The sequence below is a fragment of the Macaca thibetana genome, chromosome 7 (assembly GCF_024542745.1).
Source record: "Macaca thibetana thibetana isolate TM-01 chromosome 7, ASM2454274v1, whole genome shotgun sequence".
Classification (NCBI taxonomy): domain Eukaryota; kingdom Metazoa; phylum Chordata; class Mammalia; order Primates; family Cercopithecidae; genus Macaca; species Macaca thibetana.
The window spans coordinates 32,871,681-33,976,106 of NC_065584.1; the positions used below are offsets into that span (position 1 = coordinate 32,871,681).

General features: G+C 46.2%; 22 protein-coding genes, 1 non-coding gene and 2 pseudogenes across 76 annotated transcripts in view; 11 read left to right on the plus strand and 14 right to left on the minus strand.

The window, feature by feature from the left end:
- Nucleotides 1–29,878: 29,878 nt before the first annotated feature.
- On the minus strand, nucleotides 29,879–49,438 carry FCF1 (FCF1 rRNA-processing protein). Of its 3 annotated transcripts, XM_050798891.1 has the most exons (8): nucleotides 49,371–49,438; nucleotides 49,020–49,087; nucleotides 47,328–47,399; nucleotides 46,170–46,318; nucleotides 38,415–38,487; nucleotides 32,789–32,876; nucleotides 31,453–31,547; nucleotides 29,879–30,743 (listed from the first exon to the last, which is right to left on the minus strand). In XM_050798891.1, the coding sequence occupies exons 1-8, from the start codon at nucleotides 49,371–49,373 to the stop codon at nucleotides 30,695–30,697; spliced, it is 597 nt and encodes a 198-aa protein (XP_050654848.1). In that variant the 5' UTR covers nucleotides 49,374–49,438; the 3' UTR covers nucleotides 29,879–30,694. The 3 variants fall into 3 exon arrangements, with proteins under 3 accessions (XP_050654848.1, XP_050654850.1, XP_050654849.1); XM_050798893.1 differs by lacking the exon at nucleotides 47,328–47,399; XM_050798892.1 differs by having other exon boundaries at nucleotides 49,020–49,396.
- Nucleotides 49,439–49,460: 22 nt separating this feature from the next.
- On the plus strand, nucleotides 49,461–108,001 carry AREL1 (apoptosis resistant E3 ubiquitin protein ligase 1). Of its 5 annotated transcripts, XM_050798692.1 has the most exons (21): nucleotides 49,469–49,638; nucleotides 70,667–70,954; nucleotides 71,840–71,932; nucleotides 76,966–77,026; nucleotides 77,947–78,173; nucleotides 79,108–79,345; nucleotides 85,944–86,113; nucleotides 86,379–86,559; nucleotides 86,743–86,990; nucleotides 88,572–88,649; nucleotides 89,462–89,603; nucleotides 89,728–89,849; nucleotides 91,492–91,567; nucleotides 92,109–92,218; nucleotides 93,168–93,347; nucleotides 93,528–93,653; nucleotides 95,552–95,681; nucleotides 95,773–95,831; nucleotides 97,683–97,772; nucleotides 98,519–98,694; nucleotides 98,769–101,357. In XM_050798692.1, exons 4-21 carry the CDS (start codon nucleotides 77,011–77,013, stop codon nucleotides 98,869–98,871), a joined length of 2,472 nt encoding a protein of 823 aa, XP_050654649.1. In that variant the 5' UTR covers nucleotides 49,469–49,638; nucleotides 70,667–70,954; nucleotides 71,840–71,932; nucleotides 76,966–77,010; the 3' UTR covers nucleotides 98,872–101,357. The 5 variants fall into 5 exon arrangements, with proteins under 5 accessions (XP_050654652.1, XP_050654653.1, XP_050654648.1 ...); XM_050798695.1 differs by lacking the exons at nucleotides 71,840–71,932; nucleotides 98,769–101,357 and adding an exon at nucleotides 105,357–108,001 and having other exon boundaries at nucleotides 49,461–49,638; nucleotides 98,461–98,694; XM_050798696.1 differs by lacking the exons at nucleotides 71,840–71,932; nucleotides 98,769–101,357 and adding an exon at nucleotides 105,357–108,001 and having other exon boundaries at nucleotides 49,461–49,638.
- Nucleotides 108,002–150,248: 42,247 nt separating this feature from the next.
- On the plus strand, nucleotides 150,249–264,803 carry LTBP2 (latent transforming growth factor beta binding protein 2). The gene is made up of 35 exons (XM_050798074.1): nucleotides 150,249–151,385; nucleotides 158,775–158,845; nucleotides 176,572–176,854; nucleotides 207,327–207,517; nucleotides 209,973–210,143; nucleotides 210,631–210,837; nucleotides 211,992–212,278; nucleotides 213,378–213,480; nucleotides 228,174–228,248; nucleotides 231,659–231,781; nucleotides 235,065–235,229; nucleotides 235,493–235,708; nucleotides 236,835–236,854; nucleotides 238,084–238,123; nucleotides 238,974–239,075; nucleotides 241,242–241,370; nucleotides 242,130–242,258; nucleotides 247,210–247,329; nucleotides 252,769–252,888; nucleotides 253,920–254,042; nucleotides 254,282–254,407; nucleotides 254,755–254,880; nucleotides 255,166–255,288; nucleotides 255,389–255,514; nucleotides 255,978–256,100; nucleotides 256,761–256,892; nucleotides 257,233–257,358; nucleotides 257,857–258,000; nucleotides 258,865–259,056; nucleotides 259,177–259,260; nucleotides 259,999–260,127; nucleotides 260,448–260,585; nucleotides 260,668–260,835; nucleotides 261,121–261,385; nucleotides 261,929–264,803. Exons 1-35 carry the CDS (start codon nucleotides 150,892–150,894, stop codon nucleotides 262,083–262,085), a joined length of 5,328 nt encoding a protein of 1,775 aa, XP_050654031.1. The 5' UTR covers nucleotides 150,249–150,891; the 3' UTR covers nucleotides 262,086–264,803.
- A 3,495-nt stretch (nucleotides 264,804–268,298) lies between these two features.
- Nucleotides 268,299–683,645, minus strand: ISCA2 (iron-sulfur cluster assembly 2). 5 transcript variants are annotated; one of them, XM_050798910.1, is made up of 5 exons: nucleotides 683,642–683,645; nucleotides 269,818–269,914; nucleotides 269,514–269,616; nucleotides 269,277–269,392; nucleotides 268,299–268,840 (listed from the first exon to the last, which is right to left on the minus strand). In XM_050798910.1, the coding sequence occupies exons 2-5, from the start codon at nucleotides 269,886–269,888 to the stop codon at nucleotides 268,666–268,668; spliced, it is 465 nt and encodes a 154-aa protein (XP_050654867.1). In that variant the 5' UTR covers nucleotides 269,889–269,914; nucleotides 683,642–683,645; the 3' UTR covers nucleotides 268,299–268,665. The 5 variants fall into 5 exon arrangements, with proteins under 5 accessions (XP_050654867.1, XP_050654870.1, XP_050654869.1 ...); XM_050798913.1 differs by lacking the exon at nucleotides 683,642–683,645 and adding an exon at nucleotides 563,859–563,862 and having other exon boundaries at nucleotides 269,818–269,896; XM_050798912.1 differs by lacking the exon at nucleotides 683,642–683,645 and adding an exon at nucleotides 562,512–562,515 and having other exon boundaries at nucleotides 269,818–269,896.
- Nucleotides 270,073–284,570, plus strand: NPC2 (NPC intracellular cholesterol transporter 2). Of its 6 annotated transcripts, XM_050798889.1 has the most exons (6): nucleotides 270,073–270,091; nucleotides 270,383–270,487; nucleotides 277,376–277,483; nucleotides 279,545–279,717; nucleotides 283,734–283,811; nucleotides 284,225–284,570. In XM_050798889.1, the coding sequence occupies exons 2-6, from the start codon at nucleotides 270,406–270,408 to the stop codon at nucleotides 284,237–284,239; spliced, it is 456 nt and encodes a 151-aa protein (XP_050654846.1). In that variant the 5' UTR covers nucleotides 270,073–270,091; nucleotides 270,383–270,405; the 3' UTR covers nucleotides 284,240–284,570. The 6 variants fall into 6 exon arrangements, with proteins under 6 accessions (XP_050654846.1, XP_050654842.1, XP_050654843.1 ...); XM_050798885.1 differs by lacking the exon at nucleotides 284,225–284,570 and having other exon boundaries at nucleotides 283,734–283,913; XM_050798886.1 differs by lacking the exon at nucleotides 284,225–284,570 and having other exon boundaries at nucleotides 270,083–270,100; nucleotides 270,341–270,487; nucleotides 283,734–283,913.
- On the minus strand, nucleotides 280,644–281,223 carry LOC126959571 (ras-related protein Rap-1A-like; annotated as a pseudogene).
- SYNDIG1L (synapse differentiation inducing 1 like) lies at nucleotides 287,995–354,266 on the plus strand. 2 transcript variants are annotated; one of them, XM_050798873.1, is made up of 4 exons: nucleotides 287,995–290,086; nucleotides 350,383–350,857; nucleotides 352,183–352,323; nucleotides 352,480–354,266. In XM_050798873.1, the coding sequence occupies exons 2-4, from the start codon at nucleotides 350,441–350,443 to the stop codon at nucleotides 352,636–352,638; spliced, it is 717 nt and encodes a 238-aa protein (XP_050654830.1). In that variant the 5' UTR covers nucleotides 287,995–290,086; nucleotides 350,383–350,440; the 3' UTR covers nucleotides 352,639–354,266. The 2 variants fall into 2 exon arrangements, with proteins under 2 accessions (XP_050654830.1, XP_050654829.1); XM_050798872.1 differs by lacking the exon at nucleotides 287,995–290,086 and adding an exon at nucleotides 333,255–333,550.
- On the plus strand, nucleotides 382,104–382,979 carry LOC126959555 (40S ribosomal protein S2-like). Its single transcript, XM_050798867.1, has one exon. The coding sequence runs from the start codon at nucleotides 382,104–382,106 to the stop codon at nucleotides 382,977–382,979; it is 876 nt and encodes a 291-aa protein (XP_050654824.1).
- On the minus strand, nucleotides 399,884–410,564 carry VRTN (vertebrae development associated). Its single transcript, XM_050798721.1, has 2 exons — nucleotides 410,408–410,564; nucleotides 399,884–403,074 (listed from the first exon to the last, which is right to left on the minus strand). The coding sequence occupies exon 2, from the start codon at nucleotides 403,071–403,073 to the stop codon at nucleotides 400,965–400,967; it is 2,109 nt and encodes a 702-aa protein (XP_050654678.1). The 5' UTR covers nucleotide 403,074; nucleotides 410,408–410,564; the 3' UTR covers nucleotides 399,884–400,964.
- LOC126959127 (activated RNA polymerase II transcriptional coactivator p15-like) lies at nucleotides 450,949–455,539 on the minus strand (annotated as a pseudogene).
- ABCD4 (ATP binding cassette subfamily D member 4) lies at nucleotides 458,323–478,777 on the plus strand. Of its 10 annotated transcripts, none has more exons than XM_050798751.1 (19): nucleotides 458,323–458,438; nucleotides 463,581–463,699; nucleotides 464,168–464,295; nucleotides 466,113–466,252; nucleotides 467,696–467,812; nucleotides 468,152–468,277; nucleotides 468,935–468,985; nucleotides 470,894–470,988; nucleotides 471,267–471,388; nucleotides 471,496–471,587; nucleotides 471,762–471,851; nucleotides 473,966–474,174; nucleotides 474,347–474,438; nucleotides 474,944–474,980; nucleotides 475,678–475,727; nucleotides 476,476–476,579; nucleotides 476,900–476,976; nucleotides 477,941–478,056; nucleotides 478,228–478,777. In XM_050798751.1, exons 1-19 carry the CDS (start codon nucleotides 458,401–458,403, stop codon nucleotides 478,294–478,296), a joined length of 1,872 nt encoding a protein of 623 aa, XP_050654708.1. In that variant the 5' UTR covers nucleotides 458,323–458,400; the 3' UTR covers nucleotides 478,297–478,777. The 10 variants fall into 10 exon arrangements, with proteins under 10 accessions (XP_050654708.1, XP_050654709.1, XP_050654711.1 ...); XM_050798752.1 differs by having other exon boundaries at nucleotides 458,334–458,438; nucleotides 476,527–476,579; XM_050798754.1 differs by lacking the exon at nucleotides 466,113–466,252 and adding an exon at nucleotides 467,576–467,604 and having other exon boundaries at nucleotides 458,334–458,438.
- VSX2 (visual system homeobox 2) lies at nucleotides 504,428–527,779 on the minus strand. The gene is made up of 5 exons (XM_050798849.1): nucleotides 527,297–527,779; nucleotides 525,946–526,030; nucleotides 521,976–522,099; nucleotides 507,373–507,553; nucleotides 504,428–506,561 (listed from the first exon to the last, which is right to left on the minus strand). Exons 1-5 carry the CDS (start codon nucleotides 527,664–527,666, stop codon nucleotides 506,236–506,238), a joined length of 1,086 nt encoding a protein of 361 aa, XP_050654806.1. The 5' UTR covers nucleotides 527,667–527,779; the 3' UTR covers nucleotides 504,428–506,235.
- LOC126959584 (alpha-ketoglutarate dehydrogenase component 4-like) lies at nucleotides 557,194–557,963 on the minus strand. The gene has a single exon (XM_050798924.1). It carries the CDS (start codon nucleotides 557,503–557,505, stop codon nucleotides 557,194–557,196), a length of 312 nt encoding a protein of 103 aa, XP_050654881.1. The 5' UTR covers nucleotides 557,506–557,963.
- LIN52 (lin-52 DREAM MuvB core complex component) lies at nucleotides 570,218–694,180 on the minus strand. 4 transcript variants are annotated; one of them, XM_050798901.1, is made up of 6 exons: nucleotides 693,983–694,180; nucleotides 686,279–686,353; nucleotides 682,925–682,962; nucleotides 680,413–680,479; nucleotides 677,014–677,097; nucleotides 570,218–572,815 (listed from the first exon to the last, which is right to left on the minus strand). In XM_050798901.1, exons 1-6 carry the CDS (start codon nucleotides 694,107–694,109, stop codon nucleotides 572,760–572,762), a joined length of 447 nt encoding a protein of 148 aa, XP_050654858.1. In that variant the 5' UTR covers nucleotides 694,110–694,180; the 3' UTR covers nucleotides 570,218–572,759. The 4 variants fall into 4 exon arrangements, with proteins under 4 accessions (XP_050654858.1, XP_050654856.1, XP_050654855.1 ...); XM_050798899.1 differs by lacking the exon at nucleotides 570,218–572,815 and adding an exon at nucleotides 574,779–580,348 and having other exon boundaries at nucleotides 693,983–694,132; XM_050798898.1 differs by lacking the exon at nucleotides 570,218–572,815 and adding an exon at nucleotides 656,912–663,057 and having other exon boundaries at nucleotides 693,983–694,133.
- Nucleotides 694,181–694,487: 307 nt separating this feature from the next.
- Nucleotides 694,488–720,078, plus strand: ALDH6A1 (aldehyde dehydrogenase 6 family member A1). The gene is made up of 12 exons (XM_050798771.1): nucleotides 694,488–694,635; nucleotides 702,274–702,336; nucleotides 704,896–704,970; nucleotides 705,145–705,306; nucleotides 705,535–705,613; nucleotides 706,012–706,314; nucleotides 708,551–708,672; nucleotides 709,984–710,173; nucleotides 710,677–710,858; nucleotides 712,199–712,378; nucleotides 712,636–712,734; nucleotides 717,113–720,078. The coding sequence occupies exons 1-12, from the start codon at nucleotides 694,582–694,584 to the stop codon at nucleotides 717,215–717,217; spliced, it is 1,614 nt and encodes a 537-aa protein (XP_050654728.1). The 5' UTR covers nucleotides 694,488–694,581; the 3' UTR covers nucleotides 717,218–720,078.
- BBOF1 (basal body orientation factor 1) lies at nucleotides 695,858–760,634 on the minus strand. Of its 4 annotated transcripts, XR_007727549.1 has the most exons (13): nucleotides 760,350–760,634; nucleotides 756,934–757,162; nucleotides 748,487–748,552; nucleotides 743,915–744,058; nucleotides 736,832–736,912; nucleotides 731,709–731,779; nucleotides 729,817–729,961; nucleotides 727,625–728,118; nucleotides 722,041–722,142; nucleotides 720,760–720,834; nucleotides 720,478–720,592; nucleotides 698,615–698,770; nucleotides 695,858–696,184 (listed from the first exon to the last, which is right to left on the minus strand). XR_007727549.1 is itself a non-coding variant. In XM_050798769.1 (12 exons), the coding sequence occupies exons 1-12, from the start codon at nucleotides 760,403–760,405 to the stop codon at nucleotides 712,857–712,859; spliced, it is 1,590 nt and encodes a 529-aa protein (XP_050654726.1). In that variant the 5' UTR covers nucleotides 760,406–760,634; the 3' UTR covers nucleotides 711,359–712,856. The 4 variants fall into 4 exon arrangements, 3 of the variants coding, with proteins under 3 accessions (XP_050654726.1, XP_050654727.1, XP_050654725.1); XM_050798769.1 differs by lacking the exons at nucleotides 695,858–696,184; nucleotides 698,615–698,770 and adding an exon at nucleotides 711,359–712,868; XM_050798770.1 differs by lacking the exons at nucleotides 695,858–696,184; nucleotides 698,615–698,770 and adding an exon at nucleotides 759,487–759,537 and having other exon boundaries at nucleotides 719,398–720,592.
- Nucleotides 760,497–818,215, plus strand: ENTPD5 (ectonucleoside triphosphate diphosphohydrolase 5 (inactive)). 4 transcript variants are annotated; one of them, XM_050798791.1, is made up of 16 exons: nucleotides 760,497–760,634; nucleotides 763,915–764,021; nucleotides 769,852–769,915; nucleotides 793,997–794,283; nucleotides 795,555–795,634; nucleotides 798,402–798,545; nucleotides 802,697–802,772; nucleotides 803,029–803,064; nucleotides 803,687–803,775; nucleotides 804,082–804,161; nucleotides 805,109–805,170; nucleotides 806,098–806,199; nucleotides 807,045–807,185; nucleotides 808,611–808,667; nucleotides 811,047–811,162; nucleotides 814,388–818,215. In XM_050798791.1, exons 4-16 carry the CDS (start codon nucleotides 794,067–794,069, stop codon nucleotides 814,472–814,474), a joined length of 1,287 nt encoding a protein of 428 aa, XP_050654748.1. In that variant the 5' UTR covers nucleotides 760,497–760,634; nucleotides 763,915–764,021; nucleotides 769,852–769,915; nucleotides 793,997–794,066; the 3' UTR covers nucleotides 814,475–818,215. The 4 variants fall into 4 exon arrangements, with proteins under 4 accessions (XP_050654748.1, XP_050654745.1, XP_050654747.1 ...); XM_050798788.1 differs by lacking the exon at nucleotides 814,388–818,215 and adding an exon at nucleotides 813,349–814,375; XM_050798790.1 differs by lacking the exon at nucleotides 814,388–818,215 and adding an exon at nucleotides 813,349–814,375 and having other exon boundaries at nucleotides 763,915–763,997.
- COQ6 (coenzyme Q6, monooxygenase) lies at nucleotides 817,901–831,510 on the minus strand. Of its 2 annotated transcripts, none has more exons than XM_050798827.1 (12): nucleotides 831,348–831,510; nucleotides 828,271–828,405; nucleotides 826,358–826,416; nucleotides 825,944–826,067; nucleotides 823,561–823,691; nucleotides 822,752–822,859; nucleotides 822,606–822,668; nucleotides 822,309–822,416; nucleotides 820,098–820,300; nucleotides 819,903–820,018; nucleotides 819,567–819,733; nucleotides 817,901–817,960 (listed from the first exon to the last, which is right to left on the minus strand). In XM_050798827.1, exons 1-12 carry the CDS (start codon nucleotides 831,508–831,510, stop codon nucleotides 817,943–817,945), a joined length of 1,395 nt encoding a protein of 464 aa, XP_050654784.1. In that variant the 3' UTR covers nucleotides 817,901–817,942. The 2 variants fall into 2 exon arrangements, with proteins under 2 accessions (XP_050654784.1, XP_050654783.1); XM_050798826.1 differs by lacking the exon at nucleotides 817,901–817,960 and adding an exon at nucleotides 818,338–818,474.
- A 116-nt stretch (nucleotides 831,511–831,626) lies between these two features.
- Nucleotides 831,627–848,684, plus strand: FAM161B (FAM161 centrosomal protein B). The gene is made up of 9 exons (XM_050798749.1): nucleotides 831,627–831,870; nucleotides 835,253–835,572; nucleotides 837,286–837,836; nucleotides 839,448–839,794; nucleotides 841,435–841,562; nucleotides 844,369–844,533; nucleotides 845,108–845,207; nucleotides 846,694–846,830; nucleotides 848,029–848,684. Exons 1-9 carry the CDS (start codon nucleotides 831,817–831,819, stop codon nucleotides 848,165–848,167), a joined length of 1,941 nt encoding a protein of 646 aa, XP_050654706.1. The 5' UTR covers nucleotides 831,627–831,816; the 3' UTR covers nucleotides 848,168–848,684.
- Nucleotides 848,685–848,921: 237 nt separating this feature from the next.
- Nucleotides 848,922–897,054, minus strand: ZNF410 (zinc finger protein 410). Of its 5 annotated transcripts, none has more exons than XM_050798822.1 (12): nucleotides 896,323–897,054; nucleotides 890,078–890,259; nucleotides 888,410–888,545; nucleotides 885,831–886,049; nucleotides 884,101–884,292; nucleotides 877,592–877,742; nucleotides 876,621–876,802; nucleotides 872,006–872,095; nucleotides 859,617–859,742; nucleotides 858,520–858,660; nucleotides 857,206–857,333; nucleotides 850,779–851,552 (listed from the first exon to the last, which is right to left on the minus strand). In XM_050798822.1, the coding sequence occupies exons 2-12, from the start codon at nucleotides 890,108–890,110 to the stop codon at nucleotides 851,514–851,516; spliced, it is 1,437 nt and encodes a 478-aa protein (XP_050654779.1). In that variant the 5' UTR covers nucleotides 890,111–890,259; nucleotides 896,323–897,054; the 3' UTR covers nucleotides 850,779–851,513. The 5 variants fall into 5 exon arrangements, 4 of the variants coding, with proteins under 4 accessions (XP_050654782.1, XP_050654779.1, XP_050654780.1 ...); XR_007727551.1 differs by lacking the exon at nucleotides 850,779–851,552 and adding an exon at nucleotides 858,027–858,231 and having other exon boundaries at nucleotides 857,242–857,333; XM_050798823.1 differs by lacking the exon at nucleotides 885,831–886,049.
- Nucleotides 897,055–897,765: 711 nt separating this feature from the next.
- Nucleotides 897,766–932,651, minus strand: PTGR2 (prostaglandin reductase 2). 9 transcript variants are annotated; one of them, XM_050798854.1, is made up of 11 exons: nucleotides 932,362–932,527; nucleotides 931,016–931,113; nucleotides 925,167–925,250; nucleotides 923,408–923,526; nucleotides 909,988–910,179; nucleotides 906,679–906,849; nucleotides 904,224–904,433; nucleotides 903,357–903,478; nucleotides 902,167–902,254; nucleotides 901,016–901,055; nucleotides 897,766–899,117 (listed from the first exon to the last, which is right to left on the minus strand). In XM_050798854.1, the coding sequence occupies exons 3-11, from the start codon at nucleotides 925,201–925,203 to the stop codon at nucleotides 899,041–899,043; spliced, it is 1,056 nt and encodes a 351-aa protein (XP_050654811.1). In that variant the 5' UTR covers nucleotides 925,204–925,250; nucleotides 931,016–931,113; nucleotides 932,362–932,527; the 3' UTR covers nucleotides 897,766–899,040. The 9 variants fall into 9 exon arrangements, with proteins under 9 accessions (XP_050654811.1, XP_050654812.1, XP_050654813.1 ...); XM_050798855.1 differs by having other exon boundaries at nucleotides 931,016–931,138; XM_050798856.1 differs by lacking the exon at nucleotides 932,362–932,527 and adding an exon at nucleotides 932,075–932,172.
- Nucleotides 932,652–989,033: 56,382 nt separating this feature from the next.
- On the minus strand, nucleotides 989,034–989,137 carry LOC126960470 (small nucleolar RNA U13). The gene has a single exon (XR_007728013.1). It is a non-coding gene; the product is annotated as a small nucleolar RNA U13 (small nucleolar RNA).
- A 9,560-nt stretch (nucleotides 989,138–998,697) lies between these two features.
- MIDEAS (mitotic deacetylase associated SANT domain protein) lies at nucleotides 998,698–1,073,653 on the plus strand. Of its 5 annotated transcripts, none has more exons than XM_050798682.1 (13): nucleotides 998,698–999,033; nucleotides 1,048,077–1,049,778; nucleotides 1,051,633–1,051,932; nucleotides 1,058,881–1,059,226; nucleotides 1,061,346–1,061,412; nucleotides 1,061,899–1,062,041; nucleotides 1,062,152–1,062,255; nucleotides 1,062,752–1,062,827; nucleotides 1,063,500–1,063,588; nucleotides 1,066,004–1,066,153; nucleotides 1,067,269–1,067,481; nucleotides 1,069,257–1,069,453; nucleotides 1,069,745–1,073,653. In XM_050798682.1, the coding sequence occupies exons 2-13, from the start codon at nucleotides 1,048,324–1,048,326 to the stop codon at nucleotides 1,069,911–1,069,913; spliced, it is 3,309 nt and encodes a 1,102-aa protein (XP_050654639.1). In that variant the 5' UTR covers nucleotides 998,698–999,033; nucleotides 1,048,077–1,048,323; the 3' UTR covers nucleotides 1,069,914–1,073,653. The 5 variants fall into 5 exon arrangements, with proteins under 5 accessions (XP_050654639.1, XP_050654638.1, XP_050654637.1 ...); XM_050798681.1 differs by lacking the exon at nucleotides 998,698–999,033 and adding an exon at nucleotides 1,001,620–1,001,763; XM_050798680.1 differs by lacking the exon at nucleotides 998,698–999,033 and adding an exon at nucleotides 1,027,369–1,027,920.
- Nucleotides 1,073,654–1,074,955: 1,302 nt separating this feature from the next.
- PNMA1 (PNMA family member 1) lies at nucleotides 1,074,956–1,077,001 on the plus strand. The gene has a single exon (XM_050798850.1). It carries the CDS (start codon nucleotides 1,075,141–1,075,143, stop codon nucleotides 1,076,200–1,076,202), a length of 1,062 nt encoding a protein of 353 aa, XP_050654807.1. The 5' UTR covers nucleotides 1,074,956–1,075,140; the 3' UTR covers nucleotides 1,076,203–1,077,001.
- A 4,525-nt stretch (nucleotides 1,077,002–1,081,526) lies between these two features.
- DNAL1 (dynein axonemal light chain 1) overlaps nucleotides 1,081,527–1,104,426 on the minus strand; it is a 64,604-nt gene continuing 41,704 nt past the window's right edge. For all 3 annotated transcript variants that reach the window (XM_050798895.1, XM_050798897.1, XM_050798896.1), the window contains exon 8: nucleotides 1,081,527–1,087,582. In XM_050798895.1, coding sequence (XP_050654852.1) covers nucleotides 1,087,542–1,087,582 — 41 coding nt within the window. In that variant the 3' untranslated portion in view covers nucleotides 1,081,527–1,087,541. The remainder of the gene's footprint in view (nucleotides 1,087,583–1,104,426) is intronic.

Below are 1,104,426 nucleotides of genomic sequence, written 5' to 3' on the forward strand. Positions count from 1 at the left end.
AAACCAGATACAAAGATGGTCTAGCCGGGCGTGGTGGCTCATGCCTGTAATCCCAGCACTTTGGGAGGCTGAGGCGGGCGGATCACCTGAGGTCGGGAGTTCGAAACCAGCCTGACCAACATGGAGAAACCCTGTCTCTACTAAAAAAATACAAAATTAGCAGGGCATGGTGGTGCATGCCTGTAATCTCAGCTACTTGGGAGGATGAGGCAGGAGAATCGCTTGAGCTGAGGAAGCGGAGGTTGCTGTGAGCTGAGATCGCGCCATTGCACTCCAGCCTGGGCAACAAGAGTGAAACTCCGTCTCAAAAAAAAAAAAAAAAAAAAAAAAAAAAAAAAAAAAAAAAAAAAGATGGTCTAAAGACAACCTGGAAGACAATCTTCCAAAAACTCTCAACATAATACCAAACATAAACTCTTTATTTAGCTTGAGTGAATCACTGAAAACAAAGCTAATACACTGAATTCTGTTGGGTGTGTGTGTGTGGTGGGAGAACTGTGAGAAGATTGTGTCAGTGCATCACTTGAGTAACATGCAAAGAGTTGACCTTTCTTCCATCTTAGCAACCCAGATCTTCACCTCTCTCAGGAGGTGAATGTGAATGGAAAGTGGAGCAGCAAGGCATCCTTCAGAAGGAAGAGCTTCTGTTCTCAAATAGAAATGTAGTTATGTGGCCGGGCGCGGTGGCTCAAGCCTGTAATCCCAGCACTTTGGGAGGCCGAGACGGGCGGATCACGAGGTCAGGAGATCGAGACCATCCTGGCTAACACGGTGAAACCCCATCTCTACTAAAAAAAAATACAAAAAAGTAGCCGGGTGAGGTGGCGGGCGCCTGTAGTCCCAGCTACTCGGGAGGCTGAGGCAGGAGAATGGCGTAAACCTGGGAGGCGGAGCTTGCAGTGAGCTGAGATCCGGCCACTGCACCCCAGCCTGGGCGGCAGAGCAAGACTCCGTCTCAAAAAAAAAAAAAAAAAAAAAGAAATGTAGTTATGTTTCTTTTAACTTTGTATTGAAGTATAACGAATATAAAGAAAATTACACGTCAAAAGACAAAATTACAACAAATTTAATTTAAAGATCTTAATTAACTTTTACCTGCTATTCTAGAATCAGGCAACATCTCATTCTATAAAGCAGAAACAGTGTTCCAACAAGCAGAACAATCGGGATGATTTCATAGACAGAAAAGAAACGCAGAGGCCAGGCGCAGAGTGGTGGCTCACTCCTGTAATGCCAACACTTTGGGAGGCTGAGGCGGGTGGATCAGGAAGTCAGGAGATCGAGACTAGCCTGGCCAACATGGTGAAACCCCATCCCTACTAAAAAAAAATTAGCCAGGCATGGTGGCACTCACCTGTAATCCCAGCTACTCAGGAGGCTGAGGCAGGAAAATCACTTGAACCCAGGAGGCAGAGGTTACAGTGAGCTGAGATCGTGCCACTGCACTCCAGCCTGGGTGACAGAGCAAGACTCCATCTCAATTAAAAAAAAAAAAAGAAAGAGAGAGAGAAAGAGAAAACTAAAAGTAGATTGTTTGTTTCAAAGTTTCTTTTCTTATAAGGTTAAAGCAAAGAGGACTTCTTTATCATGCTGGCTAAAAATGGACTGTTTGCAGACTTGGTTATTATTTCTCTCTCTCCTGGTTTATTGAATGGGCAGATAAAGATTTTAATTTTGGCATGGTGGTGTGGAACTGCAGCATCAATAAACCCCATTTTGGTTTGTTCTGTTGGGCCCAATGCAGTTTAATCTAAACCCAAGACTTGCTATAAATTTTATTTAATACATGTCTTAAGTATACAGCACAGTAAATTTTCACAAGCCAATCACACTTGTGAAATCAGCACCCAGATCAGGAAGCCAACCCAGAAATCCTAGTTAGTTGTGTTTTTAACATTTTGGGCTAACATTATCTTTTGATAAATGTATAAATTTAGGCCGGGCATGGTGGCTCATGCCTGTAACCCCAGCACTTTGGGAGGCCAAGGCAGGCAAATCACTTGAGGTCAGGAGTTCAAGACCAGCCTGACCAACATGATGAAACCCCATCTCTACTAAAAATACAAAAATTAGCCGGGTGTGGTGGCACATGCTTGTAATCCCAGCTACTCAGGAGGCTGAGGCAGGAGAATTGCTTGAACCCGGGTGGTGGAGGTTGCAGTGAGCTGAGATCATGCTACTACACTCCAGCCTGGTCAACAGAGCAAGACTCCGTCTCAAAAACAAAGGAAAAAAAAATATATATATATATACACACACACACACACACACACGGGGTTTCACCATGTTGGCCAGGCTTGTCTTGAACTCCTGGGCTCAAGTGATCCACCCGTCTCAGCCTCTGAAAGTGCTGGGATTACAGATGTGAGCCACTGCGCCTGGCTGACATCATATTTAATGGTGAAAAGTTGTAAGTTTTCCCACTAAGATCAAGTACAGACGTCCACTATCATTGTAGCTGTTATGAGTCGAATATATTGAAGTTCTAGCACCCAGTACTACACAGTGTGAACTCATTTGGAAATCAGGTAGTTACAGATGTAATTAGTTACGATCAGGTCACGTTGGAGTAGAGTGGGCCCCAAATCCAATTTATCTGGTATCCTTAAAATAAGATGGTCATGTGAAGACACGGAGACAGAGGGAGAACACCATGTGATGATGAAGGCAGAGACTGGGATTCTGGAATTATGCTGCTACAAGACAAGGAAATCCCAAGATTGGCCACAAACCACCAGAAGCTAAGAAGAAGCTGGAAATAATTCACCTACAGGTTTCAGAGGGAGCATGACCCTACCAATATCATGATTTCAGACTTCTAGTCTCTAGGACTGTGAAGAATACATTTCTGTTGTTTTAAGGCACCCAGTTTGTGGTGCTTTGTTACAGCAGCCTTAGGAAACTAATACAATATCTATCAGCATTGTAATGCAGGCCCTACTGATGCAATGGGTATAAAAAGAAAGAAAGGAAAAGGGAAAGAGGGAGGGAAGAAGGGAGAAAGGAAGGAGGGATGGAAGGAAGGAAGGAAGGAAGGAAGGAAGGAAGGAAGGAAGTATTGGAGAGGAAGAAACAAAATCATCACTGTTTATTTATATTGTGTACATTCAAAATCCAAAATAATCTACAGGTAAATTATGGGAATTAAAAGATTGCTAGGCATAAAGCCAATATTACAAATAAACATGTACATATATAATCTATACAAAGATACCTTTCACAAAGAAACTGAGAAACTACAGAGTACAAGCAAATATTTGTGATGCATTTAACCTGCAAAAGACTCATTTAGACAATGTAGAGAAATCCCACAAATCAATTTGAAAAAGACAACTTATAGGAGAAAAATGAGACGTGAAGGTATTTCACATAAAATAAAAGCTAAATTATCAATACACATGAAAGGAATTCAACCTCAGAAACCAGGGTTATGTGAACTAAAGCCAAAATGAGATACCAGTATATATACAACACATCAACATGGCTAAATTATGAGATGTAATATTGAAAGTTGGCAAGACTGTGAAACAAATGAAATTCTCATACACTGCTGGTGGGAAAGTAAATTGGGATGATTACTCGGAAATACGGTCTGGTAGTATCTACCAAAGCCGAACAGACTCATAGCCCATGACCCAGGAATCCTACTCTAAGGCATATAACCAATAGAAATGCATAGATATGTTCACCAGGAGACATAAATAAGAATGTTCATACTGGCAGTATTTGTTCATTTTTGTTTTTGAGACGGAGTCTCGCCGTGTCACCCAGGCTGGAGTGATCACATTGTTCAACGTTTTCATGAAGAAACATTTATTAAATCATAGCATATAAAAAAGTGCACAGGCTGGGCACAGTGGCTCACTCCTGTAATCCCAGCACTTTGGGAAGCCAAGGCGGGCAGATCACTTGAGATCACCAGTTTGAGACCAGCCTGGTCAAAATGGTGAAACCCTGTCTCTACCAAAAATAGAAAAATTAGCCAGGCGTGGTGGCACACACTTGTAATCCCAGCTACTGGGGAGGCTGATGCAGAAGAATCACTTGAACCCAAGTGGCAGAGGTTGCAGTGACCTGTAAGCTGAGACAGCGCCACTGCACTCCAGCCTGGGCGACAGAGTGAGTTAACTCCATCTCAAAAAAAAAAAAAAAAAAAAAAAAAAAGGCACCAATCATAAGTGGTACAGCTTGATGAATTTTTCACAAACGGAATGCATCTATTTAACTATCACCCAGATCAAGAAAGGAAGCATAGCCAGAAGTCCCTTTTGCGCCCCTTCTAGTCACTATCCTCTCCCACTACTATCCTGAGTTCTAACAGTGCAAAAATATACTATTTATTTATTTATTTATTATTTATTTATTTATTATTATTATTTGAGATGGAGTCTCCCTCTGTCACCAGGCTGGAGTGCAGTGGCATGATCTCGGCTCACTGCAACCTCTGCCTCCCAGGTTCAAGCAATTCTGTCTCAGCCTCCTGAGTAACTGGGATTATGGGCACACACCACCACGGCCGGCTAATTTTTGTATTTTTAGCAGAGACATGGGTCAGGATGGTCTCCATCTCTTGACCTCGTGATCTGCCCACCTCAGCCTTCCTAAGTGCTGGGATTACAGGCATGAGCCACTGCATCCGGCCACAAATACACTATTTATATACAAGCAAATAGTAGCATGATCACAACTCACTGTGGCCTCAACCTCACCGGCCCAAGTGATCCTCTCGCCTCATCCTCCCAAGTAGCTGGGACTACTACTTACCGTGCACGGCAAGAAGCACAGCTAATTTTTGTATTTTTTGTAGAGGCAGAGTTTCACCATGTTGCTCAGGCTGGTCTCAAACTTCTGAACTCAGATGATCTGCCTGCCTAGGCCTCCCAATTTGCTGGGATTACAGGTGTAAGGTACTATGTCTGCCCATACTGGCAGTATTTGTAATAGTTGAAAATGGAAAAAAACAACCCAAATATCCACCCCCACTAGAATGAATTGTCTGTCAAACTGTGGTACATTTATACAATGGAATACAAAACAGCAATGAGAATGAGTTACCTACAACTATGTGCAACAATGCAGATGAACCTCACAAATAATAATGAGCAAGAAAAGCTAGAAAGAAAAGAGTTTATACTGTATATGTTCACTTATATAAGGTAAAACAATAAAACTGATTTATACTGTTAGAACTCAGGATAGTAGCTACTCTTGGGAGAGAGGGATAGTGACTAGAAAGAGGAACAAAGGGGACTTCTGACAATGCTCCATTTCTTGATCTGCATGCTAGTTACATAGATACATTCAGTTTGTGAAAAATTCGTCAAGCTGTACCACTTATGATTTGTGCATTTTTCCATGTGCTATAATTTAATAAATGTACCTTCATGAAAATGTTGAACAACAGTAGTTCAAAATAATATTTATTGTGCAATTAACTTTACATATATTTCAAAAATAAGCAAACAAATTAAAATGTTAGAAGTGAGGGTAGTAGTTGCCTTTAGGAAGAAGGGAAAGAATAGGCCTGGTAGCAAGAGACCTGAGTGGGTTTCTAGGGTGCTGACAATGTTCTATTCCTTTTTATTTTTACACTTGATCTTAGCCAAAAGGCCGAGAAGCGATCCTTTTTATTTTTATTTATTTTTTTGAAATGGAGTCTAGCACTGTCATCCAGGCTGGAGTACAGTGGCACATTCTTGACTCACTGCAACCTGCACCTCCTGGATTCAAGTGATTCTCCTGCCTCAGCCTCCTGAGTAGCTGGGATTACAGTGCCCACTACCATGTCTGGCTAATTTTTGTATTTTTAGCAGACATGGGGTTTCACCGTGTTGGCCAGGCTGGTCTTGAACTCCTGATCTCAGGTGATCCACCCACCTTGGCCTCCCAAAGTGTTGGAATTACAGGTGTGAGCCACTGCACCCAGCCGATTTCTTGAACTAAGTGGTAATTTCACAAATATTTTCTTTGTTAAAACTTATAGAGCTGTACAATTATCCCTTGTGCTTTCCTGTCTGTGTACTGTATGTTACAATTTTAAAAAACATTTTAAGCTGGGTGCAGTGGCTCACACCTGTGATCCCAGCACTTTGGGAGGCCGAGATGGGCCAATTGCTTGAGCTTACAAGTTCAAGACCAGCCTGGGCAACACGGCAAAACCCCGTCTCTACAAAAAATACAAAAATTAGCCAGCCATAGTGGTGCATGCCTGTAGTTCCCGCTATTCCGGAGGCTGAGGTGGGAGGATGGCTTGAGCCCAGGAGGCAGAAGTTGCAATGAACTGAGATTACACCACTGCACTCCAACCTGGGCAACAGAGTGAGAACCTGTATCGAGAAAAAAAAAAAAAGTTTTGAAAAAACAAGGTGGGAAATACAAAAAAAAAGTGACGGTAGTGGAAGACACAGAAAGATAAGATTAGGTGGAGGTGGGTGTAAACTCTTCTCTTTACCTTTTCCTTTCCCATCTAGCCTGATAGCTTACGGCTCTCAGGTGCTCTAACCAGATCCCTGCCCTCGACACAAAGGGTCTTTCAGCACCTAGTTGAGAGACAGCACCACTGTTTAAACAGGCCCTTTCACATTCCCGTCATTGTTTCAAGATAAAGTTAGGCATTGTGCTAGATGCCATGGGGATCCTATCCCCTAGATTCTTACTCTTTTTTTTTTTTTTTTTTTTTTTTTTTTTTTGAGACGGAGTCTAGCTCTGTCGCCCAGGCTGGAGTGCAGTGACCGGATCTCAGCTCACTGCAAGCTCCGCCTCCCGGGTTTACGCCATTCTCCTGCCTCAGCGTCTTGAGTAGCTGGGACTACAGGCGCCCACCACCTCGCCCGGCTAGTTTTTGTTTTTTGTATTTTTTAGTAGAGACGGGGTTTCACCGTGTTAGCCAGGATGGTCTCCATCTCCTGACCTCGTGATCCGCCCATCTCGGCCTCCCAAAGTGCTGGGATTACAGGCTTGAGCCACCGCGCCCGGCCCTAGATTCTTACTCTTGCGGAACTAACATATACTTCAGCCACTCAAAGCTTCTAGCCTACAAAATTATTTTTCAAAGATCGTAGTCATTTTTGTATTTTGTTTTTTGTTTTGAGACGGAGTTTTGCTCTTTTTGCCCAGGCTGGAGTGTAGTGGCGCGATCTCGGCTCACCGCAACCTCCGCCTCCCGGGTTCAAGCGATTCCCCAGCCTCAGCCTCCTGAGTAGCTGGGATTACAGGCATGTGCCACCACCCCGGCTAATTTTGTATTTTTAGTAGAGACAGGGTTTCTCTCTGTTGGTCAGGCTGGTCTTGAACTCCCGACCTCAGGTGATCCACCCGCCTCGGCCTTCCAAAGTGCTGGGATTACAGGTGTGAGCCACCGCGCCCGGCAGTCATTTTTGTTATACAGAATCCCTGTCTCCAAAAAATTTGTTCTTTTTTTTTTTTTTTGAAACGGAGTCTCCCTGTGTTGCCCAGGCTGGAGTGCAGTGGCCGGATCTCGGCTCACTACAAGCTCCGCCTCCCGAGTTCACGCCATTCTCCTGCCTCAGCCTCCCGAGTAGCTGGGACTACAGGCGCCCGCCACCTCGCCCCGCTAGTTTTTTGTATTTTTTAGTAGAGACGGGGTTTCACTGTATTAGCCAGGATGGTCTCGATCTCCTGACCTTGTGATCCGCCCGTCTCGGCCTCCCAAAGTGCTGGGATTACAGGCTTGAGCCACCGCACCCGGCCAAATGTGTTCATTTTTAATTTTTTTGTTTGTTTGTTTGAGACGGAGTCTCGCTCTGTTGCCCAGGCTGCAGTGCAGTGATGCAATCTTGGCTAACTGCAACCTCTGCCTCCTGGGTTCAAGCGATTCTCTTGCCTCAGCCTCCTGGGTAGCTAGGATTACAGGTGTGTACCACCATGCCCAGCTAATTTTTGTATTTTTAGTAGAGATGGGGTTTCACCATGTTGGCCAGGCTGGTATCAAACTCCTGACCTCAAGTGATTCACCTGTCTTGGCCTCCCAAAGTGCTGGGAGCCACTGTGCCAGGTAATTTTAAAAAATTAATTATGGCCGGGCGCGGTGGCTCAAGCCTGTAATCCCAGCACTTTGGGAGGCCGAGATGGGCGGATCACGAGGTCAGGAGATCGAGACCATCCTGGCTAACACGGTGAAACCCTGTCTCTACTAAAAAAAAATACAAAAAACTAGCCGGGCGAGGTGGCAGGCGCCTGTAGTCCCAGCTACTCGGGAGGCTGAGGCAGGAGAATGGCGTAAATTCGGGAGGCGGAGCTTGCAGTGAGCTGAGATCCGGCCACTGCACTCCAGCCTGGGCGACAGAGCGAGACTCCGTCTCAAAAAAAAAAAAAAAATTAATTATTATTATTATTATTTTTGAGATGGAGTCTCGCTCTGTTGCCCAGGTTGGAGTCCAGTGGCACGATCTCGGCTCACTGCAACCTCCGCACCCCGGGTTCAAGCGATTCTGTTGCCTCAGCATCCCGAGTAGCTGGGATTACAGGCATGAGCCACCTTGCCCAGCTAATTTTTGCTTTTTGTTTTGAAGAGTCCCACTCTGTTGCCCAAGTTGGAGTGCAGTGGCACAATCTCAGCTCACTGCAACCTCCACCTCCCGGGTTCAAGCGATTCTTCTGCCTCAGCCTCCCAAGTAGCTGGGATTACAGGCATGTGCCACCACACTCAGCTAATTTTTGTAGTTTTAGTACAGACAGGGTTTCACAATGTTGGCTGGGCTGGTCTCAAACTCCTGACCTCAGGTGATCCACCCTCCTCGGCCTCCCAAAGTGCTGGGATTACAGGCTTGAGCCACCACGCCCAACCAATTTTTGCATTTATAGTAGAGACGGGGTTTCACCCTGTTACCCAGGCTGATCACGAACTCTTGATGTCAGGTGATCAGTCTCCCAAAGTGCTGAGATTACAAGCATGAGTCACCGCACCCAACCTCCCTTTTAAATTTTTTTAGAGACAGGAGCTCACTCTGTCACCTAAGCTGGAGTACAGTGGTACAATCACAGCCACTGCAGCCTTGACCTCCTGGGCTCAAGCGATCCCACAGCCTTAGCCTCCAGAGTAGCTGGAACTACAAGCATTCGCCACTATTCCTGGCTAATTTTTTAACTTTTTACTTTTTGGTGGACATAGGGTCTTACTATTTGCCCAGACTGGTCTCAGACTCTTGGCTCCAAGGAATCCTCCTGCCTTGGCCTCCCAAATTGCTGGGATTACAGGTGTGAATGACCACATCCAGCCCAAAAAATTCTTTAAAGGAAGCCTCATTGTTGGTATAATGGTCTCCTCACGACAGCATAGTAACGTCGACTTCACATTATAAAGACCAACCTAGCCCAGTTTTCAGAGATTAATTTCACCAATTCAGAATGCAAAAAGTAAAGAACAATAAAAATATAAAGTGCTCTGACTCAGAATGGTCTAAAAGATGAGTTAAAGCACAAATACACAGAAGGATTTGTGTGGGAGACCCCAGAGAAGTCAGCTGCTAATTGTCAGCGCTGTCAAAGTCAACTACCATGAGTCTCCTCCAGACTAGGTTTATAACCCAGCTGCATTTCTTACTTGTTACATTTCATTCTTGGGGTTACTAGAGTGATTTGAATGAGGCCTCCAGGAGGACGTGACATTTTATTAGCTAGTGATTTGAGGACATATTCTGATTGGCTCGTGGTTTACATACCATTCTGTGGAATAAAACCTCTGCTAGCTCTTGTAGCTTATGCAATTGGAAACAATAGGATCTAGATGCAGATTAAATGCTATGGGGTCTATCCTTAGGCAGGCATTTCACCAGGATTCTCAATGGATTGTGTCCAGACTCAGAGTAACCTGGTCATATATAACTTTGGCAATATTCATGCTGTGCTTCTTCCCTTTCACCATCAAGGCTCTGGATGCTGGAAGAAACAAGGTTCAACTCTTTTTTTTTCTCCCTAAGCCACTCAATGCCTTTTTAGATATATGGGATGATGGTGAGAGAAAGGTTCTGAAAGAAAGAGCCTTCAGTGCTTCCCTTCAGTTTCTATAGGGAAAGGGTTGGGCACTCTGATCTAGATTCTACTACTATATTGAGGAAAATGTAACATTTCAAGAAAAAAAAAATTAGGTACTATTAGGAAGAAGGAGTGGATGTAGGCAAGCAAAAACAATAAATATTCACTACCCTGGGGAAGGGGCCTTCATTGTCAGGCAAATGTGTTCAAATACAGGGACATAAAAAGGAATTTGGAAGTATAGACCAAATACAAAAAGAACAGAATCAAAAAGATCTCGAGTTTGGGGAGCATACCTTCTAAGGAGCATACTTCCTCCTAAGGTCATGACCCAGAAGTGATGCATATTACTTTCAGCCACATCATCTTGTCTATGATTTGGTTGGGCAGGCCTAGCTGCAATCCAGGTGAAACTCATCAAATCTGTTATTAAAGGAAGAAGGGGAAAGTAGATCCTGGGACAACTGGCAGTATCTCACACTGACAATACCAAGTTCTAATGAGGCTGTGTAGAACTGAAATTCACATATAGTGTTGATGGGAGTATAAATATATACTTAGAGTAATTTAAACCGAGTGCAGTGGCTCATGCCTGTAATCCCAGCACTTTGGAAGGCTGAGGCAGGCATATTACCTAAGATCAGGAGTTGGAAACCAGTCTGGCCAACATGGTAAAATCCCACCTCTATTAAAAATACAAAAATTAGCTGGGCGTGGTGGTGCATGCCTGTAGTCACAGCTACTCGGGAGCCTGAGGCAGGAGAATCACTAGAACCTGGGAGGTGAAGGTTGCAGTGAGCCGAGATCACACCACTGCAGTCCAGTCTGGGCAATAGAGCAAGACTCCATCTCCAAAAAAAAAAAAAAAAAAAAAAAAAAAAAAAAAAAAAAAAGGCTTGAAAAAATGAGCTAAGAAAACACAGATCTGAAAAAGAACAAAACAGAACTTCTAGTAATAAAAAATCTAATTGAAATAAAAAACTGAATAAGTGAATTTAACAGTTTAGCAGCATATTAGACAAAGCTGAAGAGAGAATCAGAAAACTGAAAGATAGAATTGGGGAAAGATCCAGAATGCACACAAGAGAAGGAAATGGAAAATACGTAAAAGAGGTCAAAATATTTATAAGATTGAGGTCAGGTGTGGTAGCTCATGGCTCTAATCTCAGCACTTTGAGAGGCTGAGGTGGGCGGATCACTTGAGGCCAGGAGTTCGAGACCAGTCTGGCCAACATGGTAAAACCCCATCTCTACTGAAAATACACATTTAGCTAGGCATGGTGGTATGTACCTGTAATCCCAGCTATTCAGGAGGCTGAGGCCCAAGAATTGCTTGAACTTGGGAGGTGGAGGTTTCAGTGAGCCATGATTGCGCCACTGCACTCCAGCCTGGGTGACAGAGCGAGACTCCATCTCAGAAATAAAAAAAATATATATTACATATATATATATATATAAAATATATATTTTAAGATTGAGAAGATCTAACAAGTTTATTTTGTGCTTTTTCAGTTGTTGCACTTGTCCTGTCTTTTTCTCTTCTCTTCCTCTCTTTTAGATTGCTAGTTTCTTATTTATTTATTTATTTATTTATGTAATTTGGCTCTGTGTCCCCACCCAAATCTCATGTTGAATTGTAATTCCCAATATTGGGGGAGGGACCTGGTGGAAGGTGATTAGATCATGGAGGCGGTCTTCTCCCATGTTGTTCTCATGATAGTGAGCGAGTTCTCATGAGATCTGCTGGTTTAAAAGTGTGTGGCACTCCCCTCTTAGCTCGCTCTCTCTTTCCTGCTCTGCCATGGTAAGACGTGTTTGCCTCCCCTTCACCTTCTACCATGACTGTAAGTTTCCTGAGGCCTCCTTTCACCATGCTTCCTGTACAGCCTGCAGAACTGTGAGTCAATTAAACCTCTTTTCTTCATAAATTACCCAATCTTAGGTATTATAGATTTTTATAGCAGTGTGAGAACAGACAGATACATTTATTTTTTTTTTTCTGAGATGGAGTTTCACTCAGTCACCCAGGCTGGAGTGCAGTGGCGCAATCTCGGCTCACTGCAACTTCCACCTTCTGGGTTCAAGCAATTCTCCTGCCTCAGCCTCCTGAGTAGCTGGGATTACAGGCACCTGCCACCACGCCTGGCTAATTTTTTGTATTTTTAATGGAAACGGGGTTTAGCCATGTTGGCCAGGCTGGTCTCAAACTCCTGACCTCAGGTGATCCGCCTCGGCCTCCCAAAGTGCTGGGATTACAGGCATGAGCCATCGCGCCCGGCCATTTATTTATTTATTTATTTATTCATTTATTTGAGACAGGGTCTTACTCTGTTACCCAGGCAGGAGTGCAGTGGGAGGATTACAGCTCACTGCATCCTCAACTCAGGGGATCAAGGAATCCTCCTGCCTCAGTCTCCCAAGTAGCTAAGACTACAGGTGCATGCTACTGCTCCCAACTAATTTTTGTATTTTTTATAGAGACAGGGTCTCGCTTTGTTGCCTAGGCTGATCTCAAACTCCTGGGGCTCAAGTGATCCTCCTGTCTCATTCAGTCTCTCCTCTTCTCTCCTCTCCTATCCTCTCCTCTCCTATCCTCTCCTCTTCTCTCCTCTCCTCTCCTCTCCTTCTCTCTCTCTTTCTTTCTTGATAGAGTCTTGCTCTGTTGCCCAGGCTGGAGTGCAGCGGCGTGATCTTGGCTCACTGCAAGCTCCTCCTCCCAGGTTCACGCAATTCTGCCTCAGCCTCCCGAGTAGCTGGGACTAGAGGCACCCGCCACCACGCCTGGTTAATTTTTTGCATTTTTAGTAGAGATAGGGTTTCACCGTGTTAGCCAGGATGGTCTTGATCTCCTGAGCTCGTGGTCCGCCCACCTCGGCCTCATTACAGGCATGAGCCACCACGCCCAGCCTTACATGCTGTATTTCTTTAGCTAATTAATCCAAATTTTTTCCTCTCAATCATGTTAATTTTTTAGTAGTAGTATTAATAAATTATTACTTACAAGTACATTGATAACAGAAATTGTACTGAGAAACAAAACAGACACAGGCCAAGTTTTTTGAATTTCAAATATGTTTATATTAACATATTCTATTTTAGAAAAGCAGCGCAAAGAATATGTCTTCAGTAGTTTATGTAATAAAAAGTCATCTATGGGTCAATCCGTTATACTTATTAAAGTGTATCTCCCACTTTTAAATTTCTAGAGTGAGCGAACATATTGTGTAGTATTTGTGGTGTAACTTATAATACACAATATATAATACACACAATACACACAGTATATAATACACAATAATAATTCAGAGACTATTTAATGATGACCTATTATGAGCTTAGATACCTCAGATGAAAATTTCTAGGGCATTAACATTTTCCTTTTGAAGATGTATTTGCTGTGATAAACTACAGTGACCACTTGGAATACATAGAACTGTGTGTGTCAAGGAACACATAGCATTACATATGAAATAAAGCATAAGTATTTATACATACCTGAAACCTATGTTTTGTTTGATTGCATCATGTATTGCCCAATCTTCAAATAATATTGAAAACAGCCTTTAAAATAAAGCTTAGGGAAGGCATGGTGTCTCATGCCTGTAATCCCAGTACTTTGTGGGGCTGAGGTGGGCGATCGCTTGAGCTCAGGAGTTTGAGACCAACCTAGGCAACATGGCGAAACTCCATCTCTACAGTAAATACAAAAATTAGCTGGGTGTGGTGTCCTAGATACTTGGGAGGCTGAGGTGGAAGGATGGCTTGAGCCAAGGAGGCAGAAGTTGCAGTGAGCTGAGATCATGCCACTGCACTCCAGTCTGGGTGACAGAGCCAGACCCTGCCTCAAAAGCAAGCAAACAAACAAACAAACAAACAAAAACCAATAAAACAACCTTAAATGGATATGATGTTCAGAGCAACAGTTCCTTTGATAATTAAACTTTCATTTCCCACTCTGCATTGCTTTGATCTACATATCTATATTTACTTTTGTATTTTTTTAAAAAAGATAACATTAAATTTACCATCTGCTATGATTTGAATGTCTCTTCTCCAAAATCTACATGATGTCACTGTGATAGTATTAAGAGGTGGCATTTTTGTTTTTTATTTTGAGATAGAGTTTCACTCTTGTTGCTCAGGCTGGAGTGTAATGGTATGATCTTGGCTCACTGCAACCTCCACCTTCCAGGTTTAAGCAATTCTCCAGCCTTAACCTCCTGAGTAGCTAGGATTACAAGCATGCGCTACCACGCCCAGCTAATTTTTTTGTATTTTTAGTAGAGATGGGGTTTCACCATGTTGGCCAGGCTGGTCTCGAACTCCTGACCTCAGGTGATCCATCTGCCTTGGCCTCCCATAGTACTGGGATTACAGGCATGAGTCATGGCACCTGGCCAAGAGGTGGGATCTTTAAGAGGTAATTAGGCCCGTAGGGCTCCTCCCTCATTAACAGGATTAAGGCCCTTACAAAAGAAGCTTTATGCAGCCTTTGACTAGCTTGTCATCTGTTTTCCATGTGAGGACACAGCAAAAAGGCCCTCACCAGATGCCAGTGCCTTCATCTTGGACTTCCCTTACACTCCAGAACTGTGAAAAAATAAATTTCTGGGTTTTTTTTTTGAGACAGAGTTTTGCTCTTGTTGCCCAGGCTGGAGTGCAATGGTGCAATCTTGGCTCACTGCAACCTCCACCTCCCAGGTTCAAGCAATTCTCCTGCCTCAGCCTCCCGAGTAGCTGGGATTACAGGCATAAGCCACCACACCCGGCTAATTTTGTATTTTTAGTAGAGATGAGGTTTCAACATGTTGGTCAGGCTGGTCTCGAACTCCCGACCTCAGGTGATCCGCCCACCTTGGCCTGCAAAAGTGCTGGGATTACAGGTGTGAGCCACCAAACTCCCAGTTTATTCCAGGAATTTTATAGTTTTAGGCCTTACATTTAGGTCTTTAATCCATTTTGAGTTAATTTTTGTATATGGTATAAGGTCCAACTTCATTATTTTGCATGTGGACATCCAACTTTCTCAACATAATTTGTTAAAGAGACTGCTCTTTCCCCAGTATACCCTTGTTGAAAATCATTTGGCCAAATATCCAAGGGTTTATTTCTGGGCTCTCTATTCTGTTCCATTGGTCTACATATCTGTCTTTATGCCAGTACCATGCTTTCTTGATTACTGCTGCTTTGTAGTATGCAATCAGAAATTGTGAGACTTCCAACTTTAGTCTTCTTTTTCAAGATTTTTTTTTTTTTTTTTTTTTTTTTTTTTTTTTTTTTTTGCTATATGGGGTCTCTTGAGATTTTATATGAATTTTAGGATGGCTTTTTCTATTTCTGCAAAGAGTGTCATTGGGATTTCTTTTCTTTGTTTTTTTCTTTTTATTTTCTTTTTCTGAGATGGAGTCTTGCTATGTTGCCCAGGCTGGGGTGCAGTGGCGTGATCTTGGCTCACTGCAACCTCATCTCCCAGGTTCAAGCAATTCTCCTGCCTCAGCCTCCCAAGTAGCTGGGACTACAAGCACGCACCACCACGCCTGGGTAATTTTTGTATTTTTTAGTAGAGATGGGGTTTCACCATGTTGGTCGGGCTGGTCTTGAGCTCCTGACCTAGTGATCCGCCCACCTCGGCCTCTCAAAGTGCTGGGATTACAGGCATGAGCCACCGTGACCCGCCTGCCGTTGGAATTTTCATAGGGATTACACTGAACCTGTAGATTGCTTTGGATAGTATAGACATTTTAATGATACGAGGTCTTCTAATCCATGAGTGTGGGAGGTCTTTCTATATTTTTTATCTTTTCTAAAAAAATTCTTTTAGCAATGTTCTATAATTTTCAGTGTACAAGTCGGTTACCTCTTTGGTTAGTTTTACTCTAAGTATTTTATCCTTTTTGATGTATAGCAAATGGGATTGGTTTCTTACTTTCTTTTTCAGATCAGTCATGTGATTACTACTATATAAAATGCTACTGATTTTTGTGTGTTGATTTTGTATCCTGAAACTGTGCTGAAATCATTTATTCATTGTAACAGTGTTTTGTGAATTATTTAGGGATTTTGACATATAAGATCACATCATCTGTGAATAGAGATCATTTTACTTCCTTTCCAATTTGGATATCTTTTACTTGTTTTTCTTTTCTAACTGCTCCAACTCCAACTTTTTAACATATACTTTATCAGTTGGTATAGGCCAAGGTCATGCTGCAGTAATAAAAGCAAACAAACAACAACCCAAATATCAGTGGGGTAAAACAAGAAATGCTTACTTATCATTCACCCTAATGTTACCACCGTGAACTGGCTAAGATGTTCTGTGGGAGCCAGGCCAAGTTAAGTTCCATTTCCAGGCTTTCATGATTACCAACTCAGGGCAAAGGGGGCACAGCTAATCACACAATGACTTAAAGCTTCTGTCAAGAAATGATACGTCATCTTCACTTACATTTCATTGGCCAAAGCAAGTCAACTTGCCACACCTGACTTTAAAGGTGGTGGGGAAGAGCAATGCTACCTTGGTCCATAAAGTAGAGAGCCAGAAATACTTGGTGACCAGCACAAGCCATTGCTACACTCTACCTTTCTGTTTACCAAATGTTGAACTCACTTTCCCAATCACAGGCAACGTATACACAATTCCCTCACCCATAGAGACAATCTTAAAGTCCTGTCCAGTAATGGCATCATGCTCAAGGACCACCACATCTAGGTGATGCAGAGTAGAGGTATATGTAGGTGATGCAAGCAAGGGGTATATGTAGTAGTTTCTATATCAGGAGGTGTGGCTTCACTTGATCTAGAGACCTATGCGCCAAAAGGACAAATAATCTGCCTTCAAACATCACATATACAATGGCAGAATAGGAACAGAACATCCACAGTGAACACTCCCATTTTAAAAAAGAAAAAAATCTGGGTGTGGTGGCTCATGCCTGTAATCCCAACACTTTTGGGGGGCTGAGGCGGGAGGATCACTTGAGGTCAGGAGTTCAAGACCAGCCTAGGCAACATGGCGAAACCCTGAGCGCTAAAAAAAAATACAAAAATTAGCCAGGTGTGGTGGTGCATAACTATAGTCCCAGCTACTCCAGAGGCTGAGGCAGGAGAATCGCTTGAACCCGAGAGGCAGACTCTGCAGTGAGCCAAGATCACCCCATTGCACTCCAGCCTGGGTGACAGAGGGAGATTCCTCAAAAAAAAAAAAAAAAAAAAAAAAAAAAAAAAAAAAGAAGAAGAAGAATAAGAAGCAGCAGCCAGGCACAGTGGCTCATGCCTGTAATCCCAGCACTTGGGAAGCTGAGGCATGTGGATCAAGAGGTCAGGAGATCAAGACCATCCTGGCCAACATGGTGAAACCTCATCTCTACTAAAAATACAAAAATTAGCTGGGTGTGTTGACGCATGCCTGTAATCCCAGCTACTCGAGAGACTGAGGCAGGAGAATCCCTTGAACCTGGGAGGCAGAGGTTGCAGTGAGCTGAGATTGCACCACTGCACTCCAGCCTGGTGACAAAGTGAGACTCTGTCTCAAAAAAAAAAAAAAAGAAAAAGAAAAAGAAAACAACGGACACACAGCAGTGACTAGTCTGGAGCACCCTACTTTGGGGATAATGAATTTAGAAAAGGTAAAAATAAAAAGATGGACAAAATATATCAGGCAAATGCAATACAAAAAGAAAAATAAAAAGAAAGCAGAAGTCCTGTTCTTAATATCAGAAAAAGTAGAATTTAGGCCAAAAATCATTAAATGAGGCAAAAGGATACATTATAATGCCTGATATGGTTTGACTGTGTCCCTACCCAAATATCATCCTGAATTGTAGCTCCCATAATTCCCATGTATTGTGGGAGAGACCCGGTGAGAGTTCATTAAATCATGAGGGCAATTTCCCCCATATTGTTCTCGTGGTAGTGAGTAAGTCTCACGAGATCTGATGGTTTTTTGGTTTTTGTGGGGTTTTTTTTTGTTTGTTTGTTTTTGAGACGGAGTCTTGCTCTGCCGCTCAGGCTGGAATGTAGTGGTGCAATCTAGGCTCACTGTAAGCTCTGCCTCCTGGGTTCACGCCATTCTCCTGCCTCAGCCTCTCGAGTAGCGGGGACTACCGGCGCTCGCCACCACGCCCGGCTAATTTTTTGTATTTTCAGTAGAGACGGGGTTTCACCATGTTAGCCAGGATGGTCTTGATCTCCTGACCTCGTGATCTGCCCGCCTCAGCCTCCCAAAGTGCTGGGATTACATCTGATGGTTTTATAAGGAGTTTCCCTTTTCACTTGGCTCTCATTCTCTCCTCTGCCGCCATGTAAGACATGCCTTTCACTTTGCATCATGAGTGTGAAGCCTCCCCGGCCACATGGAACTGTGAGTCCATTAAACCTCTTTTTCTTTATAAATTACCCAGTCTCTGATATGTCTTTATCAGCAGCATGCAAATGGACTAGTACAATGCCAAAGGCTACAATTAGGAAGAACTATATCAGTTATAAGTATCCATGCACAAAACAATACAGTAGCAACTTTCATGAAATGGAAACACTAAATAGTAAAAAAAAAAAAAGACCCAAATAAACAAAAGGCCGGGTGTGGTGGCTCACACCTGTAATCCCAGCACTTTGGGAGGCTGAGGTGGGCAGATCATGAGGTCAGGAGTTCGAGACCAGCCTGGCCAACATGGTGAAACCCCGTCTCCACTAAAGATACAAAAAATTAGCCAGGCATGGTGGCGTACGCCTGTAATCCTAGCTACTTGAGAGGCTAAGGCAGGAGAATCGCTTGAACCCAGGAGGCAGAGGTTGCAGTGAGCTGAGATCGTGCCATTGTACTCCAGCCTGGGTGACAGGGCAAGACTCTGTCTCAAAAAGAAGGAAAAAAAAAAAAAAAAAAAAAAGAATGCACGAGTATTAGGACACTCTAATGTATTTTTCTGCTTTTGACTTCTGAGTCAAAAATAAAAAGTATAAGCATAGACTGGGCATGGGTGGGTAATCCCAGCACTTTGGGAGGCTGGGGCGGGTGGATCACCTGACGTCAGGGGTTCAAAACCAGCTTGGACAACATGGCAAAACCCCATCTCTACTAAAAATACAAAATTAGCCGGGCATGGTGGCGCATGCCTGTAATCCCAGCTACTTGGGAGACTGAAGCAGGAGAATCGCTTGAACCTGGGTAGTGGAGGTTGCAGTGAGCCGAAATCACGCAATCACACTCTAGCCTGGGCAATAAGAGTAAAACTCCATCTCAAAAAAAAAAAAAAAAGTATAAGCATACAGAAGACCTAAATAATTAGGTAGATCTTATGGATAAATATTAAACCTACATAACAGAGAGCGCACCTCCTTTTCAAGTGTACATTGTACTTTCATGACATTTTCCATGTGTTAGCCTACAAAGAAAACCTCAATATTTTCCATCTTGCATATTCAAACAGCATATTCTTTTTCCATTTTTTTCTTCTTTTTTTGAGACAGGGTCTCACTCTGTTGTTCAGGCAGGAGATTAGTGGCGCGATCACAGCTCACTGTAGCCTCGACCTCCTCAGCTCAAGCGATCTTTCTGCCTCAGCCTCCCTAGTAGCTGGGACTATACAATTGCACCACCACACCCAGAAAATTTTTAAATTTTTTGTAGAGACAGAGTTTCGCCATGTTGCCCAGGCTGGTCTGAAACTCCTAGGCTCAAGTGATCCGCCCACTCAGCCTCCCAAAGTGCTGGGATTATAGTAATGAGCCTGGCCTATCTTTTCTTTTGTGTGTACTTTTCCATCTTTTAATTAATGAAGTAAATTTACACACAATAAAATGCAATCATTTTGTGTGCATTTTGATTTGTTTTGACAAATCAATATATCAAGCAATCATCACAACAATCAAAATAGATAATTTTTGGAAACAATGAATTCCCCTCCCCACTTATTCCATTGTGCCTGTACCCAGCCAATACCCTACCTCCACCTCAGGTGAACAATGTTTACTTTCTTCTTTTCTTTTTCTTTTTTTTTCATGGACACCACTAATACCATAACAATGATTTACTTTTTATCATTATAGATTAGATTTGTCTTTTCTAGAGTTTCATGTAAATGGAATCATACAGTGTGTAGGTGCTTCTTGACTTATGATGGAGCTACATCCCAATAAACCTTCTTTTTATTTTATTTTTTATAGAGATGGGGTCTCCCTATGTTGCCCAGGCTGGTCTCAAACTCCTGGGCATAAGTGATCCTCCTGCCTTGGCCTCCCAAAGTGCTGGATTACAGGCATGAGCCTACCATGCCCAGCCCCAATAAATCTTGTGTAAATCAAAATACTGTAAGCTGAAAATGCATACCCTAGTAAACCCATTGTAAAGTAAAAAAATCCTAAGTCAAACCATCCTAAGTCAGGCACCATCTGTATATTTTATATCTGGCTTCTTTCGCTTGACTCGGTTTTGCGATTCATGTATGTTGTTCTATCGGTGGTTTATACCTTTTATCGCTGAACAGTATTCCATTGTGTGAATGTATCACATTTTGTTTATCCATTTATCTGGTTATACAGGGGTCCCCAACCCATGGGCCACGAATCACTAGTGGCCGGTGGCCTGTTAGGAACTGGACCACATAGCAGGAGATGAATGGTAGGCAGGCAAGTGAAGCTTCATCTGTATTTACGGCCACTACCCATCACCCACATTACCACCTGAGCTCCTGTCAGATCAGCGGCGACGTTAAGAGTTTCATAGGAGCGTGAACCTTAATGTGAACTGCACAGGTAAGGGATCTAGGATGTGTGCTCCTTATGAGAAGCTAATGCCTGATGATCTGTCCCTGCCTCCCATCAACCCCAGATGGGACTGTCTAGTTACAGGAAAACAAACTCAGGGCTCCCACTGATTCTACATTATGGTGAGTTGTATAACTATTTCATTATGTATTACAATGTAATAATAATAGAAATAAAGTGCACAATAAATGTGATGTGCTCGAATCATCCAGAAACCATGCCCCACTGCCATCTGTGGAAAAACTGTCTTCCACAGTCCCTGGTGCCAAAAACATTGGGGACCACTGTGTTTACGGTTGCTTGGTTTGTTTCCACATTTGTTTAGTACAAAGAAAAATAATATGAGCGGCTGGGTACGGTGGCTCACACTTGTAATCCCAGCACTTTGGGAGGCCGAAGTGGGCGGATCATGAGGTCAGGAGATCGAGACCATCCTGGCTAACACGGTGAAACCCCATCTCTACTAAAAATACAAAAAAATTAGCTGGGCATGGTGGCATGTGCCTGTAATTCCAGCTACTCAGGAGGCTGAGGCAGGACAATCACTTGAACCAGGGAGGCAGAGGTTGCAGTGAGCTGAGATTGCACCACTGCACTCCAGCCTGGTGACAGAGTGAGACTCTGTCTCAAAAAAATAAAATAATAAAAAAATAATAATATGAGCATTTGTGTCCAAGTCTTTGTATGGACATGTATTTTCCTCTCTCTTGGGTAGATACCTAGGAGAGGAATTGTTGAGTTGTATGGTAAGTTTATTTTTCCCTTCTCTTTATTTCCAGCTGTTCTGTGCCATTCTGTTCTAGCTATGTCTGTAAATAAAGTACAGCCACAAGATTAAAAAAAAAAAAAAATCCAACCTGAGTATCTGTCTTTTAATAAGGCTATTTAACCCAGTCACCTTCATCATGATTACCGCATGTAGTCATGTCATTATTCCCAATGTAGTCATTGTTCTTATTTTAATAAGGCTATTCAACCCAGTCACATTCATCATGACTACTGCATGTAGTCATGTCATTATTCCCACCATCTTACTTTTTTTTTTTTTTTTTTGAGACAGAGCCTCACTCTGTCGCCCAGGCTGGAGTGCAGTGGCGCAATCTCGGCTCACTGCAAGCTCCGCTTACCGGGTTTGTGCCATTCTCCTGCCTCAGCCTCCCAAGTTGCTGGGACTACGGGCACCCGCCACCATGCCCAGCTAATTTTTTTTGTATGTTTTTAGTAGAGACGGGGTTTCACCATGCTAGCTAGGATGGTCTCAATCTCCTGACCTCGTGATCCACCCGCCTCGGCCTCCCAAAGTGCTGGATGACAGGTGAGAGCCATGGCGCCCAGTGCCTATCTTCCTTTGTTTTGTATTTACCATTGCTGCTGCTTCCCTCTCCTCTTCTGCATTTCTTTTTCCTTTTAGTTTTTAAAAAATTTACACATAATGAAACATACAGTTTGTAATGGTGCAATTCCATACATTTTGACAAATTCTGCTTTTTTTAATGAGCTGAATTTCTCTTTTCTGTTGTCTCTTGGTTTAGGAGACATACATTCCATATAATTACTATAGGGTTTGGCTATGTAAAGTAAAACCCAGGTAGGCACTTCCAATGTGTTAGTAAATATGGTCTTTCAATTTTAAAGCTTATATTTAAAACTTTGAACAGTTCTCCCACAGAAAGAGCGTAACTCTCCAGTGGAAGCTCTCGTTACAACTAATTGGCTTGTCTTTGATATTCAGGTTTGAAATAATCACAATGGCAATGGGAATAAGAATATCATAATTGGCCTATCCAGGATGATTTCACCCATATTATTGGGGTGGGGGGCAGCAAGAGGAGTGAGCCACAATCCAGTCCTATAACTTTTTTTTGAGAAAGAGTCTCACTCTGTAGTCCAAGCTGGAGTGCAGTGGTGTGATCTCGGCTCACTGCAACCTCTGCCTCCCTGGCTCAAGCGATTCTCATGCCTTAGCCTCCTGAGTAGCTGGGACTACAGGTGCATGCCACCACGCGTGGCTCATTTTTTGTATTTTAGTAGAGACGGGGTTTCACCATGTTGTCCAGGGTGGTCTCAAACTCTTGAGCTCAGGCAATTCACCTGCCTCGGCCTCCCAAAGTGCTGGGATTACAGGCGTGAGCCACCACGCCCAGCCTGACGTTAATTTATTTAAGGAATTCTATACCAGTGATGAGGGAAGAGAAAGAATTATCTTCAGACCTTTTTCTTTCTTTCTATCTATTGTATATTTCTAAATAAACAATTAAATATTTTTGTCATATTAAAACTTAAAACCAATATCACACTGTACCTAACTGTTCTACAATTTACTTTCTCTTAATAATAAATAGGTCATAGTTATTTCCATTTAAGTGATATAGCTCAATCTCATTTATATTATTTATGGTAAAAGACACATAACAGAAAATTTACCATCTTAACCATTTTATTTATTTTGAGATGGAGTTCTTCTCTGTCACCTGGGCTGGAGTACAGTGGCACAATCTCGGCTGACTGCAACCTCCACCTCCCAGGTTCAAGTGATTCTCCTGCCTCAGCCTCCTGAGTAGCTGGGATTATAGGTGCGTGCTGCCACATCCAGCTAATTTTTTTGTATTTTTAGTAGATACTGGGTTTTGCCATGTTGACCAGGATGGTCTTGAACTCCTGACCTCAGGTGATCTGCCCGCCTTGGCCTCCCAAAGTGCTGGGATTGCAGGCATGAGCCACCCTGCCCAGCCATCTTACCCATTTTAAAGCATACAGTTCAATGGCTTTAGTACATTCATACTGTTGTACAACCAATCTCCAGAACTCTTTTCATCTTGCAAAACTGAAACTCCATACCCATTAAACAACTGTCTATTCCCCAATCCCCATAGCCACTGGCAACCACCACAGTACTTTCCATCTCCGTGAATTTGACTACTCTAGATACCTCATATAAACGGAATCATACAGTATGTGTCTTTTTGTGACTGGCTTATTTCACTTCGCACAATGGCTTCAAGGTTCATCGATGTTACAGCATGTGTCAGAATTTCTTTCCTTTGTAAGGGTGACTCATATTCCATTGTATGTACGGAGCACATTTTGTTGATCTATTCATCTGTTGATGGACACTTGAGTTGCTTCCACCTCTTGGCTATTGTAAATAATGCTGTGATGAATATGGGTGTGCAAATACTCTCTTTAAGATCTTTCTTTTGATTCTTCTGAATACATGTCAAGAAGTGGAATTGCCGGAATCATGTGGTAATTCCATTTTTAACGTTTTGAGGAACTGCCATATTCTTTGTGGCTATATCATTTTACATTTCCATGAACAGTGCACAAGAGTTCTAATTTGCTTCTTTTAGAGACAGTGTCTTGCTCTGTTGCCCAGGCTGGAGTGCAGTGGCACAACCATAGCTCACTGCAGCCTGGAATTCCTGGGCACAGGCCTCTCACCTCAGCCTCCAGAGTAGCTGGAACTATGGGCATGTGCAGTGCACAGCTAAGGGTTACAATTCCTACATATCCTCACAAATACTTTTCAAAACTATTGCTTCTTTCTTTTAATAGTGGCTAAGGGGTGTGAGGTAGCATCTCATTGTGGTTTTAATTTGCATTTCCCTAATGATTAGTGATATTGACCATCTTTTCGCATGTTTCTTGGCCATTTGTGTACCTTCTTTGGAGAAATGTTTAAGTCCTTTACCCATTTTAAACCTCCCTCATTTTTTGTAGATGTTCATGACATTCCATAGATAAGACCCCCCCCACCGCTTTTTTTTTTTTTTTTTTTTTTTTTTTTTTTTTTTTTTTTTTTTTTTTGAGACGGAGTCTCTCTCTGTCTTCAGGCTGGAGTGCAGTGGTGCGATCTCGGCTCACTGTAACCCGTCTCCTGGGTTCAAGCAATTCTTGTGCCTCAGCCTCCTGAGTAGCTGGGACTACAGGTGTGCACCACCACACCCGGCTAATTTTTTGTTTTTTAGTAGAGAGAGGTTTTCTCCATGTTGCCCAGGGTGGTCTTGAACTCCAGAGGTCAGGCAATCCACCTACCTCAGCCTTCCAAGGTGCTAGGATTACAGGTGTGAGTCACCATGCCTGGCTATAAGATCCTTTTGATGGACATTTAGTTTAAGTTTTTCTCTTTTATAAGCAGCAGTGCAGTAAACATCCTTCTGCCTGCTTCCTTGTACACATGTGAATGTTTCTTCACATACATATCACATTGTCCATGCAGAGGTATTTTAAAGTAAATCACCTGTATGATACTATTAAGTAACCAAAACAATAGAATTGGGCTCACAGGTATCCGCAATTTTTATTTTAGTGGATCTTGCCAACAGCTGTAAAAAATGGTCATAAATATTTGTACTTCTGTCAGCATGACGTCAGTACTCATTTCTCCAAACCCTTGTTATATGTATTGGAAAATCTGATCAGTCACTTGTTTTTTAGGGGAGGGAAGTGTCTTGCACAGAAATCTATAATTTTAATATATTCAAACTTTTCAATCTTTTTAGATTCTGCTTAAGAATTCTATCCAAAGGCGATAAACACATTTTTCTTTATATTTATTTTCCTAATGCTTCCATAGCTTAGAAATAAGTTTAGGCTGGGTGCAGTGGCTCATGCCCATAATCCCAACACTTTAGAAGGCCAAGGTGGGCAATATGGCAAAATCCCATCTCTATAAGAAACACAAAAATCCTAGCTCCTTGAGAGGCTGGGGTGGATCATTAGAGCCTGGGAAGGTCAAGGATGCAGTGAGCCGTGATTGTGCCAACGTACTGCTGCCTGGTGACAGAGTGAGAAACTGTCTCAAAAAAAAAAAAAAAAAAAAAAGTAGATCTTTGATCCACTTGGAATATTTTTATGAATCATGTGAAGTAGGAATCAATTTTTTTTTTTTTTTTTTTTTTTTTGAGACAGTGTGTCACTCTTGCCAAGGCTGGAGTGCAATGGCATGATCTCGGCTCATCGCAACCTCCATCTCTCAGGTTCAAGTGATTCTTCTACCTCAGGCTCCTGAGTAGCTGGGATTACAGGCATTCGCCACGATGCCTGCCTAATTTTTTTTGTATTTCTAGTAGAGATGGGGTTTCTCCATGTTGGTCAGGCTGGTCTCCGCCTCCCGACCTCAGGTGATCTGCCTGCCTTGGCCTCCCAAAGTGTTGGGATTACAGGTGTGAGCCACTGCGCCCAGCCTAATTTTTTTTTTCAAATGGATAGCCACCTTGCCATGGTGTAATAATCAGTAACATTTACTGAACAACACTTCCTTGGGCCAGGTACTATTCAATTTAATCTCACTTTATCAGGTTTGCTTTGAGGATTAAGCATTTTAAAGAGGAAACAAGGAAGGCAACAAATGGTTATATGGTTTGTCCAATTCATACAGATACTAACTGGTGGAATTAGTATTCTAACACTAACGGAATGACTCCAGACTATTTGCCCTTTTAAGAAAATTTCCTTTTCCCACAGAAATGAAATACCACCTTAATAGTATACCAAATTCCCACAAATACATAGGTTTTTTTTTTTGTTTGTTTTTGAGACAGTGTTTCACTCTGTCGCCCAGGCTGGAATACAGTGGTGCAATCTCAGCTCACTGCAACCTCTGCCTCCCTGGTTCAAGCGATTCGCCTGCCTCAGCCTCCCAAGTAGTTGGGACTACAGGCATGCACCACCACGCCCAGTTAATTTTGGAAATTTTTAGTAGAGATGGGGTTTACACCATGTTGGCCAGGCTGGTCTCAAACTCCTGACCTCAAGTGATCTGCCTGCCTCAGTCTCCCAAAGTGCTGGGATTTTAAAAAATTACTTATTTATTTTTTTGAGACGGAGTCTCGCTCTGTTGCCCAGGCTGGAGTGCAGTGGTGTGATCTTGGCTCACTGCAAGCTCCGCCTCCTGGGTTCACGCAATTCTGCCTCAGCTTCCTGAGTAGCTGGGACTACAGGCGCCCACCACCATGCCCGGCTAATTTTTTGTATTTTTAGTAGAGACAGGGTTTCACCGTGTTAGCCAGGATGGTCTCCATCTCCTGACCTCGTGATTCTCCCGCCTCAGCCTCTCAAAGTGCTGGGATTACAGGCTTCAGCCACAGCGCCCAGCCAGTGCTGGGATTATATATAGGTTTGCTAATGGATTTTCTGTGTTGTTTCAATGATCTATTTGTTTATTCTATTTATTTTTTATTTTTGAGACAGTTTCACTGTCGTTACCCAGGCTGGAGTGTAATGGTGTGATCTCGGCTCACCACAACCTCTGCCTCATAGGTTCAAGAAATTCTCCTGCCTCAGCCTCCTGAGTAGCTGGGATTACAGGCATGTGCCACCACACCCGGCTAATTTTGTATTTTTAGTAGAGATGGGGTTTCTTCATGTTGGTCACGCTGGTCTCCAACTCCCGACCTCAGCTGCCTGCCTCAGCCTCCCAAAGTGCTGGGATTACAGGCATGAGGCACCGCGCCCAACTATTTGTTTATTCTTACACTACCTGTGATCATTTAAAAAATCTAATCTGGGCTTCAGATTAATCTAAAGTGGCTCACGCCTGCAATCCCAGCATTCTGGGAGGCCGAGGCAGGAGGATAGCTTGAGCCCAGGAGTTCGAGACCAGCCTGGGCAACATAGGGTGAAACCCTGTCTCTACAAAAATATAAAATAATTAGCTGGGAGTAGTGGCACATGCCTATAGTCCTAGCTACTCCAGAGTGAGGCAGGAGGATGACTTGAGCCCAGGAGATTGAGGCTGCAGTGAGCTGTGATTCCATCACTGCACTCCAACCTGGGCAACAGAGACAGATCCTGTCCCTAAAAAAGAAAAAACAACAACCCCCCCCCCCCAATCTGATCATGTTATCCATTCTGCTTGAAATTTTAATAGCACCTCATTTATTTATTTATTTATTTTGAGACGGAATTTCACTCTGGTTGCCCAGGCTGGAGTGCAATGGCGTGGTCTCGGCTCACCGCAACCTCCGCCTCCCAGGTTCAAGCGATTCTCCTGCCTCAGCCTTCCAAGTAGCTGGGATTACAGGTTTCTGCCACCACGCCCGGCTAATTTTTGTATTTTTAATTGAGACGAGGTTTCACCATGTTGGCCAGGCTGGTCTCTAACTTCTGACCTCAGGTGATCGGCCCACCCCGGCCTCCCAAAGTGCTAGGATTATAGGCATGAGCCACCATGCCCGGCCAATAGCACCCTATTGACCTATGGATTAAGTCCAGACCCTTTGGCATGTCATGTAAGACCCCCTCCTTTCTCTGGAGTCTCATGTGGGTACAGAACCCTTCCCTGATGAGATTCCCTATATTCTAGTCATAAAAACCTTCTGGTAGCTATCTGAACAGGCCAAGCACATTCACTCTGAGTAACACTGTACGTCCTTGCTTTTGTTCATATTGTTTCCTATGCTTCATCTTCTATTCCTAATTTATTGGAGAAGCACCTATTCATTTTCAAGATTAGCTCAAACCACATGACCACTGGCCTTTCCTCCCTCCCTATCCCAACCAGTAGAAAAAAATCATTCCACCTTTATGTGCCCATGACATGCTTCTGAAACTTTTACCCTAACACTGCTATTTTATGGTATTTATTCATTTACATGTTTTTCTCTCCCACCATAATGAGTGTCTTGAGGGCAGGACCATATCTTATTAAGCACCTAGTATACATTTAATAAATGTTTATTGAGTAAGTCAGTATAAAACAATGACCATCAAATTATGTGAGCAATCATCAGAATATCTGATTTCTAAAAAGATGCAACAAAATTTTTTTATTGTAAATTGACAGTTTATAATTGTACAAATTTATGAGTTACAAAGTGATGTCGTAAATTGTAGATAGAGTATGGAATAGTTAAATCAAGCTAGTTAACATATCCAATACTTCAAATACATTTCTGTGATGAGAGTATCAATTTTGAAATGTATAATGCTCCATTAAGTATAATGCGCCACACTGTACAACAGAACTCAAAAAAAGTATGAAACATATTCTTCTTGTCTGAGATTTTTTTTTTTTTTTTTTTTTTTTTTTTTGTGAGACGGAGTCTCGCTGTGTCGCCCAGGCTGGAGTGCAGTGGCCGGATCTCAGCTCACTGCAAGCTCTGCCTCCCGGGTTTTTACGCCATTCTCCTGCCTCAGCCTCCCGAGTAGCCGGGACTACAGGTGCCCGCCACCTCGCCCCGCTAGTTTTTTGTATTTTTTAGTAGAGACGGGGTTTCACCGTGTTAGCCAGGATGGTCTCGAACTCCTGACCTCGTGATCCACCCGTCTCGGCCTCCCAAAGTGCTGGGATTACAGGCTTGAGCCACCGCACCCGGCTGTCTGAGATTTTATACCTTTTGATCAGCATTAATTTTTTTTTTTTTTTTTTTGAGACAGTCTCACTTTGTCACCCAGGCTGGAATGCAGTGGTGCAATCTCAGCTCACTGCAACCTCTGCCTCCTGGGTTCAAGAGGTTCTCCTGCCTCGGCCTCCCCAGTAGCTGGGATTATAGGCACATGACACCACACCCAGCTAATTTTTTTGTAGTTTTAGTAGAGATGGGGTTTTGCCATGTTTTCCAGGCTGGTCTCGAACTCCTGACCTCAGGTGATCCACCCACCTTGGCCTCCCAAAGTGCTGGGATTACAGGTGTGAGCCACCGTGCCTGGCCTAATTTTTATGAGACAAAATATCAATTTCAGAACAGCATCAGTGACCAGGCACAGTGGCTCATGCCTGTAATCCCAGCACTTTGGGAGGCTGAGGTGGGCGGATCATGAGGTCAAGAGACCAAGACCATCCTGGCCCACATGGTGAAACCCTGTCTCTACTAAAAATACAAAAATTAGCTGGGCGTGGTGGCGTGCACCTGTAGTCCCAGCTACTCCACAGGCTGAGGCATGAGAATCGCTTGAACCTGGGAGGCAGAGGTTGCGGTGAGCTGAGATCGCGCCACTGCACTCCAGCCTGGTGACAGAGCGAGACTCCGTCTCAAAACAAACAAACATACAAACAAACAACAAAAAAGCAGCATCAGAAAGTGAGCAGACAAGGCACGGTGGCTCACGCCTGTAATTCCAGCACTTTGGGAGGCTGAGGCATATTTTTCTGTATTGAAAATACGAAAGTATTTGTCTCTAATAAAAAAAAAAAAAAATTAGTTGGGCATGGTGGCACGTACTTGTAATCCCAGCTACTCAGGAGGCTGAGGCAGGAGAATCAATTGAACCTGGGAGGCAGGGGTTGCAGTGAGCCCAGATCGCGCCACTGCACTCCAGCCTGGTGACAGAGCAAAACTTCGTCTCAAGAAAAAAAAAAAAAAAAAAAAAGAGTGAGCATATCTAACTACCCTCAGCTCATAATAGGGCTAATAGGTCAACAGAATAATAATTCATGCTATCGCACTGGAAAAGGAATTAAAAGAAATTTAAAAATGTGTAAGCAGAAACTCAGTTGTATGTAAGAGAACCCAATTCCCTGAGATAAAGAGAAAGAGCTGGAGTCCTTTAAAAATTAACTGCCTGTTTTCTGTGGCTAGTGAGCCTTATCTCTCCTCCTTTCCCAGGCATTGTAAATACCGTTTCTCTAGCTGTGCGGCTGCAAGGTAACTAGACAGATAAACTCAAGTCATAAAACATGTTTTTCCTTGAAAAGAAAGAAATGATGTAATGCATGTCTCAATTAATTGTCTTTCTCACTTCTATAATATGCTTCCCCCTGCACAGATCCCGCCCCGCCGCCCCACAAAATGCTTAAAAGGTAACTTAACTCTTTGTTCAGGGCTCAGTCCTTTGGATGTTAATCCAACTGGTCCAGTGCACCTAAATAATAAATATCTTCCTGAACTCCATCGGTCTCTCTGATTCCTTAAAAATCCCGCTACATTTCGTGTAATGAACTGGCAACAAGAGAAAGCTGGTTGAAGAAAGGCAGAGGAATTGTGTCTTATAAGAATTAGAATCGAGGGGCTCCATAATCATCTGGCATCCGTTCGATGTTGTATCTGACCAGGAAAAAAAATTAACACTGGTAAGAAAGATGGGAAGAGAACCCATCTAAAAACCCAGCCTTTACAGACTGCAATACTCTCACCCCCGCTCTGAATCCTTTTTGTCAGTGGGAACAATTTAGGGGAGCATCATAATGAATGATTCACAGCAAAATGCTGACTATAATACAATATGATTATTTTTTCAAAGTCACACAAGTCAGCAAGAGGGGAACTGAGGATCTGAGATCAGTAAGTCCAACTTCTTAGTCCATAGATTTCCTACCACATTGTGCTCTCCCCAAGCTGAAAAGCTGGAAAATAAGTCTGAGGACTGACATAAAATAGCCAAGAAGGATAATAGCTTTTTTTTTTTTTTTTAAAAAAGCTTTCCATTTCTCAGATGAGGTGTTAATAAAAAAAAAATCTTTCAAAATAGGTATTTCTGGCCAAAAAGATTAGCTTGATTTAAATTACCGCTTTTGTTTAAAACAATACATATATTTCTTCCAGTAATCTTATTCTAACAATTTAAATGTTTGCCTCATTCCTTAAATCCTCTCTCTTTTGCCCTAGCTCTTGCTTTGTCTCATTTTTTCAAACATAACTATGTAAACATTTGACACAATTTCTTTCAAATCCTTTATAACCTTATCACTTGTCCTCATTTTCAATTGATATCAATTATATATTTCTATTCCCTTCCCCAAAAGAAATCTCTCACCTGTGGTTAGAAATGTACATAATAGGAACTCCAGGAATCTTACGGATTCTTCTTTTAAGGTCCCGGTCAACTGTGGCCACAATGTAACACTTATGCTGTAAGAGACATGGAGTGATGTTCACACTGAGGTCATTGAGCACGCTTAGTGACTACTGGATAATGGCACAACCACTGACTAATCTAAGAATAGTTCATTTTCACAGTAAGTAGCGAAGGGCAGGCTGTAACAATTTGTTGAGTAGCTACTATGATCTAGGAGCTCTTAATCTTGTTATATAAAATAAACAAGTTGCCTGGGCTGAATGCAGCATTAAGAATCTTGAGGAGGAGAAGGTTGAAAAGCATTCACAAGCTGCAAACTGTTTTCTGCTCATAAATGAAAGGGACTTTCACGCTTGGGGCAGACAATTCTTTAGTTTTGGGAAAATGCTCCAAGGAACTCCATGGAGATAAAAAGTGCCTTAATTTGGAGGCCATAGCTCCCTCCTTTCCCTAGATCTTGGGGCTTGGGTGTGCTCTGGGCCTACTGATGTTAGAGGTAGGCTACCCCCGAAACAGGAAGCCTAAATAGGATTTTCAGGGCCTGAAACTAGAGCCTAGCAGTTATAAAAGCAGTAACATTTAGCTGTCAGGTGAAAGCTATTTTGTAGGAAGCTTCATTTCTGTCATGTCTGACTCTCCTACTGAGTTTTATATAAAGTGGCAGAGTGGTGTCAGCTGTGCTGTGGGAAATACTGGCCCCACCTATGGGTTGAAGTGACTAAAGGGATGGCTCTGTGGTCAGCAGATGAAGATTATCATCAGCAAAGAGAGGCCCTTATAAAAGCACTCAGTAGCAGAAGTCCTTGTGGTGCTTAATGAAGGAATTAAAAACGTACTTATTCTAGGGTATGTGTGAAATAGCACCTTGGGAGATTCTCAGACATAACTAAGAAGCACTTTTGGATTAGGCATCATGAAGAGAAACAAAATTCCTACCTCAAAAGTAAATGGGTTCCACATTAACTCACTTAAAATCATTTTACAGAGATTTGTGAGATAAAGAATCAGTTAAATGTCCCAAATCACATAGCCAGTAAATGCAGGTGCTGAGATGTGAAACCCGTGTCTCCTCCCCAAGCCTGTACTCTTTCCATTATGGTTAGAGTATACATTTTCAATCCACTTTCTCAAGTAAATGAAGACACCTATACTTTTTATGAAGGAATGCTATGCCATTTTTTTTTAAAACCACAATGTATATTCCTAGATGCTTTACTGACCATGAACATTCAGGAGACAATAGTTTACATTGTTTTTTTAAAGCACAAAGTAAACAGTTATGAACTGATAATACCTGAGTTACTCTCTGTACTAAGCAGTCATCTGCATAAGTCCCTTTGTGTGTACATGGTAATCGTTCAAATCTTGGATCCTTGGCGATCCTGTAGGTGGATTAAAGAAAACGTTCAATCAACTGGATAACTTTCTGAGTTTTAATCAGTGCAATAAAAGTAACATGATCTACGCAGAGATTTTAAGGCACTACTCTCCTGAACTTTATCCTCTCACTGGAAAGACAATTCACGGGGCAGGGAATGAAGGCTTCCTGCCTGACAGCTGGTGTGCTTTCGATCATTTAATCATCACAAAATTCTGAGTTATTATATATCTATTCTACAGACGAGGAAGCAGGCTTAGAGAGATTAAATTACTTTATTCAAAGCTATACAGCTGGGAAAAGCCAGGATTCAAAAACAAAACCCATTTTAACCTAACCATTACACTTTTAAGAAGCTGTCTTACACACAAATGAACAAGAATATAGGCACAAGGATGATCCCTCAGCAGTTTACAGTAAGTGAAAAAAATCAAAATATCCATTAGAAAGGTAAAAGTTAAACATATTTTGGTGCCCTTATCCTATTAAAAAAAAATGAGGTACAGCTGTACGTACCAATGTGGAAGGACCTACGCTAAATTGTTGAATAACAAAGCAGGGCATACGCATGTGCATATATATATAAAATTTAATAAAATACAAATCCTTCTTTCCAATACTCTTTATCTAGATTTGCATTTGCACAGAAAAAGATCTGGAAAAATATATTAACCTTTCTTAGTTGTCACTCTTGGAGTATTAGAATGGACAAAGTATGAATGTAGAGGCAGACTTTTACCTTTTACTATATGTATATGCTTATATTGTTTGCCATAAATCATTCAAACATGTATTATTTCCATACATATTTGAAAAAGAAAAACCCCAACTCTGTGTGACTCTGAGAGCCATGCTCTTTCTATTAACAATGATGATGAGTTACCGAAATGAAGAAAAATACAAGACAGCACATATGTATCAAGTACAACACAAATACTCCTCCATATTGCAGTAGTTCAGTGCTAGGTCAATGTGGGTTGGGAATATTTAGAAAAAAATGACATGGGGTGAAATAAGATTAAAGAATGTGCCAAGCAATGTGAGGGTACCAAATAGGACACCAGACAACTGTAAAATGGTTTCTTGGTGTTTGGGGAAGAGTAAACACATCTTTCTGGCGGGGGGAAGAGTGTTTGTGGAGAGAAGAATGAAATGGGGCTAGAAAGAGTCTCCAGTGCTAGGCTGAGAAGTGTGATGACACAGGTAATGAGGAGTCATTAAAGATTTCTGGGGGACAAAGTGGTAAGAACAAAGCTCTGTCTTGGAAAAACTAAGCAGGCTGTGCTGGGGAGGATATGCTAGAGGGAGGATGGACTGGTTGCTGACAAACTAGGTGGGCAACAGTCTAGACTATGCTCTTTCGGTTATCTCTTTACTCCTGAAATCACTTGTCTCCTCTCTACTAGCTCTTTCCCAGACATACTAACATGCTGTCGTATATTCTGTCTTAAAAAAAGAAAAATAATATTTTTACCTATACCCCCCTCCAGCTAACACCCCATTTCTGCATCTCTTGACAGCCAAACTTAGTGTTTCCACTTGGTGCCTCTATTTTCTCCCCTCTCATTCCTTGTTTTTATTGTTTTAAAAATTGCCAGGCTGGGTGTGGAGGATCATGACTATAATCCCAGCACTCTGGGAGGCCAAAGCAGGAAGATCACTTGAGACCAGGAGTTTGAGACCAGCTGGGCAACATAGTGAGACCCTATCTCTACCAAAAAAAATTTTTTTTTCCCAGAGATGGAGTCTCACTCTGTCACCCAGACTGGAGTGCAGTGGCACGATCCTAGCTCACTGCAACCTCTGCCTCCCAGGTTCAAGCGATTCTCCCGCTTCAGCCTCCTGAGTAGCTGGGATTATGGGCATGTTAGCCAAGCTGCTCTGGAACTCCTGACCTCAGATGATCTGCCTACCTCAGCCTCCAAAGTGCTGGGATTACAGGCGTGAGCCACCATGTCCAGCCTTTTTGAGATAGAGTCTTGCTCTGTTGCCTAGGCTGGAGTGCAGTGGCATGATCTTGGCTCACTGCAGCCTCTGCCTCCTAGGCTCAAGCAATTCTCCTGCCTCAGCATCCCTAGTAGCTGGGATTATAGGTGCCTGCCACTATGCCCAGCTAATTTTTGTGTTTTTAGCAGAGATGAGGTTTCACCACATTGGTCAGGCTGGTCTTGAACTCCTAGTCTCAGGTGATCCGCCCACCACAGCCTTCCTAAGTGCCAGGATTACAGGCATGAACCACCATGCCCGGCCTCTACCAAGCAAATTTTTAAAAAATTAGCCACGCAAAAGGAAAAAAAAAAATTCAGACATGCATAGTGGTATGCACCTGTAGTCCCAGCTACTTGGGAAGCCGAAGCAGGAGGATCACTTGAGCCAGAGAGGTTAAGGCTGTAGTGAGCTGTGTGATAGCATCACTGCACTCCAGCCTGGGTGACAGAGTGAGAATGTGTTTTTAAAAAAAAAAAAAAAAAAAAAAAAAGCATATACACATATCTATAAACAATGCAGAATTGGTTTGCATGTTTTTAGACTTTAGATAAATGGTGTACTCCACATATGTTCTTGCCTTTTAAAAATTTTTTTTAAATTTTTTTAAGGGACTGCAGTCTTGTGGTCTAGGCTGGCTTGAAACTCCTAGGCTCAGGTGATCCTTCTGCCTCAGCTTCCCAAGTAACTGGAACTAGAGGTGTGTGTAACAGTGCTCAGCATTGCTCTTTTTCTTTTTTTTAAGACAGGGTCTCGCTGTCTCCCAGGCTAGAGTGCAGTGGTATGATCTCAAACCTCCCTGGCTCAAACAATCCTTCTACCTCAGCCTCCCAAGTAGCTAGGAATACAAGTACCTGCCACCATGCCTAGCTAATTTGAAAATGTTTCATAGACATTGGGTCTCACTATGTTGCCCAGGCTGGTCTCAAATTCCTGGGCTCAAAGAATCCTCCCGCTTCGGGCTCCCAATACTGCTGGGATTACAGGAGTGAGCCACAGTGCCTGACTGCTGCTTTTTTTAATATATTTTATATTGTTTTTGAGATTTATCCATATTGACACATAACTCTAGTTCACTCATCTTCACTCTTGTATAGTATTTTATTAACAAGCATTCCACAGCTTACCTATTCTTTTCTTTCTTTTTTAAAGAGACAAGGTCTCACTTTGTTTTTGGGGCTGGAGTGGAGTGGTGTGATCATAGCTCACTGCAACCTCGAACTCCTGGGCTCAAGCAATTCTCTTGGCTCAACCGCCACAGTAGCTATGACTACAGGCATATGCCACCACGCCTGGCTAATTTTTTAAAATTTGTAGAGCCAGGGTCTCATTATGTTGGCCAGGCTGGTCTTAAACTCCTGGGCTCAACCAATCCTCCCCACTTGGCCTCACAAAGTGTTGGGATTATACATCAGCCTCTGTACCCAGTCCTATTTTTTTTTTTTTTTTGAGACAGAGTCTTGCTCTGTAGCCCAGGCTGGAGTACAGTGGCACGACCTTGGCTCACTGAAACCTCCGCCTCCTGGGTTCAAATGATTCTCCTGCCTCAGCCTCCAGAGTAGCTGGGATTACAGGCGCCCGCCACCATGCCTGGCTAATTTTTGTATTTTAGTAGAGATAGGGTTTCACCATGTTCAGGATCACTCCTGATCTCAAATGATCTGCCTGCCTCGGCCTCCCAAAGTGCTGGGATTACAGGCATGAGCCACCATGCCTGGCCATCCTTTATTTTCTTAATGGCTTAAGAAAAGTCATTTCTTTTGGCTGCCTGCAATTTTTTGCTATTACATACATAAAAAGATGCCAATAGTAGGTGAACTTCTCTATAGCAATCTTTTTTTCTTTTCTTTTTTTTTACCAGAACCCATAGCATTAGATTTTATCTAGCATACAGTATGCACACATATACATATACACACATATAACAGCAAAAAAACTTTTGTGACGTAGTACCCAATTTTTTCTACATATTCATACTAATATTTTATAATTTCTTTCTTTTTTTTTTTTTTGAGACAGAGTCTCAAAGTGCAGTGGTACCATCTCAGCTCACTGCTACCTCTGCCTCCTGGGCTCAAGCAATCTTCCCACCTCAGCCTCCCGAGTAGCTGAGACTACAGGTGTGTGCCACCACGCCTGGTTAATTTTTTTACTTTTTGTAGAGACAGGGTTTCACCATGATGCCCAGGCTGGACTGGAAATCCTGGGCTCAAACAATCTGTTCGCCTCAGCCTCCCAAGGTGTTGGGATTACAGTCATGAGCCACCATGCCCAGCCTATAGTTTCTTCTATTACACTAAAAAATATACTCAGGGGTCGGGCGTGGTGGCTTATGCCTATAATCCCAGCACTTTGAGAGGCCAAGGTGGGAGGATCACTTGAGCCCACAACTTTAAGACTAGTCTGGGCAACATGGTGAGACCTCGTCTCTACCGAAATTTTAAAAAACTGGCCATGTAAGGTGTTGCATGCCTGTAGTCCCAGCTACTTGAGGGTGCTGAGGCAGGACGACTGCTTAAGCCCAGGAGGTCGAGGCTGCAGTGAGCCCTGATTGTGCCACTGCACTCCAGCCTGGGTGACAGAGCAATACTTTGCTTCAAAAACAAAACAAAACAAAAACAAAACAAAACAAACACAAAAAAACCCCCAAACCCACCATGCATCGTGATCCTTTAAACTAATATAATTACCTACAGACTGTGATCTCCAGGTTAAAAGACTGTGTTGTTAAGAGTATGAACAACCTGGATTTTACCAGATATTGTCAAATTGCTCTCCAAAGTGATGACCAATTTATTATACCCTTAGTAGTTAAGTATGAGAATTTCTATTGCTTCACGGCCTTAACTATTCTCGGCATTGTCAAGCTCATTAAAAAATTTTAGCCAATCTAATGGGCATTAAATGACAACTCATTGTGAATTTAAGAATTGTGTTTTTCTTATGGATGTGAAGTTCTTTATGCATTTTGAAAATAAGCCCTTTGTTGATTATGTATGTCTGTTTACTTTGTTAATGATAAGTTTTGCTATACACAAATATTCAATCTCATTAAGATACTCTTTTTTTTTTGAGACAGTTTTGCTCTTGTTGCCCAGGCTGGAGTGCAATGGCACAATCTAGGCTCATGCAACCTCCGCCTACTGGGTTCAAGCGATTCTCCTGCTTCAGCCTCCCCAGTAGCTGGGATTACAGGCACCCGCCACCACGACCGACTAATTTTGTATTTTTAGAAGAGATAGGGTTTCTCCATGTTGGTCGGGCTGGTCTCAAACTCCTGACCTCAGGTGATCCGCCTGCCTCGGCCTCCCAAAGTACTGGGATTACAGGCCACTGAACATGGCCAAGATATTCTCTGTATTTTCTATTAAAAGTTTAGATACTTACTCTAACTGGAACTTATTTTTGTGTGAGAGAAAGACCAAAACAACTTCCCCAAAAATGATAGTTTTACACGATTTTCACTTAAACTAACTGGCCAAGAAATCTTTAAACAGCAAACAGATGAATCTTCAGTATACCAATCTAGAACAGATCTAGTCTACCTCCTTCCTACCTTAGAGCCACTCGATACTTCTGCCCCAATTTCTCAATTTCAGCCATTACACAGTCAGTTATACAAGGGATACCTGCCAGGGAAAAAAATTCACATTAAGGACAGAACTTGTAAAGAAATTATCCCTGAATTATATCCCAGCTCAGAGTTTTAAAGACGCAGGACACGGCCGGGCGCGGTGGCTCACGCCTGTAATCCCAGCACTTCGGGAGGCCGAGGCGGGTGGATCACGAGGTCAGGAGATTGAGACCATCCTGGCTAACACGGTAAAACCCCATCTCTACTAAAAATGCAAAAAATTAGCCGGGCGTGGCGGCGGGCACCTGTAGTCCCAACTACTTGGGAGGCTGAGGCAGGAGAATGGCATGAACCCTGGAGGCGGAGCTTGCAGTGAGCCGAGATCGCGCCAGTGCACTCCAGCCTGGGCGACGGAGCGAGACTCCGTCTCAAAAAAAAAAAAAAAGAAATCCCTAAGAAACTAAGACTGTCCCAACCCCAAATCGCAGATTCCCTGTTATAAACATATCTGGGGAAAAAAAAACTAAGCTGAACTCCATCATTATTTTCATATTAATGTAAGTTTCTGATGGGAAAAAAATTATTTATTTTATTTTTTTGAGACAGAGTCTTGCTCTGTTGCCCAGGTTGGAGTGCAGTGGCACAATCTCAGCTTACTGCAGCCTCGACCTCCTGGTTTCTAGTGATCCTCCTGGGTTCTAATGATCCTCCCACCTCAGCCTCCCAAGTAGCTAGGACCACAGGTACACACCACTATGACCAGCTAATTAAAAAAAAACCTTTTTTTTTTTTTTTTTTTTGTAGAGATGGGGCTTTGCCATGTTGCCCAGGCTGTCTTGAACTCCTGGGATTAATCACTCCTCCTGTCTTGGGCTCCCAAAGTGCTGGGATTACAGGCATGAGCTACTGTGCCTGGCTTAGATGAAATCAAATTTAAGTGTGAACCACAAGAAGCCATGAAATAGCCAGATAATGTAAATCTGATCACATAAAAAGAAAGCCATATAATAAGTTAAAAAAAAATCATCATCCCTATTTTAGAAGTGAGGAACCTGAGACACAAAGAAGTTAACTAAATAGATAGCAAATGGTAAAGCCAACATTTGAACTGAGTCTGTTGGGCCAAAGACTGGGAAGAGTGGCACCTAGAAGAGTGGCAAAGATTAAACAGATGAAAATACCCAATATTGGCCAGGCATAGTGGCTCACGTCTATAATCCCAGCACTTTGGGAGGCTGAGGCAGGCAGATCACCTGAGGTCAGGAGTTCGAGACCAGCCTGGCCAACACAGTGAAACCCATCTCTACTAAAAATAAAAAATATAGCTGGGCATGGTGTTGGGCACCTGTAATCCCAGTTACTTGGGAGGCTGAGGCAGGAGAATCAGTTGAACCCAGGAGATGGAGGTTGCAATGAGCCAAGATCATGCCATTGCACTCTAGCCTGAGTGTCAAGAGCGAAACTCCATCTCAAAAAAAAAAAAAAAGAAAAGAAAAAAGAAAATACCCAATATTGAGGAAACAAGTATTCTCATGCTAAGTTTGTAGGTATATACATTAGTATAACTATTTGAGGGCAAATTTGCAATACCTATTAAAAATACACAAATCCCTTGATATATAATACAGCTTCTAGACAATGTATCCTAAAGAAATACACTCTTACGGAGACATATTCATAAGGATATTTACTATAGACTTGTTAATTGGGTAGAACCTGGAAATAATCCAAATACCTAATAAGATACTGGGTTTAAAAAATTATATATTTAAACAATAGAATAGTATGTAACTTTACACTTGATCTTAGCCAAAAGGCTGAGAAGCGATTATAGTATGTAACTTTATTCATTTTTTATTTTGTTTTGAGAGGAAGTCTCAAGTCTCGTTTTGTTGCCCAGGCTGGAGTCCAGTGGCGTGATCTCTGCCTCCCAGGTTCAAGCGATTCTCCTGCCTCAGCCTCCCGAGTAGCTGGGATTACAGGCGCCCTCCACCACACCCAATTAATTTTTGTAGTTTTAGTAGAGACGGGGTTTCACCGTGTTGGTCAGGCTGGTTTTGAACTCCTGACCTGAAGCAATCCACCTGCCTTGAACTCCCAAAATGCTGGGATTATAGGCGTGAGCCATCGTGCCCGGCCATATGTGACTCTAAAAAAGAATTCCTGGCCAACACGGCAAAACCCCATCTCTACTAAAAATATAAAAATTAGGGCTGGGCACAGTGGCTCACGTCTGTAATCCCAGCACTTTGGAAGACTGAGGCGAGCGGGTCACCTGAGGTCAGGAGTTCGAGGCCAGTCTGGTCAACATGGTGAAACCCCGTCTCTACTAAAAATACAAAATGGCGGCGCATGCCTGTAATCCCAGCTACTTGGGAAGCTGAGGCAGGAGAATCACTTGAAGCCTGGAGGCGGAGGTTGCAGTGAGCCGAGATTGCGCCACTGCACTCCAGCCCGGGTGACAGAGTGAGGCTCTGCCACAAAAAATAAATAAATAAATAAATAAATTAGGTGGGTGTGGTGGTACACACCTGCAATCCCGGCTAGTGGGAGGCTGAGGCATGAGAATTGCTTGAATCCAGGAAGCAAAGGCTGTAGTGAGCTGAGATCACACCACTGTACTCCAGCCTGGGTGACAGAGTTAAGACCCTGTCTTTAAAAAAAAACCTTGAGCAACATGATTGATACCTTGTTTCTACAAAACATAAATAAATAAAATAGCCAGGCATAAAATAGGCATAGTGGCTCTTTCCAGTCTCAGCTACTTGGGAGACTGTGGCTGGAGGATCACTTGAGACCTGGAGGTTGAGGCTGCCGTGAGCTATTGGCTCAGACCAGTGTATTCCAGCCTGGTTGACAGAGCAAGACCCCGACTCAAAATAAAAGAATGAGGCCCATTTATGTATACATGCCATGGAAAAATATTCAAAATATATAGTTCAATGTAAGCAGCAAGTAGAAATGATTAAAATGTGATCTATCCATATAGTGGAATGTTATTCAGTAATAAAAAGAAATGAAGCACTGATACAAGCTGTAATATAAATGATCCTTGAAAATAGTATGCTAAATGAAAGAGGACCAAATATTTTAAGATTCTATTTTTATTAAATGTCCAGAATAGGGAAATTTATAGCAACAGAAAGTAGATTAGTGGTTGCCTAGAAATAGAGAGAATGGTGAGGGTTGCAGGGTGATGGCTAAGGGTCTCCAGGTTTCTTCCCGGGATAATGGAAGTTCTAAAATTGACTATGGTGATGGATGATGCACAACTAGAAATCACTGAACTGTACACTTTAAAGGGATGAACTGTATAGTTGTAAAGGGAATCATTATATTTCAGTAAATCTGTTTTATAAAGAAAAAAATAATATATGATTCATTTTCTTTTTTGAGATGGAGTTTCGCTCTTGCTGCCTGGGCTGCAGTGCAATGGTACGATCTTGGCTCACTGAAATTTCTGCCTCTGGGGTTCAAGTAATTTTCCTGCATCAGCCTCCTGAGTAGCTGGAATTATAGGGGCCTGCCACCATGCCTGGCTAATTTTTTTTGGAGTAGAGAGAGAGTTTTGCCATGTTGGCCACGCTGGTCTTGAACTCCAGACCTCAGGTAGTCCGCGTGCCTCGGCCTCCCAAAGTGCTGGGATTACAGGCCATTTTCATCAATAAATAAAATTAACCCTCCCTCTCCCACAGTTATTTATGACTTTTTGTAATTGCCCCTTTGAGGAAATGCATTATAAGCAACTTTCTTCCTCCACTCCGTTTTGAGACAGGTTCTTTTTCTGTCACCCAGGCTGGAGGGCAGTGACATGGACATGGCTCAGTGCAGCCTCGACCTCCCAGGCTCAAGTGATCCTCCCACCTCAGCCTCCCAAGCAGCTGGGACCATAGACATGCTTCACCACGCTCAGCTAATTTTTGTGGTTTCTTTTGGTAGAGACAGGGTTTTGCCATGTTGCCCAGGCTGGTCTCAAACTCCTGGGCTCAAGCGATCCACCCACCTTGGCCTCCCAAAGTGGTGGGATTACAGGCATGAGCCACTATGCCTGGCCTGATAAAGTTTTTTTGTACAGATGCAATCACACCATGTTGCCTGGGCTGGTCTTGAACTCCTGAGTTCAAGCCCAGAATTCCTCCCACCTCGGCCTCCCAACCTGCAGGGACTACAGGTGTGAAGGATCTTGCCCATCCCAACTTTCTTTTCTTCTTCTTCTTTTTTTTTTTTTTTTTTTCAAAGACAGGGTCTCACTCTGTTGACTGGGCTGGAGTGTAGTGGCATAATCACAATTCACTGTAGCCTCGGCCTCCCAGGCTCAAGTGATCCTCCCACCTCAACATCTGTAGCTAGGACCACAGGTGCATGCCACCATGCCTGGCTTTCTTTTTTTTTTTTTTTTGAGACAGAGTCTCGCTCTGTCACCCAGGCTGGAGTGCAGTGGCACGATCTCAGCTCACTGAGGCCTCTGCATCCCAGGTTCCAGCAATTCTCCTACCTCAGCCTCCCAGGTAGCTGGAATTATAGGCACATGCCACTGTGCCTGGCTGATTTTTGTATTTTTAGTAGAGGTGGCGTTTCACCACTGGCCAGTCTGTTGGCCAGACTGGTCTCGAACTCCTGATCTCAGGTGATCTGCCTGCCTCGGCTTCCCAAAGTGCTAGGATTACAGGTGTGAGCCACCACACTCGGCCTCCTGGCTAATTTTTAAATTTTGTGTAGACATGGGGTCTCGCTATGTTGCCCAGGCTTCAACTTTAATTTTTTATGCTAGAATTTTTTAGAAGTACATTAATATTGGCCAGGTGTGGTGGCTCATGCCTATAATCCCTGCACTTTGGGAGGCCGAGGTGGGCAGAATGCTTGAGCTCAGGAGTTCGATACTAGCCTGGCCAACATAGAGAAACTCTGTCTCTACTTTACACAAAAATTAGCTGGGTATGGCAGCACACACCTATAATCCCAGCTACTCGGGAGGCTGAGGCAGGAGAATCACTTGAACCTGGGAGGCAGAGGTTGCAGTGAGCAGAGATCACGCCACTGTACTCCAGCCTAGGCCACAGAGTGAAACTTCGTCTCAAAATATATGTATATATTTTAATACTGAGATCATGAAAAAAGGCAATGTGTTCTTTAAGAGGACCAATTTCAGAGCCATGTAGCAGTGAAGTAAGCAAAGGCTTGCAACTGAAGTCGGGAAGCAGGCTCAGGAAAACCACTATAAGGAAAGGGAAAGTAACAGCCTCAGGATTCACAGGCAGAAGAGAAAGCTGATGGGAAACAAATTATCCTTCCTTGTTGGGACTATAAAGTGGAAATGGAAGAGACCAGGAACTATGAAAAGATCAAAAAGGCCTTTTCAAGGTAAGAGGAAGATAAAGGCCTTCCTTTAAGTATAAGGGCAAGCAAGGCCAGGCACGGTGGCTCACGCCTGCAATCCCAACACTTTGGGAGGCCAAGGTGGGTGTACCAGCCTGACCAATATGGTGAAACCCATCTCTACTAAAAATACAAAAATTAGATAGGCATGGTGGCATGTCCTAGCTACTCGGGTGGCTGAGGCAGGAGAATTGCTTGAACCTGGGAGGCAGACGTCGCAGTGAGCTGAGATCATGCCACTGCACTCCAGCCTGGGTGACAGAGTGAGACTGTCTCAAAAAAAAAAGAGTATACATATTTAAAGAAAGCCTAACCATAAGACTAAAGCGATCCTGACGAAAGCTCTAACAGTCACCATCTAGATATTACTGGTGGAGGTATAGAGTCAAGGAAGCAATTCACCAAGGAAGCAAAGGGCCATGCTTTGACCCTCTATCCGTTTCATTGATAAGTAGGTCACAGCACTCCTGGAAAAGCAGCTCAATTAGAAATACCATGGGAAATACAAAGAGACTACCAAGTTTAGTGTCTTCCCCCATACAGGGTTACCCAAGCCTCATTCTTACAGGCCTGGTAGCACCTCAACTTTAGATTATTTCTAAAAGATTTATTTAAAAAGTATATGTATATAGCTTTAAAAAATAATACAGAAAGGCCTATATGAAAAAACAATGGTCCCCTGACCATTCCTACCCAATCAATTCTGATCTGTAGAGAAGACTATTTTATTCCATTAGCTCCATTTTTTTCTCATCTGGTGGCTACCTTCACATCTTAATATATATAGCTAATAAATGTATGCAGCCATTCTCTTTTTTGTTTTTTAGACGGAGTCTCTCTCCGTCGCCAGGCTGGAGTGCAGTGGTGCGATCTCGGCTTACTGCAACCTCCACCTCCCAGGTTCTAGCAATTCTTCTGCCTCAGCCTCCCAAGTAGCTGGGACTACAGGCACGCACAACCACATCCAGCTGATATTTGTATTTTTAGGAGAGATGAGGTTTCACCTTGTTGGCCAGGATGGTCTCGATCTCGACTTCACGATCCACCTGCTTTGGCCTCCCAAAGTGCTGGCATTACAGGCGTGAGCTACCGCGAGTGCTAGGATTACAGGTGTGAGCCACTGCGCCTGGCGGGAGCCATTCTTAACTAATTTTAGGCATCTAAAGAATCTGCTTTCATACCTCCTTCACACATTCCTTACCCCCATCTTCTCACCTTGCTCATTATAATAAATCAGTAAACAACATGTACATTTCTATCACTCTGTAACTGTTGTTCATTATATAGCAGCCTTTAAAACTTAAAAAGGGAGGTACAAATTTTTCCCTTTGATTTCAATAATTTTTCCTCTACGGCAAAGTTTAAGTCTAATTTTCATTTGTACCTCTAACCGGGTGACTAAAAAATATATAAATATAAACCTGCTACAAATGGGACAGATCTTACTATGATAGGCCTCATACATGGCCTTAGTTTTCTTTTTCCTCTTCATGGTAGTGAAGGAAGATCATTTAAAGGAGGGGATATATAAATACACAAGGGAAATCTATTAATGGTAAATTACATACCTAGGTATAAACAAACTACCTCAGATCCTCTGTACTACAAATAAATACCAAACTGAATAAACTTAGGAATTGACCATCTATCTAACTTCTAGGGCTGTGATCATAAATGGCAGAATATCGTATTTAGTGTTTCAACACTGGGGCAGAAGGGACAACATATCCTTGTTAACATAAAAGAATATTTATCCAGAATTTTAAAATCTAGAATTTGAAAACAGAAAATTCCTCTATGTTCAAAATTGATGTCCATAATGATACTCGAAGCATTCTAAGTGTTTTCTGAATTGTGAAAGTTTAATTTTTTCCAGTCGAGTTTGCATTATACTTCAATTCATTAAACATGGTCATTGCTATGGTGACCACTATAAATTAAATGGCCAGCAATTCAGTTAATCAGAACCCCATCTCCCTCTTTTCTTTCTTTTTTTTTTTGAGACAGAGTCTCGCTTTGTCATCTAGGCTGGAATGCAGTGGCACAATCTCGGCTCACTGCAAGCTCCGCTTCCCGGGTTCACGCCATTCTCCTGCCTCTGCCTCCTGAGTAGCTGGGACTACAGGCGCCCGCCACCGCGCCCGGCTAATTTTTTTTGTATTTTTAGTAGAGACGGGGTTTCACCGTGTTAGCCAGGATGGTCTCAATCTCCTGACCTCGTGATCTGCCCGCCTCGGCCTCCCAAAGTGCTGGGATTACAGGCATGAGCCACCGCGCCCGGCCTCTCCCTCTTTTCATGTATTTGTATAAATATAATTATTCTGTACAAATGTCACGGAAACATAAAAGTATGATACTCACACTTGGCATACAGACAGTCCATCATTGACTGCACTAAGTCCAGTTTGGCTTTTATGGAAAAGTTGATAAAGTTGGTATCAACAAGGATGTGGTAAGGTGGGCCCAGCTGTGTATTATATTGGAAAAATAAGCAGGAAGGGTGTTGGGGACTGAAGGAAAAAGAAAACAAGAACAAAGTAAAACTTACATTGATACCCTAGTATTAACAAAAAACAAAATAGAACTCTCTGCTTGGGACTGTTTGCTGTAAACTCTTTTGTACATGTTCATTGGAAATAAATCCTAAAAAGGAAGGCAACGAAGAAAGTAACATCATTATCTTAATCTCAGCTCCCCTGGCAACTTTTGTCACCAACTTTTAAAAAGCAATTATCAAAAACAAACAAACAAAAAAAGCAATTATCCATTCCAGCTCTTCCTCCAGCAAGAGTAGAGTTGCCATGGGCACAGGGAGGTAGAATACAGGTATGATTAGAATGATACTCCAACACATTTGTCATTCTTATAGGATTCTAAAACTGTTGTTATGGAATGTGATAGAGAACAGTTTGTCTAGTGTTAGGATTATACACTACAGCAGGATCTGTATCACACCTAGCCCAAGTTGTCTGGGTTGAATATGACAGTGATTCCAAATGCTAGGCCATGGACCAGTATCTACCTGTGATGATATATCCATTACCAATCCAGGGCAAAATTAGAAAAACAAGGAAAATGTGGTAAAGTTTTCATAAAGTTAAATGTATTTACTCAAAAGGAATGAAATACCTTTATATCTTTATATAAAGGTTTTATATCTCTATATACATATCTTTATTCTGAAAATATATTTTAAATATCTTTTGGTGATACAGTCTCTCTTTTATGAAATGCTAGTGTGTTAAACAACGGCAATTATGTCTCTTAAAAGATCCCTGGCAAAGAAAAAGTTGATAATCCTCGATAATATCTCCTGGATTTTAGGGGAAATTTTACTGCTCCATAAAATCCAAAAACCTTCAAACCACTGGAATTGATACATGCTCATCAATATCACTTTCATCTACATAGTTGTGGTAGACTTACTAACAAATAAGTTAGCAAACCAGCTCAGGGAAAGCCTGGATTTCTAAGCGGTCTATGGTTTTAAAGGAGAACTTCAAATGTTTGATTACTCACACTTCTCTTTCCTTTAACGCACTGGGATCCTTCTTTTCTTTCTTTTTAGGTTTTAATCTATCCTTTTCTTTACTAGGAAGAAAAAAGTAAATTATATCCAAGGGAGAAGAAAAACCACAGCAGTTAAAATCTCAAAAATCTAAAGTTCCATTTTTTTTGGTCTACAGAAGAAATCCTACTTTGTGACTTCTTCATGTTAATATCAGCATACTCTTTCTGAGCAAATAACCAGTGCAAAGTACAGTACCTGGAAGTATCAGAATTAATCAGTAATGCCAATAACGCATAAGAATTGTTAATGAGTAAATAAAAGCTGATTATACTATATTTCTTTCTTACAATCTCTCATATCAAGGATCAAAATCCACTTCCAAGCAATGGGTAAAAGGGTGACAGTTATCTTCTGAAGATCCAGATGCTTTAACAGTAGGGGGAAAGTATTATCCCATATGCTTCTTATAAAGGGCCAAAATGTAAAAACACATATACAGAACTTAACCCCTAACTAGAAATTATTATTAATGGAGTGTCACTCCTAAAAATTACACAATACATCCACACTAAAGGCTGAGAAGAATAATTCTGAAGGTTTTAACGACCACTCTCTTATTCTGAGACTTTTTTTTGTATTTTTAGTGGAGACGGGGTTTCACCATGTTGGCCAGGCTGCTTTCGAACTCCTCACCTCAGGTAATCCATTCGCCTCAGCCGCGCAAAGTGCTGGGATTACAGGCGTGAGCCACTGCGCCTGGCTTTCTGAGACTCTTAAACTCACTGAAGATCAGTCTTTATTTAATAGCTATGCTTATTCTACACTTAAGCAGGGACACTGCTTTGATCCTCTTCATACTAGGGAATATCGCTTCACTTTCTTCTTCCACAGTGATTTGGATTCTTATATTAGTAAGACTTATAAAATGGAGATATCTTGGAGTTTTCCCATTTTCTCTGACAAAAAATATTTGAGTACCAGGCACTGGAGACACAAGACAAACACGGTCTCTAACCTTGCCATCTTTCAACAAGAAACACTCCCCCCACCCCACCCCAGGGGAATGTAGTAGTGTAATGGTAAAAACCTAAAGAGAATTATACGGACTTCACCGAACTGACATGAGGTTTAAATGCGATATGGCAGACAAAGCATATAACGGTAGAAAAAGGGAACACTTAAATGTTTAATTCTGGCCGGGCGCGGTGGCTCAAGCCTGTAATCCCAGCACTTTGGGAGGCCGAGGTGGGCGGATCACAAGGTCAGGAGATCGAGACCACAGTGAAACCCCGTCTCTACTAAAAATACAAAAAATTGGCCGGGCGCGGTGGCGGGCGCCTGTAGTCCCAGCTACTCAGGAGGCTGAGGCAGGAGAATGGCGGGAACCCGGGAGGCGGAGCTTGCAGTGAGCCGAGATCGCGCCACTGCACTCCAGCCTGGGCAACAGCGTGAGACTCCGTCTCAAAAAAAAAAAAAAAAAAAAAAAAAATTAAAAAAAAAAAAAAAGTTTAATTCCCATAGCCTTTCCCAGTGTGAGCGCTCAGCAGCTAAATTACTGTTAAACACTGGTTATCTCATGTTATATAAATCGAAGATACAATATTATAAGGAAAAAACAAAATAGTAACAAAAATTTTTACTACTTATCCTCTCTAGACTCTTATTAGACTATCCTTGGGCAGTTAATTCCAGATACTCACAGCCTCTGATCTCTGAGACTAAGCATTCGCTTCATGGTCGCATACTTCCTTGTTTTCTTTTGCTTCCCCTTGAAACAGAAATTTTAGAATTAAAAGAGTTGGAAACATATGGCATCTTTTAAAGTCTCTTCTTTTCTCTTGTCCATTGCCTTCCCTTCTTGCCTCAAATACCCAGACCCTCTTCCCCACTCTGTAAAGCATAACAGGCACCGCTCGGAGAAGTTTAAGAGCTAAGACCAGAATGAAAATATGCAAGGACAATGTGTCAGAAATTTGGCCACGGTCTGACTCCCTCCTTCTCCACCCGAAAAGTGGCCTGATAACATCCCTTCTTGGACCCTCTTCTCTCACCATGGTCACGCCACACTCCTGGTTCTTCCGTAATCACCAACGGCGCAATACTTCTACGTCATTCACATACTGCTTCCGGCAAAGGATAGCCCGGAAGCGGAAGCTCCTTGGGGAAACGGCAAACCCCCGAGCCGGTTCCCAGGCCGGGTAGAGACCAACTCTGGGGTCTCTTGGTGGGAGGGTGGAGAGCCCGTCTTCTGCTGAGTGCTGCTGCCCCCTCCCAGGAGACCAGAGCTGGAACTTCATCGCGCTGCAACCCCCGGCTCGGGTAACGTTTCTCTGCAGCCCTAGGCAGAGCCCAGAAGACCTGCCTTCACCAGAGTTCCAGAGAGAGGGAGGGAGGACAAGGGTAGGGGGGTCAGACTCCAGGTTTGCCCAGTAGTTTGGGGGAACACATTCTCCTCACCCTGCGGCGTTGGGGCATCCGGTGTCTACGGTCCAACCCTGAGGCTGTGGTTCCTACTTGGTTTTCCTAGCCGATATGGTGCTTTGTGCAGCTAGGTGGATGATACTCCTCGAGTACATACCGTGTACTCGTCTCAGTGAAAAGAGAAATGAAGCAGTGTTTGAGGGCTTAGACTTATCGCTATAGAATTGGGGCATTAGCTTGCATGTTACTGCTTACCCAAGCCAGGAAAATGGTGAGAAACAATGGACATTTATTGTGAAGCCTTGGTGTGTCATCCTTAAATAAAAAGGGAGAATTTGTGAGAACAAGGAGGAAAAAGTAGCTTTTTTCTTTGAGTACCTGCTATGTATTCCAGTGGTTCTTAACCTTTTGGAGATAACTTATTTCTTGAAAGTTTGTGGAAAGCCAGGAACAATTCTTTAAAAAATGGGCACACATACAGTTTGTAATACACTTTTTATGAGATTCGTGGACTCTGAAGCCCATCTGTGGACCCTTTGGATGTCTGTGAACTTTAGATTAAAACCGTCATCCTGTATACCGTACTTGGCACTTTATTCATATTGCCTTCTTTGACCATCTCAATAACATAAATACTCTCGTTTTTCATATGGGGAAACTGAGCCACAGACTTTATTCAGGGGTCTGAGTCTCTTGATTCCATAGTCTATACCTTTATTTATTTATTTATTTTTTACACTTTGTCTTCCATTCTCCGGCTACTGAGCAAGCTGGGAATGGAATGGGTACCTCTGTCATACTTTTCTTATTGCATGATGCTGTCCTAGAATTGGAAGTGAAAAATGTTATCAGGTTTTTTTCAAAAAAGGTGACCGTTGTATAACCCTTATGATGAAACACGGTTTGTTGTTTAACACGAACTTTGGAGTCTGACTGATGGGGTTAAAATCCTTGCTCTGCCTCATAACTTGCCATGACATTGGGTTAGTTAATCTATCTGCGTCTCAGTTTCTTTATCTGTAAAATGGAGATAATCATAATAGCACTCTTTTACTGGGATGTTTTCAGGACTTATATTTATTCATAGTAAACATGCGAGGTCCCTAGAATAGTGTAAACCAGACTACCCAGAGTGTTTTCTGTTGTTACCATTGTGTGTCTTCCAACTTGAGGATATGTGGCAGGGTTGGAACTTTATGCCTATGTTATGTTATGTTATGTTATGTTATGTTATTTTTGAGATGGAGTCTCCCTCTGCTGCCCAGGTTGGAGTGCGGTGGCGCTATCTCGGCTCACAGCAACCTCCACCTCCCAGGTTCAAGCAATTCTCCTGCCTCAGCCTCCCGAATAGCCAGGACTGCAGGCGTGTGTGTGCCACCACACCTTGCTAATTTTTGTATTTTTAGTAGAGATGGGGTTTCACCATGTTGGCCAGGCTGGTTTCAAACTCCTGACCTCAGGTGACCCACCCACCTGGGCCTCCCAAAGTGCTGGGATTACAGACGTGAGCCACCGTGCCCAGCCCCATTTTTTTTTTTTTTTTTTTTTTTTTTTGAGACGGAGTTTCGCTCTTGTTGCCCAGGCTAGAGTGCAATGGCGTGATCTCGGCTCACCACAACCTCCACCTTCCGGGTTTAAGCGATTCTCCTGCCTCAGCCTCCCGAGTAGCTGGGATTACAGATGTGTGCCAACACACCCGGCTTATTTTGTATTTTTAGTAGAGACGGGGTTTCTCCATGTTAGTCAGGCTGGTCTCAAACTCCCGACCTCAGGTGATCCGCCCACCTTGGACTCCCAAAGTGCTGGGATTACAGGCTTGAGCCACTGCACCCGGCACCAGCCCCATTTTATTTTAACATAGTTGCACTGGAACTTGAATGTGTTCATAAACCTCAAAAACCTTATTAAGTTTTCAGGTCCTGGGACGCTCAATCGCATGGTGATTTCTTCTCTTGATTTGGGCGTAAACTGTTTTTCTGCTTCTCCTTTCTCTTTCAGACACACATTCATTTAGATAGCTTGATAGTTTACATATCTGTGGGCTCGGAATTTTTGATGTAGAAATAGTAGCTACAGATACTGTATGTGCCTTCTGCTTTACCCTATTTGTGGTTACTAGAAGTTCCTAATCTTTCTGGAGCAGGTTGTCTCTGTCAAGCTGTCATTCATGTGTAGAGCTAATAGCAACCAGTTTTTTTATGTATCTCTTGGTGGTTAGACAATAAGCTTTTTATTGTCTAAAAGCTAAAATAACATGGTCAGTTATTCTTCTTAAACATTTGACTGATTAGTATTATATATAGGTTCTGAGGGAAAATTACATATCATTAAATAGTAATTTGCACTTAAATTCAGGCACTGACAGAAAAACAGTCTTCTGGTAATGTGTACTTTGAATTTTGGAATCCATGAACAATAACAACTTAAAAAAAGGCCATTTGTAATTTCTATTGTAACCTCTATTGAGAGTGTTCTGATTTCCTTGATTGTTAATACCTAACAGGGAACTAAATTAGTGTAGGAACACCATGGGGGATAAGAACATGCTTAGAAAAATTTGTTTTTGTTGCGTTGTAATTTTATTGCAATCTGAGGTTCTTATAGCTTATTGAAATGAAAGTGGTCAGATACTCTACAGCATTCTTTGATGGGGATGGAAAGTGGGGGATGGGAAGCCAGGAGGTGGTGTTGATTTGTGATGGATGGGAGCAGAAAGTAATTGCTTTTGGGCACATACTTGTGAGGAAAAGAAATGATTTTAGTCCTTCTCAGCAGTCAAGAGGGTTGTTTTGCATTTTTCTGCAGTCTTGAAGAGAAAAAATTGCCCAAGGCATTGGACACACAGTTTGAACACATAATTGGGCTTGGACTTCATTCCATTCACTAATTGGTCTAACTTACTAATTTAAGTTGGTATCAAATTTCTTTATAAAATTATTCTGGATAATGAAAGACTCCTTAAAGAATATCTTGTATTTCAATGTTAGAAAGTTATAAGTAGATTCACTTTTTTGTCCATTTTCAAGCTATAGTTTTTACATTTATTTTTCTGACCTGCATGATAGGACTTTTTTTCTCCCAACGAACATTAGTCACTGTTAATTATTTTTCAATTAACTTGCCAGCCTCTAAATATGGTAGCATGGCATACAGCATGTTCTGCTTCTGAGGTCTTGATATTGAATTGGTTTTGTAAGAATACCTCAGAGATAGATTACTGCCGCTTGCTCATTCATTCAGAAAGCATTTATTGAGGGCCCATTCTGTCCTGGGCAATCTCACCACAGTCCTGTGTTAGAGAGAGACTTGTAAACAGATAAAGTATGGTTGGTGGCTGAATAGAGATGTGGGAGTTGAAATATTTTAGAGGAATTACTCTACCTGTTCATCTTTCTGGAAGTGGTCCAGGTCAGAGTACTGTTGTGTAATGTTTATTTACTACTATCAACATATTAGTACCATGTAATAGATCAGATTTTATTACCTTAATGGACTCTAGTGTATCATTTTACCTTTTATTTATTATTTATTAGGTCTTGCTGTGTTGCCCAGGCTGATCTTGAACTCCTGGCCTCAAGCCATCCTCCCACCTCAGCTTCCTGAGTAGCTGGGACAAGAGGCATGAGCCACTGTGCCTTACCGTTTTACCTTTTAAATGATTTTAGCTATTAACTAACTTGGGTTTAAATTTCAGTTATTTTTATTTGGTTTCTTTTTCTTTGAAGTAGTGGATGGTAGTAGAGGCAGAGTTAGCTTTTAAGTATACTTCCATGTATTACATGGAAGTATAACTACGTAATTATTTACTTGTCTGTCTTCTTTACTAAGCTTTTGTATATCTAAGGGGTTGAGGATATTTTACTCATTCTGGAATCCTTGGGGTCCAACATATTGCTTGGCATGTAGTCGCTTCTGAAGCGTTCTGAATGCTTAGCCTTCACTAGTGTTCTTTCATATAGTAGTTTTCAAACTTTGGAGGTTGTTTAACCTTGTTGCAGTTTGTGTATGTGTATGTGTGTGTACACACATGCATGCCGGAGCCGTTGATATGGTGTTACAGCACCATAATGATGTTTTCCTGATGGCTTTTTTGAAAACTGTTCTACAAGATAGAGTTTATAAAGATGGGTATTCACTTAGCTTTTAGAAACTAAATAGTCATGGTAGATACATGTTTTGTCATTTAGTCTCATTGAACGGTTCCATATGATTTTATGAGTTTTTGTTACCTTGAACAGTTGAGCAATTTGCATCATGTTTTTCAGAGCAAAGGCATTTATTTCGGTGCAGCTTGTTACTGTTGAGATGCTAATAGTTAACATCTGTTAATTGATGTTCTGTATATTGTACTTTTTGGCCAGAGATTAGATAATCTATTAATATACAACATATTTTCTGTAATGTCCCCTTGCTTTTATCCAGAGACCCAGAGCATGTTATTTTAACCCCTCTCTTGTCCAGTTTGGGAAGTTCAAATTCAAGGTACTCCCGGTATATATGGTAAACATATTAGGAACGGAAAACAGTTAAAACTTCCCAAGTGTGATCTAGTTTTTCATGTCTTGGTAAAGAAGAAATCCCAGGTGGGCTGTGCAAACAGTTCATAGAAAGGGGTTAAAAAAGATACTTAAAAAGTTTTAGGCCAGCATTACCTGAATTGGGGCAATGATTAGGGAGACATGATTAGAATCCTAAGGGGGAGTGAGAATGTAAAGGGGAGCACCATATGTAATTAAATATTTTAAAATTGTGGAATAATTTTAAATTTATAAAAAAGTTGCAAAGATAGTACAGAGTATTCCTGTATACCTTTCACCCAGCTTCTCCTAATGTTAACTTCTTATATAACCATGGCACATACTGTCACATTTAAGAAATTAACATTGGTACAATACTATTACTAAACTATAGACTTTATTTGGGTTTCACAAGTTTCTCCACTGATTTCCTTTTTCTGTCCCCAAACTGAATCCAAAATACCACATTCCAGTTAGATCATGTGTAATTTCTTTTTTTTTTTTATGGAGTCCCACTCTGTCACCCAGGCTGGAGTGCAGTGGCGCGATCTCGGCTCACTGCAAGCTCCGCCTCCCAGGTTCACACAATTCTCCTGCCTCAGCCTCCCAAGTAGCTGCGATTACAGGCACCCGCCACCACGCCTGGCTAATTGTTTGTATTTTTAGTAGAGATAGGATTTCACCCTGTTGGCCAGGATGGTCTCGATCTCCTGACCTCGTGATCCACCTACCTCAGCCTCCCAAAGTGCTGGGATTACAGGCGTGAGCCACTGCGCCTGTCCTCTTTTTTTTTTTTTAAATGGAGTTTTGCTCTTGTCACCCAGGCTGGAGAGCAGTGGTGCCATTTTGGCTCACTGCCACTTCTGCCTCCTGGGTTCAAACAATTCTCCTGCCTCAGCCTCCCGAGTAGCTGGGATTACAGGTGCCCGCTACCAAGCCTGGCTAAATTTTGTATTTTTAATAGAGATGGAATTTCACCATGTTGGCCAGGCTGGTGTCGAAATCCTGACCTCAGGTGATCTGCTCGCCTCGGCCTCCCAAAGTGCTGGGATTACAGGTGTGAGCCACTGTGCCCCATCAGATCGTGTGTCATTTTGATAAATAAGTTGGTATTTCCAGTGAGTGCTTTTCCTATGCTATGTATGTGGTCCAAGAAGCCCCTCTGACCAGAGTCATTGACCCTGAGAATAAGTAATACTTCATAGGTAATGTTTTGTATTCCTTGACCCCCAACGCATTGTTAACTCTATGAAAGAGTTGACTTTGCTTCCAGGAGCGTGATGTGAACGTTCCTGAGACGCTAAGAGCTCATCTTGATTAAGGTATCCATCCATACACTCCATGCTCACCTCATAGATTTTACTACATGGAAGTATAACTACGTAATTATTTACTTGTCTGTCTTCTTTACTAAGCTTTTGTATATCTAAGGAGTTGAGGATATTTTACTCATTCTGGAATCCTTAGGGTCCAACATATTGCTTGGCATGTAGTCGCTTCTTAATATGCATTTGAAGAAATTAATAGACCTTTCTTTGGTAAAATTAATTATTAGGTCAACAGAAATTTTGTTTTGAATAGGTAAGTGTTGAGTTTCTCCTTCAAATCAAGCTATCTTAGGGTACCATATCTGTGGCTAGTTGAGTTTTTCTTCTTAGAATCTTAACTGTAAAATGCTCATTTAAATAACATTGTTTTTCCTTTCAATTATATAAATAATTTATTTTTCTTAAAAATAAGCACAGAGTTGAAAGTAGTGGATGGTAGTAGAGGCAGAGTTAGCTTTTAAGTATACATGTGACCATTCCAGTTCCACCCGACTGGGCTGCAGATCTGGCTGTGTGCCTGCCACTTCAGGCACAGTTAATGGAATAATAGCTTCCTAGACTTATTGAGGGAGACGGCTTGTCAGATTCAGAGAATTACTTTTAAAATCTTCCTGTTATAGCCAAGATTCAGTGGTCCAAGGTCACCTAAGCATAAAAGCTGCCATGAGATGGGAACATGGGGGCCTGTCCTCTGTGGCTCAGGCATAGTAGAGTCGGTTTTGTATATAGAAAACACATCAGGATAGGATGGAGTAGGAAACTGAAGCTAGTATTTTCCAGATTTAGGGTTAAGAATGGGACAGTGACATAGATGAGCCAGTTTTCTCTCTTGTTTTTCTCCCCATGAGGATACAAAATGAGCAATGAGAAATTCTCACTTCTTGTTTTCCCTGTTACACTCACATTAGCTTTGAATCCCTTTTTCCTGCTTTCTCTAAACTGTGCTGAGAACGAATGGGAAACAACTCCAGGGACAGCTGAATCTAAGCTATGCCTTTGTATATACTATACAAAAAGAAATAAGGGTCTGAAGAACTCTGGCTTATTTTAGAGAGAATGGTGCGATAGAGAGAATCCAAACTGATATAAGAAATGCAGAATTGGCCGGGTGCGGTGGCTCAAGCCTGTAATCCCAGCACTTTGGGAGGCTGAGACGGGCGGATCACGAGATCAGGAGATGGAGACCATCCTGGCTAACACAGTGAAACCCCATCTCTACTAAAAAATACAAAAAACTAGCCGGGCGAGGTGGTGGGCGCCTGTAGTCCCAGCTACTCGGGAGGCTGAGGCAGGAGAATGGCGTAAACCTGGGAGGCGGAGCTTGCAGTGAGCTGAGATCCGGCCACTGCACTCCAGCCTGGGCAACACAGCGAGACGCCGTCTCAGAAAAAAAAAAAAAAAAAAAAAAAAAAGAATTGCAGAATGACTTTTATCTTGGTTAGCTTAATCTTAATAAGCCAAAATTTTAATTTAACCAGTGAGTGATTTTTTTTTTTTTTTTTTTTTTTTTTTTTGAGGCGGAGTCTCGCTCTGTCGCCCAGGCTGGAGTGCAGTGGCGCGATCTCGGCTCACTGCAAGCTCCGCCTCCTGGGTTCCCGCCATTCTCCTGCCTCAGCCTCCCGAGTAGCTGGGACTACAGGCGCCGCCACCACGCCCGGCTAATTTTTTTTTTGTATTTTTAGTGGAGACGGGGTTTCATTGTGTTAGCCAGGATGGTCTCGATCTCCTGACCTCGTGATCCGCCCGTCTCGGCCTCCCAAAGTGCTGGGATTACAGGCTTGAGCCACCGCGCCCGGCCACCAGTGAGTGATTTATAGGACAACTTTTTCCAGTCTCATCACAGGTTAGAGTGACTCAGTAAGGTGGGAATGATCTCATAAAAGACTCTCTTTAAAGCCAGAAGGGTAACTAGTTTATTGCCCCTGGCTTAACCTCAAGGTGCATGTTCTGGGTTGTGGAATTTAGTTGTTGTTTTAAGAACCAGTATCAGGGGTGCAGAGGTCTTACGTGGATTTGGAGAGAAGTGAAGGACTAAAACCTTGGCTAAATTTAAGCATTCCATTTACTAGATTGAAGAGAAGAAAAATCTGTTAAAATATTAAAATCTTTCCAAATTCAGAAATAGACTATAACTGGGGCCGGGCGTGGTTGCTCACGCCTGTAATCCCAGCACTTAGGGAGGCTGAGGTGGGCAGATCACCTGAGGTCAGGAGTTCGAGACCAGCCTGATGGGCATGGAGAAACCCTGTCTCTACTAAAAATACAAAATTAGCCAGGCGTGGTGGTGCATGCCTGTAATCCCAACTACTCGGGAGACTGAGGCAGGAGAATCGCTTGAACCTGGGAGGCGGAGGTTGCAGTGAGCCGAGATCGTGCCATTGCACTTCAGCCTGGGCAATAAGAGCCAAACTCCGTCTCAAAAAAAAAAAAAAAAAAAAAGAAACAGACTATAGCTTAAATAGTGTATGGTAATGTGTGGCATTGAATTTGAAAGAAACAGAGGGAATAAAACTTAATAACTCTGAGATAAATGGAATGCAGGAGTTTTAAAAAGTCTTGTTAAAAAATTTGATGAGAGAATTTTCTCTTGTGAAACTTTTAGATAAACCTCTAGAAAAAAACCAGGAGAAAATCTTTGTGACCTTGAGCTAGGCGGAGTTTTAAAAAATAGAACACAAAAACCACAAACTATGAACAAAAAATGTATGTTGGCTTTCATCAAAGTTAGAAACTTTTACTCTTTAAAAAGTGTATTTTCTGTTAAGAAAATGAAGAGGCAAACCACAGAAAATATTTGCAAAATGTTTATCTAATAAAGGACTTGTATTTATGTGAAAGGAAAATAAGTCTTGGGGCCCCAGAATCACTAAGCTAAAGGGAAAAGTGAAGCTGGGAACTGCTTAGGGCAAATCTGCCTCCCATTCTATTGAAAGTTGTCCCTCTGCTCACTGAGATAGATGCATATCTGATTGCCTCCTTTGGAAGGGCTAATCAGAAACTCAAAATAATGTAATCATTTTTCTCACCTGGAAGCCCCCCTCCCTACTTCAAGTTGTCCTGCCTTTCTGGACTGAGCCAATAAACATCTTGATTGATGTCTCATGTCTCCCTAAAATGTATAAAAGCAAGCTGTGCCCCGACCACCTTGGGCACATGTCGTCAGGACCTCATGAGGCTGTGTCCTGGGTGCGCGTCTTCAACCTTGGCAAAATAAACTTTCTAAATTAACTGAGACCTGTCTCAGATATTCGGGGTTCGCATTTAGAATGTATAAAGAACTCTTACAGCTCAATAGTAAGAAGACAAACAGCTCGATTTTTAAAAAAGACAGATTTGAATAGATACTTCAAAGAAACTAATACAAATAACCAATAAACACATGAAAAAATACTCAATATTGTTAGTTCTTAGGGAAATGCAAATTAAAACCACAATGAACTATCACTTCACACCTGTTAGAATGGGTAAACTTAAAAGACGGTACCAAGTGTTGGTGGATGTAGAGCAACCCGCCTCTTGTGCATTGCTGGTGGAAATGCAAAGTGGTCCAGCCGCTTTGGTAAACAGTTTGGCAGTTTCTTGTAAGTTAAATATATACTTACCATATGACCCAGCAGTCCCATTCTTATATGTTTACCCAAGAGAAATGAAAGCATGTGTCTACCGATTTGTAGCTTAATGTTCATAGCAGCTTTATCCATGATACCACCAAACTGGATATAACCCAAATGTCCTTCATCTGGTGAATAAACAATTTGCTGTATGTCCATTTAATGGAGTACTACTCTGCAGGAAAAAGGAGTGAACTACTGAAACATGTAACAGCATGTATGAATCTAAGAACCTATGCTAAGTGAAAAAATGGTACACACGAAGGACTACATTTTGCATGTGATGCAAATGTATAAGGCATTCTGTAAAAGGCAAAACTACAGTGATAGCGTATCGGTGGTTGTGCAGGGGCTTGTGGGAGGAGGACTGACTGCAAAGAGCATAAGGGAACTTTTGGGGATGATGAAGTGTTTTGTGTCATGACTACACTTTATATAATAACCTTACACCGTTGTCAAAAGTAATTGTACATTTCAAATTGATGTTTATTTATACCTCAGTAAAACTGATTTTACTGGCGGTGCTAAAAACTTAGGAGATTTTTTGGCCAGTGATTTATACAGGATAGGCGGGGGTCCCTAATCCCTGGGCCACAGACCTTCAGCAGTCCATGGCCTGTTAGGAACAGGACTGCACAGCAGGAGGTGATGGCGGGTGAGCAAGCAAAGCTTTTTCTGTATTTACAGCCCCTCCCCATCACTTGCGTTACCACCTGAGCTCCACCTCCTGTCAGATCAGCAGCGGCATTAGATTCTCATAGGAGCATGAACCTTATTGTGAACTGTGGGTGTGAGGGATCTAGGTTGTGTGCTCCTTATGAGAATGTAATGTCTGATGATCTGAGGTGGAACAATTTCATCCTGATATCACCCTCCCACCTGCTGTCCATGCAAAAATTGTCTGCCACAAAACTGGTCCCTGGTACCAAAAAGGTTGCCGACTGCTGAGATTGACAGTGGATTCAGATTAGTTTAGATCTGAATTTGTTATAGGCATTAAAATGATTTTGAAATAATAATTAGTATTACTGAATTGAGTTGCAAAGAGTTTACTAATTATCAGCGTCAGGTCAAGTTTAGTTTAATATTCTCTTATTAATGAGATAGAAATAAGACATAAATGTATTGAAGAAGTTACTAGATCAGAAAATGAGTGTCACAGATAATTCAGGAAGAAAACTTGGGGGCTGATTTTGTGTCCCCCCTTTGGCAGAAATCTTTACTGGATCTGATATTGTTTATGACCAATTTCTAGAAATAATCACTTTCTTTTGCCTCTGATAAACTACTTTTACAATTTTTCTCCTCCTGTCCTCTTTTTCCTTCTCATTTGTTGGCTCCTTTTTTTTTTTTTTTTTTTTTTTTTTTCAAGGTTGATCCCCTCAGGGTTCTATGATTGGTTTTTTGTTTGTTTGTTGGTTGGTTGGTCTCTGCTTTTTATGGTGGTCTTTGCCATTTTCCGTGTCTTCAGGATATTGGCATCTCTCTAGCTTCATGTGCTTATTTCTATGTACCTTTTGAATATATTCACCTGGATATCCTGTAGACACTCCAAACTTAACATGTTTAATTCTCTACTCATTATCTTTTGATATGGTTTGGGTGTCCCCACCCAAATCTCACCTTGAATTTTAGCTCCCATAATTCCCATTGTTGTGGGAGGGACCTGGTGGGAGATAATTGAATCATGGGGTAGTTTCCCCCATACTGTTCTCACAGTAGTGAATAAGTCTCACAATATCTGATGATCTTATAAGGAGTTTCCCTTTTCACTTGGCTCTCATCCTCTCTTGCCTGCTGCCATGTAAGACATGACTTTTGCCTTCTGACATGATTGTGAGGCCTCCCAGCCATGTGGAACTATGAGTCCATTCAACCTTTTTTTCTTTATAAATTACCCAGTCTCTGGTATGTCTTTATCAGCAGTGTGAAAATGGACTAATACAGTAAATTGGTACTGGAAGTGAGGCGGTGCTGTAAAGATACCTGAAAATGTGGAAGCAACTTTGGAACTGGGTAACAGGCAGAGGTTAGAATAGTTTGGAGGGCTCAGAGGAAGACAGGAAAATATGGGAAAGTTTGAAACTTCTGGAGACTTGTTGAATGACTTTGAACAAAATGGTGATAATGATATGGACAATGAAATCCAGGCTGAGGTGGTCTCAGATGGAGATGAGCAACTTGTTGGGGACTGGAGCAAAGGTCACTCTTGTTATGCTTTAGCAAAGAGACTGGAAGCATTTTGCTCCTGCCTAGAACTCTGGAACTTTGGACTTGAGAGAAATGATCTGAAATTGGAACTTACGTTTAAAAGGGAAGCAGAGTGTAAAGGTTTGGAAAATTTGCAGCCTGACAGTGGTGATAGAAAAGATAAACCCATTTTTTGAGGAGAAATTCAAGCTGGCTACAGAAATTTGCATAAGTAAAGAGGAACCAAGACAATGGGGAAAATGTCACCAGGGCATGTCAGAGGTTTTCACAGCAGCCACTCCCATCACAGACCTGGAGGCCCAGGAGGAAAAAATGGTTTCGAAGGCTGGGCCCAGGTCCCCCCTGCTGTGTGCAGTGTAGGGGACTTGGTGCCCTGTGCCCCAGTTGCTCCAGCTGTGGCTAAAAGGAGCCAAGGTACAGCTTGGGCCGTCGCTTCAGAAGGTGCAAGCCCTAAGCCTTGGCAGCTTACACATGATGTTGAGCCTGTGGGTGCACAGAAGTCAAGAATTGAGGTTTGAGAACCTCCACCTGGATTTCAGAGGATGTATGGAAACTCCTGAATGTTCGGGCAGAAGTCAGCTATGGGGCAGGACCCTCATGGAGAACCTCTGCGAGGGCAATGTGGGAGGGCAATGTGGGGTTGAAGGTCCCACACAGAGTCCCTGTGGCACTGTCTTGTGGAGCTGTAAGAAGAGGGCCACCGTCTTCCAGACCCCAGAGTGGTAGATTCACTGACAGCTTGCACCATGTGCCTGGAAAAGCCTCAGACACTCAATACTAGCCCGTGAAAGCGGCTGCAGAGGAGGCTGTACCCTGCAAAGACACAGGGGTGGAGCTGCCCCAGACCATGGGAACCCACCTCTTGCATCAGCGTGACCTGGATGTGAGACATGGAGTCAAAGGAGATCATTTTGGAGCTTTGAGATTTGACTGCGCTGCTGTATTTTGGACTTGCATGGGCCCTGTAGCCCCTTTGTTTTGGCCAGTTTCTCCCATTTGGAACAGGTATATTTACCCATTGCCTGTAGTCCCATTGTATCTAGAAAGTAACTAACTTGATTTTGATTTTACAGGGTCATAGGTGGAAGGGACTTACCTTGTCTCAGATGAGACTTTGGATTGTGAACTTTGAGTTAATACTGAAATGAGTTGGAGGACTGTTGGGAAGGCATGATTGGTTTTGAAATGTGAGGACATGAGATTTGGGAGGGGCCGGGGTGGGATGATATGGTTTAGCTGTGTCCCCATCCAAATCTCATCTTGAATTATAGTTCCCATAATTCTCATGTGTTATGGGAGGGATCCAGTGGGAGATAATTGAATCACAGAGACAGTTTCCCCCATACTGTTCTTGTGGTAGTGAATAAGTCTCACAAGATCTGATGATTTTATAAGGGGTTTCTCTTTTTGCTTGGCTCTCATTCTCTCTTGCCTGCCACCATGTAAGACATGCCTTTCACCTTCCACCGTGATTGTGAGGCCTCCCCAGCCACATGGAGCTGTGGGTCCATTAAACCTCTTTTTCTTTATAAATTACCTAGTCTCTGGTATGTCTTTATCAGCAGCATGAAAATGGACTAATACATCTTTTCTTTCATGTTTGCTTTGCCTTCTTAATTCTCCTTCATTTATCCAGGCTCCCAACAATAGAAAATTTGCCTTTGTCCTTGGCTTCTTCCTCTCCTTTATCCATTTGACCTCACAGGTCTTTGATCCTGTTGCTTCTGAGAGCATAAAGCAGGAGAGCAACCCATCCAGGGTTGGTTCCCAACTTGTACCCTAGGCCCTGGCCACCCTCAACCAATGTGACTAATGAGGGTCTACGTTGGACCCTGTCTGTATTGTGGCTAGTGTGTAGCTACTCCATTGAACCAGTAGTTCATTAATGGGCCTGTCCCCCTTTCACATTGTCCCCAGAGCTTCTTCATTTAAAATGTGTGATCCTTTTTCTCTCTTGGTTAAAAAACGTCTTTTGTTTTTTGTTGCTTAAAGTCAAAATGAAGTCATATTCCTTTTTTTTTTTTTTCTGAGAAGGACCCTCGCTCTGTTGCCCAGGCTGGAGTGCAATGGCATGATCTCGGCTCACTGCAACCTCTGCCTCCTGGTTTCAACCAATTCTCCTGCCTTAGCCTCCCTAGTAGCTGGGAATACAGGTGCCCGCCACCACGCCTGGCTAATTTTTTTTTTAGTCGAGACAGGGTTTCGCCGTGTTAGCCAGGATGGTCTTGATTTCCTGAGCTCGTGATCCACCCGCCTCGGCCTCCCAAAGTGCTGGAATTACAGGTGTGAGCCACCACACCCGGCTAAAATTTCAAATTAAATATTTCTGAGCTTAATTCTTCCTATCCCAAGAATAATATATTTTTTCTGCCCTTCTGGAAGTTCTTTTTGATACATCAGTATTCCCAGTTAAGAGTAAAGAGAGAGTGTAAGCTCTGGAATCACATTGCTTGACTCCTTCACTTATAAACTGGATGGCTATAGGCAAGTTATTTTAGCTTCCTGTGCCTCTGTTTCCTATTCTGTAAAATATGGATAAAGTATGCTTTCCTCATATGGTTGATGTGAGGGTTAAATGAGATAATATAGATGAAGCACTTCAGTGCTTGGCACATAGTAAGTTCTCAATAAAGGTTGATTCTTGTTATCGTCATCTTTGAGAGAACACTGGAAAATCCATTATTTTGGATTGTTTCCATGGTTATTTCCACATGGAATCTCTCTGGAAAACCAGTGAGTCCTTCAGGTAGATTCAAGCCATCTTCTTCACTTACTGTGGGTTGGGCTGTTGTGGCCTGGCACAAACCACCCTCATAACCTGGCAACCCAGCAGCCTGGTCTGTGCATAGAGCCTTGTCCCCCAAGGCACTCCATGTCACCTGGGTGTAAAGTTTCAGTCTTAACCAATTCTCCTTGTCCTTATTCTCCAAGTCTTGTTCTCCAAGAGCAGCTGGATTCCTTCCTTTTCTCGGTGCATCTCCATTTTACATATAAGCAACTGAAGAGAAGTTTAAGTACAGCAAGTCCTCACTTGATGTCGATAGGTTCTTGGAAACTTCTACTTCAAACAAAATGATGTATATTGAAACCAGTCTTACCATAGGCTAATTGATATAAACAAGAATTAAGTTCCTATGGCATATTTCTGGTCACAAAAATATCACCAAACTATTTTAAATAAAGAGCAGAACATAATATACATATTGAAATAAATGAGAGCAGTATGTATAAGAAAGATTGATAAAATCAAGTTAGATAATTGTAACATTTACCCAATTATTCCAGTCCATGGTTGAGGGTGGCCAGGGCTTAGGGTGCAAGTTGGGAACCAACGCTGGATGGGACGCCATTCTATTGCAGGGCTCTGGCTCTCTCTTGCTCGTGTTCTCTCTCTCTCTCACACACACACACACACACACACACACACACACACACACACACCCCTCACCCTCACTTAGACTGGGACACTGTAGACATGCCAGTTAACTTTGAAGTGCACATCTTTGGGATGTGGGAGGAAATCCAAGTATCCAGAGAAAACCCACACAGAGAATGTGTGAACTCCACACATTAGTGCCTGCCAGGAGTCAATTTTTTTACTCCTCAAAATTATAAGAAAACAGTGTTGAATGAAACTGATGTTGTTTGAGGACCTGCTGTAACTTGTCTAAGATCATTCAGTAGTAAGATTCATGCTTTTAACCACTACATGGTAATCATCCTAGTTTAGCCCCAGGTGGTCTTTCTAAACACTTTGCTTTTCTTTGGAGACAGGGTCTTGCTCTTCACCTGGGCGGAAGTGTAGTGGAGCAATCAGGGCTCACTGCAGCCTCAGCCTCCTGGGCTCAAATGATCCTCCCACCTCAGTCTCCTGAGTAGCTGGGACCATAGGTGCATACCACTACACACAGCCTTTTTTTTTTTTTTTTTTTTTTTTTTTTTTTTTAGAGATGGGATCTCACTATGTTACCCAGATTAGTCTTGAACTCCTGGGCGCAAGCCATCCTCCCACCTCAGCCTCCAAAGTGCTGGGATTACAGGTATGAACCACCATGCCCAGCCTGCTTACTCATCCTTAAGTAATCAGCTCTGTTGTCTCTGCTTTTCCACATGCACATGCAGTTACCTCTCCTTCCTCTGCCCTCCATACTTTGCTTATTCCTCTTTTATGGCACTTGCAACATTGCATTGCCCTTCTCCCGTGGTGAACCAAGTTCATTGAGGTTAAGAAAGCACCCTGTCTTATTTATCCTTGTGACTTTAGCTTTTAGCACACAGCCCAACATATAGCAAATGCTCAAGAATTGTGAAATGAATGAAGAATGAACGATGCAGAGGAACCTATAGATGTTGGTAGTCTGTGAATTATAGAGTCAATTAGACTGTAACCCCATTTCATGCCTCCCAGATTTGGGCATCAGGGCATGCAAGAATGTTCTAGAAGCCAGACGATAAATGACATGTGTTCCTGCAGCAAATGATTTTAGGCAAAGAGAAAATATAGATATCCAGGATGGGGAAACATAGCAGAAAAATATCATTTAAAATGTAAGTATATGGGATGAGTGGTAATGCACAGTAGATCAGAAGTTGAGTGAGGGTTTTGGCTCAATTACCTCTAGTGGTAAAGGACATGTTAACTCCTTGGTGCTAGGAGCAGAGCCCCAAGCAGCCTTTCTGCTTCAAATTCAGAATATCCATTAATATATTCAACATACCCATGTTTTATCTTTAGAAATTCATGCAAATATTGCATTCTATTTTATTATCTATGAGTTTGATTTAGCGTGAACTTTTTTTTCTCTCCCCAGTCACTCATCCTCTAGTGAAATAGATGCCGTGGGAACATGTGTCATTTATCCTCTGGCTTCTAGCACATTCTAGCATGCCCCGATGTCCACATCTGGGAGTTATAGAATGGGGTACAGTCTAATATGGTGGCACATTAGATTTCTGTGATTTGGGGGATTGCCTACTCAGGAGTATTATGTCATAGAACTGAGGAGAGTGAGTTCATCCTGTTCTGACTAATGAGGCTGTCCCTGGAAGGCCGCAGTCATTTGGAGGCACCTCATTACTGGATTGTTGGGGACCAGCTGGAGAGAGTTCACAGAAGACCCACAGGATGATTAAGAGACTAGAGGGGCTGACGGATGAAGAAAGTATAAATGAAAACCGTATAACTTGTCTAAACCACGATAGCAGAAATAGACAACTGTATAAATATCTCAAGAGTATAAACTTGATGGAGGAGGGTAATCTTTTATGGTGGGATTTAGGGTTGGGGAGTATAAACCAAGAGTGGAATTAAGCCATAGTAAATGTAAACTAATAATCCAAAGTGTCTGATATATTCTTGGAACCTGCTTAGTTAGACCACCCTAACCTATGCGCTTTTTGATAATTGGATGATTTGTTTTTTTAAGTTCATGTCCCTGGACTCATAGCTGGTGCTTCTCTGTGGAGAATGCTGGAGATTGCATCTTACAAAGCAAACATCTTTCTTTTGTCTTGTCATTTGGTGGACATCAGTAGGTGATATCAGAACTTCTGTGTGCTGCCACTAGCTCTGTATGCACCAAAATTTTGAAATGGACTTTTATATCATGTTTTTCATGGCTCGCTTTCTCTCTCTCTGTGTGTGTGTGATCACAGCTCGTGGCAGCCTCAAACTTCTGGGCTTAGGAGATCCTTCTGCCTTAGCTTCCGAGTAGCTAGGACAACAGGGGCGTGTGTGAAAGTGTGGTCTAGGAGAACAGCAGCATCAGCATTACCTGTGAACCTGTTAGAGATACAGAATGTTGAGCCCCTTCTCATACTGACTGCTCTAGAGTCTAAACCATGTTTCTCAAACTTCAGCATGCATAGGACTCACCTGGGGATCTTGTGAAAGTAGACTCTGAAATAGCAGGGCTGAACACCATACTAGCCATGGGGAGGCAATGATATGACCTGGTCAGTGTTCCTTGGGGAGTCCACAATCTATTAGGAGGACTGCTATATAAACAAATAATTTCAATACAGACTAATAAATGCTATTACAGAAGTATCTTCAGCAGAGAAGTACCACAAAGGAGGAAGTGGTTGATTCTATCTGGTGTGGGTAGAGTCCTCAGAGAGGCCTTGGAGCAGGACCAGAGAAGGGGGAGTGCTTGAGTTGAGTTTTGAAGCTCAGTAGAGATGCTGAATCATTGGGGTGAGCATGGTAGCTCATGGTAGGGACAGTAAAGCTTACATTAGAACTAGGAGTTATTTGATTTAATAATCAAATAGCTGATTACAGGGTTGGAAACCTACTAAGATCATAGTGAATAGAAATAAAAGTTCAGGCCGGGTGTGGTGGCTCATGCCTGTAATCCTAGCACTTTGGGAAGCTGAGGTGGGCAAATCACCTGTGGTCAGGAGTTCAAGACCAGCCTGGCCAACATGGTGAAACCCTGTCTCTACCAAAAATATAAAACTAGCCGGACATAGTAGTGCGCACCTGTAGTCCCAGCTACTAGGGAGGCTGAGGCAGGAGAATAGCTTGAACCCAGGAGGTGGAGGTTGTAGTGAGGCGGTGAGCCAAGATCATGCCACTGCACTGCAGCCTGGGCAACAGAACGAGACTCTATCTCAAAAAAAAAAAAAACAAAGAAAAGTTCAGTACAATCTGTTATCTTTTTTTTTTTTTTTTTTTGAGATGGAGTCTTGCTCTGTCGCCCAGGCTGGAGTGCAGTGACCGGATCTCAGCTCACTGCAAGCTCCGCCTCCCGGGTTTACGCCATTCTCCTGCCTCAGCCTCCCGAGTAGCTGGGACTACAGGCGCCCGCCACCTCGCCCAGCTAGTTTTTTTTTTGTATTTTTTAGTAGAGACAGGGTTTCACCGTGTTAGCCAGGATGGACAATCTGTTATCTTAATTTCTTTGTACCATTTTCTTATTTCAAAAAGGATAACTTGCCCATTCTCTTGCTTATTTAAAGAAAATCAGTCCCCCTCAAAAATGTGTTCTCCAGAAATAGAAACTTTTTACATGTCCTTGCAACATTAAGAATTTGAAAAACACTGAAAGGTACAATACAGGTAGAAAATAAAAATTATTTATAATTCCATATACCAAGAAATGATCACTATTAATATTTTTCTATTTTTCCTTTCAGTCTTCTTTATGTAATGTTATATTTCTAAATGTGGGCTTGTGCTACATAAACAGTTTTGTGCCTGCTTTTTTATTTAACATTTTGTTTGTGAGCATTTCCCTATGTTGTTTATTCCCTAAAAGTGTCATTTAAAAATTCCTCATATAGTATTCTACATAGGGATCTCTTACAGCTTATGTATATAGTCTGTTGTTTGTGGATCCTTTAAGCTGGTTCCAGTTGCCAGTTGACCCAGGTTTTGGCTCTTGTACTTGGCAAGTCTGTTGGCGTTATTTATTTATTTATTTATTTTGAGACTGGGTCTGGCTCTGTTGCCCAGGCTGGAGTGCAGTGGCATGATCTCGGCTCACTACAACCTCTGCCTCCTGGGCTCAAGCCAACCCTGACCTCAGCCTGCAAGTAGCTGGGACCACAGGTGCCTGCCACCATGCCTGGCTAATTTTTGTATTTTTTGTAGAGATGGGGTTTTGTTATGTTGCCCAGGCTGGTCTTGAACTCTTGGGCTCAAGTGATCCGCCTGCCTTGGCCTCCCAAAGTGCTGGGATTACAGGCGTGAACTACCGTGCCCGGCCATGTTGCCGTATTTTAAACTAGATACATATACTTATTTATTTTTAATGATAAAAGTTTGCCAACTTAATTTCATTTGCTAGTCTTCACTCATTCTGTTCTTTTAGCATTTTGTGCTTTCTTCCTTAGTTTCCCATAGTAGAGAGGCAGTAGGGTAGTCATTAAAAGCATGGATCCTGGGTCCGGGTTGTCTGAGTTTGACTCAGCTCTACTACTCACTGTGTGTTTTCCTGGAAAAGGACTTTAACCTTTTTGTGTCCCAGTTTCCTCATCTGTAAAATAGGGATAATTGTATCTGTGTTAAAATAGGGATAATTGTATCTGTGAGTTTGTATGTATGAAGTACTGAGAACAGTTCCTGCCATATGGTAAGACTGTCTCTGCATTTACTAATTAGTAGTCTCTTCTCATTTGTCTTATGGTGGCTGTTTGTGTATGCATTGCCATAAACCCCCTTTCTGCTACATTTTTGGTTCATGAATATCTTTGAGAGTTATAAACTGACTTCACTGCACTTTATTTAGTGACTTTATTTTGAAAGTTTACAGATTTTCCCCTGACTCGTAGTAGCAGGTTTTACTGTTTTAAATATAAAATCAACTTTATTTAAGCATGTCTTGGAAATGCATATGTGGGCATGAAGGGAGCAGACTGCATAGGCTGATAGATTGGGCTTTAAAGCTCTTTGGAGGTTTCTTCTTTCCAGCTGAATATTGTCTCAATTCCTTATCATGGCATATAAGGCCCTCCGTAACCCAGTTCTGTCTGTGCTTTCATCTCACTTGTCTTTGTGGTTGCTCCAGACCCTGTGCTGCAGCCCCATTATATTCAAACTGGGTCTGTGGTTGTGCTGAAGGTTACTCTTTAAGTCTGTGGCCTAGTTTGCTTCTACTGAAGAATGGACTTACACCTGTAATCCCAGCACTTTGGGAGGCCAAGGCAGGAGGATCTCTTGAGCTCAGGAGTTAGAGACCAGCCTGAGCAACATGGCAAAACCCCGTCTCTACAAAAAATACAAATAAAAAATTAGCCAGGTGTGGTAGTGCATGCCTGTAGTCCCAGCTACTTGGGAGGCTGAGGCGGGAGGATCACTTGAGCCCAGGAGGTCAAGGCTGTAGTGAGCTGTAATCATGCCACTGCACTCCAACCTGGGTGACGGAGAAAGACCCTGTCAAAAAAACCAAAACCTGTGTCTAATTCTGAAGCTCAGTGCTCTTAACCTCTATGCTGAATCATGGAAAAGAATAAAGTCATAAGGATAGGGAAGTATTTGGGGACACTGAACTGAAAGAAGCTCTGGCACTTCTTAGCTGAAGAAATAGTTATAGACAGTGAGGTTGCCAGTTGACTTTTCTTGTGGAGTCAGAGGCCTCAAGGAAACTGTGTGGAGTTTTAATTGAGAATGCTTGGTCAGAGTTTACTAATTCTTGGTTATTTTTAGTGTCTCGATTTCCACTGCCTGTTGTACCTTCTCTTTGTTTTTTTTCTGGGGAATCTTTTTCGCAAATAAAAACCTGTTCCAACTAACCCTATTTTCTTTTTTGGACAGGATCCTGGGGCATCCTTTGGCAGCCGATTGTACCCTGCACTAGAGAGAAGTCCAGGAATGATATATTCTTGGGCTGTATTTCTCTACCCTGGAATTCATCCAGTTCATCCCAGAAACACTGACCTGGTTACTGTGACAAAGTCTGATGGATAGACCCTTTCTGTTGACCTTGCGGCGTTTTTCTTTCATGTGGAAGTTGGAAGACAAGGTGAAAGGGGCCAAAAGTGACCTGCCTTGGTGAATAGGAGTGCTCTACTTGGTTCTCAGAACATGGGCCCTCGTTTAAAGGTAAGGTAATAGACTGAGTTGAGCTTTAGTTATTGGGATGTAGAACGTGGATCCAGTGAGCAGTTCCTAAGCCTTTTCAGCAAGGGATAGCTGTTGAAGTATACAGTTGCAGTGAGAATTGACTTTGTCCCCAGCAGAGCATTTTTAAATATGAAGAAACCAGTTCTCCATTTTTGGGAAACGACTTTTTCACAACTGATATTCAATGTTAGGGCTAAAATTTAGTTGCTATTGTAATTAAAAATCTTTATGCTCCGAAAAAGCAGAGGATTTTAAAATATGTATGTTAATCAACTTTCTAACAGTCCCTTGAGACAGATATTTTCAAGTCTTTTTCCCCTTTTGTAGGTAATGTGAGCCAAAATGCTATAGTATTAAGCAACCAGACCAGGATCCTTCGTAAGCAAGTGATATTTCTGCACTAGAGAATTGGCATTGCATTCCACTTTTCTTTGTCATGCTTTATTTATATTTCAAAAGATTAAAAAAAGAGCCATAAGAGTTTATCTTTCTAATTTTAGCTTTGCTATGAGATTCCTCACAGTAAGATTGGATAGTGTTTCTCATACTTTGTTTTACCTGTTTTCGTAAATCTTTTTTTCCCCAAATACTTCACTATCCTTATGACTTTATTCTTTTTCATGATTCACTGTAGAGGTTAAGAGCATTGAGCTTCAGAGTTAGACACAGGCTTTTGCTTTTTTTTTTTTTTGGAGACTGGGTCTTTCTCTGTCTCCAGGCTGGAGTTCTGTAGCACAATCATGGCTCACTGCAGCCTTGACCTCCTGGGCTCAAGCAGTCCTCCCGCCTCAGCCTCCCAAGTAGCTGGGACTACAGGCGTGCACTATGACATCCTGACTAATTTTTTATTTGTATTTTTTGTAGAGACGGGGTTTTGCCATGTTGCTCAGGCTGGTTCCGAACTCTTGAGCTCAAGTGATCCTCCTGCCTTGGCTTCCCAAAGTGCTGGGATTACAGGTATGAGCCACCATGCCCTGTTAGGCTTTCCCAGCCAGGCTTGAATCTCAACTCTGTCACTTATCCCAATGTGAGATATTCAGCAACTTTAAGCCCAGCTTAAAAAAAAAAATCCATAAAACGAGAATGATAGTATTCATCTTACCAAGTTGTTGTGGTGACAGTTACTTAGGCTAACATATGTAAAGCACTGAAGGCAATGTTCGGCCTGTGATAAGTGACTCGATAAGCAGATAGAAAGTTGTTAATTTACTACTGTCACATTTTTCTTCTAGCTTAAAGTATCACAATATGCCATATTTATAAAGGTCAAGGACACTAAAGAGAGGAACTTGAAAACACACAAAATACTCATAACAATTGGATGAAATAGTACAGTAGAGCCTTATATACTTGTTTGTGCTGGAATTAGACTTGGGAAAGTTCCAAAATAATTTCATACAGAAAAATATGAATAGCAAAAAGTAAAGGGTGCCGTAGAAACTGCTGTAGAAAAATACCATGCATGGGAATCTGCAACCCCAGTGGTGGGCATTTGATACCTGCTCGTTGAACTGAATTAAATTCGCAACTTTTAGGTTGAGGAACTTATAAACGGCTCAAGTGAGTACACTGTTAATTAGAGAAATCCTTTCAAGCTCTGTCTACAAGGAAGATCCCATCTGGAAAATTCCTGATCCTTAGGCATTCTGGACAAAGAAAAGGACAGACATTTGATCTTATTCATATTTATTGAAGTTACTATATGCAATTATGTTGGTTTCTTTGGAGCATTTTTTTTGGAGACAGGGTCTCACTCTGTTGCCCAGGTTGGAGTGCAGTGGTGCCACCAGGGCTCACTGCAGCCTCAACCTCCTGGGCTCAAGAAATCCTCCTGCCTCAAGCCCCCTCCCTGCCTCCAGTAGCTGGATATAGGTGTGCACTAGTATGCCCAGCTAATTTGTTTTCAAATTTTAGTAGAGATGAGGTCCCACTGGTCTCAAACTCCTGAGCTCAAGTGATCTTCCCGCCTTAGCCTCCCAAAGTGCTGGGATTACAGACATGAGCCACCATGCCCAGCCTGGAGGATTTTTAAGACTACTCATAACCACTCTAAAATGAAAAAACGAGACTAAAAGAATAAAAGTGCTAGGCCGAGCATGATGGCTCACACCTGTAATCCCAGCACTTTGGGAGGCTAAGGTGGGCGGATCACCTGAGGTCAGGAGTTTGAGACCAGCCTGACCAACATGGAGAAACCCCATCTCTACTAAAAATACAAAATTAGCTGGGCGTGGTAGTGCATGCCTGTAATCCCAGGTACTTGGGAGGCTGAGGCAGGAGAATCGCTTGAACCTTGGAGGCAGAGGTTGCAGTGAGCCGAGATGGTGCCATTGCATTCCAGCCTGGGCAACAAGAGTGAAACTCCGTCCCAAAAAAAAAAAAAAAAAAAAAAAGAATAAAAGTGCTATAAGATAAATAAAAACAATGTTCTATGGAAATTCACAAGAGGAAAGGAATTTCTAAATTTAGTATTAGGGAAGATTTTGGAGAAAGTGGATTTTTCCTAGACCTTAGGATCAGGAGATGTTCCATGTGTAGGGAATAAAAGGGAAGAGGATATTCTAGGCAGAGGAGATGAGTTTTCAAAAGGAATGGAGAGGAGACATTTCAGAGCTGTATGTAAAAGTGTAAAGGATCTAATTTGGATAGATCATAGGATGAATAACGAGGTATTGTAGCAACTGAGGCCAAAGAGAATAGTGTGGGGTAGGGATAGCAGTAGATACAGGGCAGAGAGAGCCCCCGACAGGAGAACATGCTTCCAGAAAATGCTTCAGAACAGAGGTAAAATCTGGAATAAAAGTGATTTAAGTGACAAAAGTGGAGAAGCCTGGCTGGACGTGATGACTCACGCTTGTAATCCCAGCACTTTGGGAAGCCAAGGCAGGTAGATCACTTGAGGTCAGGAGTTCAAGACCAGCCTGGCTGACATGTTGAAACCCCGTCTCTACTAAAAAAAAAAAAAAATTTACAAAAAATTAGCCGAGCATGGTGGCAAGCACCTGTAATCCCAGCTACTCGGGAGGCTGAGGCAGGAGAATTGCTTGAACCCGGGAGGTGGAGGTTGCGGAGAGCCGAGATTGTTACACTGCACTCCAGCCTGGGCAACAGAGCAAGACTCTGTCTCAAAAAAAAAAAAGAAAAAAATAGAAGGGCTTTCGAGAGAATTCAGGAAGAACCAGAAAGGGGGAAAATGTAGAACGAAGGCAAATTCAGAATGTGACCATGGGTGAAACTGGGAGGTGGGTAAATACTGTGGGGGTGGGGAGTGGTTTGAGAGCCGTTGTAGAGCAGTGGGACATTTGTAAAGTTAATATCAGTGAGTGAGGAATTGATAGAGCTAACTCCCTGGTCATGAGGAGGTTTCAAGAAGAAAGTTGTTTGGGGAAAAAGTAGTAATTGGTGTGTTGAATTTTAAATGATGAAGAGAGGTGGGGCAGAAATGTAGAGTTGACTTATTGGAGAAGGTTTAGGTGATCTTGAAAATCAATAGTGATGATTTGATTGAGAAATAAGTGACAAGGGAAAAATGGCCGAGGACTCCACAAGGTAAAGCTCATTACTGCCAGCTTCATGATAACTGGACTGTGGCTCTCGTGTTCTACTTTGTTCCCCCTATACCACACATATTAAGTACTCAGTATTTGTTGGACGAATTATTTTAGGATGAGTTTTTAACCTTTTATTGTAAAATTTTTTAGTCTTATAATTAGAATAGTATAAAGAACTCCCATGCAGACTGTTTAGGGACAGTAATAGAAGCCATGCCTTTTGGAGTTCAGATGCATTTCTCTTTGAAGAAAGTGTGGGCCAGTAGAGAGGAGTTTCCTATCAGCTTTGAAGTAAAGGAGTAGTGATACTGGTGCTACTATTGATAATAATTGTAATAATCATTAAAACTTTGAGAACTCACTGTGTGCCAGGCACTACTATAGGCTGCTTGTATGTGTTAACTCATTTAATCCTCACAGCACCCTATGAGGTATATATAAGGAAACTGGCACCCCTTTACAAAGATTGAATGACTTGTCCAGGGTCACATTATGAATGGTGGGGCATAGATTTGAAGCCAGGTAACCTAACTCTAGAGTCTGTCCCCTTATCCTCTATCTTATACTATTTGTTATGCTGTTTGACTAGATCTTTGATTGCTGTGGGGAGTTGCATTGAAATCATATCATACTAAAGGGGATGATACCATGTAAATTATTAAATGTCAACTCTTTTTACAGCAGTGAGATTCTGAAGCCTAGATAGGTCACACAGTTTGCCGTCCTGGGATTGTTCTCTAGGCTTCTAAATTACTGCATGTCAGCTGTCTTTCACAGAAAGGGTTGTTATAGTTGTCAGAGATAGTAGGGGGGAATTTTTCCAGCCCTCATGACTCAAGCCATACATTTAGCACTGCTTTTATTCCTCTAAGAAGACCACAAATCTGTAACACCAGCCACATATATATACATCATTTCTTTGCTGAGTGCTGTAACTTCCCTGAGGACCAGAAGTTTCACATCTAGGGTCTGATTGAATGGCATCCTGCTGAGGAAGTATTTAAGGCAGTTAAACTGCCAGTTTTGGTCCCACCAAGTCATCTAGTGCATCCTGTAAGATGCAGACAGATGCTTTTTGAGAGATGGTAGCAGCTTTTTGAGATGATAGCTGTTGGGTCCCCAGCTAATTCACCATAGGGTCCCAAGAGATGAGATACTTGTTTGGGAAGGAGGTTCAGTAGTTATGATCCCAAATTTTGGCTCTTTATATTGTCTGTAATAGACCCTTTTGGGAGCACCTTAATCCATGTGACAATTCTCATGTTCCCGTGTGGATTTCTTTTCTAGTAGGACTTTAGATAATCACTCTAAGTAGGATTTCTATGAAACTTTTGACAGTCATTCCTCAAATTACCTATTCTCTGTGGGTTCCACTGGATATATTGTTATCAGAGGAACTAAGCGAACACAATCAGATGTAAAAACATACCCTGAAAAAAAAATTGTTTTGGTCCCTCCCAGATCTGAACCTAGAAATTTTTAGCTGTCTTGTCTCTGCATAATATTCTAGTGCTGATAAAAGGTGCTAGGTGAAGAAACATTGACAGCCTTAGTGTATACTGACTTGAAAAGAAAGAGTGAATTCAGTGCGTTGTAAAATAGAATATACAACCTGTGCTAAGGTCAGACTCAGTGATAAGATATGAACGTTAGCATACATTGCGTTTTTCCTTGGCAGTACTTTCATTGGTTCAAATGATCAAATGAGTAATTAAGATTGAAGTGTTATTCTGGAAACGAGTTTAACAACAGTGAAAGTCTTCCCTCAAACTCCTACCTTGACAGGCATGACTAAGGATGAGAAGTACAGTCTCCTTTTGTTCCTCTCCTTGGTCTTTCTGCTGAGCTCATCTTCCAGAGGGCCCATTAGTTTGCCTGATTGGTAACAGCATAAATGACTTCCCTTTCAGACCCACTGTTTATTATTGGGATGACCCAGAGTTCATTTTAATTACATAATGCCAACATGATGATAATGATACTTGCTTTAAAAAAAAAATTCTACATTTTATGTAGCTATTTCTACATAGCTGAATTACTTCCAGAAGGCAAACATAAGGGGAAAGTGACTCCATTCTCCTCTTTGCATGGGTTAATTAGCCCCACTTTGCATGAGGGAGGGAAACTGTCTTGGGAACTATGGATCTAAGAAGATGAAGGCCATGTTACTGCATTTTGAAATTAGCAATAAAGCAAGTGGCTGTTTGTGGTATTCCTAGAGTGGCCAGTAGATTGGAAGTCTCCAAGGGGAATGATGCAGTCTCTGTTTGTTTCTCTGAAATATATTATAGGGCACCTGTCAAGCTAGAAAGAGGACAGGAATAGTAAGGCTCTAGACTCGAGAGAGTTGTCTGGCTCACGCCATACACTCTATCTTACTGTGAGATAGCTACAAGGCAGAGTTGGAGAAAAAAAACTAAACAAGTTTTCTTTTAACAGCTGCAGCTGTGATCCTCGGCTGTCTGTTGGCATTGAAGGGACCTGATGTTTTACGTTATTGGTACGTTATGGAAAGAACTCTCTCTATTATATTTTTGTTAAGGTTGCTTGGGTTCTTTTTCCTTTTCTGCCTATTCCTTTCCCTTTGAAAATGGAGCTGGAAATATTTCTAGTCATGCCAGAATGTACCTTCACAGAGTTGGCATTGGAATTCATTCATTTGGGTTTATTGAGCAATTATAGTCAATGCCAGACACTGTTTACTGTGGAGTCTAAAGTTGAATAAGATGAAAATCTGCCTTCAAGGAGTACTCATTCATAACATAAAGAGAAATGGTCAAGGAGGAGGAAAGTTATACCAGATGAATGTGCAGGAGTTTAAAGGAGCCCAGAAAAGGGAACTGCTAACTCTGGTGGGGATTGGGGAACACTTTTGCCAAGCACACAAGGGAGGGGAGGGCTCCCAAATAATGCATTATTTTAAGAAAGAAATGGTGGGAACCAAAGGCACATCCTTTTTACTGCTTCTGTGGGGGGCCCAGCAAGTGCAGGAAAGTGGGGAGCAGGGCGGACATTATATGCAGCTCGTATAGAGCAAGAGTTTGCAAACTTTTTCTATAAAAGGCCAGAGAGTAAATATTTTTGGTTCCAAAGGCTCATTTCAATAACTCAACTCTGCCAGTGTGGGGCAAAAGTAGCCATAGACAACTTATAAATGATGGGTGTGGCTATATCCCAATGGAACTTTATTTACCGAAATAAGCAGTGGGTGGACTTTGGCCTGAGGACTGTAGTTGCTGACCCCTGGTGTAGAAGTTCCTTTCTTATCCACAGAGGTAGTACCCAGTGCAGTGTTTCTTTGGCAGCCTTACAGTCTCATCCTGACTTCCTTTAATTTTTGAGAAATGGTTGGCCTGTTCCTTAATGAAAAGCTGTAATGTGTAACTGGCAGGCGATTTGTGTATTCTCTCTTTTGCATAGGTGGAATCACAGTGTCTGTGGTTGCATTCTTCTTCACAATTAAGTTCCTCTTTGAGCTTGCCGCACGTGTAGTCAGCTTCCTCCAGAATGAGGACCGCGAGCGCCGAGGAGACCGGACTATTTATGACTACGTGCGAGGAAATTACCTGGATCCCCGGTCTTGCAAAGTCTCCTGGGATTGGAAGGACCCCTATGAGGTGGGCCACAGCATGGCCTTCCGAGTGCATGTAAGGGAATGTTTCTGTCTCCATACCCATTGGGGTTTCTGAGTAACTTGCTTTCCAGAGCCCAGTTCAACACTACCAGGTGCTGGCCTGGAATGTTAACATTTTCTCTTGTTTTTCAACCCCTTCCAGGAACTAGTGAATTGCTGCTATCGGAAGAGTCACAAATTTCTCTGTCATTTTGATTTAATAGGTCCTTAGCTTTGAAGAAGTATAAGCCTTAATGTTACCTTTTCAAAATAAAAATATTACAGAAAAGAATAAGTAATAGTACTTACTCTTTGGGTTAGCAAATCAGGCCCACCTTCAGTTTCTTTAAATACATTTGTCTTGGAACACAGCCACACCCATTCATCATGTATTGACTATGGCTGTTTTCACACCTGAGTAGTTATGACAGTTGAGTAGTTGTGTACAGCCCACAAAGCCAAAACATTTATTCTCTGGCACTTTACAGAAAAAATTTCCCAACTCTTGCATTGACTTCTTCACTGTAGCATTAAGCTTGGCTTGAGAGCCTGAACCCCTCCTACCTTTGTCTGGTAACGCTTTAGTTCACTCATTGCCAGTGCTGCCGGCTAACTTACCTTTAAATTTGGGTTAGCATTGATAATATAAAGGGATGGTAAGACCAAGGAGGCAGCATTGGTGGTTCAGAAGTGGCAAGTTAAAATGCACATTTTCTTGATTTCATGGTAAATTCTACCCTTGTCCTCTGAACAGGTTAAGAATTTGCTCATGACTTAATGGTTTTCTTTGGAGTATTGATGGGATTTATTTCTCTCTGTGTTTTTGTGAGCAGGACTGTGAGGAACAGGGTAGGTAATGGGATTTACCAGTGTGATCTCTGCCAGCTACTTCCTCTCTCCCCACTCACTCTACACAGGAAATGTTTTTTTCCTCTGCTTCCTAACGGGTGTCCTTCTTTCCATGGCAGTTATTCTATAAGAACGGGCAGCCTTTCCCTGCACATCGGCCTGTGGGACTAAGAGTTCACATCTCTCATGTCGAGCTAGCAGTGGAAATTCCAGTGACCCAGGAAGTCCTTCAGGAGCCCAATTCCAATGTGGTAAAAGTGGCCTTCACTGTGCGCAAGGCTGGGCGTTATGAAATCACAGTGAAGCTTGGCGGATTAAATGTGGCATACAGTCCCTACTACAAAATTTTTCAACCTGGTAGGTTCTTTTTTCCTTTCTTTTTCCCTTTGTCTCCTTCCCTCTCTCTCACTCCTTCCATCCCATCTTTCCTTTTTAAAAATAATACCTTTATTGAGATTTAATTAACATGCCATAAAATTCATCCTTTTAAAGTATACAGTTTAATGGTTCTTTAAATGGAGCCATCTTCACAGTTGATTTTAGAGTATTTTCATAACCTCAGAAAGAAACCCCATACATATTAGTAGTCACTTTCTCCCCAAATCCCCCAGACCTAGGCAGCCACTCATCTACTGTCTCTGTCGATTTGCCTACTGTGTTTGCCTGCTTTTGTCTTGCTGTAAAGAAATACCTGAGACTGGGTAATTTATAAAGAAAAGAGGTTTATTTGGCTCATGGTTCTGCAAGCTGTACAAAAAGCGTAGCACCAGCATCTGCTTCTGGTGAGGCCTTGCGAAGTGTCTACTCATGGTGGAAGGCGAAGCGGGAGCAGGAGTGTCACATGGTGAGAGAGGGAGCAAGAGAGAGAGGGAGGAGGTGCTGGGCTTTTCTAAACAAACAGATTTTGCATGAACTCAGAACAAGAGCTTATTCATTACCATGAGGAGGAGACCAAGCCATTCATGAGGGATCCTCCCCTATGACCCCATCACCTCCCACCAGGCCCCACCTCCAACATTGGGAATCACATTTCAGCAAGCAATTTGGAGGGTACAAATATCTAAACCAGTTTCAGTCATGCTGTAGCGTGAATCTGTACTTCATTTCTTTTTATTGACAAATAATATTCCGTTGTGTGTATATGCTGCATTTTATTTATCTTTTCATCGGTTGGTGGTCGAGTTGTTTCTACTTTTGGGTACTGTAGGCAATGCTGCTGTGAACATTTGTGTACAAGTTTTTGTGTTGACATGTTTTTATTACTCTGGAGTAAAATTGCTGAGTCATTAGTTTGGTTAGTTCTTAAGGGCTAAGGGCTGTGGTATCCACAGAAATAATAGGACCTGGGGTCCCTAGGTAACTTTTGAAGTGAAACCTTACTGAGTGGGGCCTTAAGATTTGTGTATCTTTGCTTAACTAGTCCTCAGTTTTCTTTCTCTGATAGCAGAGTAAGGCTCTGGGCAAAATGGCTCCCAAGCCATCTCTTTCTGCGTGTATCCTCTCCTTTGCTTAAGCGCCTCACTCAGAGACTCCTTTTCACATGAATTATCATCACCCACCTCCTTGCCACGAGTGGAGAACAGCTCATATCCTTATATGTACCAGCCCTCTTTAAAAAATTAAACTTTTTATATTTTGATAATTGTATATTCATATGCATTTGTAAGAAATAACTCAGAGATCTGGTATACCATTTTCCCGGTTTCCTGCAATGGTAACATCTTCCAAAACTACTAGTACAATATAACAGCCAGGGTATTGACATTGATACAGCCAAGGTACAGAACATTTCCATCGTCAAAAGGATCCCTCATGTTGCCCTTTTACAGCCACACCCATCCCCTCCCAACCTGTTTGTTTGTGTCTTTTTTTTTTTTTTTTTTTTTTTTTTTTTTGACGAAGTCTTGCTGTGTCACCAGGCTGGAGTGCAGTGGCGCAGTCTTGGCTCACTGCAACCTCTGATTCCCTGGTTCAACGGATTCTCCTGCCTCACCCTGAGTAGCTGGGATTACATGCACGTGCCACCACGCCCAGCTAATTTTTGTATTTTTAGTAGAGACAGGATTTCACCATGTTGGCCAGGATGGTCTCAATCTCCTGACCTCATGTACCACTCGCCTTGGCCTCCCATAGTGCTGGAATTACAAGCATGAGCCACCGTGCCTGCCCCTCTGCCTCACCCGCTGCCAACCTGTTTCTTAACCTCTGGCAACCCATGAATCTATTCCCCATTTCTATAATTTTGTCATTTGAAGAATATTATATAACTAAAATCATATAGTATATAACCTGTTGGAGTTGACTTTTCCTCACTCAGCATAATTTTCCGGAGATTCATCCAGGTTACTGAGTGTATCAGTAGTTGGTTCCTTTTTTTTTTTTTGAGATGGAGTCTCGCTATGTCGCCCAGGCTAGAGTACACTGGCCGGATCTCAGCTCACTGCAAGCTCCGCCTCCTGGGTTTTACGCCATTCTCCTGCCTCAGCCTCCTGAGTAGCTGGGACTACAGGCGCCCGCCACCTCGCCCGGCTAGTTTTTTGTATTTTTTAGTAGAGGCGGGGTTTTACCGTGTTAGCCAGGATGGTCTCAATCTCCTGACCTCGTGATTTGCCTGTCTCAGACTTCCAAAGTGCTGGGATTACAGGCTTGAGCCACTGCGCCCGGCCAGTTGGTTCCTTTTTACTGCTGAGTAGTACAGGTTGAGTATTCTTCATCCAAAATGCTTGGGACCAGAAGTGTGGTTTTGTGGTTTTTTTCTCTCCAAACATGGTATAGGAATGTTTTGTAGTTTTTGAGACAGGGCCTTGCTCTGTCACCCAGGCTGGAATGCAATGGCAGGATCATGGCTCACTGTAGCCTTGACCTGCTGGGCTCCTTCCACCTCAGCCTCCCAAGTAGCTGGGACTACGAGTGTGCACCACCGCGCTCGGTTAATTTTTTGATTTTTTGTTCTGTAGAGAGAGAGTCTCATTATGTTAACCAAGCTGGTTTCCTAACTCCTGGCCTCAAGCGATCCTCCTGCCTCGGCCTCCCACGGTGCTGGGATTACAGGAATGAGCCACTGTGCCTGCCTAGAAGTGTCTTGGATTTCAGATTTTTGGGGGTTTTGGAATATTGGCAGTATACTTATTTACCCCTTCAGCATCCCTAGTCCAAAAATCTGAAACCCTAAATGCTTCAGTGAGCATTTCCTTTGAGTATCGTGTGGGTATGCAAAATGTTTTGGATTTTGGAGCATTTTGGATTTCTGGTTTTTGGATTAGGGATACTCTACCTATAGTCTGTGGTCTGAATGTACCCCTTTGTTTAACTATTCACCTGTTAAAGGATATCTGGGTTGTTTCCATTTGGGGGCTATTGTGAATAAAGCTGCTATAAATATTCATCTACAGGTTTCATGTGAACGTAAGTTTTCATTTCTCTAGTATGCAGTAGCTGAGATGTATTGCAGTTGTATGCTTAGTTTCTTTTAAATTGCCACATTCTTTTCCAGAGTGGCTGTAGCATTTTACATTCCCACTAGCAATGTATGAATGATCCAGTTTTTTTCACATCCTTGCTAACATTTAATGCTGTCATCATTTTTTATTTTAGCCATTGTGATAAGTGTGTAGTGGTATCTCATTGTGCTTTTAATTTGCATTTCTTAAATAGTTAATGCTGTTGAACATCTTTTCGTGTGCCTGTCATCTGTGTATCCTCTTTGGTGAAACGTCTCTTCATGTCTTTTGTCCATTTTCTTTTCCTCTCCTCCCCTCCCCTCACCTCCCCTTCCCTTTCATTTCATTTCATTTCATTTCATTTCATTTCATTTCATTTCATTTCATTTCATTTCCTTCTTTTTTTTTTTTTTAAGACAGCCTTGCTCTGTTGCCCAGGCTGGAGTGCAGTGGTGCTACCTTGGCTCACTGCAGCCTCCTCTTCCTGGGTTCAGGCAATTCTCCTTTGTCAACCTCCTGGGTAGCTGGGATTACAGGCACACACCACCACTCCCGGCTAAGTTTTGTATATTTTGTAGAGACAGGGTTTTGCCATGTTGGCCAGGTGGGTCTCGAACGCCTGAGCTCAAGCGATCCACCCCCTTGGCCCTGCAAAGTGCTGGGATTACAGGCGTGAGCCACCACACTGGTCCTTTTGCCCATTATCTAATGGGATTATTATTATTTATTTATTTATTTTTCTTTTCTTTTTTTTTGAGATGGAGTCTCGTTCTGACACCCAAGCTGGAGTGCAATGGCACAATCTGAGCTCACTGCAACCTCTGCCTCCCAGGTTCAAGCAATTCTCCTGCCTCAGCCTCCCAAGTAGCTGGGATTACAGGCATCTGCTATCATGCCCGGCTAATTTTTTCTATTTTTAGTAGAGATGGGGTTTTGCCCTGTTGGCCAGGCTGGTCTCAAACTCCTGACCTCAGGTGATCCATCCGCCTTGGCCTCCCGCAGTGCTGGGATTACAGGCATGAGCCACTGTGCCTGGCCCATTTTGGTTTTTTACTGTTGACTTTTGAGAGTTCTGTATATATTCTATATGCTAGTCCTTTGTTAAATATATGGTCTGCAAATATTTTCTCCCCATTTGTAGCTTTTCTTTCTTTCTTTATGGAGACGGGATATCACTCTGTAACCCATGCTGGAGTGCAGTAGCACAGTCACGGCTCACTGCAGCCTTGACCTCTCCGGGCTTAGGTGATCTCCCACCTCAGCGTCCCAAGTTGCTGGGACTATGGCACGTGCCACCACACCTGGGTCATTTTTGTATTTTTTTGTAGAGATGGGGCTTCGCCATGTTGCCCAGGCTGAGCTTTTCTTCTTATTCCCTTAACAGAGTCATTCACAGAGCACATGTTTTCAATTTTGATGAAATCCACTTTCTAAGGTAGGAGAATCACTTGAGCCCAGGAGTTCAAGACCGGCCTGGGCAACATAGTGAGACCTCATCTCTATAAACAATTTATAAATTAGCTGGGAGTGGTGGCGTGCACCTGTAGTCCCAGCTACTGGGGAGTAGGTTGGAGCAGGGAGATGGGAGGATAGCTTAAGCCCAGGAGATTGAGGCTGCAGTGAGCTGTGATCATGCCACTACACTCCAGCCTGGTCAACAAAGTGAGACCCTATCTCAAAAAAGAAAGAAAGAAATCCAGTGTATCCATTTTTTTTCTTTTATGGTCAAACTGTTAGCGTCTAAGAAATCTTTGGTCCCAGATCCTCTCTCTCTCTCTTTTTTTTTCCCCCCAAAAGTTTTTACAGTTTGAAATTTTGTATTTAGGGTCATGATCTATTTTTAGTTAATGTTAATATGTGAGACTTGGGTCAAGGTCCTTTTTTTATTTTTTATTTTTTTGCTTATGCATGTCTATTTACTCCAGCATCATTTGTTGAAAAGGTGATCTTTCTTCTATTTACATTGCTTTCGTACCTTTATCAAAAAGCAGTTGGACATATTTGTGGGGGCTTATTTCATTAATCTATGTACCTATCCCTCCGCCAGTACCACAGAATCGTGATTACTGTAGCTCTCTCTTCTTTTTTTTTTTTTTTTGAGACAGGGTCTCACTCTGTCACCCAGGCTGAGTGCAGTGGTGCGATCATGATTCACTGCAGCCTTGGCCTCCTGGGTTCAAGCGATCCTCCCGCCTCAGCCTCCTGAGTAGCTGGAACTGCAGGCATGTACCACCACGCTTAGCTAATTTTTTATCTTTTTTGTAGAGATAGGGTCTCACTATGTTGCCCAGGGTGGTCTCAAACTCCTGGACGCAAGTGATCTCCCTGCTTTGGCCTTCCAAAGTGTTGGGATTACAGGTGTGAGCCAAGTCGCACAGCCTGATTACTGTAGCTCTTATAATAAGTCTTGAAATTGGTAAGCTGACTCCACTTTATTCTTCTTTTTCAAAATTGTTTTAGCTATTCTAGTTCCTTTGCCTTTCCATTTAAATTTTAGAATAATCTTAACTAAATCTATAAATAATCTTGCTAGAATTTTAATAAGAATTGTGTTAAAACTATGTATCAATTTGGGGAAAATTGACATCTGTACTGTGTTGGATCTTCCATAAACATGTCTCCATTTGTTTAGTTGTTTGTTGGTTTTTTTGTTTTGTTTTATTTCTTCCAAGTTTTTTTTCATTTTGCTTAGGGTTTGCAGTGGTTAAGAATTTGTAAAAATGAGCCGCCAAATTCATTTGAATTTCTCTAGTTCTGTTTTTTCCTCTTTTTTTTTTTTTTTTTAATAAGGAGACAGGGTTGCCTGGCACAGTGGCTCACGCCTGTAGTCCCAGCACTTTGGGAGGCTGAGGCAGGCAGATTACAAGGTCAGGAGTCTGAGACCAGCCTGGCCAATATTCCGAAACCCTGTCTCTACTAAAACATACAAAAATTAGCTGGGTGTGGTGGCAGGTGCCTGTAGTCCCAGCTATTCAGCCAAGGCAGGAGAATCGCTTGAACCTGATAGGCGGAGGTTGCAGTGAGCCGAGATCATGCCACTGCATTACAGCTTGGGCAACAGAGCATGACTCCGTCTCAAAAAAAAAAAAAGAGACAGGGTCTTCCTTTGTCACACAGGGGCTAGAATGCAATGGTGTGGTCACAGCTCACTGTAGCCTTTACCTCCTGGGCTAAAGTGATCCTCTTGCCTTAGCCTCCTGAGTAGCTGGGACACAGGCATGAACCAGCTACTACATGAACGCCCGGCTAATTTTTATTTTTTGTAGAGACAGTCTCGCTATGTTGCTCAGGCTGGTCTTGAACTTCTTAAGGGATCCTTAAGGGATTCTCTGGCTTTGGCCTCCCAAAGTGCTGGGATTGCAGGTGTGAGCCACTGCACCTGGCCTCTCTTCCTCTTGGTAGTGTTACTTATCCCTAGGAATTGGGAGGAAACCTAGCTTTCTAGGACCCACTGAGCAGATCTTTGTGCCCTGAAGAGCACCTTTAAATGTTAGATTCCATTATCTTTGTTCCAGGAATGGTGGTTCCTTCTAAGACCAAAATTGTGTGCCACTTTTCTACTCTTGTATTGACCTGTGGGCAGCCGCACACTCTTCAAATAGTACCCCGAGATGAGTATGATAATCCCACCAACAATTCCATGTCCTTGAGAGATGAGCACAATTACACCTTGTCCATTCATGAGGTAAGCAGCCTCCCTTCTTTATCTGTGTGCTAGAGAGAGCTGGCTGCTTTCTCTGTCATTCTCACACCTTCTAATTCACTTCCATCTCTGTTTCCTTCTCCCTGACTTCTGTGCCGTCTGTATCTTCATCTGACAATACCTGTCTCATTAGTAATTTTGTGATTTAGATTAGATCGTAGATAGGAAAGCTCTTTGTAAAGAGTAAAGTGCCTTGTAAACGGGGAAGATACTATATGTTAAGTGATGCTCTGTTGTCTTCCTATAGCTCGGCCCTCAAGAAGAAGAGAGTACTGGTGTCTCATTTGAGAAGTCAGTGACATCCAACAGGCAGACTTTCCAGGTGTTCTTGCGACTCACCCTGCATTCTCGAGGCTGCTTCCATGCCTGCATTTCATACCAAAATCAGCCAATCAATAATGGCGAATTTGACATTATTGTCCTAAGTGGTAAGTTGAAAGAAAAGTATGATTTAGTGCTGTTCTTCAGCCACTTCTTTGCCTGTCTGCACTCTTTTGTCTGACCTCACAAACATTTGATATTTGGGCCATATTTGGCTTGTCCTGTGGAGTGAAAGCCTAGTGATAGGTAATTTTTTTCTCCCCTGACTTCTACTCCCTATTATACTTCAGAGGATGAGAAGAACATCGTCGAACGCAATGTGTCCACTTCAGGTGTGAGCATTTACTTTGAGGCTTATCTTTATAATGCTACCAACTGTAGCAGCACTCCATGGCACCTGCCACCCATGCACATGACCTCTTCCCAGCGCCGGCCGTCCACTGCTGTTGACGAGGAAGATGAAGACTCGCCCTCTGAGTGCCACACCCCTGAGAAGGTGAAGAAACCGAAGAAGGTGTACTGCTATGTGTCACCAAAGGTTGGAACTTCCATTCTTGACATAAAATCCCCCTGCTTGAACCTGTGTGTAATTGGTATTTGGTAGCAGAAAACACAAAGTAACAGTCTGAGAATCAGGGCAAGATTGTTAACTAGTTGTATAGAAAGCTATTTTCAACCGTTAAAAATTTCTTGCTAGCATAAAAATTACTGTTGGCTGCTTGTGCTGTGTCAAAACAATTTGATCTTTTATTCTGTGATTCATGAAACCACAGTAAATGGATGTCACTATCAGGCTACAGGATTGGAGTAAATACATTTTGGCAGAGGAAAGAAGGTGAATTTCCCAAGCCCCTGAGCTAAGAAGCACTTTGTGTTAGTTTCTCATTCAGTCCTCATAAAAATGAGACTCTGTGCAACATCCCATTACATCTCTTTAATCTCATAACCAAAACTGAGTTATAATTCTGTTCTACTTCAGAACACTTTGCTGTGTACCATTCTTCATTTAAAAATCTAGCCTTAATTTGGACTAGGGGTGATGGTAATGAAGGAAATGGGTAAGTGAATAAATGAAACAAGATTGGCTATGAATTGATAATTGTTGAAGCAGCTGATAGTTTCATTATACTGCTTTGTCTTCTTTAGTATGTGTTTGAAATTTTCTTTAAACTTTTTTTTTTTGATCAAGAAAACAACTGACCTGCATATTCAGATAAAAGGGTTTTTTTAAGATTAAAAAATTATTGCATCATCTTTTCCTCTTTTGTATGAACTTTTTTGTGTGAGGACCTTCCCTTATACCACCAACATATTCCACTCCAGCCCACCCCATCTTCCTGTCTCCCTTCCCTGACAGATCCTTGGCACCATTCAAATAGGGATAAAGCAGTGTATGTGGGTTGCTGGTGTTTGCTGTCCAGTAACTTGGAGGAAGTCATTCTGAGCAGCATGGCGCTGAGCAGAAGGAGATTTTAATTGTTTCTAGGTGAAATACTCTGTTCTCATGAAGTGAGGACCTGATCCCAGATATTTAGAAAGACTTGAGTATTATAATTATGAAATATCTCTTTGTGAAACTGCATTGTCAGAGTGATTTTTTTGTTGTTGTTTATTTGTTTATTTTATTTTTTGAGACAGGGTCTCACTTTGTCACTCATGCTAGAGTGCCATGGTCAAATCTCACTGCACCCTCTGCCTCCCGGGTTCAAGCGATTCTCGTGCCTCAGCCTCCCAAGTACTTGGGATTATAGGCATGAGCTACCGCACCCAGCTAATTTTTTTGTATTTTTAGTAGAGACTGAGTTTTGCCATGTTGGCCAGGCTGGTCTTGAACTCCTGGCCTCAAGTGATCTGCCTCCCTCGGCCTCCCAAAGTGCTGGGATTTCAGGTGTGAGCCATTCACACTTGGTCATCAGAGTAATATTTTTAATTTGCCTTTTTAAATAGAGAGTTAATGTATTTATTTGACTTTAGTGCTCACTAAATTATTATTATTTTTGTCCATGGAGAGGAAAGGTTATGAGAAATGTAAATAGGGACTATGATATTTGAATAAGAATACCCAAATAGAGCTTTTTTATCTATCATTCACTTCATTTCCTGTCTCTTGGTCCTCCAGCAATTCTCAGTAAAGGAGTTCTACCTGAAGATCATCCCCTGGCGCCTTTATACCTTCCGAGTGTGTCCAGGAACAAAAGTAAGCTGAACCTTATGTCTGGCCACATCAAGCATGCTTCATCTCTGGACTGTCAACCTTTTATTTTTTCTCAGAAGCACTTTTAATGTTTCTGCAAGATCTCACAGTGTACACAGGATTCATTGCCAAATAAAGCATCATTATCTCCTCACTAAATGGCATGAAGAATATATAAAATCTGGAAGGACACATACCTACAGAAACAGTTATTAGCAGCAACTCAGAATACTTCAACAGTGATCCTTTGCCTTCAAGACTTAAGTTAATAGAGAAGATGTTTGTAACTCTGGCCCAAGCTTGGTCTCCCAGTGTGCTGAAGCTAATTCCTTTAGAAGCAGCTCTCTCATATATTAAAATACATTGTTTGTTTGTTTTTAACTTTTCTGGGCTTCTAGAATCTAAACTTTTGCCCAAAGACTAGAATATGCCATTTTATAAAAATAGTTTTCATCTGATCAGTTTGGAGTAGTCATTTATTGCTATTTAATGTATCCTTACTATTGCTATTTAATATATCACCCTATTACCATTTATTGCTATTTAATATATCACCCTTCCTATATTTTATGTTGGAAGGTCTGTAGTTTTGCCAGTGGTCCTGACTAAAGGCAGTCTCTGTGACTAAAATAATTTAAAATGTTGAAATGTAAATCACTGAAGGGAAAAATAATGAAATGTATTCCTGGTAGGTCCTCATTTGAAGAAAACAAGCCTAACTTCTTATTATTGGTTGGTACAGAGGGTAGAGCTGTGGAGGATTTTTACTGGGCTTGAGGGTTTTACAGATTAATTTCTTTCTTTTTCTTTACCAGTTTTCATACCTTGGTCCTGACCCTGTCCATAAGCTCCTCACACTGGTGGTGGATGATGGCATTCAACCTCCTGTGGAGCTCAGCTGTAAGGAGAGGAACATTCTGGCTGCCACTTTTATCCGCTCCCTGCATAAGAACATAGGTGAGGTTACACAGGGGTTCTATAGGGAGGGTAGTGAGCCCAGCCACATCCATGAGGGTGGAGAGGCAGGACTGCACAGATGGCTTGTAATGAGGCTCTAATGATGGATCTTGCTGCTCCCCAGGAGGCTCTGAGACCTTTCAGGACAAGGTGAACTTTTTCCAGCGAGAGCTTCGGCAGGTCCACATGAAAAGACCACATTCCAAAGTCACCCTGAAGGTCAGCAGGCATGCCTTATTGGAATCGGTAGGTAAAATTTCATCTCTGTCAGCAGATGCCAAAGTTTTCCAATTGAACATCTATATTCTGCAGGTTACCTTTTTGTTTTTTGTTTTGTTTTGTTTTGTTTTTGGAGACAGGGTCTCACTCTGTTGCCCAGGCTGGGTTGCAGTGGTGCGATCATGACTCACTGCAACCTTGATCTCCCCAGGCTGTGATACTCCCAATTCAGCCTCCCAAGTAGCTGGGACTATAGGTGTGTGTCACCATGCCTGGCTAATTTTTGTATTTTTTTGTAGAGATGGGATTTTGCCATGTTGCGCAGGCTGGTCTCTAACTTCTGGACTCAAGTGATACACCTGCCTCAGCCTCCCAAAGTGTTGGGATTACAGGCATGAGCTACCATGCCTGATCTGGTTATCTTTTTCATGAAACTTAAATTTCTCTTTTTTAAGTATATCTGTAAAAGACAAATATACTAAATTCTGAAATCTACATTTTTCTCTTTACTTATGTCTGTTCTTCTACTTGATCCTACCAAATTTGGGGCAGATTTGTTGGAGATATGTTATTGAGGGGAGAGGAGTTTACTTACTGGCCTTCAAATCTACTAATGGGTTCCTGAACAGTCCCATGGAACTCCTATGTAGGGCAGGTGTAAATAGTGATTACAGAAGAAACTTCTTGTTATTGAATCCCTGGAATAGAAGAGCTCTTGTTGAATTAAAAGGAAATGATTTTTGTTGTCACTTTGGTCTGATGGAAAAGGAACACCTGATGTGTGTCTGTCTCCACTGCACAGACACTGGCATAGTTCTTACATTCCCCAGGAATGAGAAGGCTTGGTTCCTGTCCAGAAAGTGTTTGTGATGTTTGGCTCTGGTAGGTGTGACTGGAAACCCCTTTTCTCAGCCATATTCTCCGTGTGGCATGGCTCACTGTCTGAACCTAGCCTTGTGGATAAAGATGTCTAGAGGATAGACCATGCTTTGCTGAAAACCAGGATTCCTTGGTTGTTTTGCTTACAGCTTACTGACTTGAGTCATTTTTTACTTCTTTATGCAAGAATGTTTTCATTACTAAAACAAGGATTGTTTAAAACAAAAGAAAAAGAAAAAAACAACTTCAACTTTCCAACAAAGTGATGATGTAAAGACAAATCAGATTATTTTTAAAAACTTTAAATTTGAAGTTATGTGCATAAATGTCAGGTGGTATCATTTTTTTTTTTTTTTTTTTTTTTGAGACGGAGTCTCGCTCTGTCGCCCAGGCTGGAGTGCAGTGGCGCGATCTCGGCTCACTGCAAGCTCCGCCTCCTGGGTTTACGCCATTCTCCTGCCTCAGCCTCCTGAGTAGCTGGGACTACAGGCGCCCGCCACTGCGCCCGGCTAATTTTTTGTATTTTTAGTAGAGACGGGGTTTCACCGTGGTCTCGATCTCCTGACCTTGTGATCCGCCCGCCTCGGCCTCCCAAAGTGCTGGGATTACAGGCGTGAGCCACCGCGCCCGGCAGGTGGTATCATTAAAGCTTGTTTATGAGTAACATGTCTCCTTCAGGTAGTTGTAGTTAGTCCAACAGACAATGGCAGTGCTCTTGTGTTGTTGTCTTTAACATCCAGAGGATACCAGCCAGTGTTCTGACAATTCCCTTCCTTTCACTGCTTTTCAGTCTCTGAAAGCCACTCGGAATTTCTCCATCTCAGATTGGAGCAAGAACTTTGAGGTTGTTTTCCAGGATGAAGAAGGTCAGTTTTGAAATTTTATATTCATCTTTTTGAACCCTTCTCCCCACTCCCACCTTCTCTTACTCCCTCTCCATAAAAAAAAAAAACAAAAAACAAAAAACAAAAAAAAACACCCTAGGGTTTTTTTTTGGTTTGTTCCCCCCCCCACCCCCAGGGAAAGAGAACCATGAGTCAAGAGAAAAAGGGTAGTATTTACTGGGCAGGATAGCATGGAGGAGCTTGTGGAACACACATATACAGGGACTTGGAGGGAGGGTTCTAAGAGCCTGAACCTTGGTTACCTTGAGAGAAATGTCCATTTCCTGGGATCTCCAACCTCTGGCGTTTCCATACTAGGGGGCATTTCCTTAGTGATCAGAATACCATTAATCCTACAAAAAGAGGTGGGATTTCAAAAGGACCACAGTTTAGATGAGTTGCAATGGAGAAACACCAGGGTAGTACAATAGAGGGAATGTGGAGAATATAAAATTACTCAATAAACAAAAGTGGTAAGAGGAGGTAGGGCAGAGTCATTTTTTATTTTCATTATGCTTTTCAGCTCTGGACTGGGGAGGGCCTCGCCGGGAATGGTTTGAGCTCATCTGCAAAGCGCTGTTTGATACCACCAATCAGCTCTTCACCCGGTTCAGTGACAACAACCAAGCACTAGTGAGTCGGTGACGGGTGGGTGGAAGATGTGGATTGTGTTATCATGGGTAGACTAACCGGGATTTGAAATTATGAAACCCGGCCGGGCGTGGTGGCTCAAGCCTGTAATCCCAGCACTTTGGGAGGCCGAGACGGGCGGATCACGAGGTCAGGAGATCGAGACCATCCTGGCTAATACGGTGAAACCCCGTCTCTACTAAAAAATACAAAAAACTAGCCGGGCGCGGTGGCGGGCGCCTGTAGTCCCAACTACTCGGGAGGCTGAGGCAGGAGAATGGCGTGAACCCGGGAGGCGGAGCTTGCAGTGAGCTGAGATCCGGCCACTGCACTCCAGCCTGGGCGGCAGAGCGAGACTCCGTCTCAAAAAAAAAAAAAAAAAAAAAAGAAATTATGAAACTGATCTGGGAACCTGAGAACCTGTGTCCTATTCTTTATTTTGCTGCTTAAAATATGAGCTAATCAGATTGTCTTCCTCCTCTTTGCCTTTATTATTTCATCTGTAAGATAAGCAAAAATGCAGACAGCTGAATATTTGACTAAAAAACATTATAGTACAATGTCTACTCTGCTAGTTATAATAATTAAGCCTCTTTCTCAAAACATATCTGAAGCAAATGATTCCTGTACTAGATCTTTGACTAGACAAAGGTGTCAGTAGAGAAGTACGCTTTGGCTGAAAGAAGTTCTGGTTTAGGGAAAAGGCATCACATCATCTGCTGATTAACCACAAACTTAATATAAGATTCTTAATTAAGTCCACCTTTGCCCTTTATCTTCCAGTCACTTGGAATTACTCAATGGTGGCTACCAAAAAACTAACATTTGGATGGGCTCTGATCCTCAGAGTGAAGTTCTTGTTCCTTTGGCATGGGGTTGGGGAAGAAGGGTCTTTCCAGAACTGGGCTTGAAGAAAAATGGCTCAGGACCTTTCAGACTCTTTCTTGAACAGGTGCATCCCAACCCTAATCGCCCCGCTCATCTGCGCCTGAAAATGTATGAGTTTGCCGGACGGCTCGTGGGCAAGTGTCTCTACGAGTCCTCTCTAGGAGGAGCCTACAAGCAGTTGGTTCGAGCTCGCTTCACCCGCTCTTTCCTGGCCCAAATCATAGGACTGCGTATGCATTACAAGGTAATGTCTTGGGTGTGCATTTTCTACTAATGCCCCTGGCCATTAACCCTGAAATCTCTCCTCCTGGGGTTGTAAATAATAATTTTTAAAGTTGAGAGGATAAGTGGTTTTAAGCAGTTAAAACTTTCCTTTCAGGGCAAGAGTATTCATGTTCTGTTCTGTGTCTTTCCGCCTCCTCAGTACTTTGAAACAGATGACCCAGAATTCTACAAATCTAAAGTTTGTTTTATCCTCAACAATGACATGAGTGAGATGGAGCTGGTCTTTGCAGAAGAGAAATATAATAAATCAGGTCAATTGGATAAGGTGAGAAAGAGGACCAAAGCCTCTGGGTCCCATGTTCTCCAGTTTCCTATAGAGCAGGACTGTCTAAGATGACTTTCTGCAGTGGTGGAAATGTTCCATATTTGTGTTGTCTATTACATTTGAGTGAAGCAAAAGACACATATCTCCCATCTGTCCCACCGAGTCCTATTTCTAATTGAAAAATAACTGAATGATGATGAAGTGTCACTGTGCAAGCATATTTGGAAGAGATGGCAGTATCTGTGTCAACATTCGCAGTAGTGATGTAGGTGATTTCTATTTTAACACAATGCCTGTATATTTTTAAACTTTTTGGCTGGGCGCAGTGGCTCATGGCCTGTAATTTCAACACTTTGGGAGGCTGAGGCAGGAGGATCGCTTGAGACTAGGAGTTCAAGACCAGCCTGGGCAACTTTGGCAAGACCCTGTCTTTACAAAAACTTTAAAAAATCTAGCTGGGTATGGTGGCATGTGCCTGTGGTCCTAGCTACCGGGGGAGTGTGGAAGGAAGTGGGCGCTGAAGGTGGAATATCGCTTGAGCCCAGGAGGTTAAGGCGACAGTGAGCTATGATTGCACCACTGCACTCCAGCCTGGGTGACACAGCAAAACCGTGTCTCAAAATAATAAAACCAAAACTTTTTATTAGAAAACGATGAGCCAGAGATATTTTTGATGCATGTGCTTCTATTTACATTGTGGTGTTAAACAGCATCAAATGATAATGATGAGGCTAAAGTTGCAGTAAATATAAAGTTAAAAGCAGAATAGGAATGATTGAAAAATTATGACCATTGTTACCACTATACTGATAATCAAATATCCTTCCTGAAAATTATGGGATTCCCAGCTGTCTGCCTTTGTACACATGGGATTAGACCTGACTTCCTGAGCTGGCATGATAAGGCAGCTAGAGTCAATAGGACACTGAATTAGGGTCCTCAGACCCAAGGTATTGCTCATTTTAATTGTGTTTAATATGAATACTAAATAATTTATTTCTTAGGCTCCTAGATAGAAATAAAAAAAAAAAAGATCCGGGATTGTACATACCAACAGAAAAAACATTTTAAATTTTTAGATCCATTGAGAATCCCTGCTGTGGAGTAGCGTGCTATTGCTACCATGCTGTTGTCTTAAAAGCTGATCTTATAACTTCATTCACCTGTGGAGACAGCCTTGGTCACGCTACACAAATATTCCTGGATGATGGTTTTAAGCTGTGCTTCAGGGCTCTTTCAAGGTTCCCTTAGTAGTTTATTGGGGGTTACCAATTCTATTTGAGAGTCATACAGTTTGTTCAGTGTTTTCTTTGCAGATAGGAAAATTAGGGCCAAATAATTGCCCCTAAGGTCTGGAGGGGCAATTAACCAAAGGTCTATAGCAAGCTAGCATAAGGGCTGAGATTAGAATCCAGGATCTTCAAGTATCAAACTTGGCTCGTTCTGTTGACTCAGAGATAAAAGAATGTGTGGGAACAATTGTTCCCATCTGGGAATTTCTGAGACATAAAAAGACTCCTTTACTGCTTATCCGACTTTACTCTTAGTTGCTTAGAGAAAAGGTCAGTAGTGGTTTCATTTTGGATCATAGATTAAAACACTGCTAACAAGGAGCCATAATATCTTCTATTGCATCACTACTACTTGACTGAGTCAGAGAAGACCTTACCCAGACACCCATTTCTGAAATAGTAGCTAGTATACAGCAATAGTGGTAGGAACCCTGAAGCTTAGGAACCAAATTAAACCAAGTGTGTTGGAAAGTTAAATGCACGGCAGAAACTTGTGACTGTTAGTGATGGAGGTCAGTAATTCTGTGTCTGTAAAACATACAGGCAGATGTCATCTTAAAAATTTCCATCCACAGCTTCTTGTCTGTCTTTTGCCGCCTGTTACAGGTTGTAGAACTCATGACAGGTGGAGCTCAAACTCCAGTCACCAATGCGAATAAAATCTTCTATTTAAATTTGCTGGCCCAATATCGGCTGGCCAGTCAAGTGAAAGAGGAGGTGGAACATTTCCTAAAAGGTGAGCTCCTGTATGTTCTTGGCTTTGAAGTTAAAACACCTGTATCCATAGTGTGGTTATGTATGACATTAACTTGTCTACTTTGTTTCAGGCCTGAATGAATTGGTCCCTGAGAACCTTTTGGCTATTTTTGATGAGAATGAGCTTGAGGTAAGTGCTTGCAATTCAGACTCCCATTCTTAACTTGGCATTTTTGTACCTTACAGGAATCAGCTTGGTGTACCTTCTCTTATGAGATGCAGCTGGAAAGCCATTTATGCAAGAGGTGGTTCCACTTTTGTCGCTCCTCCATTCATTGACCCTACTGCGGAAAGAGTAACGAATAAGACAAAGTTCCAGCCCTCAGGGGCTACATTCTAATGAAGTGAAGGAAACAAACCAAAAGATGTGATCATATTTCAAAAGCATTAGACTGCAACAGTATATAGTATATATTTTTATTTATATAGTAAATTCATTCCTATTTCAGATCCTGTAACAACTAAAATGATGGCTCTAAGATGGTAAATACTATTGTATAATTAGCAGAATTGAAGTCCGTATCAGGTGTGGGCAAAGAATAACATGAGTCTGTTGTGGCCCGTTGCTCACAGATGAGACCTCTGTACAAGATGGTGCGATGCAAGTTATTAGTTCTAAATTCCCATAGTTTCTGTGAGGAGTGTCTTTCTACAAACTGTTTCTTTAGGGAGGAAGGTTTTCTTTTAAAATGGGGGGAAAAAGTAGTTTTAGGTGGTCTTGCCCGATTCTTTATTAACTGAAGTGGATTTGAGAACAAGAATCAAAATCTGTAATTTTCATGTTTTATATCTTCAGATGTGAAATCCAAACAAAATGAACTCTCCACGGCTCAGCCTAAAGTTTCTGATAAACCTGTTACCTGGCACTGTTAGTTTTTGGGCTGAGGAGTAGCTACGGGCAAATTTTGTTTTATTTTGAAGCAAAGCATTTGTAACAATTTGTAGAAGTGAGTAGAAAGGAAGGACATGGTGTCTTACAGTTGTTCCACATCCTGCTCTTAGTTCCTCATCAGCTTAGCAAGTTCTCTTTGAAGGAGCCAACGCTTCTCAGGCTTAGTTTGGGTTTTTCTTGTCTCTTGGTTAAGATGTATTCTTTATAGCTATTGGATGAGTACTTGCAGTCTGCTAAGTAACATGCTGGATCCTGAACCAAATTAGGACATCAACAAGATGTTTAGGGCTCTGATGTCATTAATGTTCTCATTTTTTGGCATACTTTTAAATTTATCTGATCAAGTAGAGGCAGAGCCGAAGGGAAGGTAGTAAAAGTTCAATCCACAAAAGAATGCATCCTAAGAAAAAGGAAAGGCCATCCAACAAATTCATAAATGGGACTGGGGATTTTGGGGAAACAGCTTGCCTTTTCTCCTTGTTATTCACAGGTTAAGTTTAGACCAGACTCTCAGGAAACACTTAGTTTTTGTTTGTGTGGTTTTGTTGTCCTTTGTTTCAATTAAAAATAATCCATAGCAGCAGTTCTTAATTAGGGTATTCATCAGAAATACCTCGCCTGTAATCCCAGCTACTCAAGGAGAGGAGTACTGCTGAGGCAGGAGAATCTCTTGAACATGCAAGGTGGAGAGGTAGAGGTTGCAGTGAGCCGAGACAGAGTGAGACTCTGTCTCAAAAAAAAAAGAAGAAAGAAATACCTGGGCAATTTTTTTGCTTCCTGCATAAGCTCATAACCTGTTCCAAGAGAGTCAGATTTAGAGGTCCAAGGTAGGGCCACCAACACTTGCACAAATATATATTTTAAAAGCCATGTGATTCTTTTTTTACCCACTGGTTAGCAACTATTGCCCTATTGTATGTAACTGATTTTCCTAAAGCAGTATTCTGGCATTATGATCTCACCTTCAGTCTTTTTCCTAGTAATGTTTTCTTTATTCTACATTTTGCCTGTTAACTTAGGTAATTTTGACCTTATATTGGGTCTTTGTCTCTCTGACTGTCATAGTAACACCTTACCATCTTTTTCCAGCTTCTGATGTGTGGGACTGGAGACATCAGTGTGTCTGACTTCAAAGCTCATGCAGTAGTTGTTGGTGGCTCATGGCATTTCAGAGAAAAGGTAAATGGACCAAACTTCTTCGGTTGGATTTGTGCCATGTTATAAGGAAAAAATTTCAGAAGGAAAAAGTAGAGGAAGCCGGGTGCAGTGGCTCATGCCTGTAATCCCAGCACTTTGGGAGGCTGAGGCAGGCGGATCACAAGGTCAGGAGTTTGAGACCAGCCAGCCAGCATGGTGAAAGCCCAACTCTACTAAAAATACAAAAAAAAAAAAAAAAAAAAAATTAGCTGGGCATAGTGGCACATGCCTGTAGTCCCAGCTACTTGGGAGGCTGAGGCAGGAGAATCGCTTGAACCCAGGAGGTGGAGTGAGCTGAGATCACGCCACTGCATTGCAGCCTGGGCGACAGAGCGAGACTCTGTCTCAAAAGAAAAAGAAAAAAGAAAAAAAAGTAGAGGAGTCAAAGCAGTTGACATGTTTTCTGGGGAAAAGAAAATGATATATGGGGAAAGACAGGTGATTGTCCAGGCAGAAGGGAGCCCTGATCTCTAGGGGCTATCATGCTGACTGCCACAGGAGTAGTAAATTGGAGATGGCAAAGAAAGAGAACCAACAGTCAGTGACTACCCTCCTAATGGTGTGACAATGTAAATTCTTGAAGTGCTTGTCAAACTGTTCCTATCCTGTGTCCTCATAGAATGGTAACTGGGGCACAGCCCCACTTCAGTGTATCTTGTTCCTTCCACAGGGTTCTAACCCTAGGCTGTTTACCATGTGTGATCCCAGCCCTGTGCTCTCCCTGCCAGGTCATGAGGTGGTTTTGGACTGTGGTTTCCAGTCTGACCCAGGAGGAGCTGGCTCGGCTTCTTCAGTTCACAACAGGCTCCTCTCAGCTACCACCTGGAGGCTTTGCCGCCCTCTGTCCCTCATTTCAGATTATTGCCGCTCCGACCCATAGCACGCTGCCTACTGCACACACATGGTAGGTATCTGCCCGCCTGATGCATGTCCAGTGTTTGGTGGTATGAGTTAATCACTTCTCCCTTGCCCTTCCAGTTTTAACCAGCTGTGCCTCCCTACATATGACTCCTATGAAGAGGTGCACAGGATGCTGCAGCTGGCCATCAGCGAGGGTTGCGAGGGCTTTGGCATGCTCTGACCGCTCTCCTGTCATCCACTTGGCTCCCATGCTCTCTGGAGCTTCTGGGCACAAGTTACAGACATCATAACCACTGATCCTAACACACATAACCATCAGCCAGAAGATGCCGCATGCTCCCTTGTGTCTGGAAGATTGTGTCACCTACAAGCCTTGTCTTTACCTCACCTGCTCTCTGCCCATATCTACCACAGGCCACTTTGGTATGGTATGTAAGCTGAGCTCTTCATTCTGTCATGAGAAGAGGACCATGCTGCTGTCATTTATTTGGTCCTTTGAAGATCTCAGTAGCTGAGGGAGATGGCACACGGGGCTCAGCCCTGTTGGGAAACTAGTGTGGAGACCCTTAAATCTACACTGCTCCAAAACTCCCTCTGCTGATACTCGTTGGAGACACCCTCTTTGGCCCTCACTGCTTGACCAGACTGGTACTTGAGTCCTTCTCATGGGTGGGGTGATTGCCTCTTCTCATCAGGAGCCAGGAGAGAGGGACAGATAGGAGGTGGCCCATAGGAGCAGTCCCTCTGCACAATGGTAGGCATAGGCCATGGCACTGGACTGCCTCTAATGAGGACTCATAAAAAGAATCTCTTTTTGTGGTGTCAGAACTGGAAAAAGCACTTTCCCTTCGGGCATTTCTGGAAACGATTATTAATCCACAAAGAAGAACTCTCTAAGCTTTTTCTTGAATTGTAGCCAGTGAGAAAAGCAGATAGACTGAAGAATATGAAGGATAGCTGAGCTGTAGCCTCCAGAGTGGGGCATGCCTAGGCGTGTGGCTGGCTTGGAGACTACTGATGCTTTTCCCTGAGTTGGTTATTGGCACTGAAGTATGGCCGGCTTGGGCCACTGACTTCCCTATTATGTAGTCTGCTAAAAGCTGGGGATTCTTTAGCGTTCTACTGAAGAAAATTTTGTAGCAAAAGATTAGAACAGTAAGAATAGTATGCCAGCAATCCCTGATTCTCTGTCTGCTTGGTGTTCTCTGGCAGCACTAAGACAAAGGACCAGGGATTAGGAGTTTACGTGCTTATCACAGGTCCTTGGGGTCAGGACACTAGGGACGAACATGGAGGTGATATGTTACACAGTAAACACCTGCCAACCCCTATACTCCCCTTTGCTCCATCAGTTACAAGGAAGGAGAACTAAGGAGGGAGGAAGCTTATTAGGTTCACTGTTGAATGATGATTGAAGAGTACCTGCTGCTGTCTCTTGGAAGATGACAACATCCTTTTTCATTACTATTTGAGAACAATTTCAAGATTCAAAATCTCATTGACTTCCCAAATTTGTGTTTTTAAGAAGGCTTTGCTGCAAGCTACCATTCCCAATGGGGCAGTCAACTCAGAATATTACAAGCCATCCTTATTGCCAAAACCAGCAAGTACACAGAGTCCTGAGACAAGGCAGGACTTTGGCAATGCCTTGGCCTCCTGGAAGCATGTCTGAGCCCTCCTGTTCCCAGGGATCATGAGGAACAAGCCCTCCTGAGCTGCTACAGTTCCTGCCTGACCTCACTCTTTCGCAGTCATCATTTGTCCTTTCTTGGCACATGGGTGCTGACCTCACTCATCCTTGGGGTCCGGGATCCAGCATCAGGGTCTCTGTACCCCAGGATCCTCCATGCCACATGGTCACTGCTCTCCTCAGGGACCAGGACAAGGTGCTGCTGCTTGCCCAAATGTTTTCCCATGGGATATGTACAGGAAGGTTTATCATCACCCTGGGAAACATGATGCTGCCCCCTTGGGCCCAGAAAGGGGTTTCCAGCTGGGGGCACGTGGACTGGTTCTGCTGTTTTTGGCAGTTGCTTTTCTGAATTCTCCCCTCCGGCAGCCTTCCAGAGACTGATCCTGGAGACTGAGTTGATTGTCTTGGCTAGATCTGTCATTTTAAGCTCTAGTCATAGCACTTTTTCAGAGCATCTTAGGCACCATTGCAACCCAACCAGGGCAGCTGCATCCCTGTGGTGGTCCTTAGGCACCAGTCTTTGTTAAACAAAACCCTTTGGTACTGTTGTGGTTTTCTATTCTTCCAGTTTACTCTCTCTGTCCTAACTTTATTCAAAAGTATCTTTGCTCTCTTGGGCCTTTTCTTTTACCTTTCTTTTTCTTTTGTTTTGTTTTGTTTTTTTCTAATCCTGCTTTCATACTAGCCAGTGTGGGGAAAAGGTACAATATGTCAAAGAGATGAGAGTGTGTTATTTGTTGGGCAATTTTCTATTAGTGTTTCTTATTTTGGACAGTTATTTTATTTATGTCCTTGTGACCCAGGTACTTGGGGGGCCAGCTACCCTTCTGGCCTTTAGCGTCTTTGAAGGAGACCAGACATGAGTGAATACCTAGGAGAGTGTCAGCATGTTTCTGGAAAATTGGCAGAGACCAAGCCCCGCTGCAGATTGCTCAGGCCAGGTGAAAGGGCCAGGCAGTTGCAGCTGATGATGTAAATATTTTGTACAGTAAATAAATAAATGTTTAAAAGAACTAAGAAGTGAGTGGCTGCTTTAAATGGAGATTCATGGCTTGACTGGAAGGTGGGGAAGGAAAAGATTTGGAAATGATTTTGCATTTCCCCAGTAATTCCTCCTGAAGTGGTTGGCTTGGGGTAGAGTGTACGCCTGAAGCCCAGGCCTGCCCCACTCTTGCCCTTTCACCCTTCCCTGATTGCTGTCCATGGTGCCAGGCAGGGCCACTGTCTCAGCCATGGGGAGATGAGGACAAGTGTTTATGCTCAGCTTCTGAAGAAGGAACCAGTTAATCAGTCTTTAAACATTAATTCATTGTTGTTTTACTACCTAGAAATTCAATATAGAAAATTTGGAAATAAGAAAAAGAACAAGGGAAATAGGCAAGTTGCTATCCAGAGGCAATCACTGTTAACACTTCGATAAATAGCCTTTTGATTTTCATATTTAAGCACACATTTGTCTCCCAACATCTCCCTAACCCACAAGGGGTTTACAAAGGTAAGCTTGGAAGAGAAGAAAAAAAAACAGACCTCTGATTTGGGCCTAGAAGGAAAAGTATTAAGGACCCTGACTTTCTTGGGAAAATAATTATGATGTCTTCCCAATCTGGAAAATTAAAAAAAAAAAATCCCTTCTGAATTTAAAAACAAAACAGATTCTTGCCTCCACCCCAAACATGCATTCTCCTCTTACCTCACCAAGCTCCTGAGTGATATGAGATGTCTTAAAGGGCCAGGCACAGTGGCTCACATGTATAATCCCAGGCTGCAAGGCAGGAGAGTCACTTGAGCCCAGGAGTTCGAGGCTGCAGTCAGCTATGCCTGTGTCACTGTGCTCTAACCTGGGTGACAGAGCGAGACACTGTCTCTCTCTTTTTTTTGAAAAGATGGGGTTTTGGCATGTTTCCCAGGCTGGTCTTGAACTCCTGGGCTCAAGTGATCCACCCACCTCCAAAGTGCTGGGATTAGCATAAGCCACCGTGCCTGGCTAAGACACTCTCTCTTAAAAAAAAAAAAAAAAAGTCTTAAAATTCAGTCCTTCTAACTGTGTATTTTAAGGTTATGTACAGTCCTGAATCTTATACACTTGCTGTTGTGGCTTTGAATAGGTCACTGTGAACATTGACCATTGAGTGATTTTAGCCCATCAAGTCATTCTTATGACTCCATAAATACTAGCTTCAGCTTCTTGTACACTGTTGCCTCTGAGCCATTGTAGATAGAGCTTTGAAACCTCTCTCCAGCTCCACTTCTCTCAGGACCACAGCAAGGTTCTCCAGCAAGTAGCTTGAACCCTAAGGGCTCCTTCCCTCTACTCTGGCTTCACATAGACCTTCGAGCATAGTAAACCAGTTCCAGATAATGTGAAATAGTAAAAGTATTACAGGGTACTAAAATTCCTTTTTTCTTTTATTTAGAGATGCAATATGTATAAAAAAGGTATTAACATGTGTAAGTTATGAGTAATTATAGGAAATGCACAAATAGCCACCATCCAGGTCAAGAAATAAAACATTGCAGCACTGCACAGCACACTGTCATACCATCCCACTAAAGGTAACTACTCTCCTGACTTATGATCATTATTTACCAGGCCCCTTTTCAAACAGCCTGTCCTCACGTTAATGGTGGGGAGGGGCGGCCAGGTGCAGTGGCTCAAGCCTGTAATACCAGCACTTTGGGAGGCTGAGGTAGGTGGATCACAAGGTCAGGAGATCGAGACCATCCTGGCTAACATGGTGAAACCCCGTCTCTACTAAAAATACAAAAAAATTAGTTGGTCATGGTGGCGGGCGCCTGTAGTCCCAGCTACTCGAGAGGCTGAGGCGGGAGAATGGCATGAACCTGGGAGGCGGAACTTGCCATGAGCCAAGATCGTGCCACTGCACTCCAGCCTGGGCAACAGAGCGAGACTCCATCTCAAAAAAAAAAGGGTAGGGGGAGGGGCAAAAACAGCCCACGTGTGTCATGATAAGAAGCTAACTAACGTCCATTTCTCCATGGTAATTTCTAGACCTCATAATTGGTTTGAAAAGTCTTCTGAGACCATCATTGCCCTGTGAGAATCTAGTCTGGATTCCTGATGCTGAATCTGATTAATTATTCCAAGACTATAAGGTCTCTTATTTCTGTAAAGATTTTTCCTCCAGATACTCCAAATTGGATACTCCTTGGCTTTTATACCCTCAGCAGGTTTTGTAGGCTGGGCAGCAGGAAATTGTTGAGTATCGTATATGTGTAGTAGTATTAAAAATGACTCAGCACTAACATGTCTCAAAAATTGTGGAATAGGCCAGTATTTCTGACTCAGAATACTGACTCTGCACACCACCTAACAGAAAGCTATCCCAAAGTTATTGGTGAGCTTAGTTTTTTGTGTTTTTGTTTTTTAGCTTTTATTTGGAGTACTAGAGGATGGATTTAGAGATCTGCAGGTCATGTTGACCTTGGTTTGTATCCAATAGAGTGGTGCTGCCTAGAGTTCAGATATACCTTGTTATAAATATCCCTTTTTTCCCCTCCCAAATTAAATTCAATTTGCTTTAATTTTGCTTATATAAGGACATTTTTGTGATAGCCACAGCAGGGACCTGGTTCTCTGGAGTGAATTCAGGTGTGGTCTCTACAAGATGGGCAGTTAATTCCTGGAAGGAGATGTGGAGAACACAGTCTCTTTCCAGAAGTCAAGGAATGATACCTGTAGGTTTTTCAATATGGTATCGGAGGTGGCTTTAGCAAAGTTGTTCAGGCTATCGATATAGTCCTGGCTTGTCAATACTAGCCAGCAGTAGCAGCTTCTTAAACATGGGATAGTGACAATGTTGGTACCTCTAGGGACAGGGATCAGACACACCAGCACAGAATCATAGCATCCAGTCACCTTGCAAGAACAGAGTGGGACTCCCCATCTAGTTCCCCTTGTAGCCTCCCTTCAGGGAGATGATGAATAGTTTATCCAGATGAGGCCTGTGTTGCTATTTCCCTGGAATACCCAATAATAAGCAGGCCACCATGGCTTTTGTAGTCTGTGATGGCTGTGAATGCCTGAGACCAGGTTCATCTGGCAAACAAGGCAAATTTCCAAGTGAGGTTTTAGGAGTTATCTCTTAGGTATGACTCTAGGAAGAAGTCAGCCTTGGACTACATAAGGAGGTAGGAGAGGAGGCTTCTTTGTAAACCTCATTATGTCCTCTACCAGGTGACCATCCTGTTGACAGGAATTTACTTGTAGCCTGTGTTTCTGACTCTAGGGGCCCTGGGCCTCCAGCACTCCTTGCAGGATAGGCATCTCATTTCACTGAGTGTTTTCTCAAAGAGGATACCCCTGGACACATTTGCATCACGTGTGCAACATGGGACCCTCAAAGGATAGAAAACCATGAACTGATGGGCTTGATTTTTTTTTTTTTTTTTTTTTTTTTTTTTTTTTTGAGACAGAGTCTCACTTTGTCACCTAGGCTGGAGTGCAGTGGCGTGATCTCAGCTCACTGCAACCTTCACCTCCCAGGTTCATGCTATTCTCCTGCCTCAGCGTCCCGAGTAACAGGTGTGTGCCACCATGTCTGGCTAATTTTTGTATTTTTAGTAGAGACGGGGTCTCACCATGTTGACTAGGCTGGTCTTGAACTCCTGACCTCAGGTATTCCGCCTACGTCAGCCTCCCAAAGTGCTGGGATTACAAGCATGAGCCGCTGGGCTCAGCCAGATGTTCATATTTTTAACTCCCGTGGTTCAACTTTGGGCAAGACAACCTTCTTTCAGTATCAGTTGCCTGACCTGCAAAATGATGCTATTAACCAATTAAGAAAATTGACTAATAACATGGAGTTCTTGGGGAAAAAAATTTTTCCTATGTATAGCATATGTGTTACCATACTGACTATGACTTAGGGCCCTGGTAATTTCTGTAGCAGGAGGCTGTATGGGTCTGGGGGCAGTTGAGAGTGCTAGAGTAGATGACTGGTGTGGAAATTCCCAGGGGGCAGTGACTCTGTTTTTCACCTTGCCATGTCCAGGCGGGCCAGAGAGAATGAGTACTGAAGACACCTAGCCCAAACATTCATGAAGAAGACCCCAAGTCAGAAGAGGCTTCTTCCTCCTTTGCATGATCCTGTAAGGACGGAAGAGGTATTTGAGGGAGCTGTATCTCAAGCCTATGTCATGTGGTAGGAACCTTGACTTCCTTTAATTCACCTGATTACTCAATCATGATAATAGCTACCATTTTTTTTTAGCTCTTCCCATATGCTAGGAGCTCTAGTATTTTTTGTCTCATTCACAACAACCCTGCAAGGTATGTCTTGTTTTCTCTATTTTACACAAGACACAGTTGAGGCACACAGAGGATAAGTAATTGCCAAGGTTTCTTAGCTGGCAAGTGATAGAGCTGTATTTGAACATGGGTCTGTTTTGTGTCAAAGCCCAAACTCCACATTTCTGGTTTGTCTCTAGCAGATTAGTTTAGACTAAGAAACAGCCCAGGCACTGGGCCACTGTGCTCGCTGACTCTGCCTCGTTCACTTGGTGATGCTGTGTGTGACAGATTAACACTTTATACCTTGGCTTACCTATCAGTCACTTGGGGATTTGGGATTCATGGGAAAAGGTCCTACTCATGCAGGATAGAGAGATTTTAAGAGATACAGCTATTAATAATGGCTTTAGAATCTTTTGCATGTAGAAAGTTCCTTAGACTACCAACTAATGAGCAAAGTGACTTCCAAGTTTAAGTGAATTCTATATAAAGAATACAAGACACCCTTGAGGACGTAACTGAGGAAAAAGGCCCTGAAATTTTAATATCCCTGCTTTGGTGGAAAATCAATGGGTATCAAATGAAAGAATGAGGTCAGATATGTTACACAATACCCTGATGTTTATCTCTGGTAATTAAGTCTGCAGAAAAAGACTTATTTGAATAAATCTTTTGTCTCTAAACTCTGCTTATATGAAATAGCACCATTTGGCAAAGGCCAAATTCCTGGTGGGTATCTCACTGAGGAAGCAAACATTTTCAAGAATGCCAGAGTTAAAGGGAGATTACACACACCCTAAACAAGACTGTGAAGATACTGTGAAATTATTCTCTTGAAACTAGAAGCATAGTATCTTCTCCAGGGTGAGGGGTTTCTGTACCTCTCTTGAGTGAAGTCGCTCTTTCTGCAGACCCCCACTTCACCTGCATTATGGATTTGCACATAAAGGAATTTTTCTGAATCTTCCCGTCTTCTACAGACCAACAATGTTCCCTCTCTCCTCAGAACTCCCACTTGAAGGAGTTGCCAAGACATTCCTCTGTTTGCCCATTAGCAGAGTCAGGGATATCAGAGTATTTGCAAGCCAGCTAGAGAGCCTTTGATGGCTTTTATGTTATGTTGAAAACAAAATGTTGTGTTATTGTGCAAGAGGAAGATTATGTGTGTGTCATCGTTTTGTGCTTGGTCTCCTACGTCCAATCCTGCTCTAAGTTGTCATTTCGTTTCCTAACCTCCTCCTCTCCCCAGTCGGGTATTTCTGTTCCATCCCTGAGTTTGTAGCCTCCCTTTTTTTTTCTTGAGTTCTGTGCAGCTCTGCATTTCAGCAGACATTTCCTATGCATCAGGCACTGTGCGGGGAGCTAGGGACACACAAGATAGAATGTGATCCTGGCCTCTGAGCAGCTTACAATCTTGGGAGACAGACATAAACAATCTATTTTCCTTAGAGTTTCCTTCTCATGAAGCTTGGGCACCCAAACCCATCACCACTGCCCCCACCCCCACCCAATAGTTTCTCCTGTTTGCTTGGTGGGGAGCATTTCTTTTTATATATTTGGAGACTTTCTCTAATACAGAGTTGCTGTTGCTACAAGTGAAATTAGTCTAGTTTCCCACAGAAAGAGAGGGAAGTTACTCTCCCTGTTGATTTTCAGAGAAGAAAGAACCCTTGTAAAGATAGATTCCAAACCAAGAGACCCAAGGAGCAAGCCCATTATTGTGCCATAAATAGGCCGTCACCTGGGCAGGTCCTGGGACAGGCTGAGAAAGGGGACTTGGTGATCTAAGGGCCCACTCTTCCTTTAATCTGCTCTCCCAGACAAAGCAGACCTGAAGTGTTGACTTTGGCAATGGGGGACTGGCCAGTAGCCTACAGCTCAGTGAATGAAATTAGAATCTTGAGTGGATGGGGAGTGGGAGGTATCTCCAACACTAATGGCAATCAAAGGGTTTGTGCTATGGTTATAATCAGTATGGCAGAGGAAAGTCAAGGGAATACCATTTCCAGTAAACTCAGAGGCGTGAAAAGGCAAATCAATTTTATGAACAGCCATGAAGTTGGTTGGTTGTGACCACTATGGGTGGAGACACTGAGCTTCAGTGGAATTTCCCTTAATATTAAACCAGGAAACTACAGTCCCTGGTTATCTCTCTGTCATATACAGCAGCTGACATCTATTCCTCCCTGGGGATTGGGCAGATCTTAAAGTTGATCGCCTAAGCTTCTGACTGGGATCACAGCTGGATAGGGGTTGGGTCAGGCCATTGCCTTTAGAAAACCAGTTCTTTAGGCTCTCTTTCCTATGGGATTTCTCTGAAACCTTGTTCATGATGATGCCAACTTGTGTCTCCTTGAAAAATCACAATGGAATTAATTAATCAATGGAATTAAACTTGGGTGTTCTATAGGTCTAGCATTTTATGTCACAGTCAGGGTAGACAAACATGCTGTTGGGTCCTGGCAGGCTTGTGTGCAGCTCTGGAGATGTTCCAAAGTGGGTGCAGTCGACAGCCACCCATCTGCATACTCCACAGTGCTCTGATTTAACAATTCTGACCCATTATCCCTCTAACCCTTGAAAACTCTGTCGTCTTGGCATCCAAGCCATGTCTTCCAGTAGACTCTCACACCCAGAATCAGCAAAACCTCTTTTGTCAGACCATATCTTGAGTTTAGGCTTCAAAAATATGGCATTGTGGGTTAGCTTTGCGGGGCGGGGTAACTAAAACTCCAGTCCTGACTTTTGGGGGTATGCCTGGTCTTGGGGGCTTGGCATGGTGGGAAGAAGGGGCCAAGATAGTGGTTGGCACGAGGATATGGAGAACTTTGGAAGCAGAGCCAGAGACTCTGAGGATTGAGGCCCAGGGAAGTTTGGCATGAGTAACAGCTGGGTATTTAACCAGGAACAGTCACTCTATTTTTCTGAGCCTTGGCAGTAGGTCAGAGCAACAAGCAGCTCTAACAGGATCTACATCCTTCCTATTGTCTCCACCCCAACCTTACTCATTGTCCCAAACATCTGCTTCCAATTCGGGCCCTTGCCTTCTTGTCTGATTCCTGTACAAACCACAGGTGGCACGGGTGAGGGGCAGGTCTGCAGGTGTGGCCTGGGGAAGAAGAGGAAGGCTCTGAAAGAAGCTGCTTACAGGTTTGGTTTCAGGTCCTGATGAAGGAGTAAGGATTTGACCTATTAAAAAATTTTATATTTGTGTGTGTGTGTGTGTGTGTGTGTGTGTGTGTGTACAAAATGTAAACAGTAAGTTTTGTGTGTGTGTGTGTGTGTGTGTGTACAAAATGTAAACAGTCAGTTGTTTCACTTCCTGGGTAAAAGTAACAATCTGAGGGAGGGAATTGGGACCAGCTGGAGGAGAAGCCTCTGGGCCATCACATGGCCTGCTTTTCAAAGGCAGCACAGAGTCACTCCAGAGGGAGCAAGCCGAAGTGATCAGTGCCCACAAGGAGCAGCCGGAGGTGCTAATGAGGTATTAACACCGCTTCTCCAGCTAGCAGCTGTGGATCCTCTGAACAGACCAGTGAGTCAGAGCAGCAAAAACAGCCTGGAACTGGAGGCGGCCAGGAGAGGAGCAGCAAGGCGGTTCCCACAGTTAGCCATGGCACCCTCAGCAGGCCCACTAGGTGGAATTGAGAAGCCTCTCCAGTGTTTGCCCTAAAATCTCAATCCATTTTAAGTGACAGAAAACATCCCAGAGGAAAATACTGGGGCCTAAGGGAGTAATCTCAGAACTCTTGTAATGATAATAATAATAATAATAGCAGCCAACATCTAATGCATGCTTACTCTGTGCCAGGCCCTGTTCTAAGCACTTGGTCTGTGTTAATTCATTTAATATTCACATCATTCTATAAGCTAAAGACAATCACTATTCCCATTTTACAGATAAGGAAACCAAAGCACGGAGAAGTAAGTCGCCCAGGATTACATGTCCAGTGGATGAATATAGGTGTCAAATTGGCTCTGACACGTTTTCTCACACAAGCTCAAAGGAAGTGGTGTTAGGGTCTGGACAGACAAGTCCAGAGAACACTGGTAAGAGAGTTGCTAGTGTTCTGTTCATCCTCCAACCCAGGGAGACATTGTGTGGGTCTGTGACTTCTGGGACCCCAGGGAGCCAGTCTGGCCAGCACTTTTTTTCCAGTCCTACCGCCTGGTGCCTCCTGAGGTTTCTGTTGCCCAATCAGGATACGGGGTCATTTTCCACCTCCCTCTCCAGGCACTCTCCATCCCTCAATCCAAATAAGCTGGGGGAGATGCCTCAGGGAGTTGGCCAGGCTCCAGGCCCCTGATGGGAAGTGAAAGAAGACACTTACTAAAGGGTAAGATCTGGCCAAGACCTGTGGGCTACCAGGAGTCCCATCAAACTTCAAAGCTGAGTGCTGAGACAGATCCCATCATTTGACTGGTAACCCGGGAGCTGGTTGGACAGACCAGCTCACCATGGCGGGCCTCTGTCTTGCAGAGAAGCAACCATGTGGATAGTGACAGGCCACAGGCCTCTTCCAGCTGTTGCTTCCAGGGCTGAGCCAGAGGCCACTTTCTGTGGGCACAGCCCATTTTTACTAAGATGAAAGGTTCTAGGAGGCTTACCTGACTGGGCCAGAGGCCCAAGGACAGCAGCTGTGAAGCACCACCAGCTCTTGGTGAACGTGGTCTGAACCATCTCAGCTCGTGCCTGCCTTTGTTCCTTTACTTGTTCTGTGCACTCTGCAAGGAATGAGGTCCATCCCGTCCTTCCTCCCTGCTACCTCCCCATCCTTCAAACCTGGCTCATGCCAGAGGATGTGAGGATTAAATAAGAGAACTCATGAAAAGTGCCAGTACTGTGTCTGACACACATTAAGTGTAAAAAAAGATTCGTAGTTAGCAATAGTAAACCACTATCCACAGTTGTCTTTGGTTATGTGGTGGATTTGAATTTGGAAGATCTGGGTCCAAATTTCTGACTTGCCACTGGCTAGGTGTATACTCTGCATAAACTGCTTAGTCGCTCTTAACTTTAACTGGGAAATAGTGATTCTAACAACGTACAAAAGCATACCCCACAGAGGGCATGTAAAGCTCAAATGAGACAATGGATGTGAATACTGTTTTGTAAATCACAAAACATCCTCTCAATTCTGACATTGCCTCTCCCACGTCCACTGGTACTGACCTTGGCCTGACCTGGGTATAGCTAAATTCCTTTGCTCTTCCATTCAGCAAAGACAAACCAAGAATTTTTTCAGAAGAAACTTTGGTTTAAAAAAAGGGCTAAACTAAAGGAAAATGCAAAAGAAGAGGAGCGATTGGGCTTTCGAAATACTGATGTCTCCTGCTATTAAGTCCAACCTCAGGGGCCAAACTCACTGTCAGTTATGGTCACAGTTACCATTTGCTCTCCCTCCTCAGTCTTGCCAGGGTCTTCCTGACATGGATTCAGGGTTGAGGGGCACCAAGGAAATGAAGAGCCCAGAACAATTCTGAGCCACCCTCCTCCCTTACACACACACCCAGGATTTGGCTAAAACTTACAGACCTTAAAATATTGTGTGCCAAGTCTCACAGCAAGTCCAGCTACAAAAGGCCAGTTTCCTGAGAAGCTAATGAGGCTTACACTGGGGGTCCTTCACCTACATGAGTTCCTTCAAAGATCATATTTCTTTTTCAAAGTCATAGTATTTGCTAAGGTAAAATAATAATAATAATAATAATAACTATAGGTAGGTGTGATGGTATGCACCTATAGTCTCAGCACTTGGGAGGCTGAGGCAGGTGGATCAATTGAGCCCAGGAGTTTGAGGCAGTAGTGCACTATGATCACACCTGTGAATAGCTACCATACTCCAGCCAGGGCAACATAGCAAGACCCTGTCTCCTCCCAAAAAAATTTAACTGTAGTCGGTCTCCACCCTGATTTCTTCTCTGTCACACCTCCCTTCGTGTCAGGCTGTGGTGAGGTGGCTGTGGCATTTGGGAGTATGACTGAAGGAATTTGAGTTGGGAATATATTCAGTTGGGCCTTCTGTAATATATTCATTTGGTTATGTTGGGAAAACACTCCGTTGGGTTGTCTGTAATATGTCTATGTCATGTAATAAATTTATTGCTGGCTGTCCTGATTATAAATGGCGTGCAGAAATAATTCCACCACACACTGTGCTGATTCACCTGACACGGTGGCAGGTGCAGGATCAGCAGCTGTCACATCGGGACCAGAAGTATGAAGACAGGAGAGGAAAAACAAGAGTTGAAATATATAGAGCCAGGTGGGGTGTGGTGGCTCACGCCTGCAATCCCAGCACTTTGGGAGGCTGAGGTGGGCAGATCTCTGGAGCCCAGGAGTTCGAGACCAGCCTGGGCAACATTGTGAAACCCTGTCTTTACTAAAAATACAAAAATTAGACGGGTGTGGTGGCAGGCACCTGTAATCCCAGCTACTTATGAGGCTGAGGTGGGAGGATCACCTGAGCTTGGGAGGTCAAGGCTGCAGTGAGCCATGCTTGTGCCACTACACTCCAACCTGGGTGACAGAGTGAGGCCCTGTCTCAAAAAAAAAAAAAAAAAAAGTATGGAGCCAGAAGCTAGTCTGTGAAAAAGTCTCTCAGTCCTCAGGTGCTCAAAGCCTACTGAGGTCTTCTGTTGCCTAAAGCTTACATAATTTTGGGATCCCTTAAAAAAAAAAAAAAAGAATACAAAATTAGGTATGAAGGAAAATTTTATTTGAAATAAGAAAAAAATCACAACAAATCCTAAAACTTAAAAAGCTGGCAAATACCACAAACATCATAAAGTCTAGACAAATAATCCAGACCTGCATCTTGGATGTTCCCTGTTGGCTGCCTGTGTGTCTGCCTCACCAGTCCACCATTTCATGGGAAGAGAGACGCTAAAGAATCAGTTTCAGAATGACCACTGGGGTTTCCAGGAATAGAGAAGGATAACAATAATGAAATATGAATTTTATGCCCTTATTTTGGCCTCCCCGTGCAGGTTCTTGGAGGGAGGACACAGTCCCGAAGGCAGCAGCTCAGACAGTTTCCTGAGTTGAGAGCCGAGAACTACATGCCAGGAGCCATCCAGGGTTCCCATGGTGCTGGCCTTTGCCGTGTTCAAATACAAGGAGCACAGATTTCCTGAGTTAGAAGGCTATCTTGTTGTGACTAATTCCTTAGAAACTTGGGAGGACTTGCCTTGGCCCGAGGGCAGCTCTGCGGGAAGACAGGGTCACACAGCTTAGGGGACACCTCCTAATGTTTAGCATTTCCCAGTGTCTTAAGATGTTTTCCCCAAAAGCAGACCCGGCAAACAAGGATTTGTGTGAAAGTGGTGATTTGTTCCCAAATCTTCCCAGGAGTAGGGGAAGGGGGCTGGAAAGAGGAGGCCAAGCAAGGATATAATGTCAAGCAAAAGGCTATGAAGGGTAAGTGGCTCAGTCTGCAGGAGCTCTGGAGATGGAGGAGATATTTCTATCTCCACACTCAGAGTTACTGGTCAAGGGCCGCCTGTAGGGGCTCAGGGATGAAACCTCCCAGGCACTGGCCTGCCCTCCATACAGGTGGCCAGAGCAGGTTCTAACGGCCTGAGGGCAGCCCGCTGACAAACAGAGACAGGTGTGGGCTGTTGGGAGTGAACCATGGTTCACGGGGATCGTGAGGACATGGGGGCAGAGTGCTGACTGCGTCTGCTATCCTCCTGCCCTGTCTGCTGCTAACTGTTTTGGTTGTATGGTCCTCATTAGTGGCTTGTTATGACTAGGAGTTATCCTGTATTAATTATCTCATTGAATCCTCAAAGTAGCGCTGTTAGCACCCCCATTTTATGGGTGAAGAAACTGAAGCCCAGAGGCAGATGCTTTGACCTGCCTGAGATCTCCCTCAGTTGCAAGCTGCTCTCTTCGGTCTTCTTGAATGTTATTCCAGGTCCCAGCACCCTGTTTGTTTCTTGCACGAGCAGAGGCTCCCTGTCTGGTTTGTTCGGCATTCATACCCACTGCCTAACACAGCGTCAGGCACGTACAAAAAAGATGCGCAATGCATAAAGAAACCTAAAACCAAGATCTTAGCTTCCACACTAAATGCCAAGCCCTCTGGGACCATGCCTTACGGTATGGTGCCACAGTGATACCCCCTCAGTGCCACCCAGTGCTGGGGACCACAAGGTGCCTGTGGATCCTGGAATGAGTGCCTTCTGGGAAGAGAAAACAGTCCCTGAGCAGAGACTCGAGAGTGCCAGGGAGATGGGTCCCAGCTGCATTCCGACAGCAGCCTCCTTCACATCTGCAGGAGCATTTGTGAAATTGTCCTCTAAATGATTCCAGTCTCCTGGGAATGGCAACATTCTATTTTTGGATGGGTTTTGGTGTGTCCCTCAAGTCCCCCCCAAAAGTTGTGTAGCATTCACAGCCTGTGTACAAGTTTAGAATTAATTTGTGAGATTGCTAGTGGCCTCTGGAATGTGCCACAAATGGTCCTGAAATCCTGCCTGAGAGCTCAGAGAGCTGTGGACAGACCCAAAAAGGAAAATAAGACAACTGGATATAGAGCCCGTATCAATTGGATAAAGTATTTAGACTGTATACAAGCCAAAGAAAAAGCACATTTGCCTTTGGAGGCTGTCTGGGGCCCTGCAGGGGTTGAAAGGGAAGGGCTGCTCCTAGCTCTCTGGAGAGCAGTGGAGGATACAAAACATGCTCCGTTCTGTCCTGCCTAGCCTTCACCTGGGCCTGTGTCCTTGCGGGTAATTGTGACCATGGCACCCAGCTGTGCTGCCTCTTCCTGGTGCCTCTTTCCTGGTGCTGGAGAGGGCTGGGTCCAGGCCGGGAAGGAGAGAAAGTCACACTGAATGAAACCTAAAGCTGGGTAGAGGCTGGGGCAGAGCTGCTCTTGCAGGCTTGGGAGCTCCAGGCTGTTTGCCACCTGCCCTCCCCAACTCAGACTAAATATCCAGTCCTGCGGGTAAGTGAGAAATTCTTGGCCTCATCCTGCCCAGGCCTCTCTGGCTTGAAATCGCCTTCCTTCATGGAACTGGGGCTGCCGTCTGCCCTTGGACTGTTCTTCCTGTTCTTCACCCCAGGGGTTCAAGCTGATTGGCAGACTTATCCAAGCATGAAGGGTAGGGGCACTGGCCTTGGGCAGCAGCCAGGAAGAGGGAGGGAGGGAGAGGCACAGACCAAGGACAGACATGGAGTCAGAGAACGCCTGAGAGCAAGAGCCAGTAAGACAGGCAGTGATATGAAGACAGAGGGAGAGGGAGGCAGGGAGAAGAGGCATATCCTCCAAGAATGCAAGAGAAGGAGTGCTTCATTGCCTAGAGGGAGGGGAAGAAGGAGAAGGCGACAGCTGAGCAGACTGGGCTCTTAGCTGGGGCTCCCACAGTGTCTGAGCTGCCTTGCCCATCCGCATTTTTCAGTGGAAGGCATGTGTTCTCCAAGGTGGGCCTTAGGCACTGGAGCAGGGGCTTTCAACATCCCCACATCTGCTTCCCATCTGCATCCCCACTCATGGCGGATTTACATCCCAAGACTTTCTCGCCAGAGCCACAATCCATTCAAAACAAACCGTGGTTTTTCATTTGTAGCTGCAAATCCATGGAGTCATCTGCAGCTTTCTTGGGTTGCCTGAGGCCCCACAAGGCTCCCGGCAGTGCCAGTGTGGAATCAGGATGGAGAGTCAATGGCAGAGGAAGGAGAAGGGAGTCTGGAGGGGAAGAAAGGAGGCCCCCTGGATCTGACCTCCAGAGAACTTGAGTCCTTGCTGAAGGGCTTTGGGAGGCATCCCAAGTCCACTGGATCTCCCAGGCCCTTCCCCCGAGGCTGCACCTGGCGTGCTGTCAGCATGGCCAATTTGTCCTTCCTGGATCTGGGAAGTGGGGTGCTGAGGCAGCACTTCCACAGCCGGCCACATCATTGCAATATGTGCAATGGCCTTGAAAATGGCATTTGTATGGTTTTTAAAAAATTTTTTATTTTTAGGCCGGGCGCGGTGGCTCAAGCCTGTAATCCCAGCACTTTGGGAGGCCGAGATGGGCGGATCACGAGGTCAGGAGATCGAGACCATCCTGGCGAACACGGTGAAACCCCGTCTCTACTAAAAAGTACAAAAAAACTAGCCGGGCAAGGTGGCGGGCGCCTGTAGTCCCAGCTACCCTGGAGACTGAGTCAGGAGAATGGCATAAACCCGGGAGGCGGAGCTTGCAGTGAGCTGAGATCCGGCCAGCCTGGGCGACAGAGTGAGACTCCGTCTCAAAAAAAAAAAAAAAAAAAAAAAAAAAAAAAAAAAAAATTTATTTTTATGGTTTTTTTTTAGATTGAGTCTCGCTCTGTCACCCAGGCTGGAGTGCAGCGGCATGATCTTGGCTCACTGCAACCTCCACCTCCTGGGTTCAAGTAATTCTTCTGCCTCAGCCGGGATTACAGGCACATGCCACCATAATCGGGTAATTTTTTATATTTTTGGTAGAGATGGGGTTCTACCACGTTGGCCAAGCTGGTCTCAAACTCCTGACCTCAAGTGAGCCACCCCCCTCACCTCCCAAAGTGCTAGGATTACAGGTGTAAGCCACTGCACCCGGCTATGTGTTTTTAAAAAAAGTTTTTAAAAGCTAGTAAATGGGTTTGATAAAACAACCCAGGCCCAAACTCCAGTTTTTTATGTAAACACAAGGCTGAGAGACTTGACGACATCTGTCTCCCTCCTGCCATTCTGCCGTGGTGGCTGCCCCATCCTCCCTTCCCTGGGCTCAGGATCTATCCCCTCCAGGGATTTTTTGACCCTTCTGCCACTCCATCCTAGGCCTATTACTACCTCTCCTCATTAGTCTATTCATTTATTTATTCATTCACTTACTCTTTTCACCACCCATTCAATAATTCATTTATTCAACCACTCATTTCTTCATTCAGTGTTTATTGAGCACTGTGCTAGGCTTACGGCACATAAGAGGCAAATCTTCTAGTGAATGAAAGATAGCTTGAGGGGAGGGAACAGCACAAGCAATGTCGTGAGTCAGTGTATAATTAAGGGGCTTACACAGTGCATTCCCTAGGATTTAGGAAAAGGGAAATGGAAATCTTCCCAAAGGAAGTGGGAGTTTGGTTTCTCCCCGTCTGCTCTGAGGACATGGCTCTCTAACAGAACACAGAGGTGGGAGAACTCGAACATCCTTGAGTCTGCCCTGAAGCCGCTCAGGCCTAGAGTTACAGGAAGGCATGAGAGGCAGGAGATTAGGTAATAAAAAGGGGACCTTCCGAGATGTGAACTTTGGTGGGACTCCTGAGGTTGGGGATAGCATTCTGCTGGCCATCTGAAACCACACATGAGCCCCTCAGGCCTCTGGAGACGAGGAGGCCAGACCACAAGAGGCAAAACTGAGAGCTGGGGATTCATCCAGACTTGCCTGGAAAGAAGAGGCTTGGGCAGAAGACTATGGGAGGGAAGCCAGGTGAGCAGAAGGGAGAGGCTCCAGCTCTGTGGAGGATGGGGCAGGAATCTCCTTGAGAGGAAGTAAGGAGGTGGCTGAGATGGGCAGTGGGGTGGTGGTGGTGTGTGTGTTAGGGCAAGGCAGGAAACAGAAGTGCTAGAGCGAGACCAGGGGCTCAGGACACAGGCACAGTGGGGGACTCAGGACAGGCTCCTGCTTCCTGCTCAGGTGTCAGCTTTCTGAGGGATTGAAGTAAGCTCAGAACTCTCTCAGTAACAAGTAGTAGAAGGGAATTGACTGTCTCATGTAACTGAGAAGTCAAGCCTGGGATGAACTTCAGGCCCATTCTTGATTCAGGGGCTTGTACAACCCATCAGGACTTTCCCCTCCACTCCCGGCTCTGCCTTCAGGGGTGTTGGCTTTATTCTCAAGCCACATGCCCCAGTTCCCTGCAGCTCTTAGCTCACTGGTTTTTACCGTGAAGAGCCTCAGCTGCAAAATTCTTTCTGGCTCTGATTAGGTCATGTGTCCTTGCCTGACCAATCACTACGGCTAGGGCAATACAGTTATTTGATTGACCAACGCATGAATCACATGATACCAGGGTATGGTTCTACAGAGGAAAATGGATACTTATACCAAGAGAAGGTGAATGGTTTTGCTAGATGACAAAAATGCAGCTGTTCCCATCCCCTCTACTATCTTAAAAAGTAGTCTAGTCTGTGGCTGGGCGCGGTGGCTCACGCCTGTAATCCCAGCACTTTGGGAGGCCGAGGCGGGTGGATCATGAGGTCAGGAGATTGAGACCATCCTGGGTAACATGGTGAAACCCCATCTCTATTAAAAATACAAAAAATATTAGCTGGGCAAGGTGGCAGGCGCCTGTAGTCCCAGCTACTTGGGAGGCTGAGGCAGGAGAATGGTGTGAACCTGGGAGGCGTTGCTTGCAGTGAGCCGAGATGGTGCCATTGCACTTCAGCCTGGGCAACAGAGTGAGATTCCGTCTCAAAAAAAAAAAAAAATAGTGCAGTCTGTTATATGGTTAAATTATTTTTATTCCAGAAGAACGTATGCTCTGTGAGAGCAGTGATGTCACTTTTGTTCACTGCTGAGATCCCAGGACTCACAGCAGTGTGGACTATAACGTAGATGCTCAATAAGCAATTGCTGAATGAATTTAGCAGGATGAGCTAATTGCTGGAAATGTCAGACTCCTAACTAATGGTTATTAAATGTTTACATGTACCACGGGCTGCTCTAAGCAATCTATATATGTAAACTCAGTCGTTACACAAATCCATGGCAAGGACTGTCATCACCTGCATTTTACTGATGGGGAAACTGAGGCACAAGGTGGTTACACAGTAAGTAGCTATAAGGATTTAGACCAAGGCATCTGGCTCCAGCACACCCACTCTTAAGCACTATCTCATACTGCTTGGTAGATGTGCCAAGTCCATGAGTCGGACTTTTAGGGCAAGCCAATTTTCCAGCCTACAGTTTCCACGGATATGGTTTCCTTTGTCTTTAGGTTAAAAGTTTCTCCAGCTTTCCTTGAGGCTCACAGAACAGTGGAGGTGAGTGATTCTGTTGTTTTTTGTTTGTTTATTATTATTGTTTTTAAAATATGGAGTCTTGCTGTGTTGCCCAGGCTGGAGTACAATGGCATGATCTTGGCTCACTGCAACCTCCGCCTCCTGGGCTCAAGCGATTCTCCTGCCTCAGCCTCCTGTGTAGCTGGGACTACAGGTGCACACCACCACGCCCGGCTATTTATTTATTTGTATTTTTAGTAGAGATGGGGTTTCATCATGTTGGCAAGGCTGGTCTTGAACTCCTGACCTCAGGTGATCCGCCCACCTCGGCCTCTCAAAGTGCTGGGATTACAGGCATGAGCCACCATGCCCGGCTGGAGGTGAGTGATTCTATGGGGCATCTGAACATGCGTTCTTCCTCCCAGCTGAGAACTGAATTAAATATAGCTTCTTAGTTGGAGAATCACAGGAAGGCTGAGTTTATACATACCACCTACTTATTCATTCTCCCATTCATTTGTTCAAACCATATGGAACAAGATGAGTCGGAAACATCTTGTGGTACCAGAGAATAAGGAGGTACTCAGAAAAGGATGGGCATGTTGAAAGGACACAACAGCCAACTTGTAGGAGCTCCCAGTGGCTGGAACAGTTTAAGCAAGAACATAAAATAATGATAACATTGAATTAGAACCCCTACGGAAATAAGCAATTGAATTTAAAAAAATGGGGAAGAAGTAACAACTCTTCTTGGCAGAAGAATTTCAATTAATAAATATAGAAGAAAGGAGGGAAATACAGAATCACCACCAGGCAGACACAATAGTGATAATTACGGCCAGGAACAAAAACCAAAAACAAACAAACAAAAGTTGTTGGTAAGATCCACCAGTGATGGCCACTAAAATCAGTGGGAGAATCAGGATATTTGCACAGTCCCAAATTATCTTCCCCAGTATACTTATTAACTAAAGAGGGAAGTATAGTAGTAATTTTAGAGTGGAGAAACAGTGGAGAAATCCGGCAGATATGAGCTTAACTAAGAGATCAAGATTAACATCACCAGGAATAAGATACATTGACATTACGTACCCCCTGAGATGATGCCTTGAGGTCACAGCATCACCTCTATTCTATGTATAACCTCAATCTAATCACAAGAAGACAGCAGACATACCCAAGTTGAAAGATAGACTACAAAATAATTGAGGGGTACTCATTAAAAGAATCAAGGTCATGAAAGACAAGGATAGACTAGAGAGCTGCCATAGATTAGAGGAGATTAAGGAGAACCAACAACTAAATATCCTGAGCGATCTGAGAGCAGAAAAGGGACGTGGGAAAAATAGAGGAAATTAGAAAACGCCCTGTAGTTTGGTTAATGATACCTATGTTAATTTCCATGTTAATTTGGTAATTGTACTCTGGTTATGTAAGCTGTTAGTATTAGTGGTTCACATATATCACTGTACTATTTTTGCAACTTTCCTCTAAGTCTATAATTATTTCAAAATGAAATGTTAAAACATGTATTTATTGAGCACCTAATTACCACCAAGTATCTGGGATACAAAAGCTTAGTTGTACAAAGATCACCCTGACAAGGTTCACTCCTGCTTTCAAGTAGCAGTGTTTCTCAAATTTTAATGTGCATGCAAATCACTGGGGTTCTTGTTAATATACAGATTGTGATCTGATACGCCTGTGATGGGCCCTGAGATTCTGTGTTTCTGACAAGGTCCTGGTTGACACTGATGCTCTGGGCCCACAGACCACACTTTAAGTAACAATGGCTTGAAGTACAGTAGGAGAGCCAAACATGCACACATGGGGCCCCGATAAAAGAAAGTGAGCTGTGTGGTGACAGCTGAGAACATACGTGACAGGAGCCCCAGGCTTCTCACATGGGATCCTGAGCAGAGAGGAATCCTTCAGGCTTTGCATGCCTTCTGGCCTCAGCCTGGTTCTCGGAAGTGTTGGCCAGTTCTTTCCACGCTACCTCTGGCTGCAGACTTGATGGGCCAGGCCAGGCTGGGGCTAAGTGTAAAGGGACAGGTGCGGAGTAACTGACGCACTCAGAAATTCCACCAGTGCTTGTGAGAGCCAGGCCTGGGCTTGGGATGCACACATGTTCTCTCTCAGACCTCAGCTGGTCAACACCAGCCCAGCTTTCCCTGGAACAATCCCTCTGACCAGCTCTCAGGCAAGAAATGCTTGTGTGATGTATTGCTCCCCAGGGCTCTCTGGGATCCAAGAATGTACACAAACAGAGCCAGTCAACCCAGACAGTGCATTATTTCTACTGATAAACATATATGTTCTTACAAATATGCTCACAAAATTGCTGAACTATGCTCAGCACCCAACTAGTAGCTTCAGCTACATTCTGCCTAGTGATACCGTTTTGTTTGGATTCTCAGGCCTCCTAAGTGTGCCTGTGACATCCCTTCCGCAGCCGGTCTCAGCTTGGCAAGCTCTCATAACATCCTACCCTCATAGCATCTCAGTCCACGCAAAGTCATTCCAGACTTTAAGTCCAGGGAGGCCACACTGTGGGCCGCTGGGACCTGAACAGATAGAATCTTCTCAGTTTAACTCTGCTTCATGGAGAGGTTTGTAACGCATATTCACACAGGGGACTGTGCAGGAAGATGTGTGTGTTCACAAACAGGTAGCAGGTGGCATCTGGGAGTCTGGTTGAGAGATTTGTAATCCACAGCCAAGCAAGTGAGCTCTGAAAGATGGGTTCTGGAGAAGGGTGCTGAGCTTTTTTTTTTTTTTTTTTTTTTTTTTTGAGGCAGAGTCTTGCTCTGTCGCCCAGGCTGGAGTGCAGTGGTGTAATCTCGGCTCACTGCAACCTCCACCTCCCAAATTCAAGCGATTCTCCCACCTCAGCCTCCCAAGCGACTGGTATTACAGGCATGCACCACCACACCCAGCTAAATTTTGTATTTTTAGTAAAGATGGGGTTTCACTATGTTGGCCAGGCTGGTCTCAAACTCAGGTGACTTCAGGTGATTCACCTGCCTCGGCCTCCCAAAGTGCTGGGATTACAGGTGTGAGCTACACCGTGCCCAGCCGGTTGTTGAACCTTTAAGGGCATTTGCCACGTACCAGGCATGTCTCATTTGGCCCTCCCACACGTGTCTTTGGCAAGTGGTGGGTGGGAAGACTCTAACATGGCTGTCAGCTGGGAGCCTGCCTAGCCTGGAATTTAATTATTCCCCAACCCCCAACATTTTTGTGGCTTAAGTGAAGTTGAAGCTTCTAAGATTTCTGTGAACTCCTACAGACTTGTGGGTCCTTGAGCCCCTCTGCATCCCTACCTGCTGGGGCACCCCTGCCATGGTCACAGCAAACCAAACACAACTTCCTCTAAGCAAATCTTGTGGTCAGTATGGAGATGGCCGGGGATTGATCTAACCCTGGCCCTATCCCCAGGGCCTCCCAGGAGATCTATTGCTATCCTCCTTCTCTATTCTGATGCTAGAGACCCAGTGCAGACCCCCCAGGTTCCTGATAAGCTCTGAGTTCTTTCTTGGACTGACAAGTTGGCCAAATGACACTGCTTCAGAGGGGAAGCAATCCCTCATGTTCCAAAGATGAGAGCTCTCCTGATGTCCCATTTTTGGGTCCCATGAGACTTCAGGATCATCTTCCAGCCTAAAATTTATCTCCGTTTTGCTTCATTTATCTTGTCCTTCTTTCAGTGTCCAATAGAGCCCATTCCCTCCAGGAAGCTTTCCCTAACTCCCCCAGCACACAAGGCCATCTTCCTTCTTTGACCCCTATATCCTATTGTCAAACCCATCACGGGAGGCAGGAGAGGAAAGAGGTTACTGGTGCAAGTTCTGAACATAGCTGTCTGGGTTCAAATCCGACTCCTGCCATCTGGATGTTGAGTGACCGTAAGCAAATTATTTAATACCTCCAGGCCTTAGTTTCATTGTCTTTAAAAGAGAGATAATAAGAATAATTCCTATCTCATGGGGTTGTTATAAAGATTAAAAGAGATAATACATGTAAAGCTATATAGACTGAAACCTGGCATGTAGTAGCTGCTCAATAAATATTACTCATCAATAGCTATTGATATCAACCATTCAATTAGTACTTAATTTCATACTGCTTTACTCCAAGGTATCAGGGACGACTTGCTGATGTGAACACAGGAAGAGGTCTCTCAATGATAACTGCAGCAACAGCGCATCACATGCCAGGGCGCTGGGTTACGGGCTTCACTCACATTATCTCTGGGCTTTAAGAACCGTCAGTCAACCAATGAAATAGTATGGAAATTGTAGCATGTTATGAGGGCAATGAGGGTAGTTTGGTGTTTCTTCTGTTTTTTTTTTTTTTTTGAGACAAAGTCTCACTTTATTGCCCAGGCTGGAGTGCAGTGGTGTGATCTCAGCTCACTGCAACCTCTGCCTCCTGGGTTCAAGCAATTCTCTGCCTCAGCCTCCTGGGTAGCTGGGGTTACAGGTGCCTGTCACCAGACCTGGCTAAATTTTTTTTTGTATTTTTAGTAGAGACGGGGTTTCACCATCTTGGCCAGGCTAGTCTTGGACTCTTGACCTCGTGATCCACACGCATCGGCCTCCCAAAGTGCTGGGATTACAGGCATGAGCCACCGCGCTCGGCCATGAGGCGTGTACTTCATTTGAAATGAAGCGCAAGTGCAAATACAGGGTTTTAATTTATTGGGGTGTTTTGGGTTCTCTTTGTTTTATTTTGGCCTGTGTAAATGGGGACTAGGAGAACTGGAAGGTACAGATTTGCCAAGGTGTTTTCCAGACTTGTCCAGGAGGAAAAGTGTTCTGATTACTTCCTGAGCAAGATCTGAAAATCTATCAGATGGAAGATCAGCAGGGCCATCCTGAAAACCTTCCATTTAGGATCTAGGTTGTTTAGTCAAATCTCTCCATTAGACCTAAATGGGGCCTGGAAGCAAGAGGCCTGTCTGGTTGTCAGCTGGTTGTACTCACCATGCCTGTCTCCTTTATTTAAACTGTTAAAAGCAAAGCAAGCTTGACTCCTAGCTCTATTCCTTACAAGCTATGTGACCTGGACAAGTTGCTTAACCTCTCTGAACATCTGTTGGCTTATTTGTGAAACGAGGACAATAATGCTTGTCTAATACTTGAGTCCCCTTGAGAATTAAACAAAATAACATATATCAAAAGCATAGCACAGTATCTGATACTTGGCACACCAATAGCTATTATTATTTTCCTCATCTTGGGACATGAAAACGACCTCATAAGCTGCTCTCTTCCCAGAGTCTTTGCTTTTTATATTATTTTGTTCCATCCTCTTCTTAGTTTCCTAAATAAGCTTCTTTTGACAAATTCTGCCTTGGCTGAACTTTGGGAAAATGAGCATGTCCATCCCTAGAACGGTGAGTGGAGGCTGCCCTTTGAGCTCAGCCACCATGCTGGTAGCTGGAAATCTAGGGAAACTGAGGCGGAAAGTGATGCAAAACTGAGAACAGGGCCACTTGGGATGGTGAGAAACAGCTCAGATTTTGTTCTCTTCTCACATGGGGGTATTAACCTATGTTCTTGACTCCCCAACAAATTATAAGCCGCTGAGGCACTCTGCCTCAGTTCCTCTGCCTATAAAATAGGAATAATAATGCTATCAACTTTGTAGGGTTGTTATGGGGATTAAATGAGATAATAAACGTATATGCTTAGCACCAAAGCTTGGCAAATAGTGTGCCCAACAAATACTAGCTTTTACCATTTTACGTGTCCACGATGCCTGACATTGCTGGGCACACAGTGAGGTTCCCCGAATCCTGAACACCACCCCTGGGAGATGGTGCTCTTCTGCGCTGACTCCCTGTAGTCCACCTGAGTTCCGCCCCACCTTGTTGATTCCATCGGGAGGTGACATTGAAAGCCGCAGATGCCGTCTGTTGGAGATTCTGAATTGTTTCTGGCCCTTATCAGCAGTGTAAAGGGGGCCAAGTTACAGACAGCTTAATGAGGAAAACAGGAGCTTAGTGGCTGCCAGAGGGCAACAGCGCCAGAGCACCAACCCTTCCTCTGGAGGAGACACTGTCTGCCCAGGCTCTTGGCTGACGCGCGTCCTGAGATCTGACTTCCTCTCTCTGTTTTCTTTTCAATAGAGAATAACTTTCCCTACCTCAGGCCCTCACCACCCACTCCCTGGCCCAGCCTCTACCTTGGAAACAGGGTTGAAACATTTGGGACCTGCCCCATTAATCAAGCATCCCATTTGAATCATTCAACGGTCCCCAGTACTTCCCCACTTCCCTCTTCTCTCTCCCTTGTCCCATGAGGAGTATCCATGCAAACTCAGTAAGAACTGAGATCTTTACCTTCATTTTCTCATTCAATCATTTCTACAGTCCTATGACGTAGCTCTTATCCATCCCATTTATACAGAAGCAGGAGCAGAGTCTCAGAGGTTCAGATCTTTGCCAAAGGTCACACGGCTAGAATGGGGAGCAGCTAGACTTGAATTCAGGCCTTCTGGCACCTGCTGCCTTGTTCCTCTGTACCCGCCTTCCCTTGGGGGAGGATGGCAGGATGGCAGGTGCCCAGTGCTCACAGAGCAGTGTGCTGGATGAGGGGCAGAAGGGAGACGGGGGAAGAAGGGAGGCTGCTGTTGCACAGTTTGCCTTAGGACAGCCTTGACTGATGAAACCACCTTCCAGGCTCCAAGAGATTTCTCTCTCCATAGCTGCTCCTGATCTGGCCTAGAGACAATTGCCTCTGCCTTCTCCTTTATCTCTGAAGCCTTCCCCCCAGCCCTACCTACTTGGCCTTTGACTCCTTGCAGGGTTGCAAAGGGGCCTGCAATGCCTGCACTGCCTGTCTCCTGCTGGGGGGCTCTGGGTTCAGCTGCTTTCTCTAAGCTGGTGACTGCTTTTGGCTTCTGCTCCAGAAGCTGCAGACAGGCCAGCAGGGGGTCTCCAGAGAGGCCAGACCCTGGAGTTAGTTAAATGAGGACCAGCTGGGTTGAAGCAGGAACGTTTTAGCCTTCCTGAGGCAGACGGAGCCTCAGCCTCAGACCCCTGCCATGCAAGCCCTCCTCCCATCACCCACTCTGTATTCTACTTCTTGGGGCTGAAGTTGTTGATATATTTCAGACCCTGCCTCCCCAGACCCTTCCCCCTGCAGCCCTGCTTAGAGGGCCAGCTGACTGCTCTCCTGCCCGGCCTGTCTGCCCTGGTAGTTGCCCTTCAAGCTGGGTAGTAGCTGTAGATATCAGGGGGTGCTGCTGTTCTCCAGGGCTTGGGAAAATATCCTACACTTGACCTTTCCCCCCGGCGGGAAGAGGAATGTTGAGGCCAGAGCTGAGTGGGATCTGCTGTCCTGGCAGGCAGCCTGCCTGCGCCTCTGGATGAATGATGGGGATGGGCTAAGAGGGTCAGAGACTCTCCCAGCACAGGCAGAAAAGATTGAGGGCCCCAGACTGGGCCATCCTCTCATTTTTGGGGTCCATTCCCCATGCCAGAGCCCTGGGCTGGCTCTCGAGGCTGTCCCATCCTTCCTGAAACACTGAGCTGTGCGCAGTGTCCTCAGAGTCTGTCACAGCATCCTACTGTCTCCAGGGAGGCCAAGTTAGCTGCCCAGAGTTAACAGAGAGGGTACTGGGAGGGGGCGATTGTTGATTCTCAGTCTTCAAATCTGAAAATGGCAATAGGGCTGGATTCGTGGTTTTCAAGCTGTGTTCGGACAAGCCCCAACGTTCCTCCAAGATGCCTCAGAGGCTATAAGGCAAAGGGAAGTATGTGTGTTGGGGTGTTTGGGGAGAGGTCAGGGATGGGCCTTTTTCCAGCCACAGCAGCTCCCCGATTTCCTGTTCACATGTTGGATCTGACTCCTGAACCCCTGGCAGTCTGGTCACTGCATCCCGCACTTCTCTGCTTGCCTTGCCTGTGAGTTCCTCCAGCACAAGAGCCTTCCTACCTCCAGGATTCTTATGACATCTCCTCCTGACCATCCTCCTCCATACCTCCTTTCTGAGTTCTGTGCACCCTTCAGTTCTCAGCTCCAACATCATTCCTTTAGGGATACCTTCCCCAAATCCCCTCCCATGTCTGTATTAGGTCATCTAGTTGCATACATCCCTTTCTTAACTCTACTTCAATTGCAACTCACTGTTGATCTGCTTATCTAATTATTTTCCCAGTGTCTGTCTCCTCCACTGTACTGTATGCTCACGAGGGCTGGAATCAGGTCTGGATTGCATGCTGCTGTATCCCCTAGCACAGCACCTGGGGCAGAGTTGGCATTCAGTAAATATTTGCTAAGTGCTGAAACACTGCACGAAGGTTTTGCTGGGAAAAAACCCCAAAAAACAAAAAAACTCGAAAACCACTGGCCTAGAGGCTCTCTCAGTCCCCTTCCAATTCCATTTTTTTTTCTTTGAGACAGAGTCTTGCTCTGTTGCCCAGGCTGGAGTGCAGTGGTGCGTGGTACGATCTTGGCTCACTGCAACCTCTGCCTCACGAGTTCATGCGATTCTCCTGCCTCAGCCTCCCGAGTAGCTGGGTTTACATGCATGTGCCACCATGGCCAGTTAATTTTTGTTTTTAGTAGAGGTGGGGTTTCACCATGTTGGCCAGGCTGGTCTTGAACTTCTGGCCTCAAGACATCTACCTGCCTTGACCTCCCAAAGTGTGGGGATTACAGGCGTGAGCCATGGCGCCCGGCCCCCTTCCAGTTCTGCATCCACATCCTTAAAACTTGGATGCAATGACCTTCACCACCAAAATATTTCTGGCCCTCCTCATTAAAACCTTACCTGGCCTTTTCTTAATTTCCAGGGTGTTTAGAAGGGAGTGATGTAAACAGTAATGGGAAGAAAAATAAAGGAACTCCAAGAAAGGCAGGGTAATAGCCCCCTCCACCCAGTAGAGAAGCAGATGGGGGTGGGGAGGACAGCCATCTGCTGGAAGAAGAGGGCAGGGCCCAGCACTCAGACCTCCTCTGAGTCTCAGGGGTTTGTTTGTCTCAGGGCACACCTGCCCCACATCTATTGAGATGCCTGGCAGGGGAGGAGTGAGCTGCCACTTAGGCTCCAGTGACCATAGCTCTCAGGCCAGCTGTTTCCTTGCCTTTGAATTAGTGGCTGACCCTGTCTTGTCCCCTGCCTGTTCCAAGCAGCCTGGGAGACTTCCAAGCATGTCTTTTACAGGCCAGATGTGTGTCCACTGGCTGTGAATTCCTGTATGGAGAACAGGTGGGTGGTAATTATTCTAGCAGGAGCTGAGCGTGACTGGAAGCTAAGGAGACAATTCTATGGAGCTGTCAAGAACAGAAACAACGTTCTTTTCCTGAGCTTGCTTTTATAGTGGGAGAGGGAGATGTAATCCAGGGCTGCGGCAGGAGTCTTGGCCCCTGTGGCAGGTTCTGCAGTGTCCTGGAAATTCCCATCCCCCACCCATCCATCCCCCGCCTCTCAATTGACATCCCACGTGTAGAGAACATCTGCTGTGTGCATATGCCCAGCACTTCTTCCCTTCCTTGAGTAACAAACTCAGTTTTCCTTTGGGAAACTCAAACTCCCCAATTCCATGCATTCCTAGTAGGGCTGCCAGCCAAGGGACTCTCCCAACCCTCCATTCTCAAAGGGTGAGTGTAGACCCAAGGTCTGTCAGACTCTTTCCTGGGGGAATTTGAATCTGAGTTGGAGTCACTACCCATAATGGAAGGCAGTTGCCTTAGAATCATCCAAAGTCAGACAGCTCATGAGTTCCTGCCACCCAGACCCCCAAAGCTGCCCTGGTCCCAGCCTTCTCAGGCCTGAGTGTTGAGGGCCTCCTTCAGTACCATGTATCTTTCCAACAAATTCTCTTTCACCACTTGTGTTTGCCAGAGCCAGCGTCTGTAACTTGCAGCCAAAGCTGATGTGTATCCCATATGCTTGTATCCCAGCCTTCTTTTCCAGCCCTTTCTCTTTCTCATGTTCTACCTGAAAATCCATGTTTACTTTCCACACCCTGAAAACCTTGATGCCCCCTAACCTTTTTCCCCTGTCAGGACCTCTTAGGAAAGAGTCTATACCCATTCTTTTTTTTTTTTTTTTTTTTTTGAGAGGGAGTCTGGCTCTGTCGCCAGGCTGGAGTGCAGTGGCATGATCTTGGCTCACTGCAATCTCTGACTCCCGGGTTCAAGCAATTCTCCTGCCTCAGCCTCCCGAGTAGCTGGGATTACAGGCGCACACCACCGCGCCCAGCTAATTTTTGTATTTTTAGTAGAGACGGGGTTTCACCATGTTGGCCAGGATGGTCTTGATCTCCTGACCTCATGATTCCCCTGCCTCGGCCTCCCAAAGTGCTGGGATTACAGGTGTGAGCCACCGCGCTGGGTCTATACTTTTCTTTATACTTCAGAGTAAGTGAAAACATTCTCTTTGCTCTTCTCTGGGGTAGATGCATTTCTAAGTGCTGACCAAGTGCCTTAGCATCTTGTTTCAGAAATCAGAAGTATTCATGAAGAGGTGGGAGAGAGACTTCAGGGGACAGAGTAGGCTTTCCCTAAAACGCCCTGCCATGAACCCTGACCCGTTCTCCCCTGCACTTATCCATCACTTGGATGCAGTGGGAATTGCCTTGTCCCAGACCTGGTCTGTTAGGCAGCTGTTTCTATCGGTTCTCTGGGAATTATCCCCTGATACTTGTTACGTTTTGTTCCCACTGGAGTTACCTGTCTCAAGCTGTAAGATCATGATTCCGTGCAACTAAGCACCTCCAGTGTGTGTAAGGTTCTGAGTTAGGTGTCTGAGATATAGCCGTTGATGTTTGCAGTCTTGTTGAGCAAACAGAGCCAAACCCACCACGCGGACTACATGACGCTGACTACATGAACGCTGTGGGAAAGCTGAGCCCATGGCCCTAGGATTGCAAAGCAGGGAGGGCTGGAGTCCACCTAGCCTGTCTGTCTCAGCTGGTGTATAAATTGGAGTTCTTTTTTTTTTTTCTGAGACAGAGTCTCACTCTGTCGCCCAGGCTGGAGTGCAGTGGCACAATCTTAGCTCACTGCAACCTCTGCCTCCCAGGTTCAAGTGATTCTCCTGCCTCAGCCTCCTGAGTAGCTGGGACTACAGGTCCCCGCCACCATGCCCGGCTAATTTTTTTTTTTTTTGTATTTTTAATAAAGATGGGATTTCACCATGTTGGCCAAGCTGGTCTCAAACTCCTGATCTCAGTTGATTGCCTGCCTTGGCCTCCCAAAGTGCTGAGATTACAGGTGGGAGCCACTGTGCCCGGCTAGAGTTCTTTTCTTACAAGCAACAAGGACTCTAATTTTTATTTTTTGTTATTTATTAATTTATTTTTTGAGGCAGGGTCTTGCTCTGTCACCCAGGCTGGAGTATGTGCTGAGATCATGGCTCATGGCAGATATCACCTCCCGCAATTCTCCAGCCTCAGTTTCCCAAGTAGCTGAGACCACAGGTGTGTGCTACCACACCTGGCTAATTTTTTATTTTGTTTGTAGAGATGGGATCTCACCATCTTGCCAAGGCTGGTCTCAAACTCCTGGGCCCAGTGATCCCCCCACCTTGGCCTCCCAAAGTGCTGGGATTATAGGTGTGAGCCACTGTGCCTGGCGAGGACTCTCATTTGTACATTAAAAAAGAGTAAGGTTACCACAAAGATTTTAGGAGCAAACAGAATAGAAATAAGAACTGAACAAGTAGATAGGAAGAAAGCCAGGAATCTAGGCAGTGATGGGGCTCCCAGCCCCAGGAACTCCTTGGGCTGTATCTTTTTGGGGAGCTGCAATTGGATGGTTTAGTTATAACTGTGTCTCTGTATCAGGGTCAAATCATGAGAGAGAATCTGATTGGGCCAGTTTGGGTTGTTTGCCCCATTGCAAATATTCAACTGGCTGTTCCATCAGACAACCTAGAAAAGGGAAGAGCAGTTCCCTAAAGGAAAATGGATGCTGGTAGGAGAATAAGAGATGAAGGATGCTGGGCAGACAGAGCCCGTGATAGTCACAGGCTGGAGGGTGCCACCCTGCCTTCTGGGTGCACTATTCCCTTGTGCTGTTCCCATAGCAACCATAGGTCGAGCAAAAGGCTGGAACCAATGAAAATCACTGGGTGCAGAGAGGGCTCAGTCCTCTTGTGTTATAGGTGGATAAACCAAGGCCCCAAGAGGGGAGGCCACTTGTCTGTGGTCACAGCCTTAGGTTTTCACCTGCAGCCCGTGTTGATGCTGAACCAGGAGTGCACAGAGTCAAACTGAATCCACAGGCTCTGCTTCTGGTAGGAATTTTCTGTACCAGAGACAGGGTGGGGGTGAGGGTCCATATGGAAGCCACTGGGAGGAGCCACCCTGCCTGTGAAAGGTTAATGCAGACGCTCTGTAAATATTTATCCACCTGCACTGGGCCCACTGGAGCTGGGAGGCAGAGTCAGCACCCCGCCACTTCTAATACCGTGCCCAGGATGCAGACAGAAAGGCCACTCTCGAGTCCCTGGATGCTAGACCCTGGAGAAGAAAAACTACCTGCTGGGGTGATCTGCCCCCTACACACACACAACACAGCCCCTGCTGTCTGTCTAGAGCTGTGTCTAGCTCCCGGCTCTAGTGAGGCTCTCTGAGTGATCCTTGGGGCTCCCAAAGTGACCCTTCTCCTGTGTCTCAGGACAGTCCACTGCAGAAGTCACCAGGCTCAGGCCTCCTTCCAGCCCCTGGCTCTTCCCTGCCAGGCCTAGCCAGATCTTCCCAGTCCCAGACAAGCCCTGCCTTAGTGTTTACAGTCTGCGAATACTTGTGGCCATTTCTGCTGCCCTGACGGAGCAGGGTGGACTCGCCCATTCTGCCTGCCCTTTTAAGTCAGTCAACTGTCCAGCCTTTGGCTCAGTCCAGCTGTTCTCCTCAGGGCCGGTGCCTGCAGCTGGAACCCCCCTGGGGACTCCTCCCTCCCCAGGGTTGGCAGGATGCCTCTGTAGCCCCTTGGCTTTCTCTCCCCCATGCCACAGTCCCTTGGCATCTTTCTAATCCCCTTTCCCCCAGGAGGTCTTGTTTTAGCCTCATCTGATCAGCCCTCACCTCCCTTCTCCTGGCTGTTCCAGCCTCTAGCTTGAGATCCCAGGGGATGGGGAGGGGACAGGCCCTGTTTCCACCATGCTCGGTCTTTTCCCATCCAGCTGGCATGGGGAGGATCTTCCCTTGCTGGCCTTCACACGCTGTGCCGTTTCCGTCTGCTTCCAGCTCATTAGTGCAGGTATGATGGGAGCCAGACTTGCCTCTTGCCCAACACTGACCTCACGGCTCCTGCTCAGCGACCCCTTCCTGCGCCCCGCCCCAGCTCCCGGTGCTTCCCACCCAGTCTGGAACACTTGGATACAGCACACAGTGTGCAGCCTCCTCCCTACACCTGGCCCCTCCACAGGTTCTCTCTCTCTCTCTCTCTCTCTCTTTGGAAGATTTTCCCTGGCCTGGTTCCCTTTCAGGGTCTGGAAATGGGGAGGCCTTTCTGCCTGGGCAACCTGTGGATCTAGCCAAACCTTCCTCAGCCAACCCCAAGCCAGGGTGAAAGTCCACTGGCAGGTTTTGTTGGGGTGAGCTGAAGAGGTAATGAACCCCCAAGGCTGGACAGGACCCCCTCAAATCATCTTAGCCCTTTCACTGTCTTCTGGGAAACATTACAACCATCCCAGATTGCTGAGCATTTAACCAGTTTTATAGGACAACTGACTTCCCAACTTCCCCTATGAACATTTTTTTTTTTTTTTTTTTTGAGACATGGTCTCACTCTGTCGCCCAGGCTGGAGTGCAGCGGTGCGATCTCAGTTCACTGCAATCTCCACCTCCCGTGCTCAAGCGATCCTCCCACCTCAGCCTTCCAAATAGCTGGGACTACAGGGCATGCGCCACCATGCTTGGCTAATTTTTTGTATTTTTGGTGGAGACAGGGTCTTGCTATGTTGCAAAGGCTGGTCTTAAACTCCTGAGATCAAGTAATCCACCTGCCTCAGCCTCCCAAAGTGCTGGGATTATAGGTGTGAGTCACCGTACCTGGCCACGAACCTTTTTTAATGTATAGAATCTCTTGCTGCCCTCACTCCCTGCACATACTCACCCACCCAGCCTGTGTTGCACCGACTTATTTTCCACTGCAGTTTTTGTCAACTCCCCTTTACTTGTGCTCGGTGAATGTGAAGAATACTGCTCACTGTCCTCTATACAGGACAAACAAGCCAACGAAGAAAATGCCTTGGTATAGGTGAAGATCTGACAGAGCCTGCCCTTGGCCTCCTTTTTCTCCAGGCTGAGGGGTTTCAAGGCCGTTCTTCTGGGGACATATAAACTGCCCATCCTGCTGCTCCTTCATGCCTTGCCCTCTTGCTTTGCCCTGAGTTATCGCCATCTCTGTTAAGGACTCCAGCAGCTGAGCCTGTACTTCTAGCCCAGGTAGGCATTGAAAAGCACATGTGGGTTCTGAAATCACCATAGTGAGTCACAACCAGCATTAAAAACCAAACAGGGCCGGGTGTGGTGGCTCACGCCTGTAATCCTAGTATTTGGGGAGGCCGAGGCAGGTGGATCACCTGAGGTCAGAAGTTCAAGACCAGCCTGGCCAACATGGTGAAACCCCGTCTCTACTAAAAATACAAAAATAAGCTGGGCGTGGTGGCGGGTGCCTGTAATCCCAGCTACTAAGGAGGCTGAAGCAGGAGAATTGCTTGAACCTGGGAGGCAGAAGTTGCAGCAAGCTGAGATGGTGCCATTGCACTCTAGCCTGGGCAACAAGAGCGGAACTCTGTCTCCAAAAAAAAAAAAAAAAAAAAAAAAAAAAGTAATTAGCATGAGTTGTGGTTAAAAGGTTTGAAAGCCACTGCTCCCAGCTGACATGTGCTGCTGGTACCATTTGGTGTGGAAGTGGGGACACAGTCATCTGTGAGCCTGATGGGCCCCATTGTTTCCTTAGATTCGGGGCATGTAGAAGAAAAGACCAGAGAAGGCAAAACCTGGGACACTCTGTCTCCTGGAACCCAGGGGAGCAGTATGGGCTATGGGATGGTTGTTGGGGTAATGGAGGGTGGGGGTGGAAGGGCTGCAGGTCAGATGGTCCCCGGAGTTCCTTTTGGCTCTGAGGTTCTGCTGAGGCCCACTTCACACTACCTTTACCTTTCCCCTCCCACATGCTGGGAGAGTAACCCCAGGTCCTTTGGTTCCGACTCCTCCTGCCATGAAGTATAGTATTAGGAAGCAGTGTAGTTCTAATTCCTTGTCATGTGGGATGCCCCCTGTGACTGGGCATGCAGCAGTTCAGAGATCAAGATTGCCATCTATACAATGGGAAGCATGTACTGTTGCTGTCACCTCCTCCTTCTTCCCCAGGTGGATTTCTTGTCCAGAGACAAGAAAGAAAGATGTTTGACTTGACTTCATGAGGCAGCCTCAAAGCATGCACTTGGCTCTTCTTCCTTCAGCTGTTACCTAGCCCGGTTGGCATTTTCCTTGCAGTTTTGGGGCAGTTCCCTCGTATTGAATGAATGAACAGAATGAACAGACTGCAAACTCTGTGAAGGGGCCTGGCACATAGAAGATGCCCAAGAAATGTCGGCTGGGAGAATGGGTTGCCTCTTGTGTGTCCTTTTTGGTGACCAGGCAGCACCGTAGCTTGTCAGGCCCACTCTGGGAGTTGTCAAGAATTCCTTCCCCTTTGCCATGGGTTGAGAGTTCATGTCGGAACAAATCCAGTGGACATAGTCCTGACCATCAGCAGCTCAAGCAGTGCAGAAGCTCCACATGGCTTTCCAACTTTTTGTTTTTTAACAACAGTGTCTTGCTACGTTGACCAGTTCTCAAACTCCTGGGCTCAAGCAATCATTTCGCCTCAGCTTCCTGAGTAGCTGGGACTACAGGTGTGCACCACCATGCCTGGCTACATATTTGTGCTTTATATCCTCCTCCTCTTCCTATCTCAGGAACCCTCCACACAGTTACCATGAACTTCATCTTGTAGCCTTTCCTTCCCACGTCTTATCCCTGGGGAAATGTTGTGTGAGGGTGAGGTAGAGATACAAAGACAGTTGGTCCCACATATTTAAAAATGAGGACCAGTCCTCCCATGCCATCTCCCTGGCCCTTCAGTCTCTTTCTCCTGGTCTCCCAGGATTACTCAGTTCTCTCCACTGACTTTGGGAAAACCTGCTGTTGTGTGATCAGCAACCCCTGAGCTAGCTCATTACTCAAGGGAGCCATCAGAGGTTGAAGGACCCCTAGCCAACAGCAGCGAGGTCCCTGGGGCTTCAGGAGGCTGGGCCATTCTGCCTTCCCACAGGTCAAGCTCTCAATGCCCGAGATGAGGAGCCCAAGGCCAAGGGTGGAGAAGAGGTCTTGGGCAAAGAGAGGTCATGAAATCTTAGGAAAACCCTGGGCCTTTCACAGACTCATACTCCTTAAAGATCTTCCTTCCATGTAGAAATCCCTTCTACAATGCCTCATCCAGGCTCTCTTTGAATACTACCAGTGTTAGAGAGCTCATTCATTACTCAGCAGTGGGATCTGTCCTACTGTTGGAGAGCTCCAGGTGCTGCATTTACTAGAGCGGAAATCTGTATTTCCATGTTTTTTGCTGTTCCTAGTCCTGAATCTGAAACTCCATTGTGAACCCCACTGTGATAGGTAAAGTACTTTTTTTTTTTGAGATAGATTCTTGCTCTGTTGCCCAGGCTGGAGTACAGTGACACGATCTCGGTTCGCTGCAACCTCCACTTCCCAGGTTCAAGTGATTCTTGTGCCTCAGCCTTCCAAGTAGCTGGGATTATAGGTGTACACAACCATGCCTGGCTAATTTTTGTAATTTTAGAAGAGACGGGGTTGTGCCATGTTGCCCAGGCTGGTCTCGAACTCCTGGAGTCAAGCATCAGCCTGCCTCCACCTCCCAAAGTGCTGGGATTATAGGGCTGAGCCACCGCGCCTGGCCTGATACAGTACTATTAAGTTTCCATTTTATGTGACACCTCGGTAGCTTTGACTAGAGTTGACCATGGTTTCCTTCTATAAAACGTCTCTTTCATTGGGTTCTATGGCACTTCCCCTTTCCACTTTGGATTTTTCTTCACTATCTCCTTTGCAGGATATTCTCCTTTCCCCAACCTTGAAGTATGAATTAACTCTTTTTTTTTTTTTTTTTTTGAGATGAAGTTTCGCTCTTGTTGCCCAGGCTGGAGCGTAATGGCGTCATCTCAACTCACTGCAACCTCCGCCCCCCAGGTTCAAGCAATTCTCCTGCTTCAGCCTCCCGAGTAGCTGGGATTACAGGTGTGCACCACCAAACCTGGCTAATATTTATTTATTTATTTATTTAGTAGAGATGGGGTTTCACCATGGTGGCCAGGCTGGTCTGGAACTCTTGACCTCAGGTGATCCACCTGCCTCAGCCTCCCAAAGTGCTGAGATTACAGGCATGAGCCACCTTGCCTGGCCAAAACTCTTAACTCTTAAAAAAATATTATAGAGGCATATGTTGTGTATCATATAATCCGCCATTTTCAAGTGCATAATTCAATTTTTAGTAAATTTACCAAGTTGTACAACCATCACTGTAAATCAATATTAGAACATTTTGTCATCCCAATAAGATGTGATGCCCATTTACTGTTAACCCCCTCCCCGAACTCTCCCTAAAATACACTTTTTGTCTCTCTCTCTCTTTTTTGGAGACAGAGTCTCTCTATGTTGCTCAGGCTGGATTTGAACTCCTGGGCTCAAATGATCCTCCTGCCTCGGCTTCCTGAATAGCTGAGACTACAGGTGTGCACTACACCCAGATAATTTTTAAAATTTTTTTGTAGAAATAGAGTCTTTTTGTAGAGACAGAGTCTTGCTATGTTGCCCAGGCTGGTCTTGAACTCCGGGCCTCAAGTGATCCTCCCAGCTCAGTCTCCCAAAGTGCTGATATTACAGACATGAGCCACTGCGCCTGGCTCCTGAGCCCTGGATTCTATCCAAGATGGCACTAGACCTTTAAGGAGGTTGTATTAGTTTATTTGAACCAGTAGCTACCTAGGCTCTCCCTATTCACTGCTGAATAGTTTGCACCACTGTCTCCCCCAAATTTGGGCCATTTCACCTGAGCTGCTATCAAAGCAAGTATCTCTTTTTTTTTTTTTTTTTTTTTTTTTTCCTTTTTTGAGATGGAGTCTCTCTCTGTCGCCCAGGCTGGAGTGCAGTGGCCTGATTTTGGCTCACTGGAACCTCCACCTCCCGGTTCAAGCAATTCTCCTGCCTCACCTCCCAAGTGGCTGGGATTACAGGCACATGCCACTGTGCCTGGCTAATTTTTGTATTTTTAGTAGAGAGAGTTTCACCATGTTGGCCAGGCTGGTCTCAAACTCCTGACCTCACGTGAACCGCCTGCCTCAGCCTCCCACAGTGCTGGGATTATAGACTTGAGCCACCAAGCCCGGCCCAAAGTAAGTATCTCTTATCCTTAAGTTATTTATTAATTTCTCTGGACCAAGATGTAAGACTTTTTTACTTATCTCTATTAAATCTCTAGATAAGATCAGTTTATATTTTGCTTCTATTGTCCAGTTTTATAATTTATTCTTCCAGTTCTACATCATGTGAAATTTTGATAAAAATTATTTTTCTTTTCCTTTCTTTTTTTTTTTTTTTGAGATGGAGTTTTGCTCTTTTTGCCCAGGCTGGAGTGCAATGGCACAATCTCGGCTCACCGAAACCTCTGCCTCCTGGGTTCAGGTGATTCTCCTGCCTCAGCCTCCCAAGTAGCTGGGATTACAAGCATACACCATCACGCCTGGCTAATTTTTTTTTTTGTATTTGTAGTAGAGATGGGGTTTCTCCATGTTGGTCAGGCTGGTCTGGAACTCCCAACTTCAGGTGATCCGCCTACCTCAGCCTCCCAAAGTGCTGGGATTACAGGCGTGAGCCACTGTGCCTGGCCTAAAAATTATTTTTCTGATCTCAAATTGTGAGAGGTTATATCCCTGTCTCATGCATGTTTATAGATCTCAATGACCTCCATTCATTCATCAATATGGGGAATGGTTGTTTAAACATCTCCACATATGTCTAATTTCATTACCATGGGCACCATATTTTCTCAGCCTATCCACATTGAATATCATTTCCATTTCATTTGAATATCATTAAAAATAGGACAACATTTCTCTGGTCAGGAACCCCTTGAAAAATGAACTGGGGCCAGGTGTGGTGGCTCACGCCTGTAATCCTAGCACTTTGGGAGGCCAAGGTGGGAGGATTGATTGAGACCTGGAGTTTGAGACCAGCCCTGGGTAACATGGCAAGACCCTGTCTTTACAAAAAAAATACAATAATTAGCCGAGCTTGGTGGCGTGTGCCTGTAGTCCCAGCTGCTTGGGAGGCTGAGGTGGGAGCATCGCTTGAGCCCAGGAGACAGAGGTTGCAATGAACCGAGATCAGGCCACATCATTCTAGTAGAGCAAGACTGTCTCAAAAAGAAAAAAGAAACAGGGTTGAACGGGATGTGGCTTAGTTTGTGTGAGCCTGGCTCTGGTAATCACAGCTTTGCCTTCTCTTCCTCAGTCTCTCCATCTTCTCCTGACTGAGACATGCCCAGCCTTCTAGCCCCAACTCAGACAGCATCTTCTCTAGCACCTTCCCTGACCAATCATCCTATGCTCCCAGCCTGGATTAGGTGCCCTGTCCTTGTATTCACATTGCACCCTGATCTTATCTCACTCACAGCACTTACCATGATGTGTACCATCTGCCTTTCCTAGTATACTGGAAGCTGCTTGAGGGTAGGGACCGTCCTTAGCCTTATTCTTCTTAGCAACCCTGATGCCTGACAAAGGGATACTCAAGAAATAATGGCTGAAATGTACCAGGCACTCCTCAACTATCTGTTTGATGTCAAGCACATAAGGCTTCTCTATCTATGGAGCAAAGCTATGAGGGAGGCTGAGGAGCAGGCGGGCTTGGAGATGTATATTGTGACACCTGGGATGATATAACTTCAACATGAGTTTGTGGGATCAGAGCAGAACCTGAGGCCCAGCAAGAATGAGTGACTGGGGACAAGATCCTGACTGAGGCTGAGTCCCCAGAGGAACCGGGGGGGTCCAAAGGGAGTAGGGAATTCAGACAGGGTTTAGAAAAGTAGAGGTAGCTGGAGCAAGGAAGAGATGCAGTCCGGCTGGTGGATCATGGCGGCAGGAGCCCAGGGGCCAGGCCAGACCTGCTGCACTGGCAGCTCCTCACTTTCTAGAAAAGAGGAACCACGGGGGGATGCAGTGCTGGGAAGCAGGATGGGCATTGTTTTAAGTGTGTCAAACACCTGTCTGGCATGTATCTGGCTTTATGTTTAGATGTTTATTTTGGCCGGGCGCGGTGGCTCAAGCCTGTAATCCCAGCACTTTGGGAGGCCGAGACGGGCGGATCACAAGGTCAGGAGATCGAGACCAGCCTGGCTAATACGGTGAAACCCCGTCTCTACTAAAAAAATACAAAAAACTAGCCGGGTGAGGTGGCGGGCGCCTGTAGTCCCAGCTACTCGGGAGGCTGAGGCAGGAGAATGGCGTAGACCCAGGAGGCGGAGCTTGCAGTGAGCTGAGATGCGGCCACTGCACTCCAGCCTGGGCGACAGAGCGAGACTCTGTCTCAAAAAAAAAAAAAAAAAAAAAAAAAAGATATTTATTTTGGGGTGACTTTAGGGGGAGTTGATGAGATTAAGATCATGCTGCTTCCTCCTCACCCAAGTGACTCCTCCCTGTTGACCAACAGACATCAGTTTCAGAATTCCAGGTAATTGTCTGCCCTCTCTGGGGCCAGCTGGTGGCTTGGATATGGTAAAAAGATTCTTTTTTTTTTTCTGAGAGTGAGTTTTGCTCTTGTTTTGCCCAGGCTGGAGTGCAGTGGCATGATCTCGGCTCACTACAACCTCCGCCTCCTGGGTTCAAGCGATTCTCCTGCCTCAGCCTCCCGAGTAGCTGGGATTACAGGTGCGTGCCACCATGCTCAGCTAATTTTTTGTATTTTTAGTAGAGATGGTGTTTCGCCATGTTGGCCAGGCTGGTCTCAAACTTCTGATTCAGGTGATCCACCCGCCCTGGCCTCTCAAAGTGCTGGGATTACAGGCGTGAGCCACCATGCCTGGCCAGATTCTTTTTTCTGAGTGAAGGAGCTCATTAGAGCTAAGCTCCACATGCATTGACCCCAGCCTTCCCCTCCAACCTCCTCCCTTTCCATAACCTTATTTCTATGGAAACTTCAGCCATACAGCTTCTTGCAATCCTTCCAGTCACTCAGGCTTTGCATGTGCGCTGTCTTCGCCTTGGCACGCCCCGCCCTTCCCCATATGCTGAATTGCTTCTTAGACTTTAAGATTTAAGTCAGAGGCCGGGCACAATGACTCACATTTGTATTCCCAGCAGTTGGGATGCCGAGGCGGGTGGATCACTTGAGCTCAGGAGTTCGAGACAAGCCTGGGTAACATGGTGAAACCCCATCTCTACATAAAAGACAAAAAGTAGCCGGGCATGGTGGTGTGTGCCTGTGGTTCCAGCTACTTGGGAGGCTGAGGTGGGAGGATCACTTGCGCCCGGGAGGCAGAGGTTGCAGTGAGCAGAGATTGTGCACTCCAGCCTGGGTGAAAATAAGACCCTGTCTCCAAAAAAGAAAAAAAAAGATACAAGTCAGAGACCAGGCGTGGTGGCTCATGCCTGTAATCCTAGCACTTTGGGAGGCCGAGGACAGTGAATTACTTGAGCTCAAGAGTTCAGAATCAGCCCGGGCAACATGGCAAAACCCTGTCTCTACAAAAAGTACAAAATTTAGCTGAGTGTGCTGGTGCACGCCAGTAGTCCCAGCTACTTGGGAAGCTGAGATGGAAGGATCTCTTGAGCCTTGGAGTTTGAGGCTGCAGTGAACTATGATTGTGCCACTGCACTCCAGTCCGGATGACACAGCAAAACCCTGTCTCTAAAAAGATTTAAGTCAGAGTCAAAGTTTTCTGAGAAATGTTCCCCAACCAAGCCCCTCCTCGCACAATTAGCAGTTTTTCAGTGAGTCCAAAAGACTGTGTCAATTCCCCTATGGAAACACTTGACATCACGAAGGGAGTGAAGTTGTCCCTGTGCCTAGCACAGTGCCTGACACATATTAGGTGCTCAAAAAAATGTCTGTGGAATGGAAGGGCATCATGATCTCAGCCAAACAGGCTGAACTTGAGAAGCGGGTGCTTGGAAGCATCTCAGGCAGTGAAAGGAATTCCAGGCTCCACAAAATAATGTGGCTGAGGACACTGACACACATCCTGAGACGGAGGGTGCAGGTAGGAGATCTCAGCAGCTAGGCAGGGGTGGACAGTGTGTGTGGTGTGTGAGTTGCGGGGGGCACTCTGTGGAGCAGTGGCTTCATCAGAAATGGGGACTGTTTCCCTTCAACCATCATGGACCCTTCCCTGTTTCTTCTTGTCAGCCAGAGGAGGGAAGCTGATGACAGCTCATCTCCAATATGCCCTCCAGGACCCTCGAGCCACCCCTCTCCACCAGCAACTTTGGCACTTGCACTCACCATCAGAGATGTTCCCAAGCCCCGAGGCCCTGCCCTGACATGCATCGTGACTCTCAGCTTCCCTGGGCCAGACGGCCAGATAGCTCCCAGTTTCTTGCAGCAGCTGAAAGAGTTGAAAGGCCTGGGAGTCAGGAGGCCCTGGTTCAAGTGCGGGCCAATAACCAGTCATGTGACCTTGGGCCAGCATCTCTCCCTCTTTGGGCCTCAGTTTCCCCAGCTATAAGTTGAAGAAATGGGATGGCTGGTCTTGGGGAGTCCCCTCCGCATGCTCATTCTGTGGACCCTGCAGTTCCTTGGATCCACATGCTCTCCTTATCTGTCTGTTCCTCAAATCAAAATCTTAGGGTTGACAGGGAATTTGTAAAAATCTTCTTCATATAGATGAGGAATCTGAGGCCCAGGGAGGGGAAGGGGTGTGATCAGGAAGATGTACTAAGGGCAGATGCAGAATTCCAGCCAGAGTCTGTGCTCCCAGACATGATCTGACTTTGGTTTTAGCGACTGCTTTGAATGGAAGAATTCTTTGCGTCAAAGCTGCCCATGTGCCTAGCATAGGTTCACATAGGGTATGGCTGGTGCCTCTTCAGCCTTCTGTGGGCAATCAGTTCAGGGTCCATACCTTTCCATCCTGTAGCAGGAGCCAACCTAGACCAAGTCCTGGTGGGGAGACCTGAGCTCTGGCCTTCTCTGTGTAACTGACTAGCTGTGTGACCCTGGGCAAGTCACTCCACCTCTCTGGCTTTATTGCTTTGTGGTTATATGAGCCCCATTGGGCTCTAAGCTCTAGGGAACATGGACTTGCCTGTTCTATTTTAATCCCGGGACTTGGCTTTCAAAGTAAAGCTTCTTAGTTGAAATTTCGGAGAGAATCTCATTTGTGCAGCAGCCAATGATGTCTGTATTTAATCAGCCTGCAGAAGTCTTAGGTCACTGACTGGCCAGTGAAAGGGCTGCCCGTGGGCCAGGTGCTCATCTTTGGTTCAGTCCATTGTGGCCTGGAGTGTTACGTCACTAATAAGTACAGTTGCTTTTTCTAGGCATTGTTTAGAAAGGTATCTATTGGATCTCTGTTTTCTTGGTGAGGAAACTGGCTCAATGAGTCACTTAGCCCAGGCCACAAAACTGGTAAATGATGGTGCTGAGGTTAGAACCACAAAGCCCCGTGTTCTTCCCACTACTCTAGGACCCATAGCTATGGACTAGTCATGCAGAGCACAGGGCAGTACATTGAGGGCTATGGGGATTTGGTGGAAGCAGCAAACTTTCCAGATGGAGGGAGGTGCCCAGGAAGTCTTCATGGAAGAGGCGGCCTTTAAAATGGGAGTTTAAACAAACAGGCAGGGCTGGTGAAGAACATTCCAGATCAAGGAAATAATGTTAGCCAAGATGTTTGGGTGAGGGGATGGGTGAGAGGAAACTGGGCGGGATTCTGAGAGGGTGAGACTGTGTGGAGCGTCAGCATACATGGCTGGGAGGGTTATGAGACAAGTTGTGTATCAAACCCAATAAGAAGTTTGGGATTGATTTGTGAAGTAGTGGAGATCCATTGAAGGTTGTTGAGCAGGTGAGTGACTTGATCAGAATTGGGCTGCCAGAAAGTGTATGGTTAGTTCCCTGTAAATCTGTTCCTCCTGGGAGGCACAGGCTGTTTCACCTTTGCTGCTGTCTTCAGTCAGAGATGGGGAGGAACGGAGCAGAGCTGAGGAGATACTGCTGGCACCACCACCGTTAGGTGGAGGACTAGAGTGGGAGTAAGAAGAGAGTGGGCAGGGCCAGGCCTTCACGGCGGGTCGTGGTGGGTGAAGAGGAGGAGGAGGAGCTGGAGACGACTTTCCTTCCTCCCTTGGCCATCAGCCTTCTCTGGCCTGAGGTCTGGTCTGGTGAGGCAGAGTACAGAGCATGCCTGCGCTGTCTATGTGAGTTCCTGAGGAGTGAGATCTTTAATTTTTGTCTGCTGAGCCCCGATGGGCGAGAGGCCAGCCTGTGTTACAACCTCCTGGGGGCCCCTGGGCCAAGGCACTCAGTCCACAGTGGACGGAAACAAGGATTGAGTCATTCAGACTAGGACTAGCCGGGGCCCACTGGGATCTGCCGCACCTCGCCTGCCCTTCCAGCCTGGTGTCTGTGCCCTTTCCTGGGGATTTGCCAGGTCTGGGTCTGTTCCTGAGGGACTGGGGCCCTAGAGAGGGTATTGGGGGCACCAGGGCAAACCTCATGGAGCCCCCACTCTCCACGGATGATCCAGGGAAAATGGACTCAGGGGATGATGGCAGAAGGCATCGTCTTCCTCTCTTTGCCTTGACAATGGAGAGTGAGAGGGAGCTGGCTTGCAGGCCTCCCTGGGGAGAGCTTGTTTTAGGAAAGACCCTACTGGAGACCTTCCTCTCTGCCCCTGCAACCCTCATCCCTCAGGGTGTGAGGACTGTTACTATGACCCAGCTCAAAGCCAAGGTGGGCACAGGTTGGAAGACCCCAGCGACAGCCAAGGGAAGCTGCTTCTTGTCCTTTTTTGTCCTCCAATTCCTGCACAGCCATTCTAGAAGCCTAGATAGGCCTGCACAATCCCCCAGCCCACAGGATTTTCTTCCTGGGAATTTGGAAAGAATAATCCAGGTACATGAGCTCTGCCCATCTGGGTAACTCTCTCCACCTCCAGCAGAGCATATGAAGTCCCCTTGGTCTCACTGGGAGGAATTACAGGGAGGAGGTCTTCCAGCTGCTCATGCTGTTGTCCTGCTCAGGTCTTCAGAGACTCTGCTTGAGGAGAAGTTATGCTTCAGGCCCCCCCGGGGGTTTAGAAGATTCCTCCACCTTTCCACCCCCAGCCCGGGACTGAAGGAATTTATGCAGGTAAATAGGAAATGATGTCTCAGCTTACAGTGAAAGGCACGGAGCTTTCAGATCAGCTCACCCGTGCACCAGAGACTGGAAAGGAAGGGAAGCGAAGTGAACTAAATGATTTGGAAGAGCTGCCCATTTCCCATCATTGCAGGACACCCTCGCGTGACTGCAGTGGGCTGCAGGGAAAACTGCATGGACTTTGAAATTGTTCTGACTTTTTAGTTGAATCCTGGCTCAACTCCTAGCTGTGTGACCTTGAGCAAGCAACTTTACCCCTCTGGGCTTATGAAATGGGAATGGCAACACCTCTACCACACAGCGTAGACATTATATGTATGTCATTTTTCTTTCCCAAAGAGAAAAGCCACGAGTTGAGATGAGCTCTATTCAGCAATTGCAGACTACTTGATGGAGGTCGGGTGAGCGTGGCTGTGACTTCCTTCCTTCTCCTTTGTGGGTGCGAGTCAGATTCACCGCCCTGACTCAGAGGGGACCCCTAGCTGGTAAACAGGCCTGAGGAGAATGGGGGATGCTTAGTGGGGGCTGACCTGTGACCGCAGTCCCATGCAGCCATTATCACCCCCACCACACCACAAACAGCTGTGCATGCTTCCAGCTCTGAGAAAAATGCAGCTGTAGGTGGTCTCCCCTCCCCTGGAACCTGGCATTGGTTTAGCATCTGGGACCAGACAAACCAGGAGTGAATCCCAGCACACCCACCTACTTGCTTGTGACTGTGGATGAGTCATTCACCTCCCCGAGCCTTCATTTCCTCATCTGCTATGTGGAGAAATAATAGCACTTCTTCATCAATAGCGCTTCTCATTAAATGAGAAAGTGACTATAAGATGACTTCGCACAGTGCCTGGTACCTTTTGAGTGATCAAGAAATATCCAGGCTGGACGTGGTGGCTGTTGCCTGTAATCCCAGCACTTTAGGAGGCCGAGATGGGCAGATCACTTGAGTCCAGGAGTTCAAGACCAGCCTGGACAACATGGTGAAACCCCGTCTCTACAAAAAGTACAAATTAGCCAGGCGTGGTGGCGTGCACCTGTAGTCCCAGCTACTTGGCGGGCTGAAGCCGGAGGATTGCTTGAACCCAGGAGGTGGAGCCGAGATTGTGCCACTGTACTCCAGCCTGCGTGACAGAGTGAGACCCTGTCTCAAACAAACAAACAAGCAAACAAACAAGCAAACAATGAAATATCAGTTGGTAAATGGAGTAGTAGTAATTGACACCTGCCCCTAGCCCCATGACAGGGTAAATAGGGCTGGCTAGCTAGTTTGTCCTGAAGAGGAAATGGCAAGACAAGAGCATCATTATCTCAACTTTCAGATAAGAAAGTAGAAGCCAAGTGAAGCTCAGTACTGTGCTCCATTCACAGAAGACAGAAATGTTCCCACATGGTTGTGGGAGGCCCTTTCCAGCATGCTGTGAAATACAGGCCAGCTCACCTTACCTTTGCAGGAGCATCCAGACCATGGCCACCACCACCAGCCAGCATGTCATGCCCACTCGGAGGAGACAGGCACCGGCAGACGAGGGCAGGGTGGTTGTGAATTCTGGAAGGGATGCCAGGTCATGGCATCTAAGGTGGAATAGTTCTGGCAGCCTTTGCGGGCCTTAACAACCTCACACAGGAGGGAGTCGGCGCCTCTCTGTACGGCCTCCACCTTCCAAACTGGAGGCCGAGGCTGCACAGTGCAGGGGTCCCAGCTGCCCAGTGTCTGCAGCAGAACATCCAAGCCCATGAGCGGCTCCCATCTGGAAGGCTGGGGGCCCAATCAAACCTTCCTTCAGTGATTCTTCCCTCTGATTAACCAGGAAATGTGTTATTTGTTCTGAGCAGGGGAACGAGCTCTCCTAGGGAGAGGAATTCAGGGCTGGAGGTCCAGTTACTTCCAAGGAAGAAAAATCCCTGGAATTCTGTCAGGAGTCTGGGTCTCAGCAACAGGGGCCGAAATGCGGCCCTTATTTACCAAATTAGTTCAGGTTCTGATAGACCTCTGGCTGCCAACATTATTCCAGTGAGACATGGAAAAGCAGTGAGTTTTCCCTGGGAGTCCAGGAGACTGCTGTCCCTTGCATGGGGTATGTGTCTGGGCAAACCTTCTCCCTGCTGGAGTCTTTTTATCAACCCTTTACACTCCCTCTGCAGAGTTTTCCAGAGATGATTTTCCTCCCCAGACCCAAGAGATGGGTGAGTAGGCTTAGCAGCATTCTCATGAGGGAGAAAGCTTTGATCAGGGGGTGGGAAAGTGACACACGGCGAGTCGGGGCCGTGCTGAAAACAGCTTCCCTTCTTTCACTGGGCCAAGAGGATTGAGGGGGGCAGAAAGTTCTGATAACCCCACATCTCCAGGGAATTACACAGTGGGCTGGCAGGCAGGGAAGAGGGCATTTGGGGATATGCCCTAGAGCTCCTTTGGTGGTGATAGTGGTGGGGTGGTTGGAAAGGTCATGATTCAATTGTGAAGAGGGCTCCAGGCATACAAGCCCGGGGTGGAGGCAAGGCAGTGTAACCTTAAAAGCTTGGGCATGGGTGGAACATGATCCAGGTTTGAATCCTGCCTCTGCTGTTTATCAGCTGTGCCATCTTGGGCAAACCAGTAGCCATTGTCAGCCTCAGTTTCCTCCTTTGTATGTGTGGAAATCATAATGCCTCCTTTAGTGGGTTAAATCCACCAATTGATGTAACATGTTTAGCATGGTGTTTGGGCTACAGTAGGCTCTATCAGTTCTGGCAGGTTAAAAAAAAAAAAAAGCCAAACTCAAGTGTTTGTGGGATTGGAGATTCTGAAGAGCTGCAACCAGTCCCAGCAATTAGAGGGTAAGAGAGATTTGGGCAGTAAGTAGGTGGCTGGACAGAGTGTGGCGCTGGGATGGGGTAGAAGATGCCAGTCTTTGGAGTAGATGAACCGGGTTGTGGTCCCTCCGGCGAACAGGGTGGGAATGTCCAAGGACCACTTGTACTTACTGAGGAGTGGAAGGGACGCCTGATGGTGAGAGAATGTGTCTGCATGAGGGTTTTGGCGGAGGCGAAGGGTGAGGGATGAATGGGCGGCAGACTTCCAGAAATGCAGACGGAGGAGATGGAGCAGTAATAATGACTTGGACACACAGGAGGAAAAAATAGCTCAGGGACGAAGATGACGCCAAGGTTTCTGGCTTTGGGAGGCTCACGGGGAACTGAGGTGGGTCTTGAGGGATCTACAGGGGAGCTCCTGAAGGAACTGGGTGGGTTCCGGGGAGAGGAAGGGAGCCCAGAACTACAGAGGTGGGTGGATATCTGGGCAAGGAGAGGTGAGTGTGGACCTGGGGCTTCCACAGCTGTGAAGGAGCAGCGTCCCAAGAACAGAACCCAGCATTCTGGGAACTAAGGGGCATTCCTGGTCAAATGCAAGGGGTAGGGTTCCAGGAGACCTTTAGAGCCAGCCCCAAAGGCAGTAAGTACATGAACCTGGATCAGAAGCTGCCACCCAGTACTCAGTTCCTCTCTCTTAAAATGGGTCTAATGATACCAGCCCTCCCCATTTGATGGGATTACTGTGTCCTTCAGTTAGCCATCCATTTCACACATGTTTCTTGGCTGTTCTAGGTTCTGTAGAAACAGTGGTGAGCAATGCAGACAAGATATCTATTGCTTTAGAGCTATCATTGTGGTTTGGGAAGTCAGACAAGAAATGATTTTATAGGTTGTTGAACAGGACTTTTCCTCTGCTCTTGGAATATCTGCTGAAGCCACAAAGAACAATGAGGGCTAAATATTCTTGCATTCTGAAGAGAAGTACTAGGCACCTTACTAAAGGCAGAACAGGTTCAACAACAATCAAACCACATCCCTCAATTCCAGTCTACAAATGAAAGGGATGAAGAAAGTCACTGAAGCATAACACTGTTGCATTTGTGGGCAGGGCTGAGATTTCACCTGAGGGCATTCCCCGACGCAAACCAAATGAAGGGAGATCCCAGAGAGAACCAGTCATCTGCAAGAAGAGGAGGCTGTGTCCCTATAACTGTCCCCCAACTGATGCTGACTATGTTGCTGGATGTTGCAGGCACCTTGGTGCATTAAACTACAGCAAGATAGTTCATGGGAGAACCCAACATATGTCTTTAGGAATTGAGGACGTACATAAATGAAGAGACTTGTGTGCATTTCCTCTCTGGAGAATTCTGATCTTGGAGCCTGGCTGGAGTGGCCTGTGTGGCAAGGTAAGAAGGGGGCAGGGTGAGGAGCAGCCAACCAACCCACCATTGTTTTGCCTGGCATAGGTGGGACAGTCCTATGAGAGACAGAGGATGCAAGAGTCTGCGAGAGGTTGACCAGAGAGTGCTTTGCTATGGCAACTCAGGGTGGAGGTCCTGTAGAGAATCTCCCAAGAACCCACATATGTGCCCATGAAAAAGCCAGTGCTTGGCACCTGCCAACCAAGGGTACCTGTCACATAAGGCTTTGCTACTTTTCCTCTAACACCTCTCCCCAAACCTTGACAAAGAGGAGCCATAGCAGAAAAGGAAGGTCAGGAAAACAGACCACACCCCACTCTTGCCACTACAGGATCTCTAGCAAAGGGACGGGGGAGAGGAGGACTATTAAATAGGATGTGATATTGATTAACTTGGATGAGGTTTTGATCTGGACAGGAGCAGACTTTTTGTGCCTGAAAATGGGTCTTAATTATAGAAATAGAACAGTTCTCATGTCTGGTAGGGATGACCTCTCAAGCCAAGGACTCTGCCTGAGATGTCATTAAGGGTGGGAAAGGGAAATTTACCATAATATGGTTGGAGGTAGTAGTGGAATAGTTTCCAGTTAGTCCTCTTTAGGTTCAGCCCATTAAAAAACTCAGTTACATGAGCAAACAAATCAATAACAAGATGATGTCAACTGTTTTATGAAGATGAAACAGGGTAGTGTGTTAGAGAGTGATGACTGGGCTGCTCTAGATGGGGGTCAGAGATGGCTACTCCAGGAGCCGATATTTAATCTGAGAGGAGCAGTGATGAGGAACTATCCTCTAACATCTTGGAGAGGAACCTTCCAGTAGAGGGAAGGGGGCATTCACTTGGCTTGTTCAAGGAGAGAGAGAGGGCCAAGGCAGTGGAGTGTGGTGGGTAAGGGAGAGCAAGAGGTCAGATGAGATCAGAGCGGGGGCAGCCAGTTAGGGCTTTGTAGGCCAATACCAGGGGTCAAGGCTTTATTCCAACAGTAGGTATTACCTGGGCCCGTCCTTTGTGTAGTGTGGGAGGTTGTGAACTGGTGCCTGCCTGCCAGCTCCTTCACTCTGCCTCTCTGGAAATAGGCTGTACAAATGTGCCAGGGGCAGCCCTGTTGATCCAAGCCTTTAAGCTATAGGGAGGGGGCATGAGTGAGAATGGTGTGCTGATTACTGGGGACACGAAAACGGTGGCAATCAGCATTTCCACACCCCTGCCCACCTCACTGCCAACACAAGAAGATGTGAGTGCACATACTGGGTCAATCAGGGATCACCGAATTCCCCTCTGAGTAATTTCTGAGTGGGGGGCTGGGGTGGGATTCCAGGAATGGACTCAACCAGAGGCGGGAGGCCTGGATTCCACTCCCCTCTTTCACACGCGCTGTCTCCTTGAGTGGCTTACTCAAGAGGCTCCTTGTCTTTGCCTCTGTGAAAAAGAGGACCCCTTGGCCGGGCGAAGTGACTCACGCCTGTAATCCCAGCACTTTGGGAGGCCGAGGCGGGCGGATCACCTGAGGTTGGTCGGAAGTTCGAGACCCACCTGACCAAGATGGGGAAACCCCGTCTGTACTTAAAAAATAATAATAATACAAAATTAGTCGGGCTTGGTGGCGCATGCCTGTAATCCCAGCTACTTGGGAGGCTGAGGCAGGAGAATCGCTTGAATCCGGGAGGCAGAGGTTGTGGGGAGCCGCGATCGCACCATTGCACTCCAGCCTGGGCAACAAGAGCGAAACTCCATCTCAAAAAAAAAAGAAAGAAAGAAAAGAAAAAGAAAAAGCGGACCCCTCTTCTAGCGGCAGCCATCACCACGCCAGGCCTAGGCGTGACCCTCGTGCCACTGGAAGGGATTGAGATCCAGAGCGAAGGCGGCGGCGGCGGCGCCAGGGCTCTGCAGCCACGGAGCGCCGGGGCCGCCAGCTCCGCCAGGGGGCGCGCCCGGGACCTCCCTGCGTCCCGAGGGCCGCGCCCCGCGCCACCCCCGCTCTGTCCCGCCCTGCGGAGGGCGCCCCCAGCGGCCAGGGCGCAAGCGGAGGGGCCGGCGGCCCTGCTCCATTACGCGGACCTCGGCGCCCCTCCCGGCCTTCTTCAGATCTGCGAGGCTGCAGCCTGGGTCACCCGATCCAAAGACGGTCCCTGAGGCGAGGCGCGGGAGAACGATTCGGGGCAGATCGGCAGTTCGAACTTGCCCAGGGCTGGAGAAAGGCGGCCCGGTGTCCCGGTCGTGGCAGGCGCCATCTGCCCGACCAGCGCCCGGGTCAGCCCCGCGCCGCCCCCTGCTCCGCACGGGTTAATCCCCTTCGCCGCCCGCTCGCCGCCCGCTCGCTTCCCCGTGCCAAAGTGGGTGTTGCTGGAATTCCTCGCTCCCTCTCCCGTAATGAGGGGGCTGAGCTGTCCCTCCGAGGAGGGGGCCTGGTGTGGATAAAAGAGACGAAAAAGCCGGGGGAGGTTTCCAAAAATAAAACCGTCCGGGTCCCCTTCAGACGGCTGCAGGCACGGGGAGGAGGCGCGAAGGTGCGGCAGCAGTGAGAGCCCAGCTGGAGTAGGAGCGCTGACTCGAGGCTTGGGGCGCGCAGCCCTCGCTCCGCGGAGAACCGGGCCCCCAGTCGGCCGCTTCAGGGCCCCCTAGACTCAGAGAAGCCGGCCGCCGGGCGGGGCCCGGAGAACAGCCCGCGGGCGTCCAGCGCGCCGACCACAAAGCTCTTCGCGGTGCCCGCGCGCTCCACTCTCCAGCCGCCCCCGCGCCATGAGGCCGCGGACCAAAGCCCGCAGCCCGGGGCGCTCCCCGTGGAACCCCTGGAGAGGCTTCTTGCCGCTCACCCTGGCTTTCTTCGTGGGCGCGGGTCATGCCCAAAGGGACCCCGTAGGGAGATACGAGCCGGCTGGCGGAGACGCGAATCGACTGCGGCGTCCTGGGGGCAGCTACCCGGCAGCGGCTGCAGCCAAAGTGTACAGTCTGTTCCGGGAGCAGGACGCGTCTGTCGCGGACTTGCCGCCGGTGGAGAGGGCCCAGCTGGGCTGGGGAATCCCCAGGAGGCCCACCGAGACGGAGGCCAGGAGGCCGTCCCGCGCGCAGCAGTCGCGGCGTGTCCAACCACCTGCGCAGACCCGGAGAAGCACTCCCCTGGGCCAGCAGCAGCCGGCACCCCGGGCCCGGGCCGCGCCGGCTCTCCCACGCCTGGGGATCCCACGGCGGTCCGGGGCTGCGCCCCCAACCCCGCCGCGAGGGCGGCTCACGGGGTGAGCACGGGAGAGGGAAGTTTGGAGGGTGCAGAGGGGAGCCAGGGCTCATTTGTGGAGGGGCGTGCAGGCGAGAGGAGAGGGCGCCGGACTCATGCCCTCGTCCCTCTGTCTTTAGTACTTCGGGAAACAGCCCCGAGGTTCCAAAGTCGGGACTGGAAGATTTGATCCGCTTTCCAAGAGTTTAAGGCAAAGATAGATCCTCATCCTAATCCTTTCTTAGCAACGCGCTCGGAGCCCCGACGTTAAATCCTTTCGCAAGGCGCCTCTCCACTCGCCCGCGCTCCTCCTGCCTGCAACTAACGAGCTCTTGTAGACGCTTGCAGCGCTGCTGGGATCCGAGAGGCAGCGGGGAGAGGGCAGTGGGGTGGGCGCTCCAGGCTCTTGAGGCCCAGGGGAGGTTGAGCCGGCTCAGGGCGCGGGTGGGCGGAGGTGTCGGGGGCCCCGTGGCGAGAAGGTAGATGCGTCTCCGGGAAGGGAGCTGGCAGCGAAGCTGGTGCGTCGGGACAAGTGTGTGGATTGGGGCGTGGGTCGGCCTGCGCAGGCTGAGAGCTGGATGCGGGTGTGGGCGTGAGCTCTGGGCACTTTGGGCGGGAAGCGTGTCCCGATGAGGCTGCGACACAGTGGGCGCGTGGAGAATTGGATCAGTGTGCTCTCGTGCCTCTAGGTGTAAGCACAATTTGCGCGCGTTGCAGGGCTGAGCTACCCCACAACACTGCAATTTACTTTTTTGCTCCCCCTGGGCACCACCCCCGGCCCACTGCGGGCGCCGTCGTAGAGTGAGAAGATGCCCCAGCAATCCCCATCCCCAATCGGATTATCATGGCTGCGGGCGCTCTCCACCTTGCTGGGGGTATGACAGGTGCCTCTGGAATGGAGGGCACTGAGCCCTGGACAGTGAGGGGCTGGGCGGGGCCACCATCGAGAAGTATGGGAAGGGCTTTGGCAGCCTCTCTTTGCCTGGGCCCGATTTGCCAGTTGGGTTTAGCCCTGGGGAACAGCATGAAAGATGCTTGTACCCCGAGTCCTATTCCAAGGACCTTGCGCTTCACACCCTTGGCGCTGTTTTCCTTGGCTGGAGCGCTCTTCTCATATTTCAGCAGGATTCATGCTCTGTCTCTTTCAGATTTATGCTCAGAGTGGCCTTTGGCCACGCTTGCCCCATCCTCTTTCTCCCTTCACCCTGCTTTATGTTTTTTCATAGTACTTATTCTATCTGATATATTCTATTCCTATTTATGTGTTTATGGCCTGGCCTCCCAGCCCACACTAATGCAAGCTCTATGCAAACAGGGACTCCATTGTGTCCATTTCTGTGTCTCTTGTGCCCAGAATAGTGCCTGCACTAGTTGGTATTCTCTAGGTATCTGTTGAATGAGTGGATGAACTCCCTGCCGCCCGTGGAAGGCCCAGGTTCAAGCAGGCGGAGAGTAGATCCATGCATTGCCAAGTCGCTTACACATAGGATCATTCAACAAGTATTAGTGGAAAGCACCTGCTGTGTTTCAGCGTTTTCCTTTCCTGATCTGTGCAAGTGAATGCATGCTTCTAAGGATCCTGCATGTAGAGCATGGGAAAGGGGATGGAGGTCCAGAGTCCAAGGCATTGTTCCTGCTGAGAGAGCAACCCAATTACTTAATATCACATTGAAGAAATGAACAGATGCTTTCTAGTACTGGAAGGTTCCTGTTAAGTGCAAAGGAGTGGGGCAGCTGTAGCTGAAGAACTGAGTAGATGGGACCTGTGACCTGGGGTCCCTGGGACTCTGTGGGCAGCATGTGGGGAAGCAGAGGGGAGGTGGCAGGAGGGAGGCCTGAAGGTGAGGGTGGCATGCAGGTGTAGCACTGCCCAAGGACAAGGGCTTTTTACTGTTGGCACTGGCCCAGGGGTAGCACTGCAGCTCTGGTGTACGGGAACCCAGAGACATAGCTTGGGCTGGAGCAGGGAGGAGCTTGTACTGCAGGCATTCAGGTGCAGGTGAGGTGCGGGGGAAGGTGGGGAAGTGGAGCGTGGGGACTGGAGGGTGCACTATTAGAAGTCATGAAATGATGTGGTGATGAGCAAAGCAAATTGTCACCACAACAAGCCTGGTGCATGTGAACAGGCATGTGAAGACGTGGGCTGGGTGCCACCTGCTGTATACAGGTGCACACATCACATGACACACTGATCAGGCTCCTCCCCCAGATTGTCTTCTTCAGCTTTAATAGAGAGTGGGTTCCCTGACACTCCAGTCAGCCACTCCATGTCAGCTGGGGAGGACCTGAGTGGTCATCTTGTTTATTCTCTTCCTCCACCCTGGTCCATTCTGGTTAACGGCTTCTAGTCAGGCTGATCAGGCTGGCCATTCATTGCCTTGTGAGCTGCAGACAGCCAGGGACCAAGTGCCACCTGCTGGTGAATCTTGGAACTGCACAACTACTACTGGAGCTTCTTCATTTATTCAACAAATATTTTGGAAGGACATCTATACCCAGGCCCTATACTGGATCCTGAGGATATAGCAGTGACCAAGACAGGCAGACTCTGTCCTCATGGAACTTTCAATGTAGTGAGGATTTATTGCACATAATAAAGATTTATTAAGTTTGTGCCAGGCTTGATGCTAGGTATCTAGGATACAGCAGTGACCAGAGTGGACACCATGCCTACACTAATGAAATTTACAGTCTACAGGGTTTCTTTTTCTTTTCTTTTCTTTTCTTTTTTTTTTTTTTTTTTTTTTTTTTTTTTTTTTTTTTTTTTTTTTTTTTTGAGATAGAGTCTCTTGCTCTGTCACCCAGGCTGGAGTGCAATGGCGTAATTTCGGTTCACTGCAACCTCCATGCCCGAGGCTCAAGCGATTCTCATGCCTCACCTTCCCGAGTAACTGGGATTATGGGCACGTGCCACCACACCTGGCTAATTTTTTTGTATTTTTAGTAGAGATGGGGTTTCGCCATGTTGGCCAGGCTAGTCTCAAACTCCTGACCTTAAGCACTACATCCACCTTGGCCTCCCAAAGTGCTGGGATTACAGGTGTGAGCCACCACCCCGGCCTCTACAGGGTTTCTTGAACCAACCTCACAGTATACCACCTGTATAATATTTTTCTCTACCTTTCCCTCTTGTTCTGTTATTATTTTTCTTTAACTTTATATTCTGTTAAATGACAGGATTTTGTGTTTTATCTACTTTAAAGTATATTATGAAGTTTTACAAATGCACTAAAAGGTATTGAAAATAATATAACTTATAGTCTAGTTTTATCAAACCTTAATATTATGGCATATTTTGATTCCAGTTTTTTAGTTGAAATTTCCTCTATAAATTTGCCTCCTTCCCTCCCCAGAGTTAACCACTACCCTGAATTTAATTAATTCCAATAGATGTTTTTACAATATTACTATAGATACATGTATCCATAAAATATACAATGTTGTTCTGCATATTTTAAACTTAGATAAGTGATACCATATTTCATTATTCTTCTGCAATTTGTTTTCCCCTCCTCATTAGATTTTTGAGATGTAACCATATTAATATAATTAGCCCAAGTTTATTCATTTTAACTGCTGTATATTATTCCTTTGTCTGAATATTACCACAGTTTATTCATCCTCCTGTTTTTGGACATTTAGTTGAATTACATTTTTTTGCTATTACAGACAGTGCTTGACTCATTTTTCTCTGTAAATAAATTCATAACTGAAAGGAAACTTTGTATCATTATCATAAGTTGAAAGCAGTACCACTTGTTATAAAGAGAAGGTAATTGTAGGAAAATTGAAATGAAAACAAAATGTTCTTAAGTTCTAGTCAGACATCATTCATTATCTTAGGAAGCTCAACTCTGTGGCAAGTTCTCTCTGTTGGAAAGGGGGACTAGCATGTGTTGAGGGGAGGACCTGGCCTTTTTCACTGACATAATTAGGTTAGAAGGATCACTGAAAAGAGAATCACTTTCTCACCATGTAACTCATTGTCGAATGTTGTGATCTGTAAACCTAAAATGCCTTTCCTACCCTCAGTGTGGCTCATCCCACTTTTTGTAAAACTCCAGATTAAATGAAGCAGAGAAGTATCAATTGTATACCACGTGTTGGGTACTGTGTTAGACTCTAGAGGCACTAGGAGAAATAAGAAAGAAACCTCGAGATACCCAAGACGGAGATACAACCAATGACCTGAAACAGGCAGTACTAAATGATCCTAGCAGATGCAGATGGAGAATGAGGGAAGGCTGAGTACATGATGTCAGAGGAGGTGGGTTTTTTTTGTTTTTTTGTTTGTTTTGTGAGTTTTTTGAGACAGAGTCTTGCTCTGTGGCCAAACTGTAGTGCAGTGGCACAATCTCAGCTCACTGCAACCTCCTCCTCCTGGGTTCAAGCGATTCTTCTGCCTCAGCCTCCTGAGTAGCTGGGACTACAGGTGCGCGCCATCGCACCCAGCTAATTTTTGGTAGAGACAGGGTTTCACCATGTTGGCCAGGATGGTCTCGATTTCCTGACCTCATGGTCCACCCGCCTCAGACTCCTAAAGTGCTGGGATTACAGGTGTGAGCCACCTTGCCTGGCCCAGGGGAGGTTTTATACAAAGAAGGTAGTATCTGATCTGGAAGTCTTGGAGTATGCAAAGGATTTCCATCAGTAGATCAGAGAGGGAAGGCATTCTAGGCAGAGAGAGCAGCCCAGGCAAAGGCGTGAAAGTGAAATCCGTCAGGCAACTGGGGAGCAACAAACCTTGCATCCTTGGAAGAGCAAAGCCTTGGCTGTGGATGGTTGTGGATACAAGCTGGGGGTGGTGGGGGCAATTAGACTGCACAGGCAAGTAGGCACATGGGTGCCAGGTGACCTTGTAGAGGCTGGTGGAGAGCTGTGGGAGGTTTTTAACAAAGAGCTAGTGTGATCAGATTTGGCCCAGGTGGAATAGCAGCTCTCCCAGACTGCTAGCCAGATGTGTCCTCTACAGTGATGCTGGATACTGGACTAATGTGTGCTGAGTGGTGTCAACTGGAAGACTGAACTCAGATGATCTCTGAGAGGTACCTTCTAGGGAGCCAGAGCGATTGAATTGTATATCCCAGCTGTTTAGGCTCATTTGCTCTCTCTGCTAGCCAGAGCCCACTGAACTGACAATTCCCAGCTGGTCACCTCCCTGGGCCTGCACCCAAGACTTTAATATTGGCCTGTAGGGATCCTCAGAGTCTCTCCTTGGGGACCTGAATCTCTCCTGAGTGCCCTTCCAGCCCCAGCCTGGCTTCTCTGCCTGGCAGCCTTTGATTCTGGCCAATCCTCCCTGTGGCCGTATATCCCTTAGAGCCTACTCTGCAGGCAAAGCAGGGCTGGCCCCTGCACTCCCACAGTCAGCTGCAAAGCCATCCTGAGGGCAGCTGGGGTGACGGCTGGCTCAGCGGGCCTCCTTGGGCTGGGCTCCATGCCATGACCTCCCAGCCAGGCAGGCTCCTGCGTCCGTGCTGTCTGGGTTCCCACAGGCCCTAGTTCTTAGAAAATTCCCAGAGCACAGTATCTGTTTCCTCTCAGAGCCCTCCTAGCCCCACGAGAGGTCTTGTCACCACCACAAGGGGTAGTGACATACAAGTGGGTATGTAGCTTCCCCTTCCACTGGGGCACACCCCCAGAAACTCTGGATCTGACAAGCAGCCCTTTCCCTGACCCCAGTGACATAGGCCCTGATGCAGCCAGGAAGCTGCTAAAGGTGGTCGCCCAGAGAGGCTTTGAGGTGGCCCGAGTGGCACAACTCTTGGCTGGCGGGACATTCTGGGAGCTCCCTGGGAGGGAGGCAGTGCCCCACAACTTTGGGCCAAAGGGCCGGGAATGGGCCTCTGCTTTTTCAAGCTGCAGGAATTTATTTTGAATTCTTCATAAGACTCCAAAAACCACATAAGCTTTGGGGTCCACTCAAATGTCAAACAAACTCCTAAGTGGGACCAGATGTCGCCATGCTGGCCGCAGAGATCACAGGAGCGGCCGCCCTGCTCTGTCCTTCGCCTGTCCAGCCTCTGTACTTCTCCCTCCCCTCTCACCCTCCAGTTCCAGCGCCCAGTGACAATTTCTGGTGATAAGGATGGAAGCCAGAGCCAGGCCCAGCCTGCCAAGGAGTCGCTCCCTAGAGGGGCTTCAGGAGAAGCCCTTCTAGGGAGTCGCCCTGGTCTAGGCATGTGGGTCTTTAGCTGCAGAGTCAGGGCCGGATGGAAACTGCTGGTGCTGCTGGAGTGCACCAAACACCTGGAAGCAAAGTTTGGGGAACTGAGTGAGTGCCCCAGCACTGTACATCAGTGTCTCATGCGGGTCCCTCAGAGCCAACATCAAGGAGTAGCTGAAGGGCTGGGCACAGTAGCTCACACCTATAATCCCAGCACTTTGGGAGGCTGAGGTGGGTGGATCACCTGAGGTCAGGAGTTTGAGACCACCCTGGCCGACATGGTGAAACTCTGTCTCTATTAAACGTAATTTTAAAATTAGCATGGTGGCAGGACCAAGGTTGCCATGAACCGAGATTGTGACATTGCACTCCAGCCTGGGCCATATAGAGAGACTCAAAAAAAAAAAAAAAAAAAAAAAAAAAAAAAAGGAGTAGCTAAGGGAAGAACTCTATTTCCCTATAGAGTAATTCCTGTTTGCCTCTGAAATAAAAATTGTGCAGAGGCAGCTTAACCCACATCCCCAGCCCCATCCTCCTACCAGCTTCCCACCTCGTAAGCCCCTCTTAAGCAGGAATTCTACAGCCCCCTTCCTTCAGTGTCCACTCAGGGCTCAGCCTTCCCATGCACCAGACTGCTGGGGGCTGAGACTCCTCAGTGTGCATTTGTTGGCAGGTGACACCTCATATGACCTTAAGACTGCTTTATGTGTGTCTTCCAGCTTCCCTTGGATCGTCAGCATTTGTAGGGCAAGGACCTTGGTGTTTTGTTTGTTTGTTTGTTTTGTGAGAGGCAATGTAGAGTTGGAGCGTGGCTTAGAGTTGGGCCAACCCAGGTTTGAATCAGGCTCGGGCACTTACCTGCTGTGTGGAATTGGCAAGTCACTGAACCTCTCTGAACTGGCTTGTTTATTAGCTTTAGGATCACTGTCATTGTTGCCCCAGTGGACTGCCTTCTTTCTGTCAGATGTTAAACATTCTCACCTCATTTAACCATCGTAACAACCCAATTAAGCAGCTATTGTTATCTCCATTGTACAGATGGAGAGAGTGAGGTTTCCCAGGGACATGCAGAGAATGGCAGAGTCAGGATTCAATCTTAGATTTGCACGTAGAATGGGGACAGCCTTCCCAGCCTCTCCGTGTTCCCCCAGGCCTTTCCTGTAGAAGGTGGAACTGTGGGAAGGGCTGTGAATAGTCCCCAGCTCTGAGCATCCTTTTGTTGACTCTGTTTTGGTGACCCCACAGGAGGAACGTCTGCGGGGGACAGTGCTGCCCAGGATGGACAACAGCAAACAGCACCAACCACTGTATCAAACGTGAGTGCCTCCACCAGTAGCAGACACTCCGCTGTATCAGACGTGGAGTGCCGTTCCCCATGCTACTCCCGGGGCAGGTCAAGCTTAGGGACCCCAGAACCTGGAACAGAAGTGTCTTTCCTAGTCTGCGTCCTGGAGATGCAGCCCCTCTTTAAAGTGGAGGCAATATCCAGTGGAAGGGAGGAGGTTTAAAAATGCCTCCAGCTGGGACTGGGAGTGGTGGCTCACGCCTGTAATCCCAGTGTGGGAGGCCGAGGTGGGTGGATCACTTGAGGTTGAGAGTTGAAGACCAGCCTGGTCAAGATGGTGAAACCCTGTCTCTTCTGAAAATACAAAATTAGCCGTGCATGGTGTTGGGCGCCTGTAATCCCAACTACTTGGGAGGCTGATGCAGGAGAATCGCTTGAACCTGGGAGGCAGAGGTTGTGGTGAGCCAAGATCGTGCCACTGCACTCCAGTCTGGGTGACACAGTGAGTCTCCTTTCCAAAAAGAAAAAGAAAAAAAAAAAATGCCTCTGGCTGGACACAGCTTCTCAAATGAAATCACTTATATTTTCAAAGCTTCCTGCATTCCCTCCTGCTGCCCTACTGTGTTGGCCCCACTCACACTGCCGGCAGGGTCTCAGGAGCCCGTCCGCACCTGTGTTCTGCAGAACATGCTTGGCCCAGAGCCTCTGCATCCCACATTTCCAAGGGCACCATTCATGGGATGAGAATCCACCTCTGCCCTGGCCCCTGGCCCGATGACCCTGGCTCTGATCAGTACTCTCAGGACGGTCAGATGACACTCTCTGACCCATGCCTGGAGCCGTCTCCCCTTGGACTGCTCTGATGTCTGGCAGTCTGGCTCGAAGCAGAGAAAAGCCATCTTATTTTGTGGAAACGGAGGAGTGAGTTGGGAAGAGCCAGAGCCTCCATGCCCGAGCCTCTTCCACTGATGGTATCAAGGGCATTAACAACAACAGGAGCCAGTACCTTCACAGCACTCACTTGGTGCAGGGTGCACTTTAAACATCCTCTGTGGCGGGTGGATGAGGAACGCGAAGCACAGTTGGGTAACTTGTCCAAGGTCACATGGTCAGGAAGTGCAGAGCTAGGATTTGAATCCAGACAACCTGACTCCAGGGTCCTTCTTCTTAATACCTGTACCCTGCTGCCAGGTATCTCACCTTCATTTCTGGGCCTCACTTTCTGCATCTGTGAACTGGAGGTGATGGTACTATTGCTGTCACTGCTACTGCTACTGCTACTATTAGCTAACAACTGAGTACGTACTACTGCCCAACACTGCACTAAGCTCTTCACATGCATTATCTTAGTTTGACCTGTCAGTCATCTTATGAAGTAGGTGTATGCTTATCATCGTGGCTTACAGATGAGGAAGCTGAGGCTCGGGTTGCTTGGGAAAGACGGCCAAGCTCCGCTGCTGCAAGTGCTGAGCTTGGGCTGGACCTTGGCAGACTGACTCCAGAACTCCGGGCTCCCATCTCCTGGGCTTCATTCCCTCCCAACACCAGAGGGGGCTGGGCATTCCAGAGTGTGGAATCCCCACAGACCATAGCAGATATGGGAGTTTGAGGGATCCCCTTGGATCTATCTCCTTCCTCCCACAGGCCCCTCTTGGGTCCACATCAGCTCCCCAGGAACTCTGCCTGACTGTCCTTCAGGTGGCTGCCCCTGCCTCTGCCGGTCCCAAGCCTGGCTGCAAAGCCTCAGTCTCAACAGCTCCCTTCCTTCAAGGACCAGCCCCAGGCCCTTCTCAGTAGGAGGGCTTCACAGTTAATAGTCCAGGTGTGTGACAAAACATATGATGTTCCCAGCACGATGGATGCCCTCGTCTGGGAACGTCATATTTGGTTCTATGACGTAGGATAACGTGGTTATCCTGACACCCTACTTGACAGGATGCAGGATGCAATGGGGTTGCTCCCATTTCCACGAGGCTGGACATGCGGGTTTACCAAGCTCTTGGCTTCTGCCTCAGGCCTCATGGCCCTGACCCTCTCTGCCTGTCTGAAGATGCAGCTCAGGCAGAATCTTCGGTCCCTTCTAGGACCTCCAGATAACAGAACCAGAGCCAAAAACTCAAAAACGAACAACAAAGCAGATCTGCTTGAACACCCTTTCCTTTTCCAGGAACCTGGACGCGTGGGGGCTCTCAGAGGTCAGGCCCTCTGTGGCCAGGGGCACCGGTGGGGGAGAAACCCTTGTCCCTCACCATTTTATTTTTACTTTTAAATTTTTAAATTTATTTTTTGAAACAGAGTCTCACTCTGTTGCCCAGGCTGGAGTGGAGTGGCACAATCTCGGCTCACTGCAACCTCCGCCTCCCAGGTTCAAGTGATTCTCCTGCCTCAGCCTCCTAAGTAGCTCGTATTACAGGCACCTACCACCATGCCTGGCTAATTTTTGTGGGTTTTGTTTTTTGTTTTGTTTTGTTTGTAAAGACAAGGTTTTACTACATTGGCTCTGCTGGTCTCAGATTCCTGGCCTCAAGTGATCCTCCCACCTCAGCCTCCCAAAGTGCTGGGCTTACAGGTGTGAGCCACCACGCCCAGCCCCTCATAATTTTAAAGAAGAAGAAAGTGAGCCTCAGAGAGGTGGTGACTTGCTCAAGGCCACACAGCTCATTGGAAAAGAACCTGAGACTCAAAATCAGCTCTGAGCAACTCCTCTGGGTAGGGAAGCCAGGGATGTGGGTGGCCGGGTGGCTTTATGCTAAGCAGAAGCGCTGGGGCTGGGGTCTGGCACTGTTATTTTTTAAACAGCATCCCAGGTGATTCTAGGTGTGGCTAAAAATCACTGAGGAGAGTTGGGGGTCAGTCATAGGGAGATCTGCCTTGGGGGCGCTCCTCAAACTTGAATGTTCCCCCAGTCCTCTGGGAATCACATCGAAGAGAAGATTCTGGTTCAGCAGATCTGGGTGGGGGGCAGACATTCTGTGTTTCTAACCAGCTCCCAGGAACGCTGATGCTGCTGGCCCAGGGACCACACTTTGAGTAGCAGGGCCTTTCAGGACTCAGGAGGCCTGGGCAGGAGAGATTGGGACTTGGAGGTGGGGAAGAGGGTTGGTATGTTCGAGAGAGCGTAGCCTTTGCTGGGAGGCAGCATTGGCTGATGGAGAGTGTTGCTGAGGTTTGAGCTGAAGCTGCAGCGGGTGGCTTCATAGGGGGTGGGCTTCTCCCCAGCTGCCTGAGGGGTCTGGGCATAGGTCTCACTTGGGCCCTCCAACCCTGGAAGTTCTCGGTTTCCTAACTTGCTAGTGATGTTCCAGCGTTATTCTCTGCCAAACTGGAGTTTCAACCCTAGAAACTCAAGGTTGAGTGAGTTTGCATACTGTTACAGTACCAGCGCATGTGTGTGGGGGTATCCTCGTGCCCCAGCGGGTGCTGCGCCAGGATGCTGAGGCAGGATGCTGCCAGTACCTTCTCCCCTGGTATTTCTCTCCCTGTCCCTCTCACCCTGCTGCCCCCTGGTCACCCACCCTGACCCAGGCACAGAGGCCAGCAGCTCTCCTGGAGGGGGTTGCCAGTGGGTAACAGCTTCTCCTGCTTGAAGTTGGCTCAGCCGCAGCAGGGCTGTGTGCTTATTAACTGGTCCCTGTGCTGTTTGCTTGTTGCTATTTGGCTGCTAATAAGCCTAATGAGAACCACGCAGGCGGGCGGTGGGATGTTGGCACTGGATGGCTTCGTCCAGAGCTCCGCAGAAGGAGGGGCTCTTGGCTCCACACCCCGTCAGCTGGCTCTCCCCCACCCTTGTGGCTCTGCACCTCCCTCTCCTCTCCCAACAGCTACCCTCCTGGCTGGGGCAGAGACTGCCAATGTCGGGGAATGTTCATGATTCTGTCCTAGCAGTTTCACACATGAAGGGATGCTTTCCTGGGCCGGTGAGAGATGGGGGCCGACATCCGCCACTGCCAAGGGTAAAGTCTAGTGCCAGAACCACGGGGAGACTCAGTCTCTCCCGGATATCTGCGGGCCCAACCCACTGCCCATGCGCAGGGAGTGCTGGCTCCTGCTCAGTTGCCCTCTCTTCCCTCTAGCAGAATCCATCCCAGGTCACTGTCACACACCAGTCCGTCTCCCAGGCCTGCCCTCCTTCCGCCCTGTTCTGCAGGTGCCCATTGCTGGAAGCCCAGCCCATCCTTCCACCTTGGCGGGGGCTAGAGCTGGGCTGCCGGATCCTCCTCCAGTCTTGGTATCTGCCTTTCCTTCTGTGGCTTTGCCAGCTCTCTCTCTTGGGATTTATGTGTTTATGTATTTGTGGAGGCAGCTGACTGCGGCCTGCCGGGCCCTGCCCAGCAGAGGGGAAGAACTGGAGGGTGTGGAGTGACAGTGTCCTGTTTATAGTTGCAGCTTTTGGAAGACTGTCCATTCTTCCCAGACTGGCTCCTGCCCAACCCCACCCCAACTGGGGAAGGGGATTTGAATACTCCCTAGACTTCTCATTTTATCTCAGCCTGGACGCACAGGGGCTGGGGCTGCTTTGGGGAGGACAGAAGAGAATCCCTGCAGCTGTCGAGGAGGGGGCAGGCAAGTTACTCTCTCACGCCTGCCCCCAGCAGCAAGGCTCGATATTAAGAGCATGTACTTTGGATTCTGGCACCAGATCCCTGGAGACATGTTTGAGTCCCAGCTCTGTGTCCTGGGGCAAGTGACTGGCCCTTTTCTAGCCACAGGGCCTCATCCATAAAATGGGTATAACAATCTATATAGAATTGGTTTTGGGGATGAATGATATGAACTTGATAGCTCTTACTGTGTGCCAGGTACGATTCTAAGTACTTCATATTGTTAATTTTTAATCCTCACAACAACCCTATAAGCTACATTGGATTTTTATCCCCATTTACAAATGAGGTTGGCTTTCTGTCCGAGTTATGCTACTGAGACTCAGCAGAGCCCAGACATGAATCCAGGTAGCCTGGCTCCAGAGCGCAAGGGCTTAGCTCTGTGCTTTCTGATAAATGAGTAAATGTGTGTAGACAGCCTGGCGCAAGCTAAGTTTAGCTGGTATTTTAATGCTAGATCAGGAGACCATGCTGGACTGCCTGGATTTAAATGTCAGCTCTCGGCTCCACCACGTGGCTGAGGGGCTATGGGCAGGCTGCTTAAAGTCTTTGTGTCTTGGTTTCCTCTTCCGTAAACCAGGATCAACACTGGGCCCTGTCTCCCAGAGTTGTAAGGAACAAATGAGGTCACTTAGGTCAGATGTTTAGTTCAAGGCCCGGCATGTGTGATGCACTCTATACATGTTTGGCCTTGATTTTGAAGGCAGGGACTGTGTCTCACCACCCCCAGCAGGCAGCATGCTGGGTACAAGGTGAAGGGTCCATAAGTGTATACTGAATAATACATGGCCTCCCCCGGCCCTGTGCTGAGACAGCCCTTTCTGCTGCCCAAGTTCTATCGACCTTTCCAGAAACTCCCCACAGTGTTCAGGGGATCCTGGGGATGGACGCTGGAGTGGGTCTGAGGATTTTTCTGCGTGTATCACATGGGCAATGGAATGGCATTTCCCCAAGTCCCCATCTCAGTCCTACAAGAACCCTGTCTCTCCTGATCTGAGCTCCTCCTTGGCTTCCCTGAGAGAGCCTGTTTGCCCCGTTCATGCCAACCACATCCCAAAGTGGAAGACTGTGGCAAGGTGGCTAAGAGCCCCAGCTTCAGAGTCAGACTCCCTGAGTTCAAACCCTTGCTCCATAACTTACTAGCACGGTGATCTTGGGCAAGTTGTTGATGGTTCTGCCTCAGTTTCCCCATATGTCAGATGGGGACAAGAGTAGTACCTAGTGTAGTTATAAGAATGAGATGTTTACGTGAGGTAATAATACGTGTAAAGCGGTGAGCCCAGCACTTTGCTATGGGAAATGCTTAACAAGCCTTAGGAAAAGGGGTCAGGGCAAGGGAGGGATTTTCATCTTCACTAACTGGTTAGCACCTTCCAGAAGCCAGGAAAGTCTCATCTCCAGATGAACCATCCAGTGGGGACTCCGAAGTTGGCAGGGAGTGGTGGAGAGGAAGGTGGGAGATGGCGAAGGGGAATAATTATATGACCTCAGTGAAACGCAGCTGATATGTAGGGTGCAGTCTCATCAAGAGACCCTGTGCATTTCTTACGCCTGCATGGGGGTACCCTTCTTGGGGAGATCTTCCTGGGGAGCAGGTTACCCTGAGGCTCTTTGTCCAACGAGGTGATTAGGAGATGTCTTTGACTGGGAGCTTCCTGAAGCCAGGTGCTGTGTCCTGCTGACACTAGTGGAGTGCCTGGCCCTCTCTCCACACCTGTGTCCTTTGTACGTGCTTGGGGCCTGTTTATCAAAGAGCCGAGTGGGCAAATGATGGCATGGGTGACTGAGCTTCCTCCCTCCATCCCCAGCTGCCTCTTCTCAGTCTCCTTTGCTGGCTTCTCCCTCTCTACCTGACGTCTTAATGGTGGGCTTACCCAGGACTTTCCCCAGACCTTCCAAGTCCCTCACCCCAAAGAGGGGGGCCATAGGAGCCAAGCGGAGCATGAACCGCCCCTGTGTATTGAGTGCCGGCAGGCACTGTGCCTGACAATTGACATGCAATACTTACAGTAATGCCCGAGGCTCACTCTGCCTGGATGTGCCAAACGCTGTCATCTTCCTTCAAACCCTCATGGTGTTCTCTGTCCTGGTCCCCTCCTGTGTCCCTGGCTGCTGCTTCTCCTCTGCTCACTACTAAACTGTGGGTTTCCCAGGACTTAGTCTGGGGTCTTCTTCTTTTCTTTGTCTTTGCATCGCTCCCGGAACGATCTGCTGCCTCCTCGGGGATGTAAACATCGTCTCTGGGCCAATGACGCCCAGATTCACATGAATCCTCTGCCAGGCCTCTCGTCTGACCAGTCTTCCGCGTCTGCTGCCTGCTCAACCTCTGCGCTTGATGCCTCCCAGACATCCTCATCCCAACTTGTCTAAAACGAACTCGTGACTTCCCTTCCTCTGAGCTAACTCCCCCGTGCAGGTCTTACCCACTCTGTTAACTGGCGCCGCCATTGACCTGACTGCTCGAGCGAGACACCCAGGGGCTACTGGGACACCTTCCTCTCACTCAGGCTTTGACATCAACCCATTATCAAGCCCTGTTTGTTTTACTTCCTCAGTCCCTCATGGACCTGCCTGCTTCCCTGCTGCCTCTCTGGGCCAGGGCCCTGTCACAGCTCTCCTGGGTGACACTGCAGCCTGCTGCCCGCTCTCCCTGCCGTCCTCAGCACATCCCACCTGAACCTTCCTGCCGCGGTGTCTCTGCACTCACCCAGCTCCCCGAGTGCAGCCCGGGCCACTGGTCTCCAGGCCGGTGGACGCGCTGCTGCCTCTGTTTCTGCTCCCCCTCATCTCTCTGTGCGGCTGGCCCTCGTCATCTACCCAGTCTCTGTTTGGAGGTATCCTCCTCAGAAGGGCTGCCCTGGCCACTCTGGCTTGAGTGGCCCCCACTGGCCTTGTTCTTCTGGATCTTGGGCCCTCGACTGTCTCTTCCATCCCTCACATACCAAGTTCTGCTCCACTTCTTTGTTTTTATTTTTATTTATTTATTTATTTTTGAAACAGAGTCAGGCTCTGTTACCCAGGCTGGAGTGCAATGGCGCCATCTTGGCTCACTGTAACCTCCGCCTCCCAGCTTCAAGCAGTTCTCCCTCAGCCTCTCAAGTAGCTGGGATTACAGGTGTGTGCTATCATGCCTAACTAATTTTTTTATTTTTGTAGAGATGTTTCGACCAATGTTTGTATTTTTGTAGAGAGGTGTCATCATGTTGGCCAGACTGGTCTTGAACTCCTGACCTCAGGTGATCCACCCGCATCGGCCTCCCAAAGTGCCGGGATTATAGGCATGAGCCATCACGTCCGTCGTGCTCCACTTCTTTGTTTAGCTATTGAGTGACAGTCCCTCTGACTAAATTGGAAGCCCCCAAAGGACAGTCTCTCTTGTTTGCCATCCTGGCAAGTCATGCATTTGAATGCCTTACTATTTTCCAGAGAACAACACTGAGGCCCACAGAGGCGAGGAAACTGGCCCCAGGTGAGGTCCCACAGTCAGAACTCAAACACGGGTCTCTGACTGCAGGGCCACACTGTCCTTCACGCCCCTGCCCTGGCATCTCTGAATTGTCAGTATTTGGAGTGGTGTGCTCATCATTCCCGACCATCCCGGGCCTGGGTGTGGGGCTGGTGCTGCCGTGGGAGGGTGGCTGGATCCACTCCAGCCTAGAACTGTCTCCCCTGGAAGCCGCTTCTCTAGAAAAGACTCATCCCCAGGGACCCCTCCCAGCCCGTCTCGCCTCTGGGGCCCCTCTGGCACTGAGGCTTCCTCCCAGACAAGCCTTGGGACCGTGGGGATGGTTAGGCAACTCTTCTCTGCTTTGGGGCAGCAGCTGGAGAGGAGCCTAGGCCTCTCAGCTCTGAACTGGGCCCAGAGTCTTCCTCCTCATGCCTGCTGGAGCCAGTGGGATTGGGGCTGCTCTCTGCCCCAGCCCCTGGCCCCGCGGCTCCCCGGCCCCCACCTGGCCCAGCCTTGCAGCATTTGTTAATGCAATTAACAGGGCGGTCCATGCTGAAGGGCTGGGGGCCAAGGTCTGACTCACACCTCCCCTTCCTCCCCTCCAGCCGCCAAACGGTAGAGGCCCGCTTGGCCTGCCAGACAGCGTCTGCAGAGAGCAAGTGAGGGGCCAAGAACGGCATCTTTCTCTCATTAGGAGCTTTTATGTGAACACAACTGCTATTTTGGAGCTGGGCACTTGGCCGGCCCCGGAGCCCCAGTGCGGTTTCCAGCCGTCCTGAGCCGTGGCCCCGGCACAGCTGTATGGGAGCTGGGGAGCCCCTGAGGCCCTGACTTCTCCCACAGCCTGGGGGCTTGGGCCCTCAGTCAGGGCCTGGGAGACACAGCCCCTGGGCAGAGCTTGAGAGTGGAGAGAGCGATTCTGAGGTGGATTCCGAGGGTGGATTCCGAGGGTGCGTGTGAGCCAGACAGGGATTCCCTGGGCTAGGGGATCTCTGACATCAGGGTCCCTCCCCTGGAAACCAAAAGTCAAGGTTGCGGAGAAACAGCTCAGGGCCACAGGTGGACCCCCAGGTAAGCAGATTCCAGGAGCAAACTGAGGTCTCCAGGTGGGGGTCCAAGTCGGGTGCCCAGGGAGGTCTGAGGTAAATCCTATGGATGAGGTGCAAACTGTTCCGTCTGCGAAGGCCTCTAGCTGTGAAAGGGGGCAGGGCGCCGACCTGAGGAGGGGATCGGGTGGCTCAGCGGATAGGGTCTTAGCATCCCACTGGCACAGATTTTAGGGAAAATGGAGGTTTAACCTGGGAAGCAGCTGAGCTTCAGGAGTGGGAGAGCTGGGCCCAGAGTCTGGAGTTGAAGTTCCTCCCCCAGACCAGAGTGGGTGGCACTGGAAGCCACTGAAGAGGGAGAGGCTGGAGGGGCCCACCCTGAAGGCTCTGCCTCCTCTATCTAACGGTCATAGATGAGAAGGTGTCTCTGGGGCCCAGGAAAGAGAGCTGATGACAAACGCCTTGCCTGGGGGTAGGGTGGGGGTGGGGAGGGGCCTGGCTATATTTGACACCTGGAAAGCAGTCCCCACCCAGCCCCACAGCCCTTGGTTGTTCATCTCTGTAACCAGGGCCTGATCCCTGGAGACATGTTTGAGTCCCAGCTCTGTGTCCTGGGGCAAGTGACTGGACCTTTTCTAGCCACAGGGCCTCATCCATAAAATGGGTATAACAATCTATATAGAGTTGGTTTTGGGGATGAATGATATGAACTCGGTAGCTCTTACTGTGTGCCAGGTACGATTCTAAGCACTTCATATTGTTAATTTTTAATCCTCACAACAACCCTGTAAACTAGATTAGATTTTTATCCTGAGGGCCTGAGTTGACATTGCCCTTTCCTGGGGAAAGGGTCATAGCTGAGAAGCTCAGAGGCCCTCTTGCTTCTGGGGGAGTGATTTGTTTTGCTGTTGTTTTAAGCTTTGCTGTGCTGGCCAGTGGAACTTCCTGTGATGATGGAAATGTTCTGTATCTTGCTGTCCATTGTGGTAGCCGTGAGCCACATGTGGGTGTCAAGCACTTGAAATATGGCTTGTGAGACTGAAAGAACTGAATTTTAAATTTTATTTAATCTGTATCCATTTAAATTTAAATAACCACATACAGTTCCTGGCTACAGTGTGAGACTCTCTTGAACAGCACAGCTTTAGAGAGAACAAAGTACGCCCACATCCAGGTGCTCAGCTGAGACTCACAACAGCTCTTTGAAGCAGTAATTATCAGCCCCATATCGTGGACGAGGCCACTGACACACTGGTGGAGACATCTCAGCGAGATGACATGTGTCCAGGGTCATGCAGCTGAGATGTAGCAGAGCTGGGGTCAAACCAAACCAATCCTCCTGCCCCCCACCCCGTGTTCTTGCTACTACCCAGTAGCTAATCAACAGGGGCTCCGAGCAAATGGTAGGAGCAGCCTGCATGGGGTGGTCGGGAGGGCTGTTTCTAGAATCTCTCCCAGGCCTGCCCATTCTGAGTTTGGTCCCTTCCCAAAAGTAGGGGTTTTGTGTGGAAAATCTGAGCAAACCTTTGTTGACTGTTCTGGGGTAGAGTGAGGGGAGAAGGGGCTCAACTAGGAACATGGGGGGATTAGGGGAACAATGCCTTTTATTTCTTGCTTTTAAAGCAATTTCAGGAGTTTTCTTTTATTCCCCTCGCCTTTTGGCGTCCTGCTGCCTCCACAGAGCCGAACACCCAAAGCTGGGACTTTCCAGCCCTCTAATGCTCAGTGAGGAGCGGGTGAGGGGGTACGGAAAAGAAAGGATCCCGGAGGAACCCAAATTATGAATGGCTAAAGACCGACATTGGCAAGCGAGCGTGAGGAGGCTACGTGACAGTGTAGTCTTCCGGTTGTCCGAGGGTACTGTCCCAGGGGCTGGGGGGTATTCCGTCTTCTGCAGATCAACTCCCGGAGGCTAAATGTGGACATCACGGTATCATGCTCGATAAACAGACCAATAATCAAGTGGAGATTCATTAGAGCCACATAACCCATACTGGGTTGATTTCTCAAGTATAAGGCATGATCTTTACTCATTTAAATTTTCACTTATTTATATATATTTTTAGAGACAGGGTCTTGCTCTGTTGCCCAGGCTGGAGTGCACTGGTGCCATCATGGCTCACTGCAGCCTCAAACTCCTGAGCCCAAATGATTCCTCCCACCTTAGCCTCACAAGTAGCTAAGACTAGAGGTGGGCACCATCATACCCAGCTAAGTTTTAAGATTTCTTCTGTAGAGTTGGGATCCCACTATGTTGCCCAGGCTGGGCAACTCTTGGACTGAGGCAGTCCTCCAGCCTCAGCCTCCTAAAGTGCTGGGATTACAGGCATGAGCCATTGCACCCACCTCTAGGATCTCTACTGTTGAGGAAAAATTGGAGGCATGAAACTCGCTGGCCCACCATGGATGGAGGTTTTCTCTCTTAAAATTCCCACAGCACTGCATGGAACTGCCTCTCCTGGGACCTCAGCATTTCCTTTTTTTGTTTTAAGCAATAGCCTCTGCCACTGGAGGTTCTGAGATGGCTGATTTCCTTTTGGATATTTAAGTTTTGAAATCGTGCTCATTTGGAATAGGAATGTTTCACTTCAGCCTCCTTTAAACAAAAGGACACATGACCACGATTGCCCCTCCCTCCCAAAGGGTCACTGGACTTCATGCACCAGTAATGTTTCCAAAAATATCTGAAGTACCAACCTACAGTGGCCAGCTTTTCATTTTTCCAAGTGAAGCCATTAGGAAAAAAACAAGAAACAAAGCTAATTACCACTTGCCATCACCTTTAATTAAAAAGAACATTTTAACTCCAAAAATATAGAAAAGACATCATCGCAAAAGACACTCTTTAGATGGGAAAAATACAGCCTATGAAAAAGAAACAACCCAGGAAAGGGTTTCTTTTCCTGACTTTATGGCAGACCAGTAAAAACTGTCAGAACAGTCCCATTCATAGACAGGCACTGGAAGCCACCATCATGGACCATTTAGGGGTGACTTTCAGGGGAGTGGAGAGAGAGGACAGGAGTCTACATACTCCAGTTCCGTAACGCAAACACTCAGCTCAAAACACAATGCTTACATTTCCATGAGGAAGCCCGGTCGGCATCTTGCTGAGACTTGTGAAAACAAGAGGGGATGCGAGTGAAGCCGGCGAGAGCTGGTTCTAAACCTCCAAAAACCTGAAACTTGTTGGAGGCTCTGCCTCAGCAGATTGGGCCTCTGCACAGCATCCTACATGGTTGATTCAAAAGGGTTACCTTCCTGAGGGGGTTTTTCCCACCAACACGTCTGGCTGGTTTGGAAGCCTTTTAGAACTTGATTTACTAGGCTATTGTATATTAAATGCCATTTCCGCAGTTCCCCCCTAACCACTCATTTCCCATGAGTTGTTTGTTTATTGTACCAACCAAAGTTTGCCAGCCCTAACCCTCACTGAGGACCTAATTCCCTGCTTGGAAAATGGATTCTAGGAGTGTGGGAACCCCCACTAGCCAGGGCTTCCCCCTATGCAGGGCTCAGTCTTGTTCACCTTTCTGCCTTCGGCACCCAGTCTGATCAAAATCAGGTGCTCACTAAATGTTTTCGGAATGCATTATTAGCAAGTGAGGCAGAACCAGAGCTAAGTGAGTCGTGGCGAGCCACAGGGGCTTGGCTCACAGGGTTTGGGGTCTTGGATTTCTAGACAGTGAAAGGTATTTTTATATATATATATATGTGTGTGTGTGTGTGTGTGTATATATATATATATATTTCAATCGCTTTTGGAGAACAAATGGTTTTTGGTTACATGGATAAATTGTTTAGTGGTGAAGTCTAAGATTTTAGTGTACCCATCACCTGAGTAGTGTACATTTTACCCAATATGTAGTTTTTAATTCCACACCCCTTCCCACTCTTTCCCTTCTGAGTCTCCAAAGTCCATTATATCACTCTGTATGCCTTTTCATACCCATAGCTTAGCTCCCACTTGTAAATGATGACATGTATTTGGTTTTCCATTCCTGAGCTACTTCACTTAGAATAATGGCCTCCAGCTCCATCCAAGTTGCGGCAAAAAGTCATTATTTCATTCTTTTCAATGGCTGAGTAATATTCCATGGTGAATATATATCACATTTTCTTTTATTTATGTATTTATTTATTTATTTATTTTGAGGTGGAGTCTCACTCTGTCGCCCAGGCTGGAGTGCAGTAGCACAATCTTGGCTCACTCCTGGGTTCAGGTGATTCTCTGCCTCAGTCTCCTGAGTAGCTGGGATTACAGGCGCCCACCACCACACCTGGTTAATTTTTTGCATTTTCAGTAGAGACAGGGTTTCACCACATTTTCTTTATTCACTCATTGGTTGATGGGCACTTTAGTTGGTACCATATCTTTGCAATCGTGAATTGTGCTGCAATAAACATACACCCGCAGGTGTCTTTTTGATAGTATGACTTCTTCACCTTTACTCAGTAGTGGGATTGCTGGATTGAATAGTTGACCTATTTGGTTCTTTGAGAAATCTCCATACTGTTTTCCATAGGGGCGGCACTAATTTACATTCCCACCAGCAGTGTATAAGTGTTCCCTTTTCCCCATGTCTGTGCCAACATCAATTGTTTTGTGACTTTTTAGTAAAGAGCATTCTGGCTGGGATAAGATGGTATCTCACTGTGGTTTTAATTTGCATTTCCCTGATGATGAGTAATGTTGAACATTTTTTCGTATATTTGTTGGCCATTTGTATGAAGGATCTTATTGTTAATGTGAAGGATGGGCTGTTCTCAGGGCTCAGGAGGGGAAGGGTGGAAGCTAGACTGTTTTCCAAAGGCCATCCTCCGGGCAAGGACCACACACTCAGAGGTGGAAGCTGCATGACCTTCCTCTCACCCATGCCAGCCTTTGGGTCTCTGTGGCAGAGAGGTGTGGGTCTATGTGGGAAATCACTCAGGCCTTCCCATTCTATTCCCTCCCTAAAAAATCCCCAAGGCCGAGACCTGCCCTGGGCACATCTGCTTCCTCCACGTTCACTAGCACTGACGTGGCTGCTGGGCTGGCCCCAGCTGACCATGTTTCCTGTGGTGGTGGTGGTGACAGGGGCCTGGCAGGTGGTCAGGTGAGGACAAAGTGTGCTTGGGCAGATAGAGGGGTGGCCAGGTCAAAATCCTGCCATGGTGGCAGTTTGTGTTTGGGGAAGTGCTCTGGGTTGCAATTCTGACATGGTTCTACCTAGAGGCCTGGAGCCTGCCAGGAAGAGGTGCCTGGGCACGAGGAAAAATGCTCTGGCCTCCCAGGCCAACTTGTGGTTGGAATGCTATTAAAACCTGGTATTTCCCACACTCTCTGCTGATAGACTGGTCTTGAGTGCCCTTGGTGCACAATGTCCAATTTTTCATCCTTTGTGTCTCTGGTCAGCATCACCTCCTCCAAGAAGCCTTCCCTGACTTTCCCTACTGCCTGCCTCAGCCTGGGTTAGAGGGTCCAGCTGGCGTAGCACTTGTCCTATAACCTATGTGTTCTATTTTCCATGTCAGACAGTGTACTAGAGACAGTATCACAAGCTTCACACCCAGTGAGTGCTCTACGAATGCTCACTGGATAAACCCATGAGCTGACATACATCCTCCATCATTATTTAAAAATTCTGTGTGGGCTTTGGAAGGGTGTGGGGTCCTGGGGTCTCCACTGTCAGGGCCAATTGGGATGTGCAGTTTCTCAGGGCAGAATTCCCAAGGGTGCATTTGGTGGCTGACTTGAAGCCAACAGATCCCCTTTGTTTCCTTATCAGCTCTGGCCAAGGCTCAGAGATAGTAGAGAGGAAGAGGAAGAACCATGCCCACCCTTCAGGGAGTCAGTGGGGTGGAAAGAGCCTGGGCTTCTCAGTCACACAGAACTGGATTTGAATCCTGGCTCCACTATTAACTAGCTGGGTGACCTCAGGCAAGTCTCTTAACCTCTCTGAGCTTCAGCAGCATTATCTGTAAAATAGGAATCATAGTCACACCTGCTGCATAGGATTGTTGAGAAGCTTCAGTGAGAGCGTGTATGCAGAGCACGGTGCCAGGGCTATTGTCAGCACTCATCAGAGAGTAGCCACCATAATAAAAATAATAATAATGGTGTTATTGTTAGGCATATGTTAGGAGCTAAAGATACAACGAGGTGTAAGAGATAGTCACTACACTTCAAGGAGCTGACTATATGAGTCAGGAAATTGAGACATGTGCATAAAAAAAGCTAATGGCAGTGGCCTCGCGCGGTGGCTCATGCCTGTAATCCCAGCACTTTGGGAGGCCAAGGCAGGCAGATCACCTGAGGTTGAGAGTTTGAGACCAGCCTGACCAACATGGAGAAACCCCGTCTCTACTAAAAATACAAAATTAGCGGGGTGTGGTGGCGCATGCCTGTAATCCCAGCTACTCGGGAGACTGAGACAGGAGAATCATCCTGAACCTGGGAGGCGGAGGTTGCAGTGAGCTGAGATGGCGCCATTGCACGCCAGCGTGGGCAACAAGAGTGAAACTCCGTCTCAAAAACAAAAACCAAAAAACAAAAACCAAACAACAAAAACAATAACAACAACAAAAACTAATGGCACTATGCGGGACATGCCCAGTGAATGGCGAACACAAGTATTTTTCCTGTTAATCAAAGGAGGCAGCAGCTGCTGAGAGGTGGGTGTCCAGCATGGGGAAGTCGGTCTTGGGGGAACAGTAGGAGCCAGGTAAATGGAGAGCAAGTGGGAAACAAGAGAGGACATAGCACATGCAAAGACAGAGAGAAGACAGAGCAGAGGCTACCTGGGGCCACAGCCAGCAGGCCAGCTCGACTGGAGCAGGTTGGCTTAGAGGAATGTTAGAGTGGATGAGACCAGGACGGTCTTCAGTGCTCGTCTATGGACTTGAATCCTGAAGACACCAGGGAACCATTGAAGGTCTCTGTGACATGGGCCAGGTGGAAGTTTGGAGATGTTTATCCTGGCCAGCCCTCGGTTTGGATTCTGGTGCTCTTCTCAGAAAGGAGAGTTCAGCTCACAAAACCCAGGCATCTGGTCTGGGTAGCCATGCCTGCTAGTTTCACAGCTGCACTTAGGATTCCTGAGATGACAAGGTCTGTGTATCTGCCTCCTCTTCCTCACTGACCTTGCCTACGCCCCCTCCGCCAGCAGACCCTGGTCTCCCTGGGTCTCTGGCGACTCCTCGAGTACGCCACGTTCCTTCCAGCCTCCAGAGCCCGGTCTTTGCCTCGCCCTCTGCCTGGGAGACTGCCCGGGTCTTTGGGGGTTCACTTCCTTTGCACGCTCCCATCTCTCTCTTCAGAGAGGTGCCCTGGCCGCCCCATCTGAGTCTCCTGGTTGGGCCTGAACCCCTGCATCACCTGGGTTAATTGTCTTCACAGCCCTTGAAACTGCCTGAGGCCACATCATGCTATTGTTTTCTTGCTTCCTGTTAGTGTCCTTTACCACAAGCCCCAGGCAGAGAAGAACTTTGTCCCAGTGCCTGGCACTCACTAGGGCTCAGCAGCTATTTGTTGAATGAATGAATGAATGAATGAATGAATGAATGAATGAATGAATGAGGCGTTGGGTTTCGAGGGTGCAGTGTGAGCCAGACCATGCTTCCCGGGCTCACACATGTTCCCCAGTGGAAGTCCTGGTGGGGGAGGGGCAGGACTCCATATCCCAGTGTGTGCCTCTGCATGGGATGTTCCCTTGGCCAGTAATCACTGGATGTGACTCTGGAATTTGCAAGGGGATGAAGGATAGTGAAGAGAGGAGTCAGCCTGGGGAGCTGGTGGCTAATGCTGCACAGGGCTAACCGGGAGAAAGGCCTGGTTTCAGCTCCACCTTGCCCCTGGCTGGACCCACAGCCCAGGAGGCAGAATCCAGAGACAGCCTGAGCCCTGAACGGAGGCCCCACAGAGGAGGCGACTTACCTGGCCGGCAGTGGCTGTGATGCCGGCAGCTGTGTTCTGGCCACCGTGCTTTCTCTGGCGCAGTCGGGAGTTCTGCCTTGCTAAGGAGATGGAGAACAACGGGAAGGAGAGGAGAGACTGTCAAGCTGAATATGCCTTTGAAGGACGCATAGGGTCCTCTAACCTCCTTAGTTCACCCCTCCCATGATTTAGGAGCAAACAGAGGCTCAGTGAATTCAAGACCACACAGCTCATGAGTGACAGGAAAATCCCAGCAACTCAAACCGCTTGAATTTCAGGCCAGTGTTGGGCCCTTTCCCACCAAAGAGACTCATTCATTCATTCATTTGCTCCATATTTACTGAGAATCTACTCTGTGGCAGTCCCTATTCTAAGTTCCAGGGCCACTGTCTGTCCTCAGGGGACTTCCAGTCTGGTGGGAGTGAACATTTCAGTATAGACACAGTGTCAGGCAGTGCACTACCTCTTCAGGGTGCTCTGTGGGACGTGGTGGTGTGAGCCACTCTGCAGCTGGCCACACAGTCTTTGGTTGTCCAAAGATCAGAGGTGAACGCGTCCTGGGGGTCTGTGGATGGAGGTGGGAGAAGCATGGGTCAGGGAGCCCTCTGAGGCCAGGAGAGTGGCTTCCTGCTTGAGCGATGGGGTTGGCAGCACTCAGGAGGGTACTTCTGACAGGAGGGAGTGGGCAGCTGTGGTCTCAGCGCCCCATGGCCACTGCTGTCACCTCTCTCCCTGTGTCCTCAGCCGTGTGCCAGCCGCCGTGCCAGAACCGGGGCTCCTGCAGCCGCCCTCAGCTCTGCGTCTGCCGCTCCGGTTTCCGTGGAGCCCGCTGCGAGGAGGTCATTCCCGATGAGGAGTTTGACCCCCAGAACTCCAGGGTGGCACCTCGACGCTGGGCCGAGCGTTCACCCAACCTGCGCAGGAGCAGTGCGGCCGGAGACGGCACCTTGGCCAGGGCACAACCGCCAGCACCACAGTTGCTGTCCGCCCCACAATCACCGCCCGTACCACAGTCGCCGCCAGCTGGGTAAGTCCCCTTCTCCATGGGGCTCGGGATCTGGGGCTCAGTCTCTTTCTGGAGGGGCTTCTTCCTTCGGACCATTTGGTGAAGGCTGGTGGAGAAGACCACAGTCTTCCCTTCCCTCCTCCCCACCCTCCTTGGCTTTCCCTGGCATGGCCAGAGATATGAGCAGGAGAGTAGGTGTTGGGGCTGACTTGGGCTTTGCCAGACTGGGGTGGGAAGAGGAGGGAAGTGAAGTCTTTGCCCTCGGGTGCCTGAAATAAAGCTGAGGAGGGCATGTACCTGGGACCACGGCCTCCTGGTTCACAGTCTGGCTTTGCCATTTCCAAGGTGGGCAACCCCAGGTAAGTCACTTACCTCTCTGTGCCTCAGATTCTGTATCAGTAAGGTGGGACAATGATAATACCTGTGTTATGAATTGTCATAAAGATTAAATTAGTCAACATGAGGGAAGTGCTTAGAACAGTGACTGGCACACATGGAAGTTCTTTATACACGTTCTCCCACACCCCATCCCGACCTCCTCCTCCTCTGCCTGTGGTCCCTGTGTCCCTTCAGTTTCCTCAGCACCCAGCTTCAGCCTCTCTCCTTAGAGGGGAGAAGAAGCAGCATGTGGGAGAAGGGAGTAGAAAGGAAAGTGAACAAGGAGAGTGTTCATGGGCAGGATTCCCTGGCCTGCTTGCCAGCCAATCTGGCTAGACTTTTTCTAGCTCAGGACAGGAAATCTGAACTTTATAAACGAGTCCATTTCTAGGGGACTGTGTTTTCCTTTTAGTTTTGCAGGTTAGTTTTTCCATTCGCTTCCTACTTAAGAAGTTCTTTCTGAAATGTTGCAACCCTGCCTTGCTGAACTAAAGGGAAAGAGGATTTGCCCTTTCAGAGCCCAGGAGAACCAGGCAGAGGAGGCTGACCTTGAGGTTAGGTTCCAGCAGGAAAGATCTGGAGAGAGTGGCTGAGTTGCAGGAGGAGCAAAGAAAGGAGGTTAAGGGTGTCCAGGGACTCTGAGAGCAGGTGAGGTCAGGCAGACCAGGCTCTTGGTGAGCTGGGTTCCGGGGCCCTGGGCACCCAAGTAGATGTTTTCCAAGGGCAGCTAGGAGGAGGAAGAAAGAAAGGATGGACTCAGGTCAAGGGCCTAGGGAACTCCAAGGTCAAGAGCAAAAGAGCCAAACTCTGCAGCCAAGGCCCAAAGGTCCTGCGGCAGAAACAAGGAGCAGAGCTAAGGGGCCCCAGGTGGATAACAATGAGGGCCTGGGATTGGCAGTGAGCAGGTGGGCAGTGTGGGTACCTTGTTCTGATCGGTCCCGGCTGAGGGTCCCAGGTGGTAAGCCTGGTGTAAGGCACCTGGAGGAATACTAGAGGTGCCAACTCAAGGGCCAGCCAGGGCCAGGGTGGGCACGAAGTCCTTCCAGCGGAGCTTCGCCCATCTCTGTTGGCTTGTGGGATTCATTTATTTACGATGCACTGATCCCATGAGGGTGTGTGCTGGGAGCGGGGGTTGCTGGGCAGGGTGTGTCCTGGGAGCGGGGATTGCTGGGCAGGGTGTGTGCTGGGAGCAGGGGTTGCTGGGCACGTCACTCTGTCTCTCACACTCTTGAGTCGGAGTCATTTGAAGTCCCCCGTCACATCTTGCTGCCCGTCTGACTCCTCCCCATTCTTCAAGGTGAATCACATTCACTAGGCTCTCTGGCCCCCGCAGCACTTACTCTCTGGCACACATCCTGTGCATCTGTGCCCTGCACCTGCAGCCGCTTGTCGACCCAGTGGCCTGTGCTTTGGATTTCTCTACAGCTCCCCCAACAGTGCCTGGCCCATCAAAACTGCTCAGTCCATATTTGCTCTGACACTGGGTCCAAACTACAGAGTTAGTCTAACAAAAGGGCCCACTTGGCACTGGACCCTCAGCCCGTACCTGCAGCCAAGGGCACCACCCCATGTGTTGCTCAGAGGGCAGGAGGAGGTGAGGCCCCTGCCAGTTCCCACGGTGGGTGCTCCATCTTTCCCTAGCGCAGCACTTTTCACCCTGCCTTTAGATGGCCTGTCCATTTGCTCACTGGACCGGGAGCTACCTGGGAACTCACAGGGACTGTGTCCTGCTCATTCACCAATGTGTCCCTGGTACCTAACACCATGCCTGGTACACTTCTGTGCTCAATCAGTGTAAGTTAAATGGATAAATGAATGAGGCTAGGTGATGGGGAGAGGGGAGGCTGCGAGGCCAGGAGGATGGGCAATGTGAGCCTTCCATCCCCCAGTGAAGGTTTCCTGTGTGTGACAGGCAGTGGAGGGCAGAGGTCCTGGGTGACATCTCTGGCCCACAGCAGGGCTGTCCTCTTTGATTTTCACAGGCTCCCTGGCCAGGGGCTACTGTGATGTTCTTAATGAGCTGCAGCCTCCAAGCCAGCCTAGTCTCTCTGTGCCCTGGGGCCTCAATGCCATGAAATCTGGGAGCGCCCTGCTATTGGCCCAGCTGCTGGCCCAGCTGTGTTTTGCTTTAGGAGGCCAAATCCTGCTTGCCTGGTGGTGTCAGACATTTCCTGTGACCTTGGCCAGGTTTCCCAAGCAGTCGCTGGCCTCTCTCCTGATAGCAACTTGGACAGGCCCTGTGTGTCCAGATAGAGGTGGTGACATGATGCAGGGGGCATTCTAGGAGTTGGGGAGGCAAATGTCTGGGGAGGAGAACACTGCAGGAATTGGTGATGGCCAGAGGCCCCCTTTAGGAGGCAGGCAGAGACTGAGTGACTTGTGTCCCGGAGGAAGACCAGAGGGAGAAGCCAGGAGTGTCTCAGGCAGCAGGCAGGGTGCCCTACAGAGGGCCAGACGTGGACTGATGCTGTCCAGCTGTTGTCTGGGCTGGCTGGAGGGGTCTGGAGACTCCCTTGAGCCTCATGTCCTGGCTTCTTTCCCAAGGCTGGGCAGAGTGCCTGCCTTACCTGGAGAGCAAAAGCCAGGCGCTGGGAAGGGCCTTGAGAGATGGGGAGAGGGCTGGTTACCAGAATCTACAACCAGCAGGCTTTGGAAAGCAGTGGTTTAGACCAGCGCTTCTCAAAATGAAACCAGTAGGTGAGTCACCTGGGAACTTGTCAACATGCAGGTTCTGATTCGGCAGGTCTGGGATAAGCAACTCTAATGTGGTCCCACGGGATGCTGATGCTACTGGACCATATTTTGAGTAATGAGGGTTAGAGCCCAGGCTTTGGTGTGTTCTAATTCTGGATTTACCACTCACCAGCTGTGTGTCAATAGGCACTCACCCTAACCTCTCTGAGCCAATAGTGTCCACCTGATAGGATGACAGGAAAGATTAAATGAGACCATGTGAGTAGAACACTTAGCGTGGTACCTGATATGAGTTAGTGTTCAATACATGATTCCTGTCAGTGGGCAGGATCTCTTTGCTGTGAGGACTTGGTTGGATGGGAGGAGATGGCAAAGAGCAGAGGAAACTGGAGTGTGTGTGTGTGTGTGTGTGTGTGTGCGTGTGTGTGTGTGTGTATGCAATGTACACAGAACAGGTGTAGACCTGTTATGGGAAGAAATCAGAGTCCAGACTTAGCCTCAGGGGTCAGCAGGTCCAGTAATGGCTTTGGCTGGCTTGGGATACAGTCATTCCACCAGGACCATTGTCACCAGCCCTAGGGGAGAGGAGGTTAAGGGGAGGTGTCAAGAATGGGAGGGACCTCCGCTGGGTTTGCTCCTTGTGCAGACCTGAGGACCTAGAGGCTGAGCCCTGGAGACATCCTACACAGGCTCGAGGAGAATCACTTGAACCTCGGAGATGGAGGTTGCAGTGAGCTGAGATCGCACCATTGCACTCCAGCCAGGGTGACAAGAGTGAAACTCTGTCTCAAAAAAAAAAAAAAAAGCCTAAGCAGGCTTGGTCACAATATGGGCAACAAGGGGCCTGAAGGGCAGTGCTGAGCCCTGAGTAGGGTGGCTGGGGTGTGTCTGGGGAGCTGTGACCCCGTGATGGTGGCTCCCAGCAGGCTGCTCCTGCCTGGTCGCTCCCTCTCCTCTGGATCGCCTTCTCTCTGCACACCCCACCTCTTTATCCACTGTGTTCATTTTCTATGGCTGCCGTGACACACAATCACAAAATTAGCAGGTTCAAACGACACACATTTATTTCTCTACAGCTGTAGAGGTCACACATCTGAAACGGGTCTCACCAGGCTGAAATCGAGGTGTCAACAGGCTCCTGGGGCTCTAAGGGGGCTCAGTTTTCTTGCTCATTCAGGTTATCTGCAGAATTCAGTCCCTTGCAGTTGTAGGACTGAGGCCCCATTTCCTTGCTGGCTGTCACTCGAGGGCCGTATCAGGAGCTGCCCTCATTCCTTGGCTTGAGGCCACCTTCCTCCATCTTCAAAGCCAGCAGCAGCAGGTGGACTCTGTGTTTGGGTCTCCCCTCTGCCTGCCTCTTTGGCTGTCTCTCTCCATGATTCACTCCCTTGCCTCCCTCTACTTTTAGGGGCCCATGTCGTGACCCTGGGCCCACCAGGTAATCCAGTACCATCTCTCTATTTTAAGATCAACTGATTGGCAACCTTAATTCCATCGGAAACCCTAATTTCCTTTTGCCATTTAACATAACATATTCAAAGGTATAACCCCAGGGACGGAGATCATGGGGGCCAACCACACCCACTCACTACAGCACATTCCAGCTGGGACCCTTGTCCAAAGTGGAAAAGCTCCCTCTTATCAAGGGCTTGCCACAAGGGTGGCCCTACATGATCTGGCCCCACAGTCTTTCTGACATCCCCACTGTCCACCCTCACCACTCACAGCCCGTGTTCATCCTGCTTCTGCTCTGCCAGCTGACTGTATCTTCCTCAAACATGCTGGAGATGCTCCCACCTCAGGGCCTTGGCCCTTGCTATCCCCCTCCCTGGAGCCCTGGAATTTTTTTTTTTTTTTTTTTTTGAGACAGGGTATCATGCTGTCACCCAGGCTGGAGTGTAATGTCACAGCTCACTGCAACCTCGACCTCCTGGGCTCAAGCGATCCTCCCATCTCAGCCTCCCAAATAGCTGAGGCTACAGGTGTGCACCGCCACACCCGGCTAATTTTTGTATTTTTTTATAGATGTGGTTTCACCATGTTGCCCAGGCTGGTCTCTAACTCCTGGGTTCAAGCGATCCTCCTGGCTTGGCCTAAGTGCTGGGATTACAGGCATGAGCCACTGCACCTGGCCCCTGTGTTAGTTTTCTAAGGCTTCCATAACAAACTGAGTGGTTTAAAACAGCAGAAATTTATGCTCTTACAGCTCAGGAGCTGGAAATCCAAAAATCAAGGTGGCAGGATTGGTTCCCTCTGAGACTCTGAGGGAGAAGGTTCTATGCCTCTCTGCTAGCATATCTGGTGCAATCCTTGGCCTTCCTTGGCTTGTAGCTGCATGACCTTGACCCCGCCTCAGTCATCACATGGCCTTCTTCCTTGTGTGTGTCTGTGTGTCTCTGTGTTGTCTTCTTCTCATAAGGGTGCAGTCATTGGATTTAGGGTCCTCCCTAATCCAGTGTGACCTCATCTAAACCTAACTAATTACATCTACAAAGACTCTATTTCCAAATAAGGTCACATTCATAGGTCCGGGGTTAGGACTCATGTCTTTCCGCGAGGACACAATTCAACCCGCATCAAAACACTCTTCCCCCTACACTCCTGCGGCTGCTTCTCCCCTTTCCTTTGTGGTGGAGCCCTCTCTGTCCACCACATCTAAAACCACGCCCTCCACACCCTCCCCACCTCCCACCTGGCTATTTTTCTCGGCAACACTAATGTCTTTGGTATTTTACCTATTTATTTTAATTATTCTTCTTCTTACCCCAAGAAAGTGTCAGATGTGGGAGGACAGGGATTTTTCTCTCTTTTCTTGGTTCATCTCTCTCCAGCACCTGGAGCATGACTCAGCCCATTGTAGCATTGAGTAAATACATGCCCAGAGTAGGGTTGAGTCAATTAGCTGTCTACACCCATTTGGTTTTACGTCTACAATTGACTGTCTACACCTGTTTTGCTTTACGTCTACAATTGGCTATCTACACCCATTTTACTTAACGTCTACAATTGGCTGTCTACACTCATTTTGTTTTACATCTCACAACTCCCTGCAACAGGTGGCCAGTGTTGCCATTCTGTTGGTGAGGAGAGGCTCATAGAGGGGAGGGAGGCTGTCCCTACCCTTTCCCAGCCTGGTATCTCCAGCACCTGTCCTCTGCCTGCACTAATCTCTGAGTTTTTGTCTGTCGGGAGACAGGGAAGGGCCAGAGCACCAGGGCAGTTCTTGTTGGAGGTCCAACCTCAGGTGGTGAGTGCCAGGACTGCTGGGCACGTGTGGCAGCGTGTGCCTGCATGTGGGTTGGTCACCCAGGCAGAGGCTCCCTACCTCAGAGCAGAACCCCGCCTTGTCTCGGCCTCCACGACTCCACAGGGTCCCTGTTGGCACTTTTTGGCATGATCTTTAACCTATTACTGCTGAGAGTGAGCCCGCAGGTTTACCGTGGCAGTGCTGCCCGCCTCCACCCAAGACCTTGACTAACTTTCCTGTTGGGAGCACAGGGACTCTGCTTCCAAGTGGGTGGTCTCTCTAAGTCTGAGGGAATGGAGGGAACTATCAAAAGATTGCTGCCCCAGAGCCACTTCTGGGGAGACCCAGGCATCCGTTCCTGGGGGCAAAGGTGCGGGGAAGGTAGCACCCCCTGGTTGACAGAATGGCAAGGGGTTTTCCCTGGGACGAGGCAGAATCAGAAACTAGGTGCTGGGGCCGGGTGCAGTGGCTCATGCCTGTAATCCCAGCACTTTGGGAGGCAGAGGTGGGTGGATCACCTGAGATCAGGAGTTCGAGACCAGCCTGGCCAACATGGTGAAACCCCGTCTCTACTAAAAAAACAAAAAATTAGCCAGGCGTGGTGGCGGGCGCCTGTAATCCCAGCTACTTGGGAGGCTGAGGCAGGAGAATCGTTTGAACCTGGGAGGCGGAGGTTGCAGTGAGCTGAGATCACGACGTTGCACTCCAGCCTGGCAACAAGAACGAAACTCTGTCTCAAAACACACACACACACACACACACACACACACACACACACACACACAAAACCTAGGTGCTGGGAACAGGGTGGCTGGGAACAGACACCCAGCATGGGGACCTCAGTGTGGCAGCTTGTAAATTGTGTCCCCTTCCCCCAGTGGCAGCAGCAAAGGGCTGGGGGTCAGGGAGGACACAGGACAAGGCTCCCTACAGGGCTGCTGTGGATGGACCTCCTGATGACCCATCTCATGAACTAGGGTCTCATGAACTTAGAGGCGAGTTCAGGCTTGGCTGGCAGGAAGGAGGCCGTGTGGCACTGTGATGGGGGAGTGCAGAGTGGTTCCTGGCTGGGGCAGCGCTGGGTGCCCTGAGGATTAGAGTCTGGTGGCTGGAGGAGGGGACATGAGGAGGGTGCCTGGTGGCCCAGTGTGTGTGTCAGGGGAGCCTGGGGCAAGGGGGTTAAATTTGATGTTAGGCAGAATGTAAATCCTGATGCCCTCACAAACTTTGCAAGCTCCTTGACTTCCCTGAAACTCAATTCCTTTGACCTTGATGTGGGAAAATGAATGCCCATCTCCTAGGATGGTTGGGAGAATTTACTGAAATAATGTAGCATGATTCGCGGGGTATCTGCCACACAATCAGTCCAATAAACCTGAAATCTCTTGGCCTACCTGCCTACTCCATGTGCTTATGAAAAATCAGTGTGGAACACCTCATTTGCCAGGATGAGTTTTTCTGCACCCCACTGTCTGGGCTTATAGCTGGGGAAACTGAGGGAGGATGCAGGTTGGCCACTAGGTTGTGGGCCGGCCTGAAGGCCTGCCCTGGCCTTCTGAGCCTGCCTCCTGCTCCAGCCCCTCCCACTGCTGCCACCCTCCCCTCTGGGCTTGTGTGTGCTGCTGCGGGCCTTCTGCTTGTTCCTTTGGGCTACGCGGCCCCGTTTGTCTTTTTTCCTTCTCATTCAAGACCCTTGGACCCAAGGTGGTTCTCTGATTCAGCTGGGACATGCCAGGAGACCAACGGGTGCTCGGAGACCTTGGGAAAATCCTCTGCCCTTCCTGGGCTTGTTCCCGCATTTGTAAATCAGAGGGCTAGCGTGGATCTCCTCTAAGCTCAAGAGCTAATGGTCGGCCGGGTGTGGTGGCTCATGCCTGGAATCCCAGCACTTTGGGAGGCTGAGGCAGGCGGATCACTGGAGGTCAGGAGTGCAAGACCAGCCTGACCAACATGGAAACCCCGTTTCTACTAAAGATACAAAAATTAGCTGGGCTTGGTGGTGCGCATCTGTAATCCCAGCTACTTGGGAGGCTGAGGCAGGAGAATGACTTGAACCTAGGAGGTAGAGGTTGCAGTGAGCTGAGATCACGCCACCGTACTCCAGCATGGGCAACAGAGTGAGACTCTGTTTCAAGAAAAAAAAAAAAACAAAAAAACTAATGGTCTAGGATTCCAGCCAGCCTGGCCATTTTCCATCCCTGATGGTGAAATGTGCTCATTCTCCCCTTTGCCTGTTTCCAAGGTTGTGACAAGAACATGTGAGCCTTTCACCAGGGCAGACCTTTGCTGTCCCTGACACCTTGGCAAGCTTGCAGAGGGCTGAGCAGCCTGCATCTTCTGTGCTGTGTCACCCACTTCCTCATGGCCACTGAGTGCTGTTCTCTGCAGGGTTAACTCAACCCTACAAATTTTTGGTGGCCTCTGAGGGTTGAGCCCTTCTCTCTCTTTTTTTTTTTTTTTTTTTTTTTTTTTTTTTTTTTAGCCTTTTCTCTTTCTTTTCCCTGACCTGTTTGTATAACTCTGATTCCCAAAATTGCTCCTTGGGTTTTTCTGGAATTCCCCCAACACTTAGGACCTTGAAAACTATTTTGAATAGACTCGGAATCAGTAAACCCAGTTTTGGTCTCTTAGTTACTAACTGGCCTTGTGACCTTGAGCAAGCCACTTAGCATCACTAGGCATTAATGTCCCTATATCTGTAAAGCGAGAGGGTTAATTCTCCCCTCACTGGGATGTTGAGAAAATTAACTAAGGCGTGCGGGAAAGATTGCTTTGTGGGTTCTAACGTGCCTCGCAAATGCTTGTTATTACTTCTTAGCTGTCCTGACACTGGGCTGGGCCTTCGCTCATGCCCGGTTACATGTACAGAAGCCACTTTTAGGAAGAAGCTCCTCAATGAGGCCCTTGAGGAAATATTTTAAAGGAAATCTTTTAATTTTAAGCTTAGGGAAGGACATCCCCTGTTGTGTCCAGCTTAACACAACAACAGGGAATGTCCTTCCATCCTATCATACTCTCTGTGACAGGTACCCCAAGAGTTGTACAGTGTACAGCCTGTGCAGCTGCGTGTGGTGACCCCAGACCTGGCTTCTTCCCAAGAGGGAGATGTCTCCCATTTTTCCAGCATTTAATATTTTCAGCCCTTAACTTGAGAGTCCTTTCATCTGGCTCACTTTTTATTTCCACAGTACTTTCTATTTTCCACTTTCTAACATAGCATATAATTTACTTATTTAGTACATTTGTATATAATCCATTTTTCCCAGTTATTCTGTTCCTCAAGAGCAGAGATCTTTGTTTTGTTCACTGACACATTTCAAGCTCCTAGAATGGTGCCCAGCATATAGCAGGCCCTCACTAACTAAATATCCACTGAATGGACATCCCTGTCCTAATGCGTCTTCTATTGCTTCCTAGAGCAAAGAGATGGTCTCAGGGCCATTTCCTTCTGATCTGATGCTCAGGCCATCCCCTAGCATGTCACCGACATGGAGGGGCTCTCCTAGCCCTCCCAACGGGTGGTGCTTCCTCACCCTGTGCCCCTTGGCCCTGGGAGTCTGAAGCCAGGCAAACTGAGGGCAATGCCTCTCCCCCAAGGGCAGCGAGAGTGGGCTTGACAGACCCTCAGGAGTGCTGAGAGTCTGGACAGGGGGTTGTGGGCAGCTGTAAAAGAGTCTTCTCCTGGTTTCTTCCATCTCTTGGGCCTTAGAAGAGCCCCCAGGACTCCCCTTCCCTGGGACTGTGGGTTTGGAAGAAGGAGGGCTCGGAGGGGCTAGGAAGAAAGGAATGCTCACTGTAGGCCTCCAGCCAGATCCAATGGAAGAGATTTTATTTTCCCAAGTCTGAGGGTGTGGAAGCCCTGCTTGTGCTTTTTGAGGAGAATGGGAAGAGACCTTTGTCTCAGCCAAGAACTTCCTTCACCACCCACGCCCCGTCTCCCTGCTGTTGCAGAGGGTAAGTTCTAGAAATGTGGATGGGCCACACTAAGGTTTGTGGAGGGTCCCTTGGTACTTAACCTCTGCCAGCCCCAGTGCATCCCTGCCCAGCAGAGACTACTTGGAGTGGCCAGATGGGTCTGAAGCACTGTGTTCCAGCCAGGCAGACGAGGGAGGCCTGCTGTTCTGCATTGGACCTTTCAGCTGTTGGACACAACACCAAGGGTTGTCCTTCACATTACAGTCTCTGTGACAGGTAACCCAAGAGTTGTGCAGTGCACAGCCTGTGCAGCTATATGTGGTGATACTAGACCTGGCTTCTTTCTGGGAAGGAGAGAGATGTCTCCTATTTCCCTTACAAAGTGTGTTGCTTCAAGGCAGTCCTTTCCAGCTGGGTTTGGCTGTTGAGGTCCCTTCTAGGTTCCCCTGAAAGGGAGATGGATCTCTGGGGCTTTGTAGTGTTAACATGCATCTCTCCAACCCACACAAATACCTGAGACCCATGGAGGTCAGGCCCTGAGCAGGCCATGGCTGGCCACATTTCTATTTCATGATAAAAAGACTCTGGTTCTGGGCGGATGTAGCCCAGGGCACACGGTCTTGCTATGCTTTGATCCAGAGCCTAGAAGTCCCAGGAGAGGTTGTGAGGAAGGTGGGGGCCAGTGTGCCTTCCTTATTCTGAGTGGTAAAGCCAGTAACCTCTTCCTTTTCTCATGCTGGGCATAGAGCAGACATCTCTGGGTTGGTGAGGATGCCCAGCTCAGGCCTCTGAGTGCTCAGGGGAGGAGGCCCCTCCCGCTCCCTTCGTGGGGCACTGGGCAGATTCAAGGGAAATGGTGTCTGCTTTCTACACACTTCCTCCTACCTTCCCCCTTCTCCCATTTGAGCCTGAAGGCAGACATCTGGCCCAAGAAATCTCAAACTCTCTGATGACAACCTAATGACTCCCTTTTTTAGTATTCTCCCAGAGCTGAGGAATATATGGACTGCATCCTGGGTTTGGTTTCAGGAGAGGACTCCTCCCAGCCCAGCCCCAGGTCCAGCCCTTAACAAATCTCTGAGATATGAGCTATTCACCTTCTGTCCTCCCAGAGCCTGCAGCTTGGTGATGGGAAAAGCTGCCTCTTCCAGTTCATCATCATCATCTTCATCATCACCATCTTCATCATCAGTAGGATTTAGTGCACCCTGTTATGTTTCAGGCATTGTGCTAGATTCCTACCCTTTTCTTTTCCTCCTTGCTGTCCCCACTTTAGAGTCACCAGCTCAGTGACATGCAGGACATGGATGTTGCACAAATGTCTTTTGGTCAATTGTGTCCAAATAGTGGAGTATAAATGGCATAGCACAGGGACCAGCACCCAGGAGCAGAGGGGCGCAGAGGGTCCCCAGAGCTCATCATAGCCTTAGTGGTGTGCTTAGAATTATGGTTACCATGGTGGAAGTTTGGGTTAAGATTGACTAGCACTAAGGTTGTGGTTAGGGTGACATTCTATTTAACAGTACGGTGGTGGTTAGGGTAAGATTAGAGGAATAACTTTAGTAGTGCAGCGTTAGGGTGCGGTTTTAATCTTAGGGTTGTGGTCAGGGTTGGGTTAGGGTTATGCTAGAGTAACATTTAGGACTGTGGGTGTTTTCGATTGTATGTGTGGTTATTGTTCTAACCCACCATTGATGGAGCCTTATTGAATAAGCTGGCAGTTTGCGGGCACCACCTAATTTAATACTGGGGACAGCTCGGCACAGTGGCTAAGAGCATGGGCCATGAGTCAGACAGACCCCGGTTCCACTTGACTCAGTTACTCCCCAGCCGTGCTATCAAGTGTGTTCTTTCACTTCCCGGAGTCTCAGTGTGAAAGGCTGATGATACCAACACTGGCTACGCAAGGCTGTGGTCAGAATAACACAAGGGAAAGTGGATAAAGTGCCGGGTCAGTAGGTAAGAACTCAGTACTCGATAGCAAATACTTTGTCTTGTCTGGGTCAGTTAGAGTTCCAGCAGGAAAGAGATGGCACACTCGATGTATTTACAAAAACATCGGCAGGGTCGAGAGAAAACAAGGAAGAGTGGTGGAGTATCCCAGGGTAGCTACGTAGGCAAGCCCTTACCCTCCAGGCCTAAAGGGGCAAGGGACCAGCAGTCATAAGAACCCAGGGTAGCTCAGGCTATAGGAGAGGGCCGTGGACAGGGCTGTGGCCTTTGGTGTAGGAATGTAGCCACTGCTCACCTGCAGTACCTGTCACGAGGGAGTTGGGAGGATCTGCACCTCCACTCACCCTTCCCTGCCCTCTGACCTCCTGCCAGAGTTCCCCACTGACTGAATTGGACCAGAAGGCAGAGGGCAAAGGAACCTCCCAGGACCCAGAGTGGGATAGAGAGGGATCCAGGGGCGAGTGGAAGATCTTCAGCACATTTGCCAGTCCTTGCCATGACCCTGTGAGGAGGGTATTCCCATGACTCCCACTTTGCAATGAGGACACCGAGGGTAAGGGCGATTCCAGCCTAGCTCTGCTCGACTTTAGAACTTGTGATTATAGTCGCTGTGTGAACCAGTCTCCAGGGCATGTGAGCATAGGCAAGTGTGGTAACATCCAGCTTGGCTTGGAAACTGCAGAGTACTGGGTTAGGCAAGGTATCCAGTGTCTTTTCAGAAAACTACAGAAGTCGGTGAGAGCCTGGAGCAGCATTCAGCCTCATTAAAATGCTAATGTATGCAGTTTCCAACCCCGACTTAAAAAAGTAGCGAGAATAAACATTTCAAGCTTGTAGCTATGCTCATAGCATCTAGCCGTCTTAAATCCTGTAGGATTTTTGTTTGAAAGGAAGAGGCTGGGAGCAATGAAGCAAGAAAAGAGAGGAAAGACTGGCAAAGCTGTTTTTCAGATGGTCCAGGGAAGGTTCGCCCCAACCAGCTGCTTTTTACAGAACTGGCTGCTCGCTCAGGGAGGGTCACCTTCTGGGTGTGTGTGTGTGTATATGTGTGTGTGTGGCGGGGCGTGGGTGGAAGCTGTGGAGAGAACATGCCTCAAAAGTCATAATGGAGATATTTTCAGGCTCCGTGAATTCTCCTTTTGAGCTCAAGATTTTCAAATATGTATCAGGTTTCACCTCTTGTCCAGGATATAAAGGAAGTTTCTGATTTATGGGTCCAGTAGTTTTTCCAGTTACTCCATCTTTAAATCTGCCATCAGTTAATTAATTTGCCACTGTCAGAAAAGGCACTGTGAGCTTCCCAGGTGAAAATAACTTTAGCAAAGTATGATCACAGTTCAAAAAAGGGAGGGACTCTGAAACATACACTTGTTTCCACTTGTGAAATTAACTGAATCAGTGTCTCCGCACTCCTCCTTCTCCCCCTGTCATGGCGCATGCACACTCACACACTCTCATGCACACTCACACAAACACACACTCTCACACTCTTACACACACACACCCCACCTCTGCAGAAGAGCTGAAGGGGAAGATTTAAACCTGGCAGGATAATTTCCCAGAAAAGGATTAGAAGGGGAAAATGGATTCACTGCAAAGTCATCTGATGACTGTGTTGTACAAGGCTGCTTGGGACCCAGAGGGGTGTGTCCGTCTGTCTGTGTCTATCTGTCTGCAGATGACACAGGGAAGATTGCTAAATGATTCCCAATAATGAAATGTGAAAACACATAGTTCCTTTGCTAGCCACATAGCTGTGGTTTTGTGTCTGTGATTCATGGTGGAAGTGAGTAGCTGCGACGGGCATTCTGTGGGTTTTTTTTTTTCTCCTTATTTCTCCTAAAAAAATATTTGTGAAAGGTCTAAAAGGAAGTGGAGTACTTTTTGAAGAGAAAAAAAAATCCCCATTCCTTGCAAAACAAAGATTACAGATGAAAACTTCTGGAGCTACCACATTTCTGCTTCCAGATGTCGCCTACGCTGCATTTTCCTCCTGGAGCCTCAGCCCTGCCCACGATGTGACATGTCCACCCTCGAGTGCCCGCAGCAGAGGCCGCGTCAGGGAGTCTGCATCTGCAGGGGGCTGGCGGTATCCTCCCAAGACCCCAGCCAGGCCACGCCCTTCCAGGGGAGAACATTAATTCCACGTTTCTTTCCTTTTTAATGTTTTTGGGGCAAGGTCAGAGGCTCCGCAAAATGCAGTAGCGCATGAGGGCAGAATTGTGAGATAATTTATGTCTTAAATAAACCTGGGTTTGAATCTCAGCTCCACCACTTAGCTGTGCAGCCTAGAGCGAGTGATTTAATCTTGTGAGCCTCAGTGTTCTCATCTGTAGGCTGGGGATTATCATCACCACCTTATGGAATTGTCAGAAGGATTGACTAATCCACATAAGTGCATCTGGCACCTTTTTGGTCCTCTGTAAATGACACCACTCTTTTGGCAGGGAGGGGGATGGAGTCTCGCTCTGTCATCCAGGTTGGAGTGCCGTGGCATGACCTCGGCTCACTGCAACCTCTGCCTTCCAGGTTCAAACAATTCTCCCGCCTCAGCCTCCCAAGTAACTGGAATTACAAGTGCGTACCACAATGCCCAGCTAATTTTTGTATTTTTAGTAGAGACGAGGTTTCGCCATGTTGGCCAGGCTGGTATTGAACTCCTGACCTCAAGTGGTCCGCCCACCTCGGCCTCCCAAAGTGCTGGGATTACAGGCCTGAGCCACTGTGCCCAGTCGACACCTACTCTTACTTGTCCCCTGCCTCGGGGGTTATCTGAGCCTTTCGGAAATGCAGCAGTGGTCATCAGAAACTTTGAGAGTTTGCCCAGAGCACTTGAAGGTGCTTCCAGACCTGGCGAGGTTTCTGGTCACAGCCAAGGGTGAGCAGCAGGGTGGGGAAGGGAATCTCATCCCCCAGAGGCAGATGGAGCTCAGCCTGCATACCCTGGCCCAGCGCTTCCCTGCTGGGGATGACCCCGGGCAGGTTACCAGGCTCCCTGTGCTTCAGTTTTCTCTTCTGTAAAATGGGGACACTGGTTCCTGCATCGTAGGGTTGCTGTACTAATCAAGTAAATAAAAAAATAAAATGCCTTAGCAGAGGTCTGGCACATCATAGGTTGACAGGTTTGGGCTGCTAGATTGCTGAAGGAAAGCTTCCCAGGTTGGGGCCCTAGTTCCCATAGAAATCTCCTTTTGTTTATGGCCCCGGGGTAAATTTCCAGCCCCATGAGAGCAGAAAGGGCAGGCTGGGACTTCGGCCAGCTCCTGAAAGTGTATATTTGACCCAGGTCCCCAGCTGCCTTAGTCTACAATGGGCTTGTGGGGGCAGGCCCACGAGTGGGGTAAACACATCTGGAGTCAGGCCTGTGTTTGCTGTTTAATAAGCCAGACCTGCTAAGCTTGTGCATGTGCATGTGTGGGGGTGCATCATGGAGGGTGGAAGGGTCCCAAAGGCCATGAGCTGGGAACTCAAGGGTTTGGGAGGTGAGCATCTCATAGCCAAGTTAGTGGTGGCGAGATGTCTGTATACCAGGTTTGCTGTGGCTTTGGGAAAGGGTCCTAGCTCAATCCCCTCAGTCTAGATGTCTCTCCTCCCCTTCCTCCAGCCCCTCCTCCAGTCTCCTGTAGCACTTGCCAGGTCCTTAGGCCCTGCCTTGCATTTTCATTCCCTTTTCACGGCGGCAGCTCTCCAGCCACTTCTGGTTTTCATACACTTCTTTGTAGATCATGCAGTATCACCATGGCAGCTTGTGGAGGGAGTTTGGCTGCAGTGATGGGAGGGGTGAGATGAGCTTTAGAACCTGGCAGTCCTGAGCTTTAGGATTGTGGGTTTTGCCATTCATGAGATACATGAGATTGGGCCAGCTACCTTCCTCCTCCATGCCGCAAATTTCTCATAGGTAATAATAGGGCAGAGACACCTATGTCTTAGGTTTTCATTAGGGGACCTTTATAAGGTCATGTGTGTTTGGTGCCTAGTGCTCAGACCGTGTTTAGTAAGTATAGCAATTATTTCATCAAGGCAGATTGTGTGGGGAGGACTCTGACCCCCAGCAGATACCCAAAGGGGGAGACACCAGTGGACAAATCTCATTACAGTCTGATCTCTGCCCCTCAGCACAGCTGGCTTCTGTCGTTGGACCTGGGAGGAGTAACCCCCTTTTGGCATGAGCAGATGCCCTGTTCTAATAGCCAGGGGAGACCCAGGCCTTGATCTGGACTCCAGCAGTATGTCTGTACAAAACTTTAGTCTTTTGGTTCAACATTCCCGGTGTCTGCCCACCCAAGGAACCTGTGCTAAGAGGGGGTCTCCTGCAATTAGATCCCATAACACATTCCAAGTAGTAAGTCAGGAATAAATAACCTTCTCCTGTGTGAATCTCATACTCCCTATTAATTGTTCTTCCATTCATTCTATGTGTCCTGGATGGATTTTTCAGGCCAGTTGGAAGAAAGGATGCTCAAGACAGGGATATTCTCTGAGTCAAGCAACTGACAAGGATTTTGTTAGGACTCAGCTGGCCTTCCTTCCTTCCTTCTCTCCTTCTCTCCTTCTCTCTTTCCCTCTATCTCTATCTTCATTCCAGGCACAAGGAGTACTAGATGACTTGGACCCATGCCTTGCCTCTAAGAGCTCACATCCAGCGGTTTGACATGCTCAAGCAGCTAAAGCACACCCAGCCCCTGGGAAGGCTTTTGCTTGTGCTCTAGGAGACAGGGAGGGGAGCATCCCTGGGCAGTGTAGGTAATAGGGATAGGTAGGGGGCCTCCAGGGGGAGTTTTTGATGACCATTTTTAACCTTGTTACTTTCTGGTGAAAACATTTTTTTCAAGGCTTCCTTTTCATGCGTGAGGTTCATAGGATGAGGCCCAGACTGTTGGACTTCTATACTCAGTCCCGAAGTACAGTACTCAAGCAGCAATATGGTGCAGAGGTTTGTGATATAGGCTCCGGAGCTAGAATATCTGCAGAATGCCTGTGTTTGATTCCTAGTCATTGACTATGTGACCTTAGGTAAGTTACCTCGCTTCTTTATGCTTCATCCGGAAAAAGGGGATAATAATAATACCTACTTCCTAATTGTAATGGTGGTTAACTGAATTAATAGATATAAAAGTGCTTAGCACAGTGCCTGGCATGTGATTAGCACTATGTAACTTCGGCTATTATTCTTCTCACCCTTGACTCTTCCTATTTCTCTTTAATCAGACAGGCCTGGTTATCCCCAAACACCATGCCAGCACATTCCTGAATATGTCCCTTTATGCTTGTGGCTCTCTCTGCGCTCCCCACCCCTTCCTCTGGCTCATGTCTCCCGCCCTCTGGAAAGCCTTCCCCAGTATGCCAGCCCCACGGCCGTGCTAGAACATGCTGGCTGGACAGCTTACCTGGCCATAAGACTCGTGGCTCCTGCCCATCTCCTCCTTCTCTGCTCTTGGATTGTTATGAAATGATCACGTGTAGGGGCTTGGCCCGGGGCTACTGCATATAGTGTGCCTGCTGTGTCCTGCACAAGGGTGCCAGCCAGGAGATGGACCCTGGTGCCAAAATCTAGCCTGTGTTCTGCTCACCCAGCACCGGGACCATGCTACATCAGCCTGAAGGAAGTAGGGCAACTTCTGTAAACTGGCTGCCCAGAGAGGCCTCTTGTGATTTGTACGAAGGCACCAGGTATGCTAGGCCTCTCCCTACCCCCTGCCTCCCAGTCTGGGTGATAAGCTCTTGGTGGGCAGGATGCCCTTTGCATAGTGCCTGATGGGACTGTGCACCTTGGCAGTGGTTGAATGACGAATTCATGAAATCCAGGTTCACTGTGTGCTGACAAGCCTTCCCGAGGGAACTCGGAGCCAGAAGCCTCAGACTGCCTGCTGGCCCTGGCTGGCTGAGGAATGGGGCCCAGCTAGGGCTGGGGAGATGGTTCCAGTGAGGCAGGAGGACTGGGAGAAGCCATGGAGAAGTCTGAAGTTGAGTGTGACAAATATTTTCAGGGCAGCAGCTGTATGCCCAGAGCTGTGACTCCATGGAAGATATGAAGAGGGTAAGGCCCAGTCCCTTCCCTCCTGGGGGTCTGTGTCCCCCGCCGAGCTGCAACCCTTTGGGTGGCCCAGCTGGGCCCAGAAGGAGGCAGGGAAGCACTTAGAGGGGCTCTTTTTCCTGGTGGGAAGAAGAGGGCTATTGCCCCAGCAGCTGGACACATGGGCAAGCTAGAGACAAAATGAGGGGCATTTCCTGGAGCTCTGAGAACCCCTCGGGGCCACCCACACCCCACCTCTGCCCCTGAGGTGGCCCGGGTGTGAGCCCATTGCCCAGGCAGCCTGCTCTGGCTCTCTTGCCCGGCTCCCTTACCCTGCCAGGAGGGAACAAAGGCCACACAGGATCTCGAGGGGCCAGGGCCTGGCAGCCTAAAGGCTGGCTGCTCCATGGACAAGGGTTCACAGTGGGACCAACACATGAGGGGCTGGAGGGTGGAGGGCGGGGTGTGGCTCCAGGAGTCTCTGGACCCTTTAGAAACTGAGGTGGCATCTACTTCAGGGCTGCCCTTGAGGTGGGGACAGGCCGCAGGCAAGGGCTGGGTGCCCCTCCCTGACATTCCCCCGGACACACAGAGCTCACACCTCCCTCCATCTCCCTGCCTGAAACAGGAATGCTGTGTTCCCTTGAGCTGGCTGGGAAGCAGGGCAAGGTGCAGTCTGGGCAGGAGAGACTGCCCCAGGGCTCTACCTCCTCTCCATCCACAGCCTGGCAGGGGCATCCCCTGGAGTCTATGTGCTGGGGGATCCAGTCCTTTCAGACCTAGGTGTGGCTGTAGGAAGAGCTAGAGGCCCAGAGCCTCAGAGCAGTGGGGATGTGACTCATGGCAGCCAGGTGGGGTGAGTGGGGTGCCTGAAGCTGACTGGTGAGGGCAAAGAGGTTGGGTGGGTGGGCCCAGCAGACACAGCAGCAGGAGTGATCTTGAGACACCTCGGGGATACCGGGGAAAGGGCTGGCTCTCGACCCTTTAGAATAGGCACCAGGGAATGTTGACGATGCTCTATCAGCGTGCCAGGCAACAGGAAGGTACAGATTCCCATCTAGGCACTGGGCCTGTTGAACGTGCTGTCCCTACTTGTCTCTCTATCTTAGGTCCCTGGGGGTTCGGCAGCCAAGGGCTTGCCTGGCCAGCCAGGAGGAGAAAGGAGCAGAGCTCTGCGAGGTCTTTCCCCTGCCTTGCCAGCACCCGAATCCTCAGGGGAGACCGAGCCACCAGGGAAACACAGGACATGTTAAGCTGCAGTGAGCTGCACCTGCAGCCGCAGGAAGGAGCAGCCTCTGTGCTTTGGCTGGCAGCAGAGAGAGTTCTGGGAACGCCTTCCTCTCTTGGAGATTTCTCCTCCATCCTTCCTCCTCCTCTGGTTGCTCCAGATGCCTTCAGAGCCTCTCCCTCCATCTGCCCCTAAAGCGTTGGTGTTCCCTATCCCTCTGCCCTTCTTTGTTCTCTCTTTCCTCTTACATTTCTCAAACTGTTTAGGTGTCAGAACACCTGGAAGTCATAAGGAATACCATGAAATATCAATACACTTAATTCCATGATTAGAGCTGGGAACAGTTTTATTAGCAGAAACTATGACGATCGTCTATGTATGGGAAAAAAAAAAAAAAAAAAAACCCGCTATAGGCACACACATGTGTCCGTGAAAAGAGCAAACTGTGGGATGAAGTATGATAAGCTGTTGCCACATTTTTCCGTTAATATTAATTTACGGCTTGTTCGTTTGTTTAATCGTTTGCTAGCAGACAAGTGGTAGCAGGCGCCAGAGGTTGGAGAAGAATTTATGGGAGCAAGACTTAGAACTGAGACCATTCTGTTCACTAATACATTTTTCCCTTTTAAATTGGAAAACGTTGGCAGAGCTAACACCCCAGTCAGGCAGTGGCACTCTGAAGCATGGTTTGTTCTGCCTGCTTTCCTCGAATATCATCCTTCCCTCTTAACTCTACAGCCACCACCTCTACTCTTACAACCTCCTCCCAGCCCCAACTGTGTCTACAGCCCCAGAACTCTCTCCCAAGTTCTGCCTCCTGGGTGTTTCCATCTCGAGATCCATCTCGAGGTACCAAGCACTCATTATATCCAAAACGGAGGCCATCATTCACTTCTTGGATTTCTCATGTTGAGATCTTGGCTCTTGGAACTCCCTCCACCCATTTGTCCAAGCCATAGGTGGGAATTATCTGTCTCTATATCTGAAATAGCCCTTGCATCCATGCCTTCTTCTTGGTTCTTTCCTCGGCCACTGATAGTCTAGACCACAGCCAAAGCCTTCCAGCTGGCCTCCAGCCCTCCTCTCTTTAGTCCATTCTCTACCGGGTGGTCTTTCACCGCAATAATCATCATTTAAAAATGCCCATCTCAACATGTCCTAGGCCTGCTTGAAGACCATGAGTGACTTGAGGCTAACATGTGGCTTCTCCTGTGCCCCCTCACTTTTGCTAGGGTGCTAAAGACTTCACCCAAGGTTGGAGTCTTTGCCATCCCTGGGGTCAGTGCATGGCCTGTACCAGGCACTCAGTACTTGCCCTTTGAATGAGTGAAAAAGTGTAGCTGTTCTTTGGACCAGGTCATTTCCCTGCTTCAAAATCTCAGGGCACTCCCCTTCACCCACTCAGTGCAGCCCAGACACCTCCCCCAATATTTCAAGACCTCCACCATAAGGGCACAGACCTATTCTTTAATCCCTCAAAGCCTCAATGTCCTCATTTGTCAAATGGCGATAAAGAAACGATTAATGGTGGGTGGATTTAGGGTGAAGTTACTTGGTTTGGTAACCTGGCCTCAGCACTTAGGGGTTCAGCCACTTTCTGCAAGGCATAGAACCCCCATAGCTTCTGTTTTCTTGACGATAAAATGGGGATAATGAGTATCTAACTCTTGGGTTATGGAGAGGCCTATGTGAGAGGGTGCACGTGATGGGCATTATTGCCACGTTCTGTGCCAATTATTGGCAGAGAAAGTGTCATTAAATTATAGCACCAGTTGGCCGGGCCTGGTGGCTTACACCTGTAATCCCAGCACTTTGGGAGGCCGAGGTGGGCGGATCACGAGGTCAGGAGTTCGAGACCAGCCTGGCCAATATGGTGAAACCCTTCTCTACTAAAAATACCAAAAAAAAAAAAAAAAAAAAAAATTAACCGGGCATGGTGTTGAGTGCCTGTAGTCCCAGCTACTCAGGAGGCTGAGGCAGAAGAATTGCTTGAACCTGGGAGGCAGAGGTTACAGTGAGCTGAGACTGCATCACTGCACTCCAGCCTGGGCAACAGAGCGAGACAACTCCAGATGGGTAACTCCAGCCTGGGCAACCGTCTCAATAAAAAAAAAAAAAAAAAAAAATATATATATATATATATATATATGTATATATATAGCACCAGTTTATTCCCTACCCACCCACTTCCCACTCCCTGCTCTCCACCCTGCCACATACATAGGTAACCACTGTTATTAATATTCCAGGATATCCTTCCAATGTTGCTTTATGAATATGCAAATAACTGCAACATATATCCTTATTTTCTGTATGTTACACAGAAGTTCACATGCCCTACACCAGGAGCCAGTACACTTCCATAAATGGCCAGACAGTAAATATTTTAGATTTTCTATGACATATGGTTTCTGCAACTACTCAGCAGTGCCATTGGAGAGCAAAACCAGTCACAGACAAGGAGGGCAGCTGTGTTCCAGTAAAACTTTACAGATGCTTAAATTTGAATTTCATATCGTTTTCTCATGTCTTGAGGTATTATTCTTCTTTTGATTTTTTTCAGCCATTTAAACATGTGAAAACCATTGTTAGGTCATAGTCTGTACAAAAACAGTCAGTGGTGGGATTGGGCTGTTGTGTTTTAACTTTTCAGTATACCTTGGAAAGCTTAACTTATTGATGTAAAGGAGTTGCCGCTGTGTTTCCAGGGCCTATTACCCCATTCTGCGGGCAGATCCTTGTTTGTTTAACCAGTCCCCTACTGAAGGACACTTAAGTTGTTTTGATTCTGTACAAACTATTTTGCTATTACAAAATGGTGCTTCTATAAATAGTCTTGTTCATATATCATTTTGGGCATTTACAAGTGTCTTAGGTCGGGTCCCCTAGAGGTGGAATTCGGGTGTGTGTGATTTTGTCGGGTGGGGGAGGGGGGGAGATGAGAAAGGAGAGAAGAAAGCAGTGTGGGAAAGGGGAGAGAGCCAAGTAAAGATGTGGTCCCAGGTAAGTCAAGCTTTGGCCTGATTGAGGATAGAGCTTACAAAGTTGTTTCTCCTTGAGGCCTGGTGGCCCAGGCTTTTGAACTTCCCTTTCAGGCAGTCATTGGCTGTGTGGTCCTGGTGGTGGGAGGAGCTTCTCAGGTGGTTCCCATCAGCCAAGAGCATGACTCAGAAGAAATCACAGGTGTAAGCCTTTAGCCACTACACTTGCAGATACACGAGCCAGAAAGGGGACCTGGGCAGGGCAGCAACACCTACCACAGAAAGTTTATCTGCCGGATAGTCTTGGAGGTGGAGTGGCAGGGTCAAAGCGCGGATGCAATGGGATGTGGATAGACATTGCCAAATTGCTTTCCAGAAGGGTCCTATCAATTTACATTCCTGCCAGCAGCATCTGAGAGTGTCTGTTTCTGCATAGTCTCACAAATGAGTATGTTATTAAACTTTTGGGGTTTTTTTTCTAATTTGGTGGATTAAAAAATGCTACCTCAGCATAGTTTTCATTTGCACATCCCTTACAAGGAGAAAGGTTAAGCATATTTTTCTGGGTTCAAGAAATGTTTGTATTCTTTTTTTTCTGTGACCTGTTCATATTCTTTGCTGATTTTTCTTTTAAGACTGTTGGTCTCTGTCATTTCTGTTTCTAGTTTCTAGGTACGGAGATTCGTCTTTTCTCTATGATACGAGTTGCACATATTTTTCCCACCATGTCATTTGTCGTTTTACTGTAAGGTGGTTTAGGCCAAGCAGGGGTTTTTGATCATAGAATTGTTTGGACAAGTAAATGATATATTAGCTAAAACACTTAGCATGATACCTGCCACCTGATAGGCATTGAATGGAAATGATTTCCCGTCCCCGCTCTCCCCTGTAATCTGTGCTTTATCCAAATGGTGCTCCTTATTCTTCAAACATGGCTTGTGCTTCCCACCTCCATGCATTTCTTATGTTATTTTTCTTTCTTTCTTTTTTTTTTTTTGAAATGGAGTCCCACTCTTGTCGCCCAGGCTGGAGTGCAGTGGTGCGATCTCGGTTCACTGCAACCTCCACCTCCCAGGTTCAAGTAATTCTCCTGCCTCAGCCTCCCAAATAGCTGGGATTACAGGTGCCCCGCCATCGTGCCCAGCTAATTTTTGTATTTTTAGTAGAGACAGCATTTCAGCATGTTGGCCAGGCTGGTCTCAAACTCCTGACCTCAGGTGATCCACCCGCCTCGGCCTCCCAAAGTGCTGAGATTACAGGCGTGAGCCACCGCGACTGGCTCTTTGTTGTTTTTCTAATCTGGAATGTCTGCCTCCTCATTTTGGGGCTGTTAAAATCCTACCTATCCCTGAAGTTCCCTGGATCCTTCTCCTAGATCTGGTCTGTATTCTGTCTGAACTCCTGTACCTCTGCTCGCTAACACAGTCCATCGTGGCTCCTAGTTATGTGGACACGTTTACCATGCTTTTTCTGAGCCTCAGTTTCCTTATCTATAAAATGATGTTGTGGGAAGGATAGAGATTTATTTTGATTACAAAACAAATACATATTTATTCCATGTGATGCATATTTATTGTAAAAATTTCAAAAATATAGAAATTATAAAGTTTAAAATGGGAGGTACACACAGACACTCTCATTCCTTTTTTTTTTTTCAGAGTTGGAAATTAACATTTACTTTGTGTCTATTTCGTGCCAGACTTTACACATCGAAGATTTACATTATTTCAGGTTATGATCACAACAGGAACAGCAGTTTTATTCCTCCATCATTTGATAAATAATAATTCAGACTTGAAAGGTATCTTTCTCATTGATTCCCAAATAATAAATGGTAAAGCCAGGATTAAATTTAGATCTATTTGATTCCAAAGTTCATGGTTTTTTGCAAACTTTAGGAAAAACTGATTTTGTGTGTTTTTTAATGCATAAAAAGTAAAGAAAGCTGTCGTTGTCGGGTATCAACCCCAGAATTTGCAAGCAAATTTTTCCTTTTTTTTTTTTAATTATACTTTATGTTCTAGGATACATGTGCACAACGTGCAGGTTTGTTACATAAGTATACATGTGCCATGTTGGTGTGCTGCACCCATTAACTCGTCATTTACATTAGGTATATCTCCTAATGCTATCCCTCCCCCATCCCCCCAACACTCTCATTCTTAAAGAGTAGCCACTATTTACAGATCTTCTGGTCCTTTCCTATGCTTACATAAACATCTGTAGGGGAAGAGAGAGAGAAAAGTTTCTTAAAACACAAAACTGGAAGCAGACTATCTGTATATTCTGCAACTTAGTTTTTTTATTCACTAAAATAACATAGATAAGATGATGTATATAAAATGCCTGGCTTCATGTTCATAATGATAATTACAACTATTCTATGTATCTTTTTTTTTTTTTTTTTTTTTTTTTGAGAGGGGGTCTTGCTCTGTCGCCCAGGCTGGAGTACAATGGCAAGATCTCGGCTCACTGCAACCTCCGCCTCCCAGGTTCAAGTGATTCTTCTGCCTTACCCTCCCGAGTAGCTGAGACTACAGGTGCCCACCAACACGCCTGGCTAATTTTTGTATTTTTAGTAGAGATGGGGTTTCACCATGTTGGCCAGACTGATCTCGAACTCCTGACCTCAAGTGATCCGCCTGTCTCAGCATCCTAAAGTACTGGAATTACAGGCATATTCTCTGCATCTTTAACAACACTCTTAAACTTTCTTTTAGCAGCAAGACCCTTTCCAAACAATAATACAGTCATCCCTCAGTATCCACAGGGGATTTGTTCCAGGACCCCCGTGAATACCAAAATTCATGGATGTTAAAGTCCCTGATATAAAATGACATAATGTTTGCATATAACCTACACACATGCTCCCATGTACTTTAAATCATCTCTAGATTACTTGTAATACCTAATACAGTGCAAATGCTAAGTAAATAGTTGTCATATCATTTTTATTTATATTATTTTTCATTGTTGATTGCTATTTTTGGGGTTTTTATCCCCCAAATATTTTCCATTCACAGTTGGTTGAATCTGCAGATGCAGAACCCATGGATATGAAGGGCCAACTATTTTTGGAAGCCCAGTTTATGAAGTAAATAGAGGAGAGCTGCCAGGCTAGGGTGAGGGTGAATGGGGTGGAGGGCACAGAGCTCCTCGCCCACTTGTCTTCCCATCGCTATTTGGAAACCTTAGTGTGTCGGGCAGGGTGTGGGCATACCTTGCACATTTAAATAAGTGGCATCATTATGGGCACAAACTGCCCAGGCAACTTTCATGTGGGCCTGAAAACCCCACCCACTGGGATGATAATTTTTCCTCATCTTGGTTGAAAAGCCCAGAGTCCACAGGTGAGAGCAGACTGTGGTGGAACTGGTGGCTGTCTCTTGGCTCTGTGGTGGCCTGTGATGGGGATTTCATGGTCCACAAACAAATGAAGAAAATAAAGTCATTTGGTGAGATTTCCATGAAGTTAGGCTTATTCAAACATTTCTCTTTTGGCTCTGAAATGTCTTTTCTTTCATGAAATTATGGTGGTAATGATTGACAGTTTTGTGTGTGTGTGTCTGAAAGTCTTAGCAACCTAAATAAAAAGTTAGCAACTTTATGTTGTTCCCCCAAATTTGTTCCAAAATTTTACGGATTCATGAAATCCTGAAGTCTAGAGATGACTATTTTGGTCCATTGTGGAGGCTTGGCCAGGACTTCCCTGGAACAATCCCAGAAAGACAGCAAGTTCCATTCTTGTGCTGGTGAGTTTGGAAACCTCTGTCCTTTGATGAAATTGCAGCGGTTCTTCCAAGGCTGTTAGTAGATGGAGCCTCTCCTGGGGGCTGTGGTCACCTTCTCATTGAGACTCTTGTGATGTTCTGTTATCAAATCTCTACTGTCCTTAACTGGGGGAATACTGCTTCTTTGGACCAGCCTGGGGCAAACATGGCACCACACCGTTCTCTTGATGTCCTACAACCTGAGACTAGGGAGGAACTTGCAAACAGGATTTGGCTAAAGGCTTGCAATTTGCTTAAAGGAAATGAGTGCAAAGATAATATAAGGCTAGACAGTGGGGCTTACAAACTCCGCAGCTCACAGTCTCCACTCCATCCTAGCTGCCTGTGCCCTTCTACGTGGCGATGGCAGTGACAACCGGCTGGAGACCACCAGGGAGCCAGAGCTGAGCCAAGAACCTGCAGCCCTCCACACAGTGACAGCCTCTCTCGCTTCTCACCTCTGAGGATTAGGCTGGGACTTATAAAGGGAGATATCAACCTCCTTATATGGATGCTTTAGGAATAAGAGGCAGGACCTATAAAAAAAAAACAAAAAAACCAAAAAAAAAAAAAACTGGGAGCATCCTCCTTTACTCCACTATGAGCCTCACAGAATGCAGGACTTTTTGATTTCTGTCATTTAACCCCCAATCCCCATTAACAGCAGTAGGTGACAATGAATTGGGCTCACAGGACTCCGGTTGTTAAAAATGTGTTGACACCAGGTTAGACACTTGGCCCTGTTTATCTATAAGGACACTTGGACAGCAATCACATTTTTTTCTGGAGTCTATTTCCCTTAAAGAAGAATTTTAAGTGGTGCAGTCACATTTTCTTATTTGCTTGGGGAGATGTGTTTAGTCCAAACTGTAGCTAACTCCTTTTTTCTTCCTTGTTCCTGCAATTTAAAAATTCTGGCATATGTTCCTACTTTGACCATTCACTTGTATTTGTGAAATAATTGCACAGTCTCACTTCTCTTCATCTTCACACCAACGCTATGAGGTGAGTATTGCTATTCTGTTTCAGTGATGAGGATTCTGAGGCTCAGGGGAGCTCAGTGCTGCTAGGAAGAGGCAGAACTGACATCTGTCTGGCCCAGTCCCAACCCCTCTCCTCTGTACAGCCAGGTCCTGTCTGTGATTAGGGAATGCATGGTTTGTTTATTTGGTTTTCTTCTCTGCAAAACTACCCCACTGGCCCTTACGGGATTTGAACCCTGGGATCTTGGTGCCATGAGCTATGAGCACCAATTAGAGAAAAAAACTGACAGCAGCAATAACATAACAATGATAACAAACCACCAAGAAAGAACACTTGGAGTGTCCATCCTGACCAGACTGGAGAGCTCTTTGTCAGGGTCAAGTTCAGAAAAGTGGCAGTGGTCTGGGTAGAACATGAGCTACTCTTTTCACCTCTCTGGGATGCTCTGTGGCACTGCCACTAACCTGAGCATGGCACCAGCCTGGTACCCAGGACAAGGCTCCCAGTGAGCCAGCAGCTCAGCCGCCTCTCTCTCCCCGGTGCTTTCTTGGAAGCCCTTGGAGGGAGTTTGCTTTCTTTTTTGTTTTTTGTTTTTTCTTTTTTTTTTTTTTTTTTTTTTTTTTTTTTTGAGATTGAGTCTCACTCTATCGCCCAGGCTGGAGTACAGTGGGGTGATCTTGGCTCACTGCAACCTCCACCTCCCGGGTTCAAGCGATTCTCGTGCCTCGGCCTCCCCAGTAGCTGGGACTACAGGCATGTGCCACCAAGCCCGGCTAATCTTTATATTTTTTGATGGGGTTTCTCTCTGTTGGTCAGGCCGGTCTCAAACTCCTGACCTCAGGTAATCCACCTGTCTCAGCCTCCCAAAGTGCTGGGATTATAGGTGTGAACCACTGCGCCAGGCCAGTCCTAGTTTGCCTTCTGCCAGGAAAGCATAAGGAGTTTGCTCATGGCCTGGGCACCGAGGGCTGACAGAACTGGGGTGGAGATGGGGGAGGGAGAGAATCCCAGGGCCTTATCCCACTTGGGCAAGGAAACCAGTGGGGAGGCTTGGCATGGGACCTACTGGGGGAAGGGATGCCCCCGAGGCCTGAGCAGAGGCTTCCAGGCTGAGCTCCCCCTGGAGTCTGGGCTGGTTGTCGGGTGGCACAGGACACAGGCTGTGGATCAGGCCCTGGGTTGGCATCCTGGTGTCCCGATTTAGCTCTTGTATAACCTTGGGCAAGGACTGAGCCTCTCTCAGCTTTGAAGTCTGCAATATACTTACACCCACCACAGTCCAGACACTGTCGTATACACAGTGGTTCATAGACATTGTGACAATGACAGAGTATTTACAACAGAGGCTGCCTTTTAGAACAGGCTGCCCAATAATAAACATCAAGAGAATGTGTCCAAATGTATGAGACAATTCAAGCAGTTAAGATGTCAAAGGATGTGAGCGGAGGATTTTCACAAGTGGTAAATAAATACCTGAAATATTTCAACCTCAAAAATAATTTTTTAAAAGAGGGGGGAGGTGAAAAGAACGTTGAAGTACCACTTTGTGCGTATTCAAAGCTAGCAAAGTATTAAAAATTAATAATATGCTGTGCTGGCAAGGTTGTGCTCTAAGTGGTTCATTTATATATTTGGATGCAACCCTTTCAGAAAGCAATACACCACTGTGTGCCTACAGACATAAATGTTTGTAACCTTTGATACAGTCATTCTAGCCCCAGGAATTCATCCTAAAGTTTTTGTTTTGTTTTGTTTTGCTTTTTCGAGACAGAGTCTCACTCTGTTGCCCAGGCTGGAGTGCGGTGGCACGATCTTGGCTCACTGCATCCTCCACTTCCTAGGTTCAAACGATTCTTAGCCTCAGCCTCCCAAGTACCTGGGACTGCAGGCATGCACTACCACACCCAGCTAATTTTTGTATTTTTAGTAGAGATGGTGTTTCACCGTGTTGACCAGGCTGATCTCGAACTCCTGGCCTCAAGTGATCCACCTGCCTCGACCTCCCGAAGTGCTGGGATTACAGGCGTGAGCCACCATGCCCAGCCTCATCCTAAAGTTTTAATCCTTCAAAATGTTTCCTATAACATTTTTTCAAACATACAAAATAGAACAGTACAACAAATCCCCCTGTACTAAAGGAATATTTTAACAGAAGACAAAGTCATATAGGTAAGGATGTACATATTTAAAACTTAAAAACAGGCCAGGTGCAGTGGCTCACGCCTGTAATCCCAACACTTTGGGAGGCCAAGGTGGGTGGATCACCTGAGGCCAGGAGTTCGAGATGAGCCTGGCCAACATGGCAAAACCTTGTCTCTACTAAAAATACAAAAAATTAACCGGGAGTGGTGGCGGGCTCCTGTAATCCCAGCTACTGGCGAGGCTGAGGCAGGAGAATTGCTTGAACCCAGGAGGCAGAGGCTGCAGTGAGCTGAGATCGCGCCATTGCACTCTAGCCTGGGCAACGAGAGCAAAACTCGGTCTCAAAAACAAAAACAAACAAACAAAAAACTTCTTAAAAAATCTAAATATGCAACAGGTAAATGTCTGAATAAGTTGTGATTCATCTTTAGCTGGACTATCATGTAGCGATGAACGTGACAAATATGACAAATTGAATTGTGTAAACTGTGATCTAATGTTAAGTGAAAAACGGAATTTAAAATTGTATCTCTAGGTTATGACAATAGTGTAAAATCATATATGTGAGCGAAGGTTGAAAGAAAATATGCAAAAGTATTTGCTGGGTCAGGATGGGAGATGATGAATTCGTGTTTTTCTCTTTGAATATTGTTGTTATATTATTCTTACAATAAAAATAAATGAGAGGGAGATTCTAGGCTCTGCTCTGAATCAATCTGTGAAGGTGTGTTTGTTGGGCACCTCTTCTACAGGTAATTCATATTAAGGGATATATTAAGAAGTGGTAGGGAGTATGTACAGGACTTGGTTTCAGGGCAGGGGCTGGTCCGTAGTGGGTTCTCAAAGACCCCCGGAATGTCAGAGCTCCATGAGGACATCTAACACCCCCATTTTGCAGTTAAGGGTCCTGGGGCCCAGAGGGGCTGAGTGATTTGCCTGGAATAACCCACCAAAAGCCTGGTGATTCCACATAGGGGTTGGTATTTCTACAAAACTAGCCGGCAGGCCTTTGGATCAGTCCTTCTGCCTCGGGGCACGTTCATGTCCGGGAGTCAGCCATACATGGGTGAGAAGGCAGCCAGAGAGCATTGTTCTTGTGCAAAGGCAGGGAGTGGGTGGCTGGATGAGGAGTGGCACAGACACACTGTTCCCAGGGTGCAAACCCCCATGCCGCGGTTGTCTCCACAGGACCCTGAGTGACCTCAGCCAGACCCACCCTTCCCAGCAGCACGTGGGGTTGTCCCGCACCGTCCGACTTCACCCGACTGCCACGGTCAGTAGCCAGCTCTCTTCCAACGCCCTGCCCCCGGGACCAGGCCTTGAGCAGAGAGATGGCACCCAGCAGGCGGTACCTCTGGAGCACCCCTCATCCCCCTGGGGTAAGGATGCCCTGTCTTGGGTCCTAGAAGAGCAGGGCCTCTAGAACTCTCTTCTCCCACCTCAGCTTTCCCCCTCTGCTCTCACAGAGGGGCTGAGTTGTCACCTTGTCCTCATTCTTTCAGCCAACCAACAAACGCTTCTTCATCTCCTGCTTTGTGCCGAGCTCCAGGGGTCCCAAACCAGTGGACCTGGACTTCACCCCTGTTGCAACCCTTAGACCTAGACTGCTCTATTTCTGCCCAATCTATCATCCCCTCCTGCCTTTGCTTCCCTCGTATCCCACTGTGATCCTCAACTCCCTGGTCCCTGTCCTTCCACCTCATCCCTCCTGCAAACCCCAACCCTCCTGGATCAACCCAACCAGTTGTTTCCTCAGCACCTACAGCTGCGCCTCTGCTTCCCACAGGAGGAAACAGAATCTCTGTGGATTCACGCCATGGCACACTCTTATTGTTGCCTGACGACCCCTCCCTGTGTGCCTGGACATTTTCTCCCTCCATTTCTCAGAGCAGCTACTCCAGGCTTCCCCTCCCCTCCCCTCCTTTCCCAGGGCCCCATCTGTCAGCCCACGGACATGCCCCCACCTCCCAGAGAGCTCCTCAACTTCCTGCCCGTCACACACACCACTCCCGTGTCTACATCTGTGCCTGAGCTCACCTCCTTCCTTTATTTCCATTTTAAAAATCGAAGTGGAATTCACATAACATAAAATTAACCATTTTAAAGGCTACACTTTAGTGGCTTTTAGTATATTTATAATTGTGTGCAACCATCACCACTATTTCATTCCACAACATTTTTATTACTCCAAATAGAAACCTTGTACCCATTAAGCAGCAGTCGCTCTTTATCTCCCCTCCTGTCCCTGGCAACCACTCACCTACTTCCCGTCTCTATAGATTTGCATACTCTCGACATTTCACATGAATGGAGTCATACAATGTGCCATGTTTTGTGTCTGGCTTCTTTCACTTAGCATTACATTTTCTTTTCTTTTCTTTTTCTTTTTTAAGAGACAGAGTCTTGCTCTGTTGCCCAGTCTCGAGTGTGGTGACATGATCACAACTCACTATAAGCTGGAACTCCTGAGCTCAAGTGATCCTCCCACCTCAGCCTCCAGAGTAGCTGGGATTACAGGCATGCACCGCCATGCCTGGGTAATTTTTAAATGTTTTGTAGAGATGGGGTCTTGCCATGTTGCCCAGGCTGGTCTCGAACTCCTGGCCTCAAGTGATCCTCCTGCCTCGGCTTCCCAAAGTACTGGGATTGCAGGCGTGAGTTCCCGTGCCTGGCTTAGCATAACGTTTCTGAGGTTTATCCATGTGGCAGCGTGTATCAGTGCTTCATTCCTTTTCATGGTTGATGATTCCTTTCATGCCATCTTGAGAGGGAGGTGTCCCTCTTATCTAAGGCACACTCTGGCACCCTTTCTCATTTCCTCTGGAATGCTGACATCACTTGTCCCCCGACTTCTGTATCTTCACCCTGTCCCTCCCTCTCAGCCCTTTCCCCTCAGCATGTACAATTGCTTACAGCTCTCTCATTCACACACACACACACACACACACACACACACACACACACATTTGTTTCTCCGCTTCCTTCCTATCTCTTCCCTTCACAGTCAAGCTTCTCAAACCCATGATCAACACATATTTTTTCAACTTCCTCCCCTCCCATTTCTCCCTCAACCTTCTGCCTCTGGCTTCTGTTCCCAGGCTGCCCATACTGAATTAATACCCCAATTCCATTGCCACCGCTCTTGGTAAATGAAGCAACCTCAGCTTGCACTGCTGCCATGACTTCCCCAGTGCTCGCCCCGCCTCTGGAGCCCCCTGCACATCACAGCCAGCATGATGTCTTGCTTAAAAGTCTTCTGTGGCTTCCCCCACCACCCACCAAATAAAGTGCCTGATCCTTGTTCTGGTAATCAGGTCCCCTCCAAAACCTGACTCTAATCCTTTCAGGCTTCATCTTCTTCTCTTCTCTTAGAAAACTCTCCTTTCTGGCAAGCCTGAGCCGCATTCTGTTCCCTGCCCTTGGGTTCAAAGCCCAGCTGCATCACTTGCTAGCTGCGTCACCTGGGCACCCAAACTTCTCTGGGCCTCAGTTTTCTTAGCTGTAAAATGGACATAGTAGGTTGGATGTATGAAAAATACCAACACTCAGCCATTAGGAACCTACAAAAATGGCAATTTCTAATAGTTCAACCTAACATACTACCCACTCAAGAGGGTTGATGTGCGTGAAGTGTGAGCTTGGTGGCTGGCACATCTGCGAGCTTCTCAAAGGTATCACCCTGCCCCTACGATGGGACCCTGCATCCAGTAGGTACTCAGCAAATGCCCCTGAGATGAATGCAGCCCTAGTCCCATGGGGCTTTCTAACCAGACTCTGGAGGTCACAGCTGTGCCTCTCAGCCCTGCCCCCTGGACCCAAGCCCTCTCTCTGCAGGGCTGAACCTCACGGAGAAAATCAAGAAGATCAAGATCGTCTTCACTCCCACCATCTGCAAGCAGACCTGTGCCCGTGGACACTGTGCCAACAGCTGTGAGAGGGGCGACACCACCACCCTGTACAGCCAGGGCGGCCATGGGCACGATCCCAAGTCTGGCTTCCGCATCTGTGAGTCCCTTTCCCGTTCAGATGGTTCCTAGCTGGCCCCGGAGGGTGAATAGCCAGAGAGCCAGGTCTGCCTTGGACGGGAGCCCGCTGCTCCCAAACTGTGGCTCCACAAGTGTCCCAAATCACATGGGGAGCTGAGTCCTCACTTGGCAGCCTAGCTGTGTGACTCTAGGAGTCACATAACCTCTCTGAGTCCAAGTTTCCTCAACAGAGAAGAGACAGTTCATGATAATGCCACCTCCCAGGTTATTGTGGGGTACAGGGAAAGGCCTAAACGGGCTTTTTAGGAAGGCAGGGACTGGTTATTATCCACCCTTCTTCACTCTACATGAATGCAGTGGAAAGTCCCTACATTTCAGGGGGCTCCAGGCTACAGGAGCCATCTAGGGTCAGGGTTCTGCCGCCCGTTTCTCTGTGGTAGTCACCAGCCACAGAACAGGTGCTACTGTTCTTCCACCGCTGCTTACCTTGACGGTTGATGTTGCAGATTTCTGCCAGATCCCCTGCCTGAACGGAGGCCGCTGCATCGGCAGGGACGAGTGCTGGTGCCCCGCCAACTCCACCGGGAAGTTCTGCCACCTGCCTATCCCGCAGCCGGACAGGGAGCCTCCAGGGAGGGGGTCCCGCTCCAGAGCCCTGCTGGAAGCCCCCCTGAGGCAGTCCACTTTCACACTGCCACTCTCTAACCAGCTGGGTGAGTGCCAGCACAGCTGGGCCTGCGGGACCCTGGGAGGAGTACCAGTTGGGTGGAGGCTGTCACCATTGCTGTGACAGGGACAGGGAAGCTGCCTATAGTCCTTCCTTTTTTTTTTTTTTTTTTTTTTTTTTTTTGAGACGGAGTCTCGCTCTGTCGCCCAGGCTGGAGTGCAGTGGCCAGATCTCAGCTCACTGCAAGCTCCGCCTCCCGGGTTCACACCATTCTCCTGCCTCAGCCTCCCGAGTAGCTGGGACTACAGGCGCCTGCCACCTCGCCCGGCTAGTTTTTTGTATTTTTTAGTAGAGACAGGGTTTCACCGTGTTAGCCAGGATGGTCTTGATCTCCTGACCTCATGATCTGCCCGTCTCGGCCTCCCAAAGTGCTGGGATTACAGGCTTGAGCCACTGCGCCCGGCCTAGTCCTTCCTTTACCATCAAACCTCCCTCTTTCTCCTGGCCCTCAGTGCTGAGTTTCATTCCCTCAACTTCTCGGCCCCCTCCCATCGGAATTCATCCACTTGTTTTTGCCCTTTCCCTGTGTTGGGTACCTTGGGGAAGACAAAACAGTATAAGGGCAGGGTGCTGCCCTCAAGGAACCCATGGACCTGGGTAATAGAGGGAGAATGGATGGGAAATAGAATATCAGCATAAAACATTTCATTTTCCCTGCCTTCCATTATTAGGTACCAAAAAAATGCAGAATGCTTTAGGGGATCAGGGGATGGAGAGGCGCCTAAGCCCAGAGTGCTCTGGCACAGCTGCATGGAGGGGATGGACTGCAGTTAGGCCTGAAACAATGGGTAGCATCTGGTTAAGCAGAGGGACTGGCATGAGCAAAGGCACGGAGGTGGGGCCATGCAGGAGCCAGGGGGCTGGAGCTCCAGGGTTGGCCAGGGTCATGGGGGAGGTGGAATCAGGAAGGTAGCTTAGAACATGATAATGAGGCTCCTTCAGTGACAGAGTTTGCACTTCATCCCGTCCCAAGGGATCATTCTGGGATTCTAACTTGGGAGCAAGGAAATGGAAGGAGAGTTTTAGGGTGACACATAGCCAGTGGCCTGCCTGGCCCAGGGGTGGTGGATACCCTTCAGAGGGTTGAAAATGAGGGTGGGGCCCTGCTTCCCTGGCTCTGACCCCAGCCCCTGTGCCCAGCCTCCGTGAACCCCTCCTTGGTGAAGGTGCACATTCACCACCCGCCCGAGGCCTCAGTGCAGATCCACCAGGTGGCCCGGGTGCGGGGCGGGGTGGAGGAGGCCCTAGAGGAGAACAGCGTGGAGACCAGACCCCCGCCCTGGCTGCCTGCCAGCCCTGGCCACAGCCTCTGGGACAGCAACAACATCCCGGCTCAGTCTGGAGAGCCCCCTCGGCCACTGCCCCCAGCAGCACCCAGGCCTCGAGGACTGCTGGGCCGGTGTTACCTGAACACTGTGAACGGACAGGTGAGAACACAGCTCTAGCCTCAGCCCTGGATGCTTCCAGGACAGCAATTGTCCCCAGTCTGCCCTTCTCCTCCTCTCTGTCCTCTTTGTTCTTATGGAATGTGAGTGTCTGCAGAGTCTCCCATTTCCCAGATGGGAAAACCCAAGGCATGAAATTGCCCATGTATGGAGAGGCTGGGCCTCCTTCCTGGACTCTAGTTGGTGCTTGTCAATACCAGGCACACAGAAGAGGACCCAAGGAAGTTCCCCTCTGGAGGAGCTGTCACCAGCATCCTCAGGTGAAGGCAGCCTCGAGTTGCTGATCCTATGACCCCTGGCGCATGGACCACTAGGGCTGTTAGCATCTGGCCAGGAGTTTTGTATCTAGTTGAGGCTACAGTTGGGGTCACAGAGGTGTGGAATTAACAAATGGAGGTTAACCCAAAAACCCTGGTGGTACAAAGATGAGAGATACCCTATTGCCCCCTGGGGCCATCCTCAGCTCATAATGGGAAATCAGGGAAGCTTTTCTGACGCCAGGCACCCAAGAATAGGGGTTAGACCAGGCCCAGTATGGTTTTTCTTGGGGTTGCCAGGAAACTGCTTAGTTTCCAGAAACTAAGGTATTTCCAGAAACCCCATTTGAGGTTAGGGAACTGGAGGAAGTGGGACAGCCAAGGGGTAAACACCCTGAATTTCCAGATAGTCCCTGGCCTCTCAGCTTGGGGTATTCCTGAACCTGGGGCAGTGCTCACAAGGAAGGCCCACACTGTGGGGGACCCTGCGGCTCCCTGGAGGTAGGCAGAGGAAGCTCTTCCTTTAGGACCCTTTGTCTGTGGCTAGGGCCATGGAGGGTGGTGGTTTGCAGCCCCGCACAGGGCGGATGTTGTGTCTGCGGTGTCCCATCCACACACAAGGTTAGGGGCTCGGAGAGTGCACAGCAGGTTTCTCTGCTGCCTTCTGGGATATGGCTGACTTGTTTCTCCCCTTCTTTGGCTGGGGACCTCCTCTGGCAGAATGTGGGGAGTGAGCTCTGTGTCCTAGGCTTTCCCGGGACATCTCTGTGCACAGCCTGGGAGGGAAGAGGGGTGGTCACAGGTGTCCATGACCTCTCTTCCAGTGTGCCAACCCTCTGCTGGAGCTGACCACCCAAGAGGACTGCTGTGGCAGTGTGGGAGCCTTCTGGGGGGTGACTTTGTGTGCCCCGTGCCCACCCAGACCCGGTGAGTGCTGGAGTCCAAGGTTAAGAGTGGCGGGGGAAGCCCTCCCCGTGCCTGCCCTCTCCTGCCAGGGTTTCCCCTCCAGGGTGTCAGAGGCCAGGCAGGTAGAACAGGCTGGTAAACTGCAGACTTCCCAGACCTGCTTTGAAGGTGTTTCTGGCCAGCACTGAGGCTCCTGGCAGCCCTCTGCTGGTGCAGTCTGGCCTGCCTGCTCCATTTGGTTGCCTGCAAGGGCCTGCCCCCTCTTGCAGAGATTCTTGATCAGATTTTAGGGATTTTATTCAGTGCTCCCCTGTACACCCCTGTCTAGATGCCAGGGGTCCAGGGGTCTTGATTTGATTCAGTGTTTTCTTTATTCTCTCACTGGTGGGGCTCCCAGGCCTCCTCTTCTATCTCCTTACCTCCTGTTCCAGCCTCCCTGACTTTTAATTAGGGTTGAATGTCTGTCCTAGATGTCCTCATCCTTGGGGTATGGGAACCCTAATTCCTTGCCTTCTTTTGGAGGATAGGAAAAACCTAACATGTGTTCATTCATTCATTCAGCAAATACTCACTGGGTGTCTTGTATGTGCCAAGGACCGTGATTTCAGGAGTGAGCAAGATGCCTGTTCACGATGCTCTCCCCAGTCTTAGTTGCACAGTTGGGAGGTGGGTGACCAGATGCCTGTCCCTGAGTGTGGCTTCTGCCCACTTGGTCTGTCTTCTCCCTTCAGGCCTCCTTCCTGGGCCTGGGCGTGAGCCTGGTGTGTATTTCCTTTGCCTGTCAGCAGTCAGCTTGGTCAATCAGCTTTGTCAGGAGTCTGGACAGGAGCCCAAAGGTGGGAGGGGCAGGGCCGTTCCTCACATCAGACTCAGCTGTGGAGCAGTGACTATATTTTCCAAACTTAAAATAAGTGTAGACGGTTTTACAATGTGATAGAATTTTTGGCAAAGTAGCAAAAGGTAGTATTTAGCTCCCAGGCTTAAACGTCTAACACATACTAGGTACCAGTCCCAGCTCCTCCTGATCACCTCTCTCTGCGTCAGTCTCCTGATCTGTAAAATGGAGAGAGTAATAGTGCCAGCCTCATGGGCTGCTGTAGAGATTAAATGAAATGATGCACCTGCTTAGTATTAGGTCAATAAACCTGGCTGTTATTGTCATTATCATTATTGTTATTAGAAAGTATCCCTCAAGAAAGCGAGAAAGGAATGGACCCACTACCCTACTAGGAAATGTACCTCAAACTGCCCAGGTCTCCCCTGTAGGCCAGAGATGTTTTTGCCACTTTTCTTCTTTCCTTGTTTTCTTTTCTCTTTCCCATCAGGCGTTGATCCCTTGAAACTTCGATATCCCACATTCTAATCAGTTGACAAATATTTACATTGACCAAACCACTATTTGAAAAGGCCATAGTGTGCAGGCCCTGGACAGAGAGTAGAGAAGGTGGTAAAAACTGTGCCTTCCTCTCCAAGCTCACAATTTAGCAGGGAGTCGTAGGTGGCTGGTGGGCATCAGAAATGAAGAGGTTTGAGCAGTGTCTGGTCAAGTGCCGAGGCAGTGGAACCCAGGCCCCTCATAGGTCCAGTAGCACCTTTGTGCAAATTAGAAAAACCTGCCCTTCCATTTGTTCAGGATCATCTTCATAAATATGCCAATCTAGAATGCCAATGATTCCCTTAGAGATGGTGTTTTTGTGCAGCACACAACCTGCACATCTGTAAACTACAGGATGGGGGCCCTACGGGCTAAAGCCAGTGGATCAAGGAAAGCTCAGAGGAGATGACTTCCAGGATGAGATTTGAAGAATAACTAGGGTAGAACAGTTAAAGAGTGGGGAAGAGTTTAATAACCCAAGGAAATTGCATATGCAAGTAAGACCAAGAGAGTTAGCAACATTTTCTGGAGCACAGTGTGTCTCTTGCTGAGCCCTGCTCAGCCCTGGCTCTCCTGTAGAAAGGCAGGCATGTCAGAAGGGTTAGGTGGGGCCAGGGCTCCCATGTCCCTGCTCTGGGCAGGTTCTGGTTCCCAAGAGCTGGCTCATTCAGACAAGTGGGTGGGAGTCTCTCCCCATTTACCCCATCAGCCCTCTGAGGGGCGTGCAGTACCTGCTGCGCTGACCAAGGTGCTGACCTACCCTGGGACCTCCTGACCCAGTAGGGCTGTCCTAGGAGGGAGCTGGCTTTTCTAGGTGGTGGAAACAGTGAGATTTCATCCAAGTGGCAATTCGGGGGCAGACTTAGAAGTTTCCCTTCCTTGTCTCAGGGCTCATGAGCTGTCACACTGTTGCCTCTAGAGTCTGAGAAATAATGAAGGGGAAGAGTGGGCTCAGCTGCCAGCAGCATGGGTATAAAGGAGTGGAGTGGTGCAGCTGAGAAACAGGCTTCCAGAAGGGCCTTCCCCAGAATCCCGCTTCACTGCTGGGATTCTCCTCCCAGCTGAGGTTTGTGCCCTTCACGGAACCTTCCTCTGGGCAAGTCTTCAGGCCTTAAGGTGTGCTTGATTTGGGTACCAAGCATAATCCTGAGCTCTTGAGATGCAGCCCTCTGGGTGGGGTGTCAGCAGTCAGGACCCCACAGGGTCCTTGGGTCAGTACCTCCTCTCTAATTCACTAAGCCAATCTGACAGTGATGTTAGTAGCCACATATCAGGTGACATTAGTGAAAATGAAAATAGAGCCACTCTGGATTCTTCACTTATATGTCACATCTGCCGCTTGTAAGATTGGAGTGGAGAGTGGGAGTACAGGGCCTGCCTGTCCCAAGCTCTGGAGCCCATCAGGGATGCAGAGAGGCAGGCTGTGAGGTCCATGCCAGGGCTGGCTGCTGCCAGTGGAGGATTCTAGGCCTGTTCCCCTCAACCAGGGCTGACAGGCACAGTGACCACATCCCCAGATCTTGAAAGCACTTCTGAGAGTGGGGGAGCCCTCCACTGGAAGGGTGGGGAGCAGGAGAAAAAAGCCAGAGTCTGTACTGAAGTGGCTACCTGCTCGCCCACTTGCTCCACTCCTGGTTCCACCTGTGTGCCAGCCTTGAGAGCTCAGCCCACCTGATGCCCAAGAACCCTGCTCCAAATACAGCCGGTGAGCTCGGTTCAGGCAGGGCTGGAGCCCAGTGGCGGTGGGCATGGGAGCAGAGCTCTGTGGATCAGGTGCATGCAGAACGCCAATTGTACCCCTCCCCCAACACACCCAACGCTCAGCCCTTGCCCTCGCTCCGCCCCATCCCAGACGGTGGCCTCCCCCACTGTGTCCAGCACATCTCAGCATGCTGGGCACCAGGGTACAGACCCTGGAATGTCAAGCATCCCAGCACACTGAGCAAGAAATAACAAAGACCAGGGCAACATAAACATCAAAAACACATGAAAGTGCAGCTGGGCATTGTATAGAGAAGGGGCAAGATGTTGGGGAGCCTTGTTTGTGTTGACAGAGTGCCAGGCACCTCACTTCATGCCTGAGCCTGGGGCTGGGGTGGGCACATTTCTTTAAGTGGGGATGACAAAGAAGCTTCTGTACAAGAAGCAGAGGAAGAAAAGGCAAGCTGTCAGGGCAGGTTTGGGGAAGGTTGGCAAGACAGACAAGACTTCTGGATCCCAGATCATCCCTGGCCCTGGTGGCTTTGCCTCTCTGAGCCCCTATTTCTCCTCTGATAAAATAGGGTTATGCTTCTTTGGGGGAAGCCTTTGTCATCCCCAGTGAGGTGTTCTAGCAAATCAGGTGGCAGTGGGAGTGATAGGGCGAGCAGCCTGGGAGTGGCTTCCCTTCAGTCACATTTTGGCTTTGAGGCTCTGTGCTGGACTGTTGAAGAAGGTCCCACCAGAATGCCACTATTCCTGACATGGAAAAGGACTGCCTTGAAGTCTTAATTACATGGCATAGGTGAATCCCTTTTTTTCCGGAATGCCACAGAACTTGCGTGGAGAGCTGGCCCGGGAGTCAGTCTAGACCAGCCCACAGTTCGCCTCTGCTCCCTTCACTCTGAGTGGTAGAGGTAATGTGTACTCAGCTGAACTCCCAGGACCTAGCCTGAGCCGGGTCTTCCTGACCCCTTGAGATTTATCAAAGGATCCCGACTCATAGGCCTCTTCAATCCTCCTGTCAGAGTCTGGAGAACACACGGCTCTCAAAAGCCACTTTGATTGAGGCCACATTTTTGAGTTTTCATCTGAGAAAGACAGACATCTGGGCTGACTGGAAAGTTGGCCACTGCCCCATCTGGCTTGGCACTGGCTGTGTCAACCCCAAGGCCCCTTTGCTGGGACAGGCAGGGCTGGCACATGGCTCGGGGCCTGCAGTGGTGGGCTCCAGCTGTTTGCCATGAGATCGTCTTGCCATTTGCCTGGGGTGGGTTGAGTTCACCTCTGAACCCAGGGCACCCTGTATCTCCAGGGAGAACAGATTTTCTTGCTCTGCCCTTTCAAGGAACTCTGCACCTTTCTCTCTTAGACCAAGGCTAGCTGCCGGTTCCTGAACTTTCACATTATGCCGAGCCCTTTACCTGTTTTGTCTCACTGAATTTGTACAGCCACCTGCAAGCCCAGGATTTTTAACCCCATGTGATGGATGAGGAAAATAGAGCTCCGAGAAGGCTGAGGAACTTGTCCGAGGTCACACGTCTAGGGCAGGTAGAGCCAGGATTCCAACCACAGTATGTCTGACTCTCAGCTGAGCAAGATCTCCCTAATCATTCTGGGGAGACCTGAGCCTCCCTGAAGCAAACAAAGATCAGGATGCTAGACTGGAATGCTGCAGCCAAGAGGATGCGCATCAAGATCGGGTTTTGTGAGTTCCTTGTGCTATATCCGTCAAGAAGATTCAGGTTGGATAGACAGGCAGGTTATCAACATGTAGCCCCGGCCTGCGTCAAGAGAAATAATTGCCCTAGGGAGAAGGGTGTAGGCTTTCCCCACGCAGTTCTAGAGAGAACTATCCGATGTGTGGTGTTTCTGGTAACCAGAGCTCGACTTGAAACTGATCGCAAGGGACAACTTATTAAAAACTGCAGGTGCCCAGCAATAAACTAAAAGTAGTGGGCTCCAGATCACCGGGAGAATGCCTACCAAGAACAGGTTTTTCAGAGGAGATGACAAAGAAAATTGATTTTTGAGGAAATGGGGGTTTTTAGAAATGTTTGAAAATGTATTTGAAACCCCCAACAGAAAGAAGGCTTTGCTTTGGTCCTGACCCTTGCCCCTGACGAGAGTTATAGGTGTAGCTCTGTGATGCCAGCCCCTGGGGAGGGTGGGTATGTGAGGGTGCTGGGAGCATGAGGGGCAGAGAGCCTTAGGGCAGGCCACAGCAGCAGCACCATTATTATCACCCTCGTCGTCATTCGCAACCATTTATTCAGAGCGCTTGTAAGTGCCAGGCACGGTGCTAAGTGCTTTCTTATTTTCTTGCATCCTAACAATATTTCTAGATGTTGGGTGCTATTATCCCAATTTTACAGAAGAGAAAATTGAGCCTGACACCCCAGGCCTATCTGACTCCAGACACCTGCTTCCAGCCACTCTGTAAGTGGCCCCTCTGCGCCACTTCTTGTACCAGGCACAAGCGTTTACTGAACTAGAGGACCCTGGCTTGGAGAACAGCTGTGCTGGGGTGGGGCTTCTGTTCTCTGGGATTCTGGATGAGATGCCCAGTCCCTTACTCTAAGGAAATGGGATTTTCAGAATTCCAGTTGTCAGCTGAAAAGGCAGTGTCTCTTTGGCTCAGAGATGTTCGAGAGCTTCTTCCAAGGGACTTGAAGCCTGCTGGGAAAGAATTGTGCCTCAGGCTTAAGTGAGCACCCTCCCTACCCAGCAGGGTGGGTGTCACTGACATGTGGCACCTCTAGCCTGGAGAGCGGAGGAAGGGCTGGGGCGGGGGTGGCTAGGTGGCACCTGCCTGAGCCAGGGGTCTGACCAGACTCTTTTTTCGATTTCTCTCTTTGTGGTGACTGGTTCTATCTTGCTCTGAGGAGGCAGTCAGAGGCCATCTTTGGGCAGAATGTCCACAATCACTGGGGGACCCCACTGGTCTTTCACCAAGGAGGGAAATCTGAATAATGGACATTACAAGAATTCCTAAAATGGGGCAAGTATTGTGCTCAGAGTTGTACATGCTTATTTCGTGTTCATAATAACCCCATGAAGAGGGAGTTGTCATCTCCTGTTTACTGATAAGAAAACCCAGGCTCAGAGAGGTTGTGTAACCTGCCCAAATTCACCCAGATAGTGAGGGACAGTGGGCCAGCATGCCAACTTTGAGACTGTGTGGAAGGAAGGAAGGAAGGGAGGAAGGGAGGAAGGGAGGAAGGGAGGAAGGGAGGAAAGGAGGAAGGGGAGCGGAGGGGAGGGGAGGAAGGAAGGAAAGAAAAAGGGAAGGTGGGAAGGCAGGAAGGCAAGGAAAGCAGGAAGGCAGGCAGGCAGGCAGGCAGGAAGGAAAAAGGGAAAGCAGGAAGAAAGGAAGGAAGGAAGGAGGGAAAGAAGGAAGGAAGGAAAGAAGGAAGGAAGGAAGGAAAGAAGGAAGGAAGGAAGGAAAGAAAGAAGGAAGGAAAGAAGGAAGGAAGGAAAGAAGGAAGGCAGGAAGGCAGGAAGGCAGGAAGGCAGGAAGGAAGGAAGGAAGGAAGGAAGGAAGGAAGGAAGGAAGGAAGGAAGGAAGGCAGGCAGGCAGGCTGGCTCTATAGGGATTGTGCCATGCATCTGTGAGGTTCAGTCTGATATTCATTGTTTCAGCAAAGCTAATCCTCACAATGACTCCACAAGCTGAGTTTTTGTCCCCACTTTTTTTTTTTTTGAGATGGAGTCTCGCTCTGTCGCCCAGGCTGGAGTGCAGTGGTGTGATCTCGGCTCGCTGCAAGCTCCGCCTCCCAGGTCCATGACATTCTCCTGCCTCAACCTCCCAAGTAGCTGGGACTACAGGCACCCGCCACCACACCCGGCTAATTTTTTGTATTTTTAGGAGAGACGGAGTTTCACCGTGTTAGCCAGGATGGTCTCGATCTCCTGACCTCGTGATCTGCCCGCCTCAGCCTCCCAAAGTGCTGGGATTACAGACGTGAGCCACTGCACCCAGCCCAGTCCCCACTTCTACGGATGAAAAAATTCAACCAGGCACGGTGGCTCACACCTGCAATCCAGCACTTTGGGAGACCAAGATGGGCAGATCACGAGGTCAGGAGTTTGAGACTGTCCTGGCCAACATGGTGAAACCCTGTCTCTACTGAAAATACAAAAATTAGCTGGGTGTGGCAGCGCATGCCTGTAATCCTGTTTACTTGGGAGGCTGAGGCAGGAGAATTGCTTGAACCCAGGAGGCAGAGGTTGCAGTGAGCCGAGATTGCGCCCCTGCACTCCAGCCTGGCGACAGAGCTAGACTCAGTCTCAAAAAAAATAAAATAAAATAAAACAAACAAACAAACAAAAAAATTCAGTCTGAGAGGTTAAGAAATGTGCCCCAGGTCACATAGCTAGTCATAGTGGAGCCAGGGGTTAGATGTGGGTCTGGCTGCCCCAGTGCCTGCACTCCTTCTACTAGGGGAGTAGAATTTTCTCTCCAGCTTGCCCATCTGAGGTTTGCAAATCAAAGGGCAAGGCGCCAGCCAGCTCACGCATCCCTGAGGCACTGAGCTTGGCCTCACCAGGTGTGCATGTGTCTGTCCCTGGGCAGAGAGGCTGTGTGGTGGGGACCTTTCACATCTCCCTGCTGCAGGCACCTGTCATCGCAGTCTGAGATTGGCACAGCCTGTAAACAGCCCTGTGGCCAGATAAGTCTTCACCTTCTCATCCACAGCTCTACTCATGCAGTCAATGCCAAAACTGTCTTGAGAAATTAGTTTGCCTTTACTGAGGCCTCCCTGGGAGTCCCAGGGGCTGAGGGGGAGAGTTAGGAGGGCAGGGGCAGGCTGCAGCCAGGGACCCCTCTGCTTCTTTCTTCAGTTTGTGAGCAACCGAGACACAGCAGAGGGTGGACAGGGCCGAGGCCAGGGAGTCAGAAGACCATATGTCCCGATGTCCTTACCAAGAAGGTTCCCCACATCCACCCTGCATGCTTCATGGGCATTTGTGATGTGAACCCTTTGGAGTTCAGGTCAGTCTCCACTGACCCTGGGCAGCTGCTTTGGCTCTCGCAAGTCTAAGAGTCCCAAAGGCAAGGACACTGCAGCCCTGCAAGGCCTCCTTGAGGCATTCGTGAAAGTCACAGCTTAGCCACTCTCTCTCTCCAGGTCTCACAGATTCTCTTCTTTCTACTCTCTGACCCCTTACCCCTTGTGATAACCTTGATCTGACTGAGGAGCCACAAGGGGTAGGACGGGTTCTACGCCATTTCCTTTGTCAGTTCTGCCCGACACTTTGGTTATGCACATCGTGGAGCCCTTATCAGGCATCTGATCAGTTCTTCTGACCTCCTTCTGAGTATCCCTACTTTTTTTTTTTTTTTTTTTTTATTCTCTCTCCTGATCCCTCATTTAAAAACAGGGTAGAGGTTTCCTAGGAAGGGTGCTAGGTTTTCTACTGGGCAGGTGCCTCCATTGTGCCCTAGGGTTGTCTGCCTAGGCACCCCTAAGGCTTTTTACGAATCTATTTATTTGGAGGCAGTGGGGAGAATGGTTCAGAATTTCTCCTCTCGAGCTAGACTGCCTGAGTTCATAATCCCAGCTCTGTCCACCAACAGGGCAACCTTTGGTTTGTTTCATAACCTCATCCATTTTATGGATGAACCTCAGTTTGCTCATCCATAAAATGGGAATAATGTTAGTAAGACTCTCCAAGGCCTCTTATGAGCATTAACTAAGTTAATTAGTGTGAAGCCTTTATAATAGGGCCTGGCCCATAGTAAATGCCATTTGAGTGTTTGCTCTTCTTATTTGTTCCTATTTTGACTGAGTGCCCACACAGCTCTAGGTGTCATGCTTGGGACATGGCACTGGAGACATAACAGTGATGAAGAAGACAAGATCCTTGTCCTCACGTAGCTTATACTTTGTGGAAGGATGGAAGAGTGAGCAGGCAGCCACGGCACACCAAGAACTGAGTTTTTCAGCTGAAAAGCTAGTGCTGTGATTTGGGAAGTCTATATGTGTGGGGAGCATGCAAGAGGGACACCTGGTGTGGGTGGCAGGGACAGTGACAGGTGTCACCTGCCTTCACCTGTCACAAAGCTCACTGGCTGCCGAATTCTCACCCTGGGCCACCTGGCCACCTAAACTTCCACTTTCTCCCAAGGAGATTTAACCTGAATTATTCATATGTATGTGTGTGTGTGTGTGTGTGTGTGTGTGTGTGTATGTATATATACACACATACATTGTTATTGTTTTTGTTTTTGTTTTTGTTTTTTTTGAGGCGGAGTCTCGCTCTGCCACCCAGGCTGGGGTGCAGTGGCTGGATCTCAGCTCACTGCAAGCTCCGCCTCCCGGGTTCACGCCATTCTCCTGCCTCAGCCTCCCGAGTAGCTGGGACTACAGGCGCCGCCACCGCGCCCGGCTAGTTTTTTTGTATTTTTTTAGTAGAGACGGGGTTTCACCGTGTTAGTCAGGATGGTCTCGATCTCCTGACCTCGTGATCCACCCATCTCGGCCTCCCAAAGTGCTGGGATTACAGGCTTGAGCCACCGCGCCCGGCCTTTGTTTTTTTTTTTTTTTTGTGAGACAGAGTCTCACTCTGTCACCCAGGCTGGAGTGCAATGGCACAATCTCTGCTCACTGCAAGCTCCACCTCCCGGGTTTACGCCATTATCCTGCCTCAGCCTCCCAAGTAGCTGGGACTACAGGCACCTGCCACCACGCCCGGCTAATTTTTTGTATTTTTAGTAGAGACAGGGTTTCACCGTGTTAGCCAGGATGGTCTTAATCTCCTGACCTCATGATCATCCCGCCTCAGCCTCCCAAAGTGCTGGGATTACAGGCATGAGCCACCACGCCCGGCCTTATTTATTTATTTTTAAGACATAGTCTCACTCTGTTGCTCAGCATGGAGTACAGAGGCATGATCTTGACTCACGGCAACCTCTACCTCCCAGGCTCAAAGAATTCTCCCACCTCAACCTCCTGAGTAGCAAGCACCACAGGCTCATGCCACCACGCCCGCTGACTTTTTGTATTTTTGGTAGAGACAGGGTTTTGCCATGTTGCCCAGGCTGGTCTTGAGTTCCAGAGCTCAGGTGATTCACTTGCCTCAGCCTCTGAAAGTGCCAGGATTACAGGCATGAGCCACCGTGCCTGGCCTTAAACTGATCTTTCAGATTCCATGCTGTACTTGGTCTTACAGAAGCTAGGAACTAGCCCCTTATAGACTGCCTCTGGGAGGTGCGAGGAGGGGTGCTGAGGGCCCTGGTTTCAGGGTGGAGGTTGTTGGCAAAAATGGGAGTTTCCCCAGAGACAGTGGCTTGGCATTTATTTCCCTCTAGAAGCCCGCCTTCACGAAGAATTGCCCACGACACACACTCCCTTCAGGCCAGCGGCAGGGGGGCAGGTTCCCCACATTAAGGAGGAGACCACTTTATATAAAAAGCACATACATGGGCCGGGCGCGGTGGCTCAAGCCTGTAATCCCAGCACTTTGGGAGGCCGAGACGGGCGGATCACAAGGTCAGGAGATCGAGACCATCCTGGCTAACACGGCGAAACCCCGTCTCTACTAAAAACACAAAAAAATTAGCCGGGCGAGGTGGCGGCGCCTGTGGTCCCAGCTACTCGGGAGGCTGAGGCAGGAGAATGGCGTGAACCCGGGAGGCGGAGCTTGCAGTGAGCTGAGATCTGGCCACTGCACTCCAGCCTGGGCGACAGAGCGAGACTCCGTCTCAAAAAAAAAAAAAAAAAAAAAAAAAAATCCAGACTAATGGGTGGACCCAGCTCCTCTCAGCTTCACCCATTCCTTGGGTTCTCACAGTTTTCCACAGGTGCCAGCAGCTGTTTCCACTCTTGCTTCCTGCTCTAATCCAAGCTCTCTGCTGCTCCCCTTCTGATCACTAAAGAAGCAGGGGCCTCTGCTTCCTCCCTCTCCCGCTCCCTCTCCCTCTCCGTCTCTGTGTCCATCTCCGTCTGTTGCCCAGGCGGGAGTGTAGTAGCATTATCACAGCTCACTGCAGCCTTGACCTGCCAGGCTCAAGTGATCTTCCTGCCTCAGCTGGGACCACAGGCGCGAACCACCATGCCCAGTTTATCTTTGTATTTTTTTTGTAGAGACGGGGTTTCTCCATGTTGCCCAGGCTGGTCTTGAATTCCTGGGCTCAAGTGATGCTCCTGCCTTGGCCTCCCAAAATGTTGGGATTACAGGTGTGAGCCACCATGCCCAGCATCATTTCTCCCTCTTGACATCTAGAGAGTTGATATCATCCTGGCCTGCTGGCTCCCCAGCTCTTCCTGATCTCTCTCTCTCTTAGAGAAGCACAGTAGAAGGTAGGAGAAAGGATGTGGCCTTCACAGCTAGAGGCCCAATTTCAACCCTGCCTCTGCTCCAGCAACTTTGTTACCTGGGTCAGTTACTTACCCCTCACTGAGCCTTGCTTTCCTAATCTGTAAATTGGGGATGATGGTCCCTGCCTTAGGGTATAATTGTTGTGAGAAACAGACAGGACCATGTGCACCCATGGCCTTGCAACTCTGAAGCACTGGACAAATGTGCACTTGGTCTCTTTCCTCGGCCCTCTGGCAGCAGCCTTGCATCATTCTTTCCTACCTTCTGCTCCTCATAGTGTTCACGGGCTGCATCTAATCAGCCTGCCTTCTGAGTTTCTCCAAATGACTTCTCTTTCTTCCCTCCTCTCTGTCCTCAGTTTATACCACCAGGCCCCGAGCCAGGGACATGCATATTTCCCAGCCTCACTCCCATCTTTCCATCTCCTTCTCAGCGTTTTCAGAATCCCTGTGTGTCTCCACAAGAGCGGCCTTCTAGGCTGGACCCTGGTCCCTACGTGGAACGTGCAAACCCGGAGCGGGCCAGTCCTGGCAGGAAAACATTTTTGAACTTCAGTTTACATTTTTTAATCTTAAAAAAGTTAAGTGTTACTAATTTATGTCCTCACTTGGTCTGTCCCTATGTCAGGCTGTCACATGTCATGCTTGGCACACAGTGTGTCCTCAGGGAAGAGTGGGGCTTCCAAGAAAATGTGGCACCTCCTTCTATTTGTCTTTGGCATATTACAACGCAGTGCAGTTCACAGTGCTGTGATTACTGGATTTTTTAGTTATGTGTTCTGGTGTTAACTAAACTAACCCACACCAAATGGAGAGGTGGCTCTGAAAAGCTCCTGCAAAGAAACCGTGGATGCAAAATAATACTAGTCCCATAATCATAAGCAATCATTAAAAAACGCAATGCTGACCCTTCTCAGGGGGTCTTATACCATGTCATCAGCCATATTACAATGTAAAAATCGTGACAACCTATCAGATGTGACCCCCAAGTACCCCAGGATCCAAATGATCAAGAAGACCATATGAAATACAGATTGATATAGGCCATTACTAATAACAAACCTTGCACTAAGTGTGTAAGTGCCCAGAGACAGCAGCTAATGGTGAAATAAAAGCTATCTTGATTAGAAAAACATTTTAAACCACAAAGACACTCAACTTTGCTGTACAATTGGACAAAAGTATAGATATCTCTAACGTGCCTCTTGGTATTTGCAATAACTCATTTCAACAATAAAAATACATGAAAGGCTGGGTGCGGTGGTTCATGCCTATAATCCCAGCACTTTGGGAGGCCGAGGCAGGCGGATCACCTGAGGTCAGGAGTTCGAAACCAACCTGGCCAACATGGCAAAACCCTGTCTCTACTAAACATACAAAAGTTAGCCGGGCATGGTGGTGCATGCCTGTAATCCCAGCTACTCAGGAGGCTGGAGCAGGAGAATAGCTAGAATCCAGGAGGTGGAGGTTGCAGTGAGCCGAGATCACACCACTGCATTCCAGCCTGTGTGACAGAGCAAGACTCCATCTTAAAAAAGAAGAAGAAGAAGAAAAAAAAAAAATATATATATATATATGTGAAGACCTCTCTTTTTGTAAATCACTAAAGGATGAACCAGTGAACATATATTCTCAACAGTAAATGACTTCCTGGATGACAAGAAGCTTTAGCAAACAACTCTGAAAGTGTAGCTGCTGATGTTACGACTGGGAGAAAAAGGAATTGGGATAAGGTGACAGAGATGGAGGGTGCAGCATTCAGAGACAAGCTATTGCCACAAAGGAGTCGAAGCTAGAAGAAGGCAAATTGCTACAGGAAGCCACCATGCAGCTAGCTTTATAGAGCAAGACCTTTGAAACCTCATAGTGTCTTTCTGGAAATTTGTATGGAATAAGGTCTGTGGCAATTGCTCGCGCCTGCTTAGAATTGCTGGCTAGCTATAGGCAAAAGAATTGTCAAACTTATAGCTGAGTTCTCTTTTTGTTCCACAAAATATAGTATTCCCCTGCCTTTTCCTGTGAAGACAGGTGGTGATCAGAAGTATGCCCCCTGCTAGAGCTTTTCAAGAGGGTTGGCACACTAGTCTGTTCCCCCAAAGTAATGGAGATTTTTTTCCCCTGTTTTTATTTAATGTCAACTGTCTGAGGTTTTTTTTTTTTTCTCTGTAAAGTAAGGGGGAATGTTGTGATATCAAGGCAGGATGTGTATCAGCATAAAAATACTGAGAATCATTTCCTTGTTGGTCAATCTGCAATCAGACATCTGTGTATCTTTAGTATTTCAAAATAAAAAGCAAAAAGTTATAACAATAAAACCCATGTTATATATATGACATGCACATAGTATAGTATATACTATATATAATGTTATAACTATATATGTGAAGTATATAATACAATTTTTAGGATTAAAAATTTAATTGACAAATAAAAATTGTATATATTTGTGATGCACCACTGTTTTGTTTGATTTGAGATGGAGTCTCACTCTGTCACCCAGGCTGGAGGGCAGTGGTACAACCTTGGCTCACTGCAACCTCCCCCTCCTGGTTTCAAGCGAGTCTCCTGCCTCAGCCTCCTGAGTAGCTGGGATTATAGGCATGTGCTGCCATGCCCAGCTAATTTTCATATTTTTCATAGAGATGGGGTTTCACCATGTTACCTAGGCTGATCTCGAACCCCTGACCTGAGGTGATCCACCTGCCTTGGCCTCCCAAAGCACTGGGATTATATGTGTGAGCCACTGCGCCTGGACGGTGCACAACTGTTGTTCTGAAATAGGTATACATTGTAAGGTGGCTAAATTGCACCCATTAATATGTGTATTACCTCACATATTTATTTTTTGTGGTGAGAACACTTAAAATCTACTCTCTTAGCAATTTTCAAGAATACGAGACACTGTTATTAACCATAGTCACTATGTTGTACAACAGATCTTTTGAACTTACTCCTCCTATATCTGACTGAAATGTTGTACCCTTTGATCACTGTCTCCCCTCTCCCCAGGCCCTGGTAACCACCATTCTACTCTACTCTGTTTGTTTTTCTTAGGTCCCATATATCAGTGAGATCTGTGATATTTGTCTTTCTGTGCCTGGCTTATTTCACTTAGTACTGCTTTTAATAAAAGCAAGGTAGGCCGAGAGGAGTCTGGTGAGAACCAGGAAGCACAGCTGCCCAGGACGATGGCTTCAGGGGCTGGGGCTCACTGCTGCTGGGTGGGCTGGACATCCAGACTGCACCCCTTCCCAGCATGGGTGACAGAGGAGCCTAGGGGCCCTCCAGTGAGACCTGTTTGTATCTCCACTCTTCAGCCTCCCCGGTGATTGAGAATGGCCAGCTGGAGTGTCCTCAGGGATACAAGAGACTGAACCTCACTCACTGCCAAGGTAGGACCCCTAGGGCCAGGGCTGGGCTCAGGGATGCTGGGACACACTCCTAGCACCAGACAGGAGGAGTGTCTGTCATTGGTCGAGTGGTCTCCACTGAGTCCCTCTAAGCCCCAGCTTGGGGGAGTGGTGGGAGGCTGCTGATTCCAGGGGCCTAAGGAAATCCAGGGACTTGCTTGAGAGTGACAGAGGAAGCCAAGGGGGCCGACACCTGCCCTCCTCCCCATCTCCACCCACCCCCACCTGGAACACAGGCTAGGGTCTCTAGGCCATGCGGGGCTGTGTCCGAAGGGGCCGCCGCAGTCCCTGCCCTTCTGCTTTCCTCCTGAGCTGGTCTCCCTGGAATGGGAAGAATTTCAGCTCCAGGGTGGGAAATCAAGTCAGCCTGAGTTGTTGGGGCCTCTGTGGGCCTTTCCCAACTAAAAACCCTTAGCTATTCAGGCCTCCCTCCCACTTGCTTCAACCCACAGCCAGGAAGGGGGGCAGGGAGCATGGGGGCTTCCTGCCAGGGACAGGCTCCTGGGGCTGGCAGAGGCCAGTGGGGAACAAGGTGGCCTCCCTGTGAGGAGCTTGGACAACTGGACAAATAGTTGTCTGTATGGTTTGCTTTGGATGGAGCTGGGTCAGAGACAGGGGATTGACCCAGGTGGCCTCCACGGTGCCCTCCCTCTGGAGGTTGCTTCCGAGAGAGGAGTCTGGGGAAGCTCTGTGTGACTGGGCTGTCTCCCTCGGGGGTGCCAGGCTGCAGAAGTGATTCCTAGCCTGTGGATAAGCAAAGGTGCTGGGGCCGAGCAAAGGGGCAGATCTCTGGCCCAGCCTAGTCCAGGGTCAGACTCCCTCAGGAGCCAGTGGTTTGAGGGCCAAGCAGACAGTGGCTCTAGGGAGAAATACGTATTTTTGCCCTTGGAGGGAAATCGGGGCTGTTCATATCTAAACGGTTGCCAGTTGCTTTTCCTCCTGGTGGGTTTCCCAGTCTGAAGCTTTAAGGTTATTCTCAGGATCTCAAATGGGTTCTTTGCCCTCCCTCCACTGAGCCCCAAGATTCAGGACACCAAAGGACCTTCCCTCAGGAGGCCCTGCCCCTGAAACCTCCCTTTCCCACGTGTGTGGCTGTGGTCTCCGTGTCTGCGAAGGGACCTGCTCACCTCTGCACCTGCACACGTCATCTCTCCTCTCTCTCTCCATCCTTCCCTCCTACTTCCACAAACTATTGGAGGGGAGATTACTATGGGCTACATACACTGTGCTAGGTGTTGAGTACACAGTGATGGAGAAGACACAGTCCTGCCCCAGGTGCAGATAGACCCCTGAACAATCACATCTAATGAGCAGAGTGTTCTTGAGAGAAAGCAGCGGTCACTGAGTGCTACAGGATCCCATGGTGGGGGCCCCTTCCCAGACTGGGAGGATCAGGGAAGGCTTCCTGGAAGAGGTGATACCCAAGCCAAGACTTTAAAAATGAGTACAAGTTGGCCAACTAAGAGGATGCAAGCTCTCCAGGCAATGTGAACACCATCAGCAAAAGAACATTTTGCACTGTCTGGAGTGTCCCAGAAAGTACTATGTACATGGCCTGTGTACACACGGGAGATGCCACAGGTCTGCCAGTGTCTCATCAGAGCCACCTGTTTACCCACAGGCTTTAGGGACACGGTGGAGGACCTTGGATACCATGTTAGGGTTTAGGGCCTCCCTCTAAGAAGTGATGGGGAACCCAGAAGCTTCTTAAGCAGAGGGAAGCAAGTCAGACTTGGGTTTGGAGGTCCACATCCCACTGTGGCCACAGTCTGGACGCATATGGATCACTGCCCTTTCCCATTTCTCAGTAGCACCTTTCCAGCTCTTACTGGCACCCTGTCACAATGGCGCATCCTATCAAGGAGTAGTGCCCCTTGGTGCTCAGGCTGGGTCACCTTTCAGTCCCTCGTTCCTGTGCCCAGTGCCAATTTCCCCAAACCAGTGGGTGACCTGGCTCTGCAGACACAGGGCTGCCTATGTTATCGCCTGGCCTGGAGGTAGGTGCCCCTCACAAGCAATTCATGCACATCATCTCTGCTGCCATCACCATCATCAACAGAAGTGCCATCATCAAGATGGCCTCCGACTCCTCATAGCTCAGATTTCGGGGGCTGAGACCTCCCCTTGGCAGGGAGAAGTTTGCAGCAGGAAAAGGGGGTTTCCTCTTTGAGGTCACAGAGGAAACCAGTGCACCTCCCTTATTTGAAGAACAGCATTAGCCTCCACGGGTCTTTGGGGGGATATGTGCAGCCTGCACAAGGAAGGGCGTTCAGGAGGACCCGGAGATGTGCCCTTCTAACCCTCAGCCTCTGCGCACCCTTGCTATCCCCTTCCCCTTCAGTGCCTTCCTCCAGCCTCTGCCTCCTTTTCCTTACCAGGGTCCCCCCTCCTCCAGCTCACTGCAGTCATGCTCCCAGGGTCTTGAGCCCCGCAGAGGTGCTTCAGGGACCTCTGGAGGAAGGCTGAATAGGAGGGACTTGGCTGCTCCTTCTCCACCTTCCAACCCAAACAGTCCCCTCAATCTGTTTCCTGTCTGCATGTCAACATGCCACTCTCCAGCTAAGTGACTCTGTGCCCAGTGCCAATTTCCCCAAACCAGTGGGTGACCTGGTTATTCCCGAGACCTCAGTTTCTTCTCCGGTAAAATGAGGACGTGTGGGCCTATTTGATAAAATGGTTTGTGAGAATTAAATGGGGTATTGTATGTTAATACCCAGCAGAGTATGTAGCATGTAATAGGTGCTCAATAAATACTAGTGCTTGAGGCCTGATGAGGTGGCTCATGCTTATAATCCCAGCACTTTGGGAGACCAAGGCAGTTGGACTGCTTGAGGCCAGGAGTTTGAGACCAGCCATGGGCGACACGGTGAAAACACATCTCTACAACAAATACAAAACAAAAATTAGCTGGATGTGGTGGTACGCGCCTGTCGTTCCAGCTACTCGGGAGGCTGGGGCATGAGAATTGCTTAAACCTGGGAGGCGGAGGCTGCAGTGAGCTGAAATCACACCCCTGCACTCCAGCCTGGGTGACAGAGTGAGACTGTCTCTCAAAAAACAAACAAACAAACAAACATTAGCTCTTAATATTATGATCATTGTTACATGCCAGTTACTGAACTAAGTGGTTTGCAGTTTGATCTTATTTTATCCATCTAACACCGTCTGGTTGTTACTATCATTATCCTCATTTTACAAGTGAGGAAACTGAGGCCCAGGTAGAGGAATCCCACTGAATACATAGCAGCTCTTTTGTTGTTGTTTTGTCTGGAGAGGGTATTTGAGGATCTCCACCCCGCCCCTCCCCTCCATCAGGCCCCCTGTGGGCTGTGTCTGTCCAGAGCCAACTCCAGGGCAGGGGCATGAGCTGGTCATCTCCTCCAACTCTGCAGATATCAATGAGTGCTTGACCCTGGGCCTGTGCAAGGACGCGGAGTGTGTGAACACCAGGGGCAGCTACCTGTGCACATGCAGACCTGGCCTCATGCTGGATCCATCGCGGAGCCGCTGTGTGTGTGAGTGCTGGTAGGGACGGGGTTGGGGAGGACACTGGGAGGCAAGATGGGACCCTTCAGGTCCACAGGCCAGCCCAGGGCAGTAATTTTCCCAAGACCTGATCATGCCATGCTCAGGGCCTGTGTCTGCTACTCAACCTGGAGTTGGGCCCAGTGTGAAAACCTGATCAGCCCATCCTGCTGGAACTGAGATGGTTACTACTTCCCTTTTTACACTAGGCATTTCTTCCAGGCCTTTGCAGTTTAGAATTCATCTTTTCTATTTCTCTTTTTTTTTCCTTTCTAATCATTTCTGTTCCATGCGTAGCCTCGTTTTCTTTGGCGGCGGGGGTGGTGGGGGTGGCCTCTGCTGTGATGTCTGGCCGAGCCTTGGCTGCTGAGTGACCTTTCCAGAAGGATTATCCATAGCATTCATGGAGCTACTGCCCGACCTGAGGGCCTTTCCGCAATCCTGTGGCCCCTGTGGTTCTGAAGTTTCTCCTCATCCATGAACACATAGTGGGCATTAGCATTGTGTCCAGGTATGTGCCTGCATGTATGCCAGGCAGCCCTGTTTCCAGAGACCTCTGTGGTTTCCAGGGGGAGTGGCCCAGGCTATCAGTAACCCCCAGTGGCAGAACTGACACCACAGCCCAGATGGGGCTTTCCCTGGGCCAGAAGGCCCGACCAGAGCTAAAATAAAACCAGTCCCAACTGGCCTCTGGGAGGCAGCAGCCCAGGTTGGATGGGCCGCTCTCAGCTCAGCAGGGCTCCCTGCAACCGGCCAAGCCCTCAGTCTGCAAACTTTCTGGTACTGGGTTTGGGAGGGCCATGGGGTTGAACAAGACTCCAGTGCCACCCAGAGACTGAACCCAGTGGCTCTAGGGAGATAAGACAGCAAGAGCTATAGGAAGGGGGTGCCCAGAGAGTGAGGGGTCCAGCGTGGGGAGAACATGTCAGGCCGCTCTCAAGAAACTTCCATGGTGGCAGTGGCAGGTGATCAAGGCCTTGAGAGGCTTACAACCCTACCTTCTACTCCACATCACTTAAGATCCCTTTACCAGACAGGTGTGTTTGACATCCAAGGTGACTTATTTATGAGTACCAGAAAAAGATCCTTAATGCAGGGAAGCAGAGATGTCCCTCTAGTGTCCTTTTCCCTCTGTCCCTGGTGTTACTCCCCCAAGCCTCCCACGGCGATTCACCTCCCTGCAAGTGGGATGGGCAGTGCGAAGTTTCTCTTCCCTTTGTTTCTGGGTTCTGCCTCCCTCCCTCCCTGCCACCTGACCAGGTCCAGTGGAGCAGTCGGCAGGGCTGCCCCAGCCTCCTGATATTCCCACCCGGGTCATCTCCACCCTGGGGTTCAAAGAGACGGAGCCCTTCCTTACAGTGTCCCAAGGGAAGTGGCTGCTAGAAGCCGAAATTGCACCTGGAGATCCAGGGCTCACAGACGGGCTGGTGATTTACCTGTGGCAGGCACATGACTTTTGGCAAGCTGCTCTCACACACCTCACTCTATTTAATCTCCATGGCGAAGTTTATTAATCAGGAGTCCTTGGATTGCAAGTGACAGAAACCAAACTCAAACTGCCTTAAGCAAAAAAGAATTCGCTGGGGCTGGGCCCAGCGGCTCACACCTGTAATGCAAGCACTTTGGGAGGCTGAAGCAGGCGGATCACTTGAGCTCAGGAGTTCAAAACCAGCCTAGGCAACATGGTGAGACCCTGTCTTTACAAAAAATTAAAAATTAGCCAGGCACGGTGGTGCACACCTGTAGTCCCAGCTACTAGGGAGGCTGAAGCGGAAGGATGGCTTGAGCCCCAGAGGCAAAGGTTGCAGTGAGCCGAGATCATGCCACTGCACTGCAGCCTGGGTAACAGAGCGAGACTCTTCTCAAAAAAAAAAAAAACAAAAGCATTGGTTCACACAACTAGGAAGTGCAGGCGTGGTGTGGCCTCAGGCTGGCTGATCAGTCAGCCACAGTGTCTGCAGGGGGGGTCCTGCTCTTTCCTCTGTGTCAGTTTCATGGTTCCTTCGAAGGCGGTCACCAGATGCTCTAGGCCTACACCCTCTCAGCCTTGCAAACTCAATAAAAAATGAGCCCCTTTTCCCCCATCACCCAGGAATAGTCTTGAAGCTGATTATCACTGGGCCTCCTTGGTGAAGTGCCCATCCCTGACCCAGTCACTGGAACCAGGGGTATGGACCACAAGCCTTCAGCCAGAAAGGCGCCAGCCTCCACTCCAGTCACATGGACCAAGGGTGGGAAAGGGGTGGTTCCCGTAGGAGAAACAGGGTGATTATACCAGAATATGGCACATAGACTCTGGGCAGGCAGAAATACAGGTGTCCCCTGCCATGGAATGATCATTCTCATCTTCATTTTACATGTGAAGAAGCTAAGGCCCAAGGAGGTCCTGTACTTCATGGTGGAGCAGGGATTCGAACTTGGTCTGCTGCGTCCTGGGCCTGACCAGGACTTCCCCAGAATCATTCATTCCTAAACTTTGATTGATGTCCTCTTCACCCCACCTCTCCTCCTCTTAGAATCCAGTCAGCCCTCTACAGATTCCAGACTCTTCCAACCTGGCATGGCCTCCTCGTCTTCCATTGAGATAACATACAGAAACTGTTCTTTAATATTTATTATCAAAGTACAAGAAAGGAGATAAGGGTGGTGGCATTGCTATGACCTAAGCCCAGTGTAGCTCAAACGCACAGTGACCCTCAGTATTTTGATTGGCTTGTTGATTCCATGTTTGATTGGCTCATTGGCCTAGCCATCCATGCATAGATTCAACAAGCATTACTAAGCATTTGCATGCACCAGACACTATGGAAGGTGCCTGGGTGACAGAGATGACCCAATATAGGGTCCCTGTCCTCTGAGCTCCCCATCGGGCCTTAGCTTGCCTCATCTTCCCACAGAGGCCGTGGTCCTTAGGACATACTGCTCCCTGCTCAACCCTAGGGACACGTGGGGCCTTCAGCAAACACTTCTAAACTCAGCACTGGAGACAAGGAGCTGCATCCTCAGTTCCTGCTCTCAGGTTCTCCACATGCAGGTGGGGAGTCACGGGTCTCATCAGGCACATGACAAGGGGAGGTACTGAAACATTCCACTACACCTCTTCCTTCTAAAGTTCTTGTGAGCATTTGCAGGGCTCCAAATTTCCCGACTGAGATATGGGCCAGGCCAGTCTGAGTGCATGTGGCCAGCCACACCTCCATCCACTGCCCTCCCAGCTGTGTGTTCCCCTCCCACTGGCCACCTGCCCACCTCCACGTGCTGTGTCTGTTGCAGCGGACAAGGCCATCTCCATGCTGCAGGGACTGTGCTACCGGTCGCTTGGGCCTGACACCTGCACCCTGCCTTTGGCCCAGCGAATCACCAAGCAGATATGCTGCTGCAGCCGTGTGGGCAAAGCATGGGGCAGCGAGTGTGAGAAATGCCCTCTGCCTGGCACAGGTAACCCCCTGTCCCCATCCCAGCTTTCACTGCCCAGGGGCTTCCTCAAGGCTAGTGACCATGTTGCCGGGCCTGGGTAGATCTCCCTCAATCTGGAAGACTAAAGTAGTCTTCCCTGCCTGTTCATGTGTTTATCCCAACCTGGGGCTCCCTCCCTCCTTGCTGCCATAATTGCCGTGTCTCCCAAAGGGAGGGAAAGGAGGGCCCTGGTTTCCTGCAGGAACAGCACCTCTCAGCTTGTCCTCCGGCTGTTGGCTTTGCAGAGGCCTTCAGAGAGATCTGCCCTGCCGGCCACGGCTACACCTATGCCAGCTCCGACATTCGCCTGTCCATGAGGAAAGCCGAGGAGGAGGAACTGGCAAGGCCCCCAAGAGAGCAAGGGCAGAGGAGCAGCGGGGCACTGCCTGGGCCAGCAGACAGACAGCCACTCCGGGTCATCACAGACACCTGGCTCGAGGCCGGGACCGTCCCTGACAAGGGTATCTGAGCTGGGGGAGACGCCTGAGGGATTCCCCTTTCCCCTAAGTTTCTAGCACCTCAGAGAAGTGTGGGTGTCCATCCTGGGTGCCTGGGCATCCCATCTCTGTGGCATTAGAAAAGGGAGCTTGGAGCGGCAGCACCCAACCCTGGCAGCCTTCTCTCATGGCCTGTTACAACAGCAAGGCCCCACCCACTTCCTCTTCCATATGGGGTCAAGAGGTGCCCACGCCCTAGGGAGTAGCTTGTGGAGGTGGGAAAGGTCAGCCGCAGCCCCCACCCCAGCGATCAGGCCTCTCCATCTCCTGCCCTCTGGCCATGCAGCTTCTGGGGCTGGTGCTTGCTACAGGCTTGAATAGCTGGCAGGCGGGTCCTGAGGACCTGCATGCCAGACCCCTGGCCCAGCCTTAGAGTCAGAGTGCTAACTCCAGCTCAATGGCCTTGGACCCCAGAGGGACGGAGCTGGAGGGCGGCTGGGTATGAGGCTCTCCTTGCAAGTGCCCTGAAAACCGTGGAGAAGTCATGCCCAGGTGACTGGTAACACTGAGTGCAGGAGGCCTGGAACATCATAGGGCCAACAAGCTATATGATTGGTCAGGTTGCTCCAGGAATCTGGAAGAGACAGGGAAGTGAGGACAGAGCCCCAGTTGTGGACACAGGACACCGGCCAAGCCTGGAGCAACTCCACTCCTTCCTCAAACTGTTCCCCTGGCCCAAAGCCCAGGGCAGGGGGCTGAGTGACCCAGCCTGGTTGGGAGGTGTGGGAGGGAGGAGGTAGCAGTGCAAGGAGGTGGCTCCAGGATGGATGGGGTGGACAGGCCCGGGAGCCAGTGGGACTCCTGTCACCCGAGGCCTTACAGGAAAGCAGGGGTTTCCACTTACCAAGAGAGAGGCTGCACTGAGCTATCTTCAGGCTCTCCAGACCTGGGGTCCTGGAATTGTGTGGTGGCCAGTCCCTACAGGGGTGAAGGGGCAGAGGCAGGTAAGAAGAGTCCAAGCTTTCTGTGCTGCCGGCCCTGCTGGGGACGTGGTCTGGGGCGCAGACTGTGAAGGCGCCCAGGTGGTGGTGAGGGAAGACGGCAGCCGGACCCTCCTCCCTGAGCTCACGCTGTCACCTTTCCCTTCCAGGTGACTCTCAGGCTGGCCAGGTGAGTGCGTCCTCCCATTAGGGGGCCGGGCAAGCATGGCAGAGAGCAGGACCTGGTAGCAGCTCAGGCCCCAGGGCAGTGTCTCATGACAGAGGAGAGGGAGAAAGATGGAACATCTGTTGGATTTTACTTGAAGAGATGACCAAGTGCGAGGATTGATCCAAAGACCGTTTTACCCTAAAGGAAGTGATAACAACAGCTCCTGTTTACGGAGCAGTCATTGTGCAAGCATTTTCCCATTTGGGGTGGGCCGGGGCCCCTTCAGAAAGGAAGTAGGAACATGTCCTGTTAGGTCCGGCTGTCACTCAAGCTTTAAGCACTGCAGATGAGGTGTGGAGCTGCTTGCAGTTCATTCTGGGTCTGGCACTTTCTGCGCTGGTTTAGTTGAACCTCCAGGTATCCTCTGGGAGTGGTGTACGGGGAAGTGCGGGCACAGCTGTGAACAGCCTCAAACCACCTCACTGAGAAAGGCGCATCCAACTCCCTTCCCTGTGCCCAAGATTCCCCTGGGAAAAACTGAGTGTCATCCCAGGAAAACATTCCAGAAGAGGAGATCTGCTTCTTCCCTCATCAGCCTCTCAGTCCCTACTCTATCCCCTGCCCCTCCACCCTGCATAGCTGACTGTCCCCAAATACAGTTTCTTCGAGGGGGCTTGTTCTCTCCCTGGGCTACTATATGACATCCTCCCAGGCCAAAGCTCTAACTCCAGTCCCCATAGACACAGCCAGCCTCCAGGGCCTTTTCCACCCTCTGCCTGCTCTTCTGTTATGTCCCCCCTCTCAGCAACCTCTGTCCACTGGCTGTGTTGAGGGACACCAGGTGTAACCTGCAGTCTGGCTTTCCCACACTGGCCCTGTGGCTCCAGGCACTCTAGTGAGCCTCCAGAGCTTCGGTTACTGTGTTGAGATGCGAGGGTTATAGCTGACACCAAACTTGCTGATTTTCTACTATGTACCTGACACCAAGCTGGCATAGTGTGTACATCAGCTCATTTAATCATGTCAATCTCCCATCATAAGATAGTTGAGAAAGTTAATGAAGTGAGTGGGTATAAAGTGTCTGGCAGAATGCCCAGCATAGAGTAAGAACTCATCAATACCTGGAATGAATGAAAACGTGAATGAGCTAGCTGGTAGGAAGCCTGGAGATGGGGGTGAGTGTGATGGAAGGTGGCACATCACAGGGACGACAGAGGAGCCAAAAGCGACCTTCTCCTGTTTCTGTGCAGGTCACAACCAGTGTCACCCATACACCTGCCTGGGTCACAGGTGAGTCCCTCTTCCTGGCGGCTCCCAGGCAAAAGAGAAGGGAAGGAAAGAGGCCTTAATCAGGAGTGGAGTTACTGTGTGTGAGCTGGTCCACGCTCACACACATCAGAGGAGGGTGAGAAGGACGTGGCCTGTGAGTGCTGTTTCTGGGAGCTCTCTATACACCTAAGGTGCTGTGAGGTCAGCAAGAGACCCCATGACACTTCACAGATAGTTTTCTAGCCACAGAACTCTTTGCAAAGTTCATGGCACCACTTGGCACATAAATCAGAACAAAGAGACAGCACTAGCTGAAATAGGTGGTTAGTTGGGTCGCTAGACTCTTTCCCCCAGGAGGCCTTGTCCTGAAACCACTAATTGCCTGTCACTGGTGTTGGGTTCAGACATTGGAAGGCTGAGCTCATGCTTCTTATAAAATGGTAGAAGACACTGAAGCCTGTCTTGTGGCTTCTCAAGGCAAATAAGATGTTGGTATTTGTGGCAGAGCTCTGTAAGCTGTGAAACACTTTGTAAGCAGAAGGGAAAGAATGTTGAAGTGGGAATTAGGAAACCCAGGTGTCAGCTGTGCCTCCAACAAGCTGGCTGGCCTTGGACAAGTGGCCATTTCTACAAGCCTCAGTCTCCTGGCCCTGAAATAAAAGAGCATTAGACTGGATGTGCTCCAACGCCTGTTAGAGCTCTCAGATTCTCTAGGTGGGGCCAGATCAACTTTCAGGAGACTGGAAGGTATGGGAGTGACCCACCCCAGGCTTCACCCTTCGTTCTTGGAAGTCTGAGCACCAGGGAAAAGGGAGCGGCCACCGCCGGCCAAAGGACTGTGACCCCACCTCTTCCCCTCTCTCCTCCGCAGGGAATGCCACAACCCCACCAATGCCTGAACAGGGGATTCCAGAGATACAGGAAGAACAAGTGACCCCCTCCACCGATGTGCTGGTGACCCTGAGCACCCCAGGTAGCTGCAGCCAGACCTTTGGGGCTCCTTGCACCCTGCCCTGTGAGCTGTGTCTGTCCAGAGCCAACTCCAGGGCAGGGGCATGAGTGGAATGCCCCCTCGCATTTCCAATTAGGTAAAGTCTCCAGCAGGCTCCCAGCTGGGCTCTGCACCCCTGGCCTCATCTTACAAAGAGCACAGGGTCCCTCTTGTGAAAATAAGAGCCCAGTCTGGAGCACTGCCCAAGCCCAGAACGGGGAAGAGAAGGGACACCATGGGAGAGGGAAGCCAGGGGTCTTCCAGGAGAATCTGGGGGTCCCTCTCAAGGAAGGGGAGCATGGGGAGTGAGGGCCGCTGGGGTCCTGGTTCTTCCAGGCTGCTCCCCTGAGTCAGCAGAGTGCCCTGGCAGCGAGCAACTGCCTGCCCATGGGGAGGGCTGATTTTCGGGAAGGAACATGGTTCTATTTCTCAAGGTTGTTTAACCAAGTCTGCATTCCTCTCCCTCTGGTCAGCTATAGTGATGGGGGCGAGGGGCAGGCGTGGGGGTGATCCTGGCAAATCCACCTTGCTCTGGAATGTGCCCTCCTTAAAGGCTCATTGTCTGGGGACTTGGTGCAGGAGAAGCAAGGCGGGTGTTGTAGCCGCTGCCCACTGTACACGTGTGTGCCGCTCCCCGGGCTCCTGCTCTCTTAACCTCACCACTGGGTCCAGAGACCCAGTCACCTTGTGTTGGGGGTGAGGGCGATGGTGGGATTCTGGATTTCCTCCAGCAAAGAGAAAGCCCCTGCAGCCTGGTGGAACAGCCCAGAGAGTGGGGAGAGGGGGTCCAGCCTTCCCAGGTGCACCCCACTGACCTCTCCCGGGACCTGTCTCTTCTGGCTGAAAGCGCTGCGCCAGGGAGCGTCCCCTCTGGCCTCTGCTCCGCAGGCAGAGTGTGCAGAGTGCTGAATTTCTGATGAGGAAAGTGAGCCTGGAGGAAGGGATGGGAAGCAGGGGGCAGGGGCCAGGCCAAGCTCAGCAGTAGCTCTTGGCATGTGCATGAGTGTCCCCACTGCCACCACCAGCCTCGGCCTTTTGCCCTATCCCCCTTCTCTGCCATTTCTGTAACCTCACCCCTCTGGGCAGACATTTAGGACCCAGCTGAGGGCCCCCACAACCCCCAGGGGTTGGAGCCAGGCCCAGGGAGAGGGTAGCCTTGGGTGTACATTCAATTCAGTACAATCTGGCAGACTGTATACCCACATACAGACCACTTCCCAACCCATTCTCTTGGGTCTTCAGCTTCTCCCGAGCTATGGGGGCAGGGCAGGGACCCCTGAGCATGTGGGCTCCAGGCAAAGACTTCAGGGTGGACACAACGGCAAAAGCATCATTTGTTCATTCATTTGGCATGTTCTAAGTGCCCGGTACTTTTCTAGTATTGGGGATACCATTCAGACAGCTACAGTCTCTGCTGTCTACACAGCCTCAGCCCTGAGTCCCAGTGAGTCTGCCTCCAAACTGTTTCTCAGTTCTGCAGCTGTCTCCCCACTTTTCACCCCATCACCACCACCCATGGCAGACTCTCATTTACATTATTTCAACAGGTTTTAAGGACCCACCATACCTCCCATACCAGTTCATCCATCATCTCGTTGCCCGAGTGGCCTTTCCAGGACTGCTCTGACCCACCCCCACCTTTCACAAACTCCCTGTTACAGGCCAGTCTCAATGTGGCTTTCAAGGCTCTGCTCAGTTGACCCCAGCTCACCTCTCCCATTTTCCCCTGGCAGTTTTCCCCAAGCACCTTACTCACCAGGTCTCTCTGTCTGTCCAGGGAAAACTGGACAGGAGTTGCAGGGAGGGATGGCACTGGGCACTGGGTAGGAGTCGGGCTCATTTTCAGGGTGGGGTTAGGATGGAGGAGTTTTGCTGCAAATTTGCTGGAAATATGGGTGACCTATTAGATCTTGGTGGGGGTGATGCCCTACTGTGACCTCCATCCTGGGTAGGGCTCGGGGTGCTGGGCAGAGGTCCCCTAGGGTCTTATGCAAGGCCAAGCTGTGCATGGGTATGGGAGGGAGGGCCTGGCTAAGGTTGGCCTTCTGAGGCCCCTAGACCCTGGCCACTCATTGTCCCCACCCTGCTCCACTGCCTTTGTCCAGCACCCACCCTGCCATAACCTCTGCTTTGCTCTGGCTCCCACAGGCATTGATAGATGTGCTGCTGGAGCCACCAACATCTGTGGCCCTGGAACCTGTGTGAACCTCCCAGATGGATACAGATGTGTCTGTAGCCCCGGCTACCAGCTGCACCCCAGCCAGGCCTACTGCACGGGTATTCACTTGGGTGCCCTGGGCTTACTTGGCGGCTGGGGTAGATGGGAGCAGGGGCTAGGAGGCCGAGTTGAGAGTCCAGGAAGAAGCAGAAGGTCCAAGCAGTGCTGGGTGGTTGATGAGTTTAGGAGGAGCGCAGTCCCTGTGGACAAAGCTAACTTTAACCCTCAGGGGAAGACTAGTCTCGGTGAGTCCCATCCGATGAGTCTCCAGGACTCCAGGAGCATGGAAGCCAGCCCACTGCATGCATCTTGACCTGTGCCTGGCAGCCCTCTGCTCTGAGATCAGCCCACCCATCAAACTGACCATTTTGTTGCCTGGAGGTGGACCAAGGTCTGCCCCAGTTGCAAATGTCTCCAGCAGGGTCATCCCTGGGGGGAGGTCTGAGGCTAAGATAAATCACCAAGTGTGGACCTCATTCCTCCTCCCCCCAGTATTTTCAAATAAGGGAGAAATATCCACTGTGGTTTCAAAGGAGAAAGGAATGATGAGGCTACTGGGGGAAGGAGTCGAGTGGCAGAGAGGAGGGGCTGGCAGTCACCCCAGGCTTTTGGTGCCTGAGTGGGCCCGCTGGGCTGACTTTATGGCTTCCAGCCTTAGAGATTTTCATCTTCGCAGCCTCCTCCACTCCCTCACCCCTTCCTTGCCACAGAGCACCATCCCCCCTGCCCAGCCCCCAGTGTGGGCAGGTTGCTGGTAGTTGCCCAAAGAACAGCACTGCTGGCCTCCCTGACCTCCCTCCCTGCCTCCTTCTGGTCAGATGACAATGAGTGTCTGAGGGACCCCTGCAGGGGAAAAGGGCGCTGCATCAACCGTGTGGGGTCCTACTCCTGCTTCTGCTACCCTGGCTACACGCTGGCCACCTCGGAGGCCACACAGGAGTGTCAAGGTAAGCCAAGTCCACCCTTGCCCTTGGCCAGGCCCCACAGTCTCAAGGGGGTGGAAGAGGAACCAGGGGTTCACACCCCCATACACCGTGCTGCAGAAAGGGGAGTGAGCAGCTGAGGGAGGAGAGACCAAAACTCTGGCCTGGATCTGGGAGGAGGCTGACCCTATGCCGGTGGCAAGGAGGGGTAGAAATCCAAAAGCCAGCAATCTCTGCAAAGGCCCTAAGGAATTGTGGGTGGAACCAAGAGTGTCACAGGGTCAGGAGACATGGCTGGAGATGAGGACTATATACCAGGCCCCCAAACTCCGAGTGACAAGGAGCTGGTTTCATTTTAGGGAAGGAGGGAGACCCATGAGGACACCAGGCTGGGACTATTGGCAGACCAGGGAGTAGTGTGCCTTTGAACGAGGAGCACGGGTTCCCAGCAGCTTGGAGACACTTGTAGGGCTTTGAACTTCCCTGGGAAGATGTGGCCCACTGCCAGGGGACCCTTGATAAATACGCTTCCAACTCAAACCCTTTAATGATGCAAAACACCCCACATACATTTTTTTCCACATACATTTTTATGATTAAGTTCACAAATAATATAAGGAGCACTTTCTAAGCAACACCTTAAGATTCATAATCCAGTTGTAAATCCTTCACCTCAAGAGGGGCCCTGCCTGTGCTTGGGGCTCACATGGCTGGTTCTGGCCAGACCCCCAAGGAGGCCAGGGAAGCTGTGTATCCTCCTGCTGCCAGGATCCCCTCGGGTTCTAATCCTCCAAGGGTCCAGTCTACAGAAACCAAAGCCATCCAGGTCCAATCACTTGATTATGGAGGGAAGGGAAGTAGAAGGGGCAGACCTCCTAACTTAACGGAGGAGCGGGAGAATCACGGGCGGTGTTCACTGCGCTCTCATGCGTTGGCACCACCGATGTGCCAGGCAGTGTGCCAAGCTCTGACGATGCTGAGATGAGTGAGGTGTGAATGGTGACACTGTAGGGTTCAGATGAGGAAGCAAGTTCTGTATGAGATTATTTGGGTGCTGGAGCTGGAGCAGATAAAAATAACTACCATCTATTTACTTAGTTACTTACTAACTAACTTACTTACTTATTTATTTATGACAGAGTCTTGCTCTGTCGCCCAGGCTGGAGTGCAGCGGCACAATGTTGGCTCACTGTAACCTCTGCCTCCTGGGTTCATGCCATTCTCCTGCCTCAGCCTCCTGAGTAGCTGGGACTATGGGTGCCCGCCACCACACCAGGCTAATTTTTGTATTTTTAGTAGAGATGGGGTTTTACCATATTGGCCAAGCTGGTCTCGAACTCCTGACCTTGTGAGCCACCTGCCTCGGCCTCCCAAAGTGCTGGGATTACAGGTGTGAGCCACCGCACCTGACCAAGAATAGCTACCATTTAATGAGCACTTACTATATGCTGGCACTGTCCCACGCATTTTGTTATATGAAGCTCATCATCCCAAATCCATGTTGTGGAAATCCTTTGCCCCATTTAATAGGTTAGCAAACTGAGGCTCAGAGGTGAATTGAAATACCCAGGGGCCTCATACCTAGTGGTGACAGAGCTAGAAACAGAATCAAATCACTCTAGCTCCGAAGCATGGTTTGCTTCCAAAGACACACTCCCCTTACACACAGGGTGTTGGACACCACCATGGAGCATGAATAGGAATGGAGGGAGCAGAGAGTACTCCAGGTAGAGGGAAGCGTCTTTGCAGAGACTTAAATAGTGAACATTGCCTGGCATGCTCTGGGAATAATGATGAATGCAGTGTGACTGGAGCAGGGCTACCTGGAGGAAGAGGCCAGTGTGGGAAATGTCTTGAGTGCCAGGCTGAAGCATTTGGACACTGTCTCACAGGCAGGGGCTGCCAGTAGAAGTCTGTGAGCAGAACGGTGGTGACTGGGTCAGCTGCCTTCCGGGGAGCTGACTCAAGGGGCAGGGCTCAGAACAGGCTGGGGGAGTCAGGAGAGAGGCTAAGGGAAGGGGGCTTCTCTGGGCTCCAGTGGTCTAGGTGGGTGTTGTGGGCCAGAGGCACTGCTCTTTGCAGACCCAGCCTGGGGAGCTGGCCTGGGATAAGCAGCAGCTGCTGCAGGGAATGGTGTCACCAGGACCGGTGCAGACACGGGTTTCTGCTACGTGCCAGCCCAGATGTCCCAGATGTCTCTGCCAGCCCCAACAGCTGGGAGACAGGAGTTGGGGCTCAAGGCTGGCTCTAAGTGCTTCTCCCAGTGGGGCTTGGCTGCCACTGGAAGAGGCCTTGTCCAGAATAACACCCACCTTCTGAAGTTTCCCAGTCTCATAAAGTAATATCTCATTACTTCAATGATTTGATACTTATACTGATTTATGGATTATTTAAATAATGTATATAATTAATATGTCATTATAATTTATATTATCAATAAGATAAATTGTTTACATATTAAATATCTAAGTAAATGTTTACCAAAACATGTAAGGCTCTCTTCATACATTAGCCTGTGGGTTTCCTCATCTGTAAACTGCTGGCTCCCATTTTTGCTCAGTTTTCCAATAGTGGTTGCTGCTTCTTCCTGGGGCTCTTTAGGAGTCCATTATATATTCTAGATTCTTGGCTGGGTTTAGAAATTGCAACGCTCCCGTTTTGTCCTCTATCCTTTAAGCTTATCCGCATTTCTTGGAACAGAAATCTTTAATTTTGATGTACTGAAATTCACCATTTTGCCTTATTTGTGTGTGTTTTGGGGGCTTTGTTTAAGAAATCCTTCCATATCCTGAAGTCACAAAGATATTCTCCTGTACCTTAATTGAGTTCTAGTTCTCCCTTTTATGGTATGCTTTGATTCATCTGGAGTCCATCTTTGTATGGCTGTTAAGAACCTGGTCTTTCTCTATTCACGTCTCCATTTTTCTCCATGGAGCGAGGGAGTTTTCCAGCACCATGTATCAGACGGTCGTCCTGGCCTCAGGGGATAATGGTTCCCACACATGACTCTGTCTATAAGTTCCCTTCTCTCTTTCATTGGGATTACGGCTTCTCACAGTGAACACCACTTATTCCAGAATTGCCTGAAGAGTTATAACAACGTTAGTTCCTGGGCCCACCAGTAGAGTAGGATCAGAATCTCTGGCTGTGGACCTAGGAGTGTGCATTTCCCACCTTCTGGCGGAGACTTTGCTGTGCACTGGAGTTTTATGAAGTATTGCTCAAATGAAGACCCTGTCCTTGAACAAATGATTATTATTCGATTCCTTCAGTAAGCACTTACTGGGGTTCTGTGCTGGGCACTGGAGATGCTGAGATAGTAAGGCATGTTCCCATTAGGGAAGAAGCAAGTAAATGAACAGGTACACTGAGAGCTGGGCCCTCAGGGGACGCTGGGTTGGAGATGACTGGGAGGCAGTCACGCTGGTGTGTAGGAAGCTGTTCCAGGCAAGGGGACAGTGCGGGCAGAGGCTCAGGAACAGGTCCTGAGGTTAGGCAAGGGTAGGAGAGGTGTGGGCAGCAGGAAACAGATGAGAAGCAGGCTGGGGCCGGTCATGCAAGATCTCACATGCCAGGCTGAGGAGCTGGGATTTTATGGGGTTTAACATTAGGATAATAATAGCTAACATTTCTGCAGTGCTTACCTTATGCCAGGCGGGCGCAGTGCTTAACCCTTCACCTGGATTATTGTATTTAATCTGCACAAGGACTCTGTAAAGTGTTTGTGTCAGTCCCAGTTTAAGGGGGAGAGTGGGAAGGTGAGGCCTTGATTAATTTGACTGTGGGGACAGGGGATGGGAACCCAAAGGACCAAGAGGTGATGCTTTAAACCAGTCCTTGAAATGGGGGCAGGGATTTGCTGGCCATCGTGAGGAAAGAGACTCCAGGTGGAAGCATTTGTGTGAACAAAGGCTTGGAGGTTGGACCACTGAAATCCGCAATAGCTGAGGCTATACCAAGGGACTTGTGTGAATTAGCAAATACAGCAGAGCTGGGCCAGGTGGCAAAGGCCTTGTGAGCCAGGCTGCAAGCAGAACTAGAGGTAGCAGGGGTCTCTGGTAGGAGTATAAGCAGGGGAGGGGTGTAAGCTGGGTTGGGCTTTAGAGCCATGGTGGGACACCAACATACTTTGGAAAAATGACAGAAACCACACCCTACAGATCCATGGTTACCTAAAATGCAATCCCTCACTGGCTGCTTGGTTCCTAACCTTTAAGAAGGTCCTTAGGAAGGACTCTAGGAGTCCAGGCACAGTGGTTCATGCCTATAATCCCAGCACTTTGGGATGCTGAGGAGGGTGGATCACTTGAGGTCAGGAGTTCAAGACCAGCCTGGTCAACATAGTGAAACCTCATCTCTACTAAAAATACAAAAAATTAGCTGAGTGTGGTGGCAGGCACTTGTAATCCCAGCTACTCAGGAGGCTGAGGCAGGAGAATAGCTTGAACCAGTGAGGTGGAGGTTGCAGTGAGCCAGAGGTTGCAGAGAGTCAAGATTGCGCCATTGCACTCCAGCCTGGGCAACAAGAGCGAAACTCTGTCTCAATCAATCAATCAATCGATGAAGGAAGGAAGGACAGACTCCAGGAGCATACCCAAAGGGGATATAGTGGGGCCAGGAGCAGGGTGGGAGTCCTTTTGGCCTCCGAAGGTATACCATATGGACTGCTACCCCACCTCCAGACCAGCCCTTGCATGAGGGTGAGGAAACAGCTGTAAGGATCCCCATGGGTCCCCAGAGTAGCCTCCCCTGAGAGAAAGGAACTCAGGGTTATCAGGGGCCTGAGCTAGTTAATTTCAGACTGGGCCCAGGAGCCCCTCCAGCCAATTGTGGCTGCAGCAAGCATGCCTTCCCTGCCCAGGCCTCAGCATGGCATCCTTTGTCCTTGGCCTCTAGAAGGAATGCTCCAGGACCCCGCCCCCTCCACCATCCTCCAGGGCTGGCTGTGACTCAGGGCTTTTCTGTGTGTTCACAGATATCAATGAGTGTGAGCAGCCAGGGGTGTGCAGCGGGGGGCAGTGCACCAACACCGAGGGCTCATACCACTGCGAGTGTGATCAGGGCTACATCATGGTCAGAAAAGGACACTGCCAAGGTAAGGACGGGAAGGAGGGAGGCGCCCTGCCACCCCACTACCCACCTCTCCCTCCCCAAACACTGCCCACCACCAATGCGCCTTCTAGCTTGTCCCTGCCCCGGCCCCTTGATGCTGAGCCCACGCCTATGGACAGAGACACGTATGGGAATTTCTGAGCCCTTCCATCCCCTCAGTGCTATTCTGGCATCCTGTCTGCCAGCTGCAGCAGGGGAGCATGAACAGCTTTATCCACATGACACCTTAGGAACATCTCTGTAACCTCTGCCCTCTTGCCTTGAAAAATGTGCTCTCCTCATGGGGCAGAGGAAGAGTCGGTGTGTCTGGGAGTATCAGCCTTCTTGTTAAGCTTGTTAGATTGTGAGCTCCTGAGGGCTGGGCCATATCTTTAGATGGCCCATGCATGGACACCTGATAAGTACCCAACAAATGCTAAAGGGAGGAAGGAAGGAAGAAAGGGAGGAAAGGAGGGAGGGAGGAAGGGACCCCAGATCCTTCTCTTTCCCAGACCCAGCCAAAAGGTGCTGTGACACTGCTAACTGGACTCCTCACAGACCCGCGCCTATCTCACGCCAGCTCTGAAGACCCCTGGCAGCTCTGCTGCCACCACGTCCCTGTCAGGCTGGGGTGTCACAGGCTTGTAGGACGCCCAGGGTATATGCTCTCGAGACTGGCTGGGACAGGAAGAAATGAGGGTAAATCCATCCAGGCACAGTCCAAGAAGAACACGGCCCTGGGTCCAAGCTTAGGCTGAGACTCCTCCCAGCCTCTAGGTTTCCCTGGTTGGGACTTGCCTGCTTTCAGAAGGGCCTGGAAGTCAGAGTAAGAGCTTGTGTACTTTGTGAAAGGGCAGCCTCCCTTCCCAATGCCACTACCATGGAAGCAAAGTCCAGAGAAGCAAAGGAGAGAGGTGGCAGCAGGTGTAGGACAGACAGCTCTGCCTTCAGCCCCAGTGTGTCACCTCCCAATGACTCCTTCTTGGTCTTCCCGCTTTAAAACTCAGGCCTACCCATGACCAAAGCCAGAACCCACCTGCCTTGTCCTCCTTAGCACGATGGAGATAAGACAGCCTGGCATCTTCAGGAGAACAGAAAGTGATGGCACCCACCACTGACAGGTGCCTCCTGTGTCCCAGGTGGCTGGGTTAGGTCCTCGATAGATTACCTCATTTAAGCATCACAATGACGCTGTGAATTTGACATTAGACTTTATCAAAAAGAAAAGTAAAATGAGAGGAAATGAACCAAGAGAATACCAGAACATTAAAAACATCAGGTTTAGGCTGGGTGTGGTGGCTCACACCTGTAATTAATCCCAGCACTTTGGGAGGCCGAGGCAGGTGGGTCACCGGAGGTCAGGAGTTCAAGACCAGCCTGGCCAACATGGTGAAACCCCGTCTCTACTAAAAATACAAAAATTAGCCAGGCGTGATGGCACATGCCTGTAATCCTACCTACTTGGGAGGCTGAGGCAGGAGAATCACTTGAACCCAGGATGTGGAGGTTGCAGTGAGCCGAGATCGCACCACTGCACTCCAACCTGGGCAATAGAGTGAGACTCTGTCTCAAAAAAACAAACAAACAAACAAAATCAGATTTATATTAACCAGTCTGTGTTAAGGGCACAGGCTCTGGTGCAGACAGGCTTGGGTTTGGCTTTTGACGCATGTCTGGAAATGGAACTGTAATGCCCATCTCAGAGATGTTTGTGAGCGCTGGATAAGCTAATGTATACAAAGTGCTAGGCACTGTCTGGCACATACAGACCCTGAGTAAGTAGGGGAAACGTTACCGTCAGAGGGTAGTTCTTTTTCATGTCCAGGCTCCCCCATACCCCAGCCCTCTCCTTCCCTTCCCAAGGAAAGGTTCTAGACACACACCTCATCTGGGAGGTCAGGCAGAGTTCCTGGCCCAGGGCAGACACTCTGAGTCTGTTGAAAGAAAGAATGATGTAGCTCGCACACTTCTCCAGGTTTCCATCGGTAACCACAAACCCGGTCCATCACCCTGGGAGCCCAGTCAATTTCCTCTCCCTCTTTCTTCTTCCTCCAACTCAGAAACCACTCTCTCCACTGAAACTGAAAGTCTCTGGTGAAAGGCTGAGTGGTCTGGACAGAGGCCCGTCCAGCAGTCTCAATGGCATTTCCGTCGTACCGGGACTCCAGGTTCCCACGGACAGGGGATAGACTTCCCTGCAGACCGCCAGGGCCTTTCATGTCGCCCAGCCATAACCAAGGTCACCTGAGCTTCTGGCCCCTGCCTGAGTGCCTTCCCCACCCCCACCCCATGCTCTCACAAGCAGCAGAGGTGAATGTCTGTACATTTCCTCATCCAAAGGCTGATCTGTGGTTAGAGAAGCTCCAGGATTCTCCCAGCAAACCGACAGCAGCTTGGCAAGCTGGTCTCTGGAGTGATTGTTTCCATGGGCCCTTTGGGGTCTCTTCAGCAGCCTTATACCAAAAAGACGAAGGGTGAGGTCTGAGGCGTACTCTCCCACTCTTTGGTCAGCAAACGTTTGTTGAGCACCAGCTGTGTCGGCCTTGGGCTGGGAACACAGGAAGAAAACAGATGGCTCCAGGCTTCAAAGACAGAGTATTAAAACCCTCCAAAACACACCATAATCTCAGATTAACATTCACACCCTAGGCCAGGCAGAAAAACTGGAATATTTCTGCATCCAGTGACTGGTTCCAGTCCAGGCACCAAGATGCTGGTGGGATAGCCTCAGGGTAGCTGGTGATAGAAGCTGCTTCATTCAGAGTCTTCCTTTGGCTCCTTTGAATTGGCTTGGCTAATGGTTCAGTTATATTCACTTCCATCCAGGAGAGCCCTTCCCTGGCTCAGGTGGAGTCTGAGGGGCTGCTTTCATCTTCTGCCCTCCCCTTCCCGTTCACATGTGATCATCACTGGCTGGGGCTCTGGTCTGAGGAAGGGAACCAGCAGCGGCCTGCCAAGATAGACAAGGTTATGCTGCATTAACAAACAGCACCTATCTTATTGACATAGCAGCCAAGTTTGTTTGTTTGTTTCTTTGTTTGTTTTGAGACAGAGTCTCTTGGCTCATTGCAACCTCCTCCCCAACTGGGTTTAAGCGATTCTCCTGCCTCAGCCTCCTGAGTAGCTGGGACTACAGGTGCCCACCACCATACCCGGCTAATTTTTGTATTTTTAGTAGAGATGGGGTTTCACCATTTTGGCCAGGCTGGTCTTGAACGCCTGAGCTCAGGTGATCCGCCCATCTTGGCCTGCCAAAGTGCTGGGATTACAGGCATGAGCCACCACACCCAGCAGCAGCCAAGCTTCTATCTCATCAGTGCCACATGTCCATTAGGGTCAGCTGGAGGCTCTGCCCCGTGTTTCCTCATTGGAGATGTAGGCTAAAGGAATAGCCAGTCTCTGTGGAAGAATAAAAGAGCACTCTGGAGCGTTGCACAAATTAAATGGTTTGGTCCATAAAATATCCATATCATACCCACTCACAGTTCATTGGCCCTCACTAGTCTCATGGCCCCACCCAACCACAAGGGACTAGGAGGCACCAGCTTACCATGGTGCAGAAAGTGGAGAGCTGGAATGCCACATGCATCCTAAATGCCCAGCATTAAGACACTACACACACCACCTCCAAGAGATGTGCCCAGCATGTTTGGGGCAGGACAGACTTCAGAGCCCTTTGTTCCTGGCAAACCTTGTCTCCTTCCCACGTTGCCTGATCCCTGCAGGAAAGGTCTGAAGACTTCATTTTTCCTGGCATGGATTTAGGAGGAGCTTTGCCTCAATCTCGTTCTCTTCATCCTGGAAGAGGTCATCCAGCATCCCTGAAACAGGGATTGCTGCTTATTCTCAGTGGCTTTGTCCATCCTCCTTCAAGTACCTCGGCCAAGGCCAACAGGTCATGGCACTGGCCTCTGTCTCTTGGGTGGCCAAAGTTACTCATCTTAGATCCTTTATTTTCTCCATCTCTGTCTTTACAGAAGCCCTTAGAATAGTTAAGATGATATCACCACAACTCAAATAGGGGCTGGGGCACCTACTTGTGGCTGCCCTCTTGCCAGAGATGAGCCTTATCTCAGTGTCCCCAAGATTATATGGGAATTGTGGGACTCTCAATGCAGAGACCCACCTGAAAAACTACCTGTCCTGTGGCGATGTCCCTGTCTTCTGGACCCTCAGGCAGAAACTTTAGGCTTGAGAGGGTCCCAGTCCTCTGGGACAGAGGGCTTTGATGTGTCCTGACTTCTGGAAACCAAACAACCTCGGCGAGTACTCACTTTCACCCTCCCCTTTAGGGTCCATGTCCTCTCCTGCAGTGACAGCTGCTGGCTTTAGTCCCTCTGCAGAAAGCCTGTTTTCGGACCCTAGGCCTGCCTCCCACACTTCCTCCATGGGTGCTGAGTAGGTCTTCCTCTCGGGCAGTAGGACCTCTAAATCTGCATAAGCTGGTGTACTTCCTCTAGGAGATGTCATGGGTAATGACAATTACCCATTCAGGAAGAAGAACCCCTCCTCTTTTCTTGGCCAATGGACCTGTTGTGAAGAGTGAGCCAGAGCCTTGATACCGGGCCAGAGGGGCATAATGTCCTCCGGCAGTGCTGACTCAGAGTTCAGACCCTGTGACAGGACCTCCCTCACTCAGTCCAGGTCCCCTGGGTGCCTTGATGATGAAGCCCATGATATGCCAGGTTACATGGGGAAGAGCCCTCTCCACGGCTCCGGGGAGAACTAGTTCCCTCCCCTTCCTGTTGCCACTCTCCCTTCCTGGGTCCCCTCATCCCCTGGGTGTCCAGTTGGTGTCCAGGCTTACCCCTTCTGGCTGACTTTCCTGGATCTCACCAGAGTGGGTGCCAGGATCCCTACGTGATTCCTGGCTGGAAGAAATGTCTGACAACTCTGCAGCAGAGAAGCTTTGCCAGCTCTACCCTGCAGTCTGCACTCAGCCTCAGGGCTGGTCTTGGCCATATCTAAGATTGGGGCTTCCTCCATGGTCCTCGTTTCCTGGTGCAAGGAAGCCCAAGTTGCCTTCGCTGCCCCTCTGATGATCTATTCTGGAGCCTCTGGCAATCCAGTGAGCTGCTGTGCCAAGCACGTCCCAGTAATGGTCACTGCTTCTAAAGGATTAGGAATTCGCCAGGGGATAGATGAAAGCCCATCCCAAACAGTGGATCCTCTGACCCTCCCACAGCTGGTGGTAACCACAGCCTACTGCACCCACCCAGGGAGTCTCCCTTTCTAATTTTTAAGTTATTCCATCTCCCTCTTTTGTCCCGGACAGTGGGTGAGAGGTGGAGTTGGGAACACAGGGCAGCTGTCATTCTTTCCTAGTTTTTGTCTGTCCATCCCTCTCCCCGACCAAGGGCAGGGACAAGGATTTGCTGTGTCACAGACCTACCCATGTGCTATGTTCCCAGGGATGACCAAGGGAGGGGCTGCTGTTTTGCAGATATCAACGAATGCCGTCACCCCGGTACCTGCCCTGATGGGAGATGCGTCAATTCCCCCGGCTCCTACACTTGTCTGGCCTGTGAGGAGGGCTACCGGGGCCAGAGTGGGAGCTGTGTAGGTGAGGGCTGCTGGCCAAGGCACTGAGCAGGCCATTCGGCCTTGGGACCTCTGGTTGAGCCCACACACAGAGAGGGAAAGAGGTGGGCAGAGGGAGGTGGCTTGGAGGCTGTTGTCCTCCATGATCTAGCTGGGTTCCCAGATGACGCTGGGCACAAGTCACCAGGGCTCTGCCCTCTGAATCAGCTAGGGTGGGGCCCTTTTCTGCTCATTGGCCATATTCATTCTGGAGTGACTGCCCAAAGTCCCAGCAGCTTCTGTAGCTGGATGCTGTGGTGGAGCGAGGAGCCTAAGGGTCTTAGAATGGGGCCAGGCCCCTCTGCAGTTCCCAGGGAGGAGGGGTCTCCTGCTCTTCTGCACCTCTAAAGCAGCGTCTAAACAGCCCGCCCACCGCACAACGGGGTGCTCCTCCCTCAGAAGGGCAGCAGGTCTGCAGTAGGAGGCGTGTGCTCTTTTCCTGCAGCCCCCTCAGGAAGAAAGGCTCGGGTTCAGAATGCTGGGAGGGACGGAGTGTTGAATAGACGCTTTGAGGCTCTGGAGAGGGCAGACGTTTCCCAGGCCCTTGAGGCTGCCACTCAGCCACCTCGGCATGACTGGCCTCTCTCCACACTGCCCGCCCACCCTCTGAAGCTGCTTGTTGGGTTGGGATCGTGGGTTGTTGGGTTGGCAGGTAGGAGGTCATGTAGGGTTCCTGGCACACACAGTGAGGGGAGTCAAGGGTCTTGGACACATCCTTCCAAGTATCCTCAGATGAGCCAAACCAGTCCCAGGGCTGGGGGACCTGGCCCCCTGCGTGGGTACATGCAGAGTGCTCTGAGTTACTAGATAGGGCTGAAGTGAGCCCGGGGGATAGGACGCCCTGCCCTGCCTAGGTGGGAGGAGGGAACATGGCCTCATGGCCTCCCCCGGGTGGCCTGCGGCCCCTCTGAAGGCTGGTTTCCCGGCCTCATAACTGAGATGCTTGGAGCTTGCCAGCGGGGGCTGCAGCACGGGGAGGAGGCCAGCCCACCATCTAGGACCTCTCTCCCACAGATGTGAATGAGTGTCTGACCCCCGGGGTCTGTGCCCATGGAAAGTGCACCAACCTAGAAGGCTCCTTCAGATGCTCTTGTGAGCAGGGCTATGAGGTCACCTCAGATGAGAAGGGCTGCCAAGGTACAGAGATGCTGAAGTACCCCTTCTCCACAGGCCAATCCAGCTTGTGGCTCCCTCCCCTTTGCACACCACGCTTGGCGCCCTGAATCCACCCCTCGCCTTGCATCCCTATCCACACTGACCTAACACATCCCTGCCCAGACCTGTCCTTCCCCCACCCCTGCCTACCCACCAGTCTCTGGCTGTCCTGGCCTGTCTGTCCTGCAGAGTCCCACACAGAATGCAATGCCCTGTTTCAGATGTGGACGAGTGTGCCAACCGGGCCTCATGCCCCACAGGCCTCTGCCTCAACACAGAGGGCTCCTTCACCTGCTCTGCCTGCGAGAGTGGGTACTGGGTGAATGAAGACGGCACTACCTGTGAAGGTAACCCTGGGGAGGCAGTGGTGGAAGGGGACAGAATATAGGCAGTCTTACCTCCCGAAGAACACTTCATTTGTCCCCAGTTTGGGGCTGATGTCGAGGGGCTCCAGGCTAGGCTAGAGGACCCCATACATGGACTTGGCCCCAACAAGAGCTTATATTATCATAATCCCCAAGTTCAGAGTGAGGACAGGAGGAAAATCCAGTCACAGAGATAAGAGAGAAGCTGAGGGCAGGGCTGTCCCGGGAGTGTTCCAGGGGCTCAGAAAGGGAGGCCACGGTGAGGTTCCTGCATTGCCCGGGGAGTGGGAGCCCTCCTAGGTCCCTGGGTGAGCACTGTCTGTCTGCAGACCTAGATGAGTGTGCCTTCCCGGGAGTCTGCCCCTCAGGAGTCTGCACCAACACGGCTGGCTCCTTCTCCTGCAAGGACTGTGATGGGGGCTACCGGCCCAGCCCCCTGGGTGACTCCTGTGAAGGTATGAACCTCCATGTGGGAGAGGACACAAATGGGATGCCCCTCTGTCAGGGCCATGGTGAAGCCCAGCAGGTGGGGGGCTGCTGGGGCTGGAGGAGCTGCCATCATCCTGCTCCCAAAGAGTCGCTCATGAGCTTCTCCCAGCTGTGCTGCCTCACGAGGGGATGGTGCCCCTGTGGGTCCAGCTCTGCAGGCAGGTGACAGGTCCTCTGGAAACCTCCCCCTTGGCTCCTGTCCTTGGGAGGTGCTGCCATCGGCTGTCTTCCTCCCCTGTGTGGCCCTGCAGATGTGGATGAGTGTGAAGACCCCCAGGGCAGCTGCCTGGGAGGGGAATGCAAGAACACCGCAGGCTCCTACCAGTGCCTCTGTCCCCAGGGCTTCCAGCTGGCCAATGGCACCCTGTGTGAGGGTGAGTGACCCAGGTCACCCTACTGGGGTTGGGGGGCATGAGTGTGTAGGGAGGCAGGCACATCCCCAGCAGACACCCACTCCCCATCTTTTCCCTGCAGATGTGAACGAATGCATGGGGGAGGAGCACTGCGCACCCCACGGCGAGTGCCTCAACAGCCACGGGTCTTTCTTCTGTCTGTGCGCACCCGGCTTCGTCAGCGCAGAGGGGGGTACCAGCTGCCTGGGTGAGAAGCCAGCACAGCTACCTCTACCGGCCAGGAGCATGGGCGCTAGAGGCTAAGACTAGAGTAGTGTCCCTTTTAATACCAGTACGGAAAGCAAGTGCTCACGGCCCTGCCCAGGGAGGAGAAGATGGGAGCGAGGAGTGATGTGAGGGAGCCTGGTGCTCAGCGAGGGAGGGACTCAGTCTCTCACCAGGGCCTCCTCACGACGTTGACAGCAGGCAACTCCAAACTCCGAGTGTCACTTCTCCCCTTTACAGAGCTTCAGTTCCAGGAGCCCCTCCTCACCCCCCACCCCCACCCCGGCGCCCACCTCCCACAGCCTGGCCTCTGGCTTCCAGCCCTTTCCTACATAAGCCACTCCCTGCCTCTCCTATGGGCTCCTCAGGGCCCAGAGGAAGGTACACAGGACCCTAACAGGGAAGGGACCCATGGCTGGGTCTGCTGACAGCCATCTCTACTGTAGATGTGGACGAGTGTGCCGCCACAGACCCGTGTCTGGGAGGGCACTGTGTCAACACCGAGGGCTCCTTCAACTGTCTGTGTGAGACTGGCTTCCAGCCCTCCCCGGAGAGTGGAGAGTGTGTGGGTAAGGGCTCTGGGGGGAGGGGACAGGGCTCTGCCCATGTCTGCCCAGCTCTACCCTGCCTGGTCCTCAGCTCCCGTGGAGCAGAGCACTTTCCACAGATGCAGTGTCCAACAAATAGTGCATGTATTGAGACTCAGGGCTCAGGGGCTGTCCAAGGATGACAAAATGAAGACAACCAGCATCTTCGTGCCGGCACACAATCTAGTTTTAAAGGCCAAATTGATTCAATAGACATTAAACACCTGCTATGCTCAATGTCTTTTGCTAGGACAAATAGACAGTTAAGGACGATCTTGAAATTGAGCAAGGGAGACAGATATGAAAACAGCTCTCTGTAATACACTATGCTGAAGGCTTCGTGTAAAGAGAAGTACAGTGCTGTGCTGGTAGGGATCGGAGACAGATGGGGTGGCAGAGGAAAGGGAGTGTCACAGAAGGCTAGGAGCTCACTGCTTCCTAAGTAGCATACGGTTCTCTTCCCAGATGCTCAGCCCTGCAGGGGCAGGGGAAATTGTCCTGACCTTGATGTGCTGGGGTTGGGATAAGAACAGTCATTTGGAAAAGATCAAGAACCCTGGAGGTTGTGGGGCTTGACCCTGTGGGACCAGAGCAATGACCTGGCCATCTCTGTCCTCTCTCATGGCATGGCTCTGGGGACAGATATCGACGAGTGTGAGGACTACGGAGACCCGGTGTGTGGCGCCTGGAAGTGTGAAAACAGCCCTGGCTCCTACCGCTGTGTTCTGGGCTGCCAGCCTGGCTTCCACATGGCCCCGAACGGAGACTGCATTGGTGAGTAGGGAGGGAGGAGAGAGAAGAGAGAGGGCTGAGAAAACCTATTTTTCATATATTGAGCGAGACATGATTTTCTCCTGAGGACACGATTTTTTGCAGCTGATTGTAGTTTGTATGTTTTCCATCCAGCAGAGCTTACGAAAAATGCCACAGGACTGTGAATGTTAGGGTTTTCTTATCCCTAACAGGGTTGAGAGGCTGCTTTTCACAGGTCTTGGTGCCAATAAGCCGAATAAGTATTTTCAGCAGAGAACGAGAGAGTGTGCGTGTGTGTGAGAGAGTGCACACGCACACGCACACGCACACACCCTCTACCGTGGTTCCAACTGTCCCGCAGACATAGACGAGTGCACCAACGACACCATGTGTGGCAGCCATGGCTTCTGTGACAACACTGACGGCTCCTTCCGCTGCCTCTGTGACCAGGGTTTCGAGATCTCTCCCTCAGGCTGGGACTGTGTGGGTGAGGAGCCTGTGGGCTACCCACGGTCTGGGCCAGGGAAGGGAAGGCCCTGGGGTACTCCTCCTGAACTGGTCCTGGTCACGTGGCTCCATCATGGGTCCTCAGAGCATGGGCAAGGGAGGCTTCAAAGAAGAGAGAGACTTCAACTCCCCGCCCAGGGGCATGTGGGCCGGGCGGGTAAGGGGAAGCACAGCCGCACTCTGCCAGCAGGACAGCAGGTGTCCTCAAGCCTCAGGGCCTCAGGAGGCAGGAGGTTTGGAGAATGTGCACTGAGGGGTAACCCTTCCTCTTTGCGCACTTCTGTGACCGTTTGCTGCCACTCCTCTCTTCCTTCCCATGCCCTCTGTCCATCAGTTCCTCCTCCCCGCAGATCTATACTCACTCTTGCTTCTTCCCCAAGGCCTAGCCTGCTTCTTTTGGGGACAGTGGGCCGGAGTCGGGGGCAAGGGGCACGGGCTGCCTCTTTTCTGCCCATGAGCCTGTTCTCACACCTGGCAGACGTGAACGAGTGTGAGCTTATGCTGGCGGTGTGTGGGGCCGCACTCTGTGAGAATGTGGAGGGCTCCTTCCTGTGCCTCTGCGCCAGTGACCTGGAGGAGTACGATGCCCAGGAGGGGCACTGCCGCCCGCGGGGGGCTGGAGGTGAGGCCTGGGAGATGCATTATCCATGGCGACTCAGAGGTTTACAGAGAACGTGTCCCTCTGCATCCCTCTTCTAGCCTCTAGCCACTGAGGGGGACACTGGGCCAGGGCCTGGGGCAGCATAGGGAGGTACAGGTGGGGCCTGGTGCATGGAGGGGTGAGGAGGCTGAGGGCCACAGGCAGTGAAACCAGGATGATCCTAGAGGAGGCTCAGGAAACCCTGATGCTGACTTAGGATGACCCCAGGGACCACAGATTGAGCCTTGGAGGGACCCTGAATCCATCTAATCCCTGGGAACCTTCTGGATGAGAGAAGACTTGAAGCTGAGCTAAACTGGGCTCTCCCTTTCCCACTTCCCACCCCACCCGAGAGCTACTGGGTTCAGCCTCTCACGCCAGGCTGGACTAGGACTCAGCTGGCTTTCACTGCCTTGGGGGGAAAGTGAGGGAGACAAGGAAGGGTGGAAGGGGCTGGGGTACCTGTGAAGCAGAATGGACCACAGGGCTGCCCATATGGCATGCCAGCGACTGGGGGCAGCCCATCACAGGAGACAGGCGGGGTGGTGTACCGCAAAGAGCAGGGGCTTCGGTGAGGAGGAACTGGGGTCAGATCCCTGCCACACTGCTTAATAGTTTAATCACACAGTGGAGGTGAGACCCCAAGCCTCTCTAAGCCTCAATTTCTTGAGATGATAATTAGGCCACTTCTTAGGGTTGTCGAGAGCATCGGTGAGGTAATACAGGTAACAGCATTTTTTCCACTGTAAAGTGCTACACAAATGTTAAATTTAAGAAATAAAGTGAAGGACTATTGACCCCTCAGAGGGTCATGAACAGACAGTAATAAGCATCTGTCACGCACAGGTCAGAGTATCCCTGAGGCCCCAACGGGGGACCATGCCCCGGCCCCCACCCGCATGGACTGCTACTCTGGGCAGAATGGCCACGCGCCCTGCTCCAGCGTCCTGGGCCAGAACACCACGCAGGCCGAATGCTGCTGCACCCAGGGCGCTAGCTGGGGAGAAGCCTGTGACCTCTGCCCGTCTGAGGACTCAGGTAAGGCCCAAGAGTTCCAGATCCTCGAAGGGTCAGCTCTGCAAGGTGACACGGAAAGAAGGGCAGAGAGGAAGGGGGCAAGGCCCTCCCCGCTCTGAGCTGAAGCACCTCTCTACATAGCTGAATTCAGCGAGATCTGCCCGAGTGGAAAAGGCTACATTCCTGTGGAAGGAGCCTGGACGTTTGGACAGACCATGTACACAGGTAACCTGCTCCATCCTCTGCCCCAAACTCCATTCACCTCAATGGGCCCTAGCCTGCTCCTCCACAGGGTTCCTGGGGAAGTTCTGCATCCAACCCTGGCCTCCCAGGTTGCCTCCACCTTTTCTGTCCCAGGGCTGACTCCCTGCAGAATGTTAGCTGGAAGTTCTGACCCAAGCTGCTCTTGGAGTGTCCACATGAGCCTCACCTCAGTTTCCCTACTCTCCCAAGTTTGTTTCTCCAGAAACAAACTATGATATCTTGACTAACTGTCACCCCCAGCCACATGTGGGCACAGGGACAGAGTGGAGAGCACTGCTCTGGAGGCCAGAGGCTGCGCTCATCTCCCTGGCCGCACTGATGAGGCCGGACACTCTGGGGAACCCACACTCACAGTAGGATGGTCCAGGTACTGCGCCCCTCAGCATCCTAGTCCTGAAGTAGTCCTGAGAAGGAAATGATGGAGACAGAGATCGCCTTCCTTGGGTGCTGGCTACGCGCTATGCACTTTTTTGAGCACCTCACACATATTAACACCTTTTCATCCTTATTACAACTCTAAGAGGTTAAGGAGCATGTAGGAACCAGAGGCAAGGCAAACTTAAGCAACTTGCTCAAAGCCACCCAGCTAGTAAGTGGCAGAGCTGGGATTCAAACCCAGCCTGGCTTTGGATTCCCTGCTCTAGGTACCCCTCATACTGCCTCTCACCTTCTTCTCACCTCAGCTCTGCCCTTCCACAGATGCGGATGAGTGTGTGATATTCGGGCCTGGCCTCTGCCCGAACGGCCGGTGCCTCAACACTGTGCCTGGCTATGTCTGCCTGTGCAATCCCGGCTTCCACTACGATGCTTCCCACAGGAAGTGTGAGGGTGAGGACACACATGATCCCTGCCCCACCCCAGGCCCACAGCTGAATAATGGCCCACCCAGCCCCTGCCAGCCAGTCCCATTATTGCTGAGAGTCTCCCTTCCTAGGGAGGCTGCCCACTGCAGCAGGCTGGTCCCAGGTGAAGGACCTCTGGGCTGTCAGAGATTGTCCCCAGGGAGGGGCCTTCCAGGCTGGGCTGGGTTGAGGGGAGGGAGGCAGGGCACTAACTCTTCATTATCAGTGATAGGAAAACCCCCTTCCCTGAGGGTGGCCGGTGGACAGGCCACTTTGGCATCGCCCCACCCTTTCCTGCCTCCCCAGATCATGATGAGTGCCAGGACCTGGCCTGTGAGAATGGCGAGTGCGTCAACACGGAGGGCTCCTTCCACTGCTTCTGCAGCCCCCCGCTCACCCTGGACCTCAGCCAGCAGCGCTGCATGAACAGCACCAGCAGCACGGGTGAGTGGGCCTGAGCGTGGGGCAGCAGGAGAAGGGGACCTGGGCTGGGGGGCTCATGTGCCTCCGTGCCCTGTGCCACCAGAGGACCTCCCTGATCACGACATCCACATGGACGTCTGCTGGAAAAAAGTCACCAATGATGTATGCAGTGAACCCCTGCGTGGGCACCGCACCACCTACACGGAATGCTGCTGCCAGGACGGCGAGGCCTGGAGCCAGCAGTGTGCTCTGTGTCCCCCCAGGAGCTCTGGTGAGGGGGAGCAAAGGGGAGACCTTGCAGGGCTGGGCCAGGCTCCAGGGAGGGGGATGCCCTCACCTTGGAAGGGGGATCTAGAAAGAAGTAGCAGAGCAATCAGGCCCTGTCTTCCATCCCTGCTGTTTGGGGACAAAGTAGGGCAGTGGAGAGGTGGGGAGAGGATTGCTGCCAGGATCTCCCAGAGGGTACCAGTCCTTGCATGCTCCCAGAGACAAAGCCAACCAGGCTTCAGCTGGCAGGAGCTGGAACCCGGCTCCCTCTCTCCCTCCTCCCTGACAGAGGTCTATGCTCAGCTGTGCAAAGCCAGAGGTCCCCGTTCACAGCTCGCTCAAGACAAGTACATACGCCCAGGTCCGACCCTAACAACTCTCATAAACAGCACAGGAAACAAAAAGTTCGACTGCCCCTATCCCAACCAACCCTCCTTCCTGTGGGCCACCTACAGGTTCGCTGCTGCAGAAGAACCTGCTCTAAGGACACCCAGCATTCACACTTCTGACCTGAAATGTGGATTAAGGTTTTCTAAGGACTTTAAAGGCCTACTGTGATGACTCGGTTTGTGAATGGTGCGATCCAAACACTCAGGCCTTGGAGTCTAATGAGGAAGTCAGGCCTAGCACTGTGCAATGCACACAGTATCCACCACAGGCAAAGCTATCACATCAAACTAAGACCACACCGCTGGGCAGGGTGGGGCATTTTCCATGGGGTGAAGGGGTGCTTAGAGAGTGAAGAGGGTTAGGGAGATCTGGTCGACTTTTTGCTTTGTGTTGAGCGAGACCCCTCTGCTACCAATGGTTCCCCACTCCCAAAAACAGTGTGAAGATTTAAACAAAACACCTCACCCCATCCCCACGTCCAAACCCAAAAACTATGTAACAACACACTCCCCCACCCACCGAATCCCAGCAGGAGCCAGGCATTGTGGAAGCAGCAAGTCTCGGCCTCCCTGGAGCCCTCATTTAAAGCCCAGAGCACCTCTCCCCATCTAAAGTGACACACACTTTTTTTTTTCCCAAGAGTACTGCCTTTTGTTCTAGCATCTTTCCATGAGATTTTATTATCCTTTCTGCCCCCACCCTCAAAGTTCCACAGGGGCATCCTTTGAGTGTGATGACTTGAACGGGCCTGCTGTGCTCTGTGTCCACGGTTACTGCGAGAACACAGAGGGCTCCTACCGCTGCCACTGCTCCCCGGGATATGTGGCCGAGGCAGGACCCCCCCACTGCACTGCCAAGGAGTAGCAGTCAGTGGTCAGTGTGGCAACTACTTGGAAATGGCCTCCAGTCACAGGCAGGGGCCTTGAGGATGATTTCCTAGCTGGGAAGACACTGCGACATCAGGCCAGAGGTTCCCAATCAGCCTTGCCTGCTTTCATCTCTCCCAGCTTAGCCTCTGGCTGTAAGCTTCGGTCACTGCCTCCATGCCCTTGCTTGGCTCAAGCACCACCAATCACTTTAATGCTTCAGCCACCGCATGAGGCCTTGTCCACCACCTTTCCTGGCCTTGCTATTGGATGTTTAACAAAGGATGGCCGTCATTCACCCTCCCAAGCTGTGCAAGCATGCAAGGCCCTGTGGCCTCACACTGCAGACACCGCTTTCCAGCCACAATCCACCATCATCCTGATGATCCCACAACTGGGACAGAGGCTACATCTGCCCTAGGGAGGTCCTTCAAAATCTGTGGAGCAAGAAAGGATTTGGGGAAGCTTGGGGACTGACTCCAGCGCCTCCCAAGAACCATCACCACCACTCAGCCAATCTGTTCTGGGCCCTGATTTTGCCACACCTCCAACCTGTAGCCCATTCTCTGACCCCAAGGAGTGGCAGAAGATCCCTTCACTCAGAGAAGCAAGACTGATATTAGCTTGTTGAGTGTAAGAGACACAAATGAAGAACAAAGACCTGGCGAAAGCAGCAAGAGGACATTATGAAAAATATGTGGAGTTGATAAGAAAGGGGAGCCAAGGCTTTATATGTCTAAAGAAAATATTCAGTAGCTGTAAACATTCAAAATCCGCCCAGTGATAGCCCTTGTGCACCAGCAGCAAGGGCTGCCACGGGATAGAGTACCCATCTACAAAGACCTCTGTTACATAAACACTGCTTCTTACAGGAAACAAACCTCTTCTGGGCTCTCCTTTTGTGAAAACCAGTTTGATGTGCTAAAAGTAAAAAGTCTATTTTCTAGTGTGGTCTTGTTCAGAAGAAGCCAGATTTCCAATATTGTTTTTCCCCTCTACTCAGAAGCCCCTGCCCCTTCCCTTCAGAAAATGATGGCAGGCATTCCTCTGAGTTTACAAGCAGAGACTCACACCAACCCAAACTAGCTGGGAGTTCAGAACCATGGTGGAATAAAGAAATGTACATCTGGTCTCTTCTGGTTCTTGTTTTTATTTCATATCAAATCAAATTTCTTTACCATGTTGGCTAAGTCTAAATATTAGAGATGAGGCTGTGCCTACTCCCTGGCCAGCTCTGCTGATAGCCTATGATAGATTCCAATGGGAAATTACTCTTTACTATTAAAAGACAAGGAAAGCTCTGACTTTGCACTTCTCTGATGAATGGCAATGTAAATGAACAAGGCTCCATGTGACTGGAGCATGGAAGTGAATGCTGCTTTCTTAATTTAATCTGCCCTAGCCTACCTGCTCCTCTGATTATTAGCCATCACATAACTTATTGAATGCTTGCCATGTGCCAGGCACTGTGCTGAGTGCCATACATACATTTCATTTAATTATCCAATAATCCTACTTACTATTGTTTATTCTCAATTTACAGGTGAGGAAACTGAGACACAGAAAGCTTAAAGAATTTGCTCTATGTCCCTATACTAATTGAGATGTTTTCAGCAGACAAAACTAAATCACTCTTACGCATGTAAAAATATTCTTTCACTCATAATAAAAGAAATGCAACTTAAAATCATACTGAGATCCTTTTTAAAACTGTCAGATTGGCAAATATCAAAAAGCTTGTTAAGACTCCTAGCTGGCAAGCATGTGGGAAATAGGCACTCTCATAATAGCTGCCAGAAGTACATATTGAAGAGGACAATATGGCAATGCCCTTCAAAATTATAAAAGCACTAATTCTTTGATCCAATAATTTCCACTTCTAGGAACTTAACCTTCAGATATATTTTCACCAGATAAAAAATGACATGTAAGAAGTTATTACTGCATCATTTGTAATAGCAAAAGATTAGAAACAATTGCTATGGAACCCTTAAAAAAGGTGGCTGTAAATTCCTTAAGAAAGATATCCAAAACAAATTAAGGGAAAAAGGGGGTTGCATAACAGCGTGTAACATAACACTGTCTGTCTAAAGAATGGGGAAAGAGAAGCGGTTGTCTGTTCACCTCATCCTTGCCACTTCGCCTTATACCTCACCATTCAGAGAACTTCTTACCATCCCCCAAATATATCCTGCTGGCACTACACCTTCATAACTGCTGTTCCCACTGCCCCCACAACACTCCAATCTTCGCCTTCCTGCCCAACCTTGAGATATTGCATGCATATGTACATATTTCCTTTGTTTAAAACACAAATAACATACTATGCATGCTGTTCTGCACTTTGCTTTTTTTTTTTTTTGCTTTATACTTGCAAGTAGAGCTGCCTCATTTCATTTTATAGCTGTATACTATTCCATTGAATGGATAAACCATTAATTTATTTAATCAGTCCCTTACTGACAGACATTTCCATTGTTTTCTGTCTTTTGCTATAAATAATGCTGTAATGAATATTCTTGTGCATATTTCACATTAATTTATGGGATTATATCTGCAGGATAAATTCTTAGAAACAATGGTGGTTTGTGGGAAGGGTGACAGGGTGGATAGGTACAGGATTGGGAGACTTTTCACTGTATCTCCTTTTGTATTCTTTTGAATTTTGTACCATATGTATCACCTATTCAAAAAAAATAAAATATTTTTAAATACAGTTGCTGGCCACAGATTGCTTAAATGCTCCCTCTCTTTATATATTTATCTGACTATAATTTACAACTAAAGCCAGGTGCTAATTATGTCAAAATTCCATAACACAAATTTCTGTTAGGCAGCCCTGTGGCATTTTTATGAAGAATGGCAGATATGGATTTTAAAAGAGCAATCATAAACATCAGTGCTAGATATGAAGAAAAATAGAAGAGATTCCTTCCTTTCAGACAAACATGCAGTGAACAGTGTTAGGCCCTGCCCAAAGCCGGCTGCACAACATTAGCTTCTGTACCATCATAATCAGCGCTGCCCACTTCCCTATACCAGGTTGATCCTGCCAAATGCCACCCCTGCACTCTAATGCTTTATAACAAATGACAAAAGGACAGAGCTCGATTCTCAGAAGTTATAGAAAGAAGAGTCTTCCTGAACACCTACTTTAGTAGTCCTTCCTAATCTTTTACTTCCCAACTTCTTTTCTCCTACTCCTTATAATCAGTCAACATTCTCATACCAAGAAACTATGGGTGGGCCAGGCAGGGTGGCTTGCACCTGCAATACTGGCACTTTGGGAGGCTGAGGCAGGAGGATTGCTTGAGCCCAGGAGTTCGAGACTCCTGTGCAACATGGTGAAACCCCATCTCTACAAAAAATACAAAAAGTAGCTGGGCTTGGTGGTATGGCCTGTAGTCCTAGCTACTTGCAGGGGCTGAGGTGGGAGGATTGTTTGAGCCTGGGAGGTAAAGGCTGCACCTCTGCACTCCAGCCTAGGAGACAGATTGAGACCCTGCCTCAAAAAAAAAAAAAAAAAAAGAAAAAAGAAAAAAGAAACTAAGGCCGGGCACGGTGGCTCAAGCCTGTAATCCCAGCACTTTGGGAGGCCGAGACGGGCGGATCACGAGTTCAGGAGATCGAGACCATCCTGGCTAACACGGTGAAACCCCGTCTCTACTAAAATACAAAAAAAATTAGCCGGGCGAGGTGGCGGGCGCCTGTACTCCCAGCTACTCGGGAGGCTGAGGCAGGAGAATGGCGTGAACCCGGGAGGCGGGGCTTGCAGTGAGCTGAGATCCGGCCACTGCACTCCAGCCTGGGCAACAGAGCTAGACTCCGTCTCAAAAAAAAAAAAAAAAAAAAAAAAGAAACTAAGAGTGGATGGGACACATAATTTACATACCACTGGTCACTGTCATCACATAACTGAAGTATGGTACCACAATAAGATCTGGGCATTGACCAAGAGACCTTCTCTTTGAAAAACAACATTAAGTTCATTCACAATATAAAGCAGATTTAGAGCTCCCTTGACTTTGGTTCTTACCTGATGCCCCAGCACTGGCTTGCATAAAAGTTAATGCCAATTCTGCAACAAATAGGCCTTGACAACTCCCCTCCAAAGAATGGGAAGGCATAAGATCTTCCAACTGAACCTGGAAGAGTACAAAGTTTTCCTAAATGAATGTGCAGTGAGCAAAATTTGTGAAAATGACCACTGGCTTTTACGGGCCACCAAGAAGACACATCTGGTCAGAAAAGGCCTGCAGAAGATCCTAAACCCATTTTACCATGTGTACTGTTTATTCTCAACAAACTGCCCAGTGGCCCCGATGCTATCATTCCCCCATGCTCTGTGTTCTTAAGTCACCACCCTCCAATGGAGACTTATTGCTGCCACTTCTGGTTTCCCCATGAAGCTTTCTCAGAGTGAAGTAACATGATTTTTCCCAAATCCGCCTTTTTTGTTTGTTTGAGATGGAGTCTCACTCTGCCGTCCAGGCTGGAGTCCAGTGGTGCAATCTTGGCTCACTGCAACCTCTGCCTCCCGGGTTCAAGTGATTCTCCTACCTCAGTCTCCCGAGTAGCTGGGATTACAGGTATCTGCCACCTAGTTAAATTTTGTATCTTTAGTAGAGATGGGGTTTCACCATGTTGCCCAGGCTGGTCTCAAACTCCTGACCTCAGGTGATCCGCCTGCCTTGGCCTCCCAAAGTGCTGGGATTACAGGCGTGAGCCACCATGCCCAGCCCCATATCTGCCTTTTTCTAAACATAAAATTCCAATTCTCCCATTAACAGTAGATACTCACATATAAGCTTCTGCATTCTAAGGGACTCTGTTTCTGCCTAGTGGACCACTGTAACTTAATCGATTGATTTAGAAACAAAAGCTGTTCTGCTTGTGCTCAAGAATTTTAAAAACCACCAGATCAATAAATAACCCACAAAAATATTCTTAAAGAATAGATTCTAATGTTTAAAATGTAGCAAAATCTTTTTGAGGAGGATGAACGGACAGGTAGTCCGAACTGAAACCCTATCAGAGGCAGGTACTGGCAGCACTGTCTTGGTCATGTGTGCACACAGATGCTCCTATGGTATGCTGCTTTCTGCCTCCTTCCATCAGCTCTAAGAAACGTACTCAGGTTTCTGAGTGTCCCGTCTCTCCTCTAACTGCATGATAGGTTTGTTTTCTCTAACTCCTAGGTTTTGCCATGTTGGAAATGTATCTAAGTTTCTGTCTCAGATATTTTCTAAACTCTATTTCCATTTTTTTAAACAGTAAATTCTGACTAAATGACCTTAATTCCAATCCAGTGCAGAAATGCAAGTCTTTGCTGTAACAAACTTCGAGGCTCCCAAGCAAAAGATGGATTTAACCAGTAACTCTTCCAGAATCAACTTGTAGTTTCTCCAACATCAGTATTAATAAATCATTCGGTGCAGTGATGGTGATGGATGGTTTTTCTTTCACTGTCTGTCCACATAGCTCCGCAGCACTGTAATAGGATTATTTCAAGTTCCAAAGCCTATTTAAGTGCGACACCTACACAAGTACTTTAATTCACTAGAATTTGTGATTTCAAAAGCTGTTTGGTGACCCTAGAGTTGCCAAGGTCAGCAAATAAAAATATAGGATGCCTAATTTTGAATTTCAAATAGTAATTTTTAGTATATGCAATATTTGAGACATAGGCACTCTAAAAAATTAATTATCTGAAATCCAAATTTAACTGGGCATCCTACATTTCATCTGGCAATCCAATCTAAAAAAAGGTTCCTAAGAATCTATTACCTATAACGATAAAGAGATCACTTCCTGCTGTGCATGAGACCAGAGCCATTTTACAACAGAAGACAGGTGAAGCAACATATCCTAAAAAAGATTCAGTCATTAAATTGTCACAGAATCTTAAAATGTCTCTATGAGTAGGGAGGCTATTTTTGAAACAATTCAGTATCAGTGAGGGTTTGGTCCAAGTTTTCTGGGCAATGGGCTCTTGGTTTTATGACTCCTAGCAGATCCACGAGTATGAGAGTAAAATGTATCTGTCCCATCAAATAGGAAGTGGCGAATGGGCTGCATAGACAATAAAGAAAAATAGCACATACTGGCAGGGTAAAATGAAAAAGAGAACATTTCATTTACTTTTCTCATCCTCTAATAACGGTGTCCAAGCTACCCAACCTGTGATCCTGATCCACAACACAATAAGAACTTTCTTTAAAATGAAGCTTTTATACATAGCTATCCACATATATACAAGCAGCTCTTAAGGCCAGATAATTTAATTCCAAATTTTAGAGCCATGGAAGCTCTACAGATTATACGGAGTTCCAACCAGTGATTAAATCTGAGGTAACAGCATCTGGAGGCTCAGCCTTAGCACTGAGGGGAGTTGGAGGGAAAAATTAAGCCAAAATCTTCACGTTCTGAAAATAATAGTGGCAAAACACAACACTCCTGGACTGTGGGAAATAAAATTGAGAGGGACATGATTAGAAGGAAACCTCTAGAATTCTACTAATTCCAGGTTCTTCAAATTGGTACAACTGGTGACAATCTCAGAGTCACCAGTCATCGCATCAAAGTTTGATAGAGAAGGAAGACCCACAGGAGCAGCCTTGCTGTGCTTGAGGATTGTTCAACACTTGAAATGAGCTTCGGATCAGTTCTTGGCTGAAGTCCACCTGGGCCCCTTTCACGAAGGCCAAGCTATCAGAGTCAACCACCACTCTTGCCCCACCCTGTTCAAATACCCTGAAAAGACAGGAGGAAAGCATTAACGAGTATCACAAACACAAAAAAGACACCCCCTGAGCCCAGAGGTGCACACCGTCTGTTTTCTAAAGTACAGAGGGAGCTTCCCGATTACCTTTAACACGTGCTGATTTTCTTTTAGGCAAAAATGATTCAATGGAATAAATACTGCGAAAAGTGTAGGGACTTAAGCCTGGAATCTAATCCGGCCTGACTTTCTACCGACTACCCAATGGACCTGGGCAGGCCAATTTTGCTCCTATAACTTAGTTATTTTGATTCAGGACAACAAACCTTCACGGCATCCTCACTGTGAGACGGGCGGTGTTAACCATCCCAAGTAAACCCTTTAAATTTGGAATAAAAGTGCACCTTAAACTATACACACTTTTATCCCTCCTGTACCTCCTTTGGGAACCCATCCCTTCCTCCTTGCCTGTCGTCGGGGTTGATAACTGTATCCAGTGAAAATTTGTATTGGAATCCGGAGCATCCACCTCCTTCCACCTGCAGCCTGAGGAACTCTGACCCCTCGGTGATTTCCAGAAGCCTCTGAAATGCAGGAAGGGGATCAGGAATAGCGGGCAACGGGAGTTAAAGGGCTGAGTGAAGAGCACTTCCCGCTGCTCCCGCCAATCGCCTGGGTACCGCCGCCCCGCGACCGGCCTTCTACCTGGACGCAGCTGTCCGTGAGGCGGATCTGCCCTTCGCCGGCCTCGGGGCTGGAGGACGACGCTTCCCGACGCGCCTGGAGTCCCAGGGAGGCCGCGAGGAGCCTGCGCGCAAGGGAGGGTAAGCCCGGGGGCAGAAGGGGCACCTGACAACCCTTGACCTGGAGCGCCTCACGCTAAACCTGGTGACCCCCACCTGGACGGCCTCCCACCAAACCCTCACCTCCCCCACAGGCCTTGGTTTCCCATTTGTCCTAGAGGCGCAGAACCAAACACCCTTTCCAGGTGCCTTTCTAGTCTTGATACCTGCCCCTCGGCCAGGGAGTGACCGCTCTCTGCGTCGCGGCCGTTAGGGACAACCCCCGGGCGGCAGCCATCTTCCTCCACAAGCTCCGCCCCGCGCGTCTCCCCCGTTTCTCACCCGGAGCCTCGGGAGGCGGGGAGAACGAACAGGAGGCCGGGCCCTCACGGAGGCCCCGCCCCCAACATACCTATTGGGTAGTGAGGGAGGAGAAGGTGCCTGATTGGCTAGAAATGCTCCCGACGGCAGCCGCGGGGACGCACCCAGGAAGCCGGGGAGGTGCTCTAAAGGGAAGGAACGGGGCGAGGAGGAGTGAGGTGGGGCGAGGAGGAGTGAGGTGGGGCGGGGCGGAGGTGGGTCTGGGCGGGTCAGGCCTCTGAGGGGACGGCATGGGCGGAGACTGCAGGCTTCTGGGCCCGAGAGGGCTGGAGTTGGCTCCCGGGGCCGGGGGCGGGGCGCGGGCGGGCCTCGGCCGTGGTTACTGGTGACAGGTCGCCTGACTGGGCTCCTCCCCGGGCCCGCCCCCACAGGTTTGTCTTGTGACCGCGGGCGGCCGCCGCTTCTTTCCAGAGATCGGAACTTCGTTATCCGCGATGCGTTTCCTGGCCGCTACATTCCTGCTCCTGGCGCTCAGCACCGCCGCCCAGGCCGAACCCGTGCAGTTCAAGGACTGCGGTGAGCCCCAGGCCCGCCCAAGGTTCCCGCGTCCTCTGCGGAAGCCCCCGCCGGATCCCCGCGCTGAGACCCCCGGGGCTGGGCTGGGCGGATCCCTCGGGCGGCCAGGCTGAGCCTTGGACCCTAACTGGAGTGGTCTGGGTCGGGGAGAAGGCGCCGGCCTCCAGGAAACCCGATCGCACACAACTTTGTCTTTTTCTTAGAACGCATGTTTTGGGGTTCCTGGGAACTCCAGGAGGTGGGCCTTTTACTGAAGTTTCCTAAAGTTTGTAGGGCTGACAATAGAAGGGCTGTATCCAGCGCTGGTGGAGGGGTGGAGCACAGAACTTCTTTTTTTTTATGCTTTGTATCTTGGAATCCCGCCCTCCCCCTTCCAGCTCCCTTTGCTTTTCTTTTAATTTCCTTTTTGCTGACAAGTCAAAAGTCAATTCCCCTTTTTCATCATTTATTGTTACAAATAGGACTTCCTTTGGGCTTTGGTATCTTGTGATTCTTAATCAGTTTTTTCTTGTATAAATCTCACTGTGTCTCTAACCACAGCTTGTGACACATAACTCCCTCTCGCCGCTGTGGTTGCAATCTTTGTTGGAAAATACAACAGGTGGTGGAAATTCTGAGTGCCTTCATTGAGTCGAGTCTATAGAATTGTCGGAACAGAACTCGAGCAAATTTGTTCAGAGGTGGAGGTAGAGGGCTACAACTGTCAATGAAAGAGGCATGAAACTGATTTTGTAAGATCTGTGAGTGGAAAGGAAGCACGGAGATCGTATAATCAATCATTGAATTCCAGGGATGTTGGGTAGCCTACCTAAAATCACGCAGCAGAATGGGGAACTAGAGTTAAGTGTAACCGCCCAATGGGTTCACCTTGCCCACTGCCTAGACAGAGCGGATTTATCAAGATGGGATTTGCAATGGCGAAAAGAGTATTTCACGCAGAGCTGGCTGTGCGGGAGACCGGGCTTTTATTGTTACTCAAATCAGTCTCCCAGCATTCAGATCTGGGTTTTATTGTTACTCAAATCGGTCTCCAGCACTCGGGGATCAGAGTTTTTAAGGATAATTTGGCTGGTATGGGCTCGGAAAGTGGGGAGTGCTGACTGGTCAGATTGAAGATAAAATCATAGGGGGTCGAAGTGAGTTCTTGCTGACCTCTGGGTGGTGTCATTTGCTGCATCGGAATGCAGGATCTGCAGAATATCTCAAGCTACTGACCTTAGGTTTTACAATAGTGATATTATTACCATGAGCAATTTGGGGAGGTTCAGACTCTTGCAGCCAGAGGCTGCGTGGCCCCTAAACTGTGATATCTAAACTCGTAGCTGATTTGTTAGTCCTACAAAGGCAGACTGCTCCCCAGGCAAGAAGGGGTTTTTCAGGAAAGGGCTATTATCCATTTCGTTTCAGAGTTTCAGAACTGTAAATTCCTCTCCAAGACTAGTTCAGCCTACACCCAGGAATGAACAGTTTAGAGGTTAGAAGGAAGATGGGATAGGTGAGTTCTCATCTCTTTCACTGACGTAATTGCCTAAGGATTTTTGCAAGGGTGGTTTCATAAGTGTGCTGCTTTACATCCGTGACCAGGTAATAGTAACTGCTCAATGAAATGTGTTGAAAACATAGATGGAATACTTTTTCCCCTATGTCATAAAAATTCATGTTGACAAAAGCAAAGTTGAGGATTAGGGGACAGGATTGATTAAGGATTAGACTGCTGGCTGATTAACACTTAAATGCTATTCCATTGATTTAGGAGACTGGCACTTGAAAGCTATTATTGCTTCAAATTACTGCCTTTCCCTCCATTAAACTTAGTAGCCTGCGTTTGGATGAAGACACTATTAATTTTAATAATTCATTCCAGCCAGGCATGGTGGCTCACGCCTGTAATCCCAGCACTTTGGGAGGCCGAGGCGGACGGATCATGAGGTCAAGAGATCGAGACCATCCTGGCCAACATGATGAAACCCCATCTCTACTAAAAATACAAAAATTAGCTGGGTGTGGTAGCGTGCACCTGTAGTCCCAGCTACTCGGGAGGCTGAGGCAGGAGAATCGCTTGAACCCGGGAAGTGGAGGTTCCAGTGAGCCAAGATGATGCCACTGCACTCCAGCCTGGCGACAGAGCGAGACTCTGTCTCAATAAAATAAAATAAAATAACTCATTCCATCCTCACAAGCTGTCTTACAGATGAGGAAAGTTAAGCACATAGAGTAACTTGCCCAAGATCTCACACCCAGTAAGTGGTAGGAAACAGTGGGTCTTTGTGAGCCACTTTGGGTTTCCAAAAAAAAGAAGGGAAATAAATCCAGAAATTATTCTACTCATTTGAAAAAGCAGGAGTATGTGGGGAAAAGAAAGATATCAGACCGTTACTGTGTCTATATAAAAAGAAGTAGACATAAGAGACTCCATCTTGTTTTGTATTTGAGATGCTGTTAATCTGTGACCCTACCCCCAACCTTGTCCTTGCAAGAGACATGTGCTGTGGTGACTCAAGGTTTAAAGAATTTTGGGCTGTGCAGGGTGTGGTTTGTTAAAAAGGTGCCTGAAGGCAGCTTGCTGGTTAAAAGTTATCACCATTCTCTTAATCTCAAGTACCCAGGGACACGTACACTGCCAAAGGTCGCAGGGACCTCTGCCTAGGAAAGCTAGGTATTGTCCAAGGTTTCTCCTCATGTGATAGTCTGAAATATGGCCTCATGGGAAGGGAAAGACCTGATCGTCCCCTAGCCTGACACTCGTGAAGGGTCTGTGCTGAGGAGGACTAGTATAAGAGGAAAGAAGGCCTCTTTTTTTTTTTTTTTTTTTTTTTTTTTTTTTGAGACGGAGTCTCGCTCTGTCACCCAGGCTGGAGTGCGGTGGCCGGATCTCAGCTCACTGCAAGCTCCGCCTCCCGGGTTCACGCCATTCTCCTGCCTCAGCCTCCCGAGTAGCTGGGACTATAGGCGCCCGCCACCTCGCCCGGCTAGTTTTTTGTATTTTTTAGTAGAGACGGGGTTTCACCGTGTTAGCCAGGATGGTCTCGATCTCCTGACCTCGTGATCCGCCCGTCTCGGCCTCCCAAAGTGCTGGGATTACAGGCGTGAGCCACCGCGCCCGGCCGGAAAGAAGGCCTCTTGGCAGTTGAGATAGAGAAAAGCATCTGTCTCCTGCCCGTCCCTGGGCAATGGAACATCTCGGTGTAAAATCCACGTTCTGTTTAGTGAGAAAGGAGAAAACCGCCTTAGGGCGAAAGGTGGGGCTTGCTAGCGCAATGCTGCTCTTTATGCACTAAAAAGGTTTATAGAGATGTTTACATATGCATATCAAGGCACAGCACTTTTCCTTAAACTTATGTCACAGAGATCTTTATTCACATGTCTTACTGCTGACCTTCACCGTGTCTCATTTCTTTTCTCAAGTCTCTTTCCACCTAACAAGAAACGCCCACAGGTGTAGAGTGGCAGGCCACCCCTTCAGGAGTACACCTATGGGAAGAAGTTTTTAAAGGGAAGAAGGGTTTCAGTTACAGATTTTTAATTTACTTTTGAATTGGGAAATATCATATAAAGACTTCAGTGCCCACATCAAAAGGTTTGTGTTCCACTCTACACCCACCTTGCCTGGCGTGGAATTTCCTCAAGTGAGAAAGGGGGCCAAGCAAACTAGTTTTGTAATGTTTGCTGGTTAGAACTGAGGAGTTTCTTCTATTGATACTGGACGTCTGAGAACCTCTTGTCATCAGAAAACTGGATGAAAGAGCTATAAGTACTACCCTTTACTTACTTCCTACTAGATTATGTGACTCAGCCTTGAAAGAAGCAGGTGGAAGCTGGACACTGAAAGTCGTAACATTAACATTGATTTTCAATAGACTGTTGATTGAAGTTCAGGATTTTTTTTCCCCCTATTCACCGAAAATGGGTTGGAGTGGAAGAGAGTGCTTCTCAAACTGCTTCGGATACTTAACAATGTGTGCAGTTTGAGAACTTGGCTATGATGGAGAAGCAAGCTGAGGGGTAAAGGACTGCAAGGTACTATTTACCAACCTAACTGGAGCAGTGTTGGTCAATGTGATGATAGAGTTAAAGAGACTGTTCCACCCAAGGGCAGGTACAGGCAGCAAAGAACATCTACTTAGATTTCTCAGTTCATATCATACTTTTATAGTATTGAGCTAATCTGGTGACTGACTGCATAGCAGATAATGTACTCTCAACCTGCAGTTTGCCTCTGTCTTCATGCATTCTACTTTTGAGACAGAAAGAGTCCATCCTATTGGCTAGAAACATAATTTCTATCCATGAAGTATATTTGAGGTGAGAGGCCCAGCTTTTCTGTCAGAAGGGAACTTGCTAACATACCCAGGAGCAGCTATTCTAGATTAAACTCATGAACTAAATCCAGATATGATAATAATAGTAAATATATGTATCACTATGTTCCAAACACTTACCTAAGATCTGTATTTGTGTTAGCTTAGCTACTCTATTATCCCTAGAGAGGTTAAGTATCTTGCCTTGAGGCTATACAGTGAGTAGCAGAGATAGTGAGATTTCAAACCCAGGCATCAGAGTCTGCCTCTCAGCAATGATGGCTGAATGGCAGAACTTAACTTACCCTGTTACAGGCACCATTACCAGGCAGTTCACTTGCATGCCCTCCCATTCAACTGCCAAGTCTCTGGGGCAGGAGGAAATGCAATTTTTAAAGACTTTATTTAAACCTTTTTTTGGTCAAGCATTTATTGTATACAAGTACTTTTGTCCTTGGTTAGACTGAGATTAAAATACACACACACACACACACACACATACATTCTTATTTTAAGAACACAGGTTCCCAAAATTGAGTATACATCTGTAGATTGCAGATGTGTGCTTAAAATCAGTTTTTGAAACTACTTAGAAACAACATGGGCAAGTCAGATGCATCCTATTTCTTTTTTTAAACTTTTTAATTTTGAAAAACTTCTATTTGTTTTGAGGATTTCCAGGGATAAATCCTATATCTGACTCTTTCTATTACCTTCTTATGTCTCACCCTTATGTTTTCAACATATGCAGTATTTGCAAGTGTATCATTCCCAGCAGCTATATAGACCTAGGCCAAGTTAATATTTCAGAGGAAATGAAACCCAGACTCAGGTAGCAGTATTCTTCTTTAATGCAGCTGGCACTTCTGCCATCTTGGCTGTGTGAGTCAGTGCTATTTGGAGTTAAGTTTAACTTGTGCCTAAGCTTGTATTGAAACTATAAAGACCTTAACCTCTGTACTCCTCTTCATCCCCTTGATTCTTGGAAAAAATCCAGATCTTAACAACCTTAGTCAAGATTTAAGGTACTTCATGTTGTTTTTGGAGCCAAAATATTTCATAACTCATAAGTGGGCCTTAAAGAACAGGACTAAATCATTGAAGAAACTGCAGAAGTGCAGTGAAAATGGTACAGTTCCCAATTCAGAAGTGGGAGGTGGTTCCTCTCTTAAGGGTCATTCCTAGTTCAGAGATGGTAGGTGGTTCTTCTGTTTAGGGTCACTCCTCTGTTCAGTGTTAAGTAGTAGTTCCTCTTAAATTCCATAGTCCGCTTACTTGGAAGTGAGTAGGCTTCTGGAATCAGTCTTATTTTATTTTATTTTTTGAGATGGAGTCTTGCTCTGTCACCCAGGCTGGAGTGCAATGGCACAATCTCGACTCACTGCAACCTCCGCCTCCCAGGTTCAAGCGATTCTCCTGCCTCAGCCTCCTGAGTAGCTGGGACTACAGGGGCACACCACCACACCTGGTTAATTTTTGTATTTTTATTAGAGATGAGGTTTCACTGTTGGTCAGGCTGGTCTCGAACTCCTAACCTTGTGATCCTCCTGCCTCGGCCTCCCAAAGTGCTGGGATTACAGGCATGAGCCACCATGCCCAGCCTTGAATTAGCCTAATTTTAAAAGTCAAGACTGATATTCTGATACTTTTTAATGTTTTACCTATACCTTTAATAGTACTGCTTGTTTCTCTAGGAAGTCAAGTTGGGGTGAAAGAATGAAGGGATTCCAAGAAGACAAAATACTGGGCAAAGGATTTACCAGGAGTTTAGGAGAAAGGGTACAAAATGTGGATAGAAGGTACTTCATCACTGAAAATCACATAGGATATAGGGGTTGAACCTCTACGATAGAAAGAGAATCATGGTGAGGGGCAAAGAGGTGATGCTGAATTAAGAAACCTGAAAAGTTGAGTTTGAGCTGGACCTTCATCCAGAGTCCTCAAGTAGTTATCAGATGCGAATTTCCTTGGGGTGTCCTTCCCGAGGGGCAGAGGGTACAGTGAGCTGAGATTGTGCCACTGCATTCCAGTCTGGTGACAGAGCAAGACTCCATCTCAAAAAAAAGAAAAAAAATGCAGTTTTTCCTGTAGTGAACAACTTTCATCAAATGTACTTGCTAATCTATATGCTAGAAAAAGAAAGGGAAAATAAGAATATTTTAATCCAAAGGAAGGTTGAAGCAAACGTCTTCAAGGTTTAAGTTTAAACTGTGACCCTTACCATTCTGAATGCAAGACAAGACTCTAGGAAAGTTTGGAATTTCGCTGATTGAAGTTTAATCCCTTTGCTATGATCATTTATGGATATGGTCTTGATATTATTTAGTTTGACAAATATTAACTTTCTCTTGGTCAAAAAACCAACTAGTTTCTTATCATCTGAATTAGAGGCTATGATTTTATCTGCAAGGTGAATCAAGATTCTGACTTCTAACTGGGCATTATTCTTAAAGATTCCATCCTGGGAAACAGTCCGAGGAGAATGAGTTGACCCTAAATGGGAGAGCAGAGCACCTTCCCATTAGGTGGTGGGCAGCCTAACTGGCTTATTTCTCCTCTTCTCCTATTCCAATTCATTTTTCTTTTGCAGGTTCTGTGGATGGAGTTATAAAGGAAGTGAATGTGAGCCCGTGCCCCACCCAGCCCTGCCAACTGAGCAAAGGACAGTCTTACAGCGTCAATGTCACCTTTACCAGCAGTGCGTAAAAGTGGCTCTTACCTCAAATTTATGTTAAAGCATAACGTAAATATCAGGTGTTGGAATGAGCATGGGAATGGAGGGGAGGGAATTGGCAGTCATGAATTTTATGACTCCTTTTGCACCTTGTGCAAAGCTAGGGTTCACTGTGCCCTTGGACACCCTTCTCATGCAAGGTCCATGGCTCCTAGACTCCCTTTAAGCAAACAGGGAGATGTCCATGTGTTCACAGGTTAGAGAAGACAGCTTGACTTTTCTTGTCCTGTCTTGGCCCATATTGCATCGCAGGCTTTGATGGGAATGTCAGCTGTGTTTAGCTACAGACTGCAGAGTATTAGTATGGACCCCAATTCTTCAAGCTTCGGAACTCCTCCAAAGTGTTATTTTAAGCAGTAATGCCTTTCAGCTATTAAGTCTACATCCCACCTGAAAATAAAGGTGCAACTAATACTTAACAGCCTCCTTAAGATTTAGGGAACCCACTGGGAACCCAAGAAACAGCCAAGAAATCTGAGCTTTCTTCTCCAATAATATTCCAGAAATGTCATTGGAACTTGTTGCTTTCTTATACCACATCACATTGAGATTTTTAAGAATCTAGACAAATTAAAATCTTTTATTGCTAAGCAGGGCATGTTCCTTGAATCCCTTCCTCATTTTCTATCCTGTGAAGCTAGACTAGACAGTCTAATAAGTAACCTCAAAGTTCCTGTCATCTTTTGTTCATAAGCCTGAAGACAGCTCTAAGTACTAGCTCCCTGTCTCCTCTCTGGACTATACCCTGGCCTCTCTATTGCTCCAAACCTAAAAAAAAAAAGCCTTCTGAACAAGTCGTCCCCAACCCAGACAGAAATAAACAGAACCAATTTTCTGGGTCTCCAAAATACCGTAATAACTCATAAGTCTGATTGCCCTAATTTTGTAATAACTTTATTCCTCCTGACTAGCTTGTGATGTGGAGGGTAAAGTTTATCAAGAAATGCATGTCTGGCCGGGCGCGGTGGCTCAAGCCTGTAATCCCAGCACTTTGGGAGGCCGAGATGGGCGGATCACGAGGTCAGGAGTTCGAGACCATCCTGGCTAACACGGTGAAACCCCGTCTCTACTAAAAAATACAAAAAACTAGCCGGGCGAGGTGGCGGGCGCCTGTAGTCCCGGCTACTCGGGAGGCTGAGGCAGGAGAATGGCGTAAAAACCCGGGAGGCAGAGCTTGCAGTGAGCTGAGATCCGGCCACTGCACTCCAGCCTGGGCGACACAGCGAGACTCCGTCTCAAAAAAAAAAAAAAAAAAAAAAAAAAAAAAAAAAAAAAAAAAAGAAATGCATGTCTTTCTAATCTTACCCAATTTCTTTCCCTTTTTTTTTTTTTAGACAGAGTCTTGCTCTGTCACCCAGGCTGGAGTGCAGTGGTGCGATCTTGGCGCACTGCAACCTCCGCCTCCTGGGCTCAAGCGATTCTCCTGCCTCAGCCTCCTGAGTAGCTGGGAGGACAGGTGTGCGCCACCACGCCCGGCTAATTTTTGTATTTTTAGTAGAGACAGGGTTTCTCCATGTTGGCCAGGCTGGTCTCAAACTCCTGACCTCAGATGATCCACCTGCCTCAGCCTCCCAAAGTGCTGGGATTACAGGTGTGAGCTACCGTGATCCAGCCTAATCTTACCCCACTAAAGGGTTACCTCTTTCACTGTTGTTACAGACCATGACATTTAAGACACACAATATACTTGGACAGAAGCTGATATAAATAGCAAACAGAAAGTTTACTGCCAAAAATCAGTTGCCTCGTTAGATAAGGTTATTTATCTAGGTATCTCTGATTCTCCTAAGAAACTATGAAGGGCCATGAAGAGCGAGGTTAAGAGCAAAGAAAACTTCTGCTGATTGCTTTTGTTTTGCATAATTATGTTTGGAGTGAATGCTTGCACCATGCTAGTACCAAGCACCACTGCCAAGAGAAATAGACCCTAGGAATGCTGTTACTTGGGATTATTTCTGAATTTTTGATTTAGAGTTTGAAAATAGGTTGTTTTCTTCACCATCTGATTCTCTTTTTTCCTCTTAGATATTCAGTCTAAAAGCAGCAAGGCCGTGGTGCATGGCATCCTGATGGGCGTCCCAGTTCCCTTTCCCATTCCTGAGCCTGATGGTTGTAAAAGTGGAATTAACTGTCCCATCCAAAAAGACAAGACCTATAGCTACCTGAATAAACTACCAGTGAAAAGCGAATATCCCTCTGTAAGTGATACCATTATTGAGGACATGGGAGGCCTTGAGACTGGATTAGAGTTCTGAGAGCAGCGGGCAAGAAGCAGAGACGCGGGTAAAGGGCCCTTTATCTCTATGATGAAGAAGCGGAAGCCTGAGGGAAAGGAGATAGGTGGGAGTGTTAGGCATCAGGAGGTAGGGCAAATCTTTTTCTCTGTGTCTCTTCATTCTTTCACTATGACCTGATGGTTAGTCTGGACCTAATGATGCCATTTGTTTTTTAATGTACTAAAATTTAATCATACATAAAAGCTGTAATTTAATCTGACAGTAAAACACAAGAAGCAATATTAAAGTTGGTTTAGTACATTGTATATTTTAGCTTTGAAAGCCATAGAAATCAGTTATCCCAGTGTTTTTCCTATAAAAGACCCATTTTTTTCCAAAGCATTATGTACAATTTTAATTAGAATATAATGACAGAGGATATTCCATAATTTTTAAAATACAAAATGAAGTCAATGACTCAAAAAGTTATCTACTGCAATGAGGTAAAAGGGACATTTCATAATCAATATCATTACAAAGTATGATGGTTCAACTTTTTAGTGCTTCATAGGGAGGAATCATGATAAAAAGGTCAATATGAAATCATTTGATTATAGTAGCAATATCTAACATTTGAAATGCATCCATGGTCTTTTGTATAATCATATTGGAGTCAAGTATATTTTCACATCTGTTATGTCTTATTTTCCAAGAGATATACACAGAGTAATTTTTTTCTCCAGGGAACTTGTGCAAACCAATATAAGATCTAAATTCTTCACATAATGTATAAAACAGGAGAAGCCTTTTCAGATTTATTTTTTGAAGTCTGGAATGCTGGCACTTTCCAATTAGGCAATAGTTCTTCATTCTTGTAACCTAGCTAAGAGCTGCTGCTGACTATGGGCCTAGAGCAGCAGGCATGATTTCTTTTTAGGCCTTTTCTTTTCCAATGGTGTTTTTCTATTTATCTGTCTGACCAGGTCATAAAGTATTTCATTAACATTGACCTTTGACTTTGCAGAATATTCTAAAATGGCACAGTTCCATCACTGTCATGCTCAATTCTGTCCCTGTTCTTTGCCAACTACTCACTCATCTTCCAGATCACATTTATTGCCAACCAAAATCATTGGAACATCTTCTGTGTCCTTAACCAGTAAAATCTGTTCCCTCAGGTCCTGTAAGTCAAATGTGGACTGAATATACTAGTGCAAAACCTTGGCCATTCTTCATATACAAATCCCTCATTGCTGTAAATTGCCCTATCCCTGCAGTATCTAGGATTTTAAGCATACACTGTTGGCAATCAACTTCAACTTGCTTTCTGTAGGAATCTTCTATCATTGGGTCATATTTTTCAACAAAAATTCCCTGAACAAACTGAACCATCAGAGCAGACTTCCCAACACCTCCTGAACCAAGGACCACTAACTTGTACTCACCCATGATGTGATCTGTTTAAATACTGACGACTCCCCTGGTCCAGCACCTTGTCCTCCCTCCTCCCTCCTCCCTCCTCCCTCCTCCCAGCTGTGGCTCCTGCTGCAGCTCCACATGGCAATGGCTGATGCCATTTTTATATACAATATTTCACTTGGTTCTCATGACCATCCTATGTAGAGGTGATCTTATCTCTATTTTACAGCTGAAGAAATTTGAGCCTCTGAAGTTATGCAATATGAACAGAGTTCACTCCACTAAGAAGTAGTACAGCCCAGGTTTCTAGCTGGGTCTTATAACTCCAAAGCCTGTGCAATATTAAAAGATTTTAGCCAGGTACCAAATAGTTAAAGATCCAAGTTGTCTTAACATTGTCATGAGAAAATCCTGCTTTATCCATTAATCTCTTAACAAAACAAGAGAGTAGTAGTTTGTTAGCTTCATAGCAGAGAGGTAGCTTTTTCCACTCTCCTTTCTCCCCTCCAATCCCCCCCTTCACCTCCGACCCATCCCTGCTGCACCTACCTCTTTTTCTACCAAGCACTCGTAAGGTAGATCCTGCTGCAGTGGACTTGCATTAAAGATCTGTATCTTGATAAGAATGGAGGAAATGGAGGGATGGCCTTTTTCCATGAAGAAAAAGAGCCGCATTTCTTGAAAGGAAATCAAGTAGAACTCAGGAGCAATATCTGGCCATTTATTTTCTAGGAAAGGTAAGTAATTAAAGAACATTCTAAAGAGACTCAAATATAGGTTGTCTGTGCTTAAGGGCTATTGGAGACCCTAGAGGTCAGGGACAGATTAGTAGATGAATTTGCAGAGTATCCATATAACCATGGGCATGTTTGAACCTCAGTTACGTATGCAGTGACTAGTCAGAGCCTGATACATAGTAGGTACTTAATATATGGTAGTTATTGTCTGTTAAATGAGTTACATTTAATTTGAAAAATAGCTCAAACTGTTTAAGCACTAAATGAAGCAGTAGTTAATGTATACTAGTCTGGAAAAACTCACAAAGCAAGTTTCAAGAACCTAAATATCATTTCCACTCACATGTTCCATTGCAAAGAAACATTAGAGTACAAAAGAGAGGTAGTAACAAGTGACAAGTAAGCCAATGTCCATATAAGAAAGGACCTGCAAAGTGTGAGTGAGTTATTAAGAATTGGAAGGGACTGCTCACATGATATGAGTGTAACAAGTCAAGGCAGGGATTTCTGATGAAGTACATTATTAGAAAGCAGATTAAGGGCGTTAACTGAAAGTATATTGCTACAAAAGGTTGTCATCCTTGAAATTATTCATACAGCTACAGACTTCTCTGGGCCATCCTTTGCACTTTGACATTTCCATTTCTAGCTAACAAGAATGTTTCCTTATACTTAAGAATCTAAATTTTTTTTTACTCTCTGCTCTTCATGGTTACATTGAGAAAAAGCTGGATCAGATTGCCAAATACATGAGAAATTGCTTAAATGTGAAATTATTCATGTAAGCCTTCATGTGTTAGTCCATTTGCATTGTTATAAAGGAATACCTAAGACTGGGTAACTTGAAAAGAGGTTTGATCAGCTCACGGTTCGGCAAGCTGTACATGAAGCATAGTGCCCGCACCTGCTTCTGATGAGGCTTCAGGAAGCTTACTGTTATGACAGAAGGCAAAGGGGAGCCAGCGTGTCACATGGCCAGCACAGGAGCAAGAAAGAGAAGGGGGAGGTCCCAGATTCTGTTAAACAGCCAGATCTCGTGTGAAATCAGTGAGAACTCACTCATCACCAAGGGGATGGTGCTAAGCCATTCATGAGGGATCTTTCTCCATGATCTAATACCTCTACTAGGCCCACCTCCAACATTGGAGGTCACATTTCAACATGAAATTTCAAAGGGACAAATAACCAAACCATATCACTTCATTTATGTGCCATTGATCTAAGAGAGAAAAGAATGCTTTAGAAATTACATTTGATAAATTAACCAAGTTAGTATGTGGTGCTGCTAGCATCAAATCACAAGTATAACTTAGTTCACTCTCTTAAGGCCATAAACTGTGCCCACATGCTAAGCAGCCCTCGTGATTTAAGAAAAAAAGTAAAAAAGGATGAGTTCGAGTCCTTTGTAGGGACATGGATGCAGCTGGAAACCATCATTCTCAGCAAACTATCGCAAGAACAGGAAACCAAATACCTCATGTTCTCACTCATAGGTGGGAATTGAACAATGAGATCACTTGGACACAAGAAGGGGAGCATCACACACTGGGTCCTATTGTGGGGAGGGGGTGGGGGGAGGGATAGCATTAGAGATATACCTAATGTAAATGACGAGTTAATGGGTGCAGCACACCAACATGGCACATGTATACATATGTAACAAACCTGCATGTTGTGCACATGTACCCTAGAACTTAAAGTATAATAAAAGAAGAAAAAAAAGAAAAAAGTATGAGGAGTTAGGAAGTTTGCTACTGTACCTCCAGGATTCATAGTTAAGCCAATTATGGATAGAGGTCAGGTCCTATTTCGTTTTTCTCAGTTATTTTTCTCTTTCTCCAGATAAAATTGGTGGTGGAGTGGCAACTTCAAGATGACAAAAACCAAAGTCTCTTCTGCTGGGAAATCCCAGTACAGATCGTAAGTCTATTTGGGGGTGAGAGGGCATGGGTGGAGGGAAGAAAGAAGTGGAGGAGAAATCAGACTGAAACTAAATCAGTGCCATAAGATAAAAGGAATTTCAAGACTGCTGTTTTATGCCTCTCAACCTCTAAAAGCATCTAAGGACCTATTTCCTGAGAACTCAGAACTCTTGCCTTTGTAATATCCTTTGTAAAAAAAAGGTCGAAGGAAAGGAGAGAGAGTGAGACTGTAGGGACTGATTTAACTATCTTCATTGGTTTTTTTTTCTGTTGGAATAAGGAAGGTCCAGCCAGACAGGACCTGAAGGAGGTTGCTTAGGAATGTCTGATAACTTGCCCTAGGGTTATTGCCCTCACAGTGGACGAAAGGTTCCAAACCACTTCCACTGAGCTGGGACATTACATCCACAGGTTTCTCATCTCTAAGTGCCTCATTGAGTTCGGTGCATCTGGCCAACGAGTCTGCTGACTCTTGACAGCGCCTCCAGCTCTGCTGCTTCAACAACAGTGACTTGCTCTCCAATGGTATCCAGTGATTCGTTGAAGAGGAGGTGCTCTGTGGCAGAAACTCAGCTCCGGGTGGCTGGTTCTCAGTGGTTGTCTCATGTCTCTTTTTCTTTCTTAGGCGGTTTTCATTAAATGCAGACTTGGTTAGCAGAGGTTTAATTTTTTTTTAGCAATATTAACTTGTGGCCTCTTTCTACACCTGGAAATGTACCCTTGAATAAATAAAAACTCGTTTGTCTTGTCTTCTGCATGTGGGCTGTGGTCTCCTCCTGCTCCTTTCAGAGTACGTTCTGCTAAAACCATGGCAGGCAGACCCCCAGTTCCATGGTCCCAGAGTGCGCTGAAGACATGACTTTTTCAGAAACTCTTTTTCCTCCTTTTTGTCCAGTAAGACCATATCTATTTTATATAAAATGCCTTTGTTTTGCTTTGTTTGACACAATCTTATACCACCAAGCATGCTTGAAAGAAGCAGTGAAAGTAGAAATCACCTAGTTGAATAATAATGCCTGAAAGGTTGAAGGAACTGAATTTGGTGGGGAGGGCAGGTAGGGGTTAGGGATTACAGGTTAGGATGAGGCATGGTGATCTTTTGGGAACCCTCTGCCGTGAAGAAAGCCTAGAAACTTAAAAATGAAATGTGAAGTTGTAGCAAGTAGTGGCGAAATTAATTAGATCTTGGAGTTTCCTACTCTTAAAGTACAAGTATAATCATGGGCATATATTTTGCCACCTGCCACCTATTTTGAGTCAGTATACTAGCAGTCAGCTCTTAGGTGGCACAGGGATTACAACCCCATTCACAGTTGAGTTGAGTAACATGGACCTCAGGTCATCCATTGTTAGGGCAAAAGGAGGGAACATTCATACCAAGTGCTTGTGGGCAAGTAATTGATTTGATCCAGTTCTTTTCATCCCACTAATTTCACTAGACCCTTGGATTTCTTTGGCCTGTGAGTTTCCCAGGAAAACCACCAGGGGACAGTGATGGATCAGGAATACAGTTATCAACAGCCAAGCTTTCCTAGTTAATGCCAGGAGCCTGTCAACCAGTGTACTTTTTACCTAAGATCTTTTGTGTATCCTGTCACATTGAGTCTAGAGCAACAGTCCACCCTGTCTCCCATACCAGACTCTAGATGTATCAGAATTGTGTGAATTCCTGAGGCCATTAACTGTTGTGCGGGTCTCTGGCTTCAGACTGCCTATGGTTGAATCCTGGTACCACCAATTAACGGGACTACCAGTGTGATCTTGAAATCACTTCATCACTCTGTGTATCAGTTTCCTTATCTGTTAAATAGGACTAATAATAACAGGGCTGTGAAGACTAAATGAGATGAGGCATGTAAAACACTTAGAGTGACCCTGGCTATAGTATATACTCTCTAAATGTTAACTGTCACTCTAGGAAACAGACTTTGTTCTTTGTCTAGAAATAGCAGGAGAATCAGGTTCAGTCTGAGATGTGATGATGTCTCCTCAGAAGGACGAGGCAAAGCTCAATTCTCATGTGTCTACTGTCTCCCTATTCCCGGAAGATTTCTCATGCCATTTAGCTCCTTTGAAGCTAACAACTACCTGCCCTGCATACTCCTCTGCCCTTGTGTTAAAAGAAGACAGGACTCACAATAGCGTGCAAAATGAGTACTTGCCTCTAGCTAGGAACAGTGCCTACTTCAGGGAGAATTGATTTTGATACAGCTGACTAGTTGAGTGTTAAACTATTTTGGAAATAATTTACATATCTAAGTCCTAAAATATTTTTTTCTTTCCTCCACTTATTCTTCAAATTTGAAACAATGTTTTAATACTGTATATCTTTCATTGTTTATACCTTGCATTCTTTGTGAAAATTTGTTCTTAGGGACAAAAAAAAAATCTTATTCTTTTTATGTGTAAAGCAGGAATAGAGAGATAATACATAAACAGATACATATTATAATCTGTGGTATTAAAATTTGATGAGGTGTTCAATTAGGATTAAAAGGTCCACTAAAGCTCCTGTAAGGAGTGATAATGAAAAGGGTGGGGAAGCACTAAAGACAAAGAGTATAAGTAGATATTTCGGAAATCAAAATTAAAAAGTATTTTGGTTAGTTTATACCCTTCCATCAGAGCAAAAGGGGAATACAACAGCTTGTGACTGTTTGCCAGCCATCGCAAGGCTACATGAAGCCTGCAGCCGTGAGCTAGGTAAGGCTCCCGTGGGGGGATTAGTTTGAAAGGTCGTCTTCTACAGACAGTTCACAGACGCCCCCCTGAGTCATTAAAACATTGAGAAGCACTGAATCTGCGGTATATCAAAAAGGTCATCCTCTTTCCAATGACAGTTTCATGCTTTTCTAGTCCACGGAGCAGGCCTTGGAGGCTCAGACCCAGCTCTTACATGAATTCCAGGACAGATAAATCCCAGATTCTAATTGTTAAAATAATAATGAGGGGCACCCCTGCTTATAGAAGAAAGGGAACCCAACACCTCATATCTGCAGTTTGGGAGAAGGTTAAATGTGAAGACTGGTATTCAAATCGTCATACTAATAAAAAGCAACAAGCATGGAGTAATTTTAAATCCTGCATGTTTGGTTTTTAAATCTTAGTTGACTTTTTTTTAAAAGGAACAGAGTGATTTTTTTTTTTTTTTTTTAACACAAAAACTTTCAGAAAAGAAACAGAGTGATCTTGATTATGCTTTGGAAAGGTTGATAAAAACAGCTTGTTCTCTGAGAACACCCTCCAGACATAGGAAGAGTGGCTTGAAATAGGTGAGGTCAACTAAGAGAAAATGATCTGCGATCAGCCATTCACTTCAGATAATCCAAAAAGCAATGGTTAAATAGGTTGGTACAAGGACAGGGTCACAGTACATAAGAAAAGCATTAGCACAGAAAAAGGAGTTGTGTAAGAAAGTGGCCAAGGTGAGAGTCACATTAAACAAGTGTTTTTCCCAAGGAAGAGACAGAACAGTAAACAGAGGTTGGCGTATGCCTTATTTAAAGGCCTGGGACACTCAGGTGAGGGTGTGTGTGTGTTGGGAATGGGGTTGTGGGGAGACAGGGTTGAGTGACCCAAAGTAGAAAGTGGCTCTGGATCTCCACAGATGTTGCCTGAAAGTCTTTGAGGGATTTGAGTCATTTTGGGTGGTTGTGTCTTTTTCTCTGAAGAGAATTCCTCAGCCTATCCCTAGATTCTAAACTGAATCCGATTCACTTACAGCTGTCAGTTGACTAGCAACTAAATGGTCTGGGTGTTGGTTGCCATGGAAACAGCTAAAAGGCCCATTGCTATGGGAACCTACCAGGCTCTCCAAACCAGGGGTTTGGTTCCTAAAAAGGAGTGGAGGGGAGAGTGGAGTCCAGGAGATGGCCTGCATAGGTGGCTCGAGGGTCCTGGAAGAGGGTGGCAATATGGGTGGTGGATCCAGCCGGCTCCTCTCGACTGGGGCAGAAGAACAGTGACCTCTTCTACTTTCTGCAGGTGTTCCCTTGCCTGTTCTCTGCTCGCTGCCCAATGCTAGCCACAGAGCACAGGTGTTTGCAGTTCCAAATGGAGACTAAGAGCCTGAGATTCTGGAGCAGACGTGGCATGTCAGTGCGAGTCCCCTCACCTGCAGGGGCTTGGAGAAGGACAGCTCCCTTCTGGCAGGCCCTCCTCCACAAATCATATGTCCCAGATAAGCAGCCAGCAGGCAGAAAGATCAGCTTAACTCTGACTGCCAGTGGGTAAGGCCAAGAAGGAGCCTGGCAGACAAATGGATGGCTGCTGGCCTTGAACATGGCAGAGCCGCTGGGTGTGCCAGATCAAAAAGCAGAGAGCAGGCCAGCAGCAGCAGACTGTTCTCAGTGCTGGAGAAATGCATTGCTCTGCTCACTACACCCTCAACCACCCATATGCCTCTGCCACAAAGGGGGGTACTGCAAATGGATCAACATAGGAAAGATGAGGTTTGATGGAGATTCTCAGTGTATACACACAATGGTTGTAAGATTCTTTTCTGTTTTGCAATCAAAGTAACTCTCACATTAGTGGTAAGATGATTTTTTTACTAAAACAAAGAGAAAGCATCCCAGAAGCTCTTCCATTAACCACTGTTAATGTGTAATGTACAAATTGAAGGGATTGGACTAATCGCTAAAGCCTCTGTCAGGGCTAACAGCTTATGATGCATTGAGACACCGGAAGGAAGTTAAAGAACCACTGGCAAATGGACACAGACTAATCGCTTTCTAGTTACTCATATTGTGAGGGCAGGGAAGGTCTCTGAACTCCAGAGGGTCTTAGGATGGAGACTAAGGCCAAGACTTTTACTTTAGAGACCATTTCAGATATGTTTGGCCCAGGAGACTTTCACTTGGTTCTCCAGAATTCTGAGATGTGTGATGCTGATTTTGTGTTTTTCTCCTAATCTTGCCCTTTTCCTGCCTGGAGTTGTTAGTCTCAGACACCCCCAGGAACCTCAGAGTCTAAGAGCCTGGCACCAGAGAAAGAGAGAGAGAGAGAAAGATGCCACCAGAACTTGGACTGCTCCACAGGACAATTGAGCACTTCCCCAGAATCTGTGGGGAGGTTTTCACTTTTGGAAGCAGTAGTTGTTTATAGATTTCTATAACATTTAAAATTTTAAATACAAGCTGGGTTTATAGCTCACCTCCAACTTTTTCCAGCTGCTTGACTTTGGATGAGTTCCTTAACCTCTTAGGGCCTTAATTTCCTCAGCTGTAAAATAGCATGATAAGAATATACCCACCTCGGGTGGTTCTAATGATGACATGAGGTGGGGGATGCAAAGTGCTCAGTGCGGTACTTGATGCATAATAAGTACCTGAGAAAGGTCGTTAGTATTATTATTATCATCCTAGATAAAAAAAGGAAGGTTGCAGCCATGGAAACTGCTCAGTGGCCTAGAATCATAGGCATTTGCCATGCATTTGTCTTCCAAATTTAATTCCAGGTGCCTTTCAAGACTGGTGGCCTCTCTGATGCCACCCTCTGGTTTGCCTTCATTAAGCCAGATTCTAACCCTCTCTTTTTAAAACACTTAACCACATTCTTTTTCATGTATGATTTTTGTGTGTCCGCTTACCTTCCTACTAGACTGTAAACATCTTGAGAATAGAGACTACCCTCTCATCTTTCAATAAATGCCTAGAACTCAGCAATTGTTTAATGAATTTTTTTTCATAGGGAAGAATGTCTTTTTACTGCAGGTTTTGGATCAGGCCATTTAACCCTATAGCAGCCTTGTCTCCAAAGCGTAGAAAAGAGTAACAGTGGGCTAGGCTTCATTCTCCTGAAGAATGGAACGGCATTGCCCCATCCTGAGTGGGCAGCTCCAGAGCAGGGCCAGGGCTTACATCTTCTAGAAGCCAGCTGTCATCTGTCTCTAGGACTCATTGACACCAGCTTGTCTCCAGCCTGAAGGCTCCCTGGCCCTGGGCTCAGGCGGAAATGGCTCCTCCTCCCCTCCTGGCTGCTGTCTGTCTTCAGTTCAGCCTGCCTCTCCCTCCTGATTGCTCTGGCCGAAGCAAGAAGCCATGAAGATGGCTCTGTAGCTGCAAGTTGCATCAGGTTGCCTCTGGGAGAAAGAGAGAAAGCAGACCCGGCTTATGCAACTCTCTCTCCCCTACACTGAATCTCTGCAGTCCCTGGCCGACCCCCTCAGCTTCCCACCAGAGCGTGCCAAGGCCTGGCTCGGCAGGAACAAGCCCAAAGAGCCACACAGAGCATCTCCCAGACCGTGGCCTCTGAGAACCATCTCCTTTCAAGGTGGGTAACACAGAAAGTTCTGGGGTAGGGAGTAAGGCAGGGGAATGTAGGAGAAAAAGCCTCCAGGTCTGATTGACTTGCCATGGGACCATGGATCAACCATTTAACCTCTTTCAGCTAAATACCTCGTAGAGGTGTTATATAGACAAAAGGAAACAATGGATGTGCATGTGTAGCTTGGAAATACAAAGGCTATTCATACTGGGAGTATTAACATCATAGGCTAGTGCAAAGGACTAGCAGTTAATCCATTGGATTTTCCTACTTAGATCCCATTGGCTTGATGAGCTGTCTGGGCACACCCACAGAAAACCTCACAAGGAAAGCAAGGTCCCTGATTTGGTCACCAGAAGAACAAGGTTGAGACTGACCTAGTGAATGCCTTTCTTTGACTACAAAACAGGCCTGTAATGCAGTTGGCTCTCCTGAAATGTTGGCTGCTAGTTCTGAGGGTTTAGGAGGCCTAGGCAGCTGAACACTTTTATCATCCTGATCATCATGAAGTCTAGTGGAATTTATACAGACAGGACAGTATGCATTCCTTCAACCAATGCTTACTGAGCACCTATTATGTGCCAGGCACTGTGCTGGGCACTGAGAATGAAAAAATGAGTAAGCCATGGTCCTTGCCTTCAAGGAGCTTAGAGTCTAATGAGAGAAGCTAGCAGCAAACCATCACTGCAATCCAGTGGGACAAAGCCATGACAGTCACATGTACAGAAATGTGCCATGGCAACAAAAAGGGAGAGTACTGAGGTGATTTGCTCTAGAAGAGGCAGAGACAGGTCAGGCTTCTACTTAGGAAGGTGGCTGGAAATGGAGACACATAATCATGTACTAGGTCTTTATTTATCCATCATTCATTCAGCCAACATATCTTCTGAGATTTTTTGGAGAATTTATTTATTTGTTTATTTATTTTTGAGACGGAGTCTCACTCTGTCGCCCAGGCTAGAGTGCAGTGGCATGATCTCAGCTCACTGCAACCTCCGCCTTCCGAGTTCGAGTGATTCTCCTGCCTTAGCCTTACTAGTAGCTAGGATTACAGGCGCCTACCACCATGCCCAGCTAATTTTTGCATTTCAGTAGAGACGGGGGTATCACTATATTGGCCAGGCTAGTCTCCAACTCCTGACCTCAAGTGATCCACCCATTTTGGGTTCCCAAAGTGCTGAGATTACAAGCATGAGCCACCACGCCCAGCCTGGAGTATTTTTTATGGTGAATTTACCTCCTCCTGAATTACTGGTCTTGGTTAATTTGGTTTTATTTAAAGTTCCTCCTACTTAATTTACTCTGGAACTGAGTAAGCATACTTGGTGATGTCCTGACCCTAGTGTATAGCCAGCTATCATGTTCTATTTGGATTTTAGAATTCCGCCTCCCTCCTCTGACTCTCCAACCCACGTTACAGCACTTCTTTCTCTGTCTGTGCTCTAGCCGCGTCAGTCTCCTTTCAATTCCTCAAATTGACTGTACTTCCTTCCTCCAGCCACAGGACTCTTATGCATGCTGCTCCGCTGCCTGAAATGCTGCCCCATAACCCCTTTTCATTTAGTTAACTCCTACTCATCCTCATTTCTCCTGCAATGCCTCTTCCTCCAGGAAGCCTTCCCTGACCACCTCCCCCAGATCAGATCAAACACTTTGCTATACATTTTCATAGCACTCTGTTCTTTCTCTTCATGGCACAATTCAACACTATATACTGGTATAATTATTTGATCAATGTCTGGCTTTCCCAGTCCCTTGAAGGCCTCATTGGGATAGACAACATTTCTATTTTGCTCATCACTGTACTCCCACTGTCCAGCACAGCTATTAGTCCAAGGAGCAGATGACCTATATGTGGTTTGTGAGAGAATTAATTAATGGAATGATTAATTATCTTTTTTGGGTCACCATTTGCCTTGGGCCTAAATGGTTCTGTGTTCAAACTAAAACAATGCCAAATGCAAAAACAAGGACCAGAACCAAACAGGGAGCCCCTCTGAGAAACGTGCAGAAAGAGTCAGGCGCGGTGGCTCTTGCCTGTAATCCCAGCACTTTGGGAGACCAAGGTGGGCGGATCACGAGGTCAGGAGATCGAGACCATCCTGGCCAACACGGTGAAACCCCGTCTCTACTAAAAATACAAAAAGTTAGCCTGGTATGGTGGCGGGCACCTGTAGTCCCAGCTACTTGGGAGACTGAGGCAGGAGAATGGCATGAACCCAGGAGGCGGAGCTTGCAGTGAGCCAAGATTGCGCCACTGCACTCCAGCCTGGGTGACAGAGCGAGACTCCATCTCAAAAAAAAAAAAAAAAAAGAAATGTGGAGAAAGAAGGTAAGCCAGGGGAGGAGTGTCCCAGACAAGAAGGCTTAAAGGAGCAGAGGGTAAAGGTAGGAAATATGAAGAGGGAGAGAGGGAGAATTCCAGCGCCCTGGTGTCTTACACCTCTCTGGGTTTTGAAATCAATAAATAGGTATTGAGTATCTATAACTCTGATTCTCAGGGGTACTTGTGTGCCTTTGGTATAAGATAGTATGCCAGGGACACAAGAGATGGGATACAATTAGTCCATTTTCCTGCTGCTTCAGTGTTATGAGTAGAACTTGAGGAGTATGAGGTTGGGGAAAAGGAGGATCATTTTATATCAAAACCAATACCAATATAGAGTAGATAATAAATTTCATATGATTACAAAAAGCCATCTGAGATTTTAAAGATGTTAATGCTATGACTTCAGTGGTAGTTCAGGAAGAGAGTCAGAGAACCATGAGTACCTCCAAAGGATCCTGTATGAATTAAAGTTCTGGAAATCAAATAATATTGGAAATGCATGGAGGACACACTCTTTAGAGACAGAACTTCTCTTGCTCATTTTTGTGCAACCCACCACTCCTGCTAAGACTTAGCACAATGTTCTGGGTGCACCATAGTTGCACATTAAATGTTAAATTGAATCTATAGCAAACAACTCACGCTTAGTTTGGTCTGTAAATTGTGAGGGTTGTTTTGTTTTGTTTTTGTTTTCGTGAGATAGGGTCTCACGTTGTCACTCAGGCTGGAGTGCAGTGGTGCGAACACAGCTCACTGCAGCCTCAACCTCCCAGGCTCAAGCGATCCTCCAAGCCTCAGTCCCCCAAGTAGCTGAGACTTCAGGCGTGCACCACCACACCTGGCTAATTTTTGTATTTTTTTGTAGAAACGGAGTTTTGCTATGTTGCTCAGGCTGATCTCGCACTTCTGGGCTCAAGTGATCCACCCACTTCAGCCTCCCAAAGTGTTGGATTACAGGTATGAGCCACCATGCCTGGCCTGTTAATTAGACTTTATTATCAAGATTCCTCTGCCAGCCACTCCTCCAGAGAGAGCTGGAGTTACTTCCGTGTCTCTCTGTAGAGGATCAAGAAGATCAAGCTCTGCAGGGTGTTGTGTCTAAACTACTCCAGGATGGAATCGTGAGGGAGGTGATGGGGAGGTACCAAGAGTAAGATGAAAGCAGAAAGTACAAGAACATTTAGCTTCCAGTGATTGCGTAAAGGAAATTATTATCTAGTTTCTCTGCAGGTTTCCATTGTTATCTGTGTTTATCTTGACTCCAGGAGCAACTGTGAGCTCCTTGAAGATGGGGCTGTGTATGTTTTTAACACTAGGCACCTTGAAACCATGCACAACAAATACTTGCTCACTGTCCGGCCCAGGGAACCCCTGAGATCAGAGCAGATAAAGTCTTGGGAAAGATAAGTATCCAAATTGCAAAGCCCTAAACAGTGAAGTTCTCAGAGGCAGGCAGTAGAAGCAGGATGTTGGAAAAGCAGGCGTCTGAGGAAGACTAGTGGGTCCTTTCTCTTCTCTCCTAATCTACCTAACAAGCTATTGCACTGAGCCTTGAAGAGCAGCAGTGGTGATAGGAGTAGTGATTACAAGGATTGATTTTCAGCAGGGGCTGAGATGGAGGAGACAATGTTCTCAGACTTAATCACTGCTTTTAACTCCCCCAACATAATCTCTAATGGTCCCTGACTGGTGCCACTCAGAGCCTCCACCCCCAAACCTGTGCCACTCTTCCTACCTGAGCAAATCCTTCCAGGTTCTCAGCAAGTCTGTGTCTCAGCTCTATGCCTACCCCCTTCATTTCCAATGCATCGTGTCCCTATTCATTCAGCATCCAGGGAAGGAGAAGGAGTGAGGCTGCTTCTGCAGTTTGGATGTTGTTTCTAGAGTGTATCCAGTCAACCACCCCAGAAGCAGCTCTTAGATGAAGGGACCAGACCCACAGGCAAAATGTAGCAAGCCAAGGGTTCTGGGTGACAAATGCTTTTGAGATGCCATCAGGCAGGGATGTGGCTTAGAAGCAGGGGCCAGGCTGCACCCATGTCAGGAAAGGGCTGGAAATAAGTCAAACAGAACAGGGTGAAAAAACAAGAATCATTGACAATTAAAGAAAAAAAAAAAAACAGGGAAGGTAGAAGGCCAAGGGCACAGAAACTTGTTGCCAGAGAAGTTACAGATGAGTGCAAGAACTCCTAGACAATGCCTTTCTCCATTTCCTCCTGACTGCGTTTTCTCCTTTTCTCATAACCTTCTCGATAAATCACCTGCAGGTTGTAACCATGTTGGCTGCACCCACTTGAAATTGCAATCTGGCAGCCCTAAGATTGGCATTCTGGAACTGTCTTTGTCACGAAAAGCAGAAATCCTGTTTATTTCTGTAAATTAATTGCTGGCAGAGAGGGTTTTCATTTTCCACCCAGAACAATAAGCAAAGAAATTCCAGGGTTGGAAAGCACCTAAAGGTTACTGTGGGTTAAATTGCCAGACTTAGCAGCAAAAACACAGTGTTCTTGGCATCTCTGAATTTGAAGCCACGAAATAGGTCAGGACTGTGTGCTGAGCCCAGTCTGACAGCATAAGTAGCCCCTGAGCCTTTATCCTTTAGCAATGAGCAGGGAACACAAACAATCCAAACCACCCTTCGGGCGACAGGTGACGATGTCTGTACCTCATCTACAATTTCAGGTGATGCGTGCTGCAGTCTAGGGTTAGAGGAGAAAGTCATGCGGCCACATTTTCTTTTTTTTTTTTTTATTATTATACTTTGAGTTCTAGGGTACATGTGCGCAATGTGCACGTTTTGTTACATATGTATACATGTGCCATGTTGGTGTGCTGCACCCATTAACTCGTCATTTACATTAGGTATATCTCCTAATGCTATCCCTCCCCGCTCCTCCTACCCCACGACAGGCCCCGGTGTGTGATGTTCCCCGTCCTGTGTCCAAGTGTTCTCATTGTTCAGTTCCCACCTATGAGTGAGAACATGTGGTGTTTGGTTTTCTGTCCTTGCAATAGTTTGCTTAGAATTATGGTTTCCAGCTTCATCTATGTCCCTACAAAGGACATGAAAAGGCTCTGGGACGTGTCACTGTCATAAAGGTTACTACAGCCTCTGCACTGGGGACTGTCCTGCCATCTTCTAGACACCAAACCTGACCTGGTCCTCTTCCTACACAATGAGGCTGCAGTCAGTCTGCAGCCCATATAGCCTCACCATGGGGAGCCAGTGGGTATGGCCCCTTTGGAAAGGATGACCCCCAAGGGCCTTGACAGGATGCACAGACACACACTTCACACTGTAGAGATACCAATCCTGTCATAGGCTAGAAGGTGTCCAAGTGAAGGGAAGACAAGATACAGTGAGGTTATTTGGGGAAGGTTTCCTGGAGGGGAGGAGATAGACAATTTCTCAAAGGCTATTTACTTGATTGAGCAGAGATAAAGGGTAGGACATTGAGGGTGGTGGGAGAGGCAATGGTTTGGAAGCAGGAGGAGGTAGAAAGCTGACTATCTACAGAAAGGCATGTCCTATAAGGCTGGTGCGTGGGGTGGTTGGGTCAGTGGGAGGTGAGTGGGCCCACGCAAGTCCTCAATGAGTAACTCAGGCACAATGTGGGACGCACACCTGAGCACACAGCAGCAGGTTTCCAAGCAGGGGGATCGTGATCCCACTGCAGTGTGTGTAGGGGAAGAGCTGGGCCTAAGATGGAGCACAGGGTTCACGCAGGAACATATGCCTTATTGGGAGTTCATTGCCAGAGGGTGGCTGGGATAAAGATTGAGGAAAAAAAGGAATGGGAGGAGAATGTCCCTGAGATAGAAGGTAGGAAGGTAAAGGGAAGGTCAAATGAGGGAGAGACAGAGGCCCTGGCCTTCCCAGGTGCAAATCCGTAAGAGCAGGAAGAAGAGAGCCCAAAAGTAGCAGAGAGCTGGCCACTAGACCCCAGCCTTCTGGCCACGAGTAATGCCTGTGAAGCAGTTCTATTTCAAAAGAAAAACCTTCACGTCTGTCATCAGATTGGAATAGAACATCTTTGTGTTGGAGGCAAAGTCAAGGGTTGGCTCTTTGTGATGGAGGTAGAGTCTCCATCTAACAAGGGAGGAAATGGAGGCACAGGGGGCTAAAGTAACTTGCCCAAGGTCCAGTCACACCCCATTCCTTTCACAGGTCAGGCCAAGAGAAAGAACGAGGAGTTTGGTGGGCCCAGCTTCCCTCTCCACAGAGTGCCTTCCTGCCTTGCCAATGGCCTCTTTCCCTGGGCTCCATGGATCTGCACTCTAAGCTGCATCCAGATCTGCAGGATGCTAGGCCACTAGATCCCCCTCAACCTTGGAACCTCAGAGGCCTGCTGTGCTGTGGGGTCTCACCACCTTAGGATGGACAGGGGATGGATGAATCTGACTCTACTTCCCTCTCCTGGCACCTTTCTCTGAACTGTGTCTGCCCGGAGTCTCCTCTCCAGCTCAACGTCAGTTCCACTCACTTCTCCCCCGGGCCAGGCTGGGCGTTTGGGTCACACCCCCCATCAGCTCCTTTCAATCCATGCTCCTAGTGCCCTGCCAGGGCTTCCTCCCAGTCCCTCCTCATCCTTTCTTGGGCACTTCACTTTCTCTTCTTGGAAAAATTATTTGGCTGGATGGGAGTTTGCCAGTGTTTTATTGTTCAGATAAGGGATTTTGGTATCAGTCCTGATGAGAAGCAATTGATGGACTGGTCTTGCCACCTCCTGCAAAAGGCAATTTCATTTGACCAAGTCTGAATGCACTTGGGAAACTGAGCTGCTCTGGGGGTGGAGGGGAATTAACAACTTCATAATCTGAGCCCCCTGCCCCCTCTCCTGGGGCTGAAAAGGTACTGAGCTTCTGCCTAAGGTAGGTGGGAGCACAGCTGACTTGGACATTGCCCCTTCTCAGCCCTCGTTTGAGGACGTGACTCCTCACTCCACCCCCAACCAGGACCCTTATACTGGAGAGGACAGGGTGGGCGACACTCAAGCTTCTGAAAGGAAATAACAGGCTGGGCGCAGTGGATCACACCTGTAATCCCAGCACTTTGGGAGGCCAAGGTAGGAGGATCGCTTGAGCCAAGGAGTTTAAGACCAGCCTGGGCAATATGGCAAGACCCCGTCTCTATTAAAAATTTAAATTAAAAAAAAAAATTTTAAAGGAAGCAACAGGGTGACCCATTAATGAGAAAAGTGTGAGAAAACTGTATTTACACAGAATTCCACCTCTCCACCCAAAGCCAGTAACCTGGAAACATTCTGCAGTCAACATGGCCCCAGGAATTCCCCCTTATGAAGTGTGAGGGATTTCTGAGGGAGAGGAAAGAGGGGTAAAATCCGGGGGTCTTCATTATTCCTGTCTCCAGGAAAACTTGTGTTAATTCTGGTGTCCCCCTGGAGCCATCCATAGCAACCCAAACATTTCCAATGTGTGATTGAGCAATGGCTTCCAAGGGGCTCCAGACGTCAGAAGAAACCTTTAAGGTTGTTTAACCCAGTGATTATCACACTCTTTAGCCACCGGCCCTTTTGTCTAACAGAATTTTTTCCAGGAAGCTCAGTGTTCAGGATTGATACCAACGAGCAGCCGTGTTGGAAGTGGGAGGAGAGCCCTGTAGAGCCATCACTTCCCGTCCTCCCAGCTCAAGCCCAGCAGCAGCCCCTTGTTCATGAAGGGGGAGGGTGGGGAGGAGATGTGGTGGTGGAGGCAGTGGTGATGGCCCGTGGAGGCAGCCTGAAAACCACTTCTCTCGTCCCCTCTTACAAATGAAGAAACTGAGGCCAAGAGGGGAAGTCATTTGCCTAATATCATGCAGAGTTCCTTCAGGGTCCATGCCTTGGTCAATGGACCAATTGGCCCCATTCTCATCCTTTCCCTGGGGCCTCTGCTCCATCTATGCATGGCTGCATCCATTTATCCATCCATCCATCCACCCACCCAACCAGTATCCGTGGAGTTCTGTGCTTTCCACTGCACTGACCACAGATGATTCTGTGATTATGACATGGGCCCTGCTCCTTGCAATAAATGCCACCTTCTCAGCAAACCTGGTAGCTGCAAATTGTTCCCACCCCCAGCACAAGCCCCCACCCTGCCTGTCACTCAGGCTCCCAGCAGCCAGAGCTAAAGATAGAATTGAGGGCAGCATTTTAAGTCAGCAGCGCACGGACCTGGCTGGCCAAATGGGAAGCGGGAGCGAAGACGAGTTAGGAGACTTCCTCAAAGCAGTCAGGCTGTGTTTCTCTGATAATGGACCATTCCTATGAAACTGGCAGGCCGGGCGCGGTGGCTCAAGCCTGTAATCCCAGCACTTTGGGAGGCCGAGACGGGCGGATCACGAGGTCAGGAGTTCAAGACCATCCTGGCTAACACGGTGAAACCCCGTCTCTACTAAAAAATACAAAAAACTAGCCGGGCGAGGTGGTGGGCGCCTGTAGTCCCAGCTACTCGGGAGGCTGAGGCAGGAGAATGGCGTAAAAACCCGGGAGGCGGAACTTGCAATGAGCTGAGATCCGGCCACTGCACTCCAGCCTGGGCGACACAGCGAGACTCCGTCTCAAAAAAAAAAAAAAAGAAAGAAAGAAACTGGCAGTAGCTGCTGCTGGCCTTCCTCCTGTGGAGAGATCCTTGGACCGGGCTGGTGGAGCTTTGGTCTGACATCTCACTCCAGGCGCCAGCCTTCCCTGACCTGCAGATAGATTCTGCTGGCTTTTTAAGATTCTGCTGGCTTTTTCCCTTCTGTACCCACTGCTCTGCTGACCCTAGGGCTTTGATTATTCCCAAAGCCAGTGAAGACCCCACTTCTACGAATCTGTTCGGCCCTCATGCTGATGTTCACAGGTTAGGGTGAGGGCCAGGGGGAACTGAAAGGTGAGGCCCAGGGTTGGGGAGGTCAGGCCCTCCACTGGGAGTCCTGGGGCTTATACCCTGGGGGATTCTGCTGGCTGTCGGAACCTGGATGTTGCATCCAGGACTTTATGGAAGATGGGGTCACCCATCACCCACCCACCTATCTGATTTTCTCCTCCTTTCTCTGGGATACTTCTGTCTCGCTGCTGCTCCCTGGGGTGTGCCAACTGATGTTCACAAGCATCACACTCGAATGGCAAGGAAGTGAGAGGAGAAACACCTGGATCTGTTCCTACTCCTGCCCCACGCTCTCCACTCTCCAGGCAATGGTGAGGTCATTGGAAGAAAAGAGGGAGGAGAGGTAGGATGAGCTGACTTGAGCTGCTTACTTAGAAATGCGCAATAGGCATTAAAGCTGCTTCCTTTTGTGCCTGGGCCTAAGTGAACTCCGAATCAAGTGGGTCTGAAGAAGGTGGATCAGAAGTCGCCAGGAAGACAGCTTGCCCCAGGATTTAACCCAAGTGATGAGACTTGTCCTGACCACTCTAGGGGCTCCCCTCTGCACCTCACCAGCACCACTACTCCACCAAATGAAGTGACAGAGACAGACGCTACCCAAAGCCCTCCAGATGGGTGGTGGGCCAGAGTCAGCCATGCTTCCTGAATCACAGGGTTTGGGGAGAGTGCCCAGGGAGGAGCAGGCTAGAGAGCAGGTCTGCCCGGCATTCACCCTCTTCCCCATGTGGGGACGATCCCTCCAAGAACCTGCTTTCCAGGTACAGAAATAGTATAGAAGGGTGGGCTGCGGGGGCTGGGGCTGCCACATGCTGCTTTGCCATGGGCATTCTGGGTAAGAATAATAATGAGGCTATTAATAACTCCTTACCTCTGTATAAGTCTTAAAGACCTTTTTCAAGATGTTTTCACTGCCTGCACACCCATGATCTCATTCCATTTTCAAGACAACCCTGCGAATCTGTGGGACCACGGCCCCCATTTGGTAGAGGAGGAAACCGAGGCACAGGGAGGGGATTGTTACGTGCTAACCAGGCCATACTGCTAATAAGTGGCTGAGTAGGGACCGGAGCCCAGATTTCCGGGGGTCATCTCTTCGGTTGTCCCATTGAAATGTGTGGTTCTAGAGAGCCGGAGCTTTCTGCTGGGTTATTCTGAAGCTGCTTCTGGGGACAATGTAGTACAGTCTCGCAGGGCAATGCAGCAATGCATTTGTTCCCTAGGTCAATTAGTTAAGACCCATTTACCCAGCACTTCCACAACCTATACCCTGTGCCATCAACGAAACATAGTTCTTGCCATCAAAGAGCTCACGGTTTGGTGAGGAGAGACTGAAATCCTTAGATTATCTCAATACCATAGGATTCCTTTAGGAACCAAGGTAGCACAGGGGTGTGGGAGCACAGAGGAGGGGCCCTAAGCCAGCATGAGCGCATCAGGGAGGGCTTCCTGAAGGAGGTGATGTACCAACCAGCTCCTGAGCCAAGGTTATTCCCCCTGATTGTGCCACTCTTCTAAATACCAACCTACACCCTTTTTCATTCCCTACCCACAACCCTACCCTCTGGCCTCTTTCAGGGCAGGTATAACCAAGCAGGAGTAGCTAGACTGCTTTGACCCTACAGACCAGAACAAACCCATTCTGCAGCCCAAGGGTTGCCACGGTCAGACCCCACTGCTGGAAATGGACAAGGAATTGGTCTCTGAGCCCAGCTCTACCTCAAACTTGCTGCTTATGCAGCAGTGTACATCCCGAGGCTTGGTGAGTTGCCCAGTTCACCAGCCTACCCTTAGTTCAGTCTACCCAGCAATCATCTCAGATGTGCAGAAACCTAGCCTACTTTTTAAGGCAGGCTGATCAGATTGCACGTTGCTCTAGCTAATTCCTGGCATTTAATGCTTCTCTTCCCTAACCTGGATCTGTCATTTCTGTCATGACTAAAACTTAACCTTTTTCTATTTTGTCTTTAAAGGAGACAGATTAATATTTCTTAAGGCAAAGGGCCCCCTTAGGCTTGAAAAACATAATCAAATTGCCCCTTAGCCTTCTCCATCTGAGGTTGATGGATCTCAGTTGCTCTCTTCATTAATTACAGCTGTATCCTTACTTCCTCTTAAGGCCCCTCCCCTCGTCTTTTAGCTGAGGAATCCAAGACTGGACAAAGAGTAGCCTCAAAGTACCGATCTGAACTGATGATAGTGGGAAGAGGGCAGGAACCATGGGACAGTCTATGGGGTTGGCATGGAGAGTTTGGTGTGCAGGAGTGGCAGAAGACAAGGTTAACGGAGGCCAGATCATGCCAGCTTCATCCACCATGGGCAAAGAAGGGACACTGCAGAACCCTGAGCTGCTCCAACCCTTCAGGGATAGACAGATAGTAAAGAGAAGCTTGTGACTACAGCCACGGAGGGGCAAAAGGCAAAGGAACTCCGGAGCCTGTGAGGGCACACAAGCCAAGGAAGAAGTGTTTAGCTAAGGAGGAAGTGCCCAATGTGGAGTGTTGCAGGGAAGCCACATACAATAAGGACTGAGAAGTGGCCACTGGATTTCAAAACAAGGAAGTTATTGGAGACCCAGAAAGAGTAGTCTGAATGAAGAGAGCAAAATGTGGAGGCAGGCAACGTGCACGACTCTCTCAGGAAGTCTGGCTTTGAAGGAAAGCGTAGTTGCCAGCCTCCAAATGCCCCCTGTGATCCGACATCTTGGTATCCTCAGCCTTGTTAATTCCCTCCCACATTGTATTGGAGTTGGTCTGCGTACCCAACAGAAAACAGCAGAAGGGATGGACTGTCACTTCCAAGATTCAAGTACTGTTGCTCCTTGACTCATGAGGGAATTACATTCCAATAAACCCATCATAAGTGGAAAATATCATAAGTCAAAAATGCATTTAGGCTAGGAATAATGGCTCATACCTGTAATCCCAGCACTTTGGGAGGCTGAGGTGGGAGGACTGCTTGAGTTCAGGAGTTTGAGACCAGTCTGGGCAACATAGTAAAACCCTGTCTCTATAAAAAATACAAAAATTAGCCAGGCATGGTGGCACACACCTATAGTCCCATCTACTTGGGAAGCTGAGGCAGGAAGATCACTGGAACCCAGGAGTTCAGGGCTGCAGTGAGCCATGCTCATGCCACTGCACTCCAGCCTGGGCATTTAATACACCTAACCTACTAAACTCATAGCTTGGCCTAGCCTATTTTTTTTTTCTTTTTTGAGATGGAGTCTCATTCTGTCATTCAGGCTGGAGTGCAGTGGTGTGATCACAACTCACTGCAAACTTCACCTCCCGGGTTCAAGTGATTCTCCTGCCTCAGCCTCCCAAGTAGCTGGGACTACAGGCGTGCACCACCATGCCTGGCTAATTTTTGTATTTTTAGTAGAGACAGCATTTCACTATGTTGGCTAGGCTGGTCTCAAACTCCTGACCTCAGGTGATCTGCCCACCTCAGCCTCCCAAAGTGCCAGGATTACAGGAGTGAGCCATCACGCCTGGCCAACCTAGCCTACATTAAGCGTGCTCAGAACACTTATGTTAACCTACAGTTAGGCAAAGTCATCCTGCAACACAGCACACCACAGAGTATTGATTGTTTTTTGTTTTGTTTTGTTTTTGAGATACAGTCTCACTCTGTCACCCAGGCTGGAATACAGCAGTATGAACTCGGCTTACTGCAACCTCTGCCTCCCCAGGTTCAAGCAATTCTAGTACCTCAGCCACCCGAGCAGCTGGGATTACAGGCATGTGCCACCATGCCTGGCTGCTTTTTGTATTTTTAGTAGAGACAGGGTTCTCCATGCTGCTCAGGCTGTTCTCGAACTTCTGGCCTCAAGTGATCCACCCACCTCGGCCTCCCAAAGTTCAGGGATTACAGGTGTGAGCCACTGCGTCTGGTCAAGTATTGGCTGTATACCCTTGATTGCATGGCTGACTAGGACCTAGCACTTACTACTACTATCCAGCATCACAAAAGAGTATCACACTGAATACTGCCAGCCTAGGAAAAGATCAAAATTCAAAATTCGAAGTGTGGTTTCTACTTAATGTATATTATTTTTGCACCATTGTAAAGTTGAAAATCTTAAGTGGAACCATTGTAAGTCAGGGATCATCTGTATAAAATACATTGTAGCTTCCATTTTAGCCTCTTTCTGTCTGATCAGTCCCCCTGCAGGAAGCTTGCTGCATGTGATAAGGCCCACATGGTGAGGAATTGAGGCTTCTTGCCAATAGCCACATGAGTGAACCATGTTGGAAACAGATCTTCCAGCCCCAGTCAAACCTTCAGGAAACTGCAGCTCCCTCTCGACTGCAGCCTCATTAAAGAGACCTGAGCCACCTTGCCTAGCTACTTCCTGATGCCTGACCCTCAGAATTTTTTTTTTTTTCTTTTGAGACATGGTCGCACTCTGTCACCCAGGTTGGAGTGCAGTGGTGTGACCATGGCTCACTGCAGCCTTGATCTTCCAGGCTCAAGCAATCCTCCTGCCTCAGTCTTCCAAGTAGCTAGGACTACAGGCTTGTGCCACCAAGACCGGCTAAATTTTTTTGTATTTTTTGTTGAGATAAGGTTTCGACATGGTGCCCAGGCTGGCCTCGAACTCCTGACCTCAAGCAATCTTGCCCACTTCAGCCTCCCAAAGTGCTGGGATTACAGACATGAGCCACTGCACCCGGCCTTGTTTATTGTTTTATGTTTGTTGTTTTAAGCTGCTAAATTTTGGGGTAATATGTTACACAAGCAAAGAGAATGAAGGCAGGGGGACTGAGATGAGGATATGAGGACAAGGGAAAGGATTTTTGTTTTGTTTTTAAAGAGTGAATCTCAAACATGTTTAAATGCTAATGAGAAGAAGCCAGTAGACAGGGGAAAGTGGAAAATTAGAGAGAAGGGCATGGAAAATCAATTGAATGAGGTTTTCGGGCAGGTGGAAAGAGAGAGGGCCTAATGTATTTGAAGGCGTTAGCCTAAGTTTCTAGGAAGGACACCTCCCATTGTCCTCTCCCAATGGATCCTCTCCCATTGTGACCAGAGATCAAAGGAGGAAAGGACAAAATCTGTTTGGCGGCAGGATATTGATGGAATTTCTGCCCAATGTCTTATTTTTTCGTGACGTTATCCACTGAGAATATGGAGGAAGATGTTGGGGAAGGTGCTGTATTGAAAAAAGTGGAGAAGTCCGAAAGAGCTAATGGTGAGCTCTAGAGAGAGAGAGCTAAGGAAAGAGAAAATTCTGGGCCATGGTGAAAACTTAGTGTGGGCCGGGCGCGGTGGTCATGCCTGTAATCCCAGCACTTAGGGAGGCCGAGGCAGGTGGATCACAAGGTCAGGAGATCGAGACCATCCTGGCTAACACGGTGAAACCCTGTCTCTACTAAAAATACAAAAAGTTAGCCGGGCACGGTGGCAGGCGCCTGTAGTCCCAGCTACTCAGGCTGAGGCAGGAGAATGGCGTGAACCTGGGAGGCGGAGCTTGTAGTGAGCCGAGATCACGCCACTGCACTCCAACCTGGGCGACAGAGCGAGACTCCGTCTCAAAAAAAAAAAGAAAAGAAAAGAAAAGAAAACTTGGTGTGATAGAGACCATAATTGTCTAGTCCCCTCGGTCTCTGCAGCTGTGTGATCTCTCTCCAGTGGTGCCCAGAATGCTAGATACGGGTGCAGAAAAGGCAAATAATTGAATTACCTTTATGCCAAAGGGGAGTCATGAAAAGACAAGGGGGCCACGGAGATGAAGCTGTTCGTATAAGAGCGATTAAAAGAGGTCAGTCACAGTGGCTCACTCCTGTAATCCCAGCACTTTGGGACACCGAGGCGGGCAGATCACTTTGATCTCAGGAGTTCAAGACCAGCCTGGCCAACATGGTAAAACCCCATCTCTAATAAAAATACAAAAATTAGCTGGGCATCGTTGGCTGGCACCTGTAATCCCAGCTATAGCTATTAATACACGGGAGGCTGAGGTGGGAGAATCACTTGAACCCAGGAGGCAGAGGTTGCAGTGAGCCGAGACCACACCACTGCACTCCAGCCTGGGCGACAAAGCAAGAGTGATTAGAAGAAATGGAACACGGACTCAGGCTGACCCAGGATGGAAGGGAAAACAGGAAGGGCCAATACGAAGAGAAAAGAAAAAGCCAATGGTTTCTCAGTGGACCAGCGCTGTCACAAGGCAGTTGTAGTTTGAAAGGCTGGGGAGAGCAGGAAGCGCGTGGGGTTGTAGCCTGCCCGCAGGAAATTTGGATCTAACATTCCAGAGGTGGGGCAGCTCGAAATGAGCAGGTTCAGGGGGTGGCTGTGGAATAGGGGCCTACAATAGAGCGTGCAATCAAGCTATTGGGAGGGTGGGGTCCCTGGGGATGTGACATCATCCCAGATGATGATGACATTTATGTTTGCAGCTGTTAAAAGGGAGAGCGAGGTCTTCTGTGAACAAGACGGATCCGTGGCAGCACCGAGAAGAACAGAGTGTAGAGTAGGTGGCAGGAGCCCCACTGGAACAGGGCTGAGACAGTGAGACAGGGCAGGGCTTAATGGCTTGCTGATCCGGAGGCTGCCATCTGCTTCCTGAGCTTAAAGCCTGAGAGGAAAGGGCAGCTTCCACTTGAGAAGGCACAAAGGGAAGCCATGTCCTTAGGGGAGAGCCAGGCCATCAGACCACAGAGATGAGGGGGAAGAAGAGCTGGGGGTCCCCGGAGGTCCAGGGGCAATTTTGAATGGACGGGGAGCCATGGAAGGAGGGAAGGAATCCTAGAAGCATCTGGGAGGAGAACAGAAGCCTGGCTAGCAGAAGGGACTATTTCCTGGGGACAGTAGATTTGGCTGGCTGCAATTTTTAAAGAAATCCATCTCGGCAGTGAGTTATTGGGGCCTCTCTGAAGGAGTCAGCAACAGCCCTGGACCACGTGCACAGGCTGGTGCCATGACTCAGCCTGGGTTTGAATTAGCAGTGGCCTCTGGTGGCTGGTGGCGGTAATGGGGGACTTTGGCCAACTGATGTAGAGGTAGCCAGGGCCTGGATGTTACAGCCCTGGAAGGGGCTGCATATTCCCCCACAGGCTCCTGGACCAGAGTCTGGCCCTGTGTCCTGAAGATGCAGGGTATCAAGCATGGTTTGGAAAGTGATCTGTTTGGCCTGAGCTTAGCAGCAAGTAAGAACAAGTCCTCAGAACCTCAGTCACATGATTCCCGAGACCTGTTCTGTTTTGTTTTGAGACAGGGTCTCACACTGTCGCCCAGGCTGGAGTGCAGTGGCATAATCTGGGCTCACTGCAACCCCCGCCTCCCAATCTCAAGGGATCCTCCCACCTCAGACTCCCGAGTAGCTGGGACTGCAGGCTTGCCCCACCACGTTCAGCTAGTATCTTGTATTTTTTATAGAGATGGGATTTTGCCACTTTACTCGAAGTCCTGGGCCCAAGCAATCCACCTGCCTTGGCCTCCCAGAGTGCTGGGATTACAGGTGTGAGCCACCACGCCCAGCCACCTGTTGTTATGCATCCCCGTTTCCTGCTGTTTTTTGAGGCACAGCCAGCTTGCCAACACAATGACCCGTGGACTTTCCCCACCATGCCCTCTCTCCTCCAGAGACAGAGACAGTGCTGCTTGCTCCCTCTGGCCTGCTGGGTGCATGCTGCTGCTCTCAGAGCTCCAAGCTGCCTGCTCTAGATAACTTCTCCACGCGGCGTCTCATCCCAACCTCCAAAATCCTGCACGGGTCCACAGGCTCTCATACACATTGCCCACGCCCCCAACACCATCACACGAAACGGCACACTTCCCTGTCCACTGCAGACGGTGGATGGCAGGGAGTTCCAGAGGGTGCAGGGAAAAGTGGAGACAGCAGACAGAGTTCTGCAGACCCAGGGCTTGGTCTCCTTCCCCACAGAATGGGGTTAATCACATCTGCCTGACTCCTTCACAGCAGTCCTGTCAAGGTGTGTATAAAATGTTTGCTGACAAAACTGTTCAAAAGTGCCCATTTAATTATTTTCTAGGTACAAAAAAATATTTTCTGGGCGATGCTATAATAGCTCTCTGGACTTGTCTGTAATAACTAGCATTTGCACAGCACTTTTTTTTTTTTTTTTTTTTTTTTTTTTTTTTGAGATGGAGTCTCGCTCTGTCGCCCAGGCTGGAGTGCAGTGGTGTGAGCTCACTGCAAGCTCTGCCTCCTGGGTTCAAGTGATTCTCCTGCCTCAGCCTCCCGAGTAGCTGGGATTACAGGCACCTGCCACCACGCCTGGCTAATTTTTGTATTTTTGCAGTAGAGACAGGGTTTCCACCATGTTGGCCAGGCTGGTTTTGAACTCCTGAGCTCAGGTGATCTACCCGCCTCGGCCTCCCAGAGTGCTGAGATTACAGGCCAAAGTGCTGGGATTATAGGTGTGAGCCACAGCGCCTGCCCTGCACAGCACTTTCTAACCTGCAAAGCACATTCACAAACTTGCTTAGGGGCAATCATATTTGAAAGGGCCTAGCATAGAGCCTGACGTACCCACTACACTCAGTAAATGAGTTATTATTTTCTCACTCAGTCCTCACAGCTCCATTTTATAAATGAAAAAACTGAGGTTTAAAAGGGTTAATAGACTTACCCAAGTTTCTCTCAGAAATTGTTCCAAGCCGGGAGCAGTGGCTCTCCTGTAATCCCAGCACTTTGGGAGGTTGAGGCGGGAGGATCACTTGAGCCCAGGAGTTCGAGAGCAACCTGGGCAACATAGTGAGACTTCATCTCTACAAAAAAAAATTAAAAAATTTAAAAATTAGCTAGGCATGGTGGCGTATGGCTGTAGTCCCAGCTACTCAGGAGGCTGGGGTGGGAGGATCACTTGAGCTCAGAAGATTGAGGCTGCAGTGAGTTGTGACTGCACCACTGCAGCTCCAAAACTGAAGGCTTCTAATTCCAAATCTCAAGCCCTTTAAATTGCATCACCTGCCTCTGTGGGAAACAGGGACCCCTTTTCAATGATCCTAATAAGCTTTGGAGAGAGGCAAGAGTCCCCTGGGAAGGAGAAATGGAGCGTATGGCTTCGGGCCTCTTTGCTGCCACCCTTCTGTAGGACAATCCTGAGAAGCAACCTACAGAAATCCTGCATCCAGGAACAAGTGGAGAAAAAGGGAGTAGGAAGCAGAGAGAGGAAGAAAATAAACAACCAAGCTGAAGACAGCCAGAGAAAGTAAATGTGACCAGCGAGGCAGAGAGCTGATGGATGGCAGCGTCTCTGGAGGCGGAAACGTGGCCCCAGAGGATGGAGGGAGGGTGCGGGAGGCCCAGGGAAGTGGGGCGGGAGAGTGGTTCTTGGTGAATCAGGCGTGCAAGAGGCTGTTGTTTCTCCTCGGTGCAGGATATTGATGACTTATTGACCCAAAGCATGGGAGAGGGCAGCTGCTAGGGGAGAAGGAGCTCAGCCCACGGCTGGCTGGGGGAATGGGGAGGCAGGGGCTGTAGGAAAGGAGGCCTGGGAGCAAGGACCAATGTGAGGGAGGAAGAGGGATAGAGGAGGCAGGTGGGGTGATTCTTTGTGGAGCAGGAGAGGTTATCGACCCAGAACCTGACCTGGTTTTCTGAGGTCACCCGGGGTCCCTTAAGTGCTAGAAATCACTAGCTACTTTGCCCAGCCTTCCCGGCTGTCAAATCTCTTGGAAGGCCTTGGGCATGCTGGCCGCAGATGCTTAGCATGCATCGGATAACACTCAGACGGTTGCGACAAAATTAGCCAATTTCCAAAACCCATTAAGTACGCCTCCTGATAGCATCTCTCTCAGGGCCATTTGCAAAAGCATGAACTGCCTGGGAAGGCTTCACCATGACTAGTTCTAGGCTGCCTTCTCCTCCCATGTGGCCTGACTCCGTGAACTGAGTGACTTCCCTCCGTGGCTCCTGCAGGGATATAGCTGTTGCTCCTAGAATCCTGCCACCGAGACCCAAGGTGGCCCTACTAGGAAGTCCCATTGCATACGTCCAGCCCCGACTGATGGACAACATACCAGGCTCCTGGACTGTGGTTTCCAGCTCCAGCTTGACAGGAAATAGTCTGCATAACCCCCACCCCCAGCTCCAGTGACCCCTCTTTTATAAGATGGAAGCAAAATGCTTTTATACCTCATTGGGAAAAGGAAATGGAAATTTAAAAGTCAGAGAATTGAAAATGATCTTTTATTTTATTTTATTATTTTATTTTGTGGGTTTTTGTTTTGTTTTGAGATGGAATTTTGCTCTTGTTGCCCAGGCTGGAGTGCAATGGTGCAATCTCAGCTCACCGCAACCTCCCCCTCCCAGGTTCAAGCAATTCTCCTTCCTCAGCCTCCTGAATAGCTGGGATTACAGGCATGCGCCACCAGGCCCGGCTAATTTTTTCTATTTAGTAGAGACGGGGTTTCACCATGTTAGTCAGGCTGGTCTCAAACTCCTGACCTCAGGTGATCCACCTGCCTCGGCCTCCCGAAGTGCTGGGATTACAGGCATGAGCTGAGCCACTGCGCCCAGCAAAGGATCTTTAATATGACCTACCTACCTCCTTCACTTTATATGTAAGAAAACCACCCAGAGAGGGGATGAGACCATCTAGTGGCACACAGCTGCTGGCAGCAAGGGCAGGACAAGAAGCCAGGCCCTCATTCTTCCCTTGGCTCAATCTGGTGAAGACAGCTGAGTGATATAACCATCAGACTCCTACAGAAATCACTGGATTTGGAGTCTAAAGACCTGGGTTCAAATCCTGACTTTGTCCCTTAATACCTGAATAACCTTAGGCAAGTTATTTCACCTTGTTTGCTTCAGTTTCCACATCTATCTAATGGGGACAATAGTGCCTCTCATATGAGGTGTTGTGATCCAATTAGAAGATGGTATCTTGCCCAGTACATAATAGGTATTAATAATAGTAGGGGCCAGGCACAGTGGCTCATGCCTGTAATCCCAATACTTTGGGAAGCTGGGGCAGGTGGATCACTTGAGGCCAGGAGCTCAAGACCAGCATGGCCAACATAGCGAAACTCCATCTCTACAAAAAGTGCAAGAATTACCCAGGTGTGACGGTGGCGCACCCCTGTAGTCCCAGCTACTTGGGAGCCTGAGGCACAAGAATCACTTGAACCCAGGAAGCAGAGGTTGCCAGTGAGCCAAGATCACACCACTGCACTCCAGCCTAGGCAACAGAGCAGCAATACTCCATCTCAAAAAAAAAAAAAGAAAAAAAAAAAAAACCTGGGATTATTTTTCCTACTCTACTCTTGCCCTCCTGCCTCCTCAGTTTTGTAAGAAATTCAGCATTTTATTTGATTAGACATTCCTTGGGGTAAAGAACTATACTTTATTTGCCTTTGTAATTCCAGTGTCTTGCACATAGCAGGGCCTCAAGAGAAGATTCTGAGACACTGGGAGAGCAACACAGACCAGTCCTTTGTCCCCATAGCAATTACCACAGTTTTCTCATAAGGGATTTTCTCAGGTGGTGCAGAGGGAAGAGAAGAGGGGACCCAGCCTGTATTGTACGGTGTGAGGCTGTCCCCTGGCATCAATGTCCTCAGTCCCCTCTCTTCTGGCAGGCTAAAGTCCTTGACACCCACAGTGATAAACAGAGCCCAGATCCTAGCAAGAGATGGACATCTGGAGAGCAAGCGTGGGGCTGGGGGCATCCAGGGGGTCCACTGAAAGGAGTCTCATCTCTCTCCCAAGAAAGAGGAACACCATTCAGCCACCAACCCTGGAGGGAGAACAGCACAGTTAGAGGGAGGAACACCCAGAAGCAGGGTCAGAACCGCAGGTAAAGAAGGCTTTGGGAGTCTGGAAGGGAGAGGATGGGAGGCTGAAGAGTGAGCAGGAAGGCTTAGAAGCCAGGTCAGATCAGGTGAGGAGCTGGGCATGGTGGCTCACACCTGTAATCCCAGCCTTTAGGAGGCCAAGGGAGGCAGATCACCTGAGGTCAGGAGTCTGAGAGCACCCTGGCCAACATGGCAAAATCCTGTCTCTACTAAAAATACAAAAATTAGCCAGGCATAATGGCAGGCACCTGTAATCCCAGCTACTCAGGAGACTGAGGCAGGAGAATCACTTGAACTGGGGAGGCAAGAATCGCTTGAACTTGGGAGGAGGAGGTTGCAGTGAGCCAAGATTATGTCACTGCACTCCAGCCTGGGCAACAGGGCAAGACTCTGTCTCAAAAAAAAAAAAAAAAAAAAAGATTGGGGAAGAAGGAAGGGTACTGGCATCTTCTGCTCCAGCCAGGCGCGGCTCCAGACGAGAGTGGAGCCAGGTGAGGCATGCAGGACTCCAGGGTGGTGCAGGGACATAAATGGTGTTCTCGGCCAGGCTGGCCTCCCCTGGTTCTTTCAGCCCCTTCTAGGCAGAACACAAGGAATAATGAGAATGGAAAGAGATTTATTTCAAGGAATTGGTTCAGGCAGTTGTGAAGGCTGCAAGTCTGAAATCTCCAGGACAGGCCTGCAGGCTGGAAACTCTCAGGCAGGAGCTGACACTGCAGTCTTGAGGCAGAATTTCTTCTTTCTCAGGGAAACCTCAGTTTTGCTTTGAAGGCCTTCCAGTTGATTGGATGAGGCTCACCAACATTATCAAGAATAATCTCCTTCACTGAAAGGCAACTGTAGACTTACAGTCACAGACAACTGCTAACCACATCTATAAAATACCTTCATGGCAACACCTCAATTAGTGTTTGATTGAGTAACTATAACCTAGCCAGGTTGACACATACAATTAATTAACCCTCACAATGGGTGAATTTGTTTTCTGTGGGGGATTGATCAGAATGGTGGGAAAAACTATAGGCAAAGGATGTAAGCCTTCTGAAAGGTTGGAAGGTTCTGCAGAGCTGTGGGGGAGAATAGCTGAAGGCAGCTGTTCTATAACCCTGAGGCAGAGGGCAAGGAGCAGGTACAGGGGAGCATGGGAGAATTTATCTTAAACAGGCTTGTTTACTTATGTTGACCAGGAACTGACCCACGTTCCCTGAAAGGGGAACATAAATGTTAATTACCTACAGGTTGTGTTGGCTCCAGGTTTTCGGCATTGTGCCTACACTGAATAAAAGGAAGCAGCTTCAGTTTCTCAGGGCTGCTCTCTGGCTACTAGAGCCAGGCAGTCACCTAGCTGCTCTTACACTGCATACCTGTGTCTGAGTACTCATTTCATCTGTCAGCCAGGGTCTGTGGGACAGACCTGGCAGTTTTCCATTGAATTGATATGTACTTATTTCCAAATGTGTGTTAGGAACATTCTAACTGCTTATCAAAACCTTGATTTCACAGCTGTTATTGCCTAAGATGAGGTTAAGTTTTAAAAGTGAGCTAATTTAAATAAAAATATGAAGTAAACAATAGTAGGTAGTACTTGAGAGGACAAAAATCATGAAGGTGGTAATACCTCACAACTGAAATTTGGAAAACGGTGAAGATGTTTAACTTCTGTAAAGAACATAGGCTTTGGAGTCAGAAAAATCTGAATTTGGGCCAGTTCTGCCATTCTCCAACTGTGTGACTTTGGACAATCTACTTAATTTGTTTCATTAACTTCTGCTGTCTTGATCTTTCTTATTTCCTTCTTTCTTTGTATTTTTATTCAGTTTTGGGTTTTTGTGTGTGTGTGTGTGGCGGTGTTTTTTTTTTGTTTTTTTTTTTTTTGGAGACAGAATCTAATTCTGTTCTCCAGGCTGGAGTGCAGTAGCACGATCTCGGCTCACGGCAACCTCCGCCTCCCCAGGTTCAAGCAATTCTCCTCCTCAGCCTCCCAAGTAACTGGGATTACAGGTGTGCACCACCACGCCTGGCTAATTTTTGTTTTGTTTTGTTTTGTTTTTTGTAGAGACGGGGTTTCACCATGTTAGCCAGGCTGGTCTCGAACTCCTGACCTCAAGTGATCCGCCCACCTTGGCTTCCCAAAGTTTTAGGATTACAGGTGTGAGCCACCATGCCTGGCCTGTGTTTATATTCAGGCCTTTTTTTTTCTAACTTCTTTTTTAAAAAACAGCTTTATTGAGGTATCATTGACATACAATAAGTGTCATATATTTAAGGTGTATGATGTGCTAAGTTTTGACTTATGTATGTATATACCCCACTCATCATTCCCCAAAATTTCCTCATGCTCCTTTGTAAAAACTCCTTCCTATTCCCCTGTTCCTCACATTACTCCTCCTCTCCCTGCCCAAACAACAACTGATCTTCTTTTTTTTTTTTTTTTTTTTTTTTTTTGAGACGGAGTCTCATTCTGTTGCCCAGGCTGGAGTGCAATGGTGTGATCTTGGCTTACTGCAACTTCTGCCTCCTGGGTTCAAGTGATTCTCCTACCTCAGCCTCCCAAGTAGCTGGGATTACAGGCAGGCGCCACCACGCCTGGCTAAGTTTTGTATTTTCAGTAGAGATGGGATTTCTCCATGTTGGTCAGGCTGGTCTTGAACTCCTTACCTTAGGTGATCCAGCTGCCTCGGCCTCCCAAAGTGCTGGGATTACAGGCATGAGCCACTGCACCTGGCCAACAATGGATCTTCTTTGTGTCACTATAGATTAGTTGCATTCTCTAGAATTTTATAGAAATAGAGTAATACTGTATGTACACTTTTCTGGTCTGGCTCGTTAACTCTGTGTAATTATTCTGAAATTCATCCATGTTATGTGTATCAATACTTCATTCTATTTTGTTTCTGAGTAGTATTCCATTCTATGGATATATCATATTTTATTCACCCATCCATCAGTTGATGAATATTTGGGTTGTTTCTAGTTTTTGGCTATGAGAAATAGAGCTGCTTTGAACATTCATGTACAAGTCTTTGTACAGACTTATGCTTTCTTCTCCCATGGGTAAATACTTAAGAATGTAATGGCTAGATTATGTAGCGAGTTTATATTTAACTTTTGAGAAATGGACAAACTGTTTTCTAAAGTGTTTGTCCCACTGTATTAGTCTGTTTTCATGCTGCAGATAAAGACATACCCGAGACTGGGCAATTTACAAAAGAAAGAGGTTTAATGGACTTACAGTTCCACAAGGCTGGGGAGGCCTCACAATCATGGTGGAAGGCAAGAAGGAGCAATTCACATCTTACATGGATGTCAGCAAAGAGAGAGAACTTGTGCAGGGGAACTCCTCTTCATAAAACCATCAGATCTCATGAGAACTCATATACTATCACGCAGGAAAGACTCACCCCCATAATTCAATCATCTTCCACCAGGTTCCTCCCATGACATGTGGAAATTGTGGGAGTTACAATTCAAGATGAGATTTGGGTGGGGACACAGCCAAACCATATCAGCCACTTTATAGTCCCACCAATAGTGTATGAGGTTTCAGTTCATCCATGTCGTTGTCAATACTTGGTATGATCAATCTTTATAATTTTAATCATTTTAGGAGGAACATAGTGGTATCTCATTGTAGTTTCAATTTGTGCTTCCCTAATGACTAATGATGTTAAATATCTTTTCATGTGTTTACTTGCCATTTCTATATCTTCTTTGGTAAAGTGTTAAACGTCTTTTGCCCATTTAAAAAATATGAGTTGTTTGTTTTCTTATTATTTGGTTACAGGGTTTTTTTTTTTTTTTTTTTTTTTTTTTTTTTGAGACAAAGTCTCTCTCTGTCACCCAGGCTGGAGTGCAATAGTGCAGTCTCAGCTCACCACAACCTCCACCTCCTGGGTTCAAGTGATTCTCCCACTTCAACCTCCCGAGTAGCTGAGACTACAAACACGTGCCACCACACCCAGCTAATTTTTGTATTTTTAGTAGAGACAGGGTTTCGCTGTGTTGGCCAGGCTGGTCTCGAACTCCTGACCTCGTGATCCACCCTCCTCAGCCTCCCAAAGTGCTGGGATTAGAGGCGTGAGCCACCGTGCCTGGACTACAGAAGTTATTTATATTGCATATAGAAGTACTTTATCAGATGTGATTTGACAATATTTTCTCCCAAACAATGGCTTGTATTTTTGTTCTCTTTAAAATGTCTTTCAAAGAGCAAAAGGTTTACTTTTGATGAAGTAAATTTATCCATTTTTCTTCTATGGATTGTGTTTTGGTGTTCTATCTGATAAATCTTTGCCTAGCACAAATTACAAAGATGTTTTTCTAATGTCATCTTCTACAAGTTTTACAGTTTCAGGTTTTATAAATTAGCTCCATGATCCACTTTGAATTAATTTTTGTATAAAGTATAAGGTATGGATTGAACATTTGTATGTCTTTAGTTTCCAAATGGACATCCAATTGTTTCAGCACTGTTTCTTGAAAAGGCTATTCTTGCTCCACTTAATTGCTTTTGCACCTTTGTCAAAAACCAGCTGTTCATATATGTTATTTATTAACTCTGAATTCTGGTTAACTGACCATTTTTCTCTCTTGATGCCAACACCTCACTGTCTTGATTATTGTAGCTTTTTAAGTTTTGAAACAGGTAGTGTCAGCCATCTAAATTTGTTCATTTTTTTCAAAGTTGTTTTGGCTATTCTATGCCTTTTGTATTTTCATATGAATTTTAGAAATTTGTCCACGTCTTTCAAAAAAGCCTGCTGGAGTTTTCACTGGAATTACAATGAATCCATAGATCAATCTGGGGGAAACTGACATCCAAACAATGAGTTCCCTGACCCATGAACAAGGTATAGCTTTCCACTCTTTAATTTCTTTCAGTAACATTTGATAGTTTTCTATTACAAGTTTGCTGGGAATATGTTTTCATGTGTTTACTTGTCATTTCTATACCTTATTTGGCAAAGTGTTACAAATATTTTGCCAATTTAAATAACATGAGTTGTTTGTTTTCTTGTTATTGAATTACAAGAGTTCTTTATATTGCATGTACAAGTACTTTATCAGATATATGATTTGAAAATATTTTCTCTCGGGCCGGGCGCGGTGGCTCAAGCCTGTAATCCCAGCACTTTGGGAGGCCGAGACGGGCGGATCACGAGGTCAGGAGATCGAGACCATCCTGGCTAACACGGTGAAACCCCGTCTCTACTAAAAAATACAAAAAACTAGCCGGGCGAGGTGGCGGGCGCCTGTAATCCCAACTACTCGGGAGGCTGAGGCAGGAGAATGGCACAGACCCGGGAGGGGGAGCTTGCAGTGAGCTGAGATCCGGCCACTGCACTCCAGCCTGGGCGACAGAGCGAGACTCCGTCTCAAAAAAAAAAAAAAAAAAAAAAAAAAAAATATTTTCTCCCAAACAATGGCTTGTCTTTTCATTGTCTTTACAATGAATGTCTGGAATTGTTATGTTCTCTTGAGATCTTTAGCTCCCTCTCCCCCTTGTCTCCTTTTCAGGTTCATTCTTCTCAACCAGCAATTAAATGTTGTATTTCTGGGAGGTTGAGACTCAAGCCCTGCCCCTTCTTTACACTATGCTTAATTCCTGGGGCATCTCATGCATATGTATAGTGTTGATTCTGTCTGTGCTAATTTTCCCCAAATTTGTATTTCCAGTTTCTAATCCACAATCTAGCTGCCTGTCGTACTACTCAGCTTGAATGTCTCAGAGGCACCATAAGCCAACAGGTCCAAAGTCACTCAGGCTCATTCCCCCATACCTGCTGCCCCTCTGGGAGTCCCTCTTTTAGCAAACGGTGCCATCAGCCATTCAATTACTCAAACCAGAAACCCAGGCATCATTCAAGACAAATTCCTCTCTTACTATCTCCCACTCCAACCCATCTAATCTCTTACAAAGTCCTGTCAGTTTTATCTCCTAATCTGTCCACTTCTAACTTCCTCCATTCCTAACCCATTCTAGGCTACCATATTATTTCACTTGAACCATAGTAGTGGCCTCCTAGCTATTGTGCCTAAACTCATTTTACCACCCTCCCCAAAATCTATTGTTAGCTAGAGATCTCTTCTAAAAGCAAATCTGATAATATCAGCCTCCTGCTTAAACCTCAGTGGCCTCCTGCTGATTTTAGAATAAAAACAAAACATGGCCTAGACCTTGTTTATCTCTCCACCCTTGCTTTGTGACATGTTTTATTTTATTCTCTTCCCACCTCACTGGCCTTCTTTCTTATCTTTCACTACAGAACTTTCGTACATCCTGTTTCTCCTTTTATCTAGTTAGTTATCCTCATTCTTCAGTGCTCAGTGCAAGTATCACCTTCCCAGGAAAACCTTAGCACATCAGGTCCCTCCAAAATAGTTTCTCATAAGGCCATATTGCCATTGGTGGTAGCACTTGTCACAGTTACCATCTTAATTTTGTTGATATTATTATTCAGGTATTGTTTTGTTCTGTGCTAGGCTGCTAAGTTTCATTTGTTTTTCTCATAATTGTATGACAATGTCTAGCACAGTGCCTGGCTCACGATGAACATTCAACAAATATTTGTAGAATGAATGGATCCAAAAAAAAGTACTATTTTAAAGAAAGGTACTATTATTAACCCCATGTTACATCATGAAGAAATTAAGGTTCAGAGAGGTTGTCATGTACCCAGCATAGAAGTGGCTGAGTCAAAATCTGAACCTGCTTTTCTGATTCTAGACCCTGCAATGCTTAAGCAGCATTCTGCTTTTCCAAGTGGACCAAACACCAAAACCAGACCTACCTGCAGCTTTCTAAGGACACCAGTTCCCTGCAGCTACATCTGCATAGTCTTGGAATTTTTTTTTTTTTTTTTTTTAAGCAGAATCTTGAAAATCAGAACAAAACCCTAGAATCAGCCAGGTACAGTGGCGCAAGCCTGTAATCACAGCACTTTGGGAGGCCGAGGTGGGAGGATTACTTAAGGCCAGCAGTTCAAGACCAGTCTGAGAAATATACTGAGACTCTGTCTCTACAAAAAAAAAAAAAGTTTAAAAAATAATTAGCCGAGCATGGTGGCACTCACCTGTAGTCCTAGGTACTTGGGAGCCTGAGGTGGGAGGATCACTTGAGCCCAGGAATTTGAGGCTACAGTGAGCTAAAAAGGTGCCACTGCACTGCAGCCTGGGCAACAGAGCAAAGCCCTGCCTCTAATATATATATAAAAACAAAATTTAATTTTAAAAGTCTAGAATACTGAATCTATCCAAGTCACCCAGCAAGGTGGTAACAGATTTAGGGTTAGAACTTCTAGCTCCAAACTCAATGCTTTGCACCCTGAGTTCTATATACCCACTCTACCTCCACTCCCAGGGCAGGAGCTCAGTGTCCGAGGTACAAAGTTAAATCTGCCAAGAGCAGTGCTTCCAAACTTGTTTGAATGTAGTTAATTTGTAATTGGTGAAGTAGGGTGGGTAGGAGAGCAAGAGATCCCTGGATCCACCTATTCCAACTTTCCAGGATTAAAAACAAAACAAAACAAAACTCAGTGTTATCAACTAAGGGCTAACCTAAAGCAAATTTAGGAGGACTCTTATATATCTGTTCTAGCAGTAGGAGCGTGGCTGCTTCCTATTTGAACCATAATAATTTGCTTTGTGCCCGGCAGGCGGCAGGCATGGTACTAAACCCATTCACTGCCTTATCTTTTCTTGTGTATATAGTTCCATGATTAGTCCCACTTTACAGATTAAAAAAAAAAAAAAAAAAAAAAAAACTGAGGTTCAGAGAGACTTAAGATTTACCCAAAATTACAAGGTCCATAAGGGACAGACTGGGGACTTATCTCCAAATGCTCTATGCTCTTAACCACTGTGTTGTGCTTCCTCAAAAACAAACAGCTGTATCTACCTGCCTTAAAGCCTAGTAATTAGAAATGTATCCCTTTCACTGCTGTTTGCCTGGTACATTTATCATGTCTTTTAAAAAATTAATATAATAAAAACAAACATGAGGTATTCTGTATGTTTAGATATGGAGAGATACTTTTTTTTTTTGAGATGGAGTCTTGCTCTGTCCCCAAGGCTGGAGTTCAGTGGCGCCATCGCGGCTCACTGCAAGCTCCACCTCCCGGGTTCACGGCCATTCTCCTGCCTCAGCCTCCCGAGTAGTTGGGACTACAGGTGCCCGCCACCGTGCCTGGCTAACTTTTTGTATTTTTAGTAGAGATGAGATTTCACTATGTTAGCCAGGATGGTCTCAATCTCCTGACCTTGTGATCTGCCCACCTCGGTCTTCCAAAGTGCTGGGATTACAGGCGTGAGCCACCGTGCCCGGCCGAGATACATTATTAAGGCCAAAAATAATGCCATGGTGGATTATGTATAATCTCCTATTGTACTGAAAAGTACACATGAACTTCTGGAAGGATATACAATGCATAGTTGATTAGTTGGGAGTGGGCTTGGGGAGGCCATAGGCAGGGAGCACCCTTATACCGTTGACTTCTCCACTTCATAAGCAATTATTACTTGTATGTGTGTATATATATATATATATATATTTTTTTTTTTTTTTTTTTTTTTTTTTTGATGGAGTTTCGCTCTTGTTGCCCAGGCTAGAGTGTAATGGCGCGATCTTCGCTCACTGCAACCTCTGCCTCCCGAGTTCAAGCGATTCTACTGCATCAGCCTCCCCACTTGCTGAGAGTACAGGCATGCACCACCATGCCCAGCTAATTTTGTGTTTTTAGTAGAGACAGGGTTTCTCCAGTTGGTCAGGCTGGTCTCGAACTCCCGACTTCATGTGATCTGCCCCGCCTCAGCCTCCCAAAGTGCTGGGATTACAGGCATGAGCCACCATGCCTGGCCTACTTGTATAATTTTTTTTAAGTTGAACAATATATTGTAAATGTAAATATACATCATTTCACAGCATAGTTAACTAAAAACCCACCACAGAGTACACTGATCCAAGACTAGCAGCAATTTAATTCTCTGTTCACACTCAAGCCAAGACCCATGGCAGTGAGACTGTGAAGGCAAGAGAGAAGCAGTGCAGGCATTGAAGTCAGACTGATCAGGATTCAAATCCCCATTTCCACCATTTACTGGCTTTATGAGTTAAGGTGTATTGTTTAACCTCTGAACCTCAGTTTCCTAACCTGCAAAATGGGAGGATAACACTGCCTTACAACTGTGTTAAGGCAGTGATAAGGATAAGAGAGCTAATGCGTGTCAAGCAGTTTGTACAGAATGTGGCAGGTAGCGAGCAGTCACTAGGGCTAGTAGCCATTTTTAGGCACTGATAACAGAACATTCTTCCCCCATTACAGGAATTCCAACTATGCTCATGGTTGGGTGTTAGGAAATGTAAGATTACCCAGGGTCAAGGGACAATCAGTCTTCTGAGTAGTAAAAAAGTGCTAATGGCCTTTTAATTTTTCAGTCTGTGTGTCACCCATGAGGCTTCCAGGATCTGTAGCTATTCCTCAGTAATTATTTGCTATTTGACTTGAGGAGAAAGTTCTATGCCTGTGATCCTTTGAGGGTGCGGTCAGTTTGAGAAATAGATGGTCCAAGCTTTAGTTTCATTCCCACCCATCCCCTGCCTCCAACTCCCTGCCAGGACATTTAGAAGCTTAGAAAGTGTGATCAATCGCAGGAATTTTTACAGGTCAGTTTACCTGAAGTGGAGTTGGAACTGCTGTGAGCTCACAATTCCTTAACCCAAATTCTGAAATCCAAAACACTCTGAAACCAAAAGTTTTTTTGTAAGCCTAAAGAGAACTCATTCGGAGGAAGACCCTGACCTGAACCACCATAAGATTATTCAACATCTTTATTGATCACCCTCAGGATGACTAGTCATACATTTTACTGAAGAGATATTGATGTGGTTGGTTATGTGGTGCTGCCTCAGACCTCACTAAGGATTTTGTATAACATACGGTAGGTGCACCATCTTTCCTTGTTAAAATCTGAAAAAAATCTGAATTCTGGAAAACATCTGGCACCAAGGGTTTCAGAAAATAGTCTGACTGTGAACCTATATTTCTAGATAGGACTTCAGGTTTGCCTCGTCCACATCCCAGCTTCTTTCTATCATTCATCACAGGGTCGTCTGCGGCGGCAGAAGAACCTGGTCAAAGACTCAGAGGTTTGGGAGCCCTATAGGGCTGTCAGCACCATGGATAGCAAAACAGCCCCTGAGTGGCTGCCAAACAAATTTGCTGACATCTTGGACTCAGTTTTTCCTGCTTAAGAGAGATTGACACAATGAAGCTTGCCTGAGAAATGCGACCAATTGTTTTCTAATAGTAAAACACAAGGTATAGGGGTGGGAGTGGGAGGATAGTCGATGTGGTCCAGGCAGAGGAAATAAATGTGTTTCTTATCTTTTTCCTCCAGCTGGTTCCAGGCTCTTCTCCTCTGACATTATTAAAAGCCTGGCAGGTACTTTGAATGTTTGTTTCCATCACGTTTCCTTGCCATTCTAATCTGCAAATACTCTTAGCTAGTTTCCTTTCTTGCATATTCTGTGTTGTCTAGTCACTGAATTTTCCCAGCCTCACCTGCCTGGCAACCAGGTACATGAGTAAGACCTTGTTAGAAGTGGACAGCAAGTTTCTGCTGGACTTCTTCCAGCCCCAGTCAGTCTAACAAAAGAGATGTGAAGTAAGCCACAAGTCCCCACTGTTGTTCATGATCGATTTATCATTAGGTACTTGAGGAGGAAAACAGGGGCTACATTGAGGTGGTTTCCTTTACTACTAAGTGAAGTCATGCCTTGCCTCAATGAATTGAGTCCTCTGTCACTGAAATCCATGCTTCAAACAGCAAGAATGAGGTCCCAGGACATCAGAGCTGCAAGGGGCTTAGAGCTTGTATACTGGAGGCAGTAGAGGCAGAATGGTTGCTTTTCTTTATTCAGCAAACATCTATTACATGTTTACTTACGTCAGGCATAAGCTAGGTACAAGGGATAGAAATACAGACCCAACCTCCTCCCGGAAACTCAGAGTCAAGTGAAGGAGAGACAAGTAAGATGTAAAAGTACAATGCTCTGAGTGCTATGGGAGGGAAAATACGAGCTATTACAGGAAACCAGAAAGGGGACATCCAGCCCAGGTGGAAGAGTCTGGGAGAAGACACCAAGGAGGAAGCCCCTGAGCTGAGCTTTTTTTTTTTTTTTTTCCAGAGTATGGCTCTTGTTTCCCAAGCTGAAATGCAATGGTGCAATCTCGGCTCTGCAACCTCCGCCTCCCTGATTCAAGCGATTTTCCTGCCTCAGCCTACCAAGTACTGGGATTACAGGCGTGCGCCACCACGCCCGACTAATTTTTTGTATTTTTAGTAGAAACGGGGTTTCACTGTGTTGGCCAGGCTGGTCTTGAATGCCTGACCTCAGATGATCCGCCTGCCTCAGCCTCCTAAATTGCTGGGATTACAGGTGTGAGCAACTGTGTCTGGCCGAGCTGAGCTTTTAATGATGGGTGGGTTGGCTAGATGTGATGGCTTACATCTGTAATCCCAGCACTTTGGGAGGCTGAGGCAGGAGGATCACTTGAAGCCAGGAGTTCGAGACCAGCCTGAGAAACAAAATGAGACCCTGTCCCTACAAAAAATAAATAATAAATAAATAAATTAGCCAGGTATGGTGGCACGCGCCTATAATTTCAGCACTTTGGGAGGCTAAGGCAGGAGGATTGCTTGAGCCCAGGAGGTCAATTGCAGTGAGCTATGATCACGCCTCTGCACTCCAGCCTGGGTAACAGAACAAGACACCATCTCTATTTAAAAAAAAAAAAAAAAGGCCGGGCGCGGTGGCTCAAGCCTGTAATCCCAGCACTTTGGGAGGCCGAGACGGGTGGATCACAAGGTCAGGAGATCGAGACCATCCTGGCTAACCCGGTGAAACCCCGTCTCTACTAAAAAATACAAAAAACTAGCCGGGCGAGGTGGCGGGCGCCTGTAGTCCCAGCTACTCGGGAGGCTGAGGCAGGAGAATGGCGTGAACCCGGGAGGCGGAGCTTGCAGTGAGCTGAGATCCGGCCACTGCACTCCAGCCTGGGTGACAGAGCGAGACCCGGTCTCAAAAAAAAAAAAAAAAAAAAAGAGTGCGGTAAGGGATTTCAAAGAAGCGGTATGGTACATGCAAAGGGAGTACACTGTGGAGAACCCAGACTTGTTATCTCTTTGTACATGTAGGTATGTGTCCTTATTCCACAGCTAAAATCATCCTGTCTTTGCTAACCAGAGCAATATCTCATATCTCTTTGTATCCCCAGAACCTACCCTGTTTTCTATATGTAGTAAATGCTTTCTCAATGGTTCTCAGTGATCATGGGTTTGAGGCCTCACATTATCAAAACTGTAGCCAAGTAGAGGATTTTAAAGCAGAAACCAGAAAATTATGATAAAAACTTGGACACACTCACTATATGCCTCTAACACTTGCTGTGCTGCACCAAGAAGAAACTTTGACCCGAAGGCTCCAGCAAACTGCAGAAATCAAAACTGCTCCTCACTTTCCATGACTGAAAGTTCCTCTGGAGAGTGTGTGGCCTCGCAAAAAGCCCCCCATACATGTTCCCAAGAAGATTTAGTGTGAGCCCCAGTTCCAGCAGTTGTCAGCTCAGTGATGCTGGGAGAATATTCCATGAGCTGTCTGAGCTGCTGATTTTCTACCTACAAAAATAGAACTTATTACTGGGTTACCTACCCCAATGCATATTATGAAGGTAAAAAGAGTAGTCAGATTCACACCAAGCACTTTGAAAACACAAAACATCACTCCTATCAGAAGCTATCATTCTACTGGGTAAGGAATCACAAAGCCCAACCAGCTGTTGGCCCTGGCCAACTCTTCTCTGTGGGCCTCATTTCTTTCCCTGTGGTTGAATTCTACAGATGATTCTTGAAGATCTTACATTGTTCCATGATTTGGTTTGCAAACCGGAAGCTTTAAGCAGCCTTTGTACACTGTGCTCTGAAACAGCTGAGCTTTAATCCTGTGTTTATGTCCTAATTCTTGTCCATTGGTACCAAAACTCCCAGTATTGGCTGATTGGATTGAAGCAGGGATAGGCCTCGTTGTCCCTCGAACACTGTAATGGCTACAGTCCAAAGAGGTACTCTTGGCTGGAGCCTTGAGGATGGTGGGGAAGGCCAGGCAGGGAGAGAGATTCAAGTTGCAAACCCAGGAAAAGGCTTCCCCTAGATTTTCAGCATTTAACTGAAGAAAATGGTTTCTGTAACACTGGAGAAAAACGTTGCAGCTTAGCAGAGTGCAATGAATTATATCCCTTACCAGTTTGCTGTGTAGACTCTCTCCCCCTCTCTCTCTCTCTCTCTCTCTCTCTCTCTCTCTCTCTGTCTCATCTGCCCTCTCTTTATCATGCCTCATCACTCATTCACTTTCCCCTCCCGGTTTCCTGACCCTTCTGGATGTTCCAGGTTTCCTTGATCTCTTCCCCTTTCCTCCCCAAGTCATCTCCTCCGCCACCTCTTTCTCCCCTGCCATTGTGTTTCCCACTCCCTGCATCCTCCCTGCTGCTTTTTATTTGCCTTCCTTTTTTCTGTGAGGATCACTAGGGCTGTAAGGAGAACATAATCCTTTAGAAATGTGACCTCATTTACTATTATTCTTCCACCGAGGCAGGCCGGGGTAGAGGTCACTCCCCAATCCCACCACTGTTCCTGCTGGGAATAAAGATTTTGAGAGAGAGGATGAGTCTTCAAAGGGTATCCAATGCAGCAATCATTCACTCAGTGGATATTTATTTTTATTTAAGCTTTAAAATAATTTTAAGGTAGTGCATGTATATTGCAGACAGTTAGAAAATACAAAAGCAGAATAAAGTGGAATGTTTAAATGAACCATAGTTATCTCCATCAAGGGACAACCCTTAATAGCATTTTGTTTTAATTCCTCCTAAGATTTTTATGGGCTCTTTGGCATACTTGCGGTTATATTATATGTGCAATTTTGTAACCTGCTTTTTTCCACTTCATTTTATAACATAAGCATTTCTCCCATGATATTGCAAACTCTTAAAATATCATTTAAATTTGTTTACCCATTGCCCTATTTTTTGGACATTTATATATGTTCCAATTTTTCTGTAATGAAAATTAATACTGTGATGGCTAGTTTTGTATGCAAAGCTTACACAGTTAGTATGGTATTAAGGTTAAGAGTGAGGCCTTGAAGCCAGACTGCCTGAGTTGGAATCTGGGCTCTGTCCTTACAAGCCATTGGGTAAATTATATGTCCCAGTTTTCACATCTGCATAATAGAGATGATAATAATACCTACCTTGTGGGGTTCTTAGAATTAAATCAGATTGCCAGGCATGGTGGCTCACGCCTGTAATCCCAGCATTTTGAGAGGCCAAGGTGGGCAGATCACCTGAGTTCAGGAGTTCAAGACCGCCCTGGGCAACATGGTAAAACCCCGTCTCTACTAAAATACAAAAATTAGCCAGGCATGGTGGGTGCGTGCCTATAATCTCAGCTACTTGAGAGGCTGAGGCATGAGAATCACTTGAGCCCAGGAGACGGAGGTTGCAGCGGGCCAAGATTGCACAACTGCACTCCAGCCTGGGTGACAGAGCAACTCTGTCTCAAAAAAAAAAAAGGAATTAAATCAGATTATTTATCTAAACCAGTGCCTGGCATGTAGTAGTTACTCAAAAATTGTTACCTATTAATATTGCCTTAGGATGGCTTCCCAGTAGTGAACTTACTCTGTCCCTTGATACATGGTACCAAATTGCCTTCCAAAAAAGAGCAAACATGTATTGGCAAACCTACCATGATGTGAACCTAGGTGTGCCTGATGAAAAGAATCCTGCTCATTCCACCAGCCTGCCACAGCATCTCCTCAGGCAGGGGTTAGAGATCACTGCAATGATTGTTCTCCTAGCACCAAAGAAATGAAGTATTGTTAAGACAAAATGAAACAGTGTATATAGCATCCGCACAAGACCTGGCATCTGTTACATTATTTAAGAATCAGTACAAATTATATTTTATAGTAAATGTTTACATCATAGATTTAATAGATAATTCATTGAGATAGTACATTTTTTACAACTCCTAACACAGTTCCTGGCACATGGCAGGAGCTCAAAAAAAGTCTACCATCCATCCATCTCTCCTTCTGTCTGTTTTTTTTGTTGTTTGTTTGTTTGTTTGTTTGGTGTTTTTTTTTTGTTTTTTTAGATAGAATCTCCCTCTGTCACCCAGGCTGGAGTGCAGTGGTGTAATCTCGACTCACTGCAACCTCCACCTCCTGGCTTCAAGCAATTCTCCTGCCTCAACCTCCTGAGTAGCTGGGACTACAGGCATGCCACCAAGACCAGCTAACTTTTGTATTTTTAGTAGAATCAGGATTTCACCATGTTGGCCAGGCTGGTCTCGAACTCCTGACCTCAAGCAATCCACCTGCCTTGGCCTCCCAAAGTGCTGGGATTACAGGCATGAGCCACCTCACCGAGCCTTCTCCTTCTATCTCCACTGTACCTCTCTCTCAATAGCTCTCCAGTGCCCAACCTGGCTCAGTGTGCCTTCGCTACTCTAGTTAACATTCTCATTGACATGGCAGAGCCCTGCCATCACAGTATAGTTAGGGCCCACAGCTTGTGCTGGAATAACAGGCTTGGGAGCCAGAGGGAGAGGATTATATACCAGGGTGTGGAGGAGAGATGGGATGAAGGCTTCAGTGAAACCAAGTATGTGCTTGCTGTAATGTATAGCCTTACATGCGTGCCCCAAGCACTGCTTGCTTCTGGGATCATGGGCGACCAGGGATCAAGAAGCTGATAACTGCAAGTAGCATGGCCTCACTGGCTTATCCCTTCTTCTCCCTCTCTCTCTCTCTCTCTCTCTCTCACACACACACACACACACACACACACACACACACACACATATCTTCCAAGGCACAAGAAGAGGAGAATCCTTGGGAGTGGGTGTTCTGGCAAAAGGGAAACAGTAGCCTGAGTGTCTCCCCTTCTCCCTGGACATTTTTTCACTTTCCCCTCTGCTTGCAGACCGTGCTAGCCCCCAGGGTGGTGCTCCCAGTGCTCCTCCCTCCCTCACCTATTCACTCTTGGGTTCCCTTAACCCAGTTGAATTAGGCTGCAATCTTCAAAAGGAACATCAGAAAAATTAAGATAAAACAAAAGAGAAAAGAACAGAACATAACGAAAAGCTCAGCCTTTGAGTTCAGCAAGTCCACGTTCCTGATCTAGCAGAGAATTTGGGGCCTTGCATACTCACATTCCACCTGAGCAGGGGTGCATGTCCAGAGACTCTCTGTACATTTTGAAGTCATTTCCTCTTGTTTCTCTTTCTGCTCCCTCATTAAATATCACAATTCCTTGGACAATGATGCAGATGAGTAAGGTTGCTGGGGCAGAGAGTGGGGGAAAAAAATCAGCTTTGGCATCACACAGACCTGGCTTCAAATCTTGCCCAGTCATTTGCTGAGTGTATGAATCTAGTATATTAATTTAACTTCCATGAGCCTTGATTAAAAACAACCTTACTGAATAATTTTGAGGATTAAAAGATAAAACTGTCTAATACAGAGTAGGAACTCAAAACGGACTCTCTTTCATGTCCTGGACCGAAGAGTATAACAAGTTCTCCAACTTCTCCAGGGATGTTTTCTTAGTACCAATAACCTTTTGCCTTCCAGTGCCCTGCCTCCCCAGGCCCTCAGGAAGGCATAAGGAAAGTTCTTTCCTTTACACAGAGGGAGAAAGGCTCACTTTCCTAGCTCAGAAAGCCATTCATGGGGCAAACACACCCTACCTTACATAAACACACACACACACACACACACACACAAATACACACATGCACAAAGATGGGAGCAGTACTAGGTCCTGGTCTCAGCTCTTTAAAGGGCTCCAGTCGAGGATTTATAGGAGCTTGGGTCCACTCTGCATTGTCCCAGTTCAGGGTGAAGGCAAAGAAGGCCTCCTTCTGCAGCTCCTCCAGGCCCATCACACTGACTCTGGCTTCAAGGGCGGGAAGAAGGCAGGATTATGCATCAGTTTCATTTTTTCTTTTGGCTTGTTATTGATCCCTGACTATTTTTTCCAAGTTGGAAGTTACTTAGCTTCTCTGGTTACTTAGCTTCTAGTTTTCCTCATCTGTAAACTGGGAATTATACATGTTTATAAGAATGAAATGAGATAATGGCAAAGCAGATGCCTCAAAAATTGTTGTGTGTTGAGCCATGATTGCAACACTGCACTCCAGCCTGGGTGACATATTAAGACCCTGTCTCAAAAAAAAAAAAATTGTAGTGTGCAAGCAAATATAAAGAATGCTAGGCTGGGCACAGTGGCTTATGCCTGCAATCCCAACACTTTGGGAGGCCGAGGCGGGTGGATCACCTGAGGTCAGGAGTTCAAGGCCAGCCTGGCCAACACGGTGAACCCCATCTCTACTAAAAATACAAAAATTAGCTAGGTATGGTAGCACATGCCTGTAATCCCAGCTACTTGGGAGGCTGAGGCAGGAGAATTGCTTGAACCTGGGAGGCGGAGGTTGTAGTAAGCCAAGATCATGCCATTGCACCCTAGCCTGGGTGACAGAGTGAGACTCTGTCTCAAAAAAAAAAAAAAAGTGTATTCTTCCGCTCATTTTCATTTTGTCACCATATCAGGTGAAAGAACCCTGCCATCTGCTTGCCAGTGTTGATAAGCCCTACCCTGGCAGCCCCAACCTCTCACACATATACGCTCACTCATCCTTGCTCCAGCAAAGTGGGAAAGTGCAAGAGTGCAGGTTTCTCTGCCAGGGTGCAAATGCTCACATGCCCCGAGCAGCCTGTGGATGCCAGAGTTAGTGCTGGAGTTTAGAGCTGTGCAGTCTCCGGCGGCTGGGTTCCTCCATTTTATGCTCTGATTCTGCCTCTCAAATTTGCAGTAACTCATCCACTCTGCTCCCCAGGCTTGAGTGAGTGTGTGCCTGGCAGGAATCAGGGAATCGGGCGGGACTGGTGCTAAGAACTCTCCTCATCTTCTTTCCTGGGCATGAATCAGTGTGTTTCTAGAGAAATGGCTTCATCTTCAGTTTTGCAGTCTCCTATGGAGAGAAGAAGTGTGTGGCTGTGGTAATGTACTTCCAAAGCCCCCCAAATGAGAAGTTTAAAAGACAGACGACTCTAGACTTCATTGTTGGGGGTCTGCCTCGAACCAAAGGGTCTGACTCAGAAGTAATGAGGGGCTCCAGGGTTCTCTGTTGCATTAAGAGTCAAAAATTTGTTCCCGGCCTGGCGCGGTGGCTCAAGCCTGTAATCCCAGCACTTTGGGAGGCCGAGACGGGCGGATCACGAGGTCAGGAGATCGAGACCATCCTGGCTAACACGGTGAAACCCCGTCTCTACTAAAAAATACAAAAAACTAGCCAGTCGAGGTGGCGGGCGCCTGTAGTCCCAGCTACTCGGGAGGCTGAGGCAGGAGAATGGCATAAACCCGGGAGGCGGAGCTTGCAGTGAGCTGAGATCCAGCCACTGCACTCCAGCCTGGGCAACAGAGCGAGACTCCGTCTCAAAAAAAAAAAAAATTTGTTCCCACTATTTGCTTACAGCCACATATGCACCCTTCCTTGGAACTGTGTCATTCTGGAGCCATATCCATGAGTGCAGGATTTGGCTGATAGGCAGTCCAAAGGCCCACCTGTCCCTATCCTCTGTCAGACAATCCCTCCTTTAGCCAGGGCTTTGTGGGTCACAGCCATATGGCCTTGGCCGTGAGCTCAACTCCGAGGTAGAGGGCTCACTAGGCCAGGGGTGGGGTTCGTCTGTCCTCTTAAGGGAAGCATCTCTTCCAATGTGTGGCCTATTGAAGTAGTAGTGGGACAGATCTCTCTATGCTTGGTGCTGATTTACATTCCCTAGGGAACACTTGTAAGGCAATCAACCACTTGTAAAAAGAACTAAGAGTTTATGCATGAAAAAGCTTACCAAGGGAAGTCCCCAGGTGGGATGAGATTAGCAGCTGGAGCTGACTCCAACTAAAACAGAACCCTCTAGGGCTGGATTTCACTTAAGGAATGTCAGAGAGGTGGGAGGGGAAGAGGACAAGAGGGCACCCCCTCCCAGGTTTTCAGCCAGTGCCTACTCTGTCCCTTACCTGTGGGCCTCACCCTGGTCCCAGTGAGGATGCCTGCTGCCTCCAGGTGAGCTTCCAGGGCTGCTCTGCCCCAGTCAGCTCACCTGGCCCGAGCCTGGGCCTTTCCCTTTTCCATTCAGATAATTAAGATAAGATGGGAGGAGCCTTTTTGGCTTAAGAAAATTTTCTAGGAGCCAAAGGGGAAATAAAATTAAAAGAAAAAAAAGAGAGAGTGCCTAGAAACTGAGGGGCTGTGGCACTCAGCAGCATTACCCAGGGTAAGCAGTTTGCTCCCCTCCTGATGCCCTCTAGTAAATAACATTAGCTTCCCAGCAACAGGAGCCCCCAGCGTTATCCTTGAGGCCTTGCTCCCTTCCCCACAACCAATCTCTCCTCTTTGTTTTCACCTAGAAGTGTCTTAAATCCCTTCCCTGCTCCCATCCTGTTGACTCTGCCTTGCTCAAGTTCTCACCACCTCTTTCCTGGGCTCGGTGGAGCTGCCTCATCAGTCCTTCAGGCTCATCTGTTCACTCCGGCCTTCCTACCAACAATCCCCTCCTCCCATGGCCTGCCTGGTGACTGTCTCATCCTTTAATAAAACTCAGACCTTCTCCAGGAAGCCTCCTGGGACTTCACCAGGCAGAGTGAGTTGTTTTCTTCTCTGGCACTCTTCACTTACTCCGTGACAGCATTTATCACAATGTGTTGGAACTGCTGGTCAACATGTCTATCGACCGCATCCCCTTCTCTGCAGCTCCTTCAAAGGCCTGGACAATGGTTTATACTTTCCATTCTTGGTTTCTAACAGAGGGGTTGATTTTCATTACATGGCAGGAAATGCTTGATGGAAAAAGGAAGGGAGGGATAAAGAGAGGGAATGGAAAAAGAATGGAAACTTTGCATGGTTATAGATTCTTCAGTCCCTAAGCCACCCTCATACCTTGTGAGAGGTAAAGGTTAGTTTCCCGAGAAGAAATTCTTATCACTGCATTACCCACTATTCTCTGTCACAAGCATCATACATTGCTGATTGCACTTATAGTTTCTTCAAAGCTACTGAATTATAAGAATGCAAAGGCCCAGGAAGATTAGGCGACTGCCTAAGGTCGCACAGCCAATTAATGACAAAGGCAAGACTAGAACCTGGGTCTCCTGGCACCAGGCCAGGGCCCTTGATACAACACCAACAGCCTCTCTTTGAGTTTTCCCTCCAGGCAGCAGCATATAATTATCAACATTAGTATTTAGAATTTATATGCGGCTTTTGCTTCACTGGCTTTTTTATTATCCTTTCAATTAGTATTTCAGTATGCAGCCGAGGCATGGAGCAAAGCCAGGGTAGGGAGGGGAGTAGCACAGGGAGGCCAAGGCCAAGTAGGGGGCCATGAGCCCCTGTGAGAGGAAGGCCAGAGAAAGCAAAGGTGCAGGAGGGTGGCCTGACATCAGAGACAATGTCTTGTGTGTGTGTGTGTCTGTGTGTGTCTATGAGTGTCTGTATTGTGTGTGTGTCTGTATGTCTGTGTTTTAAGGAGGAGGGTGTCTGTGAAGACGATGTATGGGCCTCAGATGAGTGATCCAAGAGCCTCGATAGCCCCAGGGGGCTTATCACTGCATTATCCACTAATAGGGCAGAGACAGGAAGAACAATAATATATTTAGCACCCAACAAGTTAAACACCAATACCAGCCCTGAGACAGACCCCAGGATATGGGAGTTCTCTGTCCTGCCTTAAAGGGAAGAAGACCCAAGCCCCATGATGTGGACTTGCTCCTGGCTCCTACTGTGCACTCTAGGAGCTACGTTGAACTGTGCCAGATGCCCATATTCTGTGGGAGTGAGAGAATCCTGGAGCCCACCATGCCATGTGCTATAGCATCCTCAGCTGGATGCTAGGAGACTGTGGATGCTAGTGGAATCCCACTGCCAGACCCTGGTTCCTTGTGTCTTCCAGCCCCAGCTGCAGCCTGCTCTGGGGTTTACTTTGCAAACCTACACTTACCTTCAGAAAATGAGAATACTCTCTCCTCCTGACCTCCTCAGACTTTGGTGAGACTCAAGACCTTGTGAAGGCACTCGAAGAATAGGTTCATCCACTAGTAACACTCAAGATAGGGCATCCCCATGCAAAAAAAAAAAAAAAAAAAAAAAAAAAGGAAACTGAGGCGGAGGTGGATAAAGAACAGCACAGGGTGGAGACAAAGCAGCCAAAGGCCTGCATTCGGATCTCAGGGCTCTTGCTGGGAAAAGTCAGGGGGACGCTCACTCACTGCGGGCCTATTGAGTGCCAATGTGTCACACATGTCATCTCATTTTGTCGTCATATGACCCCTCACTTTGTCCATGAGAAACCTGAGGCTTTAAGAGGTTAGGTAACTTGCTCCAGGTTATACAGCAAGTGGGACCCTAGGACCAAAACTTAGGTCCATGAGCTTTAAAACCTGTGCCCTTCCCAGCACAGCACTGAATGTCCCAATCATGCGATTTCATCCCTGTGAGCCCAGAGTCCTCCTCTGCAAAATTGGAGGGGGGGGAGGGGGAGGGGGGGGGGGGGGGAGGGGGAGGGGGGGGGAGGGGGAGGGGGAGGGGGGGGGGAGGGGAGGGGACTATATTGCCTCATAGAGTTGTTAAGAAAATTAAACTAGCTTATGTTGATTAAATACATTATCGGGCTTGGTGTCTGGTATATAGTAGGTGCTCAATAAATGCTTTCTGTTTGTTTTTCTTTTTAGGGCAGATCAATGTTAAAAACTCAGGGCTGGCTTGGGAGCCCAGGAGCTCCAAAATGCTTCAAGAAGCCCAAGGGCCTCCCATCGCTCTGGGGTGCGCGGGAGGAGGGGAGAGAAGGGCTGGGAAAGAGGGCTCGGCTCCAGGAAGCGGGTACGCGGGTTCCAGCTGCGCGCCCCTCGCTTCGCCGCCTCCTTTAGGCTCTCCGACTTCCCGCCCCTCCCCGCCCCGGAGCCGGGTCCGGAGTGCCTGGTGGGCTGATTCCGGAGCGTGGAAGGGAGCACGGAGCACGGAAGCGACAGGGAGGCGGCGGCGGCGGCGGGAGGCGGGGAGGAGGGGGACCCTCCTCGCTGCTCTCCCAAGTCGGCGCGGAGCCGCCTCGGGCCGGGCCGAGGGCTGCGCGGCGGCGGCGGCGGGCCCCGGCCAGGATGCGGGGCTCCCGGGACCGCGCGGGGAGGGGCGGGCGGCGGCGGCGGGCGGCGGGCGGGAGCTGTCCGCGGTGCTGAAGCGGCGGCGGCTCAGGGACGCGGGGCCGGGAGCAGGGGAGCCCTCCTGGGAGTTCCACCGCGACCGCGAGGCGGGGGAGCCGTCGTTCACCGGCCCATGCCGAGCCCCCGAGCCCCGCGGAGGAGGCGGGACCGTCCGCGGCGGGACAGGTAAGGGGCGGTCTGGGGGCGCCGCGGGAGCGCAGAGCTAGGCGCGGAGTCGGGAGTGAGCTTGGGAGGGCACGGGAGCCCTCTCGGGGCTGGGGGCTCTGACTCCCTGCTTGGCCGCACCTTGCGCTCCTCCAAGGCTTGCACTTCGTCCCTCCCTACCCCTCACCCTGCAGGCTGGGGGTGCTGGAGGGGGCTCAGGAACTGGGGTCAAGACACCACAACCTCGCAACACGAGGCCTTGACCCTGACCTCAGGCAGCTCCTAGACATCCTGCCTACTGACGGCAAGAAATACTGGTTAGAGCCTCAGACTCCCTGATACCCCAATCCCTACCAACGTTTTGCGACACTAGCAAAATCTGAGCAGGCTTCACTAAGCTCCCCTCTTCTCGCACCCAAACCTGTTCACAGGGGTGACGGAGGTGGCTGTGGTACTCCCTGCTCTGAGATTTCTCTGCCCTGGAAATGGCTCTTGGGCCAAGGGATGGGCTGTTGGGCCGAGGCCCCTTAGGATGTGCATTAACCCATTTCTTCAGGGAAGGAACGAGGTCCTGGAAGATACCTCTTTTTTTTTTTTTTTTTTTTTTCCTATGACACTCTTGATGCTCACAGAAGCAGGCAGGATTTGCGTCACATCTCTTGGCGCATGAGGGCAAAGAGTCAGGGAACCTGGGTCCTGTTTTCTCTTATGTGCTGGTGACCCTAGACAGAGCCTCCATTTGGAGTTCTCTCTCTCTCTGGCAAGAGTGCGCTGAATGAGCTCATTCAGGCCTGCAAAGTGCTTCTAGTTCTTCAGAGCAGAGTTCTCTATGACTGGCAGAATGTAGCGATCAAAATAAAACTGCGTGGAGGAAGACTTGGCCTATCCTTGTGGCTGACCGCTTCTTTCTACTGCTTTATCCCCACCCTCCAACCCAACCCAACTTCCCCACTCCCAGAGGTAGAAAGAGCACTAGAGTACGAGTTCCTGGCTGGGTGCTGGCATTTACTGGCTTTAGCTAGTTCCCTAAGCTCTCTCAACCTCATCCTCCTCACCCCTAGAGTGGGGATAAGGTCAATGCTCTGCTCACCTCAGGGAACTGCCTTGGGATCCAATGAAAAACAATGCACCTGATTGGAGGCTTGCCACCTGTACATCTCCATACCAGTGTGAGCTGCTGTCACTGTTCCTAACCCCTAACCAGGCCTGCTGGCAGTGACCTGATTATTATCACGCCTACTCCCTCTTCTCCCAGCGTGGCCATGTCTCTCCCTTTGTCCTTGGCCACCCTGGGGTCTCAGAATCAGTGAAGCCAAACTTATAAATCTTAAGGAGAAAAAAGTGTGTCCTCTCTTCTTCTCCTCTTCCATCATCACCTATAGGAGATAATATAAGGTGAGAGTCTGACTCATAGGTTTTTATTTTTTCTCCCTAAGAACCACAGATCTAAGGAAACAGCTCCCTGAAGGCAGGAATTGCATTGTTTTCATCTCTTTGCCTCCCTTCATGACCCCCTCCCCAACAGCACCTGGAAGATAGTAAGGACTCGGTAATCGGGTGTAAAATGAGGGAATGAGAAGTTAAAATGTATCAAAATAAAAGCATTTAACTGGGAGTCAGAAGCCCTGTGTTCTGGTCACAGATCTGCCACTGTCTCAGGCAGGTCCATTCCCCTCTGGGGGTTCATTTTTCTCATCTGTAAAAGAAGAGAGTTGGGCTAGATGAGTTAAGATTTCAAGCCCTGATATTCTGTAGGGCTTTCTTGAGGCCCATAAACCCCTCAGTTCTGCTTGAATACAGGATGCCAGCTTTATCAACCTGGTTTGACAACTAAGTTAATGACCTTTTAGTAATGAACTGGATTTTATGAATGGAGTGAAAGAGAGCAATAGGAACCAGAAAAAGCCATTTATATTTCTGATGTTTTAAGAACCCCCTCTCTTTCTTATTTCTCTGGGAAAGCCATGAGTATGACTCAGAGTGACTGAACTGAGAGGGGCTCCTGCCTCCAAGCCCAAAGGCCAGGAAACACCACCCCATCATCCCTGCCGCCAACACCACCACCATCTCTTGGGAGTAACAAAGGGCCAGGGACCCCACCCTTGGCCATCTCCTACCAGGGACCCTGCCTGGCTGTGATCTCCCTCCTAGGAAGACCAGAGGAGGGGACAGGCAGGAAAAATCCATCCCTACAGAGAATTTATATGTGTGAGAGAGAGATATATATATATATACACACACACACACACACAAAGTGAGTTTCTCTGATAATAATTTCCCTCAACTGTGGCAGACCCAGCCAATGCTCAGAAAAACCTTAGCTAATTGACATTTTGGTAGAGCTGAGTAAGCCATGCCAGTGACCTCGCCGAATTACACTGTGAGTGCCCAGCCAGGGTGGGGGACCAGTCTCCCCCTCCTCATGTCATTGCTTTCTGGCTCCCAGCTGTTGGTGCAGCACTGGCAAAAATCAGCTCTCTGGAGTTAATGGACAGTCACTAACCCTCATAACAAAGTGGCGGCGGCAGCAGCAGCAACAGCAAGCTAGCGAGGTGCTTTCTTTTCTGCAAGGCTGGTCTGCAGGGGAGCTGGCCTGCTACTGGGGTGAGGACAATACACTAGCCTTCCTTCTGCAGCTGTTTGGGTGGACACCCCACTCCCAGAGCTGTCAGGGTGCAGGGCATCTCTGGCCACCCAGGCAGATGACATCTGGCTCCTCTCCTGACCAGGGAAAACTACCCATTGGCTGCTTCCTGTGTTCCCCTCTTGTTCCCTCCTTGCTGAGGCTTTTATTCTGGGCCCTTCTACAAGGCCTCAAAGGGAAGAAAGGAGTCAACCCTGGCACATTGCTCATGATTGGGTGATCTTAGGGGCAGGGATTGGGGGGAGCTGAGAAAGAGGAAGAATAAATGCAACGTGGTCATTAAGAAATTGTGTGGCCAGGAGCAGTGGCTCACGTCTGTAATCCCAGCACTTTAGGAGGCCGAGGCGGGCAGATCACTTGAGGTCAGGAGTTCGAGACCAGCCTGGCCAACATGACGAAACCCCATCTCTACTAAAAATACAAAAAGTAGCCAGGCATGTAATTCCAGCTACTTGGGAGGCTGAGGCACGAATCGCTTCAGCCTGGGAGGTGCAGGCTGCAGTGAGCCGAGATCGTGCCATTGCACTCCAGCCTGGGCGACAGAGGGAGACCCTGTCTTAAAAAAGAAAGAAAGGAAAAAAAAAAAAAAAAGAAATTGTGTGTGTGTGTGTGTGTGTATGTGTGAAGAGAGAGATTAAAACATTGAAATACACACATGCAGATCCCTTCCCCTGCGTGATGCACACAAAATGGCAGAGGCAGAGAATATCCAGAGATATCTGCACATCATTGGTTACCTTCAAGTCCAAAAGCCAATTCATCTGTGAATCCTAGAGGGGCTTCCAGCTCCGAAGTACACCAGGGAGACAGAAGCAGGAGGAACAGCCTTCAGCCTGGGAGAAGGAACATCCCAGTTCTCTAAACCTTCTGTGTTTTCCAGCCCCTTTCCCTTCTCCGGGACTCAGCTAGCATCCTGTATGGGGCAAGGTCCCCTCTGCTGCAAGCCAGGGGACACTAAAGACTGATCTTCACCCCCGCCCTTTATATCAAGCCCTCATTTCTCTTACCTCTCCTCTTATTCTGTCTTCTTCCTCCCTGCAGCTGCTCCCACCCCCATCACCCAGCAAGCAAACCAAGCAGGGAGTGGGGCCGGATGCTGAAACTCTCCATTAGGTGTGTTATCTTCCGCCATTAGATGTGCTGTTTGCTTCTAAGTGGTTGGGAATGAGCTGCTTCAGCAGAGAGACAGGTTGTTTCAGTAAGAAAAAAGATTTGATTTCCACCTGAAAATGGACTAATTTGAGTAGCGGAGCCACCATCCCAATCCTGTCAGCAATTTTCACCCCTGTCAGCCACAGGCCCATCTCCCAGGCAGGTGGATTATGCTTTAAAGGAGAGGCCAGTCTGGCCCATAGGAGCCCAGGGTGGCAGGGGGTGGAAAGGGGGCAATTGATTCTCCCTGGAAGACAGTGACTAAGAAACCTCCCGTGGGAGCCAAGAAGTGTTCCACCTGTATAATCTGTCTTTCCTGAGTTCCCCCATGAGCTTTCTCCTCTCCTTTTCTGTTCTCTCTTCTGCCCTTCTCTTCTCTCTCTCCAAAGGTCCTTCGATGATTCTCAAATCTCTTTCCGGCCCTGAACACTACCTAGGGCTTTGACTCCATACATCCAGCTGCCAGGCAGAGTTTCTACTCTTTAACACACTTTAAAACAAAACTCTTCCACTTCTCCCCATCCTGCTCTTCTGTGTGTGTGTTTGTGTGCCTCATTTTTCCAGCTTGGTACTTAGTGGGCCTTTTAATCTAAATATTCTTTTTTTTTTTTTTTTTTTTTGAGTTCAGGAAACACTTGATGCTTCTGCTTCTTTAATTATTATTTTTCTCCTCTACTTCTGTTGTGTCTTTCTGAAACTCCTATTAGGTTGATGTTGGACCTCCTGGGGCTCTCCTGCTTGTCCCTTACCTTTCTTTTACCTTTTCCATCTTTCTGTCTTTTTGCTCTATGTCTTAGATAATTTTATTAACTTTTTTTTTTTTTACATTGAAAGGTCTTCTAACTTTATCTATGCCTATTCTATTATCCAGTCTTTTCATTGAATTTTTGAAAATTTCAGCGATTATTTTTAATTTCCAAAATGCTCATGTTCTTGAATTGCTCCTTTTTCATAGTAACCTGTTATTCTTTCATAGATGCAGTGTTCTCTTACATCTGCCTGAGGATATGAATTCAAAAAAATTTTTTTCAAAGTTTTTTTCTGTAACTTGAATGATCTTATTGGGTCATTTGTTGTATTTGTTTATTTAATCCTTCTCTTTTATTTTCCTGTAGTTGTTTTTTATTATCTTTTGTTGTCCATTTATACTTAGGAATGAAGGACAGCATTGACTAGAACAGGCAGCTAATGTGAATTTCCTCTGAAGTTGGCTAAGTTTGTTTCCACAGCTGGCCTCTCTTCTGAACGGGAGTTGTTCTTACCTCCAGTGTTTGGGCCTACAAGATTCTCTACACTGATTTCCTCACCAAGGAATCTCATCTGCTCTTTATCTCCAGGAATTTCTGGCCCGCTGATATAATTCTTTTTTTGTTTTCCACATTTATTATGATTTTATTCTTGTAAAAGATATACATCCTGTCATTTTCATAGAAACTTAAGAAGGAAAAGAGGTGGTGGTTTGTGCTCAGGCTACCCTCTTGAACCGGCAGCCTCCCCCTAGGCTTTCTGTCTCAAGTGGTTGCATGGCCTTCTATTTGGTTGACAAAGCCAGAAACCTGGGAGTCACTTTTGCCATCTTCCTCTTCCTCACTTCTAGTGACCCACAGATTCCTGTTCATTTAGGTTTCTGAGTGCTCCTTAGATCTGACTCTTCCTCTTTTTCAATTCTGCCACAGATCAGTTTCAGGTCCTCATCCTCTTTTGCTTGCTTTTTTTTTTTTTTTTTTTTTTTTTTTTTTTTTTTTTTTATGGAGTCTCACTCTGTCACACAGGCTGGAGTGCAGTGGCATGATTTTGGCTCACTGCAACCTTCGCCTCCTGGGTTCAAGCGATTCTCCTCCCTCAGCCTCGCGAGTAGCTGGGATTACAGGTGCGCACCACCACACCTGGTTAATTTTGTATTTTTACTAGAGATGGGGTTTCACTATGTTGGCCAGGCTGGTCTCAAACTCCTAATCTCAAGTGATCCACCTGCCTTGACCTCCCAAAGTGCTGGGATTGCAGGCATGAGCCACCGCTCCTGGCCTTCTGCCTGCATTCCTACAGTAGTTTCTTAACAGGACTCCTAGCCTCCATTCTCACCCACCTTAAATCCTTTCTATCCCCTGCTGCCCATCAGAGTGCTCTGTCTAAAACATAGGCATGACTATAGAACTTCCCTGCTACACCCATCACTGGCTCCCCAAGGCTCCTCTGCATGGCATGGGAGGCCTTCCCACCTCTCCTGCCTCATTCCATCACTACCAAACACCCTGACTTCCCCTCCATACCACTACCCAATGCCTTTGTGCTATAACTTCTGCTGGAAATGCCCTTCTCTCATTTGCTCACCTAGATGATTCCTATTACTTTTTCCTTCAAGACTGAGTTCAGAAGTCACCAGCTCTGAGAAGCCTCTTCCTAGCTCTCACCATCACCTTTGCTGCCATCTCACGATAGGGGTCCCTTATCAATGCACCCATAGCATTCTGTGTGCTGCTAACACAACTTACTCCATCTGTTGAAACTTTGTATTTGCTAGTCTGTGTTTCCTACCCTTCCTCACAGCAGGTGCCACTTCTGGTTTATTTTTGCAACCCAATAACTGGCCTGAAGTAATTGTTCAAGAAATGTTTATTGTGCAGAACCAAATGTGCCTCAGCCAGATGTGTTCCATCCACCCCAAATCCTGGAAAGTGCTTTCTTCCCAGAGAATCTCAGTATACCTAGCTCACCCATTCACTAATTAACTCATCCATTCATGAGATGCACTGTCTATTGAGTGCCTAGTATACGCCACCCAAGGGGATGCAGGGAGGAGCAAGACAGACCGTTACCACCCGCTGGAGCTCACAGTCTGGTGAAGGAGAAAGACACTAATGAATGCATCACACATATATAAATAGAGACTGTGATAAGCACTTTGAGGCAAGGAGCATGGAGCCGCGAAGAGCAGATAACCAGGGAGGCGAAATCTAGACTGAGGAATTAGGGATGGCCTCTCTAAGGAAGTGACCTTTGAGCTGAGAGCTAGAGCATCCCAATGTGAGCAGAACTTCTGACAAACAAGGATGGGAAGTGAAGAGAGGGGGACAGGAGCTGAAAGGGGGAATGGCACTGGGGAATTATGTGCCAGTAATCTGTTGCTGCCTAACTACCCCAAAACCTAGTGGCTTAAAACAACAGACATTTTATTACATTTCACGACTTCGGAGGGTCAGAAATGCTGGCAGGGTTTAGCTATGTGATCATTCCACTCTGTATGGCATTAACAGAGGTCACTTGGTGACAGATAGACTGGTTGGAAGAACCCAAAATGGCTTCACTCACAATGTCTGGCATCTTGGGGATGATGAGGAGGCTGGGCTCAGCAGTTTCCATCGATGGGAGCATCTATACACACATGTCCAGCATGGTGGCCTCAGAATCATCCAACTACTTACAGAATGGCTCAAGATTCCAAGAGCGAGTGTTCCAATGAGCAAGGTGAAAGATGGCTTTTTATGGCTTGGCCTCAGAAGTCACATAGCATCACTTTTGCTGTGCTCTGTGGTTGAAGCAGTTGTAAGCCCACTCAGATTAGGGAGGAAGGGCATAGATTCCCTAAATCTTCCTAGAAAGAGTGTCAAATTATTTGCAGCCAGATTTTACAATCATCACAATGATTTTATTTTTTAAGTGAGGGAGACTACAATATGTTTAAGTGCCATTAGGAAGGATCAGGAATTAGGAACAGTTGGAGACAGACGGAGAGAAAGGATAATCAATTGTGTTAGGCTTGCTGAGAAGGCAAACTGAAACAAAGAAAGCTCAGTTCCCCATTTTCTTTGACTCTGCCAACCTCACCCCCCTTGCCACCCCTGGCTCTTTCTCCCTTTATTCTCAAATGCAGCAAGCTGCAGCTAATGACTCCAAGCTGGCTTGGTGGCTCTCTCGCTTATCACCAGCCAGAAATCTTCAAACCCAGCGCCAAGCCATCAACAAACAGCCACTAGAGTCACAACACTTCACAGTTTACAGAACAGTTTATACATGATCTGATTAGAGGATGGTCTAGCGCCTGTTCTTAAAGATTTCACCTTTTCCCTGGATTTTAATCATTTACATTTAATCTTCTGCCCGATTAGGAAGTTCTGGTTTTTATCTCTCAGTTTAAAAGCAATCTCTCTTGTTGCACTGAGAGATAGTGGTCAGTATCTCAACTTCTTCACAAAGCCTCGGTATTTATTTGAATCCAGACCTTGGGGTTATCTATGCAGCCACCCCTGGGCTGCTAAATCACCCTAAATCTCTTAATCTTTTTTTAACGCTCCCATTTCTCATTCCTGTCACTGAGGACTCTGGTTTTAACCCATTCAAAACCAACTCCTCACCATTCTCACCCCTACCACTTATCACAACCCTCCACATACAAGTATGCCCTGCTAAATCACCCTAAATCTCTTAATCTTCTTTTAACACTCCAATTTCTCATTCCTGGCACTTAGGACTCTAGTTTTAACTCATTGAAGATCAACTCCTCACCACTCTCACCCCTACCACATATCACAACCCTCCATATCCACTTATCGCATAGCTCCATACAGTTATGCCCTGAAAGGAGTGGGAAGTCAGAGCCCAGGCTTTGGACTAAATCAAACCTGGGTCAAATCCAGTCTCTGTCACTATTTAATCTTGGGCAAGTTCAGAGCCTCGGTTTCCTCATCTAAACAATGGGGAATAATAATAACCGGCTTCATTTGTTGTTGTAAAGTTTTGAGATAAAGCACATGGAACACTTCATGGGAGGATGCAATAAATAGCAGCCGTTACGATTTTACAGGGTTCTGATAAAGGCTGACCCCATCCCAGGGTGTGAGCCAACTCCTGGTCACACACATCACACTGTCCTTTTGGCCTCTCTTTAACAGTGTTCACGATGCCTCCTCCCATTCAGGTCAGAGCCCACCAGGCAGTGCACACAGCAACCCTCCTCAAGGCGTCAGCCCTACAGCAAATCCTGGAGAACATGGTCCTGTTCAGGCCAGCCCTTTTATCTCATTTGCCAGGACCTCTGTTCTCCCATCCCTCCATCTGTTTAGTGGCTAAAAGCATGCACTCTGGTCAGACAGACTTGGGTCAAATAGAGCTCTGCCACTCTCTAGCTGTGTGATCTCAGAAAATCAATTTAATTTCTCTAAGCCCCAGTTTCCCCACACATTAAAGAGGATGGATTAAATGAGATAACCCATTTGAAGCACTTGGCATGGCATTCAGAACAAAACAAGCACCCAATAATGGTAGCTGATACATAGTGGCATTTGGGTACCATGACTCTGACGTCAGACTTCCAAGGTTCATGTACAGCTCCCCACTCACCAGCTGTGTGCTGTGGGCACCTACAATTTCCTTATGCCTCAGTGTCTTTTGCTGTAAAATGGAGATGATGATGACATGGACTTGACAGGGCTAGTGTAAGGATTAAATGAGATGATATATAGCATTTAGAACAGTGTTTGGAACACAGTAAGAACTTAGTAAGCACGGGGTGTCATTATTATTCCATCCTTTTACTCTTAACCTTTTTGGAGTTTCACATTTAAGTTTCATTGCTTAGTTGCAGCATATTTTTTTAAGTTCAATCTATCTTTTTTGTTTGTTTGTTTGGTTGGTTGGTTGGTTTCGTTTTTGAGACAAAGTCTTGCTCTGTCGCCCAGGCTGGAGTGCAGTGACGCAATCATGGCTCACTGCAGCCTTGACCTCCTGGCCTCAAGCAATCCTCCCACCTCAGCCTCCCAAGTAGCTGAGACTACAGGTGTGCACCACCACACCTGACTGATTTTTTTATTTTTTGTAGAGATGGGGTTTCATTATATTGTCAAGGCTTATCTTGAACTCCTAGGCTCAAGTGATCCACCCACCTCAGCCTCCCAAAATGCTAGGATTACAGATGTGAGCTACCATGCCTAGCCTCTTTGTCCTTTTTAAGTCATCTTTGAAGTATAATACAAATGACAAAATTCATTAATTTTAAGTGTACGATTCAATTTGTTTTGTGAAATATATGCAGTCCTATAATCACGACCACGACCAAGAGATGGAATATTAGAACATGTGGAAAAAGGAAATATAAAGGAAACAATAAATTTAAAATTATAAAACAAAACAAAAAGAAACATTTTAAAAAGAGAGAGAGAATAGTTCTGACATTCCTTAAAGTCCTCAGGCCCCTTTCCAATCAATTCCCTCTTCTCCCCCCAGCCCTGAGCAACTACCCATCTGCTTTCTGTCACTGTGGTTTTGCCTCTCCTAGACTTTTATATAAGTGGAATAAAACACTATATGACTATCTTTGTCTTTTTATGGGCAATTTTATTCCATTTACATTCATTGTCATTACTGATATAGTTGGTTATAGGCCTAACATCTTAACTATTTACTTTCTATTTGTCTCACCTATTCTATATTCCTTTTAATATTTTTTCTTGCCTCCTTTTGGATAGTACTTTGGAAGGCCAAGGTGGGAGGGTCACTTGAGCCCAGGAGTTTGAGAACAGCCTGGGAAACATGGCAAAACCCTGTCTCTACAAAAAATACAAAAAATTAGCTGGGCATGGTGGTACATGCCTATAGTCCCAGCTACCTGGTAGGTTGAGATAGGAGAATCACTTGAGCCCAGGCAGTCGAGGCTGCAGTGAGCGGGAATCAGGCCACTGCACTCCAGTCTGGGACACAGAGCAAGACCCTGTATCAAAAAAAAAAAAAAAAAAAAAAAAAAAGTATTTTTATTAGTTCATATTCCCCATAGCGGTTATACATTTTTTTACTCTTTTTTCAGTGACTATCAGAGCAGTGGTTCTTAAAGTGTGGTCCCTCGACCAGCAGCATCAACACTACCTGGGAACTTGTTAGAAATGCAAATTCCCAAGCTCCACCCCAGAATCGTAAACTGTAAAGGTAAAATCCGGCAATCCAGGTTTAACAGATCCTCCCTGTGATGTTGATGCATGCTGAAGTTTGAGAACCCCTGCCCTGAGACAACTTTCGCTTCTGGCAGGCAGCTGGGCTGTGTGCATATCGCCTTCATCCTACAAGGGGTGGAGCTGATTCAAAGCCTGGTTTCAGTGCTGTGAGGGCTGGTTTGTTTCTGGGTTGCTCCTACTTCCAGCATGTAGCCCTAAAGTGGTCCCAATTGAAAACCAGGGTGTTTACTGAGGGTCCTCCTCCTTAACAGGCCCTGACCTCCAATTTTTCACCCCCAGCCCTGAGGCTTCTGGAAAAGCAGCCTCTAAGCTGCCCCTTAGGAATCAGGAAAGACCTCAAAGGAAAATGCAGTGCCAAGTGTCAGGCTCGCCTCTGTGTTTCTCTTTCCTCTGGGATCTTGGCATTCTGACCCTCCAGTTCTTGATCCCTTGAAGCCTTCATATTTCCCACCCACCACACACCACTTTTCTAGCTGTTATCGGCGGTTTGGCGTGACATGACTTAGTCTGACCCGGCTGAAAAAGGAAGCCCTCTATCCTGTTGTTATTCTCCCACTGGGAATCTAGAGTCAAAGTGAGCGTTTAGAACAGTTCCCGGCACATGGTCAAAAACTCAGTAAGTGTAAGTTATTCTTCTTCTCCCAATAAAATCCTAGAGTCCTATTGAGCTGCAGTGTTAAAAATCAACTCCTCCTAAATCTCTCATACTTTTGACAGATAAGCAAACCAATGTCACACTGTATGATTGAACTCCAGTGCAATTGGACTCAGCAGGAGGCTGTAATTGGACTCCAGTGGATTCCTGAATGGTTTCCTGCCCCTGGTCTAGAAGGTGGCAGTGTGCTCTCCATCCCTAAATCAGGGAGTGGGAAACCTCGGGCCCAGCTAAGTTCTCAGCTCAGAAAAAGACAACCTGGGTGCTGTGGCCTCAGAACCACCTTCTCTCCCTCTCCCATTGTGGGACGCAGACCCACAGCCCTAGCTGCACAATTTGGAGTAATATTAGCTTCAGAATTCCAGATCCTCTCATATCTTTCCTCTGAAGCAGAGTACACACACGCATGTGTACACACACACACGCACTCATGCATAAACACGCGCGCGCGTGGGCACACTCACCCACAGGTCCTCAGGTCACCACACAGGATCTGGAAGGCACACACTGTCCAGGGAAGACAAAGCCACAATGGTGGTGATGATAATTGTTCTGCTCTGAATGCTGGTCCCTTACTCCAGTGAACAGGGACAGGCAGACGCAAGGAATGGGCTGAAATGCCAGGCCAAGCCTAGAGCAGGAAGACTGTGTCTGGGGACCTGCCACCCTCTCCTTCTGGTCAGGACTCTGTGCTGGGTCTCCAGGATCAGGTCCGCGAACTCCCCATGTGGCCCTAGTAAGATATGGGGTGAGTATGAGCTGTATAGAGAACCATGACCCTTGGCTGGACTGTGAGCAGATGCAGCTGCTGCTAACTCGGATTGCTTCATGGAAGCAGAGGTGTGTGTGGGTGTGAGTGTGTGTGTCTGTGTGTGTGCGTGTGTGTATGTAGGGGCAGGCTTTAATGCTGTGCTCAGCTGCCAAACCTAGAAAGAACCCCTCAGCCTAAGGAGGTTTTAAACTGATTTTAGATAATTTGGCTCAGAAGAAATCTATGCACTTAATTTTTTTCTGGTTTAAAAGTAGTACATGTTCATTGTAAAAAATAATAATAATAATAATAATAAATATGGAAAACGGAAAAACCAGAGTGTGAAAAAGAAAATGAAAAGCACCTGTGCTCCCACCTCTGGAGATAATCACTCTTGACATTTTGGTGGAGTTGAGATTACATGCACTTACCATTTTCTTTTCTTCTTTCTCACTGAATCTGCAATGAGTATTTTCTCATGTCATTACTCCCTGTAAACCTGTTTGAAGGCCTCGTACCACCGTATTGTGCACAGTAATTTATTTAACTTGTTCCCAATTGCTGGACATTTAGGTGGCTTCCAGTTTTTCATATTGTGTAAAGCCAGGACCATATGTCTTTGTGCTGAGCCCTGCTTAAAGGCACCATCAGAGTGCAAGGGAGGAGGAAAGCCGGGAAAGGCTAAGTGTGGCTGGGATTGCAGAGGCTCAGCTGGGTGTACTTTGACCAAGAAAGTCTGACAGGAGCAGTGATGGGGGAATAAGGGGATGAACTGGGATTCAGCTGCCCCTGCCTGCTTTGAACAAGCAATCTTCAAATTCCCCTATGGTCTTCAGGAATCTTTCCGTCCCTCCTGGAGAGATCAGACAGGAGGGCAGTCCTCCTGGTGCGGCAGAGTGTAGGACAGGGTGAGTCAAATGCAATAATCTGCTCTGTGGGCCCTGGGGCTGCCCACTCCCACCCCAAGGCCCCTGCATACCTCAGCCCCCATGGATGGTGACAGCACAGTGTACCTGACTCGAGGCTGCAGGTTGAAGGGACATACATTATGGCCAGCTGGGGGAGAGGCTGAGGACCTTTGGGGGCCATGTCCTCCATTCCCAGAGGGTGGGCAAGATGGGCAGGGGTGGAGGGGCAGGGCTGCGACTGGGGCAGTACAGGGGCAGTCAGGAAGCTGGAGATGAATCCATGGCTCTGTTGCCATTCTGGAAAACTGACGCCTTGCTTTCCTTTGCCTTCCTCAACCTGATCAAGGGGCTCTGGTAGGGAAGGGGATGACTGTGCCCCTCACTAGGCTCTGCATGTGTTCGCTTACCACCGACCCTCAAAAGGGGGCAGAGGACAAGAAGACTTAACTTCTGTGGGGCTCCTTAGGGGCACAGCATCATGGAATGTTAGTGCTACAGTTGATTGATATCAGTGGCCATTTCATGCAATCACTCATTGGGGAAACTGAGGGGCCACATCAAAAAACTAATAAGGGAGCCGGGCGCGGTGGCTCACGCCTATAATCCCAGCACTTTGGGAGGCTGAGACGGGTGGATCACGAGGTCAGGAGATCGAGACCATCCTGGCTAACACGGTGAAACCCCGTCTCTACTAAAAAAATACAAAAAACTAGCCGGGCGTGGTGGCGGCGCCTGTAGTCCCAGCTACTCGGGAGGCTGAGGGAGGAGAATGGCGGGAACCCGGGAGGCGGAGCTGGCAGTGAGCTGAGATCCGGCCACCGCACTCCAGCCTGGGTGGCAGAGCAAGACTCCATCTCAAAAAAAAAAAAAAAAACTAATAAGGGGTGAACCAGGCATGGAATCCCAGTGTACCTGACTCCCAACTCCATACGGCTTACAGTGCTCACATGCCCTCAACCCCACACCTGTGGTCACATCTGCTGGGAGAAGGGAGACCATGGCAGGGGCTCCAAAGCTGCCCTTGGAGGGCAGAAGAGACCAGTCCTCCTGGAAATCTGCCCAGAGGAGCCCAGCCCAGCAAGGCCTCTGCTTTGGGCACTCCGTGCTCCCCACCTGCTGGAACATGCCCTCCACATCGCTATAATCCAAGGGGTTCCCTGTATTTTTGACCCCCAGAGAGGAAGGAGGAGGCCCTGCGTTTGTGAGCACTGAAGAGCTATGATGCAAGCCTGCATGACCTGCCCAAGCCTGTGTGCCCCATCTCTGCCTGTGGAGAGGCGTCTGCCACAGCTGCGTGACACCCTATATGGAACTCACCTCTTGTTTTTTTTTTTTTTTTTTTGAGACTGAGTCTGGCTCTGTCACCCAGGCTGGAGTGCAGTGGCCGGATCTCAGCTCACTGCAAGCTCCGCCTCCCGGGTTTACGCCATTCTCCTGCCTCAGCCTCCGGAGTAGCTGGGACCACAGGCGCCCGCCACCTCGCCCGGCTAGTTTTTTGTATTTTTTAGTAGAGACGGGGTTTCACCGTGTTAGCCAGGATGGTCTCGATCTCCTGACCTCGTGATCCACCTGTCTCAGCCTCCCAAAGTGCTGGGATTACAGGCTTGAGCCACCGTGCCCGGCTCACCTCTTGTTAATGTACCAGCAGGGCCCTGAGGCCCATGGCAGCCCAGCGTCTCCAGACCATCTATGCCCTCCCTGGTGGAGGAGCTGGTGCTTGGGCCACATCCCCTTCTCTGAGTCCCCCCGTGATTGCTTGGTAGACGTTCTTGGAGCCCAGCTTAGAGGCAGCCGCCCTTGGGTTCACAGCTGAGAGCCATGGGCAGTGTCTTCTTGCCCCTTTGCCCTCATATGGCCAACAACCCCCACCCCACTTCCTAGGAAGTCAGCCAGAGGATCCTGACCCCTCATGGACACACCCTCAGTGTCTTCGTCCAGGCCTGCCTGGCCCCACTCCTCCCTTGCTCTGTCCCAATACCTGGGCATTGTTCCTGGAGCCACGCTCTGTCTTCGGGTTTCTCAGGAGCCAGCTTCCTAGCATCCAGGCATTTCTCTTGGGGCAGAAGCAGAAACTGCTCTTTTCCAGGATTTGGCTGTGGATTCTCATGGGGGCTGGGACTGGAAAGGAGACTAGATAATCACAGCCCTGGGAGCGGCAGGGTCTCCCTGCACTTTGCCCTTCACCCTTAGCAGAGACCTGCTAGAAGGCCAGACATGGCCCCAGGTGGGTGACGCCAAAGTCTGAAGCCCAGAAGTCAGGGCGGCAGCAATCCCCTCTCTCAAAATCTACCACATATTCTCATCCCAGCCATCTCTTTGGCTCCACAAAACAACTTTGTGGGGATGTATGGATGGTAATCCCTATCACCTTCCACACCTTACAGATAAGAAAACAGAGGGCACAAAGATCTGCCCAAGGCCTCAAGGCCAGGACTGAATCCCCGATCTTCAGATTAGAAATCCAGGGCAAGACACAGCCCCATCACCCTCCAGCTTTGCGATGGGCCAAGGAGGGGGACAGCAGGAGGTCCCCGGAGCCCCTAGACTGCCCCTCCCCTCTCTGCATACCCCACTTGCACCTGCCACAGCCCAATGTGTGTGGGGGGATTGTGGCTTCCCAGGTGCTCAGTAGGTACTCAGAGCAGCTGAAGGAGGAAGGGAAGCCCTGGGTGTCTCCATACTTCCAGCTGGGATATGCAGGTCCAGACCTCGGCACCCAGGATGCCCCACCTTAGATCCTGCAGGAACTTCTGAAAGTCTCAATTTGCCTTAGGGAGGAAGTTACTAAGGTGTATCCCTCTAAGACCATTGCTAGGGGCAAGCATCCTCACTCAGTAAGAGCTGACAGCTGTGAGCACACACCATGTGCCAAGCTCTGGGCTCAGCGCACTCCCATTCGACCCTAGAATGAATTCTCTCTCAACCCCAAATCCCACCTGCCACTGAGTCCTGTCAGTATCTCCCAGGATCAGTTCCCTTTCCTCCATCTGTACCACCACTGAACCCTAGTTATCTTCACTTGCCTGCAGCCATAGCAAAGGCCCCTTAATGGGGTCAGTCAGTCCAGCCCTCTCCAGTCCACTCCCTACACACAGCCATGGGGAAGGCTTCAGGACCCAGATCCCACCCTAGCACCTACTCTTAGACTCCAGCAGGGCTGCACAGTCTGGCTCCCACACCCCATCTCACACCTCCATCTGTGCCCTGCACACCTGCCTTCTCCTGTATCCAGCCACGGGGACTTTCCACACATTCTTCCTTCTGCATGAAACGTGTTCCCCATCCTCTTCACCTCGTTGACCCGCACACACTCTTCCTTCAGATCTCAGCTTTACGGCCTTCCCTGGGTCTCTGTGTCAGCTCCATCCATTGTGTGTGCTTACATGCACCTGCTGTACTTCTTCGGGGCAGAGATGTGATTTTACACTTGTCTTCTCCATCAGACTGGAAGTTTTATGAAGACAAAGCATGCATCTGCTCCCTCTCCCTACTTCTCATCTTTCTCACCGTGGTACCCCAAGCATCCGGTACAGTGCCTGGCATATAGCTGATGCTCAATAAATATGTGTTGAATGGACAAATGACTAAGCCAACTCTGTGGGGTAAGCACTACTGCCAGCCCCAATCCACAAAGAAACGGAGGCCCTGAGAAGTGAAGTAGCCAGTTCCAGGTCCCGCATCTTGCAAAGGACAAAGGCAGGGTTTGAGCTGAGTCAGACTGCAGAACCCATGCTCTTCACCACTTTGGGTCCTGCCTCCAGTACCCTGGCCTCAGTGCTTGTCTGTCTTGCTCTTCTGACAGGCTCTGAGGACTGCTCGGCTGGCCCAGGCTCCCCTCCCCAGCAGCTGCCCCCAGAACCATGGAAAGTCTGAGTGAACTACAGAACCCGCTGCTGCCCAGGAGCCCCTCCCACCTCCACGGCCCCTATCCCTACCCTGAGGCCCCACCCAGCTGGTCCTACCAGGAAAAGCTCTACTCCTACCTCCTAGGCAGCGCTGGGCCTGCTGGAGCTCACCAGCTCCTGGACCCAGGGTCCCTGCAGCTGGCCGTAGAGGCCTGGTACCGGCCCAGCTGCCTCCTGGGGAGAGACAAGGTCAAGGAGCCCAGGGCAGGCAGCTGTGAGACCAGCTTCACAGAGGACAGGGAGCCCCAGGAGGGGCCCCCAGAGCAGCCCACAGGACCTGGTCAAGCTGCAGAGAATGTCACCATCCAGACTGTGTCCTACGGGGTACAAGAGGAGCTTCGGGACCAGGAGGACGACCAGGAGGAAGAGGAGGTGAGTGAATGAGGTTTAAATGCAGATTCCAACCTGAGCAACACAAGGAGACCCTGACTCTACAAAAAAGTTAAAAATTAGCCTGGCATGGTGGCGTATGCCTGTGGTCCCAGTTACTCAGGAGGCTGAAGAGGGAGGATTGCTTGAGCCCAAGAGGTTGAGGCTGCAGTGAGCTGTGATTGCGCCACTGCACTCCAGCTTGGGTGATAGAGCAAGACCCTGACTCAAAAAAATGTAAATAAATAAATAAGTAAATAAATAAAATGCAAGTTCTCAGAGCCTCATCACCAGATATTGAGATCTAATAGGCCTAGACTTGGGCCCAGGAATCTGTATACTACCAAAGAAAAGGACTTGGGACACAGGTACAGCCCATGCTTTGAGAAACACGAGTTTGGAGTGCCTATTTCATTGTTCAGTAGCACTTGTTCTTGTTTTCTTAATTATATAAATAATTTAAACTCAGCGCACTCAAAGATAACATTTTGGTGAATGATTGTGTAAGTCTCTTATTCACATTTTACCCCAGCCCACTCCCCAGAAGAGATCTTGCTGTACATAGTTTTATAATCTGATTGTATTTCTCTAAGCAACATATTTGAGTATTGCTCCACGTAATTTAATGTATTCCTGAGAGGTGATTGTTAATGGTTACATGGTCTTCCATTGCAAGTTCTTCCATCATTTATTAACACAGTCTCCTGGTCACTGGTCATTGAGATTGTTTCTTTTTTTTTTTTTTTTTTTTTTTTTTTGAGACAGAGTCTCACTCTGTTACACAGGCTGGAGTGCAATGGCACGATCTCAGCTCACTGCAACCTCTGCCTCCCAGGTTCAGGCGATTCTCCTGCCTCAGCCTCCCAAGTAGCTGGGATTATAGGCACCTGCCACCACACCCAGCTATTTTTGTATTTTTAGTAGAGAGGGAGTTTCATCATGTTGGCCAGGCTGGCCTCAAACTCCTGACCTCAGGTGATCCACCCACCTCAGCCTCCCAAAGTGCTATGATTACAGGTGTGAGCCGCTGTGACCAGCCCATTGAGAGTGTTTCTCTTCTTTCACAATTGCTATCCTATGATGAACAACCCTCATGTAGGTATTTGCCTTCTTTCCTCGTGATAAATTCCTAAAAGTGGAATCATTGTGCCATTGTTAAGGCTTTGGTAGAAAGTGCCAAGGCCAGCCTACACCCCCACCTGTGGCAGAAGAGACTGCCTGTTGCTCCATGTCACTGGCCACTGGGCATTGCCTTTTTAAAAACCTCTTCCAGCCTGCTGGGGCGGGGCTGATCCTGGGCCTGGTCACTAAACCCCACTGTTTTGCAGAGCGATGCCACTTCAACGGAGAGCGAAAGTGAAGACAACTTCCTCACGCTGCCTCCCAGGGACCACCTGGGCCTTACTCTCTTCTCCATGCTCTGCTGCTTCTGGCCACTGGGCATTGCTGCCTTCTACTTCTCCCAGGGGGTGAGAGCACCTGGGGCCCAGGGGCTCTTCCCTGGCCCATCCCTCTACTTGAGGGCTTGGCATCGCGTCTACAGGATGGGGTCAGGGGCCTGGCAGGCTGGGCTGTTTTGCTGGGTGTGGGGACACTCCTGTTCATCAGCATGTCTCTCTCCCTAGACCAGCAAGGCCATCTCCAAAGGGGACTTCCGCCTGGCCAGCACCACCTCCCGCCGGGCCCTCTTCCTAGCCACACTCGCCATCGCCGTGGGGGCCGGTCTCTACGTGGCCGTGGTGGTGGCTCTGGCAGCTTACATGTCCCAGAACGGCCATGGCTAGTAGCCAGTAGGGCCTGCATCCTGACTCCCCTGCCCACCTGAGGAAGCAGTGGGGTTTGGGGTTGCAGACGCTATGGAAAGGCCCAGCCCCTGAAGATGATCCCGGGAGAGTGGCTTGCTGAGGGGGAGACCCCCATTCCGCAGCCTGCAGAGCTCAGCCTTCACTTCTGCTTGCCCGCTGCTCCCAGCCCCAGAGCAGGGCCCGGGGCCCCACTCTCTAACCCAGGCTACAGACGGGAAGCAGAAGGCAGGGCTGCCCACCAGGCCATCCCAGCGGGGCCTAGCTCAGTCCATTCTGCCCATTCCCTAGAAGATCTCCTGCCCTACAGCCAGCCCACCACCTACCCTGCCAACCTCCCCACAGAGAAAGAGCAGGAGGTTACAGGGAGGAAAGGGGGTGCCCAGGGCACAAGGGGACCTGTCCCAATCCTTTCAGCCCACAGGGATCTTCACCTGGGGACAGCCTGAGCTTCCCCCAACTCCACTCTGGCCCCATCATGCCCAGACCTCAGCAGGCCAAGAAGGAAATATGTGGAGACAAGGCGGCCTCTTGCTGTCTCTGATTCTACGGGGTGCTTATCTCCCCACGGGCTTGTGAGGCACTGTAGATTCTAGATAGGGAAGAGGAACCTCGGTATGTAAACTCTGAACCAAGGGCAGGTTCTTGGAGCTTCTTTATGTGGGTGCAAAAGGCAGTTGCAATGACAGAGAGTCCTGAAATATTGCTGGACTACATGAGTCTTCCTACTCTCCCCCAACTCCCTGCCCCCATCATCCTTTTCTGGGCTTTGCCTGGGAGTCCATGAGCTGGTGCCATCACAAATAGACTAGACCCAGAGAGTGCCCTCAGCTCACCAGCCACTGAGTGCAGGGCCCTAGGTCCAGCCCTGCAGAAAATGCAACAAGGAGAGACCCTAGGGAGTAGTATAGATGAGGGAAGGGACTCATGGAAGGAATGGCCTGCTGAGTAGTCAGCAGTGCTTAGGAAGGCTTCCTGGAGGAGGTGTCCCTTGAGCAAGGCCTAGGATGAATAGAATTCATCTAAGGGATTTGGTCACATAATTCTTTGTATTTGTAGGCTGGGGTGTAGCAGGAGCCTTCCATGGGAAGCTTCCAGGCTGTTTGGATTCTGCCTGGAACATCCGGGCTGGAGTCAAACTACAGCCATTCCTAAGGGTTCCACCAACTCAAGGAGGAACATCAGGCCTGTCTCTCAAAGACCAATGATGTTTTCCCATCTCTGAATGCTAGGGGGTCAGTGGTGGGTACCTGGTTACCCCTGGGGCATCTTCACTGATACCTCTGCTCAGGGCCGCTCTCAACACCCTCAGCCACTAGGGCACATCCAGAATTTTAGAGACATCCAGGTAGGCAAGGGGGGAGCACTAATGTGAGCAGGCCTGTCTGGACTCAAGCTACAGGCCCCTGCTGTGCATGATGTGGGAACCTGGTCATTCCCATGCCCCATATAGAACCCAGGGCTGTGGCTCCCCCACTGAGCATCCCTTGTCCCACTGTCCTCCCCTGCCTTGGGCACTGCCCAGCCCTCCACTCCTGCATCACAGCAGTTTTAAGATCCCATTATTGTACTGATTTATCCTTGTAATAAACGTTTCTGTAACACCTGGTGCCCTCTAGGTCTCTTGCTGTGCCACCTACCCCGCCTTTGCGTGAATCTCATTCTATTGCTATGTCTGCTGCTCTGACCCCTGGCAGCCTCCGGAGAGGACAAGCCCATGATGTATGGGCCTTAGGAGAAGCTGTGGCCAGAATGTCTGCACCATCTCAGGACTTATCTGCTTGGAGTAGTCTGGCTGTAGGGTGATGGCCTGCATTTGGCTTGCTCTAGGCAAGCCAAAGCAAGATCCATGCCTGAAATAAAAGCCCTTCTAGGCTCAAGAGCCTTGGAGGACAGGAAGGAAGGGATGTGAGCCAGGGTGACCGAGGCTCCACGGAGCTGCCTAGGGCTACCAAGGTTGGATACAGGGTGTGAGGGGGCCAAGGAGTCCATGCCCCTGCCTCCTGCTCTCGGGTTCACCATCTCTTCTATCCCAGGAGCTGCTCCTGGGCAATGTGGAGAGGAAGGCATCTCTGCCTGCCTCAGGCCCCAGCTCAGCACCAAATCTCCAATATCCTCTCAGACCTGAGCCCTCAGGAGCCTGCCTGGGCCAGCACAGGGACTGGCCTGGCCTCTAGGTCACTTGGATGGAGGGCCCTGGGGTGGCAGGTTATGCACATCCCATATCCGTGTGTGCACCTACTTGTAAGACACAGCTATGCATGTATGCACACACACATGCTGCATGGATTGCAAACCCCAGAAACAGAGATTAGCCTGTGGGGTGGATATGAGGGGCTGTTGTTGGGATAACATTTGTAGAAGCGTGGAGAAGGAGGCAGATCTGGGCAGACGGAGAGGTCAGGCTGCAATGCAGTCCTGAATGACAGGCTGGGCCAACCCACAGAGGAGCCAGAGTTGACCCAAATTGGGGTGAAGAGCCAGGTCTTTCTACTCCCTCTTGACCAGTCATTAGATGTGGGCCACCCAGAAAGAGGGTGTGACCTCAGGCAAGGCAATGGTCTTCAGCTGTGACAACCCGAAAAGATTTGCCCTGAAGACTGTTTGCTGCCAGGACCTGCAACAGCTGGAAAGCTGTCAATCCTTCCTGAAGGGGCCCTAAGTGGCATATCACCACTTTCACCACACCCACCCACCCAGCAGCAGATGCGCTGGTGCCCACCTAGATCCCCTCTGCATTCACCTCTTCACTCCGAAGGCTGCTTCGGTCGTGTTCTACACAGGTTCCCTGGGCTCCCCGGTGGGACTGAGCTCAGTTGCCTGCAGCAGCATTCTGCTTGACACATGCCCTTCACTGGCTGACTGCCTCTCCCTGCCTCCTTCCCTACTCCCCAGCTGTGCTTCCTGGGATCATCTCCTAATAAACCGCCTACAGTTGAACCCTTGTCTCAGGATTGGCTTCTGGGAGAAGCCAAACCCTGGCACAGAGCATGCACGTTCACACGCACATGCACATGTTCCACATATATGCGCACACTTGCATATACATGTACCCACACACATGCATACACATACACATAGGCACAGCCACGCACCACGCAAACCTTTGTGCACACACATGCACATGTACACAGGCACAGCCCACACATGCACAAAAGTTGTATGCACACACATGCACCCATACATGCACCACGTGCACATATAAGAGGTGAAGAAGGAGGCTCGCACCTGTAATCCCAGCACTTTGGGAGGCTGAGACAGGAGGATTGCTTGAGCCCAGGAGTTCAAGACCTGCCTGGGCAACATAGTGAGACCCCATCTCCACAAAAAAATTTGAAAACTAGCTGGTCGTGATGGATGATGGTGCATGCCTGTGGTCCCACCACTATATGGGAGGCTGAGGCAGGAGGATCGTTTGAACCTGGGAGGTTGAGGCTGCAGTGAGCCATGACCACACTACTGCACTCCTGCCTAGGTGACAGAGTGAGACCCTGTCAAAAAAAAAAAAAAAAAAAGAGAGAGAGAGATTATTTTTTAAAAAGGAAGAAGAGAAGGGGGTATGGTGGCTGAGGAGTCTCACCTGGCCCTGCCTGCGCTGTGGTCCCACCCATCACCAGCCTGGCTGAGGCACTGGAAAGGGCACACGGCAGCATGTACCCTGGTCCAGGCCTTGCTTGGACTGGGCAGGCAGTCTCACAGTCCACAATTCCCACCTCCTTCCCAGCCCTCTGAAATGCTATTCCAGGCTTTGAGAGGCGGAAAGAGAAGCCAAACAATTATCTACCTTCTTTTTTTTTTTTTTTAGATGGAGTTTCACTCTTGTCGCCCAGGCTGGAGTGCAATGGTGCAATCTCAGCTCACTGCAACCTCTGCCTCCCAGGTTAATGCGATTCTCCTGCCTCAGCCTCCCGAGTAGCTGGGATTACAGGCATGCGGCACCATGCCCCGCTAATTTCGTGTTTTTAGTAGAGATGGGATTTCAGTTGGTCAGGCTGGCCTGGAACTCCTGACCTCAGGTGATCCACCCACCTCAGCCTCCTAAAGTGCTGGGATTACAGGTGTGAGCCACAGCGCCTGGCCACAATTTTCTATTTTCAACCTTGGACCTGCCCCTCTCCTTTTCACCCCATCCCTATCCTCAGCTGCAAATTCAGGCTCTGTAGAAGAAAATGGAATCAGAAACGAAGCCCTGGGGACCTCCCTCATGCAGCCCCTAGAAAGGACCCATCTGTGGATCCCAGCGTTGTCCTGATCAGACGCCCACCCACCCTCTTCCCCTGGCATGCCTGGGGCACTTGAGGCTCCTGCTTCCCAGCTCCGCCTGCGTCTGGCTGCCTGAGGCCCCTGGGAGGCATAGGGGCTTCAGCTACTCCCGTTCAGGCTGGCTCCTCAGGCTGGCAGAGACAGGCTGGGGGCAGGGAGGGTCCCCTGGGTAAAGGTGCCCGTGACAAGCTGCAATGCCAGCACATCTGTGCAAATATTACCAATTATTTTCCTCACTATAAACACCCAGCAGGAAGGCAGAGAAGCAACCAACCCAAACTGTTCAAAATAGAAACTGAAATTGCTGCACAGGGAAGTTGGGGCAGCCGGCAGAGTGGGGGCCCTGCACCAAGAACCCATTCCCTGTCCCCGCATGTTGGACCTGATGTTGGACCTGCTCTGGCCGCCCCCACCCTTCAACCCCATCTCAACTTTCTCCCCTACAGGCCAGGCTGGAATGGGATGGAAAAGGGCCTCACCTAGGGGACGTGGGATATAAGGGAGGGTGGCCAAATGGGCCCTGTGCGGGGGTGGTCTGATGGCAGAGGGGGCAGCCACACAGGAGCCAGGAACTGAGGCTATCTGGCCTGTGGTCCAGAGCAGCTGCTGGGCAAGTGGAGCCACAGGGACTGTGGGCAAAGGAGTGGAAAGAGAGCCTCCCTTCACTGTTCTCCAGTCCCAGGGAAAAAGGGGTGTCCTAAGGGTGGCAGGCCAGGAACCCTGGGCGATGGACCAAGGGGCAACAGTGACCTGGCCCCACTCTGAGTGACAGGAATTTTTCTGATGGTGGGAAGGACTAGAAACCCACTCCCAGAACCCCGGCAGCCTTCTCCATCTCTCCCTCTCCATGAATAGGGCTGATAGCAGGTCCATGGACACAGCTGCAGGGATTGTCAGAACAGTGAAATACTTCCACAGTAGTTGATAAACAGGCCAAGCCCTAAATCCTCCCAGTGTTCCCTCTCCTGCCTCCCTGGCCCCTCCCCAGAACTCCAGACCTCTCTGCTCCAGGAACTTAAGTGTTAACAGCTGACACAGTGGGCCCCTCCCCCAAACGCACCTGTCCATGCCTGACTGCCCTGGTGATTAAACGGCCCTGATGTTGCCCCTGGGCACCTGCACCACTCATCAGTGTGCCCCTGCGCCCTGCTGCTTCCCAGAGACATGCTCAGCACAGTCCCTGAGCCCTAGGCCTGAGCCCCACTCAGAAGGTGGGGCAGGGGTCAGTGGCCAAAGGTGTGAGTCCCGGAACGCTGCAGGAGGAAGGAACCCGGGAGGTGATCTAGTCACCATCCCTCGTGCTACAGATGAGACAATAGAGACCCAGAGAGGGTTTCCGGTTGCCCAATGTCACCCAGCAAGTCACGAGCCAAGCCCAGGCCTTGCCTCACAGGCCCTGGAGTTGCTGAGCTAGGCTGGTGATGTCTGCTTGCCTTGGAAACAGAAAACCCAGGGACAACTGCTGCTGCCGCCCATTGAATATTAACAAACTTGCTTCTCTCAGCCTTCCTTCCCCGGCTGTTTCCAGCTTCAAAGGCTTCCCCAACTGGCCCCTCCCTGGGACTGACATCTTGGCCCTTCTATTTTTGGTGGCTTGGTAGGGGTGGGACAGGAGAGCGACCGCCTTGCTTTTGCCTGCCCTGAGCTCATGGCAGCCCCCGGGTGCTCTCTCATCCTCCCTGCCTTTCGGGGAGGCGCTACTCTGGGCGGGGGAGTCCCCACGGGGAGACTCAGATGTTCTGAACAAAAATAAAAGGTGCTCGTGCGGCCCATCTGCATTTCCAAATACTTCCAACCCACATCCCTTGAACTGCTTTTACCTCTCTCCCACTAAAGAGCCAGGCAGGTTTCAAAGCGGGTTCTAGCTCCTCCAGGAAATGACAGAGAAAGAAATTCCCAGGGGGCAGGATCCCTCAGAGGCAGCCGGAAGGGGACAAAGGGGACAATGAGTGTGCTTGCACCAGTGGGCAGGGCTGGGGTGAGGCAGCTGGGCCAGGCTACATTGACAGAGCACCCTGGGTGCACAAAAGACCTTCACACCACTCTCTCTACCACTGAGGCAGGTGTTCTTGTCCCCATTTCACAGACAGGAAGACGGAGGACCGCGAGGCCTTTCCCAGTTCCACAGATCGGTGAATGGTGCCTCAGCCTCTGGGAGCCTGCCGTGGCTCCACCTTCACCCACTGCCTCCCTCCCTGAAGCCAACTCCTGGCCATTTTCTCTCCTTAACCTCCTCCAGCCCTGTCCCTAACACTTGCACTCAGAGCTGGCTGGCCCAGAGCACAGCCCAGTGGTTAAGAGCAGAGAAGATCAGCCAGGCACGGTGGCTCATGCCTGTAATCCCAGCACTTTGGTAGGCCGAGGCGGGTGGATCACGAGGTCAGGAGATAGAGACCATCCTGGCTAACACGGTGAAACCCTGTCTCTACTAAAAATACAAAAAATTAGCTGGGCATGGTGGCGGGTGCCTGTAGTCCCAGCTACTCGCAAGGCTGAGGCAGGAGAATGGCGTGAACCCAGGAGGTGGAGGTTGCAGTGAGCCAAGACCACACCACTGTACTCCAGCCTGGGTGACAAAGTGAGACTCCATCTCAAAAAAAAAAGAGCAGAGAAGAGGGGAGCCCACCACCCAGTTCAAATCCCATCCCCAGCCTGTGTGCAACTTCGGGTAAGATGTTGCTTGGTGTTTTAGCATCTGGAAAACAGGGATCCAACCAAACCAAGTCCTGTGACTCTACCACCCCTCAACCTCCCTGTTATTTCCTGCCATCTCCATCTCCAAGCCCTAGTCCAAGCCCCCATCAGCTCTTACTCAGACTCCTGCAGAACCTCCTAAATGACCTGTCACATGATGCAACATGGATGAACTCTGAGGACATCATGCTAAGTGAAATAAGCCAGTCCCCAAAGAACAAATACTGGATGATACCATTTATGTGAGGTACCTTGAGTAGTCACATTCCTAGAAAGAGAAAGAAGAATGGTGATTGCCAGGAGCTGGGGGAGGGGAAAACTGGGATTTGTTTAATGGGCATAGAGTTTGTTTTACAAATTGAAAAAATTCTGGAGATCTGTTGCAAAACAACATACATGTACTTAATTGTACTGAACCGTACACTTAAAATGGGTAAGATGGTAAATTTTATGCTACATGTTTGTTTTGTTTTGTTTTGAGACATAATCGTGCTCTGTCTCTCAGGCTGGAGTATAGTGGCACAATCTCCGCTCACTGCAACCTCTGCCTCCCAGGTTCAAGTGACTCTCATGCCTCAGCCTCCCAAGCAGCTAGGACTAAAGGTACCTGCCACCACACTCAACTAATTTTTGTATATTTTCAGTAGAGACGGGGTTTCACCATGTTGGTTAGGCTGGTCTTGAATTCCTAACCTCAAGTGATCTGCCCACCTTGGCCTCCCAAAGTCCCGACGTGCTGGAATTACAGGCGTGAGCCACCGCACCTGGCAAGACATTTTAAAAACAGTTTATCTGTTTCCTTGTAAGTACCTTAGAGCAAGCTTGTCCAACCTGTAGCCTGTGCAGCCCAGGACGGTTGAATGCTGCCTGACACAAATTCATAAACTTTCTTGAAACATTATGAAGTGTGTGTGCGTGTGTATGTGTGTGTGTTTAACTCATCAGCTATAGTTATTATTAGTGTATTTCATGTGTGGCCCAAGGCAATTCTTCTTCTAGCATGGCCCAGGGAAGTCAAAACATTGGACACCCCTGCCTTAGAGTAGGGGAGCACCGTAATCGACACATCTCTTATTTGAGAAGTAGTGTCTGTTGCCCTCATCAGGTTTAATTACAAAATTTGATCATGATCATATTGTAGCCTCTCAAAGTGCTCTAGAAATTGTCCATGGTATACATGAAGCAGCCGTGGTGTCTGGAGCACTCTGAAACGCTATCAAAGTTGTATGTATTTTCAAACATTTTTAAAATGAAGAGGCACTCTTGTGTTCTCATTCTGTGCACTTTGCTGTTGGAGTGACAAGGCATTTAAAGATGTTTCTGGCTTTTTTTTTTTTTAATAAGATGGTGTTAATTATCTGGTTATTGACCAGAAATCCTGAGTTATCGATTGCATATATGTGTGGTTTGTAAAAAGAATAAAACAACCGAGGCAGACTCTTGACAGCTCCTTGCTTGGCATTGAGGCTGTAGGGGAAGACGCCTTTTGGAGGGGCTGTAGCTCAGGGCATGCACTGTGAGGCTGGACCTGTGGACTCTGCAGAGCATCCATTTAGCTTCAGGTTGTCTTGTTTCTGCATATAATGACAGAGCATTCTGCTGCCATTCTTAGCTGTGGACAAAGAGAGGTCAGCCAGCATGAGAAGTGTTTGGGGGAGGGTTGTTTGTTTGTTTTAGTTAAGTGTGGTTTTTTTTTTTTAATTTTTTTTTTTTTTTTTTTGAGACAGAGTCTCGCTCTGTCACCCAGGCTGGAGTGCAGTGGCCAGATCTCAGCTCACTGCAAGCTCCGCCTCCCAGGTTCCCACCATTCTCCTGCCTCAGCCTCCCGAGTAGCTGGGACTACAGGTGCCCGCCACCTCGCCCGGCTAGATTTTTTGTATTTTTTAGTAGAGACGGGGTTTCACCGTGTTAGCCAGGATGGTCTCGATCTCCTGACCTCGCGATCCGCCCGTCTCGGCCTCCCAAAGTGCTGGGATTACAGGCTTGAGCCACCGCGCCCGGCCAAGTGTGGTCATTTTTAAACTTTTTTTTTTTTTTGAGACAGGGTCTCACTCTGTCGCCCAGACTGGAGTGCAGTGGCATGACCTCAGCTCACTGCAGCCTCAACCCCCTGGTCTCAGGTGATCCTTCCACCTCAGCCTCCTGAGTAGCTGGGACTACAGGCACCTGCACCATGCCAGGCTAACTTTTGTATTTTTTTTATAGAGACAGCGTATCGTCATGTTGCCCAGGCTGGTCTCGAACTCCTGGACTCAAGCGATCCGCCCACTGTGCCCACTTCAGCCTCTCAGAGTGCTAGGATTACAGGCATGAGCCACCACGCCCAGCAGAAAACTGTTTTTAAACAAACTGTAGAAGTCTTCATTATCAGCAAAGCAAGAGACATCACATCGATGAAAATTCAAGAACTGTCTGTATTTAAACACGATTTGTAATGTTCTGTTATTTTCTGTATGTTGAGAATGCTGAAATGTGTTTGAAGTTAAAAAAAAGTATTACATTTTTAAAATATTCCAATACTATTGTAAATCTGTCCAGTCTCTTTTCAAAGATGATTTTAATGCAGGGAGAAAAAAAAAACAAGCCTCTGAAATGTCCTCCCTGGCCTCTTTTTAGCTAAATTGAACTTTCCTGAAGGCGAATTTGGTCAAGTCATCCTCCTTTAGTTAAAGCTTTCAAAGGACATCTATTTCTCTTAGATAAAAAACAAACTCTTTAACCTGCTTATGACCCCATGTCACTTCACACCACACCCCAATCTCTCTGCACCCCACCATGTCTGCCTTCCTCAGCCCTTCACACTTGCAGGGTCTTTGTATATGCAACTTCTTCTGCCTGAAATACTTTTCCTTTCCTTCTTGTACTAATTAGCCCTATTCATCCTTCCTGCCTTGGTTCTAAAGCCAATTCCTCTGGGAAGCCCTCTTCTCCCCAGCCTGGCCAGGTCTATTCTGACAATTGAGCATCTCTGAGTCCCATGTTCTCCTTCTTCAAAGCCCAGGTTCCAGCTGCAGTTGTGTGTTTATTTCTCTGAGTATCAGATTAATGACAGATGCTAGGCAGTTTTGCTGGACTTCTTTGGGTTGCAGGGAGCATCTGGGAAGCCAGCCCGTGGATGGTGACAACCAGGAATAGGCTTTGGTCTTCTACTGAGTGACCGCTGATTGCTGAAGAGGACAGACCCATAGGAACCCACAGCCCATAGGGACCCAGAACAGACACCTAGAGAGGGAGCAGGAATCCTGGGAAATAGGACCACCAGGACCTGGGGAGGGGGTTGGTCACTGCATTGGGGATGACAGCCAGTATGCAGCCAGAGACGTGGGAAGCCTGTGTCAGTGGCATGAGTGCAGGTCCTGGCTGCTGTACCCTTGCCACTGTGCAGTCCCATGCCCAAGAGACAGGCCACCTGCCACCCTGTCCATGCAGGGGACCTGTGTGTTGCTCAGGGTAGCTGGGAGGGATGTGCTGGGGCCAGAGTTTCCCCATGGATAGCTGCCTGCTTACGTCAGGTAAACCACGAGCAGGCAATGAAAGGAGACTTCGGAGTTTTAGACTTGGATTCTAAAGTGCCACCATATGCCAGCTACTATGCTTATTCTTTTTTGAATTAGCCCACATTTTATAGACCATAAAACTGAGGCTCGGAGAGGTAAGTTAAATTGCCCGACTAGCAAGGAAGTGGGGAGCCTTAGAATTCATTGCAAGGCCTTCAATCTCCAGATTAACCCTCTGCTCCTCAAACCCCATCTTCCAGCAAGGAAGAGTCTGAAAGTGGGGGAAAAAACTCAGGTGCAGGGATCAGCTTCCACTCCTACCTGAAATAATTCTTCACTTTCTTCTTTACCTCAACCTGGGCAAGTGCTGTGTCTGGTTATGTGAGCAGGGAAACATCTCATTACTCACGAGCCCTCTGCCCAACACAGCTGGCCCCTTTAACTCAAAGCCCCTCCAGTCCTCCTACCAGCTCCAAATCCCCTCTTTTCACACTCCCGCAGCCTGCAGGTAGAGGGGTGATGAGCAGCCTTCTCCAGCTGCACCATCTCCCAGGGGCGGGATGTGGAGGATTCCACACTCCAAGAAGCCAATTAAGGATCCTCATCCTGGCAGAGCTGCTGGACCTGGTGCTGCTTGAACACTCCCTGCCCGCCTCGCCCCTGCTCCCAGGAGTCTACCTGGGATGCCTCAGAGCTCCCCAGCCCAGGCCCAGTAGGATGGGGAGCTGCCCTCTCCCCTTCCACCAGCCAGCTCCAGTCCCTGCCCAGGCTCTGCCCAGATTCCCAACTTCATTCCATGTTTAAGCATCAATTAAATATTGACTGAGCATCTGGTAAGCATAAAACAGTCTACTATGTTCTCCGCAGCAGAAAGCGTCTCTTTTCTGCAGAAGTGAGGCCAGTGGGGACGGCCTCCGTGCCGGTCCTTGTGCACAGCAAGCATGCCCCTGCCTGGGCTTTTCCGCTGGCCGGTCCTGGTCCTTCCTCCAGAAACAGGCTTCTCTCAGTGTCTGCCATATCTGCATTGCTCACTCCAACATCACCTCTTCCAGGCCATCCCAGACAGGCCTGTCTTAAGTAACCGCCCTGCTCCTATCCCCTGACCTGCTTCATTTTTCTTCATAGCTCCCTACCTTCTTGACATTTGCTTACGGGTCTGTTGGTCAGCCTTCCTCTGTTTGGAATGCAAACTCCACGAGAAAGAGACTCCTAGGTCTTATTCATGACCGACTTGTTGGGGCCTAGAACAGGGATGGGCCCATGGGTTCCCAGTAAAGATCTCTTCAATGAATGAGACCCAGCTGGAACCAGCTCTGTGACCCCCTGCAGAGCCCCTCCATCCTCCTCCCAGGGCTTTGGTCTCCCACTCATAATGTGAAAGGATTGGTGTTTTCTAACTGGGGTCTTAATCAGGATCCCTAAGGGTGATCAAAAGGAGAATGGGGGCAGGGGGTTCCATGAACTATGTTTTTTTATTGAAGTAAAATTCTCATAACATAAAATGAATAATTCCGTGACGTTTAGTTCATGCACAGTACAGTGCAACCACCACCTCCATCTAGTTTCAAAACACTGTCATTACCCCAAAAGGAAACCTGCACTCAGCAAGCAGGTGCTCCCCATTCCCACGCATGCCCAAGCCCTTGGAAACCACCAATCTGAGTCCTGTCTCTATGGATTTACCTATTATGAATATTTCATATAATGAAAAAATACAGGCCGGGCGCGGTGGCTCAAGCCTGTAATCCCAGCACTTTGGGAGGCCGAGACGGGCGGATCAGGAGGTCAGGAGATCGAGACCATCCTGGCTAACATGGTGAAACCCCGTCTCTACTAAAAAATACAAAAAACTAGCCGGGCGAGGTGGCGGGCGCCTGTAGTCCCAGCTACTCGGGAGGCTGAGGCAGGAGAATGGCGGGAACCCGGGAGGTGGAGCTTGCAGTGAGCTGAGATCCGGCCACAGCACTCCAGCCTGGGCGACAGAGCGAGACTCTGTCTCAAAAAAAAAAAAAAAAAAAAAAAAAAAAAAAATACAATACATGGCCTTTTATGTCTGGCTTCTTTCCCTTTGCATAATGTTTCTGAGGTTCGTCCACATTATAGCATGCATCAGCACTTCATTCCTTTTTATGGCTGAACAATATTCCATTGGCTGGATAGATCACTACTTGTTTATCCATTCATCCATAAATGCTGTGAGCTATTTTTACAAGCGTTTCCCAAATCTGTGATAAGACCATAAAATTTATTTTGGCTAAACAAATTTGAAAAATTTGCTTTGACTATGCCCTATGTTTTCATCTAAAATCTGACTACATTTTGTTTGGCTAAGATGTGTTTCGTGCCAGGCACGGTGGCTCACGCCTATAATCCCAGCACTTTGGGAGGCTGAGGCGGGCAGATCACGAGGTCAGGGGTTCGAGACCAGCCTGAACAACATGGTGAAACCCTGTCTTTACTAATACAAAAATTAGCCAGGCATGGTGGGCACACCTGTAATTCCAGCTATTCAGGAGGCTGAGGCAGGAGAATGGCTTGAACCCGGGAGGCAGAGGTTCCAGTGAGCCGAGATTGCACCACTGCACTCCAGCCTGGGTGACACAGCAAGACTCCATCTCAAAAAAAAAAAAAATGTGTTTGGTAGAGAAGAGCTTATAAAATAGGGATCATAGAAGCAGAGAAGTGCTTGTAGGTCTCAGGACTTGATACTATGGCTCTGTGTGAAGTAACGTGGCCACAGCCCCACCAGCACAGCCTCCTCTGTGGGCGGGTCAGAGTGGGCCACCATTCTCAGCCTTGTGTACACTTTGTCTTTCCTCCTCACCCTCAGGCTCTCTGAAACAGGGACTGTCATGACCATTCTGTAGATGTGGCAGCTGCTCGAGGTCACACAGTGAATAGTGGTGGATTTGGCAATTGAGCCCAGACTGGGATTCAGAGGACAAACCCATAACCACCCGGTGCTCAGCTGGTGTCTTGGTCACACTTTGTCAAGCAGCCCTGATGAGCAGGGGCCAGGTGAGCGGAGCAGACGAAAGCCCTGAGGAGAGGCAGTAGAGCTCAGTGGTTGGCGAAGGCGGGGTATGCACTGATTCAGGTGATAACAGCCTGCTTCACGGGGTTGTTGGGGCACTTAAATGAGACCAGGTGAAAATGCAAATTTCAGTGCCTGTGACATCACCATAACTACTGTATACTGACTGCAGGAGAAAGGGAGCTCAGGCTTACGAAGGATGTAAAACAGATGGGATAGAACCTAACTTTCAGAAAGTCTAGCTGGGCGTAGTCACTCACACCTGTAATCCCAGCATTTTGGGAAGCTGAGGCAGGAAGATCGCTTGAGCCTAGGAGTTCAGGACCAGCCTGGACAATGTGGTGAAATCTTGTCTCTACAAAAAATTTTAAAACAGCCAGTTGTGGTGGCATGTGCCTGGAGTTCCAGCTACTTGGGAGGCTGAGGTGGGAGGATCCCTTGAGATGAGGAGGTTGAGGCTGCAGTATGTTGTGACTGTGCCACTGCACTCCAGCCTGGTGAAAGAGCAAGACCGTCTCAAAAAAAAAAAAAAAAAAAAAAAGCCTAAAAGTTGATATTCTAAAGGGGGAGAGAGCCACACTAGTGATCACACAGTAGTCACATTGGCATATGGGCTTTGGTTTCATTGTCTATAAAATGTCCCTACTATGCTTCACATATACCCTCATTAAAGTACCTACTGATTTCAATCATTTGTTTGCATGCCTGTCTCCTTATTCCACCGTGAGCTCCTCGAAGGCAGAATCCCATCTGTTCACCCATGAACCCCTGTGCCTAGCATATGCCCATGGGAGTTTAGACAATATTTGAGAAATAAACAACTGTGAACTCTGAGGACCTTTCCAGCTCAGAACTTCTCCAAGTCTGAGTTCTTAGTTCAACAAATAATCCGTGGTGCACTGGCCTGGGCACTGCAGGCTTGGAATAAGCCTTCGACAGTATTCCAAGAACAGGTATTTGTGATGAATCAATTTTTAGGAAGTCATACTACAGATACCCTTGTCCACCTGCCCAAAGATGTAGGCTCAAGGATTCTCACTGAAGCCTTTTGTTATGGTAGCATTAAAAGATTGGAAACAGGCCTGGCGAGATGGTGCATGTCTGTAATCCCAGCATTTTAGGAGGCCAAGGGGGAAGGATCACTTGAACTTAGGAGTTCAAGACCAGCCTGGGCAACACAGCGAGACCCCATCTCTACAACAAATACAAAAATCAGCCGGGCATGGCGGCATGTGCCTGTAGTCCCAGCTACTCAGGAGGATGAAATGGGAGGATCACGTGAGCCCGGGAGGTCAAGGTTGCAGTGAACCAAGATCACACTACTGCACTCCAGCCTGGGTGACAGAGCCAGACCCTGTTTCAAAAAAAAAAAAAAAAAAAAAAAGATTGGAAACAACCTAAATGCCCATCAGTAGAGGGCTGGCTACATAAATGCTGGTATAGTCATCTAATGGAATGCTATGTAGACATTAAAAAGAATGAAGCAGGCTTAAATATGCAAAACACGATGCAATCTCTGAGACAGATGATTGAGTGCAAAAAGAAATTTACAGGAGTCTGTGTACTATCCTATTTGTGTGGTTTTTGCCCAAGGAATACATACATACATACACAAACAAATGCAAAGACTAGCTCTAGAACAGTGATGTCCAATAAAATCATAATGTAAGCCATGTATGTAATTATGTAATTTTAAAATGCAAGCCATGTATGTAATTATGTAATTTTAAAATTTCCAGTATTCTCATTAAAGGATAAAACAAAATAGGAGAAATTAATATTAATATATTTTACTTAACTCAATATAGCCAAAATATTATTGTTTGAACATTTAATCAATATATATATATATATATATTTTTTTTTTTTTTTGAGACGGAGTCTTGCTGTGTCGCCCAGGCTGGAGTGCAGTGGCCGGATCTCAGCTCATTGCAAGCTCCGCCTCCCGGGTTTTTACGCCATTCTCCTGCCTCAGCCTCCCGAGTAGCTGGGACTACAGGCGCCCACCACCTCGCCCGGCTAGTTTTTTGTATTTTTTAGTAGAGATGGGGTTTCACCGTGTTAGCCAGGATGGTCTCGAACTCCTGACGTCGTGATCCGCCCGTCTCGGCCTCCCAAAGTGCTGGGATTACAGGCTTGAGCCACCGCGCCCGGCCAATATTTTTAAATTACTAATATTGTATCTATATTTTGTACCAAGTATTTGAAATCTGTATACACTTACGACACATCTCAATTCAAACTGCCACATTTCAAGTGCTCCATAGTCACATGCCACCATATTGGACAGGACAGTTCTGGAAGGACTTCAGAGGATGGTAACAACAGTGGCCCACCCCTGGGCAGAGATTTCAGGGAACTGAAAATCAGGAAAGGGGCTGGGGGCAGTGGCTCATGCCTGTAATCCCAGCGCTCTGGGAGGCCGAGCAGGGTAGATCACCTGAGGTCAGAAGTTCGAGACCAGCCTGGCCAACATGGCAAAACCCCATCTCTACTAAAAATAGAAAAATTAGCTGGGTGTGGTGGCACACGTCTATAATTCCAGCCACTCAGGAGGCTGAGGCAGGAGAATCGCTTGAACCCGGGAGGCGGAGATTGCAGTGAGCCAAGATCACACTACTGCACTCCAGCCTGGGTGACAGAGCAAGATTCCATCTCAAAAGAAAAAAAAGAAAAAGAAAGAAAGAAAGGAAGAAAATCAGGAAAGGAAGAAGAAGTAGCTTTCAGTAGATGCTCTTTTCAGATGCTCTTTTGTTTTGTTTGACCTTTTTTTCCCCATGTGCATGCATTACCTATTTTTTAAAACTCACCATTTGAAAGGAAAGGAAAAGCACAGAAAAGCTAGAAAGAGAAACAGAAAAGCAGGGATGTTGGTCGGAGATTCCAGATATGCAGGTGCAATGTCATGGGGGTCAAGAGAGGAGAGCTTTTCAGAAAATGAGGAGGAGGTAGAGGAGGTACCCTGAAGTGACTTCAGATTTGGCACCTGGGACATTGTTCATCACTCATCGGTGACATCTGATCACTGCTTCAGGAGAAGGGAGGGGTGGAATAAGACTGCAGCCAGTTAGGAGAGGGAGGCCATCCTTGTGGTCCTCCATGGAGAGGAGAACCACAGAATCTCACAAGGGAGCTAAACAACCCATGACCGATGCGGAGGTGGCCCAGGTGGTAAGGGCTGCGGGGCGGCTCCTGGAAGCCCTGGGCAGGGAGCATAGGATAAAGGCAGGTGGAGAACAGGCGGCTCAGGGAGCAAACGTGACCTGGAACCAGCACGATGCTGAGGAGCAGAGCTGAGTCTCCCTGGAACTGAGTGGTGAAGAGGAGGGGAACCCAGGGCGCCAGGACAGAGCAGCAATAACCAGCTCGGCTAACCACGGACCTCTCACCCTCTTGGGGCCCCGGATCCCTTTGAGAATTTGACAGCAGCTGAGGACCCTCCCTGAGGAAAATGCACCCCTGCACACACAATTTTATACACAACTTCGGGACTGGTCAGAATCCCTGAGGGCCACCCCAGGTTACACCTACCACACTGTTGACTGTGGCCTACAGGATGTGGCCGAAATTCCTCGCCTGCCTTCACAGTCAGGCCCCACCACCCGCTCTGGCCTCATCCTCTGCCCGCTCACCCCTGTTTCCCAAGAGCCAATTCTCTCCTTCCCTTTGTTCTGGGCGTTTTTGACTCTAAGCTGGCCTTTCCCTCTCAGGAATTCTTCCTCCTCGTCTTCATCATTCAGAAGCTGCCTCCCTCCTCCAGGCACTGTTAATTATGCCTTCCACTTAGTACAGACATCCAAGTCAAACGTTGCATATTATTATAGTTTGTTTGTGTTTCAGTTGTTCCCATCTCCTCTCCCACCAAGATTTTACTTAACCTGAGAGCCTGGACCTTATCTGTTGCATAGGAGGTATCTAATAAATAAATGAGGAGCCCAGGCTCAGTTGTTCATGCCTGTAACCCTAGCATTTTGAGAGGCTGAGACAGGAGAATTACTTGAGCCCAGGAGTCGGAGACCAGCCTGGGCAACATAGCGAGACCCCCACTCTATAAAAATTAAAAAATTAGCCAGACATGGTGCCACGTGCCTGTAGTCTCAGCTACTCAGGAGGCTGAGGTAAGAGAACTGCTTAAGCCCGGGAGGTCGAGGCCGCTGTGAGCCATGCTTGTGCCACTGCACTCCAGCCTGGGTGACAGAGCAAGACCCTGTCTCAAAATAAATAAATAAATAAATAAATAAATAAATAAATAAATAAAATATCATCGAATTAGGGAAGAGACTCTGGGTGGTCCTGTTTCCAGCAGTCCCTGAGGACCCAGAGAAGGGCTGGTAGGCACTGTAGTTGAATGTTTGGCCATGCTCACACCTAACAGGAATGTTATCTTTTGCTTAGGAAGTGAGCATGGACTCTTACTCCGTAGTTCCAAGGTAGAAGTCCCAGATTGTGGACTGGGGAGAATGAAGCCTAGGGCTGGGGAGGAGCCCTGTGGGTGTGGCTGCCAGATGGTTTGTTTGTTTGTTTGTTTTGAGACAAAGTCTCGCTCTGTCACCCAGGCTGGAGTGCAGTGGCACAATCTCAGCTCACTGCAGCCACAACCTCCCGGGTTCAAGTGATTCTCCTCCCTCAGCCTCCCAAGTAGCTGGGATTACAGGTGCCTGCCACCACACCCAGCTAATTTTTGTATTTTTAGTAGAGACGTGATTTCACCATGTTGGCCAGGCTGATCTCAACTCCTGACCTAGTGATCCGCCCACCTTGGCCTCCCAAAGTGCTGGGATTACAGGCATGAGCCACCGCGCCCAGCCTAGCCAGATGTATTTTTTAATTGAGGTGGAATTCACATAACATACAATTGACCATTTTAATTCAGTGGTATTTTGTGCATTCACAGTGTTGTGCAATCACTGCCTCTTCTTAGTTCCAAAACTTTTTCATCACCCTAAAACACCCCAGTCATAAAGCAATCGCTCCCCATTTCCCCCTCTTCTCCTTCCTCAGCAATGATCAAAGTTGCTGAGTTGCAAGAGTCCTTAGTCTGAATATTAAACTCCTTTACTTTGCAAATCTTTTCTCCCTTTTGTAGATATCTAAGGACGACCTTAGATGTGCAAAACTTTTTAATTTTTATGAAGTCCGGTGAACCTATTTTTGTTATTGTTGCTCATGCTTCTGGTGTCAAATCTAAGACTTCTTTGCCAAATCTAAAGTCATAAAGATGTACTGCTATGTTTTCTGCTTATAGTTTCAGCATTTATATTTAGATTGTTGATCCATTTTTAGTTACTTTGTACATGTGGAGTAAGGTAGGGGTCCACTCCATTCTTTGGCATGTGGTTATCCAGTTGTACCAACATCATTTGTCAAAGAGTTTATTCCTTCCCCTTTGAATGGTCTTGCAACCCTTGTCAAAAATCAACTGGCCATAGACATTCTAGGTCTATTTCTGGAATCTCAATTCTATTTCATCGGTCTGTATGTCACATTTATCCCAGTACCACATCATTTTGATCACTGTAGTTTTGAAGTAAATTTTGAAATTGGGGAGTGTGAGTTATCTAGTGTTGTTTTTCCTTGTCAATATTGTGACTCTTCAGGGTCCCTTGCACTTCCATATGAATTTGAGGATAAGCTTTTCCATTTCTGACAAAAAGAAAAAAAAAAAAAAGCTACTTGGATTTTGATGGGGATTGCATTGAATTTGTAGCTCACTTTAGGGAGTATTGTCATCTTAACTACACTAAGTCTTCCAATCAATAACATGGAATGTCCTTCCATTTATTTCAGTCTTCTTTAATTTATTTCAGCAACGTTTTGTAGTTTTCAATGTGCAAGCCTTTCACTCCTTGGTTAAATTTATTTATAGGTATTTTATCTTTTGGATGCTACTGTAAACGGAATTGTTTTCTTAATTTCCTTTTCAGATTGTTCATTGCTGGTATATGCAAACACAACTGATTTTTGTGTATTGATCTTGTACCCTATAACTTTGCTGAATTTGTTTGTTAGCTCTAGTAGGGTTTTTAGGGGGAGATTCTTTGGCATTTTCTAGATACAGAATCATGTGATCTACAAATACAGATAGTTTTATCCTCCCTTTCCAATATGGATGCCTTTGTTTCTTTTTCTTGCCTAATTACCCTAGTTAGGACTTCCAGTACATTCTCAAATAGCAATAATAAGGTTGCCAAATTTAGCAAACAAAAATACAGGACACACATTTGGACAGGACAGGATTTGGGACACACTTACACTAAAAATGTTACTGTTGTTATTCTGAAATTTAAATTATCTGGATTTAAATTTATCTGTATTTTATCTGGAAGATCCCAGGAAATGGCCCCACAAGTGCCACGCTGCCAACCAATCCTTCTTTACCCTCCCCATGATTCCTCTCAGGCTCTTGCCATTCTGGCCCTGCCCTTCTGGAAACTTGGACACCAGAAACAGCTTTGTCTAAGCCTCAACTCTGTGATCCCCACTATGCCAGACACTAAGAAAGTGGCTCAAAATAATTGCTTCCTTTCCTCTCCTGCTCTCAACAAGCAGAGGTGAGGGTCAGGTTTGGGGAGAAGCTAAAAAGACAAAGCCTATGCCACCATCACCCTGTAGCCAGATGCTGAGGCCCTGCAGAGAAAGGGGTTTAACCAAGGTCCAGAAGTTTAGGTGGGGCGGGAAGGGTTTTGAGGACAGGGTGAATGCCTAGGACTTCCCACCTCCGTAAAGACGTTTCCACAAGTTTTTCTATTTGATCTTCTCAGCAATCCCTAAGGAAAGCCTGGCAGTTATGATCGCCCCTAGTTCATGAGTGGTGGAAGTCAGCACCAGAGAGCTGAAATGACCGCCCAAAGCCATGCAGCTGACAAATCCTCTACAGAGCAGGGTCTACACCAGGCTCTCTGAGTTCCACCAAGCTCAGTGCTGTCCAGAATGGAAGGCCAGTGGAACTTTGACTCCTCATCCAAGCATAATGACCACAGGACTTCAGGAAGACCAGTCCCTCAACTCACTCTAGACTATTTCAACCCTTTTCTCATCACCAGGCTTGTTAGGTCTTCCTGTGGCACCCCATCCACCTCTCCACCCTCAGCCCTAGGGATTCTAGGGAGACAGAATAGAGCCCACTTGCATCTAACCAAAAAATGAGACTTACTGCCTCTCATGTCCCCACCTTTAATCCTGTTAATCTGCCTTTCACCCCAATACCTCTCTTCTTGCCTCCTTCCCCATCCCAAAACTTAGTTGAACACTAGTGATACCTATTTTATTGTTTTTAATTGTTATATTGTTAGCATCATTATTATTCATGGCCAAAATTTATAAATTTATATTCACCCACTCCTTGGACTGTTCAGCTATCCATTTAATTTATATTTGCTGTATTTTTTGAGCACCTACTATGTGCCACAGACTATGTTGGGCCCTGCATAGGGCCAAAATTCATACATTTATATTCACCCACTCCTTGGACTGTTCAACTATCCATTTAATTCGTATTTGCTATATTTTTTGAGCACCTAATATGTGCCACAGACTATGTTGGGCCCTGCAACTAAGCCAAAACCTTGGCAGCGGTTCTCAACCCTTGAGGAAACACTAAATGTGGAAAGGAACAACTGGTACCAGCCACTTCAAAAACATCCCAAATTGTGAAGACCATTGATGCTAGGAAGAAACTGCATCAACTAATGAGCAAAATAACCAGCTAACATCATAATGACAGGATCAAATTCACACATAACTATTAACCTTAAATGTAAATGGGCTAAATGCTCCCATTAAAAGACACAGACTGGCAAATTGGATAAAGAGTGAAGACCCATCAGTGTGCTGTATTCAGGAGACCCATCTCACATGCAGAGACACACATAGGCTCAAAATAAAGGGATGGAGGAAGAGCTACCAAGCAAATGGAAAACAAAAAAAAAAGGAGGGGTTGCAATCCTAGTCTCTGATAAAACAGACTTTAAACCAACAAAGATCAGAAGAGATAAAGAAGGCTATTACATAATGCTAAAGGGACCAATTCAACAAGAAGAGCTAACTATCCTAAATATATATGCACCCAATACAGGAGCACCCAGATTCATAAAGCAAGTCCTTAGAGACCTACTAAGAGACTTAGACTCCCACACAATAATAACGGGAGACTTTAACACCCCACTGTCAACATTAGACAGATCCACGAGTCAGAAAGTTAACAAGGATATCCAGGAATTGAACTCAGCTCTGCACCAAGCGGACCTAATAGACATCTACAGAACTCTCCACCTCAAATCAACAGAATATACATTCTTCTCAGCACCACGTTGCACTTATTCCAAAATTGACCACATAGTTGGAAGTAAAGCACTCCTCAGCAAATGTAAAACAACAGAAATTATAACAAACTGTCTCTCAGGCCACAGTGCAATCAAACTAGAACTCCGGATTAAGAAACTCACTCAAAACTGCTCAACTACATGGAAACTGAACAACCTGCTCCTGAATGACTACTGGGTACATAACAAAATGAAGTCAGAAATAAAAATGTTCTTTGAAACCAATGAGAACAAAAACATAACAAACCAGAATCTCTGGGATGCTTTTAAAGCAGTGTGTAGAGGGAAATTTATAGCACTAAATGCCCACAAGAGAAAGCAGGAAAGATCTAAAATTGACACCCTAACATCACAATTAGAAGAACTAGAGAAGCAAGAGCAAACACATTCAAAAGCTAGCAGAAGGCAAGAAATAACTAAGATCAGAGCAGAGCTGAAGGAGATAGAGACACAAAAAACGCTTCAAACAATCAATGAATCCAGGAGGTGATTTTTTTGAAAAGATCAACAAAACTGATAGACCTCTAGCAAGACTAATAAATAAGAAAAAAGAGAAGAATAAAATAGACACAATAAAAAATGATAAAGGGGATATCATCACTGATCCCACAGAGATACAAACTACCATCAGAGAATACTATAAACACCTCTATGCAAATAAACTAGAAAATCTAAAAGAAATGGATAAATTTCTGGACACATACACCCTCCCAAGACGAAACCAGGAAGAAGTTGAATCCCTGAAAACACCACAAACAGGCTCTGAAACTGAGGCAGTAATTAAGAGCCTACCAACCAAAAAAAGTTTAGGACCAGATGGATTCATAGCCGAATTCTACCAGAGGTACAAAGAGGAGCTGGTACCATTCCTTCTGAAACTATTCCAATCAATAGAAAAAGAGGGAATCCTCTCTAACTCACTTTATGAGGCCAGCATCATCCTGATACCAAAGCCTGGCAGAGACACAACAAAAAAAGAGAATTTTAGACCAATATCTCTGATGAACATTGATGCAAAAATCCTCAATAAAATACTGGCAAACCAAATCCAGCAGCACATCAAAAAGCTTATCCACCATGATCAAGTGGGCTTCATCCCTGAGATGCAAGGCTGGTTCAACACACACAAATCAATAAACATAATCCATCATATAAACAGAACCAAAGACAAAAACTACATGATTATCTCAATAGATGCAGAAAAGGCCTTTGACAAAATTCAACAGCCCTTCCTGCTAAAAACTCTCAATAAATTAGGTATTGATGGGATGTATCTCAAAATAATAAGAGCTATTTATGACAAACCCACAGCCAATATCATACTGAATGGGCAAAAACTGGAAGCATTCCCTTTGAAAACTGGCACAAGACAGGGATGCCCTCTCTCACCACTCCTATTCAACATAGTGTTGGAAGTTCTGGCCAGGGTTATCAGGCAAGAGAAAGAAATAAAGGGTATTCAATTAGGAAAACAGGAAGTCAAATTGTCCCTGTTTGCAGATGACATGATTGTATATTTAGAAAACCCCAACGTCTCAGCCCAAAATCTCCTTAAGCTGATAAGCAACTTCAGCAAAGTCTCAGGATACAAAGTCAATGTGCAAAAATCACAAGCATTCCTATACACCAATAACAGACAAACAGAAAGCCAAATCATGAGGGAACTCCCATTCACAATTGCTTCAAAGAGAATAAAATACCTAGGAATCCAACTTACAAGGGATGTGAAGGACCTCTTCAAGGAGAATTACAAACCACTGCTCAACGAAATCAAAGAGGACACAAACAAATGGAAGAACATTCCATGCTCATGGATAGGAAGAATCAATATCATGAAAATGGCCATACTACCCAAGGTAATTTATAGATTCAATGCCATCCCCATAAGCTACCAATGACTTTCTTCACAGAATTGGAAAAAACTACTTTAAAGTTCATATGGAACCAAAAAAGAGCCCGCATTGCCTGACAATCCTAAGCCAAAAGAACAAAGCTGGAGGCATCATGCTACCTGACTTCGAACTATACTACAAGGCTGCAGTAACCAAAACAGCATGGTACCAAAACAGAGATATAGACCAATGGAACAGAACAGAGCCCTCAGAAATAGTACCACACATCTACAACCATCTGATCTTTGACAAACCTGATAAAAACCAGAAATGGGGAAAGGATTCCCTATTTAATAAATGGTGCTGGGAAAACTGGCTAGCCATATGTAGAAAGCTGAAACTGGATCCCTTCCTTACACCTTATACAAAAATTAATTAAAGATGGACTAAAGACAAATGTCAGACCTAAAACCATAAAAACCCTAGAAGAAAGCCTAAGCAATACCATTCAGGACATAGGCATGGGCAAAGACTTCATGTCTAAAACACCAAAAGCAATGGCAACAAAGGCCAAAATTGAGAAATGGGATCTAATTAAACTAAAGAGCTTCTGCACAGCAAAAGAAACTACCACCAGAGTGAACAGGCAACCTACAGAATGGAAGAAAATTTTTGCAATCTACCCATCTGACAAAGGGCTAATATCCAGAATCTACAAAGAACTTAAACAAATTTACAAGAAAAAATCAAACAACCCCATCAAAAAGTGGGCAAAGGATATGAACAGACACTTCTCAAAAGAAGACATTTATGCAGCCAATAGACACATGAGAAAATGCTCATCATCACTGGCCATCAGAGAAATGCAAATCAAAACCACAATGAGATATCATCTCACACCAGTTAGAATGGCGATCATTAAAAAGTCAGGAAACAACAGGTGCTGGAGAGGATGTGGAGAAATAGGAACACTTTTACACTGTTGGTGGGACTGTAAACTAGTTCAACCATTGTGGAAGACAGTGTGGCAATTCCTCAAGGATCTAGAACTAGAAATACCATTTGACCCAGCCATCCCATTACTGGGTATATACCCAAAGGATTATAAGTCATGCTGCTATAAAGACACATGCATACGTATGTTTATTGCGGCACTATTCACAACAGCAAAGACTTGGAACCAACCCAAATGTCCATTAATGACAGACTGGATTAAGAAAATATGGCACATATACACCATGGAATACAATGCAGCCATAAAAAAGGATGAGTTTGAGTCCTTTGTAGGGACATGGATGCAGCTGGAAACCATCATTCTCAGCAAACTATCGCAAGAACAGAAAACCAAACACCACATGTTCTCACTGATAGATGGGAACTGAACAATGAGAACACCACACACCAGAGCCTGTCATGTGGTGGGAGGAGGGGGAGGGATAGCATTAGGAGATATACCTAATGTAAATGACAAGTTAATGGGTGCAGCATACCAACATGGCACATGTACACATATGTAACAAACCTGCATGTTGCACACGTGTACCCTAGAACTTAAAGTATAATTAAAAAAAAAAAAAGACTGCCTAGGGAAGTTTAAAAATTCCCAGACACACTCTAGATCAATGATCAAAATTTTGGGGGTAAGACTTAGGCACTGATTTTTTTTAATTGGCTGATCTATTTTATGTCACTTATTTCCTATTTATTAAGTATAGACTATGACATCTTTAGCTGGCAGGGTTAGATAGGACAGACTGATAATCTCCTTTGATATTTAAACATCATCTTTGACATTAAATGTTTAAAAGTGGCATATTTTAAGCAGGACTTAATACTTCTTGGGAGAGACTTCATTAAAACACTCATTTTTCTCTACATTTTATAATAAAAATAACTTTAAGCATGCAGCAAAGGTGAAATAATTTTGTAATGAACACCTACCTAGATTATCTCAGTGACATTATTGCTCTATCCATCTATCATCTTTCCTCCATCTATCATTCCATCCTCATTTTTAAAATGTATTTCAAAGTAAATGACAGACATCTATCCACTCTCCCTAAATATTTCATCATGCGTATTACCAACTAGAGTTCAATATTTGGTTATAGTTTTGTTTTCTTTTCTTTTTTTCCTTTGAGATGCAGTCTCTCTGTTGCCCAGGATGGAGTGCAGTGGTGCAATCACAGCTTACTGCAACCTCCACCTCCCAGGTTCAAGTGATTCTCCAGCCTCAGCCTCCCAAATAGCTGGGAGCTGGGATTACAGGTGCCTGCCAAGACGCCCGGCTAATTTTTTTGTATTTTTAGTAGAGACAGAGTTTCATCATGTTGGCCAGGCTGGTCCCAAACTCCTGACCTCAGGTGATCGGCCCACCTTGGTCTCCCAAAGTGCTGGGATTACAGGCCTGAGCCACCGCGCCCAGCCTGTTTTCCTTTCAATATAAAATTTACATTATAATGAATTGTAAAATGTACATTTGCTTAAGTGTACATTTGCTGAGTTTTGACAATTGCATACACCTGTGGAAATCAAATCCCTATCAAAATATGAAACATCACCGTAACTCCAGAAGGTTCTCTTTTGCTCATTTCCTGTCAATCTCTTCCTTATTCCTTCAAGAGGCAATCACTTTTTCTGGTTTTTATTTTCTACCATAGATTAGATTTGCCTATTCCAGATCTTTATAGAAATGGAATTATGTAGTACAAACTGCTTCATGTTAGGCTTCTTTCGCTCAGCATAGTGTTTTATTCATGTTACATGTATCAGTAGTTTACTTCTTTTTATTAATGAATAGTGTCCTTCATATAGATAAAAACAGTTAGTGTTTTAGCATTTTCTTACTGATAAACATTTGAGTTGTTTCCAGTTTGGAGTTATTAGGAATAAAACTTCCATGGGCCGGGTGCAGTGGCTCACACCTGTAATCCCAGCACTTTGGGATGCCAAGGTGGTGGATCACTTGAGTTCAGGAGTTTGAAACCAGCCCAGCCAACGTGGTGAAACCCCATCTACTAAAAATACAAAAATTAGCCAAGAGTGGTGGTGCATGCCTGTAATCCCAGCTACTCCAGAGGGTGAGGCAGAAGAATCATTTGAACCCCGAAGGGGAAGGTTGCAGTGAGCCGAGATCATGCCAGCCTGGGCAACAAGAATAAAAAACTCTGTCTTAGAGAAAGAAAAAAAAGAAAGCTTCTGTGAACATTCTTATACAAATCTTTTTTGTGGACATATATTTTCTTTTCTCTCTCAGGTAAATACCTAGAGGTGAAAATGGTGAGTCAGACGGTAAGCATATATTTAGTTTTTTTAAGAAACTCCCAAGCCTTTCCCATCAACAATGTATGAGAGTTCCAGTTGCTCCATATCATCACCAATATTTAGTGTTACCAGTCTTTCTTAAGTTTAGCTGTGGGCCAGGTGTGGTGGTTCATGCCTGTAATCCCAGCACTTCAGGAGGCTGAGGTGAGAGGACTGCCTCGAACCAAGGAGCTCAAGACCAGCCTGGACAATATAGTGAGACCTTATCTCTACAAAAAATTAGTCCCAGTTACTTGGGGGACTGAGGTGGGAGACTCACTTGAGCCCAGGAGGTTGAGGCTGCAGTGACCCATGATTGTGTCACTGCACTTCAGTCTGGGTGACAGAGCAAGACACTGTCCCCAAAAAAAAAAGTTTAGCCAGCCATGGGTGGGTAGTACTATCTCATTGTGGGTTTTTTGTTTGTTTGTTTGTTTTTGTAGAGGCAGGGGGGTCTCACTGTTTTGCCCAGGCTGGTGTCAAACTCCTGGCCTCCAGTGATCCTCCCACCTCAGACTCCCAAAGTGAGGGGATTACAGATGTGGGCCACCGCTCCTGGCCCTCATTGTGATTTTAATTTTCATTTCCCTTGTGTCTTACAATTTTGAGCAAAATTTCATGTACTTATTGACCACGTGTATATCTTTTTTGGTGAAATGTCCGTTCATGTTTCTTGTCAATTTTGCTGTAATTGAGTCATTTGTCTTTATTAAGTTGCAGAAATTTCTTATATCCGCCAGGCATGGTGGCTCACCCCTGTAATCCCAGCACTTTGGGAGGCCAAGGTGGACGGATCACAAGGTCAGGAGATCGAGACCATCCTGGCTAACACGGTGAAACCCCATCTCTACTAAAATACAAAAAATTAGCCAGGCGTGGTGGTGGGCACCTGTAATCCCGCCACTTGGGAGGCTGAGGCAGGAGAATGGTGTGAACCCAGGAGGCGGAGCTTGCAATGAGCCGAGATCGCGCCACTGCACTCCAGTCTGGGTGACAGAGTGAGACTCCATCTTAAAAAACTAAAAAAAGAAAGAAAGAAATTACCTTATATCCTGTCTACCAGTTCTTTGTCAGATATGTTTTATGAATATTTTTTCCCAATTTGTAGCTTGCCTATTTTTTTTCTTAATGGCATTTCTCAACCCAGGAATCTGGGTTTGTTTGTTTTTTTAACTTTTTATTGAAATATACATAAAATACACAAACACAAGTATACAGCTTGGCAAATTCTCACAAACTGAACACACCTATGTACTATAATTTGGTTTAAGAAGCAGCATGCCTGTTTGCTGTTTCTTAAACCAAATTATAGTACACGCCTATAATCCCAGTTACTTGGGAGGCTGACGGGAGGATCACTTGAGCCCCAGGAGTTCAGGGCTCCAGTGAGCTCTGACAGAGTGAGATCTGTCTCTAAAAAAAAAAATACAGAGCATGGCCAGCCGCGGTGGCTCACGCCTGTAATCCCAGCACTTTGGGAGGCTGAGGTGGGAGGATCACCTAAGGTCAGGAGTTTGAAACCAGCCTGGCCAACATAGTGAAACCCCGTCTCTACTAAAAATACAAAAATTATCCAGGCATAGTGGCGTGCTCCTGTAATCCCAGCTACTCGAGAGGCTGAGGCAGGAGAATCGCTTGAACCCAGGAGGTGGAGACTGCAGTGAGCCGAGATCGTGCCATTGCATTCCAACCTGGGCAACAGAGCAAGACTCTGTCTCAAAATAAAAAAAAAAAAACAAAAAAAAAAAAAAAAAAAACGGTGCATTTCCAACACCCCGTAAGTGGCCCCTCCTACTTCCTTCCAGAGAGGATTGCTTAAGCCTGGGAACTTGAGGCTGCAGTGAGCCTTGATCACGCCACTGTACTCCAGCCTGGTTAATAGAGTGAGATCTTGTCTCAAATAAATTTATTTATCTTAAAAAGGTACAGTAAAACCATGATATAAAAGATTTTTTTTTAATTACACATCTGTATAGGGCACTTACTATGAAAGGAGCTTGCAGGACTGGAAGTTGCTCTGGTTGAGTGAGTGAGTGGTGAGTGACTATAAAGGCCTAGGGCATGACTGTGCTCTACTCCAGATAGTATAAACGCTGTATATTTAGGCTACACTAAATTTTCTTCCTGTTTAAAATTATTTTTGGGGCTGGGCACAGTGGCTCACGCCTGTAATCCCAGCACTTTGGGAGGCCGAGGCAGATTGATCACTTGAGGCCAGGAGTTCGAGACCAACCTGGCCAACACAGTAAAACCCCATCTCTACTAAAAATACAAAAATTAGCTGGGCCTGTAGTCCCAGCTACTCGGGAGGCTGAGGCAGGAGAATGGTGTGAACCCGGGAGGTGGAGCTTGCAGTGAGCCGAGATCAGGCCACTGCACTCTAGCCAGGGCAACAGAGAGAGACTCCATCTCAAAAATAAATAAATAAACAAACAAACATTTTATATTTTAAACTTTTTTTGTTAAAAACAGACACATACCTTCTTCTCTGAGAAAACACCAAATGGCGGATGACGCCGGTGCAGCAGGGGAGCCCGGAGGCCCTGGGGGCCCTGGGATGGGGAACTGCGGTGGCTTCCACGGAGGCTTCGGCAGTGGCATCAGGGGCCAGGGTCGCGGCAGTGGACGGGGCCGGGGCCAAGGCCGCGGAGCTCGCAGAGGCAAGGCGGAGGATAAGGAGTGGATGTCCGTCACCAAGCTGGGCCGCTTGGTCAAGGACATGAAGTCCCTGGAGGAGATCTATGTATTCTCCCTGCCCATTAAGGAATCTGAGATCATTGACTTTTTCCTAGGGGCCTCTCTCAAGGACGAGGTTTTGAAGATTATACCCGTCCAGAAGCAGACCCATGCCGGCCAGCGCACCAGGTTCAAGGCATTTGTTGCCATCGGGGACTACAATGGACGCGGCGGTCTGGGTGTTAAGTGCTCCAAGGAGGTGGCCACTGCCATCCGTGGGGCCATCATCCTGGCCAAGCTCTCCATCGTCCCCATGCGCAGAGGCTGCTGGGGGAACAAGATTGGCAAGTCCCACACCGTCCCTTGCAAGGTGACAGGCCGCTGCGGCTCCGTGCTGGTGCACCTCATCTCTGCACCCACGGGCACTGGCATCGTCTCGGCGCTTGTGCTCAAGAAGCTGCTCATGATGGCTGGTATAGATGACTGCTACACCTCAGCCCGGGGCTGCACTGCCACCCTGGGCAACTTCGCCAAGGCCACCTTTGATGCCATCTCTAAGACCTACAGCTACCTGACCCCCGACCTCTGGAAGGAGACTGTGTTCACTAAGTCTCCCTATCAGGAATTCACTGACCACCTCGTCACGACCCACACCAGAGTCTCGCTGCAGCCAACCCAGACTCCAGCTGTGGCTACAACATAGGGTTTTTATACAAGAAAAATACAGTGAATTAAGCCTGAAAAAAAAAAAAAAAAAAAAGACACAAATATACACATTAGCCTAGGCCTACACGGGGTCAAGATCATCAATATCACTGTCTCCCACCTTCCACCATCACATCTCATCCCACTGGAAGGTCTCTAGGGGCAGTAACACATCTGGGGCTGTCATCTCCTGTAATAACAATGCCTTATTCTGGAATGCTTCCTAAAGGACCTGCCTGAGGCTCTTCTTGAGGAGGTATCACTCTGATGAAATACATGGTGGTTTGCTCGGTTTGTTTCTTTTTCCTTTTCTTTTTTTCTTTTTTCTTTTCTTTTTTCTTTTTTTTTTTTTTTTGGACACAGATTCTCAGTCTGTCACCCAGGCTGGAGTGCAGTGGCACAATCACAGCTCACTGCAGCCTCAACCTCCTGGGCTCAAGTGATCCTCCCATCTCAACCTCCCAAGTAACTGAAGCTATAGGCATGTGCCACCTTGTTGTAGAGATAGGATCTCACTCTGTTGTCCAGGTTCTTGAACTCCTGGGCTCAAGCAATCCTCCTGCCTCGGCCTCTCAAAGTGCTGGGATCACAGGTGTGAGCCACTGCACCTGGACCTGTTTCTTTTTTCATCATAGATTTTCTTGTCAGAAAATACTGCACCATAAACATTCCTCTCTATTAAGGAAAACCTTTCATTGTCGGGGGGGTCCATGTTTCCAAGCTTTTTAAGGAGCTGGTTGAGGTCTGTAAAAGCTTCTACTAAGCCCTTCACTGTGAATTTTCTTGGAAGTTCTTTTTCTTCTGCAGTTTCCTTTTCTCTTGCCTGTTCTTCAGCTATGTGTTCCTGTTCCAGTTCCAAGAATCCCTCATTCATCGGTTTCTTAGGAACCACCTCTAGGACCTCCTCAATGGCATCCTCATCCACACCGAGGTTAAACTTGTTTGCCAATTCCAACCACAGCTATGTTGATTTTTGCAACCTTCTTATCCTTGACAAATCCTTTGAAGTCATGAACAAACCTATTCAGTTTCTTCTTCCAGATGCCATGCAGACATGCCTTGATAACATTGCCCCAGTCTCAAGCAAGGTCCTTGATGCAGTCATAAACATTGTAATCCTTCTAGAATTACACCAGTGTCTTCTTAGTGTCTCTCTCAGTTGCAGTAATAGCCTGGGTAAAGGTCTTCCTTGGGTAGTGGATATGGTTTGGCTGTGTCTCCACCCAAATCTCATCTTGAATTGTAGCTCCCATAATTCCCATGTGTTGTGGGAGGAACCCGGTGGGAGATAATTGAATCATGGGGACAGTTTCCCCCATACTGTTCTCACAATAGTGAATAAATCTCACAAAATCTGATGGGGCTGAGCACGGTGGCTCATGCCTGTAATTCCAGTCTTGCTTGAGAGCAATGTGGCAGGTTACAAACTGAAACCCTTTGTGATCTGGAACAGGGAAAACTCCAGAGCCTTCCAGCTGATCAATAAATACATGTTGAAGCCTGGCATGGTGGTCCACACCTGTAATCCCAGTACTTTGGGAGGCCGAGGCAGGAGGATCTCTTGAGCCCAGGCGTTCAAGGCTGTAGTGAGCAATGATCATACCACTGCATTCCAGCCTGGATGACAGAGTGAGATCCTGTCTTTTAAAAAACAAACAACAAAAAACAAGCATATGCTGCCAGTGTACTTCAGGAGCAATGAAACGTCATGGATGACCCAGCTCCGCTTCCAAGGTGCACTCCTGAATTGCTATGCCAGTACAGGGAGAAGTATTGTTTGGGGAAGAACATACCTTCCAAGATTTTGCTTATTGTTGATAATGCTCCCACACGTCTGCCTTTTACTGGTGATCTTCATCCCGGTATCAGAGTGGTGACTCTGCCTTCAAAAACCACCCCTTTGATCCAACCAATGGATCAAGGAGCTGTAGCAGCTTTTAAGCTACTACTACTTTCTACTACTGTATTAGTCCGTTTTCGCGCTGCTGATAACGACATACCCCAGGCTGGGTAATTTATAAAGAAAGAGAGGTTTAATGGACTGACAGTTCCACGTGGCTGGGGAGGCCTCACAATCATGGTGGAAGATGCAAGTCGTATTTTACATGGCGGGAGACAAGAGAGAATGAGAACCAGGTGAAAGGGCTTTCCTCCTATAAAACCATCAGATCTTTTTTTTCTTTTTGAGACCAAGTCTCGCTCTGTTGTCCAGGCTGGAGTGCAGTGGTGTGATCTCGGCTCACTGCAACCCCCACCTCCTGGGTTCAAGCAATTCTCCTGCCTCAGCCTCCCTAGTAGCTGAGACTACAGGTGTCCACCACCACACCCAGTTAAGTTTTGTATTTTTAGTAGAGATCGGGTTTCACCATGTTGGTCAGGCTGGTCTCAAATTCCTGACCTCACGTGATCTGCCTCCCAAAGTGCTGGGATTACAGGTGTGGGCCACCATGCCAGGCCTCAACATGCATTTGTTGATAAGCTGGAAGACCCTGGAGCTCTCCCTGTTCCAGATCACAAAGGGTTTCAGTTTGTAACCTGCCACATTGCTCTCAAGCAAGACTGTCCTTAAAAGCCGTGAAACCTGGCATTAACTTGGCCTCTTTATAAATGAAAGTATTTTCAGGCATCCATTTTCAGAAGAGGAGGTTTCATCCATATTAAAGATTTGCTCCTGCAAGTAATTTTCCTCACAATCAGCTTATCTAGAGTTTCCAAAAATTCTTCAGCTGCCTTCACATCAGCACTTACAGACTCACCACTCACTTTCATATTATGTAACGAATAACGATTCTTGAATAGTTTCAGCCACCCAGAGCTAGCAGTAAATTCCACACTGTAGTTGGATCCAGTCTTGCCTTTCAACATCACAAACAAACTTTGCTTTGTCAGTGATTGTCATGTGGCTGAGAGGGATATGCTTCTGTGTCTGGTCTTCAATCCAGGTCATTAGAAATGTATCCAGATCAGATTTAGGCCCTTCTCTCATTTTTGTTCATTTCATTGCCTTCAATGAAGCAGATCCTTTAACAGCTTCCATCATTTTGTTCTTGTTCTTCAAAATCATAGCTATGGTGGAATGGACCTGCCTGCCTGGTGAGCAATAACCATTGTGGATTTGCCACCTTTGTAGTCCTTAATCACTTTTAATTTTGCTTCCAGGTCAACCACTCGATGCGGCCTCTCCCTGGTGACATTAGCCATGAATTTTTTATGTGTAGGGGCCATAAAACAAAATGACCCAAGATGAAATCAAACACAGAAAAAGTGGTGCAGTCAAGAGATGCAGTAAATGCAAGATGTATGTAGGAGTGTACTCTAAAATAACAGGAAGGCTGAGGCAGGAGGACCACTTGAGCACAGGAGTTCGAGGCTGCAGCGAGCTATGATTGCACCACTGTGCTCCAGCCTGGGAGACAAAGCAAGACCTTGTCTCTAAAAATAAAAATCAGGCCGAGCGCAGTGGCTCACGCCTGTAACCCCAACACTTTGGGAGACCGAGATGGGCGGATTGCTTTCACTCAGGAGTTCGAGACCAGCCTGGGCAAAATGGTGAAACCCCATCTCTACCAAAAATACAAAAATTAGGTAGGTGTAGTGCCTGTAATCCCACCTACTCGGGAGCGGGAGGCTGAGGCAGGAGAACCACTTGAACCTGGGAGGTGGAGGCTGCAGTGAGACGAGATTGCACCACTGCACTCCACCCTGGGCAACAAAGTGAGACTGTCTCAAAAAAAAAAAATAGATAAAAAATAAAAATGAATTAATTAAAAACATGCATTTTTCTAAAACAAATAAATAAATAAAATAACAATTTAAAAGTGCAGCATAGGCCAGGTGCAGTGGCTCATACCTATAATCCCAGCACTTTGGGAGGCCAAGGTAGGAGGATTGCTTGAAGCCTGGAGTACAAAACCAGCCTGGCAACAAAGTGAGACCCTTGTCTCTACAAAATAAAATAAAAATTCAAAGTAAGTACAGTAAATACATAACCCAGTAATATAGTTGCTAATTATCAAGTATTACGTACTACACATAATTGTGTGTGCTATATACTTTTATATGACTGGCAGCACAGATTTGTTTATACCAGCATTACCACAAACACATGAGTAATGCATTGCACTACAATGACTTTATTTTTCTTTTTTTTTTAAATTATTTATTTATTTATTTATTTATTTATTTATTTATTTTGAGGCAAAGTCTCTCTCTGTTGCCCAGGCTGGAGTGCAATGGCATGATCTCGGCTCACTGCAAGCTCCACCTCCCGGGTTCATGCCATTCTCCTGCCTCAGCCTCCCGAGTAGCTGGGACTACAGGCACCCACCACCACACTCGGCTAATTTTTTTGTATTTTTAGTAGAGACAGGGTTTCACCATGTTAGCCAGGCTGGTCTGGATCTCCTGACCTCGTGATCCACCTGCCTCGGCCTCCCAAAGTGCTGGGATTACAGGCATGAGCCACCGCACCAGGTTCTTTTTTTTTGAGACGGAGTTTCACTCTTGTTGCCTAGGCTGGAATGCAATGGCACAATTTTGGCTTACTGCAACCTCTGCCTCCTGAGTTCAAGTGATTCTCCTGCCTCAGCCTTCCAAATACTTGGGATTATAGGCACCCACCACCATGCCTGGCTATTTTTTTTTTTTTTTTTTTTTTTTTTTTTTTTTTTTTTTTTTGACGGAGTCTGGCTCTGTCGCCCAGGCTGGAGTGCAGTGGCGCGATCTCGGCTCACTGCAAGCTCCGCCTCCCGGGTTCACGCCATTCTCCTGCCTCAGCCTCCCGAGTAGCTGGGACTACAGGCGCCCGCCACCGCGCCCGGCTAATTTTTTGTATTTTTAGTAGAGACGGGGTTTCACCGTGGTCTCGATCTCCTGACCTTGTGATCCGCCCGCCTCGGCCTCCCAAAGTGCTGGGATTACAGGCGTGAGCCACCGCGCCCGGCCTTTTTTTTTTTTTTTTTTTTAAAGAGAGACAGGGTTTTGCCATGTTGGTCAGGCTGGTCTTGAACTCCTGACCTCCAGTGACCCACCCACCTCGGCCTCCCAAAGTGCTGGGATTACAGGTGTGAGCCAATTGACATTAAAGTCAATGACTTTAAGACTTCTACCACGTCACCAGAAGATAGGAATTTTCTTTTTTTTTTTTTTTTTTTTTTTTTTTTGAGACGGAGTCTCGCTCTGTAGCCCAGGCTGGAGTGCAGTGGCCGGATCTCAGCTCACTGCAAGCTCCGCCTCCCGGGTTCACGCCATTCTCCGGCCTCAGCCTCCCGAGTAGCTGGGACTACAGGCGCCCGCCACCTCGCCCGGCTATTTTTTTGTATTTCTTAGTAGAGACGGGGTTTCACCATGTTAGCCAGGATGGTCTCGATCTCCTGACCTCGTGATCCGCCCATCTCGGCCTAAGATAGGAATTTTCAGCTCAATTATGTTATGAGACCGCTGTTTGTAAGTGAACTGTCATTGACAGAAACAACATTATGTGGCACGTAACTGTATTTAGGAGTAGAATTCCTAGGTCATAGAGGATGTATATATTCATCTACTAAACTATCTTTAATAGATATTGCCAGACCATTTTCCAACGTGGGAGTACCAATTCACCCTCCCATCTGAGGCACCAGAGGTTTTTAACATCCTGCAGGTGATTCTAATATTCAGCCAAGGCTAAGAACCACTGCCTTACAGTGTTGATGATAACTTCAGGGAGGGCTCTGATGGAGAGCTATGAGAACCTGTAATGATGAGGCTTGATCCAGGAAGGAAAGAAGGAAGAGGTCCCAGGAGGGATGCTTGGTCGATCTCTGAGGGTTCACTCTAAGAGGCCAGACGGTAAGGAAGGCTAGTAAGCTGCAGCACAGGGGGAGTGGTTGCAGACTGTGGGGCAGAGAGGCAGGCAGGGGCTAGAAAAGGCCAGGCCTACAAGGCCATGTCAAAGATTATCTTTTTATCTTTTTATTTGGAAATAAGGCTGGGTGTGGTGGCTTACGCCTGTAATCCCAGCACTTAGGGAGGCTGAGGCGGGTGGATCACTTGAGGTCAGGAGTTAAGAGACCAGCCTGATCAATATGGGGAAACCCCATCTCTATTAAAAATACAAAAAAAAAAAAAAAAAAAAAAAAAAAAAAGCCAGGCACGGTGGCTCACACCTGTAATCCCAGCACGCTGGGAGTCCGAGGCAGGTGGATCACCTGAGGTCAGGAGTTCGAGACCAGCCTGGCCAACATGGTGAAACCCTGTCACTACTAAAAATACAAAAAAATTAGTTGGGCATGGTGGCACACGCCTGTAATCCCAGCTGCTCAGGAGGCTGAAGCAGGAGAATCACTGGAATCTGGCAGGCTGAGGTTATAGCTAACTGAGATCACATCACTACATTCCAGCCTGGGCAACAGAGCAAGACTCCATCTCAAAAAATAAATAAATAAAATCATTTTGAAATAATTTTAAGCCAATAGAAAAGTTGTAAAAATAATAGAGAAGTCCCATGTATCCTTTACACAACTTCCCCTTATGTTAAAACTCACATAAGTATCATAAAATGATCAGAACCAGGAAAATAGCAGTACAATATTACTAACCAAACTATAGTGCTTAATCACATTTCACCAGTTTTCCCCCAATGTCTTTTTCCTGTTTCAGGATCCAATCTAGGGTCCACGTTGCATTTAGTTGCTGTCTCCCTCGTCTCCTCCAACATATGTCATTTCCTCAGGTTTGCCTCATAACCTTGACATATTTTAAGAGTACTGGTCAGTTAGGATGTAGAGTGTCTTGCAATTTTGGCTTGTCTGACATTTTCTCAGGATTAGATCAAGGTTATAAATTTCTGGCAAGAATTCCACAGAAGTTATCTTAGTACTGGCACTGTTAACCTCAATCACTTCGTTTCCTTGGCGTCTTCCAGGTTTTCCCTTTGCAAAGTGACTGTTTTGACATTTTTACTGAGAAAAAAGGGATGGCATTGAAGGATTTGAAGCAAGGGAAGTAACTTTAGATTTATGTTTTAAAAATCCCGTGCCAGTTGCAACATGAAGAACAGATTAGAAGGGGCTAGAATGTATGTGGAGAAGATTGGTTGGGAGTATACTGCAGTCTAATAGGTGATGGTGGAAGTGGAGAGAAGTAGGTAGATTCTAGAGATGTTTAGAAGGATGCTGGCCATGGCCGGGCGCAGTGGCTCAAGCCTGTAATCCCAGCACTTTGGGAGGCCGAGGCGGGCGGATCACAAGGTCAGGAGATCGAGACCATCCTGGCGAACACGGTGAAACCCCGTCTCTACTAAAAAAAAATACAAAAAAAAATAGCTGGGCGAGGTGGCGGACGCCTGTAATCCCAGCTACTCCTGAGGCTGAGGCAGGAGAATGGCGTGAACCCGGGAGGCGGAGCTTGCAGTGAGCCGAGATCCTGCCACTGCACTCCAGCCCGGGCGGCAGAGCGAGACTCCGTCTCAAAAAAAAAAAGAAAAAAAAAAAAAGAAGAAGTATGCTGGCCGTGTGTGGTGGCTTATGCCTGTAATCCCAGCACTTTGGGAGGCTGGAAAGCAGGAGGATTACTTGAGTCCAAGAGTTCAAGACCATGTTGGGCAACATATTGAGACTCTACAAAAAAATTTTTTTTAATTAGCTGGGCATGGCTGGGCACAGTGGCTCACCCTTCTAATCCCAGCACTTTGGGAGGCTGAAGCGGGTAGATCACCTGAGGTCAGGAATTCAAGATCAGCCAGGCCAACATGGTGAAACCCCGTCTCTACTGAAAATACAAAAAATAAGCTGGGCGTGGTGGCAGGCACTTGTAATCCCAGCTACTCAGGAGGCTGAGGCAGGAGAATCGCTTGAACCCAGGAGGCAGGGGTTGCAGTGAGCCAAGATCACAACATTGCACTCCAGCCTATGTAACAACAGCAAAACTGTCTCTCAAAAAAAAAAAAAAAAAAAAAATTACCTGGGTGTGGTGGTGCACACCTGTGGTCCCAGCTACTCAGGAGGCTGAGGTGGGAGGATCACTTCAGCCCAGGAGGTTGAGGCTGCTCCAGCCAGGGAGACAGAGTGAGACTCTGTCTCATAAAAAAGAGTATCTAGAGATATTTAAAACCAGAGGGTAGGCCGGGCGCGGTGGCTCACGTCTGTAATCCCAGCACTTTGGGAGGCCGAGGCGGGTGGATCACGAGGTCAGGAGATCGAGACCATCCTGGTTAACACGGTGAAACTCCGTCTCTACTAAAAAATACAAAACAAAATTAGCCGGGCGTGGTAGCGGGTGCCTGTAGTCCCAGCTACTCGGGAGGCTGAGGCAGGAGAATGGCATGAACCTGGGAGGCGGAGCTTGTAGTAATCATGCCACTGCACTCCAACCTGGGTGACAGAGCAAGACTTCGTCTCAAAAATAAATAAATAAATAAATAAATAAATAAATAAATAAATATAAAATAAAAATAAAAATAAAAACCAAAGTCTTGCCAGGCACAATGACTCATGCCAGTGATCCCAGCACTTTGGGAGGCCAAGGTGGACAGATCACCTGAGGTCAGGAAATCGAGACCATCCTAACACGGTGAAACCCGTCTTTGCTGAAAACACAAATAATTAGCCAGGTGTGGTGACACACACCTGTAATCCCAACTTCTCAGGAGGCTGAGACAGGAGAATCACTTGAACCCGGGAGGCGGTGGTTGCAGTGAGCCAAGATCACGCCGTTGCACTCCAGCCTGGGCAACAACAGCAAAACTCTGTATCAAAAAGAAGAAAAAAAAACCAAAGTCTTATTGCATATGTGTCTTTCAATGGCAAAGTGTCATTGTAAAAGGGTTCTGTCTTTATCTCCAATAAAGTGAAATATGATTGTCACCTAAAATTCTGAATGAGGACATAAAATTACAAACTACACTTACTGGACCCTAAGAATCCTTGAACTTAGGATTAAGAACCAGTTATGTAGTCAAATGTTTATAAACAATTCCAGGGGGCCTAGGTCTTACCAAGCTTTGTAACCTTCCTCTCCCTCACCCTCAGACCTCAACAAATGTGGATGGAATGAATGAAATACCAAACATGTCAAAGAGTCCGGGCATGGTGGCTCATGCCTGTAATCTCAGCACTTTGGGAGGCTGAGGCGGAAGGATTGCTTGGGCCCAGGGGTTTGAGATGAGCATGGACAACATAGGGAGGCTGCCTTCCTATCTCTGCCCTCCCCTGCCAGCTCTCTCTGCATGACTCTATTTAAAAAAACAAACAGGCTGGGCATGGTGGCTCACGCCTGTAATCCCAGCACTTTGGGAGGCCAAGGCAGACAGATCACGAGGTCAAGAGATCGAGACCATCCTGGCTAACACGGTGAAACCCCGTCGCTACTAAAAATACAAAACCTTAGCCAGGCGTGGTGGTGTGCACCTGTAGTCCCAGCTACTTGGGAGGCTGAGGCAGGAGAATTGTTTGAACCCAGGAGGCGGAGGTTGCAGTGAGCTGAGATTGTGCCACTGCACTCCAGCCTGGGTGACAGTGTCTCAGAGACTCTGTTTCAAAAAGAAGCAAAACAAAGAAAACACAAGTCAAAGACACTTGGTTCCCTCCTATTTCCATGAAGATGAGCTCTGAGGATCAGTGGACGTTGCGGCCATCAGTCTTTGTCCTGGATACTGCCATGCAACCCAGTTATGCCCTCCTTGTTGTGCACCAGTTCTATTTTTTGTCTTTTTTTTGGGGTGTGTGTGTGTGTGTGTGTGTGTGTGTGTGTGTGTGTGTTGTTTGGTATTAGATTCAAGTTTTTTTTTTTTTTTTTTTTTTTTTTAGACAGAGTCTCACTCTGTCACCAGGCTGGGGTGCAGTGGCACAATCTCAGCTCTCTGCAACCTCCGCCTCCCAGGTTCAAGCGATTCTTCTGCCTCAGCCTCCCGAGTAGCTGGGATTACAGGCATGCGCCACCATGCCCAGCTAATTTTTGTATTTTTAGTAGAGACGGGGTTTTACCATATTGGCCAGTCTGGTCTCAAACTCCTGACCTCGTGATCTGCCTGCCTCGGCCTCCCAAAGTGCTGGGATTACAGGCATGAGCCACTGTGCCTGGCTTTTTTTTTTTTTTTTTTTTTTTTTTAGACAGGGTCTCACTCTCCCAGACTGGAGAACAGTGGTACAATCTCGGCTCACAGCAACCTCTGCCTCCTGGGTTCAAGCGATTCTCATGCCTCAGCCTCCCAAGTAGCTGGGATTACAGGCATGCACCACCATGCCTGGCTCATTTTTTTGTATTTTTAGTAGAGACTGGGTTTCACCATGTTGGCCAAGCTGGTCTCAAACTCCTGACCTCAAATGATCCACCACTTCAGCCTCCCGAAGTGCTGGGATTACAGGTGTGAGCCACCACGCCTGGCCTTTTTTTTTCTCTTATTTTTAGACACAAGATCTCACTCTGTAACCCCAGCTAGAGTGCAGTGGCTCAATCATAGCTCACTGCAGCCTTGAACTCCTGGCCTCAAGTGATCTTCCGGCCTCAGCCTCCCAAAGCACTAAGATTACAAGCATGCACCACTGTGCCCCAATTTTGTTTTTGGTTTTTGTTGTTGTTGTTGTTTTGAGATGGAGTCTCACTCTGTTACCCAGGCTGGAGTACAGTGGTACGATCTCAGCTCACTGCAACCTCCACCTCTCAGGTTCAAGCGATTCTCCTGACTCAGCCTCCCAAGTAGCTAGGATTTCAGGCACCTGCCACCACACCCAGCTAATTTTTGTATTTTTAGTAGAGACAGGCTGGTCTCAAACTCCTGACCTCAGGTGATCTGCCTGCCTCAGACTCCTAGCGTGTTGGGATTACAGGTGTGAGCCACCGTGCCCGGCCCACCCTCCCAATTCTAACTTAAGTGACAACAGATAACTCTGCCCAGTTAAGGCATCCAGAAACTGATCTCAACTGTCAATACCTGCAGGCTGCCACACTGCAGAGGCCCCTGTCTGAGCCAGGATGGGCTGCGGCGGGGCAGGGAGGCAGGTGAAGGAAAGGGAACCAAAAGCCACTCAGCCTGGATGCTCCCCAAATACCTCCCTGATCCCACAGCCTGCACTTCTCCTCCTCCTGGCCCTGGGGGCTGCAGTATGGAGTGGGGTGAGGCATTGGCGAGGACCCGCTGTGGTCTTCCTGCCTTCTGCCAACCCAGTGGTCTCTGCAGGCAAAGGGTGATACGCGAGCAGCTGCTTGCAAGTCTCCTGCTGGCTGCCCTCCTATCTCTGTTCCCCCAGCTCTCTCTGCCTGGCACAGAAGACCTCCTAGAGTTAAGTGGATTTCATGCTATTTTCAAAGTCATTTTTCATGGAATTATTATTTATTTATTTTTTTTTTTGACAGAGTCTCGCTCTGTCACCCAGGCTGGAGTACAGTGGTGCGATCTCGGCTCACTGCAACCTCCACTCCTGGGTTCAAGCGATTCTCCTGCCTCAGTCTCCCGAGTAGCTGGGATTACAGGTGCCTACTACCATACCTGGCTAATTTTTGTATTTTCAGTAGAGATGGGGTTTCGCCATATTGGCCAGGCTGGTCTCAAACTCTTGACCTTGCGATCCACCCGCCTCGGCTTCCCAAAGTGCTGGGATTACAGGGGAGAGCCACCGCACCTGGCCACATGGAAAAATTTTTATACCATTAAACCTACTTTCTGCTGCTTCTCATCTAAAACCTTCCCTCCTCCTCTTCCATGAGATAAACTAGCAATGGGAACACTTAGGAACCCACTAGTGACACCCTACAGGTAACCTGGGTGTCACTGGCTGGGGCTGGGGAGAAGCAATAACACTAGGAGAAGGTTCTGGTGAGATATCAGGCCAGTGAAAGTGGACAGCCACTGGGCGGGAGCAGGCTCCCCTGCACACACTCTCCGGGCTTTGCTTCTCAGCCTTCCAGCCTCATCCTGACAACTGCCTTGTGGCAAGAGCCCTGTCCCCTAGCTTCCCATCCTCCTGTGACAGCCACCAAACTGGAATGAGTCTTTTACAACCAGTGACTAGGGTCACCTGAGGGGCAATTGAGGCATTTCCCAGAGACTCCCAGGCAGCCAACACTCAAAGAGCTGGCTCATTCTCGGAAAATAGGCCACAAGGTACCAGACACAGATCAGCCAGAATAGCCTTCCTGTGAGCCTGCTGCACCTTTTGCCCATTCCATATGGAAGCCTCTATCACACTGTGTCACACCACAGCTGCTGCAAACTGAGGCCTTTGTGAGGACAAGAGTTGAATACAAACGGCTCTGTCTCCTCAGCTCACAGCACAGAACTCAGCCTCTCAGAGGCTGCTAGATAGGAACCTATTACATCTGCCAGATCCCTCATGAGCAGGGCCGACACAGCCCTTGGCCAAGACTTGGGCTGTCTAGTAGCCTCAGGTGTGACCTGTTATGAAAGCTGTGCTCAGGGGAAAGGATGGGACAGGGATGGGCTAGACCAGTGGAATTCTCTTCCCTGTGATTACCCAGCAGTGTGCAACCTTGTGAAACCTGACTTTGAAAATAGCGTGAAATCCACTCAACTCTCCCTAGGGTCCTGCTGGGATGGAGGTATGGGAACGAGAACGTTCTAGGACGACTCTCAGCTTTCTGGCCAGTTCAACTAAGAACCTGATGCTGCAGAAACCAGGATGAAAAATACTCAGAGAAGTGTGTCCGAGGGGGAATGGGGGGATGAGCCCAGATTGGCAGGCAGTGAGATTGAGGCAATGGTGGGACATCCAGGAGCAGCAGTTGGGATATGAGGTGGCTGCTCAGGACCCAGAAGCCACCAGCAATGCCCTGGGGCCTGAGTGCTGGACTCCAGAGAAACATTTGGGGAGCAGTTTATGTTGACCTCTTCCTGCAGAGGATAAAATTTTTTTTTTAATTTTTTAAAAATTATTCAGTGTTTCACTGGATTTTTTAGGGGGGTGAAGCTTTATATTTAAGATTGTTAAATCTTAACATCATCTGAGTTCAGGAGTTCAAGACCAGCCTGACCAACATGGTGAAAACCTGTCTGTACTAAAAATACAAAATCAGCCAGGCATGGTGGCACACGCCTGTAATTCCAGCTACTCAGGAGGCTGAAGCAGGAGAATTGCTTGAACCCAGGTTGCAGTGAGCCAAGATCGTGCCACTGCACTCCAGCCCGGGCAACAAGAGTAAAACTCTGTCTCAAAAAAAAAAAAAAAAAAATCGTTAGAAGCACTTGTTACATTACAACTGCACAGAATGTTAGAAGAAGATGCAAAGTTAACCTCACACTTTTTTCCTCCTTTATTCACACACTGTTCATTTCACTGGACTTTCTTTCTACACTGCATCAGAGACAGAAAATGAAGAAAAATACAAATAAGTTCAACAGATGTTGATTTCAAAAATCAGCATGAAGTATTCTTAGCAAATACAGTCAGCACTTGGTATCCCTGCCTTTCTAAGCATATTAGAAAGAAAACAGCTTTTCTACATAATAATAATGTATCCATACTTATGAAATCTTTTCCAAATCAATCAATACTGATATACCATTTTTTATCTTAATTTCTATCAACAGAAGCTAACATTTCTGCCTGTGAGTTCAGGGCTCAGTGCTAGTCTCTGGAAAAAAACACCTTTCAGTCCTGGGACAGGAGTGTCTTTAACCTGGAGGGTAACCTTGAGCAAGAGTATCCATGGGTATTGACTTCCTCCTAGAATACAGGAGTCAGACTCCCAGGGGTTCTCAAACTGGGCTCACCTAGCACTGTGTGCAGGGTATTATCCTATAGGCATTACTGTAATCCCATCTTACAGATGGGAAAAGTGAGGCACAGCAAAGTTATGTCAGTCATCCGTGTGCATATACTGCCTCTCCAATGTCTAAGGTTGGAGTCAGCAGGTGTGAATGGGGCCCTGGAATCCACACTCCTAATAAGCTCCCGCGGAGACTGCGATCCAGGTAGTTTTTAGACCCCACTGTGATACACTGCTCCAGGCATCAGAGGATTTGCTCTGGTTTGAGAGTGCAGGCAAAAGAGGAAACAGGAGAATCCAGAACCCCAATAAGGGTAGTTCTCAGGAAGTTGCTACCACCCTCTGATGGCCAAAGCAGTAAGGCAGGTACACAGCTGGTTGGGAAATCGGAGCCGGGTGCCTATTGGGAACCCAGACAGAGATTTTGTCTGTTGCTGCACCCGATTGCCATCTGCTGGCTATACATGGCTACTGCAGGCCAGATGGGCACATCCCCAGTCCAACTAGTCCATCAAATGTTAAATAGTTACATGGTGGTGGGGGTTCAGTGAAGACTCCAGGGCTCAGTCCAGAGTCTCAACAATGCCATTTGTGGGAGGGAGAAAAGCATGCAAGGGAAAAGGTCAGTCTGAATGAGGGGCTGGTGGGGAGAAATAAGCCGGAGAGGAAAGTAGGGGCCAGAATCAGGTGGGCCTCAATACAGAGTTAGGATCTTGTGCTGAGGACTATGGGAAATCCAGCAGTTAGACTTTCAGTAGGATCATCCTGGCCTGTCAGGAAGAACTAGGATAGTTTGAGTGGAGACAGAGTCAGTTTGAAAACTGTTCCAGTATCAAAGATGAGAAACAGATGCTGGTATAGATTAGGGGGTAGCTGTGGGGATGCAGAAAAATGGTCCATAAGAAATATGGAGGAATTGGGGTTGATTAGGTCTGATAAAACCAAATTCCAAAGGAAAACAGCAGGAAAGGGATAGAGACCCCATTTCACTTATTCCTTCTTTCAACACATTTTAGCACCTATGATGCCAGGAACAAATCTACCTGCTGGGAACACAGTGGTGTGAGCAAGTCAGGGAAAAACCCAGATTTTCATGGAGCTTGTGTTCTGCTGGGGAGGTGGGCAATAATCAAATAAGCAAATAAACAAGAGAAACATCAGATGGGAGTAAACACCCTGAGAATGAAAATGGTGGTGCGATGGTGACCCTCAGAGATCTGAACGGTGAGAAGTCTGCCATGTAAATATGACAGGGAAAAGCATTCTAGACCATAGGAGCAAATGCAAGGGCCTTTAGAGCAGAAACAACTGTTCAAGACCAGGGGCAGCTGGTTTGGCTGTAGCATGGTGGGTTGCGGCCAGCATGGAGCAAGGAGCAGAGAGTCAGGGGCAGATTATCTGGGCTTTGTAAAGCAGCACAAGGAATTCTAGGAGCAAAGGGAAGCCACAGACACATTTTAGGCAGGAAAGTGATAAATCCGATTTCTCTGGCTGCTCTATGGAGAATGGGTTGTATAGGGGCCAGGCATGGCGGCTCATGTCTATAATCCCAGCACTTTGAGAAGCTGAGGCAGGCAGATCTCTTGAGGTCAGGAGTTCGAGACCAGCCTGGCCAACATAGTGAAACCACCTCTCTTCTACAAAGACTAAAATTAGCCAGGCATGGTTGCACATGCCTGTAATCCCACCTACACGGGTGGCTGAGGCATGAGAATTGCTTGAACTCAGGAGGTGGAGGATGCAGTGAGCTGAGATTGTGCCACTGCATTCCAGCCTAGGTGACAGAGCAAGACTCTGACTCAAAAAAAAATAAAAATAATGGTGGCCAGGCGCGGTGGCTCACGCCTGTAATCCCAGCACTTTGGGAGGCCGAGGCGGGCGGATCACAAGGTCAGGAGATCGAGACCACGGTGAAACCCCATCTCTACTAAAAATACAAAAAATTAGCAGGACGCGGTGGCGGGCGCCTGTAGTCCCAGCTACTCAGGAGGCTGAGGCAGGAGAATGGCGTGAACCCAGGAGGCGGAGTTTGCAGTGAGCCGAGATCGCGCCACTGCACTCCAGCCTGGGGAACAGAGCGAGACTCCATCTCAAAAATAAAAATAAAAATAAAAATAATGGGTTGCAGCACTTTGGGAGGCCGAGGTGGGTGAATCACAAGATCAGGAGTCCAAGACCAGCCTGGCCAAGGTGGTGAAACCTCATCTCTACCAAAAATACAAAAATTAGCCGGGCATAATGGTGGGTGCCTATAGTCCCAGCTACTCAGGAGGATGAGGCAGAGAACTGCTTGAACCCGGGAGGTGGAGGTTGCAGTGAGCCAAGATCACGCCACTGCACTACAGCCTGGGCAACAGAGTGAGACTGTTTCAAAAAACAATAAAAATAATGGGTTGTATAGGGGTATAGGGGCAAGAGTGGAAGCAGGGAAGCAGGGAGATGGGGTAGGAAGCTCCGATGTGCGCCAGCAGAGACAATGGCAGCAGATGGAGAGAGGGTTCTGGGTATCATTTGGAGTCAGCATCAATAGGACTTGCTGATGGATTGGATGTGGGGTGAATAAAAAGCAGAGGCGAGAATGACTCCCCAGGAGTACAAGGATGCCAACCACTGCAGGAAACCTAGACAGGAGGAGAAGGGCCTAAGGGAACTTCTTCCCTAATGATTCCTCCCTCACCAAACAGGCAAAGGCCTGGGCTTAACGCTCCCATTACATCCCTGCCTTCACCCTTGTCCCACCAGGCAGAGGGAGCATGCAAATTAGCCACTGTAAGGCTGTGTCCTTATCTGTGACTGGGCCTACCTGCCTGAGAACATTGCAAGGACCAAATAGAATGCCTGGCACAGATTTGACTCCAGGTGCTGGCCTGGCCTCCATGGCCCAGGGCCAGCCTCACAGTGGGCCCCTTTCAAGCCAGCCTGTGGTGGCAGCAGCCCCTTCCCCACTGGGAAGGCCAGGTTTCTCCCATGGGAGGGAGGGCATTTCCAGGTAGCCAGAGCCCCACCCTTCAGCTGGAAAAGCACCCAAGGTCACTTCTAGATCCAATTCAGAGTCCCCAGAATAACTCTTTTCATCCCCCAAGCCCTAGACCTGAGTGTGTCCCATCAAGAGACAGAGGTCACTCTTGTCCCCTTAAACCAAAGGGGAGCAAGGGAATGGGCAATCACATCCTGGCAAAACAAATACCAGAGACCAAGCACTGTGGGCACCACATCACTTTATTTCTTCGGTTTTCAAACTTTAATCTCGGACAAGGCAAACTCAGTCTCCCACCTGCCTGGCCGCTTTGTGATCCCTCACTGAAGATGGGCCTCCAGCTCCAAGGAGACGCTCAGCAGAAAGATGGAATCCCCAACAGCCAGCCAGGCTGGCAGAGGACTGCAGGGTCCCAGCAGGTGGATCAAGCACCCGCAAGCAGAGACTCTGGGCTATAACCCCCAGAGCCTGCATCTCCTCCCAGCCTTGCCCCACCTGGTACCACGCTCCTTGCAGGGGACAGGCCAGCCCCTCAGTGATCTCTGGCGCCTCAATGCCAGCTGTGGTTCTTCCTATACATCCCTGCTGCTACTCATGCTGAACCTGGCACTTTCTCCCTTGGGGATGCCAGGCACAAGCTGCTGATCAGCTCCACGTTTGTTTTTTTTTTTTTTTTTTTCCTCCAAGAGAGGGGGTCTCACTACATTGCCGAGGCTGGTCTCTAACTCCTGGCCTCAAGTGATCCTCCTGCCTTGGCCTCCCAAAGTGCTAGGATTACAGGCATAAGCCACCACATCTGGCCCCCATATTTGAGCCTAATGTTCGGGAAACAACTGAGTAAAGAGGATGCCAACCCCCAAAAGAAACTGAAGATCTATGTTCTGCCCAGTGGGACCGATAACCATGCTATGATGCTCCTTTTGTCCCCAGGAAAAGCTGAAAGCAGCTCTAGCTAAGCAACCCCCCTCTAAACCCCCTGACATACATACGGTTTCCAACTCCAGCAAGGGGGCCAGCCAACCCACTCAAATCAAAACCAAAAACTAAATCATAACAGTAAAAATGTGACCAGCAAACAACCAAAGAGAACATCTCTGGTCCCACAGCTTCCTACAGGAGACCAGAGGGCTGATTTCTGGCACTCTGTCCTGGAGCCAGAAAATAACACAAATATACCCTCGGACTTAGGGTAGACACTGTGGGACCCAGAGCAAAGGACATCCTGGCCAAGCCTGGGGTCAGCTCCGGTCCCTGACCTTCTCCAAACTGGTCCCCCTTCCTCCCAGCCCCTTTTGTACCTCCCTGTCAGCCATCTACCAGGGTGAGGCCATCATAGAGGGCTCGCTTCCACATGTAGTATGTGGAGCGGGCAGTGAGGGGGAAGAGGGCACTGAACTCCTTGTAGGAGGGGAAGCTCTTGGACTGGAAGCGCTTCTGCAAGAACAGCTTGGCCTGGGCCTTAAACTTCGTGGTAGCGATCATGTCCATTACCAGCATCCGGCCATCCCTCCCACCCGCTGCTGCCACCACAGGTTGGCTCAGCAGGGGCCCACTGTGGGGCTGGCCCTGGGCTGTGGCCCCCTCTTGCAGGGCCCCCTCTCTGGAAGGCCCTCCCTCTGCATCTTCTGAAGAAGCCCTCACAGGTGGGGCCATCACAGTTGTCACATCCCTGCCAGCCTCCTCCTCCTGCTTCTCCTCAGCCTCCTGACCTCCTTTGCCCAAGGTGGGGGCTGGCACCTGGAGTTTGGACAGGCCTCTGGGCCAACCCCGAGCAAGACTCTTCCAGACCCAAAAGGCAGAAGGTGACAGGCTGGGGTAGCGGAGGCGGAAGCGGCAAAAAGGGAGATGCCCACTCAACACCTGCCTGCGGGCAGCCCTGCGCAGACGCCTCTGCCAACGGGACAGGGGCATCCTTAGTGGCAGGAGCTCCTGGGGGGTGGGAGGCTCCTCATCCGTGGCCTTCCCTGCCCCCTCTTCTGCTTCACTCTTCCAAGGAATTACAGCCCCTTCCCCAACAGATGCTGGCTGGGGAGTCCCAGGAGCAGAGAGGGCTGGTGCTGGCTTGAAGCTGGGGTTCCTCCGGAGGGCCTTTCGCCGCCAATTGTAATAGGTGGACCGTGAGATGCCAGGGAACCTACGTTTGAAGCAGCGATAGGGTACCAGTGTGTTCAGGGAAATGCAATGCTCCAGGTACAACTTGGCCCGCTGCATTAAGACCATTCCAGGGCTGGACACCGCCAGTGCTGAGCACTCCAGCTCCTCCTCAGCCACCTGCTCCTCTGGCAGCTTCTCTAGCTCCTCCATGCCCAGCACCTCCTTGGGGGGCAGGGCCGGGCAGGTGCCAGAGCCCAGCAGCTCATGCTTCCAGGCGTAGTAGGTTGAGCGGGAGATCTCGGGGAACCGCTGGAGGAACTGCTGAAGCGGCACGACGCCCCCCCGGTGGAAGCTATCCTGCAGGAAGTGCTTGGCGGAGAAGCGGGCAGCCACCCTCTGCCGGTGCTCCTGGGACTGCCGCCGCCAGCGGTAGAAGGTGCTCTTGGTGACGCTGTAGCGCTCACACAGGTGAGAGTAGCTGAGGCCAGGTTCGCGGTTGAGCAGCTCCAGGGTCTTGGCCGGCGATGACAGTGGGGCCAGGGTTGGAAGAGCTGGGGCCATGCCAGGAGCACCTTCAGCCTCCACCTCTTCCAGCCCCACCACAGGGGCAAAGTACTGGTGGCGGAAGAAGTGGCTGGTGAGGGGCTGACCAGCCCACATGATGTGCAGCGTGGAGGGCATGTGGTCGCAGCGGCGGGGCCGGATGACACGGTTGAAATAGGGCCGGATCTTGAGGTTGCGCATGGGGTAGATGGAGTAGATGTTCCGCCGGAGCACAGAGGCGAGAGCATACAAGTGCCACACGTTGGAGAAGCTGCTGGGGAAGCAGGAGGCCTTGACGTCAGCATCGAAGATGGCCTCCAGCGTGGCGGGGGGCAAGCTGGTCATCTCAGGGGACTCCTCAGAGCACAGGGAGTAGCGCACGGCCTGCAGCATCACTTTGGAGTCGATCATGCCCTGGAGGTAGTAGTGTCTGTGCAGCAGCATTTCCACCACTGTGCGGGCCCGCAGCTCCAGGCTGAGGCCCGCGTCACCCCACAGCAGCATGCTGGCCGCCTCGAACAGCAGGCTGCCCTCGCCCTTGCACACCAGCGGCAGCATGTTCCGTGGAGCATCGTCGGGATACAGGCTCAGGGCCACCGAGTCCACTTCCAGCACCTGGAGGCCAGGGCCTCCCTCCCGGCAGGTGGGAAGAGTGAAGGAAGACAGGACCTGCTTGGCCTCTAGGGCAGCACCTACAAGACCCTCCAGGCCTTCGCACTCCACTGCCTCCTGCAGCTCCTGCAGCACCCGCTGCACCAACTGATTCCGAGAAGTCATCCTGCCAGGGCAAAAGATAGAGGGGCAGTGGTCAGGTCGAAGTGCCCAGATGATGACTAACAAAGGTGCCCTGTCCACTCCTGCACTTTCTGGTAAAAGGTAATGTCTATCTGCTCCTATCCTCCCAGAACAGACGGGATTGGTTCATCACTGAATGGTATTGAGGAAAAGTGTGGTCTCTGGAACGTGGCTTTGAATCCTGGCTCTGACATAAGCTTGGTCACCTTGGGTCACTTAACCTGTCTATGCTTCTGTTCATTTTCTATAAAATGGGAATGGGGTTTTAAAATCTGCATTATAGGCCAGGCACGGTGGCTCACACCTGTAATCCTAGCACTTTGGGAGGCCAAGGCAAGTGAATCACTTGAGGTCAGAAGTTTGAGACCAGCCTGGCCAACATGGTGAAACTCCGTCTCTACTGAAAATACAGAAATTTGCCAGGCATGGTGACGGGAGCCTGTAATCCCAGCTACTCTGAAGGCTAGGGCAGGAGAATGACTTAAATCCAGGACGCAGAGGTTGCAGTGAGCTGAGATCAAGCCACTACACTCCAGCCTGCACGACAAAGTGAGACTGCCTCCAAAAGGGGAAAAAAAATTAATAGAATGTGCTTGATTGAGTTGTTCCGGGCATAAATGAGACAATAAAGGGATGTTGGCTGGGCGTGGTGGCTCATGCCTGTAATCTCAGCACTTTGGGAGGCTGAGGTGGGTGGACTGCTTGAGTCCAGGAGTTCGAAACCAGCCTGAGCAACATGGCAAAATGCCATCTCTACAAAAAATACAAAAATTAGCCGGGCATGGTGGCATGTGCCTATAGTCCCAGCTACTTGGGAGGCTGAGGCAGGAAGATCATCTGAGTCTGGGAATCCGAGGCTGCAGTGAGCAATGCTCGCACCACTGCACTCCAGCCTGGGTGACAGGAGTGAGACCTTGTCTCAAAAAAAAAAGAGAGGCCAGGTGCGGTGGCTCATGCGCTTTGGGAGACTGAGGCAGGCGGATCACTTAAGGTCAAGAGTTCGAGACCAGCCTGGCCAACATGGTGAAACCCCATCGCTACTAAAAATACAAAAAAAAGAAAAAGTTAGCCAGGCATTGTGGCACGCGCCTGTAATCTCAGCTACTCAGGAGGCTGAGGCACGAGAATTACTTGAAGTTGGGAGGTGGAGGCCGCAGTGAGTAGGGATCGTGCCACTGTGCTCAAGCCTGGGTGACAGACCGAGACTCTGTCTCAAATAAATAAATATAAACGATGCTATTTTTTAAAAAAAGTAAAGAAAGAAAACCATGATCCTTAAGTACATGTCTTTTTCAATACTGGGTGTAATCAAATGGGTCATACTCATAACACGCTTGCTGCAACCCCAGGTACGATGAATGTCTCCACTGGATGATTGTTCTGCTTTTCTGATAAATTAGCTCCCTTTAGCATGATGTAAAATTTTTACTTGAAAGAAAGTCTAATAAACACTGGTCATTCAGATTCGGATATATTTGGCAGATATTTTCTCAAAAATGAATGAAATGAACCTGTCATTTCAAGGGAAACAACTATTTGCTACCAATAAAAAATTATGAGCTTCCATTTGAAAATTCCAATTTTGGGAAACCTATATCCATTACAGTGATCTTAATAGCTTCCTAATATCCAAAGATTTTTCTAATGAGATCAGTGGTGACATAAACAAATGTTTTGTTTTGTTTTGTCTGTTTTTGAGACTGAGTCTCGTTCTGTCGCCCAGGCTGGAGTGCGGTGGTACAATCTCAACTGGCTGCAACCTCTACCTCCCCGGTTCAAGCAATTTGCTTGCCTCAGCTGCCCGAGTAGCTGGGATTACAGGTGCATGCCACCATGCCCAGCTAATTTTTGTATTTTTAGTAGAAGCAAGGTTTCACCATGTTGGCCAGGCTGGTCTCAAACTCCTGACCTCAAGTGATCTGCCCGCCTCAGCTTCCCAAAGTGCTTGGGATTACAGGCGTGAGCCATCATGCCAGCCCTAACAAATATAATTTTTTATGCTGTATAATGAATTGTCAATTGTTTCCACTAAAGATCTACATCACTCAGTGAACATTTCCCAAATAGCCAATGGGTGCTGTTACAAAGTCATGCACTTGTAGAAGAATCATTCAAAGTACAAAAGAAACCCATGGGGCTGGACGCAGTGGCTCACGCCTGTAATCCCAGCACTTTTGGCGGTCAAGGTGGGTGGATCACGAGGTCAGGAGATCGAGACCATCCTGGCCAACGTGGTGAAACCCCATCTCTACTAAAAATACAAAAATTAGCCGGGCATGGTGGCGGGTGCTTGTAGTCCCAGCTACTCAGGAGGCTGAGGCAGGAGAACTGCTTGAACCCAGGAGGCAGAGGCTGCAACGAGCCAAGATGGCACCACTGCACTCCAGCCTGGCGACAGAGTGAGACTCCATCTCAAAATAAAAAAAAAAAAAAAAAATAGGTAGTTTTTTTTGCTCTGGAAATGTCACTTTTCATAAAAATGATTATTTGTTACTGTATAACAGGTTTTTTTATTTATTTCTCAGTTTTGATTTTATATACAATATACATTGGTAGATATAAGCTACATAAACAAAAGGTTTTCAGGGTCTTCAGACTGTACAGGAGTCCTGAAACCAAAAAGTTTGAGAAGTGCTGCCCTAGAACAAAAACAGCCTTTTCAAAGGAACAGCAACAATCTATTCACTGCACCAAGATCTAATAACTATGATTCACCAAGCATTTACTATTTGCCATGCACTGTCCTAATCCTGACACTGATACTTTAAGTACTACCATTACCCTCAATTTACAGGTGAGGAAACTGAGGCAATTGAAGTTAACTTGATTTGCCCAAGGTCACAATACAAGCTAGTTGAAACCAAACGCTTTTTCTTTTTTTTTTTAATTATACTTTAAGTTCTAGGGTACATGTGCACAACCTGTTTTTTGTTTTTTTTTTGAGACAGAATCTCACTCTGTCACCCAGGTTGGGGTACAGTAGCACATTCTTCGCTCACTACAACCTCCGCCCCCAGGGTTCAAGCCATTCTCCTGCCTCAGCCTCCTGAGTCATTATTCCTCTGTGGTGGCAGGCACATGCCACCATGCCCAGCTTATTTTTGTATTTTTAGTAGAGATGGGGTTTCACCATGTCGGCCAGGGTGGTCTCACAGTCTCAAACTCCTGACCTCAGGTGATCCACCCACCTTGGCCTCCCAAAGTGCTGAGACTACAGATGTTGGCCACTATGCCTGGCCCCAAATGCTCTTTAGGGTCTGTTATTCATCTCCTGTTTAAACCATTAACCACCTTTCAACACAAAACTAATCATATCGATTACGGGTATGTTTTTATTGTTCAGTTGCAAAGCAGAGTGGTATTCCTTCATAGACATTGTTTTTAAATTAGAAGAGGGAACATTATCCTTTCTGGTTTCTCAGACCGGGTTCTCAGATTAAACTTGTTCTCAGAGTTCAATAAATTGTTCTAGGTGAATGAGCCTTAGGTTTAAAAACGGTGTTTGTGTATATACATTTTTCAGCTCATCAAACTGTATACTTAAGGCCAGGTGTGGTGGCACACGCCTATAATCCCAGCACTTTGGGAGGCTGAGGCAGGAAGATCACTTGAGCATAGTTTGAGATTGCAGTGAGCTATGATCATGCCACTGCACTTGAGCCTGAGCAATAGAGTAGACTGTCCCCAAAAAAGCAAAACAAAACAAAACAGCTACATTTGAAAGGAATGTATGAATGCAAATTGTAATTTAGTATAAAATTTTTTTAAAAAATTAAAAGTACTGAGGCCAGGCGTGGTGGTGGCTCAACCCAGAACTTTGGGAGGCCGAGGCAGACGGATCACGAGGTCAAGAGATCAAGACCACCCTGGCCAATATGGTGAAACCCCGTGTCTACTAAAAATACAAAAAAAAAAAAAAAATTAGCTGGGCATGGTGGCCTGTGCCTGTAGTCCCAGCTACTTGGGAGGCTAAGGCAGGAGAATCGCTTGAACCCAAAAGACGGAGGTTGCAGTGAGCCGAGATCGCACCACTGTACTCTAGCCTGGCGACAGAGCGAGACTCTGTCTCAAAAATAAAAATTAAAAAGTACTGAGGGAACACCCACCAGAATTTTACTTGATAATCAAAGAAGGAAAGTTGTTTAAAAATTGTTCATCAGCCCATGTGCAGTGGCTCACGCCAGTAATCCCAGAACTTTGGGAGGCTGAAGTGGGCGGATAGCTTGAGCCCTAGAAGTTTGAGACCAGCCTGGGCAACATAACATAACCCCATTTCTATGAAAAAAAAAATTGCCTGGCACAGTAGCACGTGCCTGTAGTCTCAGCTACTCAGGACACTGAGGTGGATAACCTGAGCCTCAGGGGGCTAAGACTATGCCACTGCACTCCAGCCCGGTGTCAGAGTGAGACTCTGTCTCAAAAAAAAAAACCAACAACAACAGAAAAAACACAAAATAAAAATGAAAAAAACAAACATTGGTAATCAGAATCACCTTTGGATAAAATTTCTAGGCTGTAGATTTCTTTAAAATGTGTATAACAAATCTGGTATAACCTCTCACCTTATTTCTATTTGTACCATATGATTTAACTCTAGAAGCTGGTTTTTATTAATCTGTCAACTTTTATGCCTTTTATATTTACTTTAAAAAGAAAACTATTACTTTTCTTTGGATTCAGGAAATAAACCATATCAGTCCTGAGTAAAGACAGCACTTACATTATACAATTTTTTAAAAATGAACCCTGAAGAACAAACCGTGTACACCTAGACAAGCTTTTTCATTTTGGCAGACAATCATGTCAACAAGCAAGATGTTGGGTTTTTGTTTCTCTTGCATGATGTCACTTGTTGAATGCTATTTTACAGCTGCATACAAATGAGCGTTTGGCTAGATACTTTGTAAACAAAATTAGGAAAATAGCCACCATTTACTGACTGCTTCCTATGTGCATTTAACTAGGTAATTCAACCAAAATCTCAGGAAAAACAAGACGGAACAATATATTGAAGCTGTGTGGATGATTTTTTACACCCTTACACGCAATTAGCCGATTTCCTGAGCAGAGCATGATGTTCCCCCGAGTGTTAACAAGTATCTGCCAGCTTTTCACCCTTAAGCATTTGGAGTTCAGGGTTTTCAGAGGTAATTTTGTTTATATGTGGTTCTCACCTTCCTTCCATGTGAACTACAATCTATCACACCTACACTATCTACAGGATCCTTAGTCTGAGTTCACACCTGGAGTCTCCGAGTTTACATTAAGTAGCTTTCCCAAGACCACACAGCTTTTAAAAGCTACAAAGTCTAAGCAGCCTGACCCTCAAGCTCCCCTTCTAACCACTATAATTCCATCACCCAAAATTCTCCTCATGCAACGGATCCACAAACATACGGATTTTTAGGACTTTGAGACAAAGTTGGCCATTTTACAGATAAGGAAATTGAGGTCCAGAAAGGTAAAGTCGACTTGCCTGAATTCATGCAGCAGTGTCCAGATACCTTCCAACACAACGTCCAGATATGCCACACTTCCTCTTGCACAGTCCCCACCCTTCCCCACCCTCCTCGTCCCACCCTATCTACTCTTTCCGGGCCCAGTTCCACCCGGCTCCACCCAATCTCATTCCTTCCTCTTCCCCAAAGAGGTACGAGGTACAAGTATGTGATACCCCACTTCTGGCTTCCTCAAAAGCTTAAGGAAAATCAGCTCCACACTCACCCCCAACCCACAGATGGATTGGCCCACCAGAGAATAGGGCCGTGTGGAAAGGGTAGGGGCTGCACGGGGAAGCCTATCACGCTTAAGTAGACAATTGATGATGGGGTTCAGGTGCAACAGTCTTTTTGGCAATGGCTCTCTTCCTAGAAGTGCAATGCAAAGCAGACAGGCCGGTTGCCAGGTGCATTCAGGGAAGGAGGTGCAAAAAGTGATAGCTAATCTATGGACTTTGCCCAGCTGGCCTGCCCTGGCCCCCACAACTCTTAGAAGTGATCTAAAAAGGTATGAAACCAAGGAGGCAAGGCGCCCTTGGATTGCACAGGCTCTCCCCTCCTCTTGCTTGAGATTAGAAGGGAGGGGGTAAAGGCAGGACATCCAGAGGCATCCAGCCAGGATCTTAGCACCAGTAAAGCCAAGGAATGAATGAATGGCCACAGGCTACTCTGCAGGGCACTCACAGCCTCGCCTTCACCAAGGTCAGCCTCCCCGCTCTCCCATTCTTTATTTCAAGCAGATGGGGTCTCAGAACCCAGGTCTGGCCTCTTGTCCCCTGCGTCTTAGCAGTGAGCCAGGGATCTGGGTGGGCCAAGGGATGGAGGGGCAAGAGATCTGCTGTTATGGGGCTGGCCTGGTCTTTAGAACAAACTCCTTCCCCACCAGCCTCATCCTGGGCTCTAGCTTACCATGGATCCCGTGTTCTCAGCCCTCCCTTTTCTTCCTCTCCCTCCCAAAGCAGGCGCTGTGTTCTCTATCGTCAACCCGCACATGGCCCACACAGGTCTCAGTAAGGTTGTGGGTTTGATTCTCCCCTGGATGGCTGACTCCTCACCCAGCCTTGCTCCGTGCCTCTCTGCCCTGCCCTCCCTGGCCTGGCCACACTAGCCCGACTGCACAGGCTGCACCCTGCCAGGGCCTAAGGGAGCGCCAGCCATCTTGGCTCCCTCCCCGGTGGCCCTGGAGGCCCAGCCAGGCAAGAGCAGCTGCCAGGGTTGGCTGGTGGCAGCCAAGCCTTTGGGCTGCGACTTCCCAAGGAAATTCCCACCACCAAGGGTAGTGGCTGCACCTTGGGTCACAAGGGTGGGCCTGAGGCCACCAAGTCAATCCAGCCCAGTTCAGTTGCTCTACTGGACCACGTGTTTGGAAGGGAGGGAGAGTGCAGCCCACAAGGGGAAGCAGCACAGGATCCTGGTTGCCCCTTAAGGTGCCAGGAGGCAATGAGTGGCAAAAGAGGGAGCTGGCAGGTCTGGGGCTGCAGGGACAAGGGATCCAGCCTGAGAAGCTCCGGGAACCTGGGGAGGGACCGAGGCCAGACCATTGTGGAGGGTGGGGAAGGGAGATAGGCAGACGGGTGGGGGTGGGGACAGGGCTGGAGGTGGAGGTGGGGGTGGGGAGAAAGAGAACTTGAAACAATGCGTCCTCTCCCTCTACATACACACCCAGACACACACACACCACATAGCATCTTCACGTGGTCAGTCCTTGACCTGGGCCCCGTAGGGTCCCGAGATCATCCCTGACCCCGCTGGAGCCTCCAAACTGTACAGGGCACCCCCACCCTTCCTAGTTTTGAGGAAACTCGCTGGTTTACTGACCTGGAGGGTGACCCAGAGCCCTGGGGGCATCCACTTCTCGCTCCACCTTCCAGCCTGGAACATTTAAGTCACCCTGTGGGGAAAGGCCTTCTCAGACAGCGTCCCCAGACGAGCTCGTCTCACTCCAGAACCAGTTTCATATCTGTAGAGGACCATTGAGCATGGACCGTCTACAGCCAACTGGCCGGTGGGGAAGCGGCTTAAGCCACTCCCCCCAGGAAATCGCCCACCCTCAAGTGCTCTGTACCAAGATGAAAGAAGTGCAAATTCGGGGGTCACTTCCAATGGTAAAGTGATAGCAGCTATTGTCATCCACTCTCCCCAGCTGGGGGTGTTAAAGCGCCCTGACCCAGCTCTGAAACAAACCCCAAACTGCCCAGAGAAAACTTGAAAGAAAGTTGAAAGATTTCCAAAGAGTTTGGGGGGAGGGGAGTGAAGGGGAGGAGAAGGTTCAGATCGAAAGACCTAGGGGAAGAAAGTCTGTGGCCAGGCTTGCAGGGGAGGTGGAAGAGAGCAAAGCTGGGGCCCAGAAACTAGCTATGGATGATTGCTTAAGAGAAATACCTTGAGGCTCTCTGAACCCTCAAAATGCATCTCTTTGTGAGGCAGCTCTCACCGACCCTGGTCCTGTAAGACAGGGAGAACCAGGCAGACTGAAGAGCTACTCACCGCCCCATCATGGTGCAGGCTCCTTTCCCATCCAGGAAGTCCCCACTTTCTCTAAAGGCTGCATCTCCACCATTCTCCATTATCTGAGCATCCCCCAGGCTTGAGGCTCAACACCTCTCATTCCCAAAGCAAGCCTGGGCCAGAACTGCATCTGTCAGGAGCCAGGGGGCCTATCCTAGGGCACCTAACTTACTGAGCCCAACTGGAAGGTGGGGGCATGCAGTACCTGCAGCTTCGGTCCCTCCCCCATGGCTCACCTAGGGCCCAGGGGCCTCAAATAATCCCAGGAGGAACCAGTCCAGCCCCTGCTGATGGGGGAGGTGAAGGCCTCAGGATTGCAGCCTTGGTGGCAGCTTCCCCCCTACCCCCCAGGGGCTTTCCAGCCTGGCTTTAACCCTTTGGAGTACTGTAGCTAGCTGCTTCTTTCCAATTCCACCCATCACTCCTCCGTGCTGTCTTTCCCCTGGCAACCACTGTAAAATGCCCTCAAGTATCCGTTATGCTCCAGCTCCACTATTATCATTTTCTCCTCTCTCAATCACAGCTCCACACTTATCACCAAAAGCAAAAAGTCCTTCACTAAACACCCTTTCCCAGGGGCACTGGAAGAAGGGCTGTCAGACTTGAACTCAAGTCCAGTTCCTGCAACATAATCACACCCGCCCCACCCACCATGATGGCAGTGGCCTGAGGCTGTGGCTTAGCGGATGTCTTGGACTTGGGTTTGAATGCCAATCCTACCCCTTACTAGAGTGTGGCTTTAGGCAAATTGTTCAACCCCTCCCAGCCTGACTTTGTGGTTAATGGGGTATAACATCTACCCCAGAGAGTCATTGGGTAAATTCCTGAGATGATAAATTTAAAACATTTAGAACTCCGCTTGGTACAAAGAAAGTGTATTCCAGTTCTCAGCCTTTCCAGTTAATTTGAAATTATTTTTAAACTCTTAATATAAATATGCTGTATTTTTAAAGTTTTAGAGAATAGTGGTTATCTCATAGAAGGAGATGGAATTACGAAATACCTTTTCTTTCCACACTGTGTTCTTTCTGTGCTGTTTGACAGTTTATAAAAACATCTACATTACTTGCTATCATTTTAAAAAGCAATGAAGATAATTTAAAAATTTTTTAAAGGCTAATGGAATCTTTCGAAGTGTTTTTAAAAAAGAAAGTAGCAAAAAAACAAAAAGGTTTGTTGGCTTTTCCATTACAAAAGTAAGAGTGTTATTTATAGAATAATTGGGAAATTTTTTGAAAGTAAAGTAAAAGGTAGAAAAATTACCTATAATCCCATTATCTAAAGACAGCTATTGTTAACATCTCAGTATATTTTTTTCTAATCCAGTCCATTTTTCTCAGAATTACACAAGTTAAGCATTCTCTTTATGAAAGATTCAAATAATACAGAATAAAATGGCCAGGTGTGGTAGTGCATGCCTATAGTCCCAGCTACTCGGAAGGCTGGGGCCAGAGGATTGCTTGAGTCCAGAAGGTAGAAGCTGCAGTGAGCTATGATGGCACCGCTGCACCACTACACTCCAGCCTGGGTGAAAGAGTGAGATCCTGTCTCAAAAACAAAGGAAAAAAAAAAGAGTAGGTAAGCAAGCCCTTTTTCCATACCCAACACATTCCCCCCACTATGCCCATCTGCCAGTCCTTTTGCTATGCATTTTCATCTTTTTTTTTTCTTTTCTTTTCTTTTTTTGACACAGGGTTTCACTCTGTTGCTGCTGGGGTGAAATGGTGAGATCATAGCTCATATGCAACCTCAAACTCCGAGCTCAAGTGATCCTGCCACCTCAGCCTCCCGAGGAGCTGGGACAACAGGCACACGCCACCACGCCCAGATAATATATATATATATTTTAAGTAGAAACAGGGTCTCCCTATGTTGTCCAGACTGGTCTCGAACTCCTGGGCTCAAATCCTCCTGCCTTGGCCTCCCAAATTGCTGGGATTACAGGTGCGAGCCACCATGCCCAACCCATTTTCATCTTTTTATGTGCATATATACGTGTTTATTTTTCTAGCTTCTCTTTTGTTTTTTCTTTGTTTTTTTCTCTTTTTTTTAATTCTTTTTCCTTTTCTTTTCTTTTCTTTTCCTTTTTCTTTTTTTTTTTTTTTTTTTTTTTTGGAGATGGAGTTTTGCTCTTGTTGCCTAGGTTGGAATGCAGTGGCACAATCTCAGCTCACTACAACCTCCAACTCCCAGGTTCAAGCGATTCTCCTGCCTCAGCCTCCACGGTAGTTGGGATTACAGGCCCCTGCCACCACGCCCAGCTAATTTTTGTATTTTTAGTACAGACAGGGTTTCGCCATGTTGGCCAGGGTGGTCTCGAACTCCTGATCTCAGGTGATCCACCCACTTCGGCCTCCCAAAGTGCTGGGATTACAGGTGTGAGCGACCGTGCCTGGCCAAGGATATTTTCATTTTATGTTAAACAATTTTAAAAACATTTTTGACTAAATAATAATAGGCAGGGTGCAGATTGGGTGTTTCACCAACATGGTGAAACCCTGTCTCTACTAAAGATATAAAAATTAGCCAGGCATGGTGGCAGGTGTCCATAATCCCAGCTACTCTGGAGGCTGAGGCAGGAGAATTGCTTGTACCTGGGAGGCGGAGGTTGCAGTGAGCTGAGATTGTGCCACTGCACTTCAACCTGGGAGACAGAGTGAAACTCCATCTCAAAAAAAAAAAAAAAAAAAGGCAGGTACAGTGGCTCATGTCTGTAATCCCAGCACTTTGGGAGGCCAAGGCAGAAGGATCGGTTGAGCCCAGGAATTTGATACCAGCCTGGGCAAACACAAGAAGCTCCCATCTCTACAAAAATTTTAAAATTAGCCAGGTATGGTGGTATGCACCTGTGATCCTAGTTACTCAGAGGCTGAGGCAGGAGGATCGATTAAGCCCAGGAGGTGAAGGCTGCAGTGAGCCAAGATTGTGCCATTGCACTTCAGCTTGGGCAACAGAGCAACAGCCTGTCTCAAAAAATAAATGAAAAATAAACAAGGCGGGCGCAGTGGCTCAAGCCTGTAATCCCAGCACTTTGGGAGGCCGAGACGGGCAGATCACGAGGTCAGGAAATCGAGACCATCCTGGCTAACATGGTGAAACCCCGTTTCTACTAAAAAAATACAAAAAACTAGCCGGGCGAGCTGGCGGGGGCCTGTAGTCCCAGCTACTCGGGAGGCTGAGGCAGGAGAATGGCGTGAACCCAGGAGGCGGAGCTTGCAGTGAGCTGAGATCTGGCCACTGCACTCCAGCCTGGGCGACAGAGTGAGACTCCGTCTCAACAAAAAAAAAAAAAAAGAAAGAAAAATAAACAAAAATAAAAATTTTACAAAAGGATCAGGATTCAAATTTCAGCTGTGTTCTCTACCTACAGTTTCTGTCTCCAGAAGCAGCCAATATTGGCCGGGCGCGGTGGCTCAAGCCTGTAATCCCAGCACTTTGGGAGGCCGAGACGGGCGGATCACGAGGTCAGGAGTTCGAGACCATCCTGGCTAACACGGTGAAACCCCGTCTCTACTAAAAAAAATACAAAAAACTAGCCGGGCGACGTGGTGGGCACCTGTAGTCCCAGCTACTCGGGAGGCTGAGGCAGGAGAATGGCGTAAAAAACCCGGGAGGCGGAGCTTGCAGTGAGCTGAGATCCGGCCACTGCACTCCAGCCTGGGCGACAGAGCCAGACTCCGTCTCAAAAAAAAAAAAAAAAAAAAGAAGCAGCCAATATTGTTTCTAGTGTATCACTCCAGAGATAGGTTCTGTATAAACAAGCAAGTCTCAGATAACTTTTTTCCTTTCTTTAAAGCACAAATGGTAGTCTACTAAACACTCTTATGAACGGTTTTTCACTTTATTTTTTTATCCAGAACCATGACTGTCCAATGAAATTTAAAGAGGGTTACGCACATATTTTTACATTTTTCTTTTTTTTAGACAGTGTCTCCCTCTCATGCCCAGGCTGGAGTGCAGTGCCACGATCTCAGCTCACTGCAACCTCTGCTTCCCAGGTTCAAGCGATTCTCCGGCCTCAGCCTCCTGAGTAGCTGAGGTTACAGGTGCCCACCACCATGCCCCCGGTAGTTTTTTGTATTTTTAGTAGAGATGGGGTTTTACCATGTTGGCCAGGCTGGTTTTGAACGCCTGACTTCAAGTGATCTACCCACCTCAGCCTCCCAAAGTGCTAGGATTACAGGTGTGAGCCACTGTGCCCAGCCACTTTTACATTTTCTAGTGAACACTTTTTTTTTTTTTTTTTTTTTTTAAATATAGTCTTGCTCTGTCAAGGCTGCAGTGCAGTGGCATGATCATGGCTCACTGCAGCCTTGACCTTGATCAAGCAATCCTCCCATCTCAACTTCTCCAACTGGCTGGGACCACAGGTGGGCACCACCACACCTGGCTAATTTTTTTTTTATTTTTTGTAGAAACCAGAGTCTTGCTATGCTGTCCAGGCTGGTTTTGAACTCCTGGGTTCAAGTGATCCTCCTCCTTTGGCCTCCCCAAATGCTAGGATTCTAGGCATGAGCTACCACGCCCAGCCAGTAAACACATTTTTTAAAGTTAAAAGGAGGCCGAGTATGGTGGCTCACGCCTGCAATCCTAGCACTTTGGGAGGCTGAGGTGGGTGGATTGCTTGAGGTCAGGAGTTCAAGACCAGCCTGGCCAACATGTGAAACCCCGCATCTACAAAAATACAAAAAAAAAAAAAGAAGCCAGGCGTGGTGGCACACACCTGTAATCCCAGCTACTGGGGAGGCTGAGACTGGAGAATCACTTGAACCCAGGAGGCAGAGGTTGCAGTGAGTCGAGATCGTGCCATTGCACCCCAGCCTGGGCAACAGAGCAAGACTTCATCTAAAAAAAAAAAAAGGTTAAAAGGAAAAGGTGAAGTTAGTGTGTCTTTGTTGTTAAGAGTGTCTTACTCTGTCATCCAGGCTGGAGTGCAGTGGCTTCAACACAGTTCCCTGCAGCCTCAACTTCTGGGGCTTAAGTTATCCTCCTTCCCCAGCTTCCTAGGTGGCTGGGACCACAAGGTGCACACCACCTTGCCTGGCTAATTTTTTAATTTTTTCTAGGGATGAGATCTTCCTATATTGCTGAGGCTAGTTTCAAACTCCTGGATTTACGTGATCCTCCCGCCTCAGCCTCCCAAAGTACTGGAATTACAAGCATGAGCCAAGGTATTGGCAATGAATTAACAATACATTTTCTTTTAAAACAATATACCATTTTGACAGGAATTCAATATCGAAATATCATTTTGCCAGGCGCAGTGGTTAACACCTGTAATCCTCACACTTTGGGAGGCTGAGGTGGTGGATCACTTGAGGTCAGGAGTTCAAGACCAGTCTGGCCAACATGGTGAAACCCCAACTCTACCAAAATTACAAAAATTAGCCAGGCGTGGTGGCGCATGCCTGTAATCCCAGCTACTCGGGAGGCTGAGGCAGGAGAATCACTTGAACCTGGGAGGCAGATGTTGCAGTGAGCCGAGGTCATGCCATGACACTCCAGCTTGGGCAATAAGAGTGAAACTCCATCTCAAAAAAAAAAAAAAAAAAAATTGGCTGGATGCAGTGGCTCACGCCTGTAATCGCCACACTTTGGGAGACTGAGGCGGGTGGATCACCTGAGGTTAGGAATTCGAGACCAGCTTGGCCAACATAGTGAAACCCTGTCTCTACTAAAAATACAAAATTAGCCAGGCATGGTGGCACGCACCAGTAATCCCAGCTACTCAGGAGGCTGAGGCAGGAGAATCACTTGAACCTGGGAGGCGGAGGTTGCAGTGAGCCAAGATCATGCCACTGTACTCCAACCTGGTGACAGAGTGAGAATCCATCTTTAAAACAAAAAAAAAAATTATTGAGATGTTTTACATTCCTTTTTTATACCAAGTCTTCAAAATCTGGCGTGCATTTTACACTTAAAGCACATCTCAATTGGGATTAGCCACATTTCAAATACTGCACAGCCACATGTGGCTGGTGGCTTCTATTTTAGCAGAGATAGCATGAACTCCATGTAATGCATGGGTGTGCTTTATGGATCCAGTCTTCTGATGAACATGAAGGTCATTTCCATCTTGTGCTGATTAAACCCCGCTACGGTGGGTAAGCTTGTACATGCATAATTTTCCACATGTACAAGTATAGCTGTACCTTCAAATTGTATGTGTAATAGTAATTTGTATAGATCTTGCAAATTTCCCCACTTAGAAGTTATACCAGGCCAGCCAGGCATGGTGGTTCACACCTCTAATCCCAGTACTTTGGGAGGCTGAGGCGGATGGATCACCTGAGGTAAGGAGTTTGAGATCAGCCTGGCCAACATGGTGAAACTCTGTCTCTACAAAAATTACAAAAATTAGCTGGGTATGGTGGCATATGCCTGTAATCCCAGCCACTCGGGCTATTGAGGCAGGGGAATCGCTTGAACCTGGAAGGTAGAGTTTGCAGTTAGCCAAGATCGCACCACTGCACTCCAGCATGACTCCAGAGCAAGATTCTGTCTCAAAAAAAAAAAGTTGGCCGGGCGCGGTGGCTCAAGCCTGTAATCCCAGCACTTTGGGAGGCCGAGACGGGCGGATCATGAGGTCAGGAGATCGAGACCATCCTGGATAACCCAGTGAAACCCCGTCTCTACTAAAAAATACAAAAAAAAAAATTAGCCGGGCGAGGTGGCGGGCGCCTGTAGTGCCAGCTACGCGGGAGGCTGAGGCAGGAGAATGGCGTGAACCCGGGAGGCGGAGCTTGCAGTGAGCTGAGATCCGGCCACTGTACTCCAGCCTGGGCGACAGAGCCAGACTCCGTCTCAAAAAAAAAAAAAAAAAAAAGTTATACCAAATTTCTTTCCCAAAAACAGTATGAGAGTACAATTTCCCCACCCTGTCAGTATAATGTGTTATCAAAGTGTTTTATAATCTTTGCCAATCTAATAAGTGAAAAATTATTCCCTCAGTATAGCTTTTTGTTGTTGTTGTTTTTCTCAGTATAGTTTTAATTTACATTTTTTAATTATGATAAAAGAGCATTTTTCATATATGTAAGAGCCTTTTAGACTGGTGTGGTGGCTCACACCTGTAATCCCAGAACTTTGGGATGTCAAGGCAGGAGGACTTGAGCCCAGGAGTTCAACACCAGCCTGAGCAAGACAGTGAGACCCTGTCTCCACAAAAGTAAAAAAGAAACAATTAGCCAGGTGTAGTGGCATGTACCTGTGGTCCCAAATACTTGGGAGGCTGAGGAGTTCAAGGTTGTAGTGAGCTATGATTACACCACTGCAATCCAGTCTGCGTGACAGAGTGAGACCCTGTCTCAAGGAAAAAAAAAAAAGCCATTTATGTTTTTTCTTTTGAATATCCTAGGCCCATTTTGCTATTGGATTATAGCCCTTTTTCTTATTGATTTGTCAGAGCTTTGTACAGTGTGTGTATATATGTACACATATATGCACACACATACACAAATACATTCACATGTGTATGCACGTATACACACGTATACATATATACACATTTGTATATGTATGTGTGTGTGTGCATATGTATGTACATATACATGTACATACACATACATACATAGTTTTATTTTGCACAAGCCCTCAGAAATAAATGTAGGATATATTAAGACAGTCCTTGGTTGATGACAGGAATTAGAAATATTTTTTCTGAATTTGTGGTTCCTAGTTGGACTTTGAACCACAGTCCAAACAGATATGGTACAAATCTGTCTTGTCTTTTTTTTTTTTTTTCTGAAGCAAGGTCTTGCTCTGTCACCCAGGCTGGAGTGCACTAGTGTAATCACAGCTCATTGCAGCCTCAAACTCCTGAGTTCAAGGGATTCTTCTGCCTCTGCCTCTGCCTCCTGAGGAGCAGGAGCATACCACACCCAGGCTGATCTCAAACTCCTAGACTGACATATCTGTCTTTTCTTTAATGGATTTTGGATTTGGGAAATTTTAATTTCCTTTTATTTAAACTGTCAAGATGAGATGTCACAAAATTAAGGGCCTGGTTATTAAGGTGTTCAAACACCAAAATCCCAGTTTCCCAGCAATAACTAAACCAGCTTCCACAAGTAGACATCTTTAGTTAATATGTACCTTGCTTTGAACCAAATTCAGATTTCAGAAGCAGAGGAGTTGGGGGTAATCCTTCACTTATAAAGAGACATGCGGCCAGGTGTGGTGGCTCACGCCTGTAATCCCAGCACTTTGGGAGGCCAAGGCATGTGGATCACCTGAGGTCAGGAGTTCGAGACCAGCCTGGCCAACATGGTGAAAGCCCATCTCTACTAAAAATACAAAAACTAGCTGGGCATGATGCTGGGCGCCCGTAATCCCAGCTAGCCTGGAGGCTGAGGCAGGAGAATCACTTGAACCCGGGAAGCGGAGGGTACAGTGAACCAAGAAGGTGCCATTGTACTCCAGCCTGGGCAACAAGAGCAAAACTCTGTCTCAAAATAAATAAATAAATAAATAAATAAAGAGATACGCAATAGAAAAGCTTCCTTTAAATAATGAGAGAAGTAATTAACCATGTTTATGTTTAAATGGACAGCTTTGGCCGGGCGCGGTGGCTCAAGCCTGTAATCCCAGCACTTCGGGAGGCCGAGGCGGGCGGATCACAAGGTCAGGAGATCGAGACCACAGTGAAACCCCGTCTCTACTAAAAATACAAAAAATTAGCCGGGCGCGGTGGCGGGCGCCTGTAGTCCCAGCTACTCGGGAGGCTGAGGCAGGAGAATGGCGTGAACCCAGGAGGCGGAGCTTGCAGTGAGCCGAGATCGCGCCACTGCACTCCAGCCTGGGCAACAGCATGAGACTCCGTCTCAAAAAAAAAAAAAGAGATAGGGTCTTGCTCTATTGCCCAGGCTGGAATGCAGTAGTGCAATCATAGCTCACTGCAGCCTCAAAATCCTGGGCTCAATCGATCCTCCCACCTCAGCCTCCCAAGTAGCTGGGACTACAGGCATGTGCCACCATGCCCAGTGAATTTTTTTCTTATGTTTTGTAGAGATGGTGTCTCACTATTTTTCCCAGGCTGGTCTAGAACTCTTGGGCTCAAGTGATCCTCCCACCATCTTGGCCCCCAAAGTGTTGGGATTACAGACATGAGCCACCATGCCCAAGCTGGTTTCTTTTTCTTTTTCTTTTCTTTTTTTTTTTTTTTTTTGAGACGGAGTCTCGCTCTGTCGCCCAGGCTGGGGTGCAGTGGCTGGATCTCAGCTTACTGCAAGCTCCGCCTCCCAGGTTTATACCATTCTCCTGCCTCAGCCTCCTGAGTAGCTGGGACTACAGGCGCCCACCACCTCGCCTGGCTAGTTTTTTGTATTTTTTAGTAGAGACGGGGTTTCACCATGTTAGCCAGGTTGGTCTCGATCTCCTGACCTCGTGATCTGCCCGTCTCGGCCTCCCAAAGTGCTGGGATTACAGGCTTGAGCCACCGCGCCCGGCCCTGGTTTCTTTTTCTTTTGTTCTTTCTTTCTCCTTCCTTTTTTTCTCCCCCTCCTCCACCCTTCTCCTTTACCCTCTCTTTGCCTCTAACCAGGACTGAGGCCTTTACTCCCCGACCAGAGTCCCTTGGTGATTACCAAGAGATGGGTGACCTCTCAGACTCTGGAGTCAGAGCAACCAGAATTGAATCTCAGCTCCCCTACTTCCTAGTTATGGAACTTTAAACGAGCCTGACCCTCAGTTTCCTCATCTGTGAAATGGGGCAAGTGATATCTACTTTACAGGGTCAATGAAATGATCTGATAAAACAGCCATATCACTACTTGTCCCTGCGGAAATAAAACCAGGGAAATATGATTGTCGATTCAAACTACAATTAGTGGTTCACACCTGTAATCCTAGCTACTGAAGCTAGGAGGATCTGAAGCAAGAGGAACATTTGAGGCCCAGGGTTCAAAGTCAACCTGGGCACCCTAGTAAGACCCTGTCTCAAAAAAAAAAGAAAAGAAACAAATGGCTGGGCACAGTGGCTCACTCTTGTAATCCCAGCACTTTGGGAGTCCAAGTCAGACAGATCACCTGAGGTCAGGAGTTCGAGAGCAACCTGGCCAACATGGTGAAACCTCATCTCTACTGAAAATCTAAAAATTAGCCAGGCATGGTGGCTCATACCTGTAGTCCCAGCTACTCAGGAGGCTGAAGCATAAGAATTGCTTGAACCCAGGAGGCGGAGGTTGCACTGAGCTGACATCATGCCACTGCACTCCAGCCTGGGCAACAGAGTGAGACTCGATCTCAAAAATAAAAATAAAAAAATAAAAATAATTAGCTGAATGTGATGGCATGCAACTATAGTCCGAGCTACTCAGGAGGCTGAAGCGGGAGGATCACTAGAGCCTAGGAGTTTGAGGCTTCAGTGAGCTGTGATTGTGCCACTCCACTCCAGTCTGGGCAACAGAGCAAGATTCTATCTCTAAAACAAAAAACAGATTACAATTTGTTAAACATCTACTCTGTGTAGGCATTATACTCAGCTCTGTGGAAGACACACAAAGAGTGGAGCAGTCTTCCAGACAGCACAGAAAGGTGCATAGCAAGTTCTCAATGGTAAGAGCTCATAATGAGAGCTACCATGACTTGCTATTACTGTGGAAAGGAAGAAGTATTTCTTGAGCCCCTCACGCTTGGGTACTGGCGGTTCTCAGAGATCTGTGCTAAGAGGGCTGTCAGGCTGATGCTGGCTTCTCTGGTCATTTGCAACTCCAATCTAACATTATTCATGGCTGTAAGTCATTTCACTTAGGGGTAAGTGTGAGTATAGATTGGATATTAGAGTATAAGAAGCAATTAATGTGAAATTTGTTAGGAGTGAGAACAGTATGATGGTTACATATGAAAATGTTCTAACCTTTTAGATATACATTTGAGAATTTAGGAATAAAATGTCAGGGATTTGATTTTTTTTATCAGGAATAAAAAGAATATATATGGCACAATGTGATACTTTTTGGATCAGGCGTTCATTATACTGTTCATTCTGAGTGGTTCATTATACCATTTTTCATTTTGGGTGTGTTTAATAACTTTTACAATAAAAAGATGAAATATTTTCTTTGAGGAGTGAAGTATCACTTTAAAGGAGCAAGGGGGAAGGACACTTACCTGCAAGCCAGGCTCCCACTTCGGGGAAAAGCAGGCAGCCCAGGTACCCGGGATGGACAATGTCATCGGTCATCTGGATTACCATCTGCTTGTTTGCAGGGTCTTTGATAGGTGCCCTTGGGGCAATGGGCTTCACAGAGCAGCTGTCCTCAGGAAACTTGCCTGGCAAGGGAAGAAGGTTTGTCAATAACTCAGCCCTTCTCCCACTCCAAGGAAACAGGCACAGGTACCCACTAGGGGAACAGCTGGCCCTGAAGCAGTTTCAAGGGCTTGTGGTCCTCCCCCTCCAAGTTTGTTGCATTTCTTCAGCCCTCTCTATTTCACCCATGAAGAGGAAACAAGACCCCAAGGCCAAACTCAGGATCTCCCAATCACCCTGCTCTTCCTCTCAGGCCTGGTATCTTTGGGCTTAGTTTACTCCCAACTCCTTTCATCCCCCATTACCACACACAGGCAACCACCTTTATTAGTTTCCTTCCAGAGTTTCTTTCTTTTTTTTTTTTTTTTCTTTTTTTGAGACAGCGTCTCACTCTGCCACCCAGCTAGACTAAAGTGGCACGATCTCAGCTCATTACAACCTCCGCCTCCCTCCCAGGTTCAAGCAATTCTCCTGCCTCAGCCTCCCAAGTAGCTGGGACTACAGTCATGTGCCACCATGCCCAGCTAATTTTTGTATTTTTAGTAGAGACGGGGTCTCACCATGTTTACTGACTAGTCTCAAACTCCTGACCTCAAGTAATCCACCCACCTCAGTCTCTTAAAGTGCTGGGATGAGAGGCATCGCACCTGGCCCAGAGTTTCTTTTCATCAGTACAAGCAAATACAAAAATACATGCCTCAAGGACAGTATGTTCTGAATAGGCATAAACCCAACTCAAAGTAAATTCAAAATACAGAAGATTACAAAATGTTCAGGTAAGAGTGAAATAAGTGTGGGAGTTGTTAACATCTAGATAAGATCTAAAGCCAAAGGGGTAAGAAGAGAGGAGAAAAAGAGGAGAGAAAGAAAAAGAACAATCCTCTAGAGTCACCTAGAGGAAAACAGTGAAAAGAATTACCAAGAGGAAACTTTTTTTTTTGAGATGGAGTTTCGCTCTCGCTGCCCACATTGGAGTGCAATGGCGCGATCTCGGCTCACCGCAACCTCTGCCTCCCGGGTTCAAGTGATTCACCAGAAGGGAACATTTTAAGTCAATTATATTACCCACTACTGATGTGTGAATAGATCTATGGGAACTAACCCAGAAATATAGCCAAATTAAAGTGGGATTTCAGAGTTAAATAAATCTTATGAATCCACTTTTGCAAAAATCTATCTACTATATACGTGTGTGTGTGTGTGTGTATTTAGTGAGTAGAAAGAAGTCTGGAAGACTATAAATGGAGCAAACTAATGGAAAACCCTGGAGAAGAGGTTTGTGGAAAGAGGCTTTTTTTTTTTTTTTTTTTTTTGGAGACAGAGTTTCACCCTTGTTGCCCAGGCTGGAGTGCAATGGTGGAATCTCAGCTAACCGCAACCTCTGCCTCCCAGGTTCAAGCAATTCTCCTGCCTCAGCCTCATGAGTAGCTGGGATTACAGGCATGCACCACCATGCCCAGCTAATTTTGTATTTTTAATAGAGACGGGGTTTCACCATGTTCACCAGACTGGTCTCAAACTCCCGACCTCAGGTGATCCGCCTGCCTCTGCCTCCCAAAGTGCTGGGATTACAGGTGTGAGCCACCGCACCTGGCCAGCTTTTTTACCTTGCACACTTCAGTTTTGTTTGCATTTTTGCCATAATAATGCATTCTTTTTGTAAATAAAGAAGATCTGAGACTGGGTGCAGTGGCTCACGCCTGTAATACCAGCACTTTGGGAAGCTGAGGCAGGCAGATCGCTTGAGGTCAGAAGTTTGAGACCAGCCTGGCCAACATAGTGAAACCCCATCTCTACTAAAGATACAAAAATTAGCTGGGCCTGGTGGTTCGTGTCTGTAATCCTAGCTACTTGGGGAGCTATGGCAGGAGAATTGCTTGAACCTAGGAGGTGGAGGTTGCAGTAAGCCAAGTCCACACCACTGCACTCCAGCCTGGGCAACAGAGCAAGACCCTGTCTCACAAAAAAAAAAATAGAACATCTGCAAAAGGGGAGAAACTGCTTAAGGCCACCTATATTGAAAATTTCTGAGCCTGTATAGAATGGCAATGAAAATCACTGGCTTTAGAGTTGAATAAACATGGGTTTAAATACCAGCTGTACTGCATGAACCAGTTAACCTCTCTGAGCCTTAATTTCCTCATCTGTAAAATGTTGATAGAATAATATAAGTTCTTTATAGGACTGTGATAAGGATTAAATGAAGAAATACAAGTCAGGGCCGGGCGCGGTGGCTCAAGCCTGTAATCCCAGCACTTTGGGAGGCCGAGACGGGTGGATCACGAGGTCAGGAGATCGAGACCATCCTGGCTAACATGGTGAAACCCCGTCTCTACTAAAAAAAATACAAAAAACTAGCCGGGCGAGGTGGCGGGCGCCTGTAGTCCCAGCTACTCGGGAGGCTGAGGCAGGAGAATGGCGTAAACCCGGGAGGCGGAGCTTGCAGTGAGCTGAGATCCAGCCACTGCACTCCAGCCTGGGCGACAGAGCGAGACTCCGTCTCAAAAAAAAAAAAAAAAAAAAAGAAATACAAGTCAGGCATTTAGTACAGTGACTATCATACCCAAAACGCTCAATTAATATTAGTCATATTTTAAAATAGTGATTAGATCAAACTAGCCAATCAGAGGTACGCACTTGGACCACATTTATGTTAACACCTCTAGACCTACTGTCACTGAATTGCTTTTTCTGTGTCATGCTTTGGATCTCCACTGAGGGTTATTGGACACATTGGTTACATGGTTTCCCATATTCTATTATCCAGTTATGGTTGTTCTTTCTTGCTCTGTCACCCAGACCGGAGTGCAGTGGCATGATGTCAGTTCACTGCACCCTCCGCCTCCCAGGTTCAAGTAATTCTCCTGTCTCAGCCTCCCTAGTAGCTGGGATTACAGGCATGCACCACCACACCCGGCTAATTTTGTATTTTTAGTAGAGACAAGGTTTCACCATGTTGACCAGGCTGGTCTCAAACTTCTGACCTCAAGTGATCCACCTTCCTCGGCCTCCCAAAATGCTGGGATTACAGGTGTGAGCCACTGCGCCTGGCCTTTGTGTTATGGTTATTTGGATGCAGGTCTCCACTACTAGATTTCTTTGAAGGCAGGAATCATATTCTTTGTCTTTGTATTCTTCAAGTTATTCAATGGTGATGTGAAGACTGCTACTATTGTCTACTGCCAGAATCCAATCCACAGACCCACCCTCTGTACCAAGGAGCTCAGAGGTGGGCTGCATGTACCTGGGAGTATGCAAGATGATCCTCAGAAGAACTTCCGTGTAGATTATATATTTTCTTTCATTCTTTTCCATTTCTACATTTGTGTTTTACAAGGCACATAATATATTAGTGCATACATATCATTTATAAAGAAATACCCCTATAAGGCCAGGAGCAGTGGCTCACACCTGTAATCCCAGCACTTTGGGAGACCAAGGCAGGCGGATCACGAGGTCAGGAGATCGAGACCATGGTGAAATCCCATCTCTACTAAAAATACAAAAAATTAGCCGGGTGCAGTGGCGGGCGCCTGTAGTCCCAGCTACTCAGGATGCTGAGGCAGGAGAATGGTGTGAACCCGGGAGGCGGAGCTTGCAGTGAGCAGAGATCGCGCCACTGCACTCCAGCCTGGGCAACAGAGCGAGACTCCGTCTCAAAAAAAAAAAAAAAAATACACCTAAATTGGGAAGTTTAACCATTTTGCTCATGGAATGTTAACCTATAAAATTTGGAAAACAGTATCTTCTTTATGAGTTATCTCAGACTCAAGGTCACAAATAGCTGTTTCTCCCCAGCAATTGGTTTATTGTTTGTTTGAGATGGAGTCTTGCTCTGTCACCCAGGCTGGAGTGCAGTGGTGCAATCTCAGCTCACTGCAACCTCTGCCTCCTGGGCTCAATTGATTCTCCCACCTCAGCCTCCCTAGTAGCTGGGACTACAGGCACCCACCACCATGACTGGGTAATTTTTTGTGTTTTTGTTAGAGATGAGGTTTCACCATGTTGCCCAGGCTAGTCTTGAACTCATGAGCTCAAGCAATCCGCCCGCCTCAGCCTCTCAAAGTACTGGTATTACAGGCGTGAGCCACTGTGCCCAGCCTAGGTTTATTGTTTTTAATGAACTTCTATCATTAATACCTTTCCTTCTTGACTTTGGCTTCCAGGAACCTCAGAGCCAAACCACAAACCAGATGTGCGCATAGAATGCCTAATATTCACATTCTGAGGGCTTTGGTAATGAGCATAGCTTCTGGAACCACATTGCCTGGGTGAGCCACTTAGTGCTTGTGTGACCTTGGGCAAGTTGCTTAACCTCTCTGTGCCTCAGTTCCCTCATCTGTGAAATGGTGATTATAACTGTAGTAACCTCATAGAATCATTATGAAGATTAAATAAAATGGTGCATGTAAAGCAACTAAAACAATGCAGTGGCCGGGCGCAGTGGCTCAAGCCTGTAATCCCAGCACTTTGGGAAGCCGAGACGGGTGGATCACGAGGTCAGGAGATCGAGACCATCCTGGCTAACACGGTGAAACCCCGTCTCTACTGAAAAATACAAAAAACTAGCCGGGCGAGGTGGTGGGCACCTGTAGTCCCAGTTACTCGGGAGGCTGAGGCAGGAGAATGGTGTAAGCCCGGGAGGTGGAGCTTGCAGTGAGCTGAGATCCGGCCACTGTGCTCCAGCCTGGGCGACAGAGCAAGACTTCGTCTCAAAAATAAATAAATAAATAAATAAATAAATAAATAAATAAATAAAACAATGTAGTGAACATGTAGTGAACACTCAAATGTTGTTTATGTTGTTTATTTATTTTTGAGACAGTCTTGCTCTGTCGCCCAGTGGAGTGCAACAGTGCAATCTTGGCTCACTGCAACCTCCACCTCTTGGGTTCAAGTGACTCTCCTACCTCAGCCTCATGAGTAGCTAGAATTACAGGCATGTGCCACCATGCCTGGCTAATTTTTGTGTTTTTAGTAGAGACGGGGTTTTACCATGTTGGTCAGGCTGGTCTTGAACCCCTGACCTCAGGCCTGCCTCGGGCTCCCAAAGTGCTGGGATTACAGGTGTAAGCCACCAGGCCCGTCCTATTGTTTTATTGTTATTCACTCTTACTCAATGATTTCCTTACCTTTGCTTTTCTTTTTTCCTTTTTTGAGACAGGGTCTCACTTTGTCCCAGGGTGGAGTACAATGGCATGATCTTGGTTCACTGCAGCCTTGATCTCCTGGGTTCAAGTGATCCTCCCACCTCTTTTTTTTGAGACAGAGTCTCGCTCTGTCGCCCAGGCTGGAATGCAATGGTGTGATCTCGGCTCACTGCAACCTCCACCTCTTGGGTTCAAGCAGTTCTCTTGCCTCAGCCTCCTAAGTAACTGGGATCACAGGCGCATGCCACCACACCCAGTTAATTTTTGTATTTTTAGTAGAGAGAGTTTCACCATGTTGGTCAGGTTGGTCTCGAACCCCTGACCTCAAGTAATCCACCCGCCTTGGCCTCCCAAAGTGCTGGGATTACAGGCGTGAGCCACCACACCCGGCTTCTCTTTTTTTGTGGAGACAGGGTCTCACTATGTTTCCCAGGCCAGTCTCCAACTCCTGGGTCCAAGTGATCTTCCTGCCTCAGTCTCCCTAAGCACTGGAGTTACAAGTGTGCCTGGCCTCCTTACCCTTGTTTTTCTTCAGCCCTGTTTCTGCTATTCTTTACGTATTTTTAGTAAGGTACTTCAAATTCTTTTCTGGAAAGTATAAACAAACAGTTATAGACATTTGTATTTATTTATTTATTTATTTATTTATTTATTTGTTGAAGCAGAGTCTCACTCTGTCGCCCAGGATGGAGTGCAGTGGCGCTATCTCAGCTCACTGCAACCTCTGTCTCCTTGGTTCAAGCAATTCTTGTGCCTCAGCCTCCAGAGTGGCTGGGATTACAGGTGCCCATGACCGTGCCCAGCTAATTTTTCTATTTTTTTTTAGTACAAATGAGGTTTCACCATGTTGGCCAGGCTGGTCGCTTACTCTTGGCCTCAAGTGATGTGCCAGCCTCAGCCTCCCAAAGTGCTGGGATTACAGGCGTGAGCCACTGCACCCAGTCAGCTATAAATATATATGTGTGTGTATGTGTATGTGTGTGTGTGTGTGTGTGTGTGTGTGTGTGTATATATATATATATATTTTTTTTTTTTTTTTTTTTTTTTTGAGACGGAGTTTTGCTCTTGTTGCCCAGGCTGGAGTGCAATGGCATGATCTCAGCTCACTGCAACCTCTGCCTCCTGGGTTCAAGTGATTCTCCTGCCTTAGTCTCCTGAGTAGCTGGGATTACAGGCATGTGCCACCATGCCCGGCTAATTTTATATTTTTAGTAGAGACGGGGTTTCTCCATGTTGGTCAGGCTGGTCTGGAACTCCCGACCTCAGATAATCCACCCGCCTTGGCCTCCCAAAGCGCTGAGATTACAGGCATGAGCCACCATGCCCGGCCTATAAACAGTTTTTTGATGTGCCAGGCACTGTGTTAGGCATTTGAAGAATACAAAGACAAAGAATGTGATTTCTCCCTTCAAAGAAATCTAGCTGGAGAAACACGCATCCAAATAACCACAACCCAAGAATAGAATATGGGAAGCTGCGTAACAGACGCGTCTGAATGCCATGAGGACACTGAGGATCTGAGACCCAGGAAAGTTTCCAGAAGAAGGTGGCATGGGAGATCAAATATTTCAAGAGGAGGAAGCAATGGAAGATGCATGACAGTCTCTGTAGGATTGATGTGCCACTCACACTGCTGGGTCCGAGTGGGTGCTCAAGAAATCCCTGTTTGTGAATGTTCGATTCAAGCAATGTGAAAAGGGGTAAAAAGAGTTGACAGGACAATGCCCAAGGGCACTGGTTGTTAAAGGAAGTAAAGAAGAAGAAGAAAAAAAAAAAAAAACAGATTAGGAGGCCAGGCATGGTATCAGGCCTGTAATCCCAGCACTTTGGGAGGCCGAGAAGGGCAGATCACCTGAGGTCGGGAGTTCCAGACCAGCCTGACCAACACAGAGAAACCCGTCTCTACCAAAAATACAAAAATATTAGCTGAGTATGGTGGCACATACCTGTAATCCCAGCTGCTCAGGAGGCTGAGGCAGGAGAATTGCTTGAACCTGGGAGGTGGAGGTTGCAGTGAGCCGAGATCGCGCCATTGCACTCCAGCCTGGGCAACAAGAGAGAAACTCCGTCTCAAAAAAAAAAAAAAAACAGAGTAGGAGTCAATCCTCCAGAGGGGGAAAGGTAAACTTGCCCTGCCAGGCCAGAAAACACAGGTGTGAAAGCCAGGTAAGCAGTAGTTGCTTTGAGGGAGGAGGAAATGGAAGCTTTGGGGTTGGGAGTGGGTAGGTTTGAGAGGGGTCCTCTGTGCAAATCTATCTACAATACAGAACAAAGATCCAAAACCCCTAACATTTCCCCTTGGGGCTCAGAGAGGGAACCTTCCTTTTTTTTTTCCCCGGGGTGTGGCTTCAACTTCAGGCCCTTCCAGAACTACATATGGGCATATAGTCTTTTAAGGTGTCCTATCATCTCTAAGCAAAGTAATCCCAGGTAACTTCAGCCACATGCTCCCTTCCTTTGGAGGCATATGTAGGGTAAGCCTGAAAATGAGGGACCTAATCACAGTTAATTTCCCACCCCAAGTGTCCCTAAGAAGTGACAGAGTGTGGTGAACAAAGTACAGAATTTGGAATTGAACAAAACTGGGCTTTTACTTCTAGCTTCTGACATGATACTAACCTAGTTAAATTAATCTGTAAAATAAGGATGTCAATGTCTGCATGAAAGGCATGTTGTGAAGATTTCACGTCTCACACAATGTAATGTGTGCACATCTAGTATTCTGCAGGCACTAAGATTACCTCTAAGCTCCCTCCATTCCTGAAATGAATAAGCTAGAACTTATTGAGGACTTCTACTGTATCAGGCACTGTGCAGACGTGTGTTTTCTTTTTTGTTTACACATATGTTTCTTTCTGTTTTAGATGGACTTTTGCTCTTGTTGCCCAGGCTGGAGTGCAATGGTGCAATCTTGGCTCACTGCAACCTCTGCCTCCTGGGTTCAAGCAATTCTCCTACCTCAGCCTCCCGAGTAGCTGGGATTATAGGCGCCTGCTACCATGCCTGGCTAATTTTTTCTGTTTTTAGTAGAGATGGAGTTTCACCATGTTGTCTGGGCTGGTCTGGAACTCCTGACCTCAGGTGGGCCACCCTCCTCTGCCTCCCAAAGTGCTGGGATTACAGGCATGAGCCACCGCACCCGGGCCAGACTTGTGGTTGGTTGGTTGGTTGGTTTGTTTTTGAGACAGAGTCTCACCGTGTCCTCCAGTCTGGCTAATTTTTCTTGTATTTTTTTTAGTAGAGACGGGGGTTTCACCGTATTAGCCAGGATGGTCTCGATCTCCTAACCTCGTGATCCACCCACCTCGGCCTCCCAAAGCGTTGGGATTACAAGTGCAAGCCACTGCACCCAGCGCAGATTTGTGTTTTATTCATGCTCCTGTTTTACCAATGAGGAGGTGGTTCTTGCCCTTCAGAATGAGGCAACAACATGGGTTCTTTCCCTTCTTTCTGCTCTTGCAGACTTGATCTGCTAAAGTCAAGTAGTCAACTTCTAGAATGCCTCAAGTGTATTCAGAAAGTCTGATACTGCTGCCGGGTGCGGTGGCTCACGCCTGTAATCCCAGCACTTTGGGAGGCCGAGGCGGGGGGATCACCTGAGGTTGGGAGTTGGAAACCAGTCTGACCAACATGGAGAAACCCCATCTCTACCAAAAATACAAAATTAGCCAGGCGTGGTGGCACATGACTGTAATCCCAGCTACTAGGGAGGCTGAGGCAGGAGTATCACTTGAACCTGGGAGGTGGAGGTTGCAGTAAGCCGAGATCGCACCATTGCATGCCAGCCTGGGCAACAAGAGCGAAACTCTGTCTCGAAAAGAAAAAAAGTTTGATACTGCTAAAGGCTATACTTCAACTAACTCAGTGCTTACGTAAGTCTAGTAGTACTTCAAGGCCACCCTGGGCCCTTTAACTTTTTTTCCCCAGAAAGAGCAGGGCAAGTAGTATCTGTTTAGTTTTCACATAGAACAAACTGAGTATCATCTCACTTTCCTTTCCAAATCAACCTTTCCTTCCTTCTGTTTCTTTAGAAGTGTTTCTCAACTTGGCTGCCCACGGGAAACACCTGGGGAGATTTAAAAAATGCCTTCCAGGCCCGGCACAGTAGCTCACACCTGTAATCCTAGCACTTGGGAGGCCGAGGCAGGCAGATCACTTGAGGTCAAGAGTTCAAGACTAGTCTGGCATAGTGAAACCCCGTCTCTACTAAAAAATACAAAATAATTAGCTGGGCATGGTAACACGTGCCTGTAATCCCAGCTACTCAGGAGACTGAGATAGGAGAATCGTTTGAACCTGGGAGGCGGAGATTGCAATGAGCTGAGATCATGCCACCGCTCCGTCTCAAAAAAAAAACAAAACAAAACAAAACAAAAAACCCCGAGCGCGATGGCTCACGCCTGTAATCCCAGCACTTTGGGAGGCCGAGGTGGGTAGATCACTTGAAGTCAGGAGTTCGAAACCAGCTTGGCCAACATGGTGAAACTCCATCTCTATTAAAAATACAAAAATTAGCCGGGCGTGGTAGTGCACACCTGTAGTCCCAGCTACTCGGGAGTCTGAGGCAGGAGAATTGCTTGAACCCAGGAGGCAGAGGTTGTAGTGAGCCAAGATCACGCCACTGCACTCCAGCCTGGGTGACAGAGCGAGACTCCGTCTCAAAAAAAAAAAAAAAAAAAGCTTCCATAGGCCAGGCACTATGGCTCACACCTAGAATCCCAGCACTTTGGGGGCCCAAAGTTGGACAATTCTTTTTTTATTTTTTTAATTTTTTTTAATTTATTTATTTTTTGAGATGGAGTCTCCCTCTGTTGCCCAGGCTGGAGTGCAGTGGCACAGTCTCGGCTCACTGCAAGCTCAGCCTCCCGGGTTCACGCCATTCTCCCTCAGCCTCCCCAGCAACTGGGACTACTTTAGGAGGCTGACTGGGACCACAGGGGCCCACCACCAAGCCCAGCTAATTTTTGTATTTTTAGTAGAGACGGGGTTTCACCTTGTTAGCCAGGATGGTCTCGATCTCCTGACCTCATGATCCGCCCACCTCAGCCTCCTAAAGTGCTGGGATTACAGGTGCGAGCCACCACACCCGGCCAAGGTGGACCAATTCTTGAGCCCAGGAGTTCAAGACCAGCCAGGGCAACATAGCAAAACCTCATGTCTACAAAAAAAAAAAAAAAATTAGCTATTCGTGGTGGCACGCGCCTGTAGTCCCAGCTACTTGGGAAGCTGAGCTAGGAGGATCACCGGAGCCCTGGAAGGTGTCACTGCAGGCCAGCCTGGGTGACAGAGACCCTGTTTCTTATTTTTTTTATTTTTTTTATTTTTGAGACGGAGTTTTGCTCTGTCACCCAGGCTGGAGTGCAGTGGCATGATCTTGGCTCACTGCAACCTTCGCCTCCCGGGTTCAAGAGATTCTCCTGCCTCAGCCTCCCGAGTAGCTGGGATTACAAGCATGTGCCACCACACCCAGCTAATTTGTTTTTTTTTGTTTTGTTTTGTTTTGTTTTTTTTTAGTAGAGACAGGGTTTCTCCATGTTGGTCAGGCTGGTCTGGAACTCCCAACCTCAGGTGATCCACCCTCCTCGGTCTCCCAAAGTGCTGGGATGACAGACATGAGCCACAGCACCTGGCCAATAACTTACTCTTTTTAACCATGCAGCATGTCATGGATCTCTTTCCTTGTCAGTATAAAATTACCTCGTTTTTTTTTAACAGCTGTAGAATATTTTATTGTAGGGAGGTATTATAATTTATTTAAGCAATCCTTTGCAACTGAATCTTTGACTTTTTCCAGTTTTTCACTATTAGAAACAGTGTTGCATTAAACAAATGTGTGTATGTTGTGCAAATGTTCCTTCCTGTAAGACTCACCAAGTAGAATTGCTTGGTCAAAAAAACAATCTGTAGACACATCTATATGTATATATTTTTATTTTCGGGTAATTGAAGGCAGCACTTCGTGATATCATTCATTGGGTACATATATGGGATTATTGTTGTGGCTGAACTTGGTTCTGAGCCCTTCAAGGGACTACAGAAATCCACTGGGCTCTCGAGACAGAGCTCTGGCTGGGCTGATGGAAACCATGGCCACCTCTGACAGCTCTACCATGGCTTCTCTGAGGCAGGAGGTGGCCAGGGCACAGGGTCTTCCGTCCTCACCCTGCAGGGTACCTTTTGATATATTGGCCCATAACCCAGGAAGTTGGAGGTACTTCGGGAGGCTCTCAGAAGAGGTGGAATATACCAATTAAAATCAACCAGTGCTAGCCGGATGTGGTGGCTCACGCCTTCCCTTCTCCCCAATCTCTTCCAGGACAAGATCACCACAAGGGCCAGGTGCAGTGGCTCATGCCTGTAATCCCAGCACTTTGGGACGCTGAGACGGGTGGATCATCTGACGTCAGGGGCTTGAGACCAACCCAGTCAACATGGTAAAACCCTGTCTCTACTAAAAAGACAAAAATTAACCAGGCTTGGTGGTGGGAACCTGTAGTCCCAGCTACTCGGGAGGTTGAGGCAAGAGAATTACTTGAACCCAGGAGGCGTAGGTTGCAGTGAGCTGAGATCGCACCATTCACTGCACTCCTGCCTGGGCAACAGAGTGAGACTCCATCTCAAATAATAATAATAATAATAATAATAAAATCAACCAGTGCTCATGTTTTCTGAAACTAGGCCCAGTCCAGAAGGGCAAGGCTTTCAAAAGAGGAAGGAGGAATCGCAGAGCAGCAAACCAAAGCCAGGCCTGTGTCTTGAGAGGGCCTCTCACCAAGGGAAGGTATAACTGCCCCTTTTCCTGGCCTGTCCTGCTCTACAGGCATTTGAAACAAAATGTGGACTTTAGGAGGCTGCCTGGGAGGAAGGGGAGCCTGGGTGGGGCCATCCCTGCGGATCAGGAAAGGGCAGGATCATAGGATGGCTCCTGTAATTTGCGAGAGTCCTAAACAGCGCAGACTGTGCAAGAGAGTTTGAGGGAAGAGTTACCCAGTTGGTCCTCAGATTCCTACTCAAGGTGGCAGGTGGGGAAGATCTGGATTCACATCCTGTCACTACTGTGGACCAGCTGACCCGAGGAGCCTTGGGGCGAGCCTCTGGGTCCATATATATTTCACCTTGGGCTGTGGTAAGGATTAAATGAGGAAACAGATGCATTGCACCTACCATTGTTCCGAGCACACAATAGGTGCTCAATAAATAGTGAGCACCTATCAGTGGATAAAACCACTAGGTGGATACCTAATCCAAGGTGATAGGGAACCACCTAGGAAAGAGGATCCCAAATCCTACAGGACAGCCACCTGTGGCGCCTCAAATCAGGAGCACAAAGTGACAGGCAAGGAGCTTCCCATTGCTGCTGCTTGGTGGGTGGGATAGATTGTCCTAGACAAAGGATCTACACCTTTAGCCCTGGATTCTAGGATGTGAACCACACACCCATATCCTGCTGCCCCGCCTATCTGTGTCACGGCAACTCCCCAGGGAACCAGGAGGAGTGTCCTGGGGTCCAGTGGGCCTGTGGCCATGGCCATGAGTGGGGAGAGAGGAGCATGGGGTGGGAAGGCTGTAAAAGATGTAAATGGTGTGGTGTGGAGCACGGCTCCAGCTGTCTAGCACTCCCTGGAGCTGGCAGGAGTCCAGGGAAGGGGCCCCAGACTCAGGGCGCCTTTTGTTCCAGGGCTTGGCTATGTAAAAGGTGGGGGAAGGGGCAAGAATTTCACGGAACTTGTCCATTCATTGGAGCCCCCGCTGCCAGCAGGTGCGAGAAGGAGGGAGGGAATGAGGGACTTGGGGCTGGAAGGTTTAGATATGAGAATGGCAGCTCAGCATGCAGTGGATGACAAACAGATTCCTCAGCTTCCATCCTCCAGGGCTGTGAACATTCAAGCCAGCCAGACCCCAGCCTGCTTAGAATGTGCCACGAACTGTTTCCTCTAGCCCCCAATTGGCGTTCCAAACCCCCATCTCTCTTATCCCCAAATTCCCATTTTCTATGCTCTGCCAAAACACCCTGCTTCCCCAGGACCACTTCCATTGCTGTCTGATTTTCTGAGGTTTTCTTTCTTTCTTTCTGTCTTTCTTTCTTTCTTTCTTTCGTTCTTTCTTTCTTTCTTTCTTTCTTTCTTTCTTTCTTTCTTTCTTTCTTTCTTTCTTTCTTTCTTTCTTTCTTTTCTGTTCCTCTTTGGCTGCTTGGGGCTCACAGCTTCCAGGGCCTTCTCCAAAGCACTATATTCCAGCACTAGATGCTGCTTGGACATATCAATTGAGATCCCAGATAAATCAGCACGGGGAGAAGGACTTGGAATCACACAAACGTGGGTCCGAACCCTGCTTGCCCTTCCCAGCTGGACAAACTCCAGGCAAGTTACTAACCTTTCAGAGCCGCATTCTTTAGGTAAAATGAGGATAATGTTTGTTCCCACTTCTCAAGAGTTTTTGTACACATTAATGCTGAGTTGATGTCTAGAAAGCTCTTTGCACAATGCCTGGCACAGAACAAGCACTCAATGGACAATAAGCATAGGAAAATAAGGCAGAAAGCCCCTGCAGTGTTTTCATTTGTATTTCCTTGTTGCTAAAGAGATTAATCTTTTTAATGTATGTTTATTAGGTATTTATATTTCTTTCCTCTTTTTTCTTTTTTTTTTTTTCTTTTTTTATTTTGAAACAGGGTCTCACTCTGTTGCCCAGGCTGGAGTACAGTGGTGCAATCATGGGTCACTGTAGCTTCCAACTCCTGGGATCAAGCAATCCTCCTGCCTCAGCCTCCTGAGTAGCTGGGACTCCTGAGTAGACAGGGGTCCCACTATGTTGCCCAGGTGTTCTCAAACTTTTGGGCTCAAGAGATCCTCCTGCCTTGGCCTCCCAAAGTGCTGGGGTAACAATCGTGAGCCACCATGCCCAGCCTATTTATAGTTCTTATTTCTTACATAAATTACCTGTGTTCATCTCTTGGTGGGACAGCTTTATACATTTTGTAATTCTCTGTCATATACAATTTGCAATTTTTCTCTCTTGGTTTGTCACTTGCTTTTGACTTTTTGGTATCTTTCAACATACAAAATCTCTTTTTCCTTCTATATACCATATTCCCAAATCTGCATTAGTTTCTCATTTTCCACAACATCCTCTCACAGATGGACCACAGGCGCTGTTCCTGTATAGGCTGATTTTCTCAGCATTTTGGGGTCCACACTGACCCTCGCCTTGACCAGTGCACTACCCAAGACTTTATTTATTAGGCCTTCCATTGTTCCCCAGATGTGGAAAACCTGCAGCCAGGGCTGTTTGAATCCTGTAGTATTTTAGTTTTATCCCAAAATGCACACACTCCCCCTACTGGTTTCTGGAAGGATCACACTCTTTTTTTTTTTTTTTTTTTTTCCCCAACTGGTTTATTTGGGGAAACTCTAAAATCTGATTAAGAAATCAGTGTCTAGGCCGGGCGCAGTGGCTCACGCCTGTAATCCCAGCACTTTGGGAGGCCGAGACGGGCGGATCACAAGGTCAGGAGATCGAGACCATCCTGGCTAACACGGTGAAACCCCGTCTCTACTAAAAAATACAAAAAACTAGCCGGGCGAGGTGGCGGGCGCCTATAGTCCCAGCTACTCGGGAGGCTGAGGCAGGAGAATGGCGTGAACCTGGGAGGCGGAGCTTGCAGTGAGCCGAGATCCGGCCACTGCACTCCAGCCTGGGTGACAGAGCGAGACTCCGTCTCAAAAAAAAAAAAAAAAAGAAATCAGTGTCTGAATGAGAATGTATTTATTTATTGTATTTATTATTAGTTTTTTGAGATGGGGTCTCACTCTGTCTCCCAGGCTGGAGTGCAGTGGCAAGATCTCAACTCACTGCAACCTCCACCTCCCAGGCTCAAGCCATCCTCCTGCCTCAGCCTCCTGAGTAGCTGGGACCATAGGCATGCGCCACCACGCCCGGCTAATTTTTGTGTTTTTGGTAGAGACAGGGTCTCGCCATGTTATGTACGCTGGCCTCAAACTACCGGGCTCAAGTGAGCATCCTGTCTTGGCCTCCCAAAGTGCTGGGATTACAGGCGTGAGCTACCACACCCGGCCTGAATGAGAATTTAAATGTCCCCCATTAACCCTCACTTTGGGGCCCAGGACTGCCTCAGGCTGTCCATATCTTAACATCTCAGCCAGCTGCCAGACAGACTGGCCGTAAGATGCATTTCTGAGAAGTATATGTAAATCTTACTTGATGAATTCCATTTTAATGCTGTAAGAGAGATTAAAATTAAAATAAATGTCTTTAATTCTTTTTTTTTTTTTTTTTTTTTTTTGAGGTGGAGTCTCACTCCGTCACCCAGGCTGGAGTGCAGTGGTGCCATCTCAGCTCACTGCAACCTCTGCCTCCCAGGTTCAAGTGATTCTCCTGCCTCAGCCTCCCGAGTAGCTGAGACTACAAGCGCCTGCCACCACGCCCGGCTAATTTTTTGTATTTTTAGTAGAGATGAGGTTTCACCATACTGGTCAGGCTGGTCTCGAACTCCTGACCTCATGATCCACCTGCCTTGGCCTCCCAAAGTGCTGGGATTACAGGTGTGAGCCGCCGCACCTGGCCTCTTATAGCTCATTTACGGGGTACTTACCATGTGCCATTCACTGCAGTTAAGCACTTTACATGAAGCTCTCAATCCTCAGGACCATAAGGAAAGATCAAATTTCTCCATTTTATAGATAAGTAGACTGAAGCTCTAGGAAGTTATGCAGCTTGGCTGAGGTCACCCAGCTGGAAGGTTGCCAGATTCAGCAAACAGGCATATAGGAAGCCCAGTTAAATTTGCATTTCATATAAACAATCAATACTTTTTTAGTATTGCATGTCCCAAATATTGCATGCCTTATTTTATCTGGCAACCCTTCCCAGATGATAAGTAGTAGAATGTGGCCTAGAATCCAGGTCTCCTGATTCCCTGACCTTCCAGTGGGAGGACTGGGGAGTACTGCATGGAATTCTTTAGAAAGGAATGTACTAACTCTTGGACTCCACCTCAGACATATGGAACAGAATCTCTGGGGGTCAAGCCTAGGAATCTGCACTGGTTTTCTTTTAGTTTGTTTTTTGTTTTTTTTTTAAGATGGAATTTCGCTCTGTCACCCAGCCTGGAGTGCAGTGGGGCAATCTTGGCTCACTGCAGCCTCCACCTCTCGGGTTCAAGCAATTCTCCTGCCTCAGCCTCCTGAGTAGCTAGGATTACAGGTGCCCACCACCACACCCGGCTAATTTTTGTGCTTTTAGTAGAGATGGGGTTTCACCACGTTGGCCAGGCTGGTCTCGAACCTCAGGTGATTCGCCCGCCTCAGCCTCCCAAAGTGCTGGGATTACAGGCATGAGCCACCGCACCCAGCCGGAAGCTGCACTTTTTAACAAGTATCCTCACCTTCAAACCCCTACTCCCCAAGGATTTTTCTTGAACTTTGAATTTTGAGAGTACTTTTGTCTCTATGCAGCTTGTAGGTGGAGAAGTCCATATTCAGCTGTCCTGTGGCTTCTAATATTCCTAGTATGCTTTTATTTTTTCGAGACAGAGTCTCACTCTGTCGCCCAGGCTGGAGTGCAGTGGCACGATCTCAGATCACTGCAGCCTCCACCTCCCAGGTTCAAGTGATTCTCCTGCCTCAGCCTCCCGAGTAGCTAGGATTACAGGCGCATGTCACCACACCTGGCTAATTTTTGTATTTTTGTAGAGACAGGGTTTCACCATGCTGGCCACGCTGGTTTCAAACTCCTGACCTCAGGTGATCTGCCCGCCTTGGCCTCCCAAGGTGCTGGGATTATAGGTGTGAGCCACCATGCCCAGCCCCTAGTATCCTTTTTACATTCATTCAGTCATCCATCCATAAAACTCCTTGACAGATATTTATTGTTTGAAAGCTTGTCCTGCCAGCCAGGGATAGAAAGGAGAATTGGAGGCAACCGGAGCCCTTGAGGAGCTTCTGTTCCACTGCAGGACACTGACAAGAAAACACACACAATAGGAATACAGGGGGTGTTGGGTTGGACAGCCCCATAGGGGCTATGACAGGATTTGCTTCAGAAGCAGAGGGGGCAGAGTGGGAGCGGTCAGTTGCAAATTTTAGGGGATTTGCTTCTGTGGAGTCTTGAAAGGCCAATAATTGTGTTTTCCTACCAAGGGGAGAACAAATGATAATAGATATAAATTTTAGACAGTGGTTACAATTTGCAATAAGAAATGAACTTAAATGGGCCAGGTGCAGTGGCTCATGCCTGTAATCCCAACACTTTGGGAGGCTGAGGAGGGAAGATCACTTGAGCCCAAGAGTTCAAGATCTGTCTGAGCAACACAGTGAGACCCCATCTCTACAAAAAATATAAAAATTAGCTGGACGTGATGGTGCATTCCTGTGGTCCCAGCTACTCAAGAGGCTGAGGTGGGAGGATTGCTTGAGCTCTGGGAGGCAAGAGGTTACAGTGAGCCATGATTGTGCACTCCAGCCTGGGCAACAGAGTGAGACCCTGTCTCAAAAAATAAAAAATAAAAATACGGGGGGCCGGGCGCAGTGGCTCACACCCGTAATCCCGGCACTTTGGGAGGCCAAGGCAGGTGGATCATGAGGTCAAGAGATCGAGACCATTCTGGCCAACATGGTGAAACCCCATCTCTACTAAAAAAAAAATACAAAAAATTAGCTGGGCGTGGTGGCACATGCCTGTAGTCTCAGCTACTCAGTAGGCTGAGGCAGGAAAATTGCTTGAACCTGGGAGGTGGAGGTTGCAGTGAGCTGAGATCGCACCACTGCACTCCAGCCTGGGGGACAAGAGCAAGACTCCGTCTCAAAAAAATAAATAAATACATAAGTAAATAATGAAATAAACATACATTTAAAAAATGCCAATGAAAAGCTGGGCATGGTGGCTCATGCCTGTAATCCCAACACTTTGGGAGGCTGAGGCAGGTGAATCACCTGAGGTCAGGAGTTTCAGACCAGCCTGGCTAACATGGGGAAACCCCACCTCTACTAAAAATACAAAATTTAGTGGGACGTGGTGGTGCAGGCCTGTAATCCCAGCTACTCTGGAGGTTAAGGCAGGAGAATCGCTTGAACCCAGGAGGCGGCAGTTGCAGTGAGCCAAGACCACGCCACTGCACTCTAGCCTGAGCAACAGAGCAAGACTCTGTCTCAAAAAAAAAAAAAAAAAAAAAGTAAATGAAAGAGAGTGAGCATGTAGGCTCTGGAGCCAGACATCTGGTTACATCCAAGTTCCCCCACTTACTAGCCCTATGACCATGTCCATGTACCCCACCTCCATCCTTTCTATGCCTCAGTTTTGTCTTCTGTGAAACCGGGATGATCATATTCTCCTCCTCATTGGTTGGGTGTGCAGGTTAAAGGAAATAATCTATATAAAATGCCTCATGCAGCTCCTACTTAGTAAGTATTCAATAGAGGTTAACATTAACAAGTTTCTTCTCTTTACTACACCTTCCCTGCAGCCTACAAATGTGTTGTAACAACTTTCCATCCTTGATCCTGGATCCTCCTCTTATTACTGACACATTACCTGTCCCCATTTGGGGCACAACTCTTTGAAAGAATTGTCTGTTGGCCGGGCGCGGTGGCTCAAGCCTGTAATCCCAGCACTTTGGGAGGCCAAGACGGGCGGATCACGAGGACAGGAGATCGAGACCATCCTGGCTAATACGGTGAAACCCCGTCTCTACTAAAAAATACAAAAAACTAGCCGGGCGAGGTGGCGGGCGCCTGTAGTCCCAGCTACTTGGGAGGCTGAGGCAGGAGAATGGCGTAAACCTGGGAGGCGGAGCTTGCAGTGAGCTGAGATCCGGCCACTGCACTCCAGCCTGGGCGACAGAGCGAGACTCCGTCTCAAACAAAACAAAACAAAACAAAACAAAACAAAAAAAAGAATTGTCTGTGATTCCCATTTCTACTTTCTCACCTCCCTGTTTCTCCTGAACCCACTCCATGGAACCTGCTCTTGTCAAGGCCACTGATAAACTTCATATTCATTTCCAGTGGGCAATCCCACAGCCTTTCAGGAATATTTGACACAGCTGATCCACCCTTGCTTCATCTTCTTCTTCTTCTTCTTTTTTTTTTCCAATTTAAGAGACGGGATCTGGCCAGGCGCGATGGCTCACACCTGTAATCCCAGCGCTTTGGGAGGCCAAGGCGGGTGGATCACGAGGTCAGGAGTTCCAGAACAGCCTGGCCAGCATGGTGAAACCCCATCTCTACTGAAAATACATAAATTAGCCGGGCGTGGTGGCGCATGTCTGTAATCCCAGCTATTCAGAAGGCTGAGACAGGAGAATCCCTTGAACCCGGGAGGCAGAGGTGGCAGTGAGCTGAGATCGCACCATTGCACTCCAGCCTGGGTGACAGGAGTAAAACTCCGTCTAAAAAGAATACATCTCTAATACTTTTCACTTCCTTTATTGCAAGTACTAAGGTCTTTCAACCTTAGGACTATTGTCTTTTTTTAAATTTTATTTTTGAGACAGGTTCTTACCCTGTTGCCCAGGATGGAGTGCAGTGGCACAATCATAGCTCACTGCAGCCTCCAACTCCCAGGCTCAAGCGATCCTCTTGCCTCAGCCTCCCTAATAGCCTGGACTACAGTTGCTTGCTACCAGGCTCAACTAATTTAAAAAAAGAGATGAGGTCTTGCTTTGTAGCCCAGGCTGGTATAATGCTCCCGGCTTCAAGCAATCCTCCACGTTGGCCTCCAAAAGTGCTGGGATTACAGGCATGAATCACTGTGCCCAGCCACCACTGACATTTTGGTTTTTGGTTTTGGTTTTTTTTGGAGACAGAGTCTCACTGTATCCTCCAGGCTGGAGTATAGTGGCATGAACTCTGTTCACGGCCACCTCCGCCTCCCAGGTTCAAGTGATTCTCATGCCTCAGCCTCCCAAGTAGCTGGGATTACAGGCACCTGCCACCAAGCCCAGCTACTTTTTGTATATTTAGTAGAGATAGGGTTTCACCATGTTGGCCAGGCTAGTCTTGAACTCCTGAGCTCAGGTGACTTGCTCTCCTTGGCCTCCCAAAGTTCTGGTATTACAGGCGTGAGCCACTGAGCCTGGCCCACTATTGACATTTTGAACCAAGTAATTCTTTGTCATGGGGAGTTGTCCTGTGCATTATTGTAGGATACTTTGCAGCACCCACTAGAAGCCAATAGCATCCCCGATTTATGACAACTGAAAATGTTCAGATATTGAACAAATGTCCTTGGTTGGTAGGGAGAGTTGGGGAGAGGTATGTGGAGAAGCTAGAGCAAAGTCACCCTGGTTGAGAGACACTTCTCTACAGCTCTGTACCACTCTATAGTACACCAACCTGTCCCTTTCTATAGTCCCAACCATGACCCTCTCTTACCTGAAATACCAGAATAGTTTCCTATCTGGTTTCCCTACCTCCATTCTAGCTCTCCATACAGCAGCATCCAGGGTGAGCCTTTTAAATCATCAACCAAATTTTGTCACTCTTCTGTTTTTAACCCTCAATGGCTTCCTGTAACAATAAAGATTCAAATTTTTATGATAGTGTGCAAGACTCTACATGACCTGGCGCTTGTGCATTTCCTATCACTCTCCCCTTGTTCATTGCACTCCGGTCATGCTGGTTTCTTTGCTCTTCCTTGAACATCTCAAAAATAATCCCTCCTTTGGACATTTGCATTTGCTGTTCCCTTTGTTTAGAATGCTCTTCCCTCAGAATCTGCATGGCTCCTTCCTTCATTTCACTCAGGTTGTTTGTTCGTGTGTTTGTTTGTTTGAGATGGAGTCTCACTTTGTTGCCCAGGCTGGAATGCAGTGGTGCGATGTCGGCTCACCACAGCCTCTGCCTCCCAGGTTCAAGCCATTCTCCTGCCTCAGCCTCCCAAGTAGCTGGGACTAGAGGCGCTCACCACACCTGGCTAATTTGTATATTTTTAGTAAAGAAAGGGTTTCCCCATGTTGGCCAGGCTGGTCTTGAACTCCTGACCTCATGATCCGCCCACCTCGGCCTCCCAAAGTGCTGGGATTACAGGTGTAAACCACCGCACCGGGCCTCATTTAGGTTAAAACCTCCTCGGAGAGTCCTTCCCTGACCACCCTATCCCAAGAAGCACCTCCACCATCATCCTCTCTCCCCATATGTTGGGTGATGGACATGTTGACCCACAGCCCAGATTCCCTTTCAAGGCAGGACTTGTTGCCCCAGCAGCTGGGAGTGCCATAAGCAGACAGCCTTCAGCTATCAGCTCCTTTGAGAATTGCCTCAGCTACAAGAGAGAATGTGCCCAAGGTTACACCCTTTGCAAGATATCCCCCGCCCAGTGACTGATTGGGGTGGAGTAGAAAGGAGGGCCACTGTGGCCCAACAGGAAGTAACTGAGATGGGCCATGTCCACTCTGGTGCTCCCCATGGGGTCGGCTGAGGCTGTAGTAGGGCCTGCCTCTCAGCTTGATTCCTCCCTCTGCCCAATCATGCTTCCTTCATCTCCCTACCAAGATGCAATCTCTATAGTCATTGAGCCTGATAAGCATTGTCTCAGGGTGTGGGTCCAGTGGACCCTACCTGTGACACCCACTGTACTTTTCTTAGCACTATTAATATCGTTTTGTATCTGCCTAAGGTCTGTGAAGGCAGATACTTTGTCTTGAAACTGCTATATCTCCAGCACTGATGCCTGGCACATACAGAGTAGTTGCTCACTAAATACTTTTTGTTTGCTTTTTTGTTGTTTTGTTTTTTTGTTTGTTTGTTTGTTTGTTTTTGAGACGGAGTCTTGCTCTGTGCCCCAGGCTGGAGTGCAGTGGCGCAATCTCGGCTCACTGCAAGCTCCGCCCCCCCGGGTTCACGCCATTCTCCTGCCTCAACCTCCCGAGTAGCTGGGACTACAGGCGTCCGCCACCTTGCCCGGCTAATTTTCTTGTATTTTTAGTAGAGACGGGGTTTCACCGTGTTAGCCAGGATGGTCTCGATCTCCTGACCTCGTGATCCGCCCATCTCGGCCTCCCAAAGTGCTGGGATTACAGGCTTGAGCCACCGCGCCCGGCCTGTTGTTTTGTTTTGTAGAGACAGGGTCTTGCTATGTTGCCCAGGCTGATCTCAAACTCTTGGCCTCAAGCAGTCCTCCCGCCTTGGCCTTCCAAAGCACTGGGATTATAGGCGTGGCTACCACACCCAGCCAGGTCAATAATTACTGAATGTTGAATGAATCATCACTGTTCCTGGTCGAGGTGGCTCATACCTGTAATCCCAGCACTTTGGGAGGCTGAGGCAGTCGGGTCACATGAGGTCAGGAGTTCTAGACCAGCCTGGTGAACATGGCGGAACCCCATCTCCACTAAAAATACAAAAAAATTAGCCAGGCATGGTGGCACATGCCTGTTATCTCAACTACTTGGGAGGCTGAGGCACAAGAATCGCATGAACCTGGGAGGTGGAGGTTGCAGTGAGCCAAGATCGCACAGCTACACTCCAGCCTGGGCGACAGAGCAAGACTCCGTCTCAATTAAAAAAAAAAAAAGAATTATCACTGTCATTTCCTTACTATTGTTGGGGCTCAGAAAATAATACCCCAAAGTAAGGCACTTTGGCATGCTGATACTTTGAACTGAAAGATATTGGAAGGACCTCAAAAGCAAAGTCTCTTTCTTCTCTTCTCCTGTACTTTTTTCTTCTGCTTCCCTTCCTCTCCCAAGGCAGGCCATAGAAACTAGAACCCTTCTTCTCCAAAGCCAGCCATAAAACCTAGAAATAGGACTTTAACCTTCCTCCATCCTTGTGTGTAGGATCTGGCCATAAAATTATCTGACCTACCTTGTCTGAAAATAGATCATAAGACCTTCATTTCAGAAGGGGCCCTGCCCTAAACCCAGGAGAAAGGAATGCCACACAAACAGGCCAAGAAGAATCTGAACACAGGCCTTGCTGGGTTTCCCCACTCAGTCTGTTACTGTTAGATCATTCCCTTTCTGTCTAATCATGTTTCAACACAGCTGTCATGCTTCATTGAATCTAAGCATAAAAACGAACAGTTTTTGGCTGGACACGGTGGCTCATGCCTGTAATCCCAGCACTTTGGGAGGCCAAGGCATGCGGATCATGAGGTCAGGAGATCAAGACCATCCTGGCTAACACGATGAAACCCCGTCTCTACTAAAAATACAAAAAAATAAAAATTTAGCCAGGTGTGGTGGTGTGCACCTGTAGTCCCAGCAACTCAGGAGGCTGACGCAGAAGAATTGCTTGAACCAGGGAGGTGAAGGTTGCAGTGAGCCAGATCGTGCCACTGCACTCTAGCCTGGGCCACAGTGCGACACTTTGTCTCAAAAAAAAAAAAAAAAAAGAACAGTTTTTTTTCTTGAGTCTTTGGGTCTTCATTTCTGAAGGCTCCCATGTCACATACAATTTTGATTAGATAAATCTGATATGCTTTTAGATGGACATGGTGGTGTGTGCCTGCAATCCCAGCTACTGGGAAGGCTAAAGCGGGAAGATGGCTTGAGCCCAGAAGTTCAAGGCTGCAATGAGCCATGATCACGCCACTGTACTCCAGCCTAGACAACAGAGCAAGACCTTGTCTCTAAAACAAAAAATTAAAAGAGAAAGTTATAAATTTCTTGTGCTTTTCTCTTGTTAACCAGTCTTTTGTTATAGGAGTGGTGGCCATGACCCTTCTGATAGGGAGGAAAGTTATTATACCTTTCTACCCTTCAATACTCCAAGATTACTCTATGGTTGGGGAGTCCTTGGGTTATATCTAATATAAAGGCTCCAACTGTTTTTTTGTTTTTGTTTTTGAGACAGGGTCTCGCTCTGTTGCCCAGGTTGGAGTGCAGTGGCATGATCTCAGCTTCCCAAGAAACTGAGACTACATGCTTGCACCACCACACCCAGCTAATTTTTGTTTTTCTTTTGTAGCAATGAGGTCTTGCCATGTTGCCTAGGCTGGTCTCCAACTCCTGAGTTCAAGGAATCCTCCTGTCTCAGCCTATCAAAGTGCTGGAATTACAGGCATGAGCCACCACGCCCAGCCAAGGCTCCAACTTTTTAAGACTTGCAGGGGCCATAATCTTTCCAAAATGATTCCAGTGTGGAAACAGGCCAAGACGGTTTCAGATCTAGAGGACTTGACAGCAGGGCTCTGCTCAGCTGACAACTCTGTCCCTCTTGCTCACAAATTTAATAGGCTGTTTTCACTTGGGGAAGATGCCACCGTCCTTTGAACTAGCTACACCACAGGCATTTTGACCTGGTCAGCCCACAGGATAAATTTTAGATTAAGCAGCTATTCTTGAGTAGTTTTACACACTTTCATGTTTTTTAAGAACATTCACATTGCTCAGGAATTTCTTCTTTTCTTTTGCTCAGGAATTTCTTAGGATGGCCATTAGATGTGGGTCACTTTATCATTCTAATTTTATATACAGGGAAACCTAGGTCAGAGGAGTAGCTTCATTCATCCCAGAAGTGTTTAGTGAACACCTTCTATGTGCCAGGCACTGGGCTGGTTATTGGAGGTTGACTAGGCAAGCTCCTTGGCTAGCAAGGGGAACAGACAGGTCCCACTCTGTCTATAACTGAGGTGTGAACCAAGAGCTTGGAGAACCGGAATATAAAATGATTGCTTCTCTTTTAGAGTATAACCTCTGAAAAAATTTTATCGTATAGGTAACATTTTAAAAAACAAAACACAGGCCAGGCACGGTGGCGCATGCCTGTAATCCCAGCACTTTGGGAGGCTGAGGCAGGCAGATCATGAGGTCAGGAGTTCGAGACCAGCCTGACCAACATAGTGAAACCTTGTCTCTACTAAAAATACAAAACTTAGCCGGGTGTGGTGGAGTGAGCCTGTAATCCCAGCTACTCAGGAGGCTAAGACAGGAGAATCACTTGAACCTGGGAGGCGGAGGTTGCAGTGAGCCAAGATCCCGCCATTGCACTCCAGCCTGGGCGCCAGATTGAGACTCTGCCTCAAAAAACAAAAACAAAAACAAAAACAAAACACAGGCCAGGTGCAGTGGTGCATGCTGGTAATCCCAGCACTTAGGGAGAGTGAAGAAGGCAGATCGCTTCAGCCCAGGACTTTGAGACTAGCCCGGGCAACAAGGTGAAACCCCATCACTACAAAAAATACAAAAATCAGCTGGGTGCGGTGGCATGTGCCTGTAGTCTCAGCTACTCTGGAGGCTGAGGTGGAAGGATTGCTTGAGCCTGGCAGGTCGAGGCTGCAGTGAACAAAAACTACATCACTGCACTCCAGCCTGGACTACAGAGTGAGACCTCATCTCGAAAAAAAAGAGAGATTAAAAAACAAAACACTTAAACATACAGGCTCTTTGGTCAAACTGCCTTTTGCTGTCTCCATTCCTTGCATTCTGAATTCCTATAGATTGCAATCATCTTCAGTGGGTGCACACTTATGCACACACAAACATGCTTTTAAAAAACAAAATATGGAGCCTATCTTCTTTTAAACTTAGCCATATTTGGGATATATCCAAAGATGTTAATTGCAGCATTATATGTAATAGCAAGAGACTATAACCCACTAAAATATCTGTCAATAGGAAACTAGATATATAGTTCCTCTGCAGAGACAGTCCCTGACTTATGATGGTCCAGTTTGACAATGGGTTTGTCACGAACTTAACAGTGGAAAAAAGTAATTACTTAAATCTGTGTATGCTGGCTGGGTGCGGTGGCTCATGCCCACAATCCCAGCACTTTAGGAGGCCAAGGTGGGTGGATCACCTGAGGTCAGGAGTTCAAGAGCAGCCAGGCCAACATGGTGAAACCCCATCTCTACTAAAAATACAAAAAATTATCCAGGTATGGTGGTGGACGCCTGTAATCCCAGCTACTCAGGAGGTTGAGGCAGAATTGCTTGAATCAGGAAGGAAGAGGTGACAGTGAACGAAGATCACGCCACTGCGCTCCAGCCTGGGTGACAAGAGCGAAACTCCATCTCAAAAAATAAAAAAAGTCTGTATATGCTGATATGGAACAACTTCCAAGATATACTACAAAGTGTAAAAAGCAAGCTGCGGCCTGGAGCGGTGGCTCACCCCTGTAATCCCAGCACTTTGGGAGGCCGAGGCAGGCAGATCACCTGAGATCAGGAGTTCAAGACCAGCCTGGCCAACAGGGCGAAACCCCGTCTCTACTAAAAATACAAAAATTAGCCGGGCATGGTGGAGCACGCCTGTAATCCCAGCTACTTGGGAGGGAGTAGCTTGACCCCAGGAGGCAGAGGTTGCAGTGAGCCAAGATCACGCCAATGCACTTCAGCCTGGACAACAGAATGAGAGTCCGTCTGAAAAAACAAACAAACAAACAAAAAAACGCAAGCTGTAAAACAGAGTGTTTAAAAGGAAAAGGAGGATTTGTGTTTGAGTGTGGGTATGTGTGAAATATATTAACACATATAAGTTTGCATATATATAAAACATTTCTGGAAAGATTCCTAAGAAGCTATGAACAGCTTGGCTCTGGGGTGGAAGACAAACTCATTTTTCATTATATGCCCTATCATCTTTTGTGAAATTTTTTTTAACCACATGCTTTTCAATTTTTCAATTAAAAAACTAGTTAATTAAATGAAACAATAGGGCATAGACATTTTTCAATGTTTAATATTAATGTCACATTTAGCTCTTATTATTGCCAGGTAATGTTTAAGTCTTAATATCTATTAACTTGTTTATTCCCCACAACAACCCTCTGATGTGGAAACTATTATTACCCTCATTTACAGTTTTAAAAAACTGAGGCTGGGTGCAGTGGCTCATGCCTGTAATCTCAGCACTTTTGGAGGTCAAGACAGGAGGACCACTTGAGGCCAGGAGTTCAACAGCCTAGGCAACATAGTGAGGACCTGTCTCTACCCCCTCAAATTTTTTTTTAAAGAACATTTTAAAAACCTCGCCGGGTGCAGGGGCTCACGCCTGTAATCCTACCACTTTGGGAGGCCAAGGTGGGCGGATCACTTCAGGTCAGGAGTTTGAGACTAGCTTGGCCAAGATGGTGAAACCCCATCTCTGCTAAAAATACAAAATTTAGCTGAGTGTGGTGGCACATGTCTGTGATCCCTGCTACTTGGGAGGCTGAGGCAGGAGAATCACTTGAACCCGGGAGGCGGAGGCTGCAGTGAGCCGGGATCACGCCACTGCACTACAGCCTGGGTGACTGAGCAAGACTCTGTCTTAAAATAAATAAATAAATAAATAAATAAATAAATAAATAAATAACAGAGGCAGCATGCCCCCAAGGTCACACAAATACCAAGTGATAGAGTGGGATTTGAACCCACGCAATCTGGCTCTGAAGCCCATATTCTGAATCACTATGGCAATGCTACTGCTCCTTTTCTTTTTTTTTTTTTTTTTTTTGAGACAGAGTTTTGCTTTTGTTGCCCAGGCTGGAGTGCAATGGCATGATCTTGGCTCACCACAAACTCCGCCTCCCGGGTTCAAGCGATTCTCCTGCCTCAGTCTCCCGAGTAGCTGGGATTACAGGTATGCGCCACCATGCCCGGCTAATTTTGTATTTTTAGTAGAGACGGGGTTTCTCCATGTTGGTCAGGCTGGTCTCGAACTCCCAACCTCAGGTTATCTGCCTGCCTCAGCCTCCCAAAGTGCTGGGATTACAGGCGTGAGCCATGGCACCCGGCCATCTCCTTCTTATTAATAGCTGCAAAATATATTCTACAAAGTGAGGGTGTCATATTTTGTTTAACTGCTCCTCCTTTGATAAGCATTCTGGTTGCTTCTAGGATTTTGCTATTACCTTCTATGCTGTAGAAACATCCTTGTGATTGACCCTTTGTCCTTTGTGCTTTTGGGTAAAGATATTTATAAGAGAATTCCTGGAAATAAAACTACTGCATCATCTAAAATTTGATAGTTATTACCAAATTATTTTCCTTTTTTTAAAAAAACATCAATTTGTCTTCCCTTTATCTATGTATAAGAGTGAGGAAGTAGCACAGGACTCTAGTAGCTGAAATAAGAGAAGTTCGGTCCCATTAGAAAACAGTATAAGCAGAGACAGTGACCTGTGGGTTTTTAAATTTTATTTATTTACTTTTAGAAACAAGGTCTTGCTGCATTGCCCAGGCTGGAGTGCAGTTGTATGATCATAGTTCAATGCAGCCTGGAACTCCTGGGCTCAAGCAATCCTCCTGCCTTAGCCTCCGTTGTGGAGGCTACAGTGAGCCTTAGCCTCACTGTGTGTTTTTTGAGGTTAGGGATTGTCTTGTTTATCTTTGTTCAACAAATAGCACAAGAATCACTTAAGGACTTTAAGTGGTCTGTTGATCTAGTTTACATTTGCACACATTTCTCTGGCTGCTTTGTAAAAACTGGATTAGAGCAGGGGGAAATTCCAGTATAGAAACCCAGTTAGAAGGTTTTGCAAATATTTGTTAAACAAATAGCTATTGTGCTGTTACGAGTGCTTCTGGAAAATGGGGACAGAGAAGGTGTGAACACAACAGACATGATCCCTGCCCTCCTGGGGTGGAGCGAGAGAGGCATGAATGAAGTAAATGCACAAAATGAAAATATAACCAGCTGCAATAAATGCTAGAAGCAGGGAAAAGTGAGGTGCTGTGGGAGGAAACAATGAAGGGTGGTTAGGAAAAGACTCTCTGGGGAAGGAACATTCACAGTGGGGATGGAAGGAAGAATAAAAATTAACAGAAGAGTAGAGGAAAACAAGGTTGGTTTTCTAGCCCCTAAAGAGGTTCAAACAGAAATTAGCTGGGCGTGGTGGCATAAGCCTGTAATCCCACCTACTTGGGAGGATGAGGCACAAGAATCACTTTAACCCGGGAGGCAGAGGTTGCAGTGAGCTGAGATTATACCACAGCATTCCAGCCTGGGCAACAGAGCAAGACTCTGTCTCAAAAAAAAAAACAGAAGTTGGAGCAATGGGCAAGGCCAGGGCATAAGAAGCCTTGAAGAGCAGGGCACAGTGGCGCGCGCCTGTAATCTCAGCACTTTGGGAGGCTGAGGCCGGCAGATCACTTGAAGTCAGGTGTTCGAGACCAGCTTGACCAAAATGGCAAAACCCCATCTCTACTAAAAATACAAAAATTAGCTGGGCGTGGTGGCAGGCACCAGTAATCCCAGCTACTCAGGAGGCTGAGGCAGGAGAATCTCTGGAACCCAGGAGGCAGAGGTTGCAGTGGGCCAAGATCACACCACCGCACTCCAGCCTGAACAACAAGAGCGAAACTCTGTCTCAAAAAAAAAAGCCTTGAAGGGCTTTAAATGGACTGTTGATCTGGTTTCCATTTGTTCAGATTTCTCTGGCTGCTTTGTAGAAACTGGATTAGAGCAGGAGGAAATTCAAGTATAGAAACCCAGTTTCGCAGAAGGACATGAAAATGAGATAATAGTAGCTGGCCTAAAGGGGTAGAAGAGGAACCTATAAGCTAAAAGAATGTTAAATGACATATGATCAATTGCAATTTGTAGACCTTATTTGGATCCCGAATTTTTTTTTTCTTTTTTTTTTTTGTAGAGATGGGGGTCTAGCTATGTTGCCCAGGCTGGTCTTGAACTCCTGGGCTCAAGCAAACCTCTGGCCTTGACCTCCCAAAGTTCTGAGACCACAGGTGTGAGCCACTGTGCCCAAGTAGATTGTGAATTTTTTTTTTTTTTTTTTTTTTTTTTTTTTTTTTTTGAGACGGAGTCTCGCTCTGCCGCCCATGTTGGAGTACAGGGGCCGGATCTCAGCTCACTGCAAGCTCTGCCTCCCAGGTTTACGCCATTCTCCTGCCTCAGTCTCCCGAGTAGCTGGGACTACAGGCGCCCGCCACCTCGCCCGGCTAGTTTTTTGTATTTTTAGTAGAGACGAGGTTTCACCGTATTAACCAGGATGGTCTCGATCTCCTGACCTCGTGATTCGCCCGTCTCGGCCTCCCAAAGTGCTGGGATTACAGGCTTGAGCCATCGCGCCCGGCCAGATTGTGAATTTTTTTAAAACCTAGAAAAGAAAAAAATAAAATAAAAAGAAAATATCGATCACAGTTATGAGCTAATTAGAAATTTGAACTAATTTTAAGTTGGCCCTAAACCTGGTGGCTCACACCTGTAATCCCAGCACTTTGGGAGGCTGAGGCGGGCGGATCACAAGGTCAGGAGTTCGAGACCAGCCTGGCGAATATGGTGAAACCCCGTCTCTACTAAAAAAACAAAAATTAGCCAGGCGTGGTGGTGGACGCCTGTAGTCCCAGCTGCTTGGGAGGCTGAGGCAAGAGAATTGCTTGAACCCAGGAGGCAGAGGTTGCAGTGAGCCAAGATCGCGCCATTGCACTCTGCCTGGGCAACAGAGCGAGACTCCGTCTCAAAAAAAAGAAAAAAAAAATTGGATCTTATCCAAAAGATAACTCTGAAATATAAACTCAAATATTAACAACCAATATGATATATGGCCTTTTGCTATGCTTCATTATGATTTTTTCTATACAGATATTTACATCTATATTTTCATAGTTGAGATCACACTTTACATCAAGTTTAGTATTGGTGTAATACTTTTTTTGTTCAATGCAATACAATCTGTTTTATTGTGAAAGCTGAATTAAAATTAAAAGATCTATAAAAAACTGTCATTTTTGGCTTTCAAAAGCACCAACTTTCATGATCAAAAAAGGCCACAACAGGGCCAGGCACAGTGGCTCATGTCTGTAATCTCAACACTTGGGGAGGTGGAGGCAGGTGGATCAACTGAGGTCAGGAGTTCAAGACCAGCCTGGCCAACATGGTGAAACCCCATCTCTACCAAAAATACAAAAAATTAGCCAGGAGTGGTGGCGGGTGCCTGTAATCCAACTACCCAGGAGGCTGAGGCAGGAGAATCACTTGAACTTGGGAGGCAGGGGTTGCAGTGAGCTGAGATCCAGCCTGGGCAATAAGAGTGAAACTCTGTCTCAACAACAACAACAACAAAAAAGGCCACAACAGTTAAGATTGTATTACTTGATTTTATTGTATACTAAGTGGTGGGCACAGAGCAATTCTCCTTATAAAGTACACAATTACTCAGAACATTTTAAATAATGCACATTAAAGCAAGTATTCATTTTACAAGTTGTTCTGCAATCTAAACATACAATAGCTTGGAGAACAACAGTTAGAAAACAAAAGCCAATGTAAAAAGACAGATTAAAACAACTAGAGGCCAGGAGCGGTGGCTCTCCCCGGAAATCCTAACACTTTGGGAGGCTGAGGCAGAAGCATCGCTTGAGCTCAGGAGTTCTAGACCAGCCTGGGCAACATAGTGAGACCTCATCTCTACTGAAAAAAAAAACTTAAAAATTATCTAGGCATGTTGGCACACACCTGTAGCCCCAGCTACTCAGGAGATTGAGGTGGGAGGAGTTGGAGACTGCAGTGAGCCATGATTATTATCCCACTGCACTCTACCTGGACCACAGAGCAAGAACCTGTCAAAACACACACATACACACACACACACACACACACCAAGTACAATTAGAACAGTATAGGTTTTATACGGCTTGGATTTCACAGTTTTCTTAACTGCATCATCAGTGTCAGAAATCTGTTCCTGGCCAGGTGCAGTGGCTCACACCCATAATCCCAGCACTTAGGGAGGCAAAGGTGGATTACTTGAGCCTAGGATTCAAGACTAGCCTGAACAACACAGTGAGACACCTCCCCCCACATTTGCCTTCTCTACAAAGAAAATTTTTTTTTTTTTTTTTTTTTGAGACAGAGTCTCGCTCTGTCGCCCAAGCTGGAGTACAGTGGCTGGATCTCAGCTCACTGCAAGCTCCGCCTGCCGGGTTTATGCCATTCTCCTGCCTCAGCCTCCCAAGTAGCTGGGACTACAGACGCCCGCCACCACGCCCGGCTAATTTTTTGTATTTTTTTTAGTAGAGACGGGGTTTCACCATGTTAGCCAGGATGGTCTCGATCTCCTGACCTCGTGATCCGCCCATCTCGGCCTCCCAAAGTGCTGGGATTACAGGCTTGAGCCACCGCACCCGGCCAAAAAAAATTTTTTTTAATTAGCTGTGTGTGATGCCAGCAAGCACCTATAGTCCCAGCTACTAGGGAGGCTGAGGTGGATCACTTGAGCCCAGGAGATGGAGGCTACAGTGAGCTGTGATCCCACCACTGCACTCCAGCCTGGGTAACAGAGCAAGACTCTGTCTCAAAATAAAAATAAAAAAAAATGTGTGCGTATATATATATGTGTGGTGTGTGTGTGTATATATATATATATATAATCTTTAAATTTAAATTTTAAAAAATCTTAAATTTAAATTTAAATTTTAAAAAATCTGTTCCTTCAGCTGGCTCCTTTGCTCCAGATTCAAGGAAATACCTTCTCTTCCTGGTTTCATTTCACCTTCTGGATCCATCCAATTATCTAATATCAATTCCCCTTTAAAATCCCAAACACTGGCGCGGCATGGTGGCTCACACCTGTAATCCTAGCACTTTGGGAGGTCAAGGCAGGCAGATCAGTTGAGGTCAGGAGTTCGAGACCAGCCTGGCCAACATGGTGAAACCCTGTCTCAACATAAAAGACAGAAATTAGCCAGGCATGGTGGTGAGTGCATGCAGTCCCAGCTACTTGGGAGGCTGAGGCAGGAGAATCACTTGAACCCCGGAGGCAGAGGTTGCAGTGAGCCAAGATCGTGCCATTGCACTCCAGCCTTGGGGGACAAGTCTAAAAAAAAAAAAAAAAAAATCCCACACACTAATGTACTTCATTTTCCTAACCTGAAACATCAGGTTTTCATCTGTGCTGCTGCTGCTATTCTCTTTGGAAGATGACAGAGCTCTTCAAGTTTCACCAGTCTTTTGCTTCTTTACAGGTCTTTCTGGAGCAACCTGCTTTTTCCTCTTTAACTTTTTGTCAACATCACTGTCAGAACCACTGCTAGAAGAGCTTGAAGAAGCAAGTTCCTTTGATTTGCGCATTGCTGTCCTCCACTGCACTCCAGTAGCCAAACACCCTCCTGCTTGCTCACTGGCAACGCTGGTGTATTACTTCTTCTTCTTCTTTTTCTTCTTCTTCTTTTTTTTTTTTGAAATAGAGTCTCACTCTGTCACCCAGGCTGGAGTGCAATGGCACAATCTCAGCTCACTGCAACCTCCACCTCCCGGGTTCAAGCAATTCTCCTGCCTCAGCCTCCCAAGTGGATGGGATTACATGTGCCGCCACCACACCTGGCTAATTTTTGTATTTATAGTAAAGATGGGATTTCACCATGTTGGCCAGGCTGGTCTTGAACTCCTTACCTCAGGTTATTTGCCCGCCTCAGCCTCCCAAAGTGCTGGGATTACAAGCGTGAGCCGCCGTGCCCGGCCTGCTACTTCTTTTTTTTTTTTTTTTTTTGAGACGGAGTCTCGCTCTGTCGCCCAGGCTGGAGTGCAGTGGCCGGATCTCAGCTCACTGCAAGCTCCGCCTCCCGGGTTTATGCCATTCTCCTGCCTCAGCCTCCCGAGTAGCTGGGACTACAGGCGCCCACCACCTCGCCCGGCTAGTTTTTTGTATTTTTTAGTAGAGAGGGGGTTTCACCGTGTTAGCCAGGATGGTCTCGATCTCCTGACCTTGTGATCCACCCGTCTCGGCCTCCCAAAGTGCTGGGATTACAGGCTTGAGCCACCGCGCCCGGCCTGGCCTGCTACTTCTTAAAAGTTTATAGTAATAGATAATGCTGAGGCACCCTGGGACAGTAATGCCACTGAATACCAAACTAGGACTTTTTTTTTTTTTTTTTTGAGACAGAGTCTCGCTGTGTTGCCCAGGCTGGAGTGCAGTGGCCAGATCTCAGCTCACTGCAAGCTCCGCCTCCCGGGTTTACGCCATTCTCCTGCCTCAGCCTCCCGAGTAGCTGGGACTACAGGCGCCCGCCACCTCGCCCAGCTAGTTTTTTGTATTTTTTAGTAGAGACGGGGTTTCACGGGGTTAGCCAGGATGGTCTCGATCTCCTGACCTCATGATCCGCCCATCTCGGCCTCCCAAAGTGCTGGGATTACAGGCTTGAGCCACTGCGCCCAGCCCAAACTAGGATATTTTTTAGAGTGAAAGGGGACAAGATCTGTAAACCTAAATTACCCTAGAGAGGTGAGGTTGCTTGCTTTAATACTTTGGTTGCCTTATTAATTTTTCAAAAATTGTATCCTACTTTTTTGGTTTTCAAAATAAGAAAGACATACTTGAATAAAGTTATTTCCTCTTCAAAGTCTTCCTAGATTCCACTTTTCCCCATGCTGAGTTAAATGCCTCTCTTTGGTTCTGGGGCAGTGATTCTCAATGCTAGGGGGTGGAGTAAAGTTCCATTCCAGTAAAGCTGGAATTTTGGTCCTTTCTCCCCAAGGGACATTTGGCAATGTTTAGAGACATTTTGGGATGCCTGGGTCACAGGGAATGCTACTGGCATCTAGTGGGTAGAGGCCTGGGATACAGCTAAACATTCTACATTGCAGAGGAAAGCCTACTCAACAAAGAACAATCAGGCCCCAAAACTTAATGGCGCCAAGGCTGAGAACCCCTGCTGTAAGATATGTTTGTCACAGCACTTCATAAAGACAGCTGTAGGCCAGGCGCGGTGATTGACACCTGTAATCCCAGCACTTTGAGAGGCCGAGGTGGGCGGATCAACTGAGGTCGGGAGTTCGAGACCAGCCTGACCAACATGGAGAAACCCCGTCTCTACTAAAAATACAAAATTAGCAGGGCATGGTTGCACATGCCTGTAGTCCTAGCTACTCGGGAGGCTGAGGTAGGAGAATCGCTTGAACCCGGGAGGCTGAGGTTGCAGTGAGCCGATATCACGCCATTGCACTCCAGACGGGTCAACAAGAGCAAGACTCAGTCTCAAAAAAAAAAAAAAGACAGCTGTAATTGTCAACTGGTTGACCTACCCAGCTAGACTGCAACTTCCATAAAGACAAGTGATACATGTATGTTGTGGAGTGTTTGGCATGCTGTTGAAACTTAATAAGGATTGAAGGAAAGTGAGAAGATACATCCAGATTCAAATTTAGGGACCTGTGAGATCATGCGGGGTTTGTTTGTTTGTTTGTTTGTTTTTTGAGCCATTTCCCACCTCCCTTTGGGTACTAATCAGTCAACTGATAAGCATTTCATTCATTCAACTATCTATCTTATCCATCGATCATCATCATCTATTTATTTATTTTTGAGACAGGGTCTCTCTCTGTCACCCAGGCTGGAGTGCAGTGGCACAATCACGGCTCACTGCAGCCTTGACCTTCCGAGCCCAAGTGATTCTCCTGCCTCAGCCTCCAGAGTAGCTCGGACCACAGGCGCTCGCCACCATCCCCGGCTAATGTTTTTATCTTTTATCTTTTGTAAAGGCGGGGTCTTGCCATGTTGCCCAGGCTGGTCTCGAACTCTTGGGCTCAAGCGATCCTCCCGCCTTGGCCTCCCAAAGTGCTGGGATTGCAGGAGTGAGCCACCGCGCCCAGCTGGAAGCCTAATTTATACTTTTTTAAAGATCATGCTGGCTCCTCTGGGAGAATATATAAAACATCTATTATACTCAGAATCTAAAATACTTGCCATAAGGTAGTTACACTCTCGGCGACCTATTGTCAAAAGGGAAGCCTCCCAGAAAAGATGGGGGCGCTGTAGCCGCCGGGTCAGACGAGTCCACTCTCTGGTACGTTTAGAGACGTCGGTCGCTTCCGGGAGAGGCCGCGTCTCCCGCGCCTTCCTCTCTATCCGCCGCCGTCTCTGTGGTCCCCGCCCCCGCCGCCCTCCCCTCCCTCCGCCGCCCTCCCCCCCCCCCGCCGCCCTCCCCGCCCCCCTCGCCCCGTTTCCCCGGACTCTGCCCAGTGCTGAACTCGGGGCCGCCGGGTTCCAGAGTCCCTCGGGTCTCAGGTCATGGCGGTCCCGGGGCCAGCGCCCGGAGCTGGCTCCAGGTAAGCAGGGCGGTCGGGGAGGAGGTTTGGGATCAGGAGACCGGGGCTGTGGGGAATGGGCTCTCCTGCCCACCGTGCGTCGTCCGACGCCCTGGCGCCTCCGTCTCGCACCCACGACTTCTGAGAGAAAGAGGAGCTCTTGAAGGGGCGTCCGCCCTCCCGCGGCTCGAGGCCGTTCCGCACCGGCCGCGGCCCCCTCGGTTCTTGGCTGGACTTGTGCCATCTCCTGCACCCGGTGTGGGACCCTCTCTCTCGCAACTGGCTTTCTTTTTTTGAAAAAAGAACCTCAGGTGCACAAAATTGAGTTAATCCTTCTCAGTTCTTGACACCCTGTGGGCCAATGCAAGGCTCCTTGTTTATTTTATCACTTCCTCTCTTCGTTCCTATTCCCAGACCCCTTTCACTCCCCTTTTCAGACAGCCACTCTGGTGTGTTATATAAGTGGCTTTACGGTCCAACTTGTGTAAATTTGTGCACGTGTTACTTTGAAATCTATATAGTGGTTTCGAATTCCTAGATAATATGCTGTGATTTTTCTTTAAACCTTTTTTCCCAACGTTGTGTTTTTGAGTCCATCCATGCTAGTCATCTCGTTTTCACTTCTGAGTGCTGCTATGTGCATAGACTTATTCCCCTAGTGGTGGATACCTAGATTTTTTTCTTTTTTTTTTTTTTTTTTTTTTTTTGAGAGACGGAGTCTCGCTCTGTCGCCCAGGCTGGAGTGCAGTGGCCGGATCTCAGCTCACTGCAAGCTCCGCCTCCCGGGTTTACGCTATTCTCCTGCCTCAGCCTCCTGAGTAGCTGGGACTACAGGCGCCCGCCACCTCGCCCGGCTAGTTTTTTTGTATTTTTTTAGTAGAGACGGGGTTTCACCGTGTTAGCCGGGCTGGTTTCTCGATCTCCTGACCTCGTGATCCGCCCGTCTTGGCCTCCCAAAGTGCTGGGATTACAGGCTTGAGCCATCGCGCCCGGCCAGGTTTTGTAATGTTTATCAGTCTGGTGGGTGTAAGGTGGTATCCCATCGTGTACATTTTCCTTCCTTCCTTCCTTCCTTCCTTCCTTCCTTCCTTCCTTCCTTCCTTCCTTCCTTCCTTCCTTCCTTCCTTCCTTCCTTCCTCCGTCCTTCCTTCCGTCCTTCCGTCCGTCCTTCCTTCCGTCCTTCCTTCCGTCCTTCCTTCCTTCCTTCCGTTTTGCTCTTGTTGCCTGGGCTGGAGTACAGTGGCACGATCTCGGCTCACTGCAACCTCCGCCTCTCGGGTTCAAGCGATTCTTCTGCCTCAGCCTCCTGAGTAGCTGGGATTACAGGCGTGCGCCACTATACCCAGCTAATTTTTTGTATTTTAGTAAAGACGGGGGGTTGACCAGTCTGGTCTCGAACTCCGGACCTCAGGTGATCCACCCGTCTCGGCCTCCCAAAGTGCAGGGATTACAGACGTGAGCCACTGCGCCCGGCCTGCATTTTCATGTGTTTATTAAACATGTGGGTTTTCCCTTTTTTGAATCGCCTGTTTATATCCTTTCCCACTTCTCTATGGATTTCCTATGTTCCTGGCTTGCAGGAATTCTTGTAGGCTCTAGATATTACATCCTGGCCATGCCCGGTGGCTCACACCTGTCATTCTAGCACTTTGGGAGGCTGAGGTGGTTGCACCACTGGAGTCCAGGAGTTCCAGACCAGTCTGGGCAACATGGTGAAACCCCATCTCTACCAAAAATACAAAAATTAGCTGAGCGTGTTGACGCACGTCCGTACTCCCAGCCACTAAAGAGGCTGAGGTGGGAGAATCGCTTGAACCCGGGAGGCAGAGGTTGCCCCGAGCTGAGATTGCACCACTGCAGCCTGGGCAACAGAGCAAGACCTTGTCTCAAAAAAAAAAAAAAAAAAAAAAAAAAAAAAAGATTTTAGGCCAGGCGCTGTGGCTCGCGCCTGTAATCCCAGCACTTTGGGAGGCCGAGGCAGGCAGATCACCTGAGGTCAGGAGTTCGAGACCAGCCTGACCAATATGATGAAACCCTGTCTCTACTAAAAATACAAAAATAGCCGGGTGTAGAGACATGCGCCTGTAATCGCAGCTTGTCAGGAGGCTGAGACAGGAGAATCTCTTGAACCGGGGAGGTGGAGGTTGCAGTGAGCCGAGATCGCGCCATTGCACTCCAGTCTGGGCAATGAGCAAAACTCCGTCTCAAAAAAAAAAAAAAGAGATTTAAAGTCCTTGTTGGTTTTGCACTCTGCAGATACCACCTCCAAGTCTTTTAACTTAATCTATGGCACTGTGTTGAATAAAAACATTTAACTCTAATGAAGTTAAATTCATCAATTTCCCTTGTATAGGTTTTTAAGGTACCTTCATTAAGATATTTTTCTACATTTCTTTCTACTAACATAATAGTGTTACTTTTCACATTTAGATTTTTAATCCATTTGTAGTTTTTTAAGGTTTTTTTTTTTTCTTTTGGGGACGGAGTTTCGCTCTTGTTGCCCAGGTTCTTGTTGCAATGGCACAGTCTCGGCTCACTGCAACTTCTGCCTCCCGAGTTCAAGCAGTTCTCCTGCCTCAGCCTCCCAAGTAGCTGGGATTACAGGCATGTGCCACCAGGCCTGGCTAATTTTGTATTTTTAGTAGAGATGGGGTTTCACCATGTTGGTCAGACTGGTCTCAAACTCCTGACCTCAGGTGATCCGCCCACCTCGGCCTCCCAGAGTGTTGGGATTACAAGCATGAGCCATTGCTCCAGGCCTTAAGTTTATTTTTGTAAATGGTTTGAGATAATGACCTAAGATTTTTTCCACTGTTTTCGATTACCACCACACCTGACCCAATTAATAACTAATTAATTAGTTAAAAATTAGAGAAGCTGTATAGCATAGTCAAGAGTGCAGATTCTTGGAGCAGGTTGACTGTGTTCAAGCTCTAAGGCTGCCACTCACCAGGTGGGTGACACAAGACAAGTTACTTCACCCCTTTTTGCCTCCGTTCCTCATCCATAATATAAGATATAGTCCCTATTTCCTAGGGTCATGGCCATTAAATGAATTACACATGTAAAACATTTAGAATAGGGCACATAGTGCATGCTTCATAAGTGCTGGCAGTTATTAGTATTAATGTGTCCTTTCTTGTGTTGTAACCTCTATTGTGTGCCTATGTGAACATAGGTGTTTGTTCTGTGGGTTTTTTGTGCGTGGTTTTTGTAGGTTTTTTTTTGTCTGTCCTGTTGGTCTTTTTGTTCTTGTGTTAATACTGTAGTATTATTCTAGCGCTGTAATTTGATATGTCTTAATAACCTGATGGTTTGGGTCTCTTCCTCCTCCTCTCCTGTTTTTCATAATTGCCCTAAGCTAGGGACCTTTTATATTTCCATACAAAGTTCCTCAGAGAAGTCCTGCTTTTGATTGGTATTACAATGAATTTATAGATTGCTTTTGTTTTTTGCTTTTTTTGAGACAGGGTCTTGCTCTATCACCCAGGCTGGAGTGCAGTGGCAAGATTTCTGTTCACTGCAGCCTTGACTTCCTGGGCTCAAGCAATCCTCTTGCCTCAGCCCTCTGAGTAGCTGGGACTATAGGTGTGCGCCACCATGCCCGACTAATTCTTGTATTTTTTGTAGAGACAGGGTTTTGCCATGATGCCCAGGGTGGTCTCAAACTCCTGGGCTCAAGTGATCCGCCTCTCTGGGCCTCCCAAAGTACTGGGATTACAGACGTAAGTCACCACGCCCGACCTATAGACTGCTTTTGTTAGAACTGAGGTCTTTGGGCTGGACGCGGTGGGTCATGCCTGTAATCCCAGTGCTTTGGGAGGCTGAGGCGGGCAGATCATGAGTTTGAGACCAGCCTGGCCAACATGGTGAAACCCTGTCTCTACTAAAAATATAAAAAATTAGCCAGGGGTGGTGGCAGGCACCTGTAATCCCAGCTACTTGGGAGGCTGAGGCAGGAGAATCGCTTGAACCTGGGAGGAGGAGGGTGCAGTGACCTGAGACCACACCACTGCACTCCAGCCTAGGCAACAGAGGGAGACTCCATCTCAAAAAAAGAAAAGAAAGAAAGAACTGAGGTCTTCATAATGTTGGGTCAAGCCAGGCCTGTCTTTCTAGGTCTTCTTTCATGTCCTACAATAGAGCTTTTCATTTTCCCTCTAAAATGTCTAATATGTTATTTTATTTATTTGTTTTTTTAAGAGACGGAGTCTCGCTTTGTCACCCAGGCTGGAGTGCAGTGGTGCCATCTCAGCTCACTGAAACCTCTGCCTCAAGGGTTCTAGCAATTCTCCTGTCTCAGCCTCCGGAGTAGCTGGGACTACAGGCGCATGCTGCCACGCCCGGCTAATTTTTTGTATTTTAGTAGAGATGGGATTTCACTATGTTGCCCAGGGAGGTCTCGGACTCCTGAGCTCAGGTAGTCCACCCGCCTCAGCCTCCCAAAGTGCTGGGATTACAGGCGTGAGACACTGCACCCGGCCAATATGTAAAAGTTAACTCCTGGATATTTGATAGTTTTTCTGTAGGTTTTTTACTTATTTTCTTTATATTTTATAATTGATTATTGCTGGTATAGAAGAACACTATTGATATTTGTATATCTAATGACATTGGTAAACTCTTTATTTTCAACAGTTTGTCTGTCAATTTGCTTGTTTCCTGTGTAAATGATCACATCATCTGCCAGTACCAGTTTTGTTTTTTGAGATGGAGTCTCCCTCTGTTGCCCAGGCTAAAGTGCAGTGGCATGATCTCAGCTCACTTCAACTTCTGCCTCTTGGGTTCATGCGATTCTCCTGCCTCAGCCTCCCAAATAGCTGGGATTACAGGCGTGTGCCACCATGCCCAACTGATTTTGTGTTTTTAGTAGAGATGGGGTTTCACCATGTTGGCCAGGCTGGTCTCAAACTCCTGGCCTCAAGCAATCCTCTTGCCTCGGCCTCCCAAAGTGCTTGGATTACAGGCATGAGCCACCATGCTTGGCCAAAGAATTTCCTTTGTATCCATGGTCTGTTCCCAGCCTACCATCTTCAGCATTTGGAAACCATTCTTTCTGCATGGCCTGGACCCTTTGCAGAACAATGTGGATACGCTTAATAACTACTTCCTAAGGCTTAATTACATCTTGGGCTTTTCTCTGCCTCCCCACCTTCTCTTCAGGCCGAGGTTGGATCTGCAATTTCTCCAGCGGTTCCTGCAGATACTGAAGGTTTTGTTTCCTTCTTGGTCATCACAGAATGCCTTGATGTTCCTGACCCTTTTGTGCCTGACCCTACTGGGTGAGCAAGTGAGCCCAGACTAGAGGAGAGAGGGGAGCTCTTGTTTGGGGTCCCTTTCCATCTTTTTTTTTTTTTTTCTGAGACAGAATTTCTCTCTCGTTGCCCCAGGCTGGAGTGCAGTGGCACGATCTCAGCTCACTGCAACCTCTGCCTTCTTGGTTCAAGCGATTCTCCTGCCTCAGCTTCCAGAGTAGCTGGGATTACAAGCACCCATCACCACACCCGGCTAATCTTTGTATTTTTTAGTAGAGACAGGGTTTCACCATCTTGGCCAGGCTGATCTCGAACTCCTGACCTCAGGTGATACACCCTCCTCAGCCTCCCAAAGTGGTGGGATTACAGGCGTGAGCCACCGTGCCCAGCCCCTTTTCATCTCTTTGGGGTGCTGGTGAGGCAGGGACTCAGGAAGAAGCCTCACTTCTTTTTAACCCCTCATCACTGATTTCTTACTCCTCTCCCTCCTTTCAGAACAATTGGTGATCTACCAAGTTGGCTTGATCCCCAGTCAGTACTATGGTGTCCTGGGAAACAAGGACTTGGAAGGGTTTAAGGCTCTGACATTCCTGGCTGTCATGCTCATTGTTCTGAACTCCACGGTAAGATCTTTCCCTCACTCTGTGTCTCTCTTCCTCTCCAGTCCAGTGTGATTGTAATGCCTAGTGGGACTTAGCCTCCAGGAAGCAGGAAGCAAGCTATAGGGGTGTGTTTCCTCCCTTTTCTGGGAACTAAAGGCATAGTTGCCCTTATTAAGCACATTGATCTTGCTACTGGCCCACGTGGAATTGATTCCTCAGATGTTTCAACTCCTGGGCCCAGGCCACAGGTTCTGGTTTAAATCAGCATTTAGCAGAACTGATCATTGCCCCTTTCCTTCCTAGAACTCTTGTTTCCGGCAGCTCATTAAAACTGGGCTCGGCAGCCAGAGCTGCTGCTCCTCCTCTGTGGGACCGAGGCTGTGACTTATCCTGGCACCATGTCACACCTCCCAGCCTTTGAACTGGTGCTTTCTTGCACAATGGCCCCCTCCCCTACCCCTCATTCAGTAGGGGGCTACCGCCTGCTCACTTTTCTTTTCTTTTTTTTTTTTTTGAGACGGAGTCTCGCTGTGTCGCCCGGGCTGGAGTGCAGTGGCCGGATCTCAGCTCACTGCAAGCTCCGCCTCCGGGGTTTACGCCATTCTCCTGCCTCATCCTCCCGAGTAGCTGGGACTACAGGCGCCCGCCATCTCGCCCGGCTAGTTTTTTGTATTTTTTAGTAGAGACGGGGTTTCACCGTGTTAGCCAGGATGGTCTCGATCTCCTGACCTTGTGATCCACCCGTCTCGGCCTCCCAAAGTGCTGGGATTACAGGCTTGAGCCACCGCGCCCGGCCCGCCTGCTCACTTTTCATCATCCCTCCGTTGTCACCTCTTTCAGGTCTTCCTCAGCTTTCTCCTTTGTGTCGCCTCCACCAAACTCTACCCTTTTTCTGTACTTAACTAATTCCTTGAGTTTACCTCTGTTGTAACACTCCTTACACCCTTGTAATTGTTTTCTGGCTAAACTGTGAGTTCATGATGTCCCTAGTGCTTAGCACATAGTTGCTCTGGAAGTGGTAAATGAGTCTGGCAGACTCAAGGCTCTGCCAGAACTCAAGCCTAATGCTCTCTGCCAGGCTGTACCACCTGTTTTTTTGGGGGAAGCCACTTCTCGTCATACCGTGGCCACTTTTGTTGGGTCTTCGTTCAGTAAGCACCTATGCATACAAATCTCTGTCCCAAGCTTGGGGGACAAAGGAGTAAGAACTAAATGGAATCGACAATATGGTCTCCAGTTTTCAGAAGCTCATCTACTCTCAAAATAACACAGTGTAGAAAGAGGCTTGAGGGTCTTGCCTCTGGTAAGCCCTTTAATGTTTGGTGAAGGAGGCCGGGCGTGGTGGCTCACGCCTGTAATCCCAGCACTTTGGGAGGCCGAGGCGGGCAGATCACCTGAGGTCAGGAATTCCAGACCAGCCTGACCAACATGGAGAAACCCCGTCTCTACGAAAAATACAAAATTAGCTGGGCATGGTGGCACCTGCCTGTAATCCCAGCTACTCAGGAGGGTGAGGCAGGAGAATCGCTTGAAACTGGGAGGCGGAGGTTGTGGTGAGCCAAGATCACACCATTGCACTCCAGCCTGGGCAACAAGAGTAAAACTCCGTCTCAAAAAAAAAGAAAACTTTGGTGCAGGAATGAACATGTGAGTCAGTGAGTGAGGAAGGGAAGGTCTCATGACTTGATGATTTAAACAAGAAAAGAGCTGAGTGGACAGAGTAATCAGAGTCAGAGTAGGCTGGGATGGGTCAGTGGAGGCTCTTGCCAGCCATGAGCTTTGAGCTGAGATTTTCAGGAAGCCATCTCTCCCTTCCGCTTGCTTCCCCCACTGCACAGCTGAAGAGCTTTGATCAGTTCACCTGCAACCTGCTGTATGTGAGCTGGAGGAAGGACCTCACTGAGCACCTCCACTGCCTCTACTTCCGGGGCCGTGTGTACTACACCCTCAATGTGCTGCGGGATGACATCGATAACCCGTAGGTGCCCCAACTCAGTCCTTTCTATACTCTGTGTGGTCCTTTCCATCTGGCCTAGCCCTGGAGACTCCTGGCGGCAGACCCCATGGAGATGTCTATAGTTGTTTTCAAATGCTGCTGCCCAGAGTCATGGGGGAGGGTGCCCTGCAGAGGACCCCTGGAGAAGCTGCAGGCTGCTAAAAAGGAGCCTGCCAGGTGCAGTGGCATGCACCTGTAGTCCCAACAACTTAGGAGGCTGAGGCAGGAGGATCACTTGAGTCCAGCAGTAGCACACCGTGAGCACGCTTGGGAATAGCCACTGTACTCTAGCCTAGGCAGCATAGCAGAAACCCCCACCTCTTAAAAAAAAATGTCAGGAGCAGCTTCCTTTTGTCCTTTCATTTTTTATATCTTAGTCTTCCAGTAAGGCACCCTTTAAAGAAAATGTCCTCGCTAGAAAAACTAGCTCTTAGATTTTCATCAGTAAAAAAAATACCGCTATCCAGGACTCAGTCTAGGATTCAAATCCCATTCTATCACCACTCAGCTTATAGCTCTTAAAGTCACCAAGCCCCAGGTTCCCCTTCTGTTAAATGAGGATGATAATAGTTCCTATCTCAAAGGATGTAGTGAGGATGAAATGATATCATTCATGTAATGCACATGTACAGTGCCTGACACATAGCAAGTGTTCCACTGTAAGTTAGCTATTGTTATTTTACAGATGAGGAAGCTGAAGCCCAGAGATTGCAGGTGACTTGCCCAAGGTCACGTCGCTCATTGGAAATAGGAAGCAGTATAGCCCTAGTGGTGAGATGAGACATATGGGGTCTCCTTCACACCCATCCCCTCACTTACCGCCTTCCTAGCAAGCACTTTGTTGCCTGGGGTGCCTCTCAGCTCAAGCTGAGCTTTGGTGCAAAGATGCCTGGGAGGCTGCTGCTGCTACCTAACTTCTAGGCCCCTTTCTGATGGCTATGGCTTCCATCCTGCCTTTGCCCTCGGAGTAGCTGGTACTACAGGTGTGCCTCACAGCCTGGAGCTTTCACAGCCAGATAACTACAGGGGCCAGGGTAGGGTTTATATAAGAGAAATTTGGGAAGATTGAGATAAAGGGGATAGTTTTCTTCATCATCCAAAAAAAGCAGCTCATCTACCTTCAAGTTTTTCTTTGGCTCTGCTCAGAGCTGGCTCAGACCCCTGGGTGCTGGACCTTTCAGTTCCCGCTTTTTCAGGGGATTAACTGAGGCACCGTAAGGTGCAACTCTCTAAAACCCTGTTTAAAGGCCCCAGGATTTAGTTGCCCCTAGGCAACCAGCCTTGTCTGGTTCCCTCTTCCCACAGGGTCAGTGCTCACAGTACTGCGAGGCAAGGTCAGGAGCAGAGGTGATGTGAAAGTGTCTTGCTCTCTCCACCTTTGGGCCCATCTCCCTGGGTCCAGCTACTCTGTGTCGTTGGCTCCAGGGACCAGCGCATCAGCCAGGATGTGGAGCGATTCTGCCGGCAGCTCAGCAGCATGGCCAGCAAGCTGATCGTCTCCCCATTCATCCTCGTCTACTATACTTACCAGTGCTTCCAAAGGTGAAGCCTCCCTCCTCCCCAGCCTGGTGTTTCCAGAGAGTCCTCAGCTCTCCCAGGTCAAGGTCCAAGAGAAGCTTATTTCCCTTCTCTCCCACCTAAACCTTAGGGAGTCTTCCCATCCCCTGTGCTCAGGCCCCTGCCCTTCCTTTGGCCCTGTGTTGTTGCAGTGTCACAGGTATCCTGGCTCTGACAGCTCATGCCAGATGCTCCCACATAGGAGCAGACGGCCCAGTGGGCTACTCAGATTGACAGGGGCTACCCAAGAGGGTACAGGAATAAGGGCTGAGGCCTGTGGGGATAGGTGGCACCCCACACCCTCTCTCCCTCTCTCTATTTCAGCACAGGCTGGCTCGGGCCTGTGAGCATCTTTGGGTATTTCATCCTGGGGACCATGGTGAACAAAACTTTGATGGGCCCCATTGTGACGAAGCTGGTGCATCAGGAGAAGCTGGAGGGAGATTTTAGGTGTGTCTCCCTCACCTGAGGTTTCTGGGCTGGGGCATAATGGTTAAAGAAGGGGATGTGGAGTAAGACTGCCTAAGTTCAAATCCTAGCTGTGCCAGTTACTAGCTGTGTGATCTTGGAGAGGTCTTTAACCTCTCCAGGCTTCAATGTTCTTGTCTCCAAAGTGGAAATGGTACCGTTGCCTACCAAGAGGATTGGGAGGATTAATGAGATCATACCTGAGAAGGACTGAGAACCGTGTCTGGCTGGCCATCACCATCATCATTGTCATCTCTTAGCCTTCTCACTGCCCTGGCGTAACCACCCTGTCTTGGATCAGTTGGGCGTAGCAGCCGATGGATCCAGCGCCTACCCTGTGCTTCTTGTCCCCCTCCTTCAGGCCAGGCCCTGGGAGGAGGAGATGCTGTGAGCAGGAATACCCCCGTCCTCTCTGCAGAAAGCTGAGGGGCAGCCCTGTCTCTGCAGAGCTCCTGCCACACCACCTAGCCCCGGGGTTTTCTACCCAGTAACAGTCCAGGAAAGGGTCAGACTGAGGCAGCCACAGTTTTCAGGCAGAGCTGGGCTCCACTTGGCGGGGGTCTTCTTGATCCAGGACTCCAACAGGAGTGGGGCCAGTACTCCCTGTGGTCAGCACACATTTCCCTTTGGTCCGCCCAGGTTCAAGCACATGCAGATTCGGGTGAATGCGGAGCCTGCCGCTTTCTACAGGTGAGTCTGGAGAGATGGTTCCCCTTCTGCCTTGCCAGAGCTGAGAGTGGAGAAGGAAAGATGAATCCTACAACTCTCCCACCACCACCGAGCTCAGGGGCTGAGTGTTGTCACACTTGGCTGTGACCCTCTCCCTCTACCTCCCCCTGCCCTTGTCTGCCTCGTCCTAAGGTACAGGGGTTTGCTTCTGAAGTTGGTGGTTCCTTATTGTGGCCAGCTTTAGTCTTAGTGGCCTAGCATAGGGCCTGAAATTGTCAAATGAATGAATGCCTCGTCCTCTTGCTGGTGACTGTAAGACATCCCTCTGCCTCTGCTCTTCTGTCTGTTAAGAAGCTTTCTTGCCAGTCTGAGGTCCGGGCCTGATCCTTTGTCTCTGTAGTGTGGGATGGAACGAGAGCTTCTCAGAAAACCAGGAGACCTCCTCACAATGCTGTCTAATGGAGCCAAGCGTCTGGTCTCCTGACAGCAGTAGCAGGAGCAGCAGCAGCATGAAATCCCATCCCTTCCCTCCGGGGCCAGCGCCAGTCCCTGTGCTCTGCCTTAGTGAGGCCTCTGAAATCAGCATTAGGATTGATAGTGTAGGCGGAGGTTTGCGTTTAAGTGGAAGCTACTCCTCGGCTCACCTGTAGTTGGGGTGGATCTGATAGCCCTGGGACCTTTGCTCCTCAGTCTCTGCTGCAGTTTGCAACTCCACCACTTGAGGGCACCAAGAATACTGCGACTCTGCACTGGGGTGGGATTGTGAGGTGGGCAGGGCTGGGTGTGTAAAAAAAATTGCTTTTGGAGGCTGGGCATGGTGGCTCACGCCTATAATCCCAGCGCTTTGGGAGACTGAGGCAGGTGGATTGCCTGAAGTCAAGAGTTCGAGACCAGCCTGGCCAACATAGTGAAACCCTATCTCTACTAAAAATACAAAAAATTAGCTGGGCGTAGTGGTGGGCACCTGTAATCCCAGCTACTTGGGAGGCTGAGGCAGGAGAATCGCATGAACCCGGGAGGTTGAGGTTGCAGTAAGCGGAGGTCCTGCCATTGCACTCCAGCCTGGGTAACAGAGCAAGACTCCATCCCAAAAAAAAAAAGAAAAGAAAAGTTGCTTTTGGATTCTGTAACCTCTGCTCATGAAGCTCTGGGAAGGCAGGTTAGTTCTTAGAGTTTCAGATGAATTCTTCTGTGGCCTCTGTGCAAAATCTGAAAGGCCCCCTCTCTCCTCCCTCCACCTTTTCTGCCTTAGCGAATTTCTTCCCATCCTTGAAACCCCGATCACCTCCTCTGGAGAGCCTTCCCAGACTCCCTTAATGGCTAAGCCCATCTGCTGCCATGGCCCTGAGGGCACACTTAGTACTCCTGATTCCAAATGAAGAATGCAGTGTGCCTGCCTGCACTCTGGACTGAGAGCTTCTCAAAGACAGAGATAATTTTCTCATCTCTTTATTGCACTAGCTAACTAGTGCAGTGCCTGATACACCTAGTGACTGCTTTGTGTATGTTTATTTAACAATAGTTTTTATTTATTGAGGGCCCCTTATATTTATTGAGGGCTTGGCATTTTATATTTAGAAACTTTTAATTTTTACTCTAACTTATTACATAGGTATTAGTGGCTCTATTTTATAGATGAAAAAACTGAGGCTTGGAGGCTTAAGTAGCCTGCCTGTGTCACCCAGCTAGTAACTGGCCAGAGCCAGGATTTGAACCAGGTCTGCCCAACTCTAGAGTTTATGTTCTTCACACAGACAATACTATAAGGCATGACTGAAGCCGTGAATGGGTGCTAGTGGTAGACAGAGCTTGAGACCAAGACCATTTGGATGGCCTTGGTTTCTAAAGGAGGGTGTGATATGGGACAGGGGCCCCCCAACCTGGCAGAACCTCTCCAGCCCTGTGGACATCCCAGCCTTTCCTTGTCAGAGCTGGGCATGTGGAGCACATGAGGACAGACCGCAGGCTGCAGATACTCCTTCAGACCCAGAGGGAGCTGATGTCCAAGGAGCTCTGGCTGTACAGTAGGCGAGGGGGCCCAGGGAAGTGGGAACCATGGGGTTGGACTGGTCTGCTTCCCTTCCCACACCTGTCTACCTCCTGTCTGCAAGGATAAATATGCCGTGATGAAGGAATTCACCGGGGGCCGGGGGTTGTTGCCTTTCTGTGAGTATCCTCAAGAGAATGAGGATCCAGGGAAGGCATGTGGCCCTATTTGGCGTGCTGCCTCCCGTCTTAGGGTTGTGTCCCCTGCAGGGCATGTGGATGGTTCCTGGGTGTCTCACGCATCTGTCTTCTACAGTCGGCATCAACACCTTTGACTATCTGGGCAGCATCCTGAGTTACGTTGTCATCGCAATCCCCATTTTCAGCGGGGTCTATGGAGACCTGAGTCCTGCAGAGCTTAGCACCCTGGTCAGCAAGGTGAGACTCCCTTTTGGTGACCCCTCATGCTGTCCCCCCTCCGTCCTTTGGTCCAGTGCCTGTGGGCTGGAGTCGAGACCTGCTTGACCACTCCCCATCCTGTCCAGAATGCCTTTGTGTGCATCTACCTCATCAGCTGCTTCACCCAGCTCATCGACCTGTCCACGACGCTCTCGGATGTGGCTGGCTACACGCACAGGTGAGGCTGGGTCCCACCCCTCTGGCTCCTGAGCAGAGTGTGTGCTGCTGGAATAAGTGGCTGAGTGAAAAAAGGAACAGAGACATACCATGTACTCGTGGGTGTGAGATAGGAAAAGGAATTCGCCTTCACCTGGCCCCCAGACCCTGCCTCAGATTTTCTTTTCTTGCTTAGGATTGGGCAACTTCGGGAGACGCTGCTGGACATGTCCCTGAAGTCGCAGGACTGTGAGATCCTAGGCGAGAGCGAGTGGGGCTTGGACAAGTGAGTAGTGGGCTGGCAGAGCAGTAGTTGAGGCTGCAGGCTCTGGCATTACCTGGCTTGGGTTACCCTGGAGCCCTGCCCTTTCCCAGAGTTTTCCCAGGGCAGCAGAGTTGTGAGGAGTAGATGGAAATGGAATGCCAGGCACATGTAAGTTCACAGTCGATGTTGCTGTTCCGGCATCTGTTGTGTTAATTTACACCATTCCCCCAGCTAATGGAAGCAAAGTACACACACCTTCTGCCTGAGATAACAGGAATCTGCAGTGTCCTCCTCTTCCTGTGCTTCCTCCTCCCACTGAGTCCTTTCCCTGCCCCTTTCCTTGGGGCATATCTGTCTTTGTTCTCCCACCTCACTTAGCCCCAGAGATGTCTGTATTCGTGTATCTGTGTGGATCTGTAATGTTTCTGTGCATTCAGGATTTGTTTGCTCTCCACACTTTCCTTGGGCAGATTACCTAACTGTTCTGTTTCCTTTTTTTTTTTTTGAGACGGAGTCTCGCTCTGTCGCCCAGGCTGGAGTGCAGTGGCCGGATCTCAGCTCACTACAAGCTCCGCCTCCCGGGTCTGTGCCATTCTCCTGCCTCAGCCTCATGAGTAGCTGGGACTACAGGCGCCCGCCACCTCGCCCGGCTAGTTTTTTGTATTTTTTTAGTAGAGACGGGGTTTCACCGTGTTAGCCAGGCTAGTCTCGATCTCCTGACCTCGTGATCCGCCCATCTCGGCCTCCCAAAGTCCTGGGATTACAGGCTTGAGCCACCGCGCCCGGCCCCCAACTGTTCTGTTTCTTCATGTCTGAAAAGGAGGTCATAATGGAACCTTCCTTCACTTGTTGTAAGGATTAGATATCATCATCTCTGGAAAGTGCTTGGACAGTGGCCACATCATAAGCTTTCAAAAATCAATCTGAATTCCAGGGCCTACACTCAACTTGCTTTTCTTAGGAGTTGATGCCTTAACTCTTGCTTCTGTTCCAAATGAAAGCTTCATGCAACCATGAGTTCAGAGGCTAGGCATAAAGGAGGGTCTGTAGGAAACTGGAATTGCTGTTCTGTGGGTTGCCAGGCATCCATGCAGAGCCTGAAACTCCAGAACCGTTTAGCTTTAACCACTCCCATTCTTGTTATTAGTACTCTGGTCATACTGTGACACCATGAAGACCCACCAGCATTAGAATTAGATGACCTCTAATTCTACCGCTCTGTGACCTGGGCAGTTACTTAGCCACCTGACTCTTAGTGTCCTCATCTGTGATGATATTTGAGATTCATGGGCGTTAGACTGATTAAGATCAGTCCCATAAGGGGCTTTGTCCACCCAGGCACAGAGTAGAAGTTCCACCCCTACCCCTGTATTAATGTGCTCAGGCTGCCGTGACAGAATACCCCAAGCCGGGTAGCTTAAACACTAGAAATTAATTTTTTCACAATTCCGGATGCTTAATGGTCCACGATCAAGTTGTCAGCAGGGTTGGTTTCTTCTGAGGCCACTCCTTGGCTTGTAGATGGCCACCTTGTTGCTGTGTCGTCATGTGGCCTTTCCTCTGTGTATGCATGTCCCTGCCACCTCTGTCTTCAAAGGACACCAGTCATAGTGGATTAGGGTCCCGCCCTAACAGCTTCATGTTAACATCATCTCTTTAAAGACCCTGCCTCCAGCCGGGCACAGAAGCTTCCACCTATAATCCCACCACTTTGGGAGGCTGAGGTGGGCGGATCACCTGAAGTCACAAGTTCAAGACCAGACTGGCCAACATAGCGAAACCCTGTGTCTACTAAAAATATGGACGCAGTGGTGGGCACCTGTAATCCAGCTACTCAGGAAGCTGGGACAGGAAAATCACTTGAACCCAGGAGGCGAAGGTTGCAGTGAGCCGAGATTGCACCACTGCACTCAAGCCTGGGTGACAAGAGCAAGAGTTTCTCTCAAAAAAAAAAAAAAAAAAAAGACCCTGCCTCCAAATGTGGTTACATTCTGAGGCACTGGGGGCTGGGATTTTGGGAGGATGCAAGTCAGCCCATAACAATCCACAGGTGGTGGCTCTCGGGAGAAGTGCCTCCCCCACAGCAATACTGACCCTGCCCATCTTCCTCACGTCCCCTCTCTTCTCTGACACAGAGCCTCAGGGTGGCCAGCGGCAGAGCCAGCAGACACAGCATTTCTCCTTGAGCGGGTCTCCATCTCTGCCCCCTCCTCTGACAAACCCCTAATCAAGGATCTGAGCCTAAAGATCTCCGAGGGACAGAGCCTGCTCATCACAGGCAACACGGGCACTGGCAAGACCTCCTTGCTCCGGGTTCTGGGCGGCCTCTGGACAAGTACACGGGGTGAGAGCCAGGCCCTCCCTCCCTCTGACCCAGCCTGGGCCCTAGGGGTGGAGTGAGGGTGGAGACAGTGTAGTAGAATCCATTCTTTTCTGTTGGGGAACAAGGAAGAGAGGAGACAGGCAGTTGCCTCTTCTGGGAGATCTCACAATGAAGGTTTCTGTGGGCTCTGCAGGCTCAGTGCAGATGCTGACGGACTTTGGGCCCCATGGGGTGCTATTCCTGCCACAAAAGCCATTCTTCACTGACGGGACCCTTCGGGAGCAGGTCAGCCTAGTTCAGGGGGCCCACTCCTCCCTCCTCAGCCCCACCCGCCCACAGCTGGGACCTTTGGCACTGTGACAGGTCTCAGGCCCTAGAGTCAGGGCAAAAGGTGAGGTAGTAAAGTGGCCCGAGCCTGGGACCTGCTGGCTCTAAGAACCTTGTATTCACATCCATGGATTGGGCCCACTACTCAGAGCAGCTCCTGAGGCAGGTAAATGGGGCAAGGACTCACGCCAGATATCACACGCATAAACACCCAAGGTGGGTTTGTGGGGCCCCTGCCCTCAGGAGGCTGTTCCACTCTTCCCACTAAACACACTTCTGAAGGTTGTAGGGACCTTGCCCTGCTGTCTGCGGGCCAGAGCCTCTCCCATCTGACCCGGGCCAGGCTTTCCCACCTCTCCTCCTTGGGAGGTTCCAGTGGGTTCTGGAGGGAGGGTGGGCTGTGTGCAGCTCCATCTCTTGCTCTCCCTCCTCCTAGGCTGGTGTGGTTTTTTTCTTTTCTCAGGTGATATATCCCCTGAAGGAGGTCTACCCCGACTCAGGTGAGCTGGTCCTCCTCAGGTCATGTCCTCTCCTTCTGTCACGGTTGTCCCTGCTCTACCTGACTGTGACCTCACCTGTGCCCTTTGGGAGAAGCCCCAGCCAGGCCACTGATTGAAGGAAGAGGGACTCCTGTCTTCCTTTGACTGTTCGGGGGTCTGCACCCAGATCTCATCTCATTCTGTCTTTCCGTCCTTAAGGAGAGACGCCCATTGGGACAAGGGAAGTGATGCCTTCCTTCACCCACCCCTTCCCTTACCAAGGGCTGCAACCTGTGACTTCAGAGGCTTCACCCAGCATTCTGGGGCCCCCACCCCTGCCATGTGCCCTGTCTATTCTTTTTTTTATTTTTTGAGATGCAGTTTCACTCTGTCACCCAGACTGGAGTGCAGTGGTGTGATCTCAGCTCACTGCAACCTCCACCTCCTGGGTTCAAGCAATTCTCCTGCCTCAGCCTCTTAAGTAGCTGGGACTACAGGCGCATGCCACCATGCCTGCCTAATTTTTGTATATTTAATAGAGACAGGGTTTCACCATGTTGGCCAGGGTGGTCTCCATCTCCTGACCTTGTGATCCACCCACCTCGGCCTTCCAAAGTGCTGGGATTACAGGCGTAAGCCACTGTGCCCAGCCTTGCCCTGTCTGTTTTGACCAGCCAGGAAGCTCTGGCTTTTTGCAGAAGGCTTCTCTGTTGTGCAGGTTCTGCTGATGATGAGAGGATCTTGAGGTTCTTGGAATTGGCAGGCCTGGTAAGTGGGGGCAGGGACCCTCAGGACCCAAGCCCACCTGGGAGCACCAGCTACAGGTAGGCAGGTGCTGGCCCTGCTGTGCCTGGGCCCAGGACTGGAAGTCTGAACCTGGGGTGGAGAATGGGAGTATCAATTGACAGTGTGTGCTGTTGGCCAGGTTTAGGCAGGAAGCGGGTAGTGCTCTCACTGGAGAATTTTTTTTTTTTTTTTTTTTTTTTTTTTTTTTTTTTTTGAGACGGAGTCTCGCTCTGTCGCCGGGGCTGGAGTGCAGTGGCGCGATCTCGGCTCACTGCAAGCTCCACCTCCCGGGTTCCCGCCATTCTCCTCCCTCAGCCTCCCGAGTAGCTGGGACTACAGGCGCCCGCCACCTCGCCCGGCTAATTTTTTTGTATTTTTTTAGTAGAGACGGGGTTTCACCGTGTTAGCCAGGATGGTCTCGATCTCCTGACCTCGTGATCCACCCGTCTCGGCCTCCCAAAGTGCTGGGATTACAGGCTTGAGCCACCGCGCCCGGCCTTCTCACTGGAGAATTTTAAAACAAGAATAGGACTGACAAAGGCAGTTTGCTTTTTTGTTATCACCATACTCCAGCAAGTCTAAACAGTGTCATTGGTAGAATATATTCCTCTCTGGCTGGGGCAGACTGTCCCACAGCCCCCCACCTTGGTATGCCACTGGGGCATATGTTTGTCTTAGAGATGTGTGTGTGCGCGTGCTGGGGAGTGAGGGAGGTTCCCCATGATGGCAGGTAGCAGGGCTGGCCATTTCATGGACATCGTGCCCTCTGGGTCTGTTACAGTCCAACTTGGTGGCAAGGACAGAGGGTCTGGACCAGCAGGTGGACTGGAACTGGTAAGAACAGAGCTTGGGTGCTTCAGAGATAGCTCCACCATAAAGACCATTGGTTTCAGGGTCCCTGTCAAGGAATGGAACGGCTCCTGACCCCAAAGTCCAGATGTTTGGCTGGTCAATCGGGTGCAAGTTTATGTCCTTGGGAACAGAGTTTTGCCTCACTCTGTGAGGGCTGTAGGCCTATGGTTGAAAGGGGAGGGGCTTCTATCTCCTGGGGCTCACCTCTCTACAGAGAAACCTCTTCCCACCCAGACCATTCTAGGTAAAAGCTAAGCTATATCCTTCCTCTTCCAGCAGACCTCTCCCCTCCCTTTCCTCAGGTATGATGTTCTGTCCCCAGGGGAGATGCAACGGCTCTCCTTTGCCCGACTCTTCTACCTGCAACCGAAGTACGCAGGTGAGGTCTGCCTTGTGGCTGCACATGCATGTGTTGTCTGCACTCAGGGGTGTAGCAGCATGTGTTCACGGGCACCCAGGCACAACTGTGCATGACTGGGCTTCTCCAAGTTCCCTGCTGGAGAGGACAGCAGGCCCTGCCCTTGTAAACAGTGCTTGGCATCTTCAGAGTAACACTGAATATGCTGTACTGCCTGCTCATAAGCTTTCTTTTCTCTTTTTTTTTTTTTGAGACAGAGTCTCACTCTGTCACCCAGGCTGGAGTACAGTGGCACAGTCATGGCTCAGTGCAGCCTGGAAATCCCAGGCTTGAGTGATCCTCCCACCTCAGCCTCCTGAGTAGCTGAGACTACAGGCATGTGCCACCACACCCTGCTAATTTTTTTATTTTTAGTTTTGTAGAGACAGGGTCATGCTGTGTTTCCCAGACTGGTCTGGAGCTCCTGGACTCAGGCCATCCTCCCGCATTGGCCTCCCAAATTGCTGGGATTACAGGCATGAACCACCATGCCCAGCTCATAAGCTTTTTGCCTGGCAGCAGCTGGAGCCAAGAGCCAACCTTGAAGGGTTGTAATTTTATGCTCTTCTGGCTCCACCATCAAATGAATGGGCACCCATCCTCCTCTCCTGCCAAGCTGTGCCTGGCAGGGAGATGGGTGTGGACTTTTCCAAAGACTGACCTTCTTGCGGGGAACTGGGATTCCCTGGATTGAGTGGTCCCAGGAAGCGGCTGATGCTTATCTGTAGAAGCTGAGAGATTTCATGCAGCTGCTTACAGGCGATTCCCTCACAGAGTCTGGCCCTCTGCTCCTCTGACCCATCCTTCTCCCTGAGGCAGGGCTTCTGGAAGCCAGAGCAGCTTTCAGCCTCCCCCGGGTCCCAGCCGGGGTTGAGTGTGGGTGGGAGGAGAAGCAGCAGCAGCAGAGGGCAGGGCTTTGATCTCTTCCTCTGTGCTCTGCCCTCAGTGCTTGATGAAGCCACCAGTGCCCTGACAGAGGAGGTGGAGAACGAGCTCTATCGCATCGGCCAGCAGCTGGGGATGACGTTCATCAGTGTGGGACATCGGCAGAGCCTTGAGAAGGTACCTGTGCTCACAAGGATGGCCTAAGGAGGAGAGAGAACCCAAAGGCTGAGCCTGGCCAGAGCCAGAGGCTCCTCAAAACAGGGAGTAGCAGTAGCAGAGAGAACTGAGTGGCCTCCTGTGCCAGTGGCCAGGGCAACCTGATCTCCGTGTGGTGGTGGTCTCTTGTAGTTTCATTCCTTCGCTCTGAAACTCTGTGGAGGAGGAAGATGGGAGCTGATGAGAATCAAAGTGGAATGAAGCTCCAGCTTTTAGAAGGAGAGCCACACTCTGGAGGGTCGGCAGCCCTCAGGAGTGACCAGGAGGACTGGCGGGGAAGATCGAGCTCAGGTTCGCCACATAGGTCCTGTGCAGGAGCCCTGGCGGTGTTGGGCTGAGCCCGGGTCTGGATTTCTGTGGGGGACACTGAGTCTCCCAGTGTTCAGTCTCCCAGGACTCTGCTGCCTCAGCCAGAGCCTCCATATGCTTAAAGTGTTGATTACCTACAAATGATTTCAGATCGTGTTTGCTAAAGAGAAATCTGGAAGTGTGAGATCTATAAGAAATGAAAGGTCAGGGTGGAAAGAGATCTCTTGGAGTCAAGAGATCTGGAAATCTTTTAATCAGTTATATTGTGCAGCAATAGATTTTTAACTTTAACTGACCATTTAAGTTTTTTTAATAAGTTTTTTACAAAGAAAAGTTAAACATTAAAAAGAGTTACAGCTTTCTGTCTTCTCTATCATGGAATGATCTTTTTTATTGAATCTCCAGACTTGTATTTGAGAGCTTGGTGGGAAGGGAAGCATGCTCTGCTGTTGCCCAGGGTTTTTCACTTCTCCCTACATCTACCTTTCCATTCATCAGTGTTGTGTGGTTAGAACCTGAACCACTAACCTCTAGGGACCTTTAGTCTGTCCTGTCTTCACCCAAATGAAAGTAAATCCCTTTCCCCTTAGCCAAAATAAGGTTGGGTTTTTAAAAAAAAAAAAGTTTATATTGGGGAAAAACAACAACAAATTAAACAGACAAAACCCAGAAAGCACAAAGCATGAGGTGGAGTTACTGTGCCCAAAGTCCTCACTCAGACCAGTGCCCCTCCAGTTCAGTTGTCTACGTATTACCTCCCTCACTTTCATGATTTTTGCCAGGCTTCTGTACTTCTTGTACTTAATTTTTTGTTTGTTTGTTTTGAGACGGAGTCTTGCTCTGTCGCCCAGGCTGGAGTGCAGTGGCGCGATCTCGGCTCACTGCAAGCTCCGCCTCCCGGGTTCATGCCATTCTCCTGGCTCAGTCTCCTGAGTAGCTGGGACTACAGGCGCCCGCCACCATGCAATTTTTTGTATTTTTAGTAGAGATGGGGTTTCACCGTGTTAGCCAGGATGGTCTTGATCTCCTGACCTCGTGATCCACCCACCTCAGCCTCCCAAAGTGCTGGGATTATAGGCGTGAGCCACCGCACCCGGCAAGTTACTTAATATTTTTAAAAACAAACTCACCTTTTAAGTTTAAATGGATTTTTAACTGAAATTTTACACTTCACATAAATGGAAAGTAACTAAAAATAAATACAAGAAAAACCACCAGTGTTATTAAATTACAGCTAGATGCTGTTGCCTGCATAGACTCTGGGCCTGAGGCTTGTTCTTTTTGTAAAAAAGGGAGGTGAGGAGTTAGATGGACCGGCACTCAACTGAGATTTTTCTCCTTAATAAAATTAGAAAGATGGAGCAAGAATTGTATTTTCTCACTGTAAAATTTAAGATTATTTAACGCCTTCTTGGTACCACCTAAAAATGGCTTTATTACCGACTTCTTCAACTCCTAAGCCTTTTTCACAGGTGCTGCTGATGCTGCCAGGCTATTTTGTTTATTTTTATTATGTATTTATTTATTTATTTTTGAGACAGTGTCTCACATCTCACTCTATAGCCCAGGCTGCAGTCTAGTGGCACAATCATAGCTCATTGCAGCCTTGACTTCCTGGGCTCCCGTGATCCTCCCACCACAGCCTCCCAAGTAGCTGGGACCACAGGCAGGAGCTCCCATGCGCCGTGTCCAGATTATTTTGGAGACCAATTCATTCCTAACTCAGGGTCTTTGCATTTGCTGCTTCCTCTGCCTCTAACTGGTTCCCAGTGCTGTTCTGTTCTTTACTCTCAGCCTTCTCCCTCACAGAAACTGCCCAAGAAAGCTACTCCTAGGGGCACACTCCTCCTAGGGGCACACTCCGCACCTGCTTCCCTCCCTTATGTCAGAGATAGAGACTACTCAGCGTTGTAGATGTGTCGATACAAAAGTGCATGGAAGAAAATCGGGTCTTGGGTCCTTCATAGTACATTATGAACAAAATATTTGTTTTAAATGTGTCGTACGTTAGCCAGGCAAATAGTTTCCCAAACTTAAGGCCCATTTTGGCCACCCAGGAATCTACAGTGACCCATGTGGATGAGACATAAAGATAGCCGTAGGTTTCCCATCACTCTTCTGGAGGCTCCTGGGCTGCGGGACAGGCAGAAAAGCCATCTTTTGTCATCTCTATTCACTGTCAGCTTACCATGTCAATGTGTGTCTAGTAAAGGCACCTCAAACCCAGCGTGTCCCAAAATGAACTTAAGAGCTTCCCCTGGCTGGGTATGGTGTCTCATGCCTGTAATCCCAGCACTTTGGGAGGCCGAGGCGGGTGGATCACAAGGTCAGGAGATTGAAACCATCCTGGCCAACATGGTGAAACCCCATCTCTACTAAAAATGCAAAAATTAGCTGGGTGTGGTGGCACATGCCTGTAATCCCAGGTACTTGGGAGGCTGACGCTAGAAAATCGCTTGAACCCAGGAGGCGGGGGTTGCAGTGAGCTGAGATCATGCCACTGCACTCCAGCCTGGTGCCAGAGCAAGACTGTCTCAAAAAAAGAGCTTTCCTCACTCACGCCTGTAATCCCAGCACTTTGGGAGGCCAAGACGGGCAGATCACAAGGTCAGGAGTTCAAGACCAGCCTGGCCAATATGGTGAAACCCCATCTTTACTAAAAATAAAAAAGTTAGCCAGGTGTGGTGACAGCCATCTGTAATCCCAGCTACTGGGGAGGCTGAGGCAGGAGAATCACTTGAACCCTGGAGGCGGAGGTTGCAGTAAGCAGAGATTGTTCACGGCACTCCAGCCTGAGCAATAGAGCGAGACTCCGTCTCAAAATAAAAAAAGCTTTCCTCAGAGCCTTTTCTAGCATCTCCTCTGATGGCAAGTGGCGCCACTCACTGTCCATCTGGATACATGAGTCAAAACTTTAGACCTAGCCTTGGTGCACTAGGTCTAAAGTACACCCTTGTCTAGTGCATCACCGGGTACCGTCGATCTGACCACATAAGTCAATCTTCCAGCCATTCACTTCTCTCACCTGCTTGAATCCTAGCTAGAAGCAGCTCAGAGGGAGCCAGAAAAATGAGAAAAACCACAAGGAGAATCGAGAAACAGGAGCCTGGACGGCAGCTGGACTCTGAAAAAAAGAAGTATCAGGAGGCAGCCTGAGCCTGCCACGTAGGGAATGTTAGTAACTGGTGGCACAGCCATTCTGTAGGCTATGGGGCAGCTCTTGAAAGTGAGGGCACTTTGATTTGCTGCACACCAGCCATGTCTGAGGCACCATTCTCAGTTCCAGGGTTACAGTGGGGAGCAAGATGGACCTAGCACCTCTGCTGGAGCTCGTGTGTTCCATGTGGTACATGGTGGGTCTGAAGACAGAAAACTGCAGGAAAACGCTTTGGGCTCAACTACAAGTGGAAAACATTTACAAATTCCTATGTCTATTGTGATACTCTAGCAGGTCTTCTTGAGCTGCCTCTAGAACTCAAGCATTCTAGCATTCCCCAAAACATCAAGTCAAATACAAAACCATGGAACACTATTACAGAATGTTACCAGATGGTTCATGAGTGTGTAGGGAGTCCTAGTTTCTGCTGCAAAGCAGGCCACCTTTTTTTTTTTTTCTTCTTTGAGACAGTTTCACTCTTGTTGCCCAGACTGGAGTGCTATGGCGCAATCTCGGCTCACTGCAATCTCCGCCTCCCAGGTTCAAGCGATTCTCCCACCTGGGCCTCCCTAGTAGCTGGGATTACAGGCATGTGCCACCATGCCCAGGTAATCTTTTGTTGTTGTTTTTTTTTTTTTTTTTTTTTTTGAGATGGAGTCGCTCTGTCCCCTAGGTTGGAGTGCGGTGGCGCAATCTCGGCTCACTGCAAGCTCCGCCTCCCGAGTTCACGCCATTCTCCTGCCTCAGCCTCCCGAGTAGCTGGGACTACAGGCATCCACCACCACACCCAGCTAATTTTTTGTATTTTTAGCAGAGACGGGGTTTCACCATGTTAGCCAGGATGGTCTCGATCTCCTAACGTGATTCGCCCACCTTGGCCTCCCAAAGTGCTGGGATTACAGGCATGAGTCACCACACCCGGCCTTTGTTTTTTTTTCAGTAGAGACAGGGTTTCACCATGTTGGCCAGGCTGGTGTCGAACTCCTGAACTCAGGCAATCCAACTGCCTTGGCCTCCCAAAGTGCTGGGATTACCAGCGTGAGCCACCGTGGCCTGCAAACCATCTTTAACATCCCCATTATCCTTCCCTCGGTTTCACTTTTTATGCAGCGGCCTGTGTCTTCTCCCTCTCCTGTCTGTCCCCTGCAATCCCTTTAACCCCTCCGAAAGAATTGGGTACTGGAGGGGACAACTTGGATTCCGGGACAGATTATCTCAGGAAAGACCAGAGAGGATGGAAGTGATCTTAGCTTTTGAACAAAAATTCATGAATGCGACATCTGTGGGGCAGGCACTGCGAACAGAAGTCCTCATACACAGCTGCCGCACGTCCCCCACATCCAGCATTTTCCAGACATTTTTTCATTTATGTATATGTGTATGTATGAGTGATGGGGTCTTTCTCTGTCATCCAAGCTGGAGTGTAGTAGCACAATCATAGCTCACTGCAGCCTCGACTTCCTGGGCTGAAGCAATTCTGCCTCAGCCTCCTAAGTAGCTGGAACTATAGGTGTGCACTACCATGCCCAGCTAAATTTTTTGTTTTTGGAGATGGGGTTTCACCACGTTGCCCACACTGGTCTTGAACTCCTGGGCTCAAGCAGTCCTTTTGCCTCGGCCTCCCGAAGTGCTGGGATTACAGGCGTGAACCACTGTGCCCTGCCCATTTTTTCATTTAGTTGTCACCACAGACCTGGCAGCGAGGAAGGCTGCAGGGCCTGGGATATCACTGATGGCCAGTTGAGAAGGAAGCAGAGTGGGAAACGCTCCGGGCAGAGGAAGGAGGACGGAGGGAGATGCTTCTCATGGGCAGAGGATAAGGAGCCCCCACGAGACTCGGGCTGGTCACTCTGGTCATTTTGAGGGTGGCAGGGACTGGCAGGTCACAAAATAAGCCTCTGTTCCTGCCATAGGCCAGAGAGAGCTGTGCTCTGTGTTCTGCATCCGCAAGAGCTGAGCTTGTCAGTTCCAGGAAGCCGGAGAAACACAATACCTGTTATTCTCTGTAAATGTTGCCTTTATGGAAGCACTGTCCTGTTGGTACCAGGAGCTCCTGGCTGATTCCGTGCTTGGATTTTGGGACAATGCATGTTCCTGAGCTAATCCCTGGGACAGAGAGGACCCTGTGGAGGCACGTGTAATTGTTGGGACAGCCTGCCCTTGGAGAACAAGTCAGCTGAGAGGGTGCCAGTACCCTTGTGGGAGGCTGCAGCAATGCCCTCCTAGGGAGTGGGGTAAAGCTTATCTAGGCCCTGGCCCTGGGCATCAAGCAGGAGGACATGGGCTTGGGAACATTGACCTTGAGCCTGCAAGCCCGGTGAGGCTGGCCAGGGTGGGCCAGTGAATTTGTTCATCTGTAGGTAGGAAAGAGTCTTGAAGGTTGGAAGCCTCAGGGAAGGCTCGAGTTCAGGGCAGGACAGAGGGGTTCATTTGTTTTTAGCTCCTGGCATTCAAGGAAATCTCTCAAGGCACTAGCTGAACAGAGACCACACATGACAAGGATTACTGACTTTGCCAAAACAGTTCGGTAAAGTCACCAAACAAAGAGGCAACTACAGCCTTCAGCATTTAAAAACAGCAAACTGGGGAAGGAGGAGAGACTGATTTCTAGGGTTGCCATATTACAATATTCAAATGTCTAGTTTTCTTTTTTTTTTTTTTTCTTAAGACAGAGTCTTGCTCTCTCCTAGGCTGGAGTGCAGTGGTGTGATCTCTGCTCACTGCAACCTCTGCCTCCCAGATTCAAGTAATTCTCCTGCCTCAGCCTCCCGAGTAGCTGGGATTACAGGCGCTTGCCACCATGCCCATCTCATTTTTGTATTTTTAGTAGAGACGGGATTTCACCACGTTGCCCAGGCTAGTCTTGAACTCCTGACCTCAGGTGATCCGCCCACCTCAGCCTCCCAAAGTGCTGGGATTACAGGCGTGAGCCACCGTGCCCGGCCTTCAAATGTCTAGTTTTCAATAACAAGTAGAACCTCACAGATTATACAAAGAAATAAGAAATGATGGTCCATTCAAGAGGAAAAAAGTTAATTGACAGAACCTGTCTCTAAGGAAGCCTAGACATTTAAATATGCTCAAAGAGCTCAAGGAAAGCACAGGCAAAGAACTAAAGGAAACCAGAAAAATGATGTACAAACAAAATGAATATCAAGAAAGAGAAATTATAAAAAGGAATTCAGGCCGGGTGCAGTGGCTTATGCTTGAAATCGTAGCATTTTGGGAGGCCGAGGTGGGTGGATCACCTGAGGTCAGGAGTTCGAGATCAGCCTGGCCAACATGGCAAAACCCCATCTCTTTTTTTTTTTTTTTTTTTTTTTTTTTTTTGAGATGGAGTCTCACTCTGTCGCCCAGGCTGGAGTGCAGTGGCCAGATCTCAGCTCACTGCAAGCTCCGCCTCCCGGGTTTACGCCATTCTCCTGCCTCAGCCTCCCAAGTAGCTGGGATTACAGGCGCCCGCCAACTCACCCGGCTAGTTTTTTGTATTTTTTAGTAGAGACGGGGTTTCACCGGGTTAGCCAGGATGGTCTCGATCTCCCAACCTCGTGATCCACCCGTCTCAGCCTCCCAAAGTGCTGGGATTACAGGCTTGAGCCACCGCGCCCGGCCGCAAAACCCCATCTCTACTAAAAATACAAGAAATTAGCCGGGTGTGGTGGGGGGCCCCTGTAATCCCAGCTACTTGGGAGGCTGAGGCAGGGGAATCACTTGAACCTGGGTGGGCAGAGGTTGCAGTCAGCCGAGATCGTGCCACTTCACTCCAGCCTGGACAGAGAGTGAAACTCCATCTCAAAAAAAAAAAAAAAAAGGAATAAAGGAATCCAGTAGAGCTGGACCTGAAAAGTATAGCAACTGAAATAAAAAATTCACTAGAGGGGTTCTACAGCCAATGAGAACAAGTGGAAAAAAAGAACCAGCGAACCTGAAGACAGGATGATTGAAAGTCTCCAGTCTAAGGAGCAGAATGAAAGAAAGTAAACAGAATCTAAGTGATTGTGAGACACCATCAAGTGGAATAACATCCTGAGACTGTGGGACTCTCAGGAGAAGAGAAGAGGAAGGGGAAAGAAGAATATTTCAGGAGGTAATAGCCAGAACGTCTCAAGAGAGTGAAGGGTAGAAAATATTTGCAAATCAGAAATCTGATAAGAGTCTAGTATCCCGATAATATATAAATAACTCTATATAAAGAACTCTTACAACTCAACAACAAAAAGACAATTCAATTTAAAAATTGACATTTCAGGGCCAGGCGCAGTGGCTCACGCCTGTAATCCTAGCACTTTGGGAGGCCGAGGCGGGCGGATCACGAGGTCAGGAGATCGAGACCATGGTGAAACCCCATTTCTACTAAAAATACAAAAAATTGGCCGGGCGCAGTGGCGGACGCCTGTAGTCCCAGCTACTCGGGAGGCTGAGGCAGGAGAATGGCGTGAACCCGGGAGGCGGAGCTTGCAGTGAGCCGAGATCGTGCTACTGTACTCCAGCCTGGGCGACAGAGCGAGACTCCGTCTCGAAAAGAAAAAAAAAAAAAAGACATTTCTCCAAAGAAGATATATAAACGGCCAGAAAGCATACAAAAAAAAGATGATCAGCATCATTAGTCATGAGGGAAATGCAAATAAAAACCACAGTGAGATATTTCATACCCACTAGGGTGGCTATAATTTTAAAAACAGAAAATAACAAGTGCTGATGAGGAATAGAAAATTAGGTCTGGGCGTGGTGGCTCACATCTGTAATCCCAGCACTTTGGGAGGCCAAGGCAAGTGGGTCACCTGAGGGCAGGAGTTCGAGACCAGTCTGGCCAACATGGTGAAACCCCGTCTCTACTAAAAATACAAAAATTAGCACAGAGTGGTGGCACACATCTGTAGTCCCAGCTACCCAGGAGGCTGAGGCACAAGAATCGCTTGCACCTGGGAGGCAGAGGCTGCAGTGAAGCCGATATCACACCACTGCACTCCAGCCTGAGCAACACAGCAAGACTCCGTCTCAAAAAGAAAAAAAGGTAAAGAAAAATTGAAACCTTTGTACATTACTGGCAGAAATGTAAAATGGTGCAGCCACTGTGGAAAACATTCTGGTAGTTCCTCAAAAAGTAAAATAACTACCATATGACCTGACAGTTCCATTCAGGCATATCTCAAAAGAACCAAGGATGGGTACCCCAACCAATACTTGTATAGGAATGTTCATAACAGCACTATTCACAATAACCAGAAAGTGGAAACAGCTCAAAAATGTCCATCAACAGATGAACTGGCACTGTCTCTATCACTGGATTTGGTGCTGAAGCTGCTTCTAGCTCTGCGGCTGGCAGTCATTCTGGCTTTAGCTTGGGGATGAGTGCTGTGGTGGGTGCTGGAGCTAGCTCCTTTGTAGCTGGTGCTGGCACTGGCTGTATTGCTAGTGCTAGACTAGGTGCCAGAACTGTCTAGCTCTGGACCTGGATCTAGGGCTGGTGCTAGAGCTGGAGCAGGCTCTAGCTTCAAAACTGCCATTGGAGCTGACTCTAGCTCTAGAGCTGACACCAAAGCTAAATATAGCTCTGTGACTGGTGCCACAACTGGCTCAAGCTCTGGAACAGGTGATGGAGCTAGATCTAGAGCTAGCACTGGCTTTAGCTCTGGAGGTAGTGCCAAAGCTGGCACTTCAGCTGACCTAGGCTCTGAAGCTGGTGCTAGAGCTGGCTCTAACTTCTCATCTGGTGCTGGAGCCAGTGATGGAGCTGGCTCTAGCTGTGCTCCTGGTGCTGGAGCTGGCATTAGCTCTGGACCTAGAACTTGCTTTAGTGCCAGCATTAGTGCTGAACCTGCTTCTGGCTCTGGAGCTGGCACTAGATCTGGCTATGGTTCACGAGTGGATGCCAGAGTTGGTGCTGGAGTAGGTGCAGAGCTTGCTGTAGCTCTGGAGCTGGAGCTAGTGCTGGTACTAGTGCTGACATTGGCATAGGAGCTGGAGTAGGCTCTAGCTTTGGAGCTGACTCTAGCTCTGGAGATAGCACTGGGTCTGGAGCTGGCTCCCGAAGTTGAATGTAGCTCTGGAGTTGGCACAACAACTGGTTCTAGCTCAAGCTAGTGCTACAGCTGACTCACTCTATAGTTTGTGCTGAAGCTGATGCTAGAGCTGACACTGGATCTGGCCCTAGCTCTGGACCTGGTATCAGAGCTGGCACTGGTGCTGGAAGAGGAGAAAGATTTGCCAGCATGATTGGATTCCATGTGTCTTTTCAAAGACAGAAAGCATCCCACTGCAGGCCAGACATGGTGGCTCATGCCTGTAATCCCAGCACTTTGGGAGGCCAAGACAGGTGGATCACTTGAGGTCGCAGTTTGAAAACAGCCTGACCAACATGGTGAAACCCCGTCTCTACTAAAAATACAAAATTAGGCATGGTGATGCACGCCTGTAATCACAGCTACTTGAGAGGCTGAGGCAGGAGAATCACTTGAACCTGGGAGGTAGATGTTGCAGTGAGCTGAGATTGCACCACTGCACTCCAGCCTGGGCAACCAGAGCGGAACTGTGTCTCAAAAAAAAAAAAAAAAAAAAGCATCCTACTGCTTTAAGAGCAGTCCCAGCCAGGCATGGTGGCTCACGCCTGTAATCTCAGCACTCTGGGAGGCTGAGGCGGGTGGATCACGAGGTCAGGAGTACGAGACCATCCTGGCCAACATGGTGAAACCCCATCTCTACTAAAAATACAAAAATTAGCCAGGCGTGGTGGGTGGTGCCTGTAGTTCCAGCTACTCAGGAGGCTGAGGCAGGAGAATCGCTTGAACCCAGGAGGCGGAGGTTGCAGTGAGCTGGGATCGCGCCACTACACTCCAGCCTAGGCGACAGACCAAGATTCCAACAACAAAAAAGGAGCAGTTCCAGCACAAGAACCGTGCCCCCAGCAAGTCTTCTCAGTCTGCAGCCCACCAAATGAGTGCTCCAAGCTTACTCTCTGCTCCTGTCCAACACAGCTCGTCCCTGGTGGCCCAACCCCAGGCCCCTCCCCACACATTCCCGCACACCCACCCCAGTCCTCTTCATCCTCTTGCTCTACCCCAGTGGTCCCTAGGTGCTTGAGCTGGGCAAGAAGAAGTCAGGCCTAGCACTCCAGGTACCAAGACGGCATGATGAGCTGAATGTAGCCACCAACAGCCTCAGGCAGGGCAAGTCTTGAGGCTGACAGAATTCTCCAGGCACTAGTCCAGACAGGAGCCCAGAATGAGGAGATGACGCTGGGACAGGTGAGTGAGCAGTGGAGTCAGAGGCCTCGCCTTTCCTCCCATGCCACCCTCCTGTGGCACCCCTGCAGGGGTCTAGGCTCCCATGTCTTCCCTTGCCCACTTCTACCCCAAACCCCAGCCCCAGTCTAGCTGTTCTGGCAGCAGCAGACCTGGTCACCAAACGTGGGGCTAGCAAGGAGCCTCAGGCCTAGGGAGCTCTCAGTAAATGTCTGACCAGCCAGGTGCAGTGGCTCATGCCTGTAATCCCAGCATTTTGGGAGGCCGAGGTGGGCGGTTCACCCGAGGTCAGGAGTTCCAGACCAGCCTGACCAACATGGAGAAACCCTGTCTCTACTAAAAATACAAAATTAGCCAGGCATGGTGGTGCATGTCTATAATCCCAGCTATTCGGGAGGCTGAGGCAGGAGAATTGCTTGAACCTGGGAGGTGGAGGTTGTGGTGAGCCAAGATCGCGCCATTGCACTCCAGCCTGGACAACAAGAACGAAACACCATCTCAAAAAAAAAGGTCTGACCAGCTCCCCAAGGCAGGCCTAGACAGTCTGGGGAAGACCCTCCCCATCTAGGGACACGTGGGTCACCCTTGCCCTTCTGCTCAGGAGGTACCAGAGGGCCTCTTCCTGACTCCAGTCCTCCCAGCCCAGGCTGTCTGCTCACACACTGCTCACTCGGTCTGTCCACATTCTTCTTCTAATTTTTTTTTTTTTTTTTAGACGGAGTCTCGCTGTGTTATTCATGCTGGAGTGCAGTGGCATCATCTCAGCTCACTGCAACCTCCGCCTCCCAGGTTCATGCAATTCTCTCACCTCAGCCTCCGGAGTAGCTCGGATTACAGGCATGCGCCACCACACCCAGCTTATTTTTGTATTTTTAGTAGAGACAGGGTTTCGCCATGTTGGCCAGGCTTGTCTCGAACTCCTCACCTCAAGTGATCCACTCACCTCGGCCTCCCAAAGTGCTTGGATTACAGGTTTGAGCCAGTGCACCCAGCCAGTCTGCCCACATTCTTGACATCTGTCTCTACTCACTAGCCACACTGCAGCTTCCAGAGAAGAGTGAGCCTGGCCCCCAGCTTTGCCAGGCGTGGTCAGATGGGTGGGCACCTTCCAGTTCTAGCATGGCCACAGAGTACACTCCTACCATCTGTCTCCCACTTCCAGTGGAAAAGATGATGCTGCCCCAGGGGACCTGGCACCAGGCCACCAAGCTCAACCACAGCCCTCTCTGCACCCCACTAGGTAGACAGAACCACCAGAGGAGTCTGGCTTCCCTTTAGTTCCAGACTGGGGAGGCCATCATCACACCCCTCTAATCCTGATGTACCACGGCCAGGGAGCCACATGCAGCCAGTGGCCTCACAGAGCTATGGTTAACTCTGGACACACATCCACTATGCAGTCACGGACTAATATAGGCAGAAGCCCAGAAGGCTCTCTGGCTGATAGCTCTGCCTTCTGTTACTCAGTTGGAAGTATGCTAAGTCATCAGCATACTTCCACTTCACCCAGTCTCCTGGGGAGGATCAAAACCAAATCCTACTGTCTATTTTAGCACCTGGCTTTAGCCTCAGCTTTCTGGAATAACTATACCCTGCCCCCACCACTGTAAGTTGATTGTGTTTGAAATCTAGACTGCTACACCCCCAACACCTAGAAAAGTAGACACTCTAGTGTCCATGCTGATAAATCCTTGGTTAGGGTTCTAGCACATGCTGCCTTTATTAAAAACTGCCCCAAACCCGTTTACAAAAGTAGTAGCTAGTGCAAGGGTGAGTGGCTTATAATGGGGGCAGGCTGGACTTGAAACTAGAGAAAGCCTAATTCTTGCTTATTTCAAAGGTTCATTCCTGGGGTATGAGTGAGGTATTAGCTACATGTGCTTGGGGACATCAAAGTACCCTGGACCCCTCCAGTCAGAGAAAAAGGGTCTGGGAAGTCTTTCATGCCAGGATATTCAAAATGTATCTGTGGCCGGGCACAGTGGCTCATGCCTGTAATCCCAGCACTTTGGGAGGCTAAGACAGGAGAATTGCTTGAGGCCAAGAGTTCAAGACCAGTCTGGACAACATATTAAGCTACAAAAAATGTAAGTGTTTTTTTCTCCTGCAAAAAATTTTAAAATTAGGCTGGGCGCGGTGGCTCACGCCTGTAATCCCAGCACTTTGGGAGGCCGAGACGGGCGGATCACGAGGTCAGGAGATCGAGACCATCCTGGCTAACACGGTGAAACCCCGTCTCTACTAAAAAATACAAAAAACTAGCCGGGCGAGGTGGCGGGCGCCTGTAGTCCCAGCTACTCGGGAGGCTGAGGCAGGAGAATGGCGTGAACCCGGGAGGCGGAGCTTGCAGTGAGCTGAGATCCGGCCACCGCACTCCAGCCTGGGTGACAGAGCGAGACTCCGTCTCAAAAAAAAAAAAAAAAAAAAAAAAATTTTAAAATTAGCTGGATGTGGTGGCACACACCTGTAGTCCCAGCTACTTGGCAGGGCTGAGGTGAGAGGATCACTTGAGCCTGGGAGATTGAGGCTGCAGTAAGCCTCATCACACCACTGCACTACAGCCTGAGCAACAGTACAAGACCCTTTCTCAAAAAAATAGTAAAATTCAATGTAAAAGTTAAAATAATAAAGTGCAACCGTAAGCACTATACAATGTGTTTTCCCAACTCTGTCCCCTGAGAAGGCCTAGAAGCAATTGTACCACAATAACAGTAAGCATACCTGGTGCCCAGATTTTGGTACCTAAGTACCATTCTCCACTAAAAAGCCAGACAAGAGGCACCAACAGATGTTAAAACTAGTGGATTAAAGTTTGATGAGGAATAAGATATTTATATAGTCTCAAAGCATCATCCCACAAAATACTTTTTAATAAGTACATGATACTCATTAACTTCACAATGGAAAAACCTGGCAGGTACTATCTTTTTTTGTTTTTGTTTTGAGACAGGGTTTCACTCCCATTACCCAGGCTAGAGTGCAATGGCACAATCTTGGCTTACTGTAACCTCCACCTCCTGGGCTCAAGCGATTCTCCTGCCTCAGCCTCCCAAGTAGCTGGGACTACAGGCACACATCACTGCACCCAGCTAAATTTTGTATTTTTTGTAGAGACAGAGTTTTGCCATGTTGCCCAGGGTGGTCTTGAACTCTTGAGCTCAAGCCATCTGCCCCACCTTAGCCTCCCAAAATCCTGGTATTACAGGCATGAGCTACTGCACCTGGCTAGCAGGTACCATCTTAATTGAATGATAAACATTAACATCACCGGTAATGGAACAACATGGTGTGCTTCCTGATATATGATGCACTGAGAATGGAGAACGAGTTCCATGGAATTTTCTCCAAAAATTCAGATTCAGGTATGCAACCTGAGTCTTATGAGGAAATATCAAAACCCAAATTGAGGAATCTATCAAGTAACTGACCTGAAATCATCAAGAACGTCAAAGTCATAGAAGGCAGTTCCAAATTGGAGACTACAGAGACTGGGTCAGTCAATTCAGCATGCAGTCCTGGATCAGATCACAGTTGATAAAGGACATTTTTGAATGATCAGGGTTCTGTGGATTAGTTGATAGTATTTAATACACTTGTGGACAAATCAAAGTCAATTTCTTGATTTTATTGGTTATATTTGGTTATGTGGGAGAGTATCCTCATTTTAAGGAAATATACACTGAAGTATTAAGTGGTAATGGGGTATCAGGTCCCCAACTTACTATCAAATGGTTTAGAAAAAAATGCAAAAATAGGCCAGGCAAGGTGGGTCATGCCTGTAATCCCAGCACTTTGGGAGGCCAAGGTGGGAGGATCACTTGAGCCCAGGAGTTTGAGACCAGCCTGGGCAACATAGTGAGACCCTGTCTCTACAAAAAAATTAAAAAATATTATCTGGGCATGGTGGTGCACGTCTGTAGTCCCAGGTACTTGGGAGGCTGAGGTGAGAGGATCATTTGAACCCAGGAGGCTGAGGCCACAGTGAACCATGATCACACCACTGCACTCCAGCCTGAGGTGACAGAGGAAGACCCTGTCTCAAAAAAAAAAAAAAAAAAAAAAAAAAAGTAAAAATAGATATACAGAGTGAATAATTAAAAAATGTAGTGAATTAGATTTTAGGTTTTGTTTTTGTTTGGAGATGGAGTTTCACTCTTGTTGCCCAGGCTGCAGTCCAATGGCGCAATCTCAGCTCACCACAACCTTTGCCTCCTGGGTTCGAGCAATTCTCCTGCCTCAGCCTCCCGAGTAGTTGGGATTACAGGCATGCGCCATCACGTCCAGCTAATTTTGTATTTTTAGTAGAGACAGAGTTTCTCCATGTTGGTCAGGCTGGTCTGGAACTCCCGACTTCAGGTGATCTGCCCTCCTTGGCCTCCCAAAGTGCTGGGATTACAGGTGTGAGCCACCACCACTCCCGGCTAAGAGTTTTTTTTGGTTGTTGTTGTTGAGACAAGAGTCTCACTCTGTCTCCGAGGCTGGAGTGCGGTGGCACCATCTCGTCTCACTGCAGCCTCAACCTCCTAGGTTCCAGGGATTCTCCTACTTCAGCCTCCCGAGTAGCTGGGACTACAGGCATGTGCCACTACGCCCAACTAATTTTTTTATTTTTAGTAGAGACAGGGTTTCACCATGTTGGCCAGGCTGGTCTCCAACTCCTGACCTCAAGTGATCCACCCGCCTCAGCCTCCCAAAGTGCTGGGATTACAGGTGTGAGTCACTTCACCTGGCGAGTATTTTTTAAAGTACTGCTAAAAGAGTAAATCCTTCCCTTTATTTCTACCTGACTCCCTGACTATCCTACCAACTGTATGGTCTATGTGCCTGTGGGAGAACTTCCATTCTTCCAGCTGTCATTGCACCTAGCCCGGCACAAAAGACTGGAAGAAAATACATTTAATATTTTCAGCTGGGCGCTTGAATCTGGGAGGCAGAGCTTGCAGTGAGCCGAGATCGCGCCACTGCACTCCAGCCTGGGCGACAGAGCGAGACTCCATCTCAAAAAAAAAAAAAAAATTTCATTGCCTCTCTGCCTAACCACTCACTCACTCCTCCAGTGCTTACTTGACACTTCTGAAGGTAGAGGGCAGAGATGAAGAGGAAGGTGCCAGTTACAGGAGAGACGCAGAACCATGGCCCAGGAAGGCTAAACGTTCAGTTCACAGACCGCAGAGTGTTTTTGGAAGCCTCTTCGCAAGAAGGGATTAGTAAGAACCAGGCAAAACAAATCCAAACAGATAACTGATGTCAGGACCAGGGGAAATGTCCCAGCAGGGAACTGAGTGGGGCAGTGACCACCAGTCATAGAGAAGGATACCAAAAAGCCAAAGGCTTAAGAGGTAACATGTTATTCCCATTTCACAGCCCTTTATAGTTTACAAAGGAGCTTTTATGACAATGATGGAGTAGGCTGGTAAACAATTCTGATTAAGAACACCTAGAGGTGAATAAAATATAACAAAAACAAGTTTTATGCATGACTGGAATAGGAAACAAGAAAGGGAATCCCAGGTATGACAGTCAGAGTCGGATGGTGACTATTGACTAGGACTTGCATTTTATTTATTTATGAGATGGGGTCTTGCTATGTTGCCCAGGCTGGAGTACAGTGGTGCAATCATGGCTTACTGCAGCTTCAACCTCCTAGGTTCAAGTGATTTTGTGATTTTTGGGGGTTTTTTGTGTGTGTGTGGATTTGGAGCTTTGCTATGTTGCTCAGGCTTCTGTCAAACTCCAAGGCTCAAGTGGTCCACCTGCTTTGGCTTCCCAAAGTGCTAGGATAACAGATGTGAGCCACCCTGCCCAACCCTTAGGACTTACATTTTATTTTTTCATTTTATTTTAATTAATTTTTTTTTTTTTTAGAGATGGAGTCTCGCTCTGCCACCCAGGCTGGAGTGCAGTGGTATGATCTCGGCTCACTGCGACCTCCGCCTCCCAGGTTCAAGCAATTCTCCTGCCTCAGCCTCCCCAGTAGCTGGGATTACAGGCACCCACCACCATGCCTGGTTAATTTTTTGTATTTTTAGTAGAGATGGGGTTTCACCATGTTGATCCGGTTGGTCTTAAACCTTGAACTCCTGACCTCAGGTGATCCACCCGCCTCAGCCTCCCAAAGTGCTGGGATTACAGGGTGAGCCACCACGCCTGGCCGGGACTTGCATTTTAAATGTGCATGTGGGAGAAGAGCCGACCTCATGGTGAGGACTGGAAAGGACACTGACGCAATGCAAGTATTCGCACAGAAAAAGAGAAGGAGAAAAGCTCATTGTGGTCAATAACAAAACACACAAGCAGACAGTATATCATGAGAGTAAAAAATGCAACAAACAAAAAGCAGAATTACAAGGCAAAATTGGCAAATCCACAAAGCAGAAGATTTTAAACTCTAATTTCCCAAAATTGGAAAAAACATGTTTAATCACAAATGGAATATTTATGAAAATTAACCACATACTAGCCCTAACCAAGTCTCGATATATCAAAAGAGCAAGATGATGAACCGTGATCTCTGATCATAGTGTAATAAAATTAGACTGAGCACAGTGGCTCACGCCTGTAATCCCAGCACTTTGGGAGGCCAAGGTGGGTGAATCACCCGAGGTCAGGAGTTCAAGACCAGCCTGATGAACGTGACAAAACCCTTCTCTACTAAAAATACAAAAATCAGACAAGCGTGGTGGCATGCGCCTGTACTCTCAGCTATTTGGGAGGCTGAGGCAGGAGGATGCTTTGAACCCAGGAAGCAGAGGTTGAAGTGAGCTGAGATGGTGCCACTACACTCTAGCCTGGGCAACAGAGTGAGACTCTGTCTCAAAAAAAAAAAAAAAGCAAAAATTAGCTGGGCGAGGTGGCTCACACTTGTAATCTCAGCACTTTGGGAGGCTGAGGTGGGCGGATCACCTGAGGTCGGGAGTTCACGACTAACCTGGCCAACATGGCAAAACCCCGTCTCTACTAAAAATACAAAAATTAGCGGGGCGTGGTGGCAGACGCCTGTAATCCCAGCTACTGGGGAGGCTGAGGCATGAGAATCACTTGAACCTGGGAGGCGGAGGTTGCAGTGAGCTGAGATCATGCCACTGCACTCCAGCCTGGATGACAGAGTGAGACTCTGTCTCCAAAAAAAAAAAAAAAAGAAAAAAAATTAGAAGGCGATAATAGAAAGAATCACTTCCCTCACAAAAATCCTAGAGCCTGGAAATTTCAAAACATTCAGAAGCTTAAAAATGGAATTTAATAAATATGTGAAACTGAAAATAAGTGAAAACTCTGTGCAGTCTTTTGGGATGCAACTCTAATAAAAACGACATGTATGCTTTTTAAGATCAGGCGCTGTGGTTCACAGCTGTAATCCCAGCACTTTGGGAGGCCGAGGAAGGAAGATCGCGAGCTTAGGAGTTTGAGACCAGCCTGGGCAACATGGTGAAACCCTGTCTCTACTGAAAAAAGTATAAAAATTAGCCAGGCATGGTTGTGCACACCTGTGATCTCAGCTACTGGTCAGGCTGAAGTGGGAGAATCACTTGAGCCTGGGAGATGGAGGTTGCAGTGAGCCATGTTCACGTCACTGCACTGCAGCCTAGGTGACAAAGCAAGACCGTCTCAAAAAAAAAAAAAAACAAAAAAAAGTATGATTTTTAATGTCTGAGATAAGTGTTTAAGAAGTTAGCAAAAGCCCACTCTCCCCCAAAAAAGATACAAGATAGGAAAAAGTTTCTAAACAACAGCAAAATAAAACTGACTCAAGAGGAAATAAAGTTTAGTGCAAACTATCTCATCTCACTGGGCTTTACAACAGCGCTGTGCGGGACCATTAGGACTGCAGTTTTATGCCTGAGCGTACCAATACTTGAGGAAGTTAAGAGAGTAGTAAAGGCCAGACATGGTGGCTCACGCCTGTAATCCTAGCACTTTGGGAGGCTAAGGCAGACAGATTGCCTGGACTCAAGAGTTCAACACCAGCCTGGGCAACACGGTGAAACCTCATCTCTACTAAAATATGTGGTGGCATGCACCTGTAGTCCCAGCTACTCAGGAGGCTGAGGCAGGACAATTGCTTGAACCCGGGAGGCAGAGGTTGCAGTGAGCTGAGATCGTGCCGCTGCACTCCAGCCTGGGTGACAGCGAGACTCCGTCTCCAAAACAAAAAAAGAGTAGTAGAGACTGCACTTAAACTCAGGTCTTCTAGATCCATTCTGATGTTCTTTCCATTTTTAGCTCACACTCTAATCATCACGGGTTGCCCTCCCTGGGCCATGGAACCTTGCACCTATCTGTACAGGAATGGCCCCGGATGAGGGAGGGCTATTGTATTCTGCCCCTCCCTTCCTAAAAGCTTGTGCCTTCTGCATGGAAACCATGCACGGACTGAGTCCTGAATCACAGGACATTGTGGGAGACAGAAATATGGGGTGGAGAAGAAAGAGGCGCTCCTGTTAGAGAATGCTGTTGTCCTTTGGTCCTTTGAACATCCCCCTATATCTGTTGCTGTTAAGCTCAGCACTTGTCTTAATCTTTCCTTTCCTTTTTTTTTTTTTTTTTTTTTTTTGAGACAGAGTCTCCCTGTGTTGCCCAGGCTGGTCTCAAACTCCTGAGCTCTAGGGATACTCCCACCTCAGCCTCCCAGAGGACTGGAATTACAGTTGTGAGTCACCATGCCCAGCCTTTCTTTTTCTTTCTTTCTTTCTTTCTTTCTTTCTTTCTTTCTTTCTTTCTTTCTTTCTTTCTTTCTTTCCTTCTTTCCTTCTTTCTTTCTTTCCTTCCTTCCTTTCTTTTCTTCCTTTCCTTCCTTTCTTTTCTTTTCTTCCTTTCCTTCCTTTCTTTTCTTTTCTTCCTTTCCTTCTTTTCCTTCCTTTCCTTCTTTCGTTCCCTTCCTTCCTTTCATTCCTTCCTTCCCTCCCTCCCTCCCTCCCTCCCTCCCTTCCCTCCTTCCTTCCTTCCTTCCTTCCTTCCTTCCTTCTTTTCTTCTTTCTTTTTTCACAGTCTTGTTCTGTCACCCAGGCTGGAGTGCAGTGACACAATCTCAGCTCGCTGCAACCTCCACCTCCTGGGTTCAAGTGATTCTCCAGCCTCAGCCTCGCAAGTAACTGGGACTACAGGCGCACACCACCACACCTGGCTATTTTTTGTATTTTCTAGAAGAGACAGGGTTTCACCATGTTGGCCAGGCTGGTCTCGAACTCCTGGGCTAAAATGATCCACCTGCCTCGGCCTCCCGAAGTGCTGGGATTACAGGTGTGAGCCACTGGTCCCAGCCCAGCTTTAATATTTTCTTGTTCGTAAATATATCCATCAATCTAATTCCTGTGTAATCATCTCTCTGATGGCTGCGAAGCTCTTTGTTGGCTGAGCATGGATTTGCCTTTTAATAATTTGTTTCTGCATCTGAGCAGGTAAAACTTGCTCTGGTCTACCCTCACTGAGGCTGTGTGGAGGAAATAGTGAATGTTTCCTCCTCTTCCCTCTCACCTCTGAGCCCACTATTGTCCCCCTGGTCAACCACCTTTTCTCTGGCCTCAGCACCAAGCAAAGGGGTGAGTGAATATCAGCCTGGTGAGCAGCTTAAGCAATTCTGCAGCTGAACGGAAGGCCACCTCCTCATTCTTTGACCCCTTCCTGTGACAGAGACTCCCTGAGGTCTGCGGCCTGGCTCTGCCTCATGAGGAACAGAGCCATGCAGATAAATGGGAGGGGGTCCTTGGCTCAGAGGTGAGGAGCAGGGGAGGGGAGGAGGCCAACAATCAATGAAAATAGTCAGCATTGGGAGGGATTGATCTGGAGTGAGGAATTAATAGAGCAAATCACTGCTGGGCCTGCTCAGCTGTGACTAGGCAGAGACTTGCCTGACTTCACTGCTGCCTGAGTTGAGCAGCAGCCAGGCAGGAGGTGGGGACAACAGGGAGACCTGAAGAAGAAATGGGAGGCAGGAAGCTCCAGGAGACAGGGCCAGCCAGGGCCAGGAGCTCTTGACCCCAGCTTGGTTCCCCAGAGGGTGGGTCTTGGGGGCCTGGGGGACCAACTAGGGTACTTGGTAAATGGCGTCCTGGGGGGTCAGAGACAGGGAGAGGGGGAGCCCTGGCACTTGTTCCAACCCAAAGAAGACCTCTGTTGTTTTCCCTCTAGAAAACAAACTAGTTTGTTTTAAAAAATAAACTTTTTTTTTTTTTTGAGACAGAGTCTTACTCCATCGTCCAGGCTGGAGTGCAGTGGCATGATCTTGGCTCACTGCAACCTCTGCCTCCCAGGTTCAAGGGATTCTCCCACCTCAGCCTCCCAAGTAATTGGGATTACAGGCATCTGCCACCATGCCCAGCTAATTTTTGTATTTTTAGTAGAGATGGGGTTTTGCCATATTGCCCAGGCTGGTCTTGAACTCCTGACCTCAATTGATCCACCTGTTTCAGCCTTCCAAAGTGCTGGGATTACAGGCGTGAACCGCCACACCTGGCCTAAAAGTAAGCTTTATTTTTACAATTTTAGATTTACAAAAAAAAAAAATTGTGAAGATAGTACAGAGTTCCCAGGTCCATAGTACAGAGACCTCGTAACCCCCTGCTGTGGTTTGAATGTGTTCCTCCCAGGTCATGTATTGGAAACGCAATCCCCAATGTGAATGTGTTGGGAGGTGGGGCCTAATAGCTGATTAGGTCATAAGGGAGAATGGATTAACATTTCCATGGTAGTGGGCCTGTTATAAAAGCAAAGTCGGCCCCCTCTTGTTCTCTAACACATGCTCTTGTGCCCTTTTACCTCCCACCATGTTATGACGCAGCAAGAAGACCCTCACCAGATGTAGTTCCTCAATCTTGGACTTTCCAGCCTCCAGAACTGCAGAACTGTAAGAAAGAAATTTCTTTTCTTCTCTCTCATTCTCTCTTTTTTTTTTTTTTTTTTTTTGAGATGGGGTCTGGCTCTATTGCCGAGGCTAGAGTGCAATGGTGCAATCTTGGCTGATGACAACCTCCACCTCCCAAGCTCAAGTCTTGTGCCTCAGCCTCCTGAGTAGCTGGGACTATATGCATACACCACCACGCCAAGCTAATTTTTGTATTTTTCCTAGAAATGGGGTTTCACCATGTTGGTCAGGCTGGTCTCAAACTCCTGGCCACAAGTGATCCACCCACCTCAGCCTCCCAAAGTGCTGGGATTACAGGCGTGAGCCACCACACCAGTCTCTCTTTTCTTTTTTCTTTTTTTTTTTTTTTTGAGACAGAGTCTTGCTCTGTCGCCCAGGCTGGAGTGCAGTGGCCGGATCTCAGCTCACTGCAAGCTCCGCCTCCCGGGTTCACACCATTCTCCTGCCTCAGCCTCCCGAGTAGCTGGGACTACAGGCGCCCGCCACCACACCCAGCTAATTTTTTGTATTTTTTTAGTAGAGATGGGGTTTCACCATGTTAGCCAGGATGGTCTCGATCTCCTGCCCTCGTGATCCACCCATCTCGGCCTCCCAAAGTGCTGGGATTACAGGCTTGAGCCACCGCTCCTGGCCTCTCTTTTCTTTATAAATTACTCAGTCCATGGTATTCTGTTGTAGCCACACAACAGACTAAGAAACCCCTCACCCAGTGTTACCTCTTATTGACATTGACATTAGTATGGTACCTCTGTTGAAATTTATGGGCCAGGCTGCCGCAGCTCCACACTCTGAAGAGAGGTGGGGAAGGCACTGCAGTAGGTGAAAGACTTCAAGGCCCCAGTGAGCTGTTGGGTGCAGGAGACACAGGAGGCTGGAGGGCCATCAGGAGGCTGGGACCAGGTCCCAGCGATCCCTGAGATTGAGTCCCTCTTTCTTGTAGCAGCTGCTCTCACCAGGCCATAGAACTGGCCTCAGAAGCTCCCCTGCTGTCACCAGCCCTGCTTGCCACTCTCCTACCCCCAGCCAGACTCTTCCTCTTCTTTCCCTGCCAGGCCTGCTCACCAGCTCCCGCAGTCCTCATAAACCAGCCCCTCCTGTCCCTGTAGCTCTGCTGCTGTTCTTGGTGCATGCAGCCATCTCTTGGCAGCCTGTTAGCCCTGCAGAGCCTGGAATAAAATCTCCCTTCCAGGAGCCAGGTGTCAGGGTCAGAGGGAATAAGACACTCCTGGGGTATAGTCAGCACCTAACAGGACTTCTCTCTTTGTTCTGCTTCAGTTGGGCCTGGCCGTCCAGGCCTTCCTTTCCTGTCCAGCCTCTCCCCTCTTCGATTACTTGTAAACCTATTTGCATTTCCTTGTGCAGAGAACTGCTTGCTTCTCCTCCGGGCAAATCCCCTGAGGTGATCATCCAAGAGGATTTCTGCTATCTCCCAAGGCTCTGAGTGTCCCAGTTGTCCCCTAGGCCTACCTGAGGGTGAGGCAGCTGCCAAGGATGCCCCCTGGGTTTGAGAGGCTTGCGTTGGCCCTGCCACCTTTCCTTTGTGCTGTACAGTGCCTTTCTCCACGTCCTCACTTTTTCCTTGAAACTCAAAGCCATAACAGGCAGAGCAGATGTTACTATTCCATTTTAGAACACAGAGAGAGAGGCTCAGTGAGAGAGGCTCAGTGGGTAAACACCCTGGCCCAAGGCCCACAGATGATCAGGTCATGCTATTAGATGCTTTCACGGTTTCTTTTTTTTTTTTTTTTTTTTTTTGAAGTGGAGTCTTGCTCTGTCTCCCAGGCTGGAGTGCAGTGGCACAATCTTGGCTCACTGCAAACTCCACCCCCTGGGTTCACGCCATTCCCCTGCCTCAGCCTCCCAAGTAGCTGGGACTACAGGTGACTGCCACCACACCTGGCTGATTTTTTTTTTTTTTTTTTTTGTATTTTTAGTAGAGACGGGGTTTCATCATGTTAGCCAGGATGGTCTCGATCTCCTGACCTCGTGATCCGTCTGCCTCAGCCTCCCAAAGTGCTGGGATTACAGCCATGAGCCACCACGCCCGGCCTAGCTTTCATAGTTTCTTATAGCGTGCCTCCAAGTTAACAAGACATTTGCAATTTTATATTTTATTTGTATGGTTACTTAAATGCTGTCTTTCCCTCCAGACTGTAAGTTCCATGAGAACAGGGAACTTGGGGCCAGGCGCAGTGGCTTACGCCTATAATCCCAGCACTTTGGGAGGCTAAGGCAGGCAGATCACTTGAGGTCAGGATTTTGAGACTCCATCTCTATGAAAAATATAGAAATTTAGCCAGATGTAGTGGCACATGCCTGTAATCCCAGCTACTCAGGAGGCTGAGGTAGAATTGCTTGAACCCAGGAAGCGGAGGTTGCAGTGAGCTGAGATCGTGCCACTGCACTCCGGCCTGGATGACAGAGCAAGACTCTGTCTCAAAAAGAAAAAAAAAAAACAGAGAATTTGGGACTGCTTTGTTTACTGCTATATCCCCAGTGCCTTGCCCCACTGCCTGATACATAATAGATGCTCAGTCATTATTTTTAAATTATTGAATAAATGATGAGTTATAGGCAGAACGTTCATCCATGCATTCAATAATGGATTGAGGGTCAGGCCCTTTGATGGGTCCTGGAATAAAAGAAGAGTAAGATGTAGCCCCAGTCTTGAAGAAATCAGTCTTATGGGAAAGATAGACTTGTAAATAAAAAAACTACATAATCCCAGCACTTTGGGAGGCTGAGGCAGGAGGATCACGAGGTCAGGAGTTCGAGATCAGCCTGATCAACATGGTGAAACCCCGTCTCTACTAAAAATACAAAAATTAGCCCAGTGTGGTGGCATGCGCCTATACTCCCAGCTACTCAGGAGGCTAAGGCAGGAGAATCCCTTGAACCTGGGAGGCGGAGGTTGCCGTGAGCCGAAATTGTGCCACCGCACTCCAGCCTGGGCGACAGAGTGAGACTCCATCTCAAAAAAAAAAAAAAATTACAACGCAATGTGGAAAATGCCATAATCAGGATTGTCCCAAGTGATGTCAGAGAACAGAGGTTACAAACTATTGCTGGCCAGGCACAGTGGCTCATTCCTGTAATCCCAGCACTTTGGGAGGCTGAAATGGGAGGACTGCTTAAGCCCAGGAGTTCAGGACCAGCCTGGACAACATAGTGAGACCTCATCTCTACTAAAAATTAGCCAGCATGATGCACACCTGCAGTCCCAGCTCCTCAGGAGGCTGAGATGGGAGGGCACCTTGATCTGAGAGCTCAAGGCTACAGTGAGCCGTGATCACACCACTGCACTCCAGCCCGAGCAACAACAGCAAGACCCTGTCTCAAAAAGAAATAAATCAGTAAATAAATACACTCTTCTTGGAAGGCCAGGAGGGCTTTGGAGGGGAGAGGACTGGAAGGATGACAGGTGGTTTACTTCCTGGAGGGTTGATGGAGGACAGGGTGAGAGAAAGGCATTCCTAGACCGAGGATGAATCCTGCAGGGGCTGACATGACGGGGAAGGCCTGGGAGCAGCCTGGCATGGCAGGACTTGAAGCCGGGCTCATGGCTGTTTCCCGTCCCCACACAGGAGCTGGAGATTTCCTACGTGTGCCCCTCAGGGTCCTGGTCTGCGAGGACCACATCTGGGTCCAATCCAGGGTATTAAGACTGCTGACCTCCTGTCATTCTCCTTTGCTGATGGGCTGCCAGAAACCTCATCCACGAGGGAGTTCACATCTAAGCCAATTTGAAACAATCTTACGAGATTCCTTGAGCCCAAAGCTCGAATACAGCCTGTCTCATCTGCTCACCCTACTCTCTCATCTCGTAATTCCATCCAGCACATCATCAAGTCAGTGGGTCACAGCCGTCTGCAGACAGTTTCATGTGGTCTTCCTCGAGCTGTTTCTCTTGTTGACTCTCCTTCCCTTTGGCAAGGATTTAGCATCATCTGTCTGGCTTTCAATTCCAGATACTGTTACCTTTTTCGTTTGTTGTTGTTTAGGTTGAGGGTAAGATGTGGAAGGGCACAGGTGTGCACAAAAGGAAGGGAGTTCTCTTGGGGGCCAAGGTGGGCTGTAGGCTTCCGCAGAGGGTGGTAGGAAACAGAGTTACCAGTAAATCAGTACCAAAGGAAAGAGGCAAATGCCAACTACTGTGTGGGGAGTAGGAGGGAGTCAGAGGTAAGAACTATGGATCATTGGGACATTTAGGTTGTGTCGAACATGGAGGCCGATCCCATGTCATGGTGATGAATGTCATTGAAGGGTGGTATGGTATCAGCTCTGTGGAGAGACGTAGGCCACTTGTACTCCTACAATTAGCATAATTTTTAAAAAAAGGAACCCAGTATTTTTGACCTAAAAATCAACTTGTAGATTTACCTTTTTTTTTTTTTTTCTTTTTGAGACAGGGTCTTGCTCTGTTGCCCAGGTTGGAGTGCAATGGCATGATCTTAGCTCACTGCAACCTTCACCTCCTGGGTTCAAGCGATCCTCCTGCCTCAGCGTCCTGAGTAGCTGGGATTACAGGTGTGTGCCACCACCCCTGGCTAATTTTTATATTTTTACTAGACACAGGGCATCGCCATGTTAGCCAGGCTGGTCTCGAACTCCTGACCTCAAGTGATCTGCCCACCTTGGCCTCCCAAAGTGCGGAGATTATAGGTATGAGCCATCATGCCCAGCTGTAGATTTACTTTTTATGCCACCCATACACACGGAACACAAACCATTCCCCACCCACAGTGGACTCCTGGATTCCTCCCCTGCTATTTTTAAGTCAATTTTATTCTTACTTGTATCTTTACAGAAAATGGCACAGAAATCACAGGTTTCGAATACCTAGAAGTTATTACAGTTTCATATTTCAAACACCTCAATATCAAGTTTCTTTCTTCTCACTCTATGTACAATATTTACACACCAGGGGCTATAGTCTAACACTTCAAACCAACAGGGACAAAGACAAGAAGAACTGGGGTTGGGGGAGGGAAGCTCCATAATAGAATGAAGAATAAATCAACTTTTAATGTGGAATTAAAGTTGCAACACACACTCAGGCCTTTCTCTAACGAGGTATTCCCTGCAAAGGTGGGTGGGGTGGTGGATGGGTGGATGGGGTCGGGAGCCTGGCCTGGGAATCTGGATTGGGCAGGTCAACAGAGCTGTATGCTCCCATTGCTCATGCGAATGTAAAAGGCCAGGCCAGAGAGGTCACTGTACTAACAGGTCCACCCATCAGCCAGCAGAAAGAAGCCCCAGCTCCTTATTCCATCACGTTACAGTGTTTTAGTCTAGTGGACGTGCTTCCTGGCATACAATGGCATGAAAGCGTGTGTCCTGCAGCTTATCTTGGGCTTACTCCTGGCTTTCTGCCTTGCTTTCCTTTCCTTCCAGCCTTTTTCCTATCCTTCTGAACAGGTCAAAGGCTTTCTCTGAGAGGTGCTCAGCCCTAGGCCCTTAGCCCCCTGTCTATCTGGAGTGAAGGTTTCTCCAGCAGGCCTTTAATGCATATGCATAGCCCCAGGCCGACTCCAGGCTTTGCTGCTTAGTTGAGGCCAGGCCTGTGCCTTCCTAGATGTCATTTACCAGCCAGATTGGGTTGTTCAAAGCAGGGCACATGCAAACTCATAGTTCACAAGGAGCTGTGGGGGAAGGGTGCCTTCACAGCAAGTCAAGGTCACAGGCAGCATATCATGAGAGTCGAGATGCTTCAGGACTCAGGCTCAGGGGCCCGAGGACCCAGGGTAGAAGGTTTGGACTCCTGCACAGTGCAGTGAGCCACAGCATTTGTGAGGCATAGGACATGGACTCATGGCACACAGCGTACATTGCCACATGCCATGTAGGTGCTTGTGCTGGGATGAGCCAGTGGGACAGGTTGGGTGTGGAGAGGGTGGGTTCCTAAGGGTGACTATGGCAGGGCATGAGACCAAGGGTGGCTGAGGGGCCCAGGCTGAGACTTCCCAAATGTAGCCTGCCATCTAGACTCCACTGACGGGTGGGGCAGAGGCTGGGCCTGCACAGTGTCTTCACACTGCAGACGCCCAGGCCCAGCCAGGTCTGCAGGAAGGAACAGGCTGAGTTGGGAGATTTTTGCTGAGGACTGGGGTGCTCAGGATGCTGGAGCTGCAGTTCCAGTCCTCCGTCTGTGTCACAGCCGTGGCAGGCAATGCACGATGCATTTGCAGCAGTGGGCTTTAGGCATGGGCAGAGCGGAATGTAGAGCTGGGAAGGAGGCTCTTCAAAGCAAGAGAACAGAGAGCGAAGGGTGGCCAAAATCAGTGAGCGCTGCAAAGGGATTGAGAGAAAAGGGGCTTGAGGGGACGTTGTGGGCAGCAAGAAGGCTTCTGAGGCTGGGATGCTGGAGAGGTCAAAACTAGATGAGGGATGTCTCAGCATGGTCCAGAGTCAGAACCCAGCGGTGCCTGCAGCCACCAGGGGTGATGGAGGACCTGTGGGGGACAGGGAGGATGGCAGAGGCCAGGCCTGGGCCTTGCCTCAGAGAGCACCTCCCAGCACCACAGGCTCCGAGGAGAGTAGAGTCTTGGGGCTCCGGCATCTGAGTGCGCCTTGACCTAAGCCATGTCCTCCAGCTGCGGTGGACTGAGCCTCTCCGCCGGCCTGTCTTCATCCATGGCCTCTTCCTCCTCTGGCTTCTCCGTACTCCGGGCCAGGCTGTCCGGCCCAGACACAGTCCCCAGCACTTTGGTGCTGTGCTCCTGAGCTTTGGCCCGGAGCGCCGCAATGCTGTTCTCTCTCAGTTCCTCCTGGGAGATGGCCGCCTGAGCGTCGGGGCCCCGCTCCTCCTGCTCCATCTTGTCAAGCTTGGGCAGGGCCTGGCGTTCCCCCTCGGGCTTCCTCCCCGACTCGGCTGCTGCCTCCAGCGACTTTTTGTGCATCCCTAAAAAGAATTGTTGGTATTCGGGTTTAGAAAAGCGCCTGGGAAAGCCATCTTGAACTGAAAACGGCAAAGATAGAGAGAGGCCAGAATTAAGGACGAGCAGAAAGCCTTACTTCCCACACCGCAGTCACACAAGTCCCAGGGCTGGGCCAGGGTCAGGGAACAGGGAGATGGGTCGCCAGTCCTGTGGAGGACCTCCCCCTGCCAAGGCCCTGGGCACCTGGGCCTCAGGTGGCCTGTTCTGTCCCTTCCAGGCCACAGCACATGCTCCCCTGTCCCTCCCCCATGGGATTCCAGATCTTAGAACCCCAAGAGAAGCTGGTGCTGTTCTCAGATACAGGCCCAGAGGGCAGGTGGGGAAGTTGGCAGGTGGGGAAGACAGAAAGTAGAGAGATTTGGGGGACAGAGTCCTTTGGGCAAAGCAGAATGGCATCCAGAGGGACATAGGGGTCCTCTCAACCCCCAAGGAAAGCTGTTTTGTTCACCATAAACCCAACTCTGGACGAGGGGAGAGGAGGGTACAGACCCCAGGGCAACAGCCACACCTTTCTCACGGGACAAAATAATCCACAGTTAGGGACTCCTTCATGATAAGAGTTCTTGGCACCCAGTGCAAGTGACAGATACCAGGCCCCAGGCCCACCGTGCTCTGAGTCCCCCAAAGTAGAACAAGAGGTTTGCTTCGAAGAGCTTCTCTCCTGCTAGGCTGCTGTGGCCCAAGTCCCCCTGCCTCAAGACTCTGTCCCCTTCTCCAAGGAGCCCGCTCTCCTCACCGCAGGGGCAGGGCCCCAAGGAGGGTGCGGGCTCTTACCCAGTAGCCACGGGGCACAGGAGTCCATGATGCCATCCTTGGCAGACTTGAGGATGGACTCGGGCAGGGGGATGGAGTGCCGCACCATGGCCCCGTAGAGCCCGTACTCCGCCATGACACTGCTCCGGCCCCAGCACTTCTCCCGCTTCCTCCACTTGGCTCTGCGGTTCTGGAACCAGACCTGCAGGTGCACAGAACAGGTCAGAGGCTTGTTCTAAGTGCTGGGCCCAAGGCCCTTACCCCTTGTAGGCCTGGAGTGAAGGTTTCTCCAGCAGGGCGTCCTTAACCTAAGCTCGCCCACTCCCTGGTGCCCCCTGGGTTCCTCCAGGCTCAGAGAGTATTCAGAAGGAGGACATCAGTCTTATAAGAATACTGTGGGTAGTTCTAGGGAGATGGGGTGTGGATGCCTCCCGGACAGAGTCTTACAGGTGCACAGGACCCAGTGTCATCGGCTGTTTGCAGATGAGAAGACTGCTCAGCCAGTGATGGTTCTCTTGCATGTGTTCACACCTCCAGCATATAAATCTTTTTTTCTGATTTGCAGAGGGACAAATTCCTCTCCCAGCACTGGACTAGCAGTGTCTCTGGCTCAGGGTTTCCTCTCTGCCAGAAGCCCAGAGCCAGAACCATCCAGGAGGGCTGCAGGTGAGTGGGGGATCAGGGACAAAGGGCAGGGGACAGTCTTAGGGGCACTTCACCCAGGTATCAGGGAGGCTGGGAAGTCAGGGAGGGAGACTCCCCTGGGAGGCCTGGGTCAGCCTCCCTCCTCTGCCCTGTCCCAGCTAAGCTCTGCCAAGCCACATGTGCCCTCCAGGTACCTGCTCCCCACAGCTCCGGGCCTAACTCTGAATGGTATCTGGGGGCGATGGGCCAGGGATGAAGACATTCTCCAGGGTTGAGGAGCAAATGGGAGGAGGGATCTGGGATGGAGTGGGGGCGGAGGAAGCACTAGTGAATGTGTCTCTGGCCCCAAAGCTGATTGGTGCAGGGTCTGAATGACAGTGGGGTACCCTGGGGTGTCTGCAGCACTCTAGCCCATTCTGGGAAGAGATCCCAGAATCCCTGCCAGGTTTAGGGAGGGAAGATTTCTTGGTCCCCCAAAGAAGCTTTCCGGAGATTTCCCGCAGCTGACAGAGCCAAGAGCCCCTTGCATTGTCCGCCAAGGAGGTCCAGGCTCTTAAGGAACTGGTGGGCCCCAAGCCTGGCCGGTGCCTTCTCGCCCCTCACAGCCCGTAAAGGCTCTGACCCCGGAGACAGCGAGTCGCCCCAAGGAAGTGGAGGGAGTGGGGCGGCGAGGGGGAGGACCGAGGTGGGCTCGGGAAATCTGTTCATTTCCTCCCGATTTCCTTGCCTGGGTCTGGGCCGGCCCCGCCCTTCCCTCCGGGCCCCCTCCCCCGCGGCCGAGGTATCAGCTTTTAATGAAAAATTGCTCCAGCTCTATTCAGGAGGCGGCAAAAGAAGAGTCAGCCCCAGGGGCAGCCCTGGGCTGATTGAAAAATAAGTTAATTTCAGTTTGAATCGATGGGCCTCAGGCACTGAAATATCACGGGAAATTAAAGCGGCTGCTCTCCTGGGAGCCGCGGCATTGACCCGCACTAATTAATGCTGGGGAGGCAGCGCTCGCCTCGCCGCGAGCGCCCCCGCTCCCCCGGGGACCCCCAACTCTTCTCATTTAACTAATTAGACGGGGAAAATTGGGTGTTAATTTGTTTAGGATTTTCCCCCTTCCCCCCGACAGCCCCTCGCGGTCCCCGCTCCGCGCGGCGCGGAAATGCATGCGGGCTCGGCGGCAGATGGCTGCCCGGGTCACGCTGCAATCTCCTCCGACTTGATTGCTTGATTAGGTCGTTAGCACATTAAAAAAAAAAATTGCTTGCCGTCTGGCGCTGGCGTGATGAGTGGGACGCGCGGCAGCGCCTGGGTAATTTATCTTTTTATACGGCAAAGAATTTGATTTCAATCTGCAGATATATGGGGCGCCTTTGACACCTGTTTAACATCGCGCCGCTGACAGCTTAACCCTTCGCTGCCTGGGGAGCCCGAGCTGGGGCCGGCGGGGCTCGGGGATCAGTGCGCTCCTGCGGTTCCCGCCATCGCCGCCAGGTGGCGGAGTGAGCGCCGGCGGCCCGGAGTCTGTGGCGGAGCGAGGCCGGCCACCCCCGGCAGGGGGCGCTGCGGCCCGCCCGCCTCGCATCCCCCACGGAGGTCACAGAACACTGTCTGCCCTGGGCACGCGCACCTTTAAGTTGACCCAAACGCGTGCCCTCTGGCCTTTCTTCATTTGTAAATAACTGGGAGCCTCTAAACATGGGAGCGACACGGCCTTAGATGCCCCCGGCCTCTCCCACCCCGAGTGGCGCCGTCCCTATTCGGGCAGCACTTTTGCTGCCACCGGGTTTGGCACCTGCAGTTCCCGCGCAGAACTGGGGGACTGGGAAGCGCAGGTGCAAGGCCTCTGCCTGCTCCAGATCTGACCGCCCTGGGAGACCACCGCCAAGGAAAAGGTTTGTGTAATTCGAAGGCCGCTAGATGGCTGTCCTCCGTGCCCTGAAGAGAGAGGGGCGCAATGCCAGCTGGGCTAACTTGGGCCTGCGTCCCGGCCTGGCTCCATGCCGAGTGTAGATCTCCCCAGTGCTGCGGGCCTGTGCTGCAGGATGTGTGCCCGACCAGCTGTCCTACCCGGGGCCTGCGGTTTGTCTGAGGCCTCAATCCTGCCCCATCACCCTCCCCTTAGCATACCTGCTTGCTGCAAGCTGCTTTCTCCCACAGAGGAAAAATCTGAAAGGACTAATCCACATATAAGTATGATTCCCGGCCTGGCGCAGTGGCTCACGCCTGTAATCCCAGCACTTTGGAAGGCCGAGGCAGGTGGATCACCTGAAGTCAGGAGTTCGAGACCAGCCTGGCCAACAGGGCGAAACCCCATCTCTACTAAAGATACAAAAATTAGCCGGGCATGGTGGCGCACACCTGTAATCCCAGCTACTCAGGAGGCTAAAGCGGGAGAATCGCTTGAACCCGGGAGATGGAGGTTGCAGTGAGCCGAGATCGTACCACTGCACTCCAGCCTGGGCAAGAGAGCGAGACTCTGTCTCAAAAAAAAAAAAAAAAAGTATGACTCCCGGTTTTATCCACCTCTCAGAGAAGACAGCAAAGAATGAATCCCCTGGTGATGGAATTCCAGACACCAAGTGTGACCACAGAGGACTGGGGAGGTTTGGTCCATGAATATAAGAAGCCACCTACTTCCTGGTCGGGAGACAGTCTGTCCTGCTTGAATACAGTGCATTATATTAGGCTGGTGCAAAAAGTCATTGCGGTTTTTGCCATTGAAAGTAATTACTTTCTTTTTTTTTTTTTTTTTGAGACAGAGTCTCGCTCTGTCACCCAGGCTGGAGTGCAGTGGTGTGATCTCGGCTCACTGCAGTCTCCACCTCCCGGGTTCAAACAATTCTCCTGTCTCAGCCTCCAGAGTAGCTGGGACTACAGATGCCTGCCACCACTCCCGGCTAATTTTTGTATTTTTAGTATGGACAGGGTTTCACGTTTTTGGTCAGGGTGGTCTACGAACTCCTGACCTCAGGTGATCCACCCACCTCGGCCTCCCAAAGTGTTGGGATTACAGGTGTGAGCCACTGTGCTTGGCCGAAAGTAATTACTTTCAATGGTAAAAACCGCAATGACTTTTGCACCAACCTAATAAAACAAGGCCACAACCCCTCAACTGGTATCTGTACAACCAGACTGGAGAATGTTTTGGATTTAAGAAAAAAGATGTGATGCATAAACCACAGTAACATAATGTCCTGCAGCAGCAGCACCTCATGATCAAACCCATCAGCTTCCATTTCTCAGCAAAGCATTTATGTACATGTTCACACTAAGAACAATAAATAAATTCCGTAAGGTCTGGTCCGGTTTTTGCCATCACTGAGTTTTGATGCCAAATTTATAAAAGATTGTTCTGTTTTCAGTGCAATTTGGACTTAGGGATTCTGGAGAAGGCATTGTGGAATATAAAAAAACAGAGATGCCCCCACCCACCCAGTGTGGATACCTGGCAAGGTGCACTGCCCTGGCTTCCCCAGGAGTTCCACAAATACCCATGCTTGAGATGGAGCAGGTTCTCAGATGGAAACAGCATTTTTAGGATACTAAAGAAGGGGGTGCAGACTCGGGATTCAGATCATCTCTGGGGCCTATAAACAGAACCGTTTTCCTGGGTCTCCTGATTTGGGCAAATGAATATCTGGCTGATCCGTAGATCAGACTTTGCCCACAGACACTCTCCCAGGGGAGCCGGTGCCAGCTGGTCGCTCAAACCAGAAGTCATCCAGACCCTCACTTATGGGCTCCTGGAATGCCTAGCTCTCTGTGACGACCAGATGCTGCTCCAATTTATGGAGGAAACCTGGACGGCCAAAACAATTTCTTTCTAAGACAGTTGGCAAGGATGCTGTGGCAATGGTGCCTTGGAGGGAAGTGAACAAGGAATTAGAATTAACCCTAACCGCTCTGTATATGTCCCTTTCTATTCCCTGCCTGGAAGCCACCAGCCTGTATATAGAACTGAAATATTTACAAGAAGCATTGAGGCCAGCCAGTCCTGACCTGGAATTCCCAGCTCTGAAAAATTGCTGTGTGACTTTGGGCAAGTTACTTGACTTCTCTCAGTCTCAGTCTCCAAATGAAAGATAAGAATATCCACTTTTCAGGGTTGTTTGGAGGATTACATGAAATAAGTGAGTGCCTAAAATCAGTGCTTGTCATACAGAAGGTGTTCAATAAGTGTCAGTTTTTGGTAGAGGCACTGAAAATAAATGGAAGCCTGCCCGGAAGGCAAGTTAATCTATGGCATTACCTGCCCCTCTGGCCTCCTTCACATGCCCTTCAAGGCTGGACTGACAAATAATAATAACAACAATCCAGGAGGAGGGGAAGACAGATCCAACCTTTGGCTGTATATTCAATACAGATAGCCTCTAGTTCCCCCTTAGGCATTTGGAGAGCTAAACACCAGTGTCCTTGAAACTCTTCTCACATTTCTTTTTTTTTTTTCTTTTTTTTTTTTTAATTTGAGACAGAGTCTCGTTCTGTCGCCCAGGCTGGAGTATACTGGCATCATCTCGGCTCACTGCAACCTCCGCCTCCTAGGTTCAAGTGATTCTCCTGCCTCAGCCTCCCAAGTAGCTGGGATTACAGGCACCCACCACCACGCCCAGCTAATTTTTTGTATTCTTAGTAGAGTCAGGGTTTCACCATGTTGGCCAGGCTGGTCTAGAACTCCTGACCTCGTGTGATCTGCCCACCTTGGCCTCCCAAAGTGCTGGAATTACCGGCATGAGCCCCTGTGCCCGGCCTCTCCCCACGTTTCTAATATATCCCAAGCCCTTAAGGCTCCAGTACAGGGGAACACCCACACAGCGCCCATACTCACCGGGAGTGAACTGTGGCACAGCAGCTCGAAGCCCTAGGCTGGGGATTTCTGCTCTGCCTCTAGGTGCCTTTGTGGCTATGAGTGCATTTCTTCTTTTCCTTCCTTCCTTCCTTCCTTCCTTCCTTCCTTCCTTCCTTCCTTCCTTCCTTCCTTCCTTCCTTCCTTCCTTCCTTCCTTCCTTCCTTCCTTCCTCCCTCCCTCCCTCCCTCCCTTTCTTTTTTTTTTTTGACGGAGTTTTGCTCTTGTTGCCCAGGCTGGAGTGCAATGGCGCGATCTCAGCTCACCAAAACTTCCACCCACCTCCCAGGTTCAAGTGATTCTCCTGCCTCAGCCTCCCAAGTAGCTGGGACTACAGGTGTCTGCCACCATGCCCAGCTAACTTTGTAGTTTAATAGAGACGGGGTTTCACCATGTTGGCCAGGCTGGTTTTGAGCTCCCGACCTCAGGCGATCAGTCAGCCTCGGCCTTTCAAAGTGCTGGGATTACAGGCGTGAGCCGCCGCGCCCGGTCGAGTGCATTTCTTAACCTTTCTGAGCTTCCCATTAAGGTGTCACCTGTCCTGTGACACCACCTCTCTGCAGGTTTCTGGTGAAAATTAAACTGTATGTGGGAAATGCCTGCCACATAGTAAGAGCTGAAACACACTGGCCTAATGCTTGATGAATTCTGTGGACAGATGTGCAACAAGCTTTGCTTTCTAGCAAATGTTCTAGGATACCATTCACATGAAACCATGTCATTTTATCTCCCACCTTTGATATTTCCTCTCAGCATTTACGCTCCTTTTTCTACGTGGACTGTTGGTTCTGACAAACCCAAAATATTCCTTTGATCCCTCTCTTACTCACTTTCCTGACCGCTCACTTTCTAGAAGGGACTGCTCCTCTCACACGGAAGTCTGGTCCCAAACTCTTCAGGAGACCGTGTGTCAAGGTGCCAGCGAGGACCAGAGCCCTGCCTTATACTTCAGTCAGGGTGCCAGGGGCCTGAAAAGGGGCCCAAAGTGACACCCAGGGCCACCAGATTTGGAGTCCCAGGACAAAGTGAGTTGGGAGGACCTTTCAGTTTGGGAATGACCCTGGGTTTCTTTTTTCCTTTTTTTTTGAGATGGAGTCTTGCTCTGCCACCCAGGCTGGGATACAGTGGTGCGATCCCGGCTCACTGCAACCTCTGCCTCCCAGGTTCAAGCAATTCTCCTGCCTCAGCCTGCTAAGTAGCTGGGATTACAGGCGCCTGCCACCACGCCCGGCTTATTTTTGTCTTTTTAGTAGAGATGGGATTTCACCATGTTGACCAGGCTGGTCTCGAACTCCTGACCTCAAGGTGATCTGCCCTCCTGGGCCTCCCAAAGTGATGGGATTACAGGTGTGAGTCACCACGCCTGGCCAGGCCTAGGTTTGTTGATACATTTCTCCTCAGAGTTATCAGCAGCGATACTCCAGCAGCAATCAGAAAGCTCAGGATGACCAGGCGCAGTGGCTAACGCCTGTAATCCTAGCACTTTTGGAGGCCGAGGCAGGCGGATCACAAGGTCAAGCTATCAAGACCACCCTGGCCAACATGGTGGAACCCTGTCTCTACTAAAAGTACAAAAATTAGCTGAGCATGGTGGCGTGTGCCTGTAGTGCCAGCTACTCGGGAGGCTGAGGAAGGAGAATCACTTGAACCCGGGAGGCAGAGGTTGTAGTGAGCCGAGATCATGCCACTGCACTCCAGCTTGGGTGACAGAGGGAGACTCCATCTCAAAAAAAAAAGAAAAAAGAAAAATAAAAAGAAAGCCCAGTTTATGTGGAAATCTGTGGCTGTCCACAGCTGTCTGGCGGGTGCCTCCACAGCCGGCGCAGAATGTGCCTGTGCCTCCAAGGGTGGACTGGGCCCAGGGAAGGACTTCTTGCCGAGTGGATGCAAAGGCACAGCTAGCAGGCCAGGCAACCCTGTCAGCTCTTTCTCTACGTGTGCAATCAGCAGGAACAGCCGAGGCCACGCCTCACGCCTCCTCTTGTCTCTGCATCATCACATAGCTGCTGTCCTGCAAGCTCCCGCCCTGGCATCGCCACCAGATAACATGCCCTCAATCCTCTCCCAGGAGACCCTCTGCAGTCCTTCCAGGATCGCCCTCCTAAATACCTCCTAAAGGAGATATTGTGCATGACAGATACCCTTTGCACATTCTGGTCTCCTCGCTACCCCAGGCCCTGCCCTGCAATCTTGTCACATGCCATCAGGCCCGGCTTTGTCGGCCATGCTGTGGGTGAGCGTCCATCACATTCACCCAGTCTCTTTCTTCCCCTCTGGCTGGAAGCTGATGAATTTGGGATCATCGCTGGCGTAACTTAAGGGTTTCACACTCTGCACCCACTCAGCACTTCAGCCACGGTTTGTTTCAGCGCGCTCTGTGCAGCCTTACGCTCTGTGCAGCCCAGCCTAAGGCTCAGAAAAGCGGAGTCTTGCTGCAGCCTCTGTTGCCCACTAGGGGGCAGCTCCGACCACATTTCCAGACAGCCTCCTGCCTGAGCACTAACAGGCCATTTCCTTCCTCACCCCAACCCCCTGCCACCCATAACGCCACTTTCTTCCACTCATATTAACCCACTCAGAACAGAAACACCCCTCTCCCGAGCCTCCAATCCAGTGTGTTTACATTCACTGCACACAGAATCACCTAGAGAGATTTAAAAGCATACATATGGCAACATGAAGATGTTTGATTTTTTTTTTTTTGAGACAGAGTTTCGTTACCCAGGCTGGAGTGCAATGGCGTGATCTCAGCTCACTACAACCTCCGCCTCTCGGGTTCAAGCTATTCTCCCGCCTCAGCCTCCTGAGTAGCTGGATTACAGGCATCTGCCATCATGCCCGGCTAATTTTTGTATTTTTAGTAGAGATGGGGTTTCACCATATTGGCCAGGCTGGTCTTGAACTCCTGACCTCAGGTGATCTGCCCACCTCAGCCTCTCAAAGTGCTGGGATTACAGGCGTGAGCCACCATACCCGGCCTAATTTTGTGTTTTTAATAGAGATGGGGGTTTCATCATGTTGGTCGGGCTGGTCTTGAACTCCTGGCCTCAAGTGATCCACTTGCCTCGGCCTCCCAAAGTGCTGGGATTACGGGCATGAGCCACCCCGCCCTGCCGAAGATGTTTGATTTTAAACCAATTAAATCGGAATTGCTGGGTGTTCACAGGGGGAGCCCCTGGGCGTTTTAAAAATCTGTCCTGAAGCCTGGCTTGGTGGCTCATGCCTGTAATCTCAGCACTTTGGGAGGCCGAGGAGGGCGGATCATGAGGTCAAGAGATTGAGATCATCTTGGCCAACACGGTGAAACCCTGTCTCTACTAAAAACACAAAAATTAGCCAGGCGTGGTGGTATGCACCTGTAGTCCCCGCTACTTAGGAGACTGGGGCAGGAGAATTGCTTGAACCCAGAAGGCGGAGGTTGCAATGAGCCGAGAAAAAAAAAAAAAAAAATCTGCCCTGGTGATTCTAATAACCATCCTGAGATGAGATCCATGCAAACCCTTCCCTACTCAGGCACCCATCTTCTTCTGGAATATGACCCCCTGATACCTTAGGCAGGGGCCACTTTAAAAGAGGCAAAGTCACACAGTGCTGGGCAGAGAATCTAAACCTCAGCCTTCAACATAAACGAGACTTCTAAGAGGGGTGACATGTAGTCTCTGCTCACTTCGAACATTCATAGCTCCATAACGTTTGCATTTTATAACAAGCACATCTTAGGGAAAAAAAATAGAGTAAACATGTGAATATATATGTAGCCTGCCCTTATAATTCTAGTAACAAGTGACCCCACAGAGGAAATTAAGTCAGTCTGGAAACCCACCTGCGCTTTCCCAGGGCTGATAGCTGGCAGGGACTTTCAGAATGCCATATCCTAGCATTAAAAGACAAAATTTTTTTGGAAACAGGATTTTGCTCTGTCACCCAGGCCGAGGTGCAGTAGCACGATCACAGCTCACTGTAGCCTTGACCTCCTGGACTCAAGCAATCCTCCTACCTCAGCCTCCCAAGTAGCTGGGACCAGCATGTGTCACCACACCTCCTAATTTTTGTACTTTTTGTGGAGACAAGATTTCGCCATGTTGCCCAGGCTGGTCTGGAACTCCTGGCCTCAAGTGATCCTCCCACCTTAGCTTCCCAAAGTGCTGGGATCACAGGCACCAGCTTTTTATTTATTTATTTAAGACACGTAGAATACCATGTGCCTGAGTCTGACGTGGAGACGTAGAAGCTTTTCTTTCCCCAACACTGCACCATATCCTCCACCTCCAGCCCAGAGAGATGTGGAGTGAGGACATGTTTACCCTCCAAACACAAAGGCAGAGGAAATCGCCATGCGTTTCTGCTGGGACTGGTTTGTCATCACCATTCTTTGCATTAGTACAGTTTGTATAGACAGGCATGCATGTCTATCTCACAGGATCTCATGTCATAGTAGCTGAGTACTGGGTTTGAATCCCAGTCTTACTTTACCTCTCGGCCCCTCAGTTTCTTCATCTAGAAAAGGGTGTAGGAATGACATCTAACTAATTTGTCTGTTAAGGATTAAATGAAATGAGGCAGCCCGGGCACGGTGGTTTACACCTGTAATCCCAGAGCTTTGGGAGGCTGAGGTGGATGGATCATTTGAGGTCAGGAGTTCGAGACCAGCCTGGCCAACATGGCAAAAATCCGTCTCTCTAAAACTACAAAAATTAGCCAGACGTTGTGGCGGGCACCTGTAATCCCAGCTATTCAAGAGACTGAGGCAGGAAAATTGCTTGAGCCTGGGAGGCGGAGGTTTCAGTGAGCCAAGATCACACCACTGCACTCCAGACTGGGTGACACAGTGAGACCCTGTATAAAAAAAAAGAGAGACAGAGAAAAAGAGAAGAAATGAGGCATGGAAAGCACTTAATATCTGGGACAATGGTGAGTACTTAATAAATGCCAGCAATAACACGATTTTTACTAAGTTAGCATTATGGAAAAATATTATTATCTTACAAATGAGTAATTTCAGACTCAGAGTTTGGCTTGCTGGCGGTGAAACAAAGACTGGAAGTAGGGGTGTCTGTCTTTCCATGTCCACACCACAGGTTCTCATCAGACCTCAGACATGCAGGGGTTTCCTGGGTTGGCCTGGCAGGGGTGTATGCCCCAGCGGTCCATCTGGGCCTGTTAAACTTCACCTGCCCTGCACTTCCATTCCACCAATGGCAGCCCAGGGGCTTGTGGCGGGGGAATCCTCAGGAGGCACCTCCCTGGAAGGGATCTCACCTCTTTCTTCTACAGACGGGGAAACTGAGGCTCACAGATGGGAAGTGGCCTAACCTCTGCCACACCAGATGTCAGAGTTGGAGCTAAAATCCGGGTTCCTGATCTCCAGTTCAATAACCTTTCCACTCCACCTTGATAATTTCTTTCTGCTTTTGTTTGTTTGTTTGTTTGTTTTTGAGACGGAGTCTCACTCTGTCACCCAGGCTAGAGTGCCGTGGTGCCATCACGGCTCACTGTAGCGTCTACCTCTTGGGCTCAAGTGGTCCTCCCATCTCAGCCTCTTGAGTAGCTGGGACCACAGGCGTACATCACCACGCTTGGCTACTTTTTAAAAATTTTTTTGTAGAGATGGGGATTTCACTATGTTGTCCAGGCTGGGCTCAAACTCCTGGATTCAAGGAATTCTTCCACCTCAGCCTCCCAAAAGGCTGGGATTACAGACATGAGCCCCTGCACCTGGCCAGGAATTTCTTTTTCTTTTCTTCCAAGACAGGGTCTCGTTTTTTTTTGGCTTAGCCTGGTCTCAAACTGCTGGGCTCAAGAAATCCTCCCAGCTTGGCTTCCCAAAGTGCTAGCCTGAGCCACTGCGTGGCCGAGAATTTCTAACTCCAGACTTGGAGCCATTAATAACTTCCCCTTTCTGGCTCAGCTCATCTGCAGAGTCTTCTGACCCAAAGCTGGGCTGGGAGGGGGCTGGCTTAGGAGTGGCCGCCAACACGTGGAGGGGAAATGATGGGGAGGGAAGGCAAGGTAGAGAAGCAAGCGTTTTGGAGTCTAAAGGGACTCAACTCTGGCCTCTGTCTGTGCCTCAGGTTCCCCATCTGTCAAATGGGAATAATAGCCCCTAGCTCATAGGTGTTCTGAGGACTCTGCTGAATATACATGAACTAGCTCTGTGAGGAAATGAAAGACACGGGTGGGCTGCTAGTAGAGGGAGGGGGAGGACTTGCTTTTCACCCTCTTGAACTCATGTACAGAATTTGCCCATTCAAAAATAATTTTGTTGGCCGGGCGCGGTGGCTCAAGCCTGTAATCCCAGCACTTTGGGAGGCCGAGACGGGCGGATCACGCGGTCAGGAGATCGAGACCATCCTGGCTAACATGGTGAAACCCCGTCTCTACTAAAAAATACAAAAAAATCTAGCCGGAGGAGGTGGCGGGCACCTGTAGTCCCAGCTACTCGGGAGGCTGAGGCAGGAGAATGGCATAAACCCGGGAGGCGGAGCTTGCAGTGAGCTGAGATCCGGCTACTGCACTCCAGCCCGGGTGACAGAGCGAGACTCCGTCTCAAAAAACAAAACAAAACAAAAAAAAACAAAAATAATTTTGTTATACAAGTAAGTTTTGGGCCTTTTTTTTTTTTTTTTTTTTTTTTAAGAACAGTGCCTGGTACTCAATAAACATTGATTATCTTTACTGTGATACAGGTCCCCTGCCTGACTTCAAATCACCTCTGCTCCCTGAGCTTCAAGTCAAAGCAAAGACTTCAAACAGAAGAGTCGGGCAGTGCGTCTGTGGGCTTTCGATTCAGAGCTAGGTTTGAGTCTTGTGTCTCCCACTTACTAGCTATGGGGCCTGGGCAAGTGGCTATGACTCAGTTGCCTCAGTTCTCAGAGGAAATTCATGGTCTTCAGCTCCTGATTGTCACCAGGATTTAATAAGATGAAATCTGACACCGAGTGAGCCGGGGGCACGTGCCAGGCACTGCGCTGAACACTGCACACATATGGCTTATTGCCTCCGCACAAGAGGCAGGTGCCACTGTCACCCCCATTGTACAGATGAAGACTGAGGGGCTCTGGGAGGTGAAGCCCGGCCAGGAGCCCAGGCAGTCTGGCCCCAGAGTCAGTGACCCTAGCCACTGTACCGCCCTGCCTGTCCTGTGCACGTCGTGAATTCAAGAGAACACCTGGCACATGGAAACTCCTCTGGAAACGATCACTGTGACTGCTGTTGATGCACACCAAGATCTTTCCCAGGCCACTTTACTGAGCTGGGGCAAGACGACTTGACAACTCACAGACAGCTTCTGGGGGTAGCATTCAGGCCTGTGGTGCTCAAAGGCTCTGAGACTCTTCCCTCATTTCTCCGATATCCACGTATTGCAGAGCCGGTCCTCACAGTCCCAGGGCGATGAACTCTCCTCATCCCACACCCCAAGCTCCTTCGTGCTGGTTCTGCTGCCCTCAGATACCACCGTATAGGCAACCCCCAAGCAACTTAACAAAGCCCTGTGAAGTTAAATGTGCCTGTTGGGGCATTTGTAGCAATGCAGTTACAGCTGAGGGAGAGCCTGCCCCCAAATCCTGAGCTCAGCAGGTTTCAAACACCTCATCCGCCCTCCCTTGCCTAATCTACCAAGCAGATTTTAGGGCAACCCACTGCAAGAGACAAGCTATTCCTTCATTCTGTTCAATACTGCAAATGTGGGGCCTGCCAACAGCGGGGATTTGTCATTGCTCCTTCCTGCCGCAGCCACCTGGAATGGCCAACTTTATGCTAATGAAGGCCAGGCAGGGGTTACTGCCATGAAGGGTAAGGCTTGAGTTACACACACGCGCACGCACGTGCACACACACAATTCAATGTCAATGCCCGGCTTACCTCACTAGAACCCAATTGGGTGGAGGGTAATGGGTCCAGGCCACCATGGATAATGCACCAAACATAATCTGCTTATGAATAATTGAGCTTATTGTTAGTGTCAATGTCTAAAACCATCGGCTGAAATTCCAAATAGATTTCCAGGGGAGAGGAAGGCCTCACAGCCTCATTTCACATTCTCTGGTCCTCCAGTGAGAGAGTACAGAGCAACTCACACACCTTACTCAGCTACCCCCGCCTCCCAGGCACATATCACACCTGGAGACACAAGGGACCTAGATGGGAGGAGACGCAGAACAGAGCAGTTCCGGGAAGTCAGGACCAGCCCCTGGCCCACATACCCCAGCCTCCACAGCGAACTAGCTCTGGACCGCTCAGGCGATGGGAGCAGCTTTCACTGAAGGTTGAGCATCAGCTAAGACAACCCCAAATCTTCTGGAAATGTTCCTCCTGCCCCACTCCTTCTGCCTCATACAGGCCCTGCCCAGACTCCATCCTCTCCCAGAGAAATGATTCCACAGCCCTACTCCTGCCCAGGTAGGGGACTCTGGACTTGCCAAGGTCCTGCTGCTGCTAAGTGGATGCCCCATGCCTACCACATGCCCAGACCAATGGCTGGTTACGCCACAAAACTGCCAAGGAGAGGAGGAGGGCTTAGTGAGCCACCTGCAGGGCCCTGCCCCAGCTCACATCCTGGGCCAGTCTGGGGAGAAGAAAAGGAGCAGCAGGTCAGGGCAGCAGTTGCTGGGCTGTGAGTGGGAGGAAAGAGCCTTAGGTGGAAGCAGTGGTGGGGAGCAGGAAGAGAAGGGGTAACACTCTCATCATGGGGAGGGGAGCAGAGAGGAGGGAAACAGACTGGGGTCAGGACTAGAAGCCACTTTCCTCTTCACAGCCACCCAGCGGCCTGGAGCCCCCTCTGGCCTTGGAACAGACATTTAGCTGTACCAAGGGGACCTCCGCCTCAACAGAGACCCTGTCCAGGACCGGGGGCCCCTCCAGTACTCCATCTCTCATCCCCACACCCCTGCAGGGTCTGTCTGACATACTCCCTGGGAAGCCTATAGTCTGGAACAACAGCCAGGCCACAACTGGGTGCCTCTCATCCCCCGACAGCACCCATCTCACGTGGCAGGTGGTCAGCTTAAATAGGCTGAGAACATGATCACAGGCAAGCACATGCCCACAGTGGGACTGGGAGGCGGGGTCATGGGCATCTGGAACCCTGTAGTGGTAGATGTCACCGAAAGAGGGGAGAGTGGAGGGGAGAGGGACTCAGGGCTGTTACCTGTATCCTGTCTTCTGGTAGCTCCGTTTTCATGGCCAGCATCTCCCGGGCATAGACGTCTGGGTAGTGGGCCTCGTTGAATGCCTTCTCCAGCTCCTCTAGCTGGTAGGAGGTAAAGATTGTCCTGAGGGGAGCAAAACCGAACTCTCAGGACACCAGAAACTAAAAGAACCTGTCTCAGAGAGGACGGAACCACCTTCCTCTGTGCTTCCTGGGCAGACTCCAAACCCCCCAGGCTGGCTCAGCACAATAGGACACAAATTCTTTCTCTCTCTCTCTCTCTCTCTCTCTCTCTCTCTCTCATAGTTTAACCCTCTGGACTCGTCTTATTCAAGGCTGAGGGCTCACACTACCTTTCCTGTGTTTGGGGGGGTGGATGTTATTCCAGCCCTCAATGACATTTCACACTGGGAATCTTTCTGGAGGTGCTCTGGGGGAAAGGCTGTTAAGGACATTCTAGAAAAGCAGAAAGCCCCTCTTCCTCCCAAGCACAGAGAAGAGGGCTTACCAGATTACTAAATAGCCCAGCTCCATCCAGACCAGCTTCCCGGGCCCCTCTCACAGTCACTAGAGATGAATTTTTAAATGCCTTTCAAAGTTAGAAGATTCACCAGAAGGTCAAATGCAGCCTCAACCTCAGTGTTTATACAGCTGAGAACTGAATCTCCTACTCCCTCAACTCACCCCAGCGCCCCTTCCTCCTCCCCTGCCCTTCCTCAACACTACCCAGACCTGCTAGCTTCCCAGCACCGCCCAGAGCCTTTTCCCCTCCTGTTCTGTGCTGGGAAGGGAAGGACCACCTTCCAATCATCCCATACTTCCAAACTCAGCCACTCACCTGGAGGGGGTTCCATTCGGGCCACCCTAAGCGCCCACAGGCAGAGTTGCCCACCCCCACAGAGCAGTTCATATTGATCTATTTTGTGTTATAAACCGCTTTAAGAATCTGGTAAAAGCTACATTCTCTCATCCTAGGAAAATGGGCAAATAAATATGCCCCAACCCGTAAAATTTTGCCTCCAACATTAGGGGATTCATAGGTCCCCTTTCTTTAATAAACCGCTAAACACCTACTTCTGGACACAAGCTCTTCTCTTTTCAGACCTTAATTTCACCAGGTTTTGGGTGATCTTTATCCTGAAACCTCATTAACAAGCCAACAGGCAATATAGTCCAGCGTCCACAAACTGAACTGGTAGAAATGGACCAGCCCTTGCCTGGCCCCCTGGGGTCAGACCCTGGCGCCAGCACAGGGGTGTAGAATCCCTCACTGCTGTACCCTCGCCCTCATCTAACACAACCCAAAAGTTCAAATTTGAACTTCACACACTCCTTGTGCTGGTGTCCACTTTAATATCTCGGGGGAAAATTCAGGGAAGAAAGATTGTGCTCTTTACAGAAAATGACTGGTTTGATTCTAAATCGTTTCTCCTATTCTCTGGGGGTGGGGGGCGGTGATGTGAAATGCTTATGCACACACATAGTTAATTCTTGAGAATTTTCAAGATCTGCTGCTTTTTCGCTTCTGCCATCTGCTGAAGGTCTCATGGACAGAGCGCCAAAATAAACCATCAAAAAATGCAAGTCCTTTCCAAAACCAGGGAAACTGAGGCACAAAGGCAGTCAAAGAGGAGAGCCGATTATAGGTCATGTAGAACCATTCAAGTCCCAGTCTCTACTTGGGAGAGTCTCTCTTCAAAAACAAAACAAAAACTCAAATCTCCCAAACTTTCCCGAATTCATGCCTCAGAGCTGACACACTTCCCCCATAATGTGACCCAGCCTGTGTTCCTGGTTTATGCAGAACCCCAGACCCTTCAGGCTCCTGTTGTGTCCAGTCTGAAGAGGAGCTGAGCTTTCCCAGTAGAGTGAAAGAGCAAAATCCGAGAGACTGTCACTGTGGCTACTTTGTCCCCCCCCCAAAAAAATGCTTTTAAGTCTGGTTTGTTTCTGGGAGATAAAAACGAGACCATCTCTCATCACCAGATTCCAGGGTCTCTTACCCTAAATCCCCAAATGACAGAAGCTCGAGTAAAATGTATTTTTTCCTAATTAAAAAAAGGACTTGAAATCAGTAGCCATTCTCCTCTCTCCAATAACCTTCTCCCTTCATGCGCCAGATATAGAAACCCTAGGCAGTTAATACCCTGGTGTTGCTGAGTTGCTGTTCTGCCCCCAAGAAAACCCACCAAAGCCCCCAAAGGTGTTCCTGGCAAAGAGAGTGACAGGTGAAAACCGATGGTCAGAGACCTTAAACATGGACTTTGCGCTACGGGTCACCCAGCTCTAAGTGCCACACTGTGAGATGTCCTGATGCGGAAATCCCATTCCTGTACCCAGGGTTTGGGGCTGCCTTTTCCAGGGCTCTCCATGCTATGGGAACCCCTCCCACGCCTCCTGGCACCAGCACAAGAGCAGTTTTGCGGGTCTCTGATCTGCCCTCCCTGCAAGATCCCTGTCCCCTGCTTGGGGAAGATGACAGGATTACCCACCCTGGGACCAGTGTAAGATAGGTGCATAAAAAGTGTTCTAATGAATATTCGTTGAATGAATTGAATGTAGACAAACAAACAAAAAAAGACCAAAGATCAAGACCAAAAAAGATTTTCTTTTTCCTTTTAAAATAAAACAATACTAAACAAAAGCAAACAGCTGCCGGAAAAAAAGAATAAACCGAGGTCCGGAGAACCAAATTCACCTGCATTCAAGCCAAAACCTATTGGGGCCTGAGGGGTCAGGATAGGCCGTTTTAAAAGGTGGCGAGGCGGGAGTTGGGGGATCAACGATGAGTTTCCCACGGCCAAGGAAGAACGAAGCATAGAAAAGCGCAGAGAGAGAGGGTGCAAAGAGGCTGAGAACAAATTGGGGTGGGAGAAAAGGATGTGGGTCGGAGGAGTGCCCGAGAACGCCCTAGTGGAGAAATGTCTCGAAAAGAGCGCAGAGCCTGCGGCAGCCCCACCTGATGGGGACGGAGTGGGGTGCGGGGAAACAGCTCCGAGGTGAGCGCCGCCGGGGTAGCATCTGCGAGCGGCACCCGCAGAAAGGCAGGCAGATTTTTGGTTCTCCCTCCTTCATTTCCTTGAAAACCACCTTACAAATAATACCCAAGGAACTGGTAGCAGTGAGACTGGTGCGGAAAGGAATGAGGGCGGGGGTGGGGAGAAGGGTAGGTTACTTTTCAAGATATACCTGTCGGCATCTATTGAGTTTTAACTTTGTGCAAGTAATTTCCATTTAAAGACAAAACAAAAACAAAAACAAAAACAAAAACAAAAACAAAAACAAAAGAACCCTTTCTAGTCTGTACCCCGATGCAGTCTACCCTACTCCAGCTACGGCTGGTGGGACCGTCCAGTCTACATCGCCTCCCACTCCATTTTACAAACGAGGAAACTGAGGCTCAAGAAAGGGAAGCGACTCGGTGGGAATCACGAACGAGCAGAAGTCAAAAGAAAATGCCCTGTCAGTGCAGAGATCGCTCCAGCTTTGGAGAACGGTGGGAGCTGAAAGCTTAGGGAGTTGGCAGAGAGGACAGGGACGCCGGGATAGAAATGGGGGCGGCGGGTGAGGCTGAGGGCAAAGCACCGGCTCTGGCGGGAGGTGGGAGCTAATCTGCCCGCCGCGGGGTCTGTGTGGCTCTAGGAATATACTGGTGTGGGGATCGGGGGACCGCCACCCCCTCTGTGGCTCAGTTTGGCCTGTGTTGGAGCCTTTCCTTTCTCCTGCACAAGGAGGAGAAAGCCGGAACCGAGCCGCTTTCCCGGCGGCCACTCATCGTGCACACACGGCTCGGACGCCAAGGCCCCGGGCAGATTCCGTCAAACAACGCGTGGTCTGCGCCCTGGCACGGCCTCAGACCTCAGATCCGGGGTCAGCAAAAATAGGGTCCGAGAGACCCGAGCCCGGAACGGTGGACTGCAGCGGGGTGCGCGGGCAGGAGAGGTAACAGAAAGCGCCGCGGGGGCCTCACCTGTGTCGCCGCTTCTTGCGTTTCTTGGTCTGGTTTAAAGCAGATTTGGACATTTTTCGATCGCTGGAGGAAACATCTTCAGAATCTGAAAAGCGGGCGAGTGACATGCGGCAGAGTGGGGGACGCGCTCGGCGTTGCCCGAAACCCGCGAGGGCCCCACCCCGGGCCGCCTCCGCGAGCGGCGGGGACCTGCTCTGTCTCCCCAGGAAGCCATCGGGCGCCCCGGTGGCCGTCCCATGCCTGAGCTCAGGCTGGCCTCTCCCGCGCCGGGGCCCGAATCCGGAGGTTTTGAACAGATTTCGTTGTAAGAGAGGCAAAGGCCCCAGCACACTTGGGACCGGGACAACAGAGAGCGAGGTAGCCTTAGGGGGCCGCAGAGACCCCCGGCAGCGCTCGCGACCCTGCTGCGCCCTGCCCTACGCGGCCAGCCCCAGTGCCCCGGGCCAGAAAGTTGGTCCCGAGGAGCGAGGAGCGGAGCCGAGGCGTGGGGAGCTGGGCTCCGAGAAGAATGGGGGCTGCCGGGCACCGTCCTTTTCGCAGGGCGGCACAATGACTCCCCACTCAAGGCCCTAGAGCCTGCGAAGCGCCGGTTTTCGTTGCCTTTTCAAGTAAAACAAAATAAAACGCAACGAAAAATCGGGGGAATTGCCAAGCTCAAACAAGAATCGGAGGGTCGAGCAGGCCGCGACGCACCGCCCGGAAAGCAGCGCCGGGAGAAGGCGGGGAGGTCACCCAGGGTCCCCGAGCCCGCACGTCTCTGGGCTCCGGTATATAGAGGCGCTTACGTGGGAGCGGATGGCGGCCGCTTTGGCTACCGTGATGGCCGGGTTGTCTCAGCTCGTGGGGGTGAAAAATAAACCCCAATTGACCAACGCGGGGTTTGGGAATGGGGAACGAGAAGGAAACAGACAACTTTGGACACCAGGGATGGGGCCAAAGCCGGAACAGCACTGGGCTCGGGGAGTGAGGCTCCTCCACGAGGCTGGGCCCGCAGTGGAGCCGCGGACCTGGGACCCTCCGACCCGGCCAGGGACCCTGCACCACGGGCTCCGGATCCCTAAACCCCGTTTTCAGTGGAGCCTCAACAGAGTCTCGTGGCCGAGCCCGGCCCGACGCGGGGACCGGAGAACTGCGCGGCCGCCCGAAACGCTTGGGGCGGAAACCCTGCGGACACCGAAGCATCCTCCCGGGACCCGGCACCAGGTGCGTCGGCCCAAGGCGCCGGGTGGCGACCCCGGCCTGGCAGGAACTTTTCCGCCGGGAGGCCTCGTCCAGCAAACGAGAGCCTAAGGCGCGGGGTTCCTGGCCGTCGCCCCCCAGTCAGGCAGCAGCGCAACCTCTCCTCACCTACCCGAGCTGGCCGTCTGGCTGGTGTCCAGCGGCCCCGATGCTCTGCCCAATGGCTGCAAGTGGACGCTCTGCCGGTCGGACAGCACTTCCAGGAAGGTGGGCTGCGCGTAGAAGCCGGGGAGTCCCCCGGGCCCCAGAAGCCCCATGCCGCCCACCCCCGCTGGGCTGAGCACTGAGCGCGCCGCCAGCAAGTGCCCGGGGGCCAGGCCGTCGAGCGCAGCCCGCGGGTGGGAGCTCGGGGGCTCCTTGTTCAAGCCCAGGATCTCCTGGATGCCGAACCCAGTACACCTGGCCGGGGCGCCCCCCGAGGTACTCTTGGCCACTGTCTCGGACTTCGGCTTACTCAGCGCTTCCCCTGCTTTCCCCGTCATCTCCCGGTTCTTTGGAGGGGCTGAGGCCGCAGGTCTTTAGCTCCCCCCACCCCCCCGCAGAGCTCCCCGCTTCGCGAAGTTGGTCCCAGGTGCCCCTTCCGGTGTCTAATGCTCTGGAGCCCAAGGAGATTCCCCTTTTATCCAACCAGGCGGCAGCCCAAGTGGGGTCAGAGCTGAGCAGCCAATCACCGGGGCCAGGAGCGATTAGGAATTCCAAAAAGCTAGCAGCTCCCGCCGCAGGGAGTGTCGAGGGGCCAGGGTGCTGGGGGTCGAGCACCGGGTGGGTTCTGCAGGATGCCCATGGGCAGGGACCCCAGGGACCGAGGTGAGACAACCAGGTTCAGGTTCAGGTTCATGTTCAGGTTCAGGGCTGTTCCGGGAGACAGAGTGGCTTGGGGCTCTGGGCAGATTCTGGCAGGGACAGGTCCCTGAGGTCAGGTGGGAGGATGGGCTAAGGGCAGTGGTGAGAGACTGGGAGACCTCCTTCCCTCAACTCCTATGCAGGTTGGCAGCATCAGAGCGGCCTGGATATGGCACCTCTGTGTAAACAGTGGAACAAGGGAGAGGTAAGTGCCCCGGGCAGTGTGTGTGGTGGTAAGCCAGGAAAAGATCAGGCCAAGGTGTGCAGAGGTCGATGTGGGGGTGGGGAAAGTTCAGGGCTTGCTTCCCCAGCACAAGTACAGTGCCGAGTTCGGAAGAGCTACTCAACACATATTGGCCCAATGAATGAATGATAAACGGGTCACAAATAGGGGTCCCTGGTGGGAAAGAGGAGCGGTGATGACTGCTTTTGGAGAACAGCCATGGACATCCAAACCTCTTCCTAGAGTAAGCATGAAGCCTGCCCAACTTTCACGGGAGGACTTGATTCTTCCACCCAATTCATTCAACTAATATGTACTGAACTACTAGCTCTGAGCTAGTAGCCAGGGGTTCCATAGTAAATCAGACAAGGCAAGGGCCCTGCTATACTTCAGAGTTAATTGAGCAAACAGAATGAACAGGAAGGGATTGTTGATGTGGAGGGAGAGGAAGGAGGAAGGGGGTGAGAGGCAATTAAAAGGTGAGTTGCTTTCCCCTGCACTCCACTACATCAGCTAACTCTTCTGTGACCTTCTTGGGGCTGGGAACTATCTTATCGACCTTAAGGCTCCCCTCTCCTCCTAGCATATGGTCAGTTTTAATGTTCCTTGAATTGAAGGTACCCTATGGAGAGATAAGGACAAGGTCCGTTGCTTTGAGCAGAGATTGGAAAATCAGGCTGGGAAGATTTCATCCAGGATTTCTTTGCTAGTCAGGTGCAAACCCCCAAATGGAAAGAAACCCCCTAGCCATACCCAGCCTACTGCCAAGGTGTCTGGTACCCTCATGGCTGCCATGGGGACAGCCTGAGAGGTAAGGGGGGAGGTACCACAGGATGTGGAATCTAGGCCTTGCTAGCAGGGCTGTTGTGAGTAGGGTCTCCACCCCCATTGGTTTGGCCCATATGGCAGCTGGAATTAGGTAGGGGCATCTCATGGTGCAGGAGATATCTGGGAGAGGGATGCCTCTGCATCCCATAATAAGGCCATACCTACTGTGCACCTACATCGTCCCAGGGCCCTTACATGGTGTCATCTCTATTCCTTACAACTCCATTAGCAGCTTGGTTCCACATCCGAAAGTTGGCATAGCAATTCTTGCTTGCTAAGTACAGACTCAGTGATACACAATCTCAAGGCATTCTTCACCTTATATTCTATGGAGCTGGGTCCCAAGTAACACCACTCATGTAGACAACAATGTGAATGGTGTCCTCTGGAGTTGTGCAAAGCAGTAGACTTGCCGGGCAGAAAAGAATTTCTGTCCCCGTTTTATGGATACACAAACTTAGGTTGCCTAGGAGGTTACCTAGCTAGTAAGCATCAGAGGTCTGATGAGTCAAACTCATGAGTCTGATGTCAGAAGCTGTTCTATTTTGACTCCATCCCTCTCTCAGCCCACTCCCCATGCCAGCCTACCCTGGGAGGATGGATGAGGATGTTATGTTAATGGCATCTGTCATATCCCTGACTTATCATGACACATCCACGATGAGCCAGATGCCAGCTGATGGGCAAACGTGAGTGATGGAAAACAAGCATGTGAGTGATGAAGTCGGCTCTTGCCAGGAGATGAGGATGAAAAATCTCTTGACCAAACCCCATGTCTGAAGCTGCCAGTTCCCAATACCAGATAGACAGTCACCATCCTGCTGTAGGAGGCTGGGGACCGGGACAACCCCAGTTCCCCTGAGAAGCACCCTTACCAGAGGCTGAAGGTGAAGGGAGGACTCAGCTTCCACCTGTGGCCAGTTCCACCCTGGGAGCTGGACTCCTTGACGGACTCCTGGCTATGGGACTGTCTCTGAGCTTTTGAGGTATCATTGTTACTGCTCCACAGCTGCCCAGCTTGGGCTGGACCCAACCTTAAGACATTTGTGGCCAGGCACGGTGGCTCACGCCTGTAATCCCAGCACTTTGGGAGGCTGAGGGAGGCAGATCACTTGAGGTCAGGAGTTCAAGACCAGCCTGGCAAACATGGCGAAACCCTGTCTCTACTAAAAATACGAAAAAATTAGCCGGGCGTGGTGGCATGAAGCTCAAGTGAGAGAATCGCTTGAACCCAGGAGGCAGAGGTTGCAGTGAGCTGAGATCATGCCATTGCACTCCAGCCTGAATGACAGAGGGAGACTCTGTCTCAAAAAAAAAAAAAAAAAGACATTTGTGGACTACAGGGGTGGACCCTACAATGAAATGCAGGCCCCCAAAGCTTGGGCCAGGGGTGTGGGGAGTGAAGTGAACTCTTTCAGAGGCATTTAGCTTGGTCACACTGAGTCCAAACCTGGGTCTTCTCTGAGCTCATCATTTCTCTTCTCTCTTAACATCGATTGCTTTACCTAGAAAACAGCCTGACAATGGGGTTGTGAACATCCCTTGGTCCCTTGAGTTATCATAGAGGACAAGGGCATGGTCTCTAGAGTCAGACAGCCTGGGTTTAGACTCCCACTCTATCACTTGCTTGGTGACTTTGGGAATATTATCTAACCTCTTTGTGCCCTCTGTGCCTCAGTTTCTTCATCCATAAAATGGGAATAATAGTAGGACCCACCCCACAGAATTATCATAAAAGACCAGACATGGTGGCTCATATCACTTTGGGAGGCCAAGGTGGGTGGATCATTTGAGGTCAGGAGTTCGAGACCAGCCTGGTCAACATGGCAAAACCTGGTCTCTCCTAAAAATACAAAAATTAGCTGGGCATGGTGGTGAGCACCTGTAATCCCAGCTACTCGGGAGGCTGAGGCAGGAGAATCGCTTGAACCTGGGAGGCAGAGGTTGCAGTGAGCTGAGATTGTACCACAGCACTCCAGCCTAGGTAACAGAGTGAGACCCTGTCTCAAGAAAAAAAAAAAAAAAAAAAAAAAAAAGTGTCATGAAGATTAGAACTATCCAGCACTGCACATAGTGAATCACTCTACACTGTGAGTATACAAAAAGGCTACAAATGAAGGCTCCTATGATGTTTACTATTATTCTTACCATGCAGCAGGATACTGTACTTGGGACTGTCAGTGTGGTGAGGAAACAAAGACCTGGTCCTTGCCTTCCTGGAACATGGGCCAGTGGTGGGAGGGGTGACATATTTAAAGCACTTAGCATGGTGTCTGACCCTGGGGACTCAATACATCGTGGCTGTTACTGCTATTGTGAATGGGTGCCAGGCCCCTTGTCACCTCTAATCCACTCAACTTCTGTGAGAGGCCAGAAGTTCTGTCCCCCTTGTCACAAATAAGACACTAAAACTCTAAGAGGGCAATTAGGGAAGAGGGAGGATGTTGTCTCTACCCTTTGCTTTGGTTACTGGTCATTTGTGGCACCAGCTACAGCCAAATCATTCTCCCTTGCTAGTTGCCTCCCTGAGTCACTACCCAGCCATCAGCAACAATTTTTTGGGAGGGGTTGGAAAATGCAGGGAAGAGAAAGGATCTGTGTTTGAATCAATAATCCCATTATGAATCTGTCACCCATGAATGTGTTTTACTTTTGTAATACGCTTGTGTATTTTGGGCTTACCCTGAGGGGTAAACCTTATTTTTCTTGTGCTGGACAGTTCTCTTGAGAGAGTCTTGGGATGTGCCCTCCCCAAAGTCTTGCTCTCACCTCCTCCCGTCATCAGACATGGGACCAGATATTCGGTTCCCTTTGTTCAGTAAAGAGGCTCATGCTGGGAGGAAAACAGGAGGGATTTTGACTCACATTTAACCTACACACACTGAACATTTATTAATTCCTGGACGTTTTGCATTGTCTCAGTGAATCCTTCCAACTACCCTGAAAGGTGTGTATTATTTTTTCAAATGAGGAAGCAACTTTGGAGAGGCTGGGTGACCTCCCCAGCAATACACAGCTGCCCAGGGCCGAGCTGGAGTCCAAGTCCACTGCATTCTGATTTTCTTAAAGATGGAACCAGAGCCTCAAGCAGAGAAAGGGATCCTGGATAGAGGGAGGTGAACCCTGTCCCCAAAATGCTTGAGCTACCATGGCCCGTGGAGAATGGGAGGGAAGAAAGAAAGGCGGTCCTCAGAGGGCTTGGGAAGGGCTACCCAGGTCCAGGCTGCGGGGCATCCCCCAAACCCAGGACTGCTAAGAGCATCTCACCTCAAACACCTGGGCCTGTTTTTTTTTCTTCTAGTTTTCCAAGTGCCCAAGGAGTCACCTGTACTCTTAGAGTTTTCTTGGAGGGCCTGGAGGAGTGGGAGGGAAGGAACAGGCTCTTGGTAATGCCTCCAGCAGCCTTGTAGAAGGCCTTCTGTCAGTCATGTTCAAGGTGCCCCTTGTAGCTCAGCTGAGGGTCTCATCCCAGCAGAATATTACCTATCAGGTTTTAGCTGCCCACAGTCCCTACATCACGACTCCCTCAGCGTTACCCCTTCCTTAGCCTCTCAAGGAAAAAGCAAGACATCAGCACACATCTTTGTCTCTCCTGCCAAGTTCAGCTTCGGGCAGTGTGGAACAATGGAAAGACGCAGCCATACATGACTGTCCATCACCACCTGGCTGGCCACCTCGGGCTCTGTCTCAGGCTCCCCTTCAGGCTCAGATGGTGGGGGTGCCACCATCCTGATGCCCTGAGAGGGCATGTGTTCTGTTTCACAGCCCCCCCACGAGACTGTTGTAAGACAATCTGTTTGAGTATTTATTCCTTCAACAAATATTTATTGAGCACCTACTATGTGTCAGCTACTATTCTTGGTGGGAATACAGTGGGGTGAAAGAAAGCAAAGCCCTTGTTGTCATGGGATTTATGTTCTGCTTGTGGGGTACAGTTCACAAACAGGCAAGGACATAAGCAAGACCATTTAAGAAGGTGAAAAGTGCTAAGGAGGAAATCAAGCTGCATGAGTGACTGCAGGAGGGGCCTCTTTTGTTTGTTTGTTTGTTTTTGAGACGGAGTCTCACTCTGTTGCCCAGGCTGGAGTGCAGTAGAACAATCTCAGCTCACTGCAACCTCCGCCTCCTGGGTTCAAGCGATTCACCTGCCTCAGCCTCCCAAGTGGCTGGGATTACGGGTGTGTGCCACCACGCCCGGCTAATTGAGGGGCCTCTTTTGGATGCAGGGCAGGAGGGGCCTTTCTGAGGAGTTAGCATTTGGGCAGAGACCTGGGTGGGGAGAAGAAGCCAATCTTGGGGGGTACAGGGGCAGGGGGTGGAGTTAGAGGGTCTGCATGTGTGCATGTCCTGGGAGTCAACCACGTAGGTGTCTCTGAGGACCAGTAAGGAGGTGACGGAGGCTAGAGGGGAAGGCAGAAGAGCTCATTGGGGTTCATAAACCGGGCCTCCTGGGCCAGGGCAAGGACTTTGAATGTTATCCCCAGTGGGAGAGAGAGAAAACTATTGGTAGTTGTGAAACAGGAAGGCCAGCGAGGAGACTCACAATGTGGTCCAGGCAAGAGCCAGCAGGGGATGGCTTCAGGGTGGAGGGTGGCAGTGGAGATGGAGAGAAGAGATGGCCTTGGGATTTACACAGAAGAAATTTGAAAGTACCCAGTGATCTCCCAAGGCAGAGTATGATTCCGATAGTCTGTAGCTCAGAGGCCTTGGAACCAGAAGTCTTTTTGAAAACCACTTCCGTGTTCTCCCAACAGAGTCCCAGCAGCCCCCATGTCAGCTTCTCTGGGTCGAGGGCCCTGTAGCCTCTCTTCTGACTCCTGGAAGTTTGGCTTCCATCTCTCTGTCAAAATCAGGGTCAAAGCTAGGATCACACGATGAACAGTCGGCACCCACAGCAGCCATTACTATTAAGCTATTAAGCTGTTGTAAATGTGTGGAAAAGCAGGTGGGTGTGAGGAAGGCAGAGAGCACATGACCTTGAAGGTGTCTTCCCCCAAAGACCCAGAAAGCAGGTGGGGGCCAGGGGCCATGATCATGGGGCATCTCGTCAAGGAAAGGAAAGGGGTGTGGGCTGCAGAGGCACCACCAGGATCTGATCCCAAGAAGACATTTCCAGATTCCGTACTTATTGGCTCTCTGAGGTGTACAGCTTGGCCCTTCTATTTAAATGACCTTGGGAAAGTTACTTCATTCTTTGAACTTCCATTTTCTCAAGCAAAAAATGGGAACGTAAGGCCTACTTTAGAGGGTTGTTGTGAGGATCGCATGAAACAATGTAAAGTCTTATAATGGACAGTGATTATTTTTTGGGCTGTTCTACATTTCAATTTGATTCCTATTTAGGGAAGTTCCCCAATTTACAAGTCCTAGTGGAAGACAGAGTTTTTTGTGTGTGTTTTGTTGTTGTTGCTGGTTTTTTTTTTTTTTTTTTGAGACGGAGTCTCGCTCTGTCACCCAGGCTGGAGTGCAGTGGCCGGATCTCAGCTCACTGCAAGCTCCGCCTCCCGGGTTCATGCCATTCTCCTGCCTCAGCCTCCCGAGTAGCTGGGACTACAGGCGCCCGCCACCTCGCCCGGCTAGTTTTTTGTATTTTTTAGTAGAGATGGGGTTTCACCGTATTAACCAGGATGGTCTCGATCTCCTGACCTCGTGATCCGCCCGTCTCGGCCTCCCAAAGTGCTGGGATTACAGGCTTGAGCCACCACGCCCGGCGTTGCTGTTTTTTTTGAGACAGAGTCTCACTCGGTCACCCAGACTGGAGTGCAATGGTGCAGTCTAGGTTCACTGCAACCTCCGCCTCCTGGGTTCAAGCAATTCTCCTGCCTCAGCCTCCTGAATAGCTGGGACTATAGGCATGTGCCACCACGCCCAGCTAATTTTTGTATTTTCAGTAGAGATGGGGTTTCACCGCGTTGGCCAGGCTGGTCTCAAATCCCTGACCTTATGATCCACCTGCCTCAGCCTCCCAAAGTGCTGGGATTACAGCTGTGAGCCACTGTGCCCAGCCCAGAGTTCTTATTCTGCAATGAAACTGGAAATGCCAAACATTTGCTTTTCCAGCTTCCCTTGCAGCTAGAGTGTGGCCATGTGACCTGGGCTCCACTGGTCAGATGCAATCATCTTGGACTTTTAGCCAGAGTCAGTGACACGAGGAGCAAGAACCATAGAGAATCTTCTCTGGTAGCAGTAATGGTTGCAGCAAGATTAAGTTGCAGGGCAATAAGTTTGCAACAGAATTCCGTGCCCAGGGTTGATGGTGGCAGTAGTGGGAGCCTCGGCACTTACCTAGGGTCCAGTGAAGGTGACAGTAATCACAGTAGCTTCATCAGACTAGTACTGTGGCAAGATTTTGGGCATTGATTCTGGTCTCTACACCTACTGGTGAATCTCTGAGCTACTCAGTGTCTTTCTTCCTTCCTTCCTTTCTTTCTTTCTTTCTTTCTTTTTTTTTTTTTTTTTTGAGACGGAGTCTCGCTCTGCCGCTCAGGCTGGAGTGCAGTGGCCGGATCTCAGCTCACTGCAAGCTCCGCCTCCCAGGTTCACGCCATTCTCCTGCCTCAGCCTCCCGAGTAGCTGAGACTACAGGCGCCCGCCACGTTGCCCAGCTAGTTTTTTGTATTTTTTAGTAGAGACGGGGTTTCACCGTGTTAGCCAGGATGGTCTCGATCTCCTGACCTTGTGATCTGCCCATCTCGGCCTCCCAAAGTGCTGGGATTACAGGCTTGAGCCACCGTGCCCGGCCTCTTTCTTTGTTTTTTGAGACAGAGTCTAGCTCTGTCACCCAGGGTAGAGTGCAGTGGTGCCATCTTGGCTCACTGCAACCTCCGCCTCCCAGGTTCAAGCAATTCTCCTGCCTCAGTCTCTCAAGTAGCTGGGATTACAGGAAAGCACCACCATGTCCGGCTAATTTTTGTATTTTTAGTAGAGATGGGGTTTCACCCTATTGGCTAGGCTGGTCTCAAACTCCTGACCTCAGGTTATCTGCCCACCTCGGCCTCCTAAAATGCTGGGATTACAGGCTTGAGCCACCGCGCCTGGCCACTACTCAGTATCTTTCTAGTAAATCCCCTTTTTGGTGAAATCAGGGTTGATCATAACCCAGACTTAAAATTATTACAGGATGTGAATGTGGTACCTAACCTTACTGTCCACCACAATCTAAGCTGGGGATGTTAATTTCTCTAAATAATCTAATTTGGGCCAAATTTGAGCTGTGATTAGCATGGGATTATAAAGAGAAAGGTTTTGGAGAGAGATCTCTTTGTAAATTCTGGCTCTATGGGTATGGCTGTCATCCCAATTTCCATCCTCTCCTTCCTTCTTAGTATGAGAACCCTATTTTTTTTTCAGTGGTACTATCCCTAGATAAAAGACCACACTTCCCAGCTTCCTTCATCCTAGAAGACTCTAAGACATTTGGCACACACCATTTTTGCTCTTTTCACCTTTCTTCTGGCTTCCTTTCTGAAACACGGACATTATGGCTAGTATTCCAGCAGCCGTTTTGGATGTGAGGTGACCTTGAAGATGGAAGCCAACATTACAGCAGAAAGAAGGAAGGAGTCTGGGTGCCTAAAAACCCATGAGCCACCATATCAGCCCAGGACTGCCCCAATGAGCTCAGCGTTTAAGCCGCTGGTCTCCGATCTCTGTTACTAGAGGCCACAAGTGATTCCTCAGTGATACCATGGAGAAACTTTTGAAATCAAACATTTTGACCTGCCGGAAAATGGAAGGGTTGCTGTCATAGCAGAGATCTGGTTTGTCCCCAAGTCCTAACAGCTAGAAATCTTTCTTGGATCTGTCTCTCCTCTCCAGCCTCATAAAACTCGATACTCGCTTCATCCTCTTCTCTTCCCTGCCATCTAGATGTCCTTCTCCCATGTCTTGAGTGGTGGCCCCTAGAATAGCTTTGGCAGTGGTCTAGGTACAACCAACTTTGGCTTTGCTACTGGGAAGCTCCTTACTGGTTCGCTTTGGGTTTTTTTCCATAATGCCCAGTATTCTCTGCACAGAAAAAGCTGAGGACGGAGGCTGGACTCGACTCCGGACCAGACTGAAGACTGGCTGAAACAGAGAAGGGATTAAAGCACCCTCCCATAAGACACACCCACCAGTGCACCATGACAGTTAACCGTAGCCATGGCAACACCTAGAAGTCACCACTCTTTTTCTAGAAATTTCTGAATAACTTACTCCTTAATTTGCATGCAATTTGAAGTAGGTATAAATGTGACTGCGGACCTGCCCTGGAGCTGCTATTCTCAACACACTGCCTGTGAGTTAGTCCTGCTCTGCAGAGGCAGTCACAGAGCTGCAACACTGCCATCTCAATAAAGCTGTTTTCAGCAGGGTGCGGTGGCTCATACTTGTAATCCCAGCATTTTGGGAGGCCAAGGCAGGTGGATCGCCTGAAGTCAGGATTTCGAGACCAACCTGGCCAACATGGTGAAACCCCGTCTCTACTAAAAATACACAAATTAGCCGGGCGTGGTGGTGGGCGCCTGTAGTCCCAGCTACTCAGGAGACTGAGGCAGAGAATTGTTTGAACCTGGGAGGCGGAGGCTACAGTGAGCCGAGATCATGCCACTGCACTCCAGCCTGGGCAACAGACTGAGACTCTGTCTCAGAAAAAACAAAAACAAAAACAAAAAACCTTCCCAGGCAGAGCCCCGATTTGGGGGCTCCCTTGCCCTGCAGCAGGGTTACAGCCACAGTTCTAATCCTGCCTCTAGTACTTGTGGTGTCCTGTGGGGCGAGTCTTTTTCTCTGTCCATCAGTTCTTTCATCTGTAAAGTGGGGATAGTGATGCCTGTCCTGGCTTTCTTAGAGGGCTCTCAGAAAAGTGTTCCAAAGATGGTGAAGGATTGTGCAGATGTCTGGTCATCTGTTTCTTGTTTATAAATGATAACTCAGAGTATATCAACCATCTCATTTACAAGCTTTATTTTTTCTGTGTTATACTTGTCCACAATTGCGACTCATCTTCCTACATTTCTTATTCTTCAGTCTTTTGAAGATCCACCTGAAGATTTATTCCTGTTGACTTGGTATTCTACTCTCTGTCATTTACATATGACTAGCATTGATCTATTGAGATTTACAACTACGTCTAGCAATCTCAGCTAATGTTTATTGAGTGCTTACTATGTGCCAGGCATTTTGCTCAACGCTGTACACAGATTATCATATTTAAAACTCACAAAAAAACATCAGGTGGATGCTTCTATTTTCTCCTTTTTACAGATGAGGAAACTGAGTTACAGCATGGTTACAGTCAGGCAGCTAGTGAAGTTGTGTAGTCAGTATTTGAATTCAGGGAATGAGGTTTTGTGGCAAACAGTTTGGGGACTCTAAGGAAGCAGCAGCTGGGACACAAGCTGGGGAGTGCAAGTGGCTTATCAGGGAGGGGTGACACCAGTGAAAGGTGAAGAGGAGGAAGCAGGACTGGGCAGAAGAAGCCTCAAACTGCAGTGTACATCTGGCCGTCTCAGCCAACCTAACGGAGCTCAGAGCAAAGGCTGTCCATTAGAGGAGTTTGAGCTGGGCAGAAATGGCCAGATCCTGTGTCACTCTGGAGCTCGCTGCAGTGGAGTTCAGAGGGGCTACAGCTAGAGGCCATCTACTGACTGCACTCTTGCACCTGAATAGCAAGTTCTTTCTTAAGGGACATCCAAGCAGTATAAAGCCATAGTGTTACAGAAAAGGATCCTGATCCAGACCCCAAAAGAGTGTGAGTCCATATGGTAAAGTGAAACAAGTTTATTAAGAAAGTAAAGGAATAGGCTGGGCATGGTGGCTCATGACTGTAATCCCAGCACTTTGGGAGACTGAGGCAGGTGGATCATTTGACCCTGTTCTTTGTGTTCTAAGTGACTTCATCTCTCAGGCCATAGTTGGTTGGTTCAGGGATGGGTCCCTGACCGAGGTCTCCCCACAATTTCTTGGGATTTCTGGATTTGAGACAGATTTGGGTTTAGTCTGTTGCTGGTGTTGGAGAAGATATAACACAACAATCCTGAAATTTGTCAGCAACCACTTTTTCTGCCTCTGAAGAAAGTCCATGGCCAGAGCATCAGGATGATATGAAGGAGCTGGCCAACATGGGAGTCCCCTCTCCAGGCACTCCTTTGGCTCAAGTTCACCTTCCTGCCCTGGGCAAAGTTGCACTGTAATGCTCCAGCCTTCCCATCAGTTCATCGTGGGTTTCTGTCACTCTATCAATTAAAGAAGATCTGAACTAAGACACTCTGCCTGTTATGTTACAAATCCCATTTTAGAGAATAAGGGTCGGACAGGGTATGTAGCTTGGCTAATGCCACAGAGAAGTGAGTGGCAGAGATGAGGTTTGAGTGCAGGCCCAGGACACTGCAAAAGCCATGCTCCTTGTGGCCTTCCCCAAAAGAACTCAAATGTGGTTGGCCAACCTGTTACCTTACCAGACGCACAGTTCCCAGACTGGTGATGAGGATGCTAAAGAGCAGCAGTCTTGGTGCTGACCCTACTCCATGGCCATGTAGAAGCCTCATCTGAACTCGCCTCTTTTGGTCAAACCCATCCAGCCTCTGGAGTGAAGCCTCACCTCAGTGGTCCCCCCAAACCTCTTCTTTCCAGAGCCCCTTTGTTTTCAGCCCTGGCTGGGCCCTGGGCTTCTAGATGCCCATCCCAAGGGTCACTGCCCTCTCTATTCCAAGGCCTCAACCTGGGATGCAGCACCCTCCTGCCCCTTTCCCATGGGCTCACTGGCTTCGAACTTCTGCCTCTTCCCACAGGGTGCTTCTTGTGCATGGTTTGTCTCCTAGGCCTCCTTCTGTCCTCTCCTTCTGTCATCCTTGCCCCACTGCTAGGCCTTTCTCCTTCCCCTTCTTCCTTAGCCCCAAGGGTGCTTCCAATAATTCCAGGGGCCACCAATGGCTCAGAGCCTTCCAGGCCCCTCTACTCCATCCCACTTCTTGACCTAGGTTTACCTCTTCCCATTCCCCAGCCTGCGGGGCTCATACAAGACCCAGCCTCAGTTACTCCCAGATGCCCCTGCTACACCCAAGTTCCCTGCCAGCGGTTGGTTAGGGGCAAACACGAATTAGAAAGGCTGGGCTCAGTGGCTCATCCCTATAATTCCACTACTTTGGGAGGCCGACACAGGCCAATCACTTGAGGTCAGGAGTTCGAGACCAGCCTGGCCAACATGGTGAAGCCTCATCTCTACTAAAAATACAAAAATTAGCCAGACATGGTGGAAGGCACCTGTAATCCCAGCTACTTGGGAGGCTGAGGCAAGAGAATCATTTGAATCCAGAGCACGGAGGTTGCAGTGAGCCGAGATCATACCACTGCACTCCAGCCTGGGCAGAAAAGAAAAAAAAAAAAAAAAAGACTTAGACGAATCACCAAGATTCTGAAAAGTGCCTTGTCAGGAAAACCTCATTCCAACATACCTTTATTATTATTATACAAGTAATACATGTTCATGGTGAAAAATAAGAAAATATTGATAAATAAAAAGAAAAACATTAAAATCATCCAGAGATAACTGCCATTAATATTTTGGTTTACCTGTTGCTTGGCAGCTTTCTAAACATGTAAGTACTTGTATTCCCAAAAATGGGGAGCCAGGCGCAGTGGCTCACACCTGTAATCCCAGCTACGCGGGAGGCTGAGGCAAGAGGATCACTTGAGCCCACGAGTTTGAGACAAGCCTGGGCAGCATAGTGAGACCTTGTTTCTATTTTTTAAAAAGTGATCCTTCGGTATACTGTTTTGTAAACTTTCTTCCTCCCTGAATACATTGTAATATATCCCAAATGTCTTCTACCCCTCTCTGATACACCTTTACTAAATGTCTGTGGGTGTTCCCTGACTCAAGCTCAAGTCCTTTCCACTGAAGGCCAACAGAGCCCACCTATAGAATCACCTATTGCTCTCAATGCCTCGCCAAACCCTGGCACTGGGATGGGTCCATGGGGGGATTATGCTGGGGCCTCTGCCTCATTGCACTCAGTGACTGGCCAGGGACAGAGCACAGAAGCCTGTGGGTGGCAAAGGGCAAGACTGGGAGGTGGGGTGCAAATGGCCATGTTCTGGGGGGACTTGGGGTGGGAGAGAAGATGGCAAGGCTGGTAGGGTGGAGGTGGAGGGTCAGGGCCAAGGTCTCAGGAAAGGGGCATCTGGGAAGACTGCCCAGAACACTGTTATGAGCATGAAGACAGGCCGGCATTACTTGGCAAGGTGTTAGGGGGAGGAAGAGAGGGCTCCCGAGGAAGGCCTGTAACGTGAACAAAGGTGGCGAAAGGGCTCCCTTAACCTCTTCGCTTCTGTTTTTCCTTCTGTAAAATGGGAATCTCTTTTGAGAACCTGCTCTGCAGTGAGACTGAGAGGACCTAGGGACATGATGGAAATGAAGCATGCAGACAGGCTCTGGCGCGCTGTGCGTGCTGGGTCTTCCCGCCTTTCCTTCTTCCGGATCTCCTCCAGGCCAGGATCACCCACAAGGGCCAGGCGCGGTGGCTCACATTTGTAATCCCAGCACTTTGGGAGGCCGAGGCGGGTGTATCACCTGAGGTCAGGAATTTGAGACCAGCCTGGCCAATATGGTGAAACCCCGTTTTTACTAAAAATACAAAAAATTAGCTGGATGTGGTAGCACATGCTTGTAGTCCCAGCTACTCGGGAGGCTGATTCTCCTCCTCAGGAGGAGAATTGCTTGAACCTGGGAATCAGAGGTTGCAGTGAGCCGAGATCAAGCCATTGCACTCCAACCTGGGTGACAGAGCAAAACTCTGTCTCCAAAAAAATAAAAAAGAAAAGAAAAGATCACCCACAAGGCAGCGTGGTGTAGTGGTTAATGACACTGGCTCTTAAATTACACAGTCCTGGGCTCAATTCCCCCGTTTACCACCTGCTAGCTGTGTGACCTGGCAACTTAGCTTTCACCATGCCTCCGTTTCCCCTTTTTAATATGGGCCATGCAGGGAAAACTTCCTAGAGGAGGCAACAGGGGGCCTGAACTACGAAGCTAGAATGATCACTGACCTGCAGCAGTGAGGCCCCAGCTCCTTTGCCTGTGACCATCACCTCCCAACGCTTTTCCACCAAATCTTAGGCTTAGGATACCCCTCTGGAAAAATCCCACCCTGCCCACCATCTCCTCATGTTTTCTTTCTTTCTTTTTTTTTTTTTGAGACGGAGTCTCGCTTTGTCACCCAGGCTAGAGTGCAGTGGCCGGATCTCAGCTCACTGCAAGCTCCGCCTCCCAGGTTCACGCCATTCTCCTGCCTCAGCCTCCCACGTAGCTGGGACTACAGGCGCCCGCCACGTCGCCCGGCTAGTTTTTTGTATGTTTTAGTAGAGACGGCGTTTCACGGTGTTAGCCAGGATGGTCTCGATCTCCTGACCTCGTGATCCGCCCTTCTCGGCCTCCCAAAGTGCTGGGATTACAGGCTTGAGCCACCGCGCCCGGCCATGTTTTCTTTCTTTCTTTCTTTCTTTCTTTCTTTCTTTCTTTCTTTCTTTCTTTCTTTCTTTCTTTCTTTCTTTCTTTCTTTCTTTCTTTCTTTCTTTCTTTCTTTCTTTCTTTCTTTCTTTTTTTCTTTCTTCCTTCCTTCCTTCCTTTTTTTCTTCTTTCTTTCTTTCTTTCTTTCTTCCTTCCTTTCTTTCTTTCTTTCTTTCTTTCTTTCTTTCTTTCTTTCTTTCTTTCTTTCTTTCTTTCTTTCTTTCTTTCTTTCTTTCTGTCTTACTCTTTCTTTTCTTTCTCTCTCCTTTCTTTCTCTGTCTCTTTCTTTCTCTTTCTCTCTTTCCTTCCTTCCTTCCTCCTTCCCTCCCTTCTTTCTTTTCTTTCTTCCTTTCTTCCTTTCTTTTTTTTTTTTTTTGATGGAGTTTTGCTCTTGTTGCCCTGATTAGAGTCCAGTGGCACACTCTGGGCTCACTGCAACCTCTGCCTCCCAGGTTCAAGTGATTCTCCTACCTCAGCCTCCAAGTTGCTGGGATTACAGGCACGCGCCACCAGGCCCAGTTAATTTTTGTATTTTTAGTAGAGACAAGGCTTCACTATGTTGGCCAGGCTGGTCTTGAATTTCTGACCTCAGGTGGTCTGCCCGCCTCGGCCTCCCAAAGTGCTGGGATTACAGGCGTGGGCCACTGCGCCCGGTCATCCTCATGTTTTCTTTTAGCCATCCTGGGAAGACGTTGGGAAGAAGGTCACCCACTCTCACACAGCCACAGCCCAATTTTCTCTTGAAAATCACTACTAGAATCACCATTTGTCATAGTCCAAGGGTCAGGGAGAGAGTCTGGGGGAAGAATTTGACGAAGGTGGGCAGGAAACCCCCTCCCTCCCGTCTGAGCCCTGCTGGGGGGGAGGACTGTGGTAGGCGCAGAGGGGAGGAGGCCAACCGAATGCAGAAACCCAGCCAGGGAAAGGTTTAGCCCCACAATCCAATTCCACTTAATATCCCATAATAGAATGCTGTCAACATGAGTTTCCTGTTCAAGTGGATTTGTCAGGAAGCCTGGGGAGGTCAGAGGTGTATTCCGGCCCTCCTGGTGTGGGGGCTCCAGTAGGATATGTGTGGTGGGGGTTACTCGGGCACAAGGGCCCCCTCCTCACCCTCTCCCCTCGGCAGGCCAAACAGGCTCTCAGGAAGGGGTTTGTCACACTTGTCTGTACCGAGGCCTCATGAATCTGTGATGCCTCACAGAGGGCCCTGGAGCCTCCTGAGGGAGCATGTGTCTTCTTTGAGAAGTGTCCAGCCACCAAGGCAGAGAGCAGGTTATTCATGTGAGGGGATCCAGACCTTGAGCAGAAGGTGGGGAGGGGTTCCCAGTTCGGGGGAGGGTATGCAGGAGGAGCCACAGGGCCAAACTTGAGGCAACCTTGTGGGGCAAGGGGCTGCTTAGGGAGAACCCTGAAGATCTGGGGTGGCCTCAGCCCCCACGAGTGACAACTCAGGGGGTGACCCCACGTAGTTACTCAAACTGGCTGCTGCCTGCTCCCTCTGCCCCCCTGGCGGGCCCATTGCTAGGCGTCCTTCCTCCCAGGGACAGAGGCCCAACTTCCCTAGGGTCCTTCAGTGCTGAGCTGACTAAGAATCCTTTCAGGGGAAACTCCAGTGAGAGCTTGTGATCGAGCAGTCCCCATGGATCAGACACAGTGCTGGGCCTTCCATATGCTGCTGCCTCATCAAATTCCATGGAGCCAGGCCAGGGAGCAGCAGTGGGGGTCAAGGCTGAGGAGAAGGGCTGTGTGAGGACAGGAGCCGTTATTATCCTCATTTTCCCCAAGTAATAGGGGCTCAGGGGGTTTAAGAAATAAAACTAGGACCAGGCGTGGTGGCTGACGCCTCTAGCCTCTAATCCCAGCACTCTGGGAGGCCGAGGCCAGTGTATCACTTGAGCCCAGGAGTTTGAGACTAGCCTGGGCAACATAGCAAGATCCCATCTCTACCAAAAAAAAAAAAAAAAAAAGAGAATAGACAGGCATGGTGATGCACACCTGTAGTCCCAGCTACTCGGGAGGCTGAGGCAGGAAGATCACTTGAGCCCAGGAGTTTGAGGCTGCAGTGAGATATGATTGAGTCACTGCACACCAGCCTGGGCAACAGAGTGAGGCTCTGTCTCTAAAAAATACGCTTTAAATAAATAAATAGAAACAAATCAAGACCTCACATAGTAGGAGAGGGCACTGGGACAAGCACGAAGTTCTGTATGACCCCAAAGCCGGTGAAGGGGAGATGGGGAGATGAATGAAGACTCGGTGAGAGCCTTCAGAAACCGAGCCTGTGCCTGGGCTTGGAGAGCGGATGTTGGGTGCATCTTCCTGTAAGTATCCAGGAGGGTGTGGGGCAAAAGTTGCGAGGATGAGGTCAGGCCTTGGCTCCTCTGGGGCCTGCGGGTGGGTGAGACCAGAGGAGGGGGGAATGGGCCTGGGGCCGAGAAGGGCAGGGCTGGGCCTCCAGCTCTTTTGTGAGCCGTTTTAATTCGTGTAAATGAGGGTTTTTAATTTGTTATTCTGGGTTTTATTTCTATTACCATCTCATTTGCCTCTAAACCCTATTCTGCCCCTGCCTGGACCGAATTCCATTTGATGCATTAGGACTAATTCTCCTCCCAAAGGGTTAGATGTTTTCTCCCCACACAAAAGTCGCTTATTTTGGATAAAGAGACGATTAGATTTATCTTTAATATTTTAATGGCAGCTGGGATTAGTGGGCAAACAGCCCCGACTGGGGTTGTTCGCGGCGGATTAGGTTCTGATCAACTCTCAGATGGGGAGCCCCCACCCCCACCCCACTCCACTTTCTGTTTTCCACAAAGTGCTTTTTATTATTTTTTGTTGAAAAAAAATTCCCTTGTCTTTTGGAGCATCATAAATTCCATTTGCTGTTTTCTATTAAATCAAGTTGATTAAATTCGTTGTGACTCTTTGCACATAGATCTTTTTAATTTTAACGTCTCCAGCATAAAATCTTTAATGGTGCAATTCGAAATTGCTGCAATATACAGTACAGGCCCTGATAAAACAGATGGAAATGAGGTTCTGCCAGGGATGGGGGAGGTCCTGTCAGGAGAGGGTAGAGTTGGGAGAAGGCATGGAACTCCAGGAGAAGGCAGGGGACTGACTCCTCCTGAGGTCTAGAGAGCCCCACGTTCTCCCTCCAGCTATTTTCTAGCTTCAGGGCTTTGGTTAGGAACATTGACCCATGCTATGGAGGGCTTGCTATGTGCCTGGCACTGTGCATGCATCACCAGTCATCCTTACAAGGAGGCTCAGAGAGGTCACTTGCTCAAGGTCACATAGCAAGTTGGTGGCAGTGGTTGAGTCCAGATTGTCTTTGCCAATAGAGCCTCATCTCCCCTTTCATCAGTGAAATGGGGGTGATCAGTTCCGCCCTGGGACACAGGTGCTTGGAAAGATTGGATGAGGTCCACAAACTGCTTTGGGAACAGAGCTGTGCTCTCCTGGGGGGATAGAGGAGTGGAACTGACCCATTTGGGCCTCAGAGGCTGCGCCATCACTGGGTAGAGCTGCCTTTTGAGACCCTGGGAACCTTCGCTAACTCCAGGGTCTCGGCTCCCCCGCCCCTCAGCTCTCCAGCTCTCCAGCCCCAGCCTCGGGCTTTTTCTCCCCGTCTCTAATCCTGACCTCATCAAGTCCTGGGAAGAGGGTTGATCCACAGGAGCAAATCCCTCATTCAGAGGGGCAAAATCAGCTTAATTTGCAGCAATTTGAAGCAGGTCTTTGCCAGGATTTGAATATCAAATTATCCCACAGCCTGGGCTGGTCTGGGAGGCCTCCCCCGGCTGCAATATGGACGGATGTGCTCAGGCTTCACAAGGGAGATTGTCCTGGGAGTGACTGAGGCTGAGACTGGGGAGATGGGAGTGAGTGTCAGAGGGTAGTGGGCGAGGTGGGGGTCACCAGTCAGCCCCCGCTCCCAGAGGGCACTGCAGCAGTGACTGAGGGACAGATGGGATTTGGGGTCAAAACCTCCTGTTCATGAGACTCACCGGGGGCTCTTATCAAATGTGCAGATTCCCAGGCCCTTCCACAAACATAAGAAATCAAGATTTTCTTGACTAACAAAGTTTAGAAAAATCTGGTGCAGCTCAGTTAGCCAATCAACAAACACTTGCTGCGCACAATCTGTACTGCCTCTCATTTTGAGAGAATCAGCCTCCTCCGGTGTCCACTCCATTCATTCCCAGCCTCTGGTACTGTGGACAATATTTCCTTTGCTGTCTGCTCCATGGTGGCCCCAGAGGCCTGAGTCAGCTGCTGCAGAGAGCTCTTCAGCCTTCCCTTCCTGGTCTGGATGCCCATCTCCTCTGGCCACCCAGGCCTTTCATTCCTTTTGTGCAAGCTCAGGCCTAGCAGACATCCTCTTATGTCAGTCACACAGGCCTTGCTGCCCAGACCCGAGCCTCGGGGCTCAGACCCCTCTCCATGGGCATGTCACAGTCCATGAGCTGCGAGTGTCTTCGGGAAGGCCCGAGGTCAGTGAAACATTCTGGTCCTGCCACAGTGTTGTGTCCCTGTGGGCCCTGCAGTGTGAGAGCAGCAGCTAGGGCTGTTGGGATGGCTTTGTGCAGGCCCACTGTCCAGCCAGCACCATCAACAGAGATGAGAGCCCATGCCTGGGGAGGAAACAGACCAGTCAGTGGTCAAGTACTAAACAGTGTGACAAGCATTATAAGAACCACAAGTGCTTCCACTTAATTCTCACAAAATCCTATGGAGTAGGTACTATATACACCCATTGTATAGATGAGGAAACTGAGGCACAGAGAGATTAGTAACATGCCCCACCCAGGTCATACAGCAATAAGAGGTGGACCTGGGATGCATACCCAGGCAGTCTGACTCCAAACTGGTCCTCTTAACCACTTTGCTCTATCTCCATCTATCCATCTTTACCTAAAATTTTGTCTTTCTCTGTATTCTCCACAGCAATGACTTGCCTTATTTTTAAAGGCATAATCACAGTGTGTTTGGGAGCAAAGAAAGGAGCGCATAACCTACACTAGGGCAATCACAGAGGCTTTTTGGAGGTGATGTCTTTATTTGTTCAATGATGTGGTAGAACAACCACTGTGTGCCCAACACTGGTGATACAGAGATGAAACAGCCATGGAGCTCACAAACAGGGGGGCATGAACACCCCAGAGGCAGTGCTCAGTGCACTGATGGAGAAAACACAGGGAATTATAGAAACACTGGGGACACCCCAAAGCCCAGGAGATCAGGGCAGGCTTCCTGGAGGAGGGGCACTAGTCCCCTTCACTAGATCTAGTCATTAACCTGAGGTTCAGATGGCCCAGAGGTCCCACTGGGCACACTCACCCTTCTTCGTCTCAGCCAGTCCATCCTCCATGGACCTTCTGGGTCAACCAAGCTTGAGACCCTCTTTGACCCCCTATCCTAGACAGGCAGACCCCCTCCAGGGAGGTCTGTGTTCCCAACTGCTATGTGTTCTTAGAGGCGGGGCCTGAACAGGAACGAGACGCCTGAACCCCAGATTCTATGCCAGCAGGGTCTGGTGTAAGTCAGTAGCTGCCTTGGGAAAGTCCAGTGGTTTGATCTGAGGGTGCCTAGAATTTAGAGCAAAAAGGGACCCCAGAAGCCACCCAAACCTGTTTTGAAGGAAGCCACAGGAGATGTCCACACCCCACAGCTCAGAGGTGCTGCAAATTCCAAGCTCCCAGTGCTCTATCTTCTCTCTGGGGTGGTCTGGCCCCACCTGGCTCTCCCCCAATCTTTGTCCCCATGTCTGCCTGCCTTGCCTGATGGTGGCCAGGGTGGCCTTTCCAGAATAACGATGGTATTGGCTCAGATTAAGGGCAACTAGCTGGCTCTTGGCTTTTCATTTTTATATAACAACTAATCTCCTTCTAATCAGCCATTATTAAATTATATTCCATTTTTAATTCATTCACAGATCACCGTTGGGACAGCTGGATGGATAATTGGAGAGAGATAATTTATGTAAATGAGGAGCAGCAGAAGGTGGGGGAGAGGGAGGCCCAGGGCACCAAAGGGACCCCCCCCAGTGTCCAGGCTGCGGAGGGGCAGTGGCCTGGCTCCTCCTGGAAACGGGCGCCTGGGAATGCTGGGAGGATTGGGGGCTGCCACGGGACCTCAGGGTTCCTGACTGGTGGTTCCTGGTGTGGCCCCTCAGCATCACCTTGAACACTTCTGGCAAATGGGGAGCTCACTACTTTGGGGGTGGGGGTATCTCTCAGACATCAGCTCCCCCTTTTAGGAGCAGATCCTGAGAGGCAGAATGCCCCAGAAAATTCTGGAGTCAGAGCTGTTTTTGATTCCAACTCCACCACTGTGTGGCGTTTCCTAACCTTAGTTCCCACATCTGCAAAACGCAGGTAATGACAGTACCTACCTCATAGGGTGCTGTGAAGCTTAAGTGCCTGGCACCTTAGGAAGAGACCAAGACAAGTACATGGCAGCTCTTATCACCATTATAGGACAGTGTGTATCTTTTAAAATCTTCCTCTCTAACATCTGCCTTCTGGCCATGGAGCTTCCCTCTGGTAACACACTAAAGAAATCCACATCCTTTGCATATCTGAAGACAGCTCTACCACTGATAATAACACTCCGGAGGTTTGTGTCTCATTGTGTCCTCATAGCGTCTCATAGTGTCTCCTTGTATCCTCAGAACGATTATAGAACGTGGGGGCGATTGTGTCCATTTTACAGATGAGTATACTGTGGACCCAAGCTCTCTCCTGCCAATTCCTTCAACAAAAACGGTAACAAGCCCCAGAAGCCTGCTTAGAAAGGAACACGAGGCTCAGAAAACCTGGATCCCAGCCGGAGGCTATCTTGGGAAGGTGCCTTGGGGACTGGCAGGCAGGTCAGGGATGGCAGGGAAGGTGGGTGAGAGAGGTGGGATCTCCACCCTTCTTGGCTGTCCCTTTGGGGCCCCAAGAATCAGGCACGGATGGGCATTCATGGGCACAGGTTGTCTGACAGAGCTTGAGGGGCAAGGTCTGCCTGTGCCTGGGGCTGGCATGGGCTGGCAGGGAGGCCCTTGGACCATTCCCAGAGGGAGACAGGGGATTAAGGAGGGTTAGGGAGGTGGTCCCAGAGGGTCCATGCAAAGTAATGGGATTAGCTCTTGGGCAGTGAGTGAAAGTTATTATCGTGTGGGGCCTCTGGCCTCCCACCCAGGGCTGCAGCTGTCACCCATCCTGGGAGGCACCAACAGCCCCCTGCACCCCCACCTTGGGGCAGGCTGGCACCTCTTCTCCCCACAGGCTTTTCTGCTGTGGTCATCTGCCTAGGGGCTGGCCGCCTAGCTTTAGCCTCCAGTTGGTCCTTGACAGACTGGGCCACCCACACAGTACGCTCTAGACTTGCTCTGTGCCTCAGTTTCCCCTTGAACAGAAGGCTACAGGAAGGTGCTTGAGATCCTCTGAGGCATGGGGGTCCAGAGCCAGGCCCCCTGGGTTTCTGGCTCTGCCACGCATTAGCTGTGTGACCCAAGGCACATCTGTCAGCCTCTCTGTGTCCTAATTAGTAAAATGGGGGCAGTAGCCGATCTGCGTTAGGGTTTTCATAGCGGAGGGCTGGGTAGGAGGCATAGCGTCGGCCTGTTGGTGCTGGGCACCTCCTAGAGGTCGGGGCCGAGGAGGGCTGCGGGCCTAGGGCCTAATGACAAGAGGACACCAGTCTTGAAAGGCGTGAAAGGCAGCGTCTGAGAGAAGCCGCAAGCGGGGCCGCTCTCGGCTCCCTCTAGCGGTGGCCGCGCGACCTCCCTTGGGGTGGGAGGAGACCAGAGAGGCAGGTGGCGATGCCGGTCCGGGAATCTGGGCCAGTCCGCCTTCCTCCAAGGCTTCAGAGGGGAGGGATTTCAAGGGTCCTCAAAGGCTCCCCTTCCTAAGCAATACACAGCACCCATCCTAGGAGCGTCTGTCCGTTAGCTTGTACATCTGTCCGAATGGAAGTGCCTCCCTGGGCCAGGTGCGGTGGCTCACGCCTGTAATCCCAGCACTTTGGGAGGCCAAGGCGGGCAGATCACTTGAGGTCAGGAGTTCGAGACCAGCCTGGCCAACATGGTGAAACCCCGTCTCTACTAAAATACAAAAGTTAGCCAGGCATGGTGGCGCATGCCTGTAATCCCAGCTACTCGAGAGACTGAGGCAGGAGAATTGCTTGAATCCCGGAGGCGGAGGTTGCAATGAGCTGAGGTAGCACCACTGCACTCCAGCCTGGGTGACAGAGTGAGACTCAGCTGTACATGAATAAATAAATGAATAAATAAAGGGCCTCCTTGAAGGCACAACACATCAGGGACGTGTCACCCACTGCATACTCATCCCAAGCCCAGCAGAGCAGGGAGGGCGGTGGAGCATTTGCCCAGTGTGTACGGCTAATGCCAACCCGTCCACATGCTCAAGTGGTACCTGGAAGAATCTGACAAGGCAGCTCCAGACTACGGACAAGTCAATCCCTTTTCTAGCCTGTTTCCTCATGACGAACTGACAGGGCGGGATTAAGTCAGTCGTTCCACCTTTTCACTCGGAAGAGCCCCATCATCCCATTTTTTAGAGACGGCGTCTTGCTTTGTCGCCCAGGCTGGAGTATGGCAATGCCTCCAAGGCTCACTGCAGCTTCGATCTTCTGGGCTCAAGTGATCCTCCTGCCTTGGCCTCCCAAAGTACTGGGATTACAGGCATGAGCCACCGCACCCAGCCCAGGGAGGCACTTCCATTTGGACAGACATACAAGCTAACGGACAGACGCTCCTAGGTGTGAGCCACTGCACCTGACCAACTTTCATGTAATTTTAAAAAGAAGAAAAAAGTTCACGTTTATGCAGTGGAATACTGTGCTGCTATTCCACATTCAATCTCCAAGACAGTATTTATTTATTTATTTATTTTTTAGACAGAGTTTCGCTTTTGTTGCCCAGGCTGGAGTGCAATGGTGCGATCTCGTCTCACTGCAACCTCTGCCTCCTGGGTTCAAGCTATTCTCCTGCCTTAGCTTCCCGAGTAGCTGGGATTACAGGCATGCGCGACCACGCCAGGCTAATTTTGTATTTTTAGTAGAGATGGGGTTTCTCCATGTTGGTCAGGCTGGTCTCGAACTCCTGACCTCAAGTGATCTGCCTGCCTTGGCCTCCCAAATTGCTGGGATTACAGACATGAGCCACCGCACCCAGCCGACAGTATTATTTTTTAAAAAGGAAGATGGACGGTATGTTTTATTTCTACTTGTGAAAATGAAATATATATATACATATAAATATTTTTTAATTTCTGGAAAAGTATATGAAAAACTGGTTACTGGTTGGTTGTGGGAAAGGGAATCAGATGGCTGGAGGGCAGGGGAGTGAGGGAAGCCTATGGATTCCTCTACACCCTTTAGTTTAAAAAATGGTGTGTACATGTATTACCTATTTTGATAAATAATTCATTAAACATAACAGTATATACAGGTGTAATACATTCACTGAATCTCTTACCACTCCTGTCAGCACACAGTAGGCACTTAATAAGTGCTAGCCCCCTTTTGTTATTGGTCTCTCCAGAGCATGCATTAGTGATTTATGTTCACCCGACCATCAGCCCTTTACGCTGAGCTTCATTAGTAAGGTACAATGTTTGCTAAATGACCGAGACCCGGGAGGGGAAGATGTTTCCAAGCTTTCACGGCGGACAGGCTGAGGGTCTCTGTTGCCACAGGAGACAGGGAAAGGTCTTCCTGTGCCGGGGCTGAAGTAGCGGGTACAGATTACAAGGGGTGGTTGGGGGGGTAAGCGGACAGACCTGGCATGGGAGTGGTGGCATTTGACAGTCAGTGGGAGCGCAGAGCTGCCCAGGTGGCCACCAGCCTCACCCTGCCCTGTGCTGAGGAGAGTGGGAACTCTGTTCAGCCTCCCAGGACCATGGCTTGGGGCATGAACTCAGTGCCCAGGGGCAGTCTGGAGACCCCCCCCTTGATTTAGGCCCTGCAGCCCCAAGACCCAAGGGGCCGTCTTCTTCCTGGTCTCTAGAGAACTGTGGTCTTCTCATCTGGTGAGCTCCATATGGCACCAAGGGCCCTTTGTGAATGGAGCTGTGATCCCTGGAAGGCACTGGGTGATGGGGAGGGAGTGGAGAGGAAGTGGTAGCCAGATAGCCCAGCATCCAGCAACCGTGGGTGCTAGCAGCCCATTCACATTTTTCTTTTTTCTTTCCTTTTTTTTTTCTTTTTTTTGAGCCAGTCTCACTCTGTTGCCCAGGCTGGAGTGCAGTGGCACGATCTCATCTCACTGCAACCTCCGCCTCCCGGGTTCAAGCAATTCTCCTGCCTCAGCCTCCTGCGTAGCTGGGATTACAGGCGCCCGCCACCACACCAGGCTAATTTTTGTATTTTTGGTAGAAACGGGGTTTCTCCATGTTGGCCAGGCTGGTCTTGAGCTCCTGATCTCAGGTGATCCTCTCGCCTCGGCCTCCCAAAGTGCTGGGATTACAGCCGTGAGCCATCATGCCTGGCCAGTCCATTCGCATTTTTCAGGGATGCACTACATGCTTGAGATCTGGGGGCTCAGAATTTGGGGATACAATACAGCTTCGGCAGTTGTTATGTGAGGTGGCCCTGGGTCTTAAACCACCCACGTCCACTGTCATCACTACTAAAGACATTGAATATTTACCATGTGGCGGGCGCTCCACAAGCATGATCCCACTGAACCCTCACAAAGACCCAGGACAGTGTTTAGAACAAAAAAATTTTCTTTCCAGGGATGGAAAGTGTGACTCAAAAACATTAAGTCTCTTCCTGGGGTCACAGAACTCACAAGTGGCCAGGCCAGCATCGGAAGCCAGCTCTGCCTGCCCGCCCAGGCCTGGATGCCCAGCCACGACCTGGCATCCCCTCTGCCCAGCTCCCATCTCGGCTCTCAGTAAGTGCCAGGAGCTGGTCTCCATGCCTTGAAGCCCCGCCCTTCTCCATGGCCTCCAGTTCCTACCACCCCACTGCCCCAAAGCTGTCTCACCTGCCTCTAGGCTCTGCACCTCCCTCCCAGTCCACTCAGCTTCCCAGGAGGTCCCCAAGTACCCCAGTGTCTGGGGACAGTGGTGGGCAAAGGGCCCCAGGGCCTCTCAGCTGGGCCCATGGCTGAGCGCGGTGGGGAGGCGGGCCCAGTGCACAGAGCTGATCCTAACCAAGTTTGCCAGCCCAGCTTTTCTCATGGCTCTCACACAATGGTCTGCTTTGTGCCCACCTGCCGATAATGCTTAATTAGGCGAGGAGGTGATTAATTTGAGGTAATTGACAGCTAATTAGAGGCCCACAGGCTCATTAACTTGACATCTTGTCTTCGTGAATTGGCTGAGTAGGGTCAGGTGATGGAAGCCGTTGCTTCTCCCTCCCCAGCTCTCAGCCCCTGTAGGCTGAGGCGATCACCTGGGGGAGGGCTGGGCCGACCCAGGAGTTCAGGTGGGGCAGTCCCAAGGCCAAGAGTAGAGGAAGCCAAGGCAGTGAGGGAGGAAGGGTCCGGATGGAGGTGTATGCCCTGACCTTAAGAGGGAGAGAGTGGGCAGGGATTGAAGGCTTGTGGGCACTTCAGCAAAGACACCTAAGAGAGGTGGGGTATTTAACAGGGCCCGAGGGCAGGAGGGAGAGCTGGTGTCCATGAAAGGAGGAGGGGTGACGGGAAGCGGGTGAGTGGGGCAGCCTGTTGGAACTAAGCATAGGCTGTGGGGTGACAGACCTGGGACTGGATCCTAACTCTGCTACTAACCAGCTGGGTGACTGTGAACCAGTGAGTTAATTGCTAAACCTCAGGCTTCTCCTCTGTAGAATGGGAATAATAATGGTACCTGCCACAGGAGGTTGTTGTGAAAAGTCCATGAAACACTGAGGTAAAGGACAAATCTGTGAATTGAATGAGCAGGGTCAGGCTGAGTAGGATTCGTACCCAAGGGTCTGATGAGTGCACAGTCAAATGTTAACTAGTCCATTAAAATTGTTTTAAATGAAAAGTTAACTATTCTTGGTGGCAGGAAGGAGTGACATGAAGAGAGAGTGAGTGGGTAGAATGGGCGCCAGGGCTGTGGGGAGGCAATGGCAACCCCCTCCCAAGATAAGCCACCGTTACCCTGCAGGACACCTGCAGGCCTGATCACAGTAGCCTGGCGGAAGGTGTGGGGAAAAGATCTTCTTGTTCTTACCATCTCTTTTGGGCACGGGGCATGCAATTCAGCAATAGATATTAAAGTTTAAAATGCACACGGTCTTTGATCCAGCAATTCCCCTAATAGTGATACATCCACAGATACCTAAACTCAAGGATATTTGCTCATCACAACATAGTTTGTAGTAGCAGAAGACAGGAAATGACCTGAATGTCCATCACAGGACCTGGCTAGGTAACCGAAGGCACATCCACACAGTGGAATAGTATGTGGCTGTTACATCTCTAGGTACCAATATGAACAAGATCCAAGATAAATAGAAAAAAAAAAAAAAAAAGCAAGCTGCAGAACAGGTGTAGTTTCCACAAGCTGCTACCTAGTGGTCTGAAGGTTATGGGATGGCAAGGAGATGTCTTTTTTCATAATCTGTTCGTTTTAAATATAGTTTGTATTTACTACCTTTTCAAAAAGTATTTAAAAAGTCATACAAGTTTTTTTTTTTTTTTTTTTTTCCCCCAAATGAAATCTAACTTGAAATCTGAATTTATAGGCAAAGTGCCTCTGGCTGAACTGGGGGTGGAGGCCCAGTCCTACCCACCTATTTCCTTCCTCCCCTCCCCTACAGGCTCCAAGAGGGTCATCTGGAATCCATCATTGTCCACTGGAACTTTCTATGATGATGGAAATGTATGCAGTTCTACACTGTCGAATACAGTGGTAGTCAGTAGCCATAAGTGGCTACTGAGCACTTAAAATGTGCCTAGCGCAACTAAGAAACTTATTTTATTTTATTTTTTTCACTATGTCCCCAGGCTGGAGTACAGTGGCGCCATCTCGGCTCACTGCAACTTTTGCCTCCTGGGTTAGGTGATTCTCATGCCTCAGTCTCTCGAGTAGCTGGGATTACAGGTGTGCACCACGATGCCCATCTATTTTTATTTTTTAAAATTTTCAGGCCGGGCGCGGTGGCTCAAGCCTGTAATCCCAGCACTTTGGGAGGCCGAGACGGGCGGATCACGAGGTCAGGAGATCGAGACCATCCTGGCTAACACGGTGAAACCCCGTCTCTACTAAAAAAATACAAAAAACTAGCCGGGCGAGGTGGCGGGCGCCTGTAGTCCCAGCTACTCGGGAGGCTGAGGCAGGAGAATGGCGTAAACCCAGGAGGCGGAGCTTGCAATGAGCTGAGATCCGGCCACTGCACTCCAGCCTGGGCGACAGAGCGAGACTCCGTCTCGGGGAAAAAAAAAAAAAAAAAAAAATTTTCAGTAGACAGGGTTTCACTATGTTGGCCAGGCTGGTCTCAAACTCCTGACCTCAAATGATCCACCTGTCTCAGCTTCCCAGAGTGCTGGGATTATAGGAGTGAGCCATTGCACCTGGACAGAAACAGAATTTTAAATTTTATTTACTTTTAATTTAGATTTAATAGCTACATGTGGCTAGTGGCTACCAATTGGGATAGCACAGAAATTTCTTCAAGGGACCAAACAATTCAGCTGACCCTGGCCTCCATCTAAGGGAATACCAAACCCAGTGACTGTCACCAGCACCACTGATAACTCCAGAGTTTCCTGCAGTGTAAACACAGGCTCTTTGCTATAGAAATAACTGAAGATTCCTTCCTTCCTTCCTTCCTTCCTTCCTTCCTTCCTTCCTTCCTTCCTTCCCTCCTTTCTTCCTTCCTTCCTTCCTTTCTCTTTCTTTTTCTTTCTCTTTCTTTCCTTCTTTCTTTCTCTTTCTTTCTTTCTTTCTCTCTTTCTTTCCTTCCTTCCTCCCTCCCTCCCTTTCTTTCTTTCTTTCTTTCTCTCTCTCTCTTTCTTTCTCTTTTCTTTCTTTCTTTCTTTCTTTCTTTCTTTCTTTCTTTCTTTCTTTCTTTCTTTCTTTCTTTCTTTCTTTCTTTCTTCTTTCTTTCCTTTTTTTCTTTTTTCTTTTTTTTTTTTTTTGAGATGGAGTCTCGCTCTGCCACCCAGGCTGGAGTGCAGTGGCCGGATCTCAGCTCACTGCAAGCTCCGCCTCCCGGGTTCACGCCATTCTCCTGCCTCAGCCTCCCAAGTAGCTGGGACTACAGGCGCCCGCCACCTCGCCCGGCTAGTTTTTTGTATTTTTTAGTAGAGACGGGGTTTCACAGTGTCAGCCAGGATGGTCTCGATCTCCTGACCTCGTGATCCGCCCGTCTCGGCCTCCCAAAGTGCTGGGATTACAGGCTTGAGCCACCGCGCCCGGCCTCTTTCTTTCTTTCTTTTAAATGTATACTTTAAGAAGTATAGAGTGTATAAACAATTAGGTAAGCTTGTGGAGAAGCTGACCAAGATACATAAATTAGGAAATACAAGTGTCCATCTAAATTTTCTATATTTCATTTTTTCATAGTATTTATTAAAGATGTTTAATATACGGTTTCTCATCTGTCATTTTGGAAGTCCTTTATTGTGAAGACAATTCTATTGTCTGATGACAAACAGCAGCCACCATGGTTATTCGGCACCTCCACGGTGGATAAATTTAATTTCTTCTTGAGATACAAGTTTCCTTCTGTATTTCTGAGGTAATGTTTTTATTATTTCTGCAGTATCTGGTGGACCCTGATACATCAGCATATTTGGTGATTTACTTCCCTCAGAATGTTGTGAAATTACGGAAGAGTGAGGTGGTAGCCCTGCTGATCTCAAAGCTTCTGATACATTGGGTTTAGGATTGTCTCTTCTGTCAGGAAACCTTATTAATGGAGTGTGTGGTTTGACTACCTGAACGACCCTAGTGGCAGACACCATCTTGCTGCCCATCATGACCCCCGAAAAGGGGCAGTTTCCGGGGCACGAGCGAGCTGCAGCGATCACCCGAGTCCCAGGCGGCTGGGGGTGCACTTCCTGGGATGTCACCTCTTTTCTTTCTTTCTTTTTCTTTTCTTTCTTCCTTTCTTTTCTTTTTTTTTTTTTTTTTTTTTTTTTTTTTTTGAGACGGAGTCTCGCTGTGTCTCCCAGGCTGGAGTGCAGTGGCGTGATCTCGGCTCACTGCAAGCTCCGCCTCCCGGGTTCACGCCATTCTCCCGCCTCAGCCTCCCAAGTAGCTGAGACTACAGGCGCCCGCCACCACGCCCGGCTAGTTTTTTGTATTTTTAGTAGAGACGGGGTTTCACCATGTTAGCCAGGATAGTCTCGATCTCCTGACCTCGTGATCCACCCGCCTCGGCCTCCCAAAGTGCTGGGATTACAGGCTTGAGCCACCGCGCCCGGCCTTCTTTCTTCTTTTTCTCTCTTTTCCTTCATTCCTTCCTTCCTCTCTTCTCTTTCTTTCTTTCTTTCTTTCCTCTTTCTTTCTTTCTTTCTTTCTTTCTTTCTTTCTTTCTTTTCTTTCTCTTCTCTTCTCTTCTCTTCTCTTCTCTTCTCTTCTCTTCTCTTCTTCTTCTCTCTCTCTCTCTCTCTTTTCAGACAGTGTTTTGCTCTTGTTGCCCAGGTCAGAGTGCAATGGTGCAATCTCAGCTCAGTGCAACCTCCGCCTCCTGGATTCAAGTGATTCTCCTGCCTCAGCCTCCCGAGTAGCTGAGATTACGGGCACACGCCACCATGTCTGGCTAATTTTGAATTTTTAGTAGAGATAGGGTTTCTTCATGTTGGTCAGGCTAGTCTCGAACTCCCGACCACAGGTAATCCACCCACCTCAGTCTCCCAAAGTGCTGGGATTACAGGCATGAGCCACCACGCCCAGCCTGAAGATCATTTCTAACAGAATTAGAATTGCACTGATAGGAAGCATGTCAGAGATGCTGGTAGCTCTCTTGGAATCCCAGTTATTTTAGGAAGGAGCACCTGAATGATCCATGAGTGAAAAAACATATATTTGGCTTTGAGATCAGTGGCCAGTTCCACCTGGGAAGAATTTAAGTGATGAGTTAGGTCACTGGAGGCATCCATTTGGCAACTGTGCAATGAGCTTCTACAATAGGTCAGGCTCTGGAGAAACAGAAACACACATCTGGTCCTCGCTCTTGAGGAGCCCGCAATCTGGGGACTGATTTCTCAGTAAAGGGTGGATAGACAATGGTGCTCCCTCGAAGGAGAGCCCAAGGGTGCAGCAAGGGGCTTGAGTTTGGCTGACAGCCCTCCTCCGCATTGAGGTCACAGAGAATGAGGGCACAGGACAGGGCCCTCCAGTCCTTATGCTCAGCTGCTGGTGGAGCATGAGTGGCAGCTGCCAAAGGGACATGTTGACCATCTTCTGTCCTTCTTTCTGACTTCATAGCTTTGAACCCAGGGTGAGTCTGGGATCCTCTAGATTCCCCTATGCGATTGCCCCAAATAGCTTTCATGGCGTGGTTTGAAACATAAAAACCAACAGCTTTCATCAGCGCTTCCCTTTAGAGGCTCAGAGAACCTTAACTTCTTTTGAGGTACAGCTTACAGAAAGTGCGCAGCTATTAACTGCACAGCTCGATGAATGTTTATACACACACCCTCCTCTGTTAACCACCACTCAGATCAGGAGAGAGAGAATTTCCAAAACCCCAGAAGACTCCCTGGGCCCCTTTCCAGTTAATACCTCCAAGGTAACTACTATTTAGACTTCTATCACCTAGATTAGTTCTGTCTGTCCTAGAATTTCATACAGATGGAGTCATACGGTATGTGCCCTTCATTCGTGTTTGGGAGATTCATCCATATTACTGTGTGAAGCAGCATGGTAGTTTGTTCATTCTTTATTGCCAATTGGCATTCCACATAGAATATACAATCTATCCATTCTCCTGCTGATGGCCTTTGTTCCCCCAGTTTTTTACTTGCATGAATGAAATTGCTATTATTTTCGCATGTATCTTTTGGTGTCAACTCATTTTTGTTGGGTATAAGTGGAATAGGCATAGGCATATTCTTTGAATTCTTTTTCTTTTTTTTTTTTTTGAGACAGTCTCACTCTGTTACCCAGGCTGGAGTGCAGTGGCACAATCATGACTTTCTGCAGCCTCAAACTCCTGGACTCAAGTGGTTCTCCTGCCTCTGCCTCCCAAGTAGCTGGGACTACAGGTGTGCACCACCATGCCTGGCTAATTTAATTTTGGAGAGATGAGGTCTCACTATGTTGCCTAGGCTGGTCTTGAACTCCTGGCCCCAAGTGATCTTCCTGCCTCAACTTCCCAAGGTAATGGGATTACAGGTGTGAGCTACCATGCTTGCCACCCCCTGTCCTTTTTTTTTTTTTTTTTTTTTTTTGACGGGGTCTCACTCTGTGGCCCAGGCTGGAGTGCAATGCTGTGATCATAGCTCACGGCAGCCTTGAACTCCTGGGCTCAAGCCATCTTTCTGGTGCTGCCTCCTGAGCAGCTGGGACTACAGGGATGTGCCACTGCGCTGGCTAATTTTATTTAATTAAGAAACATCTTTTTTTTTTTTTTTGGTAGAGATGGGGTCTCACTATGTTGCCCAGGTTAGTCTCTGGCTCCTGGACTCAAGTAGTCCTCCTGCCTCAGCCTCCCAATGTGCCGGGATTACTGGTGTGAACCACTGCAGCGGGGACACTTGGTCCTTTCGACAACCTGGTGAAGTAGTTATTTTCCCCCTTTAATGGAAGAGGAAACTAAGTTCAATAAGGCTAAGAATCCTATCCAAGGCCACACGCCAAAGCTATTAAGTAGCAGAACCCATATTCAAACTAGAATGATCAACTGTCACATGGTCAAGACTGTTCCTCCTCCCAGGAAACCCCTGAGTTCTAAGCAAATCAGACGGTTAGTCACCCTAATTCAAACCTGACTGGATTCAAAAGTGGAGCTTTGTTTTTTTTTCTTTGAAACGCAGTCTCGCTCTGTCACCCAGGCTGGAGTGCAGTGGTACGATCTCAGCTCACTGCAAGCTCCGCCTCCCGGGTTCACGCCATTCTCCTGCCTCAGCCTCCCGAGTCACTGGGACTACAGGTGCCCGCCACCACGCCTGGCTAATTTCTTGTATTTTTAGTAGAGACGGGGTTTCACCGTGTTAGCCAGGATGGTCTCGATCTCCTGACCTTGTGATCCACCTGCCTCGGCCTCCCGAAGTGCTGGGATTACAGGTGTGAGCCACCGCACCTGGCCCCAAAAGTGAGCTCTTTATCATCAGGCTGGGATTTCCCCTGGCCTAACATTTCACCAGACAGCACGTGGTGTTAGCACAGACTCAAGGCAGAATATTTTGTCTTCAAAACACTCATGTGATATCAGGATTTTACTTGTTTTTCTTTTATTTTGAAGAAAGCGATTTCATTTAAAGTAGATCTGAGTTGGGTAAGAATAAAATTATTTATATGAAAAGAATTTTCTAACACAATCCATCAAACAAGGATTTATTCAGCACCCATGAGCTGAAAAGAAGTTTAAGGCAGTCCTTGACTTCAAGAAATTAATCATTTACTTAGGGAGCTAAGAGGAAAGCTTAAGGAATAAAATTAGAGGATAATAAACAGTAATAATAATCACCCCATATGTGAGTACTTACTGTGCCCAAGGGGCTTTACAGAGTCTAATTTAATCTTCACAACACAGCTGTGAGATATGTTCTGCTGTTATGCTCATTTCAGATGAGGAAACCAAGACTTGGTGAAGTGATTTGGTCAAGGAAAAAAATCATTGAGCTGTTCACTTAAGATTTGTAGATTTAATATAAACGAGTTACGCCTCTGATAAATCTTTATTGAATGGGAAACGCTTGAAAATACAGACATTTTTTCCTTTCTCTGCTCTTGAATATCCTATCCCCAATAATTTAGTGCAAAATTTTAAATACGTATTTTGGCTTGTTTCATTTTAGGAAAATAGCAGTTCAGGTCAAAATGGCGCTTTTAGCCTTAATGGCTTGGGTGCAAATAGGCACAGCTTGTGACTGTGAAATCAGAGGTCCTGGCTTGCAGCGGGGTTCCGGGGCTGACACAGTCCAATGGGCCAGTGCAACCTGCTTGGTACCCCGGCTGCACAAACTGTTGGCCTCATGGTCAGTCCTGACCAGAAATGCACAAGGGTATTTGTCCCCTGGGTCCTCAAGGTCAGCTCCTCCATCTCCCTCCAACACACCCCAAACCTTATCACATCCCTCAACCTCCTGACCCTGCCACCCATCTCTGCTTTTCAGGTTTGCAGGCCCCCACCCAGAGGCACCTTCATCATTCCTCCCTGACACGTCAACTTTCATTTTCCTAGGACGAGTCTCATTTGACAGTCTCCTGCCCATATTTCTAAGCTCTCTGGGTCTCGGTGTGCTATTTCTCTGTCCTCTCTGGGGGTTGTAACACCAATCATCTGCAGGTTTCATTAGCATGCTGTTTACCCCTGTCTTTCAGATCATTAATGAAGATGTGAAGTGAGACACCAATCCTCACGGCCCCCACCACGTGCCCCCTCCCGTGCCCGGCGCTGCTGGAGTCATTATCCTTCCTGGTGTGACAGGGTCAGAACCAAACCAATTTGCATCAATCTTTGGTGATGCTGTGAAGTGTTGCCTGCCCTGCAATGCTGCTGCCGTAACAACTGCTTCAGCCGTCTGGTCTGGAGTGCTCTTCTCTCCTTTGGAAGGCTCATCAGATCTGGCCACTCCAGTTCTGGCTAAAAGCCCCAGAGCGACTGCAACGGTCAGGCAGGATTCAGGGCTACACATGGCTGACATTGTTTCTTCTTCGTTTCGCTCTCCTGAGCTGGGCAGAAAGCAGTCCCTCTTTGGCAAACAGGATGGACAAGTGCATGCACTAGTGGAGGAGGGAGCAGATGTGGCAGGCACGGAATTTTACTCGTTGCTGCATCTATTTCTATCAAGGAAAATGGGGAGTGCTCCCCATTCCCCCCCATTTTCTAGCCCAGGCCTAGTCAGATGTGTGGGTTTGTATATTCTGGGTACTTGGGGCTGATGTGGTCAAGTCACTTCTTGGGGAGAAGGTCAATTCTTCTCCACTATTTTCTCACGTCATTTGGTCCTGAGGCTTTTATATCTTCTTTAGCAATTCCATGACTATGCTTCTCATCCTGCAGGGAGACTGACTTTATATACACACTTGTCTCCCAATAAAAGTGAGAACCACCTCCTACACATCCCTTGTGTCTTCCAGACCCAACTCAGATGAAACGCACTTCCTTCTCTTTCCTGAGAGTGCAGCGCCTCCAACTGGTTGTGATGAAAACATGAGTATAATTCCAGATTCTTCTCTGACCCATTCCTACTCCTGACCTCCAACTCATCTTTTCTTCCTTCTCTTCCAATTGGGAAGGGGAAGGTAAGCAGGGAGAAAGCAGTGAAGGAAACTCTCGCAAACACAACATCTGAAGTAAGGTGCTGCATGCCCAAGAGCTGGGGGAAACTTAATGCTAAGACTCTACAGCAAGGTTAGGTGAGACATACTTTCTCAGGGTAGGGAAAGACTGAGGAAAAAGATAGCTATTTGGCAACACTGAACACCTACTGACTGAATGATTTTTTCTGTTCCTGGGCAAAGGCTCTGAGGAGTGTGGGGAGAGATGGAACTGTCATGAATAGGGAACAAGTTTTTTTTTCCACATTACATGCAATGAAGTAGAGGTCCTAGGGCATAGCTGGATGGTTATTAGGTGCTCAATAAACACTTATTGGTGTACAGAATGATACACATTTGCATACGAAAGAACAAATTTCATTACCATATACAAAGGTCATCGATGAACTATGTATGTGTGCACATGTGTGCAGGATAACAGGCTGAGTTGAGAAGCAGGGCTTTTAAAATCTGTATATCTGGCCCCAGAGGCTTTTTTCTCCCTGTATTATAAAATCAATACCTGTTTCTGTAGAGAGCTTGGAAAACGTAGAAGAAAACAACAATACCCCATATTCCTCCAACCAGGCAGCAAGCACTATTACCACCTTTGCCTATTGCCTTCTATTCACCGCCCCACATTGCTGTAATTGTGTTACATCCGGCTATTTCACTTATCCTTATGACAAAACCATTTCTTCCATGATATCATAACCTCTTTGCAAACACACCAAATGGCTGCATGGTAGTTCACTATGGGAATGTACCCTGATTTACTCAACAGCTGCACATCTGAACAGCCTTTGGGACCCTTGAAGGCAGAGGCAGCAGCAGCAGAGGTGGATGGCAGGAAGCAGGAGGCCAAGGTGAAGCAGCTCTCAGGACCTTGCTTTCCCATGAGCCCCCCCATTCCTCAGAGACCATTTCTGGTTCCAATCCTCACATATCCCTCATGGGTCCTGCTGCAGCCAGCACTTCTCATTTCCACTCAGCCTCAAGTCACTGACTTTCCCACCTTGACTCTTCTCAGCTGCTCCTTTGTGCAAAGTCACTGGCTCAGGCCAACTTGGCTGCTGGGGCTTGGCTACATCCAAGAAGGCCCTGGGATGTGACTTTCAGCCTCACTTGACCCTGAGGCCTCAGGCTGCAGAGTCAGGCCAGGGTCTCTCCATGGGTTCCCAGAGAAGGCAAAGCCCAGAGGAGGCTGCCAGGGGAGCAGAAGCCTGAGTGGACCCTGCTCAGTCCTGGAAAGGGAGCGAGAACCTGACAAGTCTCACACCATAGAAAACTATCTGGCCCAGGCACAGTGGCTCACGCTTGTAATCCCAATACTTTGGGAGGCTGAGATAGGTGGATCACTTGAGCCCAGGAGTTTGAGACTGGCCTGGGCAACATGGCGAAACTGTATCTCTGCAAAAAATACAAAAATTAGCCAGGTGTGGTGGCATGTGCTTGTGATTCCAACTACTTTGGAGGCTGAGGCAGGAGGATTGCTTGAGTCCAGAAGGCAGAGGTTGCAGCAAGCTGAGATTGTGCCACTGCACTCTAGCCTTGGTGACAGAGGGAGACCCTGTCCTCATGATAAAAAAGAAGGAAGGAGGGAAGGAAGGAAGGAAGGAAGGAAGGAAGGGGGGGAGGGAGGGAGGGAGGAAGGGGAAGGGAGGGGAGGGGAGAAGGGAAGGGGAAGGGAGAGGGAAGGGGAGGGGAGAGGGAAGGGGAGGGAAGGGGAGGGGAGGGGAAAGGAGAAGGGAAAGGGAGGGGAGAAGGCGAGGGGAGAAGAGAAGGGGAGGGGAGGGAAGAGAAAGGGGAGGGGAGGGAAGAGAAAGGGGAGGGGAGGAAAGAGAAAGGGGAGGGGAGGGGAGGGGAGGGGAGGGGAGGGAAGGGAAGGGAAGGGAAGGGAAAAACTATTTGGAGGAATGTGGAGGACTGGAGGGTGAGGGGTAGCGGGTTATGACCCAGTCCAACAGGGAAGTGTGTTCCTGTGCAGTGACTAGAAAAGCATGGTTGCTCAGAAAATACGAGGACCACAAAGATTAGCAAAGCACAGTGATTTGAGGCTTATGTATGCCAAGTTCAGTATCAGCTCAGAAACCTGCCAATGTCCCAAAGAATATCTTTCCCTCCCTTGCTTAATGCCACTGTCTGTAGAGTCAACGATGGTTTCTACTGAATGTCCATGGGCCTCAGTGGGTGGAAGGATGGCGGTAGGAGAAATAGTAAACTGTCAGCTCTTCTGAAGGGTTACGGAAATAGTATTCTGCTTAACTGACTAGTCAAGGTAACCAGAAGTTACTATATTTTCCCTGTAGGGATTGCCAATTTTTTTTTTTTTTGAGATGGAGTCTCACTCTGTCACCCAGGGTGGAGTGCACTGATGCAATCTCAGTTCACTGCAACCTCTGCCTCTTGGGTTCAAGCAATTCCCTTCCCTCAGCCTGCCGAGTAGCTGGAACTACAGGCACCCACCACTACACACAGCTAAATTTTTTTGTATTTTTTTTTTTTAAGTAGAGACGGGGTTTTACCATGTTGGCCAGGCTGGTCTTGAACTCCTGACCTCAAGTGATCCACATGCCTCAGCCTCCCAAAGTGCTGGGATTATAGGTGTGAGCCACCATGCCTGGCCTAGGGATTGTCAATTTTTAATAAATATGAGTATAATAAAAAATTAAATACTACATGGAATCTGTTTTATATATCTATCAAGCAATTATACACATAATGGGTAAGATATGCCATGCACCACTCTCAATACTTTGCAATACTCATTTAATCTCTACAGCTACCCTAGTAGTTAGGTGCTATTTGCACCCAGGCAGCCTGACTTCAGAGCCTGTGCCCTTGTCCATGATGCTGATAGGACTCTTTAAAGTGGAAAAAGTCCTAAGGAAACCAAGGCTTAGAGAGAAGTAACTTATGCAAGATCACCCCTGCCTTTGTCTCAAAATCCAAGCACTTATTATATCTTTGACCAGCAATGAGGCTATGAACACCGAATGTCAAGGCACAGTTCATTCTTTTCTTATTTTAGCACCTATTATGTGCCAGGTAGTTCTGTTTATAACCAAAGAAACTGTAGGAAATTGAACAAATTTGGATCAATTCTTTGGCATGTCCCAAAAGTTGTTTTTAACAGTCAAATCTTATCTTCTCTATGTCTCAGAAAAATGAAGGTAGAAAAACAATGCCACTTTGATTACTTGAGTTTTTTGGCTTCTCGGATTCTACATAACTGAATCTCCTTTTGTATTGGAGGTCACTTTCAAAAACACTAGGTATAGAAATCAAGACAGAAAGCAGAGGGCAAGAGAGAGATGAAAATATGTGAGCCCAATTCTGCTCCGAACTTGAGTTTAATTGAGATTCCAACTGCCATTCTCTCCTGCATTCTTTTGTCCCTGGCTATGACCAAGTTTACGGCTGTATCGCCCCAAGTAATCCCCGTAATGGGCTGCAATCCTGGGGGAGCTGTTTTTGTTCATTAAGTGGCCAACCTCTGAGCCACATGGAGTGCGGCCAGTTATGGCTTCTTGCCCTGGCAGATGGGCCACTTTTCTGTTTTAAACAAACAGAGATCTTTCAGGAGAGAGGAGACAGTAGGCAGGGGTTGGGGACACAACCAGAGACATAAAGGTGATGGGTGCTAGAAATGAGGGCCAGAGTGAGGGGGGCAGTGGGTGCCCCTTCCAGGTCATGCAGTCTTCTAGGGCAGAATTCACTCATGTGCTGTGTGTTAGCTTTCTCTGCAATGGTAACTATAGTTGTATAGGGCTTACAGTTTGTGAAGGGCTCAGTGTAGTTCCCGGAATGATGCCAGCGGTCTGCAGGGGTGGGAGGAGTGACGGGGCCATAGACAGGAGGCAGCGAATGAACAGAGTGGGGCAAATGGCTGAGAGGGGGCTTCCCCTGAGGGTCAGAATTTCTCAGTGCTTCAGACTCCAGCTCAAGTGACAGGGGCCAGGCTGTGCCCAGAGCAGTTCTCTCAAGTCAACTGACTCTTACCTCTTTGCCCACAGCCCCAGTGTCTGCTTCTCAAAGTTGGGGAAACATTGCAGCAGCTGCTTGTTGGGAGACCCTGTCCCCTCACTGCATTGCACCACCCCCTCCCTGCCACCTGCCCCACCACCCCATGTCTGTCCTCTGGTTAGAGTTGTGTGAAGCGGAAGACAATTTGGGGCTTATTAGTGTCCCAGGGAGACATGTAACTTGTGTTGCTGGGACCCAAACAGCAAGAGTCTTAGCGGCAAACTCCAGCCGAGAAAAGACTGAGGAATTGTCTCACCTAATTACAGGGAATGGCCCTCTTTGTGTTTGTGATTCGGTACGGTTGTCCGATCGCTTTTGATCGCTTTTCTCTATTTGCTGGCTCAGGCCATGCTGGAATTGTGCTAATTAGAAGAGAAATGGACAGAGTGATCCTGTCAGCCCTGGTTACTGGTGGGGACAAAGCAGAATATTATTCTGAGGCAGTGTTTTGTGAGGGCCCTTCTTCCAGTTCTCATTAGGAGGAAGGGGCCCACAGGAGGGGAAGGTTCCAAATGCCTGGCCCAGCTAATGGAGCACTGGGGTGTTCCTGTGCTAATTAACAGGCTCTGCCAGCACTCACGCCAACCAGGAGCCTCACAGTTACACCTGGTATCGTCTGAAGCCCCCAGCTGCTCGAGAGGAAAAAGTGCCAGGCAAAGGGTGGGAAGGCCAGTGGCCTCTTTAGGCATAGACAGGGACACACACCCCAAATGCCAAAAAGCCTACATAGATAGGAAAAGTCAGTTCCAGTCCATCAGAACTTACAACCGTGGAGACACCACCCTTTGCCACTCTCTGGGGTTGGGGGTTGCAAGACTCTGGTGAAACAAAGCCCACATAGGGATCAGATATCCTTGTAGCTCTCACAAGATGAAGAAAACAGAGAATGGAGAACATAACCAAATGCTTGGAGATGGAGTTAGTGCCGAAGCTGAGAACTGGTAAGAGACTGTGTTATTTGGCTTCTGGGATCATCCACCTTGGCCCAACTGTCCGTTTCCTCACTTCCTGCTCTGCCTGTTCACCTTCCTGTGATGGCTTAATCCTGGAGGAAACAGGAGGAGTCAGGGCATCCCACTGGAAGTGAAATTTCTCGGCTTCATTTCAAAGCTCCTGGGGAAGTCGAAACACCCTTCTGAAGCCACAGGGACAAGGGGATGACTTCCATCAGTTCTATTTTCACTGCCTTGATCTGGGAGAGTCCAGAAGAGCAGCTAGAGAACTAAAACCACGGAGCAGTTAGCAAGTGTCCATTTAAAAAATATGACAAAAATGGAAAGATAAAAATGATGGCATTTCAATATCAACACAATTAATACCCTGTGAACTTTAAGTGCTCTAACCTATGGAAGGCAGGCCAAGCAAATCAGCAGAGGCCTAGACTCTGGGAGACTGAAGACAGCAAGAAGTAATGAGTGCTGGTAAGAAAAAAAATGTTAATAAGAATTTGCAAACGTGTCTCCAAGCTCCAATACTATGCTTTTCAGAATGTTGCTGCTCACATTTAACAGATGCTTTCCAGGATGGTATTTGGAATGGCAAAGGAAAACGGAAAAAATATCTGTAGGCAAGTAATACACAATTATTTACTGTAAAAATAGTCTCTAAAGACTTAGAACATTCATAACACTGTCCCTGCTTAGTCAATCAGCCATGCTTTTCTAGATCACAGAAATCTACTGTTCATCCAGATGTCTTTTTTGGAAATAAATGATGGGCCTATGATGAGAAGCAATTTGCTGTCCTTAAAATGAAATGCTTTCTTTAAAAGGGCATATTCTGGTCTAGAGCAGGTAAACTATCAATGGGTGAAAGCAGTAGCGGTAATGAGTACTTCCTCTTTTCCAGTTCTTGAACACAGTTGAAAAGGAACCCACACTAAGGGATTTAGTAGATGGCAGATAAATACTTGTTTTCAATCTATCATGTGTAACCAGAAGTCTGCAAAAAAAAAAACCCCCAGTTCAAAGAAGACATTGAAGAACTAGATGTGTAGGAGCCAGCTATACCTTGAGGAGTTTTGAATTTAGTAGGAGAAATAAGATATGTACTCAGAGCCAGGCGCAGTGGCTCACGCCTATAATCCCAGCACTTTGGGAAGCCAAGGCCAGAGGATCTCTTGAGGCCAGGAGTTTGAGACCAGCCTGGCCAACATGGCAAAACCTGTCTCTACTAAAAATACAAAAATTAGCCGGAGTGTGGTGGCATGTGCCTGTAATCCCAACTACCAGGGAGACTGAGGCAGAGAATCGCTTGAACCCGGGAGGCAGAGGTTGCAGTGAGTCAAAATTGCATCACTGCACTCCGGCCTGGGCAACAGAGCGAGACTCTGTCTCAAAAAGAAAAAGTACTCAGACCACTTAAATATAAGGCAGAGTGTGGTAAGAGTCACAGGGATGATATGGGGAAATGCTCTAGGAATGTAGGGGAAGGACCATTTCCAGCTGGATCATCAGGGGATTATAGGAAGCATAGGTTTGATAGATGCAAAAGGGATCCAAGATCTTCTAGGAACTCAAAGGCAGGAGCAAAGGCACTCAAGTGAGAAACTGGGAACTGTTCAGAGTAACTGCAACATGGACTTCATACATAGGAGAGGAAGAAAACTAAACGGAAGGGTTGATTAGGATTACATGTGGAGAGTCTTAAAATGCCAGGTCAAAAGATTGAGACTTTATTAGTAGACATGGGAAGATATTAAAGGTTTCTTTTTTTTTTTTTTTTTTTTTTTTTTTTGAGACGGAGTCTCGCTCTGTCCCCGGGCTGGAGTGCAGTGGCCGGATCTCAGCTCACTGCAAGCTCCGCCTCCCGGGTTCACGCCATTCTCCTGCCTCAGCCTCCCGAGTAGCTGGGACTACAGGCGCCCGCCACCTCGCCCGGCTAAGTTTTTGTATTTTTAGTAGAGATGGGGTTTCACCGTGTTAGCCAGGATGGTCTCGATCTCCTGACCTTGTGATCCGCCCGTCTCGGCCTCCCAAAGTGCTGGGATTACAGGCTTAAGCCACCGCGCCCGGCCGATATTAAAGGTTTCTAAATACTACTGTAGGGTGTTGGGCAGTGGTAGGATAGATTGGAAGGCAGGAGACCAAGTAGATGACGGTAAAGCCCCAAACTATCCACTAAGTATATTAAGGAGGAACACAGTGGATTGTTTATCATTATAGTTGTACTTTCTGATGAGGTCTGTGCTTTAAATATCCAACTCGGCCCTCTGAGGAAAAACTCACCCTCCTGTAAAAGGGACACATTTATTATGAAGACACAGAAACCATCACATACAAAGTACAATCCTTTAACATCCTGAAATACATATACACACACACTGTACATCAATTTATATTATCAATATAAAAATACATCATTAACATTTCTAAGGATGACAAATACAAAACCAATAAATATCGCAATTCTAAAACATCTACTTACATTAAGTGCTGGTGGATAGGATGATGGTAAAAGAAAGAGGTCAAAGCGGACCAGAAAACCAACTACCTGGCTTCCAGTTACAGACTTGAGTTGGTTTGGGGGAGGTATCCCAATCAATTTCCCCAAACACTTAAAAGTGCCTGATGTCATCAACTCTCAAAAACAGAGCAAAGGAAGAATCTGACATTATGGCACTATTTTTTGGCCACACACACATACACACACAAACTCTTCAACCGCATTTAGTGAGATACAGAAATATCCATCGATAATGAGTTTAAATTAAAATCAAAGCCCCTACAACCTAACCTTCTATGTAGCACCCCAGTAGAATGTTTTACTTCTCATACTCATCTTTCATATCTTATGTTCAGTCTTTTTTCCTCTCAATAAGTAAAACTACATGGATGGCAAAACGAGAGAAAAATTCAGCGTTAATTCTAGCATGAGAACAAGGCACAAATGTCAGAAAATGGTTAATGGATCAGCTTTTAAACTGAAGACTGCCATGCCCTAGCAAACACTCACGACTCAAAACTTGACCATAACTTTTCTTGTGTCCAAACACCATCAGACTATTGCCACAGGGATCTTCTTTTTTTTTTTTTTGAGACAGAGCCTCACTCTGTTGCCCAGGCTGGAGTGTAGTGGCATGATTTTGGCTCACGGCAACCTCCACCTCCCGGATTCAAGCGATTCTCGTGCCTCAGGCCCCCAAGTAGCTGAGACTATAGGCATGCGCCATCACGCCCAGCTAATTTTTGTATTTTTAGTAGAGACAGGGTTTCACCATGTTGGCCAGGCTGGTCTGGAACTCCTGACTTCAAGTGATCTGCCCACCTCAGCCTCCCAAAGTGCTGGGATTACAGGTATGAGTTGCCTGGCCAGGATATTCTTATTTATTTATTTTGAGATGGAGTTTCGCTCTGTCGCCTAGGCTGGAGTGCAGTGGCGCGATCTTGGCTCACTGCAACCTCCGCCTCCTCGGTTCAAGCAATTCTCCTGCCTCAGCCTCCCGAATAGCTGGGACTACAGGCCCGTGTCACCATGCCCAGCTAATTTTTGTATTTTTAGTAGAGATGGGGTTTCACCATGTTGGCCAGGATGGTCTCTATCTCTTGATTTCATGATCCGCTTGCCTCGGCCTCCCAAAGTGCTGGGATTACAGGCGTGAGCCACTGCGCCCGGCCCCGGGATATTCTTTTGTGCAAAGTTTAGGAAACTCCATGCACTTCTCAAAACATCAGATGATGGGGGCTGGCTTATACGAGAAATATAGAGAACACATATAATAGATTTTACCCACGGGCTAGATTTTCAGATTTTAACAGAGACAGATAAGTGGTGAAGAACTCCATGAAAGTTGTATTTAATTCTTTCGTGTGTGTGTGTTTCTATTATATAGATGAACTATCTCATATGTGCTGTCAGAGGGGACAATCCCACCATACCATAGCACATTCTTTTAAGGTCAATTAGGGCTTCTAGCTTTCAACCAAATGGGAACTCCTATAAACCATCCCATTTCTCTTGTCTTTCAGGCTACACTGACTTTCTTGCTTGAATCTGTAACAGATTAATTAGAACTTGAAAGTCCTTTCTGTCACCTTCACATTGGTCTTTAGATCTAGAACCCAAGGCAACCTTGGATGGGCCTTTCACTATACAAGCTAATTCCAGGAGGGACTCAGGGATCCCTTTGCCCGAAGTCAGAACTGGAAGGTGGGGCTGGGAAGTAAGGAATGAAAAGCAAATGGGACTGTCATAAGAGGTATAGAAGTTTTAAAAAACAGATGTACATTTCAAGAAGATTCTGGTTTCTCCAGCTGGGGATTCTGGGAACTTAGTATATACTGGAGAGTTCACAGGTCAGGCTGCATGGTCTGGTCCAGAATCTAGTTGGTCTCTGGTCTCCTTGCATCAAAAACACTTCCTAAGAGATCAAGAACAATTCAAAAGAACCCATCCAATCAACATGTCACAACTGACTGCCATGACTGAGTCAAATCAACCGTAAGATCCTGGGGCTCCTGAATCACTTCCAGAAATGAGAAAGCAGGACTTTGACCTTTAAGAATGATATGCCCTCAGCTGTTACCAATATCCGAGGCTAAGAAGGTTCAAGTCTGAAAGCTGACTGAGTAACTGCAATGATCCTTGGGTAGAGCAGATTCTTTTCTTGCTGCTGAATGTCCTCAGACGCGTAGAGTGCCAGGAACAGGGGAGAGGGCAGTCCTGGAGGTACACCCTCTGGTCTCTCCCAAGCAAGCAGTGAGGTGTGCATTGTTAGAGGTGCACCGGGAAGGGAGCTTGGTTTCGAACCCCAGGACATCCTGTCCACAAGCAGCTGCTACTTCTTGGGCTTCTCTAGAATATTGAGGAATTTCCCCCGTGTCATCTCTCTGGCTGGAATCACAAAGCAAACAAATGATCAATGAAAACCTAAAATCTGAAAAAAGAATCATAGAAAGATTTAACTTAAAAATGCAGATTGATTTAAATTATATATCAAGTTGCTATCACAACAGATTTAATCATCACCAACTAACCTCCTAAAAGAGGGTAAAAACAAACCGTTACAGACAACTACAACTCTACAAAGCTATTCTGAAGTTGGCAATTGAGATACACACCAAATGACTGCGAAAGATTGTATCATTCACCTTTAAACAAATCACCAGGGGATTCCCCCAAAACCTATCTCTGTCTCAAGAATCTAACCTAATACTCACGTTCACTATCTCAGGGGGTTTGCTTTTGGGGCCTAAAATCCAACCAAGATTAGTCTTCTCTGGGTTGCTGGTCTCTGGACATTTATAATCTCAAATCAAAATTAGAGATCATTTACCCTATCTCTCGGCAGTGGTAGTCCCTGGATACTGTAATATAACAGGGTTTATATTCCCTTAGTGCAGTTCATCTGTGGATGGTGTCATAAAGTAGGGTTTATAGAGCTTTGGTCTTCTTTCCCTTGGCATTGTCAGTCCTTAGATATTTAATATAGCCAGCCAAGGTTTATGTGTCTTTCTCCGGCTTTCAGCACCATCAATCTTTGAATGCTGTAGTTACAAGTGGGTTTATATAGCTACTTTCCTACATAGAAGGTTCCAAAATGAAAGTAAAACATTTCTCAGTTACAAGGGCCACTCCAGAGGTCCCCCATTTTAGATCTCAGAAAGCATACGTAGTGTAACAGCCCCTTCCTCATCCTCATCCTAAAAGGCCATGTTTTCAGATTTCTTAAATGGATTTAACAGTGCAGAAAGTTTCTGATGGCTGATGGCTGGCTCTGGGAGCCAGGCCTTCTGGAACCATGCAGTAGGCACAGGGCAGGTTGTGTGGCCTCCCAAGAACACATCTCCATCATGGCCAAAGAAGTGAGGTGGCTAGGGAGGCACCCTCAGGAACGAGAAGGACCTTCACCCAGGCCTCCTTGTTGCCTTTCCCAAGTCCAGAGCAAACGGAGCTAGATGAATGGCTTCCCGCTCCCCTCTGCCCCAACTTAAATTTAAGTTTCTTGTTTTATTGTACAATGAAGACATAAAACAACACAACCTCTGGGACCACAGGGAGGCTTTTGGTAACTTCAGTCTATACGTTCCCCATCTTTCACTAGTTCCTGTGCTCCAACAGAGGGAAAGGAAATTCCATTAACTAGGCATAGAAGCCCAGTGTTGGGTCTTGCCTCACGTGCCCACAATCCCAACCCAGATCAAATCAAACAGACCGTTCCTTCCTTTGTGGATTTATAGCAAATCCTGTATAAGCAAAGTTCCTATAAGACTTGCATGCAATTCCTTGCTTATATAGTTGTCTTCCTCTACTAAAAGGTACTGAAGGCAGAGACTGTTTAGTGCTTTGGACTTCTCTCCCTCGGCAAAAGATCCAAACAATCAGATCCAAACTCCAGAGCACGTGCCCTCCTGTTCACTTGTCATCAGAGATGTTAACATTTCTGATTAATTCATATAGCCCTTATTTTATTCCTCATTTCTTTATCCTCGCTCTGCTGCAGTGCGAAGATTCTTACCGACCTGCTACAGACTCAGCAGACTGGATAAATTAAAATACACCAAAGAACTAGAACCAGAAACGCAAAAAATGTTAGTTTCCTTCCTTTCCATCAACAAGTATGACTAGTTAGTGGCCCTCAGTGCTCCATTCTCTACATGATAGGAGTCTTTTTAAATGTGCCTTGCTTATTTGACAAGAAAATCATTTCCCTTAATACAAATAATGCCAAGTTAATGGAGAGATTGGGGTCAAGGACTAACTACTCTAGAGAAAATCCAATCAAGTACTGTCTTGCCCATAGGAGGCAGCATGGGCTTCTTGCAGAGAACATAGGATTTGAACTCAGTTTAAGTTCCAGCTCTAGCACTTAGCAGCAGGGTGACACCCTGGGCTGGGCAGATCTCTGAGCCTCAGTCTCTTCATTTGTAACGGAGAGAATGTTAACACCCTACTTTTCTCTTGGATATTAGCAATGAACACGCTGGGTATAGTGCTAATCATTAACACAACATTTTCCAGAGGTGGGTAAGCTCTCTCGCACTCAGTATTTTCTGAGTGAGTGAATGAATGAATGAATGAATGAACAAACTGCACAAAGGGAGGCTAGCAAACAAAAAACTCCATTCCTTGGAATCTTTTCCCTCAGCTTGAAGGAAAAGAAATTTCCTTATACTTTTGGGCAGATTGTCTCACTTATTTCTACTAGATGGGTTATCTGCCTACTCTCAAGTTTAAACATGCAACAAATGATCCTGCAACATGGCTAGAAGCAGGAGCTTTGGAAACCAAACATGGGCAATACAAAACTCTTCTGGAGAGAACACAGCCTGGTTCCAAAAATCCTGGGCCTGGAGCACTGCACTGCTCTAACTAACGATTTCCGCCTGCTGACCTTCAGACCCACCAACTCCTTACTGTTTTTCCCCAAAAGGGAAAATGACCAATATTTTTAAGACTTAGAATTTTAAAAGATTCACACAATTCAAGGGGTCAAAAGGGTTTAAAAGGAAAAATAAATAGATATTCTATTTTCTAGAAGTCTCTCAGTGGCAAGCTCTCCTTGAATTTAACCAATCCTTTTTAACAACTCTTTTTCCACTCAATCATTCCTCCCCCTTCAACCTAATCCAAGTACACAGAGCTGCAGGAAACCACTGTAAAAGTAGAAGTAATTCAAAAGACATCATCTCCTACATGGGAGGAGAGAAAGTTTTCCTACTCGCCAGTCCCATATAGGAGATATACGAATGTATGACACAGCCGCTCCCTAAAAGAGGGCTGTGCCCTATAAATCAGATGCTAAGCACCAACCCCTTTTTGTGCACAGAGAAATTGCTGTGGGTCAGGGGCTGCTCCAGAGCACGTGCCCTCCTGTTCACTTGTCATCAGAGATGTTAACATTTCTGATTAATTCATATAGCCCTTATTTTATTCCTCATTTCTTTATCCTCGCTCTGCTGCAGTGCGAAGATTCTTACCGACCTGCTACAGTAATCACCGCCCGCTAACCGCACCCCCCCAAACCTAGTGAAATTGTTTAGTGATGCCAACCGCGCTTTTAATTTGCAAGACATCAGACACAGAGGTAATTTATACTAACATCTGTTCATTTTTGACTTCTGAAACAAACTCGCACATGCTGCTACAAAATCCCATTAGGAGTAGGGAGACAGCCTTCTGCTACTATTCTGTATTCCTCGTCTACACACACACACACACACACACATACACCTCTTCTAGTAGGGTCTTATAAATAAATGTATTTTACTCTTAGCTTTTTAAGCTCCCATCAGGAATTTCAAATCTCTTTGGGGAAAAATCTTTAGAGATGACTACTGCCTGCTTACAGAGAAGAGAAAGCCATTTCTATTCCCCACTGCCTAGTTCTGTCCCTTCTTCTTCACAATGGTTATAGCTTGGTATAATTCTAGAATGAATAGCCAGCATAAGATTACATGTTCTTCAGCTTGGCACTTCCAGTTCCTCCATTTTCTCCTGTTTCTTTGTTCCCCATAATGTGTTATATAGAAAACAATTCTAGACACAATAAGATTGGGAGACAGCGTTATCTAGAGTCAGTGAAATCTGTCTGTCAACTATTTTCTTTTTTTTTGAAACAAAGTCTCGCTCTTGTTGTCCAGGTTGGAGTGCAATGGCACAATCTCAGCTCACTGCAACCTCTGCCTCCCCGGTTCAAGTGATTCTCCTGCCACAGCCTCTCAAGTAGCTGGGATTACAAGCATGCACCACCACGCTCAGCTAACTTTTTGTATTTTTGGTAGAGACAAGGTTTCACCATGTTGGCCAGGCTGGTCTCGGACTCCTGACCTCAGGTGATCCGCCTGCCTTGGAAGTGCTGGGATTATATAGGCACGAGCCACCTCGTCCAGTCTGTCAACTATTTTTTGATTCTGGATTTATTCTCTAAGATCACAAGGTTTCACAGGAAGGCAACACCGCTTCCATTCTAATAACTATGCCAAGAGGGGCCCACTGGTCATCAGCCACTGTTGCATGCCGTGCAGGAGAGAAGCATGACCCCTATGTCAAGTCATGATTTACAGGCCCTATTATGTTGGACATAGATCACAAATTGAGAAAGCCACAATTGAGACTGTCACCATAGGGTTAACATGTTAAATGCTGCAGAGAGTGTGGAGAGGAGACTGGCTACTACACACTGAGAGACAGCAAATGGATAGACTACAATCAACTTCCAGGTTTCCATTGTTTCTGTTATCCCCCACCCATTTTGTAGTTTCTCCAGGGCTATCGGGTTCATGGCAGCTGTAAATACCTGAGTATACTTGGAGAGGTCAGGGCTGAAAGGAGGACTCCACTGTGCCTGCTCTGAAAGTGGTGTGTGGTTTAATATAATCTCTTCTTTAGACTCTCCAATTCCTCCATCCTACATTTAGCCTTGCTTCTGGCTCACTTTCCACAATGACTATCCCCAAACTGCCTTCTCTGCAGTAAATTTTTCTGGTGGCTGGTTGAAAAAGATTCAGTGGTACAGATTGATTTCTCACTGGTGAGGGGATGAGGGATTACCAGAAGCACCCTGGTTAACGAGATTGGGTGCAGAATCTCTCTCGAGACCAGCCCTCTCTGCCAGGGCTCTGCACCTTTCGCCAATGACATATGGGTTTTATTACAGAAAGATTGTCCAGATTATACCTTTGAGGCAATTGCCTGATAAAAATTCTGCTCAGCTTTTATGTAGGGAACAATGTAAAGTTTAAGTAACTTTTTAATGAAGTGGAAGAAACTCAGTTCAGTTTTTCAATTCCAATGCAAACTACTTTAAATATTTCTATGCCTCAATATAATTAAAAATGTTTTTGAAGGGGGCACAAATTGCTTTCCACTGGATTTCTCCCATTCAGAAGAGCAATTAACAGGTTGCTTTTAGCAGATTCTAATATGAGTGGCCAGGAAACAAAGGAGACAACATAATATTGTGAAAAGAACAGGACTTCAGCTCTTACATTGACCCTGGGCCACGCAGGCAAATTACCAAGTTATTTTTCTGAGCTCCTTTCCTCATCCATTCAAGGTAGGATTAATACAAAGTCACATAGGCATTCAATAAATGCTTGCTACTGTACAACTATTTCTTTCATTTCAAACACGAAGTTTATTTAAGCAATAGGATGCCTGATGGGAAAACTATCTAAGATTCATTTCTTTTAGAGTAACTTATCCCTACTTAAAGACATATTGTCCTACATGTAACAGCTATGTATAAGAGTTTAAAAACGGGTTGGTTTTAGAATGACAAGTGAAAAACACCAAAATTCTCCAATTTAACAAGGTATGGAAGGATTTTTTTTTTTTTTTTTTTTTTTTTTTTTTTTTAAGAGACAAGGTCTTGCTCTGCCACTCAGGCTGGAGTGCAATGGTGCAGCCATAGCTCACTGCAGCCTCAACCTCCTGGACTCAAGTGATCCTCCTGCCTCAGCCTCCTAAGTAGTTGTGACTATATGTGTGCACCACCTGGTTAAATTTTTTTAAATTTTTTGTAGAGACAGGATCTTGAACTACTAGCTTTAAGTATGGAAGGATTCTGTGTTACTGATTTTTATTAAATGATGAGAGCAAAATAACTTAATGAAGTATAAAGATAAGAGGTGAATGAGCATGCCACTAATGGAGAAGGGGGGCATTGCCACAGAATCAGTATTTATCCCCATCTTATCTCCATCTGATGTTGATCAAAATATACCATTGGCCATTTAGTTTAAAAAATAAAAAGGCAATATGCTTGTGCACAAATGCCAGTCACTTTATGCACAATAAAGGAATGAGAAAGGGGTATACAAAAGGATAGAAAAAATCCACACTGTTGTAGTCAGGATGGCGTTCAATGGAGTTGTAGTTTTCTGAGAATGTATTCCTGGTCTGTGGGAATAGATTTCTGGAGTAAAGAGCAGGTTCCCTTTGTAGTACACACCTCCTGTCTGCTGCTGGAACAAATCAATTGTATTCTTATTTCCAACTGTGCAGGTGTGTCTATCTCATTAATCAGCTGCCCATCAAACTGGAATCTGATCTGCCTCATTGATAAACTGTTGTTCACAATGAGCTTTCATTAGTCTACAAAGTGATGTATGCCTCTTACTCTTAGACTGCACCACTGAACGATCCTACCCCTCCACCTTCAAATTAATATGACCACTGTTGGTAGGGCGTGGTGGCTCACACCTGTAATCCCAGCACTTTGGGAGGCCGAGGCAGGTGGATTCCCTGAGGGGTCAGGAGTTCGAGACCAGCCTGGCCAACATGGTGAAACCTCATCTTTACTAAAAATACAAAAATTGGGCGGGCGCGGTGGCTCAAGCCTGTAATCTCAGCACTTTGGGAGGCCGAGACGGGTGGATCACGAGGTCAGGAGATCGAGACCATCCTGGCTAACACGGTGAAACCCGTCTCTACTAAAAAATACAAAAAACTAGCCGGGCGAGGTGGCGGGCGCCTGTAGTCCCAGCTACTCGGGAGGCTGAGGCAGAAGAATGGCGTGAACCCGGGAGGCGGAGCTTGCAGTGAGCTGAGATCCGGCCACTGCACTCCAGGCTGGGCGACAGAGCGAGACTCTGTCTCAAAAAAAAAACAAAAAAAAACACAAAAATTAGTTGGGCGTGGTGGCGTGCACCTCTAGTCCCAGTTACTCAGGAGGCTGAGGCAGAAGAATCGCTTGAACCCAGGAGGCGGAGGTTGCAGTGAGCCGAGATCATGTGACTGCAATCCAGCCTGGGCGACAGAGTGAGACTCTGTCTCAAAAACCAAAAACCAAAAACCAAAACCAAAACAACCACTGTTCTCAGTCTTGCTTCCTTCCTTGGCCTTCTTGTCAGTCATGGTGAGCCCTGGAGTCTCCTTAGCTGCTGCTTTACAGGAGGTACCAGATCTACATCAAGTAAGCACATACATAGCACCAGGAGTGGCAAAAGGAGACCTATATATTTCTAAAAAGATCTTCCAATGCAAGACAAATGGTAACACGAAAGACTTGCATCTGTGTAACGCATACTGTGGCGTATTAAGCCTGGCTGCAGTAATGCCGGGTACTAGGTGGAGGCAGCTACCTTCCTTAACTGTACCAGTAGATACTTCTAGCCAAAAGGAATATATAAAATCCCAGTTTAGTGGCCGGGCGTGGTGGCTCACGCCTGTAATCCCAGCACTTTGGGAGGCTGAGGCGGGCGGATCACAAGGTCAGGGGATCGTGACCATCCTGGCTAACACGGTGAAACCCGTCTCTACTAAAAATACAAAAAAATTTGCCGGGCGAGGTGGCGGGCGCCTGTAGGCTCAGCTACTCGGGAGGCTGAGGCAGGTGAATGGTGTGAACCCGGGACACAGAGCTTGCAGTGAGCCGAAATTGAGCCACTACACCCCAGCCTGGGTGACAGAGCAGGACTCCATCTGAAAAAAAAAAAAAAAAAAAAAAAAAAAAAAAAATCCCAGTTTACTTTAAATCAATGTGCTAAAGGCTGTTAATTTAATTGGCCTCATAAAAGATGTTTTTATAGAAATGATGCCATTTGTTATAGTTTTGACTCTTTAAAAATTACTCTTTTGGTCCCTGAAATCTTGAATGTATTCTATCTTGAATGTATTCTAACAGCTACGACAAAAGGCACCTACTGATCAGTTATCATTGTGTGCCGTGAAGAAAAGAAGCACAGAGGGGGTGGTGAAGAGGGAAGGCAGTCTCATGGAGCACACACTATGTATTAGATATTAGGAAGATTCAAATAAAGTCAAAGACATGCTTTTCCACAGAAAGAGACTATTCTCAAAGGCCATGCTGCCTTTGAGATGGGGCTAGCTGTTGTTAACAAGTATTCTGGTGGATTGGCAGAGAACAAAAAGAGAGCAATGTGATTTATAATGCTGATTTCTGTCTCGCAGGAATGTGCAACGTTTCCCTGTGACTCTGGCACAGAGCTGGTGTACAGCAGAGCAGCAGTTCCAGGGCAGTCTGCCAGACTGAGACTCTTCACCACACTCCAGCTGTGTCAGATCTCCACAGGAAAAGTATCATTAAGTGATCGATAAGTCAAGGACTAAGCACTTTTAATGCCTCTGATATGAGAGCAGCTGGTGCTGGAGTCACTGTCAAGAGCAGAAGGAGCTGTGAAAAGCACACAGTGTCACTGGATGAGGAGGGGTCTTTTGGAGTTTCATTCCATTAGGACACCTGGTGGCCCTCAGCAGGTAGTGTAACTGTAATAAGGTCCACTGCCTGTTCTCAGTCAACTCTTGTGGAGAAGTACACACAAGCAACAGTCTTTGGTGTAAATCTTACTTGTCTCTAAAATATATAAAAGTAGCATTTGAAGGTCAGCAGCCTTGAGGCTTTTGCCTTAAGTTCTTTAGGTGACCAGGCATGATGGCTCACGCCTATAACCCCAGCACCCTGGGAGGTCGAGGCTGCCGGATCAGTTGAGGTCAGGAGTTTCAGACCAGCCTGGGCAACACGGTGGAACCCCATCTCTAGTAAAAGTACAGAAATTAGCCAGGCACGGTGGCACACGCTTGTAATCCCAGCTACTTGGGAGGCTGAAGGGGGAGGACTGCTTGAACCTGGGAGGCGGAGGTTGCAGTGAGCCGAGATCACGCCACTGTACTCCAGCCTGGGTGACAGAGTAAGACTCTGTCTCAAAAAAAAAAAAAAAGTTATTTAGGCATAATAAAACATTTCAAAAAGGAGGCTAAAATACTACATATCTGAGAAAAGAACAGTCTGGATCAAACTATCACAGACTATCAAAATTTTTGTCCTCAGTATTCTCAAAAAAATCTTTTTGGGAGCACACTTTCTAGATTATCATTTTATTGGGTATCTTGGCTCTCTATCAGGACTCTTCCAAAAGGGTGCAGTGGCCAAGAACAATGTTTCCTCCAGTGACTTCTGAGAAAGAAAATTTTATTATTTATTTTACTTTTTAACTTTAATTTTCTGTAGATATGGGGTCTTGCTATGTTGAACTGGTCTTGAACTCTTGGCCTCAAGCAATCCTCTTGCCTCAGTCTCCCAAAGTGCTGGGAATACAGGCATGAGCCACCATGCCCGGCCTGAGAAAGATAATTTTGTATCAAACTTTTTTCTTCAATTCAGAGTAACACCCATTTGCAGAGTGTTTTACCCAAGAAGTAATATGAAAAAGAAAAGCCAGGACTCAATGTGCAGGTAAACAAATTTGGACAGTTCCAATATGGAAAATAATTTTAATGGCTTTTCATAACAGAAAAAAAGGACAGAAATATCCAGCCAACAGATTTATTTTCAGAATATAAAACATCAAGCAGGAACATAAAATATGGGAAGTGTCAGCCATGATGCCTGATGATTGAAGGCAGAAGTAGAAGAATCTTAATTGTCAGGCATTTGAAAAATGTTGCATCCAAGTGAAAGACTGTTTCTCCATCAACTCTCCTTGCCCTGCCCTCTTTTAAGAGCAAAACAAGACTAGATTTCAAAAATGTATTCTTATCATCTTTCTTCCTACTAAAAACAAACCAAAACAACAGCAAAACCCCCCAAAGATCTGTGTTCGAGAAATGAGAGCTAACAACTTCTTGGTTGTATTTTGTTTCCTTTTCAGAGGACCTGACAAACCTATTTCATAGTTCTACTTGGTTTCCTTTTCAAGGGTAAAACTCAACTGAATGAAAGGCAATGAGATCAAAGCAATGAATTAATACTCTGGGGGCTAGAACTTTTATTAAATACTCATAAATTTGTGCAGAACATTCATGCTTCAGGGCCTTTACATAGTAATACATCCTGGTGAAACACTTATTATGACCAAAGGCTAGTAGCTTCACAGTCTTAATATCCTCATCCATAAAGTAAAAACAGCAATAATAATCTATCATGTAAGGTTAAGATAGAAGAATAACAACTAGTCAAAGGGACTTGATCAGAACACAAAATATTTTGCCCCAAGTTAGACAGAGTAACTTATTCATAGGCTAGGTTCCACTTTCAGGAAAATCAGACCAGGATCACAGTATAGATAATTTCAAATGACTTGCATATTCAGACAACTTTCCTGCCCTGTCTATCCGACTTCAAGGGGCTGGCAGCTGGCAACAGCTAAAGTCTAGGGATGATGAAGGCCTAGTCTTCTTGACCCCCAGGGCAGGGAAAGGGTTACATCTTCACACTGAGAAGCCAATAAAAACCTCTCTTGATTATAATTTAGATAAGAACCACTGGATTGAATAATAATGTCTGAAACTCCCCTGGCTGTTTCACCTTGAGACGTCCATCACTGGGTTAAACATGATGCTAATTGCATTTGGATTGATTAATTTCTCTCACTCCTGTCTATTCGAATAACGCTTAACAAAATAATCATAGCACCCAGAGCCAAATCTTTTCCGTCAAAGGAATGAAGCCATCAGAACAGGCAGAGATGAAAGAATGAAGATGACCCGTAATTACTGATACGGTGATATCATTACCATATTATACAAAATGAGTGTGGGGGGAAAGGAGGGTGGAGGGAGGAGGGGCTGAGATTATTTATTTTTTTTAATGGAAACCTACAACCTAAGAATACAGATTTGACATCAAGTGGAACACACAGAAATATAGAACTTTAAAAAAAAATACAAATCTTCCTCACGAAATTGTAAAATCCAACGAACACTGAGGCTCAAGATACATCAAGTGTCTTGGGTTGTGAGCAGGTATTATTCACGCCACTATTTTTTCATCGCAATAACACTTTGTGTATGACGTGCATCAAGATTTAAGATGCTGTCTTCACACCACAAGCATTCCCATGGTTATTGGAGAATTTTTCTTTAAGCCAGGGAATAATATCATTTTATTTTAATATTGTTAGAGGTGGCCTTGTTTGTAAAATTAGAATCTGGGTTTTAACTGCAGCTAGTTCTAGTTTAAGGCACACACAAAAAATGGCTACGAATTTTTATGTATGGTTCATTGGACAACATTAAGGATTTAATTTAAAATACTAGATAGGACAAATATTATATTTCCCTATAAACTATTTTGTTGTTTAATAGAAACTTTTAATACTTATGACAGAAAACCTATGATCGTGAGGGATTTAAATCTACCTTAGGTGTAAATCCATCATGTATGAGATGGTGATCTCAGATGAATTACATAGGCTCTCTGTGCCTCAGTTCCTTCCTCTGTTAAGTGGGGATCGGTATCTGCCTTACTGAGTTATTGTGAGACTTAGAGATAATACGGTTAAGTGCTCAATAAGTGCTGGCACAAGAAAAAAATTTCCCCCTAAGATTAACTTTATGGCTATTTACAGAACCCTGTATAATGTTTTTGCTATTACATTTACGAAAGTTAATTCAACAGACACTTATAAAGTAACATGCATACAGATGTTAACAAATATTTGTGAAATAAATAAATAGGACACTTAGAAGGCACATAATTTGAAAAGGCTAGAAATACCTGTAAGATATTTTTGCTGTGGTATTTTAAAAGTAGAACCATCATTAAATAAAAAACAATAAAAATGGATACTGAAGTTGTTTTATTTAGCTTGGACAAAAAGGCATATTCCTCTATTTTCTTATACAACAAATATCCCCAAAATAAAACAAGCATATATTAAAACAAGCAAAATAAAACAAGCATATTTGAATGTGTAATACTCCAGTGATAAATAAGAGCAGTACTTTAAAAGAAAAAAAAATATGTATTTCTGTCAGGTTAAAATGAGAATCAAAACCATTTACTCTGACAACTCATTATTTTTTGCTTTCTTTTTGGTTAATAGAGGCAATGCAATACACTAAAAAAGGATTTATCTTATCTGGCTTTGGAATTAAACATATTCAAACCCCAGCCCCCATTTCCAAACTTTAAGACCACAAACAAGTAATTTACTTTTCTGAACACTGGTTTTCTCTGTAAAATGGGAATTATAAAATAAACTTTGCAGACTTTTATGAGATTAAATAAGATAATGTATGAAATTCTTTCTTCTTTTTTACTTTTTTTTCTTTTTTGAGATGGAGTCTCACCCCGTCACCGGGGCTGGAGTGCAGTGGTGCAATCTTGGCTCATTGCAACCTCTACCTCCCATTCAAGCGATTCTTGTGTCTCAGCCTTCTGAGTAGCTCAAACCAAAGGCATGCGCCATTATGCCCAGCTAACACTTGTATTTTCAGTAGAGATGGGGTTTCACCATGTTGGCAAGTGATCCAACAGCCTTGGCCTCCCAAAGTACTGGGATTACAGACATGAACAACCATGTCCCACCAAAAATCTCCTGACCTTGTGATCCACCTACCTCGGCCTCCCAAAGTGCTAGGATTATAGGCGTGAGCCACCATACCCGGCCTTCAGGTGCTTTCTTGAATATCAACCCATTTATTTCCTTTATAGCACTTAACAAAATCTGAAATTAACTTTTTTTTTCCCCCCCGAGACAGGGTCTTGCTCTGTTGCCTAGCCTGGAGAGTAGTAGCACAATCTTGGCTCACTGCAGCCATGAACTCCTGGGCTCAAGTGATCTGCCTGCTTCAGCCTCCCAAAGTGCCGGGATTACAGGTGTGAGCAACCATGCCTGGCCTTGAAATTAACTTTGTTTATTTACTTTCATGCTCCATGAAGTTCTGCAGAACCTCTTGCTGTATCCCTAGCAATTAGAACAATACCAGGCATATGGTAGGTAATCAACAATGTATCTGTTGAAATAATATATTCATATATGAGGAAAGAGGAACTCTATTTCCTTTTCATTTTTTTTTTTTTTTTTTTTTTTTTGAGACGGAGTCTCGTTCTGTCGCCCAGGCTGGAGTGCAGTGGCACCATCTTGACTCACTGCAACCTCCACCTCCTGGGTTCAAGCCATTCTCTCACCTCAGCCTTCCCAAGTAGCTGGGGATTACAGGTGTGAGCCACCATGCCTGGCTAATTTTTTGTTTTTTTTCGTAGAGACGGGGTTTTATCATGTTGGCCAGGATGGTCTCGAACCCCTGACCTCAAGTGATCCAGCCACCTCAGCTTCCCAAAGTGCTGTGATTACAGGCGTGAGCCACTGTACCTGGCCTCAGTTCTTAGTTAAAACACCAAGCATCAAATATTTTTGTTTAAGTAAAATTACATATGCATTTTACCCTTTAACCCAGAAATTCCACTTTAGAGGTATTCACATGCCTATTCAATTCAATACTATTTGTAATAACCGAAGATGAGAAACAACTCAAATGTCCATCAATAGGGAGGGGAATGATCGTGTCACTACACTCCAGCCTAAGCAACAGAGTGAGACCCTGTCTCAAAAGTAAATAAATAAATAGAAACCTTAAGCTGCATCCAGGGGTCTTGTTGTTACATATAGTTAGTTATTTTGAAGTAACTTCTATTGTACGTTAAATAAAATAATTATGTTAGTTATTAAGAACCAAGATTTTCAGCATTAAAAACAGAAATCATTATAAAATCAAATATATTACATAAAACCCCCCAAATATTTTAAATTGGAACTAGCTGCACTATTGGTAAGAATACAATTCCTTTTTCTCTTTTCACAAAAACCGTATTTACCTACCCTGTTCACAGAACAGGCCTAGAGACAATGACAGCCTCTTAACAATGAATACTATTAGTGCCTAGATTTCTACTAAAATTAGTGCCTAGATTTCTACTAAAAGCAATACTATTTGTGCCTAGATTCCTTGGAGAAATGGATAAGAGTCCAAGTCTGGATAAGTAAGTGAACCAGGGATATCCTGACCTTCCTGAAAGCAAGAAGGTTATCAAAGATTACTAGGGTCTTCCATGTTTCAGTCTAACAAAAAATAAGAAAAAAATTTACAAGGGTCATGTCAAAAGACAGGAGCCAACTTGAAGGGGTGCCCACTAAAGATGGGACCATTTTGAAGAAAAAAAGAATAATGATTTTAATAGATCTAAACATAACAAATACAAACATCTACGATATTAAAAAAAAAGTCCTCAGTCACTTCAACTCATTCTGAAAATTGACAAATGAAAAAAGGAAAAATTTAACATTTTTCTTGCCATTTCTCTTTGAACTGCATTTCAGGGAAGCCAAACAGTTGCCGATTTCATAGAATAATAATAACTGTTATTATCATTACTGTTATTATTTTGAAAATAATATGACTGATACCACCCAAAGCCACTGATCTTCACTCAAACTGGAACAGACAGATGTCATGTCAGTCTTGATGTGAAGGAACAGGAAGCACACAGTACTGTTATGAAGTATTCTTGCCAAAAAGACTGAATCCAAACCCAATCCATTATCTAGCTCTATCAGCTTGCAGGAAATTTGGCGGGAAAGAAGAACATGTTAAATGATATCACTAGGATAAAATTATCCAAACTTAAAATGTGGGGGCTGGGTGTGGTAGCTCATGCCTGTAATCCCATCACCTTGGGAAGCCGAGGTGAGTGGATCACTTGAGCCCAGCCCAGGCAACACGGAGAAACCCCATCTCCACAAAAAAATACAAAAATTAGCCAGGCATGGTGGCATGTGCCTGTAGTCCCAGCTACTTGGGAGGCTGAGGTGGGAGGATCACTTGAGCCCAGGATGTCAAGGCTACAGTGAGCCAAGATCACACCTGTGCACTCCAGCCTGGATGACAGAGTGAGAAAATGTGGGGAATCCTACCAAACAATCCATCTTCTTCATTAATTAATGGAGGAAAAAACCCAGAGGAACTAGGGGATGCAGTTATGGAGAAATTAAGAGAGACTTAAGATTCATGTCAACTAAATGCAATGTACAGACCTTATTTGGATCCTGATTCAAACAAACCAATTGTAAAAAACAATTTTGAGCCGAATTGGACATGGACTATTAGATGTTATTAAATAATTATTATTTTATTCTGTGTGATGTGTTAATAATGGTAGTGTTTCAAAAAACGGGGGATCTTCTAGTCAGAGATACGTAGTAAAGTGTTTAAGAATGAAATGGTATGACATCTATGGCCAGGCGCGGTGGCTCACGCCTGTAATCCCAGCACTTTGGGAGGCCGAGGCGGGCGGATCACAAGGTCAGGAGATCGAGACCACGGTGAAACCCCATCTCTATTAAAAATACAAAAAATTAGCCGGGCGCGGTGGCGGGCGCCTGTAGTCCCAGCTACTCGGGAGGCTGAGGCAGGAGAATGGCGTGAACCCGGGAGGCGGAGCTTGCAGTGAGCTGAGATTGCACCACTGCACTCCAGCCTGGGCGACAGAGCGAGACTCTGTCTCAAAAAAAAAAAAAAAAAAAAAAAAAGAATGAAATGGTATGACATCTAGGATTTGCCTTAAAATATTCCAGCAAACAACATAAACAACAAAAAGTGTGATAAAGGGGGTACAGATAAAACAAGAATAGCAGAAAGTTGATCATTTTTGAAGCTGGGGATGGGTACATAGGGTTCATTGTAATATTCTCTCTAGTTAGCTTAAAAATTTTCCATAATAAAAAGAAAACCTCGCCAAATGCTTCCCTGGAAATATAGCTTTTGCTCATTATCACTACATATCATAATATCATTCATGAGCTAGAAGCAACATGAATGAGTACTCAGGGAAGAGTAGGCCAGGGAGCAGAGATGGAGATGATTAATTCTGCTGAGGGCCTGGAAATGGACAGAAAAAGCTTTAGAAGGGGGTAACTTTTCGGCTGGGCGCGGTGGTTCATGCCTATAATCCCAGCACTTTGGGAGGCCGAAGCGGGCGGATCATGAGGTCTGGAGATCGAGACCATCCTGGCTAACATGGTGAATCCCCATCTCTACTAAAAATACAAAAAAAATTAGCCGGGCGTGGTGGCAGGCGCCTGTAGTCTCAGCTACTTGGGAGGGTGAGGCAGGAGAATAGCGTGAACCCAGGAGGTGAAGCTTGAAGTGAGCCGAGATTGCGCCACTGCACTCCAGCCTAGGTGACAGAGTGAGACTCGTCTTAAAAAAAAAAAAAAAAAAAAAGAAAGAAAAAAAAAAGAAAAGAAAGGGGTAACTTTTCATGTCACAAATGTTTATTTCCATCGTTAAATTCTTTGGATGAGGAACAAATTACACACAACCAAGAATCAAACACAGATTACATATTTTTTAAAATCTACCAAATCAAACCCAGGTTAAGCCTAATAATAAGGAGCTACTACCTTCCAAACTTTCTCTCTCTTAAATATTTAAGAAATCATACTGATGAATCTAAGAACACAATTTTCACTTTGCCCATAAAACAGCTATGAGGGAAACTCCCCGGCTCAACACGTTGCTTCTACAAAATTTGCTGGCAATGGAGAGAAAGAGTTTTTGGTTCCTTACTTACTGAATCTTCTCAAAAGAAGCTTTTGAGGTGGGTGGCAAGACTAACTTTAAGGTACAGGTCAGTTTGATAGCTAACAAGTCACAAAAAGGAATAGCTTAAGTTAAATTTCCACTAGTCTAACTAAATTTCTACTATTAATGTTTTGCCCTCATACTATCAATAACTGTGTATATAAATGATGACCTCGCTAATTCAATTTTACTGTGAACATTCTTTTACTTCTTTGGACAAATCAGCATCTACATTACTTAGCTGATAATTTAACTGATAATTTGATTTTTAATTGTTTGCATTGTGGTTTCAATAAATATGGTTCATTTTCTCAACCTGACTGAACAATAAATTCATCAATGTGAAAATACTTTTAAAGATAATTTCTCTAATGGACTTACAAAAAAATCCATAATAGGTCAGGTGCAGTAGCTTACACCTGCAATCCCAGCACTTTGGGAGGCCTAGGCGGGCAGACCGCTAGAGCTCAGGAGTTTCAGACCAGTGTGGGCAACACAGCAAAACTCCCTCTCCATAAATAATACAAAAAATTAGCTGGGCATGGTGGCATGCACCTGTGGTCCCAGCAACTCAGAAGGCTGGGGTGGGAGGACCGCTTGAGCCTGGGAGACAGAAGTTGCAGTGAGCCGAGATGGCGCCACGGCACTCCAACCTGGGTGACAGAGTGAGACCCCGTCTCAAAAAAATAGATAAACAAATAAATAAAAAGCACAATATACAGTAGCCATCTAATCAGTCTTAATTTTAAAAAACGTTTTCCTCTAAAATCATGTAGCAGTACAAAGGTACAACAACTTCTATCTTCATTTGCTTATGAATTTGTTTTAAAACCACATCACAAACAGGTAAGAACTTAATGTGTCTACTTAGGAAGTCATATGGTAGTGGTTATTTTCTCTGTGATTAGAAATAACCACTAGTAAACTTTCTATTTTTTCAGAATATTTGATATTGATGTTTCTGAATAATCTTATTTACAAAATTCATGAACTACTAGTTTAAAATAATTAGTATAGTATAAATTAGTATAGTAAAAATAATTAGTATAGTATAGTATAATAGTATTAGTATTAAAATAATTACAAAAGTATCCTCACCAGAAAATTATATTGAGTACAGTAGTCTGTATCACTGAAACTCTACAGCTTAACCTGCATATGGTTAACATATAGTAAATGTGTATTAAATGAAAGAATACTGTTTCAATAATACAGACCATAATTTAGGATCTTAAAATAAATTATACATAATGTGGCAAAACACAATAGAGGGGGGAAAATCTGGTTAATTAGATTCTATACAAGCATAAGCATTTACTAGAATTCTTTTTTTTTTTTTTTTTTTTTTTTTTTTACACGGTCTCGCTGTTGCCCAGGCTGGAAGGCACTGGTATGATCATGGCTCACTGCAGCCTCAACATCCTAGGCTCAAACAGTCCTCCCACCTTAGCCCCATGAACAGCTGGCCACCATGCCTGGACCGGCTTTTTTCTTTCTAAAAATTTTTTTTGTAGATGAGGTCTTGCTATGTTGCCAGAGCTGGTCTTGAACTCTTGGCCTTAAATGATCCTCTCACTTTGTCCTCCCAAAGTGCTGGGATTACAGGTGTGAGCCACTGCAACTGGCCCTCTATTCTTTCTTTTCTTTTTTTTGAGACAGAGTCTTGATCCATCACCCAGGCTACAGTGCAGTGGCACAATCATGGCTCACTGTAGCTTCCACGTCCTGGCTCAAGTGATCCTCCCACCTCTGAGTCTCCCGAGTAGCTGGGATTACAAGTGCATACCATCATGCTCAGGTAATTTTTCTATTTTTTGTAGAGACAGGGTCTCACTATGTTGCTCAGGCTGGTCTTGAACTCCTTGGCTCAAGTGATTCTCCCACCTCAGCCTCCCAAAGTACTGATATTATAGGCATGAGCCACTGTGCCCAGCCAGGCCTATAATTCCTTTTTTTTTTTTTTTTTGGAGATGGAGTCTCGCTTTGTCATCCAGACTGGAGTGCAGTGGCGGGATCTCGGCTCACTGCAAGCTCTGCCTCCTGGGTTCACGCCATTCTCCTGCCTCAGCCTCCCGAGTAGCTGGGACTACAGGTGCCTGCCACTACGCCCGGCTAATTTTTTCGTATTTTTAGTAGAGACTCGGTTTCACTGTGTTAGCCAGGATGGTCTTGATCTCCTGACCTCGTGATCTGCCCGCCTTGGTCTCCCAAAGTGCTAGGATTACAGGCGTGAGTCACCGCACCTGGCCTATAATTCTTAATAATTAAATTTAAAATGTATTTTTTTCACTTCAATAACTTTAATTGCATTCAAACCAATGCCAAAGTGAAAGTGAAAAGAAGCATTTTATATGCCAGACCACTGGCCTCAAAATCAGAAGGTTAGAGTTCTAAACTAGTTTAATCAGTTAGTTCACATTTTACTGTGTGCCCATTATGTGCTCTTACAATTGCAAATAATGAGACACCAAAAGAGATCTCCCATTCTTCCTTAAAAAATTCCTCCTCCCTCCTTTGAGCACTTAAGTTTGCTCACCAAGAGTTCATCCTCTGTGTAGACACTATGCAGGTAGAGAGCTTTGCAAATATGGAGTACTTTCCCCCACAAGACCTTGAAGAGAGGGCCAGGTGCGGATATCAGGAACAGAACCTACTTCAGTAAACTGAATGTCTTTCAGGTAGGTTAGTTAGAATTTATAATGTTAGTGGTTCTCAGAGCATGGTACTTGGACCAACTACATAAGCATCACTTCAGAACTTGTTAGGCTCCATACCAAATCTACTGAATCAGGATCCATGGTTTAACCAGCCCTACAGGTGATTCTAACTCACGTTAAAAGTCTGAGAACCATTAGCCTATATTATCCAGGTTCTTTCATTTTGTTTCCAGTTCCCTGCAGCTCTAATTCATTACTAACAGAGGAGGCAGGCTTTTATTTTATCAAAATTATAATCATAAAGCATACTCCTCACAATTAAACCACAAGGGGGGGGTGTCTTTTAGAAAATATGACCAACAGAAGGAAAAATGAGAACATTTAGCCAAATAATTAGTTTTTTTTTTTCTTTTTTTTTTGAGATGGAGTCTCACTCTGTTGCCCAGGCTGGAGTGCAGTGGCCTGATCTCGGCTCACTGCAACCTCCACCTCCCGGGTTCAAGCGATTCTCCTGCCACAGCCTCCCGAGTAGCTGGGACTACAGGCACATGCCACCACGCCTGGCTAATTTTGCATTTTTAGTAGAGATGGGGATTCACCATGTTGGTGAGGCTGGTCTCGAACTCCTGACCTCAAATGATCCACCTGCCTAGGCCTTCCAAAGTGTTGGGATTACAGGCATGAGTCACCATGTCTGGCCCAAAGAATTAGAATTTTTACCAAAACTATAGCCCTCTCTTTATTACTATCTATTGTACTCAGTGTTAAGGCTACAATACAGTCCTAAACCTTGAGAATCTTGGCAGAAGACAGCCTGGGCAATAAATTATTATCAAACAATGTTATGAATCTTATATGAGTATAGAACACATTTATGAGGATAGAATGGAGATAATTAATTCTGCAGAAGACTTGGTTTGAATAGACAGGAAAAGCTTTAGAAAGGGAGTGATGTGCTTGAATAAGCCTTTATAAATCTATTACTGTATTTTTTTGTTTTTGAGACAGGGTCTCACTCTACTGCCCAGGCTGGAGTGTAGTGGCGTGATCATAGCTCCTCAAAATCCTAGGCTCAAGTGGTCCTCTCACCTCAGCCTCCTGAGTAGCTGGGCCTACAGGTGCATGCCATCATTCTCAGCTAATTTTTATTTATTGATTTATTTTTTGTAGAGATGGGGGTCTCACTATGTTGGCCAGGCTGGTCCTGAACTGGCCTCAAGTGATCCTCCCACCATGGCCTCCCAAAGTGTTAGGATTACAGGCGTGAGGCACTATGTCCAGCCTCTGTATTTTTTTTGAAGGTAGAAGAACTACAAAAGCTAGGCTGGGTGTGGTGGCTCACACCTGTAATCCCAGCACGTTGGGAGGCTGAGGCGGGTGGATCATTTGAGCCCAGGAATTTGGGATCAGCCTGGCCAACATGGCGAAACTCCGTCTCTACTAAAAAATACAAAAATTAGAGAGGTGTGGTGGCACACGCTTGTAATCCCAGCTACTTGGGAGGCTAAGGCACGAGAATCACTTGAACCTGGGAGGCAGAGTTTGCAGTGAGCCAAAATCGCACCACTGTACTCCAGCCTGGGCGACAAAGCAAGAGTCTACCTCAAAAAAAAAAAAAAAAAAAAAAAAAAATTATTTTAATAAAGACTACTTATTAATTAAGTCCCTACTAATCTAGCTTTGATTTAAGGGATCCTATTTCTAATAAATCCGGAAATCCAGAATTGAGTCAACAGCCAAAAGACAATATGAATAACACACTTAAAGATTCCTACCATTAATCACATTCTTTGAACCATTATTGCTCAAGTTCAGCTTGAGCTGCTGGGTACATTCACTTCATCTGTACAATCAATGATGTGTCTTTGAGGTTAATGTCAATATAAAAATTAATTTCTATATGCCAGAATCTGTTCAGCATTTTAAGTGTATAGATTCTTTCTTGCAAAGTTACACTCTAAGCAAAAATGAAACAAAAATCTATGACTGAGATTTAAAAGCAACAACAGGCGGGATGCAGTGGCTCACACCTGTAATCTCAGTGCTTTGGGAGGCTGAGGCAGGTGAATCACTTGAGGTCAGAAGTTCAAGACCAGCCTGGCCAACACGATGAAACCCTGTCTCTACCAAAAATACAAAAAATTAGCCGGCCTGGTGGTGGGTGCCTGTAATCCCAGCTACTCAGGAGGCTGAGGCAGGAGAATTGCTTGAGCCCAGGTGGCGGAGGTTGGAATGAGTAGAGATCACGTCATTGCACTCCAGCCTGGGTGACAGAGCAAGACTCCATCTCAATAAATAAATAAATAAACAAACAAAATAAAAACAACATAACAGAGGTATGACCAATTGTTGTCATTCAGTTTTTCATGCCCCAAGATAGCCAACCAACTGTAAATGAATTCACAATAAGTCATTCTTTTCCATCCTAGCTCAAGATATAAAATATCAAACTTTAGAGTCCCTTGAAATGAAATCCAATATTCAGACTGATGAAAACAAAAAGGGCTGTGTTTTTGCTTACTAAGTCACAGTTTCTAAATAACTCAAAAAGACAAAGGAGAGACTAATGAATGGTTGAGTGACCTATCAGTTTAGTAAAATGTATTTGGACTACTGGATGATATATGTTATACCCAAATTAAGTTAAAACTTTATCCAGGGTGTTCTGATGCATAGCTTATGGCATAATATACAAACATCCCCTTACCATCAAAAGAAAGCTGAAAATGATGACACAAAGCTTTGTACATGAATGTTCACAGCAGCATTATTTATAACAGTCAAAAAGTGGAAATAGGCCAGGTGCAGTAGCTCACGCCTGTAATCCCAACACCTTGGGAGGCTGAGGTGGGTAGATCACCTGAAGTCAGCAGTTCGAGACCAGCCTGGCCAATGTGGAGAAAGCCCATCTCTACTAAAGATACAAAATTAGCTGGGCATGGTGGCACATGCCTGTAATTCCAGTTACTTGAGAAGCTGATGCAGGAGAATTGCTTGAACCCAGAAGGTGGAGGTTGCAGTGAGCCGAGATCGCACCATTGCACTGCAGCCTGGGCAACAAGAGGGAAATTCAGTCTCAAAAAAATAATAAGAAAAAAAAAGTGGAAACAACCCAAATGTCCCACTGATGAATGAATAAACAAACATAGTTTATCCATGTAATGGAATATTACTTGGAATAAAATGAAACAAAACCCAGAGATAGAAAGTAGGTTAGTGGTTACTTTGGTCTAGCAGGGAAGGTGGGGGGAGTGAGGAGGAATGACTCAAATGGATATGGAGTTTCTTTTGGGGGTGATAGAAATATTAAAACATTAGACTGTGTTGATAGCTGAAGTATTCTGTAAATATAGTCATGTGCTGCATAACATTTCAGCCAACAATGAACCACATACATGATGGTGGTCCCATATGATTATAATGGAACTTAAAAATTCCTATCTCCTAGGGATGTTGTAGCTGTTGTAATATCGTCACAGCGCAATGCACTACTCATGTATTTGTGGTAATGCTGGTGTAAACAAACCTATTGCGCTGACAGTCACATAAAAGTTTGGCACACACAATTATGTATAGTACATAATACTTGATAATGATAGATGACATTACTGGTTTATGTATTTATTATACTTTTTGTCATTATTTTAGAAAGTACTTCTACTTATTAAAAAAAGAAGTTAACTATAGCTGGGTGCGGTGGCTCATGTCTGTAATCCTAACACTTTGGGAGGCCAAGGCAGGCGGATCATTTGAGGTCAGGAGTTTGAGACCAGCCTGGCCAACATAGTGAAATCCCATCTCTACTAAAAATAGGAAAACTAGCCAGAAATTGCTTGAACCCAGGAGGTGGAGATTTCAATCAGCCGAGATCGCGCCACTGCACTCTAGCCTGGGCAACAGAGCGTGGCTCAATCTCAATAATTAAAAAAAAAAGTTAACTATAAACCAGCCTCATGCAGCTCCTATAGGAGGTATTCTAGAAGGCACTGTTATCATAGAAGATGACAGCTCCATGTGTGTTACTGCCTCTGAAGACCTTCCAGTGGGACAAGATGTGGAGACAGAAGACAGTAATACTGACGATCCTAACCCTGTGTACTCCTAGGTTAATGCGTGTGTTTTGTGTCTTAGAGACTGGGCCTCACTACGTCACCCAGGCAGGAGTGCCGTGGCCTGATCATGGCTCATTCTAATCCTGAACTCCTCAACTCAAGTGATCCTACTGCCTCAGTCTCCCAAAGTGTTGGGATTACAGGCATGAGGCACTGCACCTGGCCTACACAATTTTAAAAATAGAAAAAGCTTATAGAAAAAGGATATAAATGAGATTTTAGTGTAGCTGTATAATGGGGGTGTGTGTGTGTGTGTGTGTGTGTATGTGTGTGTTTTAAGAGATGGGGTCTTGCTCTGCCACCCAGGCTGGAGTGCAGTGGTGTGATTATAGCTTACTGTGGCCTCACACTCCTGGGCTCAAGTGATCCTCCTACTTCAGCCTCCTGAATAGCTGGGACCTTAGGCACACAGTACCATGCTCAGCTAATTTCTATTTTTTTTGTAGAGACAGGATCTTGCTATATTACCCAAGCTGGTCTTGAACTCCTAGCTTCAAGTGATCCTGGGGCCTTGCTACATAGCCCAGACAAGAGTGTGGTGGCCTGATCATGGCTCACTGCAACCCTGAACTCCTCAGCTCAACTGATCCTCCCACCTTGGCCTCCCAAAGTGCTGAGATTATAAACATGAGCCACCATGCCCCAGCCTGGTGTTTTAAGTGCTATTACAAAAGAGTTGAAAAGTTAAAAAAAAAAAAAAAAAAAATTAGAAGTTTATAAAGTAAAAAAGTTACAGTAAGCGAAGGTTAATTTATTATCAAAGAAACATTATTTTAATACATTTAGTGTAGCCTAAGTGTACAGTGTTTATAAAGTTTACAGTAGTGTAATGTCCTAGACTTTCACACTCACTCACCACTCACTCACTGACTCACCCAGAGCAACTTCCAGTCCTATAAGTTCCACTTACGGTAAGTACCCTATACAGGTGTACCTTATTATTATTTTCTTTGAGGCAAGGTTTTACTCTGTCACCCAGGTTAGAGTGCAGTGGTGTGAGGCTCACTGCAGCCTAGACCTCCCTTAACTGAGGGCTTAAGTGATCCTCCTGCCTCAGCCTCCTGAGTAGCTAGGTCCATGGCATGCACCACCACACCTAATTTTTAAATTTGTTTGCAGAGATGGGACCTTGACATGTTGCCCAGGCTAGGTGTACCATTTTTTTTTTTTTTTAATGTATTACACAGTTTTAGTTTTAGTTTTTTTAAAAGAAGGGTCTCACTTTGTTGCCCAAACTGGAGTACAGCAGCTATTCACAGGCATGGTCCCACTAGTGATAAGAACACGAGTTCTGACCTTCAGTTCCCAACCTGGGCTGGTTCACCCTTCCTTAGGCGAACCGGTAGCCCCTTCTCCCATAAGGTCACCATACTGATGCTGAACTTAGTGCAGATACCTGATCGGCATAGTGCATTACAGGCCAGAACTCCTGGGCTCAACCAATCCTCCCACTCCATAGCCTCCTGAGTAGCTGGGACTACAGGTGCCCATCACCATGCCAGCTATACTGTATCTTTACTCTACCTTTTCTAAGTTTAGATGCACCAATACTTACCATTGTGTTCCAACTGCCTCTAGTATTCAGTACAGTAACATACTGTATAGGTTTGTGGCCTACGAGTAATAGACTATACCATATAGCCTAGGTGTGTAGTAGGCTATACCATCTAGGTTTGTGTAAGAATACACTATGATGTTCACACAATGAAATCACCTAACATTGCATTTCTGAGAACATATCCCCAGAGTTAAGCAACATATGACTATATGACTGTATTAAAAACCCACTGATTTGTATACTTCAAGTGGGTGAATTTTATTGTATGTGAAAAGTATCTCAATAAAGCTCCTTTTAAAAGTGGGTGATGGCCGGGCACGGTGGCTCAAGCCTGTAATCCCAGCACTTTGGGAGGCCGAGACGGGCGGATCACGAGGTCAGGAGATCGAGACCAGCCTGGCTAACACGGTGAAACCCCGTCTCTACTAAAAATACAAAAAACTAGCCGGGCGAGGTGGCGGGCGCCTGTAGTCCCAGCTATTTGGGAGGCTGAGGCAGGAGAATGGCGTAAACCTGGGAGGCAGAGCTTGTAGTGAGCTGAGATCCGGCCACTGCACTCCAGCCTGGGTGACAGAGCGAGACTCTGTCTCAAAAAAAAAAAAAAAAAAAAAAAAAAAAAGTGGGTGATGTCTAGAGCTGAGCAAAAATTAAATGCAGAGGTGTAAAAAGACTTCAGGTTCAAGTCAAACCCCTGATGGAAAGACTTCACTCACAAAGAGGAGATCTATGGCAACAGAACCTGGGTTTCTTCACTAAAGACAAAGGCACCTCTTACCTCTATCCTGAAGCACAAAGGAAGCTTGTCCTGTCCTTCTGGCTTTGTTCTTGCAAGATAACTGGCAGAAAATCTAATTAATCAATGCTCTGGATAAAAAACTTGAGCATTGGGACATTACTGCCATATAATTAAAGAAAAAATACTTTAAAAAAAAATTTTTTTTTGAGACGGAGTCTTGCTCTGTCACCCAGGCTGGGGTGCAGTGGCTGGATCTCAGCTCACTGCAAGCTCCGCCTCCTGGGTTTACGCCATTCTCCTGCCTCAGCCTCCCGAGTAGCTGGGACTACAGGTGCCCGCCATCTCGCCCGGCTAGTTTTTTGTATTTTTTAGTAGAGACGGAGTTTCACCGTGTTAGCCAGGATGGTCTTGATCTCCTGACCTCGTGATCCACCCGTCTCTGCCTCCCAAAGTGCTGGGATTACAGGCTTGAGCCACCGCACCCAGCCAAAATACTTTATAAATTCAATTCTGTTTAAATTCAAATAACATCAGAATTTGCATTTATGCTGCACTGTTTTTAATAACAAAGATACTATATTTTGACTTAAAAGTATAGTACTTAAGGTTATTTAGATACTATGAATAATTATTTGAAAAATATTCCTTTTGTTTAACCACTCATGCCAGGAAGTCAGGATACAGTTAGATTTAAAATAAGTAGATTAGATGAATGCAAATGCATTAAATACAAAAACATTTAACACAGCTGTATATTTAAACGTATCAAAATCCATAAAATGAAAGATTAATGTTGCTATAAAAACTAAGTAATCCAGGCCGGGCGCGATGGCTCATGCCTGTAATCCCAGCACTTTGGGAGGCCAAGGTGGGTGGATCACCTGAGGTTGGGAGTTCAAGACAAGCCTGACCAACATGGAGAAACCCTGTCTCTACTAAAAATACAAAATTAGCCAGGCATGGTGGTGCATGCCTGTAATTCCAGCTATTCAGGGGGCTGGGGCAGGAGAATTACTTGAACCTGGGAAGTGGAGGTTGCGGTGAGCTGAGATCGTGCCATTGCACTCCAGCCTGTGCAACAAGAGCGAAACTCTGTCTCAAAAAAATAAAACAAAACAAAACACAACACAAAAAAACACTATGTAATCCTTAGTACATGTAAATAATTGGCTAAATGTAATAACCAAATCAGCAATCCAAATTCAGATCATGAACAACTGAATGCTTTTTATACAAAAAGCATTTAATTATAGGTTCTATGTCAGTATTGTGTTACACTTCAAAGATACTGATAGTTTCTAATTGGTTCATTCAATATGTATTTATTGGATATAATTTTATACAGGATTAGGAGTTCTACATTTTTTTGCATTCACAATTTGAAGAGATTAAAATATTCAGAAACTCACTAAACAAGTTAGCACACTTATTCTGATGGCGTAATTTCTCAAAGGGCCCATAAGAACCTCCATAATCATCACACTAGTTATGTGGCTGCCATTCAGTCCTGTGTGGCTATTTGAGTACAACATTTTCTGATCTAACTACATTCTTATTATATTAATGAGGCAAAGTGCTCACTGGTTCCAGTAAAGGCCATCTTTCTTTGGTGCTGGCTCGATGTTATGCTTACCGCTTACTGAAAACAAATTGTACCTGCTCCACACATCATATCATATAACCTGCTCAGTCCTAAGTTGCACCTGACACCACTGTAATGCTAATCTGTCTATTATACATTGATCAAAACTTAGAGCACATGCAGTGAAGAGTTTGTGCTATGGAACAGCTAAGAACCATAATCATTAACATTTCTTTGTGATTATATTCACTTAACATGTATTACTACTTAAAATTCTCACAACCCCCCTATAAGTAGATATAACTTATTATTCTCATTTTATAAATGAAGGAACTGAGAGAGAGAAGTTATGTAACTTGTTCAAGATCACACCGCCAGTAAATGGCAGAGGCAACACTGGATCCGGGTGGCCTTATCTCCAGGTCCTGTGTTCTTAATGGCTTTGCTACAGTTATCTCCCCATGGTCCCTGATGTAAAGGAGTTCACACACTAGAGATACATATACCATTATAATGTAATATGACAGTGCTATTACAGAAGAATGTAGGAGCACAGAAAAGCTAGAGAAATGGACAAAGCCTTTCAATAGTGAAGAAACAGCATTCAATGTTTCAAACATTACAGACACAAATTCCCCGAGAAATATGACTTAAGTGTGCTTTAAGAATTAAAATGGGCCGAGCGTGGTGGCTCATGCCTGTAATCCCAGCACTTTGGGAGGCTGAGGTGGGCGGATCATCTGAGGTCAGTTAGAGATCACCCTGGCCAATATGGCAAAATCCCGTATCTACTAAAAATACAAAAAATTAGCCAGGTGTGGTGGCGCATGCCTATAATCCCAGCTACTTGGGAGGCTGAGGCAGCAGAAGTGCTTGAACCTGGGAGGCAGAGGTTGCAGTGAGCCGAGATGGCGCCATTGCACTCCAGCCTGGGTGACAGAGTAAGATTCTGTCTCCAAAAAAAAAAAAAAAAAAAAAAAAAAAAAAAAAAAATTAAAATATTAAAATGAAGAGAGACATAAATTCATTTTCTAATTTCTAGGTCTGTGTAAGTTCTGACTGCTCACATAACTGTTCATTACTTTTTAGACAACATTCTTTCACTAAGTTTCTAGTATAATGGCTTTTGTTTTCCTTCTAGTTCATAACATTTATTTAGGTTTTCTTTAATGTCTGTCAATAAAATTTACAATTTTTTTCCACAAAAATTTTATAAAATTTTTGGTAGATTAAAACTTAATGTACTTTATATTCTTACTACAATTGGGAAAATCATCTTTCTGAAACATTATTTTCTAATTGTTTCTGGTGTAAAAAATACAATAGACTTTTGTTTGGGATTTTTTTTTTTTTTTTTAGACAGGCTCTCGCTCTGTCATGTAGGCTGGAGTGTAGTGTCACAATTGTAGCTCACTGCAGCCTTGACCTTCAAAGCAATCCTCCCATCTCAGTCTCCCAAGTAGCTGGGTCTATAAGTGCATGCCACCACACCTGTTTAACTTTTTTACAGATGGGGTCTTGCTATGTTGACCAGGCTGGTCTCCTGGGCTCAAGCGATCCACCCACCTCAGCCTCTGAAAGTGTTAGGATTATAGGCGTGAGCCACTATGCCTGGCTAATACCTTTCATTTAATGGCAGAATTTTTCAGAAACATGTTAAAAATATAGAGTACACCAAGCTAATTTTTTTTTTTTTTTTTTTTTGGTACAGATGGGGGTCTCACTATGTTGCCCAGGCTTGTCTCAAACTCCTGGGCTCAAGCAATATACCAGCCACAGTCTCTCTAAGTGTGGGATTACAGGTGTGAACCACCATGCCCAGGATCATTTATGTCTTTAAATATTTTTTTCTCTGGCCTGTACCTAACTCCTTTCCTTCTGGAACTCTAGTTACATGTATGTTAAACTGCCTGATATTGTCCCACTGAGGTTCTATTAATCTTGCTTTTAATATTTTTCTCTCAGTACTTAATTTTGGACAGTTTATATCTATCTCTATAGTTTCTATTGCTTATAGAAACTATAATATATCACACTATAGTCTAATATGAAACATCAAACTTAAAACCTCTAACTTTTCTATCTCTTCCTTTTTTAATGGAGAAAATGGAATATTTAAACTCCAAGGCAACTTCTACAAAGTTAAACAGGGTATTATATAATTCACCTCAATAAAAATTATTTCCTTTTTTTTTTTTTTGAGGTTGATAATTTGGCAAAATGTGGCACTATGAGTTCTGGTAGATAATCGAATAATAGTTCATATTTACCTCAAAAACATACAAAAAGGGAAAAAATGCCCATTAATAATTATGCTTAAGAACGTGTAGAAGATATACAAGCCCTAAAAGAGCAAAAAACGTCAGTCTTTGTGGAATTTAGATAAAAACCACTTCTAGATCTGGCCTTTACCTACGTCTTTATTTATTTATTCACTGGATATTTATTAAGCATCTGTTATGCACTAGGCAATGTGGATACAATAATGAATGGGCCAGGTGAGGTCCTGACTCTCATGGAGCTCATATCTAATGAACAACTTCGTCTCTTGCTTTTCTTCCATATGCTCCTGCTACACAGGAACAACTAGCAGGTCTTCAAATGCACCATGTGACTTCACACTTCTGTTCCTGTGCATGTTATTCTAATTACTTAAACAGGCCCATCACTCCTCCCCTCTTTAGTATTCCAGTACTGCTGATGTCCATCTGGCAGATTTTTATGTGCTCTTCAAGACCCAGCTTCAAGTGTCTCTTCTGTGAAGCTTTTCCTGAAACCCCCACTCAGGCAGAGCTGCTTATTCCTTCCATCGTGTCAGCCATGAACCTCATACAAACTTCTTTTACACTGAAATACAGTTATCTGATTACATGCCTGTCCCTCACTGGATAAGTATCTCACAGATGTTTCGTCTTTGAGATCTTAGAATCAAACAGTGTCTGAGGCATAATATAAGCTCTAATTTTGAAAAAACAAACACATGATTGGCAACATGAACAAGTTTTAAAAGAGGGTACTATGATAGATCTCTTCAAATACATTGAACTATTTATGTGTGAGAGAAATTTGCTTTCTTTCTGTGTTGCAACTAACATCATAAATAACAACTGTGGCTATAAATTAAGAGAAGTAGAGAGATGGGAGAATTCTACTGGGATGATTCTAATTGTCTGGCAATGGAAATGAGATTCCTTCCACTGGAAATGTTGGAGAGAAAATGATGTTGGATGAGGAATAGACTTATGATGGTGGAGAGAGAGGAAAAAACATGGAAATAAGGCTGAAGGTCCCTTACAAGTCAGCAGAAAAGAGCAACCAGAACACAAGGAAAAGGAAGGTAACTCTTAAGAGAAAGGATACTTCTTGGAATTGAGAAAAAGGGAGGAGAAAAGACACACAAGGGATTTCGATATTAAAGAAGAAGGTTTACTCAAGATAGTCTAGGTATTATTGGTAAAAGGAAACTTCTCTTGAAACAATAGAAAAAGAAATGTGGACTGGGGATGTCTGAAAAGAAGACATTTTAGAAACAGTCACTAAGGTAAGGCTCAAGCCAATGAGACATCTCAGATATGAAAATGTGTTTCATTTTCAAGGCCCATAAAACAGACAGTTTCCAAATTTTAACATTCCTTTCTGTCCAGAAAGTCTTTTTTTATTTTGAGACAAGATTCACACTCTGTTGTCCAGGCTGGAGTGCAGTGGCGCGATTTCGGCACACTGCAACCTCCGCCTCCCAGGTACAGGCGATTCTCCTGTCTCAGCCTCCCAGGTAGCTGGGCTGTGTACGCACCACCATGCCCAGCTAAATTTTAGTAGAGATGGGGTTTTGCCATGATGGCCAGGTGTCTCAAACTCCTGACCTCAAGTGATTCGCCTGCCTCAGCCTCCCAAAGTGTTGGGATTACAGGTGTGAGCCACCACGCCTGGCCTATGCCCAGAAATTCTTAACATGTAACCCAATTCACTCAGGTTTTAGTTTAGAGTAAAAGTATGTTTCCTTTTAATCTAAACGCTGTTTGAAAAGCTGGTTAATTTTTTTTTTTTTTTTTTTTGAGACGGAATGTCTCTCTGTCACTCAGGCTGGAGTGCAGTGGCATAATCTCTGCTCACTGCAAGCTCCGCCTCCTGGGTTCACGCCATTCTCCTGCCTCAGCCTCCCGAGTAGCTGGGACTACAAGCGCCTACCACCACGCCCGTCTAATTTTTTGTATTTTTAGTAGAGATGGGGTTTCACTGTGTTAGCCAGGATGGTCTTGATCTCCTGACCTGAAAGGAGCTGGGCACATTCCTCAGCCCCGGGCTCAAAACTCCCTGAGCCTAGCACAAACACATCCCATCCTCCCATCCCACCACCATATATCTCTCAAACTCCCTGAGCTCAGTACAAACACCACCTGGAAAGTCTCCGATAAGGAGACAGCCGTTCAAGGTTACTGAAAGCGCAGGAGCCAAAAGAATTTCTTTGTTCCCCTACAACTTTCGGGCTATAAAAAGCAAACGCTCGCATTGTTCGGGGCCCTCTTGTATACTGTGTAAAGGAGGGACCAAGTTCGAACTTGTAGTAAAGATCCTTGCCGCTTGGCTTTGACTCTGGACTCTGGTGGTCTTCTTTGGGGAACAAACAGTCTGGGCATCTGGGCATAACATCTGGGGGCTCGTCCGGGATTCCCCAAGCCCACCAGACCCCTGGTCAACGGATCTGCTAGGATCGATCTACTGATAGGTGAGCTGGCTCGTCTCCGTTTGTCTGTCTGTGTCTGTGTGTCTGTTCTGAATCTGAATCTCTGACTCGCGAGGTCTGAAACTGAGGCTGGCACAGTCCTGGCGGACGCGCTATAGGACAGCCAGTGGAGACCGGTGGGAGACGTCCCCTGGCTCTCTTCTGATTTAAATTGCGATCTGAGTTGCCGGAGCGGGTTCGCAATCCGGGCAACAGCCGAATCTGACCCCGGTCCCCGGGTGCGCGCTCGCTCTCTGAATTGCCCCGGTCCCCGGGTGCGCGCTCGCTCTCTGAATTGCCCCGGTCCCCGGGGTGCGCGCTCGCTCTCTGAATTGCCCCGGTCCTCGGGTGCGCGCTTGCAGTCTGAATCTGACCCCGGCCCCCGGGTGCGCGCTCGCTCTCTGAATGCCCCGGTCCCCGGGTGCGCGCGCTCGCTCTCTGAATTGCCCCGGTCCCCGGGTGCGCGCTCGCTCTCTGAATTGCCCCGGTCCCCGGGTGCGCGCTCGCTCTCTGAATTGCCCCGGTCCCCGGGTGCGCGCTCGCTCTCTGAATTGCCCTGGTCCCCGGGTGCGCGCTCGCTCTCTGAATTACCCCGGCTTCCGGCGCGCGCTCGCGGCCCCGGTCCCCGGGCTCCCGGCTTCCGGCGCGCGCTCGCGGCCCCGGTCCCCGGGCTCCCGGCTTCCGGCGCCCTTTACAGGGATTCCAACCCACAACCTAATTCTAACCCACATTCCTTTACAAAAAGAGACACAGAAAGTGAGACTGGGGAGAAGAGAAAATAAGTGAGAGAGAGACCATAGAGATGGAAAAGGGAGAAAGTAAGAAGGGAAATCGGAAAGAGAAAGGGGAGAAAACGGCAGACGTGGAGAGTCAGAGAAAGAGACTGAGTATAAAGGAGAAAGGACACGGGATGACAGAGAGACAGAGAGAGAGAAAGCGCGCGCGAATGAGATAGAAACTTAAAGAAAAGACCCTGTAAGTATGTCAATCAAAGATTTAGACAGAAACGGAAAGATTAGAGAGAGAGATAGAGGGACGGAGCAGGCGGAGGGGAGGCGGGCTCGCTGAAAGGGAAAGTAACTTTAAAAGGCTGGGGGGGCGGACGCGAGGGCGCACTTCGCGGACTAGGCCCCCCCCCCAGCCGCCTGATTCCACGGTGGCTTTACCCCTTCGGGAAATAAAACCCCCAGATGACACAGGAATCCCCAAGCTCCAGTACTGGCCATTCTCCACCAGTGATCTGTATAACTAAAAGGCTCAGAGTGCTCGGTTTTCAGACAACCCCAAAGATTTACTGGCTTTACTGGATAGTGTCATGTTCACCCACCAGCCCATTTGAGATGATTGTCAGCAGCTCCTCCGAATCTTGTTTACCACGGAGGAGCGAGAGGGAATACAGGTAAAAGCTGGAAAGCTGGTCCCGGGGGACGACAGTCAACCGACTGCTAACCCTGACCTCATAAACGCGACCTTTCCTCTGACCAGGCCGGCGTAGGACTACAACACGGCAGAAGGTAGGGGACGGCTACACCTTTATCGCCAGACTCTAATGGCAGGTCTCCGGGCAGCTGCTTACAAGCCCACTAATTTGGCTAAAATATATTCTATTCGGCAAGAAAAGACAGAGAGCCCAGCCACCTACTTAAAAAATTAATAAAAACTTTTAGACAGTACACCCCCATAGATCCAGAGGCTCCAGAAAGTCAGACAGCTGTTGTAATGTCTTTCATAAATCAGGCAGCCCCAGATATTAAAAAAACTCCAAAAACTAAAAGACTTGGAAGAAAAGCGGATTCAAAACCTCCTTCAGATAGCCCAGCAGGTTTATAATAACAGAGATACTCCAGAAAAAAGGCAATTTAAGGCCACTAAAAAATGACCAAGGTCCTGGCAGCAGTAGTACAGAAAGAACATCTACAGCCAGAGTACACTCAACCTAGGCGGCCCCCCCCCAAGGCATGATAATCTGAAAAAAGACCAATGTGCCTACTGCAAGGAGGCTGGCCACTGGGTAAGAGACTGCCTCGCTACTGCCCAACCTGGACCTGGACGCCCCACTCCATGACTGCACCGAGATACTAGCTCAGGTGCACGGAGTTCGAGAAGACCTGCAGGATCGCCCACTTCCTGACGCCGACCTCGTCTGGTTCACTGATGGGAGCAGCTTCATGCATCAGGGCCAGAGGTACGCTGGAGCGGCAGTGACTTCAGAAACTAAGGTAATCTGGGCGGAACCCCTGCCCCCGGGGACATCGGCCCAGAAGGCCGAATTAATAGCGCTCACCCAAGCTCTTACCTTAGGGGCAGGGAAAAAGCTGACGGTATATACAGACAGCCGATATGCTTTTGCAACAGCACATATACATGGGGCCATTTACAGGGAGCGGGGGTTACTGACGGCTGAAAGAAAAGAAATAAAAAACAAGCAAGAAATCCTAGCCCTGCTAACAGCCCTATGGAGGCCAGAAAAGTTAGCCATTGTGCATTGCCCAGGGCATCAGAAACTAACTACTCCAACTGCTCAAGGCAACTTTCTGGCGGACCAAACTGCAAGAAAGGTGGCGAAGGCTCCCAGCCAACTCCTTGCACTCCAGCTCCCTGACCCGGGCCCCCGGGACTTGCCATATTTCCCTGATTATTCAGAACAAGATCTCCAGTGGATTGACAAGCTTCCCCTGAAACAGATCCAGAATGGGTGGTGGACTGATACTAATGACCAAATCATCCTACCAGAAAAATTAGGACAACAAGTGTTAGAACACATCCACCGAACCACCCACCTGGGTGCTCGGCGGTGATAGACCTGATCAGACGCTCTAAGCTCAAGTTCAGACATACAGCCGAGATGGCCAGCAACATCGTGACAAGTTGCAAAGTCTGCCAGCTTAACAACGCCTACCCCCAATCCCAGGCTGCAACGGGAACAAGGCTCAGGGGAACCAGGCCCGGTATCTACTGGGAAGTAGATTTTACTGAGATAAAGCCAGGAAAATACGGGTATCGGTACTTACTTGTCTTTGTAGATACTTTTTCAGGGTGGACTGAAGCATTCCCCACCAAGAAAGAGACTGCTCAGGTTGTAGCAAAGAAAATCCTGGAAGATATCCTCCCCAGGTATGGCTTCCCCGTCCAGATAGGGTCAGATAATAGGCCGGCCTTCGTTGCTAAGGTAAGTCAGGATTTGGCTTCCATCCTTGGGGCAAATTGGAAACTACATTGCGCTTACAGGCCCCAGAGTTCAGGACAGGTAGAGAGAATGAATCGGACCTTAAAAGAGACCTTAACTAAATTGACTATGGAGACTGGCGCTAATTGGGTGGTCCTTCTCCCCTACGCTCTGTTCCGGGCCCGTAACACCCCTTACAGACTGAGCCTTACTCCTTATGAAATTATGTATGGCAGACCCCCCCACCCTTAGTTCCCGGCCTAAAAGATGATCTGCTCAAGTCCGAAACAGAAAATGTCTCTGAACTCTTGTTTTCCCTACAAGCCTTGCAGAAAATTCATCAAGAAATCTGGCCCAAGCTGAAGGAACTATATGAGACCGGTCCCCCGCCGACACCCCATCCGTACCAGCCAGGAGACTGGGTCCTGGTCAAGCGACACCGACAAGAGACCCTAGAACCCAGGTGGAAAGGACCACTCCAGGTACTCCTAACCACACCCACCGCCCTGAAGGTAGAAGGCATCGCATCGTGGATCCACTACACCCACGTCAAGCCAGTGGACCCAACCTCTGATCTTCTAGGACCAATCACGGCGGCGGCTGAAGCACCGGACACGTGGACTGTGGACAGAGCTAGGAACAACCCCTTAAAACTCACCCTGCGCCGGCAGCATAGCTCACTGCAAACATGCAGTTAGGTAGTCTAACCCTAACGTTAGTCGCCCTAGTGGCCGCTGGAAAAATCACAAAACCAGCTCATAATCCCTTTGTCTGGAGATTCTGGCTTTATGAAAACCGAACCCACCCTGGGCAACCTCATAAGCCCGGAAAATTATTGGCCAGTGCTGATTGCCCTTCCTCAGGGTGCAACAGCCCAATTCTACTAAATTTTACTGGTTTTCAAATAGCCAAACCTATGACACCAATAATATGCTTTGAGTTTGATCAGACTAAATACAATTGTAAACACTATTGGTGGCACCAAAATGCTGGCTGTCCTTATAACTATTGTAACATCCACAGACCCCGTTATTGGGGAGAGAGAAAACAGTTAGACCCTAAATGGCCCTTCTATCGTAGACGGGATAGAGACTTTCCATATACATGGATAGTTAGAGACCCCTGGAACTCCCGCTGGACCACACCTCAACATGGGGCTGTATACTACTCCCCCTCCTCCACATGGCCTAGCAGTCACCTCTATCTGTGGCGAGGCCTAGTGCAAGTACTGCCCCTGGTCCACGGGAATATCCAACGACAGGAAAACAGACTAACACAAGACTTACGTCCTTTCTCCTGGTTAAAGTTATTACAAGAAGGACTAGAACTTGCTAACCTTACAGGACTTCATAGCCTGTCTGGCTGCTTCCTGTGCGCCACTCTAGGGCGTCCACCGCTAACAGCTGTCCCTCTGCCATGGGGATCCTCTACCTTTGCCCAAGCTAACAACCTCCGAAACCTCTCGTATGCTCCTATCCTGAACGTGCCCCTATACCTAAACCCCAGTCAGGAAAAGTTTCCCTACTGTTTCTCAGGAACCAATTCCAGCCTCTGCAGCATCACTGCAACGCCCCCTAATATCACCTTAAGGGCTCCATCAGGCATATTCTTCTGGTGTAATGGAACCTTATCTAAGAACCTACCTAGTCCTTCTGTTAATAACCTACTATGTCTCCCTGTCACATTAGTTCCCCGGTTGACTCTACTAACTGCTGGCGAGTTCCTAGGGTATACCGGTAACTGGACTAGTGCTGTTATTCACCCAGACCCTAGACCAAGACCTGCACGAGCCATATTTCTCCCCCTCATTGCAGGAATCTCCCTCACCGCATCCTTCATTGCGGCCGGACTGGCGGGGGGAGCCCTAGGTCACACCCTCATAGAAAGTAACAAGTTATACCAACAATTTGCCGTTGCTATGGAGGAGTCGGCTGAGTCCCTTGCCTCCCTTCAGCGGCAGCTTACGTCCCTAGCTCAGGTAACCTTGCAAAACCGGAGGGCCCTAGACCTACTCACTGCAGAAAAAGGTGGTACATGTATATTTCTAAAAGAAGACTGTTGTTTCTACATAAATGAATCAGGACTTGTAGAGGACCGGGTCCAACAGTTACGCAAGTTAAGCACTGAAGTAAAAACACGGCAGTTTGCTTCAGCTGCAGACCAATGGTGGAATTCCTCTATGTTTTCTCTGTTAGCCCCCTTCCTTGGACCCCTGCTAAGTCTACTATTTCTGCTTACCGTAGGACCTTGTGTTGTTAACAGAATTTTACAATTTGTTAGGGAGAGATTTGACACCGTACAACTCATGGTCCTCAAAGCCCAATACCAACCTGTAAACGCTGAAACAGAATCAGACCTATAAGACCCAAGATTGGCTCTAAAGATACCTGAAAAGAAGGGGGGAATGAAAGGAGCTGGGCACATTCCTCAGCCCCGGGCTCAAAACTCCCTGAGCCTAGCACAAACACATCCCATCCTCCCATCCCACCACCATATATCTCTCAAACTCCCTGAGCTCAGTACAAACACCACCTGGAAAGTCTCCGATAAGGAGACAGCCGTTCAAGGTTACTGAAAGCGCAGGAGCCAAAAGAATTTCTTTGTTCCCCTACAACTTTCGGGCTATAAAAAGCAAACGCTCGCATTGTTCGGGGCCCTCTTGTATACTGTGTAAAGGAGGGACCAAGTTCGAACTTGTAGTAAAGATCCTTGCCGCTTGGCTTTGACTCTGGACTCTGGTGGTCTTCTTTGGGGAACAAACAGTCTGGGCATAACAGACCTCGTGATCTACCTGCCTCGGCCTACCAAAGTGCTGGGATTACAGGCGTGAGCCACCACGCCTGGCAAAGCTGGTTAATTTTTCTATCAGAATACTCACTAATTCAAGGCAAGTACTAATAGCATTGTTATGTCATTAATAAGTAATAACTGTTGTGACAGGTCTGTAAGATTAAAAATAAACAAATATTATAAACAATGGTGCAATTCAAAATGGACACTAGCTATTTATTTTGTATATCTTCTGTGGAAAGCAAAAATAATAGAATCCTTAATTCTTATAGTTGAAAAGAATATCTGATCTAAACTCCCACCTAATAACTAGCAGTATCTCATAACACTCTAGAGTTAGTTGCAGAACTCTGCCTGAGCATTCCCACTGATAGGAAATTCAGTACTTTTTGAGGGTCCATTTAATTTTTGGACATTTGGAAAGTTCTTCCAAGAGTGTGGCAAAACAAATAAACCCCAAAACAAAAATCCAACCTCTCTCTAACTTCTCCTCATTGTTCCTAATTCTGCCCTCTGAAATGTGACAAGGATCACTGCCCAACTGCCCATGGTGTAGTCAAGGTAGATAAAATGGAATATAATAACTGTAAGTAAAAGAAAGGAAGCCAGGCTCACTGGCTTACACCTGTGGTCCTAGCTACTCAGGAGGCTGAGGCAGTAGGACTGCTTGAGTTCAAGAGTTCAATTCCAGCCTGGGCATCATAGTGGGACCCCCCCCATCTCTATAAAAAATATAAAAACTGAAAAAAGGAAAAATAGGTGAAGTATTAGGGACAATACTTCACTTGTCAAACAGCATTTAGAGTAAAAGGAAACATACTTAATCTAAAACCCGAGTGAATTGGGTTACATGTTAAGAATTTCTGGACACAGGCCAGGTGTGGTGGCTCACACCTGTAATCCCAAGACTTTGGGAGGCTGAGGCGGGTGGATCACTTGAGGTCAGGAGTTCAAGACCAGCCTGGCCAACATTAGCCAAGTATTAACTAAGTCAAGAGACATCCATCCCCTGAATGTTTTAAGAGCAATGAAATTAACCTCTTATATCTTCCTTGATGCTAGGATTCTGTTCAAACCCAGAGGGGTTATAAAAATTGTACAATTCTATTCAGTATTTCTTCAGATGAAATACACAATTAGACGAAGTAACATGTGATTCTATAGCCAAACAACAATCCATTAAAAAGACAAGTGACAGCTCAACCCCCTCTCCAGGAACATTTGTCACCTATGCCTTTATCCTTCATGGATTTGAGTTGAATGACATTTGCTGCAGGTTGATAATTAGTTTTTCTTTCTTTTTCTAAAAAAAAAAAAAAAAAAAAAAAAAAAAAAAGCAGCAGAGAAGGCCAGTGTTAGTCTCTTCCCCAGGAGAGATACCAGCCTAAGTGGTTTGGGGATATATGTCTTGATGAGATTTGCACTATGACTCTTGAATGCATGCACTATCCCAGCAACACCTGCTCTCCTGACAGGCCACTTGGGACTGACAGAAAAAGAACCATCAATTCCACTGTCCCCAGAGAGATCACCCAGACCCAGTGCTAAATGTACAATTCAATGTCATATCAAAAAAGTAAAATTCCATCCACCAAACCTACCAATTACCAGAGGTCAATATTTAGAGGACCTTAATAACGAAAATTGGCATAGAATTTTATTTTTTCCCAAGTGAATTGCAATCCAGCTAGACATTAAGGAAAATACCACTTACATCAAGGAAGAAAGAGGGGAAAAAGTGAAATTCCTTAATCAGACTGTGTCATCAACATATTGCTAAAGCCTTGAATTTTGGGTTCTATTTTCCATCATGAGGCAGAAATATAGTTGCTTCCCACCCAGAAAATGAATTATACATTTTGGATTGTTTGGGCACACAGATTTCATAACACAAAACTGAAAATATGTGAGCAACAACGTTTTAATTTAAAGATCTTGGCCGGGCGTGGTGGCTCATGCCTGTAATCCCAGCACTTTGGGAGGCCGAGGAGGGCGGATCACCTGAGGTCAGGAGTTCGAGACCAGCCTGATCAACATGGAGAAACCCCGTCTCTAGTAAAAATACAAAATTAGCTGGGAATGGTGGTGCATGCCTGTAATCCCAGCTACTCAGGAAGCTGAGGCAGGAGAATTGCCTGAACCCAGGAGGTGGAGGTGGTGGTGAGCTGAGATCATGTCATTGCACTCTAGCCTGGGCAAGAAGAGCGAAACTCCATCTCAAAAAAAAAAAAAAAAAAAAAAAAAAAAAAAAAAAAAAAAAAAGAGGTAATTGGAGGGACAGAGACTGGATATTGTAACATTTATGGAAACAAGGCTAAACAATGTCTAATAAGAAAATAGGCCCAGCACAGTGGTTCACACCTGTAATCCCAACACTTTGGGAGGCCAAAGTGGGCGGATCACCTAAGGTCAGGAGTTCGACGTCACCCTGGCCAACATGGTGAAACCCCATCTCTATCAAAAAGACAAAAATTACTCAGCCATGGTGGCGTGTGCCTGTAATCCCAGCTACTTGGGAGGCTGAGGCAGGAGAATCGCTTGAAGTGCGGAGGTGGAGGTTGCAGGGAGCCAAGATTGTGCCACTGTACTTCAGTCTAGATGACTGAGTGAGACTCTGTCTCAAAAAAAAAAAAAAAAAAGAAAAGAAAACCTGTAATCCTCCATTAACTCCTTCCTGTGGCAATCACTTTCACTCTGTTTAGCTGATTATTTTATATTACCTTCATGTCTTAAATGACTAAATAATATGCCTGTATTCCTAGGAATTAACCAAAGGAAATAAAAAAGTGCCTGTATTGGTACCTCTTGATTTTTCAATTTGAGGCATTTTCTATTGACTTCCCCCAATACAGGAAGTGATAACTTGACTCTTTTTTTCCCCCTTCCCACCTTAATTCCTCATAATACACATGGCAAGTGTCCTATCTCCTCAGGGTTATAAACGGTAACCTAAATTAACATTCAGTTTCTACAGTGTTATGATTATACAAATACTATTTATAGCTAAGGCATGTTATTAACTATGATTACCTTTCCTTACTTGCACATTCTTTTTTGTTTTCCCTGAGTTTTTCAGTTTGCTTGGTTTTCTCTGTACTTATCTCTAAATCAACCACAGAATCTACTATGTCTGCCTGCTGTCTAAACTTAACATATTGAAATGTATCATGTGATTTTTCAATTTTACCTTCTTGAAGGCATATTCTGTTTTCTCCAAGTTGCCTTCCATTCATTGCCTTCGGTCTTTATTTTTCATTTTAGGGGCTTTTCTCAAACATTGGTAATTTCTTTTCCTATGTAAGAACAGGAGACTAAAAAGCTGCTTGAAAACTCAAGTAGGAGCTAGGCTTGTTGACTGTAAGCTTTGCTACAGTGTGATTAGGCTGTTTAGTTGTAGAACTTCCAGTGTCAGTGCCTTTATTCTTCTTGGGCTGATCAGATTCCCCAGAGAAGCCTCTTCTAATTTCCTGATTGGAGAGTGAAGGCCTGGGTGTGGCGGGAAGAGATGGCCTCAGCATATAATGTGTGCATAATTTGCTACATTTTCAGTGCAGGCCGGGCATCGTGGCTCACACCTGTAATCCCAGCACTTTGGGAGCCCAAGGCGAGCAGATCACTTGAAGTCAGGAGTTCAAGACCAGCCTGGACAACATCGTGAAACCCTGTCTCTATCAAAAAATATAAAAATTAGCTGGGCATGGTGGTGCCTGCCTGTACTCCCAGCTACTCAGGAGGCTGAGATGTGAGAATCCCTTGAACCCAGGAGACAGGCTGCAGTCAGCCGAGATCGTGTCACTCCACTCCGGTCTAGGTGACAGAGTGAGACCCTGTCTCAAAAGGAAACAAACAGACAAACAAACAAACAAACAAACAAAAAAAACCATTTTCAGTACAGACCCCATCTTCCACTGGTCTAGTATCCACCAGTTGAGTAACCATTGTGTTTTAACCTTTAGAGAATAAAGCTCCAGTCTTTTGTGGGAGAGAATAAAGCAGGTGACACAGGTATGTGACTCCTACATACACTTTAATCCTCCTTATTTAAGCCATCTCCCCCTTCACCTGTACCACCGATCTTCAGCCTTTGGAGTTTTGTGAACTGCCTTGGTTCTTGGCTTTCCTCACTTGAGTACCGTTTTTCACAGGCTTGCTAAGTTCACATATTTTCCACCTTCCAAAATCTTGCTGCTGTTGTCATCTCTCCTGTTCTCTCCTTGAGGGCTCTTATCTTTTTTAAAAAAATTGTTTTAGTAGGGTTTCGAAAGAAAAGCCAGAGTGTACATTAAAACCATCAGTAACCTGAAAGTACCATCTCTCCACATTTATTTTTCACTTCAGATGTTTTTAGTTTTTCCATGATTATAACTGTTTTGTCATCCCCTCCACTCCTACCTTGGTTTTGTTTTTACATTTCTAATGTTAGCTATATTCTTTCTAGAGAGCAGGAGACACCTGGCAGACTACTAACAGCTTCTGAAAATGTAGCAATGGAGGCTGGGTGCAGTGGTTCACGCCTGTAACCCAAACAGTCTGGGAGGCAGAGGTGGATGGATTGCTTGAGGTAAGAAGTTTGAGACCAGCCTGAGCAATATGGTGAAACCCCATCTCTACAAAAATACAAAAATTAGCCGGGCATGGTGGTGTGCACCTGTAGTTCCAGCTACCTGGGAGGCTGAGGTGAAAGGATGGCTTGAGCCCAGGAGGCTGAGGCTGCAGTGAGCTGAGATTGTACCACTGTACTCCAGCCTGGAGACAGAGCCAGACCCCGTCTCAAAACCAACAAAAAAGAAGGTAGCAAGGGAGAAAAGAAAGGGTAAGTGCCTATCTGTTCTTTGACTGCTTTGATGACTACGTTTCCATTTTCTTATTTTGTAAATATAAAACGATTCCATCTATTCAACATGCATTTGTACAGTCCTATTCTATAATATACAGAATATAAAGCACAGTCCCTGAGTTCATTACAAGAGCCTTACAATTTAGTTGAGAAGATAAGCATAAATAACAATTGAAGAACAAATAAGGTTGTTAGGAAAGGTGCTAATAGAAGACAGGAAGAGGAGAGCTCAATGTAGTTAAAAAAAGAAAAGTTGGGAGAGAATAGTAACAATTCAAGAAAAATGAAATGATTAGAAGAGAAAATTAGTCGTATATGAAATTAAGAAAATTTGGCTGGGCGCAGTGGCTCACACCTGTAATCTCAACACTTTTGGAGGCTGAGGTGGGTGGATGCCTTGAGCCCAGGAGTTTGAGAGCAGCCTGGGCAACACAGTGTTACCCCATCTCTAGTATTTTTTTTTTTCCAATAAAAAAATAAATTAATAAGGAAAGAAAATTCAATGAGGCTAAGAGGGTGGGAGAGCAATCCTTTTTTTGTTTTTTGAGATGGAGTCTTACTTTGTTGCTCAGGCTGGAATGCAGTGGCGATTTCCTCTCACTGCAACCTCCATCTCCTGGTTTCAAGTGATTCTCCTGCCTCAGCCTCCCAAGCAGCTGGGATTACAGGTGTGCACCACCAAGCCCAGCTAGTTTTTGTATTTTTAGTAGAGACGAGATTTCACCATATTGGACACACTAGTCTCGAACTCTTGATCTCAAATGATCTGTCCACCTCAGACTCCCAAAGTGCTGGGATTACAGGCGGCAATCTTTTATTCACACTTATGCTTTGTTATCTTCCAATTACTGTCAGATATTTTATTTCTGAAAATTTGTTAAAACCTGTTAATTGAATGATAGTTATTAAACCCCATGATGTAAAATAAAGTTATTTAATTTGTAAGATTTAAAGCTACACAAAGCTTTTACTCACTGTGCCAGTTATCCATTTACTGTCTCTCGCTTCCTAACTCACCCCTTTGCCCTGCTTTGTGATACCGGAGCTGGACCTAACAGCAGGCTACATTTCTCCTCTGTCACTTACCCTGGTGCTTTGCTTTGCCAATAAAGGGCACTGGAGGGAAGCTGCAAAGCTGAGGCAGGAAAAAGGCCTTTTCTTCCTTCTTGTACCATGTGGCTCTTCTGTGCAGTGACAAGCAGGTTGGCATGCAGGGTCTCAACTAAGTTCACCTTGGCAATGACAGTCCTTACAGTTCAGTGGTGGGGCTCCCTCCCCCAAAGATTCTTCACTGCCATCGGGTGGGCTGCTCCTGCAATGCACCAGCTGAGTGCCCTCTGGCAGTGGGCAGCATGTCCCTGTGGCCGTGTGTCTTCCCTTCAGAGGACTGAACCTCAGCCTTGTGGGGACCTCTGCTAAGTTCCTCTGTTGACTCTCCTTCAGTCCTAGGGGTTATCAGCTTTCCGCTACCTCTGTACACCTTTGATTCTTCCTTTCAGAAGTTAACCACCTTTCACCTAATTAACATTTTTTATTTTAAATTTTCCCTGTTCAGACCGGGCACGCTGGCTCACGCCGGTAATCCCAGCACTTTTGAGAGGCCGAGGAGGGTGGATCACCTGAGGTCAGGAGTTTGAGACCAGCCTGGCCAATGTGGCAAAATCCCATCTCTACTAAAAATACAAAAATTAGCTGGGCATGGTGGTGTATGCCTGTAGTCCCAGCTACTTGGGAGGTTGAGGCAGGAGAATCGCTTGAACCCAGGAGGCGGAGGTTGCAGTGAGCCGAGATCATGCACTACACTCCAGCCTGGCAACAGAGCGAGACTCTGTCTCAAACAAACAAACAAACAAATAAATAAATAAATAAAATTTTTCCTGTTCAAATTACTCCTGACTGTTCTTGGCTGATATGATTACCCCAGAAGACCAAATACATGAAACATAATGTGATACTATATAAGGTCTATCCCCAAATCCTAATGTTAAGACAATCATGAATATAAGGTTACCCAAACCATAAGTTCTATGTACTGAAAAACATAATGAGTAAAGAACAAACTATGTCAAAGCAAGTTCTGTATTTTGTTGAGATAAAATTACAAGATTAGTGGCTGACGAGAACGCAATAGATGAAATAACCTGATTATAAGAAAGCATTTAATATTGCTTCTCCTGGCAACTTCCTTGCAAAATTAATTAAAACTAGCTAGGATATATGAGTCTCATGAATTGAAAACTGGCCTCAAGACTACAAGGGGTGATTATAAACTGCCTTAAATCACACTGAGCAAAGTGTCTGGTAGAAATGCCCAGAGAGTATTAGATTGGTTATAATCCAGTATTTCCATTAGTGCTTGAGAAAGTAAAGAGTAAGTTAATTAGTGTTTAGTAGACTTTAACTAGAAGGGATTTCTGAAAACCAGTATGGCCTAAACTGTAGAAGATTTAGAAAAATGGAAAAGATACACTTTTTTAAAAAGGTAAACCCTTTCCCTTTACTATGAATAATTAAAGAGTAATTTTCACCTAATGATCTTGAAATCTCCATATGCATGTGGAACTACATAAAGTTGAAAGGTTTTTTTTTTTTTTTTTTTTTTTGAAACGGAGTCTTGCTCTGTCGCCCAGGCTGGAGTGCAGTGGCCGGATCTCGGCTCACTGCAAGCTCCGCCTCCCGGGTTCACGCCATTCTCCTGCCTCAGCCTCCCGAGTAGCTGGGACTACAGGCGCCCGCCACCTCGCCCGGCTAGTTTTTTGTATTTTTTAGTAGAGACGGGGTTTCACCGTGTTAGCCAGGATGGTCTTGATCTCCTGACCTCGTGATCCGCCCGTCTCGGCCTCCCAAAGTGCTGGGATTACAGGCTTGAGCCACCGCGCCCGGCCCAGTTGAAAGGTTTTTTAATCTAGACTAACTAAGAACGGCAGCAACCTTAGGGACCTAATTCCTTTTAGTCTATAGAGATTATAAACTCCTGTAGAGAGAAGGGTGTTTGGTTCCATAAATAATCCTTCGTACAATTACATCATACAGCAGCTTGAGCTAATGCTAGAATTGTCCATTCCTTCTGAGGGCTGTGAGGGAAGGCTCTGTTGCAGGCCTCTCTCCTTGGCGTGTAGATGGCATCTTCTCCCTGCGTCTCTTTACACTGTTTTCCCTCTATGCATGTCTGTCTCTATGTCCAAACTTTTCCTTTATATAAAGACTTCAGCCATATTGGGATTAGGGCCCACACAATGACCTCATTTTAACTTAATTACCTCTGTAAAGAGGCTATCTCCAAATAAGGATGAGGACTCCAACATATTTTTTTTTGGGGGGGACAAAATTTAACCCATAACAGAGATCTCTTTAAAAATCTGATAAAAGTCATAGAGACTCTCTGCTGAAAATTATACATGTACACACACAAACACAATTTCATAATTTTAAAACACATAAGGCCGGGTGCGGTGACTCACGCATGTAATCCCAGCACTTTGGGAGGCCGAGGTAGGCAGATCACTTGAGGTCAGGAGTTCGAGACCAGCCTCGCAAACATGGTGAAACCCCATCTCTACTAAAAATACAAAAATTAACTGGGCGCGGTGGCATATGCCTATAATCCCAGCTACTCAGGGGGCTGAGGTGGGAGAATTACTTGAACCCAGGAGGAGGAGGCTGCAGTGAGCTGAGATCATGCCACTGCATTCTAGCCTGGGCGACAGAATGAGACACCATCTCTCTCTCTCTCTCTCTCTCTCTCTCACACACACACACACACACACACACACACAAACCCACACATGAGGACTCCAGGTTAAGAACCATGGCTATAGAATCTGCCTGGACAAGACAGACAATTTGAGCATTTATCCACATATGTACAGAAACTTAAATCAGTAATTGTGTAAGCAGTAACATTATACTGCAGATAATTCTAATGGTACTCTGTTACATATATACAAAGACAGGCAAGAGATATTTTGTTGAATGAAGGTTATGCTAAGATCGCCAGAAAGCTTTAGGAAAGTGAATTACTAAGAGATCTTCTCTTAAAAGGATAAAGTCAATGACACTCTTTTATTTAAAAATTGTAGGGGTAACTTGGGTAAGATAATTTTTTAACCTCAGAATTTCTGGCATTAAATCTTATAATTAAATAAAAAGATACACTCTATACTTAATATAATTAATACAAATAAGAAAACATATTTCACTTGCATTAATCTGCTAATGTTAAATTAGATTTAAAACATGTAGTTTATAATAGGTAAGACCCAACCACTAGGAATACAGAGCCTTTAAATGTTTGCCTCCCGTGGCCCCAGCAACCCTGTGTTGGAAAGAGCTCTGAGGCCCAGCAACACAGTTGGAAGCAGAGATTAGAGAGACCTGGGAGGAAAACTATAACCATCTGGATATAACATCAGTTTCACTTGCAACATAAGAAGTTGCAAGAAAATTCTGAAATTTTGTGTTATTTGGCTTTGAGTAATAGCATTAAAAATTATTAAGGGCCATTTGTGAACTGTGGTGATAGAGTTAAATAAATTCGATTTCTGATCTCTAGAAATAAATAACTTAAGGCTGGGCGCAGTGGCTCACGCCTGTAATCCCAGCACTTTGGGAGGCCGAGGTGGGTGGATCACCTGAGGTCGGGAGTTCGAGACCAGCCTGACCAACACGGAGAAACCCCGTCTCTACTAAAAATGCAAAATTAGCCGGGGGTGATGGAGCATGCCTGTAATCCCAGCTACTCAGGAGGCTGAGGCAGAAGGATCACTTGAACCCGGCAGGCAGAGGTTGCAGCGAGCCGAGAAAGCGCCACTGCACTGCAGCCTGGGCAACAACAGCAAAACTGTGTCTCAAATAAATAAATAAATAAAATAAAAATTTTAAAAAAGGAAGAAATAACTTACGACAGCAGTGGCGGGGGGAGGGAGGCGGCCACGCACGATGGCTCACACCTGTAATCCCAGCACTTTCGGAGGCTGAGGTGAGAGGATTACTTGAAGTCAGGAGTTTGAGACCAGCCTGGCCAACATAGTAAAACTCCATCTTTACTAAAAATACAAAAATTAGCCAGGCATGTGGCGCGTGCCTGTAATCCTGGCTCTCAGGAGGCTGAAGTACAAGAATCAGTTAAACCTGGGAGGCGGAGGTTGCAGTGAGCTGAGATTGTGCTACTGTGCTCTAGTGTGGGCAACAGAGGGAGACTCTGTCTCAAAAAAAAAAAAAAGAAAAAGGGGGCAGTGATGGTAGAAAGCACAGACACCTTAATTGTCTTAACAAGAAAGGTTTCCTCCATTGCTACAAACAAAGTTAAATTATAAAGTGAATGTCCTAAGGGCAAATTGTTGAAAATCTGAACAACAATATACCTCTGAAGTTGAAAGAAAGAATTGTGAACATTTGAAACACCATCTGGCAAAGGATGCACAAAGTCCTTAATCTGAGACCAAGAAGTTCCACATTTGTTCTTCCAAAGGAAATCCCCAGAGCCTCAGGCGCAGATCCCATAGAATGACGATATTACAGAAAGCCTGGATCAATGTCAGGAAGGCACTTTTTGAAAGCCTGAGAATTTGAATTTTATCTTGTAGGACCCAAGGAGACACAGAACTTTGACAAGAAGGAGTATGCTGAGCATGGTGGCTCATCCCTATAATTCCAGCCTGGGCAGCACAGAGCAATTCCATCTCCACACACACAAAAATAACAAAAAATGAGTCAGGTGTGGTGGTGAGTAGTCCCAGCTACTTGGGAGGCTAAGGCGGGAGGATCCCTTCAGCCCAGGAGGTCGAGGCTGAGGTGGGCCAAGTTTACACCACTGCACTCCAGCCTGAGTGACAGAGTGAGACCCTGTCTCTAAAATAAATAAATTAATTAAAAAAAAAATATATATATATAGCAGGAATATGCCATGATACACTTTGTTTTCAAAGAAGTATCTGTGGTTAGCCAAGATATGTAATCAACCTAAGCGTCTATCAACAGATGAATGGATAAAGAAAATGTAGAGGCCAGGCATGGTGGCTCACGCCTGCAATCCCAGCACTTTGGGAGGCCGAGGTGGGGGAATCACCTGAGGTCAGGAGTTCGAGACCAGCCTGGCTAACATGGAGAAACCCCATCTTTACTAAAAATACAAAAATTAGCCGGGTGTGGTGGCACATGCCTGTAGCCCCAGCTACTTGGGAGGCTAAGGGAGGAACTGAACGCTTGAATCTGGGAGGTGGAGGTTGCAGTCAGCCGAGATCGCAACACTGTACTTCAGCCTAGGTGACAAGAGCGAGATTTCATCTCAAAAAAAAAAAAAAAGAAAAAAGAAAAAAGAAAATGTGGTATACATACATAATGAAATACTACTTAGTCATATAAAAAAAATAAATTTGGTCATTCCCGGCAACATGGATGGAACTAGAGGACATTATGTTAAATGAAATAAGCCAGGCACAGAAAGATAAATACTACATTTTCTCACTCATATGTAAAAGCTAAAAAAGTTGATCTCCTAAGTACGGAGTAGAATAGTGGTTACTGGAGGCTACGAAGGGGAGGGGAGAGGTAAGGATGGGAGAGGTAAGGATAGGGAGAGATTGGTCAATGGATACAAAATTACAGCTAGATAGGGGGACTAAGGTCTAGTGTTCTACAGAACTGTAAGGTGACTATAATTAACAATTTATTGTATATTTTCAAATAGCCAGAGGAGCAAATTTTGAATGTTCCCAACACAAAGAAATAATAAATGTTTGAGGTGATGGATATACTAGTTACCCTGATTTGATCATTACACACTGTATACATGTATCAAAATAGCACCCTATAACTCACAAATACGTGCAATTATTATGTGTCAATTAAAAATAATGAAAGCAAACAAAAAACAAAACCATAAAAAACAAAAACAAAGAAAAGAAGTATCTGTGGCAGCAGAGGATAGACTTTTCTCACCATTGACCATGCTACACACCTAACAGATGCTCAATTTATACTTGTTGATAGACTGACTATAGGAAAGGGTTATTAGAATTGTAGATTGACATGTAAACAAGGGTTACCCTAAAAAAAAATACTGAGCATTCACATTAACATAACAAAAGCATTTAAGGCTTGATGTTTGTTATTGCTAAAAAAGGAGTATTATGATCTGTAACCAAATAATGCCAATTTGTTTTTCCTACATTAATATGACTTTACCTGGCTTAAAATAGTAGGACAAAGCAAATCAATAACCTTATCTATAGGAAATAAAGCCAAGTAAAATTGCATCTAAAACATCAATGTTTATTTCAATCTGTAAGCCCTTTTCTTGCTTGGCTGTACATTCTCCAATCATCCCTGAAATACAAGTGATTGGGCTCTTCTGGACCCACCAGTTAAGGGGAGGGAACATTTATCTACCGTCAATTCATGGGACACTAATCTCCTTCCCACTCCTCTGATTACAAGCAAGCAGGATGCTAGAGGAAAGGCCTCAACAGAAGCTTTAAAAATAAATAAATAAACCCAGTCCCTTCTGCTCCAGGAATACAGAAAAGATTGGCATTAATACAAGAGAAAGTGATCTGCCCAAACAAAAGCCAATCTGAAGGAGGAGCAAACCCCACAAGCTAGCCTAGCATTATTGCTAGGAAGATAGCACACTTGTTAAAAATGTATATTTTAATTTTCTGTATTGCAAAAGGCTCCAATTTGCCTGGGGATCTAGCTAAGCTGCCATTTTCTACTATGACCAAGTCTAATCTTTATTTAATGGATTTAGCATCTATCTTTACTAGAGTGGTCTCCAAGGAAAAGGGGAGGGGAGAATGAAGGGGCAGAGAAGAGACGATCAGATCCCCCACCCCCTTTCATCCATCCGGCGCTCATGTTTGTGTTCCAAATTCAATTACCTCCTTATTGATACTTCACAGAGATATTTAAGCTGCAAACATGAAGCCCTGATTTCCCAAGGGGCCATGCCCCTCTCTATTTCACTGCTCTGCTTCCCCGAGGGTGAATTCCTGAGGCGTCCATATTAATAGGTAATCAGTCACAATTCATTTATTAAACAGCTAGCAAGGTTTATCAGCCTGCCCTGATTAGCCCGAAGAAACCACTGAATTCCTAATTTATTTATGGAAATGTAAGTGTCTTTTTGAATTTCATTCAGGAGCTGCAGGAGTGTTTTGATTTTAGCACACTGAAATCTAACAGGCAGCAGCACAAGCAACAAGCAAGCTTTCCAGGAAGAAGAAGAGGGGCTGCTTGGCACTAGAAGGCAAAGAGCCAGGGACATACACTGCAGAGATTCTTTTGGCCACAGGATTTGGGTCCACATAATCCTTGGATTAGTACTTATTTGATTGCTTTCTGTTTACATAAAAGAGTTTGAAATGTTGTCACTAGGCAGCCATTACTATTCACTGTAACAAAAATCAATCTCTGGGATGCTGCTTTTTGATTGGCAGAAAAGTGGCCCTTAATGGAGTAGAACTGAGGACCTCAGTGAGTTAAAAGACAATAATTCTTAGCAGAGTTAAAACCAACACCAGGCCGGAATACAAACCGAAGCCACTAAAATAATACTTTTCAAGCATTCATCTTACACTAGTAACTAAACCAGACCGTGTTTTAATCTTATATCTTCTAGGCTGCAGAGACAAAACAGCTTTGTGGATAATTTCCACAACTCTAATCAATTAGCAATTCACCCAAAATTGCCCATTACTAATTAAAAGGCCAATACAGATTAAATAAAGCTCTTAGGAGTAACATTAAAACCCATCCCAACTGCCCCAATAGGTGCAATTAGAAAAGAAACTGTTTCAGGGATATAAGCAGATCATATAACCTAGACTCTTACTTCTAGCCAGAATTAGGACCGGCTGCTTCGGAAAAATGATAAAATATAAAAAACGTGGCCAGTGTTTCAGATCCAACAAAGAATGATATCAATGCTTATCTTTGGTTAACCACAGCCAATATTTTCAAATCCTAATCTGCCTTCCTTATAGAGCTCATTATGATTAAGAGCAACCTCCACATATAGCCTAGTTTACATAGTGAAAGGCAAACCATAATTATGAGAAATACATCAGACAAATCCCAGCTGAGGGATATTCTACAATATGCCTGACTGTACTCTTTAAAACTGACACGGCTATCAAAAAACAAGGAAAGTCTGAGAAACTGTCACGCCAACATGAGCCTAAGGAGACATGACAACTAAATGTAATATAGTATCCTAGATGGGACCTGGAACAGAAAAAAAAAACATTAAGGAAAAGCTAAGGAAATCTGAATAAAGTATGGACTTTATTGGTTCATTAACTGTAATAAATGTACCACACTAATGACAACAGGGGAAATTCCATGTGGGTTATATGGGAACTCTCCTTAATTTTACTGTAAATTTAAAAATATTCTAAAATTTATAATTTATTGAAAAACAACTAGTGACAATTTATAAAATAAATCAGAAGCTGGCCAAAACATAAATAATTTTTATGTTTTTACAAGATAAGATATAGCTTTAAAAAATCATTTTCTGCCAGGCATGGTGGCTCATGCCTGTAATCCCAGCACTTTGGTAGAGGCAGGTGGATCGCCTGAAGTCAGGGGTTTGAAACCAGCCTGGTCAACACGGTGAAACCCCATCTCTACTAAAAATACAAAAATTAGCCGGGCATGGTGGTGGACATCTATAATCCCAGCTACTCAGGAGGTTGAGGCAGGAGAATCGCTTGAACCTGGAGGGTGGAGGTTGCAGTGAGCCAAGATTGCACCACTGTACTCCAGCCTGGGCAACACAGCGAAACTCTCTCTCCAAAAAAAAAAAAAAAAAAAAATTCATTTTCCATTAAAAACAGTATTTTTGGGATATTAAAAGATAACATGTTTATAAATGAAAATGTTCATATATACTTATTTTTAACCTAATATGAATAGCAAAAATATATTTAGTTATTAGCATATTTGGTTACCAGTTTTAAATGTATTCTCAAGAAGATAACCCCATGCAAAATATCAATGACTATTACAATGAATGGGAAACCCCCATAAAGCATACACACACAACGAAAAAAACAAACAAACTAGTTCTAACATTAGAATATAGTTGGGAGGGGTATCTGCAAATAAAATTATAATATATTCTCAAACCAGACATTAACATTCTTTAGGTTCTTTACTGTGTTCCTCTCCTTGTCTGAATCTTCAAGAAGTGATTTGCATGTGCTCTAGTAAAGATAAAAGGTAGGCTCAGGTCAGGAGCACAACTCCTCCCCCTCCCAAATTAGTTATTGCATGCACTAGGATTCTGTTAACTACATAGGGAAATATAATAATAAATTTTTCCACTAAGGCTCGGTGTCTTTCATTTAAGTATCTAATACATAAAAATACTATCTATGGTCCTGGCTTTTTTTTGAGACAGAGCCTTGCTCTGTTGCCCCAGCTGGAGGGCAGTGGTGCGATCTCAGCTCACTGCAACCTCTGCTTCCCGGGTTCAAGCAATTCTCCTGCCTCAGCCTCCTGAGTAGCTGGGATTACAGGCATGTGCCACCACGCCCAGCTAATTTTTGTATTTTTAGTAGAGATGGGGTTTCATCATGTTGACCAGGCTGGTCTCAAACTCCTGACCTTGTAATCTGCCCGCTTCGGCCTTGCAAAGTGCTGGGATTACAGGCGTGAGCCACCGCGCCCAGCTGGCCCTGGCTTCTAAAATACTAGATACAGAAAAGTCAAAACTCAAGTGCATAATGGCAGGCATAGCATAATAAACTAAAAACAACGGCTACGGAGTCAGCTGGCTTGGATTGATTCACAGCTCTTGAGCTAGTCCAGACCTTTGCCAACTGTAAAATGGAGACAATGTTCCAACTTACAGGGCTGCTGTGAGGGTTTAGAGACTATGTACCTAAAGCACTTAGTGAAGTACCTATTAGTAGGAACTCATAATGATGGTTGTTGAAGCAATGATTATCAATGTTTCTTAGCAGGCACCTGATGACTATAGGCAGAACAGGAGGAAACAAAAGTTAATTGAACAGTATAAAAACAATGTAGAGCCCATCTGCAGAGTCCATCACCATTAACACAGCACTCTTTGCTCTCTGCAGCCTCCGCCTCCCGGGTTCAAGTGGTTCTCGTGCCTCAGCCTCCCAAGTAGCTGGGATTACAGGCACGCGCCACCATGCCAGGCTAATTTTTGTATTTTTAATAGAGACGGGGTTTCAACATGTTGGACAGGCTGGTCTCGAAGTTCTGACCTCAGCCTCAAGTGATCCGCCCACCTCAGCCTTCCAAAGTGATAGGATTACAGGCGTGAGCCACACTGCACCCTGCCTGATACAGCACTCTTAAATAAGACCATGCACCCATTTGATGAACTTAACAACCTGTGGGGAAGGCACAGCAGTTATTTATCAACTATATTTTTCACAGATGAGGAAAAAAACAAAAACAAAAACCGGCAGGTTAAGTGATTTGCCCAAGGTCACTAGCTAATAAGGAGCAAAGTCAGGACTTGAATGTAGTTCTTCTGACTCCAACTGATTAGTTTGTTAATTGATCTCTTGTTCTGCACGATAGCCATGTTTTGTCCTTTTAACTGGCTGGTAACTCTTGACTTCTATGGCATGTTACTATAATCTATGTCAAATTCCTTACAAAACCCCTATATGGCAAAGAGTCTTAAAGCCCACCAAGCGCTACTATTACAAGAAAATTTCAACATTAAAAAAGAGAATCTATTCAAATAGCATTTGATTCATACTAAAATAACCAGCAAAAACAGACTGGTCAATCACTTTTTTCTTTTAATTTCTGCTCAACTGCATCCTAATCACCTCATTAATAAATTTCACTGACATCTTTGTACAAAGCAGTTAGTCATTATCTCAATCTTCCTAAACATAAGACAGGAAAAAAAGACACTGGCCAAATATTTTCCAAGTGTTCTATCCAATAATTCCCACTTAAAGCAATACTACATTAAACAAACTTCCTCTTACTCTGTATGTTGTTGTTATTATTGCTTCATTCACAATAGTAATAACACAAATGGACAAAAATAATAAAATGTTCTTTCTGGTCTAATTATCGCAGTATGTGACTTTTCTTCATTCCCACTGAAAAAAGTTGCTACCCCAGTATACCCACATTTTAACTAAAAACTTCAAAGGGAATACTGCCATCTACTGAATCACATTCATCACCACCCTTTCTCTAGTCCGGTGACCTCAATTAATGACTCTCTGGGTATAAAAATTGTATTTTAAGGAGGCTTATGTTAAAAAACAAACCTCTAAGGCAAAAAGGTTGTGTACATTCATAGCTGCCCATGACAAAAATACCTTAGGAAACAATTCCAGTTACTCGTATCCCATTATATAAGGCCTGCTGAAGAAATATTTTGAAATCTGAAGCTTGGAGCAGGGGGGCGGGAGGGTTGGTTTCCTTCATCTTCAACATCTTCTTTTCCTAACTGGCTGGAAAACTACTGATGCTCAATATCCTTTTTTCATGAGCTTCCCATATCAAACCAGAAAGGCTTTAAGTGCTATCATTTCAATTTAAGGTCAGACTGCCTATTTAGCCCTTAGAGTGTATTCATTTTCATTTTTATCTCAGTCACTATTTGTCTTTAAATTTTTTTTAGTTAATTTAAAAAAGTATAACATATGAACAGAAAAATGTACAAATCCTAAGTATACTGTGTAACAACCACGTATAGGTACATAGAGAATCATTACCGGCACTGCAGAAGCCTCCTCCTCAGGCCCCCTCCCAGCCATCATCATAACCCCAATGCAACCATTATTTGGATTTGTATCACCATGGATTAGCTCTGCTTGTTTATGAACTTTATAGAAATGAAACTGTACAATATAAACTCTTTTGTATCTAGTTTCATGATTCAATGTTACATATATTCCTGAGATTCATTCATATTGTTGCATGTAGCAACAGCTGGTTCATTTTCATGGCTATACAGTATTCTATTATGTTCTTGGATAATAAATTTTTGCATTATTTATTCATTCTACTGCCAATTGATTTGAGATTGTTTCTAGTTTGGGTCAATTAAAAAATAGTGCTGCTCCAAACATTTTTGTATGTATCTTTATCTTTCAGCACACAAATGTATGCATACCTATTTCTAGTGTACACAGCATAAAAATTACTGAGGCATAGGGTAGAGAGGTATGATCAGTTTTAGTAGATACTGCCTAACAGTTTTCCAAAATGGTTGTACTGATAATCACTTGCCATTTAAAGCCTCCTATTTCTCAGCAGGGGGACAATCTTTTAACTATAAATTGTTCTTAGTTAAAAGAATTTGAGACACTTAGAAGCAGTAAGAAGCACTTAGGGAAACAGAGATTAGAGAGCTGCTAAGATCGCAACACAAGACCTTTCCAGACTCTTGGTCCCCCTTGAGGACTATGACCTGGAGTCCATGGGTTGATAGAAGCCTATTTTGCAAACAGAAGAGTCTGTATCCCACATCACTGTACCCTACAGCCAATTTACCAGTAGATTTCTTTCATCCAGGTTCTCCTAAACACTCTCTAACCCTAATCAATACCTCAGACTCCCAGATAAAGATATTATATATTTTAACTATAAGCTAAATTATTTTAGTTAGAATTCAAAGGCATTTTTATATCATTCTTTCTTATCTGATTGCATGGAATGTGTTTTGAAGGAAAAGGGTTTATGAAAAACAAGAATATTGCTGGAATTGAATCGGAATTACTATAATGGCAACCCCTCCCCCAAGAATTCTCCTATTTATAGTGACAAAGACCCTTGTCAATAATGTGAGAATACCACGCATAACCTCATTCATGTACCGATCAGGCCTGGTACAGTCTTATCTCATCATGATGTCTCAACTTAAAGGCAAAAAGGAGACAGCTGCCAGAATATTTTAATACCTATGAATTTAGAGAATTGCTTTACATCAGTCTAATCGTTTTGTAGAGTTATAAAAATATCTGCTACAAAAGTGATGCTACAAGTATGTGTCCTTATGTAGCTGAGGGTTATAAAACACTGCACAGCCCTGGGTCAAAGTCGGCCAAGCCAAAACTGATATACATCAGTGTTGCTGTGAATTTTTAAAACTGTGCTGCCTAATCATTCCAAAGAACTCTTGTTCATTTAAATAAGAATTAGCTGCAATAGTAACCAACTACTTCAGTGCTTCAACAATGAGTTGTGCCCACTGAAAATTCAGAAATCATCACCGCATGTCACAGGAGTTAACATTTAACATGTAGAAGAAAAACCCCAAAATATTTAAAAACTTAAGGGTTTTTGTGACTCTGATAGGTAGTAAATCCATTCACCATGGAAAACAGAAATAATCAAAATCATTGTCAAGGTGCAGGTCAAACTCATCCTAAGCCACAGACACTTGATAGTGGCTTTCTTATCTCTTTGTTGCCACTTATAGGCTTAGCAGGGTAAAGCTAGACAGGCTGTTGCATGGCCCAGTGGCCAAATTATGATGTAAAGTTACTTCGCCCCCTTAACATACTGATCTATATGTGGAGGAATAGACAATCAAGCAATTTTTTTTTCTGTACTAACAAACTGGGATACTAACAAGGGAAATGAATATGAGAAAAAAATAATTTTTGCAGGTTAATCAAATAGCAACTGCTATATAAAATACTACATTTTACATGGAATCTTACAGCAAGAAGGAAACCAATTTGCCACTGTTGATAAGTAGGATTTGTTGTTGTTGTTTCAGTTTATATTCCACTTTTTTTATAAGACTTTTTCCGAACACCTTTGGCCTACTGTGGGCTCTCATTTCTGTCAACTTCTATGCTCCTCGAGTAGCTCAGTACATGTGCTCTTGTACTGTGATCAAACTTTTTATACATTTGCCTTGTCTCTCTAGTCAGATTATAAGTGCCATGAGAGGAGCTTATGTATTTTTGACACCCAGGGTCTAGCACATTGGTTTACATAATAGATATTTACTTACTATGATAATATCAAAATCCTAAGAAATAGATGTGAACCTTTGGTGGGGTCCCAGATGTTAACATAAGTACTGGGGAGGATCAGGAGATTATTTCCAATCTATTTTGCGAAAGAATAAAGGGAAGAGGAGAGTTAGAAGGGACTTATTCATGAATTGAGGAAAGTGGTATATAAAATCACTACATGTTAAAAAAAAAAAAAAAGGGGGCCTTTGATTAGGAACAGGCCTATAATAGACTTTGTCAAATCTTTCTGGGCTTCCTAGATAGGTTTTCTTTTCTTTTTTCTTCTTTTCCCATATAACTTTTAAAAACTTGAGATATAATTCACATAGCATAAAAGTCACCTTCCCCCACTTTAAAACTGTGAAATATACGTAACATGTTCCATCTCAACCATTTTTATATGTACAGTTCAGTGTGGCATTAAGTGTGTTTGCATCACTGTGCAACCAATCTCCAGAACTTTTTCAACTTGCAAAACTGAAACTCTCTGTTAAACAATAACTCCCCCATTCCTCCCAGCCCCCATTCTACTTTCTGTCTCTACGAATTTGAATACTCTAATTATCTCAGATAAGTGGAATTACGTAGTGTTTGTCTTTTTGTGACTCGCTTATTTCACTTAGCATAATGTCCACAAGGTTGTGTGTCAGATTTTCCTGCCTTTTTAAAGGCTGAATAATATTCCATTGTATGTATCGACTACATTTTGTTTATCCATTCACTTGTTAATGAACATTTGGATTGCTTCCACCTTTTAGAAACGCTATTATGAACACAGGTGCTGTGATTTCAGGCATAAGTCACCACACCCGTCCTACCCAAAGTACTTTCTTGATGGTATCTTCGAAGCACAGAAGTGTTTAATTTTAATGGAGCTTGTTCTTTTGGTATCATATCTAAGAAACTACTGCCAAATTCAAGGTCATGATTTATGCCTATGTTCTATAGTTTCAGCTCTTATATTTAGGTTCATGATCCATTTTGAGTTAATTTTTTGTATGATATGAGGTAGAGGGCCCAATTTTATTTATTTTTTATGTGGATATTTTGTTTGTTTGAGATGGAGTTTCACTCTTATTGCCCAGGTTGGAGCGCAATGGCGCGATCTCGGCTCACTGCAACCTTCACCTCAGGGATCCAAGTGATTCTCCTGCCTCAGCCTCCTAAGTAGCTGGGATTACAGGTGTGCATTGCCATGCCCAGCTAATTTTGTAGTTTTAGTAGAGATGAGGTTTCATCATGTTGGTTAGGCTGGTCTCAAACTCCTGACCTCAAGTGATCTACCCACCTCGGCGCCCCAAAGTGTTGGGTTTACAGGCATGAGCCACCATGCCCGGCCTCATGTGGATATTATTTTCCAGCACCAGTTGTTGAAAGAGACTACATTTCCCCCACTGAATGATCTTGGTGTCCTTGTCAAAAACCAATTAACTGTAAATATGGGGGTTTATTTCTGGATTCTCAATTATATTCCATTGATTTATATGGCTATCCTTATGCCACTACGACACTGTCTTAATTAGAGTAATTTTGTAGTAGGTTTTGAGACTGGGAAGTGTAAGTCCTTCAATTTTGTTCTTTTTCAACATTGTTTAGCTATTCTGGGTCCCTTGCAATTATTTCCATGTGATTTTTAGGATTAACTTGTCAGCGTTGATTTTTCTGTACTTTATCCTTAAGAAGGAAACCAAATTATTCTGAACAATCAGTCTATAATTGTTACTAGTATCTGAATTCAAGTCTTTAATATCTGTGGGCTTCCTACTATGAAGGCATGAAAGTCAATGTAACACAGGAGTTTATCTGCAATTTTGCTTAGGAACAAATCTGAAGAGCACACACTGAAGGACCAATTCACTTAGCTGGCCAGTGAGCCTGGTGGTCCACCCAGTACCTGCATCCCACCATGGCTATGATATTCCCGAGCAGTACTCTCACATGTGATAAAAATAACATTTTATGGAAACTGAAGAGAACTAAAAGGAATTTGGAAGGCATACTTTTCTTAGGGCTGGCACAGATATATGACATGAATAGTTCCATAATGTATCCAGCCGTGTGTGGGAACGTTTTAACAAGTGTGCCAGCTTTTATCAAAAACGTTCATCAATAGAGAGAAAAATACATACTTCTCTGAAAAGGCAGTGACGGTGATTCAGGAAACATGGGATTTATGACCAAAATGTGATTTGGGAAAAAATAATAAAAGGGGAAAAGTAAGCACCTGTGTATTATGTACCAAGTATGGTAAATGTTGGGAATTCAGTGGTGAAACCTGCAAATACCTAGATATCCTCATAGAGCTCTATGAGGGAGTTTAAGATCAGACTTGACTATTTTACGTTATAGAATCTGCAGTCTTTATGAAAAAATCAAGTTTTCCCTACTAATCTGAAAACTCCAAGACATAAAAAGAATGTCTTTCCAAATATTGGTAGTCCAGTAAAAAAAAACAAAAAACAAACAAAAAAAAACACCCTCAGACACAGGGCAAGGTGTTTTGGACTGGTTTCAAAAACATTTCATGTTTTGTCTCTTAGAAGGGCCCAGAAACAAACAAACAAAAAAACAAAACACTTTGTGCCAGAAATGTCTAAGCTTGAATTTCTTTTTTTTTTTGAGACGGAGTCTCGCTCTGCCGCCCAGGCTGGAGTGCAGTGGCCGGATCTCAGCTCACTGCAAGCTCCGCCTCCCGGGTTCACGCCATTCTCCTGCCTCAGCCTCCCGAGTAGTTGGGACTACAGGCGCCCGCCACCGCGCCCGGCTAGTTTTTTTTTGTATTTTTTAGTAGAGACGGGGTTTCACCGTGTTAGCCAGGATGGTCTCGATCTCCTGACCTCGTGATCCGCCCGTCTCGGCCTCCCAAAGTGCTGGGATTACAGGCTTGAGCCACCGCGCCCGGCCTAAGCTTGAATTTCAAGTTCTCCCCACTGTGGAAAATGTGGAAGGCTATCCTTAATGACTATCGTTCAAAATTCTAAATTCTTAAGTGATGTTCCTTCCTCTGAATACTTCTGACTTTTCGACTGGACTGTAAGACACAAGCTCAAGGCATTTGACTTTGCCACACTTTCATTGTATCAAAAAATGCCATGGACAAAGATAGCAAACTTATTAACAGGCAGCTTTAGAAGAGGTACATCCTTGATTATATAAGGATTCCACAGAGAATCTTTTACTGGAAATCAGGTGATCCACAAGAGTGGATGCTTACTGGTATACTGTAAGGAAGGAGGCAGTGTATAACTTTAAGACTATTTTCACAGGCAATGAAGAAGAATACACTGTTAATACTGGAGAGGCAAGAGGTTGGCAACGGTTTGGAGGGCACACATAAAAGTGATATGGGAGAACTGAAAAAGCAAGAAGACTCACAGATGAGTTGGCAAAGAATGGCAAAGATGACACTGAAGAATTAGAAGAACTTTTTTGGGTTTTTGTAAATTTAGTCAACATTCTAATGGAGAAACAGCTAATTGACACCATAACTGCTTATGATCAATGGATAGAGCTTTAACTGCTAAAATTTGCACTGACTTCATACCATGGAATAAAAGCCAACCACAGTTACCACTCAGAGTTCTTTAGAAAGAAGCGATCACTTCACAAAGATTCCCTCTCAGAATCCTGTTTCACAGTGATCTCCCTTATCTCTTCTACCACGTGCCTTGTTCTCAAGGTTATTGTTGAAGTGTCACTTTTTCTGTGGCTCAGTACACACTTCATGATTTCAACCACAAAACTCGTGATCATCTGATATGTTGAGTTTGAAGATTCAGACAAGTTCCAGTTAACATTTCTATTTGTAATTAAACATATTGCAGTGTAACACTTATTTTAGTGGGAGAATACTTTAGTTACTTCTAATTATAGAATAATTCATACCAAAGGCCCAAAGGGTAACAATTTTCTTCAACTGTACTTTTCCACATTTTAGAAGGAAAATGATACATTATGAGTTATCACAAACTTGGAAATTTGCAAAGTTACCTCATGAATGTCAAGGTCCTATCTTGAAAGCAACAAGTTGACTCTCTAATTTACCACAGAAGTGCCAGGTATTCATTTTATAGGCAGATTTCATAGACCTTATATTTAATCAGAATTTGTTAGAGTTACATTTCTTAACATCTTACAATCTCTCAAATGTTGAGAATACCAGAAAAAGAATCTTTTTGCTGCATTCTTCCTAGGAGAGACTGAAATAATGTGATGGTTTAAAAATAATTTGAGGCTGGGCACAGTGGCTCACACCTGTAATCCCTGCCTTTCGGAAGGCCAAAGTGGGAGGATTGATTGAGCCCAGGAGTTCGAGACCAGCCTGGGCAACAAAGTGAGACCCCTCTCCAGTGGCTACTATTACAAAAAAAAAAAAATTAGCTGGGTGTGGCTCCCATACCAGCTACTTGAGAGGCTGAGGCAGGAGGATCCCTGAGCCCAGGGTCAAAGCTGTAGCGAGCCATGTTTGTACCACTGCACACCAGCCTGTGTGACAGAGCAAGACCCCTGTCTTTAAAAAAAAAAAAAAAAATTTTTTTTTTTTTGAAGAATAAAACCTTGTCATGTGTGACAACATGGGTGAACCCAGAGGGCATCATGTTAAGTGAAATAAGTCAGACACAGAAAGACAAATACTGCCATGAGCTCACTATTATGTGGAATCGTATAAGAAAAAAAAAAAAAAAAAATTGAGATCATAGAAGCAGAGTGGTTACCAGAGATTGAGAAGAGGGGAGAAGAGGGCAGGGGAGGAGGATGCGGAGAGGATTGTCAATTGGCAAAAAATTACAATTATACAGGAGTTCTGGTGTTCTGTTGCACAGTAGGGTGACTAGAGTTAACAGTAAGGTATCATATATTATGAAATAGCTGGAAGAGAGGCTTTTGAATGTACTCACCACAAAGAAATAATAAATGCATGAGGTAATGATATGCTAACTACCCCGATTTGATCTTTATACAACATATATGAATTGAAATGTCAAACTGTACCCCATAAACATGTAAAATTATAATGTATCAATTAAAAATTTGACAAAATTATCATTTGTATAGTTAAAAAAATCTTCACAGTCAATTCTTTGTTAAAAAGTGCATCTGCTTTTTTGGAGGGCTGTGTGGAGACAGAGGCTTCTCATTCTGTTGCCCAGTCTGGAGTGCAGCGGAGCAATCACAGCTCACTGCAGGCTCTACTTCTTGGGCTCAAATGGATCCTCCCACTTCAGCTTCCCAAGTAGCTGGGACCACAGGGGCACATTGCCACACGTGGCTAATTTTATTGGTGCTTTTTGACAGAGACAGGGTCTTTCTGTGTTGTCCAGGCTGGTCTCGAACCCTGGGGTCAAGTGATCCTCCCACTTTGGCCTCTCAAAGTGCTGAGATGACAGGCGTAAGCCACTATGCCCAGCCTCATTCTGTTTCTGTCAGAGTAAGAGAGTATAGAACATAGAAGATAAAAATAGTGTGCAAAATAAGAAAGACGTTCCGTTAAACTATAGGTATTATGCACAAAGCTTGTAGGAAATTGATAATTTATACTATGAAGTACTTTCCTATTTCAAATGCACACCCCACTTGCCCTATCTTCAGGGAACTGATTTGTATATGCTCTGGACTCATTCCATAGTCTATCTACAGTAAGAAACTGTATCTGAAATTTGTCTATTTGCTTATTAGGTTTAGTCTTCTGATGGCTTATGGAAAGTCCTAACCTAATTTGATCAGAAAGCCAAAATGTCACCAAGAGGAACCATAGGTCCAGGGCTGAGCAAAGGTTTTCTGTAAAGAACCAAACAGACTGAATGTGGCCCACAAGCCTAACACAACATAAGTATGAATGGGACGTGAGGATGTTAGGTTAGGCTTGTGGGCCACATTCAGTCTGTTTCAGATTCTTCTGCTTTTGTTTTTGTTTTACTTTTACAGCCCCCAAAAATGTAAAAAACATTCTTAGAGAATACAAAGACAGGTTGCAGGCCATAGTTTGCTGACCTTTGGTCTAGATCAGTGCTGTCCAATGTGGTAGCCATTAGTGACACGTGGCTACTGAGCATTTGCTAGTGTGACTGAGGAATTAGATTTTAAATTTTATTTTTAATTAATTTAACTTTAAACAAACACATGCAGTTAGTGGCTACTGCTTTGAACAGTTTCGGTCTACAAGATCACCAATAGCCCAGAACAGCCCCAGAAATCTCTGTATACCTGCATCCCATGAATCTAATAAAGGCTTGGACAAGAAGTCAGTTATTGTTATTAATAATAGCCTCCAATTATTAAATTAAGGATCGGCCATCAATTCAAATGACTAATATCAAGGACAGGAAAAACACTGTATAAAAAGTCTGAAACAAACTAGTTTGCATTTCGCAATTTAGTAGTACATCTCTTCAATAATATTTGGTCAAACTTCAACTTTGAAGTGTTGAGAATGGGACTAAAGAGCTTTGAGTTAAAAAAAGGCTTGCATTGCAATGCTCCCGTCTTTGGTGGATGTGGAATTTCTACCATGCAATTTGCATACAGATTCTCTTATTAAGATAGACGCAACTAAAATTAAGTTTCTGTTTGACTGAGAAGACAACTGATTTCTCCCATCACTGACCTGAAATGCTCCTGGAAAATTGCTTTGCTTCATTCATCTCACTGCCACTCCCAGCAAGGCCCTTAAAGTTCATGAGGCACAAACTTGCTTTGTTAGCCAAGCTGTTACACAAGAAACCTAAGTCCTCATTTCCACGTGCTGACAAATCATTTCCCAAGTCCATTAATGCATTCAAAACTTGATTCCTGGAACTTCTGAAGTAGAAAATTAGGGGAGAAAACACTCATTCAACTTTAGAGGAAGCCGCCAGTCAGTGCCTTGGACAACACTCATCAAAGGCTATTTGTTTTCCCCACCTATCTGGGACAGAATACTTCTCATTTAACTAAGCAACAAATTAAAAGCACACAGTGGGGTACATATCACTACACATATGTCCAGCTAATGATGCATGACAATACTCACACTACCTCGCCCCTAAAAGTTTTACCTCCAGCATATCCTATTTTAAAACAATACTGGACTAAAATGTAACATTCCTGAAGAAAGGAAAATCACTTCATGTAAAAGCAGAGTTTGAACTATGGAACGCAAGTCAGTGGATGCAACCTGCTTGTATGGTAAGGCTTCATTCATAAGGTCCAAGTCAAATTATCTACAAAGAGTCTTGAATTGGTACATTCATATGGTTAAGTCCTATGAAGCATTTGGAAAACAATGAAGCAGATCTATGTGTACTGCTGTGGAAAGATATCCAAGATATGTTGTGGGGTAAAAGATAAGCCACAAAACAGTATGTATATTATGATTGCATCTGTGTATGGTAATGTATATAGACTTTACTATGTACAGAAAATGTCTGGAAGCATCCATGGAGAAACTGTTGGTGGCAGTTACCGCTCATAAATTCAGCAGATAAGGATTTTACTCTTCACTTTATATCCTTTCATATTATTTTAAAATATTCTTAAAATCAAGAGCTTGTATTATTTGTATAAGTTTAACATATTCCTTTAAAAGCACAGAGAGATCTTTGCAGTGGTTTCCTCCAGAAACCACTTCTTTACTATTACAGTGTTGATAATTTAAATAAAAAAGTTAAAAGTATTCCTTTTGTAGTTAACATCATTGTAATGTTCCTAAGATAGCTTTTATTAATGAATTTCCATGGGGGACAGAAGAGAAAAACGCACACAACGGTATTACAAAACAGAAAAAAATAAGGCACTTGCTAGGACAAGGCAATTGGGCCTTGATAGGACAAGGCAATCCACAAGTGCCAACCAGCTCCTGGGCCATGAAGATCTCAGGAGAGCCATCACATTTCAATTACCATCACTAACATTACTTATTATTTGGCCTGCTCCAGTCCCTAAGGAAGGCAGCTTGTGATGATAATACCCAGCCTCTTCTTGTAAAACAATTCATTAGGCAAAGCAGAACAGCTGGGGCAGCCACGTGCGGGTTCTTAAAGCACCGCCCCAATGGGACCTCTGGCCCAGATTTCCCTTTTCGTGAGGGACAGCCACCACCCCTCTGACAGCTGTAGAGTCCTCCGGGGACACTTCAGGTTTAATCAGTACTTCCTGCACTGGAGAGGGTCATTTGATTTCTAACATAAACTAATGGCAATCCTGCTTTCAGTAGGTTACACCAGACATCAGATAAGAGGCTTTAGGGCATTTTTATCTTGTTCTAATGCTCGAGAGTTAATGAGGCAGCAAAAGATATTGTCATAGAGCCCCGGTGTAGCTATATTATCCAATAAATGGGCTCTTTCCAAGACAGGTTTAATATGGATCGAGGAGGTAAAGAAGGCTAGCTTAATATTGATCCTATTGAGAGGATGAGAATCCAGTCACCATAAGTAGGGCAAAGTCATGCACATTCTGCAGTAGACAAAGTGCTACAAGAAGGTAAGGAGTCGCCTTTAAATACTAACAGTAAAATGCTGCTTTTTACATTTAAAGCAGCAAAACCCTACTAAATTTATTTGGTGTTTTCGGCTAAGCTATTTTTAAAAAGCTTTTAAGTGAATCTATTTTTGTGTTTTTGCTGAAAAGTGTTCTTAGGAGTTAATTTTAAATTAGTAATAAAGCTACTGTGGCTTTATATTAATTATACAATCTGTATATTATATATCATAAAAGAGAGGATAGCTTTTTTACTAGCTATGAAGCACATTTTATTACATTAAACCATAAAGACTGCCTTTAACTTCTAAATATCACCACAGTCTACCTCATATGGGTTTCAGAAATAATTCAATAATTCATTCAACAACACCAATAGCCTATTATAATCAAGCCTGTGTGAAACACAGTGACAATAAAAATAAACTCTTGGACTCACTAGTCTATGCTAGCTGCATAAAAGAAAATATTACTCTAGCAATATTTTTCTTGTATCTTAGAATCTGTTTTGGTAAACATACAGAAATCAGAAATCCAAGTGTTTCTCTTCTCCATACTAGAAGTATCTATAGCAGGTTCTACTCAGCAATTTTAAAAACTGACCATTTCTTGAGTGGCTTGTTCCCTAAAGATGAAAAAGAGCTGAGATTTTCTAATATTTATTTACTTGGAGAAATAGACAAAGGGAGGGGAAAAAAAAAGGTATGCAAGATCCCTTAACAGGACATGTTGGGCACGCAGTCACTCTCATTTATGGAGCACCAAACAAGCTTAATGTGGTAAAGAAAACAAGATCACTAAGTCCATACATGCACCTGTAAAATCATTAATTCTGAGCTTCTTTCTCAACATAACCGTCACCTCACATCCTTCTACTGACCCCACTGCTCTTGCATAGGTCTCTCGTCCCCTGCTATGGCAGAGAATATTGGCTGCCTATTCCAAGATCCATGTTCCCCTTCCTCTGTATTAACAGATCACCAACTTTTTCGCTACCAAAATTGTAGCTCAGAATAAACGATTACATTATTTTTCAGCCAGGCCAGGTGATTTAGTTCTGCAGGACTTCCAGGAAGGCTGCTTAAAAAGAAAAGTGTCAGCTGTATAGGATCCCTTTTTAAAATTAAATTAAATTAAATTCCTATCCCACCTTCTTCTGGCCTACAATTCAGGCACGATGGCTAGAGCTCCTGCGTGCATAAACTATTTAGGATGGAAGGATGGAAGCTTTAGTCCTTGATGACACCTTTGGAACTGCCCTACCTGCTAGGTGCATCTACCTCCAGCCTTCCTTTATGTCGGAAAAAAATGCTACCTTGTGTAAGCCACAATTATTTTAGATTTCCTGTTACATATGCATGTACTTTATCATAATTAACAGACTATATATTCACAATCTTTTCACCTATATAACCCTGATAGTAGTTTAAGTTATTAAGTTATTCATTTCAAAGATGCTTTTTTTTTTTTTTTTTTGAGGCAGGGTCTCACTCTGTCTCCCAGGCTGGAGTGCAGAGGATAGAAGGTGGTGTAAGGGTAGGATTACAGCTCACTGCAGCCTCACTCTTGGACTCAAGTGATTTTCCCACCTCAGCCTCCCAGGTAGCTGAGACTACATGCTTGAGCCACCTCGCCAGCTAATTTTTAAATTTTTCTGTAGAGATGGGGACTCAGTATGCTGTCCAGGCTAGTGATCATGCCACCTTGGCATTCAAAGATGTTTTAACACCACCTTAGCAAACAAAACTGAAGTTTTATAACGCATATCTCAGCTCCCCACTAAATTGTATTCTCCTAGTCACAAGGGCTTAAAATCTTGAAATCACTTTGACTCTTCATCTCTCTAGTCTGTTACAATTTATCAATTTCCCCCCCAAAATCTCTCTTATCCATTCTCGAAAATTCCTTCCCATTCTGACGTATATTCTTTCCTCTTATATACAAATATTAGACATCAAATTCTTCTTCAAGTTTCATCTCTTCCAAGAGGTATTCCCTGGATTATTTACCTCACTTTTCCCTCTGTTTTCTGAATGTGCAGAACACATGCTCAGAGAGGGAGCATGGTGTGAAAAAGGTCAGATCAGGCAGAGCTGTAAGGCCAAGTTAAAGGTTTTTGACTTGATCTTGAGAACAATGAGAAGCCGTTGATAGATTTTAAGAAGGGAATGAAGTCACATGTCAGTTTGTGTTTCAAAAATATGCCTCTGACTGGAATACAGTAGTTACTAAAGAAAAGATCAGTTCTACAGGTAATTCAATTGGAAGAAGGAGAGAATACCAGAAATAAAGAAGCTTGATAAAGCAGGCTTATTGTAGAGAGAGAACTCAAAACTCAATATTCTAGAAGAAAATGATAGTCATTTGAGTAAATATATGTTCACCATAGGAAAAAGCTGGTAAATATTTATTAAAAGAGCTACTGTGAGGCAGGGCGCGGTGGCTCATGCCTGGAATCTCAGCACTTTGGGAGGCCAAGGCAGGTGGATAACGAGGTCAAGAGTTTGAGACCAGCCTGGCCAACATAGTGAAACCCCCTCTCTACTAAAAATACAAAAATTAGTTGGGCATGGTGGTGTGTGCCTGTAGTCCCAGCTACTGGGAAGGCTGAGGCAGGAGAATCACTTGAACCCAGGAGGCAGAGGCTGTGGTAAGCTGAGATGATGCCACTGCACTCCAGCCTGGGCAAGAGAGCGAGACGCTGTCTCAAAAAAAAAAAAAAAAAAAAAGCGCTGCTGTGCAGAATTTAGTGTTCAATGTTCTCTTATCAAGAATGTAATGGCATTTACAATGCCAGAACTTGGACTGGATCTTGGTTTTATTAAAAATGCTACACAAGATTTTTAGGGACAATTGGGGAGGTCTGAATGTGAAAACATTAGATTGTTTTTATTATTAATTTTTGTTGGATGTGATAATATTATATAGAAAACTATCCTTATTCTTAAGAGATGTGTTCTTAAACATTTAGGGGTAAAGTGCCATGATGTCTGAAATTTACTTCCAAATGGCTAAGAAGAGAATATCACATGTAATACAGATTTAAAAAAATATATTCATGTATAAAATATACACACACACAGTGGGGTTTGCTGGGTGATTAAAATTTTTTCGTAATGAACTGTTGGAAGAAAAGAAGACTTAATGACTTTTCTTCTTAATTTAGTGAAGAGGGGCTTCTTTCCTGACCAATTTGTGGCATTGATATTCATTTACTTGATAATTTGAAATAAGTTTTTTAAAATCTATAGTTCCAAGGAAGTCTGGAATTTTAAAAAGTAAAACACCACATAAGGATTTTAACCCAAGAATTATCCCTTCTACAAGTAAACAGATCAATATTCCAACCCTCCCTTTAGTTTCAAGCCTGGCTACTATTGTATTCCATTCTCAGTCTGATTAAGGGGGCAGCTGCCGGTCCTCTTTCAACCTGGAGACATGTGATTGAATCATTCTCTAGCATCTATATTTATTAAACCTTTAATACAAAGTTATCAATCCCTCTTGCAGAGTCATTTCAAAGAATAGTAGGTACACAATTTATTATCCAAATAATATTTTATTGTATTTTTTAATGACATTTTCCTCCAACACTGTGAGACTGTTGGCTAATTAAACCCTTGTTTTTACTGAACTTGACAGCTGACAGCAGCAGAAATGGACGCAAACAACCATAAACTATTTTCCCTCCTATCAGAAGAAAAATGCTTCCCCTGTAAAGCTAGAATACTATACTTTCCCCACCTTTCAAACTATTTTCTGGGAGGAGAAATTGTTAGTGATAACAAACTTTTCAACCTGAGCAATTAGAAAGCTTATTTCCATAATCAGACCCAGCTAGACTTCTCACTCTTCTTTCAACAAATTGACTGGGTAAACAGGTGAAACTCCTTAACTTGGTCCAAACCTGTGCTTACAATTAGATTGTATAAAATTAATAAAAGAAAAAATAAAGGTCTGCATCAAAATGAATGCCAAGCACTTCCAACATAGGCATTCACGGAAGAAAAAAATTTAAGTTCCTAAAACAAGGAGTTACAGCACTAACACAATAACTCTAGGTTTTGTTAGGTTGTTTTTAGGTTATTGTATTTGTCTGCTACATTGGACATAGCAAGTGATACACTAGAAGTTTCCTCAAACCAGAATTAGGTAACAATGTAATTTCACAAGCTTACTCCATGAGGAATACCATTAGCATGGACTGAAAAAGAAAAGGAGAAAACTATCTCAATAGTTTAGATATCCAAATAGTTTTTTATTGTTGAGTGTGCTAAAAACCAATTAACAGTAAACTTTAAACACATAAACCTTATGGTATGTGAATGATATTTCAACAAAGTGTTATTTTAAAAAATGTTTTAAGGAGTTTAAAAAAAAAACCTCCCTGTTCTAAAGGAGGACAAGAAATGACTGACAAAGAGGCCTGAATAGATTATCCCTCTTGCTCAAAGAAAGTAGTTTATCCCTTGTTAAGTAAGAATAAACTCTACTATGGCAAGAGGTGTGATAAGGAATTAAAACCACAGATAATTTCAAATTGTATTCTTGCCACAATTTTAACCACACTTTTCACCACAGCTTCTGGCAGGATGCCAAACAATTTTGTATCACATCACTTCCTTTAATCTTCCCACTCCCAGGATAGAAAAATGGTCACGGTCGGTTGCAGTCAAAACGGAATGCAAGCAGACGACAAGTTATCGAGAAGTCAACTTAATTGCTCATCATATTATTTGGACTTGTGGGCTGACTATAGGTTGAGGTTTATCATGCATCTTATCCCCTCACTGTTAAACTCTTCTGTCACCTACTCTGCTTTTAAACTACCTCAAGGAGGCTGGGTGTGGTGGTTCCCGCCTGTAATCCCAGCACTTTGGGAGGCTGAGGCGGGTGGATCATGAGGTCAAGAGATCGAGAATATCTTGGCCAACATGGTGAAATCCCATCTCTACTAAAATACAAAAAATTATCCAGGCGTGGTAGTGCACGCCTGTAGTCCCAGCTACTCAGGAGGCTGAGCCAGGGGAATCGCTTGAACCTGGGAGGCGGGATTGTAGTGAGCGGAGATCATGCCACTGCACTCCAGCCTGGCGACAGAGCAAGACTCTGTCTCAAACAACAACAACAACAACAACAACAACAACAACAAAACCCTATCTCAAAGAAGGTTCAGGGTACGCAAGGATAGTTTTGGTTCTTGAGGGGTTTGTTGAGTATGAAATGTACTAGAAGAAAACAATGTGTTTATTTTTCCATCTACTTAAAAAGGACTTCTCTTAATTTCAGTTTCTTTCAAAATTACTACAAGGAAAGAAAACACTAAAGAGAGAGATCCTAAAGGGCCCTTTAAAGACAGGAATATTAAGAACTGCTCTTTGAGACTTCCTTTCTCATGGTAAATGGCTGTGGGCACACCACCTTAAGCAGATGGGAAAGAGCCAATAATAGTTGAGAATTAAGATGAGGCAGATGTAATCTTCACCTTAACTCTAGCTGGCCCACTCTTAAGCAGAAACGAGTGCTCTAAAAGAGAAACCCTGTGTTTTAATTCTAAGAAAAGGAAAATGGGGGAGGGGGGCCGGAGGGAACCTAAGTTTAATTATCAACAGTGATAGGGAAGTCACCTTAAAGGTATATTATAAAATGAAGTTAGAAAGGATTTTTCACATCTACCATATCAATTCAAGTTGCATCTTCATTTAGGAAATGAACAATGTCTGTCCATGTTCTATCTTCAACACACAGTTATCCTAGGAGGTCATTTGACCTCAAACAAACAAGAGAGGCCAAGGTCCAGTACCAATTCCTGTCCCATCATTCCTACCTAATCTCCTAGCAAGTTAATGCAAATCAAAGCAAGCACTTCAGTGCTGCTGGTAGTGAAGCCTGTTCCTTTCCCAAGAGAGGCCTGTAAAACAGGACAGTCACTGACAGCAGTACAATTACTGACACAGATACAGACTTTATGGACATGTTTATCTCTGCTGTAAATCCACACTCTCTCTCCACTCCGATTCACAAGTCATAAAGAAATTGCAGATAATGAAAAAGTTGGGGAAATTTACAGCATGTCGGAAACCTCAGACAGCCAGAAGAAATTAAAGAGCTGACTAGGGATAAATCACACAGGTACAATTAAAACTTCCCGTATACCTCCTTCATTTCCAAACTGAGGCACAATCCAATGGAGCTGATGAAAAGTTGAGGTCATGACTCTGCAGGCTGTAATCATTTCTTAACTACATGTTAAAAATTAGCCAATTCATGGGTCATGTGTAAATGTTGATTTCTTGTTGCTATCTTGATTTCCTCCACTCTCCACTAGAAGAACCCACAGAGCAATTCTGTCTGTAAACAGGCCAAATTGCAACAAGCAATAAATGGAAAGGTGATGTCCCCTCTCCCACTGCCATCTCTGTAGGTGCAGGACATCTTTTACCATCACCACTGTGGATTGAGCATTAAAATGAGAAAGTGGAGCTACAATAGGTGAATGAAATTGGAGGTTTCTTGTTCCCTAATAAATAACCATTCTGAAGGTTTCATTTGATCTCTTTTCAACATTCCAAAGGAAATTTTAAAAGACTGTTATGTTTGATACTAGATTAAGAATTACTTCTGGAGATACTTAATTTTCAATAGTGGACTGAGTTAATGGCTCAGACTGTTATGTAACCATCTCTGCATGCACTCATTAATGTGTTAATTAATGTGCAGCTCTTGCTACAATAAAGCAAATCAGAAAAATACCAGAGATAAGAATTAATGTCTATTTCTTAAATAATAAGGCTTAACAGATCCCCACTATTGAAAACTAGAAAGAAGAAAGTGAGTTAATTTTTGGTACCTATATTCTAGGAGACTTTTAACAAAATAGTATGTGAAGGGAAAAAAGGAACATTTTATCACATGCTGTTCTCTTCCATCTTCCTCAGCTTATTTAGATGCAACTAGCAGGTTTTAAAAACACCAACCCAATCACTTAGAAGATTTCTCTGCAAAGCAGAAAGGCAGAACACAGATTTTACCAACTTCTACATAACTGGACCAAATCAAGAGTGTCATCAAAGTTATACACAAGTCAATACTAATAATCTTTGTGCATCTCCATAGGATGAAGCCTCAACCAAGTTAGCTCTGATAGATTTTGAAATTTTGAGCCCTGTCAAGAAGTGGGGCTTTTTTACAGATACGGAGGATGCAATTGACATGGTTTCGATTTTGTTCCTATCTGACCCCTTGTTGATTTGAGGTCCACTTTACACTTCACAGAACCCAAATGTCATTTTCATTTTATATATTAAGATTTTATTCTCCTTGGAATAAAAATAGTTCTAAGGTAATGCTAAGAGTTTCAACCCAGACTATCACTACCATAGAAAAGTTAGGCCATGGCTGGGCATGGTGGCTCACGCCTGTAATCCCAGCACTTTGGGAGGCCAAGGTGGGCGGATCACTTGAGGTCAGGAGTGTGAGATCAGCCTGACCAACATGGTAAAACCCCATCTCTACTAAAACGAAACAAAACAAAAAAATTAGGCTGGGCGCGGTGGCTCACATCTGTAATCCCAGCACTCTGGGAGGCTGAGGCGGGCGGATCACAAGGTCAGGAGATCGAGACCATCCTGGCTAACACAGTGAAACCCCGTCTCTACTAAAAAATACAAAAAATTAGCCGGGTGTGGTGGTAGGCACCTGTAGTCCCAGCTATGCCGCAGGCTGAGGCAGAATGGCATGAACCCGGGAGACGGAGCTTGCAGTGAGCCAAGATCGCACCACTGCACTCTAGCCTGGGTGACAGAGTGAGACTCTGTCTCAAAAAAAAAAAAAAAAAATTAGCCAGGCATGGTGACACGAGCCTGCAATTCCAGCTATTTGGCAGGCCGAGGCATGAAAATCACTTGAACCTTGGTGGTGGAGGTCGCACTGAGCTAAGACCACTGCACTCCAGCTTGGGTGACAGAGCGAGACTCCATCTCAAAAAAAAAAAAAAAAGGGGGGGGGGGCCTATTTAGGCTAGGCGTGGTGGCTCATGCCTGTAATCTCACCACTTTGGGAAGCCAAGGTGAGTAGATCACTTGAGGTCAGGAGTTTGAGACCAGCTTGGCCAACATGATGAAACCCTGTCTCTACTAAAAATGTAAAAATTAGCTGGGAGTGGTGGTACACTCCTGCCTGTAATCCGAGCTACTTGGGAGGCTGAGGCAGGAGAATCGCTTGAACCCAGGAGGCAGAAGTTGCAGTAAGCCGAGCCACTGCACTCCAGCCTGGTGAAAGAGTGAGACTATGTCTCAAAAACAAAAACAAACAAACAAAAAAACCCAAAAACCGCCTATTTAATAAATTCTTCATTCCCTAATATGTGTTCCTGTAATTTATTTAGTCTTTTGAGACAGGGTGATATGGTTTGGCTCTTTGTCCCCACCCAAATCTCATCCTGTAGCTCCCATAATTCCCATGTGTTGTAGGAGGGACCTGGTGTGAGATTAATTGAATCATGGGGGCAGTTTCTCCCATACTGTTCTCCTGATAGCAAGTAGGTCTCACAAGATCTGAGGGTTTTAAAAGGAGTTTCCCTGCACAAGCTCTCTTTTTGCCTGCTGCCATTCATGTAAGATGTAATGTTTTCATCCTTGCCTTCTGCCATGATTGTGAGGTCTCCCCAGCCATGCGGAACTGTAAGTCCATTAAACCTCTTTTTCCTCCCAGTCTAGGGTAAGTCTTTATCAGCAGCATGAAAACAGACTATACATATGGTCTCGCTCTGTCCCCCAGGCTGGAGTAAAGTGGCATGGTCACAGCTCACGGCAGCCTTGAACTCCTAGGCTCAAGGAATCCTCTTGTCTCAGCCTCCCAGGTAGCTAGGACTACAGGTGTGTGCCACCACACCTGGCTAATTATTTTTTGTACAGACAAGTTCTTACTATGTTGTCTGGGGTAATATCAAACTCCTGTGCTCAAGTGATCCTCCCGTCTCAGCCTCCCAGAGTGTTGGGATTACAGGTGTCAGCCACTGTGCCTGGCTTCATATAATTTAGAGATACAGAAAAGTAAAGTCTCGGATCCAACATATAAGCACCACTTCATCTTCCCACCAACTCACAAACCTGATCTTCATCTATCCTCTCTCATTTCCCTGTTATACAAGAGAAGACAAAGTAGCTCTCTTCCAATCTAAAGCCAACATATCTGTATTCTAAGTGCTATGCCTTCAAACCCTCTCAGAAACCTTACTTATATTTGATTCACCTGCATCTTCTATCACGGCATTGATATTTAAATACATATTAAGTCTGTCATCCTAAAGCAACTAAACTCTGACTCCACTTCTCCCACTAGCTTTCACCCTTTGTCCCTCTTAAGAGTCACTCTGAAACAATTATCTCTCTTTCCTATTTCCATTTCCTACCTTCCACTCATTTCCTCACTCCATTTCAAACTGCCTCTACCATCCCACTAAAACTACCTCACTCATTCATACATTTAATTGCCTAAACAATGTCTCCAGTTAACAACCAAAGCCAAACCCCATGTCAAAAACCAAATGCATAATCTTTCCTTACAATCTGTTCCTCCTCCAGTGTTGTTGTTTTTGTTTTGTTTTGTTTTAGACAGAGTCTTGCTCTGTTGCCCAGGCTGGAGAGCAGTGGTACGATCTTGGCTCACTGAAACCTCAGTGTCCCAGGCTCAAGATTCTCATGCCTCAGCCTGAGTAGCTGGGATTACAGGCGTGCACCACCACAGCAGACTAATGTTCTGCACTTTTTAGTAGAGACGAAGTTTTACCATGTTGGCCAGGCTGATCTTGAACTCCTGGTCTCAAGTGATCTGCCTGTCTTGGCCTCCCAAAGTGCTGGGATTACAGGCATGAGCCATTGCACCCGGCCACAGCGTTCATTTGTAAAAAGCTTTACTGAGATATAATTCACACATGATAATGCACATATTTGAAGTGTACAGTTTGATGTTTTGACAAATGTATTCCACACTACAGAAGCAAGATCCTTTTGAGTCCTCCCTGGTGTCCTGTGAATGATGAAGTTTCTCCAGTCCAGTGGGAGTAGGCACTATTACTGGCCCAGTGGTGCCAGGAACTGTTCCTTCCAATCCTTTTGGATGGTTCTTTCTTCATCCTCAAGTAGCTCCCTCACGTGAATGTGCTGATCAGTTCTCAGCTAAATACTCCAGGAGGACCCTCTGTGGATCTCTCTTCTTTCTCTGTGCTGCCCTCTCCTCTCCGGTACTCTGCTGTCCTGTGAACTCTAGCTGCCTTGGCCCCTCCATACTCTCAGCTCCATTTCTTCAACTCAGGAAGCCCGCCAACCTCTCCCTGCACCGCAGCCTGGAAACTCTTTCAAAGCAGTAAGCTTGGGGCAGCCACAAAGTTCACCTCTTTTATATCCTTTCTCTTTGGTGATTACTGTCCTTTGTTGCCTGATGTCCAGCATCCTGAAATCATTATTTCATGTCTTTTGTCATTTAAAAAAACTGTTTCAAGTAAGAAGGTGAATCTAGTCCCTGACATACCAAGTTGACCAAAAGCAGAGGTCCCTCCAATGTTCTTTGCATGCCACTGACTTACATGCTCAAGAGAAATCTAGGAGTCATCCCTGACACCTTTTTCCCCTTTCCCACAGCCAGTCCATCAAGACTTATTCTCTGTCCTGGCCAGGCATGGTTCATGCCTGTAACCCCAGCACTTTGGGAGGCCGAGATGAGAAGAGTGATTGAGGCCAGGAGTTCAAGATCTGCCTAGGCAACATAGCAAGACCCCATCTCTTTAAAAAAATTAAGTTTTAAAAAAAAAAAGACTTATTCTGTGTCCTAAATCATTCTCAAATTAACTCCTTCTCTCCATGTCCACTACCAGTACCCTGGTTCTAGGAAGCACAGTCTTAGCTATTGCAATGACTTCCTACTTTATTTCCCTAGTTCCTCGCTTGCCTTCCTGCAAACCATTTTCTACATGATCAGAAACTGAATATTGTTTGCTTAAAGCCTTTCAGTGGCTTCCCAGTGCTCTCAGTATAATATCCAAAATCCTTAGTAAACCTGAGAAATCTCACATGATCCAACCTTTGTCTATCTCACCAGTCACTGTCTGAATTCCAGTCATATTAGTCTTCTTTCAGTTCTTCAAAGGCACTGTGCACTTTCCCACTACCAGACTTTGCTGTTCCCTTCTGAAAGCTTGTCTCCCTTCTCTCTACCCAGTTAACTCCTACTCATTCTTCATACCGAAATACCTTCTTCTCAAGAGACCCATCCCTGCCCTCTTAAGCCTTGTCCCACATTGTACTTGGAAAAATGTCTCAGCAAATAATCATTTGTGTAAGGCCTTATCTACTAGAATGTTAGCTTTATGACAGCAGGAACCATGTCTGTCTTACTGCTAAGTCCTTGCTGCCTAGCATAGTACCCTGAAGTTACACAATAAATATTAACTATATGAATTAGAAATACTAGGCCTTAAAATAGTAGAATTTTAATGCTGTAAGGACCTTAGAGGTCTTCTATTCCAACAACGTCATTTTTTCAGCTCGGGAAACTGATGACCAAAGTCACAAAGCAAATTTCTGATAAAGGTTACACTATGCAATATTATTTTAAATTTATTGGTAGCTTGCTAGGTGTCAAACACCATACTAGGTAGTTTTTGATTGAGGTGAAATTCACATTTTTAAAGCACTAAATTCAGTGGCATTTAGTGCATTCACAATGTTAAAACCACAACTTATATCAAGTTCCAAAACATTTTCACCTCCCCCCAAAAAATCCCAAATCCATCAAGTAGTCACTCCCCATTCCACACTTTCTCTAGGCCCTGGGAACCACCAATCTGCTTTTGCATGTCTTCTGGATCTACCTACCCTACATGTTTCATGTAAATGAAATCACACATTATGTGTCCTTTTGTGTCTAACTGCCTTCATATAGTATAATATTTTGAAGATTCATTTATATGTTGTAGCATCAGTACTTCATTCATTTGAATGGCTGAATAATATTCCATTGTGTGGATATACTACATTTTGTTTATTCATTCATCTGTTGATGGACACTCGGGTTGTTTCCACCTTTTGGCTCTTGTGAATAGTACTGATGTGAACATTTGTGCAGAAGCATTTGTTTGAGTACCTGTTTTCAGTTCTTCTGGGTATATACCTAGCAGTGGAATTGCTGGGTCATATGGTAATTCTACCTTTTAACCTTTTGAAGAAATACCAAACAGTTTCCCATAGGGGGTACACCATTTTATATTGCCACCAGCAATGTATGAAGGTTCTAATTTCACCATATCCTTGCCAATACTTCTTATTTTCTGTTTTTGTTTTTTTTTTTTTTTTTAATTATAGCCATCCTAGAGGGTATAAAGTGGTATCACACTGGTTTTGATTTGGATTTCCCTAATGACTAATGATGTTGAGCATCTCTGCATGTGCTTGTTAGCCATTCGTATTTCTTCTTTGGAGCAATGTCTATTCAAGTCCTTTCTTCATTTCTTAACTGGGCTGTTTTTTTGTTGTTGGGTTCTAAGAGTTATTTATTTATTCTGGATACTAGACCCTTATCAGAAAAACTTAATATATTATTTGATATTTAATATATTATTAAAACTTAAAATATAATTTGAAAAACTTTTCTCCCATTCTGTTGGTTGTCTTTTTGCTTTATTGATAATGCCCTTGGACACACAAAAGTTTTTAATTTTAATGAAGTTCAACATATCTATGTCTCCTTTTGTTGTTTGTGCTTTTGGTGTCATAACTAAACCCATGGTCACTTCTTTATCAACAGTCTCTCAGCTTTTTTTTAATTTTTTTTTTTGAGACAGGGTCTTGCTACGTCACCCAGGCTGGAGTGCAATGGTACAATCTTGGCTCACTGCAACCTCCATCTCCCAGGCTCAAGTGATTCTCCCACCTCAGGACCACCAAGTAGCTGCGATTATAGGTGCACATCAGCACGCCCGGCTAATTTTTGTATTTTTTGCAGAGATGGGGTTTCATCATGTTGCCCAGGCTGGTCTCAAACTCCTGAACTCAAGCGATCCTCCCACCTCGGCCTTCCAAAGGGCTAGGGTTACGGGCATGAGCCACTGCATCTACCCAGGAGCCTCTTAGCTTTCACTGGTTCTTTGCTTTTCTATAAAATTTTAAAATAAGCTTTCAAGTTTCGAGACATTTTGAGGGACTGTAATTTGAATTATATTAAATCCACGAATGTTTTTGGGAGAAACTGAATCTTTAAGATACTGAGCTTTCTAATCTATTTACAGTATTTATTCATATTCACTCATTTGGTCTTTTACAAAGGCTCTCCATGAAGTGTTATTATATAACTATAGAGGTCTTACATACATCATTCTGTAGATGTACTTCATCTTTATTACTGTCTGACATCTTAGATGGTATTTTTAATTTCTTTTTATCTGTTTGTCTTGTACATAGAATTTAGTTGGTCTATTTATTTTGTTTCCAGGAACTTAGCTCAATTCTTTTTGAGTCCAGTAACATATCTGAACATTACAATTTGGAAATGAATAAAGTTCATGATCATCTTGTAAAAAAAAATTAACAAATAAAAATTAATGGCAAAATTCAAGATCATCAAGATTCATACTAAGCATTTTATAATCAACATCCAATTTAATTCTCTCAACAACTCATTAAAAGAGGCATTATTATTACCTTGATTTCACAGAAAAGGAAAATGAAGCTCAGAGAGTGGTTATTTACCAAGTCAGTAAGTAGAATAGATCTACTTCCAATAACCAGGATCTTTGAAATCCCAAGCTAGTTTTCTTTATACTCACAACCTGGCAATTTGCTTCTCTGGGGAAGAAGGCGAGAACAGAAGCCATGGTCTTTTGGTAACTTAATCTCAGAAGTGGCATTCCATCACTTTTACTATCATTAGGTCCAGCCCACCCTCAAGAGAAGATTAAACAAGGGTACACAAGTAGCAGGGATCACTGGGGACGATCTTAGTGGGTGCCTACTATATTTAGTTCTATATTTAATGTTACACGTCCTCCTGCCTTCTGTCATCGATGGCTTTAACTAAAACCTATGGATCAAGGATCCAAATTCCCTGTGCTCTAGTATCTATTCAATTGTCTCCTAGGTATTTATTTCCACTTAGATGGCCTACAGATACACTTATAACTGAACTCCCTAATCTTTCTTCTCAAAGGTTTTCTTCTTCCTATATAAATCTAAGCTAGAAACCTAAGAATTGTTCTTGGTTCCTCATTCTTACTGCCCAGGACTTCCCAACCCCAATACATCCAATCAGTCACTAAAACTTTCCATTCTCCTACAAGGATTTATAGAACCCATTCTTTATTCTCCAATTCTATTTCTACTGTCTTACTTCAAGGGTTTACCATGTTAGTCTAGCTTACTAAAGGAATCTAACTCATCTCCCTGTTGCTATTTTCATTCCTCACCAATCTACCTTCTACCATGTTCGCAAAGTGACCTAAGAACGTAAATATGATCAGATGTCTACTCTGCTTAAAATTTCTCATATGCTGCTCATAAGAATAACAACAGTTAATAGTTTTTAAGCACTTATTAAGATCCAGACAGTGAGCTAAGAGTTTTATAAATAAGGCTGTATCAAATCATCAAAATAATACTCTAAGGCGACAAATCTCAAAGTGTGGTCAGGGAACACTTGCAGATCCTGGGCTCTCCATACTTCTTTTGGGGGTCCACTAGGTCAAAACTGTTTTTTGTTTGTTTGTTTGAGACAGAGTCTCACTCTGTCACCCAGGCTGGAGTGCAGTAGCACATGATCTTGGCTCACTGCAACCTCTGTGTCCCAGGTTCAAGCAATTCTTCTGCCTCAGCCTCCCAAGTAGTTGGGATTCCAGGTGCCTGCCACCATACCCGGCTAATTTTTATATTTTTAGTAGAGACAGGGTTTCACCATGTTGGTCAGGCTGATCTCGAACTCCTGACCTCAAGTGATCTGCCCATCTTGGCCTCCCAAAGTGCCAGGAATACAGGTGTGAGCCACTGCACCTGGATAGATCAAAACTATTTGTATAATACTAAGATGCTCTTTTCACTCCTTCTCTCACAAGTGTAGAGTGAAGTTTTCTAGAACCTAAAATATTCTAACATATTTTAAATAAAATAGAAAAAAAGAATACTACAATGAATAATCATATACTCTTCACCTGTTCACCAACTCTGCTTTATTTATTTATATTTTTAAATTTTGTTGTTTTATTCCTGAGCTATCTGAGAGCTAGCTGCAGACACCAGGATACTTCATCCCTAAATACTTCAGCATTATCTCCTAAGAACAAGGATATTCTCCTACATAGCTACAATATAATTAACAAACTCAAAAAATTTAACACAATTATCTAACTTTTAATCCATAATAAGATGTCTCCAATTTGAACAGAAGTTTTAAATTTTACTACAGTTTGGTTTATCAATATTCTCCTTTTTGGTTAATGACACTCTTGTTCTTTTAATTTGGGTTATAATAATGTCAAAGCTGTAGCTTCTCAGAAATAAAATACTAAATTACTAGTGTGAATTCTTTTCTTCCTCAACCTCTTCTCCTCATGGGAATATGAGAATATTATTATTGGCTACGTGACAAACAAAAATTCCAGTGGAGAAAGTGAAGGGGTGTTTGAGACCAGCCTGTCCAATATGGTGAAACCCCATCTCTACTAAAAATCCAAAAATTAGCCACGCATGGTGCGTGCACCTGTAATCCCAGCTACTCAGGAGGCTGAGGCAGGAGAATCGCTTGAACCCGGGAGGCAGAGGTTGCAGTGACTTGAGATTGCACCACTGCACTCCAGCCAGGGTGACAGAGTGAGACTCTGTCTCAAAAAAAAAAAAAAAAAAAAAAAAAAGTGAAGGTGTGTTTTCCTCTTTCCTTAACTCACTGGTTTCTTCTAAGTTTTCTGACAACCTTGTTGAGTGATACATTTTTAAATGTATTACCATCATTATTTGAAAATTTTTGGAAAACGACTTTCCTGGAAAAACCAAAGCATCTTTAAATATTCGCTGACTAACTTGGGCACTATGTGATAAAAGCATTTGCAATAATGACTTCACTATTCAGTTGATGCCTTAAAATATCTTAGAATTGGAAAGGAACGAATAAGGAAAATTTTAGTCTCACATTAGTCATTAAAACTTGCATCACTTATCAAATCAACAGATGAAATCTGTTTGTACACGCATGAAAATCATTATGGCTAGTGGTATAAAAAATATAGAGTAAATCAATAATATAGAATGGCAACAGCAGATCTAAGCAATGGACAATTGCTGAATAGAGAAAAGTTGTTTGGGTGGGGACAGGGAAACCTCTGGGAATTATATGGGAGCCACTGATTTCATTGGGTTATAATGATTTAGGTCAATGCTGTGTTGAAAGAATTTACAATTTGACTCCAAGGGGAAAATCTACCCTGTATAGTTTAGTTTTAGAAACAGTTGTGCCTACTACATAGGAATTTTTTTTTTGTAATAGTTTTAAGCTTTTTTTTTTTTTTTTTTTTGAAACAGGGTCTCCCTATGTTACCTAAGCTGGACTCAAACTTCTGGGCTCAAGTGATTCTCCCACCTCAGCATCCGGAGTAGCTGAAACTACAGGTGCATACCACATACCACTACGCCTTGCTTGAAACTTTTTTTTTTTTCCTTGAGATGGAGTCTCGCTCTGTTGCCCAGGTTGGAGTGCAGTGGCTCACTGCAGCATCCACCTCCCGGGTTCAAGTGATTCTCCTGTCTCAGCCTCCCGAGTAGCTGGGACTACAGGCGCACGCCACCACGCTCAGCTAATTTTTGGGGTTTTTTTTTTTTTTTGAGAGGGAATCTCACTCCGTTGCCCAGGCTAGAGTGCAATGGCAGGATCTCGGCTCACTGAAACCTCCGCCTCCCAGGTTCAAGCGATTCTCCTGCCTCAGCCTCTTGAGCAGCTGGGATTACAGGCAACCACCACCACGCCCGGCTAATTTTTATATTTTTAGTAGAGACGGGGTTTCACAATGCTGGCCAGGCTGGTCTCGAACTCCTGACCTCAGGTGATCTGCCCACCTCGGCCTCCCAAAGTGCTGGGATTACAGGCATGAGCCATCATGCCTGGCCTAATATTTGCATTTTTAGTAGAGACAGGGTTTCACCATATTTGGCAGGCTAGTCTCAAACTCTTGACCTTAGGTGATCCACCGGCCTTGGCCTCCCAAAGTGCTGGATTACAGGTATGAGCCACCACACCTGGCCAAAACTTTTTTTTTTTTTTTTTTTTTTTTTTGAGACGGAGTCTCGCTCTGTCGCCCAGACTGGAGTGCAGTGGCGCGATCTCGGCTCACTGCAAGCTCCGCCTCCCGGGTTCACGCCATTCTCCTGCCTCAGCCTCCGGAGTCGCTGGGACTACAGGCGCCCGCCACCACGCCCGGCTAATTTCTTTTTGTATTTTTAGTAGAGACGGGGTTTCACCATGTTAGCCAGGATGGTCTCAATCTCCTGACCTCGTGATCCGCCCGCCTCGGCCTCCCAAAGTGCTGGGATTACAGGCTTGAGCCACCGCGCCCGAAAACTTTTTTAAAGATTTCAAATTTCAACAAATAAAAAGTTGGGGGAAAAAACTCTTTGGTTCATTAAAACATACCATTAAGAAAATTAAAAGGGATGCTACAAAGTGGAATAGTTGCAATTTATGTGACTGACAAAGGGTGGATATCCAGCACATATAAACAAAACTTACAAATCATTTTTTTTAAGACTGATAATCCAGGCCAGGCTCAGTGGCTCATGCCTGTAATCCCAGCACTTTGGGAGGCTGAGGCAGGCGGATCATCTGAGGTCATGAGTTCGAGACCAGCCTGGCCAACATGGTAAAAGCCTGTCTCTACTAAAAATACAAAAATTAGGCACACGTGGCAGCACGCACCTGTAATCCCAGCTATTCAGGAGGCTGAGGCGGGAGGATCACTTGAACCCAGGAGGCAGAGGTTGCAGTGAGCTGAGATCGTGCCATTGCACTCCAGCCTGGGCGACAAGAGTGAAACTCCATCTAAAAAAAAAAAAAAAAAAAAAAAAATTGATAATCCAGTTTTTAAAGATGCATGATGGGCAAGAGACACGAATAAGGACTTCACAAAAGATGTTATCCAAATGGCCAATAAACATATGAAAAGGTGCTCAACCTCATTAGTCATTAAGAAAACGCAAATTAAAACCACATTAAGATACCATTTACTAGAATGGCTAGAAGTTAAAAGACTGAGAATATACCTGTTGGTAGGGACTTGGAGCAACTGAAATTGCTGTTAGGCTTGTAAATTGATATAACCACTTTGGAAAACTATTAATATTTGGAAGTACCTACTAAAGCTAAATATATATATATACCCCTATGATCTAGCAATTCCACTTCCTACTTGTATATCCAATGAAAATGTATGTACTGGCCAGGCACAGTGGCTCATGCCTGTAATCCCAGCACTTTGGGAGGCCGAGGTGGGTGCATCACGAGGTCAGGAGATCAAGACCATCCTGGCTAACACAGTGAAACCCCATCTCTACTAAAAATACAAAAAAAATTAGCTGGGCCTGGTGGCGGGTGCCTGTAGTCCCAGCTACTCGGGAGGCTGAGGCAGGAGAATGGCGTGAACTCACGAGGCAAAGCTTGCAGTGAGCCGAGATGTCACCACTGCACTCCAGCCTGGGCAACAGAGCAAGACTGTGTCTCAAAAAAAAGAAAATGCATGTACCAAAAAAAGACATATATCAAAAATACTAACAGTATTTATTTGTAATAACTAAAAGCTGGAAACAGTCCAAATGTCCATCATTAGTAGAATGAGAAAATAAATCGTGGTGACTTCTTACAGAAATACTACATAGCAATGGGAGAAAACCCAAATGATATAGCTGATGTCATAATTTAAACACTGATCAAAAGAAGGCAGACACAAAAGAGTACATGATTTGTTGTTCTATTTACATAAAGTTCAAAGATAAACAAAATTACTCTATGATAGTATAAGTCACAGTAATGCTTGTCTTTGAGAGGAAGGGGCAAGTAGGGACTAGAAGGGGTACAAAGGAAATTTTGTATTTATATACTAGAAAGGTGTTTTTTTTTTTTTTTTTTGAGATAGGGTCTCACTCCTGTCACTCAGGCTGGAGTACAATGGTGCAATCTTGGTTCACTCCAGCCTTGACTTCCCAGGTTCAGGGGATCCTCCTACCTCAGCCTCCCTAAGTAGCTAGGACTACAGGTGTACACCAGCAGGCCCGGCTAGTTTTTGTATATTTTGTAGAGACCAGATTTTGTCATGTTGCCCAGGCTGGTCTGGAACTCCTGAGCTCAAGTTATCTGCCAGCCTCAGCCTCCCAAAGTGTTGGGATCACAGGCATGAGCCACAGCACCAGGCGCAACGTTCTGTATCTTGATCTGTTTTGACCAGTGGTTACAGGAGAGTGTTAATTTTATGAAAATTCATTGAGAGCTGCACATTATAATTTGTGTGCTTTTCTTTATATACATTATACGTCAATGTTAAAGCTTATTAAAGAACAAAAAATAATGGGACAGTAGAATATTTTTATATTCTGAATCAGAATTCTCATTTTAGTGCTTTCCTCTTTTTATTTATTTATTGAGACAGGGTCTCACTCTGTCATCCAGACTGGAATGCAGTGGCATGATCATAGCTCACTGCAGTCTCAAACTCCAGGGCTCAGGTGATCCTCCCACCTCAGCTTTCCCAGTAGTTGGAATGACAGGAATCCTCAGCTTGCCCAGCTCTCTCTTCTCTTTTCATTCCATATCCAAAACTTAAGCCTATCAGATTCACCTACCATTATCCAACCATTCAGTCTTAAACGTGTCTTCTTAAAATAGAGTCAGTCAAATACAACTACACCTGAGAAAACAAATCATTGCTTCTATTTTATTTTTCAATTTTTTTTTTTGGTTATACCAAACCAAAAAGTAAAAGCAAAGTACCAACTTTTTAGTTTAGACTTAACAGTTAGAGATATTTCTCTTATACATATGCCAAAGTCATTATTTCTCTAGATTTCCTGTGACAAGGTACTTTGTGATCATTTACAAATTCCCATGCACTATCACTACCCTTCCAGATCATATTATCAACACAAACCAGTGGCAAGAACCAGAAAGAAATAAAGAAACGGGCACTACATTTGAAATACAAAAACACTCCTTATTTTGTTGAAATTTCTAGAACATCAATAACTTAAAAAACAAACAAACAAAATCAGAAAAACACCAACTGATTTCCCCATGGGCAGAAACAGTCATTCTCAAACCCAAAGGCTGGAAAGAAACTGAACTGCTATGAACACTTTTGTAATTACTTAGTTCTCATCATCTCTTTGTTATACCAAAACTACTTTCAAAGTCCCCCCGCCTCAAAAAAAAAAAAAAAAAAAAAAAAACCAAAATTCCAGGTCCATTTCACCTCTCAGCCAAACAGCTGCAGTTCTATTTAAGACTGACAGACATTCCAAATGGTTCTTTGCTCCTAATGAGTAGTTAATACTAAGAGTTCACAGTTCTCCAACTATAGCGAAGACAGTCTGAAAACATAAAGTAACATCTTGGCCAACATTTGCTTAAGAAAATATGCCCTTTGGCCAACTAAATCATCTCTTGCCCATGACCCAACAGCCTACCATTTCTTTTGCTCCTAATTTCGATTTATGCAAGGGCATCCTAAGTATGGGAAATGAGGTATGTATGGGAAACGTTCACCTTGCTATTTATCACTTGTATAAACTGATCAATTGTTGTTAATGGATCTACTCATTTTTATTTAGAAACAGTTCACAGAAGAGCTCAAAAATTTAACTGCCTAGAAAATTCAGAGATGTAAGTACAATTTTGTTTCTAAAATGGCATACAACTTTTCCCTGTTTTTTTAAGTAGTATTTTTCCTATTCAACAGCCTAGAATGTTTATTGTAAATTTGGAAAATTTAGAAATTTTTAAAAATCACTCAAGATAGCCATTAAAACATACTGATGTATTTCCTTCTAGCCATTTGTCTATGTTCACGCTCTCAAAAGAAAAAAAAAAAAGATACCTGCTGTAAAATTTTATATTCTGCATTTTGTCACTTGCTATTATCCTTATATATAATGAAACCTTTCTGGCATGAAATGCCCTTTAGTGCTTTTTTTTTTTTTTTTTTTTTTTTAGAGACATAGTCCTACTCTGTCATCCAGGCTGGAATGCAGTGGCACAATCTTGGCAGCTCACTGCAGGCTCCACCTCCTGGGTTCAAGTGATTCTCCTGCTTCAGTCTCCAGAGTAGCTGGGATTACAGGTGTCCACCACTACGAGCAACTGATTTTTGTATTTTTAGTAGAGATGGGGTTTCACGAGCTTGGCCAGGCTGGTCTCGAACTCCTGACCTCAAGTGATCTGCCTACCTTGGCCTCCCAAAGTGCTGGGATTACAGGCATAAGCCACGGTGGCCAGTCCTTTTAATGTTTTTTAATGACTACATTGTATTCTCCTGTATGGGTAACACTGTAATTGACCTGCTATTTCCCAAATGTTGAACTTTGTTTTACTATGTACTTTATTTTTCATTTTTTGAGACAGAGTCTCACTCTGTTGCCCAGGCTGGAGCGCAGTGGCTTGATCTTGGCTCACTATAACCTCTATCTCCTGGGTTCAAGCGATTCTCATGCCTCAGCCTCCCCAGTAGCTGGGACCACAGGCATGTGCCACCACACCTGGTTAGGTTTTGTATTTAGTAGAGACAGGGTTTCACCATATTGGCCAGTGTGGTCTCAATCTCCCAATCTCAGGTGATCTGCCCGCCTTGGCCTCCCAAAGTGCTGGGATTACGGCATGAGCCACAGTGCCTGGCCCATTTTCTTATTTATCATATTTTCTGCAGAATTATATGGAATGCTACTTTGAAACCAACACCATCCAAATTAATTTATATTCTGCCTACTCTCCTCTCCCCTTCCCCTACAAAAAATCAGAAGAGAATAAACTACCACAAGCATTTTATGGTAAAATCCTCTTTGTGTGTAAAGCCATTTCAGAGGCAATGTTGGGTTTATGAAATGACTAACGGATAAAAGATTTGAATGTTTACAAGCCTTAAAGGTAATTTGAAGATTTGTATATCCTAATTTGTTAACCAAAGGAAAAATGAGAAATAACGGCATGATTTATTTCACAATATCATAAAACATTTTAAAAAACAAAATACTTAAGGCTAAATTGACAATTTCTAATTAAGAAGAATAACCATGATCCCTTCAAGGTGGAGTTCCTGGATTTTATGCTGTAACCTAAATAGGTACAAAGCTAATGACCATGGCAAGATGGTAAAGTAATGCACAAAACAAAGAAAACAAGGATAAGGTTCCATCGGTATTTGAGACACAGATTTCAACACAATGTCTTTAGGGTGCTTTTGAATCAAGTTCCCTGGCTTTATTTTTCAGGTTAAAATAATTTAAATTTATACTTAAATATTTAACTTCCAGCCCTCGTCAACAGATAGGATCAAGAAACATGAAAAAAAAAAAAAAGCTCATCTTCACAATAGAAGAAATGAACATTAGAACAACACATTAATATTTTGCCTATCAAGTTGGCAATGACTTTAAAAAATTATAATACTTGTTATTAGCAAGGATATGGAGTGGGGAGTACCTTTTTGGAAGATAATTTGGCAGTTTGTTTCCCTCTCAATCACTAATCTCCAATTGCATGTAAATTGCAGTCATAACACCTAACGGGAGTTATCCCAGTGCTGATATAATCCAATGTCACTTACTTAAAACACGAGCAACAACAAATATTTTGGACCAATTCCTGTTACTTCAGATTTAAACTTCTGAAACTTTTTTCCAGTTAACAAAGAACTGGATGTCTACCGTATACAGAGGCCATGACAACTTTCTAAACTTGTAGGAAAGTTCAGGAAAAGTTCATAGGTAGGTACCCGAATGAAAAAGCACTACTGTGGAAGAAAACTATACAAAAGGCTGGGCGCGGTGGCTCACGCCTGTAATCCCAGCACTTTCTGAGGCTGAGGCGGGCGGATCATGAGGTCAGGAGATGGAGACCATTCTGGCTAACACGATAAAACCTCAGCTCTACTAAAAATACAAAAACTTAGCCAGGTGTGGTGGCGGGCACCTGTAGTCCCAGCTACTAGGGAGGCTGAGGCAGGAGAATGGCATGAACCCAGGAGGTGGACCTTGCAGTGAGCCAAGATCGCACCACTGCACTCCAGCCTGGGTGACACAGCGAGACTCTGTCTCAAAGAAAAGAAAACTATACAAAAGTCAGTCATTCTACTTAGCAGCCTAATGACCAGCCAAAGAAAATAGGGACTTCACAAGTCAATTTCTGAAGTTATGGATATCCTATTTCACCTATTGATTTCTTTCAGATCAAATAACTCACCATTCACTATCTAAAACATTACCTGTTGCCTAGGTAATATGACTGAACTAGACATCTTATTAATAACACTAACTTCTAACCTCTACAAATGACATTTACTTATTTCTAAGAAAATAAAGATGCCTTCCTACAAAGGAGCATGTAAAAGAATTATGTGATTTTTGTTGTTGTTGTTGTTGTTAAGCAGGCATCTAGCCTCCTTCCGACTTCCCTGTCATTAATTAGGCTAAAACATCATGGTAAGCTCTAACTTCAGCTTATCCCGTAACATCCCCATCCAGACATTTACCTACTCCTAAAAATTCCAAATCTGAAAAATCTATTGTCAGTGTACTTCTTCCCATTCTTACTGCCACCATCCAAACTCTCAATCCTTCATCCTGGATTCCCACTGTAACTTCCTGCCTCCTGTCTCTACCATCCTATTCTATCCTGTGCACTAATGCCTCCTAAAGGTGTGTATCTTTCCTATTCAAAAATCTTCAGTGGTAGAACCTTTAATGACACAGGAAAATGCTTAAGATAGAATAAAATTTTTTAAAGCACAAGTTAAAACTACACGCACACACACAACAATCTCAGTTATATTAAAAAAGCATTTCTGGCCAGGCGCTGTGGCTCACACCTGTGGTCCCAGCTACTTGGGAAGCTGAAGTGGGGGACTTGCTTGAGCCCGAGAGGTAGAGGTTGCAGTGAGCCAAGATTGCGCCATTGCACTCCAGCCTGGGTGACAGAGGGAGACCCTGTCTCAAAAAAAAAAAAAAAAAAAAAAAAAAGAAAGAAAAGAAAGAAAAGAAGCATTATCTGTGTACATGGTACATGAATGGATGCAAGTATAAATATAAACACACACATAGACACATAAAGGGACTAAAAGTGGGGCCAGGAAACACATGAAATGTTAATAGTGGTTATCTCTTAGTGGTAAGGCTATGGTTTGTTGGTTTTCTTTTTTTTACTTTCTTCTTTACTTTTACAATAAAAAAATTGTAGTAAAATCTCTTTTAGTAAAGTGTCTCCCCAAACCATCTATAATGCACACAGTTAATGTGATAGCATTAGAATACTTTTTTTTATTTTTTTTATTTTTGAGACGGAGTCTCGCTCTGTCGCCCAGGCTGGAGTGCAGTGGCACGATCTGGGCTCACTGCAACCTCCACTTCCCAGGTTCACGCCATTCTCCTGCCTCAGCCTCCCGAGTAGCTGGGACTACAGGTGCCCGCCACCACGCCTGGCTAATTTGTTTTTTTGTATTTTTTTAGTAGAGACGGGGTTTCACCGTGTTAGCCAGGATGGTCTTGATCTCCTGGCCTCGTGATCCGCCTGCCTCAGCCTCCCAAAGTGCTGGGATTACAGGCATGAGCCATCACGCCCGGCCAAGATACTTTTTAAAGAACATTTCACATGCTCCCTACTACCACTGAGTATAACTCCTTGATCCCTGGAGTTCAAGGCCCTCCTCAGTCTGGCCCCTCTATCTCCTTCCTAGTCTTAGTCATTATGAGACCTAATATAACCTGGGGTCTAGATTCAGCCACTCACACCATTCCTTGAACATAGCTGTTGCTTTCAAACTCTTTAACATTCGCTCTACCTAGAATATGCTCCCTTTCCATTTCTACCCATCTCTGTGTTCTTTAAAGTTTTCTTTCCTTCCTTCCTTCCTTTTTTTTTTTTTTTTTGAGACAGAGTCTCGCTCTGTCACCCAGGCTGGAGTGCAGTGGCATCATCTCAGTTCACTGCAACCTCTGCCTCCCGGAATCAAGTCATTCTCCCGCCTCAGCCTCCTGGGTAGCTGAGATTACAGGCGCCGGCCACCACGCCTGGCTAATTTTTTTATTTTTAGTAGAGGCAGGGTTTCACCATGTTGGCCAGGCTGATCTCGAACTCCTGGCCTCAGGTGATCACCCAACTCGGCCTTCCAAAGAGCTGGGATTATAGGCGTGAGCCACTGCACCTGGCCAGGTTTATTTTCAATGTTCCAGAAATTGCACATATTACCACACTCATTTCCCTTGTCTATAACAGACATCACTAATTGCCTTCTCCTCTGAATCTAGGCTCCCTCTCAAAATCCTTGTCAATTCAATGGTTCTAGGCAGGTCTTACTATAAATGAAACTTACCTGCCACTCCTGTAGCAATCTGATGCAATTGTCCTCTTCTCCCCTGTCCATATAGTTCTTTGTACTCTCATAGAGCTTTTCTCCTCTATATTTTTTTAAGAATCATTTACCTTAGTTGTCTTATCTTCCTTTCGTACTAGATTTTAATCTACACGAGGGCAGTAATTATCTTCCTATCCCCTACATAGCCTTGTATGAAGTAGTCACCCAAACAGTTGCTAAACAGGACACTTCATTCTTTTGCTATTCAAAATGGTTAAATATTTGAAAGCTTTATTTTAAAACAATTAAATTGTTCTTGAAGGACTAATTAGTCCAAGGTAGTTTCATCAACTTTAGCTAACATTCCTGTTTAATGTAATAGAGCATTCATTGCCTGATACCACTGAAAACCAACAGAGTCCAAGGATACAAGATAAGCCACTGGTAGGGGAAATTACTGAGATAAGATAACTTAACCCATTTTTAGGGTCTTATATGCAGATATAAAAGATATTGAATTAATCACATTTTTAGAATTTTTTTGTACTAAGTGGGAGAATCGCTTGAACCAGAGGCAGAGGTTGCAGCGAGCTGAGATTGCACCGCTACACTCCAGCCTGGGTGACAGAGTGAATGAAACCTGTCTCAAAAAAAATTGGAAAAAAAAAAAAAAAAAAAAAAGGAAACATGTAAAAAACGATGAAGAGATAAAAAGAAAAACAAAAAGCTAAAAATCAAAATCAACAAAGTATCAACAAAGTTAGGCAAGTGGTCTGGTAAAAATCACAAGAGGCCAGGCGCTGTGGCTCATGCCTGTAATCCCAGCACTTTGGGAGGCCAAGGTGGGCGGATCACCTGAGGTCAGGAGTTCAAGACCAGCCTGACCAACATAGAGAAACCCCATCTCTACCAGAAATACAAAATTAGCCTGGCATGATGGTGCATGCCTGTAATCCCAGCTACTCAGGAGGCTGAGGCAGGAGAATAGCTTGAACCCGGGAGGCGAAGGTTGCAGTGAGCCGAGATCAAGCCATTGCACTCCAGCCTGGGCAACAAGAGCGAAACTCTGTCTCAAAAAAAAAAAAATAAATAAATCACAATAAGTTTTTATATAGATCAAAAACCCAGTTCAAGAGAGTCTGTTAGTGGTACAGAAAGACTCATGCTGCCATCTAGAGGTTAAAGGCTAGATGATTTTTCTCCTCAGTCAAGGGCTATTAATTTAATTATATGAGAGGTAGAACTTAATAGGCCTAATAAGGGAAGCCAGACAAATAATTCTGATGTCAGCCCACAAAAATACGTAAATAAATAAATAACACAAAGAAAAAAAAATACCCAGGGGCAGGGCATGATGGTTCACACCTATAATCCCAGCGTTTTGGGAGGCTGAGGCAGGATGACTGCTTGAGCCCAGGAGGATGAAGCCAGCCTGGACAACACAGGGAGACCCCATCTCTACAAAAAAAAAAAAAAAAATCAAGTCAGGCATAGTAGCACTCTCCTGTGTTTCCAGCTACTCAAGAGGCTGGGCTGGGAGGTCTGCTTGAACCTGGGAGGTCAAGGCTGCAGTGAGCTATGACTGCACCACTGCACTCTAGCCTGGGCAACAGAGACCCTGTCTCAAAAAAACCAAAAAGGTATAAGAATCACAGTTATACTCTCCCTTCCCTCCTTTATATAATAAAATTACAAATCAAAAGAGCTGTTTAGAATTTTATCTAGATAGGAAACAACTTCTAAATGTAAATGATCACTTATTTGAAAATCACATGCCCAGAGGGTAGAGAAGTCTAGTATACCACAGGCTAGCTGTGGAAACTTCTGCTTCCTGATAGCAAAAGTTTTTCTAGTTACTATCATCAAATAAAGTACCAAATAGTAAAGTTGTATAGACAACTTCATCAATGTAGATTAATGGGATAAAGTATTAAGTTTTGAATGGGGACATCTTAATTTTTTTTTTTTTTTTTGAGATGGTGTCTCGCTCTGTCGCCCAGGCTGGAGTACAGTGGTGCGATCTCGGCTCACTACAAGCTCCACCTCCCAGGTTCATACCATTCTCCTGCCTCAGCCTCCTGAGTAGCTAGGACTACATACAGGAGCCCGCCACCACGCCCGGCTAATTTTTGATATTTTTTAGTAGAGACGGGGTTTCACTATGTTAGCCAGGATGGTCTCGATCTCCTGACCTCGTGATCCACCCGCCTCGGCCTCCCAAAGTGCTGGGATTACAGGTGTGAGGCACCATGCCTGACCTCTTTTTTTTTTTTTTGAGATGGAGTCTAGCTCTGTCACCCAGACTGAAGTGCAGTGGCATTATCTCAGCTCACTGCAACCTCCGCCTCCCAGGTTCAAGCGATTCTTCTGCCTCAGCCTCCCGAGTAAATGGGACCACAGGTGTATGCCACCATGCCCAGCTAATTTTTGTATTTTTGCAGAGACAAGGTTTCACCATGTTGGCCAGGCTGGTCTCAAACTCCTGACCTCAGGTGATCTGCCCACCTCAGCCTCCCAAAGTGCTAGGATTACAAGCGTGAGCCACCACACTGGCCTCAATCTTTTTCTTTCAGAAATGGAGTCTTGGTTTTGTTGCCCAGGCTGGTTACAAACTCTTGGCTTCAAGCAGTCATCCCCCCTTGGCATCCCTCTCAATCTTTTTACAATGAAATGTTGCTTTTAAAAAACAACAGTGATTAAATTTAACCAAATCACACTCCCATTAAACTGCTACATGAACATACAGAATTATATGATTAATAATTATATGATTAATCAGTAGAAACAACTACTTATATCAAAGTAAGCTAAATTCCTCAAAGCTTTTTTAGAAGATAATATTTACATTAAAGCACATCTACAAAGAACCCACAGCAAACACTATACCTAATCCTTTCTCCCAAAGATCAGGAAAGTCAAGGATGTCCACTCCTTCCAAGTTTATTCAACACTGTACTGGAATTTCTAGCCAGGGCAATTAGGCAAAAGAATTAATTTAAAGGCAATCAGAATGGAAATGAAGAGGCAAAACTGTCTTTATTTGCAAATGACAATTCTTTATATAGAAAATTATAATCTACTAAAACATTATTAGAACTAAAGAAATAAGTTCAACGAAGTTGCAGGGTACAAGATCAATATACAAAAATTAAATCTATTTCTCAATAGTAGCAATGAGCAAACTGAAAATGAAATTAAGAAAACAATTCCATTTATAATAGCATCAAAAAGAATAAAGTACTTAGGAAAAAATTTAACAAATGAAGTATAATATTTATGCTTTGAAAACTGCAAAACATTGTTGGTGTTGGAAAGTTCACACATCCCAATTTCAAAACTTACTACAAAGCTACAGTAAGCAAGAAAGTGAATTACTGGCATAAGGAGAGATTAAATCAATGGAATAGAATTGAGAGTCTAGAAATAAACCTTCACATTTATGGCCAACTAATTTTTTTTCTTTTGAGGCAGGGTCTCTCTTTGTAACCCAGGCTGGAGTGCAGAGGTGTGATCAAGGTTCACTGAAGCCTCGACCTCCCAGGCTCTGCCTCCTGAGTAGGTGAGACTATGGGTGCACAGCATCACATATGGCTAATTTTTAATTTTTTTGTAGAGATGGAGTCTCACTTTGTTGCCCAGACTTGTCTCAAACTTCTGGGCTCAAGCAATTCCCCCACCTTGGCCGCCCAAAGTGCTGGGATTACAGGTGTGAGCCACCATGCCTGGCTGCCAACTGATTTTTGACAAGGATGTCAAGACAATTCAACAGAAAAAAGGATAGTCTTTTCTTTTTTTTTTTTTTTTTTTGAGACGGAGTCTTGCTCTGTCGCCCAGACTGGAGTGCAGTGGCCGGATCTCAGCTCACTGCAAGCTCCGCCTCCCGGGTTCACGCCATTCTCCTGCCTCAGCCTCCCGAGTAGTTGGGACTACAGGCGCCCGCCACCGCGCCCGGCTAGTTTTTTTTTTTTTTTTGTATTTTTTTAGTAGAGACGGGGTTTCACCGTGTTAGCCAGGATGGTCTCGATCTCCTGACCTCGTGATCCGCCGGTCTCGGCCTCCCAAAGTGCTGGGATTACAGGCTTGAGCCACCGCGCCCGGCCAAGGATAGTCTTTTCAATGATGCTTCTGAATTATGCTAAGAAAACTGGATCTCCACATGCGAAAGAATGAATTTAGATCCCTATCTCACACCAAATATAAAAATTAACTTAAAACGAATCAAAGACCTAAATTAGTCTAAAAGATAAAACTATAAAACTTTTAAAAGAAAACACAGGCATAAATTTTTGAGACCCTGCATTAGGCAATGGTTTCTCAGGCAGGACACTAAAACACAAGCAACAACAAAATAGATACATTGGATTTCATCAAAATTTAAAGCTTTGTGATTCAAAGGACACCATTAAGAAAGTAAAAAGACAACCTATAGAATGAGAGAAAACTTTTGCAAATCATCTATCTGATAAGTGACTTGTTTCTAGAATATATAATGAAGTCTTACAATTCAATAATAAAAACACAAACAATACAATTTACAAATAAGCAAAGGATCTGAATTGATAGTTCTCCAAAGAAGATATATAATAAGCACATGAAAACATGCTCAACACCATTATTACTAGACAAATGCAAATCCAAACCACAATGAGACACTACTTCACACTCTCTATGAGGGACATGAAAATAATTAAAAGAAAAAAATACAAATAACAAGTATTGGCAAGGGTGTGAGAAAACTGGACCACTTATACACTGCTTGTGGGAATGCAAAGTGGTTCAGCTAGTTTGGAAAACAGTCTGACAATTCCTCAATAGATCAGATATAGAGTTACCACATGACCCAGAAATGCTACCTCTAGCTATAAACCTAAGAAAATGAAAACACGTTTACCAAAAAAATTGTGTGTTTTGGTTGAACCTGAATGTTCACAGCAGCATTATTTATAGTAGCCAAGTAGTGAAAACAACTCAAATGCCCATCACCAGGTAGATAAATACGATGTGGAGTAGCTATACAATGGAATATTATTCAGTCATGAAAAGAAATAAAGCACTGATACATGTTATAACATAATTAAACACTGAAAACATCTTAACAGAAAGAATCCAGTCACAAGAAACCACATATTATATGATTTCATTTACATGAAATGTCCAGATGAGGCAAATCCAGAGAAACATGAAACCAGTAAGTAACAGCCTAGGTGTGGGGAGTTTGGGAAGTAATAGGGAGTGACTGCTAATGGGTACAAGGTTTTTCAGGTGATGAAAATGTTGTAAAATTGGTTGTCGTGGTGACTGCAAAATTCTGAATATACAAAAATCGCTGAATTGCACACTATAAATGGGTGAATTATAGACTATGTGAATTACATCTCAATAAAGCCGTTACAAAAAAAAAAAGAGAAAAAAACCAAATGCATCAGGGTCCCTAGTTTCAAATGATACGATCCTCTGCTTTCCCAGTTTTCACATTTTATTTAAACATATTTCAAAGATAGCTAGTAAGTAGGTCATGTGCATGACTACTAACTGGTTTGTGGTTTTCAGAGATGGGGAAAAAATCTATGGGCTGAAAAAGTAAAAATACGATTCTTATCTTAAAAAGTTATAATCAATCCAAGGACTGATACATGTACCAAAAATCTCCAAGAAGAATGGTAAAAGCACCTTAAAAATCAAACAAACAGGCCGGGCGCGGTGGCTCAAGCCTGTAATCCCAGCACTTTGGGAGGCCGAGACGGGCAGATCACGAGGTCGGGAGATCGAGACCATCCTGGCTAACATGGTGAAACCCCGTCTCTACTAAAAAATACAAAAAACTAGCCGGGCGAGGTGGCGGGCGCCTGTAGTCCCAGCTACTGGGGAGGCTGAGGCAGGAGAATGGCGTAAACCCGGGAGGCGGAGCTTGCAGTGAGCTGAGATCCGGCCACTGCACTCCAGCCTGGGCGGCAGAGCGAGACTCCGTCTCAAAAAAAAAAAAAAAAAAAAAATCAAACAAACAAACTGCTCTAGGGGCTATTTGAGAGGCCACAGAGAACGTTCACTTTCTAAATCAAGGATGAAAAGGGAAGGCTGATAGAAGAAGGACAGCTTACTGAGAAAAAGGAATAGCATGAGTAGAACTAAGAAGATGGGAAGTATTCCAGAAAGAGTGAGGTTAAAAACTGCTGAGAACTAGTATTCAATAGCATTCATGATAATGAATCTTAGGAATAAAGGAAGCAATGTAGTGTTGAAATTTAACAGGTCTAAATCAGGATCATACACATGTAACAATAATGATAGAGTAGGGTTCAAGTAGAAGATAAACCAAGCCATCATCAAGTTTCACACTGTATTTATTCTGTGCTGTTGACCATCCACTGTCATAAGAGAAGACATTCCAGACATTATAAGACCTTCAAATATTGCATCTCATCACTAAAACACCAACTACCCAGAAAAAGAGCAATTTCCAGAAGCTTCAGACAGAGACAGTGCATGTGTTTTGGTAGGGGAGATGTAAGAAGGCTAGAGTAATCTGGTGAGGGCCAGAGTGCAAAGGATTTTGAATGCCACACAAGGGGCCTAAATTTTATCCTCTGGGTAACGATTTACAAGCAAAAGACAAAGAGAAGAAAATGTACTTCAAAAAATCAGGCCGGGGCCTGGTGTGGTGGCTCACACCTGTAATCCCAGCACTTCGGGAGGTCAGGCGGGCAAATCACTTGAGGACAGGAGTTTGAGACCAGCCTGGCCAACATAGCGAAATCCCATCTCTACTAAAAATATTTTTAAAAAGCTGGGCATGCTGGTACACACCTGTAATCTCAGCTACCTGGATGGCTGAAGCATAAGAATCACTTGAGCCTGGGAGGTAGAGGCTGCAGTGAGCCAAGACTGCACTACTGCATTCCAGCCTGGGAGACAAAGCAAGGCACTGCCTCAAAATAAATAAATAAATAAATAAATAAATCAGGCCAGGGTAGGCATGGTGGTTCATGTCTATAATTTCAGCACTTTGGGAGGCCAAGGAGGGAGGACTGGTTGAGTCCAGGAGTTCAAGACCACTCTGGGCAACATAGTGAGATCTCGTCTCTACAAAATATCAAAAAAATTAGCCGGATATGGTGGCACTGCACCTGCAGTCCCAGCTACTTGGGAGGCTGAGGTGGGAGGATCCCTTGAGCCCAGGAGTTCGAGGCTACAGTGAGCCATGATAATGCCATGGCACTCCAGCCTGGATGAGAGTGAGACCTTGTCTCAAAAAAAAAAAAAAAAAAAAACAATGTGGCAGCAGTAACAAGATAGACTGGACTGGGGTAGTTGAGAGGCAGAGGGACCAGCTAGAAGGTGACTATAACATAGTTCCAGTAAAAGACGGAGGACTCTGAGCTCAGATGGAAATAATAGAAATGGAATTCTTTATATGCTAAGGCAGAGTTTTACTTTTTAAAATATTTCTGTATATTTCAAGGGAATTTCATATAAATTAACTGCCCAAATCAAGCCAAGAGGCCTCTACTATAAATGCCTATAAGAAAAGCTACTGCATTCCAAAATTTGTACACCAAAAGGGTTATCTGAGGCATAATCATGTACCAATTCAAAGGGTAGCATTCATCTTCCAAAAGACACAACCTAGTTACTATCAGCCCTAGAAGGTTCATATAATTTCTATACTAACATTTAACAATGCTCTTGGGAAGTGACAAACAATCATGTTTTGAGGACAAATATTTTTTGCATTTTTTTTCTTTCCATCATCTTTATCAGTGCAGATATTTGCATAAAAACAGGATCACTGGTCCTTGGGGATTCATCAGTTCCTACTGCTTATTTTTCATCCATGTCATCCTCTCAATTAATGCAGGAAAGAGGATTTAGACATCGAAACACCAGATTAGGGTGTCAAGTAAAAGCCAACCCCTAGAGTAGATGAATAATCTGTAAGGACAAAAAAAATCTTGTTTTTATGCAAATACACTGCACACAACAATACAAAGAGAGACTGTATGTAAGAAGTTCAATACACATCAATGTAATTGTTTCTAATTCTAAATTTTAAAACTATTTCATGTCAGCTAAATTCACGATGGCCAAGGAAAATGGCAATCAGTTGCAAAGCACTGCTACGGAAATTGAAACAACACCAAATTTTGAACTAGAAGATAATTCTGAAAAATCTCAGCTGTGCTCATGGGACTCATTTGGCAGAAACAAGCATTTCTCTTGTACAGTTTTGGTTTAGTGCTGAAGGTGGCTGAATTAAATGGCTTCAAACCCCCACCCCCAAAGCCTTAAGTTTTTAGAAATATAAACAGTTAGCAATAATAATGGCTTTAACTGTGTGGATTTTAAAAAGTAACAATGCCACACCAAGTTTTTGATTCCGTTGAAAGCCATTAAAATAAACTTTACTGATGCTTAGGGAACAAACTCATTATTCTGAAAACTAATAAAGAAAGAACAAGAATCATTTATCCCATCATGCCAGTAGGAGCAGCTTTCAAAGTAACCAAATAGTCGATAAGATAAAGTCTTTTTAGAAAAATTCTAGTCAATAAGAGAAATGACAGAATATTACTACCTTGCAACCTATAATAAAATAGCAAATCTAGACTGTGATCAAAGCCTGCTACTCTAGGTATAAGACTGATAAAGAATATTACAATGAATACATCTGATTGTCATAGTTCCACCTGCATTTTATTTCCCCATCATTTGTTAAACCTAGTCATTTGTTCTGTAGATTTTTCAAATTCTGGGTTTTATTGATTACATTCCTATGGTAGAGCTTAACATGTTCACCTATCCCTTTTTATTTCCTGATAGTTAGATCTAGAAACCATCAACTATTAATCTTAATATCACAAAAAGAAAGACCAGCACACATAATGTATCTAACACCAACTGTGAAATATTCTTCACAAAATTTAAAAAAAAAAAAAAAAAAAAAAAAAAAATCAAGCCTGTATCTGTGCAAGCTTCTAGATCTAACAATCAGCACATAAAAAAGGGATAGGTGGGCCGGGCGCGGTGGCTCAAGCCTGTAATCCCAGCACTTTGGGAGGCCGAGACGGGCGGATCACGAGGTCAGGAGATGGAGACCATCCTGGCTAACACGGTGAAACCCCGTCTCTACTAAAAAATACAAAAAACTAGCCGGGTGAGGTGGCGGGCGCCTGTAGTCCCAGCTACTCGGGAGGCTGAGGCAGGAGAATGGCGTAAACCTGGGAGGCGGAGCTTGCAGTGAGCTGAGATCCGGCCACTGCACCCCAGCCTGGGCGGCAGAGCAAGACTCCGTCTCAAAAAAAAAAAAAAAAAAAAAAAGGGATAGGTGAACACGTTAAGCTCCACCACAGGAATGTAATCAACAAAACCCAGATTTTGAAAAACCTATAGAACAAATGACTAGGTTTAACAAACGACAAGGGGAAATAAAATGCAGGTGTAAGTATGACAGGCTAAAAAAGATTTCAGAGACATATGAAATACAGCATATGAACCTTATTTAGACCCGGACTCCAACAAATGAACTGTATAAAGACATTTATGAGTCAACTAGAGAAATCTAAACCCTGACTGGCTATTTGATGATATTTAACAGGTTTGTAAAAAAAATTTTAGGCATAATAATGAAACTACTGTTATATTTTTAAAAAGTAACAGTAGCCAGCCAGGCGCAGTGGCTCACTCCTGTAATCCTGGCACTTTGGGAGGCCATGGCAGGTGGATCATCAGGTCAGGAGATTGAGACCATCCTGGCCAACATGGTGAAACCCCGTCTCTACTAAAATAAATTAGCCAGGCATGGTGGTGTGCGCCTGTAATCTCAGCTACTTGGGAGGCTGAGGCAGGAGAATCGCTTGAACCCAGGAGGCGGAGGTTGCAGTGAGCCAAGATTGCGCCACTGCACTCCAACCTCCAACCTGGCGACAGAGCGAGACTCTCTGTCTCAAAAAAAAAAAAAAAAAAAAAAAAAAAAAAAAAAAGCCAGGCACAGTGGTATGTGCCTGTAGTCTCAGCTACTCAGAAGGCTGAGGTGGGATGATTGCTTGAGCCCAGGAACTCAAGTCCTACCTAGGCAACATAGAAAAACCCAGTCTTTTAAAAAACAAACAAAAAAAAACAAAAAACAAAATGGCCAGGCACGGTGGCTCACGCCTATAATCCCAGCACTTTGGGAGGCGGAGTTGGGCCAATCACCTGAGGTCAGGAGTTCAAGACCAGCCTGACCAACATGGAGAAACCCCATCTCTACTAAAAATACAAAATTAGCTAGGAGTGGTGGCACATGCCTGTAATGCTAGCTACTCGGGAGGCTGAGGCAGGAGAATCGCTTGAACCTGGGAGGCGGAGGTTGTGGTGAACCAAGATCGTGCTATTGCACTCCAGCCTGGGCAACAAGAGCAAAACTCCATCTCAAAAAAAAAAAAAAAAAAAAATTCTCACATTTTGTGCCAGTGTTCCTGAAGAGAAAGGAAAAAAAAACAATAGGCCAGGTGTGGTGGTTCACGCCTGTAATCCTAGCACTTTGGGAGGCCAAGGTGGGCATATTATTTGAGGTAAGGAGTTTGAGACCAGCCTGGCCACCATGGTGAAACCCCATCTTTACTAAAAATACAAAAATTGGCCAGACATGGTGGTGCATCCCTGTAGTCCCAGCTCCTCAGGAGGCTAAGGGAGGAAAATCACTTGAACCCAGGAGATGGAGGTTGCCGTGAGCTGAGATCGTGCCACTGAACTCCAGCCTGGGCCACAGAGTAAGACTGTCTCAAAACAAAACAAAACAAGACAGAAAAAGAAAGTGAGTCCTTGTCTTCTGGAAACACATACAAAGTTACTCAGCAATGGGGTAATATAATGCCTGGAATTTGCTTTAAAGTAGCTATAGGAAATTGTTATAAGTAAAACAAGATTGGTTATACGTTGATTATTGAAGCTGGGCCATGGGTCATATTCCGTTCACTCTACTTTGGTATAAATAATAAAAAGCAGGAAAAAATACTTCATTACCTTTCTCAGTAGGAAAGCGGAAAAAGAGAAACTAATTAGAAGGACCATAATTTCAGCTATAACTATAGATAATACTACTGACAAATCTATTTGGTAATATAGCATGTTCTTGATATAACAAGCACAACATTTACTTCATTGAAAAACACTGACACAAAGAGATAAAACCTTGATCATAACGATCATTACAGCATTTATTATCCAAAGCCAGAAACAAAATCAAGGAACAAAATCAACTATGAAAGTCTCACATTCACGAATTTACTAATCACAGATTTGTCTTTTCATTATAGATCAAGGAGGCCCATGACATACATGGTAACTAGTAATTTTGCCAAGGTATAAACTTTAATCATAACAAATAGGCCGGGCGCGGTGGCTCAAGCCTGTAATCCCAGCACTTTGGGAGGCTGAGACGGGCAGATCATGAGGTCAGGAGATCGAGACCATCCTGGCTAATACGGTGAAACCCCGTCTCTATTAAAAAATACAAAAAACTAGCTGGGTGAGGTGGCGGGCGCCTGTAGTCCCAGCTACTCGGGAGGCTGAGGCAGAAGAATGGCGTAAACCCAGGAGGCGGAGCTTGCAGTGAGCTGAGATCCGGCCACTGCACTCCAGCCTGGGCGACAGAGCGAGACTCCGTCTCAAAAAAAAAAAAAAAGAAAAGAAAGAAATTACCAGTATATAGAGAAGAGTTAGGTATTAATGTGTGAACTTAGCAGACCAGCTAACAACCATATCTTGAAGCAGTTTGTTGTTCTCTATTTCTTGATTCCATAACCAATTCAAAAATGTTTTCCTGGTAAAAGAAAGCCAACTGCTGATGACAGTAATAGAAATAAAGGAAGGATAAAGAGGTCTGAGGAAGTGACGACTATCAGTTGAAAATTAGAAATTTTAAATTAATTTTCTTGTTTTTCAGACAGTCTCACTCTGTCGCCCAGGCTGGAGTGCAGTGGCATGATCTTGGCTCACTGCAACCTCTGCCTCCCAGTTTCAAGTGATTCTCCATCCTCAGCCTCCTAAATAGCTGGGATTACAGGCATGAGCCACTATGGCCAGCCTTAAATTTATTTGTAAAGTAAAATGCTATTTGGGCACGGTGGCTCATGCCTATAATCCCAGCACTTTGGAAGGCTGAGGCAAGAGGATCACTTAAACCCAAGAGTTCAAGACCAGCCTGGGCAATATAGTGAGACTCTGTCTCTACAAAAAAATTCTAAAATTACCCAGGCACAATGGTACATGCTTGTAGTCCCAGCTACTTCAGAGGCTAAGGTAGGAGGATCACTTGAGCCCAGGAGTTGAAGACCAGCCTGTGCAACATAGTAAGACTCTTGTCTATTTAAAAATGAGATAATAACCTGAAGGGATTTCAATATAGTTTTACTGTATAAAGAAAAATCATTTGTTACCTAGTAAATCCAGTAATTATTCCACCACACTCCACCATAAAAAGTCAATGAATTAGATTGACTTCTTACCTTCAGAACGCTCCTCTTTTCCCTAATATACTTTCTGAATTATAACTGGAGCTCACGGTGATAATACACAGCATGTAACCCTGAACAAATGCGATTGGAGTACTCACACTCATCCAGCCCCAGCTGATAGGCTAGGTTCTGTAGGCCTCGTACCTTCTCCATCAAATTAGCCGTGGTGAGACTCCCCAGTTCTGAAACAGAATCATTTATTTCAACATCATTTCTTTCCACTCTTCTCTAGTAGCAATTTATTTGGGTTGGGAACTCTTGTTATACAAGTTTTCTAGCGTAATTACCACTGAATAAGTAGAAAATGGATCCGTAACTCCTCCCCCAATCTTACACACACACACACACACACACACACACACACACACACAAATCAGGGAATTTTCCCACTACGGCAAAATTCCTCAGATAAGCTTACCCACTTAAAAATAAACGAATTTGCATAAAAACAGAATTAGCCGGGCACAGTAGCACATGCCTGCAGTCCCAGCTACTTGGGAGGCTAAGGCAAGAGGATCGCTTGAGCCCAGGAGTTCAAGACCAGCCTGGGCAACATGATACCTCACCTGTATAAAAATAATACAAAAATTCAGCCAGGCACGGTAGCTCACACCTGTAATCCTGGCACTTTGGGAGGCCAAGGCGGGCAGATCACCTGAGGTCAGGGGTTCGAGACCAGCCTGGCCAACCTGGCGAAACCCTGTCTCTACTAAAAATATAAGGATTAGCTGGGTGTGGTGGCAGGCGCCTGTAGTCCCAGCTACTCAGAAGGCTGAAACAGGAGAATCACTTTAACCCAGGAAGCAAAGGCTGCAGACAGCTGAGATTATACCACTGCACTCCAACCTAGGCAACAAAGTGAGATTCCGTCTCAAAATAAAATAAAATAAAATAAAATAAAATTAGCTGGGTATAGTGGTGTATGCCTGTAGTCCCAGCTACTCAGGAGGCTGGGGTGGGAGGATCACCAGGAGGTCAAGGCTGCAGTGAGCCATGATGGCACCACCGCACTACAGTCTGGGTGACAGACGGAGACCCTTTCTCAAATAAAACAAGAAAAAATAATAAAATAACAAGTGTTTCATCTTCAGGAAACATTATTTATAACATTCGTTTGGAATACGTCATTAAAATGTAAAACCTTGTCTTTTGATATAGCATTAAGAAAGACTTGAAGACATATCTGATCTGACAAAATGGATATTGTCTCTACTGTTAATTGTAAGTCCACATTATTTCGACTTATAATAAAGTGGCAACAAAACTTACTATTCCCCATTTCCCTAAGTTTAGAAAACAAAGACTAAATAAAAATTTAAACTTTCCCTTCAAACCAAATTCCTATAAAAATCTTTAAGTTTACTAAGTAAAAAGACAGCATACTGTTGGAGGTTAGGAGCAAAAGGGAGTTGCTTAGGTCAGATCTCTTTCACCATCACAGTTACACTTCTGCAGTGGTGGTTTCACTATTGGGTGTTTCTGTGCTTGAGATATTTTGCAGGCCTTGCATTTGATGGATCAGTTGGTACCACCCAGATCAATAAACTGGTTCATCTGATCTTGTGGCCCCCACCCAGGAACTGACTCAGCACAAGAGGACAGTTCTGACTCCCTGTGATTTCATCTCCGGCCCAATCAATCAGCACTAGCAACTCACTGTCCCCCCAGCCCACCAAATTATCCTTAAAAACTCTGATCCCCAAATTCTTGGGGAGACTGAGTAATAAAAACAAACTCCAGTCTCCTGCACACACACACTCACACACACACGCAAAGACAATATTTAAACATTTTCTTTCCTGAATTTTTATTTAAACAGCACCCAATTCCTTTTAGGTTTAAGACACAGGTCAGTTTGCATAGAATATAATGCTATGATCCCTCATTAAAAATTTAGAGTTGCCTAAAGAAATACATGCTGATGAGATATTATAAAAATGTCTGTTTGAAACATTAGAAGAATGAACCTGAGATGCCCTTGAGACTTAATTTTTCCATGGCAGGAGGAGGGAATCTGCATTTAAGCATTTCATGAAGAACAATGAATTACTTCTAAAACCAAATAAAGGTGTTTTTTTAATCTCATTTATCATGCCACAGTCATTATCTACACCTAGCATAAGTAGACTTTCTTGATATGTTCAGCTGTTTAAATACCTCAAGAATCCCAGGTTTTTACCTTAATTTCAGTCTATTACTTCACAATCATCATGAATCTTATCACCAGAAGGATGATAAAATAAATAAAGTAGGGCAAAAATCATGGAAAATTAATGTTTTTTAATTTAAATTTCCACTTTGTGATTGAGTTTCAAATCATTTATCAAACAACAATATTCACTACTTATAATATTCTTTATAGAAGAAATTGATGGGATAAAAAAATAAAAAATAGGTCTTAACCCACTAAGAGGTTGTCATTTAATAGTACTGACAATATATGGCAGTAAATTCTAAATAAGGCACTTGTGTTATACTGGAAAGAGACTAGACTTAAAAGAGCACAGTTTATGCTGGGCGCGGTGGCTCACACCTGTAATCCCAGCAGTCTGGGAGGCTGAGGTGGGTGGATCACTGGAGGTTAGGAGTTCGAGACCAGCCTGGCCAATATGGTGAAACCCCATCTCTACCAAAAATACAAAAATTAGCCGGGTGTGGTAGGGGGTGCCTGTAGTTCCAGCTACTCAGGAAGCTGAGGCAGGAGAATCGCTTGAACCCAGGAGGCGGAGGCTGCAGTGAGCCGAGATCGCACCACTGCACTCCAGCCTGGGCAACAAGAACGAGACTCCATCTGGAAAAAAAAAAAAATCAGAGTTAAAATTTTTTAACTTTTTTTTTTTTTTTTGAGATAGAGTCTTGCTCTGTCAGCCAGGCTGGAGTGCAGTGGAACAATTGCTCACCACAACCTCCATCTTCTAGGTTCAAGTGATTCTCCTGCCTCAGCCTCCAGAGTAGCTGGGATTACAGAAGCTTGCCACCATGTCTGGTTGATTTTTGTATTTTTAGTAGAGACATGGTTTTGTTATGTTGGTCAGTCTGGTCTCAAACTCCTGACCTCAGGTGATCTGCCCGCCTCAGCCTCCCAAAGTGCTGGGATTACAGGCGTGAGTCACGCCCAGCCAAATTTTAACTCATTCTATCTTGGTTAACTTATGAACTTTGAATATAATCATACCCAACTCACAGGACCTTTATGGGAATTAAATCAAAAAATTTATGTTAGAGCTATTCGTTAACTGTATTATACAAAATCAAGTTCACATTAGAAGAATTTAGCAGCAGCAGCAGAATTCACTAAGACTGAGTCTTGAATTGGCAGGATTTCTACACATGGAAAAGGTAGAGAAGGGCATTACAGACATGAAAAACTACAAATAAGGAAGTTTAAATGAGAAGTCTGAAGCCAAAAATACTTGTAAGGAAACGGAAAAAAAATGGAGAGGTGGTTTAAGGAAAAACATAAATACCCAGTTAAAAGTGTAACCAGCATCACTTACCTTTCAACATGTCGATGTCATCACGTTCTATCTCAGCCATCCATTTGGGCGGAGAACTAGTAATAGGCTGTCAAAAAATAATATATCCATTCAGACACATAGAAAGTATGAAGAGACCCTATTATTTTTATAAGAAATGTAGCCTGGGCCGGATGCGGTGGCTGCCAAGGTGGGCGGATTACTTGAGGTCAGGAGTCAGGAGTTTGAGACCCACCTGGCCAACAGACAGAAACCCCATCTCTACTAAAAATACAAAAAAAATTAGCCAGGCGTGGTGGCACACACCTGTAAACTCAGCTACTCGGGAGGCTGAGGCACGAGAATTGCTTGAACCTCTTGAATGTGGGAAGCAGAGGTTGCAGTGAACCAAGATCGTGCCACTGTACTCCAGCCTGGGTGAGAGTATTACTCTGTCTCAAAAAACAAAAAGAAAAAATGCAGCTTGTCACATAGCCTTCAGGTTGTTTGAAAATACTGGCAGATTATAAGTTAAAAAACCTGGATTTCTCCAGGTTTAGATACGGCCTACAAATAGTCACTGTAAAAAACATGGCTCATCTTTAAAGTCAGTCTCAGAGAAATTTTTGTGGAAGAACAGGTATGATCACTATTACTGGTTTATGCAGAACAAGTTAGTATAGCAATGAAAGAAATTACTTGAAATTCAGATCTGGTGAAAGACTCCAATTCAACTGTTTGAAACGCTAATCAGTAAGTAACATTCTCTGGCATAGGGGAAGATTCAAAGAAGAATCAAGAATGAGAAAATCCTCATTCTAAGTGAGAGAAGTCTAGAATGGTCATGACTTGGAATTTCACAATTTTATTGTAGGTTTTAGAAAACTTCGGAATTTTACAATTTTTCATTTATGAAAGTGAACTTAAAACTATGAAAGAAGGGACGGGCGCGATGGCTCACGCCTGTAATCCCAGCACTTTGGGAGGCCAAGGCGGGCGGATCAAGAGGTCAGGAGATCCAGACCATCCTGGCTAGCACGGCGAAACCCCGTCTCTACTGAAAATACAAAAAAAAAATTAGCCCCGTGTGGTGGCGGGCGCCTGTAGTCCCAGCTACTCCGGAGGCTGAGGCAGGAGAATGGCATGAACCTGGGAGGCGGAGCTTGTAGTGAGTCGAGATCGCGCTACTGCATTCCAGCCTGGGCAACAGAGTGAGACTCCGTCTCAAAAACAAACAAACAAAAAAAAACCGGCAGAGCGCAATGGCTCAAGCCTGTAATCCCAGCACTTTGGGAGGCCGAGACGGGCGGATCACGAGGTCAGGAGATGGAGACCATCCTGGCTAACACGGTGAAACCCGTCTCTACTAAAAAATACAAAAAACTAGCCGGGTGAGGTGGCGGGCGCCTGTAGTCCCAACTACTCGGGAGGCTGAGGCAGGAGAATGGTGTGAACCTAGGAGGCGGAGCTTGCAGTGAGCCGAGATCCTGCCACTGCACTCCAGCCTCGGCCACAGAGCGAGACTCTGTCTCAAAAAAGAAAAAAAAAAAAAAAAAAAAAAAAAAAAAACCATGAAAGAAAGTCCATTCTTAGAATAGCTCTGGCTCAGCAGTTTAACGCTAGTTGCACACGAGAATCACCTATGTAACTTTTAAAAATATAAATGCCTTGGCCACACTCCAGACATAATGATTTAGAATATGAGGGGTAGGGAAGGGTCCAGTGGAAAAAGTAGAGCAAGGGACTCCTCATATGTGTTTTTCTTTTTTTTATTATTATTTTTTTTCTTGGTGCTCATTTGTTACAGTGCATTTTTCAAGAGCTCCATAGCTGCATGTTGATGATTCTGTCATGCACAAAAGGTAGAGTTGAGAAACATTATTTCAGCTTTGCATCCTTCTCTTTTTTTAATTAAAATGTACTCAGTACCTATTATGTGACAAGCAAAACACTTTACACGCATCAGGCCATTTACCTCCAAATCAACTCTATAAAGTAGGTGTTATTTTTCCCATTTTTCACATTAAAAAAAAATAATAACAGGTACAATAGCTCACACCTGTAATCCTAATGCTATGGGAGGCTGAAGCAGGAGGATCACTTGAACCCAGGAGTTCAAGACCAGCCTGGGAAACACAGTGAGACCTCATCTCCACAAAAAATTTTAAAAGGCCAGGCCTGGTGGCTCACACCTGTAATCCCAGCACTTTGGGAGGCTGAGGTGGGTGGATCACTTGAGGTCAGGAGTTTGAGACCAGCCTGGCCAACATGGTGAAACCCCAACTCTACTAAAAATACAAAAATTAGCCAGGCATGTTGGTGGGCACCTGTAATCCCAGCTACTTAGAAGGCTGCGGCAGGAGAATTGCTTGAACCTGGTAAGTGGAAGTAGCAGTGAGCCAAGATTGCACCACTGCACTCCAGCCTGGGTGAAAAGTGAGACTTTGTCATAAATAAAATAAAATAAAATAAAAAAGAGAGATCTGAGCTTTCACCCAGGAGCGAAACTTTGGATCGACCTCAGTAGGTAAGGGATATTACTTATATTACTTACACTTTTGAAGGAAGCTGCAAATTCAGCAACACCTGGTACTAAAAGAAAAACAAAACAATATTTATTCAATAAGTATGACTGCTCAGGCATAGAAGATCCAAATAATAAGAAAATAAGAAAACAGCTTTGTCTGTTTTCTTATAGTTTAGAACAAGAGAAAGAATAAACCAATAACTATAATACTGTTTCAGTCCTCAAAGAAAGATGCCAGGGCTATGGGAAGACCAAAAATGGGAAGCTAAGTCAGACCCAGGGGGGCATAAAAAGCTTCTCAAGGAAAATAATGCCTCAACTGAACTTGGAAGGACCAGGAGTTAGCTGGTTGGGAGGGTGGTAAGATACAATATCTCTTACCAGAAACTTTAAACTGCCTTTTTAGAGATGCTATTCTGTCAATCCAATTTTATTTATTTTAGGTTTCTCACAGAAAGAATCACATTAAAAGGCAGAAAAATAAAAATCAGGGCTGGGCATTCTGGGAAGCCAAGGCAGGAGGATCACTTGAAGATCAGCCTGGGCAACAAGGCAAGACTCCAGACTCTACAAAAAATTAAAACACTGGGCCGGGTGCGGTGGCTCATGCCTGTAATCCCAGCACTTAGGGAGGCTGAAGCAGGTGAATCACTCGAGCTCAGGAGTTGGAGACCAGCCTGGGCAATATAGTGAAACCCCATCTCTACAAAAAATACAAAACTTAGCCAGGCATAGTGACATGCACCCCAGTCCTAGCTACTTGGAAGGCTTGAGCCCAGGAAGTTGAGGCTGCAGTGAGCCATGATCACACCACTGCACTCCAACCTGGGCAACAGAGCAAGACCCTGTCCCCCAAAAAAACAAAAAACAAAACACAAAAAAACAGTTAGTTGGGCATGGTAATGCACACCTATAGTCCTAGCTACTCAGGACGCTGAGGCAGGAGGATGGCTTGAACTCAGAAGTTGGAGGCTGCAGTAAGCTATCATTGTGACATTGCACTTTAGCCTCGGTGATAGAATGAGACCCTGTCTCTAAAAAAATAAATAATTAAAATAAGATCTTTGCCTGAGCTCAGGAGTTCGAGACCAGTCTGGACAACACAGTGAAACCCCGTCTCTACTAAAATACAAAAGATTAGCCAGGTGTGGCAGCATGCACCTATAGTCCCGGCTACTTGTGAGGCTGAGGCAGGAGAATTGCTTGAACCCGGGAAGTAGAAGTTGCTGTGAGCTGAGATCACCCCACTGCACTCCAACCTGGGCAACAGAGCGAGACTCTGTCTCAAAAAAAAAAAAAAAAAAAAAAGTTCAATCTCACCAAAAAGGAAATACAAAATGAAAGTAATAGATGAGTAACATCTAATACTGGCTAGAATGTGAGGAAAGGGGCCCTCATACAGTTATTCTCTTCCATGTATACAAAGATATGTATACCTGAGTATTCACTGATAAACTATCTGTAAAATCAAAAACTAGATATAGGCTGGGCACAGTGTCTCACACCTGTAATCCTAGCACTCTGGGAAGCCAAGGTGGAAAGACGGCCTGAGGCCAGGAGTCCAAGACCAGTCTGGGCAACACGGTGAGACCCTGTCCCCCGCAAAAATTTTTTTTAAATAGCTGGTTGTGGTGGTGCATGCCTGTGGTCCCAGCTACTCAGGAGGCTGAAGTGAGAGGATCACTCGAGCCCAGGAGGTTGAGGCTGTAGTCAGCTGTGATCATGCCACTGCACAAAGCCTGGGTGACAGTGAGACCCTGGCTCAAATTAAAACAACAACAACAACAACAAAAACTAGATATAACTTAAGTTTCCAAATAATGTGTGAATATATAAACTATAATATATCCATACAATGAAATGAAGTAGACATACACATACCAAGATGGAACTGTTCATATGTGGAGTAAGTTAAGTGGCAGGCCACATGTATAACTCCATCATTATGAACAAAAAAAAAATCCCTCTTATATATACTTTAAAAATTATTATTTCCTTATCTGTATAAGTATAAAACAGGTCAAAAGGATGTCTACCTTTTTTTTTTTTTTTTTTTGAGACAGAGCTTCACTCTTTGTTGCTCAACCTGGAGTACAATGGAGTGATCTCAGCTCACTGCAACCTCCGCTCACTGCAACCTACACCTTCCAGGTTCAAGCGATTCTCCTGCCTCAGTCTCCCAAACAGTTGGGATTACAGGCATGTGCCACCACGCCCAGATAATTTTTTGTATTTTTAGTAGAAACTGGGTTTCACCATGTTAGCCAGGCTGATCTCAAACTCCTGATGTCAGGTAATCCGCCCACCTCGGCCTCTCAATGTGCTTGGATTACAGGCATGAGCCACCACACCTGGCCGGAGTTGTACCTTTTACAAGGATTTGTGCGATTAAAAGTGATTAACTTTGTAAGAGTGGGCCAGGTGCAGTGGTTCAGGCCTCTAATACCAGCACTCTGGGAGGTCAAGGCAGGCAGATCATCTGAGGTCAGGAGTTTGAGACCAACGTGGCCAACATGGTGAAACCCCGTCTCTACTAAAAACACAAAAAATTAGCCGGCCGTGGTGGCACGCACCTGTAGTCCCAGCTACCTGGGAGGCTGAGGCAGGAGAATCGCTTGAATCCTGAGGCAGAGGATGCAGTGACCTGAGTGCACCACTGCACTCTACCCTGGGAGACAGAGAGAGACTCTGGTTCAAACAAAACAATTATTATTGCTTAAAGGCTCCTTATTTTCTGAGTTGCACTGTGTTCTCAAAAAATTAAAACACCAAACAGCTATTCTTAACACTGGACTTCAGTCTCTTCTCTTTGAAATAAAATAAAACTTTAATCATTAAAGTTAAATGATAACTCTTCAGGCTGGTCTGATGGTAGTGGGTTATCAGAACTTCTTTTTTTTTTTTTTTGAGACAAAGTCTCACTCTGTCACCCAGGCTGAAGTGCAGTGGCACGATCTCTGCTCACTGCAGCCTCCACCTCTTGGGTTCAAAAGATTCTCATGCCTCAACCTCCTGAGTAGCTGAGATTACAGGCGTGTGCCACTACATCCAGCTAATATTTCTATTTTTTTTTTAGTAGAGACAGGGTTTCGCCATGTTGGCCACGCTGGTCTCAAACTCCTGACCTCAGGTAATCCTCCCAACTCGGCCTCCCAAAGTGCTGGGATTACGGGCATGAGCCAACAGGCTCAGCCAGTTATCAGAACTTATTAATGTTAGCGTCACTAAAGTTTGTATACAATCCCCCACTGCTAAATTTGACTAGCTTCAAAATAAATAAAAATTTACCAAATAAATAAATGATAACTCTTTAAAAATCTGTTTAAAAAGGAGCATTGTTTCTCCTATATTGACTCTGATATAAAAAAAGCAAAAACTTACATTGTTCTGGCCAAAGATCTGGTGAGGCACGGTCAAGTTTTTCAAAACTTAGCAAAGATGCTTCCAGATCTGTCCCTAGAACAAAACATCCAGATGAACCAAGAAGATAGGAAACACATTAATGTATATGACACTTCAATCTCAAAGGACATAAACTGGAACACTCACCTGGAAGTCTAGAGATATGAGTTCTGTAACTATTGATGCCACTGGTCCGTGATAGAATACAAATACATCATTCTCCCTTACCAAACCTCACTCTTTCAATCTATGAATGGGAGTGATATTTTATTGGGAGTGTTAAGAAAAATGAGTATCAATAAACCCACGTGCATTTTCATTCATACTCTTGTGCTTTCCTCCAGTTACAATGAATTAAGTGTTTCTACTTCCATGAAACAGACTCTTCTGATAGCACTCTAGATGCCACCTTCTTTTGCTTTGTCAAGGACATCACTTGAATATCATCTTTCTCATGTACCATCAGTTTCTACCTTCTCTAGCCTCATGCTCAGTAGCAATCAAGCGGGTTGCAGAATCTGTGCTTAAAAAAAAAAAAAAAAAAAAAAAAGCCGGGCGCGGTGGCTCAAGCCTATAAACCCAGCACTTTGGGAGGCCGAGACGGGCGGATCACAAGGTCAGGAGATTGAGACCATCCTGGCTAACCCAGTGAAACCCCGTCTCTACTAAAAAATACAAAAAACTAGCTGGGCGAGGTGGCAGGCGCCTGTAGTCCCAGCTACTCGGGAGGCTGAGGCAGGAGAATGGCGTAAACCCGGGAGGCGGAGCTTGCAGTGAGCTGAGATCCGGCCACTGCACTCCAGCCTGGGCGACAAATCAAGGAAAAAAAAAAAAAAAAAACCCAGCCGGACGTGGTGGCTCACACCTGTAATCCCAGCACTTCGGGAGGCCAACACGTGAATCACAAGGTCAGGAGTTCAAGACCAGCCTGGCCAACATGGTGAAACCCTGTCTCTACTAAAATACAAAAAATTAGCTGGGTGTAGTGGCAGGCACCTGTAATCCCAGCTACTCGGGAGGCTGAGGGACGAGAATCGCTTAAACCCGGGAGGCAGAGGTTGCAGTGAGCCAAGATCGCACCACTGCACTCCAGCCCAGGCAACAGAGTGAGATTCCATCTCAAAAAAAAAAAAAAAAAAAAAAAAACAAAACAAAACAAAAAACCACCAGGGCAGGCAGGGTGCCTCATGCCTATAATCCCAGCACTTTGGGAGGCCAAGCTCAGGAGTTCAAGAGCAGCCTGGGCAACACAGTGAAACCTGGCTGGGCGTGGTGGTGTACCCTTGTAGTCAGTCCCAGCTACTCAGGAGGCTGAGGTGGGAGAGTGACTTCAGCCTGGCACGTCGAAGCTGCAGTGAGTAAGCTCTGTTTGTCCCACTGAACTCCAGCCTGGATGACAAAGTGGGACACTGCTTTAAAAAAAAAAGAAAAGAAAAGAAAACCAAAAACCCTTTCTCTTGACCCCATGACCTCTTCCATACCCCCTTCACTGCAAAAGTTCTTATGTTGTCTTTTCTGCTGTCTCTACTTCCTTACATCACTCTCTCTCCTTAATGTACAACAATCAGGCTTCTGTCCCTACATACATAGAAACTGCTATTGTCAAGGCATCTATGACCTATGTTGCCAAATCCAGAGGTCACTTCTCTATTCCATCTTTTTTTTTTTTTTTTTTTTTTTTTGAGACGGAGCTTCACTCGTCTCCTAGTCTAGAGTGTAATAATGTGATCTAGGCTCACTGCAACCTTAGCCTCCCAGGTTCAAGTGATTCTCCTGCCTCAGCCTCCTAAGTAGCTGGGATGACAGGCACATGCCACCATGCCCCACTAATTTTTTATTTTTAGTATTTTTAGTAGAGATGGGGTTTCACCACATTGGCCAGGCTGGTCTCGAACTCCTGACCTCAGGTGATCCACCTGCCTCGGCCTCCCAAAGTGCTGGGATTACAGGTGTGAGCCACCATACTCAGCCTGTTCTGTCTCATGTGATGTTTTTGCAGCATCCACACACCCCGCTTCTATAAAACTACTATGCTGGTTTCTCTCCTACCTCACTGACTCTCCTTTTTCCTTCTCCTTTTTCACTCAGGCCCCATCCTACACTGGCTCCTCTCTCTACCTCACTTTAGTGGCATAAATTGAAACACACAGAAAACAGGAAAATACTGGGTAGAAGAAGAGGGTGGTCCCCCGGCAAAGGCCGCACCCTCAAGTCTGGAAACCTGCGGCCAGAAATGGGAACAGGCTTTCCTGTTTTCATGCCCAAAAGTTGGCTTTTGGCCCACCATGCCCCACTATTCTATACCCATGTAAACCCCAAACTCCAGGCTCCACAAGGAGATGAACAGAAGGGCAGAAGAACTGCAGAGAGAAGAGAAGGAGCATCTGAATGCCAAGAGAAGTTTGGCTGGGGACGGTCAGAGATGAGATCAGCCACTGAATAGCCAAACTCCAGGGATAGATCACCTTCCCACTCCCTCCCCTTTCCAGCTCCCCATCCATCCCGCTGAGCACCACCTCCACCACCCAATAAAACTCATACATTCACCATCCTTCAAGTCCATGTGCAATCTGATTCTTCCTGGACACCAGACAAGGACCCTGGTACCAAGAGGGCACTGAGTCACTTAACACTTAAGCATCTGCAGACAGCAAAGCTAAAAGAGTGCACTGGCTGGGCACGGTGGCTCATGCCTGTAATCCCAGCACTTTGGGAGGCCGCGGCGGGTGGATCACTTGAGGTCAGGAGTTCAAGACCAGCCTGGCCAACATGGTGAAATGCTGTCTCTACTAAAAATACAAAAATTGGCCAGGTGTGGGGGCACACACTTGTAATGCTAGCTACTGGGGAGGCTGAGGCAGGAGAATCATTTGAACCTGGGAGGTGGAGGTTGCAGTGAGCCAAGATCATGCCACTGCACTCTAGCCTGGGCAACAGAGCGAGACCCTCTCAAAAAAACAACAACAAAAAAAGAGTGCACTGTTATACATGCCCATTTGGGCTTTGGGAGTCACAGGAACCCACCCCTAGATGCTACCATAGGGCTGGAGCCCAAAAGTGCTCGCCCTGACTCCTACACCCGCCCATCTGCATGCTCCCCCTCCCGTAAAAGGTTTGAGTGCACAAAGACAAGCCACACCCCTGTCGCATATCCTGGGGTTAGGGAACTCTCCTGTTTCAACATGAGGACTTTATCTTCATCTGTATGCCAATGATTCCATATTTACATTTCCATTGCCAACCTTTCTAAAGAACTACAAAGGTTTATGTCCAAGTGGTTATTTGAATCCCTCTCTATTTACATATGAAAAAACCGCTTAAGGTCAGATGCAGTGGTGCACGCCTGTAATCCCAGCACTTTGGGAGGCGGAGATGGGTGGATTGCTTGAGTTTGAGACCAGCCTGGCCAACATGGCGAAACCCCATCTCTACAAAAAGCAAAAAATTAGCCAGGTGTGGTGGTGTCAGCCTGTAGTCCCAGCTACTTGGGAGGCTGAGGTGGCAGGATGGCTTGAGCCCAGAGGTGGTGGCTGCAGTGAGCTAAGATCACACCACTGCACTCCAGCCTGGGTATAAGAGCCACACCTTGTCTCAAAAAAAAAAAAAAAAAAAAAAAAAAAAAAAAAATTCCCACTTAAACCTAATTATCTTCAAAACCATATTCCCCCAATCTTCTCCCATCTCAAGAAATAGCACTACCATAAACCCTACTTCTCAAATCGAAAACCCAGATGTCATCCTTCATGCATTCTTTTCCTTCACCCTTCCATAACCAATCCATGAGTAAATCTAGTCATTTCTACCTTCAAAATACATCCTGAAATCGAATAACCCGAGGAACCACCACTTCCCTCTTGGACTACTTCAACAGCCTCTTAACAGATCTCTCTGCTCCCATTCTTACCCTTTCCCCTTCACGTCCCCAAATCTATTCTCTATAAAGAGGCCAGAAATGATTTTTTTAAATGTCAATCAGTTCGTGTCACTCTGCAGCTTAAAGTTCCTCCCAGTTAAATCTGTGAATGTGTATCTACCATACTCTATAAAATCTTACTCAGCCTCTGCCTAATTCTTTGACATCATTTCTCTTCCACTCTTCCCTTGCACAGAGTAGTACTCAATATTAACATTCGTTGAGTTTTTATTGTATGCTCAGTATGCTAACCAGTTGCATAACTAGTTCATTTAATGCTATAAACAGCGGTTCTTAACATTTTCTGGGTAAGCCACATCTTTGGAAATCTGGGAAAAAAAATGAACTCACTCCCCAGAAAATACACATATGTACAAAATTTTTCAACATGTACTTTTCTCTAAACTGAATTTGTTTTGCCAAATATCCCAAAGGAATTTCCAATGGCATTTTAATTGTAAAGAACTCAACTAATACACTGCCTTAACTAAAGCATTAAAAATTAGCTTCTCTTTGTTACCAATTTCTGAGGAATGTTCAACCATAACAAAAATAAAGTTATTGGGCCAGGTGCGGTGGCTCGTGTCTGGAATCCCAGTGCTTTGGGAAGCTGAGGCAGGAAGATTGTCTGAGCCCAGGAGTTTGAGACCAGCCTGGGCAACATAGTGAGACTTTATCTCTACAAAAAATAATAAGGCAGGGCACGGTGGCTCACGTCTGTAATCTTAGCACTTTGGGAGGCTGAGGTGAGTGGATCACCTGAGGTCAAGAGTTTGAGACCAGCCTGGGCAATATGGTGAAACCCTGTCTCTACTAAAAATACAAAAATTAGCCAGGTGTGGTGGTGTGTGCCTGTTATCCCAGCTACTGGAGAGGCTGAGGCATGAGAATTACTTGAACCCAGGAGGCAGGGATTGCAGTGACCCGAGATCGTGCCACGGCACTCCAGCCTGGGTGACAGAGTGAGACTCCGTCTCAAAACAAGATAAATAATAATAACAATAAATTAGCTGGGCATGGTGGTGTGAGCCTATAGTACCAGCTACTTGGGAGGTTGAGAGGGGAGGATAGCTTGAGCCTTTGAAGGTGCAGTGAGCTATAATCATACCACTGCATTTCAGCATGGGCAATAGAGTGAGAGAGACCCTGTCTCTAAAAGAAAATTTTTAAAAAAATTATTGGGGGTACAATCTAATAACCTACACGGGTGACCTTATGATACCACAGTCTGGGATAGAACTCAGACTCTGCTGTGAGTCTTACTCTCATAAATTAAGTAATTAGATGGCTGTATTTGAATTTCAGTTTTCTCCTTTTCAAAGAAGCTCCAGCAAATTTATCACGAAAAAGACAAAAGAGTAAATGACAAACATTTTCAAGTCAATGTTATCTGAATTAAATTTTAAAGACAGTGACAGGTGGAACACTAAAAATAGAAGTGAGAGAGCTAGGCCATGGAATATTTTGGAATGAGATACTGAGACGTTGAATTTAAGTTCAAAGTGCTTGACTTGATTTTTTCAGATTAAAAGAAAACATTAGGTGGAGAGGAGTAAAACTTTGTAAGAGATGAGAATGAAGACTTTTAAAAATCAAGAGTGCAAATAAAGTGACCATAGGGATGGCTAGAAGACCAAAGGAAAAAAATTTAACATTTTTAATACTCTTCCTGGCCAAAGAAAGGAAACTAAATTGAGAGAAGACAAGGAAAAAAAAAACCAAACTCAAGGAACACATCTCTAAAATCCCCAAAATTTGTAAAAACAATTTTAAAATAAACTAAAAAATTTAATAACAATTACCTCTATTTCTATCACTTGGCTTTTTAAAAAAATTGTGGTGAAATATACATAAATTTTACCATTTTAATAACTTTTAAGTATAGAGTTCAGTGGTATTAAGTACATTAATTGTGCAATCATCACATTCATTTCCAGAACACTTTCACCTTCCCAAACTGAAATTTGGTACCCATTAACAATAACTCCCTATTCCCTTTTTAAATGCCTTTCTTTCTGGCGAGAGAAGGACATTTTTGCAAGAGAGCACCCAGGAAGGAGAATCTCTTTTGACTCCAAACATCCAAATTTCTTGTTTTTCCTTCTTTTTTTTTTTGAGACGGGGTCTCGCTTTGTCACCCAGACTGGAGTGCAGCGACATGAACATGGTTCACTGCAGCCTCCACCCCCAGGCTCAAGTGATTCTCTTGCCTTAGCCCCCCAAGTAGCTGGGACTACAGGTGCACGGCACCACACCCAGATAATTTTTGTATTTTTTTGTAGAGATGGGGTTTCACCATGTTGTCTAGTCGTCTTCAACTCCTGAGCTCAGGCAATCTGCCTGCCTCAGCCTCCCAAAGTGCTGGGATTAGAAGTGTGAACCACCACGCCCGGCCATAATTTCTAACACAGTATGTACCTGTGCTCACAAAATTTAAGACTCGGTTAAACGTAAAACTTAAGATCAAGTAATATATTATTTCTGCACATATCTAATCAATCTTTCAATACATGTTAATTAAAGACCTACTGTTCGTCAGGCACTGTGCTAAACCTGGGATCCAGCTATGAACAAGACAAACTTGTAATTTATAATCTAGCGTACAAGGGGCAAAGTTAACATAGTAACTATGCTGACAAGGAAGATACTGAGGCAATGAATAATGGTGGGGAAGGGCAACTCCAGATACTGTGTTCTAAGAAAGACTCTTTGGGAGGTGACATCTAAAAAGAGAACTGAAACTGGGAAAAAAAAAAAAAAAAAGTGTGTATGTTTGAGTCATCTTTTGGTCTCCCAAAGCACCTAGCATTATGCCTTTCATGTAGTAGGTACTCAATACAGCTCACCTTGGCTTCAATTTCTTCATTCCTGCAATGAACTTCCAAGATTCCTTCCAAATACAAAATCTGTTTGTCTAAGGGAGGGAAACCTATATATCAATAAAATCGATATATAGTTGGGATGCGGATGGTAGAACTAAAAATGAGTTTAAAAATGACTGCAAGACCCTCTCTAAAGCAGAACCAAAAGCAAAAGCATGGGAGTATACCAAAACAACTTGTTACTTGAGATGACTTGCATTTTACACAACATATAAACAGAAATCGTTCATTCACTCAGCCTTAAGAAACAACACGTAAAGCAGATGAAAGAGCGGTTGCGACCTGTGCAAGACAACACTTAAAAGCTCAATACTCATTCTCCTCGCGACTCTCTCGGCGAGGGGCCGAGAACGTCCCCCGCTTCTCTTGCTGCCACGGCAATGGTCCCAAACTGAGGAGACAGGAGAGAGATCATGTTTCTCTTGCGGTTCACTATCGAGATGGGGTCAGCCAGCAGCCCCTGCGAGGGTTTGAGAATCGTTCCATCCATGCGCTCAATCAGAAGAGAACTGATCCTTTCAATGGGATACCCCAAGGAGAAAACTACAGTAAGGCACGTCCTCCAGTAACATCTCCTCCTCGACCCTCAGCCTCGCCCAAATAGAGATAAGGAAGGGCCAGGGCGACCCCTGTCCTTTTACCCAGAATGAGTCCCTCCCTAGTGCCCTCCTCCACACGCCTGGTACAGAGCAGGGAAACTGGGCACCTCTGAAGCTGCTGCGAAGAACCGGTGAGCTGAAGACGGCGATGGATCGCAAGAAAAAAAACAAAAGGGAAAGGAGAAGAGCCCAAGAAAGAAATGTATGTTCGAGGGGCAGAGACAGAGTGGATGTTCCCCATACAGCAAAGAAGGAGGCTGCAGGCAAACATCCCTAAGCCGGCTCTTACCGTCTGTGGGAGACGCCATCTTCCAACCCATGTCACGTGACGTGGCCAACCGTCGGCGGGAAAACGAGGATCCATAAGCCACGCCCCCAAAGAGAAACCCTATCCCCAACTCGCAGCCACGTCTCATTCCCTCGCCTCATAGGGCAATCTTCGCCCAGCCCCTCCCCTCATCATAGCCACGCCCCTTACGCAGTTGTTGAGGTGGAGCGACAGCAAAATTCTTGGAGGGTCTTATTTACTTTGCTCAGTGAAGGGGTGGGGCCTCGGTTGCGTCCTTGGCCAATCGGAGTTCCAGGTTAGGGGGGCGTCTCCTCCGTGTGCTCAGTATGGAGTGTCCAAGTCGGGGGCGTCTTCTCTACCTCCGCCAACGGCATTGGCTGAGGTAGGAGTGGGTGCGAGCATTTTCGCTCCTGACCAATCACTTATCCCCAGGACTGGGGTGTGAGAGGAGGAATCAGGTGTTAGGACGAGTGATTGGCTGAAGAAAATAGTCCTCCCCACCAATGAGGAAGCCCGGCAGGATGGAGGGCGAGGCCTGGCAGCTGTAGTGCGTCTGAGCTGTAGAGGAGCGGGTTGCGGAGCTAGGGCGGCCGAGAGCCATGGCGGCGGTAGTGGCGGCGGCGGCGGCGGCAGTGCGAGCCAGGATCCTGCAGGCGAGTGAGGGTGGCGCCAAGGCACCATGAAGCTAGGAATTGGATCCTTTCCGTCCGCTCCCTGAGCCGTCCTCGGGCGGGACCACCTTCTTGGCCCAACCCCTTTTTGGCCGGACCTCCTACCTAACCTGTGGGCCCTGTCCCATGCCCAGCCCTCACTTCATACCCTCCCTCGTCCGGATCCAACCCTGGGCTGTTACCCTTGGCCCTCTACCCTTTTACTCCTAAGCCTCCTCTTTTCTGGCTCTCGCCCACTCTCCTTCTCCAGCTCTGCCCGCTCCCCGCTGTCAGTCTCTTGCCCTCATCTCTCCATCCGCCCACCGTCTTTCCCTTTCACCTCTGCACCAGCGTTCTCTCTATCCCCCAGAAACTACTCTTTTTGGTTATTCTGTCCCCTGCCTTGAGCGTCCACGTTGCCATTGCTCCCTTCCCCCACCCTACTTCACTGTCCGTGGTGATCCGAGGTAAGAGGGAGGGGGAACGTGAGGGGCGAGGGTCAGTGTATGAACTTTGAATTTTCTTCTAGAAGTGGACTCTAGATTTTCACCAAAGGCAGCCATTTACCGAATTATTTTCCCTAAGTGTGGCTCTTTGTATTTTCCATAGACTGGCTGTCCCCTTTCTTGCCAAAACTTTCAGTGAAACTTTCTCTCAGCCAAGTTAAACAGTTTACATAGATAGGGCACATGTACATAGGGTAGATAAGGGCACACAGTTAACGCTACCAGTATGTTCCATGTACGTTCAACGTACTAAACATTTTCAAAACAGGTGATAGAAAGTGGGAGCCAGGTAAGACAAGAAGTCTAAGTTCCCACCCCAAATCAGCTCTTCTAGTGCCACACACCCTCATCTCTGCACTTGGGGGATTGAGTCCTTTCTGAAGCCAACCTAAGGAGAAATGGTAAAGCTACAGGAGTTGCATGCCTGAGGCCTGTAATCTCCAACTCTATAGTCTTTCCCCTGTTCATGGCCAACCAAGGATTTAGAGTATGAGGCAAGATTTACTGCAGGCAAGAAACAATCAGCAAGAAACAACAGTGCCCTTCTTATTCATTACATCCAGTCTGAGAATTTCCTCTGTATTGCTGCGCTTTTAGGTAATATTAGTATTCACCAGGTTTCCGTGAGTTCTAGTACAGAAACTTGGGCATTTTCAAGATTCTTGGCAGAGTCAGCAAAGATTCACGTTTAAATATGCTATTTAATGGGGACGGTAGAAAGGATGAGTTTGAAGGGTTTGTCAGATGGTCTGGCCTCACTCATATTTCTTGCTGTGATCCTTGTTCTGTTCTAGTATCTTTTTTTAGTAGCAGGAAAACAAAGTTTCCACCCTATATTTTTCTTACCAACTTCTTGAAATCTTTTACTGAAATTGGTTTTTTTCCTTTGCCTCCTCTTCCCCTCCCATCACAATGAGTCATTGAGAACCTTAAGAAAGTATTTTGTTCTTTTCCATCAAGGAGAAGAATCTCTCTTTCCTTGTACTTTATTTCAGAAACAGACACTATGTATTTTCTGATTCATTTGGAGAAACTTCTGAAGTGACCTAGAAAAGAACAAATAGAGTAATCCTCAGCCAACTAGGAGTTGTAACATGAAACTTTGATTAAAAGTTTGATAAAAAGTAGCCTAGAGGCCAGGCACTGTAGCTCCTGCCTGTAATCCCAGCACTTTGGGAGGCCAAGGTGGGTGGATCACCTGAGGTCAGGAGTTGGAGACCAGCCAGACCAACATGGTAAAACCCCTTCTCTACTAAAAATACAAAAATTAGCCGGGTGGCAGGCGACTGTAATCCCAGCTACACAGGAAGTTGAGGCAGGAGAATCACTTGAACCCGGGAGGCAGAGATTGCAGTGAGCTGAGATTGTGCCATTGCACTATATCCTGGGTGACAGAGCAAGACTCCGTCTTAAAAAAAAAAAAAACAAAAAAAACCCCTCGATTTTGGCAGCCATGAATATTAGAGAACTATCAAAAGGATTTATAGAGAGTTCACGTTTTCAATTATTTTAAGTATTCAGCTTATTTTTCTCTGCTATGAAGAGTGGTCAAACTTAACCTAAAACCTCTTTCTGCTCCTTGTGATATTATCACTCCCATTCAGAGATAAAGGAATGTTTGAGACAGGGTCTCGCTCTGTCACCCAGGCTGGAGTGCAGTGGTGCAATCACAACTGACAGCAGCCTCGACCTCCCACGCTGAAGTGATTCTTCCACCTCAGCCCTCCAAGTAGCTGCGACAACAGGTCGCGCCCCCATGCCAGCTAATTTTTGTATCTTTTGTAGAGACAGGGTTTCACCATGTTGCCCGGGCTGGTCTTGAACTCTTAAACTCAAGCGATCCTCCCACCTCAGCCTCCCAAAGTGTTGGGACTACAGACATGAACCGCTGCACCTGGGCAAGAAAATTACTCTTAAAAAGATGTAGTGACTTGCACTTTCAGTGATATGGTTACTGAACTAGTAACTGATGGGGCTGAAAATTCAGAACTTAAATCTTGCCATCTCTTTCTATGTTAGGCACTGACATAGGCTTACAGTGAAATGCTCACTGAAAGTTCCTTTATTGTACTGCAATAAGTGATAAACAATAGGAGTGTTTATCCTTTACCAAGTTGCCGAAGGAGAGACCCAAATACTTAATATTTTGTCCTTTTCCATCAAGGAGAAGAATCTTTCCATGTACTTTATTTCGGAAACGGACACTATGTATTTTCTGATTCATTTGGAGAAACTTCTGAAGTGACCTCCACAGGGATACTGTGGAGACCTAGGGAAAGAGCCAAATGTTGTAGGACTAGCAGGCCATGAACCAGGAGGGGAGGGAGGCAGGCGGATCAGGAGGTCAGGAGATCGAGACCATCCTGGCTAACATGGTGAAACCCCGTCTCTACTAAAAACACAAAAAAATTAGCTGGGCGTGGTGGCGGGCACCTGTAGTCCCAGCTACTCAGGAGGCTGAGGCAAGAGAATGGCATGAACCCAGGAGGTGGAGCTTGCAGTGAGCCGAGATCGCGTCACTGCACTCCACTGAGTGCAGGCAGGTCTCAAATTCCTGAACTCAAGTGATCTTGCCACCTCAGCCTCCCAAAGTGCCTCGGCCTCCGAAAGTGCTGGAATTACAGTGAGCTACTGTGCCCAGCCACCTTTTTTTAACATGTGCCTATGTAACATCCAAATAGAGATGTGGTAAAGATAATTACGTGGGTATCACCTGAAGAAGAAAATTCTGGCCAAGGACTAAAGAGTTGGGCATCATCAGGATCTAGATAGTTAAGCCATGGGAGTTGATAAAAATCACCCAAGGAGCATATACAGAATGAGAAGAAAAGAAGGCCTAGGACCAAGCCTTGGGAAATTTAAAAGAGTTAATGGCGGCCTGGCGTGGTGGCTCACCCCTGTAATCCCAGCACTTTGGGAGACCAAGATGGTCAGATCACTTGAAGTCAGGAGTTCAAGACCAACCTGGCCAACATGGTGAAACACTGTCTCTGCTAAAAATTCAAAAATGTGTTGGCTCACACCTGTAATCCCAGCACTTTGGGAGGCCAAGGCAGGCAGATCACTTGAGGTCAAGAGTTCAAGACCAACCAACATGTTGAAACCTCATCTCTGCTAAAAATACAAAAAAGTAGCTGGGTGTGGTGGCGCGTGCCTGTAATCCCAGCTACTCGGAAGGCTGAGGCAGGAGAATCACTTGAACCTGGGAGGCGGAGGTTGCAGTGAGCCAAGATTACACCACTGCACTCCAGCCTGGGTGACAGAGCAAGACTCTGTCTCAAAATAATAAAATAATAAAAGCAAATTAGCTGGGTGTGGTGGTACGTGCTTGTGGTCTCAGCTACTTGGGAGGCTGAGGCAGGAAGATGGCTTGAACCCAGGAGTTGCAGGCTGCAGTGAGCTATGATCATGCTACTGCATTCCAGCCTAGGAGACAGGACAAGACCCTGTCTCAAAAAAAAAAAAAAAGCATATACCTCTTCATCCAGTCCACATATATTGATTGTGCACCACTGTCTCAGTCACTTTTCCTGCATGGAGCTTGCTGGCTACCTTCTCCTTAGGTTGAGTTCAGTTTTGTAGGTTTGCTATTAGGGAGTTGAGACGTTCTCATCTGATGGTTTCTATGTGCTCTGAAGTAAGAAAAACAAAGTCAGCTCCTGAAAGTGGAAGAGGAAGTAGTAGAGTTGGGAGTTTTAAGATAAAGTTGTGGAATAGCAAAGAGTGAAAACAAATAATAAGTGTTTACTTATTATTTATAGAAATGGGGTCTTGTTATGTTCCCCAAGCTGGTCTTGAACTGGACTCAAGAGATCCTCCTGCCTCAGCTTCCTGAGTAGTTGGGACTACAGGCACAAATCACCATGCCGTTATTTACAATGACATAACAATAAGATTTAATGAGTACCAACTTTGTGCTAGCTACTTTTCTATAACTGGACAGTCCTGATCAGTTATAATTTTTAACTCTGTGAAGTAGGTGAACAAGACAAATGCAGTGTCAACCCTCCTGAAACTGAGAGTCTTTATGGGTAACAGATAAGTACCCAGGTGCTATGGCTTGGATATAGTTGGTCTGTCTCCACCAAAACTCATGTTGAAATTTAATCTCCAATGTGGTAGTGTTGGGACCTAGTGGGAGGTGTTTTGGTCGTGGGGGTGGATCCTTCATGAATGGCTTTGTGCTGTAGTGAGTGGATTCTTGCTTTTTTGAGACTGGATTAGTTCCCATGGGAATGGATTAGTTCCTGTGTGAGTGGGCTATAAAGCCAGGATACTGCCCCCCGCCCCAGTTTTGCCTCTTCACACAGGTCTGCTTCCCCTTTGATCTTCTCTGTTACGTTATGACACAGGACAGAAGCCCTCGCCAGAAGCTAGGGCCATCCCTTGAAATTCCCAGCCTGCAGAATCATGAACTAAACAAACTACTTTTCCTTATAAATTGCCTAGTCTCAGGTATTTTGTTATAGCAACACAAAACAGAGTAAGACCCCAAACAATTACAACACAGAGAGATAAGCCTGAAAGGGGAAGTATTGGCTGCTTTCAGAGGATAAAAAAGGGCCTCTTAACCTAGTTTGGGGTAAGAAGCAGACAGCAGTGGGCTTCTATTTTATTCAGCAGTTATTTACTGAACACCTACCCGGTGCTATGTTGGTATTGGGAACATAGCTATAAATAAGACATGGTGGGCTCCAGGAGAGTGTCAGTGGTTTGAAATGGCTTTGGTAGGGAATAGGAGAGCAAGCAGATGAGGTATTTGGAAGGACTATCTGCTGGACCAAAGGACCACCATCTTTTCCTGGGCAGTGCTGTAGGCACCCTTCATGCAGCCCTATACTCTGTGGTTAACAGAGTCCCTTTTCAGGCAAGATAAAAGATTATTAGATTGCAGCTTTCCTTTATATCCCAGTCCTGAGTATTTTCGTTTGCTCATTTTGATTGGCTTAAATATTTCTTAAATCAACTTTGATAACATATATATAGGCTGGGTGCAGTGGCTTACGCCTGTAATCCCAGCACTCTGGGAGGCCAAGGCGGGTGGATCACCTGAGGTCAGGAGTTCAAGACCAGCCAGGCCAACATGGTGAAACCCCATCTCTACTAAAAATGCAAAAAAAAAAAAAAAAAAAAAAAAAAATTAGCCAGGCATAGTAGCAGGTGTCTGTAATCTCGGCTACTTAGGAGGCTGAGGCAGGAGAATCACTTGAACCCAGGAGGTGGAGGTTGCAGTGAGCCAAGGTCATGCCACTGTACTCTAGCCTGGTCAACAAGAGCAAAACTCTGTCTCAAAAAATAAATGAAAATTAGGCCAGGTGCGCTGGCTCACACCTGTAATCCCAGCAAGTTGGAAGGCCAAGGCAGGTGGATCACAAGGTCAGGAGATCGAGACCATCCTGGCTAACACGGTGAAACCTCGTCTCTACTAAAAATACAAAAAATTAGCCAGGCGTGTTGGCAGGCGCCTGTAGTCCCAGCTACTCGGGAGGCTGAGGCAGGAGAATGGCGTGAACCCAGGAGGCGGAGCTTGCAGTGAGCCGATATTATACCACTGCACTCCAGCCTGGGCGACAGAGCCAGACTCCGCCTCAAAAAAAAAAAAAAAAAAAAGGAAAGAAAGAAAATTAGCTGGGCATGGTGGCAGACACCTATAATCTGAGCTACTTGGCAGGCTGAGGCAGGAGAATCGCTTGAGCACGGGAGGCAGAGATTGCAGTGAGCCAAGATTATGCCACTGCACTCCAGCCTGGGCAACAGAGTGAGACTCCGTCTCAAAAAATCAACTTTGATAACATATATACAGCCTTTTTTTTAGTGAGTTACAGTTTGAGAGTTATCTTGTTGAAAGTGATCCTCCCTCCCTATTTGCTGATTTTATCCCATCAAATATCTATCCAACACATTTTTTCCTATAACGTACCTATGGCATTTCAATACAGCTTTATTAAAATAAAATTGACATAAAACAATCTGTACTTATTTAAAGTATGCAGTTTGATAAGTTTTAACATTTGTATACACCTGTGAAAATAGCATCACAATCAACATAATGAACATATGTCCATCACCCCAAAAAGTTTCCCTCTTCATCCCCAGGTAACCACTGTCCTACGTTCTGATATTACACATTTGTTTGCATTCTCTAGTATTACAGAAGTAGAATCATACAGTATGTACTCTTATTATCTAACTTGTCTCTTGTCATAATTATTATGACTATTTATATTGCATGTATCAGTAGGTCATTCCTTTTTTTGCTGAGTAGTATTCCAGTGTATGAATATACCACATTAATTTCCTTATTCACCCATCCAATGGTAGACATTGGGTTGTTTCCAAGTTTTGGGATACTACAAATAAAGTTCTTATGAACATTCATTTTTCAAGTACATATAAGGATATAATTTTAATTGCATTTGGTAATAAACTATTTGATTTATATTTACATTGCTTTTATTTATTTTTATTTTTTATTTTTTTGAGAGTCTCCCTCTGTCTCCCTGGCTGGAGTGCAGTGGCACAATCATGACTCACTGCAGCCTCACCCTCCTGGGCTGAAGCAGTCCTCCCACCTCAGCCTCCCTAGTAGCTGGGACCACAGGCATGCACCACCCATGCCTGGCTAATTTTTGTATTTTTTGTAGATAAGGTTTTGCCATGTTGCCCAGGCTGGTCTCAAACTCCTAGACTCAAGTGATACACCCGTCTCAGCTTCCCAAAGTGCTGAGATTACAGGCGTGAGTCACCATGCCCAGCATATTGATTTTATATGATCTTAAATTCAGTACCTATTGTGTTAGATACCATGCCAAGTATTTTCATATTGTTAGATTTATGGTACATTTTGCCAGGCCCAAATTAGGAAAACATAATGACAAAAAGATTTTTTTTTAATCAGTACTATCCTGGACATATAGGACATGATTATTATGGTTTATTGTTCGTTCATAGTTTGCTGTGTCATAGATTCATATCTTTTCTCTTTAACGGCTATATGGCCTTTGAGAGAAACATCAAGTCCTTTTCCATACCCCCACAGTAGCTAGTATAGTATTAAGCATATAGTAGCTATTTGCTAAATTTTAAATAACTTTCTGCTCTCATTTATCAAAATAATCATTTTTTTGCCTCACAGGTTTCTTCCAAGGTGAAATCCAATTCCGCCTGGTATTCAGCATCTTCATTCTCTTCTTCAGTGGTGAGTTTATATGGCATAGAGATTGACTTCTGAGAAGGAATTCAGTATAGTTTTTGGGTATCTCTATCTTCTTTACATAATTGTCATCACAGTGTATGTGAAACTTTCTATCTTGGTTTTCTTATCTAATATTAGATCTACTATATTGTAAGCATTATCAATATTGCAAGATGGTCTTTATAGTTATAATTTTAATGGCTGCAATAATATTCCATCAAATAGATATAGCCTGAATTAACAGTTTCCCTATATAACATTTAGGTTGCTTCAGTTTTTCAATATTATAAAACAAACATTTATTTATATAGTTTTTTCCTCCTTTTGGATTATTTCCCTCCTGAAATGGATTACCGTGTCAAAAGATACAAACATTTTCATGGCTTCTAGAGGTTCTGCTGACCCTGCCAGATAGTTGTCTTCTTCTTGACAACCTTTAGAGTGGTTTTTACAGATCAACTGTCTGTCAACCACTTCCAGCACCTAAAATCTAATAAATAAGGACTATTGCTCAAATTCTTTCCACACAGAAGTATGCACACACTGTACCACAGTAGATCACCATTTTTTGGTTCACAGACCGCTTTAAAAATTTAGTGTCCCAGCACTTTGGGAGGCTGAGGTGGGTGGATCACGAGGTCAAGAGATCGAGACCATCCTGGCCAACATGGGGAAACCCCGTCTCTACTAAAAATACAAAACTTAACTGGGCGTGGTGGCACGCACCTGTAGTCCCAGCTACTTCATGGGCTGAGGCAGGAGAATCACTTGAATTCGGGAGGCAGAGGTTACAGTGAGCCAAGATCTCACCATTGCACTCTAGCCTGACGACAGAGCGAGACTCCATCTCAAATTTAAAAAAAAAAAAATTAGTGAAAGAGGCCAGGTGCGGTGGCTCACGCCTGTAATGCCAGCACTTTGGGAAGCTGAGGCAGGTGGATTGCCAGAGCTCAGAAGTTTGAGACCAGCCTGGGAGACATGGTGAAACTCCATCTCTACAAAAAATTAGCCAGGCATGGTAGTGCATACCTATGGTCCCAGCTCCTTGGGAGGGTGAGGTAGGGGGACTGCTTGAGCCTGGGAGGCGGAGGTTACAGTAAGTCAAGATTGTGCCACTGCACTCCAACCTGGGTGACAAAGTGAGATTCCATGTTAAAAAAAAAAAAAAAATTAGTGACAGTGAGCTATATCTCAGAAAAAAAATACATAGAAACATTTTTTTAATCTTTTTTTTTTTTTTTTTTTTTTGAGATGGAGTCTCACTCTGTCGCCCAGGCTGGAATGCAGTGGCACGATCTCGGGTCACTGCAACCTCTGCCTCCCAGGTTCAAGCGATTCTCCTGCCTCAACCTCCCGAGTAGCTAGGATTACAGGTGCATGCCACCAAACCCAGTTAATTTTTATATTTTAGTACAGATGAGGTTTCACCATGTTGGCCAGGCTGGTCTCGAACTCCTGACCTCAGGTGATCCACCTGCCTTGGCCTCCCAAAGTGCTGGGATTACAGGCGTGAGCCACTGGGCCCGGCCAAAAATCTTTTGATCATAAAGGTAGTGCATGCTCACAGTAATTAACAGTCAGCTGGGCCAAAAACTCGTAATAGCTAATCTTTGTTAACAGAGTTGCTGCTTTTTTAGTATAAACTTCACAATGTCGTGTTTCCACTCATGAAGTTCCACTGTGTGACTAGCAGGGAATTTCCCATTCTCAGAGAGATCACAGTATTGAGAGGCTCTGCCACATCTTAATATAAACTATAGACTGGGCACAGTGACTCACGCCTGTAATCCCAGCACTTTGAGAGTCTGACGCGGGTGGCTCACTTGAGCCCAGGAGTTCGAGACCAGCCAGGCAACATGGCCAAGCCTCGTCTCTATCAAAAGTACAAAAAAATTAGCTGGGCATGGTAGCATGTGCCTGTAGTCCCAGCTGCTCAGGAGGTTGAGGTGGGAGAATCACCTAAGCCCTGGGAGTTGAGGCTGCAGCGAGTCATGATCACGCCGCTATACTCCAGCCTGAGTGACAGAGTGAGACCATGTCTCAAGAAAAAAAAATAATAATAATAATAAGGGCCAGATGCAGAGACTTATGCCTGTAATCCTAGCACTTTGGGAGGCCGAGGTGGGTGGATCACCTGAGGCCAGAAGTTCAAGATCAGTCTGGCCAACATGGTGAAACCCCATCTCTACCAAAAATACAAAAGTAGCTGGGTGTTGTGGCGGGCACCTGTAATCTCATTACTCGAGAAGCTAAGGCAAGAGAATTGCTTGAACCCGGGAATCAGGAATCGGAGGTTGCAGTGAGCCGAGATCACACCACTGCACCCCAGACTGGGGGACAAGAGGGAAACTTTGTCTCAAAAAAAATAAAATAAAATAAACACATACACACGCAAAATAGATAAGGATATTATGTGTCTCTTTCCTAGTGGTAACATTTCTAAAGATGAGAAGATTCCATTATCAACTTGTTTTCTTTCCTTTTGGTGCAAGGGAAAGAGAAAAGCAAAGCAATTAACTAATACAAAATTTCATGGTTTTTTGTTTGTTTGTTTGTTTTCAGCCAGCTGTAAAGCTCTTCATTGATGGGAAATTTGTTGAATCCAAAAGTGACAAATGGATCGAGATCCACAACCCAGTAAGTGAAGCTGCTTTGGGACTTCAACTTAGGAGCCTAGAATTCTAGGGACATGATGGGCAAGTAGGGACCTGGGTGTCTATTGTAAAGCACATAGTGCTGCTTCTGTGACTAGATGTACAGTGGAGAAGGTGAGTCAGGGGCAAAGGATCATGTGCTTATTTTTCTCATCAGGCCACCAATGAGGTCATTGGTCGGGTCCCTCAGGCCACCAAGGCAGAAATGGATGCAGCCATTGCTTCCTGCAAACGTGCTTTTCCTGCATGGGCAGACACTTCAGTATTAAGCCGCCAGCAGGTCTTGCTCCGCTATCAACAACTTATTAAAGAAAACTTGGTATGAAATCTGAATGGTATGCTTTTCCAAACTGTCACCTAGGGCATGTTTGTCACTCTCACAGAGACCTTTTCAGCCACCCTCCCTTACTCTGCAGTATGCAGAGACATTGATCATGGCTCTCTCCCTTGTACTACATCTCCTCCAGTCTTATTCTTCCTTGGCTACCTGAGAATTTAAAAGAGGAACATTCTTGCATTAATTTCTATCTGTGTGTTTTCTCTCTAGAAAGAAATTGCCAAGTTAATCACATTGGAACAAGGGAAGACCCTAGCTGATGCTGAAGGAGATGTATTTCGAGGCCTTCGTAAGCTGGGAGCCCCTTATGGGACTTTTGGGAAGGAGCAAAGGAAGGTGGGAGGCACAGATCTCAGAATGGGAGGTTGCTTCTTCCTTTATATAGATTTTGCCATCCCATTATGTCTTTTTTAATGCTTGTGAAAAATGGCAGTATTCAGTATCCCTAAGACTGATTTACTTTACTCTTTACTCAAATGATCCTCCAGTGGGTATATACATATCGCTGTATTTTTCCCATTCAGAGAATCTCATTTTGCACAAACCCTTAACTTGGAAGGGCAAGTCAGTGTACCCTGCGCCCGTTCATTGGCCTGAGCCACTTCCTGTCCTCAGGGCTGAAGAGAACAGGACAAAGCTAACTAGTACACAGTGTGGAGAGCTGATGGCCTGACTTCTGTGTTCCAGAGGTGGTTGAGCATGCCTGTAGTGTGACATCCCTCATGATGGGAGAGACCATGCCATCCATCACCAAAGACATGGACCTTTATTCCTACCGTCTGCCTCTGGGAGTGTGTGCAGGCATTGCTCCATTCAATTTTCCCGCCATGATCCCCCTTTGGATGTTTCCCATGGCCATGGTGTGTGGAAATACCTTCCTAATGAAACCATCCGAGCGAGTCCCTGGAGCAACTATGCTTCTTGCTAAGTTGCTCCAGGATTCTGGTGCCCCTGATGGAACATTAAACATCATCCATGGACAACATGAAGGTAACGGCCCTTCTGCATATGGCTACTTAATCTGGCTACCAAAAAATCAAGGTGTTTAGTGATGATTGGATGTTTTAGGATAAGGAACCTACTTGTAAAGAGGAAAGTATTTACTCATTTTAACCTCCATGTTTGTTGATGATTTTGCCATCTTTGTGCGCCAAGGTAACCAACTAGGGAATAGCAGTGCTTCTTGCCCTACAGTATATATTGGGACACTAGAAATCTGGATTAGGGCTAGACACAGATAAGATTAAAAAAGAAACTTTTTTCTTCAATATGAAGAGAATACATGAGGATATTTAACTCAGAGAATTTGCAGATCTCAGAGATACTGAAGGCCTTCCAATTCTTGTAATAATAGCTAATACTTAAATAATGCGTCTGTGTGTCAGGCACTGTTCCTAGTGCTTTTTATCTATTAATCTTTATAATCACCCTTTGAGATAGGTATTATTTTTTCCATTTTGCAGAAGAGAAAAATGAGACATAGTGAAATCAATTAGCCCAAAGTCACAGTGCTAGAAACCGTCAAAGCCAGGATGTGTATACCCATCCAGGAAGGCTGACTCTGATTTTTGCTTTTAAAAACTATGCTATATTACCTCTCACATGAGAACACAATAGTGTCTGAGTGTCCCAGTACATAGTCACCATTGAGGAAATATTGTTATTCTTTTTTTTTGAGATGGAGTCTCCCTCTGTTGCCCAGGCTGAAGTGCAGTGGTGCAATCTCAGCTCACTCTACCCTCCGCCTCCCAGGTTCAATCAATTCTCCTGCCTCAGCCTCCTGAATAGCTGGGATTATAGGCATGTGCCACCGTGCCCCACTACTTTTGGTAAAACTATTTAGTACAGACGGGGTTTCACCATGTTGGCCAGGCTGGTCTCAAACTCCTGACCTCAGGTGATCCACCCGCCTCAGCCTCCCAAAGTGCTGGGATTACAGGCGTGAGCCACTGTGCACTGCCTATTGTTATTCTTGAAGGACAAAAAAGAAGAGTTCAGTATTCAAAGGCTGTTATTTTCTAGGAAAATAGGAGTTGCAGCCTTCAAAGTTAGATTAAGGCTGGGTGCAATGGCACACACCTGTGATCCCAGCACTTTGGGAGGTGAAGGCAGGTGGATCACTTGAGCCCAGGAGTTCGAGACCAGCTTGGGCTATGTGGCAAAACCCCTGTCTCTACAAAAAAATACAAAACTTAGCCAGGAATGGTGGCATGTGCAGGTAGTCCCATGAGGTGGGAAGACGGCTTAAGCCTGGCAGACAGAGGTTGCAGTGAGCCAAGATTGCACCACTGCACTCCAGCCTAGGTGAAACAGTGAGACCCTGTCTCAAAAAAAAAATAAATAAATAAAATAAAAGTTAGATTAGAAGTGGAAATTCTGGAGTAACACATGAGAAAAATCATGAAAGGAAAGAGGCTAAATAGAATTTATTTTTTATTATTTATTTTTTATTTTTTTGAGATGGACTTCTGCTCTTGTTGCCCAGGCTGGAGTGCAATGGCATGATCTTGGCTCACTGCAACCTCTGCCTCCTAGGTTCAAGCAATTCTCCTGCCTGAGACTTCCAAGTAGCTGGGATTACAAGCGCCCACCACCACGCCTGGCTAATTTTTTTGTATTTTTAGTAGAGACAGGGTTTCACCATATTGGCTAGGATGGTCTCGAACTCTTGACCTCAGGTGATCCACCTGCCTCAGCCTCCCAAAGTGCTGGAATTACAGGCATGAGCCATGGTGTCCAGCCGGCTAAATAGAATTTAAAAGATACAAGGAGAGAACTTTACAATGAGAATCCAGTATAGAAAAACAAGCACAGGCCTGGCGCAGTGGCTCACACCTGTAATCCCAGCATTTTGGGAGGCCAAGGCGAGTGGATCACAAGGTCAGGAGTTCAAGACAAGCCTGGCCAAGATGGTAAAACCCCGTGTCTACTAAAAATACAAAAATTAGCCAGGCGTGGTGTCGGGTGCGTATAATCCCAGCTGCTTGGGAGGCTGAGACGGAGAATTGCTTGAACCTGGGAGGCGTCAGTTGCAGTGAGCCAAGATCGCACCACTGCATTCCAGCCTGGACAACAGAGCAAGACTCCGTCTCAAAAAAAAAAAAAAAGAAGAAGAAAAGAAAAACACAGGAAAACTTCAAATTCATAACAGTGGGGAAAGGGGAAATTTTCCGTGTTGAGAATCCATTTGCTCCTTTGTGAGTGATCATTTATTTTCTTCCTAAAGCTGTAAATTTTATTTGCGATCATCCGGACATCAAAGCAATCAGCTTTGTGGGATCCAACCAGGCAGGAGAGTATATCTTCGAGAGAGGATCAAGACATGGCAAGAGGGTTCAAGCCAATATGGTGACTTCTTATTCCTTTTTTCTCCAATCTTTATTCTATATATGAAAATTACCTAGGAACAGACCTTCAGCAGAGAGGCCACTCATCCCACTCCAATGTCAGTGTTTCTTTTATTTTTTTGAGACAGAGTCTCTCTGTCGCCAGGCTGGAGTGCAGTGGCATGATCTTGGCTCACTGCAACCTCTGCCTCCCAGGTTCAAGTGATTCTCCTGCCTCAGCCTCTTGAGTAGCTAGGACTACAGGCGCGCGCCACTGCGCCTGGCTAATTTTTCTATTTTTTTTCAGTAGAGATGGGGTTTCACCATGTTGGCCAGGATGGTTTCGATCTCCTGACCTTGTGATCTGCCCGCCTCGGCCTCCCAAAGTGCTGGGATTACAGACATAAGCCTTACCATGTCCTTCTGAATGTCTTCTCTTTAATCATGAACCTTTAGAGGAGTTTCATTCTAAGTCACGTTAATCACTTTTTTTTGAGACAGAGTCTTACTTTGTCACCCAGGCTAGGGTGCGGTGGTGCCATCACAGCTCACTGCAACCTCCACCTCCCAGGTTCAAACAATTCTCGTGCCTCAGCCTCCCAAGTAGCTGGGATTACAGGTGCCTACCACCACACCCGGCTAATTTTTGTATTTTTAGTAGAGATGGGGTTTCACCATGTTGGCCAAGCTGGTCTCGAACTCCTGACCTCAAGTGATCTGCCTACCTCGGCCTCCCAAAGTGCTGGGATTACAGGCATGAGCCACTATGCCTGGCTCTTTCTTGAAATTCTGTATCAAGAGGTCTACTTTCTGTTTTGCCTTTCAGCTGGTTACTGGCATTATTGCTGTAAGGCTGTAAGTTCTCTCTCTTTTTTTATTTTTTTAACATTGCTCTTCTTATAACTGAAAAACCCAGCAGACAACAAATTCTTTCCTTTTGTTGTTTTTGTGTTTTTTGTTTTTTGTTTTTGTTTTTTTTTTTTGAGACAGGGGTCTCACTCTGTCACCCACTCTGGAGTACAATGGTGTGATCTTGGCTCACTGCAACCTCTGCCTCCCAGAATTAAGGGGTCCCCCTACCTCAGCTTCCTAAGTAACTGGGACCACAGGCTTGTGCCATCATTCCTGGCTAATTTTTTGTAGAGATCGTGTTTCACCATGTTGCCTAAGCTGGTCTTGAACACCTGACCTCAAGTGATCCTTCCCACCTCAGCCTCCCAAAGTGCTGGGATTACAGGCGTTAGCCACCATACCTGGTCCACTGCTTAATTTCTTAGCTTAATTGTATTTGGCCAAGGAAGATTCCTGTGCTTTTCTGTATTTTTTTTTTTAGGGAGCCAAGAACCATGGGGTAGTCATGCCAGATGCCAATAAGGAAAATACCCTGAACCAGCTGGTTGGGGCAGCATTTGGAGCTGCTGGTCAGCGCTGCATGGCTCTTTCAACAGCAGTCCTTGTGGGAGAAGCCAAGAAGTGGCTGCCAGAGCTGGTGGAGCGTGCCAAAAACCTGAGAGTCAATGCAGGTAATCAATCACCTGCCTTGCTCCCTTAGATTTTGCATCTGTGGCACTAAGCTCTTGAGTTCTGTCAGTGGCCTTGGCCAGTGGGAACAATCACGTCTATTCTTGCCATTTCCTCTCTTTATATTGTACTTGTCACTTGGATTCATCTCATTAGCAGTGGTTTTTTTTTTTTTTTTTAAAGGCAGAGGCTCTCTGCCACCCAAACTGGAGTGCAGTGGTGCCATCCTAGCTCGTGGCAGCCTCAAACTCTTGGGCTCGAGTGATCCTCCTGCCTCAGCCTCCTGAGCAGCTTGGACCACAGGTGTGCACCACCACCTGGCTAATTTTTTTATTTTTTGTAGAGACGAAGTCTCACTTTGTTGCCCAAGCTGGTCTGGAACTCCTGGGCTCAAGCAGTCCTCCTGCCTTGACCTCCTAAAGCTTTGGGATTACAGGCATGAGCCCTGACAGCAGTCATAATTTATGTTAATGAGGACCTTAAATTCTTCTGTGTTGTTTTACAGGAGATCAGCCTGGAGCTGATCTTGGCCCTCTGATCACTCCCCAGGCCAAAGAGCGAGTCTGTAATCTGATTGATAGTGGAACAAAGGAGGGAGCTTCCATCCTTCTTGATGGACGAAAAATTAAAGTGAAAGGCTATGAAAATGGTAACTTTGTTGGACCAACCATCATCTCGAATGTCAAGGTGAACAACTTTTATTTCAGAAATATGAGAGCTGAAGGTACCTTAAAGGCTATAGAATCTCATCCCTCTAATTTATTAATCAAAATACTTAATGACTAAGACTTCATCTCTTGCCAGGATTGATCAGTTATTTTATCTGGAGTCTGAATGGGCCTCCCCTTCTAACTCCCAACCAAACTCTTTCCACTATACCAGCAGTCTGCAAACTTTCCATAAAGGGATATTTTCAGCTTTACAGGGATATAGTGTCTGTTGTAACTAAACTCTGATGTTGTAGTGTGAGATCAGCCATAAACATTGGGTGGCTGTGTTCCAATAAAACTTTATTTATGGACACTGATATTTGAATTTCATATCATTTAATATATGATTAAATATTTTTTTCAACCATTTAAAAATGCAGAAACCATTTTTAACTTGGGGGCTGTACAAAAACAGGCAGGAAGCCACATTTGGCCCACAGGCTATAGTTTGCCAAACACTATCTTATCTTATACTGGTTTGTTAATGTTTTCTCTCCTGTGTCCCTCTTGCTGCCTAGCTTATGGCTACTGCAGTGTCTCAATCAATATATCAACCACCCGATATTTATTGAAAGTGACAGAAATAATTGACTTGTCAATTTTTATTTATCAAAACTTTGAAAGTCTCTCAGCTAACATGAGTTAAAAATTGAGGTAATGAGGCGTTTTTTGAAATTCATATAGCCCTAGTATAATAGTGAATCATCAAGTGTTGAATGTAAGTGCAGTAGAAATTATGAAATCTCTTGCCACAGAACCATACAGAAAAATCCGTTTACCAGCAACAAACATTAATTGCATGGTGAAGGATGTTTTGAGTGTCTATGACCCGATATCAAAATATAAACATACAGACTTTTTTGGGAGGCAAAGGAGTGAATAAGAATGGATTGTTTATGTTATAGAAAACAGCATTGGGTTTCTATAAAGAGAAAAATTATCCTGGTATATTTAATATAGATTGGATTTATAAAAAATAAATTTTCATGTAACTTTTTGATGACAATTGGATGAAACAAGTTGTTCAGGTATTAAAAAGGAAGCTAATGATGGGTCATGAACTAAAAATACAGTCCCTTAAAAGAAGTGTGGTTATTGTTGATAGGAATTCCAAGTTGTTTATATGATTGGTAACTTGGAAGATGGAACACAGTTAAGAGAGGACTTTTTTAAAATAAGTGATTTGAAATGAAAAGAGATTACTAATATGAAAGTTGTCCATGTAAATGATGTGTAGTAAATGAAAGTATCAAATAAGCGTAAAATACTCAGAATCCAAAAAGCTGACTTCTTTTCTGGATGCATCACTCCTGGCAGCCAAATATGACCTGTTACAAAGAGGAGATTTTTGGTCCAGTTCTTGTGGTTCTGGAGACAGAAACATTGGATGAAGCCATCCAGATTGTAAATAACAACCCATATGGAAATGGAACTGCCATCTTCACCACCAATGGAGCTACTGCTCGGAAATATGCCCACTTGGTGGATGTCGGACAGGTTTGTGAACAGAATTTTTAAGAGATTCTTATATCCATTTACTATTTCCTAAGAGGAAACAGTAAATGGTGAGTCATTGGTTTAAGATTGCCCCCATGACCTCCCACATTGCCCCATTTCTTCCTCAGGAATGAAAGTTCATGGGGTAAAGGACAGGGTGGAAGGTGGGTATTTAAAACTGGTCTCTGATGCCGTTGTGCTTCTAAATGGAGAGTTCCTTTGTCCTTAGGGTATGACACGGATTTGTTCTGTTTTAGGTGGGAGTGAATGTCCCCATTCCAGTGCCTTTGCCAATGTTCTCATTCACCGGCTCTCGATCCTCCTTCAGGGGAGACACCAATTTCTATGGCAAACAGGTAACTTTTGAGTTAAAATTTTTGTCTTTTCCCTTAAGAAATTTTCTAAAAGATATTCAGGAGCAAGGATTCTGCAAGGAAGGGCCTGCCAGCAGCTTCTGTGGGGTCATAATCAGTGCTTCTCAGAAGGTTCCCTAAAAAAGATTTAAAAGTTAACAAAATTTTGCCAAGCTGCTTCTTCCTGAATAATTCAAAGCAACAAAGTTTTGAGGAAAGAACATGGGGAAGTCCAAGCCTTTGTATATGCCACTTCCTGAGCATGTGACCCTCTTCGCCATCTCTCCCCTTTCATCTGACTAACTCCTAATCATCTGTCATGTCTCAATTTAAAGAATGAGCTCCTCCAGAAAACCTCCTCCAACTGCCACCACCCCTCCCTCAGTGCTGGGTGGTGTGATCCCCAGTGTGTTCCCATTGCACATAGTTTTTCTGTAATAGTTATTCATTTACAAAAAATGTTATTGAGCACCTTCTTTGTAGCAGACATTATTATTATTATTTTTTTTTTTTTTTTGAGACGCAGTCTCGCTCTGTTGCCCAGGCTGGAGTGCTGTGGCATGGTTTCAGCTCACTGCAACCTCCGCCTTCCTGGGTTCAAGCAATTCTCCTGCCTCAGGCTCCTGAATAGCTGGGACTATAGGCGCCTGACACCATGCCCGGGTAATTTTTTGTTTTTCAGTAGAGACAGGGTTTCACCATGTTGGCCAGGCTGGTCTCAAACTCCTGACCTCGTGATCCGCCCGCCTCAGCCTCCCAAAGCACTGGGATTACAGGTGTGAGCCACTGTGCCCGGCCTATAGCAGGCATTATTTTAGGCACTATGAATACAGCACTGAACAAGAAAAGTAAAGCAGATCTGGAACCAAATTGCCTGTGTTCAAATCCCAGCTAAGCCAGTTATTAGCTGTCTGACTTTGGGGGATACCTTTAATTATTTTTTTTGTTTTTGAGACAGAGTCTCACAGTCTCACTCCGTCACCCAGGATGGAGTGTGGTGGCACGATCTCGGCTCACTGCAACCTCCATCTCCCAGGTTCAGGCAATTCTCCTGCCTTAGCCTCCAAGTAGCTGGGATTATAGGTGCCCACCACCACACCCGGCTAATTTTTGTATTTTTAGTGGAGATAGTGTTTCACCATTTTGGCCAGGCTGCTCTCGAATTCCTGACCTCAGGTAATCCACTCGCCCCAGCCTCCTAAAGTGCTAGGATTGCAGGTGTGAGCCACCGCACCTGGATACCTGCTTTATGCCTTAAATTTATTCACGTATAAAAAGAATAACAACAGTACCTATATATTTCATAATGTTGTAAGTATTGAATTATCACTATTGGCCAGGCATGGTGGCTCACGCCTGTAATCCCAGCACCTCCGGAGGCTGAGGCAGGCAGATCTCCTGAGGTCAGCAGTTCGAGACCAGCCTGGCCAACATGGCAAAACCCCCTCTCTACTAAAAATAAAACAATTAGCTGGACGTGGTGGCGGGCGCCTGTAATCCCAGCTACTCTGGAGGCTGAGGCAGGAGAATGCTTTGAACCCAGCAGGCGGAAGTTTCAGTGAGCCAAGATTGCACCACTGGACTCCAGCCTGGGCAAAAGAGCAAGACTCCATCTCAGAAAAAAAAAAAAAAGAATTATTACTATTGCCACATCGGCCAACAGGTACATATGTCCTAAGGCAGGAAGAAGCGTGGCACATTCAAACAGCAGAAATGGGCTGGGGCACAGTGAGCAAATGAGAAGAAAAGGAAAAAATGAGGTTAGAGAGGCAGGCAGGGGTTGAGTCATATAGGGCTTGCCACGTAGAGAATCCCTCATCACACTATAGTTGTTTTTTACTTATCTGCAGTACCTGGCACAGAGCAGGCTACCTAAACATTTGTTGAACAAATAGGCTAGGGGAAGTTCTTTGTAATCCCATAGGACTAGAGCCATTTTGAAACCTTCATTAATAAATTACATGTTTTGCTATACAAGTTTTCCCTTTTATAGGTTAATTTTTTTTTCTGTGCCAGCTGTGTGCTGCCAGACGGCAGGGCATGTGGGGCTTTTTTATTTTATTTATTTATGTTTGGGTTATTAAAAAGTTAACAATGGGATTGCATAGCATTATGACAGTGTGGCCAAATGGTTAAGAAGTCAACACTTTGGTATTTGGAGGTTGATTATCTAATTTGTATATTAGTCACAGCTTTTGGTTTTTTGTTTTGTTTTCCTTTCTTTGTGAGATGGAGTCTTGCTCTGTCGCCCAGGCTAGAGTACAGTGGTATGATCTCGGCTCACTGCAACCTCAGTCTCCAGGGTTCAAGCAATTCTCCTGTCTATGCCTCCTGAGTAGCTGAGATTACAGGCACGCACCACCACGCCCGCCAATTTTTGTATTTGTAGTAGAGACGGGGTTTTGCCATGTTGGCCAGGCTGGTCTTGACCTCCTTACCTCAGGTGATCTGCCTGCCTTGGCCTCCCAAAGTGCTGGGATTACAGGAGTGAGTCACTGAACCTGGCTTAGTCACAGCTTTTGTAAAAATGACTAATTTGATACTAGTAACATTTCTTTTAAGCAAAGCAGAGTACAACTATTGTTTAAAAATTGTTGCCTGCCCACCCTCTCATTTATTTATTTTTTTGAGATGGGAGTCTTGCTCTGTTGTCCAGGCTGGAGTGCAGTGGTGCAATCTCAGCTCACTTGCAACCTCCACCTCCCAGGTTCAAGCAATTCTGCCTCAAGCTCCCAAGTAGCTGGGATTACAGGCACCGGCCACCACACCCAGCTAATTTTTTTTTTTTTTTTAAATAGAGACGGAGTTTCGCCACGTTGGGCCAGGCTGGTCTTGAGCTCATGGCCTCAAGTGATCTGCCTGCCTCAGCCTCCCAAAGTGCTGATATTACAAGTGTGAGCCACCACGCCTGGCTGCACCCCCCAATTTAATTATTATAAATTACTCTGGTAATCTGGTAAAATGTCATTCTAGCTTGCTAGTAATTATGTAAGTGTTAAATCTGCACAATGTATTATTCTCTTTTGCTCAAGCCTACTCTTATAAAATAAACTATATCTAGCCAGGTGCAGTGGCTCACGCCTGTAATCCCAGCACTTTGGGAGGCCGAGGCGGGTGGATCACAAGGTCAGAAGATCGAGACCATCCTGGCTAACATCTCTACTAAAATACAACAGATTAGCCAGGAGTGGTGGCAGGCACCTGTAGTCCCAGCCACTCGGGAGGCTGAGGCAGAAGAATGGCATGAACTCAGGAGGCAGAGCTTGCAGTGAGCTGAGATCACACCACTGCACTCCAGCCTGGGCGACAGAGTGGGACTCCATCTCAAAAAAAATAATAAAAAATAAAATAAAATAATCTATATCTATCTATATATAGAGAGAGTTAAATATGCTGAATTTTTGGGCTCACATGTTATAGGTAATTTTAGAAGTGAATTTGTATAATGTCAGATATTTTACTTTAGATTTGTAAGATACTTTGGGTTTGCCATTTCAATATAGAGCTCATGATCTCTGATAATTATCAGAAATGGCCGACTAGGCACAGTGGCTCATGCCTGTAATCCCAGCACTTTGGGAGGCCAAGACTGGAGGATCACCTGAAGTCAGATGACCAGCCTGGCCAACATGGTGAAACCCCATCTCTACTAAAAATACAAAACTAGCTGGGTGTGGTGGCACACACCTATAATCCCAGCTACTCAGAAGGCTGAGGCAGGAGAATCACATGAACCTGGGAGGCAGAGGTTGCAGTGAGCCAAGATCACACCACTGCACTCCGGCCTGGGCAACAGAGAGAGACTCCTTCTCTAAATAAGTAAGTAAATAAATAGCCTACTATGTAATGGCTGGGGGCACGGTGGCTCACAGTTGTAATTCCAGCACTTTGAGAGGCCGAGGAAGGCGGATCACTTGAGGCCAGGAATTCGAGACCAGCCTGGCCAACATGGTGAAACCCCATATCCACTAAAAATACAAAAATTAGCCAGGCATGGTAGCAGGTGCCTATAATCCCAGCTACTTGAGAGGCTGAGGCAGGAGAGTTGCTTGAACCCGGGAGGCAGAGGTTGCAGTGAGCTGAGATCATGCCACTTCACTTCAGCCTAAGTGAGAGAGCAAGACTCCATCTCAAACAAAAAAGAAAGAAATACTAGTTTCAGCGTAATAATGATGGCTAAGGTTTGATTGTTTACTATCTGCCAGGTATTATGTTAAATGTTTTAGATCAATTATCTTATGAACAATATATATTGGATTCTGATTCCATTTCTCAGTTAGGAAAGTGAGTAGCACTTTATAATACCTCCTTCAAAAGCTAATTAAAAGAAGAATCATGAAACCCCAGAAATATATGCTAACTTTTTTTCTGTTTTCTATAGGGCATCCAATTCTACACTCAGTTAAAGACCATTACTTCTCAGTGGAAAGAAGAGGATGCTACTCTTTCCTCACCTGCTGTTGCCATGCCTACCATGGGCCGTTAGACACAAGTTTGTTTAAGACTCAGTCCATCCTGAGTAATTTCCCTTTATTTTTGAGCAGCTTCATTTGTCAGCTTTGCTCAGATCAGATCTATGGGACTGGACTACACTGTAACTAAAATCTTCCTCAGGACTATTAACCCCAGCAAAGTTTCTATAGGGAGCTGCCTAGTGTAACAATGAAACCAGATTTTTCACTTGCTCTTCGTACATTTTTGAGGTAACTGTTGTAACTATGAAATGCTTATCTGAAATTAGTGCTTAAACCTGATTTCTAAAAATTATCCCCTATTCTGATGATTTGAAGGGGAGAAACGCCAGTGTATGTAAAGAAAATGTTCCGGCCAGGCGCAGTGGCTCATGCCTGTAATTCCATCATTTTGGGAGGCCATGGTGGGCAGACTGCTTGAGCCCAGGAGTTGAAGACCAGCCTGGGCAACATGGCGAAACCCTGTCTCTATTTTAAAAAATTGAAAAAGTAAAAAAAGAAAAGGGAAAATTATTTTTTTTAAAGAAAATGTTCCAATAATTGCAAGAACTCTTAGATGGGGAAACAGGACAGAAATAACTCACTGTTTTTGGTTGATCCTCAAACATAGCACTACCTAAATGCCACTGGGAGAGACCTCCTGCAAAGCTTTCTTTAGCCCCTCTTTTATCCCACAATACACAAGATATAATCCATTTTTATATATCCCAAAGTTGTGGCAACAGCTTCTTTCTTTTCTGCTCAATGCCACTTTGTTTCCTAGTATTTCATGACCACTATTAGTTCTATCATTGTCACTGTTCCTGCTTCTTAAGATCACTTCTCAAGGATACCTCAGTAAGCAATGGATAAATCAAATCAACTTTTTGTTATATGTGCCAAGTACTAACTTTCAGGGTTCTCTTCAGCAATCATTAATTAATGCTTCAGCCATTAATTCAGATGCAAATAATTTTCTTTTTTCTTTTTTTTGAGATGGAGTTTCACTCCTGTTGCCCAGGCTGGAGTGCAATGGTGTAATCTCGGGTCACCGCAACCTCCGCCTCCCAGGATCAAGCGATTCTCCTGCCTCAGCCCCGCTAGTAGCTGGGATTACAGGCATGTGCCACCATGCCCAGCTAATTTTGTATTTTTAGTAGAGACGAAGTTTCTCCATGTTGGTCAGGCTGGTCTCGAACTCCTGACCTCAGATGATCCACCTGCCTCGGCTTCCCAAAGTGCTGGGATTACAGGCATGAGCCACCGTGCCTGGCCAGATGCAAATAATTTTCTTTAGAAAATTATTTCAAAAGTTATTTTAGGTCCAGAAATCAAGGAGTGTTCCAACCATGAAAATGGGTAAGACACCTGCCTTAAGCAAATCTAACCTGCTATTACTTGCCAAATTTTATATATTCTTTTCTCTTGCCTGTATTTCTAATTAGTGATTTTTTTAATAAAGAATTCTTCATGTAGAGCAATTGACTGGGCCTAAGAAATTTCGAAGCTTTTCATGACATAAAGTGGTTAAAAAAAAAATGCTTTGACAGTCTTCTGCCATTAGTTCAACTGCCTTTATGCTTTTTTTTTTGGAGACGGCGTTTCGCTCTTATTGCCCAGGCTGGAGTGCAATGGCGTGATCTCGGCTCACTGCAACCTCCGCCTCCCGGGTTCAAGCAATTCTCCTGCCTCGGCCTCCCGAGTAGCTGGGATTTCAGGCATACGCCACCACACCTGGCTAATGTTTTTGTATTTTTAGTAGAGACGGGGTTTCTCCATGTTGGTCAGGCTGGTCTTGAACTCCCGACCTCAGGTGATCCGCCTGCCTTGGCCTCCCAAAGTGCTGGGATTACAGGTGTGTGCCACCACCCCCAGCTGCCTTTATGCTTTTTGTTTCTTTGATATATCTAAACTTAAGATCAGAACAGAAATTCATGTGCCGAACAGAATGGATTCTTTTTGCAGTACCATCCCAATTGAATCCTCTCTTTATTTTCCTGCGTCCTTACTAGTCACTTTGATAGTGCTAACTAACCTACACTATGGGGGTTATTCATGAATTAAGGATGATAAAAAAAAAAAATACCTTGAAAATGTTGTGTACCCTGTGGATCTGAGGCTTATTACTACCACCTGGCTGGATAGAATGTCAAAACCTTCAATCACTTAAGGTGACTGGAACTTTTGTAAAATACACTTATGACCCTATTGGGCCTTTCTTTTTTTTTTTTTTTTTTTTTTTTTGTGCTTTCCTAAAGATGAGGCAATAGAAATTTATAATTTGAGACTACAGTGCCCATTGTTTTAGCTCTTATCACAGCTGGCAACTGGTAGTGATTTTTTGTTGTTGTTGTTGTTTTGTTTTGTTTTGTTTTGAGATGGAGTCTCACTCTGTTGCCCAGGGTGGAGTGGAGTGGGATGATCTCAGCTCACTGCAACCTCCGCCTCCTGGGTTCTCAATATCCTGGTCTCATGATCCGCCCGCCTTGGCCTCCCAAAGGGCTGAGATTATAGGTGTGAGCCACTACTCCCAGCCCTGGTAGTGATATTTAATCCAATCCAACAACTATAGGCTGGGTTAAATAAAAGGTCATTATTGTCTATATTCCAAGTGGAATTAAATGTAGTCACAGAGACTCCTAACATTTTCCTTATATTTAAGGGAAATCACTTCTAAAAAACACACTAATCAGAATTGTGCTGTTCAGAGTTTCTTATTTCTTAGATGAAAAAAACTCATCAGTTATACTCATGTGATCGCAGCTAAAAAGTCAGTATTTTCTTTTTTTTTTTTTTTTTACTCTAATGTGGCTTCATTTGAAATTTCTCAGATTCTACATTGTACTAATTGATTATGAATAACAAATTATAAATAAAAAACTCTTAAAGAGAAAAACTTGGCTTAAAAAAATCATTTCATATTTCCTTATAAGCCTTTGTCCTCTAGGTTGTAATGACTCTGACTTCCCACCTGTGATGGAAAGCCAAGAGTCACAAGGTCACTATGTTTACTCTTACATAAAAGATAGTACACATTGTGGCTAGGCTGCTTACTTCAAAAGGCAACCTATAGGTTTCCACACAAAAAGAGGCACACATTTGCATTTGCATTAGTATAGTATGCATTTGTATGGATATTGATTTAAAAATTTATGTAATCTGCTAATGCTATTTATTACTCATTCCACTGATCCCTGAAGTCTCTTAACTAGTAGAGAAAATAACTGATTTAGCAAGAAGCAACATGGGGAAGGGTGACAACAATATGTATTGTTTGATAAGAGAGACTCCTTACTGTGTCAGACTCTTGAGGTCCTTTTGGAATAGTGGGTAGCACCACTTTACCAGAAGAGTCTGATATTGGAATTTGCTGGGTGATGAAGATTTTATCTTGAAGCTTACTTTCATCCCTGTAATAATGACAAAATAACAGAGCCATCAACAACTATACACACAGAAAACCTGGTTTAGAATAACAGACTTGTTATATTAACTTTCAATTAGCACATTCAAGATGCCCACAAGAACCATCATGTTGGGCTCATGTTTATTACTTTAGCAACTAGAGAGCTCTTACCCAAATTCCTTTGTTTCCCCACTGTCAGAAACAACATAGTCTGGAACTGGAGGCTTAGAACTCTGGTTGTATTTCCTGTGGTAGGTGAAAGTCAACAAAGATAATGAATGAGGCAGTGTCTCCTCATGCCTTCATATTTTTTTTCATATTTTAATTTTTTTTTATTTTGTATTTTTGTGGGTGATAGTAGGTATATGTATTTGTGGGGTACGTGAGATGTTTTGATACAGGCATGCAATGTGAAATAATCACATCATAGAGAATGAAGTATCCATCCCTTCAAGTATTTATCATTTGTGTTACAATCCAATTATACTCTTTTAGTTATTTTAAAATGTACAACTGGCCAGGTGCAGTGGCTCATGCCTGTAATCCCAGCACTTTGGGAAGCCGATGTGAGTGGATCACCTGAGGTCAGAAGTTTGAGACCAGCCTGGCCAACATGGTGAAACCCAAATTAGGGCTGGGCACAGTGGCTGAGTGCCTGTAATCTCAGCATTTTAGGAGGCTGAGGCGGGCGGGTCACCTCAGGTCAGGAGTTCGAGACTGGCATGGCTAACATGGTGAAACTCCCGTCTCTACAAAAAACACAAAAATTAGCCAGGCATGGCGGTGGCACCTGTAATCCCAGCTACTCGGGAGGCTGAGGCACGAGAATCACTTGAACCCAGGAGGCAGAGGTTGCAGTGAGCCGAGATTGCACCACTGCACTCCAGCCTGGGTGACAAAATGAGACTGCTTCTCAAAAAAAAAAAAAAAAAAATTAGCCAGGCCACATGTGGCACATGTCTGTAGTCTCAGCTACTCAGTAGACTCAGGTGGGAGGATCACTTGTGCCTGGGAAGTGGAGGTTACAGTGAGCTGTGATTGTGCCACTGCACTCTGGCCTGGGTGACAGAATGAGACCCCATCTCAAAAAAAAAAAAAAAAAAGAAATTTACTTATCTTTGCAAACCAATAAAATCTTAATATTGTTATGTTTATCTTCAGTTGCCAGTCATTCAGCTGAGCAATATTGTAACTTCTTAGTAAGCACTACCTTAAACATCTAAGGTGAATCTTCCCCTCCCCCTGTAATTCCAATTCATCTTTCATTTTCATGCCCATTCATTCCCACTCTTTATCTCTGGGAGCTGCAGTAGTTAAGCAGTAGGGCCTTTTTATATTTTCTGGTCCTTTCCCATCCCTTTAGTTCTAAGTAAGAAAAATAAGTTCATTATTCCTATGTGGTTTCTAGATTTGATAACAACTTGGTATTTCAATGCAGAAATTGGGAGTTACCTAGAAGGACAGCCATTCATTTTTGCAAAGAGCAATCGCAAGACTTTTTCCTTCTGCTCCCAGGTCAAATCTCCAATATCCACATTTCCTTCAATATGTGTCCTGAAGAATTTCAGAGGAAAAAAATGCAAAAAGGAAAAATATCAAATAGGCTTCTCTTCTTTTTAAAAAATATATAATGTGTAAACGTAAGATAAATTCCATACCATAATTGAATATTATGAAACAACTACAGGCCAGGCGCGGTAGCTCACACCTGTAATCCCAGCACTTTGGGAGGCCGAGGCAGGTGGATCATCTGAGGTCAGGAGTTCGAGACCAGCCTGGACAATGAGGTGAAAACCCATCTCTGCTAAAAATACAAAAATTAGCCAGGCGTGGTGGCACATGCCTGTAGTCCCAGCTATTCAGGAGGCTGAGGCAGGAGAATCACTTGAACCTGGGAGGCGGAGGTTGCAGTGAGTTGAGATCATGCCACTGTACTCCAGCCTTGGCAACAGAGTGAGACTCTGACTCAAAAAAAATAAAAAAAAATAAAAAACTGTAATATAACATTATTTATCTAGAGACACACACAGACAAAGGGAACAAGAAAAAAAAAAGTTTTTTAGGCCGGGCACGGTGGCTCACACCTGTAATCCCAGCACTTTGGGAGGCCAAGGTGGGTGGATCATGAGGTCAGCAGATCAAGACCATCCTGGCTAACACAGTGAAACTCCATCTCTACTAAAAAATACAAAAAAATTAGCTGGGTGTGGTGGCGTGCACCTGTAATCCCAGCTACTTGGGAGGCTGAGGCAGGAGAATGGTGTGAACCCCAGAGGCAGAGCTTGCAGTGAGCTGAGATCATGCCACTGCACTCCAGCCTGGGCGACAGAGCAAAGACTCCATCTCAAAAAAAAAAAAAAAAAAAAGGAAAGAAAAAGGAAAATGAGCCAGACGTGGTGGCACGTGCCTGTAGTCCCAGCTACTCGGAAGGCTGAGACAGGAGAATCGCTTAAACCCAGGAGGTGGTTGCAGTGAACTGAGATGGTGTCACTGCACTCTGGCCTGGGCGACAGAGTGAGAATCTGTCTCAAAAAAAGAAAAAAAGTTGTTTGGTGAAATTACTGACGTGTTTTTCCATTAACATTTCTTTTTGTATTAAATATTTTACTGTGAAAACAGTGTAACAAAATTTTAAAAATAATGCATAACTTATGTAGTCTATTTTCTTACCTTCAAACAAAGCTGCAGGTAAGCTTTCCAGACAGGTCTCTATCTACACTACAACTTTCCCAGAGGATTCACAGTCTACTTTCTGTTTATAAAAGCTAACATGAGGCCTGGGCACGGTGGCTCATGCCTGTAATCCCAGCACTTTGGGAAGCTAAGGTGGGCAGATCATGAGGTCAAGAGATCAAGACCATCCTGGCCAACATGGTGAAATAAAATACACACAAAGGGAACAAGATAAAAAAAAAGTTTAGTCTCTACTAAAAATACAAAAATTAGCTAGGTGTGGTGACGGGCGCCTGTAGTCCCAGCTACTTGGGAGGCTGAGGCAGGAGAATTGCTTGAACCCCAGAGGCAGAGGTTGCAGTGAGCCGAGATCACGTCACTGCACTGCAGCCTGGCGACAGAGCGAGATTCCGTCTCAAAATAATAATAATAATGATAATAATAATAATAATAAAAGCTAACATGTAGAGTACTGGTATTGTAAAAAATATTTTTGTGGCCAGGCGTGGTGGCTCACACCTGTAATCCCACCACTTTGGGAGGCCAAGGCAGGCAGATCACGAGGTCAGGAGATCGAGACCATCCTGGCTGACACGGTGAAACCCCGTCTCTACTAAAAATACAAAAATTAGCTAGGTATAGTGGCACACGCCTGTAATCCCAGCTACTCGGGAGGCTGAGGCAGGAGAATTGCTTGGACCCTTCAGTTGGAGGTTACAGTGAGCCAAGATCACCACTGTACTCCAGCCTGGCAACAGAGCAAGACTCCGTCTCAAAAAAATAAATTAATTAATTAATTAAATTTAAAAGTCTAGGTTTCATCTTATGATTACCATATACTTCATTTTTTAAAAAATTTATGGCCAGGTGCAGTGGCTCAAGCCTGTAATCCCAGCACTTTGGGAGGCCGAGACGGGCGGATCACAAGGTCAGGAGATCAAGACCATCCTGGCTAACACGGTGAAACCCCATCTCTACTAAAAAATACAAAAAAAAAACTAGCCGGGCGAGGTGGGCACCTGTAGTCCCAGCTACTCGGGAGGCTGAGGCAGGAGAATGGCGGAAACCCGGGAGGCGGAGCTTGCAGTGAGCCAAGATCCGGCCACTGTACTCCAATCTGGGCGACAGAGCGAGACTCCGTCTCAAAAAAAAAAAAAAAAATTTATTATTATTATTATTATTATTTTTTTTTTTTGAGACAAGGTCTCACTCTGTTGCCAGGCTGGAGTGCAGTGGTATCATTATGGCTCACTGCAGCCTTGAACTCCTGGGCTCAAGCATTCCTCCCACCTCAGCCTCCTGAGTAGATGGGACTACAGACACACACCATCATGCCAGGCTACTTTTTGTTTTGTTTTTTTGTAGAGCTGGGGTCTCACTGTGTTGCCCAGGCTGGTCTTTAACTGCTGGACTCAAATGATCCTCTTGCCTCAGCCTCCCAAAGTGCTGGAATTATAGGCATGAGCCACCACACCCAGTCGATTACCATATACTTCAACTGTCATTTTCATTTTCCAATCTACCATTTAAATAGATGATGTAATTTTTTTTTTTTTTTTTTTTTTTTTTTTTGAGACAGAGTCTTGCTTTGCCGCCCAGGCTGGAGTACAATGGCACAATCTTGGCTCACTGCAACCTCTGCCGCCCGGGTTTAAGCGATTCTCCTGCCTCAGCTTTCTGAGTAGCTGGGATTACAGGTGTGTGCCACCATGCCCGGCTAATTTTAGTATTTTTAGTAGAGACGGGGTTTCAGCATCTTGATCAGGCTGGTCTTGAATTCCTGACCTCGTGATGCACCTGCCTTGATCTCCCAAAGTGCTGGGATTACAGACGTGAGCCACTGTGCCCGACCCAATGATGTAATATTTTAACCACCATTTCTGCCCTGCTGATAGAGGCAATAGGACACTAAGGCTAAAGTGTTAAGGTGGTCAGTAGCAAAAATGTCACATAGAACACAGAATAGGAAGAGTCCAGTTACTGCAGTAACAATATAGACAATCATTTAACTTCCTCTGAAAATGTATAACACTTAGCATTCCATAAACAAAAGGGTATAAAGAAAACTGCCTTATATATGGTAGGGACTCAACTTACTTGATGTATTAAATAAAAAAGAGAGAAAAAAAAGAGAAATTACAGCAAATCTCTTGGTAACAGTAGTAGTATTACAGATTTCTGAAAATGACAAGAAGTAAATTATAGTTTGGGCATTTTGAAGAAGAATCTTATCTATCAGAGACTACTGAGCATGTCCAGCCTTCTCAACAGCCATGTAATTCAAAACAACCTATAAAATTAGTCCTTTAAAAATAATTTAAAGCAAAAAACACATGCGGAAGATGTTAGGCTGGGCATGGTGGCTTGTGCCTGTAATCCCAGCACTTTGTGAGGCCAAGGCAGGAGGATCACTTGAGCCCAGGAGTTCCAGGCTGCAGTCCTTTTAAGTTTCTTGAGTTAGAGCCTTTGAAGAATCTAATTGCACTGGAATATAAAATAATTTTATTTCAGAATAACCTCAAATGGACTATAATTTAATCCATGGTTTATAGCGGGGAGACTGCTCTAAGAAACAAAAATGCTGACAGGAAACAAAGTTAATCATTATGTAATATATAGTCTGCAACTGTCTCAAACATTCTGTTACCTTTATCATAGTGGCAGATCTCTAAAATTTTAGAAAATTTTGGGGGACTTTTGGTTAATACAATGATGGGGGCACTACTGATCGTCCTCCAATCCATGGGACAGTTCTCTATAACAAAGAATTGTTACAAGGCCGGGCGCGGTGGCTCAAGCCTGTAATCCCAGCACTTTGGGAGGCCGAGACGGGCGGATCACGAGGTCAGGAGATCGAGACCATCCTGGCTAACACGGTGAAACCCCGTCTCTACTAAAAAAAAAAATACAAAAAACTAGCCGGGCAAGGTGGCGGGTGCCTGTAGTCGCAGCTACTTGGGAGGCTGAGGCAGGAGAATGGCGTGAACCCGGGAGGCAGAGCTTGCAGTGAGCTGAGATCTGGCCACTGCACTCCAGCCTGGGCGACAGAGCGAGACTCCGTCTCAAAAAAAATAAAAATAAAAAAAAAAGAATTGTTACAAATAATTGTTTTGGTTTTTTGTTTGTTTTTTGAAACAGGGTCTCACTCTGTCGCCCAGGCTGGAGTGCAGTGATGCGATCTTGGCTCACTGCAATCTCTGCCTCCTGGGTTCAAGCGATTCTTGTGCCTACTGAGTAGCTGGGACTACAGGCCCCCACCACCACGCCCAGCTAATTTTTGGTTTTTGTTTTGTTTTGTTTTGTTTTGTTCTTTTAAGACAGTGTTTTGCTCTTGTCACCCAGGCTGGAGTGCAATGACCTTGGCTCATTGCAACTTCCACCTCCTGGATTGAAGCGATTCTCCTGCCTCAGCCTCCCAAGGAGCTAGAATTACAGGCATGTGCTACCACACCCAGCTAATTTTTGTATTTTTAGTAGAGACAGGGTTTCACCATGTTGGCCAGGCTGGTCTCAAACTCCTGACCTCAGGTGATCCACCTTCCTCGGCCTCCCAAAGTGCTGGGTTTACAGGTGTGAGCCACCACGCCCAGCCTAATTTTTGTATTTTTAATGGGACAGGGTTTCACCATGTTGGCCAGGCTGGTCTTGAACTCCTGGCCTCAAGTGATCCATCTGACTTGGCCTCCCAAAGTGCTGGGATTACAGGTGTGAGCCACCATGCCCGGCCTACAAATAATTGTTATATTAATTTTTTTAATTATATGGTTGGATAGATATTATTACCTATGAATTTCATCTCAGGATAGTAAAGAAAATAGTACAAAATATTTCTGAAAGTATGCTTATCAAAAATGTTTAACTTGGCTGGGTGCAGTGGCTCACGCCTATAATTCCATCACTTTGAGAGGCTGAGGCAGGAGGATCACTTGAGGCCAGGAGTTCAAGACCAGTCTGGGCAACATAGTGAGACCCAGCCTTTAAAAAAAAAAAAAAAAAAATTTCACCTGAATCTAATCAGGCTTTTATAACAAATTTCCAATTTACGGGAAACAAAGGAACAAGTGAAAAGATATATAATGACCTTATATATCTTAAATAAAGAACAACCTATAGTACAAATAGTCTCCTTAACAAGACTTCTATCATGAGACAGAGGGGAATGTACTAAGAATACATCCAAAGCCCCACATGCTATGCTAAGCCTAGAGATTACAAAGATGAATAAGTCAGTTCCTGTCCTCAAGTAACCTACTGAGAAATCTATTCAATACTTGAATATTATAAAACTAAACTTTTCAGACTTCCTATTTCTGTAAAGGACACAAAAATAGCAGCAAAAAAGATGATAAAGTATTGCTAGTACCATTTTTCGGCCTCCAGAAGATCCTGATTCACACTATTGGTGCTGTGCTCTCTGCCATCAAATGTTCTGATTTTGGGATATTCTGTTCTTCCTGCACATGCTGCTCTCATTTTTAAATTGAAAGCAGCTTGTGCTATCTGCTTATAATGCTTCCTGCTAATTAGGATCTGTTGCTTCACTTGGTGTAGAGCATCTAAAAAGAATCTTTCCACTTCTGTTCTCTCATCCAGTATGTTCTTGGCCAGCTTCTTCACACGATTCATTTCCCTGTCCTTCATCTGAAGAAGGTGCTGCAGCTTGTCAATTTCTACCTGACCCGCTTGGTTCTCTATCATTGCGTGTTGCTGCAGTTTTAAAACTTCACTCTCAAACTCTTTGGTCATGTAACCCAGAGCAGTCTCCAAGTTTACTACCTTCTTCTGAAGGGTTTGGATTTGTGATCTCTGCTGGACAAGTTGCATAATCTTTTCCTTAATCAACAGATCATTGATCTCCTAAAAACAGAAAGAGAGGTGATTTTTTTTTTTTTTTTTTTGAGATGGAGTCTTGCTCTGTCGCCCAGGCTGGAGTGCAGTGGCACGATCTCAGCTCACTGCAACCTCCATCTCCTGGGTTCAAGCAATTCTCCTACCTCAGGCTCCTGAGTAGCTGGGATTACAGGTGCCCACCACCACACCCAGCTAATTTTTGCATTCTTAGTAGAGACAGGGTTTCACCATGTTTGCCAGGCTGGTCTCGAATTCCTGACCTCAGGCTATCCGCCTGCCTTGGCTAGGATAACAGGCATGAGCCACTGTGCCCGGCCGATTTTTTTTTTTTTTAATCATTCCAGAACTTAGGAAGTTCCTCACTAATTTCCATTACTTCATGAGATTTGAGTTTTATGCCAGGCTGAGGTGATATTTTGGTATTTTATGTAGAGAGTAACAAACATCCTAGGATCCTTGTCGGGACTTGGGAAGGCAATCTACTAATTGTGAATTTTGCTAATTAAGAAACTTTCTTGCAGCCATAAAACAAGAATGAAGGGCTGAGCATGGTGGCTCATGCCTGTAATCCTGGAGCTTTGGAAGGCCAAGGTGGATAGATCACCTGAGGTCAGGAGTTCCAGATCAGCCTGGTCAACATAGCAAAACCCTGTCTCTACTAAAAAATACAAAAATTAGCTCGCCATGGTGATGCATGCCTGTAGTACCAGCTACTCAGGAGGCTGAGTCAGGAGAATCACTTGAACCCAGGAGGTAGAGGTTGCAGTGAGCCAAGATCATGCCACTGCATTCTAGCCTGGGTGAGAATGAGACTCCATCTCTCTCTCTCTCTCTCTCTCTCTCTCTCTCTCTCTCTCTCCCTCTCTCTCTCTATATATACACACACACACACACATATATATAAACTATACAGCAAAACATTAATAACTATATTGGAAACTGTGGCATATCCTTGTTGCTTATACCAATATCTATTTTCCCTTTCCCTTTCCTCCTTAGTAGTAAAACCCCAACTTCATTCAGAAAGGCAGTTAAGTCCATCTGAAAATTCCCAGTCTCCCTTGAAGTTCAGCATAGCCATTTTCTAGTCAATGATATGTAAATAGAAATGTGTGTAGGACTTCCAGAAAGACCTCTTAAAGGAAAGGCACACTTTTTTCTTTTTTTCTTCCTTCCTGCTATTTAAAGGAATGGTTAGAGCTCCAGCATCCCCCACTGGGCTGTGAGGTAAGTTTGAGGATGTAAGCCAAGTGTTGCAGAGCAGAGTTAAGGAAGCTGAGTGTCTATTAACTTTGTGGCACTACCATTCCTGCTGAGGATTGCTTACCTCCAGGACTCCTTTAGGTGAAAGAATAAAAGTGTGGTGATGCCACTGATGTCAGGACTGTTACTCACAGCTAAATGTATTCCTAAGTGACTCAGGGACCAACTCTAGGCAAAGAAAAATGAATATTCTAAGGTAGTAGAGGATAAGGGTCTTATTTATGTTTCTGATATATTCTTTATAAAGTTGAGTCTAATGCTTCTTATAAGCATTATAAGATTGAGTATTTAACCTTTACAGATAAAAAAAGTGCATCATCCAGACAGATGAAAAATGGTCTCATTGTCCTTATATATCATTATTACACTCAATTTTTGGTATTTATCAACCCAATCCTTAAATAAAGAAAAAAAGGACACCAAGTCTAAATGAGAGGGAACCTTTTGATGTAAAAGTAAAGCATGACTCTCTTGCAACTGCTGGGAGTTTTTTTGTAGAGCGCCAGCTTCCTTCAGGTGATATGCCAGGGCTTTCTGGAGATAAACATTCTCTTTAAAAACATTTCTTCCAGCATCGTTCAATTGCCTGAAATAGATATAAGATCTCAAAACACAGGTCTAACTTTTAGATATTGCCAAAATAGCAAAATGATTGCTTTACCACCTGCACCCCCCAATATTAGCAATAGCGACCACCACTTATTTAGCTTATGGTGGGTACTCAATAGTTAGGTGGGAATCTTGTAATTTAAGTTCTTGCCCAATAAAAAAGTGAAAACGGCTGAATGCAGTGGCTCACATCTATAATCCCAGCACTTTGGAAGGTTGAGATGGGAGGATCACTTGAGTCTAGGAATTTGAGACCAGCCTAGGCAACACAGTGAGACCCAATCTCTAAGAAAATCTAAAAAATTAGCCAGACATGGTGGTTTGCACCTGTAGTCTGTCGCAGCTACTTAGGTAGCTGAGGAAGGAGAACCACTTGAGCCCAAGAAGTCAAGGCTACAGCAGAGAGCCATGACTCCACCAGTGACAGAACGAAACGCTGTCTCAAAAATAAATGAATCAATAAAGTGAAAAAGGATGGGTTACTTCTAGTCCAAGGCAGTTAAGAGCAGGTATGAGTCTCCCATGCTCTTTCCTGTCCACATGACTGGACATGAAAAACTCAAACATGGAAGAGGTGCAAGAAGGAAGCAGCGAGGTTCCTGAATCATCTCTGGAGGAGAGCTGCCAGACCCACATAGGATTGTTCCATGAACAAGAAATAAACCATTAAGACTTGAGAGTTAGATATACTTCCACTAATATACCTCAGGACAGCCCTGGTTTTATTATCTATTTATTTTTATAAACTCAGATTACTAGGAGAAGTAAATTAGCCCTACTTTTAGATGAAGAAATTTAACTTCAAGAAAGTTAAGAAATGTGGCCTGGCGCAGTGGCTCACATCTGTAATCCCAACACTTGGGGGAGGCCAAGGCAGGTAGATTGCTCGAGCCCAGGAGTTCAAGACCAGCCCGGGCAACATGGCAAAACCCAGTCTCTACAAAAAATACAAAAATTAGCTGGGCGTGGTGGCACATGCCTGTAGTCCCAGCTACTCTGGAGGCTGACATGGGAGGATCACTTGAGCCCAGGAGGTGGAGGATGCAGTGAACCACAATCGCGCCAATGTACTCCAGCCTGGGTGACAGAGCCAGACCCTGTCTCAAAAACAAAGAAACAAACAAAAAGGTAAGAAATCTTCCTAAGGTTAGTTAGCATACATGTTGAGAACCAAAGTCAAATTCAGGCTGGGCACAGTGGCTCGTGCCTGTAATCCTAATACTTTGGAAGGCCGAGGTGGGTGAATCACTTGAGGTCAGGAGTTCAAGACCAGCCTGGCCAAGATGGTGAAACCTTGTCTCTACTAAAAATACAACAATTAGCTGGGTGTGGTGGCAGGTGCCTGTAATCCCAGCTACTCAGGAGGCTGAGACATGAGAATCGCCTGAACTTGGGAGGCAGAGGTTGCAGTGAGCCAGGATCATGCTGCTGCACTCTAGTCTGGGTGACAGAGTGAGACTCCACCTCAAAAAAATAAATTAAATAAATAAATAAATAAGTTCAAAGCCCAGGTTCTTTCCACCACACCTTGCTGCCACAGAAAGAGCGGAGGAGAAAGGGGTAGGAGTACACAAAGAGAAACAAACAGTGAGGGACAGTAGACCAGAAAATTTGAAGCAAGTAAGCCAGAACAGAAGGGGGAAGACAAGAAGGTAAGAAGAAAACAGACCAGCAAAGAGGCAAGAGAGGCTATCAGAGTCAGAAAGGAGGCAGCAGTCTCTTACACAACAGCCTCATGGTGGGCTCTCTCTGCCAGCGTTATTATCTTCTTTTCAGCCTCTTGTTCTAGTCGGTGCTAAAAAAGAAAATGGGCTGCTTAAATAGTTATGCCTCTAACAACAAATTTTACTCATCAAAAAGTATTTTAGAATGTCAAATAAAAAACTCCTATCCCCATGATCTGAAAGAAGAACTCCCAAGCACTGGTGGAGGAGCCAACAAAGAGGACAGTGTAAACACAGGAACCTTAGGGTACCGCCCCATTTCCCCACTTAAGCAAGCAGTATGACATATAAGTAGGGGAGAAAAATCACTTCCATATTGGAAAGCAGAGCCAGGAGGAATTTCTGCTAAATGCACTGAAATGAGAGTTATTCATTTATTCATTCAGGAATGGAAGCCCTCAGGACTAGGCTGTTCTCAGTAGCCTCTCCCTCTACTCCACCCTAATCTTGATTTCTTTTTTACTTGGTGTAGAAAATAAAAATTAGAAGTGCTTGGTCAGTCTACAAAACACTATGAGCATTGGCCGGGCACGGTGGCTTACGTCTGTAATCCCAACACTTTGGGAGGCCGAGGCGGGTGGATCACCTGAGGTCAGGAGTTCAAGACCAGTCTGACCAACATGGAGAAACCTCATCTCTACTAAATATACAAAATTACCCGGGTGTGGTGGCACATGCCTGTAATCCCAGCTACTTGGTAGGCCGAGGCAGGAGAATCACTTGACCCCGGGAGGCAGAGGTTGCGATGAGCCGAGATCGCGCCATTGCACTCCAGGCTGGGCAACAAGAGCGAAACTCCATCTCAAGAAAATAAATAAATAAATAAAAAATAAAAGAATACTATGTGCAGTAATAATTACCAGATTGTTTTAGATACTGAAATTCTGTGGTGAACAAAACAGACAAGGTCCCTGATCTCATGAAGCTTATATTCTAGGGTGAAATCTAAACAATAAGCAATAATTATCATATTTTGAGCATTTACTATGTGCCAGGAACAGTTTTAAGAACATTACATGTATCATTTATCTGTCACAGCAACCCTGTAATATAGATACTACTATTATGCCCAAAAGCAGGGACTAAGGAAACAGAAAAAGAAAGGTTGGCTAGGCGTGCTGGCTCATGTTTGTAATCCTAGCACTTTGGGAGGCCAAGGTGGGATGACTGGAGCTCAGGAGTTAGAACCCAGCTCTAGGACTCCCCATCTCTGGGAGTCTCCCTCTGTTGCCCAGGCTGGAGTACGATGGCGTGATCTCGGCTCACTGCAACCTCTGCCTCCCGGGTTCGATTGATTCTTTCACCTCACCCTCCCGAGTACCTGGGATTACAGGCACCTACCACCATGCCCAGCTAATATTTGTATTTTTGTAGAGACAGAGTTTCAGCATGTTGGCCAGGCTGGTCTTAAACTCCTGACCTCAGGTGATCCACCTGCCTCAGCCTCCCAAAGTGCTGGGATTACAGGCGTGAGCTACCATGCCCAGCCAAAAAACAATTTTTTTAAATTAGGCATGGTGGTGTGTACCTGTGGTCCTGCTACTCGGAAGACTGAGACAGGAGGATTGTATGAGACTGGGAGGTGGAGGCTGCAGTGAGCCATGATTGTGCCACTGCACTCCAGCCTGGGTGACTCTGTCTTAAAAAAAAAAAAAAGAGAAGAGGTTGGTGACTTGCCCAAAGTCACAAAGCTAGTAAGTGGCAGAGCAGGGATTTATATGCAGGCAATCTGATGCTATACAGTCTCCTAACAAGTAAACAAATAAAAATAATTTATAGACTGTGATAAATGCTATCAATAAAATAAATGGGGTAATAAGGTAGATAGTAACTAGAGGAGGTCATTTTATTATTTATTTATTCTTATTTTTGAGACAGAGTCTCATTCTGTCACCCAGGCTGGAGTGCAGTGGCACGATCTCGGCTCACTGCAACATCTGTCTCCCGAGTTCAGGCGATTCTCATGTCTCAACCTCTGGAGTACCTGGGACTACAGGCGTGCACCACCATGCCCAGCTAATTTTTGTATTTTTAGTAGAGAAAGGGTTTCACTATGTTGACCAGGCTGGTCACAAACTCCTGTCCTCAAGTGATCCACCAGCCTTGGCCTCCCAAAGTGCTAGGATTATAGGCGTGAGCCACTGTGGCCAGCCTCATTTTAGATTAGAGTTTAGGAAATCTCTCTCTAAAGAAATGATATTTGAGCTCTAAATAAGAATGATCCAGAGCTGGAGGAACAGCATTCCAGAAAGAGGGACTAGCAATATAAAAATATGGATGTAGAGGCCAGGAGTGGTGGCTCATGCCTATAATCCTACACTTTGGGAGGCCGAAGTGGGCAGGTCACCTGAGGTCAGGAGTTCGAGACTAGCCTGGCCAACATGGTGAAACCCCATCTCTACTAAAAATACAAAAATTAGCTACTCAGGAGGCTGAGGCAGGAGAATCAACTGAACCCAGGAGGCAGAGGTTGCAGTGAGTCGAGATCATGCCACTGCACTCCAGCCTGGGTGACAGAGTGAGACTCTGTCTTAAAATATGTGTGTGTGTGTGTGTGTATGTAGGACAGGGCTTTGTGATTCAAAGAACAGAAAGAAATAAATGGGAAAATCAAACAAACACCAATGACCTGGGAAATCCTTTATATGGCCGGTTGGGGCATGCTGAGGTATGAAGTAAGTGAACAGGCCTATTGGAAAGCCCAATGCCATGAAGCAGCAGCACCAGGGCTCAAACCAGCACAGGAGAAATATCCACAAAGTTTACACCTAACATGGGAAAGCAGACCCTACTGTGATGTGAACATTCATTCCCATCCTTCTTTTTCCTTCCCAGCTTCCACTAGTGGCGAGGAAAACAAAACATTCACTTTCCCAGTAGTGTGTGTGTGTGTGTGTGTATGTGTGTATGTATGTATGAGAGAGAGAGAAACAGAAAGAGAGAGAGAGAGAGAGAGAACAGGGCCTTGCTCTGTCATCCAGGCTGGAATACAGTGACACAATCATGGATAATTGCAGCCCCGAATTACTGGGCTCAAGCAATCCTCGAGCCTCAGTCTCCACAGTAGGTGGAACGACAGTGTGTGCCACCCAGCATTCTTTATAACATGGTTCTGGTCAGTGATATGTAAGATGAAATGTGCTAGCGGCTTCTGGGAAAGTTGTTATGGCTTCCAGATAAAAGGGACAGACACAGCTGGAGTCTCCCTTCTTGTCTTGAACACAAAGCTTCAAACTGCAGTAACTGTCTTGTAACCATGAAGGGAAGGTCAGCAGCCATCTGCTCTCATATATAAAAATCATGTTTACATAAGCACTGTTACTTAGGTATTCTGTAAACTGATCAACTCTTTCTAACCTTTACTTTCTACACCAAGTAGAAAAGAGATCAAGATTAGGGTGGAATAGGCTCCTGAGAACAGCCTATTCCTGAGGGCTTCCATTCCTGACAGTGCCAGGGAGGGTCTCAGAGGGAAAGCACCAGGGTGCTGCACTTGCCCCATTTCTTCCTGGTTATTCTATACACAAACTGGAAACCTAGAGCCACTTTCTATAGCAATTCCTTTTATCTAAACCACATAGGAGCAGGGCATGGTGGCTCATGCCTGTAATCCCAACACTTTGGGAGGTCAAGGTGGAAGGACTGCTGGAGCCCGGGAGTTTGAGACCAGCAACACAGTGAGACCCCATTTCAGTTTGTTGTTGTTGTTGTTGTTATTTGAGACAGTCTCGCTTTATCACCCAGGATGGAGTGCAGTGGAGTAGTCTTGGTTCACTGCAACCACTGCCTCCGGGGTTCAAGCAATTCTCCTGCCTCAGCCTCCTGAGTAGCTGGGATTATAGGTACACACCACCATGCCTGGCTAATTTTTGTATTTTTAGTAGAGATGAGGTTTCACCATGTTGGCTAGGCTGGTCTCAAACTCCTGGCCTCAAGTGATCCACCCACCCTGGCCTCCCAAAGTGCTGGGATTACAGGTGTGAGCCACCATGCCAGGCCCAGCAAGACCTCATTTCTACAAAAAATAAAAATTAGCTAGGTGTGATGATACATGCCTGTAGCCCCAACTACTTAGGAGGCTGAGGTAGGAGGATTGCTTGAATCCAGGAGGTGGAGGTCAAGGCTGCAGTAAGCTGTGATTGCGCCACTGCACTCCAGCCTGGGCGACAGAACAAGACCCTGTCTCAAACAAACAAACAAACAAACAAGTAACCAAACAAAACCTCATTTGCCCCACCCTCAAGTGCCTACATTCCTACCAATTTCTGAAAGAATCTATTTAATTCTTCCCTAAGAATAAAAAATTAAAGAAAAGATGAAAGAACAACCACGAGTCCTCTGAAAGGATTCTGTAGAAGTGTTCCAATGTACTTCCCACAATTTGGAGAGTTAACTTCAGAAATACAGAAAAAGTTGGAAGCTGTGTTGTGCTAAGGAACTTTTTTTTTTTTTTTTTTTGAGAAGGAGTCTTGCTCTACCACCCAGGATGGAGTGCAGTGGTGCAATCTCGCCTCACTGCAACCTCTGCCTCCTAAGTTCAAGCAATTCTCGTGCCTCAGCCTCCTGGGTAGCTGGGACTATAGGCACGTGCCACCACGCCTGGCTAATTTTTGTATTTTTGTAGAGATAGGATCAGGCTGGTCTCAAACTCCTGACCTCAGATGATCCACCTACCTCGGCCTCCCAAAATGCTGGGATTACAGGCATGAACCACCGTGCCCAGCCTAAGCAACATTTTTTATTAGCGTCTTTACCTCAGCTTGACTAAGGAAACATCTTTGCACACATATGAGAGTGACTTCTCCACTCCCATCTTCCCTATATAATGGAGTACATTCCCTATATAATGGAGTCTTACCAGGGGAGTATCAAGCTGAGGGAGACATGTCCCAAAGCCTTCCGAAGAGGACAAGAATTTCTGAATGGGAATGAAAACAAGGACTAGGTATTGAGATTTCTAGAAGGTTTTATTTTCCCTGATTTTATTGTGCTATAATTTAGTAACAATCTTCTAATCTTATATTAAGATACCAAATGGAAGGTTGATGTTTCAGAATGCATATAAATATACTTATGTTGCTCTAGTAAACAAAACATTTTAAATTAACCCTAATAATCTGTACCTTTTCTTCAAAAAATCTGCTTTCCAGTCTTCTAAGAGTCTCCTGATGTATCCGCTCTGTGTTTCTTAAATTCTCCTTCAGCTAAAATTAAAATAACAAACAAAAATGGTCAATAGAAAATAGGGTTCATTGGGCATATACTCAGAAATTATCAATAAGGAAACGTTTTCTGTTATACATTACCTCCTAATCCTGAACACACAGAAAAAAATCTGTGTTCCTGCCTCTGAGTATCAAATTTCCCTCAATCTTCTACAGATTGATAACATTAGTACAGTAGTCCCCCTTATGTGCAGTTTCACTTTTTGCAGTTTCAGATAACTGCAGTCAATGATGGTTCAAAAATATTAGGAGGCTGAGCACGGTGGCTCACACCTGTAATCCCAGCACTTTGGGAGGCTAAGATGGGCAGATTGCTTGAAGAAGTTTGAGACCAGACTGGGCAACATGGCTAAACCCTGTCTACAAAAAATACAAAAATTAGCTGAATGTGGTGGTGCACACCTATAGTTCCAGCTACTCCAGAACTGAGGCTGAGGTGGGAGAATCATTTGGGCCCAGGAGGCAGAGACTGCAGTGAGCCCAGATTGCTCCAACCTGGGTAACAGAGCGAGATTAGTCTTTAAAAAAAAAAAAAAGATGTTTTGGAAGAGAGAGAGAGACAACATTAACAAGACTTTCAAAATTAGTATCAACATACAAGTTTATAAAAATATCTACTATCCCATGGTATGTGGAGATGGATTTTTCATCTACCATTAGACTCCCTCAAAAATCTATAAATTAATAAAGCTTTCAAAAGATAAGTAGGCAGCACACATCACAAACCTTTAAAAGTTCATGTTCATTAAACCATAAATTCTACTAAGAAGTTATCCTAAAAACTAAAGATATAGGCCGGGTACAGTGGCTCACACCTGCAATCTCAGCACTTTGGGAGGCCGAGGCAGAGGATCACCTGAGGTCAGGAGTTCAAGACCAGTCTGACCAAAATGGTGAAACCCCCATCTCTACTAAATACAAAAAAAAAATTAGCCGGGCGTGGTGCCACATGCCTGTAATCACAGCTACTTGGGAGGCTGAGGCAGAAGAATTGCTTGAACCCAGGAGGCGGAAGTTGCAGTAAGCCAATTGTGCCATTGCACTCCAACCTGGGCAATAAAAGTGAAACTCCGTCTCAAAAAAACAAAAACAAAACTAAAGATATAGAAAAAGATTTCATTCCTTAGATGATCCCCACAGTTTATAATAGTGAAAATTAGGAAAAAGTCCAAATGTTCAACAGCAAGCAACCAATCAATAAATTAAGATGTATCTACCCAATGGAATTCCATGCATCTATTGAAAAAATTTTGTAGAAAATGTTTAATGGCATTGAAAAATGTTCACAATATATAAAGTGAAAAATCAGATTAACAATTTATATCATGACTTCACTTTTATAAAAATAACACATAGTTATTTTTAGATGTTTCTACAGCAGAGGAAAAAAGAAACTATACAATGGTTACATGGTGTAATTATAAGGGATGGAGTATTTTTATTTTCTAATTTTATCAGCCAAACTAAATTTGCTGTAATGAATGTTATCATTTTGTCAAAAGAAGATTAAAACTATTTTAAAAATAATAACTGCAATCTAACAACATATGCAATATATGCTTCTTCTGTTAATCAGGTATATGGAAATCATTTTTTAATTTTTCATTTCTTTTTTTTTTTTCCTTTTTTTGGAGACAGGATCTGGCTCTGTTGCCCAGGCTGGAGTGCAGTGATTTTTTTGTAGAGATGGTGTTTTGCCACGTAGCCTAGGCTGGTCTTGAACTCCTGGGCTCAAGTGTTCTTCCCACCTTAGCCTCTGAAAGTGCTGTTATTACAGGCATGAGCCACTGTGCCCAGCCAGAAATAATTTTTTTCTTTAAAACATGTCTTGAATACCTTTTGAGAATCTCAATTTAACAGTTCTCTTTGTAATTTGTATAATGAATTCTATATACGCAGTATAATTAATTTTCTTCCCTAATGTATACCTCCTAATTTAAAATTCATGGGCCTTCACACCTGCCACAATTCTGCTACATTTGGGATTCCACAGAACCACCTTATTTTTTCCCATAATCCAATATCTTTTGAATTTTAAGTCTTCCTCAACGGCCCACTTTGAAAGGTCTGAAATCTATGTCTCCACTAGGTGGCAACACTGTTCTTAAAAAAAATTATATCATGGCCTACTTGAATACGCACAACTAGTTCTTAATTCATTTTGATTCAGAATGTATACCTGTACATAGGCTATTTTAAGAGTTTGTGAAAAGTTAATTATGTTGATTCAATCTACAGCATTTTCATATAAAACATAACTTGTATTCCTTCCAGAAAAGTTGACATTCCTTCATTTATGTTTTTAACAAAAGACCCACTCAGCATTTAACGAAGATTGATTCAACGTTACTGTGTATCTTGTATTTCAATGAATACAAAGGACAACACTATTCATGTCTTAAATGAGTGCAATCTATTAGGGGAGATAAGATAAATGATAAATAAATGTAATATCAAGACAATATCTTTAGGTACATAAAAAGACAAGATAAAAAAGACAGAATGGGGCTAAGTGGTATAAAACGGATAGAAAATGCTATGGAAACACACAGAAAAGAAAATTATTACTTTTTTTTTTTTTTTAAATGGAGTTTTGCTCTTGTTGCCCAGGCTGGAGTGCACTGGTGCGATCTCAGCTCACTGCAACCTCTGCCTCCCAGGTTCAAGTGATTCTCCTGCCTCATCCTCCCAAGTAGCTGGGATTACAGGTATGTGCCATACCAGGCCCAGCTAATTTTGTATTTTTAGTAGAGACAGGGTTTCTCCATGTTGGTCAGGCTGGTCTCGAACTCCAGACCTCAGGTGATCCACCTGCCTTGGCCTCCCAAAGTGCTGGGATTACAGGCATCAGCCACCACACCTGGCCGAAAATTATTACTTTGAAACAGGACTCTAGGGGAAGGCTTCATGGAGAACATGAATTTGAGCTGAGACTTTGAAAGACAGGTGGCTGGGCATGGTGGCTTATGCCTATAAGCCTAGTACTTTGGGAGGCCCAGGCAGGCAGACTGTTTGAGCCCAGGAGTTTGAGACCAGCCTCGGCAAGAGTGAAACCCCATCTCAAAAAAAAAAAAAAATTAGCCAGGTGTGGTGGTACGTGCCTGTAGTACTAGCTGCTGAGGAGACTGAAATAAGAGGATCACTTGAGCCCAGGGAAGTAGAGGCTGCAGTGAGCCATGACTGCACCACTGCACTCCAACCTGGGTGACAGAGTGAGACTCTGTCTCAAGAAAAAAAAAAGAAACAAAAAAAGAGGCCAGGTGTGGTGGCTCATGCCTGTAATCCCAGCACTTTGGGAGGCCGAGGCAGGCAGATAATGAGGTCAGGAGATTGAGACCATCCTGGCCAACCTGTACTAAAAAATACAAAAAATTAGCCAGGTGTAGTGGCACGTGCCTGTAGTCCCAGCTACTCGGAAGGCTGAGGCAGGAGAATCACTTGAACCTGGGAGGCAGAGGTTGCAGTGAGCTGAGATTGCACCACTGCACTCCAGCCTGGGCAACAGAGTGAAACTCTGTCTCAAAAAAAAAGAAAAAAAGAAAAAGAGGCCGGGCGCGGTGGCTCACGCCTGTAATCCCTGCACTTTGGGAGGCCGAGGCGGGCGGATCACGAGGTCAGGAGATCGAGACCATCCTGGCTAACACGGTGAAACCCCGTCTCTACTAAAATACAAAAAAAATTAGCCGGGCACGGTGGCGGGCGCCTGTAGTCCCAGCTACTCGGGAGGCTGAGGCAGGAGAATGGCGCGAACCCGGGAGGCGGAGCTTGCAGTGAGCCGAGATGGTGCCACTGCACTCCAGCCTGGGCGACAGAGTGAAGACTCCGCCTCAAAAAAAAAAAAAAAAAAAAAAAAGAAAAAGAAAGATAATATTTTAATGGGCAAAGACCTACCAGGAATATATTCCAGATAAAAACAGTGTGAACAATGTAACAAAGAGACAAGATTTCAGGGATTAATGAGTACCCATTTTGGGTGAATTAAAGGAAGTATGGAGGTGGGTGGGTGATGTAGTAAAAGGAGATAATAATGTTCCCAGACAGGTACAGGGTCTTGACTTTAACATTAAGGTGTGTGGACAATATTCTGTTTACAGTGGAGGAACACGAAAGACAGCTCTTCTTTATTTTATTTTTTTATTTTTATTTGAGACAGAGTCTCACTCTGTTACCCAGGCTGGAGTGCAGTGGTGTGATCTTGGCTCACTGTAACCTCCGCCTCCCAGGTTCAAGCAATTCTCCTGCCTCAGCCTCTGGAGAGCTGGGACTACAGGCACATGCCACCATGCCCAACTAATTTTTCTATTTTTTAGTAGAGACAGGGTTTCACCATGTTGGACAGGCTGGTCTCAAATCTCAGATGATCCACCTGCCTCGGCCTCCCAAAGTGCTAGGATTACAGGTGTGAGCCACTGTGCCCCACCTAAAGACAACTCTTGAAGGACATGATCAGAACTGTGATATTTTAGGCCAGGTACGGTGGCTCATGCCCGTAACCCCAGCACTTTGGGAGGCCGAGGCAGGCGGATCACCTGAGGCCAGGAGTTCTTGACCAGCCTGGCCAACATGGAGAAACCTTCTCTCTACTAAAAATACAAAAAATTAGCTTAGCACGGTGACATGCACCTACAGTCCCTGTTACTTGGGAGGCTGAGCACCAAAATCGCTTGAACCCAGTGGGTGAAGGTTGCAGTGAGCCGAGATCGCGCCACTGCACTCTAGCGTGGGCAACACAGCAAGACTCCATCTCAAAAAAAAAAAAAAAAAAAGAACTGTGATAATTTTAAAAGTATTTCTGTAGCTGTGTATACACTGGACCGTAGTGGTATGGTAGTTTTAAAATATGTCTACAAGTTCTTTGGCACTCTTCCCTTCAAATAATGGAACCTAATTCCCCACTGCTAGGAATGTAGGCCAGACTTAAGGATTCACTTTTAACTATTAATAATAAAATATGGTAGAAGTAATGCTACGTGACTTTGAAGGCTAGGTCATGAAAAAGATAGCTTCTGTCTAGATCTTGCTCAGATTATGCACTCTGGGTGAAGTCATCCACCAAGTCATGAGAACACTCAACCAGTTTATAAAAGGGCCCATATGCGCTAAGCGTAGTGGCTCACGCCTGTAATCCAAGCACTTTGGGAGGCCGAGGTGGCCAGAACACTTGAGGTCAGGAGTTCCAGACCAGCCTTACCAACACGGTGAAAACCTGACTCTACTAAAAAAAAAAAAAAATATATATATATATATATATATATATACACAAAAATTAGCTGGGGGTGTTGGCGTACACCTGTAATCCCAGTTACTGGGGAGGCTGAGGCAGCCAGAATCGCTTGAACCCAGGAGGCGGAGGTTGCAGGGAGCTGAGATCGTGCCACTGCACTCCAGCCTGGGTGATGGAGTAAGACCCTGTGTCAAAAAAAAAAAAAAAAAAAAAAAAAAGGCTCATAGGAGGAGAGGTCTCCCACTAATCACCAGCACCAACTTAACAGTCACTTGAGTGTGCCTCCTTGGAAGCAGATCCTCAAGCTCCAATCAAGCCTTAAGACAGATGACTGTAACCTGTGCTATACTAAAGTATTTCCTCCAGAGAAATCAGCAAATGCTACAAATCAAGACCTTTTTTTTTAACAGAGAGCTGCACACCAGTTTATATAATTTTTACCATGTGACATGCTATTTTATGCACTTTACATATATTAACTCATTTAATCCTATAACAATTCTATGAAATAGTAACTCTTATTTTATTTTACTTTATTTTTGAGACATGGTTTCATTCTGTCACCCAGGCTGGAGTGCAGTAGTGCAATCACAGCACACTGCAGCCTCAATCTCCTGGGCTCAAGTGATCCTCCCACCTCAGCCTCCCAAGTTGCTGGAACTACAGGCATGAGCTACCATGTCTGGCTAATTTTAAAAAATTTTTTGTAGAGGTGGGATTTCACTATGTTGCCTAGGCTAGTCTTGAACTCCTGGCCTCCAAAGTGCTGGGATTACAGGCATAAGCCACTATGCCTGGCTGAGATACTAACTCTTACTATCCCATTTTACAGATAAGAAAACCAAGGTATAGAAAAGTTAAGTAACTTCCTATAGTTACGAAGCTGATTTCAGCTACTTGTTCCTGGCACTCACCTGTGCCGCTTATTGAATTATCAGTAATGTAATAAAACTATATTCCAAGCCAAAGAAAGTAAGAGAAAGAGCACAGCAAGGTAACATAAATTTTCTGAAAGTACTCAGTGTTTCTCACCCCACTGACCCCTACCATAGAGCCTTCTAAATTTCTCTAAAACTATCATTCATCAGCCTAAACATTTTTATTTAGAAGTCTGCTACTTTTTCCCTGAGGTTTTGTAAGAACTTGTAGTTTGTTTCTTACTGAAGTCAATCCATAGGGTTACCTGCTGATAAACACAGGAGGATGTCTTGGCTGAGATTTGGTGAGTTCCCAAAGAAATCAGTGCTTAGAAAAAGAGAAGTCGGCCGGGCGTGGTGGCTCAAGCCTGTAATCCCAGCACTTTGGGAGGCTGAGACGGGCGGATCACGAGGTCAGGAGATCGAGACCATCCTGGCTAACACAATGAAACCCCGTCTCCACTAAAAATACAAAAAAATTAGCCGGGCGTGGTGGCGGCGCCTGTAGTCCCAGCTACTCGGGAGGCTGAGGCAGGAGAATGGCGGGAACCCGGGAGGCGGAGCTTGCAGTGAGCCGAGATCGCGCCACTGCACTCCAGCCTGAGCGACAGAGCGAGACTCCGCCTCAAAAAAAAAAAAAAAAAAAAAAAAAAGAAAAAGAGAAGTCTAAAGTCAAGACCTTTGACATCCAGTCTGTCTTCTCCTTTTTCTCTCAAATAATTTCTAAAATGTCAAAGAGAATTCTTTGCTGTCTCACAGGAGTAAATGTTTGTGAAGGCTTCTGTAGGCATTAAATAGTTAATTCTAATTTCCTTTTTGTAAAAAAGGAATGAAACTTACATCATCTAACTCTCTCTCCACTTGGATTTTTCTCCTCTGGAATTGTCTTACTGCTTTCAGCTCTGTGTGAATCATGCCAATTTCTTTGGCTTTTTGATGGAACTGTCCCTCTAGTTCATTGATTTGCCTGGTATACTTTTGTTCCTGTATTCAAAAAAGAGGTAAACGAGTTAGGAGAAAGAACAGAAGTCCCACAGAGTCATGTTTCATTTGAAGCCTTAAGCCATTTGCATATCTTCTTTGAAGAAATACCCCCTTTTTTTTTTTTTTCTATTTGTATTTTATTATTATTATTTTTTTGAGATGGAGTCTGACTCTGTCGCCCAGGCTGGAGTGTAGTGGCGTGATCTCAGCTCACTGCAACCTCTGCCCTCCCAGGTTCCAGCAATTCTCCCTGCCTCAGCCTCCCGAGTAGCTGGGATTACAGCTGCCTGCCACCATGCCCAGCTAATTTTTGTATTTTTTAGTAGAGACAGGGTTTCACAATGTTGGTCAGGCTGGTCTTGAACTCCTGACCTCAGGTGATCCACCCGCCTTGGCCTCCCAAAGTACTGAGATTACAGGCATGAGCCACCATGCCCAGCCCCACTTTTATTTTTGTATAAAGTTTTCATTTCTGTAAAAAGATACCATTTGTGTTGAATAAGAAAAATTTTTTGAAAAGTTTCTATATAAGCTGATTGTATAGAAAGGAAAAAATGCAGATGTTTATTAAAAAGGGATATGAGAAGAGTAAATACATCTTTTATCTCTAATATAAATAACATCCCAAACTAGTTAAAATTAATTAGCTAGGAGTCAAAGGGAGAGTGGTAAATATCCCTAATAAATAAAGAGGAAGGGAGGAGGAAGGAGGAGGATGAGGAAGGAGGAGGAGGGAGAAAAGGGGAAAGAGATATAAAAGAAGAGAGGAAGAGAAGGAGAAACAGGAGGAGGAGAGGGAAGAGAAAGTAAGAGGACAGAGAAAAGTAAGTGGGGAAGAAGGAAAGGCCAATAACAACAAACGAACAAAAGATACTAAAATAAATGCAAATTGCCTTCCAATCTAGCTCCGAATAAGAGAAACATAAATTGGGCTGGGTGCAGTGGCTCACGCCTATAATCCCAGCACTTTGGGAGGCCGAGGCAGGTGGATCATGAGGTCAGGAGTTCGAGACCAGCCTGGCCAACATTGTGAAACCCCACCTCTACTAAAAATACAAAAATTAGCCGGGTGTGGTGGCAAGTGCCTATAATCCCAGCTACTCATGAGGCTGAGGCAGGAGAATCAATTGAACCTGGGAGATGGAGGTTGCAGCTGGGAGGTGGAGGTTGCAGTGAGCTGAGATTGCGCCATTGCACTCCAGCCTGGGTGACAGAGCAAGACTCCGTCTCAAAAAAAGAAAAAAAAAAAAAGAGAAATGTAAATTGAAATGACACTGAAATACCATTTCTCACCTATCACATTGCAAAAATCAAGTTTGAAGCCAGGCACAGTAGCTCACACATGTAATTCCAGCACTTTGGGAGGTCAAGGTGGGTAGATCACTTTAGGTCAGGAGTTCAAGACCAGCCTGGCCAACATGGTGAAACCCTGTCTCTACTAAAAATACAAAAATTAGCCAGGTGTGATGGCGGGTGCCTGTAATCCCAGCCAGTGGGGAGGCAGAGGCAGGAGAATCACTTGAACCCAGGAGACGGAGGTTGCAGTGAGCCGAGATCGTGCCACTGCACTCCAGCCTGGGAGACAAGAGTGAGACTCTATCTCAAAAAAAAAAAAAAAAAAAAAAAATCAACTTTGACAAAAGACTCTGTTGGTAAAGCTGTGAGGAAACAGGCAATCTCATGCATGGCTAATGGTATTATAGAACAGTACAGTATCTATAAAGGGAAATTTGGCAATATCTAGAACAATTATATACTTTTCTTTGGTCTAGCAATACCACTTACAGGAATCTATCCCAACGATATAACGGCCAAAATGTGAAAAGATATATGCATGAAGCTCTTTACTGGCACATTCATTGTAATAGAAAAAGACTGGAAACAATCCAACTACCCATCAAAAAGGGACTGCTATGAGCTGTATGTGTATACCCAAAAAATCCTATGTTGAAGCCCTAATCCCCAATGTGATGGTATTTGGAGGTGTGACCTTTGGGAGGTAGTTAGGTTTAGATGAGATCATAAGGGTGGAGCCTCCATGATGGGACTAGTGAAGAAAGAGATGAAGAAACCAGAGCTTTCTCTCTGACAAAAGTAAGGATCCAGCAGGAAGTGGCCACCTGTGAACCAGAAGAAGGGACTCCACCAAGAACCTAACCATGCTAGCACCCTGACCTTCTAGCCTCCAGAATGATGATAAATAAATGTTTGTTGTTTGAGCACCTCAGTCTATGGTATTCTGTCATAATAGCCTGAACTAAGACAGGGATCATCTGAATAAACTATGATACATCCACATAATAATCATCACACAGCTATAAAAGGGAATGATGCCGGGCGTGGTGGCCTACACCTGTAATTCCAACATTTTGGGAGGCCAAGCTGGGATGATTGCTTGAGGCCAGGAGTTCAAGATCAGCCTGGGTAACACAGTGAGATCCCATCTCTACAAAAAATACAAAATTTAGCTAGGTGTAGTGGTACTCGCCTATAGTTCCAGCTACTCCGGAGGCTGGGGTGGGAGGACCCCTTGAGCCCAGTAGTTTGAGGTTACAGTGAGCTATGATTGTGCCACTGCACTCCAGCTTGGGCAACAGAGGGAGATCCTGTCTCAAAAAAAAAAAAAGAAAAAAAATAAAAAAAAGGGAATGTCTCTACATACTGCTATGGAGTGATCAACAAGGCATACTGTTAAATAAAAAAAGCAGGTACAGGTCTATGTATATTGCATGCTACCTTTTATCTAAGAAAGATTTTATATACAATCTATATATATAATCTCCTTATATATAATCTATCTATATATATATGTTTATGACTTTTTTTTAGCTTTTCCGATAAGGAAACAATTTCTTTAGCAACTTTTTTTTAAAGAGAGGATAAAACACAAAAGAAATAAAATGGTTTTCTACAGGGAGAGGGAGAAGATAGTGTGGAAAAGACATGGATAGGAGTTGGATTTCTCAGCACTTTGGGAGGCTGAGGCGGGCGGATGAAAAGGTCAGGAGATCGAGACCATCCTGGCTAACACAGTGAAACCCCATCTCTACTAAAAATACAAAAAACTAGCCAGGCATGGTGGCAGGTGCCTGTAGTCCCAGCTACTCGGGAGGCTGAGGCAGGAAAATGGAGTGAACCCGATAGGCAGAGCTTGCAGTGAGCAGAGATTGCGCCACTGCACTCCAGCCTGGGTGACGTGACACTCCATCTAAAAAAAAAGGGGAAAAAAAAAGAAGTTGGATTTCTCAGCATATAACTTGTTTTACAGACTTTGGAACCACGTAAATATTTTACATAATTTTATAGGCAAAACTAATTTTTTAAAAAGCAACCTCTAAGTCAGGTGTGGTGGTATATGCCTGTAGTCTCAGCTACTCAGGAGGTTGAGGCAAGGAGAACTGCTTGAGGTCAGAAGTTGAAGACCAGCCTGGGCAATATAGCAAAACTCCCATCTCTAAAAAAATTAAATAAATACAGTAAAATGAAAAAAAAAAAAAAGCAACCTCTAAAAATCAAAAGCAAAATGTGTTGTTGAGTTGGTGGAATAACCTCATAGAAAAGAATTTCAAATGGTTCTTAAACCTTGCAATTTTATCATAGATCTTTATTGTTATATATCCTAAGGGAGAAAAATGCCCCCCAAAAATCTTAAACTGTTTTCAGTAATTTATTTTTGGTGGTAATATGAGTATTCTGAGATTGATATATTAGGGTTTAAGCAACTAGGTAATTATATTGGTATCAGTAAGAAGAAGGACTTTTGTCAAGGGATAAAGGAGACAGAGATAAAGTTAAGTAAAAAATCTGTATTCCCGCATCTAAACTGAAAGTACCAGTATGGAGTTATGATCTCTTTTAATATTTAAAAAAACTTACATTGCCTAGCTCCATCCACTGAAAAGCACTAGAAACAATAACAAATTCAGTATCAGGAAGCAATCTTAATATTATATGTTTTTTTACAATTGCTTTTTTTTTTTAAATGAAATTTCACTCTTCTCACCCAGGCTGGAGTGCAATGGCGTGACCTCAGCTCACTGCAACCTCTGCCTCTGGGGTTCAAGCGATTCTCCTGTCTCAGCCTCCCAAGTAGCTGGGATTATAAGCGTGCACCCCCATGCCTGGCTAATTTTTTAATTTTTAGTAGAGATAGGGTTTCATCATGTTGGCCAGGCTGATCTCGATTTCATCATGTTGGCCAGGCTGATTTCATCATGTTGGCCAGGCCTTGGCGTCCCAAAGTGTTGGGATTACAGGCATGAGTCATCATGCCCAGCCTTGTTTTTGAATTTCTGTACAATCAAGCTTTAAGGTCATTAGGCTGCCCAGAGAACTTCCTCACTCACTGTCATTGGGTCTTAAATGCCTAAGCTTGCCAGAAACCTGATCATCCAGTAAGTGGAGTATTAGTACACATAGATAACTCACCAATTTATCCTTCTCCTCTTGGGCTTTTTCCTTTGTTTCATTTAATTGCTGTTTCAGTTTTTCAATCTGTGGAAAATCAAAATACAAGGTCGGGAAGATAGAGAAACTGCTCTATGTCTACCTTTATTAAGTGGACTAGTTTCACACAATACTAAAACCATTATGGCAAAAAAGGTGAGTGAGGCGGAAAGAGAAGAGGGGACAGGAAATTTCCCATACCTTCAACCTGCTATTGCCAGTTTCTAAAACCTGGCTATCATCAGAAGTACTTGGGCAACTTCTTTTTTTGTTTTTGTGGTTAAAAATAAAAGCAACATTAAATTTACCATCTTAACCATTTTAAACATATAGCTCAGTAGTGTTAAGTATATTCACGTTGTGCAACAAATCTCTAGAACTTTTCATCTTACAAAACTAAAACTATACCCAATAAATCCTAATTTCCCCTTACCTCTCCCCAGCACTTGGCAACCATCCTCTACTTTCTGTTTCTATAATTTTGACTACTTTGGATACTTCATGAGTGGAATCATACATTATTTGCCCTTTGGTGACTGGCTTATTTCATTAAGCATAATGTCCTTGAGGTTCATTCATGTCATAGCTTGTGACAGGATTTCCTTTTTTTTTTTTTTGAGACGGAGTCTCGCTCTGTCCCCGGGCTGGAGTGCAGTGGCCGGATCTCAGCTCACTGCAAGCTCCGCCTCCCGGGTTTACGCCATTCTCCGGCCTCAGCCTCCCGAGTAGCTGGGACTACAGGCGCCCGCCACGTCGCCCGGCTAGCTTTTTGTATTTTTTAGTAGAGACGGGGTTTCACCCTGTTAGCCAGGATGGTCTCGATCTCCTGACCTAGTGATCCGCCCGTCTCGGCCTCCCAAAGACAGGATTTCCTTTAAGGCGCATACTATTGCACCACATGCATACACCTTTTCCTTATCCATTCACCCATCGATGGATAATTTGGGTTGCTTCCACCTCTTGGCTATTGTGAATAGTGCTGCAATGAATATGGGCGTGCAAATATCTCTTCAAGATCCTGCTCTGGGCTGGGCGGAGTGGCTCATGCCTGTAATCCCAGCAATTTGGGAGGCCGAGGTGGGTGGATTGCTTGAGCTCAGAGTTTTAGATCAGCATGGGCAACATGGCAAAATTCCATCTCTACAAAGAAATACAAACATTAGCCAGGTGTGGTGGCGAGCACCTGTAATCCCAGATAGAGCCTGGGAGGTGAAGGTTGCAGTGGGCCAACATTACGCCACTGCACTCCGCTCTGGGTGACAGAGTGAGATCCTGTCTCAACAACAACAAAAATCCTGCTTTGAATTGTTTTGGATATATTAAATATACCCAGAAGTGAGATTGGTATTTCTATTTTTAATCTTTTGAGGAACTTCCATACTGTTTTCCACAATGGCTACAACATTGTACAGTCCCACCACCAGTGCACAAGCGTTCTAACACCTCCACGTCCTTGCCAACACTTATTTTCTGTTTTTTAGGCAGTAGCCATTCTAACGGGTATGAGGTGATATCTTGTTGTAGATTTTATTTACATCTCTTATCTGAGTAACTTTTTTTTTTGAGTTGGAATCTCTCTCTGTCGCCCAGGCTAGAGTGGAGTGGCACAATCTCGGCTCAGTGCAACCTCTGTCTCCCAGGTTCAACTGATTCTTTTGCCTCAGCCTCCCGAGTAGCTGGGACTACAGGCGCATGCCACCACACCTGGCTAATTTTTGTAGTTTTAGTAGAGACAGGGTTTCATCATATGGCCAGGCTGGTCTTTTTTTTTTTTTTTTTTTTTTTTTTGAGACGGAGTCTCGCTCTGTCGCCCAGGCTGGAGTGCAGTGGCCGGATCTCAGCTCACTGCAAGCTCCGCCTCCCAGGTTCACGCCATTCTCCTGCCTCAGCCTCCCGAGTAGCTGGGACTACAGGCGCCCGCCACCTCGCCCGGCTAATTTTTTTGTATTTTTTAGTAGAGACGGGGTTTCACTGTGCTAGCCAGGATGGTCTCGATCTCCTGACCTCGTGATCCGCCCGTCTCGGCCTCCCAAAGTGCTGGGATTACAGGCGTGAGCCACCGCGCCCAGCCGAGGCTGGTCTTGAACTCCTGACCTTGTGATCTGCCTGCCTTGGCCTCCCAAAGTGCTAGGATTACAGGCGTGAGCCACTGTGCCCAGCCTTATCTGGGTAACTTTTTCAGAAAAGTTTCTTTTTACTTTCTTTTGTTTTCTTTTTTTTTTTTTTTTTTTTTTTTGAGACAGGAGTTCTACTCTTGTTGCCCAGGCTGGAGTGGAATGGCATGATCTCAGCTCACTGCAATCTCCACCTCCCGGGTTCAAGCAATTCTCCTGCCTCAGCCCCCTGAGTAGCTGGGATTACAAGCATGTGCCACCCCAGGCCCGGCTAATTTTGTATTTTTAGTAAAGGCAGGGTTTCTCCATGTTGGTCAGGTTGGTCTCGAACTCCTGACCTCAGGTGATCTGCCCGCCTCGGCCTCCCAAAGTGCTGGGATTACAGGCATGAGCCACTGTGTCTGACCCAAAAAGTTTCTTTTTAAAAATAATACTTTTTTTTTTTTCTTGCTGTCGCCCAGGCTGGAGTGCAGTGGCGCAATTTCGGCTCACTGCAACCTCTGCCTCCTGGGTTCACGCCATTCTCCTGCCTCAGCCTCCTGAGTAGCTGGGACTATAGGCGCTCGCCACTATGCCCGACTAATTTTTTGTATTCTTTAGTAGAGACGGGGTTTCACTGTGTTAGCCAGGATGGTCTCGATCTCCTGACCCCGTAATCCGCCCGCCTTGGCCTCCTAAAGTGCTGGGATTACAGGTGTGAGACACCACGCCCAGTCTAAAAATAATTTTTAAAAATACAGATGGAGTCAGGCGGGCGTGGTGGCTCAAGCTTGTAATCCCAGCACTTTGGGAGGCCGAGACAGGTGGATCACCTGAGGTCAGGCGTTCAAGACCAGCCTGGCCAACATGGTGAAACCCTGTTTCTACTAAAAATACAAAACTTAGTTGGGCGTGGTGGCGCACGCCTGTAATCCCAGCTACTCGGGAGTCTGAGGCAGGAGAATCGCTTGAACACGGGAGGCAGAGGTTGCAGTGAGCCAAGATCATGTCATTGCACTCCTGCCTGGGTGACAGAGCAAGACTCCGTCTCAAAAAAAAAAAAAAAAAAGAGATGGAGTCTTGCCATGTTGCTCAGGCTGGTCTCAAAGTCATGGGCTTAAGTGATCCTCCTGCCTTGGTCTCCCAAAGTGCTGGGATTATAGGCATGAGCCACAGTGCCTAGCCAAGACAAGTTTCAAGAAGAGTACAAAAAATTACCATACTATTCACTCATATACATTAATTTTGCCACCTTTGCTTTCCCTCTATCTGTATGTGTGTGTGTGTGTGTGTGTGTATTTTTTTAGTGGTAAAGGGTAATGTCAATTTCAAGATGACCTTTTACCCCTAAAGACTTCAGTATCTATTTCCTTATTTCTTTTTCTTTCTTTTTTTTGAAACGGAGTCTTGCTCTGTCGCCCCGGCTGGAGTGTAGCAGCGCAATCTTGGCTCACTGCAACCTATGCCTCCCGGGCTCATGTAATTCTCCTGCCTCAGCCTCCCAAGTAGCTGGGACTACAGGCATGCGCCACCACGCTTGGCTAATTTTTTGTATATTTTGTAGAGATGGGGTTTCACCATGTTGGCCAGGCCGGTCTCAAACTTCTGACCTCAGGTGATCCACCAACCTCAGCCTCCCAAAGTGCTGAGATTACAGGCGTGAGCCACCGTGCCTGGCCATTCAGTATCTATTTTGAAGAAAAAGGGCATTCCCTTTTAAAAGCACTATAAAATTATAAAGATGAGGAAGTTTAACATTAATATAGTATTATGTAATATATACTCTATATTTAAATTCTGCTATAATTATCCCAATAATGTCCTTTATTGCAATTTTGTATTTTTCTTGTCTAGGATACAACCCTTGATCATGCATTGCATTTAGCTGTCATGTGTCTTAGTCCCCTTTAATCTGGAACAGTTTCTCGGTCTTTGTTTTTAAATTGACTTTTTAAAAAGGATATTGGCCAGGATTGGGCTTGGCTGATGCTTCTTCATGAGTAGATTCAGGTTGTCCATTTTTGGTAGGCTATATATAGTACCTAAGTGATGATGTATCCTTTTCAGTACATCACATCATTAGTGTGTACTGATTGATGCTAATTTTAACCAGTTGGTTAAGGTTGTGTCTGCCCACTTTCTCCACCTAAAAGTTATTATTTTTTCTTTTGTGATTATTAAGTAATTTGTGAGAAGATCTTTTGAGACTATGAAATTATCCTCCTCATTAAACTTTCATCCAGTAGGTTTTAGCATCCATTGATGATTCTTGACTGATTCAGTTATTACTATGATGCCAAAGGGTGATTTTTCTAACTCCATCACTCCTTGGAAATTTACTAATTGGCATTCTATGGCAAAAAAAAAAAAAAAAAAAAAGTCGGGTAAGGTGACTCATGGCTGTAATCCCAATACTTTGGGAGGCCGAGACAGGTGAATCACCTGAAGTCAGGAGTTTGAGACCAACCTGGCCAGCACAATGAAACTCTGTCTCTACTACAAATACAAAAATTAGCCAGGCATGATGGTGGTGCACCTGTAATCCCAGCTACTCAGAAGGCTGAGGCAGGAGAATCCTTTGAACCCAGCGGAGGTTGCAGTGAGCCAAGATCACACCACTGCACTCCAGCCTGGGTGACAGAGTGAGATTCCATCTGAAAAAAAGAAAAAAAGGCTTCCTTTCTCCCTTATTTATTAATGTATGTATTTATTAGTAGTATACACACGTGGATTTTTATTTCGATCAATAAGTTATAATCTATTACTGTCATTATTTATTAGGTTACTGCAAAAGCATTGCAGTTTTTGCCATTCTTTTTTTTTTTCTTTTTGAGACAGAGTCTCACTCTGTCCCCAAGGGTGGAGTGCAGTGGTGCGATCTCAGCTCACTGCAACCTCTGCCTCTTGGGTTCAAGCGATTCTCCTGTCTCAGTTTCCTGAGTAGCTGGGATTACAGGTGCGCACCACCATACCCGACTAATTTTTGTATTTTTAGTAGAGACAGGGTTTCGCCATGTTGGCTTGGCTGGTCTTGAACTCCTGACCTTAGGTGATCTGCCTGTCTCGGCCTTCCAAAGTGCTGGGATTACAGGCGTGAGCCACTGCACCCAGCCATTTTTGCTATTCTTTATTAGGTTGGTGCAAAAGTAATTGTGGTTTTTGACATTCTTTTAATGCATCAACCTAATATTTTGATTGTCCTGGATTTGGCCAATGGGAGCCCCTTCAAACAAGGCCATGTCCTTTAAAATTTTTTATTTTATTTTCTGGCACAATTACATATTCCACACTCTTTTTTTTTTTTTTTTAGATGGAGTTTCACTCTTGTTGCCTAGGCTGGAGTGCAATGGTGTGATCTTGGCTCACTTGTTCAAATGATTCTCCTGCCTCAGCCTCCTGAATAGCTGGAGTTACAGGTGCCTGCCACCACACCTGGCTAATTTTTATATTTTTAGTAGAGATGGGGTTTCATCATGTTGGCCAGGCTGGTCTCAAACTGCTGACCTCAGTAATCCACCCGCCTTGGCCTTCCAAAGTGCTGGGATTACAGGCATGAACCATGCCTGGCCAGGACAGAGAATAAGTCTTGATGGACTGGCTGTGGGAAAGGGGAAAAAGGTGTCGGGGATGACTTCTAGATTTCTCTTGAGCATGTAAGTCAGTGGCATGCAAAGAACATTGGAGGGACCTCTGCTTTTGGTCAACTTGGTATGTCAGGGACTAGATTCACCTTCTTACTTGAAACAGTTTTTTTAAACGACAAAAGATATGAAATAATGATTTTCAGGATGTTGGACATCAGGCAACAAAGGACGTTAATCACCAAAGAGAAAGGATATAAAAGAGGTGAACTTTGTGGCTGCCCCAAGCTTACTGCTTTGAAAGAGTTTCCAGGCTGCGGTGCAGGGAGAGGTTGGCGGGCTTCCTGAGTTGAAGAAATGGAGCTGAGAGTATGGAGGGGCCAAGGCAGCTAGAGTTCACAGGACAGCAGAGTACCGGAGAGGAGAGGGCAGCACAGAGAAAGAAGAGAGATCCACAGAGGGTCCTCCTGGAGTATTTAGCTGAGAACTGATCAGCACATTCACGTGAGGGAGCTACTTGAGGATGAAGAAAGAACCATCCAAAAGGATTGGAAGGAACAGTTCCTGGCACCACTGGGCCAGTAATAGTGCCTACTCCCACTGGACTGGAGAAACTTCATCATTCACAGGACACCAGGGAGGGCTCAAAAGGATCTTGCTTCTGTAGTGTGGAATACATTTGTCAAAACATATCAAATTGTACACTTCAAATATGTGTATTATCCTGTGTGAATTATATCTCAGTAAAGCTTTTTACAAATGAATGCTGTGGCCGGGTGCAATGGCTCATGCCTGTAATCCCAGCACTTTGGGAGGCCAAGACAGGCAGATCACTTGAGACCAGGAGTTCAAGACCAGCCTGGGCAACATGGCAAAACCCTGTCTCTACCAAAAATACAAAAAATTAGCCAGGCATGGAGGTGCATGCCTGTAGTCTTGGCTGCTTGGGAGACAGAGGCAGGAGGATCATCTGAGCCCAGAGGTTGATCCTGTGGTGAGCCATGATCACACCACTGCACTCCAGACCAGGCAATAGAGTGAGACCCTGTCTCAAAAGTAATAATAAAATAATAATAATATGAGACAGAGTTTTGCTCTGTTGTCCAGGCTGGACTGCTGTGACATAACCATGGCTCACTACAGCTTCAACCTCCTGGGCTTAAGTGATCCTCCTACCTTAGCCTCCTGAGTAGCGGGGACTATAGGTGCACACTGCCATGCCTGGCTATTTTTTTATTTTGTGTAGAGACTGGGTCTTGCGTTGTTCCCCAGGCTGGTCCTGAACTCCCAGGCTAAGTTATCCTCCAGTTCGGCCTCCCAAAGTGTTGGCATTATAGGCATGAACTACCGCACCCAGCCTGAATTTCTACTTTTAACATCTACTAGGGGTGTGACTTTGGGCAAGTTACCTGTCCTTTCTGAGAGTCAATTTCTTCATCTGTAACATGGAAATAACAATATTATAGCTACACAGGGTTATTAAAATAATAGGAGGTTAGTAAAAGAATCAGAGAAGTAAAGCACCCAGTATAGTACGTTGTAGTGGCTCCAAAATGTTAGTTCCCTTCCCTTTTTCTTTTTTTTTTTTTTTTTTTTGAGATGGAGTCTCGCTGTGTCGCCCAGGCTGGAGTACAGTGGTATGATCTCAGCTCACTGCAATCTCTGCCTCCCGGGTTCAAGCAATTCTCCTGCCTCAGCCTCCCGAGTGGCTAGGACTACAGGCACATGCAGCCATGCCCGGTTAATTTTTGTATTTTAGTAGAGACGGGGTTTCACCTTGCTGCCCAGGCTGGTTGCGAACTCCTGGGCTCAGGCAATTTGCCCACCTTAGCCTCCCAAAGTGCTGGGATTACAGGCGTGAGCCACTGCGCCCGGCCTCCCTTTTTCTTCCAAATATAAAATGATAGCTTTACTCTCAACACTTTAATAAGGTACAATAAGATACAAGATTCAACTGGCCAAAAAAAAAAAAAAAAAAAAAAAAAGATTCAACTTGCTGGGTTCAGAACATTATCACAGATTACCAGTGAATGGCTTTACAAATTTTTAAAACTAAAAATTAGCATAAAAAAATATAGATCACGGCCGCGCACAGTGGCTCAAGCCTGTAATCCCAGCACTTTGGGAGGCTGAGACGGGTGGACCACGAGGTCAGGAGATCGAGACCGTCCTGGCTAACACGGTGAAACCCCGTTTCTACTAAAAAAAAATACAAAAAAACTAGCCGGGCGAGGTGGCGGGCGCCTGTAGTCCCAGCTACTTGGGAGGCTGAGGCAGGAGAATGGCGTAAACCCGGGAGGCGGAGCTTGCAGTGAGCTGAGATCCGGCCACTGCACTCCAGCCAGGGCGACAGAGCGAGACTCCGTCTCAAAAAAAAAAAAAAAAATATATAGATAGATAGACAGATAGATAGATAGATAGATAGATAGATAGATAGATAGATAGATAGATAGATAGATCGATCACATACCATGCTCTTGTCCTTAAAATAAAGTGGATCATAATGTTCCCTTATGATCATCAATCTCTGTTTGCTTCAGAGAAGAAAACATGGAACGAGGATTGAAAATTAGAGAGCCAATAACAGTAAAACCATTCTGAAAAAGTGTCTAGCTTCAAGGAGAGTTAAGGTCAATTGAAATGTCTTAACTATATGTTAAGATTTCAAGGAATTAAAAATCTTAGAAATACATAACCACATCAGTATCACCATAGAGGTAGTTAATGAGGCCGAGGAGGTTTTCTGCCTACCTACCATATTATCTTTCTCCTGATCCTGCTTCTTCAGGTAACTTAATACTGACATTATGTCTTTCTCCATTTTACACTGCTTTTTCTTTAAGTCCTCATTACTTTTTGCCAGTGTCCGTGAAGTATCACGATACTCAATCCTAGAGAGTTCTGTGACTTCCAACCTGGCCTCCCAAAGGGAGGCATTGGCCTTGGCTCTGTCCACCACAGATTCATCTGTTTTTATTAACTTCCTGCATGGGAAGAGGACATTGACAGTATATGACTATTTATACAACTCTAATATGCAGACAGTATATAACTCTACTATATTACTATTAAATTTTTCTCTTTTTAAATTTGTTTTGCTTGGCATTTCCCCTGGCACACATGAGAAAACATTGTTGGATGAATAAGTTAATAAGAAATATATTCACATTTGAAAAATGAAAAAAAAAATACATATTCACTCGTATTCACATAAGAGAATTAAGTAAGTGCCTCGTCCTGGAAGAGGCGAGCCCCGGAGCATAACTCGAAAAGACTGGAAAAACAAAGGGAAAAGACAGGATAAACCAAACTCATTTCATAAAGCTTTCATACCTTTTTTTTTTTTTTTTTTTTTTGAGACAGGGCCTGGCTCCGTCACCGTGCTGGAGTGCAGAAGCACGATCTCGGCTCCCCACAACCCCTGCCTCCTGGGCTCAAGCCATCCACCCACCTCAGCCTCCCAAGTGGCTGGGACTACAGGATTATGCAACTATACCCAGCTAATTTTTGTATTTTTCGTAGAAATAGGTTTTTGCCATGTTGCCCAGGCTGGTCTTGAACTCCTGGGCTCAAGTGATCCTCCTACCTCAGCCTTCCAAAGTGCTGAGATTACAGGTGTGAGCCACTGCGCCTGGACAGTTTTTATATCTTTTCATTTACTTATTTGATTCTCCCATTTTTTTTTTTTTTTAATAGAGATGGGGTCTCACTATGTTGCCTAGGCTGTTCTCCAACTCCTGGGCTCAAGTATCCTCCCACCTCAGCCTCTTAATGTGCTGAGATTACAGGTGTGAACCAGTGCCCTGGCCTGATTCTCCTGTAGTTAAACTATCTTTTCTATTCCTACTCACTCAGTGCTGGACTTTGGTTCTCTCGAATGCAAACCCATTATCTCTGTTTATTTTCTGCATGAGTATACCCATTGGTAGTGTAACTATAATCTCCCACCCACTTCACCCTCTACTTTTGAGTTTTTTTTGTTTTTGTTTTGTTTTGTTTTTGGCTAGGTCTTGGACAAAAAGTCAAGTCACTAGGGCAAGTATGTTAAATACTTTATCAGCTGGTGCCACGGTTCACCGGACTTTTTTTTTTTTTTTTTTTTTTTGAGACAAGGTCTTGCTCTGTCATCCAGGATATAGTACAGTAGCAACACACAGCTCACTGCAGCCTCGACCTCCCAGGCCCAGACAATCCTCCACCTCAACCTCCTGAGTAACTGTGACTACAGGCATGAGTTAGCATGCCCAACTAATTTTTAACAAAAATTTTTGTAGAGACAGGGTCCTCCTATGTTGTTCAGGCTGGTCTTGAACTCCTGGGCTCAAGTGATCTTCCCCCACTCAGCCTCCCAAAGTGCTGGGCATGAGCCACGATGCCCCGCCCACCAGGCTTTAAGGATGCCTGAGAAACCATAATCATTTATATAGAGGTGGAGAGGAAAAAGGAGGGATTCAAAGATTAAAGTGGTAAAGGAAGAGATTTTTCTAAATATTTATTGTATGAGCATTAACAAAACACTACCCTTATATATGGTAGGTACCATGATATACAAATACGTACACAATATTTAAGAATATTTCACCTGTATTTGAATTCTAAATATTTTCACACATATGTATATGTGGACCTTTCTATACTGCCACCCTCCACATCCACTTTCCTACCTCTGGTTCTCAGTCCTCTTCCACAGAGGTAATGGGTTTGCAGTGGAGAGAACCAAAGTCCCAGTTTCACCTTTTGTTCTCTTCAAATTAAGGCCAGCTCCATTCCCAACCCCTCAGCCTGTTATAACTCTTGATGTCCCTTTCTGGTATGATTTAGGCACTGGTGATACACCATCTCACTACGACCATCCAGGTATCAAATTTAAGTGGCTCAAAGTACTTGATGTGACAGGGCATGGTAGCTCAAGGCTGTCATCCCAGCACTTTGGGAGGCCGAGGCGGGTGGATCACCTGAAGTCAGGAATTCAAGACCAGCCTGGCCAACATGGTGAAACCCTGTCTCCACTAAAAATAAAAAAATTAGCTGGGCGTGGTGACGGGTGCCTGTAATCCCAGCTACTCAGGAGGCTGAGGCAGAATAATTGGTTGAACCCAGGAGGCAGAGGTTGCAGTGAGCCAAGATCACGCCATTGCACTCCAGCCTGGGCAACAACAGCAAAACTTGGTCTCAAGGAAAAAAAAAAAAAAAGTACTTGATGCAAGAAATTAGACACTCTAATAGGACCACTTATACTCACTGTAGAAACAAAGCCAGGTTTCTCAAACAATGGGTCATGGAAAATCCAAGGAATAAGGTCTCTTACCGTCAGTGTTCCTCATTGTTCAAATGTGTACTGTAGAAGCATGGTCAAAATCTGAAAACATATGTGAGTGAGTTCTAGGAATGTGATAAGCCCTTGGCACTTTAAGTGCTAGACAAACTGTGCAGCTATGTAAAAACAACAACAACAAAAAAACCCATAAGATAATACTTACATTAATACATGGGAAGAAAAAAGTCACATATAAGTATGTACATTGGGCTATCATTTTATTAAAAAATAAAATAATACTCCAAAATATAGTAGTGTTTATTTTTGGATAATGAGACTACAGGTTATTATTGTTTTCTCTTTTGGTACTTCCCATGTTTCCCAAACTTTCTGTATTGAGCATGAATTACTCTCTTAAGTTACTTTACAAACATCTCAAGTTTGGTGCCAACTCTGTGTTCCCATATATGATATTGCTGCACACCACATAGGACTCCAACGTGTCCAGAAACCACCGGGGTCCCCCAACAGGGCTAGTAGCAATCTAGCAGCAACTCCAGGCCTGTAAGGGGTTAGTGCTAGAACATTACCCACCTCAGTGGCTCGGATCAGTTTGGGAAAACCTCAACAATTACCCAACTTGGTAAAATACTTCAGGTGTCCCCTTTGAACCAAAAGAGATCTCTGAAAATGCCCAAGGAAATACTTTATACATCCGCTACACGTTTAAGATCATCTGAACCACATAGTAGAGATGTGTCAGACTATGGACATGGGAACTGTAATCCTCGCAAGCCGGGAGAACCAACAGTGTCCGCGGGCGCCGGCGCGGGGGGGCGCCAGGTAGCCAGCCCCAGACCCGAAATCTCAGGCAGGCCCAGGGAGAGGGGGACTCTCGCGCGGCTTCTCCTTACTTAGTGTCTTTGCCTCTGCTCTTGCCTTTCTTTTTGTCCTTTCCCTTCGACGGCATCTTGGCTTCCCCAGCGGCTCCGCTGTAGTCGTTGCCCAGCCGCCGCCACCCTGGCCGGCTCCGTCTCCAAGGGAACCTGGACGCCGAACGGGCAACGCCCGGCCCCCGCCGCTGACGGCGCGCGGAGAGCGCACGCGCCCGTGACGTGGCCCAGACGGTCCCGCGCGCGGGGCGGGGCGGAGGTCGCGCCGAGGGCGGCGGGCTGCCGCGCCAGGGTGGCGCGCGCGCGGTGAGTGTGCGAGAGTCGGCGGCTCCTGATCTTCTATGTGGGGCCCGGGCTCCGCGGGCGGGAGGCGCGAGCTGGCAGCCCCGGGCGGTAGCGCTCCGTCCTGCGGCCCGGGTGTGTCAGGAGTCGCCGCGGTCGGGGCACCCTTGCTTCAGGAAGCTTAGATCCCCGCTGGTCCGCCCGCCCCGCCGCGGTGGTCTGAGCCGCAGCCCTTTTCCGTGCCTCCACGCCGCAGCCAGCGTGACCGCCGCTGCCAGCTCTCGCCACCGCTCCGCCTCCGCCGCTCCCGGCACTGCCCGACTTCTTTGAGTTCCATCCCTTTCCTGGCTTTTCATCCTTGCTGATTCTGTAAGGGATAGCGCAGCCAGCGGACGTCCCAGGCCAAACGTTTTTTGATAGGCTGTTGATGACTTTCCCGAGGGCGGTGGTTGGGGGCGAGGCTGCCTGCCTCCCAACAGCAGCAGCACGCCAGGGAGCCGGCAGGGAGGGGAGTGCTGCCACCGAGGTCAGGAGCAGGGTCCTGGGCCTCATTAGGTCCTGTGTGGCCGATACTTCCCGCCCACGACCGTCCCCCGGATTTCCATTTGCTAATACCTCACCCGTCCGTAGCCTTCTTTCCTCAAAGTTGCATAAAGTTGAAAGCTCTTCAACTTGCCTCCCCGACTCCTGAAATCCTGAATACACCTCTGAAAAGGAGTGTACTCACAAGTATTCTCATTTTTCAATTAGACTCAGTTAGTCATTAAGAAAGATACGGTATTCTGAGTGTCAAGCCAATAGGAGACTTGTGGTTGAAGCTCTGCTCTGTGTTATACTCCATTTCAATTTAAAAAGTTTATTTTAAATGTCGTTGTAGATCCTTCCTCACCATTTCTCTATGGAGGACTTAATTCGTACACCCCTTCCCGAGGTCTTTGACCTCTAATTACTCCCCCCCACTTTGTTTGCCACTTGCATGATTTCTGTTTCTGAATTTCTGTTTCTGCTCTGAGGGAACATGCCGATTTGGTAATGATAAGTCATGTAAACTTTTTTTTTTTTTTTCTGAGACAGTCTCCTGTCGCCCAGGCTGGAGTGCAGTGGGGCATCTCAGCTCCCTGCAACCTCCACCTCCTGGGTTCAAGGATTCTCCTGCCTCAGCCTCCCCAGTAACTAGGACTACAGGTGCATGCCATCACACCCAGCTAATTTTTGTATTTTTGGTAGAGATGGAGTTTCACCATGCTGGCCAGGCTGGTCTCGAACTCCTGGCCTCTGGTGATCCACCCACCTCGGCCTCCCAAAGTGTTGAAATTACAGGTGTGAGCCACCGCCCCTGGCTGTAAACCTTTTTTTTTTTCCCCTGAGACGGAGTCTCGCTCTTGTTGCCCAGGCTGGAGTGCAATGGCGCGATCTCGGCTCACCACAACCTCCACCTCCCCGGTTCAGGCGATTCTCCTGCCTCAGCCTCTCGAGTAGCTGGGATTAAAGGCGCACACCACTATCCCTGGCTAATTTTGTATTTTTAGTAGAGACAGGGTTTCACCATGTTGGTCAGGCTGGCATAAACCTTTTTATACATACCATCTGTCAGCATGATCATGGCTTTTTCTTTCTTTCTTTTTTTTGTTGAGAGGGAGTTTCTCTCTTGTTGCCCACCCAGGCTGGAGTGCAATAGCACAATCTCGGCTCACCACCACCTCCACCTCCCGGATTCAAGCAATTCTCCTGCCTCAGCCTCCCGAGTAGCTGGGATTACAGGCGTGCGCTACCACGCCCGGCTACTTTTATATTTTTAGTAGAGATGGGGTTTCTCCGTGTTGGTCAGGCCAGTCTCGAACTTCTGACCGAAGGTGAACCGCCCGCCTTGGCCTCCCAAAGTGCTGGAATTACAGGCGTGAGCCACCGCGCCTGGCTGATCATGGCTTTTTCTGACTGTATCTCTGGTACATTTTCACACTCCCGTGAATCCATAGGTGGAATCGCCATATATTGAAGGGGTTATCTCTGATATAAAATCTATACAGTTACTATTAATTTTGTATGTGTAAGGTTCTGAAAAAGCACACTGTTGATAAGCTGCAGAAAAGAGAGTAGGGCATCTTCTGTCACAGGCTGTATATTCGGAATTTATTCTAGAAATTGGTAACTTTATTTTTTTTGAGGTGGAGTCTTGCTCTGTCGCCTAGGTTGGAGTGCAGTGGTGCTATCTAGGCTCACTGCAAGCTCCGCCTCCTGGGTTCATGCCGTTCTCCTGCCTCAGCCTCCCCAGCAGCTGGGACTACAGGCGCACACCGCCACGCCCGGCCAATTTTTTGTAATTTTAGTAGAGATCAGGTTTCACCGTATTAGCCAGGATGGTCTCGATCTCCTGACCTTGTGATCCTCCTACCTCGGCCTCCCAAAGTGCTGGGATTACAGGTGTGAGCCACCTAGCCCGGCCAGAAATTGGTAACTTTATAATATGAAAGTCAGTTCAAGACTCCTTATTTGAACGTAGGCTTATAGATTAATTAATAAACAAAAATTTGACTATAACGATTATTAATATATGCGTAGTACCTTAGTTATAGTACTTTATCGTTTCTTTTATTGGTTTTTGGGTTTTTTGGTGGTTTTTTGAGATAGGGTCTTACTCTTGCCCATGCTGGAGTACAGTAGCAGCGTCATGGCTCCTTACAGCTTCGACCTCCTGGACTCAAGTCTCTGGCATGCACCTCAGCCTCTGGCATGCACCACCACGCCTGGCTAATTTTGTATTTTTTGTAGAGACAGGGTTTTGCCATGTTGCCCAGGCAGGTCTTGAACTCCTGAGCTCAAGTGATCCTCCTGCCTTTGCCTCCCAAAGTGCCGGGATTACAGGCATGAGCAGCCACACCTGACCTAGTTTATTTTATTGTATATATTTTTTATTGACTAAGTTTGATTTTGTAGATAAAGCTGTTGTGACATGAATATGACTCAGAGAAATGCCAAGATTTCATACTCTGGTAGAGGTGGGTCTAGAGTCTACAGTCTTCTGAATTCCCTCATTTTCTACCAAAGAACTGAATGTTGTTACTGTCATCTGCTGGTGAGCAACAACTGATAGTATGGATAGTAGAGTAGGAAGTTGCTATTTAGTAGTTCATGTGGTAGCATTTCCTTCCACAGCTACTGGTAGGTGCCTTTACTGTGAAGTTTCGCGAATTATTACTAAATAAATTTGCCTTGTTTCATTGTTTAGAACACTAATGCTTTTAAACTTGGAATAAACCCACTTCTTGTTTTGTTGACTTGGTTTTGTAATTCTTTTTCTGTCCAGTTTTCCTTGTTCCTGGTCAACAAAGAAATGTGGAGTGTCTTGGCTGAATCCTCATACAGACAAGATCATTATGGTGCTGTTAGGTAGGACTTGTATCCAGATGTAAGGTAATATCTCCACCAGCTTAAAGTTGTAAATGTATTTCAAATGCTCCTGAATGGTGGTTTTCTTTTTTTCCTGAATTTAATTCTCTATTATTTTGCCAGGTGATGTTAATTTTGTTCAATAAACCATATATAAAATCTAGAACTATTATGTATCAAAATAGATAGAACTTCTGGCTGGGCATGGTGGCTCATGCCTGTAATCCTAACACTTTGGGAGGCCAAGGCAGGTGGATTGCTTAAGCCCAATTCAAGACCAGTCTGGACAACATGGCAAAACCCTGTCTTTACAAAAAGTACAAAAATTAACCGGGTGTGGTGACATGTACCTGTAGTTCCAGCTTACTCAGGAATCTGAGTTCAGAGGATCACCTGAGCCCAGGGAGGTCAAGGCTTCAGTGAGCCGTGATTGTGCCACTGTATTCCAGCCTGAGCAATAGTGTGATTCTTTCTCAAAAAAAAAAAAAAGGGCGGGGGTGCGGGGAGAGGGTGGGTAGTACTTCTGCTTGTTTCTTCTAGTAACTCCAGAACCGGGTTTACTTTATAAACTCATCTGTAACTTTATTTGGGTTTACCTTAGAAGCCATGTTTCTCTTCATAAATCATTCTTGAAATCACCTTATAGCAGATGGTACTTTATAGGTAGAACAGACTAAGTGAACAGCTTTAGATTTTGTTTTTACATAGCCTTTAGAATCCTAAATAAATATATTATTATCCAAACTGTACTAAAGGGAATAATCAGTGTTTCTCTTGGGAGTTACTTTTTTTTTTTTTTTTTTTGAGAGGTAGTCTTGCTCTTTCGCCCAGGCTATAGTACAATGGCACAATCGTGTCTCACTTCAGCCTCCACCTCGCAGATTCAAGTGATTCTCCTGCCTCAGCCTCCCGAGTAGCTGGGATTACAGGCACCTGCCACCATGTCTGGCTAATTTTTGTATTTTAGTAGAGATGGGGTTTTACCATGTTGGCCAGGCTGGTCTTGAACTCCTCACCTCCGGTGATCTGCCTGCCTTGGCCTCCCAAAGTGCTGGGATTACAGGCTTGAGCCACCCACACCTGGCCAGGAGTTACTTTCATCCTGCTTTTTTATTGCATGTGCTGCAAATATAGAATTCTACTAAACTGACATTTTCTTGTGATATTAAGACTAGTTCAGATCTCTGCAGGGGCATTTTAAGAAATCCTGGTGGTCAAGGATTTAATCTTATCACTTTTAGATAAATTTTAAAAATTTAAAGCATTCACTGTTTTACTTATATACAAGATACATTACCACAGATAATTATTTATTTATTTAATTTATTTGTTTATGAATGAATGACAGGGTCTCACTATGTCACCCAGGCTGGAGTGCAGTGGTGCAATCATGACTCACTGCAGCCTCAACCTTCTGGGCTCAAGCAATTCTCCCACGTCAGTCTCCTGAGTAGCTGGGACCACAGGTTCATGCCACCATGCCCAGCTAACTTTTTCTTTTTTTTTTTTTTTGGTTAAGACTGGGTCTCACTATGTTGCTCCTGGGCTCAAATGGTTCTCCTACCTCAGCCTCCCAAAGTGCTGGGATTATAGTTGTGAGCCACCATCCTTGGCCATATATTTTTGAGATGGGGTTTTGTTATGTTGCCCAGGCTGAACTTAAGCTCCTGAGCTCAAGAGATCCTCCTACCTCAGCTTCCCAAGTAGCTGGGACTACAGGCGTGCACCACTATGCCTACAAATAATTATTAACTACTGTTACTTTATTTGCAAAATATCCCATTTTTATTAGTTGTCCATCCCAACAGAGCCACAGACTAAAAGTTGTCTAAGAAAACTTACCTGGACTGGGCACAGTGACTCACATCTGTAATCCTAGCACTTCGGGAGGCCGAGGTAGGAGGATTGCTTGAGCCCGGGATTTTGAGACTGGCCTGAACAACATAACAAGATCCTGTCTCTAATTTTTTAAAAAATCAAAGAAAAATTACCCAAATTTTAGGCCCACTTGTCTGCATTTTCATGTCATGGATCTGTCAAACATTCATTCATTTAAGAAACATTTAATGAGGCCGGGCGCGGTGGCTCATGCCTGTAATCCCAGCACTTTGGGAGGCCGAGGCGGGCGGATCATGAGGTCAGGAGATCGAGACCATCCTGGCCAACACAGTGAAACCCCGTCTCTAATAAAAATACACAAAATTAGCCGGGCGTGGTGGCAGGCGCCTGTAGTCCCAGCTACTCGGGAGACTGAGGCAGGAGAATGGCGTGAACCCGGGGGGCGGAGCTTGCAGTGAGCCGAGATCACACCACTGCACTCCAGCCTGGGCGACAGAGTGAGACTCCATCTCAAAAAAAAGAAAAGAGGCCGGGCGCGGTGGCTCAAGCCTGTAATCCCAGCACTTTGGGAGGCCGAGGCAGGTGGATCACGAGGGCAGGAGATCGAGACTATCCTGGCTAACATGGTGAAACCCCGTCTCTACTAAAAATACAAAAAAAACTAGCCGGGCGTGGTGGCGGGCGCCTGTAGTCTCAGCTACTTGGGAGGCTGAGGCGGGAGAATGGCGTGAACCCGGGAGGCGGAGCTTGCAGTGAGCCGAGATCACGCCACTGCACTCCAGCCTGGGACACACAGCGAGACTCCGTCTCAAAAAAAAAAAAAAAAAAAAAAAAAAAAAAAAAGAAAAGAAACATTTAATGAATACCAACTGTATAACAACCTGTCTGATAACTTGATGGGTACAGTAAGGAACAAGAGAAGGCCCTTGCCCTCAAGTTGTTTACAGTCAGATGTGTAAAGCTCTGACCTGGATGTTGATCTCTGAGAATATACAACCTCATTGTCACCCATCCACAAACACTTAACAGTAAACAGTACCAAGCAGGGATTGATAAAGGAGAGACGGTGTAGACTAGGGGTGTCCAATCTTTTGGCTTCCTTGGGCTACATTGGAAGAAGAAAAATTGTCTTGAGTCACACATAAAATATACTAACACTAATGATAGCTGATGAAGTTAAAAAAAAAATCACAAAAAAGATCTCATAATATTTTAAGAAAGTTTACGAATTTGTGTTGGGCTGCATTCAAAGCCGTCCTGGGCTGCATGCGGCCCATGGGCTGTGGGTTGACTAAGCTTGGCCCAAACCCTAGGTGCTATTGACTTTGGAGGCATTTAAGACTGTCGTAGTCAGGGAAAGTTTACAGAAGGAGATGGACTGAAAGCAGAGGGAAGTTCATCTGGGAAGTTAGAACAATGTGAGCACAATTCAGAGTATGCTTAAACTCGAGCATTGTTTCCTAAAGTGTGGTCCACAGACCGGTAGCATCAGCATCATCTGGTAACTTATTAGAACTGCAGTTTCACAGGCCCCACCTGAGACCTACTGAATCAGAAATACTGGCAATGAGGCGCAGCAATCTGTGCCCTCCAGGTGGTTCTGATGCATGCTAAAGTTTCAGAACCACTAGACGAGAGCAGAGGGTTATTGTATGGAATGAGTAGGCCAAAAACTCTAAAAAGGCAGGCTGGGAACTCATTGTAAACGACTTAGAATGTCAGGCAGGGAATCTGTCTTTTATCCTGCAGACTAGAGCCACCAGCTTGTGACTTGGCTGGATTTGGCTCATAGAATGTGTTTTCTTTGGCCTGAAAGGTGGGTTTTTGGGGGATTTTAAATGGAATTAGTTGTCATCATTTAAAAATCAGCAGATTTTACAAAGAAATCTGTGCTTTCAGCTTACCTTGAAAAATCAGAAGACCTGGCAGAATGGGGCCTACGTTCCATTATGGTAGCAATTGGTGGGAATAGCAAGAAGCCACACCTTCAGATGGGACACATGCTCTCCAGTTTACCACAATCCCTACCAGTTCCTTTTGTCTTACACACACCTTTACTTATTTACATTTCCTGCCCTTTGCCTGTAGGTATTTGAGTTTGTAACTTCTGTTGTGGACAGTGAGACATTAATGAAAATTTTGAGAAGCAGAATGACGAGATTTATGTATTTGTTAATGTATTTAACAAACATTAAACAAACATATATGCCAGATGGTACTCTGTTAAGTAATCAGTGTTCAAAGATGAATGAGTCGCAGCTAGCACCAGTGGCTCATGCCTATAATCCCAGCACTTTGGGAAGCCAAGGCTGGTGGATCACTTGAGGTCAGGAGTTCAAGACCAGCCTGGCCAACATAATGAAACCCCCTCTCTACTAAAAATAAAAAATTAGCCAGGGATGATGGTGGGCACCTGTAATCCCAGCTACTCGGGAGGCTGAGGCAGGAGAATTGCTTGAACCTGGGTGGCGGAAGTTGCAGTGAGCCAAGATCATGCCATTGCACTCCAGCCTGGGCAACAGAGCAAGATGCCATCTCAAAAATAAATAAATAAATAAATAAAGTTTACTTTGGAGACCCTATAGTTAGAATTTATAACATTGGTTGCATGAGTCATATCCATAATTCAAATCCTGTCTTCAATGTGTCATCTTCAGATTTATGTTGTGTAGGTAAGTTTAACTTTTTTGTTCCTGAGGGAATAGAAAATAATATATAAACTCAAATTCTTCAAGTGATTCTTTCACCTTAGTCTCCCAAAGTGCTGGGAGTATAGGTGTGAGCCACCAAGCCCCCATCTGCTTGGTCCCTTTTAACCACATACTCGTGCGTATAATAGTAGCTACTCATTGATTATATTGTGGAACATATGGCTGGCATTTTATTTTATTTTATTTTATTATTATTATTATTTTTTTGAGACGGAGTCTCGCTGTCGCCCTGGCTGGAGTGCAGTGGCCGGATCTCAGCTCACTGCAAGCTCCGCCTCCTGGGTTTTACATCATTCTCCTGCCTCAGCCTCCCAAGTAGCTGGGACTACAGGCGCCCACCACCTCGCCCGGCTAGTTTTTTTTTTTTTTTTTTTTTTTTTTTTTTTTGAGACAGAGTCTAGCTCTGTCGCCCAGGCTGGAGTGCAGTGGCCGAATCTCAGCTCACTGCAAGCTCCGCCTCCCTGATTTATGCCATTCTCCTGCCTCAGCGTCCTGAGTAGCTGGGACTACAGGCGCCCACCACCTCGCTCGGCCAGTTTTTTGTATTTTTTAGTAGAGACAGGGTTTCACTGTGTTAGCCAGGATGATATCGATCTCCTGACCTCGTGATCCGCCCGTCTTGGCCTCCCAAAGTGCTGGGATTACAGGCTTGAGCCACCGCGCCCGGCCTGGCTGGCATTTTAGCAGCAAAAAAAGACCTCACATCTCAGCTCACTGCAGCTTCAACCTCCCACATTCAAGCAATCCTCCTGTCTCAGCCTCCCAAGTAGCTGGGACTACAGGCACATGCCACCACACCTGGCTAATTTTTTGTATATTTTGTAGAGATGTGGTTTCGCCATGTTGCCCAGGTTGGTCTCAAACTCCTGAGCTCAAGCTAACTGCCTGCCTTGACTTCCCAAAGTGTCAGGATTATAGGCATGAGTTACCACATCCAGTCTGTGTACTTTACTTACGAATTAGCTCTTTAGGCATTGCCTTCTCCACCTTTACACACACATATACACCAGCTTCTAGAGGGAGTGTGACTTGCGTCTCTTGCTGTTGGTGACTTTTTAAATGAGCTGGATGTGTGGTAAAGTAGCTGAGGTTGTAATTTGAGTGAGAAGAAAGTGTAGGGGAGGAGAAAGAGCAGGAGGGCATTAGATTACAAGTCAGGAGATGAGCTTGATGATGTGGATTCCAAAGCCTGGAAAGATTAGAAATGAAAATGTAGAAGAGATAACTGAGTCAAAAATAGGCATACTGACAGCAGAGAAAAAAAGGAAACTGTTCTCATAATTATTCATTTCCATCTTACACAGGTTGAAAAAGTGATATAATAGTTAAAGGAACAAAGGAGAAAATTCAGAAGGAAAGAAAAAATTGGTAAGTAACATATATAATACTTCACTTTTTCTTAGGTCAGATTTCTGCAATTTCTGCTTTGTTGTTCCTAGCTGAGAGATCACAGTAGATGGAAAAGGGTCCACAAGGCACTGAAAGAGCTGTCACAAAGTCCAGTAGCCTTATTCTGTTGGAGAGGCCCTCATTTGCTTATGTTGACTTGAAATTCTAATAATTATGGCTTATATATAATAATAATTATGGCTGATTTACATCCTACAACAGATTTAAAAAGAAAATTAGGAGGTAATGGTGGTTTATTGAAGGAGTTGGGCACATGACAATACTGATCAGTGATAATAGATAGCATGATGTCAGAAAAAACTAGCTCAGAAAGGATAGCAAGCTGGGACCATTTGGTGACAGAAGGGCAAACAGTCCTATAGACCTACTGTAGCCCTTGGAAGCATCTCAGTTTTACAGGAAAACATAACTGATAATCATAACCATGACTCTGAACTATAAATAAAAGGTGGTATTCCCTGTGGGAAATTATATAATTCATAATGGAAACACTTTTTTTTTTTTTTTGAGATGGAGTTTTGCTCTTGTTGCCCAGGCTGGAGTGCAATGGCTCAATCACAGCTCACTGCAACCTCCGCCTCCCGGGTTCAAGTGATTCTCCTGCCTCAGCCTCCCGAGTAGTTGGGATTACAGGCATGGGCCACCATGCCCAGTTAGTTTTATATTTTTAGTAGAGTCGGAGTTTCTCCACGTTGGTCAGGCTGGTCTCAAACTCCCGACCTCAGGTGATCCACCCGCCTTGGCCTCCCAAAGTGCTAGGATTACAGGTGTGAGCCGCCACGCCTGGCTGAAAACACTTTTACCAAACACTGTTAAAGTGTTATAGTGGAGCCAGGTATGGTGGCTCATGCTTGTAATCCCTTGAGAGGTTTGGGACGTGGGAGGCTGAAGCTGGAGGATCACTTGAGTCCAGGAGTTTGAGACCAGCCTGGGCAACATAGCGAGACTCCTTTCTCTATAAAAAAATTGAAAACACGGCCAGGTACGGTGGCTCACGCCTGTAATGCCAACACTTTGGGAGGCTGAGCCGGGCAGATCACAAGGTCAGAAGATCGAGACCATCCTGGCTAACACGGTGAAACCCCGTCTCCACTAAAAATACAAAAAATTAGCCAGGTATGTTGGCAGACGCCTGTAGTGCCAGCTACTCGGGAGGCTGAGGCAGGAGAATGGCGTGAACCCAGGAGGCGGAGCTTGCAGTGAGCCGAGATCACGCCTCTGCACGCCATCCGGCCTGGGCAACTCAGTGAGACTCTGTCTCAAAAAACAACAACAACAACAAAAATTGAAAACACATAAAAATTATCTGGGCGCAGTGGTTCATGCCTGAAGTCCCAGCCCTCTGGGAGGTTGAAGCAGGAGGATTGCAGGAGTTCAAGGCTACAGTGAGCTGTGATTGTTCCATTGCACTCCAGCCTGGGTGACAGAGCAAGACCTTGTCAATAAAAATAAATTTTTTTTAAAACCCGAAGTTTCTTTGGTATTTAGAAGGAAAGCATCTTGAAGGCAGATTTGGTGGGGGAAAGACAAATTTGGGAAAATGAAATTATGGGGAACCACTATTCCTTCCTTTATACATGAAACTATCATTGTAATATTTTTATCTTTCTCATGTTTTTCATTTTGATTTAACTGTTTGAAGCAGTAGCTATTTCTCAGTTGATGACAAGAAAGAGAAAATGTTTTATTCTCTTCCCAAAGTTAAAATCCAATATAAACGGTGCCCAGTGGCACTGATCCTAGTGGCAGTTACTCTTCTGTACATAGTGCCTCCCACAGTGGATATGGGTTTCGAGGCAGACAGAGCTCATCACCTCAGATTTTCATTCTGTTTTTTCATTGGGGCAATATGAACCCCCTCCTGATTGATATCTTCTTATCTAAAGGACTTTGATTCTTAATGAATGGGCAGGAAAAGACCTCCTGATATGTGAAGAAAGAGAGGCAACAATAGCAACAGCTTTCCTGAGGAGTGATTATTGTAGTGAAGTCAACCCTGAAACAATGGAGAATGAGGTCATGCCTGACTCATTTTGTTATTATACCCAAATGAGTTCATTGTGCAGAATGGGCTTTCTTGACACTTGTCTTATGACGTTTTGATTAAAATGAAATAATGTGCATACAAAAATGACCTGTTTACAGGAAAGAATTATGTATTTGTTGGTAACTACCAGTGACATCAATTCTCATTTCTTAAATGGCAGATACAGTATTTGATTTTAGGGTTAGACTTTAAAGGATATATCCAGCCAGGCATGGTGGTATGAGCCTATAATTCAAGCTACTTGGAAGGCTGAGGTGGGAGGATCACTAGGCTCAGGAGTTTGAGACCAGTCTGGTCAAGAAAGAAGACCCTGTCTCAAGAAAGAAAAAATAAAAGGCTAGGCCAGACGTGGTGGCTCACGCCTGTAATCCCAGCACTTTGGGAGGCTGAGGCAGGCAGATCACAAGGTCAGATCGAGACCCTCCTGGCTAACACAGTGAAACCCCATCTCTACTAAAAATACAAAAAAAATTAGCCGGGCGTGGTGGCCGGAGCCCGTAGTCCCAGCTACTCGGGAGGCTGAGGCGGGAGAATGGCATGAACCCACGGGAGGTGGAGGTTGCAGTGAGCCAAGATCGTACCACACTGCACTCCAGCCTGGGCAACAGAGCGAGACTCTGTCTCAAAAAAAAAAAGAAAAGAAAAAAATAAAAAATAAACGGCTATATCATTCAACTAGCCACTGATCTGTGAATCTATTCTGGAAACATGATCAGATTTGGAGCAAGGACCCTTCCCTCCCTACCAGTTTGAGACAGCTCATATTGTTGGAAGTTCATTCTGTTCAGTCTCTTCCCCAGGAGGTTGCATGTTCACTGGTCTTATTGTATGTAAGTCCTTGACAATGATCTAAGAAAACCTGAGTTTAAAAAAAATTTTTTTTCTTTGTCCGGGGTGGTGGCTTATGCTTGTAATCTTAGCACTTTGGGAAGCTAAGGTGGGCGCATCACTTGAGGTCAGGAGTTCAAAACCAGCCTGGCCAACATAGTGAAACGCCATCTTTACTAAAAATACAAAAAAAATTAACTGAGTGTGGTGGTGGGTGCCTATAATCCCATCTTCTTGAGAGGGTGAGGTAGGAGAATCACTTGAACCTGGGAGGTGCAGGTTGCACTGAGCCGAGATCACACCACTGCACTCCAGCCTTGGCGACGGAATGAGACTCCATCTCAAAAAAAAATAAAATTTTTTTTCAACACAAGGTCTCACTTTGTTACCAAGGCTAGAGTACAGTGGTGCAATCACAGCTCACCACAGCCTCAAACTCCTGGGCTCAGGAGATCTTCCTGCTTTACCCTCCAGAGTAGCTGAGACTACAGGTGTGTGTCCACCATGCTCAGCTCAAAAGCTGACTTTTAAATAAACCTTTTTATTAGTTTTGTTGACTTGAAAAATATTGCTATAAAATTTTTCTATGGTTTTCAAATCTGTTCCAGTTGTCAGTCTTGTCCCTTTTCACCAAATACCTCTTCAGTACCTTTTTTTTTCCCCCCCAAGATAGAGTCTTGCTCTGTCACCTAGACTGGAGTGCAGTGGCATGATCTCAGCTCACTGCAACCTCTGCCTCCCGGGTTCAAGCAATTCTCCTGCCACAGCCTCCTGAGTAGCTGGGACTACAGGCATGCACCACCACACCCAGCTAATTTTATATATATATATATATATATATATTTTTTTTTTTTTTTTAATTATACTCTAAGTTCTAAGGTACATGTGCACAACGTGCAGGTTTGTTACATATGTATACATGTGCCATGTTGGTGTGCTGCCCCCATTAACTCGTCATTTACATTCGGTATATCTCCTAATGTTATCCCTCCCCCCAATTTTTTATATTTTTTGTAGAGACGGGGTTTCATCATGTTAGCTAGGATGATCTTGATCTGATCTCGTGATCCGCCCTCCTTGGCCTCCCAAAGTGCTGGGATTACAGGCGTGGGCCACGGCGCCCGACCGTACCTAATTTTTTTTTTTTTTTTTTTTTTGAGACGGAGTCTTGCTCTGTCACCCAGGCTGGAGTGCAGTGGCCGGATCTCAGCTCACTGCAAGCTCCGCCTCCCGGGTTTACGCCATTCTCCTGCCTCAGCCTCCCGAGTAGCTGGGACTACAGGCGCCCGCCACCTCGCCTGGCTATTTTTTTGTATTTTTTAGTAGAGACGGGGTTTCACCGTGTTAGCCGGGATCGTCTCTCGATCTCCTGACCTCGTGATCCGCCCATCTCGGCCTCCCAAAGTGCTGGGATTACAGGCTTGAGCCACCGCGCCCGGCCATTTTTTTTTTTTTTTTGAGACGGAGTCTTGCTCTGTCTCCCAGGCTGGAGTGCAGTGTTATGATCTTGGCTGACTGCAACCTCCGCCCCCTGGGTTCAAACGATTCTCCTACTTCAGTCTCCTAAGTAGCTGGGATTACAGGTGTGCACCACCACACCCAGCTAATTTTTTTAGTTTTAGTAGAGATGGGAATTTGCCATGTTGGCCAAACTGGTCTTGAACTCCTGACCTTCAGTGATCCGCCCCCCTCGCCCTCCCAAAATGTTGAGATTATAGGCATGAGTCACCACGCCTGGCCAGTTGTTCATTTTTAAGAGTTAATATCGGCCGATGTGGTGGCTCACACCTATAATCCTAGCATGTTGAGAGGCCGAGGTGGAGGATTGCTTGAGGCCAGGAGTTTGAGAGCAATCTGACCAACATAGTGAAATTCTGCCTATATTTCTGTTCTTTTTTTTTTTTTTTGAGACCGAGTCTCGCTCTTTTGCCCAGGCAGGCATGAGCCACCGCACCTGGCTTTTTTCTTTTCTTTTTTTTTTGGAGACTGAGTTTCACTCTGTCGCCCAGGCTGGAGTGCAATGGTGCGATCTCGGCTTACTCCAACCTCCGCCTCCTGGGTTCAAGCGATTCTCCTGCCTCAGCCTCCCGAGTAGCTGGGATTACAGGCATATGCCACCACGCCCAGCTAACCTGTCTTATTTCTATATATTATTGTTTTCTTTTTTTTTTTTTTTTTTTTTTTTTTTTGAGACGGAGTCTCGCTCTGTCGCCCAGGCTGGAGTGCAGTGGCCGGATCTCAGCTCACTGCAAGCTCCGCCTCCCCCTCCCGGGTTCACGCCATTCTCCGGCCTCAGCCTCCCGAGTAGCTGAGACTACAGGCGCCCGCCACCTCGCCCGGCTAGTTTTTTGTATTTCTTAATAGAGACGGGGTTTCACCGTGTTAGCCAGGATGGTTTCGATCTCCTGACCTCGTGATCCGCCCGTCTCGGCCTCCCAAAGTGCTGGGATTACAGGCTTGAGCCACCGCGCCCGGCCTTTTTTTTTTTTTTTTTTGAGACGGAGTCTCGCTCTGTCGCCCAGGCTGGAGTGCAGTGGCCGGATCTCAGCTCACTGCAAGCTCTGACTCCCAGGTTCACGCCATTCTCCTGCCTCAGCCTCCCGAGTAGCTGGGACTACAGGCACCCGCCACCTCGCCCGGCTAGTTTTCTGTATTTTTTAGTAGAGACGGGGTTTCACCGTATTAGCCAGGATGGTCTCGATCTCCTGACCTCGTGATCCGCCCGTCTCGGCCTCCCAAAGTGCTGGGATTACAGGCTTGAGCCACCGCGCCCGGCCTTTTTTTTTTTTTTTTTGAGACGGAGTCTCGCTCTGTCGCCCAGGCTGGAGTGCAGTGGCCGGATCTCAGCTCACTGCAAGCTCTGACTCCCAGGTTCACGCCATTCTCCTGCCTCAGCCTCCCGAGTAGCTGGGACTACAGGCACCCGCCACCTCGCCCGGCTAGTTTTCTGTATTTTTTTAGTAGAGACGGGGTTTCACCGTATTAGCCAGGATGGTCTCGATCTCCTGACCTCGTGATCCGCCCGTCTCGGCCTCCCAAAGTGCTGGGATTACAGGCTTGAGCCACCGCGCCCGGCCTTTTTTTTTTTTTTTTTTGAGACGGAGTCTGGCTCTGTCGCCCAGGCTGGAGTGCAGTGGCCGGATCTCAGCTCACTGCAAGCTCTGACTCCCAGGTTCACGCCATTCTCCTGCCTCAGCCTCCCGAGTAGCTGGGACTACAGGCACCCGCCACCTCGCCCGGCTAGTTTTCTGTATTTTTTAGTAGAGACGGGGTTTCACCGTATTAGCCAGGATGGTCTCGATCTCCTGACCTCGTGATCCGCCCGTCTCGGCCTCCCAAAGTGCTGGGATTACAGGCTTGAGCCACTCGCCCGGCCGGACTATATTATTTTTTTCTAAGAATAAACAAATGAACAAAAACAGTTAATATCATTGGAATAACATGCAGTTCCTAAAATAAGAAGTATGTAAGATGTGTTTATTGAAATATATATATGGTATACTGGGAAAAAAAAACCCACAAAATATTACACAAATACTGATTACATCTTACAGTAGCCAGCCTCCAAGATGCTCCCCAATGATGCTCACCTCCTAATATTCATGCCTTTGTGTAGTCCCCTTGTACATTTCGTCAGGGTTGGTCTGTATGAGCATTAGAATATAGAAATAAGACAGTGTATGACTTCCCAGACTAAGTCATAAAAGACATTACTGCATCTGCCCTGCTCTTCTTGGATTGACTGCCCTGGAGGAAGCCAGCCGCTGTGTTACAAAGATATTCAAGCAACCCTATGGAGGATCTACACGGGGAGCTACTGAGGCTTCCTGCCCACAGCTGGCATCAACTTGCCAACCACTGAGTGAGTCCGTCTTGGAGGTGGGTCTTCCAGGCCTAGTCAAACCTTCAGATTGACTGCAGCCCCAGCCTACATCTTGACTACAATCTCATGAGAGCCTCAGAGCCAAAACTATCCAATTAAACCACTCTCACATTCCCAAACCACAGAAATGGTGAGATAGGCCGGGCGTGGTGGCTCACACCTGTAATCCCAGCACTTTGGGAGGCCAAGGCAGGTGGATCTCCTGGGGTCAGGAGTTTGAGCCTGGCCAGCATGACAAAACCCCATCTCTATTAGAAATACAAAAATTAGCTAGTGTGGTGGGGGGCGCCTATAATCCCAGCTACTTTGGAGGCTGTGACAGGAGAATCATTTGAACCCAGGAGGTGGAAGTTGCAGTGAGCCAAGATCACACCATTGCACTCCAACCTGGGCAACAGAGGGAGACTCTGTCTCAAAAAAAATAAAAAAGGGATGAGATAATAAGTATTTTTATTGCTTAATAAATGTACTTATTTACTTAATTAATTTATTTTTTGAGACAAGGTCTTGCTCTGTCTCCCAGGCTGGAGTGCAGTGGCATGATTCTAGCTCACTGCAGCCTCGAAGAGCTGGGCTTAAGTGATCCTTCTACCTCAACCTCCTAAGTAGCTGGGACTACAAATGTGCATTACCATGCCTGGCTAATTTTTTCATTAAAAAAAATTTTTTTTTTTTTTTTTTTTTTTTTTTTGGAGACGGAGTCTCGCTCTGTCGCCCAGGCTGGAGTGCAGTGGCCGCATCTCAGCTCACTGCAAGCTCCGCCTCCCGGGTCTATGCCATTCTCCTGCCTCAGCCTCCCGAGTAGCTGGGACTACAGGCGCCCGCCACCTCACCCGGCTAGTTTTTTGTATTTTTTAGTAGAGATGGGGTTTCACTGGGTTAGCCAGGATGGTCTCGATCTCCTGACCTTGTGATCCGCCCGTCTCGGCCTCCCAAAGTGCTGGGATTACAGGCTTGAGCCACTGCGCCCGGCCTAATTTTTTTTTTTTTAAATAGAGAGGGTTTTGCTGTGTTGCCCAGGCTGGTCTCAAGCTCCTGGCCTCAAGTGATCCTCCTGCCTTAGCCTCCCAAGTGTTGGGATTTACAGGCATGAGGCACCATGCCCAGTCAATTTCTTTTTTCTTTCTTTCTTTTTTTTTTGTTTTTGATTCTTCAGCTAACACAGCAGAAGAGGTGATTTATTGTATGGTTGTTACACTCTTCCACAAGTAAACACAGAAATAGTCCAGAATGTCACAGGTCCAGGGCAAAAGACCAACATGGGCAGTTTTGGTTATGAGCAAGGTGGATCTCAGAGGTGATCAGCGATCGGAGGGCGATAAAGTTCTAGATCCGTTGAGACAAGCTCTAGACAGTAGCATGCAGTCCCACAGCTCATACCAGCATCCCCAGCATCTGGCGTTCCATGTTTCTTCTCCTGTGGCCTCCATGATGCAACAAGCTAGCGGTTTACTTTTGGATCTCTGCCTCATCTTTCTTCTTTTGCGCTTCAGCCTGTGCATTCGCTTCTTCCTCCACTCGGCTCTCATGGTGCAGAGGTGTCCAAGAAAATGGTGCTAAGGCCGAGAGAAACCCCAGCCCATTTCTATTGTCAGTTTTTATTGAACTCCACCTTGGGCGCTCTTCTAGGTTCTTGGGTTATATCAGTAAACAAAAAGATTTCTGCCCTTGAGGAGCTTGTATTCTATCAGAGGAACACAGACACTAAATATAATAAGTAGCCTTTCCAGTGTGTTAGAATGTGATAAGTGGTGTGGAAAAAAGAAAAAGTAGATCAGAGTAAAGGGAGTTGAGAAAGCAGGTAGAGGTGGGAGCATGTGAAGGAGAGAGGTTATAGTATTAAATAGGTCTCAATAAGAAAGTGACATTTAAACAAGTGTTTGAAAGAGTTGCAGGAATTTATCAAGTGGATATATAGGAAAATAATTTCTAGGTAGTGGGGACAGCTTAGAGTGAAGGCCCTAAGGCAGGAGCCTGAGTTACATAAGCACAGAGATCAGTGTTGGGGAAGAGGGTAAGGTGAAAACTATTAATAGATGGGGTCAGAGATGTAGTGGGGTTGGAAGCAGAAGGCTATTGTCAGGGCCTTGTTTCTCTGAAATGGGGAGCCAGTGCTGGATTTTGCATAAAACAGAGACATACTCTAATTTATATAAAATGATGACTTTGGTTGCTTTTAAAGGGAGACTGACTCCAGTGGGGTGAGGATAAAAGCAGGAAAATCTGTTAGGACAATATTAGCAGATCACATGAAAGATGATAGTGGCTTGGGCGAAGGTGGTAGCAATGGAAGTGGTCAGAAATGGTTGGATTCTGCAAATATATTCAACAGCAGGAAATTAAGATCTTCAAAAGCTCTTGATTAGCTGGGCACAGTGGCTCGACCCTGTTATCCCAGCTACTCAGGAGGCTGACGCTGGAGGATTGCATGAGGCCAGGAGTTCAAGACCAGCCTGGGTAACATAGTGAGACTCTGTCTCTACATAAATAAATAAATAAATAAGCTCTTGATTATATATGGGAAGGTCAGACTGCTGTAAGACTTTCACATCCTGATGGAAGTCTCACTTTCCAGCCTCATCCCAGATTATTCTGTGCTCTACACTTGCCTCCCCACTCCCATATCCATCTTTTCCAAGAGCCCTATTAGATAATCTTTCTTGGGTGGCCTAGTAGTTAAGACTGTGGCTCTGGAATTAGACCATCTGGGTTTGATTTCTGGCTCTTTTCACTTAACTGCTATGTGATCTTAAGATACTTAGTTCCTCTAAGCTCGGTTTTCTCATTTATAAAATTGGAATCTTAATAATTGTACCCAACTCACAGAGCAGTAATGTGAAATTAAATGAGTTAATCTATGTAAAATACTTAACATCATGCTTGGCATCTACTAAGATCTCCGTAAATATTGGTTACTATTTTTTTTAAATCTCAGATTATGTTCCTTTGACCACAATCTTTATCCTCTGTATTAAATGCTAACCCTCTTCTTCTATATCATCTTTCACTAGTCTTCTACTTTTTGTTTCTCAAATTCATATAAAAAAATTATTGAGGACGGCTTTTAATTATTAATATTATTTGAGACATGGTCTCACTCTGTCGCCTAGGCTGGAGTGCAGTGGTACAGTGCAATCAGAGTTCACCTCAGCCTCCTCTTCTCAGGCTCAAATGATCCTCATACCTCAGCCTCCCGAATAGCTGAGACTACGGGTGTGTACCACCACACCCGGCCTTTTTTTTTTTTTTTTTTTTTTTTTGAGATGAAGTCTTGCTCTCTCACCAGGCTGGAGTGTAGTGGTGCGATCTGGGCTCACTGCAACCTCCGCCTCCCAGGTTCAAGCGATTCTCCTGCCTCAGCCTCCTGAGTAGCTAGGCCTACAGGTGCGTGCCACCATGCCCAACTAATTTTTATTTTATTTGTTTATTTATTTATTTTGAGACAGAGTCTCGCTCTGAGGCACAGACTGCAGTGTAGTGGCGCCATCTCGGCTCACTGCAAACCGCCCTTCCCAGGTTCACGCCATTCTCCTGCCTCAGCCTCCCGAGTAGCTGGGACTACAGGCACCCGCCACCATACCTGGCTAATTTTTTGTATTTTTAGTAGAGACGGGGTTTCACCGTGTTAGCCAGAATGGTCTTGATCTCTTGACCTCGTGATCTGCTCGCCTCAGCCTCCCAAAGTGCTGGGATTACAGACATGAGCCACTGTGCCCAGCCACACCCTGCTAATTTTTTAATATTTTGTAGAGATAGCATTTCACCATATTGCCCAGGCTGGTCTCAAACTCCTGGGGTCAAGCAGTCCTCCCACCTTGGCCTCCCAAAGTGCTAGGATTACAGGCATGAGTCATCATACCTGGCCTCATCATTATTTTTAATTTTCATGTGGATAGGGTCTCACTATGTTGTCCAAGCTGGACTTGCACTCCTTGGCTCAAGTGACCCTCCTTCCTCAGCCTCCTGAGTATCTGGGACTGTGGCCACGTGCCACTGCATGTGACTCTTGAGGAAATTTTTAAATGAAATCAAACTATACTTTTTCTATCATCTGTTCGTAATCCCTCTGGTCTTTATACATATCTGGTCTCTATTCTTTCTGTAGTTATTTCTGTTCATTTTTCATGATCGCTTCAAATGTCATTTCTTTTTTTTTTTTTTTTTTTTTTGAGACGGGATCTCACTCTGTTGCCTAGGCTGAGGTGCAGTGGCATGATGTTGGCTCACTGCAGCCTCGCCTCCCAGATTTGAGCAATTCGCCCACCCCAGCCTCCTGAGTAGCTGGAATTACAGGCATACCGCCACACCCGGCCAATTTTTGTATTTTTCATAGAGATGGGGTTTCACCATATTGGCCAGGCTGGTCCCGAATTCCTGACCTCAGGTAATCCCCCCTCCTTGGCCTCCCAAAGTGTTAGGATTACAGGCATGAGCCACTGTGCCCAGCCATTTCTTTTATATATGTTTATATATATGTTTTTTTTGTTGTTTTTTTTTTTTTGAGACGGAGTCTCGGTCTGTCGCCCAGGCTGGAGTGCAGTGGCCGGATCTCAGCTCACTGCAAGCTCCGCCTCCCGGGTTCACGCCATTCTCCTGCCTCAGCCTCCCGAGTAGCTGGGACTACAGGCGCCCGCCGCCTCGCCCGGCTAGTTTTTTTTTTGTATTTTTTAGTAGAGACGGGGTTTCACTGGGTTAGCCAGGATGGTCTCGATCTCCTGACCTCGTGATCCGCCGGTCTCGGCCTCCCAAAGTGCTGGGATTACAGGCTTGAGCCACCGCGCCCGGCCATATATATGTTTTTTAATTGAGACAGGGTTCACTCTGTCACCCAGGTTGGAGTGGGGTGGTGCAATCTCGGCTCACAGCAACCTCTACCTCCCAGGGGCCTCAAGCAATCCTCCCACCTCAGCCTCCCAAATAGCTGGGACTACAGGTGCATTCCACCATGCCTGACTAGTTTTTGTATTTTTGGTGGAGATGAGGTTTCATCATGTTGCCCAGGCTGGTCTTGAACTCCTGAGCCCAAACGATCTGCCTGCCTTGGCCTCCCAAAGTGCTGGGATTATAGGCGTGAGCCACTGTGCCTGGCATCAAATACCATTTCTTGATGTGTTTCCAAATCCTCTAGGGAGTTAGTCCTGTGTTTCCAGTTTATTTACCTAGTTTTTTTTTTTTTTTTTCTCTTTGAGACAGAGTCTCGCTCTGTCGCCCAGGCTGGAGTGCAGTGCCTGGGATTACAGGGGCATGCCAGCACGCCTAGCTAATTTTTGTATTTTCAGTAGAGACAGGGTTTCATCATGTTGGTCAGGCTGGTCTGGAACTCCTGACCTCATGATCCGCCCACCTTGGCCTCCCAAAGTGCTGGGATTACAGGTGTGAGCTACCGCGCCTGGCCCTTTACCTTTTTTTTTTTTTTTGAGACAGAGTCTCGCTCTGTCGCCCAGGCTAGAGTGCAGTGGCGCAGTCTTGTCTCACTGCAACCTCCACCTCCCAGGTTCAAGCAATTCTCCTGCCTCATGCTCCTGAGTAGCTGGGATTACAGGCACGTGCCACCGTGCCTGGCTAATTTTTGTATATTTAGTAGAGACAGGGTTTTACCATGTTGGTCAGGCTGGTCTCGAACTCCTGATCTATGATCCACCCGCCTCGGCCTCCCAAAGTGCTGGGATTACAGGAGTGAGCCACCGTGCCCAGCCTACCTTTTTTTTTTTTTTCTGAGACGGAGTTTTGCTCTGTCACCCAGGCTGGAGTGCAGTGGCGCGATCTTGGCTCACTGCAGACTCCACTTCCTAGGTTCACGCCATTCTCCTGCCTCAGCCTCCCGAGTGGCTGGGACTACAGGTGCCCGCCACCATGCCCGGCTAATTTTTTGTATTTTTAGTAGAGATGGGGTTTCACCGTGTTAGCCAGCATGGTCTCGATCTCCTGACCTTGTGATCCGCCCACGTCAGCCTCCCAAAGTGCTGGGATTACAGGTGTGAGCCACTGCGCCCGGCCTTTTTTTTTTTTTTTTTTTTTTGAGACGGAGTCTTACTCTGTCACCCAGGCTGGAGTGCAATGTGCGATCTTGGCTCACTGCGACCTCCGCCTCCTGAGTTCAAGCAATTCTCATTCCTCAGTCTTCTGAGTAGCTGGGATTACAGGCCTGTGCCACCAAAACTGGCTAATTTTTGTATTTTTAGTAGATACAGGATTTCACCACGTTGGCCAGGCTGGTCACGAACTCCTAACTTGAGGTGATCTGCCTGCCTCGGCCTCCCAAAGTGTTGGCATTACAGGCGTGAGGTACCACGGCTAGCTTCTTTACCATTTTTATGCTTAGTTTTAAAAGTTACGGTTATTTTTATATATGTCTGCCACCTCTGCCAGACTCAGCATCTTGAATAAAAAGGTCTGTTTTCGGCCGGGCGCGGTGGCTGAAGCCCGTAATCCCAGCACTTTGGGAGGCCGATACGGGTGGATCACGAGGTCAGGAGATCGAGACCATCCTGGTGAACACAGTGAAACCCCATCTCTACTAAAACTACAAAAAACTAGCCGGGCGAGGTGGCGGGCGCCTGTAGTCCCAGCTACTCGGGAGGCTGAGGCAGGAGAATGGTGTGAACCCGGGAGGCGGAGCTTGCAGTGAGCTGAGATCCGGCCACTGCACTCCAGCCTGGGCAACAGAGCGAGACTCCGTCTCAAAAAAAAAAAAAAAAGGTCTGTTTTCCTCACCTTTACTTTTCTGGCACCTAGCACTTGGTAGGCATCAGTAAACATTTGTACAATTAAGCAATTGAGTGGTTCTGATAAGGCTCCTGATTGCAGTCCTTACATGTAACTACCAGATTTGTATTTGGATACTCCCTTGTTCAATATCTTCAGTGGCTTCCTATCACCTGCAGAGTAAAGTCCAGACTCCTTAGCTGAGTATTTGGTGTCCTCTACTCTGTGAACTCAACCTGCTTTTTCAACTTTATTTCCTACTATAGTTGGTCAAACTGATCATTCACTGTTCCCCAGGGACCCCCATCCCTTTTCCACATCCATGTCTTGATTCATGGTTTTATTCCTGAAAAGCACTCCTTGCCTGTCCTCATTCATTTCCCTCCTCAGGCTCCTCCTCAGATACCACCTTTTTCACAGAGCCTTCTCTATCATCCCAGCTTTGAAGTTTCAGAGCATAGTAACTGTGCTGCTTGACACATTTTCACTTTATGGAGGTAATTTATGGACATGTATTTTTTCTCCAACTTAGTGTAGTTTCTTAGGGTTTCTTAAAGTTTCTTAGATGATTTATCTTTGCATGCTGTACTTGTAAGCAGCAGTAAGAAATTGCTCATTTCTGGAATGGCTGTCGCTGTCAGTTACTACGGGGTGAACAAAGGGAACGAATGCAGAAATAAAGACAAAGACAAAAGGATCTGTTTTGAAAGAAGGGGTCATGGGGTTCCTTGCTTCTGGTGAGCAAAGGCAGCCCTGAGCTGCTTCTACAGCCTTTCATATTTATTAGGTAGAAAGAGCAGGGAGGGAGAGTTAACGGTTGGTCAGCTGCTTGATTTATCACAGGTATACATAATTGCTTTCTTTGTACAACAGACTTCAGATGTTCCTATAGATAATCACAAGGAACATTGCGCTGGGGGTGTGACTGCCCTCAGCACCCTTTCTGGCGCAGACGCAGTTTGTCAGTTTTCCAACATCCTGCTTTCATGAGAACAGTTTTCTGTTTGCTCATATAGCCTCCAGTGGTATACTAAGTTGGTCACAACCCTCATTCTTTTTGCCTGTAACAAATGGCCAAATGAATGAATTAATATGTGAATAAATAGGCTTCTCATGCCCTATCCATGGGCTGGTTTGGAGGGGAATTGGGAGTTGGACATGTGATACATAGGCCGTAGTGGGACACTGGGAAAGGGGGTACTCCTTGCCCTATTGCTTCTGCCTGCATATTCCATTAGCCTAATTGTACCAAGTCCATTTGGGATTCAATTACTGGTGTCCAGCATGTTCCAGGCCTAATATTAATACTTGACTTTGGGAATACAAATGATATCATGCACCCCCTACCTTAGACATCCTTCAGATAGCAAGGTGTGTCAGGGCTGTGGCCCTTTGTATTAGGTATGTAGGTCTTAAGTTATATCCTAAAATGAGGCATATCTCACTCTGCTGCAGCCTGTCCTGAACTTAGCTTATTAGACCTACCTTGGTTTTGCTTGGCTTGGCTTACTTACATACTGGGTGGTTTGACTATATTGGTTCCATAGTTCAGCTTACTGATTACATTCTAGTTACATTTTAAACTTGCCTTATGTTTAATTTTTAACTTGTTAAGGCTAGCTTTTCTATGGAGCTCAGGTGAATTATCAGTGGGAGCTTTTACGTTTCACTCTTTTTGGACCTTTTGATGGACCTTTCTAGTCACCTATCCCATTGTCCACTGTTGTGAGATACTGTATCATTTTATCCAAGTCAATCAAAATGATACTTGCTTAGGGAGGGAACAGAAAGACATAACTAACAATCACGTGTCACTATGGGAAAGGAAAACAAGTCCACTCCTTTTGAAATCTGATTATATGCTTCCAGAGCCCTTTTTTTATTGGCCGTCTTTATTCTGGTACACTTCTGTATTTCAGCTATACCAAGCTCTTAATACTTGAAGTTCTCAGAATTCTCCTTGTGTCGTTTTCCCAGGATAATTCCTACCTCTCTTCCCTCAAGAAGCCTCCCAGTCCCATCCCACCTTCACCTTTCCCCTTTCAAGCCGAGTTTCTTGTCCCTTATATCTGTTCCTGTAGCACTTTATGTGCATTTCTGTCAGAGAATTTATCACAGTATGTTACAGCCATTGGTTTACTTGTCTAGGTTTTGTTTGTGTGTTTGTTTTTTGAGACAGATTCTTGCTCTGTAGCCCAGGCTGGAGTGCAGTGATATAATCATGGTTCACACAGCCTTGACCTCCTAGGCTCAAGCGATCCTCCCACCTTAGCCTTCTGAGTAGCTGGGACTACAGGTGCATGCCACCATGCCCGGCTAATTTTTTTATTTTTGTAGAGACAGAGCTTCATTGTGTTGCCTAGGGTGGTCTTGAAATCCTGGCCTCAAGTAATGCCTCGACCTTCCAAAGTGCTGAGATTACAGGCATGAGCCACTGTGCCCAGCCCTGTTTTCTCCAGTAAGCTGAAATTTCTTCTATATCTGAGCCTATATTTGATTCCACTGTGTATATCAAGAACAGAGTAGCTGATATATATTAGATACTCAGTACATGCTTATTAATTAGACAGTTCAATGCCCAGGTATCTAAAGTTTTTTTTTTTTTAAGAGACCAAGTTATGTTCCAACCATGTTTCTAAATTCTGTGTCACGGATGGAAAGCATTGAGAAGTGCTATTAACTTTTCTATTTGCCTAGCCGGGCACGGTGGCTCAAGCCTGTAATCCCAGCACTTTGGGAGGCTGAGACGGGCGGATCACAAGGTCAGGAGATCGAGACCATCCTGGCTAACACGGTGAAACCCCGTCTCTACTAAAAAATACAAAAAACTAGCCGGGCGAGGTGGCGGGCGCCTGTGGTCCCAGCTACTCCGGAGGCTGAGGCAGGAGAATGGCGTAAACCCGGGAGGCGGAGCTTGCAGTGAGCTGAGATCCAGCCACTGCACTCCAGCCTGGGCGACAGAGCCAGACTCAGTCTCAAAAAAAAAAAAAAAAAAAAACTTTTCTATTTGCCTAACAAAAACACAGAAATTAGTTCCTGAGCAACTTCCACCCTATAAGCACTAGTCCTACTAGTTGGCAGTTAACTATCATAAAAGTAGATGAACCAATTGTGTACCCAGAGAAAAAGAGAGTAAGGGAGGAGAGAAGGATAGAGAAGGGAGTGAGTTAGCAAAATGCCACACTGTTAGTTGCAAACTGGCACAAAGGTGAATGTGGTTCATGAGGCTTGCTTGATTAAGAAGAGCTGAAACAGGAGCAAAGAGCAAAAGGCAACCTGCAGCGAAAGCAAGGACTCGGAACAGGCAGACACAAGCAGGTGAGCACATGAATGGGGCCCAGGTCCTCTGCGACTGTGGTCTCTCAGGCTTCCGGGGACATGGAAGAAGGGAAGCCAGAGTGTGACGCTCTGGGAAAGCTGAGTGGGGAGGATTCATGTTTACTCCAGGTATAAAGAGACATAAAAGACCATAGAAGGAGATGGAGATAGTGACAAACACTGGCTGGCACCAGAGTCTCAACAAAAAGAATTGGAAACAGGGCTTTGTTGGGGGTGAATAAGAGATAGTGAGCAGGAGAAAATGAGAAGACCAATTCTGAAAGGAGTAGATTTAAATACATACCTCCCTAGTCTATAAAAAGTACGCCTATCTGTACTATTTTGAGTAGCATATAAAACTTGACACATTTGGATAAATGGGATAAATGTCACCTTTATATAACAAATGTGGGGAAAACCTTCACTGGAAGCTTGGAATTGTGATTCTTTTCAAGGGCTGGGTAATCTCCTTTTGGAAAGCAGTCAGCTATTATTATCATTATTATTATTATTTGAGATAGAGTCTCTGTCACTCAGGCTGGAGTGCAGTGGCACATTTACAGCTGTGAGCCACTGTGCCCAACCAGCTGTTATATTTTTATTAAATGGATGAGATCTAGTGCCTGAGTTACTGTATTATTGTTTATCCCTTTGGAGTATTCATTCAATATCTACTGTGTGCTCACACCACCATTCCAGCACCAGGAACACATAAAAAACAAAACATAAAAATTCCTGCCTATGGGCCAGCCAAGGTGGCTCACGCCTGTAATCCCAGCACTTTGGGAGGCTGAGGTGGGCGGATCACTTGAGACCAGAAGTTTGAGACCAGCCTGGCCAACATGGCAAAATCTGTCTCTGTTAAAAATACAAAATTAGCCAGGTGTGGTGGCACATGCTTGTAATCCCAGCTACTTGGGAGGCTGAGGCATGAGAATCGCTTGAACCCAGGAAGCGGAGGTTGCAGTGAGATGAGATTGCACCACTGCACTCCAGCCTGGGTGATACAGCAAGACTCTATCAAAAAAAAAAAAAAAAAATTTCTGCCTACCTATGTATAGTTCACATAGTGGGTAAAGGTGGCAGGAAACAGGAATTATGAAAATAAACAAAAGTGAATTATATAATGTGTTAGATGATAAAAAGTCCTGTGGAGAAAAATAAACAGAAAAGGAAGGTAGGAAAACATGCATGTGGTCAGATGGGTTATAATTTTAAATAAGGTGGACAAGGAAGGTTTCACTGAGAAGCTGACATATTTGAGCAAAGATTTTAATATAATGAATGAGCAAGCTGTGCAGACTGGGGTTCTGTAAAATAGAATGTCATTCTATAAATGTAAGCCTTTTTTTTTTTTTTTTTGAGACAGAGTCTTGCTCTGTCGCCCAGGCTGGAGTGCTGGCACAATCTTAGCTCATTGCAACCTCTGCCTCCCAGGTTCAAGCGATTCTCCTGACTCAGCCTCCCAAGTAGTTGGGATTACAGGTGACTGCCACTGCACCTGGCCAATTTTTGTATTTTTAGTAGAGATGGGTTGTCACCATGTTGGCCAGTCTGATTTCGAACTCCTGACCTCAAGTGATACACCCGCCTCGGCCTCCCAAAGTGCTGGGATTACAGGCGTGAGCCACTGCGCCTGGCACATTATTTTAAAATGGCTTACATTGCCGGGTGCGGTGGCTCGCGCCTGTTTTCCCAGCACTTTGGGAGGCCGAGGCGAGTGCATCGCCTGAGGTCAGGAGATAGGGACTAGCCTGGCCAACGTGGTGAAACCCTGTCTCTACTAAAAATACAAAAAATTAGCCGGGTGTGTTGGTGTGCACCTGTAATCCTAGCTATTAGGGAAACTGAGGCAGGAGAATTTCTTGATTCCGGGAGGCAGAGGTTGCGGTGAGCCAAGAGTGCACCATTGCACTGCAGCCTGGGCAACAGAGTGAGACTCATCTCAAAATAAATAAATAAATAAAATTTGAAAAAATAAAATAATGCCTAATGCCATTTAAAAATAACTAATCTTAAAAGTGTGATTGCAAGTGGTGTTAGAATGTAGTTACTGAGAGCAGAAAGGGGCATTCTATTTGTTCATCCTTTGCTTTCTCTAAAATCTATTGTTTGATTTTACACTGAACAACTGGTATGACTCTGCAGGGTTTTTTTGGTCTGTTCTTTGTTTTCATGTGAAAACAGATACTTAGGACGCTTTTTTTCACCTTTGAAATCTCTGGAAGAAAAACAAGTATTTACTTAATAGAAATAGAAGCTGGAGAAGTTTTTCAAAAACTACAATGATATATTAATACAAAATATGGGTGACCCCTGAAGAAACTGCAGTCACAGAGGAAGGAAAGCTGCTGCCTAGAATGCCATTAATTCACTTTCTGAGGGAGAAGAGGGACCAAGAGTTGGACAAAGCAAGGATCTGTTAACACTCAGAGACTCTGAAGAGTTGTTTCTGTTTTGAGTTATTTAGTTTGATCTATATGTCTAGCTCATTTGCTATAAAAGAATCAGCCAGAGTGTGAACCTGGCCAGGCAGCTGTCCTGTATCAGTGGTTGATTTCCTAGGATGAAGTTTCCTTTGTTTGGGATTGTAAAAGGTCAAACAATTTTGTTTGTTCCTCTCTTAACCAACAGCTCTTATTCTTAACTACAGGATAGAAGTTCAACCTTGAATAGCATTCAAACGGATGGTTCCAACTCTGCTTTTGTAGTACCTAAGATCAACTCTAGTTATTTTGAATATTTAATTTATTTATTTATTGGGACAGAGTCTCACTCTGTACCTAGGCTTGGAGTGCAGTAGCGCAATCACAGCTCACTAAACCTTAACTTCCCAGGATCCAGAGATCCTCTCACCTCCAGCTTCCCAAGTAGCTAGGACCACAGGTGTATGTCACCATGCCCAGCTAATTTTTGTACTTTTGGTAGAGATGGGGTTTCGTCATGTTGCCCAAGCTGGTCTTGAACTCCTGAGCTCAAACAATCCACCCACCTTGGCCTGTTGAAGTGCTGGGATTATAGGCATGAGCCACTTTGCCCAGCCTAAATATTTTAAAATTCCAAATATACTTAACTTTATTTTATTTATTTATTTTGAGATAGAATCTCACTCCATCTCTCAGACTGGAGTGCAGTGGCACAGTCTCAGCTCACTGCAACCTCCACCTCCCAGGTTCAAGCGATTCTCATGCTTCAGCCTCCCAAATAGCTGGGACTACAGGCCTGTACCACCATGCCTGGCTAATTTTTGTATTTTTAGCAGAGACGGGGTTTCGCCGTGTTACCCAGGCTGGTCTTGTACTCCTGACCTCAAGTGATCCACCTGCCTCAGCCTCCCAGAGTGCTGAGATTATAGGCATGAGCCACCACACCCAGCTGCTTTTTTTTTTTTTTTTTTTTTTGAGACAGAGTCTTGCTCCGTCGCCTAGGCTGGAGTGCAGTGGCACAATCTCCGCTCACTACAGCCTTTGCCTCCCAGGTTCAAGCAATTCTCCTGCCTCAGCCTCCCAAGTAACTGGGGCTACAGGCATGCGCCACCACGCCTAATTTTTTTTTTGTATTTTAATAGAGACGGGGTTTCAGGCTGGTCTCAAACTCCTGACCTCAAGTGATCTATTCACCTCGGCCTCCCAAAGTGCTGGGATTACAGGCGTGAGCCACCACGGGTAGCCTAATTTGCTTTATTTTATGTAATATGTCACCTTGGGGAAGGAGACATTTTGATAAACTCTAGATACTCAACAAAGTTTAGATGATTGGGAATCCTTAATCTGTACTCCAAATATACAAAGTATTTTTTTAGAGCTGAAGGACCTGGGCAATGGGAACTTTGGAATCAGATCTTGTCACTTAACCAGTAAACTATGACTTGCATAAGAGATCCAGAGATGAAAGCTGGATCAGAAGACCCAAAACTGTTTGGTGCAAAGTACATAAAGTGCAAGTCAGGAGGTCTTGCCTTAGAGGATAGATATGCCAGAAGAAAATGGCAGAGAAAAAATATTTTTATATACATACATATATATGAAAATATTAAAAATATGTATATATATATATATATATTTTTTTTTTTTTTGAGATGGAGTTTTGCTCTTGTTACCCAGGCTGGAGTGCAATGGTGCAATCTCAGCTCACCGCAACTTCCGCCTTCTGGGTTCAATCAATTATCCTGCCTCGGGCTCCCAAGTAGCTGGGATTACAGGCTATTTAAAAAATATTTTTAAAATAAACATAAAATTAAAATACCTAGAATATATTTTATATGTAAATGTATAGAGCAAGAAAAGTAGCCAGCAGACAGCTGGCAATGTCTGGAGACGTTTTTGTTTATCACAACTGGTTGTGGGTGGAGGGGTGGGATGTGCTACTGACCCCTAGTGGGTAGAGGCTGGGGATGCTGCTAAACATCCTACCTTACACAGGACAGTGCCCACATCAAAAACCTATCCAGCCGTAATTGTCTTGTTTTTTTTGGTTGTCGTTTTTTTTTTTTTTTTTTTTTTTGAGACAGTCTTGCTCTGTCCCCCAGGCTGGAGCACAGTGGTGCAATCTTGACTCACTGCAATCTCCGTCTCCCGGGTTCAAGTGATGTACCTGCCTCAGCCTCCTGAGTAGCTGGGATGACAGGCACGCACCACCACAACTAACTAATTTTTGTATTTTTAGTAGAGATGGGGTTTCACCACGTTGGCCAGGTTGGTCTCAAACTCCTAACCTTAAGTGATCCGCCAGCATTGGCCTCCTAAAGTGCTGGGATTACAAGTGTGAGCCACTGCTCCTGGCCCCTAAGTGTAAACAGTGCTAAGATTAAGAAACCCTGACCTTGAGGAACTCCAGTTCTCCTTTATGGATGAGATCACAGGACACAGTCTGAGCTTTACAGGAGGCCAGATACAAATCACCAAAACAAAAAGCACTTAATTTTTTTGTTTCTCATTTAATGTCCATCCAGAAAAAAAGAGGGGAAAAAAGTTGCTAGTAAAGCAACTATGAAGGATGGATGCCATTATTCCATTGAACACTACCAAGTGTTTTTTTGTTTTTGTTTTTGTTTTTTGAGGCAGAGTCTCACTCTGTTGTCCAGGCTGGAGTGCAGTAGCACGATCTTGGCTCACTGCAACCTCTGCCTCCCAGTTTCAAGCAATTCTCCTGTCTCAGCCTCCTGAGTAGCTGGGACTACCAGTGCACGCCACCATGCCTGGCTCATTTTTGTATTTTTAGTAGAGATGGGGTTTCACCATATTGGTCATGCTGGTCTTGAACTCCTGACCTCACGTGATCCACCCGCCTCGGCCTCCCAAAGTGCTGAGATTACAGGTGTGAGCCACTGCACCCAGCCACAAGTGTTTTTTATCACAGGTTTCAAGAACATTCAAACTCACTATAATGGCTTTGTTGCAGAATGATGAAAAACAAACAAACAAAAAAACCTCCTATACATTTAAAAAATTATTTCCCAGTAATAACAAATCTGGCCAGGTGAAGTGGCTCATGCCTGGAATCCCAGCACTTTGGGAGGCTGAGGCAGGTGGATCTCTTGAGCCCAGGAGTTCAAGACCAGCCGGGGCAACATGGCTACCAAAAAAAAAAACAAAAAAAAAAAGCCAGGTATGGAGGCACGGTTCACTGCAGTCGTCACCTCCCGGGCTCAAGTGATTCTTCCACCTCAACCTCCCGAGTAGTTGGGATTACAGGCTCCTGCCACCATGCCCGGCTAAATTTTTTTTTTTTTTTTTTTTTTTTTTTGAGATGGAGTCTTGCTCTGTCACCCAAGCTGGAGTGCACTGGCACGATTTCTGCTCACTACGACCTCTGTCTCCTGGGTTCAAGTGATTTTCCTGCCTCAGCCTCCCCAGTAGCTGTGATTATAGGCATCCGCCATCATGCCCAGCTAATTTTTGTATTTTCTTAGAGATGGGGTTTTACCATGTTGGTCAGGCTGTTCTTGAACTCCTGACCTCAAGTGATCTGCCCACCTCGGCCTCCCAAAGTGCTGGGATTACAGGCATGAGCCACCGGGCCCGGCCTAATTTTTGTATTTTTAGTAGAGACGGGGTTTCACCATATTGGCCAGGCTGGTGTCGAACTTCTGACTTCACGTGATCCACCTACCTTGGCCTCCCAAAGTGCTGGGATTAGAGGCATGAGCCACTGTGCCCGGCCAATTTTTTTTTTTTTTTTTTTAATAGAGACAGGGCTCTCGCTATGTTGCCAAGGCTGGTAGTGAACTCCTAGACCCAAGCAATCTTCCCACCTGGGCCTCCCAAAGTGCTGGAATTATAGGCGGGAGCCACTGTTCCCGGCCCCCACCCTATAATTAAAAGCAAAATGGCTGGGCACAGTGGCTCACACCTGTAATCCCAGCACTTTGGGAGGCTGAGGCTGGTGGATCATGAGGTCAGAAGTTCAAGACCAGCCTGACCAACGTGGTGGAACCCCATCTCTAGTAAAAATACAAAAATTAGCTGGGCATAGTGGTGTGCCCCTGTAATCCTAGCTACTCAGGAGGCTGACACAGGAGAATTGCGTGAACCCGGGAGGCAGAGGTTTCAGTGAGCTGAGATTGTGCCACTGCACTCCAGCCTGGGCGACAGAGTGAGACTCTGTCTCCAAAAAAAAAGCAAAGCATGGGTCATTATGTTAAGTGAAACATGCCAGGCTCAGAAAGATATATACTGCATGTTCTCACTCACATATGGGAGCTCATGGAAGTAGAGTAGAATGACAGTTACCAGAGGGGCTGGGAAGGGTGGTGGGGTGTGGAGAGATGAAGAGAAGTTGGTTAATGGGTACAAACTTACAATTAGATAAAAGGAATAAGTTCTAGTGTTTGATAGTTCAGTACGGTGACTATAGTTAACAATATTTTATTGTGTATTTCCAAATAGCTAGATTTGAAATGTTTCCCACACAAAAAGCGATAAATGTTGTAATAGATATCCTAGATTCTCTGATTTGATCTTTACACATTGTCTGCATATATCAAAATATCACATGTATACCATAAATATGTACAATTACTTTGTATTAATTTTTAAAAAGCAAAACGTGGGAAAATATATCTTCAATTTCAATTTCCTTTTGGAACCAGATACCCTTCGGAAAAGGTGCTAAGAGCCCACATTACCCTGGTTTAGCTTGTTGTACAGGTTATTAGAACAGAGAAGGAACACCTTGGGCCCAGGAGTGAGTGTTTCTTCTTTTACAGGTGTAACTAAAAAAGGTGGCTGGTCTAACTTGTGTGCCTTTGTCCTATAAGCCTCTGTAGGTGTGTGAACAGGATTACTTCTGCAGCAAAAGCCTCCACCCAGCCACATCTTGGGAAAAGAATGGCCACTTCTCGGGGCGCAGTCTTTTTCATGCTGGCGGTATCCTGTGTTTGCAGTGCTGTCTCCCACAGGGACCAGCAGACTTGGTTTGAGGGTATCTTCCTGTCTTCCATGTGCCCCATCAATGTCAGCGCCAGCACCTTGTATGGAATTATGTTTGATGCGGGGAGCACTGGAACTCGAATTCATGTTTACACCTTTGTGCAGAAAATGCCAGGTAAGTGCAACTGGGACCCTTACTAGAGTCTGTAAATCCACACTTTAGAATCTCCTCCCAGAAACAAATACGCCTAGAGTTTATCATGTGAATTACAGAATTGTACACCTAGCGGATGTCTTTCTTCAGAGAACTTTGAACTACAATTGAACATATGGTTTATTTGGAATTTTCTTGTTTGTTTGTTTTTTTTTTTTTCGTTTTTATTTTTTAATTTTTTTTTTGAGACAAAGTCTTGCTTTGTTGCCCGATCTGTAGTGCAGTGGCATGATGACACATCATTGCACCCTTGACCTCCTGGGCTCAAGCAATCCTTCCACCTCAGCCCCCTGAGTTGCTGGGACTACAGGCATGTGCCACCATGCCCAGCTCGTTTTAAAGTTTTTTGTAGCTGGGCGCTGTGGCTCACGCCTGTAATCTCAGCACTTTGGGATCACCTGAGGTCAGGAGTTCAAGACCAGCCTGGCCAACACAGTGAAACACCATCTCTACTAAAAATACAAAAATTAGCTGGGCGTGGTGGCACGTGCCTGTAATCCCAGCTACTCAGGAGGCCGAGGCAGGAGAATTGCTTGAACCCGGTAGATGTAGGTTGTAGTGAGCCGAGATCGCACTACTGCACTCCAGCCTAGGTGACAGAGCGAGACTCCATCTCCAAAAAAAATAAAATAAAATAAAATTTTTTGTAGAGACTTGCTCAGGCTGGCCTCAAACTCCTGGGCTCAAGTGATCCTCCCACCTCGGCCTCCCAAAGTGCTGAGATTTTAGGTGTGAGTCACCATGCTTGCCCAGAGCACATGGTTTTAATTCAGTGTGAAATTAGGAGAGAGCTGGGCTGCCTGTAGTCTGAAACCCATGTGTTCAAAAAGAATAGCTATAATTTGTTCTTCCTCTTCTCTAAACGTGGGATACTCCAGGGATTTTGGGAGAAGGATCACATGAGAATTTCACTGCCATCCTTGGACATGAGGCTAGGAGACCCTGAAAGATTAACTTTTTCTGCATTGTCAGTGTTTTTTCCTCGGGTAACTTATGGAGCCTGGGGAAAGGCGGAGGAGCTAGGTGTCCACCAGAGAAATGGTAGCAGAAATGGACCCTGAGAGGTTGCTCTAGTCCCTCTTTCCAGTACTCCTGCAAGATATTCCTCACAAGTGGGATCATTTGGGATAACTTCAGGGAAGTCATAGGAAAGCTTGCAGAGCCCAGCATCTGAAGCAGCCTAACTTTTGGTAACCAGCTCTCTCTTCTGTTTTGTTCCATGGACAAAATAGGACAGCTTCCAATTCTAGAAGGGGAAGTTTTTGATTCTGTGAAGCCAGGACTTTCTGCTTTTGTAGATCAACCTAAGCAGGTGAGTTTCTTATGATTTGATGTTTAGATTCTCAATGCCTTGATAACTTGACGAAACCACTGCTGTTAAATATTTCGTGCTACTCACTAATGAGATTGAGGTCATGTGTGAGATCAGCTTTCTCTCCTCAGCTAATCTCCTGGATAACATTAATTATATTTCCCACGCTCATGAGGGCTGGGCGGAAGAAGGCTGGTAAATTGGTTGTGGTAATTTAAGGATGACACTAGCTTTGAAGAGATTGTTCCCTGTGTACTTACTGTTTAAAATTTTGAGTTGAAGCCATCAGTTGCATTTGTTCATGTAAATGCAGAAGGTAGACATGAAGTTTTATAGGGTATGATGTATAAACATGGTAGTTGAAGGGATGGTGAGCAGTGAATTCCATTTCAGAGTGCCTTGATGCAGGGTGGAACCATACCTATACTTGAGAAATTAGGCAACAACCCATGATGACAAAAATCTTTGGTGGTAGAAAATGAATAGAGAGTTTGTGGCAACTATATTTCATATTTGAGCACCCACAACATATTGCATCCTATGTGTCTGAGGCCACGTTGAAATAGAATAAGGCAGAATGTTAAACTTGGGGAGCAAATGTATAGGTATTTATTATTCAGTGTCACAAGAATAATCATTACCCAAATGCCTGATGTTAAAAATGATTTGAGTTTGGAGAACTGAGAGGATATATGGAGAGAGAGAGAGATATATATATATATATATATATATATATTTTTTTTTTTTTTTTTTAGACGGAGTCTCACTCTGTTGCCCAGGCTGGAGTGCAGTGGCCTGATCTCGGCTCACCACAACCTCCGCCTCCTGAATTCAAGCGATTCTCCTGCCTCAGCCTCCCGAGTAGCTGGGACTACAGGCATATGTTGCCATGCCCAGCTAATTTTTGTATTTTTAGTAGAGACGGGGTTTTACTATGTTGGCCAGGCTGACTTTGAACTCCTGACCTTGTGGTCCGCCCACCTCGGCCTCTCAAAGTGCTGGGATTACAGGCATGAGCCACCATGCCCGGCCCTGAGAGGATGTATTTTCTTAGTTCAGTAGTACATGGATAGCAAATCTACTAGAAAAATTAGGAGCTGTTGAAAGCAACTACATTATTAGAAACTGACTTGGCATTTAGAAAAGATGATTGTGTTATAGTTGCTAACAATAACGATCAAAGGGCAGTCAGATATCAGAATAAAAGTTCACTCAGGGAAATAATGGATTTAAAATAATGGTTTTCATTTATTACAAATTGAGCATCTACTGTGTGCCATATGATGATACAAAAATGAGTCTGACATGTTCTTTAGGAGATCATCAAAAGTATTGCGTCATTGCTGCCACAGCTTGTGTGGAAACCACACGCACTCTGCCTCACGCACACAACAGTTTAGTGGTGGTAGGAGGTGTATCTCCCATCCCACACTTGAGGAAACCAAGTCCCAACAAAGTGACCTAAGTTAGGCCACAGGGCTAGCAAGCAAGTCTTCCAACTCTAACTGCTGTGTTTTCTTCACTATACCAGCCTAAAGCTGATTGATATGAAACATGAAATAATCAGCCAGGTGTGGTGGCACACGCCTGTAATCCCAGCTACTCAGCAGGATGAGGCAGGAGAATCGCTTGAACTTGGGAGGCAGAGGTTGCAGTAAGCTGAGATCGCCATTGTACTCTGGTCTGGGCGACAAGAGCAAAACTCCACCTAAAAAAAAAAGAAAAAGAAATAATCAACTAAAATGATCACAATATAAAAGAATAGGCCGGGCGCGGTGGCTCAGCTGTAATCCCAGTGAGCTGAGATCCCATCCTGGCCACATGCCCCGTCTCTACTCCAGTCCCAGCTGGGCTGAGGCAGGAGAATGGCGTGAACCCGGGAGGCGGAGCTTGCAGTGAGCTGAGATCCGGCCACTGCACTCCCAGTCTCAAAAAAAAAAAAAAAAAAAAAAAAAAAAAAAAAAAATAATTGGGCAGGCATGGTAATCCCAGCACTTTGGGAAGGTGAGGCGGGTGGATCACTTGAGGTCAGGTATTCGAGACCACCCTGGCCAACATGGTGACACCCTATCTCTACTAAAAACACAAAAATTATCTGTGTGTGGTGGCACATGCCTGTAATCCCAGCTGCTTGGGTGACTGAGGCACAAGCATCGCTTGAACCTGGGAGGCGGAGGTTGCAGTGAGCCAAGATCACGCCACTGCACTCTAGTCTGGGCGACAGAGCAAGACTGTCTCAAAAAAAAAGAAGAAGGATTTTTATTAGGACTGTCAAAATAAAATGGATTCTCCTTTTTTTTTTGAGACAGAGTCTCCCTCTGTTGCGCAGGCTGGAGTGCAGTGGCATGAGCTTGACTCTCTGCAACCTCTGCCTCCTGGGTTCAAGCAATGCTCCTGTCTCAGCCTCCTGAGTAGCTGAGACTACAGGCGTGTGCCACCATGCCTGGCTTATTTTTGTATTTTTTAGTAGAGATGGGGTTTCGCCATGTTGGTCAGGCTGGTCTCGAACTCCTGAACTCAAGTGATCCATGCACCTTGGCCTCCCAAAGGGCTGAGATTACAGGTGTGAGCCACCACCACACCCGGCCTGGATTCTCCTTCTTCAAAGTGGCCCACTTCTCTAGGTTTCTCCTGCTACAGAGCAGAGAGAGGTTGGCGCCCCATGCCACCTCCCTCCTCTTGCTCCCACAAAGTATGTTGACAGAATAGACCAGTGCCAGCCACTAAATGGACTGTTCATCAGATGAATGGGTTGTCTCTTTTGCAGGGAGCTGAGACCGTTCAAGGGCTCTTAGAGGTAGCCAAAGACTCAATCCCCCGAAGTCACTGGAAAAAGACCCCAGTGGTTCTAAAGGCAACGGCAGGACTACGCTTACTGCCAGAACACAAAGCCAAGGCTCTGCTCTTTGAGGTAAGTTTTAAAACTGCATCTTGGATCATTCTGCCCTTTTCCCTATATGAATACTTAATGAGGTTTTAGTCTTAGAATGTGACCACCACCTTCAATATTCCACCACTGCCAAAGCACTATGATGACTCTGACCGCTTGTTATAGCTAGTTGTTTACATTTTTAACTATCACTCTTAAATGTATAGAGCTTTTCCTAAAATGTTTAAAGTATTTTCTATCTAGGATATTCTTCAATTTTTTTTTTTTTTTGAGGCGGAGTCTTGCTCTGTTGCCCAGACTGGAATGCAGTGGTGCCATCTCAGCTCACTGCAAGTTCCGCCTCCCGGGTTCACGCCCTTCTCCTGCCTCAGCCTGCCGAGTAGCTGGGACTACATGCATCTGCTACCACGCCCGGCTAATTTTTTGTATTTTTATTAGAGACGGGGTTTCACTGTGTTAGTCAGGATGGTCTTGATCTCCTGATCTCAGGTGATCCGCCCTCCTCGGCCTCCCACAGTGCTGGGATTACAGGCATGAGCCACCGCGCCCGGCCGGTATTCTTCATTCTTTTAGAATTTTAAAGCAGAATCAGAAATTGTTTCTAATCAACTTTATTAAGATAAACTTACGTACAATAAAATGTATCTATTTTAGGCTGGGCACTATGGCTGACACCTGTAATCCCAGCACTTTGGGAGGCTGAGGCAGGCAGATTGCCTGAGGTCAGGAGTTTGAGACCAGCCTGGCTAACATGGTGAAACCTCATCTCTACTAAAAATACAAAAATTAGCTGGGCATGGTGGCACACACCTGTAGTCCCAGCTACTCAGGAGGCTAAGGCAGAAGAATTGCTTGAACTTGGGAGGCAGAGCTTGCAGTGAGCTGAGATCGCACCACTGCACTCCTACCTGGGCAACAGAGTGAGACTCTGTCTCAAAAAAAAAAAAAAAAAAAAAAAGATTGAAGCTAAAAAATCACAGTAGGCCAGGCATGGTGGCTCATGCCTGTAATCTCAACACTTTGGGAGGCCAAGGCGGGTGGATCACCTGAGGTCAGGAATTCAAGACCAGCCTGGCCAACATGGTGAAACCCTGTTTCTAATAAAAATACAAAAATTAGCTGGACGTGGTGGCAGGCACCTGTAATCCCAGCTACTGGGTAGGCTGAGGCAGGAGAATTACTTGAACCTGGGAGGCAGTGGTTGCAGTGAACCAAGATTGGGCATTGCACTCCAGCCTGGGCAACAAGAGTGAAACTCCATCTCAAAAAAAAAAAATCATGGCAAAAAGGGACTCCATATTACAGGTGTACTAATTCAATCCCCTAAATCCATTTTCCTTTGACTGTCAGTACAGAGGACTTAAGTCTCTTATCCAAGGACAAGCAGCCTAGTATGTCTCTGTGAGAACCTGAATCCTGATTCCTGATTTATTCCTCATTTATTCAACATAAGAGTGCTTACAGGTGCAGTGGCTTACGCCTGGAATCCCAGAACTTTGGGAGGCCGAGGCGGGTGGATCACAAGGTCAGGAGATGGAGACCATCCTGGCTAACGTGATGAAACCTGGTCTCTACTAAAAATACAAAAACTTAGGCATATGTGGTGGCAGGAGCCTGTAGTCCCAGCTACTCGGGAGGCTGAGGCAGGATAATGGCGTGAACCCAGGAGGCAGAGCTTTCAGTGAGCCAAGACTGGGCCACTGTACTCCAGCCTGGGTGACAGAGCGAGACTCTGTCTCAAAAAAAAAAAAAAAAGTGCTTACTATGTACTGGACGCTGGTGAAGTTACTGGAATACATTCAGCGGGGAACCAAAAATACAAAAATGGTCTTTGCACTCCTGGAGCTTACATTCTACTTTCAGGAAGACAGAAAATAAACATCTGAACAAGTCCAAAGAAAGTTATATTAGGTGCTGTAGGTACTATGGAGGGGAAAAAAAAAAAGCAGGGAAAGGTAGGTAGGGAATGGAGGGGAAAAAAAAAAAGCAGGGAAAGGCAGGTAGGGAATCTGGTGATAAGAGTGGGGGAAATGCTAATTTATTTTTTTTTATTTTTTTTTTTTTTTTGAGACGGAGTCTCGCTCTGTCACCCAGGCTGGAGTGCAGTGGCCGGATCTCAGCTCACTGCAAAATTCTCCTGCCTCAGCCTCCCGAGTAGCTGGGACTACAGGCGCCCACAACCGCGCCCGGCTAATTTTTTGTATTTTTAGTAGAGACGGGGTTTCACCGTGGTCTCGATCTCCTGACCTTGTGATCCGCCCGCCTCGGCCTCCCAAAGTGCTGGGATTACAGGCGTGAGCCACCGCGCCCGGCCGGGAAATGCTAATTTAAATAGGGCAGTCAGGGAAGATGTCTTTGATAAAATTCAGTTGATCAGAGATCTGAGGAGGATGAAGAAGCAAGTTATACAAGACATTTGTGGGAAGAATATTCCAGGCTAAAGAAACAGCAGGTACAAAGGCCAGAGACAGGTATGTGCTTGGTATGTTAGGAACAGCATCCAGGAGGTCAGCATAGCTGGAGAGGAAAGAGTGATATGAGAGGTAAGTAGGAGGTAACCTCAGATAGGCGGGGCTAAGGGGTGCTTATCATGTAGGATCTCAAAGTCCAGTGTAATCACTTTGGCTTTTTCTTTTTTTTTTTTTTGAGACTGAGTTTCGCTCTTGTTGCCCAGGCTAGAGTGCAGTGGCGCTATCTCCACTCACTGCAACCTCCACCTCCCAGGTTCAAGTGATGCTTCTGCCTCAGCCTCCCAAGTAGCCGGATTACAGGCATGTGCCACCATGCCTGGCTAAATTTCTATTTTTAGTATAGATGGGGTGTCACCATGTTGGTCAGGCTGGTCTCAAACCCCTGACCTCAGGTGATCCGCCTGCACTTTGGCTTTTTCTTTAAGAAGGAAACCAGTGGAAGGTTTTTTTTTTTTTTTTTTTTTTTTTTTTTTTTTTTTTGAGACAGACTCTCACTTTTGTTGCCCAGGCTAGAGTGCAACGGTGCAATCTCGGCTCACTGCAACCTCCACCTCCTGGGTTCAAGCGATTCTCCTACCTCAGCCTCCCAAGTAGCTAGGATTACAGTTGCCCACCACCATGCTAATTTTTTTGTATTTTCAGTAGAGACCGGGTTTCACCATGTTGGCCAGGCTGGTCTTGAACTTCTGACCTCAGGTGATCCACCTGCCTTGGCCTCCAAAAGTGCTGGGTTGAGAGGTATGAGCCACCACGCCTGGCTGCCACTGGAAGGTTTTGAGCCAAGGAAAAACATGATTTGACATCCATTTTTAAAGCACCATTCTGGCTGCTGTTTTGAGAACAAACTGTAGGATGGGGGCGAAAAGCAGAGAAGGCAAAAGCATAAGCTCTCTTGCTGTGCTTCATCCTGTTCACTTATCTGTCTTTTCTTTAAAAGTTTGTTTATATATCACTTAACTGGTTTTTCCGGTTGAAACAGGGTCCAGAGGTCATCATGTGGTATGTTTCATCCTATCAGAAATGAGAACAGCAAAGAGACTAGAGTTCTTCCTATCCTATTTGGAGAATTCTTTTTCCTTTCCCTTGATAATTATATAAACATAAGACTTAACACCCATATCAATGGTCTATATTATGGAGAGGCAAGATGTTTTTGCAAGATGTTCATTCCCATCTCCTGAAACAGGGTTCCTTTAGTCTGGATCTGGAGTCTCCCCACACTCTAGAGCCCTAGCCATGTGCCAGAATCTGACCGGTGCTGGCAGCAGAGTACCTCAGCCCTTAGATGTGAACTCCACCACGGCGGGTTCGTGTCAGCTTATCTAAGGAATGGAGTGGGAAGACTCCTCCTAGTTTCCAGTGTATGTCCGGTAGAGTTTATCAGGTTTAAAAAGTTACAGGATCCTGATTTGAGCTGGCAGGATTAAATATATGCCTTTCCGTAGGTCCAGTTCACCTATACATTTAGATGGTTTGATTTAGCTTTACTTAAAGTCAAAGGAATCCCTGTCTTTGTGTTTTTGCAAGAAACTGGTAATGGCTTGCCTAGTTTCTTCTCTAGTTTCTTAGGGCAAAGGAATGAGTTTTGCCAAAATTTTATCTAGGAAAAATGGAGTAGTTTTCTAAGTCTTACAGGACACTGTCAAAATATAGAAATATTGCCTTAGGGAATTCTTTTTTTTTTTCTTCTTTTTTCTCTAGGTAAAGGAGATCTTCAGGAAGTCACCTTTCCTGGTACCAAAAGACAGTGTTAGCATCATGGATGGATCCGACGAAGGTGGGAGAGGTGTTGATGTGAGTTCTGGGGGAGAGGGGCAGGATCAGTGAAAGATCTAACTAAAGGAACTGGGGCCAGGGACGGGGTCCTGAAGAGAAAGGAATAAACAGAAGGAATGGGATAGCAGGAAATAGAAGAGAGGGAGAAGGAACATGTGCTCTAGACATGAAATTTAGAGAGAAAAAAAAACAAGGATGGGGCCAGGAAAGAGAAAAATATGCTCTGGGATCTAATCCTTGTCTTTCTTTCTTTTTAGGCATATTAGCCTGGGTTACTGTGAATTTTCTGACAGGTAATACATCCTCAAGTTTATCTTCAGAGCTTCACTAGCTTTTACATGCATAGTCAGAAGAGTAAAAAAACCCTTTCTTTCATTCTGTATTGTTTCTTCTTCTTTAAAAAAGGAAAGGAGGCTGGGTGTGGTGGTTCATGCCTGTAATCCCAGTGCTTTGGGAGACTGAGGTGGGTGGATCACTTGAGGCCAGTAGTTCAAGACCAGCCTGGCCAACATGGCGAAACCGTGTCTCTACCAAAAATACAAAAATTAGCTGGGCGTGGTGGTGTGTGCCTGTGATCTCAGCTACTCGGGAGGCTGGAGAATTGCTTGAACCCAGGAGGCAGAGGTTGCAGTGAGCTGAGAGCAGAGATTGTGCCACTGCACTCCAGGCTGGATGATAGAGCAAGACTCTGTCTCCAAAAAGGCCTTCAAAAAACAAAAAACAAACAAAAAACACCTGCCTTGAAGGCCTCTGCTGCAACGAGAGTCCTTCTGAGTTGACATTCACCTGCAGCATCAGGGCTGGGGAGCAGTGGAGTGTGTGTGGAATACCTTCAGTGCATGATAAGAACAAGAGAGACAAGTGTTGGGCTGCCCAGGATGTGGAGGATATTTAGAGCTGGCTCTCATTTGACAGGTCAGCTGCATGACCACAGACAGGAGACTGTGGGGACCTTGGACCTAGGGGGAGCCTCCACCCAAATCACGTTCCTGCCCCAGTTTGAGGTGAGTCATTTCATGAAGATCTGGTTAGAAGTGCACTTGGCAGGCATATCATGGTGCCAAGAAAGAGGCATCCCATTTTCAGCCAGCAGCTCTACCACGCTTAGGCAGAGTCAAGTCAGTTAATAACTGGGTGAATGTTCCCTTGCCATCTCACTGTTCAGAATCCCTTCGATTCCTCAAGCCTAGTGAGATTAGCCGCTTAATCTGTCTTCATCTGATTTTTTGCTGGGAGGGACGGGTGGTGGTGTGAACATCTTCAAGTGATTACAGATCCTGAATAGTCTTTTTGCTTTTTCTGATTTGCAGAAAACTCTGGAACAAACTCCTAGGGGCTACCTCACTTCCTTTGAGATGTTTAACAGCACTTATAAGCTCTATACACATAGGTGAGAATGGGGACAGGGAAGAATAATATTTCATGTTGTATGTTCTCCTAACTTTTCTAAGTGTTCTCAAATCTGTTATTGTATCTGATCAGCAAAACAAAGTCTGTGCCAATTCCCTAAGGCCTATCACTGAAACCCAGGCCACTTACAAAGCCCGAGGAACTTAAGAACCTTCTCCATTCTTGGCCTCAAAAGCATTAATATATGACTTAAGAGTCAAAAATTGTCTGCTGGGTGCAGTTGGCTTCATGCCTGTAATCCCAGCACTTTGGGAGGCCGAGGTGGGTGGGTCACCTGAGGTCAGGAGTTTGAGACCAGCCTGGCAAACATGGTGACACCCCATCTCTACTAAAATACAAAAATTAGCTGGATATGACAGCACATACTTGTAATCCCAGCTGCTCAGGAGGCTGAGGCAGGAGAATCATTTGAACCCTGGAGGTGAAGGTTGCAGTGAACCGAGATCACGCCACTGCACTTCAGCCGGAGCGACAGAGCAAGACCCGGTCTCAAAAAAAAAAAAAAAAGAGTCAAAAGTTTTCTCTAGGGAGAGGACACTTCAAGAAGGCTCAGGCAAAGCTTCTTGCCAACTCCTTTGAGCTGGCCTTTAGAGGTTCAGAATCCAGCCTGGAATTTGATCCTAGTTGGGGCTAGGAGCTAAGCTAAAGAGAGCTTTTCTGGGAATGGTTCCTAGTGTGGGACCCTAGGAATTGTCACCGTCTCTGGCCTTTGAATGATAACTGTGGGGAATTCTTACTGCATAGCCTTGATCCAAACTGTGCAGAAATTACCCCTTGTTGACCACAGGAGATGAATATGTCACAGAGACAGAACAAGGTTTTCATATTTCCAGAGGGAAACAGAAACCATGTTACTTTTGAAAGAGGTAGCTTTAGGCTAGAGAACTTCAGGACCAGCATGAAATTGGTCAATCCTGTATTTTACAGTTACTTGGGATTTGGATTGAAAGCTGCAAGATTAGCAACCCTGGGAGCCCTGGAGACAGAAGGTTTGTCTGGGTACCTGTGCTGGGTGGGGGATGGTGAGGGTGACACAGATACTCCGCTTGCTTCTTCCCTTCCTTGATAGCCATTCTATGCAGGAAAAGATTATGTTGAATTGGGAGGCAAATGTTGTATAATGGACCTAATAATAGCAAATCCTTTTCTGTTTTATAAGTTCAGAAGTTTTGATGTATATTATTAGCCATTTTTAGAATGAGGTCTACTTGTACAGGGGGAACAGCCTATGTCTAGGCAGTTCTGCAGAAATCCCAGGCTTTAAGAATACATTTGGCAGGAGCTTGCTCAAGCCCTGAGCTTTACATTGGAGGCACAGGAAGCAGGGTCTGTTCTACATGCAGGTAGAACAACAGAGTAACTCCATTCATCTCTTCGCAGTTGAGGTCAGGCAGAACTGGGTTCAGTCCCAGCATTGTGATTTGAGGCAAGTAACCTATCTGTGCCCCTTTCCTCACAGTAAATGAGAATTTGCATTTAAGGCACTTTGTACAGTAATCTGTTATTGGGATGACATTTTTCATTTCAGAGTATACAAAACATCTTCAAGTGTATTTCATTTAAGCCTCTCAGCAACCAGTGAGGAAAGCAGCATAGCATTTCTTTCTTGTTTTTAGAAAGGTGGAAACTTACTGTATCGTAGGTTTTGGATCTTTGAGATATATGGACCCCTCTGACAGAAGCACATGCGCATGAAAATTTGCTTCTGGTTTCAGGGGGTTCACCAACCCCACGAAGCCTGTCTGTGAACCCTGAGTTAAGGATTCCTGTCACAGGATGTTGTCATGGAATTCATGTCATCGGATTTTAAGGCCCAGCCCCCACAGTGATTCTTTTCCGCCTCACTGGCTTCTTGTTTGCCTTCCTCCCTCTCTCTCACTCACTTACTTCTTACCTTGTGCCCTGGATTCTTTCAGGGACTGATGGACACACTTTCCGGAGTGCCTGTCTACCGAGATGGTTGGAAGCAGAGTGGATCTTTGGGGGTGTGAAATACCAGTATGGTGGCAACCAAGAAGGCAAGTGATGTTTTTTCACTGGTTAAATTTATGTTTACAATGGAAGCTCTGGAAAAGTCCCATGGGAAGCTTTTTCCAGAACTCAAGCTTACCTTTTTGCAGGGACTTGTTCCAAAGATCTTGGCATGCCTCCAAAGACTAATGTGAAGTGACAGGGAACAACGCAGCGGTCATTCTGCATCGACCAAGTGCCATGGACCCATTAGATACCTGCGCTTAGACAAGTGCTGTGGTGCACATCTACAGTCCCAGTTACTCAAAGGTTGAGGCAAGAGGATCACTTGAGCCCACGAGTTCAAGGCTGTAGTGCACAATGCCACCGCACTCCAGCCTGGGCGATGGAGACCCCACCTCTTACAAATTAATTAAGAAACCTATTCTAAGCCTAGGTCAAATGCAGCAGTGTGAAACCCTGTTTAGTTAATAGTTAGCTATTTAAATTATAGTAAAACTTAAAACCACGAGAAGAATGATTCATCTTCTTATAAAAGGTATATACCTGAATATCAAGGAATGAACTTGAATTCCCAGTGAAGGAAGCTGGCGAGCCCTTTAGCTACTTGCTTGCAAATGCTATGGAATGTAATGCTAGGCAGCAGCACAAGGTTGGCCATGATTTGGTGAATACAGATTAGGCAGGGGAGCGGGCATGGAGAAACAAGAGTGGTGAGGCTGCAGACGTTTGCTCATCTTTGTTTTGAAGCCTCTTGTCCCAAGCATCAGCCTTCTCTTGCTTTCCTTGACCTTCCTGCTATTCCCTCATTGTCTCCAGCAGCTTTCCTCAGAGAGTGTCCCCTTCCCCCAGCGTTGTTCTCACCTTACCCCTGTGCACCTTTGCCTGGCAGGGGAGGTGGGCTTTGATCCCTGCTATGCCGAAGTGCTGAGGGTGGTACAAGGAAAACTTCACCAGCCAGAGGAGGTCCAGAGAGGCTCCTTCTATGCTTTCTCTTACTATTACGACCGAGCTGTTGACACAGACATGATTGGTGAGTTCACCCCAGGTGTCAGTCCAGAGAGGAAGGTGGATAGGGCTGTGGTGGGGAAGGTCAAGGAGAAAGAGCACTTGAGGTGCTTTGTTGAGCTGATTACCCACCTCTTTTCTAGTCACTCGAACAAAAGGGTGGAAATGACTTAGAATCTTTTGGAGCTGAGAGATGACCAAAACAACTATATGATGTCTTTTTTTTTTTTTTTTAACATGTTTATTGACGTATAATTGGCATACAATAAGTGCATATTTAAAGTATACAATTTGTTAAGTTTTGTCATGTATACACCCATGAATCCATCACCACATTGAAGATAATAAACATATTCACCCCAAAAATTTTCCCTCAATTTTTTTTTTTTTTTTTTTTTTTTTTTTTTTTTTTTTTTTGAGACGGAGTCTCGCTCTGCCGCCCAGGCTGGAGTGCAGTGGCCAGATCTCGGCTCACTGCAAGCTCTGCCTCCCGGGTTCACGCCATTCTCCTGCCTCAGCCTCCTGAGTAGCTGGGACTACAGGCGCCCGCCACCTCGCCCGGCTAGTTTTTTGTATTTTTTAGTAGAGACGGGGTTTCACCGTGTCAGCCAGGATGGTCTCGATCTCCTGACCTCGTGATCCGCCCGTCTCGGCCTCCCAAAGTGCTGGGATTACAGGCTTGAGCCACCGCGCCCGGCCCCCTCCTGTCTCTTTATGATAACTTTTCTTCTTATCACAAAAGTAATATTTTTGCCTGTGACAGTATATGTACCTGATCTGTCATGGCCTGAGAGATACGAATTAATTTCCTATTATTGTGGGGGTTTTGTTGTTATTTTGTTTTTTTGTTTGTTTTTTGAGACGGAGTTGCACTCTTGTTACGCAGGCTGGAGTGCAGTGGCGTGATCTCAGCTCACTGCAACCTCTGCCGCCCGCGTTCAACCGATTCTCCTGCCTTGGCCTCCTGAGTAGCTGGGATTACAGGTGCCTGCCACCATACCTGGCTAATTTTTTTTTTAGTAGAGACAAGATTTCACCATGTTGGTCAGGCTGGTCTTGAACTCCTGACCTCGTTATCCGCCCGCCTCAGCCTCCCAAAGTGCTGGGATTACAGGCATGAGCCACTGCACCTGGCCTATTGTGTTTTATGGGTCTGTTTTTTTCATTGTGGTTAAACATACATAACATGGAATAGATTGTAAATAAATAAAATAGGCTGCATAGACTGGGTACGGTGGCTCACGCCCGTAATCCTGGGAGGCAGAGGTTGCAGTGAGCTGAGATTGCGCCACTGCACTCTAGCCTGGGTGACAGAGCAAGACTCCGTCTCAAAAAAAAAAAAAAAAAAAAAATAGGCTGCATAGATTATGTACATGTGTATATAATGAATGAATTTCCTTATGCTTCCTTGAAGGCGTTTTGATATCAGATAATCTTCGTTTTATTTCAGATTATGAAAAGGGCGGTATTTTAAAAGTTGAAGATTTTGAAAGAAAAGCCAGGGAAGGTGAGTTTGAGTGTCAGGGGAAGCCCTTGAAGGTAAGCCTGTGAGACTGCCTGCCAACTCTCGTGACCTAAAGTGATCTAAAGCACCTCAGTCAGCTCAGAAGGCCTGTCAGAAGGCTAGTTTCCTTTCTGAGTCTTCCAGTCTTTGCTAAAAGTTAGAAGCATTGGGTGGTAGCCAGGTATGGTGGCACACATCTGTAGTCCCAGCTACGCAGGGCGGGAGGATTGCTTGAGGCTGGAAATTCAAGGCTATAGTGCACTATAATCACACCTGTGAATAGTCACTGCATTGCAGCTTAGGCAACATAGTGAGACCTCTGTCTCTCAAAAAAAATTTTTTTTTCAGCTTTATGCAGCATAGAATTATGGGCAAGAATATGGGAATACAAGAGGTTTTAGGAGGCCGGGCACGGTGGCTCACACCTGTAATCCCAGCAGTTTGGGAGGCCAGGGTAGGCAGATCACCCGAGGTCAGCAGTTCAAGACCAGCCTGGCCAACATGGTGAAACCCTGTCTCTACTAAAAATACAAAAATTAGCCAGGCGAGACAGTGGGTGCCTGTAATCCCAGCTACTCGGGAGGCCGAGGTAGGAGAATCACTTGAACCTGGGAGGCAGAGGTTGTAGTGAGCCGAGGTTGTGCCACTGCACTCCAGCCTGGGCAACAAAGTGAGTCTCCACCTAAAAAAAAAAAAAAAAAAAAAAAAAAGAGTCTTTAGGGCTTTAGGGAAATGGTGAAGACCTTTTTTTCTTCTACGCTTTCTTTTTTTCATTGAAATAGTGTTATCAGCGTTAATGAAACACTAAGCATCAAAAGACATGGGAAATAGCGACAGAGGCTTCCTTGAGAGGATCAAAACTGCCAATGAGAACTAGGCACAGTGGTTTGAGCCTGTAGTCTCAGCTACTTGGGAGGCTGAGGCAGGAGGATCGTGTGAACCCAGGGGCTTGAGGCTGCAGGGAGCTCCAATCATGCCACTGCACTCCACCCTGGGTGACAGCATGAGACCTCGTCTCTAAAAAAAAAAAAATTAATAGAAAGTTTTTAAAAATTAAAAAATAAAATACAAATGATCTTATCCAGTAATCCACAGTAGGGTTAAATGATATCTCCTTGTCTTCTGAGCCTCAGCATTAATAATAGATAAGGGACTTAGGGCCAGGCGTGGTGGCTCACGCCTATAATCCCAGCACGTTGGGAGGCCGAGGTGGGTGGATCACGAGGTCAGGAGATCAAGACCATCCTGGCTAACACGGTGAAACCCCATCTCTACTAAAAAAAAATACAAAAAATTAGCCGGGCGTGGTGGTGGGCGCCTGTAGTCCCAGCTACTTGGGAGGCTGAGGCAGGAGAATGGTGTGAACCCAGAGGAGGAGCTTGCAGTGAGCGGAGATCGTACCACTGCACTGCAGCCTGGGCAACAGAGCGAGAGTCTGTCTCAAAAAAAAAAAAAAAAACAAAATAGGGACTTAGGACTAAGTCCCCACAATAGGTCATAGAAACTTAGCAAATAAACTAGAGCCCATGTAAATGTGAATGGCTAATCATACCAGAGAACTGCAAGTTCTTCAGAAGCTGCAGTCTTTTTTTTTTTTTTTTTTTTTTTTTTTTTGAGGCGGAGTCTTCACTCTGTCGCCCAGGCTGGAGTGCAGTGGCACCATCTCGGCTCACTGCAAGCTCCGCCTCCCGGGTTCGCGCCATTCTCCTGCCTCAGCCTCCGGAGTAGCTGGGACTACAGGCGCCCGCCACCGCGCCCGGCTAATTTTTTGTATTTTAGTAGAGACGGGGTTTCACCGTGTTAGCCAGGATGGTCTCGATCTACTGACCTCGTGATCCGCCCGCCCGCCTCGGCCTCCCAAAGTGCAGGGATTACAGGCGTGAGCCACCGCGCCCGGCCAGAAGCTGCAGTCTTACAGAGGCAGTCAGCGCACTGTCCAGCCTCTGAGGTGCCTAGGCATTAACCAGAGGGAGACTTCTGCTCTGCTTATTCTTCTTCTCCCCACCAACTTTTTTTTCGGAGACAGAGTCTTGCTTGTCACCCAGGCTGGAGTGCAGTGGTGCGATCTCGGCTCACTGCAACCTTTGCCTTCCGGGTTCAAGTGATTCTCCTGCCTCAGCCTCCCGAGTAGCTGGGATTATAGCGGCACACCACCACGCCCTGCTAATTTTTATGTTTTTAGTAGAGTTAGGGTTTCACCATGTTGGCCAGGCTGGTCTTGAACTCCTGACCTCAGGTGATCCACCTGTCTCGGCCTCCCAAAGTGCTGGGATTACAAGTGTGAGCCACCACGCCTGGCCCCCTATTCTACTTTCTAAGAGAAAATCCTACACCTCTCAGTTAGTTGCAAACTTGAACTCCAGTTTACTCTGTCTCTTTCAGTGTGTGATAACTTGGAAAACTTCACCTCAGGCAGTCCTTTCCTGTGCATGGATCTCAGCTACATCACAGCCCTGTTAAAGGATGGCTTTGGCTTTGCAGACAGCACAGTCTTACAGGTAAGAGACAGGACACCAGAATCCCATAACAGCCTTCTTTTGTGGGGGTTGAGAAGGAGTAAGAGCTTATTCAGTAATCAGAGTAGCCAGAAGTGAAATTATGAGGTAGTTTTGTTTGGGCTATGGACAAGGTACTGTGCTGGGCACCATGAATGTGGGAAATTACCTCAATGCAATGGTAGCCTCCAAGTGTATTACCAGGCAAGCTATTGCAGAGGTCACAGAACAGAAAGACTAGAAGCCCAAATTAAGATGCCAAGTCACATGGTTTATATATTTATTATTTTTTTGAGACGGAGTCTCACTCTTGTTCCTAGGCTGGAGTGCAGTGGCATGATCTCAGCTCACTGCAACCTTTGCCTCCTGGGTTCAAGCGATTCTCCTGCCTTGGCCTCCTGAGTAGCTGGGATTACAGGCGTGCGCCACCACTCCCAGCTAATTTTTTTGTATTTTTAGTAGAGATGGGGTTTCACTATGTTGGTCAGGCTGGTCTCGAACTCCTGACCTCAGGTGATCCGCCCACCTCGGCCTCCCAAGGGCTGGGATTATAGGAGTGAGCCACCACACCCGGCCCACATGGTTTATTAAATCAGTTTAGAACTCAGGGTGAGAAGCAAGGGGAAACAGATGAAGAGATGAACACAGAAGACACGATGCAAGCAGGATGCAAGCACCACTCTCTCTGAATCTTGGGTTCCATTTGTCCTGGGTTTGTATGTCCTGCCTCTCTCTGCTGCTAATAGAGTGGTTACACATACTGGAGCTGAAGTTTGGTCATGGGAGCACAAAGACAAAAGTGCCTGAGGCCACCACACAAACTTGCCCTATTTGGAGAGGCCCCAGGGGCAGACACACCTGGCCAGTAGCATTAGCTCAGCCATCAACATGTACGATGGGTTTTCTTTGGCAGAGGACATGAGGGACCAAAAGGGTGTCACCAGTGAGTGGCTTTTTTTTTTTTTTTTTTTTTTTTTTTTTTCCCCCGAGATGGAGTCTCGCTGTGTCGCCCAGGCTGGAGTGCAGTGGCTGGATCTCAGCTCACTGCAAGCTCTGCCTCCCGGGTTTTTACACCATTCTCCTGCCTCAGCCTCCCGAGTAGCTGGGACTACAGGCGCCCGCCACCTCGCCCGGCTAGTTTTTTATATTTTTTAGTAGAGACGGGGTTTCACCGTGTTAGCCAGGATGGTCTCGAACTCCTGACCTCGTGATCCGCCCGTCTCGGCCTCCCAAAGTGCTGGGATTACAGGCTTGAGCCACCGCGCCCGGCCGTGAGTGGCTTATTTAAGGTCTCATGAACACTGAATGCTCATGCATATATAATGTGTCATATATATTTCATGTGTGCCTCGTATATTTAGTGCCTCTTGAATCTTAGGTCTCTCTTTGTCCTCCTGTCTCTCTCCATCTGTTTCAATACATGCAGGCTCTACTTTATCTGTAGTAAGTTATTTATCCCCACTTTTGGGCACGTGTCTAGGCTCGATTTCATCAGGTCAACAGAGAACAATCAACTGGTTTACAGACTTTTTTTGGTGGTGGTAGCATCTTTATCCAACAAAAACTTATGTAGAATATCAGTAATACAGCCGGGTGTGGTGGCTCACGCCTGTTATCCTAGCACTTGGGGGGCCAAGGCGAGTGGATCACCTGAGGTCAGGAGTTTGAGACCAGCCTGGCCAACATGGTGAAACCCCATCTCTACTAAAAATACAAAAATTAGCCGGGCATGGTGGCAGGTGCCTGTAATCCCAGCTACTTGGGAGGCTGAGGCAGGAGAATCACTTGAACCTGGGAGGCAGAGGTTCCAGTGAGGAGAGGTCATGCCATTGCACTCCAGCCTGGGCAATAAAGAGGGAAACTCCGTCTCAAAAAAATATATATCAGTAATACAAAACTATTCTGGTTGAAGCAGAGATTGGGGGCCTGAAACTCCTCTATAATTTGGCCTCCCTTTTTCCTTTGAAGCGTTTCTAAGAAACCCCTAAAATTCTGAAGAAAACAAATTGATAAAACTGATACACACTAATCTAATCCTCTTCTGATATAGTTGAGGAATTTGGGTCTAAAGTTTTGCCCAAGGTCACTAAGCTAATTGAGATAGATACTGGCTTATAATGTGTTAAGTTCCCTATTTGGTTATTTTTTTCTTTTTTCTTTTGAGACCGAGTTTCGCTCTTGTTGCCCAGGCTAGAGTGCAGTGGTGCAATCTCAGCTCACCGCAACCTCCACCTCCCGGTTTCAAGCGATTCTCCTGCCTCAGCCTCCCAAGTAGCTGGGATTACAGGTGTGCGCTACCATGCCTGGCTAATTTTGTATTTTTTGTAGAGATGGGGTTTCACCATGTTGGTCAGGCTGGTCTCAAACTTCTGATCTCAGGTGATCCACCCACCTCAGCCTCCCAAAGTGCTGGGATTATAGGCATGAGCCACCACTCCTGGCCTTGTTTGTTTTTGAGACAGGGTCTTGCTGTGTCACCTAGGCTGGAGTGCAGTGGCATGATCTCAGTTCACTGCACCCTCTGCCCCTCCCAGGTTCAGCCCACCGAGTAGCTGGGACTACAGGTGTGTGCCACCAGTCCTGGCTAATTTTTTTGTAGAGACGGAGTTTTGCCATGTTGCCCAGGCTGGTCTTGAACTCCTGACCTCAAGCAATCCGCCTGCCTTGGCCTCCCAAAGTGCTGGGAGTACAGGTGTGAGCCACTGTGCCTGGCCCCATGTTTGGTTATCATTAGTGCTTAGGAAGAGGCACTTGCTTACATAGTAGGAGTTGAGAAGCTTGGTTTGTTCTTTTCTAGCCCTAAATCTATTCTCATCTCCTGACCATGCCCTTTCTACCGCATCTATTACCATTACAAGTTGCCTTGTCTGAAATTAGTGAATCAGAAAATAAAGCAGGGGATACTTTGTGTAGTTTCAAGGTTAGGGAAAGAGTTCAGAATACTGTCTGTCTAAACTATCTCTCTAGAAGGCCTGATGGGCCACGACCTGGGCCAGAAGCATTCAGTTCAGAGATGAGAATGGCAGGTGTAGGGGCAATGGCCAATAGGCCACGGCCAGAAGGAAATCGTTACAGAGTAGTGGGAAGCCTGCAAAGACTGGCTCCTGTCAGTTTCGCCATGGTTTGCCCATGTGGATATTCTTTGCCAGTATCGTCTGCCCGAGAGCTGTGCTTGCTAGAGTTGGAAATTGGATGAAAAGGTGAAGACTTTTTTTTTCTTCTTAACAGCTCACAAAGAAAGTGAACAACATAGAGACGGGCTGGGCCTTGGGAGCCACCTTTCACCTGTTGCAGTCTCTGGGCATCTCCCATTGAGGCCACGCACTTCCTTGGAGGCCTGCATTTGCCAACACCTTTTTAAGGGGAGGAGAGAGCACTCAGTTTCTGAGCTAGTCTGGGGACATCCTGGACTTGAGCCTAGAGATTTAGGTTTAATTAATTTTACATATCTAATGTGAACTGCTGCCTAACCACTCAAGAGTACACAGCTGGTACCAGAGCATCACAGAGAGCCCTGTGAGCCAAGAAGCTTTGGAACTTAACCTTGGAGTGAGAGCCCAGGGACAGGTCCCTGGGAACCAAAGAAAAATCTCATTTCAACCCTTTGAGTGCCTCATTCCACTGAATATTTAAATTTTCCTCTTAAATGGTAAACTAAGTTGACTTACTGCAATCCCATGACCCATCAATATCAGTTTTTTCCTCCCTGTACAGTGCCCTGCCCACCCTTATCTGCACCCACCTCCCCTGAAAAAGAGAAAAAAAATACCTGATTTTGCTTTCCACGTATAATTCAACACCACAAAATGGGACCATATCAGAATCTGTATGATCCTATTCTGTGTTAGCTCCAATCAGCCGAGAGCCATCCTAAATATTAGTAGGATGGAGAGTAACTCCTAACTGTGCATAGATTACAGCCTTAAGAAAGGGGGCCACCCAATCTCTGGGGACATGTTTTGGGAGGGTGTGGCTGCCTCATATAAGCTTACCTTTTCTTTAATCAGCATTTTATCAGTCAACTCTGGGATTAATGAACATATCCGACTTTATGGGTATGTGTATATTCAGTGCCAGTACCACCTCCCAGGCTAATGTGTTAACAGTGTTTTCTATGATTCTAAACTTGTTTTCTTTGTATTTCTAAGAAATACAACTAGGCCCTAACTTTTGGTCTGTGGTCAGAGGTCAGTGTCTGTGCTATTCCAGGATCTGTTATTTCAGTTTGCTCTTTTATTCTCTCCGTTTGTAACAGTACCTTCCTGTCCTGGCCCCTTACCACTTTTGCTAATATCCTCTGAATTATTTATCTAGTTCAGAGTTTCCAATACCGTTCCTGACAAAACCCCACTTGGATTTGGTTGGCTCTCTCAGCCACGTCAGTACAGTGGACCAACATTTCCAGGGAGAACCATATTTAATATCCCTCATGTTCTCTTTTTCAATCCAAGTGCTCAGAGCTCCTGACTGTAAATTATTTACCCCAAATTCATTATCTTGCACTTTTTTTTGAGACGGAGTCTTGCTCTGTTGCCCAGGCTAGAGTGGAGTGGCGCAATCTCAGCTCACTGCAACCTCCGCCCCCAGGTTCAAGCGATTCTCGTGACTCAGCCTCCTGAGTAGCTGGGATTACAGGCGCCTACCACCATTCCTGGCTAATTTTTGTATTTTTAGTAGAGATGGGGTTTCACCATGTTGGCCAGGCTGGTTTCCAACTCCTGAACTCAATTGATACACCCGCCTCCAAAAGTGCTGGGATTACAGGCATGAGACACTGTGCCTGGCCTTATCTTGCACTTTCTACATAATCATCCCTGCTTCTCATCTGCCCTGTAGTGCTCTTGGACCTGGAATACCTCCCTGTGGTCTGGCCCCTTTGCCTTGGTTCTTAACCTCCAGCTTCGTTCCAGGAGTGTTTGTATTTCCCCAAACTGATGGCTTTCACAGTAGACGGTTTCCATCCTCTCTCACAAAGGATGTTAAATATGCCTGGCCCTCACACAGTCCATGGGAAACCTTATTTTTTTTTTTTTTTTTTTGAGATGGAGTCTTGCTGTGTCACCCAGGCTGGAGTGCAGTGGCACGATCTCGGCTCAATAAATATTTACCATCTGCTATGTGCAAGTTACTAGACAAATTTGTTTCCTTGTCCCTAAAATTCTTGTCTTTAAATTCATTGTGGAATTTCTTTAGACTTCACACTGACTTTTATTACTAAGGTCACCATTATACCAACTGCCTTCCTCAAAATGCTTATAATGAAATAACAGAATCTTGAGTTGGAAACAGTCCAAAGAAATAAGCCAAGGTTGTACTCAGTACAGAATTCCCTAGAATTCCTAACAGGTTGTCATTCAGCTTCTGCTAAGGCATGTTCAAACAGCTTATTCCATTTGGAACTGCACCAATGTTAAAAAAAATTCCTTATATTGAGCTGAAATCTGTCTGTCTTCTAAGTGGTCTTAGTTCTGCTCTAATCTCTCCTTCCAGAATCTTTGGATCTTTTGAGGAAAGCTCCTCCCAAGTTCTTTATTAAGTGACATGACTTTTAGACCCCTTCTGCTCTTTGTCAATAAAAGTAGGGTGCCAGACCACAGAACGCTAATGTTGTCCATGTTTCCTCCATTAGAAACCAGTATTTTACAAGTGGTAAGCTTCCTTCACTAAAGACTGTTCCAGCTTGACAAATGCAGAGATGTAAGTCTCTGGTCTTTAATCACGGCGGGGGCCATTTTGTATAGCACAAATACCATCCAACAGACTCCTTTGGTCATCCCGAATACCTCCGAACTCTAGGGTAGATGCATTCTAACTCCAGAAACTTACCTATATCTATTTTGTTAACCTTGATTAGCCCTTCTGGAGAAGTAACCAATTTGTCCATTTTAGGAGCAATTTGGAATGAGAATTTTTATTTTTTTTCTGTAAGGTCCATCCTGCCTGCAGTTGACCCTTTGGGCTTCTTAAGAGGTCCTACAGATTCTAATAGTTTCCTCTTTGTAGATGTGTTAATATATTTAAAATACTTAGGACATGGCCTGGTACATGACAGATGCTGTTTAACATCATTGTCATATGAAGAACACTCTGTGGGCCAATGGAGGTGTGCCTTAAAATTCTTCATCTTGCCTGATTTTGTTTGCATAACTTCTGGAGAGTCTGTGTCCTCATCTAGGCCACTTTTCCATTTGTTGTGAAAGATGACCTTGTCCCTGCAGTCTCCGCCAGTAGTCACACAGCTTTTCACAGCAGCTGCCATCTTAATTCTTTTTCCTGAGATTCCAGGAAGGTTGCAACATTGTCACTTTTTTGTTCTAGAATCTTTTAAATTTTCTGCATTTGCCTGAAAAGCGCCCCTATAAGAATAGATTTCCCATGGCTCTAAAAATTATTCCCAATAATACCTTACTTGGTTCAAAAGCAGACTGTTTCCCCTCATTTCATCTCAAATCAGACTTTTGGGCAAGATGTTCTTCAGAGTAAGCAAATCCACAACCTAAAAATCTCTTCAAGAGGCATATCTGGTCTTGTGAAGAGACCTCTTCAAAAACCCACAGTAAAACTCCCTTCCCTCCAGTTGGCCACCAGTCTGCCACCAAACACGAACAAATTCTGCTGCTAATCGTTTCCCTTGTGATCTGGTTCCTGAGGTCTTCGGATCTGTGCAATGAATTATTTATTGTTTTATTAAACAGAGGTGTCCCAGAGAGGAACCATAAATAAAATGGAAATCTGGTGCTGTGATAAAGTAATAACTAGCATTAATGAGACCTGGTTTTCCTTTCAGAAAGTCCAGTGTACCTGTAACAAAGGTTAAAGCAATTTATATTTAATTTGCATTCTGATGTTAACTTTTAAACAGCAATTCTAACAAAAATGCATCAACTATTTCTAATTCTTACCTCTATCAAAAAACAACTGTATAAATTTAAGACCAACACTAAAACAAAAACAAAAAAACTGTAAATTTTCTCTTTAGAAATGATTGTTAACAATTGGAAATGAGTGTGACAGCACCTTGTGGGTTTTTTAGTAATAAAAAGCTCTTTTCAACCACATTGTAAGTCTTCCTTCAAAGTTTTTTCCTTTGGTCTGGCTAACGTACGCTCCTCACAGCAAATTATCATTCATTATTTGGGTGCCACAGGCCCATTAAGCAAAGAAGAAAAAGAGAATTCTAATGTAAAGTCAGTTTATTAAATTAAATAAGATCTTGAAAATATGTATGATGGGTCTTGGGGGAGGATGTTCTTTTTCATCAACATAATCTTTAGGAGAGGAGTACTCATTTGCTTGCAAAGGCCATAATCTGTTCCTGGAGAAAAAATATAAGTGAGTGAAACTCTTAACACTGTAAGGTGAAGAAAATAATTATTGTAGATAATTCTCTACAGAATTATTATTGTAGATAATAATCATGTAGATATTCTTCCCAAGAGTCCCTGTTTTATTTCAGCTAAAAAAAGGAATATATACGTATCTATAAACACATGTTTTGGAGACAGGGTCTCACTGTGTTGACTGGGCTGGAGTGCAGTAGTGTGATCATAGCTCACTGCAGCCTCAAACTCCTGGACTCAAGCACTCCTCCCTCCCCAGCCTCCTAAAGTGGTGGGATTACAGGCATGAGCCACTGCACCCAACAGAAAAAACGTATCTTTAAATGAAAGTTTTCAGGATGAAACCAGCCAAGCAGCGAAAGCAGCTTAAACATCTTCATCATTAGAAATTCCTATTCATTATTATTTTTTTTTTCCCAAGAGACTGGTCTTACTCTGTCACCCAGTCTGAGTACAGTGATGTGATCATAGCTCACTGTAGCCTCAAACTCCTGGGCTTAAATGACCCTCTTGCCTGAGTGTCCTGAATAGCTAGGACTACAGGCATGTGCCACAACACTCCCTATTCACTATTCTTAAGCCCTTCTTATTAGTTACTACTTAGATGTGGGCTGTAATACCTAAAAGCCTAGCAAGTACTCTTCTGCTCGTAACCCTTGAGAAGGCAGACACATAAAGATAATAATTTTACAGCCAAGAAAATTAATTCAAAGAAATTAAGAGCTGTGAGCCAGCCGCAGTGGCTCATGCCTGTAATCCCAGCACTTTGGGAGGCCGAGGCAGGCGGATCACAGGTCAGGAGTTCAAGACCAGCTTGGCCAACATGGTGAAACCCCATCTCTACTAAAAAATAAAAAATTAGTTGGGTGTGGTGGCAGGTGCCTGTAATCCCAGCCACTTGGGAGGCGGAAGCAGGATAATCACTTGAACCTGGGAGGCAGAGGCTGCAGAAATTGTGCCACTGAACTCCAGCCTCGGCGGTAACAGCAAGACTCTGTCTCAAAAAAAAAAAAAAAAAAAGAAATTGAGAGCTGTTTGCAAAGTCATTCCTCTGAGCAACCTCTTACTTTGAGTGGAGACACTGCATTTGTGGCCTGCAAGCCCCATGTCCTGAGCAACACAAGTGGGGCGGCACTGGTAGAATAGAGCCTTTTTAGTAAGTCTGTAGCAGCCAGAAGAGCAGTGTTGTGACGCTGTCTTTCCGTTTCATAACCTGTGAGGTGGCTCATGGAACCTGAAAGGCAGAGGAAAGATTAAATCCCTCATCCAATAATAAGGTTTTCTTCCCTCTCCTAGCAAGCCACCATATATATTTTATGTCCACTCCCTCTTGCTACTGTGGGCCCTGATTTTGCCTAACTATATGACCTCTGGATACTTCTCCACAGTACCTGAATCCTTACCTAAGTCCTTCCCATTGAAGGCTGCCGTACTGAGGTGATGGGCCAAGCTGGAGATATCCCCAAAGCCCATGTTGACACCCTGTCCTGCAAGCGGATGGACTCTGTGGGCTGCGTCCCTAAGAATAAAGCAGAGTTCAGGTGTGACGTCTGGCAGCAAGGTGAGAAGGGAGTGGCCCTGCTCTGTTATCATCTTACCCAATGAGCGCCACCCGAGGCCTGACGTACTCAGCAGCATGTCCCAACCCAAGAGGAAACAGAACTCGGCTTTTGGCATCCACCCTGGCTACGCTTGGGGGCAGCTGGCGAGCCGAGACCTTCGTGGGCTTCAGAAGGCCGACAGCATATTGCAGCATGGCACCAGCTGTGTCGATGAAGTCCGTGTGGTCAGCATCACTCCACTGAGCAGCACCAGCCACAAGACACACAAGGTGAAATTTGAGTAGCAGGGAATTAAAAATTCAACAAAGAAACCTTGTTTGTAACCAAAGCTTAGGCTAATGCTACCCAACTTGCCTACACTGATCTTGACAAGTGATAAGCCCCTCAAGTGCACAGCTCAACTTCTCATCGCTCCCCACAGGTTTTAAGATCAAGCCAAACTGCACATGAGCTGGCCCCTGCCTACTGCTGAGCTTCACCTTTCACTAGTCCCCACCCTCAATAACCATACACCAGCCACAGTATAGCTCATCACACAGTATCCTTCTACCTCCACGACTCTCCTCTGCTTAGAATGCCCGTCTCTATTTCATTAGGATAACACCTCAGAGCATCCAGAAGATGTCGCTTCTTTTTAACCCCTCCAGTCTTTCTCTGTTTCCTCCTATATGCTTCCCCAGCATCCTATGCATACTTCTATCACTGTACGGAGATTGTCATTTACGGTCTTCCTCGCCTGACTATGAACTTCCTGAAAGCAGAGACTGTTCTCAGTATCTCCAGAGCCTGCTACATAGAAAGGACAATTAATGGTGAATGACTGCACTGCAGAGGTCCTAGACCTGTGCCAGGAATATATACTAAATGGCCCAGAGTGGGGTAGTGTTCACCATTTATCTCAGAATCCACTTCATTATGTTCAGTTCCTTTCATTATTGTTGCTACTACAGAGCAGTGGAGTCTAGTTCTTTGGTGTGAAGGTGGCAGGCTTTGAGTGTCATTTAGGCTCCAAAAGTAATACTGGTACCCCTATTATCCAAAGGCTGTGTCTACTCCAGAATAGTTATTAGTATTTGTTGAGCACCTACAATCTACTAAAGATGTTCCATGCATTTTACAAAAGTTCTCTCATTTTGAAAGTCTTCATTCAATCCTGAGAAGTTAGTGATACTATTTATATTTTTCAGGAAATGAACAGGTAGAACCAGTATTGAACCCACCTACTAAGCTTACTCTTAAGCCCCATGCTGATATTCGCTCAGCCTTTCCCTAGGAATACTTCCAATGAATTAGGCTTGAAAGGTTCAGGTAGCTGGAACCTAGCAGAACTGTTCCAAGTGATGCAAGTGTTACAGCTTCAAAAAAAGGCCAATGCTAACCACCACCCAGGCAGCTGTTTCAGTCAGCCTAACAGCAGCCCACAACCCTCAAAAGGTTATTATTTATTATTTCTATTGTTTTGCATTTCCCTGTATGCCCTCCTCCACATAATCCAGACCAAGCATTATAGTTACAAAGTACAAAGGGACAGCTGACTGGTTACTCCTTTTTCCTGACTCAAAACCACCTTTCTGGCTGGGCATGGTGGCTCACGCCTGTAATCCCAGCACTTTGGGAGGCCAAGGCAGGCAGATCACTTGAGGTCAGGAGTTTGAGACCAGCCTGGCCAACATGGTGAAACCCCATCTCTACTAAAAATACAAAAATTAGCCAGGCATGGTGGCACATGACTGTAGTCCCAGCTACTCGGAGGCTGAGGCAGGAGAATCACTTGAACCCGGGAGGCAGAGATTGCACAGTGAGCCAAGATCGCACCACTGCACTCCAGCCTGGCAAGACTCTGTTTTTAAAAAAAACAAAAACAAAAACACATCTTTCTTTTTTTTTTTTTTTTTTTTTTTTTTTGAGACGGAGTCTCGCTGTGTCTCCCAGGCTGGAGTGCAGTGGCGTGATCTCGGCTCACTGCAAGCTCCGCCTCCCGGGTTCACGCCATTCTCCCGCCTCAGCCTCCCAAGTAGCTGAGACTACAGGCGCCCGCCACCTCGCCCGGCTAGTTTTTTGTATTTTTAGTAGAGATGGTGTTTCACCATGTTAGCCAGGATAGTCTCGATATCCTGACCTCGTGATCCACCCGCCTCGGCCTCCCAAAGTGCTGGGATTACAGGCTTGAGCCACCGCGCCCGGCCAAACACATCTTTCTGTATGTCCTCCTGCAACACATCATTAGCTGGGTATATTGATACTCACGAAGGCAGAGTTAACGGCATCCACAAATTTTTCCTCATCCATGCTAACTAGCTGTGCTGCATGTTCATGGGACGTAGACCAAACCAAGGAACTCAAGGTGTCTGAAAGCTGTGTCAAAAGAACACCAATACCAAGAGCTAAGATTCTTCTGCACTTGGGAACTCTCAAGCATAAAAAGATAAGAAGGGAACTTACAACCAGCCTGGACAGATTCCCTTGAAACCAGAAAAAGGCTGAGAGAAAGGGAAGAGGAAAGGCTGCATGCATGTGGGCAGACTGGCCAGAAGGACCTCTTACCGGGAGCAGAGCAATAGGCCCAGAGGGAAGAAATCTCTGCCAGGCTACGTTGTTTTCTGTGGCCTGCAACAGAGAGGAGAAAAGTTTCTCTGCGAAGTACCTAGTGCCTATGAATAGAGTCCCCAGATGGCAGCTCAGCATCTTACCTCTGATAAATGCAGAGTAGCCACAACAGCAGACTGGTCATAGTTCCAGCTCACATTCTGGATTCCAGCAGCCTGCCGTACTCCAGAGTTGTGACCATCTGCACCTATCTGCATGGACACACGAGCCTGCTAAGTCTTACAGCCTCTTCTTAAACTGCTTCAGAAGTTTTTCTCTGCCCCCTAAAGTTTCCTCCAGCTCTGATTGTTGGTGAGCCCATTCAGGATAATTCCATCAGGCCTGCTTCACTCAGAGCCCCTAGAGGCGGAGCCCCTGCACTGTGTCACCTCAGCCTCAGCCAACAAAGCCAAAGCTGGACATGACTCAAAAGGTGCCAGCCATGAGTTAAACTCAGCCAGGCCCTCCTGATATTTGAACTAGAGAGCAATAAGGAAAGTTTCAGTATGGGGCACACACTGGAGCTGAATAGTTCTGATGTAGGGTTAGGAATGGCTGCCATGCAAAAAGGGAAGCTTGTGAGCAGAAAGGAGAAAAATGAGAGGCAAGAGATCAATGACCACAGACTCCTCAGAGGGAAAGAACAGCCTCCATTCCCTACACTGTGGTGCCTGCCCTGTGAGGCCCAGCTATCTGTTATTTCATGACCTAAGACGGCCCATGAGATTGCTTCCTGTACAGAATTTAGGATGAGACCATCTCAACCTGAGCTGGCCTGAATGGGTACCAGTCCTTATAACCAAAAGGTTTGCCTAAAATTAAACTATAGCTTAGATCTAAAACCAGAGTCCCTAGAATCTAGGATAAGATGTAGATATACGAGACCCCTAGCAAAGTAAGAATCTTCAACTACCAACAATTTGGTCTGGAAGGTGCTGCCATCACCTAGGGTAATATGAACCCAAGGGCTGGAGTCTGCCATAGGAAATGGACAAGGCCAGGTATAGCGAATGGCTTTGCTCCTGTAGAGAACCGTCACTCGGTCTGGGGAGTTCAAAAGAGAGAAAAAAAAATTAGAAAGGCAGGCCACATAGGCTGAGGAAAAAGCCATAACTAAACCTAAAGCAAGGTCCCAGGACAGCAGTGTCTTGTCATTTAAGATTTAAAAAAAAAAAAAAAAAATCAGTAATTAATGCTATGGTCTGAGCTAATAAATGACAGAAGCCACAGAGGTAACTCAATGTCAAAAAAAGACACTGAAGTTCTCAGTGAACTCTGTCAGAGGCACTCTTTCTTACTGTCCACATGCTTCTGCGCCTCCATTTTCACTCAGCGCCTAAATGAGCCCGTGTGTGCTTTTACAGTAGACAAGCTGGGAATACCGTAGGCTGAAACAAATCCTAGACTACAAAATATTTTCTTCCAGCTGGAAACCATTTCATTTTTCTGGTCATAAAAACAATACGCTCTATAGCCAGGCACGGGTGGCTCATGCTTGTAATCCCAGCACTTAGGGAGGCTGAGGCAGGAGGATCACTTGAGCCCAGGAGTTCATGACCAGCCTGGGCAACATGGTAAAACCCCATCTTTACAAAAAATTAACCAGGCATGATGGTGCTCACCTGTAGTCCCAGTTAGTCAGGAGGCTGAGGTGAGATGATTGTTTGAGCCACTGCACCCCAGCCAGGGAAAACAAAGCAAGACCTTGTCTCAAAACAAAACAAAACAAAACACTATCTCCAAAAACATCAGACTGTATACATCATTTACAGCTTTTTGTATGTCAGTCAGTCATACCCTCAACAAAGCGATTTAAATAATAATAGTAAGCTCACTGTACAAGTTTGGACAACAAAGAAAGGTTAAAGTGGGGAAAAATCACCCTTAATGAAACTACTCAGAAACAACTGCAGTTACAGCTTTGGTGTATGGCTTTCCAGACAATTTCCTATGCATGTACATACACACACAAGTGTGATCATATGACCCAATATATTATGGAACAAATTTCTGAGTTATTAAATTTTAGATCCAAATTATCTTTAAAAGGTACATCGTGGTTCATTACATGAACTACTATTCAATATCAAAAAGCATTTAAGTTGCTTCCAATTTTTCTCTCTCTAGAACAGTAAGATATTTGCAAATCGCATAACTGATAAATTTATATTCAGAATATATAAAGAACTCCTATAACTCAAAAAGAGAAATAATCCAATTTAAAAACAGGCAAGGCTGGGCACAGTGGCTCATGCCTGTAATCCCAGCACTTTGGGAGGCCAAGGCTGGTGGATCACGAGGTCAGGAGATCGAGACCATCCTGGTGAACACTGTGAAACCCCGTCTCTACTAAAACTTCAAAAAAATTAGCCGGGCGTGGTGGCGGGCGCCTGTAGTCCCAGCTACTCAGGAGACTGAGGCAGGAGAATGGCATGAGAATGAACCAGGGGGGCGGAGCTTGCAGTGAGCGGAGATCGTGCCACTGCACTCTGGCCTGGGCAACAGAACAACACTCCGTCTCAAAAAAAAAAAAAAAAAAAAACAGGCAAAAGATTTTGAACAGACATTTCTCCAAAGTGGATACACAAATGGCCAGTAAGGACACGAAAAGATACTTGGCATCATTAGTTATTAAGGAAATGCAACCACAACTACCATGAGATACCACTTCACTCTCAACAGGATGGCTACAGTTTTTTTTTTAAAAGAAGGAAAATAAGTGTTGGTGAGGATGTAGAGAAATTGGAACCCTTATATACTGGTGGGAAAGTGAAATTGCATAGCCTCTTTAGAAAAGTTTGGCAGCTTCTGAAAATATTAAACATAGAATTATTATATGACCCAGCAATTCCTAAGTATCCAGCACTGTGAAATAATCATCAGAGAATTCCTTTTTTTGAGATGGAGTCTTGCTCTGTCGCCCAGGCTGGAGTGCAGTGGCATAATCTTGGCTCACTGCAAGCTCCACCTCCTGGTTCACGCCATTCTCCTGCCTCAGCCTCCCGAGTAGCTGGGTCTACAGGCACCTGCCACCGTGCCCAGCTAATTTTTGTTTTGTATTTTTAGTAGAGATGGGGTTTCACCATGTTAGCCAGGATGGTCTCGATCCCCTGACTTTGTGATCCGCCCGCTTTAGCCTCCCAAAGTGCTGGGATTACAGGCGTGAGCCACCACACCCGGCCATCAGAGGATTTCTTTATGGTGGACACTGAATATTGTAAAAGAGATCCTTTCTTCCAGTAAGTCCTAAGCAGTTCACTTCCCAATGAATGCAAGATGGAAGATGGGGGCCTCACCAGACACAGCCTCCAGCTGCTTAGTGAGAGAATGCATGATGACATCATTCTCCACAATATAGCCCATATCATCTAAATTATCCTTATCAAACATTATCAGGGCCTCTGAGCAGGCATCCCACACCTGGAAACACAAAAGGAAAGTTTGCATTAAAACCAAGAAGGAAACATCACTCAATCAGAAACAATATTGCTTTCCCAAGTGACAGAGCAGAAAAATCACAATTGTCAGCCTCTCTGGCAGGAAAATATAAAATTAGAAGATTCTGGGAATGCTTCTCCCCACTTCGTCAGACTGTGAACCTTGTCTGATTCCTCTTACATTCACAGAACACTTGAAGAAAGTGGACTCCGATAGCTTAACACAAGACAGACCAAAACATCTTGACAAAATTGAAAAAGATAAAGGGGCACCTGCATTCGCCGAAAGGCTCTGTATCTCATGTTGCAGATATGGTCCCAGGCACCAAAACCTACAAAAGAAAGGATCTATAGACCAGAGTGACCTCACAGGGACCTGGGCTCCCCCTTGTCCCTCCATCCTGTTATGTAAAGGGTTGTTTTCAGTATTCTTCAATAATACTCTCCACTTCTATCTTGTTTGATGTTAGTACCTAAGCTACTCTGTTCCCCAGTTCCAGGTTGCATAGCATGAAAAACCACCCAGCTTCTGCCGGGCGCGGTGGCTCACGCCGGTAATCCCAGCACTTTGGGAGGCCGAGGCGGGCGGATCACGAGGTCAGGAGATCGAGACCATCCTAGCTAATACGGTGAAACCCTGTCTCTACTAAAAAATACAAAAAATTAGTCGGGCGTTGTGGCGGGTGCCTGTAGTCGCAGCTAATTGGGAGGCTGAGGCACGAGAATGGCGTGAACCCGGGAGGCGGAGCTTGCAGTGAGCCGAGATCGCACCACTGCACTCCAGCCTGGGTGACAGAGCAAGACTCCATCTCAAATAAATAAATAAATAAATAAAGACCCAGCTTCCATGATCAAAAGGTCGAATCACATAAAGTAGGGGAAATAAAAAAAGAAAACTAAATCCATATTGTTCTTTTTCTTCATCATCCTATTGAAGTTATAAAACTCCTAAAAACAATTTTTAAAAAATTATTTTTACAAAGGATTTCTAGAAACTTAAAACCATTTGTCTTTTCTTTTTTTTTTTTTTTGAGACGGAGTCTCGCTCTGTCGCCCAGGCTGAGGTGCAGTGGCCGGATCTCAGCTCACTGCAAGCTCCGCCTCCCGGGTTTACGCCATTCTCCTGCCTCAGCCTGCGGAGTAGCTGGGACTACAGACGCTCGCCACCTCACCGGGCTAGTTTTTTGTATTTTTTAGTAGAGACGGGGTTTCACCGTGTTAGCCAGGATGGTCTCAATCTCCTGACCTCGTGATCCGCCCATCTCGGCCTCCCAAAGTGCTGGGATTACAGGCTTGAGCCACCACGCCCGGCCCATTTGTCTTTTCTTTTTCAAGATACAAGGTCTCAGTATATTGCCCAGGCTGGACAAACTCCCCGGCTCAAGTGATCCTCCCATCTCAGCCTCCCTAGTGGCCAGGACTACAGGTACACATGACTGTGCCTGGCACTATTTTTTATTTTTTAGCTCTTCATAGCGCTGAACAGATTTATTCACTGAGGAAATATTTACTGATCACCAACTATGTGCCAAATACAGTAAAGTGGGAAACCAAATGGACAAAGTCCCTGGCCTTCTGCAGTTAACATTCTACTTGGAGAGATGGACAATAAAAAACAAACACATAATATAATGCCAGGTAGCAGTAAGCATTATGAAGAAAAATAGAGCAGGGAAAGGGGCCAGAAAGTGATGGAAGAGTTTAATTTGAGATCGGGTGATTACAGACAGGATGGTCTGAGGGAAATATCCAGCAGACCTAATGACAGTTTGCTAACTGGTTCCACGTGTACACATTATTCATCTGCACCCCAAGAGCATTTCACATGCAAGCTCCCTAGCTTGCTAGAGGGCTTGACTCAGGATGAAGAGAGCACTGCTATTCAAAGTGAATGTTCATGATTAGTTCATATGATTTCAGTTCCACCAATTCATAATGACACAACATCACAAGTGAAGTCAACATGATGGACCCACATGCCTCAAGGATGCATTCCTGACAGGGAGTTGATGCAGTGGCAATTGCAGGGGTCCACATCTGCATTAGACTACCAATCCCACCCCCTCTCCACCCACCTCGGTGAGTTCCCTCCTTGTCAGAGGCTCTGATGACTCTGCCCCATGGGATACATTAGAAAGCTGAGTGGGAAAGGAGACTGGATCTTTGAAGAAGGATCTTCTACTCACTACTGAGAAGCGTTGCAGAGCCAGGAGAAATGGAGCTGACCCTGTTGCTGTAAGTTTCTGACAATTTCTCCAATACTTTCTTTGGACCCGCTTCTAGCAACAGGATTTTCTTGTCATGAAAGTGAATATCATACCCTAAAAAAATAAAAAAATAAAAAATTTATATCATTTCAGGAAAATCAAGTATTTCTTTTCCCATTACCAAGAGAAACAACAGAGTAACTACTTAACCCTTAGAGTATGAATTTCTTACAGAGAACATAAAGTAAACACTATACCCATGCAGAGTCCTAAGCAATAACATACACCACCATTTTAGCCATGAGAACCACCCGGGCCCACAACTGTAAGGCTTCTCCAAAGACCACTACATGCCACGTGCCAAGAAGCAAGTAATGGCAAACACCTAACTAGCAAACGAAACGCCCTAGAAAGGAAAAATGAAGTGAAAAAGTTATAGTATTTAAACACCAGTTCTTTCCAATCTCGAGTATTAAAGTCACTAAAAATTACAACTCCTGTTCAAAAGAAAAAGTAGAATAAATAAGCAAAATTCAATGCAGTCTCAAGATTAAACCAAGAATAAAGAATTACGAGTTTATAAAGGCTGGTGAGGTGGCTCACACCTGTAATCCTAGCACTTTGCAGGCCAAGGTGGGCAGATCACCTGAAGTCAGGAGTTCGAGACCAGCCTGGCCAACGTGGTGAAACCCCGTCTCTACTAAAAATACAAAAAAATTAGCCAGGCGTGATGGCGGGCACCTGTAATCCCAGCTACTCGGGAGGCTGAGGCAGGAGAATCACTTGATCCTGGGAGGCAGAGGTTGCAGTGAGCCAAGATTGTACCATTGCATTCCAGCCTGGGCAACAAGAGCAAAACTCCATCTCAAAAAAAAGAATTAAAGTTTATAAAAGAAAAGGTGGGCCAGGCATGGTGGCTCATACCTGTAATCTTAGCATTTTGGGAGGCCGAGGTGGGAGGATCGCTCAAGCCCAGGAGTTCAAGACCAGCCTGGGCAACATAGCAAGACCCTGTCTCTACAAAAATATATTTTTTTAAAAACTAGCTAGGCATGGTGGCACACCTGAGCCATGTTTGTGCGACTGCACTCCTACTTGGGGGACAGAGTAAAACCCTGTCTCAAAAACTAAAAAAAAAAAAAAAAAAAAAAAAAAAAAAAAAAAAAGGTCAGGCACAGTGGGTCACGCCTTGTAATCCCAGCACTTTGGGAGACCGAGGCGGATGGATCACTTGAGCTCAGGAGTTTGAGACCAGCGTGGGCAACATGGTGAAACCTCATCTCTACTAAAAACACAAAAATTAGCCAGGTGTGATGGCGGGCGCCTGTGGTCCCAGCTCCTCAGAAGGCCGAGGCAGGAGAATCACTGGAACCCGGGAGGCAGAGGTTGCAGTGAGCTGGGATCCTGCCACTGCACTCCAGCCTGGGTGACAGAGCGGAGACTCTGTCTCAAAAAAAAAAAAAAAGTTAGCTCCAGCCATACAGACAGTGAGTGGCCCCTCTTGCTGCAGTACCACAGCAGCTTTTGCTGTGGAGGATGGGGCACCGGGACACACTCTGTAGAGGGCACTAGCTTCTTCTCTTTTTTTGAGACAGAGTCTCCACTCTGTCACCCAGGCTGGAGTGCAGTGGCACAATCTCGGCTCACTGCAACCTCCCCCTTCCAGTTCCAAGCAATTCTCCTGCCTCAGCCTCCCAAGTAGCCATGAGAACCACCCTGTTACAGAAGGTCTATGATCTGCTTTAAGTTAAATTTTGTGTATCTTGTGAGATGAGGATCATAGGGTGGAAGAGCTGCCCTCAGACCAGGGTGTCCAATCTTTTGGCTTCCCCAGGCCACAATGGAAGAATTGTCTTAGGTCACATATAAAAAACACTAATACTAATGATAGCTTAGGAGCTTAAAAAAAAAAAAATCACAAAAAATATCTCATAATGGGCCGGGCATGGTGATTCATGCCTGTAATCCCAGCACTTTGGGAGGCAGGGGCAGGTGGATCACGAGGTCAGGAGTTCAAGACCAGCCTGGCCAATATAGTGAAACCCCGTCTCTACTAAAAATACAAAAATTAGCCAGGTGTGGTGGCGCGTGCCTGTAATCCTAGAGGTTGCAGTGAGCCGAATCCGTGCCATTGTACTCCATCCTGGGCAACAAGAGCGAAACTCCGTCTGGGGGGTGGGGCGGGGGGAAGTGAAAAGACTACAAAATGGAAGAAAATATTTGCAAGTCATTTATCAGATAAAGGACTTGTATACAGAATAAACAAAATAATGGCCAGGCAGGGTTGTTTATGCCTGTAATCCCAGCACTTTGGGAGGCTGAGGCAGGTGGATTGCTTGAGCCCAGGAGTTCCAGACCAGCCTGGGCAACATAGTGAGGCCTCGTCTCTACAAAAAAATACAAAAATCAGCCGAGTGGTGGCGCATGCCTGCAGTCCCAGCTATTTGGGAGGCAGAGGCAGGAGAATCAATTGAGCCAGGGAGGTTGAGGCTACAGTGAGCTGTGATCGTGCCACTGCACTGCAGCCTGGGCACAGAGGAAGACCCTGTCTCGAAAAATAAATAAAAATGACTCTTCCACTCAGTATTCAAAAGACAAACTGCTCAATTAAAAACCGGGCAAAGGGTCTGAATAGGCATTTTTCCAAAGAAGACACAAATGACCAAAAAACATGTGAAAGGATATTCAACATCATTAATCATTAGGGAAATACAAATCAAAACCTGAAGATCCCACTTTACTTACACCCACTACAATGTCTATAAACAAAAAGACAATGACAAGTACTGTCCAGGATCTGGAGAAACTGGAACTCTCATATATAAATAACCCTGGGAAGGCCTGCTTTCCCATGAGTAGAACAGACTCAGAACGCCCCTCCCACTTTTGACCCTACTGGGCCCTGAAGGACCACACGCATTCCAGCCTGCCCTGGGGTTCCTCTAGGAGGGCAGGGGAGAAACTGTCTTTGGACAAGTCGTGCTAGGGCTCTCACGGCTCTCATCGTGCCTCCGCGGCCCAGTGTCCCGCCACTAGTAGCCTGGAGAGGAGCTTACCCAAGGCACAGGCCATTGCAGCGCCCACCAGGCCTCCACCCGACACCACCACGTCATACACGGTGTCTGTTGAGGCGCCGGACCACCTGCGGCAGGACACCAGCGGGCTGCTGTAGGCAGCTGCACCCACAGGCCCGCATCGGCTCACGAGCCGGGCGGCCATGGTGCAGACCTGCGCCGTCGCACTCAGGCCTCCGGCAGGCCCAACTAGGTAGTGCTTCCGGAGCAGAGCACTCCAATCCCGTCCCGCTTCAGCGGCGCCCTCAGAACCGGAAATAAAATGCGCGAAGAGAATAGGCCAATCGGAAAACGAACTTTGCCTCCTCGGGCGGGATGGATCGGAGGTTGCCCTGGAAGCCAATCAGACGCCAAAGCTAGAAAGGGGTGGACCCTGGCTTCGCACAGCTAGCGCTGCCGCCGCTGCTGCACCTATCGCTGTCACAGCCGCTGCTGCCTCTGTCCAGCCGAAATGACCGTGGAGAGGCCTGAGGGAGCCCCCGGAGGCGCGGAGGGGAGCCGTCAGGTGAGGAGAGAAAGAGAAGGGAGGAAGCGGGACTGCCCCCGGGAAAGGAATCCCAGAGCGGAAACTGTGTGGCGTTGCCTTGGAAACAGACAGCAGGGGCGTGTCACGGAGGGGCGTGGGGTTAAAATGAGCGTTTAGGGACCAGGAGGCGGATTCTGATTTGCAGACCTGAACCTCTCGGACTTTATACGAGGCTCCTTATAGGCAATGTCACATAAGTTTTCGCTTATCCTGTTAGTACTCTATGACCAATTGTCGTCCGTTTTTTGTAGAAGAGAAAACTAAGGCACAAAAAGATTAAGAAAATTGCCCCCCACATTTGACCGAGGTGGTGGCTCACGCCTGTAATCCCAACACATTGGGAGGCAGAGGCGGGTGGATCACCTGAGGTCAGGAGTTCGAGACCAACCTGGCCAACATGGTGAAACCCCGTCTCTACTAAAAATTTAAAAAAAAAAAAAAAAAAAAAAAAAGGCCAGGCGCGGTGGCTCACGCCTGTAATCCTAACACTTTGGTAGGCCGAGGCAAGCGGATCACAAGGTCAAGAAATCGAGACCAGGCTGGTTTCCATGGCAAAACCCCCGTCTCTACTGAAAATACAAAAATTAGCTGGGCATGGTGGCGCACGCCTGTAGGCCCAGTTACTGGGAAGGTTGAGGCAGGAGAATCGCTTGAACCCGGGAGGCGGAGCTTACAGTGAGCTGAGATCGCACCACTGCACCCCAGCCTGGCGACAGAGCGAGACTCTGTCTCAAGAAAAAAAAAAAAAAAAAAAAACCAGGTGTGGTGGCGCCTGCCTCCAGTGATCCACCAGCCAAGGCCTTCCAAAGTGCTAGGATTACCGTGAGCCAGTGTGCCTGGCGGACCCTAAACTCTTAAAGACAGAAAGTAGACTTGCGGTTGCTTAGGGCTGGTGGGGTGGGGTGTGGATGGTTAGGGGAAATAGGGAGTGACTACTAAAGAGTATGGCGTTTATTTTAGGGGCGATGAAGGTGTTCTAAAATTGTGATGGTAGTTGCACAATTCTGTGTATATACCAAAACCACTGAATTGTACACTTTAAATGAGCGAATATATTGTATAGAAATTATATCTTAATAACGTTGTCTTTAAAAAAAAAAGAAAAAATGTGCCCAAGATCGCACACTCTTTGTAGCAGAGCCAGGGCTAGGGTGCATACATACCTCTGACTCTTACCCTGGATTTTAGTAAGGCTGGCTCCTCATCAATCAATTGTCAATTCAAAGTTCCTCCACAATGAAAAATAAAAATCAGCCCAGGACTGAGGAAGTATAACTCAGACTGTCATAGGCATAGATAATGCCAACAGCAAGAGCATCAGGAAACAGTGTTTCAGGTCCATACTATAGGTGCAAAATTACTAACACTCCTTCTTCCAAATTATACTGCTTACTGATCAATTAGTTACCCACCCTACTTTATTCTTCTCACCTTTTGAATAAGAATTGCCTTTGGGCAGGGCCCAGTGGCTCACACCTGTAATCCCAGCACTTTGGGAGGCCAAGGCAGGCGAATCATTTGAGCTCAGGAGTTGGAGACCACCCTGGGCAACATGGTGAAACCCCGTCTCTACAAAAAATTAAAAAATTAGCCAGATGTGGTGGCGCGTGCTGTAGTCCCAGCTACTCGGGAGGCTGAGGTGGGAGGATCATCACGTGAGCTCAGGAGGTTCAGGCTGCAGTGAGGCATGATTGCACCACTGCACTCCAGAACCTGGGTGACAGAGCAAAATCCTGCCTAAAAAAAAAAAAAAAAAAAAGCTCAATCATTCACTTATTAAATTGTCCCCACTTCATGACAACACCATTCCAGAATCAATCAGGGAAGCTGGCCAGCCGTATAAAAATCACACCCCCGACCCTAAGTTCCTTATGTTTTCCGTAGTGTCCCGCAGCAAGTTAATAAACCTAACTGATGTACCGATTACAAGTACATTCTTAATAACCTTCATCTGATAGACTTTTATCAACCAAAAAGCTTTCCTTAGGCACTTTTTTTTTTTTTTTTTTTTTGAGACGGAGTCTCGCTGTCTCCCAGGTTGGAGTGCAGTGGCGCGATTCGGCTCACTGCAAGCTCCGCCTCCCAGGTTCACGCCATTCTCCTGCCTCAGCCTCCGGAGTAGCTGGGACTACAGGCGCCCGCCACCGCACCCGGCTAATTTTTTGTATTTTTAGTAGAGACAGGGTTTCACCACATTAGCCAGGATGGTCTGGATCTCCTGACCTCTTGATCCGCCTGCCTTGGCCTCCCAAAGTGCTGGGATTACAGGCATGAGCCACGGCGCCCAGCTGGCACTCCATCTTTTTATAACCTCACAGTCGTTTATGGTTTTCACGGAATTTATTATCATCTTATGTTGTCTGTCTTCTCTTACTACAGTGTAGGCTTCAAGGGAGTAAGGATCTTGTTTGTCTTGTTCTCAGCCAAATGCCCAGTGCACATCAGGCACCCAGTAAATATGGTATGAATGAATGGAGTACTGAAAAAGTTAATTGTGTGTCCCGCTTCTTAGGACGTTGCTCTTCCAGCCAGACCATACTGTCTCTCTTGTTAATCATCCATTCCTTTTTTTTTTTTTTTTTTTTTTTTTTGAGATGGAGCTTCGCTCTTGTTACCCAGGCTGGAGTGCAGTGGTGTGATCTCATCTTACTGCCACCTCAGCCTCCCAGGTTCAAGCGATTCTCCTGCCTCAGCCTCCCCAGTAGCTGAGGTTACAGGCACCCACCACCACACCCAGCTAATTTTTGTATTTTTGTAGAAATGGGGTTTCACCATGTTGGTCTTGAACTCCTGACCTCAGGTGATCCACCTCCCTCAGCCTCCCAAAACACCGGGATTACAGGCGTGAGCCACTGCTTCCGGCCATCATCCATTCCTTGACAGAGTGCAAATTAGCTAGAACATGAGGAAAGCAGAGGAGTAGAGACAAGGGAAGGGGGAGAAGGAAGATGAGCAAGAAGTAGGTACAACCCAAGTAAGGCAGAGTGCGGCCATCATCATGGGCAGGATTCCTGGAGTGCAGGGGTCAGAATGCATGGTACAGGTGAGGTGCTCTGTAAAAGCTTACTGCACTGTATGTCGTAGGGAACCAACTTCAGCTCTTCACTTCCCTCTCCATCCCTTCAGTGAAGCGCACTTCATAGACCAAGTTGTGAAATGTCTTTAGAGCAAGAAACACATCTTATTTTTAAAAATTCCTCCCCAAGTATTGGGATTACAGGGATGAGCCAGCGCACCTGGCAGACCCCAAATTCTCCCCAGTCCCTAATATACAGAGGCTTGTTCAAAGTGAAATTAAGTTACGATTTGAATACCTTTGAAATCATTGTTTCACTCACAGCCTATTTCTATTCTATTGTAGATATTTTCCCCCGAATCCTCCCCAGACACAGAGGCAGGAGAGGAGCTGTCTGGGGATGGGCTGGTTTTGCCCAGGGCCAGCAAACTTGACGAGTTCCTCAGCCCAGAGGAGGAGATAGATTCTACTTCTGACTCCACTGGGAGCTTTTACCAGACCTTGCAGGTACTGAAGCAGAAAGGCAGAGCGTGTCTGTTGGAGTCTGTCTTTCAGTCTGACCCGGAGAGTGATGAAAGCCTCTCTGAAGATGAGGAGGGCCTGGAGAGCTTCTTCCGAGACAAGGGCAGGGGCAAGGTACAGGTCCAGCGCCCCCAGGCTCTGAGGTAAGGCACTGCAGCTCCACGGCTGCCTCACTCCACACCTCCACACAGGTCACATCGTGTCTCTGGGCTTCATCTTCCTCTGTAAAGCAAAGAGCACTTCTGCAAGTTGCCATTTACTGAGGCTGTAGCTCAGAATCAGCTTTTGATTCCAAACAGGTGTTCCGATTCCTCCCCAGGAATCCTAAATCACTTTGGGCAACACTTAGTCCAGTGATACCCTGGAATTAATTAAAGGGAAGCCTTTCCTCAGGCGCAGTGGCTCACACCTGCACTCCCAGCGTTTTGGGAGGCTGAGGCAGGCAGATCACTTGAGGTCAGGAATTCGAGGCCAGCCTGGTCAACATGGTGAAACCCCGTGTCTACTAAAAATACAAAAATTAGCCACTCATCGTGGTGTAATCCCAGCTACTCAGGAGACTGATGCACGAGAATCCCTTGAGCCCAGGAGATGGAGGTTGCAGTGAGCTGAGATCATGCCACTGCACTCCAGCCTGGGCGACAGAGCAAGACTCTGACTCAACAAATAAAAATAAAATAAAAAATGGGCCGGGCATCATGGTTTACGCCTGTAATTCCAGCACTTTGGGAAGCTGAGGTGGGTGGATCATGAGTTCAGGAGTTCAAGACCAGCCTGGCCAAAATGGTGAAACCCCGTCTCTACTAAAAATATAAAAAAATTAGCCGGGCGTGGTGGCGGGTGCACGTAATTGCAGCTGCTCAGGAGGCAGAGGCAGAGAATTGCTTGAACCTGGGAAGTGGAGGTTGCAGTGAGCCAAGATCACGCCCAGCTTGGGCAACAGTGCAAGACTCCATCTCAAAATAAATAAATAAATATTGAAAAATAAAAAAAAATACAGGGAAGCCTTTCCTAAATACACTTTCCCTGAGAATGACAACAAAGTACCTTTATCTTGGTCAAGTCTTAGAAAGTAAATTTTTTTTTTTTTTTTTTTTTTTTTTTTTTTTTTTTTGAGACGGAGTCTCGCTCTGCCGCCCAGGCTGGAGTGCAGTGGCCGGATCTCAGCTCACTGCAAGCTCCACCTCCCGGGTTCACGCCATTCTCCTGCCTCAGCCTCCCGAGTAGCTCGGACTACAGGCGCCCGCCACCTCGCCCGGCTAGTTTTTTGTATTTTTAGTAGAGACGGGGTTTCACCGTGTTAGCCAGGATGGTCTTGATCTCCTGACCTCGTGATCCGCCCGTCTCGGCCTCCCAAAGTGCTGGGATTACAGGCTTGAGCCACCGCGCCCGGCCAGAAAGTAAATATTTAATGAGATAAAGTATACATTATCTCATTACCTTATCTCATTTAATATTTACTTTCTCCTCCAATAACCTGGTTAGTAGACATTAATTTTTGTCATTCTATGTAGGAGGAAATTGAAGTTTTAACAGAACCTTGCTCAAAGTTTGGAGCAAGATTTAAACCCAAGTCTGTCTGACTCTCAAGCTCTACTCTGCTCATTGTTCTCTCTCTCATATGAAATATTAGAGTGCAAAGTGGCAGTTTTGGGATCAATTCTGAGAAGAGACTTTCCTTTAGGGCTGCCAGGATTGTCTGTGGGAAGGTCATGGACATAGAGGCCTGTGGGGCTGTGGTGTTAGGTCAAGCAGCCAGCTGTGACCAGTGGGAAGGGAGGACTGGGGAGGAGGTCTGGAGGGAGCAGGGCCTCCTGACTGCCCTGTCCTCCACACGTGGATCTGCTTTCTTCCAGGTGTGGCTCCACAAGGCGCTGCAGCTCCCTGAGCAACCTTCCCTCCAACATTCCCAGGGCTCCGACCCAGCCACCCTCAGGCTCCCGGCCTTCCTCCCAGCACAGAAGTGTCAGCTCCTGGGCATCATCCATTACTGTCCCTCGGCCATTCCGCATGACACTGCGCGAGGCCCAGAAGAAGGCCGAGTGGCTGGGCTCACCTGCCTCCTTTGAGCAGGAGAGGCAGCGGGCCCGGAGGCAGGGTGAGGAAGAGGCTGAGTGCCACAGGCAGTTCCGGGCACAGCCTGTGCCTGCACATGTCTACCTGCCCCTCTACCAAGAGATCATGGAGCGCAGCGAGGCCCGAAGGCGGGCAGGGATTCAGAAGAGGAAGGAACTGCTCCTCTCTTCTTTGAAGCCCTTCAGCTTCCTGGAGAAGGAGGAGCAACTAAAGGAAGCTGCTCGACAGAGAGACTTGGCTGCCACAGCTGAAGCCAAGATCTCCAAGCAGAAGGCCACCAGAAGGATCCCCAAGTCCATTCTGGAGCCAGCCCTTGGGGATAAACTCCAGGGTAAAGACATCCTTGCCACCTTGCTACCTCCTGCCTTGGGGTACCAATTCCACCGTAGGGATTTAGTCAGGGCCCAGGGGTTGGCCTGGCTTGGAGATTTGCTGCTTGGGTGGACCCACTAGAGGCTGCACGTTTAGTGCAGGCCATCGGGGAGGGTTAGGTCTGTCTACACAATCGGGGCCTGTATGGAGTAAGGACTGAAAGGTCCCACAGTGTCCCCAAGGCTTGTCCGGTTGACAGCTGAGTGAATGCACATGAGGGCCTCTGCACCAGCAGAGGTGCAGGAATAGAGAACCAGTGAGACACCTGAGGACCAGCTTGGGCTCATGCCACCACCAGCATACTGCCCTGAGATGCTCCCCCACGGCCCCTTCATCCTGGTGAGGTGGCGTCAGTCACTGAAATTACCTGGGGGGTGATTATTTACACATTTCAAAAAGTATAGCTCCAAATAAGGGGCTCAGGCTTTATTCACTTTTCAGTGGCATGTGCCGTGCTCCAGGCACTGTGCCATGGTGAACACACAGACATGGAGTTTGTAGACATGTGAGGACAACAGATAAACACAAATGCATACAAACGTGGTGAGTTATTTACAAGGATTAAAGGGGGAAGCATGGAAACATATATCAGAGGGACCGAACCCGGGGATTGGTGAAGGAAGGGAGCAGTTAGGGAAGGTCCCCTAAGAAGGTGGGCCCTGGGGCTGAACTAAAGGAGGGGCGAAGAGGGAGAAGTGGAACAGGCAGAATGTGGCATGGAGGGGAGAGAAAGTGGAGCATCTGCAAGGGCTGGAAAGGTAGAGGGCTGAGAGAAGAGGGAGTGGGAAGGGAGAGGCAGACATGGGCTAGACATGAGGAGCTTTGCAAGCCACGCTAGCGAGTCTGGACTTCATCCCAAGGGCACAGGGGAGCCACTGAGGGACTGAGGCAGGGTGACCCACGATCAGAAATCTAGTTCAGAAGGATCCTTCTGATTGCTGTGTAGATGATCCAAGAGGGCAGCAAGACTGGAGGGCTACTGAGCCAAGAGGAAGCTATTTCACCATTCAATTGAGAAATTATGCAGCTGGTTGCAGGGATGAAGAAAAGAGGATGGACTGGAGAGAGGTTAAAGAGGAGGAAGTGACAACTTGTGACTGATGAGAGACACGGAGGAGTCAGTGATGTGGGCAGAGGGCCTGGGCAGCTGGGTGGATGGTGGGGCCTTTCTCTGAGATGGGGAAACATGGGAGAGGAGCAGGCAGCTGGCCCACTTCCTCTGCTGCATCTGTAAAGAAGCAGTCGTAGAAAGTGCTCAGTGAGTGTAGCTGGTCGCTGCTTCTGCAGCCTGACTGGCACAGGCAGTGGTGTTCTGGATGACATTTATTAACAAGCTCTCCAGAAAAAAGCAAGCAAGCTGGTTTGTAATGTTTGTTATTTTCTGTGGCATAAATACGCCTATTAAGGCCATCTGCAAGCATCGCACAGGATGTTAACGTGTCAGAATTCCCGAAAAGTTCATAGTTGCCTCCAGTACACTTACGGCTAGTGTGTAAAAGAGGGAAAGTTCTCCAACCCTGTAGGTTTCATGCCTGGTCCTTTCTTACCCATCACCATCCTGTCTCCACAGAAGCTGAGCTCTTCAGGAAAATTCGCATCCAGATGAGAGCCCTGGACATGCTCCAGATGGCCTCTTCCCCTATCGCCTCCTCTGGTAACCGGGCTAACCCCCAGCCCCGCACAGCCACCCGAACCCAGCAGGAAAAGCTTGGGTTTCTGCACACTAACTTTGGATTCCAGCCTCGGGTGAATCCCATAGTCCCTGACTATGAGGGCCTTTACAAGGCCTTCCAGAGAAAAGCAGCCAAAAGAAGAGAAACCCAAGAGGCCACTCGCAACAAGCCCTTCTTGCTGAGGACCTCCAACCTGCACCACCCTCAGCGGCCTTGCGATGCTGCCACCACCGGAGGGAGGCCGGTGAGAGCCCAGGCAGCTGTGGGAGGGTCAGGGCTAAGGCCTGAAATACAGGGTGGGGCCAGGTCTTTCTGGAAAGCACTTCTCAACAAGGATTTCCTATCTTTTTTAAACACCAGCTCAGTTATAAACAGATTCACTTTCCTATAAACTCCAGACCACAGCCCAGCCTGGGCAACATAGAGACCCCATCTCTTCAAAACAAAACAAAACAAACATTTGCCACACGTGGTGGCATGTACCTGTAGTTCAAGCTATTCAGGAGGCTGAGGTTGGAGGACCACATGAGCCTAGGAATTTCTGGCTGCAGTGAGCCAAGATGACGCCACTGTACTCCAGCCTAGGCAACAGAGTGAGACCCCATCTCAAAACAACAACAAAAAACAGGCCGGGCATGGTGGCTCACGCCTCTAATCCCAGCACTTTGAGAGGCTGAGGAGGGCAGATCATCTGCGGTCAGGAGTTTGAGACCAGCCTGGCCAACATGGCAAAACCCCATCTCTAATTTTGATAAAAATACAAAAATTGGCCGGGCGCGGTGGCTCAAGCCTGTAATCCCAGCACTTTCGGAGGCCGAGAGGGGCGGATCACGAGGTCAGGAGATCGAGACCATCCTGTCTAACCCAGTGAAACCCCGTCTCTACTAAAAAAAAAATGCAAAAAACTAGCCGGGCGAGATGGCGGGCGCCTGTAGTCCCAGCTACTCGGGAGGCTGAGGCAGGAGAATGGCGTGAACCCAGGAGGCGGAGCTTGCGGTGAGCTGAGATGTGGCCACTGCACTCCAGCCTGGGCGACAGAGCGAGACTCCGTCTCAAAAACAAAAACAAAAAATACAAAAATTAGCTGGGTGTGGTGGCGGGCGCCTGTAATCCAAGCTACTCCAGAGGCTGAGGCAGGAGAATTGCTTGAACCTGGGAGGCGGAGGTTGCAGTGAGCTGAGATTGCACCACCGCACTCCATCCTGGGCAACGAGTGAAAGTTCATCTCAAAAACAGAACAAAACAAAAACAAACCATAGGGACACTCCTCTTCCTCCCTTGCTCTAGAAGGATTTCACAGAAATAAGTCCAAGCAGGCCTGAGAGGCAAGGAGTTGGGATCAGTTGTTGATGTTCCTATACCAATTCCAAGAAACTCTTCTCATTTGACTAAAAACTTTAGGATTGATATCCAAGTCTTGGCTTGGTTATGAAACTTGAGATCTCATTATCCTTGCCTTATTCCCAGGAAAAAAAAAAAGATTCTCATTTTCAGTCCTTCAGTTAAATTGAATCCTAGTAAAGATAGAAAACGGCTGGGCGTGGTGGTTCACACCTGTAATCCCAGCACTTTGGGAGGCCAAGGCGGGTGGATCACCTGAGGTCAGGAATTCGAGACCAGCCTGACCAACATGGTGAAACCCTGTCTCTGCTAAAACTGCAAAAATTTAGCTGGGCGTGGTGGCTCACAACCTGCATAGTCCCAGCTACGTGGGAGGCTGAAGCAAGAGAACTGCTTGAACCAGGCAGGCGGAGGTTGCAGTGAGCCTCGATTGGCCACTGCACTCTAGCCTGGGCAAAAGAGCGAGACGAGACTCTGTCTCAAAAAAAAAAAAAAACTAATCACACATGCTGTCCCACCAATACCAGCCTTTGTTTCTTCTAGGATTCCCCACAGCCACCAGCTCCACCCCTGCCAAGGAGTCGTTGTCTGAGTGGCCATGCTTCCCTCTCTGCCAACACTCTCCCTGTGCACATCACAGATGCCACCAGGAAGAGGGAATCTGCAGTCAGGTGAGTGGTCAGGCTGTACAAGACCCATGCTCTGATTCTGGCCCCAAATGCTGGAAACTTCCCTACTGAGGGGCCTCCTTTCCTGTTATCAGAGACACCTCAAGGGGTCAAAGGGAATTTTCTGATCAGGACAGGAACAATTGCGGTTCTCCACACCTGGTGCTTGGAGAACAGCTAGCCATCATTCAGCACATATTCACAGTGGGCTTATTCTGTGCCAGGCACAGTGTTAAGGCTGGAGATCTTAGAGAACCTACAGTTTATTATCTAGTCTGAAATAGAGAAAAGCAAAGAAGCAATGGCCGTATTTTTTGAGTAGTGCAATGATTGGGGGTAGAGGGGACTGTGAGGGCACTGGGCAGCCTGGAGCAGGGGGTCTTGTCTTGTGGAATAGATGTCTAAAGTGAAACCTGAAACCTGAAGAACAAGGAAGAGTTGGCCAGACAAAGCCTGGAGAGAAGGAAGGTTCCAGACAGAACATGGATAAAAGCCCATGGATGAGAGGAAGGGAGTAACGAGGAACAAGAATTCAGAGAAGCATGCTAGCAGGTGGCTGAAGTTGCCACAAAGATGAGACATCCATTGCATAGATTTGAGATTCTCTGAGATTCATCTTGGGAAGATGTCAGAGTCCGTTGGGCAGCAAGAGCCTGCTTATTTTTAACTCTTCAACTCACCTGACTCTGTTATGATGATGTTCTCGTTGAGCCAGCCCCCAGCAAGGGTTCCTCCACCAGGCTTCGGAGCTGAAGTAGGCAAGAGAGGTCATGGTGTAATGAGCAGCTTAGGCCAGGGAGAGGACTAATGTCTTACTGCCTTCCCATGGGGCATGTAGGGGAGTACTCAGAACCTACTTGGATCCTTAAGCCCCACAGCAGGGATTGTAGAAAAGTACTTACAGTCCAAGGGATACTCTTTTCTTCTTCAGACTTCAGTTAGACCTACTAAATCAGGGCTAATTGCTCAGTATCCTGAGGGCCCAAGAACCGAGGCCTCCTGAACAAAGAGGCTGGCCCACCTATAGAGGACATCCACATCTGCTTTCCCGCCACAGGGAATCTGACATATGAGCAGATTAAATTTGCATGTCCTTCCCAGTCTGTCCATTTGAATGTAAACATCCATATAGAAGAGTCTTGATTGATTTTCCTTTTGGAAGAATTCAGCATATTACCTTTTAGATAACTGAACAAACTAAGTGCTACAAGTTGAAGCCAAATAGTTTGCACTGAAGGAGGCTCATTTCCAGTTCTCTCTGAATATGCAGATTTGTATTCCCAAAGAACCATGAACCCAGATACCTTCCAGCCCACTGTTTACAGCAGAGTGGTCAAGGCCAGAGGCTTGGGAGCCAAAGATGCTGGTCCAATAGGGGCTTTTCCACTGGCATGCTGGGTAGCTTTGAGCAAGTGGCTTACCTCCTTTGAGCCTCAATCACCTCCCCTATAAAAAGGGGATTTAGTATTTACCTCATAAGGCAGTTATGAGGACTATGTGAAATGTAATGGTACTTGATTCCTAATAGGGAACTCAGTAAGTGGCAGCTATTAGTATTATTTTGGATCAATAGGTGAAGACCTATTGAGTGTTGGGCTATTTAAGTAAGGATATATATATATTTTTTTTCGAGATGAAGTCTTGCTCTGTTGCCCAGGCTGGAGTGCAGTGGTGCAATCTCAGCTCACTGCAACCTCTGCCTCCCAGGTTCAGTGATTCTCCTGCCTCAGCCTCCCACGTAGCTGGGATTACAGGCATGTGCCACTATGCCCAGCTAATTTTTTCTGTAGTTGTGGTAGAGATGGGGTTTCACCTTGTTGGCTAGGCTGGTCTTGAACTCCTGACCTCGTGATCAGCCCACTTCAGCCTCCCAAAGTGCTGAGATTACAGGCGTGAGCCACCGCACCCGGCCTAAGTAAGGATATTTTAACTGATATTTCTCCAGTTCAGTAAATACACTTCTAGGGTAGGAAGTCACTGTGTCCCTAGTGCTGGAAAGGCTTCATCTGCCAGTGCATTTAATCCTAGAATTTTATTATTTTTTAAAATGCCAGTTGAGGTAAATTACATGCCACATTCATTGAAAACACCAACTTACTTTCCAGAAAATGTTACTAAGATTGCTTTTATTTTATTTATTTATTATTTATTTTTTGAGACGGAGTCTCTCGCTGTTGCGCAGGCTGGAGTGCGGTGGTGCGATCTCGGTTCACTGCAACCTCCACCTCCTGGGTTCACGCCATTCTCCAGCCTCAGCCTCCCGAGTAGCTGGGACTACAGGCACACGCCACCACACCCAGCTAATATTTTGTATTTTTAGTAGAGACGGGGCTTCACAGTATTAGCCAGATGGTCTCGATCTCCTGACCTCGTGATCTGCCCGCCTCGGCCTCCCAAAGTGCTGGGATTACAGGCGTGAGCCACCGCACCCGGCTAATTTTTTTTTTTTTTTTTTTTTTTTTTGAGATGGAATCTTGCTCTGTCGCCCAGGCTGGAGTGCAGTGGTGCGATCTTGGCTCATTGCAACCTCTGCCTCCTGAGTTCAAGCAATTCTGCTGCCTCAGCCTCCCAAGTAGTTGGGATTACAGGTGCACACCACCACACCCAGCTAATTTTTGTATTTTCAGTAGAGTTGAGGTTTCACCATGTTGGCCAGGCTGGTCTTGGACTCCTGACCTCAGGTGATCCAGCTTCCTTGGCCTCCCAAAGTGCTGGAACTACAAGCATGAGCCACCACGCCTGGCCTGAGATTGCTTTTCAGTATGCCCAGGTTGGTAATCTATACTCCCTTTCTGCCTCCTCCCTTTAGAAGTGCACTTGAAAAAAAGAACAAAGCAGATGAGAGTATTCAGTGGCTGGAGATCCACAAAAAGAAGTCTCAAGCAATGTCCAAATCTGTGACCTTGCGTGCAAAAGCCATGGATCCCCATAAAAGCCTGGAGGAAGTGTTCAAAGCAAAGCTGAAAGAAAACCGGTCAGTATCCCCTATGTGTCAAAAGGGGTGCTTGCCTTGGGATCCAGCAGACCACTGGCCTGTTGCCAGAAAATGCAAAATGGAGTTACTGGGGTAGGCAGGCTCCTGTAATCACAGCGGCGGGGCCATGATTTTCCAAGTCACATAGGAATTTACAATGTACATGGGAATTACACTGCTTAACTGGAAATGAATGGTATTCTGGATTGGAAACGATGTAGTTTGTTTTTTTTTTTTTTTTTTTTTTTTGAGACAGATCTGGCTGTGTTGCCCAGGCTGGAGTGCGGTGGCGCGATCTCCACTCACTGCAAGCTCCGCCCCCCGGGTTCACGCCATTCTCCTGCCTCAGCCTCCCGTGTAGCTGGGACTACAGGCGCCCGCCACCACGCCCGGCTAGTTTTTTTTTTTTTGTATTTTTAGTAGAGATGGGGTTTCACCATGTTAGCCAGGATGGTCTGGATCTCCTGACCTCATGATCCGCCCGTCTCGGCCTCCCAAAGTGCTGGGATTACAGGCGTGAACCACCATGCCTGGCCTAGAAACGACGTAATTCTAAAAATCTTGCTAATTCCAGGAACAATGACCGTAAAAGAGCGAAAGAATATAAGAAAGAACTGGAAGAAATGAAGAAGCGAATACAAACAAGGCCGTATCTCTTTGAACAAGTTGCCAAGGTAAAACTAAACCATCATTTGTTTTCTTTCTGCCTTAGATAAAAAGGCTCTGATAAATTATGAAACAATTTTAATATGTGGGTATTAAACATTTCCTTGAGGCCCAGAAATTCTAATTTCATTACTACCTTATTTTTCCAAAATAAATAGTACAGTAGAGAATGCTGCTTGTGTTGATTTCATCCAAGAGTGGACTCCAAAGGCATTGGTAAAGGGATATTTCACTTCCTAGAACTTTCACTGTAGTCTAGCATTCAGAGTTCATGAGACCTCAGAGACAGGGACCATTTGGCTCTTTCTGCGCTCTGGAGCCACTGTTCACAGTGCTGGAAAGGTCTCTCTCCTCTGCCTGTGCTGCTGGCCCTGGGCCTCCCCAGTCTCTAGAGCTGTGGCACATTTATAAGTCTCCAAGGATTAGGATGCCCACAAGCACCCCACCGGCTTTTTCTAGACTAAGTGGCTTTCAGGCTGGAAGCCTGAAATTTTTTCTTCTTCTTTTATTTTGTTTGCGTGTGTGTGTGTGTTCCTTGTGGAGCAGGGCTAACCCATAGGCAGTGTACCCAAAGTATCCTGGAAGACTATCATTTTAAGATATTCTCTATAGACTTTTAGGGACATTGGACTCAGCTGAGATCTCCATAAGGATGTAAGGATGCTCTGGTTCTGCTGCATGAGGCTCTGTGGATCCTTTTCCTCTCCAGTTTCAGACAAGTTGGGGCTCCCTAGTGACCTAGTTCCAATGGTGGGGCGTTAGCTCCATCTTATAGTTAGTACATTGTCTAGGCATTTGCTGGCTTCACTTCCTCCTCCCTCCGTAAATCTTTCTCCTCTCGCACACACAAGCACACATGGTCTTGGATTTACTTAGCAACCTGCATTGTTCAAAATCTCTCATGCTTCTTTATGTTAATGTTAAGCAAGCTCACTCTTCAGATCTCAACAGATCTTTCACCTCTCTAGGAAAAATACAAAGTACTCTATGATTTTTTCTTGGAATACTTAAACAAAAAATAATAATCTCCTGGTCCACATGCAGACCATCTGTCCTTCCATTAAGAGTCTTGGTGTAGCTTATTTTTTATTTTAGTGCTCCTGATAATGCTTTGTTGCTTTAAAATCTTAGAAGGTTTTTAGTCCATCCTTTTAAATCTGGCTCTCATTTGTCTCCCAAAAGTCTAAGTCATTGCTTTTCAAAATTGTGGCTCCTAAATCAACAGTTTGGCATCTCTGGGGAGTGTCAGAAATACACAATTACGGTCCTCATCTGACACCTACCAAATGTGAAATCTGCATTTTAACAAGACCTCAGGTGATTTATACCCACATTAAAGCTCGAAAACAAGGGTTAAATAATTTTCATGCAAATCCGTGCCCCATAATAAGGGTAGTGGTGGTAGTGGCAGTATTGTAAGAATACTGATTAAGTACTTCAGAATTGTCTGGTAATTCGTAAGATAGCTACAACAGATTAATTTCCATCCCACAGGATCTAGCCAAGAAAGAAGCAGAACAATGGTATCTAGACACCCTGAAGCAGGCTGGGCTGGAGGAAGACTTTGTGAGAAACAAGGGTCAAGGCACTGGGGCTGTTCAAGAGGAGACCAAAGTCAAGGATTTTCCCAGGTAACCTGAGATGTTGCTGTCATTCTGCAGCTTTCTAAATTGTCATACCCAGTAATACCACTGGGAGGAAACTTTAGAATAGCCACTGGTATTTTGAGATCATAATCCTATATTTATATAATAAGTAATCCAGAGATCTCCCTCCAAGTAACACATTTGAATTTAGACAGTGGTGCAGTTGTGAATAAAATCTGACAAATTATGTTTCGTTTTCTTCCATTTTGAAACAGATCATTTTCCAATTCCAGTTCCAATTCCATGAGCCGAAACTATTTCTACTTTATTTTTGAAGAAAAATCATGTATATTTTGACTTCTTATAAAACTATAAAACTGTTTTTCTAGCATTCCTTAAAGGTAGCTCATTAGTATCACCTTCTCCATAACCCATTTTGATAGAGTCAAAGGACGAAAATAGTATCTATCTCCACTATTCTCAGTTGTTTTGTATCTTAGATCCTAGCAGCCCCTACCCTAATTCCTATCTGTTTTTATACCCCTAGAAATTTTCCTTTACATCCCATGTAAAATAATAATAATGTTGATACTTTTCTTTTCTTTTTTGAGATGGAGTCTTGCTCTGTCGCCAGGTTGGAGTGCAGTGGTGCAATCTTGATTCACTGCAACCTCCGCCTCCCGGGTTCAAGCGATTCTCCTGCTTCAGCCTCCCGACCCGAGTAGGTGGGACTACAGGTGCCCACCACCACGCCCAGCTATTTTTTGTATTTTTAGTAGAGATGGGGTTTCACTTTGTTGGCCAGGATGGTCTTGATCTCTTGACCTCGTGATTCGCCTGCCTCGGCCTCCCAAAGTGCTGGGAGAGACCATTCTTAAACCTTACACAGTGCTTTAAGATTTTCTTTTTTCAGACTGGGCACGGTGGCTCATGCCTGTAATCCCAGCACTTTGGGAGGCTGAAGTGGGTGGATTGCTTGAGCCCAGGAGTTTGAGACCAGCCTGGACAACATGGCAACCCCCATCTCTACAAAAAGTAAAAAGAAAAAAAAATTAGCTGGGTGCAGTGGTACGTGCCTATAACCCCAGCTTCTTGGGAAGCGGAGGTGGGAGGGTTGCTTGAGCTGGGCTGTCCACGCTGCAGTGGGCCGAGATCACGCCACTGCACTACAGCCTGGGTGAGAGTGAGACCCTGTCTGAAAAAAAAAAAAATTTTTTTTTGTTTTTCGTGTTTTATTCTGCAGGTTCCAAAAAACTGCAAAATTCACCATCAGAGATCCAGAGCAGGGTTTAGAAGGATCTCTAGAACAGCCTGCAAGCCCCAGGAAAGTACTGGAGGAGCTGTCTCATCAATCACCAGAAAATCTCCTATCACTTGCTTAATCACTACACTTAAAATCTCTGCTTTTGAAAAATATTAAGCAGCTAACTTGGGTTTGAGTCAAGGCAGGAAAAACTTGGGTTTCGAGTCATGGCTACTGCTAGAAGATGGGGAAATGAAGAGTAGCAGATTAATAGGCTGGGCGCAGTGGCTCACGCCTGTAATCCCAGCACATTGGGAGGCTGAGGCTGGCGGATCATCTGAGGTCAGGAGACCAGCCCAGCCAACATGGCAAAACTCTGTCTCTACTAAAAATACAGCTGGGCGTGATGACACGTGCTTGTAATCCTAGCTACTTGGGAGGCTGAGGCAAGAGAATCACTTGAACCCAAGAGGCAGAGGTTGTAATGAGCTGAGATCATGCCACTGCACTCCAGCCTGGGCAGCAGAGCAAGACTGTCTCAAAAAAAAAAAAGTAGCAGATAACAGGGAATGGTTGAAGGAAATCAAAGTGGGGAGGCCCAGGTGAAGGGATCGTAGCCTAGAGTTAAGGGTTCCTGCTTTGTGCCTCACACTTAAGAGAATAGGTACAGAAAAGAGCACAGGCCCAAATGCCTATAGGGGCTAGTGCAGAAACAAATGCATCAGTGGAGTGGGTGTAGACAGTAGGAGACGGTAGAGACTGGCAAGTATCAAATCCTGCTGGAATATAGGCTCAGAGTTAGTACATCAACTATGTTTTCATCAAGCCAGAAATTTGTATGCTGCCAACTAATTTAAAAATTACTTAGAAATATTGTATGGGCAAAATAGAATACATCTGTGTGTCAGATTTAGCCCATGGGGGATGAAAAACTTACAACTTCTAGTACAGGATTTCTTATCCTCAGTGCTATTAATATTTTGGGCCACCTAATTCTTTGTTGAGGGTTGGGGAAGGGAACTGTCCTGTACATTGTAGAACCTTTAGGCCGGGCGCGGTGGCTCAAGCCTGTAATCCCAGCACTTTGGGAGGCCGAGACGGGCGGATCACGATGTCAGGAGGTCGAGACCATCCTGGCTAACACGGTGAAACCCCGTCTCTACTAAAAAATACAAAAAACTAGCCGGGCGTGGTGGCAGGCGCCTGTAGTCCCAGCTACTAGGGAGGCTGAGGCAGAAGAATGGCGGGAACCCGGGAGGCGGAGCTTGCAGGGAGCCGAGATCCGGCCACTGCACTCCAGCCTGGGTGACAGAGCGAGACTCCGTCTCAAAAAAAAAAAAAAAAAAAAAAAGAACCTTTAGCAGCATCCCTGGCCACTACCTGCTAGATGCCAGTAGTACCCCTCTCCCCAGTTGTGACAACAAAAATGTCTCTAGATATTGCCAGATGTCTGCAGGGGGCAAAAATATCCCTGGCTGAGAACCACTGCTCTAATATAAAAGGCTGCATGAAACAGAAACTGGCATTCTAAGAATACAAGTAATTGCCATGAATACAGTCTACATACTATGTGATTACGCATGTTATTAACAAATTAAGAATAATTTAAAACAATTCTCTCCTGTTACCTGTTTAGAATGTGCCTGTGTGTTTATGTAAGCATGAGGTTCATTTTAAATAAACTTAAAATTTGCCAGACAACCAAGATTTTTCTACTAGTAGGTGAACTTTGGAATACTTTTCTTCTCACCAATAATAATAAGATATTCTGGCTTGGTGCAGTGGTTCATGCTTGTAATCCCAGCACTTGAGGGGGCCAAGGCAGGAGGATCGCTTGAAGCTAGGGGTTCAAGACCAGCCTGGGCAACATAGTGAGACCTTATTTCTACCAAAAAAACACGGCCGGGCACAGTGACTCAAGCCTGTAATCCCAGCACTTTGGGAGGCCGAGACGGGCGGATCACGAGGTCAGGAGCTCAAGACCATCCTGGCTAACATGGTGAAACCCCATCTCTACTAAAAAATACAAAAAAACTAGCCGGGCGCAGTGGTGGGCGCCTGTAGTCCCAGCTACTTGGGAGGCTGAGGCAGAAGAATGGCATAAACCCGGGAGGGGGAGAGGTGGACCTTGCAGTGAGCCGAGATCGCGCCACTGCACTCCAGCCTGGGCAACAGAGCAAGACTCCGTCTCAAAAAAAACAAAAAACAAGAAACAAAAAAACACAAAAAGTTAGCTGGACTGGTGGGTGCATGCCTATGTAGTTCTAGCTATTCAGGAGGCTGAGGTGGGAGGATGCCTTGAGCCTAGGAGTTCAAGGTTATAGTGAGTTGTGATTACACTACTGCACTCCAGCCTGGGTGACAGAGCAAGACCCTGTCTCAAATCATGATGATGATTAGATATTTTCTCAGTAGCTGTGGAGACAGGACGATAACAAGAGTGCCTGCTCTTAACTAAAGCACCTTTCTCATCCTTTTTTAAAAAATTGTCTTTCTGGAAAAATTCAAAAGTACCAGCTTTTATTGCCATTTTCTCAGATGTATCTTTTTTGGTGGTGACAGAGTAGATAATCCAGTAACTACCATCTGGGCTTAAGAAATGACGACGTTCTTGTTGTTTCCTAAGACTCCTCGGTTCAGTTTCACCTGCATGAAATTCTCAGGGTAAATTAGTACACTATCTTAAAGAGAAAGACTAAATTCTTAATCTCTAATAAAACAAATTTTGTGTAAAACAAGAGCCAAAGAACTGACTGGGCTGTTTTGTTTATTTAAAGGAAAACCTGAATCTCTGCATCATGTAATTTTTAACTTTAAAAAAACAAAAACATGAAATCCCTCTTAACATGCTACTGTATGTTCCATTAAAGAAGAAAGCAAAGTGACCAAGTAGAAGTGTATAGGACAAGACAGTACCTCAGCCTGGGCCAAGGGGAGATTCAAGTACTTTATTTTTTTGCAGCCCAGTGGCAGAGTCTCTTACTCAGGTTGCTAAAGGGAGAATGTAACAAGAGAATTGACATCACTCCCTTCTTCAAAGCAACAAGGCATCTTGAAAGCTCAACTTCCTGGTGAAGCTCTGTTGTTGGTAGCAGGAATTATTTCACCCATGTGAAAAGACAGCTGAGTCTGAGATGAAAACTCTTCAAAGGAAAACCTCCCCTCAACAGTCAGAATGAAGAACTTCAGCCAACACATAATCAAATTCACTTTTGGTCTATCCCAGAATTTTGCATTGGGAAGAGAGGTAGGTACAGTTTCCCAGCCCACAGTCATTGCTTCATTCCTTGTCTGGATCAGATGGTAGTTAGAAAAGAAGCTCTGCTACATCCATCTTCTATACCAGGAAAGAGGAAGAGTGGCAAAAGCAGAGTCTTGTCCTTCAGAGATTCATTCTGGTTCTGTTGTGGGCTATGGCATCCTGTTCCCAGTATATGCATTTTGAGATCAGATAGAGCTGCTCTTCCAGGAGTCAGCACCCACGCTCATGTCCGTCTTTCAGTTAAATCTCCTTGGTTTAGTAACTGTAAAAGATGGAAAGCAAATCTAGAATAGGTTACAGTTGAATTACAGAAAAAATAATTCATACTAAGTAAGGAGGAGGACGGAGAATGCACTGCAGGAAAAGGATTAAGAGTGGAGGATGGAGAGTGCACTGAAGGGGTAAACGAAGGGCATCTACTTCCAAAGCAAACACATGCACAGACTGACAGATGTCACTGTGGCCTTGAGACAGCACTTTAGTCATGTCATAAGGCTGCATTTTAACTCTGGCAATAGAATATTCTGAGTCTATAAGCCAAACTATTATTTGTGTAGTTATCTACTCACCAGTCAGTGACAGAGGAATCTCTTAACTTACAGGGAAAACAGAAATGGTGAAACCAAAATCTTATACATGTCAGCCAAAGGACAGGCTGAAGACTCAAGTAGGAGAAGGAAATAGGAAGAGGAGCTATTCCTTTATAAGTACTATATGAGAGCTGAAACCCGCTCATAAAAGATATAGGAGTTCCTTGGGCTTAAAAGAATACCTTTGCTGTGATGAAGGAAGGTAAGCCTAAGGGACTCCTGCACAATGGCAGCTACCACTAACATTCTACTCTATATACAAGGCTCTATTCAAAGGAGCTTCTGAAGTAATAAATGAAATTGGTTTCCATTTTAATATAAAAATAAAATGCAGCTGGGTGCAGTGGCTCACGTCTGTAATCCCAGCACTTCGGGAGGCTGAGGCAGGAGAACTGCTTGAGACCAGAAATTTGAGACCTGCTTGGGCAACACAGTGAGGCCCTGTCTCTACAAGAAAATTTTAAAAATTCGGCATGGTGGTACATGCTTGCAGTCCTAGCTACTTGGGAGGCTGAGGGAGGAGGATCGCTTGAGCCCAGGAATTCAAGGGTGCAGTGAGCTATGATCATGCCACTGCACTCCAGGCTGGGTGACAGAGTGAGACTGTTTTCAGACAAACAAAAATGAGATGGGAACAATTCAGTAAAACTCAGGACAAAAACTGAACTTACTAAAATCTAATAAGTGTGGCAGGAAAGTTAAGAATAGTGTGTTTTTAATGGAGGCCAAGATCCAGACCTTTGCAGTCAAATTTAGCAAAGGTACTTTATAAGAAATATTATAGAATTTGTAATTTCTATTTTTGCCTTGTTTTATTTGGAAAGCAATCTAAGATGCAGTCAACACTAGCTGGGGGCCGGGCGCGGTGGCTCAAGCCTGTAATCCCAGCACTTTGGGAGGCCGAGACGGGCGGATCACGAGGTCAGGAGATCGAGACCATCCTGGCTAACACGGTGAAACCCTGTCTCTACTAAAAAATACAAAAATACAAAAAACTAGCCAGGTGAGGTGGCGGGCGCCTGCAGTCCCAGCTACTCGGGAGGCTGAGGCAGGAGAATGGTGTGAACCTGGGAGGCGGAGCTTGCAGTGAGCTGAGATCCGGCCACTGCGCTCCAGCCCAGGCGACAGAGCGAGACTCCGTCTCAAAAAAAAAAAAAAAAAAAAAAAAAAAGATACAACACTAGCTGGGAATCTCTTATACTGGTTCTTGAGTTCAAGAATGTGAACTCAATGTCAATATGGAGCCCCATTTAGAATGACCTTTAGTAAGTATTAGAGCCCAAAGCCCTGGGGGTCCCAGTTGGGCCTGTGCAAGGAGTCCTCCATCTAATTCTCAGATGTGGCACAATGATGAGGAAAAACAGAGATTTTCCATCTGAACCAAAGAGAGGTGACTTGTAGTTTCTGATATTTTCCCATGGTAATTTCTTTTCTTTTCTTTCTTTTTTTTTTTAAACAGAGTTTGGCTCTGTCACCCAGACTGGAGTGCAGTGGCATGATCATGGCTCACTGCAGCCTCAACCTCTTGGGCCCAAGTGATCCTCTCACCTCAGCTGCTCCCAAGCAGCTAGGACCAGCTAATTTTATTTTATTTTTTGTAGAGATGGGGTTTCCCTGTGTTGCCCAGGCTGGTCTCAAACTCCTAAGCTCAACTGATCCTCCCACCTCAGCCTCCCAAAGTGCAAGGATCAGAAGCATGAGCCACCGCACCCAGCCTCTCATGACAATTTCTGATAACAGATTTGGTTGTTCTCTGGTATTCTTGATAAGCTATTTTTTATTTTTAGAGCATATTTACAGGAATTACAAGTTCATCAGTAGACTTTGATCTATACTGCTTGGTGATCTCCAAAAAGGTGAAATGGACATGTGTTGCAAATAGCCTTCACCTTCTCTGGCACCTGAAAAGTTCTTAAGGAATCAAATTCCTCACTCACTGGAGAAATGGCAAGTTATTACCTAGACCTTGGATGAGGAAGAGGACTAAGTCTGGAACCCTGAGGACCTCACAGCTTGAAAAAAAAAAAAAAAAGGAAGGTATTGGAGGACCCAAGCTAGTGAAGAAAGAAAAGGAGGGGATAAGCAATGGAAATGCCTGTGGTAAGAGGAGGAGAATGGTAAAAGTGAAGAAAACACAAAATAAGTGAGGCTCAGACAGAGGGTATGTTTGTAAATATACAAAAACCCATGAGGAAAAAGTGACAGTGCAGGATTTTCAGCTACATCAAGGACAGCACTTTCCCCTTTGTGTTATTAATATTTTTCTAAGTGTTTTGGGCTTCCATTATGAAACTGGGTACTTAGGGCCTACAGGCCCTTTGTGTCCTCCTGGAGTGAAGACCATACTTCCTTTTTTTTGTTTGATTTTTGGGATGGGATCTCTCCCAGGCTGGAGTGCAGTGGCACAATCATAGTTCACTGCAGCCTCGAACTCCTAGGCTCAAGTTGATCTCCTGCCTCAGCCTCTGGAGTAGCTGGGACTACAGGTATGTACCACTATGCCTGGCTAATTTTTAAAAAACCTTTTGTAAACACAGGATCTTGCTCTGTTGCCCAGGCTTGTCTCGAACTTCTGGCCTCAAGTGATCCTCCCACCTTAGCCTCCAAAATTGCTGGGATTATAGGCATGATCCACCACACCCAGGTCTGTCTTGTTTTTTAGGCAGCCTGTGTTATGCTGTCTCCCTGAGGCTGTAAATGGGCAGCACCTATTACACATGGATGCTCTGAAGCCAATTACAAGACTCACGCCTGTAATCCCAGCACTTTGGGAGGCGGAGGCAAGTGGACTGCTTGAGTCCAGGAGTTCAAGACCAGCCTGGGCATCATAAGACCCCCATCTCTACAAAAAATACAAAAAAAATTAACTGGGTGTGGTAGCATGTGCCTGTGGTCGCAACTACTCGAGAGGCTGAAGGAGGAGGATCACCTAAGCCTGGGAGGTTGAAGGCGCAGTGAGCAGTGATTGTGCCATTGTACTCCAGCCTGGGTGACAGTGTGAGACCCTGTCTCAAAAAACAAAGACACAATTAACATTATACTGTTCTTGTTTTATCTATTTCCTCCTTTTGTTGTTGTTGCTGTTTGTGATGGAGTATTTCAAAGCAAATTGTAGGCACGTCATTTCTTCTGTATGTATTTCAGTACATGCCTCTAACAGATACAGTATTAAAACTGTCGAAGTTAGGGCCGAGCACAGCGGCTCACACCTGTAATCCCAGCTCTTTGGGAGGTCGAGGCGGGTGGATCACTTGAGATCAGGAGTTCAAGACCAGCCTGGCCAACAGGGTAAAACCCTGTCTCTAATAAAAATACAAAAATTAGCCGGGCTTGGTAGTGGGCACCTGTAATCCCAGCTACTGAGGAGGCCGAGGCAGGAAAATTGCTTGAACCTGGAGGCGGAGGTTGCAGTGAGCTGAGATCGCACCACTGCACTCCAGCCTGGGCGACAGAGTGAGACTCCATCTCAAAAACAAAACAAAACAAAACAAAACAAAAAAACCAGTTGTCAAAGTTAGGAGATAGGTGTGAGCTGCCGCGCTCAGCCCTAACTTTGACGTGTGTTTATCATACTAGTCTCTCACTATATTCTGAAAATTTCCATAATAAAAGCTTTAAAACAGAAAAATGAAGACAAGAAAAATGGAGGAGAAAGACGAAGACTCTGTGAGACATGTATGATTCATTCCAAAGCAGTTACCAGAAAAAGTGACTTAGGAAAGAACCAATGATATCAAGAGCAAAAACTTTAAATACAAGCAAAGAAAATGGGTCATGACAATGAATAGAAAAGTCCTGGGAAAAGCATTAACATATATGCCCAGAACCCTATAATCCTGGGTACCCCCAAAGATACTAGAGAATAATGGAGAATATTCAATATAGGATGCAGAATCATTCAAATGATGTAATAGCTTACTGTGGTATAAAGGTTATAATGAAAAGCAAGAAGGCTGGGCACAGTGGCTCACGCCTGTAATTCCAGCACTTTGGGAGGCTGAGGTGGGCAGATCACGAGGTCAAGAGATCGAGACCATCCTGGCCAACATGGTGAAACCCTGTCTCTACTAAAAATACAAAAAAATTAGCCAGGCGTCGTGGCGGGCGCCTGTAGTCCCAGCTACTCGGGAGGCTGAGGCAGGAGAATGGCGTGAACCCAGGAGGCGGAGCTTACAGTGAGCTGAGATCACATCACTGCACTCCAGCCTGGACAACGGAGCAAGACTCTGACTCAAAAAAAAAAAAAAAAAAAAAAAGGGAGAAAAGATGGAAGAACACCATAAAAACTAATGTAATACTGAAAGGATCCAAGCTACATAGGTTTTGACAAAAGTTTATGCCTATGAAATGTGCTCGTGATGAAGTAATCCACTCCCATGACACAAGACCAGTGAAATATCCCAAGATTCTAAAAGACTGACCAGTTTGCATTCTGTTTTCTGAGTCAAACCCACTACTGGTCCATGCCCTGTTAGGAACTGGGCCGCACAGCAGGAGGTGAGCAGCAGGAGAGCAAGCATTACCACCTGAGCTCCACCTCTCCTGTCACATCAGCAGCAGCAATAGATTCTCATAGAAGCACAAACCCTATTGTGAACTGTGTATTTGAGGGATCTAGGTTGCGCACTCCTTATCAGAATCTAATGCCTGATGATCTAAGGTGAAATGAAACCGGTCCCTGGTGCCAAAAAGGTTGGAGACCACTGATTTAGATAATGGTTCTCACTTAGCAAGCAAGTGAACAAATTTGTATATGCCCATTTGGTTAAGCCTGGTATCTCCCAGACATTTGACCATAGCAGAATGAGCAATAATTACGTTTAATGATTTTGTTACTATCTTTTTTGCTGAGGGACTTTTTCCAGGATGTTATTTCCGGAGAAAAGAAAGGGCTCTCTAGGAAATACTCGCTCATCTCTGGTACAGAAATTTCACCCAATTTACACAGGCCAGGCCCTCTTCTCTGAATAATTTAACAGGTGAGGTCAACATGCATTTATGCAGTGCCTGCTGTGTGCCTTTATAAAATAAAAGCTGTATCTTCATGTTATAGTGTGGCAGAGAATAGTAGGAACAGATATCAACGAGGAATGTGTATAAAAGAACTTTAAAGCTGCGAGTCCCAGCTGTAACAGACCAATCTCCAATTCGTTAAGACCCTAACCCTCAGGCTCCTTTCAAGCTGAACTCATGCTTAATTTAAAGGAAAATATTTGTGTCAAAGTTTCCAGGAAATGGAAACTGGAGACTTTTTCAGGTCCCCTAAATTCTCAATCATTCCCCACACAAATTGCCACAGAAACAAAGGGCAAGAGACCACTTTACCTCTTGTGGATTTACTGCAGTTAAGACAGAAACTTCATATGATTGCCTCCCTGACTGCATGGTCACCAGGTGATGTGTCACATCAGGCACTGAAGACAGGGAACGTGGGGATCCTTCAGCAAGCACCTCTGTGAAGCAACAGAAAAATGTTTCAATGAAAAGTGAATCCAGAGATATACCTATCTGGATCATTAAGCCTCTTATTAACAACTCTAAAACTCTATTCCTCTATTTCCCACATTCCTCTATTTCTTCCAAATTAATCCTGTCTCATAAGCATTATCAGTAAATTTGGAAAGTATTATAAAAAGAGAATAGAAAGGCAAGAAATCTTAATACAGAATTTAGAATAATACGGCATTAGCACTGTTAACTGAATTAAAACTATGTATGAAACGGGCAAAAGCTCTTAGGCAAGCAGGTAAGGGAACCAAAGCCACCCTTAAAGCAGTCGCCAATGTACTAATAGCACTCACTAACTGAATATGATGAGAGTAACAAAAACACAGGGCCTCACAGTTTTTAAATGTTCATCAGTGGGATCACCATGAAAATCTTCTGGAAATAGTTTATGGTTATACCACTTAGCCCTCAAAAAATTAAAAGTTTCTTCTAGGGGTTTTCTAGCTTATATGACTATTTTATGCTGTACCGTAATTTAATGTTGGCTTATATACTATTTTTTATCTCTCAATGTTCTTTCCCATATATATGTAAGCTTTCAGTTCTCAACTGGATTTTAAGGTTCCTATCTTCTACTTTTGTCTTTCCCATGGTGCCAGGCACACAGTAGGCACTGAATAAATGCATGCTGACCTCACCTGTTAAGTTTTTCAGAGAAGAGGGCCTGGCCTGTGTAACTTGGGTGAAATTTCTATACCAGAGAGGAGCAAGTGTTTCCTAGAGAGCCCTTTCTTTTCTCCAGAAGATATGGCTTTTGAAGGTATGGAGAAATTGCTTTATATCTCCTCTGTAAAACCTGGTTATGTTCTGTTTAAATGTTTTAAAAGTTAAGTTCTTCCATAACTGCAATAGGAAAGATAGAAATAGTTGGGCTAAGGATGCTAGGATTATGAATAATTTTTTCTTAAGAATTTTTTTCTTTTTATTCTTTTATTATATTATCTTCAATGAAAAAAAAATTTTTTTTAAACAGATTCACTAATCCACCCCAGAAAAAAAGAACACAAATGTTACTCATACCACAGCTACTCATAAGAAATGAAATTTAAACATACATTGTGGAGACACCCCGTTCCTTAGCCCCTAGTTGCAGTCCATTTTTCCCAAAAAAAGCAGAGTTGGAAATCTTACCATCATCAACTCCCAGGATAGAATTGGTATTTGGTAGGTTCAAGGACTCTCCACCAAGGCTGGGCTGGGAATTCATAGACACCAGGTTTTTACCGGGTACTGAAGCCTCTTCAAGCAAACTACTGCCCATTAGTGGCTCAGCTGCACAGAGAATAGGTTGTGAGAGACATACAGCAATCAAGGCTGTGCCTGGTCCTCATTTTCTTTCAACAGGAAGCTGGCCTTCTCTTTCATTACTAGAAGTTAACCTATAGATGGGATGCCACCTATTTCACCTACTTTCGAGAAACAAGAATAAACCTAGAAGGGAAAGAGTAAGACTTAGAAGATAATGATCCTTGCTTGTGTTCAGCATCTGAAGAATTAGCGTATGAAACAGGATAGGTGGATCTTTAGAAAGGAATATTTGGAATAATTAAGGAAAGATATGGCAAAGGAATAAGAATTAAAAAGAGTTATCAAATTTCAGACAGGGCAAAAAGGTAGTCATGACTGGTAAGTAAAATACGCTTCCAGCCTGGCCAACATGGTGAAAACCCATCTCTACAAAAATGCAAAAATCAGCCAGGTGTAGTGGCACCTGCCTATAATCCCAGCTACTCAGGAGGCTGAGGCAGGCGAACTGCTTGAACCCAGGAGGCAGAAGTTGCAGTGAGTCGAGATGGCGCCACTGCACTCCAGCGTGGGCGACAGAGCGAGACTCCATCTAAAAAAATAAAAAAGCTTAAACTCTTGCCATGCAGAAATCTTTTATCACTGTGTTACTCAAATGCTGGTTCATGGATCAGCACTAGTTACCATCAAAATCACTAGGGGAACTTTTAAAACTACAGATTCTGGGATCTTGCAAATTATCTCATTTATCAGATTGCTTTGTTTTATTGGTGGGGGGAAAAGCAACAAAAAGTATACAAATTTTAAAAGGTTGCAGATGATTCTACTGTACAGCTATGTTTGGAAACCATCAGCCCATCAAATGAGACCAGGTCTATCTACCTAAAACAGAATCAGAAAATTTCCAGATAACCAGGCAAGACAGTGATTTGGCTCTTTGAACCCTAGAAGGTATAGCCCTCCACTCTGCCCACCCTCCTCACCAGTTTGCTCCTGCTCTTGACTCCCAGCTGCTCCCAGCTGCAAGTGATGCTTTCTCATATGCACATTCCTGCTTCCACTCTGAGAGAAGGTCTTCCCACAGACTTGGCACTGATGAGGCTTTTCTCCTGAAACAGGGACCAGGTTAAACAGGGAAGCCAACGGCCGGGCGCGGTGGCTCAAGCCTGTAATCCCAGCACTTTGGGAGGCCGAGACGGGCGGATCACGAGGTCAGGAGATCGAGACCATCCTGGCTAACACGGTGAAACCCCGTCTCTACTAAAAAATACAAAAAAAAAAAAAAAAAAAAAAACCAAACTAGCCGGGCGACGTGGCGGGCGCCTGTAGTCCCAGCTACTCGGGAGGCTGAGGCAGGAGAATGGCATAAACCTGGGAGGCGGAGCTTGCAGTGAGCTGAGATCCGGCCACTGCACTCCAGCCTGGGCGACAGAGCGAGACTCCGTCTCAAAAAAAAAAAAAAAAAAAAAACAAAAAAAAAAAAAAAAAACAGGGAAGCCAAAAGGACAGGAAGAGAATGAACTCAAGACCTAGATGGAGAAACCCAAAGAATGTTAAACTCAACATAAGCAGCAGCTCCTTTTCCCATTCCCCACCTTCCCAGCCTCTCAAACTTCAGCATATGGGGGAAGGCAGGAAGAGTACACCAGGAGGGCTTTAGCACACTCCCTGCTCCCAGCCCCTGGTCCTTTCCAGACTCACTGTAATGCTGCCTTCACAAAACCTCTTTGGTATAGGACCATGGCAACCACAAAAAATAGGCCTTCTTTTTCAGATAGTCGTCCATGGACCTCTAGGATATGTGCTTTCCTCAAGGATTCCAATCCTGGGTTCCTAATATCCCCTTGACATATTCCCCGCCACCCTCTTTAGGGTCAACATTCACACTGGTGGCTCTTCTAACATAATAATCTAAATTGTCCTCTATGTCTTCAAGTCCCAGACTCTCCGTCTCCATTCTACCTACCCAGACAACCATACTTAGAGCAGAGGTCAAAAACTCCTGTCTATAGGGGACTGATAGGTAGCGAAAGTAAAATTGCCCAGTGGAGGCCACAGTAACCTAGAGAGTACCTAGAAAAGGGGCAGCTATTATTCAGCTCTAGCCAGCTGTTGCCATAGGTAGATTAAGGCCTAGCACAGCCAGGTTCTGATTTTTTTTTTAAATAAGGATTTTTAAGTAGAATCTCCCAATTTCTAAATGCTAGGAACAAATTCACAATTGATAAACACATGGTACAGCAATCTTCATTGCTGATTGTATTTTGCTGGGAATGCAAAATACAAAAACCTCTTTGGGGGAATCTGACCACATCTAGAAAAACTGTAGATGCACTTGCCCTTTGACCTTGGAATCCCACTTCTAGGAATATATCCCAAAATTATAGTGGCAAAATGTGAAATACTCTATGCACAAGGTTATTCATCACTGCAACATTATTTTAAATGGCTAAATACTGGAAACAACGTAAATATTCATCACAGAGACTGACTAAAAAGCTATAGATACTGCAATAGTCCTGCATAGCAAAAAAAAAAAAAAAAAAAAAAGCTATACAATAGAAACAGGGTAGAATATTACAAACCTTAAAACTAAAAACTGAGTCACCATTTGAACCAGCAATCCCATTACTATCTACCCAAAGGGAAATAAACTGCTCTACTAAAAAGACACCTGCCCTCACATGTTCACTGCAGCACTATTCACAACAGCAAAGACATGGAATCAACCCAGGTGCCCATCAGTGGTAGATTAGATAAGGAAAATGTGGCACATACACACCATGGAATACTGTGCAGCCATAAAAAAGAATAAAATCATGTCCTCTGCAGCAACATGGATGCAGCTGGAGGCCATTATCCTAAGCAAATTAACATAGAAACAGAAAATCAAACACCACATGTTCTCAGTTGTAAGTGGGAGCTAAACACTGGGTACTTATGGACACAAAGATGGGAACAATAAACACTGGGGATTCCAAAAGCAGCTATGGGGCAAGGGCTGAAAAACTACCTATTGGGTATTATGTTCACTGCTTGGTCAACAGGATCATTAGTAGCCCAAATGCAATATACCCTTGTAACAAACCTGCACATGTACCCCCTGAATCTAAAATAAATAAAATAAATTAATTTATTTTGGCCAGGCGCAGTGGTTCACACATGTAATCCCAGCACTTTGGGAGGCCGCACAGGCAGATTACTTGAGGTCAGGAGGTCAAGACCAGCCCGGCCTACATGGTGAAACCGCATCTCTACAAAAATTAGCTAGGCGTGGTGGCGGACGCATGTAATCCCAGCTGCTTCGGAGGTTGAGGCAGGAGAATTGCTGGAACCCAGGAGGTGGAAGTTGCAGTGAGCCAAGATCATGCCACGGCACTCCAGCCTGAGCCACGGAGCGAGACTCCGTCAAAAAAAAAAAAAAAAAAAAGGCCAGGCGCGGTGGCTCACTCCTGTAATCCCAGCACTTTGGGAGGCCAAGGTCGGGGGATCACGAGGTCAGGAGATCGAGACCATCCTGGCTGACACGGTGAAACCCCATCTCTACTAAAAATACAAAAAATTAGCTGGGCATGGTGGCTGGCGCCTGTAGTCCCCAGCTATTTGGGAGGCTGACGCAGGAGAATGGCGTGAACTTGGGAGGTGGAGCTTGCAGTGTGCCAAGATCGCACCACTGCACTCCAGCCTGGGAGACAGCAAGACTCCGTCTCAAAAAAAAAAAAAAAAAAAAAAAGTCATGAAATGTCCAGAACAGGCAAATCAATCCAGAGACAGAAAGCAGATTAATGGTTGCCAGGGGCTGGAGGAAGAGAGAAATGGGCAATGATACTAATAATGGGAATTCTTTTTCTTTTTTTAATCATCTCCTGGATATGGGGATCCTTTTTGGGATGATGAAATGTTGTGGAGTTGGACAGTAGAGAAAACTATAAAACTATGAATATATGAATATATAGTTGGCCATACACATCCACTGATTGAACCAAGCAGATAAAAAAAATTCAGAAAAAATAAAAATAAAAAATAACAGGCCAGGTGTGGTGGCTCATGCCTGTAATCCTAGTACTTTGGGAGGCCAAGGCAGGTAGATCACTTGAGGTCAGGAGTTCAAGACCTGGCCAACATGGTGAAACCCTGTCTCTACTAAAAATACAAAAATTAGCCAGGCACGTGCCTGTAATCCCAGCTACTTGGGAGGCTGAGGCAGGAAAATCACTTGAACCCAGGAGGTGGAGGTTTCATTGAGCCGAGATCATGGGCCACTGCACTCCGGCCTGGGCAAGAGCAAGACTCCATCTAAAAAAATAAATAAATAAAAAATAACAATATAGTAATAAAAAATACAAATAAAAAACCAATATGGCATAACTATTCACATAGCATTTACGTTGTATTAGGTACCATCAGTAATCTAGAGATGATTTAAAGCATATGGGAGGATATGTGTAGGTTATATGCAAATACCATGCCATTTTATGTTAAGAGACTTGGGTTATTTGTGGATTTTGATATCTGCTGGGGTCCTGGAACCTATACACCACAGATAACAAGGGATAATTACATTACTACTAAAAATCACTTAGCTGCACACTTGTCTTCTTTTTATATTTTAGACAGAGTCTCACTCTGTCACCCGGGCTGGAGTGCAGTGGCATGATCTTAGTTCACTGCAACCTCCGCCTCCCGGGTTCAAGTTGATTCTTGTGCCTCCGCCTTGTGCGTAGTTGGGATTACAGGCACACACCACCACACTCAGCTACTTTTTGTATTTTTAGTAGAGATAGGATTTCACCATGTTGGCCAGGCTGGTTTTGAACTCCTGACCTCAGGTGATTCACCCGCCTCAGCCTCCCAAAGTGCTGGGATTACAAGCATGAGTCACCATGCCCGGCCGGACTGCACACTTTTTTGAGATGAATCTTATGGTATGTGAACTATATCTCAACTTAAAAAATGTATGGATGAAAAGGGAGGGAAATACGAAAAATAACCTGCATTTGCTTGTATATGCAAAAAGAACCATTGGAAAAGTAAACCAAATAGGAAATAAAAAGTGGTTATATCTATAAGAGGAGGAGGGAGGGAACATGGTAAAGTGACACACCTATAATCAAGGCTTTTTGAATGCATCTAGCTTTGACTCTACATATTAAAAAGACTTCAAAAAGAAACTGAAGCAAATCTATATATCAGGCTGGCGATATATTAAAACAATGATTTAAAAGGTATTTAAACATAGTATTATTCTAAGAAAAATACAGCTCCAAGAGTCTTAAACTTCATTCTGTAGACAAATTGATAATATTGGTATTATCATTTTGAAACAATATTGCATTAATGTTAGGAACCAAGATTTTCAGTGTAAGAGAAAAAAATATAAAGTACAAAAAAATTCCCTGAAAATTGTTTAATGTGAAAATTTAAATTGGAATTATCAATATGAACCAATTATTTTATTTTCAAAAATATGTCTTCTCTAGTTCTTTCCACCAAAAAGTTCTAGAAACAGTAACAACCTTCTTTTTTTCTTTAGAGATGCAGTCTCGCTTTGTTTCCCAGGCTGGAGTGCAGTGGTGTATCTTGGCTCACTGCAGTCTCCACCTCCTAGGTTCAAGCGATCCTCATGCCTCAGCCCCCCAAGTAGCTGGGATTACAGGTGCATGCCACCACACCCAGGTAATTTTTGTATTTTTTTTGTAGAAACAGGGCTTCACCGAGTTGCCCAGGCTGGTCTTGAACTGATGGGCTAAAGTGATATGCTCACCTCAGCCTCCCAAAGTACCGAGATTACAGACATAAACCACTGCGCCCTGCCAACAATGACAACCTAACAGCAACGGGCACATGGCACCCAGACTGTGGTTCAACTATAAGGAACCAGGACTCCATGGAGGAATAGCTGATTCCAAGTCTAAGGTAAGCCTGGGAACTGTTGTTGTGTTATAAAGCAAAGAGGCTATAGCAACACAAATGGGTCATGTCAAAAGCATAAATACGGCATGAGAAGCTCCGAAAATAACCACCAGGCCAGGCACGGTGGCTCACGCCTATAATCCCAGCACTTTGGGAGGCCAAGGCAGGTGGATCACTGGAGGCCAAGAGTTCAAGACCAGCCTAACAAGGCAAAACCCCATCTCTACTAAAAAATGTGCAAAAATTAACAAGACATGGTGGTGGATGCCTGTAGTGCCAGCTACTCGCGAAACTGTGGCATGAGAATCGCTTGAACTAGGGAGGCCACTATAATTACCCTGATAAAAAAGCTAAAAATATCACAAGAAAACATTACAGACCAATATCCCTCATGAACATATAGACTCCTTTTCCTCCTCCCTTTCCACTCTCCTGCCCTCCTCCTCTCTCTCTCCCTTTCTCTCATCCTTCCTTCCTTCCCTCCCTCCCTCTCTCTCACTGATTGATTTTTTTGTAGAGGACAGGTCTCCCTATGCTGCCCAGGCTGGTCTAGAACTCCTAGGCCCAAGCAATCCTCCTGCCTTGGCCTCCCAAAGTGCTGAGATTACAGGCATGAGCCACCACATCCAGCGAGTTGTAAAAATTCTTAACAAATTATGACAAAACCAAGTCTAGCACCATATAAATAGGACTATACACCCTGACTAAATGGGATTTACCCTAGAAATACAAAGTTAGTTTTATATCCAAAAACCAACTGTTAGCAGTAACATTAGTAGCATACAGTACAAAAACAAGATCATCTCAATAGACACACAAAGGTACTTAACAAGATCCAAACCCATTCATAATAAAAATTCTCAACAAACTAGGAAGAGAAGGTAAATTCCTTCATCTGATAAAGGGCATCTATGAAAAAAACTACAGTTAACATCAAATTTAATCATGAAAGACCAGGCACGGTGGCTCACACCTATAATCCCAGCACTGTGGGAGGCTGAGGCAGGTGGATCATTTCACGTCAGAAGTTCGAGACCAGCCTGACCAACATGATGAAACCCCACCTCTACTAAAAAAAAAAAAATTAGCCAGCCATGGTGGCGGGTGCCTATAATCCCCACTACTCAGGAGACTGAGGCAGGACAATTGCTTGAACCCAGGAGGCAGAGGTTGCAGTGAGCCAAGATCACATCACCGCACTCCAGCCTGGGCAACAGAGTAAGACTTTGTCTTAAAAAAACAAAAAATTAATCATGAAAGAATAAATGCTTTTCCCCTAAGACTAGGAAAAAGACAAGGATGCATACTCTCACCACTTTTTTTTTTTTTTTTTTTTTTTTTTTTAAACAGAGTCTTGCTCTATCGCCCAGGTCAGAGTGCAGTGGTATGATCTTGGCTCACTGCAACCTCCGCCTCCTGGGTTTAAGTGATTCTCATGCCTCAGCCACCTGAGTAGCTGGGATTACAGGCATGAGCTACCACATCTGGATAATTTTGTATTTTTAGTAGAGACAGGGTTTCACCATGTTGGCCAGGCTGGTCTCGAACTCCTGACCTCAGATGATCTGCCTGCCTCAGCCTCCCAAAGCATTGGGATTACAGGTGTGAGTCACTGCACCGGGCCTCACCACTTCTATTCAACATTGTACTGAAGGTTCTAGCCAGAAAAAGAAATTAGGCCAGGTGCGATGGCTCACGCCTATAATCTCAGCACTTTGAGAGGCCAAGATGGGCGGATTACCTGAGGTCAGGAGTTCAAGACCAGCCTGGCCAACATGCTGAAACCCTGTCTCTACTAAAAATACAAAATTATCCAGGTGTGGTGGCTCACGTGTGTAATTCCAGCTTCTTGGGAGGATGAGGCAAGAGAATCTCTTGAACCCAGGAGGCAGAGGCTGCAGTGAGCTTTCTCCAAAAAAAAAAAGAAGTTAAGGCCAGGTGCAGTGGCTCATGCCTATCCGGAAGACTGAGACAGGAAGACTGCTTGAGCTCAGGAGTGTGAAACCAGCCTGGGCAACATGGCAAGACCCTGTCTCTGTAAAAATTTTTTAAAAACCTAGCTGGGGGCTGGGCGCAGTGGCTCAAGCCTGTAATCCCAGCACTTTGGGAGGCCGAGGCGGGTGAATCACAAGGTCAGGAGATCGAGACCATCCCGGCTAACACGGTGAAACCCCGTCTCTACTAAAAAATACAAAAAACTAGCCGGGCGAGGTGGCGGGCGCCTGTAGTCCCAGCTACTCGGGAGGCTGAGGCAGGAGAATGGTGCAAACCCGGGAGGCGGAGCTTGTAGTGAGCTGAGATCCGGCCACTGCACTCCAGCCTGGGTGACGGAGAGAGACTCTGTCTCAAAAAAAAAAAAAAAAAAAAAAACTAGCTGGGGGCCAGGCATGGTGGCTCATGCCTGTAATCCCACTACTTTGGTAGGCCAAGGCGGGCAGATGACTTGAGGTCAGAAGTTCCAGACTAGCCTGGTCAACATGGTGAAAACCTGTCTCTACCAAAAATACAAAAATTAGCTGGGCGTGGTGGTGCATGCCTGTAATCCCAGTACTCGGGAGGCTGAGGCAGAAGAATCACTTGAACCTGGGAGCTGGAGATTGCAGTGAGCTGAGACTGTGCCACTGCACTCCAGCCTGGGCAACACAGTGAGACTCAAAAAAAAAAAAAAAAAAAAAAAAAAAAAAAAGCTGGGAATGCGCCTGTAGTCCCAGCCTCAGGAGGCTGATGTGGAAGAACTGCCTGACCCAGGAGGTCGAGGCTGCCGTGAGCCATGATCATGCCACTGCACTCCAACCTGAGCAACAGAGGGAGACCATGTCTCAAAAAAAATTAATAAATAAAAAAGAAAAGAAAAGAAAGGAAATTAAAGGCACCTAGATTGGAAAGGAAGAAGCAAAACTATCTTTAATCTCCGATGACATGATCTTTTATGTAGAAAACACTAAAAAATCTATTTTTTAAAAACTACTAAAACTCAGCCAGGTGTGGTGGCTCATGCCTGTAATCCCAACACTTTGGGAGGCCAAGGTGGGAATATCACTTGAGGCCAGGAGTTCAGGACCAGCCCAGGCAACACAAAAAGACTCCATTTCTACAAAAAAAAAAATAGAAATTAGCTAGATGTGGTGATGTGAGCCTGTAGTCCTGTTGCGGGAAATTAAGGACTGGAAAGGCTGATACGGAGAACGGGAGGATTGTTTATTTTATGTACGCACCAGCTCAGTGGATTCACATCCAAAAAGCTGAGCATTAAACAAAGACGGAGTGGGGTTTTTACAAACAGACTTACAAAAGTGAAACAAAAGCAGTTAATCGTGACAGGTCACATAATCTATAGCATAGCATAACTTGTGGCCTTGCATAGCTGGTGGCCTTGTAACTGCATTGAAAGAAAAATAAGAACTGGCTAAATACAGACATTTGTAAAACAGTTATGCTTAAGAAGCCAGGGAAGTGAATAACAGTAAAGGAATTTGTCTTTCTCTCTTTTTTTTTTTCCTTCAACCTTGCTCTGGAAGAGGGGGTGTCTGGAGTCCATTCTTTTGGCCTTGGCTTCTCAAACAGCGTTACCTTTTAACTGTCCTTGAAGTGAACTTGCTAGGCAGAGGAAAACTTGTTCTTTTCTTTTTAACCCTTGCATTGCCTGTTATTTTCTTGGAGTGAATGAATGCATATTTATTTTTAAATTTCTGCCTCAGTCCCAGCTATTGGGGAGGCTGAGGTGGGAAGATCACTTGTTCCCAGGAGTTCAAAGGCTTCGGTGAGCTATGATGGTGCCACTGCACTCTAGCCTGGGCAATAGAGTGAGACTTTGTCTCTAAAAAAAATAAACAGAAAAGAAAAAATAGGGTGTAGGAGGAGGGGGAGAGCATCAGGAAGAATAGCTAATAGACGCTGGGCTTAATATCTAGGTGATGGGATGATCTGTGCAGCAAACCACCATGGTAAAAGACACCTTTACCTATGTAACAAACCTGCACATCCTGCACATGTACCCCTGAACTAAAAAGCTGGAAGGAAAAAAAAAAAGAAACTACTAAAACTCAAGCACTTACCAAGGTTGCAAGATCAATGTACAAAATTCAATTATATTTCTACATATTAGCAATGAACAACTCAAAAATAAAATCAAGGAAACATTTCATTTGAAATAGCATCAAACATGAAATACTAAAAGTAACTAGAGCATCAATTCCTTATTCTCAAAATTCACAATTACAAGAATTACACATTGATCCTGCCTTGGCTATGCAAATGATCAAATAGCCCTATACTTGATATTAGTGGAAAAGAGTCCAACTACAGAGTCCCACAGTACAGAAGAATTCCAACTAACGTGAAAAGAGTAAATGAGTAAGAAAAACCACCATTTTACAATCCTTAATGAAATAAGGGATTCAGGCATCATTTAGGAATGAAATCAAAAGGTGAAAGGTTGGCTGGGTGCAGTGGCACATGCCTGTTAATCCCAGCACTTTGGGAGGCCAAGGCAGGCAGAACACTTGAGGTCAGGAGTTCAAGACCAGCCTGGCCACATGGTGAAACCCTATCTCTAGTAAAAATATAAAAACTAGTGGGGCGTAGTGGCATGCGCCTGTAATACCAGCTACTCAGGTGGCTGAGACAGGAGAATTGCTTGAACTCAGGAGGTGGAGGCTGCAGTGAGCCAAGATCACGCCACTGCACTCTCGCCTGGGCAACACAGTAGTAACTGTCTCAAAAAAAAAAAAAAAAAAAGAGAAAGTGAAAGGTTCATAGGGAACTTTACAATATAGGGATTAGGCCAGCTGAACCCATGGATCAATTTTGACAACCAAGCACTGTGAGCTTCCTGATGTGACACAAAATGAAGCACACAGAACCATCTCTCACATATTCTTGCCCCAAACTTCCAAACTTTGAAGCTTTTAGAGCTTACTTACATTTATAGGAAATGTAGGGAAACAAGTTAAATGACATAAATGGAAGCAAACCAACACATCCAGAATGTGGGGTATTCTACAGGACTCAACTAACTCTGTTTTGCAAAAACTCTATGAAAAACAACAACAACAACAACAAAAACTCCATGTAGAAAGATCTAGAGTTTTAAAGACTTAATAACCAAGTATAATATTGGATCTTGTTGGATCCTGATTTAAACAAACCAACTTTAAAAGAAATTTTCGAAACAAGCAGAAAAAACTGAACATTGGTTATAAGATAAAACCAAGGAATTATTAATTTTGATAGGTATAACACCACTGTTGCTATGTAAAAAAAAAAAAAAAAAAAAACTTCTCTACTTTGGTGAATCTTTCACATAATCTGACACAGTAAAGTAAAATAAAAATGCTCTACAATCCAAGCAAAACACACCTGAAGTCCACATCTAGCCTACAGGATACCAGTTTGCCATCTCTGCTTAGAACCTGTCATCATATTAAAACACTGCTTGCTCCACTCCTAATAGCTCAACTCTGCAATGCCCATTCCTGATTGTAATCTCCAACTTCCTTGCTCCCGCTGCAGTAGCTTGCTTTCCTCATAAGTAACTTCCAGTTCCTCCTTTCCACTTGTCATGTTCTGGCTTCCCCTTGTTTCCCATGGCCCGTCATTCAACAATGACCTGATTCCATTCTAGAATCCCTCTCCTCCTTGAGTTCATCTCTTACTCAGCAAGCCTCTGTTCTGATTAACCTCCATCACCTATTTTCTCCAGTGTCCAGCTTTTAAATTGTTCAGCAGTAGCAGAAAAAAGTAATAAAATCTGAATGTCTACTAAAAAAAGTTATGCTACTTACTCTCAGCTATGTCCTCACTCACTGTTACTTGGCAATCCTTTTATTCATTCTCATTGGCTCAATCAACAAATTCTAAACAGCTGTTGTACGCCAGGAATTTTTTTTTTTCTCACCTCCAACGAACTGACAAGGCTAGTCTACAGACCCCCTCTAGCACTCATCATCCAACACTTTTCTAACCCCTCATAAATATGTGAGTCACCCTGACAACTGGAAAGCCCCCTTTCCCTATCTTCACTACCACATTTTTTTTTTTTTTTTTTTTTGAGACAGGGTCTCGCCCGGTCATCCAGGCTGGAGTGCAGTGGCACAATCACAACTCACTGCAGCCTCAACCTCCTGAAACTACCATGCTTTTTTTTTTTTTTTTTTTTTTTTGAAAGACGGAGTTTCACTCTTGTTGCCCAGGCTGGAGTGCAATGGCACAATCTCGGCTCACTGCAACCTCCGCCTCCCGGGCTCAAGCAATTCTCCTGCCTCAGCTTCCCAAGTAACTGGGATTACAGGCATGTGCTGCCACGCCCGGATAATTTTGTATTTTTTTAGTAGGCTGATCTCGGCAGGATTTCACCATGTTGGCCAGGCTGGTCTCAAACTCCTAACCTCAAGTGATCCACCCGCCTCGGCCTCCCAAAGTGCTGGAATTACAGGCATGAGTCACCACACCCGGCCACTACCATGCTTCTTGAATCAATAATCCTCACCTGCTGCCTCCATTTCCGTATCACTTTATAGCCAATCATTTGCGGAGTTGAACAGATTCTTTCACCGGATCTCTTTCCATGCTCCCTGCCACTACACTGGAGCAGACTTCTTGACCAGACTGAAAAAAAGTCTTCTCATCTCTTCCTATTTTGGTTTAGCTTCTGCATCACTGCCAGATTAACCTTCAGTAAACCAAGTTTTCATCAGGTTGTACTTCCAGTAGGCTCCACAAACTCTCCTTTCTGACATTCTAGGCCCTTCTTAAACTACCTTCCCCGTCTTGTTTTCCAAGTAAATCACCACGTCCTACAGGAAAAAAGTCCTTCTAACAAGATACAGGTTTTTCCCTGGGCTGTACCTGACTTCTGGTTGAGAAGATGAGATATATCTGCAGAGTGAGCAAACTGACAGAATTGCAGGGAATTAATTTAAGGCTCCAAACAGAAAATGGGTCGCTAAATCTTACTCCTTTCTTCTCTTCTCCACATCTGCAACGATAAGGTTTGTGGTTCTATTTGCCAAAGGCACAGTTTCTGCCAAAATGGTGACTCAAGCAGGATCACTAACACCTGCTCAGAAGGCAGTAATATTACTGGTGCTGCTACAACTTATATCAATCTTTTTACTTTCTTCTGATGTGAAATCCTCCCCAAGGATAAAAAACATCAATTCCTAAAGAGAAGCGTCCATGTTTCATGTAACTTATAAAGCACCCAGCAGTGTGTCAAATTTGCTGTTCAAAAAAAGGCTGTATTAGAAACACAGCTGAAAATAATAATTAGATGTTCCCCCCCCTCCTTGATTATAAGAATTAAGGGCCTAGACTTCTGATTCCGTCATGATGATGAGAAGCTTTCTATCTTTATAGTGAACAGTTTGTTTCTTTTTAGGTGTCTTTATATCACCCCCACAACCCTTTTAGTCTTTTGTCTACTTTTCCTAAAATCTATGAATGGCAAAGGTTCTGATACCTGAGTGAACCACCAGATGTTTTCGGAGACTAGAATACTCAGCAAAGGAACGGCCACATCCTTGGGCTTCACAAAGGAAAGGTTTCTCTCCTAGAGACAGAAAATGAGATAAAGATTCAGTCTTCTGATGAACTGATTACCTGTTACTCTCTTTTCCCACCAACTTTATTCAGAGTCGAATGACTTACCTACTCTGATTTATTTAATTCATGTTATAATTTTAACTGGGCTACCTAGCAAGTGTTGCCTCTCAGTGATCTTTTAGTATACATCCCGCTGACAGCCTTGCCCTTTTCCTTGGAATGGCTGCCTCAAAGCCTATACTTCCTTCTCCCTCCTGGCCCAATAGCTAGAGAGTTGCATTAACCTACCTTCTTCAGTGATTCCCACCCTCTGAGGATATCAAGATTAATACTGAATATGCAGTCAGGACTTTTACCTTACATCAATTTTCTTTATGACTCAGTTTCTAGATCCATCTAAAAGTATAATTTTTTTGGAGATGAAGTCTCACTATGTTTCCCAGGCTGATCTCAAATTCCTGAGCTCAAGCCTGGGCTACAGAGAGAGAGTGAGACCCTGTCTCAAAAAAAAAAAGATGCAGTCTCTATCCTCTAAAAGTCACAGACCAGTGTGAGACAAATGAATTCATTAAAAAAAAAAAAAAGTGCTCCCTTGCAGTAATTTTTGTAAGCAGCTGAATTTGAGTTCATCTAAAAGATGACAAGGATGGAAGGAAATTTCAGGCACAAGGAATAGTGTGTGAGCAAAGCCTTGAAACTGAGAGTGCCAAGGAAAAGTTCAGAAAATGGCAAGTAAGTCTGGCACAGTGACATTACGGGAGCTGAGCTTTCTAGAAGGGATCAGCACTGCTAGATTATACTATTCTTTCAGACTGTACCACACAGTTTAATGTTTGCGATTCTCCAGCGGTAGCTTTTTTCAATGCTTTATTTGTATACTCATCCCTACCCCAGAATGCTAAGTACTCAAAAGTTATTGAAAGAATGAACAATACATTAATATATGTAACAGAACAAATGTCAAGAAAACAGAACATTTTAGTAATTACAAGGTCAAATGTTTCAAAAGATGAACTAAAGAACTAAAAATAAAAAAAGGATTTAGAAAAATATTCTACATAAGAATGTAATGGCATGAAATATTTGCATCAAGCTGGTTAGGGGATATACCTATTTGGAAACTTGAGAGGATGGTTATTTCACTGGGATAAGGGACACAGGAGAAGGAACAGGTTTAAAAGGCAATGCAGCAAAATGGTGAAAAACATGGCCTTTGGGGTCTGTTAATCCAATTCTGACTTCAAATCCTGGCACTACCACTTATTTGTATGGAGAAGGTGTTTAATCTCTTTAAAAATCAGCTTTTCATCTAAAATACGGAGATAATACAATTTCAAAAGTGTTTTGAGGATTAAATGAGATAATACCAGGTAAATATTCAGCATGGTGCCTGGCACATAGTAAGCCCTCATAGTAAGCCACTGAATTAGCAGCTTTACTTTTTTTTTTTTTTTTTTGAGACAGAGTTTTACTCTTGTTGCCCAGTCTGGAGTACAATGGCACGATCTCCATTCACTGCATCCTCTGCCTCCTGGGTTCAAGCGATTCTCCTGCCTCAGCCTCCCTAGTAGCTGGGATTACAGGCATGCGCCACCATGCCCCAGCTAATTTTTGTATTTTTAGTAGAGATGGGATTTCACCATGTTGGTCAGGCTGGTCTGGAACTCCTGACCTCAGATGATCCACTCACCTTGGCCTCCCAAAGTGCTGGGATTACAGGCATGAGCCACTGTACCCAGTCAAAATTGTTCTTTTGAGATGGAGTCTCGCTCTGTCTCCCAGGCTGGAGTGTAGTAGCACAATCTTGGCTCACTGTAACCTCTAACTCCCGGGTTCAAGAAATTCTCCTGCCTCAGCCTCCTGAGTAACTGGGATTACAGGCACCCATCACCATGCCTGGCTAATTGTATTTTTAGTAGAGATGGGGTTTCACTGTGTTGGCCAGGCTGGCCTCAAACTCCTGCCCTCAAGTGATCTGTTCGCCTCAGCCTCCCAAAGCGCTGGGATTACAGGTGTGAGCCACAGTGCCTGACCTGAACTGCAGCTTTAATTACTATCAATACTACTAACAAAGATTTGAGGTCAGTTTTGACATTTGAGATAAACTGAGTTGTCAGCATTTAAATATAAAATCCTTGGAAGAGCTCTGGGATCATATCAGAATTCAAATTCCAGCTCTGCCATTTCCTACCTGCATGATATTGGGCAAGTTACTTCTCTCTCTAATCTTCTGTTCCTTTATCAATAAGTACAGTATCTAAGGCATAAAGTTACCTTAAAGATTAAATGAGGTAATATATATGTGGTTGGTACATATTAAAGTGCCTCAACAAATGCTAACTTTTATTATTATTAATTATTATTGAGATTCAGATCTGTGAGGCATCTAGGGAGAAATAATTAAATTGAGGTCTGAGATTATGACAAGAGAGTGCATAGGCCGGGCACGGTGGCTCAAGCCTGTAATCCCAGCACTTTGGGAGGCCGAGATGGGCGGATCACGAGGTCAGAAGATCAAGACCATCCTGGCTAACACGGTGAAACCCTGTCTCTACTAAGAAATACAAAAAATAGCCAGGCGAGGTGGCAGCGCCTGTAGTCCCAGCTACTCGGGAGGCTGAGGCCGGAGAATGGCGTGAACCTGGGAGGCGGAGCTTGCAGTGAGCTGAGATCCGGCCACTGCACTCCAGCCTGGGCTACAGAGCGAGACTCCGTCTCAAAAAAAAAAAAAAAAAAAAAAAAAAAAAAAAAAGAGAGTGCACTGAGTAAAAGAGAAGGAACGAGAAATTCTGAAACTGGTGAAAAATTCAGAGATTAACAGATAAAAGTCAGAAAGAATTAGAAAGAGAAAAATAAAAAATAAAAAAACGGAAAAATCAGGCCATATTTTGAAGTAAAAGCGTTTTAAGGCTGGGTGTGGTGGTTCACATATGTAATCTCAGCACTTTGGAAGGGCAAGGTCAGCAGATCACTTGAGGTCAGGAGTTCGAGAACAGCCTGGCCAACATGGCAAAACCCGGTCTCTACTAGAAATACAATTGTCTGGGCATGGTAGTGCACACCTGTAATCCCAGCTACTGGGAGGCTGAGGCACGAGAAAAGCTTGAACCCAAGAGGCAGAGGTTGCAGTGAGCTGAGATCACATCACTGCACTCCAGCCTGGGTGACAGAGTAAGACTCTGTCTCAAAAATAAATAAGAAAAAAAGAAAGCTTTTTAAGAAGATGTTCAGTGTTATCAAATGGTACAACAAAGGGCTGGTCCGAAGGTAGTGAGTTATCTCAACTGATGTTCACAGTTATAGATCAAGTGCCTTGTGTTACTTTTTCCCCTCTTCTCACTACCGCATTTGACTAATTTTAAAAAACGGTACAGGCTGGGCACAGTGGCTCACGCCTGTAATCTCAGCACTTTGGGAGGCTGAGACGGGCGGATCACAAGGTCAGGAGATCGAGACCATCCTACCTAACATGGTGAAACCCTGTCTCTACTAAAAACATACACACACACACAAAATTAGCTGGGCGTGGTGGCGGGTGTCTGTAGTCCCAGCTACTGGGGAGGCTGAGGCAGGAGAATGGTGTGAACCTAGAAGGCGGAGCTTGCAGTGAGCCGAGATCTCACCACTGCACTCTAGCCTGGCGACACAGCAAGACTCTGTCTCAAACAAACAAACAAACAAAAAACAAAAAAAAAAGTATGTGTGTGTCTTATATATATATATATGCCTTTTACTTTTAATTTTACATATGCCTTATGTTTTTATACATGCTTTTTATTTTATATATGTCATATATATATATTCACCTTTTAATTTTACCTGCTGTCATTTTACCAATGCAAGAATCAAGAAGAGTCAACGAAAGTGGGGAAGAATAGTTACACATTCTAAGAGTGGTCTGGGTTCAGCAATTATACTTTGGCTAGAGACTAGAACATGCTAGACTAAGTGGCTTGGAAAATCACCCTTAGACTCTTAGACTACGAGTCAAGGAATCTTTATTTTGTTCCTGTGATATTAACATGCTGTGTGACCCAGAATAATTAACTTCTCTATTCTGTTTCTCATGTTGTGAGGCTCTAATGAGAAAGTCAGGGATTGCATCTTATCTTTTGTATTTTTTCCCACCCTGCCCCATTTAGTGCCTAGAACAGGTTCTGCATGATTTGTGTGACTCAATAAATGTTACTGCCCAAAATCTTAACTGCGCAATGTTCAGAAAGATTTGAACACAGACTGATTTTGTCCAGACCTCTCCACATCATTGTTGTCTGAGAAGGTCTTACAACTCTCCCTACAGGTTAGGCTCCTGGAGACAGAAATCAACATCGTCCACTCTAAACACACAGGTAAAAATACAATAAATATTATTATAAGTGCCACAAGTCATTTGAAAAAGAAATCCCATCTTCAGAGTTCTAGCAACAACCCCAGACCTTCATTTCTATTCCCACTTGAGTTTTTCCTAAGGATAGGCAAACATGCAGAGCCAAGGAGTAGACTGCCCAAAGGAATGTTGGTGCTGCACATACCTGTGTGAATGCGCCGGTGGTTCTTCAGGTTTCCAGCTGTAGTAAACTGCTTACCACAGCCAGACTCATGGCATATAAAGGGCTTCTCTCCATTGTGGGTCCTCATGTGTACCTTCAGCCTCTGCAGCACATAGAAGCTTTTCCCACAACCTTCTGCAGGACAGATGAAGGAGCGGTCATTTCTGCAAAAATAATCACATAAGCAAAAATATCTGAAAATACTCTTTGCTAGAGATGACAAGTCAAAGCCCCTATTGACTCTCAAGGCAAACAGTAAGTCCAAAAACTGGATATATCAGAATCAACTGAAGACTTCGTTAAAACTACAGCTGGGTGGTGGCTCACAGCCTGTAATCCCAGCTACTCTGGAGGCTGAGGCAGGAAGATTACTTGAGCCCAGGAGTTTGAGATCAGCTTGGGCAACATAGCGAGACGTTGTCTCAAAAAAATTTTTTTTTTAATTAGCCAGGTGTGGTGGTGCAAGTCTGTAATCCCAGCTGAGGCTGAGGTAGGAAGATGACTTGAGCACAGGAGTTTGAGACTGCAGTGAGCTATGATGGCGCCACTGTACTCCAGCCTGGGTGAGATCCTGTCTCTTTAAAAAAAAAAAAAAATCAAACAAAAAACTACAGATGCCTAGCACCACCCCTTAAACTGATTTCATAGGTTCAAGGTAGGGGCCCATGCTTACTTGTTACTTTTAAGTTCTCAAAGGAAATATGTTTTATAATAAAATTTGAGAACTCTTAGTTTAACGTCTTTAGGTCCCAAATGTCTTATTAAATATTTATCAAGAATGAGATAAATGAGACAATGCAAATCTTTCTGTTAAAGAAAAAAAGACATCTTAACCAGAAGTTAACTGGAGTCCCTACTTTCCTGTAATCTATCAACCTGAGGGACAAGCTCCTCTGAAAGAATCAACTTTTGCATCAACATATATCCAAATATGAGATCTCAGATTTGCTCACCGATGAGTCTTGAGGTGGTATTTAAAGTGAGCTGGCCATACAAATGTCCGGTCACAGCCTTCAACTGTACACTTGAGCTTCTTTTCCACTTGAGGAAGGGGCCCAGAATCTTTTGGTTGCCCATCACCAGAACCAAGGTGGACATTTTCTCCTGTAACAGAGTCACATATTTGTAATCCAGGAAAGGACCCTACTCAATACTTAGGCTCAAACAGTAAAGCTCCTATGTTTTCCTCCTAGAGATCATGAATCAGATATCTATCTTCATCTTCCTCAGTTCTCCGTGTACACACTTAACAGCAGAAACTGGGCCAGGCGTGGTGCTCACACCTATAATCCCAAGCACTTGGGAAGCCAAGCTGGGGGGACTGCTTGAGCCCAGGAGTTCCGAGACTAGCATGGGCAATGTGGTGAAACCGTATCTTTACAAAACACAAACAAACAAACAAAAATTAACCAGGCATGGTGGCACAGGCCTCTAGTTGAGGCTCCAAGGCTAAGGCAGGAAGATCACTTAAGCCTGGGAGGTTGATGCTATAGTGAGCCGTGACTGCACCACTGTACTCCAGCCTGGGTGACAGAGCAAGAATCTGTCAATAAATAAATAAATAAATATAACAAAACAATAGAAATGCAAGTGTTCTACATATTTATTCCCTTACTCCAGGAAAAACTACCAAAAACTATCATGCTTTGTTTCACAAGACTAGGCCTCTTTGACAAATTTAAGAGATATCCAAAATAGTTTGCTATTAGAAATCTTAGAAAGCAGAATTAAACCCACTTTGCATTACAGTTTGGTGAGAAGCAGGGATAGCAACACTATCCCTGAGTAGTATGCTACAAAGATGACAAAGTTCTGAGTAGTTAAAAACACTGTATTTTGCTTGTGTCCAGGAGGCGGAGGCTGCAGTGAGCCAAGATTGCACCACTGCACTCCAGTCTGGGCAACAGAGTAAGACCCTGTTTCAAAAACAAACAAACAAAAAATCCCACTGTATTTTAAGGAGAAACAGTCATTCTGGTTCAGTGTGGGCTTTGACAGATAGCCATTTTTAGATTTCCATCTTCTGAAATGAATTTGGCCATTTCCTGTCATTCTGGAAACTAAGCACCACCTTCCAATTTCCTGTACCACTCTTCTTTAGTTATAAAATACTTAAGGAATACAAAATTTAAATTTCTAACCACATTTTAAAAAGTAAGAGAAAATATCTACTGCAGTTTTGTTCAACAGAATAAAGAGAGGTGAGGAGTACAAAGTGCCTCCCTTAAATGTAAACAAAATCAGTTAAAAATTTTTATATAAATTCCAAATTAGTAGGTGGTGGTCCTTTTCTTTCACTTTCTTCAAGAAATACTTGAACATCAATAGAGAAAAAAATTAATAGTCATTTAATTCTGCTATGAGCATATGCAGGCAGTGTATCTTTCCACTATATATACCTTAGCAATAAGATTTATATCTCCAAATTTCCCCCTCAATAGCCAAAAGTAGAATATATATGTTGTACCTATCACAACCCCTAGAACCTGATGGCTAATCAAAGGCAGTTTCTGTCCCATCTATTAATCTTCTCCTTGCTATACTTTACCAAATACTAGTCATAAAGCTGATTGCTCCAAGGTCAGAGCAGAACCTAGGATGCTTCCTGCTAGTTACTATTAACTTTTTCTTTAATATTGCCCCAAGATTTTTAAAAATGTACTTACCTGAAAAATATCTACACATATAGCACAAAAATACATATGCCATGAAGGAATCTTCCCACCAACCCCAGAACTCCAGCTAACTGATTTCTAATGAAAGGTCTGTTAAACATCATGCTTTTTTCTTTTACATTTTTTTGTTTTTGTTTTTGAGACAGGGTCTCATTCTGTTGCCCAGGCTGGAATCCAGTGGCATGATCTCAGTTCACTGCAACCTCGACCTCCCCAGCTCGGGAGATCTTCCCACGTCAGCCTCCCAAGTAGCTGGGACTAGAGTCAGGTGTGCACCACCACACCTGGTTAATTTTTTTTTTTTTTTTTTTTTTTTTTTGTAGAGATGGGGTTTTGCCACGTTGCCCAGGCTGGTCTCCTGAGCTCAACAGATCCACCTGCCTCGGCCACCCAGTGTTGAGATTACAGGCGTGAACCACTGCATCGGCCAAAAACATCATGCTAATACAGTGATTAAAATCAGTGATAGTAGGGGCTTTCTGGATTCAGTTTTATAGATATAAGAAGAATATTAATATAATCATAAAATAGGAAAAATGAATACATAGAATAAGGAAAGGCTAAGAAATTATTGAAACTCCTCCTGCTCAACAATGAAGATTATCAATATATGCTCAAAGAAATATAAGGCAAATTTTTCCCTAAAAAAAAAAAAATCCCTCAGAAAAGAGTGCATTTGAGTTCTACCATGTTGGCCAGGCTGGTCTTGAACTCCTGACCTCCAGTGATCCGCCCACCTTGGCCTCCCAAAGTGCTGGGATTACAGTGTGAGCCACTGCGCCTGGCTGCCATATGGTTTCTGTTACAACTACTCAGCTTTGCCATAGTAGCAGCCTTAGACAATTTGTAAGTAATGTGGATGCCTATGTTCTAAAACTTTAATTATAAAAACAGGTGCGGGCCGGGCACGGTGGCTAACGCCTGTAATCCCAGCACTTTGGGAGGCCGAGGCGGGCCGATCATGAGATCATGAGATGGAGACCATCCTGGCTAACACAGTGAAACCCCGTCTTTACTAAAAATACAAAAAATTAGCTGGGCGTGGTGGTGGGCACCTGTAGTCCCAGCTGCTCGGGAGGCTGAGGCAGGAGAATGGCATGAACCTGGGACGCAGAGCTTGCAGTGAGCCAAGATCACACCACTGCACTCCAGCCTGGGCGACAGAGCCTGGGCGACAGAGGGAGACTCCGTCTCAAAAAAAGAAAAAAAACAAAAAACCGGTGGGGATTTGGCCCAAAGGCCTTTGCTGACCTAATATACAACATCTTACGCAAACTTAAAATGTTTCTGTATTTCAAACAACTTAGATTATAAATGAAGATAATGTGCTCTGAAAATCTATGCTAGAGGACTCACAAACTGACTTCAGTGTTGACAATGACAAAGATATTTATGTTAAAAATGCACTAAAATATTGAATAAAATCACTTCATTACATGTTAGTGCAAGGGTGTCCAATATTTTGGCTTCCTTGAGCCAAAATTCTTCTTTCACTGAAAGAAGAAATGTCTTGGGCCACACATAAAATATACTAATACTGGCCAGGCGCGGTGGCTCATGCCTTAATCTCAGCACTTTGGGAGGCCAAGGCAGGCAGATCACGAGGTCAGGAGATTGAGACCATCCTGGCTAACATGGTGAAACCCTGTCTCTACTAAAAAGACAAAAAAAATTAGCCGGGTGTGGTGGCAGGCACCTGTAGTCCCAGCTACTTGGGAGGCTGAGGCAGGAGAATGGCACGAACCCGGGAGGCGGAGATTGCAGTGAGCCGAGACTGCACCACTGCACTCCAGCCTGGGCAACAGAGCAAGACTCCGTCTCAAAAAAAAAAAAAAAAAAAAAACAAAAACAAAAACTAATACTAACGACAGCTGGTGAGCTTTAAAAAAAAAAACAACTCATAATGTTTTAAGAAAGTTTACAAATTTGTGTTGGGCTGCATTCAAAGGCATCCTGGGCTACATGTGGCCCACAGGCCTGAGTTGGACAAGCTTGTGTTAGTGGGTAAAAGCAATATAGATATATTTCATATGATTCAAATGTTTATGTGGGAGCAGGTGCAGTGGCTCACACCTGTAATCCCAGCACTGTGAGAGGCCGAGGCAGGCAGATCACCTTGGGTCAGGAATTTGAGACCAGCCATGGCCAACATGGTGAAACCCTGTGTCTACTAAAAATACAAAAATTAGCTGGGCATGGTGGCATGCACATGTAGTCCCAGCTACTCGGGAGGCTGAGGCAGAGAATCACTTGAGCCCAGGAGGTGGAGTTTGCAGTGAGCACTGCAGTGAGCAGATTGCACTGCTGCACTCCAGCCTGGGCGACAGAGAGAGACTCGGTCTCAAAAAAATAAATTAATTAAAAAAATGAGTATGTATAACCAAGATCATAAAGTTTCCAAATAGCAACCTATAATGTTAATTTTATCTACATGCCTAAAGGTTTACATAACTAAGTTAGGGGGGGAAAAAAAGGCTTTTAGGGAATTACCTTGTTGGAAAATAAAAGACTGTCTTATATTTGGGGTGATTTTTGTTTTGGGGAGACCGAGTTTCGCTCCTGTTGCCCAGGCTGGAGTGCAGCGGTGCGATCTCAACTCACTGTAATCTCCGCTTCCCGGGTTCAAGCAATTCTCCTGTCTCAGCCTTCCTAAGTAGCTGGGATTACAGGCATGCGCCACCATGCCCAGCTAATTTTGTATTTTTAGTAGAGACGGGGTTTCTCAACATTTGTCAGGCTGGTCTCAAACTCCTGACCTCAGATGATCCGCCCACCTCAGCCTCCCAAAGTGCTGGGATTACAGGCGTAAGCCACCATGCCCAGCCTATTTGGGGTGATTTATATTCGGGCATACAAGGTAGTTGTTAAGATAGTAAGGCAACATATTTTGAGAGTAAGAAAAACATCCACACAATGCTTTGCTGATTCTAACATTTCCCAGATAGAATGTTACGTAATCTCCATAACAAGTCAATCAGGCAAGCTGCCTGATCTTCATGTTCAGATCATAAGAAAATTGAAGCTAAGGGAGGTTAAACTGCCCAAAGCAGGGAACTAATAAATGATGATCCCAGGCCTGGATCCCAAGCCCCCAGATTCTAAATTGCAAGCTCCCCTCCCTACACCACTTCTCATTGGCAAATATGGCACTATTTCTTCAATGTAAGAGGAAATGCTGAAGGTTTCAGCATCCAGAGATTGGCACATACATCTCAGGAAGAATCTGAACTTTAAGGGTCCTACCAAAATGGTAAAATGAACCATTCTAAGTAGCACTATGGTAGTCATAAACAGAACTAAGTATTTTGAAAACGAACAGAGGCCGGGCGCGGTGGCTCACGCCTGTAATCCCTGCACTTTGGGAGGCCGAGGCAGGCGGATCACGAGGTCAGTAGATCGAGACCATCCTGGCTAACACGGTGAAACCCCGTCTCTACTAAAATACAAAAAATTAGCCGGGCACGGTGGCGGGCGCCTGTAGTCCCAGCTACTCCGGAGGCTGAGGCAGGAGAATGGCGCGAACCCGGGAGGTGGAGCTTGCAGTGAGCTGAGATGGTGCCACTGCACTCCAGCCTGGGCGACAGAGTGAAGACTCCGCCTCAAAAAAAAAAAAAAAAAAAAAAAAGAAAACGAACAGAAGTTTAAAGTTTGGCTGAGCATGGTTGCTCACACCTATAATCCCAGCACTTAGGGAGCCAGAGGGAGGAGGAGAACCTGAGTCCAGGAGTTTGAGACCTGCCTGGGCAACAGAGCAAAACCCCATTCTCCACAAAAAGGGAAAAAACAGAAGACAAAAAAAAAATTTAATGTTTCAAAATATTCATAGGGAACTCTAGTTCTCTATTAGAAACTTTAACTTTTATTTTCATTTGAATGGTAATCAAAAAATAATAATAAGCATATACTAAATAATCTGCATAAACTCCAAACAGCTGTGTACTAAGTGCTTAAGCTTAGTTTGTGATAATGATAGCATTAAACCATGTAGTATTGAGTTGTCACAGGTTAATGAGAAAACACAGAGGCAGACATAAAAAAGAATTCATGACATGCTACATAAGCAAAGATTCTGCAGTGGTCCGAATAGAGCCGTGGTTCTCAAGCTTTAACATGTATCAGAACCAAGTTTTTGACTCAGTAGGTCTGGCATGGGCCTGAGAGTTTGCATTTCTCAGTTCCCATGTGACATCAATGAACCAGTGACAATGCTTTGAAAATTACTAGAACAGAGAAAAGTGGCACAGAGTAATTAGTACAGGCATGCTGAACTGAAAAAGAAAAAGCATTAAAACCATCATAGCTAATTGTTAAACTGCCAGGAGCAGCAATTCAGTTTCAGCAAAACATAATCCTCTGCCGCAATGACTTAATGTTATTTTTATTTTCATGGGTTTGGTAGTTTTATTCCTATTAACTGATAAAACTTTTGATTTCATGAGGGTGTAAGAGCTCTAAGTATATGAAGTTTACACAGAATTGATGTTTGTGCGTATTTAAGAGACATTACAATAAAAACAATTCAAACCCCAGAATGTATATTATTTTTTCTTTAAAAGGGGCTCTGTACATTTTTAAAGTTGAGAATTCAGAATACTAGTTGGTTTTGGACACAAATCTAGTATGGCCAAGTTATTTTACAGAAAATAAAATTTAAACAATTTACAGATTTCTAGCTTTCTGCTCTCATCAATAAAATAACTTGAATTATATACAACTCAAACCAGCCACTGCATTACCAAAATCTCTTTGCACAGAATAGCGGCAAGGAAAATGCCAACAGGCCTCACCATTGCTGCTGGTTTTTGCATTCTTTGCCAGTTGTGCACGAGTAGCAGCAATCAAACTGTCATGGGCCAACTCTTGAACCCGGAGGAACCATGGAATGCTACTGTCTGTGCTCTCACTGGAGAGGAAATCATTCCCTGAATCTTCTGCCTCATCCTGTACAAACACTAAGTGCTCAGCTGAAGAGCCCAGACCTGGAAGAAACAAAATATATGAAAAGTTAGCAACCAAGCAAGCCTTTTATTTGCCCTGGCTCAGAAACTCTCCATGTCCCCCCACCTTTTTTTTTTTTGAGACGGAGTCTCGCTCTGTCACCTAGGCTGGAGTGCAGTGGCACGATTTCGGCTTACCACAACCTCTGCTTCCCAGGTTCAAGCAATTCTCCTGCCTCAGCCGCCTGAGTAGCTGGGATTACAGGCATGTGCCACCATGCCCAGCTAATTTTTGTATTTTTAGTAGAGACAGGGTTTCACCACGTGGGTCAGGCTGGTCGTGAACTCCTGACCTTGTAATCCGCCCACCTCGGCCTCCCAAAGTACTGGGATTACAGGCGTGAGCCACTGCGCCTGGCCCAGAAACTCTCCATGTCCTAAATAAGCTATTCCTGACCTTCGCCTTTTACCTCAAACTTCTCATTGAAAAGTAGGCTATCACCTTTCTACCTTTAGTCTACAGGCTTGTCGTTACCTTGCCTCCTCTAATTTCAGAGGCAAAGCTGTCTTTCTTGGTCAACCAGACTAACCCCCATCTACAGTATTTCATTCTCATTCTTCAATTATCCCCTCATATATACTTCTGTTATCTCCTCTCTCCCATCTGCAACCAGTTTCCTATCAGCCAGCATTTCCTTAGAGTCTTTAAATATGTCCTAACTCAAGTCTCTCACCCTTATTTTTTAAAAGAAGTAGAAAACCCCAAGTACTTCTCTAGCTATTACCTTCTTCCCTGTTCCTTTAAAGTCAAGTTTCTTGAACAAGTGTACCTTCTAACTTGTGTATCTACTGTCTTACCTCCCATCCACTCCCCATCTCTTTAACCCTGGCCTCTACCTTAGCTACCACAGTAACAACTGCTCTTGCTAGGGTCACCAGACACACACTTCTCACTAATAAGCCCATCATGTAGCATTTGGCATGATTTAGTGTATTTTCTGCCTTAAAACTTCTTCCTCCCTTGGCTTCCCCGCTACCAGTCTCTCCAGTTCTCTTCATCCCCTTCCAGCTGCTCCTTCCTGTTCTTCTGTTGTCCTCTTAAATGTTTTTTTCCCAGGGTCCCAGACTTGCCTTCTTTTCTGTTTATGCTTCAGACTTCTCTTGAATCAAAGAATCCACACTCATTGTTTCATACATTTCCTGAATGCTGATAAGCACCAAAACAGACCTTTCTAGAACTCTGGATTCCTGTTTCTAACTCTCTAAAGGACATGTCCTCCTGAATGTACCTCCAAAATCTCAAAATAAATAGGCATAAATTGGAACTAATCATCCTCCCCCAAGCCTTGCTCTTCCTGTTCGATCTCAGTAAATGGCACTACATAATTTCCCAAACAAGATGGGTCATACTAGAGTCCTCCCTCTCCCTCTACATATTCAAATGGTCACCAGACACACCAATTCTCCAAAATAATAAAATAATAAAGCTTCTTTCTATTTTAAGTATGACTAAGTAAAATATGCCCCACCCCTAATTTTTTTCTTAGGCATTAGCAGAGCTCAAGAAAAGGAAAGAATACCTGCTCTTGTTAGGTTAAGAAGAATAAAAGAAGTGCTATCACTTGGCTGTAGATCTTGCAACAAGCTAGAAGACTCTGAAGTGGACAAAAACTCCGGGGATTTCTGTACAGTCTGAGCTCTCGTCTCCTCTCCGTCTGGACCTACATTCACCCGAAGGCTTCTTAAAACAGCTGAGGAAGGGACCTCCTTGGAGGAGTTAGAATGATTTGTAGTATCATCTAGTAAAGGGAAAATATCACAGCTTTATGTAACACCTATCTCCAGGGGCTCACCATTTTGATACACAGCACCCAACATCTCTTGGAAGCTAACATCCTTATAGGAGCAGACAGCATTCTCATTATACAAATAAAAACTCCGTCTCACAGAAGAACAGAGAGATGGCTTTATGTTCTAAAGGCAGTCAGCCAAAATGTGAGGAACAGAATTCTCTGTCACTTGGCAGTAATGGTTGGTGAATAACCAACCATTCACATTTGGACCATGGAATTTAGTCCTTTTTGAAGCCAGAAATCAGTACTTTTTCCTTGAAAAATATAGCTATACAATGAACACTAACTCAAGAATAGGATCTACATTTTATTTTTCTTGTAGAGCGCTCCCTCTCCTTAACTTTTATATTAGGTTGGTGCAAAAGCTATTGCAGTTTTTGCCATTACCTTTTTACCTCTGGTTGTACCTCAGGCTGTGGTATTTTTTTCTGTGCCACCACACCTGGCTAACTTTTGTATTTTTAGTAGAGACAGTGTTTCACCAGCCAGGCTGGTCTCAAACTCCTGACCTCAAGTGATCCACCTGCCTCGGCCTCCCAAAGTGCTGGGATTATAGGCGTGAGCCACCACGCCCAGCCTGTAATATTGTGTTTTATGAGCTGGGAGGCAAGTATTTGGATTTTCATTTACTTTTATCTATACTTGTTTGTATGTCTCAAATACTTAAAATTAAAACTAAAGGAAATGTGCAAAAGAAGGTGAATGCATTTTTTAAAAATCCATTCATTAGTTGATGAACACAAAACTGATTCCTTATCTTGGTTATTATGAATAATGCTGCAATTAACATGTAAGTATAGATATCTTTGACTTACTGATTTCAATTCCTTTAGATATATACCTACAAGTTAGATTGCTGGGTCATATGGTAGCTCCATTTTTAGTTTTCTGAGGAACTTCCATAAAATTTCCATAATGGCTGTACTAACTTACATTCCCACCAACAGTATACAAAGGTTACCTTTTCTCCATATCCTTGCCAACACTTGTTATCTTCCATCTTTATAACAGTCATTCTAAGGGGAGATGGACACTCTGTTGTTTTCATTTCCTTAATTATTGTTTGTTTTTTTATATATATATATATATTTTTTTTTTTAATTTATTATTACTATTTCTTTTAAGGTGTTGCTCTATCCACCCAGGATGGAGTGCAGTGTTGCAAAAACAGCTTACTGCAGCCTCAAACTCCTGGGCTCTATTGATCTTCCCACCTCAGCTGGGACTACAGGTGCACACCACCATGCCCAGCTAATTTTTAATTTTTTGTAGAGACGAGGTCTCGCCATGTTGCCCAGGCTAGTCTCAATCTCCTGGGCTCAAGCAATCTTCCTGCCTCAGCCTCCCAAAGTGCTGGGATTACAGGCATGAGCCACCACACCTGGCCTGTCTTCAACTTTTCTAACTGGTTCTTTCCTCTTAGCATAAAGCAACCCTCAAATACCTCAGATCCTAACAGAAACAAAAAATTTCCCTCTATCTCATCACCTTCTCGTTTTCCTTTAGAAAGTATGTATTGATAGGCCTGATGCAGTGGCTCACACTTGTAATCCCAGCACTTTGGGAGGCCAAGGTGGACTGATCACTTGAGGTCAGGAGTTCAAGACCAGCCTGGCCAACATGGTGAAACCCTGTTTCTACTTAAAATGCAAAAATTAGCTAGGCATAGTGGCGCGCACCTGTAATCCCAGCTACTTAGGAGGCTGAGGCAGGAGACTAGCTTGAACCCGGGAGGGGAGGCAGAGGTTGCAGTGAGCCGAGATCGCACCACTGCACTCTAGTCTGGGTGACAGAGTGACACTCCATCTCAAAAAAAACAGCTTGTACACTCAAGTCACTGCAGCCTGACTTTCCATCCTCTTCTCTCCATGGAACAGGTTCTGCCAAAGTCAATAATGGTGTCCTTTTAGTCCCTATTTCACTGGGCCTGTCAGTAGCATTTGATACAATGATTTCCCCTGGGTTTCATGCCTCCACTCTGCTGATGTTCATCCAACTATTTTAGTCTTCACTTCTTCCCTCCTTTACAAGTTCTCCTGCCCTACCCTGTACCTTAAATAAATAGTTCCATAGTTTTGCATTGACCTTTTTTCCCCACTCTCACACTCTCTGGGTGATCATATCCATTCCTATGGCTTAAACTACCAAAGCACTAATGATTTCATGGTTGCTTTTTCTCCATGACTCCTAATTTTTACAGTTTCCACCAGTCAGTTATTAAGTGATATATTCATTCCACCAGTAACATAGAGTAGGCTAAGCTCTTAAGACTTCTTTATCCTATCTCTAGTGATCTTAATTTTTACCTGGTAACATTAGCCGACTGCATTCTGAGGCTTCAGTCACGGGAAGGAGGGACAAACAAGTAATATCTTTAGCTTCTGATTCTACAAGCCCCTGTCCCAATGGGATGGATGTATTCTGAACAAACTGTACCAGGAGCTAGGGGGAAAAAAGACAACACTGAGAAATACAAGTTGTTAGAAATGTATCTAAACCTCTGAATTTACCAAAAGATAATATTAAGACTATTTAATAGTCTCATCCATATTCAAAGAAAAACTAAACACCATAATATCTAAAGTTATTTTATCAAGTTCTCTGTTCTAGAGAACAGCTGATTTATATAAAGTCATGTGCTGCATAACGACATTTCAGTTAACAGACCACATACAGGATATGGTCCCGTAAGATTGTAATACCCTATTTTTACTGTACTTTTTCCACATTTAGATATGTTTAGATACACAATGTTTACCACTATGCTTCAACTGCCTACAGTATTCAGTACAGTAACATGCTGTATAGGTTTGCAGCTTAGGGGCAATAGGGTACACCATACAGCCTAGGAATGTAGCAGGCTAAACCATCCAGGTCTGTGAAAGTATACTCTACCATGTTCGCATAATAATGAAGTCAACTAATGTCATATTTCTCAGAATGCATCTCTATCGCTAAGTGACACTTCACTGTAATTAAGTTAACCTCTGCCACCTTCTGTCAAACAGAGAAATGATAAAAATACTTACATTTTAAAATAATGGCTTAAAATCAACTGCATCATATTGATTACATTTTACAAAGCAATTTTCTGTGTACTGGCTCATTTAATTATCACATTAACCCAGTAAGATTTAAGATGTATTTTTTTTTTTGGAGACAGAGTCTCGCTCTGTCACCCAGGCTGGAGTGCAGTGGCACAATCTAGGCTAACTGCAAGCTCTGCCTCGTGGGATCACGCCATTCTCCTGCCTCAGCCTCTCAAGTAGCTGGGACTACAGGTGCCCACCACCAGGCCCCGCTAATTTTTTTTTGTATTTTTAGTAGACACGGGGTTTCACTGTGTTAGCCAGGATGGTCTCGATCTCCTGACCTCGTGATCCACCTGCCTCGGCCTCCCAAAGTGATGGGATTACAGGCGTGAGCCACCGCGCCCGGCCTTAAGGTGTATTTTACAGCTGAGGAATCAAATTGAAACATTAAGTGACTTGTCTAAGGTCACATGACTAGTTACGAGCAATGCCAATCCTTAAATTTAAGTAATCTGGTTCCAAATTCAGTGTCCATTCTGCAACACAGATGTGCTAAATTTAAAGTAAGAAAAGTGAACAACAAAAAATGTTTAAATCCCCTAATCACATTTGGAAAGAAAATACTTACATATACAAAATAAACAAAAGAAGAATTTGTAGTAGTAAATATTTATATATGTATACACCTATATACATCGCATGTATCTCATATTTATGTAAGTACATATTTATACATAAACATATTTTTATTTACAAGATTTTATTACATAATTATCTAAATGTATAATGATTTTACGTATACTGAAAAACATATACAGCTTATAAAACCTAAAATATTTATTATCTGGCTCATTGAATAAAAAGTTTGCTGACCCCTAAACTAAAGATAAACTTTGAAATATAGCTCGCCAAAAGAAAAGGAAACAAGCTGACTGGGCTCACCTCTGGTTTGGATTCTAACTCATCTGATAACATTGATTCAGCTTCCAAAACCTGTAGCTATTCAGGGGACAAGTTCAAATTTAATTCAGAGCCAATGATACCTTCCTGTTATGTTCATACTCCTCTAGGAAATACTATGCTCTTCCTGTAAGATGTTGTACTAGGTGGGTAATCAATTTAACCTAGAATAGGGTAAAAAAGAGAGAAGGGGCATTAAGAGCAGTGGGAAAACACAGGTACATAAAGACACTTCTTCACATATCCAAAAAAAATCACAAGCAAGCAAATAAAGAATTCAAACCAAAACACTTGTTTTAAAATACAACAAGCTCAACAGGCATCAAAACCCATAAAAATACTATGCTTTGATGCAGTATTTCAACCTTTAATAATCTAAGAAACTATCTTAAATATGGATAGAGCTATGTCCAAAGATGTCCATCTTAAATAATAAACAACTGGAAGCAATGTATATACATACACCACACACACACCCTAATTAGGGAATGATTGATTAAATATGGCACTATCACTTCAAAATATGCTATCAAGGGTTGGGCATGGTGGCTTACACCTGCAATTCCAGCATTTTGATAGGCTGAAGTGGGTGGATCACTTGAGGTCAATAGTTCGAGACCAGCCTGGCCAACACAGTGAAACCCTCTCTATTAAAAATACAAAAATTAGCCAACCATGGTCGCAGGCACCCGTAATCCCAGCTACTCGGGAGACTGACGCAGGAGAATCCCTTGAACCCAGAAGGTGGAGGTTGCAGTGAGCCAAGGTCAGACCACTGCACTCCAGCCTGGGCGACAGAGTGGGACTCCATCTCAAAAAACAAACCAACAAACAAATGCTATGAAGACTATGCAGCAACAGATGACTGACATGTTAAATTATAAAAACAAAATACAAAATTATATACTTGCTATTATTAAAACTAGTTATAATAACCATCAGAAAAAGTAAAAGGAGATTCATACAGCTATGACAGTAGCCATACTGTGTGGTAGGCTGGTGTGACTTAATTTTCTTTTCTCGATTGTCCGATTTTTCTAAAAGGCAACCATATCGTTTTGATAATTTTAAAAATTACATTAAAGAAACAGTAAAAATTTGAAGAGTGTTTCCCAAAGGTAGTACTCTCAGGACCCTGATGCGGCTGTTCTCTCCCTATAATTTATTTAGTTAATTAATTAATTTATTTAGAGATGGAGTTTTGCTCTTGTTGCCCAGGCTGGAGTGCAATGGCACGATCTCAGCTCACCATAACCTCTGCCTTCCAGGTTCAAGCAATTCTCCTGCCTCAGCCCCCCGGAGTAGCTGGGATTACAGGCATGCACCACCACACCTGGCTAATTTTGTATTTTTAGTAGAGACAGGGTTTCTCCATGTTGGTCAGGCTGGTCTCGAACTCCCGACCTTAGGTGATCCGCCTGTCCTGGCCTCCCAGAGTGCTGAGATTACAGGCATGAGCCACCAGGCCCTGCCATTCCCTGGAATTTAAATTCTTACTTTTTTTTTTTTTTTTTTTTTTTTTTTTTTTGAGACGGAGTCTCGCTCTGTCACCCAGGCTGGAGTGCAGTGGCCGGATCTCAGCTCACTGCAAGCTCCGCCTCCCGGGTTTACGCCATTCTCCTGCCTCAGCCTCCCCAGTAGCTGGGACTACAGGCACCTGCCACCTCGCCCGGCTAAGTTTTTGTGTTTTTAGTAGAGACGGGGTTTCACTGTGTTAGCCAGGATGGTCTCGATCTCCTGACCTCGTGATCCGCCCGTCTCGGCCTCCCAAAGTGCTGGGATTACAGGCTTGAGCCACCGTGCCCGGCCTTAAATTCTTACTTTCTAATAGTTCAGTTTCTTTTCAGGATTTTGGAATGTTAGTCCATTTTATTTGGTACAATTGTTGCTAAAATTGGGAGCACTATTACAAATAATCATACAGGGTAAAATGTATCCAGGATGGGTATATTTTCAATCAATGGGTACTTTAAGTTTCCAATTAATACCAGGTAGCGTGGAAAGGTAGAACAAGACAGACTTAACAAAGAGGGCACTTAGGCTGGGCGCGGTGGCTCATGTCTGTAATCCCAGCACCGAGGCAGGTGAGTCACCTGAGGTCAGGAGTTCAAGATCAGCCTGGACAATATGGTGAAACCTCGTCTCTACCCAAAATATAAAAATTAGCCGGGCATGTGGCTGGTGCCTGTAATCCCAGCTACTTCGGAGGATGAGGCAGGAGAATCGCCTGAACCCTGGAGACGGAGGATGCAGTGAGCTGAGACTGCATCACTGTACTCCAGCCTGGGCGACAGAACAAAACTCCATCTTTTAAAAAAAAAAAAGTACCTGAATAAATTTTTTTTTTTTGTCCTGTTGGTTCCTCCCTCTCTCTTTCTAGCTGCCTGAAATCCTCCTTTTTCATTGTAAAAAAGTAGCCATTTAGGCCAGGGCCAGTGGCTCACACCTGTAATCCCAGCATTTTGGGAGGCCGAGGTGGTCAGATCACAAGGTCAGGAAATTGAGACTATCCTGGCCAACATGGTGGAATCCGTCTGGACTAAAATACAAAAAATTAGCCAGGTGTGGTGGCACGTGCCTGCAGTCCCAGCTACTCAGGAGGCTGAGGTGGGGGAATCACTTGGACCCGGGAGGCAGAGGCTGCAGCGAGCCGCGATCGCGCCACTGTACTCTAGCCTGGGCAACAGAGCAAGACTCTGTGTCAAAAAAAAAAAAAAAAAAAGAAGTAACCATTTACAAGATATAAATGGAAACGCTCCTTCCAAGTTTCCCACATAAAGTATCATAAATCCCTGACTTTTCTTTCACACACATTTTTCTTATTCAAGCTCTGCAACAGCTTCATATGTTTATCCATCCCTCTATTTAGAGAGGAAGGAACCAAGGCTCAGTATTAAGTAATTAAGTAATATACTTAATTACCAAGTTATTAAGTTGCAAAGCCAAGACTCCCACCGACAGGGGAAGTACGCAGGAATCATTAGCGTGAAGAGTGATTACATCTCTCTAGGTTTGATCTTGAATCTCCATGGCTTAAGAATTCCTTTTCTCAGCCTAGGCAACACAGTGAGACCCTATTTCTCTCTCTCTCTTTTTTTTTTTTTTTTTTTGTTTGAGACGGAGTCTCGCTCTGTCACCCAGGCTGGAGTGCAGTGGCTGGATCTCAGCTCACTGCAAGCTCCGCCTCCCGGGTTTATGCCACTCTCCTGCCTCAGCCTCCCGAGTAGCTGGGACTACAGGCGCCCGCCACCTCGCCCGGCTAGTTTTTTTTTGTATTTTTAGTAGAGATGGGGTTTCACCGTGTTAGCCAGGATGGCTAACACGGATCTCGATCTCCTGACCTCGTGATCCGCCCTCGTCTCCCCCAAAGTGCTGGGATTACAGGCTTGAGCCACCACGCCCGGCCTTTTTTTTTTTTTTTTTTGAGACAGAGTCTGGCTCTGTCGCTCAGGCTGGAGTGCAGTGGTGCAGTCTCGCCAGTGAGACCCTATTTCTACAAAGAAAACCACTTTTTTTCAATTAGTTTCACATGGTGGCACATGCCTGTGGTCCAAGCTACTAGGGAGGCTGAGTAGGGAGGATCGCTTTAGCCCAGGAGATCGAGGCTGCACTAAGCAGCGATCACACCACTGCACTACAGCCTGCGTAACGAACGGAGGTTGTCTCAAAAAAAACAAGAATTCCTCTTCCCCAATTCCAGCTTAACAAGCCAAGAAATTATCAGATGTTTGTTGTTTAAGTCATCTTTAAGGTTCCAACTTTGAGATTCCAGGATTGTAAAATCTCTGAGGAACCAGACAACTATTTACTGTCCTTTATATGTTACCTATGACATCTTTTTATTTCAGTGTTTTCACTTCAATAATCTTTAAAAAATTAACACGAGCATTTTCTCAAGCACTAGGTATTCATATAATAACTAAGTACTGCCATACAATTTTGGTGTCCAAGTTTATGATTTGTATGTGTACAGTATGAATAAAACAGAAAATAGCAGAATGCATTAAGATATGCAACTGAACTCAAAAGAATTTGTACTAGAGCACTATCTTTTTTTTTTTTTTTGAGATGGAGTCTCACTCTGTCGCCCAGGTTGGAGTGCAGTGGCTGGATCTCAGCTCACTGCAAGCTCCGCCTCCTGGGTGTACACCATTCTCCTGCCTCCGCCTCCCGAGTACCTGGGACTACAGGTGCCCGCTACTTCGCGCCGGCTAGTTTTTTGTATTTTTTAGTAGAGACGGGGTTTCACCGTGTTAGCCAGGATGGTCTCGATCTCCTGACCTCGTGATCCGCCCGTCTCGGCCTCCCAAAGCGCTGGGATTACAGGCTTGAGCCACCGCGTCCGGCCAGCACTCGGTATCTTATCAAGTGTACTGTGGGGATCTCATCTTTAACAGAGCAACGTACTAATTAGCTACAGGTGTAACAGCAAATATGCAATTAAACATTCCTATTCCCAATTCCTTACTCAACAGATTTCCAAAACTGCAATGTAAATCTTTTTTAAAAATTAGTTTCATTAAGATATTGTTCACATACCATACTATTGACTCATTTAAAGAGTACAATTAAAATGTCTTTAGTTTATTCAGAGTTGTACAAGCACAATCAATTTTACAACATTTCATCACCTCACAAGGAAACCCTGTGCCCATTAACAGTCACTTCCCACTTCTAATGTGTTTATTATGAGCTTAAAGGGCTTCCATACAAGCTTCCCAGTAAGCAACTGGTGGGTACTAAACATTTGTATAATGAATGAATGACACTACAAATGATATCCACATTTTTCTCTAGTCATCTCTGCTGAACTCCAAACCTTCATTTCTAACTACTTGCTAGGTATCTCCACATGTATGCACATTCAACAGCATCTCAAACCTAACAATGTCCAAAATTCAGATTATTATCTTCCTTACCAAACCTGTTCTTCTTGTATTATCTATTTCAATGATCGCCCAATCTTCCTCCCACTCAGCTGCAAATTCTAGGTCTTTAAATCTCTTTCTCCATTTTTAAATAATTCCCGTGATTCTCTGTTCCCAGAATGTTCTCTATTCCCTACTGTAAAGCCCTGTTTGCCTCTCTCAGTAACTTTCTACTATACTACTAAAACAGGCTTCTAACTGGTCACCCCGCCTTTAAAATTCCTCTTTCCAATGCATCCTTTAGGCAGCCATTCAAGTTACCTTTCCAAAACAAAGAAATGCTTATGTCACTTCTATTCAAAGTTCAGTGCCTCAGAATAATTGTCATAACCCTAAGGGTAAACCCTTTCGTTTATACAGAAAAACTCCCCAGAGCTAGAGATTCAGCAACTTGCCAAAAATTAGATGCAAAACGTAAAAAACTAGAACTTAAAACTTCTGACTGCTACTTTAGTTGTCTTTTACTCTGCACCACACTAAGAAAAAAACAAGTGCAATTTCTCACCCCCTAACAAAATGCCCGACTTTATTTCCAAATGTTTTTTATTTACTGCAAAGATGCTGCGTTGATCTTCGTGCCAACCTAAGTACTAATTCTTAAGTCCCAACTTAATATTTAACTTCCAAATGGTGCCTAAATGCATTTCTGAGCCTCATGAGCAAGTGGGATAAACTTTAATAAATTGGATTATCTTGAGAAATTTCAGAAAATAAATTCGACACGAAATGTATAAAGGCCGTAAACACAATTCATACACCCACCCCTACCCCCCTAACTGACAGGCAAAGGTGAAACGGGCGACCCAGCCCAGTCGAGTAGGCAGCTGTCCCTTTTCCAGACGCAGAAAGTAAGTGGTATGAAAGGAGAGGGTAGCTATGGACCGAAACATTCAGGGCAAGGCCTCCTGGCATCCTCTACCCCACACCACAAAGGCCTTAGTAATAAGGCCCCAAGGTCCGCGGGCAGGCCCCGGCTGCGGGTGCAGTCCAAGAGCCCCCGCCCTGGGGACTCGCCGACTCCGGCTTTCTCAGGACAGTCTGTTCCTATATCCCTGTCCCCAAAACCAAGCAAAGGAGTAGGAATATCGCCCCTAAAAACCCGCGAGGGGAAGGGCCAAAGCCGCAGGGCTTCAGACTGGCCGCTCCCAGGCCCGCCAGATCCTGGAGGGATGCCCAAGGAGGGCGGTTTCCTCTCTCGGGGTGAACTCGGCCCCAGGCCCCAAGTAGCCGGTACTGGCCCCCGCCCTCTGGGTTACTACCTAGCCGAGCAGGTGTGGCCAGGCCCACCTCGGAGCTCACCTTCCAGTTCTGGGCAGCCGGCCGGCCGTCTGTCGGTCCCGAATTCCGTCCACACACAGCGTCTTCCGGCTCCCGCCGGAAGCAGCTCGAGCGCGGGACAGGAAGTTTGGCCGACCCCCCCACGCACACATCCACTCGCTCGCCTCAGGGCTGGGTGGCTGCAGCGCCGCTCGAGACCCAGACGTCAAGGCTGCTGGCGGGGACTGCCCGGGCCCGCGACGCAGGGCTCCGCCCCGGACAGGAGGAGCCGCAGCCTCCCCGCTCCCAGTTACTCACTCTCGGGCTTCGGGACTCCTAGGTCCGCGAAGCCCGAAAAAACAGGTCAGCTAATTCGTTGACGTCACTGCCACCCCGCAGTAGCGGAGGGAGTAGTTTTTCCCATCAGCGGAGGCGTTGCAATGGAGGCAAACGAGAAAGGATCACTGGTTAAACATTTATCAGAGGTCTCCATAGAGAGGACCTCGAAGTTTCACCGCCTGAGAAAGGAACTTGCAGAATCAAGTTTTGCATTATATACGGGACGGGGTATACAGTGAGTCTGGGTTCGGTGTTGTAATTAGGATGTAAAGAGCTCTTGGATGTCCCGACTGCGGCCTTGAACACTTGACTTGCAAGCTAGATGCCACCTTGTTAAAGCTTTGTGAGTTTGACTGACTTCTTGAAATTACTTACTTTTAAATATTTGCGTGCGGAAGAATGAGACTCAACTAATGTGGGGAATTAAAGGAGTTATCTTTAAAAAGGGATTTTCAAGGTTAAAGATAAGCCTCGATGACAGGTTTGGGTACACAAATTACTAATGGTGATTTAAAATAAAGGAGAAACGTTTCAGAGGAAGATCATTCCACTTTAGAAAAGCAGAGTAGGCCGGACTCGGTGGCTCACGCCTGTAATTCCAGCACTTTGGGAGGCTAAGGCAGGCGGATCACGAGGTCAGGAGATAGAGACCATCCTAACTCAGTGAAACCCCGTCTCTACTAAAGATACAAAAATTAGCCGGGTGTGGTGGCACGCGTCTGTAATCCTAGCTACTCTGGAGGCTGAGGCAGAAGAATCGCTTGAACCCGGGAGGCGGAGTTTGAAGTGAGCCGAGATCGTGCCACCGCACTCCAGCCGGGGCGGCGGCACAGCGAGACAAAAAAAGAAAAAAAGAAAAAGCAGAGTATAAGGTGCCAATCCAGAGTTGAGGATATTTACTTGGAGGTAAAGGTCCAGTGCTCAAGAAAGAGGTGAGAAATACAGATGGAGATTTGGGAGTTAGCAACATACAAAGAAAAGGTGAAACCCCCTCAGGAGATGAAATGGTCCAGGAAAAGTAACAAGAAAGAGCCACTCAAGTAAACTGGAGAGGCTGATTACCAACACAATTTGATCTACTTATTACAAATGTTGCATACAAAAGTGTATTGGCAGTGTGTAGACAGACGATCATAAGCCAAAACATTCAGAAACAATAATCTTCAGTTTTACTGTTCTGTGAGGGTTGAGTACAATTAATAAAACAAACTTGAGGTACATCAGCAGTTCCTGAACATTCATGTTTACAAACATTTGCTATTTTGCTCAGTCCTGTCATTTTCTGAAGCTGTCTTTATTGTCAATCTGTTTTTGTTTTTTGAGACGGAATTTCACTCTTGTCGCCCAGGCTAGGGTGCAATGGTGCGATTTCAGCTCACTGCAACCTCCCCCTCCCAGGTTCAAATGATTCTCCACCCTCAGCCTCTTGAGTAGCCGGAATTACAGGCACCCACCACCATGCCCTGCTAATTTTTGTATTAGAGAGAGGGGGGTTTCATTGTGTTGGCCAGGCTGGTCTCGAACTCCTGACCTCAAGTGATCTGCCCGCCTCTGCCTCCCAAAGTGCTAGGATTACAGGCTTGAGACATCAGGCCCGGCCATCAATCTTTTAATCACCTAAAACTCCAACTGATGTTTACATCTGTTTGCCCTCTCAATCTTTACAACTATTTGACAGTATGTGCCTGCTAACCTAAAATCAACATACACTTTTCTCAATATATATTGAGTTTTTAGGCTATACAGTAAATTATTTGGCAAATACAAAGAGATCATCCTCTGGAGTAAATCTTGTCAACTTAACCAACCTAAGTTATTTATCTTCCCATACTAATCCCAACCCAAAGCCGCTGGTCTCCTATCCCAAAAACTGTTACACAAGCTCTGAAACCTCCCAATCCTGCCCCTAGTCCCTATGTACACATCATACCATTAAGTCTCTTTTCTGTCTACAATGTGAAAAAAAGGCCATCTCAATTCTATTTTTACATCAAGTTTCAGTTTAAGAATCATGTAAAACATTTCCAGTTCAACAAATCTTTACTAAGTGCCTCTCAAGTATTCTATTTTAAGCATTCTATTTTAAATTAATAAAAGTTATTATTTTTAAAAACCTATTGTGTATGATTCATTAATGGTTGTATTAGATCATGTAAAACTTTTCCAGTTTAACAAATCTTTACGAAGTGCCTCTCAAGCATTCTTTTAAATTAATAAAAGTAATTACTAAAAGTTACTATTAAAAACCTATTGTGTGTGATCCATTAATGGTTGTATCAAATCCCCTATGCAACTAAAAATAACACCTATGATCACATTTAAATCGAGAGCTATGTATATTCTAAGCATTTTTTAATGTATCTTTGAAAATATGCAAAATGGAAAAGAAATCTATGATTGCCTTGAAGACATTTATAGCGATTACAAAGAGATTTCTTCTGAAATGCAAACTATCTGCTTTCCAATGTTACCTCCTGTCATCATGGACTGGAATGCAGCTGGAAAAAGAGAAAGTAGATTATCTGAAAAGGTAAATGTCACTATCATACTTGTTTCCAAAAGGTACAACACAAAAAATTATCTTCAATAACCTTTTCAGTGATTTTCAATATTAAGCATAGAAAATTGTCATGAATGTAATCCCAGCACTTTGGGAGGCCGAGACGGGTGGATCACGAGGTCAGGAGATCGAGACCATCCTGGCTAACACGGTGAAACCCCGTCTCTACTAAAAAATACAAAAAAAAAACTAGCGGGGCGAGGTGGCGGGCGCCCGTAGTCCCAGCTACTTGGGAGGTTGAGGCAGGAGAATGGTGTAAACCTGGGAGGCGGAGCTTGCAGTGAGCTGAGATCCGGCCACTGCACTCCAGCCTGGGTGACAGAGCAAGACTCCGTCTCAAAAAAAGAAATCTCAAGTAAAAAGTTATACACAAACCCAATTAACATCTTAAAAAAAAGTTTTGCCTATACTGAAAATATTTAATTGGTATCTAATTGGTATGTACATGAATGTTCATTGTTTACAGTATCTGAAGACTAGAGGCAAAAAAAATACGGGAATAAAATGTCAGTGAAGGCCAGGCATGGGGCCTCGCAACTGTAATCCCAGCACTTTGGGAGGCCAAGGTGGGCGGATCACTTGAGGTCAGGAGTTTGAGACCAGCCTGACCAACATGATGACACGCTATCTCTACTAAAAATACAAAAATCAGCTGAGAGTGGTGGTGTGTGCCTGTAGTCCCAGCTACTCCGGGGGCTGAGGTGGAAGCATCATCTGAGCCTGGGAGGGAGAGGCTGCAGTGAACCATGATCGCACCACTGCACTCCAGCCCGGGTGACAGAGCATGGCCCTACCTCAAAAATTAAAAAAAGGGCCAGGCATTCCCACCTGTAAATTCCAGCACTTTGGGAGGCTGAGGCAGGAGGATCATTTGAGGCCAGGAGTTGCCTGGACAATATAGTGAGACCCTGTTTCTATGGAAAATTTTTTTTAAAAAAGAAAAAAAAAAAGGCTGGGCATAGTGGCAGGTAATTGTAGTCCCAGCTACTCTGGTAAGAGGATTGCTTGAGCCCATGGGTTCATAAGTTATAGTTAGCTATGATCATGCTACTGCACTCCAGCCTGGGCAACAGAGCAAGATCATCTCTTAAAAAAAAGGGGGAGGTAAGGGGAAGGAAGGGCAGGGAAGGGGAGGCCAGAGAGGTAGCATTAAAAGATAAAAAGATAAAAGACTTTGGCCTGTGGGGTGGGTCACACCTGTAATCCCAGCACTTTGAGAGGCTGAGACAGGCAAATCACTTTAGTTCAGGAGTTCAAGACCAGCCTGGCCAATATGTTGAAACCCTGTCTCTACTAAAAATACAAAAATTAGCCAGGCATGCTAGTGCACGCCTGTGGTTCCAGCTACTTGGTAGACTGAGGCAGGAGAATTGCTTGATCTCGGGAGGTGGAGGTTGCAGTGAGCCAAGATCATACCACTGCACTCCAGCCTGGGAGATAGAGCAAGACTCCATCTCAAAAAAAAAAAAAAAAAAAAAGGCCAGGCATGGTGGCTCACACCTGTAATTCCAGCACTTTGGGAGGCCGAGGCGGGCAGATCACGAGGTCAGGAGATTGGGACCATCCTGGCTATGACAGTGAAACCCCGTCTCTACTAAAAATACAAAAAATTAGCCCGGCGTGGTGATGGGCACCTGTAGTCCCTGCTACTTGGGAGCTGAGGCAAGAGAATGGCATCAGCCTGGGAGACGGAGCTTGCAGTGAGCTGAGATCGCGCCACTGCTCTGTTTCCAGCCTGGGCAACAGGGCAAGACTCCGTCTCAAAAAAAAACAAAAAGACTTTATCTTTGTGTGCTGAGCACATGTATATAATAAATAAGTCTACATTCATCTTACCTCCCATGTTTTCCAACCCATTTATCACCGTCTCCTTAATCTGTAAATCAAAATAGGTGGATTTAATAGTCTTTAAACTTCAATGTTTCTATATAATAGTTTCCATACTTACAAAAGGCAGGAATACTATTTAGCACCTTCTGTCTAAAAATAGATACTCTTTATTTCATGTAGGTAGTCCAGAAAAGCTTCCTATCAATTGATTTTTTTAAAGTAATATCCCATTTTCCCGTTGTTTAATCTCTTCAATTAGTAACAGATTACAAGCTATACACTCTAAAACAGAAAAAGTAAAGTACAGAAGCATACAAAGGTACAACTTTGCCTATCATTTGCAGGTTTCAAGAATAGCCTAGGCCAGTCTGGATGCAGTGGTTCACACCTGTAATCCCAGCATTTTGGGAGGCTGAGATGGGCAGATCACTCGAGGTCAGGAGTTCGAGACCAGCCTGGCCAACATGGTGAAACCCCATCGCTACTAAAAATGCAAAAATTAGCTGAGCGAGTGGCACATGCCTGTAATCCTAGCTACTCAGGAGGCTGAGGCAGGAGAATCGCTTGAACCCAGGAGGCGGAGGTTGCAGTGAGCTGAGATTGCACCACTGCACTACAACCTGGGTGACAAAGCGAGACTCTGTCTCAAAAAAAAAAAAAAAAAAACAGCCTAGGCCAGTATGTCTGAGGCCCAGATTAATAACTCCTGACTTTCAATCAACAACTAAGACATACATTAGGATGTCCAGGGAGGACAGGGAAGAAGTATGGTGCTAAAGGCATCAGGAGGTGCTTACATGATTTTTGAGAAAGCACAGCTTCTAACACATAGTAGCATCCCATAAATATTTGTTAAATTAATAAACATAACAATTTTACATTTGGGGGAAAACCTATTGATTTTGTGATATAATCTATGGAAAGTAAAGCTAAAAAATTTTAGATAAAGGGAATAACAAACAAGGGTTTGTTAAGGGTTTGTTAATCAGGAGGTTATACTCACCTGGGAGGTAGAGTTAATTTATAATATTCAGCATACTTTTCTTTTGTAGGAATTTTTATAATGAAACTAATATGTTTGCTATAGTACATTTAAATAATGCAAAATTATATCAAGTAGCAGGAAGAATTATATTGATAAAGAATAGAAGTTCTACCTTTAGCTTTCCTTCTTTAAACCACTGACTCAGCTGTAGAATGCCAGGCTCAAATTTGTCTTTATAATTTAACACCAGAAATCTTTCCCTGCAGTGAGGAAGAAAAGGATAATGATCAGAGAATATGACGGGAGTGGTATTCCAAGATCAAACCATTCCAGAATTCTAGTATCTGTTAATCCTTAAAATATTAGGACATAATCACATTGAGTCTGGTCAGATACAGTCTTATGCGGAGTTACAGGTATAACTGTAGAAGACTTCTATTAATAATTTTTGTTGCCAGGCGCAGTGGCTCACGCCTGTAATCCTAACACTTTGGGAGGCCGAGGTGGGCAGATCACCTGAGGTCAGGAGTTCAAGACCAGCCTGGCCAACACGGTGAAACCCCCGTCTCTACTAAAACATAAAAATTAGCTGTGCATGATGGCAGGTGCCTGTAGTCCCAGCTACTCGGGAGGCTGAGACAGGAGAATCGCTTTAACCTGGGAGATGGTGGTAGAAGTGAGCTGAGATCGTGCCACTATACTCCAGCCTGGGAGGCTGAGCGAGACAGCATGTCAAAATAATAAGTTTTTGTCTGCCCAGTATCTACAACCCCATTGGTTAATAGCACCGTGATTTTTTCCTTTGTGGGTAACATCCTTTCTCGACCCTCATGTGACCTAACCCAGGCCAGTCAAAGCCAGTAAGTATGTTTTCAGGGAGCTAGTTAGCCAAAACCTAAATATTGAATGGGCTTAAAAAATGTGTATTTTAAAGCTTTCTTTTTGAGACGGAGTTTCGTTCTCGTTGCCCAGGCTGGATGGAGTGCGTGAGGTGATCTTGGCTCACTGCAACCTCCGTCTCCCGGGTTCAAGTGATTCTCCTGCCTCAGCCTCCCAAGTAGCTGGGATTACAGGCGCCCACGACCACGCCCGGCTAATTTTTTGTATTTTTAGTAGAGATGGGGTTTCACCATGTTGGCCAGGCTAGTTTTGAACTCTTGGCCTCAAGCAATCCACCTTGCTTGCTTTGGGATGCCGTCTCAGCATCCCAAAGTGCTAGGATTGCAGGTGCAAGCCACCACACCCGACCTAAGGTTTTATTTAATAAAGAAAAAGTGTCTATGAAGAACAATAGATTTCATACACATCTATGATATTTAAAACCCCATGAACCAGTAATAAGGGCAAAGAGGAAGAACACACCTTGTGATGTTTCTTTCTTTCTGGATTGCCTCTATAGCAGGGGATAGTGGGGGAGGATAAGGCACATCTTTGTTGTACTGAGAAATTTGACCACACAGGATGATATGGCTGTTCTCATTCATCTGCACAAAGAAAAATGATGATAAAATATCCCGTTCCTGTGTTTACTGATTTTATGGCTGCCATAATGAAAGCCTCCTTGACTATTTAATCCTTTTTGTCAACTAGTTCGATTTTTTTTTTTTAATTTACCTGTTAGAGGTATTTGAGAATTTGAGCTAGCTAGAAATAATTATATTCCAAAGGAACACAGAGGCAAATAAATGTTTGGTAATCAGCAAAAGAATTACATTAGTTGTTGTTGCTACTTATTAGTGGTAGAACTGTATTTTTTTGGATTTAAATAATTTAATAATCTCAACTGCAAATAATTTTAGATGCAGCAAAGGACTATGTAGTGTTAATAACTCATGTTGATATTTTATAATATTGTTAGTAAATATACATAAATACATGCAGTCTGTGAAACCCATTCTCTACACAAGGTCTGGGGCCATAGCTGTGAGTTGGTCAGTGGTGAGTTAGGGGTCAGAGCTTCACTATTTCAACAATGCAACTGTAATTTTTCACAAAAATAAACCAAAAGTGAAAAATATAATATTGGTAGCAAATAACTGAAATTGAAGTTCGTAGTACAAATCTGCAAGTAAAGGGAAGTAGGTATCAGCAAGCTCTTTTGTATCACTTAAATACAATACTGATCATCACATTAAGTTACAATAATCCCTCCAATTTTATAAATTTTTTTCTCAGTATTAGGTAAAAAGAATGCAGTATTCAAATTTGTAATAGAAATCAGCAAACAACCTGACTTATCACTGTATCACTGATGTTACCACCAACATTGTCAAAATAAACATCCACTCCAGCTGGGCATGATTCACGGAGTTGTTCTGCCACATTCTCTTTTTTATAATTAATTGCAGCATCAAAGCCCAGTTCTGAGGTCAAGAGGACGCATTTCTCATGTGTTCCACAAATCCCCACCACTCTGGAACAACCTAACAAATGGCCAATCTAGGGGAGAAATTTGAAGATTAAATGGCTTTATATTGTCACATTTAAATGTAAAAATATACAAGTATGCAAGATATTACAGGTATATGACAGTGTTCATTACAATTTAGGTTAGATTACGCTGCTTTTAATGAAGAGTAATTTGAAAGTAAAAGAACTGAGGGCAGACAATGTCATCCCAAAAAAAAATTATTAAAATTGAACAAAGTTAGACTTATGTTCCTCAACTTATGATGGGGATATGTCCCAATAAAACCATCTTTTTTTTTTTTTTTTTTTGGAGACGGAATCTTCGCTCTGTCCCCCAGGCTGAAGCGCAGTGGCACGATCTTGGCTCACTGCCAGCTCCGCCTCCCAGGTTCACACCATTCTCCTGCTTCAGCCTCCCGAGTAGCTGGGACTACAGGCGCCTGCCACCATGCCCGGCTAATTTTTTTACATTTTTTAGTAGAGATGGGGTTTCAGCGTGTTATCCAGGATGGTCTCGATCTCCTGACCTCGTGCTCTGCCCGCCTCGGCCTCCCAAAGTGCTGGGATTACAGGCGTGAGCCACTGCGCCCAGCCAAAACCATTGTTAGTTGAAAATATCCTAAGCAAAAAATGCATTTAATATACCTAACCTACTGAACATCATAGCTTAGCCTAGCCTACCTAAAATGTGCTCAGAACACTTATGGCTGGGCAAAACCATGTGGCAATACAGTACACCATAGAGTACCAGTTGTTTACCCTCATGGTCATTGTCAAAATAAACATCCACTCCAGCTGGGCATGATTGACGGAGTTGTTCAGCCACATACAGTGGCTGACCGGGAGTTACAGCTTGTTGCTGCTGCCCAGCATCTCGAGAGAGTGTCATACTGATATCACTAGCCTGGGAAAAGACCAAAATTCAAAATTCAAAGTATGGCTTCTACTGAATGCATACGGCTTTTGCATCATTGTAAAGTAGAACCATCATAAGTTGGGGACCATCTGTAGTTTAAATGTGAAAATCTCACAATTTTTGGCTTTCACTCATTGAAAAATATAAAATCAAAGAATAACTAAATTTAAAAAATAAAATTTCACAACTTAAATCTAATTTCATAAAAGGAATAATCAGACCCAAAGCATCACATGCAATTCATTATTTTTCAGGCTTGTGGCAAACTAAAATCACAGCTCAGACACAATGTTTGTTTTCAATGGTTTCAATCTATAAAGGCTATTATTTATAAAAGGATGTACTTTTATAAGATTTTTTTTTTTTTTTTCCAAAGAAACAGGGTCTCTCTCTGTCACCCAGGCTGGAGTACAGTGGTATATTCATAGCTCGCTGTAGCTTCAAACTCTTGGGCTCAAGTACTCTTCCTGCCTCAGCCTCTCAAGTAGTTAGGACAACAGGAGTGCTGCCACACTGGGCTAATTTATTTACTGAAGAGTCTTACTATGTTGCCCAGGCTGGTCTTGAGCTCCTGTCCTCAAGTAATCCTGCCACCTTGGCCTCCCAAAGCACTGGGGTTGCAGGCGTGAGCCACTGTGCCAGGCCAACTTCATAAAATTCTATCAAAATGTTTACATGTCTAGAATTCAATAAGTGGTTTCTTATTTGAGGATATTAATTTAAAATGTGAGTTTGACTTTTAATTCATGAATTCCAAACAGCTTCTCTATCATTCTCTTCCTTATAATAATGAAAGCAAAGCTTTAGCATTTACTACATCTATTTTTGGTTAACAGAGAATAAGACACTAAAATCTGCATTTTTTATTACTGTTATTAAGAGAGTCTAAGTAGGTAAAAAAAAAAAAACAACAACACCCATTTCTACAAGAAACGTGTGAAAGTCATTATAAATTTATTCAATTTTGGCTGGGCATGGTAGCTCACGCCCATAATCCCAGAACTTTGGGAGCCAAAGCAGGTGGATCCCTTGAGGCCAGGAGTTCAAGACCAGCCTGGCCAACATGGCAAAACCCCATCTCTACTAAAAATACAAAAATTAGCCAGGTGTGGTGGCACACACCTGTAGTCCCAGCTACTCTCGAGGCTGAGGCATGAGAATCTCTTGAACCCAGGAGGCAGAGGTTGCAGTGAGCCAAGATTGCGCCACTGCACTCCAGCCTGGAGACTCTGTCTCAAAAAGGAAAAAAAAATTATCCAATTTTATATTTTTAATGGTATACATATATCCAGAATTTCAATTATGAATTATAACAATCCTCAAATAATCAGAAAATCATATAATTCTTAGAAAGTTTACCTGCCCAGCCACGGATCCACAGGCACCTGCAGCACCACTGACAACCATTGTCTTTTTAGATCCAGCAGTTATATGACCTTTTTCCTGTATCCCAATCAAGGAAGTCAAACCAGGCATACCTATAGCTCCAAGAAAATATGAAAGGTGTCCATTCACAAGTTGTGGGTCTACCTAAAATAAAATATATACTCTTTAAAAATACTAGGAATTCCTGTTTTGAGACAACAAAGTAGAGACAATGTGTTATGGACTGAATTGTGTCCCCGTAACATTTATATAGTAAAGCCCTAAGCCCCAGTGTGACTTTATTTGGAAACAGGGACTTAAAGGAGATATTTAGGATTGAATGAGGACATAAGGGTGGGGTCCTAGTCCAACAAGACTTGTGTCCTGGCCGGGTACGGTGGCTCACATCTGTAATCTCAGCACTTTGGGAGACTGAGGCAGGCAGATCACCTGAGAGTAGGAGTTTGAGACCAGCCTAGCCAACATGGCGAAACCCCGTCTCTACTAAAAATACAAAAAATTAGCAAGGCGTGGTGGTGTATGCCTGTAATCCCAGCTACTTGGGAGGCTGAGGCAGGAGAATCACTTGAACCCAGGAGGCAATGGTTGCAGTGAGCTAAGATCATGCCACTGCACTCCAGCCTGGGTGACAGAGTAAGACTCCATCTCAAAGGAAAAAAACAAAAACAAAAACAAAAACAAAACGGACTTGTGTGTCCTTAGAAGAAGAAGAAACAAAACAAGATCTATCTCTCTGCACACCCACAGAGAAAAGACTGCCTAAGGACACAGCAAGAAGGTGGCCATCTGCAATCCAGGAAGAGGGGCCTCCCCAGAAACCAAATTTTCCAGAACTCTGATCTTGGACTTCTAGCTTCCAGAACTGTGAGAAAATAAATCTCTGTTGTTTAAACCACCCAGCCTGTAGTATTTTGTTATGGCAGTCCATCAGTATAATAAACAACCCAATATGGTTTATAGAAGAGTAAACCATTCATCAATCTTGCTAAAATTCTATACTTTATTTGTAAAGAGTAAAAAACAATATTACTTCTCTTTATATTAAAAAGAAACTTTAAGGCCAGGTGCAGTGGCTCACGCCTGTAATCCCAGCACTTAGGGAGGCTGAGGTGGATGGATCACAAGGTCAGGAGTTCAAGACCAGCCTGGCCAAAATGGTGAAACCCCATCTCTACTAAAAATACAAAAAATTAGCCGGGTGTGGTGGCAGGTGCCCAAATCCTAGCTACTCGGGAGGCTGAGGCAGAGAATTGTTTGAACCTGGGGAGGTCGAGGTTGCAGTGAGTCGAGATCGTGTCACTGCACTCCAGCCTGGACAACAAAGCAAGACTCCGTCTCAAAAAAAAAATAAAATAAAATAAACTTTTAAAAACAATTCCCACATAAGAGACAAAATATTCTTTCTGTTAATGCCCCAAGTATGGGGGGAAAAAAAAAAAAGGAAATGCTTAACAGAAAAATACTTGGCAACACTGGAAGATTTTTAAGTCTCTGAGCAATTCCAACATAAACATGTACCTATAAAAATCAACTCTGGCTGGGTACGGTGGCTCATGCCAGTAATCCCAGTACTTTGGGAGGCCAAGATGGGTGGATCATGAGGTCAGGAGTTCAACACCACCCTGGCCAAGATCCTGAAATCCTGTCTCTACTAAAAATACAAAAATTAGCTGGGTGTGGTGGTGGGCGCCTGTAATCCCAGCTACCCGTGTGGCTGAGGCAGGAGAATCACTTGAACCCGGGTGGCAGAGGTTGCAGTGAGCCAAGATCACGCCACTGCACTCCAGCCTGGGCAACAGAGCAAGACTGTCTTAAAAAAAAAAGAAAAAAAATCAACTCAAATTCCAACAGTTCTCATTACTGATGTTTAAAATGTACCATTAAGGCTGGGCACAGTGGTTCACAACTGTAATCCCAGCACTTTCTGGGGCTGAGACGGGAGGATCGGTTGAGGCCAGGAGTTCAAGACTAGCCTGGGCAATATGGTGAGACTCTTGTTTCTACACAAAGTTTAATAAAAATGGCTGGGCATGGTGACTCACGCTTGTAATCCCAGCACTTTGGGAGACTGAGGCGGATAGATCACTTGAGGTCAGGAGCTTGAGATCAGCCTGGCCAACATGGCAAAATCCTGTCTCTACTAAAAATACAAAAAATTAGCTGGGCGTGGTGGTGCACACCTGTAATCCCAGCTACTCGGGAGACTGAGGTGGGAAGATCACTTGAACCCAGGAGGCAGAGGTTGCAGTGAGCCAAGATCACTCCAGCCTGGGTGACAGAGTGAGACGCTGTCTCTAAATACATAAATAAAGTCATTAGCAGACCCAGTCAGGCTATTGCCTATTCTTTTGGCAGCTGCTCTGAAACAACTTTTATTACCTGAGAGACTTTATCTACAATAAGATAACCTTTGTTTACCACGCAATTCCTCCCCTTTCCCTTTTTGTTGCCATTTCCCCCAAAAGCCTCAAGTCCCATTCCTTTAAGCTATAAGAACTTCAAGCTCACACCTGAAATCTCAGCACTTTGGGAGGCTGAGGTGGGAGGACTGCTTGAGCCTAGGAGTTTGAGACCAGATGGGGCAACACAGTGATACCCCATCTCTAAAACAAACAAACAGGCCGGGCGCGGTGGCTCAAGCCTGTAATCCCAGCACTTTGGGAGGCCGAGACGGGTGGATCACGAGGTCAGGAGATCGAGACCATCCTGGCGAACACGGTGAAACCCCGTCTCTACTAAAAAATACAAAAAACTAGCCGGGCGAGGTGGCGGGCGCCTGTAATCCCAGTTACTTGGGAGGCTGAGGCAGGAGAATGGCGTAAACCCCGGAGGCGGAGCTTGCAGTGAGCTGAGATCCGGCCACTGCACTCCAGCCCGGGCGACAGAGCGAGACTCCGTCTCAAAAAAAAAAAAACAAACAAACAAGCAAAGAAACAACAACAACAAAAAGCCTTCAACCATCTGGTCCCTCCTTTGAGTCTTCTATTCTTCTGTGAGGCTCCAGTGCACGTACATGAATTAAAATGGTTTTTCTCCTGTTAATCTGTTTACTGTCAGTTTATTTTAGCAGGCTCAATTATCAAACCTTCAGAAGGAAAATTTAAACTTCCCTATACAGCTAACAGTGGAAAAGGAACAAAGGCTTTCCGCATTTTGGCAGCTAGCTAAAAGAAAATAAATGCTTTTATTTTTCCCTGATTACAAACACAACTGAATATCAAATGCACAAAGTAAGAATTGCACAGGGAAAAAAAAAATCAGATACGTTCATATATATATCACCTTTTCAAGGTTATTTCCATCCAGAATAACTTTGGTTTGCCAGGGCCAATAGAAAGAAGTCACAAAATCGCCTTTAGTCAAATTTGTGTGTTTGCTTTCTTCTATAATTCCAATACCTCCACCATCAACGACTTGAGATAGCTGCCAAGGTGTTATATAATCAGTGCCAGTGTCTTCATTCATTCTACAACGCTGAAAAAGAAAACATTAAGATAATTTTATCCAATAATGTCAAACCACTCTACTAATTTACCCAATGATAAAAGTATATAATGAGTAATATATCACACACAATACACAAAAATCAACTCAAAATACATTCAAGACTTAAACATAAGACCTGAAACAATATGGTGACTATAGTTAATAACAATGTATTGTATACTTCAAAATTGCCACTGGCTGGGAACGGTGGCTCACGCCTGTAATCCCAGCACTTTGGGAGGCTGAGGAGGGCAGATCCCCTGAGGTCAGGAGTTCAAGACCAGCCTGGCCAACATAGTGAAACCCCATCTCTACAAAAATACAAAAATTAGCCAGGCATGATGGCGGTTGCCTGTACAGCTATTCAGGAGGCTGAGGTAGAAGAATCACTTGAACCAGGAGGCAGAGGTTGCAGTGAGCTGAGATCGCACCACTGTACTCCATCCAGTCTGGGCAATGAGAGCGAAACTCCGTCTCAAAAAAAAAAAAGAAAAGAAAAAAACAAAAGAAACTTGCCACGAGGGTAGATTCTAAGTGTTCTCACCACAAACAATAAGTATGTGATGTAATCCATGTTAATTAGCATGTTAGCATGATATAACCACTGCACAATGTAAACATATTTCTTTTTTTTCCTTTTCTTTTTTTTCATGTGGAGTTTCGCTCTTGTTGGCCAGGCTGGAGTATAATGGTGCAATCTAGGCTCACTGCAACCTCCACCTCCTGGGTTTAAGCAATTTTCCTGCCTCAGCCTCCCGAGTAGCTGGGATTATAGGCATGCGCCACCACGGCCGGCTACTTTTGTGTTTTTAGTAGAGATGCGGTTTCTCCATGTTGGTCAGGCTAGTCTCAAACTCCCAATCTCAGGTGTTCCGCCCGCGGCCTCTCAAAATGCTGGGATTACAGGCATAAACCACCGCGCCCAGCCTGTAAACATTTTAAAACATCATGTTGTATACCATAAACATAAACTTTTTTTTTTTTTTTTGCAGATGGAGTGTTACTTTGTCACCCAGGCTGGAGTGTAGTGGCACAATCTGGGCTCAGTGCAACTTCCGCCTACTGGGTTCAAGCGATTCTTCTGCCTCAACTTCCTGCGTAGCTGGGACTACAGGCACGCGACACCACGCCTGGCTAATTTTTGTATTTTTAGTAGAGATGGAGCTTCACTATATTGGCCAGGCTGGTCTCGAACTCCTGACCTTGTGATCTGCTGGCCTCGGCCTCCCAAAGTGCTGGGATTACAGGTGTGGGCCACTGCGCCTGGCAACAATTTTTATTTGTCAATAAATTTGTTTTTAAATAAAAAATTTAAAAATTGAGGTGACAGTTGCAAAGAAAGCTCTGTGAGTATTCTAAAAGTCACTGAATTGTACATTTAAATGCATGAAACGTATGCTAGTAAATAAAGCTAAAAATTTTAAAGAATTACTTAAGGAAATTGAAGTAATATTATACACATTATACTAGCAAAAAGTAATACAAAATAGTGTTTTGATGGTTTCAAAGGATTGTGGCCAATTAGGTACACTCACATGTTGCTGATACTATAAAACTATTTTTTATGGAAAACAAACTAGCAACACATACACCATAAAACTTGATTTCTTTCAGGCTAAGGATTCTGTCTCCCCAGTGGAAATAACCCAAAAAGTAGTGAAGTAATTTTTATACAGTTGCTCATCCCAACTTCAGACCAAGGACTCTCCCTATTTCATGCCCCCTAACCTCAGATGAGTGCTCTCTTCACCCCTCGAAGACAAGAGTGTCACAGTGGGACCACACCCCGTCTTAAGAGGAGAGCTAACAACTTCTCTGGGTAGTAGTCAAGGCTCTCTTCCTCTGTGGCTCACTCTTGCCTCTATCATGAAATCCAAAATGTAGAGGACCACAGCATGGACCAGGAAGTGGAAAACATGGAAGGACGCCTGATCCCATGTGGTTCAGTGTACCCAGGTAAAACCGGGTAAAAGACGAAACAGAGAACTGATGCAGAAGCTTCTGTAAGAATACATTTGCTTCTGCTTGTGTGCCACCTCCCACGTATTCCTTAAAAGCAAGTGCAGCCATAGACACTGGCCAGACCAAGTGCCTGACACTAAACACAGCTAGTAGGAAAAACGGAAATAAGTTCTCTGAGATATAGGAAAAAAATCTACTTTTTCCTCCTTTCACTCACCACTCAACACTTTTAAAAACAGATGTGGTGGGGTATTTCCCCATACACCAACTAAGCAGTTCTGCAGAGGACATCAACTGGGTGTCCCCTAATTCCATTCAGTTCAACTGTGACACTGTCTACCTGGATATAGTGTCAGGTCCCACAGATTAAAGGCTCAGTCCCACAAGACTGCACCTACTTCAGATGCCAATCTCAAGCCCTAGGTTATGGTCTGTGCTTCTGACAAACTGGCTACAAATCAGGGTCCCCACTCTACTCTCTCCTTTGGTTTCATTTGCTAGAGCACCTCACCGAAGTCAGAGAAATACTTTACTTACATTTACTGTTTATTATAAAGGATATTACAAAAGATACAGATGAATAGTCAAATAAAAATAAAAATTAAAAAAAAGACAAAGAACAAAAATTAATTTAAAAAAAAAAAAAAAAAAAAAGATGAACAGCCAAATAGAAGAGATGCATGGGGTAAGGTGTATGGGAAAAGGTGCGGAGTTTCCACACCCTCTCCAGGTGCACCACCCTACAGGAATCACCATGTGTTCAGCTATTTGGAAATTCCTCAACAAGGTCCTTCTGGGTTTTGATGAAGGCCTCATTATATAGACATGATTGATTAAACCGAATAAAAGTTCCAACTCTCTGAGCATATGGTTGGTTGCCTTGGTAACCAGCCCCCATCCTGAGGCTATCCAGGAGCCCCCCAACCACTTGTCATCTCATTAGAATATAAAAAGACACCTTGGAGATTCCAAAGGCTTTAGGAATTGTGTGCCAGCAAAGAGCAAGAAGACCAAATACTTCCTATTATAAATCACAATATCACACAAGTAATTCCCTATAGCTAAACAATGATGTCTCAGAACAGAATGTTATTAACCACCAAAATAAAAATATTTGAACTAGTTTTCCCATTAAAGTCACTTAAAGAATATGAAAGCACACCTATAAACCCACCACTTTGGGAGGCTGAGGCAGGAGGATTGCTTGAGGCCAGGACTTTGAGACCAGCCTGGCCAACAAGTAAAACCCTCTTCTCTATCTTCTCTATCAAATGAAAATAAAAAATTAAAAAAATTAAAAACAATATGAAAGCCAAGTTGTAGATGCACATTAAGGATAATCATGTAAAATACTGTGTACACATAATGATTAATTTTAGTTGTGAATTGGAATGATATAAAATCTCAATTATTTAACGTTTGTTAGACTCCCTTTTCCCTTTTAAAGCTGCTTAAGAAGCCTGGTGTGGTTGGTGGTTCATGTCTGTAATCCCAGCACTCTGAGAGGCCAAGGCAGGCAGATCACCTGAGGTCGGGAGTTTGAGACCAGCCTGGTCAATGTGGCGAAACCCTGTCTCTACTAAAAATACAAAAATTAGCTGGACATGGTGGTGCACGCCTGTAATCCCAACTACTCAGGAGGCTGAGGCAGGAGAATCACTTGAACCCGGGAGGCAGAGGTGGCAGTGAGCCAAGATTGTGCCACTGCATAGAGCAAGACTCTATCTCAAAAGAAAAAAAAAAAAAAGGTGCTTAGGGTTTTTCTATTTTTAAGAGTTGGGGTCTTGCTTTCTACCCAAGCTGGATTTGAACTCCTGGCTTCAAGCCATCCTCCCGTCTCAGTCTCCCAAGTAGCTGGAAGTATAGTCCCAAGCCACCACACCCAGCCAATTCTTTTTATTTTTTTTCTGAGACAAGAGTCTCTCTCTGTCGCCCAGGCTACAGTGTAATGGAGTGGCACAATCTCAGCTCACTGCAACCTCCACCTCCCCGGCTCAAGCAATTCTCCTGCCTCAGCCTCCCAAGTAGCTGGGTAACAGGCGCATGCCACCATGCCCGGCTAATTTTTGTATTTTTACTAGAGACGGTGTTTCACCATGTTGGCCAGGCTGGTCTCAAACTCCTGACTTCAAGTGATCCATCCGCCTCGGCCTCCCAAAATGCTGGGATTACCAGCATGAGCCACCTTGCTCAGCCTGATTATTTTTTTAAAGGAATGATGCATAGAGAATGTCTAGTGGAAGTATCCCAAAGTGATTTTTCTTCCTTCCTTTATGCAATTAACATTGAATAAACATTATGCTAGTCACTGGAGATAGTGATAAATACAAAACTTTGTTTTCATAAACTTTTTTGTTTTTTTGTTTTGTTTTTTTTTTTGAGGCAGGGTCTCACTGTGTTGCCCAGGCTGGAGTGCAATGGCACGATCACGGCTCACCACAGCTTCGACCTCCTAGGCTAAGTGATCCTCCCACCTCAGCCTCCAGAGTGACTGGTGCACCTTAACACTCCTTTTTTTGGTATTGATGGCATCTTTCTATGTTGCCCAGGATGGTTTCAAACTCCGGGGTCAAGTGATCCTCCTGCCTCAGCCTCCCAATGTGCTGGGATTATAAGTATGAACCATGGCACCCAGACCATAAACTGACTTTTTATTAGGGAAGACAGATAATCTAACAATTACACACATGTAATTATTACTTTCAATTGGGATAAATGCTGAATGTCAAGAGGAAAATATAAAAGAGAGGTCTAGACGAGTCTGAGGGTTCAGGGTGATTTACCAAAGGAAATCTCTTTAAAGCAGGCATCTAGGGAATAACAGGGATTACCAGGTAAAGAGAAAGGAGTGGGAGGAGGCTTTTAGATAGAGGGCCAACATGTATGAAGGCTTGCTTTAATATGTACCCGGGACTCTGTTTTAACCAGGTATGGTAAAATGATAGATACGAAGACAACTGCCTTGAAAGAAGAATTTCTTACAGTTGCCAAGGAGGGGAGGGCACAATATGCCAAGAAGGGTCGTATGGGGAAGCATGAGAGTTGGTCACGAGGGCAAAGGAGCGAGGAAGAGCATGGCCCAGAGTCTTTTTTTTTTTTTTTTTTTGGAGGAAGTATCTTTGGTTTCCACAGGGAAGAAGGGGTAAGGCAGGGTAGGTAACCTTGAGCAGATTACATGACAGCTTTAATAACATCAGAGAGCTCTGATATACAGGGGTGGTTCTTAAGTTGTGCAGCATCTGGCCCTGGGGTGATTTAAGGCAGGGGAGTGTGAGTTAGATACAGGAGGAGTTTAGGGATATGGGCTTTGGATTGGTTGGTTTGTTTATGAATGGCAAGACTCAAATGCAAGTTGTTATCTCTAAAAATAAGCAAATCCTGCCAGGGACAGTTACTCTAGGATTCACAAGCCCCCTAAAATGTGAAAACATCCTAAAATACACTAAATTAAAAACATGATCAATACAAAGATTAAGCAGAAGGGGGCACTGATGTGTTACAAAAGAAAGACATCCCCTGAGGCAACAGTGTGAGGGTAATTGGCAGGTTTCTCTGAGCCTGGACAGGTAAAGGAGTCAGGTTATGTAGCTTCTTTTTTTTTTTTTTTTTTTTTTTTGAGACAGAGTCTTGTTCTGTTGCCTAGGCTGGAGTGCAGTGGCTTGATCTCGGCTCACTGCAACCTCCGCCTCACGGGCTCAAGCAATTCTCCTGACTCAGCCTCCCAAGTAGCTGGGACTACAGGCATGTGCCACCACGCCTGGCTAATATTTTTTGTATTTTTAGTAGAGACGGGGTTTCACCATGTTGGCCAGGCTGGTCTCAAACTCCTGACCTCAGGTTATCCACCCACCTCGGTCTCCCAAAGTGCTGGGATTATAAGCATGAGCCACTGCGCCTAGCCCAGGTTATGTAGTTTCTTAGACCATGTCAAGGCTGATTTGTCTCAATTCCAATGGGAAGCCATTAAACCACTTTAAGCAAGGTGACACAATTAGTTGCTGTTATAAAAAGAATCACTCTGGCACTCTGGCTGCAGTGTGAAAAATGGCTTAAAGGGGCAACGTGTGTATGCAAGGGTACCTACCCTATTAGGAAAGAAACAATGGTAATTCAGACTAGGTAGACTTCTCTGGAACTACTAAGACATGGACTGAATTGAGAGGTATTTAGGAGGTGGGACCCACAGGACTTCGCAGAGGCAAAATTCTCAAGACGGTGCTTTCTAGCATGAAATGAGTAAGTAGACAAAATATTTACTTCCCTGGAGGAAAAAGATGTTTTTTGGTTTTTGTTTTTGCTTTGAAGTTGGGAGTGTTCTAAGTGAAGATCATTAACTCAATTCATATTATAATCCTATTGTTCCATCATTTTTCCTCCCCTAAAATCTTTTTTTTTTTTTTTTAAGAGAAGGGTCTTGGCCAGGTGCGGTGGCTCACACCTGTGATCCTAACACTTTGGAAAGCTGGGGAAGGCAGATTGCTTGAGCTCAGGAGTTCTGGGCAACATGGCAAAATGCTGTCTCTACAAAAAATACAAAAATTAGCCAGGCATGGTGGCACATGCCTATAGTCCCAGTTACTCCAGAGGCTTAAGTGGGAGGATCACTTGATTCCAGGAGTTCGAGGTGGGGCAATGAGCCGTGATCACACCACCATACTCCAGCTAAAGGGACATAGTGAGATCCTGTCTCAAAAAAAAAAAAAAAAATGTGATTTGGTCATGAGGGCTCTGCCTTCATGAATGGACTAATGCCATTATGGCAGCAGTGGGTTCCAGATAAAAGAATGAGTTTGGCTCTTTCCCCATGCTCTTGCTTGCACTCTTTCTTTTATTCTTTCTTTTATTTATTTATATATTTTTTGAGATGGAGTCTCACTCTGTTGCCCAGGCTGGAGTGCAGTGGCGCAATCTCAGCTCACTGCAAGCTCCACCTCCTGGGTTCAAGGAATTCGCTGCCTCAGCCTCTCGAGTAGCTGGGATTACAGGCGCCCACCAACACACCCAGCTAATTTTTGTATTTTTAGTAGAGACAGGGTTTCACCATCTTGGCCAGGCTGGTCTTGAACTCCTGACCTCATGATCTGCCTGCCTCAGCCTCCCAAAGTGCTGGGATTACAGGCGTGAGCCACCATGCTCAGTCTATTTTTATTTTTCAGAGACAAAATCTTGCTCTGCTGCCAACGCTGGAGTGCAGTAGCGTGATCATAGCTTACTGCAGCCTCAACCTCCTGGGCTCAAGGGATTCTCCCACCTCAGCATGCCGAGTAGCCAGGACTGCAGGCACATACCACCATGCCTAGTTAATTTTTGTTTTTTTTGGGACAGAGTGTCACTCTTGTTACCCAGGCTAGAGTGCAATGGCACGATCTCGACTCACTACAACCTCTGCATCCCAGGTTCAAGCGATTCTCCTGCCTCAGTCTCTTGAGTAGTTGGTATTACAGGCACCTGCCACCATGCCCATCTAATGTTTTTTGTATTTTTAGTAGAGACAGGGTTTCACTATGATGGCCAGGCTGGTCTTGAACTCCTGACCTCAGGCGACCTGCCCACCTCAGCCTTCCAAAGTGCTGGGATTACAGGCGTGAGCCACTGTGCCCGGCAAATGTTTTTGTAGAGACGTGGTCTTGCTATATTGCCCAAATTTGTCTTGAATTCCTGGCCTCAAGTGATCCTCCAGCCTTGGCCTCCCAAAGTGATGGGATTACAGAGATGAACCATTGTGCCTAGCCTCTTTTTTTTCTTTCTTCTACTGTATAGCTACTCAATTTATATGCTCTTGCCCTTCTACTTTTCGCTATGCGAAGACACAGTTAGAAGGCCCTTGCCAGATCCCAGTGTCATGCTCTGGAACTTCTCAGCCTCCAGAACCATGAACCAAATAAATTTCTGTTCCTAATAAATTATCTACTTTGTAGTAATGTATTAATAAGCGCATAAAACAAACTAAGACAATAATGAACCAATCAATAGAATAAAAAGCAAAAACCACGATTGTCAATAGGTATGGAAAAAGCGTTTCACAAAATCCAATACCTCTGCTGGGGGAAACGGAAAGTGGTGATGGCCACACAACACTGTGAATGTGCTGTGTGTGTATGTTTTTTCTTTTTTTTTTGAGATGGAGTCTCGCTCTGTCACCCAGGCTGGAGTGCAGTGGCAAGATCTCTGCTCATTGCAAGCTCTGCCTCCCGGATTCACACCATTCTCCTACCTCAGCATCCCAAGTAGCTGGGACTACAGGCACCCGCCACCATGCCTGGCTAATTTTTTGTATTTTTAGTAGAGATGGGGTTTCACAGTGTTAGTCAGGATGGTCTCGATCCCCTGACCTCATGATCTGCCCGCCTCGGCCTCCCAAAATGCTGGGATTACAGGCGTGAGCCACCGTGCCTGGCTGTGTGTATGTTCTTAATGCCAATGAATTGTATACTTAAAAATGGTTAAAATGGTAAATTAAATTATTATATATATTTCACACCAATAAAAAAAAATCCACACCCTTTCATGATAAAAACACTCAACAAACCAGAAATAGGAGGAAATTCCCTTAATCTTATAAAGGATATATACAAGAATCCTACAATGAGCCAGGTGCATTGGCTCACGCCTGTAATCCCAGCACTTTGGGAGGCCGAGGTGGGCAGATCATGAGGTCAGGAGTTCAAAGACCGGCCTGGCCAACATAGTGAAACCCTGTCTCTACTAAAAATACAAAAATTAGCCGGGCATGGTGGCACATGCCTGTAATCCCAGCTACTCGGGAGGCTGAGGCAGAAGAATCGCTTGAACCTGGGAGGCAGAAGTTGCAGTGAGCCAAGATCATGCCACTGCACTCCAGCCTGGGCAACAGAGTGAAACTCCGTCTCAAAAAAAAAAAAAAAAAAATCCTACAATGAACATCATACTTAATGGTGAAAGACTGAATGCTTTCTCCCTAAGATCAGGAACAAGACAAAGATGTGTACTCTCAATACTTCTACTCAATACTATACCAGATATTCTAGTAAGGGTAATTAGGCAAAAAAATGAAATAAAAGGCATCTATATTAGAAAAGAAGAAGTAAAACTACATTTATAGATGACATTATCATGTACATAGAAAATCCTAAGGAATCCACCAAAAAAAACTATTAGCACTAACAAACAAGTTCAGCAGGGTTGAACAATATAAGATCAATATACAAAAATCAATTGTATTTCTACATTAGCAATGAACAATCTTAAAACGAATTTTTTAAAAATTCCATTTATAATAGCATCAAAAGAATAAAATACTTAATAAATTTAAAAAAGAACAAAACTTGTACTCAGAACTACAAAACATTATTGAAAAAAAGTAATGAACACCCAAATAAGTAGAAAGACATCATGCATTCATGGATCAGTGTATTAGGATATTGTTTTTATCAGAATTCTCCAGAGAAACAGAATCAACAGCATACATACATATATATGAAGAGATTTATTATAAGGTATTGGCTCATGCAATAGAGAGGCTGAGAAGTCCCATTATCTGCCATCTGCAAGCTGAAGACTCAGAAAAGCCAGCAGTGTGGTTCCAATGAATGAGAGCAGGTAAGCTGACAGTAGAGATTCTAGTCCAGGTCTGAAGGCCTGAGAACCAGGAACTCCGAGGACAGGAGAAGAATGATGCTCCAGCTTAAGCAATTAGTTAGTTCAACCTTCTTCTCCTTTTTTTTTTTTTTTTTTTTTTTTTTTTTGAGACAGAGTCTTGCTCTGTCACACAGGCTAGAGTGCAATGATGCAATCTTGGCTTACTGCAATCTCCGCCTCCTGGGTTCAAGCAATTCTCTTGCCTCAGCCTCCTGAGTAGCTGAGATCACAGTTGCCTGCCGCCACACCCAGCTAATTTTTGTATTCTTAGTAGAGATGGGGTTTCACCACGTTGGCCAGGCTGGTCCTGAACTTCTGACCTCAGGTGATCTGCCCACCTCAGCCTCCCAAAGTGCTGGGATTACAGGTGTGAGCCACCATGACCAGCAACCTTCTTCTACATTTTGCTCTCCTTAGGCTCTCAATGGACTGGATGATGCCCACCCACATTAGAGAAGGACATCTGCTTTATTCAGTCCACCAATTCAAAAGCTAATCTCTTCTAGAAACACCTTTGCAGACACACCCAGAAATAACATTTAACCAGCTATTTAGACATCCCATGGCCTAGTTAAGTGGACACATAAAATGAATCATCACAGAAGACAATACTCCCCAAATTGATCTACAGACTCAAAGCAATCCCTATCAAAATCCCTATCAAAATCTTCTGTGCAGAAATTGACAAGATGTTTCTAAGGTTCATATGAAAATTCATGGGACCCAGAAGAGCCAAAACAATCTTAAAAAAGAAAAACAGGCCAGGCGGGGTGGCTCACCCACCTGGGTGATTAAGACCATCCTGGCCAACACGGTTAAAACCCTGTCTCTACTAAAATACAAAAAAATTGTTCAGGCATAGTGGCTCATGCCTATAATCCCAGCACTTTCAGAGGCCGAGGTGGGTGGATCACCTGAAGGTCTGGAGTTCAAGACCCGCCTGGCCAACATGCTGAAACCCCATCTCTGCTAAAAATACAAAAAATTAGCCAGGTGTGGTGGTAGGTGCCTGTAATCCCAGCTATTTGGGAGGCTGAGGCAGGAGAATTGCTTGAACCTGGGAAGCAGAGGTTGCAGTGAGCCAAGATTGCACCATTGCACTCCAGCCTGGGCAACAAGACTGAAACTTCTTCTCAAAAAAAAAAAAAAAAAAAAATTTGCCAGGTGTGGTGGCATGCGCCTGTAGTCCCAGCTACTCAGGAGGCTGAGGCCGGGGAATCACTTGAACCTGGAAAGCAGAGGTTGCAGTGAGCCAAGAGAGCGCCACTGCACTCCAGCCTGGCGACAGAGCAAGATTCCATCTCAAAAAAAAAAAGGAAAATCAAATTGGAAGATTCACAGTTGCTCATTTCAAACTTATTACAAAGCGACAGTAATTAAGAGAACGAGGTACTAGCATGACAGATACACAGATTGATAGAATAGAGTTGAAAGTCCAGAAATAAACCCTCACATTTATGGTCAATTGGTTTTCCACAAGAGTACTAAGACAAACCAGTGAGGAAAGAATTATCTTTTCAACAAACAGTGCTGGTTCATGTCACTTCGTGGTCACATATTTCTGGTCTCTCAAAAAAAAAAAAAAAAAGTGCTGACATGACTGTATATTCACTTGCAAAAAAATGAAGTTAGGTCAGGTGTGGTGGGCTTGCACCTATCGTCCCAGTTACTTGAGAGTCTGAGACAGGAGAATCACTTGAGCCCAGGGAGTTTAAGATTGCAAACAAGAATGAGTTGGGCCCTGTGATGGATAATTTTAGGTGTCAACTTGACAGGATAGAGGGATGCCTAGATGGCTTGTGAAGCATCGTTTCTGGGTATGTCCTTGAGGGTGTTTTCAGAGGTAACTAGCATGTGAGTCTGTGGACTATGTGGCAAAGATCTGCCCTCAATGTGGGTGGGCACCATCCATTCAACAGGAGCCCAGATGGAACAAAAAGGCAGGTGAAGGACAAATTCTCTCTCTCTCCTGCAAAGCAGGACACCCTTCTGCTCCTGCCCTCTGACATGAGAACTCCAGGTTCTTCAGCCTTTGGACTCTGAGACTGCACCCATGGCTTCCCGGGCTCTCAGGCCTTGGGACTGACAAGTATACCAATGGCTTCCTTGGTTGTTGGGCCTTCCAGCTTGGACTGAGCCATGCTACCAGCTTCTCTGATTCTCCAGTTTGCAGACAGCCTATCATGGGAACTCTCAGCTTCCATAATCTCATGAGCCAATTCCTCTTACAAGTCCCCTCTCATATACATGTGTGTGCATGTCTGTGGGTGCATGCCTATGTGTGTGTTTGTGTTTCTGTCTCTCTAAAGAATCTTGATTAATACAGACTCCTTCCTCATACTCATACACAAAGTTTAACCCAAAATGTGTTACTGACTTAAATGTTAGAGCAAAACTATAAAACTCTTAGCAGAAAATATAGGACTATTGTGCTTCAATGGATACCATCAAGAGAATAGACAACCTACAACATAGTCTTGCTGTGTTGTACTCCAGCCTAGGTGACAGCGGCCAATTTCCCTACTGCAGCAATCTGATTCCAAGCACTGAGACTTTTAAGACAGGGTTTTGCTCCATCACCCGAACAGAAGGGCAGTGGCGCAATCATGGCTCAATGTAGCCTCAATCTCCCAGGCTCAAGCGATCCGCCCACATCAGCCTCTCAAGTAGCTAGGACTACAGGCACAGGCCACCATACCTGTATAAATTTTTAATTTTTTGTAGATATGGGGTCTCACTCTCTTGTCCAGGCTGGTCTTGAACTCCTGGGCTCAAGCAATCCTGCCCTGGCCTCCCAAAGTGCTAGGATTACAGGCAAGAGCCACCATGCCCAGCCGAGACTCTTAATAGCAAGGGGTAAACTGACATATAGAGCTGTGCTTTTCATGGCCATAGGAAAAAGTTAGAAGTAAAGAAGAGACTGTATGACCTCTGGGAAAAGTAAAGCAAGACACCAGCTCATAGAGCCAAAGTCCCTGTGCCTAATGGCTTCTTATCTGCAGTCTTCGGCAATATATGCGTTTTCAATAAATCTTCTTTATCTAGAAGTAGCATAAGTGAGTCTGTTCCTTTCAAAAAGAGATCAAATACAGGGCTGAGCACAGTGGCTCATGCCTGTAATCCCAGCACTTCAAGGAAGCCAAGGTTAGAGGATTGCCTGAGCCCAGCAAAACTGAGACCAGCCTGGGCAACATAGCTAAACCTCATCTCTTAAAAACAAGAAAAAGTAAAGAAAAGGAGGTCAACTAGAAATAAATAAAGATCTCATACATAGCCTCTCTTATAAAGTGGATCTGAAAGAATGTGCAATCTCATTTTACCATCTTCAAGCTTTATTTACTGAATTTGCAATCCTATTTTACTATCTTCAAGCTTTATTTACTCCTAGGAAGTAATCTGAACATTTGAAAGCACCTGAATCATATACATGTGCTACTATTATCTGTCCCCTCTACAACATTCCTTATTACACTAGTGAATAAAAACGAAGGCAATCTATAATTAAAAAGTATCAATATATAACTGCTCAAATATTTACCAATCTATAAGGGACTGCACAGTAAAATTCAGATACAACAACACAAAAAATAATAAAATAAAGTTATTTTTCACCAAGTTACAACATCCTGATTCTTACCATGTAAGGATCCACAGAAAGATAAAGAGTTCTAACTTGCACTTGTCCTTCATTAATATTATCTGGTAAACAGACTTCTTCCATTCGGAAATTCTCTGCCACTGGATTACCATTTTTTCCTAAAATATTAGGCAAAAATATAAACTTAAAAAAAGTTACTTTACTATTTATTATTATTATTATTATTTGAGACAGAGTCTTGCTCTATCGCCCAGGCTAGAATGCAGTGGCACGAGCTCAGCTTACTGCAACTTCTACCTCCTGGGTTCAAGTGATTCTCCTGACTCAGCCTCCCGAGTAGCTGGGATTACAGGCGCGCACCACCATGCCTGGCTACTGTTTTGTATTTTTGGTAAAGATGGGGTTTCACCATGCTGACCAGGCTGGTCTCGAATTCCTGACCTCTTGATCTGCCCACCTTGGCCTCCCAAAGTGGTGGGATATACTTATTAAAGGGTCACTCTAGGATTCAGAGCACTTCCTTTTAAAACAGGCACAAGGGGCCAGGCGCGGTGGCTCACACCTGTAATCCCAGCACAGGTGGATCACGAGGTCAGGAGTTTGAGACCAGCCTGGTTAACATGGTGAAACCCTGACTCTACCAAAAGTACAAAATTATCCAGGCATGGTGGTGCACACCTGTAGTACCAGCTACTTGGGAGGCTGAGGCAGAGGAATTGCTTGAACCCGGGAGGTGGAAGTTGCAGTGAGCCGAAATCGTGCCACTGCATTCCAGCCTGGATGACAGAGCGAGACTCTGTCTCAAAAAAAAAAAAAAAAAAAAACAGGCACAAGTAAATCTATATTGTTTTGTAATTCTTCTGTAACTATAGAAATGCCTCAGTACGTATTTCTTTTTTTTTTTAGAGACAGGGTCTTACTCTGTCACCCAGGATGGAGTGCGACTAAACTTTCCTTCCTCATTTTAAGAAGCAAATAGAAACTTAAAGGAATACAAAAGTAACAATAATAAAGTCTGAAAAATTAGGAAATTAAAAAATTAAAAAATTTGAGGCATGAGAAAAATTTGTAAGAAAAGATCATCATTATAGAAACTTAAACGAATATAAAAGCAATAATAATAAAGTCTGAAAAAATAGGAAGTAGGAAATTAGAAAATTTGAGGTATGAGAAAAATTTGCAAGAAGGAAAGGTTACCAGTAGAAGGTACTCATCTTCAGATATGTTTAATGCATATTTACTCTTCATAGAATTATTACATTTATAAGGTGGGAATAGTACATAAAGATCTTAATCTAACTGCTCATTTTACTAAAATTGAGTTCAGAAAAGTTAAGTGACTTCCCCAAGTGGGCAGCAGTGATCCAAATCTCTCAGGTTCTTTCCATACCTGTATTTATGATGCAGTTTACATGTCAGCACTGATATAAGTTAGTACATTTCACATAAAAAAGAAAAGCAAATTTTAAGACCAATAATAGCATACTCTAAAGAAACAAAAGCCACGTATATTTGTAATGTAACCTTTGTGATGTTACGATTCCAAAATAACTTTATTTCATCAACAAATGCCTGGATAAGTTACCACTTGAAAAACCAGTACACTGTTTAAAAATGGCCTTGATAAGCTAACACTTGAAAACTACCACATCATTTAAAGAGTTTCTTCTAATATTTCTACTAGTGTTAATATCTTACTACCTTAATTTACCACATGAACATCACATTAGTTTTTATTCCTCCATTTGCATTAGTAATTATCAAAGATCACAGCTGTTCATTCATCACAAATACATACCAGGTCGAGAATTCAGTACCACTCTTTGAACAATCATTGCTCTGGTTGGGCAGTGGTTTCACAAGATTTCTGTATAAAATACTCCTATAAATAGAAAAAATTTTAAATCACAAATAAGATTTGAAGTATTCAACAATTTAAAAATAAAAAAGAAGTCCATTTGTGTTTCCCAATGAAGGGGAGAAAAATCACATTTAGGATCCAAAAAGATAAACTCTCCTGTCAGTTTGCCTCCTAAAGCAAATATATGAAGAAAGACTAAATCTAGTTAGAATTTTTAACTAATAGGAACAAGTTCACTGAAGATTAAGTGGGGCAAAATGTTTGTTTGTTTATTTATTTATTTATTTTGAAGACAGAATCTCGCTCTGTTGCCCAGGCTGGAGTGCAGTGGTGTGATCTCTGCTCACTGCAAGCTCTGCCTCCCAGGTTCACGCCATTCTCCTGCCTCAGCCTCCTGAGTAGCTGGGACTGCAGGCGCCCGCCACCATGCCCGGCTAATTTTTTTGTATTTTTAGTAGAGAGGGGATTTCACCGTGTTAGCCAGGATGGTCTCGATCTCCTGACCTCGCGATCTGCCTGCCTGGGATTACAGGTATGAGCCACTGCACCCGGCCCAAGTGGGGCAAAATGTTTTTGGTATCAGATAATTCTCATCTTCAAGCACACCATCATGAATAAGCCTCCTATGACTCGATTAAAAGAAAACACCACAAGGCTGGTCCAAAGGTAGTGAGTTACCTCAACTGATTATTCAGTCAGTAACAGGTCAGACCCCTTTGTTCTACTCTTTCCTCCTTCTCAGTACTGCACTTGACTTGTTTTTAAATAAAGACAAGAAAAAAACAAAACAAACAACATGATATATTCCTCCAGAGCTAGCAGTTAATCTAGTGGCAAAATAAAAACACTTACTATGGCTGGGCACGGTGGCTCACGCCTATAATCCCAGCAATTTGGGAGGCCAAGGCGGGTGGATCACGAGGTCAGGAGTTCGAGACCATCCTGCCTAACACGGTGAAACCCTGTCTCTACTAAAATTACAAAAAAATTAGCCGGGCGTGGTGGCAGGCGCCTGTAGTCCTAGCTACTCCAGAGGCTGAGGCAGGAAAATGGCGTGAACCCGGGAGGCGGAGCTTGCAGTGAGCTGAGATCCCGCCACTGCACTCCAGTCTGGGCAACAGAGCGAGACTCCATCTCAAAAAAACAAAAAACAAAAAACAAAAAACACTAACTGCTTAATTGATATGTAATCAAATTTTTTTTTTTTTTTTTTTTTTGGAGTCGGGGATGGAGTCTCACTCTGTCACCCAGGCTGGAGTGCCGTGGCGCAATCTCAGGATCTCAGCTCACCACAACCTCTGCTTCGTCAGTTCAAGCGATTCTCCTGCCTCAGCCTCCCAAGTAGCTGGGATTACAGGTGTACACCACGATGCCTTGCTAATTTTTTTTTTTGTATTTTTAGTAGAGACAGGGTTTCACCATGTTGGCTAGGCTGGTCTTGAACTCCTGACCTCAAGTGAACTGCCCGCCTCAGCCTCACAAAGTGCTGGGATTACAGGCGTGAGCCACCAAGCCCAGCCACGTAACCAAATTTCCAAAGGCTCTTCTATTTGTTTATCAAAATAGAAATTCCTTTGCCTTCTTATCAGTGGTGAATTAAAAAAAAAAAAAAAAAAAAACGGAAATTCCTTTATAGTTTAGCTAACAATAAAAGTAACATATCAAAGGAATTTAAAAATCCTTACCTTAGAGGAAATTCCATATCACAATATGGCCAATAAGTAAAGGATCAGTTTATTCTGTTTTGTTTTATTTTATTTTATTTTATTATTATTTTTTTTTGAGACGGAGTCTTGCTCTGTCGCCCAGGCTGGGGTGCAGTGGCCGGATCTCAGCTCACTGCAAGCTCCACCTCCCGGGTTTACGCCATTCTCCTGCCTCAGCCTCCTGAGTAGCTGGGACTACAGGCGCCCGCCACCTCGCCCGGCTAGTTTTTTGTATTTTTTAGTAGAGATGGGGTTTCACCGTGTTAGCCAGGATGGTCTCGATCTCCTGACCTCGTGATCCACCCGTCTCGGCCTCCCAAAGTGCTGGGATTACAGGCTTGAGCCACCGCGCCCGGCCTTTGTTTTATTTTTTGAGATGAGGTCTTGCTATGTTGCTCAGGCCGGTCTTGAATTCCTGGGCTCAAGTGATCCTCCCATCTCAGCCTCCCAAAGTGCTGGGATTACAGGCGTGAGCCACTACATCTGGCCAGTTTATTCTGGATTTACAATTTGAGCTAATGAAGGAAGCAAAAGAAGTTCCAGTACTAGCACTATCTGACTTGTTGAAAATCACTTTGCTTACTTTATCCACCAGTGAAAATTAGAAAATCAAGCCCTTAGTGTTACTATGTGCCAAGCACTGTTGTGAGTGCTTTGTACAGCTTGACTACTGGGATACATGCCGAGAAATGTGACATTAGGTGATTTAATCATTGTGTGAACATCAAAGTGTACTTACACAAACCTACATGCTACAGATGACAGTAGACACCTAGGCTACATGGTTTAGCCTATAACTTCCAGGGTACAAACCTATATGGCATATTGCTGTACTGAACGCTGCAGACAACTGGAACACAATGGTATTTGTGTATCTAAACATAGAAAAAGTACAGTAAAAATATGGGGTAAAAGATTTAAAAATGGGCTGGGCGCGGTGGCTCACCCTTGTAATCCCAGCACTTTGGGAGGCCAAGGTAGGCAGTTCACCTGAGGTCAGGAGTTCCAGACCAGCCTAGCTAACATGATGAAACCCTGTGTCTACCAAAAATAAAAAAAAAATTAGCCGGTGGGTAGGTGGCACACGCCTGTAGTCCCAGCTACTTGGGAGGCTGAGGCAGGAGAATCGCTTATGCCCTGGAGGCAGAGATTGCAGTGAGCCAAGATCGCGCCACTGCACTCCAGCCTGGGTGACAGAGTGGGACTCCGTCCCCAAAAAACCAACAACAAAAAATTTTTTTAATGGTATACTTATATAGGGCACCTTACCATGAATGGAGCCTACCAGATTAGAAGTTCCTCTGGATGAGTCAGTGAGTGAGTGGTAAGGGAATGTGAAAGCCTAGGACATTACTGTAGGCTACTTAGACTTTATTAACACTATACACTCAGACTACACTAAATTTCTTTTCTTTTTTTTTCGAAACGGAGTCTTACTCTGTTGCACAGGCTGGAGTGCAGTGACGCAATCTCAGTTCACTGCAACCTCCGCCTCCCAGGTTCAAGCGATTCTCCTGCCTCAGCCTCCCGAGTAGCTGGGATTACAGGCACATGCCACCATTCCTGGCTAATTTTTGTATTTTTAGTAGAGACGGGGTTTCACCATGTTGGTCAGGCTGGTCTCGAACTCCTGACCTCATGATCCACCCGTCTCGGCCTCTCAAAGTGCTGGAACCATAGGCATAAGCCACTGCACCTGGCCCCACTAAATTTCTTAAAAAATAAAGTGATACTCCAGGCGTGGTGGCTCATGACTGTAATCCCAGCACTTTGGGAGGCTGAGGCAGGTGGATCATTTGAGGTCAGGAGTTCACAACCAGCCTGGCCAACATGGTGAAACCCTGTCTCTACTAAACATACAAAAATCAGTTGGGCATGGTGGTGCACTTCTGTAATCCCAGCTACTCGAGAGGCTGAGGCAGGAGAATTGCTTGAACTCAGGAGGCGCAGGTTGTGGTGAGCCGAGATTGCGCCACTGCACTCCAGTCTGGGTGACAGAGTGAGACCCTGTATGTATAAATAAATAAATAAATAAATAAATAAAGTAATTGCACTATAATGTTCTGATGACTATGACATCACCAGGCAAGAGGAATTTTTCAGTTGCATTATGTTATGGGAGGCTCATTGTCTGTCATTGTTTGAACCATCATCATGTGGCAAATGATTGTATAATCTCACTGGTTGTGACAGAACAGCTAGTTGCCCTCAGTGACTATCCTCTCCTACTGGACACTATGTTGCCCAGCTAAAAGATTACATTTTCCAACTCCCCCTTGAAGCAAAACCCAGCCATCACAGATTTAAACATAAACACTATGTCATTATTACACCTAATAGAATAGTACAAGTAATTCCTTATCATCATCTAATGCCTAGTGCATATTCAAATCTCCTGATGTTTCAAGGATGTCTTTTTACATTTGGTTCATTAAAATCAGAATTCAAGGCCCACATACTACAGTTTGAGTCTCCCTTCCCTATTTCATGCCCTTGATTTGTTTCATTACTTTGTCTGTAGAATGTTCTTTGACTGCTTCCTCATGGTGTCATTTACCATCACAAGGTAAATGACTAGCTTTTAAAGAAAGAAGGAAATGTCTCTTCTATCTCCTTCCCTTATCTATGACTGCTAGTTACATCCAGAGGCTTGATTACTTCAGGTTCAATTTTTTAGGCAAGAATCTTTAAGGGTGGTGCCACATCCATTCATCACACCAAGAGGTCCATAATGCCATGTAGGGCTACACGTGTTTTAAAAAGAAAACTTTCTACAGAATCACCATATGTGTCAATTATATAAGGATTAAAAAGCCAAAGTTTTCCAAATTAAGTGGGTCTAAGAGTCCTTAAGTAGTAATAGAACCATAATGGCTAAATTTTCAAAGTAGTCTTTCCAAATGAAATGTCATATTTGCCCTCTTATCTAATTACTGTCAATGGTATGATTTCTTTAAAATATTAATATGTATATTATAGATTTGTCCAAACACTGCTTATCAGCATGAAAAATATACTATTAAAGTTCTCCCACTCTGTATTAAATTAGAAACTTTTCAAGTGTCAAATACTACAATTAATACAGGATAATTGTATGATATCCCTCCACAGTACCAAAAAACACACATTTACAATATAGATAACTTGGCTGTGCACGGTGGCTCACACCTGGAATCCTAGCACTTTGGGAGGCTGAGGCAGGTGGATCACTTGAGGTCAGGAGTTTGAGACCAGCCTGGCCAACATGGTGAAACTCCGCCCTACTAAAAATACAAAAATTAACCGGGCGTGGTGGTGGGCGCCTGTAATCCCAGCTACTCAGGAGGCTGAGGCAGGAGAATAGCTTGAACCTGGGAGGTGGAGGTTGCAGTGAGCCAAAACTGAGCCATTACACTCAAGCCTGGGGGACAAGAGCGAAACTTCGTCTCAAAAAAATAAATAAATAATAAAAATAAAACATGGATAACTGGATTTAGTCATAAAATTAACAGCTAAAATAAGACACACCAAGTTCCAAGATCTGAAAGAAGGGTAGATTGCTAAATTCATCCCAAGTAGGGGAAAAAAACTCAGCAAATCCTATTTGCCTGGGATGCTATTCCTACTTGGTGCTAATATTCCAAAATAATAACAGATGAATTTGCTCTGATGTGATGATAAAGAGTGTGTTGAGTGTTTACCTTGCAGCCTGGAAAAGAGAAAGATCATTTAAACTAGGAAGAACAGCGTACTTGTCCTGGTTCTAACCAGGTAGGAACTTGGAAAAAGTCCCTTCTGTCAACCTGTTTCCTTAATATTCCTAAACGCCAGGAACTGAGCAAAGACTCATTCATTAGCCTGTTTAAACCACCTCCCCCACCCCCATCCCCAAAAAACTGTGAGGTTGGTAATATCATCCTCTCAATTTTATAGATGAGAAAAGGGGCCGGGTATGGTGGTTCAAGCCTGTAATCCCAGCACTTTGGTTGGCTGAGGTGGACGGACCACCTGAGGTCAGGAGTTGGAGACCAGCTTGGACAACATGGCCAAACCCCACCTCTACTAAAAATACAAAAATTAGCCCGGCGTGGTGGCAGGCACCTGTAATCTCAGCTACTCTGGAGGCTGAGGCTGGAGAATCACTTGAAACCGGGAGGTGGAAGTTGCAGTGAGCCGAGATCATGCCATTGCACTCCAGCCTGAGTGATGAGAGCAAAACTCCGTCTCAAAAAAAAAAAAAAAAAGAGAAAAGAGAAAAAAAAAAGGCCCAGAAAGATTGAATAATTCGCCCAAGGTCGCAAAACTTGTAATAACGCTAGAACCCATACTCCAACGCGGCACCTACTATTTCAATCACATTAGCTTCTTAATACCTTTTAATACCCTTATTTCGTGCAATTTTTCTGCCACTAGCAACTCTGTTGACCACACCTTGTTATAAAACATGTCTTTCCGGGCCCAACGCTGTGGCTCACACCTGTAATTCCAGCACTTTGGGAGGCTGAGGTGGGAGGATCACTTGAGGCCAGGAATTTGAGACCAGTCTGGCCACCATGGCAAAACCCCACTCTACTAAAATACAAAAATTAGTTAGGCGTGGTGGTGGGCGCCTGTAGTCCCAGCTACACCGTAGGCTGAGGCTGGAGATTGAGGTTGCAGTGAGCCGAGATCCAACCACTGCACTCCAGCCTGGAAAAGAGTGAGACTTTGTATCAAAAAACAAACAAATCACATGTCTTTCTGGATCTCTCTGCCAGTCTTCTCCTCCCCTTCCGGTTTTCTGGTCTCCTCCTTCCCCTCCCGAAGTCTTGCATGTGGAAATTCCTATCTGGCTCTTCCCTTTCTCAGTGACCTCACTGACCTCTATGGCTCCTGCTACCAACCACTTTATATGGAAATTGATAATAATTTGCGTCTCTGGCCCAGAATTTCAAACTAACTGCCCAGATCGTCAGCGCTAAGAGGATAAGGACTCGTCTGCTTTCTTCAATGATGTGACTCCAGGCCGGGCGCGGTGGCTCACGCCTGTAATCCCAGCACTTTGGGAGGCCGAGGCGGGCACATCACGAGGTCAGGAGATCAAGACCATCCTGGCTAACACGGTGAAACCTCGTCTCTACCAAAAACAACAAAAAATTATCCAGGCGTGGTGGCACGCACCTGTAATCCCAGCTACTCGGGAGGCTGAAGCAGGAGAATCGCTTGAATCCGGGAGACGGAGTCTGCAGTGACCCGAGATCAAGCCACTGCACTCCAACCTGGGCGACAGAGCGAGACTCCGTCACACACACACACACACAAAAATGTGAGTCCAATCCCCTAAGCCCGGCACATGGTAGGTGCTCAACTAATCTGTGTTAAATGAAAGTTCCAGAGGCACCTCAAACACAATTACGTCAAAACCTCAGGTTGCTTTCCCCCAAGAATTCAAAAAAACACCCCAAAACCTGCTTCAAAAAGAAGCTTCTGCTTCTCAGTGTTCTGGGCAATAACGCCAGTGTCCCCGGTAGATCCCGGAGGACGCCTGGAAGTCACCCTGGTTGAGTCTCCTCCCTCCCCGCTGAAGCCCGAAGCAGCTTCAGGAGCCACAGTCGCGGCGGCCGCTCGCGCGTCACTGACCGTAGTGGAGCCCGGGTAAACGAAATCTCGCGTGATTTGCCGGAAAGATGCTGTACTCCACGACCCCAGCTCGTCCCCAGGCCGCGGCCCTCCGACCGCAGTACGCAGGCGCGCGGCTAGGCCCGGCTCCGCGCCCCCTCCCCTCCCAGGGGCGGGGTTTGGAAGCTTAGGGAAGATTCCCGGGCGCCCCACGTTTCCGGGAGAAGCAGGGGAAATGCAGCACGTCAGGGGAGAGTAACTAGTCTGGATAAAGTTGCGTTAATAACTTAACCGAGATTGGTTCCCTGTGGCCGCCCCTACTGCCTTGACCCAAAAAGCAAATCTTGCAACCTTGACCGGCGAGTTCACATTTAGCAGTCCTTGAAGAAGCTGTATTAGTTTTGTGGATTTCTCCCTGAACCTCGATTGGGAAATCATAGTGAGAGAGGGACTGTCAAGCCTACTCCTTGTTGTATAGACGGGAAACTGAGTCTCGGAGAGCTGATGTGATTGGATTACCTACCTTTCAGCTGGTTAGGGGCAGTGCTGAAATAAAACGCCTGTCCCCGGACCCTGATCCTGGGCCCCTTTGCGCCTCTTTTATTTCACAAAGAATACCAAATTCCTCCAAGATTACCCAGGGTGGGCTGATTTCTCAATTTCATTCATTGTTAGTTGTCTCCTTTTGTGCTGGACTGGGTTGAGCAAAGTGTATACCTAGGACAGCTTCGGATCCTCAGGGACTTAAGACCCTAAGAAAGATCATGTGAATTAGGCAGGTATAAGAATTGCTTGTATTCACGTGAGAGCTAATAGCTCAGCACAAGTCACGCATGGAGTAGCTGAAAGATGACGAGGTTGGTGAGCAAGGGAATAGTGATCGAACAGGTTGGAGCTGCTGGTAGCTTTATGTCTGAATGTTTTTGCTTCTTTGGGAAAGCTTCAGGAAGGACTAGAAGAATTATACTACTTTGCAAACATTTTCAGACAGGAGCTAATCTCTTTTATCTGTCATGGACCGGTAGACAGATCTTCAATGCCTTTTGTAATGACTTAAACCAAATGATGAAAAATAAAATGCTCAAATAGACAAAAGGTAGTAGTATAAAATAAAGGTAATCTAGAACCTGATTTAAAAGAAACACTCATTCAAAATAGAAAAGAAACCCTGCAATATTAAATTAGTTTTGGGGCTGGGCGCGGTGGCTCACGCCTGTAATCTCAGACCTTTGGGAGGCACAGGCAGGTGGATTGCTTGAGTCAGGAGTTCGAGACCAGCCTGGGCAACGTGGTGAAACCGCGTTTCTTCAAAAAATAGAAAATAAAATGAAATTAGCCAGGTGTGGTGATGCTTGCTGGTAGTCTCTCAGCTGCTCGGTAGGCTGCAGCGAGCCTTGATCACACCACTGCACTCCAGCCTGGGTGACAGACTGATACCTTGTCTTAAAAATTTAAAATACATGTATATTAATTAGTTTTAGCTCTCTTGATTCTAGGGTCTGTGAACTCCTTGTAACAAGTGTGATTTTTCTCACCAAAATGAGTTCCCAAAAATTCAATAAATGAGTAGAGGATTTATATGTACATTTTAATCTTGTTTATCCCCTACTTCTAAATTTTCTCTAACACCAGGATTACTATCATTTATATAATGCTTAGTTTGAGTTGGATAATGCCTTATATGATTTTTTGCCTACACGATTTAATTTTCAAAACAGCCCTGTTACTATTATTACCATTTTACCAATGAGGAAACCAAAGTTAAACCAGTTAAGTACTAAGTCAGGTTAAGTAACTAATAAGTAAAGGAGCAAGTTATCCTCCCTCAGTCCAAGCACCTGACCCTTTGTTATATTTGCCATAAATCTGGAATTCCCTACTCCTCCCCCTTTGCAGAACTTTGTACTGCCCCCTTCTCATCATTCAAGGAATTCCTGAGAATCATTTTCTTTTTTTTTTTTAAGACGGAGTCTCTCTCTGTCGCCCAGGCTAGAGTGCAGTGTCACGATCTCTGCCTACTGCAACCTCCGCCTCCCAGGTTCAAGCAACTGAACCTACTGAGTAGCTGGAACTACAGGCGTGTGCCACCACACCCAGCTAATTTTTGTATTTTTAGTAGAAACGGGGTTTCATCATGTTGGCCAGGCTGGTCTCAAACTCCAGACCTCAGGTGATCCACCCACCTTGGCCTCCCAAAGTGCTGGGATTAAAGGCGTGAGCCACCACACCTGGCCCTGAGAATAATTTTCTAGACTTCACTAGAAGGAAGTGTCAATTATTCTCATCTCCGTCTTATCAAAAAAAATACATAGTATATATTGTTTCATTCAAGCATGATAAATATAGGCCAGGTACAGTGGTTCACACTCATAATTCCAGCACTTAGGGAAGCGAGACAGGAGGATCACTTGAGGCCATAAGTTTCAGACCAGCCTAGGAACATAGGAGACCCCAGAAAAAAAGTAGCCAGGTGTGGTGGCACACACCTGCAGTCCCAGCTACTCAGGAGGCTGAGGCAGGAGAATCACTTAAACCCAGGAATTCCAAGTTGTAGCTAGCCATGATCTCACCACTACATTCCACGTAGGTACCAGAGAAGACTTTGTCTCAAAAAAAAAAAAAAAAAAAAAAAGTCCAGGCACTGTGACTCAAACCTGTAATCCCAGAACTTTGGGAGGCTGAGAGGTAGGAAGATCAATTAAGCCCAGGAGTTCAACACCAGCCTAGGCAACATGACAAAACCCACCTCTACATAAATTTTAAAAATTAGCCTGGTATGATGCACGTGCCTGTTGTCTCAGCTACTTGGGAGGCCAAGGTAGGAGGATCACTTGAGCCCAGGAGGGCGAGGCTGCAGCGAGCTGTGTTTGCACCACTGCACTCCAGCCTAGGCAACAGAATGAGATTCTGTCTCTTAAAAAAAAAAAAAAAAAAGGCCGGGCGCAGTGGCTCAAGCCTGTAATCCCAGCACTTTGGGAGGCCGAGACGGGCGGATCACGAGTTCAGGAGATCGAGACCATCCTGGCTAACACGGTGAAACCCCGTCTCTACTAAAATACAAAAAAAATTAGCCGGGCGAGGTGGCGGGCGCCTGTACTCCCAGCTACTTGGGAGGCTGAGGCAGGAGAATGGCGCGAACCCGGGAGGCGGGGCTTGCAGTGAGCTGAGATCTGGCCACTGCACTCCAGCCTGGGCAACAGAGCTAGACTCCGTCTCAAAAAAAAAAAAAAAAAAAAAAAAGCGTAATAAATATAACTACTTGGCCAGGCACAGTGTCTCACGCCTGTAATCGCAGTACTTTGGGAGGCCGAGGCAGGCGGATCACAAGGTCAGGAGATTGGGACCATCCTGGCTAACACGGTGAAACCCCGTCTCTACTAAAAATACAAAAAAATTAGCCAGATGTGGTGGTAGGCGCCTGCAGTCCCAGCTACTCTGGAGGCTGAGGCAGGAGAATGGCATGAACCCAGGAGGCAGAGCTTGCAGTGAGCGGAGATTGCGCCACTGCACTCCAGCCTGGGCGACAGAGCGAGACTCAGTCTCAAAAAAATAAAAAAATAAAATAAATAAATATAAATACTTAATCTGATATGTTTGTATACTCATTAAATTATGTTTTAGTTTTTTTATTCATTAAATTATTTTTAAATGAAAATAACTTCATATGATAGCAAATTACTTAGGAGAAATCATTCAAGTTTGACCAACCTGCATGATATATGACAGTGCAATATCAAAGATTATTGGATGCTAAATAAAACATTTTTCCATGGAGGTGATAATTGTTCATAATGACACAAATTCATACCCAAACATACATCGTAAAGAAATAACAGAACAAGGTAGGAGATAAAAACCGCACCTGGCTAGGCTCAGAAGCTCATGCCTGTAATCCCAGCACTTTGGGAGGCTGAGGTGGGCGGATCACATGAGGTCAGGAGTTCGAGACCAGCCTGGCCAACATCGTGAAACCCTGCTCCACTAAAAATACAAAATACAAAAATACAAATACAAATAAAACTACAAAAAATTAGCCGGGCGTGTTAGCAAGCACCTGTAATCCCAGCTACGCAGGAGGCTGAGGCCAAAGAATGGCTTGAACCTGGGAGGCAGAGGTTGCAGTGAGCCCAGATCATGCCACTGCAATCCAGCCTGGGCGACAGAGCAAGACTCCATCTCAAAAAAAAAAAAAAGAAAGAAAAAGGAAAAAAAAAGAATGCTGTAACTGAATCCTGTGACACTCAAGCTTAAATAAATGCTTTTTCATAAAAATTGAGTATTTAGAAAAAGGTCATATTTCTGCCTATTACAAGGTGGGTTCTCTGGAAAGCAGACTCTGATGGGGAGTTTGGTATGCAGGATGTCTATTACGGAATACCTTTTGACTCAATACTTACAGGAGGAAGAGGAAGAAAGCAGGACTGGGCAACAGGAGAAGTTGAACTCCACGGGGAGCTTGGAACTAACATGGCCAGTCAGAGTTTTCCTCTGTTGGACCTGAAGTTTCTCCCACTGCCTTTAGTTAAAGTCACTGTGGGTAATGTATCTCAAAATTGCAAAGCATAATTTTCTCCCCTGTACCTCCTATTGGTATGACTGATCTCTTTAGGGGCTTGAATGCAATAAACTCCCTATTTCACTGCTATTAAACAAAAGTTCATTTATTTATTTATTTTAATTTTTTTTGAGATGGAGTCTCATTTTATCACCCAGGCTGTAGTGCAGTGGCGGGATCTTGGCTCACTGCAACCTCTGCTTCCCAGGTTCAAGTGATTCTCCTGCCTCAGCCTCCCAAGTAGCTGGGACTACAGGCACCCACCACCATGCCTGGCTAATTTTTGTATTTTTAGTAGATACAGAGTTTTACTATGTTGGCGAAGCTGGTCTTGAACTCCTGACCTCAAGTGATCCACCTGCCTCGGCCTCCCAAAGTGCTTGGATTACAGGCGTGAGCCACTGCACCCGGCCATATTTCCTCCTCCACTTCTGCCAGTAAAATTTAGCTCTACTAGCCTACATTTTACTTATAATGTTGACTAATGAAATCCGGAGCCTGACCTTAAAAATACCAACTCTTCAAAATTAACAAAAAGAGTCCCAGAAAGAGATAAATGAGATTTCTCCTCTCCCCTGCAGTTACTGATGGAAAGAGACATTTCTGTATCATAAAATCATTTCAAAGACTCTAACCATATAAGTTGTTAAATTAAGAACATTCATATGATTACCAACTTGTATGGACATTTATAAACGTGATTAACCTTTTTTTTGTTCCCCCTTAATATATCTGTCCTTTGAAGCATAATTTCAGGAAAGAGAGCTTAAAAACTCTTAGAGGTTTAGAAATTCTTGCATGCCAAGTGAAAATAACCTTGAAAGAAAAACCTTTGAAGATTGGCTGTTGTATCGTTATCTATTGCTACAAACAAATTACCCCCAAAACTTAGTGGTTTAAAACAACGAACTTTTCAGTGGCTCATGCTTGTAATCCCAGCACTTTGTAGGGGCCGAGGCAGGTGGTTCACGAGGTCAGGAGTTCGAGACCAGCCTGGCCAAAACAGTGAAACCACATCTCTACTAAAAATTCAAAAATTAGCTGGGTGTGGTGGCAGGCGCCTATAATCCCAGCTACTCGGGAGGCTGAGGCACGAGAATCACTTGAACCCGGGAGTCAGAGATTGCAGTGAGCCAAGACTGTGCCACTGCACTCCAGCCTGGGTGACAGAGCTAGACTCCATCTCAAAAAACAAACAAACAAAAACTATGAACTTTTATGTTATTATCTCAGAGTTTTGAAGGATCAGGAAGCCAGGCACAGTTTAGCTGGATACTTCTGGCTCAAGGTCTCTGTAGTCAAGCTGCCAGTCTGGGCTGGGCTGTGGTCTCATTAAGAAGACTCAGCTGGGGAAGAATCCACTTCCAAGCATGCTTTTTTTTTTTTTTTTTTTTTTTTTGAGACAGTCTTATTCTGTTGCCCAGGCTGGAGTGCAGTGGCACAGTCTCAGCTCACTCAAGCGATTCTCATGCCTCGGCCTCCCAAGTAGCTGGAATTACAGGTGCACGCTACCATGCCTGGCTAATTTTCATATTTTTAGTAGAGACAGGGTTTCACAATGTTGGCCAGGCTGGTCTCAAACTCCTGGTCTCAAGGGATTCTCCTGTCTCAGCCTCCTGAGTAGCTGGGATTACAGGCGCCCGCCACCATGCTTGGCTAATTTTGTATTTTTAGTAGAGATGGGGTTCCTATATGTTGGTCAGGCTGGTCTCGAACTCCCGATCTCAGGTGATCCGCCCACCTCAGCTTCCCAAAGTGCTGGGATTATAGGCGTGAGCCACCGTGCCCAGCCCTATTATTATTATTATTAAAGACTAGTCAAGCGCAGTTGTAAGAAGGAAGAAAGAGTAGAACAAGGAGTTCAATCTGTAACTGAACAGTCAATTGATATAGCTCACAACCTTCAGACTAGTCCACATTTATTATTGCTGGGAATGAAAATTGGAACAATCTCAATGAGGGGAATTTGGCAACTAATAAACTATATATGCATTTATCCTTCAACGCCGCAATTTCGCTTCTAGAAACTTACCTTGAAGATAGATAGAGACAGATATGTTCAAGGTTATTTGTTGCAGCATTATTTATCATGGTAAAATATTGGCAACTATGTTAAGTGTCCAAGTGTAAGAGATTGGTTAAATAAGCTATGATACATCCACCTAGTAAAATACCATCAAGCTATACAAAAAAATTCAAGACAGATCATTATGGACTGATATGAAGGCCGGGTTTTTTATAGAAACAGGGTCTCACTCTGCCCAGGCTGGAATGCAGTCACATGATCATAGCTCACTGTAGCCTTGAACTCCTGGGCTCTAGTGATCCTCCCACCTCGGCTTCCCAAAATGCCAGGATTACAGGTATGACCCACCACGCCTGGCCTCCAAGAAATATTACTAAGTGAAAAAAGTAAAGTGCAAATAATCATATGTAGTATGTTACATTTGTGCAAGAAAGGAAGGAAAATAAGAAAACATACATATGGGCCAGGCTCAGTGGCTCATCACACCTATACTCCTAGCACTTTGGGAGGTCGAGGTGGATGGATCGCTTGAGCCCAGGAATTCAAGACCAGCCTGGGCAAAAAGGTGAAACCCCATCTCTACTCTAAAAAATACAAAAATTAGTTGGGTGTGGTAGTGTGCACCTGTGGTCCCAGGTACTCAGGAGGCTGATGTTGGAGAATGGCTTGAGCCTGGGAGGTCGAGGCTGCAGTGAGCTATGATCATGCCACTGCACTTTAGCCTGGCCAATGAAACAAGACCCTGTCTCAAAAAAACAAAAAAAAGTAAAATATATATATGTGTATATATGTGTGTGTGTGTGTGTGTGTGTGTATATATATGCTTGTTTTTATTAAAAGAATCAGGAAACATAAACCAAAAACAACAAAGGTGGCTACCTATAAGGGATGTAGGGAAATAGGTGGCAGTGATATTAGGAGTGAAACAGTGGGGCATGGTGGCTCACACCTGTAATCCCAGCATTTTGGGAGGCTGAGGTGGGCAGATCACTTGAGGCCAATAATTTGATATTAGCCTGGCCAACATGGTAAAACCCTGTTTCTACCAAAAATACAAAAATTAGCCAGTCGTGGTGGCGCCTGCCTATACTCCCAGCTACTCGGGAGGCTGAGGTGGGAGAATCGCTTGAATATGCGAGGCGGAGGCTGCAGAGAGCCGAGATCGTGCCATTGCACTCCAGACTGGGCTAGTGAGTCTTTTGTCGTATGCTGATGGATCTGTGTATGTTTAGGGGAGTACATTCAAAGTGGAAACTGTCTTCAAGTATGTTCCATGTTTTCCTTTCTACAGGGCCTTTTTGAGTCTCTTACATACATATGCACAGCTCCAGTGTCAGCTAGGCATGTGTGAATAGGTTGGCCCCTCTTTGGTCTCCACTATGCATGCATTCTGCCCCAGCTAGGAATATGCTTGCTCCAACCACAACAGGCTCATAGAACCAGGCTGTTGGCCTTCTCCTGCTCACCGGCCTCAGAGAAGTCACTTCCACTGACAATAGCTCTAAGCATTGACATTGCCCACTGCTCCAAATAAAGCATCACCCTTCCATCACAGCAAAAAAGCTGCCAGTCTTCATGACCTGCCCTGCCCTGGCAGAACCTCCACATATTCAGCTGGAGTGGTGGTAGGGAAATGGGAGTAGCCCCAGGTCAGAATACCTCAGATCCCTCTGATTCTTACCTAAAGTTCAGTGTTCAAGCATAAATGCTTCTCATTGTTGTATGCTTTTGGTCAATTTCTGGAGCACAAAAGGGTTGCTTATGTTAATTTTGTCCAGCTTTAGAGCTGTTTTTTGTTTTTCTAATGGGGGTTGATTGGATGTACCAATCTCCTCACTTGGTTATTATGAGAAATCTGTTTGTTTATTTTATGAATTCCAAATAATTTTAGAGAAAGACTTGACATTTCTGTGTGATTCAAAAGAGACATTGTCACAGCCAGACGTGGTGACGTATGTCTCTAGTTCCAGTTACTTGGGAAGTTGAGACAGGAGAATCACTTGAGCCCAGGAATTTGGGGCTACAGTGCACTGTGATGGTGCCTGTGCATAGTCACTGCACTCTAGCCTGGGCAACACAGCAAGACCCCATCTCTAAAAACTGTAGAAATAGTAAAATAAAAATAAAAGGGGGGGTAGTATTGTTAAAAAAAAAAAAAAAAAAGGCATTGGCTTTAAAAAAATTTTTCTGAGAAACTCTGATCTAATTAAACTTCCTCATTGTACAGAAAAAAAAAAAGAAAAGTTATTATTTACCCAAGATAGAATAACTTGGTTAGTTTTTAAAATAGCAAATTAAGCTATCTTCTTTTCTTTTTTTTTTTTCTTTTTTTTTTTTTTTTTTTGAGATGAAATCTCACTCTGACACCAGGCTGGAGTGCAGTGGCATGATCTCAGCTCACTGCAACCTCTGCCTCCTGGGTTCAAGTGATTCTCCTGCCTCAGCCTCCCAAGTAGCTGGGACTACAGGTGCGTGCCACCACGCCCAGCTAAATTTTGTAATTTTTTTTTTTTTTGAGACGGAGTCTCGCTCTGTCGCCCAGGCTGGAGTGCAGTGGCCGGATCTCAGCTCACTGCAAGCTCTGCCTCCCGGGTTTACGCCATTCTGCTGTCTCAGCCTCCCGAGTAGCTGGGACTACAGGCGCCTGCCACCTCACCCAGCTAGTTTTTTGTATTTTTTAGTAGAGACGGAGTTTCACCGTGTTAGCCAGGATGGTCTCGATCTCCTGACCTTGTGATCCGCCCGCCTCGGCCTCCCAAAGTGCTGGGATTACAGGCTTGAGCCACCGCGCCCGGCTAAGTTTTGTATTTTTAGTAGAGACAGGGTTTCACCATGTTGGCCAGGATGGTCTCCATCTCTTGACCTCGTGATCCGCCCACTTCAGCCTCCCAAAGTGCTGGGATTACAGGTGTGAGCCACCGTGTCCCGCCTATCTTATATTTTCATAGTGACTAATAAAGCTACCCATCCTAGAATATTTTTTCCAATTTCTTTAATTTGCTGCCATCTGTTGATCACCTCTGTCTTTCTTTTCATGTACTGTTTCTATGGATACATGTCCAGGACTTGTATAATAATCGTAGGGGTGGAAAGGTGTGATATGCCTGACACTCCCATAAAAACAGACAAATTAACAAGAGAAAAAAGCATAACAGGCCGGGCGCGGTGGCTCACGCCTGTAATCCCAGCACTTTGGGAGGCCGAGGCGGGCGGATCACGAGGTCAGGAGATCGAGACCATCCTGGCTAACACGGTGAAACCCCGTCTCTACTAAAAATGCAAAAAATTAGCCAGGCGAGGCGGCGGGCGCCTGTAGTCCCAGCTACTCAGGAGGCTGAGGCAGGAGAATGGCGTGAACCCGGGAGGCGGAGCTTGTAGTGAGCCGAGATCGCGCCATTGCACTCCAGCCTGGGCGACTAAGCGAGACTCTGTCTCAAAAAAAAAAAAAAAAAAAAAAAGCATAACAAATTTATTTAATCAAGATGGGGTTTTTTGTTGTTTGCTTGTTTTTTTTTAGACAGAGTCTCACTCTGTTGCCCAGGCTGGAGTGAAGTGGTGCAATCTCAGTTCACTGCAACCTCTGCCTCCCAGGTTTAAGTGATTCTCCTACCTCAGTCTCTGGAGTAGCTGGGATTACAGGCACCCGCCACCATGCCCAGCTAATTTTCATATTTTTAGTAAAGATGGGGTTTCACCATGTTGGCCAGGCTGGTCTCGCACTCCTGACCGCAGGTGATCTGCCCACCTTGGCCTCCCAAAGTGCTGGGATTACAGGCATGAGCACCCGTGCCAGGGCTAATCAAGGTTTTACAAGACACAGGAGGACTTCAGAAATGAAGACCCAAAGACCTAGGGAAAATTATTTTTTATAGAGACAGAGTCTTGCATACTGCCCAGGCTGTTCTCAAACTCCTGGCCTCACGCAATCCTCCCACTTCAGCCTCCCAAAGTTTTGGAATTACAGGCGTGAGCCACTGCTCCCAGCCTCTTACTCATTTTAGAGCCACAGTGCCTAGCATAATCTTTGACATATATAAAAAGTACAAGATATATTTGTAAATTCAATGGAAAATCTGGGACTCTTCTCCTAATTCAAGTTGTCTGCATTATCTCAGTAAGACTTTCAAGCTCTGTGGTCAGGGTTTGAAAGGCATTAGATACGCTGAGTGCAGTGGCTCACACCTGTAATCCTAGCACTTTGGGAGGCCAAGGTGGGAGTTTCATTTGAGCTCAGGAGTTTGAGACCAGCCTGGGAAACATAGTGAGACCTTGTCTATACAAAAAATGAACAAAATTAGCCAGGCGTGGTGGCGTGTGCCTGTAGTCACAGCTACTTGGGAGGCTGATGTAGGTGACTCGCTTGAGCCCAGGAGGTCAAGGCTGCAGTTAGCTGTAATCACCCCACTGTTCTCTAGCCTGGACGACAGAGCGAGACCGTGTCTCAAAAGAAAAAAAAGGGGCAGGGAAGAAAGAAATAAAAGAAAACAAAGGAAGGAAGGAAGGAAGGAAGGAAGGAAGGAAGGAAGGAAGGAAGGAAGGAAGGAAGGGAGGGAGGGAGGGAGGGAGGGAGGGAGGGAGAAGCAAGGAAGGAAGGGAGGGAGGAAAAAGAAAAAAGAAAAGAAAAGGGAAAGTATTCGATAAGCAGTTGAGATCAGAAATTCAGTTCTGCATCTTCTTTGTGACTTCTCATTCATCTCTTGGTCAGTCATAGAGTCTCTCTTGTCTTAATTTTCTCATCTATGAAACAGCTACCCCTCTATTTATCACCAGTGGTTTTGAGAACCTTAATCAACATTTAGGAAATAATATATAATCCTCATAACATGAGACCCATCATTGAAAGACTATACCATTATCATGGCCCATTTCATTTTATCTGGATTTTTTTAAACTAAGTTGGTTTTATATATTGATGTGAATTTCTATGCAGCACTATTGTTAAATTGAGTGTTGATTTTCACTCCCCAGAGAGTTTTCTCCTTCAGTAGTGGAAAAATGAAGCGTACATTATTGCAATAATAACACTCTTACTTGTGATCTTGTCATTTCACAAGATTCTTTTTTTTTTTTTTTTTTTTTTTTTGAGACGGACTCTTGCTCTGTCGCCCAGGCTGGAGAGCAGTGGTATGATCTCGGCTCACTGCAACTTCTGCTGCCGGGGCTCAAGTGTTTCTCCTGCCTCAGCCTCCTGAGCAGCTAGGATTACAGGTGTGTGCCACCATGCCCAGCTTTTTTTTTTTTTTTTTTTTTTTTTTTTAGTAGAGATGGGGTTTCACCATGTTGGTCAGGCTGGTCTTGAACTCCTGACCTCAAGTGACCGGCCTGCCTCGGCCTCCCAGAGTGCTAGGATTACAGGTGTGAGCCACAGCACCTAGCCTCATAAGAATCTTGAAACAGGAGTTGGGCTAAATTACAGCTTAGAGGAGAAACCTTCAGAGTAAAAGCATGAGCTGTAGGAACAACCTTAGCTGCTGTTCTTTGCATTTTCCTTTTTCTAGGTTCAATTCTTGAGAACCCAGGAGTAGATAAGCCCTAGCATCATATGCATTCAAACACTTCTTTTAAATATAATAGCTGCTGTTTCTCCTCTAGCTGCTCCACCAATCCTATGAGACACCCTTCTTATAGTCCAGGGGGGACTTCCTGATATCTGTCCCTAGCTATTCCCTTTTTCCTGTTGGTTACTGAAGAAATAGTGGGCAAGAGCTTGTGGTTTAGGAGAGCTGCCAATCCATACCTCAGCGTGCATTGTTATCAACCAGTTTCAATTGTGATGACTCTTGGCACTTGCAAAAGCTCTTTAATTTCCGTCTCCCATTGACATTTGCTACCATGCTCTCTTGCTGTGGCCAGAATTCAGTCCTAAGAAGTTACCACATGTGACTGGGTGGTATTTTGTTAAGTAATAACTTTATTTATATGTATACATCCATATGATGATGTAGATACACATCATAAACACTACTCTATGCCTTATATATGTATGTATATATATCTGCACATGAGTAGTTCAAATTCCTTGACATAAAAACATATAGAATTTGTGCACAGTGGCTCATGCCTGTAATCCCAGCAGTTTGGTAAGCCACGGTGGGAGGATCACTTGAGGCCAGGAGTTCAAGACCAGCCTGGGCAACATAGTGAGACCCTGTCGCTACAGAAAATCTTAAAAAATATTAGCCAAGTGTGGTGACACACCCCTGTAGTCCCAGCTACTCAGGAGGCAAAGATGGGAAGATTGCTTGATCCCAGGAGACTGAGGTTATGCTGAGCTATGATTGTACCACTCCAGCCTGGGTGACAAAGCAAGGCCCTGTCCCCCCCCAAAAACAAAAACAAAACAAAAACTTACAGAATTTCCATATATATATATATATATATATATATTTTTTTTTTTTTTTTTTTTTTTTTTTTTGAGATGGAGTCTCGCTCTGTCACCCAGGCTGGAGTGCAGTGGCACGATCTCAGCTCACTGCAAGCTCCGCCTTCCGGGTTCCCACCATTCCCCTGCCTCAGCCTGCTGAGTAGCTGGGACTACAGGTGCCCACCACCACGCCTGGCTAATTTTTTGTATTTTCAGTAGAGACGGGGTTTCACTGTGTTAGCCAGGATGGTCTCTATCTCCTGACCTTGTGATCCACCCGCCTCAGCCTCCCAAAGGGCTGGGATTACAGGTGTGAGCCACCTTGCCCGGCTAATTTGTGTACTTTTAGTAGAGACGGGGGTTTCACCATGTTGGTCAGACTGGTCTCAAACTCCTGACCTCAGGTGATCCACCCACCTCCACTTCCCAAAGTGCTGGGATTACAGGTGTGAGCCATTGCACCCGCCCCTACCCATACATTTTCTCCCCTCACGTTCCCATATTAAAACACTCTGGTCCCACACATTTTGAATAAAGGATATTCAACCTGTAGTATATAGTATATACTGTACATATTACATAATATGTAAAATAGATACATTCCCATCATTTGTCTCTACCTTATCTCCAGAAGCCCCAAACCCTATTCCTTTCCATAGCTGAGGATGATACCCAAATCTGGATCATCTGGCCTCTTCCCTGTGTCTTATATTTTTGAGGGACTCCTGTGCATACATACATACATACATAAAATTGTGTTTCTCCTGTTAATGTCTTATGTCAATTACATTCACAGACCAGCCAAAGAGCCTAGAAGAGTTGAGGGAAGCATGTTTCCTTCCCTACAGTCACTGGTGTGCATGTGAACAACACGTGTCACATGAACAGCAAACTCAGGTGTTTCACCACTTATCTGTTCACGACTGTAGTCATTCTCCATTTCTTCTTCTTTTTTTTTTTCAGGCTGGAGTGCCGTGGCATGATCTCAGCTCACTGCAACCGCCACCTCTCAGGTTCAAGGAATTCTCGTGCCTCAGCCTCCAGAGTAGCTGAGACTACAGGCACAAGCCACTACACTCAGCTAATTTTTTGTATTTTTAGCAGAGACAGGGTTTCACTATATTGGCCAGGCTGGTCTCGAACTCCTGACCTCAGGTGATCCACCCACCTCAGCCTCCCAAAGCGCTGGGGTTACAGGCATGGGCTACCGTGCCTGGCCCATTCTCCATTTCTTCTGATCTCCTTAATAAACACTGCTGTGAACATACCTCTTTCAGTTGATTTCATCATTTCACCAACCTGAACACAAACTCCATTAGGCTGGTATTGCAATAATATCCTCTGACAGATAGCATAGTGCCACTGAGATGTGTTGGGGTGTGTGGGAGGCAGAAGATGTACCTTGAACGGGGGAGGAGAGGGCTATGCAAAACAATGTCAGAAATGAAGATGAACTGAAAGGGGTGTCAAGTGCGACTAGTCTAAAACACAACGCGCAACCAAATCCTTGACAATAGTAGGAAATTACTTGCAGGGAGAACATTCAATTAAGCCACTATTTTCAGGAACTAGTTGAAAAAGGACTAATAAGCAGCCAACTGTTGAACATCATCTTGAGAAACAGCTAAATGACAGGTGCATCACCAAAGCGGGTAATGAACACATGAATAAAGATGTAAGTGTTTTGTGTGTCTGAAGTGATATTGCTGCGAGTGAATTATTAAAGAGTTTTATAATTTAAGGCTCAGCAAGAAGAAACTCTTGTTAAGTAGCTCTTTAGGGGACAGTGGGTTTCTACTGATCATATAGTCATCCAACATGGCTATGTTCTTTTTTTTTTTTTTTTTTTTTTTGGGACGGAGTCTCACTCTGTCACCCAGGCTGGAGTGCAGTGGCGCAATCTTGGCTCACTGCAAGCTCCGCCTCCCGGGTTTGCGCCATTCTCCTGCCTCAGCCTCATGAGTAGCTGCAGCTACAGGTGCCCGCCACCATGCCCAGCTAATTTTTTGTAATTTTTTTTTTTTAGTAGACATGGGGTTTCACTGTGTTAGCCAGGATGGTCTTGATCTCCTGACCTCTTGATCCACCCACCTCGGCCTCCCAAAGTGCTGGGATTACAGGCGTGAGCCACCGTGCCTGGCCTTTTTAAAAATTATTATTTGTGTGTGTGTGAGAGAGAGACATAGTTTCACTCTTGTTGCCCAGGCAAGAGTGCAGTGGTGCGATCTCGGCTCACTGCAACCTCTGCCTCCTGGGTTCCAGCGATTCTCTACCTCACCCTCCTGAGTAGCTGGGATTACAGGTGCCATCGCCATGCCAGGCTAATTTTTTGTATTTTTAGTCGAAGCGGGGTTTCATCATGTTAGCCAGGCTGGTCTAGGACTCCTGATCTCAGGTGACCCACCCACCTTGGCCTCCCAAAGTGCTGGGTTTACAGGTGTAAGCCACCGGGCCTGGCCAAGACTGTCTATGTTCTATGCGCTGTAACAGTTGCTGAAATCCTTGTCTTAGATGCCCAGTGCCCACACAGTCTCCACATACTAAGCATATATGTACACACAGTACCTCACCTCTTATTGTAAAGAACAGCATAAAATCCAGCTCAAGGCATGTTGCATCATTGGAACACCTGAAAGCTTGCTGCTTTTTCTTCCTGGATTGACTTTATTAAAGTCAGCCTCCCTGGGCTACCTTTAATTCTGCAGCTTGTTTAGACCCAGAGGTCTGACAAGACTTTCCTTAAATCTAGATGCTTTGGTGCTTCCCAGGGGTCAGCCTGTGTGGGCCTGGTATACAGGCGGCCATGCTTGTGAGATCCATTGAACTTATCTTTTTTTTTAATTTATCTTTTTTATTTATGCCTCTGTAGGGGAGAAAAGTAATATCTTTCATCACTCATTGCTAGGTTCTTGGCTGACCCCCCTATAACAAAAGACAGATGAACAGGAAAAGAGAGATAATCTTTTCTGTCCTTTTTTACCAGGTCCTTGGGAGAATGTAGGAGGTTTGCGATATAAATGCAAGGAGGAGAAAAAGAAAGATTCAAGAGTTTTACAGAAGTGTCTTTAAGAAAATTGAAGGGGGCCAGGTGCTCATGCCCATAATCCTAATTTTTGGGAGGCTGAGGCGGATGGATCACTTGAGGCTAGGAGCTCGAGACCAGCCTGACCAACATGGCAAAACCCCGTCTCCACTAAAAATACAAAATTTAGCCAGGCGTGGTAGTGGGCACCTGTAATCCCAGCTATTCAGGAGGCTGAGGCAGGAGAATTGCTTGACCCCAGGAGGCGGAGGTTGCAATGAGCTGAGATGGCGCCACTGTACTCCAGTCTGGGCAACAGAGTGAGACTGCATCTCAAAAAAAAAATAAAGTTGAAAGGAACATATTTCCTTTAGTCCTGTTTTCCTGGCAGGGCCCCAAGGAGGTGGCAAAGCCCCAGAGAGGAAAGGAATTGGGGCCCTCAGTCTTGCAAACAAGTCTCATGTCTCAAGTGGGCGTAGAAACGAAGGTGTCAGCAGATCTGAAGGGGCTACTGGGAAAGGGACAATGTCTCCGCAGGGATCTTCAACAGCCAGGCAGGACTCACTGTGAGAAGGTCACCTTCAACTTGGAATTGGATAAGACTGTGGAATCTTTGCCTGATTGCAAGGTGCCAAACATTAGAAATGACCAAAGTTAAATATTTGCCTGCCTGTCTGACTGGGACAGAGAGGCAGTAACTCAATTGATATGGAAAACAAAATACCTGTTCTGCAGGTCTGGCCCTGGGTGCTGAGACTGGTTTTCTCTGTGCATTCATCAGTGAAGTTGTGCAGATATAGCTCAACTGGAACTACATTTCCCAGAATTCCCTCCCCCATAGTGTATGAGTTAGGCTTGGCTACAAGTGAAAGATTGCATGTGATTTGGATGGCAGAAGTGAAGCAGTGGCCATAATGCTCTGAAAGCCTCACATACATCATGACTGCCCTGCTGACTTCCCTTGGTGTGGGGCAGCAACTTGGCCCACCATTCCTCCAGTTCCCATCCCAGGGATGTTTCCTGGGATGCTTCCCAAATAAACTACTTGCATTCAAATCCTTTTTTTTTTTTTTTGAGACAGGGTCTCTCTCTGTCACCCAGGCTGGAGTGCAGTGGCCTGATCATGGCCCACGGCAGCCTCGACCTCCCGGGCTCAAGCAATTCTCCTGCCTCAGCATCCCAAATAGCTCGGACTACTGGCATGAGCCACTATGCCTGGCTGATTTAAAAAAAAAAAAATTGTAGAGACAGGGTCTCCCTATGTTGCCCTGGCTGAGTCTCAAACTCCTGGGTTTAATCAATCCTCCAGCCTCAGCCTCCCAAAGTGTTGGGATCAAATCCTTATTTCAGGGCTGGCTTCTGAGAAAACCCAACCTAAAACAGACCTCGTAAGATGGAACAATGGACCGAACCTGATAAAGTTAAATGTATTTATTTATATTTTATTTTTTGAGACAGGGGCTGGAATGTCAGTGATGTCACCCAGGCTGGAGTACAGTGGCATGATTTCAGCTCACTGCAACCTCCGCCTCCTGGGATTACAGGTGCCCACCACCACGCCTAGCTAATTTTTGTATTTTTAGTGGAGACGGGCTTTTGCCATGTTGGCCAGGCTGGTCTTAAACCCCCGACCTCAGGTGATTGATCTGCCCGCCTCGGCCTCCCAAAGTGCTGGGATTACAGGCATGAGCCACCGCACCTGGTCAGATAAAGTTAAATTTAAAGATCCGCCTGGCTGGGCATGGTGGCTCACGTCTATAATCCCAGCACTTTGGGAGGCCAAGGCAGGCAGATCACAAGGTCAAGAGATTGAGATCATCCCGGCCAACATGGTGAAACTCCATCTCTACTAAATACAAAAATTAGCTGGGAGTGGTGGCACGCACTGTAGTCCCAGCTACTTAGGAGGCTGAGGCAGGAGAATCGCTTGAACCCGGGAGGCAGAGGTTGCAGTGAGCCGAGATCACACCACTGCACTCCAGCCTGGCAACAGAGCGAGACTCTGTCTCAAAAAAAAAAATAAGATCTGCCCTTAGATTCAAAAACCATCTTCACGTATAACAGGGAGATACTCACACCTGAGCAGTCACAGGTCTTAGAGTTAGAGCAGGCCTCTGGCTGTGCCTGTGGGGAAGTTCAGGGGTGATCCCAAAGGTCCCAGGTTTTCAATTACTTTACATCCTGTTCAACTATACCAGATGAATAAGTGTTGTTTGTGTTTAAGATGATGCTGAGCAGATAAAGAGAAGCACACCAGTGTCACCCTAATACATCTGAGCTCCCATCTCCTTCCCAAGGCCTACATCAGTGCTGCATCTTGGTCAAAAGAAATGCCAATTTGACTCCAAACAACCTTGAAAGTAACAAAGCCTGTACTAAATCTCTCTCAGGCTGGGTGCGGTGGCTCACTCTGTAATCCCAGCACTTTGGGAGGCCGAGGCAGGCGGATCTGTTTAGCCCAGGAGTTCAAGACCAAGCCTGGGCAACATGGCAAAACCCTGTCTCTACCAAAAATAAACAAACAAACAAACAAAAATACACATATATATATTTATATATATTATATATATATGACATATATAACTTAGCCAGGTGTGATGGCATGTGCGTGTAGTCTCAGCCAGTTGGAGGCAGAAGCATCACTTGAACCCAAGAGGTTGAGGCTGCAGTGAGCCTTGATGGGACCACTGCACTCCAGCCTGGGTAACAGAGCGAGATCCTGTCTCAAATAAAGCAAAAATAAATCTGTTTCAGAGGGTTGGTTGAGGAAGTTGAGGAAGGAGCTACCTTATTGAAACAATAGCAAGTTCTCAAGCTTCAAAATTCCACCCTTAAGGAAATTGTTTAAATCTTTCTTCAGTTCCCCAAAGGCTCCAGCGCCCCTGTGGGTGCGTGCCCCCAAGTCCCACCCCCAAGTCTGTACTGGTGCACAAATGTTGGAGTCTCAATGACTCACAAACCAAGAGTTTCCTCAAGAGGTTGGGGTTGGGGAAAGAATGGGATTGGGGGGCAGGGAGAAACTGACTAATTATACCTCAAAAATTATTGTCCCTGTCACATGCAAAAATTAATTGCTTAAATGAGCATAAATTCAGGATCCACCACTCCCTCCTTACCAGCCAAGCCTCCTCTCAGGGAGAATTAACATAGGATAATAGGAACGGACTATTAGAAACAACTCAGTTACCTCTCACTTCCTGCTGGGAGCCAGTCCCTTATTCAGATAGGTATTTTAGGCAAGGTTGCTAATGACCTCCAAGCCCATTAGTGACATTCTTCATGTTGGCTTCACGTGCTGATGCAGGTGATGTGACTGCCCCCTGGCAAGATGGGAACTTCTCTCTCTGCCCTGGCACAGCTGCATTAATGTTCTTAGGTAGCCCCTACTATTGTGTTCTAGAATTAAAATCCAGGCTAGTAAAAAGGGCTTCAGAAATTGGCCGACCACGAAGTCCTTTCCTATTTTGTTCTTTTCTGCACTGATATATGAGTAAAGGTTTACGTGGTTGACACAGCGTCCAAACTCCATTTTCTCTGCTAATGGAAGAGAGTAGAGGGAAGAAAACACAAAACAAGCCCTGTGTGCACAGCACACACACTGTCATTCTCACAAGGGCCTTTCTGGCTTCTTGGGCAGCTTGTCTCTTGAGGGGAGAGCAGGGCCGCTGGTCATGGTGCCAGGAACTCCTAGTTGCGTCAGAAAGGGGAGCCGCTGCCCGTGAAGGCTGAGCAAATTCCCCGAGGCACCCAAACAGTGGGCAAAGGAATTCAGAGGTGTTGGGCCCCTGCTGCCTCCACCCCTCCCACTTATAAAAACACAGGCAACAAGACATCAAAAAGACATTTTCAACCAGCAAAGCCCTAATATCCAAAATGCATACTCCAATGAATCAATAGGAAAAAAAAAAAGCAACCCACTGGAAAAAAATAGACATTTCACAAAAGATGAAAAATATATTTAAAAGACGCTCATCGGCCGGGCGCGGTGGCTTAAGCCTGTAATCCCAGCACTTTGGGAGGCCGAGACGGGCGGATCACGAGGTCAGGAGATCGAGACCATCCTGGCTAACACGGTGAAACCCCGTCTCTACTAAAAATACAAAAACCTAGCCGGGTGAGGTGGCGGGCGCCTGTAGTCCCAGCTACTCGGGAGGCTGAGGCAGGAGAATGGCGTAAACCCGGGAGGTGGAGCTTGCAGTGAGCTGAGATCCGGCCACTGCACTCCAGCCTGGGTGACAGAGCGAGACCCCGTCTCAAAATAAACAAATAAATAAATAAATAAATAAATAAATAAATAAATAAAAGACGCTCATCTTCACTAACTAGCAGGATAATGCAACTTAAAACAATAAGATGTCTTTACATCTGATGATATCAAATGGTAAAGAGGATGTATGACAATGGGAACTCATACATGGCTGGGGAGGGAATACATTGGATTCAGTCACTTGGAAAACTATTTGGCAGTATCTAGCACAGTTGATTATTCACACATGCTATGTGCCATTTGTCCCAAAAACCTGACCACTTCTCTTGCAGGTCTCCCAGAACCTTGTCTGGATTAGCTATACAAACAAATGAGGTCTGGTTCGAGGACCTGGCATTCCTTTCCTTCCTTCCTTTCTTCTCTCCCTCCTTTCTCCCTTTTCTTCCTTCCTTTCTTTTTACCTTTTGCCTTCCCTCCTTTTCTTTCTTCCTTTATTTTTGCTTTTCAAAATAGTAAAATACAACATACATATAGAAAAATGCATAAAAGACTGGGCACAGTGGCTCACGCCTCTAATCTGAGCGCTTCGGGAGGCCTAGCCGGGCGGATCACCTGAGGTCAGGAGTTCGAGACCAGCCTGGCCAACATGGTAAAACCCTGTCTCTACTAAAAATACAAAAAAATTAGCCGGGCATGGTGGCACACACCTGTAGTCCCAGCTACTCGGGAGGCTGAGGCGGGAGAATTGCTTGAACCCTGGAGGCGGAAGTTGCATGAGCTGAGATAGAGCTACTGCATCAAGCCTAGGTGACAGAGCGAGACTCTGTCTCAAAAAAAAGAGAAAAAAGAAAAATGAATAAAATATATTTGGACAGTTTAAAAAATAATTACAAAGCAGCCCCCTGTGTAACCAACACTCAGATCAAGAAATAATAATGGCCAAGCATGGCAGCTTATACCTGTAATCCCAGCACAATGGGAGGCCGAAGCCAGAGGACTGCTTGAGCCCAGAAGTTCAAGACCAGACTGGGCAACACAGTGATGTCCTATCTCTATGAAAAATTTTCAAATTAGCTGGGCATGGTGGCATGCACCTGTAGTCCTAGCTACTTGGAGGGCTAAGGTGAGAGGATAACTTGAGCCCGGAAGGTTGAGGTTGCAATGACTTGTGATTGTGCCATTGCACAATCCTGGGTAACAGAGTAAGATCCTGTCTCAAAAAGAAAAAAAATAAAATAAAATAAATAGTAATAATCAGCACCCAAGAAGTTCCCTGTGCATCCCCTGAGTGATCACAACCATCTCCCTCCTATCAGAATTACTATTATCCTAACTTTCATTATGTTAATTCCTTCTTATTCTTTATAATCTAACACCTGTATTTGAATTTTATATGTGTGGATTCCCACTGTGTACATTCTTCTGTATCATGCTTCTTTCCCTCAATGTTATGTTTGTGGGATTCAAACAACTAACTCACTGGCTGTCACCGTAGGTCACTCATTTTCATTGCTGTATTGTATGAATTCACCACAATGCATCTCTTTCATTGTTTTTCTACCTTTTTTTTTTTTTTGAGACGTAGTCTCGCTCTGTCACCCAGGCTGGAGTGCGGTGGCATGATCTTGGCTCACTGCAACCTCTGCCTCCCGAGTTCAAGCAATTCTCTGCCTCAGCCTCCCAAGTAGCTGAGATTACAGGCACCTGCCACCATACCCAGCTCATTTTTTTTGTATTTTTAGTAGAGACAGGGTTTCACCATCTTGGCCAGGCTGGTCTTGAATTCCTGACTTCATGGTCCACCTGCCTCAGCCTCCCAAAGTGTGGGCATTACAGGCATGAGCCACCGCACCCGGCTGCATCTCTTTCATTCTATTTTTTTCTTTCTTTCTTTTTTTTTTTTTTTGAGACAGAGTCTTGCTCTGTCGCCAGGCTGGAGTGCAGTGGTGCAATCTTGCCCCACTGCAACCTCTGCCTCCCAGGTTCAAGCGATTCTCCTGCCTCAGCATCCCAAGTAGCTGGGACTACAGGCGCCCGCCAGCATGCCTGGCTAATTTTTGTATTCTTAGTAGAGATAGGGTTTCACCACGTTGGCTGGGATGATCTCAATCTCTTGACCTCGTGATCTGCCTGCCTCGGCCTCCCAAAGTGCTGGTCTTTCATTCTATTCTTGATAGATAGGATTGTTGGGCCGGGCGCGGTGGCTCATGCCTATAATTCCAGCACTTTGGGAGGCCGAGGCGGACGGATCACGAGATCAAGAGATCGAGACCATTCTGGCCAACATGGTGAAACCCCATCTCTACTAAAAATACCAGAATTAGCCGGGTGTGGTGGCAGGTGCCTGTAGTCCCAGCTACTCTGGGGGTTGAGGCAGGAGAATCACTTGAACCTGGGAGGCGGAGGTTTCAGTGAGCTAAGATTGTGCCACTGCACTCCAGCCTGGCGACAGAGCGAGACGCCGTCTCAAAAAAAAAGAAAAAAAGATAGATAGGATTGTTTCTGCTTTGAGTCTATTATGAACAATGCTGCCAAGAACATTCTTGCACCTAAATCCTGATACCCATGTGCAAGAGCTTTTGTAAAGTGATGGCATTGGGGGGTTTCCCTTTAATCAGGGCTTAGTACATTCACGCTTCTTCCCTGTCTCCTCTTTCAAAACCAGCTCTCAGGAAAGGATTAGAAATTCACTCATGGCAAGGTATAAATGGCTGAGAAGGATTAATATGTAGTCTCTCCCATATAACTGTGAGGTGGGACCAAAGGAATTAATTTCTAGTTGTAGAATTTTAGTATCAAGAGATTGGTGGAGAGAAATCCATTACAGTTAGCCCTAGAAAAAAGCATCACATGGTTGTAATACCATGAACCAAGAAAATGAAAAAGAAAAACTCCACATACACAACAACAACAAACCAGCTAAGGTGTTATACTCTACTTGAAAGGTCAAAAACCACATACAAGAAGCGAAGTCCCACTGGGCACAGTGGCTCATGCCTGTAATCCCAGAACTTTGGGAGGCCGAGGTGGGTGGATCACTTGAGGTCAGGAGTTTGAGACCAGCCTGACCAACATGGTGATACCCCATCTCTACTAAATATACAAAATTAGTTGGGCAGGGTGGTGCGTGCCTGTAATCCCAGCTACTTGGGAGGCTGAGGCAGGAGAATTGCTTGAACCTGGGAGGCAGAGGTTGCAGTGAGCCAAGATCACACCACTGCACTCCAGCCTGGGCAACAAGAGCTAAACTTCGTCTCAAAAGAAAAAATAGAAGTGAGGTCTCGTCTCCGAGGATCAGTTGGTAGTTAATGGCTAAGTTAACTGGTGATAGAGCGGTCAAAAGTAAGTCCTCAAGGCCAGATACCAGCACTTGAACCTCAGCTCCATCAGCTAGACGGGTCACGTTCTCCCAGCCTCAGTTCCTCTTCTGTGAAATTGACATAATGAGAGTACTCACTTCATCAGGCTGTTGTGCAAATAAAGACTAAATCACATTTCACACAGCGCTTTATAGTGTAAGTGCTCAAATAGTATTGGGCATCCTTCTGCTTATTTGTATTATTTGATGCCGAGTGTGGGCACTTTCTGTGAGTTGGGATAAGCCAATGATCTGAGTAGGGCTTAATGATGCCATTGGAGAGTCTGACAAGATCAAAGCGTAAATGGGAGACAAGAGGAAAAGAAGGAAAGAAATGAGAACCACATAGCTGCTGGGCAAGATGAAAAGTGCAAAATTTTCAGGGGCAGGTGGGTAAGTGGAGAGGCTGGGCCAGAGAGGCAGAGGGGCTGCTCACCTAGATGAGGCCCAAGAAGTGGTTTGAGTGGGTCTCACTGTGTCAGGATAGAGAGGTCAGGTGTAGTCAATACATGAATAGGGAGGTGCAGGGCAAGGAGTAGGTCAGACAACAGCAAAGGTGTGCATCCCCACAGGATTGCTGTAGATCTACTGGAACTGAGGTCTGTGGCTCGTGATGCAGCTGTGGCTAATAGCTCCTATGCATGCTGATGGCTTCACATCTCAAGCACCAGTGGAATCTCTCAACTTTTCTGCCTCAGAATTTTCCCTTGGCTTGGAAGCTTGTTCAGTCCAACTTGCAGAGACAGCGACAGAAGAAAGGGGTGGGAGCTGGCTGGTAGGGGAGTGGGAGATTGCCAATGGAGGATGAAGGTTGCTGGATAAATGTCCCAACCTCTCACACTTCAGCAGGACAGTTTTGAGTGGTTTCTTTTTTTTTTTTTTTTTTTTTTTTTTTGAGACGGAGTCTTGCTCTGTCCCCCAGGCTGGAGTGCAGTGGCGTGATCTTGGCTCACTGCAAGCTCCACCTCCCGGGTTCACGCCATTCTCCTGCCTCAGCCTCCCGAATAGCTGGGACTACAGGCACCCGCCACCTTGCCTGGCTAGTTTTTTGTATTTTTAGTAGAGACGGGGTTTCACCGTGTTAGCCAGGATGGTCTCGATCTCCTGACTTTGTGATCCGCCCGCCTCGGCCTCCCAAAGTGCTGGGATTACAGGCTTGAGCCATCGCGCCCGGCCGGGTGGTTTCTATATGGTTCTTCAAAGGTGTGCAGGAAGAATGAGCCAGTTGTCCACAATGAAACCTAGCTCAGCAGTGTACCTTTCATTGGCTTTCCCTCCTTCCCGTATCATTCTCCGCTCTCCCTCCCTGTCTTGCTTGGATATCTTCCCAAGTAAACTATTGTCAACCAAGTTCTTGTCTCAGGGTCTGCTTTAGGAGGCACCAAACCTAAGTGGTATTATTACTAACACAAATCTGGAGCTGAGATTCCAAAAACTGAAACAAAAACTAACTTAAATAGAATGTAGTCTGGATGTGGGGGCTCATGCCTGTAATCCCAGCACTTTGTGAGGCCAAGGCGGATGGATCGCTTGAGTCCAGGAGTTCAAAACCAGCCTGGGCAACGTGGCAAAATCTCATCTCTATTAAAAAAAAACAGAAAAATTATCCAGGTGTGGTGGTGCATGCCTGTAGTCCCAGCTACTTGGGAGGCTGAGGTGGGAGGATCACTTGAGCCTAGGAGAGTGAGGCTGCAGTGAGCCGCCATCATGCCTCTGTACTCCAGCCTGGTAGACAGAGCAAGACACTGTCTCAAAAAAATAATCAATAATAAACTAAAAATAAATATAATAGAATGTTGAAGAAACATGGTCAAAGTGGAAATTAGGAGTGTTTTTGCCAATGGAAAATGTCAAGAACTAATAGATCTTGTTCCAGCAGGTGTAACTAGAGAAAGAGGGGGGAAAAAAGAATAGAGTCAAAATCATTGCATAAGGTAGATGTGCTCAGATAAACCAAATGTGGGGAGGCATATGAATAGAAGAAAAAACAAACTGCAGGAGTATCAGAAGAAAATGTAAGCAATCCTGTGAAAATAGTCCTCAGAAATTCTCACAAAGGACCATACATGAGGTTGTTCATTATAGGGCTGTTTGTGGTAAGGGGAGTTGAAGGCTCCAGGGGGTCAATGCTGGGGGAAGGGATGAGGGTAGCAGTTAGAAGGAAGAAACTGAGGGTACCATGGCCATGTGGAAGGGCTGTAAAACAGTGTTGAGAGAAGACAGTCAGAATAAGGCCTATGGCACAATATCATTTACCTAAATATATATATATATAAACATATTTTATTTATTTATATGCTTCCCATGGAAGGTATATAACATATATATATATGTATTTATTTTTGAGATGGAGTCTCACTCCGTCACCCAGGCTGGAGTGTAGTGGCATGATCTCGGCTCACTGCAACCTTCACCTCCTGGGTTCAAGCGATTCTCCTGCCTCAGCCTCCTGAGTAGCTGGGACTACAGGCACGTGCCACCACACCCAGCTAAGTTTTGTATTTTTAGTAGAGACGGGGTTTCACCTTGTTGGCCAGGATGGTCTCCATCTCTTGACCTCATGATCTGCCCGCCTTGGCCTCTCAAAGTGCTGGGATTACAGGTGTGAGCCACCGTGCTCAGCCCAAGAGCCACCATGCCTGGCCATATATTTTATAAGGAAATATGCAAATGCTGTAAAACCTATCAAATGCATTACTGTGTTGTCCATGATGTATTGGGGGGATAGGAATGGGAAATGGGATAAAAGGGAATAAACAGACAGACAAAGAGATGTCTCACACAGACCAATGCTGACCATGCGGAATGTGAGCTGAGGAGCTAAGGAGCAGATTAACTCAACTGAGGTCCAAAATGAAAGAAAAAAAGTACAGGGAAATAGTATTATAACCTTAAAGTACGGAAGGCCTTGAACAAGGTATAAGATGCTAAATACAGCTGGGCGCAGCTACTCACACCGATAATCCCAGCAGTTTGGGAGGCTGAGGAGAGAAGATCGCTTGAGCTCAATTCAAGACCAGACTGGGCGATTTATTGAGACCTCATCTTTACTGAAAAAAAAAAAAATTAGCCAGGTGTCGTGGTATACACCTGTAGTCCCAGCTACTCGGAGGCTGAGGTGGGAGGATTGCTTGAGCTGGGGAAGTCAAGACTGCAGTGAACCATGACTGCACCACTGCACTCCAGCCTGGTGAGGGAGCAAGACCCACTCACCATTAAAAAAAAAAGTAAAATAAAATGTATACATGCTAAAGTAAAAATTACAACCACTACATACATAAAAACATATCTGGCTGGGTGTAGTGGCTCATGCCTATAATCCCAGCACTTTAGGAGGCCAAGGTGGTAGGATCACTTGAGGTCAGGAATTTGAGATCAGCCTGGCCAACATGGTGAAAACCTGTCTCTACCAAAAATATTAAAAATTAGCCAGATGTGGTGGCCGGCGCCTGTAATCCCAGCTACTCAGGAGGCTGGAGCAGGAGAATCGCTTGAACCCGGGAGGTGGCGGTTGCAGTGAGCTGAGATCATGCCACTGCACTCCAGCCTGGGCCACAGAGCGAGACTCTGTCTCAAAAAAAAAAAAAAAAAAAAAAGACATCTATTAGGGTGTCAACACAGCATTTTAGTAACAGCTAGAAATTGAAAACGAAATGGTTAGTGGTGTTCCATTTCTACCATAGAATACTATGCAGGCGTAACAAGAATGAGGTGAACCTGCATGTACTGAGAAAGGGCGCAGAGTGCAAGGAGGTCATTCTCAGGGTCACAGAGGGTTCTGCTTGCCTCACCCTGGTCCTGGCCCTGCCAGGGTATATCTATAGGGGAAGAAGCGAGTCAAAGAATAACAAAAGTGGCCAGGCGCAGTGGCTCACGCCTATAATCCCAGCACTTTGGGAGCCTGAGACAGGTAGATTACCTGAGGTCAGGAGTTCAAGACCAGCCTGACCAACATGGCAAAACCCTGTCTCTACTGAAAATACAAAAATTAGCTGAGCATGGTGTGCATGCCTGTAATCCCAGCTACCCGGGAGGCTGAGACAGGACAATTGCTCAAACCCAAGGTGGGGAGGGCAGAGGTTTCAGTGAGCTGAAATCACGCTACTGCACTCCAGCCTGGGTGACAGAGCAAGATTCCATCTAAAATAAAATAAAATAAGCCGGGCACGGTGGCTCACGCCTGTAATCCCAGCACTTTGGGAGGCCAAGGCGGGCGGATCACCAGGTCAGGAGATCGAGACCATCCTGGCTAACACGGTGAAACCCCGTCTTTACTAAAAACACAAAAAATTAGCTGGGTGTGGTAGCAGGCACCTGTAGTCCCAGCTACTCAGGAGGCTGAGGCAGGAAAATGGCGTGAACCCAGGAGGTGGAGCTTGCAATGAGCTGAGATCATGCCACTGCACTCCAGCCTGGGCGACAGAGTGAGACTCCGTCTCAATAAAAAAAAAAAAAAAAAAAAAAAAAAGATTAGCTGAGCATGGTGGCACATGCCTATAGTCCCAGCTACTCGGGAGGCCTAGGCAGGAGAATCACCTGAGCCCAGGAGGTTGAAGCTGCAGTGAGCTGTCATTGTGCCACTGCACTCCAGCCTGGGTGACAGAGTGAAACTCTCTCTCAAATAAAATAAAATTAAAAAGAATAAAAGTACAATACAATATAATTTGTACTATAAAAATAGCAGGGATATACCTACTATGTATCCACAGTTTTGTTTTTTTTTTAATGGCAGGGGAACACAAAAAGGAATTTATCATTTGATCTGTACATTCTACACATACATCAGTGTCTAGAATGAAGTGTGCAAATTAAAATAAATAAATATATGTGTTGAAAACGAGTGTAGGGAGTATGAAAGGATTGCTACATGATTAGTTGCTCCATGGTAAGATCTTCCAGAACAGTTTTGAGCAGTGAGGGCAGTTTTTCCAAATGTCTCTGGGTTCTGAAACACTCATCTCTCCAGGGCCCTGTCCCTGGAGAAACGAGCAGGCCAGAGCCTGCACTTTCCAGAGATGCCCATCGGGGGGCAGAAGCACCTATGAGCCGGCTGCCCTGGCAAACTGCCCTGTGACCTGGAATTTAGGGCTGGGCCCCGCCTGCTTCAGAGCCATTAAGGCTGCTTATTAAGTTTTTCTGCAGAGCAGCAGATTCACATATGTGCTCTTGGCTGCATATTTTCAAAATTCTGAACATGCATTTGAGTTAAAAGTAACGACCTAATTTTTTTTTTCAAAATAGAATTACCCTACTTTCTTTCTTTATGATTATAAAAGTAAAAATATACTTATTATAAAAACTTTTTTGGAAAAGTATAAAATGAGAAAAACACATTTTTATTACCTGAATAAAACACTTTAATATATTTCTTTTTATACACAAACATTTTACTAAAAGATTTATTCAGACTATACATATCATTTTATAGCTGCTTCATTATAACTGGATCAATAAGATCTCATGGGTAATAAGATCAAGGGCTCAATGGTAAATAAAATTTACATACATGTTATTAACCTAATTATTTCCATTAAAGCATCCTGACACTCACTGAGATGGGCCAAGACCCATGCCACTGTTTGGGCTTTAGATCTGGTTATGCTATTCTGACCAGAGGACTTGCCATTTCTGGGAACAAATCAGCAGTGAAGGGACCAAGTGCTTCCATGGATCCACACTTCTAAATGGCTGTGGAGTTTTGGCAGTCAAGGGCTTTGTGGTCTTTTATAGGTTCCCTTACACGGTTACTTTCTTTTTCTGTTCTTTTTTTTTTTTTTTTTTTTTTGAGACAGAATCTTTCTCTTGCTCTGTCGCCCAGGCTGGAGTGCAATGGCATGATCTTGGCTCACTGCAACATCCGTCCCTGGGTTCAAGCAAGTCTCGTGCCTCAGCCTCCCTAGTATCTGGGACTACAGGCGCCAGCCACCACACCCAGACAATTTTTTGTATTTTTAGTAGAGGTGGGGTTTCACCATGTTGGCCAGGCTGGTCTCAAACTCCTGACCTCAAGTGATCCGCCCGCCTTGGCCTCCCAAAGTGCTGCGACTGCAGGCATGAGTCACCATGCCTGGCCACACAGTCACGACTTTTTGAATAATAGATGTTATTTCAATTTATTAGATAACAGAAAATAGATGCACATCAGCTTCAAAAATCTCCCTTGGAAAAGTGACTGATTTGTCTATGTATTGTGTGGAGTGACTTACTAGAAAATGAAGTCTTTGGACTGCCAGATTTTAGTTGCTTCTCCCTTAGGGGAAGTGATTATCTCATTATAGAAATTTATAAATATAGCTCTTGCTAACTACATTGTTTGGGGAGGTTTGATTCAAAAAAGAATAAAGCAGTGGCTTCATATGCAAAGACATGTCAGATTTAAACTATCTTTCTTTCTGGCCCTGTTCTTCCAGGAGTGCCTAGAAAACTTAACCAGATAAAAAATAGTTTGGGCTGGGCGCAGTGACTCACACGTGTAATCCCAGCACTTTGGGAGGCCAAGGCGGGCATATCCCTTGAGCCCAGGAGTTCGAGCAACATGGCAAAACCCTGTCTCTAAAAACAAATACAAAATACAAAAAAATTAGCCGGGCATGGTGGTGTGCATCTGTAGTCCCAGCTACTCAGGAGGCTGAGGTGGGAGGATCGCTTGAGCCCAGGAGGTCAAGGCTGCATTAAGCCATGGTCATGCCACTGCTTTCCAGTCTGGGCGACAGAGTGAGACACTGTCAAAAAAAAAAAGAAAAAAGAAAAAGAAATCTGATTTTTTTTTTAAGTGAATTGTTTCTTGTTTTGGAAGGTGTTCCGATAAATAAAAAGTTAAAAGATTTGCCAACAAATACGAGAACAAATATACCATTTGGAGGGGATCAACCACCATACATATCCAATGCCCAAGGAAACAACAACTAATTTTGCCACCAACTTACAAAGATCAATGAATACAGAATTAAGAGAGAAAGTGTGATATTATTTTCTCAAAGGCATAATGAAAAATTTCCAAACTCCAACATCTTGGCAGACAATGGCTCAGACAATGGCTGAACTGAATACTCAAAACCCCAGGAACAATGGGCCACAGATGCAGAAAGGGCCCTGGGTGGTCAGGCTTGTGGCGGGGTGACAGCTTGCCAACCAGCAAGGGCCCCTCTGAAGAGTTCTGCAGTTGTATTCCTTCTTCCTCAGGATTTAGGTCACAGGAGATTGTCCTGCTTTAAACCACCAAGCTTCAAACCACTTCCAAAGTTGTCAATGCCTGGAGGAACTCCAGTCTTTGTCTGTGGTAGAGCAGACAAAGCTGACAGGAAGTTGGAAAGCATATTTTATTACATATGTATTTGTTTTTTGACAGGATGGAAGGCAAAGGTTGTTGATGTTATGAATGTCTGTTTCACAGAACTAAATGTGAACAGTTTTATTAAGGAGATGGCTCATTCCAGGGTAAAGACAGCAACAGATGATACAGAGAAGATTACACCAAGCAAACCTGCTGTAAACTGCATTTACCTTTAGAAGATGATAAACTAAAAATGAAGAGAAGGGATAATGAATGAATGTTAAGAGCTAAAAACTATAAAACTCTTAGAAGAAAACATAGCAGTAAATCAACACAATCTTGGATTAGGCAACAGTTTCTCAGATACCTCATCAAAAGCACAAGTGACAAAATAAAAAAATAGATAAATTGGACTTCATCAAAGTAAAACTTTTGCATTCCAAAGAATACCATCAAGAAAGTAAAAAGACAACCCACAAAATGGGAGAAAATATTTGCAAATCATGTATCTTAAGAGAATTGTAGCCAGAATATAAAAACTCTCACAACTCAACAATAAAAAAAAAATAACTCAATTTTGAAAGTGGACAAAGGGATAGACCTACAAATGCTCAATAAACACACGAAAAGACACTCAGTATCATTAGCCATCAGGGAAATGCCAATCAAAACCACAATAGATGCCACTTTATGCCCACTAGAATGGCTGTAATAAGAAAGATAGATAATAATAAATTTTGTCAAAGATTTGGAGAAACCAAACCCTTACACATTGCTGATGAGAATATAAAATGGTACAGACTTTTTGGAAAACAATCTGGCAGTTCTTCAAAGAGTTAAAACAAAAAGTTACCTTGTGACCCAGTAATCCCATTCCAGGAGAGTTAAAAACATATGTTCTAACAAAAGCTTGTACATCAATGTTTATAGAAACATTATTCATTATGGCCAAAAAAGTGAAACAACCCAAATAAATGTTCATCAGCTGATGAGTGGGTAAATAAACATGGTATGAACTTATGTTTTATTTATTCATTAAACCATAAAAAGCAATTAAGTACTGATACAGGCTACAACACAAACAAATCTTGAAAACATTATGCCAGCCTGGGCAACATGGTGAAACTCCATCTCTGCCAAAAAATATGAAAGTTAGCTGGGTGTGGTGGTGTGTGCCTGTAGTCCCAGTTACTCAGGAGCCTGAGGTGGATGGGAGGATCGCTTGGGGCTGAGAGGCGGAGGTTGCAGTGAGCCAAGATCGCACCACTGCACTCCAGCCTGGGCAACAGAGTAAGACCCTGTCTCAAAAAGAAAAGGAAAAAAAAAAGAAAAAGCAGAGAAAACAGTATGCTAGCTGGGTGCAGTGGCTCATGCCTGCAATCCCAGAGCTTTGGGAGGTTGAGATGGGAGAATCAGTTAAGCACAGGAGTTTGAGGCTTCAGTGAACTCATCACACCGCTGCACTCCAGCCTAGATGACAGAGACTCTGTCTCAAAAAAAAAAAAAAAAAGAAAGAAAGAAAAAGAAGGAAAGGAAGGAAGGAAGGAAAGAAGAAAGGAAGGAAAGAAGGAAGGAAGAAAGAAAGGAAGAAAGAAAACTTCATGCTAAGTGTCTAAGTGAAAGAACCCAGGCTGGAAGTGGTGGCTCATGCCTGTAATTCTAGCATTTGGGAGGCTAAGGTGGGTGGATCGTTTAAGCCCCGGAGTTCAAGACCAGCCTGGACAACATGGTGAGATCCCATCTCTATTAAAAATTTAAAATCTGGCTGAGTGTGGTGATGTGTGCCTGTAGTGCCAACTACTCAGGAGGCTGAGGTGGGAGGATCGCTTGAGCCTGGGAGGTTGAGGCTGCAGTGAGTTGCGTTTGTACCACTGTACTCCAGCCTAGGCAGCCTGGGTGACAGAGTGAGAGCCTTGTCTCAAAAAGAAAGAAAGAAACCATACATAAAAGGCCACATATTGTATGATTCCATTCATATAAAATAACTAGAATAGGCAAATCCACAAAGACGGAAAGTAGATTAGTGGTAGCTAAGGCCAAAGGGGAAGTAGGAATGGAGAGTGACTGCTAATGGATATAGGGTTTCTCCTGGGGGGTGATGAAAATGCTCTGGAGTTAGGAAATGCTGATGGTTGCACAGCTCTGTGCATACACTAAAGCTACTATATTGCACACTTTAAAAAGGGAGATTTTATGGGTGTGTGAACCATATCTCAATAAAGTTGTCAAAATAAATACATAAACTAGGAGGACTTCAATAAATAAAAATATAAAGGGAAGTCACAGACTGTCTGATCCCATCTCTCAGCTGAGCAGGAGCCCGGAGTGCTGAGTAGTGACTTGGGTGGGGTGACCAGGCCTGGCTCACCAGCTGCCAAGGGAGGAGTGAGGGCAGTCAGGAGACGGCACCCATGGGCAGAAATGGAACCAACACCCATTGTCACTGCTCACTGGGAAAACTCCTGTTAGGTGGCAACCCAGGGAAACTGAGGCAACTGGAATTGAGCAAGAGGGATGGGCAGGAAGGTGGGAGCCAAGGTATTTCCCGAATTAAAGAGCACAGCCAATTCTATAGGTTGCCTGGAACAAGGTGTGAGCAGAGAGCTATTAAGGGCACTAAGCAGAAATTGTGTGGTGTTTAAGGAGACTGACTTGTGTAAGTAGTCATCGACTATCTCCAAAGTGATTTGTGACATGACATTCATTTTATTCAGTAAGCTTGCGTGCCTACTGTAGTGCTAGACTGAGGCAATAAAAAGGAAAGTAAGGCCAGGCGTGGTGGCTCATGCCTGTAATCCCAGCAATATGGGAAGCCAAGGAGGGTGGATCACTTGAGGTCAGGAGTTCAAGACTAACCTGGCCAACATGGTGAAACCCCATCTCTACTAAAAATGTAAAAATTAGCCAGGCGTGGTAGCGCGTGCCTGTGGTCCCAGCCAACCCAGAGGTTGAGGCAGGAGAATTGCTTGAACCCGGGAGATGGAGGTTGCAGTGAGCCGAGAACTTGCCACTGCACTCCAGACTGGGTGACAGAACGAGACTCCATCTCAAAAAGAAAAAAAAAAGGGAAAGTAAGGGCCAAGACTCGCAGCCTGATAAAAATGACAGATGGTAAGTTACTCTACAGTATGACAGGTGCTATGGTGAAAATAGGTTCCAGAGTACAGATAAGGGTCATCAGATTCAGGTGGAACGCAGTGACAAAGCAGGTAACAATTTGATTCTCTTTGTCAATTGAGATGCTGAATTCAACTCAGTTTTAACTGGAGTGTGTTCCTCCAAATGTCTCTGTTATGAATTAAGTTATGATCCCCTCAAAAAGATATGTTGGACCGGGCGCAGTGGCTCACGCCACCGCAGGCAAGGTCGGCAGAAAACCTGAGGTCAGGAGTTTGAGCCCCGCGTGACCAATGTGGCAAAATACCATCTCTACCTTTTTTTTTTTTTGAGACAAAGTCTTGCTCTGTCACCCAGGCTGGAGTGCAATCGCATGATCTCGGCTCACTGCAACCTCTGCCTTCTGGATTCAAGTGACTCTTCTGCCTCGGTCTCCTGAGTAGCTGAAATTACAGGCACCCACCATCACACTCAGATAATTTTTTGTATATATATATTTTTTTGAGATGGAGTCTCGCTCTGTTGCCCAGGCTGGAGTGCAGCGACCCGATCTCGGCTCACTGCAAGCTCCACCTATTGGGTTCACACCATTCTCCTACCTCAGCTTCCTGAGTAGCTGGGACTACAGGTGCCCACCACCATGCCCGGCTAATTTTTTGTATTTTTAGTAGAGTTGGGGTTTCACTGTGTTAGCCAGGATGGTCTCCATCTCCTGACCTTGTGATCCACCCGCCTCGGTCTTCCAAAGTGCTGGGATTACAGGTGTGAGCCACTGTGCCCGGCTAATTTTTGGTATCTTTAGTAGAGGCGGGGTTTCACTCTGTTGGCCAGGCTGGTCTTGAACTCCTGACCTTGTGATCTGCCTGCCTTGGCCTCCCAAAGTGCTGGGATTACAGGTGTGAGCCACCACACCCAGCCTGTCTCTACTTAAAAATACAAAAAGTAGTCGAGCATGGTGGTGCAAGCCTGTAATCCCAGTTACTTGGGAGGTTGAGGCAGGAGAGTCGCTTGAACCTGGAAGGTGGACGTTGCAGTGAGCCGAGATCACACCACTGCACCCCAGCCTGGGCAACAGAGCAAGACTCCGTCTAAAAAAAAAAAAAAAAGAGATGTTGATGTTTTAACCCCTTAACCCAGTATCTCAGAGTCTGACCTTATTTGGAAATAGGTCATTGCAGACGTAATGAGTTAAGGTTAGGTCACACTGGAGTAGGATGGACCCCTAATCCAACATGAGTGGTGTCGTAAGAAGATGGCCATGTAAAGACAGAGACCCACAGAGAACAGGACGCGGGGAGCCTTGCCGCTGCCAGCCAAGGCAAACTACCAGCAGCTAGGAAGAGGCAAGGGAGGGTTCCATGACCTCTACCAGAGGAAATACGACCTTGCCGATACCTTGATTTTGGACCTGTAGCCTCTAGAACTGCGAGACAATGCATTTATGTTGTTTTATGCCACGCAATTTGTTGTATTTTGTTATGGCAGCCCAGGGAAACTAACACAGCCTCCCAAAGCTGAGGCTCTATCAACTTGCACACAAAAAAAGTTTGTAGTCTTTACTTGAAGGAATGTTTCCATTAACAACAACAACAACAAAATACCTTCAAATCCCCTGAGATTCCAAAGCTGTTCCCAAGAGTGCTGGTTTCCTGATGGAGTCTGGTGCTGGCTCTAGTACATCTTACTCTGGTGAAATGGACTGAGCTTCCTTGAGAAGCACCTGGAAATGCCATTTTCAGGTCCTATGTGAGACTGAAATAATGGATAAATTGGGCTTCTTTTTTCTAGGGTTTTGGTTTTTTTTACTTTTTTTTTTTTTTTTTTTTGGAGACGGGGTCTCGCTCTGTCTCCTAGGCTGGAGTGCAGTGGCACGATCTCGGCTCACTGCAACCACTGTCTGCCAGGTTCAAGCAATTCTCCTGCTTCAGCCTCCTGCATAGCTGGGATTACAGGTGCATGCTGCCACGCTCGGCTAATTTTTTGTATTTTAGTAGAGATAGGGTTTCACCGTGTTGCTCAGGCTGGTCTTGAACTCCTGAGCTTAGGTAATCTGCCCGCCTCGGCCTCCCAAAGTGCTGGGATTACAGGTGTGAGCCACCACGCCCGGCCTGGTTTTTTTTTTTACCTTTTTAAGAAATAAATTATTATTTTTGGGGAGTGGGTGTGACTGGGCATGGTGGCTCATGCCTGTAATCCCAGCACTGTGAGAGGCCAAGGCGGGCGGATCACTTGAGGTCAAGAGTTTGAGACCATTCTGGTCAACATGGTGAAACCCCATCTCTACTAAAAATATAAAAATTAGCCAGGCATGGTGGTGGGTGTCTGTAATCCCAGCTATTCTGGAGGCTGAGGCAGGAGAATCTCTTGAACCCGGGAGATAGAGTTTGCAGTGAGCTGAGATCACGCCACTGCACTCCAGCCTGGGTGACAGAGGGAGACTCAGTCTCAGAAAAAAAAAAAAAAAAAAAAAAAAAAATATATATATATATATATATATATAAATAGAAATAGAGGCCGGGCGCGGTGGCGCACGCCTGTAATCCCAGCACTTTGGGAGGCCGAGGCGGGCGGATCACAAGGTCAGGAGATCGAGACCACGGTGAAACTCCGTCTCTACTAAAAATACAAAAAATTAGCCGGGCGCGGTTGTGGGTGCCTGTAGTCCCAGCTACTCGGGAGGCTGAGGCAGGAGAATGGCGTGAACCCGGGAGGCGGAGCTTGCAGTGAGCCGAGATCGCGCCACTGCACTCCCGCCTGGGCGACAGAGCGAGACTCCGTCTCAAAAAAAAAAAAAAAAAAAAAAAAAAAATAGAAATAGAGACAGGGTCTCAATATGTTGCCCAGGCTGGTTTTGAACTCCTGGGCTCAAGCAATCCTTCTGCCTCAGCCTCCCAAAGCCTCCCAAAGTATTGGTATTACAGGCATGAACCACTGCACCCAGTATATGTATATATATTTTGGAGATAAGGTTTCAGTCTGTCCACCCAGGCTTGGGTTTATTGGGGTGATTACAGCTCATTGCAGTGTCAAACTTGTGGGCTGGAGTGATCCTCCCACCTCAGCCTCTAGAGTAGCTGGCTGGGACTACAAATGTGCGCCACCACACCCAGCTAATTTTTTTTGTTTTTTTATAGAGATGGTTCTCAATTTTTTGCCCAGGCTGGTCTTGAACTCCTGGCCTCAAGCAATTCTCCGGTTAAGGGAGATTACAGGCTGAGCCACTGCACCCAGCCCTTTTTTCTAGTTTTTAAAAGACACTGAAGAACTTATACTTCCATATATGTGATAGTCTTTCTCTTTCTTTCATTTATTCATTCAACAAACCTGTACAGCACACCTACTGTGTGTCAATGGTGGATGGTCTCTGCCCTCACAGAGTCGGCAGCCGGGGGCACCTTCTCACTGTTGCACCTGTGCTGCCGCTGCCTCTACGCCTTTCCAGGCCTCCTCACTGAATAATGTCTGCCTACCTCATAGCATGTCCTCAGTGGTGAAAACCTCCACCTTTGCAGGCAAATATGAGTTTTTGGAGCATCCAGAGTCCTTCAGAACCATGTCTGAAGAATAAAATGTATGATTAAGCAGGAAAAAAAAAGATTTAAGTCTCGGTTTTTCCTCTAAAAATCTCAGGAAAAAAAACCCAAAATATTTTAATGGCAATACCAATGGGATACATTTATAGCTCATAAGATGATGCTGTAGAAGAACAATGTTATTCAGATATAAAAAATGACTTATTACACCATGGTCATAGAAGGAGAACCTTTTAAGTCAAGCCCGGAGTTCTCACATGGCAGCCTTTCTCTCATGCTTTTTTTTCTTTGTGTTATTCTTTCCTTTAGATAGAGGCGCAGGGTGAAGGGAGCGGTATCTTTCATCTCTTCTTTCTTTCTCTTGAGTACATAGATGATGACTGGTGCATGGCTGAAACCTTTCATAGCTGCCAGGACTTTCCAGACTCTTGATTGCCCTCATTATTTTTCCTGCCTTGTCCAGGGTTCTCCTTCCAAGGTCATTTTCTGGTTGTGATGTGAGCCTCATCACAGCTCCCAGAACACATCACAAGACACGTACACTGCAGACACTCACAAAACTGAACTGCAAGAGAAAACAGGAAGCAGGCTGGGCTTTCCATTCACAGAGGAAAGCGTCTCAAGATGCCTGGGAAAGTGACTCCAGGGCTTGTGACCCAGTGAACTGAACCTAGTTTCCCTTTCTTTCTTTCTTTTCTTTTCTTTTCTTGTCTTTTCTTTTTTTCTTTCTTTCTTTCTTTCTTTCTTTCTTTCTTTCTTTCTTTCTTTCTTTCTTTCTTTCTTTCTTTTTCTTTCCTTCCTTCCTTCCTTCCTTCCTCCCTCCCTCCCTCCCTTCCTCCCTTCTTCTTCCTTCCTTCTTTCCTTCTTTCCTTCTCTTTCCTTCTTTCCTTCTTTCTTTCTCTCTTTCTCTCTTTTTTTCTCTCTCACTCTGCCATCCAGGCTGGAGTGCAGTGGTGCAATCATAACTCACTGCAGCCTTTAACTCCCAGGCTCAAGCAATCCTCCCACTTCGGCCTCCCCAAGTGTTGGGATAGCAGACGCGAACTGCCATACCGGGTCATTACTATTTCTTGACTCAAGTGTCAGTTACACAGAGAGCTGCTTTGTAATTATTTGTTAATTGTCCAAATATGTTCTATGCATTTTTTTCTCCTTCCTTCCTTTCTTTCTTTCTCTTTTTCTTCTTTTTTTTTTTTTTTTTTTTTGGAGAGAGGGTCTTGCGGTCTTGCGTCATTGCCCAGACAGGAGTGCAGTGGCACAATCACGATTCGCTGCAGCTTCAACCTCCCAGACTCAAGCCATCCTCCCACCTCAGCCTCCCAAGTTTCTGGGACTTCAGGCACATGCCACCACGCCCAGCTAATTTTTTATTTTTTGTAGAGAGAGGGTCTTGCCACGTGGCCCAGGCTGGTCTCAAACTCCTGGGCTCAAGTGATTCTCCCATCCCAGCTTTTGCAAGTGCTGGGATTACATGTGTGAGCCACCATGCCCAGCCCGAGCCTAGTTGTTAAGTCTAGAATATTCCCTCCTGGTGTGTGGAAATAGCAAAGGTTAAATTCAGTGTTCCATAAGGCAATTGTATATCTGATGACCACAATTTGTTATATCAGAAGACCACCATCTCTGCAAATGAGGAGGCTTCATTCACTCATTCATTCATTCATTTATTCACCAGATATGTATGAAGTGACAGACACTTTAATAGGCAGTAGGAAATCTAAAGCTGGAAACAAAGTCTGTGCCCTTGAGGGGTTCATAGCAGGGAGACAGATCTACATAGAATCTGGTGTGATATGGCCTGAAGGCAGCCATGACTTCTTAGTCCACCCTTCTCATCGTTTTGGTTTGTTTGTTTGTTTGTTTGTTTTATTGAGTTGGAGTCTTGCTCTGTTACCCAGGCTGCAGTGCAATGGCGTGATCTCGGCCCACTGCAACCTCTGCCTCCCGGGTTCAAGCAATTCTCCTGCCTTAGCCTCCCAAGTAGCTGGGATTACAGGTGTACACCACCATGCTCAGCTAATTTTTATATTTTTAGTAGAGACAGGGTTTCACCATGTTGGCCAGGCTGGTCTCAAACTCCTAACATCATGATCCACCCGCCTCGGCCTCCCAAAGTGCTGGGATTACAGGCATGAGCCATTGTGCCCAGCATGGTTTTTTGTTTGTTTGTTTTTTTGATATGGAGTCTTGCTCTGTCGCCCAGGCTGGAGTGCAGTGGTGCGATCTCGGCTCACTGCAACCTCCGTCTCCTGGATGCAAGCGATTCTCCTGCCTCAGCCTCCCAGGTAGCTGAAACTACAGGCATGCGCCACTATGCCCAGCTAATTTTTGTGTTTTTAGTAGAGACGGGGTTTCATCATGTTGGCTAGGCTGGTCTTGAACTCCTGACCTCAAGTGATCCACCCACCTTGGCCTCCCAAAACTCTCGGATTATAGGCATGAGCCACCACACTCGGGCTTCATCCAAACTTCTAAGCCCTGTAGATCCAGCCCAGCATCTAAATTACCCTGCTCCAAAGACATGAGCAGGAAAAGGATGAGGAGACATCACACATCACCAACAAAACTTCCCAATCACTGCCTTTTAAAAACCTCTCTGCTCCTTCCCCAAAGTGCCCTCTCATCGCAGTTGCTGTACCTCAGCTCTCATCCCATCCCACCCCAGACACTAGGATCTTAGCTTTTTCTCCCCTCCTCACATCACCCCTCCACTTGTAATCTGGTTTAGTAAAACAAGACTTGGCCTCAAGCATCTTTCAAGATTGCCTCTAAGGGGCCTCAATTCAAAGTGGTTTGGTGTTGCTGCACCATGAAGTGAAAGCCCAGGGGAAGCCTGGAGTCAGAGGAAAGGGGATCTCAGAAGCCAGACCAATTTTTGTAGTGGCTGCACCTACCCTTGATTTTCTGAATCAGAATCTAAACAAAATTCCGTCTCTTTTTCTCTCTCTCTTTTTCTACTTGTTGAAAAAGTTGAGTGGTCTGTTCTGCAGGACAAAGTTTCTCACACTCTGAATGTTGCTGATTATAATATTGCTGTGCTTCCTGGTAGTTAGATTTTGAGGTTAAAGTGGGTTCAGGTGTGACTATTTTGGCCAGACTACTTCTAGGGTTACCAGGATTAGTAAATGAAAATACAAGATGCCCAGTTAAGTTTTAATTTCAGATAATGAGCTTTTTTTTTTTTTTTTGAAATAGAGTCTTGCTGTGTCACCCAGGCTGGAGTGCAGTGGCGATCTCGGCTCACCGCAACCTCTGCCTCCCAGGCTCAAGCAATCCTCCCACCTCAGCCTCTCAGGGAGCTGGGACTACAGGCATGCACCACCTTGCCTGGCCAATTTTTTATAAGGATGAGGTCTTGGTATGTTGCCCAGGCTGGTCTTGAACTACTGGGCTCAAGCAATCTGCCTGCCTCTACCTCCCAAAATGCTGGGATTATAGGTGTGAGTCACTGCACACAGTCCCTGAACTTTTTTATTTGGCGGGGGGCAGGGGGACAAAGTCTCACTCTGTCACCCAGGTTGGAGTGCCATGGCGTGATCTCAGCTCTCTGCAACCTCCAACTCCCTGGTTCAAGCGATTCTCCTGCCTCAGCCTCCCGAGTAGCTGGGATTACAGGCACGGGCCACTACGCCCAGCTAATGTTTATATTTTTAGTAGAGATGGGGTTTCACCGTGTTGGCCAGGATGGTCTCGATCTCCTGATCTCATGATCTGCCTGCCTCGGCCTCCCAAAGTGCTAGGATTACAGGTGTGAGCCACCGCGCCCAACCTGGTCCTTGAACATTTTTCAGCATATGTATGTCTCATGGAATATTTGGGATATATTTATACTAAAATTTATTTGATATTTGAAATCCAAATTTAACTGGACACTGTGTATTTTATCTGGAAACCCAAACTACTTCACAAGATGTATTGCGTCCACTCGTCAGGAGCTGAATATCTGGCTCTTGCTCTTTTTGTGATGTTAGAAGCTGGGGATGATCGTGGCGTAGACTGATTATTTCCCCAGAGGCTGTAAAATGATGATATTCTAATTCTATCTTTTTTCTTCATGTCTTAGCTGGAATATGTCTATAAAGAGGAACTTTTCCTCGTCAACTATTTGGTTTCCTTGGTTATTTTCATATAGAGAAAGCAGGCAACATGCTTATTTCTGTCCTTTTCTTCACCAGTTTTCAGAATAATTAATCGGTTCCATAGAACTTGCCAAAGGTGACCAATGGGTTGTGTTCTTGACTTTAAAAGTATCATTATGATCTCAGGTGTTTTTTTTTTTTTGAGACAGAGTCTCGCTCTGTCGCCCAGGCTGGGGCACAGTGGCGCGATCTCCGCTCACTGCAACCTCCGCCTCCCGGGTTCATGCCATTCTCCTGCCTCAGCCTCCCGAGTGGCTGGGACTACAGGTGCCCGCCACCATGCTCAGGTAATTTTTTGTATTTTTAGTAGAGATGGGGTTTCACCATGTTAGCCAGGATGGTCTCGATCTCCTGACCTCGTGATCCACCCGCCTCGGCCTCCCAAAGTGCTGGGATTACAGGCGTGAGCCACCATGCCTGGCCTAACTCAGGTATTTGGACATGTACATATTTTGACCCACTGCAGTTGTTATTCTTTCAGACACTCAAATTGTTCCATATTTGGCAAATGAGAGTCTCTTGAACTTGGCTACTGGGTCCTTTTGATGCCACCCCAACAGTCTTTGTTAGGTTCTTTGTTTTCTGGTGTAACAAGATATTCCAGAATCATCTTACACATTTCTTAGCTCTGGCATGGAATTAGGCATTTCTCTTAGGAACTCTTTTAGTAGGAAATGATATTTAGAGATCAAACATTTCCTACTCCCCTATTTAAAATTACAAACCCCTGCAAGTTACACATAGACCTATGTTCCCTGAGATCCCCTTACCTGATCTACTTTATTCCATACAGTTATCACCTTCTAACATGAATTTGTTGATTGCTTTTCTCTCAGTATGAGACTGTAAGCTTCTAAACAGCAGAGACTTGTTCACTGTCTGATACATCGCACAACAGCAGACACTCAATAAATACTCCTTTAATGAGACAATGACTATATATCACCAAATGACTTTCTTTTTTTTTTTTTTTTTTTTTTTTGAGACAGAGCCTTGTTCTGTTGCCCAGGCTGGGGTGCAGTGGCATGATCTTGGCTCACTGCAACCTCCACCTCCTGGGTTCACGAGTAATTCTCGTGCCTCAGCCTCCCGAGTAGCTGGGATTGCCACCATACCTGGCAAATTTTTGTATTTTTAGTAGAGACGGGGTTTCACCATGTTGGCAAGGCTGGTCTGGAACTCCTGACTTCAAGTGATCTGCCTGCCTCGGCTTCCCAAAATGCTAGGATGACAGGCATGAGCCACCGCACCCGGCCCCAAATTACATTTTTGAAGTGTTCATTCTTACTTCTGGTGGAGAATGTATTTGGGAGGGACTGATGTGAAGCAGGGAGGCCACTAAAGAGGCTTTTTCAGTTGTCCAGGGGAAAAACGAGGGTGGCTGAGACTAAGAATGTGTCTGTGGAAATGGAAAGAAAAGTGAGGTAGAGACAAGAGGTATTTAATAGAACTGACTAAACATGGTGATGGGCTGGATGTGTGGGATGAGGGAAAAGTAAGAGTGAAAGACGACTTAAAGAATTTGCCCTGTGCAAATAGATGGATAAAGAAGCTAAAGGGGTGAAGGGGAGGGGAGAGGAGAGGGAGAGATTTTGAGGATAAAGAGAATGAAGAGCTCCAATGTGGAAATGCAAGATTTGAAGTGCCTGTTTGCCAGGTGGAGACATAAAGCAAGAGGAGCATGAATGAGTCTGGGCTCAGGCATGGAGATGTAAAATTGGGTGTCATTAGTATTTAGGTGGTATTTAGAGCTCTGGAGTAGATGAGATCATTTTGACAGCTTTAGACAGCGACTAGATGCTATTTCAGAACCAAGCCCTAAAGTACCCCAACACTAATGGTCAGATAAAAGAGAAGCCTGCCAAGGAGACTGAGAAGAGGAGGCTATAGAGGCAGAGGAAAACCAGGAGAGAGTATCATCGTTAAAACCAAGAAGGAAGAATGCCTCGAGAAGGAGGAAATGGTCAACTGTGTCAAATGCTACTGAAGGGTCAAGTTCTACGAGGGCAGAGGTAAACTCATTAGATTTTGCAATATATAAGTTGCTGGCAACCTTTACAAGGGAAGTTTCAGTGGAAGAGTAGGGACAGATGAGTGAACAGGAAGAATGAAACCATAGAGAGTAGACTCTAGACTCTTTCTTTTTTTCCTTGTTTTGAGACAGGGTCTCGCTCTATCACCCAGGCTGGAATGCAGTGGCAGAATCATAGCTCATTGCAGCCTTGAACTCCTGGGCTGAAGTGATCCTCCCACCTCAGCCTACAGAGTTACTGGGGGTACAGGTGTGCGCCACCTTGCTGGGCTAATTTTTAATTTTTTTGTATGAAGACAGTGTCCAACTATGTTGCCCTGGCTGGCCGCCAACTCCTGGCCTCAAACGATCCGTCTGCCTCAGCCTCCCAAAACATTAGGATTACACGCATGAGCCTCCGCACCTGGCCCTGACTACTATTTCAAGAAGCTTTGTGATGAAGGGGAGAAAAGGAGCAGTAGTTGGAGAGAGATGCAGAGGCAAGGAATGGGTATAGTCAAAATGGGAGATGCTGTGTAATAATGAGATGCCCCGTGTAGTAGGAGAGCCTACTGACACAGGACTGAGAAGAAACTGAAGACTGTTGGCAACATCCATACAAGAAATAAGAAAGACCTGAACCAGGACAGGAAAAAAACAGCTAATGGAATTTATGAAGCAGGTTGACCTAGGAGTCCTCCATTTCCAGACCAGGAGGCAAATGCCAGGGTACATCATTTCTCGGGATCCAAACCTACCTGCTGAACAGACTATCTTCTCCCCACTGTCACCCCAAATCAACACACAGACGGAAACACCTGAGCCTTTCGAAAAGCATAGAAAACAGGATACACACTGGGATCCTGAACAAATGGCCAGCTGCACGTAGGGTGGCCTGATCTGGGTTCAAAGCCGAGAAAGCACACGGAGTTTCCTTGCTCCCCGACTAGATTTAAGTAGGGTTTTAAAGCACTCTTCTCTGGCTACCCAGGGATTAACCATGTGTTTCAGCAAGTGATTTAAAATCATTACTCGTCTCCTTTGGTTGAACCTCAAACGTTTGAAATGTACACAGCTTGGCAGGCTGGACAGTGCAGCTGAGCATCAAGAGGCCATGTCCCAACCATCTGTTGCCCCACTTAATTCCAGCTTTCTGCCCTTCCCGCGGCTTGGGAGCGCTGGGCTTGACAGGCAGATGCAGGACAAAGACAACTGCAGCCTTGGCTTCAAACAGTTGCTCATACAGTGTCTTGGGTGGTGGTGGGAGGCACGGGGAAATCATTGAGTTGATTCTAAGTGCTTTGCCTTGACATATGGAGTTTTTTCCTCCACCTTAGAGATCCAGCGAGTTTTAGAGACAAAGACTAAGGATGTTATCTTTTGTTTTTCTTCCATCAGAGCGGATCAGTGGATTTCAAACTGTGCTCAGCTACTCTGAGGTCATTCAGCAGTGCCAATGGAAAGATTAGAATCTCATTACAATTATATTTAAATATTTTTCTCTTTTTTCTTATTTTTTAATTATTATTATTTTTGAGACAGGGTCTCGCTGTATTGCCCAGGCTGGAGTGCAGTGGCATGATCTTGGCTCATTGCAGCCTTGACCTCCCCTAGGTCCCATCTCAGCCTCCAGAGTAGCTGGGACTATAGGCACATGCCACCATGCTCAGCTAATTTCTTTTGTATTTTTTTTCCCTTAAATATGGGCTTTTGCCATGTTATTCAGGCTGGTCTCAAACCCCTGGAGGCTCAAGCGATCCTCCTGCCTCGTCCTCCCAAAGTGTTGAGATTATAGACATGAGCCACCGCCTCTGGCCCTATTTCAATATGTCTTAAAACAGCTATTAAAATGTTTAGGGGGCCGGGCGTGGTGGCTCATGCCTGTAATCTTTGGGGGGCCGAGGCGGGTGGATCATGAGGTCAGGAGATTGAGACCATCCTGGCTAACATGGTGAAACCCTGTCTCTACTAAAAATACAAAAAATTAGCCAGGCATGGTGGTGGGCGTCTGTAGTCCCAGCTACTCAAGAGGCTGAGGCAGGAGAATGGTGTGAACCCGGGAGGCGGAGCTTGCAGTGAGCTGAGATTGTGCCACTGCACTCCAGCCTGGGCAACAGAGTGAGACTTCGTCTCAAAAAAAAAAAAAAAAAAGTTTAGGGGACAGGTTTGGTGGCTCACACCTGTAATCCCAGCACTTTGGTAGGCTGAGGCAGGAGGATAGCTTGACCAGCCTGGGCAACATAGCAAGACCTTGTCTCTACAAAAAAAATTTGAAAACTTAGCCAAGTATGGTTCCATGTGCCTATAGTCTCAGCTACTTGGGAGGCCAAGGTGGGAGGATCACTTGAGCCCAGGAGTTCAGGGTTTTAACACACTGTGATCGTACCTGTGAATAGCCACTGCACTCTATCCAGCCTGGGCGTCACAGCAAGACTCTGTCTCTAAAAAAGTTTAGTCCATAACAATATAAGTGCATTAAACACTTACTTTTAGCATGTCAAGACCTTGGTGGTTTAAGTTGCATCACCAGGTAAACTAATTTTTTAACAGGGCAGCCAATTTTATTTTTTATTAATAGATTTTATATTTTAGAAAAATTTTAGGCCAGGTGCGATGGCTCACGCCTGCAATCCCAGCACTTTGGGAGGCCAAGGCAAGTGGATCACGAGGTCAGGAGATCAAGACCATCTTGGCTAACATGGTGAAACCCCGTCTCTACTAAAAATATAAAAAATTAGCCAGGCATGGTGGCATGCGCCTATAATCCCAGCTACTCAGGAGACTGAGGCAGGAGCATCGCTTGAACCCGGGAGGTGGAGGTTGCAGTGAGCCTAGATCACGCCACTGCACTCCAGCCTGGGTGACAGAGCGGGACTCCATCTCAAAAAAACAAACAAACAAAACAAAAAACAAAAAGGAAAGAAAAATTTTAGATTTGCAAAAACATTGAGCAAATAATAGAGTTCCCATGTTACCTTCCCCTTTCCAGCAGTCACTTTCTCCTATTATTAACATCTTAAATTGATAGGGTACATTTGTTACAATTGATAGACCAATGTTGACACATTATTAACTAAAGTCCATAATTTATTCATATTTCCTTAGTTTTTACCTAAAGGCCTTTTTCTGTCCCTGGATCCTGTTTAAGATAATACCTTACATTTTGCTCTCCTATCTCCTTAGGCTTCTCTTGGCTGTGACAATTTTTCAGACTTTCCTTGTTTTTGATGACCTTCTGAGTTTTGAGTAGTACTAGCAGAGAATTTTGTAGTATGGCCCTCTAGTGAGATTTATCTGATGGTTTTCTCACAAGTAGACTGGAGTTAAGAGACTTGGGAAGGAAGATCACAGAGATAAAGGTGTCATTTTCATGATATCATATCAAGGGTATGTACTATCAACATGATTTATCAACATGATTTATGAGTGTTGATGTTGACCTTGATCACCTAGCTGAAGCAGTATTTGTTTTTATTCTTTTTTTTTTTTTTGAGATGGAGTCTCACTCTACCACCCAGGCTGGAGTGCAATGGCACAATCTCGGTTCACTGCAATCTCTGCCTCCCTGGTTCAAGCAATTCTCCTGCCTCAGCCTCTCAGGTAGCTGGGATTACAGGCACCTGCCACTCCACCTGGCTAATTTTTGTATTTTCAGTAAAGATGGGGGTTTCACCATGTTGGCGAGGCTGGTCTCGAACTCCTGACCTCTAATGATCTGCCCGCCTCAGTCTCCCAATGTTCTGGGATTACAGGTGTGAGCCACTGCGCCCAGCCTATTTTTACTCTTTTTTAAATTAAAAATCATGTAAGTGTCGATTCACAGATATTCATTCTACACTTTGGGTTGTAATCCAATACTACTTTATCCTGTTGGTGACATTGTTCCAACTTTGGCCACTGGGGCACAGTTGACTCCTGTGCCTCCCTGACATACCCCCATCTGTGTAGTAATTTTTTATTTTTTGAGACAGAGTTTCGCTCTTGCTGCCCAGGCTGGAGTGCAATGGTGTGATCTTAGCTCACTGCAACCTCTGCCTCCCAGGTTCAAGCAATTCTTCTGCCTCAGCCTCCCAAGTAGCTGAGATTACAAGCAAGTGCCACCACGCCCGGCTAATTTTGTATTTTTAGTAGAGATGGGGTTTCTCCATGTTGGTTAGGCTGGTCTCGAACTCCCAACCTCAGGTGATCTGCCCACCTCAGCCTCCCAAAGTGCTGGGATTACAGGTGTGAGCTGCCGTGCTCAGCAGTAATTTTTTTCTAAACTCAATTTTGTGCAGACTTTGGCACAAGCTCCTCCCAGCATCTCTGAGCCCAGCTACTAGCACTGAGATGGGTGTGTCAAGCGGATGTTGCAGTGCTGTGCCAGCCTGGGCACGTCTGCTTGTGAAGAGCAAAGCAATGAAGAGCCGAGAGCTTCCTGCAGTTGGGTGTACCAGGCTCCATAAACCACCAGACCTATAACAGGGAACACCACCGGCAGAGTGATGAAATTGTCTTGTTTGTTTAATATTTGTCATAAGTTTTAGTTGTTTATTGCCTGATTTTTATGTTTATGATGACGAAAAGCAGTTGTTAGATATTTTGATAGTTACTCATTCAACTTTGAAACAAATATTTCTACTGCTTCTCTTTCTAGCTTCTAGATTGGTTTAATTGAAGACTATTCTAATCTCAAAAGAGAATCTGAAAAAAAATCCTTTAGCAGGAGTTAAGAGCACAAATCCTGGATTGGGACTGCCTAGATTTAAGTCCTTGACCTCGGACAAAACACTCCTCTGTCCCTCAGTTTTCTCATTTACAAAAGGGGGATGTTAATGATAGACCCACTTCAAAATGTTTGTTAAGTGAATTAATATATGCAAAGTGATTAGGACAGGGCCTGGCATATAGTGAGTGCTACGTTAACAGTTTTTTGTGGCGGCTGTTGTTGTGTCTCGCTCTGTCACCCAGGTTGGAGTGCAGTGGTGTGATCACAGCTCACTGCAGTCTCAACTTCCTGGGCTCAAGCAATCCTCCCACCCCAGTCTCCCAAGTAGCTGGAACTACAGACATGCACCAAGATGCCTGGCTATTTTTTAAATTGTTTTTTGTAGAGACGGGGTCTCGCTATGTTGCCCAGGCTGGTCTTGAACTCCTGGGCTCAAGTGATCCTCCTGCCCTAGCCATCCAAAGTGCTGGGATGACAGGCAGGAGCCACAGTGCCCAGCCAGTAATAGTTGTTATCATTATTATTTATAACCATCCATCTGTATGATCAGAATTTTCTCAGAACCGTGTGTACCAAAGCAAAATGCAAAAATAAGTTGGATGCGGAGACTGAAATAAGACTGTGAATTGGTCAGAACTCTGACTTAAAAATGCAACAGAAACTGGCTCTGGATGATTTTAAGCAGAAGAGGGATTTATGTAAAGATGCTGGGCAGCCCACAGGTCTCTGGGAAGGCTAAAGAGCCAGTTTAGGGCATGAATGAGAGCAAAGGGTGTGAGATGGCAGCCAGGAACATGGCCAGAACTGTGGAGCACAAGCTGTGCAGACAGTCCTGCTCTGTTCTCAGAACACTGGGCAGCTGTGCCACAACCATGGCTGGGGTCTGAACCATGACCCTGCTGCTGTTGCCCTGGAATCTGGACAAGGCTGCAGTAGCCATGGCCACTTCCACCAGAAAAGGTTCTGTGCTGGGCTCTGGCTTGGTCCAGGCTCCTCGGTCCACGGAACCTGAGTGGCCCAGCCGAGATCACATGACTAAGCCCTGCAGCTAAAGGAGGTTGAGAAGCATCTGGCATTTTCAGCCTCTATGTTGACAGGTTAGCAAAAGGCTCCAGCTTCCACGAAGACTCCTAAGATGGCATCTTCCACAAACCTGGGAAGGGACTCCAAAACTGGGTAGCCAAAAAGTAACAAATGTTACTCATTACCCTGCTTTCAAATTTTGTTCTATCGTATTGGCATCATTGATGGACTTTATTTTTTTATTTTTATTTTATGTTTTTGAAACGGAGTTTCACTCTTTTTGCCCAGGCTGGAGTGCAGTGGCGCGATCTCGGCTGACTGAAACCTCCGCCTCCGGGGTTCAAAGGATTGTCCTGCCTCAGCCTCCCAAGTAGCTGGGATTACAGGCGCCCACCACTACACCCAGCTAATTTTACAAAAAACTACAAAGTTTTAGTAGAGAAGGGGTTTCTCCATGTTGGCCAGACTGGTCTCAAACTCCTGACCTCATGATTTACTCGCTTTGGCCTCCCAAAGTGTTGGGATTATAGGCATGAGCCACCGTGCCCTGCCCATTGATGGACTTTATAACAAGCACTGGCCCAGTGCTCTGGTATCCCTTGTATTTTTCCTTTTTAAAAAAAATAGAGATGGGATCTCTCTATGTTGCCCAATCTGGAGTGCAGTGGCACGATCTCAGCTCACTGCAACCTCTGCCTCCTGGGTTCAAGCAATTCTCCTGCCTCAGCCTCCCGAGTAGCTAGGATTACAGGTGTGCGCCACCACACCTGGCTAATTTTTTTATTTTTAGTAGACACGGGTTTTGCCATGTTGGCCAGGCTGGTCTTGAATTCCTGACCTTAGGTGATCCTCTCTCCTTGACCTCCCAAAGTGCTAGGATTACAAGTGTGAGCCACCGTGCCCGGCCGTATTTTTCCTTTTTTTAAAGACTAGAGATGGAATCTCGCTATGTTGCCCAAGCTGGATTGCAGCAGCTATTCACAGGCATACCATAGATCACTGCAAACTCAAATTCCTAGGCTCAAGTGCTCCTCCCACCTTAGCCTCTCAAATAGATGGGACTACAGGCAAACACCACCATGCCTAATTTTGTATTTTTTTTTTAATGAAGTCTTGTCCTATTGCCCAGGCTGGAGTGCAGTGGTACAATCTCAGCTCACTGCAACCTCTGCCTCCCAGGTTCAAATGATTCTCTTGCCTCAGCCTCCCGAGTAGCTGGGATTACAGGCATGTGGCACCACACCCAGCTAATTTTTGTATTTTTATTAGAGACGATGCTTCACCATGTTGGCCAGGCTGGTCTCGAACTCCTGACTTCAGGTGATCCTCCTGCCTCGGCCTCCCAAAGTTTTGGAATTACAGGCATGAGCGACTACACCCAGCCTAATTTTGTATTTTTTAAATCAACAGATGCCAAAATGAACACTACTATCATGTGGACTCTTTGAAATGTTGTGCTTTCAAAACGAAGTCTTCATGTTAGAATGTTGCAAACCCTTCACATCGTCCCAACACTCCTTTCCAAAGTGGAGAAATGGAGGCCCAAGGGGTGAAGTGACTTATGCAAGTCCACACAGTTGGTTTAGTAGCAGGACTGGGTCTCGTGTCGCAGTTCTTAATGTTGCCTCATTGCTGTGCTGCCAGCAGCCAGCTCAGGAACAGGCCCGGCCCTCCAGCCCCACAGCCACCTCCTTCTCAAAGCAGGTCTTGACAGGAACCCAAAGCTGCTCTGGAATACTGGCCTGTGGCTGCTGCTGCTGCTTTCCTCATCTTTACTTCTGGGATGAGAAGTCCTGAGTGACTTTCTCTCTGCCTTCTAGCTCCTCCACAGAGACAGGAAGGAAAAAAAAAAAGAGCAAGGCTGACAACAACCCCTGCACTGGGAGTGCTCTCCTCCCTGATGGTACTAGACCTGGGAGGACCTCGCCTAATAGACTCTGACCTCTGCCAGGCTCCACTCAGCCGCTTCTCAGAGTTGCTCACCTCCTGCCCTCCCTCACTTTTGACTTGCTCCAGATCCTATGAACCAGAGTTCCTGGTCCTGCCTTCCTGCCCTGGTTCCCAGTCCCATGCTTTGGTCACATCCTGACATGGGTTGTGTGTACCCAGCACCGGAACTGCCTGTCTCCTCGCCTGGGCAGCCAGATCTGGAGCCAGCCACTCCTCAGGAAGCTCCGGAAACAGGGCTCATACCCTATTTTCCCTGGCATCCTCGGCACCCAACAGGGCCTGGCCCTGCAAACCCTCGTTGAGAGGAGGAATGGCCTGTTCTGTGTGACTGCTGCCCATGCCTCATCATGACAAATTAGAGCAAAGGAAGGTGGAGGTGCTGAGAGGGCATTTCTACCAAACTATGAGCCACTTCTCTTATATGCTACCTGGGGGGATGTCTGTCTTATGTTGAGACCAGTTATGTAGATCTGAAATTCAAATGCCATAAACAAGATCTGGGCTGTGACCTGCCCAGGCCAGAGCAAGGAAAACTGGTCTTGGGAATCCAGAAAGAACTTCAGGATTAGGTAAAGTCTGCTGAGCTAAACCAAGAAGTGAGATATACATTCATTCATTCATCCATTCAATAAATATGTATTGAGGGCCAGGTGCGGTGACTCACACCTGTAATCCCAGCACTTTGGGAGGCTGAGGCGGGCGGATCACAAGGTCAGGAGATCGAGACCATCCTGGCTAACATGGTGAAACCCCGTCTCTCCTAAAACTACAAAAAAATTAGCCAGGGGTGGTGGCGGGTGCCTGTAGTCCCAGCTACTCAGGAGGCTGAGGCAGGAGAATGGTGTGAACCCAGGAGGCGGAGCTTGCAGTGAGCAGAGATTGTGCCACTGCACTCCAGCCTGGGTGACAGAGCAAGACTCTGTCTCAATAAATAAATAAAATAAATAAATATGTATTGAGCACCATATGTGTCAGGTTCTAAGAGAGGCACCCAGAGATTTAATGGTAAATGAGATATACTCCCTGCCCCCAAGGAGCTTAGAATGAGGAAGACAAAGCAGGGAATTGGTATCTACCATAGATTATGATGTGGGCTAGAATAATAATAGCTAACATTTATGGAGTGTTCAATATATGCCAGACTCTGCACTAAGCCGTTGAGGCTGCATTGTTTCATATAATCCTTACAGAAACCGTATTAGTAGATATTATTATTATTCCATCTTACAGATGAGGAAACAGAGGCACAGAGAAGTTAAGTGACTTGCCCAATGTCACACAGCTGGGGCACATAGCATACCAAGAATTTAAATCCAGGCTGGGTGCGGTGGCGCACGCCTGTAATCCCATCACTTTGAGAGGCCAAGGCAGGCAGATTGCTTGAGGCTAGGAGTTCAAGACCAGCCTGGGCAACATGGCGAGACCCTGTCCCTATAAAACAAACAGAAAATTAGGCATGGTGGTGCGCACCTGTAGTGCCAGCTACTTGGGAGGCTGAGGTGGGGGGATCGCTTGAGCCCAGGAGGCAGAGGTGGCAGCGCACCCTGATTATGTCACTGCATTTCCGCCTAGGTGTCAGAGTGAGATCCTGTCTCAAAAATAAACAAATAAGTAAGTAAATCCAGGAAGTTAGACTCTAGGGCCTGTGCTTCCAGAGGACAGCACAGGGTATTATCGTAGCACAGAGAGAGGTACCTGACATGGGAGGGCAAGGAAGGCTTCCTTGAGGAGATCACATGTGAGCGGAGTCCAAAACAACCAGGCAGAATTGGGAGAACAGGGGAGGAAAGGGCATTCCAGACTGAAGGAACAGCACGTACAAAGACTGGCGGCAAGAGGCCATAGTGAGTTAATTACTATTTAGTGAGTACCAACTGTGTGTCAAGGACATCTAGAAGCCTTCAGGGACTGTAATCAGTATCAAATGACTGGCTTGTCTGGGATGAAGAGAAGACTGGGGAGAGAAGCGGCTGGAAGGTACAGGAAGTACCAGTTCACAAAGGTCTTTAAATCCAGGCTAAGGAGTCAAGACTTTATCCACAGGGCAGTGGGGAGATGCTTAAGGATAAGCAGAGAGTTTCCTAATCAAGTTGTACCTCAGTAAACTCACTTTGAACCACACTAGTTAAAGGAATGAAGGCACGCAAGGCTGGAGGGCATGCTAGGTGCCCACTCCGGAGATGATGGTGGCCCAAAGAGGTGATTGGCAGTGGCAGGAGAGACAAGTAGCCTAGTTTGATTATTTCATTGGAGGGGAGCTCACCATCAAACCAGAAGATTCGTGGGGACCAAGATACCAGCCGAGCCTCAGAGAGTCAAGGGTCAGCAATGGCCCAATGCCAGGCAGTTGGCCAAAGTCTGAACAGGTGAGGAGACGGGAGGAGAAAAACCCAGCAGGAGTTGGCGTGGACCCTGCAGCAGGAAAGGACTCCAGCCCTGGGGGAAATGACGAAGAAAGAGAATTTTCCATCGAACAACTGGGGACAGGGGAGACAATGGGAAACCAGAACCAGAAAGACGAGTCCCTCAGGCTGGCAGCCAGACCGAGGATGCTCAGCTTCGAGAAAGGGATGGAGTTCCTTCTGTGTCCCTCCTCCTCCCTGGTCCTAAACACCCCCTTCCATGGCAGGTGGATTCTGTTTTTGTTTGTTTGTTTTGTTTTGTTTTGTTTTTGAGATGTGGTCTCACTCTGTCACCCAGGCTGGAGTGCAGTGGCACGATCTCAGCTCACTGCAACCTCCACCTCCCAGACTCAAGTGATCCTCCCTCCTCAGCCTCCTGAGAAGCTATGACCACAGGGATGCACCACCATGCCTGGCTATTTTTTGTATTTTTGGTAGAGATGGGGTTTTGCCATGTTGCCCAGGCTGGACAGGTGGATTGTTTAATCAGGCTGGGTGAAGAGGGGGCAATGTGGTGAAAGGGAAAGAGCAGGAGTTTTGAAGTCAGAGTCTGAGTTGAATCTCATCCTTGAGCCACTCACTAGCTCTGTGACTTCAGGTAAGTTACTTAACCTCTCTGAGCCATAGCTCATTCATCTGTAAAATGAGAATAAACAACAACTACTCCCCAGGGGTTGCTGAATGGGAATAGCACCACTAGCTCCTGCAGTGGAGTTATTGTGAGGATGCAGAGTTAACATTTGAAAGCCCAGGGCCTGGCACCAGGGTGGGAGCTCAGTCAATTCATCAACTATCCTCCTTCATCAGAAACCATCCATGTGCAGGACCTTAGGCTGAGGCTGCCTTTTAACAAATCCAGGGAAAGGCCGGGCGCGGTGGCTCAAGCCTGTAATCCCAGCACTTTGGGAGGCCGAGATGGGCGGATCACGAGGTCAGGAGATCGAGACCATCCTGGCTAACACGGTGAAACCCCGTCTCTACTAAGAAATACAAAAAAAATAGCCGGGCGAGGTGGCGGGCGCCTGTAGTCCCAGCTACTCGGGAGGCTGAGGCCGGAGAATGGCGTGAACCCGGGAGGCGGAGCTTGCAGTGAGCTGAGATCCGGCCACTGCACTCCAGCCTGGGCTACAGAGCGAGACTCCGTCTCAAAAAAAAAAAAAAAAAAAAAAAAAAAAAAAAAAAAACAAATCCAGGGAAATATCACCATTTCATTTAGCAGGCCAGGAATCAGGGTCAGAGAGTTAAGAAACATTTCCAGCCGGGCGCGGTGGCTCAAGCCTGTAATCCCAGCACTTTGGGAGACCGAGACGGGTGGATCACGAGGTCAGGAGATCGAGACCATCCTGGCTAACACGGTGAAACCCCGTCTCTATTAAGAAATACAAAAAACTAGCCGGGCGAGGTGGCGGGCGCCTGTAGTCCCAGCTAGTCGGGAGGCTGAGGCCGGAGAATGGCGTGAACCTGGGAGGCGGAGCTTGCAGTGAGCTGAGATCTGGCCACTGCACTCCAGCCTGGGTGACAGAGCCAGACTCCGTCTCAACAACAACAACAACAACAACAAAAAAAAAAAAAAAAAAAAAAAAAAAAAAAAAAAACATTTCCAACTTCACATTGCATTGTTTCTCCAAACTGTAGTCTTGCATCTTCTGCATAACTTTTTCAATGTCAACTGTACCTATACTATTTTTTGCTTAATATTTTATTTAAATTAGTCCCTTTTTTACATTAATCAATGTATTCCTTTATTTAAGAGATGGGGCTAGGTGCGGGTGGCTCATACCTGTCATCCCAGCACTTTGGGAGGCTGAGGTGGGCAGATCACTTGAGGTCAGGAGTTTGAGACCAGCCTGGTCAACATGGTGAAACCCTGTCTCTACCAAAAATACAAAAATTAGCCAGGGATGGTGGTGCATGCCTGCAATCCCAGCTACTTGGGAGGTTGAGGCACAAGAATCACTTGAACCCGGGAGGCAGAGGTTGCAATGAGCCAAGATCATGCCACTGCACTCCTGCCTGGGTGACAGAGCAAAACTCTGTCTCAAAAAAAAAAAAAAAAGGCCGGGCTTGGTGGCTCACGCCTGTAATCCCAGCACTTTGGGAGGCCGAGGCAGGCGGATCACAAGGTCAAGAGATCGAGACCATTCTGGCCAACATGGTGAAACCCTATCTCTACTAAAAGTACAAAAATTAGCTGGGCATGGTGGTGCTTGCCTGTAATCCCAGCTACTCAGGAGGCTGAGGCAGGAGAATTGCTTGAACCTGGGAGGCGGAGGTTGCAGTGAGCCAAGATCACCACTGCACTCCAGCCTGGTGACAGAGCGAAACTCCGTCTCAAAAATAAGTAAATAAATAAAAGATGGGGTCTCGCTATGTTGCTGAGGCTGGAGTGCAATGGCTAGTATTCACAGATGTGATCATAGCACACTACAGCCTTTTCAAGAGATCCACCTGCCTCAGGCTCCTGGGTAGCTATGACGACAGGCACATATCTGGTTCCAATGTATGTTTTTCTTTTTTTTTTTTTTTTTTGAGACGGAGTCTCGCTCTGTCGCCCAGGCTGGAGTGTAGTGGCCGGATCTCAGCTCACTGCAAGCTCCGCCTCCCGGGTTCGGGCCATTCTCCTGTCTCAGCCTCCTGAGTAGCTGGGACTACAGGCGCCCGCCACCTCGCCCGGCTAGTTTTTTGTATTTTTTAGTAGAGACGGGGTTTCACCGTGTTAGCCAGGATGGTCTCGATCTCCTGACCTAGTGATCCACCCGTCTCGGCCTCCCAAAGTGCTGGGATTACAGGCTTGAGCCACCGCACCTGGCCTTCTTTTTTTTTTTTTCCCCCACATCAGATGGGTAATGTGCTGACAATATAACAAGGTTTGAGTTAGGCACATCTCACAGATGAAAGTGAAAAGCCAATTGTCACGCTTATGAACTACAAAAGGATACCAATTTACTTTTTTTTTTTTTGAGACAGGGTCTCACTTTGTTACCCAGGCTGGAGTGCAGTGGTGCAATCACAGCTCACTGCAGCCTAGACCTCCCAGGCTCAAAGTGAGCCTCCTGCCTCAGTTTCCTGAGTAGCTGGGACTAGAGGAGTATGCCACCATGCCTGGCTAATTTTTTTTTATTTTTTGTAGAGACAGGATCTCACTATGTTGCCCAGGCTGGTCTCAAACTCCTGGGCTAAAGTGATCTTCCCACCTTGGCCTCCCAAACTGCTGGGATTACAGGCGTGAGCCACCGTGCCTGGCCTCAATTTACTTTTTAAAATGGCTTTGTGGGGATGTAATTTGCATACCATCCAACTCACCCATATAAAGCTTATGATTCAGTGGGTTTTTTTTTTTTTAGTATATTCACAGAATTGTGCAACATTACCACAATCAATTTTAGAACATTTTCATAATTAAGTTACTTTTAAAGGAAACTTTGCATCATTCTCATAAGTGGAAAACCTGAATTATTTGCCACAAATGGAAGGCAAAACAAAAATAAAGTAAAGAGAGCTGGGCAATGTTATTAAATGCTATCTAGCTAGTGCTGCCTGTGAAGTATCTGAGCTAGAGACTTCTCTCTTTGCCAAAAAGGGAGGATGGGAAGTATTGAAGAGTTGTTGAAGACACACCAGCACTAAACTGAGACTCTCTCTTTAACATAATCAGAAAAACAAAAAGAAAACTGAAAAGAAAAATTACTTTTTCAATATATAATTTAATGCCACATCTCTGAGCCACCCAAAATCATCTTAAGTCTACATCCCCACGTGCCTCCTCCAGGTAATTTAAGTGACTTGCCCAGTGTCACATGGCTAGGTAGTGGCAGACTAAGCCTAGAATTCAGGCTTCTTAACTGCTAATGCTATGTCCTTTCCACTACGTCATAGTCCTCTTTGCAATCATTATTTTAAATTAGGTCAAGTGCCTGATGTGTGTGCTAGGCAGCCCTGTTACAGATTTATAAAGCACAAATTTTACAGCTAGAAGGCACACCAGAAACAATCTAATCTAACTCATTTCATTTTACAGACGAGAAAACCAACAAGTTTGTTCACTTAAGCATGTTTAGAATTGCCTGTCAGTCAATCGGCTAGAACATACAACCAACAATATAGCTATAAACAGCCCAGAATTACAATGACCTTTCTCCGGTCTCAGCCTTAAACCAAACTTCCGGATATCTCAGCCCTGTCACCAGGTCCTGGTTCAGCTTCAGTCTTGCTCTTTAATTTGGTCCGTTCTCACTTCTACATGAGTAGTTTCCCCTTGACCTAAACTGCCTAGGTGGCTTTAAGGATCACAGAGGTGAGGGGAATTCACTGGTGGATTGAAGGAGTGTGTTATATGAGAAAGAAATGAGAGCTTCTCACGAACTGTGGAGGGTTTAAGATTTTATCCTACTTGCAAGCTAATAAGTGAGCCTGTCGCAGTTTCATGGATGCTGGCAGAAGACAGAAGACTTCTAGGTGTGTCTGAAACAAAAGGTCTTATTTGCTCATAGAAATAGCAATAGCAAAAATATTGACATTTTCTTGTGCTTGTTTCCTGAGTCCCAGTTCCCAAAGGCAATGCAAAGGGGGCCAGGTGACATCTGTACACACAGCAAGGCATATCACAAGAGAGCCTAGCTTTAAGCTTGGGGAAGCAGAATCTCTCTCTTTTTTTTCTTTTTTTTTTTTTTTTCGAGTCAGCATCTTGCTCTATTGCCCAGGCAGTCATAGCTCACTGCAACCTCAAACTCCTGGGCTCAAGCAATCCTCCCGCCTCCGCCTAGGTGTGAGCTGAAGCACGGTGCTCAGAATCTTAGCTAATGGATAGTAAGCATGCTTTACTTTGCTCTGGGAAAGAAGCTCTCCTAAAAAGTTGGTCTGAAACAAAGGGCAGTGACTCTGCTCGCAAGGCATGCAGGCATGGAAGAGACCCACGGAGAACTGTCTTCCAACAAGCATTATGTACCTGCAGTCTATGGGAAGTGAGCTCACGGTTCTCTGCCATACTGGAAGGCACAGGGTGGGGAAGATGGAGAACCAGAAGCCCAAGTCCACTAGTGCTTTCGGTTCTATATTGATTCTTACTGGTTTCAGTTATGGAAAGAGCATTTGGACGCTTGCTTGTGGATTTTGGCACGTGTCTTATTTATTTTTTATTTTTTTATTTTTTTGAGACAGAGTCTCACTCTGTCACCCAGGCTGGAGTGCAGTGGTACCATCTCGGCTCACTGCAAGCTCCGTCTCCCAGGTTCACACCATTCTCCTGCCTTAGCCTCCCGAGTAGCTGGGACTACAGGCACCCGCCACCACACCCAGCTAATTTTTTGTATTTTTAGTAGAGACGAGGTTTCACCATGTGAGCCAGGAGGGTCTCGATCTCCTGACCTCATGATCTGCCCGCCTCAGCCTCCCAAAGTGCTGGGATTACAGGTGTGAGCCACTGCGCCCGGCACGTGTCTTATTTTTTGCTGTATATAGCCTTCAATTCACAGCCTTGACCGGGTTTAGACAATTCAAATCATTCCTTTGCATAGCTATTAGAAAACCCTAGAAGCTCCATAAATTCACAGTTGGGAGAAAGAATATAACCTTCCAAATTTTATCTGCTTCCTGAAAATCACGCATGCTGGGAGAATCCAGGGTGGCCACACTGCAGTTGGTTGTGGGATGTTCACTCATCTCTTGCATCATGTTTATTAATACCTAAAATAAATGTGGTAAGATCTAACAGTCACCATGATGTAGTCACCAAGATTCCTGACTTGGTTTAGTCTCTCATCTGAAATGAGGACTACATGGGCCATGAAGGAAGATGTTATTTGTTATGTGGGGTCCACATCTGAGGCAGATATTTTGTGTCTATAACCAAGACCTTGAATCCAGGCCTCTGGCTGTCAGGAATAATGGCTGTTCGTTTTATTCCTCTGCCTGGAGAAGAATAAATTCTTAGGCTAAAGAAAAGCCAAAGCAACTGAGGACAGGAGCTCAGAGATACTGCTGGAACCATACCAGGACCTGGGATGTGGTCCACAGAGGAATTCTGTGGCATTCCATGGGTCCTCAGGCTCTTTGCAATCAACTCAGATGGGAGTTAACCTGTTGACTGGACTCAGGCAATGAGTTCCTGGTAGGTGAGTCAGTGGCCACACCCTCCAACTGGGGGCAAAGAGCAAAAATTATGTCAGTAAAACAAGGCCGAGCACAATGGTACAGGGCAAAGGCCATTCGAGTGGGATATCCTTAGCTGGTGATTCTAAAAGAGTGATGTGGGAACCAGAGATGTTCCCGCAGATGTGGTGGGCTGCTCCGATATAAATATAAATATAAATATAAATATAAATATAAATATAAAGCTGACTATCCAAAGAGGTCCTTCTAGCTCATTGCCTCCTGAAGACCTCTATTTGGAATCGGGAAGTAAAAGGGGATAAATTAGAGGGATCATGGAGTCTTTTGCCCTGTCCAAGCAATCCATAAACTAAAGCTTTTACGAAATTCCTTGGTGCTATTGTGAAGAATTTCAGTTCATGAAGATCCCTGAAGATCTGCAGTCCCCTATGGAGTCTATATACTGCCACACACCTGGTTGCTGTAATCCCCAGATAGTACCACACCCAGAAGAGGAAGACTTCCTTCTTCCCAAAAGAAGCTCTGGGCCCTAAAGTAATCTCATGAATGCCTAGCAACCTCTTGGTCTATGAACCCAGATGATACCTCCCACATTATGCTAAGACTGATGTCCCAGGACCAACATGTATTACTGGCAGAGGACTGTGAAAATACTTCCTCCCCACCGTGCAGTGGGCTCTAACTTTTCAGCTGTGCCCGCCAATAAATAGTGACCTATCTCAGACAAGAAAAAGCACACTGTGTGGGGTGAAAGAACCGGGCTCCAGCACAGCTGGCCAGTCTGGTCCCAGAAATGCCATGCAGGTTGCCTTGATGCTTGGATTTGTGTTTTTTTATCCATTGTGAAACACTGATTTACACACTCTGAGTGGTTGTACAGCCTTGCTGGGCTCCTGTGATCATCAAACGCACAGAATTTCCACAGCAGCTTTGGAGAGCTGACTCCTGTTTACTTTTGTTAACCATTTCTACACTTGGCCTCCACATTTTGTGGCCTGCGAGGCTAACAAGTCTGAGAAGAAGCTTCAAGAAAGAATGTGTGAATTAGAGTTTATCCCTAAGCCAGGGGCCCGCAATCAGATTGTACTTTCAAGATACTGTCTCACGGCCAGGCATGGTGGCTCACGCCTGTAATCCCAGCACTTTGGGAGGCCAAGGCATGCAGATCACTCAAGGTCAGGAGTTCGAGAGCAGCCCGGCCAACATGGTGAAACCCCGTCTCTACTAAAAAAAAAAAACCTAAAAAAATTAGCTGAGGCAGGAGAAGCGCTTGAACCCAGGAGGCAGAGGTTGCAGTAAGCCAAGATTGCATCACTGTACTCCAGCCCGGGTGACAGAGTGAGACTCCGTGTCAAAAAAAAAAAAAAAGTAGACTGTTTCAGAGTTTGGGACTCAAGCCATTGACTTTCTAGTGGCTTGTTACTTTGGAAACCTTCTGGTGACCTAGCATCCTGGGACATTGCTTGGCCCACCTAGTTTGACTTTCTGCTCAGGCTCTTATATAAAAACCAGGGCTTCTAATACCTGGCATAGACACTTCACAGAGAACACCACATTTAGAAGACATCGCTGCGGTAGTTTTCTATGGCTACTATAACAAATTACCACAGTTGTATATGGCTACTGTAACAAATTACCACCAACTTGGCAGCTTAAAACAACACAGACTTTTTACCTTGCAGTTCTGTAGGTCAAAAATCCAATGCAAGTTTACCAAGCTAAAATCAAGGTGCTGGCTAGATCGTGTTCCTTTCTGGGGTTCCAGAGAATTTGTTTCCCTGCCTTTTCTGGCTTCCAGAAACTATCTGTATTTCTTGGGTCATGACCCCTTTTCTCCGTCTTCAAAGCCAGCAATGCTGTATGTCTTCAACCATTCATTCTTCCATAATCACACTTTCCTCTGACTCTGATTCCTCTTCTGCCTCTTGGTTCCACTTTTAAGGACCCTTGTGATTATAATGAACCTACTTGGATAATCCAAGATAATCGCTTTATTTTTTACGCATTTATTTTTTGGGGAAGGGAAGTCTGGTTGAATAACTGCTTTATTTTAAGGTCAGCTAATTAGCAAATCTTAATTGCATCTGCAACCTTAATTTCCCTTTTGTCATGAAACGTACCATATTCACATATTTATTAGAATATGAACATTTGGGGGAAGATCTTTATTCTGCCTACTGCAGTTCCCTTCTGAATTACTTTTGGACAACCGGAGGTAAGTAAATGTAAAGACTTGCTGTGTCTGTCTTCCCAGTTGGACTGTGTTTGGGGAGGGTCAAGCCTTTTAATTTAGATTACTTTTTTTTTTTTTGAGATGGAGTTTCACTCTTGTTGCCCAGGCTGGAGTGCAATGGCATTATCTTGGTTCACTGCAACCTCTGCCTCCCAGGTTCAAGTGATTCTCCTGCCTCAGCCTCCCAAGTAGCTGGGATTACAGGCATGGGCCACCACACCTGGCTAATTTTTTTGTATTTTTAATAGAAATGGGGTTTCCCCATGTTGGTCAGGCTGGTCTCCAACTCCTGACCTCAGGTGATCCACCCGCCTCAGCCTCCCAAAGTACTAGGATTACAGGTGTGAGCCACTGCGCCTGGCCATAATGTAGATTACATCTTAAATGTGCAGTCTATAACTGATCCAGTCCTCCCCATGAGCTGATGATGGTTGGGAGAATTTTTTTTCTTTTCTTTTTTTTTTTTTTGAGACGGAGTCTTGCTCTGTCACCCAGGCTGGAGTGCAGTGGCGCAATTTCGGCTCACTGCAACCTCCACCTCCCAGGTTCAAGCGATTCTACTGCCTCAGTCTCCCGAGTAGCTGGGATTACAGGTGCCCGCCACTACGCCCAGCCAATTTTTTGTATTTTTAGTAGAGACAGGGTTTCACCATGTTGGCCAGGCTGGTCTCAAACTCCTGACCTCGTGATTCGCCTGCCTCGGCCTCCCAAAGTGCTGGGATTACAAGCATGAGCCACCGTGCCTGGCTGGTTTCGGGAATTTTTTTTTTTTTTTTTTTTTTTTTTTTTGAGACAGAGTCTCGCTGTGTCACCCAGGCTGGAGTGCAGTGGCGTGATCTCAGCTCACTGCAAGCTCCGCCTCCCGGGTTCACACCATTCTCCCGCCTCAGCCTCCCAAGTAGCTGAGACTACAGGCGCCCGCCACCACGCCTGGCTAGTTTTTTGTATTTTTAGTAGAGACGGGGTTTCACCATGTTAGCCAGGATAGTCTCGATCTCCTGACCTCGTGATCCACCCGCCTCGGCCTCCCAAAGTGCTGGGATTACAGGCTTGAGCCACCGCGCCCGGCCGGTTTCAGGAATTTTTAACTGACAGTCCAACTTGAGGGTGTGGGAGACATAGGATGTTGCTATCCATATAGAATCCTATTGTCTGGTGAATGATTTACTTGTTTAACTGATGCTTATAGAACGCTTATATGTAAGAGCTTTACAAACTAATTTAATTCTCATAACAACCTTATCAAATATGTACAATTGTTATTATCATCCTTGTCTTACAGATAAGGAAACTGAGGCACAAAAAGATTAGTAACCTGTCCAAGGTCATACAGATAGTATATGGCAGAGATGGGCCTTGCAGCCAGGCAGCCTGTGGACCATCCTGAATCCTTGTTCCTAAGCCCCCATACCAAGCTGCCTTGTCCTCTTGGTTTCTGCTTACTCTTCAGGCCTTGCTGCTCTGCTATGCAAACTTGTGGTTCATTCTTTAGCAAAGCCGACCCCCTCCCTCCAACACTGGTTCCTCCCCATTGCAACTTGATGCTCATTTCTCCCTCTGTTCTCAGTGGTACAGACCCCTGACCTCCTCTGAGCTTGCTGTAGGGTCACCTTGCCCCATCAGGGCTGTCCCACACACAGCAGGCTGCTGGTTCCCAATGTGATATCCATGCCATGCAAGAATCAGGGGAACTCAGGAGAGCTCAGCCTCAGAGCTTCTCTCTGCCTACTCGGGTTTTTACTGCCAGGTTCACTTTGGCATGGCTGCCCCTGGTTGGGCATAAAACAGCCTTGGATACAGGTTCCTCCCAGAGTCCCTAGTGGGGAGCTGGGTGAGAGCCCCCTCTGTGTACGGAGTACCACTCATTAGGCAGTGCACCTGTCCAGACCCCATCCAAGACCTGGAGAGGAGGAATAAGCATGAGACCCTTCTGACCCTCTTCTCTCTCCTTACCCTTCCTACCTGCCAGCAGGCCAGAAAGGGAGTGGGGCTTTCTCCATCTTAGGTTCTCTCTATCTATCTTAGGGCTTTCTCTATCTCTATATTAGAGTTGGCCTTGCTGTTCTGGTGGAAATGGCCTCTGCTCTGCTAAGAGAGGACTCCAGGAGCTGGTCATTCAGGCATGGCCTTTGCTTTACTAAGGAGGGAGAATCTGGAAGGATTTGGAAAATCTCTTAAGTCATAGCTAACCTCTTCAGCTATACAGTGGGACGCCAACACCCTGATGCCTGGCCTATCGAAGGCGTTCAGTGTGTGGTAGTTATTTATCACTTTATCTCTCTCTCTCTCTCTCTCTCCCCCTCTTTTTTTTTTCTTGAGATGGAGTCTTGCTCTTGTTGCCCAGGCTGGAGTGCAATGGCACGATCTCAGCTCACTGAAACCTCTGCCTCCCGGGTTAAGCAATTCTCCTGCCCCAGCCTCCTGAATAGTTGGGATTATAGGCATGTGCCAACACGGCCAGCTAATTTTTGTATTTTTAGTAGAGACAAGGTTTCACCATGCTGGCCAGGCTGGTCTCCAACTCCTGACCTCAGGTGATCCACCTACCTCAGCCTCCCAAAGTGCTGGGATTACAGGCATGAACCACCACACCCAGCCTTATTTATCAGTCTCTAAACCCAGAACTTTCACACTTCTTTATCTGAATCTAGGAAATTTGTTTTACATTCTGACACTGCACGAATGTACCTATATAGTACATAATTGAAACAAATGCTACACAAAACAATACTTATTATTACTTAATGCAATACAACCAATATTGCATGCAATACTTAATGCAATACAAAAAGTTAAGTTTTAATATATTCTCTTTTTGTAAAAAGAAACACCCTGGTGCTGACCCATAACCCCTCTCCTGAGACAGACTTACTTTCCCCCTTCTCTGAGATCTCATAGTGCTCTCTGCAAAGCTCAACTTGAATACTTCTCATACTGCATTGCAATGTATGTCATTCTCTCCCACTAGGGACTTTGTTCTTTTCATCTTTGCATCCCTAGCATACACAGTAATAGACATCCAGTGAGTGTTAACTGAAGAAGTGAGTGGAAAATGCCTGTCTGAGCTGGGCATGGTGGCACATGTCTGTAATCCCAGCACTTTGGGAGGCTAAGGCAGGCAGATCACCTGAGGTCAGGAGTTCAAGACCAGCCTGACCAACATGGTGAAACCCTGTCTCTACTAAAAATACAAAACTTAGCTGGACGTAGTGGCGGGAACCTGTAATCCCAGTTACTTGGGAGGCTGAGGCAGGTGAATTGTCTGAACCCAGGAGGCAGAGGTTCCAGTGAGCTGAGATCATGCCATTGTACTTCAGCCTGGGAGACAGAGTGAGACTCTGTCTCCAAAAAAAAAAAAAAAAAAAAAAAAAAAAGACAATGTCTGTCTATGTGCTCAACACAACAGAAAAGGATGGTACTTCCCCCCTATGGTGCCACATGATGCCTAGTGTGGTGCTGGAGAGCGCAGACCTTGGCAGTGAGCAACCAGGCTCAGGGAGGAATTCCTATGGATAGGAGTATATCCGCCTCCTGCAGAGAGGACCTAAATGCATAAAGAACTAGGACCAGCGACTTTAACCATTTCCCCCCTCCTTGGTTTTTTTCCCTGAAACGATGTGTTTGCATCCCCATGCTAGAATGCCTTTCTGTCCTCCACAGTAATTTAATTATATAAAACTGACTGTGCAGACTCAAAATTTGGGGCATTTGGCATTCTTGCAAAGCCAGACTCTAGGAAACATGCCCATTGCTGAACACATTGGATGTGGTTTAGGTAGCAAAGCAAATGACCTAACAAGGAATATATGTGCTGAGCCTAGTTCCTGTTAAATTAATAGATTCACGTTCTGGCACATCCACAACCTCACAAGTCATAGCAACCGGATGACGGCATGGCAACACAGCAGCTGCGGCCACTGTACATGAGAAAAATCAGAGCCTAGTGTCTCTGGAGGGAAAACAGAAACGGCCTCTACAATTGCTGGCTTGTACTGGATTGACTGAAGCGAGGGAGCCGTGGGGGCAATCACAAGTAGATGCCTGCCCTGGTCAGGGATTGAGTATGACATCTCTCCTGCTTCCTGAACCTTTGTTTTATATTTTAAAAGTAAATAATTTGTTCCAGCCAGAGAGGAAATGATGCTGAGAGAAAGACACCATCACGTGGACAGAATGTTCTCCCTCGCCCTGGCAGCAGTGTGGAGTTGATCCTTATCAGTGATAGTCCAGGACTTGCTCTTCAACAGCAGGACCACAAGCCTTTCTTCCTAGTTTTTTGACCTTCCACCCCAACCAAAATCGCCTACCCCTTCTGGCTGCCAGGGTTGAAGGCCCTTCTTGCCAACTCTCCTTCTAGGATGAAGCCCTGACTCCACAGCCACTGTTTGGGCCAAGCCCTTAGGGATCAGGGTAAATGCCCGGAGAAGGAGGAAGAGGATGCCTGGACAGATGTCAATTCTGATGACACAAAAACATCTGCATGTGCTGTCAGGTAGGTGACACCCAATACCAGGGCTGCCTGGGACCGAGCAGGAGTCCACACCCCCTGACCTAGTTTAAAGTCAAGAATGACCCTTGCTCTGCAAAAGGACTGAGAGCTGGGCCTTCTGTTCTTGGGGTTTGTGTCTTACGCTTAGATCTGGCTCCGGCCCCTGCTTTCCTTTCCATGTTCTATCAGGAAGGCCATGCAGGGTTGTCACTGAGTCCCCATGGATTCTCTACTGGTCTCTGTCTTATTAGTGGCCGTGTAATGAATTCCTCAAAACACAGCAGCTTAAGACAACATTTATTATCTTATAGTTTCTGTGGGTGAGGAATCCAGGCAGCTTAGCTGGGTGCCTCTGCCTGAAGGGCCTGAGGGAGGCCCTTCAGCTATTGGCTGGGGTTGAAGGTCTTATCTGAAGTCTTGATTCATATAGGGGAAGAAGAGGCATCCCTTTCCAGGTTCTCTCAAATGGTGGTTGGCAGGCCTAGCTCCCTTTCTACCAGGCTGCCTTAGGACGTGGCAGTTGGCTTCCCCCACAGTGAGCGTTCCGAGAGAGCGAAAGGCATAGAGAGGACCGAGTACGGAAGCCGCAGTTTTTTTTATAACCTAGTCTCAGAAGTAACATCACATCACTGGCCATATTCTATTTGTCAGAACTCAGTCAATGAATTCAGCTTACACTTAAGGGAGAGGATTATACAAGGGTATGAATACCTGGAGGCAGAGATCATTGGCAGGGGGTGCATCTTAGAGGCTGTCTACCACATCCTCCACATGGTGCCCTGGTACTCCAGCAACTGCCACCCTATATAGAGAGAAAAGCAATGTATGTGTAAGTGTCAGGCCTTCACACATTTACACTGTCTGCTAATTACTCCTGGGCATGCAGAAATACTGAATATTCATGAAATTGTGACTGAAAATTTGGAATCACATACAGAACAAAAAAAAATTCAACTCTTGTTTTAGCAAATATGGAGTATCACATGATTGCCTTTAGAAGCCTGGATAACATATTCTCTCTACTCATTGGTTGCCTTAAGCAGAATGCCCTAAGGAATTACTTCTATTTATTCCAAAATTGAAATGGGCAATCCCTTCACCATCTTCCCACAACAGTGTGATGTAAGAAGAATTTCAGAGAAGTTTAATTATTGAGTCTAATGATGCACTTATTTCTCAAAGCTGTATTATTTTTCTTGCATTGCACATTTTGTATTTATGATGTGCCATTAATGTTTTAGTAAAAATCAGAACTAGGGCGAAGCAGCTGCAACGTGGAGGATTTCATGTTGCTAGGAGAGCTTCGATCTTCATATTTCCTATCTTTGGGTGAGTCTGTGGCTTTCCATGAGGGATTAACACAGACCTGGGGATCATTTCCCAAATGTCATTTTCCACCAGTCTTACATCCACCTTTCTGAACAAAGCCTTCACTCAAGTCTATGGTTTCCTGTGTTTTCATAAAAAGATGAAGCATTGGAAGGGGTAGGTTTTATCTGGCCAATGTGCTAGGAGAAGCAGTATTTGGGGAAAAAAGGAAAATTGTTGAGCCCTAACATGCTTTTGAACCACCTATTAAAAGATCCCTGTTTTCCACGACAAGCTACAATGAAGCTAATGTTTCTGTTATGAAAGCCCTTTACTGCAGTTTCGAATGTCTTTTTTTTTGTTTGTTTGTTTTTGTTTTCACCAGCAAAGGCTAACCCCGTTTTTTCTCCAGCCTTATGGGATCAGGAGTTCTTCCTTCAAGACTGCTGTTTAACTACTTGGTTGCTACTTACCCTAAAGGTGGCTTTCCGTTGTACTTTTTAATAAGGTGAACACATTTATTTTTAGCAATGATAAATTTCAGGATTACTATCGCCTGAAGCTGCCCTTCTCATGCCTCCACCCTACCCTCTAAGTCACTCTTGACCGGTGATGAAACAGAATGCATCAGACTCCATTCTCTGTGAGTTGAGTGTAAAGGAAGAGGTGGAAATCGCGGGGGAGGATTAGAACAGAAACCATGCTGCAGCCCCAGCTTCAGCTTGGGCGCTGAAATAGCCCCCAGAAGTGTGATACGTGGTAAACGTCTTGCTCACTTATAACCCGTAGAAATGACAAGGAACATCATGCAGACTTTTAGAGAGAACGTGGGGACAGGGACCCTTGTTTTAAGGCCCACTTTAGGCATTATTTAAGAACACAGCGCACACTGCTTTCTGACATGACATTTTTAGCCCCAGGACCAAACAGAAAAACTTTTTCTTTCCCCTCCCCAACCCCTTTGTTTGTGTACTGGTGTTTCTCCTGGAACCCCAGCTTTACAGGGACCCTGAACCCCACCACCACCTTCCAGACCAGCCTGAGACCAGGGGACTCCAGCGCGGGTCCCCGGATCGCACTTGGGCGCGGAAACGACGCGGCTGGAGCGAGCCTTCCCTCCCAGGGGGGTGCAGGCTAGGCGGCCGGCCGCGCAGGGCTGCCCACTCCCCCGCAGCTGAGGGCGCGCAGAGCTGGGAGACGGCGCCTGGGACAAGGGGCGCGCGGAGCCGGGGGCGCGGGCGGGGCGGGCGGCTGCAGGGCCCGGCGCGCCACCGCGCGAGCGCCTGGGTCACAGCCCGGGCCGCGCCGGCAGCTCCGCGAGGAAGTGACGACTGCGCAGTCCCGAGAGCAACAAAGTTTGAGTCTGCGGGCCGCGCTCGCCTGCGCCCCCCGCCCCTCCGAGCCGCCCGGGGATCCAGCACGCAGGTGAGCCGTGGGCTCGGCGCCCCCTCCCGCCACCGGGCGCCTGCGTGGGGCTCGGAATCGTTCCGGGGCTCGGGCTGGGCCGCGCGGGCGCGGATGTGGCGGGCCGGGTTGGGCCGGGCGCCGGGGTGCGGGGGCGCTGCAGGGAGGGAGCTCGGCGGCCGTGGTCAGGGCGCCGGGCTGCGCCGGTGTTGTCGCCGCTTTGCCGCGGGACTTCAAACAGCAAGGGCTGCAGCGGGACCAGCTCCAGGCGCCGTTGGCCAGAGAAGGAGTGGGGGGTAAGGGGCTTTCCGGGGCCTACGTTTGCAGCCAGCCCTCCGCCCAGCGCCTCCATCCCTGCAGGCTGGGCGCAGCTCTCGGCCCCCGCCCGGTGCTTCCCTGGGAAACGACCTCTTCCTCTTCGCAGCCCTTGTCGAGGGCGCAGGAAGGAAGTTAAAGAACTTTCCCCGGACTTTTATTTGCTCGGCCTTCCTGGGACGAAGAGCAGAGCAGTTCGGAAGTTTGGGAAAACAACCCCTACGCATTTCCAGAAAACCAAACCGGAATTGCCCCCAAGCCCCCTTGAAATGAATCGCTCCCGATTCCCCCTCTACCCTCCTCCCCAACCGCGTCCCAAACCTGACAGTGATCGCTAAGGCCTAACACTTTGCAATTTAGCCATAAAAACTGTCAGCACACCCACGTACATATGTGAGTGTTTTCTATATAAAACTCAGAAACCCGCTTCCAGCGGACTCTGTGGCATCTCGTTCTTTTCTGTTTCCTAAAACTGCAAGGGCTGCAGGAATGTGCTGCAGGAACTTTGATGGTGGTTCCTGCCGCCCTCGGTAGCCTCGTGGCGCAGGGTTTTTTTAAAGAACAGCTAAGAAGTTTGGGACATCCCTGCAGAGTAACTCGGGGCTGGCGGCCCGGGCCAGCGGCGAGACTGCAACTGTAGTGGCGGCGGCGGGGACACGTTGGTGTGTGCAGGAGAGTGCGTCCGAGCCGTGGAGACTCGAGATGGGGTGTCCTGGAGGTTGAATGGTGCAGTTCCTAGCAGCAGTTTCCTGCCGGCCTGTAATTACAGCGTGATTGCACAGTCAGGCATTGTTGGCGTGGATGTTTATACACAGGCTATTGTGCAAGACCTCGGTGGTGGCTAACAAAACGCAGCTTTGCATTGCAAATGCCCAGGATAGATCTGGGTCTGAGCTGCAGTCTCCAAATTCTTTTTGCCCTTTAACCCTAGCTAGGTGATTTATTTCTTTACCTCTCTCTCACTTTTGACGACTTCTCCAAAGCCTGAGATGTGGGGTGGACTTGGAAGGCCACTACACTCCTATCTTAGGCAGCCTGAAAACTATCCCAGGAACTGTACCCTTATTTGTCTCCGGAGAAAATGTGGGATGACGTCAGCAGGAAAAGGAGATGGGAGATGGCTATCAACCTCTCTAAACGGGAAAGCTGTTTGAATTAGCAAAATTGCACGGGTGGCTGGGTTGGGGCTGAGTTGCAAAGAGGACTCGTCAGACCATGTGTGACTGAGCTGGCGTGCTAGACTTTAAGCCTGGAAGTGTCAGCTGCAGAAACTTAGTAGGTGGTGGGTCCTAATTCCTTTATTGTGCTCTGGGCAAAGAGGAAACGTGCAAGTGCTGGCACTTTTGTCTGTGCTGGTGGTCTGGGTCTGGGAGGGGCAGAGGAGTGACTCATGCACATTTTCTCCAGAGGAGCCCTAGGCCCACTTTCTTAGCAGGGACTGCGGCACAGACCAGGGCAGGGATCCTCCCATCTGCCATGCTGCCTTGCAGGAAGGGAGCCAAGCCTGCAAGTATGGAAAGAAGGCAAACAGTTTCTTGTGAGGGCCTTACAGGGGGATAATTGTATAGAGAAATTTAAAACACAGTAAAAAAAAAAAAAAAAAAAAGCATGTATTGGATTTGTGTAGGACCGTTGTTTTCACATTCTAAATCTCAACCTGATAACTCCCTGTCCTAGGCAGAAGACACTCATGGGGAGCACTCAGCCCAGCTAGGTTGCTGTGTGGCTAGGTGGTAGCACCTTATTCTGGGCATGGGCAGCCTCTTTTCTCAGAGTGGCAGGTACTGATGATTCCAGTGCACTGGAGTTTCTCCATGCCTGGCCTTCTTTCCAGCCAAGTATCTGAGCTTCACTTGGAGGAAAAATGGTGTTTTGCAGCCTCGTGCCAGGTGTGTGTCACGGGCACAGTGACCGTTTGTCAAACCAAAAGATTAGGGCACAGTCCCTGGCAGGTACCTGTGTGCTTCCAGAAACTCGAGGACAAACATGTAAAATCAGGACAGTTCTGGAAAGTCTGGCATGTATGGTTACAGTTGCCACAGGGGAATGAGGTTTGAGCAAAAGCAGCACTATGGTAGGAGTCACCACAGGTTGCACAACCCTCTGCTCTAGAGACATTTGGTTTTTACTGATCTTGACTGTGAAGGTCCTGGTTAGCTGGATCACCTGACCAGGACTGCCATAATGAAGGCCTGCTGGTGCCTGGCGCTAGTCTTGAGGGGCAGGAGAGGGAAGCTTCCCTTCTGACCCTAAAGCTTTGAGTTTGCCGTCCTTTGTGTTCGTGTGGAACTTACAGAGACTGAAAGTGGCCCAAAGCCCTCCAGAGTGTGGCTGGGAGAGTGGAGGGGAGGGGTGCCTTGCAAAGGCCAGAGAAAGCGGGAAGCCAGGCTCCAGGGAGCTGCGGAGCCACATGCAGGCCCCGCACCTTCAGTTCCCTCTGGCTGATTTTTGTGCATAACTCAGGCCCTTTCCCTGGCTTGCTCAGCTTTGCCTCTGCATTCAGGGAGCTTGTCCCGAAGTTGTTACACAGAGACAGAGTCATAACCCTGACTTCCTCCTTCACCTTACCTAAACGTTGGTTTATGACTTGAAGTTGTTGCCTAGTTCACGGCGCCCGAGCAGCCCTGCCTACTGCCTCGCCATGCACCATTAGGAACAACAGTGAAAAAGCTCTGATTCAAAACTTGACAAGAGATTTTAAAAACAGTTTTATTGTTCTAAGAGGAAAAAATATTGGAGGTAATTAGGGAACCCAGCAACTCTGGCAGAAACCCCGACGTGCCACTGAGAGAAGCCGATGCAGGAGTGCCCTGGAGAGGGTGATCTTCAAAGGGAGGCTGCCCAGGCCCGGTATTGCTATTTCCGTTCATCTGCCCCTTCCTAGCTACCCCACTTCCTACACCACAACCCAGTGTTTTGACATCACAACTCACCCCCAAAAAAGGAGGCCGAACACCCCCAGCTAAAGAGGGCATTCCAGTCGCGTGAGAATGCGCTGGTTTTCCAGACACCGCGGCTGGCAGTTCTGTCCTGCAGATTTGTTTCGTTCTTTAAAATGTGCCCCTCTTCATTTCTTGTTCTCACTGAAGCATCTCTTTGTGAGCCCCTTAAACCTTCTTTTTTCTCGTCTGCATGACACAGGGCAAACGCTTTACGACTTTCTGTCTCAAGTGCCACTTGAAATACACACAGGGCTTTCAATAAGCTTCGGATAAAGGCCTGCTCTGTAATCTCACTTAAAATGCCTCTTTGCAAGGGTCACCTTCCTGCTCAGCAACCTTCAATGGCTCCCCACTGTCTGCATGGTAAGAATCAAACTTCTAGGCCAGCAGTCAGGGCCCTTCTCCACAGGGGTCTGACCTTTGCGGCTCTCCCGTCCTAACCCTCGGCTCTGACCCGGTGACCCACTCTGTGTGTTTGTCCGAACTACTGGTGGCAAGAATTCCTACCTCCCAGCTTCCCCAGAGGACTGGAATGCCTCCTTCCTTTCATCCACTTGGCTCAGTCCTGCTCCCCTTACGGTCCTGTTCGTGTCCCCCTCCTTGAGAATTTCTCCCTGTCCCACCCTGTGGGCCTCCCCCTGGGACTCCAGCAACATCAGCCTGGGCCCTGTGCTGAGGAAAACCTTGAGTCCTGGTCTGAGGATTTTCACCTTCTCTTTTGGGCCATGACTTTAATCATATCCCCTGTTCAGCTCCTTAAACGAGCCTTTGGGTGAATAAATATTATAATTCTTCAACTAAACTGGAAGCCCTGTTTTATATATCTTTGTATCCCCAGGCCTGGTGCCCCACTCATATCAAGTCTCAATAAATGTTTTATGATGCTGATACAAAGAGCAGTGGCCATCAGATTTTGTCCACTTGGACACCCAAGTCAAGCTCCAAAGGCCGTGGTCCCTGGTCTCAATTCTGAACATTAAGCCAAGCCTGCCTCCTCTGCTTGTTAGCCGCTCTCAGGCTCCTCCTGGCTTTGCACCTTTCTTTTGCTCCATTTCCAGCATCTCTTTCCTGACTGTCGGTATCTGCCCAGCTTTGGCACTGGCTCCTTTTGTCCCAGTCAGCCTGCCCTGTGATGCCCTACGCCTCTGCTCTGGCTCTGAGGTGAGACAGTTTCTTACTTGGGTTGGCCTGACTTTCTGAGGAACCAATCTGATAGAGGGAGGCAGGACCAACTTGCAGGCAAGACTTGTGAAGACAGCCAGGCATGGTGGCTCACGCCAGTAATCCCAGCACTTTGGGAGGCCGAGGTGGAAGGATCCCTTGAGTCTAGAAGTTCAAGACCGGCCTAGGCAATGTGACAAGACCCCTTCTCTACAAAAAATGCAAAAAATTAGTCAGGCATGGTGGCACGTGCCTGTAGTCCCAGTTACTTGGGAGGCTGAGGTAGGAGGATTGCATGCCACTGCCCTCCAGCTTGGGTGACAGAGATGCTCTCTCAGAGAATCTCTGAGAATGGTGGCATGCACCACCATGCCTGACTAATTATACATACATACATACATATATATATACATATATATATATATACATATATATATATATATATATATATATATATATATATATATATATATATATATATATAAAAAAGATTGTGAGGAGGGCAAAGAGAGGTGTCCTGGTTGGCCAGATGCATGTTTTGCCCAAACAGGTGTTGAACATACAAAAACCAGGCTAAACTATAAAACTTGAGTTTTAGGGAGATCCTGGCTGAACCCTAGCATTGGACTTGGCTAGGAGGACTGTGTTGCCTTCAGCCAGTCCTCATGCTGTTAATCACAACCTTGCCTCATAAGCCAGATTCTTTCTTTTTTGAAAAATAATTTGCATACCATAAAATGCACGTATAAGCTAGATTCTTTTAAAGTTTTGTTTTATTTAAAAATAGAATCTGGTGGATTCCTTTTCTTTATTCCACCCAGGCTGGAGTGAAGTGGTGTGATCTTGGCTCACTGCAACCTCTGCACCCCAGGTTCAAGCGATTCTCCTGCCTCAGCTTCCTGAGTAGCTGGGATTATGGGCGCCTGCCACCATGCCCGACTAATTTTTGTGTTTTTAGTAGAGACAGGGTTTCCCCATGTTGGCCAGTCTGGTCTCGAACTCTTGACCTCAGGTGATCCACCCGCCTTGGCCTCCTTAACCTCAAAAAGTGTTGAGATAACAGGCATGACCCACCGCAGCTGGCCTGAAGTCAGTTTTAATTGAAAGTTATTAATAAACGTAAAAGGATGAAACTGTGATTTACATATTTCTGATAAGTTATGTATACACTGAATTTAATAAATCAACATTTTTTCAAATCTACTATTTTACAAAATAATCAACTTTTAGAACTGGATAGGATCTTACGGACTATTATCATCCAGCCCCAGTTTTATAGTAACTGTAGTAACAGCATCTCTGATAATCCTGTGGTTAAGGATTTAAAGCTCAGAAGGAAACCTGTGCTAACTCTCATTTTAACTGCGGCTTAGAGAGGATAAGTTCCTTCTCCAAGTTCACACAGCTGTTGAATGGAAGAGTCAGGCACAAACCCCATTCTCCATTTCCACTGGCCATCCTGCATTGATAATTAGTCATCATAATCATCAGTTTCAGCCGGTCTATTTGTAAACGAAGGACTCCGTCTCCTCAGTTTCCCTGAGGCAGTACTCAAAGATTTAAAAAGATGAAACTTAAACAACAACAACAAAACAAAACAAACAAAAAAAAACCTGGGGGTGAAGAAGAGGTCTTTAAGAGAGTGGGATGTGTATTTAATAGCTTTTACCATTATATTGTCTCATTGTAGTTTTAGTGGATCTTAGTTGCTATCAAAGCCCCCAAAGTTTCCTACCCAGGCTCAGCTGGCCAACAAGATTACTTACTGTTTTCTAAGTGCAGAACATGGGTTGAACAACACCAAGAAGACAGAGGAATGCTCCCAGTTCCCAAGAGATAGGCAGGAGAAGGCCCAGGAACACAGACATGGCACTGCTTGAACAGCCAGTTACTGCAGGGCTGACTGTCCTCACCGGGCATTTGTGGAACAGCTGCAGTGCTCTCAACCATGTGTGTGGCACAATGAGTGTGCAAAACAGAGTGCCATGTGCTCCTTACCCCCAGGAGGCTTCAAGCCTAGCTCCTGAGATAGGTCACACCCATGCATGAGTGAGTGAAAGAATGAAGAACCCGAGGGAAAGTCCCTTATAAACGATGATGGGGAAGGTCGCTACTGTTACGGCTATGGCCACTTTTCTTTTTCTCCATAGCTGGGGAAGTCAGATCCTAAATGCATGTGGTCAGCACAGCTTCCTTGGAGAGAGGGTGGAAGAAATCCTGAGCCTTTCCACCACCTCTAGAGCAAGTGGAAGAGGGTGGGATGGGGGAAGAACCGCGAGTGAATCTGTCACTGGGAGAATATAATTTGATGGAGTGGCATTTTCTGGGGGTCAGATTCTAAAGTCAGTGTGTAATATGAAATATAAGAATATAATTGGCCAGGCGCGGTGGCTCACGCCTGTAATCCTAGCACTCTAGAAGGCCGAGGCTGGTGGATCATGAGGTCGGGAGGTCGAGACCATCCTGGCTAACACGGTGAAACCCCATCTCTACTAGAAAATACAAAAAAATTGGCTGGGTGTGGTGGCAGCACCTGTAGTCCCAGCTACTCAGGAGGCTGAGGCAGGAGAATGATGTGAACCCGGGAGGCGGAGCTTGCAGTGAGCAGAGATGGAGCCACTGCACTCCAGCCTGGGAGACAGAGCGAGACTCCATCTCAAAAAATAAATAAATGAATAAATAAAAGAATATAATCAAGATTAACCTTGAAAGTCCTTTAGGAGGGCACCAGGTAGGCAACAGACACACTGGCTCTTGATGCGTAAATTCACCTTAGCCTGCTCCTCTAGTTCTGGAAGAAGTTGCACTTTTTTTTTTCTGAGATGAAATCTCGCTCTGTAGCCCAGGCTGGAATGCAGTGGTGCAATCTCGGCTCACTGCAACCTCCACCTCCCAGGTTCAAGCGATTCTTGAACCTCAGCCTCCCAAGTAGCTGGGACTACAGGCGCCCACCACCACGCCCGGCTCATTTTTAAATTTTTTTGTTTATACTAGACACAGGGTTTCACCATGTTGGCCAGGCTGGTCTCGAACTCCTAACCTCAAGTACTCCATCTGCCTCAGCCTCCCAAAGTGCTGGGATTACAGGTGTGCGCCAACCATGCCCAGCTATTCTTGTTCTATTCTGCTTTTTTCAGTTTTGGTTTTGTTTTTTTTCCTTTTCCTCCTACCTCCCTAACCTCTTCCTTCCTCCTATCTTCCTTTGTCTTCTGTCTCTGCTAAGCTTGACCATTTGAATTTGCATAAGTTAAATGAACAGGTGAAGAGATTCCATTGTCCTATGTCTCATGAGAAGGTCATGGGGTCTGTAAGTTAGGAAATCATCATGTAAGATTAAGCATGAAAGGCTCTTAGACTAAGTGGGCAGGGTGCAGTGGAGAGGAGATCCATGGAGTAGGTTTTAAACTGCGGTTATATCATCCAGGATTGCAGATGAAAAACCTGTGCTTGGGTTGACCCAGCCCTGGTGTGGGGCTGGGAGAGGGCAGTGCCCACGTTCAGCAGACACTTTACACTAGGGGCCTAGCCCTCCATGTCCCCTCCCCAGCCTCCCCATTACAGGCCACTACAAGATGCTTGCAAGGAATCAACCAGCAAGATGTGTCTGCTTCCTCTATGGCCTCCCCATAGCACATGCTCTGTGACAACCTAGAAGCCGATAGCCACTCCCTGACCCCCTCTTCCATGTGCACTAGAGGTGGTGGAAAGGTTCAAGATTTCTTCCACCATCTCTCTAAGGAGGCTGTGCTGACCACATGGCATTTAGGATCTGACTTCTCCAGTTACGGAGGAAAAGAAAAGTAGCTGTAACCACAACAGTGGTGACCTTCCCCATCACGTTTTTTTTTCCCCGAGACAGAGTCTCATTTTGTTGCCCAGGCTGGAGTGCAGTGGCGCAATCTCAGCTCACTGCAACCTCCACCTCCCAGGTTCAAGCGATTCTCCTGTTCTCCTGCCTCAGCCTCCGGAGTAGCTGGGATTACAGGCGTATGCTGCTGTGTTCAGCTAATTTTTGTATTTTTAGTAGAAACAGGATTTCACTATGTTGGCCAGGCTACTCTTGAACTCCTGACCTCAGGTGATCCACCTGCCTCGGCCTCCCAAAGTGCTGGGATTACAGGCATGAGCCACTACGCCCGGCCCCCATCATGGTTTATTAGGTGCGTTCTATCAGGTTCTTCATTCTTTCACTCACGCATTTATTGAGCCCTTACTGTGTACTTGGCTCTGTACTTGGTACTGGGGATACAAAGATAAAGAAGCTTCAGGCTCCCACTTTAAGGTGCTCATGGTCTGTGAGGGAGACAAACATCTACAAAAGCAAAGAGTAGTTAAGTACTGCAGGTGTCAATATCAAGGTGTTCAGGGGGCTCCTGCTCTCAGAGGAGAGGACTGGCCACTTCTACCATGGCCATGGGAGACAGGCATGTCAGGAAAGGTTTAGGACAACCCCAGTGCCTTGCATGGTACTTGTGCCTGGTGAATGCTATGGAATTAATGAATGAGAGGCGTCCTGGACAAGCTGTTTGAGCTGAGTGCTGAGAAGCAAGTAGGCATCCACCAGGTGGCAAAGGGAGTCAGGGCATTCTAGGTACAGGGAGCAGCTCAGACGAGGCCTGGAGGCACAACACGACACCATTTGCTCTGAGGACTGAAAGTGGTAGGGCAGTGGAGCACGGCTGATAGGGGTGCAGAAAGGGGCAGGCAGGTCCGGGCCATGGGCCAGAGGAGCCCGTGTGCAGGTAGAAGGAGATGCTGGCATAGCTCAAGTCTTAGGTCTGCCCACAGCAGAAGCTGACTGTAGCTAAATTGAGGAGAAAAGAAATGTATTGGAAGGCTATCTGGTAGCTCACTGAATGTCCGAGAAGGCTGGAGAACGAAGCTCAGAAATTGATCAGGACTCGTGGGAAGTTGGGTGGCTGGAACCAAAGCCACGGTGACGATGCTGCTGACCTGGCATCACTGCTGCCAGCGGACCTAGATGCTGCCACCCCCTCCAGAATGAGTACTGAACTCTCCTCACTTTTTTGTGCCACTCACTCCAGACGCGAAGCCTCGGCTGAGCGTGTGGTTGGCCCTACTTAGGTCATGTTCTTGCTGTTATGGTTCTGAAGAGCAAGGCTCTGGAGGCTGCAGCCTCCCCAGCAGAGAGTGGAACTCTGCCTCCTCTCAGGACTCACGACCACAGGTGCCTGAAACCAGGGGAAGGGTACATATGCCCGGTAGATAGGTGTCTCCCATAGAGCCTGGAGCCCATTCTAGCCTTCAAACTGCGATGATGGGGCCGTTCTGGATGTGGGAAGAGGAGACAGGGCATCCGCCTTGGGCCCCTGAAAGCATCCACATCTTTTCTTTTTTTTTTTTAAATTTAAATAGAGATGGGGTTTTGCCGTGTTGCCCGAGCTGGTCTTGAACTACCGGGCTCAAGCCAGCTTCCCACCTTGGCCTCCCAAAATGTTGGGATGACAGGCGTGAGCCACCATACCTGACCAACATCCACATCTTGAGCTTAATCTGTTTGGACATCTCTCTGAATTCTTAGCCTCCTGCCAAGCTTTAGGAATGTTATATGCCCAGAAGATCTGAGTGTTTCATTAGTAATTGGAATTCTCCTCTGGAATCTGAACTATTCCAGTGGAAAAGGGAGATCATTGCAGCATCTGGATCCTCCCTGCACATTTGATTCCACTTGGAAAACTTCGGTGCTGCCTTTCGAGGACAGAGGCCGAGGCTTGGCACTCTCTAACAGGCAGTTACAGCGTGAATTCTGCTTCTTCCCCAAGGTTGGGTGAGACTCTCGGGGCCACAGGTGTTTGCGAGGTGTCACTTTGCTTTTCAGACTAGAAGTTGGAGTTCTGGTTTCAGGCTTGGTTTGTGGAACAATCGAGGCTCCCGGTGTCTAAGCTGCCCAGGTGATCTCTCTAGTTCTGAAGATGTCACCTAGTTGAGATGTTCTACCCTATCTCCTTTCTGAGAGTGCTAAAGGAGCTAGAGCTTTGTTTGCCTGAGGCTGCCAGCATCACCTGTCACATCCTGCCCAGTTTCCTCATCCAGAAAAAACAAGAGGTGTCAGATAAGGTGAGCTCCAGCTCCCGTCTTGCCCTCAGATCTTCTGGGTATAACTCTTTGAAGCAAGGGCGCCTTGACTGAAATCTTGGTCACTCAGTTCCATTAATCTTAGACAAAGGAATTAATTTTCTTTAAAAAGAAAAATGCAGTTTTGAACTTACTGGCTCTTTGATGCCAGTGTTCCAGGACTTCCTGGGAAAGCGGGAAGCTGCCGCCCCCAGGAAGCAGCGAGTGTCATGAGCTGGGCTCTGGACTGGAAGTGATTCCTGATCCTGAGGCTGGGTAAGCAATGCATGGCCAGGTTGGCCCCCCGAGGGAGGGAGCAGGGGCCTTCCTAGTTAGTTCCTGGCCAGTGTTGGTTCTGGCCTAGTTTACACTGAATTTGCCCATTTTTGTCCAGATGAAATGAAATTGTGCTAAAAGCAGCATCAAAGTGGAAAAGAAGTCTTACAGAACCTGAATTATTTTACTAAAACACAGCTTTGGTCATGTCACCCCCTCTTAATCTTTGAGAACTGCCCAAGTTCTGCAGAAGGAGCCCCACACTCCTCAGAATGGCACATGTACCCTTGTTTGAGCCCTGGCCCACCTCTCTGGCATTTTTCTTACCACTACCCCTTCCCTAGCACGGCCCTTTTTGTTCCAGCCGGCCTCTCGCTGCTCCTGGATGCACTTCTCTCCCCTTGTTATATGCTCTTGGCCTTTGCTTATTGTTGTCTCTTCCACCTGAAATACCCTCTCTGGCCTTTTCCTCTTGGCAGATGCCCACAGGGCCAGCCAGGAGTCACCTGCTCCATCCTGCCTTCCTGAGTTGCCACCGTAGCATTTCTGCAATTGAACTTCCACCCTGCAGGATGCTGGGGTCAGTTGTAGGAGTGCCTGGCTCCCCACCACCTTGGATCTGTGGCTGGCACACAGTAGGTGCCCTGTGACAGGGACGAGGAGGGCCGCCTGAGGGGCTGTGAGGGAGCATCGGGCAGGCCCAAGACGTGGCCTGTGTCTGTGACCTGGCTGTCTACATGACATCCCCAGTCTCCCTTAGCGCCTGCTGGTGGAGCTGCCACCTTGGTGGCTCTGCTGTTTGCTTGGGCCTGTCAGCAAGACCCTGGTGAGAGTAAGCAGGGGATTTGAGGGTATAAAACCTGTACCGGGGCCCCACTCACCTTGAAGAAGCCTTTGAGGGGACACTCTGAGGAGACGTCTGTGGTGAGGAGCTGGTTTAGAGGTGGCAGAGGCATCTCTTCCTACTGGCCCTCCTCGAAGAAGGATAAATATTAATGCTAGCTGCCCTTAGAGGACCCTTTCGTTTCTCAGGCTCAGCACTGTCGGCTTCGCACAGAGACAGAGCTGGGGAAAGCAAGTCCGCAGACCATGGTAGCAGAGACTGGGGCTCTTTAAAATGAAAGTCCTGTCCCACCTGGTCATGAGGCAGTCAGGACAGGCTGTGGCTCTTCCTGTTCCTGCGAGGAAGAACACATCCTCCTGACAGTGATTGCAGGGTGCAGTGGGAGCCCCAAAGCAGGGGTTGCAGTCTCCATTTGTCTATGAAATGAGGGGATTAGACTACAGGGGGACCTTTCCTGTTCCAAAATTCCTGTGAGTGGAGCCTGGCAGGCGGTGTCTTTATGGTGCCTCATAGTGGGACCCAGGGTTATCACTCAGAAGCTTCCTGTCATTATCCCAGGTCTGTGTGCCACTCAGAGAGTGCCACTGTGGAGAGAGACCTGTGGAGGAGCGGCTTTCTCACCGTGGCTGATTAGTTGGATTTGCTTTTCTTTTCTTTTTTTTTGAGATGGAGTCTCACCCTGTCATCCAGGCTGGAGTGCAGTGGTGTGATATCAGCTCACTGCAGCCTCTGCCTCCCAGGTTCAAGTGATTGTCCTGCTTCAGCTTCCTGAGTAGCTGGGATTATGGGCGCCTGCCACCACGCTTGGCTAATTTTTGTATTTTAGTAGAGACAGGGTTTCACCATGTTGGCCAGGCTGGTCTCGAACTCCTGACCTCAGGTGATCCGCCTGCCTCAGCCTCCCAAAGTGCTGGGATTACAGGCGTGAGCCACCGTGCCTGGCCTCTCTTTTTTTTTTTTTTTTTGAGACGGAGTCTTGCACTGTTGCCCAGGCTGGAGTGCTCAGGAGGCTGAGGCAGGAGAATCACTTGAACTGGGAGGCGGAGGTAGCAGTGAGCCAAGATGGCACCATTGCACTCCAGCCTGGGTGACAGAGCAAGACTCCGTCTCAAAAAAAAAAAAAAAAAAAAATATATATATATATATATATGTATATGTGTATATATATACACATACCCACACACACACTAGAACTTGAAGCTGTAATAAAATGTTATATACATTATATACAAATAATTTCCTTTGATCTATTAGTATTGCTCTTGAGAATTTAAGAATAAAGAATAAAGAATTTATTTATTCTAAACAGGAAAAGTACAAATATATTTATTTATCATTATTTTTTTTAGTCTCATACCTTCCTGCACACCAAACAAAGATATTTATAGCAACATTGCTTAAAATAGAAAAAACAAACAAACAAACAAAACTGTCAATAGCCTCAGTGTTTCATGTGGCTGTATAATTCATGATACCCAGACTCGGTGAGTATTGTGTCACAGTTATAATAATATGAAGATAATGTTGATTCTTGGGAAAATGTTGATTAATTTAGATGAAAAAAGTAAAACACAGAATTGCATGATAAGTGTGTAAAAACTGATTACACTGCCCATAGTAAAAATTGACATAATGCAGATAACTGGATTTAGGCAAAGAGGTTATGGGTAGGGCATGTGTGTGTTTGAAATTGCTTTAATAATTTATACAGCATCTTTTTTTTTTTTTTTTTTTTTTTTTTTTTAATAAGACAAGGCCTTCACTTCAAAGACTTTGGATTTGGGTGGAAAGGAGGCCAGGGGGAGGGACGCCCATCTGTTACTACCAGGAAGACCAAACAGCTCTGTCTTATCAGCTACTGGCACTGCATGCAGGGCCTGGAAGATTCAGATGGGCCTGACTTCATAGACTGGCTGAGTAACTTGGGTTCACAGCGTGGACTCTGCATCCAGCCCCCAGCCGGCTCAGGGCCCCAGACGATTTTCACACCTGCATTTTCACGGAACCAGCCCAGTGAGCACGTGAGACTTTGAGCCACCCGCCCACTCACCTCTGGGCTGCCTCATACTGCAGGCCCCTGCCACAGCAGGAGGAAGCTGAGTCTCTCTTCTGCAGTTCCACCTGGCAGCAGGGAGGGTGTGCTTTGCTAATTGACCTCCTGCAGCCTTTTCTAACCCTGGTGGCGCCCTAGTGAGGTCGTGTCTTGCGCACTTACATTGTTGCACATATTAATTGAAATGTGGAATTTAGTTGCTCTTTAGTGCTAGCCACATCCATCCAGTTCACATCTGACCTAGCAGGCAGGGCCCCCTGACCCCACATCTTGCCATGAGATCTGCTGGGACACGCAGCTGCAGGTGTGGGCGTGGGGCTGAGCAGCTGACTGTCTTCTGCGCACCTTCTCATATCTCTGTGGCATCTCAGAACCTCTGGACACCTGGTGAATGGCCTTCTCACCCACCACTCCCGTTGTGTGTAGTAGCCTTTTCTTCTGAGGGGGGAGCCTTATTTTCTTAACGTGTGGAGTGTCTATTTGTAGGGCCCATGATCATCCCCTCGCTGTGACCAGCCCAGGAATGTGATCGGGGCAGGACAGCGAGACTCCTTGGTGTTGTGCAGAGTCCCCAGGTGGGTGGCAGCTGGAGAGCCCGCGGTATACCTTGAATTTGCAAGTTGGAGCCTGCTAAAGCTCCACCCGACAGAATGCGTGTGGAGGGACGTCCAGACCCAGCTGGGGCCCTGGTTATCTCCAGCTTATATCTGCTAAAACCAAATTCCAGAACTGTCAAAGACTGGAGTTTTTTGTTCTGTGATCAGATTGAAGTAGGACTTTGTGACTGGAGGTGTGCCAGGGTCAGAGAGAAAATGGAGAGTATGGGCTCAGGGCATGCCTAGATGCTCATTAGGGGTACTCAGGCCAGCTTCGTGTGTTCCATGAGAAATGATGGCTGTGTGAGTGTGTTTGGAGGTGGAGGTGGGGACTGTCTCTGTGTTTTTCTAGAATATCGTGTTTATTCCTAGATGCCCCTGCCCCATCTTCATGCCCTACAGTGGCACTGAGCCTGGTTCTGATCATTGCTGGTCATGTGAATATTAAGTGCCAAAGTGTCTAAGGAACAAGCTGCCTTCTCGAGCCCAGGCCCCAGCAATAACTGTTCCTCTCAGTTCCCTAATTTAGAGACCACGTGTGTGTGTGTGCCCCAGGGTTGTTAGCAGCTCGGTTTTTTGAAGCTTGAAACACATTTCCATAGAAACAATGCTATAAATGGTGGTTGGGTACCTAGGCTAGCCCACAAAGAGCCCTGGTGTTACCTCAGAAGTTGCTGAAATAAGGTATTAGTGAAATTGAGAGCCCAAATGCAGCAGAGTTAGCACCCAGGACGCTGGAGGTTAATTGGTGTGGGTTTATTTGTGTAATTTTCTTTCTTTGGTGAGAGGTGTTTCAAAGCTCTCCAGATAAGGGATACTCTGGAGGCACTCCCCCACACCATCCCCGCCCCGTCACAATCACTCCTCTCCCAGTTTACATTCCTTCTTCTTGCCTCATCAAGGCAGGGGCCTGGGCCTACCTGCCCTCTGGTATGTTTATGATGAGGAAATCCTGTTCAGTGGCCCTTACATCGTCATCATCATCATCACCATCATCACCATCATCACCATCATCATCATCATCATCACCATCATCGTTATTGTTATATAAATAATCTCTATCAACTTAACAGAATAAACATGACACCTATTTAGAATTCTCTTCTGATTGCTTCTAATGTTCCTGTGAGGTTTTAACACAGCTTATAAGTTCACCTGACATATTTTTTGGTGCTGATTTTGTCACTTAACATGACTTCACCAAATGGTTTCATCAGATAGTTTCCCTTTGTCCATCCTTTCACATTTTGTTCTGTTGCTCTTCCTTACCGTACCATAATCTGATGGGCTCTATATACAGGTGCTATGGAGCATCTTTTGTAAAAACTTCCTTGTGGTGACATTTTAGATTGTTTTTATGGGATATAGTCGGCCAACCATAATTACCTGGTCAGTGTTTTAAACTCTTGCAACACTAAATACATACACCTACCATATGTCCACAAACATTAAAAAAAAAAAAAAAAAAAACCCAGCCGGGCACGGTGGCTCACACATGTAATCCCAGCCCTTTGGGAGGCTGAGGCGGGCAGATCACCAGGTCAGGAGTTTGAGACGAGCCTGGCCAATATGGCGAAACCCCGTCTCTACTAAAAATACAAAAATTAGCCGGGCTTGGTGGTGCGTGCCTGTAATCCCAGCTACTTGGGAGGCTGAGGCAGGAGAATTGCTTGAACCCAGGAGGCAGAGGTTGCAGTGAGCCCAAGATTGCACCACTGCACTCCAGCCTGGGCAACAGAGCGAGACTCCGTCTCAAAAAACAAAACAAAACAAAACAAAAACCTTTTTGCAACACAATGCCAAATCACATTCTAGAAAGATTTAAACTGTTTATGGTAGCACAGCAACGTATATGCAGCTGCCCTGCCGACAACAGCTTTCCTGGTTTATTTATTTACTTATTTTCATATTGGGGTGGGCCATAATGGGGCCTTAATGATATTCTAATTTGCATATCCTAAATTGCTGCTGATGTAGGTTTTTCCTCTTGATGATTTACTGATGTGTTTCCTCATGTGTCAAGCCCTGCTCATGTCCTGTGACTGCGGAGCCTCCCGCCTCATTTATCTCCTTGAACCACTTTCCTGTTGGGAAACTGCAAGTCCTGTCTTCCTCACTGGCCCCACCCCTCACCTTGTCTCACTCATCTCCACACCAGCCCAGCTCACCACCTCAGTGACTCTGGGGAGGCAGTGAGAGGGACAGACCCTGGAAGCCCTTGTGATGGAGGCTACAGGGCAGGAGGTGGATGCAAGGGAGACCCTGGGAGGAACCACAGGCTGTTAGAGCTAGAGGGAGCACTGGAATGCATCTGGCCCAGGGGTTATGCACTCAAGAGGCCAGCAGGGAACAGAGGGGATGAAATGACAGAGGCTGGCAGAATGTGATGATAAAAGACAGTGACTCGTGGCCTAGGAAGGGGTAGGATCTTTGGAAAATTAGAAAGTCCATCCCACCTAAGCACCCCTCCCTAGCAGTGCTACTCAGCTCCACCTTCAAGAAGGAGGTTTCCAATTTTTTTTCCACGACAAGGCAGAAGTTCTGATTTTTAGTTTGTTTTTGTTTTCTGATTAAAAAAAAAAATATATATATATATATAGCCTAGGCAATAGGCTGGGCGCTGTGGCTCACGCCTGTAATCCCCAAACTTTGGGAGCTGAGACTGGCAGATCACCTGAGGTCAGGAGTTCGAGACCAGCCTGGCCAACATGGTGAAACCCCATCTCTACTAATAATACAAAAAATTAGCCAGGTGTGGTGGTGCACACCTGTAGTCCCAGCTACTCAGGAGACTGAGGCAGGAGAATCGCTTGAACCCGGGAGGTGGAGGTTGTAGTGAGCAACAAAGTAAGACTGTCTCAAAAGACAAAAAAAGTTGGCAATAAATTCATTTAAAATAAAACATAATATGTGAGTCAAATAAAACACATCTGTGAGGGAGAAGGGCCCATGAGGCTCCAGTCTGTAATCTCTCATTTTATTAAACTTCTTATTGGGAAACACAGACCCAGAGAGGTATCCTCATATAGCAGAGAGAAGGCTTCAGAGGGTCCAGAGGTCGAATGCCATCTGTATGACCTTGGCAGAGCTGTTTAACCTTCTTGAACCCCAGCTTCCTTATGTATAAAATGGGGAAAATGGCTTCCTTCCAGGGTGCTGGGGTGGACTCAGTAGGCTCATATCATATCAAGCATGTATTTTTTATTTTTTAATTTTTTTGAGACAGGGTCTCTCTCTGTCACCCAGGCCAGAGTGCTGAGTTCAGCGGTATGATCTTGGCTCACTGCTACCTCTGCCTCCCGAGCTCAAGCGATCTTTCCACCTCAGCCCCCCAAGTAGCTGGGACTACAGGCACACACCACCGTGCCTGGCTAATTTTTGTATTTTTTGTGGAGATGGGGGTTTCACCATGTGGCCCAAGCTGGTCTTGAACTCCTGAACTCAAGCAATCCACCCACCTTGGCCTCCCAGAGTGCTGGGATTACAGGCATGAGCCACTGTGCCAGGCCAATGTCAAGCATTTAGTAGCTGCTCCACAGATGTGAGAAAAATCCTGTGTAGGTCATCCAGAAAATTAGAGGAAGAACTAGGCTTAGAACTTTTCTCTCATGACTTACAGTGTGGAGCTAGTTCCACATTACATGGGCCTACTTTCATGGGAGTTTCCAGAGGTGTCTGGACACAGGGATCCTTCTTAACTCTGCGAAATTGTAGGTTATTTTATGAGAGCCTTTTTTTTTTTCTCCCCGCTTAAGACACAGTTTCCTTCTGTTGCTCAGGCTGGAGTGCAGTGGTGCAATCATAGCTCACTGCAGCCTCAAACTCTTGGGCTCAAGTGATCCTCCCACCTCAGCCTCCCAAGTAGCTGGGACTACAAATGCATACCACCACGCCTGGCTAATTTTTTTTTTTTTGAGATAGGTCTTGCCGTGTTGTGCAGGCTGGTCTCAGACTCCTGGCATCAAGTGCAATCCTCCTGCCTCAGCCTCCCAAAACGCTGGGATTACAGGCATGAGCCACCGCGCCCAGCCCCTATGACAGCTTGTTTGCTCAACAGCTACTGAGCTCAGATAATGGGCATCATGGCTCTGTGGGCTTTGCAGTGCTGGCCTCAGAATTCAGGAGACTGAGCCTCAATAGTTGTTGATAATAATAATGCCATACACCACTGAACCTAAGAAGCCATTGATTAGAAGATGTAGTGTTATTTTATATACAGCTAAGAAAGAGGCCGGGAATGGTGGCTCACACTTGTAATCCCAGCACTTTGGGAGGCTGAGGCCAGCGGATCACTTGAGGTGAGGAGTTCGAGACCAACCTAGCCAACATGACGAAATCCCGTCTCTACTAAAAATATAAAAATTAACTGAATCTGGTGGTGAGGGCCTGTAATCCCAGCTACTTGGGAGGCTGAGGCAGGAGGTAGAGGTTGCAGTGAACCCAGGAGGTGGAGGTTGCAGTGAGCCAAGATCACAACACTGCACTCCAGCTTGGGCAACAGAGTGAGACTCCTTCTCAAAAAATAAAATAAAATAAAATAAAAAGGCCGGGTGCGGTGGCTCACGCCTGTAATCCCAGCACTTTGGGAGGCTGAGACAGGTGGATCATGAGGTCAGGAGATCGAGACCATCCTGGCTAACATGGTGAAACCGTCTCTACAAAAAATACAAAAAAATTAGCCGGGCATGGTGGTGGGTGCCTGTAGTCCCAGCTACTCAGTAGGCTGAGTCAGGAGAATAGCGTGAACCCAGGAGGTGGAGCTTGCAGTGAGCCAAGATTGCGCCACTGCACTCCAGCCTGGGTGACAGAGCTAGACTCTGTCTCAAAAAAAAAAAAACGGAAGAGGAAGTGCTGCTAATTAAACTATACAGGCTATCAATTGCAAGATGCATCCTGATTTCAGAGATGTTAAAATGGAGGAAATGTGTATCTTAGAATCAATGAAATAGAATAGTAATAAAAGTAACAACAATCTGTTACATTGTATTGCTTGCTTTAAATAGTCACATATACTGTTTAATTCATGCAAGCATTCACTGAGCACCCACCATGTGCAGATGCTGTGTAGATACCAGGGATACCAAAGTGAGGAAGATCTAGGCTGTGCCCTTCAGGAGCTCCCATCCTAGTAGATGGCACTCTGATTCCAGATATGCTGCAATAAGCAGGTGTAGAACAATGTGTAGGTGATGGAGTAAAGATAAACAGAGGATGCCATGGGAATTTAGGGAACAGAGTGACTGTCTGGTCTTTAGGAGCAAAGACAGAGGTTTGGGTGCATGGGATTTATTTAAGAAATGGTCTCTGGAGGAAGGGAGGAAGGGAAGCAGGGTAGAACCGGGGAAGAGTGTGTGTTGCAGCTGGAGCATGAATTGCACCACTATGGAACTGGTCCCACCAAAGGCCCCTTTTGAGAAGGGGGTAGCTGTGAGTCCTTGAAAGCCAACACTCAGAGCACCTGGGGGACATTGCACCAACTTTACAAAGTAGATCTGGGAGGGCTCCAACAGTATACACTCCAGTGGCCTTCCGCTGCTCAGAGGAGTCAATGAAGGCTTCCTGGAAGAGCTGCCATTAAGGTCAAGTCTGGTGGGAGATCTGGGTATGGGGTAACATGGGGATCAAGGTGGCAAGAGAAGGAGCACGTGTGAAGATATGAGGGTGAGAATGCAGGCATCTTGGAGAACATCAGGTTGTTTAGCCGTGTGGGCTGAGGCTGGGAAGTGGGGCAGAGCCAGATCGTGTGGGAAAGGTGCCTAACAGTCTAGCTAACAGTCTCAGCTTTATGCAGTAGATGATGGGAGCTACTGAAGAGAGGTGTGATCGCTCTGATGGCAGTGTGGATGGCAAAGTGTGCAAAACTAGAAGCAATGAAACAGATGAGAAAAAATGATGGCCAACACTTATAAAAGACTTAGTGTGTGCCAGACACTGTTTAAGTAAGCTCTTACTATCATTCCGATTTTGTAGATGAGTGGTTGAGTAACTCGCTCAAGGTCATCAAGCTAGTGTGAGCCAAGATTTGGACTCAGGTCTCAGCCTGTGCTCTTAACCTGTACACCCCCATGAGCATGAATGTTGGATTGTAGCCCATGATGTATCAGTATTTGTTTTCACTTAAAATCAATGCTTTAAAGCATGCCCTGTTGCACACATTGGGTCTCTGGAGTTCCTGTTCCTCCTGGCCCATTGCCATAACACAGGGAAGCCGAGCTCCAGTGAACAGCCAGTGAGGAAGTCTGTCTGGGACTAGTTCTGCACAGGGCATGGAACTGTGCTGAAGGGAGGCCTTTGAGAAGTTGGCAGCTCTCAGTCTGTGAAGAAAGGGCGTTTCTGTCCTGTGGCTCTGCTGGCCTGCCCTCCCTGGCAGCCACACCTGTTTTGTCCTTCTCCCTACACCCGGCCAGACGTCTCTCGCAGAGTGACAGCAGCAACTGGGGACACGTACAGAGGCTCCCTCTCAGGCCAGACAAAGGCACTCAGAACCTGGCCCGGGCCTGCAGGGCAGGGAGGCTGGGGAGGGGGCAGGTGGGAGGGCCAGGGACACAGACAGCTGTGGGCTGGTGTGGCAAGCATGGCCCTGCCCCAGAACAGGTGAAGTCAATGTGAGCGGAGGAGGAGGGTCCCCTGGCGTTTTTTCCAAGGGTAAAAGAGAAGACGGTGCAGAGACGTCTCAGCACACAGTGGCTTAATTTCATGACTGGGGTGGTTGTGAGCTCCCGGTTTGCTCAGAAAAGACCTGGCAAAAAGGGCTGAGAAGACACAGCTGTTGGAGGGGTGCCCCTACTTAGGCTGGGAGGACAACCCTGTGGAAAAGTGTGGTGGAAAGGACACAAAGAACGGGCTGGGAGAGAAGCCTTGGAGGACACCCCAGATGAGACATTGAGTCAATGCTGGAAAAAGTCTCTCGAGGCAGAGCCCATGAGAGGGTTACCTGAGGCCCATGGGGTCTTTGCAGGCAAAATAACTGTTTTTTTTTTTTTTTTTTTTTTTTTTTTTTTTTTTTGAGACAGAGTCTCCCTCTGTCGCCCAGGCTAGAGTACAGTGGTGTGATCTGGGCTCACTGCAACCTCCACCACCTGGGTTCAAGCAATTCTCATGCCTCAGCCTCCCGAGTAGCTGGGACTACAGACGTGTGTCACCACACCTGGCTAAGTTTTTTGTTTTTGTTTTTTTTTGAGATGGAATCTTGCTCTATTGCCCAGGCTGGAGTGCAGTGGCTCGATCTTGGCTCACTGCAAGCTCCGCCTCCCGGGTTCACGCCATTCTCCTGCCTCAGCCTCCTGAGTAGCTGGGACTACAGGTGCCCGCCACCACGCCTGGCTAATTTTTTGTATTTTTTAGTAGAGATAGGGTTTTACCGTGTTAGCCAGGATGGTCTCGATCTCCTGATCTCGTGATCCGCCCGCCTCGGCCTCGCAAAGTGCTGGGATTATAGGCATGAGCCTCTGCGCCGGGCCCACACCCGGCTAATTTTTGTATTTTTGGTGGAGACAGGGTTTTACCATGTTGGCCAGGCTGGTCTTGAACTCCTGGATTCAGATGATCCGCTCGCTTTGGCCTCCCAAAGTGCTAGGATTACAGGTGTGAGCCACCATGCTGGGGCTGGAACTAGGTTCTTAACAAGGGATAAGCTAGGTTGGGGAGGAGATACAGGGTAAAACAGTAAAAATAATAATCGTAGCCTCTTATGTGTACATAGCATGATCGAGTTATAAAGCAGTTTTTTGTCTTTTTGATCCTCTCAAGCCCCTGGAAGGTGGGCATCCTTTTGTTGTTCATGCAACGAACACTTAAATAGTGCATCTGTTATGGGCCTAAAAAGTGAGGCTCAGGGAAGGTCAGTGACAGTTTTCCTAAGTTCCCTGTGTTTTCTACGCCCTTCTTTTTTTTTCTGTTGTAATTGTAGGTAATGAGGTCTTGGAGGTCATACTTTAGTTCTGTAGAGGGAGACGACAATAAAGACACAAGAACATAAGGGACATAGGGACCTGGCTGGCATCGTGGACTTGGGATGCCCTCAACAATATTTGCATTCCCGATATCCCAGGCTCTGGTAAAGGTTGGTTGTTTACTTAAACACACCATGTGTGCTGGCCTCGTTGGAGGAGGAATAGTGGGCAAAGGACAGGAATGCAGGTATGGAGCCTGGGGAGAAAGACACTTCTCTTTTAAATAGTGATGATGGCTGCAGAATGTTATTGGAGGAAGGTGGCTGGGAGGTGAGAACCTGGCTTCCTTGGAAGCTTCCCCCAACTTCGTGACAGCTTTATTGAGATATACTTCACACACCATAAAATTTACCCTTGGAAGATTTTCCTTTTTCTTGAGACAAAGTCTCGTCCTGTCACCCAGGATGGAGTGTGGTGGCATGAACACAGCTCACTGCAGCCTTGACCTCATGGGCTCAAGCAATCCTCCTACCTCAGCCTCTTGAGTAGCTGGGACCACAGGCATGCGCCACCACACCTGGCTAATTTTTGTATTTTTTTTGTAGAGACTGGGTTTTGCCACATTACCTAGGCTGGTCTCAAACTCCTGTGCTCAAGCAATCCTCCTGCCTCAGCCTCCTAAAGTTCTGGGATTACAGGTGTGACCCACTGTGCCTGGCCTCACCCTTGGAAGATTTTAATGGTCTAGATACTGTTGATGAAACACAGGGCAGTGACAGACTGCTCTGAGTGGAGTCCAGAGAGCTGATGTGGCCCCAGGAAGCCTCTCAAATGCCATATTTACCTTCATTGGGAATCAGAGTTTAGGATTCTGTCTAGGGTGCTTTATTTCCTGGAGTGTTTCTTTCTTGTCAGACACACTCCCTGGTAACTAGAGCTCTGTACTCCTTTTTCCTGCAGTTTGTAAAGAGGGTTGAGGGTGGAGAAAATCCCACTCTCTGCATAAGGTCTCTGGAACACCTCCCTGTCTCCCTGAAAGGTCACCCTTCTTGGTTGCCCCAGAGACTTGTAGCAGGGACTGGAGCTTCTAATACCAAAACTTTCACTTCACACGTCAGTGATTCTGCACCGTCATATCTGCAGCAAAACTGACCTCCAGGGCTTTCCCAGAAGCGCTGCAGCTTTCTTTACATAGCCTCATCTGCCCGCCTTTTCAAGGTAGACTTTTCCTGCCAAGCGGGGGCTATTTGGTATAGTCTTGAGCCCTCCTCCCCTGCACACGTGTGTGCCCCTTTTCTTCTCTCTCCTCCTTTCTTAGGTGGCCTGAATTTGGAAGTTTAGCTGTAGTGAAGGGCAGTGCTGCTCCAAGGTGAGCAAGGCTCCTTCAGGGCCACTGACTTCTCTGTTTCCCCTGCCACCTGCCTCAACTCCGTGTGCTGCTTCCTGGGCCACTCCTTTGGAGTGGCTCCCACTTGTTCCCTGGAGGCCGGGCCCTGGCTCCATGGTGGCAGGCTCTTCTAGGAATGTACTTCCCAGCCGGGTTTTCTGGTTGGTTGGGAACATCCCTGGGCTGGTCTGCACTAGCTCTCAGGGGCTCACTCTGGGCTTGCCTAAGGCCAGCTGCAGGGGCTGGGCTCTCAGGGGAGGTCAGGATGGCCGCAGGTCTGCAGAGGAACTTGGCAGCAGTGGGCACTGGAGGCCAAATGGCTTTGCTTTTGCTTCTCTCACTTGGATGTGTTGTCAATGGGAGGGAAGAAATCAGGCAAATGAAAAAAGTAAAAAGGCTCTACCCTGATCCTTTGCTAGGAGCCCTGAGAGTCTAGCCTCTGCTTGGGGGTCTGCATGCCTGAGCACTGCAGTTCCTCAATTGCTCACTGCCTTCCTCTGGGGGAGGAGCAGAGAGGTCACAGATGCTTGGTTTGCTCTGTGACCTGGTACAATTCACTTAACCTCTCTGAACCTCAGTATTCTCATCCATAGATTGAGAGGGATAAAACTCTCACATGCAGTGCTCTTCAGGAGACTGTATGGAGAAGTGCTCTGAGAGCTGCCAGGAACAGTACTGTCATCACGGATGCCAAACTGGGGAGCCCGGGCTTTTTTTTTTTTTTTTTTGTAGAAGGTGGTTTCCCTAGCTCCTTTATTCACTTACTCTAATCACAGAATCATGGATCTTGAACTGGAAGGGATTTCAAGAGGTGCTCTGGTCCAGTCCTGTGGCATAATTATCTGTATTTTGTAGATAAGATTGTTTTAAGCATTCCTTATTTTGACATATCTGTCATAACATGGTGCAAATAAGCCCTTTTCCTCTTGGGGAGGTGTGACTTCCAGGTGTACGTGTACGCAGGTACTCCAGCCAGCAAAGAGGTGGAAGAGGACAGGAAAGCCATGCTCCCTTAGGAGCAAGTGCAGGTTTGGCAGGGTTTCTGGGCAGAAGATCCAAGTTTTGCCTGTGCCCTCCACACCCCACCCTGGCCCTGTAGGCTCAGTGAGGGTGTGAGAATCATATTCTGCTGCCCCTCCCTCCTCTTCTCCCTGAGAAAGTGAGGGATGCACCTGGTTCTCAAGTCTAGCCACAGGGTTTTGAAAAGTGGCTGCCAGGACACACTGTATTCTTGGGTGGTTTTTCTTTCAAAGGAAAATCTCCTGACCCATCTCCTTGAAAAACAGCCACCACCACCACCACTGCACCATCACCAAAAAACTTGGAAGGAAGAATAGGACACACACCCCTGAATTTTCCCCTGGCCCTAAAGCCCCATTGAATGTGGGGGCCAGAACCAACCTCTTGAGCTGCAAAAATGTTTCCCATCTTCCCACCGGTCAGGCAAGGAGGCATCAAGGCTTGGACCTGAGAATTGATCAGGGGGATATTTAGGGAAGGCAGGGGAAAATGTGAGTATGGAGTGAAAAGCCGCTCAAGTCTGGCCTGAGTTGCTAGAATTAAATCCAGGAGATTTTCCTCACCTAAGTGATGGAGATGGTGGGTCCTTTCTAGGGACTGAGGCCAATCTCAATAACCTTTACACGCACCAGGACGCTGTTGAGCCAGAAAGTGAAACCCGGGGAGTCTGTTAATAAAGTGCCTTGGAGAGGATTGTGCATGATTTACCGTATCCAAAACCAGAGAGAGTTTCTTTGTGGAAGAAAGCGACTTGTGCCTTCCCCAACATCACACACACACTTTCCTGGCAGGCTCGATGGGTTTCCAAACATTTCGTCACCGTCTCCTCCTGACCTTGGTGTGAAAGGAACTAGCAGCGTGGCCCGTGGGTTCCAGCAAAGCCATCGGGGGCGCCAGCCTGGGCGGGGGGTGGGGACGGCGACCGACTCGTGAGTGGAGGTGAGGTCTGCTGGAAATCCCCAGCCCCGGCCGCCGCCTGAGGTTTAAAGACGCCTTCCCCGGCCTTATTTGGTCGCAGGAAGTGGGCGGCGCCGGGCCTGCTGGCTGAGGCCGCCCCGAGACAGTTGTGCTGATGAAGTGGTAGAGCTGGTTCCTGCTCGCCGCGGTGCCGCGCGCGCCGGCCGGCCGCTGGGCGCTCCGCGCTCCCAGCCTCGAGTTGTGCAATCCTTTGTAGCACGCCAGAGTCCTCCTCCTTCGCTGTTGCCTCTCGCCCTCTCTCTCTCTTTTTTTTTTTCAAGCTGTGAGCTCAACCGATGAGTCAGAGCCGTGCAATCCTGACACTGCATCGCAGGACTGGGGGTGACACGGAGGGAGGGAGAGCGCTTGCGAGGCAGACAGCACGGGTGCGGGGCGCGCCGAGGCTCCTGCATCGCGAGTGGGGGGTGACAGCCCGCGCGTCCCGCCCGAGCCCTGCCAGCAAACTTCCCAGCCTCCGGGAGGCGCGGGCTGGCGGAAGCCCCACGAGCGCCGCGGGGAGGCGACGGCGCCTGTTTGTTTTTAAAATCGGGAGTGCGTGCAGGCTGCTGGAGTCCCGGAGGCGACCGAAGGCGGCGGCCCGCGGCGGAAGGGGGACAGTCGAGGCCGGAGTCCGGAGCCCGGAGCCCGGGCAGGAGCTGGGTAAGTGGGGCTGCTCGGCCGGCGGCCGAGGCCTGCACGCGGCGGGGCCGGCGAGGGGACCCCAGGCGGTGCGCGAGCTGTGGGTGCTCACACGGCGGGTTGCAGCTCTGCAGGCACGGCCCGGAGCGGGGGCCGCGGGGGCCGCTGTGCTCGAACTTCTGCGGCCTGGGCGGCGGTGGAGCGGGCGCGTGTGGCTGTGCGGGGGCCGCCTGCAGCCCTCCGCCCCCTCCCCCGCGGCCCGCGCCCTCGGCCCGCAGCTGCGGGTGCAGCGCAGCCCCGCGGTGGTGTTTGTGCAGCTACGCAGCTTGTGCGCGGCCCCCGCCCACCCGGGCGCGGCCCCGCCAGGAAAGCCCTCCCCACCCGGCGGCCCGCGGCGGCTCGGGAATCCGGTTGCTCCTCCTCCGCCCGAGAGAAACGTGGTGTCTGCGGGGACCGGCTGACGTGACGGAGCCCAGGCCCAGAAGGCGCGGCGAGGGGCTCGCCAGCTGAGGGAACTTGGCGCGGGAGCCCCTTCCCCTGCCAGCGTGCACGGGAAAGTGGGCTTGGACGCGGCGTCCACGCCGGGAGTTAGGGGGACAGAGATGCAGGGGCGGCGGGGAACTGGGGCAAATGCAGTCAGCAGAGGCCTAGGCTGGAGCGCTTCGCGCAGGCGGGCGCACCTCAGACCTGTCATCCTCCCGTGCGCCCCCGCACGCCCGCGCCGCTGCAGCCGGCCCAGCCCGCGAGGCGCCTCTCGGGGAGCTGTGTTCTCTGGTGCCTGGCGTCAGGGCCGAAACCCGGGGTTCGGCTGGGCCCTGCATATGGCCGGCTTGGTGGAGCTGGTCACGTCGCCTCCCAAGTCGCACATGCAGGAGCGTGTGTGCCAGGTTGCCCCCAAGGCCTCTGGGTAAGGGTCCAGGGGAGAAAGGGGGACCTCGTGTGCCCTGGGGCCTTCAGGCTTCAGCCCCAAGGTGGGCCGACATGGAGGAGGTACCTGCCACCCAAAGTGGAGGCCCGGTGTCCGTCCCAGCCCAGCCTCCAGGGAGAGCTGGTGAGAAGATGAAAGGGGAAGTTATATGCCCCATTTAAAACTTTGTTGGTCACAACTACGGTGCCTGCTTCCTGTTTCCACCATCCCACGTGGGACCTGTGTGCCAGCCTGTGGAGCCTCGCCCAGGGGGCAGTGGGATGGGGGAAGAGAGGCTGGCCACGGAGGCCCTGGTGGCACGCGTATGCGGGGGATCCTTTTTGGCAGCTGCGGCTGGGGGAGGGGATGTCTGGCTTGCCCTGGCAGGGGGATCCTGGCCTGGTGGTGTGGGATCTTCTTGTTCCTGTAGCTTCAGGGTTGAGACTGAAGGCCTGTTGAAGGTGGACTGAGAAGCCAGTCCTCCCTAGGGGGCCTCGGCTGAGGGGAGAAACTACCTGTCTTGCTCCGGAGCCTCCCATGGAAGGTGTGGCACACACCCCTTTTGGATCAGAGAAATGCACCCTTTCCTCGGGTGTGAAGTGGCTGAAATTCAGGAGCCAGGGAAAAGGCGAAGCCTTCCCCGGTTGGGTTGAGAATTCATAGCTCCTCCTTCTCCAACTGCTCTGGACAGTGAATAATAGGAGCGTAAACATTCAATTACTGTGATACACCATTTTGTTGCGTGGCCCTGGTCCAGTCTCCACTCTAATTGGATTGGCCTCTGGCTGGTTACTCTGGTCTGTGTACCTCCCGGGGGGACAAGGGGGTGAAGAACCTGGAGGATCCCCCCAGGTCATACAGCTTGCCAGCTTGCTCTGAAACAGCCTACCCATTGCCAATGTGGCTTCTCCAAGTGCCAGCAGAACGCCCACTCCCGTGGCTCTGTCAGCTCTTCACTCCACCCCAGGAAAGAGCGCCCTGGAGTGCCCATAGGGATGAGAATTTAATTTTTACCTGTAGGATTTTAAAATAGCCCCAGTGTTTGACCCTGTGGGCTGCTGTTCTCAATAAGTGGAACAAAAGAAAAGACAACATGCAGTTATGGATTCAGCTGAGGACCTCCTGTGGCTAGAGTCCCCAGAGAAAGGCTGCCCAGGGGTGTCAAGACCTCTGACAGAAGAGGGGAAGGGGAATGGGCCCAGTCCAGGAATCTTTGGCCTTGATAGCCCCTCTCTTGCAGTTGGGTCTCTCAGAAGAAAACCTTGCTCATGCTGGGGTGGGGACGGCCACAAAGTGACTGGGGGTTTCCAGCTCATCCTTCTAGTCCTGTTTCAAATGCCACTTCTGAAGGCTGTAGCCATCTTCTGAACACTCATTTCCACCTTATGTAGTTATTTGTGTACATACTGGAGTGTGGTGGTCAAAAACAAAGACTCCGAGCTAGAGTCCCTATACAGTATCTCCCTCATAGAGTTACTGTGAGGATTCTGTGAATTAGTATACATAAAGTGCTTAAAGCACATTTCAGTATTTGGTAGCCTCTGCTTCTAGTGTGAGCTCGGAACGGTTCCCACAATGCTTGGCATCTAGTGTTTAGTGTTTTTTTTGTTTTGTTTTTTGGTTTTTGGTTTTTTTGGTTGTTAGAGACAGGGTCTTTCTCTGTTGCCCAGGCTGGAGTGCAGTAGTGCGATCTCAGGTCACTGCAGTCTCAGCCTCATGGGATCAAGCAATCCTCCCACCTCAGCCGCCCAAGTAGCTGGGACTACAGGTGTACATCACCACACCTGGCTAATTATTGTGTTTTTGTAGATACAGGGTTTTGCCATGTTGACCAGGCTGGTCTTGAACTCTTGGGCTCAAGAAATCCACCAGCTTTGGCCTCCCAAAGTGCTGGGATTACAGTCTTGAGCTACCTCGCCTGGCTTTAGTGCATGTTAGTTGAACAAATTAGTGAAAGATCTCCATTAAAAAAAAGGTGTACTTGGCATGTGTTGGGCCCAGTGAGTCCCTGCTGCAGGAACCCCCTCACATTGCATCACTGGTTTCAAAAATGTCACTGTACCGTGGGTGATTCTGGTGCTGGTGAACCCAGTTTCCTGGCACTGCCCTGTAGCTGGCCTTGTGGAGTGCATGTGTCGGTCATCCTGACCCTAAGGGGACCTCAGGGTGAAAGAGTTGTGGAGCCATCTCCCTAGGGATCTGCTAGCCTGGGCAGTTCCTTTGGCCAGCCCAGGTTGGTACCCTTCCTGTGTGTGTGCAGGCACGCATGCATCAGTACAGAAGCAGCCTGGGGCTCCATTCTTCCCTGACTCACTGCAGGTGGCAGGAAGCAGAGCCAGTGGCTGCAATTTGTTGGAGGAATTGCTTCTTTCTGCACATGAGAACTCTTGATTCTGGGACTGAAAAATTGCATGCTGGGCCGGGGCTAGGGTGGAGTATGCTGAAATCCCCGGTTCTTACTAAGGGACCTGCATTTGCATTCGAAGCAACATTCAGGATACTGTGAGACTATGAGCTCATTTTATGAATCAGAAGCATTACAGCATAACTTTAATGTTGGAAACTGCAATTTGGAATCCAGATCACCCTCTCTCCACCTCAGCACACACACACACTCTCTGACATGGTCTCTCACAGTCACACACTTGGGAGCAACAATAGTCGGAGCATCAGTTCAGATTCTGGAGCCCTCAAGCAAAATTCGTCCACACGGACTTTGGCTTCTACACTCAGAACGCTGCTCCTGGATGGTGTGTGGACAGTCACTTGGGCAGTGACTGAAGGAAGTCTGGTGGGTACATGGGAATGAGGCCTGGGCAGACCTGAGTTCATACCCCAGCATCTCCTCTTGCAGTGTGGCTTTGAGCATTGCTTAACTTCTTGGGCCTCAGTTTCCTCACCTGTAAAATGTGGATGATAATAGTACTTCATAGGCTGTGAAGGTTAGACAGGATTATGCATGCAAAGTGACTGACACATACTAGGTATTCAACAGATGGCAACTCTCATTTCACCAGTTCCCACTGGGTCCGGTGTGTTTGCCTTTGGCTCCTATCAAGGAAGAGAAAATGAAAGGTATCCTGCTTATAGTAGGAAAGCAATCTACCAGGCCACTGAAGCTTGTATAAATGAAGTTCATTGTGCCCTGGGAACAACTGCTTGATCCACTTCACCCTAGACATGTGGCCCAGACCCGGTGTCTGTGTGCCTTTGAGAGGGACTGTGTCCCTGCAGCCAAGGGCTGAGGGCCCAGCTTCCCAGAGATCAGATTATGCTCTCCGGAACCTACCCGCCCAGGCCCCAGGCTGAGCTGCTCACATGGGTGGGCAGGAGGAAGGCTGCTTTCTCAGCCAAGGAAGAAAAGTCCCCTGTGCTTCACCTGAAGCCTTGCAGTGTGACCTCAGGGGAGGTTTGGCTAGAGCCAAGGGTGGGAGTTTTTCCTCCAAAGACTGATTTGGCTGTTTTACCCATTAAAATTAGGTGCAATGGTGAAGGAAACACCAAGAATTATATAAGAAGAAAGTTACCACTGTCAGAGGAGAGCTGGAGTTGTGCTGGGGTGGGGCTGGGGGTCTCCCTGAGGGCTGCAGTTGCTGGCTGTCATTCTCGGCTAGTGGGGAAGAGCTGGTGGGGAAGAGCCGGGGCTTGAGGCTGAGGCTTCCCTGGCAGCCGCTCTTGCTCTTCCTGGAACACAGCCTCGTGCTGTGGCCAGCCAGGGAAGGTGCTCCCTGTTCCCTCTGCCTTTCTCCCAGCCGCAGGGAGCTCTCATGGTGAGAGCATTTTTTCCAGGCAGTGCTTCTTCCTCTAGGAGTCCTGGGAAGGAAGGAGAGTGGGGAGAGGAGCCCAGGGCAAGGTTTATCCCAGTTAAGCTTGGATGGAGAGAGTGAGCTACAGTAGGCTTGTAGCCAGCCAGAAGGGGCTTCTCTCTAAAGCTGCCCAGCTTCTCTGGGGAATTGGAATCCAGACAAGAAGGAAAATGGTGAGATATTTTGGTCCCCCGCTTTTCCCAGTAGTTGGACAGAGGCCCCTATCCAGTTTACTGTTGCCAGAACTTGCCATTTCTTTAGTAGGTAAGGCCCCCATAGCTCAGAAACAGGCTTAAGTGATAACTTGCAACCCCGAGACTTCACGTGAGCTGTGGCACAGATCCTCCTCCCGACCTGGCCTTCCTCTGTCTGAGGCCGCAGCTGGCCTCGGGTCATAGTCCTGGCCTCCAGGGAGTCATTCCAGAGCTGGGAAACCATTTGGGATATCTAGTCCAAATCCTGCATTTTCAAATGGGGAAGCCTTGAGAGGTGGTGAGATGCTTGAGGTTCCGAAGACTGTCTCCACTTTCACTTTGGGAGGGTGGAAAGGGACTGCTCCTGTGTCCCGTGCCTGGTCACTGCTCCTCCCAGTTTGGAAGCTGGGAGGGCAGCTTGAGTGCAGGAAGAATCCAAAGGAATACTGTCTTGACTCCTGGGTGTGGCTCAGTCCTCAGCTGGCTCCATAGTTATTTATTTGTTTGCGTGTACGTGAGTGAGTCCTGTGGTTGGGAGGCTGGATCTGAGTAAAAGCAGAAGTACCCACACTCTGTCAGCTGTGCAGCACGCAACAGGGGACAGTCGGGAGGGGAAAAACGGGAGCAGGGGCCTGTCTGCATGGTGGCTGCTAGTTGTGCTTTCTGTCCCTGTTGCAGTGCCTGCACACTTGAGTGTAAACAGCCCTTCCATGTTGCTAGCAGCTGCCCTTCCTTGCTGGCTTTGGGCAGAAGAGGTGCCAAAAATAACCAGGCAGGCACTTCCACTTGTGGGACATTTACTGTGGTGGCGTCTGAGCAGGCTTGCTTGCTTTTTGCAGGCCCTGTGTCTCTGCCACACTGGAGTCTCTTCTACTTCCTGCAGCCCTTCCTCAGCCTCCCTCTGGCCATTGCACCTTCCCCTTTATTGCTTTCATTAGAGTGAGCAAAGGAGGGTGGCGGCTCCTCCTTGTGGGCCTGGAAGCTCTGCCGGTGTTATCTGGGAAGTACCCTCATCCCCCTGTATCCCTGTAGGCAGGCCCTGCTGGCATAGCTGAGTTTAAAGGAGGCCTCTGCTGGGTGCCCTCTGGACTTTCTCGCCAGACCTCTCTCTCCTGGGTCTGTAGGCCAGAAGCTGTGCGTGCCTGCAGAGCCCCACACTGTTGCTAGGACTTTGAGTCTCCCTGTCCTGCCCCTGCCTGGCCAGCCCTGCTCTCAGCCAGCTGTGGAACTGGAAGAGTCGGACCATTCATTTCCTCCAAGGTGTTAAAGACTGATAACGATGTCTGAACCACCCCTACCCAGCAAGGGAGACAGGAATCACGTTTATTGAGTGCATACCCTGTGCCAGGTGGCACTTCATCTGTGTATTACCTCGTTGTGTCCCACAATAACGAAGATGAAACTGTTGTGCCCATTCACCAGTAGGGATCCCCAGGCTTGCAGAGGCTGGTGATTGGGGAAGCCAGCACACATTGCCCCTGACTTCTTTTACCTTGCAGCTCCCACACTTCCTCCAGCTATTTTCCTGTGCACAGGGAACAATGCTTTGATCCTTGGTATGAAGTGCTGATAGTAGGAATTCGGGCACCATTAGACTGGCTGATACGGGAGATATTTTGGGCTGGGAAGGGTGGAGAAGACCTCCCTGCTGCCTCCCTCTCCAGGTGCTTCACAGGGCAGCCAGGAGCCCAGCCTTGAGCCCTGAGGCCCTTCTGTGGAGGACTCAGCTGTGGACCTGGGGACTGCCTGGCCAGGCACATGCACAGGAGGAGGGGAAAGGCTTTGTTTCAGCTTAGTTGTGGGTTTCCTGGGGACCTCCCAAGTGTCTCCTCCCCGCTAAAGGTATCCCAGCCTCTGAGGTACTAAGAACAGTTCTGGGGATCAAAGACTGGGGCTAGGTGGGATCTTTGGTCTCCCTTCTTGGCTGCTGGGTCTGACCTGGGGCCCATCATTCCAGCTGGCTTGGCCCAGGTCCCAGAGAGCCTGGTTGGTGTGTACTTGGGGCTTGGGCTGGATGCTCTGCTATGCCCGCATGCTGTGCCAAAAGCCTCTGGGTGTATTTCAGGAACAATAAAGAATAAATCAACATAGGAGAAAAGGCCCTGCAGCAGCTGCTCAGAGACTGGAGAAATGCAAAGAATGCGTGAGCCTTTGGCAAAAGTCTTGCATCTTGACCAGGACCTGAGGAAGGACGTGAGGCTGATGTGATGGCTGTGGAGTCAAATGGGTGTCTCTCTGTGCCCACTTTGCAGCCCTTCTAGGAGGCCCCAGGCAGCCACACTGAGACTCCCCCCTCTGCTGGTGGCAAATTTTTGTGCTTCCTGGTCACTTGGCATGTACTGGGGAGCCATATTTCCCCCATTCTTTACTCTCATACCACTCTGCCACACACTGACCCATCTAACCCCCAGGCACCAGGTGGGTCTTGGCCCTTTCCAACCCTGACCGACGAGGAATCATGGGTTGATGAAGACTTGGTAGGTTTGACACACATACTATACTCCTTGCTTTACCTCCCCCAGACGAATGTCAAGGACCTGGCAATGCCAGGTCTGAGGGATGCTAAGTGTGAGAACATCCACCTGGGAGGCCCTCACTGTAGCTCTACCCAGGTCGTCAGCCATGTGTCCTTAGGCAGGTCATTTTACCTTTGAGGACTTGGTTTTATGAGCCTTGGACAAATGATCGTTGGAGTGAGTGGGCACCTCTGTCTCCTCTACTCGGGATGTGCGATGAACAGATTTTATTTAGGAAGTTAAGTTATTGGGAGAAGCAACACTCTGAGAGCACCATGCGGAGATGTGGGAGGCTGTGGCTGGGGGCTGATGCTCAGTGTCCTGAATGGGGAACCCAAGCAGAGAGCTGATTTGACCCAGACCTCAGGGTAGCAGGAGAAGGGACTGGAGCTTGGACTCCATGGGGACTTGGGTTATCTGACAAGCAGGGGAGAGTCAATACTTTATTTTTTGAGGTACAGTTTTGCTCTTATTGCCCAGGCTGGAGTGCAGTGGTACCATCTTGGCTCACTGCAACCTCTGCCTCTTGGGTTCAAGCAATTCTCCTATCTCAGCCTCCCGAGTAGCTGGGATTACAGGCGCCCGCCACCATGCCTAGCTAATTTTTGTATTTTTAGTAGAGATGGGGTTTCACCATGTTGGCCAGGCTGGTCTGGAACTCCTGACCTCAAACGATCCCTCCACCTTGGCATCCCAAAGTGTTGGGATTACAGGCGTGTGCCACCATGCCTGGCCGAAGGCATTATTTATTTATTTATTTTTTGAGATGGAGTTTTGCTCTTGTTGCCCAGGCTGGAGTGCAGTGGCACGATCTCGGCTCACCGCAACCTCCACCTCCTGCGTTCAAGTAATTCTCCTGCCTCAGCCTCCCGAGTAGCTGGGATTACAGGCATGCGCCGGGTTCAAATGATTCTCCTGCCTCAGCCTCCCGAGTAGCTAGGATTAGAGGCCTGCGCCACCATGCCCGGGTAATTTTGTATTTTTGGTAGAGACAGAGTTTCTCCATGTTGGTCATGCTGGTCTCAAATTCCTGACCTCAGGTGGTCTGCCCACCTCGGCCTCCCAAAGTGTTGGGATTACAAATGTGAGCCACTGCACCCAGCCTGGCTTTATTTTTAAAGAGCTGTTGGCTAACCTCAGTTGTGGGGTTGGAGGGTGTGGAAGGGGTGTGGCTTCCTTTTAGGCAAAGATGCCGAGCCCTCCACAGGTTGGCCCACTGGAGGTAATCACCTATAACCTCTTCATCTTCAAAGCCACTCACCTGCCCGGCCTCTCCCACCCACCTTACCTGACCAGCCACATCTCAGAACATCATGGTGGTTTTCAGTCCAGCTGAAGCCGCTCTCCAGGGAGCAGACGTGAGCAACCCAGAGGCTGCTGCTGTTCTATCCCAGGCAGCCTAGTGTGATGCCCAAGTCTGAAACTCTGGCGGGAGGAAGTTTGCAGAACAGGCAGGCCTAGGTGGCAGTCCTGGCCTTGCCTCTATACTGCTGTGACTTTAGGCAAGTGATTTGACCTCAGGTCTTTTCAGATTTCTTGTTTAGAAAGGAGGAGTAATAATGCCTACCTTGATGGCCTGGTGTGGTGGCTCACGTCTGTAATCTCAGCACTTCGAGTGGTTGAGTTGAGAGGATCCCTTGAGGCCAGGAGTTCAAGACCAGCCTGGGCAACAAAGTGAGACTCCATCTCTACAAAAATAATAATGCTAATATCTACCTTTCTGTGAGAGGATTCCACAGGATACTGCATGTAGTGTGCTTAGCACCATGCCTGGCATATAGTAGCACCCCCAGTGGAAATGTTGGAGTTATTGATGAAGCCTTGTTTGTGTGATGTTGGGATAAACCTTGGCTCCATGCTTTGCCCAGTGTCTTGCCAAGTGGTGGGACCTGCCTAAATGGAGGCATGAAGCATTGTTATTGGAGTCCTTGATTTTGCTCCTGGCTGTGTGTCCTCGGGCAAGTTTATTTCATTCTCTGGACTGCTCTGTGGACCGAGGAATTGGAGTAGGTAAACATTGACATCCCCTGATATTTGGAATCTGTTCAGCTTTCCCAGCTGGGCCCTGCTTTGCCAGTTGGCTCTGAAGAGAGGCCCAAGCCACCTTTCTCCATGTGGCATGGAGGCTTTTATTCCAGAGTGAGACGGTGCTGAGCCTGCAGCCTCCAGCTAACCTCTGCAGTCCCCCACACCTTAACACCCTTTGGGCTCTCTTGGCTTCCAGGGGCTTTTACAGATACAAGCCCCCCGCCCCGCCCCCCCCCCCCCCCCCCCCCCAGTCTGGAGGGGAACCTGTTTCTGGCTGACTGGGGCTAGGATTATTTCTTAAGAAGAGTGTTAATAGACCATGCTGTGCTTGGAAATGCCCCCAGGGAAGAGCAGCAGCTCTGGGAAGGAGCTGGCTTTGTGAAGTTCTCAAGTGTAGCATTCCTTCTGAGGCCCACAGGTGTAGATTTCAGATTTTTCTGGGAGGGTGGTGGAAAGAGCAAGGACTTTGAAGACACAAGATAAAGTTTTGAATCTTGCTTCTGGCTCTGTAACAGCAGAGCCTCAACTTCCCTCTGGAGAATGGGGACATAAGACTCCTCCATAGGAGGTTTATAAGCATGGATTCGAATATGTGAAGGACCCAGCCCAGGGAAGTACTCGTTAGCTCCCTTCTTTTGGGAAGGATCTGTCTTTTGGATATTTTGTAGATTGGTCATGGAAGTGGAAATATTTGCCTGTGGCCATTTTTCCCAGGGAAAACAGGACTGCCTGACAAGCTGTTGCAGTCCCAAAGGCCTCTCCATCCCCTAGTTGTTTTGCTGTCGGGATCAAGCTTGGGGTCAGGTTCAGTGTGTGTCTGGGAGAGGGGCTACCCAGGCCTTTGCAAAAGTCTGAGCTCTGCAGCTGCCTAGGGCTGTGATACAGAAGGTGTGGAGAACATGGGCTGAGGAGGGAGGGGCCTTTCTGAGCTGAGAGAACTTGGCGAGTTACTTTTAACCTTCGTTTCCTGTAAGTTTCCCAAATTTCCTTCGGTTATTGATTTCCAGTTTCAGCCCATTTTGATTGGGGAACATACTTTGAGTGATTTCAGTCCCTTTAAATTTGTTGAGACTTGTCTTATGGCCTAATAATGATCTTTTGTAGAGAATGTTCCGTGTGTGTGTGTTGTTTTTTTTTTTTTAATTTTTTCTGGCCGGGCGCGGTGGCTCAAGCCTGTAATCCCAGCACTTTGGGAGGCTGAGACGGGAGGATCACGAGGTCAGGAGATCGAGACCATCCTGGTTAACACGGTGAAACCCCGTCTCTACTAAAAAATACAAAAAACTAGCCGGGCGAGGTGGCGGGCGCCTGTAGTCCCAGCTACTCGGGAGGCTGAGGCAGGAGAATGGCGTAAACCCGGGAGGCGGAGCTTGCAGTGAGCTGAGATCCGGCCACTGCACTCCAGCCCGGGCGGCAGAGCGAGACTCCGTCTCAAAAAAAAAAAAAAAAATTCTGAGACTGGATCTTGGTCTTTCACCCACGCTGGATTGCAGAAAGGCATGAACACGGCTTACTGCAGCCTCAACCTCCTGGGCCCAAGCAATCCTTCTGCCTCAGCTTCCTGAGTAGCTGGGACTATAGCCTATAGTGGCCACCACACCCAACTAATTCTTTTTTTATTTTTTTATTTTTTGTAAAGACACGGTCTCCTTTTGTTGCCCAGGCTGGTCTCGAGCTCCTGGGCTCAAGTGATCCTTCCGCCTTGGCCTTCCAAAATTTTGGGATTACAGGCGTGAGCCACTGCACTGGGCCTGTTCTTTTTAAAAAAGAAACAAAGACAACAGTTCACCTACGACTGCAGTATCTGTGTGCTTTTGAGAAGAGTGTGTATTCCTGTGTATTTTGCTGTTGTTAGGTGGAGTGTTCTATATAGGTCTTCTAGGTCTAATTGGTTTATAGCGTCTAAATCTTCTGTTTCCTTGTCTATCTTCTATTTAGTTGTACTGTTCGTTGTTGAAAGTAGAGTGTTTTCTCTCTCTCATGTGTATATATAAAATAAAATGAAAAAAAAGTAGAGTATTGAAGTTTCCTACTATTATTTGAGTTGTTTATTTTTCCTTTCAATTCCGACAGTTTTTGCTTCATGTATTTTGGGGCTCTGTTGTTAGGTACATGCATGCCTATAACTGGTATAGCCTCCTGAGGTTTGGACACTTTTGTTCATTATAAAATATTCTTTGTCTATAATAATAGTTTTCTTTTTTCTTTTTTGTTTTTTTTGAGATGGAGTCTAGCTCTGTTGCTCAGGCTGGAGTGCAGTGGCGCGATCTTGGCTCACTGCAACCTCCTCCTCCCAGGTTCAAATAATTCTCCTGCCTCAGCCTCCTGAGTAGCTGCAATTACAGGCGCCTGCCACCACGTATTTTGTCTGATATTAGTATAGCCATTCCAGCTGTCTTTTGGTTACTGTTTACAATGGTATCTCTTTTTCCATCCCTTACTTTTTCTTTTTTGGTACAGAGTCTTTTTTCTTTTTTGGTACAGAGTCTTTTTTCTTTTTTGGTACAGAGTCTCACTGTGTTGCCCAGGCTGGAGTACAGTGGTGCAATCTGGGCTCACTGCAACCTCCACTTCCTGGGTTCAAGCGATTTCTCCTACCTCAGCATCTTGAGTAGCTGGGACTGCAGGCATGTGCCACCATGCCCTGCCCTGCTAATTACTTTCAACCTATTTGTATCTCTGCATGTAAAGGGTTTCTTTTTTTTAAAGAAATTGCATCTTTTTTTAAAAAGTCCGTTCTGCCATATAATTGCATATTTTTTTTAAAGTCCATTCTGCCAGCCTCTGCCTTTTAATTAGATATTTAATCCATTCACATTTAAAGTAATTATGAATAAGGCAGGATTTATGCTGCCATTTTGTGATTTGATTTCTGTATGTCTTATGTCTTTGTTATTCTTTTGTTCTTCCACTACTGTCTTCTTTTGTGTTAAATAGATATTTTTGAGTATACCATTCCTGGCCTATAAATAACGAGACACAGAACAGTAAGGGTTAAATAAAATGCTGCCTGCAATGGACTTAGCACAGTGCCTGGCAAATAGTAAGTGCTCAGTAAACATGGGCACTCAATTGGGTCCCACATGTGGTAAGAGCCACAGTTAATCCTAGGACTGGCTGAGAGCAAAGTCCCCTCAGGGCTCTGTGCGACCCCTCATGTCTCCTGGGCAGGCCACAGCACTCTGGCGGGTAGTGCCTTTGGGGAATGGGGAGTGGTGGATCCTGGGAAATTTCACCATGCCAGGCTGTGACTCTTTAGCCATTCCTCTGCTGCAGTGCCTGGGCACCACCTGGCTGCTTGTGAAGCATCCTAGATTCCCCATCATGCTCTTCCCACCCTTGACCCCTACCGCACCAGACCCATGAACTAGTCTCTCAGGGCGGGTTTTATTGCACACACTGAGGTTTAAGAACCACTCCTTGACATCTACACAGACGGGTATTGACACAGTGACAGAGAGACCTGGTTTGGGGTCAGGAGGCTTAGATTTGAATCTTGACTCCTCAGTCATGAGTTCTGTGAACTGGGACAAGTTACTTTCAGAGCCAGCCTTTCCTCGTTTCTCAGTTGGGAATAAGTGGTTATGTAGGTAAGCGGTACTCTACCGCATTCGCCATACAGCTAGTCCTTGTGGCTGCTGTTCCGCGTGGCACTTGCTTTTTGCAAAGGTGTTTCTTTGGTCCCTGGATGCAGGTCTCTTCCCATCCCAGGCTCTTAAGCTCCTCAAAGGCAGGAACCAGTGAGTGGCGGCTCCTGGACCAGACATCTGGTTGGTTACCTGACCAGCAGTCCACTGCCCTCCGTCTTGGTTCATGTTGTCTCCAGGCCCTGCTGCTCCCAGGCTCTGTGCAGGAACAGAAGGGAATTGAAGAAGCGTTATTGGATAGTAGTCTAAGAGCATGAAGATTCCTAATGAGTAACAACAATACGTGCTGGAGGGCCAGCTGGAGGAGGTAGGCCTTGAGGAAAAGCAGATTGTGAGAGTGGAAGCAGGGCTTCCAGGCAGAAGGAACAGCTCTAGGGGAGGCTCAGAGTCAGGGAGCTCCCCCAGGGATTGCCTGTCCCCAGGGGTTGCTTACCCCTAGTCCCTGCACCGGCTGCCTTGCATTATAATTAGCGTGTGTTTCTGTGCGTCTGTCTCCCCACCAGCCTGGAAGCTCTGTGTCTCCTGTGTCTCCCAGAGTCTGGCTTGCAGCAAGTGTTCAGCAAATGCTTGTGGAGTGGACGAAGGGGCAGCAGGCCCACCTGCAGAGCTGCAGCAGGGAGGGTGTGTGGTGGGGGAGGCCCCTGTGAGTGGCCTCATCTGTATCTTGGCCCAGGGCAGACTCTGGCATGGGGTACTCAGGCACAGACTTCAGAGAGCCCTGCTCTAGCCCTGCTGGGGAGCCAGGCCCTTCCAGAAGGGGAAGGAGGAGCTGCAGCAGCCTCCAGTGATGGGAGCTGCATAGGGCATAGAGACGGTTTTGAGGAGACAGACCAAGGACCCCAGTGGTCCCAGGACACCCTCGCTAGAGGGCCTCAGGAGCATCTGCTGAGTCTCCTGCGGAGGAAGCATACATCTGCCTGCTTCTACCCTACTCCTGCTGGGATCCCTGGGTCCTACTGGAAGGGGTTTTCCAGGACTGCCTGTGATTCTTCGTAGCCTTTGCCTAGGAGGAAGGCAGGCAGTTCCTTCAGTGCAGGCAAAAGCTGAGCCTGAAGGCTTAATCCTTTTCGCCTTTGTTCATGACTGTTTTCTCTCTGCATTAGCAGCCCCCCACCTCCCCCATCCTGGCAAAACAAACTTGGCGATCCCAGCTTTCCATGGACACCCTGTGGGCATTTGTCGAGCTTTGCGGGAGAGAGGCAATCAAGGTAGAAGCCTGGACGGAACCCTGAGAGTGCCTCATAAGCCCTGAAAGGATTCTTCTCTTACACATCCCTTTAAAAGCATCTCAGTGCTGGCATTTTTACTGTGTAAGCTCAAACTTCAGGCAGCTTGAACCCTGGCCAAGCTTCTGATCCTGAGCAGCTTGATGGCTGAGACCCCTGGGACTCATGACTCTCTGGCCTGTTGGCCTGGGTTCTGCTTTTGAGAGCTGAAGTTCAGTCCAGAGAAGTGATGGTCCAGGGACTGTCTGGATTGGGAATGGGCCGACCTTAGGGCCTCTTACCTGCTCTCTCATGCTCCCAGGGAAAATGACGCTTGCGGGAGTCAGATCCACGTCTGTTGTATCAGAGCCTCCTTGTTTGCAAACCCCTTGAGAATAGGGCTTATGTGTCCAGTGGCTTGCAGAAATGGGGTGCACTGGCCTGTGTGTGAAGGCCCAGTTGGTGGGGATACATGTGGCGTTGCAGATGGGGTCCAGAGGGAAGGTTTGTCTAGGGCCTGGGCAACTCTAGGTGGCCCAAGATGGCAGTTCCAGGCCACGTACCCAGTCTGGCTATAGCTGGAGACCCCAGAATGTCAGAGAGCTTTTCAGGATGTGAGCCCGAATGAAGGGGCCAGCTGGGCCGTGCTGTGCTCCTCTGGTGGGGGTGGCAGGGTCTTGTTATGGCTCCTTGGCATCCTGGCCAGACCTTAGTGTCTTGAGGTCCAGCCATGTCAGGGCATGAGGTAAACAGACCACAGGCTTGTGTCCCTGGCTACTGTCTAGGTGGGGTGGAAGCCTAGAAAAATGGGGTGGAGGGCAACAGTGGAGCTGGCACTTTTCCAGCTGGCCAGCATGTGGTATGGGGCAGCAGGTGACAGTCAAGGGTAGGTGGCTTGTGGGCCACCAGGGAGAAGGACTTGTGTTCCACATAGGTGGAGAGGGCCTGGGCCAGGGGTAGGGTGGGATCCCGGGCCGGGTCTTTTCACTTCATCCCAGCATCTTGAGGAGCTCTGGTGTGCATCAGAGAGCCCAGAAGTCAGGAGCAGGCAGGAGCCCAGGGCAGGAATGCGGGCTGTGTCACCTCTGCCCAGGCGTGGCTCTGACTCACCTTGGGCGCAGTCTTGAATGAGCATCCTGACAGGCAGATACAAACCAAGTGCCAAGGTACAACGGTCTGCCAGCCCTGTCCCGTGGAGCCTGCTGTCTGCTGGGGATGACGAAGCAGGCACCTGGGATTTAGTGTGCCGTACACAGTGTGTTATAGGGGCTTGTAGTTCAGCTCCTGTCTCAGCTCTGGGGTCAAGGAAGGTTTCCCGGTGGAAACAGTGTCTGCAGCCTGAAGGGTGAATAGGACCTGGCCTGATGAAAAGCATGAGAAGTTGTCCCCAGGAAGGGGTACAGCCTGGCCAAAGACCTGGAAGCAAAGCAAGAAGAGCACGTTGGAGGCCCTGGCTCAAGCACAGACTGTCGAGAGAGGTGGCAGGAGCCAAGGTCTGCAGGGACTTGTGGACAGGGCAGGGAGTTTAGACTTTGTCCTAAGACAGCTCAGAGAACTGACTCGCCTGGAGACTCAGTTGGGGCCTGTCTTGCCCTTGGGTGACAGACACATGACCTTTGACTCCCCTCTTCCTAGTGCTGAGCTTGTGGGGCCTGCCCAGGCTCTAAGAGTGGGAGCTTGGAGCATTAGCCTACAAGGACAGGGACCCTCGGGTCACCCCCAGGTCAGAGCTGAGCCCCTGCAGCTCCTGAGATCAACTTGGCATCTCCTCCCTGGCCTGTGTGACCTCGACTCACAACAGTCTTGTTTCTCAAATGGACACACTGATTGCCCCAAGCAGACAGGTGAGTGGCCCTGGTCCTGCAGTGGCTACAGTCTGGCCCCTTGCCCTGTGGTGATAGCTCACTGGCTTCTCCTGGGGTCGGTCAGCTAGTGCTGGGTGTGCGGCTGGGCTGCCGATGTCCCTTGGGGAGCAGTATGTATTTGAGCTGACATCCCGGGAGAGCTGGTGTCACCATCAGCACTGAATACCCAAAGGCCTTTCCAGCACCTTCCCCTCATGTGTCTGCAAAACATATATGTGGGGTCAGCACGGTTTTTTGTGTTTTGTTTTTCTTGGTGCACACTGCTTTCTTCTATAGAGAGCAAGTGCTTTTCACCATAGAACTTCCTGAAAGCCTGCTAGGTCCCAGGCTTTGGTCTTGACTGTTGCCTTGTCTTTGGCCCAGGGGTACCTGTGGGTCTGGTCAAGGATTGGTTGCTGCAAAGAGGAGCCTGGAGGAAGGGAAAAGTGAATAGAGCGTGACAGTCAAACAGACTGACAGGGCGGACTGCAGTGTTTGGGGCCCTGTGGTGACTGTGGGTTTCCTTTTGCAGTGTTCCTGCATCCGTTGTCAGAGGCCCTGCAGCTCGTCCCAGGGCTGAGCTGCTGGCAGGAGTTCCTCGTTACATCCTCTTCCCTGCAACCTCAGGGACTAGGCCTACAGGTCAGCAGCCTTTGGAGGTGTCTTCCTTCCTCTTCCTCACTGTGAGGAAGGGCAGTTTGATTTCCACCTGAGGGACAGGGCAGTGGGGGTGGGGTAGAAGAAATGAGAGGAAGTGGTGCAGTCCTGACCCCGAGTTGCAGGCTGGGAGGAGCCCATGGGGTCTGAGAGCTGGAGGCACCACCAGCAGCAACTGAGCCCGGATTGGGGTTGCAGGAGCCGGAGAGTCCCCAGATCGGGGACTAGAGTGGCCAGTGCAGGAGGAAGTGTTTCAGGCCTCCCTGCAGGTAGACCTCACACATCTGCTGACCCTCTGTGGTGAGACCCTTCCCTGCCCTCCCTTCCTGGAGGGTCAAGGGTCTCAGCCATATTTGGGGAGAATGGGAGAGAGTACCTGCCAAAGGTTCAGGCAGGGGTACGGGGCTTCCCAGTGCCAGTGAGAAGGGATATCTGTGTCTAGAAAATCCTTGCCTGGAGGTAGTGTGGAGTGTGCTGTGGAAGGGAGGTGTATGAAGAGGGGTCTGGGGTCTTAGTGTCATGTCTTGGGGGGTTCCAGTCTTGGCTCTGCAACATAATGAATGTGTGACTGTGGGCAACTTACTTGGCCCCTCTGAGCCTCATCTAGCTAACCTGTAAATAGAGGTTAAAATCGCAACACCTGCCTTATAAGGTCATGGTGGGAATTTAAAGGATACAAAGCATGTAGGATCTACCTGGCACGGGTGCACCATCACCATCATCATTACTCCTATCACTACTTAGTGCCCTGCTGCCTAGGTGTGCCCCTTCACCCTTCCTCCCAGGCTGCCAGTATCTTCCACTCTTCTCCCCACTCCCAGCCAATGACCTTTCTTCTCTGAGGGTTCCAGGCCTGAGTGTCCATGCCCCTGGCACCCTTAGCTCTTCAGTGAGGGTGACAGAGAGGCCTCTGCAGCAAGAAGCTTCTGGGGTGATTCAGCCTTCCCCAAACCAGGCCCCTTGATTTCTTCAAAGCAAGTCCATTTCAGCTTCAGAGGCTGCTGTGGTGTCTTGAATGATGGCCCTCCTTGATGTGCAGGGTGGGAGTGGGAGGCTTCCCAGCTAAGCCCAGCTCCTCCAGGGCTGACCATACAGCTGTGGGTAAGTCCCTGTCAGACCTGCGTCTGGCCTCTGGCCCCTGCCCTGGGCAGAAGCAGGCTTGTCCTGGAGCCGCAGACCCCGCCTCATCTCCTTCTGTAAGAGGTGCTGAGCAGCCATCCCCATGGAGGGGGCGCAGCCCTCCATCAGGTTCACACTGGCACGTGCATCCAGGCCCACCTGCCACGTGGAGCTTCCCTTGCTCCAGGCCTCAAGCCAGTGCTGTGGCTCACAAGGCGACAGGGCTGTGATGAAGGGAGGCGTGAGTGTGTGTGAGCGCCCACTGGAGGGGCTCACAGCCCCCTGGAGGCACGTGGGCCTGCCAGGCTGGCGCACATTCTTCCTTCCTCTGTCTTGCTTCTGCAGACACGCACTTCTAGTTCTGTGGGCTTGATGTTCCCTCGGAGAGGCGGAGCCAGACAGTCCTATCCTGCAGCTTCGTGGTGGTGCCCAGGGTGATTTTTAGTGTAGGGGGTTAGCTTTTAGGTTCCTGCTCTGACAGGTTGACTGTCAGAGAATGCGGGTTTAAAAGCTAGAGAAAGGTTGTTTCTCCAGCCCCCAGCTCTCCACTTCTTGTCCAAATCCCCCCATTCCCCTCTTACTGGGGGTCAGGGTGACTTGGATGCCATCCTAGCCTCTGTGCCTCTCCCTCCCTCTGGCTTCATATATGAAAAGACAAAGGCTGCACACGAGGAGGGTCTCTTTTACTCTCTTCAAGGCCCAAGGACTGAGGAAGGAAATGGAGGAGGAAGTTACTCCCCTTCTGGGTGCTGGGTGAAAGTGAAAGATAGGGAGGGGGCCCTCAGTGAGTCATGCAGGCAGACAGGAGGCAGGCAGGCTCCAGGAGCGCAGGGGCTGGGGAGCTGCGGAAGCCTGCAGAGGAGCGATAGCCTGGGAGGGGCATTCCCGGTGCTGGGGGCGGGCCGAACTGTGAACTGGGTGTAGTCAGGACTCTGTGCCCGCCCAGCCCTGCCCTCCGCTGCTCCTGGCTGGTTTCCTGGGAGCTGCTGGGGTTGCTAACAATGACCTGTAGCATCTAGGGCCTGAGATTTCCTCTTCAGAGCCACCCGAGCTGTCTTCCCTTCTTCTCAGGGACCAGAATCTTACTAGGGAAAGAGGTGGGCCATTTAGCTCCCACCCCCACCAACTTCCCAGGAAAAAAACAAAACCCAAACAGCACTCTGAGGGAATAAAAAGTCTTTAAAAATACGTGAAGCAGCTATGTAAGTTGTAAAATACGGGTCTAGATTCTGTTCTGTAGCGACTGTTTTAAAAAATCAAGTTACGAAACAAAAACAGAAAAACTGTGTACTTTAGTCATGACATTATCATGGAGAAACCTTCTGGAACTGAGTTCTAGCAATACACACCCTCTACGATCTGAGTTTACACTATTTGCCGGGGCTCTTTGGCGGTGGAAGGGGCAGGGGTCAGGCAGGGGCGGGGTCAGCGGCTGACCAGCTCTTGGCCTGGATCCTGCCTCCACCCTGCTAGGGTTGCAAAACAGGTTCTGTGCTGGTTTGGGAAAGACTGGCAGCGAGAACCCCACCCAGCAGCTCTTCCCAGGGGTGGGGCTAGGACTGCACACACCCTTCTGGGGTCTTACCTGCAGGCCTTGGTGACCCTGACCCTGGGCCCCTGACTCTACAAGGGCCTGTTGGGGCTCCTGACCCTGGGGCTGCACAGGAGGAGTGGCCATGTCGGGAATGACCCTGTCCTCTCCACTTCCTGAGCCTGAGCTGTGCTTGGAGTGTCGGAGGAGGCACTGGCTGGACCAAGATCCTTCTGGGTGTGGTGGGAGGCTCCTGCATAGACGGATGTGTGCCAGGAGGACTAGGCCTGGCTGCCCAGGGGGCTGGGGCCTGGGTAAGAGGAGAGGGGAGCCAATGTGGCTTTTGCTGCTCCTTTCTCAGCTGGGCTGGAGGGGCTTGGGCTGGATGTCAGCTCCACTTGTCCCTTAGAATGTGCCTATGCAGTGCACAAATAACACAGCCAGATGCAGGCAGTCCTGGAGCTGAACCAGGAGGGTGAGGTGGTGGGACAAGAGAGTCACGGTGCCCTGGGAGATGCAGCTGATTCTCCTGCCCTCCTGGCAGCTCCCCAGAAGGTCTTGGCTCCTGCCTCACCAATGCTGCTCTGTGACTTGGGGCCTGTTCCTGTGATATGAGGTGGTGAGACCGATGGCCCTTGGAGGCCCCTTTTCTTACACTTGTGCCGATGTTTGGGGCATCCTGGGACGCTGTGGCTGACACTGTCACTGCTCTTCCCTCTGCAGGTGCCAGGACCCTGTGGAGCATCATGAACTGGGAAGAGTAGCTGAGCCCCAGAGCCTCTCTGGAAGAGAAAGGAAGAGCCAGCAGTTCTTTCTCCCAGTGCCCGACCTCATCGTCCAGCGTCTTCCTCTGCCCCTGCTCTGCCCTCCCTGGCTCCTGGACTAGAGTCCAGCTTCCAGCAGGACGTTTCCCCAGGGGATGGGTGACTGTTGAACGGGATCTCACCGCCAGGGCTCAGTTGGCCACATCATGAACCTCCAGGCCCAGCCCAAGGCTCAGAACAAGCGGAAGCGTTGCCTCTTCGGGGGCCAGGAACCAGCTCCCAAGGAGCAGCCCCCTCCCCTGCAGCCCCCCCAGCAGTCCATCAGAGTGAAGGAGGAGCAGTACGTAGGGCACGAGGGTCCAGGAGGGGCAGTCTCCACCTCTCAGCCTGTGGAACTGCCCCCTCCCAGCAGTCTGGCCCTGCTGAACTCTGTGGTGTATGGGCCTGAGCGGACCTCAGCAGCCATGTTGTCCCAGCAGGTAGCCTCAGTAAAGTGGCCCAACTCTGTGATGGCTCCAGGGCGGGGCCCGGAGCGTGGAGGAGGTGGGGGTGTCAGTGACAGCAGCTGGCAGCAGCAGCCAGGCCAGCCTCCACCCCATTCAACATGGAACTGCCACAGTCTGTCCCTCTACAGTGCACCCAAGGGGAACCCGCATCCTGGAGTGGGAGTCGCGACTTACTATAACCACCCTGAGGCACTGAAGCGGGAGAAAGCGGGGGGCCCACAGCTGGACCGCTATGGAAATGTGCGGCCAGTGATGCCACAGAAGGTGCAGCTGGAGGTAGGGCGGCCCCAGGCACCCCTGAATTCTTTCCATGCAGCCAAGAAACCCCCAAACCAGTCACTGCCCCTGCAACCCTTCCAGCTGGCATTCGGCCACCAGGTGAACCGGCAGGTCTTCCGGCAGGGCCCACCGCCCCCAAACGCGGTGGCTGCCTTCCCTCCGCAGAAGCAGCAGCAGCAGCAACCGCAACAGCAGCAGCAGCAGCAGCAGCAGGCAGCCCTACCCCAGATGCCGCTCTTTGAGAACTTCTACCCCATGCAACAGCCACCCTCGCAGCAACCCCAGGACTTTGGCCTGCAGCCGGCTGGGCCACTGGGACAGTCACACCTGGCTCACCACAGCATGGCACCCTACCCCTTCCCCCCCAACCCAGATATGAACCCAGAACTGCGCAAGGCCCTCCTGCAGGAGTCAGCCCCACAGCCGGCGCTACCTCAGGTCCAGATCCCCTTCCCCCGCCGCTCCCGCCGCCTCTCTAAGGAGGGTATCCTGCCTCCCACCACCCTGGATGGGGCTGGCACCCAACCTGGGCAGGAGCTCACTGGCAACCTGTTCCTACATCACTGGCCCCTGCAGCAGCCGCCACCTGGCTCCCTGGGGCAGCCCCATCCTGAAGCTCTGGGATTCCCGCTGGAGCTGAGGGAGTCACAGCTACTGCCTGATGGAGAGAGACTAGCACCCAATGGCCGGGAGCGAGAGGCTCTTGCCATGGGCAGCGAGGAGGGCATGAGGGCAGTGAGCACAGGGGACTGTGGGCAGGTGCTACGGGGCGGGGTAATCCAGAGCACGCGACGGAGGCGCCGGGCATCGCAGGAGGCCAATTTGCTGACCCTGGCCCAGAAGGCGGTGGAGCTGGCCTCGCTGCAGAATGCAAAGGTGAGGGGGCATACGGTGGAGCCAGACCTGGCAGAGGGCATCAGGCTAATAGGTGAGAGGCTGCTTGCCTAGAGACAGCCAATCTTTGCCGTAGCCAGCTGGTTGTGGCGAAATAGTACAAAGACCACCTTTCACCTTGTAACAGAGTTCTTGCTTACTTTCTTTTGCAGAAATGTTTTTTGAATAATTAGATACTATTTCGTGTGCCACCCACTGTGCAGGCCAAACAAAACCCATCCGTAAGCCACCTGTGGCAAGAGATGGCCATCTGGGGGCCCTTGGTCCAGGCCAGGGCGGAAGGGCCTGGAAGAAAGCAGGTTATGGAGAGTATTTGTTATTTATTTATTTATTGAGACAGAGTCTTACTCCGTCACCCAGGCTAGAGTGCAGTGGTGCGATCTCAGCTCACTGCAACCTCCACCTCCTGGGTTCAAGCGATTCTCCTGCCTCAGCCTCCCCAGTAGTTGGGATTGCAGGTGCCCACCACCACACCCAGCATATTTTTGTTATTTAGTAGAGACGGAGTTTCGCCATGTTGGCCAGGCTGGTCTCAAACTCCTGACCTCAGGTGATCCACCCACCTCAGCCTCCCAAAGTGCTGGGATTATAGGCATGACCCACTGCGCCCAGCCTCACATTGCTCTTTTCTATAGAAAGTGCTTCTGGCTGGGCGCAGTGGCTCACACCTGTAATCCTAGCACTTTGGGGGGACTGAGGCAGGCAGATCACGAGGTTAGGAGTTCGAGACCAGCCTGACCAACATGGTGAAACCCTATCTCTACTAAAAATACAAAAATTAGCCAGGCATGGTGGAGGGCACCTGTAATCCCAGCTACTTGGGGAGGCTGAGGCGGGAGAATCGCTTGAACCTGGGAGGCAGAGGTTGCAGTGAGCTGAGATCATGCCACTGCACTCCAGCCCGGGTGACGGAGCAAGACTCCATCTCAAAAAAAAAAGTGCTTCTCACCATAAAACTTCCTGAAAGCCTGCTAGGTTCCAGGCCTTGGTATTGACTGTTGCCTTGTCCTTGGCCCAGGGGTACCTGTGGGTCTGGTCAAAGATTGGAGAGTATTTAGAAGTGTGGTAGGAAGCCGGGTGCAGTGGCTCACGCCTGTAATCCCAGCACTTCGGGAGACCAAGATGGGTGGATCACTTGAGGTCAGGAGTTCGAGACCAACCTGGCCAACACAGCAAAACTCCATCTCTACCAAAAAACACAAAAATTAGCCGGTCGTGTTGCTGTACATCTGTAATCCCAGCTACTGGGGAGGCTGAGGCGGGAGAATCGTTTGAACCCGGGAGGCAGAGGTTGCAGTGAGCCAAGATCGTGCCACTGCACTACAACCTGGGTGACAGAGTGAGACCTCCTGTCTCCAAAAAAAAAAAGTGATAGGAGAAAAGGTGGTCAGGGAAAGGCCAACTTGTGAGACCACTGGGAGGCACTGCGGGTGTTTGAGTCCCGTAACTAAATGGGAATAAGGTCCTAGATCAAATCAGAATTTATCTTTTATTTGTTTATTTATTACTGAGATAGGGTCTCACTCTGTCACCCAGGCTGGAGTGCAGTGGTGTGATCTCGGCTCACTGCAGCCTCAACTTCCTGGGCTCAGGTAATCCTCCCACCTCCGCCTCCCGAGTAGCTGGGACCACAGGAGTTTGCCACCATGCCCAGCTAATTTTGTTTTATTTTCTGTAGAGACAAGGTGTCACTATGTTACCCAGGCTGGTCTTGAACTTGTGGCCTCAATTGATCCTTTCATCTTGTCCTCCCAAAGTGCAGGAATTATAGGTGTGAGCCATTACGCCTGGCTATGATTTATCTTTTAAATTGCACTCTGTTCCCATCTTATCCAGGATGGCAGTGGCTCTGAAGAGAAGCGGAAAAGTGTATTGGCCTCAACTACCAAGGGTGGGGTGGAGTTTTCTGAGCCTTCCTTAGCCACCAAGCGAGCACGAGAAGACAGTGGGATGGTACCCCTCATCATCCCAGTGTCTGTGCCTGTGCGGACTGTGGACCCAACTGAGGCAGCCCAGGCTGGAGGTGTTGATGAGGACGGGAAGGGTCCTGAACAGAACCCTGCTGAGCACAAGCCATCAGTCATCGTCACCCGCAGGCGGTCCACCCGAATCCCTGGGACAGATGCTCCAGCTCAGGTATGAGAGGCGCCCCTTCTAAACATCTCCAGCACCTGACTGCTCCTGGGGCCCAGGACCCTATGGGGAAAGGAGAACATGGCAATGTAGGAAGGTATCAGGGAACCTGTGGAGATACTGTTTTTATTTTCCGAACCAAACTTCTGGATAGATGTCTGGAAGGGGCATTTGGGGATGTCCCCCATCCTCATGGGGGATGAGACGGTTTTATACTTGAAATTGAAACTGCCTGGGAAATTCTAGGATGTATACATCTGTTTTTCTAGATAGCAAATTTTGATTTGGCCTGTACTGGGTGCTGGGAATTAGAGATGTTTGCTTATACTGTCACTACTGAGATCTTGACATCTCCTCCTTTTTTTTTTTTTTTTTTTTTGAGACAGAGTCTCACTCTGTCACCCGGGTGGGAGTGCAGTGGCACCATCTCCACTCACTGCAACCTCTGCCTCCTGGGTTCACACCATTCTCCTGCCTCAGCCTCCCGAGTAGCTGGGACTACAGGCGCTCGCCACCTCGCCCAGCTGGTTTTTTGTATTTTTAGTAGAGACGGGGTTTCATCTTGTTAGCCAGGATGGTCTCGATCTGACCTCATGATCTGCCAGCCTCGGCCTCCCAAAGTGCTGGGATTACAGACATGAGCCACTGCGCCCGGCTGACATCTCCTTCTGAGATTGAGGTTTTGTCTACTTTTTCTTTAGGTTCTGTCATCATTTGTTTTATACGTTTTGATGCAATGTTATTAGGTGCTCATTTAGAACTAGATTAGATACTTTATGAAGTTTCTTTTTATCTTAAATATTCTTTTTGCCTTTTATTCTTATTTTATATTTTATTTTATTTTTTTGAGACAGAGTTTTGCTTGTCCCCCAGGCTGGAGTGCAATGGCGAGATCTCGGCTCACTGCAACCTCCTGGGTTCAAGCAATTCTCCTGCCTCAGCCTCCTTAGTAGCTGGGATTACAGGCATGCATCACGAAGCCTGGCTAATTTTCATATTTTTAGTAGAGACGGGGTTTCATCATGTTGGCCAGGTTAGTCTTAAACTCCTGACCTCAAGTGATCTGCCCGCCTTGGCCTCCCAAAGTATTAGGATGACAGGGGTGGGCCACCGCACCCGGCCAATTCTTATTTTACATGAGTAAAGTTATGAGATACAAGTGTGATTTTGTAACACACATAGATGGTATAGTGGTGAAGTCAGGGCTATCAGGGTATCCATATCTATTCCCCAAATAATGCACATTGTACCCATTAAGTAATTTCTCATCATCTACCCCTTTTGCCTCTTAAAGTCAGTTTTGTCTGATATCTTGCTTGCTTTTGGTTAGAATCTGCAGGGTGCATCTTTTCCCATCATTTACTGTTATCTTTTCTCTATCCTTCTACTTAAGGCGTATCTTTCAAGTGGCATACATTGAGATTTGTTATTATCCAGTCTTTTAGAGCATTGATATGGTTTATATCTTTCTATTTATTTATTTAAAAATTAACATAAAGTCTGGGCACAGTGGCTCACACCTGTAATCCCAGAACTTTGGGAAGCCAAGGCTGGTGGATCACTTGAGGCCAGCAGTTCAAGACCAGCCTGACCAACATGGCAAAACCCTGTTTGTACAAAAATAGAATAAAATAAAATTAACATAAAAAGAATACATATTTATGGCATACAACATGATGTTTTGATATAATCAAGTTAATTAACGTACCCATTACTTCAAATTTTTGTGGTGAGAACATTGAAAATCTCTCAGCAATTTTGAAGTGTATAATACACTGTTACTAATGATAGTCATCATGTTATACAATAGGTTTCCTGAACTTCTTTTTTCCTAAGTGAAATTATGTATTGTTTGACCAGTATCTCCCCAGTCCTCGCCCCATCCCCTAACCCTTGGTAAACACCATTCTACTTTATGCTTCTTTGAATTCAACTTTTTAAGATTCCACTGATACAGTTTGCATTTAATATAATTACTTAAATACTTGGGTTAAAAGTTGCCATCTACTGTTAGCTGTTTCCCATCTTGCCTTTCCCATATTCTCCTTTGGATTGATTTGATTTGTTATCCCACTTCCCCATTTTATTGATTTATTAGTTATATCCTTGCATGTTGTTCTTTTCGTGATTACCCCAGCATTCTTCTTACCCATATTTCTTCAAGAGAACTAAGCCCTACAGAAAGGGATTTGAGCAACTATTTCCTCAATTTTCTGAAGGATGGGACATAGCTAGTACCATTTTAAAATGCATAGGAGGCCAGGTGCAGTGGCTTATGCCTGCAGTCCCAACATTTTGGGAGGCCAAGGCAGGAGGATCGCTTGAGCCCAGAAGTTCGAGACCAGCCCGGGCAACACAAGGAGACACCCAATCTCTACAAAAACAAAAAACAAAAAAACAACAGAAAAAAATTAGCTGGGTGTGGAAGTGCACACCTGTAGTCCCAGTTTCTTAGGAAGCTGAGGTGGGAAGATCGCTTGAGCCCAAGAGGTCAAGACTTCAGGGAGCTATGATTGTGCCACTGCACTCCAGCCTGGGTGACAAAGTGAGACCCCTTTTCAAAACAAAACAAAAAGCAAAAACAAAAAACCCAAACCCTGTTAAATGCATAGGAGAGAATTTAACTTATTATGTATAGTGAGTGCCTTATGACATTAGGACTTAGATCTTTGGTCAAGAAGGGCTGCTAGATATTAAAACATGTATCCTGGGCCGGGGGTGGTGGCTCATGCCTGTAATCCCAGCACTTTGGGAGGCCAAGAGATGGAGACCGTCCTGGCCAACATGGTGAAACCCCATCTCTACTAAAAATACAAAAATCAGCTGGGCGAGGTGGTGGGTCCCTGTAATCCCAGCTACTAGAGAGGCTGAAGCAGGAGAATGGCTTGAACCCGGGAAGCAGAGGTTGCAGTGAGCCAAGATCGCACCACTGCACTCCAGCCTGGGCAACAGAGTGAGACTCTGTCTCACACAAAACAAAACAAAACATGTATCCTGGCTGACGCCTGTAATCCCAGCACTTTGGGAAGCCAAGGCGGGTGGAGTTCAAGACCAGCCTGGCCAACATAGTGAAACCCTGTCTCTACTAAAAATACAAAAACTGGCCGGGCATGATGGTGTGTGCCTGTAATCCCAGCTACTGAGGAAGCTGAGGCAAGAGAATCGCTTGAACCTGGGAGGTGGAGGTTGTAGTGAGCCGAGATCGCACCACTACACTCCAGCTTGGGCAACAGAGTGAGACTTCGTCTCAAACAAAAACAAAAACAAAAAAACATGCATCCTTGGCTTTTTGAAATATGTTAGTACTTTTAGCTCTTCCTGGACAATGCAAAGTTCTTGTTTTTGTTTCTGGGTTTTTTGGGCGGGGGCGGGGGTTTGAGATGGAGTTGTGCAGGCTGGAGTGTAGTGGCATGATCTCAGCTCACTGCAGCCTCCACCTCCTGGATTCAAGCGATTCTTCTGCCTCAGCCTCCTGAGTAGCTGGGACTACAGGTGCAGGCCACCATGCCAGGCTCCTTTTTTTGTATTTTTAGTAGAGATGGGGTTTCACCATGTTGGCCCGGCTGGTCTCAAACTCGTGACCTCAGGTGATCCCCCTGCCTTGGCCTCCCAAAGTGCTGAGATTATAGGTGTAAACCACCACATCTGGCCCTGAATTACTTTAATCAGAGGTTGAAATGAGATTATTTCAAGCTAGGATTTATTCCATATAGGGACTATCCTATTTCTGATTCACCTTTATTCTGAATGAAAGTGAGTATCAGCCCTTTTTGGAGTCCCAGTCCAAACCTGGGGGTTTGCCAAGCTCTCCTTCCTTGGCGAGCCCTAAACTTCAGCTTTGTGTTTTTTTTCTTTTGAGATGGAGTTTCGCCCTTGTGGCCCAGGCTGGAGTGCAATGGCTCAATCTCGGCTCACTGCAACCTCTGCCTCCTGGGTTCAAGTGATTCTCCTGCCTCAGCCTCCCGAGTAGCTGGGATTACAAGTGCCCACCACCACACCCAGCTAATTTTTTGTATTTTTAATAGAGGCGGGATTTCACTATGTTGGCCAGGCTGGTCTCGAACTCCTGACCTCAGGCGATCCACCCACCTTGGCCTTCCAAAGTGCTGGGATTATAGGCATAAGCCACCACACCCAAAAGTTTGTGTTTTTTTTTTTGAGAGGGAGTCTCACTCTGTCGCCCTGGCTGGAGTGCAGTGGCGCGTTCTCCACTCACTGCAACCTCCGTCTTCCAGGTTCAAGCAATTCTGCTTCAGCCTCCTAAGTTACTGGGATTATAGGCGCCCGCCACCACGCCCAGCTAATTTTTGTATCTTTAGTAGAGACGGGGTTTTGCCATATTGGCCAGGCTGGTCTTGAACTAACCTTGGGTGATCCACCCACCTTGGCCTCCCAAAGTGCTGGGATTACAGGCGTGAGCCACTGCACCTGGCCAAACCTCAGTTTTTATTGTGTCAGTTCCTTAAATTTCTTAAAAGCTCTGCTCAGTTTCTCAGCCTCTCCATTGCCTTTTCTAGTAATAGCATTCACCTCTAGGGAAAACGCAGCTTCAAATACTGGGCTCACCTCTTTAGCATTCTTTTTTTCCCCCTGGATCTTGGCTCTTTAATTCTTTGCTTATTTGCCCTCTGATATCTTCAGAAATGTGTTTTGCATATCGAGTCCAGATTTTCTGGTTATTCTCAGCTGGATAGTTGGCCTGCATGCCTCTGTCATAGGCAGGGGAGCACCACAGTCTCTGCTCTCTGGGTTCCTGTTCCCTGGTTGAGGAAAAGTTTGTGGTAGAGGCTGGAGGTCTGGGCAGCTTGTTCTGAGAGTAAGCAGGAAGGAGCCTCAGCAGCTCCACAGCTCAATGCCCCTATTTTATAAATGAGGAGCGAGGTCCAGAAAAGACAAGAGACTGACCTAAGGTCATACAGCCAAGTAATAGTAGAGCTAGCCCTAGAATTGGGATCTCCTGAATCCCTGCCTGTGAGTACTTCTACTACACCAGGCTTTGGGGGGAGGTTTTGTTACTTGTTTATTTCATTCATTAGTTTTTATTCTTTGTACTACAGATACTTTCTTTCATGCATAAAAGTAGAGAGGGCTATAATGAATGCCAGCGTTTAGCCATCACCCAGATTTCACAGTTATCAAAACATAGCCAATCTTGTTTCACCTGTACCTCTGCTTCTCCATGCCGCTAGGTTATTTTGAAGCACATCCTGAACATCGTATCATTCCATCCATATATACTTCAGTTTGTGTCTGAAATACATAAGGACTCTTTCTTCTTCAACATTATCTCAGTAGCATTACCACACCTAAGAAATGAACATGACTGTTTTTGTCAAATAGTCAGAATAGTTTAAATCCCTTATTATAAAATTACAAATGATTACAGCCAGCTGATTTTTTGGTTAGATTTCTTGTCAAGAAAGTTTGGGGGGGGGCCTTTGGCTCCTGCATTTTTTTTTTTTTTTTTTTCTGTGCAATCATATTGTTTCCCTAAGGGAAGAAAAATGAACGATTTCATTTCATCCCAATTTCTAGAAGGGAAAAGAGGGCGCAGATGAGTGAAGGACATGGCCACAGCCTCAAAGGGGAGTCAGGGCCCTCTGCTGGAAGGTGTTTATGGGAGCCAGAACCTTGGCAGGGAGACAGCTCATTATTCTAAGGCCCACTTGGTCAACATGGCCAGCCTTACCTGTTATACTGAGTATGCAGAGGGATAAACTGGATGCTGCTCACCCTATAGGGCTCCATTCTCTGCCTTTGAGATTATAGGAATCGAGCAAGGGAAGGCCTCTGTTGTCTTATAGTCCTGCTCCCTATTCTAGATAGAGGCCCATGAGGCACACCTAGCAAGGAGAAGTAGGCGGGCTAACTTTTGCCAGTGTGCATGGGCTAGACTTTCCTAGTGGGATTAATACTATGAGAACAAAAGTTCTGCAAGGACAAGGACTGTCCATTCCATTTTTTTTTTCTTTTTCCTTTTTGTTTTTTGAGAGAGAGTCTAGTTCTGTTACCCAGGCTAGAGTGCAGTGGCATGATCTTGGCTCACTACAACCTCCACCTCCCGGGTTCAAGTGATTCTTGTGCCTCAGCCTCCTGAGTAGCTGAAATTACAGGCACCTGCCACCATGCCCAGCTAATTTTTGTGTTTTAGTAGAGACAGGGTTTTGCCATGTTGGCCAGGCTGGTCTCGAACTCCCGACCTCAAGTGATCCCTCCACCTCGACCTCCCAAAGTGCTGAGATTACCACGCCCGGCCTTGTCCATTCCATTTTGTAGTCCCATGCCCAGCTCAGGTCTTAGCACGCAGTAGGAACTTTCATCTAACGCAGAGCCTGGATTTTAAGTAGTGATAGCCAATATTTACTAGGTACCAAGTTGCGTTCTCAGTGATTTCCATGTATTAATTCATGTAGTCCTCATAGTTACCCCAGTAAGTAGGCACTTACTAGGTAGGCACCATGTTAAAAATGAAGATGCACAGAAGGATTGAGTAATTTTAAGTGGCAATAAAGGTGGTAGGTCCCAACCCAAGCAGTCCAGCTGCAGAGCCTGGGCCCTGAACTACTGTACTCTTCTGCCCTGTCACACACTTTACAGCAGAGGTGGGGAACGGTGGTCTGGGGGCCAAATCCAGAGCTAAGAATGGTGTTACAATTTTATACGATTAGTTTTAAAAAGAAAAAGGGAAAGAAGACGAATATGTAACAGAGATCACATGTGGCCCACAAAGCCTAAAATATTTACTCTCTGGCCCCTTACAGAAAAAGTTTGCTGACCTCTGGCCTAGAGGAGACAATAAGGGCTTTTGGACGTGCTCCTTTTTTTCAGGCTTTCCTTGGTGGGTGTGGTGGGCAGCCTAAGTTCCAAAGGTGAGACTGGCAAGCTGTGGTTAAGACTTCACTTTCCCTGGGACACAAGGCTGAGCCATCCTTGTTTTCTTTCCTTCTGCAGGCGGAAGACATAAATGTCAAGTTGGAGGGGGAGCCTTCCGTGCGGAAACCAAAGCAGCGGCCCAGGCCCGAGCCCCTCATCATTCCCACCAAGGCGGGCACTTTCATCGCCCCTCCCGTCTACTCCAACATCACCCCATACCAGAGCCACCTGCGCTCTCCTGTGCGCCTAGCTGACCACCCCTCTGAGCGGAGCTTTGAGCTGCCTCCCTACACGCCGCCCCCCATCCTCAGCCCTGTGCGGGAAGGCTCTGGCCTCTACTTCAATGCCATCATATCAACCAACACCATCCCCGCCCCTCCTCCCATCACACCTAAGAGTGCCCATCGCACGCTGCTCCGGACTAGTGAGTGACCTCCCTCCGCGGCCCTGGCAGGAGCGGGGCTGGGGCAGTGGGCAGGGAGGCATCTCAGCCTATGGGGCTGCTGCGGGATTGGGCTGGAACACTCTGGGAGAAGGAGCTCTGCTCTGTCTTCTCTGAGATTGAGAAGGAGGTTGTCCTCATTCAACAAGGAGGGGCGGGGGGCCCGCCCAGCTGCTTGGATTCAAATCTCAATTTCATCATTTACTGTTACATCCACTTTTGCAAGTCACTTCAACTCCCTGGGCCTCAGTTTTTTCAGTATTAAGATGGGGATATTAGTAGTACTTGGTTGATGATGAAATTGCCAATATTCAACTATTTTTGGGTTCACAAATAGTAGTTTCCTTTGGTTCAACCTAATGACCACTTCCTAGGCTCAGGTGCATTAGCACACATAAAGCTGGAACATCATGCCAGGCCATCCTGTTTGCTCATAGTCCTTTGCAGCAGATCTGGTCTCTGGGGCTCTCAAACAGTCATTTTGGCCAAAAACAGACACTCTGGAAATATTGGGCTGGCTTGGGGTGGTGTCCTGCCGAAAAGTGTTGCCCACTCCACAAGGAGATCCATTTCCTCTGCAGAATGGGGTAATCCAATCCCTTAGGGTGGTAGAGAGGATTAAGTGGAAGTAGCTAGCTCATAGATGCCTTTGGCCAATTAACCTTTGACTGTGACCTCATCCATGGTGTAGCTCTCTGGTGCCCCCTGGTGTCTGTGGGTGCAAAATGTTTGCCCTAGGCTGGCCAGCCTTCTGTCCTGCTTCCTGGGGAGGCTTCTCCCTGGCTAGGCTGTGTAGGAAGAGGAAGTCATTGTGGAGATCAGACTGGCAGCCAGCGAGAGGTCAGTCTGCCCACGAGTAGTTACCGAACACTTGGGCGTAAGGCCTTGAACTGGGTCCTGTGAGGGCTCCAAGAATGTACAGGACACCGTGGTCTGTTCTATAGAGAATGCAAGGTCATTAGGGAGTTGACATGAAAGCCTGGGAGTTGGAAAAACAGAGGTTCCTGGCAGTGTGGGATCTGTAGCCAGTGAGTGAAGCCCCTAGCAGCTAGCCTGGGCTGGTGAGGACTGCATTCAAGTGGGGTGGGGCCAGAGCTGAGCCCCAGAGATGGAGGAGGGCAGGGGCAGGGAGGACACACCAGGGAGAGGAAATGACTGATGCAAAGGCCTGTAGATGGGACCATGCAGGGAGAGTGAGAGGCCGAGAGATAAGCAGTCAGCTAGGATGCAGGTCCAGGCACATGGGTGGTGAGAGGTACAGATGGAAGCGGAACTGCCTTGAACTCTGAGGGGAGGGTTGCAGGTTTTATCTCACATTGCAGCAGGGAGTCAGTAAAAAGCAAAGATTTTTTTTTTCTTTTTTGTTTTTGAGCAAAGGAGTGTTTTGATCATGTGGGGCCTTAAGAAGACCAGCTTGGGGCTGGGCACAGTGACTCACACCTGTAATCCCAGCTACTTGGGAGGCTGAGGGAGGAGAATCGCTTGAACTTAGAGGTTCAACTCCTTGAGCCGAGATCACACCACTGCACTCCAGCCTGGGCAGAGACAGAGTGAGACTTTGTCTCAAAAAGAAAGAAAGAAAGAAAAAAAACTAGCTTGGGAGAAACTGAGGCGGAAAATCCAAAGAGGAAGTGAGAAAGTGAGACAATAACTGTATAACAGCGATGCCCTTCACCACCTCCCTAGTGTGCTCAAAGTTTCAGTCTCTTTACTAGAAAACCACAGCTTTACATTGGAGCTGATTCTCTAGTGTTGGAGCTTCTGGGGCAGGGATATGGCTTTAGTTGTAGAAGCAGTAATAATAATCTTTATCGAGTGCCAGGCTCAGTGTGTTATTTTATCCAGTTCTCACATTAACTCTAGGAGACAGGTAGTAATCGTCCCTTTTGGTAGGTGTGAAAACTGAGGCACCCAAATATTTAGTGAAGAGCCTGCGTTTTTGTAGGTGGCAGGCTGCAGAGCCAGGACTCAGGTGCCTGTGTTCCCTGTGTGAGCTCTGTGTGTCACCACTGTGACTCTTGCACATACAGGGCAGCCACTAGGATTGGGGGTGCTTTGCTAAAAGGAGGTACTATTTATCAACCTGCTCTTTGTCCCGTAGACAGTGCTGAAGTCACCCCGCCTGTCCTCTCTGTGATGGGGGAGGCGACCCCAGTGAGCATCGAGCCGTAAGTGCAGCCCTGCCCCTGGCCGAGGGTGTGTGGGTGGCCACACTGGTGCAGTGTGTGCAGGTGGGCCCTGGGAGCAACAGGAGGGTTCCGTGGGAACTGCATAGGGCTGAGAGGGCCTCCCTGAGCTTCTGTATTTGGCCCTGGACTTTGCTGTCCCCGCCCTGCCTCTGTGTGGAAGTTGCAGGGAAGGACAAGGACCGGCTCAGCTTGAACTTATCTCTAGGAGAGTTGGAAGGGGGGTCCAGAGGCTCTTTCCCATCTGTAAACCTGGAGCTGCTTCTCCCCTCTCCTGCCTCTGGACCTGGCCTTTCTAGTGGTGCCAGGTCAGACTGTCCTCCCAATCCCCTAGAAGCCAGACTCCCTCCACCTAGCTGAGGCCTTGCTCTGCCGGCTCCCCCTCATCTTCTTCCCACCCTGAGGGATCATCAAGTTCTCTGTCCCCGCAAGGTGAGGCCTCACCTCCTGCCCTTTTCACTCCTCTAGACGGATCAACGTGGGCTCCCGGTTCCAGGCGGAAATCCCCTTGATCAGGGACCGTGCCCTGGCAGCTGCAGATCCCCACAAGGCCGACTTGGTGTGGCAGCCATGGGAGAACCTAGAGAGCAGCCGGGAGAAGCAGAGGCAAGGTGAGGAGGGGCCTGGGGCAGCCAGTGAGGGCAGGCACAGGCCTCAGCCTGCCCAGCCCCGAGCTGAACATGGTTTCCTCCCCTCCCCCCTCATGCTCCTGTGGATCCAGTGGAAGACCTGCTGACAGCTGCCTGCTCCAGCATTTTCCCTGGTGCTGGCACCAACCAGGAGTTAGCCCTGCACTGTTTGCACGAGTCCAGAGGAGACATCCTGGTGAGAAGGCGCCCCCAGCAGAGGGAGGACCCCTCAGTGGGGGCTGGCTTGGATCCATGTCTGCTGCTCAGGAGCTAGGCCTGCTGGCATGCACTTTTGAGGCCAGTAGGAGGGTCTGACTAAGGAAGGGGCTGTAGAGGCTTGACCCGAGGGAGCCCTAGTTTCGGCCCCCAGGTTTTGCTGTGCAGCGTTCTCCCGTCCATTCCCATCCCTGATTTTGGGTCAGTAGACTCAGACTGGATGGTTGCTGAGAGCCTTCTCCAGCAGTGCTGCCTCCCTTGGGGCCATGGTCTCTCTTAAGAGGACCTGAGGCCTGTTTTCTGGGCAGTCTCACCCCCTGTGATCTCACCACCCCACCAAACCCCTTATCTCTCAGCAGTTAAGGGGGGCAAGAGTAAGTACCCACCCTACTCAGGATTTTATCAGGGCCTAGAATGCTCTGTCCACCACTGATACCCCTGCCAGCGCCCTGACCCTTCCCTCACTTCCCCTCCAGGAAACGCTGAATAAGCTGCTACTGAAGAAGCCGCTGCGGCCCCACAACCATCCGCTGGCAACTTATCACTACACAGGTGGGCCTGGCTGCGGCGGGCATGGTGCCCTGAGAGGTCCCCAGCATCCATGGGGCCCTGCTCAGTGCTGAGTCACAGCCCTGGGTCGGGGCAGGAGGAGGAGGGTAGATAACCCAAGAGTCAGAGTGAGGGAACTGCCACCAAAGCTGGGGTAGCTCTCCAGGGGTTTCCTGTGCCCTGGATGGGAGGGGAGAAGGGAGTGGGCAGGTGGGAGCCCATCCAGGCAAAAAAGCCCAGGTCACAGGGACAGGAACCCAAGGAGAGCCATCCAAATTGGCATCAGGTACCTGGAACTTAGCCCCAGGAGTGTATGTCCTGTTCTGGGCACTCTAAGAAGGACATGGACCGAGTCACATAATTCTAGCAGCCAATGTTTTCCATCCATGTTAGTGCTACATTTCATCTGCACCAGGCAGAGCACCAAGGGTTTCACATGCATTATCTTACTAAGTCCTCACCACAGCTGGTGAGCTAGGCAATATTAGTTTCCATTTCACAAGCAAGGGAGTGAGGCTGTGAGCAACATGGCTAGTGTGTGGTGGAAGTGGGATGAGGAGCCGGCTCTGATGCCTGCAGAGACCATGGGCCTTAGACTTTTTTGCTGGTCAGAATGGCCCCACAGTGGCCAGGGCCCCGCCCACCTCACTCCCTCGCTGCCTCTTTGCTCCATAGGCTCTGACCAGTGGAAGATGGCCGAGAGGAAGCTGTTCAACAAAGGCATTGCCATCTACAAGAAGGATTTCTTCCTGGTGCAGAAGCTGGTGAGCTGGGCTCTGTTTCAGGGGTAGAAGAGGGCCAGGAGCTAGCTGCCTGTGTGACTTCAGGGCTCCCTCTGCCAGTGACCAAGCCCTCTTAAAAAGCAGTCAGGTCAATGCTACTGAGTAGCCTCAGAGAGAATTTCCTAAACAATACAAGAAAGAGAAAGATTAGGCCTCTTTTCTCTATTGATTCTAAGCACCCTTTCCTCACTTCAGGGTGATGTGGCCAAACTCTGGGGTCTCAATCCAGAAGGAGGCCTAAGTGGGCATCAGACTTAAAATAGGCAGGAGGAAGATGGGGAGGAGGGCGGCAAGTAGAGGTGAGCCATTCCCCAGGGGAAGGTGCAGGGGGAGGGCCCCCTGGGGTGAGGGGAACTGAGAGCCAGCAAGTGCCTGCATAACTGACCTGGGGGCCTCTGCCCTCCTTTGACTAAGAGTTGCCTTCCAGTAACTCAGCTGTTCAAGCCCACATTCCCTAGATTTATCTTGTCCTCCCTCCATATTCTTCTGGAAAAGCAGATGCTTTGCTAATCCAAGGAGTTGCATCTTTCCAGCTCTGTCTCACAAAATCTGGGCCGTGGGGAGAGAGGATTGTGTAGACTGCCAAGGGAAGAGTTTTTTAAAAAAAGCATGCCCTTTCCTCCTGGGATTGTAGATTGTATTGGGAACAGCCCTGGGGACTAGACAAAGTGCTGATGATGAATTCCCCTGCAAGGGCCCTGTTGTGAGGAGTCCTTTGCTATGTTTTAGTAACACTCTGTTCCCTGATTGGGCAATACTGACGGGAAGTACACGCCCGTGAAATTCACTGAGGCGCCCCAATGCCTAATGAAATGAGCAGACCTTTAGTCAGTCAAACAAAGGGTCAGAGAGAATTGACAGTAAATGCGTAAACGGCCTAATTAATACATGTGTGACTTGGCCATTTCTGTGAGATGAAAGATGTCTGTTTCCTCCTCAGACACAAAGGGCCCACACTGACCCCTGGCCTCTCTGGGACAGGAGCTCCCAGCCCAGCGGTGGCTGAGCAATGTGGGAGCCTGTGGGGTGGTGTCAGAGAAAACAGCCTCTTCGTGTGGGAAAGTCGCCCAAAAACTAAACCCAGTGTCCAAATAGATTTGTGCAAATAGATTTATGCAATGGGAGAGCTAGAATTTCAGAGCTTGAGAGGCAGGCCGCTGGAGATCTAGCCTTACTTAACCCCATTGGCTATTTACACATGAAAAAACTGAAATTAGAAAAGTGAGTGACTTGCCTAAGCTCAGATAGCTATGTGGTAGCAGAGTCAGGAGGAAGACTTAGGCCTTTCACTTCCTCCTCAGGTTTCCCAGGGCTTTCTTGTGAGTTTCCCTTGAGTTCCTCCCCCGACAGGGCACACTGTGTCATTTCTATATGCTCACTTGTCAGCCACTGCTCCCTGGAGAGAAACGACATTTTGCCTGGATTAATGAAAAGCGTCTCTGTTGCCAGGTCAGGGCTGGCTTTGGATACAGATGGTGCCCAGACCTTTTCCTTCAACTTTTCAGTTTGAAAAATTTCAAACTTATAGGAAAATGGAAAGAACAGTAGAATGAACACCTGTCTACCCCGACTTCGATTTAGCAATCGTTAACATTGGCTACATTTGCTTTCTCTTTCTCTATGTCTAAACATAGACATACACATATACAGCTCTCTCGTTCTCTGATTCAGCTAATCATTAAAAGTTACAGTCATCCTGTCACATGACTAAAAGCTTTCAGCATGTATCTCCTAAAAACCAAGATATTCTACAAAACCACAGTACCATTAGCATGCCCAAGAAATTTAACCTGATAAAATAATTCAGGCCAGGCGAGATGGCTTACGCCTGTAATTCCAGCACTTTGGGGGGCAGAGGATCACTTGAGGCCAGGAGTTTGAGACCAGGCTGGCCAACATGGTGAAACCCCATGTCTACTAAAAATACAAAAAAAACCCTAGCCAGGTGTGGTGGCACACACCTGTAATCCCAGCTACTCAGGAAGCTGAGGCATGAGAATCATTTGAACCTGGGAGGCGGAGGTTGCAGTGAGCCGAAATCGCGTCACTGCACTCCAGCCTGGGTGACAGAGCGAGAGACTGTCTCCAAAAAAAAGAAAAAAAAATACAGTAATATCCTCTGATAGGCAATCCACATTGCCTTCTCCCGGGTGGTTCTGATGTTGTCCTTTTTAGCTTGTTTTATTTATTTACTTATTTTAAATAGTGCTGAAGCATTGATTGATCAGTGGTTTGTTGCAGAGCAGGCATTGGAAAAATGCTTGTATTTCCTAGGTTGGCTGGGTTTCATTTTGGCTTGAAGTTAAGGGAAAGATGCAGGGACGAGAAAGGCTGGATTCTCCCCAGGCTGATGAGCCAAACCAGAGGGTTCTGACCTCAGTTTTGACTTCAAACCAGATCCAGACCAAGACCGTGGCCCAGTGCGTGGAGTTCTACTACACCTACAAGAAGCAGGTGAAAATCGGCCGCAATGGGACTCTAACCTTTGGGGATGTGGATGCCAGCGATGAGAAGTCGGCCCAGGAAGAGGTTGAAGTGGATATTAAGGTGACTCCTTTTCCAGCCTCAGATGCATAGAGCCTGGGCTGGGTCTGGGGCCAGGCCTGAGCTGGGAGCCTGAGCTCATGCTCTCCAGGAGCCTGCAGAGGGCAGGCTGAGGAAGACAGTGTCCCTGACAGTCACAAGGAGCCCTGGACCGCTGGGTTCTCCTCTCTATACTGCTGGTGTCATAGTAATAATACATTGTGTTGATACACAGGGTAATTTTCTCACAGGATTCACACCAGCATCGTCTTCCTATCTCCGCATAGCAGACCTCTAACACTGTTTTTCAAACCTCAGTCATTCTTGTATCACCTTTTTGATTTCTGCTATATCTGCATCCTACCTTGTGTCACCATTAGAATTGTTGTCATATTCACATACTACTTGTGCCATTACTTAATATTTTCCTTTAAATCAACTCATTTTTTACTCAGAAGGGAAGCTTTATATCACAGTGATAAATAGAAAACCAAGGTTGTGTGCTATAAATAGAAGGTACTGGTAAAAATATATGTGAAAACCAGTGTTACTAAATTCTAGCTAGATACTGTGTTACCTGCCAAGGCTGAGACTGAGGCCGGACCTTGCTCTGTTAAAGAGATTATTAAGTCTAGAGAAGTATAAAAGACACATTAGCAGCAACCAGAGACTGAGTCCTTGGCATAATCAGGATTGAAAGAGAATTGAAAAGGGAATGTTACTTAATTCCGTGTCCATGTATCCACCTAGCATCATTTTTGGGATTGCAAGTCCATGTTTGGTGACATGCTACTGTAAGACAGGGAGTGGTTTGCTGCCCATTTTGCAGGTAGGAAGGTAGTAGAGCTACAGAAAGCATTACAAAGATAGTTTGGAATTGGAACTCAAGGCTCCTGCCTGGCTCACCACATCATTGCCAAGGATGCCTCCTGGTCATGTGTCCAGGAGGATGGGTGGCAATGGGGAGCGACTGGTATATACCCTCCCTGCCCTTCGCTCTCTCTCAAGTGCTCCCAGGGCTTGAGACTCTCTTCTGTTTCCATGGCTACTGTGCCATGACCCCTCGGCCGGGTCAGAATCTGTGCTACAGCAGTGAGACAGAGCTGTAGGCTCACTGCCCTTGTTCTTGTTCCCCATAGACTTCCCAAAAGTTCCCAAGGGTGCCTCTTCCCAGAAGAGAGTCCCCAAGTGGAGAGAGGCTGGAGCCCAAGAGGGAGGTGAAGGAGCCCAGGAAGGAGGGGGAGGAGGAGGTGCCAGAGATCCAGGAGAAGGAGGAGCAGGAAGAGGGGCGAGAGCGCAGCAGGCGGGCAGCGGCAGTCAAAGCCACGCAGACACTACAGGCCAATGAGTCGGTGAGTGTGACCGCCATGGGCTGAGCCCAGGGCAAGCAGGGTGGAGCTGGGCCTGGGGACATGGGAGGGAGGGTAGAGCAGGACTGTGATCCTCATTATAATCATAATAGCAGGAAGTGTACTTTGTGCTGTTAACTCATTTAATTCTCACAACCGTATGTAGTATTACTGTTATTCCCATTTTATAGATGGGGAAATTGAGGCCCAAGATAACACAGCTAGTAGGCAGCCTGAATCCAGAGTCTGCGATTAATTTTTATACTCTACTGCTTCTGTATCTGAGATTCAGAGGGAAAAAGGTTTTGTGAAAACCCAGTAGGTTTGTGGGTCACTGAGGGAGCATTGGTGGGTTGTAGCTTGGACAGGGCTCCCCTAAGAGAGCCGGAGCCCCTGACAAGAATGAGACTGAGCTGAGACCATGGGAATGACAATCATAGGCCCTCAGGCACGATCTCTGCAAAGTGCTTTCATTTCCATTATCTCATTAATTCCTCACACTGCAGAGTTAACCTCTACTCTGCAGATGGGGGGAAAGCAGTTCAGAGATGCTAAGTGACTTGCCCCAGGTCCTTGGACTCCTAGTGCAGTGCTCTGTCCACCATATATATCACAGGCCAAGAAGCAAGACTACCGGCCATAGTTGCTCCTTACCAGGGAGAGTTCTCCCAGAAAGCAGTAGGGAGGGGAAGGGGTTTATTGGAGAGCTGCTGCTGTTTGAGAGTCGTTTTTTTTAGAAATGTGTGTAGTAGGCCTGGCGCAGTGGCTCACACCTGTAATCCCAGCACTTTGGGAGGCTGAGGTGGGTGGATCACCTGAGGTCAGGAGTCGAGACCAGCCCGGCCAACATGGTGAAACCTCGTCTCTATTAAAAATACAAAGATTAGCTGGGCATGGTGGTGTGCGCCTGTAATCCCAGCTACTCCAGAGGCTGAGGCAGGAGAATCGCTTGAACCCAGGAGGTGGAGGTTGCAGTGAGCCAAGATTGCGCCACTGAATTCCAGCCTGGGTGACAGAGTGAGACTCCGTCTCAAAAAGAAAAAAAAAAAAAAGGAATGTGTGTAGTACACTCATGCTTACAGAACTCCCATAAACTGTAAACCCACGGCTGTGTGCCCACTTCTGAGCCTCGACCACCTGCACCGAGAGCTGTGCTCTGTGTAACGCCCTACAGAGTTCTGCTGACTTTTGTGAACACTTTCCCATGAGGGTTCCACTTCTGATGGCCACGCGGGGCTTCCCCAGCCAAGGCCCCCTCTGCTCCCTCTGCTCTGCACTCTGACCCCTGCTCTTGCCGTTTGGTTTCCCTGCACTGCGCTGTCCTGAACTAGCTACCTATGCATCTGTCCCTTCCACCAGACCCTCAGCTCTGAGGGCAGGCATGCCTGTGTCAACCTCTTTGTCCCTAGCACCTGACCCATCACAGGGGCCTGAATCTCATTTATAGAACAGGGCATGAGCGGACTAAATGACAGAAAACATCAACAGGTCTTCATTAACCCAGACACCAAGATCGCCTGTCAGGCGCATCAAGGCCTCTAGCAGCTCGGGCTGCCCCACAGAATTACCCTAGCAGCAACTTTGTAAACGATAGAGCTGACCAGAGACCCAGAGTTGGAGGAGGCAATGGTCGTCCTATCCCTGGAAGGACCCAAGTGCATGCCAGGTGACTGGCAGGAGTATATATGACCTTTGAGGCCCCTGGTTCCCTGTGATTCTAGAATTCCAGATCTGCGCTCGCTTGGATCACTCAACTCTCCTTGTTTGATTTTCTTCAGGCCAATGACATCCTCATCCTCCGGAGCCACGAGTCCAACGCCCCTGGGTCTGCCGGTTGTCAGGCCTCAGAGAAGCCAAGGGAAGGGACAGGGAAGTCACGAAGGGCACTACCTTTTTCAGAGAAGAAGAAAAAAACAGAGACATTCAGTAAGACCCAGAATCAGGAGAACACTTTCCCCTGTAAAAAATGTGGCAGGTAAGGTGGCCAGCCCTGTCCCCGCTGGGAGCCAGGGGGCTGGTGCGCGGCGGGGGCGGGGCCGGGGGGGAGGGGGAAGAGGTACAGGCGGTGTCCGCCTCGTTTCTGATTGGCTCAGCGGGTTTCTAGGGCTGTGACGTCATGGGGCAGCTTTCGGAAAATGATACGAGCTGGCCAGCCCCGGCTGTGCCGCGTCAGGGGTGAAGGTGAAGGCTGGGGTCGCTCGCGCACCCGCGCTGGGAGCCCCGGGGTGGGCCAGGGCTGTCCTGATCAACCCCTGCCCGGCCGCAGGGTGTTTTACAAGGTGAAGAGCCGCAGTGCGCACATGAAGAGCCACGCAGAGCAGGAGAAGAAGGCTGCAGCGCTGAGGCTAAAGGAGAAGGAGGCCGCCGCTGCCGCCGCCGCCCACCAGCAGGCTCTGCGGGAGGAGAGCGGCGCGGGCGCAGGCGACAAGGGCTGAGCGCGGGAGCCAGGCTGGCCCAGTCCTGGACCCTGGCCCTTCCCGCACCGCCGCCAGCGCCCGCAGACACCCTGGCATCTCAAGAGGGAGTGAGGAGAGGATCGCAGGGATTTTTCCCTGCGAAACAAATGAGACAATGAAATAAACGGCTCTTTTACTTATGAAGGCCCCGGGAGCAGCGTTAAGGGCTCCAGGATCCAGTTCTCTTTGCATTTGGTCTGTCGGAAGTTGTCCTCGTGCTTTCCTGAACCGGGAGAGTCCCGTTCCCCTCAGGAGGGGCTCCACTGCCTCTCACACTCCGACTTCTGCTGCTCTGCTGCCCCGCAGTCTCTTCCCTCCTGTTTGCCTCCCCCTCCTCCCCTCGGCCTCCAGGAAGCCACCGTGGCCGGCCAAGCACAAGCTCACCCACTTTGGAGCAGCATTCCTCCTCCCCAGAGGACCTCGAAGGCTGCAACGGCCCTGCCCCAAGCCCCAGAAAAAGGGACTCTCGGAGGGAGTCTGCTGGCTTCTCTGAGAAGGGGCGCAGCCTGACACCTGTGCTGTCCCTGCAGTCTCCAGTCCTGCCTGAGCTGCTCCCGTGACCGTGCCCTGAGTGGCCACCTCCTCTTTGGGAGGGAGGCCGCGACAGGTACTCTCCCTTTGCTGCTTGCTGGCGGCGCTGCTGGGCCTACAAAGTTTTCTCGGCGTTGGGGAAGGGGCTAACGTTCTTGTCCAAAGCACTCATCTTGCTGCAGGGAAGGGAGCTGTGCAGAGGCTGGAAGCTGCAGAGTTAGGCCGGAGAGAGCTTTTGACAAGCCTGGCTGTTTCTGCTTCCCACCTTTTTTGCCAAATACCTTTGGGTCCTGGAGGCTGCCAAGGGCGCTCCGCCTTGAGCAGGTCCCAGAGAGGCTCAGCCTGCCCGTCCTGGGAGCCAGCGTCCTTGCCTCTGCCCTGACCTCAGCAGCTACACCTAACCCCACCGCACCCCACCCAGTGTCGATATCCACAACCCAGCCCCCAGGCCTGCACGCTGGAGATTTCTGGATCCTTCCCTAGGAGGGAGAGGTCTCCTAACTCGATTGGACAGGAGCCTTCATTCCTTGACTCGTGTCATTTGGGAGCTATTTATTTATTCTTAGTATTTAATTTTTAACATCCTCTCAGGGACCAGGGGCCTCCTGCTTTTCAGAGGCCCAAGTGCATTTATCCCAAAACGAGGCATCTTGACATCCCCCATCCCCCCCGAATTCCCGAGGCCCTAAGGTCCCTCACCTGGTTGCTCTGGAAGCTCTTGCCGGTAGGAATGATAGCAACACTGGAAGAGGGTGGGAACGTGGAGGGTGTCACCAAAGCCACACAAAGCAAGGGAGATCAAAGGCAGTTCTTGCTGCCCCTTCTCTGGCTGTGCTTTGCCTAAGGGAATTGGCAACAGGCCAGGATTCTAATTTGGTTTATGGGGCCTGGATTGTAGTTTGAAGAAGCCATATTTGGCATGGGTGAAGTGAAAGGGCCAGGAGGTTCTGGAGGCCCCTTCACGTCCAGTCCCATAGCGGGGCTAGAGCGGGGCTCAGCTGTTTTTCTGATCTTACTCAACTGAGTTGTGCAAAAGAAATTCTAAGTGAATGCGCGTATGACAGGTCAATGTATTAGGAAGGAGCCAGAAAGTATTCATACTGCTACTCCTTACGAGATAGCCAAGAAGCGTCAGGTCAGTAACTGGGAGTGGAGAGGGAGTTTTGTTTTGAAACTGTGCACTGTCAGGTATTTTTCAGCATCCATTTATACATTAATGTGGTTCTACAGGACCCCGGCTGTGGAAGTAACAAATTTCTTCTCCCTCCAGACTCTTGGATGACTACCTACATCCCCAACTTCCCGGTTAGTTTCCTCCACAGGTTTCCATGAGCTCAGTATCCCAAGACAGCAAAAATCTGGTATACCCTGTAGAAGCGGGGGGTAGCAAATTTAGGCTCTCTTCGAAATTACTTGTATAATACGAGTGCCTTCGCAGCTTAGCCCCAAAGTGCTACTTACGTTTCCCAAGGTTTTTTCTATTCAAACCATATTTGGTTTCAGTCCCCTTTATGGACATAGGGTAACAGAAACCTCCATCATTCAGGAGACCCTTTTGTTCAGTGGTAACATCTTGTACTTGGAAAAAAAATTTTTTTTTTTTTTGCGACAGAGTCCCATTCTGTCGCCCAGGCTGGAGTGCAGTGGTGCGATCTCGGCTCACTGCAACCTCTGCCTCTCGGGTTAAAGGATTCTCCTGCTTCAGCCTCCTGAGTAGCTGGGATTACAGGCACACACCACCACACCCAGCTAATATTTTTGTATGTTTTTTTTTTAGTAGAGATGGGGTTTTGCCATGTTGGACAGGCTGGTCTTGAACTCCTGACCTTAGGTGATCCACTCGCCTCGGCCTCCCAAAGTGCTGGCATTACAGGCGTTAACCACCGCGCCCGGCCGTAAATGTTTAAACAAGAAAGTGATTCTACTCTTCTAAGCTTACAGAGACCAGACCCGGTGAATGTAACTGGGGAAAATCAAGATGGTACCTCTCTGCATTAATCCTGCCAGACACCATATTTTAGGAAGGTCCATGCTCCAGGATGCATTCATGTCTTGGATACAGTGTGAAAATTAAAAAGTTTAGAGGGTAGATGTAATTGTGGCAAGTGACTTGCCAATAAAGTAGGTGCAGCTATAGAAGCTGGCATAGGTATATCCTTAATGGTGCTTTCTCCCTGGGCTTGTCTCTTGTTGTTTTTTTCCCTATATTCAGAGCTCTGAGAAGTGATAAACACCTCCAGCTTTCTTAACATCCTCCCCACACCATCTCACCATATCCATCTCCCAGCATCCATCTGCATTCAGCTAAGGGCGGGAAACTGACCTAGTGCCTGTGCTGCAGACCATTTCTGAGGTCTCCACCCATCCAAGGAGGCAGAGCCATCATTACTGTCCTCCATGCCTTCAGCAGCCCCCCTCACAGCTAAGGTACATACCACCCCTTCTGCCGCGCCCCCTTCCACTCCTGGCACCAAGGTCTTTTGCTGCTTATGTCTAAAGGGATCGCCTATATTTAACTGCCTCAGTGACCTAACCTCTTTCTTCTCATGTGCCAGATGTTAAGATGAAGGAGGAATACAACACATACTCAAGCCTCAGCTGTTTAGTTGTTTTCACTGGGGCTCGCTTTTCTGGGACGGTATTTATTATCAGACTGGCAAGCCTAACTCCATAGGTTTACAGGAAGTAGGGATATTTTTATAAAACAATTGTGTCCTCCCCACATTTTGCTATGTTAATATTTGCCTCTAACAATTTGCAGCTGTTTCACTTTTTCCTCATTTGTCTCTAAGTTGAAGGCCTTGTTGGAGGGGACAGAGCACAGGAACAGCCTTGACAGTCTGTAATTATTGTACAAATATTTTAATAGCATATAAATAAGTATATTCCTTTTATTTTGAAACAAAAATGATCAGACACTGCCTTTTGTGTGTTTGCTGCCTGTGGCACCCTTTTTTAAAAAGACTGTTACATATTAAAATAGTGTACATATATATAAATATTACCTCTTTTGCTGTACAGTTGTGATAGAGACTGAAGATTTTATTTTTTGTGTGCTTTTTATAAGAAAAAATTAATACACTAAAGAATCTTGCTGATGTGATTGTAATGTACCTATGTAACTTATTTACTTTTGAATGTTCTTCTGTATCTTTAAACCTTTTATTAAATAAGGTTTTAAAAATTCAGAGTTGAATGCTATGTTCTCTCGGGATTTTCACCATCTGGGGTTGATGTAAGTGGGCCTTGTCTTGCTTGCAGGGAGATTACTCGACATTTTTGAGCCATAAGGATTCTCTTTTAGCAGCCTATTGTCGATGCCAGCCAGGAAAAGGAAAATAACACTAATGTTTGCCTGGCTAAAAGATGACTCAGTAGACACAGACAAAGAGATGTTTACAAAATTTAGACAAGAAAAAGTCTAAACTCAGTATCTCACACAAAAAATGGCGCACTCCGGCTTCATTGGGATAAAATACGCAGGGTGCACAGTGTGGTCAGGGGTAACGGGAAGCCAGGGTTCTGAGGAGAGTATTTTCACGTGCAGGGTGGACTGGCTGGGCAACCCGAGTAGACAAGTCCACCATGAGGGAGGCCATGACTTCCAATAGTATCATCTTAAATCCACTCCAGGATTGGGTTATTATTTTTAAAACACGGTGCTTAGCAGTATTTGTTTGCTGTTAAAATGGAAAATTATGAAAAAGGAAATGCGCCATCAGAGAAACAAATGCCCGAGCCCCTCGCTGGCACCATGGCAACCGCTCGACCCCCGCGGGCCGCCGGAGCAGGCGTGATTCGCGCCAGCTGGGGCGCCGTTGCCATGGCGACGCCCGAGCGGCTCCGCCGCGGGGGCGGGACGGGGCGGGGCTGACGCCGCTCGCGGGCTGGCCCCATCCTCCACTGCAGCAGTAACGTCGCAGCGGGTTGCGGGTAGGACTCGACGCTGGGGCAGCCGCGCAGCGCCTGAGCCGCTGCAGGCCGCCGCGGCCGCCGCTGCCCACCCTTGCCTGTGCTGTTTCCAGCCTCGCTTCTCCGGCTTTCCTCCTCCTCTGCTGCCTTCGTTTCTGGTCCTCGGCCGTCCTCGCCGCCCGCCCAGAGGAGTCCCCGCGCCCGCCAAGAGGAGTCCCCACGCCCTCCAAGAAGCCGCTCTCCGCTGGCCCGCAGCCGCCGCGACTTCGGCACAGTCTCTCCCTCTGGCTAGTCTCCCAAACGGCCGCTCCTCGCCCGCGGGAAGACCAGGCTGCGACCGCGAACGCCCGATCCTCTCCAGGAGCCGCAGCGAGCGCCCGGCGGCCACGCCCCGCGACCACACCCCGGCTGCTTTCGGCCCAGCGCGCCTGCCTTCGCCGCCCGCCCTCGCTCCTTGCCCGCTGCACGACGACGCGACAGCCCGGCTGCAAGCGGCAGACCCGACCGGACCCGGACCCAGACGCAAGATGGCGACGGCCGCGTGACTTCCTCAGCGTCCCCGAGCTCAGCTCCAAGTGTACCTACGGACTGACTGGGGGGGCAGAGAAGGGCGAGATCAGGACTCTGTGTCTTTGTTAGTCGTGAATGCATGAAGCCTACCTCCCTTGGGCCTACTTGGTGGGAGTGTCTGGTATTGTTCTAAGGCCAGGAGTACGGTGAGCCACAGTCTGTTGGTAGAATTGGCGTCTTGATAGTTGAGAAAATGGCGATGACACTGTTGGAAGACTGGTGCCGGGGGATGGATGTGAACTCCCAGAGAGCTCTGTTGGTCTGGGGCATCCCAGTGAACTGTGATGAGGCTGAAATCGAAGAGACCCTCCAGGCAGCGATGCCCCAGGTCCCCTACCGAATGCTTGGGAGAATGTTCTGGAGGGAAGAAAATGCGAAAGCAGCCTTATTAGAGCTCACTGGCGCTGTCGATTACGCCGCGATCCCCAGGGAGATGCCGGGCAAGGGAGGGGTCTGGAAAGTGTTGTTTAAGCCCCCAACTTCTGATGCTGAATTTTTAGAAAGATTGCACCTCTTCCTAGCTAGAGAGGGGTGGACCGTGCAAGATGTTGCCCGTGTCCTTGGGTTTCAGAACCCTACTCCGACCCCGGGCCCAGAGATGCCAGCAGAGATGCTAAACTATATTTTGGATAATGTTATTCAGCCTCTTGTTGAGTCCATATGGTACAAGAGGCTGACACTTTTCTCGGGGAGGGACATCCCAGGGCCTGGAGAGGAAACCTTTGATCCCTGGCTGGAGCACACTAATGAAGTCCTAGAGGAGTGGCAGGTGTCCGATGTAGAAAAGAGGCGGCGGTTGATGGAGAGCCTTAGAGGCCCTGCCGCTGATGTCATTCGCATCCTCAAGTCCAACAACCCCGCGATAACCACTGCCGAATGCCTGAAGGCGCTTGAGCAGGTGTTTGGGAGCGTTGAGAGCTCTAGGGATGCCCAGATCAAATTTCTGAACACTTATCAGAACCCGGGAGAAAAATTGTCTGCTTATGTCATTCGTCTGGAGCCTCTGCTACAGAAGGTGGTAGAGAAGGGGGCCATTGATAAAGATAACGTGAACCAGGCCCGCCTAGAGCAGGTCATTGCTGGGGCCAACCACAGCGGGGCCATCCGAAGGCAGCTGTGGCTTACCGGGGCTGGGGAAGGGCCGGCCCCAAACCTCTTTCAGTTGCTGGTGCAGATCCGTGAGGAGGAAGCCAAGGAGGAGGAGGAGGAGGCTGAGGCCACCCTTCTGCAGTTAGGCCTGGAAGGGCACTTCTGAGTGCCAGAAAAGACAGCTTTAGTGCAGACCTAGATCACAGCTAGTTTTCTTGTCCCTGTGGGGGTCTTACAGATGTGTCTCTGAGTAGTAAAGGCTTAGCCCTGTTCCGTTTTGTTGTTTTTTTTGGAGGGGAAGGTTAGTCAGGCCTGAGTATTCATGTAACATTCTAAAATTGTGCAAGCGAGCACCGTGAGCTGCTACAATGCAAGTGGGTCTTGCTAGCTAAAGTGCCAGGTAAAGGGTTGGTTGGACACAGCGCTTAGTGCACGCTGTCATCATGGACATCATAATCAGTTGTGAAAAACACACGAACCTCTGACACTTCCTATTCCACACTGAATGTGAAATTGCATGTGCAGATGTTTACTACGGGGCCTGGCTCACAGGAAGTGTTCAGTAAAAGTATGAACTATTAGATTACTGATAGCGCAGATAGATTTTTCTTTACCATAAATAGTTCCAGATTTATATTGATGGAAGGAAATGTGCATTTATTAGCTATTACTCAACTTTACAATGCAAACATCATATTTCTCATCTTTAAACATGTCGATCAGTTTAATTGAAAAGTATTCTGAGACTGCAAAATGGGGTGTTAAAAAAATACTGCAATTACGGAGCTGTGTAAACCAGTTTCTCATTGCATAAGATACAGATGTAAATTGCATGGAGAGGTTGATATGCACCTGTACAGTAATTCACTTCCCCATTTCAGATCTTTGTCAGAGAATAGTTCTTGTTCATACTGAGTGTTCTAAATTTGAAGTTATATATACAAATTAAAATATTTTAAAAATTCTGTTGTCTTCTCATTTTTCTGGCATGTATAAACATTTTTAGCCTAAGTAAACTCTGTCCTTTTTTCTTATGAAGACTTTGTCATTAAACCATTTATTTTACTCTTAAGCTTTGTATGATACTATGTGAATTTAAATGGCAAGTCCTTTTTTTTCCTTCCCCTCTTGCTGTCATCTTAACATTTTTTTGGTTTATTTTTTAATTTTTTAAATTTTTTATTTTTATTAAGGGCAGAGAGGGTCTTGCTCTGTTGCCCAGGCTGGAGTGCAATGGAGCGATCTCAGCTCACTGCAACGTCTGCCTCCCGGATTCAAGTGATTCTCCTGCCTCAGCCTCCTGAGTAGCTGGGATTACAGGCATGCGCCACCACACCTAGCTAATTTTGTATTTTTTTAGTAGAGATGGGTTTCACCACGTTGGTCAGGTTGGTCTGGAACGCCTGACCTCAAGTGATCCACCTGCCTCGGCTTCCCAAAGTGCTGGGATTACAGGCATGAGCCCTCTAGTTTTTTCTACTAAAAATACAAAAATTAGCCGGGTGTGGTGGTGGGTGCCTTTAATTCCGGCTACTTGGGAAGCTGAGGCAGGAGAATCACTCTGGGAGGCAGAGGTTGCAGTGAGCCGAGATTGCGCCACTGCACTGCAGCCTGGGCAACATAGTGAGACTCTTGTCTCAAAAAAAAAAAAATTTAGGCCGGGCGCGGTGGCTCACGCCTGTAATCCCAGCACTTTGGGAGGCCGAGGCGGGCGGATCACAAGGTCAGGAGATCGAGACCACGGTGAAACCCCGTCTCTACTAAAAATACAAAAAATTAGCCGGGCGCGGTTGTGGGCGCTTGTAGTCCCAGCTACTCGGGAGGCTGAGGCAGGAGAATGGCGTGAACCCGGGAGGCGGAGCTTGCAGTGAGCCGAGATCGCGCCACTGCACTCCAGCCTGGGCGACAGAGCGAGACTCCGTCTCAAAAAAAAAAAAAAATTTAGAGACCAGATATGGTGGCTCACACTTGTAATCCCAGCACTTAGGGAGGATTGCCTGAAGCCAAGATTTTGAGACCAGCCTGGGCAACACAGACCCAATCTCCACATACATTTTTAAAAATTAGCCAGGCATGGTGGCACAGGCCTGTGGTCCCAGCAGCTCAGGCAGCTGAGGGTGGGAGATTGCTTGAGCTCAGGAGGTTGAGGCTGCAGTGCGCCATGATCGCCCCACCGCACTCCAACCTGGTGATAGAGTGAGACCCTGTTTCTCAAAAAATTTTTTTTAGAAAATCTTGAAATGGGGTTCAGGAGGTTATCTGGCAATGTTTTTCTCTTAAGATCACTTTTCAGCTAAACATTTTATTTCACTGAAGAAATAACTATAATTCATCACACCTGTGTAAAATGATGGCTTATTTTACAGCAGCCATTTATAACAGGAAGATATAAAAAGGGAAATACAGCTATAAAACATGTTTTTTTTTGCTGCAAAGATTCAGTGATTGAAGATATCCATCTTTTGAGGTCCTCAGTGAATCTAAAGTTACTACATGAATATTGTGTTCAGTGAGCTTTTCCCTAATAAGGTTTTAAAATTATAGCTGAGCCATTCGACAAGTTTATAAGGGGTAATGTATGTTCTTCCAGATTTTTCGGTGCACATATTCGCTTCACGTCTGTACATCCCTTTCCTCCTGTCACAAACACATCTCCACATACTTGCCTTGGTTCCCAACAGATACGCTCAGCTTCACTTACCACAAACACTCGGCATGTCTTCACCCGCTACCCACCATTCACATAACTTTCCCCTCCATTCCCACCAGCATCAGGCACGCACTCAGCCGACCTCTCACACTCTGGACACATTCACTGTCATCTCCCCCTCAGTACTCCCAGGATAACATACATCCTCCTCCCGTTCCATGTACACTATGCCACTCTCCCAACCTCAACATACATTCCCACTTCTCCTCACACCCACACACACTCCCACCACCAAACACCAACGAGCCACCACATATATGTACACACTCCCACTCCACACATATACACACATACTACATTTTTTTTTTTTTTTGAGACGGAGTCTTGCTGTGTCACCCAGGCTGGAGTGCAGTGGCGTAATCTTGGCTTACTGCAACCTCTCTCTTGGGCTCAAGTGATCCTCCTGCCTCAGCCTCCCAAGTAGCTGGGATTACAGGTGTGTGCCACCACACCCGGCTAATTTTTGTATTTTTAGTAGAGACAGGGTTTCACCATGTAGGCCAGGCTGATCTCAAACTCCTGACCTCGTGGTTCGAAAGTGCTCCAAAAGTGCTGGGATTACAGGCGTGAGCCACCGCAACCGGCTCACATGCTAGATTTTTTTAAATGGGCCAGGCGCAGTGGCTCACACCTGGGATGCTGAGGTGGGAGGATGGCTTAAAGACAGGAGTTCAAGACCAGCCTGAGCAAAATAGTGAGATCTTGTCTCTACAAAAATAAGTAAATTTAAAAATTAGCCAGGCCATTTAGAAGGCTGATGCAGGAGGACTGCTTGAGCCCAGGAGTTCAAGGTTGCAGTGATCTATGAACATGCCACTGCACTCCAGCCTGGGGTGACAGAACAAGACCCTGTCTCGAAAAAAAAAAAAAAACCAAAACACCACACACACAGATGCACAAAAAAACAAATTAGGTATATAAGGATTCTTTTTTTTTTTTTTTTTTTTTGAGGCGGAGTCTCGCTCTGTCGCCCAGGCTGGAGTGCAGTGGCCCGATCTCAGCTCACTGCAAGCTCCGCCTCCCGGGTTCCCGCCATTCTCCTGCCTCAGCCTCCCGAGTAGCTGGGACTACAGGCGCCGCCACCACGCCCGGCTAATTTTTTTGTATTTTTAGTGGAGACGGGGTTTCATTGTGTTAGCCAGGATGGTCTCGATCTCCTGACCTCGTGATCCGCCCGTCTCGGCCTCCCAAAGTGCTGGGATTACAGGCTTGAGCCACCGCGCCCGGCCAAATTCTTTGGGGTTTTTTTGTTTTGTTTTTTTGGGTGTGTGTTTGGTGTTTTTTTTTTTTTTTTTTTTGGCCCAATATGTTATGGACATCCTTCTATAGCTTAAACATAGGGATATACCTTCTTTTCATAGATGTAGAGTTGGCTGCATTCTTAGGAGGGAAGTTATCACCTAGGATTCTGACTTCTTAATTATATAAAACAATTGTATATATCTACATGCATACATATATATTCAATGCATTACATATATATGACATCAATCAGTGTCAGGCTCCTAAATGTCCATCCTTTGTTCTAGGAAACAATGAACTAAAAATAACAATGGGATATTTATGATCTGAATTAAGGCTTTCTTTTTATAAGCTCAGAAATTGAAATTTGTCTTTGTTTTTCCATTTTTTAGGGACAGGATCTTGCAGTGACATGATCATAGCTCACTGTAACCTCAAACTTCTGGGCTCAAGCAATCCTGCCTCAGCCTCCCCAGTAGCTAGGAGCACAGGTGGCAGAACTAATTTTTTTTTTTTTTTTTTTTTGGTAGAGATGGGGTCTCACGATGTTTCCTAGGCTGGTCTCAAACTCCTGCCTTGGCCTCCCAAAGCACTGGGATTACAGGCATGAGCCACCACACCTGACAATTTGTCTGCTGTTTAGTGGAGGACAGCAGCAAGAAATGTATCCTCATAATCAAACAACTGGAATAAGAAGTAGAAACTACACTACAGCTCTATTTTGCGACCAAAATTACATTTTAGCTGATAGCACAGAAAATGTGCTGGCAAAATGTGTAACGTTACTGATATTGCTTGGTGATTCCTTTTTCTCAACTCAGGGCCTATCAGCTAACCTTTACCTTGCATACCTTCTGGTAATCAGGTGAGGACTAGGAATGGTCAAGTGCAGTAGTAACTTGCTGTCCCTGGAAGTACTCTTTCTAGGAGCCTAATAATTTGAAATAGTGCCCAAAGAACTGAGGAAGAGTTACAAGCCTGGGAGAAAAAAAACTACTAAAAAAAAAATTTAGCTAAAGAAATGAACGCCTCTGGCCGGGTGCAGTGGCTCTTGCCTGTAATCCTAGCATTTTGGGAGGCCGCAGTGGGCACATCACAAGGTCAGGAGTTTGAGACCAGCCTGGCCAGCATGGTGAAACTTCGTCTCTGCTACAAATACAAAAATCAGCCAGGCATGGTGGTGCATGCCTGTAGTCCCAGCTACTCGGGAGGCTGAGGCAGGAGACTCACTTGAACACGGGAGGCAGAGGTTGCAGTGAGCTGAGACCGTGCCACTGCTGCACTCCAGCCTGGGCGACAGAGTGAGACTTTGTCTCAAAAAAAACAAAAAAACAAAAAAACAAAACAAAACACCTCTGTCTTTCGCTCTCTCTCACGTGCATACACACACACACACACCCCCCACACAAACTGCATGGTATATGTTATCCAAAGGCTGAATTTCTTTGGACTGAATATCACTAGAAGTTTATATAATTGCTCTATATTAGCTACAACTAATAATCATGTACCAAAAATATACTTTTTTTTTTTTTTACAAAATAACACAATTTATTACTATTTTAAAACATTTCACAAAATAACATTCAGAAACTCAACATTTCTAAATAACTTAATTCACAATAAGTTTAGTCATAAAGTCATGCTACAAAACTCCTGTGTATAAAAGATTACCAAAGTATTCATAGATGTAAATGTTCTTCAGAATGGAGTTGGTTCTAGAAGCCAAAGATTCTGGAATGATGCCCGTAATCATAACTGCCAGCCTGGGAGAGGAGTTGGCTATGCACACGTGCTCTTAGCTTCCAACTCATCAGTCTTTTGATGGGAGTGATCCCCTCTAGGCAGTAGCACCTCCGAGGCAGGTACCCTACTGATCACAGAGGCAAAGAGCCTCCCACCCACATAATGTTAGACAACTCTACATTCATTTAAAATCTAGAGGTGGGAACGATAATTCGCAAAGCTTCTATTCCGAGTAGGAGAACTACTTGATACATCCCCCAGAGGGATGATCTTGGATGTAACAGACGTGGAAGACGACTCAAGTAGGGAAAAAGGGAAATCCTGACTCTGATTATGTCAAAAGACAGTAACTACTCATGTGGGTTTAGAACGAGCAAGGGTGAGGTTTGATTCTCTAACATCCAAGTGCAGGCTAGATATTTACCTATCTGCTCTATGGAAGTCCTTTCCACCAACATCCAGTTCATAAGTTTAAAGTGCAAATCTACTGAAAAATAGTTTACTCTCCCCCATGTTACTCTCCCCCATGTTAAATTTGCTAGATCATAATTTGGTTGGCTGGGTCTCCTCTAAACTGCCCAATATGGGAAATTAACTAGAATCCAGTTAATGACTTCTCCAAGTATCAAGTAAAAAGTTTTCTCAGTTTATCTTAGGCCAGAGAAAGGTAAGACACTCAGTCTAGTTCTTCCTTTCAGTTTTCTTCCTTTACAGATTTACAAAATGCAGGAATAGAGATACAGATATGGTATTTCTAAAAGTTCCGTGATTTTAAAACATAACCCTTGATTTTTGGAAGTTCACCCATTTTATGGTTTACAAAAAGAAAACAATATGACACATGTTAGAGCAAAGATAAAGAAATATGGTCAAGTTACCTTGTCAGAAGCAGCACCAACTCTGCTACGCTGAATCTTGCTTTTATATTTCATTATTTACAGACACATTAAATAGCCCCAAATAAAGAAAATCTGTGCCAAAGGAATGAATTTCTAGTAAAGGGTAACATGCAATTTAGCAGTTTTCTTCCTTTACTAACACTTACAGTATGTAAGGTGTTAGTGAATTGATGGTCTGACTGTAGTCAGAGAGACACAATCTATACATGACTGATGCTTTGACACTTCCTCCTAATGCTTTTAAGTGAATGATTAACTCCAACCTTTCTGGGCCCTGTGCTTTTCCATTTAGCCCTGAGAAAAACCCAGGTAGAAGATTCCAACTCTCTTCACACATCACCAATTCTCAGAATAAGTCAACAGTCAAGATTCATTTCTTATTCTTCCTTATTCTGCTCTGACCACTGGTAAAATGTATCAAAAGAAGTGCTTATTCAAGTTCAAATTTCTCTTTCCACAAAAGAATCACATTTTTTTTTTCTTTTTGAGATGGAGACTCTGTCACCCAGGCTGGAGTACAGTCACATGATCTCGGCTCACTGAAGCTTCTGCCTCCTGGGTTCAAGCAATTCTCCTGCCTCAGCCTCCCGAGTAGCTGGGATTACAGGCATGCACTACCACACCCGGCTAACTTTTTATAGTTTTGGTAGACACGGGGTTTCACCATGTTAGCCAGGCTGGTCTCGAACTCCTGACCTCAAGTGATCTGCCCACCACGGCCTCCCAAAGTGCTGGGATTACAGGCATGAGCCACAGTGCCCATCAGGAAACACATTTAAGTGCCTTATACCACTATATGTGGAATGAATCCAGTAACCATACCAAGTTATTGACCAGTCATCTTAAGCAGACATTCTTCTGATCACACCCAAAATTGATGTCTATATCAGCTAACTTTCCTATAAGATTATCAAATTTTACACAGTATTTTTCTGTATTTAATGACTGCCATGGTCTGCAAAATTATGTGCATTACTAGACAATGAATGATGCTTAAAGAATGATGACCTATTTTCTAAAGTACACTCAAAATGTTAAACTTTAGAGACAAAGCAGAATCTATCATAAAGTTGGCTTCTGTTGATAGAAACAGAGAGGTAGGTTAATAATCACTGTCCTAATATAAGCAAGAATGCTTAGAAATAAAAGTTGAGACCCTGCTTCAAAAAAGAGAAGTTGAACCCTCCAGCCCTGAGTTTCTAATATTACATGAAAATTATGAAAATGAGCATTACAGCCGGTTGAAGTGGCTCACGTCTGTAATCCCAGCATTTTGGGAGGCTGAGGCAGGCAGATCACGAGGTCAGGAGTTTGAGACCAGCCTGGCCAGTATGGTGAAACGCTATCTGTACTAAAATTACAAAAATTAGCCAGGTATGATGGCGGGCACCTGTAGTCCCAGCTACTTGGGAGGCTGAGGCAGAAGAATTGCTTGAACCCGGGAGGCGGAGGTTGCGGTGAGTCAAGATCATACCACTGTACTCCAGCCTAGCCGACAGAGCGAGACTCCGTCTCAACAACAACAACAACAAAAATGAGCATTACAAAAAAGAAAATACCAGTGACCATTTCTTTCCATCCATGATTATTGAATACATCACCTTCTCTCATATAACAATTCAAGTGGCACATGGCTATAGACTGAAAATAAATGGACCCTGGACACAGGTGATATTGGTATAAAAAGCACAACTAAGGGAGAATTTGTTCCCACCCTCCTACTGGGTGGGAACATCTGTCTCCCAAGAGACAGATGGCAATGTCTGGAGATATCTTTGTTGTCATGGCTGAGGAGGGTATACTGGAATCTAGCGGGTAGAGGCCAGGGATGCAGCTGAACATCATAAGTACACAGGACAGCTCCCAACAACAATGAATTATCGATCCCAAAATGTTAATAGTTCCAAGGTTGATCCTCTGCTTTAAAGGAACAAATTCTTATTAACAGAGAACACAGAAACCTTTTAAGGCCTGTCTGCATAATACAGCCCTAATCTTAGAGTTAGGGAACATAGAAAAGTTAAACTCCTTGGTAGACTAAAATCAAATTTGCTGTGAAAAACTAAAATACTGAACTGATTCCAGAGTTTTACCATCACTTACAAGAATAGAAGAAATTTGGCCAGGCGCAGTGGCTCATGCCTGTAATCCCAGCACTTTGGGAGACCAATGTGGGCAGGTCGCCTGAAGTTAAGAGTTCAAGACAAGCCTGGCCAACATGGTGAAACCCCATCTCCACTAAAAATACAAAATAGGCTGGGCATGATGGCATGTGACTGTGGTCCCAGCTACTCAGGATTGAGGCTCTGTTTAAAAAACAAACAAACAAAAAAATCAGAATAGAAAAAATTTAAATTTAAATGATCCACTAAAATGGCTTAATAAACTGGAAGCACAGAGAGAATCTATTCCACGTAGGTCAAATATATGATCCAAGAGGCATAAACTAAAGTCATTTTTATCAGCTAAATTTGCAGCAGTAAAGGATAATTTAGGGAATGATTTGAGAAAATATCCTACATTTCTTCATACATCCCAACTGCCATTTCCTAATGGCATGGGTTCCATGAACAGGGATGCATAGAAGTCATTTAAAGATTTGTTGAATGATACTAAATATGAATTTTGCATGAAATGGACAGAGAGAAGTATCTTACATTTCTCTGAGAACTACCTGTAATTAACAGTCATTGAGAAACAAGTAAAAAGAAAACCAGTTTCTACATTGCAGAATTCAGAAAAAACAAACAGCAAAACTCTAAGTCATTTTACAAATAAATTCAATATGAAATAATTTACTTCCTATTATATTCACTTCCAGCGTTACTTTTAGAAAACATATCCATATCAACATGGCTTCAAGCTTGCCTACTGGAGGAAGTGCAAATTTTAAGAAGATCATCTTCCCTCTCAGTTTATGGAACTTAAACATCACCAAGGAGAATGAAGGCTCATTGCCTACAGTCCATAAAAGAAATGTCCAAAGGCTTTGAATACATGAACCCGCTAGAGTAGAATAAGGTTTCTTTCTATCAGACTGAAAAGAAAACTAAAAGGGTGTTAGACCAAGTTTTCCTCTTGTTTGTTTGTTTGTTTGTTTGGATACGGAGTCTCGCTCTGTTGCTAGGCTGGAACGCAGTGGCACAATCTCGGCTCACTGCAACCTCCACCTCCCTGGTTCAAATGATTCTCCTGCCTCAGCCTCCCAAGTAGTTGGGACTACAGGCGCCCACCACCACACCCGGCTAATTTTGTATTTTTAGTAGAGATGGGGTTTCGCCATGTTGGTCAGGCTGGTCTTGAACTCCTGACCTCAGATGATCCGCCCGCCTCAGCCTTCCAAAGTGCTGGGATGACAGGCGTGAGCCACCGCGCCTGGCCTCTCTTGTTTGTATTTAGAGTTGATTGTCAAAGCAGTGGTCCCTTTTGATCAGAGTGACTTAGAAAAATCAAGTAATTCCTATATAAATGATAGCTGTAATCTTCTGAAACCCAGGACTACTTATGCAATCACTTTTTAAAGATGATTCTCCCCTCTTTCACTGTGATTTTATGCAAGTAAAATCACACAAGTAGATGGGGAAAGAACAATCAACAGTCTCTGAGGGACGTTAGGCACAATTTGGCAGAGGGCCCCTGACTTCTTTTCTGCAATCTAACAGTGATTCAGCCATGGCCTCTTATGACTTCATCAGCTTACTGACTACAATGTCTTACATTTTCCTGAAAGATTTTTTGTTTACATGATAAATTCTAACCTCCGCATCTAACTATTGCTTTGCAATTTTGAGGTTATATTGCCTACACTGTTTTATGTAGGAGACAATCCTCAAACATATTGCCATTTGCCTGGGATCTCATAATGAAACATCTCTCTTCCTTCCACAACCACATACATAATACATTTTAAGAGCTGTTTAACTTAGAACTTCTCAAAAAATAGATTTTGAAATACTAAGTTTCATTATACCCTTACTTATAACCATGATAGTCACTTTTCCCAACACTGAAGGTCACCAGACCAAATCATTAGGGTAAATTTTGACATACATCAATGGCTAGCATTTAGGCTAGGAATTCAAATATAACTAATGCTTTAAACACATAAGGAACTATAAAACCAAAATGTGGGCTTAAGGCCAGGTCCACATGAGTAACATGGCCACATTATCAGTCAAAGACATGATCATGACAGTCATTTTAATCACTGACTTAGATCACAGAACGACTGACTGCACACAATGACTCAAGTGGCTATGCATATAAAACAACCTAAATTCCAGTTGACGACGTACACATTTTTGGAAAAACAAGTAAGTATAATATAGACTAGAAGGTCTCTGAGATCCCACTTTTTCCTTTTTTCACATATCTTTTCCAATGGAACTTTGGAGTCTTGGTTCCAGACCTGCTGTATTTCTAAGAGGAACCCTTCCCATCACCATACTACCTTCTGAGCTAAAGGCATGATATATTTGTGCTTCTGAATTGTACAGAGACAGACCTTCAGGAAAAACGTTCTAAATTTTCAAATGTATATCTTTTAAAATGTCTAACCTAAAAAAAATGAACTGAAAAAAACATTTGTTCCTTTGTTATTAAAAATGACTGGTCTACAAAGGTTTTGTTTTAGTAGATGGGGCTACGTAGTATATAACTGAGACTGAAGACAAAAATTGAAAATTTGTGATTTCTAAAAAGAGGAATAGGATATATAAGGTTGGCGTTACCAGTTTTGGGAAGAAACACTGAATAAGTTAAGGGGGGGAAAAAGATGAGAATGAGTGATCTGTTTTATCTTAAGAAACTTTTGTCCCATACAGAATCTTTAAAATAGACAATTATATAAAATTTATCTATTGTTCTTATGACATTTAAATAAGTTAACACACAGTGGAAAGCGTGGCATTAGTTATCTTCTTCCTCATCCCCTTTAATTACTGGAGTACCTAAAATGAAAAAGAAAATTATTACTAGTTATTCTCAAAAAATTGCTAAAATTCTAGATGAAAATATTTTCCTGGCCGGGCACCGTGTCTCACGCTTGTAATCCCAGCACTTTGGGAGGCCAAGGCAGGTGGGTCACCTGAGGTCAGGAGTTCGAGACCATCCTGGCCAACATGGTGAAACTCCGTCTCTACTAAAAATATAAAAATTAGCTGGGTGTGGTGGCGGGTGGTTGTAATCCCAGTTACTTGGGAGGCTGAGACAGGAGAATCGCTTGAACCCGGGAGGCAGAGGTTGTGGTGAGCCAAGATTGCACCATTGCACTCCAGCCTGGGTGACAAGAGCAAAACTTCATCTCAGAAAAAAGAAAAACCTGAGAAACTCTGAGATACTATGAAGTGTGCCATAATAAAAATAATTTCACAAAATAATCTCTTTAATTTCAAATTCTCTGAAAAGCTTCTCAGAAGAATTCTCAAATGGTTTAGTATGCATACTTATGAATATTAAGCCCCATAACTGCCAAACCGCAAATAAAAATGCCTATGGCCAGGCATGGTGGCTCACTGCCTCTAATTCCAGTACTTTGGGAGGCCAGATGAGAGAAGCGCTTAAGCCTAGGAGTTGGAGACCAGCCTGGGCAAAATAGCAAGACCCCATCTCTACAAAAAATTTAAAACAATAGCCAGGCATGGTGGTGTGAGCCTGTCGTCTTCAACTACTTTGGAGGCTGAGGTGGGAGGATCACTTGAGCCTAAGAGATCCAGGCTGTGGTGAGCTGTAATTATGCAACTGCACTCCAGCCTGGGAGGCAGAGTAAGACCCTGTCTCCAAAAAAAAAAAAAGCCAACAAGTACCAAGCAGAAAAATAAAGTAAGTTCTGTACAGGTTAAAAGCTTTCAAATTGCTTGAACCCAGTAGGCGGAGGTTGCAGTGAGCCAAGATCATGCCATTGCACTCCAGCCTGGGCGACAGAGCAAGACTCCATCTCCAAAAAAAAAAAAAAAAGCTTTCTATGTTAAGCATAAAGAAATATTCCTCATATCCCACAATAAAATGTGTAATCACAGTACTGCTAAAAATCTGAACTACTCTAATTGTCGTTTTATATGACCTCCCCCAATTGCTGAACATTGGGGCTACATTGAAAAAAGAATCACGGCCGGGCATGGTGGCTCAAGCCTGTAATCCCAGCACTTTGGGAGGCCGAGATGGGCGGATCACGAGGTCAGGAGATCGAGACCATCCTGGCTAACACGGTGAAACCCCGTCTCTACTAAAAAATACAAAACACTAGCCAGGCGAGGTGGCAGGCGCCTGTAGTCCCAGCTACTCAGGAGGCTGAGGCAGGAGAATGGCGTAAACCCGGGAGGGGGAGCTTGCAGTGAGCTGAGATCCGGCCACTGCACTACAGCCTGGGTGACAGAGCGAGACTCCGTCTCAAAAAAAAAAAAAAAAAAAAAAAAAAGAATCACTGTAGAGGAAACAAAGCACATCTCTGGCTCTCACTGGGCCAAGGGCCACCCATCTGAGTTTTAGCATTTGAAGCCAGTCTGACCCCAGTTGACTATTCAGTTTTAACTCTTTAGCCATTTACCCTGCACTCCAGCTAACCAGATCAATTCATTGTCTCCCAAACTCATCTTGCACACTTTTACCTCTGGCCTACTGGTTAACAAAGTGCCTTCATTTTTCTTTCCCTTTTCTTTCCTCTTCTCTTCTCTGAAGACTTTCTTTCTTCTTCTTTTTTTTAATTTATTTTTTTTTTAATTAAAAAAAATTTTTTTTAGACAGGGCTTGCTATGTTGCCCAGGCTGGATTTGAACTCCTGGGATCAAAGGATCTTCATGCTTCAGCCTCCCGAGTAGCTGGATCTACAGGTGCACGCCACAGTGCCCAGGTTAAAGTTCCTTCATTTTGTAATTTCCTCCTCAACTCTCCTCCATCTAACTCTGCATCTAAACTCTCCATCTAAACCCTACCCTTTATTAAGAACAAACCCCAGTGCCTCTCTTCCTCAGTGATGCCTTCCAAGAGGGATATGTTCTTTATGGCAGTGAGCATAGTTTGACCTCTCTGTACACCTCTGAGCATTTGTTTGTGGGACAAGTGAACTTTATATTGACGCACAACATACAAAGTGTACACATTATAATGTACAGATTGATAAAGGTTCATAAAGTGAATACAAGCTAGTTACCAGCACCCAGATTTAAAAAAGAAAAGATTATCAGAACTCCCAAAACTGCCTCAGGCCCCCTGCCAGTCACTACAACCACAAAAGATATATTCTATCCTAATATCTAACACCCATATCTTATTTTCCTTGTTTTTTGTTTGTTTTTTTAAAGACAAGGTCTTGCTCTGTTACCCAGGCTGGAGTGCAGTGGTGTGATCACAGCTCATTACTCCCAGACTCAAGCAATCTTCCTGCCTCAGCCTCCCAAATAGGACCACAGGAATGATATAGTATGTACCCCGTGTCTGGCTTCTTTTATTCAACATTATGTTTGTATGATTCATCCATGTAGCATAAAACTGTAATTCATTCATTTTTACTGCTGTTTAATATTCCATTGTATGATTATGCCACATTTTATCTATCTATTCTATTGTTCGTGAATATTGTACATTTAAGTAGTTTCTAATTTTTAACTATTAAAATACCGCTACTATGAACATTCTCATGTGTGTCTTTTGGTAAACATTCACACCCTTTTCTTTGGGGTATGTAGTTAGGAGGGAAACTGCTGGGTCACAAGGAATGTACGCGGAGAGCTTTTGTAGATAACACCAATTTCCCAAAGTGGTTATACCAAGTTACATTACCATCCTACAGGGTATAAGACTGGCTTCACATCCTCACTAGCATTTGGTATTGTCTGTCTTTTTTATTTTAGACTTTTAACATCCCTCAGCTTTAGGCTGGGCAAGGTGGCTCACACCTGTAATTGTAGCACTTAGGGAGGCCAAGATGGGGGGATCACGAGGTAAGGAGTTCAAGACCAGCCTGGCCAACATGGTGAAACCCCGTCCCTACTAAAAATACAAAAATTAGCTGGGCGTGGAGGCGGGTGACTATAATCCCAGCTCCTTAGGAGGCTGAGGCAGAGAATTGCTTGAACCTGGGAGGTAGAGGCTGCAGCAAGCTGAGATCACGCCACTGCACTCCAGCCTGGGTGACAGACTGAGACTCCATCTCAAAAATAAATAAATAAATAAAGACCCCCCCCCCATAAGCCTGTAATCCCAGCACTTTGGGAGGCCGAGAGAAACAAAAAGACCAGGCAAGTTTGCAGCCAGTACATGGTCCAAAAAGCCACAATGTAGCTTTGTCTATTCAAGTTCTACATTGGTGGATTCCATTCCATTCCATTCTCCATTCCATTCTCCATTCCATTTCATTTCATTCTCCATTCCTCTCCATTCCATTCCATTCCATTCTCCATTCCATTCTCCATTCCACTCCATTCCATTCTCCATTCCATTCTCCATTCCTCTCCATTCCATTCCATTACATTCTCCATTCCATTCCATTCTCCATTCCATTCTCCATTCCATTCATTCCATTCCATTCTCCATTCCATTCCATTCCATTCCATCCATTCCAGTTCCATTCCATTCCATTCCATTCCATTCCATTCTCCATTCCATTCCATTCCATTCCATTCTCCATTCCATTCTCCATTCCATTCCATTCTCCATTCCATTCCATTCTCCATTCTCCATTCCATTGCATTCCAATCCATTCGATTCCACTCTCCATTCCATTCCATTCCAATCCATTCCATTCTCCATTCTCCATTCCATTGCATTCCATTCTCCATTCCATTCCATTCCATTCCATTCCATTCCATTCCATTCCATTCCATTCTCCATTCCATTCCATTCCAATCCATTCCATTCCACTCTCCATTCCATTCCATTCCATTCCATCCTCCATTCCATTTTCCATTCCATTGCATTCTCAATTCCATTCCATTCCATTCCACCCTCCATTCCATTCTCCATTCCATTGCATTTTCCATTCCATTCCATTCCATTCCATTCTCCATTCCATTCCATTCTCCATTCCATTCCATTCTCCATTCCATTCCACTCTCCATTCCATCCAATCCATTCCAATCCATTCCATTCCATTCCCTATTCAAATCCATTCCATTCCATTCCATTCTCCATTCCATTCCATTCCACTCTCCATTCCATTCCATTCTCCATTCCATTCCATTTCATTCCATTCTCCATTCCATTCCATTCCATTCTCCATTCCATTCCATTCCATTCCATTCCATTCTCCATTGCATTGCATTCTCCTTTCCACTCTCCATTCCATCCCATTCCATTCCATTCTCCATTCCATTCCATTCTCCAACAATTCTAATCCATTCCAATCCATTCCATTCCATTCCATTCTCCATTCCATTCCATTGCATTCCCCATTCCATTCTCCATTCCATTCCATTCCATCCTCCATTCCATTCTCCATTCCATTCCATTCCATTCCATTCTCCATTCCATTCCATTCCATTTCAATCCCCATTCCATTCCATTTCATTCCATTCTCCATTCCATTCCATTCTCCATTCCATTCCATTCTCCATTCCATTCCATTCCATCCTCCATTCCATTCCCATTCCATTCCATTCCATCCATTCCATTCCATTCCATTTCCAATCCCCATTCCATTCCATTCATTCCATTCCATCCATTCCATTCCATTCCATTCTCCATTCCATTCCATTCCATTCCATTCCATTCTCCATTCCATTCCATTCCATTCCATTCCATTCATTCCATTCTCCATTCCATTCCATTCCATTCTCCATTCCATTTCATTCCATCCATTCCCATTCCATTCTCCATTCCATTCCATTCCATTCTCCATTCCATTTCATTCCATTCTCCATTCCATTCCATTCTCCATTCCATTCCATTCCATTCTCCATTCCATTCCATTCTCCATTCTCCATTCCATTCCAATCCATTCCATTCCATTCTCCATTCCATTCCATTCCATTTTCCATTCCATTCCATTCCATTTCCATTCCATTCTCCATTCCATTCCATTCCATTCCATTCCATTCCATTCTCCATTCCATTCTCCATTCCATTCCATTCTCCATTCCATTCCATTCTCCATTCCATTCCATTCCATTCCATTCCATTCCATTCTCCATTCCATCCATTCCATTCCATTCCATTCTCCATTCCATTCTCCATTCCTCTCCATTCCATTCCATTCCATTCTCCATTCCATTCCACTCTCTATTCCATTCTCCATTCCATTCCATTCCATTCCATTCTCCATTCCATTCTCCATTCCATTGCATTCTCCATTCCATTCCATTCCATTCTCGATTCTCCATTCCATTCTCCATTCCATTCCATTCCACTCCATTCCATTCTCCATTTCATTTCATTCTCCATTCCATTCTCCATTTCTTTCCATTCTCCGTTCCATTCCATTCTCCATTCCATTCCATTCCATTCCATTCTCCATTCCATTCTTCATTCCATTCCATTCCACTCCATTCCATTCTCCATTTCATTCCATTCTCCATTCCATTCTCCATTCCATTCCATTCTCCATACCATTCCATTCTCCATTCCATTCTCCATTCCATGCCATTCCACTCTCCACTCCATTCTCCATTCCATTCCATTCCATTCCATTCTCCATTGCATTCCATCCCCATTCCATTCTCCATTCCATTCCATTCTCCATTCCATTCCATTTCATTCCATTCTCCATTTCATTCCATTCCATTCCATTCCATCCTCCATTCCATTCCATTCCATTCTCCATTCCATTTCATTTCATTCTCCATTCCATTCCATTCCATTCTCCATTCCATTCCATTCCATTCTCCATTCCATTCTCCATTCTATTCCATTCCATTCTCCATTCCTTCCATTCTCCATTCCATTCCAATCCATTCCATCCATTCCATTCCATTCCCCATTCAAATCCATTCCATTCCATTCCATTCTCCATTCCATGCCATTCCACTCTCCACTCCATTCTCCATTCTATTCCATTGCATTCCATCTCCATTCCATTCCATTCTCCATTCCATTGCATTCTCCTTTCCACTCTCCATTCATCCCATTCCATTCCATTCTCCATTCCATTCCATTCTCCATTCCATTCCAATCCATTCCAATCCATTCCATTCTATTCTCCATTCAAATCCATTCCATTCCATTCCATTCTCCATTCCATTCCATTCCATTCCATTCCATTCCATTCTCCATTCCATTCCATTCCATTCCATTATCCACTCCATTCCATTCCATTCTTCATTCCATTCTCCATGGCATTCCATTCCATTCGATTCCATTCTCCATTCCATTCTCCATTCCATTCCATTTGATTCCATTCCATTCCATTCTCCATTCCATTCCATCTTCCATTCCATTCCATTCCATTCTCCATTCCATTCCATTTCATTCTCCATTCCATTCAATTCCATTCTCCATTCCATTCTCCATTCCATTCCATTCCATTCTCCATTCCATTTCATTCCATTCTCCATTCCATTCCATTCCATTCCATTCCATTCCATTCCATTGTCCATTCTTTTCTCCATTCCATTCCATTCCGTTCTGCATTCCATTCCAATCCATTCCATTCCATTTTCCATTCCATTCCATTCCATTCTCCATTCCATCCCATTCCATTCCATTCGCCATCCTCCATTCCATTCCATTCCAATCCATTCCATTTCACTCTCCATTCCATTCCAATCCATTCCATTCTCCATTCCATTCCATTCCATTCTCCATTCCATTCCATTGCATTCCATTCTCCATTCCATTCCATTCCATTCTCCATTCCATTCCATTCCATTCTCCATTCCATTCCATTCCAATCCATTCCATTCCATTCTCCATTCCATTCCAATCCATTCCATTCTCCATTCCATTCCATTCCATTCTCCATTCCATTCCATTTCATTCCATTCTCCATTCCATTCCATTCCATTCTCCATTCCATTCCATTCTCCATTCCATTCCATTCCATTCCATTCCATTCCGATCCATTCCATTCCATTCCATTCTCCATTCCATTGCATTCTCCATTCCATTCCATTCTCCATTCCATTCAATTCCATTCTCCATTCCATTCCATTCCATTCTCCATTCCATTTCATTCCATTCTCCATTCCATTCCATTCCATTCTCCATTCCATTCACCATTCCATTCCATTGTCCATTCTATTCTCCATTGCATTCCATTCCGTTTTGCATTCTATTCCAATCCATTCCATTCCATTCCCATTCCATTCCATTCCATTCCATTCCATTCCATTCCATTCCATTCCATTCCATTCCATTCCATTCCATTCTCCATTCCATCCCATTCCATTCCATTCCATTCCATCCATTCCATTCCATTCCATTCATTCCATTCCATTCCAATCCATTTTCCCATTCCATCCATTCCCATTCCATTCTCCATTCCATTCCATTCCATCCATTCCATTTCATTCCATTCCATTCTCCATTCCATTCCATTCCATTCCCATTCCATTCCATTCCATTCCCATTCCATTCCATTCCATTCCATCCATTCCATTCCATTCTCCATTCCATTCCATTCCATCCATTCCATTCCCATTCCATTCCATTCCATTCCATTCCATTCCATTCCATTCCATTCCATTCCATTCCATTCCATTCCATTCCATTCTCCATTCCATTCCATTCCATTCCATTCCATTCCATTCCATTCCATTCCATTCCATTCCATTCCATTCTCCATTCCATTCCATTCCATTCCATTCCATTCCATTCCATTCCATTCCATTCCATTCCATTCCATTCCATTCCATTCATTTCCATTCTCCATTCCATTCCATTCCATTCCATTCCATTCCATTCCATTCCATTCCATTCCATTCCATTCCATTCCATTCCATTCTCCATTCCATTCCATTCCATTCTCCATTCCATTCCATTCTCCATTCCATTCCATTCCATTCCATTCCATTCCATTCCATTCCCATTCCATTCTCATTCCATTCCATCCATTCCATTCATTCCATTCCATTCTCCATTCCATTCCATTCCATTCCATTCCATCCATTCCATTCCATCCATTCCATTCCCATTCCATTCCATTCCATTCCATTCCATTCCATTCCATTCCATTCCATTCTTCCATTCCATTCCATTCCATTCCATTCCATTCCATTCCCATTCCATTCCATTCTCCATTCCATTCCATTCCATTCCATTCCATTCCATTCCATTCCATTCCATTCCCATTCCATTCCATTCCATTCCATCCATTCCATTCCATTCCATTCCATTCCATTCCCATTCCATTCCATTCCATTCCATTCCATTCCATTCCATTCTCCATTCCATTCCATTCCATCCATTCCATTTCATTCTCCATTCCATTCCATTCCATTCCATTTCCATTCCATTCATTCATCATTCCATTCTCCATTCCATTCCCATTCCATTCCATTCCATTCTCCATTCTTCCATTCCCATTCCATTCCACTTCATTCCATTCATTTCCATTCTCCATTCCATTCCATTCCATCCATTCCATTCCATTCCATTCCATTCCATTCCATTCCATTCCATTCTCCATTCCATTCCATTCCATTCCATTCCATTCCATTCCATTCCATTCCATTCTCCATTCCATTCCATTCCATTCCATTCTCCATTCCATTCCATTCCATTCCCATTCCATTCCATTCCATTCTCCATTCCATTCCATTCTCCATTCCATTCCATTCCATTCCATTCCATTCCATTCTCCATTCCATTCTCCATTCCATTCCATTCCATTCCATTCCATTCCATTCCCATTCCATTCTCCATTCCATTCCATTCCATTCCATCCATTCCATTTCCATTCCATTCCATTCCATTCCATTCCATTCCATTCTCCATTCCATTCCATTCCATTCCATCCATTCCATTCCATTCCATTCCCATTCCATTCCAATTCCATTCCATTCCATTCCATTCCACTCCCATTCTCCATTCCATTCCCATTCCATTCCATTCCATTCCATTCCATTCCATTCCATTTCCATTCATTCCATTCCATCCATTCCATTCCATTCCATTCCATTCCATTCCATTCCATTCATTCCATTCCATTCATCCATTCCATTCCATTCCATTCTCCATTCCATTCCATTCCCATTCCATTCCCCATTCCATTCCATTCTCCATTCCATTCCATTCCATCCATTCCATTCCATTCTCCATTCCATTCCATTCCATTCCATTCCATTCCATTCCATTCCATTCCCATTTCCATTCCATTCCATTCTCCATTCCATTCCATTCCATTCCATTCCATTCCATCCATTCCATTCCATTCCATTCCATTCCATTCCATCCATTCCATTCCATTCCATTCCATTCCATTCCATTCCCCATTCCATTCCATTCCATTCTCCATTCCATTCCATTCCATTCCATTCCATTCCATTCCATTCCCATTCCATTCCATTCCATTTCCATTCCATTCCCATTCCATTCCATTCCATTCCATTCCATTCCATTCCATTCCATTCCATTCCATTCCATTCCATTCCATTCCATTCTCCATTCCATTCCATTCCATTCCCATTCCATTCCATTCTCATTCCATTCTCCATTCCATTCCATTCCATTCCATTCCATTCCCATTCCATTCCATTCCATCCATTCCATTCCATTCCATTCCATTCCATTCCATTCCATTCCATTCCATTCCATTCCATCCATTCCATTCCATCCATTCCATTCCATTCCCATTCCATTCCATTCCATTCCATTCCATTCCATTCCATTCCATTTCCATTCTCCATTCCATTCCATTCCATTCCCATTCCATTCCATTCCATTCCATTCCATTCCATTCCATTCCATTCCATTCTCCATTCCATTCCATTCCATTCCATTCCATTCCATTCCATCCATTCCATTCCATTCCATTCCATTTCCATTCTCCATTCCATTCCATTCCATTCCATTCCATTCCATTCCATTCCATTCCATTCCATTCTCCATTCCATTCGATTCTCCATTCCATTCCATTCCATTCCATTCCATTCCATTCTCCATTCCATTCCATTCCATCCATTCCATTCCATTCCATTCCATTCTCCATTCCATTCCATTCTCCATTCCATTCTCCATTCCATTCCATTCCCATTCCATTCCATTCCATTCTCCATTCCATTCCATTCCATTCCATTCCATTCCATTCCATTCCATTCCATTCCATTCCATTCTCCATTCCATTCCATTCCATTCCATTCTCCATTCCATTCCATTCCATTCCATTCCATTCCCATTCCATTCCCATTCCATTCTTCCATTCCATTCCATCCATTCCATTCCATTCCATTCCATTCCATTCTCCCATTCCATTCCATTCCATCCCATTCCATTCCATTCCATTCCATCCATTCCATTCCATTCCATTCCCATTCCATTCCATTCCATCCATTCCATTCCATTCCATTCCATTCCATCCATTCCATTCCATTCCATTCCATTCCATTCCATTCCCATTCCATTCCTCCATTCCATTCCATTCCATTCCATTCCATTCCATTCCATTCCATTCCATTCCATTCCATTCCATTCCATTCCCATTCCATTCCATTCCATTCCATTCCATTCCATTCCCATTCCATTCCATCCATTCCCATTCCATTCCATTCCATTCCATTCTCCATTCCCATTCCATTCCATTCCATTCCATTCCATTCCCATTCCATTCCATTCCATTCCATTCCATTCCATTCCATTCCATCCATTCTCCATTCCATTCCATTCTCCATTCCATTCCATTCCATTCCATCCCATTCCATTCCATTCCATTCCATTCCCATTCCATTCCATTCCATTCCATTCCATTCCATTCCATCCATTCCATTCCATTCCATTCCATTCCATTCCATTCCATTCCATTCCATTCCATCCATTCCATTCCATTCCATTCCATTCCCATTCCCATTCCATTCCATTCCATTCATTCCATTCCATTCCATTCCATCCATTCCATTCCATTCCATTCCATTCCATTCCCATTCCATTCCATTCTCCATTCCATTCCATTCCATCCATTCCATTCCATTCCCATTCCATTCCATTCTCCATTCCATTCCATTCCATTCCATTCCCATTCCATTCCATTCCATTCCATTCCATTCCATCCATTCCATTCTCATTCCATTCCATTCCATTCCATTCCATTCCATCCATTCCATTCCATTCCATTCCATTCCATTCCATCCATTCCATTCCATTCCATTCCATTCCATTCCATTCCATTCCATTCCATTCCATTCCATTCCATTCCATTCCATTCCATTCCATTCCATTCCATTCCATTCCCCATTCCATTCCATTCTCCATTCCATTCCATTCCATTCCATTCCATTCCATTCCATTCCATTCCATTCCCATTCCATTCCATCCATTCCATTCCATTCCATTCCATTCTCCATTCCATTCCATTCCATTCCATTCCATTCCATTCCATTCCATTTCCATTCCATTCTCCATTCCATTCCCATTCTCATTCCATTCCATTCCATTCCCATTCCATTCCATTCCATTCCATTCCCATTCCATTCCATTCCATTCTCCATTCCATTCCATTCTTCCATTCCATTCTCCATTCCATTCCCATTCCATTCCATTCCATTCCATTCCATTCCATTCCATTCCATTCCATTCCATTCCATTCCATTCCATTCCCCTTTCCATTCCATTCCATTTTCCATTCCATTCCATTCCATTCCATTCCCATTCCATTCCATTCCACTCTACATTCCATTCTGCATTCCATTCCATTCCATTCTGCATTCCATTCCCCATTCCATTCTCCATTCCATTCCATTCCATTCCCATTCCAATTCCATTCCATTCCATTCCATTCCATTCCATTCCATTCCATTCTCCATTCCATTCCATTCCATTCCATTCCATTCCATTCCATCCATCCATTCCATTCCATTCCATTCCATTCCATTCCATTCCATTCCATTCCATTCTCCATTCCATTCCATTCCATTCTCCATTCCATTCCATTCCATTCCATCCATTCCATTCCATTCCATTCCATTCCATTCCATTTCCATTCCATTCCATCCATTCCATTCCATTCCATTCCATTCCATTCCATTCTCATTCCATTCCATTCTTCCATTCCATTCCATCCATTCTCCATTCTCCATTCCATTCCATTCCATTCTCCATTCCATTCCATTCCATTCCATTCCATTCCATTCTCATTCCATTCCATTCCATTCCATTCCATTCCATTCTCCATTCCATTCCATTCCCATTCCATTCCATTCCATTCCATCCATTCCATTCCATTCCATTCCATTCCATTCTCATTCTCCATTCCATTCCATTCCATTCCATTCCATTCCATTCCATTCCATTCCCATTCCATTCCATCCCATTCCATTCCATTCCATCCATTCCATTCCCATTCTATTCCCATTCCCATTCTCCATTCCATTTCCATTCCATTCCATTCCATTCCATTCCATTCCATTCCATTCCATTCCATTCCATTCCATTCCATTCCATTCCATTCCATTCCATTCCATTCCATTCCCATTCCATTCTCCATTCCATTCTCCATTCCATTCCATTCCATTCCATTCCATTCCATTCCATCCATTCCATTCCATTCCATTCCATCCATTCCATTCCATTCTCCATTCCATTCCATTCCATTCCACATAATTCCATTCCATTCCATTCCATTCCATTCCATTTCATTCCATTCCATTCCATTCCATTCCATTCCATTCTCCATTCCATTCCATTCCATTCCATTCCATTCCATTCCATTCCATTCCATTCCATTCTCCATTCCATTCCCATTCCATTCATTCCATTCCCATTCCATTCCATTCCATTCCATTCCATTCCATTCCATTCCATTCCATTCCATTCCATTCCATTCCATTCCATTCCATTCCATTCCATTCCATTCTCCATTCCATCCATTCTTCCATTCCATTCCATTCCATTCCATTCCATTCCATTCCATTCCATTCCATTCATTCCATTCCATTCCATTCCATCCATTCCATTCCATTCCATTCCCATTCCATTCCATTCCATTCCATCCATTCCATTCCATTCCATTCCATTCCCATTCCATTCCATTCCATTCCATTCCATTCCCATTCCATTCCATTCCATTCCATTCCATTCCATTCCATTCCATTCCATTCCATCTCCATTCCATTCCATTCTCCATTCCATTCCATTCCCATTCCATTCCATTCATCCATTCTCCATTCCCATTCCATTCCATTCCAATCCATTCCATTCCATTCCATTCCATTCCATTCCAGTCCATTCCATTCATTCCATTCCATTCCATTCCATTCCATTCCATTCCATTCCATTCCATTCCATTCCATTCCATTCCATTCCATTCCATTCCATTCCATTCCATTCATTCCATTCCATTCCATTCCATTCCATTCCATTCCATTCCATTCCATTCCCCATCCATTGTCCATTCTCCATTCCATTCCATTCCATTCCATTCCATTCCATTCCATTCCATTCCATTCCATTCCATTCCATCCATTCCATTCCATTCCCATTCCATTCCATCCATTCCATTCCATTCTCCATTCCATTCCATTCCATTCCATTCCATTCCATTCTCCATTCCATTCCATTCCATTCCATTCCATTCCATTCCATTCCATTTCCATTCCATTCCATTCCATTCCATTCTCCATTCCATTCCATTCCATTCCATTCCATTCCATTCCATTCCATTCCCATTCCATTCCATTCCATTCCATTCCATTCCATTCCATTCCCATTCCATTCCATTCCATTCCATTCCATTCTCCATTCCATTCCATTCCATTCTCCATTCCATTCCATTCCATTCCATTCCATTCCATTCCATTCCATTCCATTCCATTCCATTCCATTCCATTCCATTCCATTCCATTCCATTCCATTCTCCATTCCATTCCATTCTCCATTCCATTCCATTCCATTCTTCCATTCTCCATTCCATTCCATTCCATTCCATTCCATTCCATTCCATTCCATTCCATTCCATTCCATTCCATTCCATTCCATTCCATTCCATTCCATTCCATTCCATTCCATTCCATTCCATTCCATTCCATTCTCCATTCCATCCATTCCATTCTCCATTCCATTCCATTCCATTCCATTCTCCATTCCATTCCATTCCATTCTCCATTCCATTCCATTCCATCCATTCCATTCCATTATTTCCCATTCCATTCCATTCCATTCCATTCCCATTCCATTCCATTCCATTCCATTCCATTCCATTCCATTCCATTCCATTCCATTCCCATTCCATTCCATTCCATTCCATTCCATTCCATTCCATTCCATTCCATTCCATTCCATTCCCATTCCATTCCATTCCATTCCATTCCATTCCATTCCATTCCATTCCATTCCATTCATTCCATTCCATTCCATTCCATTCCATTCCATTCCATCCATTCCATTCCATTCCATTCCATTCCATCCATTCCATTCCATTCCATTCCATTCCATTCTCCATTCCATTCTCCATTCCATTCCATTCCATTTCATTCCATTCCATTCCATTCTCCATTCCATTCCATCCTCCATTCCATTCCATTCCATTCCATTCCATTCCATTCCATTCCATTCCATTCCATTCCATTCCATTCCATTCCATTCCATTCATTCCCATTCCATTCCATTCCATATTCTCATTCCATTCCATTCCATTCCATTCCATTCCATTCCATTCCATTCTCCATTCCATTCCATTCCTTCCATTCCCATTCCCATTCCATTCCATTCTTCCATTCCATTCCATTCCATTCCATTCCATTCCATTCCATTCCATTCCATTCCATTCCATTCCCATTCCATTCCATTCCATTCCCATTCCATTCCATTCCATTCCATTCCATTCTCCATTCCATTCCATTCCATTCTCCATTCCATTCCATTCTAATCCATTCCATTCCACTCTCCATTCCATTCCATTCCATTCCACTGTCCATTCCATTCTCCATTCCATTCCATTCTCCATTCCATTCCATTCCATTCCATTCCATTCTCATTCCATTCCATCCATTCCATTCCATTCCCATTCCATTCCCATTCCATTCCATTCCATCCATTCCATTCACCATTCCATTCCATCCATTCCATTCCATTCCATCCATTCCATTCCATTCCATTCCATTCCATTCCATTCCATTCCATTCCATTCTCCATTCCATTCCATTCCATTCCATTCCATTCCATTCCATTCCATTCCATTCCATTCCCATTCCATTCCCATTCCATCCATTCCCATTCCATTCCATTCCATTCATTCCATTCCATTCCATTCCATTCCCATCCATTCCATTCCATTCTCCATTCCATTCCATTCCCATTCCATCCATTCCATTCCATTCCATTCCATTCCCATTCCATTCCCATTCCATTCCATTCTCCATTCCATTCCATTCCATTCCATTCCATTCCATTCCCATTCCATTCCATTCCCATTCCATTCCATTCCATTCCATTCCATTCCATTCCATTCCATTCCTTTCTATTCCTTTCCATCCATTCCATTCCATTCCATTCCATTCCATACCATTCCATTCCATTCCATTCCATTCCATTCTCCATTCCATTCCATTCCAATCCATTCCATTCCATTCCATTCCATTCCATTCCATTCCATTCCATTCCATTCCATTCCCATTCCATTCCATTTCCATTCTCCATTCCATTCCATTCCATTCCATTCCCATTCCATTCCATTCCATTCCATTCTCCATTCCATTCCATTCCCATTCCATTCTCCATTCCATTCCATTCCATTCCATTCCATTCCATTCCATTCCATTCCATTCCCATTCCATTCCATTCCATTCCATTCCATTCCATTCCATTCTCCATTCCATTCCATTCCATTCCATTCTCCATTCCATTCCATTCCATTCCATTCCATTCCATTCTCCATTCCATTCTCCATTCCATTCCATTCTCCATTCCATTCCATTCCATTCCATTCCATTCTCATTCCATTCTCCATTCCATTCCATTCCATTCCATTCCATTCCATTTCCATTCCATTCCATTCCATTCCATTCCATTCCATTCCATTCTCCATTCCATTCCATTCCATTCCATTCTCCATTCCATTCCATTCCATTCCATTCCATTTCCATTCCATTCCATTCCATTCCATTCCATTCCATTCCATTCCATTCCATTCCATTCCATTCCATTCCAACCATTCCATTCCATTCTCCATTCCATTCCATTCCATTCCATTCCATTCCATTCCAGTCCATCCTCCATTCCATTCCATTCCATTCTCCATTCCATTCCATTCCATTCCATTCCATTCCATTCCATTCCATTCCATTCCATTCCATTCCATTCCATTCCATTTCCATTCCATTCCATTCCATTCCATTCCATTCCATTCCATTCCATTCTCCATTCCATTCCATTCTCCATTCCATTCCATTCCATTCATTCCATTCCATTCCATTCCATTCCATTCCATTCCATTCCATTCCATCCATTCCATTCCATTCCATTCCATTCCATTCCATTCCATTCCATTCCATTCCATTCCCATTCCATTCCATTCCATTCTCCATTCCATTCCATTCCATTCCCATTCCATTCCATTCCATTCCATTCCATTCCATTCCATTCCCATTCCATTCCATCCCATTCCATTCCATTCCATTCCATTCCATTCTCCATTCCATTCCCATTCCATTCCATTCCATTCCATTCCATTCCATTCCATTCCATTCCATCTCCATTCCATTCCATTCCATTCCATTCC

Bases quoted from the DNA above. Each gene is read 5' to 3' on its own strand.
- LTBP2 (XM_050798074.1), top strand. From the start codon at position 150,892: ATGAGGCCGCGGACCAAAGCCCGCAGCCCGGGGCGCTCCCCGTGGAAC. The intron at 213,481-228,173 runs GTGAGTGCTGGA...TCCACTCTTCAG, and splicing joins CCCGTGCCCACCCAGACCCG to CCTCCCCGGTGATTGAGAAT. The intron at 255,515-255,977 runs GTGAGAAGCCAG...TCTCTACTGTAG, and splicing joins GGGGGGTACCAGCTGCCTGG to ATGTGGACGAGTGTGCCGCC.
- FCF1 (XM_050798891.1), bottom strand. The intron at 31,548-32,788 runs GTATTATCAGTT...TGTCTCTTACAG, and splicing joins TAGTACAGAGAGTAACTCAG to CATAAGTGTTACATTGTGGC. The intron at 30,744-31,452 runs GTGAGAGATTTC...TTTCCTGGTCAG, and splicing joins ATGTACATTTCTAACCACAG to ATACAACATCGAACGGATGC.
- VRTN (XM_050798721.1), bottom strand. From the start codon at position 403,073: ATGACTTCTCGGAATCAGTTGGTGCAGCGGGTGCTGCAGGAGCTGCAG.
- AREL1 (XM_050798691.1), top strand. The intron at 95,832-97,682 runs GTAAGTGCTTGC...ATCTTTTTCCAG, and splicing joins TTGATGAGAATGAGCTTGAG to CTTCTGATGTGTGGGACTGG. The intron at 97,773-98,518 runs GTAAATGGACCA...TCTCCCTGCCAG, and splicing joins CATGGCATTTCAGAGAAAAG to GTCATGAGGTGGTTTTGGAC.
- LIN52 (XM_050798898.1), bottom strand. From the start codon at position 694,109: ATGAGACGTGGCTGCGAGTTGGGGATAGGGTTTCTCTTTGGGGGCGTG. The intron at 677,098-680,412 runs GTAAGTGATGCT...ATTCTGTTTCAG, and splicing joins TGACATCGACATGTTGAAAG to AACTGGGGAGTCTCACCACG. The intron at 663,058-677,013 runs GTGAGTACTCCA...TTTTTGAGACAG, and splicing joins TCAGCTGGGGCTGGATGAGT to GGTCTCCCTCTGTCACCCAG.
- FAM161B (XM_050798749.1), top strand. From the start codon at position 831,817: ATGACCGTGGAGAGGCCTGAGGGAGCCCCCGGAGGCGCGGAGGGGAGC. The intron at 837,837-839,447 runs GTAAAGACATCC...CTGTCTCCACAG, and splicing joins CCTTGGGGATAAACTCCAGG to AAGCTGAGCTCTTCAGGAAA. The intron at 839,795-841,434 runs GTGAGAGCCCAG...TGTTTCTTCTAG, and splicing joins CCACCACCGGAGGGAGGCCG to GATTCCCCACAGCCACCAGC.
- COQ6 (XM_050798826.1), bottom strand. From the start codon at position 831,510: ATGGCCGCCCGGCTCGTGAGCCGATGCGGGCCTGTGGGTGCAGCTGCC. The intron at 828,406-831,347 runs GTAAGCTCCTCT...TTATTTTTTTAG, and splicing joins TGCAATGGCCTGTGCCTTGG to GGTATGATATTCACTTTCAT. The intron at 823,692-825,943 runs GTGAGGCCCCCA...TGAACTCCCCAG, and splicing joins GCAGCTGGAGGCTGTGTCTG to ACCGAGTGACGGTTCTCTAC.
- PNMA1 (XM_050798850.1), top strand. From the start codon at position 1,075,141: ATGGCGATGACACTGTTGGAAGACTGGTGCCGGGGGATGGATGTGAAC.
- ZNF410 (XM_050798822.1), bottom strand. From the start codon at position 890,110: ATGTTATCAGATGAGTTAGAATCCAAACCAGAG. The intron at 877,743-884,100 runs GTGAGGCCTGTT...ACTCTGTTACAG, and splicing joins TGCAAAAACCAGCAGCAATG to GAGAAAATGTCCACCTTGGT. The intron at 857,334-858,519 runs GTAAGATTTCCA...GTTGCTTCACAG, and splicing joins TATCCTGGGAGTTGATGATG to AGGTGCTTGCTGAAGGATCC.
- BBOF1 (XM_050798768.1), bottom strand. From the start codon at position 760,405: ATGCCGTCGAAGGGAAAGGACAAAAAGAAAGGCAAGAGCAGAGGCAAA. The intron at 744,059-748,486 runs GTGAGTTATCTA...TTTTGAATACAG, and splicing joins AAGAGGAGAAGGATAAATTG to GAACAAAAGTATACCAGGCA. The intron at 722,143-727,624 runs GTACTAGCAATA...GAAATTCTTCAG, and splicing joins CTTCTGGAGGCCGAAAAATG to GACACATATTGAAGGAAATG.
- VSX2 (XM_050798849.1), bottom strand. From the start codon at position 527,666: ATGACGGGGAAAGCAGGGGAAGCGCTGAGTAAGCCGAAGTCCGAGACA. The intron at 507,554-521,975 runs GTAACAGCCCTG...GTGCACCTGCAG, and splicing joins TACCAGAAGACAGGATACAG to GTCTGGTTCCAGAACCGCAG. The intron at 506,562-507,372 runs GTAAGAGCCCGC...AATTCTTTTTAG, and splicing joins CTGTGCCCCGTGGCTACTGG to GGATGCACAAAAAGTCGCTG.
- MIDEAS (XM_050798682.1), top strand. From the start codon at position 1,048,324: ATGAACCTCCAGGCCCAGCCCAAGGCTCAGAACAAGCGGAAGCGTTGC. The intron at 1,061,413-1,061,898 runs GTAAGTGCAGCC...TCACTCCTCTAG, and splicing joins ACCCCAGTGAGCATCGAGCC to ACGGATCAACGTGGGCTCCC. The intron at 1,062,042-1,062,151 runs GTGAGGAGGGGC...CTGTGGATCCAG, and splicing joins CCGGGAGAAGCAGAGGCAAG to TGGAAGACCTGCTGACAGCT.
- LOC126959584 (XM_050798924.1), bottom strand. From the start codon at position 557,505: ATGATGGGCAGCAAGATGGTGTCTGCCACTAGGGTCGTTCAGGTAGTC.
- ENTPD5 (XM_050798788.1), top strand. From the start codon at position 794,067: ATGGCCACTTCTCGGGGCGCAGTCTTTTTCATGCTGGCGGTATCCTGT. The intron at 802,773-803,028 runs GTGGGAGAGGTG...CTTTCTTTTTAG, and splicing joins CATGGATGGATCCGACGAAG to GCATATTAGCCTGGGTTACT. The intron at 803,776-804,081 runs GTGAGTCATTTC...TCTGATTTGCAG, and splicing joins CGTTCCTGCCCCAGTTTGAG to AAAACTCTGGAACAAACTCC.
- ALDH6A1 (XM_050798771.1), top strand. From the start codon at position 694,582: ATGGCGGCGGTAGTGGCGGCGGCGGCGGCGGCAGTGCGAGCCAGGATC. The intron at 705,614-706,011 runs GTAAGCTGGGAG...TCTGTGTTCCAG, and splicing joins AGATGTATTTCGAGGCCTTC to AGGTGGTTGAGCATGCCTGT. The intron at 706,315-708,550 runs GTAACGGCCCTT...TTCTTCCTAAAG, and splicing joins CATCCATGGACAACATGAAG to CTGTAAATTTTATTTGCGAT.
- NPC2 (XM_050798885.1), top strand. From the start codon at position 270,406: ATGCGTTTCCTGGCCGCTACATTCCTGCTCCTGGCGCTCAGCACCGCC. The intron at 270,488-277,375 runs GTGAGCCCCAGG...TTTCTTTTGCAG, and splicing joins CGTGCAGTTCAAGGACTGCG to GTTCTGTGGATGGAGTTATA. The intron at 277,484-279,544 runs GTGCGTAAAAGT...TTTTCCTCTTAG, and splicing joins CAATGTCACCTTTACCAGCA to ATATTCAGTCTAAAAGCAGC.
- SYNDIG1L (XM_050798873.1), top strand. From the start codon at position 350,441: ATGGAAAGTCTGAGTGAACTACAGAACCCGCTGCTGCCCAGGAGCCCC. The intron at 350,858-352,182 runs GTGAGTGAATGA...ACTGTTTTGCAG, and splicing joins ACGACCAGGAGGAAGAGGAG to AGCGATGCCACTTCAACGGA. The intron at 352,324-352,479 runs GTGAGAGCACCT...CTCTCTCCCTAG, and splicing joins CCTTCTACTTCTCCCAGGGG to ACCAGCAAGGCCATCTCCAA.
- ISCA2 (XM_050798910.1), bottom strand. From the start codon at position 269,888: ATGGCTGCCGCCCGGGGGTTGTCCCTAACGGCCGCGACGCAGAGAGCG. The intron at 269,617-269,817 runs GTATCAAGACTA...CCTTGCGCGCAG, and splicing joins ACTCCCTGGCCGAGGGGCAG to GCTCCTCGCGGCCTCCCTGG. The intron at 269,393-269,513 runs GTAGAAGGCCGG...CCTGCATTTCAG, and splicing joins TCACGGACAGCTGCGTCCAG to AGGCTTCTGGAAATCACCGA.
- PTGR2 (XM_050798851.1), bottom strand. From the start codon at position 925,203: ATGATTGTTCAAAGAGTGGTACTGAATTCTCGACCTG. The intron at 903,479-904,223 runs GTTGTTTGCTGA...TTCTTTGTGCAG, and splicing joins GTGATACAGTGATAAGTCAG to ATGAATGAGAACAGCCATAT. The intron at 902,255-903,356 runs GTGTGTTCTTCC...TCCTCACTGCAG, and splicing joins AAAGAAAGAAACATCACAAG to GGAAAGATTTCTGGTGTTAA.
- ABCD4 (XM_050798751.1), top strand. From the start codon at position 458,401: ATGGCGGTCCCGGGGCCAGCGCCCGGAGCTGGCTCCAG. The intron at 467,813-468,151 runs GTGAAGCCTCCC...TCTCTATTTCAG, and splicing joins ACTTACCAGTGCTTCCAAAG to CACAGGCTGGCTCGGGCCTG. The intron at 478,057-478,227 runs GTACCTGTGCTC...GGTCTCTTGTAG, and splicing joins ATCGGCAGAGCCTTGAGAAG to TTTCATTCCTTCGCTCTGAA.
- LOC126959555 (XM_050798867.1), top strand. From the start codon at position 382,104: ATGGCGGATGACGCCGGTGCAGCAGGGGAGCCCGGAGGCCCTGGGGGC.